At 38.5% G+C, this 1,074,680-nt stretch overlaps 19 protein-coding genes, 1 long non-coding RNA gene and 14 other non-coding genes across 54 annotated transcripts; 22 read left to right on the forward strand and 12 right to left on the reverse strand.

Annotated features, from left to right (window-relative positions):
- Positions 1–206: 206 nt before the first annotated feature.
- On the reverse strand, positions 207–147,510 carry C1H8orf34 (chromosome 1 C8orf34 homolog). Of its 8 annotated transcripts, XM_021555582.3 has the most exons (14): positions 146,939–147,510; positions 124,746–124,893; positions 123,699–123,830; positions 115,077–115,205; positions 100,625–100,653; positions 94,409–94,578; positions 90,360–90,526; positions 51,855–51,990; positions 35,037–35,122; positions 30,030–30,103; positions 21,009–21,129; positions 15,371–15,849; positions 9,946–10,039; positions 207–1,232 (listed from the first exon to the last, which is right to left on the reverse strand). In XM_021555582.3, exons 1-14 carry the CDS (start codon positions 147,005–147,007, stop codon positions 1,225–1,227), a joined length of 1,842 nt encoding a protein of 613 aa, XP_021411257.1. In that variant the 5' UTR covers positions 147,008–147,510; the 3' UTR covers positions 207–1,224. The 8 variants fall into 8 exon arrangements, with proteins under 8 accessions (XP_021411257.1, XP_021411253.1, XP_021411251.1 ...); XM_021555578.3 differs by lacking the exon at positions 207–1,232 and having other exon boundaries at positions 9,576–10,039; positions 15,425–15,849; XM_021555576.3 differs by lacking the exon at positions 207–1,232 and having other exon boundaries at positions 9,576–10,039.
- A 27,888-nt stretch (positions 147,511–175,398) lies between these two features.
- Positions 175,399–344,979, reverse strand: PREX2 (phosphatidylinositol-3,4,5-trisphosphate dependent Rac exchange factor 2). The gene is made up of 40 exons (XM_021555585.2): positions 344,579–344,979; positions 300,864–300,935; positions 300,666–300,788; positions 298,673–298,777; positions 295,872–295,973; positions 293,985–294,146; positions 286,744–286,877; positions 284,618–284,721; positions 277,609–277,758; positions 274,812–274,956; positions 273,175–273,275; positions 269,244–269,347; positions 267,843–267,892; positions 267,215–267,290; positions 266,408–266,480; positions 265,111–265,253; positions 264,867–264,959; positions 263,463–263,611; positions 258,803–258,888; positions 256,418–256,554; positions 253,246–253,363; positions 252,217–252,401; positions 251,185–251,346; positions 247,253–247,475; positions 246,704–246,911; positions 241,722–241,901; positions 238,911–239,005; positions 236,869–236,951; positions 236,454–236,544; positions 235,119–235,247; positions 230,203–230,244; positions 227,364–227,581; positions 224,651–224,753; positions 222,964–223,107; positions 218,809–218,923; positions 205,764–205,830; positions 203,595–203,785; positions 192,022–192,124; positions 183,521–183,588; positions 175,399–180,727 (listed from the first exon to the last, which is right to left on the reverse strand). The coding sequence occupies exons 1-40, from the start codon at positions 344,717–344,719 to the stop codon at positions 180,682–180,684; spliced, it is 4,821 nt and encodes a 1,606-aa protein (XP_021411260.2). The 5' UTR covers positions 344,720–344,979; the 3' UTR covers positions 175,399–180,681.
- Positions 344,980–386,781: 41,802 nt separating this feature from the next.
- On the forward strand, positions 386,782–466,086 carry CPA6 (carboxypeptidase A6). Its single transcript, XM_031503736.2, has 11 exons — positions 386,782–386,867; positions 422,389–422,464; positions 435,607–435,731; positions 439,080–439,194; positions 440,117–440,218; positions 441,046–441,150; positions 454,150–454,260; positions 454,503–454,593; positions 459,169–459,371; positions 464,370–464,454; positions 465,757–466,086. The coding sequence occupies exons 1-11, from the start codon at positions 386,782–386,784 to the stop codon at positions 465,942–465,944; spliced, it is 1,287 nt and encodes a 428-aa protein (XP_031359596.2). The 3' UTR covers positions 465,945–466,086.
- A 19,525-nt stretch (positions 466,087–485,611) lies between these two features.
- ARFGEF1 (ARF guanine nucleotide exchange factor 1) lies at positions 485,612–570,222 on the forward strand. 2 transcript variants are annotated; one of them, XM_021555587.3, is made up of 39 exons: positions 485,612–486,283; positions 512,386–512,416; positions 516,321–516,477; positions 517,504–517,650; positions 524,309–524,488; positions 525,099–525,372; positions 525,876–525,989; positions 526,631–526,794; positions 527,893–528,026; positions 530,749–530,983; positions 534,962–535,061; positions 535,181–535,320; positions 535,425–535,533; positions 536,487–536,688; positions 537,606–537,717; positions 538,903–539,108; positions 539,208–539,292; positions 539,812–539,983; positions 541,130–541,281; positions 544,470–544,598; positions 547,674–547,832; positions 548,142–548,292; positions 551,762–551,852; positions 552,931–552,971; positions 553,059–553,228; positions 553,847–553,998; positions 554,159–554,331; positions 555,287–555,447; positions 556,083–556,213; positions 557,043–557,172; positions 558,142–558,277; positions 558,365–558,503; positions 563,178–563,247; positions 564,786–564,915; positions 565,709–565,848; positions 566,233–566,401; positions 566,888–567,026; positions 567,921–568,038; positions 568,772–570,222. In XM_021555587.3, the coding sequence occupies exons 1-39, from the start codon at positions 486,160–486,162 to the stop codon at positions 568,934–568,936; spliced, it is 5,532 nt and encodes a 1,843-aa protein (XP_021411262.2). In that variant the 5' UTR covers positions 485,612–486,159; the 3' UTR covers positions 568,937–570,222. The 2 variants fall into 2 exon arrangements, with proteins under 2 accessions (XP_021411262.2, XP_021411263.2); XM_021555588.3 differs by lacking the exon at positions 525,876–525,989.
- A 2,534-nt stretch (positions 570,223–572,756) lies between these two features.
- Positions 572,757–634,675, reverse strand: CSPP1 (centrosome and spindle pole associated protein 1). 8 transcript variants are annotated; one of them, XM_077783363.1, is made up of 32 exons: positions 633,899–633,994; positions 629,131–629,234; positions 628,476–628,572; positions 624,213–624,313; positions 623,513–623,536; positions 620,936–621,016; positions 618,410–618,511; positions 614,954–615,123; positions 614,678–614,827; positions 610,448–610,549; positions 609,727–609,809; positions 607,936–608,029; positions 606,920–606,977; positions 603,101–603,291; positions 602,074–602,192; positions 601,026–601,104; positions 600,567–600,687; positions 598,430–598,565; positions 596,305–596,451; positions 593,985–594,097; positions 592,777–592,926; positions 591,415–591,561; positions 590,498–590,602; positions 589,408–589,474; positions 587,981–588,101; positions 587,118–587,263; positions 586,445–586,585; positions 582,664–582,719; positions 581,336–581,399; positions 577,752–577,867; positions 577,449–577,599; positions 572,757–573,511 (listed from the first exon to the last, which is right to left on the reverse strand). In XM_077783363.1, the coding sequence occupies exons 2-32, from the start codon at positions 629,230–629,232 to the stop codon at positions 573,297–573,299; spliced, it is 3,549 nt and encodes a 1,182-aa protein (XP_077639489.1). In that variant the 5' UTR covers positions 629,233–629,234; positions 633,899–633,994; the 3' UTR covers positions 572,757–573,296. The 8 variants fall into 8 exon arrangements, with proteins under 8 accessions (XP_077639489.1, XP_077639485.1, XP_077639478.1 ...); XM_077783359.1 differs by having other exon boundaries at positions 614,945–615,123; XM_077783352.1 differs by lacking the exon at positions 633,899–633,994 and adding an exon at positions 634,240–634,675 and having other exon boundaries at positions 614,678–615,123.
- A 106-nt stretch (positions 634,676–634,781) lies between these two features.
- COPS5 (COP9 signalosome subunit 5) lies at positions 634,782–644,789 on the forward strand. Its single transcript, XM_021555599.2, has 8 exons — positions 634,782–634,972; positions 635,076–635,310; positions 637,719–637,847; positions 638,313–638,378; positions 639,786–639,871; positions 640,703–640,814; positions 641,506–641,654; positions 644,394–644,789. The coding sequence occupies exons 1-8, from the start codon at positions 634,815–634,817 to the stop codon at positions 644,476–644,478; spliced, it is 1,020 nt and encodes a 339-aa protein (XP_021411274.1). The 5' UTR covers positions 634,782–634,814; the 3' UTR covers positions 644,479–644,789.
- A 13,005-nt stretch (positions 644,790–657,794) lies between these two features.
- On the forward strand, positions 657,795–679,294 carry PPP1R42 (protein phosphatase 1 regulatory subunit 42). The gene is made up of 9 exons (XM_021555718.2): positions 657,795–657,922; positions 659,066–659,268; positions 660,496–660,662; positions 661,101–661,239; positions 663,816–663,932; positions 668,903–669,020; positions 670,295–670,378; positions 671,595–671,743; positions 679,162–679,294. Exons 2-9 carry the CDS (start codon positions 659,140–659,142, stop codon positions 679,204–679,206), a joined length of 948 nt encoding a protein of 315 aa, XP_021411393.2. The 5' UTR covers positions 657,795–657,922; positions 659,066–659,139; the 3' UTR covers positions 679,207–679,294.
- An 8,796-nt stretch (positions 679,295–688,090) lies between these two features.
- Positions 688,091–691,433, forward strand: TCF24 (transcription factor 24). Its single transcript, XM_021555731.3, has 2 exons — positions 688,091–688,474; positions 690,895–691,433. The coding sequence occupies exons 1-2, from the start codon at positions 688,091–688,093 to the stop codon at positions 691,006–691,008; spliced, it is 498 nt and encodes a 165-aa protein (XP_021411406.1). The 3' UTR covers positions 691,009–691,433.
- Positions 691,434–693,692: 2,259 nt separating this feature from the next.
- On the forward strand, positions 693,693–696,763 carry LOC110484780 (uncharacterized). Of its 2 annotated transcripts, none has more exons than XR_002467811.3 (4): positions 693,693–693,878; positions 695,024–695,134; positions 695,961–696,079; positions 696,497–696,763. It is a non-coding gene; the product is annotated as an uncharacterized LOC110484780 (long non-coding RNA). The 2 variants fall into 2 exon arrangements; XR_013340000.1 differs by lacking the exon at positions 693,693–693,878 and adding an exon at positions 694,804–694,891.
- Positions 696,764–697,898: 1,135 nt separating this feature from the next.
- MCMDC2 (minichromosome maintenance domain containing 2) lies at positions 697,899–707,799 on the reverse strand. Its single transcript, XM_021555720.3, has 14 exons — positions 707,147–707,799; positions 706,935–707,065; positions 706,787–706,846; positions 706,284–706,479; positions 705,193–705,315; positions 704,923–705,030; positions 703,564–703,692; positions 702,812–703,043; positions 701,013–701,218; positions 700,534–700,700; positions 700,019–700,195; positions 699,169–699,311; positions 698,540–698,649; positions 697,899–698,065 (listed from the first exon to the last, which is right to left on the reverse strand). The coding sequence occupies exons 1-14, from the start codon at positions 707,244–707,246 to the stop codon at positions 697,899–697,901; spliced, it is 2,049 nt and encodes a 682-aa protein (XP_021411395.1). The 5' UTR covers positions 707,247–707,799.
- A 1,406-nt stretch (positions 707,800–709,205) lies between these two features.
- Positions 709,206–765,542, reverse strand: SGK3 (serum/glucocorticoid regulated kinase family member 3). 4 transcript variants are annotated; one of them, XM_021555601.3, is made up of 17 exons: positions 765,354–765,542; positions 736,512–736,716; positions 731,745–731,828; positions 729,763–729,835; positions 726,857–726,932; positions 721,110–721,197; positions 719,205–719,254; positions 718,078–718,135; positions 717,225–717,308; positions 717,003–717,134; positions 715,718–715,830; positions 715,474–715,510; positions 715,275–715,361; positions 714,417–714,512; positions 713,428–713,583; positions 712,306–712,395; positions 709,206–711,848 (listed from the first exon to the last, which is right to left on the reverse strand). In XM_021555601.3, exons 2-17 carry the CDS (start codon positions 736,587–736,589, stop codon positions 711,678–711,680), a joined length of 1,473 nt encoding a protein of 490 aa, XP_021411276.1. In that variant the 5' UTR covers positions 736,590–736,716; positions 765,354–765,542; the 3' UTR covers positions 709,206–711,677. The 4 variants fall into 4 exon arrangements, with proteins under 4 accessions (XP_021411276.1, XP_021411278.1, XP_021411279.1 ...); XM_021555603.3 differs by lacking the exon at positions 765,354–765,542 and adding an exon at positions 743,388–743,579; XM_021555604.3 differs by lacking the exon at positions 765,354–765,542 and adding an exon at positions 743,185–743,344.
- On the forward strand, positions 759,230–780,378 carry LOC144246340 (uncharacterized). Its single transcript, XM_077783738.1, has 5 exons — positions 759,230–759,324; positions 765,034–765,226; positions 778,317–778,406; positions 779,158–779,227; positions 780,057–780,378. Exons 1-4 carry the CDS (start codon positions 759,230–759,232, stop codon positions 779,161–779,163), a joined length of 384 nt encoding a protein of 127 aa, XP_077639864.1. The 3' UTR covers positions 779,164–779,227; positions 780,057–780,378.
- Positions 780,379–782,220: 1,842 nt separating this feature from the next.
- VCPIP1 (valosin containing protein interacting protein 1) lies at positions 782,221–798,237 on the forward strand. Its single transcript, XM_021555600.2, has 3 exons — positions 782,221–785,097; positions 790,030–790,116; positions 793,014–798,237. The coding sequence occupies exons 1-3, from the start codon at positions 782,409–782,411 to the stop codon at positions 793,883–793,885; spliced, it is 3,648 nt and encodes a 1,215-aa protein (XP_021411275.1). The 5' UTR covers positions 782,221–782,408; the 3' UTR covers positions 793,886–798,237.
- Positions 798,238–806,745: 8,508 nt separating this feature from the next.
- On the forward strand, positions 806,746–806,835 carry TRNAY-GUA (transfer RNA tyrosine (anticodon GUA)). Its single transcript is given in 2 exon segments — positions 806,746–806,782; positions 806,800–806,835. It is a non-coding gene; the product is annotated as a tRNA-Tyr (tRNA).
- Positions 806,836–807,599: 764 nt separating this feature from the next.
- MYBL1 (MYB proto-oncogene like 1) lies at positions 807,600–828,963 on the forward strand. The gene is made up of 16 exons (XM_021555721.2): positions 807,600–807,634; positions 811,210–811,312; positions 811,438–811,509; positions 814,230–814,322; positions 815,488–815,708; positions 817,389–817,572; positions 817,775–817,849; positions 819,247–819,351; positions 820,594–820,827; positions 821,128–821,493; positions 821,965–822,107; positions 822,324–822,438; positions 824,029–824,145; positions 824,232–824,336; positions 826,231–826,410; positions 828,835–828,963. Exons 1-16 carry the CDS (start codon positions 807,615–807,617, stop codon positions 828,961–828,963), a joined length of 2,262 nt encoding a protein of 753 aa, XP_021411396.2. The 5' UTR covers positions 807,600–807,614.
- Positions 828,964–845,430: 16,467 nt separating this feature from the next.
- Positions 845,431–863,110, reverse strand: VXN (vexin). The gene is made up of 6 exons (XM_021555609.3): positions 862,991–863,110; positions 859,999–860,054; positions 854,274–854,367; positions 851,727–851,788; positions 849,275–849,360; positions 845,431–848,436 (listed from the first exon to the last, which is right to left on the reverse strand). The coding sequence occupies exons 1-6, from the start codon at positions 863,052–863,054 to the stop codon at positions 848,256–848,258; spliced, it is 543 nt and encodes a 180-aa protein (XP_021411284.2). The 5' UTR covers positions 863,055–863,110; the 3' UTR covers positions 845,431–848,255.
- Positions 863,111–872,366: 9,256 nt separating this feature from the next.
- ADHFE1 (alcohol dehydrogenase iron containing 1) lies at positions 872,367–891,760 on the reverse strand. Of its 2 annotated transcripts, XM_021555607.2 has the most exons (14): positions 891,666–891,760; positions 891,246–891,283; positions 889,303–889,346; positions 889,080–889,133; positions 888,020–888,174; positions 887,653–887,849; positions 887,169–887,246; positions 885,900–886,005; positions 884,510–884,662; positions 883,289–883,387; positions 882,271–882,349; positions 882,029–882,125; positions 878,731–878,888; positions 872,367–875,200 (listed from the first exon to the last, which is right to left on the reverse strand). In XM_021555607.2, the coding sequence occupies exons 1-14, from the start codon at positions 891,719–891,721 to the stop codon at positions 875,117–875,119; spliced, it is 1,398 nt and encodes a 465-aa protein (XP_021411282.1). In that variant the 5' UTR covers positions 891,722–891,760; the 3' UTR covers positions 872,367–875,116. The 2 variants fall into 2 exon arrangements, with proteins under 2 accessions (XP_021411282.1, XP_021411281.1); XM_021555606.3 differs by lacking the exon at positions 872,367–875,200 and having other exon boundaries at positions 878,101–878,888.
- Positions 891,761–894,172: 2,412 nt separating this feature from the next.
- RRS1 (regulator of ribosome synthesis 1) lies at positions 894,173–895,522 on the reverse strand. Its single transcript, XM_021555608.2, has one exon. It carries the CDS (start codon positions 895,387–895,389, stop codon positions 894,301–894,303), a length of 1,089 nt encoding a protein of 362 aa, XP_021411283.1. The 5' UTR covers positions 895,390–895,522; the 3' UTR covers positions 894,173–894,300.
- Positions 895,523–965,961: 70,439 nt separating this feature from the next.
- On the forward strand, positions 965,962–967,831 carry CRH (corticotropin releasing hormone). The gene is made up of 2 exons (XM_021555612.2): positions 965,962–966,254; positions 966,801–967,831. The coding sequence occupies exon 2, from the start codon at positions 966,816–966,818 to the stop codon at positions 967,347–967,349; it is 534 nt and encodes a 177-aa protein (XP_021411287.1). The 5' UTR covers positions 965,962–966,254; positions 966,801–966,815; the 3' UTR covers positions 967,350–967,831.
- Positions 967,425–1,005,098, reverse strand: TRIM55 (tripartite motif containing 55). The gene is made up of 10 exons (XM_021555611.2): positions 1,004,671–1,005,098; positions 1,004,094–1,004,266; positions 995,844–996,009; positions 994,044–994,139; positions 989,978–990,211; positions 988,868–988,890; positions 988,649–988,773; positions 987,631–987,851; positions 985,487–985,774; positions 967,425–970,010 (listed from the first exon to the last, which is right to left on the reverse strand). Exons 1-10 carry the CDS (start codon positions 1,004,836–1,004,838, stop codon positions 969,891–969,893), a joined length of 1,614 nt encoding a protein of 537 aa, XP_021411286.2. The 5' UTR covers positions 1,004,839–1,005,098; the 3' UTR covers positions 967,425–969,890.
- A 13,352-nt stretch (positions 1,005,099–1,018,450) lies between these two features.
- On the forward strand, positions 1,018,451–1,018,523 carry TRNAR-ACG (transfer RNA arginine (anticodon ACG)). The gene has a single exon. It is a non-coding gene; the product is annotated as a tRNA-Arg (tRNA).
- A 3,677-nt stretch (positions 1,018,524–1,022,200) lies between these two features.
- Positions 1,022,201–1,022,290, reverse strand: TRNAY-GUA (transfer RNA tyrosine (anticodon GUA)). The gene is given in 2 exon segments: positions 1,022,201–1,022,236; positions 1,022,254–1,022,290. It is a non-coding gene; the product is annotated as a tRNA-Tyr (tRNA).
- Positions 1,022,291–1,023,999: 1,709 nt separating this feature from the next.
- On the reverse strand, positions 1,024,000–1,024,072 carry TRNAR-ACG (transfer RNA arginine (anticodon ACG)). The gene has a single exon. It is a non-coding gene; the product is annotated as a tRNA-Arg (tRNA).
- A 244-nt stretch (positions 1,024,073–1,024,316) lies between these two features.
- On the forward strand, positions 1,024,317–1,024,407 carry TRNAY-GUA (transfer RNA tyrosine (anticodon GUA)). Its single transcript is given in 2 exon segments — positions 1,024,317–1,024,353; positions 1,024,372–1,024,407. It is a non-coding gene; the product is annotated as a tRNA-Tyr (tRNA).
- A 4,837-nt stretch (positions 1,024,408–1,029,244) lies between these two features.
- Positions 1,029,245–1,058,528, reverse strand: DNAJC5B (DnaJ heat shock protein family (Hsp40) member C5 beta). The gene is made up of 4 exons (XM_021555722.2): positions 1,058,422–1,058,528; positions 1,039,397–1,039,610; positions 1,034,938–1,035,112; positions 1,029,245–1,029,339 (listed from the first exon to the last, which is right to left on the reverse strand). Exons 1-4 carry the CDS (start codon positions 1,058,526–1,058,528, stop codon positions 1,029,245–1,029,247), a joined length of 591 nt encoding a protein of 196 aa, XP_021411397.2.
- Positions 1,042,923–1,043,011, forward strand: TRNAY-GUA (transfer RNA tyrosine (anticodon GUA)). Its single transcript is given in 2 exon segments — positions 1,042,923–1,042,959; positions 1,042,976–1,043,011. It is a non-coding gene; the product is annotated as a tRNA-Tyr (tRNA).
- TRNAA-AGC (transfer RNA alanine (anticodon AGC)) lies at positions 1,043,330–1,043,402 on the forward strand. Its single transcript has one exon. It is a non-coding gene; the product is annotated as a tRNA-Ala (tRNA).
- Positions 1,044,050–1,044,138, forward strand: TRNAY-GUA (transfer RNA tyrosine (anticodon GUA)). Its single transcript is given in 2 exon segments — positions 1,044,050–1,044,086; positions 1,044,103–1,044,138. It is a non-coding gene; the product is annotated as a tRNA-Tyr (tRNA).
- On the forward strand, positions 1,044,467–1,044,539 carry TRNAA-AGC (transfer RNA alanine (anticodon AGC)). The gene has a single exon. It is a non-coding gene; the product is annotated as a tRNA-Ala (tRNA).
- Positions 1,045,224–1,045,312, forward strand: TRNAY-GUA (transfer RNA tyrosine (anticodon GUA)). The gene is given in 2 exon segments: positions 1,045,224–1,045,260; positions 1,045,277–1,045,312. It is a non-coding gene; the product is annotated as a tRNA-Tyr (tRNA).
- On the forward strand, positions 1,045,629–1,045,701 carry TRNAA-AGC (transfer RNA alanine (anticodon AGC)). The gene has a single exon. It is a non-coding gene; the product is annotated as a tRNA-Ala (tRNA).
- Positions 1,051,859–1,051,947, forward strand: TRNAY-GUA (transfer RNA tyrosine (anticodon GUA)). The gene is given in 2 exon segments: positions 1,051,859–1,051,895; positions 1,051,912–1,051,947. It is a non-coding gene; the product is annotated as a tRNA-Tyr (tRNA).
- Positions 1,054,040–1,054,128, forward strand: TRNAY-GUA (transfer RNA tyrosine (anticodon GUA)). The gene is given in 2 exon segments: positions 1,054,040–1,054,076; positions 1,054,093–1,054,128. It is a non-coding gene; the product is annotated as a tRNA-Tyr (tRNA).
- TRNAY-GUA (transfer RNA tyrosine (anticodon GUA)) lies at positions 1,055,215–1,055,303 on the forward strand. Its single transcript is given in 2 exon segments — positions 1,055,215–1,055,251; positions 1,055,268–1,055,303. It is a non-coding gene; the product is annotated as a tRNA-Tyr (tRNA).
- Positions 1,058,529–1,074,680: the final 16,152 nt, after the last annotated feature.

Here is a 1,074,680-nt window from a genome sequence, read left to right on the forward strand (position 1 = left end):
GGGACTACCACAGGGCATTTCAGTATGCCAAACATTTTACATATAGGAACTGTACACTATGATGACACATATAGCAAGGACTTGTTCACCACAATGTTAACTTCCATTTAACTTGCTCATGACCAACACAGACCATACAGTTTCTGTGTATTTAGTACTGTGCAGTTGTGAGACAGCAGAAAAAAGTTCACACTATGAAACATGTATGACAGACAACTCATTTTTATTTCTTAAACAAATAGATGCTTTATAATACTGCATTTTTTAATAGTTGCAAGCAATTTCATTGTATCATTCTGTCTAAGATACAGGATCAAAGCATACATAATTGAAGACAAAGGAAACTGAGAGCACACTTGACAGAATTAACAGGTAAATGAAATCAGTAAATGCAACTGCCACATCCCATCATTTGATGTCTGTGTTAACACATCTTCTGAAGTACCAAGCACACAGCATACACCAGATAGAATATTTTAAACAGCAAGTTTGTTTCAGTAATTCATATGGGTAACTACCACTTTATCATAATATATGAAATCCCTTTTAGGTGCTTTATTTTTGCATGCTTGCACCACTCCTTATTGTGTTCCCATTTTTAACAGAGTCTTTATTTGTTTTATAGATCAAAGTAGATAAATTCAATACAAAGCTATGCAGCACGAGCAGCACCTGTTTCTGCTACCCACACACACTCTTTCACTCATTCCCCTGTCTGACCTCTCTCTGCAGGTGATTATGAGGGAACAGCTAGCTCTCTGTGAGACCTGAATGGAATATACACATGGGCAGATACAGCAAATACTTTAATGTTTATTAATCTAAAAAGGAGAAAAGATTACAAAAATATAAGGAGTAGAAAACCTTAGACAAATTTAAATACATACAATCTTTAGGCAAAATTTGTTTTGGTCAGGCAGAATTTTAGTTTATCAAATGTCAATACAAGACAACAGGGGTATAAACTAAACAAAATATTATAGTAAATTTATACTAAAAGGTGACAATTACCCTTCTTTCCTAAGGCCACTGTACCACAGTAAATACTCTCATTCAGTGCATTACAGCATCCTCATACCAGAACAGTTTCACTCATGTGCTGCTGATACTAGAAAAATAACTATTTAAATTTGTTATTTATAAACTAATGCAAATTTTCAAGTGTAGTTTTGATCAACATAATTTTGTTTTTTATTAAACTGTTCTTCAATAATTCCACTGATTTCACAAACCTGTGAAATCAAACAGAAAAACACAGAAGTTAGGGCTCAAATGTAATGTACACAAAAATGGAGGAAAAGGGAGAATTAATCCCTCACTGTTTTCATTTTGTAAGAGTTTTCTATTATGCTGAATTAACAGTTAAAAAGCAACATGGACCAGTATGTTGGTGAATCTCAATTCTTTTTATTTTTTTTTTTCTAAAATATTCAGAAGCAAACAACAGTGTCCTTAGTTATACTATTTGTTCAAATTATTCAGTGTTTTCAAGGGTTTTTTTCTGCTACTTCATTTTCAATAGTGGTAATAGGTTGCAAAAAATAGCCTGTGTTTCAAAAAACATTCAACATAATATTCATCTGTGATGAATCAGATAAGCTGAGATAGCAATGTTTTAATTTCTGGTTGTGTTCAGGTTGAGAGCCTTCCCCAAAGCAAATGGAAATTTAGCTTTTGAAAATATTTACAGATGTATATTGCAATGGACTGTTTTGCAAGTGTTGCTGACTGGAACACAACCTTCCCTCTCCATTTTTGTATAAAATATAATGCTATAACTGGACCCATTACATAGATCCAGTTAGAGAACCAAGGTTATAAACTGGAAATAAACACCATAAACTCATTTAATTGTACTGCTGAATAACTGAATAATTGTACTGCTGCACAAAGGCCTGTGTGTTACCTGAGAACCCTTCACCTTGCTTTTTTTAAACAATGAAGGAAATCAGGCAAAGCACTTTCACTCCTTTTGAACATTTAAATATGCAAGCCCTTTCTGGGAGATTTAAGAAACTTGGCATGAACAAGCTCTTCCCATTATCTCCAGCTAATTAATTAAATACAATTGGAATAATTTTCATTTTGTCAGGTGATAAGCCTGGACTTTGTATGTGATTCTGTACTGATAATCCACAAAGCAAGGCACATACCATGAAAACCTCTGCAACAACAAAAGCAAATGAACCAACCAACCAAACAAAACACAAGACATAAAGCCTAGGAAACCTTAGCAACAGTTTTTACCCTTTATTACCTTTATATGGCTGGGAGCTTTTTGTCATTTATACCTAATGTTGAGTTGTTTTCCTTGGAGATGCTTCTTTTAGCAGATATTCAAGCTCTATCACAGTTTGATCTATAAGTTACAGTTTTGTCTTAGGATGGGATAAAGAAAAGCAAATATGTATAAGTCTGTTTCGCCTACAGATTCCTGTGACTGTTACCCACAGAAAACCCAGCGACTGGTCTTAACTGGAGAAGTTAAGAAGAGGTTAATACATGTTAATGGCTTTGAGTTCATTGCATCCCTTAATTTTTGCTTGTAACACCTGAAGCTCCTGGTTGCTAGGACAGAGCATTTGATTTCCTTTGTCACAGTTTGATGAGTTGAATCTTCTTTACTTAAACATCTATCTACAGGTATCATGTTATCTCTGAAGTTCTTGGTTGAGTGCATTTTCCCAAACCTTGGTCATTTTTAATCATGTTCTGAAATCCCTTGAGTAATCCCAATCCATCTTAATGGAAAGACACCTAACCCACGGGTTTTTTAACTGATATTAAGTGGAATAATTAATTTGCTACTTAACTTCTTAGGCATTCAAGAAATGATCTAGCCTTGTGACAGCATTATGCTGAGAGCTCACACTGAGATGATCTTCTATGACCATCCTAAATCCATTAGGTCACTGCTTTCCAGGACAAAGCCTCATTATTCTGCAGCAGAGACAGATATGTTCCTCTGGTGCCAGATATATTTCATTTGGTTTAAATATACTTCATCTGGTTATAATAAAGTGCATTTTACTGGAATGTGGCCATTATACCAGGGGATTCATATCATTTAATAACTTCAACTTGTCCTTCCCACCCATTATCCAAACCTATCAGACCCTAATGAGCCCCATTCATCTACATCATCCCATTAGAAACTCTAGTTTTTGATTCCTCATTGAGCCAGCTTTTAATTTACCTAATGTGTGTCCTGATAATTCTCTAGGCCATTTTTTAAATTATAGTGTCACTTTTTATTACATTAAATGTCATTTGGAATCCAAGTTTAGCATAATAAGGCAAGCTGTAGAAAAAGATATCTGTAGGTTTGGAAGCTTTACTGAAAAGAGCTTTCTGCATAAAACAGGTGTTGAATTTTTATTTTTTACTCACTGCAATGGAAAATTCCCTTCTCATACTAAATATTTAGTCCAATGTGAACTTTTCCAAAGTGAAACCAAATATTAGTCAGTATAAATAAAGCAATGTGCCTTAAAACCTTAATAATATGAGATGATAACAGCAACTTTGGATTTAAGCACATCCATTCAAAAAATAGGAAACCTGAGTCTAACTTCAACTTTCCCTAATTGCATTTGAACTCACCATTCACTGTCCAACTTCTACCAGAAGTCATCTGACTTCTGGTAGAAATAATGTCAATCTCTACATTTGTTTCATTATCAATAAATAATTAAATCAAAGTGAGCAGATTTCCATGCTAGAAAATTATTTTCATCTACTTTCAGATTCAAAAAGCAGTTATATTAAGTGATGTAGCTTCAGCTATGAGTGTCACAAGACATCCAGCCAAGAGCATCCAATAGGCCTGGAGAAATTCTGTTTACAGGAGCACAATACTTTCTGATATCCTATTTCTGAAGTGGACATATAACTGTGTCAAGCTAAATATGTAGCCAAGCCAATGGCAGGCAGAATGAGAGACAACATAATTTCTTTAATATACATAAGTGTATACTAGAGAAATTTAGAAAACAACTCATATCCCAAGCAGACAAAAGCTTTATGACGTCTTTTGGGAAGGGGATATATGATTTTTTTACTGCAGTTTGTATTGCTTTTGAAATATTAAATGAAAGAAAGACACCAATATGTTTCTCCAGAATATTCATGAATCAGGATAAAAGTTCACTTTTGGGACTGATTCACTTGTGAAACAAACAAACAAAAAAAAGTGTGTTTATATTGCATTTATTATCTACTGAGAAAAACTGCCAACTACAACAATTATGTTCTTAGAAACCAGATATATAATTGACTGACATTTGAGTGATGCCTCATAAGCACCTTACTCTCTAGAGAAACCACATCTAGCCTTGCCCTAAACTCATACCCACTGAAAGAGACATTTCCAATACAGCTATGCTCTATTAGAGCAGAGCACAAATACAAGCAGCCGAATTTGAATGACAGAAATGGAATGTGTTTGTGTAGATGTCATAAAGTTTGCAATCAACAGCTGCTGCTCTAACCCAAATTCTGTCATTCTTACTCATATTGAGTAGCACCTGGCCCTAGCAAAAGCAAACTTTCACAGGAAAAAAAACATTCCAGCAGTAGAGCCCTCCCTATTGTTAACTCTGGCCATGTAATCTTCCAAATCTTAGGAACACTTATTTGTATAATTAGGATAAACTGACTGTTTTGGCATGTGAATATACTCAGTGCAAGGAACTTTACCCATGCACAAATGGGTATTAGAGAATTTGGGTATGGATTGGAATTTTATTAGAACACAGTCTGAATTTCTAAAGTTTACAAAAAATATCCCCAATCTTTCATTCTTTTGCATTTTCCCCTAGGCAGACAAGTGTGCAAATAGCAAAATGAAGGTTTTCTTCAACAACTGTTGAAGTCATTAGCAGAATTTCAAGACCAGCGCAAGAATGAATGGTGTAGAAATCCCACTTCTTCCCAATGACCATTTGGTTTATCAGCAGTAGATATTTCACTGTCAACCTTAGCAAAGAGTTTGCAGATGAAGAGTAGCAAAACATTTAAATTTCCTCCCACAGGTAAGAGGGGAAGAGTTCAAGACTTGCCTTGGATCAACTGAGGTAGAAATGAGCATCTAGGGCTCCTTTTGGCAAGATGGAATGAAGCGATACTAAACACACGACTTCATGTGCCACTGACTACAGAAACTGGCATGCCTTAAGCAGATTAGCACAAAGGAATGTTTGTACACAGATGATCCTTAAGGGTGCCTTCCAGTCCTTAATGTTCTGTGGGTATATTTAGTATAGATTAACCAAATAGCAAGCTTTTCAAGAGTCTACTTCATTCACCTGTCACCTCCTCTGCTAGGAGGACTGACTGAAGGTAGGGACCCTTTATGTCTAAGGCTGTGCGACCTGGGGAAATCTGCTGTGTGGGTTGCTTCTTGAGTTTGGTACCCAAGAAAGCAGATTTAGTCTTTTGGGCAGTAAATCCTTGCCGAGACTACAGCTGGCAGGTCAAATTATACCAAAAGCCCTGCCTTTGTCTTTTCAAGGTTCTTGGAAGCTAGTGATACTTTAAAAATTTCCAATCTTTAATCTTTTGTATGAGTTGTTCTCAAGGGAAAAGTCAAGAAGACTCTTGTTAGTCCCCTGGAATGATGAATTTCTTCTCATAAAAGCTGTCTAAAAATGTTCTGATGGCAGTGGATGCAGTTCTTCTATTTCTGTGCATCAGTACCCCATAAAAAAGAAAATCTATTCTTGCCAGTTCAAAGAACTTTCATCAAACTGAAGGATTATGCAAGTAGTAAATATTTTTTCCAGATCCCTCCTTTTTCCAAGAATTATCTCTATGCATTCTCTGAAAACTCTTTGCAGAGAATCAGCACACAAGCAAACTACTGCAGATAATAATGGGGAACTGTCTCCAGGATCACAGAGGAAGAACACACATGAGGTTGTCTAGAGACATTTTTAGTCACTCTAAAAGAATGTCACATGTCCTTGATTTTGGATCATATTGCCTTGACATTTTTCATCTCTCTTTGTGTAGAGAATTTCAAAGAATACATTTTGCAAAGAGAAGAGATTTTGTTTCTAAATTATAATAGGTTTAAAATGCATGTTTTCATTCTTTTTTTTAATAACTAAATGTACATTACGAGAGCAAATAATTATACACTATCTCTTTCTCTGACTTATGGCCACAGACTTAATTAAGTGCACAAAGAGGAAAAGTAAAGGGTATGCTAAGAAAATCAATAAAGCTTCTTAAAAATGTTTTTCTTTCCATCTTTACCATAACAAATCTTTTAAGCTAGAATAATTTAAACTCTTTTATGTGAGTAGCTATTTGATTTTAAATGTTGTCATAATTAATATGAAGGTTTAACAATTACTGACTTCCAGTTATCATTGAAACTTGCTGCTAAGGATAAATTTTTTAAATGCTGTCAGAGAGCCTGGAGAATTTAAAACGTAAAGTCTGATTTACAAGAACTGAGAACCACGATCTCATTTCCATAAGACAAGATATGCACTGTTGCATCTGTTTTGCAAATGATGTTTCTTGAGAGATGTTGAGATTCCAAAGTGACCCAGTTCTGTTCAGTTATCACTTACTTTGAAAATAGCCTCCCTAAACTCTTACATCTGAATACCTTTGAAACTGTTCCCCCCTTATTTTTTTCATTCTTTTTCTTTTAAAACTCCAAACTCAGATGATATTACTTTTAAAGAACTCAAGGTGACTCACACAGTTTCTCTTTCTGCATTGTTTTCCCACTACCAAAAATAGCTTTACACCTGGCTGCTATTATCTCAAAGTAGTCAAAGAATGTGGTAAACATTATCCACATGTAATTTATCAAAAGCTGAATCAAAGAACAGGTGTTACTATTGTAAAGATTAATTTTGCAGCTCTTCTGCTCAAACTCACAAATTATGGACTCCTGGGCCTTCTCAATACTAAATCACACAAAAAATACCCAAACATATTTATTACTTTGGGGTGAAAAATGATGTGTAATCTTGCCAGCTGGTCTACCTACAAGCAGTGGCATCAGCAAGTGTGCCAAAGCCCCTTGCTGACTGCACTTTACAACCAGGAATTGGCAGCTTCTCTTCGTCAGCACTGGCAGTTCTGCACTTTCTTGACAATGTCAGCACAAAAAACTCAGACAAGGATGTTACCACTGTTAGTTATTTTTAATAAAAAATTCACTATTAGAGTTCAGTTACAGGAAGTATTACTTTAATAAAACATTTTTGTTCCATCCATTTAGTTATAGTAGTAGAAACAGTGATAGAGGGTGCACCAGCTAACTACACTGAGGTCAGCATGGGTTCACAAAGGCAAAGTCCTGTTTAACTGGCTTGACAGCTTTCTATGGTAAGGTCACCCACCCAGGGATGAAGGGAAGTTGGTGGACATGTTTTTTCTGGATTTGAGTAATGCTTGTGATACTGTCCCTCACAGCATCCTTCAGGACAATTAAATTTGTCCAGCTGTGGGATGAGTGGCAGCAGGCTGTGCTGGGTGAAGGGCAGAGCTCAAAGGGGGCCACTGGTCACCAGTGGTGTTCCCCAGGGGTCAATTCTAGGGCCAGTTCTGGTCAATACATTTACCAACAACCTGCAGGCAGGAGCTGAAACCACCATTGGCACGTTTGCTGATGGTCCCAAACTGGGAGGTGCTGCTGACCCCTTAGAATGACAAAAGGCTCTGCAGAGGGATCTATACAGACTGGAACACTGGACAGTGATTGATGGCATGAAGTTTAACAAATCAAAATACCAGATTCTGCAGCTGGGACAGACTAACATCAAGCAAAAGTATAAACTGGGAGAGGAGTGGCTGGAGAGCCTCTCTGCACAAATGGATCTGGGGCTGCTGGCTGGCAGCAGGCACAGCAAGAATCAGCAGCGTGTCCTGGAAGCCAAAGGACAAACCCCATCCTGGGGTGCATCAAATACAGAATCACCAGCTGCTCAAGAAAGGCGATTATCCCACTGTGTAGAGCACTGCTGCAGCCTCACCTGGAGCACTGTAGGCAGTTCTGGGCACCACAATTTAAGAAGGGTGTGAGGGTCCTTCAATGGGTCCAGATAAGGGCAACAAAGCTGGTGAGAGGGCTGAAGGCATGACCTGTGAGGGGCAGCTAAGGATTTTGGGCTTGTCTAGTTTGGAGAAAATGAAGCTGAGGATTGACGTCACAGCTTCCTGAGAAGGGCATGTGGAGAGAGAGGCACTGATCTCTTCTCCCTGGTATTCAGTGACCGAACATATAGCAATGGCTCAAAGCTGTGCCAGGAGAGATTCAGACTGATATCAGGAAGCATTCCTTTACTGAGAGAGAGAAAGACTGAACAGGCTTTTGTGGGAGATGGTCAATAGCTCAAGCCTGTCACTGCTCGAGGCATTTGGACATTGACCTTGACAACATGCTTTTAATTTTTAACTCATCACTTTGCTTTTTGGGCAGTGACAATGACCTACTAGTCATTGGAATATTCGAGTATTACAGCATTCTTGGAGTATTATAGCACAGGATTTTGGGTGCTCACAAGTCCTCACACCCATACAATTCAAGTACAGCACCTATACAAAACCATGGTGTGTATCTGATATGTCCTGTAGCATCAATCTCCCTTGTCACATAATTGGCATCAGTCTGTGTATGCACAGCCAATCCTACCAGTGTCTGTGGGACTGCAAATTCATTACAGAAAATACTGAGGAAAAATTGCACACATGAAAGACAGGTCCCAGAGCCTCTCTTGAGCCACCCAAGGTGAGTTTCAACTCAAAGGTAACTGAAATGCTCTAGTGCAAGTCAAATTGGACTTACTGGCCTTGGACTAAAATCAGCTGGATGCACAGAATCTCCTTGTAACATTTTACTAGTGTTCAAAAAGACCTGGCACATGATCTTTAAGATCTCACTGTGCAAATATAAATTTTAGTCAAACTCGGCTATGTACGAAATTGTGAAACTAATGTATGAGTCAAAACCAATTTTTTAAAGTGGCATAATTTAAAAAAATCTGTTTATCTGGCATGTTTCTTATGAATCCTGAATCCATTACAGAACTGTTCCCTTCTGTAAAGAAAACATCTTTTTCATACATTAACTCTTGATGTTTAAACCAGCATTGAGTTTTCTAAACATACTGATCAAATAATCTATTTTAATGATTTAAATGATTTAATGATTAAAAAAAAAATATGTTAGGAAGCAGTTTGCATATTCACCCTTTCAGATCAAAAAACTACTGTGAATCCAAAAAGATTATGCAAAATAGTGTGATCATTTACAGGTACCTTGTAGGCAGAGAGAATTTGCTACAATTTGAAAATATTGCAATTTATAGCCTTTTACTTGTTCTGCCATTTAGGCTCTGATCCTGCTGACCCTCACTTCCACAACTGGATAAATACTTCTAAGAGTGTAGGATATTAAGGATTACTGGTATGATGAAGAAATTTTTTATCAATACAGATAAATTAAATAGAATGTAAGGAAAATAGATTCAATGGAGTGACAGACCTAAGGAGGGAGGCTCTACTTTTAATACCTGGACTTTTTTACTTTGCTTTTTTTTTTTTTTTTTTTTTTTTTTTTTTTTTTTTTTTTTTGCTGGTGAATACAGACTTATGAAAGAGATTATCTATTTCAAATTCAGATTATCTATTTCAAGTTCATGTTATTTTCTGGAATAGCTACTTTAACACATCAGGACAAATTGTTTCACTTAGCTTAAGTAAACAGAATTCTGTGATCATTTTGTCATTGTTCAGTGACTACATGAAAGCTTCTGCAAATCAATCCTATCAGGTTCAGTCCTCAGACAAATAAGCAATTGGTACTTATGAGAAAAGCTCCTGTGAGCAGGCATGACAGCTCCACAGTATTTGAAGATATGGAAAACAGAAGTAAAGTTGAGGGGTTTTGACATATTATCTGGTCCTTACACATGTACTTACATTTGTCTTGGTCAGCTTCCACTCCTTCACTTTCTGTGTCACTCGGCAATATCCAAGGTTGATGAGCAAGTTGAAGCTGTTGTAAGAATTCATCCTGCCACAAACAGATCTATTTTAGATAAAATGACAGACAATTGTTCTGTATAAATGAAGACTGCAGCAAACACTAGCCTCAATTAACTAGAGAGGATAAAACCTTTAAAAACCAGAAAAACAACTTGATGTGAAATAAAACCAAAATGTAGAGGACTTGCAGGCTCCTTGGAAAATTTTTTAATCTATTCAGTAAAACAACAACAATAGAAAAAAAAACCACACACACACAGACACACACACAAAAAAAATCCCCAAAAAACAAACACCAAAACCAAACAAAAAATCCCCAAAAATCAACCAAACAAAAATCCACAAAAAACGCAAAACCCAAAACAAAACCAAAAGCAAACAAACAAACCAATCAAAGAAACAACAAAAAGAAAATCAATCCCAAACACATCAAAATGAAGGGGTCTATTTAACTATCTCTCTTCTTACAAGTACAGATACGTAAGGTCATCTTCGAAATGCAGTGACAGGACAAAACTGCATTTATTACATCTGACCTTGCAGTTTTTGGACTGCATAGACATTTCAAATGCAATTTGCTTAAGTGAGGCTTTGATCTGTCAAAAATTTCACTGTTTCTAGTCTAATAAGTACAAGAACCTGAAACCTGATTAGAACCTATGGTTTTGCTGCATAACGAGAAGGTTTAGGAAGGAAAAACTTTATGAAAACTTTTGTCTCTAAGATACCATTAAAACATCAAAATATAAATGTTTTTCATGGTTAAAAATCCATATTCAGCTGAATATATGCTTTCGAAAATGTTTTAAAATTGCCTACTTTTTAATATAATGTATACATGTATGCATATAAGAATATTTTTCTATGCAGACACACACATATGTATGTGAATAGGTATACACACAGACACATAAAATACTTTAACACATTCCTTTGCAATATTCACAGGGAGACATGAGACTGGAATGCACAGTTTTATTTTCAAAGGCAGTTCAAACATGCAAGTTTAGTCTCTAAAAGAAAACCTTAACCTTGACCAGATATCATAAAATTACTAGCCAGATTTTTATAAGTTCTTGAAAAGAAAGGGGGGTAATAACCCTGTTTTGTGTTACATCAGCTGAAATGAGAATCTACAAATTTAAAGTTAAATTGTATTACAACATAAATTTTATTCTTAGGCTATCTTATTTAAATATAGAATCCAGGCTTGTTTAAATAAGTTTTGGGAGACTGAAGGCTGCCCAATTAAGATCTAACTCACTGGGAGTAAATTATTAATTCTGTCAGTAATGTGCTAAAAATTCCACAGAGACTGCTGCTATGGCCCAGCAGTAAACTCAGGCAGGAGCTCCAGGCCTTACTCATGCATTGCAATTTCCAACGTGCTGTGCTGGAGAAGGTTGCTGACTACAACACTGAACATGTTTTGGTTCAAGGAACAAGATTCTTACAGTAGGCATGTGTGACTCTCACACTGATCCACAGACTTTTTAATCTTCCAAAAACTCAGAGCAAAGACCTGAGCCAGGCAGTGGAACAGAATGAGAATATCTGACCAAAAAGAGAGTCCCCATCACAAGTTATGCTCTATATTCCAGTAAATAGGAGTAAAAATTTTGTTAATCAAGGCTATATTCAAATAAGACAGTTTCCTGCTCTCAGCAATGACAGACTAATAAGGAATGCTGAATACCACTTTAAAGTATCTGAATAAATGAAATGGTTGCAAAATTTCATGTGTTCAGAAAATGATATGGCAAACAAGGGAGTCAGGGGTATTTTCATCTCAAGAGCTATTGACAAGTATCACAGAATTGTGTCACTTTAATGGAATCCATCCTAAAGAGATAAGCAGGGTTCAACATTCCTTTGCCAATTTATACAAAACACCAAAGGATTAGGAACATGCATGAAAGTATCTCTGCCAAAGGATTTGGAACCCTGATTTATTACCTTTATAGAGATAATAAAACTATTTCTCTAGGTAGCATTTCTTTGCTATAATTCAATTCAGCCTTGAACAGAGCTGATAATAAAACACACCTGTTAGAACTTAGGAATATTATGTGTGCCAGGAGGCAGAAACTTGTCCACAAAATCTCAGATCATTATAAGTCTTGAGCATTAAAAAACCCCAAAACATTCTTAACAGCTGATAAGTTAAATACTTGCCAAATTATTTAAGATTTGTGCTATAACAAGATTGAACCACCCATGCTGCAGCATGAACATTACTAAAGCTTAAGAACTTTGAATTGTATTTATTAGTAATATTTTTCTATTTAGACTTATGTTACTCTGAAACACATTACAATCTAGGAAGCATACATAAGGCATTGAGAGATATGTTAAAATTCCCAACAAATAAGCAAGTAAATAGATAAGTAAATCAAGCTCCTTAGGGTAAAACATGCTCCTGGCACCCAGTAGTAACATTCTTTTTAACTGACTTATTCTCATCAACTATATATCAACATTCTACTGATTATTTCCATTAATATCACCTAAAAGTAAGGAAGCAGAGTTATTTGCAAAATCTTATCATTGAATCTTCTGTAGGATTGGCAATATAACCATAATGTATTTACACCCAGTAGAAATTCCCAGTTGAAACCATAAGGCTAATAAGAATAAAGGCAATTTCCCCTCTTTTATTTTATGGGTTTTATACAGGAAGAGGATACAAAACCTACAATGAAAGTAGCAAAACAAATTACAGTATCAGCCTTGAGTTTTATATGTTTATGATCTGTAAAAGTACAAAGACAGACAGGGCTCTTGTTCTTCTACCCCAAACCACTTCTGCATTTTTAAAATATATCTCCATGGTTACAGACATGTTGTGACACAAGAAAATTAAATTATATGGCCACAAATGGGAGGAAATGTCTAACATGGCAAAAAATGTCACAGAACAGACATATTTCCTGGGTATGTTCTGTCTAAATCCACTTCTCTAAGTGACCAGGAACTTAAGTGGGCAAAAGACAGCTTGAAAGCTTCTAGTATAACACCCCAAAAATGAGGCTGGGAGTGGCATATTGGCCAGATCTCCATCAGCTACTTTCTGATATCCATGGGCCTTCACAACCTGGCAAAGGAAGGTCTTCAGTATGAACATGTCATACCAGCAGCTTTCCCTTTGGAAGTATAGCTGGTCCCAAGTTGAGTTGCCATTATGTCAGAGGTCACTTGTGCATGTCAGAAGGATAAATAGGGTCTGAGATGGGTCACTAGCAGCCCAGGTACTATTGTATCCAGCGAGCAAAGAGAAAAAAAAAAAAATTTGTCACTTCTAGAAGGGATTTTAACAGAGGATAAGATCCTGCATAGAAATGCTGACATTTAACATCAGCTTTACAATGGATTGCTGGCTGAATCTGGACATGCTATTCTAACAGAAAAATAGCATTATAATATTGCTCACTTCTTAAAATTCTTGAGACAAATATATACATATACTAAAAGTATAACAGGGCACTTACTGTGAGAGCTATCAGCAAACAGAAGTAACAAGACACAGCAAATTAAATGGGACTCTTGCTTATTATTACCATAACTACAAAAAGGCTCTGGAAGAAAGCATTTTTAATTGTCTGCCTTTTTACAGGAAAGATCAAAAGTGATGGGCAGATTGGCTATCTCTCACACATTACATACACATAGTTTCAATTGGAGTATATACAATAATTTTACTTGGCATCACATGACTGTGTATCAGTTAAGAAGTTAAGGCTGCCTAAAAAAGAAGAAAAAGAGGGGTGAAGAATTTAGTTGGAGACAATAAAACCCTTAATTCCTTCTGAACATTTTTTACTTAAAAATTAATTTCAATTCTCATTTTCTGGTATGAGACAAAATTCTAACACACAGACATATCCCATACTTCAAAAGAGGACACCAAGTAATTTTTTTGTAAAAAAAGCATTACAATTACTTTTTTTTTTCCATAGGAAATGTGGTTGAAAATATGTCAACTGGCAGTGAAGACACTTTCAGGAGAACCGTAGTCACCTTCAGTCCTCATGTCTTTAATCTGGATTTTCAATTCTAAGTGAAAGAACAGCTCAAGTGATGGGATTAGTGCACTGCCATTCAAACACCAAAATAATGAGTATTTATTTCACCACCAAATTTAAGTAAGATTTCTTTCACAAATTCTAGAGTTATCTGTGCTTCATTTCCTTTCCTTCATAACAAATGATGGATGTCATAGAATTAATTGAAGGGTTATACTAAGTAATCTCTAATTTTCCTAAAAGCAACCCTAAGCAACACTATCATAAACAACATTTGAACTTTCCTATAGAAGTCGTGAGACCAATAAAACATTGTGTGAAGTGTCACACCCAACAGATTATTAAAACAGATTATATTCCTCAGAAACAATCTAAAGGTATGATATTATTTTCAGTCTTGGAAAAGCGGTCTCCAGGTTTTGACAAAGGGATTACAAAGAGATTGGTAATAATGCTGGGGACCAACATATTCCACCACTAAAAAATTAGCAGTCTAGACACATAGTTCCTTCTCAAGTCAGTACAGAAGGACTGGCATATCCTGAGAAAAGACTCACCTTTGTAAGGCATGTATAGAGATAGACAGCAGGGGTTTTCTTTCACAGGTGCTTTTATTTCCACTGCCCATACACTGAAGTTATCTTAAGGCAGCTAAGGTTAGCAGAGGAGAATCCTACTCAGAATTTACAAGGTACTTTAACTTTTTCTTTTGTTTTGTTTTAAACAAAGACTAGTCCTGTAAAAGCCAATAATACATGACAGGAAATTTTTATGCTGTAAATTAGCCTAGTTACCATGCATATAGTTTTAGACAGTGATTCAACAATGTTTGACATTTTCTCTTGCAGTTCAGTTTGGTGCTTTGGAAAAACCTGTCCTTTCAGTTATGTTTAACTAATCATTCCAATTGCCCAGAAATATGAAATAAAAAGTAGATTAAGAAAATATCATGCACTGCCAGCACAGCAGGAAAAAAAAATACCATGTAACATAAAGATTAGATAAAGTTTTGTTTAATATTCCAGAGATATGCACCTGTTAGAACCTGCAATGATAATGAAACTGCTATGCACAGTACAGGTAAAGCCCTACTGAGTTCATGGAAAATTTGGGGTACATAAGTGTTTCAGTATGATTTCTGTAATATTATTGACAGTCTCTAATGAGTACCTCTCAAAGCTGAGCAGTATTTCCTTGCTAATTTTCTCATCATTATATTTCAAGGTCTTTTCAGCACAGTAGGTTACATTAGGTATACCGATGTTACTTGAACATAAAATGCAATCAAGTCTTGGCATTACTAAACATAGCAAAAAACATTAAATTGAAAATCTTACTTCTGATAAACTGTTTCTCTGAGTAGTGACAGTTCCAACAACATCTCCACTCACTTGCACAGAAAGCCCTGAAGCAGCACTGAGGGTCCTCCCCATTTGGCTCTTAGATGACAAAGATCTGCTTCTTTGCATGCTAATAATGCCTTCCCTATTTCCTTGGTTGCTAGGGGTAAGAGGCCGTGACAACAAGGCATTTGGGGTCATAGATCTGCTCCCTGGAGCTGATGGCCTGTTGGTTTGTGCACTGCTGCTTGTGCCACTAGAGATCTGTGTTCTGCTGCTAGTGGGCAGCGGGGGTGATTTGCTTCCTTGGAGCTGAATGTTCTTCCCTGTCGGAGTTGGCACCTGAGGCCTTGGGGTTTGGCCCTGTGCAGCTTGAAGATTGCCTTGATGGTCAGAGGTAACTACACTGGGATGCTGGACACCAGGGCTTCTCGAGAGCCGTGCTTCTTCCCACAGTGCGAGGTCCTTCTCGATGTCTGTGCACACACACATGAACAAATGGAAAAGAAAGAATCTCACTGTCTGTTTCTCTCTGGTTCAAAACTCTCAATGATTTTCTCCAATGTAAGTGAAAACCTGAAGCTGTGCAGAGAAAATCTATTCATGTTTAAAATAAATGGCAACAGAATTAACAGTGCAAATGTTTGCAAAGCATTTCCTTAAAGGTTATTTACATTTGATTCACTGCAAACACAGCTATCCTGAAGAAATGAAATATTACCTCTTCATGGAATGTCAGCACAATCTATAAAAATTCCTCATTTCAACATTATGTCTCTGTAGCTTTTGCACAGTTACTGCAAAATCAAGATTAGTAGCAAACCAAGATAGAGCAGTGATATAAACCTGCCATCCTCAGCTGCAATCCAAAACTGGCTCATGGCAAATCTTTTGCTTCTGGCCCTGCTGTCTACTGCCCAACCAAAACTCTGAGGGAAGTAACTATTGAAGTCTGGCATGTCTGGATGAGTGATCCTGTTTGAACCTGAATATCGTGCTCTGGCCTGCCATCAGTGCTGCAGCAGGTGATGGGTCACCAATATTGTGTCCAAGGAGAAAAGGTAGCCCAATGCATAACTTGCACACAACCATAAGAAATAAGATCTGTTTTAACACGACAACAGATTAAGGACAGTGAATGAAAAGTGTCTCCTGAAATAATTTAAATCATGTTAATGCTTCTAATGAATTAAATCAGAATACAACCATCAAAGTCAGGTGAAGGTAGCTGGAATTTAGGTTACCATTATTAACATATTGAAAGTCCTTGCAAATACAAATGCAGAGCTTAAGAAACTGTTTAATCAATTGTATTTTATCTTACAGTACAGTTAATGAATTTTCACTTTCACTGGCATGTACTCTACTGTACTTGATTTTCATAGAGACAGCTGATTATCTTTAAAACTGCAATGCCATTTCCCAAGTCCCAGTTCCAGAAGCTGTAAAGAAGCAAGGCTCTTAAACACCCATTAAGTCAATTTGTCTAAAATAAGCATTTAATTTTTTTATTTTGATAAAAATTATTTCAGGTTCTAAATGTCCTAAAGGAACAGATTCTAAACCACATATTGGAAAATGAAATTTTTTTTTCACTTGTGTTTACCAGTTGGTATAAAAGGAATGTTGTATGTTAAATAATTAAAGATGTGCTGCCTTTAACAACATCTTGAAAATATAACATTTTGAAAACAGGAAAACAAGCCATGCCAATTTCATGTTACTAGTCTAATACAACATATTGCACACAATTCAAATACTTTTTCTAGAAAAGCTAATAAAACTGAAATAGCTGTGAAAGTCTAAGATAAAAGTGTCTCTCAACTTTTTAAAGATTAAATATTTTTCTGTTAGCAAATTTCAAAACATAGTCAATATTTCTAACACACACAAATATTTCTAATTGACCCTTTAAAATTAATTATTTCTATTTTGAAATTATTACATCTTGAACTACTCTTCCACTATGCATTCACTTTGGAACTTCATAGAATCAGAGAATGGTTTAGGCTGGAAGAAACCTTAAAGGTCACCTGGTTTCAAAACCCCTGGTTATGGGCAGGAATGCCTTCCACTAAATCATTGCTCAGAGCTCCATCCCACCTGGCCTTGAGCACTGTGAGGGACAAGAATCCAGAGCTTCTCTGGCCAACCTGTTCCAGTGCCTCACCACCCACACAGTCAAGAATTTATTCTCAACATCTAATCTAAATCTCTTCTCTTTTAGTTTAAAGCCTTTATTCCTTGTCCTATCACTACATACCCATATAAAAAGTGTCTCTCCATGTCTCTTGCAGGCCCCTTTAAGCACTGGAAGACCACAATTATCTCTCCCTGTAGCTGTCATTTCTCCAGGCCAAACAACCCCAAGTCTCTCAGGCTGTGAGAGATGTTCCAGCTCTCCGAGCACCTTCGTGGCCTCCTCTGGACCTGCTCGAATAGGTCCACATCCTGTTTACCTTGGGGGCCTCAGAGATGAACACAGCACCCAGGTGGGGTCTCATGACTGTGGAGTAATTAATCACAGAATCTTCTCAATTGGAAGGGAGCCTCAAGGATCATCAAATCAAACTCTTCAGTTTGGCCCATATGAGGATCAACCCTGTGACCCTGTTGTTATTAGCACCGGGCTCTGACCAATTGAGCTGATCTTAGAGGGGGAAGAAGCAGCTCCCTTAACCTGCTCCCTGCTCCTCTTTTGGTGAAGAAAGCATAAGATGCCTGGCAAAAAATGAGGGGCAATAAATGATACTGTAGGCTACTGATTTAAATCAAATTAAGATTATGGTCTTGTAAAGAACCAGCCTAGTCTATTTCTTTGCAAAATTATAGACATCCAGCTTGCCTGTAGGGAATTTAGTATGCTGAGAAATAGTATGAATATTGAATGATTTAACAGAGTTAAATAAATATTATATGCTGGCTCATGTTTCCTTAATTTCATATAGCAATCAAGTCTGTAGATAAACCAATTATAATAATTTCTCTACACATAATTAACATGTTTCCATAGCACAATTATTCAGTTTTATTTACACATCTTCTGTTTGATTTTGCTTTAATATAAGCTTTTCAGCCAGAAAAAAAAAAAGTTACACATTCCCAGCTTTGCGGTATTATCTGATCCATATTAAATAATACAATTGAATTATGATTTAGGATTTTTAAAAATTCTTGTTGATGTAATTTAAAGGCAATTAAAATGTAACAGAGCAACAAAAAGGAATTTTGCTTTCAAATTAAAAAAATATCCAGAATAAGGATATGATTCATATGCACTTACAAAATGTTTATTTTTTAACAGTCCTTCCTGTGATAAAATATTTTCCAGAAGTATACAAAGACTACAAAATTAGTGCAACACACCAAACTGTCAAGATACTGGAATAAACTACCAAAAAACCCCCAAAACTTCTCCATTTGTTTGTGATATAAAGCAGCCATAATAATGTAGAGAAGGAAAATCACTCCGGTATCTGATTTTGTAAAACTGCTGCTTTTAAATATCAAGGTACTGAGTCAGTTGCTGGCAATTGGTGCTAGTTCCTAATTTAGGCAGAGGCACAAAATTATGCCTTATGTTAGGAGTGATTTATCCAGCACATAGTCCATAAGGGAAGGCCAGACCCCTTAAGAAGGTGTGAGACAAGGGGCCATATTTCATCATTACACAGGTAATCCAAGTCATAGCTCAGGCATCTAAATTACTGCCTAGATAGGCAGCCATTTCATGGAATTAATAGGTTCCATTGCTAAGAGAACTGAAACAAGAGACTTGCTGATAGCACAAATACTTGAACTTTTGCAAATGTATAAGACAAATGAGGCTAAGCAAAACCCCGGTACTATTATCCGAGGTACTCTGAACTGATTATTCACAGAAATTATGCTGTTCTTGTCTTTGAGGGGAGTAATTGTCTCAAGCACCACTGGTGTTATAATAGGACATGAATTAGGAATATGGTAGTCCAGTGTTTAATAATTGGGCTGTTTTCATCTGAAGTTCTCAGTCACATTACTGAATTCTAGAATGGCTGAACCTCATGTAACCACAGCTTTACTGAAATAAGAGGCCCAAAATCAAATGACAGGAACAGCAGTGATGTGAGAGACAAAATCTTGTGGGCCACACAACTGCAGAAGGAATCTCAGAGATTAAGTGAATGTACCTAGTTACTTTACAGTCAATTAAGTATTTAAAATTCCATATTCTATTGAATATTGTAGTTATTACTGTCAGCTTTGCCAAGGAACTGTATTTTTCACAGCATAATACATGTAAGAACAGCTTATAAGACCATGGAAGTGAGACCAGTTAGGACATAAATCAAAGCAGGGAGATAGATCTTCACCAGACTCCCCCTGAGTGATAAGGGAAAACAAGTGGTACCTCAGTAGCAGGGCTCTTGGGGTACACAGGTCCCTGCTATACTACAGAAACCACACATTGGTTTGCTGCTCTCCTGATTCCCACTAGATGTTTCTGGGTGTTTCAGTTTAGAGAGAGGGCTCATGGATTTTTCAATCTAGTTTGGCAGTGGCTGCAGCTTAATAGCTGCAAGCTTTATGAACCTATTAAAAAAATTAATTACAGCATCTCTAGTGTCTGACACAAAACCCACTTAAAAAGTTTCATTTGCATATATCATAATTTTTAGTTCTTGTTCCATTATGAGCAAAACCTATTTCTAAAAGTCTTCCCTCAGTGTGCCTATAGCTTTGTCGTCTGCCTTGACCTCAGCTACAGCACCCCCTTTCTATAGAGGATACAGCTTTCTCAGCATTGTTATTGGCAAGATAAATATCCAAAGTACTTTAAAATACCACACCAAAAGCATTCTCTGCCTCACTCTCTAAATAGCTTAGAAGAATGGTCAAATAAATTTCTTTTCTATCTTCATTTTACATATACAATCTTTACGTTCAGTGAAGCATTATTTTTCATATAATTTGCCTATGAAGCTTTCACCATATGACAAATAATATGCATAACTAGGACTACCACAATATAGATCTATGTCATATCTTTTAATGAAAGCTGAAGATAGAAAACACTGGTTACAAAGAAGAACAAATTGCAAGCTAAATTTTAGGACATTTCTCATTAATTTTTATAAAGCATGGAAACATCTCTTTACCAAAAACCCCATTATTTTTTTTTTACTTCAGAAATGGTTACCCCATCAAAGATGCTGCAGATGTTCCAAGACACAAAAATTAACAGATTTCACTCAGCCAGAATTCTCATGAGCAAGGTGAGTTTTTCCTGCACAGCAATCTCTCCTCCACTTAAAGATCCACTGCACCCTGCTTTAAAAACTATTTAACAGTAAGTAAAACATCAGTACCTCCTTTTTGCATAAGTCTGGGTGAAACATGAAAACAAAAAAAAGGTGCATTATTATGCTTATATTTAACATAGTTTAATTACTGTTTAAGTAGTGTACTTACTGTGATTACAGCGAAGTTCATAACATCTACAAATAAAACATTATTGTGTTTTCTTCAATGAAATAAAAAATTAAAGTTTTCATTGGCATGTGAGTTAGATATCTTTTCCTTCATCTGAAATATTATCAGAGCAAGCTGGGTGAGTATTTCTAGGCATGTTATGGTTCCTTGATCCCATACATACCAGCTAGGTGTTTTTCCATGGTCTGAAGTTCTTTTGCTGCTAAGGAGTCCTTTAGGAGTTTCTGCCTTGGGGAACCTCCAGATCTAACAGTCATGGCATCCAAGGTCCAAACCGTCTGAGACTTACACAGATAAAAAGAAAATGGAATGCTTTTATTCCAGTTTCATATTTATATATGAAACAATAAAAAGAGTGGTGTCCCCATCTAGGATCAGGAAGCTGGTGCTATTATGTAGAATATATAAAATTTTATGCAAAATACTACAAAATATAATTTCTTAACATACATAAAATAGTAGGAATTAGTTAAAAGAAGCAGTTCTAAAATAACTCAGATATACACTCTCACATAAACTCTTGCTCTATGGTGAGACATCATAAAAAGACAAATTCCTCAATGATTTACATTCTCTGCAGTCCCATTATTTAGTAACAGTTGCACTTCTTTTAAATTACCATAACACTTGGCTCATCATCTCTGCAAAGCTACACTTCTGGGATTATCATAGAATCTTAATCAAAATTTCCAGTACTGTTTTATCACTGTAGGAAGTATTCCTTTCAAAAATGGCAGCTAAATCATCAGAGTAACATAGCAGTTTGAAAGGGTTGTCAGCAAACAGACCATCGCCCCAGTATCTTCTTTATTGAACATTATGGGGTTCAAAATTATTTGCTTTTTCTGGAACCCATTCAATATAGTTTTAGAAATTTTTTGTAAAATATACTATGAGGTAAACTTGATAGATGTGTATGTGAAACATGCAGTAAAACATATGATCAGTTGTGCAAGACTTACTCATTAAAAAACAAATAAAAACAACAAACAAAAACAGAAATTAAATAATTATTGACAATCTATCTGAAATAAATTTTACATTATTACCTAACTGAAATATTTCATCTGTAGTTTTGTTGGTTTCCTAAAGAAACAAGGCTTATGGCAATGGTCACATTGTCATTCACCTCTTACTAATTTTTAAATCTTCCATTAAATGCCAAACAAATTTAGAGAGGCCACTGTTTGAAAGACATTAAGCTGAAGTAATTTCAGGAGGAATGATTGATCAGAGGAGGAAGACCCAAACTGGTGGCCCCATTCACAGAGGGCACACAGGACTCCACCGTCCATCAGGCTGGAGCTGCATCACAGCTGACGCTGGGCTGCTGCAGGTCACTGCCCTGAGTGATGGCACTTCCCTGGCCAGACTCTTGTCCCACAGGGAAAGGTGCAGCACAGTTCAAAGGATGGACATAAAAATATGGGTTTGATATAATCTTTATTCATAAAAAGAATTGCTTTAAACAATGTAGCTGCCCTCCCTTTTAGAAAAGTAGGCATAATTCTACAGAAGTAAAATGTTAATGAGATTATTTCACTTTCCATGTCCTGGAAATGGAGTTATCTTTCTCTTCTACAACCCTCTGCTGGTTTTTTGGTAAATTTTTCCTTTACTGTACTTCTTCCCTTTATGCACAATAGTCATGTAAGACTCATACAAAATCAGGTGACTGAGTACAGGAAGCTCTCTACTCTTGCATATTCAAACTGTCTTTCAGATACACAGTTCCAACATCCTGTGAAACTGGGACAACTTTGGATGAATTTTCCCCCAAATTTTGTAACTCTTCCTGTGCATCTCTATAATATATATTATATATTTATATATAATATCATAATATTTTATATAATATCATAAGCTTTTTATATAATATCATAAGCTTTTGATATTTTTTCAGGCAATAGCTTCACAAAATATCGAAACAGTATTGCTATAGTTTGTATGGAAGATGAGATATTTATTATTAGCAATTTCATTTAATAACAAATTATGTGCTTATACTTCCAATTAAATGCTTACTTAAGAGAATCAAAATGATCTGGGGAAAAAAAGGGCATAAAAATTCACTAAAACTGTTCTGTAACCATTTTTTGTTCTTTCTCTGAAGCTAAATATTCCACGGCTATAACCAGCAACATTTTTGGAGGCAGGCCCAGGTCATTTTTTAAATATATTTCTAAATAACACTTAGCATTAAAAAATATTTTTTAACATTTTGAGACTATGAGTTCATCTAGGTGCATAACGCATAAACACAGACAGAGGTCCTCAGTGTCTCCAGCAAACAATTTATGCAACAGTCATTCCTTGAAGATAGACAAACATGAGCTGAAAGTAGGGGATGTTATCAAGAAGGCTTTGGAAGCAGGTCAAGTCAAAGGCAAGGATAAATGATTTTGTACAGCTCTAGCAGAATTCCCTGATGTCCCTTCTCCTCATTGGATACATAGCAGCAGTGCAAATATGTCACTTAAGAAAGATTCAGGCTAGAAAACCATTTATTTAAACATTCTTACTGCACTTCACCAAAACCTATCCTTTGTCTGCTGGTCAGGAATTGCATAGATGAAACACTGTCAGTTAACTTGGACTTTAATGATAATCACAGCAGACTGAATGTAGTTGAAAAATACAGCATGTATGTATAAAGTATGCGCATAGAATCCTTCCAATTATATCAGCATCTTCCAAACTTGCCCTTGCTCACTCATTACGCTTTATAAATATTAGCACAAAATTTATAAATGGCCTATTTGCATTAACAAGATGAATGAGCTCTACGTACAAGGATGTGACTGAAAGACATTCTTGCCTTTCTACATTGCAGTAACAACTCTGCGTCCTATTAATCACCTTCAAACTTTGAAGGTGAGGCAGTGAGCTCTGCAGCAGAAATATGTTCAAACAAAGTACTTGGGATACATTTGTCAACTTTGAAGATCAACTGCGTGTTAATTTCTTAAGTGACTTTCTTTATATATCATCATCATCATTTCTTCACATACAATACATTCATTATTGCATTTTTCTTCCTTATATCCCTTGGCCAAATTACTGCTAAAATAAAGAATTACACACAATATGGCCAGAAATAATCTCTGTCATCATTGATTCCTGAAACTTCTGGAAAATACCATAATTTACCAGGAATGCCACAGGAAAAAAAATTAAGAAGGTCATGAATAAGAATAAAAAAGTTTTTTCAAGCTCACTCTCTGTGCTTCAGTCTGCAGCACAATGCTACACAGCATGAATCAGTACAGCTTTTGTCCCTCAAAAAAACCTAGTGCAGATGTTAATATTTTGATCTCATTGTTGGGCTGAATTGACCTGAGCTATGTAATAGCCAGTGACACCTGGTAGGTTCTACAGAGGTACAGCTTTTCAGAATAACTAAGTCCAAGAGTTAGGGTTCCAACTTACATCACCTGGTAATCAAGTACTTGTTAGAAAATAAATTACTCTTCCTTACTGGCCATAAAAAGTGTTAATAAACTATTCAGCACATATTTCTGTGCCGTTTTGGCCTTTCTCAGAGTAATACCAAGGTATTCCTATGCACGCCCAGGCAGATGTGGAAGACTACCTAAAGTGAATGACAACTATGAAATGAGTAAAAGGTGAAACCAAATTGGTTTGCAAATTGTAAGTATATGAAAACTGGTTTTATTGTACTTTAGATTCTACATGGTTTTGCTAATCAAGTGGAAATTTTATTGATAGCTTCAGGAGATAAAAGTGTAAGGAATACACCTGAGCTTAGCTTTCTATGATAACATAGCTTTTCTTTGCTGAATAACTTAAATATCTTAAATGCACACATTTGACAGAGATTCCTCTAAATTAAAAATAAAAAAAACAAAACAAAAAAAGATAAAACAAAACAAAACTAAACAAACAGAAAAAGCAACAAAACCAAAAAAACTCCACCTCTTTATTGAACAATCTGTTTACAAGTGTCCCTTCCACTCTGGCCAAGCAGGTGGCAAGTACAGATGTTCTGCATGCAGTGGATTTTTTTTGTGTGCAATATTTTGTTTAAGGATTCTTCATTCAGCATGTACTTTCTACAAAGAGGTCACCTAATATTTAATCTTTCAGCTTCTATAATCTGTTCAATGACATAAGCTGAGCAAACCATCTGATACTGTAAAAATACACGGCTTCTTAGAGCTCTGTCACAATATCAGCTGCCACCTCTAATCCCCTCTTCCACATTAGGGCCTGTTCTACTTGAAATGCCGTGTAATTGAAATTACAAGCTTTTGGCTTCTCATGGCAATCAGCCAGCAGCACATTTTACACTGAACCTTACACTAAAAAAATGGTACTTTGAGTTAACTTACACAAGGTTTTTCTGTTTAGAAGAAAGAGGGAAGGAGGAAATATGTGGTCACCTGGGAATCACATTTGTTTCAGTTTTTGAAATGCAACCAGAATATTTTTTTTTCTAAAATTCAGTTCAGTTTTATTTACTGCTATTTGAATTACTATTTCTGCATTTGTCATGACCAAGAATACAAAATTTTACACAGGTATAAAAAGGCATTCATTGATTTCCTTTTCTTACATATATTTTTCTAAAGTTCAGAATATTCTTTCAATTTAGAATTATGGCCTAGAGTATTAAGTATTTTCGAATAAGAAAATTTTCACCCAAGATTATTTTTTCTTTTTTTTTTTTCTTTTCTTTTCTGTATATAAAAAAATTTATGTCTAGTTTATGGATTTTGTTTGACATAAGGGAGGTCTCAACTAAATAGGTCCAGGGCATGCAAGTCAAACTACTTTCCTAACATCTTGCAGGAATTATCACTTATTTCCCAAGAACCTTGATATGCTTTTCTAACCATTTATATTGTTACTTACTGAGCAGTGGTTAAACATACACATTTGTGTAGGGTTTTTTTTTTTTTTACTACCTGTAGAAGAGCTGAAGTAACCTAATATCAACTGTTATTATTTTTATAGAAGATTTAAATTTTGAAGTTAAAATCTGAAATTTCACCTCTAAGTGCCTGAATTTCTACATAATTTCAAAATTCAGCTCGGATTTGAAAACATTTGTAGCAGAAAACAGCAATTTGAACATAAATATGCTCATATATCTCTAATTTGAACATAAATAGGTATATAAATATTATATAAATAGGACCCTTATAATTCTTACTACCACAAAGGTGCATTGCTGTTGTTTCTGATGTAGCAGTGCAATCTTAAAATAACTATTTGAATGAATAATCTGTTAAATGCTAAACAGTGACCCCAACCCAGTAAATAATTTATAGAATTAGTTAAATCCAGAAGTTTGGATGATTTCTGCTGATTATACTCAAACAAGTAATTCACTTACTTCATATTATTCTTCTAGGGGAATAAATGGGTAAAGCTATGAAAATTTCTAGCAAATAGAATTGAAATAATGTAGCATTGTAATATTATTGTATTCAACATATATTGACAGCAAGAATAAAGGCTTAGTTTTTCCTTCTGCATGAACCTTAAAGTCATTTTACAAACTGAGTTAAAGAATTTACACATTTATCACAGAAAATCCATGTCTGTATTTCTTCTATGAAAGCAAATTAAATGTTTCAAAGCAGTAGGGAATATAGGAAAAAAAATATTTAAAACAAAACACTTCTATAAAACATTTTATTACAGTATTTTTTGCACAGTAATAAAGAGCAAAAACCAAAGGCACATTCATGCAGAAACGCTTTTTGCAGTTGGACAACTTTTTTTTTCCAGTTTCTGCTGCATTTGGATTGCTTTGCCTTACATGGATAATTTACAAAAAAAAATATACCTTTTTATGTGCATGTGCAAGGCAAAATTCACATAAAAACCCCCAAAAACTAAGCCTAAGTCCTGTTAGATCCAGGTGGTAAAAGAAACAAGTCAGAGAGAAGGCAAAGGCTACTCAACATGATCTGCTCAATGCTTGTGCCCTCTTTCTGTTAGTCACTGTAAAGCTAGCAGTTTTCTCTGACACCCTGGTTCTCCATTTCTGCTAGAATTCCAGGCCACTTAAATTTTTCCTATTATCACTTCTGTATTATCTTAGAGTATTATTTTACTTTATGTTTCTGGAAATGTTCTAAACATTTGGCTAGCAAGCTTTGTGTTTAGCACAATGAAAAAATCTCAAGAAAAAGAATGCATTTTGCCTGGCACTTTTCATTACACAAAATGTTTGCCAGGCAGTAAACTAGGATCTCTAATGATGTTTTGAATCCTTGTTTCTACTCTGAATTCTTACAAAACACTTGGGGAAAGTGCTGATGCCTGTAAGTACTTCAACAAACTGTTTTGCCAGCTTTATTCACTTATTTGCCCCAAATGCTTTGTTTGGGGTTGTGCAGCTCTTAAAATATAAGTTTTCAATTTTTCAAACATTAATTCTTTTTATGAAAAATACAGCATAGCAAAATATTCTATTTTAAAAAGTACAACTAAAAAGATCTAAGTATAAAAACCAGGGTTTTCAGAAAAAGAACAGTAAAAATATACAAAGCTGCAAGAAAATCATAATATAACCATAGTGTAAATTACATGAACCATGTAATAGACATAGATGCTGCCTATCTCTTTTGAGTACTAGTATCCAGATTGTTTTAGTACCCACATTAAAGATCTTACATGTGGATTCATACATGGGACATGAAAAAAAGAACCCAAAGGCTTTTTCTGAAAATCCTTATGAATACTTCTTGCTGTTTTGTCCTACAATTTCCCTCAAAATGCTTATCCCTCTGAAGGCTGAGGCACCTTTGATAGCAGAGAAAAAATTATATAATCATCTATTAAACTAGCCACAAACACAAATTAGCCCATTGGAATGCAGCACCAATATTAAACATTGCACACTTTGAGCCATGTCAGGATTTTTTACACGTAATATGCACATTTGAGGGAATACCATGAATCAATTAGTCAAATTTATGAGAAATGTCTGATCAATATTTTATTCTATTTTTCCCTCATCTTGCATCTCATAAAATATCTAAAAATCATTCAAGTCACGAGAATACATTTTGGTATCAATTCTGAAGTCATTTTACAGGCATATTTCTTAATGCTTTAAAGGATTGTGGAAATCCATTGCAAGATTGCATTTATCTACACAGCCTTCCTATGAGGCATCTCAGTTTTGTCTCTATATTTTGTATGTCAAGATTGTCAAAGAATAAGTCTCACTTATTAAGGGACCATGGAACAGATCTCCCCTTTGGAGCCCTGAAAGGCAAGGAGAATGGTTAGATGCTTTGTTTCTTTTTGAGGAGATACAGTTACAGACAAAGTATTGGATAGTTGAATTTTATTTTGAATATCAAGCCATTATAAAGAGACAACAATCAGCTAGCTACACACTATTTAAGCAAGAACACTAAGACACAGCACATAAAAATAAACAAAAAAACCCAACGCATATGAACAGTAACTGGCTCCTTAGAAACTTAGTTTCTAAGTTTCTTAGAAAATTAGTTTTCTTTTCTTAGAAAATTAGTTTTTCAAGATCTCAGGAATGTGAAATGATCTGCCTCTGCCCTGAGGGGAGGATGGACAGGCAGAGCAAGAGCTGCAACTGGTCTTGTCTTCTCTTTGCAGCGCTAGTAATTACAACATCAGCCAGCTTTCAGGGATTCAGCCAGGGAACCTCACTGCCTCTGGCAGTTCCATCCTCCAGGCAACCTTCAATAAGCCTGGAACTACCAGAGCATGAAATGAGCACAGATATGTATTGTTTGCTCCTAAACCTGCACACACAGAGCATACAGCTAAAGGCTGTACCTTTCTGTAACAAAATTTTGCTAATAAGCATAATGAACTGTTGTTTTCTTTGTACTTTTTTCTATGTAATTCAATTAATTTGTTTCTTGCTCCCCATGTTACCTATGTCTGCAGAATTACAAAATCAAACTTTGTAGCTGCGAATCCAAATGAATAAGAAAATGTGAGTTCAGAAATTGCTGCAAAATTTATTTTACCCCTCTCTTTGCTGGTGGGAAGCAAAAAGGAGGTTTGAAAAAGAAGATCCAAGCCACGCCAGCTGAAGTTCTGTTCTTTACTCTTTTTGCCCAATATCAGCAAATGCTCTGTGAGGTTCTTGCACTTCAAGTTCTCAAAGAGGTTTAGGAATTGACCTGGAACTCCATATTCCTCAACTGCTTTTATAAATAATCTAGTTGTAAATATTTCATGTTTAAGACTATCTAGCTTTATTCACACTGCTTAATCAGCTGCGTAAAAGACTGCAAGACCAACCTGCATTTCTTTATATTGCCCTTTTTTTCTTTAGCTAACAAATAATGAGCCCTTCTTTCACTTGCTATATCAAAACTAAAGTGTGCTAAAAAACAGTATTGCTGAACACACTGAACAGGAATTAATATGTCCTCTTACACTTGTCTAAAATTTTGCAAAATTGCACAACTATTGTAAATTTATTTGCCATGGGAAAAAAAAAACACAATCCTTTTTTTTAACCTATATTCAAACTCCTGGTGCAATACTAGTAGCATCAAAATTATGATTACATAATTATTAAAAAAATATTTTACTGCTGGTTATGTTTTCCATAAACTGCATATGTGCAGAGATTTTCTTAACTTTCAAAATAAAAGAACACATGGAGATATTACCAAGCATAATATCGCATGCATTCTTTTAAAATATACAAATGAACTAGCCACACATTTTAACTAAGCTGCTCTTGTTAATTTCCAAGCAAATGACAACAGAAATCTAAATTATAGTTGAGATATCACAATTTCATGTTTCAGAATAAAATTTAGAGTTTGAATTATCGTGTTCTCTTGTTCTCTTCAATTTGTAAAACTGAATATTATCTGGTAAAATTAATATTTGACTAGCATTTTAAAACATACAGAATATGTATAAAATTACTGCACTTCCAATGGGTAAGCCCAACAACATGTGGTCTTGTAGATTATAATAACGTATTTCAAAATACACCCTTTCTTAGAATGAAGAAATTCTAGGAAAAAAGCAGAAAAAAGCAGAGAAGTGAAAATTCTGAAGGGTTATGTAAATTTATTTTTTTCTCTCTAGGATGACAGTACTAGCAAATACAAATTTTATCTCTATGCACAATCAATTTTTTATGAAATAAATTTTAAAAATTACTGGATTACTCATAAGGGAAGGTACTTACAGATGCTGCCACTTGAGAAGCACTCTGAAACTCATTAATATCTTCTGAGAGTGTTTCAACCCCAGGTACTTGAACTGTTCCAAAGAGGTACAAGAGAAATGTAAATCAGTCTAATCAAATAAGTGTTAGTCACTTTGAAAATTTAATGCCTAAAAATTTACTGCGGGGAAGGTAAATGTGGCTACTGTAAATGCACTACTTTTCAGTTACACTTCAATAGATTATAATTTATGTTTGATTTTAATTTAGAACCTTAATGCAACATGGAACAATGTCTCCAACATGACTAGAGTGATCCTCAAGCTTCCTTCAGCTGCCACAGTATCTTTTAGGTCCTTTATTAACTTTACTATTTAAACTAAATACTAAATACTGTAAACTAAATACTGTAAACTAAATACAAGTAAGTAGTGGATCTCCAGCTTTAATTAAATGAATAAAACTATACACAATTAATTCAGTTAAAATTCCTGAAGTAAAATGACTTGGTCAATTTAGACAATTTAGTCAATTTAAAAGCCTTGCAAGTATACTTTTTGCCCATATTACCACATTTGTAAAATGACAGAATTTTGTGAGGAGTGTAAAATATCTTTTTGATGAACATATAATGGCTTAAAACAGATTTTATGCAACCTTGTCAGAGAAAGAAATTTCCAAGTAACATTCTATGCAGTTTCACTCTTTGCCTAACATTCTGCTAAGGCACTTAGATGTTGCACCAGCAGCCTAACAAAAGTGAATGTTCTGATCTTCCCTATGTTCTGCTGTTATTCAGACACTTAGCAGGGAGGTCCTTATGTTTCCAGAACCCAATTTGTCAAACATCTCAGGCTGTACTTACTATGAAAGCAGAATTTATTGTGAAGCATAGCAACTGTGGTTACCAATTCATTGCAAACACAAATTAATGTAGAGGGCAAAGAGGTGATGATAACGGAAAGTTGTGGTCAGGGAATTATGTGGGAATAAGAGATGATGCCACACTTCTGCCATTGACTTATCTAGTTCTCAAGACTTATTTCCACATATTTGCATCCTAAATTTTTTACCCTGGTCATGCAGTTCCACCCAGAACAATACTACATGTATTTCATATGTTCATGGTTTTATTGAACATCTCCAATTCCAAACTTTTCCTCTACATCCTAATGTCTCTTTTGAACTTTCTACTATAATGACATTTAAAAGGAGAAAAAGAACCCGAAGAAAAATAAACAAATAAACATTCCAGAACCCAAACACCCCAAAAAACCTCAGTGATTCCTGTTTGATAAGGAATAAACTACTGATGGGAAATTTGCTCTAGCAAAATTTATTTAGCAAACTAAGTATTATATATCACAATATAATCTGTAGAGCTGTAGATGTAATAGAACAATAAAATAGGAAATACCACATTTACACCATGGCATAGTACCACAGAACCTATTATCTTTGGTCCAATATTATTCCAGGTGGAGTCACAAAAGAAACAAGCCCACACCCCAGAAATATGTGGAGTTGCACAATACATGCAAAGAAACACATAATAAACAGCTTTTCACATGTATTTGAGCAGTGGTTTAGAAGCCTTATACTTTTCATTTAGCCTATATTAGGAGATTACTCCCTAATATATTACTGCATTTTAAACTTATTTCTACAAGAATGCATAGACTGCAAAAGCTTTATTTGAAATAACGTCTTCTTTTCCTGCCTTATATCATGGCTTCACTCAAAGGGTAAGGTACATTTCAGCAGAAGAGAATGAAAGAAGTGAAACAAGGTTGTATGGTACTTCCAGGAAATTGGGAGTAAATGAACAATTATCCCTAAGTGATACTATTTCTACAAATTTAATACCCCAAAAAAATACTGATGTAGATTGTTTCTATAATCCCACCAACCTGAAAAATACATTAGGGGCTGTTGGATGTAGATTTTCTGGATCAGTTCTGTTGTAGTGTGTATCTTTTGAAGCCTCAGCTATTCTCCCCATCTACCTCTACAGAACAAGAGTAAGGCTCAATGGAGAACTGACCAAAGAGACAAACCAGACAAGCTTGGCATCTACAGGAAAGCTTGCTGTGCAGTGATCTATGCTGCTGCTTCTGATCAAAATCAGGAACCTATTAAATTCTTCCCTTAGTTCTTTCCTGTGAAGTGATCTAATGGGAAAGGGAAACATTTTTGAGAGGTATAGTTTAGGACAGTGAAAAGAAACTGCAGGGCTAAAGTGTCTTCTGTTTTTCTATCTTGAGAGCTGATTCCTACCTTTCATTTTTACTACTTAGATCAAACACAAGTCTGTCCAATTCAGTAGGATTATACCAGAGGGAAATCAGTGTAGTGGTTAATTAGGACCAGATCCAGATTGTCCGTGGAATCAGTATAGCGTCTGATGATGCACATGATCTTCTCACACAAGCTCCTGCATTGACTTTAGTAGGTGGAATTGCTTAAAAAGAGGCTTATTTATAAGGGCTGCTTGATCAGATGTTCTGCTGATTACTTCTGAGCTTAGTTCATCTGAAATTCACAGGAGACATGTTCCAGATCTACCAGAAATGGATCATTATCTAAAGAAAGCTACTCTCAACTTTGTGGTGCATCAGCATCTTGCTTGCCTATTCTTGAATGAATGGTTTGCATCAGCACTTCCCAATCCACTTTTCCCTCATTAAAGTCACTGGTACTGATAAATAGCAGAACATAAATCAAATAAATCGGGTAAGTGAAGCCTGCTAGTCACTATTTCATGATGTAATACATATGTAAGAGGACATAACTAAAAATTCAGTGCAACAATGCCTTGGTTACTTAGGGTTTTTTAACAATATATTTATGAGGTTTTTTTAACCATCCTTTCATACATAATATTTATTGGAAATAAGTATCAGATGCAAAGAGAGCAAATATTGTGCTGCATTTACAGGAAAGATTGACAGAATGGGCAGTTGCCTGAGTTCTGTGTCTGTTTATAGTCTGTACCTACTTGTGAAATCCAGCTGTGTTTTTTTTTTCAAACTGAAGTGTAGCACTAGCCAACATATTAGGAAAAAAAGACCCAACCATATGTTATGAAACACTGAACATTTCTGAGGGCACCTCTTGACAGAAATTTGGCATTACCTTACTACTGACCTCAGTCTTTTCACCCGAGAAGCTTTGTTATTTTCTAGCTACATGACTAACAGGTCCATATTTATTCATAGACATGAGATAGATGTTTATAACATGAATATCATTTCCCCACCTACCTATCTAAATGTTACTGTCTGTATTTTATCGAATGTGGTGTTTTTTAAAGAAAGTGTCTTCCATCTTCTCTGTAGCCATATTGATTGCAAAGTATTCAGAAGCACATGAAGTGGCCAAAGGTAGAACAGCTGTAGCACTTTTGTGTTCCATACACTGTGATCATAAAAGATCCAGCTCCAATATTAACAGAATCCAGTACATTCTGATAGTTTCACCTTCTTTAATGCCAGTGTCTCTGCCACTTATCAAAACCTAACTGTTTAATTGTAGCCTGCAATTTCAGAAGACAGCATGGCAAAGTGGGCATATTTTCACTTCAGAAGCAAAGGTACACAGGAAGGAAAATGGAATGAGACCTGTTCAAAAATATTTGGTGAACTGTAGAGTTTTTTCCCACATGTCTGTCTTACCTATCTATTTGTTTCTGCTGCAGTAATCTCATGCATGCATTTTCCCTTACCTAACCCAAGCAAGCCACCATCACCTCCCTTTCTGGGAATCACTCTCACAATAGAATTTTGCCTTCCTTTTACAGGCCTTGATTGAAGTCACCAGTCTGAGCATCTCTTGCTGACAATATTCGTGAAGATTGCAGGGACATAATGTTTTGAGATTCTGAATGTCTTATTACCTTTTTCAATTAGGTGATCAATGGCAGATAAAAAGGAAAAGCCAATATCTTGACTGCATGAAACCACACACATTGTCACAAAACCAGTTTGAAAAATTTATCTTTAAAGACATATTAGTTACTAATGGTTGGTTTACAAATGAGGCAAGAGAAATGAGTGAAAGCTGAGGTTGCTGTGATACCTAATAGCATATACAATAGCATTAGATAGCAGACAGAGAGCAGACAGATACATTAGATAGCAGACAGAGAGTAGGATAATTTTTAAAAATACATTCCAGGGTTTTGGTTTTGGTTTTTTGTTTGTTTGTTTGTTTGGTTTTTTTGTGTTAATTGATCACCTTAGCTATTTTGTCCATGGCTGCTGAAGACTACATTGCAAATCAAAACATAAAATTTGTAGACTTGGTTGTTTCAGACCAACAGTAAGGGAATAGACTAAAGGATTTATCTTTGCAGATTCTCTGCCAAAACCTGTATTTCTTTCTCTCTGAGTTACAGCAGCAGCTAATATGAAGTTAACCTTCATCAGCTTTATCTTTCATGGGAAAGCTGGGCATTCTGTGGAAAGATATCCCGTATGAAGTGCCTTTTTCAACATTTCAGGTGCTACTGAGTTCAAAAACCTGAGAAGAAATTCAAATACGCCTGAGTGTCCTGACTGCAGATTAACCCAACATATGAACATGTTTGTATGAGGGGAAAAAGTGTTTTTCAGAGTTATTTCATAAACTCTTTATTTCTACTGTAAATCATTTGAATCATCTGGATGCATGTGTAGTAATAAATAAAATATTTCAAAGACCATTCCTTGGCATAAAAGCTGCAATGAACAGCCCACGTCTATGCAATTAAGCTGTTTTAAATGTTAGTGTACTAACATAAAATCTGTCTACAGATTCTGGCCCAATGCACCTCTCAAAATAAGTCTAGGAAATATTGTGGAGTGTTAATTGGTCATGACAAAAAATATGTTAGTGGCTCCTTGAACATATTTGAAGTGTAAATGATTGAGTTCAAATGCCCAGGAACACTCTCTTGTTTCATCTTTTACAGACATAACCCCTACTCTCAAACTCAAGATGTTGATGTTTGGGATTTTTTAATGAGCAGTAAATATTTATATAACTTACCATCAGAGTCTGACACTGCTGGCTCAGATGTCTGAGATACCATGGAGACATCTTCTGGCCTTTCTGCCAAATTATCCCCTTGCAATCTAAATTGTGGAAAAACGCAGTGAAAACATTTGCAGTCATATTCAATGGATAAGACACAGAAGAACATAATCCTTGGCTACATACCCTGCTCACAACATTGCCCTGATTAAAAGAGCAGCTTTGCTGAAAAGCCCACACTCATGGTTCAGTCATAACCTGGACTGTCTAGTAACCAAAACTAGCCTCCAAGGAACAGCCAACTGAATCCTAGCTTATGCATTTTTGCAAGTCTTATTTTACCAAAGTGGGGGTTTGGTGTGCATGTGAGACTGCAAGCTTCCTTCCCTACCTTCAAAAATATTTTAATTGAATGGACTGTACTGGATGTCCATGCCCATGTGTTGGCAGTGCAGTGGCCTTGGTGAGGAGAGGCTGGTGCTGCCCTGAGCGAGTCCCATCTGGCTCCAAAAAGAATCATGGCAGGGCATGGCTGAACTCTTCAGCCAAAATGGTGGCACCTTGGAGGAAACATAGTTAAGGAAGAGCAAGCCACAATGCCACACAGGCAGAAGAGGAGGGAACAGGAAGACTGGGAAACAGCAGAGGACACACCAAGGTCAAAGGAGAGATGGTGATCCATACTCTGAGCAGATACTCCCATACAGCCCATGGTGAAATGCCAAAGGCAATATTCCATGCAGCCCCTGGAGGACCAACACCACGGCAGGTAAGTCTGGAATGGACAGTAGCCAAAGAGATCCCACACTGGAACAGGTGAAAAGTGGGGTGAGGAAGGAAGGGCAGAGAGGACTTGTAATGGACTGACCACAAATATCCATTCCCTGTCTCCCCTGCACTGTTCAGTGGGTGGGGAGAGAAATCTGAAGTGAAGGAGTGAATTTGAACCCAGGAAAAGGAGGAGGACAAGTGTGGTTTTGATGTTTATCTTTTAGTTTCTCATCACCTGAACCTATTTTAATTGGCAATAAATTAAACTAATTTTGCCCAAGTCAAGTCTGCTTTGCCCATTTCAGTAACTGGTAAACAATTTCCCTGTCTTCATCTTAACCCACAAGCTTTTATTTCCTATTTTCTCCTGTCATCCTATTGGCTGGGTAGGAAACTGGCCCTTAGCCAAAGTTAACCCACCACAGGGGTTATGTATGCAAGAATATTTCCTCCTCCTTTGTTACTTGTTAAAAGGAAAATACAGTAATTGTGGCAGACTTTGTCTTCAGGCTTTTCCGCTGCACTAGCTGACTGCAATGCCTTGACAGCAATTTATACAAATAATGCTTGTATCTGTTTTTTTCAAATGAGCATCCCAGGAGTCCCACCATCCTTCTCCAGGCTCTTATGAATCTTGAGTACAAATTCTGCTCTGAGGAAGTGCTTTGTAGCTCTAAATGCAATATAACTGCCATTTACATAAAGGTTATCTTACCTTGGATTAATTCAGACATGAAAAGAATAAGAAAAATGCAATTCAATTTTGCAAAGCCCAGGAATCATAAAAATGCATTGAAGTAAAACCTTAGGGAAAGAAATAACTTATCTCTTGGAAGAAAAAAAAGTTCTTTTCACTCTGTATTCTTACTCTCTGCAGCTATTTTATACTAAGCTTGAAATTAACCTTTGAAACCAAGTAGAACCCCCTTATCTGCCCTATCTAAATTTCACATTTTATGATTCTCACAGTTATCTAATATAGATGGATTTTAAAGTCATCTGTTTGTACTCCTCAAAACCATTTCCCCAGCAACCCCCTCCCCCAATTACTTTTATCTCCTTTTATTGCCCCTAGAATGATTTATTTATGATGGAAAGGAAAGCTCAGTGTAAATTCATAATATTTCTTGTCTAAGGTGGCAGATCCATAGATCAAACTCAAGACAAAAAAATGTAAAAGCTAAATGTGTAAACCTAATTTTGAAAATTACTTCTATGAACCCTTTATAGCTCTGTACCTGGGTTCTAATGCTCTTCTAATGCTCTAGCTGCCAATTCTTTAAACCTAACTTGTCAAACAGAAGAAAATTACTTTGTATCCTAAAGATATTCAAATAGGGCAAAAACAAATTGCAAATGAAATAATCATGCAAAAAAAAGAAGCTCTCAAAAATCACATAATGTTCCACTGCAATACAATTCACCCATCCTCCTTCATTACATACATATGCACATTTACTGCAAACACATATTCAGTCTTAGAAAGATATGCATGAAATTGCAGGAACCAGAAGTGAGAGACTCTTCTCTTCAGCCATGTTGGTAGTTCATTTATATTTAACTACAAGGATAATTACTCCAACCTTTTCTGCTTACATTACAGTCATATAAAAACTATCTCTAGAAGCAGGAGCTTCTTCTTTTATCCCATCAGAATTTTCAAGATTTTCCAATATGTTCCCATTCTGAGCTTCAATAAATCAAAGCTAGACATGAATAACTGAAAATATCCTCATCTTATTCTAGAATTTAGATATATTTCAGTGGCCCACTGCCTTATGAAGAACACTAAGACACACAAAAATATTTTCAATATATCTAATCAGAAAATCCATTTCATATGATTTTACTTTGTAGGAAGAAATGGCTGGGGTACTGTGTGGATGGATGAATAGGATGTTTGACATATCTGTGTCTTATTTTCACATCCAATTTTCAATTTATGTATGTATTTCTTACATATAGATTCATATCAGAATAGATTCTCATGAAACTCAAGCAATAAAAAAGTCAGTCTTCTTGCCAAATGAACTTTGGTAATTGGACTATTACAATTTCTTGTTCAAAAGTAGTATTATTCATAAGACACCTCCACAGTAAAATGACAACACTTAAAAACTCTTAAGAAGAAAGAAGCATTCTTTAGAAAGACACCTAGCTTTAGAAGAGTTACCTAAAAACTAATCTTATTAACACTTCATGGACTACTTCAGCTTTTAACCAAAACATTATTTCAGCTATTAATTATTTTAATGTGAGTCTAAATTTGAAACCTGATAGCCAACATTTTTTCCCCATATCTCTTTCTTGCTTAGAGGACATTGTTTCAGTTATATTAACCAGCTGCATGTTGGAGCTTCAAGAGCTACAAAAGCAAACAGCCTACAGGTAAATATTTCAATTTTCTTTGACCCCAAAATGCATTCCAAGAAAACCATTAAGAACTTCAGGACCAAAAATATTCTGAATAAATTCTATAGATTTGGTGCAGAAGCATTATACAGGATCTATCACTACAGACAAGCTTATGGATGCATGAATCACTGTCCTCCTGCCAGTATGATTTCAAAGATATGATACACAGATTCATGAGTGGGTCAGATTGGAAGAGACTACAGTGGGCCTGAAGTCTCCAACCTCCCTGCTTGACCAGACTCATCCCAGAGCACATGGCACAGGTGTCCAGACTGTGGACAGATAGTTCTTGAATATTTCCAGTGAGGGAGAATCCACAACCTCTCTGGGCAACCTGTTCCAGTGCACAGTCACTTGCACAGTAAAGAAGTTCTTCCTCATGTCCAGGTGGAGCTTCCTCTGTATCAGTTTCTCCCTATTGCCCCTTGTTCTATTTCATGGCATCACCAAGAAGAGCCTGGATCCAGCCTCTTGAAGCCCTCCCTTCAGACATTTGTAAGCATTGGTAAGGCCCCCTCTCAGTCATCTCTTCTCGAGGCTGAACCGACCCAGCTCCCTCAGCCGTTCCTCACAAGGGAAATGCTCCAGTCCTCGTATCAACTTTGTAGCCCTTCACTGGACCTGCTCCATGAGCTCCATGTCTCTCTTGTCCTGAGGAGGCCAGAACTGGACACAGCACTCCAGAGGTGGCTTAACCAGGGCTGAGTAGGGCTAGAATCACCTCCCTCAACCCACTGGCAATGCTCTTCCTAATTCATCCGCAGGACATCTTTGCCCTTCTTGGCCACATGAACGCACTGCTGGCTCATGGACTGATGCAGACCACCAGGACCCCCAGAGCCTTCTCTGCAGAGCTGCTTGCCAGCAGGTCACCCCCAGCCTGTGCTGGTGCCGAGGGTTATTCTTCCCCAAGTGCAGGACCCTGAATTTGCCTTTGTTGAATTTCAGTTGGCTCTTCTGAACCCATCTCTCCAATCTGTCAAGATTAGATGCAGGACAAATTCCTATCTGGGAATATAATTCTTCTGAGGACTACATGGGATTAATAAAAACAATTACAAACATAGGTACTTTCTGTCATCAGGGCCTAAGGAGAAGGCATAAAGTATTCTAAAAATTAAGAACTTGAAATGCTTTGGATACCTCATAGTGAGATAGATGCTCTCTAGTATTTGTTCTTGTTCTAGACTACTGATTTAAAGTATGTGTATTAATAATTGTCTGGTGCTAGTTTATAATAGAGGTTGTGCTTAATAATTGAGCCAAATAAAATTCAGAGGGTGATTGTCACTTACAGACAGAGAAATTTAGATTATATTTAGGTTAATACTATTTTGACTATTCTTCCAGAAATATGTCACTTAAATAACCAAAATCCCATTCTATTCCTTTCTAAAATGAACCAGAAGGGTTATATTTTTAGACAAAATCTCCTTTAATCCCAAATAAACAACTACAGTCGAGAGTTATATAATTACTGTGCATGTGGCTGGTCCTCAAATTCTGGTACACAGCTAAGGACTTTTTTTTATTTTTAAACATAGCAAACTAGAGCTGGATAACTGTGCTCAGATTCTGGTGTTCTCTAGAGGTGAACAACAACAGAAACTGAAACTCCACTTGAGAAGAAATTCTGAAAACCTGCTCTTTCAAGAAAATACAAATGATTCTGCTGACTTTTTAGTAGTGAAGAAAAATTCTTTCAGGGGCTCCAGGACAGTAAAGGGCACTCTCCGAGGAGGAGGGGGAAATTGCATGTCCAAGCACTGCAGCTCCAGCCATTCTCTCTGCTTTGCCCTGCGTCAGCTAAATTTTGTTGAATCTGAATAAACCCTGTAAAAAATTTTGGGTTCTGTGAAATATTATTCCTGAAAACACACATTTAATTGGAAAATTCCTGATCTCCATTGCTAAGGACTCAGTTGACTCTTTTTAGCTGAATACGGAGAGTAGTGGAAAGTTTGGTAAAGAATCCTTAAATAATTCAGCAAAAAGAGCAGTAAAATTGTTTTCATGATCAGCCAAAACAGGTACATATCTTTAAGGGCACAGCAACAAAGTTCTCTGAAAAAGTGGGGTAGTGTCATGTTTTAGTTGGAATCTTAATTAGGGAGATTTTGACTTGTTGAATCACTTATTTTCCTTAAATTATTTCAAAGTAGGTTACCCATTCTCTTGAAAAAATCCTACCAAATACTTCCATGATTTATAGTTAGTTTCTTTATGAAGTAGTTATTATTTTGGATAAAAAACTCCAATATACATTTTGTAAGATTAATTAATATCATGAACTTATTACCAAAACAAACTTATTATACACATAACACAATGGTGTTCCTTCATCAGCCAAAGGGAATTTTAGCCAGAGATGAGAAGAAGGATAAATTTGACTTATTGATCTTCCTTTTCTTTTTCTCCAAATCACCTGCTTCCTTTCTGTAATTTAAAACTTCAAATCTATATCTAACCTTCTCTGATAGCACTGTAATACTGATTTATAACTTCCCTAGAACAAATACATAACTCTAGGGAAGTTATAGCAACAGAGATCAGACAACAAAAGCCCTGAAAGGCCCCACACACTTTTAGGTTACACTGAATGTTTGCTAACACCTTTCCCTAGCAACCTCAACACCAGTAAGAGTATTTCAAGCTTCATAATCATCTGTCCTGACTTGCCTATAATAATGAGTTTACTTCATTCTTTGTTCCCAAACATACTGATCCAAATTCTGACCTCATGTACCTTGACTTACTGACTCCACAAATGCTGCACCCCCTTACACTGCTGTAAAATCCAAAGCTTTTTCAGCACCTGAATATAAAGCCAGGAATTTCTGACTTACTCAATTTGTTTTACTAATGTCTTTTACAAATATAGAAGCATTAAAACTGTGCCAGAAAAATTCCTATTGTATTCACAGGTACAGAGACACAAAGATATCCATTTTCCAGTACAGATTGTACTGGTTAATATACTGGTGAAATTATATTAAATAAATATTATTTAAAAAATATACAGGCAAAAGTACTCTTTATCTGGTAAAATTCCTCATCAGCTTTACTACACACACTACCTTCCTAATGAAGATTAGGAAGGAAACTTCTAAAAAAGTTTATATGATTTTTAGATCACTGAACTATACAAGAAAATTTTCCTTAGATCTATGGGAGGAGGATCTTCTAGGATTGTGAATTTGGTGAGCAATGAGAGTGGCTGCCAACTCTAAAGCAATAATAGAAAAGCTCTGTAGCATGTTACCTTGTTATATTTAGAAATCAGTGCCATAGTTTCTGCTTTTACTCTACACTGAAATACAGGAAGCATCTGCATTGAAAAGAAATGAAGCATGAAGACTATTGGATTATCCTGCAGAACATTACCTACGAAGGCAGATATTTCCAATATTAAACTATAAGACTACATGCATAAATACAGATATTTAATACCATTTCTAAATAGAATGTAGGACTATATGCTTAATGGCACAATCAGCATGCTTTCCAATAGAGATTTATAATTCCTTTAAATCCACTTTAAAGAAGTGATGCAAGGCCATCAGGCAGGAAGGAGCATGTTGTTACTACCATAAATTCTATTCATGTGAGATATACAGCATTTATATTATTTGAGTTTCACTCTGATCTAAGATACAGTTAATCTAAAATAATTAAATAACCAATAAATAACCAATACCATTCAAACCACAGTCTGTTTCTTGCTTATGCACTCACTCTCCTAAGGACACTATTTCTCAGTGCTTAAACTCTGAGAAATAGTGTCGTTAAGAAAGTAAGTGCATCAGAACATAGCAAATTATTTGAAAATTCATAAAACCAGTAGTTAAAAATGGATTTTGGCTGACATTCATTTTCCTTTTGCAAATTAAACACACTATTTTCCAGTCACTCTTGGAGTTTTTGTGGAAAGTTTCCACGTCACCAATAGTTAATGCACAGCATAATGTTTTCAGCTGGTAATACAAGAATATACACTTGCTGAGCAAAACTTACACATTCACACAGCCTGCAAATTAATATTTTTTTTTGTGCTGTTTGCCTTTCCAAAGTGTCTGAATGCATGTCTTTGTGCCTTTAAATAAGTATACTCTGCAGCTATTTCTGAGGAGAACCAAAAGTGGAAATATATTTCCCAGAGTAAGGAATCCATAAAGACACTGAATTATCTAATCCTTTTACAAGATGGGGAATTAGGCCATTCTTATGGCAATCTTTTATCTGCTTCTGGCTTCAAACCATTATCTCACAGGAGAAAAATTACAGTCTTTGTCAGTCTTTTCAGACTTAACACTCTTTCTTCTCTTGTGAACCATTTTTTCTAGGACTTGTGAAAGAGTTTTGTGTGTGAGTGTGCATTTGTGTCTTTAAGAGCTATATTAAACTGCTATCCAGAGCCTCAAATTATGACCAACAAGCTTCCCCAAGCTCATGATCTCCTGGCTTCCTCCCTCTACCTTTTTCATCCAGAAGAAACTTCTGTGGCTAATATACATCACAGTGTTGTACAAAAAACAGAAAGAAACTCGAAACATTGCCACAGAGAATTAGCTTGCAAAGCACACATCAAAGAGAGCAAAGTAAAAGAAGAGAGAAAAGCTTGGTAAAGCACTTGTCTTTTTAAATTATTGAGGGGGTTAAATGGGTTTTGTAGGGGAAAAGAGAAAGAGGTGTCTTGACAAGATCTGCAAATGGACAGAATGAAGTGGATGTTGCCCTCCAAAAAATTGAAAGAGAGCAGAATAATTTTCAGGACCAACAAAATAGTACTAATTTAATTTTCAAATATGCTCTTCCTTCATTTTTACAAAACAAGACTAGGACATTAAAAAGGCCTAAAAAAATCATTTACATCTACTGTTCTTAGAATTTCTCCACAGCAGTTTTAAATGTGCACCAACCTGCTCAAACCAGATCCCTTTAAGAACCAGCCTGAAAAAAAAAATAGGTACTGTTGAACAATAGCTCTTACAAAAGATAGTCTAGTGATCTGCCACTAATTCACAGCATCTTATGCTGCATTCTTCCTGCAGAACCAAAACCACATATTAATACCCTGTCAGTTAAATTACAGTAGGGCTATCTCCAGATAAACTAGGTGCACTGCCATGCTTCCAAAGCCAGATACATCATTATAAGGTGTATGTGTAAGATGCAACTCAGATGCAAAATGTACCTGGTGCTCAGGTTTCAATTCTAAATTTATTTTCAGTAACATGTAAACACTTTCTTCAACAAACAAATGGAAGTCTTCCACTACATTTATGCTGACTGATAAGCTATTTAAGGCGAAAAAAAAGTCTACCTCACCTGTGCATACTATAAGGAAATAAAATAGCTATTAAATCTAACACAGAGGGAAATATATAATCTGAAAACACTGGTCTCTTCACAGCTTATCATAATTTTTGATAACAGATGATGTTTCTATTATCACAGTACTTCTGGAACTTCTGATAGGACTGAAATTATTGCTTGGTGAAGTTACCAAGTGGGAAATTAATGTAAAAAAAAGAGGGAGGAAAGTAGTCCTTTCTTTCCAGGATTTCTGTCTAAGCACTTCATATAAATCTCCTGTCTTATATTATTATCTTCCCAAGACACTGTTAATATTTTGAAAATAGACTTTAGCCATTCTTCCAAACACACATCCACTGGGAGTTGCCAATAAACTAATTAAGGTTTAGGACTAAAAATTATACTATCTTGTGCACTTCAGAGGTCAAACTTAGATCCATGAGCTCAAAAAATAATTTGAAATCACACAGATATTTTCTATTTGCATACAGCAAAATGTTCTAAAGAAACATGAGACAGTGAAATAAAAGGCAAGCCAGTGTGTTACTCTTAAAACTTAGCAAGTCAGCCTACCAAATTTTAAAAAAATTATTTATGGCCTTTGTCTTTGATAGCCATGAGGGACAGTAAAAATAGTTTTTGAATTATTTTCTTCTTCAATGTTTTTCTTTTGTTTTGAAAGCACAAAATACCAAAGTGGTACACCACTGCAGGAAAGGAAAAATAAAGTGGTTTATTTTAGTTGTACTTAGCACTTACAAAGTCAAAAGACAATGAATACACTATTTTGTTTATTTATGCATCAAAACTGGGGAAATTAACCACTGCCCCAACGCAACTCATTGAAAAAGCAATGTGAATATTTGCTTTTTAATTTTTTTTGCCACAGCTTTTTCTTTTCCCATAATTATTTTTGTTTTTCTACTTTATAAGAAGTTTTAACTAGCCAAAGGAAAAATATGGGGTTTGTTTTCAATTTTCTAAAATGAAAGGAGATTTTTAAAAGTTATAAAGCACTACCATATGGAGTTTAATTTACTTGTTTGCCACTATTAAAAGGAAAAATATGCAAATAAAACATTTTGTTTAGGACAAAGTCTGTGAAGTTGGCACAAACAAACATTAAGAAAACTCAGCTCTTTTAAACAAGAGGTCAAATCAAACTAAGGTTACAAAAAAATAGATAAAGGAAAAAAGAATGTACAACAGTGACATGAGTAATCTGGAACGTTTATTACTTTCTGCCCTATAAGAATAGCCACGTAGAAATAGTATACAGTCAAAAAGATAATATGAAATGCATGACAGAAAAGAAAAAAAAAAACACGTGTATGTAATCAAAACTTTTGATTTAGATTTGAAGACATAAATTTCCTCAAAGTTTGTACGTGAACCCTAATCACAGAATTTTCCCGCCAGCATTCATTCTGTACTGACCACCTCACTTTGGAAACACTTTTCCCCTTTGGTACTTTGAAGTAATTTGTTCCCAGGTTTCAGGAAAATTAACAAAGCAGAAATTTCTGCCAGAAACTGAGTCACTAAGCTGGCCTTACCACTGCTGGGCAGACATACAAAGACTATTCTTTATGCAAATACATGTACCAAACCACACATATACCTATGCCCATTCCCCAGTATTACATCATAGTGTACAGAGTCAAATAAGGGATTATATGGAGCACTTGAGAGGTTATTCTTTCTGACACATCTGTGTATTATTGATTAATAATATTGGAGTTTATAAAGAAAAGCAGGGACTTATTTTATATTCTCTGTAATCAAGTTTAGTTCTAATTCCATCACCTCTTAACACTGCAATTAAAGGGATAATTATAGCTCATGTAAACATACCAGAACCACCTTCAAGTTAGCATCTGCAGATTTCCTTCACAGAGCAGTTGTGACAATTCATGTAGCAGCTAAGGAATATTTGCACATGCAGAACTTTTCCTTCTAGAAAGCAATGCAGACATAGCCTTTTATTACGTCACCCAGGCAGCACACACTGTTACATGTGGTCAGGATAAGGGGAAAACAGTCCATGGAGCTTCAATATCATTTAGACCTGGATGCATTTTCATGGTATTACTCCCTTTGAGGTGACTGATGCCAGAATGCTCCATTTGGGAAAAAAATCTTACAGTCTGACTTGAACAGCAGCAGTCTGCTGAAAACAGAGCAGAAGCATCTACTGTGATGGCTTAGTCTAATTTGGCAGAACATTAATCTAGATCAAGTGCCAAAAAAATGCACCAGTAGCAAAATATATATCCTTTCTTCTTCTGGGACCTATGGCATCTATAGAGGATGCCAGATGTCGACATTTTTTCACCCTACCCGATTAGCCTCTATCCCAACGTTGCATGGTGCAGTATCCACTCCCTGACACCTTTCAGTTCGAGAGTTATTTTTAGGATTACATGCTTGGGCAATATAGTAGAGCCCATCTCATTTCAAAACACAAGTCAGCCATACCAACAGTTTCAGGAACACAATGAGAATGAGAGCAGACTGGTCGTAAGCAATAAGGAAGGGATTTTGTGCAGAGTGGAAGTAGAGGAGGCTCAGTATGCTTCCTTTCTTTTCCTGAGGAAATCTTCCAGAAGCCCATCACCATTGTCTGTTTTTTAAATGTAGTCTTTAATGTATTTATGATCTTCCTCATAGGGGTTATTAATTTCATTAATTTTTCTCTGTTGTCTGAAGTTTCAGACAATTTCTATAGAATTCCCCAGCCAACCAAATAATTCCTGTTCTTTTCTAGAGATATATGATGGCCAATTCAAACAGCAGTTACATAGTTTCCATCATTAATCTGAAAATATGTCAAATTATAGCTGGCTCCTTCATTTCTTTTGTCTCCTCCCCTGTAGGTTCCTTGTTGTCAGGGCTCTATGTCATGAAGATCTGCTCAAGTTCCATTGACATATTGCAGAGAACTAACATGATTCTAAATTTCACTTAGCACCACATAGTTTATATGATTATATCCCAGGCAAGCATGGACATAGTGGAGACTATACCGTAGAAAACCAAACCTTAAAAAAATCTAAATTGTTAATGAAAGGTCACTGGTAAATAAACAAGCTAACTTGAAGACTGTTTGAAGGACAAGTCATCTTAAAGGTGTAAAAGTCACACATGATGAACAGGGTAGGGTTTTCACAGGCAAGGCAAACTGGCATGAGAATTTCTGAGTACTTTCTTTAAACCAAGTTTTCCAAAAATATCTATAATGGCAGCATACACAGAGTACTTCATGTATTCTATAATAACAGCTCAAGGATACAAGTTACTACACTTGAACAGTACTCCACATCCCATGGGTGAGAGTAAGAAAAGATCCATTTTAGTTTTTTAATGTATAGACGTACTTTGTTTATATCTGTATTTTTGATTCCTCTAATATGTTAAAATACGTCCCTACACTGTCCTTTTGCTTTAGCTAACCTTAAAATATTAACTAAAACATTGCATCTCAAACCTACATTTGTATGCGACTAGTGTTCCTTCCCAACATTCTTGTTCAGAAGCCTTCAAGCTTGTGGCACAGTATGTTTTCTATAATCCCATTTCTTTTTTAATCACATGCAACCCCTTTTTTGTATTCTATTGATGTTAAAAAGAATGAATGCAGCCCTTGCGCTATTAAAAACAAAAAGCTTCTTACTTTCAGGAATGCATTGGCAAGACTCCACAAGAACAAGATTTAACTTTTGAGCATGGCAGTGGGCATACAAGGCTAATGGGTGGTCCTTAAAAAAAAAGAAAAAAGAAAAAGAAAACCCCCTGTAATTCATTCAATAGTACATTAATATTATCTTTTACCTTATGGTTGATTAAATTCTTGCAAAACGCTCAATGTGCAAGTTACAATACATATGAGAAATATGGAAGTGGTGTTTGGCTTTTACAAATTGTCATTTAAATATCTATTTAACCCACACAAGTCTTGTTACTGTGTGAGGATGTCTTATAATTCATTGGCCAAACCTGAAATGCATTTGTTTTTCCTGTATGTGAGAAAGGATTCACAAAAACATGTTACAGAATGAGTCAGTCTATTTGAAAAGCCACTCAGACATAGACAAAGAATTATTATAACCATTTTACTCAAATAATCAAAATCTAGATCCATTTTAGCAGAAGTGTCCTTCCTTATTTTTCAGGCTAAATAGAAAAAAGCAAACCTTCCAAACACAGGGTGGGGGTTTTTTGTAGCCTTTTTTTCTGTATCTATAAACCTTGTTTTGTTCCACCTTGTGAATGATGTCACCCCTTTATTTAGATGACTTAATATGCTACTTAACTTGCCCTGTAGTCCAAGAGCAGCTATGGGAATAACATTGTTCTAGTAGCTACTTCCCCATTTGAAAAACCTCTTAAAGCTGTTATCCATCTGCATTTCGCTCATCGTGTGTGAAACATCTCTACAGAAAACAGTAAGCTCTCTGTTTCTTACAGTTATATGCCAGACTAGAAACCAATTTATACTCCAGTAGAATTAACCCTTCCTTTAATTTCTCATCTTCATCTGGGGAGTTTTTTGCAAAGGTTTTTTGAGGTCTTGGTTTTTTTGGGGGATTTTTTTTAGTTTTTTAAATCATAAGCTGTAAAAAGAAATTTGGTATGATAGCTTAAAAGAATTCCCCATTTTTATTTCCTGGATGTCTGGGTGGAGAACTTTACGTTTTTAAAAAATTACTGACTTGGTCTGTGATAACTATCTACCTGTTCATTATTTGAAGATGATTGGTGAAATTATCATGATTGAAGGTTAAATATCAGTTTCTAAAAAAGTTACAAATTTGGGAGTTTTATTCTAGTTCAAATTATGTTAATTCTCAGTCTCATTTCTTATGATTCACAAACAAGTTGGTACTTTTATCTAAGAGACTTAGGGCAAGTGAGAATATTTTCCCAAATGCAGTGTCTCAACACCATTGCAGGTTTCCTCCACAATATAAACTCGATTTAGTTTGTCTTGTAACAAAATTGGTTTTTATCTCTAACTATAGTCACTTCCATTTGGCATTCCTTTTTTGTGGGAAGAAGCTAAACTGGCACTAAATGAAGTCTGATCACAAGTATCTCAGTATGGAGGAAAACCATTGGCTTAGACCATTCTTCTCACAAGTCATTGCTCTCATTGTAGGAAACAGAAGCCAAAGAAATATAAAACATATAGTTGCACCCTACTGCAGGTAGCTTCATGGGGCATACAAAATGAAACCAGCACTCTTCTCAGGCTAAGGTAACCTACACAATAACCAACCTAATAGCCATAGACCTGCTCACTCTAACTCTCAAATAATGAGAGAGAGCACTAATGATCTATGGCAAGAAAATGTAGTCCTAGAAGCAAGAGCATCCAAAACTTACACACTATTTTAGTGAAGAAAGAGGGTGGAATTTCAATAAGAATATTTGTCCCTTCCAAGTGAGACACTAAATATTAAGCCAAATTAATTAAAGCTAGCACTGAAAAACTCCTTCAATTGTTTAAATAAATGTCTCTCAGAAAAGCTCCAATATACCCAAGAAAGCAGGAAAACTTCTGAAGGAGGTGTCATAGAAGGTAAATTGAGTGGAGAGTAATGAGAGCAAAGCATTTAAAAAATAATACAGCAAGGTTGAAAGAAATCAATTATGCAAATTCATGAGTAAAATTCAACTTTTTTTCTGAGCCAAGACACATTTCCTAATATTTGGAACTTTGCCAATTAAATTTCAAGTAAAAAGTTGTATTTCTCCTAACGACAGTCAAAATACCTTCAGCAAACCTAATCTAGTAATCTGACTTGACAAGCCCTATTATCTATACAACACCACTGCCATTAATAACTCAATTAATTTCAAATCACCTTTTACAACTGAAAAATGAGTAACATTAAGAGGAAAAACACCTGTTTAATTGTAACCAAAAGCATGCATATAACCAACAGCTCTTATTGACTTCTTTTTAAATTGTATTCAAACGTGTCTATAACCAAATCACACAGTATTCATATATATACACTGTACAGCACACCAGACTACTTAGGAAATGGAATATGAAAACATAAAAGTATAATTTCTAAAACAAATTAATACTCTAATAGGCTCTGTATTATGACCTTACATTAAATATTAGCCTTTGTCATAACAATGGAAACAAAGGCCAACACTGAGAAACTGAATCAGTGAGACGGTCCAAACACTCAGACTCTAATTTTATAGCACAGTATTTTCAATGGCTATATCACTGACAGACAGACATTCTAATTACTCTTGAAATCAAACAGGAAACAAACTGTCTCTATGTCTTCGAAGCCACTTGTTTTATGCAACTCTCTGTACCCCCCACTTCATCTGCTTCAAGAAGGCTCCAGACTAAACCCCTGTGAAAGTACTGAAGAGAGCACTAATTCCAGTAATAATTGTCTTGAAAAGAGGAAAGGTGTCCTCAATAAGAAGGAAGGAATGTTACAAAAGAATGGATAGACTTTATCACCTTGAAGAAAAAAATACTAGTTTCCTCACTAGTGAATACAACAGAAATACCCGCTTGTCTCTTTTGACTTCCCTTGCTCCTGAAGAGATGGTTTATTTTTTTAATTTCTCCAAAGTTTAAAGAAACTGCTAAATTGCAGTAAGAGTAAAAAGAATCACAGTCATGAAGGTATCATCAGTTCCTCACCGATTTCCTTAAACATTGTAGGGAAATAGTTGAAGGTGCAGCAGCAAAATAAAGCATTGTTTTGAATTCTCTGATACGTGAAGTGACAAAAGGGATTTTGTGAGATCTTTCTCTCCCAGCTCATATTTTAGAGGGAGGAATAGTATATTACATGCAGTTAAAGAACAATACTAATAGCCAAGGTTGCTAGGTTTGGCTCAAGATCTGAGCACTTTGTTCCCCGGTGTGCAGGATTGAGAGAATATATAGTATCTTGGCACCTGCTGTCAGCAGCTACTTAAAGGGAATTCAAAATTTAATTAACCTTCATAGTAATCCATAAAAGTTGTTATGCAAGTTCAGAACTTCAGAATTTAGAGAACTTAAGGTTTCTATATTCTTTACCTCTTACTTCTTAATCCATGGACAACAGATGCCAGGTGAAAAAATGTGCCACGCTTTCATGTAGGTAGTTGTTTAGAAACATTTTAAAACATAAGCAATTTTTTTGTATGAATTGGGAAGAATCCCATGACACACATGTTTGCTCTTTTCTTAAAGCATAAGGCCACACTGCTGATGAGCAAAAGTCTCTAGAATTGCAAGGCCATCCAGTCACTGCTGCTGTGGCAGTACTGTGAGGTGAAGTTCCCTGAGGCTCCACACCCCTACTAGACAGGATATTGCACCAGTGATTCAGTTTTGCCTCCCGTAGTTGTACTTCCAGACCATCAGAAAATGTCTTGAAGCCCCTCTGTCTACATTAGAGCTTTAGAAAAGTAGTAATTTATGAGCAAAATGGGGAAAAAAGTAGAAAAAAGTAGGGTGGCATATGGCCAAACTTTTGACTTAATTTCACCACAGGTTGCTTTTTATTTACAAGCAGCTAATCCGCTCTCAAACTACACAATAGAGCAGCCATTGGCAAAGGCAGGCAGATAAAATTGGCATGCCTCTATATTGTTCTTGTTAATCTGAACCATTAACAGAAGGGTGAGAAGGCTAGTTTTGTCATTTAAACAGGCTTAAATCCCTTCTCCAAATGAGCTTTTGTCTACATAGAAGAATTCATCCAGGAAATTTGAGGGGTTTCTGTTAGTGTTGCATTCTTGAGTTGACTAAGCTACAGGAATACTAACCTGCTTATTTGGTCTTCATACTGTAAATGCAAAAATTGTTGCCAGCTGTCAAAACCAAAATGAGTTCAACCTGACTAAATTATTTCTCAGAGGTGAAACAGGATGAGATTATAAAGTGCTAAGAAGCAACTATTTGAAATCCTGAAGTGCACCTGTGCAACTAAATCTCCATTTATACAGGTGCTTTTCAAATTGGATTTGAACCCTCAAATTCCCTGATTCATCCCTTGAAAAACCACAGAAGATCAAATAACAAATGAAATTCAGAGACGGAAGGGCTCAAAATAGTTTCAAGCTGTGAAGCAAGGCCTAAGACTATGTCGATGTGACACATCAAGCATAAACATAAGTTGCACAATTCAAATGCCAGAGGTCACAGGGTAGCCAGTAGCTAAGGGTTTTTTTGGCGCTTTTTTTTTTTTTTTTTTAGCACAGGAAAGGTCATCACCTGGTCCATAAGCACAAAACACAACAAAATACCTAGAGAAGAAAAGTATTAGTTGGCATGATCTGGTTTTGTTTCAATTTTACCTGGCACATCTTGCACATATATTCAATGTGACCTTTGCTTGAGGCTCAGCCATATGAGCACTTCGAGTTTGATTGAATTTGCTCCCAGAAGACACCACACTTGTTACTCCTTCCATTCTGAGATCATCAAGATCCTCTGCAACAAGACAGAACAATGGGATGAACACATGATTAAATTTTGTAGCAATAAAGAAGCCTTACCTGTAGAATCACTAAAAAATGGAACTGCACAAAAATGGGGAAGAAAACAGTTACTTGCATACTAACAGGAAAAGACATCTGAGAGCATTTTTACTTTTATATATTATCACCATCTTATAAGGGGTTCCTTAAAAAATATTCAGTATCATTTCTACATAAAACCATGCTGCATATTTTTAAAATCTTTATTTATCTGGTTCATTTATTAAAAACTTGTCATCAAGAGATGCTGTCTAATAGCTCTATTTGACACTGAACATATTGAAAACAAAAATATTTTTTTAATGTATGCTATTCTTCTATGTTTTTTTCATCATCTATTCATTTAGCAGTGAAAAAAATATTGCTAAAATAAGTGTTCTACTAAACCCACAAAATATGAAATGGACATATATATCACAGTGAAAGGGACCATAATGTGCATATTTAAATCTACCATATTCCTGTAATATGGGAAACTCACAATCAAAACTGAATTTTCAATGACTGTAAAATCATTCACATTTTGAAGGGAGACAGAAAAGGGTCTCAGATTTTTTTTTCCCAAGATGACACTGCAATAGTATAGCTCAGCTGGATTGTAAATGAATTATTTTGGTTTACAGGGCATTCTTTTGAGGTTAATCTCTATATTTTTTGCTAACACAAAGCACAAAATATTTTTTGCTAACACAAGTTCTCTATGCCTCAAGTATCTATAAGCCCAATTTTCACTTGTTTATAACTTGATTATTCTCTAGCTGAAATGCAAACAAGCAAAGCACTGGCTAGCTTCTATTAAATTATCATAGACTGACCATGTAACCATTCCATGTACTGACTGATGCATGTGGTGTATGGTACACAGTATGTCATCATCTGATTAAAATGTCTTTCAGATATTCTATACACATGTATTTTCATATATTTACATTTACAAAACAAACCTAATGTTAAAGGATCTGAATGAAGCACAAAGTACAAAAAGATTTTAAATCCCAATATCAGATGGAGAAAAGTCACAGAGAACTTTAAATTCAGAGGAGATTAATCAATTCAATTAATTAGAATTTAAAATACACAAGTAGTCATTATAGACAGACAGTGGAGAACCAAGCTGCTTTTCATACACAAAAGAATGAGATACAACCCCCCAAATCTCTACCCAAAATACTTCTGGTCGTCCTCTATAGTTCATAGACCTCACTCCTACCAGTGTGCTTTAAAGTCAGGGCAATGTGGTCAGATTATCGGGATTATGTCCTGTTAACAACACTCTTTTGGGGAGACATGGATTTTAGTAAGCAACAGTCAATAACAGCTAGGCTTAACTCATATGAAAATTTTGTGACCAAAGTCCTTGAACCACATTTTCTTCTCTGTAATGTTTTATTTTACTGCTTAAGAAAACTCTCCTCCCCACCACCACCACCCCCAGCCAATTTGTTGCCTTGATATAAACTGACAAGTTACTGAAGTTTCTGGCATCATTTACACCATTTCAACACCCTTTCCTTTAAATTCCATGTATGCTTAATACACAAACTAATTCAAAGGACCTGGAAGGTTATATGATAGAGAGCTATGAAATCAACCACCTATGAGTCATTTCAGAAAAGGTATTACATATTTGGAACACATTATGTATTAAAATAAATACAGTTTAATTGTGCTTTAAAGAGGTGTGAAAAGTTCCATACTTTTTAATAGATGTAAACGACTGGATGAATTACAGTTTAAAAGTAATTGAAGCATATGCTTCAGATTTTTCTCCCACTAAGCAGACGTGATTTCTTTAAATAAGATTTTCAGCTGTTCTCTGCTTGATTAACTTTTGGCTCTCTGATGACTATGTGTTTCAACAAAGCAATGATATAGGCTGCCCTCCATGATATCTTTTATATTTGAATTTGGATATCAAATTATCATGCCTTTTTGTCATTTTTAGTCAACTAACACCCTTTTTCTCTCAAAAAAGAATTAAGTGAAACTTTGTGCTAAAAATGTGGATTCAAGAGCTGCCTGTAGTAGTAGCCAACAGACAAGAAGGCAGAATAGTATGCAATATTAATTTATTGTCAGATGCTGTTGGAGTAACAGCAGTAATGTGCATACAAAGTGCAGATTTGAAATACCAAAAACCTACATCGTAAACAACTGCTATTTTTCTCAAGGAATTGTAGTTGATCTAATTCAACATTGGATGGAATTTGTACATGGCAAATTACAAAAAGCTGTTAATAATACAAGCAAACAGGGTAATCCAAAGAGTAACTGCAGCATTTGATTTAATCTCATTACTGTGCCTCTGCATGGACATGGAATGCTTTCAGTTTCTTCTGGATACTTCAGATTTACAGTACAGATACTGAACATTTTCTCACTAAAGCAACTGGGCTTTGAGAAACTGCCTGTTTTGTAATACCCATAACTTTGGATGGGAATTTTTGAGTTTGTAAGCAAGTTTATATGCCATCTTCCAGATCAACCCCATTAATTATTGAAGATTTTTAATTTAAAAAACCCAAAACAACAAAACAACAAAACCTAGCAGCAGTAAAACAACAAATCATACAGAAATTTTAGTGCTAAACTCTTGAGTGTATGTGTGCATATTGTTCAATAATTCATGCGTGCTTTGCAGAAAAATATTTGTTCACAAATAAGAAAGTTATTAACATAGATACAACCAGTGAACGCAATAGTGCTTTATTTAAGAGTAAAAAAAAGAGCTTCAAAGTTTCAGATACTTCTATCGGAAAGAACCAGTCTTAGAAAAATAGGATTTCATTAGAGAGTCAATTCAGTTATAGGTTCTGGACACTGAATCTTTTCTCTTTCTTTGTATTCTTTGCTAGACCAATTAGTCATTATACAGCTTAGTGGCTCCATGGTTTTATTGAGCAGCAATGAGGTAATTCACGGAGAAAACAGAAAATATTTGGAAGTGAGATAAAGATCACAAGTGTAATATAGTATAGAAGAGAATGAGATGTTTTCTAGATTAACAATAATGTTGTGCTAAGCTTAATTCATTGTGATATTTTTATATAGAAAATTTTCACCAAAAAGGGAGGGGTAAAAAGTTATCTACTTCAACTAAACGAGAATAAAGCCCAATAACAAGGTCATGTTTTTAAATAGGACATTGATCACAATTATTTACTTTCTTTTTTTGGAGGAAAGGATGGGGAGAGGGAAAGGGGCACTCACTAGTGCCAAATATTTCAGACTGCAAGATTGCTTATTGTCTTGGGATGACAGGTTGTGGAATGATTTTACAAACACAAGACTTGCACACCATTCATTTTAAGGACAGAGCTCTTCTTATGCAAAATTCCTATAAAATACAGTGAAAGCTTAGTTGCACAGAAGATCCATGTAATCAGATATGTTGTATTGTTTCATATGATCCAGTCACTTTTGTCTCCTTCCTCCATAATAAAACATGTAGTAATTTCCCAGGATTACTTCAAGAAGTATAAGGCTCAAAACTGGAAAAAGTCCATGGCAGCTTAGTTTGTCTGTTCAGTCTAATACTAACAAAAGCACTAAATGTTTTCATGGGAGAGTAAAATTCAGACAATGAATTCTGATTTATATTCTTGCATGCCACCAGTCAGTCCTGGTGCACCAGTAAAATAATGCCTCATTCTCTGAAGCAATTAATTCCTCAGAGTAGTGCTCTTACATTGTGGTAGACATTGATGTATTCCTTGTATATAGCATTGAATTGTCAAGGCGTTGTTGGCTGAAGCACAGACTCTTACTATGCTCTACTAATCTCATTTGAAAACAAAGCCCCCCACAACCAACCAAAAAAAAAAAAAAAAAAACCCCACCAAAAATAGAACAACAAACCAAACAAAGAAACAACTAAATAAACGCAATTCAACAAAATCCTACTGCTGATAGAAGCTCTGCTTGTTGAATCTAAGCAGCTTTATATGTCATATTTTTGTGTCTTATTATGTTAATCAATCCTCTTTGTTTTAGATAAATTATCTTGCCAGTTATGAAGAGATTACAACAAAAGAACGCATCAATTCCTAAAAAAGTACTGGGGCAAGCATGAAGTAGGCTTCCAGACAAGGAAGAATCATGAACTTAGAATATCTGATGCTCCACTCTTGAAACAGATATTTTAAATATTTGCTTCAACAGATGCAAAACTGGAGTTATCTTCTACAGCACACTAACTACAGGACTTCTCTTTTTGTTTCTTCAATGTCATGGAGCAGACAATGCTGTTAGTCTGGCACATATGTTCTAAGATATTTTCCCATAAACATCTTAAAATACCAGAATTTCACCCAGTTTAGACCCATGTCATAGGGTTTTGATACAAATATTCTAAGTAAATACATCAACAGACTTTCACCCCTTAGGTATATCTAAGATTTTGGAACACACTGTTCTGAAGACATCTTACTTAAGAAGCATCTCAAGTTGACAATAAATTCCCTAAATGTTTGTGCTTTCACTGACAGATGCACAGAAAGTCAATTGAAACATGATGCTGCTGAGTCCTTGAATTTGCACATCTATGTCTACCTGTATCAGTTGTCAGAGCCAATCGAGCAGAATTTCACTCCATAAGTCTAAAAACCACAAAACCAACATGGGAGTAGAGAAAGCAGCATTGTTTCAGGTACTGAAATATACAATGAATCATTGATTTGAGTTCTCACTTTTAATCAGCAAGAGTGAAAGGAATCTTTCTTAAGTATCTCCCCCTTCCTATTTTTCCCCAGGTGTGATTTGAATTAACATAGGAGGTAGCCTTTTCTGATGTAGATGTTCTAGTTTCATTAAACACTTCAGGATCTTAGAAAATTACATGAAGAACTGGCCCACAGGGTTCCTGCTTATTCTTCCTTTTTCCACAAGGTGTGATAGTTATTTTTGACTGAAAACAAGTAACTTGTAGGCAAGACTGAACACTGACTTAGGCAATGAGAGTGTCTCTGCATGCAGAGCAGGGGCTTCAGAGCACATTATGGTTTCTTTTTATTTACATGAGGAAGTCCATAATCAGAGTTGAAAAGAATTGGCTTATCATTCTGGTAATCCAAGGATCTAATATCACCAAATAACCACTGCTCACCCACCAGTTCAGCAACAATAACTGCCTAATAATTATTGTTGCTCCTTACCAGTAGGGATTTCAAACTCATTGGTCTAAGCTTTCAACTAGGTAGTTTCATTCAGTGCTAATGAATTTAAAAAAACCCACTTTATTTCTACATTAATGGGAATCTGGTATTGCCTGGAGCATTTTAATTACTTCTACATTTCCAATAAAAAAATTTCACTTGCTACATCACATTCTACAATGCATTACTGCAATTGCCATAACTGCACACCAGTGCTTGCACTGCAATAATACAGAATCTCAAAGAGGTCATGAGATAATACACAAAACCACCTGAAATTCTGGAGTTCAGAAGGCATCTAAAGGAATGTCTTTTAATGATTTCCCTTGGTAATTTTTTTTTTTTCACTTTATATTTAAGTAAAGCAACCTTTAAATTTAAAAGAAAATTTTGATCAATATTTCTAATTAGCTCCAATTCTACTGTCACTCATTCCTGCAACCACTATAATTGTGTGCAATTTGGGCCACAGTTCAACTCTGTGTTCTTAAAGAAAACCACCAAAAAAAGCTTTTTCATAATAATAGAAAAAGCCATGTTTAAATCCGAAAGTTTTTCTTCAATCATAATGAAAATATAAAAGCATTAGAAAAGAATGTATATTTAAAAGGTTTCAGTTTGTGGTTTTTTATTTTTTAACAAAGGGGAGACAGCTGTAATATTTTGAAGTGCATTTGGTTAATGTAATACAGATGTGTCTTACAATATATATATCTGTAATACTGAATTTCACATTACATTGTTGCTTATATTTTGAACTAAGCTGATAATTTTCATGCTGTTTATATGAAGTTTTACAAAAATGAGCTGAGTAATTCATTAGTTCAGTATTCCTCACAAAACACAGAGTGCCTAGAGGGCATTTTCAGCCAACAGAAAAAAAATTATCCTGTTTAATATTTTATGAATCAATTTTTGCACTGAGTTGCGCATTCATATTTCTTTGCAGCCACATAAGTTACTCTACCTGTCCATTGGCTGGATTAATCCTAGTTAGCTTGTTGAGAGGCCAGTGGAAATTCATACACCTTTTATTAAAATGAAAGTTGAGGCAAAGCATAAAAATTACGAATAATCTTATGCCAAACATTTCCAGCAACAGGGAACCTTCCAAAAGGACTTTTTTCTTGTTTTTTTAAAAACTGTTTGTCCTTGGAGTGCCAGTAAGCATATTCTCTTTCATAAACCTACACACATCAAGAATTCCTACAGTGCAAATATCTCTAGTTCCCCATCTTCTATTTTTTAATTAGTTACTTAAGTAAAAGTAAAATATTTTACTTGTCCTCCAGAGAATTTTTTTTCATTAAAAAGAACCACCATAAGTAAGAAGCAAGGTGCTTATACAGCTTAAATTTTCTACTGATAAACTAGCACATCTCCCAGTTTTAAAAAAAGTAGCTTTCAGTCATTGCACTATTGCACCTATTATGCTAGAAAAGTTCCAGTTAATTTAGGGACTAATATATGAGTGATCTCAGACTGGACAGTTTGGGCAGGCAGGGAAAAAGCAATGAAATCTCTAAACACTCTGTGTGCACAGGCACATTTAGCAACAGATATTTCTTATGTTGTATGTGGAAGTTCCTAGTGAGCTCTAGGTTCATTAAAGTCCTGACTGAGACAGTAACCATGTAAGCAATTCTACAATAATCACCAAAGCTCTTAGCTAAAAAACTAGAAGAAACATACTTTTCTATTGCTCTGTAACTTCTGCCCAGCTGCAAAGGGAAAACTGCCCTCCTTGTTTCTTCTGCTAACTGTGAATCGAGGATGAGAATGAGTACAGCATGGCAACCACTAACCCAGGCTCTGCCATTTCTTCCAGCCCCATCCCTCTATCAGCTTGCATCAACTCTCCTTGGTCCTGAGATACGACCATCTGTTTTGTATCACTATCCTTATTTTGGCCAGACACTGGGACATCTGGAAGACTGCACTGTCTACACTCCAAGAAGCAGACACTGAGCTGGATACCATCAGCATACCAATGGCATCCCAGCTGACAGTACATGCTCTTCCTCACTCATTGATTAAATTCATACCACTGAAATCTTTCCAAAGAGGGTAGAGAAAAAAATTTATAATTTTATCTCCCCAGTTGGGTCAAGCAGATAAACTAGCAGGTATGTCAAAAACATTCCCCACATCAAATAGATTAATAATTTAATAAGGTTTTAAATATACCACACAGTTTTCCAATATTTCTTTCTTTTTTAATAAAGAGAAGCAAGTGCTTTTTAAATAAAGTTTAGATTACCGAAAAACATGTGCAGTTGGAGATGTTGTATAGGTGCTGTTTATTCTGTTAGATTGCTTTGTGTAATGTATGAGTTCAGTGCACTGTTGGCTTATGTTTGCTCATGCTTTTGTTTGGAAAGTAGAAAATTAGATTTTTGGTTTTGTCGCAATGATTGTGCAAGCATTCTACAATGCAAGACAGAGATCTGGCTGAAATGGAAAATGGTCTAGTGGTACATATAATACATTTGGTTGCTATACTTTCATTGAATATTGCAGGACAAGATTATTGCCTAAAAATAAATCAGGCATTACAGCATGTTAGGTCATGCTAACCTAATATTAGTTAGCTAACTAATTAATATTAGTTCAAGCCTAGTATCTTAAACATCATAGAGATACATTTGCTTTTACTCAACACTACTTTATCTTCCAAATATGAATGACATATTTCTCCAGAATATCTCATTTCAGATTAAAATAATTTTAAAAATCAATCAGAAAATTTTATCTGACAATTCTGCTTCTCAAGACACACTAACACTAATCATGACTCCACTGAACTCAAGGGAAATTTCCCATTACTCCACAGACTGAAAATTTATCTTAAGTATTTCAAGTTTCTCCCTTTTGGGTTTTAGCTCCTTAAAATGACAGCTGTGAAACTCAGGTAGATCTTGAGATAGCTTTAACTTTGGAGTCCATAGCACTGGAACAGATGCGAACCACATCTTTTGGCAGCCACTGTAGGTCCTTTTCCTGTGGAGGACAAAAACCACTCTATCTACACTACCCCTAACTGAGAGGGAGTCAGAGACTCTAGACTGGAAAGCCAACTCAACATCAGATATCAAATGTTCCTTTAAAAGCTGTGAAAAAAGGGTGAAGGAAACACAAAACATTAGGAAGCACAATCATATGCTGGTTGGAGGCAGCAAAAAAAGAGTACATTGTATCACAGCAGAAAAATTACTAAATTATTGTATTTTTCTTCTCAAAAATAACCATCTGTACTAATTTTCTAGACTGCAGGCAGTCTGACTGTTAGAAAACCTAAAAATGAAATAAAGACAAAGTCACAGTACAAAACCATATCAACAGGAAGAACAGAGAAAATAAAGAAAAAATCCCAACAGCAAAAAATATCTATTTCAAGCCAAAAGGAAACGGGCAGCACTGCACCAAGAAGAAAGTTAGATCAACATAAAAAGGCCAAGTAATTCATGGTTTTCGATCCTCAGGCACACTAGCAAACCTCACTAGCCTTGAAATACTGTTAGCTCAAATGATGGATGAATAAGGTCAAACTCCAAGGTGCTAACCTGCAGCCACTAAGAATGCAGTTCTGTGTTCCAGAATACCTTGTTTCCAGTGGTGAAGTCCCATTTATTCCTGTGCTCTTACCCCTTTCTACCATTCCCAGTGATATCAGAGCTTGATTTTTACCTGATTCTGGTACGAATCCATAATAAAAATACTATATTTTTGGTAGAATCTTCTGCATGTGTGTTGGTAGAATTGCAGAGCTGCCTTGGCACACTAAGGTTTCAAGCATTAAGATCCATCTAAAGGAAACAACAGAAACCTACCTGAACCTACTCTGCCTGAAGGAACAGAGGAGGAAGTAGGATCACCTTCTCCAACTAAAACAAGCTTTCATAATCAGTTAGGCTCAGCCCTTCTCCCAGAGCTATAACCCTTAGTGGGAAAAGCATCTGGTATTTAAGTAACAGTAACAAGTAAGAATATGAACATGTTTATCAAAGCATCAGCAATAAAAGAAAACAAGATATAATTTTTATATTAACAGAATGATACCCCATCTGTGACTCACCTCTGCTGCTTTAACGACCTTAAAATTTAGTGTAATTTTGCTTCTTGCTTCTTTCAAGACACAGAAGTTTTCACAACTGAGATTCTATGAGAATATTCATGTCTTCAGAAACACATTCCTAATATATTACCAACATATGATTCTTAATATTATGTGTTACCACATTAAAGATACAATTTTCAACTTTTTAAAAAAGTATCACACATGGCAAGTAATCATAGCCTTTTATTTTTTTTCTTATTTAAATGAGCAATGCCAAGCTGATAAAATCTATTATGATTGAACTTGGAAATAAGCTTGAATATGAGAAGAAGGCTAAAATCAGGCTTGTTATCAACACAGTGTCTTACCTTCTTATCACCTTTTCCTCATCTGTTTAAAAATTCCTGAAATATGGTAATACACATAAATTAAATTATATCTGATATTATGATATAGCTTTTGAAATGAATGCAGACCTAATGGATATGTCATGATACCTTGAAAATTAACATCAATTTGAAAGGGGATCCATAGGCTCAAAAAAAATTTCAAAACTTAATAATTCATCCATTTCCATATTACAGATACAAATATTATACTGAAACTAGTGCACACGTACATTTGATCCTTCATCAAATTGTCATATCAATTAAATTGCATTCCTCCAAACTCAACACCCCTTAAGTTTCTCAAAACACAAGAAGCAGTTTGTAACATCTGACAGTGCTTCAGCATCTCCATAGAAACACTTTCCTCAGCTCCCAAATGACCTTTCCAATTATTTATGTACAAAGTTCCTTCTCAGATGAGCACTTCAAAACAGTCTGTTTAAGAAGTTCAAGAAGCTCAGAAGGCTGACACAACTTCCCAACACACCAATGAAAGTCCCCCATATAATTAATGTTATACTTCTTATGGAGTGTTTCTCTATGTAAAGATTCAATATGATGTGAATTCTTGCCAAACTGTTGCTCATTTACAAACTATAAATTATGGCTAATATAAAGAAATCAAACCCACATAATCCAAACAAATTCTAAACAACAGGCTATCAGAAAGACAAGTCCCAAGTCATGGGTTGTATAACTACCATATTTATATAATTTGGAGGTTTTAACAGAGAATTTTAGGTTCCTTAAGTATTTTATTCAAGCCATTTCACCAATGCCTTTGAACACATCAAAAGAAAATTAATATTCAAAGAAAAAAAAATAACTACTGCTTTGTGAGACTTTAACAATATTTTGCCCCGGTAACCAGACATATATTTAGAACAAATTTCACCCAAAAAAGTATTGTTTTTATCAAAACATTGAGTGAATATTCATAAAAAACTCCACAATAATAAGTTCAGCCAAATTATTTGTGACTGACATAACCCAGTTGCTACCCATTTCCTGAAAAACACCAGGAAAACAAGTTCCTCTCAGAAATATTCAAATATGTCAAAAGATTTTTGTATCCCTCTGAGGATATCCAAGAAAGCATGAAAACCATTTCATAAAATGCCCCACACGGACACATTTCCCCATAAAGCCAAATGGATAAACAGGTCTGGAAACTATTGTTAGACACCTTGACAAGTCTTCTCTACTCCCAACATTACTTTGAGTACTTCTGCAGTTAGGTGATAGTGATTGAAAATTAAATCTGTGACGTTCTGAGGAATTGTCTCTCCACAGACATTAACTCACATTTACTTTTAATCATTTATACTCTAAGCAAATGACAGAGATGCTGAAACAGGAATTAAATCATACATAAAATTCCTTTGAATACATAAAATTGACAATGATTCACTCAACTTCTGAATATGCTAAAAAAAAAGAGTAAATCCCTATGTCAAGAAAAAGCATTTTCCTGTGATGTGCCAAAACAATCTTTCAGAGAGTGGCCAGGTGAGCAAGAGGAAACTATTCCATTAAAGCAAACATTAATTAGGATTGACTGCATTCTCCACATGGAGGAAAGAAATGAGGACTTTGCAATGTTTGAAGGAAATAGATGTTTAGCCACTTCTTTGTGCCATAACAGGGAAGTATCACAGTGAATGGCAAGCACTCTGTAAGGCATGTGCAGGACACACACCCAGTTCTCTTGTGTCCATGAAACCAGCTGATTTGCCTTCAAGTGCTTTCAAATCTACATACAACAAGGGGAATATTTCTACATGAAAAAACTGTAAAACGTGCACATGGGAAGCATGGCTTATCTTCTCAATCTCAAAGTTTCATGTTTTCACCTTAGTTAAGCAAAAAATTACATATGATAATAAAATTAGTTAGCCTTCATTTGCATTTCACATAAACAGTACACAATTATTTGTAATAATTATTTAAAACAATAAATACATTTTTATATAATACAAATATTATTTTTTCTAGCCTACTGGACAATTGTCTGAACAAACTTGAAGCTGAAATTACTCATCAAAAGAAACTTGAAGGAAGACTAAGAAAGGATTATATGCAACACCACTTTCATACTTCAATGTCAGCATTTATATATCCAAAAATAGGAAAATACTAAAGTCAATAATATTTTAAAATTCTGCAATAATGTAGGAATGTTTTGGACAAACAGAAAGCATGAAAGCATGCTCTTTACTCATGTTAAAAAGGATAAATATGTGACTATCACTTGTTTTATTATGAATTATGCCTTTAAAGAACAATTTTGTTCTTTTATAGTTTCATTTACACCACCTTTTCCAGTTTTTATTCTCATCATATTGAAAGGCAAACAATCTCCTTGTAACTTCTGGTTTTAATAAAATAAAGGGAGAAATTTTTTGAAGACACAATTGGATTTGTTTCTCTTTGCATCTGGTTAAAAAACAATACTAACAAATCCTATTATTTGCATATTTATTTATATTTCATTATTCCCAGGACCACAAAGTTTCTCAGAAGAGGATTTAAAACACTGGAACAAATAATAATTCTTTTAATTTTTATTTTATTCCTTCATTATTGGATACTTAAAAGATAAACCATTTTCTTTACAGAAAAGAAATTTGGGCTACATCAATATAACCTAGAAAACAGTAAGCCAATAAATGAAACCCTTCTGTTCCAAACTCCTTCGGTCACAAACACACACTGTAACCTCTACTGTTTAGTCCAGGAATGTACCAACATTATGTATTTAACATCACATGCATACACACAAAACCTAATAAATTTTAATTTCTTTTTCAGATGCTCAGTATCTCAACATTTTGCTAACCATTTCCATCCTCACTTTTACATATTCCTCCAAAAGTGACTCACCATCTTTCTTGCCATGATCACACTCCCTCACAGCAAAACCTTGGCTTTATATGCATCAGTGGCTAAACTCATATTTTACTGCAGTGGAGCCAGAACTTAACTCTTCTAAGCGTGCTCCCCGTGCAGCTTATTGTTCAAAGACCTCAATGCCTCCAGCAGCAGTTTCACAATCAGTTTATGCTAAACAAAGTCTGTGCTGCCATGGGAAGAGTCAGACCTGCATATCCCACAGGCCAGCTGACTAATTTTTCCATCCTTATGCCAGCAGCCAAGCTTGTGTGGCCCAAAAGGAGCAGGGCTAAGCAGCTCATCTCTCTGAAGGTCACCTATTTCTTGCTGCATTGATTTTGAGCTCAGCTCAGACTCACTCAGCAGTATCTTCTCTGATGGTTATTGTTCAGACACGGAACTCTTAAAGAGGCAATCAGAAAAGCTGAATTTAAAATACATCTTAGTATTTGTTTTCAACTCAGTGTCTGTGATATAAAAACAGTTAAATTAAAACAGGGTAATGTCTTATTATTTAAGTTAAAATAGAAGATACCACCAGGAAGCATCTTTATAGAAAAAAGCAATACTGTATCATCTTAAAACACAATTCTTATTTTCCTTGTAATACAAAACTGAAATCCTATAGCCTACAATTTGAGGAAGTATTTGGTATATATTAGAAATTAATTTTAGGACTTATTTTTAATTTTTAATTTTAATTTTTAAATTTTACTTTAACAGCTCTTGCTTTGCATTTAGTTTATGTGCAATTATTATATGTACTATCTTGAGATCACTGCAGTAGTAAAGGACAGAGAAATATAGAGAAATTGTCAAAATTTTCACAATTCCAAAGCAAAGGTTAGAAGATAAATTTGCTTCAAAATTTGATATTTAGACTAATCTAATACTCCCGACTGCGGGGGGGGGGGGGGGGGGGTGGCGGGTAAATTAAGGAAAGGACCCCAAATAAAGAATTATGTGCAACAACCTCCAGTGTCTACTTTTCCTTTATACAACTCAATTTAATTCAAATAATTTAATATCAAAGATAACTTGGATCCTTATATTTCAATCCGGCATATTTCCTCTTTCTTGCTTTATCTTTGCCCATTGCCGTGCTTTTTTTAATAGACTTATTACATAGTGTATTCTTACTTTACCTGTCTCTCCCTCACCCTTCTAGTCCTCACTAATTATGCACAGGGTCTGGAAGCTATTTATGATAACTGACAACAGCCTTCATTTGAAATGCTCCTTTAGGTTATTTTTAATTTACTTTCAAGCATTCCTATTTTTTGATGACATGAAGTGCTGATTACCCCAATTTATCTTTTCAATAATTGTTCTCTTTGTGAATTTCTCATGTCCTGAATAGTTTTTGTCTCCACAACATTTTACCCTTCTTCATAATTGATACATTAATAGTCAAAATGTCTCAAATATAATAACACTTACTGCCAGTATATTCACATACAAAGAATGATGTCTTCATGACTGTTGGGTCATTAAAGAAAAAGCAAGAACAGGCACTGGAAGCAGCACTACTTTTGATATGAGCAGGTGGAGTGCAGTTACTACAGTGAATTTGCAAACCCAAGGTATTGTGTGGCTCACAGTGACCCCATGAATCACAGCAAATGTTAATGAGACTCTTGATCAGCTCAAAATGGCTCAGACTTACAAAAGATGGCACTGGTAGTGCTATCTAACTTGGAGTGCTTGAGACTATCCTTTTTTTTTGCAGGGGAGTCATGACTTTTACTGCTAATTTTACCTGATGGAAATGAATTCTTAAGATAGCAATCAAAGCAGACAAATGGAATATTTGCAATTTTAGGTGGGCTGAAGACCTGTGTTGAAGTGTAGTTACTCCTTTGTTTTCAACCTCACTCTCTTCTAATTTTTATCAAGGCTTTTCAAATTGCATTTTGAGCTCTGAAAATATCAGAGGAGTTCCCTTTCTGAAAACCCACATTCGTTCCTTTTGTACTTCCCTATAAATTACCTCCTACTTCACTCTCTTTCTTCTCCATGTTTATTCTTCCTCTGTCCCCTTTTTTCATTTTAGCAATTACAACCAGTATTCCACTCCCATTTAATTTTATAAAATAGAACACTCATAAGTTCTTCACATAAAATACACTATAAAAAGAATGTAAGGCCAAGCAACAGCTCTTTAGTCTAAGTTTAATATCCTGTTTTCAAGTAAGAACAGGTAACTTAACAAGTAAGTTTGTATTCTGCTATGTTATTCACTGCTTTGCATATTATTTGCTGTTTGCAGCATTTACAATTATGTTTATCTTCTAAATTTTAAAATCTGGCTTGCACTTGGTATCATATTGAATGACAAAAGCACACCTTGCAATATATAATAAAAATAAAATTCAGCCTGGCAGGGAAATTAAAATACACAAAAAAGGTAGAGTTAGTTACTCTGTAAGCCACAAATGCAATGAATTTTGAATTCTCAGGGATTTGTGTTGCATCTCAATAATTCCTTAATGCTAGTATCATCTCCTTCCCTCTATATTTTTTTGAGAATCCTCTTCCTAGTAATCCTGCCCACCTTTCTTCGTTTCCTCTCCTTCATTAACTCAAACAGCTTGTCCCAAAATGCTTCAGCAAGTCAGCAGATGCTTTGTTTGTTTCAGAGCCATAATAGTGATCAATCTGCACTGTTAATTCTTTACCTTGCACTGAAGCTTCAGGATGGTACTAATGAGATTGTCTTATAAACAGACACCAATTTCCAGGGAATTGGAAGAAATTTCCTGGATTAGAAAACTGTCAGTTTTAATTGAAATTTGACAGTAGATTTAAAAGGAGCAGAACTCAAATACAGAGTTGCACACCTTACAAAATCATCTAAGTCCACACAAAAACAGCCTCATGGGAAACCAGGGGCTGAAAACCTACCAGATGAAAAACGATGTACAAGGGATATCACTATTGGGTTACATCACACTAAAATCACTTGTGTTACTGTGAACAATTTCCCCACTGAAATAAACCCTAGGTAAAACAAACATTTCCTTTTTTATCACCTTTCAGTAGTTACTAATAAGCTTTAGTCCTTGAAGTTTCGAATACATGAAGTCTCTGGTAGACTCACCCTGACTGAAGTTGCTACCAGGAGAAACCATCTTTCCCTCCTCTGCCAGACAGTGCTACTCTCCTAGGCAGAAACAGCTTTTCTTAATGCACTGGGCTGAAAACAACAGTGATTCACAAGCTGATTTACAAGCAGATCAGATGTCTCTAACTTGAGGGCTTCCATATCTATTATAGGCTCAGGACAAGGCAGATGGCTGAGGGTGGCAGAAACTCCAGCAGCAATCTCCTGCGGCAAGTTTGTCAGAAGCCAGACATGAAACAATTTATACTCACTAATGATTATGCATGTCCTATTTCATTCTTTCTCTAAACTGCTATCCATAAAACCCTTCATCTGTCTTCAGTCATTTCCCTCCCATTTTCCAATGTCCTTCCCCTCTGCTATATCTGCTCTGAGATGAGGGTGCCTGGAACAGAAAGGCTTTACACCAAAATGGGACAGGGATAGTTCACTGGCTACAAACAGGAACAACTGAAAGACACTTGAAAGCAGGATATGCAGTGCAGACAAAGTTATTATTTTGACCTAATAGCATGGGTCAAAGGTATCTGGCTCCTTTTATGTTCACACCTGTTGTGGGCCTGAAAACATATCATCACAAGCATTCATTTTAATTTAGTTGCCTGAAGAATGTAGCAGTAGGACAAATCATTCTTTCTAATCTGGACATTTCTCATCTAATCATGGACATTTCTCAACCACAAAAGACATCTAATATATCACATTGTTAATTTTTAGAAAATTCTTCACTTATTTTTGGCCCTGAACATCTTGGATATTTTAGACTAATGTTATAAAAGTCACTTCTTTTATCACCTACTTCCCATTAAATGATAACATTCTAATAATAATTCTAATAATCCACAGCTACTGGATTGCTAAAATAATAAATATTATAATGCTTAATGTATTTATTAATGATTACTCTTTGCCACATGGACAATTATTAATCCATGATGGCACAGAATTTTTCACTTTATGACTACTTTATCTCCTTAGTATGCTTTTGTTTGAGGTTTTGGCAAAAGGTTTTTACAAAGTCCAAGTAAGTCATCCCTACTAGTACCTACTAGCCAATATTTTGCCAACACCTTCATGAATCATAATTACACACACTCAAAAAGGAAAAGATACTTGTACTGAAGCCTATTCAGTAGGAACATCCCCTTTTTGTAGCTTTCTAAGGATAAAAATAAACTTGACATTACTATGAACACACACCTTTCAGAAGCAGAGAAAAATCCCTCATACTCAAATGGTTGGTTTACTAAATATTGAGAAAAAGAGAAGCAATAAGTAAATATGTAGTGTTCAAGGCCAATATTGGCCTCAGAAGCAATGTTATAGCCCTCCTCTTAACAATGTATTTCTTATGAGAAGTTCTGAAATATTTGTATGGAAACTCCTGTGATGCCTTCTTTCTCAGAACTGAACCTAGCAAGCAGCTAACTAAAAATCCATCAGACTGCAATCATAAATTCATACCAAAATTTAAATACAATTTTTTTAAGCTGGTCATACTCAAACAACTTTTGTAACAAATTCAATTGGTTTCCTTTTAATGCAAAATAAGTACTTACTTTAAAATATTATATTTTCTATTTTTACTACACATGATGCTGGTTAATAAACAAGTACCAAGTTCCACAATTTTTCAAATAATGATATGTGTTCAAAGATATTCAGTGTCAATTAATGACACTGGAACATTGCATACCAGCTGACACAAAACCGTTATTTTACTTATGACAAAAGGGATACTAGTAACTAAAGAAAACACCTTCTTGACTATTCTTTGAATTGCAGGGTGCAAAAGAAGGGTTCTGATATACACTGACAAATTTTTTAAATCAGGACAGCTTAATAAGCCAGACTCATTCCTTATATTAAATGGTTTTGCGAATGCTGGCAGCTTTCCTTTGCATGCAGCTGACTACAACAAGAAAACATTATCTATTTCACAGCCAAGAGCCATTCATTTGGTATTGGGCAGACCGCCTTTAAGAAATTATACAATGCCTAGGGGGTACAAGAACTATTTATTCTCTAAATTTCAGCTCATTTTGTTAATCAAGCATGCAAAAGGACAATAGCTCAGAGTCCATCCTGCTAAACATGTAAAACCACAGACAGAAGTATTTGCCATACTGTTAGTTAAGCAATGCATTTCCAGAGATAAAAGTCCACAAGCTTTTTCAGAATTGCACAACTATTCTGGACCACTGAAAACAGAAATTTACTTTGATGATCATCAACAATACTCCAGATGCTCATTCCTTCTTGTAGGAAAAACAATTCTGAGCTGACAAAAATTACTTTGGTGCTACCTACTATGTATTTCAAATATTATTCATCCTAATTCTAGTCGAACATCATCAAATATATTTCAGCAACAACCGCCTTCACACTAACAGTGGAAGACTGATGTTCAGATTTCCATGTTTCAGCTATATTCAAAAGTACTACATCATTAAGTTTAAACATATTTAATTCAAAAGGAATTTAATAAGGTTTTCTATATTCCTTCCCCATACAGCACAGATTTACACCAGCTTTTTTTACCCAGCAGCAATGATTTTAGTAGGAATTCCTCACAGATGTTCTTTCTGGTACCTACTTGTTGCTATCACACAAGCCTGACAAAGCCTACTGGGCAGCAGTCAGCATCTGCTCTCAGAGTTCAAGGGTTGGGAATTTCCAAGGAGCTGGAAAGCTTCAGTTTAAAGAAGCTAGAGCTCTAACCAAAGACCAGGTTTACACGCTGCACACTGAAGTCCCCATGGTATCATAACCCTGTCCCTTAACTGCAGATTTGGACATACACCACACTTGTAAATTCAGAGCCATTCTGAGCAAGGTGGCTCATGCCTGTAATTGCACAACCCACAGAGGGGCTGCCCCTGAGGCACAGATCTTGCAGGTCCCAGCAGCTCCTCTGTGAAAATGTTCTTGTTTTTCCACCACTAACAGTAGTTGGGAAATTGTCAAGAATGCCATTTTCAGCAGCCTGCAGCAGCGGAATCGGGCATCTTCACACAATGAGATTTACAATTTCTTTACTTGGAACAAAACATTTAAGAAAATAATAAAAACAACAATCTGCTATTCATCCCACCTTAATATGTAGTTTTTCTTTTAGGCATGTCTAAATAGGCATGTGATTCATAAATGTCAAAATTTCAAACCTAAATTGCAATTAAAAATTACTCTGCCAGCTTCAGTGATTGCCAGGGTGCAGGGAAACACAGAAGAAAGATGCAAGTGCTTCTCACAGGAAATGCCCTACCCTTTTTTTTGGCAACAAGTTATATGAGGATGCTCCAACATTTGTAAAACTTCAAATTTGTAAAATTACAACAATATTCACAAATTAATAATACCCTATTATTTGCAACAAAAAGAAGCAAACTCCTGTAGTCACAGAAAAAAGACCCCAAGTATTAGGCTAAGAAAATTGGGATTGTTCAGTCAGGAAAAGAGAAGGCTTTGGGGTGGCAACCTAATTGTATTGTTCTAAGTACATGAAGGGAGCCTACAAGAAAGATGGAGAGGGACTATTTACAAAAACAAGGGAGAATAGATTAAAAATGAAAGAAGGTAGATTTAGATTAGGTATTAGGAAGAAATTCTTTAATGTGAGGGTGGTGAGCCTGGAACAGGCTGTCCAGAGAAGCTTTGGCTGCCCCATCCCTGGAAGTGTTCAAGACCGGGTTGGATGGAGTTCTGAGAAACCTGGTTAGTGAAAGTTGTCCCTGGCTTTAGCATGGGATTGGAACTAAATGGTTTTTAAGGTCCCTTCCAACCCAAATAATTTTACGATTCTATTATTATATATACATACATATATATGTGCATCACAGATTTTTGCTGGAGATTACTTGAGGTCACTCACATAAATATATACTAAATTTCAGGTGGAAAAACTGACATTTATTTTCTGAAAAATAAAGAACATGATTCTGCATATGATTTAATCTGATTCTGCAGATTTACTTTACCCATCATCCTGAAAAAGTTATTTAAGATAAAGATGCTTGTGAGAAGTAAACCTTCAACTCCTGAATAATAATATAAATGTTTTGCATTTTCTAATAATGATTAATATATGCAATTTCATCTTTTTTTTCCTTATTTCTTGCATCTCTAAAAAAATCTCCAAGAAAATATTACTGAGTTAAATGGTTTTATCATTTCTAAGCATAAGGAACTCAAAAGTATGTCTGCTCATGTTAAGATAATTATCTATTTTACCAAGGAGTTCTTAAATTTCACACACTAAAGCAGGAACCCAAAATTTTGTGGGAAGTCATGAGAACTTCATTACTATCAGACATCTTATTGGCACTTCTGTGGAAAACATAGTTAATGTGGCATCCTTGTAAGAGCCTTTTATCCAAATTTATCCAAAGTTAGTAAAAGTTAGTAAAAAGTTAGTAAAAGCTTTTAGGGCTAGCAGTTCACTCTGCCTACCATACAGGGATACTGACAGATGTATCGTAACTGGTGAATATCATACCTTACATCATACACTCCTTTCAAAGGCTCCAGCATTGGACAGCTGCTCATTGTTTGTTCTGCTGGACACGAGCCAGCATTGTTACACCCAGCATCAGAACCGATGGCATGCAGCGCAAAGGGAGAGAAAAGTGAAGTATAGACTTGGTTGGAAACAGGCACAGAGAACAAGAGCAAATGTAGTAATGTATTAAAAAATGACATTCTAAACAAAGAGTTCAAATGACATATGCAATAGAAGCCTAAGTCTAGTATTTCTCAAGTTGTGATTAAATGTCCTGCCATTTTCAATCTATTCATACTTAAAAAAAATTAGTCCTGTGTTTGATAATCCACTTACTGAAGACAGAGCTTACAAAGGGACTTCTCCTTGAAAGTCTTCTAGAGTTCTGGTTTCATCATGAAGTAAATCCCTATAAATTCACTTTATTTTTTGGCAGCTAAGTTACAATTATGCCATTCTTTTATCTTGCACTCTTTTCCTGATCATTGCAACTCACTTCACTTAATATATGACATGCCCCAACAAAATGATCACACACTATTCTCCATTCTGTACTCTTATCTCTCAGGAATTACAGTCGAATTGCATCACATATTCAGGTGAATACTCTCTAGAGTAAAGTTAAAGTTGAGCTAGTGATGGTTTCAGTAGCAGATCTATGCAAGCTTACATCTGTTTATAATGATTATCATAGCTTATTAGATATGATCTCTCTGAAGGGAGTATGACAAATGCCTATGCTCTAGAAAAAGATATTATTTAAAGGCATCTTTTGAATAGCATTAGCTTTTTTTCTCCCCCTAATCTTCTGTGTGGAAGTGATCACTCACACACACACACACAAAAAAAGAAGAATTTATCAGCACTGTCTTTTACCCTACAGACTTCTGAGCCTTTCATTTTCATAGAGCAAGGATTTCTATTAATATTTTATAGCAAGAACCCCTTAAAAAGCAGGTGATTATATCCCAATGGTCTTTTTCATTTTACAGAACAATTTGCAAAACAGACTACTTTTTCTCTTATAAGATAAATAAAAGCATCTTTAAATGCCTAATGGGTTTAAAGGTTTCTTTTATTTATTTAAACCACAAGTTCTCCCTTCTTTCAACAGACTAAACTCAGTCAACTATTTGAGACAGGGTTTTGTATAAACAAATCAATTAATAAAAAATTAAAGTCACTAAAATAGTCACACATTAAATTTGCCAGAAAAATAGTGTCAGGATTAAAACCATTTAAAATTCAATTTGCCACATGATTCTAACAAAGTAAAAGGTGTGATACAAACTAAAAGTATGAATTACAGTCTGAAAAGAGATAGCAATACATACACAATGAAAAACTTTCTTTGCTGGAGAGAGGGAAGTCCTTTAAACCCCTTTGACCTACAACCTCTTAGAACAAAACAAATTCTATTTTAACTTCAGTAGGAGGGGTAGCACTAACTTCTTATTTTCTATAATGATCAACATACAGTCCATAAATTAATTGCAAAATCTGTGTGTACTTTTAACAAAAAATTTAAAACACTGAAATTGTCCCTATTATTCCAACGCAATGTCTTTTGAACACACCGACAGAGAAGAAGTTATGTGAACAGTAAAACTCACCTTACAGAGAAAGTATCAAATTCTTTAAAATTTTAAACAACTGATGCTGGAGATACTAAACCAATTTTTTAGGTTCTCCACATTTACATTTTCTTTCCAAGAGTTTATTTTTCCGGTCTGTACACACAAGGTATTTTTAAACCTTATTTTGTGATAAACATTTCATAGAAACATCAATGTTATAGCAATGTTACACGGAGGAAAAGGATACAATAACCACTGCAAAAAACCAAGTAATAATTCTATTAACTTTGTGGCAGGAGGATGAATGAAAGATGACCATTTTGATGATGGGTTTCACATATCTTCTGTTCCACACTAACTAGTTCTTTTAGCCTGATACAAGTAACTGTAGTTTGGTGCATGTGTTCGATTAAGCATGTTGTATCATATACTATGTCACGCTCTTGATCTATAAATCATTTTCCAGCACTATTTAAATGTCACCATTGGTAAGTCTAGAATTAACTACATGCTAAGTTAATTACAAACGTAATAAAATTAAATGAAGTTCAAATTCATCACAGCAACAACGTTTATTCTTGCAAAAATATAACTCCACAACCTTAACTGAACATCAGCAGTTCTTCTCCTTCCTACACATTTATTCCCTCCCCATACCTAAATAACTGCTTTGCCAGCAGATTTACAAAAATTGGGATAAATTACATATACAAGAGAACAGCGTTGGCAGTCTTTATGAGCAACAATTGTTGATATGATTCTGTCATATTTTGATAAGCGTTGCTCTCTGAGTCTCTCTGAGTCCACTTGCTTCTACATTAATCAAGATGACACAAACCAGATATTAAAAATTTGTACAATTAGATGAATAATGCGACAGGCTTACAGCACTACTGACCTAGACCCAGGAAAATTGGGCAAAACCCTCCATCTTTTGTTAAAAAGGACAAATTTGTGCAGTTTCAAATAGCCACAATAATGCAGGCCAAATGGAGGTCCATAACGCCTTATTTTTTTGCTGCATCTGTCAGCACTTCCTGATTATACAGAAGAATAAGATGTTTGCTTTCCCCTATGAAAACTTTACTTTTTAATTCAAGGACTAAAAACTGAATCTGATTCTCATTTCTTCTGTCCATTACTTTTATTTGATGAATATTTCTATAATGATAGTTTCAAAATCTATGTTCATTGCAAAAAAAAAAAAAAAAAAAAAACCAAAACAAAACAACCCACCCGAAACAACAACAACAAAAAAAACCACCCAAAACAACAACAGCAAAAAAAAACCCCCAAAAAAGTTTCTGTGGGCCACAGAACACTAATTAAAAATTGCTTATTAGTTCTTGCAGTTGCATGGCAGTCTTCAGTGGGAATTTCCATAACTTGTAGCAAAACAAAGCACCTATTTTATTTTGATAACTTTTGAATGGAAAAATAACACTAAAGGTTTACACTGTGCCTTTTTTCCATCCCGTTTTCTTGCCCATACGGTATTTCTCTCCTGCAACATGAAGCACTTTGTTCGCCTTTTAAACAGATTAAATCCCATCTAGTTTTAGATTAATCAACCCCTAAGGAAAAGCGCCAGCGCCCCCTGGTGGGCACGGCCGCCCTCTGACAACGCCGGCGTCGCTCCAAAACCTCCGCTCAGCGGCAACGAAAGCTCGCTTTTGTATCCCTATTTTTGCTATAATATACATGGAAACAGGTTTATGAGGAATATGACCTCGGTGCTCTTTATTTTAGTGGCTCATTTCATGAAGCAATTAGAACAAGTAAATCACAGTTATTATGTTGGCTTGTTATTTTAAAACATACTGAAAGCGGTTGTAGAACGCAAGAATAGCAGGCTGAACCCGAATCGTCCAATCCTAGAGCAAATGGACATAATAGTCCATACAATCACTGTACACGAGTAAAGATGCACTAAGGAAGAGTGTCTTTGTTTCAGTTAGGCTGCTTGTATGGTAAAGTCTAAGTATGTTCCCAGCGCCACTCACAGTTTTGCAGTGTTTAACATTGCAGATTCCTATAAAGTCTAAAGTTATCAGACAGAAGTCCCACATGAACATAATTCCCATTATATAACTGCAATTTCAGGGTAAACATTAATCACAGCATCCCAGTTATAAAGTCTTCAGAGTATAAATCTTTGGTTCAGAATAAAGGTATAATTGCTGCCTTTTCCATGCCTTTCACATTCACTTACAGCTTGTGTTTTCTTACAATCCTCTAAGAAAAAAAAGAAAATAAAAAAATTAAATGAATAGAGTAGTATATAGGATAAAGGTTGTGATAGCAATGAGATTGCATAAATTATGCTGCAGCATAATCAATAAGAAACAGAGTCCCAAATGCAGAGCAGTATTTAGAACCAGTGTGCCAAAATCAGTTAATTCAGGAGCCTCGCAGTCCATTTCTTGAATTGTGTTCATTTCTGTAGGCAGAAAGTGTCTGAGGTCATATCTCAGGGTTGTCATTGAGGCAAATGCCAGATCATTGTACCTACTATTTCCAGTGTATTACAGGAAACATTTCCTTTCTGGAAATGGAAAGAAACTCTTCCAGGCTGTCACAAGTGGCAGAAGCATTAGACTGAGTCGATGCTGAAGAGTACTGCAGAAGATGAAGACTATCCCCGTCATTCTCAACAAAAACCATGACTTTTTGAGCAACTCGTTTTGTCAATGTCCAAATACTTGTGACAAAGTGATACTCGGGATATGAGGTTATTTTGCATCCAAGTAAAAACTTTTAAACAAGGTTTCACTGAGTTCATGGAATTAATGTGGACCTGTTTTAATAGGAAATCAGTAAAAAACCAAGCAAAAATCTTAAGATTTGGCCAATACTGAAATAGAAGATTCCTTTATTGTTCTCTTTTTGTACATCCTTGCTTTAAAGGAAAATATTGCTTACCCATCCGAAGTTTCTTTCGCCTTTGGATTATTTATTTTTAAGCACTATTAGTGTCATCAAATTTGAATAAAAAATTAAATATTTGCAAAGTCTGTTTCCATTTTTTAAAAAATCTAAATAAATTCATATAAGCCCTAGAAATATTAGAACAATAATAATGAATTTTGAAGACAACATAAACTGAGGCAGAGGATCCAAAGTATCCTGACCAGGCTCTGCAGCAGTGGAAAGGGACTAGATGTTTATGCCTCAGGCTCCTACATGCTTTTCCTAGCACTAGTCTTACCTAGCTCTGTAGCTTCCTCTCACTCCCCAAGATGTGAATGCTGTAGTTTCTCTGCAGACTGCTGCAGTGAGCAGTGTGACTCTGCATCTCTCTGTAAGATACTAGTAAGACTTCATCTCTCACCTGTTCAATAATCAGGTGTATGTCACCATAAAATCCCATTCTAAATTATTATATTCATTGCATTTTAAATAACATTGTCTCCTCACCTGTGTCATGGTTAAATGCCCTATCACAGTCTCTGTCAAGGATTTTGGAGACATGAGGGTGCTGCTAAGTGTTTACGGAAATTCTATCTGCCTTTATGTGTACCTCTGTGATGCTTCCTTGCACCAAATATATCCATATTTTATCATCTTGTATTCTATCAGATAAAATTTCCAGTTGTACCTAAATAAATTCATACACTCTCTATTGACTTTTCACTGCTTGTTTATTTTTTTTAATTTTCCATTAGGATTGGTCTATCTGGAGACCATTGGTTAATACTAAACTTTCTTCTATCCTGTAGGAACTGTTTCTTTCTTCTATCTAAATAGGTTTGTATCACACAGTCAAGGAAAGCCTCCAGCTTTGTGCTCAGAGGACCCATTTTTCCATCTATCTTATCATCTTCCTATTCCACAAAAAAACCTATCACTTAGAGGTGTTTTTTCAGAGCAAAATTGGCAAAATGTATTACTTCTACTAACTTTTACTCATAGCATTTCACCTCCTAATTTTAACTTCCTGTTACTACCCTCACAGCTGGTAAGCTACTTCTCAATCTATAAAGCCTGCCACCATTTTTTAAAATTACTTGTTCTGAAGTGAAAGCAAAAATTGGAAGACATTCACTACCATTTATTTAGATCATTTCAGGCAGGCATTTCAGTCCACTTCAAAGGCTCAGGAAAAGCAAACAACTGTAATAGGCTGTAATTATTGTCTAGGTCATTTTATATTTGACTTTCTATCAGTATAATTTTAACATTAACTACTTTGGTCTATCAACTTCTAAAGTGTGGCACAAAAATATATTTACTTCTGAGTGTTTAACTGGACAATACCCTTCAACCCTCTCACCTGGTTTTCTTCCTAAGCAAAATGAACATTTTAGTTTTGAATCGGTCTGCAGCTTCTTTTTTACCCCCATGGTTCTGGAGATAACCATGAGGTTTGACAGAATTTCAGCAATACTAGAGAGCTCATACAATTGTCATCAGAAAATGAATGTCCATCCTAGATGACTGAACTGGTACTCGGCTACTGGTTAGTTAGAAATGCAGTTTGTACGTCCAATACTTGTTACCATATTTGAAACTGCTTTTTTATGTTACGTAATAGACATGTGAGAGGAATAAGGAAATACAGCAATCATTCATGCATATTTGCATGACAGATATAATTCTTATTCAGATTATCTAAACCATCTAATATTTTAAATCCCTCTGCATGTCTTCTAATCACACAGAAAGTATCCTTTTTCATTACCTATCTTACTTTCTCTCTGAAGTCTAGATCTTATCCCTTTGTCTCAGCCTGTGTGTTTGTTTGGTAAAAAATTTATTTGCACAGTAGTTTACTCAGCTATAGATCAATATTAAGTTTCTAATGATCTCATTTTGAGTATATTACAAGCAGAGTACAGCAAAATTACATGTCATGGCCCTCTCTACACTGGCAATTCACTGAATCATTTATGCTCAGAAGGACTTCAGGATGTCTAGGACTCACTGTCTTGTTCAAAGTAGCATCATCTAAGATGCTTAGTGCTTTACCCAACTGAGTCTTAAACACATCCAAGGCCAGTGACTCCACAACCTCTCTGAGCAACCTGTTTCAGCAGTTAATTATCCATACACTGATATTTTTTCCCCCTTTATATTTAATCAGGATTTTGCCTGTATCAATTTCTGCCCAGCATCACACACCCTCCACCCTGCTGTGGACCTCAGTAAAGGTTGTGGCTCCTCTCAGGAACCTCCACTTCAGCTCTGGAAGGATAGATAGGACTCCTTTATAATTACTGGACAGTCTTAAAAGGGATGTTTCCTGCTGCTAGACTTGCTGCAGCATAATTTACTTAATCTCTTTGCTATCACAACCTTTATCCTATATACTACTCTATTCATTTAATTTTTTTATTTTCTTTTTTTTTCTTAGAGGATTGTAAGAAAACACAAGCTGTAAGTGAATGTGAAAGGCATGGAAAAGGCAGCACTTCTACTTCTTTACTATCTGCTTATCTCAAAACTGTTATATCTCATCACATCAAAGTACATAACTCTGTTGCAGCAATTGAAGCTTCAGGAAACCTGAATTTCTCATTTGACCCACCTTTCTGTTCATGAGGTTTTGCCATTTAAAAAAAATTAAACACCTTCAAGGAAAAAAGGAAGATAAGGCTCTATTTTTCTATTCATCCTCCTAACTGTACTATCACTTCTTCTCTAAATCACTTTCTCTTATTTAATTATTTTACTCTTAGTAGACAATATCACACATACATGAAACATCAGATGTACTATTTCAGTTTTGTTTCTGCTGGGAATACTAGTCATTTTGAAATATCCCACTTGTGGAGAAGAATGTGTTACTGAAGCTATTCCACAACCCTGTTACAGTAATTGTCAACTCCAGTTTCATTTTGTTAGGTTTCACACTGAAAAATGGCAGTTTTACAGTCATTCTGTTTTACCTTACAATCAATCCAATTACTACTTCTCAATAAAATCATACACCTAATTCTCAGTCTCTTTCTCATACTTACAAATCCACATGGCAAATCTGTGAATGTAAACCCAAATATTTAACTACACATTAACAACTAAGTGATCAGTCTTCTGTAATTACTAACATTGGTAGTGTCCAATGTAACATAGACATTTCAGTCTGACTTCCAAAGTAACAAACTCACAGTCAGCACCCCCTGCTTATCAGAGTTTATCAATGTCTTTTGAATAATCCTTCTATTAATTCTGCATCAATAAACCATAGTGACAATTGTGAATTACACCAGTTGCTAAACTGGATGTTAAGTCCCAGCACATGCTGAACTTACAAGCAAAACCTAAAAGGTTTTTAGTAATTGGCTGTATAGATAATGTTTGAATTTGGTTTTTTCCTCCCTGATAATCCACTAATACTTATTTGGCACTAATTTTTGCTAAAGATTTTGATGATAATTCTGTTACTTTATCATATGATTTGCTGCCTATACATCTTGGAAGAGGTCACATCAGCTGCTGTGTTATCCTGCCACATGGCAAACAACTACAGATGCAATTTAATTTTAACATCACAAAGCATTTCCTTGTAACAATGGAAACCCCCATCAAAAGGAAAACAAAGTAGCTCACAATTTTTACATCACCTTACCTTTAACTGGAAGTATTTGGGGTAGATGAGGTAGGAAATCCCAAAATCCAAATACATAGTCTGTTGGAATGAGCAAGAAACAATAGCTTTCCTGCCCAGAGAAAAGCCAAAAATATTTGTGTATTTGTTTAATGAAAAGAGACAAGGAATCAGTCCTCAGGGAATAAATTTTAATTTAGCGCTGTGTGATTTTCCCATACTATTGGCAGAACAGGAATAATTAATACAAGAATGAACTCATGAGTGATTTAGCAGCAAAGAGGCACGCTAAGAGTATCACCTAAACAATAATTATAGAAAACACTTAACCTAACTTCAAACAACAAGTAAAATACTTACTGCTTCAAGGCAAACTACCTAAAACTACTTTGTATGAAGTCCTGAAAATGTATTGTACATAGCAATCAAATGCTACATTCCACATCAAAAGACATTTTTTTGAGAAAAGGAGAGAGATGAGAGCAATGCATTAGATACCTGATTTCTCATTACTATGATGGCATGCATAAAATCCTACCCACAGCCTCATTCTAGCACTAGCAGATTTGGGATCAGCTCCATTACATGCTCCATCTGAACCTGAAACAAATTTAACTGACCTACCGAGACACAGGAAGATGTAGAAAACAGTTAAACCAAAGTATGAAGAAATTACTCTTTCTACTACCACTGAGTGTTCTGAGCTGCTTGGGCCTTGCACTATTTTGAGTACAGCTATGTATTTGAACCACACATTTAGCTTTCATAATTTAGTTTCCACTTTTAAGTAAGAGGTTCAAGCAGATTTAGTCTTTTCAGGGCTTGTCACCTAAATGCTGACTCTTTATTTGACACTAGGACACAGTTCTGCGATTCTGAATTTCTGTAACAACTTGAGGATATTATTTCTCAAAATACTCTTTTGTTCCCTTCCAGAATCTATTAATACATAATAGCTGAAACTCTCATATAAGTGATATCTATCTACATTGAGATGTAATATTAATACACCTTCTCCTCTCTTTCTCCTTTTCTTTAATGGCAGAGGAAGGAGCAACATGAGCCCTCAGTTTAATATGTAATTTTTTAGTTTCTCACAAAATTCTCCTTAAATAGTCAATGTGCTCCAGAAAAGAAGCATATAAGTTCATGTCTTGACAAGTGCCAACACAATTCCACTAAATCATGCCAAATTAGGCTTCTAATGTTAGGAAGCAGCAGAAATTATATATTTTGATTATTAATGCTTTCTGATGATCATTTTGCATGGCATATATTATCAGTTCTCAAAATAGACTAAATAGTTTCAAATCTAACTCTTAATAGAAGCCACTAATGTAAATTATCATCTGCAGAAAAGCAGTATTTAAAATATCCTTTAATATACTAGTTAGGAATAAACCACAAATAACCTATGTCACAAACAAATTTGGAATGCCAAACTCAACTACCAAAACCAAATAAAATAGAGAAACCAAAAGCAAATACAGTATAAAATACCAGGAAACAGTGCATAACAAGTTTTGAATTATAGATCCATAGTATTTCAACAGAACTGTCTTAGTTTTGGGTGCATCAGATTCAACAAATCAAACCAACAAATTTGGTGTATCAAATTCAACACTTTCCCCTAACAGCACCAGAAACAACTATATTCAAAAAATGTAAATAAACCCCTATTTTCTACAAATGGCATTAAATTACAGTTTCAACATTTGGAAAGGCTTCACCAAGTAATTAATACATTAGAAAAACCAAATACAAATTTTTGAAAAAATTGCTCTGGTGTTCCACAGCACATGGCAATGGAGTCAGTTTTTCTACTGTGTTGGATGGTTGGATGGAATCAGTTTTTCTACTGTGTTGGATTTCCAATACCTTCCTCTCATTAAATTCTTGTTTAGGAAGACGAACAGAACAGCACATTTTAAAGTATTTTATACAGAGCTTGGCTTGATTAATTTTGTTTCAATTTTTACTTTGTATTGTTATCTATTCTGTCCATTATTATAAACAGCACTATGATTCAGGGTACAAAACCTAAGAAATACTCTTTCAAAAAATATTTTTTATTTGGGTTTTTTTAGAATTTGTATGTGTGATTTTATATTTATAGGTAGATCTCTATGGCCAAGCATCAAAACCCTGCTAAATTTATATTTCACTGAATATTCTTGCAGGCAGTAATTATCTTATTGTGAGCAAATTATCAGTATATAAAATAAAGGACAATTTATTCATACAAGTTGATGCTTCAGCAATTCAGAAAAACATGACACTAATCAGCCACACTTTAGTAAGAAAAATACCTTTAAGCTCTGCTGTATTTGGATGTAATTTCTTGCCTTCACACTCTTGCCTCACAGTATAAATTCACAAATGTCTCTTTGAATAAGCCCTCTCCCTATCTATTACTTGGATGAACAATCTCCCCTCAGTAGCTGAAAAGAGCCCTAAAGCCAAGGAATTCAATGAAACAATTCAAACACTAGCTCTAAGGGCTTGTGATACCCAAAATCCAGTAATCCAGTAGTAACTCTCATTCTGCTGTCACCTCCCTGAATTATCTGGATGGCTCTAGATCAATCCTGTCCTCCCAGCACAAAAACAGCGATTTCAAATGTCTTTAACTGAGTGGTAAAGAACCCTCACCAGAGTTCACAGGGTTCCCCTGCTCTGTTCTGAATCTCCAAGTGAAGAAATCCTGTAATTTCTTACCAAAATACAAGTTTGACTGTTGTAACTGACTTTTTTCCTACCTTCTTTCCCTGCATGCTCCAAAAAGATAATGTGATTGCCCAGGAGCTGGCATCAAGTTTAGCACAGAGACTGGCCAATCAAGCAGGCCAGACCTCCCCAACAACCTTGTGAACTCCAACATTCTCATTTTGAGTTTCAGTGTAAGCTAAAGAATATATGCAGAGTATATGAGGATGCAAGTGCTGATTACTAATCCTGGAGAGTCAGCACCCTGACTAAAACAGATCCAGGCACAAAAGTAATTACATCCATTGCTGGATTTCCTTAGATATATTGCCACAGAATGATCTCCCCAGTATGTCTAAACTAACCTGATTATCCTAAAGAAGTATAAAGTAGTTTGGACATCAATTTATCCAGCATCCTAGGGATATCCCATTTCTAGGGATTATACAAGATCAAGGAAAATACATAAAGATACTTTATTGACATGCAAATGTGAGAGGTTAGCAAATGTGACACCCATCTACAAGAGCAGCCAGAAGGATATGGTGAACTACAGATCTGTTAGTCCAACCTCAGTGCTGGGGAAGATCATGGAGCAGATCACCTTGAGTGCCACCACAAAGCACATAAAAATCCTCATGTCTATGGGGATCAGGCTCACCCAGTATGGGTTTATGAAATGCAGTGTTTACTTGACCAACATGATGTCTTTCTACAACAAGGTGACCTACTTACTGAACAACGGAAATGCTGTACATGGTGTTCCCCTGGACTTCAGTAATTGACACCATTTCTCCAGTATTCTCCTGAAGAAATGGGCTGCTCAGAGTTTGAATAAGTGCACTTGTTCATTAAATGATAAACTGGCTGGATGATGGGGCCAGAGAAATGTGTGGAACTGAGTTTCATCCAGCTCGTGGCTGGTCACCTGTGGTGTTCCCCAGGGCTTGGTATTGGGGCCAGCCCTGTTTAATATCTTTAGCAATAATCTGGATGAAGAGATCCAGGGTACCCTGAGTCAGTTTGCAGATGACACAAAACTGGGCAGGAGTGTTGACCTGCCAAAGGAAGGCTCTGCAGAGGCATCTGGACAGGCTGGATTGATGGGCCAATGGTACATGTGGGGTCCAACAAGGCGAAGGGGTGGGTGCTGCCCTTGGGTCACAACAACTCCACTCAGTGCTACAAGCTGGGGCAGCGTGACTGGAAAGTTACCCAGTGAAAAATGGCCTGGGAGTGCTGTTTGATAGATGACTGAACATGAAACAGCTGAGTGCCCAAGAAGGCCAATGGCATCCTGGCTTGGATCAAGAATAGTATGGTCAGCAAGACCAGGGCAGTGATTGTCCCTCTGTACTCAGTGCTGGTGAGGCCATCCTCAAATCCTCTGTTCAGTTTAAGACCTTCCACTAAAATAAAGACATCAAGGTGCTGGAACATACCCAGAAAAGGGCAATTGGTGAAAGGTCTAGGGCACAAGTCTAATGAGGAGCAGCTGAGGGAGATGGGGTTGTTTAGCCTGGAGAAAAGGAGTCTCAGTGGTGACCTTATCACTTCTACAACTCCCTGAAAAGACATTGTAGCCAGGTGGGAGTCAGGTGCTTCTCCCATGTAGCAAGTGACAGGACAAGGATCCAAGTCATGTCAGGTGAGGTTTAGAATGGATATTAGGAAAAATTTCTTCATGAAGAGTTTGTCACTCATTGGACCAGGATGCTCAGTGAAGTGGCTGAGATGTGTAGATGTGGTGCATAGGACACGGTTTAGTAGTGGACATACGCTTTCTCCACACTTATTTAGGTACAGGCTTAAAATAAAGTTTGGTTTCTTTTAAAAATTATAAATTAATGACATTTTAGGCTTCTGCACATCATTATATTCAGGACACATCTATTCCTTGATAATTAATCATTCTTTTGAAGCTTTTTTTTATTAGCTCATGTATCTTATTTCAACTCAAGAGAAACTATAATTGGCTTTCTCTCTCTACTTTCCCTATAGCAATATGAAGCACAATCAACCTCACTTTCAATCCATTTTATGCTTATCTAACCAGCAGTTGTAACAAATGTCGCACTATATTACTAATTAATTTACTAATTTATTCTAACATTACAAACACACTCTTAACCAAACAATAGAACTTAGCTTACTGAAATTTATTGTCAGTCAAAAAATTCTATTTAAACATCAAATACCCTGAATATTAGGCATAGAAAAATGGAAGAGCAGGATTCTATTAGGACTTTAAACATCAAATCCCTTTTCTCTGAAAAGAAGTTAAAGCTTTGCTTATTCTCAAATCAACTAAAATATGCTCACAGATGTTTCTGTCTCTTAGCAAAAGGCCACAAGATGAAGTGAAATCAATGAACTCCATGAATGACATTAAACAGATCTGCACATTTCTCTTGCTCAGTGACTTTATATAGTTGTAGAAAAAATAGAAAAACTGAATATGGTATTTGCTGGACTTTGACCTCAAAAAGATATTTAAACCCACACCTGATGGAGCCTGAGCGCTTTTCTAGAGGACATCTGTTACATACACACCAGTGCACTGTACCCACCACTGAAAACTTTGCAGTGCATAGCACAGCCAGTCTCTGCATGCAGAGGAGACTTCCTGTCTCCCAGGGGTGTCATTCTCTGTGTGTGCCCTACACAGCACATGCCCACTGGTAGTTTTGCCCATTTCCCAATAGCTTCCAAAACCACAAGACTCAGTGAAAGGGAACAATAGGAGCAATTCACACATCTTTCTCCCACACAATCATTCTACTTAAATCACAACAAAACAGACTACAGGCCAGAAAACTGTTCTAAAGATGTAATACAACTCACATCATTTCCCCCAGGGCTTTGTGGTCTCTTCTCTGAAAATTCTAGTCACATAATGGAGAAAGTTTCATTCATCTGGGAAAGTCAACAAAAGCAACAACCTGTTGCTAGCATTAGCATAATTTATCATGCCTAGAGTCAGCTTCCTGCATGTTGTCAAAGACCTTTAGGAACCAATGAAAACAGGAACGTCTGTTAAACCAGAGGAAATGCACTGAAAACACTGCAGACTGTACTCCCTTTCATTAATGACTCACAGGATCATTAAAAAAGCAGTATAGATATTTAAGGGGTAAACTACCAGACACTGAGCTACAGTCACATCCTTCAGGCAAATGCAATCTCCACTATATTCTATTTATCACCTCTTGTTATAAAATGTAAATATATCCCTGGACAACCTTTCAAGGTGTTACGATTATTAAATAATTAACATTTGAAAGCTCTTGAAGAAAAAAAGGAAGTCTAAATATTAGAAGAAGAGTTATTAAAGCAAAAAGAACACATCAGGTATCTTCCAAAGCAATAATTGGAAAAATTACTAATTTAAGTGCATTTCTATCTTTAAAGATTCTAGTTTATTACTGTATAAATGTAATTATATATAATAAACATGAGGCAAACAATCACTTCAACTTTCACTTCAAATTTATACATTATGGAAAAAAAAATGTTATTTTTGTGAAACCAGCCCCACAGAAGAGTTTTACAAATCCTGATGGTCCAAACACTTAAGTTCAGCTCAGATACAAGATTATTTGCATAGAAATCAGAGAGGCTCTTCAGAATTATACAGACTGGTGTCAATTGCAGGAATTTGGCTTCAGTCATCACCACCTTTCACTTCAATCACAGTTGTGTGAGTGAGCTTCCTGAGTACCCTTTGCAGTGGTGCTACAGAGTTAACTACTGCACAGCATCTGTTAACATATGGTAGCACTTTTAGTACCATGAACACACTGAGAGATTGGGCAAAACTAAATTGCTGCTTGAGTATTATAACTAAATATCACAAAATTATAGAATAATTTAGGCTGGAAAAGACCATTAAGATCATCAGGTTCAACCATTGTCTTATCATTGCCAAGTCCACCACTAAACCATGTCCTTGCTACATTTGCTCATCTTTTAAATCCCCCCAGGGTTAGAGATTCAGCCATTTCCTTGGGCAGCCTGTTAAAATGCTTGACAAACCTTTCCCTGAAAAACCTTTTCCTAATATTTAACCTAAATCTCCCTTGGCATGACTTGTCCTATCACTTGTTACATGGGAGAAGACAGAAAACTCCACCTGGCCTCCTTTCAGAAAGTTGGAGAGTGTGACAAGGTTTCCTCTAAGCCTCCTTTTCTCCAGGCTAAATGACCTGAGCTGCTCCTCACAGAACATGTTCTCTATACCATTATTGTGTAAAATAACACAGAACGTCATTTTCATCTTCCTTACTTGTCCAAACTTTAAGAACGTATATCTAAGTCCAAATGTTCTACAGAAATCCTTATACTTTCACTATATGTATGTTTATGCACAGCAATACACTTAAGCAATTATATTCTTACACTTAGTCAATTGATTTTTTAAAACCAAGGGAGAATGCTTTGGTGACTGTATAATCAATATTCACAGCAACTTCAGAGAAAATAACAGTTCAGTTCTCTCCAATGCACACCCTTGAGATACTGAGAGAATAACACAATTTCTAAGTTTCAGTGGACTTCTCCGAAATGTGAGAGACAGCTTAAGCCCAAATATCATAGAACTCCAAATGGGCTGCAGAATGTCTCAAAGAACTGTCGACTCCTGGTTAGATTTACAAAACACAATACTTGGCATTATGATGTGTAAAAAATTAATCCTTTGATATAATTGTTAGACATCAATTGCTATGACCCTTTAACATTTACACATGTGAATTGACAGTTATCAGCTTTTTGAAGTCAAGAAGATCCTTTCCATTATGTTATCAGTCACTAATCTATTGCAGCCATCTGCTTAACTGAACACAGAAAGTCACCAACATGGGAACAGCCCTCCTATACACGTTATCTTACATATAAAAAGTGATAACTGAAATCAGTTCTTTTTCTTTTTTTTGCACATACATTTCTTTGGAAATGGATAACAATGTAATTGTTTCTTTTATCTGGAATATAAGAGAATTCTAGCTAAAACCTTCATTGACTCACCTAGATGATAGGTCTTTTTTAAAGAAAATATGCGAAAAAGTCAGCTTTATCCTTTTAATATCTAAATAAATCAGCGAAAATCTGAAAAAGAGCACACCTAAAGATGGATTGTTTGTGTTCTGCATTTTAAACATACTGTATGTTTTAAATTACCTGCTATAAATAATAGAACTGTTTTCCCAGAATCCTGACTTAGAAGCATGAAGTTTTGTAATTTTTTAAGAAAGGATTGAATATACAAAAAATACTGAACTCTGAAGAGAACAAATCAAAAAGTTATATGCAACAATGCCCTTCAATTCAGTGATGGAAGAAAGCCATTATTTGAATTAGTTATATTGCATACAAGCTGTGTAAAAAGCATCAAAGCAGATAATGAATTAATGTAGTACACAATAAAAAACCCAAAAAAACCCCAAAAAATAAACAAACAAAAAACTCAAACAATCACAGTATCAGTTACTGACCTGGAACATATTGGAATGAAAAATACCTATATTAGTTGATAGGAACTGAATTTCTTTATGTTACCTTCAAAGGAAAATTGAAACATCCTTCCCATGTAACACAGTCATATCCTCAAATTTTGAGCATTTCTGGAGAATGTAGCCTAACAATTATACGAAATATATCACACATACTGTCAGCAAATTGCAAAATGAGAATTAAAATAAAAGCCATTTTTTCAGAAGCACAGCACTTTAAATACCAAAATGTGCATATAGAACTGTCTCTCAATGGTTGTTATTATAACATGGCAATATTATAATCGCTACAAGCATGGCTACTCCTCAAATATTTCAGTATTTTGCCTCAGAATCTTACATTCATTTATATAACACCCTACCCAAACTGGACATCCTGTTTGTGAACGTTCTTAGTTTTAAGTTGGTTTTGTATAAACTTAGCCAGTTTTGATGAACTGCAGGATAGAAAAATATTCCAGTTTTTGCATGGCATAAAACTAGAAGGAATTATTACAATCAAGTACTTATTAAAATAAAACCCCAAAACACTAGTTTGTAGATAGATAATTTTCTACCCAAATATCAAGACACTAGAAAATTCCTTCATACTGCCTTCTTGGTTTCAGATACCTTCAGGGATTCAAGGAAGAAAAACCTGTACATCTATTGGATACATTTTGTTCACTATCCGTGCAGAAATTAACAAAAAAAATCTATCCTGTGTGTGATAAACAATGAGTGATCCAGATCATTATCTTCTTTCTTGTAAAACAAATGTATGTATCAAACTCTAAACTACTGAAAAATAGAAGGAAATTATTTATTAATTCAATTAATTAAGCAGAATATATTTTTTTTTTTTTGTACCATGAGCATGGTCAAGCACTGGAACAGGCTGCCCAGAGATGTTGTAGAATCTCCCTCTTTGGAGAGAGTCAAAATTCACTCAGAAAAACCTGCTATGGCTGATTTTTTTGAGCAAAATGTTGTGCTAGATAATTCCAACAGTCCCCTCCAACCTCAGCTATACTGGGTTTCTTTGAAGACCGTAGTAAGGATGCAACAGAAATATAGAAAGTAAAAAGAGCAGCATGTGTTTTCCTGATTTTTAGATTAAGGTCCAACCTGAAAAAGAAAAATCATGCTAGAATTCATAAACTCAAGAGACTTCAGTTATTCTGAGACTGTGGATTTCACATGCTTTGATCCCACATAAAGTTTCATAGAGTAGAAACTGTGAACAAATAATGAAATCCATGACTGCCTTTTAAGCATCATACACTGAAACTTTGAAAAATAGCAGAAATGAAACTATTAAGTACAATTAGAACCATTACGAATTAAATACAATTAGTAATTCTAGGAAAGGGAGGCATCAGCAAGCATCAAGTCTTCTAGAGTGCAATTTAAGATACAATACAGTCTAGTGGAAAATTACAATCAAATCCTCTGAAGAGGTTACAAATTCACATTACATAAGCATTGTGTAGCTAGTAAGAAAGAAAAAAAATCTACTGAAGTTAAAACTGTGATACAGCTAAGAAAAATTAGAACCAGATGAAAGACAGTGAAGCTGATTCTGCTCCTTGTACAGAAATACATTCTGCAAGTAAAATATGGAAGGAATTTATGTAGGAAACCAAATTAATTACTTTAAGCACCTGAAGCATTTATTTAATTGAATTTGGGTGCAGCTGGGAGTTTATTCACACACATTTATGGTCCCCCTTTACATTTCTCCTGAAATTTTCATATTAAACCCTAAAGGACCTTCATACAGCTGCTGAATACTTTAGCTTCAAACATAGGGAGCAGTTTCTGACTAATCTCTGTTTGATTTTTTATAATAAAAAAATTCAGAAAATACACATAATTTTTTGCAGTTACCCAGTAGTTCCATTGCATCATCTTCATTGTCAATGTCTTCTTCAGTTACAGACGGAGCTGTGCTTTGAGCAGAATCAAAGGAGTCCTGAGAAAGCATGGCAGCCAGCAGTTTCTTATGTTGCTGCTGTTGATGTTTTAATCCTTTGGTCTTTGGCTCCATTTTTAAGCTGTGAGGAAGGAAAGAATAACTTTATTTTACTGGTGCTCTCTTCAAAATACATCACTCACTGGACGTTCTAAGACATTTTGTGTTTTCACTTTCTACTTAAAATTTTGATTTGAATTTGGGAAATTTACCATTGATTTTTATGTGCACTAATCAAGTCTAAATAAGCTACACATATAGAACAGGATGTCAATTAGTAATCAGTATTGCTAAGCTACTGATAAGTATCAATAACTTGATAAGCACAGCAAAAACTTGACAACAAAGAACTGCTCTCTATAATAGTTTTAATACCATTACCCCAAAGGATTATAACACTTTTCCTGATTTTTTGAGTCGTACCTCTGACCTAAATAACAGACAACTGAAATTGTACAGATGTTAGAAGGGTCTAAGGCAGAACTTGCTACAGTTTGCCATTCCTTACTGTATCAACATAAAACAGACAGGAGTTTGGTGCCCCACATGAGGGGGCACCTCATGAGCGTACCACCAACACCTCAGACTCTTTACAGTCTGTTGCAGGAAGGCAGAATTGTTGTACATGTTTGATTTTTAATATAATCAACAATTGTTCATTTCTCCAGCAATAATAAGATAAAGTGCACCTTGGAGATGAAGAACGGGCTTTGAGTTTAGGACATCAGGTTATGGATGGGGCCCCTGCAAGCTCTAGTTCATTTCACGCTCTAAGAGACAAGAGTATCTACTAAAAACCACTCAAATTCCCCATTGTGTACAGACATTATCCCTGGAGGAAGATTCCCAAGAGCCTTGCATCTTCTCAGAATTCCTCCAAGAAATTTTTCATGTAGAAAACTACCAACAGTGACTTGGAAATGAGTTTAATCCTATTTTCATGGAGTTCAAATTTCTGAAAGATGAGCTTGGTACCAGCAGGATTGCCCTCAGCACTTTTCTATGATCTCTTATCACTTATTAATACCTTGCCTTTCTTCCTTACAGCAGCAACAGAGAGCAGTGCAAAACCAGTGACAAACACAATCTTTCCTCTGTAGCAGTGGACTGAACATTAAGGACATAAAGGTGACCTTTCATCCATTTGACAAGACATCCCTAAAAGAGCTACCTCAGACTGGCTACATTGCCTTTCCCAGTCAGAGCAGTAGTGACACTTGTCCTTTCAGTTGCTCTTTTTTTTCCTCTTTTGCATTATTGGGCCAGAATTTAAAATATATGACATGTCTGCTTCCATTCCTCATCATCACAGGAATGCATGTTTTTCAGGAGGAAATGGTGGTTCTGTCACATCACACTGATGGCACTTATTCTACCAATGATTTGTCATGTCTAATTCTTTGGATCTCTATATAGTGCTTTATATATGTATCATTACCTTATGTTCAGTGACAGATAAAACACAACATACGACCTGGAAAAAATGGAACAATCACAGTTTTGACTTTCCCATTCTTGTGTTTTAACTGAGTATTATAATTAGTTTTAAGAGATTGCTGGCTTATCCCATAAATCCTGATAAATAGTGATAAACAACCAATCACTTTTTATTAAAAGTGTTACTAAATAAAATTTAACATGATAAAATTGGAAACACTGAATGTGGATATTTCAAATTGCCCTCTTTTTTCTTTTCTGAAATGAAACTTATTTTTACAAAAGTTAACTATTTAAGGCTACATTAACTATGAAATAGATTACTGAAATACAGATGACATAGCCAAACTTTTTTTACAACTGATAAAGTCAGTCTTTTGAGAGCAAAACACACTCTTCCCACTATTTTTAGATGTAGTTATTTGCTACATTAAAACTAAGTTATTATTACCTAGTACTTGTCTTATGCATTTCATGTGTGGTCAATTCCAAAATTCTGCATTAATAGCACTTTAATTCACAGTAATACTAAATCAGACCTTGAAGAAACTGCCAGTTATTAGTGAACTATTATTAAATATTCAGATTAACCCTGATCAACATGGGTCTTTAAATTGCCATATATAGTTGAAATCAATGCTAGTATCAGCACTAGCTTGAAGTTCTGCAACTTTATGATTCCTTTACAAGACTGTAAACATGATTTTTTATAAATACCATACAAAAGCTGATGAAATGCTAATGAAGCAAAGAGTTATCCCAGACATAAATTCAGTCATCCAAATGTAAATCCATATGCTGCATGTAACTTAGTAGTTACTAATTTCCACTGAAAATCAGTACTCCCACTTAGCAATACATATTTTTCAGTAGGCCTTCAGCACTTACTGTACCTAAAAACAGAGATATCAGTATCCCATGAGTCTTTCCTGGCATCAAGTTCCCTATATTCTCCTTATTCACACACCAGGAAACCTGATTTTGTCATGATACTTGACATGATTCCTCAAATACTAAAAGCCTTTAATCTAAAAATAATAATCTATATAATAATAATCTAAAAATAAATACTAAAAACCATTAATCACATTTTTAATTATAGCCTTAACTGTGAGGTTTCTCTCAGCTTGTACTGCCCTCTACAAAGAGAAAAACTGGCTGCTTTGAATCATGTCTGTTGCTCAGAACTAGACCTCTTTGCTCCCTTCTGGAAATTACACAGAGATGCTTATTTCTTCTCCTTTATATTGACAGAAGGAACACAATATCCTCAATTTGCTCTGAAACATGGAACAGATCTTTATTCAATGCCTTTACTGAACTGCTGAATAAGGAAAAAGAAACCCAGGCCTGCACAATCAAGCTGCAGTGCCAGTTGCTGACTCCATTATTTTCCCAGGAACTGCACTGAAGAGACCCAGAGTCTGAGTTGTGTTGGTTCCCATCCAAGGGCTGGCTGAGGGATCATTACTACATGCTGCTACTTCTTTGAAATAGTAGTACTCACAGCTACCCCCACAAAAATCTAATTAAATGAAGTACTCATGGATAACAAATATTCCCAAGATGCAAGGAAAGTTAATGAATGCAGTCTGTCAGAGCACAGCTAGTGACACATTAGTTTTGGTGTGACAGGGAGGTGAACTCCAACAAGGCACATGAAGAATGTGAAGTAAAGGAATACCTTATACTTTTTCAAAGGGAAAGCATAGAGTTTCTGCCTTCTAAAAAAGGAAGAAAAAGGTGTCTGCTCCAATCAAAGTACTAGTTATAACCCAGGAGATATGCTTCAAGGCTAAGGAAGAAATGTAGATGCTTAAGCCAATTAACAGAGGCAGTGGAGAAGATTTATGCCTTTTAAAGCAAGACTGTGAGTATTTAACCTTCTGTGATAAGCATATCTTTAAATCATGGAAAATGGACTCCTGGCATTATAATCTCCTCCATGTAGCCAAAGCACAAACTCTTTCAGTCAAGCACAATAACTCTTCAGAAATTATTTACTGCAGAAAACAAAATGTCTCTTTGAGAAAGACTTGTTATTAACATCAAAAAGCTAATATGTGACCTGAAAATGAATTTAGGAAGCTCTGTTAAAAATAATATAGATACAGTTTTCCTTGCCTATCTCTCCTTTAAATAAGAAAATCAGATTTATCACTTAAGTGTCAAGAAGACTAATAAATAGCTACTACCAGCCCTGAAAAGATGGAAGGGTATGAAGTATCTGAATGAAGCTATACATCACAACATTATTATACAATGGACCCCAACCATGCCAAAATACACTCAGCTTTTCACATGGGAATAAATCCATAGGACTGTAAATGAGTATTAAGGTAATCATATGGAAAATCATGAGAAGAAAAAAGTCACATATTAACAACTTCTATTTATTCCACATGTGCCCACACTACGGCATGAGAATTCAAAACTCCTGCACTCTGCCCTCAGAAATGGAATTTTTGTAACAAAGACAGCTCTGTTTCACAAAATATAAAGTTTCTAGGCCAGATCAAAAACCCACCTTCCTCCAGGACTGCTGCTATCCTCACTGTCCCACTGTTCATTTTTATTTCTTGGTATTGGTGGCTGCAGCATCTCAGCAGCCAGAGGGTCTGCATCATTCTCTTCCCGGCCAATCCATTCTCCAATAACACGAGGTCTGAGAAGGGGGGTGTTAAAACCTGCTGTGTCCTGAAGAAAAAAAAAAAAAAAAAATCAAACAGAAAGCACTGCTTGTTCTCAACCATAGATGTAAACAGAGAAAGAAAAAGAAATTTTAGAAGTACAAAACCAATACATTGCATTATCATTTCAGAGGGCTGCAAAATACCCAGAAACAATGATGGACTAATGAAAAGTTCCCCATTAACAAAATTCCAATAAATAATTGTGCACACTGATGTCCTGGTGCCTCAAATCATTCATTCATTTTTTTTAATTGCAGCTATAGAAAAGTCACCTTTTTTAATACATGCACAGCTCTTAAAACTTTTAGTGTATCCGTTCTGCTAAGCAACACAAAGCCATTTGTATTAAGAAAACCCAACCAAAATACTATTGTAGATTAATAGCAACACTTTTATTTGCATTATGAATTAATGCAAAACTAATAAATACATCTGCATATTGCATTTTAAAAATAACCCTGCTGGGCTTTACATAATGTATCTTTCTATTCTGAAAATGATATTAACATTTGAATAAAATGCATTTCTGAAACTATTTTTAACCACTACTGGAGGACAATAAACTGGACAGGATTACAAGAAGCAAGCAAACTCTAACTGACATATTCAAAACAATAGCAGTAACTTGCACCATCATATTAGGAATTTCGATAAAAAAAACAAGTTGTCCTTAAATTCTATGAAAAATCATTCTGATGTAGCGAGTATCTCTGTTTTCAATTTTACTAGAATGGTTGTAGATAAAGGGTCATGTATAATAGCATAGCCAAACTAAAAAACACATCTGTATACCAGTAAAAAAAAAAAAGATATTAAATTATGGGATAGGAATAATTATTTTTCTTTAATTATTTATTTAATTAAACAGTTTATAAGCTACTAAAGATATTTCAAACACAGTGTGCTTAATTAGAAGAGATCTATTCCTAGCATTTAACAAGTGAAAATTATAGGAAAGCAAATCCTTGGCTGTTATCTAACTTAGTGCCTCGATAAATATTCCTGCCATAAAAGAATGCCTTTCAAACAAAAAGCATCTGGAAAAAGTATAGAACATTAACTAGGTAGACTAGAAACCATATTTTATTTCCTTCCTAAAAACAAACCATTTTTCAAATCTCCTCCTAATTGAAACAGACACAGTACAAGCAGTTAGAAGTAAAAGCCTCAACTGAAATGAAAGTAAACAACAACAACAACAACAACAAAAAAAAAAAGCTGCAAAGTGCATTCAATATGAACATATTTACCCTCTGGCTAGATGCTGCAATTTTGCTGAGCACAAGAACCTCTATTTTGAGAGTCAAATGTAACCCAGGCCCTGGATCTGATTCACTCACCCCTGTTCTTTTGTTTAGCTTTCTGCAAGGTGCCTGTGTGTGCTTTTCTACACTCCTCTCCCCATACCTCTGACCATATTTGTCCAACACTTGACTGACTAATTCACTTTCACATAATGTTTTTTTTTTTTTTCTACAAGGACCACTGAAAACTGAATTCATGGCTTCAGATGTTTCAGGATACTTAACCTCTGTAGTTGGGTTTTTTTATGTACTTACAGATACATGTTTTGTGTGTCTATTTGGAGCTGTGGCATAATGACGTGATGTAGACTAGATGACAGTCACCTCTGGGCACTTGACAAATGCGAATTGTCACAAGTGTGGCAATTCTTGTGAGCTTAGAAAAAAGATTATTTCGCTGCTCATAATGCCTTCATTACACAAGGTACTTACATTAGTTAATTAACTATCTGGCCCGTTCTGAGGTTTATTCCTGTTTTTCTAGCTATTTTATCCTGTCCCTTTCTCCCTAGGATAATTGCTAATAATTAATAAAAATTGTTCCTGGAAATAGTTAATTAGAATAACTTGCACTGTCAGTCTTGCTAAAAGCTTTCACTCCCTTAAATGAAAATGCAAAGCACCAAAAAATTTGCCCGTAAGTTTTTTCCTGACACTACACACTGCAAAATCAGCATAAGAATAAGTAAAACATGTATTCTGTGACTGTCCTTACTATGCTAATTTCTTTCATAGGCATTTTAAGGATAAAGTAGCATTTTCATACTCTACTTAACAGAAATGTAATTTACATTACATAGTCATGCTTTGCCTCACTTTATCACCTTGCTTTTCTTTTTGAATTGTGTTAGATTAGTACACTATGGTTTTACTGACCTAATTTATTGTCCTCCTTTCAACTACATAAACAGCCTCATTGAAAACACCAAATGGAGAAGAGACAGCTCTATTCGGAACACCAGGATGTTTATTTGGCAGTTAATTTCCAAGGCTGCAAAATATTGAGATGAAGTATTCTGTTCTCAAACAAGATTTTATAGTTTTGGTTGATTTCTTTATATAAACTTTAGAATATTAATTATAAATAACAGAAGATATTGAAATTAGTGTGCACAGAAATATTTTCAGTACAGGTAGGTATTTAAATCTGCACTAAAACAAAGAGGACTATTTCATGGTGCAGTCCAGGTGTCATCCACTGATCCACATCAGTGGCTACCAATTTGACACACTCAAGCTTCCTTTATGTGAAGAAAAGGAGAAGAAGAGAAAGACTGACAGATAGCTGATTCTCCTCTTCATGCTGAGCTGATATGTGGTTGCTGAATGCAACCTCTACCCGAGAGGACAACATTTGTATATCCATTTATTTATGCATCACTTAAAAAGCTCTATTCCTATTTTCTGATATGGATTTTGAGAGAATCTCCATAGTGAGAAATACCTTGGGATGAGAAGAAATTAATTTATTTTTATGACTTAAGAATAGTTGTTTCCTCTATTTTATGAATAGCAACCTGTTTTCATTTTAGAATACTACATATAAGAAGAAACTATGTCCTAGATAACACAGAATTTTTTTTTTAATATTAGCATTGAGGGTCAAAGTCTACTATTAATTTTTTAGATCTTCACTTGGGTCTAACTCTGGATTGCTAATACTTAAGTGTCTCACATTATTAGTGTTTGGAGTGACTGAAGGATATCACTGGGAATTCCAGACAAATGTCACAATGTTATGACAGGTCTTACTCTTCAGTGCTTTCCTCTAGAGTAAAAAGGTGAATATCCTAGCTCTTTGTTTATATTAAACCCTTGACATTATGCACGGAAGTCTGCAGTCTCCTAAAATCCTTCAATAGTTTCTGTTCAGTAGCAATGAGGGTGAGTCAGTTTGAAAATATGTATTATATTAAATCTGCATTTTAAAATATGACTGACAAGGCATCCCTTCTTATTTCCTTTCCTTACACAGTGTATTTGCAGTGCCATTTTCTAACTTTACATAGCTTCCATGGCCTAGAGACAGAGGCTGAATCATCAAGAGAGACAGAATACTTCAGGCTTGCAGAGGTGAATGAAAAAGAAAGTAATTGCTACAATAAGCCTATTTTAATTGCAGTAATTTTAATTTTTATTTTGCCTTCTTTTCAAGGTTACTAGTGAACTCAGAAATTTTAGGAGATTATGTCAAACTGGAAAATTCCATATTGACTGAAGGCTCACCTCGTGCGCCTGTATTTTCTCTATTACTGTCTTGTACAAAAGCTCTAAGTACTGACAAAAAAAACTAATACTAGCAGATATTTGACAAGAATCCATTTAAATGAAACACTCTTTCACAAAAGTGATTCAGAGCAAACTGGTTTTCCAAACTGAAATGCTAGAGTAACTAAGCAACTAACTAATTAACTGGATTACTTGGAGGAGTTACATCAAGCAGAAATGCTGATTAACTACTACCCTGACAAAGGAAGCTACAGATTACTGAACCCAGAAAGAATTTTTTTTTTCAAAAAGACAATCAGAAATTAAAATAAAGAATCAAAAATAAAGGAACATACACATGCATTCTCTATTTTCTCTAGGTTCATAATCTTAACCATAGATAAAACAGCATAATTATGGGCTCTGTCATAGTCGTAATTCCCCAAAATATTCCTGTTCATCAAGGAAGTAAAGCACAGAAGAGCACACATAAGTGTTTTATTTGTCTCTCATAACATCTCTGCAATGCTGATGTTCTACTAGAATCCAATGCCAAGTTTGGCCATGCTGTTCTAGTCCAAAGACTAGATTAGTTAAATTGTCCAAAGACCTGATGAAACCATAGATTAATGTGATTTTAAAAATTATTCAGTGCGGCTACAGTTTAGATAAAGAAGCTCTAGTATCAGCATGTATTAAAAACTTAAAACTTTACTACATTTATACCTGAAAAATAAACATAATCTGTGAACACATTTAGGTGAAATAGAACCAATTCTCTTTAATGTTAAAATAAATATTATCAGGTTGTCTTTAGGTGCTTTTGGCCCAAGAGAAATAATACATGCAGAAACAAGTCACAGGAATATGTCAAGAATTAGTTTGTATAATGGATCATTCCTAGGAGGCAGGATTCCACAGAATAGTCCTGGCCATGCTTATATTCTTAGACTAGATTTTACATTAACTAAAAATCCTTAAATGGTCAAACAAGAAATAGAAATGAAGTTCACTAAAGATCATGGAGATAAAAAAAACCCCACTCTTCTTCTCTAAATCTATGCTGAAAGCCTGTTGAGCTGTACAGCACAACTGGTGCATGCTAGAGTTGATTGTTTGGGGTTTTTGCAGAAGTAGCTTCAAGAACATTCAAGTATATACATTCATACATAATTGTATATAATCTAATTCCAAGTTTGTTTTTTTTTTTTTAAAGCCTACCACCCTGAAGTTTTAAATCATAAAAAATAAACTATATAGTAAGAAAAAAAACCTGACTCTTCACTCAAACTGCATCCTGTGGAAATTCCCCAATGATGTTCTTCATCTCAGTTTTCATATTGAATAACTAAATTTAAAAAACATTAATGTTTTTGAACAATAAGATATTATAGTTTAATAAAAACCAAACCAAAAAGAAATTATTTCCTAAAATATATATGTAAAAAGTATGTGATACCAGGCCCTAGCCTAAATTGTCTTTTTCCTCTCTCAGAATATCTTAGAAGGTTTTTTCAACAACAAAAACATAACCAATTGATTTCTTCAGAAGTGTTCTTAAAGGTGAGGGTTCTAATAGAATGACTTTCTAATTGTGTTTACCTTCACTTCTGAGCCCAGTTATGGAAACAGTGGGAAGGTTTAGGCCAGAGTTTGGAAATGGCAGCCACAGATGCACTTGACTGCACGGTAACATTTATCAGTCTTACCTAAGTGGCCTTCCTTGGGGAATGCAGTGATGGTATTTTATATGCACCTGCGTCAGAAGGATTTGTGACCTCATTTTACCAGCAGAAATGAAAGTTATTAAAAAAAAAACAAAGCGCTCTATATTAGGCATTATTCCTATGTCTTATATACCTTTTGAATGCATTTTCCTGACAGCAATAGTTTCTGACACCAAGAACACAATGCAAGTTTCTTGGCACTAGAAGCACACTGCTGTTCACTGAGAATAGAAAAGAAAAATTGGTTCTGTTTCCATAAGAACTTTAATAAATCCAGCTTGATTACTCTTTCAATATAGAATTTATTACATTTAGAATTAAAATTCATGTTAACTGTGTAAGGTATCAAAAATGGCCAGACTGAAGAGATGATTTTTGCGTTCAGCAAGGAGGTAAAGACTGATCTTTATGCCTTATGCACTCCTGAGTAAATCTGGGTGGTAAAAATAATTTCTAACTATTCTCATAAATCATATTTGGGAATGCAGAATTCAATTTAATGAATAAAAAGTTCACAAAGTAATCCAACAGACTATATTAAGAAAAGATGGTGTCAAGATCAAAAGTATTTCCATCATCTCATTAAGAGTCTCTTAAACTCAGTCACTTTTTTTTTTCCACACTTACAGCCCATCCTTGGTCAAGATCATAATGTATCCACACATACTGCACTTACCCATACAGCCTTCCATACCCAAACTTCCTCTGAACCCAACAGAACAGACACGTATATACCAGGACAGTGACATGTGCCTTATCATAAGCATCTGCCTCTTTGTATTGCTCATTAGACATCTTTTATCAGTCTTACCTTATCGAGTTCATCAGAAATAGCAATGCCTGAAAACAAAACAGATTGAAAAAAAATTAGAAAATTCAGAAAAATGGTTTCTACACATCTTTTACTATGGTAAGTAAAAGTAAGGTTAAATCTGAAAACTATACATACTGTTCTCTGCATGCTGTTGTACCATACAATGTATCATATTTTGTTCCATTATGAAATTGCCTGGAAACAATACACTCTTCATTTTCCTCAGATGCAATATTATCAAAATGACTTTTCAAAAAATGTGGAAATGAAAATGGCAGATATGCCACTACAGTGACAACAAATTTAAGCATACATCTATCTGCTTTCTAAAATTAAATCAGCAATATCAGATTTACCAATGGACACATTATTATGCAAATCTCACCCTGACCAGCATGCACAGCACATTACGCTGTAATTACAGGGCAATATGGACATTTCTCTTCCTTCTTCCCTCGCAATACAAAGTGGAAATGATCCTATAAAACCAGCTGGAACTTCAGAGAATAAAGTAAAATTTCTCAATAGAATGCAAAATATTTTCTAAATCCTCTGAACAAGAACTTGTATATTTGCTCATTTTTTCTGCAATGCCTGCCCAAGGCTTCACTATGCTTGCTTCCATTTCAATTATTTCTATTCTGCAGCACATTAAATATGCAGAGTTGGTCTCAGAATTTTTAACTTTTTACAAACATCAGTATATCACAAGGAGTGCTCAAGTCATCATATATATAATCCTACCATGTTGAAAAATCTGATAGATTGGAAGCAAGCATCTCTTAGATTCTTATGAGATTTGATAAGAAACATTTCCAGATTAGAACTTCAAAGAAAAGTTTCTCCTGGTGGTGAAAATAAGTGAAATACATAAGAAGAACACACACTTGAAAATTGTTTTCTAAATCATATGTTATCAAGACAAATTCTGTGATGAAATGTAAGAGATTATACTGCAAAATATGTATTATCAGATGAGCAGAGAGTTGATTTTACTCTTTCTAAAATCACACTAAAGAGTGCAATGCTATAAGCTAATATATAAGCTTGTACCTATGTAAATCTGTACTACTAGATATACTATAACTACATTAATTCTTTTGGGTTTTTTACTATGCTTTCCACCATTAACTCTATTTGGCTAATTCTCAGTTTAGATTAATTCCTTACAGCAATTTCTGTTTTTAAAGGAACAAAGTGCTAAGAGAACTGCAATTACAATTTGAAGACCTCATCAACACATAAGAAACATGGCAGGAGTTAAATATTTTCAGTAATTCAATAGTACTAAAGTGGATCACATTGAAAAAGCTCCATTTTGACTAATCTTTCTATCCCTCACTGCAATTAGCCAGTTTTTAATAACTTCAGACTATTATTTAGCCCAGACACATTATTAATGCCCATAGAGTATAATAGCCAGGTTGCATCAACCTGACTTTAAGATGTTATGAATTTCTTCAATCTCAAATGGACATCTTCTAGAGAGAAGATACTTTCACTCTTGAAGGTAGTAAAAACCTAATTCAAGCTTCTTTGAAAACATGGCTACCATCAACCAGTTCTCCATCACATGGATGCATTTTGCTTTACCAAGGTCAATCCATTCTACAATCACATATACTCTACAAACAGTCAAATTAATTTTTCTTAGCAATTTCCCATAATGTTAACATAGTTCATTTGGTTTTGATATGGGCTTATTTCCTCATATTGAAGACTGGTACACTTTTCTTCTGCTTTCACATATCACTGTGAATGTATACTTGTAACTTGGGAGTAGACAGAAGGGCAATTTTATCTTGTCTTGACTCACCCCTTAAAATATTTTTTTTTCAAGTATGGTAAAAGAAAACAAAAAAGGTAATCCTGTCATTTCCAAAAATCTCTTCCAAAAAATGCCAAATGCTTTTTACTACCCAATTTCCTATGTTGCCCATCAAAGATCAGTACTAAAAGAACAAAGTAGCAAAAACAGCACGGAAAAAACAGTGTGCACTACTATATGTCTCACTCAAAAAGCTAACTAACCTTTCTAATTATATTACATCTAAGACATACAATTTTAAAACATCCATAATCTAAATGATTGTGTTTTTAGCAAAATGCTTTGTGTAAGTCCTATTGCTCCCTAGAACTTTGAATTTAGAGAAGAGTCTGAACTGAGTAACTGAATTGACCAGAATGCCTCTAATTTCTTCTTTACTAAACTGGAAACAGTAGCAAGACATGAAAAAAATGAACTGTATTTTTTAGAAAAGCATGTAGAGAATTAGCAGCTTCTGAGGACACTTTGCCAAAATAAAATTTTACAAACTTAGAAATCTTTGATCTTTGCAATCACAGAATTAAACCTGCAAACTCTTTTTAGCTCTCTCTCTCTATAGTGTGGCATCAAGAGAAAAGAAAAAGGATTCTGGGGAAGTAACTTTTTAAAGAGCTTGTTACAGCAATCTTAGCAAGATGATTCTTCTGGAGGTGGTACTTACTATGTCAGTCACACAGACCTTTTTGTTGTCTTGAGCCTCATGAACAGTACTCTTAGTCACTGATAACACAACTCCATTAGCAGATACTAGGATAAATAACCCCAAAAAACTTTTGATGTAGAACACTTACTTCATCCCAAGACACTATGACACCACAGATAATGTGTGCGCAACTCTTAACAATTTTCTTTGCAATTGCCAAACTCACAGAATGTCTTGGCTAACTGAGAGAAGGGGATTTGCACCCTGTGTGCAGTAGACATAAAATCCCAACAACATAACATCATTTTTTGGGTGCAGATGTCAAGTGGATAATATGCATTCCAGTTTTCACAAAATTACTCCTCAAAAAATTGAAATTCTTGAATATTTACCATAACATTAAATAAAAAAATCTGACTGAACAAACCTTAATCCCGAGTCCTGAGAACAAAACCAGAGGTAGTCACCATTATTGTATAGGAGTATCTGGGATTTCTGTTAATTTCTTAATTCTTAGCAGACTCATGACTTTTCCGTAGTCAAATAGGTTATTGCCAGTTACTTTTTTTCAAATAATAAACTGACAACTTAAAATAGTTTAATTTCTACAAAGAAATTGTAGCAATGGTTGTTATCTCTGGTTCATGTAATTGCTAGTATCCAGACATCAGCATTTTTCAAAAAGAAAACCCTTTTGTCACTTCTTTGTATAGGTAACCAAAAGTAATTGATTATGCTCCCTGCACTTTCTATAATTGTTTTCATTTACCTTTTATATATTCAAAATAGGAAGGTAGCATAATACAATTACAGAACACTAGAAGCAAAGGGAAAGCCCATTCCATGAAAATACAAAATGGAAACAACGTTGCAGTTTTAAGTAAAACATTCATAGGTATAGCCAAAATGTCCATACACTAAAAACTTTCAATCTGACAATTTAGTTACTTCTTCTAACTGTAACCTTTTCCATCAAACCTTAATCCTAATCACAAAAAAAAAAAACCTCTTAACACCAGAAAAACTGACACATCTAGTTTATTCAACCTTAAACCCTATGGTTTTGTTAGAATAAAAGTTACTATGAACAATTATTTCTGACTTCCCTCAGCTTAGATCACTTAAAGCTTGACTCTGCATAATGATGAATGTAGAAAATGGAAAGCTGCATCATCATTGCCCTGCTGCAAGACACTGAGCAGCAGATAAGAAGGGGACTGTTAAAACTGTTCTCATGCCTTTGTTGGAAGACATCTTCTGATGTCAAAAGCAAATCCTCCAGAAAGAAAGGAGTATGCTTTACCTTTTCTCTTATAGCAGCTGTTTCTCACAGACAACATTTGTCATAGTTTTATATCATGAAACTAACAACTATACAATAGACCAACCACTCTTACTAACAATTGCAAATTAAAGGGGTGAAAAGTTTGTGCTTCCCACCATCAGCTAAGCCTCATGGGCAAGGTTTAATGTGGTAATTATTTAGGTAGCCAGTTGCCAATTTCATGTCTTTAAAAAAAGCCTCCCTTTTACAAGTAGTTACTGGTGCTGAAATTTGATCAGGCATCACAAGTATCCAGGCACTTGTTTCTCCTTTAGGATGTAACAACCCTCCGTGCTGTAAGGGTGCTGAACAATGAAATAATTGGTATGAACATGTTTCCATAGTCCTTCAGAAATGCTCCACAGCCACAACTACTGCCATCTCTGATCAGCAACAAATCTGGAGAGGTGCTGTTAATGCTAGCACAGCCTCTCTCAGCTGGAACACTCATTCTGTCATTAGCTTGGTTTTTGAAGAGGACTGAAAGAACAATGTACTGTCAGATTGCAAGAAATGTGGCAAGCACATGAAAGGTTTGGCCTGGTATGATTAAATGAACTATATCTAACAAACAATGTAATAACAATGTAATTTATTATAACTTTTAACTTATACATTCATTAACTTATAACTTGTAACTTATTATATTTTAATTACTATTATCGAATCTACTTTAAGCAGATTGCCTAAAAATGTTTCTCATGCTGTATTAACCATTTACCTTACAGATTATGTAAATTTAAATTACTAAATCAGTTGTTTGTCCTGTCTCTTAAAATTAGCATGGATTATTAAAACCATCTTAGATGGTTTATCTTAGATTTCTGTTCCCAGTCTTCTATCCCTACGACAGTCTTCAGCAGCACAATCCTAAGTATGGAGACATAAAGATGTAGATCAATACAGCGTTACAGCATCTTCTCTGATGTAAAAGTCACCTCTCAAAACCTTTGCATTATATTTAATAAAATAAAATCCTTCCGAGTCTTGCACAGTACAAGTTTTCTGCTTAGGACATGCTGCTTCATTTCTATCTTACCAAGAAATTAACTTTCTTTTCAAAGAAAACTAAACATTGTTAACAACAATTCCATGACTCCTTAAAATGTCTAGCTTTTGCATATGCATATAATTCTTAGCAGAAGAGCTTTATTTATCCAACACCTAATGCCTCCGCTCATTGACATTATTTATCTTTGAAAAGTGAGTTTTAGACTTTGATGTTCTCAATCCAACAGCATAAAAGCTATTTTCAAAACAAAAGGCACCACACAAGTTCAGGTCTTTTTGAAAAAGAGCAACTGACGTCATCTGCACAGACTTGTGCAGCACTGTCTTGTGTTGACACTGTCCCATGCAACATCCTTGTTTCTAATCTGGAGAGATGTGGCTTTAATAGGTGGATAATTCAGAGGGTTGTTGCTGGATTGGCATACTCCAAAGAACTGTGGTGAATAACTCAGTGTCACAGTGGAAACCAGTGGTGAGTGGCATTTCCCAGGGGATGATACTGGAATGGGTGCTGTTTATTTTAGTAACACGGACACCCTCAGCATGTTTGTTGATGACATCAAGCTGTGTGGTGCAGTTGGCATGATGGAGGGAAGGGATGCCATCCAGTGGGACCTTGGCAGGCCTCAGAGGTGGGGCAGCTGTTCCAATCTCATGGAAGTTCAACAAGGCCAAATACAAGGTCCTACACCTGGGTCAGAGCACTCCCAAGCAAAAGTAGGGGCTGGGCACAGAATGGACTGAGAGCAGCCCTGGGTAGAAGGACTTCCGAGTGTCGGTAAACAATAGAAACTCAACATTACTCTGCAACGGGCACCTGAAAGGTGCACCCAGAAAGCCAACCAGATCCTGGGCTGCATCAAAAGAAGTGTAACCAGGAGGTCAAGGGAGGTATTCTCTACCTAAATTCCACCCTTGCGAGACCCCGCCTGGAGAGTATCCAGCTCTGGAACCCCCCAAAAAAGGAGGGCATGGACCTGCTGGAGCAAGTCCAGAGGAGGGCCATGAAAGTGCTCAGAGGGCCAGAACACCTCCCCTATGAAGACAGCCTGAGACAGTTGGGGTTGTTCAGCCTGGAGAAGAGAAGGCTCTGGGGAGACCTTATAGCACCTTCCAGTACCTAAAAAGGGGCTACAAAAAGCTGTAGAGGGACAAGGGCATGTAGTGATAGGACTAAGCATAACAGCTTCAAACTAAAAGAGGCTGCGTTTAGATTAGATATCAGGAAGAAATTCTTTACTGTGAGGGTGGGAAACACTAGAACAGGTTGCCCAGAGAAGTTGTGGATATCCCATTCCTGAAGTGTTCTCAGGTTACGCAGGGCCTGAAGCAACTTGATTTAGTGAAAAGTGTCCCAGCTCATGGAAAGGGGTAGAACTAAATGAACTTTTAAGGTTCCTTCAATTTCAAAATATTCTATGATTCTATGAAATGGCAAGGTAAAATGCCTTTCTGCTGCATTATTCCTGATCAGTTTTACAGTAGGTTTTTGGGGTTTGGTTTTTTTTGTTTGTTTTTGTTTTTTTGTTTTTTTTTTTACTGGTGGCAATATTTGCATATGCTATACACACCTGAAATGACAGATCTAGTATTCTAATAAGAATTAAAGTTTTGGAACTTAAAGAGATATCAATAATTTTTGTTTTCATTTGTGGTCCTTAAATAATTACAGGAAGTAATAACACATAATAAAAATTTGTTAAGGGGCTTTTTTTAAGACCTGCATTTTTCTAAACACATAATGTACACCTAAGAAGACTTATGTGCACCAATCATAAGAAAATAAAATGCTACTACTTTAATGTATGCTAGATTACCATTATTTAACTCAATATTCAAGGAAATATTTATGTATTTTCCTAAACATCCAGAAGATGGCCACAGAGCTCCCAGTAGCGAGTTTTCCTACCTGCCAAACAAAGCTTTCTGGATTTGACACATGGCTTTTGACATTCAAATTTTAGACATACTAAGACAATTTCAATGTAACTCTGACTAACTTGACAAAATTCATTCTCAGGATCAGTCTAGGCCAGGGAACTTCTGGATGGCTGGACTGTCAACCTCATAGTGCATATCTCAGGTTCTGTAACAAACTCCAGGACAGAAACAGCATTCTTATTCTACCATTAATAATCCTGCAGCTTTGAGCACAAACACAGAAATACTGTATCATGTATCAACTGTCCAGGAGTTCACTTCCCCATGCATTCTCCAACTCAAAATTCTCAGGGAAAGCTTATGTTCTTCTTACTGGTGGGATAGGCCATCTTAGATATAGTTACATTTCCATGGCAAAACCTTGTGCCATACTGCAGCAGGCAGGCCTGTATGTTCAAGTCCCTGTACCTCTATGAAACATGTATTGAAAACAAGGAAAACTGAAGCTCTTTCATACCATTCTTGAATTATAAAGGAAATAAAATGGTTGCTTTTGTTGCACCAAGCAAAGCATTCCTCCCCCAGAAAAAGTACACAAAATCCTAAAAAATCTCACTCGTTTCTGTGTAGTAACTTTAAAATATGTTTGTCATTGACTGTCATAATAGACATTCTTATAATATTCCTTTATCTACAGAGAGTCATTTTACCACTTTTCTCCAGTGGTAACTCAAAAATTTTTTGTGAAGGCATGCTGAAATGAAACCTCAGAGTTTTCACCAGTGAGGGGTGTATGTTCTCATATTATTAAGCAACTTTCAACTTTTTTAAGTGGCATTCATCTTGAACAAGGATAATATTCTTCCCAACACCTGGCCATATTAAATCAAGAGAAATTGTTATCTTCAAGGCACCACATATCAACATAGAAGCACAATATACATCTTATAGTTGCTATTTAGAAAACAGGGATTTAATCCCTCTTCCTCAAATTGGCTTTAAAAGAAGATAAAAATAATTGATCCCTAGCAAAATAAGCTTTAGACTTGCAGAATATCTATATCCAAATTTCTGAGTAGCTCCAATGTAGAATACAGATTTCCGGACTAGGTTTAGTGACTAATAAATTATGCAAACACAGAGAAATAAAATCCAAAGAATCCAACAAATATTATGTCCCAGAAACTCTCATAGGTCAAGGTCATCTCAGAAGAGAATAATGAAAACTGCAGAACTCTTTAGAGGAAGGCGTACAGTGCAATAGGCGAGTAAAGATTGGTACCCCACAGCATTCAGAAGTCAAGGACAGAGTCATAGCTCATGTTCAGCTGCCCTACAAATGCCAGCCCCCTTGTACTAAGAACTAGAAAGTTCCATATCCAAGATGAAAGTCACACAAACCCCAGTTCTGCAATAACATTACAGAAACTTCTAGCAAGCCAAATACTAAAGAAAGGACAAGATAACTCAAAAAAATACTCTAGTCCTAAAACTTAGGGGAGGTTGGATCAGAATGGCAAATACCTTCACAGAGGTGATTAAAATATCTGCAGGAAAAAGATACATATAGCTAAAGGAACAGTGATCTCTTGGCCATACAAGCCCCAGTTTATAATTGAAGAGTAATATTTATGCTCACATTGTTCCTCTTTCAATCTCAGAAAACATTATTTTGTATTATTACTCATACATCATACTAAAAGCAAGTGGATTTTATGAGCAAAGGCAGTATCAGATAACAGCTGTAGTGCTGAGATAAAATTATCTTCCTTAAAGGTTTGATTGAGCTTATCTAAAAAAGTTGATCTCAAAATAAATCACAAGCATTGATCTCATGCAAGAATATCATGATTTTAAAGTTCAGACTGAAGTGAAGAAGGGAAAAATCCTCTACATGATGACTAGTCTTGTGGCTCAGTTAGCAGAACACATTTAGGGCTACATGATCAACTGATATCAGGGAAGTAATCTTTATAAACTCTATGTCAATTTCAGATCACCAACTATATACAACTGAAAAAAAAATACTAATATGTTATGTCCTAAAACAATGCCCCCCATAAGGCAATTGACAAAAGTCTAGTTATGTGTCCTGAAGATGTGCATTTACAGTTATATGATCATGATCACCATCATCAGAAATGGCTGGCTTCAATAAATGTGTCATTCAACTGAAGTTCATTTTCCATATCTGGAATGTAAATCATTAACAGTTTCCTACAGTGTAGAAGCTTCTAAATGAAACCCCATTCTAATGTGTTTGTCAGAGACTACTAAATGCATTCAAGTAGTTCATGATGTATATATAAATCTTCTCACATCCCACATACTCAAAGGTTCATCCACAAAACTGAGGACATGATTTTAGCAGTTTGTTAACATATTGTGATTTTGTTTAGAACTTGTTCTACCCTTCTGGTTATGAGATTTTTACTCTTGTTGCTTATCTTCTTCCCTGTACAATATAAACAGAAGATATGCTTTTACGTTTTACTATTTTATATTTTTCTTAATGAGAAAGTTTGCCTTTCTCAACAAAATTGTGAAAGGCAACATCAACTGATTCTAATATTATGATAACTGTTTGGGATACTCTGGAGGGACTTGGAGATCTTTCATTCTAGAAGGTACTGAAAAGCCTTGCTCTAGGTGAGCCTGCTTGAGCAGTAGTGATGGACTGCATGCTTTCATGAGGTCCCTTCCAACCTGAACCATTCTGTAATTGCTTATGATCTCCAGCAATATCTCCTATTAGATGGAAAACATGGTTTTCCCATTTACTGATTGTTTACTGATTACTCCCCTTCAAAGTTAGGAAACAAAAGAGGATTTTTCTCCTGTTGGTTACATGTAGATACCATTGTTTCTGGGATTCCCCAAAACTGACTTGGATTCATAGTTTTGGTTAATGTTAACTTATTACCATTTTTTGACTTTAGAATGTCAACTGAATTCAAAGCATGATAAATTTGTTTCTTCCCCTCTGATCTTTAGTGTACACCTGGCCTGAACAAGCATTCAAACATTACCAACAAAATGTCAGTTATCTTCACTAAAAGGCTATTTGTGATTATGAAACAGTACCTATCTCATAGCAGAAGATATTTTTTCATCAAATGCAGTTACCAGCACTTCAATATGCACACATTTTCAATCGCCACTCTAATCCTTAACTATTTGTATAAAAGATGCAAAGTTGTTCATCAAGTATGCAGGCTTCCCACCTAATTGCAGTATGATCTTACTGATTTAATTCTCAATTTTCCCCTACTTAAAACTCTCATAATTCACTGGTTTCCATATCTTGTTATCTGTTTTTCCATCCTCAGAAAATAGGGGAAGGACAAAGGCAAGATCAAAGGCATTCATCAGCAAGATCCTTAGCTTTACAGATTTTAATTCTGTTTAAAGGCAAACAGGCCAGAAGGTGAAATACAAGAGCATATATTTGAAAAAGGTTGGAATTTTTCTTCCTTATGATCATCACAGGAAGAAGGATGACAACAATAAAGGTAGGAGACCTTGCAATAAAAGAAAATTAAACATGCACAAGGGAAATGCAGTATATTCCTGTAAGTTGCTTCACAAACCAAAATCTTCCCTAAATAGATGACTTGATAGTTCCAAATCCAGTTCAATTACATACAGCTGATTGAAGAAACAAAGAAATTCAGCTCTCCCATGTGGGTAAGTTTCTGAAAAATTGTATACTTAAATCAGCAAGCTCCACCACACTTGGACCATAATTACAAAAATAATCTTCTCCAGACTCTCAAAACTCCTAAGATACTTTCACCTCTAAGTGAAGTCACTTGTTGGTTTCTAAGACCTCCTGAAGCATAGAATTACTCACTCTTGACAGGGATTAGGAGAAAGGGTCCAAATAAAAGCCAGTTCAGTTTTAATCACTAGGAACAAACACAGAAGAGACCAGACATCTATGTGCCTGAGTTTTGCCTTCCAAATCTTACAGGCAGCTCTAATTTTGCATAAAGTGCACAAGTTTGTCTCAAAGCAAGTATCTAGACTGCATAGTAAATGAAGCAACAGAAACTAGAATTTAATTCACAGACTATGTCAACTTCCTAAGAGGCAACAAAGTCATGGAAATTCACAAAAAGATCCAAAGCTTATCTTTAAAATGTAAAAAAATTCTAGGACTTGACAGAAAATTAATTTAACTTCAAACATTTCATTTCATGTGTCACTCTTCACTGTTGAAACACTGAAGGAAAAAATAGAGGGTGTTGTAAAAAGCCATTAATAGTACATTTTTGATCATTTGTGTACACAGCTGTTGAGCCCAGTGTCTGTCCCACACCACTTCAAAATAAGGTTGGTATCAAATGCAGTACTAAACTCACCGTATGCTTGTAGAAACAAAAGCACTAATTAGCCTGCCTGAAACAAGCAACAGGAGAGCTAGATGTGTGATCTTGTGATGGCTTTTTTAAAATTCATCATATGGGATGTTCATTTGGGTACAGCACATAATGAGTTTCATGCACCTTATACTTCTAAAGTCCTAGACCTTCTATTCATTGAAGCCCCCTAAGGTATTTCCTATGTGCAATCTATATTCTATCTCTGTGAGAACTAAAATTAATTTATTTTCAAAATTCTACCTTTTCTCTATTTACAAAATTTTTACATTTTTGATTTTGATTTTTCAGTATCATGTAAGAAGTAATAGTCAAGATTTTTTTATTTCTTGAAATTAAGTGAAAATCAGAAGAACAAAACCTGGAAACAAGGAGATACAGCTTAGAATTAATCGGATGCAAGTGTTTAAATGATAGCAACAAAAAAAAAAGGTTAAAGTGCAGAGTAACTAGCAACTATAAAAGAAAATAAAAAGCCATAAAAAGATACTATATACACACTTGAAGAGGAGAACAAATTAAAATACACAACTATTACATCAAAGAGAAGGAAAGCAAATAAGAGATGACACAAAGAATTCCCAGTGTTCAATACTTTCCCTGCTTCAGTCTTCATCAAAAAAAAGGATCAGTCGCAACCAGATGCTTAACAGCAGTGGTTTTAAACGGAAAAACTTCAAGTCAGACAAGGGAAGCTGAAAGATACACTGGTGATTTAGATACATTCAAATTAGCAGACTCTTGTGAAATTCACTCTAGAGCATTTAACTAACTAACTGAAGAAACCTCTAATCCATTAGCAACTGTCTTTCAGGAACAGAGAGGCCAGAGAAGGGCAAATACATATCTTTGAAAAAGAAAAAGGAAATATGTAGGCAACTACTAACTACCAAGCCTAAATCAGACAACAGCAAGAATCATAGACAAAGCTGTTAAATAAATAATGTATTAACATCTAATGGAATAGAAAGGCCATAAGAATGAGCTGACAAGAATTTATCAAGAATGAATTACATTAAATTAGTCTAATTGCATTCTCAACTGGGAAACTTGCCTAGTGGATAAGAAAAAGAAGCAGATGCAAAATACTCCAGCTATAAGACTCTGTTTACTATCCGAAATGATACTTCAGTGAAAAAAAAGTAGAGAATTACAATCTACATGAAAACACTGCAAGGCAGAAAAACACCTGGTGGGAACAAACATTCTTACTGGGTAGCTTTCAAGGGCTGGTTGTCAGATCTGAAATGGGATCATGAAGAGGTCTGACAATATTTCCATTAATGATCTTGATGAAGAAATAGAGAGCACATTCATGAAAGTGAACTGATTATCAGGTTGTGAGTGATTTAAAGCACTCTGGGGGATGGGATTTAATTCCCATATTATCTCGACAAACCACCAGAGAGCATCAAGTACTAGCGAGAAATAGTGAAGAATGTTTCACTTCTGAAACAACTATGAAAAACAGACTTCAACAGTGTTCACCAGGTACATTCACCCAGTCCAAGTGTAGGACCCAGTAGAGCTGCAGAGTTTTATACTCTAGTTAGAAAACTATGGGGCAAGAAGAGGTACAGAATGCTGCACAATCTATTTTAGGTATAAGGACATATAGGTATCATTCTAGGTAAAAGTGGAAACTTCACAATATTCTGAAGGAAAGACAAAGATGTAGGATTGAAGAGTGGATTTAGGCATTTATTATTGAACTCTCACACCTGATTGGTTTGTATCTCCAGAGAGTCAATAAATAAGCCTTCCTGAAAGTCAAAATATTGTTTCTCTATCTGTGCATAGCTTGGCTACATGTCTGAAGGAGAAAAGCTTGAAAATGATACTCGCATCCATCACAGTCAGGCAACAGTGAGGCTGCAAATCAGAGATGCTGACCAGAGTTGGTTTAGCTAAACCAACCTCACAGGCAGAGAGACCAATTTACTAGAAAAGTATTTCAAAAAAGCTTTGTAACTATAATCCAAGTTTGAAAATTGCTCAGAATATAATTTTCGTTATCAACGTAAAACATTTGGGAGAGTGTGATTTGGGAAAACTAGTTTTGGGTATTTGGCACTATTTGAAAAAATGCTGACTCTCAAAATTAATTGCAAAACAAATCTTCTATTCCTCATTCATCTCTCTCTGACCTCACTATCTGTAAATTTTCCAGAGAATGAAGAACTTCCAGGGATAAAATTTAATGAGAGACGAAATAAACATTTCTCACACAAATATCTCCTATATCATGCCACACCTAGTTTTCATGTAGCATGGCAAAGAGTACTTGTCATCATTTCATACTTTAAAAATTGTTAGCAGTATTTCCTCCCACAAATGTATTTCAGAATTCTCTTTTACAGGAAAGAAAGTAAAAGGAAAAAAACAATAGCAGCTATTCTTGATCATATCCAGTAAGCCTCAGAGCTGTTAATTACACAAGTCTTTAAGGGATAATACATGGTGTTTATTATGAAATAACAGTATTTTATGTTTCTGAGTATTTATTTGAGATGCTTTAAAATGTTTTAATTTCTTTTGAAAACGTCAATTGTCACAAGGACATTCTTTTTCTCAGGATTTTTTCATAAAGCAGCACAGAGGCAAGAAAGAGAAAACAGTTTCTATTTCTGCTTCTTGTTTTCCCATGTGGAATGTATTTGGAGAATTTTTTACCTGGGGTGATTGCTTGATTGGATTCTGGTGAGGATTGTTTGAGCCTGATGGCCAATCCAATCCACCTGTGTATGGACTCTCACGAGAGGGTCACAAGCTGTGAGTCAGTTAGATATGGTAGTTAGAAAAAGTAGGTTTGTAGTTTTAGTATTTCCTTTAAATAGTATATTGATGTATTATAGTATAGTTATAACAAAGAAATCATTCAGCCTTCTGAACTGGAGTCAGACATCATTATTTCTTCCCACCGGGTTCACCTGTATTTGCAATAGTCAATGAAATCAAGGATACAAAATAGGTAAATGTTTTTCAATAACAAGTCTGAACTCCATCAATGAGGTTAAGGTTTTGCAAAAGTTGATCCCCCTTTAACTACCACACAAAGGAGCAATCTCACTGCTGCACATTCCCACCATTTTCATTAAGCCAGCCTCTTGTGTTGATCCCATTATGAGCTAATTCAGCTCACTAAACTAGTAGAAAACTAAAATAAAAAAAGGAAAGGTGGTGCAGGGGTAGTAGTTTCAGTTTCCAGGAGAGCTCCTGAATTATCTCAGACAATCTGTAAACCTTATCAACAGGAAAGTAAGTGCTGATGTCAATGACCTTGGTCTTCATTGAATAGAAGACCATCTTCCTGATATGTATTTCCAAATTACAATTCAGGCTGCATGGTTACATTAAAAAACTAAAATCAATCAACTTACTGCGAGACAGATTCTCAAGGGCTTTTCCAAGTTTTTTGCTCTCTTGAAGAATATGATTTAGTTCATCAAAATCATGGTTCTCCGGTTTTGTCTTCCAATCCCATTTAGGATGCTCTATTGACCTTGGCACTAAATGTACACAGATATATAGATGAAGTTTAGATTTGGCAGTTCAGACTCCTACAGTAGAAAAAAATCTGTATAGTGAGTTTACAAGCTCAAGGAGCTTAGGTGGAAATTACTTAACTATTCTTTTAACTGCTGGAAATATTTTCTTTGGTCAATGTGAAGTAAAAACATCTATGAACAAATGCATACCTGAATTATTCTTACAACTAATTAATTGGTAAACAGGATGATTAACATTAATAGTTGAAAATAATAAAACCAATGTAATAAAAAAATGTATTTAAACTATCGCACATGATGGTATCTAAATTACAACAAAATAGAATTGTGTGGCCTAGGGGTCAATAAGAAAAAAATGTTGAAAGAAAAATGAGTACCATTGTTTTTGCTAGCTATTTTATCAAGAAAAAATAATTTAGATATAACTTCTAAAACAACTTTTTTCTTTTTCAAAAATAATAAATTGTAGATAACACAGTTCATAAAAAACAGTGAAACAAAGTAAGGCCTCTAATCTTCATTGCACTACTTAAAACTCAGCCTGTGGGAAGCAGAGACCTGAGCTTACAATCTGCTGCTCATTATCTATTACCAAAGCCTTTTATTTTAAAATAACAGTATCTCAACTGCTGAGCTAAGTTTACCTACAATGAAGAGGAGTGTCTGAGATATGTAGGACACACAATGAACAGACCTTCTTTGAACAATGTGAACATTTTCAACAATTTGTAGAAATGAAAACAAAAACAATGCTGTTTCTGGAACTGCAGTTTAACATGTTCTTTTTAACAGTGCTCAGAATTAAGTGAGCTGCTGCTTTTGCCAAGAAATGCAACTTTGAGGTTGCCTCCAAACACAGCATTATCATGCTGGTGTGAAGATAATGTCTAGTCCACCTTTCCACCAGAAAGGACCAGTTGCATTTTTATCAACCATCATTTACCAGTTGCTGACCACTCACTTAAAAATAACTTCAAAGAAAAGCCTAAAATTTTCAATGTATCCTGGCCAGCTTCAAAATTTTTGTTTACTAATTTGACAGCTGTCAACTAATCTTTGCTTATGAACATCATTTTCACTACATGCAAAGAAGGCAACTTACAGACTCCTATAGCTTGGGTTAAAAAGGTGGTTTCATGATAATTTGAAACTTCAGACTGCTCTTATGAATAGTATGGGGAAATCATGCTCAGACATCAAGTCTGGTAGCTATTACAAAATGTGTTAAATAACTGTGTGAATATATAATCTGCTCCACTTTGGATCAACTTCTACTTTCCCTTGTGGAATTATGTCAATTGTCACCTGTTCCAGGAAAAGGAATGGGACAAAGTTGTGCTGAAGTCCTTCTTTCACAAATAACACGATTCTGCCTCCTGCAGACATAAACCAACTCATCTTCAAAACAGACATCTATGGAGAGACTGATAACCCAGAGTATATCCTGATCTGTAATACCCGTCAGGAACCTGGCTATTAGGGAAGTTAATGTATTAGACTGCAATTACAGACATTCTCAAAGACAGAAGACAAAAGAGACATTTAAAAGACCTACAGTGGTAAGAATAGAAGGAAAGGGACACAAGAACCCTCAAAAAGTAGAAGGGAAGAGAGGAGCAAGTTGAAGTGTCAGAGTCTTGATCTGTTCTCTGTTCAAAAAAGGCAAGTAATATATTTCCTTCTCAGGACAATGGAAATAATGAGCTATAGTGGGTATATAGACTTTAAGGTATTACTCAAATGAGCAGCTTGTAATTTTTTGTTGATACATAAATTTCAAACACTATTTTATAACTCCTTGGTTTAAGAACTACTAAGTCTATTAAAAGGTACATAAATTCATGTCTAACAGAAGTTGACTCCATTCACAGATTGTAGCATATACAAATTAAACTGCACAACTTCAGCATTTCTCATCCTTTTTTGCTTATTTACAGAAAGCAAAATGTTCCACCTAGTATTTCTTAAAAATTATTACTAACTGTAAATATAAGTTTTTAATAAAATAGAAAAGAAATTCTATAAAGAATTCTCTCTATTTTCACCCACCTTTGTTTTACATTAAGATCACACACTCCTTTTGAATCCTTTTGCAGTCATCTTACCTTCATTGGGCCAATATGATATTCTATGGCAATCACTCATTAGCAGTGCGACAGACTCTCCTTTCTATGTTTATGCTAAATTTGCCACACCAAAAAAAAAATCTCACAGTACTATCAGAATACAATCAGGCAACAATTTAATATAGTAAAACCATATAAAAAGATGACCAAACCTTGGAGCTTCCAGGTTTCAGAAAATTTCCACAAGCTAGAATTTTATACCATGGCAGTTTGAAACAAAACACATTTTTCAAAATAAAGAAGGATTTTTGAGAAACCACATGCTTTTGAAGCAAAATTTGTCATGAGACAGAAGCTGGATGAAACAAATCCAAGTTTTATTTGACAGCTCTGGAGTTCCAGGATCAGCAACTGCCAAGTATATGGACCAACTCACATCAGGAAAAAAGAAAGTCTTAAGACTCTTGTTCTTGAAAAGTAGGGACATTTGCTCAAGACAGTGACCTAGTTACGAATTTTAGAGAAATGTCTCACAAACACAGGAAGCTTGGACTGCAGTTCATGAGATGGATAGTGGGAAATCAGTCAAAACCATGGTGGAAATTTGCTTTGCATGCTGGTGGCAATCAGCTGTGTTTTACTGAATCATTTTCTATTTCAGTGAAAAAGTACCAAAATAGATATGCTGTCATGAATTATTTCTATGTTAAATACAATTTACTTCAACAATGCTTTGGCTCATTCTGAGGAATCAAAACATAAGAGGAAGATAAGCAGAATTAGAACTGACTGAAATTTTTATCACTTCTAGAGAAGACATACAGTTCTTCCTACTTACCTAGTCTTTCAAATAATGAATGGTACTAAAACAACATCTATTTAGTAGCATCATGTGGCACATGTTTGTTCTTCCAAGTTCATTTTCTTCTTGCTTACAGATTTTTTCAAAATATAAACCCTTATCTTCTTAGCTTTAGGATCAACAAACACAAGTAATTTTCAAATGAATGGCTTTGTTGGAAGCATTCAGAACTGTACAAACACCATATGACCCTTCTTAGGAATCTTTTCCAATAAGTGATTCTCCTCTGTATGCATGAAGTCCATCATTAATCGTTTATGTGCATGTGTCACCACACACTCAGCAAAATCCTTTCATTATACTCTGACCTTCATCTTTCTTTATTATGCTCACTCATTCCACAAAATGGTATCAGTAATTTCAAATCTCTTATCACATTACCCACCTCAACCTCATCTTTGTTATTTGAGAGATTTATATATTATATAATACTTCCTCTTGAAATTATTTACCTACAATTCAGAAGATTTATTACATCTACATTGTAGCACTTGTATTGAAATATGTAGAGTTTCCCTTTATGGAGCTGAGAATTCACCATCTCATCTTAGGAGATTGGACAGACACACTTGCCAGTATTTCTGATTTTCTGGTGGTGTGCCGTGACCATAAATGTACATTAGATCTATTCACAATTGTGTTATGAATTCTGCCACAAATCAGCACACCTTTATTTTCTACTGGATGATGGTACAAGATCTGGTTTTATCTACCCATACAAGTCTTTTCAATGCATGATCTGCAGACAAAATCAGACCAATTGCTCGTTAAATCCAACATTTCATTAATGCATTGTATGGCCATCTTACATCTCATAGAACAAAAATATGTATAATCTAATTGAGGGTAAAATTACTCATGTATTTAAATCTTGTAATAGCATTCGGGTTGGAGTTCTATGATAATAAATCCAAACTGGTTTACATAGTATCTGGATATTAAAAGGCTAAAATAATGGTCTATGGTCCTAGACTGACCAAGAGCAACTAGAAGCATGCAACATTGTATTTGCATTTGGGATGTGATGCGAATGCTAAATGAAGTAGCATGAAATGATGATCTGTGATCTGATTTAATATGGAAGTGGTGAAGAGATCAACCGACTTTGCCTAAAAGTAGCTTGCTGGGAAACAAAAAAGTCTGTTTAACAAACAAGTTTGAAACTTCCAGATTTCCTTTTCTTCAGATACAGAACAAATTTTAATAATTTAAATTGTTTAAATTATAATTTAAACATTTCATTTATAGACACACAAACACCCCTAGCTCCAAGCTTCTTCCTTACCAGACAACAGCAGCAGCTTTTGGTTAACTCTGGTTATGCACACACCAACCAAGTGGTCAGATGGCTTAGATATTAAAAAATTTTGTGTGTTTCATGTGCACCTGAGGTCATAACAGGCAGGAGAGAGTGGAGGTATTTTTTCAGTAAAAAGGTTGAAAGCATAATGAAGAGATATTTGTGCAGGAATAACATGCACACTGCAGTCAACATCACTCTGCTGAAGGAAAAAAATATTTCCTAATTAAATAAATCAAGTACCCTCATGTTCCCAAAGATTCCTATGAAATGACAGTTCTGTATAAATGTAAAAGTTACTGATCATTTGAACTAGACAGGCACAAGACAAAAACTCTGAAACAAAACATAATAGAGCTGATGGACTCCATTAAATTTTGGGTTTGTTTTGGAAGTTTGGGAGGGTGCTTTTTAGATTCTTGGATGTGGGGATTTGTTCTTTTCTTTTAAACAGAAATCTAAGAGAAAATCTTTAGGTCTACACAGGTCCAAACTTTCTGTTTCTCAGATGAGTCCTTAACTACCTCTTTGGAGATGCTTTGTGAAAAAAAATACAAGTGGCAGAAGCTGAAGACACAAAACAAATGGAATATGGTGTGCATATTAGGACAGAATTCCTTCTAAATACACTTGCTTACTGATCTGTGTAGTTGAAGGGGTATATGGTACCCGCTGATTTTGGCACAAACCAGAAAGATAGAAATGTCAAAAGCACATTCAGAATATTAATCTATATATACACAGATTATACCTATATATATATAGATTAATATAAGAATATTAATCCATTTGGTCAAAAATAAGAGAAGCAAGGTGTGGCAAAAAGGCACATGTCTGAAACCAACATCTACAATAGCAACTAAAAGAAAATGTTCAAATACTACATTTGAACAATACAATTTTCACAAAGTTGCAGATACAACTAATTGCAGTTTTAAGTAATGAAAACAATAGGATTAATTAAGGTTTAAATAAATCAGTGTTATGGAAAAAAAATGGAAATGCATGAACAGCAAAGCATGGTAGCAGAGGATAATTAAGCTGGAAAGGACCTCTGGAAGTCTTCTAGCCCAACCTGGTGCCCTAGAATGGTCCACTGAGGGCAAGTTGCTCAGACTATTCAGTTCACTGCATGATGGCGATTCCAAAGCCTCTCTGGACAACCTGTTCCAGTGTTTGACTACCCTTGCAGTATAATTGTTTCCTTGTCCTTTCACTAAACACTCTTGAGAAGACAAATCTGATTATGCCTTCTCATTCATCCTCCAGCATACTAGTTGATGGTAACAATGAAATCTCCCCTTCGTTTCTTCAGTGTGACCAAACCAACTTCTTTCAGCTTTTTCTTGTCCATCACATGCTCCAGTCCTGTCATCATCTTGATGAACCTCCACAAGACTCATTCCAATACACCACTGTTTCTCACAATGGACTCCAGATGCCACCTCAAAATCAAACACTGCTGTCTCTACTCTTGCTACTGCAGCCCGGCATGTAGGTCATCTTCAGCACTGCATGAGCACACAGCAACAGCTAGTTCATATTCAAAGTCCTTATCCATCAGCATCCCACATCTTTTTCTGCAAAGCTACTTTTCTAGACACACAAATCCTAGTTTACACTATTTCTCAGGGTTATTCTATCCAAGATGTAGGATTTTGAATTTGCCTGTATCGACCTTCAAGAAGTACCTCTCAGCTCATTCCTTAGTCCTATTCCTCTGAATAGCAGTCCTTCTACCCAGAATACCAACCATTACCCACAATTTGGTCTAACCACAGACCTAAAAGAAATTCTATCTCATCATCCAAGGCATTAGGAAATTCTTTTAAATGGTATCAATTTCAGTACCAGTCCCTTGAGCATGCCTCAAATGGGAATTTGCACTGCTAGTCACAATGCCTTGAATCCACCAGCTGAGTCAACGTTCCATACATCATCTTGTCCACTTACTAAGCCCATATCTTATCAACTGAGTAATAAGGATACTATGGGAAGCTGACAAAGGTTTTGCTAAAGTCATGGTATGAAACATCAATTGCTGTTTCTATGAATACAGAGCCAGTTATATCACTTAAGAGGGCAAGTGTGTTGATCTGATCAGACATACATGGTCTCATAAATCTATGCTTGATGTTCCAAGTCACATTTTACGCCTTGTGACTAGGAACACCTTTCAGGAAAGTTGCTCAATAATCCTTGCAGAGGGTGAGGTTAGGCTGATCAGATTGCCCTTCCTCAAAATCAATGCATTTTTTCTAATCATCAGGAACATCCCACAATAACTATGACCTTTCAAAGATGACAGAATGGCCTTGCAATGATATTAGTCTTCCGTTTCAGCATGCTTAGAATCAATCCCATGTACAGCCACGTATTTATGAATGTCAGTTGCACTAAGCACGTCCTAACTGTACCTCCTTTGTAGGCAAAACTGCACTGCCACATGCTCTTTCTAGACCTGGATAGCTTGAGAGTAAGTCTTACCAACTGAAGAGTATTATTAAGTTTCCTTCAGTCCACAAGGACAGATCCTTGACCTAGTTGTCTTATGAATGTTGAATGTCTTATGAATTAAAATATTTCCTTGTTTGACATGAAACCTGACAGTTTAGAATGCCCAACTCCTCTTTTTTCCTCTAATGACACAACCTAACGACTAACAAGCACAAAACTTGTAGTAGGAACACATTTGAAGGGAGTGACATGATGTCACACCCCCCACCGCCATCTGGGATAAAGGCAGAGAATTCAAGATCTTTAGGACATGGCATGAAAGTTATTTGATGCATACCACAGAGTCTGAAAAGCAAGCACAAGGCAGAAGGAAGGAACACAGTATGAGGACAGGAACAGCTCACAATACCTTTTGCCTGCTGTTTCTAACACTAAATCTCCATAAATTGCTATTATCCAGCAAATCCGTTAGATAAGACACAGACTGAGTTACTATGAGCATTTATTGGAATGGATCTATTTATTCTTGAAAATAAATTAAAATCCACATGCTTCTTTTGAACAGACCGAAAAATTTGTGTGTCCATTGAGAGGCACAATGGAATTGACGACCAAATTTGAGTGTTTTTGAAGCAGGCAATGTGCTTCATGAAGAAGAAAAAGAGAAAAATGCTCAATTTCTAGAAAACTATAATCCTGAGAAAATCCTGTACAATGGGACACAGCTACCTGTAACAGCTACCTTTACTTGTGGCAGTTATTTATTCATAGTAAAAAATGTTTCATAATCATAGAAGACTATAAATCACTCAAAAGCACATTACTTGTATTGCATAAATTCATCATGATTTACTTTACCCATTGCTGTGTAGTATTTTGACTTAGTGAGATCACTGGGCAATTTTCCTTGACTCCTAAGTATAGACTTTCCCACATTGCTTTTAGAGGAAAGACAACAAATTTTCTATTGCACATACTATATCTCTGTTCTCATCTGGTACACCTCATTACACCCTGCATTATAAAGATTTGACTATTATATCAAAAAGCTACAAGAGTCAACAGATGAAAATCTAATTTTTCAATTTATTTTGGAGAAAAATCTTGTCCAAACAATTCCCTGATTGTGTAACTATAGTTCTATATGTATGCATATTGTAAATATATTTATTTCTGAAAAAAACCTAACATTAAGAATCAAGCTTAAATTAGATTTCTTCAATAGCCAGTACACAGGAAGCATATTTCATTAAGGCTTGTTTTCCTCATTTTTACTTATTTTTTACAGGTAGTTGATCATATTCTCTTCAGCTGCTCTATTCAGCTGCCTTATCTTTCAATGTACATTTAGATTCCTTCAGCAACTCTCAGAACAGTACGCCAGTTCTGCTGACGCTACTCCTATACCTTGAACAGTATCTGTTCATATTTCAAAGTTTTGAATTGCCTGACACACAGAAAAAAATCTATTAGCACCAATATCAACAGAAGAGATTTTACACATGCAAAATGGCAACACAAACTAAAACACCAAATCATAATAAAATTGTGCATGACACCCAAATATTACTCTGGCTTTTAATCAACCTATCCAGAATTCTTTTATATCTACATATGACAACATAGGGAATTATAAAGTATTTATAATTCAAGTGATATTAAAGCAAGAATCAAACCCTTCTAACATATATATATAGGTATTTAATCTGCTCACAGTTTGCTTTCCATTTTAAACCTTATGCAAATGAAAAAAGATACTATAAGTTTGAAAGTATGCACAAATTATTAATGTAGTGAAGCTTTCTTACATGACTTGGACTCCGGTGATGGTGGAGAAATGTTGGACACAGCAAGGTCGCTCTTTGACTTTTTAGGCTTTTTTGCATTTACCTGCCAAGGCTTATCATAATTTCTAAAATCTCTTCTTGTTCCTTTATTTTCTGTTAAAAGAATCAAATTAGAATATCATAACATTTGTAGAGTCATTTTTCAGAGACTTAACAAATAAATAATCAAAAAACTCACAAGGTATATCAATCCAAATTAAAGATAGCTCTTTTTTTTCTCCTGTTTCTGATTTCTTTTATATTTATTCCACTTTTGAAATATCAAAGCTTAAAAATTATTCTGTTTTTCATTAAAAAGGTCAATTTTTTGTTATGAAAAAGTCCTTAATGTCCATGTTACGTACATGTTTTATTGCCTATGTTAAAACTGTGTATTTGATATAAATTGGTAATTTGTCAGCAAATTAATACTTTGGCTGCCAACAACTATTTAAGTTCTATAGTCTGAAACAGATCATTAGCCAATTTTTAAACACAAAACTAATATTGTAATAGTAGCTTGTACCAGAATATGAAAACTAAGACTTCTGCTTTACAATCAGAGCAGATACAACTTCAGAATATAATTTTAATGCTTCTGAAGATTTAGAATCATAAATTATTCACACTAGAGTTTATAAAGTAGCATAGCAGCTCCTCATTAACTGTTGGGATGATAGGTACATAAAAACATGTATTATTAAAGAAAATATCTCAGTAGAGTTTAATCTCAGGCACAGATACACCATGGGAGGGGAAAAGAAAACAAAGAAAGAGGACAGCAAGGGAACCTCCCTCACTAAGACTGGGACTGTTTCCATTCTGTAACTCTGATACATACTCACATGATATATCCTAGGCTGAACTGACAGACAGCAATGTATATTAAATTCAGAATCTGCTGGATAAACGGGATTTGTTCTCCATGCTCAAAACCATAAAGCAGTCCCTGTTCATCCAGGAAATCATGGACACAAGTATGGAAAGATTATACTGGAGACCAGCCCTTTCTAGCACACAAGAACATACCTGATGTTTCACTCTCTGCCCAGAGGGCAGCAGAGCCAGACAACGTTCTCTGAAGCTGACCGCGGTTTCCCTGCTTGGACTGAAGATGATCAATTAGAAATGGGATTGGCTGGTCAGGTGTCTCCGTTATCAGCTTGGTCATCAACTCCTTTAGAAAATTAAGCCAAAACAAAAAATTAGTGAGATATTGCACCTAAACTAATCCTGTATTTACCAAAAGAAAATGAGCATTTATAAAGGAAAAGTTTGTTTTCCAATTTGAAGGAAACAGCTGGAACAACCACCTCTTCAAACTATTGCTAGCTTGGTCCTATGAGGTCCTCATATCTGAAGTGTTCTCAGCCTACACGTCTGGGAACTCCAAGGTCTGATTAGACAAGTAGATGGTTTTTAAAGCAAGTCCTCAAAAATATTGTAGTATAAAAATAAAGAAATGTTTATTACACTGTTGCAGACATAGATATAAAGCCAATGTCAACAAGAAAGCATCTTCTATGCCACACATTGGTGCTATCCAACTGCTGTTCTGCACCTTAGCTGTGCAAGGCTGCAGGAAAAGAAACACTCTCCATTATTGCTGCTGGGGTCTTTCTGGCTTCCTAGGCATAAAGCACATTAGGAATCCAGAAAGAAGCTGTGGCTCTGCTCTGTGCATGTGCTCCGAGAGGAAATGTATGACTCAGGGCAGGTGAGGTGACCCTGAAACCCATTTAGTTCTACAGATCTGTGGCTGCTCCTGCAAAATGAAAAAACTCCACAGAAGTAAAAAATTACAGGAATGCACAACCAAATGAGAACAAAATAAAAATAAAAATAAATAAATAAAAAAGAACATGCAAAAAAAACCAAAACAACTAAGCTAAGTTATTCAGCGCATATATTCTCTCTTCAGCAATCTCCAAGCATAAACCTTAACACAACTTACATGCACTTAAGTCTATCTCCATATCATCTTTTCCACACACTTTCATGTAATAAATTTTTTTTTCAAATGTCAGTAGTTACTTAACATTATCATCAATTAAGTGTTTTGGGAAAAGATAATTCAGAGGAAGTATACTAAACAGCAGCAAACATGAATAACTGAGTACAGGATTAATAAGGCATAGCAAGTTCTCTTCATCTACAAAAAGGAGAAAATATGCCCAATCTGACTTCATGTCTTAAGACACAATCTTCTGTGATGTAGTTTTTGATACTTATCCACAGTGAAATGAAAAACCCTGGGTGCCCCTGGTTTTGAACTGGAACTCCACAGGGAGAAATTAAGCTACTTACTAATCTGGACTGCCTCTTACCAAGATAGGAGAAACTCTTCGACACACATAATACAAGAAAAATTCAGAAATTGCAGTAATTCATATTTTAGTTGCTTGGCAACACTAACAGCAAACCTTAATTCTTCTCCCTGCCAAAATGCAAAATTAGTGTCAATGGGAAGATGTAATCTAGTGCTTGTAATGGACCACAATATCTGTAGTAATTCCACTGCAGAGGATTCTATTACCAAAGGAAAAGTGCCAATCTGTTACATCTGACTTGTAATTTAAATAATTTCTCAGAATTGTGGTTTGAAAACTATTTTTGTCTTAGATTAGTAATATTATTATTATTATTAGTAGTAATATTATTAACATAGTATTGAAAAAGATAATACAGAAAAATGAGAAATTTTAAAATGCCTACATATCAATATAAGAAAAACGCTACTTGATTGTTGCCATAACCGATTTGCTTGTATCAGGAAGAAATGGTCTTTAAGTAACAAATATGCATCTAATAAAGTAAAATTGATTACAGCATTCCTTACCTCTTCTGAGATGTAGCAAAAAACCTAAAGATCAAGGCGATGTGAAATTAGATTCTATTAAGAAGTATCAATTCTTGTATCTACTGTTATATTGATAATAAGACCTGACTGATAAATGTAACATTGCTGAAAGCCTCATAAACTGAAGAGTGTGAAATTCAGAAAAAAAAACTTACTAATGTGTGTAATAAGCCTCAAACTAATTTGCCTCAAGCACTCTCAGAAATGTCATTAAAAGTAAATGCAACTTTAAACGAACGCAAAGGCAACTCAGATTATAAAATCTGCCATTTAAAGAAGACAAAACTCATTACTTCAAGTATTCCACTGCAAAAGGGGAGTAAAGAAGTTATTGGGAATCTACTTCTTAAGCTGCTTCAAGCAAGGTTTGGAAATGGTCTCCAATTTACCACTTTCCATGGAGTTCCTGAACTCTGGACAAGGTGCAAAGATCACCTCCACTCCAAGAGCAATAGCTTCAGACATATACTCTGTGTAAATTCACATTCACAAGGTGAAGGTGTTACCTCTCTTCCATATCCTTCTGCCTCACACACTGCCAGGCATCCTGGAAATAGGATCACAGCTCCATGACCTTCACTGCCTTTGCCCTTTTGCCAGTTTGTGCCAAAGGACACAATTACCAGTTTCTACCAGTTTCATCAAGGGACACAACTCCACCTGCCCAGCTCTCAACCTGTCCTCTTCAAGCTCATGTTTCTTCGAGACTTTTGTCATCCCCAGCAAATTGGCAATTACATGGAAATATGCTAGCTGCCTGCATTCAGTTGCTTGGCTATGCCATGAGGTGGGAGGGTTGGAGGGGCAAGAAAAACAAGAGTAAAGATGAACCCGAGCTACCCAACAAGAAAAAAAAGCACAAAGCTTCACCAACATTAGCTGTACATAGTAAGCATTCACCTAATTTTTTAAGTAAAAATACATACTTCTCTGGAAGTGAAAAAATGTTACAGATTAGGAATATCAACTAAAGGGTATTCTCATTCTAGTGCCATTTTCTAGCAAAACTAACTTAAACTTCTGATTAAATGATCAAAAGTTTATTTAATGACCTCATCTGTTGCTCAGGTGACATCTTAATAGACAGTAGGAATAACATACTACATGGTACTCTAAATATACTTTCACATGTTTAAAATGTCTCTAAAAAAAGATGACAAAAGTGAATGTATTAACTAAGAAAAACTAAAGTGTACAAGGTGCAAAAATAAAATTCCTTTTCGGTTAGCAGCAGTCTGATCTGACTCACAATGTGCTAAGTAGGCAAGGTTTCACAAGAAAAAGAAAAGGGAAAAGACCAACTAGTCTCACTGAAGACGCCTCTGCATTAAAAGCAGAACAAAAATGGGACAAGATCATTGAAACTGAGATTCATTTTTTCATTAACAAATCATCAGGTAAGTTTCAACTCCTCATAAAAACAAAAATGCAAGACACCTAAAGAGATGTATCTTTAAGATACTAATTATACTTCTCACATTTTTAGCTCAAATCTCTAAATTTTCTACATTTTAAATAAGGCAAGTCTATTGTTCTGTGCACAACGTGCCTCATAACAACAAACAAAAAGCCATGGCAGATTGGGTCTCCATGCTGCCAAATGAACTGCTTACTACCCATAATCTCTCTCCTCCTATCTCCTTTCTACTGCTAGGTCTTCCGTTCACTCTATGTCCCTTTGTCTTTTCATATCAGTGGACTCCACACAGTCTCTTCCCCCAGCTGTGTAACAAGTGAAGAAGATGTTCAGAAGTCAGTAATTATGAATTCCCCGTGCACCCTTCAGACACACTGGAGCACAGAAAAGGGGCCAAAGGAAACTTCCATGGTTACTACAGACTAGAGCACTCCGATGAATACATCAGTTTCTGCTGTTTCCCAATTCTATTGCCCCAAATTAGGCTCTACCTCATCTAAAGGCAGAATGAGAAAGAACAGGAAGGTTATATATGCTCTTTCAGTTAACTGCTTCATGGATTTTACCTAGCACTGTGCAAACCAGTTCTTCTTTCTTCATACCTTGTAAAGGTATCTTCATATGCTCCTACATTCACTAGTTTTATTAAACTACGTTATTAAGACTGTTTAAAAAAAATAACTTGTAAAAGTTCATTTGTGGATGAGATTCATGTATGTGTAATGAGGCTGCAAAAGATCTTGAAAAGAAACACCGGGTCTAAAGTAGTGGTTTAATATATTATTTATAAAATATATAGAATTTATAAACAATATTTCATGAAGAATTCTTTATATCTTTCACTATTGTGCTATCCTAAGGTCCTCTATTAGTTATTCAATGATGGCTCAAATTTTTATTTCCTTGTAACTTTCCAGGCATGCAATACAAATGAAACAGTCTTCACAGTCTATTAATCATAAGCCCAATTACAAGAAAGTCCTAATTAGCCCTGTCTAAATGTACCTATTAGGTTATTAAGCTAATTAAGAGACATTCTATCTTGCCCTGCAATTGGCAATGGTAACTACACCACAATCAGGTTATAACTGTACAGACTTTTACAGACTATGGCACAGCATTCACAGATTCTGGCTGTGTTACATTCTTTCATGGAATAAATTACAAGTTTAAATACAATTAAATACAGTAAGTCTTCACAGTGATGTCAGCAGTGACTTTGTCAATAGAGAAGTCATGAGGAGCTAGGTGTCTCCCAGCTGACCAGCCAGTGTATGCCCACTTAAGAGAAGAAGAATTGCTCTCCCACCTCCACTGATTTATTTGGGATATATGCATTGACTACAATGAAGCTTGGACACTTAGACATCTAAATTTAGACTTGCTAATCCTTCATACAGGCTATAAGTAAACAAAGAAGATACAAAATTGAGGGAAAATATGTGGAAGGACAGTAGATTTAAGAAACTTTTTAATGACTGACACTTTTTTTGTTAGAATTCCATTCTGATTACTGCAGCAACAAAGCATGGAAACAAAAATAAATAATTTTTGAAAGTATATTTTAACATTATTCTTACTGACTAAATTAAGAGTCTGAAATTCTTAAATGAGAGCAGAAATGTCTGCTTAAATAACTGTTTCTATCAAAAAAAGATTAATTTCTAGGGAAATAAATAAAAAATACCAGCATCCTTCTTCTGGAAAATAGCCAGGCTTTAAATATTCTTGAATAAATTTTAATTAAAACTATGAACAAAATAGACTTCAACATATTTTATGTTCATGAAAGGATCATCACATCTTCCTATAAAATATTCAATCCTACACAAATTTCCACACAAATAAAATTCATATGCCTGTACCATGCTATTTACTTCAAACTAACCATAGTAGTTTGGTTAGTTTGAGAACATATAGTAGTCTTATTCAGCTTGCTCATGAAAATATTCAGACTTTTACCTGGAATTGACTAAAAAATTTTCAATCAACACATTCTTTTTTCAAAACCTTACTGATGCCATTTCAGACAGCTGTGCAGTTAAATTTAATATCACAAGACTCTAGTACACAACATGGGAACACAACCCATAGAGAAATTACTTTGGACATAGAAGTAAAATGAAAGTACAAAGCTGATATGGTGGCTCTGATGCTTTGGTGCAAACAAAATTCCTCTAAAGGTGGCATCTAAGGGGAAATCTAAGGTATGGGACTAGTGCCACAGGTAACATTTCATAGAATGAGGAAGTCTGGAAACAAACATCATTGAATACCTGTCTTTCTTAGATGTTCATCTACTAAATATCTGTACCAATTCAATAAGAAAAGACCATTTTTGGAGGCTGTTACTAACCAGTTTTTTTAGGGGGCTCTGGAGATCAGAATGGAAACAGCAGACTGGTTCCACTATAAATCCTTTGCAGATCAGTTCCCTGAATCAGATGAACTAGCTCTATCTGAAATAATTCCAACTCATCCACATAATACTTGATAAAATATGCATCTCTGATCTTATTTAGGAATGCAGGGGGTCTGGTGGACAATTTCAAAGTTTCACTGAGTAAGTTCATGACACTTTATCAAATTCCACCACACACATCATAACATGCAGTATCTATCTGAATCTCTTGCTGCATCTTTTTACTTATTTATCCTTTGAGGTTTTTTCCTCTCACAATCTTAGCATTTTAAATATCATTATCCCTAATCTATTTTGCCACTTTTAAGTTCACAAAATAGCTTCAAACACCTTCAGTCACCTTCAGAAATATTGAAATATTTCCTTTCTCCCATTCAAGCATTCCAAGAATGCTGTCAAGGGAGAAGTCACTGCTACTAGGTTACTCTAAAACATTAAATAATTCTCAGTAGAAGAAGAAAGGTTAAAGACATGCTCTCAGAGATGCCAATCATGGCAACAGTTATCATGTTTTCTCCCATAGTTTAGTTTTCAAATCACAAATATTTCCTATGATAGCTTTCTGCAATCCTGCAATTCTGTATCTCTGCATGACAATCTCACACTTGTGGAATTATGCCTACCATATCATTATCTTAACTCAGCAAGGATTTATCAAACAAGGGTAGTTCATGTTATTGCAGAAACACTGTTAGGTTTCCCTGAAGTGTAATTCAGAAGCCTTCCCCAGTTTCCATCCACTCTATCAACTACTGAAATTCTGCCCTCAAGGCATGCACTTCACATTTCAGCCAAAGAAAATGAAAACTGCTGGTTTTCTGAAAGATCTGTAGGATTTACATCAAAAGAAATACTCATAGATAGACTAGGAAAGACTATTACAACTTGGACTTAAATTACAGGCATAAAACAACACTGACTACACATCACTGCCTTACCTAAAAGCTAACTCAATAGGCTGGAGCTGATCTTTCTCTTATCAACTGAAGTAATCTCCTTTCAATTTCAAGGTCTAAGTTGAAATCACTTGTTCCACCATGTGCAATGACTCATTACTGCAGCTGTTAAAAAAAAAATATCGTATTGTATTTCCAGTTTAAGCTTCACTGACTTAGCTCCAGCCTGTCTGACATGTTTTTGAGGAAATGGTAATGCTAGAAATTGAAGTAGCATGTATTTTTGTGGCTACCTCTAGGCTGACCCCAACCAGCAGCCAAGCACACACCAGCCACTTATTCATTCCCACCCTCAGTGGGACGGGGAAAAAATGAAAAGAACAAAACCAAGATAAATTAATGGGTCAAGATAAAGACAGCTTAATAACCACAAGAAAGAGAGAAGGAAAAAAACTAAAATCAAAGAACAAGTGACACCAAGGCAATCACTCACCACCTCCCACTGCCTTGCCAGTCTGCAAGCAACAGATATTTCAGAACATTTACTCCCCAAATTTAAATAGTGAGCATGAAAATATATGCTAGGGAATCTCTCTTTGCCCAGGTTGTGTCAGTTGTTCCAGGTGTGTCCCTTCCCAACCCATACCCCCCCCAGGCCTGCTTGCTGACGAGCAGAGAGAACAGAGAAAGGCTTGAGCCTGTGCAATTACTGCTAAGCAACAGTTAAAAGGCTGGTGTACCAACACTGCTTCAGCCATAAATCTGAAATACACCAACATATAGGCTTGCTGTGAAGAAAATCCAGTCCCTGTCAGACTCAGTACAGTACCACTATAGAAAGGGTTACCAAGGGTTTATGAGTGGTGATCAGGAGAAGGCCAAAAATGAAAAAACCAGTTGGTATATTGAGGAGTTGACTCAGGAAAGCCCTTAAACTTACATATTCTTTGTGCCTGAGAAGTAACTAATTACAAAGCCATGGGCATGCTTAAAATGCTTTGATGAATTAGATCACTGCTCTGTGACTTTAGAATTACAAACACTTTCTTCCTTCTTCCTAGAAAAATAAAACAAAAAAAAAGGTAAATGAATGTTTTGAAGATTGATGGAAATCCTTCCAATAGCCTCCCATGGAAAACTTTGATAATGGCACACATTTTAAAAATGTGCACAGCAACCACCGCACTTCCCAGGTGCTGTTCCTTCTCTTCCCAAACACTCCTCCTTTCTCCTCCCAAACACAACTCCTCCAAAGTTGGCATTACTACGCTATTAGATTTATTCAAGTTATACAGAAAGATAAATGTGAGATGATGTTTTAAAATGTTCTACTGTCTAGTGTGTATAGTCAAAGTTATTAAATATTCTGTTTAACTTCTCTGCATTAAAATTACTATAAAAATTGCTTTCATATATTTTTTAATCTTGACCAAGAATTTTTAAACTATTCACATGGGGTTTCATATAATAACCAGAAATTACAGTGACACAAAATGGAGAATGTGAGTTACCAGAGTCCAGGGTGGGCAAGTTCGAACACAAATTTAATTACCTTGACTTTGGCTGCCTACATAATTTAAGACTAAGTTTGCTGTAGAAATGTTCACTAAACAAATGTCAAAGAAGTTAATACATGCTTTGTGATCATTAGAAATGACTTAAATCTTGTAATTTGGAAATGTTCCTTTAGTACAGCAACTAAATAACTATGAGCAATACGAAGTATAATTACAAGTTTCATTCATACACTTTGAATAGATTAATATCTATTCAGATACACATCTTAATTTCCTTTTATTTACCTGTGAGAGATTGACTTAGTCTCATAAGACTTCATACCAATGTTGTAATCAGCTTTTTAAATAGATCTAAATGTTTAATATGCAACAATACAACAGAGATTTCTCAACTGGAAAGGTCAGAATTTATTGCCATGGAAAAATCTGGAAATTAAATTTCACCACAGCAAAACACAAAGTGTTTTTTTTTATATTTGTAGAATTTATATAATGCAATTCTGTATGTAACTCCTTAAAAATAATAGTAAGTGCTTTTTACATAGCATTTTAAGAAGACAAAGAAGTTATTTCACATGTAAGCAGTTGCTTGATTGACTTAAAACTACTTGCATCCTATTTCCCTCACCCCCACAGGAAAGGTCACACTGATTTGCCTGTCACAGGTAACACAAGATGTGCAGTATCTTGGCAGGATAACCACCACTGCAGACTCTCTACAAATTCTAAAATCTTTTGAGAATGCTTAGTCAAGTTCAGTTTGGTTCAAAACTACTTATACTCAGTGCTTCTCTAACTGCAACTGGAAAATCTTTTTACCATTATAAGTAACACTTTTATATTAAGTTATTTCAACCAGTGTCCACTTAAGTATAGATGAAGCTTTTGCTTAATTAACACACTTGATCTTGCATGAATACAAGCATCTTTTGCTATGCAGAAGCCATTGGTCCACAGATTTAACAAAACTTGATTGCAAATGCATGAATTAATAATATTCTAGCAAATATCTAAATAAACATGTTAACTAATAAAAAAGAAATGCTGATTGATTTGTTTTTATACTCTAGAGAGCTTCCTCCATTTTGTGTACTACCATCTATTAAATGTTACCACATGATACTGGCAACTGTTTAATTTCTAAGAGATATCAGTGTACATGAATCTATCTTCAGCCCCAACCAGGAAGACACCTTAATAATTCTAGTTCAATTGAAAGCAAAATCCACCTCTGATAGCTTCCATGTGGATTTTTAGCATCCATCAGTTAAGCCAAAATACCTCTATGATTTTCCTCATCAGCAACCAAGCTTCAATGATTTTTTTTTTCTCTTAGCATTTTCAGCAAAGTTCTGACAGATATTTATGCTACTTAGGGCAAAGAAACTTCTGAAAATTATGATCCAATCATAATCAGCCTAAAAAAAAAAAAATAATTGAAGATTAGAAATACATAGGGGAAAAAACATTCAAGTGTTCATTTTGACCTAAACAGTTCTGCATTAATTTATTTTGACAATTAAAAATCAATTTCCTGTGCCTAGACACAACTACAACATCCTGTGTGGAACTTTTACTTGAATGCTCTTTTTTCACCCAAAGTCACAAGGAAAAAAAAAAAAGCCTTAACCAGTGCACAAGTGTGCTTAGATGTCACAAAACAGAGAGATCTGATCACCATCAGAAGAGACAAAAGCCTCTCACTCTACTTCCCTCCTTTCCACAATTGTATTGCCCATTGCAAAGCACCATGTGGAAGAACACATCCCCATACAACTTCTGCAGAACTTTCTACAGATAGAGTCACTGGAAAACTTCCTTCAGACAAGACACTTCCTCCTTAGAGGAAGGATGGTCTATGATCATGCCCAGAAAAAGAATTCTTCAGCAAAAGACAACTGATGAGCAGAAGCGAACATACAGTTGAACGGTATATGGAAAAATACCAACCTTTGTTGACCACATACATTAGATACATCATGGATTACATCCAGGTACATGTTTAACAGAAGAGGGGTCTAATGCCATTATTTGTTTCATTAAAATACCCCCACCTAAGGAAGTAATGTGAAAGGACTCACAGTAGCTCTAAAGAGCAGTTGAAAATGGAGAACTGTGTCAATACCAAGCTGCAAAAAAAAAGACTCTGAAATGAGAGGATGTCAGACACCACTGTTTGAACCTCTGAGGCCAAGTGCATTGGTTGCACAGCCTTAAGGCTGACACTTCTATCATGCCCACAAATAAAGTAGATCTGAGATAAGGGGGAGAGCTAAATAAATACTATTTTACATAAGCTGGATACACTTTCCACTCCATAAATTATAGATTAGCTAAGCTACACATATGATGGCAATATTAAAGTCATTTATGCAAAGAGTAATTATGAAATAAGAAAAAAAATATTATCAGTTTCTGTGTACCAAAAACAGAAGTTAATGAATATATTTTTCCTGAAAGAAAAAGTAACAGAAAAAAAAATTATTTTAAAGACATAAAAAAATATCAGTACTAATAATTATATCATATGGATCAACTTACTAAAGTCACTTTCTAGCCCAAATGAGGTAAATTTAACACATACACAGAACTGTTATGTTTCTTGAAAGTATCATTTGCACTTTGACTATCTCCTCCATATAAAGTGTCACTATGGATTTAATCACCATGTCCTCACTAGCCTACAACGAACACAACCTGCAATATCCAGGAGCTGTCCTCTGGCTCAGGTTTTAAACAAGGACTGAAGGTCTATATTTTACAAGAAAGCTAAAGCCTTAGGTGGATACTTAAAGAGGTACTGCTGTACTCACAGTTGAAGACTTTCTGTGGGTAGCAACAGTAATTATTAAGGACAGATAATTGAATTATATCTAGAACTGGAGTAAGGCCCATCATTTCTCATTAGACACTTCTACCATCAAGACTGCAATGGATTAGGCAACTAAATCACTTAATTTCTAGAAGCTTAAATTTGTGTGATTTTAGATGATGACAGAGTTTTGGAGCTGCAGAACTATTTTCAATAACAGTCAAAGCATTATTAATCTGATTTTCTAATGCTTTTTTATTTAGAAAACAATGTCTGTGAGTCACTGGTGTACGTTTTTGTTTGTTTCTGAGATTGCAAAGTAACTTCCCAACCCTGACAGTGATTGCCCAATTAAAGCTTCCTGATGATTTGATTGTTCTTTATTTAACATTATACGAAATCTGCCTGGTTATGAGTGAAGGCTTTTTTCTTGTAAATCAGGGTCTCACCAACTGCAGCAGGGCTCCCTGTTGGAATAGAGCCTGCTCACATGGACTTCGCTTCAGCCTTGAGACTTGTCAGAGCTCAGCATTTCCACATTAAGCAGTGGAGAAGGAGGGAGAAATCAATTTTTTTCTTGATTGTGCGGCACCAATTAATGGGATTAATAGCACTACCAGGCACTGAGGCAACACCAAGAAAGAAGAGAAAGCAGAAAGACCATAATGAGCTCAGGGCCTTGTTGTAAAAACTCCTAAACCATTTGAAGACTGTAAGAGCCAGTGGGGTTTGCAGGCTCTATGCAGACAAACAAGACAAAGGAAGGGGAAACACAAGCACAAAATAATAATGCAGCAGGACAGCATCAGCAAATGTAGGAATGTAGCCACATAACTATCATTTTAGTATCCTATTACATATTTTATTTCCTCTCCTTACTAGTTAACTTTTTTTCACTGTTTAAATGTTAAGTGGATCCTCATTTTGGCCATCTTCATTTTTCTAATAGTTTTTGTATTATCACAGGGAGACATAGAATAAAATAAATTCTCTTGAGCTTCTTTTTATCCCCTGCTGCCTTTTTCTTTCAGGTATTCCTCCTTCAGGGAATAAGAAATCAAGATTAAATCTGTTACTCTAGCAATTTAGTCTTCTTTTTGTGTTTATCTCTCTGCATTGTTCCTTATTGGTATGTCTACATCTAGCTTCTGTCTCCAAATAGCTTCACTGTCTTACACTTTGTATTCGACTAGAGGCATTACTATCTAATGGCATTATTCTAAACCATGACACACTTAGGAGGAGCTCTGAAACATCTTTTTAAATTTTTTAACTGGTGTTTGTTTCTACATCATGCAAAAGTATGTCATCACAATTATGGGTGGTGTTTCATATGGCTCATGAGAGGAATTTCTGCATCTGCTAACCTTGGTCTTCTCCACTTGCATTTCCGTGGACATCTCTTTTTGTCCTCATTACATAGGAAGGACAAGACTCTTCAGAATCCTGAGTAGGATGAACACCCAGGTCACACTGGGTATATTGAGCATGCCATTCATGCAATGTGCACGTGCAATTAACACAATGGGTCTGAACAGGAACACACAACATTTGCCACATTTATATGGAATCTCTGTCCAGCACACATGGGATTTTCAGACCTGTCCAATGTTTCACAGTGTCTATATGCATTTCATAGAGCATGCACATGCACACACATTTCAGTACGAGAAATCCCAGTACACTCAGTCATGGAAATTATCCCATCTCGCTTTTCTTCTCCTTCAAGTGAAATAATATCCTTAATTGCACAAGAGCCCCCAATTCCATCTCTACAAAACTGTCACAGAGTCTGTGTCATAAACCTTTTCTCTTTCTAACTGGCCTATGCATAATTGCTTCCACAGGTTCTCTTCAAAGGTCACCTACAGCTGAAACTACCCTTCCTTTTCAGTCCTATGAACCATCTCTCATGTCTCCAGATTCTGTGAACCATCTCTCATGTCTCCAGAGGAGACTGCTTCCACTTATTTAGCCTTCCAGGATGAATTCTGTTATCAACAACACAGAGAAACTTTCCTGAATTAGTGTATCAAAATGAACATGGAACTTATGTTCATTCAGATTTCTTTTCTCTGATAGAGATATCTGACCAGAGGAATATTTCACAATCACTATTAGTTTACCTCTCCAGTCATACAAATGTCAGCAGAGGCACAACACCTGTCAAAATGGAGTGTAGCTCCTTCTTAATGAATGAGTTCATGGCACAGGAGCCAGCATTAATAGTGGAGCTAAGGACACCTTTAACTCTGGCAAATCCATGCCTAAGAAATACATCCAAGATCAAGTACTAGAGGTGTGAGTCAGACACTGCAAAACATACATACTCTTTACATAATAAGTTATATTTTCCCTGTCTTTTTTACTCTTTGGTTATACTCTTAGCAACCACCACCACTAGAACCTTTCTTTAAAAAAAGAAAGTACAGATTCCAGGTAACCATTTGACAGTACAGACTAAGATTATAAAAATAAAATGGAAAAGAAAAAGAACATGCTGGCAATATAGCATTAATCTTTTTATCCCACCCCCTCCCATTTCCTGTCCTTTCTCTCTCTCACAGTGTATTCATATGGTCTGTTTCCTCCTAATTTGTTCAGCCATCCTCCCTAATAATTCGATTCCCTCATCTGCTCCTTCACAGAATCAATTGGGCTCCATGACATTCCCTCAACCTATGGGGAACCTCACCTTTAAAAGACAAGATCCACATCAAGCTAACAAACATACAAGCTTTCCAAATCTCTCATGCCTGCCCAGTAGCTTGCTACTGGAGAAAAGCAGTTGTCCTTCCCTCACTCCCTTCACCCTCAGAGCACCTACATTTTCTCTCCCAAGTCAATGACACATTCCTCATCAGACTACATGGTGACCCACTGAGCTCACCCTACTGAACAATTTTCACTTCTTTATAGACTTCATTTTCTTCTATTTCATATTCCCAAACTGGGTAACTGTAACATGACAAAAACACCAGTTCTGGAACAGGGCAGCAGGAATGTGCAGCCAGAAATGATGATGAACATGGCCTGCAACAACTGGCTATTAAATCAGCCTCATAGCCCATAGTCCTGAATACTAAACCATCAGAGTGTCTGGAGTAAAACTAAGTATGAGAGGAGGAAGATTCAATTAAAAAGGCTCCAACACAGTTGAAAGACCCAAACTCTCATAATTTCTGCTCCAGAAAGCAGCTCCTACAAAAGCCAACAAAAGAGCTATTGTATAGTAAGTCCATTGTACCAGACACTATAGAGAAATATCATTTATGAGTAGAGTGATTTAATTTATTGAATATTGCAGGGAGTTGGAAAATGAGGAAGGAGAAAGGATGTTTCACATACATAATTAAAAGTTTCCACTCTCTGAATGATCAGAAGTTTTTAAAGAGGTGGCTAATGTAAAATAGCCTTCTATTTATCATGAGTAACACATATGCATTCTTCATTTTGTATGTGCGTTTCTCATAACTTTAACACATCTCCTTATAGTGCTATATATGCTATATATATGCCAAAATCTGAGGTGTTCCACTGAAAATTCCATGTTTAAAGCAAATATTTGAATTTTATTTGAATAAGGGAAGAAAACTGACCAAATCACAGAAGAGCAAAACCAGAGGGGCATCATAAATACAGACAAATGATTCTGCCTGAACATTTATAGACTGAACTAAAAATAAACATTCAGTGAAACTGAGCAGACAAAGGAGAATTGACAAAACACATCATATGGGACCTGACATAAAAGTTAAGGTCATCACAAATGTGTCCGTTGCAAGCTTTTTCAAAGGATATTACCCTCTCTGCTAAGAACAGATTTGGGCGTTGGGTTTCTTGGCAAAGGCATAGGTGTGCATTTCAAGTGATCATGCTCCTTACCTGTGTCCAAGGATGAAAATCTGTAATCTTTGTTTCTCCTATCAGCTGCGTGCTGCTTTTCATCACCTTAGTAATGTGAGAGACAGCCCACTGCTTTAATCAGGAGACCAAGGGCTTCCTATCAACTGTATTTGCAAATGCTCTTCCTCTCACTGGTTTTTAACCACATCTTAGGGTTTCAGGCAGAAAAGACTCTTAACATAGAACCTATCCTTCTGTCATACTTCACAGCTCCTATGACATTTCTTAGGAGAAAAAGTGTGCATCTGTGCAGGGGGATAATGCCCAACACAGGAAAGAACACCTCATTTTTGTCTGAGTAATTACAGACACTAAAGTGTTTGGGTAGTATTTGTTCCAAAAGTTGGTGAACATAAAAATTCTTCCAGCCACCTCTTGTAATCCAGAGGTAAAAAAGTATCTCTATCCTTCCTCACCTATACAAAAACACATATGCTTTCCCAGAAAAACTAAAATATCATAAGATTTTAAAAATATATTAAAAATCACTGTACGAAAAAAATCCCAAATAATCATTAGATAATTGAAAATGAGAAATTAATCCCCACTTTTGTATTTGCATATATAAGACAAATGAAAAGACACAAGTGAGAATAAAAGGTATTGGTTAAAAAAGGAAAGAATATTGATTAGACATTCAGAATAAGAGGCAAATTGTAAAAGAACATGATGTTAAAATACTCTTACATGTTATGTTTCTAAATCAATGTAAATACTATGTTTCTAGCTTCCATTTACTAAGTAACACTTTTAAAATGAGAAACACTAATAACAGGTAGTTTCTTTTTAGTCAATGCCATGATAAAGCAGATAAGTAAGAAACCCACTTGGTCCAGAACAGTGAAATAGCATATCACAGGTGACAGAAATGCTGGTTAAGGTACTAGCTGTTCCCTTCCCTCCTAGAAGCTCCTAAAAACACAGAAGGCAGAGACTGTGCTGATTCGGGAGTATGGATACTATGTAGCCCACTTGGAAAAGCACAGGTAAGTAACAGCAAAGAACATGTTAGAAAAAATGATAGGCTGAGTTAAAACCATCAAAGTATTTTACTTTATATTTGCCACTTACCATTGATCTGCTGCACCAAAAAGACTGGACTAATCAAAAGAAACAAAACAAACAATTGAAGAACTTAATTCAATACTGTTAATGTGATCCTAAATTTCGGAGATACTTCATAATGTGATAAAACGAAAGAAGAAATAAGACCAGTAGTAATGGGCTTATTTTGATCCAGACTGATTAGTTATTAGACAAGTTGCCAGAAAAAATTCAATATCATATCTGTTAGCTTTATACATTACCATTGAGCAATCAGGCTTTGCTAATACACGATGGTGAGAACAACTCAAGTGAGAACTACTTCTCATTTTACCAGGTATTTTTTGATGCAAGATAGTTATGCCTTCTGCTTCTCCTCTCAAGAAAAAAATTGTCCTTTTGAGAGTTTAAAAATATTAAAAGTTAACATAATAAAAGGATGCTATTATGATACTTTCACCTTATAATTCTGTATTTTAGATACAATTCTTCCAATTTAACTACTACTTGGATTTTTATTTATTTCTGTGTCTGTTGCCAAAGAATTTTTTTGAAAAAGCAATTAAGAAATCAATTAAGAGAGCCCACTTTTCCATTTCAAGCAAGCAATATTTTTGCCACTATGGAAACAAGGTTTATGTGATTACTATCTATGTTCTTGGCCACACAGTGCATACCTGTGTCTATGTCTCTTTCACTGTCTTTTTCCAATATGCTTTTAAAGTCTTCAACTAACTTCAGACAAATTTCCAGAGGAGTAAACACCACAAAAATGCAACTCCTTTTAAATGCTGAGAGGTTAACTAGCCAGGCAGCAAAATAGTGTAATTTTCCTCATTCAGAAACATTTTTTTCGTAATCTTAGATTACACAGGAGAGTAGAATTATAACTGCCTCAACCACAGGTAGATTTCTGACATTTGCGTCCTGTTGGTCAATACAAAAGCTAAGTAATAAGCATAATGCCATTTCTTATGGAACTGTTTGTTAATGGAAAAGGGTGTATCTGTAGTTTTAATTAGAGTCTTTAATTTGTTTTCCCTTAATGATAAAGTTATCTAAGATACGTATGAGAGTATATGATGAATTCACCAAAATGCAAAGGACCTCTCTACACCATTTTTCCCTTTGACTTACATTCCCCTTAAATAAGTCTTTTAGTTCAGTGTACATTAAAGATACAATAACATCTTACTGTATCAGGCACCAACAAAAATAAAAATTAGAACTTGATGTGATTTCCTACCTCCTACTGTGTAAGACTGCAGCATTTCTAGATCACTGTTGGTTTCCACACATTACTTGAAAACCAGCTAATACTGGCTTCCCTGGAACAGAAACTGCCAGGCTGAAACAGTGTCACTGGCTAACCAGTTAGCGCCTAAAGTGATCCTTGTGATGTCTAAGTACTGAAAAACTCAGCCTTTCAAAGGCTCCATCTAGCTGCTTGAAATCAAATGCTTCACTAAATACATTTGTGTAATCCATAAAACAGACCCTTTCATGCTAGCACAGAATCAAACCCATTAAGTATAATACCAAAATACTCAAAATTTGGAGGTTTTGGTTGACCTCAAAAGAAAACAATTATTTGAGCTTACGTCTATCATTCAAATTGCAGATATTGCAGACTGAAACATAATTTTATACTGTGAGAAAATGTGAACTGGTTAATTAGACATTCAATTAGTGTCTACCTTTGTGTATTTAAGGACCAAGGGTAAACATTGCTTCAGAAGACAGTACAAAACTCCAAAATTCAACACCAAATTTTGACTAAGTCGATTATAAGATGCACTATAGATAGTGTTCATCACCAAATAGGTTAAGGTTTAAGTGAAAAATGTAGTTATTTTATTTAAGTAATAGATACCACTGCATAATATACACCAATAATGTTATTTCGTTTAGAGAAAGAAAAACCATCATAGCTTAAAAAAAATAGCAGTTTCCCATTGTATTTCCTTCAGTAATTATGTCTCCTAAAAAAAGAAAAAAAAAAAAAGCTAAGGGTGGTATTATGAAGGTTTTATGTTGTTTGAAATAAAAATTACAGTTCTAACCCCATATTACTTGGAGAAAAAAAAAATCTTAGGTAACCAGGAGTTTGGCATGTTTACCTTGAGAAGAGTTATTTCGGCTTTTTATAATTCAAAGAAATTACAGTTCTTGGGTTTGCATAACAACAATATACCTGCTGGATGCTTTTTAGCTGCACTTCTAGAAATAAAAAATTCCAAAACACTAAAATGATCTCAGAGCTCTTGAAGATTTATTGCAATCTGTTCTCAAGGGTGCTGATCCAGCTTTCAAATTCACAAAAAATGTCAGGTTGCCCAAATGAGAGCACAACTGGATACTAAAGAGATACACTTGTACAGAAGAATAGATGTATGGATACAGGCAGCAGGATTATTCATTGAGATTATTAGCACACAAATAGAACTTGTTGGATTGGATGCTTGAAATGTAAAGTGGGTCAATACTTCAGTCAGACAGAAATGAGTGGGTGCTGATTCTGAATATTCTGTCCTAGCCAATTTTAGGCACATACCTCCTGTTCATATTTTAGAAAGATGGAAAAAAAAACAACAGCGAAGCTTCATCACAGAAATAATTCATATTTAGAATTCTTGTTACATTCCAAGTTAATGTGGAAAAAAAAAAAAGTATCTAAAAAAAAATCAGGTAGTGTCGTTGTATGTGTTGCCACGAAAATCCCAGAAAAGAGGCATTTCTAAAGGGCATTCCTCAAATCTAAACTCGTTGTCTAACCACAGTATTGTCAGATGCCAACAATCTCTTACAAGTCTAAGTTTTCTATAAGCTTCTTTCTAAAACCAGAAGAAAAAAGAAAAGAAACCGACAACAAAAACTACACAAAACAGGATAAGGATGCTCATGAAGCCTGACAGAATATAAGGGGTCAATTTAAGACCTTACTGTCAGCACTAACAACACCTTCATGCCCTGGGGCATTTTGAAGCTGTGTTATAGGTTCACAGCGATCTTACCTGCAAAAATCTTGGGCACCTGAAAGATGAAATGGCAGAGAAGTAACAGTTTTGAACAATCATGACTTGGGGATCTATATTCAAAAGGGAAAATGAGGCTGCAGTATTGAATTTGTTTTGCAACCTGTCAAGTCTCAAAACTGACAGTCTCAGATGTACACAGTAATTCCTGCCCACCTTCCTTCCCACCTGTAACCCATAAATAAGAATTTACCTTGTAAAATGTTTGGCATCCAGTGAATCTGGGCTGAGTAACCACTCATAGCTCAGTGGATAGGGCTTCCTACTGTGTGTTAAGAGATACAAGTAGTCAGTAGAAGACCAATGCCTGCTGAGTCAGCTTAAGCTCATTAATTCTTTCTCCAGGCTACTCCTCACATTTCTTTATAGAGAAGGAAACAACTTTCTAACCAAGGCAGAGCCCAAGGTCTTCCTGCATCTCATGTCTCAGCACTTGAACGCTTCTCTTTCACAGAAATTAGGAATATAATTCAAGTGTCAAACCACACAAAACTTCAGCAAAGATGTTCTTAAGTAGGTACTGCTGGTTAATGAACTACAAAAATCCCTAACCACTGTAAGAGAAGGCCACAAATACAGGACAGCATGGAGAAAAGAGACACAACCAGGATACTGGAACACAATGACCTACTAGCAAGAGCAACTACTGCTCTTAAATGTAATGCAGGGGAATTGTACTTCACTTTCAGTACACCACCAACTGTTCCATCCATCAGCATTCTGAGGCTTTGTAATTGTCTAAAATCGATGGTGTAAAGTCCCCCTGATCACCGATTATTCATTAGGCTGGTATGAAATACCATCTGTTTATGCATCACTATCCCTGCCCTCATCTCAGAAAGCTCACAGGTCCTCTCTCCACGTCCTTTTTTCCTGTGACTGCCCTCAGCTACCCTGTTTCATTTCATGCACTCTCTAAAATGTTGACTTGAAGCATATATTGAGCAATTACAGTCACAACCTGCTCAGCAGATAACACTGGAGAAAACTGAACCCAAGTCCACTCTGTTCTGAGTTGGTATCAGAAAATTAGTACTCCCTGAAAAAAAAGATGGCTGTCATCCATGACAAGTGACAGTTAATTAGCATCCAAACCAGAAGCAATATAAAAAAATGCTAGCTGTTCCTGGATGAAAGAAAAAGCACAGATCTCCTTTTGCAACATGTCAGAACTTTTAGACACGTGAAAAACTGACGTGTTAGTGACTATATCTAACTGTGAACACATGGTATTCTTCAAACACCACAAGGCACATCTAATAGGAATTCTAGTATAGAGTACAAGATTCATCTGTGCATAGTCTTTGACCAATTCCCATCAACTTCAAATATCTGTCTTCCTTTTTCTAAGGACTACAAGATCAAGTACAGGCTGCAGATCTTCAATAAACTATTGAGAACAAAAAGTACATAAAAAAATTAAATATGTAAGTAGATTTTAAATGGCCTATTAGGAAGTAGAGGAGATAAGAATCATGATCTTCTTCTTCTTTCCAGTGTAATGGATTAAAATAACTGTTAACAGCTGTAGGAATGTTATATCCCTAGATCTTAAAACCAGTCATTAGTATTCAGGTGTATGTAGATTTCACACCAAAAAGCCTTCCTGGTATACAGGAGTGCACTAAGAACATGTACACAGCCGCACAGTTATGCAAAGAGCCTTTCACAGATTCTTTCTATCACAATAAAATGCCTGCATTACAAAGATTAGTGAAATAAGTGGTGATCTGTGAAATGCTGAAACAAATACGACTTCTTAATCTTTCTCTCCACTATTGATAACCAAAATATCCTACAAGAATCCAAATAGAGACAAGCCTCTCATACTACAGAGAAACTAGGTTAAAACACAGTGACTCAGAACAGAGATGTCAAGTGGTTTGCTTGAATTTTAATGTGTAAACCTATGGGTTAAGGAAATTTAGAATGAAAGCTGTCAAGGGCCTAACCCTTGAACAACCCCAAAGCACTGAATTCCCACTGAAATAAACAAGCGTCAGTTACATACTTAGACCTAGCAACACAGGTCTAACCACACAAATATTTCCATTTTTATCAATTCCTTAACTAGAAAAATCACCTGCCATTCCCTAGTACCCGGTTACTGTTCCATCAAATGGGGATTTATTTATTGCAAAATAAAATCATCTAACACCACTAGCACTGAACCAGCACAGTGTATGTCAACAGCCTATGCACACAGAAAAATATAAAAACAGACCATTAGTGAACAATTTTCTAACTAAATTTGAACCTTGCTCATGGAGACTGGCAAAATATATACTGAAGACCAGGTGCCCACCACACCAGAATAAAAGGTTTCATACATAGCAAGCTTGATTGAGAACAAGTTTAATACTGAAAAAAGGAGACTTGTTCCTTGTGTTAATACTGCCAGAGTGCAGTGCATAATATATGTGCATTTAGATGTTTAAAATTGCATGAGAAAGAGGATGATAAAGTGGTAATAATCACGATTGCTCTAACACCCTTTCAAATTCTAAGTATTCACAGCTTATGTACTGAAATAGTAAAATATGCACATCTGTGCATCTACAAATCCCTGCAAGTGCATCGCTGTAAGAAAACGTTAAATCTAGAGCAAAAACACGGTGTGTGACTGCAGATAGAAATTTCAGAAAACACCATCGACACGGACTTTTCGCAGGACAGACTTCTTTCCGAGTGCTCGGTGCCGAGGGTGCGTTTCCCGGTGGGAGGCACCCGCCTGTCCCTCACCGCGGGCCGGTCACGGAGGGGCAGCGCCTCGGGGCTCGCCCGCGGGCCGTGCGCGGTGCTCGGCGCTGCCGCCCAGGAGCCGGCGGGGGTTGGAAGCGCCGCCTCCCCTCGCAGCGCGCGGCGGGTGCGCGGTCGGCCCGCGGCTCCCGCGCCCGGACGGCGGGGCCGGGCCGCCGTCCCGCGGCCGCCGGGGCGAGGCGGCGCCGGCGGGGGCGGCCTCGGGCGGCGGGGCGGAGGGGCACCTGTTTGAGGATCCGCGCGGGATCGTGCAAAGCAGAGGGCGGCGCGTTCGCGGTGGGGCGAAGAAGCGGGGCACATCCTCGGGATAGCCGGGAAGGGAGGGCTGCGCGGAGCTCCGGCGCTCGGAGGGGCGTGGAGGAGAGACGCGAGGGCACACGCGTGCGGCGGGACAGAGTGAGGGGTGCCGGCACTGCCGAGGCAGCGCCTCAAACTCGTCCTCGCCCCTACGTTCGCCTGGGCTGCGCGGGGACCCGCGGCCATCGTGGGTGGGATACCCGCGCCCCCACCGCTGCCCGCCGCGGAGGAGCCGGCTGGCCAGAGCGCACCTTACCTCGAAGAGGGGACCGATCTTATTCTTCTCCAGGTAGGCTTGGATCCTCGTCTGCTGGTGAGACGCCATGAAGAGCTCCGGGGGCGGGGGCTTGAGCTCGTCTCCCCCGGCGGCGGCTGCAGTCCCTCCGGCTGCTGGCGGCTCACTCCTCCGCTGCACAAGGGCTGCCACAGCGGGAGAGGGCGGAGGCGCTGCCAAAGTGCCCGGGACGGAGCTAACTCAGGTAACTGGGGGCGGGGGAAAGGAGCCGGCTGCCGGTCGCCCGCTGAAGCCGGGCGCGGGGCTGGCCGCCCTCAAGGAGCAGCGAGCGGGCGCTGCCTGGAGCGGAGCATGGTGCAGTGAGCGGAGGAGCTGCAAAGGCGGCCCCCGAGCCCGCGCCGCTCCGCGCTGCGTGTGTCTGTCAGTCCGTCTCTCTCTGTGTTTCTGTGCCAGGCAGCGCCTTGGCGACGGGAGCGGCCGCGGCTCGGCGCTGCCGCCCTCGGCACAGCGCCGAGGCCGCTAGCCGCGGGCTCCTGTCAGCTCCGCGGCCGCCGGCGCCCGTTGACGCCCGGGCTCGGCGCACAAAAGGCGGGAGCGGGGGAAGGGGGAGGAGAGCGGGCGGGAGGCGGGGGCTGCTGTGCCGCCGCCGCTCCCCTGCCCGCCCGGCGACGGGCTTGCCCCCGGTGGAGCCGCAGCCCGCGCTCCCCGCCGGCGCTTGCGGGGTCCCCACCTGGCTCCGGTCCCTCGGGCGGGGTGAGCGCCGCGGGCCGCCCGGCGTGAGGCACCTGAGCGGCACGGGAAAACTTCGGCTGGGGGAAGGTCGCGGAGGAGTGGAACGAGTCGCGCTGCCAGCAGGGAAGGGGGATGCAATGACTGCAGCCAGGGCTTTTCCATAATTTCTGTTTAAATTATCTTTAAATCTTAAAATGCTACCTTTCTTATGATGCCAGTGAAATTACCAATTAGGTACAATGAGCATCGTAATGGGATAATTGGAGTAGCTATGTAGGTGCGTCCTGGTCGCAGGTTGTGTTGAGTTCCAGCAAGCAGCCAAGGGCGCGATGGAGCAAGTAAAAAATATTAAGCCGGCTTCAGAGAGTACTGAGTTAATGGGTGCATCAAAGAATCAGTGTTTATTCTGTCTTCAAGTAACTAGTATCCCACCATTTCTGGAAGCAGGATCATAACCAGCTTTTTTTTATTTTTTTCCCCTCTCTCTGTTTAGAGAAGTAAAAAACATGCTTCTTGGGGTTTGACACTTCTGTTCTTCTGCAGTAACTGATTTTGGTGTACTAACATTAACCTGTTTGGTAATAAGGATTTTTTTAAATACACAAAACAGCTTTCAAGACTATTGGGAACATTCAGCACATCTGCTGAATCAGGCTGCCTCTTCCCAATCAAGCAGTGTTCTGCAAATGCGAGAGTACAAGCGTCTCCTGATTCAGAAACCGCTAAAGAAAAAGATTAATTTTGTCAGGAGTCAAAGATCCTGAGTTCTGCTCCCATAGCCATTGACTCTTGTTTGACTTCAAAATCCTCTGTACTGACCTAAACCTCAAGCCTCTACCTAGAAGGAGGTCAAGTGTAAGTTGTATTACAAAGAGCCTGCAGCGCATCCTGTAGTGTAAGCAATAGCATGTAGAATTCTTTAATGGTTTGCTGGAATGTGCTCATCCCAGACTTACTGAGACAGTGTTTGTTTCCATAGTAGTCACTTAAAAATGGCACATTTTTTTAATTTGGATTCTCAGTGGGTAGTCTTCTAAAATTCATATAACTCAAGAGTTCTAGCATATCTTCTTCAGCAAAATATTGCCTGGTGCCACCTAAATAATATGGTGCTAAGCTACTTTAATCAGCCTAATGAAGATCATACAATCATAAGGGTAATTGCCAGTGATGCAGGTTCTCTACAGTGGCTCTAATGATTCCCATCAGATGAGAATGTTTGTAAAATTTCATAAATCTTACCCGAATCCAGACTGTTCCAATGAGTAAAAGTCTCCCACTTTGTAAAATGATGCCCCCACATGATGCAAAAATGAGAGCTTATGTTTCTATAACCCTACACAGCCTGACTTCTCAAAGCAGCAGCACATCCAGACCTGCTGAGATATGGCCATTTCAGAACCCGCAAACTGTCACTGCTCTGTGGAGACCAGGAAGAGGACAGAAGAAAAGGAACAAGACTGTCAGCAATATGAGACAGAATGAATAGAAAAGATAATTTATTAAAAGAGGTTTTAAAGATAGCATAAATGTCTGTGGTTACATATTTTACAATTAGATAGATGCCAAGATCTCACTTTTAAAACCTCAGAGTTTTGAGAATTTCTGCATTTAGTTAGTTTTTTCTTTCCTCCCAGTGAATGACAGAATGGTTGAGGTTGGAAGGGACTGGTTCAATCCCCCTGCTACATCAGACTTACTTGCAGCTCATTGCCCAGCCCTGTGTTCAGATGACTTTTGATTATCTACCAAGGATGCTGGATTGTTTTTTGGTGTCCGTTGTCATTCTTGCTTCCTTTTTCCCTAGACCATTTTTCCTTCTCTTAATTCTCACCCAGACATATAATCTAGATTTTCCAGTTGGCTTGGGAGACACAGTAGCAGTCCTGCTGTGGCTGGGAAAGCTTCCAAGGCCAAATGTAGAATTAGCTTTCTAAATAGACACATCTTGCAACCCCCACAGCTCCCATGAGAGTTAGTGACAGGTTATCCTTTGATATGGATTAGGTACTTTGGGGAGATAAGAACACAGACAGTTCTTTACCACGAGCTTCATGCTGCTGTTACCTAGTTGAAGGTCTGCAGCAGTTCCCTGCAGTAAAGCTTTCTGAGTGCTAAAATACGGGAGTTCAGGTGTCTCCTGCAGAGAGCATAGGCTGAGTGACATGGTATAATAGGAAAAGGAGCTTCACTCATAGCACTCTTTTCTCTTTCTTTCCAAGCACAAAAACTGTTGCTAGGTTTACAACAAACCACACCAAAATAGCAATCAATAAATACATGTGATTTGCAAATAAGCACAGAAAGCTGGATATGTCCCTGTTGTCCTCTTAGTTGTTAGGAGAAAAACATTTTCAAATTTTAATTAAGATATTCTAAGTTTTTAAAACTGGTATTAATACAGTCTTTTAAAATTAACTTTCATCTTCATGCCAAAGGGAAAAAACTCTTGGATTAAAATTACTGGTTTAGGCATGCTTGAATTTTTTATTACTTTTAGCAACCTTTTTGTATGAGCAACTGAACACTAAGTTATTTTACAACCTAAGTAATAAAATATAGTCTCTGTATTGCACTTTGCTATGGTCCTGTTTAATTTCATGGATATTTTTCTTTCAGGAGCAGTATACAGCATGCACATCTACATAACACTCAGCAGTGAACTGCAAGAACAGAAACGACTGAAAGAATTTGCACACAGGCACCAAAAAATGAAGAGTATCCCAAATAAAAAATATATTCCCCTCACAAAACAAGATTCCCAAAAAACAAGGAGAAAGAGTCAAAAGAACAGGGCTATTTTTAAGATGCTCGTGACCACACTCTATTCAGTTTTTATCCTGTGTCTATGATACCTGAGCTCCCTGCTTCTTACCATTGTTATGTTGGTGGGTTTCTCACCTTGCAATCTTTCCTTCAAGAGAACGGTGTGCATTTTTGATAAGTCGTTTCCGGTTTGACTTACTTAGTTCAAGGACTTTGCTAGAGTAGGGACCCATTAAATAATTCCATGGTAGTCTACATCACTACAGTCCAGCCATCAGTTTTTCAGTTTTTCAAGTTTGCTACAGTTCCAATGCTGAGCACTGAATTTTCTAAGTTACAGTCAGTTGCAGTACCCATTCATCATTGCCAGAGTTAAGTTACTCAGGCTTCACATGCAAAGGTGTTCTTCAGGAGTCAGAGCTGCCACTGCCTAGCAGAAAAGGAAACTGATGACTTGGCTGGCTGTAAAAGTACTCTGTGGGTCACAAATACCAAGTGCCAAGTCAACAATTTTTTTTCTCTTCTGGCTAAAATTTGATCCATATGCTCTGTACAAAGTTTATTTTTTGAGATGGCATTTGGAGTACAAAAGAGACATTACAATCTAAGAGAAATATAGTGGCAATATATGAATTTATTACAAACCTTTAAATGGCTTTCTAGTTCCCACTAAGTGCTGTATGTTTCAGCTATCAAAAAGTCATCAGAAATTCCTTAACAAACCTTTCAAAAACAATTACAGAGAAGAGAAAATGTAACAGGCACATCAAAAGAGGTGGTATTCATCAAAACCTGGTGATGTCTTCCTTAGAAAGCTTCCTGTTTTGTCAGTGTTTCCTTTCATGTAATAATTCTACAACAAAGAATTCTTCCATTACTGTGATGTTTTCTATTGAGTTTGATATTCTATGCAAAGTCATTATCTGCTTCATGAAGAACTATGAGCCATTAGTCAACAACTGACTAAATGCAGTTCTTAAAGTATCCTTGTACTGTAAAAAAAAAGGAACTGAAGTTACATCCAGGAGAATAAAATCCCTGAGTTCCTGCACTTTATAAATGAAACATTTTTTTTTATTGCCAAAGCATAGCCTTAGAACATTACAAATGCCTGTTGTAAAATTTTCTGGAAAAGCACACATGCACACACACACTGGCTAAATATTGCAGTGCTCCAAGCTGTTTAAAATAATGAAGGTCTAGCAGTTCCTGACCTAGAAAGCTGTCATCTTGCTTTTTATTTAGCATTCCCCTAAAAATGTATCTGCTTGGATAGCATGTCCTCAAAAGAAATTGAAGCATCAGTATTATGCTGAAATATCCAATTTACCTTTTATCCCATATCAAGTTAACTGACAGAATTGGGAATAACATCACTGGAGGGCTGATTTTGTCCACTTAATTTTATCTGGTGTGGTTTTCTTAAATGTACTCAGTAAATGATAATATATCCAAAAGCTTGAATTCAAGCAACATCAAATATCTTTTGTTTGGTTTTCTATTCACACCAAGATAGCAGCCATGCAACTTCAAAATCTGGACTTGACCCAAACTTATTGTAAAGAGCAAGAATTTCTTTGCATCTGCATTCTCATAGAGAATTTAACCTGTGTTTTGGATATTTTGTCCTTTATACATTGTGATCTTTACCACAAAGCCTCTGTGGTAGACTTATTCTCTGCAGGGCAGGAGCCCTTGGGAACTTGAAAGTTTGCATTATCCTCAGGCTTTCAATAAGGACAAGAACAAATCACTGTAAAATCCAAGATTCATAAACCCCCCACTGTGCTTAAGGAGGATGAGTGTCTACCTCTTTGACTCCTCTTATTTTCAGATTTATTCTGTAGTTTGTTTTCGTGTATAATGTTCACTTTCCTGCTTCCAATGATTTGTTCAGGAATGCTCTCATCCTATTCAAAAAAGAAAAATTCCATTGTCAACCTGAAGAATCTAGCTCATATCATATTAGCAATCCAACCATTAATAGAAATCACTACTCTTTCAAGACTTTAGTGCAGCTTATGATGATTTTTAGCATCTTTATGGTTGTTTTCTTTCTGTTTGGCTACACATTAACATAAAGCGTAAGTAGAAGTAGCAGTACTTATGAGAATATTTGTAATAGAGTTGGCTGTATATATTAAATACATTTTAATGACAAATATGCTCTGAGAATTTACTCTTATTTGCAGTATGGAAGATAGGCAGATAGGCTGTATTCAGAATCCATCTGCAAAGCAGAACTCTTGGTACGCTCCTGGTGATGGATTGGCCAGGTTCATATTCAGCTTCACTGACACCCAGGGACTAAAGTAATTAAATAAAAGACTTGCAATGTGAATTGACAGTTACATTCTTCTTCCTTTCTGAGGGATAAAACCATTAATTTAATTCCTTGGTAGTGACTAAGAACATAAAATTTCAACCCTTCAAAAACTGTTCCTTTCCCCTCTTTCTTTATCACCGCCAGAGCACAGACCATTTTTCTGTGCACTATTGACATTCTGATAGGGTGGATGGCAGCAGGAACTGAACCAAAACTTTTTGGCATGTCCTGCTGTTCCAAGAGTCTGATCTAGTCCTTCTAGCCCTCGACTAGTAACTAATACTATGCAGACTAGCCACTAGAGGGGAATAAAGAATCATACTGTTCTAACATAGGTTACTGCATCACAAACTACTTTGCAGGGACATCTCAGCCATGGCCAGGAACAAGTGCTGTATCTGACTCAGCTGGCAATGCTGCTTCATGCTGCAGCCTTTACATTTGCATTCAGACAGCAAGTTCACTTAAGGGTCTTTAAACCTATAATATGTTTGTACACTCACTGCATAATTATTATAAATGTTTGTACTGCTTACTGTATCCTAATTACTTGCAGTGGTAAAGTTTTGTAGGCTCTGAACCACCAAACATTTCAGCATGTTTTATTAGCTAAAAATATATATCCAATTTAGGTTTTTCAGGTGCTACAGATAAACATAGATGATGGTGTTTTCAAGGGCAGGGAGGTATGGCCATCAGAGATCAGTCACAGCTAACAAGTCTAGGAGGACTATCAAGCCTTAGATGCCTGTAAGACCCTCATTTGGGAAGCTACTGAAAGCAGGTAATGGTACTAAAGCTGCTGAATAGTGAGTGAATGGTGTAGAAACCAATCTAAATAGTGGAAGTTTAGTGCAGCTGATTTTAAGGTGGTTGAGTTAGATTTTGTCTACACAACTTCGACTTCTCTGCTCTAAACAATGCAAGTTAAGACCGGTAAAGAATTCTTATTGTTCATCAGGAATCCCCAAAACATACAGGATTACAGGATTATGTTAAATGAGCATACCAGTAATGTCATTTTCCAACACTTAAAAACAAAACAAATGAAGCCATTCTAATCCAAAATCAGGAAGAGACACCTTGAAATAAATTTTAAACCTTTAAATTTCACAGTTTCAAGACCTGCGAACTCCCCTTCTCTCCTGCCCACAGTCCTGACACAGAGCTGTGATCTCTAGTAACTCTTTCTTTGGATAATAAAGGCAAAGATTCTGCTGTAGCCATTTTATTGCAGGAAGTAGAGTTAGAAAAAAAAAAATACAAACAAACAACCAAAAAAAAAAAAAAAAAACCACAAACACAAAAGGAGTAGTGGTAAAAAATACATTAATTGGAAATGCTGTTGTATATTATTTTCCAGGCTTAAACCTTCCAACCTAAAGATTCTTATCTTGACACAGAAATCCAGGCAAAAAGTATGTATTGCTTTTTAGTAAGAGGGAGGCTAGCAATGATCCCATTTAATTTCCTGTAGTAGGAAGCTTAGCAGCTATTCAGTAATAATATCTCCTTGGGTGATTGCTGCTTATACTTGGAGGGATGTGAAATTAGAGGAAGTCCTTGAAATATTAATGCCAATGTCCATTACAGTCCTTGAAGAGGAAGACAAGGACATTGGACTGAATGTGCCATTGAATGCTTGCCCTTGGCAGTGTTTCAACCATCACACACATATCTGATTATCCCTAAAGTGGAAAAATTCTTGGCTTGGGACACATCCCCTTGGGTTGTTTCTCATGGAAAATACTGGACACAGGGTTACTTCATCATGGCTGATTTGCATAATTGGAAAGAGAGAATGATATTTCTGCTGTTAAAGTAATTGGTGTTTAACATTTTTGTATCTAACTGGTTACAGAAAGTTTCAACTGATTTTCCTAAAGCAGTGTGTGCACAGGTCTTCATAGGCTGATGCCTTGATAAAGAGTTGTATTTTCCACTTGCTACACCAAATCTTAGCCATACAGCTGTCTCCCACTAGCAAGTATGAACTTGAAACATTTTAAATAATATGCATTACAATAAGAACATACATCAGACAATTAGCAAAAAGGTAATTGAATTTGTCTCCTGTCTGAAAATTGAGGGAAAAGGTTGGCTTATTATTAATAGCATGACAACCCTAATAACATTTTAAAATGTATTTTTAATCTAGGATTAATTTTCCAGCACTTGATAAAGCAATTTAAATTTCATAAGCTTCATTGTCCTAAACAATTTGGAAATAAAGGATTATCTGCAGCAAAATTGAAAGGTTTATTTGGAGACTACCTATGTGCCTAAGCTTTTTTATGAAAATATATAGACAGTTATTTTGCTGGAAACGTTTTCGTGGAAATAGAGGGATGTATTGTCTATTTCACAGAAATATTTTAGCTTGAATCATATCCTTATCAGGAAACTTAAATTCCAGACTGCATATAAAAAATAATGAGTGGGTTGATAACAACTTTCCCTCAAAAGAATAAAGCATGGAAATATAGACCGCATATAGAGATACTAATTAAATGCTTATAAAAATACTGCAATTAACTATTAATTGTATTTTATAAAAGTGAGTCAAGATTTTATTTTTTTTTGTAATCACTGGCATATTCCTTTAAATCTGCTTTAAATCTTCCTTTATATCTTCCTTTAGATCCATATTCCTTTAGATCTGCTTTAAATTTTCTTACTAGAGTGTTTATGAATGTTTACACAGTTGTATTCTGGTTGGATTTGTGAAGTCAGTCTTGAATGTTTTGTTTGAAATATTTATGCAAATTGACCCATGTAGAATTAATGTGGATTTTCCATTATGTGCTATAGAAATTTAGCATAGTGGCTTTCTTTACAGCAAGAACTATTTTCTAATTATTAAGTAAGCATTTGTTCATGATTTACAAAACTTTAATTTAGGGACTTCAATATATTATCAAGGTTAAGCAAAAAAAATTTATCAAAATTTTTCTAGCTTTTAAGGCTTTCAAGCAAATTCTGTAGAGGAGAGATTTTTTAAAAATAAATGGATACTCACAATTGTGAATTTACATAATGACTTTTTGACAATACCTAAATGATGGTGCAGAAGCTACAATAACATGGAGAGAAGCATAAAGACTAACTGATATAGAAACCACTAAGGGAGATAACTGTGAGTACATAACTACCATCAAGAGAGTGAGTGCGAAAAGTACTAGAATCGTGCATTGTGCCACATTAATTCACTGGAGAATGTGGAAAGTGTTGTGGACCAGGTATCATGGTTCATTAGAAAAAGATATCTACCAAGCTTACTGTGCTATGCTATGATGACAGGTTAGCCAAAATGACACAGTAGATAACACATTTATCTACTTGTACCTAGGAAGGGAGGAAAATATTCTAAGAGATTTGGAATCACACCTGCAAGACAGAGACTATGGACCAGTATCAGGTCCACAGTAAAGATAACCAGTAAAAATAAAGCTGAAGCTTTGAAAGGAATTTTTAAATTTGTGTTTCTGACAGATTTGTTGGTGCAGCCTTTTTTTTAAAGTAGCAATATGCTGCACTTTATGGAAAAAAAAAAAAAAAAAAAAAAGAAGCATGAATGAGCAGTCTGTTCAAACCAGAAAAAAATGTAAGAAAGATAACACTATTGTCACTATCATCAAGAGATTGTGAGCATGTACACAAGGTACAGCTATGTACATGAGGTAAAGCTATTCTTGAGCTTTAGGAGAGTGGTATTTGGAACATTTAAAAAGGTTTGGAGAATCAATTCAGATAGTTATCTGGACTGATACAGAGATGGAGGTGGTGGTAAGCATTCTGCAAAACACTTCATCCACAAGCCACAGGAATGCAGTACCAGTTTTACTCATGTTTTTCCTATTTCTTTTCCTCCTGTTCACTTCCTATTTAGAATTTATGACTACTATCAAGAGTTACTCAGAATAGATGAGTACATTTTCTATCAGAGTAGATAAGTGCATTATCTATTTTATTGTTTATTAGTAAGGCTGTTCTTCAAATTCTATAAGAATGTGGGGTAAAAAAGAAATTAAGATTATTAATTTTTGGAACCTGAGCACATCACACAAAATAATCCAGATGTTCACTGACAATGCATTTTCCTACAGTAAAATCAGCATTTCTTTCTCTTTTCCTACTTTCCACTGAGTTTTCTCTCTAGTCAGAGTAAAGGCTTCTTACATATCCTCACTATCTCCTCTAGCCCTTTCTTTAGTATATATAAAGCATTCCTGCCACTGAAAAAATTCTGTATCCAAGGATCTATCCTAACTATTCTCAATTCAGACACTAACATCAGTTCCAAGGATAGCAATCTCAGTTTTATTTACTTTAGGCTTTGTTATGTCCTTCTCATCTGCTTTATGCTGAAACATTTGTAGTAAAGATACTTTTGTTTATCTTCCAAGAAGTCTCTTTAAAGATACTTCTATTCTATTTGGCACTTTCTGCAAATGTGATGTTTCAGTTCAATTATAAAGAATTTAATGAGCTTCAGTACAACTTCATTCCAGTGAGATTAGGAGATATTTCCTCAGGAAATTATTAATTTAGTCTTCTGTCTCCACCACTGGTAAAGTTCTGTTTCAGAGAATCACCATTTCTGCCTTTCTACTCAAGGTCCTTAAGTCAGAAAAATAATTATTTGTCCCATAGCAGCTCTATAGAAAGAATTAATACATTGCAAGTATCCTCCTCCATCATGAAGCTTCACTTCTGCACTACTATTGAAGTTGCATTGACGTTGAAATCCTTCAGTTGTCCTTTTCTTCAGCATTCTTAACTACAATGTTTCAGTCTTAGTTACTGCACTTATTTCCTCTTTGTGTCCTCATTTACCTGCTCCATAGTCTGCAACAATGAAAATTTCAATTCTGTCTCATTTATTGGAATATTAATAATTGGGATATTTCTCCAAATCATTTATTTGCTAGTATCCCAACAAAATATTTACTTATTTTTAGCTTAAAAATGAATATCCAGTTGTTTCATTATGCATGACCATAATGACATTATTAAGAAATATATTTTCTTTCTAGAGTTATGATTGACTGGTCCAAATTCAAATATGAATCCCCTTTCCATTATGACCCCCATTTTATACAAGTACATTCCAGTCAAAAGCTGGATAGCATATGGACATCTTCTCCAGATTTTCTTTCAATATATCAAACCAACCAAACGAGAAACCACAACATGGTGTTCAAAATTCTCTGGTTCCAATTTCGGAAAGACATTGAAATTACTTCTACCACCTGTGAGAATAATACCTAAAAGAACAGGAGAGAAACTGCTACCTGGGAATTATTTTTAAAGCATTTTTAATATATGTTGAAGTATTTATAAAGTAGTTTTAAATGTTCACAGAAAGCAACGCATTGAAAATTAAGGAAATGGAAAGAAGACATTTTCCTTTACAAAACAGTGTAATTTCATTTCAGTTCACATTTGAGAAGTTTGAAAAACAACATATCAAAAATGCAAATGTATGCAATATGTTCAAAGACAAATATAATGCAATTGGTCTGTGTGGTAGCTAAATCAGGAAATTGGCTGTAATTGTAGTTTATTTTATGAGAACATAATATAATTACAAGACTGTTGAAAGAGAAGCTTATATACATCAAAATCAGTGGATTAAGACATAATGTTCTTATATGAAATTCTGCCCTCAGACTCCGAGGCAAAGGATAAAGTGGCAGAGTGTAGTAATGGAGTTAAAAGCCCCACAGAGGATTAAAGAAAGCCATACTGCCAGCAGTGCTCAGCAGGCATGCAAGGAAGGAATCAGAGTATAGTTTCAAAATGAATTGACATGAGAACATGGGATGAAGAAACTGCTTGAGCCCTAAAACACAACCTTTCTTTTTCTAGGCTGTAAATTAACTCTCCCCTATGCCCACACAGAAAGTCAAGAGTATGAGGACACATGCAACCTTCAGTGTCCTGCCTGGACTGAAGGATAAAGTTCCCAATGGACAAAAATATCTTCCAACTGATACAGAGATGAAAAAATAACACTGTTTTCTTAGAGCTCAACAACTACAGAGAACAAGATTTGCCACTAGCACTGATCACTGAGGGCAGGAGAAGCAATGGTTGTAGATTGCTTGGACATAAAAGTGACCTGTAAAGGGTTTATTTAGTTCATATGTCCTACAGAGCTTCCATTAAATGTGTAGATCAAATGAAATAAAAATTATGAGATGACTGAAGAAATTTATGTAGAATACAACAGTGGCAATGAGCTGAGGGATAAGATCAGTTGTGTTTTCTCATATGAGCTACTGGAAAATAATATCATAGACTATTTTGGATGTAGTCCAAGGTGTATGCCAAGCAGAGAAAAAAAATTATGAGCCAAAGGAACATTAAGAAGTGAGTGATGACAATAAAATCAGATATAAAATATGTGCAAAATGCATGCTGCAATAAGAGCTAGTATGCTTTTAATAAGTGGAGTGGAACTGAGGTTTGGGAAGATATAAATTGCAGTGGTTGAGCTATCCTAATGACAAAAGTAGCGTCAATTTGGACAAAATAAAAATGAGAAATTGGGTCATATAGATAAAAAATTCTCCAGTGGCAGACTAGGAATCAAATAGGTTTCATATACATTCTGTAGAATGAACTGCGATTAAAATTTCCAGTCTGATATTAATATGCCTCCCAAAAGATTCTTAAAACGCTACCCAACTCTTTGGCAAAGTGACAATCACAGCATAATTACATTTAAAACATGTGTGAAACCTTTCAAAAGTGCAATCCAGCTGAAAAAAAAAAAAATTGCTACTTGTTACAAAGACATTTCTGTGGTGCTGTGTTTTCTATCAGCACTTTGCCTATGTTCACCTGAACTTCACTTCTAGATAATGCAGGAGAGCTTTTCAGTTTTTCAGAAATTTCAAATTTCTTGGGTCAGGATTCTAGAAAGAACAATTTTCCTGTTCTGTGTTAGATTAGGCCATGAGACTGTCAGGCTTGACTTTTCTGTATAAAAGTGTTACTTTCAACCAGCATTTGAAAAAGGCATTACCTTTAGGAATTTTTAACGTGCACAAAGTAGAAATCTTCCAGTAGGTTATAATGTGTTGAGAGGTGGTAAAGGTCTTTGGTATACATGTTTCTCCTTATAAAACAAAAATGTACAGCTTAATGCATTACGAAGGGTATTGTGAACTTTCCACTCACCCCACTATTTTATCCCTTTTTATTAGTTAATATAGAGTAAAACCCTACTGAAACTACAACAAATATGTAGACTTGGCAAAGATACAGACTGCTTGGATTGGCCTTGTCTTGCCCAGTTCTGCAATGGAGTGCAAATTTGTATTTGCAATAGAAATATGCAAAACCCCTTAAAATTTCAATTAAAGTTCTAAAACCTAAGAGTTTTCAGTCAGCACCTTTAACAATAACTCTTCTTGTCTATGCACAAGGGCATTTATATGTTCATTCCACAAAGTGTGGCAGGAGCTAGCCAGGAGTCAGGAAAGGGTTTGACTTTCACAGGTGTAACTGTCACAGCAAAAAAACCCCAACTTTCTCTGCCCTGTGTCTCCCTCTTTTCTTTCCTCTGTCTGGCAGTCAGCATGAACTTTCAGATTCACAGTGAACAGCTATTGTCATAGTTTTCTACTACAAATAAGCAATTTATTTTTCAACTTTTAACTATTGAGATGGTATTATGCATATGTTCATATTTAACTATTTAATAATTAGCAAGTCCTTATGGCTTTCCTTTGTATGGTCATTGTATTTTTTACATGGTAGAAGAAATGAACAATAGTTCTTGTTTTGTGATCTCATCAGCTCATACAAACTTATGTAGATCAGGCTGCACCAGGTTTGGATACTCATCCAAAATCCTTAAAGGGGCTTAAGAAGATTGAATTAGTGATTTGCAGCTTGAGAATTAATCTGACGTGATTTAATGCCAAATGATCTAGAAGGTACTAGATTGCTGCACAAAGTCTTTGTGAGGTGAAGTGGATTCTAGCTCCTAACCAAATTAAACTTCCATCCTTGGAAGGGTTTTTTCTTAGTAATATTATTACCACTCACACATATAATGAAATTTTATACTTACACATATACCAAGAGTTCCTATGGACAAAGATGAAAAAAGGTAGGAATTTGAGGAATATGGCAGAGAATACAGTAGAAATCTAATAGCAAAAGAATAACTAGGTTATGAAATTTGGTAGAAGATTACTGATAAATATTAGAACTGGAAAGGTGAATCATAAGACAAATTTAAAAAATATTATTCTTTCAAGTGGGATTAAAAATTCTAGCACAATATCTACTGAATAGTTTTAGTGTCTCCTTTGGGAAGTTATTTCAACAGATAACATGAACAAAATTTGTAACTACTTATTACCTTCAACTTCATTGGCCATATATGCATTTCCTTTAATGCACATATATGTTAATTTAAAATCTTTGAAATCTTTTAAGGCAAGTGTTCTCTATGCAAGGAAAGCATATTATGAAAAGATATACAAATGTACATATATGACATTTCATCAGAGCTAATGCTTTTCGTGCCAGTTTGGTGGGGGTGTTAAATAGCAAAGCCAAACAAGTTCTGCATCTGGAGAGCAAGTGATACTTTGAAAAAAAAACACCTGACATCATATAATATATTAAACATCCTAAACATATTTACAAATAAAAAGGAAAACTCAGTAATTAAAAAGTAACAGCAAATTGAACAACCTTTTTGGTCAGGAAAAGGTCCACTGCATAATTCAGAACAGTTAGAAACTCCTAGATACAAGGCAAAATACAAAGGCACAGAGACAGAAATTGCCTACCACAATTCAGTGGCAATTCTCATTACATGCAATGCATAGTATTTCCAGTATCTAATAAGGGAGTCAAAGCCAGTAGGATCACATAGGCAGTTAGGCTAGCCTTGTTGTAATAGAAGTCACAGAAATTTCAAAATTAAATAGAAGGAATATCCAGAGGTTTACATTTAGGTGACTAGAGACAATCAAGTCCTTGTTCTTTGGAAGTATTTATATATGTGCTTAACTTCACAGAACTTGTAGCTACCTGAGCACAGAGTTGTCAGGAGTTGTGATCTACATCTTGTGAAATGTGAGATCAGGCCACAGAGACAAACAGGACAAATGGAAAAGAAAAAAAAAGCCAAGGCACATGCTAAAGAAAATAGCACATATTTAAATACGTGCGTACACACATCCATTTATGTACGTGTGTGTACATATATGTCTATATATATGGCTGTATTTATGATGCCTGAGGAATGAAAAAGAGAGAAAAATGTACAAGATTCCATGTCTGATTATAAAAGTCTTGAGAAGATAACACTAAAGCACAGTTAATTTGAAAAGTCTCTATATTTCACTGGCTAGGCCAACTATTATTTATATTTATAACAGAACGTGAATAGGAACTTTCCAGTACCTTTTGTTTTCAGTTACAGCTTTCACAAGAGGTAAACCTTCCATACTTTTTTCTCCCCTAATCTACATTTGGCTGTATTTAGATCTTATATACTACACAATCTATGCAAAATCCTGGAAGCTGAAGCTAAGACAGCAAGAATCTTCCCAAAAGTCGTGTCAGACAGTAATTTTTACTCTTGCTTTGTACATACACTTTGTGTTACAAAGTGCTTAAGATGAAATAACATTATGGAGCAGACAGAAATGGTTGATTTCAATAATGCCATTCTGCCATATGGCAGACAAAAGGGTGTATCTTCATGCCTAACTTCTATTTTGCATAGCTTTAACACAAAAAAAAATTATTACACTCAATTTTAAAGAAACACCTTTATGTTAATGGTAGCTTTAGAATAACTTTATTTACAAATGTTGTCCATGTTATCTGTTGAAATAACTACCCAAAGGAGACACTGAAACTATTTAGTAGATATTGTGCTAGAATTTTTAATCACACTTGAAAGAAAAAAAAAATTAATGTGTCTTATGATTAATTTTTTCAGTTCTAATATTTATCAGTAATCTACCAAATTCCATAAGTTAGTTATTGTTTTTTTCTAAATGACCAGATACTGTCTGATAGAACTTTGAACACTGAAAGTAAAGAATGAGCTTTTCTTTTCTATTGATGCCAGAAGTGCAGACCCTCACATGATACAACATTAACATTGACTGTATTTCCTTATCAGGCTGTAGGTCAGGGCAAGCTCAGGTTCATGCTAGAATGTCATAACAACTTTGAAAATTAGGGCTAAAAAGGGTTTTGAGACATCCTGTAACCCATTCTGTGGTCCAAAAGCAAACTCAGCCATATTAGTAACATATGAAATATATTCTTTATGATTTGCAGTTTGAAAGACTGCACAAAAAAAAAATCAAGCAAACAAGCAAACAAAAAAGAAATTGCTTGGGTTCTAGTTGAAAAAAGATTTAACAGAAAAGTGTACTTAGAGTAAACCAACTTTTTTTTTTTTTTTAAAGTAAGTTTTCCTTTACAATAGTTAGTTAAAAAAACAGTACTTATTCTTGGCTCTCCAAATTTCATTGAATCATTGTGCTGTCATTGGTTGCTACACTGTTTGGATGAAAACATGTATACTTTATCATCAGTATCTTGGTCACCTATTGAAAAATTAATAATAGAATACAAAGACCCTTCCAAAAAGGGAGGAAGCAGAGTCTTCCAGTCCTCACAAGGAGGCTATATATTAGCCAGATTTCCATCTCTGGATTCCCTTGAGGAATCCTGTTAATTATTTTTATTGGCAGCAAAGAAAACTAAATTTCAAATACTTTTTATATTTATGTGCATACTTTATCTTCTTTTAAATCTCTGGTTTGGGATTCTGTTTTCCATCTCTCATCCAGACCTAAAACTCAGATTTGTTACAGCTCTTTTTTTTTTTTTTTGTATGCTCTTTAATTGAAACTTTTTATTATAGTAGTGATATTTTGACTTCTTAGTCAAAAAGTCATGCTATATTCATTGTTCAAGTAGCTACTGTAGGGAACTATTTGATAGTCCTTAACTAGAGTTAATAGCCTGGAATGTCTTGTTCCTCATACTTTTACTCTTTGTTATGCTTTTTCTAAGTGTATTTACTGCAGAAAATAAAATCTCTCAGCTCTCATGTAGATGTCAGGAGTATTTGAGAAGGCCTGAAAATGTGGTATTGGTTTCAAAATGTCGTTCACCTTTCTACTTTGTCATCTAATAGTTTTATCCAGAAACTATGATATTCTATCTTTTTTTTTTTTTGCCTTTTATCTGACAGTTAAATGAAATTGCTGACACATTCACCACACATTTGAAGTCAATAGTAATAATTGGATAAGTGGCATATATTCACACTCTTGGCATGGAAAGAACCATAAATATGTGTCTCCATTATCTCTGAGTTCCATAAAGGGCAAAGAGCCCAACTACTTATGGGAAGGTCAAGTTAAAGACTAGACCTTTGTTGAGCAGCCTGGCTTTACCCACTCTGCCAAGCAACTGCACTGCAGCTGGAACACCTCTTACCTTGCATCTCTCCACACCTGCACAGAGGCTGCTCATGAGGCACCTGTAAAGCATCAGGGAGGCAGCACATCCAGAGGTATCCACAGCTGCCAGCTGAAGTGCAGAAGTAATTGCTGCCTGCGCCTGCCCTCTTACTCCTCCTGCTCAGGAGTCCATGCCATTTGAAGTCTGTATTTCTGAATCTCCACCATTGCAGGGGATGAGCCATTGCCATGTAGACAGGAAACTTTCTGCAACAGCTGGTCTTCCAAACATAGGTATCCAACCACTGAGCAGGTTTGACACCATTCTAGCCAGGCTGCCCATCACAAAGTTTGAATCCAGAGGAGGAGTGCCACTTGTTGAATACTCCTGATGCAACAGTCTTAGCAAGAGTTTTCAGAGGCAGACATATTTGAGAACGTGGCTCATGACATCTAGCACCTGCAGGAGGCCTGTGGAGTCTACAACCCACAGCTTGTACTGATCAACTGGCCACCAGTGTGCAGTAGCTTGACTGCAAGGAACATGCAGGAGGCTGAGGGCTTCACCTAGTGGCAATGGATTCAGGAGCCAGAGTAATACAGGTCAGAGGGGACACGGAAGCCATGCTGCCTTGAAATTGCTTATGGTTTTCCAGCTGAGTGTTGAAAATCCCCAGGATTTTACAGCCTGTTTGAGGCAGAATGTGCCAGGGGTTAAGGTGATGCATGAATTTTCCTGTAACACTAATCATACTGCATTTCTCATATTTTATATCATCTTCAACTCTAAACTTAAGTGAAGAATCTGGCTTTTCTTCTGTAGACCCCTCCTCACATGGCTGAGTAAGTGGCAGTCCTTCAACCTCACCTTGTCTGACATGTGCTCCAGCTCTTTCTTTCTCTGCTGTACTCTACAGTTTGTAGACATCTTGACTCCCATCACTTAACTATGATATGAAGTCAGGCAAAGTTTGAAAATGCTAAAATATTTTAAAACAAAATCCCAAGTAAAGCAAAACACATTACGAAAGTACTTTAATTATCTCGAAGTTTGGCAGAAACAACTTTCATCCTAGTTTGATTCTGTCCCATTGTTGACCTCAAATGTCAATTTGGTGGCAGCTTTCTTCATGAAAGGCTTTGGACTCGGTTTGGCAATATATAGAAAAAAAATGTTAAGGCTAATATTTTGCACAATGAGTTGTTCTTTATAGAACTGTCCTTTACAGAAATCAATACATAACAATTGAATGAGGCTTGATCTTATTTTGGAGGAGAGGATGCATTTCTGTGATTGCTTGATAGAAAACTTTATTATTTGAGTTTATTCTTCTCTTACACTTCTTTTAAACATTTTAAACTGTTTAATTACATTATTTCTTGTACCAATTGAATTTGGAGGTCTCTCAGTAAGACAATATGCCTTATATCTTCATGTTCAGTTTTTCACCAAGATGGAACTGTCTGCTGTAGGGATATTGATGAAATCAGTGGAAATTCTCTTTATCAGTACTCCTCAAAATTTGATCATAATAAGCATATGCTGCTGTCTGATAAGATCTCTAGAGTATATGGACCTGTTCCATAGAAAACATGCATAAGTATTTTTTTCTATTACTATGTTCTATAAAATGAAGTTTGTTTTTTTTTTTTAAATACAAAATATAAACTACCATCTCAATGTGACAAAGCTAACAAAGTACTTGAGTATCAAAGAAAATCCTGCCTTCTGTCTGGCAAAAAAGCCTTTACAGTAAGAGCATTCAAAGTGTTGTTACTTCATACATAGCAGAACACAGATGCAAGATGTGATATTGACAGTGACTTATTTTACCAGAAAAACCTGGCAGACATATAGTTGTCACTTGGTTTTATGTTCATAGTCATCATGCTGCAAAAAGCCTTTCCTCAAGAAGCTTTTTTTGCTACAGACCTAAATATGAAAGCTTATGGTAAAATACTCTGGAATCTTTAAAACACAACCCTGCACAGACTCACAAACTTAGCTGGTATGGTCTGTTTTCAGAAATAAAAGCATTCAGGGGCCTAAATCTTATTCCTTTTTACCCAAGGCTTAAGCAGTTTTTGGTTGAGTTCTCCATTTAGATATGCAAAGCCATGCAAAGTACTCCTGCATCCAGTAAGAGGCCATGGACCATGCTGAAGTCCAGATTCAGTTCTGTGTTATAAAATTCCATCCAAAACAAGCATCTTGACATTCTGGATAAGTGTCATGACTAGTATTTCAACAAAGCGTAATAAAACTGGAATTACTTGAGACATTAATGAATCAGAGCCAAGCACACCTACTCTTTAAGCTAACTACCTTTTTCTCTGCTGCTTCAATAGAGTCAAGTAGAAAGAGCTTTGCTAACGCTTATACTGTACGAACTGCAAATCCATAGAGGGATGGTGTGCTTGCCTCTGGAACCACTGGAATAACTAACTCCCTAATCTGTTGAGGCTCTTTCCTTTCCAGAGGCAATTACACCAATCTAATTCAGATGTGTGTAGCTGTTTCTAAAGAACAAAGCTCTGGTATTCATTAGCCCATGTTCAGCTCTAGGAGTCACTCCCAAATAGAGTCTGAAAAACTGAAACGATTGATGCAGTTTCCACCTTACAGCTTAATTTATATGCTCAGCAAGTCTGCTCAAATGACAAGTTACAAGGATTTTTCAACCTGTTCACAGCTTCTAAGATGCCAGCCCTGAGTTTTTTTCTGAGATAGGTAGCAATAAACTTAAAACTAATAAAACTTACTTGAATATAGATCGCTGCAAATTCTTCTAGGGATAACAAGACGTGACAGCTCAACTGCTTCCATCCATATTAGTTCCTTTTGCAACCATTGAAATAATAATAAAAAGAACTGTAAGAAGATTTTTATTCATGTATTTATTTTAATTTAATTTTGAGGTTTGAGCCAGGAGACTTCATGCAGGGAGTAGAATCTTGAGGAGCAGACATATCTGAGAATTCTGAAAATACTGTGCAACAATGAAAAGGTATCTTTATGGTTTTTTCTAGAAGGGATGACCCTTGATATTTTAAATGCTTCACTAAAAATATAGGAATGCACTTCAAATGAACAATGCCAGTCCTATGTACAGTCTTTTCAATTTCAATCCCAGATATTTAGTAGTTCAAGTTTTTCAGTAGTCAATAGTCCTTGTGTCAAAGGAGATTCTCAGTATCTTGTTTATCACAGAAAGCAAAGTTTCTGGATTTTGTTTCCAGCAGGTAAAGTTAATTGATGTTACACAAATTCTACTGGGGAAAAAACAGAAAGGAAACATAACTGGAACTGGAATTAAAGTTTTATTTAGTACACAAAACTCCCTGTTCTTCACATTTCTTTGTTCCGTCACTTGCACTTGCATTTGTAATCCAACCATACTGAAATTTCTATCTAAGTTTTGGCTGGGTTCGCAGAATTACAGTTCATAAAATTTTCTCAGCCCAAATCATAGTAGGACTATAAAGCCATTATTTGAGCAAATTTGTTGAGAAAAAAAGTCACCCTGAATTCAATATAAACCCTATTCAAATCAAATTTTTCCTGAATATACAATGCTCTGTATACTTGCTTAGGTTCCAACCCCCATGAAATGCAAGAATTTGGAAATATTTTATACTGCCCTTCTCATCATTCTTGTAGTTTCATTTGTCAGATTGGGAGCTTTTTCCCATCTTCTCATTCAAATGGAGGCTCATTTAGAAGCACTTGAAGCCAAAAGAGGTTTTGCCATTGGATCTGAGTTTTGAGCATGGCCTCTGTCTAAAGACCTTACTCACCTTACTTACCTGGCCCTCCCCCTCCTCCTCAGCTGCTCTATTTTTCCTTGCCAAGTCCTAATTTAATTTAGAGGTACTTGAGGGGAAAAAAAGATTCTGTATGCTTAGAGATGAGACCATGCTAAATAATTAGTATGCTGATGTAAAACTTTACTTCTCTAACTCACTATGTAGACAGAATACAGAAATACTGCTGAACATTTTTTTTTTCCTTTTTTTGCACCTCACCCATTTGTCAGAACATTTAGGGCAAAGCAGAGCTAATTATCACCAGCAGAATTATAGACTCAGCAAATTGCATAGCTTCTCCTTTGATAGCTTCAGAATAAATACTAACCTAGTAGACTGAAGAGTATTGACAAGTGCCTGACTTGGCAGGTCTGGTCTATGAAAGCCCTTATTATAGGAATAATCTATAGTTATGTCATGAAATAACTGGGTCTCAGCTGTTGCTAGAAGCCTCTGCCGAAAAAACTGAGTGATTCATTACTGCAGCCCCTCTCTCAGCTGGTGTATCTGAAAAGTTGTTGATTCTCCAGAAAGTCCAGAGGACACAGATCTTCCTCTTCCATGTTCATGGAAGTGTATATAGTGCTTTACTCACAGTAAAATCAATACACACATGTGGGCTGAATTCCCTGGAGGATGACCTGGTTATAATACCTCAATCTCAAGATTGTGTGTGAGCTCTGATCTGACATTTGTATTCTTACAAAGCTCCTAGTAATAAAATAGGCAGGAGAATGTCTACTTTGTGCTTTTAAAGAAGTAAAATAGATTACTAGATTGCAGTTGAGACTTGCATAATTTTGGACATGCCCCAAAACTGGCAAGCAGGCAGGCAGTGAACTACAAAAGTTCACTGGTGCAAATATCAGGAATTCAAATGTTGGCTGGCAAGAAGAGCATCAAAAATTGGATAGAGATGCTTGGAAGCTGCATTTGAATGCTTTTGTGCAGAGGAAAGAGAAAACCTTAAAGATCAAAGGAAAAGTATTATTTATGTTTTACAGATGCTGAAGCAGAACATATTCCATGAATTAGGGATTTACCCTACGTAAATACTTAAGTGCATGCTAGGTCTGAAAAGGCTTCTTAATTCCTTTAAAGTAATGAACTATACTCCTTTCCTAACTTAGTTACAACCCTGCAATAGGATAAGGAAAATATATGTGATATTTCCAGATGGATCTAAGAATGATGTAGTACCTAACATAAATATGATAACAGTCTAGAAATGCTTTCAAATTATGGTGCATTTAATTATCCTCAAGGAAAACTAATTGGGGATTTGTTCTGTCTCTAATGTTTCGACAAATAACTGACCTATTTGAGTTCTGATCGTCCAGATTATGCACAACTTTTAAAAATCTTTGGATACTTGATGTGTCTGGTAATGCAAATGCAGCATGAATAATAAGGTTCACAGTGAGTGGGAGCTGGTCAGAGAGCCTGTCATTAGGTGTTTAGCTGAGACATTCATATATTCAAGGACATTTTAAAAGACAAGAGGAAGTTCTGAATACAAACCAGAATCTTTGAATAACTGATGATTTTGCCAGTAAGCATTTAAATATAACTTGCTTTACACTGGGATTGGCAGCTAAGGGGAAAGGTCTCTCAACAATGACTCAAGATAAATTAGAGAAATACATGGTGAATGGAGTTAAATACTGGAATTTCATGTGAGTATGAAAAATGTGCATACATGATAAATGTACATAAAAGATCAGTAAGTGAAAGATCAAGCTTCTTTATAAGAAGTGGTATTTCACTTATTTTCTGAAGGTAGTTAATGACATTGTGAATATTACCTCATTCATCTTTCATTTTTTAGTCATCTAGATGAGATTCTTAAAGCTACTCCTTTAGAAACAGTGCAGATAGTCTGGTAGGATTTTAAAAATTATTCTGATTCCTAAATACCATGGAAGTATTTTGGATTAGGCCTCAGAAATTTTAACAAGTGTTTGTGTTTATTATTATTATTGTGTTTATTATTATTTATTGTGTTTATTATTATTGGTAACCAAATACAAATGCCTCATAAAAAGGATTTAAGACTTTTCTTGTAATAAACGGGAAGAACTTAGGTGTTCATTGTAAAATAATTGGAGTTTGCTGGTGGACAGGAGAATTAGCTTTGTTCTCAGAGTGACAGATATATCTGGACACTTAGCATTTTTTGACACCAGTACCTAAATGAGGAAAAGACAGGTTGCACATCAGAATCCAAGTTCAAAGTTTTGACCCATACCTTAACACCAGTTAGATATATATGTATTAGATAACTCGGCCCCCAGTCACCTCTGAAAAACATGACACAATTTCTGATTTTACTTTTAGATAACTACAGTTTCAGTACTTGTACCATAATGTCAACACTCCTCAAAATGGCTTGTGAGTCTCTCTAAAATCTCCAGATGCCTCCCTTCTGACTGAAAAAAAAATCCTGAGTGACTGTAGCTCTGCTCCAGGTACACCAAGTGGGCTGGTAGGCAAATAAGTTGCAGTGTAACTCTCATCTAAGTGCTTCTGGAATCTGAAGCAAAGAAGGCCTGATCCCAAGTACATACATTTGTAACATCTAATATAAATGAGGATATAAAAATCTGAAGAGTTTTTGGCCTGGCAACTGGGAGTTCATAGTCCAAACTAAACAACATACACTTCTGTGAAAGTGCTTATACCAAGACTGCACCCCAGTGGCCTGACTGTGCTCTAGAAAAGGAGCAATTTTTTATCTCTCCTGCTGTAGTTATACAGGCTATATACAGATATACAGCACTGGACTAGCAAGAGCTCAAGACAGAACCACCTCAACAGCTCCTCTGGTCTGTCCTATCACACCTCCATACTATTCTGCAGGAGCTGAAACACTACATAGCTGTCACTGCAGGATGCAGAAAGCAAAGAAACAGGCAGACTGTTAAAATCTAGGTTGACAAAAAGTCTAATTTCCCATAGAAGCGTAGTTAAACAGTCCTGTATGGGAGGCAAACAGCAAATTTCACATGAAGGGCAAAAGGGAAGCAGATTTCTTCCATTTCACCCCATCGTGTTCAAAGCAGACCTGCTTTCATGTATCACAACTTCAAAAAACCTGCCAGAGCTTTGTATTTCCACACTGCACTGCCAGCCCTGTTCCATGACACACTTCAAACCAATTCTGAATGAAACAGAAAATGGTTGTGGTTCAGCATATTTGAAATGCCCTTAGCATCTGTGATTTTCTTTCCTTTGAACATGAGCAGAGTCCATTTTCCATGCTGGTTTATTCTTTGTCCTCCCCACCGAGTCTGTTTTCAGGAAGGTTCACAGGAATTATTAGCATTTTGAAACACGGAAATAGAACTCAGTAGAAGAACATTAGAAGGAGTTCCTCACTTTTTTATCAAATTTTCTACTTCTTTGAAGAAAATTTTGAACTGTTTTGAAATTTACTGAAATCCTCACTATCATGGGGGATATGTCCCCATTTCTTTTGATCTAATGTGGCCTAAGGCAAACATAATTGTTGAGAATACCTAGGGAGAAAGTAGGAATTTCCAATATTTTTCTGCCCTTCTCATTCTAAAACACAATACAGACAGTTGTCTCACTTGTATTCTAGCTGGTACAGAATATCTGTTTCCTGTTCTTCTGGCATGCAGATAAAAGAAAGACCATCAGGAAGGCTCATATTCTACTTTCATGACACTGAACTGAGTTTTTTTGTTATAAGGTCATTTAGATCATAGAATTCAGAACATTAATGTGCACAAGGCGCATTTTTACCACAGTCTCAGCAGGAAGCATTTCAGTCACACTTCCATTTCAGTCTCTTTGCCTGACTGCTCACTTCTAGGAAAATTGCTCATGCAGGGAACTCCAAACATACTGTGGCCATCAAGAAAGGTGTTGAAGGCACAATAATCCCATATGATCAGTGTGACTAGAATATTAGCTTCTACTGCTCCTCTGAAAGGCATCTCATCTGGCTAAATAAATGTTATTAAATGAAAAAAAAATCAGGAAAATTTCTTAAAATTTCATTTAATATATTGTTTTGTTACTGAAGAAAGTAGAGAGACATTGATTGTTTCTCACATTAGATACAAAAATAGGAGTTATGATTAGGTAGGGAATTTGTGTTTATTTAAATATAAGGCCTAAGAGTAAATTAAATTCTCTTTCTTCTTATGAATGTTGTGTGGTAAATACCCAGATAATGTAATTTAGTCCTATGCTACAGTTTCAAGTATTAATGCCTTCTGTCAAAGTCATGGGAAGTAATCCAGAAATGAAAACCTCCTGTCTGTTCTGTCTGTATCAGGCCCACAAATGTCCTTTAAAATTGGCACATGACTGTAATTATTTCCCTGCTTCCCAAGTTACTAATTTTCCAGGATGTGCTGTCAAAATTCCAAACACCTACTCAACTTCTTAATGTATAAAAGCTTTATGTATTTTCTTATTTTGGAACAGCATCTAACATATCGTTAAGCATTCAATCAAGCTTCACTTTGTCTTGACTTTGATTTCAGCTGCCACTCAACATATTTTGAAATGTGTTACAATATGAGCAAGTAGCGCTGATTAGCATCAGACATTATTTCCATCTTAATCTGGGTGATACTTTGTCATTAAGTTTTGTGATGATGCACTGGCTGTAGATAATACACTGCTGATGTTCATTTGCTTGCAGTCATGTCCTGCATTCGTTTGATTAGACCTACTCTATGGCTGGTTGATGACAAAACCTCATTGATTACATGTGGTCTGCTTCTCATTTCCAGTCAAGCTTTCTGTCTTGAGACATGAATAGTTTCATTAATTAGGTGAACTAAACACGTTGACAGCCATTCAAGCTAGTCTGGGTCTGGCATAATAGTGCTTATATTATGGATTCATTCTATGCAGTCAATGAAAATTTGGTTATTCATTTAAATGAATGCAGAATCAAAACCTATTGGTGTTCCTTTCATTTGATTATGCTCCCAGAATACATCCAGTACAATTTCCTCCTACTTTTAGAGGCTGTTATACTTCACAGGGAAAGACATTGATTATTTATTCCAGATGCTAAAATCCCTCCTGCCCTGATAAAGAGCTCTAAATAATTAATGACTAGCTAAACTTAGAGCTTAAAAAAATCCAGATATAAGTTAAAATTCTAACTTATATTGAGTCTTCTATGAAGCATGCAGTTGTTTATAAAATATCAACTGTGTTAAATACTTGGAAAAACTAAAATCAGATCTTCAGGACTTTCCAGTGCTGTGTTTGTACTGCTCAGCATTTGCCTTATCTTACACTCCTCCTAAGTACCCAGTGTCTTTTTCTACCTCTCCAATCCTGATTACATTCTGGAGATCCATTTTCAGATCTTTTTGCCAAATTAGGGATATAGACACTATACATCTTTGTACACTACCCTTATTCCCAAGATTAAAATCAATGGAAGAAGTCTACCATCTACCTTGTGACTGGAAATGGTCACTTCCCCTCCCCATTAGTCTAAGCCATTGGTCTGCTTCAAGTCAACACAAGCCAGGAATATGTTATACATGGACACACCTGTACCAGCACTGAATATTCCTCCTGGGACGCAGCAAGAGCTGGTCCACTCCCTGAAGGAGGACAAGCTAGAACTTGTGGGTGAACACAGCGCAGTGGCCTCTCCCTGAAAGGACCAGGAAAATAAAAGGCTCTGCTGACAGTCCAGGGATGATCAGACAGGGCAAAATACTGAAGCAGGTTCAGGGTCCATCCAGAAAGTCCTATCAAACAGCAGAAGGTGGGACTATGGGCAAAGCTACCCATAGCCCAGGTTTCAAGGTTCACCCAGGATATGAGTCTGCTGACAGGAGCTGCCCCGAATGCATGGCCAGTGAGCACAGGGATGAGGCTGTTTTGGGCAGTTAGGGCATTTTAGTGTCCTCAGAACTCTGGCAGCTCCACGGAGCAAAATTAATATGGAAATAAGGAAGGGAGAGCAGGGAATCAAGTACTATCTGGGAAAGCAGTTTCAGAGAATTAAGATTCTACAAGCAAGAATGAAGTAACTGTTAGCAATTCCACTTCATTAGTATAAGCTTCATCTATCCTGTTTCTGCATGACATAATGAGCTATTAAAAAAGCCTCCAAAGCAATCAAATACATACCAAAAGTAAGTTTATGAGTAACATTTAAAAGGAAGTGTCTTTACTGTCAAAGCTTAGCAGACACATATTTTGATGGGAGGCAAAGATATATTATCTTTTTTGAATCATGAACTCACACTGTGCTCATTTGACATAAAAGTGTATCAAGGTGCTTTTGCAGACTTTTTGACTTTCAAATCACGATGATAGCAACATTTTCTCATGAAAGATGCAAAATTACTGGACACCCAAGTGCTACCATGCTGTAATTGATTATCTTTCTCAGTATTTATTTCAAAGCACTATTTATTCCCATTATGTATGCTGCTCAAGAAAAGAATTCTTTGCACATTATTTCTGAGGTATTCATGGCAGCAAGACCACAGAAATGAGGAGCACTGAAAAAAGAAACTTCACTTGTAGAAAAGCAAACTATATTTGAAATCCTATGGTCACTTCTGCTGCTGAATACTTTAACATGCCATGCTGCCTTCCTTCACAAAAATAGAGAAACTAATACATAGAAGGAAAAAAAGCTATCTTTCAAGTCTAGTTATGCAGAAATACTTACATCCTCCTCCTTGCTGCATAAGATAGAAAACAAAAGGGATTTTATGAAGTAATTGTAGTTGCTTTTGGTCCTGTCTCCACTGTTTCTTTCAGTCCTGAACATCTGATGACCACAACCATGCAGAACTCATTTCATACACAGACAACTGCTCTGCAAGGTCTAATAGTTCATTCGCTTTCAGTCCTACAAAAGAAACAATGCAAGTGCTACTCCTCAACCCCCTGGCATCCCAAAAGATCCCTCTAAAGAATCAGTCATTTCTTGGTGTTTTTCTAGTACAAACAGTACAACACTCCACGCTATGTTTGTCAGATTACCCCTTGTACACAGCAGTAAGCAGAAATTCCTCAAAGTGGTGGATATTCCAGAGCTTCGTGCAACAGTGATGGTACCACAGGTCCAGTAAGCAATTTTCATGCCTGTGTCTCTTCCAGCCTTCACAAAGTAGAACTGTCAAAAGCCAGGGACTACTGCTTATGCATGGTTCAGTTTTCCAATGATTATGAAGATGTATTTCAATTACCAGCAATGAACCTAGGCTGGGCCTGGGTTTGCAGAAGAGATTCTTATTATAAATGTTTATTTCTAGTTTAATTTTTGTTCTCTTGCAGCAGAATTCCTAGGCAGGCACACTGAAAGGGGTAAAGACTCTCAACCTCCTCCCTTCCAACTTCTTGCTTACAAATAAAGAGGTTTGCAGTGGCCATATTATGAATGGTTTTATTGCTCTCTGGCATTTTATAATACATTGTTACCATTCCAGTCTTTACTATGTAACTAAAAAAATAAACCATAGATCTAAGAGTACACAGTGTTAGTTTTACCCATTATCAATATAGTAACTGATTCAAAGTATGCTACAGAGGCACTTTACAAAATAAAGGAATTAGTAATTTAAATCCGTGTTTCGAGGATTTTCATTCCAAAGGTTACTTCCAACAAACTCAACTACCCACAGAACTGCTAGTTTGATTGTTTTAAAACAAAAGCTGAGACATTCTGTGTATGGCTGTACTTACACATAATATTTCAAAGCAGTCTTTTTCTCATAATATTTTAAATGGTCTCTTGTGCTTAATGTGCTTAATGAGATATTACAAAATGTATTCATAATTTGAAAAATGTGTGCAATACTCAATGCAGGAATTAAGTTTAATTTTTTTAAAGTGTAACACAAGTATAACCAAATACGTACACTATATACAGGGTATAAAGAAGTTAATAAGGCTGCTTAGATTTTTAAATCTGGCATATGATACTGCAGATAGGACACACATACACAAAGAAAATGTTGTGGGTATTCCCATGGAAGTCCAAATCTAAGTACTTGCAGAAATATCCCAGCTACTTTGAGCACTCTTTTGGACTTTCAAACTGAAGTAGAAGTTATGTCTAAAGTAGATTTCTATTATGGAGATATATCTTTTTAGAGAAGAACATAAGGGAAAAAAAAAAAAAGCTTAATTAGCCTCTGGACAATCTGAAATTTCTCACCAGTGTTAACATCTGCATGACTGTGTGTGCTGTATATTCATTTATACAAACATAACAGGAAAGCATAAACTCATATCTTCTAGCAGGAAAAGGAAAACATTCATAATAATAAAATTTCTTTAGGAAAACCTGGTTGATATATACAGTATATAGAAAAACTCTACACAATTGTCAGCATACAAAAATATGAGTTCAATATCTTTTTATACTTCAAAAACTAATGATGAAAAATCCAGGTATCCTGAGTCAGATATATACTGCACATCTAATTTACCAATGCCAGAGTACTGTTGGAGTACAATTAAAAAAGCACTACCTGCATTTATCAAGTACAGAGATAAAATACATAAGGCAATGCATTATCTTTTCATACTGTTGAACACAAATGGCACAAAATATGCATCAAATGCTGGAAGACATATCCATGAAGGAGCTGTAAAGAGTATGGAACAATATGTAGATGTATACTACAGTTAGTGATTTTCTCATTTAAATGAAATGAAAGACACTTTCCTTTTTTGAGCATCATGCTTAACCATGATGTGCATACTCACATTCAGGCAATTGTCTTAAATACATATATATATATATATATATATATTACAACGCATACACACTACATCTGACAATGAATTAATAAAACATGTTTGCTTATGAATTCTCTGGCTAAAAACAGATCAATAAAAATGGTTAAATTTTTTCCCATTAAAAGATTCTAACAAATGAAATTAGGTATGACTACTGTAAATCCTGGTTGACTGAAGTTGAATTGTCTTGGCTCTGAACCAGTAGAAGAGCAGTTCTGATCACTACTGACTGCATTAAAATAAACAAATACAAACCAATCCAAAAACCTGATGCATTTGCTAAAACCCAGTGAAATCTACCCAAAAAGCCACTAAAGATTCCAGCTGTCTCAGTAGACATGAAATTGGCTGGTTGCTTCAACTGACAGCAGGAATATTTACTTTAAAATGGATCTCTAAACACAAAGTCTGACATTGAAAAACTAGACTATATACATTTTTTCTATTTATTTACATTTACAATCTACAAGGAAAATAGCATTAGAAATAATTAATTTGGGGAACTAGACTGGATCAATGGCCATTTCTTAGACTATAGACTGTTTAACATCCTAATATTCATAGAGGATGGTCACTAAGGCCAAACATCCTCAACTCTACTTAAAATCTATGTTGTCTCCAAGCATGGATGCTATGGCAACTCATGGAAACTCAGCTGTTCCTGGGCCTCCTTTTGCAGGTAAGCATTGGATCGTGGTAGTATTTGGTAATGTATGTCTCTAGATCCTTGAATTAATTCGCAGAAGAATTATACTTTCCTTGGGTGAAAAGGTAAAAATTACATACAGAAAATGCTTTCCCTAAACCAGTGCAACACATTGTTGTTAAAAAAGGCTACATAACCCATTTCTGTCAAAGCAAAGATTTAAGAAGTTAAGAAGGTGATACAATCCTTGTAAATCATCACCCTTGGTCACCTCTCCTTGTCACCTGTTAGTTGAAAAATTTATAAGAGGATAAACATACTGTGATGAGAATGGATTTTTTTTCTCTACAAATGCATCTTGCATAAGGAATAAATACATCCTATACATATACCAAACAAGAAAAACAACTTTAATAATGAACATACGTAAATTTATATTTTAAGAATAGACTTATTAAAGTCCATTTAATGTTATTAGAAGTCAATAGAATGGTGTCAGAATATGTAGTATGCTTTGAAAGCAGAGGGACAAGAAAAGCACTCTGAATTCTACACAGTGTTTCAGACAGGCCATTGAAGAACATTTTGGGATATCAGGTTCCCACTTTTTAATAGACAGTAAGTGGGCCATTTATGCCCATTTCCTCTGAAAATACGTTGGACTAGATCTTTAAGTTAGAGTCAAGGATCCCAGAGATCTTTTCCAAACTAATTGAGTCTGTGTATTACTGTGGAATCATATTTTTATGCGTTACCTGTAATCACCAGGAAACCAGGGCTTAAGTTGCTCAGCTACTTTGATACCAGAATAAATAGACACTTTACTTTCAGTATGGGTCACCAATAAAGCTCATAATGCTTAACAGGTTTTTGAAAACTGTCTTTAGAAGGGGCAAAAAAGAATAAAGGACTAAAAGTTAGATACCAAAATAAGAGGTCAAGATTTCTGATGCATACTCATGAAACAACAGCTAAAGAAGTTTGTCCAGTGACTGGCTTATAACTATTTGTCCCTTACAAATATCTATTATCCCATGATCTCAACAACAAAATGAAACAGGGAATTATCATATTATACAGAGAGACTATTTTGGAGTATTTGCACTCCTATCATTTTCAATGTTATATAAAAAAAGCAATTACTAGTTATAACAATGCATGTACATGCAACAGATTTTGTCCTCTAGGTTATTTTATACAGGCTCAGCAGCAAACTTCCTTCACAGTTAACCAAACCTCACAGGAAGCTGTGAGCTCAGAGCTGTTGGCTTGGGGTGCTTATGGCTTCTCTGTACTTCTGATGTCTGAACAAGCAGAAACTGAAGTTACTGGTGCTTTTGCCTGGAGCAGGAATTACTGTAGCCAATACTGCTGCTGTGAATGAAACACATCTGAAAGTATGAGACCCTGACTAGAACAGCAATTATGGAAAACAATTTATTATGTGTAAGCATTAGGTCATGCTAGACAAAAGCCTTTAAAAGTAATGTTTTTGTTGGGTTTTTTTATTTTGCTTTTGTGCATTAAATTTTTTAATCAAAAAGATCATGGTTCAATAGTTTCCAGCAACTATGAGAGTAAACAAAACAAGGTGAAATTGTTACTGGAGTGTTCATTACTGCATGCTTTTGTCATAGTTTAAGGCAAATATTCTCTTTTTATGGTAAGACCAGTAATAGATAGGACTACATAAATATATACATGTTGAAATGTACATATATGCACAGACATGTATATCTGTGGATATAGAAAAATATTTATTTTCTTAGCAAAATTAAGGTCTGTGTAAAAACATTTAGAATACTGAAAAAGGTAGGAGCTCTAATTCCTTCTTTGGAGAAAAGTAACAAGTTTCCTAAATATCCTCTAAAAAACCCACTCTCTTCAAGAGTACAATTCCTTTTTACTTCTCACTTATTTCATTGTCGATTGATAGATTCTTAAATATTTAGATCATATGCAAAAATTATGTTGTGAGGTTTGATTGCTACAGCATAACTACAGGCCACTGTTGTACAAAAAATAAATTTTATTCAGCAGTATGTGTCTTGCTGTAATGGAATACAGAGCTACTGCTGCAAGTAGAACTATTTCAGAATATGGTTTTTGTTTTAACGTGCTCATATATAAATCCTCATTTGGGGGCATTTAAAAATGAAAATTCTTTGGCCAAAAGAACAGCCAAATGCAGATAAATTCCCCCTGGGGTCTCTAAATAGTTAGTACAATTCCAAAATAAATCTATAACCATTACCACTCCAAAGAACTGAGACGCTATACAATACAATTCTGACAAAATGTGGAAAATGGTAGCATAAAACATCAAAACCCCAAACTATGCTTGAACTTCAACCAGCCATTTCCAGTTTAACAACACTGACTCATCTCTACCTTATGCAGATTTTTTAGTGTAGTGCTATAGAAGAAAATACACAACTCTGGAAAACTCTGAAGTGCAGAGATGTAATAATGTAAAACATCTATTAGAGTCTGAAATTCAGCCTAACAATGGATGAAGATCAGACTCATCCTTCTCCTTCATTATAATGGCAGCTGCAAAAGGGCAGAACATCAACTTATATGCCATACCATGAGGCACTCCTAATGCCATGTAACTCCTCCTTCCAAAGCAGCGTGACAAGCACTGCTTCAGACATGGCTGAGTTTACCGACCACAAACACACACCCCTGCAGCCATTAAACACAACTCTGAAATGAGCATTCCATCTTTAAGCCTCACATTATATTCTTGAAACAGTAAAGTTAACATTCCAAGAAATTATGATGATGACAAGAAAAAAGCTTTCTCAAGTGCAAAGGGCCCCATATGAAGTGTATGCTCATTATCAAGCCTAGTTTATCTAGGCTTCCACTAGGCTTTCACATTCTGCATAGTGTACAAGTGAAGACATTCCCTCTGACGAAGATTTTTTTCAAGCTGCTGGCTATAGCTTTTATGTGGCTGAGCAAGACACATCAAATGATTCTGGTTCCAGTGTTAAATTCCCAAGGAAGAGTACTGTCCTATGAGTGTAAGGCTGGAGCACACAGATTTCAGAAATGCTTTTGGGAAAACATCTTTCAATGACAGTAGGTAATATTTAGGGTATTTCTTTCTTTGTCCTGAGTAAAAGATTTTTTTTTTTCTTATTTATCAAAGCTGCAGGGATATACTGCTATAGTGCAGTTGGATTTTTGCCATATAATCCCAGTATCCTAAAGTCCATTACTGGGTTGTTTTCTAGAGCAGATCTCCTCATTCTTCTCCAACAGGTGGTGGTGGCTGGCAGAGCTTGTATAATCTGACAATGACAAACAAAGCAATTATTATTCTTAAAGCCTGGTCATTATTAAGATGAGTAAATTTAAGGAACACAAACTAAAGCTACATCTTTCTGCACTGCAAAACAAAAGTTATGAATTCAGTTTAATACCATCAACAGAAAACTAATAAAATCTTCTTTGTTTACATTGAAAGTGGAACATTTAAAACAGTCTTATAAACACATTTCAATACAAAAAATTTTCATTTTTCTGCACTGAAGATGCCTTCATTAAGCCTGTTATCAGTTGTTGCCCTGGATTTCTCAATTGGAAAAATTGCTTGGTGAATGCAATTGCTTCCAATTCTGTTTTGTCTTGGCCCAGTCAAACCTCTCTAAAAATATTTCCATGAAGAACTGGTGCTGTTTGAAGCACCTAAGACAGGTGTCAGACGTGACACTAGTAGCAGATTTTAAATTCTCTCTCCCTCTGCTTCCTCATGGATGAAGTCAACAGCAGTAAGATTTGGTTCAAATTATTATCTCAGAACAGACTGAAATATCCACTGCTTTTATAAAGGTTTTTGGACTTCTATTAACCCCTTTTGAAAGGACTTGGTTATTAACAGGTGTTTGAAACTTTACCCTTATAATAGAAACACTGAAAATAAAAGGCAGTCAGTCTGACCTCACACCCCTTGTTCTGTACTCCTGTCCAGCATACAGTATCTCCTCTGAAACCACAGCAATTAGAACCAACCATAGACATGATCTCATTTGCAGATTACAAATATTCCTCTGGGAAAATGTATCACTGAATAGCAAAGAGAAATCACCACCATAATGTGTTCTGATGATCATTGGGCTCTTCCACATAGTCACAGCAGATTCAGAAATATGATCATTTAAGGTCACATTGTGCAGTCACCAAAACATCTATTAGGAGCTATATATAAGGCAATACACATAGATATCATTTTTATACTGATGAGAGGATAAGGTCTGATCTTTATACAGACAAGAATGCACAGAAGAACAAACAGGTTGAATTATTTGATTCTGCTGGAATAATAAAACAGTAATATTCAGAGCTGGCAGAAGACAGATAAAATTACAGTTAGAATCTCATCTAGAGTAATTGCAGTGGGGTTAATACTTGATAATGTTTTAGCAGTGTTTAATTTTTATGGAGCAAAGTGCAGAAAACTTCAGCCCCAAAGTACTAAGGTCAGCGTATTCTTCTGGTTATAGCAGTAATCACTAAGATTCTCTTCAGAGCAAGTCATATAAAAGAATTGTTAAGCTAACAATAAGGCTGCACACATCCCTAAGGATCTGAAGTTGCTGAAGATGCTATAAAGCCAAAGTAGCTTGTTCAGGGTCAATATATATGGAACAACTATTTGAGATGGCACAAACATCAGGCGAGAAAACAAACAGTGGCAGTTGCAGACAGCAAGAGAACCCTGTCAAGTGATGTTAACTAAAACCAAATACAAAATTGTTTCAAAAGCAGAGAACTGAGAAGCCATAGTATTGTTTAGCTATACATCAAAAGTATCCCGCTGATGACAATTCTGAGTTGTGCATCTGATGCCCTAACCATGGAGGTCTGGCATATTCCTGTGACATTGCTACTGCTGCTCACAGGCAAGCGTGCCAGGTACATGTGTCCATTCTATATTCTCATCATTCTTCAGCATTTCAGTGCTACATTGTGGGAATTTCAACTGGTAAGAGGCAGTCTTTTTTCCACAGATGCAATGCTAAAAAATCTTATTGGTAAGTTTCAGTTTTTGAGAGCTTAGATTTTTCCTTTTTCACAAAAAACCTGGATCTAGATAAACATTGTTGTGTTGGGATGGTAAAAGTTTGGGTTGCAAGAATTCTTTGGCTGTCTCCAGAATTATGTCATGAAGGAGTTCATTTAAGTCTCAAATCGTGCTATTCAAAATGTGAAAAGTCTTCTCCTACTAATGCTTTAATTACTTTTAACATAACAAAATGCTACTTTATTGCCATGGATTTCCTCAAAGCAAAACAGCTGATCAGAGATCTTTGGTCCTGGACGGTCTCTAAACGAATCAAATTCTAAGCTAATCAAATTCAGGTCATGTCTATCAGGTTTTACTAGTTCCCCGTTTCCTTACTGAAGCACCACAGTGGATCTGTTCTGTATTTTATGTGTATGTCTAGCTCATTCAGTATGTTCTCATTAGTCAACAAAAACAGTATGTTTAAATCAGTAAAACCCAGTTTAAATTAGTTCTGTATTATTAGTACCATTTTAAGATAAAATTAAGAATTGTTTGGTTATTTTTATTTACAAGTATTGTGCTGAAACATTTCCAGTACCTGCAATCCACCACAACATTAAAAAGGATAAATATAGAATAACCTATTTTTCATTGTAATGCATGTTCCAGAAAGAGACAAAGAAAGACTACATCATCCCCAAATGCAACTAGAACATGATTCTGCAGTACAGTATTGTATTAAAATGGGGTTATGGATCTAGTTAAGAGTATTTACTCAAACCCACTAAATATAACAAGTGATGAAGGACTTACTCCAGTGTTTTCATAATTAACATATACTAGGATTCATTTTTCAAAAATTGGCATGTTTTGAAGTGCTACATAGCCCAGACTTGTGCAACTAATCACTTGAAGAATTGCATGGCTAAGAGTGCAACTGATTTTAAGTACATTAAGAGCCAAATCTTACCAGCTAGAGCATAATATAGTCAATGTTTACTGTTAGCTTTTGAGCAGCTAGGACTGAATTTGGCACAAAGTAGACCATGGTCTAGGACACAAAAGAATCAATTACCTTGGCACAGACTGTGGTGTTCGATCCCTCACTCCTAAATTCTTGGCTGTGTTTTGTACTCTCGCACCCTGTGGAAGAAGAACAACAATTTTACTTCATTTACCCCACAATAAATTAGGAAATTTTCTGAGGTTTGTAGATGAACCTATATAACTATTGATTATAATTAATTAACACATATGTTTCATCTCCCAAAACAACTATTATCTTGTAAGGTGAGGAACAAGTTAAAGCAATAAAGAAACAAAAATCTTGCCACTTGTCACCAAATAAATGCACACATATATATCTTGCTAATTTAAAAGAGAATCATAAAAAATTAACATTTAAGGTTTGAAACAATCCAAACACATCTCATTTCAATTTGTTTGATTTTTGTCACTATTCCGTGTCAAAGTCTTAAAGTTCTTTTCTGACATGTCACTTATTTACTATGAACTTTTGAAAAAACAAATAAGATTTTCTATTAAAACACTAAATGAAACTAACAATGAATGGCCTAAACTCAGGCACTAAATAAGAATTAGAAAAAATGCAGATCCTGATCTTCCTTTATAATCAGAGAATCTCAAAACCAAACTCAAACAAATAGGCAGGAACTTCTTCAGATTGTTTAGTCTAAAATCCCCATTTAAAGCAGGGACAAAAGAAAAGTTTGTCTCTCTCTACCTTAACTGATCCTTTCAAAAACAGTAGTGAAAGTATTTTTGTCTAACTGATTCATCTAGAAGGAGGAAATCGTTAAAAAATGCACAATAGTTATATAGTATGAACTATTGTGCAAAAAACACCCTCTTCTGCAAACATACCAGCTTACACATCAAAGAACTTGGTAAAATTTCTTTTTGAATTATTAGGTCTAGCTCTTAAATTGCAGTTCTATTAATGTAAAGTAGTCATAATAAAGAAATATCTGTAAGGCTTACTATGTTTTCTATAATTTTAAAGGTGATGGAAACTACTTGTCCTGTCAATAATAAATATACTGGCTCTCCATTTATTTCTCCTGTACTATGTAAATTCAGGACAAAATAATAGGGAATAAAAATTTATAACCTCAGAAATCTTACTGTGTAATCTTAAATTGATGTGAAACATTAAAGATAATTTATATTTCTAACAGAGCTGCAGTGCCAGGTGCACATGACGTAAAATAGGTATAATCATTAGTTCTAGTCATAGAGTAAGACTAGACTTTTCATTTGACTGAAATCAGGTACACAGGTAATTGACATGGTATTGATTTACTGTCATTAGCTGAAACAGTATATGAAAAATTCTAGATGTTTACACACAGATATGCTCTCACATTGTATGTAAATCAACATGTGCCACAGAAACATCCTGTATAATTACATTTCTTTAAGGCAAAAAAAGAATGATAAAGATAGAAAAAAATAACTAAAATACATATAAAAATTAAGGTAGAATATAAAATTATTTTACTATAGCTTCATCTATCTCAGTAAGATTGTCTCCAACAATTGCAAAGGCACATAACTATAGACCATGACAAACATGTCTTTCCCCAGAAACTCCTCCAGAATTTAGTCATTAGTCATTCAATACTTCCTCTCTTCATCTACAAATATGTATTTAATCAACTTTAGTAATTCTCTTCTTTCCCATCTCATCTTGTACTCAGTAAAAAATACACATCACTAACCTTGCAAAATATCCATATCTTTGGTACAATCTTAGCTTGCTACATCAACAATGAGAGAATGGTTTGCATTGCTAAAATTTTTAAGAAATCATCTAGTCTCAACTTCCCACCATGGCAAGGACACCTTGCACTAGACCAGAATGTTTAAAGCCCCATTCATCCTGTCCCCAAATATTTCCAGGGATGGGGCATCTATGGCTTCTCTGGGCAATATGTTCCAGTACCTCACCACCCTCACAGTAAAGATTCTTTTTCCTAACCTAATGTCTAAAATTTATTCTAAAATAAAGACTCAATCTAAACCCACAGTCACTTTGAAGCCATTACCCCTTCCCTTTCATGTCATACCCTTTTAAATAGTTCCTCTCCAGCTTTCCACTCTTTTAATTTGTTTTAAATCTGACAGTTTCATTTGATATCTTTAGTTCTGTGCTGGTGAGGATAATGGTCAGTCCCCACCTGTGACACATGGTCTTTAGAAGTCTGTTACCCCCCTTTATGAAGCTGGTTTTTCTGACTTTCTCTGAATCTTTTCCACTATGCTGTATCCTTATGGAAGGGATAAGAACATCAGATAGTTCCAAATGCAGGGCCATGGCAGCATGATTTCTACTTTGTCCTCTATCCCTCCTAAACCACTATAGCTTCTGCTTTACTGATAAATGCTGCAAATTGAGCTGATCTTTTCTCCTCATATCCTGAGGTCTTGAACATGAAATGGAATGGCAAGCTCACAGTCAATTATTTTGAATGTGAACTTCAGGTTTGTTTTTTCCCCAGTGCCCTTCACTTCAGAGTAATCTACGCTGATTTGCATCTACTATTTTATTGCTCAATCACAACGTCCTGCAAGATTATTTATAATTCTTCAGAGTTATTGCTCATCTTTAATAAAAGAGTTGAAAATAGTTCAGTGGAGAATAAGAAGAACAATTAGTTAAGAAAATTCAATTGAAAAATGACAGGTCAGATGAATAGATTTCTTCTATCTAACAAGTGATGGCTTATCAGGGAAATGATCATCAAATTTGGGACAGACTTTTTAGCAGGAGCTGTAGGAATAGGAAAACAGGTAATGGTTTTAAACAGAACAAAGGTATATTCAGAATATATTTTATTATAAAATGGAATATATTTTATGATGAGGGTGGTAACACAGTAACAGGTTGGCCACCGTATGCTAGATGCCCCATTTCTGGAAACAATCAAAATCCTAGAAGTCTACTGCTAAATAGGGAAGAGAATCTGGTCACTAAGTTTATGACCTACTGGACAGAAAACAGGTATTGAAGGGGGGAAAATAGAAGAAAAAAGCCACTTAAATGAGGCACAAAGTAAAACATTGTAATAAAAAGGTTAGGAAAACTCTGGAACAGACCACATGAGAAGCAGTGCACAGGAGTCCCCACTACTGGAGGTTTAAGAACAGCTACAACAGATGTCTGTCAGGAATGACATAAGGATGGATGTTGCTTACAGTTAGACATGTTGAGTCCAGACCTTCCACACCTCCAGTGGCCTTTTCTCAGTGCCATTTTCTAAAATTTTATCATAATAAAAAAAACCTCACCATGACAGACTGCTGAGACTGGCACATGATTAACAGCACTGAGAGCCAGAATATACATATATTTGCAAAAACTATCTAAATTAATCACATGCTGATTCTGGACGCCAGTGTTATGACAACTTCTGAGAACAAAACCAGCCTATTTTTATTTGCATCACTCACTAGACAAACTAATTTTGCTCTCTTGCTCACATAATAAATCAAATGCATTGATTTAAAAAGGAGCCTAGCTTTAAATAATCATGCAATTTATTGTTTAGTTGGGGCACAAATTAGACCTTAATTAAAACCACCAAATTCTTATTTCTTTTGAGGAAAAGCCCCCAAAAATCGCTAGCAACTTGCTATGTGACATCTTTTTGTCACTACTGAGCATCATTATACCACTTCTATTTCAATATACTGCTAATTTATATTTATCCAATTCTATTCTTAATTGACACTGTCTCACATGGGCATAAGGGAGAGCTGTTACATGACTCTAGACTGCTACCCCTCTGCATACCAGTACTGCCAGAGCATCAGTGAAAGATGATGGCAGTTCTCAGATACCATCAATCTGGACCCCTCTATATGAACTAGTATTCTCATTGCCATGTTTAAAAATTATAGCTTTATTTTCAAGCTACACACTAATTTAAGGGTAGCAAAAACACATAGAGAAAACACTCAAAAAGCTCTAAATCAGTACAATACTTATGAGAATTATTCATAGAATGACTAGGTTGGAAGAGACTTTCAAGATCACCAAGTCCAACCCGTACTCCTCAACCCTGAACCTCAACTAAACCATGGTACTGAGTGCCACGTCCAGCCTTTTTTAAATTACATCCAGGGATGGTGACTCCACCAGTTCCCTGGGCAGATCATTCCAGAACTTCATCACTCTTTCCATTAAAAATTTTCTCCTAATATCCATCCTATATTTCCCTTGGCGCAGCTTAAGACTGTGTCCTCTGGTTCTGAAAAGAGAAAGAGACCAACCCCCACCTGACTACAGCCACCTTTCAGGGAGTTGTAGAGAGTGATAAGGTCACCCCTGAGTCTCCTTTTCTCCAGGCTAAACACCCCCAGCTCCCTCAGTGGTTCCTCACAGGGTTTGTGTTCCAAGCCCCTCACCAGCCTCCTTACTTCCTCTGGATGTGCTCAAGCATCTCAACATCCTTCCCAAACTGAAGGACCAGAACTGGACACAGCACTCAAGGTGTGGCCTCACCAGTGCTGAGTACAGGGGGAGAATGACCTCTCTGCTCCTGCTGGCCACACTATTCCTGATACAGGCCAGGATGTCCTTGGCCTTCTTGGCCACCAGGGAACACTGCTGGCTCATGTTCAGTCAGCTGTCAACCCCCAGGTCCTTTTCTGCCTGGGCACTGTCCAGCCACACCATCCCCAGCCTATAACATTATGGAGGGATATTGTGGCCAAAATGTAGGACTCAGCACTTGGACTTATTAAACATCACCTTATTGGAGTCTGCCCATCCACCCAACCATTCCAAGTCTCTCTGAGCTTTGGCCTCTCTAATTTTCTGCTACATGCCCTAGCAACCCCCTTAAATACTTCCTGAGAGACCAGACCCTCCTTCCAAAGACGATACTTCCTCTTTTTATTCCTGAGTTCCTTCAAAACCTCATTGTCCATTCACACTGGACATTTGCCTCATTGACTCATTTTTTGGCACACAGGGACAGTCTGTTCCTGTGCCCTCAAGATCTGTTTTGAACCATGCCCACCTTTCCTGGACTCCTTTGTTTTTAAGGGCTGCTTCCCAAGGAACTCTCTAAATAAGTCTTTTAAACAGGCCAAAGTCTGCCCTCAGAAGTCCACTGTAAAAGTCTCATTGACGATCCTCCTGATTTCTCCAAATATTGAGAACTCTCTAATTTCATGATTACTATGCCCCAAGCAGCCTCAAACCACCACATCTCCCACCAGCCCATCTCTATTTGCAAGCAAAAGGTCTAACATAGTCCCTCCCCTGGTGGGCCCTAAATATAGTGTTGTTTTTATACTTTAAAAAAGGCATGGAAACATGATTAGTCACTTAAAAGACAACAAATTCTCTTCTGGCCTTTTCTGTTTATCAGCCTTTTAGTTACTTGTTTTCCTCAGAGCTCTCTGCCTTCCTGTAGCTCCTTTCCTAGGCCTCTGTCCTCTCTGCTGCATCCTGAAGTCACATTGCTGTCAGGATATTTTACATAGTATTTTATGTGTAGAGATGTTTACATGAGTAGATACATGAGTAGTAAGTTTAAAAATTTACTAAAAGATAGTTGGGATGTTTTCACAATTTTTTCCCTATTTTATAAATAAATCAAAACCACTTGAGTAAAGCCATTCCACAGACCATTTCACAATCTTGCTCTCACAAGTTTATCTCTTTCCTTTAGCTTTCACAGACCAGGTGCTTGGTATCTTATTATAGCAGATAAGACAATTACTTTGAACATCGTTCCAACAGTACAGTTGGAGCTATTATTAGTCTTGTTCAACATGATCTTGACTCATTCAATTTAAAAAAAAAAAGTAGATCATAAGGTTATCCATTCAATCAGGTGTCTCTGGTTATTCAGTACTGGTGCATCAAGTTGGAAAACACATCAACTTTTAGTAGAGATAATTTCCTCTAGTGGAAGCTGATACTGACAGGAGTTAGTGCTGCTGAGTAACAGATGGAATAGATGTTCTTTGACTTGCACCTCCCTGTGGCTAATATCTTTATTCTACAAAAGGTTTAGTGTGTAAATGGGATGATAATTTTTTTTTTGTTTGCTTTATATGGAAAAGGCACATGTATTGCTCTTAATTAATGTTCTGCATTAAGCTCCAAGAAGCCTTTTTATTCCTTTTTCTTCCAAGTTTTATGGCCTCCATTATGATCCTGAGAGTTAAATCCTACAGATAATTTAAACATTAAAGCCACACAGGTTTCTAGAAAACACTATAGTGTGTTGTTGAAATTACCCCAAAACATTTAGAATTTAATGGAGGGTTATATTTCTACTACAGGACTCAAGACTGATTTAAAATTGCAACAAAAGATTAATACCCAAGTAAATGCCATAGCAGTTTCCTGCAAGAGAAAGGATGTGTGAAAAAAGTCTAGATATATTAGCACACATTTTTGCAGTATCTGTGTGTGGTATTGAGATATTGGTATCTTTAACAGCTATTGACCTCCTGCTGTTTTACTTCAAAGGATGTAGCCTCATCAAAAGGCCTTTTTTCCACCTGTATTTGAGAAAGTACCACAGCTGCTCAAAACCATATCAGTTTCTTTCATTTTGTCTTTCCTTTTCATTAAATAAATTGCAAAGGCTACAAAAATGAATCAGCATTTTTTAAATGGCCTAGATATGTATGTTGAAAATGAACAATTTGACAGACTACATCCTACAAGTATATTTATGCAAACCCCTACAAACATATTTTTTAAATTCAAAATACTCAGATCTGTCTTTTGCCTAAATCTTCACTAGCAGACATATCAACCTATACATGCAAGTTTATCCATATAAAGCAGTAGCCTTCTTTTCAAGTCAAGTTAAAGCTGTAATTCCTGAGCAGATGTATATGACCCGATTCAAGAACCTCAAGGGTGATTATTCACCACAGAAACTTAATTTATGCACCAAAATAAGTGGAAGCCAAATAAAAAAGGGAATGAGACTAAATACTCTGAGGTACACAGCAAAAACAATTAACATACAACTGATGCGAATCAATGGCTTGAAACTATCCACAAAATTGCTTTAACAGACTAAAGGTCACACCTACCATATGCATATTTTTCTCTATAGCAAGTTAGAGGTACAGATTTTTAATCATTTTCATAACTGTGATTACTGCACAAAATATGTAACAAAGATAATGAACATAATAAATTAGGTGCCATCTAGAACCCAGAAATTATGAACCTTGTGTTATCTGTGATTAATTGTTACAATATTTAATTATGTTTTTTTTTACTTCAAGATTGAGTGCATCCTGTATTTTGCTTATGATTTGTTGTAAGGTTGAAAGCTACCACAGGCTAGGCTACATGTTCCATATGCATGCAGAGTGATTAAGTCCCCCCTCAACCGCTCTTTCATCAACTGAACAGGTTGAGCTCTTTCATCTTCAGTTTGTAAGAGTTTTCAGAGGTCTAACAACCTCTGGACTATTCATGTTCCTCCCTTGAATTCCTTCAAAGATACATCCTTTTGAAAGTATTTTCTGATAACAAGATACTCTGGAAAATGTTGCGCTAGTACAATAGAGTGTATCCCCTATTTTCAGTTGATATTACTTTTTAATTCAGTATTTTTTGCATACCTTCACACTAAGAGTTAATGTTGAGGTGGTTATCTATCCACAAAAGCCTCCAAATACTAATAGCCCTTGATGACCAAAGAGTGAAAAACATTGTTTTGTAATAAGGACATTTTCCTCAGGAATCTTGCCTGCAAATTTAAAAACAATGGTATTTCTTTCTCTCCTTTCCTTCTATACTTTCCCTTAATTCAGCACATGAGTCACTTTTTACTGGCAATAGTTAACAATCTCAAGTTGTTTTTATCAATCATATATATTAAGATATAAGTTATCTTACTCAACAGACTATTCTGATGTAAAATGACACCAAGGCAGTTACTATACAAAAATCACCTAGTAAAATCGTAAGAGAAAGCAAATAACTGGTTAAAGATAGCCTGTTTCTATATTAAAAAATTAAAAAAAAACCCCCACACCTTCAACAATAAGGGAAGAAAATTTAGGAAAAAATAAGGGCCAAAGCACCCAAACTAAGAAGACTCAGACACTGCACAGCATTAAGATAGAGGCTAAAAAATGCTTGGTTGAGTCACTCCTGTTTGATAACTAGGTGCGTTGTTTGGAAGCACGCAGGTCTCCCGTTGCAGTGTACATCACAGCTGAGACAGACCCAATACAGAGTACTGCCATACAATGTCAGAAAGCTGCAACCCATACAGAGTAACAGCATAGCTCCACAGAAGGGCCCAGGTATCTGCCCATAAAGAAAAACATCATACCACTCCAGAAGGCTTCAAGCATCTGTCCTTCTTGTTCTTTAGCCCAACCTTTTATACCCGTCATGTGTGTGCCCCTCTGTTCCCTTCGGGCACGCCGTGGCTCATTGCTGTCAATGCTGCTCACCTGCTTCTCACAGCTGTAGCCCACTGAGGACGAGGCTGGGCTGCAGCCCCATCCCAATCCCACAAACTGTGTGCCTGCCCTCCTGCACAGCAAGCACCTCACCTGTTTGCGCATGACGTCTGTCGCCTGCATGATGTAGCGAGGGGGCAGCCCGTGGCTCCGGGCCAGCGTGATCGCCTGCTCCAGGGTGACGCTCAGAGTGCAGCTGCAATGGGGGAAAGAGGTCAGCTATCTGGTATCGCCTCGAAATAACTGCTTTCAAATCAATCCTCTTTAAAAAAAAACTATATATAAAAAGATTATGTAGTAAACATGCCTCCTACGCCTCCCTCACCCATGTAGGCATTAGCCTTAACAGTATAATGTTTCTAAGATTTTGAGTGTAACAAGTGTTCCAGCTGACTTACAATCAAATGAATTTGTTTTGTTTTGTTCTCAAGGAAAAAACCCAAACAAACAAACCCAACTCCCCCAAAAAACCAAAACAGCACACCAAAACCCACACTAAAAACTATGGCTTGGCAACTGCACAACTTGGAGAGTAACAATACAAGAAAAAATATTTTTGCAATTGCATAAATCCCTTTTCAGATGGTTTCTGCATGTTACATCTCACCTTCCACACAAAGCAGACCAAGGCTTTGTACCAGGATCCTAATATCTTACAATTAATTTAGCTTGATTATTCTCTTGGCACAACAGCGCAGTGCAAAATTAACAGACGTTTACCATTTTCAAAAAAGAAAATAGATGAAAACTGCATTCCTTCAAATGAGCTCTCCTGTGCTGCTTTTCCAATCTTTTTCAAAAAACCCTCAAGGACAAAATCTGGTTGTGATACCTCATCTAACAGAAAGGCTGTTATTGTTGTATCAGAACAACCAGAAAAGTTTCAGAGCAGTTGGACAGACAACCTGCCAGCACACCAGGCAAGAAGTAGTAGGAAAAGTCATTGTGGACACGCCATCTAATTTTCATTGTCATCATGAGGACAAGAAAAAATGGTTAGTTTCTCATGCAACCAGGACTACAGCCACAGAAAACTCATGGAACAAGACAAAACACCTGAGTAGAAACAGGTGCTTTTAGAAAGACCATGTTTGAGGGCTGCTTTAACCCAAGAGGTGAGGGTGACCCTACTCTGCACCAGTAAATTGCTCAACGATTTTTATCTTCACAACCAAAGTACTGTAATAATCAAATCTCTTGAACCAGAAAGATGGGTTGTACACAAAATTATTCTACCTCAGGAGAACCTGACAAAAGCTGTAATTTTCAAGTTCAAATAATACAACTAAGACACATTATTAATGTATAATTTTGAGCACCCTTTTGGCAAAATCCTGACCAAAATGTTCTGCATAGTTTATAATATGCACACAGAACAGACAATATGTTTCAATCAAACACTTATCTTGCTGAGCAGAAGATCTGTAGGAGGAAAAAATGTGTCTGTACTTATTTTCTTACTGAAAAAAAAACCCAAACCCAAATGACACATTTAAAAAACTGCTTAAGCTAATTTCTGTACTGTAAGAAGTTTCACAGAAGTGAGCATACAGGATACTGAATTTGATCTGTATCTTTACTAATGGCCTTTCATAAAAAATTTATAAGCTACGGGATTTTCCTTAGTAATGAGATAATTTTCATTCCCCAGTTTCTTGTGTACACTGGCCTCAGAGTTAACTTGAGGCAAAAGTGTATTGATCTTTTCTGTTATGTGTTTGATTAAGGTGTAAGATAGCTAAATGTTAGATTAGAAATTCTAAACACCATTTTCATCTTGTCTTTGAAAAGTGTAATGTTGCACAAAATACATGTTCATAATATTTGCCAGCACCAAAATTTAAACATACAACCTTCAAGACCAGATTGCAAAGGAGGCTTTATTCTACTGACAGTGGAAAAAAGCAAAAGTGTCTCATATGTAGTTTGACAGGTATAATCTAAACCAAACATAAAGGGCAAAAAGTTTCTCAGTAGGTATAATATGTATTAATGGGCTCAAAGTACAACTCTCAAGTAAGCAGTTCCTGAGACAAGTTTCCCAGAAATCCCATCTTCCTGGAACCCTTAAGACTGAAAGAATAAAAAAAATTATATTCTCCATGAGTGAATCACAACTAACAAAAAAGCCTACTAAATGAAGGTCATCTTGAAGAATTAAGTGCAATTTTCTGATTGAAAAAGGACTGCCAAGCTGCTCCCTATCCAAACCTAATGTAATGGCTGATGATCGTGGACATTACAAGGACTCTACATTTGGACAATGCCAACCGTGATTCAGAAATAAGGCTGCCAAGTGTGTAAAGACACAACCAAAATGGGAAAAGCAAAGAGCGTGCAAAACAGCATAATAAAGTTTTCTTTTAGAGGCTGCTATGGAAGTAGGCAACAACTACAGTACAATTCTGAAACATATGCTAAAATTGAAGATTTTTCTCCAAAGCAAGTAAGAATAGCAATTCTTAGGAAACTATTTTTAACATATCCTACGAAATTAGTAGCAAGGACATGATGACAGCAGTGATGATGTTAATTATTATCACACATCTTCAATAGAACATTTTTCCTTTGAGGTGAAATTCTAGAGGAATGCAGTTTAGATATATCCATTTTCTCTTTTAGAAAACCTTCTTATTCATTAATAGATGTTAAAAATCATTAAAATAGCATCAGACACATGAATGCATTTGAATATACTGTTTCCTTAGAGGTGCAATCTAATATCACTAGATTTTCTGTTCCTCCTATGGCACGTAAAAAGTCTGATGAATGGCAGAGTTAAATATAAATTACAGATTATGGCTTTTGTCCTGTGATTAAGAAATAAGGTTACTTCTTTCTAAATAAAACAAACTGACAAAACTCAAATAGTGTCATTTTAGTTGAACATCAGATTAGTGAGATGGCATCTTCTAACAAAACTGATCATATTAACCTTCCATGAGACTATTCTAAAGTGGCTCATTTATCTATATACTGGTACTTTCTCCCAGTTCTTCAAATAGTTTTTTTTTTTTTTTTTTAATTAGTACATATCCCTTTTCAGAAATCAAACTGCCCTAGACACCTGCTATGAAAGAAAAAATGCACACACAAAATATCAGATAGTAATATGGAAAAGTCATAACTGGAACTACCTCAGCAATAGGGCTGCCAAGCATGGAGAGATTAAGCAAATGCAAATTTAAACCAATGTAACTTCTAAAATTTTATTAAACAATATTAAATCTGGTTATTCTCCATCTTGTAAAATTTTTCTGGTGGCCTGAGCAAAGTTCAATATCAAGAATTGTCAGCAAATATGTGCTGTAAGCAATCCACTTTTCTCCCGCATTTTGAGAGCTGATAAACAGATGGTATTAAAGTTTACAAATCAATCTGGAAACAGTTCTGACCTCTGAAAATATCTGGCCATTTGGATGCAATCAGCCCAGACAAGCCAAACAAGAAAAATATTTGGGGAAAAACTCTCATAACATTCTGTTATGGGAAGCATAAAGCCCAAATCCATAGATTTAACTGTGTAAACAGATAAAAATCCATTCTGACTCCTTCTCTTTTCCTCCCACCCCTTTTTTTAATGCGAGAAAAACAAAAGACCCAAATTCATCATGTCAGAATTTATGTCAGTTAGAATGACAAATTCCCTGCCTTGACAGATTACAACAGCAAGGCAGAGACATTTGGATTTCCCAGGACAACAGGGCTGAGAATTCCTCATTTCATCCATTTGGTTTCCAAGAAACAGAAGGGGCTGCAGCTGCTCCCAGCTCCTGCCTGCTATCCCCAGTCTCCCATCAGTCATGACAGTATTGATGTGAAGATTAAATACAAACTTTAAAACAACTTCTGGATCAAACCATTCTGAACTTGACTGAAAAAGTAAAACTAAATGATTTTCTATCACCAATAGTCCATTTGTTTCTGACTGGATGTGATTTTCACTAAAGGGCTGCAAATCGGCTGGACTGATGCACATCAATCCTGAAAAATGGAGCTGTAAAATACAAATACAGACTGAAATTTTCGGAGGAATTGATTATTTCATAACATCTTGTCTAATGTCACTTGAAAGGACAAATAATTTGAGTTTGTGTTGCAGCAAAGTGCATGGTTACCAGAGTAAAAAGGTTACCAGAGTAAAAAGGATCTAAATCGTCCAATTCATTCTCAGGTTTCAATTAGGCTTTCAGCCATTCTATGTCCAAAAATGCACCAAAATATCGCTTAGAAAAATGCCCCGAGTAGAAAAGATGAGGTGAAACAAATTGGTTTAGTAGTTATCACAGGCAGAGATGTCAAAATTAATTATGTTCTATGTGAATAGGAAAAAAATGTGAAAAGGCTGTATGTATGCTTAGTCTAATTAAAAGCTAAAGCTTCTACTCAAGATGTAATTTAATGCCATTATTATTATTTTAATTACTTTTCTTCCTGCACATCGTAAGCTAATCATTCTTACATTTGACCACTTCTTACACCAACTACACTCCAAGCAATCTTTTATTTTTTTGCTGTCATTTAAATTAATATGTATAGAAAGAATATTATTTAAATCAGTGCATAAAGTAATTAAAAATTTAGTGTTAAAGTAAATCCATCTGGAGTAAACATTTTTTGGGGCATTTGTCTATAATTAATAGTGATGGCTGGGTAATATGCATTGATTCTGATGAACAATCTGAACAAGAAAATATAATAAAACTAAAAAGGAAGACAAATGTTGTTCAGGACTATAAAAAAATGGGTGTACAAAATATAGGCAGGCCTAATTCAAGATTCTTCCACAAGCTCTAAGATGCTCTCATTGTGAAAATATGTTTCCATGCAAGTAAAACTGAAGCTTGCATTCTCTGTGCCCATATACTGAAACTTTGCTGAACAGCCTTGCTTCTCAACAGAGGTAAATTTGGCCAGCCATTAAGTATTAGAGTGAAAATGAGCATGAAGATCATACACTAAACTACAATACTGTATTTCACAGTTACAGTAAACTCTGCTGGAGCCCAGGACTTAGTTTTAGTCCCTTTATGAATCTTTGTGAAGCTAAGATGTTGCCAGTGTGGAAAGGCCACTATAAAATCAGTGTTGGATGGAACCCATCCACTGAAGGCCAGTCTAACATACAGAAAGCCATTATTATGCACATGAAGTGTATTAATTTCACTCTGAATCAAAAACAACTTCAAAAAGTAACGGTCTGTGGAACACACACCATCACCACTCAGAATGTGCAGCATCAGCATGCAGGGGTTTAATTCACAACAGGTACCGCTGTGGTTACACAGCTGTGCAAACCTCAGAATAAAGTATCCCAACTCCCCTATCAGGCCACCATCCTACAACAGGATAATCAAACCCAGCTCAACCAGATATCTTCAGACACAAACTACCAACAGATTTCTGACCTACTGAAGTAGATGGCATGAACTTATCAAGCCAGAGAATCAGTCTTGGGAGGTAAGTATCTATTAGTCATAAATTTCTATCAGGGGTATTTGGTTCAATATTAGTAATTTTTAATAATGAAGTATGAAACACAAAGGAGGTAATGTTAACTTTTTTTCTGCAGATTTAAAGATTATTGTCATCCAGCCTATTTCCAGAAATAAATATAAGTATTCTACCTCTTAAAAACAGATAGATTTTTCAAAGAAAAATTAGGAAGAAAAAAAAAAAGCCACTTCTTTTTACTGCTCTTCATCTGTCAGTGTTAAAAAACTGCAGGGAGCGTATTTTCACAATCATCTTTCCCGTAAGATCTTAGCACCTCTAGTCAGCTGGAAATGTTGCAAGGAAGCAATTGCACTATTAAATATTCTTTGCTTGATGAGCGAACAACATTTCCAAAAATTTGAGGTATTCCATGCCTTTTATTTGCTTATTTTCCATCATACTTGCAAAAATAAACAAACACAATCTAAAGGCACCTGAAACCCTAGCTTTGGCCATTATCTCTCATTCTGTACAAAAAGTCTTGCCATTAAAGGCTTCTCCCTCTGTAAACTGGCAAGTAAATCTGGTAAAAAATTGCAATTTACTTCTCATCTTGTAATAATTCAAGCTATTCACCTACCTCTCCTTATGCCAAAAATTAAAGCAGATCGGGGAACATTTTTAACTGTTTTTTTTTTTTTTAAATTTTAAATTTTAAAAACATTTAAATTGTTTGCGAGGTCCTATTTTATTTTTATTGTGCAGGAGATTTTGCATGAAAACCACCAGTTTCAAAGACCTGGACTGCAAATAAGGCAATCATGCAGGAGCTGAAGTATGAAAGGATGATTCTACAGAGCACAATAATAGCATTGTTGTCAACCCTGCTACTAAACATCCATACTGTTAAAAGAAGACCAAACAGAAAAAAAGCACACCTTGAAATCCATACTAGTAACAACTTAGATCCATTTTTTTCTGTCTCACTGCATTTAATGCTCTTCTCTGCATTTTCAGATTGCATTTTAAATAAAATAGTGTCTATGAATTTAATAGTTCAAGAGAACAGTAAGATACACTAGAGGTGACAAAGCATAAATGTACCAGATTGCCTATGAAAGACAAATATAGAGCAAAATAAAAAAATTACTGCTGTAGGAACAATATAGCACTATTTGTGCTAAATGTCTTCCTTATTTTATTTTAAGACAAATTCTCGTATTTCAAAATTATTTAGCTGGTTTTAGGTAGTAACCAGCACAGAATGTAATACTCTATTATCCTAAATTATTTTACACAAAGAGAAGTTTGTTTATGCCTCAGTGGGTATGGCTCATAAAAATATACTAATTGTAGACAGACATAACAGAACTACCATTTAAAAAATAGAAGAGAATTTTGACTTGCTAAATGGGATGGTAACAGGACTAAAACCCCAGCTGAGACCAGATGGCTGGAGAAGGGTATGGATTAGTTTTTCAGTCTGTGCTAACCTGTCTCCTGAAAATAGTCCCATTGATTCATGAAAGCTTTCTTACTGGGGAGCTGATAGCCTAAATACAGCTGCAAAACTGCAAGGATTTTCTTTGTAGCACACACTCATTGAGCTCAGAACTAAATTCTTAGAGGAAAACTTCTGCATCTGAAAGGAACAATTCTTATGATTGAATGTCAAAAATACAAATTCGGAGTACCTATTTTTCACCTTGTTTCATTTGATTCACAGAAAGGCAGCTGGGCATGATGGACAGCTTATGGTGCTACCCTGCTTTGCAATGTGGAAGATGAAGCAGGTTTAGCTGGATTGCAGGACCACTGCCAGCTACAGGAGACAGCATAATCAACACTTGGCAAAACCTGCCTCATTCTTCAGCCAAGTGTCTGCCAGCCAGAACCCCACTGCTTGGAGGATGGTAACACTAAGGAGAGAATTTCTGCAGGGGAAATTAAAATTCAGAAAAGAAAATAAGACTCTGAATTTTTTGGGTTTCACCAAGATTATAGAAGATTTTTCCCTTGATCCTCCAGGAAATGCAAAAATTTAAATAAACTTGGGATTTGTTTCACTTGGATGCTTTAAATTATTCCTTTGAGCTTGTAAGGCCTATGGTCCCTGAACAGACTTCTGCAGATGCTGAACCTAATTTCATTTTGGCACAGAAAGAGGCTAGGACATGTCTGTGCAGTGCAGTCTTGCTCTTCTCCCTCAAGCAGGAGCTAGAATCATTATTCAATAAAATTTAAAAGTGCCTTTCCTCACCTGCATTAGTACAGACTGATAGCAGCTTCAAACAGAATGAGCACAAGCAAAGAAAGCAGAACGTTGTTTACAGGGTGACAGCTGGCTGGCAGGCAGAAATATAATTATGAAAGATAAAAAAGGTAAAATAAAAATGCAAACTATTGATTTCTCAAACTAATTCAGAGCTCTGTTCCTCTTGTTGATCAGCAAGACATGTTTGCTTATGATAATCTAAGGGGAGGTTTGTGGCACTCCCACGTCACTTAGGACAGTGAAGGTTAAAGGGATTTATTTTCCCCCATTCTTGGTTTTCTGATGCTCAAAATGTATTTGGAAAGAACTGCTGTCTGAAATAGATATAGGATTGCAGGCTTTAATGTAAATTGGTAAACATATTGTCATAATAAAAATCAAAGAAAAGCAATCACCAGCAATTCAAAATCCCCAGCATTATCTTGGATATAGGGATGAAAGTATGAACTCTGTCAAGCTGTTTTAGCCTAGTGCAGCGTAAAAAGCAATTTAATATGGATCACAGAGAAGTCAGAAACCAAGACACTGTTGATCCCGAGATCAGCAATCACTGTCAAAGCAGACAAAGCTGCTGTTTCATAGTTCTTGGCCTCTTCTGCATTGGACTGTCACCCAGTGCCTCCCTCACAAGCTATCTGGGATTTGCTTCTGGTTAGTAAGAGCAGTGGCAGAACCTCCCCCTGCCCCCTTGTCAATCCATGACACCTAAATTCAGAGAATACAGAAAGGTCTCTCCAATCAGTTCAGTAAGAGATTAATAAACTGATTGAAGGAAGGTGTGTGTCTATATATATATATATATTTAATTCTATTAAATGTATTTAAACTTTGAGAGATTAATGTCTTGCTCAGTTCCCACTCCCCATGAACAAAAGAAAGATGATGATGAGCAGAGCACCCTGTACTCTTCCAGAGACTCAGTCTCTTCCCTAAAGACCAATAATAGAAACCGAGTTAAAATGAGGGCTTTTAAAAAGAAAGTATGGGGGAGCCTTGCTCCAAGTTGAGCTTCATTTTTAAGCTAGCAAGACTGACAAATGAGTAGATTTTCAAAATTTAATCTGCAAGAAAAATTCACATCTTTTCCTCCATCTGTTTATCTAATAGCATCTGTATATAATATCAGTTTTTCGACTAATTTAGTATCTGTGGCCTAGTGCTAAGTCATGAGTCATTGACCTGGAGCCTACAAAATGTGAAGTTCTGCAACTGATCACAATCATGGACTTCCCAGTATTTAGTTTCTAAGAGCACAGAATGCCAGATACACTGCTGAATACAACCAGAGATAAATATCCCCTCTAACAGCAAATCAGTAGCTGGAACTCTAAGGAACTAGCAAAAAAGCTAAGGAGCACTATTTAGCAACATTATCTGCCCTGATTAAATACTACTCCAACAAACAGAAGAATTTAGCCTTTGAGATTATGAGCATAAAGCAAAGTCCTCTGTCTATGGGACTTGATCACATCTAGCATCTTGCTCTTTCTTCTCATGTCTTCCTCACAGGATTTTGTGTTGCTGCAAGACCGTTTCACTCTGAGAGCAGCAAGGGGAATAGGTCCATAGAAACACTGCAGAATTTAACACTAGAAATGCTGAGCAGAAAATTCACTGAGCAAACCTACAAGCTGCAAACAAAGCAAGCCTTCTATCTGGGCAAAAGCAATTTCAGAATGTCAAAAGCAAAAGTCCACTTAGTACTGGACTGTAGAGATGTGGCCTAGGGAGACCAGAAAGAGAAAACAGTACGTAAAATGACTTTTTATGACTCCAAATGCTAAGGAAAATCTTCTTCATCCATCCATCCATCCATCCAGTTTCCATCTGCAACAGTTATTTCAGGAAATTGTTATTAAAAAACTTACTTAGCTTTAACCACCCAAAGGGACTTATTTCCCTTAGAAGAGTGAATGAATCCCTTCTTTTCTCTAAATACATGAGTTTTCTTCTGAACTTCCAGGTACAAACCCCTAAGTACCTATACAGTTTCTCAACTAGCCCATTCATTTTTCCTGGAGGGCCTATCTTAAAATATCTGATAATGCCAAGAGTTAATGTTTCTTTCTCTGAACAGATGGTAGTCACAAAGGCAGTATTAATGCACAAATTAAGTAGCAGTATCTTGTACCAAAACTCAAATGGACTCGCTGTAAAGTAGAACTAGTCATGCTTTAAAGAAAAGCATCTTGCACCTTCACTTCATGTAAATAGATGATGATGAATCCTTTAACGACTAGACAGAAACCCACACATAACACTTTTAAATCCCATTCCCATGCTCATAATACAGTCTTTAAAACCAATATGTTAGTTTTCTAATTTTTGTGGTTTTAAAATACACTTCTATAGACAGTTTAGAAGTCTTTACCTTTGAATTAGCCCTAGTTTTGAGCAGAAATTTTATGATGAATTAATTTTCATCTTAGAAAATTGCTCATGTTCAGATTTCAGCAAACCACATCTTATTCAGTCACCAAATTATTCTGAGTAATTTGTGACCTACGCACTACGGGGTAATAGTTTATTTGGGTAGTTCTGACTTCAGTCTTAAACGATCAGAACTTTTAGCACAAATGCACCGATAAATTCATGAAATGGTGATCAAACACAGAGGCAGTTTTTTTCAGCTTAAAAAAACCCATCAGAATTATGCCCGACACCTTTTTTTGATCACATGAGACATGAAGCTGAAAGCAAGACAAAGAGAAAAGCTGTACGGCCTCATGGTCTTCTAAAACAACAGTGTCATGATAGCCCAAGCTCCACAGCATTTGCATCTTCATCTGATACAGTGACTAGTATTACATAACAAAGCTTTTTCCTGCTATTCCCAAAATTAAGTACAGTACGGTATGTACACTTGTACCATTGGCAGAATAATACAAATACTCTGTTGCCAACTCTCAAATGGCAAACACTATTTTTTGAAACTTAATTTTTTTGGCTGTATATGGAGGTTTTCCTTTTTTTGCATGCCTGATAATCTGCATTGCTTATGTGTCAATTGCTTTTTTCCTTCTCCCCTCCTCAAAACTCTTTGGAAGAAAGGATTTTACTTAAAATGAGGAGAAAGTAATGCTCATTCTAACACAAAGTATTGGTAACCTCTGCTAAAGTAAGGACTTGCATAGATCAGAAACTAAGCAACATTTTAAACAGACTGCTACTATCTACAGTTTGGAATTCTTATTAATAGAGCATATTTTTAGTATCAGATTATTTGTTAATTCATTTGTTTGTTTGGGTTTTTCCCCCTCTCCAATTTTAGTCTTTGCTTTTTTTGGTACACTGTCCCAAAAAAATTGTAATCTGCCCAGGTGGAGCATAAACATATTGCTGTCTGTGACAAATATGATTAAGTACTAGAGAGCTCTGTGGTGATACTATTGTCATATATATATTTGTTTATTAAAATCTCTTAGGGTTGATGACGAAGTTCAGTTGACTGCATGTCAGTCTACTTTTTGGTATTATATTAAAAACATCACCTGTCCTTCAGGCTAAACCTGAGGTGTACCTGCAAAAATGCATATGACTTATGTTTCATCCTGTTCCCCTGAATCAAGCTCTACCATTATTTCCCGTACCATAAAAGCAAATAAAAATTTCAGCACTTTTTGCCTGTATTAAGAGTTCAATATCATACGTATTATTCATCTAGGTAACATTCCTCTTTCTACTTTAACAATTAAGATGTTTGCTTTTTACTGATTTGAATGAAGAACAATCTCATTACAATGGCACAAACATAAAAAAATTGTACTGCCCATTTCTTTCGATCACTGCAAACATAGTTCTAGAATTTCCACAAATCATTCAAGCGCACTTGCTATTTTATGTAAGATATTAGCTATTTTGTGCAAGATCCATCTCTAAAAAGAGCAGCAGTCTCCAACCTGCAATGATGGAGTGCCTGACTGCAAAAAAAGGAGGAAAAAAGCAGTTTTCCTACCGGTGGACTCCGCTGTTGCACATGATGATGTGACAGGCGCCCAGCCTGCTGCAGAGCTCAGAGGCCACCGAGAGCAGTCCGACGCCGGAAGCGCTGCACGCGGTGTACGCGCAGGCAGCCGTGCGCTTGGAGCGGATGAAGGACCCTATGAGCCGGTACAGCTCGTCCAGGCAATTGAGAGGCCTCATCAGCTGCAAGGGAGGAAGAGAGATATTCAGTATTTGCTCTTGAGAGCACATGAAATACCCTAACAGAGTAGGGCATCGGAGATGCAGGTAGAACGCCAGGTCTGGCTGAGAAAGCCAAATTCCATGACATAAATACAATCCATGGAGTTTTTGATGCATGACATATGACAATTTTCTAAAGCTTTTCAGTTCTTCCCAGTCCTGCCTATGGAAGTGTTTTTCACTTCAATAGACTTGATTGTCCCATGAGTGCTGTGTCCATTAATGGACTGGGAAAAGAAGGGAAGACAAAGAAGCAACCTACAACTGTACACAGATACAGGAAGAAACCAAGACTTTTTATCTGACTTGCTGAGAAAATCAGCTTACATTTATGACAACGCTGTCCTTTATTTATCAAATGTCTAGCTCTTAAGCCTTAATAACAATATCAAAAAATAAAAATTAACAGATGTGACAAAAACCTACTACAAAGCAAGAACAGTTAACTTTGTAGTAAGACTTAAAATAATCCCAGCATTACTGTACTAAGAATGAACGAAGTAAAGAAGGCAGTTTTCAAGCTTCTTTCAAAGCTTGTGTCAGAAGAGAAGCCTTCAAAAGTGGTCTGGCAATGACAAAGCATGGTGCTTTGTGTAAATGAGATGTTCACAATACAAATTTTCAGACCACCTAATTCCAAATTCCCACTTCTCCTTATTCCAGAAACACAAAAAGATTCCAACAAATCCCCATGCTACTCAAAGAATTAATCTTTTGAAAGAAAGATTAATTCCCTAAAGACAGTTTTAACTAGTTAGAGAAATGGCAGCCTCAGTCCCATGATAGTTACTTCATTGAAAAGCATAGATGTCAAGAAAATGAGCTATGAAAAATAGCATATTTTAACCTGGGTGCAAACAGATTTAACTTCATTTAAGTCCTACTGGATTAACTTGCATCTGTCTAAATTGATTTTAGCTGGTGTCAGCTACTAATGCAGAGCTATGGACAATGAAGTGAAAGGCACAGCTAAAACTGGATCATGCACTTGGCTTGTTCCAGTTTCAAAATAAATGCATTAGCTTAACCTAGCATCCCTTGGTCAGACGTGGATTATGAGATGCTTTTCCAAGGCTCTTGCCCTTGAACTTTTTGCTGAAATAGATAGGGAACAAGTTTAAGGATAACAAGCACTTCCCTCACAGCTAAACTTTCCTTGCTGCACCTGTGACTGCTAGGCAAGCTGCTGAGTCCCCAGGGAAGGAATGGCAAATGTCCTTCTTCCCCCATGTGCAGCCCTGCATGGATCCAACAGGAACCACCAGTCTCTTAAAACCAGGGCTGATAGTGACATAAAATTTTAGTCTGTCATAGGGCTCAGCTGATGAGCACTGTTATTTCTCAAGCTATAGTAGCTCAATCACTTTCATAGGCAAGACCCCAGGAATTTCTTTATACCCCCTACTGGGGTACAATACAGGAATTAACTCTTCAACGAGAGAAGAAAGCATTACATGAATTTTTATAGCCCCTGGGATCTCTCAGACACAGAGGTTTAAAGACAGATGAAAGCATTTGAAGAAGGCCTAAATAAGAAGATTCAGAAGAAAGTCTTCTGAGCAGGATGCTGAAGGAGTATTTAATTTGGAAAAGCATTTCCCGCTTTCAGTACAAAGAATTTGTGCCTGCACCTGTCCTCCCCCATCCTACCCCACATGCTCCTAGGGCAGTAGCATTGCTCTGAAAGCACAGTGAAAAAGGAAGGTAATGATTCCTCTTCTCAAACACAGATACCCTCCTGCCACACCTTTTAATACAGAACCACACGGCATCACCTACCCCAAAAAACACAGGAGGGACAAAAAGCTGCAAGAGAGCTCCTCCTTTCCCTGCCCCTCTCCCACAAGCTTTAAACAAGTCAATTTTTGATGGAATAAAGTCTCAGTAACACAATGTGTAACATGCGGAGTTTAATTAAGCACTTAACATCTTTACTTACCTTATCTATATAAGCTGCTTTAGATGTTGAATTTGGAGGCAAGTTTGACTTGTCCAGGTAGAACGCCCTGAAAGAACAAACAGATAGGGTAAGGCAAAAACTAATTGTTTCAAGTCCTGAACGAAATTTCTACGAAGGACTATTCTTAGACATCGTAAGGCTGGAGGGCTTTCTACCTTATGGTAAGAGAGGGTCACGGAGTAATAATCAACATGCACTATCACTCCTTCTTTTAAAGTAATTAAATAAAAACTAATAAAATAAAGTAATAAAATAAAGAACACTTTTTTGTTCTGGAGACAAAAATCTGTCCCTCTGCCCTTTGACAATACAGTGCAAAATTCTAATATCTAGTCATCAGAAAAAAAAATGGGATCTGAAAGTGATTTTCAACAAAGCAACCCATGAAAAAAAAGGTCTGTGTCAACTGTATGGATTTCAAGAGTGACTTTGGGAAAACTGGCATGGAGTTAAGACTGAACTTGACATTCTACAAGCTTTTTTATACTTGCTGTATATACGTGTAGTAACATAAAAGCAAAATCCCCAACATGAAACACAGTACTGACAGAGAAAACATATATATGTTCATAATATAAAAAGAAACAAAAAAGCAGAAACCCTACAGGGGACAAATATGCATTAGACATGTCTTCTTCAATTCAGGAGCCCTAGAGGAATTTTCGTTTTAATTTCCCAACTTATAAGCACATTAATTGCTCACCACAGAGGAGCAATCATTAAGCATCTAATAGGTAAATATCGCTCTTTGTGATAAGATCACAGGTTTTATTGCCTCTGCAGCAACACTTAAGTCTGTCACTGCCACAGCAGTGAAGTTGGAACAGATGATCTTTAAAGGTTGTCCAACCCAAGCCATTCCATGTTTCTCTGATCACAAAACTCATTCTGCTGGTTGGAAAGCTTCTAAAAGCTCCTGTGGCAGCTGAAAATAGAAATATTTGGTAGGCCTCCCTACCTAACAGTGAGAACCAGGCAACAGCTACTAATGCAGAAACTCTGGGCAACATTTAAATGAAACAGAACAAGAGAAACACAATTGAATGGTGGAACATGTAGGACAAAAAAGAGAAATTCTCCAGTGCCAACCTCAAGGTATCACTGTGATCTAGTTCCATGGTGTGTGCTCAAGGCACAGACCTGACTCAAGGTCACAAGTGAGCCACAACCCAGGCTGGAATGAAGAGTTTGGCAGCCAAATTTCAGTTGCTCTATAATATGGGGAAAAAAAAAAAAAAAAAGAAAAAAAGAAAAAAAGAAGAAAAAAACTGTCTTCTTGCATCTTAGCTCTCAAACAAGATCAGCTGGATCTCCCAGTCATTAAAGCACTCATTCATTAAAGCACCGATTACAGCCCTGTAGTACACAAGGTTAAAAAACTGCTCCCCCTCTTATTTTATTATTTTATCTAGGACAGAAGTTACATTGTTGAATGCTTGCTGGGCAGGGGTGCAGACTGCAGATCTGAATACCTGCTACTCTTCAATAATCTGGAATAACTGAGTTGATAAAAAAATCCATCCACCTTTTATTTATTTGTTGTTTGTAGTTTTGAAAAACAAGATCTCCCAAATTTAAGGTTTCAATTAATTCCCTCAGAAAGCACAGCAAGGATAATCCAGTTCTGTTATTCCATTAAGCCTGTTGCATGATCCACAATGCACTCTGTGTCAAAGGAAGCTGGACAGTATTGAAAAGAAAAGATGTTTGTAGAGAAAATTACTCATAAATCACTTTGAGTGGCCACAGCACATAAAAGCTACCTCAGCAGCAGCAGACCAACCTTTTTTCTTTGTTAGCAAAGCTACAAAACAAAGCCTCACACTACTGTCCACTGAACATTATCAGACTGAAAGCCTATACTGCTTTTTCCTGCCATACAATAGGGAGATCTGCTTCATTCAGAGACTGCTCAGCAATCCCATCTCTTTGGACTGTTATTCCAGCAAATTCATCTGCATTAAATGAAACCAGAAACCAAATATGGAACAGTACACTAATTAAGGGAGTACATAGGAAATAATTAACTCAGGGTATAAAATGAAGTAACAGTGACACTGGAATGGGATATATGGTTACAGGAATTTCTCCATTAATTCAGGCAATTATAATAACCAAAAAAACCCAAATAAAAAATTAACTATACACAACATTCATTTTAAATATAAAAAAAATCCTGTTATAAGTGAAACTATTCCTTCCCCATCAGATAACACCCCCAGATGTTTCTCAAGTGCTTTATTTTTATTGCTTTTCATAAAAACTGTCTTCAGTATTTTACAGAACATGACAACCTGTGGACAGCATATAAATTTCCAAAGCACTTCGCTTAATTACTAAATGCTTGTTAAGGTCCTTAATCATATTTTATGGGAAAAGTTAATGGCAATCTTGGCATTGTGCCAATTTGGACAATATTTTCTAATCCATTTGAAATGAACCAGAATGAAATCATAGTTCTTTGTCTCCAAATGTGACGTTAGTTTAGCTTTTAAAGCTTTGCAATTTCTCTAAGATCCAGCAGAAAAGCCTTCCTTTAAAAAAAAGAAAAGGTAGATAATCCAATATACAATAAATCTACTGGGATTATTTCTGTGTTCGATTTTTGGAAGATATTCCCTACACAGCAATGTCAAATAATAGAGACAAGTCTCTCGGGGAAAACTAACACTGGGATAAGGTAACAAACATCCTAGGGTTCAAAAAGTAAAATCTCTCACAAGATAAAAGGCTTTCCCAAGATGTCTTCCCAGAACCTGAGTACAAAGGAAATGCAGAAGTACTGATATTTACTTAGTGAAGCATTTTACAGGGTATCCTCCAAAACTGACATAGACATGTATAAAGTCCTGAAAATTGAAATTTTGCAAATAAAAGCCTAAGCAAGTTCAAGACCTGCAGAGACACACATTCCTGAGTAACTTGGAACAGAAAGATAATTCAAGCAAATCCAAGTGTTTAGTCTTATTCTCAATTTCTTGTGCCAGCAAACCCACAGGGTCATCCTAGGTATTGCTAATATTTTTTTTTAATACAAGGATAGTAAAGAAATAATTGGAGAGGGGAAGGTAACTGGGTTATGGCATTAAACACCACCAAGTTGATGGTTCTGCTCTAGAAAGGTTTTGCTTTGGTGTTATAGCATAGAAGAATTTAGCATTTTATTTCCACACCACTGCGGCAAACATATAAATTAGTTCCTACTGTCCTCAACAGAAGCATGGAAATAGATCTCAATTCTACTAGATCTTTTATCCCTCAGTCACAAGATATTCAAGACCATCTTGAAAAGCACAATCAGCAATCTGAGAAAGGACACACCAGGACAGAGGTGTGGAGTAGGGAAGTGTGGGAGTCCCTAATTATTTTCTTCAGCTCAAATTAAAAAGCACATATTTATGACACAGATAAACAGTATCTCTGTCTTTTTGCATCTATGTGCACACATGCTTTTGTATTTCTTTAATAACAATTCTATGTTCTGCCATTAAGTTTTTAACTGCACAGTTGAGAGAGTGTATAACACGCTTATTGAATATATATGTGTGTATAGATATATTTATACATATACCTTTGTAAATACATCTATATACATATAATATATATGTAAAAAGTAATTTTTTTCTGTAGTAAATGTATCCATTTGCTGTTATAGCAAATTGTTTCATGTGTTCTTTCCAATAAATGGTAACTCTCAATAAATGATAAATTACCAAGTATAATTACCTTCTCAACCCATGCTAAAACTCAGCAATTTTAAATCATGTCTCCTAGCATCTGTCAGCAATACAATCCTATGTACAGCATCACCAGTACCCTTAGTCATTACAGAAAGTTTTCCTTTTAACAACTGCGAAGTTTCGTAACAGCACCATGACTTTAAATTGTCAAAGAGCATACAGTAATATTCTGACCTTTCACAACTATTGTGAAAACTGAAGAGCAGAACAGAAAACCATATGGCTCTACTCACGTGTAACTTGTATTTAATGAGTAAGCAACTCAGTAATCCCTACCCCTTGGTAAGGTCCTAACTCCTCTGTACTTGGCACTGGTGAGGCCACACCTCCAATCCTGTGTTCAATTTTGGGGCCCTCACTATGAGAAAGACCTTGAGCTGCTGGACTGTGTCCAGAGAAGGTCAATGAAGATGGAGAAAAGCCTGGAGCACAAGTCTTAAAAGGAGCAACTGAGGGAGCTGGGGTTGTTTAGCCTGAAGAAAAGGAGGCTCAGGGGAAACCTCATCGTTCTTCTTGTAATGAGGTGGGGGTTGGCCTCTTCTCCCATAAAACAAGTGATAGAACAAGAGGAAATGGCCTCAATTTGTGCCAGGGGAGGATTAGATTGGTTATTAGGAAAAAATTTCTTCACTGAAGGGTTGTCAAGCGCTGGTACAGATTTCCCAGGGACATGGTTAAGTCACTATCCTTGAAGGTATTCAAAAGATGTGTAGATATGGCACTCAAGGACATGGTTTTGTGGTGGACTTGGCAGTGCTGGGTTAGCAGTTGAACTCAGGTCTTTTCCAAACCTAAATAATTCTATGATTCCCATCACAAAGTGGCAAACCAAGTTTTGTCAGTCCCTACTGATGTCATGGTTTAGGAATGGTATTCTCCAATTTAGTCTTTCCTCTGAAACCACTCCAAGCCATGCACCATTATTCACTCCTCTTCCCCTGCAGGGGGCTGAAGAAGAGAATTGAAGTCACAAAAGATAAAGATTACAGGCTGAGATAAGGACAATTTACTAGAAACAGCAGTGGGGCAAGAAAACAAACAGAGCAACAATATTAATGACAAAAGTGTACAAAAGAGAATGTGATTCCCACACAAAAGCACTCTCTGTGGAGCCCACAATTTGACCACATGCTACCCCATGCTCCCTGCGGCTCAGGACCAGCACCACATTTACTCCAGCAGAAGGAATCTCTTCTCCTTGGAAGGGGGTCCTTTCCCCTGCCCCTGGAAATTATGTAAGGTGGTATAAAACAATCTCCAGGTCCTAGCCATGTCCCTCCTGGGTGCTGCAGAAATTAACCCTGTCCTGGATGGGAACAGGATTTTCCTCTACTGTGGGAAATAGTGCAGGCTTTGGTGAAGGGGATGTGACTGTATGGTGAGGCAAGCAAAAAACATAAAGAAGAGAAAGATTAATCAAGATTGATAGTGCATTTAAATACTTACAAGTGGGCAGGGGTATTGAGAAAATTTCAAGAAATGAAACTTAAGGACTTCCTTGGCTTTAGTGGACTAGTATAGAAGGGATACACACTCTCAACTCTTGAAAACCAAATTCCCAAGAAAGTAGACTCTTAAACTAAGGGCAGGAATCTTCATAATGCTCCTCATTTTCTTGCAATACTGCAGCATCTGGCTAAACTACTGGTCTCCCACCAATTTAAATTATCTTCAGCCTATGAGCAAGGTATGTCGAGCAACTGGCACTAGAATGAGCACAAGTGTCTGAGGTACAAACAGAGGAGGATGCTTCCAAAGTAATAATCTTGCTATTGAAGCAGGCCTTTCACAGCCCTACTCTTAAATCTTTGTAAACACAAGAGCAGAGGATTATATAAATGTGAACATAGAAATGTAAAGACAGAAAGTCATGGATGACAAAAAAATGGGAAAAAAGTACCTTTTGCTCTATGCAACACTGCCCACTTTTCACCTGTTTTTTCAGAATTTAGTCTCCAGCATCTCTCCCTACATCCAAGAGCACTTGAAACCATCCTATTTTGATAAGAAAGGGAAGTTCTTCGACCACAGACCAGTTACAGGTGCCCTCCTGCTTCTCTCATCACTGTCAAAACAGCCAAATCCACACTGAACCAAATAATGCTAAGTAATTGCTTCCACATTTCTCTTTCAGACAATGTATGTCTCCTTTTTAGCTCTGAATATTCCAGACATAGAATACACTGTTTAAAGAGGCAACATGCCAAATATTCATCAAGTGGTTAGGGTTTCAACTACCGTAGGCTTGGGCTGGGTTCTTATCAGTGACCAAGAGTGAAAGAAAAGGCTCTACCTCTGATCACTGCAGATACACATTCTCTGTGCTTGCAGAGAGAAGGAAAGCAGATAAGGAAAGCAGGTGATGTCCACCTCAGTGAGCAAAGAGTCAGTACATATAATCTACCAAGACTCATAACTTTCAATTACAGAAGACTACCATGTTCTGTAAACAAAGTAAAAAACTATTGATAATAAATACTGATCCTATTCTGTCAAAAGTCTAAAGAAACAATTAATTTACATTCACAGAATGAGTACAGCATGGAAAAAGGAAAAAAAAAAATCCCAAAGCTAAATTCAAACCATCTGGCAATAGCTTTTAGACCAGCTAGACAAATTTAATTTACTTTTCCCAGGATCTCTCTATTCTCTCTGGTCTTGATTCACTTAGATGCAATGAATCTTAATTTCTGTTCTATCTAAAGTACTTCTCACTAAGTTCATCAGGAGACAAACTTTGCTATTATTTCTTTGTTATATCCTTCAGAGTGAATGCTTAATTTTCAATTAAATATTCTGCATTCAGATTTAATTTTCAATTAATGATTCAGAGAGAGTTACGTCACAAATTTCTAGACATTTGGAAGCACATCTTAAAAGTCTAAGCGTCAATTTGGAAGCACATCTTAAAAATCTAAGAGTCATTAGATTTCCAATGTTTATAGTCATAGGAAATACATTATAAATTGTCTATGTAGTATTGCAGTCCAGCTTTACTGCTACTGTTTGAACAAAAAGCTGTGTATCAAAGAGGTAGTATTGAATATTGGGAAGCAGTTTTTCTATGTAATTCAGAAATATCTCACTGTAACAAAAAGAAAATATTGTCACAGAATCACTCTCTGAAACCCGTAAGTCCCCTCACATCACTCTTCTAAATTTGATGGCAATGAGAGAAATTGTTAGTTGCTCATAAACATGTCACTCACTGACCTGAACAGACATATGAAGAAAAGACCCACCACAGAACAAGAGTAGCACAAGGACAAGCAAGATAACCTTTTTGACCACTTGAGCATTTGCTTTGGAAAAGCTTTCCACTGGAAACAGTGGGGCAAGGAGTCTGTCAGCCTTAAGGTGCATTTTAATGTATTTACTACAGGAATTGATATACGATCTAGCCTTTTCCATAATGCAGGTATTGCCTTGAGGCTTCATCATTTTGTTTCAGAGACAAGTTCTTTCTTTCACAGTAATTAACTAGCTTTAAGTGGATACATCCTTTATGTCATTGTAAATCAGTTACAGCAAAGCAACTATTAGAGAATTTTAGTTCAGCCTGTAGCCATGAGTGCCATCATACCTATTTTCTGCCTTGACTAAATTATACAGGATACAGAAAACATCATCCTGCCAAGAAGCCTGCAGCTTGAGAGGCTGTTGCCCATCCATACGTGCGTGCATAAATAAAGAAGATGCTACAGTCCTCAGATTTTGTTCCATGTTTGCAGATATTCTAGGGGCAGAAAAGGTTTCCTTTTCTTATCTTTCTGAAAATCAAAAGAAACAAGAAACCCCAACAACATGAAAACCACCTGAATTGTAACATCCCTGCCACTGCTCTGTGGAGGATTACTTACGACATAAAATAAATACAGGAGGTTTCAGACAGAAAAATTGTTTGAAGTTACATTGTAAATGAAACTCTTTAAAATGACAAATATTGCATTCAGTGTAATCAGATGTTCAATGTAATGAGGGTAGTTAGCTAAATCATTTGTCGTTAGATTCACTGATTATAATTGCTTCCTTAGCATAACAGACTTTCATTTACCTTCCAAAATGATATCCAAGAAAGCAACAGCATAGGAAGAAAAGCCCAATAAAAAAAAAAAAAAACCAAAAACAAGAAAACTCAAACAAAATCCACATTTTTTCCCCTTTACTGCTTGCTTTAGTTTTTCTTTTATTATGGCTGTACAACAGACTACAGAAGTAGCTGCCAATAACCCTGGACACAGCTGACTTCAAAGAATAGCTCCAAATCACACAGAATGTTAGGCAGGAAGGAAGGAACATTTTTTCCAGACTTTCTTTCTCTATTGATGCACAGGAGAGTTAATTACTATACAGTGGTAATTAACACCCACACCAGTGGTGGGGATGTACAGCTACCCCCAGTTGTCTTTCCCACAGCATGATCCTATCTTTGGAGTAAAGAACTGGGTCATCATATAATATAGGGGTGTCACAAAAAAGTGCCATGCTGAGGATAAGAGAAAATTAATGGAAAATCAGAACTCTCCTGACCTCGCCTTCATCTATTATTTTTCTCATTTCCTCTGTACATTCCAATCTTAGACAACATAACATCAGAAAACAAATTTTGAAGGGGTTTAGATATCTAAATGCTAGCATACATTTCTTAAGAAGAATTAAAATTGTTCATCTACATAGAAACCATTAATTTCTCTAATTTCTTATTAGCTAAAAATTATCTGCATAGACAGTTTTGGAATCCAAGCATATATATTGCTGTTTTCAGCACCTATAGACTACTGTAGTTTGCTCTTGCAGTCAGCAATGAAAGTGAAGCACACTGTAGAGACACAGAAGCTGGAAGTAGGCTTGGTACAGCCACAGCCCTGCACCCTGCTGAATGACCTGTGACCTGAACATCCTCTCTGCCTTTGTGATACATCCCTTATGTGCACAGACTTATCCAGGAAAAATACTCTTAAAGCATAAGATGTGTTTGGACTTTTCTGATTAAGCAGCTAACCAGAAGCACCTGTAGAAAACTGCATTTTAATAGAATGTCATAAGAGGGACACCTTTTACCCAGAATGAGAATTCACACTACAAAAAACCCTAAAAAGACCCTCACCAGCAGCAAAAAAAAAGATTAATCTGATAAAATGTCAAATACAGAGATAGGAAAACTGAAAGAGCAAGCTTCCTGCTGCACACTCAGATTCCCATCCTGGGCCAGCAAGTGCAAACCTATGATAACTTAGACAAACAATACAGAAGTTTTCATTCTGACACTGAACGTCCATTTTCAAATATGGCTTACTTTTTGCAGGAGGCTAATCTGAAACCCTATTTCTCTAAAGATAAATACTGTTCTCATATCAACTAAATGCTTTACTTGGAAATCATTGTTCGGTTCAAAGATTGGCTGAGCTATGGCCATGCAGCTAATCTGTCTGCCAGGGCTGTCCCACTTCCAACAGGTTTGCATCACAAGCAATCTGACCATCACAGCACAGACTATAAGGTTTATTTCTATTCAATACATCTAGTGCTAGCACACTGAACCTTACTGCAGGAAACAGACCTTCACCAGTTACGAAGACCATATTCAAAGGCCAGAATATATTTTAAACAAATAATGCTTAAGCTTTAAGTTTACCCTCACATTTTTACAACTACATGACTCAAGACTTGCAAGACAATATTTAAATCAACCAAGCAGTCTGAGCAAAAATAGTGCATTTGTGAGATTTTATTATTCCTACCAGCATTTGTAGTAGTTATGGATTTAAACACCATTGTGTCCTGCACTGTTGCAGCAAAATAATGTCTGGTATCTTAACAGCAAAAGGATTGATTCAGGATGGAAAAAGCCTGTTTGAAAGTCAAGGAGTACCAAATGGGAGGAGAAAGAATACAGAAAGCTCTTACTTAACATTGACCCCCATAGTGGTCAGATACACAGGTTCTTTTTAGTCCACTGCTAAATTAGAAGACAACTGCTGAGCTATCAAACACATAGTAATAAAGGTCTTGAAAATCTCTGCTGACCTAATTACTTTCACTTGGACGTACTGAATGTTCCTGATTAGCAAATAACTTGATCAGGTTTAATTTACATTGCTGGCAACTACTAGCATCAGCTCAGTTCTCAAACAGAATTTGAACATAAATTTATTTTCCTTATAAGTGTCACAGAAATGGAATTGGTGAACTATAAATATAAGTGCAATTTGAAAAAAAATAATCCAGCATGATTAAAAATAATTGTGGGCTAGATGCTGAAAGTTTCTCAGCAGATTGAAATCTTATAAACTAAGTATTGGTTGTTTTGTTGATTTTCTTTAAATAACATTTTTATTTCAATAAAGCACTTCCTACATATTGCTGGTGTAGAGGATGTTGCCTCAGGAATAGTAGAAGAATTCAACTTGAGCTTGTCTTACAACAAAACTTCCTTTATTTTACTAATAAGATTCAAATAGCTAGGGTTAATTCCATTAAAGAAGATGGAGGGACATTTCCTCCATTCCACGTAAGCATGAAATTCTATAACCGATTTCAACTGTCTTTCATGCATTCTCATAAAAATGATGAGCTTATCAATGACTATTTCATAGCTGAGGTAATATTTGCAAAAAGTAAGAACAGAAAGACAGAAGCTCTTATGATGCTCAAATCAATGTCAAGGAAGACAATTTTGCACCTGGATTTATTGCATCAGTTCTGATACAGAGTTCTAGAGTTATGAATGACCTCTGCAATAAAAGCAGAGGTTCAGCCTCTTGACTTAATGGCTATCCTTCCTGAAATCCTGAAAAGTCTAAAAATTCCCTAATATATCTTTTGATTAATTCAAATAAATAATCTGTATATTAATCCATTTAAAGCACACATTGCTATGAGATACATCACGCAAAATATTCTATGCACTAAAACTTTAATAATACTTTACTACATGAAATTAAGAGGTAGATAGATACTACTCATTTTTTAATTTACTCTCCTGATTGAGTACATACCAAGCTAGGCAAACATCTCTGTTTGCAACTGGGACCATACACAACCAACTGGGACCATACAAAATATTACTGGAGCATTATTAACTCAATGCATCAGGAATAAGAGAAGTTGAAATTATTTCCTGAGTTCTCATTAATGGATGCCTTGGCTGCAGTGTCATTGCCAAATATTGCTTTCTTTCCCACTAGTCCTCATGCTCTTCTTCCACTACTTTTTCCATTGCCATTGCTCCCACTTGCTTTGGATGCTGTAGTGATGGAGAGATGATAAAATGGTCATCAGCTGGTCATTGAACAAGCAAGCAGCACATTCCTTTTCTACGGAGAAAGAATAGCTTATGGGTTGTATCTTGGATGACTTATTTTATTACTGATTAAGAGGTGCTGCATGGAGGATTTCTTCCACATGAAGTACTATTGCACTCGAGTATGTTTCCAGGGAATATTTAATTTCATGGTTTTGTTCTTCTTTAGAGCAATTACCCCAATGTTAATATCTTTTGCTGCTGTAGTTACTTCATTAGATTCTCCTGGCCAAACACCTACACAGGCTAGCAAATAGCAGAACAAGAATGAAGCATCTGCTTCTCTGTTTTTCGTCTTCTCATTTTGTCAGTTATTTCCTGAAGCTGTTTGTGCTGCACTTAAGAAATGGGTAGAGTTCACCAGAAAGCAAACAAATCAATTACTGAATGTTCTAGCAGACATTAGAGAGCTGAAAAAAACATAAATTCTTTTCCTGTTTTTCTGACTGGGCAGAGATACCCATGGTATGGGTAATGGTAAAAAACGTAATTTTTGTTAATGATAAGCTTTTCATAGTAATTCCTTATAAAAGTAGGCCTTGAAGCTTAGCAACTCATCAGAGCTGTGAGTCACAACACTGTAAAGAGGAATGTACCTCATTATAGCCACAGCATGAATGGAGGACCTAACTCATAAGGTAAGCAAGGTCAAGGAACACTAGAGCATAGAGTCAGGAAGAATTTATTTTAAGGATTTTCATGGGAGGTTAAATTGGTCCTATTCATAGAAAAAAAACCAACACAAAAAGTCTTGCCTTGTCTAACTGATAGAATCTCTTTCCAACACCAGCTGATTTCATCTAGGCCAAATACTGGCATGACCAAATTTCTCTGTAAAATTGATTTATAACATAAACCTTGTGACATAAATACTCAGGAGGCACTTCTTTTCCCAAACAGGAAGTGTGAATACAAGAAGATGGAAAACAGACTAAATTAATACATTTGTCATTGACATACAAATGCAGACAGAGACGTCACACAGAAAAAAAAAAACAAATATACCACACTTACTGAATGTAATTGGCTTTAAAATTACTTTTGCTATAGCAGTACCTAGATCAAAACAGAATCTTGAAATTCCACTGCTTTAATAACAAATAAGATAAATAATTTTGCAAGATCCATGAAGAAAACCTCCCAGAGATAGCCAACAGGTTGCAAAGAGATCCTCATTTGTCTTCTCACCCCTTCTCCATTGTCCTTGGGCTTTTTTGGAACTCCTGTTCTCTGCTGCTTTTATAAACTGCCTAATCGTCAGGGTGAAATGACATTTCCATCCAATTCAAGAATTATAGAACTTGAATAGATACGGATTTACCACAGTTCTTTGCACTCTTCAACTCACGTGGCAAGTAAGAATACTCAAACAGGTGTTTTGCACAGTGAGACCCATTTTCCTCACTTTCTTCATAACTAACAGATTATTTTGTGTGATAGAAATTCTGTCTTTATGTGCAATTCCTTATTAAAATATGTACCAAAATACACAGCTGCGTAATTTCTACATATACTGGCAAGTATGCACTCTGTAATCCATAGCCATTGCTGATGCAGGTATCCAAATATGTCTGTATTCCCATTAGTATGGTGGGGTGTGGGGAGAAAGAGCAGGACTAGAACATTGCTTTTCAAGCCCTATTCTGTAGCAATTAGGTAAATATGATCTATAAAATCAGATCATAATGTGTAGCAATTCTGATACCCCACTTGTGATCAAGTAGAACTTTTCTTTTCTATATGCATGATTGCAACAACCTGGAGGCAATTACAGCTAAAACTTTCAGGAGAAAACAATTTTTGTAAAAGTAACTCAACGGTGCAGAAATCAAAAAAGTCAGAATCATGAATCTTGGATCTTAATCATGAACCTATGGTTTACCACCATCCAGCACATTTCAGTTTAAAGCTGTGTCACAGAAACTGAATTGAAAAACAGAACTCTGTAAGCTAATTCCAGGAATGTTGGTTTATTACCCACCGTAACTTCTGGTTATACTGCTTGACTTTTTCTAGTGAGGCAGCATTAATCTGAGCTTGAAATTCTTCCACTGAGACACTGTCTCTGTAATAGTATCCTTCCATGCTCTCCAAAGCTGTGAAAAGAGAAAGGAGAGTGGAAAAGAGAAAGATCAGTATTAAATATTTAATAATTGCCTTCTCTGTAGTTTTGTTCACACACAAGTGAATTACTTTTTAACCCTGAGGCTGTGACCCTACTGTGAATTGCTGAGCTGTTTCCATATGTCATCAAATTCATACAGATCTCTCTTAAAAATTTCATTTGCAAGAAAAATTAAATCTCTTGCCCTGTGGAAAATATAAAGGAGAGCACTAATTTGAGTTCCATTGCTCTAATTAAAGTATTTCTGCCTTTTGAATGCAAATGTGGGGTTTAAATCTGATATATCCTGGGAGAAAACAGTAAAATGAGCTGGGGTATAGGAAATAAAAGATCAGTGTAACTTTCACAGAGGGAGACCTAATAACTTCTCATGAAGCCAAATTTTGCAAGATTTGGAGCAACTCAGAGATGTGGAACCTAGAGGTTCCCCGAGTTATACTCACTGATAATGTGAATATTTTCTTCTAGATCTCTAGATCTATAAAGCAAATTTTGTTGGATCTCTGAAAATGGCCTAGAAGTTCCTTTTCAAGGTAAGTGAAGTCAAATACTTTTCTATGTCCACCTTTGCTGTATTCATTTCACCAAACCAAGGATGAATATTGCTACAAGAACTCAGGAGCTGATCAGAAACTTCAATGAAAAGATTCTCATTAAAATGAGACTCAAACTCACATTAACAGGTCAACCACATCATAACATAAACCCAAACCCTTAGTGAAATATGATTTTTTTTTTGTGGAGAAGTATTAAAGGCTTTACAATTAGGAACATTGCCACTTTCATAATCCAAACACATTCTAAGAACTCATCACCCTATCAGAAATTGCAAGCCATAAGCAGAGTTTTCATGGAAACATGCCTTACAGCTTCAGCTGCACAGAGAATATTAATTCTGCTTGTATTGCTTAATATGACCAGTTAATAAATAATTCATTCATTGTGAAAGAACATGCAAATTGCATTCCCCTTATGTGCTTTCACAGTTTGTAATTCTACTTCTGTGCAAAAAATATTAAGTTCCAACAGTCAGACTTGATTCTTCTTTGGTTCTAAGTCACACCAGAAAGCTCCAAAAAAAAAATATCCACTGAACTCCATTTATAACAGTGTGTTAACACAAACAGAATTGATAATCCCTGCTGCTTATTTTACTGGCAGGAAGTTGGTTTTATTCAATTAGATTACCCAAGCGAGAAACTCAGTCATCTGTGAGGACTGGCAGGAGCACAGAGTTCTGCCTCACACTCACAGGTGCAGGCAGGGACTCCTGTGCCATGTGCTTTGTCCCAGGGACTCCCGTGCTGTGTGCTTTGTCCCTGCTCTCTCTGAATAGTGCAACTTTCTTCTACCCAGTATATTAGAAAGTTCTTTTGTAAGGAAGCTTTCCTTACAAAAAGGTCTTCTACGGTATTCTTTAATCCAAGATAGGATATTATGGTCTGAAGGCACGGAATAAATGATCGAGAAAGCAACCTGGAAGAATGGGTGGGATCAATGGGTAGTAGCTAATGGGATATGGTTTGCCCAGGGGCCCACTACAAGCAGAGCATCACACATATCTCTGTTGTTCAGTGTCTTTATCACTGACGTGGAGGAGGTAAGACAAGTTTGCAGCTGATGCCAAACTGGGACAAGCAGTGGATGGATTGCACCCAAGTGCAGGGCCACGTAAAGAGCCAGGCTCTTCACAATGGTACAAGCTGAAAATCCACACAAATTGAAGTAAAATAAATAGAAAATAAATAAATAAATAAAAAGAAAAAAAATTTTCACCACTAGGGCAGTCAAGCAGAGTAACAGGCTGCCCAAGAGGTGTACAGTTTCTGTCCTTGAGTGCTTGCAAGATCCTACTTGTCAGACACCTAAGCCACCTGGTTTCATGCCACAGCTGTTGCACTTACAAGTGGGAGGTTGGAATAGAAGTCTCCTGAGGTCCCTCCCAATCTGAATTATTCTAATAATCCATGAAGAACTAAAAACAAATTTTAAACTATACATAATTAAGACACTATGTAACAATTCTAAAGAAACATAATTTAAATTTTAAATAGTATCATTACATTTACTGCTGAGATCTTAAGTCTAATGTAGGAAATAGAGAAATCTAAATGCCAATAGCCGTATCTCAACAGCCCCAGCCACAGACCTGCAAACCAGGACCCTCAGTGTGTACACACTTGAGTATGTGGTTGAACAAAACTGTTTTTTAGAAATGGAGAGATAGATAATACAGCCTGGGCAGACAAAAAAAAAACTTCAAAAAATATTATACTGCCAATCATGTAAATATATTGATTTGTAATTTTAGGCATGGAGCTATGACACTCAGAATAGAGAAACACAGAGATAAACAGTCTGATGTGCACTGACCTGTGCCTTTGACAAAGTATTCCAAAAACACGATTTTCTAAATGTTCAATTTGAAAATAACATCAACCATTGTATTTTAGGCAGGAAACAACTTACCTATGTTTAGATTGGGGGAGCAAAATTTCACTTCACAACGAAACTTAACTAAGATTTCTACATTAGTAGCTAATAAATTTCAGTTACAGATGGGAATCTACTGTGCTAGTTTAATGGCAGGTGAGCTAAACCTCATAGGAAAGAAGTGAAAAATAGAACCCCAATCCACTCATTAATGAGGTAAAAAAATCTCAAAATAATGATTTTTACACTAGGATTTAAAAATTTATCCAGGACTTATTATTCTTGGAGTCCAATGGACTATTTTAGATGATGATCACTGAAAATTAAAGAAATTTGATATGATAAAGAAAGTAGAAACTTTCCATTCTACTTAAAAATATTAAGCAGATGTAAACACTTGAATAGAACCATATCCTTTTCCTTTAGCTGACTACAGATATGCTTATCCTAAAAATCAAATTTTTTGGGCTATTGGAAACAGAAGTGGAAAAAATTTTGCTAAATAAATCCCACAGCACATTGAATCCCCTCCCCAGTCTAAAAAAACCCCAGTATTTCCAGGAATTCAGCTGAACCAATGTATTTTCTGTTCTCTCTCAAGTGCTTTTTTTTGTCTGCTCTACTGAAATTTGCCTCCTGTTCAGTGTTCTCATTTTTCCCTATGACTGAAATCAATCTATTCAAAAGAAAACCACTGAAGTCTTAATTAGCTTGTTTAAAATTCTAACTCCAGGGATCTTATATTTTTTTTAATTGTTTGTTTTAACTTTATACTAAGTTCAGCTATTTATTTATGTTTCTGTGTGCTATTTCCTTTTACATCCTCCTTGTCTATCAGAGATCAAGATCCCCTCTAAAACAACATTTGTATGCCTGACTTCTGCCTATTCCACACAGACCCAGGAAGCCTTTCACAAGGTGTGGAGTATTTTCAGCTCCCTGTGAAATCAAAGGCGGCTCAAGGCAATCAGCAGCTCACATTCACCATTTCAGTGGAGCAAACTTCACACTCCTGATGACTGTAATGACACCGCAGCTAATGCAGGCTGCCTGGAATTTATGAACAGTCTGAGCATCAGCGCCACCGCTCCTCACTTTGTAATATTTGCACAGCAATAAATACATGAGCCTGAAAATGCTATTTAACTCTTCATAACATTTTCAGGAGACAGAATTCTCAGGAGGATGAAGTAATGGGAAAAGATTACGATAGAATTTGAAAAGCAAAATACTTTTAAGGGCAAGTTTCATGGTCTGACTATTGTCCATTAATGGCTAAAAAGAACAAAACAATATTGATAAATTAAGATTCACACTTTGTGGTTGAAATCATGTAACTGGCATAAACATAGAAATTTATAGCCATGCCTCTATTTTTAATTACAGACATCAGAATCTCTTCAATTTACATTTTAATTCCAAGTCCTCAATAAACGCCCACATTAAACAACATCTAAATATAAGCATTGTACCCTTATGACTACAGAGGATTCAAAACAGAGTAAAGAAGTGGCAGTTTAAAGAGAATTAGCTATTATGTGAAAAAAGCAGGGCAGGGTTAATTTAACCTCAAGTTACCTTGTGAAAAAAGTACTGGGTGGATTTTAAATCCTCCTCCATTCTTCAGCCTTTGCGGAAGCTGTTCAAAATGGTAACCATCAAGGTAGAAGTAAACCTTCAGTGTTTGCCTGCTTCCTTCTGCTTGGTATGTGATTGGTACATCTAAAAATACAGTCAGTGTTACAATTTGCTTGTAAGCAATGACACATTCTTTTCCAGAAACTGCTGCACACAAAATTCATGCAGTTACATGAAAAAATCACTGCAGACACAACATTCAGTATTTTTCATTATACATTGTTTCCATAGGTAAGTCTCCGAGTTGAAAACAGTAACAAACATAGTGAATTGCATCAGTATTATTATTATTACATGGAGTTTTTTTACTGCGAGCATAAATCACATTGTACCTAAATGCTAAGGAGTCCAAAGGAACATTTTCACTACTAATGGTAATAAGAAAATAATTATTTTCTCTTATTGATTATGCAGAATCATAACTGAAAACAAAAGATTTTGCCAATTCTTGGGCTGCTGTAAACATAGAGTGACTATGGTGGCAGCATTTAAACCAAAAGAAAATACAGAATTCATTACAATCCTTGAACACGTGGCATCCCTGCTTATTAGTACAGACAGCTCAGTTGAAAGATCCTGCAAGATGAACAGTTCATCACATAGGTACAGAATTAACTCCACATTAGGAGGCCCTCCTGGAACTGCATTTCCATGTTGTTACTGGATTTAGCAGGGCTTCTTTAGAAAACACTCTGAGCAGCGGCTGTACTTGAATCAAACCAAAATAACTATGGTCTTACACGGGCTAAATCCTACCTGACTATCAGCCCTGTGCTACTGAATTCTCCCAAGCAGAGGCAGCTTTGTAGAGTAGCTTTGTGTCTTCTGGTTTTGGTTATTGCAGAAGTTCTCTCCAGTGTGGTCTTAATCCAGCAAAGGAATTGTTTCAGAAGGGCTTGATGTGAAGCAGACATGCTTTCCTCCCTTCCCAGGGGACTTACGAGACAGGAAAAAAATGAGGCCTTTTTGCTCCCTAAACAAAGTTCACTGCAGGACAATATCTGCTGGCTAAACATACATTTATAAAGGAATGGCTGAAAATGAGCAAAGTGTGTGAACAGCAGACTGCAAAGACAGTCCTTTCCTGGTGAGCTGAGCAAGTTCTGTGAGGAAGGGTTCTGGACCCTGATCATCTGCAGCAGCAGGTCTCAGAGAATTCTTCTTGCCCAATTTAAAATTATCCTAATAGCATCTGTCCTGTCCTCTCAAGGAACTCTTTAAAGCGTCATTTATTTTTCACACAAGAAAATGAAATGTGGTTTATGCTTCTTCATCTCATATCAGTTGTGTTTCCCTACCAAGACCTTCAAGTTATTTTTACACATTTCTTCAACAACAGCTGGGTCTTCCAGGGACTTTCCTGATGCAGTCACATAGTCCCAATGTTCATACTCCCAAAATTCAGCTAAGGAAACAATTTTTCCCCCAGGGTTACTGACATTGCCAGATAATGACTCTGCAGTGTCACTGATGATAGCTGTATTTCAATACATCTAGGAGTATCAGGAGAGTTATACACCTACTTATTGTCCATAATTCTAAATTGTATAAGATTCCCTGTGGGAGGTGTTGTTCTAGGAACAAAACATGTTACAAAACCAGTAAAACCCAGATATTAATTACTCACTTGCAACTAGTGGTTCTGGCTCTGATTGTCTGAAGTAAAAAGTAACTTTTTCCAAATCAAACAATGCAACCAACGTGTCTTCTAGCATAGCTTGTTCATCAGCCTAAAAAAGGCAAAATAAAAATTGGAAAGGTCATCTCAGACAGATGTTTTCCCTACCAAAAATAATATAAGAGAGCAGGACATAAAATTAACTACAGAGTGTTGCACAACATTTCACTGCTGCAGTATATAACCTATTTAACTCCTAGATGAGGTAAATATCTTTGTTTCTGTTAGCATTATCCCTTCTACTACTAGTCCAGGATTATTAAAATTAATTTTATCACATCATACAGTAAATTAACAGGTAATTTATAGCTACCATTATTTTTTATGTCTTTTAATCGAGTCATTCTGTCATTATTCTGTAAGACACCAGATTTCAGCACCTTGTCTTGCCACCAGGTCTATCTTGTAAAGCAATAGAAGGGAAATGTGAAAACTATAACTTTTTTAGTAATTTTCTTCTAACATTTCCATAATTTTAGGATTTCATTTATGAACAACATATAAGAATTTACTGCGTCCACTATAAGCACCAATATTTGAACCAGAAGCTCAGACAATTTACAGCTCAGGGTGACTTGCACTTCACCTACAAAACCCTAGGCACAAATCAAATACATTCATGTGCCAATATTCTGATTTGCATGTATAGTTTACTCTGTGTACCCCTGAGCTAAAAAGATGGTTAAAGAGATTCAGGATTTCTCAAGACACTTAACTGAACCTTTAAAAAAGAAAATACTAGTCTACAATTAGGTTTATCTTGAGTTAACTATGCAGACCAATTATAGCTTAAATCAATAATCACCTAAAATAATTCTATTCCTTATACAGCCCTCCCCTGGCTCTTTAGATTAGCAAGAGCCAAAAGGGAATTGGAATCATGTATTTTTCCCCCTCAAAGAACTGACACAGTAGGATGGCAAAGAAAACTATCTACCTGTCCATAAATTGACAATAAGTTATAGTTTACAGAATGATAGAACAGAAGGAAAAAAAAACATTCTTTTCTCTGATCTATATAGTGAAATAGCATTCCCCCTTGTACTTATGAAAAAGCAAATCTTATAGAAATATCTTGTCTTTTGGTTCAATTTATGAAGTCTATGGACAGAGTGATTTTGTCAGCAGAATAGTCTGAATACCACAGAGTAGCGTGGGAAAGTCTTTCACAACTGCTCATTCTTTACTGAACTCTGGCCGTAATGAGTGTAATTTCCTTCAAATACCCTTGTTTAAAATAACATAGATCATTTGTAAGCCAAATAGTGCTGAGAAGGTATTGAAAAAGCTGCCTTTATACAATTCCCTTGGTTAAAACTGTTAGGCAGAAAAACCAAACTTTATTTTCAATTGGACAATGCGTACTTCAGATATCTGATTATGTGAAAATTGTTGAGTAGCATACATTTTCACTACAAAGGAAATCACTGCAATCTTGGAAGAAAAATATCATTATTCAGAGCTGTAAAGACAGAAGTTGTTTTGTGATAACACAACAACAAAGCACATGGAAAAACATTAGGCACCAATGGAATTTACTCTTGAACTCTAAGTATTGCACCACCTCTTGGTGCAACATGTTGTCAAATAGCATCCAGGACTCAAGACATGAGTCCAAGCTTCCCAGACAGTGTTCCTCATGTGGATAAAGAGTTCCCCTGTTTCTCTGAGGCCCTGATTAGATCTGTTTGTAAGCTGCACACAGCCATGCAAACCCATGTACCACAGCTGCTTGTGAGGTAGCTGGTCACACTGGTTCTCCAACAATAGCATAGACTGAGATTTTATGACTGTGATTTAGAAATACCTTTATTTGTATTGGTTTCTTCTGCTTCTAAAGTTTATTATGTCAATTTGTCAGCAATTTGCTGCAAAGACAGACAAGGAGAGGAAAGAACATAAACTAAGAACATTTTTAATCAAAATCGGAGTTTTATTTTTACTGAGCAACTCCAGAGGTAGAGAAGACTGTCATGGAGCAGGCTATGCAGATATTTTCAGTTCCTCTGGTTAGCAGGAACCAGTCTACTGTGAGAAGCATCTTAAATAGCTAAAGAAGCACTTTGGATAACTGAGGATTAAGGGACTACAAAGCCGTGTCCCATTTTTAATTGTTTCTTAAGCCACAGCTCTTTGCCAAGCCTTGTGAAGAAACAGTCGATTTCCAATTACTCTGACAGGCTACAAGGATTTTCTATATGACAGGAGCAAACAGACCAGCATGTTTACTCCTTCAACTACGATATCCCTATAGTTTTTTAGGTCAAAGGGTGATAAAATTATCTAAACCAGGTATTTTATTTATCTTGTATTGTTGCTTATTGCAAAATGAAGTTCTGCTTATCATTAATACTACATTCAATCCCAGGGAACAGCTACAACAGCAGTGGAGAGTCAAGGGTAAACTCACTATGTGATAACTCAAAGCAAACAGAATACTGTCTTTGTGGAAAACTTATTTCCCATATCATAACCAAGCTGTAATTATCAGATCCCAAATATGTAATTATCAGAATTGTAACTTTCCCAAACAGCAGCTAAGTACCAAGATTAGCAAAAAGGACACAGAGAATCAGATTTATATCTGAGACTATTTAACCATGTCCCTGGTTCAGGGAATGAAAAGGAGCTCTGACCAAGCAGGAGACATGAGGAATCTTACCAGGTTTGGAGAGAGCAGGGACTGGAAATGAAGGAGAAGACCCGCACTGGCTATCTGTTCCAACCACCTCCTGCTGGCCTCCAGAGTCTCCATTTCATACTCTTTGTTGTTGTCAAACATCTGATTTAAGGCCACCATCAGTTGCTCTGAAAATGCACAGACTGTGGCCACCAGGCTCTGACAGAAGACCATGTCTCGTCTCAGCTGTATCTCACTATCTGCGAGTTGTAAAAGCCAAAAGCAAAATTAAGTAGGAGATTAGTTAACAGCAAAGGAACTAGGCTGGAATTCCTTATCTAAAAAACACATCATTTTTATGTCAAGCAATTTACAAGTTTACAGCCTAACATTATCTCTAGTTAGTAGTACTTCATGACCCAATTTTCCATTTTCCTCATTAAAATATTATGTTGTAATTCTAAAATTGCATATGCGTGGATTTAAAATCTGGAATTGAAAGTATTTCTTTATAAACAATGTATCAATTTAAATGTACATGCCATAAATTTGATGTACTTTTAATGTCACAGACAACGGAGGCAAGTCAGATCTCTTTGCTGCAATATGAGAGCAAGCTGGGCCCACAAACATTTACCTTCCACCAGGAAGCAGGGACAGTCAGCAGCTCTTAACATGACTGCATCATCTGGCCTACTCCACAGCTACCAGCTGGGGAGGGCAGATGAAGGCTGTCTGATGGAAAGCACATGATCTATCCAAATAAAATTTATATGAATGTGAATCTATAAAATAAGTACAGACCAGCATCACATAAGCAGAAAACAGAGATTTATGGTGCCAAGAAAGCCCAGATAAGGTCTGTAGGTTGATAGCTATGGAACATTAGCAGGTGATTTAAACTAGGAACTATCTAACCTATTAATTTATTCTGAAGGGCATAGGTGTTAGATTAGCTAAAAGTGAAAAGAATTAGAAAGGGAAACATATTCTCAATAAAGAAAAAAACTGTGATGATAAATATTCAGCGCTTCTTTCTTGTCCTCTTTTCTGAAGGTCTTCAAATAATTTTATCATTATAAGCTCTTAAGCAAACATCAATCACAATGGTACAAGGTAGACTTAATCTTTCTCAGAGCAAGAGAAGCAGATCAGGTGATACAGAGGTCTTTCCGAAGCCTAAAATATTTGTCTTTGCTACTAGATTGCTCTGTCTCTAAGAGGCTTTTGTCTTTTTCCAACTTTTCTGTGGAGCTGACAAGAATTCTGATGACTGGATAAGTCAGCAGAAATTATTCGGTACTCACAAAGTTACTACCAAATATAACATGTGCTTTTTGGACTCAAAATATTTCTCCAAGTAACCTCATTCTGCCTATTTTCTTCTGATATCTTCTTCAGTCTTTTCCTCAGCTATTGATAATAGTGAACACTCTTTTGCTATCATTTCTATTCTATTTGACAATTTCTCAGAACCTTGGGAATATTTTCCATAAATGGCCAAATCACTACTGTTTATGCAGTGTGACTCAATATTTGCTGTAATTGGTTTTTGTTTCTCTTTTGGTTTTTTTGGTTTGTTTGTTTTTCTTTGTTTGGGGTTTTTTTTTTGATTGTTCAAATCAACCTCTCTGTCTCTCTCAAGTTGTGCAAATCCAGAACAGAGAAAATTTTTATCTTTAAAAAGTACACACATCTCCAGCTTCAAAAATCCCACTGGCTTCTCCACAGTCTAAAACTTTCCAATGTTCCAATGGTGTTCAGGATTTGAGCCAACAGACATTGTTTCCTCACTGTGCTGAATTCTATCCCTTTCTTTCTGACAGCAGCTGGCTTCCTCTGTATTTCCTGCATAGGGGAAGCAGCACTCCTATGTCTCAAACATATTTCTGAATCACATTTAATACTACTTGAACATCAGATACTGAATACAAGAGCACTTTGGAGTCCTTTTACAAAAATATTTTTATACTAAATAAACTAGAGAGTTTACCAGCTCATAAAGCAACATAAATAGGGAAAATTACTTTTAAAAAATCAAGTCTAGGACATTTTCTCAACTCACTTCTTATTTTAGGATAAATGAGGAATTACTAAGAACTTTTCTAATATTCTGAGGAAATCTGACAACATAGAAAGATTATAATCCCCTTTACAAATTGTTCTTCTGTGTCAAAACAAAAATAATTTAATCATGCATTCATGTAGTGCTGTAAGATGGTCAAAATAATGAGCTTTTACAGTTAAATTGGACTGCCTACTTGAACATGTAGGCACCTACAAACTGTAGGGAAACTCGTGCCATGGATATTATTTTTAAATACTGATTCAGTGACATCGATTTTGCAGACACATATCCCTATTTTGTATTTTAAGCTGTATGCTGTATGGTATGATAGTAGAATTAATACAGAGAAAAATCAGAGTTCTTCCAGAAAGAAGGATCTTAAATATTCTCTAAAAATAGATAAAAGGAAAGGCATCGGTTAAAATAGCAATATAAATCTGGAAACAGATGGGAATGAAAAGAAAAACAGCAAATAAGAAAACGCCCAAAGAAGAAAGACAGCTGAGACACTATGCAAAATCTGGATGTTTAGTTTTTATTTTATCTGCCAAGATCTAGAGTAAATGACCAGATACGGTATTTTGCATTGAAAGGGGAAAAAAAAAAAGAATGTGCAGAGTTTGTTAAAAAGCTCTGAAACTGTGTTCCTCAGGAATCCTTACTCTAAACAGGAGGATGAAGTTGCTGATTATCAGGTTTTATCATATCTGAGGTTTCCCCCCGTAATGTAAACACAGTACTTCTGTTCAAAAGCAAAAATTATCTCAAACCATCCACATTCACTTCCCTCCCTCCTAAAACAAGCAAAATTACCTGTATATTCTAGAAGTGCCAAGAGTATTCGTGCCTTCACCTCTTAAAGAAAAAGAAGAAAATATTTTGAGGTAATGGTTAATAGTGTTTTCCTCAACTTATATTGCATTTACAATTTCTCATTTCATATCAGCTTAACTCCAGCTTCTTTTTAGGCAATGCTGATTTATACCTACAAAGCAGTAATGAGTCTCAACTTCACTTAGTTGTACATATGGCTTGATAAAAACTGATAATAATCAAAAGCCATCACTGAGAAAGACAGATGAAAAGACAGCTGCTATCTCAGAGCACATGTATAGCAGCTGGCCAGAGCAATTCCATACATTAAGAATTCCAGTCCCAAAACACTTTAAAACAAGACCAGTTTTCACTGATTCCCACGTTATCCTAATTATTTCTTCTCCTTCTCTTGTACTCTTTTGTTCACACCCAAAAATCTCAAATTATCCTTATTTTAAAGTGTACCAAAGCATTTAGGAAAAATACAACAGCATTTTCACTTTACTTCCAGCCTTCAGATTTTATTTTGCTTCAAAAATATCTTTTCACTAAACAATCCATGAAATAAAAAAGTACAAATTTTTTAAAAATCTTAATTTACACAGGCAAAAATGCACAGGTTTATCTCTCTTTACACTTCCCCACACACACACTTTTATGTTTTCCTTGGAGGGGGCTGCTTTTCAAGGCTGCAGGCAGGCTGAAGGAAGTGCACCTTATGTACCAGAGCACAAATTTAAATATGTTAACCAGTGCTGCAAGACACAGGAAAGTTAAAATCTGCCATAACCTTAGAGAATGCCAAACTTTCAGCACATCAGCTGTCCTACAGGTACTACTTGGAGGAACACAATACTATTTCACATGCTTTCACATATTTCCAAACCTTCTTTCCCACACCCAAGTTTCTCTGCAGTCCTATTCAAAGCCCTCTTTGGTGCACGAGCAGGGCTGAAACTGGCAATAATAGAATTTGGTAATTTGTTTCCTCTGCACTGTTACTGCCACAGTATCTCAAATACAAACACCCAAACATGAAAAATTACTAGTTATTCCTGAAAATTCCTGGTTGTAGGTTGTTTCCTTAGCCTTCTGTCTTTCAAAAAAGAAAGCACAACTCCTTACAGAGATTAATAACTGGTGTCTTGGAGTCTGAACATAACTTAGGAACTGAGAGTGTAGGGAAATGCAGCTTTTAGCTGAATAACTTAGATACATTGAGGCTATTACTTGCAGCTTGTTTTAGATAAGATTTGTTGGATCTTTGAATTCAAAAGAATTTGAGGTACCTATAAATAAATATAATAATGATTTCCGGCTTATGGGGAAATCACAGGACACAGCAACTCTCTTTTATCATTGCCATAAGTCTTCTGTGCTTCAAAATATTCCCACAGGCAAAAGAGTATTTTTTGATCATTTATCTACTCACCTGGGCTTAGAAGTGAACCTTGGATGTCAATCATTTGCTTTTCAACACATACCAAATGCTAAGAAAGTTCTCACTCCTTATTGCTACATGTTGTATGGAAAAGAATAACTCCCTAGCAGTTTCTCTTAGATTCTGATTTGTAATGCAAGATTACTCCATTTTCTTTTATTTTTAAATATTTTTTTGTACTTTATTTGAAAAAAAAACCCACATTATCCTGCTATTCTGATCTTTGCTAGGAAAGGCTAGATTTTAGCTTTATTTTTTTTCACACCTGAAGGTATTTCAAAAAGACAGATTTTACACTGCATGGTTTATTATTTATTGAAATACATTTTTTCATATCTTAAATAATCAAAAGGCTCTGTCACCTCTCACTCCTAATTTAAAATAGAAGAGAACTTTCTCAATTGCATCGTATTTCCTGTTTAAACTTAAAACTACAGTGCTAGAAAAATAACTGCACTTCCTCATGTAGTTACCTGACTAGCTGGTGAGAAATCTGTCTTGCCCCAGAACACCTCTTCTTTTGATCAAAAATCTTACATATTTTTCTGCAGGAAAAAGCAAATACAGAAATGTTTCCTGCTCTTTATTTTGTTTACACCCTTCTGTTGTTGAGTCCCTTTCTTTCCATCCATCTTCTTCATGTTCCTGGTTCCCACTCAAGTATTTTCCTCCCGTGCTTTCCAATTCTTGTGTTACATATCTCACATAGATTCACAATCATGTACCTGCATTATTCTTTCTCTATTTGGTGGCTGTCCAATTCCTGCCCTGACTACTGCCCTCTCCACCAAAATCAAGTACTTCCCTTCAAAGATCTGCCTGTGCCAACAACTTATATTCAGCTTTATTGGTTTTACAATTTATTAAGCCCAGTCAATCCAAGAAATAATTTCATTCTTTTCTTTAGTTACTTAGCTCCAGATAAATCCTTCTAGAATCTGCATATTACTTCAGAGAACTCTTCAATGCTAGCAACTACATTAGCCTTCTAGGCTGGCCTTTGTAACTATTGAATTTTTTTCTTTCTCTAATGATATGATAAGGCAAATTAAGACAAGTAAGGCAAATAATACAATAAGACAAATAAGGAAAATAAGACAAAGCAATGTCCAGCTATATTTTAATTTTACTGTCAAGGAAGGTTTGGCTGATTTTTTTTCTGTTTTCTTTTTTTTTTTTTTTTTCAATCTGTGCAAACTTTAAAGGATTTTTTTAATAATTCTCCCAATCCTAAGACTAATAAACAGAAAACTGACAGACCAGAGCAATCATCCTCAAGGCATTCTAAGTTTTCCTATTTCATCATATTAAACAAAGTAAATAAAAGGAATCCTAGTATCTAGGACTTAAAACATTTCATCTTTGTGAGGCTCCCATGTCTCCTGCTTTAATGCACTAATCAATCTAATCTAATAGATTCTGCAATGCAACAGAACAATGAAAAATATCCTGTGATACTATTATAAAAAGAAAAATGAGTTTTCAATAAGGAGATTAATTTATTGTATTCATCCTTACTTACACAGAGAAATAATGGCTAAGTATGTTTATAACAACTGAAAGTTTTAATTACATGTTTTTGTCCACCATGACTGAAGTTGCATCCTTTGACTACTTCCTCTTAAAAGAGAAAAATGTATCTGCTTTCCTCAATTGCTGAAATATTGTCTTTTTTTCAAAACAAACAAGAAGATTCTTCTAAAATCCCAAGACACAGTTCAGCTTGTTCTCAAAAGCCAAACAGTCATATTAGGTGGCACCTTTTGGGTTTTTTCCTAAATCAAGTGAATAAGAGGGGAAATGGGGAGATGACTCTGTGCCATGTGTTGGGTTTTCAGCCATAAATAGCTCAGGGCAGTACTGGTGGTTCTCCTAGGTATCCAGACCAGCTGTGAACACAATGTATGATGGCAAGACAGGAAGGAGTAAATCAAGAAATGAAGACACAAAGGGAAAATTTAGCTGTTAAAAACATTATTAACTCTGCTTCTTGTTCTTCTGGTTTCAGTTAAATCCAGCTGCTGGTTGTTTCTCAGTACTGAACTGAGTATAGTAAAAAAAGAATTTTTATATTACAAAGGGGCAGTAAAACATTTGGACTTTGATGAACTCTCCCACAAAATTTTGAATAATCTCAGCTCACTATTGAGGGTATAAGATCACTATTAAAATGGGTTAGGTCTACTAATTCTATTCATGGGCAAACAAATTATGTGTAAATGGTCTGTTAATCTTAGGTTCTGAAAGGGGTAAGGAAGGTTCATGACAGATTCCACTCCTCCTTGACTTTGAAAGAATGATAAATACTTGAAAATAATTTGTTTTAAGCTGAAGAAAGACACGCAGGAAAAGAAAAAGGAATTCAAAACTATTTATTAATTTTTCACTCAATGACAGCCACCATAAAACTAAAAGGATTATATTTAGTATTGGAGAGTCAACTCACTGTGATTGACTTCAAAAAAGAAACATTTATGTGGTTGTTTTTATAATTTTCTAAACCAGTGTCTGAAAATATGATGTATCTCAAATCAGAAATGCCAAGTCAGAGAGGGAAGAGTTTGTTTGGTTTGGCTGGTTGTTTTTTGAAAGTTATAATAGTAAAACATATCACAAAGTTCTTTCCCGTTGGTCTGATATTTAACAGTTTCTTTAAGGGACACTGTAGAAACTAGCCCACAAACTGAAGAAGCTAAACACACACACACAAGTAATTTAAAGCTAGTCCCAAATTTTTGTTCCCACAAAGAATCTTAGCATAGGTATTTTTATAAAAATAATCTTACTCTTTATTTCTGTTTCTTTATCAAGCAGCACAGGAAATAAAGCAGGAATTAAAGGCAAGAGACTCCGGAAGGAAAAGGCCAGTTACTTTCTTATGAAGACAGGGAAGAAAGCCTAAACCTCAGCTCACTGTCACTTGGTGAACAGGAGCAGAGTACTTGGTATCTTCTATACAGTGGTGGAAGGGAGGCAGAGGAGGAGTCCATCCATCAGCTGGGATGGATTAAATGAAAACTTTGGCTTTATAGCAGAAGGAGTGATAACGACTCCAGAAAAGCACAGGGAAGACCAAGGTACAGAACAAAAGCTGCAGAGACTTTATCTCTCCAGTTAAGACAGTGGAAAAAAATAGTTTAATTTTAACAAAAGTCTCATTTTGGTATACCAAATTAGTCAAGCCTACTGGACTTCAGTAGCAACTGAAAAACCTACCACACCCAACATATGGTTCCTTTGTTCTCATTTGCCAGAAGACTATTTTCTCTTCAGCATCTAAAGCCAACAGGGTAAGTACAAGACAGCTGTGATAAACTCCACTAACCTTGTTATTGAGAGTACAACCTATCTATAGGCTACACTGTGTTCCACAAATCTTGCTAGAAGCAGCAGGAAGCAGCTGTACCTCTCCCCTTCCCTTCCCTCTGTATCATTAATGAAAAGTGCTTATTTATGATCAGTCTGTTCTTACCTTCAACAAATTTCCTGATATTCTGGGCAAGGCCCCGGACACTGCTGGGGAGGTTCCAAGGGTCTTGCTTGATGTGGAGTCGCAGCCTCTTTGGACAGCTGAGCTTTGGTTCCATTTCTTGCTGAAACTCTAAGCAAGGACAAAAATAGTATTTTTCTGTTTAAGCCTCCTGAGAAAGTCACAATAAGACTTTTTTTTTCCTAAATGTTTTCATGTTCAAGGAGTTGGTAACCAATTTAACTGTAGTTAAAGCTACAGTGACAGATCTAACAGTCACCCAAGCTCCCAGCTTAAGTCTAAGGAGTGAGTGAGCAGCATCCCCAGACATGATTCTTTCTGAAGCAGGTACATAACAAGATGCATAGTAAGTGGGACCCTGGAACTTCTAGAGGCAAAATTGTTTCAATCAGAAAATTAAATTTAAACCAAAATTAGTTACTTTTAAAAAAATCAAAAAACCACAAACAAACAAACAAAAAAAAAAAAAAGAAAAAAAGAAAAAGAAAGAAAAACATGAAGTTATGTGCTCTTTCATGCAAATTCAATTAGCAGGTAGTAATTCAGGCTCTGTAAAACCTCATAATTGGGGTAAAAACACCCTCTGGCCACTAAAACCAGTATTCTTTGCTAAAAGATATGTGTTAGGGTCAATACCTTACTACTGATATTAATAAAACATTCATTTTCCCACTGAACTTTTCTTCTTTTTTTTTTTAAACTCAGTCTACTGAAAGAAGATTCTATTATCTTCACATTTCTATTTTGCATCACTTATGACCACTACCATATGCTTATTTATACCTTTAGACTTAAGCAACCATACAAGTGGTAGTAGAGTGTCTGAATTTACATACAGGATATTTCTTTTTAAGCAATCAGTAATATTTATATAAGTATATATTTGACATAAATATTGCTGTGAAGAGAAATTACAAATTATTTATAAATCAACTTCAAACATAATATAACTACAAAAATAATAAAAATATGGCATTAGTAATAAAGCATATCAGGAATGGCTTCAGTAGTTGTGACAAAAATATATTAAAAACACATGCAATGTAATAACATTGCTTCTTGCTCCAAAAACCTCAGCAATACAACAGTCAGTTCAGAGTCTAAAATTCAGTTGAATTTGAAATTTTTTCCTACATTATGCAATAAAATATAAGGAATCCGCTTTTAACTAAGAATTTAAAATGAACTGCAACAATCAGTTGTTGCAGAATATACCAAAATTAGGCAAAATCAGTCCTTTAACACCAGCTCAAGGAGTGGACAGCCATGTACTCTTCAAGCTATCTTTTCATTCTCATAGCTAGAATTAAATGTTACCTTGGAGGCCTCGACCTGGTGTAAAGTACTTTGTCTGCTCAAAGGCCCTCATCACAGCTGGTCCTTTCAAAAGATTGACAATTGAATCGACCTGTTGGGATCAAGGTTCTGTGAGAAAGATGTTTTTTACAGCAACAATTAGAAATTCTTTCTGTAAGAAACGTGGACTACAGACAAGCAACTTTGGATTTTTTCTTACCTAATAGCTCTAGTTAAAGTAACAAACGGGAGAATGTTAGACTAAATTTAAGGGCCTGTTTAATTTGCAGTTTTGGACTATTTACAGAAAACTGAGGGAAAATGAGTAAATACATACCATCTCAGTAAACAGTGAGAAGCAAAATTAAAAAGAAGTATTTTCCAAAGACATCAAGCACAGACATCAGTATAAAAGCCAAGAAAAATAATCTCATACTTGACCAAAAAGATGCTCCAAGCAGCTATGGAGCTTGTCCTGTTTATCATGGGAGATTCGAACACTTATGGGAAGCTCATCACCTGAAAAATATTTTAAAATGAGAAACTGTTTAGAAGCCTCAGCATGTTTTCCAAAACCTTTGCAGTTTAGATAATCTGCTTTGCACACAGACTGATGTGTCACACAATCCTGTGGACTGTCAGGACTATAGCAACTGTTCTCCCTACATATTTTGCATTTATTAGTTACTCGATAATAGAGAAATGTCTCTAAAAGAAAGGACAATATTCAAAACACAACTGGTCATGGTTCTTGAAGACCTGCTTTAGATGAGCCTGCTTGAGGGGGAGACTGGACCAGATCATCCCAAAAGGTCCCTTGAAAACCCCACTGTTCTGTGACCAGAACACACAATTCTTCTCTTCTAGAGAACATACTAAACTAAACTCCAGACTAAATAGCCAAGTAGTGTGAACCCAGCATAGCGGACCACAAAGTCACTGAAATGCATTCAGTGTGAAGTTTTGGTAAGCACTGTACAGAATTCACAATCCTAATGCTCTTACTAACTGCATTGTTCTGAGATTTTAGTAATTCAACAAAAATACAATACCCAAATTATTTGATATGAAGCTTTTAGTAGCACATACTGTATCATTTCCTAAGAAAGTGCAAAGGAGAAGGACTCTTTTAAGTCACTGTGCTGTCACTCGCTCTTTCAAATAACAGGCAATATACCTTGAACCCTTTCAAAAAATGTTGAAAAATTGAGCTTAAAACTGGTCTTCCTCCTTGATGTTGGTTACAGACATGAATTAGCCACTTGATAATTTATGATCCAAATTTATTCAAGGTTAATCTATACTCATTTTTCTTACAGTGAAACAATTCAACAGTACTTTTCTGCCCTTGATTTTTTTTTTTTTCTCCTTTAGTCCTTACAACAATTATACCTCTTCACAGGATTTTAATTGCAACAAAGCACAGTGCCCAAGACCCCTGATCTGGAGTTAGCCATGTTAACCTTGAAACCAGCTGAAAATCAGGCCAGAAGAGAGTGTGAGCTTCCCTGAGCAGCAGTATTTGTGATCAAAAGCACTGTATCTCTGCTTAGCTAGCAAATGCTCTTTCAGGCACCTGAGCTGGTACTTCAGCTTGATGCTGCACAAGAATGTATCAGCTCGTTCTTATCTTGAGTGGAAGATACAGACCCTGGGTCTCCTCTTTTATTAACAATTCATTATGTCCCTCATCCTTTACTCTGTATTAGCTTAGCTGTGGATGTATCATTTCTGGAAATGAAATTCTGTCTTATTCGCATTACTCTGCATTTTACAAAGTATCTCAGATACCTTACATAATGTCTTAATGCTTTCCTGTTGCAACTGAAAATATTTTTCCTGGTACAATGAACAATAAAAGTTATGGCCAGGCCTCACTGGTGGTTCATATTCAACTAATATGCTCAGTTTTTTCTTTTCCTAAATCATTCCCAAATGATAAACTCCCAGCTTAGAGCAAATATTTTTTTATTATTAGTCCTTGAGTATATGACCTCCTTCCCCATGCAGTTAAATTCTATCTCATTCCTATTAGCAGCTGCAATTACTTAAATCCAATTTGTCATGGCATAAACAAGAATGTGCTTCTATGTGGTCTCACATTCCTTCCTATAAACACACACAGCCATATCCTGCAGTCTAGGTGCTGACACTGGCTAGGAGAGCGTTCCACACACGCCTAAAGTGCTCTTCACTTTGTGCAACACAATGCATTGTCAAGACATGAAAGACATGAAAAGCACTGACTCCAGGAGCTCAAATACAGTCTATTCACAGAGATAATGGAATGTTGGCTCTCTTCTACAGAAGGATTCCTAAGTGCAGCACTACCTAGGCAGAAGCAAAATTATGAACTTCTATTACTAAGGAGGATGCAATTTTTAAAATAAAAGCAATAAAACTGCCAGGCAAATGAAAGTAATAAAATTTAATAAAAGGAACAGAAGACAGATTCATAGATTACTTTTCTAAACATACCTGAATCCATTTCATCACTGTGAAAATAAGAACTGCACTGACTGCTACAAATGCTGGTGAAAGAGGCAATGGAGTTCCTATTGCTGTTGCAGTCGCTTGAAAACAAAACACAAAACAAAAAAGAAATAAAGCTATGTCCTTTAACAAGGGCTCTGTTAAAAAAAAGTTATGGAAATTCTTTCCCTTTCCCGTCCTAAATTTAATGATGAGATGGTCTGTGTAATTCTTTATACACAATAAAGATCCCTGTGCTTAGGCTTTCATTTAATTTGCAGTCCTGGTAAGACTCAGAAGACCAGATTCCCAAAATAGATGCTTCAATTATCTCCCTTCCCCTTACCTGTGAGCAAGTACTTGCAGAACAGTAATACAGACTTTGAATGCAAAACAACCAACTTTTCTTGCATGAGTGCTAGTTTTTGAATCTGTGCCTCAAATGTTTTTAGTTACTTCACATTTTCTCCTGGTCCACAGCTAATACAAACATTGAGTCTTTACAACTTACATAACAGAGTCTCACTGTAGGTTTACAAGAGATTTGATTTGTTTGAATAGCAGCAAAACTGAAATTACTAACTAGTTTCCTTGTCAGCCAAAACAGTTCATGATCCTATCTCTTCCAGCTGCTCCTTTTTTTAGAGATGTATAGACATTTACATCTGTGGCTTCAGTCAAAACTTCAATGCATATGAAATTTCACTCACATTGGTCTAAAAAGGAGATTTTGGGATTTAAATTTGTAATTTTTTTTCTGCTCTTTTCTCTCAAAAACAAATTGTTCTGTGCAGAAAATACATGGAGATATACCTACTCCTACAGCAAAACCAGAGTAAAACATAGACTTTTGTATTAAAAATCCTATGAAGATATATTTGAATTCAAAGTCTTCAGTTGTTTAGCCATATGAAAATGATTTCATTTCAATGCAGGAAATGCTTAAGTAACTATCCAGCAGAGGGAGTCTTCAAAAACCCAAGTGAATGTAAGATAATGTAAAAGTGTACCTAAGGGAGGTTTACACATAATGATATGGGTCTTGTTTTATGATTTGGGTGTACCCATCCACCAAGATTAACATATCCATTTGTAAAATAACACTGTAGTTATACATGTGCTCCCTGTTTGTTTTCTTCATTTGTGTAGATACAGAAGTGACTTTTCACTAATTTAGGGAGAAGACTTATATTTGTATGTGTTTTGGACCTGTTGTCAACGAGGTAAGTGAACGAGTTAAACTTTTAAAAGAAGCAATATGATGTAATTACAATCATAACCATTAAGTAGATGAAAAGACATCAGTAACAACATGTTCCTAATAGTGGGTGAACAGTCCCAGGGAGTATTAAAAATTTCTGGCTGGATATTAAGAAATGTTTTCTAGCTAACTCTATTCACTTATTAAAGTCTCCAAAGGGGAGATGAAGGTTAATTAAAACTGGGTTGTGCAAAGCATGAGAAAATAAAACACAGGAAAATGAGAAACAGATTAGATGCATTTGCTGTATCATTCTGCATTATTTTTGTGTTGTATTGTAAGGTTTAGGAGACCCTACACAAAATGAGAGCACTATAATGGTTAAAATTAGCCAAACAGTTCCAATAGTAACCACTGTGGCATTATGAGAGCTGGAGATTTTAAGTATTGACCAATACAATTATTTAAGCAAAGAAAAAAACCATTCTAATCTCACTCTAATGCTTGTCCTTAATGCACAAATTTTATGATTATTTTGCATATGGAGCCCTAAGTTTTATTATTCCTACAAAGCCAGAAAGGGCTATAAAGGACAGGAATCAGAAAAAAGAAAATGCTTTGAACAAAGAGACGCTGATGTTGTGGGTCACACCTTCTTTCTCCACGTACAAATCCTGTGCCAGCTGGGAAACCTTGTGACAGGAGCAAGGACACATCACTGGAGCAGCTCATGAACAGTCAGTCGGACACATCATGAACATGCAGGAAACTCTAAATGTGTTTATGCTGGACCAAGAACTTTTCCTGTGTGTTCATCATGGTAAGACCAAAATGAACTTAATCTGTTTACATCTGTGTAAACACAGAGATAGTTTGATATGAATTCTTTCTACTCTGATGAAGGCTTCATATCAACCAAGCTGCAGTAATCAAATATAGCTTAGGAAAGACATCCCAGCAACACAGAGTTCTGTAGAAAAATGATGGACCTACCGAGATCCTAATTTCTAAGCATGATAATGAACTATGATACTGAACAAATAATGAACTCTCATTTTACTTTCAGCTAAAATTTAAATTTAATTCATGTAGTTAGCCAACTTTCTCTAAGTAAGAGAGTATAACCTATGTAAGAACTATACTTGCTATTATTCCTTCCTTTTCAAAATTCTTCGCATTCTCATTCACAGTATGCATTACAAATTCTAGAGGTGAGTTGATGCTACACTACTTAGAGTGAAAGAAGGTGAGAAATCTATGTTGATAAACAGTATATTTTTCTTTATCCAGAAGAATGGTGACTCTATCACCTTGCTTTCCATAGTAGATATTTGGTTTGTTGTTGGAGACATAATAACCAGTTATTTCTAGTTTTTGTAAGACAGGTAATCTAAAGTAAAGTTTTACATCTTTGGTTGTGATATCTTATCCATGTTGGACCAAGATATAATAATTAATCTGCATTCATAAGACTTTATTTCATACATCCTGAGGCTAGTTACTCCTCCATTAGTAATGTCAGAATCATATTCTAATAGTCTCCATAACGACTTGATACTTCACAAACTTCCATATTTGATTCAGTTGAAAAATAAAAATATTATTAATAAATTTACCTGTAAGAATCCCTGTTGCTGATGGTATCATGACCAGAATCTTCTTGTTCATCACCTGTTACACTGAAACAGACTTTCTTCCCATTTCTTTCACCCTTTTCATTATCATTGTCTGCTGGTATTAAAGGCTCGGGCGTTTTACGTTCTGATTTGGGAGAATATGTTATTGAAGAAAGAAGGCTGCAAAACACACAAAAATAAAGGCAAATTCATGTTTTTCAAAAGTGAGATAGCAACAGGATAACATTTCTCATCACCATTCTCCAATTATTATTCTATATTATGTGAAGTGAATATGTTAATTCAGTCAATATCTATTTGAAACAAGGAAATGAAGTGACATATTCAGTTGTCAAAAAGTCTAACAGTGAAACCCATTAACCTTACCAAATACTTAATCATGTATGAAAGCAATGATTCCAGCTGGAGAAGAAATACAGCACATTCTTGGACTCTTGGGGTCAAACTGCATATGAACATAACTATTTTTAAATATGAATTCTGCACTTAGCACAAATCAAGAAAACAAATGAAAGCAACTGTATGTCTGTGAAAAGCATGTATTTTCCCAATAACTACTGTACAAGACATGCCAGCATGCACCACAAACTATTCTGCTAGGGCATTTTAAAGATCTTTGTTAACATCTCTGTGTACTTCGTGACATTCAAAGTGTCTAAGCCATTACCACTAGTAAAACTGATGATTAATATACATGCGTCTGTGACAAGCACAAAAGTGACAACCAGCCAAGAAGAGAGAACAGTGCAGACTGCTACTTTTAGAACATGCAGAAATACTGGCAGTGACAAATTCATATTCTTGGATGATTAATTCATACTGAGATGCTCTAATTTATTTTCAAGATCAGAACAGCAATAATGGGCAATTGTCCTTTAATTCCTATTGCTCAAACACTCCATTAAAATCACACTTTCTAAATAATATTTGGATTTCAAAAGCAGCATTTTTCTTGCAAAAACTACTTGCTAACTACTTGAAATCAGAGGACACTGAACTAAACTTTTTTTCTCCCCTTGAATTACTTTGAAATAGTAGCAAGGTTTTATTGAAGGAGCTGTCAGGATGGTCAACTGGCAAACTTTCTACCAAGTACATGGTAGGATTCAAAAATAGGTTAGATCTTACACGAAATTCTTGATACTGATGGGAATAGACAGATTTTATCCCACATATAGTTAAAGATACTGACCTGAACTGCAACTGCAGTACAGAAAAACGACAGAAAAGGTATTAATAATCCAGGTAATGATAATAAAGGTAAATTGTAATACAGGTATAATTTCACTAGAATTTAAATTCATCCCTCCACCAGACTGATATCTTTTGGACTACATTATTCCTTAGCATTTCATATCAGTAGGAAATCACAACTCAATTCTTTCCAGTCATTGGCAAGAGAGATGAGATCCATATTTTACATCAGTGTTCAGTGTCAATCTCATGCTAGAGCATATATGTTTTTGAACTTGCCCTAAAATAAATGTGTTATGGAAGCAGAAACCCTAGGAAATCAGTGCTTCATACCTGTAGAACTTAATTTCTTAGTGAGAAATATCTAAGGGGTTCAAAAAAAGATTAGACAAATTCATGGCAGAACATTCTAACACTGCTCTTAAACCAAAAGGTCCAATCTGAAAACACCATCTAGTGCTGCCTGCTGAAAGATGAGATAAGGACAAAGATAAATCTATACTTTTGCTTGTTCTTGCGTTCCCACTCTTATCTACTTAAAAATAAAAGTTCATTCTAGTAACTTCTTGGGGATTTTTGTTGTTGTAAGAAAATAATCAAGAGTAAGAAACAAGCATAATGAACTGCAATATCAGCTCCAGAAAATATCTTTCCCTGAATAACTATTTATCAAGACACAGACAGACTATTATATCCCCTTCTTTTATGTGCCTATTTAGTCACTGCTGCCAAGAGCTCAGTAAAAGACTGATTAAGGTAGCTGGATCTTATCCTAAGGGAGCTTTTCCATTTCTTTCAGCATGCAGGCTGTTTTTCTAAGGAAAATTCTTTTCCTGAACTACCATGAATGAAAGATGGAACTTTGGATTACCAAGTTCTGGAGCAAGCAGATATTGAAGTCACTGACATGCTCTTAAAAACTCAGTCCAAGAAGTTGAAAATAAAAAATGGATACATCCCCTCCCCGATAACCATGTTTAGATATACTTTTGTTTTTGCTCTTAAACACGACACATTACCTTAGATATCTAGCTGTCAAAGGAGAAATACACGCATGAACAGTAACTAATAGCTAGAGAGTCTCTATGAAGAATGTTTCAATGAAACAGAGAAATTTATAACTTAAAAAAAAAAATCCTCACCTGTGGAATTACTCCTATGTACAACCCAAGTTAACACAACCCTGACAAACAAAACCTGCTATGGTTAGTCAAATAATTAAAAATGGCAGTAACAAAAACCTTCTCTGCCTTTTTCTTACTCCACAGAGTATGGTCCCAAAAGACATGTTTCCAAAAAAGTGCTGGGATGGTGGTAGAGCTCTGTGTGCATGAGAACCAAGAACTCATCAGAGTCACCATATAGAAAACAATTTGAAAAAAGACTTATTTCTGTGTAGCACCTAGCAGCAACATGGGGTATCTGCAGCATCACAAAAGAGCTATTGAGACACCATTAAACTATTTCAATGTGAGCACAGTGGAGCCTTGAGAGTCTGTGGAAAGGGGATACATATTCTGTGTGCATTTCTCTCTCTCTTTGTCAGTACTACATCACTTATCCAACCAAAACTCATCAGAAAACCTTCTCATAAACTCTTATGCAGACAATATTAGGAGTACAAAATCTTCTCTTAAATGTTCCCTTGCCATAATCCATAGGCTCTCACAGACCTGCTCTTCAGATGAAACACTCATTTTTCAATCACTAACAGACAGCAGAGGTTGAGCCGATAACACTGCCCCTAGATTTTGTTAGCTGAAACACAAACCCGTACTGATCTCAACACAGAGCAGAGACCTTTAGTAACATGCATGAGCAACTCTTCCAACGATAAGTGTAAAGAGCACCAGTCATTCAATAGTCCAATTTTTTCTGTCACATGATATCACCATAAATTAAAAATTGTGATAGATACCATATTCATATTATCCATCCTGAGAATATTAAAATAATGAGAATTTCTTAGGATAGTAATCAATTCAATAAAAAATATATCAATTTTATTGTTACTATGCCACAACAGAAAAAATAAATTCTACTGTCTTTATAAAAAGCACAGAATCAAACATTTCCTCCCAGCTGTTTAAGTATAAAAATTTCTGATTAAAGTATGGCTGTTGGATTATCTATTGTGTCACTCTTTCTTTTCCTTCTTCAGTCCTAAATCTCCAGAGTTAATCAGCATCTGCAACCATGTTCTAATATACCACATACCTCTGAACTTCTCACTTTTTCCTGTTCAGCACTTTTAAATAGGTCTCTTAGCTATCCTGTTTTCTCTATAGAACTGCTTTCCTCTGCAGTAATTACTCACTGGCAGTCCACTCAGTGTCCATGAGGAGTAAAGCATGAAAAGTCTCAGTCTTCCAATCAGCCAAAGGTAAAATTTGCTAAATACGTCTGTGTACCTTACACAAGATCAGCTACAAGGTCAGTGTACAGAAAATTTAGGAATTAAAAACAGTGAACCCTTGTGTTTGTATGCAATTTTTATGTCAGTGTATTTAAATATACATTTATACAAAAGAAAGGCTCAGAATTTCCTGTGCTTTTGCATCACAAGCTCAAGGGAGTGGAAAGGAAAGGTGTGGCATACTGGCAACTGGAACTTCCTGAAATATTAACTGAAATTCCATATATAATTTTCTGACTTCCATGAGGAAGAGAGACAACACAGGCTTTACAAATAGTCATTCCTAAAAGCACCCAAGTACTGAAATTATAATGAATTTAATTAATTTACTTCATCTTCAGTGTGGTAATTAGCAGAACTATGTAAAGGCACAGGAAACATTTTCTTAAAAATACTGAGTCAACTCTTGCTTTCATTCCCATTGCAGTATGTGATACAATACAATTACTTATAATAATTACAAATACTTACATAACTATTACAATTATAGAACAGTAAAAAAAAATAAATCCCACATTAAGTACACATGAAAGGACAAATCACACTACAGTCTTCAAGATAACATGAGAAACAATGACACATGTCTTATCTAAACTGGTGATCATGACAGACAGTCTTTTAAACTCAAAAAAAATCACTGTTTTTGTTTTCAAAATTAATTTCTGACTTTTGCCTTACATATGGGCTCTTTCACAACTTAAATGTTTCTTATCCTCCTTCATCCTTATCCCAAGTAAATAGCCCAGGAGTCAACTCACTTACTTTGCAAAAGAAAAAGCAAGTTATAAATCCTTGTCCCAAATTAGAACTAACTGTGATGAGACCCTGAGTCTCCCACATTCAAGCCAAATGTTCTAATCACTCAAGGGTGGCTCTCCCTAAATCCATAACTCTTCCTTAAGGTCAATTTAGTTTTGAAAAATTTCTAACAAATTAATGCTCTCCCTGTAGGTGAGTAATGTCTTAACCAAAAATTCATCTGTGGGACTATTCAGCAATACCTGAAGAGTTCAATAAAGACCATTTTTATACCTCTGCCCTTTGTTTCCATTCTTAGTGAAATTGTAGGTTACATTGTGTGCCTCATATTTTCCTCACTTCAAATTAATTAACTTTGCCTCATTCTAAAGAAAATCCACAAATTGAAAAAAAAACCTACAGACCATGGGGAAAAAAGTTAGGCATGCTGCAAAAAGATCAAAATACATTACCTGCACTTAATTTTTTTACTTTACTTCGATTCTGTCTGAAGTCAGCATTGAATCCTATGCTATACAAAAGCATTGCCCAGATTTTTCATTATCTTCTATGGAAAAATTAAAGGCAAGTCCAGATGGTAACATTTACTTACTCATCTATTTGGCAGACACATGTTTCCACCTCTTTCAGTGCCGCTTGTAATTTGAACAGCAATTTTTGATAGACATCTTGTGTTTCTAAGTCTTCTTCTTTTAAGAGGTACCTCAGACCATGGCCCTCTTGCTGGCCAAGAGATTGTCCTGAAGGGGCAGCCATAGTAGTAATGGTATGTTGGACATAAATCATGGGATTCAGTTTACCTGGGAATAATTCAAAGGGATTTCATCATTATTTTTTCAACATATATTTTGAAGTTAGTAAAATACCTAACAGATACTGAAATACTTTTCTGTTTAAAATTCATGTACTTATTTAATTTTGCATTTTATTTGCATTTCAAAGTCAATCTATTTAGGATAAAGTTATTGTGAAATTATGACTATCCATTATGCTGTGAAATAAAAGTAAAAATCAAAAGAAGGGTGATTTCAGAAAGACTTGTCCTCAATTTTAATATTTTGTCTAAAACCTAAACTGATTACCTTTTAAGGCTCTATATCAGAAGCACTGGAATTAGGTCTTTCAAGCTCAATTGACCTACCTTGGTCAGTGTTTTTATTTTCCTTTTCATGAGAAGAATGTTTTCTGCTGTCTAACTGTACACCAAAGGCACTACCAAGGGAAGTTGAGGTCTTAGGGTAAGACACTTCCATCACATTGATATGGCAATTGGTGGGACAGAAATCACTGCTGTGAAGTGGTGAAATCTTTGACTTAGCTTGTTTGAAGGTAGGCCAAGCTCTGTTTTTCAGCACTCTTGAAAACTAGAAGAAAGAAAACCAAATTTTGATTACGAGCTCTTCTTGTGTCTGCATGTAGCTAACAGTTCTTGTGTACCTAACTAGAAAATAATAGCTTAAAATATTTCAGTCATCCTTGACTTAAGATGTCTTGACTTTGCAATTTGCATCTTTCTCTAGAAAGGAAAGAAAAATATTTTTCACTTTACATTTTTAAGGGGTTTTTTTTTGAAGCGAATGACATTTTACGAAGTAAATAGCTTTGTAACAGAGAGATAGAATTTATTTCCCATGGAACATAATAAAAAGTGTCTTTCTGGGGAGTAAGTCTGAAACTGCTGTACTGCTCATGACATTTATAAACACCTGCCAACATTTCCAAGCCAGTATTTTTCAAAAACTCATAAAATTTTTGTCTGAAGCTATAATGAAGACAAAATCAGAAAGTATGAATTCTGGATTTCCTGATCAAGAAGGAAGAAGTCCTCTTTAATTATATCTTATCCTCCTGCATTAGGAGAAGCCCTGCCAGGGGTTGGAGGGAGGTGATCCTGCTCTCCTCAGCACCAGTGAGGCCTCCCTGGGTCCAAGTCTGGGCTTCACAGAAACAGAAATGGGTATATTGGAGAGAGCCCAGTGGAGGTGAACCCTCTGAGATCCTTCAGGGACTGGAGCATCTCTCCTGAGAGGAAAGGCTGAGAAAGCTGGGACCCCTCAGCCTGGAGAAGGGAAAGCTCAGGGGTTAACACATCAATGTATATAAACACCTGAAGGAATGGTGCAAAGAGGACAAAGCCAGGTTCTTTGCAGTGCTGTCCAGTGCCAGGACCAGAGGCAATGGACCCAGACTTAAGCACAGGAGTTTCCTCTGAATGTCAGGAGACACTTTTGCACTGTGAGGGTGATTGAGCACTGGCACAAGTTGCTCAGAGAGGTTCATGGAAGAGAGGTAAGATATCCCTCCTCAAAGATGATCGTGGGCAACCATCTCTAGGTGGCCCTGCTTAGGCAGGGTTGGCTGGACAAGACCTGCAGAGGTACATTCCAGCCTCAACCATTCTTCTATTTTGAGTGACATTAGGAAGCTGATGAGCACTAATAGATAAAAACTGCAAACACCCCATTTTACAGACTTTCCTAGCTCAGCACCCCTTCTCCCCCCTATATATCAGCTCAGCAATGAGGAATACTTTTTATGGTCTAATTCTAATACAGTGCTTAGCCACATCTCCTCTTGACTCTAACATCTTAAAATTCTGTGTAGTGTCTTGAATAGGCTTAGAGTTATTTGGTTTTTACGATGAGATGTCAACCCAAAATGGTGAGGACTGAACTGAACACTCAGCAAGTAATGAGATCAAGCTCTTCAACTGGAAAAGATATTTGTAGGATTTTTGTCATTATGTGTCAATTCCAGTGCAGTTTGTGGTCAGGGGAGTTTTTTTTCTGGAAAGATGCATTCAGTATTTTAATCACAATATCTCACTAGTCAAAATATTAAACAGACCTACTTCAGCTGTGAACCACAGCTCATGCATAAGAATATTTTCAAAGTTAACTTGCAAAGCTTCTTCACTAATAAATGTCAGAAAAATTCAAAACAGTCAATTTTTTACTAACACTTCAGTTGAATTAAGACACATTCCTTCTGCAAAGTAAGATGTTTCTGTATAGGGACTTAAATTTCTGTTTATTTTGGTGTCATATTACTTCAGTCTGATGAATGCTTTTTGGGATAATTACATTTAAATCTTTAGATCACAAGAAGATCTGGAGGGTTACAAGAAATCCAATTATGGAGTTGTCCAAAGGCTGAAGAATGTACAAATTGTTAAGAAGGATACTAAGGACATTCAATGATGAAAATGTTTCTGCAAGCAGTACATATTTCACATCTCAATCTCCCACACATCCTGCTCCAGAGAGACCAAATACTGGCTATGATTTAATCAGGTCATAAGTCAAGACCAAAATTCTTTTCATATATGTGTTGAGAAACATCTGGGACTCATGGCACTGGAATCGAGGTCTAATAGGAGCAAAATGTTCTGATAATAATAATAGTAGGATCTGCAGAAATCCACAAGATTTTATTTATAGAATTCGAACTTTCACAGTAAAACCAGGAGCCAGGCTGGGCTCATGCACTCCAAAAGTCTCCTGTAACTATGGTTACCTTTACCTTGCCAAGGAAGTGACACATCTATTCCTGAAATCCACTGCATTACTAATTGTCATTAAAAGCTGTAACAGCAAAACTACTGATTCTTGAGCAGATGAGATTTATAGTGCAGTCTGTATCAGGAATATCTGCTTCTAGACAGTGCAAGAACTATGAAAACTTCCCTGAGGTTGTTTGTTTCACATCCGGCAAGCACAACAAAATTTGATTTACTGTCTTGGCCTCCTCTGTAGAGGCTATATATCACAGTCAAATTTTTCAGCTACAGAAGACATATAAATCACCTGCATGTTACTTGAACTGTAACTGTTAATATGAAAACTAATTAATTTTTGTTTTGTTTTTTTTTAATTTCATTTTGAAGTGTAACCAGATTGGAAATATGGAGGTTTGTAATTCAGGCAAACAATGGAGAGATCAGATTTTTGCTAAAGCAGTATCAGGATTCTTTTGATGTCTCCGTTAACACAACTCATTTTATTCCATTTCTTTTTAGAGAGCACCTGGAGAAATCCGACAAGCTGCTTTTTGACCTTCATCCTACTGAATACTGAGCTACAAGTATTCCTAACAGTTTTCCCTACTTTCCTTTGAAAACTGAAAAATCATTATCTAGTCTTTTATATGCAGCTTCTGCAAATGTGTGAAGCTTCTCTATTCACTTTCCTTTTCCTTTGTTTTTTTTTCTTTTCAAATTTTTATGCCTAAACTCTCAGAACAGACCAGTTTCTAAATGTCACAACTCAGATCCCCAAATGAGGCAAGACAGGGCAGACCCACTTTTTTGCAGTCATTTTGAGCCAGCTTCAGAGTAATTCACCTCCCCACAATGAAGTTCCATGAGAGAGGAACTAGGAGTTTGGATGAAAAAATGATTTTGCATTAAAAAGATGGCAAATGGTTGATTCATTTATACCCTGCTTACTTAAACAACTATAGAAAAATGCACTGACAGCAACTAGAGGTCATAGTTTGGGCTATTTATTCATTCACATATCATTAATTTAGATCTCAAGCATATGAAAGTCAGTGCCTTCTCCATTTTCCATGCTATTATGCTTTATTAAACCAAGTGACGCTAACAATTTACAGAGATGGTACTATTAACAGATATGCTAGGGCCTAAAATTTGAATAAAAGGGTTACAATTTGGTATTTGTCTTGCACTAGAAAGAAAAAAAAAACAATTCTGTTGTTATTGCTACATTTTTGGTTAACATCTGCAAACTCACTAGAGTATTGTTTAAGGCATTTACAAGAATGACGGCTCCTTTGCGGAAATGTGCAGTTGATTGTCTCTACAACTGAACACGGCAAACAAGAAAGAATACAAACTACCCAAAGTCTAAAAAAGGGATAAGAAAGAGAATAGCTTGAAAACAATTGATGCAATTACTCAATTAAGGCATTCATGCTTCAAAATAGCTAAACTTTCAGCCACATTTTTGTCACTGCCATAGAGACTCTGAAGAGTTATTCAAACTGTACCACATTCCCCTGTTTCTTCCTTAAAACACAAATATAATCAAGTTTAGGACATGCAGGTCATACCTTTTTATAGCTAGAGATTCTTCTGTAGATATGCTCAATTTTCTCACTGCAAATGACACTGAATTTACTTTGAAGTTCAGTGGGGATCACGTCATTTAAGGAATTGAGGCTGTTGCAATTCTGCACAAAATTTTCATCGCTTTTTGCCAGTGCTTCAAGAATCTAAGATAATAAAAACATGAAAAGTATGTAATGAGATTAAGTTGACTAAAGTATCCCCTTACTAATCACAATTAAATCTCATAATTAAAGCTGAAAAGCCTGCTAACATTACAGAAAATGGTGCACAGCAACAATGAATGAAGCTTGGGATGCAAAGAGATTTTCTTAAATCTATTCCCTGCTAAATTATACCCGTAAGTATTTTTGCTTGGCTTCTCATGACATTGTCTGATAATGGATTTACTACTAATTTCCTACTAATGTAACCACTATGCCTCCTCTGAAATACATTATCTGCTGTATTTACTTGATCAGCACATATTATGCAGATCTGCTGAATTAATTCATTCATTACTTCTAGAAAACCTTTGGCTTGGAAGAATACTAACACATTGAAAAAGCATAAAAGAAAACTGAGTGGTATCTTCTTGTATATTCTGCATAAAAAGGCCAAGAAATAGGGTAAAGAATAAGCTGTACTGTTCAGGAAAGACTGAAGCCTTGTTATAATGGTGAGAGAAAACTAATTAAAAGGCATGTTGAAGAGATGAGGGTAATATACAGCATTTATAGATATTTCAGTGGATCTTGGACTTTTTTTCAAGTTTTATTTGATAATTTAGAAATAAGGGAGTGTAAGACTTTGAAGACGTTTTAACACTTTTTTTAGATTTAAGGCTCAATTTATAATGACAACATAACTCTTTTTGCCTCCTGAGCACACAATCATTCTCCAAAACATCAGAGAGATAAAGGTGAGCAATTATAAGGTATCAAATGAAAGACATAAACATATGAGTTAAAAAAGACACAAGTTTCTCTATTGGTATTAAACACAATAAGCATCAACATGCAAAAAATGCTTCACACCTTTGCAGTCAAACTGAAAAATCCCTTTGGTTCAATCATTTTTTCCAAGACGTGGCACTTTATTCCAGCTGTGCTGTCATACTCATAAACCACTCCATACTCCAGATGAACATTGTCAACAGTCAGACTTACATGATCTTTCTTCCCATCAATTATTGCCATAGTGTTAAATTTGTCAATTACCTCTAGAATAAATAAAGTAACACAAATCAGTTGACAAGTCCTGGCCATTAAATGAACAATAAAGGACACAGGCAAACATTCTAGAAAGAGGTATGTTCTGATCATTCTATTTAAAAACATTAATTTAAAAAACCTGGCTGAAAAATATAAAAATCAGAACACCTGATCTACAGTCAGTAGACTTGTAGATATTAAAATACTGGACTGCAAAACAGGCAGTACTCCTTCTTTACAAACAGTTATTTAAGGGGGCTAATTCCATTTCATTTATAATCCAAAGACATTAAGAAGGACCCAAAAAAGGGGTAAACTGTGAATTTCTAAATAAAGTAGAAGAATATCACTATGAAAACTGTCAACATTCAGAAATGAAGCCACAATAACTGCAATTATGAATGCACAGTTCAAGTATTAACTGTCTCTTTAATTACAAGTTGCAGATGAATGCAGTTTCATCTAAACATGAATTGCCTGAAAATAATCTGAAGGATAGTTGTGTTTTTATTTCCCATGCAGTAATGACTAATGTATCTAGTTTGCCATAATGATTACTAGGGGTGAAAATAAATCAGGTAATGCCTAGGTTTATGTTTCTTACAAATGAAAACAAACAGATTTTCCCAAAGTGTTCACAGAAGTATTTTCTCTAAATGGGAAAGATAGTTATTTTCAAAGAATAGCATGTTAAATTTATATGTTTAGAATATATAAGAAAACAAATGCTTATGTAAATCACATCTTATGATCTGCTCAAAATTTCCTCTCTGCAAATAAACCCACTGCCTACATTTTCCTTGTATTATAATAGCATTCTCAGCAACAGCAATATCAAACAGGCATCAATACCTTCCACTTTACAGTCAAAGGCGTCTCCTCCATCATCTCCAGAGGGTTTGGTGTTTGTTTTCTGAAGATCTTCCTGTGCACTTTCAATGCTGTTGTAAACCCACTGTATAGAATCTTGCTAGAAAAACAACAAAAAATAGACAGCTAGAAAAAGCAACTGATAGCAACTATTTCACTATTTTTAAGGCCTAAGTAAAAAAAAAAAAAACAAACAAAAAAAAAAACAAACAAACAAACAAAAAAAAAACCAACGAGATTTTTGGCATTGTATAAAACCATTCTAAGAATTTTGGCAAGTTATTTTTTATTTCAGTATATATTGTCATGAGACAGTATGAAGTCTGTGACAGCATGATATCTATCATCTTTATGTCATTGCCAAAAATAATTTAAGACATTTCAAATAAAATTGCAGATTTAAAAATATTTTTCCCCAAGAAATCATGGGGAAAAAAATAATTTTTGATTTGAAAATTCTGCTGTGCATCCACAAATCTGGTGGCAAAAGTTATGGAACATCAACCAAAGACAGAGAATGTCCACTTAATCCATCACCTTGTGTCACTGGCACAAAGAACCTGAACTACAGCCTTCATTACTTTCATTTGCCTGTATTACAAACATTTTACTAGTGTAGTAATAATTTTTTTCCTAGAGATTAGCATCCCTCGCAGCCCCCCAAAAGTAAAGAACCACAGGCTCCAAAAGTCCACCATCTTCTGTGGCTGAGTGACACATGAGCACAGCAATGGTGGCTTACATGTGTCATACAACCTTTAAAGAAGCCACATGTATGTCACATCTTCTACCCAGTCTGTAACTCAGCCACATGTCCATCAGACCCTCGTGAAAGGTCCTATCAAACATGGCATCCCCAGATTACTCTTTGTTCCTTACACTTCCAAATAAGCTTGACAAGTTAGTTAATCACTCCTTCTGCAACAGCTACAGCAGAAAAAATGGCATGAATATGACAAACCTGAATTAAAAAATAAGTTCACAGAAGAATTTGAAGTTAAGCAAGGACAGCAAACATTTAGACTGTTAAAATCTTCATGAAAAGTGCCACATACATCCAGTTATCCTTTGCTAAAATACAACAACCAGCTTTTATTTTTATCCCATTAGTATGGCTTCTCTAGGTTTCTTAGGTTCATCTGTGCCTTGCTTTTCACTCAACAGCATGAAATATTTTAATAAGAAAGCTTAACTTTCAGAGCTCTGTGTTGATTGCTGGAAGAAACCTGTGCAGAAGCTGATCAAGAAGAATGCTTCTGAAATCCACACTTCACCTCAAAGCTTGGTGCTTAGTTATGGATTCTTACAGACTTGCTTGGCAGCATTGAGACTACCATGCCAATATCCAATAGGAAATACTAACTACTTAACCTGGAAGTCCCTTTTCCAAAAGTTAACAACCAATCTAATGCCATATGACTCAAAGCAATGTTCTTCAAAATCATTACAGGAGAACCAACTAAGCATAAATCCTGATTAGTACCACTGCAAAGAAATTGTAATTCCAACAAGCAAAATCTGGTCTCAATTTTCTTTATTCAGACAAGACAGAGGATAAACAGTGTCCAACAGAAATTACGCAGTTATTGACCAAAGGAATCTGAAATGAAGTTCATGCTCCAGGCAATTAGGAAGACTTCTTACCTTAAGAAGTAAAAGATACAAGAAACAGAAAAAGATTCCCTTCAATTATGCAGTTGGGAACCACAGGAGAGACTGCAATATCCTGGGTAATTAAATGATAGGCATGTGCACTGTACTTACAAAATAGGAGAAATCTATAATCATCTTCCAAATAATAATTTAAAAAACTCACCAAATTTCTGAATGAGGAATTAAATTTTTCACCAGTGGGAATACTACCATTTACTTCAGTCTACGCAATTCTCCCATATTTTTTGATAAAACTGCATCCTAAATGAAGTTTTTCTTGTCTGTCTGAGGAACTTCAGTTATCTGTGATTTGCTGAATTATCATCTACTTTTTAAAACTGAAGTAAATATTATGTATAGGAAAAAAACTTCAAGTTATTATAAAATTTGATTAAAAATACCCAAAGTAATTTTTTAATGTCAAGGCATTCACACCAGCCAACATTAATCAATGGCCTTTGGATGTCACTAATATCCATAGGGAGTCTATACTTATACACAGAGAGAACAAAACTGCTGTAATGAATTTAATATATCTTTTATTCTAGCCAGCTTTGCTACTAGTGAACAGGACATTTTCTTTTTAGTAGAGTGCATCTTCCTTTAAACCATAGGTGAGTTTGATCTCAATATATCATGTAACAATTTCAATGCTGTATTAGCATTTAAACACAAACATCCCAAAAACATTTTCATACAGACTGTATTTATGTGACCCAGTTCTAACTATATAATTCTTATAACTATGCTGTAAGTGTGGGAGAAGGATTCAACTCTTGCTTTTAATTGGATTTTTCTCCTCAGTAAACACATACTTGAAGAGTTTGTTTTTGAAGTTAATTAATAATATTGGTTCCAGTTTATGAAGAACTTGCAGAGAATTGGAAAATTACATTATACATTCCAGCTTGGTTTGGTTTTCTTCCTAAATTTGTATCTTGGAAGCCTGAGATTTTCTCCTTAAGTAACATGAGAAAGATAACAAAATTTGAATGCATTTAGAAAAAGGAACTTTTGAGTCCTTGAATATATATTTATTCTTAAGACCAGAATGCAATGGGAACTCTGACTTTTATGGATGGAACTGCACTCTGCTCTCTGTCTACTGAAGTGTAACAAAATTCTGGGAGATCAGTTTTATGCACTTCATCCTCCTGCTGCTGAGCAGGCAGAAAGCTGTGTGATTCCCTCTCCATCAAGGTAAGAATACACCTCAAAATTCTTTCTGCATAGGACTGCAGAAATGCATGAAATAGATAATAAAAATTGTCCATAATATTTAATTCAATGCAGAAACTAAGCAGATTTTGAACATCACTATTGAGCAATCTTCAGCTTTTACACCTCAATTGGCTTCCCTTCAGTTTTATTCACCACGTCTTTCCTCTCACCCCACTCAAACACAGCAGATATATGCGTAAGAGATTAACACTACATTATTTACTTTGACCAAAAATAGAAATCTAGGAGAAAATGTACAAGGGCACCAAATGAGACATACCTGCATTGGCCTCCTGTACTTCCTGCAGGCTGTGACATGAGCAATAACACTTGCATGAGTCTCTTTGCTGACATTAATTCCATTCACTTTGATTATGCACTGGCCAGGGTGGAGACCCGCCGCAGCTGCCACTGTTCCTATTAATAAAAACCCACATAGTTAGCAGACTTCTTTTTTTTTAACATCTCCTTTCAAGATTACAGTCCAAAAAAACTTTTTTTAAAAATCAGAACCTGGTCGGACTGATCCTTACATACTTTCCTTGACCACAGAGTACTTCTGTAGACCAGTTGGATGCCAAGAAAATGGATTTTGCCAGCAGATGTTTCCATAAAAGAGACCAGACAATTTCCTAAAGGCTGCTTTATAAAACAACAAACATTGACTAGCAATATGAAAATGTAGAAAATTCACCTCAAAGAATAGGACTTTAAAAGGATAAAATGGCTCTAACTTGAAAGTCACTAACTACAACTTAGCCTACTTTTATATGACCCAAGCTTATGAGCTTCTTGTTTAATTCAGGTATTTCAATTTTACATACAAAATAGAGCTTTTCTGGCAATACATAAAGTATAAGATAAGACTCTAGTATAAGAAGATACTAGATACTAGAGTATCATGTTAATCATGAAGTGAAATATCTAAATTCCAAAGACATTTCCAAATATATTGCTCTTTTTTTTCCTCTTCCCTGCCAATGCAATTATAGCAAAGGGCCTTAGAGCTTTAAATCAAAATCTCAAAGATAATTAAGTAGAATACCTCAAATTAAATTATCAGAGGGTGGGATAGGGGGACACACACAACATGACACCAAAACAAAACATTTTCTTTAAGCAATATAAAATATTTGGTTCAGTGATTTATTTTCACAATTGAATAACCACGTTGGGAAAATCTAGTTGCTGAATAGGCACTACAAAAAGAGGTGCTGTCCTCAGGTCTTTTCAGTGCAATTCAGACTCACTCCTGCTGGAGTATGGCCTTAGTTCCAGCTACCTGAACATTTGCCTCCAAATGTCTCTTGATACTGCCACAGAGGTGCCAAGGAAGTTAAAAATCTACTGCATAGAGCCTGCCAGACTGGGTTGCAGAAACTAGGGGCTGTGAAAGAAAAGGCTAGACTGAATTTGCAGGGCTGACAAATAGAAAACTTGTCACGACTTCATGACTTGCCAGTTGAGCATATTTGACAAGGAAATAACTTGCAGAATATACATGAGCTTCCCTCATTTTAGGAATTATCACTATTAGGTTAAAGCTGCATTTAAAATTTAATATAAAATAAATTCATTGGAAATTACAGTATTACCAGATATTGCAATCTCCTCTCCCCCAAAAAAGACTTAAAAATAAACATATAAATAGATCTTATTTAATATCTCTCCCCCCCGCCCAAAAAAAAAAAAACAAACAAATCTCTCTTCATAAAACCCCAAGGTCCCAATTCAGCAAAGTAAGCATATGCTTAAAATCTTCCAGGTTTAGCAAATCACACAAGCAAGCACTTGCATAATGTTGAGACTAATCAGAATAAAGTATGTGCTTAATAAATAATGATAGGCAGTTTAATTGAGATCCAGGTGCAGAAATAATTATGACATCAGCTACTAAGTTTATTACTCTTTCTTTTGAAAATCTAATTTCTGGCAGCACAGTCTAGAAAAAAATGTCACCAAACTCTGTTTAAATCTCGCTGTATTGCAGATCACTTTTCATGCCTCAGTTACAAAGGCAGGAAGGGGGAAAGAGACACAACTGTCCCGCAATAACTGAAAATACAGTTAGTTTGTTCCACCATAAGCAACATAAGGCAGCACGAAATAATGCTTCAACTTCTTTTAGCATAAGAGCACTGCTCAAAAACATTGAGTTAGGATAGGAAGCATCTGAAAATCACATCCCAAAATAGTATTTACATGAACCATCTACATTTACTAAGACAAAGCCACTAACACTCCTGAAAAGATTTGTTAAAAGCACATTTATTTGCAAAATGTTTCCAGAACATTGCAGAACCACACAGCCACCTAACATATTAACACACAGGTTCACAACAGCTATTCATTTGTTGCTCTGATTGAACAAAGTTGTATTGTATCCTTCAGCTACCCCTTAATCTATAAAAAAATGCACAGCTTTAATTTAACTTTCCTACATTGGTATAACTACATTTAATAAAAAGAGTGGAAGATGTATCCACACTTACAGAGTATAAGTACACAAAACTTATATATTTGAGTTTATTTAATATAGTTTGTTACTTTGGGAAAAAAAAAAATCTAAAATGTATTACTGGACCTAATTTTGACTTATCTCAACCAAGTCATTTAGATATTAAACATATATTTACCAGTACCATTGACAGCTCTTATGGCTTACCTCTCCCAACAGCATGGACAACAGATGGGCCAAAACCCCGGATTTGGAATCCAAGTCCATCTGCAGAATCAGGAATCTTCACTGTCCTGATACAAACAAAGATTTAACATGAATGTAGCAAAAGGTAGTATTTTGTTATTCATCAGCATGTAGGGTTACAAGAGTGTAAAACTCCACACTTTTATTCAAATCATTTTTCAGATTTTACAGCATTCATATTCCAAATACAGTGCACCACCGGCATCAGAAATAAGAGCAAGCTGAAACAGCACAAACTATCTATTTCACAGGGAAATTCAATATGCTCATTATAATCAAAACACCACCATAGCTTTAAAATTCCTCCAAAATGGACTGATCTTCAGGTAAGTTGCCATAGCACAGAAACACTGAAAGACATGGGAAGGCAGCCAGTCTCTTCCAGCCAAAAGGCCAGAGCCTGGGGACCAGAGATTACAGCAGGTCTGATCAGAGAAGCTGCAGAAGACTGCAGAACTCAGATACATATTACATTTTAAAAGAAACACAGAATGTGCTGAGTTGGAAGGGACCTACAAGGATCATCAAAGTCCAACTCCTGGCCTTGCACAGATGCCCCAAGAGTCATATCATGTGCCTGAGAGCACTGTCCAAACATTTCTTGAACTCTGTCAGACTGATGCTGTGAGTACTTTGTTCCAGTGCCCAACCATCCTCTGGGTGAAGAGCTTTTTTATAATATCCAAACTAAACCTCCTCTGACAGAATCACAGGCCTTTCCCTCAGGTTCTGTCACTGGTCACCACAGAGAAAAGATCAGTGTCTATCCCTCCTTTCCCGCTCCCAAGGAAGCTGCAGACTGCAGCGAGGTATCCTGTCATAAAAGGAAATTTTGATTGATAAAAAGGACTTTCCTCTCATGAAGCCATGCTGGCTGTGACCAATGACTGCGTTGTCTCTCAGGTGTTTTTCAATACCTTCCAGAATAATCTTCTCCATAAGTTTACCAGACACAGAAGTGAGACTGTAGTTTCCCAGGTCCTCTTTCTTGCCCTTCTTGAAAATTGGGACATTTGTCAGCACTCAGTCAGCTGGCATCTCCTCAGATTCCCAAGACAACTCAAAAATCATCAAGAGAGGATTTACAATGACATCAGCTAGCCCTCTGAGGATTCTTGGATAACCCTCATCAGGCCCCATAGATTTGTAGAGTTCCAACTGAAGCATCAGATCTCACACTATTTCAAGATTGGCTGAGAGTTGATCATTCTCACAGTCAAGGTCCTCCAGCTCAGGGCACTGCAACCCCCTTTGGACCACCATCCATAACAAAGATGGATGTGAAGAATAAATTAAACACGTCTGCATTGTCCCTGTCCCAGTCTGTGATGTGAGGTGACCATCTTGTAACAGGTCAATGTTATTTTTGCATTACCTATTCCCATTAATATTCTTGAAAAACTCTTTATTGCCCCCATATTTCCAGCCAGCTTCACCTCCAGTTGACTTTTGGCCACATGATTTTTCTCTCAGCAGTAGTGAGTAGTGTCTCTGTAGTCTTGCAACATCACTTGACCTTCCATTGGGCATACGCTTTCCATTTTAGTTTTATTTCCAGAGAAGATCACAGTTCAACAAGGCCCATCTTCTGCCTCACCTTCCTGACTTACAACATTTGGGAATTGCCTGCTCCTGTGCCCTTAGGAAGTGATGTTTAAAAAGTGACCAGCACTGATGGACCCCAACAACTGCAAAGATATTCTCACTCTTAAATAAAGAATTCTGTCAGGTGTCAGTAGACAAGGTGTTGAGTAGATCATCCTGTGGTTAACAAACCCAAAATTTTTCTGCTGACACCAACCTTGGAGCCATGCATTGACCTGATGGATCTGCCTAATCTTATTGGTATTATTCCTTGTTAACTGGAAGAATCGATGAAATCAACTACCATGCTCCTGATCCCTCTACCAATCAGGGCACTGAAGTCTGTTTTGATTGCCCTCAGACTTCCCTGTTTTATTTTATCACCAGTTTGAACAACCAATAGTGGATAATAACCAGAGGGCCTTAGTAGACTGGAGAATTTTCCAGTAATGCCCCTTATCAGAGCCCCTGGGAGACAGCAGACTTCCCTGTGAGTTGGGTCAGGTCTGCCTATCAAACTCTTCTTTCCCCTTAGAAGGGAGTCTCTTATCACAGCTATCCTCTTTTCCCGTTAACAGAGGAGGTCCTGGTGCAGGGTGCAGGTGGTGTTGTTTCAGGAGGCCCCACCATCCCAGAAGGATCTTCACATACCTCACCAGTTGTTTGGCCTTCTCCATCCAGAGCCCCACACCTGCTGTAAAAGGTACCAGTCCTACTTGCCAAATTCAGAGAAAGAGGAACCTTCTTGCTGGTATGTGCTGTGATGTGCCTCCAGCCTTCATCTTTAACAGACCCCTGGCTAATTTAACAGTCCTTTGACTAATTACCCTGCAGGGTTCTGAGTCCATCTGCTTCTTTACCACACTGGAGGTTCAAGACTCCTGGGATCCTGAGACTGTAGCATTGCTGAAAATAATTGATCTCTCTTTTGCTTGTTCACTCAAACACTGTGCAGCCACTTGACTTCTTCCTGAAGCTCCACCTGCAACACAGCTCCTCAAACACAGCACACTTCCTGCAAAATAACTCTTTGTAGACCCCAGCCTTGCAAAGAGGCATCAGGCACTCCCAGCAGCCTGTGCCTTTCCTTGCTGAGTTTTCTTTAAATAATGTTTCATTGCAGTTTTTCTGAGCACCTACAGAAAGTACTGAGTTTTGTAAAGTAAGAATTATCCAGTGCTGCTTGTATGACTTGTAAGTACACTGTGCTGTGATCCTGCTTGGTCTAAGAACAAGAGTAATAATCCTACCAACAAAAACACAATTCTGAGAATCAATATTCACATCTACTCCTTAAAATAAAGCCCTGAGTTCACCCAAAGTAAGCTAGCATACCCTCATGATATCAGCTCAGTGTCTACAAAAAGCAACACAGCTGCATCAGCCCTTATCAGACCTAGTTAGGTCATGCATAACAGTGCACTGATTTAACTTTGCAGCCTTTCCATCTAGAGCCAGCTCTGTTATTATTTTAGAGATCTTTGCCCCAAGCTCCATTTCCTATTGCAAAAGCAAACAAATTCCAATCAGTGCTGAAAAGTGATTTTAAAATACATTTGGACTGTAGCAAACTTGATTTACAGGCAGTTTTGAATAAAACAACTGCATCATATCTTGTACTTTTTTTTTTTCTAGTATATATAATGTTAGGCATTTGAAGATGATTATCATCAGAGGTGAGATCCAAACTTCATTGAAGTATATATTTTTTAAAATATAATAATATATAGAGATTATTAAATTTTCACTTGAAACATTTTGTAAGTATAACATCATTAAATATACTCATATATATTAACTATTGATACCATCTATTCAATTGCATTATGAAACTGCTTTGAGAACATGCTAATAACTATGAAATACCATCACTGGCAGCTTAGGCAAAGAATTCAGGAGAGAACTGTCTTCTATGAACTCAGCTGTGCTAGCAGCAGCTGCTGACAAAAAACAGGGAACAGTGAGAAACAAATTTGATTTCTGTAAACTCTACATTCACTAGACAATCTCTCTCAACCTTGAAATTTACCCACAAGTTGAGTCAGAAATTTAACCAACATTTGTATTAAAAAAAGGCCAAGATAAACATTTTATGCTTTCTACAATCGTGTGGTCTTGGGAATTTTTTACTTGCTTTTTTTGAGGGGTGGGAACAGGTGTTGTAAAATCAGTCCAGATAAGCATCTTTATGCCTTATTTATTTTTCTTAGTTCTTTTTCCTGTTCTGGGTGCCATTTTACTACTCAAGATACCTTTGCTTATTAAGAGGAAAAATAGATCTTGGATCTGCCACCTAACCAGAGCCATTCCTGAGCAAGGCATTCTGTATTCTGTGTGGTAACAGAGGATAGCCCCTCTTTATTCTGCAAATTTCAAATAAAAAATTACTCCTGACAAGTTTGTCTTAGTCTTCTTCTTTTTTATGTATAACCTAGAAAAAACTGCATTAACTTTATATACTAATATACTATTACTCATATACTTACGCTCATTTACATATTTACTGAACCTACCTATTAAACCTCACTCTGTATTTCTTTTACATAACAAAACTTGTGTTTAGGTAGGAATGGGCAAAACTATCCACCGAAATGCTTCTGTTACATAAAGATGAGGAGCTGTTTATTTCCTCCAGCTGTTTACACAACCCACACACAAGCTGAAGGGTCCATGAGACCACAGTCTGACAATGCCAAACCAGCAACTAATCCCCAGACACAGGAATTTGTCTGATACACACAGCAAGACATAAGTGACCAAAACTGTCCATATAGCCAATGAAATTTCATTTAAACTTGCAGTACCTGCATGTATATAAAGTGGCAGAGCTGAAGATCTAAAGTACTCCTGTGATTCTCCTGCTGACTCACAAAGAGGATAAAACAAAATCAAAGCAAATCAAATTGCTTGACTTTGCAAAGAAAGATCAGATAGAGCATCTAAAAACCCTTTACAGTAGTGCTCTCTGAAGTTCCACTAGTCTGAAAATTCACTTCAATTGTTGTTTGGAAAATTTCCCAGAGGAATGGTAACTTACTCTCGAGGTTTGGTGCTCACAAGAACACGCAGGGGCTTTCTGCTGTTTAAACAGGCTTTCAGGAAGCAATCCACTTCACTGAAGGGTCGCAGAAAAACCAGGTCACCGTTAATGGCAAAGATTTTCTTCCCAATTTCCAAGCCTGCCATCTAGAAAATAACAACAGTTGTGTACATGTTTGTCTTTGATAACCACTAACATTATGTTTTCTTCTGTTGGCATGCAGACCAACAAAAAAAACGACATTCACATTTTCTTTACATTCTTTTTGACTCCTTCACATGGTGGTCAGTTAACATGACAAAATGTTTCTAAAACTGGTTAAACTCATGTAAAGGGAGAACACTCATTCTGAAGAGAGCGAAATACAAGACCTAGGATTAATCAAGATCTTGTGACAGTATTACAATATCAGTTCATTTTTTAGTAATTCACAACACAGCCTTGATTGAGGCATTTATTTTATGACAGTACTTAATTTTTTATCCACCATTTTCCAAAGGAGCTAAAGCTTCTTTTCATAAAGAAAGACCAATTAATATTTTAGTAAGTGAATATTTGCTAAGTTCCAAAACAAAGAGTTTTTAAACTTTGGTCTAACAAGAAAAGCACCATTAAAGTAGAACTACAAGAGTACAAAGAGTGGCTCAGGGTATGGGCAAAGCCCTAGTGCCATCTGAGAATATGGCAGAACCTGATAGCTAGAAAACCTTATTTAGCTCTGTGGCTGAATTATATTATTCATTTGTTCTGTCTTTTTATAATTTAAATTTGTACTCTGCCATGAGATTTGGAAAGCCTTGAAATCTAAGTCCAAGTTTTTCTCTCATGAAAGAGCATCATACTTTATCTTTACATATACAGACTCCCATGTTGCTCAGTAGAATATTAATTAACCCAAAGAGAATATAAAGCAATGTGCCAAACAGGAAGGCTGTAATTTATTCATTCAGGGTCTCAAATCCCAGATTTTATCTAAAGCTTGATATATCCTTTACTATGAAATATATCAACTGCATCTCACAGACAAGCTCTATACCCATTTCATATTCTACCAATATTTTTTATCTCATTTATGTTTAATGTCATCACTGGCATATTATAAAATGCATTAAAATAAAATGACAACTTTTATATAATCACTTAATATGGCAATTTAGCTGAGCAGAAAATAAGTGTCAAAACAATGGTCAAAACAATATTTTAAATAAAACTATAGAGAAAACAAATCAACAAACCAAAAACAACAAAACAAAACAAAAAGGAAAGAGATTAATAGGCACAGCCTTCTTGGTAAATGTTCACTTTCACCTTCTACTACTATAGATTCTCCTACATGATGTACAAAACATACATTTGTGATCAGTAAATAAAACAGGGAAGATAATTTATAATATTCCATACCTCAGCATTTGATCCTTTCTCCACTACTTTAATAATTGGCACCTTATTTTTATCTTCTAAACCAAAACCATAGGTTCCTTCATTAGATTTAATCTGTAAAAAAAATGTTTACATATTGTTCAGAAAGGGCATTAATAAAAACTGAAGTATGTCTTCATTAAATAACAATAAACTGTCCTAAAACATTGTCACTCTGACCAATTTTTTTATTCATCAAAGCACACAGTGATGATGTTTCACTCACCAGTAATGACTTGGCTATGACGTTTTCCACTACTTTCAGATCATGCTTCATGAGTCTGTGCTTCATATTTGATCCTTCCATTTCTTCATCCGCATAAAAACGGAACAGCAGTGGTTCATCTTTAAATTCACTTTTCTCTAACACTGTATGACAGAAACCCACACATATTAATCTTTATTTTCTTTTTAACTTTTGAATATCATGACTTTCACAAACCATGAAATACTGAACATGCATACACATATTGAATTCTAGCAAAGTATTTTTGTATGTGTGAATCCAGGGAAATCTTTTAACATAAACAACTATTGTTATTTGGATTCATTACAGAAGTACAGATTCATTACAGAGAGATAGGTATCACTAAGCTCATTTTTTCAACTAGATTCCAGCAAGCTGAGAAATATGTATTAGCATGAAATAATTTTAGTAAAAGTACTAAGCACAAGGTTTCTTCCTTAAAGGGATTTTAAAACATGATTTTGAAAATTCTGCTGGACAGCTGCTGAAGATGCTCACCACCAACTTCTGGCACTCTCCAGATGGTGAAGCATGCTAAGTTTAGAATTAGAAGCAGGTTTGCTGTGGATGTGGAAGCAAGCAGAACAGCCAATGGATGCAGTTTGTGTGTTCAAAAGTCAAAGGCAAAAGAATGAACAATACCGGAGAGTATGTTCTCAACCCCTTGTCAAATCAAACTGATAAAAAATATCTCTTCCTCTTTTCATTTTAGTAAATGACCTACTACTTCAATTCTTTCACTGAAATCTTCCCTCTGATGGTCTTAAATGAGTCCTTGTTCACCTTAATTTTGGTGCTGCACGTATCTCTGGCCTCCTCTCCCTTCTTTGTTCTTTGCTATCCTTAGATTTTCTCATTTTTCTCCAATCTGCTTTCTCCCATTGCCACCACCTTTTTGAAGTCCTGCTCCTTCATACTTTATTAATTCCCCCCAAAATCTCACATTTCTTTCCTACGTTATTTTTATTGTCTGATCAGTGCCAACATGCATTACTTTCTTAAGACATTTCTTGCAAAGTGATGAATAAAACTGCCCCCACTAAATCCTTTAGCGGATTAATTCCTCAGCATGTGCTATAAAATTGGATATAATTTTCAGAGTATACAATAGCTATTTTTTTCCTTGAAGACTGTAGCATCAATCTCTTTAGTGATACAATAGAAGAACTTTCCATCTGTTCTGTAATATCTTTATCAGCCCCTGCATTTCCTTCCAACTGTGCAGATAACATTAAACAGAAAGTAAGCATAGCTTGTACAGAATGTATTTACTTACCATGGTGCATAAACCCATTATCACAAAGAGCTACACCAAATATCATAGCTTCCTCCCTTGTCCGGCAATCTCCCTGTGAAAACACAGTACATTTTTAAAATGTATGTAAAAATATTATCAAAATGGAAACTGTCCACAATGGCATAATCTCACAGGAATGGCAATTGCTGCAGAATACATTTTCCACCATCACATTATCACCTTTATATATTTCTAGCATATATATATATATATATATAGATAGATAAACCAGTATATACATGTTTATCATAGAATCAGATAGTAGTTTGGGTTGAAAGGGACCTTTATATGCCATAATGCTCTACAATTACAAATAAATAGGACAATACTTGAGCATTCTCCATAAAAAGTGAACATAATAGAACATATAAGCATCAAAGTTTTAAATTTTATTTTATGGAACTAGTGCATGTTGACAGAGTGAACAGGATTCCATGTTGTTTTTTCTCGTTCATTTAAAAGGAAACAGAATTGATGGCAATGAATTGGTACTGACTTTTGCACATCTAGTTAGTAATTTAGTTTCTCATTTCATTTTAAGCTACAGACAATGTTATATGCTGAATCACAAAGCTAAGTGTCGTCAAAACATTTCAATTTCAGATAAGGAAGCTAAGCACAATAGGGATGAAAATCATAGCTGATGACAGCTGATTTCTGTTACTTTACTGGTTTAAGAGGATTACACTACACAAAGTGTTTGTGTGGGTTTTTTTTGATATATCGCTAGCTTTCAAATCAGAATTTAAATGCAAAACATGCATAAATCCAAAGGTGTCTACTTGCCTGGGCAATCAACCAATCTATGAATTTGTTAGCCATAACCACAGATTTGTAGGTTCTCAAGTGATAGTCTTTATCCCTGTTCAAAATAACACAAAACAATTTTTCAAAGTCAAACAAAAGATCCAAAGAGAAAAAGACTTGTAGTTTATAAGCAAGTTAGTGCAAGCATGAATTGAGCACTTAATAATGGTTAAGAAGTTTTCTCTGGAGGAAAAAAATAGCAAATTAAGTCTTTCTTGTAGACAGAAAGTAGGAGGCTGATCACAACTTATTTGGGTGATATTGTCACTGGACAATATCACCCAGCAGCTGGTGTGCTGCTCTGGGACACAGAGCAACAAATGAGGTATTAGTAAATGAGTGCACTAATATATACAGTTAGTATATAAGCATATCCATCAGGACATAGGAGGCTCTAGAAGTCCATTTTAAAAGTTATATTGAACAGAGTTGGCAGCCATTTAGTAGTTCAGTTATGCTTTTTTTCTTGACAGCATTTCAGTCTCATCTGATTACTCTCAAAAGACTAATCTTGAAAGGATTGGTTATGTTCCTACATTCAAACACAATATCTTCAGATCATGTACTTCTTCCAAATGACTCCCTCAGGATTTTTAATTGGACTCACCTAATTACTGGGGTAAAGAGGCTGTGCAGGCGACAGTACAGTCGTACACCCTGTTAAAGAGAAAGAGGTCATGAGTTAACCACACATTCACATCAAAGACAAGAGAAGGAACATAGTAACGAAGCCTGAATGCTGTCAATGAATTTCATTTACATAGTAAAAATATCTGTTCAAATTCTCTGCATTTTCATGTACCAAAACAATGTTTCCTGATAACAATATTGATGAATAAATTATGCAAATGAAAACATTTCCAATCTAACCTAAGCTTACTGAGACACATGCAAAACAGATTAGCTTTAAAGTAGCATTAAGATATTCTGAAGGTTTGAAACACTTAGAAATAAAAATAAATAAAAAAAAAAATAATGTTTCCATGCATTAAGGCTGTCCCAAACACTGATTGCTATTCTACACACAACTAAGTAATTAAAGTAAAAACCACTGCATTTCATTATATGCATCAATACTTTGCTTACAAATTAAAATTATAACTAATCCATTTTAAAAATGCAAAAAGATTCAAAGATTAGAAATGTTTTCTATTAAAAGCAAATAAATTATACATCTGCAGTAGTTTAAGAAACTACCATCAGAAAATTGTATTAAAAAAAAAGAAAAACACATTAGTATTACTTAGAAAACTATCAAAAAGCAATTATGTTTACAATATGCAAGTATAATGACTAAAACTTGTGTCAAATTAGATTCCATCCTATTATGCTCTGCCTGGGAGTTCAGTATTGTAGATTCCTCTAGATGAACTTTATATTAACAAATGGAGCAAAAATTAAATAATACTGCAGCAAAAATTAAATTATACTGCAGTGTAATACCCAAATGCAGACATTTTCTACTGACTCCAAATCATGATGAATTTGAATATTTAAGTTTAAAGGAAACTTTGATCAATCTTTGTATTGCTGTCAGTAACATAGGTCAGTAACATTATTGTCAGTAATATATAACCTATTATGTCTAAACATCCATGTGACAATAGATTTACTGCCTAGATAGAACACTTATAAAGGACACTCAGATTTTAGAGAAATTTTAAAGCAGTTTCCTACATGTATCATCATATCTATGAGAAAGGACGAAAAAATACAGTAGACTGACCCTCAGCTTCAGGGTTACCCAAAAACACAAGCAATGCATCCTGCATATGAAACCACTGAATAGCAACTATAACTACATAATAGCAAATTGTCCTTTTGTATTTAAAATGTGTAAAAATTAACCAAAAGCTTAGAAATGGAAAACGGAATTTGATTCACATAAACATAGAGAGGTGACTGTGAGGGGATGCTGTTTATCCCAGTAAATCTTACATTACTTTTCAAGCAGAATTTCAATTTCTGATGTGTTCTTCCTAATAACAGCAACTATTTTATTCTGTACCTTGGAGATCACATCCTGCATCTCATTTCTGGGATAGTATGTTCCATCATCGTATCGGAATCTGTACAGCATGTGTTCAGGTTTGAATTGGTGCTTATCTGTAACTAAATTAAAAAAAAAAAAAAAAAAGCATTGTTAGATGACTTTCTGAAGAAACCAAGGAGAGAGAAGAAGGCCAGCATAATTTCTTCTAGTAAGAGCCCTAAACACAGCAATAGGTAGATTTCAAGCAGGAAGGCCAGGAAGCCCAATTAGATCATCTGCCCTAAGCTCCTTTATTGCCACTGGTGACAATATTTCTTACAACATTTAAGTAGTACAGAAGAAAACAGTTTCAAGTCACAGGGCAAAGGATATGGAAGACAGGCAGGGGACAGCATGAAAAATTAGGCACTCAAATCTTTTTAGTCTTCAGTGCTTTTGCAGAGCTTATCAAGCAAATAATCAAGTAGGACTTATTTTGCAACTATTCATATTATTATTTCACATTATTTTCTCTCCTCATTCTTGATGAGGCCAATCTCAGATGATTCAGTAAATATACAAACACTTCACAACACATTTGACCAGTCTTGCAGTGTGAACAAAGAGCAAGGAACATCTCCCTCTATATACAGCCACCTAAATGTCTAAGTTTAGGTGGCAATTATCAAGAGATAATTGCCAAGAGATTGTTATGCAATTATTAGACGATGTTGATAATCTATTTCCCCAAGGACCTGGGAAAAAGGATCTTAACATCTGGACTTTCAGAGTTTCACAAGCTTCCAGCAACAAACCTCACAACTTCAAGTGTTTGTCAAAACAGATCATATCATAGGATGCAAAGGTTCTCCTGGAAACTGCACTGCTACAGATCTTTCTGAAAAACAGCTGATCCATTAGGAATTATCACCATCCTAAGATAACTACTTTATTAATTACAGCTTTACTTGCAGTTGTACGCTTTAATTTTGAAAGTCAATTTATATGTCATCAACTGATAAAGGAGGGTGCTGTAATGTCTTTATTTATCAGAGTAACACACCTGAGAGAGTTAGGTAATTCTGTGCATGCCTTCCTATAGCAAGTGATTAAGCCATCATATATAATTCTCTTCCAGAAATTTAGTTAGGCGTCATAAACTGTGTATAGTGAGGTGCCTTCCATCTACACAATTTTTCATGCCCCTTCAAGCTGCTTAGTATTGCCACACATCATCTGATACACAGACATAAAAACTGAACTTCATATGCTAAGTGTCATGGGCAAGAGCAAAATAACATCTCTACCTGCATTTGATATATCTACTAACAGTAAAGCTCAGGACACGGTTCTAGTTGAACTGATGGTTATTCAAAATAATTCCTAAGCTCTTTCATATATCCTTGCTGCTAAATACTTGAGATACAGACTACAAAATTTTCACATATAATGCCTAAGTATCTATTTTAATTTTAATAATATTTTAATGAATGTGACCATTTAACTAAGAAAAAAGATGTCTTTGAGCTCTATAATTAAAAAATATTCCTACCGTTGAAGAAAAATAATGTATTCCAATAGATTAATGAATAAAAAAGTTCTTTATAATGTGTAAGTTCCAAAAATAAAAAAACATCATCAAGACCATTTTGCGTAAAGCCAAATTATTCCTCACTCTTACAGGGTTGTGCTGGGAGGGAACCAGGATGACAAAGCACCTTTCCTTTTTTGCATGTCCTTGACAGACAGAGCAGGCTATGCCCTCTGAGAAACACAAAACAGCACCCTGTCTCTGCAGTCCCAAGTTACCACAGTGAACCAGAAACTAAGGGAGTAGCTCCACAGTGCTGGGACATGTTGGGTTTCAAACAAATAAGCTCACAAAAAGCTGCATAACCACTAAAATAAGAAAGGCCAAGTGGTTTTGTGTGTAATTTCCAACACTGTACCCACATTTATGCTGGGATAGGTATTTATATGGCATACGCTACAAAAAAGGAACTGATCAAGGTTTAAACTGTCTTTTAATTTTTTTTGCCAAGGTAATTTTAAATCAGATCATTACATCAGTCCAAGAAACTGCATAGCCACATAAATACCTGTTCATTTTAAAACTATCTGATATTTAGTTTATTTTTGCAACTACAAAGCTCCTTAATCCCTTGAGATAAGGCTTCCATCTCTAATCAGCTGTGAGTGGACAAAGTACCTCATACCAATGACTGGTATCAGTCATTTCAAATATCAGAGAATTCCACCAGGAGCTTTAAAATAGCAGCATACAAACAAATTTTCCCCCTTATTTAAAAGTAGAAGGGGGGAAAAAAGGAAAAACTGTAACTTTTCTGCTTGCTAGAGTTCACACATCAGGAAGTACAACAATGTCCATCACAACACAGTTCTGTCATTGCTAGAATGAACTCCAGCACAGTGACAATAATGGCCAGCCTACTGAATATGCAAGCTCTCAACAAAGGTCTCTACAATATTTGCAATGTAAATAACAGCCAAACATTCTTCCTCCCTTGCTCCCTCTGTGAAAACAGATGGTTCATTCAACTTTATTTTAGGAATGCTATTTTCAGTGAACTACAGCTGGATTCACTATTCAAAGTAGCATGTCTGGCTCACATTTCTGTGCTCTAATATAATTACCCTTTTATCTCATGAAGTTACACAATATTCATTTAACTTTGCATTGAGAAAATCTATGGGTGTATTTAGGATATAAATTACAAGATCAGGAGAAGAATTTCTGGCAACAGAATCATTCTATTGAAAACAGTTCAGTGTGTCTAGTAAACATAATAGCATCTGACATTTGAATAATGGTGGAAGAAAATCATGTAGACTGACATTAAAGAAATGACGACTACATGACTACTGATGAATAACCTTAATATTCTTCCTCCTACTCCGCATATGTTTAAAACACACCCAGCTCAGTGGCACTATGTTTCTCCCACTTTCTTTCCAGTCAAGGACACTAAAATCATTGCAAAGAACTTAAATTAAGTATTAAATTAATTGCTGGCTGGAGTACAGCAGTATTAAAATGTATATTATCAAAGACTCCATCTAAATTTACACCCTGGATCTCTGATGGTATGGTAACTAACTTGACATCTTTGTTTTGAGTGACTGTACCTATCATATTCTGTAAAATATTACTTCAAAACCAGAAGATTCTTCAGTTTACTTATACGGTCCTGTTAGACTATATGTTGTAGTAACAGCAGAGATAAGGACATGCTCTTGTAAGAGAAAAATGTTGCCAGAGCAAATTACCTGCAGAAATCAAATCTTCTTGCCAGCTAAAAAATTGAACCCTTTCAGTAATACTTCTCTCTACAATAAGCTAAATGCAGAGAGTTGACTACAAATTTCAGCATCAAAATATCAATTTTAGTAACTATACAATGTAGTGAAGAGAAGGCCTAAAAATTCAAAATATTTAACTGTTGGGTTACAGATTCATCAGCTCCACTTGTAACATCTAACAGATGAGCAGGCACATTTATCAAAACAGCCAGTTGTGACTCACTGTCATGTAAAATTCTTAGTTGAACACCTTCCCAAAAATACCTGACCTTAATAAAGCTTAGAATCCTTATAAGCAGTGTACTATTCTCTGTTTCCCCAGAATTTAGTTTTATATTTGTTTATATATTTTTATATATGTTATTTTTATATGTTTACAAAAGAACAGCAGCATTTCTCTAGATGCTTTTTCCTGATGTTGTGATCCCATCAGCACAGAGAAAATCTGACCGAATCAGTGGAGCCTTTCCCAGTAAATCTGCTATGGACATGGACAGTGGCCCCATAAGGCCCCTGGAAGGATATAATGCAGATTCCACAAGCTGTCTTGTGTTAACAAGACCATCCTTTTGTCAGACAAAATTAAGTCCATTCTAGTTACAACTATTATCTTGAAAAAAAGTCAGTTAAAACCAACTCTATTTACCGTGGTGAATAATGCCATTCTCTAGTAAAGCTTGGCCAAGATGAACACCTTCTTCAGATTTGTGTATCTCTCCAATTTCCAATAGCCAGGACACAAATTCACTGAAAAAACAGATACAGAAAACAAATTTTACATCTCATACCACATCTACTGCATGTCCCTCTCCATTACTAGTGTTTCTTACTAATCTTGTAAATTATTCTTTAGCCTAATGATCCTCAAAATGTCATACCACCTTTAAAAAACTCACACTTTACAGCTTTTCTATTATTTTGACATAACTACATATGGTTTCCCATGAGATGTCTTTTCTGCTCAGAACTTTTCCATGCATGAAGTTAACCTAGCACATTATAAAGACTTTCCATGTTTTTTGGGGTATCCTCAACTAGCATAACTGCATTTGATCAGACAAACCAATATAAAGGAATCCCAGGCATTGCTACTGCACCTGCCCAAGGCAGGAATGCCAGGAAGGCAGAACACAGTATAAACAGTAGGCTAGTAACTTCCAAAGTGTGTCAAACGTATTGACATCCAGAGCATATATACCAAGTATATATTCATGTGCAGAAAATGCCTGGCTTCTACCAAAGCAAAGCTGATGTAGTTCAGAGACATGGGATCTACAGCACATAAGATGGGCATGTTACAAATCAAAAGAAAAGTGCAATGAGGTAGTGCAACTTTCACGTTCATGGGTTATAACTGGTGGCCCTGGGACCAGCAGAAGCATTCTTCAAAGCACTCCAAAGATAGCCCTGAAAAGAAGCCATTTGATGGTAGATTTAAATGGCTCCTCACCATAAGTGTGCTCTTCACTTGCATCCAACAACTTTACTGAGGAAACATGATTCTACCATAACTGAATTATTAATCTTAATCCTGATTTCACATCTCTTCAACTGTGTCACTTCTGACAGCTCATAAGACTCTACCAAGTTTTATTTCCTCTTTTGAACCCAGTGGTATTTTCTCAACAACTTTTTTTTTGTGCAAAACACTCTATTTTATAAAAATGCTTTTTACACTTAACTTATGACCATAAGTCATGAAAACTTATGACCATAAGTTTTCACACTTGTGGCCAAATTAAATAAGTGATAACTCTTCTGTCTCCCGAATTTTTTTTTTTCATATACACATTTTAAGGGCATCTATTTCTTTTTCAGTCTTCTCAAGCCATAGGCATAATAAGGCACTATAAAGATACTTCTGATAATTTAAACATGTAAACCTTATTTTCTAACTCTGTTCCTGACCTTCAAGCAAGAGGAGGACAGAAGCTGTTAAAAAAAATATTACTTAGGTGGAATAAATAAAATTTTACACTCCAAACTAACCATTCCAGAAACAAAATGAATTTTAAAAGTTGGGAATTATTTCTTGAGAGAAATTAATTCACTTGATGCATTTCCATATTTTCATCATGCCCTTGGCAGCCTTGTCTCTTTAATAGAGCTACTTTGCAACATTCATAAATTTTAGGCAGAACATTTTACGTTCTGGCTAAATTCTGTGAGGCAAATAGGCCTAACAGACATTACAAATGAAGTGTGGTTTCTACAGAATCCCAAAGCAGATTTAAAATGTAGGTTTAGGTGGTAAGAATTCATGCTATCAAATGCATATAATACCTTCCAAGAAAGCATTTGGGGAAAGTAGTTAATTTCCTCTTCCTGTCTTTGATGAGATTCCCTTGTTTGCACATCATTTTGTACAATCTTTCTCCTTGCTCAGAGATCATCACCCAAGTGTCCTGTTCCATGCCCAATTTTAAACCTGCCAAAAATGCATGAACATTTTATGAAGTTATATTGCCATTATATTTCAGTATGTTCCCTGAAACAGAAAAGCAATACTGGTATTTTACATGTGAAAAAAAGTTAAAGAACTGATTTTCATTATTTTCTCATGATCAAGTTAAACCATGAATATCTGATCTTCATACAGCATAGCTAAAAGATGTTTTTCTTACAGAGAATTTAATTTGTTAGTCTCTCTACACTACCATTTATTTTGTAGTAATAACTGACTCCAGTATATGAACATTTGCAAAGGAGTAGTCATGTGTTCATAAGTGTAAAATAAGGAGCCTTGGTTTTCCACTTATCACATGATAATAAAGAGATCTTCACTGAAAGGAGTATTTTTCAAATTTCCAGTTAATAGTAGTAACAAGTTATCGTATACATATGATAGTTTCACAGAGATAATTCACTCCTTTTCCACAAAATCATTCAGGTTTGGCAGGGGATCTGGAACTAGGAGATCTTTATGGCCCCCTTCAACCCAAGTAATTCCATGATATTCCACCTGAGTAAGGGTCGGGTACTTTTTTTAGTTCTGAAAATACAGCCTGGAGAAATGTGTCTGTCATGAGAAGCTAACAGTGGTAGTGGGAATAGAACAAGGATTGTCTCTTACCATCCAAGAACCACATAGCAGTGATGTCACACAAACAAATAAAACTTGGAGTATCCCAGGGAAAAGAAAACTTAACTAATATACTACTTCTGGAGCTTAGAGGACGTTGATGCTGTTATTTGTATTGACATTTCAAGTAAGGTCATCATGGCATCATCAATCTTAATTTGTATTTCAAAGGTTTTTTTCAAAAATTTCTAACTGAGGCTGAATGCCTCAGGGGTTTACAGGAAAGCCACCAAATCGACAGAAAATTTCTTCAAGAAGTTTACAATACATCTTGATTTCCTCTAGCAAGCAAATACAATCTACAAAGTGGTCTTAGTTTATCATTTTATTACAAAAGCTCAAAACTCTGCTAAATCACTTAATTCAGAGCATTTGTTCCGCTCCTTTTTGTTTAGCTTCTGCTACACAGATTCCAAGTAAAAGCAGAGGCTTAGTTTCTCTCAGTCCTTTGAATCTCTGAGTCTTCCAAATCATTTAGTTTTTAACAATTCTGTGTTGCAATCCGAACCTATGTGTGTCTCGTCTCCTCCCCATTTCATGGTTTTCTTCTTGGTGGCAAACCCACTGAGAGCATCAGGACCTGAAATCTTCCACAAATCATAGGATGCTAAAATCCTAAGACATGCATTAGCTTTGGGATGGCTACCTCAGACCTCCAGCTTGCCAAAGTTTAGCTCCAACTCATTTCTATTACCAGCTGCTCAGTTGATTAGTGTGAAATAGTAAGAATTCATCAACATAAAATGCTACTACTTAGTATTTGTATTTCTTGCTTAAAGCATCAAGAGCCTAAGGGAGACATGATACTTAACAGAGAAGTAAGATTTACTGAAAATGTTTTAGTCAGTTCCAAACAAGGCCTTATACAGAAGCAGACAAACCTGGTTTGTTTTTGGGTTTGTTTTTTTTTTTGCATTTGACACCATGTCCACCACATTGCTTTTTCACTTTTTAAATATTTTTCATATTTTAAAAGCGTTGAGAGTTTAGACCTCTAAAGCATCTTTTTAGCTTTTCTGCTATAAATTCCTGATGACACTGCTGATTAGCCAGTGCTGAGACACCCTACTTGAAACTCTGGTCCTACAACAGATTCTAGAACATCCAGTATTCAACTTTAAAGGACCAAAGAAAATATTGTTAGTGTCCATTTACAACAGAGGCACTAACCAATAGTTACTGCAACAGGCAATGGAAAACCTACAAAAATCAGGGAAAAAAATCACAGATCTAAATATAAAATCATATTTTCTTTCAGTATCAAGGCTCCAAATAGCATTACTAATTAGGATATTTAGGCTTTCAAATGAAATTAGCTCCAGAAAATTATGGTGCATTCATCTTCCCCCGCTTCTACTTTGTGCTGGGTTCACCTTGAACACATGAAGTTATTCATGGTCATATTTGAGATCAGGATTATATTTCATCCAAGTATTCTTCCACCTTAATTCAGTTACTCAGAAAGATAATCGTTTCCCAAGGTAATTGGAAATGGTGATTATTTTCTTGGGTAGGAGGCAATACATCCAAGATGGAGTTGTGAATGTGTTGTGTACCATTTCAGTTTGGATCATCTGCATTAAGATCCAGCAAAAAAAGCCTGCTCATTTCAGTGATTCAAATGGCCAGTCACAAAGGAAATCAGTGCATACAAATGCCTTGAGGCATTTAGGATAGACCCTCAGATACCACAAACCACAATAATACACAGGTCTCAATGAATTTATGACAATTTTTACTGGTTGAGGATAAGCTGTAAAATCACAGATTAAATCATCTCCCCATTCCTCAAACAGATTTACTACCAGCATATACAATTCAAGACATTATGCCCTTCCAAGTACAAGTTTGATTCATTTTTCCCAGGCTGGTATCCATAAATCTTCAGCTGAACCTGACACAACAAGTTTGCCTACCAGCTGGTTTTGCTTTATATCTCAACACAAAAATACAGTATGGCTTTCTGGCAGAGCAACACAAGGAAGTTTATGGACCTACCTTTTCTCCTCTCTCGCTCTTTCAAAATAGCTTCCAGCCATTCTTGCTTCTCTTCAGGGGTTTTTGCCATGCATACAAACCATTTATTCTTTGCCGTGTTGTGGATCTTCCAGCCATTAATAACAGTGTGGCCACTGCTGTGGTAGTCAGCTAGGAATAGATAAAATTGCTTAAAGAGCACCAATTCTTAAAACAAGCAATAGCAATAGTTGACACAATTATTAAAAAACTTATCACCACGCATAAAAGCCCGGAAAATACAGAAGAATTAAAATTAATTTAAAGCTATCTGTGTGGCTGTGAACTGTGGTATAACTTAATAAACTGTACTTTGGATTTTAGTAAGAAGTGTTCTTTGTACAGTGGAACACAGATTTGCTTAGCATATGAAAGAAGGTATAAAGTCAACACTAAAACAGGCAGAGTCCTATTAAAAAAAAAAGATAACAGTACTTTGGAGTACTGTTAAACTGTAATAAATAATTCCTTAAACAAGCAGCATTGTGCTTTTGCCCCTTAAATTGCTCAGAGTTGCTGTGGTGATTGTCTGATTTACTATTAAGTGTAAAAAAGGACTAAATATGCAGGGGGGAAATACAATTTCAATTTCACAAGTAATCAAAGCACAGATATTTGGTGAATCTTTACTGGTTACCTGAATAAGCAAATATCTACCCTTACTAGTTTAAACAAACTGGAATATAATAAACCAAATGCATAATTCCTGAAATATGTTCCTAACAGCCTCATATTTGATAAGCACATTATGAGAGGCAAGGGTTGCTGATGTTCTTAGATAACTAGAACTCCTGACATGCAACATGTAAAAATATCTATGCTATAGAAATCTAATTATTCACTATTTATTACTCTATATTTAATTCTATAGCAATTGATCTTACCATGCTAGTCCATAAATCTCATTCCGAAATTCCAAAACTAATCCCCTAACTATCCTTCACAAGGATTGCATTGATTTTCTGGTGGAAAAATTGTGAGGGATAAATGCTTTATGATAAGAAATAATGTTTTTTTCATAAAACACAGACTAAAAAACTGGAGCTATCAACTACAATACAAAACACTAAGAAAAATCAAAGGTCAATATTTTCTCACCACAAACTTTCATTAAGGAGCAAAAAAATCCTAAGGCCAACCCTGAATTAGTGCAATAACTACGCAGCTTTTCATTTAGTAAACACTTTTTCAGCCCTATTTTTTATGATGAGATGAGATTTTCTGAAACTGAAACCCTTGCTGAAATGCTTGCTAAGATTTATCATAAATCTCAGCAGACATGCTAGTATCCTTTCAATAACTTTGCATTTTAATTAGATGGAAAGCAGCCAAGCATTGTGTACTGGGCTGGGAAATGTCAGGAACTACTAGAAAATCATGAGACTGATGGCTAACTTCTAAACCAACAAAACTTTCTAGTACTCAAAGCACATAAAATGTGCAAGCAAGTCTGTGACAGGGAAAAATATGAAGTCATTTTTCCAACATCATGTTTATGCCACTCAGCTATTTATCATATTTTTATTTGCATAGCCTACACACAGTATACTTTGTTTCTTTAAAAACATTGTTTCTTGAAAATTACCCATCATACTATTCATACACTTACAAAATCAGACCCAAAAGTCAAGGACAAGAAATAAGTCTCAGACAGAAACTCTCAAATGACAGACTCCAGACCCTCGGGGATCAGAGGCAGAAGTAAAGTTAAGGTTCCTTTGTTTAGTTTTTAAGTTAGAGGTGAATACATATAAAAACACAGGGTCACAATTTTCCTGTGGTCTTTGTTACTGTATATCTATCATCACAAGACATGTTGTGTAGGGAAATGATTACTGGTTTATAGCACTAAAAATTGTGGCCAAAAAAAACATCAAAAATGAGGGCTCAGACTCACAAATGGATTCAGATTACCCCACTTCAGACAAAAATTTGGTGTCAATTTAGTAGCTTAAGTAACTTAATTATAAAAAAAAAATTGTGTGCCCAGACACTTGAATCTGTCAATGTGGAAATGATTTTTTTAAATTTGCAGCTTCCTTGGCATCTGAGGATTTGTAACTGCAGGGCCAGGAGCACTTCAGCTGTTTGACCACACTCACCTCATTCCACCACAAACTCGCAGAATTCTGGGGAAGGCCCAATCACCAAGCTAGGTATTATGACTGCCTAATGTATACAAAGGGCACTGAACGCAGGTGGATGAAAATGTGTAGCAGTGGTCCAGCTTTGCCATAGTAACGACCTGCTGGGATGCCCACTTGCACTTCAGCCTCTGTCTGAAGGGTAATCTGAATCCATTTATGAGTCTGCTTTCTCCTTTGCTCTTCATGCTCCCCACAAAAGGGACCAATTCTCCAAGGCTCCCATGACTGATTTGTTCTCTCCAATACACCCAATGCCCATAGTCAAGGGCAGGTCAGTATTACACTGTCATCCCATATAAACTCCTACCTTCTTTGACCTGGCTGTTGGGCAAAATCTGGTCAGCTGGAGGTGTGCATGTCCTGCCTGCCTGCCCAGCTGCTCTGCACATCTGCACGCTCTTCACACCAATGCAATCAATCACAGCTGGCAGCCAGGCTAAGCAAATAATTTGCAAACCTGACATAATGGTTACAGAAGGAAGAAGAGCACGAGACTGCTGTTTGCTCCATGCCAAGTCTGAACAAGCAGGATCAACAAATCATTAAACCTACATCTTCCCTATGAAAGGTGATGAAAGATGACATCATCATTCAATGTGACTTAGTAATGCATTAAAGTAATTTGAACTGCAATATACTGTTTAAAATTCAATATTCATATCTTTGAGTGATGCATAAGAAGCAAATTGTTGCAGCCATATAAAAAAGAATTTTCTTCTTCCCTTAAAAAAAACCAAAAAACAGAAGTCTCTGTACTGAAGTACTTTTATGTTTCTTAGAGGTTCTTAGGAGCATCAATGCTCAGAAACCCCATGGAAATAATTGCTGCATATTATCAACTGCCACCTCCATGTGTACTTTTTGGTGGAGTTTCCAGCTACTTTTATCATGTTGTGTTTTTTCTATATCATGTCTCAGTTCAAGACTAGAGGACAGAACTACTACACTAGAAGCAAACATAAATCTGGTATTTCCTAAGTCTCAAGTGATTTTATTCATAAATTAAGTACCATTCATTTAATGGCTGATGAATGACTTTAGAAATGTATTTTTCTCTCAAAAGTGAATTTTAGAAACTTGGGTACAGAAAAAAAGGATACGATTACCATAAAACCACCTTTCTAATACTTGAAAATATTTGTGAAGCCATATTATTTTAAGACCATAAATAGTTTGCCCTGATAACTAATATGCATCCCACTTTAATCAGTGCAATCAAGAAAAGCAGTGCGCTTCATGGTGCTGAAATAAAAAAAGAAAGCTGAAACCAACTGTACTGCTGAGCCAAGGCCTAATTTCATCAAAGAAAAATTGCTTCTCAGAAAAAGCTTTCTTAATTTCTGTAGGCATGTCATTAGCATGATAATAAACCACACTGGGAATCTGTTTTGCTATTTCTATGCTTCTACCCACAAAAAACGAAGATTACATTCCTACATCTATCAATGCTGAGAGCAAACACTCTCAGTTGCCTTGTTCCCTGAAGCTCCATAGTTCCTTATATAAAGTGAGCAGGGGATCCCAAAATCTGCAGTAAGGAACTGTGGAAATATCATCTAGACTCAATAGACTTTAATTTCTTTAAAGAGATCCATATGGAGTGCATGACAAAGAGTCCTGCACAGATATGATAATACAAGCACTCTGCACTCAGAGCTTCCACTCTAAATTAGGAATCACAGAAATTGATAGGTAATAGATGATTAAAGAGAATAAAATAATGCAATACCAAAAAAAGCACATGCAAAGCTAATTTAAGTGACACTAGGATGTTACTCCTCTTGGGAATGCAATGAGACAAAAACAGCTCAAACACTAATGACTACAGGGGATGAGAAACAAGACATCTGGGTGTAACAAATGAGAACAGTAAAGAAAGCAGGGCAGTAAAGAAAGGTTAAAGAAGAACATCATGATCTGAGTGAAAGAAAAAACATCTGTGTGAAGAGAGGGAACACAGAAGTCTCACAAGGAAGGAAAAGAGCAGGTAGCATTAAATAAAAAAGGGGAGGGTGAACAGAAAAAGGCAGAAAGATGTCACAGGCCAGGGAATTAACATAGAAATTTCCAAATCTCAAAGAAAACCACAGAAAGGAGGGATGAAATAGCAGTAATTACAAGGAAAAATAAATCTTAGGATATTGGATACACTGACATGGGAAAAGCAGAAAATGTGGTGATAAGGAAAAAATGCAAGTAAAAAGAATCATAACACAGTTTGGGCTGGAAATAGCCTGCAATGAGCAGGGACATTTTCAGATCAGGTTGCTCAGAGCTCCATTCAACCTAATTTTGAATGCTTCTAGGGACTGAGCATCCACCAACTCTAGTAAGTTATAAATCAGACTAACCAAACTATTAATGATGTTGCAGAAGTGTGGAAAGGAGCATGGATTCTGTAAATAATGTGTATATAAATGTGACAAGAACTGATATGGCTCAGGGGGAAGGAAACATGAATCCTCCAGGACTGGGTACAAGGCTATAGGAAATGAGTACAGTAGCAAAATTTCCTGGGGCCGAAGGAAATTAGACAACTGGTGTCTGCATAGAGGAAGACTATTTGGGCTTAGCCACATTATAATTCAGGACTCACTGAGGAAGAAAAACAGGCAGGAAGGAAAAGGAACAGTGTGAAAAATACCAAGGACTGAATAGCTAGAACAAGTAAATGAAGAAAGGTAGGACAGATAGAGGATCAAAGAAACATTTCCTAAAGCCAACACTAAATGCACAACAATATGTAGGCAGGAGTCAGTTAAAGATGAATAGTTACTGAATTCTTGGAATATTCATCAAGAAGAAGATGGTGGGTATAATTCTCTGGACATAGTAATGTTAACACTTAGAAGCAAAGAGATGCTGTCTTAGAAAGTGATATGTTGCAAACAGGGAAACTGCCTTTTATTTCAAAAGCCCATTTAGGAAGATGAAAGAAAATAAATGAAAGGAAGTCAAACAGTACATGACAGGAAAGACTGAAATAATCAACTCTCTTTTTTGCATAAACAAAACCTGAGATTTTATACAAATAAAGCTAAACGTTGGGCAGTGATACAGGTTGGAAAAGGGGAATAGCAGGATAATGAATATTAAATAAAATATATTCAACTCAAAGAGGCTTGAAGAAATTCACTGCAGTGTACCCACAGATAGCTTGAAATCACTAACTAAATCAGGGGGCCTGGTGAAGGACATAACCCAAAACAGATGTCAAGAAGTTTTTATAAAAAAAAGTCTGGTAAGCAAAGACAATGAATCAAGTGTGACATCACCGTATGTTCAGCATTTTTCACCATTTTTATCAATAGCTTAAATGGTTCAGTGCTAACATTGTCCACAGAACCAAGCCAAGAAGCATTGCAAGAGCTCTGGGGAACAAGATGTGAATTCTGAATACTTAACAAATTGTACAAATGGTAAGATAAAACTCAGTACAGAAAAGAAAGTAATTATTAGTCCTACTCTCAGACATTAATACAGTATAAAATAAAATGGGATAGGTACCAGTACTGCACAAAATGCTCCGCTATGGTATTCTGGAACATAAATGAGAAGACTGAAAAATAATACTCTCAGAAAAGCCAAACAATCCTGGGAATAGTAGCAGACATCCCACATTGCAGCATTACAGTAATTATTCTGGCACTGGTAAAATTTAAGCTCTAGACACTTCAGTCATTAATTCCAAGCATTTATTAATGTATTTTTTTTATATAAAATTGAATGTGAATGCCTAAAAATGGAAGCAAACTGATCAAAAAACAAAATCCAAATGACAAAAATAAAATTATAAAATAAGAAATAATAAAAACATAACACATGAATAAAAGTTGTAAAATATGAGATGAAGGAAAGAGACAACAGTCTTCCAATAAACTGTTTTGTTGCAATAAGAACAATAGTCAATTTTTCATCCAAGTCAATTCTACTGTCTACTCTGTAAAACAAGAAGTGAGCAAACTATTCTGAAGACAAGGAACCCAGGAATACATTAAAAACAAATTTTAAAGAAATATTCAATTCCTGTGAAGTTTACTTAGAAGTAAATTCATTGTTCTTAATACTCAATTCTAGAACAAAATTACATTGAGAAATGCTTGAAATCCATAGTAGAGGACAAACCAAACACTTTTAAAATATCAGGAGAAGCAATACATAACTCACAGGAATTCCTGCCAGACTTACATATTTGCAATGCCACTGCAAGTTTCATACATCACTTTTTTAGCTTTACATTAAAAAAACCCAAAATATTTTAATTGCAGGAAAAAGTAATTATTGTTAAGCTTAAAGGTTAAACTCAAGTTTCCAAAACAAAATTGACATGTCTAGGAATACTTTGGGTTTCCACTTTGCTAATATATGTCAGGAAGATTTTAAATAATCTTATGGATTATATCCCTAAAGATGTTTTTAAAAATCCTTCCTTATGTTATAATTTCAGCATTTATAATGTTTCATCCCAACAGAGGTAGGTTTTCCACTTGCTGTTATAAATATACCATGTACCTATGGATAAGTTCTTTAAGAGTGCTGGAATGCTGTAAAGTGAGGTTAAATATGTAATTTCAGCTAAGCAATAAATGTCACCTTATTTTATTACTTTGTTCATGTACAGATAAAATACTCATCTATGGCTGCCCAACTCATAATGGATGAAAGCAATGATGTGTCACAGAAGCAGAATTTTGATATTAACAGACAGTGCTTTTAAAACAGCATCTTCCTCTTTCCTTCTAAATATAAGGAGCATCCTCCATTCTAAAAGAAATCATGAAGCTGCATTTGATTTCACCACCTCAAAAGATGGCTCTGGAAATGAGCCACACAAATATACTCACCTGTTCCATCATCTACGTTCTCCACTTCCATCACTTCTGTGTTTATTCTGCCCCGGAAAAGGTAACGGTGGCCATCTGTAGATGCTTTGCTGTTCTTCAATCTCCTGAAAAAAGAAAGCACAGAAGAGCACACCATTCACTCCCTTCTTCTATGTTTCTACACTGCTACCTGTACACGCAGATTTAGAGACCACAACACCTTAATACCTGTGCAATTGAGTTGTGGAATGGGATGCTGAATGGGATGCTGCTGAGGGAAATGCAAAGATGCTATGGCTGGTAAGAGTCAGCTGCAAATTCCTGCCTGAATGAGAGCTCATCAGGAAAGTCTCACTCTGTAAAAGCTCTGCTCCAACACTTGGGTACCTATATGCTGTTGTCTGCCATCAAAGACAAAAAAAGGAGAGCCTTTCTTCCCAGCTGATCTGGTCTCCCCATTAGTCTAAAAATTCAGCATGGGAGTAGTGTGACTGAAAATAATTAAATGAGAACATCTTTGGATAGAAATCTTGACCTATGTATGTTAGCACCATAAGTGGGATTTATGTAGGGAAGGATGAAGACATCTTTCCTTCCTAATGTAAGGGTTAACCAAGAATTGTGATTAAGGATTGCTGAAGTTTGTGGCAGTTTCACTGCATTATGTTCCAAAGCACTTTGCATTGCTGTTATTGTTCCCAGTGAAGCCACTGCCTTTGGAGAACCCCAGTTCTAGACAGCTTTTCACACCTCAGTTAAGGCAGGGATTATTGTCTATCAATTTTTGCCTATGATGATAATTAATAGTGTATATCAAATAAAGGTCAGCTCCTAAGAGTTAAGGATCTCCTGAATTTTGACCTTTATTCATTCCAAAGAGGTACTAATTTTCATAAAATTACCTGCCTCTCAATCATTACATTATTACTGTCTTATGAGTAACCCTACTACACCATAAATTTATTATTCAAAAATTGAGTAATACATTAAAAATACAAAAAAGTATAAAAGCAAAACCAGAATAAAGTTTCAGTAGCACGTGTTTTTTCTTTCCAAAGTGAGTGACTCCAATATCTCTACTGAGTTTAAAACTGTAAACCCAAATATAGCATTCCATGTTTACACAAATCTGCCACAAAAGGATGGTTAAAAATTACATTAAATATCTCATACCATAAAGGCAAGGCAATTTTTGTAAAATTACCAAAATACAATTTCTCTCTTTACATACTTGCCAATCAATATTTTAAGTTTCTTGCTGGAAATAATCAATTAATTTCTCATCTTAAATTTTGAAATTATATTCTAAATTTATTTAGTCCTATATCTGCAGAGATGCCACCATGGTACCAGCCAGTGACATGATTATTCGTAACTAAAAAACCACAGACAACCTTTCATGCATTTTGAGATTTTCATCCAATAGTGCATTTTAACGAGAATAGGGCTACAAAATTATGCAAATTAGTGGAGGACAGCTGAAAAGATACTATGTAACCAACAACTTATTTGTAATTGCTGGACAATAAACTACAACAAATATCAGAAATTTTAGAAGAAGATGTATCATGTATCCAGGAATCTCTCAAATATCTATCCAGTAACATGTATTTAGTGGCTACTCTAAAACAACTTCTGGATTAAAGAGACAAATTTGAGCATCAAGAGAAATATACGTACATAGGAGAACCCTTATTTCTCACAACATTATCTACAGAAGCTTGCTGCTGAACTAAGAGATTGCTCTTTGGAATGCAGCAAGCAGCAGCTTTCTGGCTGTTTTCCCCGATTACAAATATAAGGCATCAAACTTAAATCTGTAGAGACTTATTTTATTCCACAGGCTACAATACTAATCTGTTTGAATGAAAAATTGAGACTGTTTACACTGCCTAGAAGAGAGTGAGACCATCACATATAACCTGCTGTAGAAGGCTGACAAAACAGATTCTTTTCCCCGACACTTCACCACTAGGATTATGCATCCATATAATTTTTTCCAGTTGTTTGAATTAATAATTAATAATTCTCTTTGATAAGTTTCTTATAAAGATGATAACTTTTATGCTGCGGTTCTTACAGAACAACATACTCATGATTAGCTCTATTGTGAGAAAAACACATTATTCTTGAAAGTAATCATTTACCTGTGCTTTTTTTTGCAGTAGACCAGAAGATTATCAAAAAGAAAAAATATCCTCTCTTGGATATTTCCTGCTGAAATTTTCAGTAGTAGTCCACTTCGCAGCATTTCTGTACATGTGTCTGTGATGTTGGACCCCTAAAATTGAGTGGAAAGAGATTACTCTTTTAGTGAGAACTGAAGTACTTTGCCTCAACTAAGGAAACGTTTCTTATACAAAATCACAAGTATAAAAATTCTCTGGAAAGAAGTCATGGTAATTTATTGCATTGTAATTATGCAGTAATCTGTAAGGATGTTTGACACTAGCTTTGTGAATAGATACAGTTTTATAACAAAAAGTTTCTAAATTATATTACTTTTATGCAAAGATCTCTCCTGAAAATCAGGTCAACTTTATCTAATAACTCATATCCTCAGTAACTTTATTCCATAATGTCTGAAAATTGGGCTTTACAAGACATAATCTATGCCATGATGTAATTGGAAGCTGAAGCAACCTGGGACTTGAGCACCACTAAGGGTGCATGCTTCTACACTAGATTAGGCTAAGTACAGAAACAAAAATTAAAAACCAACAAGATATAAAACTTGGGCAAAGCCAAGAGTGGCATGTACAGCTAGGACTGTCTAATACACTTCCTTCTAACCTACTCCAAAGACATCAGAATTTTGGTAAGGTTTAGATGTTTGGGATTAAACTTCCCCATGCCTCATTTTTGCCTCAAGACAGATCATTCATGTGAAAAGGTCATCAGGTATTTTAATAAAATCAAAGAGAAGCAACTTTAAGAAAGGAAAATATTTTCCAAAACAACTTATATGAAAAAATCATGGTACTTCTATGTCTTGCAAAGAGAAATTTACCTCTCAAGCAAGCCTACCTTGAATTCTGAGGTACATTTTTCTAGTCTGAAAAATCATGCTCTGTTGGGGAATGCTCCTGTGGGACAGAGCTGCTGTCCATGTGCATGTCCATCCAGACATGCAATCCTATTGATAATTTTATTATCTATTGTGTTGGCTGCATCAAGCATACACCCAGAGTTTGAAGAGTTTCCTGACTTGAGTGTGCCAAAGCCAGCTTGGAAAACCTGCAAAAGCCAGGACCCTTCTGTCATCTTCACATGTTCTGAATGGTTTAGGCATGTGATAGCTGCAGTTACTTCCTCTTCTTGATCTAACCACAGTAGTACAAAGAAAAATGGATTCAATTAAGAGCCAAGAAGTGATTATGCATTCTGTTCTCACAGTTCTTCATCCTACTGTCCATCCTTTGTATGTCACAGCTGTGAACATTGAGCAATAGCTCAGACTGTCCTAAGGAGAATGCAGTCTGTTTACAGAGATAAGTGAGATTGCACAACCCCACACTGGAGCACAATCCTGGTCTCTAAGCAAAGCCACTCCAGGATCTGTATTAACTAACCACTACTGCTTCCATTCAGGATCAAGTGCTCAAACAAGCCAGAGATGAATGTCACCTATAGCCACTCCAGCATATTTCCCTTCCTAACACAGCATCAGTACCAGCATGCTAATTTTACAGTTTTATTCAAAATCAAGCACTGAAACATTTTAAAACACACTCAGTGATATAAATTAGGCATAAATTAGGGCTGTGTGTAATGCTTGTTGACTATAATTACAGAAAAACAGGTCACTTTTTTCCATTCTATTTCATTGTTTTTGTGTATTAAAGAGTAAACAATATCTTATTCTGTGTTTCAAATTTGCTTATTATTATTATTTGCTTTACTTATTAACAATTTGCATTTTAAAAGGTTGGATACTTTCTAAAGAGGTTTGTTTTTTCACAAAACTTCAACTTGGCAGAAAAATAGTAGTTTTTTGTAAGGAAGCTAAAAAATATCAGCTTAAGGCTTCAAAATTGTACAAGAAGTTTCAGCTTTCTAAAAAATGATGGGATTTTTTTCATGGAAAAGATTTTACAAATTTTTTTTTCTTTTCTTATTGAAGAATTTAGTTTTCAGTATAGAAAAACACAATCTTTTCCCAACAGTTCTAGCAAGATCTGCTACTGTGCCAGCATCTTGTCATAAAATAACACATTTAATACATATTTTAAGTATCTATAGTTCAAGCTACCTGACTTATTTACAATTGCCTCATTCATGATTCAAGTTTAACGTGACTGTATGGCAGTGAGGGTTGTCTGTCCCACATTACTACACTTTATTATCCTCCTAATTTTCTTCCCTTTGTAAAATATACTGCTAGGTGACGAAAACAAGGTTCTAGAGATACTTTTTTTCCCTCTGAGGTATTTCATCCAAAGACTGAACAGTGTTAATGTTACTTCTCAGATACTTTCTGGCAAGATCACAACCCATGCTGGTGTGATCACAGGTCAGTGAATTTTGTTAGGGCTGTTTTATTTGCTGAAGTCCAAGGGAATAAGAAAACAGGATCAGGAGTCACATCTTCGTGTCCTACTTAACATGGCTAGTGCAGAAAAATCCCCTGTCACTCCCCTGCCTATGTAATACTTAGGATTTGCCTGTTCCTAGACTTTGGGTGGGCATGGAGAAAAATGGAAGGGCATACTACATGAAAGCACTGCTGCTTCTACGTTGCTCTCCACCACATCCCTTAGAGATGAAAACCATGCCTGAGGAAGGATGAAGCATAGAGCACACACAGGCACTGCCATATCTACCATGCAATCCAAAGGGCTGACAACCACAACAAGTTTTCATAAAGGATGGAACTACACCTTAACTCTCCCAAGAGTTCTCAACAGGAACACAAAGCTACAGTTGATAACCAGCCCAGTAGGACAATTCACTTATCAGCACCAAGCTGTCTCATGGGGGAAGGGTCAAGGCTGCAGTAAAATATGAGGGGGTCATCCTCACCCCAGAAGCAGGTGAGACTTTCTGCTGCACAGCTAAAACTGAACTACACTACCTACAATATATTTGGAACAAGTATTACCAAAACCTCCTGACACAAATGTGTTTTCATTAAGTGTTTGCACTGAAACGACCACAGGCATTTCCAATATGAGCAACTTGAATTTGAAAAGCAATTTGCTATTTTGAAGTTTTAATGGACATTTAAACTCAGTGCTTGTAAGATGAAATTAAAAAGTTGCTCAGCCTAAATGTAAAATCACTACTACTATGCTATCCATGCTTCTCTATATTTAAAGTACCTGCAAGTAGATCATGGGCTATTTTCAGTGAAACCAGTGTTTTTGTAATCTGTCAATTTGCAAATGCCATGTATTGTAGAAACAAACCTATTTTAATGATCTTCCAACAAATCATATAAATAATTCAGCTGAGGGAAAAATCCAACCTGCAAAGCAAGCTTATACTGTGAATCTAGACTAATTTTACCTCCATCTGTTCTACTGGGTCACTAAAGACTGTACAGCAATCCTCTTCTGTAGGTAGCACCCCAACTAAATACTCTGTGCTCTTTGAGGATAGCTGGTAGGGAAATGAAAAACCCATAAAATCTTGGAGTCTGCAGGCTATTTAAGTATAACTGGCTTCTGATAACCTTTGGTTGTCAGTCAGACACTTATTATTCTGACTCAGGAAGCAGCTCAGGTGAGAGGTCTGAAATCTGGGCTACCATGACCGTATCAAAAAATAAAAGGACTGGAAGAAGAGAGACTAGATCTCAGGTAAAATATTACTTGATGATATGGAATCACATCAATGAATAATATTTGGAATGGAGAGGAACAGAATACCCCATGCTATTGTCACTAAGTTGACCTATGACTCATATTGGGTTGTTCAGCTTCCAGCTTACAACAAATGCAACAATTTTATTTTTTCTTCTCTCACTGAAACATCCAAGTTAATTTTACTGAGAGACTCCTTGAGCTGCTGAGCCATTCTTCAACTGAGATAGCCACCTACATAAGTTCTGAATTCAGGCCAATAAATTAAACCACTTAGGAAATAAAGTGAGAAAGTCATTATAGTCAAAATCATCTTTCTTGAAACAGATGTTCCATTTTTTCCATGAATCTGTATTTTTATCATAATAAACACAAGCTTCATTTTATGACAATTAAGTACAGGAATTCGAGTCATGCTTTGATCAGATTCTAAAAATAGTCTTTATTTTTTTTCCCCTTCCTTCTAGTTGGGGCCAAGCAATGTGCTAAGCATTTCCTTCTGGAAGGAAATCTCCAACAAGTTTGCCTCTTTATTTTCAGCATTGCAGAAAACCAGATGTTTATTTAATTAAATCCACTCTCAAACATTGCATTCAGGAACGTTTTTTGTAGTTGTTGGGAATCCATCAAAATACTGTTAGCTCATATACATGCTCTGGAATTCTGACCATTTCAAGGACTAACCTTATACTATGTATGAAAAAGATGCACATCTTAAGATCAAGGCAATTTTGCCAGATTGTGCACCCTGTGGTTGCCATATGATATCAAACCCGATCAGCTAAAATACAATAAACACTGCATAACTCTACTGGAAACTGTTGTCCTATTTTAAGACAACAGCACTCTTTCAGAGTTCAAGCACAGGTAAAATTCTAAAATGAAATCTAGGAAGAGGGGAGGTGGAAAAAATAAAACAAAAACCAAAACAAACAAACAAACAAAAAAAACACAAAAAAAACCCCACCATGACTGGTAGAAATTACTTTGTTACAGAGGAGAGAATACATACTGAGCACAGGGAGAATAAGTCTGTTTCAAAAGCTTATGCTCATATTGTTACCATTCCTTCTTTATTGTTACTTTTGCTCATTAACACACTTCCAATAGTAACCATATTTCCTACCAGAAGAAACTTCCTGCAGGAAGTGGATTCCCTGTTCAGGGATAGAGGTTTGAGAACAGTAGATTCTTAAACAACTTATATGACTAACAATGCATTGAGTTAATAATACCGTAACTTTATACTTGAGTGTGTTCATTAAGAAGGATTTGACAAATATCTATGATGCAGACACTGGAAGCAAGTAGAAGACTTTTAATCACTGTAGTGCAGTAGAAAATTTAATTGAAAAGTTAAAAATAATGGTTGGAATAAAGTGGTGATAGACAATAAGGATTATTTAGCTAATTTCCTTGCCATAAAGTTTTGAGCACTTAACTTGCTATTGCTCCTATCATGAGGTTACCAAATAAACATTTAAATGTTCAGATACACTAACCTTCCCAAGTTACTGCTGATGCTAGCAACTTCAAGCTAATTACATGAAGAAACACTTTTTCACTGAGTCTAAAGAAGGAGCTGTTAAGTGACAGCAACTAGACCTCCTCTCAATTCGAACATTTAGAATTTAACTTTATATTAATCCTCTCTTTTTCAAAATGCTACAACCAATAAAATGGCATTTGTTTTGAATTTTTTTTCAGATAGTTAATAAGTGCAGAAAGTTTTGTCTGAATATGGATCAGCAATTCTATCACTTTTTTACTTGCTAAAATTCCTTCTCACGATGTGCAGTGAATTTTAGTGGTATATTCATAGTGACCATCCTGTACTAAAATATTACAGTGCACTGAAATCCAGCATGAGATGATTTGCCAGAAATGGAAAAGTAGTTCTGGAAAATGCCTCTACAGAAGGAAAAAAATACCTGAAGTAAAACATTTCAAATCATAAAATGCACTGAAGAAACGTGAGGGATTTTGATTAAAGTAAAATTAGTCACTTAATCCACATTTACAATGAATCAAGTCTTCCTACACTACTCAATTAACAACAAACTAAAGGTTTACAAAAGTCCACTGATCAGGAGCATACAGGAAATAATTATGTGGTATCATGAGTAGTATTTCGGGGGGGGGTCTTTGTTCAGATCTATGCTCCTTTCAGACAGTGGCTTGTTCTGCTGAATCCTTCTGGATGACAGGGGAAAGCTAAATCCACTACTGCAGAACCAGAGCACATCCTTAGGCACAGCGAAGTTCAAGAAACAGCAGGTACACTAAAATCAGGAGGTGTAGGGAGGGAACAGAGCTGTGCACAAACTATTTATTTCTGCTGTTTTACCTATTATAAATATATAATTAAAAGTTGTCTTTTCTAGTCAATGTTCTAATTGTTATTTGTCAGACTTTGTGAGGAACTCTCTCAGTAAAAGTTCAGACAGGTCTGCCTTGAGGCTTTCTTTGCTCCAATGTCCCATCTGTGTCCCATCCGCATCCCTAACCCTTCCTTTCCTAGGCACCACACAAAGGAAATTTCCCACTATATAGACTGAGATTCTCCAGTACCAAACTAATGTGCAACAAACACATTTTTCTTGCTACATCTCCCAGTCTGCAAGCCTTCCACAAAGCTTAAAGAGATAAAACCTCTTCCTCCAGTTCTTAAGCAGCTTTCTCAGGAAGAGAAGTAGCATATTCAAGCAAAGTATTCAAAAAAGCAAAGGACAACACTTCCATGTTGAAATCTGCCTCTTGGTCTTTTAAGTCAGTTTTGAATATGATTACACTGTTTGCTTTATATTTCTTTCATTGAAACTTCATTTGTGTTTGCCTTCCATCCCAGTGCAGTCAGCTCAGATATCAATACAAAACAACCAAGGGAATTTAAAGATACACTCTTATCTGCACCTGTCTTTCCTTATGAACTAATAATAGTGCTCAGAATAATTCAAAAGAAAGTTTTGGGTGCTACAACTACTTGATCTCGTTTTCTTGAGGAAAGGGTGGCTCTTCTGGTTACTACTTAAAATTCTAACTCAGAACCAGGTCTATGGTTACTTTACAAATCTTGGTTGGAGCACTAAAGTTCTTCCATTTGCAAACCATTAAAAAGTCCCACAAATCTCACACAGATTCCATTGAATATGTTTAAATTACTTTAGCTCAGCCAATATTAAGAGACTACCAACAAGCTGACAAAAACTTAAAGGTTCCATGTTTAACCAATAATAAACAATAAACAAACTATTTTTCAACCAAAGTGCTGCTAGGCCAGTATAGACAGCAGTAAAATAAAATCAGCATTTAAATTAGGATTTATAAATGTGTCTGTGTGTAGAGATATGTGTTAATATAAATGCTAAACAACCATGCTTCCTCAAAGTCTGCTATTTCCAACAGCATTGCTCAGTGGTGGACAACTTAACTTACTGAGTAGATCTCAAAAGCTGTGACTTCACAGAACTGTGGACTTGACAGAACCTCGGGATCACAAAAACAGTGCAACATGTACTTGTGGAAAACTGTCACTCCCTCCTCAACATAGAAAGCAACAAATCTTATGACAGTAATGACAGTACCTCCCATCCTTCAACGTGAGACTGCCATTCTTCCAAAAATTCTAATTTTTCCATTTGTCTCTTGGCCTCATTTATGTTGGAACAGACAGCTTTCATGGCCTGGAGAGCTTCCATTAGGGCCGCATAGTCACTGTGCTTCCTTGGAGTCCGCTTCAGTAATTCCTATTTAGACATAGAAAAAGGAGGGAGAAAAGGAAAAAATAAAATAAAATAAGAAAAATAAAATAAAATAAAATAAAATAAAATAAAATAAAATAAAATAAAATAAAATAAAATAAAATAAAATAAAATAAAATAAAATAAAATAAAATAAATAAAACAAAATAAAATAAAATAAAGAAAGAAAGCAGCCTTTGATCTCTAAAATGGTCCTAGTAGGACACTAAAACTCAAAGAGTAACTAATCATTAAGAATGAATAATTATCATGATTTAGGAATAATTTTGCATTTCAGCTACTTTCTCCTCCAACATTTCTCCATCTTCAGCTTTGGAGTTTGGGTCTGTTTGTTTGTTTTTTAAGTTCTGCAGGATACAACTGTTCAAGAGCAAGGATAACAATGCTTTAAAAACCAGTAGTTCAGTCATGTCAGAATTAACACCTGCCTTTCCTGCAACTCAGGGCAGAAAACACATTCCTTTAGCTCCACACTATTGTTTAACCTCATGCAATGCAGCAAAGCAGTGAACAATAGCTTAGGTGACTCACTGATTTCAGATGTGCTGGCAACCATGCTGATAAGCAGAAGTGGAGCCACCAGCATTTGTTTGACATTTTCCACCTCAAACTACCAACTCCCCATTTTCAGCTGGGCTGACTGAGAACAGCCTTCAGCAAAGCCCTAACCCCACTGTCACCACACCCTATATTTAAATTTTCTTAATATATTCATTTCATTGCTCTAGAGTAATTCATTAGTCATTTTCCCCTGTTTTATCTGTATGCTTTTCAAAAATAGAACAGAAAAATAATTTCAAAATAGACCAAGGGAACTGTAAAGCCACAGCTCTCTTGGATGACTCACACCTCATTGTAATGATTATATTTTTTATCTGTTTTAAAAACTTTTTTATTCTAACCTGTTTCTTACTAGATTTTTTTATGTGATATGCATCACAACTGGCAATTTTGCACATCAAAACTCACACATGCATTGTGAAAAATACTGTCTAATAGTCATTTTTCAGGTAGCTTTTAGAGTAGAATCTGCTCTGTTTTTTCTCTCAGAGTTTGGAACTATAAGAAATACAAGATCTTAATTTGTTAAGCATGATTTGTTTAAAATACTAACTTTCTTGTATTTTATTTCCTAACATGGTAAATTACAAATTCAGAGGTATGACTATCTAATATTTTTCACCACATTAATATTTTTCATTGATTTAAGTTGTCACAATATGATAAGAATAAACAAATAATTGTACATAAAACCATTTACAGCACCTTACTGTTACTTCACAGTTTTTCTTGTGAAAAAAATCCATTAACATTTTTCATTTTCAGTTTGTTGATGGTAAATTAGCATCATCAAAGTATGTCACCAACAAACTGCTATCCCAAGCATTTTAAGCAAGGGCATGATTGAACTCAACTGAAATTAGTCTCATTAATTCTCCCAAATGGCTCTTCTGTCCAGCAATAGAGAGGGAATCTTAGAATTACAAGCAGAACAGAGCTAATCATCTTGATCCAGCCAAACTCCACAGTTCTTTTAATACTAATGTCAGAAGACTGGCCACCAGCTTTAAAGGGAGCAAGACTGGGTCCAATATCTTAATAAAGAGATAATTCACTGCATAGAAAGATTGTTCCTGGAGTTAGGAAACATGCTTAGCAACCAGTTTTATACAGGAAGTATAAAGTCCTCAATAAAAATCTTGTGAGTACCTTCAAAAGAAGGGGATACTTGCATATTCTCTGTATTGGTGTCACTAGATATCCCTCCAGGGGTACATCTGTGTTCTTGCGTCCTCCAAGGAGCATGCAGTTCTGGAGTGAGAACAGTTCACAAATTATTGAAAAATCCCAAGCAAATTACCAGAAATAAAGACAAGGGCATAGGTATACAGCAGTGTTTGGCTAAAGTATACACAAACTGTGTAAATATATATATATATATAAGGAGGGAGGTTTGCAAGACTGTCAGAAGTACAGGCTTGAACTCATGCACAGGCTATCACACATGACAAGGAGGTCAAAAAGGCAGACTGCAGGCCTCTTGCCTTAGTACTTTCTTCATCGAGTCTGATGAAGAGGAATTTTTCTTGAAGTTTCAAATTAAAAGACAGTAAAAAAAAAAAAAAAACCTCAAAATATGCTTTCAGACTTCAACAAAAAAAATAAAAATATTTCAGGGTGACCACTGTAGCTATTATTTCTAAAAAGTGTTTGCAGTATTAGGTAGTATCAAAGAGGGTTTAAATGTTGAACATGGCCATCCTAATACACACCTTGAAAAAAACATGCTCTGTTTTCATGTTTCTATACTTAAATCTGATGTGCAATGAACAAAACATGCAGAAGTCACGGGCAAAAGGCTATTAAAAAGTTTCAACAAGACATCTGATTATGGAAGCAGAGAGTAAATTAAACAGTGGGTGGAAGTACCCAATAAAAGCAGCTAAGAGAGAGAAAAGAATAAGGGCTTCTGAGGATAAGAAAACATACAAAGAACATCACAGCAAATATTTGGAATTGCTGGAATTAAAGTGTAAGTACATAAAGACCTAAAGTAATGACAACAATTATTTTATGGAGAGATCAGAAGGAATTGTGATGCAATAGCATGAGATAATCTCAGCCTCAAAGAACAAGTTGTCTAAACTGAGGACGCTAAACAAAAGCAGTTTAAGACAGCCAGAATGAGATGTCGACATAGGCCATGGATCTGGATGCAGACACATTGCTGATGTAACAGAGGCTGCACAACTGGGTGGCCATCCAACACACCTATCGTACAAACCAGTGCTGCTAGGGGATCTCCACGCTCACTCTTAAGTCTCTGCTTTGTACTCATGCTTAACCAGCTTCTGTCTTATCCTAAAGGATGCTTTGGCCTAAAGAATTTCACTTCCAAACACAAAAGCTTTACTGATAAAGACCAAGTAAGATAATGGCAATGCAGACTATAGTTATTACAACTGCCTCTATACTCAAAGCCTCAAAAGTTCTGGTTTTAGCTCCCAGTAATTTATAGATAACCACAACTCTAATGAGTTGTGATGAGTTGACTGTGCTTTCAGATCATGCCCTAATCTATGAGGAACCCAAACCAGATGAGAAAGACCTCTGCATGAGAAAGACCTGGAGCACCTAAAACTGACACACCATGAACTGCCACAGTGGCACACTTGGCTTCCTTTGTCACAAAACAAGCTCTTTTTAATCTTTTTTCCAGAGTATTTTGCTTTTTGCCTCTGTAGTCAGCATTCACCCTTTCTTCTTGAGATTGGCCATGCTGCTCCCAATACAAGAACCGCATGTATGAAGCTCCCCAGTCTGGGACAAAGTGAAAAATACTGTGTCAACCACTGAGGAAAAATAGGACAACTTTGAAGCAGTTTTTAACTGTGAATAACCATTTCTTGTAAGAGATTCTTAGCAAAAAGGCAGATGGTGCCTCATGTCACACAGTATCTCCCACAATAAGGAAATTCCTACACTGCTCATTAACATGGCTGTAAGTAAGTGCAGCTGGGGAGACAGATCTGATATCTTTCAAAGCATCAGTGAGTTGCCATAGGACTTCACCAAGAACTCTGTCAACAGCAGTAGTGAAACCCTACTCCATGCTAACAATAATTAATAAAATTAATTAAAGACTTGTGATACTGTCAGCATTGGCCGAATCTTTTTTCCTCAAACATATCTGTGATGCTTTGCTGATAGGGTCATTTGCTCTCCAGTTCCAAAACACAATGATCAAATCTGTTCACTCCAAAATTTGATAGTATATCCATGGACACTTCCTCAAGTATTTTAGTTCCAATATAGTACGCTACTCATTTCAAAACTGACCTTTTTATCACAGGGCACCATGGAAGAAACACAAAAATTATTCTATACTGAATCCTGCTTTTAACAAATAAAGTCAACTATTAGCAAACCCAATATTTACATGGATAATGGTTTTGCTGTTGCAAAACCATGAGGACTATCACACTTAGTATTTTCAAACCCCTCTTTACTTGTCTTATAAAATTAAAGATTTTTATTGGAGCTGTTTCTTTCACCTTGGATTAAGGCAGCATCTAAGATTAGAATGGCTACTCTATGATCCATAACAAAAGATTTTTCTGTCTGCAACAGTGTTGGCTACAGTACCAGAATGTGGACCTCCCTTTCAGAAGTTCTGCTGAGTTCTCCAGCTCCTTTCTGTAATTCCTTTGCCTATCCCTCCTCATCTATTTTATCCTATTCTTTGTCCTTTCTAGAGATTCACACCCTTGTCTCCTGGCCAGTATGTTCAAGGCACACTGCCTAATTCTGTATTATCCACAGATCCAAGAACAGCAGTGAAAATACGATTTAACCACCCCCTTCCTCTGGAAATACCACCCCCAGCTAAAACTGTCTGCTAACCACTTGCAGGTGTGCTTGTACTTGCTCCATGGTGAGGGTGACAGTGCTAATGATTCACTGGCCCATCAAAAAATATGAATTTAGAACACCAGTTCAAGTTTATTTACCAAAAGAAACGTCCGCACTGTTCTTATTTTGTTCAGGTCAAGAAGAACTTTCTGTGCCTTCTCGTGGTTACTGCAGTACTCATCATAGATGCGGAATTTCTCTTTCTGAAACAAAAAGAAACAAAAAAAGACATTGTTTTTCACTTGTCATTTTGATTTTTTTTTTTTAATTAACAAAACATGGAATGAACCCTTTGCAAAGCTGCATAGCTAATATTGCCTTCATTCTAGAAAGTCAGTTCTTCTTCATACATTTATTATTTGAGGTCTAGCCTCAAATTATGAACAGTCTGGAAGCACCAGTTGGGAATTTCAAACACAGACTAATAGACAACAAGGTTGAAATGGACCTCAAGGATCATCTGGTCCAACCTTTCTTGGCAAGAGCATGGTCTAGACAAGATGGCCCAGAACCCTGTCCAGTGGAATCTCAAATGTGTCCAATATTGACAAATCCACCACTTCCCTGGGGAGATTATTCCAATGGCTGATTGTTCTCACTGTGAAATTTTTTTCTCGGTATCCAGCTGAAATTTCCCCAGGAGAAACTTGTACCCATCAGCCCTCCTACTATCCATGTGATTCTGTAAAATGGAAGTCTCCATCTTTGTAGCCACATTTTGAATACTGAAACATAGTGATAAAATCTCTTTTAAGCCTTCTTTTCTCAAGTCAGTTCTCTCAGGCAGCCACATGGGATACTTCCCATGATCATTCTTGTGGCCCTTCTCTTAAATCTGTCCAGATTGTCCACATCTCTTTTGTACAGCAGAGACCACAACTAAACACAGAATTCCAGCTGTGGCCTAACAAGCACTGCGCAGACAGTGAAAATGATTTCTTTATCTCTGCTGGTGTTGCCCTTACTGTTGCATGGTCTTGGCTTTAACTTTTTTGTCACAGCAGCACACTATTCACTCATGTTGAGATGGTGATCCACCAGGACCTTGAGGTCCTCTTCCACAGAGCTGAGCTCCAGTTGGGTAGATCCCAGCCTGTGCTGCACTCCTGGATTATGTTTTCCCAGATGCAAGCCCTTACATTTGTCCTCAATGAACTTCATAATGTTTTGCTGAAATATTTCAGAGCTTGAACTACCACAAACACACACGATATAAATATACATGTAGAAAACACAAAATGAGTGGTTAATTTGTTGACATTATTACCCAATTTGTCTGCTAACACTTATTTTCAAATATGATCTATTTTTCTGCAGAGCTAAAAACTGATGTTACTCAGCTTCTGTAAAATTGTTTCCACTAACCATTAATAGATTTCTCCTGCCACAATGAATAATTAAATACTTAACAAACAAATGGGACTCTAACCAGAGATAACAATGAAACCTGGACTTTTTGTTAGGTCTACAACTGAAAGCAAACTAATTTGTCTTCATTTTGCAAAGCTCTGTAACAGTAACATCCTTGTTTTGCTCCAACAGGAAAAATAATACTCCTAGAAACCAATAGAAATAGTACATACAAACACACTTGTGGAGGTACTGCAGTTGCTGGAAATCAAATATCTTCACAGTCCAGAACCATGGAGGCATTTGATCCAGTATATACAATTATTTACTAAATAGTCACATTTCTGCATAGCACTAAGTGGGAATAAAAAGATAGTACTACTCTTGTTCATGTAACCTTGTACCTCCATCTAACACACAGGAACAGCTTTGCCCAAGTTGCAGGGCTCAGTTTTTCAGCCTGAGCTGATCTGGTGAATATAAAAATTATGAAACACCAGAAGTGTAATTTAATATGTTCTTTCTTCAATGTCCTCCCATGTCTTTTTTTTTTCTTTTTTTTGGACATGACAGTAACCAAGAGATAAACTTCAAAGTACTCTTCATTACACAATCAGGTCATATTTAGGCTTCATGACTATGTACACTTATCATCATGACATCATAACAGACATCATCATTAATAAAGGCAAAAAATAAAAGAAAGATGTGGAAAAAAGGCTGAAATAAAAGATAGCATACATAATTCAGAAAACAGGTTCCAACTTCATGCTGTGCATTAGGTTCTGGCTGTAAACAATCCTCCACAAGGGACAGGAAGTTTTTGTGAACTGCAAGAATATCTTCAATATTTGAAAACAACATCTGCAAAATAATAAAACATACATAAGTGAAACATCAGATACAAAACAGAAGAAAAAATGCAATTAGGAGACTAACCTTAACTGTTTCTTCTGTGACATTTTTATCCACTTTGGCTGCAGCACATTGGATCATTCGGTGAAGAAAAGCCTGCATGAAACAAGACAAATAAGGAAAAAGTTATTTCAGGAAGACTTGAACAACTTCTGGCATGTTATGCTTTAATTTGTTTCCCAAACTGGATATAGAGCCACATCAAAACATTATTCAGAATCTAAAACAAGATCTTTATTTATAAATCATTTAGTAGTCCTGTTATTCTAACATGATAGAAAGACCTATCTACATGGTGTTAAAGAGTAAAATATTAATGAAGCTGAGAAACTGAACATTCTCTGAAGTACCACTTCCATCCTGCACTCATATTGCAATCAAGCAAGAGAAAAATGTATTCATTTTCAAAATCTCACTCTATTGCTTTACAAATTGAGTACAAGAAAAGCCAAAATAAGATGCTAATTTCCAAATTAAACTAATCAGGAGATACTATTATGTAATGTAAGTTTAACCATAGCAACCAAAAGTCAGATTTCAGACATATTAATAATCAAACTTATTGTAAAGTAAATTGGCTTAAACAACAGTCAGCTGCATCTGGTTTTGCTTACTGAAAACTTTTCCTTCTTCCCTCCCCAAGAACGTAATCCCCAGTGATCAAATTAGATGTTACTAATACTATAAATGAAATACCAAAATTGCAAGTTTTCTTTTATTTTACATTCAAGAACTGGATACAAAAAGTAGATGTGCACAGTAAGCAATTCCTAAAGAAATAAATATCTCAAGTACAAAGAGCAGAATTGATTTTTATTAATTCATTACAAAGATACTGGTATGTCCTAAAAAGTATCTACAAACTGTAGACTAAAATCTTACATTGATAATTCTTCACACAGACATGCATATTCTTCAGTCATTAAAACCTGGCACCATGAGTGCAGAAATGTCATGTCTTTCATAACACTTAGCTCCGAGCCACTGTGCATTGTACACTGTACATGAGCTCATCTAAATTCTGGCGTGGTGCAAATTCCATAAAAGAGGCAATAAATAACCCCTGTGTGGAAAGATAGCAGTCACAGCAGCCCTTTTTGCCCTCTGCTGGGACTTAAACATTTTCATTCCCAAGCAATGCTCCTTTCTCTGCTGAAGAGGACTATGTAACTGGCGTTACACATTTTTATTACTGAAGAATCAAATCTAGTTATCCAGGACATAAACTGAATTAAGTTTGGAATGCTGCCAGCACACTGTATGTTTCCTATCATTCTGTACAACAATGTAGATTTTCTAGTTCATTAAACCCGTCTTTTTCCTGACTATTTGTGCTTTCTTTTTAATAATGCCATTAACTCATTTGCAGCAGTTAACTGATGGTGGACGACAGCCTTTTACATCATTCCTTGCTAAGACTATCCCCAGGGGTTATGGCAAATTTGCTGCATGCATTATCTATACAACCAATCCCACAAAGAGTGAAAGCCTGCATGACTCTTAGTTAAATTTTGGAAGTTTTCACTAAACCATGCAACATCATTAAATATGCTTTAGAATCAAAGAGGACAAAATAATTATAAAAACTACCTCTGAAACTCACATCTATTTTTACTATCTGTAATTTTTCTCTGTTCATATTATTTCCCCACAGACCAAACATACTGCTCATCTGCACTTATGTTATCTAAGAATATCTTCATTTCCTGTAACTGTGAAGGAAGGTGAATGTTAGGTTGGCTGATGGTGAAACTGAGAAGAACTGAGAGCTGAGGCATTATTTATTCCCAAGTGATTCAAGACACTAGATGGGAGTCATGAGGTCAAGAAGAGAATATATCCGCTGCAATAAACAGTTGTCCAAGCGCACTGGCCCAGACATCACATCTGCAGAGGTTATCAGAAAATAAATCCAGGAAAATCTAAACTTTTGCAGAGCCCAGGCACAAATCACTAATTAAGGTAGAGAGCCCTGGGACAACTTCAGTCCCTTCCTGCAACTTCTTATAAGCCTCTGTGATACTCTGCTGTAGTCATTCTGCAGGAGTAAGTGTAGTCATCAGGCCTCCATGTAGTCATGAGGTTTTTTTCCTTAAGATTTGCCTCCTGTTCCCAGTATCATGGAATCATAGAAAAGCCTATGGGTTGGAAGGGACCTTAAAAACCATCTAGTCGCAATCCCCCTGCCGTGGGCAGGGACACCTTCCCCTAGACCAGTCTGCTCAGCACTCCACTGTTCTCCCTATCAGTGCAGATTTGCTTCCTGAAAAAAATCATTATGTCATGTCTCAAAAATCAATGCATGTGACAATTTGAATTTTTCAAGCACTTATATGAAGTTCTACAAACTGCACATATTGCAAAATAATTGGAATAATTCACATTTCCTAGAAGTGTAGTGTTAAGAGTATTCAGGGGAGCACAGGTAGGAATGGATGTGTCTAACTCCAAGGCTGATCCCTGGCGGACTTCACCCGTTGTGGAGTGAATACAATGCATTGATGAAACCCAGGTTTAAAGGACATAAATACCCTTATCAGCTCCCTTCCTGGAGCACAGAGACACCACAGACTCCACACATATAACACCTCTCCACTAGTACTTTGAAAGTAAGAATGGACAGCAATCATCAGGCAGGAGGAAGGAGAAGTAATTGCTTTTTTGGCAGTGTAAAATAACCTCAATCCAGCATTGCAACTATGAAAAGACAAATGTCTTTGAACTCATATAAACACACAGGTCTCAGAGAGGGCTGACTACTCAAAAAAATCTCCAGAATTATTTAAGCATCAACCAAGAACAGCCATAAACATTTCTGCAAAAATTAGTAGACAGAGAAAAAGCAGGTAATTTGCAGACACAACTGTGAGGAGGACCCCAGCACAGAAATTACAGATTTTAAAAGGAAAATACATAAGGATGGACAGAAACTACTCAGGATCTGTCAGTTCTTCAGTTAATGGAAAGAAATAATTATATAAGCTTTTGAAAACCTACTGCATAAGTCTTAATTAACCATAGAAAAAAACATACCTGTAAAAAATATAAAAGTAGAATGGACATCTCAGCCAATTTACAATTCACTAAAGAAATGGACACATAAAAACAAAAAATAAAAAACCAAAGAAGTCAGGAACTTCTCTGAAATAGCACTGAGCTCCATCTAAAACTTTTACCATTACTTCAAGTATGAGAGTCCAAGTCCACACTCATTACTGAGCACCACATATTGAATGTGAAGGAACAAAGCAATCACTAACTGCAAGGATAGATCCTGTTTCTGGACTGACCAAACAGCTGTAGGAATCAGTTGTCATACATGATTCCCATGCTTCCAAAAAAGCAAAAAACCAACAAAAATCACCAAAGTGAAAAATCAATTCAAACCTAATACAATTTCATCAAACATACATGTCAGTAAATATGTCTCATCTGTGTTTGCTGGAATGTGTGTTACATCTTTCTGAGTTTGCTTCAATATTCATCTACATTAGTGTAGAAATTTCATAGCACTACATCAAATACAGTGAATAACAAATATCTCTGTGTACTCCAGAATCCCAATATCACATAGACAGGGATCCTCAACTTTCTCAAAATTTTTCAAACAGATTTTAGAGTATCCCTTAGCCTCCTTTCAGTTCTTAATTTTCTCAAATAACAGCAAAGACATATGGTATAAAATAGAATGTAGTTCTCTAGATTTTCACCTTGTGCCACCAGCATTCTATCCACCTTGCTATAGTATAGGGATTCAACCCTGCAGCACAGCAAACAGTTATTCCTGGCACTCTCTGCCAGACAGACTATAAGTGATTCCTCTTTTAAGAGATCTCCATACAACATTTCAGAGCAGCAACTTGGCTAGGTACCATAAATAGCAATCTAAATTTCAAAGACCAGATGAAAAGCAAATATAAAGGAGGATGCTTATTACCACATTAAAAAAAAAAAAACAACACCCAGTTTTGTTTTGTTTTTGTTTGTTAGTTTTTAGAACTGTTTATGGAAAGCAGTGCCACTCTAGGAATATTGTTGAGTCACTCAGACTGCCACAACTCCTGCCTCCACAAAGCTTGGCATGCAAATGTAAACTTTCTAAAGCATCCTTCCAAAAATTTCATTAACACAAAATGGCATCTGCATGATCAGTGCATATCGGCTTTGGAGAAGAAATATCCCAAAATGCCAATAGAATTCCAAATATGGAGAGTCACATGGTAAGAAGTTTTATGATCTTTACAAGTCTGACAAACTTGCAGACTAAATCATGCGGGTCTAACTAAGTCCTTTGGAATAGGGGAGCAACTACATAGGAAATAGATAAGATAACATTTAATGCTAAAGTTCTCTGACTACATTCAGGTCCTATTGTGAACATAAAAATGCCTCTATTTTTGGCTGTGACTCAGGGTCCCTGTACCATAGTGGTGTAGAGAAGAGTAATTCCCCTCTACCTTTGAGAAATGTGGTAAAGAATCATTTGGAGATGATTCCATACTAATAATAGCAATGAAGCTGATTACACACTTTGTTCATCTTACCTGCAGACTGTTACATACTTTCTGTATTATTCCCTCATCCAATTCTTTTACCCTTTGCCTGGCATTGCAGTAACACAATACAGAAAGCAATGGGCACGAAAATTAAACCATAAAGCACTGAAAATCCAAATTCAAAGAATTATAAAAGAATTTGTTCATTATGACAAGTAAACACTAATTTTTTTGCCTGTCTGCTGATCAGCTGCCATTTTGTGAAGCAGCATTTTTTTATAGAGAACACACACTGGGTTCCTGTTATGGGGATTTTTACTTCTGGTCTTATCAAAATAAGAGTTGCATTGTTTGTTGTTTGGCGGGGTTTTTTCCTTGATGGTTGCTCTGTGTTTTGTTGAAAAAAAAACCAAAACAAAAACCTACCACTGCTACAGACAGCACAGGGAGCTGCCAACAGCACAAATGACTTCTCTGACATCTGGAATGAAATCAGGAAAAACAAAGAAATCTGCCTGCAGAAGACTCCCAGAGTGTGTCTTCTGCACAAGAGTTTTCACCTTCTTTACAGATAAAAAGTCCAGAAATTATGTCAAAGCTCCTGGATCACAAAATATTTGTAACTATCTTTCTGAAAGTAATAATCCTACTTTAGACTAAGCCTATAAATAAATATTGGGTTTTATCTGAAAAAATAAAATTAAATAGTTACTTTTTTCCCCTCAGAATTCTTTTAACAGTGTTTCTACTTTTAAATCTACACTGCCACAAACAAAACCAAGGTGAGCTGCAAAAAACATATGTATTTTTAATAAGGTAATTTCATGCACATTTTCATTTTAAGAAAACCAAGTGAAGTGCCCAACCTATCATAAAGCCTTCTGAACAAAGCTATCTTCTATGGACATTAAAAATGAATACAATTTTATTTTGTACAGCACCAAAGACAAAATCTTGTAAAGGGAACCACTGTAAGGAAATGTTTATATTTTTATACAACTTTTCTGTGTCTATGATAATAACCTCATCTTCACAAATTTAGAAACACAAATACAAAATATTTGTTTCTGTGTTCTCTCTTTACATTCTTAGTGCAACTATAGGTATCTGGATGATGGAAAATATTTTGGCCTTTTTACAGTATTCCAAATAATCCTAGAGAAAATATGAAGATCTATACTTGGGGAAAAAACCTGCTCTTTATCATAGCTGACTAGCGCAATTCAGTTCACAGGCATTGAGGTAGTATTTAGCACAGCAGTTTTGCACACTATAATTAATGCACATCAGATTCCAAGTCCCAGAAGAACACCAAGCCAGTTTTGTTGCAGCACTTTTGTTTGATTTCACCACGGAGGAAAAACACAAAAATCAATAGAGAAGACTCCAGCAGAAGTAGCAGCTGTGGCAAACACTGTGTTCCTACCCTCCTCTTCCCATTAACCTGTGCCAGCAGCAGTGGCAGTAGCTGCTCAGGCTGGCTTCTGCTACTGAACAAAAGACTCTTCTTCTCTCTCCAGTGATTCACCAGCTGAGGCACCACCTGTTTCTCCCATCTTGCCTGCAGGACTGGATGAATCACAACCAGCAGTGAGAGCATCAGCCAAGGTCAGATACATTCATTCTCCCTGCTGTACCTAGAGCTACTTTCAAAGCTGGCATCATATTCCAATGCCTGTAAGTGCAGAGGGAATAGATGGGCAACATCTGCAATGTTTTCTGTTCTAGCAATGATTTCTTTTCACAACCTACCAAACAAACCACTTCTCCATTCATCCGATCCTAAGGGGCAGCAGTCTGTCTGAAAGAGCATCCCTAACTTAAAGTAAACATGAATTCATAAGTACACATACAAATAAAGAAATTAATGCTTTGAAAAAAGATGCATCTTCATAATATTCTCATACATTATTAATATGATGACACATTTTGGGATAATCAACCCATTCTCCATTATGTATTTTTTTTTCCCCTACCATATCAGAAAACTTCTAAGGGTTTTCCTCATCCTTCAACCCTCAATCACCTTTTCTGCATTTTGTGGTCACTGATGATATTTTTCAGATTTTTACTGGACATATTGTTCTTTCATGCCCTGTGAGACTTTTAAATCAGTTCCCTTCTTTGATGAGGAAGTGCCCCCTAAACTCATGTTCCCCACCTCTAAAATCACCTGAGCTTTCGCTTTTGATCTCTTCCTTCCTTTCAGCTCCATTGCAGATGAAAGTAAGAGATTTATAGTTAAAGTCCAGTTCCACACAGCCAGGCAGGATGTCCGATGTCTCCACCCTCTTCCTTGCACTGAAGCCATTCTCAAAAAGATTTAGTACAACCTTTTCCTGGGCCAGTCCTTTTCTTCACAGATGTCAAGAATCCTGCTACTAAAATAAGGATATCTAGTATCCTCATTTTGAGAACCTGCTCTTCTGAGGACTTGCTGAGATCTTGCTGGTTAACAGAAGTTTGGTTGATGAGTAACGATGGAGGTACTCGCATGCTTGCAGCTGAGATCATTCCAAATCTCACCAAATCAGAAGCTGGATATCTGGCTGGCTCACACATGCTCCTGTGATCTGATGCCACATACAGCAAATGTCTACAAGATCACCTAAATTTTTTGCTTAATTAACATATAGGTTTACCAGAGCTTTAGTAAAAGGCCACATACTGGCATATGTGATGTGCCCCCACCTACAAGATAAGCAGAAGGCAGTTTTATGTAACATGGGTTGCTGCTAACCAAGCCTTTATCCCATTAAAAATACAAACAGGTTACACTCCAAACACCAAGAGAGCTTCTGGAAGGCAAAAAAAAGTGCTTGCCCTGACCCCTGTGAATTTCTGAACAGTCTGTTGGGATTGCAACAAACTGACCAAACAAGAGGCATCCATATCAATAAACAAAATGCTTCCAGCATGCCAAGATTCCTCTTAATTACATTCTGAAGATTTTTTTTTTTACTAAAGAGATATTCTGTACTAAAAAACATTCACATGTATGTGGAATTCCCTGTGGCAATGCATCCTATAGTCCTGATGGTGTATGTCATGAACTGAATAATGTACTGCTAATCATATAACTGATCTTGTATTGGTCAAGTTGAAAAAAATGGGAAAAAATTATGTCTACAATTACAGCTTACCTCATAAAAGTCAGCTGTTTCCTGAATTTATAGAACACTAGGTTCTTGTTAGGAAATCCCAGTGAATTCAGCTGTGTCCACTACTAGCAAACCAAAACAGCAATCTAGGAAACCTCAGAACAAGTGTACATCTGGAAGAAACAGTATGTTCCTGTTATATTGCAACCATAATTAGAAAAGAATTTGTGTGTTTGAAACCTTTATACTTCATACTACAGTTTCTGCTTCTTTTATGCAAGTATATCTTATTCTGTTCAATTTGGGAAAAAAAATCTTGAACTTTTACTCAATTTTTACTTGCAAAATTAGGATTTTCCTAAATTATTTTTTAGTAGGAAGAATTATTAGGAAGAATTCAACTCTCCTAGAATAATTTTGAGACAACTCTTTAATTCTACATATCAAATTTTATTTCTTTAAGCAAATCAGTAATTTCAGGAAGTGTAAAAGATGAGAAATACACAAGAGGACAAGATGAGAAACACATTTGTCAAAAATGAAATGTTCAAAAGAATTATTTAGATTTTCTGATTCAATTTGAGAAATAGTAGTTTGAAATCTCAAAAATATTACAAGAAAGTCATCCTCTGTACATCTCCTATATCCTTTTAAAGTCCATTAACATGTGTGAAGACCAGTGCCAGTCTTTACTGACTCAGAAATATCCACGAGAATTAAGAAAGCCATGATCTTTATCACTTATTATGAGGAGGAAACCTGAAATAACATTTTACACCTCCACTTTCAGAATTTAAATTTAAGTATTAATTCCTATTGCACCTGAATAAGGGAGGAAAGTTGACTCAGCACCAATGAAAACAAATTATTTAGTCCTTCATGATTAATGCAGCTTATTAAAAAAACAAACAAATAAACATTTGTACCTATAAACTGAGAAATCTTGAAAATATTGACAAGCAATCATAATGGAAGCCCACCAACCCCTTTTTACATGCTCAGTTTTCAACACAACACTTTATTCTGATATTGGAATGTACAGCCCTTAATTATGAAGTTCTTTAATTTTTAATATGGCTAGATTAGAAATTAGAATGCTTGAGAGAGCTAAAATTTTTATTTTCAGGGTTGTATAAATAAAATATACTCTCAAACACTGTTCATTGCCAATTCTGGCTGCCATCTGCATTTGCACACATGTGCCAAAAAAACACGAAGGAAGGAAGAATATGAAACATCAGTTTTCTTCCCAATTTCAATTCTTTGCAAAGCCTGCAGGGCTGTAGTTCTGTACTCACTGTAGTGAGTATAGAACTTCTAGAAAGTGCTCACTCCTCATCACAGAAAAAAGCTGAAACATCTCATTTAAGTTCTTTCCCAATCAGTAGTAATCAGAACGCTTCCCTACAACATGTCTTGGATAATTCCTATTACCTACCATTCAAACAGGTCTGCATTTGCATAGACTCATATGCAACAATGCCTCAGTTCATGCAATCATCATTTAATAAACACCGCAGTTATAAGTATTTAATGTTTTTCAATTTGAATCAAAACTTTTATTTATTATACAAATAATAAAATAAATAAAGGTGAAAACTACTTATTTCTGAAAATTAGATGCCAATGTTAGTTGTCTTAACTCCATTACAAAAAGAATACAATAATGTAAAAATTTTCATTATTTTACACACAGCTTCATACAAAAATAAGATTTTTATAGGTCTTTATTCCCTACCCTGAGCTCGTCTTATGAATTTTCATCTGCCTATATGGTTTTGAACCAATTTCAATGAAAAAGCAATAATTAATAATATTTTTTTTAGCCTGTATTTGATTCATTGGATACTTTACCTGTGCAAATTTTAAGGATAGTTCATCTTTTATTTCTTTATTGGTTTGATAACTATTAAAAGGAGTAGATGATAAAAAAATTGCTCTTTTTCCTTTATACTATACATAAAGCAAATATCTACACATCTGCTGCACATTATATCACAGGATATTTACATGCTAATCACCATTTACATCCATCAAAGAGGTTCCATATCTTGAAGGATAAAATTATCACTGCGTACATGATTTTAAAACTAAATGAAGCTTCTTAACATCCAAAATAGAGCTGTTGGTGCAAAGCCGCACCATTTGAATTTATTCACATTAGCTGGATTGTCTTACTGTCAAATAGATTCCTAATTTCAAGAAATATGGACCAGGATTCCACATGCATGCTAGGAAGAAATAATCCTCGCTCATTCACAGACTATCCTTCTCTCACTGGTCCTTTCTTTTCTCCTTTTGCTATTCAAGCACAGGCTCATTTTTTGTCTTATTTAGGTTTATGGCCTGTCTTTGGCTTTGATGGGTTCCCAGCACAATTGCACAACACACTGCCCTGTCTGTAAAGCATGTGTTCCTCAGGAACACAGCCTGCATGGCTGTTCCTGCCCTTTTCATTCATTTTTATAGGGAAACAGAAAACAAAACCTGACTGCAATATCATTTGTTTTGCCTTCTTAATGAAATTTTTTTGAATTGTTGGGACCCTAAGATGACACAGTTTATTATTAACTTTTCCTGAAATAAGAGCATCATTCTTTTAGGCTGTAATCAAAAGCTTTAAACTACCCTCTATTTGAAGCAGAGAGAAGTAGGGATTTTTTTATTTTTTTAGATACTGAACCTGTGAAAATAGTACAAGGAGACTGTCACACCCAGTCAGTCCATGGGAACAGTCTGAAGGGCCACTATTTAAATTAAAAGGAGAATATTCAGTAGTCACAGCATCATGCAAACCACCCTCCTCACCAGACCACTTGAATCATAACTGCAGACAAGCACAAACAGAACACAGTGGTGGCAGATGCAATCTGTAAATACTCAACCAGAGTTTGACAGCACTGAATACTACTCATACCAGGACACACTGCTGCTTACCAAAACACCCACGTTGATTCCACAGACGGAAGTAGCACTAAGTCTTTCTACATAAGGTTACATAAGGAAACGGAACATTTTTTTATTAGTATTTTTTACTTCACGCATTAATTTGCTGTGAGCAACATCCTTTCAGCTCCCATTCTCCAAAGTAAAAAAAGAATTGCCTAAACCATTTAAAGTTCCAGATACCAGATTTCTAAGAACAACACAAGGGAACAATGGTGTTAGAGGAACCAGGAAATCAATAAACCATAAATAAATATCAAATATTGTTTTCCAGCATCTTCAACAGTTCTGGATCCTGAAGTCCATGCTTCCTCTGGATGAGGAAATGACACTTCTGCAGGTTTTCCTTGTTTCCATAATAGACAAATATAATTTGCCAAACAGGGGCCAGCCAAAGGCATTGCACTTGCAGACAGTGAGCCATGTAGAGGGTCATCTGTTGGGCAATAATAAAAGCTACAGTGATCACAGTCTCATTTCTGGACTACAGGGTGTTGCTTCTACACTTGGAAGCCTGACTTATCCTTTTAAGGAACAGGTTTATGGATGGCACAACTCATCCAAGCCATGGGACTACCTGAATGTACTGGTAGAGATGGCTTGGGAATGAAGATAAAATAGCTCCAGGAGCAGATCCACAGCTATGGAGTAGCTTTAAGAAGACACCTGACATTAGGTTTGAAAATCTTCAGTCTCTGTATAATCCTGACAGAAACACCTTCATCTTCCTTCTTCCCTTAGATCCTGCATGTAGGAATGAGAGGAAGGCAGGCAAGCAGTGAGGTTAGGGCAAGATGCTATCTCTACTAACATTATTCCAGGTGTCCAGTTTTCACAATTATATCAAAAATTAGGGAAGAAAAAAATGCAGAAAGACGGGTTCACTTTATATTATGAGGTGCAAGCCCAGAAGAGTAAATAATACTTCACGCATACAAATGAAGCAGACACTGCACTAACTCTGTTAGAAGGAAGATGAAAGAAAAGCAGCTTGCTTAGTCTTTCAGGCTTTATCTCATTTTCTCCAAACTGCCTGTTAAAAATTACTAATTGCTAAACTTTTTTTTCTCCAGCAGCATGTGAAAGAAACTGGGATAAGAACAGAGGGAGGTTGCCAAATCCACAGTTAGAAACTTTCCACAGACTTTTTTTTTTTTTTTAGAAAAAAAGAGTTTTATTTCAAAATATTTTTGTAGCCTCTTCTACTGTGAAGATTGCAGTGCAATAATTTACAGAATGGATGATATCTCTATAGATAAACAAAACCATCATTCACAAGAGATTTGACCTTAACCTTCTGTCCTAAAATAGTATGGCCAATTACATAGCAGCAGCAGCCCACATCCTTAAAATATCTTTGACTGAATTATGGAACTAAGTTCTAGTCTTGACTTCTCAAGTTTGCTACAGACTTCAACTAACTAAAAAAATAAAATATACAACTAAAACAAACGGATATGTTTATTAGAAAATAAATTCCAGCAACTAAATGGTGAAGCAGAACTATGCACTCTTGAATTCATTGCTCTTGTTAAAAAGAAGAGCTCGAAAAAATGCACAAACTGAACTTATCATTGCATCAACTTAAGCAACAAACTAAAAGCTTCCAGGAAGTTTATCATCCTGTTTGCTGACTATAATTTTGCTTGTTTTGTTTGGATACCATGTTCCTGTTCCTTCCACTCATGTCCTCCAAATACGGCGAAAGCACTGCAACCTCACTGCCTATACTCCAAACACTTACCCAGCCCATATATTTTGTGTTATAGGGCAGAAAGAGCTCCCTACCTTCCATCAAATCTGAGGGAAAGAGCAAAACTGTGGCCCATTTGGCTAAAGAGGGGTAACGAAAACAAATGTCAAAAAGTATCCTAAACATACTGGGCATTTACCGACCAAAGCCAGTGCAAACATTTAGGTAACAGGATGTTAGTTTGATACATTTTCATTTAAAGAGAAAATCACTGTGGGTCTAACAAACAAGAAGATTTAATGTTTACAAGAAGACCACCATTTGTCGGATGTTATGATATATTTTAATCCTATTTTTAGCATCATTTTTATGGAATTTCCTTTCCATTAATACTCTACTTCACCAGAATTGCCAGCAGCAAATGTGCAGAAGAGCATAAATCCAAAATACAGTGTCAGCACTAATATTGTCACTATCATTTCTGTGACAATAATAACTCATTGATGACCAACATGGGATACTGCTCACTACATAACTGATATTTTCCAGTAACTTAAGTGTTGTTTTTAAAAATCTGTTCTAAGTCTGGAATAGTGGGGTTATACCTATCACACAAAACAACAGAAAAACTTAAATCTTACCCATGATTTTATAAGCCCTCTCTCAATGACCACGTCAAAGTAACAGCTTTTAAAATACAATAGTCATCAAAGAAAACTGCACTCCCTTTTGTAATAGATAAATCAGCTGAACAACATGAGTTCAAACATTAGCATGAGACAAAAACTAATTTGGCATTAGGGAATATTTCCTCTTCTCCTTTGCAGTCTCTGTCATTATCTACAAAGTACACTTCACATTTTATTCTCTGTGTAATGAAACTCATTAACCAGGATTAATATGAGTGAACAGAAGTTTGATAACATGAAAATATGCACAGAACCCTTTCAATCCTTGAGTGGACAGGTGTCCATATAAAACAGAAATACAACAACTATTGCAACAGAAAAGCCTTCTAGAGGTGCCTTCAATCAGTGTTAAAGACATTATGATAAGGCCTTAGAGCACAGAACTGTCCCACCTGAGGGTGGAAACTTCCAGATGCAAAAAGTTCCAAGGAGGAGCACAGGTCACAGAATCCCTTCTGAAAGCACCATAAAGCTCGTCTCATTTTCCAAAAGGATGGCTGACATCCAGATATTGTTTTTCAACTATCCTTTCAGACAGCAAGGACACTTCTTTTTCACTGTTATTCAAAGAAATAAACCAAAGGAAAAGAACACCATTTCCTGCCTATTTTTAAAAATCAGAGTTCACCTAAGGAACAAAGGTGGGTGGAGGCCTCAACACTACTGTGTCCTTCTGGACAAGAGTAAGTGCATGCAAGTAGGCAAGATTTAGAGCAACCAGATCATGCTCAAATAAATAAGCTTGACAGAAAATTAAGAAAAAAAAAATCTCCATGTGCAGAAAAAGTGGGCCAAACTGAAGTCAAATCCCCAGTGAAGATAGAGCTGCTTTTAGCTAAGCTATGCCTTAGGAGCTCAATACATCAACACACTTTGTGAGGCCAGTGCAAGGAGTATTTGGAGGATTTAATGGCCAAAGAGGTTTCCCTGGTCATGTAGTATTATAAAGTTTTGGTGTATTTCCAAACAGAAAGGAGTCTAAGCCATGGGCCTTTTTCAGAAGCTAAAGCATGAAAAGGATCAGATCAGCAGCAAGATCAGACTGAGAAGTCAACTAGAAATACATACCCTGTCTATCACATAGCCTGCATGTAAATGGCTAAAAGTGAATGACACGGCTTTATATAAATACCTACCTGTGCAACAAAATATGTTCAAGGAAGCAGGACTTAGTCATTCTCTAAATACCCTACAATAGTCTGTATTTTTATTTTCACTTCCCAAACGGGACATGAATTTGAAAAGATTTCATAACATGCTCTCTTTCAGCAAATGTATATTTGTATATGCATAGTGTCTCTTTTTGTCAAATTTCTTCTGCACATGAAAAATTCCCGCAGCAAAATTCTGGATTACAGCATACTATGAAAACAGAAGGGGTTCTGAATGTACCTTTCACAAGTCTCAATGCAGTGTTGTCAGTCTGGCAGCTACTTGACATTCTTCATTTAAGCAGTATGCAAAGATCTGGAAATTTCACAGACCAAGGAACAAGCAAAGTTGTCAACAGACATGAACCTCCTGCTCCTCCCCAATCAGATTCTGACATGGTCACCCCAGACTATCATACCAGGGAATTATATGAGAACAAATAATAAAACAAATCTCCCTTTCTTCTTCTTCTGAAATGTTCAGCATTCATTGGAATTAAATGGGTGCTTTCCTTCCCCTCACAGCAAAGGAGAAAAATAAAAGACCTTACTGATTATTGCATTTTCCCTGTTCTGTTCATTTCCTTGTTCATGTAGGAACTGAGGTAAAGTTTTGCTCTTATATCTCAAAGAGCAAGAATTCCACGACCTAGATCTAACTCTTAAATTTCCCATCTTGTGTCCCACAGCCTCCTTTTTAGGAACAAGCCAGACTACTGTTTGTCCATTGGATGACACAGTATAGTAGAGGACAGGCAGATTTGTCCTCCAAAGGTCGAAAACCTCTTCTATACTCAGTAGGAAGTCATTACATAAGGCTGCTCCTGGTAATTCATAGTCTGTGAGCTTTCTGAGCTATGGGCTATTTAAAACTTTTTTAGATTAGGCAGTAGAATTTTGTAATTCTGATAAATTGAGTCTGAATGAGCTTGACCTGCAGTACTGAACCAGTGGGTTCAATGTTCTGAAAGGTCCTGTGATCTCCAGAAGAAAACTTATCAGCAGTTCCTTTAGGTTATTCGGTCACAAAATTTCCAGTGCTGTAAAATCTGCCCAATGGTCTGATGTGGCCAGTTTTTGAGATTCCTGAGCACTAGAGACAAGCCAAGTAGACACAATCCTTCCAGCTCCTATGTTTAGGCTATGTATGTGCTTTTCAATCCCCATGAGCGCCAAAGGATTAATTTCTGACCGCAGGAAAACATCCGCAGCTTTACTGTTTGTGTCTGTTTAGAGCGAGTGCTGCAACAACTCTGATAGGCAGGAGGACCTACATGTCAGCTTCTGCCTTACTTCCATGAAGCAAGTCCTGCTCTCAGCAAGGAACTGCATGCCTAGTCACTGATTTTGGCAAAAAATTGACTTTGTAAACTGATAACGGTCTTTTCAATGTTTATCCTGCAACAAAGTTTGTTTATCGACCACTTTATGAATAAATAAAATCAGACATTGCTAAAGTTGACTTTTCATTGTATGTATGCACACAGGATTACCAATGTAAAGGGTTCTGTCACCCTCCCAGGGTGCACTCTCACAGGAGCTGATAAAGAGTCAAATACATCAACTGTTATCAGATCCACTACCATGTTAAATAAAATCAACACTCTTTAACTACAAAATAACAACAGGATTTCCAGCAATTTAAAAATGACCTGGAACTTCCAAGAAAGATAAATACCTGGGGAACAACAACAAAGACTTCAGAAACCCAAAACAGACTTCCTACCTAGTCAGATATTTAAGTCTAAGAAATAATAATTAAACACACATAACTATAATAATAAATAATTAATTATGATATAATAATAATTAAGTATACATAAATATAATAATTGATTATTAAATATAATAATAATAATAATTAAGCACACATAAAGACTTTTTCATCAATCAGTTTGAATAAGCCTTCCAAGGAAGTAAATAGTACAAAGAGGCAAGAAAAATGCCTATGGATAGGATATTAGTATTATACCCTCTTTCCAAAACCCAAAATACGCAAAGTGGAATATTTTCTCACTGGCTAAATCTGACCTACATGTAGGCTAGATTGTCAGACTATATGAATTACAAATGCACTGTTTCAAATGAGGAGGCCCTATAGAAAAAACTAGAAAGGCTGTGATTTAACTGATGCATAACTAGGAGGGTATTTTGTTCTGGGTTTTTATTTTCTAGTACTGTCATCATTGTATATAAAAGGTTTGTGCCCTTATTTGGCCTTCCTAACAAATTACATACTCCATCTGCATGATTCAGTCCAGTCTACTTCTGTAGATCTCATGCTATTAGATAAACCTCAAGTGAAAATAACTGAATTCAGCCCCATATTTTCAATAAATGTCATGTTAGCCATTTAAAGTGTGTTATCTGTATGATATTACACCAGACTATTGTAAACAAAAAGTGTCAGTGCTAGATTTCATTAGAACATTGAAATTCTGTCAAAAATGAACTGAACAGTAATGCTTCTTTGGAATTTGGTTTAGATGGCTATGATAATTTTAGATGGCTATGATAATTTTAGAACATATTTTAAATTTTCCTTACATGATTCCAAGTACCCGATTGGGTTCTTACTGGGTTTTAACTTCATGATCAAGCTGCTTTGCTAATTTGGCATGCTGGTCTTTCACTTCTAGAAAGGATAGAATCTCTCACTGAAATATATTGTTCAAATGTGAACTGTCAGCCAAGTTTGCAAGGCAAAATCCAGCATCAATATTTTATTCTTTTTCCTTATCCACAGGACTGTATGCTAAAGACATCAGATTTGAGTCTCCAAAGCTCATAAAATTGCTGGTTAATTAGATACTTGGGATGCACAAAGCACTGCTTTTTCCATATAATTTAATGTAGTATTCTGGAAATAGAGTAACCCTCAGTAGAGTATATTAATCTAACTAACATGTTCCTACCCTTCCCCCCCATCAAAATAATTAGACTGTATAAACTTTCAAAGTCCAACACTTTCTTCCACACTGTATAGAAAAAAAAAAAAAAGTCTGACAAATGTTCCACTTGATTTCACTCACAGGGTTAAAAAAAAAAAAAGGAAAAAAAAAAAAGGAAAGACCTGGAGAAAGCAGCCAGAACAATAAGGATGTGCTGATGCAGGCAGGAACTCAACCCCTTTTTTCCATGTTAGAAGAACAAGAACACTCCTCTCAAAGAGGCTTTAGGTCAGAGACCTCAAAAGCAAGAGGCTGGTAGCTAACACTCCTGGCTGAAACAATGTCAAGGACACACTAGAGAACACCCAATGTTTGTGACACAATGTCAGGGAAGTAGGATTTCTATCCCCTTTTACGCATTAGTCAATTACGTTTGCAGTTTGAAAACAATGTACAGTTCCAGATTAAATTTTATAGATTTTCCAGGTTACATCTTAAAAGTAAAATACCAAGTCATGGGAAAAAGAGAAAACAATCCTTAAATCATTTAAGGCTTCCAAGCCATGCTTTTAGAAGCATGTGCAAAGTCCCAGAGGGGTAAACTTTAGATGGTGCTTTTCCTGGTTTCTGCTTGCTTGCCCCTCCTTTTCTTGGTTGTAGGGAAAGCAGTGGGGGCGGGGGGAAGTGTTTTCTGTTTGTTTTGGGGTTTGCTTTTTTTAGGTTTATTGGCAAGACTAGTGCAAAAATGATCGGCTTCTGAATTAACTGGAGACCAATAAATACACCTCTCATCCAGGCGTACTGAAGCACATTAGTAATAACAAAAAGAGCTTCCACAACTTATTTGCAACATTCAGTAACTTTTTCTACATATTGTATCCGTAGAAGCTAGAAGCGAAAAGTGGGCGCTAGGACACATTTGTGAAAAAGGCACAACTGTATATGTAAAATCAACGGGCTTTCTTTGCAAAGAAAAGTGGGTTCTGCAAAGACACAATTAGAAAGCTTAATTTTCCATGAAGGCGAATCAAAACTGAGAGGACTAAAGCCACAAAATCATCAAATCCACTTATGTGGACTTATGTCCATCTGGAATATATATTAAGGCCCATATTCCTGTAACAGACTCACATAAAGGTAAATATACACTGGTATGAAGCCCTCGGTGCCTAATAATTCCAGACTGTGCAGAACACAGACACAGATTTGCAGCAAAATAAATTGGAAACATCACAGATATTCACCTTCTCTACAGAATTTCATATGGCTTCACGAAATCACACAGACAGGGCCTTGATGATGTAACAGAATGCTAAACTTCAGTGCAATGGTTACATTGGACATTTCTGCTCCCTAAACTCCATACAGCTCTCTGTAAGCAATGATCTTAAAAATTCATATTTTTAAAAAAAGCCAAAACATAACAAACAAACAAAAAATATTAGTCCATAGTCAGTCATTGTACAAGAAGCGTTTCCTGATGTTCTTGCAGGAAATTGCTGTCTTGGCTACCTTCTGCCTCAAGTGCAGAACGCATTCTTTAATTTTGTCATGGCTTCAAAAAACAAAGCAAAAAGAGCATTTAAACAAAACAAAATAACCAAAAAAAAAAGGAAAATAAACCCAAGGCCTTCCTGACGAAAACATCAACTGCACATGGTGGTTTCCACTCCTGCAGGAAAAATGAAAAAGCAAAAACCATATGACAAGTGTCAGTATTATCACTTATGTAAATGGAAGAAAATCATCATAATGTCCACAATGCAAGAATTTACCTGGGGTTAGAAACTTGACAGCACTCTTGCTATCCTAGATGAATAATTTTTAGTAAACTCTTTTAAAACCCATGCACAATTGAATTTCCATTAGTGTCCAAGTTTTTCAGAAGTATCCAACTTGGAAACCTTTTTTACTTCTGTTTCAGTGTGCCTGCATTTGGTGTAGGAAAAAGCCCATTTTGGAAATCAGTTAATTCATGCATCAGCATTAAGTCACTTGTATGTATTTTCTTTTACAAAAATTGCAGAAAGTCTAAACTGCAGAACTTGTCAGTCTACTTCTCACCAAATGTATTTTTTTTTTCCTTTAAATAGCATGAAATACACAAGAGATAAAGTATCACACATTTCTCATAGATACTTCTGTGAAGTTGTGAAGAGAATTTCATATGAAACTTTTGCTTTAGAAATTAAGAGATCATTAAGTAAAGTTTTGGGATATGGCAATTCTTATGTCATTAACTGGGAAATATCATGGGTTTCCTTTTTTTCTTTAATAACTACTAAGAATTTACAATAAAAAATAGGTCAGACTCATGAATCTGTATCACAGTACCAATTAACTGCTTCCACAGACCAGTGGGAGGACTGGCTAGAATGGTGGGCCATTCCTAAATTTACAGATCACAATCCTATAGACACCAGGCCATTCTGGGTTTTGTTTAGCATATCACATAGCAGAAAGAGATGCTCTGTAAAGCTAAAAAAAAAAAAAAAATAACCATGGGAATAATTTTCTCCCAGTTACAGCACAGGCTCATAGAAACATAAAGTTTGGAAAAGATCTCCCATGTCATCGAGTCCAACCTTTGAGCAAACACCACCATTTCAATTAACCACACCACAACTGCCACATCCAGCTGTCTCTTGAACACTTCCAGCAATGGGGACTCCACCATTTACCTGGGCAAGCCATTTCAATGCTTAACCACCCCTTTGGTGAAGAAATTCTTCCTGAAAAGGCACATTGATCTAACAAGATATGTAATGTCCTTCCATTTTTCTCCATGAATTCCCAGTTTCAAGAATTAAGGATCAATAAGGCTGTGAAATACAGCTTTTTGGTGATGATAACTGTGAGAAGCTATTTTGAGACTACTGCTCAATCTTACTGTCTTTCTAAGAACAATCCACTCAAAGTCCCCAGGAAAAATATCATCTATTGCAAAAGCAAATGAAATTGAGATATGAAGGTTTTCTTCAAGACAGTTAAAAATCCAAAACAGAGTACATCTATTCATCCTACAAACAAGTCCCCAGGTCAGAACATACAGGAAAGAGTTGCCTTTGCAATGAGAAGATTCAACATTTGCCTTCTTCTAAAATAGAGGAATGAGAAAAAATGTAGTTTAGGCTTGAAATCACTACTTACAGCAGCTCTATGATCACATCCAGGGAGCCTCAGTTCAGACACATGATTTACATAAAAATCAAGGGAACTCTATAATGGATTATTACTACTTGTATTTTCTTTTTTATTTCACTTTTACAATGTCAGTATGAATGAAATTAGAGTTCTACAAAAGTAAGAACTTGCTTCCTATGACCTTCTTAACCAGTACAGAGCCAGTATTTGAGAATCCTCTCAATCTGCTTCACCGAAGATTTCTGACCTGCATACACCAATCCCTTCAACAGATGATTCTCTCAACAGATGATCTCTCAAGTCTGAAGCTATGTTTGTTTTCTCAAGACCAGTACAGCCAATGCCTATCTTTGACTTTTTATACCATTTATTAATATATTCTCAAGTACTAATAGTTCCTACTTCCTTCTGATAATAATAGGATCTCTTGCTAGATGGTATTATCTCACAAAGACTCCTTTGCAGGAGTACTCACAGGTTGACACAGGAAGAAAGTGCTGCCAAGAGATACATACATATATATATATATGTATATAATTTTTTTTGTGTGTATGAAGGTGGATTGGTATAGCAAATTAAGGAGTTGAAGGTATATTACTCTTGCTTGCTTATAAGATCAATAAGAGAAGTTGCCACTACTTTCCTTATAAAAAATCTTTTTTATGCTCCCTTGCAAGCTAAAAAAGAAAAACCAATATAAATTATTACCACCTCAGAATCAAAAGAATTTGTAGCAGATTTGTTCAAAGAGCATTTTCATCAATATCTATTATGGAAACACCTTAAATCCTAAGGTCACCATCATCTGCAATACCTACAGTTCATTGTTAATTAGTAAGCACATACAAACCAGATATTTCAGAGTTAGAAATGTATTGCATTCCTAGAAACAGGTTCTATCAGTAATCAAATCACTCAATTTAATGAGCTATGTGGAGGAATTTACTCACTGAGCAATATATTTAAGCGTGCTTTTAGTCAACAAGACTATGAGAAATTACAGAAACATCAGGAGAGGAAATACATACTTAAAAATGCTAATAATCTGCCTATGGACCAAATTTCAAAGACATTAAGTTTAAGCATAAATTTAGACTTCCTTCATTTACTGTAGCATGAACTGTATCCCAGCCCTCTAAGTTTTGGTGCTTGTGAAGACCATAATGGTCAAGAACAGACAGCATTCCTCATTACCTGTAGAGCACAGGAGTTCTATGCTGGAGACATTTGTTAACAGCTTTCTTTGGATAAGACACATACACCTGAAAGTCTGTCTGTTGGCAATGCCCGATACCTATCGGTTGTATCTCTAAATCACATTGAATTTTAAAGACATAGTCTTCAGACTTTCTGGACCATCTTAAAAAACCCAAAGACTTCATTCAAAAGCAATGAAACTAAATTTGAGGAATTAAAATATTGCTTTAATGAAACTGTGTCATCATCAAGAATCAGCAATATATTCCCTCTCTCAAATTCAAAGTTTAAGAGATCGAAAAATTTCAAAAATATGAAACTAGGAAATTTTGTTCCCAAACCTATAGGTACAAAACTAAGTAATCCATGTAGTACTGCAAGGAGTTACAACTTTTTGAAGCATCAAGAGGAAAAAAATGTTGCATCAGAATTTGTCTTTTACTTTCATTTTGTCTTTACTTTACATTTATAACTATCAAATCATATAGTAATGAAACAGAGAAAATAAATAATTTTTCAAGCACCATGAAGAAATGAAAAAAAAAGATCCTTGAACAATTCTGGATATACAGAGCCTAATTTTTTGAAAGTGGAAAAAATGAAGGTGACATTCTGTAACCACCATTGGATTTTGTGGGAATAAAAAATTCAGGTAATTTTTTCTATCACACTGAGCTTCATAAATTAATGTACATGGATCCAAAATCTCTGATGTTCAATTCAAGACTCATGGCATATGAGGTGCAACACATTACATTTCCAAGATACTAACATGTTTGAGACGAGTTTAGTACATGATACCCTAACAAAAAAAACACTCCTAAACTCCAAAAAACCCTCTTGAACTTTAAGGCAGAGAATGGAGAACCACTACAGCCCAAATTGTATCAGAAAGGAAAATGCCAGAGCATAATTATTTTTAATTAGGTTCCACTAACAATGAGAACACTTCTTACCACTTGAAAAGCCACAAAAAATAATACTCTAATCATCATCACTCACGGCACTGTCGTAAGCACTGCTTTGTTTTCATACACTTTTTGGGGTCCTTTTTCCTAAGTATCTTTTCTATTGGTTGCAAATAATTTAAATACCACCTCTCAATTGTGCTTTAGTACAGTTGAGTATATTCAAGGACTAAACAAAACAGCTACACAAATATTTTAATTATGAAGGCTTGTTTCCATTTTTAAGCATCATAAGAAACTGCAGACAGCTTAGTGCAACAGAGGGGAAGAAGAATGTCCTCAGACAGCAATAATAAACAAACACCCTTTTATTCTGGTCAGACCTAGTAACGATTGGGCACGACAGTACTTAGCTCATCCTATGAATTTAGATCACTAAGATCTTTTCTTCTAATTCATCATCATCTTTAATTCCTTGAAATACTTAATTTTTTCTCATGCACTGAACCCATAACTATGTCACCCCTTGAATGTTGCCAATTGCAGTTTGAAAGAAGTTTTGGGACCCTTAACCTACCAGCCAGTGGGATGTCAGGCTCAGAAGACAAAAATTAATCTTTTGTGGCCTTAATTTCATTTTACAAAACAACTGAAATCTAAATTAACCCAGCATTTGACTGTACACATCACTGTGATCATGCAAAACAAGCCGCAATACTAGAGAACAGCAGCATTTCAAAAGAGACTGTTACACATCTAAGTAGAGAAAAAATCTGCTCACTTTCCTACCTCTACAAAACCTGCTCAATCCCAGTGAGGCAATGACAGTACAGGAGATGATTACTTCCTCCACATATACAAAGAGCTAGTAAGCAAATTCATTTTCTAAGTCATACAGACTATGTTCTTCTTTAGAGCATTAATAGCTAGGAAGTGGGAAGGCCTTCTGTATTATTTTCAACTACCCACAGAACTCTTTCCCTACTGGAAACAGTTGTCTTCCAATTAAGTTTTCAGTAATTAACATAATTTGGAGTGGGAGAAAACAGCCAGCCCACAAATTAAAAATTTCACAGTTCTAATTAGTGATGGACACAAAAATGTTACATATGAAAACAGGTATGGACACTTTTCAAGGCTAAAAAGACCTTGACAAAAAGCTGATTACAGTCACGCTGATCATTACAGCTTTACTCTAAACCTTGCACAGTTTTTTCTTTACAGAAACAACAGCCATGCAGCCCATACTTCAAACTGAAATAACATTAATTAGCTAGGCAGCAAAGTTTCAAAGCATACCAAATGCTTACTAGAGCCCACTCTGCTATTGTGTTTAGCTTTGAAAACAAGTCATGATGAGGGAAATCTACATGATAAGCATACTTCAGCTACAGCAAAAGGGTTTTAGTCTGCCTAGAAATTGGCAACCGCTGGCTGTGTTTTCTATACTTTATGTTATGTTTCTCTGCTCTCTGGAACGAATTGGCTGCTATGAATGAAAAGAAACTTTGCATCTAATCAGTGGCATGAATTTAGACTGAAAGCTGCTGTGCAGGACTTCTATGAAAAGTCTGGGCCCTCTGCCATCCTTGTGCTTGTGAATGAAGCGGCGTGAGCCACATGCCCTGCTCCTCCTCCCCCCCAGCTGGGGCCTTCGCCCTTCCCTTTGCTGGGGGGACTGGGGAACCAGCCCTTCACTGGTGAGACGACCATGACCCAGAAAGGCATTCAGTGCCATCAATGCACTGCTTGAGAGATCTCAGCTGCGCTTTCCATCCTGCCTCTTTCACTCCTGGTTTCTAAATCAACTCATGAACCAGCGGTGAGGGAGCCCCCCATGCTCGTTCCCTTGATAAATGGGCCCCTAAACCGATCTCTGACCTCCCTGCATACTTCTCCTAAGTTACTGCTGACCCCAGAGGCTCTGTAGCCCTCTGTCCTTAAAGGTTTGACTTTGAGTTTGTGTCAGGACATACTGATCACAAAGAAAAAACAAACCCATTACTTAATTACCATACAATTACTCTTAGCCCTCTAGGAGCAAAATCCCTATTTTTCTACTCACTCATAAGGACTCCCATATGCTTTTGATTAAAGTACTACATCCAGTGAGTTTTCAGGACATACAAAACAATACAAAAACTATTAGGTAAATAAAATTTCACATTTTCTTCAAAATTAGTAATAGATGTCCTACTTAACAAAAAAAAGTTCATAGCACACTATATTTTGCATGTGAATCACTACTGCTATTAAGTAGTTAATTTAAGTACCTTCAAAGCTCAGTCAGACTTGGAACACATGCTATTAAAAATTCCAAAGAACAATCACAGTGTCTGTTTCAGATGCTTATTTGTTTAGTTCTCTTCTACAATCTTTAACTACATTCAAATAGCACTTAGATTGACTTCAATAATGCACCTTTCAAAACCTTTCAAAGGTTTTGCAGTTTTAAACATGTATTTAAGACAGTAGAACTGCAAAATAACATATTTTTCTGTGGAGTACTATATTAACAGTTTTCTTCCATTTAAAATATTAATATACTAAAGTGCCTAGTACATAATTCAAGCTTATCACTTCAGTTTTCAGAAACTTCTCTATATAATATCCATGAACTGTTCCCATTCCAGAACTGCTCTTTGTATATGACTGTCCAAAGAATTTATCCAGGTATGTTTCCATTCAAACTGTAAATATATTTAAACCCCTGGGCTTTCACATTTCTCATTAATGAACATTTCTCTTTTGCTAAAATACTTTCTAAAGCATCCCATTTTATTAAACAAAATATACTGTAGTGCATCTCAAGTAACCTACACCTACACAAAGACCTGAATAGATCAATGCCAAACTGTGAAGGAAGCTTCTGACTTTGAGCAAGAGGAAGGTTACTGATCTCTACTTCATACAAGGAACCTTTCCAAGCAGGGGACCAGAAGGACTCCAGAAGCAGCCTCCCTCATCATCCCTCTCTAAACAAACACACATGGCATCTCTTTGTCCCATAGTCAAAGACGCATTAGACAGCAAAACTACAGATGAAGTGTGAGAAATGCTTTGCCAAAGATGAGAGAGGATACATTGGAAAAGCAATGGACTTCTAGTGTGATCACTCCCATTCCACATCATGTGACAGACCATCAGTAAAACATAATTCCTTGGCTGTTGCAAAAAACAGGGCTGGTCAAGCATAGACAACCATGGAAGGAAGCAGAGTAAGGATTAGTATATTGGTTAACTGAAAGAACAGGGACTGGCCATGTTGTCCCTGATTTCATAACACTTGCACAAATTATGTCTTTATCTACAACACTGAGTAGATAGTCTGCAGTGAAAAAAAAAAAAACAACTGTACATATGATGACAATGAAATCACCCAAGAGGGGTAACAGAGTTAGCAGTAGTTCAACAGATACCAGGCCCTGGCATTGCAATGAAGACTGATCTTTCCCTGCTCTTCTCCGTCCAACAGAACTGCATTAACATGAGCAGTGATGTACAACTCCAGTAATTGTGTTTAAGCTGAAAAACATACATACTGACTTGTAAATTGATACTTATCTCTGCATAAGTCATCAGCCTGTACAGTCAAAGCAGAAGTCTCTACTGCTTCAGACCAGCTGGTAATAGTAATAGATTAAGTAAATCTTAGAGTTTACCAGAGCAAGGAATTTCACTTTCCTAGTATTTCATGACTACTTCTAAATAATCAGGAACAAACAAGAAGACCTACAAACCCAAAACTTCAGTGCAAACTTTTTATGCAGAGTGCACTCAAGTGTTTTTATTGATCTCTGTTCATCAGCTTTTTTTGCCTGTTCTCGTTTGGTCACCATTTCCACTGATATCATCCACTCCCAGCTCATAATTCTGCTGATTTATACTATTATACCCTTTTTACCTGATCCTGCATTTATGAACATATTCATTGTGTGGGAAAAGAGTCAAATTCTTTCCCAATCCAGCTTTAATGTTTGGCACTGAAAGGGTGCAAGCTATCAGAGATGCAACTGCTTGGAAAATCCTGCTCAAGCCAGTGGCTCTGGACTGGAGCAGGCAGAGCGGCTGTAGCAAGGTGGCAGATGAAGAGTGAAATCAGTGCAGCGGTGTACAGGGTGCCAAGAATACTGAGTGCAAACAGATTCTGTGGGTAGTGATGGTGGAGGCTTCTAATTAGCCTCCACTGAGTGTTTCTGAGCTTTTCACTTGGTTGAGCTGACTGGACTCGCACACAAGAGTAAAAGCCTGACATTAGGAAAATAGCCCCACTGCATCCTCCACTTTGCCTCTCCTTCATGTTTAATGAAATTCTATGAAATATGAAGGGGTCAGTTTCCTGATAAAACACACAGAAAACTCTATTCCTGCATTGCATCTCTTTGTTAAAAGCATATGTACTGTGCTTTACTGACTTGGCCATAAAAAAGTGAAGATAAACATTTCATTTGTGCTAAGTGCTTAAATACATGTGTAGAATGATGTTAACACCTGGTGTGCTGAACAAAAATCAACATTATTGTGTTTTCCCAATATTATAAAAATATTAAAATACAGAACTTTAAAAACCACTTTTAGCCTTAAAAATTTTAAATGCTACACCATGACATCAAATTGGATTTTTATAAATTAAATCAATTATGCACTATATCTAGGTGCCTCTCACTAAAATAGAGCAGATGCATATCTCTGAAAGGCACCAGTTTATATTTAAAATATTGTTAGCCCCTGAAGCACTGTGCTTTCTCATATCACATAGTTATGCTTTCCCTGAAATATCTTAAAATTAACCAGACCTCTCCTTCACCTGTTTCAAAAAACAGGTTATCTCCTCCAGGTCTTCAAAGCCAGTTCCTCTTTCCTCCCCACCAATGCTGCTAGCTATTTTTTCATACCACTGATCCTGCTCAGCTGAATGGTGGAGCAGCCTTTTACATCATGTTTTCTTGCACTATGGCAGCCCAATCTATGTTAGAAAGAACTAGCTAGAAATTCAGACGTGTCACTAAGAGACAACTAAATTTACCCCTCATGCCATTTCCCTAACCAAATCTAAGACACTCATAGAAATCCCCCAGCATTTGTAAGTACACACTCAAACTTTGTTACCCGTAATTTTTAAAATGCTTGGGCCAAGAAAATAAAAATCTAGACACTCGAGTCTCCTATTTTGCAATTTGCTATTGGCAAAGCTAGGAGTTTTTGTAGCATTGCTCAATGTCTGTCTCTTCTCTCTCCCATCTTTGCTTCAGCAGCAACTCCAGATGCCAATTGTCAGAATACCCACCTCACTGCAAGTGGCACCTCTGACAGAACAGTATGGATTGAGTTCCAGTTCTTCCAAATAATGGAAGTCTGAAAGCAACAGGCAAATCTCAGAATAAACTCTGGCATTTTGAGAATGCTTATCCATTATGTGTTATCCAGCACTATTATCAAAATACACAATCTACAATACACATTAAGAGTGTTCTTAGCTAATGCAAATTTGGACATTCAAAGTAAATATTTATTTAAACTAAGACAAAGCACTTCCATTATGACACTAGAGTTCCAGGATAATGTTAACTTCTTTTTGCTTTTTTGAGCATATACAGTAGCTCCAGTAAAAGCCTTTACAAACACAAACATTAAGTATGCTTCTGGAAACAAGCATTTTATTCATGGTAACTTAATGAATTCATTTTTTGGTTACCAAAGAGAGGTGACAAAAGCTGTCATCTTTTATTCATAGTAGAAACAGACAGAAAAGACTGAAAGTAAAAAAAAATGAATATGAATAAAGGAATTCCTCACAGCATAAGGAACAGTATTCAATGGAAATCTAAAGCAGAAAATTTATAGATAAATCTGATGGAAATCTTCTGAAATAACAGGAAATCAGGAAAGAATGCCGGGAGGCCTGCATGGATGAACAAGTACCTCTTGGACAAACTTAAACACAAACAGGTAGCTTAAAAAGAGTGGAAGCAGGGAAAGGTAACCCAAGAAGAATACAGAGAAATTATCCAAACAGCCAGGGAGATGGTTAGGAAGGTTAAAGTAGTGGCAGAAGTAAATCTGGCCAAGGATATAAAGAGTAATAAAATGAGCCTCCTTAGGTACATCAGCAACAGAAGACTTGGGAAAATGTGGATTCACCCAGGAAGGATACTGGTAACGTGGTTACCAGGATATGGAGAAGGCTGAGACACTCAATTACATTTTTTACCTCTGTCTTCACCAGCAAGTGTCCCAGCCACATTACCCAAGCAGGAACTGGGAGAGTGAAGAACTACTCACTGTAGGAGACCGGGTTTGAGAAGATCTAACAAACTTCACACTGGAACAGGTTGCGCAGAGGTTGTGGACTCCACCCATTGATGCTTCAATGTGACTAAATGAGGCTTCGAGCAACCTGATCTAGTGAAAGGTTCTCTGCCCATGGCAGGGGGGGGTGGAGATAGATTATTTTTAATATTACTTCCAATCCAAACCATTCTATGGTAACACCAATAAAGAAACAAGGGACAAATATATTAGTCAGCTTTTAGGAAGGGTATTTAACTTAATTCAGTAACTGAGCAAAAAATGAAAGACCCAAAGCCTCCTACCCAAGTTTGTCTTCATCCCCTAACTAGCTAGATAAACAACTCTTGACACAGGCATCTCTAGTAAATGCCTCAGGTTAGGACTGACCCCCAATCACTCTCTTATATATATATTGCATAGCCATAATTATATTATTCATATTTAGCACAGCTTTATTTACCTCTAAAACAAACCTGTAAAGAAAATTGGTATTAGAATGTCATCATCAGCCTATTCCCTTCCTTGCCCTAAAATCTAAGGAAAGTCTTTTTCCTAAAATTTCCATTTAAATGGACATACATAAGTATGAGCATACAAATTTAGAAGTCTGTCATGCAAAAGTTTGCTTACAGAAAATTTGGAACAATCTAAATGTATTTTCATTCTTCATTTATCAAAGTACTTATCACTGAAGACATTCTCTCTCATCAAGGGAAAGAACAGATATAGACTTTTTAATTAAAAAAATCAAAGCCTCTGTTGGGCAGGAGCAGCAGTATCTAATTCCCCAAGGCCAGGTGGCAAAGTCCTGAGTACTAGTTATTAAAAGAGCAGTAAAAAAGGTATGAAGTCAAAGTGCATGCAACAAAGTGCCTTGCCTAAGTCCTGTCCCCACGCGAATAGTCGGGGGTAGCAGAGTGTTGGCAGCTGAACTGTTTTCACTCTGCACCAGGAGCACTGGAGAAATGAGGAGAATCTGAAATGAAACCAGCAGTCTGGTTCCTCAGCTCTTTGTCTTAGCCTGGGCACAGAACCAGGTTACCCCACAATTCATGTTAGCCATATCCACATCTTAGGTCTGTTCATGACTCATCATGGCTTTAAATCCATGGAATACTTGGTGTATGCATGTAAATCAGAATTAAAGATACATCTAGGCCTCTGTTCCTAGTGTATCTGTATATGAGAATCTGCTGAAATAGAAACTAATTTATAAAGTGATGGGACAAGTCTTTACATAAAAGGGCAATATTTGATAGCACCTGATGTAGACCATTTTCCTAAATGTGAAAATTCATGAAAACAGTAGTCCCCTAAAATACTGGGGTTTATTGTAGTAGCAGAAGGTTTCAAAAGGCCAAAAATATTATTTTAATATGCTTAATTTTATCTTAAAACCTTAGAAGTGGAATCTGGTTGCATGTGGAAAATTTGCAGTTCATGCAAATTTTTCATTATCCAGGAAAAAAAAATCTCAAACCTTTCACTGCACAAGACTTTATACCACAATAAGGATATTTAATACACTAATATTTACTTCTCACCTGTAGTGTCAATAGTGCACTGCCCTTTTTTTATTGACAATGAATGCTGCACCTATCTCAAGTCCAGTTATCTATCAATAACCATCCACCATCTCCTACAAGACAAAACCAAGTAAATAAATTTGCAGAAATGTAAGAATAAAGGGTCAGCAACCAGAATTGATGTGATATATTGCTAAATTCCTTTTGGAATTTTGTAGCAAAATGGTAGTAAATGCTTTATTTGTTGCCACTAGTCAGAATATGCGAAATATTTACTCTTATTAAAAATTAATTTAAAGGTTTTTTTTTAATTTTTTAATAAAAAGTGAAATTAAAAATTTTAGAAATATATAGGAAAGTCAGAGCATTGTATTATCCCAGGGCTGCTTGGTGGTTGGAAAACAACAGGAAAAGGACTGGAATAGCCATTACAGCCTTTACTGCCATGGTACATTAAGAAAGACAACAGTATACAAAGAACAAACATTTTAGACACAAAATAACATTTTGCCGAAGCCCTGTTTTACATCTAACAGTTCTCGCAGTCAAAAGCCAAATTGCACTTGGCAAGTAAATATGGGGGACTTTTCATTACAAAATATACAATATGCAAATGCATAATGGTTGTCATGGTGGTCATATTTTAATTTTTTTTTTCTTATTGTAATACCTCATTTAGTCCAAACACCAAGCTTTTTTATTAGCAAAATCTACAACTGCAAAAATAGTTACTTTTCTGTGCTGGATGCTGCTGCAATAGAGAAGAAAACTAATTAATCTAGTGTATTTCCAGTACACATTTCTCAAAGGATGGCCAAATTAACTTCACTTGGTCCTTCGTTTTTCATGACACAGCAACTGCCAGCATCCCTTGCTCAAAAATAGTGTATGGTAATCTACATAAAATCTTTTTAAATATCAGGACAACTGAGTATTTTATGTAATATTGCATTGATTATGATTTTAAAGTGGCATTTGTATACCAAATAAATCTGACAGAGAAACAAGAGAACCTTTGTTAACCAATTCACCTGAAAATTTTTACTCAGACTCAAAAAAGTGTGTGAAAAAATCAAAAATATTTCTCAGTGAAGAAGTATCCTGCAAATTAATTTGGAAAACCCATGTTTTACTGGATTGTATGTGCTGAAACACACATTTCTAACTCAAATTTAAGAACTTAATGAGTTGTAACTAGTCAACTTAATTACTTAAAATTTGATAGTGTAACAGATGATAAACTACTGTAACTATCAAGTCCAATTTTACTTTTTAAAAAAACATTTTTTAACTTGGAAGAAGTTGGTCTACTGAATGCAGTTTTGAAGTAATTCTACAGCAGTACAGCTCCTGTTCAAATATATCTTCATGTATTCCAATTAAAATAATCACCATGGCTGATGGTCATCTCCCACAACTCATGGGAATGTTCTATAACACAAGTATGTGAAATTTAAAGACAAGCAATCTCTTTGGAATTTACAGGCTGAATATTGATTAAAAATATTTTCACAGTATTTTTGGAGGGCCAGTCAGAGTTTTTGTCTTTCCCTACCTATGGAAAATCACAGCTTATCTTGTAGCAGTATCAGCATAATTTGTCCTCAGCTTCACATAAAAATTTCATCAGAGTGTTTGCTAAGACACTGATTTACCAGCCTTCCCCAATTTTGTCCTGGCACAGTAGACTAAAAACTAAGTATGTTTCATTTTTGCAGTTCAAATCCTTACTATTATGGAACGCTTCCAAGTCCACTAAATTTGTATTCTGTTCTGCTTTCCTTTTGAGGATATCAGTCACCCCCAAGCTTTATTTCATCACCTATCTAAAAACTATGCTAAACACAGCATAATATATCTGAGTGTTTATAAAGAGGCAATTTTAAGCATTCCCTGATGTCAATTTGCTATTTCTAAGTGCAAATACTAAGATGTAATTGAGATGGATAGAATGGACAGTGAATTGCCTTAAAACATTTAAGAGTGAAGCACTGTGTTTCAAGAGCCATGACAGCATCTTCACAGAGTCATGACAATCAGTTCTCTGATGCATGACAGTGAAGCCACAGTGGGACTGAAGATCTTCCTTGGTAAGGGTCGAAGACAACTTCAATATCTGCAGAAAACAGGAAACTTTCCTTCCTATTGTTTCTGTCTGATCTGACTATTGTAACTGTTCAGGACAACTAAACATGGGAAAAAGTCTCTTTATTTCCTGTGAGGACAACCTTGTAGCATATGGGAAGAAATTAACACACTCATACAGAATATAACTGCCAACTTCCAGGCATTATTCTTAATAAACAGGATCTCATGCAGTGTCAAAGAGATAAATGAACCCTTAAGTAAATTAAAAGATATTGCTATCAGCTCTTCACTCTTCTGCCCCTGCCCACATAAAGAATCCTTCAGGTATATTACAAGATATTTAAATGTGGTCTACAACCAATTAATTTTGTAATTTCTATTCATTATTTTCAGTATTAGTATTAACGGTGTTTATGTGTTGTTCTGTGTAACTGAACTACAGAACAAACAACTTATTAGAAAATGAACTTTTCCACTTAGGGAAAACAACAGACACAATCCTTGTACTTAATAAGTCTCCATTGTCTAAGCCACAGAGAGATCTCAACTCTGCCAAAAATATGTCCAACATTATGGAAGCAATCTATATCTTAGCACCTATGAAATAGTCAATCAGTCACACCTTTCTGAAAACCTGGAGGTTTCTTTTACTGATAAAAGAGACTAACTAAAGACAGCTCACATGCTGCTTTTGCCAATAAAAAAATCTCAATTATCTCTTGATAATTACTGAAATTTCATATTTATCATAAAAGCAAAGTACCACACAGTAACCAAATTCAAAGATAATTGTCTTTTCACACTTCAAGCTGACTGTGTTTGAAGATGTCTAAGAAACACTGCAGTTGTACTGCTCAACACTCACAGCAAACATCCAATAACATGGTTAACTTCTGGAACCATGAGCAGCATCTAATTTGACACTGCAAAAGCCAGTGATGCCTGCCTTTTTAACAGACACACTACAGTATGAGGAAATCTCATCACATACTTCCCATGTTTCAAGGTGGATTTTTCTGAGTTTCATTTTTAGAACTAATTTTAGTACCCCTTTTCTTCCCCTTACCAACCTTGCTAGTGTATTTTTCCTTTATATTTTCTCCTTCCTATTTCCAGAGCACAGAAATGTAATCTCATAACTCTTACTGTTCCTATTTATTCCTGGCTGGCTACTTAATCCTTCACTGAGACCTCTTTTCCCCATTCACACAGCAAAACAGAATTGTAAGAAAAAGCTACAAGTCATACTTCAAGAATCTTGCCCATTCTCTAAAAATACCACTTCTGATATTTAAAGGTAAGTAAAGAGGTGAAAAAAGGACCTAAGTAAGGTGCTAACTACACATTGCAGAAGGATGAACAGAATTCTAACATCTTTCAATCAAGAAAGATGTTATTATGATAAGTATGAGGTCATAATTCAGTACCTCAAACATCTATTACACACATTTGAGGATGTTAGTTTTTACCCTTTGAAAACTGCAAGAAACTTAGAATTAAAATAGGCAGAAGATCAAGGATACTGATACCAGAAGAATTCATCAAAAAGGAATTTGAAACATGATTGAAAGTATGAAAGGGGTTTCATAAAAAGAATAATTAGATTTCCAATGAGAAAAATAGTGATGTAAGTACTTAGCACAATTTTTAGACAGGATACTTAAAATGTGTAAAAGGAATTCTTTTATGGGACACACATTCAGAAATTACAGATGCCAAAAAAAAACCACAAATACAAAAATAAAGTAGCCAAACTCATAAATTACTTAGTTTGCAATGAGGTACTACACCTACACTGTTCAGGAGAGACAGCCCCCAGTCATGAAGCACAGACTCCCTAAGTAATGGTCCTACTATTACCAAAAAAAACTACTGTGTGTTGTAGTTCAGTAATGGTATTCCCCAGTTTAGTGTTCCCACTTGAAACCACACATCATTGACTCACCCAGGCCCTGCTCCCCCCTCCCCTTTTGGTGATCTGGAGAGGAAAATTTGAGGCACAAAAGGTAAATACCACAGGTTGAGATAAAAACAGCAATTAGATAATAAAATTAACAGTAAAACCAGCATGCCTCTACTGATGGCAGAGGGCACAAGAAAGAGGTGAATGATTCAGACAGAAACAGCAGTACCTGAGCATGCTACAATGACCCAAATGGACCCCTTTCTCCCCAGGAGACTCCCTGTTTCCCCCTCCCACTGATGATTTGAGATGGTACAGAATAATCTCCATGTCCTAGCCATGGCCCCTCCTGTCTGCTGGAAAAATTAACCCTGTCCTGGCCAGAATCATGGCAGTGGGATAGACCTTTTCTAAAATCTGTCACAGCAATTCACAGGTTCCTTCCAGCAAGTCTCATTTTAGGTCTTTATCATATTCAGCAAGCTCATTTTTAAGTAGTATTTTATCATACCTTTCATGAACAAAAACCAACAGACATTGGAAGGAAGGAAGCAGCTCTCATTATGAATGTAGGGTGGCCATTTTTACAAAGGCATTCTATGAATTGGGACTTATTTATTGCTTTCCTGCTTCCTATGGCTTCTGCAAAGTAGCTCTCCCTCCCAGGCAACAAAAAGATAAATACAAACTATTCAGCCACTAACATTTCACAAGTGACACAAAACTAACTCTACAGGTGTGTGTCACTTTTTCTTCCCTCTACCTTGTCAGGCTGTATTTTTTTAGTAAAAGTGGTGCTTATATGCTGCAGAGCTTCAGGTGCTGCGACATCTGTTTAAGTTTCAAATACATCTGTGACTCTTAGAGCAAAGACCACACTCACACTACAGAGTCAGAGAGGATTGTCTCAAAGCATGCAATTGCATGCTATTTCTTCCAGGAATCCAGATACCCTACCCAAAGAATTTAAGGATATGGTATAACTTTGCACTTACTAAGAAATAAAATGAAGAGGTTTTCCCAGCCTTGTTGCACAAATTCATAGCATCCTAGACATCAATCACTCTGTCACAACATATTTGATTTAGACATGAAAAGACTGGGATTGTTAAGTCAACATGTAAGAACACATTCATTCCTCACTCTACGAATGACTCCTTTTAAACAACCTCAGAAAATTAAAAATTTATTTCAGAGGTCAAATTATACAGTTTAATGTGAATTCACTATCACATTAATTGATACTGGTCACTTGCTCTAGTTATTATAATAGGCAAAAATAGATTTAGAAAGTAAACATGCCAATACATATAATGTATTTCAAATTCAGGCACAAGTATCAGCAGCCACAGACAAATGTCATTTTGAAGTGAGAATTCATATAAAACTTGCCTAGGAAGGTCAAGGATTAGATTATTTATTCGGCTTCACTCATCAAGATATTATCAATTTGTCGAGGGGACTGTATCATACAAATTACACTGAAATAAAGAAAGCCACCTTACTACAATGTACTGTTTTTTCCAATACTCACTTCAGTTCTATCTTTCTCCTACACATTCCCTCCATGTTCTTCAGCCTTGAACTTGAAAGCTCATCAGGGATACCAGATGACTCGCCAGACTGCCAAAAACACAAATGACAATCTGGAGGCCCCATGGGATGTAAAATAAGTGTCAACCCCTAATTTCTCAGTTCTGTCCCTACAACAGAATAAATTCAACTGTGAGCAGCCTATGAGACAATCACAGGAGCAATCAGGCTTGCACTAAATGAAGCTGGCTTTGAACAGTTGTCCTTGCAGCTTCTCAGACATTTTAAGTAGACAACCGTTCTTTTAGCATCAATTATATATGAAGGAAAAGGGTTGCTTTGCTGTCAGAGTAGTGAACTGGGAATCAAGACATCAGATTTTATTTCTGGTTCTGGCACAAACTTCCACAGGGAGCCAAAAATCAAGATCTAAGTTTCCCATTTGTAGAACTACACAGGTTTGATTTATTAATGAAAGCAATGCACTGAGACATCTCTGAATAGAAAATAGTACAAAAGTGCCAGGTGATCTGTTTCCTGAGAGAAAATAATACAACTGAAATTAAAAAAAAAAAAAAAAAAAAAAAAAAAACAACCAAAACTATGCATCTGAGTTTTCTCTTAAATTTTGAATAACTGCTTGCTGAAGAGTACAGCCTGGCCATTTGCACTGCAATTTCAGAGTATAAAGGAAACAAAGTAGAGATGCAACCCTGAAGGCTCTGTTCTCCTGAAACTGGCTGAAAATTCAAGGCAGTCAGCCTTTTTTTTCTGTCATAGCAATAAATTGCTAACTGATGAGTCATGGAGGTTGGAAAGGAGGTCATCTAGCTCAATTGCTTCAACAGAGCAGTGTCAACTAGAACAGGTAGTCCAGTCTTGCCTAGATGACCATTAAGCAAAATTTTTAAAAAGCCTCTGAGCAATTTATACCTGTTTTCAACCAGTTTTATTGTAAGCTATATTTTTTCCCTTCACACCGCATTGGAGTTCCCATCTTCCATGGCCTCTCCTTCTTCCACTGTGCACCTCTGAGAGGAATGTGGCTACATCTTGCAGCCACATCTATCCATCAGGGAGTTGTAGACAACAATAAAAGTTACACCTAGCCTTCTCAAGGCCAAAGAAACCTTCCTCTCTCAACTTCTTTGCAGCAATATGCTCCTGGTCCCTCCTCTCCTTGTTGGTCAGCTCCAGCACCAGACTTGTGTCAGCAGGTAAAACTATTGCTTTCAAATTTTCCAAAAATTTGACTCTCAGAAGCCTCACAGATGTAGAGCAAGGGGTAAAGAATCACCTCCCTTCACCTACTGGCAACACCCTTCCTAGAACAGTGCCAGGATGCTGACTCTTTTCTGCACTGCAAAGGTGCTGACTCATATTCCAGTTCTTGCCCAGAAGTACTCCCAGAGTAACCTCTGTAAAGTTGATTTCTAGCCCCCAGCCTGTACAGCTGAACAAGGTTATTCCTTCCCAGGAACAGGACTCTACCACAAAAGCACCTTGAACACCTCCAGGAGTGGTGACTCCACCACCTTCATTCTTGCATTCCTCCTGAGTAGCCAATCCCACACCAATCCACATGGTCACCAATAATAGAGATAATCCTGCTCAATCCCAAACAGAAAACTGAATCAATACACACGTAGTTGAGTCCTAAAGCAAAAACTGTTAGACATTTCTGAAAAAGATTGTGCATGAGTATGTGGGTACAAGAAGCTCTTCAAGACACTTGTATAAAAATGTAGAGTCTTAAATCAAATGTGTTACCTTGCTCAAATCTGTATTTCAAATTCATGGGCAATCCAATTTCTTTCCAAACAGAGATACTTACTATACTTAGAGATATATGGTTATAGCCTTCTACAGATTAGCAAACCATTCCAATCAGTATCTTGGGTCAACTACAGCCAGTTTGGATTTGTTTTGGCCAAAGGGCAGTTCCCTTTGGTTTCCAATGTAAAGAACTTTTCAATTTCTCACATGTTGTAATACTGTTATGATGACTTCAACTTTGTCTAATTCACAAAATTGCTCTTCACGCTCACTTTACCAAATAAACACAAACCAACCTTGGGATACCTGGTTTTAAAGCTTGGCGTTTATAAGATGGCGACAAAAATTACTACAAAAAGGAGTTAAAAAATGTCTCCATAAATATTTGAAATCACTGCAAACAACATACTATTCAACAGTATTAGGCTGCACAGAATAACTTAAACCTGGACGTTTAAGTTATAGACATCAAATAATATAGACATCAAATAATATAGACATCAAAACTGTTATTTAAAGTTTTGATGGATGGTGTCCTCCAGGTAGCCTCTTCTAAATTAGCACCTTACACTACAAATTTGTGAAATACATGTGTCATGAGAGTTAGGACTGAGATAAAGCAGAGCAAAGAAATAACTGGAACACTGCAAATATTACCTATAAATACAAATAAATCATGAAGTTGTACAACTCTTCTAAGCATATTACAGTCTTCAAAAGATTAAGTCTTAGTCTACAATAAATCTTAAGAACAGATAAGTTTCTTAAATGCTATGGAACAAAGATTTCTCCTTTCAGTATTCTAAGCTTTTCATTGAACAGCTCAACAAACCACCTCTCTTCCTAAAGAAGAGTTCTTTGCAATACAAAGTGCATCTGAGAGCAGTAAGAGAAAATACATTGAGAGGTATGAAACATTTGTCATTGTCTAGCATAAATCCCTCCAATTCCAAACAAGAAAGATATGTACTTGAAAATTCTTCGGAAAATACTCTGCTTTTTGCCATTGCTCTACATTGCAAGAAATCTGTGCTCACCTAGGGAAGACACTCACATAAAAAAAAAATCTTTCTTGATAATCCACTCCACAAAGCAGAGTGTTCAACCTTGGGGTAGGTGTTACAAAGAAATAAACAGCTTTTATGCAGTTACCCTTTCTCTCATAGGGACCACAGGTGGTGCCATTGATACAGACAAGCAAAATCAAATAAAAATAGAATGCCACACTCACATTTTTGTTAACACTTAAGCAAGCTAAAAACAGAAATTGGAAGTGAATGGAAAAGATATTGACTTTCTATGGTAATTGTGTTTGCACTTCCTTTTGACTTTTTATGATGAAGTAGCCATAGAATGTTGTTTTTCTTTTCCTGAAGAGAAAGGAAATCACATAACCTTATCAAAAAATGCAGCCAGCTAAAACCCTTCCCTTCCATTCATTTAAATCCCTTTTATAAAAATATAAATGCAATTATGAAAAGCACTATGAGGCCACTAATCATCTCTGTAATTGAGATATACGTATAACATATTCAGTGAGTGGGACTAGATGATCCTTATGGGACCCTTCCAACTTAATCTGTGATATATATACACGTGCACACAAAAGCAACACACACAGACACACTGTTTTTGCATCAAACCACAGCCATAAAAGATCATTTATAAATTGTTCTTTTTTTGTGGAAAGCCCAACATCTAACTTGATTATATAGCACAACCATTTGAGGAGTTTTCATCTAGGCATAAATCCTCTACTGCTAGCCAGGGTTAGTAACCTGAATTTGACTATAAAGGTTACCAGAAGTCTCAATAACTGTAATCACTTCTCCAAATAATTAGTCTGTTCAAGAATCAGAGAAATATGTATTGAGCCAAGAGACAGGCAATGTTCAATAGGGAACACAGAAGACGAGGAGTTACACAGACACTGAAAAGGCTGCACAACAAACCTTATAAATAATTTCAGTTCGTCTTTATACCAATTGAAAAGCAATAATTCAACTTCCCTTAACAAGGCACATTTAAAGCAAACAAACCATTTTTCACTTTTGTGCAAGCAGAAGACAGTACAGTAGAATGTAATAAAAATCAAACTGATACTTGAGAGTTAACTGGCAGAAACATGGATATTCACTGAGAGACTCTGTAAACCATACTACAGTCTACATAATAAACTAGCTTTGTTTTTTCCCCCAGCTGCTTCAAGACCTAACTAGCCACCCCAGCTGAGGCTGTGGGGAAGGCTTACAGGAGTGCCAACATCTGCTTCTATTCCCATCAACGTCAAATTTGTCAGAACACAAAACTGTGCCAGAGAAACAATCTCTGCCATAGGAAATTTAACTCTACTTCCATGGATATCCCCTGAAGTACCAAGTGTAGCAGATCAATTACACTTCCAATTTCTATTCCAAAATAAAGTTTCTTTCCAAAAAATATACATGTACATTTTATATGTGTATATGCATATGTGTACATGCATCCTAAAATTCTTTATGACCTGGCTTGCCTTTAGCAGCCAGTCAATTAGTGTAAATCACAAACATAAAAACTAAGCCTTACATCATGTAATAAGGTGACAAATTAAACTAGCCCCTTTTAACAGCTCTTTACTATTAAATACTTTTCAATGTCTCATCAACTTCTACCCACAGTTTTACTGCTCTCTGTACTACTGCTATGTTGAGGATTCAAGTGAGTACCCTGATTACACAGTAAATGAAACCCCTAATGAAAACATTCAGCAAATTACAAAAAAAAAATAAAACTATTTTTTTTAAAACTCTCATTAAAAATCATATCTGCCCCAGCATAAAATCACAGACCAATGAATCTTAGAAAAGTTTGTGCAGTTTTGCTCTAGTTAGCTAGTCACAGAACTAATGTTGGAAAAGACCTCCAAGATCATCAGGTACAAACAGTAACCCAGCACTGACATATTCTCCACTAAACCACATCCCAGGTGCCACATCTAGCTGCATGTTTTTTGAACACCTCCAGGGATGGTGATTCCACCACTTTTCTGGGCAGCCTATTCTAATGCCTGAACACCCATTCAGTTAATCAATTTTCCCTAATATCCTATCTACACCTCCTATAGCACAGCCTGGGGCCATTTCCTCCTGTCCTGGCACTTGACAGCTGGGGAAAAAAGACTGATTCTTACCTCACTACAGCTTCCTTTCAGGTACTTGTAACGAGTGGTAAAGCTTTGCCTCAGTCACTTCTTCTTCAGGCTAATTGTGCTTATAAGGCAACATAGGAAATTTTCCTTATGTTTACACAGATCACAATAAATATACATATTCAGTCATTTGCTATAAAGAATGAAAGAGATAAGGTACATATTGATAATGTCACAATTTTTTTTAAAGCATCTTTACCATGTCTACTGAAGGTAATTATTAATTATTCAGTCACACAGTTGGATGACATGGAATTATTTTAGATGGTGTAAATAATCACCAAGTGTTTCTTTATGTCCCCTCCAGAAAGTGCATTTTGATAAGAAAGAAAGATTTTCCTCTATTCTTGCAAGTAAATTTTCTCTTTCATTGGAAAACAAAGATTTTGCCACAGGAAAACCTTACGAAAAGGTATGATCACCAGCAAGAACATCCAGAAGCAGAAATTTAGCCAATAAAGTATCCATTGTTCATAATAGAAACTTAATATTGTAGCCTAGTAAAAATAAAAACCTCTGTCTACAGATATAGTTTTAAAAGGAGTTTTACTGTCTTAAGTAAATTCTTCCATCACTTGTTACTTTTAAGAAATGCTAGAAGGAACAAAAACTCTGGTATTGCAATGACACTCTAAATGTTATAATGAAATGTCTGAAGAAAAAGTATAAGCATTTATTCATAATTTCCTGTGCATGCCTCCTCCCTTTAACATTGCTGCAACTACTGGGTGACTTAAGTTTATCCACCTCACATATTTTTACATATCTCACTGCAATTGGCCCAAAATTGTTATTGTTCTGTACCACTGAAATCTTAACACTATTACAGTTTATTACTGGAAGATTCAGGAGCTACAAAAGAATAATATTAATACAAACAGACCTTTTCACTCAGATTTGTTTTGTGATGAATGCAGATGTAAAACAATATACTATATTTACACAGCATAAAGCCAAAAAAGATGAGGTAAATGAATTCACATGGGAATAACTATTCAGCTGCTTCTATCCAATAAAGTTACAAGTATATGAAATCTTCTGCTTTGCACTTTACAGTGTTACAGACTTTTGACAGAACATACAAGCCAAGCTACTTCTCACTACATTGATAAGTGGAGGATGAGCAATCAGAGTAGGAGGGGGGAAAAAAGACTTTAAATAACCAACCAGAAATCTGTTCTGAGCAATACTCTTTGATTACAACATAAACAAAAGAACCTAAATAAATCTAGCATATAGTAGGTATGTTTCCAGTGTAGGGAAACCAGCAAAGCATTTCCCGTGTTGACACAGACCAGCAAGTCACTTCCTCCTTATAACCTCTTCATTCTCTAGCCATGTGCAGAGGTTTTTTCATTTATCTAAGTGAATACCCTATTTCCTATTAACAGCAGTGAAAACTGCAGGTACTCTGAGCAAACTCTCAGGCAGACTATAACTGGCTTCAGCATCTCAGTCATAAAGGAAACGTGATTTCCACCACAATGAGCTCCACTGACAACACTGAGATGACCTGGAAGCCCAGCTGTTGACTTTGACTGGAACATAAACTCCTCACTCAATGATGGTTGTGATGGCTTACGTAAAATCAGTGTGATGGTCTCCAAATTGGCCCTAGTCCAGTGGTCCTCATAAATCCACCACCACAGCTGATCTCAACAGCAATCCTAGCAGGTAGACCAAAGGAAAGCTCAGAAGTTGTTTCCTTCAAACAAAACTGAGGTATAATTAGAACGCATGACATTTCTCTGTGAAGGATTTACATCTCTGAACAGTTACTTGAACCCTGCCCACAATGGTTAATGAATCTGAAAAGCTGATGTAGAACCAAGTATTTAATACCAACCCTTCTCCCTTTCTCCACATGATTTATTTAGATCATTTTGATTCAAACTGCAAAAAGACATTACTGAATTCAATGTCTGGATAGAACTTGAAACACATACAGATTCTGATCCTTGGGAGAATTTGTGCACTTACTGCTTGAAATCAAATACCTCAAGTCAAAAACCTTAGAATTCAAAATTAAATTCTTCAAATTTGCTGAAATCCAAAACTCTGGCACACACCAAATTTGTGGGTTAAGGTAAAGTATGGAAGAACATTGACTTAGAACAGTTTTTTTTAAAGTAGGTAAAACCTGACCATTGAATGGAAGCAAGTAAAATAATCGCATAGCCTCTTTTTCAAACATGCTAAACTTAAAAAAAAAAAAACCAACCCCAACACATTGGACCATTTACCATTTTTCATGGTGCTGCTGAGGATAAACATATGGAGAAAATAAGCTACTCTGTAGATCTTATTTCACTCCAATGTCTGTGCTTTTATTCTCCCTGTCACAGCCAACTTAAGAATTTCCTCTTTCATGGCAATAAGCAGAAAGTCCACAATTCTCAAGGCAGCAAAGCAGGAAGTTTGCAGTTGGAAGGATTTCCCCTCTTCAATGGGACAGGAGGAGAGAAATGCAAGATGGGGCTACTGTGAATATTTTTGCAATTTGAAGCAGCTGATTTGAACATATTTATCACATATATATCAGAGCCCTAAAGTGATGCTATCAAGATCAGGCACAAATGAAACACTGGCCACATCTGTTCTGCAATAATTTGTCCTTTTGGCTTTTTGAGTGAGAACGCCTGCCTTTCTGACTGGGGTATTACCCGGCACTAATAATCCTATCAACAGCGACAGTCAAATGTAGAAGGAAGCTCAAACTGTCACAACACAGCTCAGCAGAATGCACTACCTTCCCAGCTGACCCTGTATCACAAGACAGGAGTGAATGCCACATGTGGCTTTAATGCCAAGCAGCTGCTACATACCAGCACCCCCCGTCCTGCTCCTTCCCCCCTGCACCGCTGGGTTTCCAAGACTATCCCAAGTAGCGGAATATAATACGGCACCCTAAAATGAGCACAAGCCCCCTCACCCGTTAGGTTTGGGGGAACCCAAACCCATCACCCCCATCCGCTTCCACGCGCGGAGACGCGAGATCATCAGTGCCGAAGTGCGGCCAGGGCACTGGGGGGGACGAGCGGGGGAGGGAAGAACGCACGACCCCTCTTCAGCTATCTCAAAACCTGTTACTCTCCCTGCCTTCTAGCAAAAGCTCGGGGTACAGCCCTTTCCCGGCCGGGAGAGCCGCGCTCCGCCGCGCCGGGCGCCGCCTGCCCCGCGCAGCTGCGGCGGCCGCGGGCCCCCGGCCCCGGCGCTCACCGACACCAGGAACTCCAGCGTGCCCACGTAGTCCCGCTCCGTCTTGAGCAGCTCGTTGAGGACGCACACGCGTAAGCGAAGCTGCTTCTCCAAGTCCTTCCCGCTTTCCCCCTTGCCTTCCCCCTTGCTTTCTTCTGTCATGGTGCAGCGAGGAGGCTCGGCGCTCCCAGCCCGGCGCCTTCCCCTGCGCGCCCCGGCGCTGCGGACCAGGACAACAAAAGACCCGCCAAGTTACACGGCGGGGCCGCGCTCCGGCCGGTCCCCGGCCGCGCCGCCGCAGCCCGCTCCGCGGCCGCCCGAGGTCCGCAGGCGACGAGCCGCCCCGGAGCTGCCTTCCCGGCAGGAAGGGACACAGCCTGGAGGAAACGAGCGGTCACTGGTTCCCAGCTCGCCCCGCTAGCTGAGGGGTTGGAAAGCCTCCGCAGCGGCAGAGACTTGGACATTAATCAAAAGCTTTGTATCCATGTGACTCCAACCCCTTCCCCCCCTCCGCTAAATCTCAGGAAAAAGGAAAGGAAACAACTTCAGGGAGGATTGCGTGCCAGCAGCTGCCTGTTTCACACACAAGCTGCGATCTCCAGTTTGAGGCTAATTGGAGTTCTCCAACAACAGAGTAAAAGAATTATAAAAATGTCCCAGGAAGCTTTCTGGGGAGGGAATCGGCAGTTGTTTTTGTTTTGATTTTATCATCAGCAAAGAGCCGTTTCAACTCTACCCTTCCACGCCTTCCCACGAGATGTATATCACAATGTGTATTATAAATATGAGCCTGTGGTATTCTCCCGAACATACATACATAGCATGTGCTGAGCAGGTACAGAGAAGTTCTTTGAAGATAGTGAGAGGGTTTAGGTTGGCTGGTTTGTTTTGTTTACTGAAACAAAGTGCTAAAACTCTCCAGGTTATACGGTTTTCCTATCTGCATATCAGATTTGCAGGATACATTAAAAGGATAAAAAATAATTCAGTAGGTATTTCAAACAGCTAGCAAAAAGTATACAGCTACTTTAGATGAGAAGAACTGATTTCTTGAAGATTGAAATATATCAGGACACTACCAAGTGAATTTTGTGACCACTGATGAAAGCTGAAGTTTTCTCTGGCTAGCTCTTCAGTTTGTGACTGGAAAGAAAATACAGGTCTTTAAACTTACATATCAACAATCTTTCTAAACCTGCAACATCCTAAAGAGACAGAATAAAATGAAAATCTGAGTAAAACTCTTATACAGCTGCAGAACAAGTTGAGGCGGTGAGAGGAGACCTTTAGTGGGAGAGAATAAGCAAAGACATTTGTGTTCTGATAACTAGCCATCATCAGGCTGTCTGCCTCAGAAATCTTTTGTGAAACAGAGGATACACTTCCCACAAGACATTTCCCAAAGAGCAGAGGGGGGAAAAAAAGCCTATTTCTTTGAATGTGACCTACTTCCTTGCATCCTCCCCTTCTCAAACAAAAACAGCTCCTGTGCATAGAGCCAAAGCAAGGAGCAGCAGTTGCTCAGACAAATTCTGCCATATGTATCCTGCTCAGCCATTTATGCATGTGCAGATGTGCCTGGAACTTGCCTCCTGACCTCAACATAGCTCCTTCCTCAATGTGAGGCTAGTCCATTTCAAAAACAGATATTAATTTTCATGAAAATCAATAATTTTGCATTTTTTAGTGCCTCATGACCCTGCTAAATTCAGTTCAAATGGACTGATGGGTTGAAAAGCCAAACACAGCTCACTGAAGCCTGTCTCTTTAGAAAACCTGTTTAAATTAGACAACGTTTGATGATTAGCTCAAAACTTTTTCACCCTCTTGCCATGCTTCATCAGTGAGACGCTGTCCCAAAGTCCTGAGGTTCTGTGGCATCTGCCCTTATCCTGTGGAGGAGATTAGGAGATTCACAATTGTTTGCATTAGCATCAAGAAGGCTTCTTCTAATCGCCTGACAAACCCCATGATGAAGTTCTCAGGTGATAACCAGACAAAAAGATCCAAAGTCACTGGAGCAGAACACACTATTATTTCACTCCTAAATGCATGTGGGTGCCCTTCTTCAGGGGCACCCTACCCTCAGTCATAGCCTAACGCCTCAAACTTGTTAAATTTCCCATCAAAAAGCACCCTCTCTTTCTTTTAGGAAAGCAGAAAAATCATTTCTACATTTTCTGGTTTCAGACACTCCCCTGTGCTCTTGGCTATTACGGCCTGGGGTTCTTGGGGTCTATCCAACCCCAGCTGCCATAGGTGTCTTGGACAGCAATAAGCACAACCTGTTTGGTCCCTCAGGCTAGCTCCCAGCCACAGGCAAGCTTACCAAGCAGCTCAGCTCTTAAGTTAGATCAGCTCTTTGATGAATTCAGCTCTTCAGTGAATTCAGCTCTTTTGCTTGCTAAATGCCTCAGCAGATGCAGGGAGAGAGAGAGGAGAAGGCTGTGTGAGGTTCCACAGATGTGTCTTTATTGGCAGCTCCTGCGAAGGGTTTCAGTGACAGCTCTCCTGCCAAACTGGGCAGAAATGGGGGTTTATATAGGGTACAGGGGTTTTGGGAAATGGTCCAATAGTAAGGGTTGAGGCGAATATGGCCTATAGTCTTACAGAGAAATAACGAGGGTCCAAAGGCAGAAGAGGGGCTTCTTTGGTCCAGTCATCATGACTAGGCATTTCTTACTTAGCCCAGTGACTGCCAGGGAGCTCTTGCAGGGCCTCTGGCTGCTACACTCAGCTTCAGCCATGTGCCATTGGTTGTCACAATCCCCATGCACACGCACAGACCAAAGTGGCAGCTAAAAGAGGCAGGAGCAGCAGCTTAGTCTTTCTTTCTCATCATGGATAGAAGTAAAAATAACGAATCCCTCCTTTTACATGTTTGTATCTCACTGCCAGGAGACCTTAGAGCCAAAGTGACTCTTGTCCTACTTTACACTCCTGCTGCCCTCACACAATGCTCCTTCATTGAAGCAAGCAGCTCCAGCTATCTGGGCCATCAAAAGCATTAGGGACAATACACAAGAAATTTTTATGGCTCATCTAAACCCACTGAACCCAGAAAAGCCCACAGCAGATGTGCAATGATAGGAAAAGTCACTCTAAGTACCAGACACAATCTATGGAAAACATACGTGCCTACAGGCTCAGCCAATTTTCCTGACAACCTGCTTGAAGTAATAAAGACACGGAGCAAATTACTCTTTTCCCCTAGTTTCAGGAAAAAGCTAAATTGCTCCAATTGTAGTTTGCACTACACCAAAACTGATCAAAAAAGGATGAAATAGAAGAAAGGTAGAATATAGAGACAAAGGATTAAAAACTTTAGCCTGAACAAGACATTTTAAGCAACAAAGCAGCTGATTTCACACTGTGATGTATCAGGAAACTTGTCTAGTATAACATGCTTTTGTATTTTAGACAGGCAGTGCTATGTAAAACAGGGTCTTGATTATGCTAGCATGTGGGGACAACAATCCTTGCTCCCTATGTGGAAAGACACTATTTGGAGAAACTGGAAAAATCATGCTGTTCCCATGAAATATTATAACTTTGGAAAGCAAGAAGAACTGGTTTGGTCCAAGAGAATTTGAGGCCCAAGTTGGATTTCTACTTAGAATCCTGTCAAAAAAATATGGCAACACGTATGGCCTGTCACATAACTGAGGATGGATGTGACCTCTTGAGATCTAGTCCAACCCTTGTGCAGCAGAGTGCCCAGGGCAACAGGACAAGTGGTCCAGCCAGGTTTTGAATAACTACACAGTCTCTATGGAAAACTTGTGCTGGTGTTTTACCAGTATTCTACAGTACAAAAAAAAAAAAAAAAAAAAGTCTTGTGTTCAGTCAGAATTTCATGGTTTTTAATGTGTACTCACCCAGCCAGCTGGCACTACTGAGAAAAATCTGACTCCCTCTTCATTATTTCATCCCATCAAGCATTTAGAAACTATGATAAGATTGCCCATGAACCTTCTCCCTTCCAGGCTGAATAGTCCCATCTCGGTCTCTCCATGTTGGAGAGTAAATAAACTGCAGAGTTCACTTTTGACACTTTTGAATCTGTTCATTCACCATAGAATTTACACCAAACCAATTTTTCAACCATAGATTTTAAAGAGAAGTGATTATATGTACAGAATGAACCAAAATAATCAGTTCTATAATCTTCCTTTATGGCATTTTGGAAGAAAGATGGAGGTACTTTAACCACCAAGACATTTAAATGGTCCCAAGCATAGTAAGTTATAATCTTCACTGTAAAATAATCATCAACATAACGAATGACCCCATATAATCAAAAGCTTTCTGCAGGTATTCTAAATACAAGCTGATCTCCTTCCCAAAACCAGACTCTTTTACCCCAAGCTTCTACAACATTGCTCTCCCAAGTATGATTGCACAGGACTTGGTCACAAAGCTTTTCCAGGAGCTTCTTATGATGATGTGTATCCATTCACAAGGCTTTTAATAATTTTATTCCCACCAGCACAAGGAACACAGCAAACATCTGTAGCAAGCAAAACCTTAACATTCAGCTTTACTTAGCATGGAAAGAACAACTGATGCATGATCCACACCTGATTTATCAAAAAATAAAGCTAAAATTACATATAGAGATTATAGCACTTAATAAAAAGGGTGATTTGCATTTCACTTAAATGAATGTACTTAACTTTCCCTGTGGGGATAAACTGTACCTTTAAGAAATCCTGCAGTAAAAGCCACCCAAGTCCTAAAATGACAAGTGATCACTACAGATAGTTTTCCTTCAGAAGGCTATCTAGCACAAGCCAGCACACACACAGAATCCCAACACAGAAGCAGAATAGTCCAAGTATCTTTTGACTTTAAATTGGTATTAAAAGACCATGTAAAAATACATGGCAAGATTTCCTCAAGAAACTCTAATTAGCTCAGGAAGAAATTGCCCTTACCTGAAGCCACCATTACAAAATAAAAACACTCTCCACAAGGTTCAACCCAAACTGATGAAAGCTATTTAAACTAAAACCGCACCTTGTGTAATATCTATGCAGAAGAACAGAAAGAACAGCTGCAGACAATTACTTCACTTTAATTTGAGGACATCTGATTACAGCTTCTTCACATTAGCTTTTTAGCAACCTTTTTAAAGCTGTCAGGAAGTTGAAATAAAATGCATTATAAACCATGCAAGCTGAAATAAGAGGAATATTGTTTATACAAATAATGTAAAAAATCCATCTTGGTAAGAAATACAAAGTCTTTTATGCTGCTATCCACCTTTATATCACTATGGATTCTACATTGGAAAGATGCCATAGCTGATAAATTAAAACATATTTTTTGATCTGCACATGGGATCTCTGCAGAGAGTGATTGAGCAACAGGGATTTATGTGGAAACAATGACAGAAAAATAACTCAGTAACACTTCTTTGGCTTTCAGCTAATAGACAAATAAACAAAGTATGATACAAAGAAAAATGTAATGAATTTCCATTCAGTTTACTTTGAGGCAAAAATAAAAATAATCTTATAATAAGAAGAAACTAAGAGCTTTCAGGAATACTGTTAGCTGATGTACAGAAAGTTCTCTGAAGAGCGTGGCACATTTGTTTGCTTATATTTAATCACAGGGCAGTAAATCATCAATAAGATTCCAACACTAGCTGTTGAACTGTTATATAAATGTGTGAAACTATTTTGAAGGACTTAGAAGGTGGAAAGAACATTAGATTCATCAGCTGGTACAAGCTATAATACACATCTGTACCTGACTTTTGCAGGCATCCACTATATTTTAGCAAGTACATTATATCTAGAACCACTTGAAGGCTCTCTTTCAGCTTGAAATACCTTTGATACAAGAAGTATTTTAATCACATCTTAGTAAGGAACTTTTGTCCCTCAGACTTACTATTGTTATTCAGAGGTTAGTAATACATTAAATATTTTATTTAACACAAATCTTTGTTCTGATGTTCAAAAAGCTGGGAGTTTTTTTCTCAAGTATTTCAATAGTCTTACTCTTGGACAATTACTTAGGTATTTTTTCATCTTTTTTTGAAGTGTAAAATTGATCACTAATCTCTTTAGTCACTGTGATGTAAGATACTGTCAATATTTGCTGAAAATCTTAAATGAACCTTTAACTAAACAAGGTTTCTAATTAGGTTTAAAATTTTTGTATTTTGCTGTAATTGCTGCATTGAGTGATATAGGATCCTCAAATATCAATTAACTTTAAGCTCAAGCCCAAAAAACAATCTCACCTCAATTCATACATTTTAAGAAATTATTTTTATGCTCCCAAATATGTGTTTGAGAGAAAGGGTGGGGAGCAGGCAAGGAGAGGTAACATAAAGCAGATGTCCAGACATGCACATAGGCAGAAACAAGTCACACTGGTGATACCAGCACAAAACAAAAAGCATTTGATGGTCTCGAGATTTTCATTTTCTTTTAAGTAACCAATACTTCCACCATCTCTCTGGCAAACCAAGAGTAAATACAGAGTGTTCAAGTTATGATGTGCTATAAGGTACATGACAGCTAAGGTCCTCTTTTCTCCAAGTTCCTTTTGCCATGCAGCAACTTCCAGAGATAATAAAAAACAGCTGAGATACAGAGTTCATGGGTTAAAGTTGAAAGTACAGAACAAACTGCTATTATACTCCAGAGATTTAAGGCTGATGATACCCAAAGCAGATATCTTGCATCTCCAACCCTTAAGAGTACAAGACCAGAGAAAGAAATATTTTGAAACTATTCCAAACTAAGGGCTCTAGTAAGAACTATCAATTAGGAAAAGACTACTTTAAGCTGAAAAATTAATTTGGATTTTATTATGGTTGATGCATTTTCATTATTAAAGAGCTAAAAGAATGATAACTACTACAGTGAAATCTGATTTTTTCCTTCCCTAGGTAGGAATGCTGCTGTCAGAAGATGAAGCCTCTGCCAAAATGAAGGCTTTAAAAACCTAGAGCTTATCAGCAGAAAAGCAGAGTAAGAGTGGGCATGCCCAAAGATGAAGGCCAAGTACAGCAGAGCGTTCCAGTATTCATTTGCTAGATTATTATATGAAGAACTAAAACTTTCTTTTTAAAATAAGAATTTAACAACAAAAAAAAATCGGAATGGTAGGTTTACCACAGTGGCAACTTATTATTTTATAGTAAGACAGTTCACAGACAAACTATGATTTATATGTTTGTATGTTCTGTTAATTTGTCCAAACAAGGAACAAGACAAGGCTCTTCAGGCTAAGCCATGTGCTTCAACCACAAAACAAGATGATACAGGGTTAGATCATCAGCTGACATAAATGACCATAACTCCATTAGCTTCACTGACTATTAGAGACTCAGATGAAATATGGACTAATAGCATACCCCTACTTGAACTATCACCCATCTATTTTAGTTGTGTGTGAGAAAAAGACATTTTACTGCATGTTTTAATGTATTTTTCTTCCCGAGAAAGGTAGAAAAAGGAAAGAAAATGTTAAAAACAAAATAAAAAATCACTGCCAAAAAAATCTATTAACTAAACAAAAACACACAGATTCCTTCATAAATATACTTAGTTTGTCAGCCGTACAATAATTACACATTAATACTGTTTGTAGAATACTATTAATAAAATATGATAATCTGTTCTGAGTCTCTTGTTAACCTTCCCTTTCACTTTTACCTATCATGATAACATATATGACTTTATTAATATATTCACACAGTTTGTCCCCAGTGAACTATGAAATGTCAGCCCTAGCAGTACAAATTTCTTTCAGGCAAGACTGATTGAGCAAAGATGTGGAAGTTGTTTGGTTTTTTTTTAAATAAAAATTTATTAATTCAGCTCCCCTAACTTCCAGGATTTAGTTTCCATAACACAATCACTTTGATATATCAATTTTAAAAATAGCCTTATCTTTGTGGTATGATCCAAGTGACTACCATTCAGGCATTAAGCAACACAACTGGGACCTGTTACATGTTTATTATCTTACGCTTCCTATAAGGAAAAAGGCCTATGATGTTAAGTACTAAGGTGAGGATTTAAAAAATACACTGCTATTTTTGTACTGGCTAATTGCTATTTATAATGGAAGAAAGACAGTATTTGCACTTCTGTGCAAAGACTGTTCCTTGAACTGTTCAAGGCAACATTTACCAATTTTGGGGCAAGCTGACTGCAGCCTTTTGAGACTATGAGAAAGTTCCTTTATTTTACATGTACAAATACTAATGCAAGTGATTCAAAAATACTTTGCCTAGGTAAATCTAGATTTGGAGGCTATGTCTTGTTTCCCTGCACTGTGTGACCAGATAATAATTCTAAATCCACACAAGTCAATAAGACAGGATTTGTCTAATCGGTGTGGGTTTATCTTTAGTTGTAAAATACTTTTCCCTGACCCTTATAGTGGACTTTATAGGGGAATGAAGAATTATTACAGTAACATATATCAAAAAAATCATATAGATGACAAGGACCTGTAGCACTCCTAGGTTAAACATCCTGCTCAAAGCATATATAATGAGAGAAAGCTACACAGCTGAGTTTGTAGTATCTACTACTCTGGGAAACCAATTCCAGTATTTTACCACTCCTATGGGTTTTTTTTTCCCAGGTACCATCAACATTTTCCATATTACTTGTGTCTGTTGCCCATCATCCTTCCACTGTATAACTCTGAGAAGATTCTGGCTTAATCTCTCCATAATTTAGGGAGTCACAGAGAGCAACACCACCTCTGCCTATTCTTCTACAGGTTCTACAGTTCTTCTACAGCCTTCTACAAGTTTTCTTCTATCTGGTTCTCTCAGCTACTTCTATAAGCTTGGAATCATTCCAACATTTCAATGTCTGCCTGGTACTGAGGAGCCCAAAATTGGGTACTGTGCTCCAGCAGAGTCTCTGAAGTGCCAGACACAGGGGAAGAATTATTTCCCTCAATGTGCTGCACTGTTGCTCTTAGACTCAGCCCAGTACGACATCCATCACTGAGTAACTTCTCCTTATGAATGGAATGCACAGCTTGCCAACTATGCTGATTTTGAAACACTTTTGTTCTGCCAAGAAGCAATGAAACCTGAGAAGACAACAAGTAGTGTCTCAATTTTTGTCTCTTCTTTGTCATTACCTAAGTTAAGCATTATTCTCTGCTTAATAGAACTATTTATGTTCAGCAGCACTACAATGCTGCTCTAAGACAAAAGCTTTCTAGATGCAGGATATAAATATGTCTGCCAGTGACAGCATACTGATTTATGAATGCTGAAAAATCAGTAATTTGAGTACAAGTTAGGTGTAGATCAGCAACCATTTATGGCCATCTATAAAGGCCATGTAGCAATAAGTGCATTATGGTAGCTATGGGAATAGGTGATTAGGAATTTCCTGTGGAAGTAGCGTTTTTATTTTCCACAGTAAGAATTCCCACTTAGCTGCTATGACATTGTTTGGACTCTCGAGAGTTTCCTGCACAGGTGCTCCATGACCACTGGAAGGAACTGCAGAAATATTTGTGCAGCTAAAAAACACACAAAACATGTTCTGTCAACAATATGAAATCACAATTTAAAAAATGTTTCACTATACATGATGAAGACACATGGCCATAAAACAGTAACCTAACAACTGAATCTGGAGTTTGTCACTAATTTGCTGTGCAAGCACCATTAAGCCATTTCACTACATGCTCCTCTGGGTATGTACCACCTATTAGCTCCATTTACACACTTGACTACCACTAACCTGTAAATCAATAGAGACCTTTTTTTTTTTTTTTTTCCAGCAGCTTTTATGTTTTCATGGGCCTTCATAACTCACACTTCCTTGCTCACATAATGTCAAAAATACCTGGCAGTGTTTCCACAAAGTACCTCCTACTGAAAAGAGACATAATTCGATGCTGTTGTAAACCAGAATTATCAGTAAAGGGCAGCAATCCTACACTGGCAGGAATTTCACCATAGGAGACTAAACAGTAACACCTATGCTAATCTGTGTAATTTGTAATATGTGATAGGCTTTCCCTTCTCAGACAACAGAATTTATTCTGTTACAGTAATAATGTTGCCTCAATTATTATCTTTTCCGTTGCTTTGCAAATTACTGCAATAAAAAAGAATTTATTTTTTCATTACAAAGAATGTAATAGATAACACAGCTGTAAGGCTTGCTGTCCCAGTGAGTTATTGCAGATTTGCACACCACTTGCTAGTGCAGTTTTGGCTTCCCTGTGAGACAGTGATGTTACGGCTCTGGTACTTCATTCTATTAATAAATGCCTGGTGAAAAAAAGGAAATTGATGGAATAAATTCCATAAATAATGCCAGATGCAAGATTTGGACTTCCAGGAAGAACTGGTAACTGAGATTTACCAAGAAAATAAAAGGAATTATTGCACTAAGATTTAGAATACTAAGCCTTGGATGATCATATTGCCTGGATGAAGAAATTGAGCCATTTCTGAAGTACACCTCCAAATCCCAAGGCCTGCATTCCTTTTGGTAGAAAATATCCTTTTTATTGTGTCATTCTTTGATAAAGACAGGAACAATGACATATTTCATAATACAGGAACTTGATCTGGTGTCATTACTATATATATCTGGGTCAGTTTAGCTTAGGCTGGGGCTCTGTAGCCTGGGGAAGAGGAGGCTCTGGATTGGGAAAGGGTTGGATCTCATCCATATACACAATACTAGAAGGGAGGTAGTAAATGTGCTAAGCATGTCCAGCAAAGGGCAGCAGGGCTTATGAAAGGACTAGAGAATGTGTCTTATGAGGAATATCTGAGGGAACTGGATTTGTATAGTCTCAAGAAGAGCAGGTTCAGGTGCATCCTTCTTGACAGCTCCCTGAGGTTTTGGTGAGGTGGAGGCTGGTGCCTTCTACTGTGCTTGCAGTGAGAAGACCAGAGGAAACAGCCTTAAGCTGAGATAGCAGAGATTCAGATGAGATATAAGAACTTTTTTTTTCATTGTTCAGGTGGTCAAGCATTGGAATAGGTTCCCCACAGAGGTGGTGGAACCACCATTCCTGGAGATGTCCAAGAGTGTCAGAATCTTGGTGATGGTTTAGTGGTATAGGGGTTATAGTGCTAATGCAGGGTTCATGGTTGGACTTCATGATCTTAAAGGTCTCTTTCAACCTAGATAATTCTATTCTGAAGCAGAGAGAAGTGGCTCTTTCCAGTGGTACCCAGTGCCAGCAGCAGATGCAATGGGCACAAACTGAAACACAGAAGGTTGTTTCTGAACACCAGGAACACTTTTAAGCTTGACCTAGCACTGGCACACCTTACCCACAGAGATATCCATCCTTAGAGATATTCAAGAGTCATCTGAACAAGGTCCTGGGCAACTGGCTCTTGGTGGCCCTACTTGAGCCCCCTTGAGGGGGGTGGAACACATGACCTCCAGAGATCCCTTCCCATATCAGTCATTCTGTGGTTCTTTGAACTTCCAGGCTCACAGAGTTTTCATCACTGGCCCAAAGTCTCAATGGAGGTGAGTTTATAGGGATATATATGGGAGCTGGTACTGGATCTAATACTGTTCATCCACTTCATTAATAATTTGGATTATGGGATGGAGTGCATCCTCAGCAGATTTTCATAAGATATAAAACCAGGAGTAGTAGTGGATATGCAAGATCATTGTGCTGGTATTCAGAGGCACCTCAACAAAAAAAGAATGCGTGAAGTTCCCACAAGAGAGAATGTGAAATTCCACACCATGGAAGCATCAGCAAGCACTGGCAGCCAACAAGATAGAAAGCAGTTTTGCAAGGAAGGACCTGGGGATTCTGAAGGACAACATTAACATGACCAACAATATGCCATAGTTCCATGGACAAGACCTGCACAGAGCAATGGAAAAATATTAAGAGGCATCAAAAGAAAAGCAGTAAGGAGCAGAAGAAGGAAACTGCTACACACTGATCCAAACTACTTCTGCCACCCATCACCTCACAAAAGGGACTGCGAGTAACCCGCAGTGACAGCAAGGGGAGTGAAGATAGGGAAGTTGGAAGAAATGGCATCCGGAGTGAACTTAAGCCTCAGAAAAGGGAAAGAAAAGTGTTTTGCCTGAGTCTTTCAATACATGTCTTCTTTCTCAATACCCAAATCAGTAATTAAATCCTTATGGCAATCAATTTTACCACTGGGGTCTTTTCATAATAGCCCTTTGACTGCACAGCCATGGCCTACCCTTGACATTTCTCCCCGCATGCATAGACACAGCAGCTGCTCCCAGAGACATAGGAGTCTCACCGCACTGTTTCTTACAGATCCTCAAAATTTCCCTTCATCTGTGCCCAAACTGCACCAGCATCCCAACAGTAATGAATGCACCACAAATCTATGCCAGCAGTGCCCCCAGTATCAAACACTATCCAAGTGTCCCAGTCTCTCTAGTCAGAAGTGTTTGCGTGTCGGAGTCCAGGACATCCCTCTGTGTTGTAAATGCAGGCAAACCCGATGGGAAGAAATTATGATGTCCTGCTCCAGTTCAGAAGGCTGAATAATTTCTTTATTATAACTATGCTAAAATACATTAATATACTATATAAAGGAAGATACTAAAACTACATACCTACTTGTTCGAACTAGCATATCTAACTAACTACCAGCTCGTGACCCTGTTCGCAAGAGTCCAGACACAGGTGGATCTGATTGGCCATCAGGCTCAAACAACTCTCACCAGAATCTAATCAAGCAATCACCCCAGGAAAACAATTCTCCAAGCACATTCCACATACAAAAAAACAAGGAGCAGAAATAGAAATTGTTTTCTCTTTCTTTCTCTCTGTACACCTCTATGAAGAATCCTGAGAGAGAGAGAAATGTGCTTACCACACCTCTGGCTACCCTGGCTGTCTCAAGACCCTGGCAGGGGGCTCAGAGACCTTGGCATGAAGTCTAAAACACCTTTGATTTTAGCCCATGGAGGAGGCTGCCAACTCTGTATGAGGAATTGCAAGCCACAAGGTTTGAGTAATGTGATAGTTAACACGGTGAAAAAGTAGAATTTTGTGGTTTTTAGAAAGGGGTTGAGGGGGTACAACATGGAGCGATTTGGGTGTGTCCTAGCCTTCTTCTCCTTCTTCTTGTCCTCCATGTCTCAGTGTGATGGTGACACTTTTCTATTGGTTTAAGGTAGAGACACACTGTCTAACATAGATGATAGGTATTGGCACAATATTGTAAACATAATACACGTAATTTTTGACATAAAATGTAAGCTCATGGCACGCAGAATGCCATGGTCTCCTTGCTAGATAGAGCTTGGCAGGTCAGAGAAAGAATGTTATAGATAAGTAAAAATAAACAACCTTGAGAAGTTGACCCTACACATTCCAGACTCCTTCTTTGGCTGCACGGGCTAGGAAACAAGGAGTTTTACAATCTTAGGGTGATTCCGACACCACAGACCCTGAAATTTGTGTGTAGAATCCTTACATCTGGAATTTACTCTCAGATTGTTGTTCAGGAGGGTAAAGTTTGCTTTCTTATCTCCGTTTTGGTTCACCCCAATGCTGCCATATTAGCTAGTGTGGCCTGTCTTGCATTTAGCTTCGTAGAGCTGGTGCAGGGCTATTCCTACAGATTACAACTCCTTCACTGTTGTGATCCTCCCTGTTTTCTCCACCTCCCACAAAAGAAAGCAGAATCAATAAGACAATGTTTGCAAACTACCAAATGCTAAATATACCTGCTCTGATTTTAACCTAGAATTTAGCCATGAAAACAGCTGTACTTATGCAAGCCAAAACCTACAGGTTCTGCTCAGGTATTGGCACAGTACCTGAAAAACTAAAAACAGGACATCTGCTGTGTGATTAAACAGTGTGTCGCCTAACTGAACAATTCCTCAATCTAAAGCAATCAGAGAAAGAAAATTTTATGAAGCAACTTTACCATGAAAGAAATCATCAGCCTTTAGAATGAAGCACAATGTCTGGTGTTTTCCCTTGGAATTGCATGTGCAGAAGAACAGCTGTGTTGAGGATCTAAAGAAGAAAAATATATGTGAGATCTAACTTATTTCACAGAAAAAAAAAAACACCCAAACATTACGTATATAGCAGTGAATCAGTAATCTGATAGAAATCAACTGGAGACTACATAGGAGTGACTGAAACAAAAAAATGTCTGAAACACAAAGTGCTGTCTAACTGCTTGAAAACACCCCAGTTGGTTCCTTTAGTGAGCTCAGGATACCTGAGGCAAGACAAAAATCCATCCCATTTTCTTTCTAGAATCTTCCACCGGAGATCAATGCCTGGACAGAATCCTGGACAGAATCCTGGACAGCTGACGCTGGGTTTTCCTGTCCAGGCAGACACTCTGGACCCAAGGCCATCCAGAGATTTCTTCCCACCTCAGACATTCTGTGATTCCATGGGATTGGCATTGCACCAACTCATCATGACCAACCTTACTTTGCCTTTTCTTTAAAAACTCAGAGACAGAAACCTCTGGTTAACAGTATTAAAACATGTAGACTTAGCATGTCAAGAGTGAGCACAGAGGCATATATTTTCTCAGGTCCCCTGCCAGCCTTTGCCATGACTCCCCAGGGCTCACTCCATGCTGCCCATTGGGCCAGGAGCCCACGTCATCCCGCAGGGCTCCCTCACCCTGCTCCAGTTGTGCAACAGGAGGATTGGTCTCCAGCTTCCCCCAGCCCTGCCCTGCCTGGCCGTGGGCTCCCCAGAGCCAGGCCCAGCCATGAATTGATGGCCCAGCCTGGCCTGTGCATGGTCCTATTGCCATGGCGCTGAACAGCCACATCTGACCCTTCATGTTTCATTCATCCACCCGTCACCATATGTGTAAGTGCTTTCCTAAATACATTAAGTATTAAATTTATCCTTGAATGCATGATTAACATCACCAGAGTTAAAATTTAAGCATTCATTGAAGTGTTTATAGTTATCACCTTCAGGACAAGAACATGAAAATATATAACCTGTGAGAGAATAACTGAAGAGTATTTATTAGAATTAATAATTAGGGAGGTTTTAGGCATTAGTAAAATAAATTTTTGTAGCCATCTTAGGGTTCCGGAGATTTGGACATGAATTTTACCTATATAACTCATATTTACATATCCTGAGGATATTTCTAGGGGAGAAGTAAAATTCAACTCCAACATTAAATTTTTTCTGTAATTTAAAATGAAATAAATTGGTCTATATAGTAGCATTGCAAAAGTGTGACCTATATTTTCACAGAGTTATTCTAAAAATGCTCATTTTAAATTTGAAGGAGCTTTTTGGTTGGTTTGGATTTGGATTTTTGATTGGGTTGTGTGTGGAAGCAAATATATTTTCTTTTACAGAATCACAAAATGGCTGAGGTGGGAAGAGAACTCTAGAGGTCATCTGATCCAACATGCCCACTCACACAGGGCCTCCTGAAGCTGATTTTCCAAGACCATCCCCAGATTGCTTTTGAATATCTCCAAAGATTGTGATTCCACAAACATCTTGGACACAACCTGTGCCAGTGTTCAGTCACTCTCACAGTGATTTTCCTATGATGAGTAGCAGAAGAATTATCTCTCTAACTAGGTACAGTTGTGGTACAAAACATCCTTTTATTTATTTGCCCTGGTAATTTATCAGCTAACTGGCAAATAGCACTTCTGAGAGTGCAATTACTTTTATGCTTATTGAAAGATTTGAATGACTCCCTTGTATGCAAAAAAAAAAAAAAAAAAAAAAAAAAAAAAAAAAAAAAAAAAAAAAAGAAACAAACCTAGAAAAAAAGGCAGAAGCTGAGGGCTTCTAATGGCACAAGAGAATGATAAAAAAGTAGCTTTGAAGCAGAAACTGTAATGATCACCATCATGGTTCACAAACCTAAAAATACATGAGAACTATCAAAAATGTTCATGAGGAACATTTGAGTAAATCACAGAAAAAGTTGAGTCATTTTGTACAACGCAACTGGAGGAACAAGAGATCATTGATATGCCACTGGAAAATATGTCTTAAATGTAGTCGATCCACTGCCAATCTTGTGATATTGTTGTAGCAACTGTAATTAGGACAGAATAACATGTAAGAGCATCTAAATATTAAAACAAGTGAAGTGGTGATAGTGCCCCTCTCTGGTTATTAGTTATGTATCAGATGCTGTTTGATCACATTTTTCATAGCTTCCAGACTGATTTACATGTGTAGAAAATTAACCCGCATTTTAAATATCAATCATCACAGCTCTTCAACATGTATTTTAATGTCATTTGATTTCCCAGTAGAGGAAACAGACACAGGCAGTGTATTTATAGGTCTTCCAGTAGTGTCTAGTCTGGGAAATGAACCATCTATTTTAAAAATGTGTTTGTTTTGGTTATGTTTCCAAACTAATGACTAAAACATTTTAAATATCTAAATAACAATAAGCTTTTTTTTTTCATTTTCTACAAGAAAAAGCAATCTCTGAGTTGTGCACAGATGCAAATTAATAGCAGCAAGAGTTGAAAAGCAAATAAGGACAGATATGCAGATAAGAAATAAACACTGCATGAATGTCATTTGCATATTTGCCAGATAATATGAATTTTTATATGTGATATTGATTTAAGCTTTTAAGTCCACACTCTTCCTTACATATAGCAGTCATGTTTTCAACATAAATGTAAATTTAAATCTGAGATGACATCTTTTTCTTTAATTTATTTTCTTTATAAATAACTAGGCCATAGAGCCCTTATTAAGCATGAAAATGAATGGGAGCTGCAGTGGCTGCTTTCAGATTCTACAGGGTGTGCAGGATCAGGCTGGCAATGGAGCTAATTAACACACCAACGTTTTAGCTATTGCTGAGCAGTGCTTGCACAGGGTCAAGGCTTTCTCTGTTCCTCTCTCTGACCAGGAGCAAGCAGGCTGGGGGTGGGCAAGATGTTGGGAGAGAACATAATCTGGGCAAAGGGGTATTCCTTGCCATCTAATGACATGCTCAGAAGAAAACTGAAGGGTAGTCATAGGGAAAAAGTCAAGATAAAATTTCTCACACGAACAGTCTAAAAAAACTGGGGGTAGAGGGCTGGCAAGTATTCAATTTTCCATCACTAATAAAGGAGAAAATTGTATAATTCTCCAGTACATTTGATTACCCTACCTCTTATAAGCATTTGATTAGTCAGGTTTGGGGTTTGCCGATTAAAATTTCAAATAAGAAAAACTAGTAATATAAGTCTTATAAATGTATGCTTTCTAACAGTAATCTTTTGGTAGAGTCACACATCAAGAAAAAGAAAGAGAAGGGAAACAAAACACTGAAAACAGAGAAAGCCAAACAACCTATTAAAAAACTGAGCTTTAATTGTAGGTGCCCACTATATTTAATAAGTTTTAATCATCCTTTTTAACATGTACCTTTAATTATTTCAAAGGCACCAACGAAAGAGAAAGAACACAAAAAGCAGTCCATTTCTGTACACTTAATTTAATCTACTCGCTCTTAAGATTGTTTACAAGAATAATAAAATCAACATTTCTTGGAAAAGGCTGGCATTCTACTAGCTGTTGGGTCCCAAGTTGTTTTTTTCCCCTTTGAACTGTTTCCTTAGTATTCTGAAATTATCTCCTGGAAAACTAAGAAACAATGAAGATTTATATCTAGCCAAGTAGTGTTTTTTTCCCATGTGCTGGATTGCTAGCAATTAACAGTAAAAGGAGAATGCAGGGAACACAATGTATATGAAAAAGTTCTTTGATAGCAAAATCAAGGACTCTTTTACCTTCACATCTGGACCTAAAAGAAGCCTACAAGATATCTAAAGAGGGACTTCTCACAAGAGCATGTAGTGATAGGACAAGGGGGAATGGTCCTAAGCTAAAAGAGGGCAAGTTTAGATTAGATATTAGAAATAACTAGTTCATTTGTGAGGGTGGTGAGGCACTGGAACAGGTTGCCCAGAGAAGCCGTGGATGTCCATTCCCTGGAAGTGTTTGAGGACAGGCTGGATGTGGCACTGACTGACCTGCTCTAGAGGAATGGTAGGGAGTTGGAACTACATGATCCCAAAGGTCTCTTCCAACACAAGCCATTCTATGATTTGATGATTATGAGGCAAGGATTCATTCACCCCATACCTATAATTTACCCATTACACCAACAAAATAATCAGACCTTATCCACTAAGTCGTAAAACTCCAGACTGGGCAGCTAGCAGCACTAGTAGACTTAGCAGCTTTATAGCCATTACATGCACCTGTAAGCACATAATACTGTGTCACATGAGCTCTTACAGTTTGATGGCTTCAGTGCTACTTTCAGTACATCTCTTAGCTCAACTGAAAGGAGTTCAAATTTACACCACAAATCACAATAGAACAGGCAGAGATTGATTTGTGATGCAGCTTTACAGCACTATTCGCTTTCACACACAGGAACAGGAAAAACCCTGATGCCCAGAAAGGCACACATACATATCTCTATAGTTTAAAAGGCTCTGTTCAGAAAGAAAAACCCTCCTTTTCCACATAACTGCTGTAAAGATTTTTCATTTTTTCCAGTCATATCAGTGAGTCTAATCAAATATATTGTCTTTCTCTTCAATCATTGCTTCATTATAGCTGTGGTAGTCATGAATGCAGCAGTTATTAAGAGTATAGCATCATGAGGCTTTGGTCTTACTCCTTTCCTATTCTTGTTCCCAACTGTACAAACATAGAATTGGTCTTGGCTTCTTCTGGTTATTTTTCTGTTCTTTTCTCTTGCTCAAGGTATCTCTTCCAAATACAGAAACCATGATAAAAATAAAACTGTCACCTCAACACATTCACCCTTTGATACTAATTTCTTTACTCACTTCAAACAGGAATGACTTGGAAAAGTTTTTGGTTTTTTTGGAACATGTTCCATCCATTCTACTTATACTGCCAATAATGATTAGGAGAATGATTTCTACCAACAGTCCATAGATTAAGGTACATGTCTCAAACAATACAATAACCTATTGCTTCTATTTTTATCTGATTTTCATAAGGGCTTCTTATATTAACTTATTTTTCCTTATTTAATGACACTTACTTAATATCACTTGAACAGTTATTGAGGAAAAAGGAAAAGAAGTAAGTGTCATACATAATTTACAGTTTCTTTTGATTAATCATCTTCTGTTGGCAGAACAGTTCATCTTTCATGTAAATAGCTGGGGAACATTCAGAAGTTCTACTGGACTAACACTATATAAAAGCTACTGCTCAATTATTCATACACAGATTAAAATGAATTAAAACTGTAGTCTTGAAACATCAGGAAAATATTAAATTACCGAGAATTACTAATACAGAAACCTTCAAAGAAGTTATAGAAGTCAAATTCTCATCTACAATTTACTGTTATCTTTTTGGTCCAAAAATCAAAGGAAAACGTTTTTCCTTTTTTTTTTTTTTTTTTAAATATGGTAATTTACTTTTTTCACAATTCTAATTAATAGTGTCGAAGATTTAAGATAATTTTGTTCTTACTAAAAGAGATCATTTTAAAGGACAAGTTACAGGAGTAGTTCACAGGATTTATATGGTTTTATGGTGTTCTCAAGCCCTATGCAGTCCACTCGACTAAAAGGGCAAACTGGAGCTAAACATTTCCTTCCCTGCTCATGATGTCTACAAGATGCAACATTAATGCTTTGAGATTTATCATCTATTTGGGGGGAAAAAAAGGAAGAAAATGAACCTAGCATTGTAGAGCAATATCATTAAGTAAAAAGAGTTCCAAAGAGTTGTCAAAGAGTCCAATCATGCCTTTCTCAATAGAGTTTGGCACTCATTTTGGGAAGGTCAAGGATATAACTCAGAAAACCCAGGTAATGTACAGCTAGTTTCTCACCTGACAGCTTGTTTTGATCAGAGTTGCACTGTTTTGTTATCATAACTGGGTCTGCTATGATCCCAGTAAGAAAGCACTTGGACTCTGTAAGGTATCATTTGAAATTCTACTTACTAGAGATAACACTATAATGAGAGAAAAATAAGGTAATTTTATGTCCTGTTTGCTGCCGGCAACTCTGAATGTTCAGCATTGAATTATTCCCTGATGCACATGTAACGCATCCTGCAGACAACATCCACACAATTTGGTAACTTGGGCTCTTATAGGATTTTATTGCAAGAAAACAACTCCATTCATCATCTCTCCCATCAAACAGAAATATGTTGACATGAGAATTTCTCACTGTGCCTTTAGATAAAGGCAAGGTCACACAGGTGGCATAATCTCTGGTACGTGGTGGGAGTTGCCTGCAGGCTCTTTTTTCACAGGGAGTGGGCTGAGTCTGTCCTGAAGCCAAGGGACAAAGGCAGCACAGCACCAGCCTGAAGGCAAAGCTGCATGTGCAGCCCAGCTCAGGTTGGCTTTTGTGGCTCACTAATGGTATAATATGATCTTCTGGTCAGGATCACTGCAAGCATTCTTCAGTCTGTTTCCCCTAGAGCTAATGCTGTATTTTTCACAGAGGGACATTGAAAGGCTTTTACATTTCTCCCCAGAAGATTTACATACCCATCCTGAAAGTTCCCACTCTCACAACTTCTGTCCTATTGCAGAGAGAGAACAGGTCTCCTTATGAATCTCACATACAACTACCAAAAATTCTACTTCCACCATCCCTTCTTCTTTCCCTTAACTGTGTGCCATTAAATACCTCATGCAGAAATTAGCATTAAGTTAATCTAATTGCACAGGCACACAGTTAATTTTTCCCCCACATACCTTCTTCCCTTCTATATGCAAGACAAAACCGAGTGAGGACATATGAGTCAGTACAAGTATGTGTGTCTGTAGCTGTGTGTGTGTGCTTTGGTGTTTATTTACCCAAAAGCATACACATGTACATGCATTGGGCTGGGTCCTGGAGTGGAAGAGGATGCAAGCAAGCTCAATGGACACAAATCCACATCCCTGCAGGAAGTGAAAGAAACAGCTATTTCTCTATCTGCAAGCAGTGACATGTAGGATCTTTAGTACTGCTGCTCTCAGGACTGAGCAGAGCTCAAATTCAAGGATAGATTATACCTTCAAACAGCATAAGCATACTCTGAAAATCGAACTCTAAAGCCCTGCACCCAGAACTCCCTGTACTTGATTCCTGGAGAGCCTGAATTTGATATCCTGCCTCTGCAAGTCACTGTTTTATTTAATAATGTTCAAATTGTAGTGCACCAGAAGTAGACATAGAAATTAAACACTATTCACCTCTATGCAGAGCACATATAAACAATGAGGCCACATGGCAGCTTGCTCTACATGGGTCAAGCCATGCTGGCATCATGCCTACTGTGGCACTCACAGGCAGGAGCCCAGCACACAGGTTAAACTGGCCACTGCACAGGGCACACCATGGCCAGTGCACACACTGATGTTGTTGCAAAGGCTAATGTTAGGAACCTCTGGAAGGCATCTATAGAAATGTTTCCACGCTTGTTCTAACTGAAGGTGGACTTCAAGGCTAACATGTGACAAATGAGGTGTGACATCTTCTACCATGGCAAAGAAAAGTGACAGGATCACACAAAAATGCCTACTATATCTGTGAAATGCTTAAACGACCACATGCCACTTTGGCTTAGATCCTTTGTTTCATTTGTTCACTAGCTATGTAATATTTGGAACATCAACTTTTATTAGGAGAGAAAAATTTCAATTAATATGCAGAATTAAAATAATTCAATCAGAAAGATATGCTGAATTTTTATCCTCCATCAGGTGCATTATTTTCATCACCACTGCATTGCACAGCCAGTGTACTATTGTCACAAGCACAGGTGATTTGATCACTAATTAATGAAATGCTGCAATCAGAAATATGGCACAGCAAGCCTTTGGGTTTAAATGAGAAATTATAATCAGATTTAAATAGTTTAGTTGTCCCATGGTCTTTGTATTCATGGGTTTTTTTAATAGTATGAGACTATCCATGTCAAAAATGCTGTTACCCAAGTACAAAAGTGCTTGTAGTGTAGGCACATAGAATACCTAATACCTCTAGGCACATAGTTACCTAATTCTATCTTAAGTCTTGAAGCAGCTGTTTGGTTTGTTTTGATAATTTATTATCACTAATTTTCACAGGTTTTAATTCACTGTATTTATTTGAGGTTTATGTCATTATGGCCACAACACCTTTAGTATCATGATCTCTTTCTAAATCCGGTTTACTTCATATTTCAATAATTATACAGAACTCGTAACAAATATCATAACGGATTTCAATATCAGAAGACAAAATTCACTGAAAATCACAGTAAATATTGTAATTTTTTTTCCGATTTAACTACTAATTATTTTTTTAAATACCAAAAGTGAATGATGCTGGGTACCAACCTCCTTAATCTGACTATTTGGGTGCTGTTTTTCAGAAAGCTGCAGTAAAATGCGTCTGCATTACTCTTGCTGTTCACTGCCCTCTCGTGGATTCATCAGAAAAGAAACTCAGAAAAAGGAATAAGACTAAGAATATAGAGACACCCAGGGGATCGTTTTCCCAAGCCCTGTAAAGCCTCTGTACATGCCTGACTTTGGTCACAGAAGTGGGTCCACAGGAATTCACACCCAGAAATACACAAGCACTTACAGAACTGGCGTCTAATCAGGGAATAAATATATTAATAAGACTTTGATTTCAAATTACAGCTTCTTCATGTCTTCAAAAAACCTATTTATGGTTTTTATATGAAAATTACTTACAGATTGGAATTTGATAGTTTTAGCTACAAAATTTTCACTTTATGTCAAATATAATTGAAAAACACTTTAATTAATGAAAGCCTTAAGTTGCTTTAGAATCAAGCCAAGTGTTTTTAAATGAAGCCAAAGTCTACAGCACTTTTAATAGGCATTTACAAGTAATGTAAATCATTTAGAACTCATGTAAATTTATGATACACATATTTTCAGGTCAAGATTGGTAAAACACCCAGATTTTGACTACCAGAAGGAACATTTTATGCAAGCTGAAGAAAAAAGAAACACTTCAATACAACTGGCACATGGAGCAAGACAGATCTGCAAGTATTCTCAAAAAAAATCTTTAGAGCATCAACGTTGTTGTTTGCTCTATGTGAAAATATGAGTTTCTCTGCAATTCAGTCTGGTCCTAAAATTCACAAATCCCTGGATATTTTTTTAGTCTTCAAAGCTGGGTATATAATTTATTTCTGAATGTGGGATAGTCTGCTGCATTTTTTTTAATGGCAAAACTGGATTAATTCAAAGGCATGCCACAGGAAGGGTGCTTTGGTCTGTAGAGTGTATAGCTAAAAGTCTGTGTCAATAACCTCATTCAACCCAGTCCAAAAAACCCGCATTCCCTTCCACCTCCTTCCCCAATTAATTGATTTCAATTATTTTTGAGAGGAAAAAGATCAGAAGCCTTCAATTGGCATGGTTTACAACAGTGTGATCAAACAAGCTCTGTCACTGATCAAGGAACATAATATATCCGTTGTTTCCATCATATTTTAAATTAAGACTTCAGAACGGGGTAAATTGTACTTTATTTCCTCTTTATCCAAAAGAGTGTGCATTTCAGAATGCTTTCACAAAAAGCAGATGGACATTTGACAGGATAATCAAATCCTGATGACCTAGGATTCTAATGCTTGTTGTCAACTCTGTTATCACTCAAATCAAGGTGTCTTGGACCATAACTTTGACAGGAAATAAAAGTATTGAGGATGAACTGTTACAATGCATGACCACCTCCAGACATAATGAGGGAAAACAGAGTTCTAAATTCAATCCTGTAGTAAAACTGAAGAGTCAGCTCACAATCTGAATTCATTGCTGGCATGTAGGGGTAGATCAAGGATATCTATCTCTCCATGCCAACAGCATGGAAAGGTCTCCACCACAGCCCTTCTGCTACCCAGCTGAGTCTGTGCTCATTTCTTCTGACTCCCAGGAACCAGAATATGCAGTGCTTTTCCCTTGCTTCATTCAGGATTTAGCTTCTGTGGTACACCCATCTTTAAATACATGTTGGGGAACAGATGGATAGAATGACAAATTTTGCATGTCTATGTAATATAATTCCTTATGGAACAAGCTGCCAGATTTTAGTATTTCTAGTTTACAAGAACTTTTTTATACCTTTTACCAGCATCAGACATTGCAGCTCACTTTCTGAAGCAGCTAGAAGTAAATAGCTATAGAATGGATAGAAGAGGAATGCACTTCAGGGAATTTTAAATTCAATAGAAGTCTATTTGAGTGCTCAGTTCTTTTATCTGGGCACCTTTTAGAGCCAAATGGGAACACTACAGAATGAGCACAGGAAAGTTTTCCCTCTCTAGTCATCCAATCAAATTGAGTAGGTCAGCTTTAGAAAGGGAAGTGTTCTTCTATTTTCCTTTGAGACTCTTATTCGTGCATTGATGTGATATTCTGGTTTGTGCCTGTTCTCTACTATTCTATTAATACAAGAGGACCCAGGCTCAAGAATACTGGTGGTTTTGTTTGATCTCTCTTGCAGTAGTAAAATCAGAGCAAAAGCAGGATTCAGGAGAAGAAAGAGTCCATAAAGAGCCTTAGAGACTTGTGGATTCCAGTGATTTCCATGGCAGTAGCAGAAAACAAGATTGGCCTTATTCAATTTTCTTTAGTGGTGCATTGCTTTGTTCCTATGGTAGATGGCACTAACAGTACTTATTACCTAAATGTTTCACCTAAAATGTTGATTTTTATTATTTGTAGTTTTGCCAAGTACCACTAGTTTGCCCTTAGATTTTGTTTCCAGGCTACATATCATGTTAGCTTGAAATCTGGCGATGAGGGGGCACAAGAGAAGGAATGGAACATATTTCAATAAAAATACTTCAGCTCTGTAGTCAGAATTGGTTGAATCTGGTTTGCCTACATTTAAAAAAAATGCAATCTTACTTTGCTGGAAGTCTAGCAATTTGGTTTTTGAAGTAGGAACTTGAATTTCAGGTGGCCAAGGATGGGAAGTAGGGAGTGCCAACCAAGCACTGTATCAAGAATGTGGCTTTTTCATCCTTTTGAAACTCTAAGTCCCACCAAGGTGAAAATATGGCAGGGCAAAAAATAATTTAATTAGTGTCAGTAAATCAGTACCTATAAATGATAATATGGGAAGTGAAAGGTGTTCAAAGGGGATATTCCACAAAAGTGGTGGAATACTAATGAGAATGTGTGTATGTGTGTATGTGGTGTTCCCAGGAGTTTTAAGAAAAGCAGGTTGTGACAAAAATCTTGAGTACTTTGTACAGATGAGAGCTCCAAGAATTTTGCATAGTGACAACCAAAATATGGGAAACAGTCACTGAGTTATTTAATATGAAAAGAAAAAAAATGTAAAGGAGAAATGAGATTAACAGATTCACTGAGGCTCTCTGCATTGCTGATCCTGTTTCATGTAATAAGCAGTTCTGTTCACTCTGGAAGGTTATTTAGCAGCATTGCTAAATTATTATATCATACTGGTAGCTTTTGAAAGCCAGGTAAACCATCTATGTAATCTGCTAACAGGTTTACAGAATCACGGGATGGTTGATTTTGGAGGGACCTCTGGAGGCCATTGTGTCCAACCTCCCTGTTCAAGCAGCATCACGTGGTGCCCAGGACCATGTCCAGGAAGCTTTTGAATATGTCCAAGGATGAAGACCCACAACCTCCCTGGGCAACCTTGCCAGCCCTTGGTCACCATCACAGTGAAGAAATGTTTCCTGGTGTTCAGAAAGTGTTCCTCGTGTTTCGGTCTGTGCCCATTGCCTCTGGTTGTGGCACTGGCCACCGCTGGCTTCTGGGTTCTGTCCTCATTGCACCTTGCCTTCAGGTATTTTAATACTTGGAACAGTTTTCCCCTGAGCCTTCTCTTCTCCAAGCTGAACAGTGCCAGCTCTCCTAGCCTGTCCTCACAGGAGAGACACTGCAGTCCCTTCATGCTCTTTGTAGCCCTTCACTGTATTCTCTCCAGTACATCCATGTCTGTCTCTATTTCTTTGGAGTCCAAAACTGGAACCAGGCCTCCCCAGTCCTACGCCAACACCTCCATTGTCTCTTGGCCCAAGAGAGCCCCATGTCTCCCCACCTGCTGCTACAGCTTAGCTGTGAAGCAGCCTTCATCCCCAGATTTGCCCAGCCATGCTGCATGTTATCCATCCAAACCTAATTCAGTCATGCTGGTCTGCACCCCACAGGGACTACTGCTAAAGAGAGCTGCCACAGATGCATATCTTGTGACTACAAGTATTTATATTATTTTTAACATTTTGAGCAGGGTGCACAAGTAAAACCTAGTGAGATAAGGAAATTCAAATTTAAAAACAGCATGATTTTTGCACATATTCTGTGGGGGATCTAGATCCTATACAACCAGAGATACCAGTGATTCAGCAACAGTGTGAATTAAAAATAGGACTTTACCCAAACAAATAAATATTTGCTACAAAGATCACTGTGCTTCAATACATACCCCACCTTTTACTGTACACTCCAGCACCTAGGTCTACAAGGTCAATGATTTGGCTACATTGCCAGAAGCCTCCCTTGTGACAAGTCACCTTGTTGCTATATGGTTATGAAACAAGAGCATTGACACTCTGTCAGATCTGTTGGATTTTTTTCCTCTCTCTTCATCTTTAGTCAATTTAGAGCTACACAAAAGTGTGTGAATGACAGCCCTGGTGTGACTCTACTCTTTTGTAAAATCACAAAAGTGTTCAGCTTGAGCAGAGCTGGCAACAACCTCCCAGCAATATCTTATCAAGATCCATCAGCCCTGGCCTCCAGTGACCTCTTCCAGCAGTGAACTTCATTCAAACCCAGTTTAGACAGAAGTGTCCCTGGTGGAAAAGGTTTGCTATGCTGGCAGCTCTGTTCAGACCTTGGTTCAGGCCAGCTGAACCAAGATCACCACCACATTTCACATAGTTATCCAAAGAGCACATAAATGGCAACTGTTGGTCACTATCTATCCAACCTGGAATGTGTTATTAACTGATTTTTATGTCCATAATGATGGTTATTTGCATATGTATTAGCATCTTGTTAGAGACAACTTGGGAACCTATTCGTAGCAAGATGATCAGTAGGTAAATTATTTAATAATGTAATCTAAACTTTGCAAACTGCAGGAAGAAATCCAAAGGGATTGCCTAAAACCTAAAATTATCCTGTGAAGACTATGCTTTCCAAGCTCACTCACTTCTCAGCAGTGAAAGAAAGTTTTCTTGGGCACAGAAACTTAAACCACCTTGAGTCACCCTGCATCCTCCTCTGGAAAAGTCCCACAGGAAGCCCAGGGTTATATATTTTGTGAGGCTGAAGTTAACAGGATGCAAAAGACCCTTTATGAGGCACTCTACAGTAAGAAGAACAACAGGAACTTGTGGGATATTTTTGTTTGTTTTTTGCTTTATTTTTGACTGATCAAAAATATTCCTTAGTTATTCATTTAATTCTCAAGGAAGAACAGTGTCAAATTGCTTATAGCAGAGACTTGTAAGGAAAGTTGCTATTTTTTATTGGATGTACCTCAGGATATGATGTCTCTGTAACTTCCTCTGTGATTTTGGTACTTTCCCAGACATACCTGACTACAGCTGCCTTTCAGCATGATAGCTCAACACAGCTGCAGAGAAATATCACAAGAGTGTAACACTTATTTTGATGTGATTAACATATTAAAAAAAAAAAAAAGTCAGATATCTGGTTCTGGGCATATGAGGTATATAACTAGATAAATTTAAGTCTAGTGTGGTTAACAAAGGAAAGGAGGAAGGAAAAGCACCACCTATCTGCATCCACTAACCCCACAGTTATAGGATCCCCTGGTGCAGAAGTCATTCCCAGCTACCTTTGCTTTGTAGCAGCTTACTGGTTTACACTGTTCCACTCTATCATAGCCACAATGAACCTCCTATTAAACTGCAATAGCTTAGTCATTACCATATTTTGACTCAAGTAATATTATAAAGTACTGCCAGTAGACTTATTCATGGTCATAATATGAAAATTCCCATATGTTTTGAGGAGGAAAATAATTTAGAAATTATCAGCTTGATATCATGATGGTAAAGAACCTGTATGGTCTATAAAAGTTTTTAATAAAATGCTTTACCCTGCTAAAGTGGAGTGTGCTCATTAAGCCTCTCCATGGCCATTTCAGGATTGGGTGCATATATTATTCATAATATTTCGTTATGGTAAGTACCCAAGACACATTCCCCAAACCTTACAGTATTTTTAAAATATTATGAAACTGTATTTTTCAACTGCAAGTGCCTATAGGTAAAGAAATTAAGCAGCTTAAAGAACACAAAACTAATATACTGATTTTGAAGCACAGGCAGTCCTGATGGATAAGTGACAAACTGGATGGAAACATTTAGAGTAATCTGGTTAATCACTGGAAAAAATATAACAGAGCAGCTCCTGATCCCACATATATCATCCACAGGAGCTGACCCATATGAACCTAAATGGTATGCTAGAAAGTCCTTATGCTCCAAACCATGCACTCACATCCTAAAGTACTTTAAACACTTCCCATGAAGGAATTTGATGTGGTAGAGAATAAAAATAGCTCTTATTGAAAAGTAAGCAATGTACATTTGTATACATCATGTACTAGTTCTCCATGGAATGTAAGAATTTTCAGATGTGGTCTAAGTGATTTTATGATAATGGCAAAGGTACTTGCAAGAATACCTACATTCATGGGATTACCTTAAAATATTTCCATGATGCTTAGAATCTCTAATACCATTGCAGTGTTCTCCATAGCCATACCAGAATGCAAAGCAAATGGCACACCTTTGACAAATTTTTCTCATTTGGGTTCCTACTTCTACTATTCAGGCAGTAAGTGGATTCCTAAGATCTCTTAATACATTGATTGCTAAATTTTTTTCTTTCTGGCAAGCTTTCAGCATGTGATAACATCTGCCTGTTTGTTACCTTGTTCTCTTTTTAAGATCCCTTGAACTGATTAAACAGCTTAGCAAACTGACTTTTCATCATGTTCAAAGCTGAAACCTGCTCCATCACTTTCAATCAAAGAAGATAAGATTACAAAGGAGTCAACACATTAGTGACCCCTGAAAAATCTCTTATCATTTCTACTTTCTCTGCTATTACATTTCTCTACAAACCCCTTAACTTCAGTGCTAGTGCCATTTCTTCTGAAAAAAAGTAACCAATTATACAGACTAAAGTGATTCTGAGAAACACTATGCCATTTCAAAAGCATTTGGTAGGTCCTGTTCAAATATCACTGATATTTCTTAAGTTAGAACTTCAAGGTCCACAATTCCTGTAGAAGTCTTACTCAAGTAACCCAAATAGCCTATTTACAGTAAATTATATTTCCCATAAGAAAGATAAGCCAAATATTTGGGATTAATGCAACCATTATTTGGCAAAGCTTTTTAAGAAGATAAAAAATTAATTTCACAGATATCAGTGAGGTATAAAAGCAGCATGATGTTGCTCCCTCCTCAGCATATAATTTTCAGTTCCTACAGCAGCTGACAATGTGGTCTCCAAAGCAGGTTTGATATTTCATTTCTTTTAGTTATGAGAATTTTCTTTCAAGTGTCACAGGACTTCTAAATACTCTTGAATAAAAAATGGTTGCCAGTAACAATTATTGCAGTTCCAGAAAAACTTTTTACCAACTTATTTCTCCTGTGATAAAATGTGAATGTCACCAGAGACTTATTTATATCCAGGCTAAGTTCTCTCATTTGCCATATTTTTAATTTAAAAGAAATAGGTTTATCTGCATGTGCTTGGAAATAAACGAAAGATTCTGTGGTGCCTTGTCAAAAGATCACTATGCGTTTTCCATGGAATCCAAGAGGCATATCCTGTTTCTGAATGCCAAATATTATTTACATAACTAATAGGCACTGATAGTTTTACTTCAAGTAAACAATTTGGGCAGAACATGCAAAAGTTATCAGTCTGACTGCTGCTAGACTAAGGAAATGTACTAATGGAGAGCTCATCCTACCTCCATTTTCAATGCGCTCTTATCAGGACATCAACTTTTTGCTGCTAAATTTCATGTCATTAATCAGTTTCCTTACTGAGGGCTATGGACATGTTATCACAGGTACAACTGCAATGATCATACAGTAGAGTTTTAGTGCTGCATAGATATACTACCAGTAATTTAAATAAATTGTTTCAGGTAATAGCCACCCTCTGGCTCAAACCTGTAACTTCCAGGGCTGGCAGTGGAAATAAGGAGTTTTGAAAATATTAGGTTTGAAAAGAAGATAGCAAGACAGTAACTTTACAACAAATATAATGGAGATCATTCAGATAGCTCCATGGATAATTTTTTCCCAACAACTTTCTTAATATAACTAGTAAATCCTTATACAATTCATCGGTGTTCCATCTTACTCGCTTTACTGTACTTAATGCATTACTTTCACAAGTGGTCCCAGACATGAGGAATACCCATCACACTAGCAACTGTATTAACAAATGTTGAAATAAAGAAGTCTAGGGAAGGAAAAGTGTGGAAAACATTATCATTCTTATATTATTATCTCCATATCATTTTCCATTACAATCTTATGTTGAACACCCCTACACACACACTCCCAGTTAATAACTTCCTTGCACAGACATTAATGGATTTGATGGGGCCTTAAACTGAACAACAAACTCCTCCTTTCCAAGAAAAGGAGTAAGACAGTTGAATTGCCATTTATCACTGATACACTGGAAATTGCTATGTTGAATGGAATGTAATCACCTGAGCTTTAGAGTTCAGGAGGCAATTGGAAAAGCCAGCTAGGATAAAAGAGAGAGGAACTTGAAAGGAATCTGCAAAGGATTCACTCAGTGCAAAAAGTGAGGATAAAGAGATGTAGTCATAGATAACTAGAGGACCTGAGAACTGTAGTCATAGATAACTAGAGGACCTGAGAACTAATGGACAATTAGAGTGAATGAATACACTGAAGGGTGGGAAATTCTAACAGGATGCACTAAAAGGAAGCACTAGCCACACTGAAGTGCTTCAGGAGTTTCCTGCCTGCCTGCCTCTCTTTCTATCAAGCCAGTTTTTCAGTGAGGAAGCCAGTCTGCTGGCAGCTGATGTGGAAGCCTTTTAAAACCTTCATCCAGGCTGCTGCAACAACAGAATGTCTCAAGACACCACTAAGACAGTGAAGAAGCTAGCAAAGTGTGTTTTACTGAGCATTGGTTAATATGTTTCAGGTTAACCCCCAAAATATACACAAAAATATGCATGTTTTCTATTGCCATAGAGGTTTTCTTAAACTGCTTTGCTCAGGCACAAATCTGCACCTAGTTTCAATGCCAAACAGATCCCAAAAACTGAAGCATGGGTTTAGTGCATGCTTTGGAACCAATAAATAGATAAAAGATTTTTTTTTCCATATATGCAAATATATATATAAACATACACGTATTTTTATCATGCTAACATGCTAAACACTGACAAAAAATTACTCAGGTGATTTCATAGTTTTTGCAATGTACAATTTAAACCTGTCAGATTTCGCATCAGCCTTTGGAAGTGCAAAGGTTTATTTCTGACACTAGATGGCAGGAGATTGAAGTAAATAGTTTCTGTGGATCAAGAACAGCCTTCTTAATAAATCAGTTTAAAAAAGAAATGCCTGACATTTTGTTTATTAGGTAATCAAATCAAATCGAGAGATATAGAGAGGGTTCTGAAATAAAGCAGAATAGATTTTTAAGTTTTTAAAGCTAAAATGTTTCTCAGAGAATGACTGGTCAAACATACGTGTAAGTTCAGTAATTAAATTGAGTTCACAAAGGGTTAAAAAAAATGGTGGAACTAATTCTAAAAATTTCTAACCCCAGTGGATTTCTTCCAGGTGTGCTTAGAAGCTGGATGAGTCTCACTTCTACATTCAGCAAGTGGTTTTTTTGGTCTGTTTCTTTATCAGAATTACATTTTAGAGCAGTTCCCAGCTGCAGCCACCACACATGGCTGTAGTTAAGACAATACAGAGCCAGTAGGAGAAGCTGTCACTTTTCACTATTCATTAAGTGCCCTTTGAAAATGGTGACTATGATTATACCTCTTTTCTAGACAGGGAAACTTTGGCTGAGGAAGATGATGTAATTTGTGCAGAATCGTCATTGGGCTAGCTGCAAGGTCCAGTCAAAATCCCCCAAATCCTTGGCCTCAGGTTCAGCTACTGCTTTCCAACAGCATCGTTAGAAAAAAATATTCTGGCATCTTTTGTCACCTATTAATTTTTCTTTAATATTGATATTTTTATATATATTATATATTCTATATATTAGTATTTTATATTAAATTTTTTATATTTCTACATCACAAACTTCCCATATCTGAAGAGAGCCTACAGGGAAGCCAAAGAGGCACTCTTCATCAGGCACTGTGGTGACAGGACAAGGAACAATGAGTGCAAATTGAATGACAGGAAATTAAGGTTAGACACTAGGAAGAAAATTTTTACTGTGAGGGTAGTTACATTGGAACACATTGCCCAGGAAGGTGTTGGATACTCAAACCCTGGTGGTCTTCAAAATCAGGTTGGATAAGGCCTTGAGCAACTTGGTCTGGTGAGAGGTGTCCCTGCTTATGGCCAGAGTGGCTGGGTCTAGGTGATCTCTAAGATCCACTTCAGCTCCTGATTCTATGATGGGGAGCTCAAGCAGCCTCAAATAGTGGGAACAGGACTAATCCAGTCTCCTACTAAACCACTTCAGTTGATGGTTCCTTTCACATTTATTATGGATCCAAGCAAATAGAGGGCATTTGTCCTTGATGTTATAAATTATCCATTTACAGGTATCATATTGAAATTTATCCACCCAAATTATTCTCTTTAATTCATTGTTCCTGTGCTTTTTGCACTGGTTCAGTTTAGTAGATCATATATCTATGGAGCCTTTCTTGGATGGTTTCCATTAATTTCAATTTCCTAATAATCCAAATTTCCTTTTTTCTCCTGTTAAATAATCTCTTAACCTGTGAGTGTGCACTTTAATGATCCTGCATACAACTATTCTTGATTTGTGTTATTCAGAACATTGAGCAATACAAAATTATGTATTGTACTTCTAAAAAGTTGAAATATATTGCACCTACCTGTCAATCAACCCAGCTCCCAGAGGGGTAGCTTATGCTTGTGAACAAGTGTCAAATATACTTGCTTTAAATCTTTTGATGTATCGTTTTTCAACACCCATACCAACATTCATTCTATTTACTTCCACTCCAATCCTCAGATTTTTTTCTAATTGCACCCTGTGTCTGTCTTCCCTAGGACTTGTCAGACCAACAACCTTACCTGGATCAGCAACACTGCCTCTGTAATGCATAATATGGAACAGTATTTGACTTTTCCATAAACTTTGCAGAGATCCATTATTTACCTAAAATCATTAAAGGCCAGGATACATCTTCCCTGGAAATGATGATTAATATTTTTTTTTATTCCTTATTAGATATTGTTCATGGTCCTCCTTGGTCATTGCTCAAATGATTCCCAGTTGTCTTGAGGTATTAGGTTATAATGTTGCTTCTTACAAATAAAGAACAGATTTTGTTATTGAACACTTACATTAATCCTGCATTATTATTAATAATTTAACCATCAAACAGTACCTCTTTTCCACAGCTAGGATTTACACTGTACTCAATGTATTTAAACCCTTTTGTTCTTAGGCTTGCCAGTCATTAATTTCTTCCTGATGCTTTTAAATCCTCTTACAACTCGGAATTTATGGAATACATAATATATGTATCCACTGGTATATATTTGCCTTTTTTTCTTGTTATGTATTGCTTTTTTTCCTTTTTAATCACTGCATCTATTTCACTGCTGAACCAGGATGAAGTTTTAGGCAGTACTGTCCTTTTTCCTGGGAAATTGAAATCATTGAATGATGTCTTCAGGCCATAAAATAAATTATTCTCAAAAGTTATTCAATTGAATACAGTTTTTATTTTCTTTTAATAGAAAGGTGTTTAGATAATAATATGTATTTTTTATTTGACCCTTAACAAATCCTAATCAGTGTGCTTTATTAATGTACCAATTCACAAATATTCAAGACTCCATGATTCTTTCTTAATCAGCTTTCAAACAGGTAATGGTGTGTCTATTGTGAAAGATCTTGATTTATGCCTTTTACTCTCTCTACCCTCACTAGAGGAGTCAAAAGTAGTCCCTCTGCAGAAAAGTAACTGGTTTTTTAGAGGCATTACAGAGGAAGACAATTATGACATCAATTATCTGTATTTCTGGCAGGTGGCTGAAGATACTGGCAGAATATGCCACTGCCTTTAAACACCTGTTGGCATTTCGGATGTCAAAGATGTGTGAAATGAAAGGAACCATCGTGGCACTTCTCTTGTTCTTGAGGCAAAGAATATATTCCAGCGGTGGGATGATACAACCTTCAGAGTGCTGTGTGGCAGTTTCCTCATAAATATTGACCTTTCTAGCTGCTCAAGAAAGCTCTAGATTATCAGTTTAAATCCTTGGATTTAATCCAGGAGAACAGTCTCTGAGCTAAGAGATTTTTTTGCTATGGAAACAGTTTCCATGGTGCATGGCGTGTCTATTTCTATCAGACACATCAACCAATTTGACAAAATTTGACTAAAGTATATGCAGATTAATTTTATATTTTCTTTGAAAAACAATATTCTCAGATTTAGTCACTTGTTTATATCCAGTGATAGCTGCATGACAGAATGCACAATGGTATTACACCAAAATACTTCCATATTAATGAAGATGTTACTTAGAAAAAGTATACTTGACAGTTCATATGGATCTTCACTACTGAGTTTTGCATTAATAGAGGGCAGAAAATTGTAGTTCATTTCCAGAGAAAAGGTTCCAAAGTTCTTTTTTAGTGTCTTAGAACAAGGAAAGTTTTTGCTGTATGGAGCCCAGATTCAAAAATGTTTATTGCTTCTCTGGTATGTCAGTCACAAGTTGTGGGCAGGAAAGCAGGACACTATCTAGGCTGGAAAAACAAAGAAACACAGAAATATTTAGAGTTTAGCAAGATAATTAATAATTGATAATAGAATAATTGAGCTGATAATGAATCTGAATTGAGGTTTTTTTACTTAGTAGGACTTACCTAATACAGCTGCACATACAGCTGAGCTAAATATTACCACAAAGGATTATCTTCCTTCTACAGTCACACAGAGATTGGAGGATGTTATGTGAAACACTTTTAATAGTGTTAAGAAACAACAGAGAAAGTCATCACTTGGTTAACAATTTGACATCGCTGACTGACTACTCAGGGAAGAAAAACAGTTTAACAGGCTCCTAATGGGTAAAGGTATTTTCTGCTTGTCTGCTCCTGCTCTGTTTTCGTGTGCTAACCTCTTTGGACAGTAACATAGCAGCTGAAACCCCTTTTTTCCTTCCTAATATATTGCTTCCAGGTTGGGGTTTTTTGTTTCTCCAACAGTGGAATAGCCTATCAAAAGATAAAGACATTTTTACACTGGCAGGGTGTGAGTGGGGTGTAATTTGCTTATGAAGGGAATTCTAATCAGTCCAAGGAAAAATAAAGCAAAAGAAAATTGCACATCTTTGTCTCAGCCACTGCTGTCATGCCTGAAATCATCACATTTAAGAGAGCAATGCATGAAGACTCTGTGCTACCTGAGTTATAAAACACTGGGTACTTGTTCTAAAAGGAAGAAGAGATACTGCATTCAGATAATGTACTTTAAGGACTAGCTTAGACATCACATTTTCTTTCCTTAAACAAACTATTTTCCATACTTCTCTTCACAAAGAGTTTTACAGTTTGTTCTTTAAAGTGTTTAAATTAAATGGGTATGTTTAAAGTATCACATTTAATGGAAGGACCCCCCCCCAACAGAACATTACAAGAGATGACCTTTCAGTGAAAAATATATGGATCCCCACAACTTCCATCAAATGATGAAATGACAAAATTATGAAATTCTCATTATGAAGTTCTTTCCTGAATCAAAATCTTGTAAACTCTTGTTAAGTCAGTATAATATTGGTCAAAATAACTCAGTGGCTGTAAAACTCAAGTGAGGTGTTAATCACAAATATGAGGGTTTGAGTTCAGATTATTTTATGGCATTGTATCTCCATACTTATGGCTGCAATGCAGCCTCTGGTACCTGGAAACTCCTGCTGCTCTGCCTCTTCTTGCTTTGTAGCCACTTAACCTCTGCTTTGAGCTGCCAGGCTGTGTGTGTCTTCACTATGTCAGCCAATGAAGAGGATAACCAAGCTGGAGAGGATAAAGAGACCTGTAATGTCAGGGAGCAGAAAAAGGCAGCTCCCTGTGGGCTGGAAGCATTAGGGTCTCCCCAGGTAGCCCCAGCCCCAGGATGTGAGCCTGGTTTGTAGGGCCATGGCCAGGCAGGGCTGTGGGGAGCTGGAGCTCTGCTGTGGCATCGCTGGGGCAGGGGCTGACATGGGGCCCTGGACTGTGAGCAGAGATGAGGAGCACTGGGCAGGTGCAGGCAGGGACAGAAGAGCCCTCAGGGCTCTGGAAATTCTCTATTTCCCAACTGAAACAATTCCCTCTCGTAGCCCAGCTCACATGCATCCATTTTTTTAGGATTTGTTGATGGATAGATGGTATGATCTCACTGTAGTGGTGTCTGCTTGTAAGACCCAAGGATGTTTGCATTAAATATGCTTTCGGAGTTCCCCTTGTTTTCCTCTTCTGACATATTTCACCAGACCTAGATTTTATTCTTTGGCTTTTTAATGTTTCAGAACTGACAGAATTCTGTAATACCAGTGTATTTCACCATTCATATTTTCCAGTCTTTTCAGCATTTTTCAGCATTCAAGTTGCATAAAGCTCTGAAGTACATACCACCTAATTATATAGTTTCAAACTATTGAGGCATCCAAATTTGAAGGAGGACAATCAAAATATCATTCCAGGCACAGATGGTAAAATGACCTGATAATTATGAGGCAATGTTAAGGGTGAAAAAGGGAGGAGGAGGAAAGCCACTTTTCATGCCAGTGCAGCTGACAGATAAATTAACAGCTCCATAGTTTCTGCTTCACCTACCTCCAGTAAGACACTCTACATAATGCTCCCTTTCCTCCCAGAAGATATAATAATAGTCCACTGCAGAATGCAGACAGAAGTTTGCCGGGAGTCAGAAGTACCCTTTCCTTCTTAATTTTCACATGTGTGTATATGGAAAATGCCAATTGTTATAAATAAATTTTTGGCACCTGCCATCTTTCGTGGGCAGTAGCTGCTATAGAGCAGTGCTGATTTGGAAGATTTCTAGCAGTGTTTCAAAATAAACATTGCTATCATTTTTCTTTCTTCTCAGCATTGTAAAAACTAATTACTGGCTCTCCAATTATTGCAAATAATATGTATTTTAAAACTAGATATTGAACGTACAATGTAGTTGGAAGTGCTCAATTAATGGTTGGACTTGGTGATCTTTTCAAAGCTCATTGGTGTTTTCCAACCTCGATGATTCTATGGTTCTGTGATTTTATGACATAAAATCTTTCATTGTGAATATGTCACCTATCCTTGGAGCAAACAAGTGAGATCGTATCTAAGCCCAAGTACACTAAGACGAGTTTGAGACTCTGGGAACTAAAATGTTTGCCTTTTAAATTAGAAGCACAATCAAATACAAATTGACAAATTCCATATGTTTGAGTGGTTATAGTCATGAAATCCATATGCTAGACTTAGAATTGCTAAAGACTTGCTCTTACTCTTGGGACAAATAATCCAGCCTCCACACATCTTAGTGTGCCCACCTGCAAAACCACTCCAAAATATTGGTTAAATGAAGTTAGAGGAAGGCTGAGGTCTTCAACTACTGTAAAGTACAGAAGTTCAGAGAAGGATGGAGAAATGAGCAATGTGTTACTACACACAAATCATTTGTACAGAAAGAAAATACACATTATTTGTGTAGGAGGCACAAGAAATTTTTAAATTGACATTCTCATATTTCCCAAGCACAAAATTTTAATCAGAACAGAAAAGATAGAGGAATCACCTAATAAAGGGCCGTATTTTCACTCAAATAAAACTCCTGTAAATTCAGTATAGGGAATATTTTTATATTTTTTCTTTATGTGTATTAGCAGGGGTAGAGACATCTGAGATGAAGTCTAGACACTGGAATTCCTTTTTCCAATTATATACAATGTTATTTGTCATGAGCAATGTTTGTTGTTTTTTTTTTTCAGAATGCTTGTCCAAGAAGTTTGAAACCATGTTGCCACATGTGTCTTAAGGCAGAATGTCAAGACAGAACAAGCTTTTCCTCACGAGGGTGCCTGCTGCAGAGCCTTTAAAGATTTTTTTTTCCTATGGTTAGCTCTAAGAATTCCATACATACAAAGAAACCTAGGAACAAAAGTATAGCAGTCTTTCCAAAACTAAATCTACACTAAGGAATGGATTTACCAGATTTGTAATACTGTGCTCTGATGTTATTTATTAATATGGTTCCTTAAGGCTTCTATGGAGGGTTGATCTGTTGATGAATAGTCTATTATATACCTATTTTCCTTAAGCTGCTTCTAAAGCAAACTCATATTTAAATGTCCCTCAATTCTACAAAACAAAAAAGAATATTTAACCTGTATTCCCGTTTTCCTGCAGAATAACAGAAAAATAGCAGAAGACAGAAATTCTCTAAGTGCAATTGTTCCATACTTTCACTTAATTTAACCATTTTATAAAAGTTCAGCGCCATTGACACAAATTCAAATAAAATTTTTCAGTTATGGTAATGCAGCATCCCCAAGTAAGTTGAAGACAGAATGTCAAGAATCTTAAATGCAAGTTTAAGATACTTGTACTTCTAAAGTCCTTCTAATGATACTTGTACTTAATTTTAGTAAGAAAATTACATCTGAATACCCTCCAAGGTAATGCCAAACACCAGTTTATTGTAACAGTACTGTCTCAGGTATCAACAGCACCCTGTCTCTCATAGTGCAAAGCCCAGCACAACCTGAACAACCAACCCCTAGGAGTGGGAAGTTCTCAGGTTATCAGCTCTCTGTTGCTACTGTAACACTCCTGACCACATAGAGTGGTTAGTTAAGGCGAACCAGCCATGGCACTCATGCATGGATTTTTCTCACGTTCATTCTTTTAGACCAAAAACCTAATCTAGAACAAAATCAGCAGGGCCACTTTCACTGTCCTTCATCTGACAAGTTCCCTGTGGGAGTTAAAAGAAATGGAGACCAGATCTGGAAAAGGACATTGCACTCACTCAACTTCAATATTTTTTTAATTAGTTATAACAGAGAAAATGCCAGCATGAATACGCTTATTATAGTTTATCATTAATGGGTATGATTTAAACTAGAAAATGTAAACCTCTTTTAAACTCCTGTTTCTGAACTGTTACGTCTCTAACAAATGTACAGTAAGGATTGTTTATTCAAGCCAATGCAATCTTCTAATGGAGGTGAGAGCTGGGACAACTCAAAGCTATAAAACATGCTTATAAGAAACTAATGCCCATTTTCTGTCCTTCCCAATTAGTGGCATGTTCTAAAGTCTAGGTACCAAATGTAGGCTGCCTGCCCACTCACTTTAAATGAAGCCTTTCTTGTTTCCACACTGTGTAGAATTGCCTCTGTTTCAGCAGCCTGTGTTCCTTGTAAAGCATAGGACGCTGTGATAAATCTCACAACTTGATTCATTAAGAGGCAAACTATATCTCAGTTTGCTCTCTTCTGTTCCACCCAAAGCTGGTATCACTACCAAGCTGCCCTTGGTGTTGGCAATTTCTCTTTTCTGTTCCAAGAAGAGAAGGAAAAGAAATACTGATTTTCTTTGTCTCAAATCGTTTGCTTAGCTGGATGCAAGTTTGATAGCCCCATCTTTTCAGGAAAGTAGATTTACCACATGTGTAACTTCCAGGCTCGACTACAGTGTTTGAATCCTTCCCTAGGTGCCAGCATGACAGAATTCCAGCCCTCCCTCCAGTATGCCCTCCAGTATGTAACACAGTACAACTTAAATTGAATGGATCAAAGAGACGCCAATGGACCCGTATTCACCTCACTATCCCTACCTCCCTTAAAGCCCTTTTCAGTATTTTTGAGCTATTTCTAGCTCTAGCTTCTCCACAGCTCTAAAAGTGTACTTTAAAATTATAGTTAAAATGTATTTTAAACTGCCAGAAGTAGTACATATTAAGAAAGGTAGCAACAACATTTTTTTGAGCATTTATTTCCCATTGTGTTACTTTTCTTCACTCTTTGCTTTTGCTGCTTTAATTCCCTTTCCTTCTTTAATTACCTTCTTGCATTTTATTTTCAGGGAATGTTGCAGGAAGACAGGATTTAAGACTCAAACCTAGAGCCATAGAAGTCCATAATTACATTCTCCCTAATACAAATGGAGCCAAGTTCTCTCTTGAAAACAAAATTTTTAGAATAATAGCCAAACTATTCTACAATCAGATGCCAAAAGTAAAATTCTTATTAAGTCCAATAGAGGCAGGTTTTTATCTGGAAAGCAAATACTTTAGAACAATAGCCAAACTACAATTTTTTAAAATTTAAATAATTTAGTGTATTACTGATGCACTTCAGGTGTAGCAAGGATACACAGTAAGGAAAGTAAATGTGTAATAAAGCAGTGGGTTTTCCTTTAATATCATACTCATGCCCTCCAAAAGCCAGTTGCTCAACTGTACTTTTGAAGTCAGCTCTGAACAGAGAGCAGAGCTTTTATTAAATAGATGTTTGTAAAGTTGAAGCTGCATTTATTATAAGACTGAAGATTCACAGAACAGATCTGGGGGCTTGCCTGTAGTTAATGGAATGTGTTTTCAACAAGAGATATACAGCATGTAAGCACATACAAACATTCACCTCTGCATATTCTCACCAGAAATAAATTTGAGATTTTAAATGGGGCATGTTATTGGGGGATGGGAAGCTCAAGATCGAGAACACAAATAACCAGACCAAAGGGAATAATCCTGCCTTGGACAAGTCTTTTCCACCTCCAGACTTTATCATACAACTACTGTCAGATTTGCTGCCAGTATGAAAAAGAGACAAAGGAAAATGCTTGTTTGCCTTTCAGCCAGAGAATACAAAGTGTGTGTGGTTTAATACAGTCCTTTTTCAAAAGGCTCCCTGTGTTTCTGAAACATTAACAGGGATTTAGAGTAGTTCTCACACGTTCAAATGTCAGCTGGTTTTATTTGTCTATAGCCCACACGTTTTGCTCTCAGAGGCTGAGAATCAGTCGGGTTTGAAACACGTTTTGCTCCTTTTCAGTAAATGTAACATAAAGGTATCAAAGGGGCTATCTATTTATTCCATATTGGCATTGTATTTTTACCCATTTTTCTTTGAACAGGTACTCCATGTGTTTTCTATAAACTACAATTATTTGCAGCAAAATTTCTCCATTTCCCTTGTTATTCTCGAAGATCCAATGGCTTGTCTTTACGTGGATCTTTCATCCTTACCAGTGTGGAAGAGACAGCAAAAGTCCAGTTTTAAGACATGCTGGGCTTTTAATTCATTCTATTGTATCAGTGTCTCTCCCATTCTTGCTACTCAGACAAGAGATTTTGACCACACCAGTAAACTGAAATCCCACTTTATGGTTCCTGATGGACTCTCTGGCACTCTGTTTCACAGGAGCGTGTCTCTGCCCTCTCATCAGCCTCAGCTCTTGCCCAGCCGGGCACACCTCGTCGATAATCCCCCGCTGCCACAGACTGTGCGTTAAGCAGCCCTTGCCCGGCCGTCTCGCCGCACCTGCAGCCGAAGCCCACCCCGCCGCATCCCTCGTCCCGCCGGCCCCGACGGAGCCGCGGTGCCCGCGGGGGGCTGCTCCCACCGCCCGGCCCCTGCCGGCCCCCGGGCTCCCCCCGCACCCCCCGGGCTCCCCCCGGGCTCCCCCCGCACCCCCGGCCCTCCCCGGCGGGCGGGCGGGCGCCTCCCCGCCCAGCCCCGTCCCGTCCCCATCCCCATCCCCGTGCCCAGGCGCGGCGGGGCGGCGGCCGACGGGCGTCCTCCCCCGGCTTCTGCCCTCGCCGCTGGCCACCAGCGGCACCTCCGAGCGCCCCGCTGCTCCCCGCTCCGGCCCCGGCTTTGTGTGCGCGGCACCAGCCGCACCTGGGGCGGGCGCGGCGGCGGTGCCGGGGCTGGCGGTGCCGGCGGTGCCGGCGCGGCCCCGCACGATGCCGCTCCGCGGGCTCCTGCCCCTTTGTCTGCTCTGCCTCCAGGCTGCGCTACCGCTCCGCGGCCACCGCGGCCGCTACGCCGGGTAAGTCCGCCCGCGCCCCGCTCCGCCCGCGGCGCAGCTCCGCGGCCGCGCTGCCTCCGCACCGCTGGAGGAGCCGGAGCCGGCTGTGTCCGCGTGTTCGGGCGCCCCTCCCGCCGCCGACCTGCTCGGGAGTTTGTTTGCTTGCAGTTGTAGCATGTAGCTCGTGAAAAAGGTGCTGCGAGTCTCTGCTAGCTAAAGGAAGGATGCTACGCTGGGGAAAAGTTTGCGTGTCCGCGTGGAAAAGGGAATTGCGATTATACAGAGGGAAAATACACGGTTTTGAGTTTCTACCGTGCTCTGAAATGAATGAAGATCTGTATTTCATTTAGGATACAATTATATGGGAACCTAAAATTGTTTCTAAAAGGTTGTACACTGTGCGCACATATTAGGGAATGCATAAGAAGTTCAAGCAATAGAGGAACTCTACTGTCAGCAAGTGGAGACTAAAACTTTCATGTGCATTTCAAACTAGACTTTTCTTTTTGTTCCAATGGCAGTTCAAATTTGTGTTACAAAGGGAAAGATTGAACTAAGCAGTAGTAAAAAGTGAACTTGCTTCCAAAGTGTATATTCTTTGCCCCACTAAAGACTTTGTTTTTAGTAAGTATTTAACATAATAAGTTTATGATGCAAATGAAAAGGTAGGCAAATACAGGAGCATTAGAAGCCTGTGGCATGTGTCAATATACAATATAAAATTCTTTCAAAGTGTCCAGCAAATTCATCAGGATAAGCACACATCTCTGTGGAAGTAAGAGCTGTATTATTCTTTTTATTTTATTGGAGTAGCCAAGCCAAGCATAGAAATTCCCCTTCTAAAATGAAGTTTAAAAAAACATTCCCTAAGCTTCAAGGATTTGGTAATGGGATATGAAGCCATTCACTCCTGAGTCACTATTAGTGATAGAAAATAGTTAAACACTTGACAGCTGTCTTGCCATCTCTGTTCAGTTCCTCACGCTCCAGTATCTGTCTGCCCTGTGAAATCAAACAGACCACCACAGTCAGGAATACTCCTGACAGTGCCAAAAAGCAGCAGGACAGAAAACTAAACTGTTCTTTAAAGCCAGGGTCCTGCTGTAGGTTTTGTGCAACAGCTCTGTTCTCTCTGTCTGGAGCCCATAGCACAGGCATGGTCTCCATGGTCTTGAATTTAAATTCAAGATAGCATTTAGTTTGTTTCCAGATGACATGGAGATGAATAACACATTGTCAGTGCTGGTGCTTAATTTTTTCGGAATATTAATCACATAAGTTATCTACTAATTTTGACTAAATGTCAAAATACACATTTTACTATCCTCTAGGTTTAAGTGACATCATCAACGATAATCAAGTTGGTTCAAATAGAATAACATGAATAAAAATTCAAATATTGTACCTCTGCTCATTAATGTAACTCAACAATTTTGTTCCGAGTTTTAAAAATAATTTTCTTGTTTCAGAATTTCATATTCCCAGGGTGACATGTGAAAGATCCATCCAAATTCTCCTCAGTTGATCTTTGTTTTAGAAGTTTTTGCATAGACTCTAGTCAAAAAAAAAAAAAAAAAAGAGACTTCTCATCAGCTTCCAAAAGTTGGACAAGAAAATCACTGGCCAAAAAAAAAAAAAAAAAAAAAACAACAACAACAACAAAAAAAAAAAAAAAACCAACTAGAGTTAATTACAAGAACTCTTAGTCAATAGGCAATTGTAGTAGGGGGCCAAGATACATTTACAAGCTTTGCTGAAAATGTGGTCAATATTTGAAACAGAAACCAGAATGTGTAACACATGTGTAACACAAACTGGAAATACAAGCTAATATTTTTCCTACTTTACTAATATTTTCCCCCTTTTACTAATATTTTCCATTTCTACTATCCTGGCATTATTTGTGTCAATAAAAGATGATGGAAAGTTAATTTGAAATGGCATGGAGGTTTCTACAGTATTACAAATATATCTTGTCCAACTGTCATCATCACAGTGTCCTGGGCAGGGTCATTTAAATTCTTCTCTGTGTGCCATTGATTAGAAACAGTTGAGTAAGAATTGCCATTACTACTGAACCTGACTGTCACTCAAAGGGAAAAAAATTGGTAAGGTTTTTTGAGAAAGCAAATTAGGAGGTGAATAGTTTGCTAATGTTCACCACGAAAAGGGGTGTCCCATCAAACTGACTTCTTTTTGTGCCAAGAAACATCTGAGAATCCTAGTAATTTCTATTGTGTGAGAAGCTGTACCATAAAGGGAAAAGGCATTAGTATAATTGGGGCAAAAGAATGAGAAGGGGAAAAAAAAAAAAAGCAATGGAAACATTTCTCATAAACTTAGGTCAGCACTTGGAGGCACACATAATTGTAACTCTTTAGCTGAAGATTCAGACCCAAGACAATGAACTAACTGGAAGTGCACATTTCTCCAAACTATGGCAAGCAGGCCAGGTATGCCAGATGGACACATCTTTAAGAAAATGTGTTCTAGATACCTTTGGGAAGTCAGCAAATATTTGGGGAGTCTCGGCAAAGAGGAAGAAGCACTCAGAGCTCTTGGAAAGACTGAGGGACAGTTGTATTTGCCTTCTGCCTCACACAATATGCAGGAGTTCAGCCTGAAGGAACTCAAGAGGAGCTCTCAAGAAGACACTGCTAATCAGCCACTCGACAGCAAATTCAAAACTGTACTCACACTATACATTGTTTTCCTTCCTGAATTTGTATGTTCTGTCCAAAGGCTCCAGGGGAAGTGGATAAGCGGGAGACAAACACACACATCAGGGCTTGGATAGATTAGATGTGGAATATTCAAGGAGATTTTTCAGGAGGCAATTACAAGAAGTTCACACAGCAGCAGTAAGGATAACCAAATACATGGGAATGTTTTAAGTTCCTGAAATAATCAAGCAAACTAAAACTCTTTGGTCTCCAGTGGAAACAATTTAGGCCTTCAGAGATGTCTAAAAACTTTGAGTCACATGGCCCTAGTAGACAGAGATCAGTTATTCACTGTTTCTTCCAGTTACAGGAAGCAGGAGACGTAAAATTAATCTAGTAGGAACCTTTTGATAGCTTTACAGAGAAGTCTACTGGAGCAGATGGAGTTTTGTGAGGGTTTTTTACCAAATGCACCGATCTTCCTACTCTTTGGAATCGTATGAAGAAGGAGATTCCCATTATTAAGTCAAGATTTCGTAGAGTAGAAAATATCTCTCTCATTTGTTCTTTAAAAATCACTACTATGACCTTTTTACTTCAGTTCATCTACCTCCACCTGTACATCGTGGCTCAGCATGTAGCCTCCAATTTCTCCCCCACTTTTTGTTCTTCCAAAGCCTTTTTAGAAGTGTTCCTCATCTGGACTCTTCTCTGACTTGCAAATTGCCAAGTACAGGCAAAGGCTGAAATAACTTGTCCAGTTTTCCTCTAAGGTTTTTGTTGCAAGATTTGGGTCTTTTTAAATATTGGATCAAAATGATAACTCCTCCAAAATGTTATCCTTCAGACCCACTGAAGACCCAGAACTGCAGATAATTATAATTTATCTTGGTCAGATGAAGGCTATGGTACATGCTTACTGTGTAACAACCACATAAAATAACCTGGGAGTCATGTGGAGGTGGAAACAGAGAACAGTAAAGTGTTCTATAATCCAAGATGCAATGTGCTGTAGCTACTGGAACATGACATCCAGAAAACTGTATAAACCAACTGTTCATGTAGAGGACAGATATAAAATCTGAGAGCATTCAGCATATTTCAGGTATTTTAATGCCCATTAATGCCCCTGCATACCATAACTAAGTACCTCTGATCCCACGGTACCTTACTCACAATGGCTGGCAATTGTTCTGTCTCATGGAAAAAACACATGGGAGTGTAGCAAAAATGAGTTGCTGAGGGAATTGAGAAGTGAAAAGGAACTCCTCCTGTGCTATTCCCTCTGCAGATTTTTTCCAAATGTTTTAATCAGAGACTAAAAGCTATGTTATTTAAAACAAGTTCTTTCTCCCTGGTGCTCAACTCTCCCTCCCCACCCCCAAGTAAAAGTAAAATGTCATGAACACAACTGGCAAAGAAAGCATTTGGAAAGCACACCAACAGCATGAGAGGGAAGGTAATTATATTCATTCAGATTTAAACCAAACTTAGTGCTTCTCTGGATGTTGTCAGGGAGCTTCTAAGAGGTGAAAAATTGTGAGCTCTCCAGCGAAAATAATTTAAGTATTTTTTTCTTATATTAATCAATAATTCTGTAATCAAACACCACTAATTCCTAAAACCAGCACAGATCAGTGAAATTCACAACAGCTTTGGGACCACTTACCAATTCTTGTTCCAACACCTCAGCTCTAATGATGTGCTTTCTCATTACCTGATATTCCCCTGCACAATATTTATGTCATCCTATAGGTTAAAATCAATTTTTGATTATTTTTCTCCTTTATGTCCAAGCATTATAAATTTACCTTTTAAAGTTTTTTTGCTCTCCTTATTATAAGTGAAAAATACAAAGTGTTTCAGTTGCTCTTTCTTTCCCACTTTAAATTTCTTTTTCAAAATAATTGAAAGAGTACGCACACCCTCCCTACCTAGGTAAAGTGCATGCCAGGCAAGGAGGTTCCCAGTTTATTATGGCTGTGTCTAAACTGATAAACAGGCACATGTCACCATGTGAGCCTGGTTCCCATACTTATCCAAACTGGGACACCATTGCCTGGTGCTGTGGCTTCTGACCTTTGCAGCTGGAGAAGATGGGGTGGAAGAAGCATGGAAAGTAAGGTAAGATATGGAATATCAAGACATGGGCAAAGCTTGCAGCCATACTAAGGAGCTTTGAACCTGTCCTAGGTTTCCTACCTCATATGCAACCTATGGCCTTTCAGTAAGAATTATTCTTTTGGAAGTGTAAAAGAAATTCCAATTAACACACTTTCCTCATTTTTAGAAGTGCGTATGTTACAAATGGGAATGTAGTCTATTATTAAAGAAAATTCATGTTCAGGGTAGCATCCAGCAATTATTTTCTTAAAAAAAAAAAAAAAAAAGACCAACTGGGGTACATATAAGAGGTGCTTAGAAAAAGATACCTTTAAAAATAAGGAATTCACATACAAAATCTGCTTAGACCCTCAGGCAGATACACTGAGATCCTTTGGATACACCAGCTTCACTTTCTCATGAAACTAAGCAGGAAAAGAAATATAGCTTTTCCCAGAGCTTCTGGTAGTATTTACAGTGAACTCCAAAGCTTCCACTTATACACTATAGTTGCAGATGCTGCTCCTGTGAGTTCACATGCATAGGCTACTTAAAATGAAGTTCTCAAATGTGAACGTATTGTACAGGACTTAGTAAGTGCTTAACAGGAGACAGACACTATATAAATTACATATATATTGATTTTTTTATTATTATTAAAGAAAAGAGGAATCTAAAATATATGAGCAACTCACTTAAAAGACAGTGGAACCTACTTTTAGCCCAGAAGGAAACTCACAGTTCTGAAAGGAGTGAATTTGAAAAAGGGAGATTAAAAATCTGCTTTTCTTGAATACACTGCTGATATTTTATAGGGAGCCCTTAGCTTCATACACTGCATAGGACTGTATCCCACACTGCATGATAAACAGGATCCCAAAGTCTTGTCTCCTGAAATTCTAGTATCTGTAAAAATGTCATCCACACATCTGAAGTGGCCTTACATGGTTAAAAATGCTGTAGGAAACATTTATTGTTGTAGCCAGCTGAAGGTGAATGGACATCATCAGTTATCTCTCACCATTCTCCTGGGGATAAACTCTGTTTTGCAGAATGGCTCTTTACTTATATTTCCTCCTTAATTTTACTTCATACATAATAGAAACTGTACTCACTCTTCTGTGGTAGAACATAGTATTTAAGAAGGCACTGTGTGCATAATGTTTATGCAAAAGTCGAGAAATAAGCAGTTATATCGATCATATATATCAGGCATCTCTTTGGGCTTGCATATAGCACTAAAGGCTGAGGCCAGCAGTGGAGGTCAACAATCAGTATTTTTACTGCTCAGGCAATAGGATTTGTTTTGATCTCAGGCAGGAGATTAAAATAATTTTTCTCAATACAAAATAAAAATAGAAAATAATTTAAAAGAAACAGCATTGTTACTGCCCCCTGTCCACCTAACTTACATATTTATGTTATCAGTATTGTTTATCATGCAGAAAACAAGTGCAACTCATGCTCTCCATCCTATTTACAATAAGCAGGTCTAGTTGAAAAAGGAGAACCAATAATTACGGCTATACATTAGACCTCTCTCTGAAAACTCTACTTTGGGTAAAACACTCATATTTTTTCCTGGCCTCAGATTTGCAAGAACAAATCCACAGACTTTTTCCTGGCCTTAGATTTGCAAGAACTGGGACTTACAGTCTATCTGGAGATAATTAAGCCTAATTCTATTTTTTTTCCAGTTAATTATGATTCTGATATAAAGGCTTTGTTCACATGACTCTACATATGGGTACAGAGTTATCATTCTGATTTGATGTTGGTATTACAGCAAAATGTGCACGAATTTCAAAGGTGCTACTGATTTGCACCCCAGTATATCAGATCAGAATTAGGCCTTAAACAGACAGTGATTTTCAGGAAAATATCTTCAAAGAAAACTACAAAACTGCATTTTATGGAAGGGAATTGAGGGTAGATAAGCCAAAGTACTCTGAATTGAAAATATACTCAGACCAACAAATAGACAGGGACAATAAATTCTATTTTTAAAATTATTTTGTACCTTGAACTTGCCAAATTAGGAGGATAGGGTGGGAGCTGGAATCCAGCAGTGGACAAGGAGTATGAACTCATTCTTTCTGTGTCTGCCTGTGCTGACTGAATGCTCTGGAGAACAATGCTCTGCTGAGCTTCCTCTTCCTCTGGGGAACAATGGACTTACAGTATATTTATTTAAAGGGCATCCACACCATAAAGTTACCTAACAAAACAATACACCAAACAGCATTTTCCAAAGAGATGATGTTCTAGATTGCTTAAATACAGCCATAGAAAAAACAGATATATCCTACCAAATCAAAACAGTTTTTCTTTTCTTTATGTTCTGCAGCTCAGGTAAGGCAGGGATACAGAGGAGACTACCACAGCAGGACCTTGAAAATGAGTTTGTAGGGGGTTTATTTTAGTAAAATTATTGTAAGAAAAATTACTGTTTCTTATATCATACTGTATTTCAAATGTCTTCAGAATAGTAATGATAGAGTTAGCATCACCTCATGGTTAACTCAGAGATAAAAAAAGATGCACTTTTTAGTTGAGATTAAAAATAAATTCTGGGCATTCAAAGCCCAGAAAGCCAAACATATCCTGGGCTGCACAAACAGAAGCATGGCCAGCAGGTCAGGGGAGGTGATTCTGCCCATACACTCCTGTCTCATGAGAGCCCACTTCAGGACCCCAACATAAGAAGGACATGGACCTGGTGAAACAAGTCCAGAGGAGGGTCATGAAAATGGTGAGAGGACTCAAGCACCTCTGCTGTGAGGAAAGGGTGTGAGAGTTGGGGTTGTTCAGCCTGGAGAAGAGAAGACTCCAGAGAAACCCCATTGCCACCTCCCAGTACTTACAGGGAGCTTATAAGAAAGATTAGAACAAACATTTTAGCAGGGCCTATAGCAATAGAACAATGAGTAATGGCTTTAAACTAAAAAAGGGTTGATTTAGAGGAGATAGATGAAAGAAATCTACAATGACAACACTGAAACACTGAAACAATGTACTGGAACAGCTCAGAACTCCATATAACCTGACCTTGAAGGATTTCAGGGATGGATCATCTACCACCTCTCTGGGCAACCTGAACTAGTGAAAGATGTCCCTCCAAGGGCATTGAAGTAGATGGCTTTTAAAGTTTCCTTCCAACCCAAACTGTTCTTAATTATTTTAGCAGGCCTAATGAAAAACTCTTTTATTTATTCCACCATACTCCTACCAAGATTGCCACCAGATGCTAGTCTGAGGCTGCAGTGCACTCATACAGCCAAACCCTGCTAACCCACACTAGTGACCCCCTTCTGCCACAGCAGTCAGCTGTGCTTCTGCTCATCCAGATGTGCAGCCTCTGCTCAGGGACTGGCACATCTCTGCCTACAACAAGACAATTCCAGGAGCACAGAGGGGAAAAAAACCCCACTTCTTCATTTTTCCCCCCCTGGCTCTTAATTGACAGCTTATCAGTTTGTGGCTGCTGCAGAGCCTCTGCAGCACAAGGAAGGGGAAGGAGTGGCTGGGTTTTTCATACTTGCCTGTGTACCTCGAGTCTGTGCACTGGGAGCAGTTGTTTGAAACCAGTTTATTCCAGGTGTGTATTCCAAGGGGCACACCATGGGCTTACCTCAGCAGAATTTGGCATCTTGATCAGTCCCAACTGCCAGATTCCTCTCCAGACCTGTGTCAGTGAAACAATTGCAAATGAGTATTTCAGACTCAGAGAATAGCATGATGCTTATTTTCAAATAAGTACTTTCCTGAAATTGCAAAACCAAAGAAAAATTCAACCTTGGTACTAACCATCATCCTGTGGGTTTTTTAAGCAAAGGGATTTCATTATGCTTAATGTCTGAAGCTCTTTACCTAATGAACAAGACTGGCATGATAGGGTCTACAGAAAAAATAGTATCTATTTATTAAATATGTTGGTGTTAGGCAAGCAATAGCTATTACCTGGAAAGAAAGCAGGGAAGATATTTAATTAAGTATATTTTATTAATAGCTCTGTCCTTTTTGTCACATCACAGTTTCATATTTTCAGGGAAATAAACCTTGGACCTTTTTCACCTTTCAGGGAAATAATACTTGAACTGTATAGCCCAGGCAGCCAAAAACATGCTCTGCCCAAAATTTACACCAAATAATAGGAGACACTGTGCAAGCACAATGCCAAGTCTGGGCTGGTAACTCACATCTCTCTGCAGAATGAGCTTGTGTCCTTGCCAGTAACACACAGTGTACCCAGAGGCACAAAGACAGCACAGAATGTCCTTATCCTGCTCCCTTATCAACAGACTGGATCCCTGATCCATCTGCCTGTGGTAGAAACAATAGTAAAAAATGTAAATGGAGATCATTAATAGAACATAAAATCTAAGTAATTTGCTTTTCCATTTGAAAAAATCAAATAGTTTAACCTTCAGTTTGTTCAGCTGAGGCTCTTTTATTTTGATTTTACCAGAAGCAGCTCTCTTAGTTTTGAAATAGTCAAACATGAAGTCATGTTTTGATATGGCCAAAAAAAATGCTTCAGAGGAAATCAAAGCATTTGTGTATAAAGGATGAAATCTCTTGTATTTGCTATCCAGCAGCATAAAAATAATTCCTGATGTATTTTCCAAGGCCTAGCCTAGAATATGAAGCAGTGAAATATCTAATTATGCAGGTTTTGATCACTACTGGAAGGGCTTTTTCTGTTCAACACTAAGCTGTCCTGGAGAGAGTGGTGGTTCTCCTTCTGAAGCAGCTATGAGGAGCAGGAAACACAGGAACAGAGAGCTCCTGTGCCTACCAGGTCCTGGGAGGAGCTCTGTCTGTTTGCCTTGGGCTGTGCAGTGTCTCAGCACATTTGGTGTATTGTACCTCTCAGAGGCCCCAGGCAAGGGGACATCATCTGGTCATAGAATCATGGAACCATAGAATTGTTTCATGTATAAAAGACCTTGAAGATCACTGAGTCCAACTGCTAACCTAACACAGCAGAGTCCACTACTGAACCACATTCCAAAGCACCACATCCATATGTCTTTTAAAGACTCCCAGGAATGGCTGAGACTGGTGATTCAACCATGTCTGTGGACAGTCTGCTCCAATGCTTGATAACTCCCTCAGTGAAGCCTTTTTATCAATCTCTGTCAGACAGACATGACAAAGTTGCTGATCTTCTCTTGCCAGGTGATTTTGGGCCAACACAGAGACAGAAATGTGGGTATTTCAGGCTCAAACTGGGTGAGAGAGGACCTGGGGTCTTCAACCTTTCCTCCTGTCTACAGCTTTTTGCTCCATGAAGTAGTTATATCTTTCTAGGCCTTCCATCTAACCTTATATGCCAAAAAATCTCTATCAAATCAGAAAGTAGGTGTCCAGTGAGTTCAGGTGCTTTTGCAGTTCAGAAGCAATTTAAGAGATGTCACAGACCTGGAGACTACAAGATCAGTGCCCTGCTATCATCCACTTCCTCTATTCTTAGTTCTTAGCCAGTGGATGGCATGCCACCCACCAGTGTGTTATTTTTCCTATGTTCATCACTTTCAATTGCACCTATCACCCCTTTCTCATAAAATAGCTGGTGGTTTTCTTACTATATGATGAATGATGGACAAAAAGGCACCTCAAAAGTCTGGTGGTCAGCCCAGGCTGCCCCTGCCTGATCAAGGTGCAGGACAGTTTGTAATGATTAGCATGTATCACTCAGAGACATGAGAAAAGGGTACAGAACCATTAAAATTCATCTTAAGCTTCTGGGAGATTATGGAAAAATAGAGTAAAGTCATTGTCTTACATGTTAAGGAGTCAGTATAGAGTAGTGCTCAGGATGAGTTAAGCCTTACACCTCTCTTTTAAGACCTATGAAAGGTCCACAGAGAAATGGTAAATGAAAGGCTCCATGGACCAGGAAATCCTGATTTTTTGCTTCTGCTGAACAAAACCGTAAGAGTGAGGGCAAAACCCACAGATTTTACCTTGTCACATGAGATCAGACCTAACAATTTGTGGACAGCAAGACAGTACCATGAAACAGTTTAGGGTACAGAATAGCAGAGACTGATGGATGAACACTTTCCTCTGTGAAATCTGATCTTTCTGCATTGTTTGCCTTTAATCCAGTGACCATTATCTCTATTGAAAAAATACATGTGAGCTTTTATCTGTGACAACTGCACTCAGGGAGGTCTTAGAATTAGAAGGCATTTGGTCACAGAGTCTGCAGCAAGTCATGCCACTGCAGCCTGCACAGTTATATCACGAAAAAAGAAGCATGCAGCAGAGGAAAAGCCTTCTCCAGGGTGGTTAAAGAAGACAGGTCTGTGAAAATTGAGGAAAAGTTCCTAATATTCAGGTGTTTTTACTCTGAAGTGACATTAGCTGAGGGAAGAGACATACATTTTAAATGTTTATGCCACAAGTAATGGGTCTACCAGATTTCAGTTATCTTGTTAGAGCTAATGAAATACAATCTTAATGGAGTAGTTAATAGCTGGCAAATAAAAATGCAAAATAATAATTCTGCTGAAATATAAAATAATTTGAACAAACCAAAAAAAAAAGACTATGTAGAAGGAAAATGCAGGGATCTTACTGGAAGGACCAGTTTTACAGGATCTAATGGAAAAATTAACTATTAGGGTGGATGTAGCAACAAAAGTCCCTCTGGCTCACTGGAAAATATTACTTTTTTTTCAGGAGAAAAAGGTAGCACAAATTTCGAGCAAACACAGGAGGAATTTTTTAATTAGTTGTTATATAAAAAACTTTGCTTCTTACAAGACTAGAAAAATGAGTGACTTTAAGGTAATATTTCTAAGTTATAAAATTGCAGAGAGGGTATTTATTTCTAAACTGCATGGCTATAAAACACCAGATGCCATACAATGCAGTAATCTCAGAACAAGACAGGAATCTGTTGTCTGTGAGGAGCATGCAGATGCTTGCTTTTAGCAGTGACGTCTTGCTCATAAAACAGGAACACCAAACACTCCTCACTACATTCAAAACTTGTGTCCCCATTGCATGTGGGATTTTGTTGTTTTAAGATTAATCATTACTCAAGTGAAACTAGGAAGGGAGAGTTTTGAATTACAGTTTATGAAGAGAGAAGTAAGAGTTGTCTTATATTACGTTAAGGATTAACTGAAGGAAATGTTGCCTCTTGGTTGAGCTTGGCTGCCAAAGAGGCCTCTGCTGTTTTGGCCCCACATTATCCTGATGAATGGCTTAGGTCACTCCTCTCTATTTTACAAAAGCAAAAATGGAAGCACAACAAAGAGATATGTTTTTCATTTGAGACAGAAAAAAACCAAAACTCCACCAGAATCACAAAGTATCACCTCATATATTGTGCTGCTTCTTGCATAATATAAGTGTTTGGCAGCTTGTTCTTAGCCATGGAGCATGCCAACTCCATTTTCCATGAAACTTGATGTAATGATAGCTGGTCACAAAAAAAAATATACGAAAGAAGCTGCAGAAATATGGAGCCAACAATTTAAGGGTTTTTTAAAGATCTACATTTGTGTGGTATTAACATAGTGTAATCAAGTGTAGCTCAAAATGCAAATATTTTGCCCATTGCAGCTTTATAGACTACAATAATTGCAAATGGAAATTAATTCACCCTATGAATTTATCCAGTGTACAATGTAAAAACTACAATTCAAATTGAAAGCATATAAAAGCAGAGAATGTGATATTAGCTGGATCTTTAAAAAAATTAAATCAAAAATAAACACAACTCTCCATCTGGGTTCTGTATTTAGTGTTTAATAGACATGTATTCTTGCTGCTAATTAAAAAAAAAAAACCCTTTTGTTTGCATTTTTGATAAATCCCATCAAAGCAGCTGTCTTTTTCTAGGAGAAAATGTAGAGCAAAGCAGAGGTTTAATATTGATCACAGGTTTCATAATTCATGCATTCAAGATAGCATAAAACAATACAAACGTTAAATATTTTCTTAATCTGAAATTTCACCTCATTCTTTGAGATGAAATTTCCGTCAAATTGAGATACATCCTTTTTACCTGCCAAAAACTCAGCAAAATCAAATAGACCAACTGACCTCCCCTAGCCCAGCATTTCACCTTTAGATAGGAGTAAGCACATAGAAGCTCTGTCTCATATAAACACTGGGTGCTATAGCAGCAGCAGGAGATTTTTAGTGAAAATGCTGCTTGGGGGACATATCTTGGCAAGCAGCAGCTCCCTGATGGAAATAGCATTTGGCATCAAAAGTTCTCTCCCAGAAGGTCTATGTACATAGTTTCTCAGCTGCCTTTTTTCAAAGAACCTTTCCTTTTGCTGGCTGTGCAGGTGCTGAGCTGAGATTGCAGCCTGCTGTGAAAAAACCTGTCCCTCTTCTTCACACCTGCCTCTCAGTTCTCACCCCTCTTGTACTTCATTGTCTTCATCTCCTCATAAACAGCCTGCAGAAACATTCTGGGTAGGGGTTGGGGCATTTTACTACCTGCTGGCTCAGCACATAATTCCGGATATTTGCTGTTCTGTGACTCCAGTGTAATTAGGCAATAGCAGTTTCAGCTCTGAAGCAGGTCTTTTGGACAGTGGACCCAGACAGTATAATAAATAGCAATCTTATCAGCTGAAAATAAGCTCAACCATTTTTTGCTATTACGAATGTTTCCAATTTAGGGATTTGGTTTCAGTTGGACAGAAGGGAAGAAATTATGATGGGATGATTTGTTTAAGGAACTAGCAGCTCTCTTCAGCATTTTATTAATTTTTGTGAGTTATTTTATCAGGGGAGATCTTAAATCATACTTAGTAAATTTTCATCAAGTGTCAACAGACAAAGCTCTGCTTTGTAATATGTTGAGTAGATGTGAGCAATGCTAAGAAATAACTGATAACTGAGCACCAGGCTCCACTGACACCCTCTGAACTTGGTATCCTGTTCTGTCGGATCCCTTTGGATTTTGTTGGTGTCTTTCCTTGGGTTTAATAGTTTTCTCTGTGTGGGAGTTGGAAACAGGGATCTAAAAAGAGGAGTAAGCAAGAGGCCATAACAATAGCTCTAAGAGACATGATCTACCCGGTCATTTCAGTCCAGTGTAACACATCCTGGATGAAGCTGATAGCAATGTCTCTTTTCACTAAAGGTTGCAAGTATATTTTTATACTTTCACACAAATAGATGCATCATTATTCATGATACCTCCAAACTTGGTGAGTCAAAGCAACACACACACAGGTAACTGTATTTCATACAGAAAGTATGAACAGCATTATGTCATGCAGTCAGGAAGACTAAATAATCTGTCTTTTTCAGATAAAAACTATAAAACCTTAAGAAACATTTACTGTATCAGGTATGTGATGAAGATTGCAGTAATAAATCTGACATGATTTAGAAACTGTTTTCCCAGGACAATTACAGAATGCCCTAAGCAGTCTGCCTGCTCTCAGGCAGAACATGTTTACACCATGTTTCATAAATCCAGCTTCTGAAGCATGGAGTGGTTTATTCGGAGAGCACAGCAGTGAATTTTCTAAACAAAATGAATGACATAAAACCGCAAAGGGCAAGTTTGGTATTTCAGTGACAAAGGCACAATACTTAACATCTCTGCATTTGTGGTTTATCATAGTTTAGCAAATTAGGTTCCAGACTGATGTTAAACAAATAACCTCTGTGGTAATGCTTTTTAACAATCAAGTCATGAACAAATACAATAGCATGTCTAAAAAAATCAATTTAACAATGCATAAAACATCTGCTTATTACTGCAGATCTCCAGGATGGAGAGTGGCACTAATGGAACTTGCTGTGTGTTGTCAGTGCCCTAAGTCCTTCCTAGCAGCCCCTTCACCACCTTGCCTTCTTCCAGTAGAACAGCCAAAATCATCATGTCACATTCGGTGACTGTTCAGTGACTATTCTCAGCCATGACTCAGTTGTAGCCACACCTTGAACTTTGAAAACACAGAGTTGCTGCTGTGCCAGTCAAGAGTTTTGGGAGAGCAGCCAAGGTACTGCAAGGAGGTTTTTATGGAATTACAACAACTAATTCAGAGTCCAGCCAAACATGAATGCTCCTTAATTTGAGGAAAAGGTGGCTACTGGGCAAATAGGTGAAATATTCACAAGTTCAGAGCATTAAGCTTTTTTTTGTTGTTGTTTTATCTCTGTGGAAGTAAAAACCTTACTAATAACAGCTCTAGCTTTTTTTGTTTAGCAGAGCTCCCCAAAAGTAGATTATGTTTATTTTCTTGGTAGCATAAGGGATTCCCTAACCCTACTACCTTATTTCTCTGCTTAAAAAATATTTTTTAAATCATACTTTTTCTTCAAACTTACAGCTTTATTGTCCTGTTAGATAAAATAAATAACTCTGCCATCTGATTTTCTGATTTTTTATTTACCTACTGAATTTCTGGGTAAAAACAGAGACATTAATTCAGGAACCTGCATAATTCTGGGTAGTATTGGCTAAGAAGAATCATATGTTGAACAGATGATAGTAAACAAAATGGTTTCTCCAGAAGTTACTAAATTTCCCAAAGTGAATGAAACTGTAATGCATGTTAATTCATCTTAATTCATGTTGTGTTGAGAATTTCCCAACCTCACTCCACATTTCTACACAAATATTTGTATTATTTAGCCATAAGCTGAGTTTCTTAAATGAAGAAGGACACTTAGTGCTCTATTTTACAAACATTTCTCCATAAGTTAAATCATATTGGTAGCAGATTTTGAGTCCAGCTAAGTCCAAAGCACTAGAAATAGTAAGATAAACTATTTTTTAAGTGTCACTTTTTTGTGTGTTTTAAATTGACAAGAAGTAACTTCAGCCTCTTTTTAAAAAAATAATTAAAAAGAAAAATAAAAAAACAATTTAGGTATATTGGTGATCACAATAACTCCCATTAAATTGTAAATGTTTTATGGTATACTCTTGGGATATCAATCACAGGACCCATAAGCAAAGAGTCAGTGAAGGAAAGAGAGTCTTGCAGGCATAACACATCTGGTTCTTTGGCAGCCTAAACAGTTTATATTGCCTGCTTTAAATTGGGCCTTTGAGTTTGCCACATGCTTTATCTGATGATGGGCTGTCTGGACTGCTATTTGCTTCTGGTTGCAGCAGCCTTAATATTTAATATTTAGGTTTATTCCCCTCCCTTCTCTCTCATCAGATGATCTCTGTGCAGGAAAGCTTCACACTCAATCCTCGTGCTTAGGGTTTATGGCTTTGCTCTTCTAAGCCTCTAAATATGCATTTCTGATCAGGACTGGGACAGTACTACAAGACTACATATATACAGTATTTATGTATATTTGTACTACAAATATTCAGTACTACAAGAATTGTGATCCTCCATTGCCAACAGTTCTACACTCAAAGACATTCAAAAGCAGCAATTAAAAGATTTCCATCTGTACAAGATTCTTGATGAATCCATTGACTGGCCAGAAACTTCTCAATTGCATTATTTACTAAACTAAGGCTCTATTACCAAAAATCTAGTACTAGAGGAAGTCAGCAGTAAACTATATTTTTCAGTAATCAAAATGAGTCTAGAATCAACTGGGTAGGTCATCACAGATTGTAAATAGGCCGATTTGTGTATATCTTGATTTAATATTTTCTGCAGAGAAGCACCTTGCTACTTTTAGAAATAGATGGAATCTGCTACTAGGGGAAAAAGAGCCTTGATTATCTCCTGGATGTTGAGCCCTACTAAAACATAAAATTGCTTAAAAGGAGTATCAGTTTTTTCCAAATTAGGTGATATAGGAAATAGAGGAATTTAATTATTCTCTCTTAGTCTATTCCATTTCTGGACTGGTTACAGCATCCTGGTACACTTGCCCCTACATCTGACACTCTGGTCTCTATATAACATACTTCTGAAGTTATAGAGTCAGTTATATTCATGCTAATCTTAAGAATTACCTTTTTTTCTGCTTAGAGCATGTAATCAAAAATATCCAAAATAGTATGGAAAATAAGTTTCCACTGTGAACCTGTATCCTCAAAGCCAGCAGGTCAATACACTAATACTTTTGTTTTTCAGTATCCATAATTTCTTAAACTTCTCTTAGAGTCTGCACGAACTGCACACTCAAAGTCAGCAGTGACTGGAAAAACAGAGAATTGCAGATGTCGCCCCTCAGTGACTCTGTGTGCCACTTGTCACAGGTGCCACTGACTGCACCAGTGTGTTATGCTGAGTGACAGTGAAGTGTTTTCACACAGATGTCCTCTAAGCAGCCTTTCCCCTCCCTGCCTCCATCTTCCTCATTGCACTCCCTGTTCTTGTGATAATGGTGCTCCCATTTCTCTTCCAATTTAGTGCATATTTAGAAATTGCTACTGCCATCAAACCTCAGACCAGCAATGAGGCACAGAATGGATTATCAATCTTTCATAATCTAATATAAAAAGACATTGTAGTGTGGTATTACTAAGAACGCTGTTAAACAAATTTGAAATTTAATAAAATATTTTCACTTATGACATTTTTATTAGAGAGCATAAATAAAGAGTTCTGCTGCGTCCCTTCTTTCCTCTCTGAATAGTAACGTGACAAGGGAATTCAGCAGCATTCTGCTCTTCAGAGGATTCCCAAAGGCAAGATTTAGGTGTTACTCATTAAGTGTGAGCATGGAGAAGAATTATAGAATCAAAAATCTCTTCAATTTCACATCCAAAGTGATAGCAAATGGCAAGCTAGCAGCCACCCTGCTCTGCTCACTAAACCAGACACGGATCTGGTGTTTTTCTGTATTATACTGTATTTATCTGGTCTTGCGTGAGAGCATGGTCATTTACAACAGTGACAACATGCACCAGGATGCCATTTACTGCTGTGGCAGCTGTATCAAACTCTAGTGGATTAACAGGCTTCCTGTAGGCAAATAGCACCCAAAATACTCTTCTACCCAGGGAATTAGGCATCTGTTAACTTTATCTGACAGCTTATTTGTTACACAGTTCGTTCTCTTGGCAATTGACCTTCAGCATAAATGTGAAATGCAAACCTCAGAGCAGGAAAATGAGCCCCTAAAATCTATCAAATCACTTAGTAAAATGCATCACTATTGGCTCAGACAGACTGCTTCCTAATTTAAGGCTGACATTTATATGTTACTTTAAAATATCTAAACATGGATACTGAAGAGACAAAAGAAGCTAGAAACATCAATAGAATTAGTAGTTAAACTTCTACATCACTTAATTTTAAAAGTTAGGTTAATGGCATGAGGTTCTAAAATCTGTAACAACAGGGGATTTATGGGTTTGCAAAAGACCTTTAGAAAGATATGCACATGTATAAATTAATCGTTAAAATATTTTATGGAGAGGTTTTGAAGAAGAGTGCTTTGGCTTCATTGACACTTGCTTAAAACTGTAATATTTCACATAAGAGTCTAATGTGGAGCTGAGAAAGATTGTTTTACACATTTAAGTGTCTACTGACTTTGATAGCATTCAGATATCAATGCTTGTGTAATGTAGTGCCCTTGTAGGCAGAAAACATGTGTCAAGTAGAGCTGGCAAAAACAAAAGTTACTCTGTGTTTTTTTATTAAATTGGCCTTTAACAGAATAGACATTTCTGTGAAGCTTTTTTCATGCTTGTGCTGATGCAAAAAAAAGAGGCAGTCGAGATATTTAAAATGTATTTTAATTTTTTTCAGGAAGCTAAATAGATTAACTTTTTTTTTTTTTACTGTTTTTCTGGGAATAAATTAATTTCATGAGTAGTTATTGACAAATTAGAATTTACCTCAATAATGACAAAAGTTTGAGGGTGAACTTTCTCTCTCCAGAAGACAGGATGACTTGCAGCTCACGTGTTAATGTCATGGATTTGAGTGGGGAAAAAAATATTTTCCACAAGCAGTGGTGGAGGATATAAGTCAAATATGTGATCTTCTGTAGGAAAAACGTCCCTCCAGGAGTTACCCTACCTGTGGTAAATAGAAAGCACTTTTCGTTGAATTTAAACCTAAGCAGAGGCCTACTTATAATTCCTGGTATTTTGAGTCAAAATAACTACCAAAAAGAACCACCCTTCCAGGTTCTGTGCGAGCAGGTAGTGCTGTGCAAACATTCTGATCAGACTGGACCACCTGGTGCTGAGGACCAGACGTTCTCTACCTTGTGTGGATCTGGTTGGGTTTTGCTTTGGACTGGCTGATCTCATCCCACAGACTAAAAGCTGGTTTGTGCTTGGGGTGCATTGCATGTGCCCCAAGACCATCCCTCAGTTTCTTTTCAATCAAGTTCACTCACCCTCAGACTGGTCTCATGTGTGTCACAAACTCAGAGGCTGTCACAGTGAGAACCACGTGTGTGTAGGAAGGGACACTCAGGTTCACTTCAGGAGTGCACTTCTGATCTGAATTAAAAGGTTTATGTAGCTTCTATCTCTCTCCCAACACTAGCACCTAAAGAATAAGATGTATGAAATAATGCAGCTGTTAAACACCATGTCTGCAGCAAAGGTTTCTCCCTAATCTCCATCTTATCATTGATAAAGGTACTGAGATCTCTGAGGTGTCTTGGAAGAGAATATGGAACTGCTGTATTAGTGATGTCTTGTTTTTGTAATTTGTGGATAAAACGGGGAGTAGTTCCATCCAGAGCAATCCATTATTCCTTTCTTTGTACATTTTTTAAAAGTTTTACTCAGCCATTGGCTCCTTTTTCAGAAGAATGCTTTCACATTGTAAACAGATTTGTATTGCCTAAAAATGAAGTAATTACACCACACTCAACAGAAAAATAGAAAAGCAGGAGCTCTCAGTATCAATTTCTTCCTTTAATTCATTTGCAAAGGTGTCTTTTGAACCCTTACTTTATGGAAACCCAGACATCAATAACAAGAAATACAAATTCTCCAATAACAAGAGTGGTTAATACCAGGCTTTCACTTATGAAATTTCTATAAATTGAATCATATTATGATGAGTGGGTTTAAGAAATGTAGGGCAAGTCCCAGCAGCCCTGGAGAGGTTTCTGAGACTGGGCTGAAGATTTAAGAGGAGGCACCTGCTTGTCTGCCCGTGGCAGCTTCCCATGTAGTAAACTGAGCACAGCTGTTACAGCTTCTTGCTGAAGGGCAGAGGGGAAAACATCCCCTTACACACCACACTGTGTTAATCTCCACACTACCTTGGATTTTTGGTTTACTCAAAAAAGGTGAACAGAATCAGTGAGGACAATTTAAAATGTTTCAGCAACACACTGCTCTTCCTCTTGTAGGTGACATTGTCCAGCCAAGTATTCAGCTGGACATACCACAGGTATGCCCAGCTAACTCTGGGTGAGAAAGAAGACTGTTCCAAAATAGAAATGCTCTGATAAAGATGCTTTGTTTAAGATAACCACCTTCAGAGAATCCTAAAGCAATTTTATATTGCATATGCTTTCTGGAAGCACATCAATAGGTATCTAAGGAATTTGAAGTGCTTGAGACATGAAGTAAAGGCAAAGGGAATTGTCTTGCTTTAGGCATCAGGACATCCTGCTGGAGGCAGGAAACCATCTCTGGTCAGGGGAAGTGGAATTACTGCAGATATCTGAGGCTCCTTCAGTACAGCCCTTCAACCAGCACCACTGGACATTTTGCTAATTCTGTAATGCAGTTGTTCATTTAATACTCATTTGTACTATGTGTTTCTTACTGTTCAAGACTGTATTTCTTGAGCTAAAATGCTACCTCAGATTTTTCTGTTTACAAAAATAAGCAAAAAATGCACTGGTTTACTCCTTTTTCTTTAACATTGTTCAGTGGTTTCTTGTTGGGCTCAACTGCCTTACCCAAGCTTCTACTTGACATGTAATTTGGGCTACTGACTCTTCTGTTGGATTTACCATTGGGTGGTTTACATTGGAAGAGACCTTAAGGATCATCTTGTTCTGACCAGAAAAGTGTTACTTTTTCTCTGCATGCACAATGGGAAAGTTTTCAGAATGCCACGTAATTTCTCACTTGTCCACATTGTTGTCGTTGTCAAGTTGTGTTTCAGGTGTAGACTTCTATTGCAAATTGCTCCATCTCAGCAAGCCTTCTGGTACAATGGGCAGAAATTTGACATTGGCAGCTTTGTTGGGTATTACACCAACTCACCCTACAATCAGGATATTTTAAAATAGAAAAAAAAAAAAAAAGCCATCAAGTTTCAAAATGTTGCTGTGAGGATTGCACTGCAGAAAGATTTATTTGTCCATGTGCCCATGCAATGTAGGTATAATTTAAACAGATACAAATAATGATCTTTGGATTTCTGGGTAATAAACATCCAGCATTGAACATTTTTCCCCAACATCTGCAGAGCACAAATGTCAGCAGATAAGAAAATTCATTATCAGTTTATGCAAGCAGGAGCAACTCCGTTGACTTGAATAAAACAAAGTGTATTAACACCAGGAAAAAAAGAAAAGAATGCAAAATTCTTTTGAAAGGTATTTTAAAGAATAGTTTATTATTTAAATATTTAGTATAAATCTTCCTCCTTCCAGTCGTAAACACAGATTGCCTTGAAGTTAAATATCAGCCTCTCAACATGGCTATAATTTATGGACAGCATTTATTCCTTGGTGAAGTATTTTACCTCTCTTTAGTTACATAAATAACCTCTCCAAGACCTGTTAATTTATTCATTGCCTGTTAATCCTTATTTGTCACCCTTATTTTAAAAATATACATTTATCTTCTGCTAATGAGAAACAGGAATAAAAGTCATCCTCAGCTGATTCAAGGAAGAGTCAGAATGTGCAGAGTGGTTAGGTTAGTGTGCAACGTTCAAAATAAAGTGTTCATAGCACTCATAGCCCTGGAATCAAAGAATAGCAAGTTTAGGAGGAAATAAAAGAGGAAAAAGGCAAGAAAACAGAGAACCTTATATATATTAAGGCTCTTAATTTTATATATTATATAAATATATCTATATAAAATATAAATAATATAAAATGGAATAGAATATAAAATAGAATATACAGTATATATATAGAGAATGTAAAGTAGCTTAACTGCATTGTGCTCTATACTGCATTGGTTCTTACAGAAATATTTCACTGTATAGATGATGAAGAGAGGGCTTCTAGAAGGTAATTTATGTCTTTATCAGTCTGAATAGTCTTGAGATGCCCATCTCTCACCATGGGCTGTGTCAGGCATGGCCTGGCACGATGTGGAACAGACCTGTGCCTATAACACAGGTGATGCAAGCCTCTGCTAGAAAACAGCTACTCAAAATGTGCTTTGCCAAGACACGTGTGGTTGTCGTGTCGTGCTCCCTCTCAACAATTCAGAATTTGGTTTTGTGCCTGGTCTATTAGTGAACTCATGTTGGTAGAAAGGGCAATGTTTTCTTGTGTGCCTACAAACATCATCTCCCATGTGTCTTCAGACTGCCATAATACAAAAATCATTCTGTCTATTCACAGCACCCTGCTAGGAGGTGTGGGAAGGTTGCAGCACTGCTCAGGGAAGACCTGTGGAATTGGCCTCCTTTTCAATTGTGTTGAAATAGTGACAAGCTCAATATGTGCAGTTAAACTAAACATTATTCTCTTGACCAAAAGCAGAATTTCCACTTTTTTGGTTAGAGGATTCTTACTGCAAATCTTGCATGCTGCAAGGTCAGGTATTAGCAAGCTAAGAGGCACAGAAGTTTCTGTAGAATTTCAAGCTGTCCCACAAAAATAACTATTACCACAATGAAGAAGTAAATCACAAGCTTGCACTTCCAGATTTACTCAACATGTATCTCCAGCATCCCTGAAGTCAGAAATTATTTTGCAGAGAAGTGACACAGCTTTAATCTAGTGGAAAAAATTATTTCTCAAGCAGCTTATAAAAATGGGAAAATATAATTGCCTTAATGGCTGGTGCAGCTGCGTTACAGGAGCTGTCTTTAGAGAATAAATAATTTCATTGCCACTAAAATATTTATATCCCTCTCCAAGCCTTCAGTTTGATTTTGTTTTTCAAATAGTATTCTGCATTTGGTGTGCTTTTGTTTTCTTCAGCACTATAGGTATCATTTTTCAGTTATATAATAGCAGGTCAGTTTTGTGTAAGATACTCAGGACTGGTTTGAAGAACAAGAGATAAAAAATTTGGTTTAGAAAATTCAGGTCAAAGAAAATCAGGTTGCATATATGCATATCACGACTAAGTTCAAAGATTCAGATCCATCAAATTATGCACAGCTATCTTGTTTGTACATGTGGATGTGTTATACTCTTCCTTCCCATCCGTTCCTTGCTGTTAAGTGAGACTGCAAACTTGCCATCTAGTGTAAACATATTTAAATGTAGTATCCTGACATTTTTTTATCAAGATGTGTAGCTGAGTGCAAGAACTGTGGTATATGTATTACACCATCATTAGGGATTAAGGCTGTCCTTAATCTGCCCCTGAGAAACCTTTTGCCAGGTTAGAACCTAAATTTATGCTATAAAAATGCAGAAGGATAAAAAGTAATGGGCTAGACAAATGTGTGGGAGGATGAACTGTAGGAGAATAGAGATAGTGCTGAAGGCAATCTCACCCTGAGCAGTTGCAGCTGTACTAATTACCAAAGAGTAGGAGCAGGCCTGCCCTTAATAAGTCACAGCTATGTCCAATAAGGCCTGGCCTTAACAGGGCACAGCTGTGTCCACCAAGGATGGTTCAATAAGGATGGGTGTTGTAAAAGAGTGGGTTAGCTGGCTCAGTGCTGCTATGAGCAGTAAGGGTCAGTATGTGCTGCTGGGGACAGAAAGGGTCAGGCAGTTGTGATAGGAACAGGTAGAAGTCATCCAGCCGTGCAGAAGAAAGAGAAAAGGAGTGAGGGCTGTGAGAACTCACAGAGAAGAGGTATGAAAGTCTTACAGTAAGATAATAAACTAATGGTGACAGTCAGTTCCCATCCACCATTGACTGGTGCCAAGCACTGATGCTGGCAATTGGTGGCCCATATGGGGATGAATTCTGACACAAACGCAGAGGCATTGGGAGTCTTGCACAGTCTTTATACAGGAAGCCCCATATCCAGCAAACTGAGTTTGGTTGGCTTTGACACCCCACCTCCTAAATACAGCTGGCCATAGGTGTATCTGAGAGGCTCCTGATAATACACAAAGCCACTTCACTTTTAAAATAATGGGGGGAAAAAAACTCCAACAACAACAAACCCTCCACTTTTTCACTTTCCTAAAAAATAACTGAACAAAATTCATTGTGTTCAAGATGGAGCCTATCAAAGCAAAGAACTTCTACATACCTATTGGGCTAATGTTCCCAGCATTTAAAATCAGTAATGAAGAAGATCATGGTGGTGATCACATCAAAAATTTTTTTGGCTGCTTTTTTTTTCCATTTCCTGATATATACAAATGCCTCCCCATGTTCAGATCCTGCATGCAATTAGTGCAACTGCTAATTTTACTGGTGTGTAAGGTGACTTGTATATTCACATGCAGATCCTAGATGTGTTTCCACATATACTTTGTCTTTATCTTATCTATGCTTTTGACAAAATATTGTTAGAGGTGCTGCAAACAATCATCTGAAGAGCTGCTGGTCTGTGAGCAGAGAGTGTGCCCAGGGAGGGCTGGGAGCACACACCCAAACTGGCAGCATGGGCTCTCTAGAGGGGCTGGTTCCTCCCTTTGGGTGGATTATCAAGGCACTCGTATGGTATGAGATGTAACCTCTATATTTTCAAATAAAAAGCTCAAAAAAAAAAAAAAAGTTACAGAGCCTGAAAACACTTTAAATGTATCTATTTTAAAAAAGATTATAAATAGCCTTCATAAAGCTGCTTGGAGCAGCTGGTTAAGTGTTTTCCTTTTTGTGTGCTAAAATTGTCCCACCACAGAAGGTTTCTAAACCTTGTCTATAAATTCATCGCCATGGAAAAGTGGTCCTTAGGAGAGAACATTCTGTGAGTCATCATAAGCTTTCTTGTTGTAGTACTACATCTAGTTCCAAAGGGTTGTTTTGAACTCTCATATTAAAACAAAAAACCAACTAGCCTTTATCTGAAAATCATAAAAATGTGAACACTAAAAATCTGTTATACTTAGTAAATTAACCCTTCTTGTTACAGGCACATGCACACTTAATTTGTTTATACCTAACAGGAAATTGGATTTATATCTGTAAGGAAAGATGGGTCAATAAATATACTGCAATTTGAATTATATGTAGTGTAGAATTGTAGCTGCACTTTTCAGTGCATAATTCTTTAAAGTGAAACAAAATTTTTCATGGAAATTTCTTTTTTCTCCTTCTGCTTCACACATTTGGTTCCCATGTTCACTGAAAATGTAATTGAACAGTTCTATTTTCAGATTTATTCAAAAAAACTTTTTGAAAGTTGATTTAAAGAAAACCCATTGCATAACTAAGCATCCAAAAACACCTCCAATTTTTCCAAAACAAGTTACTATACAACACCTGACAGTGTGAAAAGCAAAGTACATTTGTTTATATTTGCTACCCAACAGTGTAGGTTGCTTCCAGGGCACACCCAGACACTGTTTGCACCTTCCATCCCTTCTCAGGGAAATATGGTTGAACACAGGGCAGTAGAGTCACATGGGATTCAGCTGGGAGCCAAGACACATCCAGGTTGTGCATTATACTGGGAAATACTCCCAAGTGCAGCTGTACCTTTGCAGACTTACTGCTGGGTTTGTCTTGTTGGTCTCTTTTCAAGGCAGATGGTAGAAAACAAAAATGACTCAATGTACCAGGGGTCATGGAGACCAACCATCCAGCATTTTTAATTCAAAGACTCTACCATAGATCTCTGCTTTATATATAATTAATCTGCTCCTTTGCAGCTGTATCATTTCTCCTGGGAAGATCATCTGTTTGAAGAGAAATTTGCAAACACCATTTGTCCTCAGTCTAGGTGTGCAAGGTGTCCCTTTGCTGAGGGACTCTCCTCGTTCCTGTCCTCAGAGACACTCTACCTGCACACAAAGTATTGCATCTCAGGTCAGCACTGTCACCTTGCTCATGTCCCTAGGGGGGAAATAAGAGAGCTCCCCATGACACTCACAGCTGGGGCAGTGTATAGCAGGTGGCATCATGTGTAATTGTTTCTGAGCTTAGTGTGTGCAGATTTACAATTTCTTCTTCAAAATAGCATCTTATATTGATGAACAGTTCAGCACCCAGATCTCTTTTATGCTTATCTGAGACACAGGAATAACTAATTGTCCTGTAATGAAAAAAAAAAAAAAAAAAAAAAAAAAAGCCTGCTGTTCTTCTCTGTCTTAGCTTAGCAAGACTATGGAAATCACTGGAATTATGTCAGCCTATTTCAGTAACACCAGCAAAAATAGAATTTCCTTACAGGATTTTCCTCACTTTTTTTTCAGTAAATTTACTGTATTCCCCAGCTTTAAAACCTACAGATCCTGTCCTTTTTCAAAACTGTGGAGAGTCATTGTCCTTTATTTGAATAGTGACACTAAAAGTGTACTTTCCATGAATTAAAATATATTATCATTATGTGGAAGAGGACTAGGCAAGAAGTGATGATAGAATAGTTTGGGGAAACTTAGCATGCTACAGACATCTCATGCAGCAGTATTTCACACCATAACATTTTTTACTCCATAAATATTTTCATCTTTCTTGCTGTAACTTGCATAAATGAATAAATGCATAGAAAACACTAATGATAAGCCCTAAATTAAATCTAAGCTCACCATCTTGACATTTACTTTTTAAAATATGTATGAGGCAATTCCTCTGATCTTTTTTTTATACACTTACAAGCACATGCTTACAAGTTATTTGTGTTTCAGGGCCAAGTACAGTAATGAGTAAAGGCTTCCTCATCCTATTACTGAAGGACTTTGTACAGTTGTGAAGGCTTCAGGATCAAGCTTTTAAATTGACTCGAGAGATTTCCTATCAGGAATAACCAAATCCTTCCAAACTTGGTCCCATTCAGCAGCAGGAATTGCTACATACCTTTAACCCTCATTCTCTATGCTTTAAATGATCATTACCTACAAAAAATAGTTTTTCTTTATCTCCAGTTATTTTCTGAAGCTATTTTTTCAAGAAAGATTCAAGACATGTTAGGAAAACTTGATGGACTTAATGACTGAATTAAAAGAACTAGGGTGAAATGCAATAGTTCAAGTTTAAGATTATACATAGAGGAATTTCTCCTTATTACTGCAAATCCTTTGGCTGGATGAAGGAGATAACACCAGCAATTCAGCCAAAGGCTGACTGTGATTTTCAGTGTGTTAGGACCATAAAAGTGAGTTTGTATGAGAGTTTTCAAAGGAGTAACAAAGCTTACACAGTGCTTTTGGTCCATGTTCAGAAGCAGAAAACCAGGAACAGGTGCAGAGAAGAGCTACAGGGACATCTGATGAAATGATCTCCAGATATCTCATCAACCAAAATTATTTTCTTACTCTATTAAATTATTTCTCCAAAGATGAAAATCATTTTGTCTTGAATATATTACAAGCATTATATGTATTTTAATGAGAGGAACGGAGTATTATTAGAAAAGACCTGCTGGTCATAAGATATTTCTCTTTGCTGTTAAAGGAAACTGTGTAATACATTAGGGAAGTGTTTTTTTCTGGGCAACCTATAAATCTTCTGTTTAAATTAGAAGAGAAAAAATAAATTTGAAATAAACACAGATTTAAGTGAAGCACATGACTTATGAAAATAAAAGTAAGATTTCTTCTCTGTTTTTTAAAGATAGAAGTATTATCTGATCCTTGAAAAGAAGTCATCAAGATGGATAAATCACATGCCCCATTCCATGGTTTACACACAGTTGGAAGTGCACAGGTATTTGACTGCAGTGGCAAGTAAAAGTCAAGTAAAACCATAACTTATAAAAAGTGGAGTGGAGATAGTTTATGTTCTATGAATTAAGGATTTTCTATGAACTTCAAACATTCAAAAGAAAAGGTTTAAACCTTACACTTGTGTGTGGTAAGCTATTTATTATTATCAGAAAAATAGCTATTTTACTTACTTCTGTTTAATATAAGCACACTTTTTAAAAATACCAATTTTAGCATGTTTTGTTCATGGTAGTGCATACTGAACTTAGGCAATTTTATCAGAATACCACCAGTTTAAAGTTTTCGTTAAAGACTGTAGAAGACTGCTTTCATTGAAAATACACTTTATATTTTCCAGGTTTGTAGCTAGCCTGAACAACCAAAAGTGGGGGTTATTTCCAACCTTTCAGCATATTTCAAAATTCCACAGCTGTCTCCAAAACAAGAGAGGACGGACATCTCTTGTTTGGATTCTTGGCTGTTATTCTACAAATATCAATACACTAAAAAAATTTGAGATATGGAAAATACTATATTTTTTGAAAAAGAAAAGGGTTTTTTTTTCAACATTTTTGAGGGCTGTGGAGTAAATTCAGAATGTTTCAAGACTTAGGAAGAGTTGTAAAATTTTGTTCTGTGAAAGTTGTATATAGTGCTTTCCACCTATCATCCCCGCCTTGCTCCCTTTACCATGGCCATCCGGAAGCTTAAAAGCCATGAGTTTATTTGTGTCTCCATACTCTCACAAGTTTAAAGGATGAGATCATCCCTGCTTATAGGGGTGGGGAGCTGAGCCATGCCTACAATGCCAGCTGAGCATAGCTCTGCACCCCAGCCTGTCCATCAGGCTTTGCAGGCAGGTGTGTGCCTGGTCTCAGAGTCAGGCAGAGTGCCAGGCTTTGACAAGTACCTGTGCTTCAAGCACACCCACCACAACAGAGCCCAGAGTCTTGCTGCAGACAAAACAATCCACCATCAAACATCTCTAACCAAATACAGAGTCTGTGGTTTTTCCACATGAATGGATGCGAAGCATACAGAGCTCAGTGTAAGGAACCTCCTGCCAAGCTGGCACTGAACCTCACTGGAAGTGACCTGTGGTTGTTTGTTCAAGGTCTTAAAGGAAGTCTGGGTAGAAAAAGTTTAATGCAGTCCTCTACTGCTGAACCATCTCCCCTTCACCCTTCTGTTCTTGGTATCTAAATTCTGTAACAACCTTCTGACAGATTTGGTGTTCTTTCTTTCACTGAGGCCAAGGGCAAATCTGCTGCACAGAGGCCAGAGATACTTAATTTGGAAATAGTGCCTGCAGTTGTCTCAAAATGTACATGGGGCTTAGAATGAGCTGAAGCAACTCTGAAGCTCAGAGAAGCCAGTGAGCTTCTGTGTGGATATCAGAGTGATGGCAGCTGCAGGAATGTGCAGGCCATGGACTGGACTCTGGCCTGAGCTTAAGCTAAGTGATCAAGACATGGATAAATGATGGGACATGACATGAGAAATTACTGAATATGGCAATGTGAGAAGCTGACAAAAGATTCAGAGAGCACTGTCAAGTACAGCTGGATCTTGCAGAAGGTAAAGGAAGAGGTTGTCAGAACCCATCCCCATATGGGCCACCAATTGTTGGTGCTTGGCACCAGCCAACAGTAATGGGAACTGACTGTCACCATTAGTTTATTATCTTACTTTCATACCTTCTCTCTGTGAGTTCTCACAGGCAGCTCTGCTGACACTGACTTCTTTGCTCTTTCTTCCACACAGCTGAATGACTTCTTCCTGTCCCTATCACAACTGCCTGACCCTTTCTGTCCCTAGAAGCACACACTAACCCTTACTGTCCCTAACATGAACACCTGACCCTTACTGCACAGCCACCTCCCTCCAACCCTCTAACTCTCCTCTCAGCTAGCTGACTTTTCTTTTAAACACCCATCCTTATTGGACACAGCTGTGACCTATTAAAGGCAAGGCTGTTCCTACTCTTTGGTAATTAGTACAGCTGCAACTCCTCAGGGGCAAGATTGCCTTCAGCACTATCTCTATTCTCTCATAATCCATCCTCCCACAGGAGATATTTGAGAAAAGGTTGAATTTCACAGGTAATTAAAAGGGAGTAATGGGGACTTTTTTGGGCAGCAATATCTGGGTAACCCTATCAGTGATACCACATGAAGTTGAGATTACCTAGAAATGCTAGATTTGGGTACCAATATCAAAGCTGGGACTAGTTGGAGAAAAGTAATTAGGGATGGGTTGTTTATTTGAAAGAAGGTAGCAAAAGCAAGGTAGAAGTGTGGTGAAAGGGAGGATGAAGAACAGGAAAAAATGTATGCAGCTGATGTAGTCAGATCTGTTCAGGACACTGGCTAGGGAGTAATTGTTTGCTAGAGCCTAACCAGGGCGTTAAATTAAGCTTGTCTGGCCCCACCATGCAAGCTCAACATGCTTCTGCAGGATAAAAAGGGAGGATAAGGGGAAGCTTTCCTCTTTGGGCAGAGGAGCACCCAGATGGACAGATAAATTTTCTGGTCCTGTCAGGCCTATGCCAGGCCTGACAGCATCTCCATCACCATCTACTCCTTGCTTCCTTACAGAGCCGCTCACTTATTGCCATAGGCCATGGCAATAAAGAAGTAGATGGGGTTATAGCAGAAGCTTCTTTCCATAATATGTTACCAGAATGATGATGATCCTTTCTTTAAAAGTAGCAGGAGTTCAAATAATATGTCATTGGAAGGATTGTATCCAAGTTAAACAATCATCAGCTGTTTCATGCAAATATGTTATTACAGTATGTTTCTTAGGAAATTACTATGAATGAGTATACATGCTGTTTCATTTAAGCAGATTACTACAGCCTCCCCCAGATCTTAATCCTGCACAGTTAGCACAATATTTCCTTGTCATCTGGTTGCTTGATTTGGTCTGTTTGTTTAAGTGTTTATTGGTCTTGTTACTTCTTATTTTATTTTCTGCCCTGAATCACTGCCCTCTTTCTCTCTTCTTTTGCACATGATTGGATGACAGCTGATGAAAGCAAGACAGCATTCATTACCATACACAGTTCAATATTCTTTTTTGAGACAGAGATATGCACTGAAGCAATTGGTTCCCACTACTTGTGTTTAAGCTAGGTGGCCCTATAGCCAGTGTTTATGAGACATGGGAGGACAAGATTTATTGGAAAAGCTTTGTTCCTTAGTTGGAGTGAAAACTGAAATTTTTGCAGATACTAACATTCCCCTACCATATGTCTCTGAAATGAAGCTGTGCAGAGGAATACTGCTAGTAATATAGCATTGCTTTAGTCTGTAAAGTTTCCTGCTGGGTAAAGAAACCCTTTTTTCACCTGATAAACATCTATGAAACTCAGATATTCCATACTTGGAAATTAGCATGAAAGTTCATCTTCCTAAGAAGTCATCTGTGCTGTGCTGATAAATATAACGCAATAACATACTTTGCCTCCTCAACATTTCTGCCTCCATTACCCAAGCAACTATTTTTTGTTCAAAATTATAAATTAGCTAGCTCCTTCTTATACTAGGAATGGGCTCAGTTTTTCTGCCTTAATAGCTAAAAGGTAGAAAATATATACATTGCTATCTAGACAATACAGTGTTCTCTTCACAAAACCATAAGGAAGGGTTCAGGAAGTTTTGTGAAGTTCCCTTTCTAGATGTACCCATCAGGTCTCAGGAAGAAGCCCAGCCTTATATGTCTATCTGGATTTTGTAACAGTATTGAATCACAGTTAAAACTCTTCATCGAAGTAAGAGAGAGAGAAAAGCATTAATGTTTAATTATTTCTTAACCTTTTGACTATCAGAATTTAGTGGAGGAAAGGGAATTAAGCAATTGATCTTTCATCATAAATTATATCTGATGGCATATTGGGAGTTGACAAGAGGCTTTAATACTGTAGAACTTTTCAGATGTGTCATTCAGCCTTAATGAACCTCTAAAGTACAGCAACTATGGCAGTTTTTTCTCAAGAACTGTAATCCCTCCTCTACTATTAGGAATGGATGCCTGTAAGCGAAGATTTATTTTCGTTCCTATTTTTTTCTATAGGTATTTGATTTATAGCATATCACTTCTTAAACTATGTTTAAAATACTTGTAGAGCCTTTGTAAACATACTTTTATTAAATTTCATGGGAGAGCAGAAATCTGATTAAGGTTCACATTAGTCAGGAGAATAAAACAATAAAAAGGATTTTCCTGAAGGAAATGAGGAATTTATATAAATGCAGTTCATGCCATGTGACATCATCAGGAAAGTTTCATGAGAGAGAACTGCTAATTCCATCAGTAAAGAAGTAGATGTGCTGCAGAATAGTTTCTTTGGATCCATCTGGTCTGTTCATAGATGAGTAAAACTATGAAGTAAATGGTAAAGAAGTAACTGGGAAAAAATTAAATGAAAAAGCCAAAGAAATAAACCAAAAAGTTTTAGTCCCCATTGGCATCAGGGAGTATCAACCTTCCCAGGGCCACGTAGCATATTCTGTGTTTCAAAAGCAGCTGTGTCATTTCTCATGCTGTTCCTGAAAAATGTAAGGGGATGATGAAGGGGAAAAAAGTGGTCATTGCATGTCAGTGCTGGCCAGCAGCTGGTCACCCATTTCACTCAGACATAAGGCTGTCCCTGGGGACATCAGAGTCTGGCTTCTGCTCTGCTCACCACACTCCTTCGGTCAGTTCATTTACTAAAGCTTGTGTTCTGCTCTTGGCAAAGGCTTTCAACACAATTTTGTGTTTACACAAAATTCAAGAGATCTCACTAAGTCCTAGCTTTAAATTCCATTAGCCTAATTGCTAGGGGTAAATTGAAAGTTTGTCATGGTGGACATAAATTTCTATATAATTTATACAAAATATATCCCATCTTGCTGTTTGTTTAGAATTTTTTTAAAATAGGGTTTAAAAAAAAAAGATTTAGAGGCATCATGGTTACAAAAATAACCTTACCTGCATAAATCAGCAGACTGCTGACATATGTCTGCAGGCAGCAAAATTTTCCCTAGAGAGATATATATATGATTACTTGTTTCTTTCTCCTCAACAGCTCAACATAAAGGATAGCAAGGGACTTCACCAGGGGATGGTCCTGAGTGTTTGGGGTACAGCTGCCATTTATCAACCACATTAACACATGATCTGATAGATTCTGTTGGCTTTTTTTGTTGGGTAGGTTACAAAATTTTTATCCTAAATTCAGTAGGTGTTGCATAGCATTTAAGGTAATAATTGGATTTTTTTAATGTGAAATGCAACCAGAAAAACTATAAAGCTAAAAAATTACTTTAAGACTGTAGGTATCTGAAGTAAAGCTAGATTTCATATTTGTGCTTTGTTGAAGAATGCATAATGATTATCCACTGATTAGCCAACCTACAAAAGTGGGTGTCAGATAGCTCCCAGGAATCCAGTGTGTTCCCATATCTTGCATGCACAAAAATTGAAAGGGCTTTGTCATAATAGCTTAACCATCTTTTAATAAAATACTGAAATTGACATGCTAAACTGCTTGCTATGAGTGCTCTAGCAGCAGACTCAGCCACAGCTTGAAGCATTTCCCAATAATGAGTCAAGTGATCAATCTGTCACAGCACCAATACTTTCCTCTCTAGGGCAGGTTTTCCATCACAATGGAAAGGACAGAGTTGCTGAGCTAATCGAAGACAGTTTACAGTATTAATTCAAGACCATACCTAAGTGATATCCGCTCCCTCAAAATTCCATTACAGCTGTGTAACACATGCTTAGCTACTTATTTCATTAAAATCTGTTTTTTATATGTTGGTTGTACCAATCCTTCCAGAAATGTCTGATGAATCTTTATTACCTACATCAATTTCCTGGGCAATCATTATTTCTTTATTACTTTTTCATTATTTTCTTCTGAACAGCAATTTAGTACTTAGAAAAACATGAGTAATGGAAAAGAATATTGCTCTTATATCTACGATAAATTAAAAGCATCTATTTTCCTTTAAAAGATGCAGCACTTGTAGTACTCTAAGAGATGTATTCCTCTCTGTGCAAGCTCCAAAACAGGAGGTTAAACTTGGCTTGGAAGCATAGTAATTTCTCCTAAATTTTTTGGGCTGCCAAATTATAACAAGAGAGCTTTCAGAAATATTTTTTTTCTTAGGCATAAAACAATTGTCCAATAAGATCAACAGCAGACAAGGCAAATGGACTAAGGTCCACACCTGTGGGTACATCTGTGTTATTGCAGCAGTAGCCTGGAGTCTAACTGGACCAAAAGCTTTAATGCCATGTAGGAGTTGGAAGGCTTGGGACCTGTCAGCAGGGGTGAGAACAAAAACTGGAGAGCTGAGACAGAAAAAAGGATCAGTGGCTAACCAAGGGGACCAAATGTTGACTGTAGAGAAATTACTTAAAAAGAATAGGGGGTAAGGGGAAATTATTTCCCAAAACAGGTAAGCCACTTCAGAACTCAGAATTTATCAGTAGTGCTTTCTTCTGAACTGGCAGTACTTAATGCTTACCTATGTATGTATTAAGGATTTTTGCAACAAAGATGAGTCCTTCCAGAGCTGTAGCTGCAGTTAAGAAAGGTAAGACCTAGTGCCTGAGAACAGCAGCAGCTTGGGAGCCTTCCTAGAACAGTGAGCCAGGAAGGGCACACTCAGCAGTGCTATTTCTAGTTGGCCAAATAGGTTCCTCCAGACTCAGAGCCTTCAGCAAAGGAGGAGAGCTCACAAGACACTTAAGGGTCAAAACTCTCAATGTCAAGGGAAATTCTACTGTTTAAAATTCCCAGATAATATAGGAACTGTAGATAAAAAAATTGTTTAAAGGGCATTCTGGCTACTGGATGGAACTGTAGAAATAAAGATATGCATGACCTCCAATGTCTTTTGGATGAGAATTACTGATTATCAACAATATAAATTAAAAACTCAAAATGTAGGAAAATGCCAGAATTCACTCTGGCCACTTTAAAGTTATTTTGTCCTTCTTGTGTGTGGCTGATATTTTAGTTACATGATCATCCCCTCTATTGTCTGTGGTCTCCAGCATCCCATCAGTCATGACAGATGTTGATCATTGCAGGGTCATTCAATTTCTTCTTTCCTGTTTGCAAAATTATGAGATCATTGAGATCACAGAATCGTAGAATGGCTTGAGTTGGAAGGGATTTTAAAGGTCATCTAGTTCCACCCCCCCCGCCCGCCATGGGCAGGGACACTTTTCACCTGAACAGGCTGTTCAGAGCCTCATCCAACATAGTCTTGAACACTTCCAGGGATGAGGCATACAAAGCTCCTCTGGGCAATCATTCTTGTGCTCCTCACAGCAAAGAATTTCTTGCTTGTATCTTACCTAAACTTACTCTATTTTGGTCTCTGTTAAAGAAAGTGAATGAAATCAGCTACTATTATCTAGAATCTTCTGAGCATGTATGACTAGCTATTTACTTCACAAAATTTGTGTAAGTTTTAATGGGTAAAGCAAAAGGCATGTCCTGATATGAAGATCACCTCTTTTCTCAAGTCAACTCTCCCCTTGAATGCATAAAACAATGAACTTTTCAAAGTCTATTAAAGGTTTAAACATAAAAATACCAATGTATTTTACTTAATCTCATCCTCGGAAACAGATCAATCATTTTGGAAAAAAAATATTTTTTTTGTTCTGAGGCAGATGTTCATTATGGAAGATGTCAGCCTGAATGGTTTAACTTAGAAGGAATGAACAAAACATTTGCATGTAAATGGAAGGTCAAGCTGACACTGATCTGTAAAGAGCAAATCATTTATATGGAAGTGCATAATCCAGCAGCAAGTTTAGAAGCAGAGCTCCAGCTAACCCAACATTTTATAGGTGCTGAAAAAGAGCACAATTACAGCTATCTGAACATAATTACTGTCCCTTTGTACTGCTGCAAGGAGTCTTAAAGTGCCAATTCAATTTTCTGTTATTGGCAGTGATAAAGTCATACGAGTTGTTCCTGAGAGCGAGAGGGAAACACAGATCCTGAAGGCTGCATTCAACAGGCTTAAGGTGAGTTTGATTATTTTCATCTTCTTTTTATGATCGTTTTTGAAGACTGTAGTGGATTCTCTGACTTGCCTTTCATTTGGCACTTCAAATTATTTTATTATCTGGAAAGAAGTCTTTGACCATTAAATTCCTAATTTACCAATAAAATAACATAGGTATTAGATTCATTGTGCCTGACAAATTTAAGAACACTTAATTCATTAAAGTGATGCAGGTGCCATACTTGCAAATTTGTTTTCTTTGCTCTTACACTTCTTGCTAGAATACATAGCTGCTTCATTATCTGCTCAATGGTGTAATTTAAGACAGTGAGTTAATTCAAATTGTGAACACAAAGAGCAACATGAAAAAGACTTCAGTTTAAGAATCTCTCTGTCAGAATAATTTTCCAGAGGCAGATGACAGAGTGTCTAGGATAGTAAGCAAAAATCTTTCTTCCCTGGCCTTTTTCTGCAGATACAAATGAAAAGCAACAGTAGCACTGCAGCACAGGAGCACTCTGCAGCATGCTGCTTTGCTGGCACAGCTTGCAGAGGCAGTCTTTCCACAGCAGTCTGGCCCCACTGTCTCAGAGGATGGCGACTACCTGTAAGCCAGGTCTATAGTCCCAAAAAAAAAAAAACTGTACCAGGCACTGTGGGAAAGGGATAGGCTGTGGGTTCTCTGCTTCCTTTTTCTCCCTTTTCAGGATTGAAGGCACTTGAGACAATAGTTCATGTTCAGACTCAGGTGTTTATTGTTTCTTATCAGTGTTACAGCCTCACAGCTGTGAGTAATGCAGTCTTTCATTAGCAAGGCACAAAATGGCTATCTCTTGTTATGAGGTCTTTTAAGGCTAAACTATCCAATTAAGAAATGAAACCACAATTATTTTCCCTTTTAGCCCAATAACTGATCACTCAAAATCTGCAATGCAGACTTTTCTGTCCAATTATAAAATACCACCCAAACCCATGAAGAAGAAGGAAGAAGATGGTAAAGAAGAACAACCTGTCTCCACCCTAAAACCCCCATCTTGCTTCATATTTATTACTGTATTCTAAAACCCCAAATTCTGAGTTTTCCACCCTGTGATGTTACACACTTCCAACCAACTAAACACCTGTAATCCCAGTGCTGTCAATCAATTTTGGAAGCCTCCTCCACAGCCTCAAGTCAAATGCAGTGATCTCTGCAGGTCTGTGTCTTTCAGCACAGAAGGTTTAAAATTCCCAGCACCTAGGGTTCCAAAAATAAGCTTCATTAATAGTCACCAAAACAGCCTAACCCTAGCAGAATGAGGGAAGTAACAGCTTAATCAATCTGTTGAGTGCCACAGCACTTAGAGCATGTGCAAAATCTTTGGGCTGTTCACTGCCTTGAACTCCAGCAAACTATGAGGCAATCTGTGATGTAATTCTGCCTCTGTTGTTGAATCCTTACATAAATGATTGTTTTCTCAGTGAGGAACAAATGAAGGTGCGTATAATTTTCTAGTCCAATAGTTAACATCTGGGATACAAGTAAATCAAGGCTCTGTCTGCATACCAAATGAAACAAAACTAAGATGTTAGAAGAGCTCTTACACCCTTCCATCTTTCAATTATGATGAAGCTTTCTTGCTAGTGTTTTTTAAAGAAAGAGAACTTAGCTACCTTAGCCCAGGAGAAGGCTTACTTCTGTGAATACTCCAGCAGTCAAGACATTGACACCTTACTAGCTTTAAGTAGGAAAGCTGAGGCTGTCTTCATCACATCTGCATTTCTTAACAGTGTGTTTGGTTAGTTCCCCATTCAAGATGCTGTTTTTGGAACCCTCATTCTCAAGACACCCAGCCTGTGCAGATGTTGCGTGAAAAATTTCAGTGTTCAACAGAGGCAGTGTCGTGATGCCATGCATTACCACATTCTGCACTGCAATGCCCAACACTCCTAAAGAATATTGTCTCATATTTGTTTCTGCACTGTTTATTAAGGACCTGACCTTCACCTGAGAATGTTACTGTAACACCCCAGAAAGGATACTTGTTTTACTCCCAATTAGGAAAATACAGAGCCATAAACCCGAGCAATACATGTGGAAGCTGTTTTTTGCATTAATTTCTCCCCCCTGGATGTTGGAACATAAAGAGGGAGCACATGTGGTTTTTCCTTTCTCCTCATATTGTAAACCCTGCAAAGCAAAGGGGTTACTCACCTTCCTGTAACTGTTTCTCATTACAGGGCTCCCTTAGGCTCCCAGAAAGAGATTCCTTCAAATCAAAGTGGGAGCAGTAGAAATTTGACTAAATAATGGCATACTGTAACTCTGAGAGCAGGATAATAAAATTTTGGCAAACTTCAGCAGAATCTGACTACTTAATTAGAAAATGATTGATTCTGATGAGAAACTAAGCTGAGGAGGTTGAAAGGAAGACTCAAAAAAGAGAGAGTGTAGTGACACCCAGTTTCATGAACACAGGCTGGGTTTGGCTGCATGTCAGGTCTTAGGGCTCTTCCATCTGCAGCTGCTTCACTGCCCATCTGCATGGGGTGGAAGAGACACCCAAGTGGATAACAAGTAATAAATATGTTAAACATTAATTTATCATATTTCCATCCCACAAAAAAGATCTCAAGTTATTCCCTCATGAAGAAGTGGATCAATAATGACACTCCTCAGAAATACCCAGTCCTTACAATACCAGCAGAAGTCAGTTGTGGCTGGAAGTCATCAGCCTCACTGGAGAACACTGTATTTGGAGTTGTGCAATTTTTAAGTCACCATGTCAATTCTCCCCTGTCCTTCCCTCCCTCCAAGACTTCCAGAGTTGAAATTCAATGGACAGTGGATTTATGTTCTGTTTTTTAAATATGAGCCTTTAAGCACAATGTTGATTATATGCTCTGGAGAAAATGGAAGACAGTGCACAAAAACCCCCAAAACCCTCAGTAGTGCAAAATAAGCTGCAAACAAACCCCAGATATAGTCCTGTTGCCGTCTTAACACAATATGCCTGACAAACAACAGAAATTTGAGCAGGAGTGTCAACAGAGATGTAGGAATTGCTATAATTACAAAGACTGCACTTTGGATATTTTCATTTTTGAGTCAGAAAACCAGAACTAGTTTAAAGACACATCTCCTTTGAATCTATTTTGGTTTGACCAGTAAATTAATACCAACCTGTTACATTACTTACACATTCTATCCTCAAGGGGGAAATAAAGATGGAACCAGGATCCTTTCAAGATATTACAGTTTTGTAATGTTATTCAGAGTTGTGAAAAATTAAGTTTTCAACCTGAGTTATGCTATGACCTGATAGTATTCTCTACCATTGTCAGTATTATAAGAACAAGAAAATTCAATAGAAATAAAACTTGTTGATGAATTGAGTAGAATAGAAGCACTTAGGTTTCAATTCAGATGTGTTTCTCTACCCTGGAAAGTTAGTCTATTAGTGATGAGGTGTATTTCAGAGGACCAAAAGTTATGCTCTCTAGGAATGTCGGGATTAGTCCCCATTGGGGTGCAAAAGTCATTTGGGGAGGCCAGTTTACCTCGGTGAGATCCATGCACAACATAAATATTTTGAATAAATTCCCAGGACAGTGCAAGCACAGAATAGATTCTGCACAAATGGATTGTATGCCTATTGCAGGATTTCTTTGCACAGAACAGACCATCTGTAGTAACAAGGCAAAGGGAACAAAATCCCTCCCATCCCAGGCTTCCTCCTCCTGTGGAGGGAGGTTTTCTGTAGACTTGTGGGGTTCTGTGCTCATTCCAGCCATTTCCTTTTGCCTTTAAATTTACACTTGAAAGGCAGAGTGACTTACCCTTTTCTTCTGACGTACATCTCATAATCCAAAGAATTATAAGAAAAAACTTCTCTCTGTTCAGTTCAAACAACCCTATGCTTCTGAAGGGCATTATCACAAAGAAGCTTGAAAAAATAATCCTGATGATCCTATTGCAAAAGCAACATATTTTGGTGTCAGGCAGAAAATAAAGCAAATGCAAAGATACCACTCCTTATTGTCTTCTGATTTGGACCAAGGGAAAAGAACCAAGAAGAAAATAAACCAGCAGTGAAAGAACAGCAATGTGTCATTTCACTCATTTTATTTTATCTGCCAGCTTCTTAATTACTGTCCTTACTCTCATTTTTCCTCAGTAGATTTTGTCATTTACAGTCTGCTGTAACACCAAGGCAGTGGGGAAGGAAGTGGTGAGAGCTCTGCCTTTTGCTGTGCTGAAGCCAATGACATATAATTCAGCAAGGTCCATCCTTTTTGGGAAAAGCACCAGACACCAAAAGAATACTTTCCCAAATGTGCCTCTACAGAAACTACAGAGACATCCTTGAAGGATCATCTCGGAACTGGCTATATGTCTTGATGTATTTGAAGTATCTTAGAATGTGTCCCCAGTGATTAACCTGGACAGTGACAGTTGAGCCAAAACATAACCCACAAAATTCATATAAGAATTTAAAGGGCTACTGAGAGTTTTTAGTCAACATGGAAACCTCTTAGTGTCAAATAGGACTGCTCTTCTACCAATACCTGAGCTGTAAGGCTAATTCACACACCTTTACAGAAGGTGTAGTCCCTAAGAACATCTGAAACCTAGCATCTGGAGCTCCTTAGGAGGGATATTTGCCCCCGCTTTTTAAGGGAAAAAATAAAAAGAGTCCATATAATGCTTGGTGTAACAAATCCCTGAATTCTACCCAAATTGTCCAGGCTCTGCTACTGTATGAATGCCATTGTCTATACTGAGTGAATAATCGATAATGAATGTTTCATTCCACACATTTTACTTTTGTTCATGAATTGCCCAGTGGCAAATCACATTAGTCATAATCACTTGCTGAGTAATTTCCACAAATTAGTTTTGGTCTGTAGCTCCATTGCCCACAGTACTTTGTTATTAATCATTATTATAAATTGATTCCTTCATAGGCTGGTTCTGTTAATTTTGAGGTGACAGAATATTGCTTTTTTTCCCTGGTAGGGTGAACATAGCATGTAGATCTGCACTGCCAGTAAAAATAGCCAGCCCTACAGATAAAATTTTTTCTGCTGTGAGTTTTGTAAAGTTGCCTGAACGTGCATGTATTTAACCAATAAACTCAGCTACAGTAAAGAAGAAATATAGAAGCCTAAATATACTGAGTCAGATCAGCTGCATTCCAGCTCAAAGCAGCAGGAGGGGGGCTCTGGCCCTGACTGGTCTTGTCTCAGCCAGGCTGAGCAGAGCTCCCTGTGCCTCCCCACCAGCCCTTCACTGTAGGACTACATCTCTCCAGAACAAGTTCTCAAGAAACTCGTGCATCATGCATTACTGTATATACGATGGTTTCTTAGCGCAATACATGTCTGAGGTCAGAAGAAATGAGACAAGTGGGGAACAGAGAGCCATGCTCTTTTTTGAGGCAGGAGATAGCAGTTTCTGGTTTTTACTGAGTGGCAGAGGTAGGTAGCAGCTGGCAGAATGTGTACAGCAGTATCTCTTGTCTCCAGCATATTCCTACATCATTTCTATCAGTCTCTGTGGGGAAGAAAAATAAAGACCCTGGTAATTGTGCTTCCTACCAGCAGCACCACCCCACATGCTTAGACACATTTGGCACAGACCTTGTGTCAAAGCCCACTGGGGTAGACGTGACATTGAGTATGACAGAGATAAATGATGGTGGAGCTCCTGACTTGACTTTCATGGAAGATGTATAGTCTGAAAGTATACTATACATGTATGACAAGTATATTGCATAGCAGTGCTGAGGAACATTTTCATAAGGTGGTGATGGACTAATATGCAGCAAATACTTTGACAATTCAAGTGCAAACTCAGGGAATTATTTATTTTCCTAGCTATCGATTGCTGTCCAGCTTTAGATTGGCTGCTGTCTTGAATGTAATTCAAGACAGGTGCCAGTCTTGAATTTAACATTTTCTCTTGCAGTCTTCAGTGTTATAAATAATTTATCTTTTTATATATATACTACAAATCTTTAATCCTGACTTAGTGTTTAATACCAGAAATATCTTTTTGCAAGTTCAGTGTTCCACTCTAATAATTTTCAAATTATTGCAGTAATCAACAAATGAAAGAGAAATATTTAGGATGATAGTACCACAGTAACATTCATGTTACTGCCCATTCTCTGTTCCCCAGGCCTCCTCTTGTCCATCTGCCGTCCCTCTGCTTTGTACATCTCTCCAATGACTGCCTATTTTCTCCTACTCTTTATTGTTCAGAAGACAGTTTGAGGAGCCTGTTGCTGATTTATGAGCCATTTCATGGTTTTAATTCTGTTGGACCTGACTGACAGAAACAAATGTCACATTCCCAAGTGCTTTGCAAAGAAACGGGGATTTTCTTAGGTCCACTGATGCAACAGATTCTGTTTATGTGCTCTGGAATTTTCCTTTGTAAGTGTTATTTTTGAAGTAGCACTTCATTTGAGCCTTGAGTGATAACTTCTATTCCATTGGTGGTCTACAAGCACTTTTTATCACATAACGCCTGACTGGCATTGGGACTGTTTGTATAGGTAGCAAAAAAAACCTGCTCTGTGAACATTCCTGGCATAATAGAGTTAGACCACTCATTCTTCAGTAGTTTTTATAAAAGAAATTCCTGGGCACAGCCAGGCACTTCTTCAGCTTTGGGAGGAGCCAGCCTAGCAGGCCTTGAAGCCAGAACTCCATTCCCCTTTGTTTGTTTTCTAGCCCTTACAGCAGCTGCTTATCCATTGTAATTCCTGAATTGATCCTGTCATTGCAGTTCAGGGAATCAGAAAAAATGTCTCATAGGGGGAAAAGATCACTTGGCTATAAATCTGATGGTTTACACCTCCACAGGAAAATGTTTAAAAAGGCTTCAGAGGACAAAAGCCTGTTTGAAAATGTAGTAAGAAAGCCTGTCAGCCCAAGTGGAGCTATTCGTATTTGCAGAAGGAAAGAACTGGCTCAGCAGCCAGGACTGCCTGTATTTTACTTTGTACCTACAGCAAATTATGCTTTAGATGCTTTAGTTTTCAGTCTAGATTATACCCTAGCTCATGGTTAGGTTTCAAGTCAGATATTAGAATATTTCAGATACACAAGGAACATCAGGTGACAACAGAGGGCATTTATCAATATATCAAAATACATGTTTGGAAACCACTTGCCAGGCTCAGAAGGAAAATGTTATCACAAGATAGAGCAGAATAGCCCAGGTAGTGAAAGTATTGTCCTCACAAGACACAAAAAGCATGGACTTCTGAGATGGAAGGAATCTGCTTTCTCCAAGGAAGCCTCAGCCTGAGCTCAACAAATCATCAGCACACCCCCAGTGGAAGCAGAATCAAATCCAGGGCTTACTATTCTATTTCCCATGAGGTGCAGAAAAAACTGCAATTTGAACCAAGCTATAAATAGCTTAATAATAAACAAAAGAAGGGTTTGGCTATTTTTTAATGAGTCTGTTAAAGACTTTTTCACGTCTTTCAAATATACTTAGCTCAGTGGCATCTGTACTTGTAAGAACGGATATTCAGTTACTATATAATTGGGTATGAGTTTTATCTCAGTGACTCTCTTGAGGAATAGCCTACAGGTTCTTTTCAATGTAGAGCCCTGTGTAAAATTATACTAGTGTAAATAGAATGGGAAGACCATTACTTCATTATAGTTCCACAAAGATTTGCAAAACTCAAAACTTCAAGCTGTGCATTGTTTATGTTCTGTTCCTGCCAGTGTTATGGTTGTTGCAATCCCATGAATCATTCCCAATTTATTGGCACAATTACTCTTACCAGCCTCTGTGAAAAGCAAATAAATACTGAAAAGTTAGAGCCAGTAAAATGTCTAGTGCACTCAATTGGAAACCTAAATTACTTTGCACTGGGACCTCCTTGTAAGTCCTTTTAGAAAGCACAGGGAATTCCACCCTGGATTGCCACTGGCCCATTTTGCAGCACATAAAGAGTAGCTGAAGCTGATTAGCAATCAGAACTGTCAATTAAGTTCCTTAATTGGCAGAAGCAAGTGAGGATGAAATCAGTCCTGGTGCTGAAAATATTTGCAAGGGTGAAGACATTCAAGAGGAGTAGTTCGGCACTTTCCAGGTAAACCACAGCACTGCTGTAATTATGCAGTAGTGTCAGAGTGAGCAAGAGTCATTCTTGCATGCTTCTTTCTTTTCAGATGTACCAACAGAAGTCTGAAATTCTGTTGCACACTGTGCACGTGCACACATGTAAGTGACTGTGTTTCCCACGTATTATGGGATAAAATCTCAGGTGGTCAGACCTCTGCTGGTATCAGTAAGGCTAAAGCAATTTCTACTTCTACTCTCTGCTTTCTACTATTGCATTTATAATTGAAAACTTATCTAATTACTTTCATGACTCCTTATGGTTTTTATGCATCTTCACATGTGTACATGGATATAAATGGAAAACTCACGTTTCCCATTTATATCCAAGAGCCCATGAGCAAAGAGCACCCCTGCTTTCATTATTGACTGCACATTACCTTTTACAAGAGATTCAGAAATGCCAAGTAATGGCATCATAACAATAATTATATTCTGAACTTTACAGTTGACAGCATTTCTCAAAGAAATCCATCCATGGTGATGTTAAGGACAAGGCCAGCTTTAGCACATCTATTGCTGGACACAACTCAGTAGGAATAAACACTGGAATTGCGAAGTAATAAAACATATAACAAAATTACTGTCTTCTTGGGGAATAACACAGATAAATCACAAGCTATTTTCTCCAGATACTAAATTTAAGTTATGACAAAGTTATTCTAGTTATTTTCATGACAAATATCAGTCATCTCTTTTGATTGATACATAATTGCAGACCTGATGAGAGCACTAAGCATCTTCCTTTGAGGCTAAATGGAAGAAGAAATTAAACATCTGCTTATGAAGAGGTAGTGAGGGACAACTGGAGGCTACTGCCCAAGAAAATGTCTTTAATTTCACAGACCAGCCTAACCCACAGGTTAAAGAAGCTGGGGATTTATTTCAGTGACTTGAATATAAAAAAAAAGACTGTAGGATTTATGCAACCATAAGAGTGTTTGTGGGGAAAAACAGTGAGACTCTTTTCTTCCCAGGCTTCCTTTCCATGGGCATGAGATGAGCTGGAGGAAAACTGAGCTAGTGAATAAAAATCTTCCTGTTTTGTTTTCTCTCTTGGCAGAGCAAAAGAGTTTTCTGTACACCATTTGTGATATGTAGGATTATACTAATAAAGTGTTTGTGTTCTCAGAAAATTATTTGCATAATTTTAACTTTGGAAGAAATTCTGAATCCTATTAGTTAAGCACCCAAATCTATTTAGAATATTTGTCCTTTTGCTTTGTGCTGATTGTTCATCACTGTACTGACCAAAACCTAGAGACATGACTAATGAGTTCAGGGTTGCTATACCTTGGAAGGTGTCCAAGTAAGAGCTGATAGATTTATTTGAGTTGTCTTTGAGACCTCAGTTTAAAGATAAACTGCCTACAAAGAAACCTGGCTTTCCTAAGAAAAAATTGAACTACAGGGACTTTAATGGGACAAGTGAGGTTGGAAAAAGAACAGGCTGTTAAAAAAGACTACATTTTATGTAGTTACAATTAATAATCTCTAACACTTTCTTTGTCAAATAAAGCAGTAATGTGTTTAAATGCGTTGGAAAAAGAGATCTGCCTGTATGCTCTTACATACCATTTTTTCCTCATAGAAAGTAAGTCAGGATGCTCATGCCTCCAGTGAGATTCTGAGAAAGAGCATTCTCTGAGCATCTGGGGAGCCTGAGAACAGATATTCATGGTCACACTTGAGTGGCAGGGGCTGAGTAATTGCTCTCCTGGTCCCAAGTCTGAACTTGCTGAAAAATCTTGCCTGGGCTCTGCTTGTTATCCAGAGGCTTTAAACATCCCAACACCTTTAAAAGGCAACCTGCTGCTTGAAAGACAAGAAAAGGTGTCCAAATAAGAGTGTTCTGCAAAGGACATGAGAATATTTAGGTTTGCAAGCATGCTCGAAAGCATATTGCTTTTCCTTTAGCCTCTAGATACCAGGTGAATTTTGAGGTTCAAGTATTTGGCTGTACACTGTACACAGTTTTGTAGGATTTCTGCATCAGTTTGTTTTGTAGCTGGAGAATCTTTCTCCCACCTAGCAAATCATACCACCCATACCACTCCATAATACTGTATAAAGTCTCATGTGTAGTGTGTGGGGTAACAATACCCCACCACAGTGAGTGAAGAAGGTAGGACAGCAATTAGTTTCACTGCCACTCACTAGCCAGCATAGCCCAGCATGGAAATCCAAGGCATATTTGTGAGAGGGATGATGTTGAAATAAGAGTGATGACTTCAATAAGACCCTCAGTATCTGTGGGAGATGTAATGATGAAGTGTCCTGAAGATGACAGTGAGTAGAGGGTAGGTGGACTTCCTCAGTCCAAACATGCTTGCTCTGAAATCCATTTTCTGTTTGTCAGTTTTTATGTACTTGTCACACCAAGGACAAGCTGACATCTGCAATATATATAAGATGTCTGTTGGAGAAATGTGCTTCTTGTTAAATGCTTTGTAAGGCAAAATCCAGCCAGTGACTGAAGTGGTATTCTGGACAGCACAGGTAATGTCTCCCAGAGAAGCACCAATTGTTTTCTTTACATTGGAAAGGATGAGAAGTGGGAGTCAAGGAAGCCAAATTATCCAAAGAGGGAACTGAGATGAAGTGGAATGATTTGCATGCTAAATATGGGATTTATTTGTCTCACTTCCAGGACAATGCCAGGAGTGAAATATTGCATTTTCACTGAAAGAGGATAGTGGCAATATGCCACAGATTTCATTAGTTAAAAGAAGGTTGCTTCTGCTTTTGATATTCACTTATAGGCAGTAATGTGAGGAACAAATAGACTACCTCAGAAGTTAAAGATCCTGGTGATGTTATAACTAATAGTGTGAATATTGGTTGGTTTATTCCCTCCATGGTGATGGAGAGTTTCACCAAAATAAATCCTGAGTAACTGTCAAGAATGAAGACATATTTCAGGTGTGTATCAGTTGCAATTTGTTGGGGAGTTTTTTCTATTTCACTTTTGTGTGCTTAGATATTACAGTTGGCCAGGAGACACTTCACTCTGTTGTTCTTAGCTTGTATGTAACAATTTGTTTTTATTTTTATGAAGATGGCTCAAGCTGAGCTGATTGATAGACTGTTACTCTAAGAACAACAAAATTACCCTTTCTGATGTATATTTTTTAGGAATGAATCTTAAAAGTCAAATACACATATGGCAAGTGTATTTTTAAAAGTCAAACACACATATTAACCATGTGGGAAATTACTCCTGTTGAATTAGGGGGGAATTTCACTGGGTGCCTATAAGTTATCAAAATATGAAAGACAGATAAACTAACAAACATAGGGTGTTAGTGCAGTGAGATGATCTTTATTTGTAAGCAGCATTTAGCACCATTTAATTCATGACTTTGGTTTCTACTGACCATCTGTCATAGCTGCTGTCAGCTTCACAAGCCCTGTGAACTTTGCCAGTCCTGGTGTTAGACTTCAAAAGATGCTGCACCCACCCACCAGTATGACTTGGATCCAGAGACCATATTGTGGCAGCATGAAACAAAGAGTGGTTTTGGCAACAAGAGGCTGGTCCTGTGTTTCAGTTCTGCTCCTTCCAAAGTAGCAGGCATTTAATTGGATTAACTGAGCTGAGGTCACCATTGCTAGAAGAGGTAGCACCAGGTTCAGCATCAGATGTCCTCTTAGAGTACTCTCACTCAGGGTCATTTGAGAAATGGTGAGAACTAAACCTGTCTTCCTGTAATCTCCCAGTTGCAAGACTGTTGCCCTCTTGCAAATGAGGTCCATACAAGACCAGGTTTTCAAATAGCTTCTATGGCATAAAAGTAGCGAGAAGATTTTAAAGTATAAATTATAAAAATCTTTTAAGATACCAGGAAAGCAGTGGACACTCATGAGCTGTATCAACAGCTTCATCAGTGCAGCCTGGCACAGCTGATTGCAACAAAACAGAAAAGACAAGACAAAAAAACCAAAAGACAAAGTTATCAAGCATTAATCCTTTTTAGATTTTCTTTAAGAAATGTGTGGATGTGTAGTCAGTATCAATTTCCTTCCTTGTATTCAGCTCACAAATGTATTTTTAAGGCCTGTGGATCTTGACATACCTCTTTGTCATGTTGATACAGAGATTTTTGCTGAAACTCCCATTTTTAATCTCCTGTGAATATCCAGAATCTCTGTAAAGGGTTGTGTTGACTTGTGTTCTTTCCACTGTCCTCACACTGGCTGAGGAGGAACTGTGCTCACCTCTGTTAAAGAGTATGTGCTGGTACACTATTTAACTACAGGTTGCAGAACACTGAGTTTCAAATCCCTTTGAAAAAGTGATTTGCAAATTTTCTTGTTTTCTTAAAAATTCATGTCTCGGTCTGAAATTTCCAAGTGTATTTCAGATTTGACAACAAAAGTAAGTAAAAATGGACAAGAAACATCCCTTACATATGTGCAGATAGAGATAGCACAATAACAATAGTGGTTCAGTAGCTATCATTTTTTACAAGATTGTAATAACCTGATTATCTTAATCCTGTTGTTTTGACATTTAATATAAAATTATTGCGTATTCATTGTCTTGGTGGCCTGTTATTGACCTCTGATCAGCTTATTATCAAGAATAAAGCTCGAGTATATTTTGCAAACAACACTGGTATGTGCTATGCTTTCTATATCTCTTTAGCATATTTTTTTGCTGCTTTAGTCAACACAGAAAATGCCTTGCAAAATAAAAAAGATTCGTCGACTTGATAGGAGTTAATACATTGGGAATGTATAGTAGTCTGAGGAGGTGCATGAAGCTGGAAAAGCTTTTGTTTTGATCTGTTTGAGGAGGCATATTCTGAACACTTCACTGTTCCCATTGTCAAATCTCCCAGGAGAGTTGTGGTAAGCTGGACACAATCACCCCTCAAAATCTGCTCCGTTAGCATGGGTGTGGACCAGGACCAGCCGATGCAGTTGTGTTGTCTCTACCATGCCTAGAGGGTTCAAGCATGCCTTCTCCTGGACTTCCCCACCTACACTGAATGCATGTGAATTACAGGTTGGTTCCTGCACTACAGGTGGACTTGTGGCAGCCCAGCAGCCCCTTCCACATCGTCGAAGGCGCAGTCGCTGACGTGCGAGTACCGCAGAACACGACGCGGAGTCTGCTGCCCTTCCTCCAGCAAGCAAACATCCAGTACACGTAAGCCTGCTCCACTTCCCGTGCCTCGCTGCAGAGAGGCCTTCGGGGCAGCTCTGCACCTACCACGCCAAGTGTGCTCGAAAATACGTTCCACATCACAGCAATTAGGCTGGCAGACAGCTCGCCATTGCCAAGAAAACAACCGCTTTAATGGCAGAGCAGCAAATCTCCCACAGGCAGGCAGCTTTAATTAAATGTCCTCCTTTGGAGTCAAGCTGAAGTGTTTTCAATATATGTGAAATCACATCTGTTAAGAGAGGGTTGGTAATTACTAATTCTGCAGCCTGCTTTGCCTCTTTCTTTATTTAGCATGAGCAAAGTTTATTTACAAGTGAGCTGCAAATGCAGAGGCAAAACTTCTGCATCAATTATACAGGAACTACTTCTATTATTCTCCATTCCTAGCGACCAGTGCAAGCCATACAGTACAAATGCAATACATTTAGTTTCACATATTATTTATAGTGCTCCTTAAAAAAACTCAAGGCAAATTTGGAGTATATTTATCCTTTCATATTTATCCATACGATGTACTGGACAAGAGTAATGATCTTGTCTTTAAAGCCTTCTCAATGGTATACATAAGCATCTGAATAATCAGCTCATGAGTTCTCAAACATTTGCTGAACAAAGACCTACATGAGGTTATTTATAATTATTTCTCAGTGATAAAAGGATGGTGTAAATCATAATGTGGATGTATTTATATATGCATATGTATAGTACTCATCAGAACCCCATATTTATTATAACAGTGCTCTCTTCTTAATTAGTTGTTCTAAAAATACAGAAACAAACATTGGGAAATTAAGTACACAAGCTCCATAGCTGCAGTTCAGAGTGACTTTCATGTGGGTTCAGCACTGCTTTGGTTTTGTTTATGTTTAAAATCAAGATGGGGCTTTTTCTAATTGTTTTCCTGTGCTTATAAAAAAATGTTCCCTAATTACTGTGACCCAGCAGTTGTATTCACATCTGCTGCTGTTCCTGCTCACAGTAATCACCTTCAATGAAATGACAGAAGGACATTTTATATGTGTTATAAACACTCTGTACTTGAAGACCTCTGCTTGGATTGCAAAGCAATGTGCAAGCACAAGATCTGCCAGAGCAAAAGGTCTCTGCAGTTTACCTCAAAAAACATGCTACAAACACTGGATTAACCTTCCGCAGAGAAAATCTCTCTGACTTTTGGCACACAAGTTGTGCACTTGGAAGGAAACTGAACAGCATTTTACCAGGTCCAGACTTGTTCTTTGCTCTCCTTCTTATTCTCCTCGCTACCTGTTTTGGCTGGTCCCAGCCATTAGGAGCAAAACCCTGCAAAGCATGTGCTTGTCCTGACAAGCCTCCTGAGGTCTGTAACTCCACAAGAGCCAGGAGGATACACCATGAGAGCAGTAACAGCCAGAGCCAGGGAGCAGCAGGAGCAGCCTGGCCAGGCACAGCCATGCCCACAGCACCGCTGGGGTGGGGACCACAGCCCTGAGCTGAACTGCAGCTCCACAGCTAAGACTGTTCAGCTCCTTTACACATGGCTGATGTTCACGATTTTTAAAAAAATATTTTTCCCCACACACTCAATGGAGTCAAATTTCTACATTCCTTTTGGAACTGGGAAAGTCTGAGCCAAACTCCAGGTAAAATTTCAGCTTGATGCAGTGATGCTTACCTGAATTATAACATATTTACAAAATCAGGAAGCATTTCAGCTTCCCTAATAATGACCAGCACTTTCCTGTACAATAGGCTTATCTCTCTTAGGATTTGATTTCCTGACAAGATGGCCATGAGAACAAGCCAGGCATCAGATAAACTCTCTGCACCAAGTTGCCTCAGTTGTAAGTTTTTTGATAAAGAAGCCACTTACGTTGCACTCAGTCCTGAGGGACTTAAGAGCCTTTGTGTTATAAATACACACAGTACATTGTCATTTACAAGTAAAGAAATATTATCAAATCTCATTTAGAATACAGATGCATAAGTTAGTAGAGTGAGCTTGATTCTGGTAGGTGTTTATACTAATCAGAATTCTGCAAAGCAGTCCAGCATTTTTTTAAACTATAAGATGCCCTAATGATTTGAATAAAATCACTCCTTTAATCAGCTTTACAGTACTAGTCTTATTGTATATATACCATGTCTCAAATCAAGACTATAATATTTTAGTTTACTTTATGAATGTTGCTGATGTAAAACAATGTAATTCCTAATTACACAACTACTCAACTCATGCATTGGAAGATGAGAATAACCTTTACTTTGATTCTATATGCAGATAGACCTATTACCTTTGAGGCATCTGCTGTGCAGCTGAGTTAGGAGCAGAGTAAATTCCATTTCTTTCCATCTTTTTCCAATCACAGAAGTTAATGCCTATAAAAAATGTAAAAGGTTGACTGTCTTTTTATGGGAATGGTGAATTAGTGGCATGGTGATTACACATTGCCATGCTTTAGGAGAAGAGGGCATACAAGGATGACTCAGTTTTACAGTAATGTTGTTACAGATAGCTTCTGCTGCTGTCTGGTGGGTGTTCAGCTTCTTCATTATAATTCTTTTTAGATGTTTTATACATTATAATTTTGTATTTGTGTAATTTTTTATTTTTCTTATATACAGGAAAGTTTCAGCTTACACAACTCTTCCTGCATTTTACTCTTAATGCAAAGAACCTCTCACTTTTTATGCAAGTATATTTAAATTTCACTTAGCATTTTTCATATTTTTCCTGAGTTATTTTAATAAAACTGGCAAAATACTACAGCAAAGTAGATAATGTAAACAACAAAGCTCACTTTAGATTTTTTGTTTGCAGGTTTTTTTGTTTCAGACAGAATGATAATGCTATGCTAACAAGTTCTTATTTTTTTAGTTTTGCCTCTACAACTTGTAACTATATGTAATATTTCATCCACTCCCAAGAGAAAGTGTGTCCGTGTTCTCCTAAGCTTACAAAGATGTTTGAAATGGTTTGAAATCAGTTTTTGAAGATCCATGATCACATCATATTATTGGATTATAAAAGAAGACAGTAAATTTGCTCCATAAACAAACAAAAGTGGGTGCTTTTTCACATTGGCTACATTATTTACATAATTCTGTTTCAGTCATTTAACAAGCTTATTGTGTTTTTGAAGGCACTGTTACATTTCAAAGCAGCTGGAGTATTTATTTGGCAGCTTTTATTCAAGTGAGCCTGAAGCACCTATTGTCAAATGTAACAGATGAAGTAAAGTCAGGATGGTTTAACTTCTGCTATATTTCGTCTAAAAATTATTGTTGTTCTGATTTAGCTTGTGTACTCTTCTAGTTTTTCAATAATACCACTATCTTTTTTTTACTTAGGATTCTCATACCAGACCTACAGCAAGCAATAGAAAATCAAACTGGAGGGAGGTCCCATAGGAATCGAAGGTCTCTCTCTGGGTATAACTACGAAGTGTACCACTCCCTGGAAGAGGTGCATTAAAATTAATATTGTTCCTCTTATCTACTATAATGTTGTATTTAGTAAGGCTAAGGTTTCATTTTCTCTACAAGTTCTTGCTACCTGTCCATCTTCAGGAGTGTTTCCTCTTTAAAAATAGGCACTTCCTTGAAAAAAAAAGTATTTAATATTTGTATTCAAGGCTTATCTTTACATGTAACTATCTTTCAGAGCATCTGAGTTTTGTTTTGAAAGTAGGTCTTTTACTCTAGTTGAATAAGAGATTTCAGTGAGTGATTGGTCACACTAAGTCATTTAATGAAGCAATACAAGTAAATGCTTAAGTATTTGCACAGGAGGTACAAACATGTAAAAACAGATGCATACTCATTTCTGAGGAATACTATCCTGGATGATGGCTGGGTAAATAATTCCTGTTGATTTTAGTGTGCTCATGTATACAGTTTTAGTCTTCACCAAAACAAAGTCACTAGGCTGAGCATGGAGAGTCCTGCATCATAAGATCTGGTGCCCACAAAACAAATACTGCAGGTAGCACTGAGTCCTGCATGTCAATCTGTTTGCCATTGTGTTCTGGCAGGCAGAAACATGGACCTTCTTTCTTCATTCCATTGATATTTAGTGGCAATGGTGGATTAGCCGGATCCCCATATTTTTGATGGACAGCTCATGCATTCCAGTAATACCCAACAATGAAATAGGAAAAAAAAATCCCACGTGAAGGCTGCATCCAGCCTCTGGCTATAGAGCTATGAGTGCCAAATAAAGGTTAAAGTGTGAAAACAAATCAAACAAACAAGATTAAAAAAAAAAAAAAACTATAGGAAAATCAAAAAATAGAGAGAGGACTGAGAGCTGAGCCAAATAAATGCATTGCAGTTTCTTTCCATGAAATATGAAGATTGAAGCAATGGTTTTATTTTTGCATTTGCAGATTGAGGACTGGATGCATTATCTGAATAGAACTTATTCAGATCTTGTTCAAATGTTTTCTGTTGGAAAATCCTATGAAGGGAGACCACTGTATGTACTCAAGGTAAAGATAAAATCGTCATTAATGAGACTAAAATCTGGAATCGGGGATGGACACTGTTATTTATGTTACAGCATGTACACCAGAGACACAGCTTAACAGTGTTTCCTAAGGATGAGTTGCTAAAATCTAAGTATCTCTCTGAATGTCATCTTTAATGAAAAAAAGAGGGGGAAAGCTGCAAAACTAATAGCCAAATCCTATTTACCTGGATTGCATATGGATGGAGAAAGATAACAGGACAAGTTCAATTAGGAGGATTTGGATTTAAGTGGATTGGAAAGCTTTTTGTTTATAGACAACTAGGAGAGCAGTTATGTTGGAGAGAGATCCCAGAGGACTGTGGAGCCCTTCTCAGCATGTGCCACAAATGCTGCTTCTTTACCTACTGACAAAATTTCAGGGCTGTGTGCTCTCAATATGATTAGGACCACAAATTAGAGAGTGTCAGCAAGATGCAAAAGATCTTACTTTCAATGTATTTTCCTTTCATCTCCTTCTGAAGAGTTCTGAAAATTTGATTCACTATCATGCAATTCATGTAATGTCATTGTTCCTCACCCTACTCAATATGATAATCATTCCTCATAAAAGAGGACTTTACAGATCTCACTTCTGCTACAGATTTTTCCCATAGGTCGACCTCATTATTGTGGCATACCTGCCTAACATTATCTTGGCTATACCTTTTAAAACAGTAAATTTGTGTTCCTTTATATGAGGAAATTCAAAATGGTTTAGGCTCTCTCATATTCTATTATTTTCTCATGACTGTGTTTTCACTCATGTGATGCAATCTCTTGGTATTTTGTGAATATTCACATTTCAAGTTAGGTAAAAGATCACGGCCCTACAAGAAGGCTGTCTGGATAGACTGTGGGATTCATGCAAGAGAGTGGATTGGCCCAGCCTTTTGCCAGTGGTTCGTGAAAGAAGTAAGTGTTTAAAATTTAGAGTCATACAGTTCTTTCTGTTAAGCAAACTTTTCATTTTTGCTGTAGCAGATGTAACACACTACTAATATGGAAAGTAACTAGCTATTATACCTCTCTTTTTAAAATTATTTGTGGAACACTTAAGGACTTAATAAACAAAGCTGTTAGTGACAGCCAGACATAGCTAGCTAGGTACAGGACAAAAATATGCCAGACATATACTGGCAGAGATGTGAAGATTTTATTCCAAGACCCAAAAGTGTGAAGATTTTCAGTAATTTTGGTAATTTCCCAGGTAAATCAGTGCCAGTGTGTACTGCTTCAGATCAGTTCAGCAGTATCTTTGTTTTAAGGACTTAGTTTAAAAGAGACATTTCTCTTCTGTGTAATTCCATAGGAATAGAAAGCTAAAGTCACAGAATCACTAAATAAAATCACAGAATTGTTTAGGTTTGAAAAGACCTTAAAGATCATCAAGTCCAGCTGTTAACCTAACACTGCCAAGTTCATCACTAAGCTGTCACCCCAAGTGCCACATCTTTTAAATACCTCCAGGGATGGTGACAAGCATTTCACTGGACAGCCTGTTCCAATATTTAACAACCCTGTCGGTATCCAAGCATCCAACCCAGTATCCAAGCCTCTCCTGGATCTACTTAAGGCCACTTCCTCTTGTCCTATCACTTGTTACTTGAGATGAGAGGCTGGCTCCCACCTGGCTACAGCTCCTCTCAGGCAGTTGTAGAGAGCAATAAGGACCTTCCTGAGCCTCCTTTTCTCTAAAGACCTTCAGTTCCCTCAGCTGCTCCCCATCACATCAGTTCCAGACCTTCACCAGCTTCAATTCCCTTCTCTGGACTCACTCCATAACCTACCTCAATGTTTTTTTTGTAGTGAGGGGCCCAAAACTGAACATAGAATTCAAGGTGTGGCCTCACCACTGCTGAATACAGGGGTACAATCACTGCCCTAGTCTTGCTGGCCACGCTATTCCAGATACAGGCCAGGTGTCATTGGCCTTCTTGGCCACCTGGGCACACACTGGCTCATGTTCAGCTGCTGTCAACGAGCACCCCCAGGTTTTTTTCCAATAGGCATCTTCCCAGTCACTCTTCCCTCAGCTGGTAGCACTGCATGGGGTCTCTGTGACTGAAGTACAGGATCTGGCACTTGGCTTTTCTGAACAGTTGGTCTCAATCTGTCAATTTATCTACCATACTTCCATGATGGCAACTGTCATAGTTTTCTGCTGTGCAGTGGCTTCCAGCTCCTGTTTGTTACCCATCCTGTGTGTTTTGGTGTAGAAGTGCTTCAGGTGGGCTACTGATCTGAATGCCCTCTGCAGGGAAGAAGCCCTAATTCCTGCATGACTGGTTTTAGGCACTTCTGTGGTTTCTAACACATGAATACCTTTCTGTCTTTGCTGCCACATGTATCTCCATCCCCACTGGGATGGCAGACTGAAGGGCCTAACTAGAACAACATCCCTCAAACATCCGTGTGGTGCCCCCAAGTTTATCAAGCCTGGTTTTATCCTCTTCCACCTTCAAATCCAGTTTAAAGCTCTTTCAGTGAGACCTCTTAACTTATGATCAAAGATTGTTTTTCCCCCTTTGAGACAAGTACACCCTATCTCACTGGGAAGCCTGCTGTTGTGTCAACCAACCCAGACACCAGTCTCAGAGCCAGGGATTGATCTGCTGGCTGTTCTTCTTCATAGATGAATTTCACCTGAAATGATGAATTTCATATTATCTGAAAAGCAAGTGATTCCAATGTTTCTTTGATTCTATCTTATTTGGTTTATTCTCCCTTTATTTTTGATGTCTAGTTTTTAGTCTCCATACTTACCCATTTGCAGGTTTCAAATGAGAGGTGAAATCAAATGGAATTGGAATTTTGCTTCTAAATTGTCTGGTTCTGTTTTGCCCAAGGCAGCACACAATATGCCATGGCCTCCTTGCCAGACGGAGCTCGGCAGGTCAGAGAAAGAATGTTATAGATAAGGAAGAATAAACAACCTTGAAAAGCTGATCCTATGCATTCAGACTCCTTCTTTGGCTGCATGGGCTAAGAAACAAGGACTTTTACAATCTTAGGGTCATTCTGACACCGCAGACCCTGAGATTCTCTGTAGACTTTATAGCACGATATAGACTGTGAGTGTGTATATAAAAACTTTCTGGTTGTTATTAGATCTTCAGAGAGCCTGATAAGGCTAATTCTCAAATTATGTAAAAACATTTTCCTGGATTCAAAGTAGTCTCCACAGAGCTCCTTCAGACTACAAGAATGTACCACCTTTGTCTGCCCATCCCTTCTCAGAGCAGTATTTCAATCCAGCATTAAATTAAAAAGCATCAGGAAGAGAATACATTATGCTAACAGTCTCCATCATCATATTAAAATCAACTGGCTAAGGAGGAGAGACAAGATTATTAGATTGCTTCGTTTAGGATATTACTTTTCTCATTGTATGAATTAGAAATTTTTAGGAAGAACTCTGGGAAACCTGAAGGTCTTTCTGTGCTTGAAACTCTGCAATTCTTTTTTTCTGGCAAACTCTTCCCTTAAGACCTCTGCAACCTGGCAGCCCAGTTTTCCATCCTCCCTGGTACTTACAGGCAGTTCTGAGAAAGGGCTGTCAGCTTGGAAACAGATTTTTCCTGGCACGTTTGTTGACTCTAAGGAATAGCACCACAAGCCCATTGATTTAAGGCAAGCAAGAAGTAGTGCTGGATTTACATGATGTTGGCTTCTTTTCTAACACCATACATGCGTTCCTTTACTCTGCAGGCAGCCTGAAATGTCTAAGCAAGCTTTCACTTCTCTGACACTTATTTTTATTGAAGTATATCCACGTTCCTGTGTACAAGAAGGCTTTTCAGGCAATTTAGCTTAGGAAGAAAACCCTCTATGCATGAATTTTACTTAACATTCAAGCCTCAGACCATGTGCCTCAAACTTTACCAAATAGCCCTATTCAGTTTGGGAACCCTCAGTATCTGGTTTGCACCTCTAGAAGTGGCAGTTTCTGCATGACAGTGGATTTGCTGGAAGCAATTGAAGAGCACCTCCAAAGAGTGGAGGTGCCACTGAGCAGCTGCTCATAGCTTTCTCCTGGGCATAGCAGCAGCTCCATGCTTTCTACAGAGAATCTGGAATTGTTCAGCTAAACTGGACCTGGCTCCCACCTACTTAGAAATGCAAAACAGACTAAAGTAGATCAGACTTGGGATGTCAGGAGGTAAGGCTAGAGCATGGAAAGGCAAGACGCTGCCTGCTGTGTAGACTTGTTCTGTATTTGGACAATTACAATCATTAGGGAAAAAGAAAATAATAACTAGAGGAAAAAATATAGAAAAGTTACATATTTAAAAGAGAAAGAGAATGCACAGGATATTACATGATAATATATTTCAAAGTACAAAAGCAGCCTACTCACATTTTGAAACAAATTAAAGGAGAGCAAATACTATGGTTTGGGGAGTTGTGGGTTTTGTTTGGTTTTCTGTGTGTTGTTTTGAGGGTTTTTTTTCCTTATAATCTACTCCAGAATGAGCTCTAGCCTTGGGTTTGTGTTCCATAGGTCTGATGTTAATAACAACATCACTGTTTGTTGCTGTGGAAGGCGCCCCTAAAAGTCTGTAGTCTCTTGGCTAAAGATAATCAGATGTTCTGTCAGGAGTAGCTGTACTGCTGGCCTCTGGCAAACCCGACCTCATTGTCATTGAATTTCAAGTCAAGAAAGGAGACACCCTGCACACAGGACCAGAGTTTTAGGTTCCTGCTAATGAGACTCAGAGAAGTGTCTGCACCTGTAGCAGTGAGGTTACAGTAGAATCCCACCCAATTTAAGCCTTACTCAGATGGAAAGAGATGGCAAAAGTGCTCTGAAAGTGGAAACATTACAAGATCTTTGGTGGAGAAGGGAAGCATGACAAACTGTAAAAGGAAACAGAACTGATTATATGTGGGCTACTTTGAAGGCAACCTTCAAATATAAATGAACCCAGAATTAGTGTCCAAAGCAAGAGATTTAGGAAAAAAAAAAAAAAAGAAGAAAGGTTTGTTAGCCTACAATTTTAAAAAGGGTAGATGGGATCTAATATGTTATTAAATATTATGAACTAAAATATACTCTGTTATGTAACTACTTTATGGAAAGCTATAAAAAAAGTAGAAAAGTCTACTTTTCTAAAGTAGACTTTAGAAAAAAAATCAAATATAACATGTATTTATCAACAATTAAAATAGCCCTCAAAGAAACAAAGATATAATAACTATAACTATTTTGCAAAAATACAATTACATATGTACATATGTTAAGTAAGAATATTTAGCTCCTATTCATTGAGAGAGGCGAAGTAGAATTCAGCTATCAAATTATCCTGACCTCAAATTTAGGATTTTACCATTTTTTAAAAAAATCTGAAATATGGTTCACAGGCTGCTATTCAAATTAAAATCAAAACTCGTTTCTGTTTCAGTTTTAGTGAAAGCAGATGAGGATTCCCATTACATCTGGTTTGACTTTCTTCCCTCTAATAAATGGTGCCATTTGATCCATTTCAATGATGTATAACCTTGAGATGTCTTTCATACAATATTTTCAGAAAACAGAGTAGTTGAGATGTGACTTTGAGTTGTGTTATTCTTTATTTGTGATGCAGGAATTTTTATTTCAATATTAGAAAATTCAAGAAATGCAATTAAAAATCTTCAAGAAGCATGCACTGGTTGTTCTTCTTGACAAAATGTCTTAAGACTCCAATGTCACCTGTAATGTCTATTACAATCAAATGCATCTCCCTAAAGGAGTTACCTCATCAGGGCCTCAAATGAAGGTGAAAATAGTCTCACACTTTGGAAATGCAGTGACCTTCACAACCTTCTTCTCCCATCCTCAACAATTATCACAATTATTTGAGTTCCCAAACTACTCAAGATTATGCATTTGGACTTCATCATGCTCCCAGGAAGCAAACATATAGCCCCAGAAAAAGAAATTAAAGGCTGAGGGCAGTTCTCAGAGGTATTTTGTTGTTTGTTGTTTTTTTTTTTTTTCATGATGACATTGGTATTGATTTATTCCAAAACCAGGCTAGAACTCATTTTTTCACTCTATAATAATGAGCCAAGAGAGACACACATACTGTCTAAGAAGCAAAGTGGCAACATCTGCCCCCACAATTCTCAGCTTGAGATTGATTTATGAGTCACCTCGTGGGATGCATATGGGATGCATACTGCCAATTAGCCAGCCATTAGGCTTGTGGACCAGGCCCCAGAGAGCAGTCTTTACCAGGAATTTTGCAGCATTCGAGACCTCAGATTCTTCCTCAAGAATGTTTATTAAGTGTTGAGTGCAGCCAGCTAAAGGAGCAGCACATAGCCAAAACTCAGTCAGGACAGCAGTGCACTCAGATGCAGGGCCAAGCAGGAGACACAGACAGTGTTAAAAAGGGTTGGCTCTTCTGCATTGCTCAGGCCATGTAGTCAGAAGTCAATAAAGCTATAAGTATTCTTACTTTAAGATCTGCTGAAAGCCAGTGTAGCACTTATTCTACAAAATTCCACAGTCCATGTCCTGATGGATAAAACATCTGCAATATCCTGCATCGACAGAGCAGCACTCAGTCATTCATTCCAGTGTTGAAGCCCACACTGTCAGGAAAATAGCTTCCCTTTCTGGATCATTGCTGGGTCTTGCTGAGCTCCATCAAAACCAGGAGTCCTTTAGGATTTAGAAAATTTCTTTCCCTGTGTTATCCGTTAACTATCAGAGCCTTGAAATACTGCCTAATTATCAAATTCAGATATCAGTTTTTTCACCCACTTCAGAAATAGTCTGATCTTGGGGGAGTGCAAGATAGTTATGTGAAGCAATACAATAATGTTTTCTAAAGATTATACACTTGATCTATCACTTGTCAGCCAACTAAAGTCTTTTGAACAGGTACAACTGAAATGCTATGTTCCCACATCCCAGGGTTTCAGACTAAGATTAATTCAAAGGATGCTCATTACACCTAAATTTAGTTATTTTTTTGAGACAGTGTGTTCCACCTGCTGTGATAGGCTTTCCATTTCCATTTTTTTGGAGTTCTCCAAGTGGAAATTTTGAACCATAGAGGAAAGAAAGCAAGGACCTGGTTTTCTCTTCATATAAATCAGACATTTGTGCCAGTTCGTTCCTGGGTACATGTATGCCACTGTTCCTCAAGTACCTTTGACTGATGGCCCTCAAAAATCTGAAGAGCTTTTGAAAAAAGATGAAATATTCCAAAGTGAATGAGAGGCATGCAAGGTCAAAACAAATATTGTACCTGTAGCTTTTTCCTTTTACCCTTCAGCTGGATGTTCTTTCTTTCCAAAGTCTGTTCCCTTCAGCTAAAGCTCTTTAGCTGATGTTAGCTTGAAATGAAATATTTGTTGCTCTTTATATAATTACATCTTCTTACTCTGTGGAATCTTCCTATCTGGGTTTTTCTCCAGTTGATCAATTTTTAGTTTACCCTTTGTTTAGGAGAATCAGAAGCTTCCCAGGGCTGTTTTATCCCCCTGCAGCCTCCTTCACAGGTGCCAATGGTGATGACACCACAAAAACTGGGTTTTTTCACCTTGCAGGACCAGTCATCTGGTGACAATCTCTCCCTGAATGTCTGCAGCTCTTTCAGTAAGCACAATACAATCCTTGGAGCTTCATTTTTATTGTTTACCAGATTCTAGTCTCCTCAGCTGTCTTTTTGACTGCCTAATTAAAAAATAAAAAGACTTATCTAATTGATCCCTATATATTCATTATCTGGAGGAAAAAAATCCATCTGTTTCATCCTGCTGTATCTATATTTGAAGCACTCAGCCTTACTTGTCTTTAGCTAATTCATGCTTCTCTGTCAGGAGCTTCTGCCTGAAACACTGTTTTTTCTCCATCAAGAGAGATCACCTCTTCCAGCCTCTTCACTCAGCACTTCATTCATCAGCCTTTCAGCAGCAAGAGGCACTGGTACCAATGCAGAATTTGTTTTATCCTCATGATTTTTTTTCCATCCTGCAAATGCAGTTCCTGCCTTTTGAAGTTCATGTGCAGTATTCACACCTACGTGTAGTAGTTTCTGCTTCTACTCAATGTCTCCCATTCCACAGCTGTTCCCTTTTTTTGGCAGCCATCCTATACACCACTTCTCTCTGAGTGTCTGCATCTCTCTAGCACATTCTTGCTACTGAAAATCTGCACCAATTCTGAGGGAAAGGGAACTAAAGTAGCAGTGTACACTGATCTGGGGTCTCAATTGTGGTGCTTTTGTTTTTTTTTTCTTTTTTTTTTTTCTTTTAATTGTTAAAATCTAAGTCAATGCCAAAACTATGCAGTGCAGTACCATGGTATCACCACAACGAGGCATGTGATGCATTGTTTAAAGGCAACTGTGGCAAAACATTTTTATGCTGTGAAGTATCTCTGTCTCTTTTGATCCATGGTGGAATTTCCCAGGTTTTATTCAACAATAAGGCAGTTTAGGGAAGGTTTTTTCCTTTACTGTAACAACTTCACAACAAAAATATTTATTTATTTATTTATTTATTTATTTATTTATTCCACTTTTCCAAAAGAAAGTACTGGGGTTTTTTTGTGCACTTTCAGCTACTCAGCTGCATCTTTCTGCCTATCCACAACCTTAAGAAAGCAAAAAGTGCTTTAATTTTGCTTGCAGCTATTAATTTTTGTCAGTGTAAGTAGATCTTGTTAAAAGAAAAGTAACACTGCAGTTGTGTTATGCCTGCAATAGGAATTCCTCAATGACACTTGCTCCTGTAAATCCCTATTGAAGTATTCATCCCTAGGACATTCAGATTCTACCCCCTGAAGGCTTTTAGGCTGTTGGATATGTTCTTCAAGACATGAAAAGAATTCACATTGTTGTTCCAACACATTAGTTGCCCTAAGGAAGAAATTCTGCTCTGTATTTTAGCAGTCCACTCCTGTATGATGGTACTGAGTAATTAGGGCCTCAGTAAAACTGCTGATATGCAGAAACACTACTGAGCATGAAATAGGACTGTGAAATAAAATTCCATATGGTGGACAATTTATTTGTTCCAGAAATGGAATTACAAGCAATTGTTTGTTGTCTTAAGTATTTAATTGTGTCTCAAAAATTTAATTAAACCTTGTATTCAAGTGAGTTCTCTTGAGTTTACCTCAATATGTACTACCATGGAGCAACACAATTAAGATGTAAAATTCAATAATTACATTTTTCAGAGGCCTATATCTTGGTGGGCACTAATTTAATACAATCACTAGTAAAGAAATTGGTGTTGCTCCTTTCAAAGCATTCACAGTGCTCCAGAATAACTCAGACCTTTTTTCCCCAGATTGGCAGTCCTTTATTGTTTGGCATCTAAGATGTTTTTCTTCTTTCCTTTTGTACCATCTCTCTGAGTGGAACCAAGAGGTTGTCTCTCCATAGACTAAGGTCTATGTAATTATGCATCTTCTTTCCCACAAGATCCTGCCCTTGCTTGAGTGGTCCCAGCCTTGCACAGGATTCCTGGAATGGCTGTTTGTTTTTCTAATATGTCAATTCCATCATCATCCCATCCCACCATCTCTTCTGCTTCAGCATCTTTTCCATTTGCATCCTTAAAGAGCTACACAGTCAAGTCTTTGGAATTCTGCAGATCCTTCTTGCCAGACTCTTTTTATGGGTGTTGAGGAGTAGTTGCAGCACACTCCTCTTTCTAAGTTGTTTCTGGGTTCCTTCTGTGCTAAATGCCTTTAAAGAGGAAGGAAGATTTTGTTTTGTACTAAACAAAAAAGATAAATCAGACACGGTTTAAGCTTCATCCTTGAAAATCTGACCCTTTGTTTTAAGCCATTTGTTTTTAAATACTTGGCTGTATCTTAGTCTTAATAATGGGCTTACTACTCTGCTTGTGATTTGAATGCCAAAGCAGGACAGTAGCAGTAAAAGGGAAACCAGAGATAAAAAGCTGTACTGTTTCCAAGAGCAGAGACAGAGCTAATTACTAACTTGCCAAACTGATAAGTTGGCAATGAAGGCCTGAATGGCAGATCATGGTGTCAGTCCGCTAAAGTGTAACACATGCAGATAAAAGTAAAATATTGTGTATTACTGTCAGAAAAGATGTTTTAACTGATATCTTAATAATGGCACGGAAGAGTTAATCCTTTTTTGCCAGAAGCAGTTTTGTGCAATTTCTGGCAGAGCAGTAAATGGAGTCAGTTCTTTGGGCTAAAATAGTAACTGTTAATTCAGTATGATTGTTTAATTCAAAAATCAGAAAGAGCAAAAGCTGATTGTTACCTTAAATTTAATAATAATTAATTATGATCTAGCAAATACTTATTAAGCTCAATTGCGATTTCAGAGTTTCTCCCAACCGTATCTCCTTGCTTTGTCCTTCTTACTCAATCCCCTGATTTTATAAAAAGCCAAACTGCATCCTAAATCCATTTTACACTCTTGCCTTTATTGCCTTGGCAGTTTACAGTATAGCTCTTTTGTTTACTTCATCCCCTAAATTAAATTTCCTGTGGACCGTATCCTCAGCCAGCCTAAGCCGGCGTAGCTCTATCAGCAGCCATCACTCAGCTGATGCTGATGCAGATGCTCGAGCCCCGTCCTATTAATCACTGGTGCTTTCCCCACCCCCGGCAGATTGCCTGCACGGTGTTGGCAGCGTTCCTCCATCATCTGTTCGCTCACTAAGAACACGATTCAGCGTTCATTGGGCTGGGCTGGCTCTCTGCACATTCGGCAGCAAAGCTGCTATTGATCGCATGATGGGGAAGCAGAATCAGCCCATATTCTGAGAGCTCTCTGCAAACTACGATGCAGTTAATTCACTGATGGTTTCTATTCGCCTTGCTCATGTCACAGCAGAGAGAAAACATTTCAGCGCTGCCGGGCCGCGTAGGGGAGGTGGTTCCCATGACCAGTGTTGGGAGGACGGGGCTCGATCATCTGGATCAAGTTGTGAGCTTTGCTCCAGCAAGGACACACCTTGGTAACTGTAAGGCTCATTGCCAAAGATTATACTGTCAAATTACACATGTCAAATAAAAATACCAGATAAAAGCAGTACAAAAGACGAAGTATTTTCAGCAGAAAAAGTGAATATGGTCTCACACTATCTGCTTGCTTTCAAAGAAGAAAGCCACTCTAGATCCACTATATTTTTAATGAAATACTACTCTAAGAGGGTAACAAAGTTATTTAAAAAACCCATATATTCTTTAAAGAACAGAATTGAATGAGGTATGTGGCTCTAAACCAACATTAAGATTTGCAATTTTGAGGCTTATTACTGGGGACTATAATGCTTTCCAAAGTCTCTTCCAGTATTTTGTCAATGACAAAAGGCATTAAAATAACATAGAGTCACTATGAAACTTGGCATTTTGCTGCCTATATTTTGTTTAGGTTTTTAAATGGTGGTGCTTTCACCTAGCAAGGAAAATATATTCTTTACAGGATTTAAAACATATTGTATATTAAAAAGTCTTAATACAAATATTTTAATTATGCCACTTTTTTGCAAATTTTGAAAGGTTCTAAAAAATATGAAAAATTCATTCATGCAATTTTAAGCAGTGTATTACCTTACATTAATTAATTATCTGTAGTTATTTTAAGGAGATTATTTAAAAAGTGTTTTAAAGAGTTTAGTCTTACAGCATTGCAGTTTAAAACATAGTATATAGCCCAGTGTAACAAAATGCACAATTACCAATGTAACTGGCAGCAAAAGAATGGCATAAAAAATACATCTGCAAACACATATGCTTATTTCATTGTCACTGGTATGAAAGTACCCACCATGGGTACACAACCTGAGCTTAATTTGTTAATACTGTCTAAAAATAGAAAAGCAGTGAAAAATCAAGGAAGTGGTGTGTGGTGCTTTATTACCACCTCAGCTAAACTACTTCTTCCTACTACTGCTTCTGAAATAAGCAAGATAAAAATGTTCATTTTCTTTAACTCACATTTTGGAGCATGGGTTGGTTCTGTTTCCAGCTGTAAGAACAGTTTTACTAGTTTAACATCCATACTTGTCACATAGACTCTTAATCCTGTACAGATTTAAGTGCAGGGCCAGCCTAATGCACACAGTAACCCTGTTTACTTCAGTATGTATCATCTGCATGTGGAATCACAATAACACACAGTCCTTATTTTCATGGTCATTGATTTTGAGTAACCGTTGATTTGAGAAATCAATGTTTTGACAAAACTAATTTTTTTGCAGTTCCCTAAACGCCTTTATTTTTTAATCCAAATATATTTGAAAACTTGGCTTTTTAATACAAGTAAATCAAATTTAAATGTAAGACCAGCTATTAATTTTTGGGGAATTTCTGGCAAATGGACCAGAGAACCCATGACCTCCTCGCTGGCTGGCGCTTTCTCCTGGGCAGTCCATCAAGATTCCCCTCAAAAGCACACTATCATTCTCTTCTCCCCTCTGAACACCTCTTTCAGGATCGCATCCTAAGGTGCGAGTGCCACACCACCCTGTCCCATTTCATTCTGTGCTTTGCCTTGCCTTCCATTTCTCACTGTCCCCTCCTCTTGCCTGGCTGGAGCAGAGGAGCTCAGTGTGGGGTGGCACTGGGTGACTTGGCTTTTCACAAGGATTATGTGCTGCTTTGGATCTGACAGTGAGGCTGAAGGACTTGCACGTGCAGAGCACTTCAGGAGGTTGAGATGAAGGTGGGTAAGGAGAAAGTGCTGCACAACAGAGGGGAGGTTAATGAACCACATAGAAAAAGTATTTAGAAGTCCCGCTAATCCCCTCAGTAAAGAAAAAATATGTCATACTCCTCCATGAGTAAATTTCAGCCCCAGACATGTCCAAATGTATGGTTATTTCTTACAGATATTCCACACAAAGCATTCATCAGTTCCCATGGCAGCTTCAGTAATTCAAACAGCTGCATCGTCAAGAGCCCTGAATTATTGAATTCCTGTACTTCACACTGCTCCCAAGCATTTGTCAATTGAAAAACATTTAGCTTAGTTTATTTCAGAGCAAATGTTTCCCTTTGCTCCCCAAACACATGCTACTCTTCAGATCTGAAGGGCCAGAAATACTGCAGAGCAGAAGGCTGTAATCACAGTAGCAGGAGGAGAGCAGCCAGGCTCAGGCATCCCTCTGAACCCAGCATCAGTTTGATATGCCTTCCACCTGCCACATGAAGCACTGGATTCCTTATAAAATCAAGACTTAAATTTTGAAGGATGTTAATTTGATGCCCAGCTATGTCAAGGGACAGTATTTGCAAGAGAATGTGGAGTATAAGCTTCCTGGAACTGGTAAAGGAGCATCTGGGGCACTAGCAAATAGAACTTTTGAGGAGCCTCTGGTTTTGCTGCATTTTTCTAAGATGCAGAATGGATAAAAACCAAAAAACTTTCCCTATCTAGACTTCTTTTACTAACCTATATACACTAAAGGTTCTCCAAAAATAGAGAGGTGTCTAAATTGTAAAGGAATAAACTGCCTGTCTTGATAATTGAATACAAACAAAAGCTGTGTTATTAATGTGAGCCTTAAATGCTACAAGACCTTATAAAATCACCTAGAGGAAACATCAGGGTTCCACTGTCTTGCAGGAACTAAACTCATTTCTTCAGTTAAGAATCTATTCCACTGACTTTTAGCACTTACTTCAAGAAAAACTTTGCATGTATTTTCTTCTCTGTAAAATGAGTTGTATTTTCTTGAGTATTGAAAGCAACTGAGAAGCAGAGAGACTAAAGCCTTTAGAACACATCTTCACACACTGTCTTAATCACGTTTACAGTAAGATGTCAGCATTTCAGGCACAGCTAGAAGGATGTCTGCTGCCATGAGAGCAGACCTCTGTACTGCCAAATGCCTCATGACTGTCATAGGCCATCACAACACTTAATTAGGAAATTATTTTTATTATGGAAATTATTTTATTTGGCTTTTCTGCTTTAGGCTCTTCAGACATACCAGACTGATCCTGACATGAGAAAGATGCTAACTCAGCTGTATTTCTATATCATGCCTGTATTTAATGTGGATGGATATCATTTCAGCTGGACAAATGTAAGTAATGGCAGTAGTATTATTCAAAAAAATATTCAGACAATAAAGATCAAATGGTTATTACATTATTCAAAGGTGACTCTGCAAAAATCTCGTCCATCACTTTGTGCCTTGGAATTAAATTATTCCACTTAAAACAGAATACTGAATATGTTTACCAGGGTTGATTAGTTATGTGTACAAATAGATTTTTGCCAAACTAGAGTAATATTACTTTTTAAATATTTTGTAATTTTTGCTAGGATCGATTTTGGAGAAAAACAAGATCAAAGAACATGAGGTTTCACTGTCATGGTGTTGATGCTAATCGCAACTGGAAAGTGAAATGGTGTGGTAAGTATGGAGATACTTTGGTATTCCAGTTCAGATTACCCTGTATTTAATTATCCAACAGAGGTAATTATCCAAGTAGGTTAGATCACATCTGTTGTGAAGTGTTCTCTTTGCTGTAGTTGAAGTTGAAGATTTTTTTTCCCATAAAGCCATAAGCCAAGGCTCAAATCTTCCTACTAACTTCTAAAAAAATAGAAGTTCTCAACCTTGGAAAAACAGACCTTATCATAAGTAAAAACTTGTCATGGAAAATGTGGCAAAGTTTTTTAAATCACACATACAGCTATTCTGCATTTTGGCAATCATATAAATAATTTGAAGCATAACACTGAGAATCAACCATGACTTTTCAAGATTTACCTAAGTGAAGAATCAAGAAACATTTCAAGCTTCATTTTATTCAATTTGAAATTTCTCTGAAATTATTCTAGCTTTGGAAATGTCAAACTTACTTTCCTGGCCTCAGTGTTATTAAGGCCATTATTATCAGTGAGTTAATAAAGAAAGAAAGTGCTTCTAAATGCATGGAGATACAGTTTTAAACTCCCAGCACTTCTGTAAATACTTCATAAAAATTGGCCTGAATTGTGCATAGAGAATGCAGCGGTAATGAAGTAACTGCCAGAAGATTTGGAATGGATACACCAAGAAAAACGGGTATTTTCTTAAATCTTACCTGAAGATAATTCACACAGGGCTAAGCAGCCCCTAAAGGTTCTAGAGTAAGGAAGTAAGAACACTTAAATACAGCAATATATACCTGCTGACCTGCTTTCCCATTGCAAGGAACTTCCTTCAGCTCTCTGTGCAGCTGTTGTCTCAGCCAGCATTAGTCCAACTTCCTTATTTACATTACAGACTTATAAAGACAAGAATTTGTGTTTGTGTAGTGCAAGGGCTCTGCCTTCACCCATCCCTCTTCCACTGGAAGTCTCTAGATATTTCCACAAAACTCTGATTGTGTGCAGTAGGGGTGAGCACTGTACAGTCTGGCTTGAAACAGCTGGATTCTTTAAGTAGGGCTTTGAGAATTGTAAGGATAAAAGTGAATGTGGACAGATGCATACATTCAATCCAGTATGGACCTGTGAAATTTGCTTCAAATTGTTTTCAACTCTACCCACTCTAAGGAGAGGACTGAGACAGAAGCATTTACAGAAAGCCTGTGTTAGTTGAGAAATCTTTACAGAAGACAGGCCCAGGGCTGCTATGACAATCTTTAAGGCAATTTTATGCTGCAAAAATAATGTAAAAATGAACCAGTCCTGCATCACTATTACAACTGTTTAAGTGTGTAAGCCACAACTGCAGGTATTTTTTGCAGATTTTTTTTTTTTTTTTTTTTTTACTGTTCAGAAAATAGCCATTGGCATAACTGGAATGATCAGTACTCTTATAGTGTGTTGAGAGATGTATGTTAGGTACCTATCAGTGCAAAATTAATACTCAGTGCATATTCTTTCCAATTCTAATTGATTTTTCTTTGGTTCCTGCTCCCTAGCCACTGTGTTAAAACACATTTTTTATTCAGTCCTAAAAATGTTTGCTTAGTTTTCATTCAAAAAACTATTTTTTCTAGGCTTAGTGAAACTGTAACAATACTCACATGTGTTTGTGTTTTAATCCCCTACTTGTTGCATTTCTCCCCTGCACTGACATGAAAGACAGGTTCCCACCCCAAGTTTAAAAAATAAAAATTCTTTCAAGTCTGCTTCTCATCCCAAAAAGCACATGCTCAGCTTCCTGCTTTGGACCCCAAAGTCTGCCTGATTGTCTATTTTAATGGAGAATAAAAAGATCTTTCATGAACTGGGCTGACTGGTACTCACATGACCCTAACTAGTCACCTGGTTTTCTCTGATATTAGATGAGTCAGAGAAGAATCTGGATCATATCACACTTTGAGGCATGTGTGAACATGGTGTGTTTAACATTTAAAACTGCATGCGCTTGTAAAAACCTTTTCATTCAGTCCCGTTGCACTTAAAAGTTTTCAGACAGGCTTGAACTTCACGGTGGAGCTTCCAGGCAGGTGTGCAGTGGCAGACTCTGGCCTCAGCAAAGCCACCAAATGCTATCAGCAGTGAGCTAGGCAGTTCTGATAACACAGTATCCCATCTGCTTTCTTCTTCCTTTCTAGTATAGGACTTTGATGTAAGCTTTATGACTCTCTAGGGACCAAGCAAAGGGCCATATCACTGCTAGGTCTCATGTTGCAGCAACCTGTACTTAAAACAGTGCACACAAATTGCACACAGACCCATGTGAATACTGGCAGCAAGAACTCTGGGTAGAAATGCTGCTTGCAATGCACATAGATGTGCAATAACTAGTACAATGGTTTAATGATAGTGAAATAATAGCTACTTTTAAGCAAATAATCAGGCACTTAGAATTAATTTAAGTCATAGGGCAAATTTAGTTAAAGTGGTTGCATCCAAATCCCCAGGAGAGCAACAGTAGGAGTTAAAATTTCCAGCATATCCCAATTTCCAGTGCACCCCAGTACCCACTGAGGACAGTATCCCATACTGGCAGAAGTAGCTGCAAGGAAGTTTGAAAATCATGCTCCAGCTCATTCATCCTCTCAGTCTTCCTTCTGTACCAGAGCACTGGTTTCATCAGTCTTGGCACATATTTTCTTTGTTCATTGGGTCTCATGATGGATGTTAGAGGATACTTGTCTTCCCCCAGTATGCTATCAGGTACAAAAACAAGGCAGCATGGTAACATTTTACACAATTCCATTTGTTTCTCATGACTTAGAAATGTCACAGGAATTTGTACACACTGCATCAACTCTTTTTTCATTATTGAGTTACTTTAAAAGAACTTCCAGTATAAAAATTGAGCATATCTTACATTATCCAAGGTCACCATGGAAATCCTCTTTTTATCACCAGCCAGTTTCTCTTAAGGTAAAGCATTAACTACATCTGGGATGGCACATGGCTTATCATAATAAGCTGAACAGTTTAGAGAGCTTTTCCCCTTCCCTGGAAGTCTCTAAACTGAGCCATATTTTACCATTGGGTCATTTTACCATTAGCTTGTAGGGATCCGTTGTTTATTAACAGTGTTATCCATTGCCATTATTCAGTGTACAACACTGAAACAGGAGATGAAGTATCCATTAAAAAAAAAAAAAAGGCAAATGCTCTGGAGACTGTTCAATAGCCGTCCTGCAGCTATATTATCTGATAAGAAATCGAGGCAGAGTGCTCTTGGGATTTGGATGACTTGGTGGCCATCTGTTCTGCATGGAGAAGACCATCTGCCCTCTCTATAACCCTTCCATATTCACTGCAATCCAAGCACATTTGAAGTACCTTTAAAATCCCCACCAATGGCTATTGAATTGTTACCTCAATTTTCGTCTTACAGATGAAACTGCAGCATGAAATTCTTCCACTTCTATTTTTTTTTTTTTTTTTTTTGGCATTAAGTTGATTGCATAACCCTGTTTTAGTTGATATCATTATGCCTTCTAATACACAGCTCTTTTCTCATTAATTGAAGGTGGCAGTACTTACTATACAAAGGAAAGCTAATAGAGCACTGTTGCTGTATGTCCCTGATGGCTCCAGGGAAGTTTGCAAACCAACTATTATTATTATGCAGGTCAATGTAAAATGTGTGGTATTTTGAAATTGCAGCAGACACAAGAGCAGAGTAGATTTGCATAAATATTGTTCTTTCAGGCCCAGGCCCTAAGCTGTAAATGAGATGATGGCTTAGATCCAGAATTGCTAAATTATAAAGGAGATACCACCACATCTCCTTTTCTAAGTTTCATCTTTCAGTACCTCATGGCATATTATATGTAGCTTACTCTTGTGCAGCTTGCTGCCACCTGAGCAGGTTGACACAAAGGTATCCTCAAAACTGAACCCCTGCCCCAAATTTCAAGCAAAGTTAGGCCCTGTGCAAATGGAGGTGATTTCTATTTTAGCTGACTAGGCTGTCATCCCATGTGTTTTTTCTTTTTTTTTTTTTTTTTTTTTTTTTCCATGAGATTTGTAGGGGTGAAAATAGGCAGTAGTCAGGAGCTATTATCATATTTTTAAGAGAATCTGTGTTTAGGTTGTCTACCTACCATTGTAACCACCACTGGTTATAGGTAATAGGTAATACATTACCTGGTCATAGGTAATACATTAAAAGCTGTAAAAGGCTAGATTTATCCTGGGAGTGACTAATGAAAGAGGTATAGCTCTCTGATTTCAAATAGACCAACTGAAACCCATCAATAGTTTTAATACTGCACTGCTGATGCTAAAAGCCAGGAAGAAAATACAATGAATTCTGGTGCTCCTTTTTCAGTTGGAAAGAATGTATCCTCTGGGGAGAATCCCAAATAGTTGGCCGACTGGGGGCTTGGTGTGTCTATGAGATGAAAAGCAGATTGCTGCACTGAGGTCCTCCAGGCTCATGCCCATCAGGCACAAGAAAGCAATTGAATTTGTTTATTGCTTCTCACACTTTTGCACATCGGCCAATAGAGGTTGAGCCAGAAGCCGACCCTTGGTATTTCTCTGTGATTGTTCACCACCAACTTTCTCTTTCAACCTCTAGATGAAGGTGCTTCACTACATCCATGTGATGACACTTACTGTGGTCCTTTTCCCGAGTCTGAGCCTGAAGTAAAGGCTGTTGCTCACTTTCTTCGCAAACACAGGAAACAAATAAAAGCCTATTTGTCCTTCCATGCATATGCACAGATGCTGCTGTACCCTTATTCCTACAAATATGCAACCATTCCAAACTTCAACTGTGTGGTAAGTACATTAAAACTTGGAGAATGTGCTCCTCTGTATATTTTTGGTACATTTTGTCTTGAGAGGAGACTTGTTTCTTCAGTACTTTGCACATATATAATGAGCAGTATTTATTCTGGATCCACTTGCAATCACATTTCTGGTTATATAACCTTCACTCACCATGAGACAGTGGTAATTTGATTAAAATGGTAACATGCCTTTCATCCATCAGTCCCTTTAAATTACTTTATATGATAAATTCCTAATTTTAATTACAGTTATTATCATTTTATTTAATTAACTGTAATGGGAATAATGTAGTTAGGTCTGTGGGCATCTAGCTGAAATTCTGTCTCTCCATGCTCAGAACTTAAAAACTAGGAGCATATAGAAGATCACCTTCAATGTTATGAACAAAATAAAATTGAAACTGTTTATCAATTCAAGGAGGAGTCTCTTAGATTTCACCAAAATTAAAGCTTCAATTACACTATCTATCATTCAGGTCAGACATAATGTTTTTTACCCTTTCAGACAAGCGGGTAATTAAAACCAGAAGCTTCTCTATATTAGAAAAATAAATTCAAAATAGTACACTTTTTGATGTAAGCCTATTGATTCACAGAATAGTACATTTCATTTATTCCACGCTCATCCAAATGCAGAGCTATTCCCTCTGTTTGCAGTCTCAGGTCTGTTTTAGCCAGCCTCCTGTTCATAAAATCTCCCTTATGGCTTATTCTCTGAGAGACACATGGCTAAGCTTTGCTCTCTGTTTCCTCCTGCTCACAGACCCACATTTCATCAGCCAGTTGCAAGCCACTTTCTTTCACCCTCAGTCCTGAGTAAAATTACATTTTCCATTTATCTCCCATTTTGACCTTGAAAGTTGCAGTGACTTTTAACTTGCTGGTTTAAGCTAGTTTTCTCCAAAGGAGCTTAACTGCACCTTAGATTTATCCTGTGCAGAATAAATGATGCTGTCAGTCCCTGGGGCTTCACTGAAATTTCACTCAGCTGTTCCCTCAGGAGGCTGAGCAAACTAAACTCTCTTTCTGAGTTTATTTCTGTTCAGACACTTAATTTCAGTAGCTATTAAACATTCTTCTGTCTGATGCCATTCCTGTGAAACAGAGCAAACTAGAAGTTAACTAAGCAGCCAGAGGAGCTAAAAATATGACACTTGTGGGGACTGACCACCAAACCCTGCAATGACTGTGGATATTTTTATTTTTATTCTACCTTCGCATTCTTTTGGGGAATGACAAGGAGAAAGGAGCTCCCCAAGTGAATTGATGATTATTTAGTTAGCAAAAAAACAGACTGGGAATTTAAAATCAGAGGTTCTCATTGCTTTGAAGATCCCTGGGTGCAAGTATATATATTTTTTAAGAACAAACAACAGAGAAGAAGGTAAATACATAGTGTTAAGAAGAATCAGCAACTTCTCTGCAAGTATATGATTATTGGTATGTGTCTATAATGTCCAGAGTAATACAAGGCAATAGCAGATGCTATAGATGGGAAATTCATTGTAAGGAGAAGGAAGATTTATCTGAGAGTTTTCACATACACCAGTATATTTTGTTGTTCTTGTTGCTTAAGGGATAACTCCATTCTGAGATGGAGTGTAACTGCCCCTCAACTCGTACACATTCTGCTTTTCCACCCATTGCTTTTAGACCAAAGGATCCCAATTTTTGATGTTTAGAAGGTGTTCCTCAAATTTGCAAGGTTTCTCATGAGAGGGAGTAGGGCACAGACCTAAAGGAACAAAAAAGGACAGTATTTTAAACAGCTCCCATGGACAAATGAAAGTCAAATACCAATTCTAAATATCTTGTCAGTATTTGAACTTCATTCTTCTTTTCATTATGGTTGGTCAAAAACAAGAGAGATGTTGAAATAGAAAACTGAAGTAATTTCCTGTTATTTATAAAACTAATTATAGAGATCATTGTAAAAATTAAGGGAATACTTGTTGGTTATTTATTTGTGCAATTTAATATTTGCCTACAGCCAAAGGCTCCATCACCTAGTGGCTCATAAATGTATATTTTTTAAAATTTCAAGTCACAAAAATGATGACTTAGGCTGAGGTTTCATATTCTCCAGTTCTCTTGGAAATTGTAGTGAGCTGGAAAGTGATAGATCTCTGTTTCCTGACACTGATGGAACAAGCATTGTTGGTCTGTGTGGGCGGTGTGCAGTGGAAAACAGTAAGACCCCACATGCATAGCAGATAAATAGCTTTTGGTGCTAACAGTGGGCTATGATTAATTTTGAGCAGAAGAAAGGCTGTTTCTGTCTGGGTCAGATCATTCTAGTGAGCTGTCAGTTACCATTTCAATTAAAGTGTTCAATTATTCAGAGCTGCTTTGAAACTGGAGAGCTGTGTACTGATCACAACATGCATATTCTGTTCTAATTTAGGCACAACTCGCTTATTAACACTCTCCTGAAATTCTGTTCTTTTAAGATGCTTAAAATGAAAGTACTCTTTTAGGTTAAAAAAAAAAATCACCAGAAACACACATCCATCTCAAGAGTTTTAAATTTCACCTGATTTTCATATTCTTTCTTCCTGTGCTGTCATTTGCCTTAGTGTTTGCAGTGAAATTATATGGCATGACTGAGTTTGTGTACATCTTTACAAAAACCTGGTAATTTTATGTGGCATTTTCTCCTTGAGGCTGTTCAAAGACTGGTTGCCTGGATTTATTCAGGATCCAGCCTGCACAGTATGATGCAGTTGAGAACTGGCCCTTTTTGGGACACATGGGTCTAACAATGGAAGCCAGCTACATTCCTCAAGGCTAAGAGCTTCAAGTTGACAGTGCCCAGGGATGCATGCCCACATGGTGAACATGGACTTGGGGTGTTCCTGGTATGACCTCCAGATAGTTTCTGCCTCTGCACAGAACTCATTACTGTTGTGCTGATTTTAAGTGGGCATTGCCAAACTATTTCTTTGAAAGATTTCAACAGGATTATCTGTTGTCTCATTGCTGTAGAATGCATAACTCATGCACAGGGAGTCCTCTTGTTTGTGGCTATGTTCCACTTGCCTTGGTGCATTTATCAGGACTTCATTCCCCAGCCTGCTCAGCTCTCCCAGCTGAGCCCTGTCCCCTGTTCCCTTGGCATCAGGACTCATCAGGCCATCCCAGCTCCTCAGCAATACCCTGGGATGGTAAGCACAGCTGCTTGCAAATTTTGGTTGAGCAACAGTCTCTTATTTGGGACAGTGCAGGAAGCCCACAACAGCTCCTGGCTGCAGCTGGAGTTCCCTCTTTCCAGGCCCTGTGCAGCCACAGCCACCACAGTGACCTCACATTGCCACCCTGCCACCCTCACAGGGTCCAGTAACTGCAACCCCATCATGGCCCTTGCATGTCACAACTCAGGAATCAAAGCATCTGGAGCAAGAGTGCCAAGGGACAGCACTTCTCCCTTCAGGACAGGCCCTTCTCATCTTTGGTGTTAGGGTGAATCAGAGGTTACCCCTTACACTGGCTGGCAACCACGTCCCAGCCCTGCAGAAGTTCCAGTAACACTGAATTAAGTGGTCCTTGTCTCTGCACACTCTCCAGTGTAGGTGGCAAGAAGTCAAACTGAAAAAGGCAGAGTCTCCAGCACTATCATCCTTCTTCTAAACAGACAAAAATTCTTATTGTGCCTAACAAGTTTTTGTAATGGAGTAAAAAAATGTGCTCTTTCATTTGCTAAGAGGTGTTACTGTGTAAAATAAACTCTCCAAAGACCTCCTGCACACCAGGAAGTGAAAATAAACTTATTTTTGTTTCTGGAATAACATTTAAAGCAGTTTTCTCTGGCCTGTCTATTTGGACAGACAAAGCCTGCATGGGTCAGACCAAGAATTAAGTCAGAATCCCAACTTCTGAAGAAGGCAAACAAGTGGAAGGTTAGGAAAAACATATAAATAGAAAGGCAAGTAGAGTGCAATCCTTCCCCAGTGTATTCATTTAGTGCCTGATGAGTAACAAGGTAAGGCCTGAGTCCATGAAAACTTGCATAAACCAAACAAACCTTCTGTTCAAGGAAATAAAACAACCATTGCAGCTTCATGCAGTGGTTCAAAGTCCAGAGTTTCTAGCTCCAAAGATAATAATTTCTTGTTCTCTATGGAGAGATGACTGTTTTTTCCCAGCCTTCATTGTATATTTGCCAACATCCTTTTCTTTGGGGTAATATTCCTTTTCCTTTTGACTATGTGCATCCTTTCTGTGTGTTTTGATGCACTATCCATATACATAATTCTCAGAATTTTCCATGGGCCAGGCCTTTTGCACAGTTTCATAGGATGAACTGTGAGCTCCTTAAACAGACTTTCAGCCCCAAGCTGCTGCAATGTAGGCACTGATTTTCCCTCTACAGGACTGAAATTCCATTTCTGAAATAGTGGAAAGAGCTCTCCAAGACTACATCATCAGGCCCCAGAGAAAGTTAGACCAGCAGTGAACATTTTCCTGCTGATCATATATTCAGGATTGGAACTTGTCTCCTTCCTTCTTCCCACTCTGATCACTAAACAACTGTGAGTGTCAACAAGACATCATTTCTCCTTCACAAGCCCAGCAGAGACAGGGTTTAGTGAACTGGGAAATTCAGGTTCAGAAAATGCATGCATGTCTTTTAAACTGCATAAAAAAGAGATTATTTAATCTCATGGTCTTTAGGTGTCATCTAAATTTGTCATGTTGCTAAATTGACACAAATACACCTATAATTACAAATACTTAATGTCTGATCATTCATGGTGCAGTGAGCTCTTCTATGCCATGAAAATACCAAACCAAGTTTTTCATGGAATTGCTGTCATTAAAAATAAATAATGCATTTATCCTTTACAATCATTTTAACTTAGCTGTCATGGACTCGTGGAACACAGCATTGTGCGAGAGGTCAGTGATCCATTGACTCAGGTTCCAATCACAATACAGTATTTATTTCAAAGTCTAATTTATGTATTTGATTTTTTTTCCTCCTCCCCAGGAATCAGCAGCCTATAATGCTGTTAATGCTCTTCAGTCAGCCTATGGTGTAAGATACAGATATGGCCCTGCATCCAGCACTTTGTGTAAGTTTACCTCTGCAGGTTTGTGAATTTGACCTTCCTACAGTAAGGAGAAAACCCTTATTATAACAAAGAATGCAAACACTATTTAAAATTAACTTTGTTCCAGTTTTGGATTGTGAGGAAGGTAGAAGAAAGTTTTGCAACTGATTCAGTCAGTTGATTGCAGTAAGATTAACTCAATTGATGCAATAAAAGAGATTAAAATGCAAACCAACAAATAAAATATTCATACCATATAAAACTGTGGGGTTTTTTTTAAAGGAAAAACTAAGGTATTATAAATCATATCTTTATCAGATACTGCAAATGCACTACTAAGTTGTAACCGCACTTGTCAGGCAAGCTCTCTGTAGAGAGGTAAAAGAAAGAAGTTCAACAGGTTTTAACAAGACACTTTTTTTCTTTACTGAAACCTTGAGGTCTAAATGCTGTGGTTAATGATAACAGACATTGAAAAAAGTGAAAAGCTAAAGACTTTCCACAAGTAACCTGCATCTCCTCTGCCATTGCTGTGTTTCAGCTACAGTTACACTTATCATGGGCCAACATCTCACAGCATAGTCATCATCTTGTGCTCATTACACTGCAGTCAGTCCTGTGCCAAAGGAAAAACAGTGTGAATTGATGCTAGAATTTCACAGATTATAGCAGGCCACATGAGAGATTTATCTGTATAAAAAAGTGTATCTTAGATAATCAACATATGGAGATAATGAAAGCACAAGCAGCACACTTCCTCAGGAAGGTTTGTTAGTGTTAGACATCACCTATGCAAATGCTCTCACGCTGGGGGAAATGGTGAGAAAGACAAATGAAAATAATTTTTAAAGCATTTTAAAAAGAAGATGGCAGATTACTTAATCAACTTTCCCCCTCCTCACTGCAAATGAATTGCCTAAAAAACCCAATTTAAAGCTAGAAGCATGCAGAGCTCTCCAGTCCAGCTGGGAGATTTTTGAGGAAAGAAAGCTTCAGGCTGTGTTCACATGGAGACAGGAGCATTTTGAGGCTTTATTCTAGGTATTCACTTTCATTAAAGTTTTGCTTTACACAAAACAGTTATAATATTTTTTCCTATGAAAATGAAGGGACTAATCCATGTTGTGCTGAGCACATTTCACCAGGTGCTGAGTGTTCATGCTATTCTCTGAAGGGTGTTCAGAAATGAGGGCAAGCAACAGTTGGAGCTGCAAGAACACTCAATGAGTCCCAGAGACAAAAAGCCACAAGAACCCTCTGGTGATTTCAGCACACCCTGCATTTAACATTTTTTTAATGCTTTCTCTGAATTTCCTCTTTCAGATGTGAGTTCTGGCAGCTCTATGGACTGGGCCTACAAAAATGGCATCCCATATGCATTTGCATTTGAGCTGCGTGACACTGGCCATTTTGGATTTTTGCTTCCTGAAATGCTGATCAAACCAACCTGCACAGAGACCATGCTTGCAGTTAAAAATATAACTCTTCACTTGCTGAAGAAATGCCATTGAGATGGATTTCTAGGAGCTGGAAGTAAACATTTTACTCCTAGTGCTGATGCCTTTCAGTGTGTTCAGTTGCCATTCTAAGTTTGGCCACTTCAGAATTCTAGAAGCTAATGGGAAATGTGATATTGTTTCTGCTCAATTAACTTAGTGGAAAATGAAAAAAAAAAAAATCATTCAATATCTGCTCTTCTAAAGTCCATAAGGTTGATGTACTTAGTCACCAGTTTAGTGCAGAATAGTTTCTTCCTTTTGCAGTAAAACTTTAATTCAGTGATTTCCATGAGGCTGGTCCTAAAATAAAGTGCCACTTCCAGGCAGCTCTGGACCTTATGCCTTTCCCTAATATGAAGACCTCCCAGGGGTCTCTCGAACCAAGGGATAAAGTTTACATTCATGTAAATGTACCCTGTGACCCATCACAGGACTGTATCTACAGCAAGAAATGCCTTATAGTGGTAGCTGGCTGCACTGCAAGTGGCAGTGTGGCTTCCTTCTGCATGTATTCATGCATACATACATACATATATGCACTTTTGTGATTTTTTTAAAATTCATATTATGCAATAATTTGAACCAAGCTTTCTTTTAACTATTCAGAGAAATCTACTTTCAAATGTATATAATTGGAGTGGACTCAAAGTCAACATATTGTCTTTGAAAATGCAACTTTCTTAGTGATGTGTAAGAATTATAATGAAATACTATTGAGATAGACAATGTTCTGCTTTATGGAGAGACAAAGCAACTTGCCATTATTTGGAACTTGAAGCTGGCAGTGCATCTGGGCTCTTCTGTAGACAGTGACTGCCCGTTTCCACCAGCCAAGGATTTAGCCTTAAACTGTAATTAACTGATGTTTTATTTATCGATATTCTTGCAGTGAGTTCTGTGGCTCTTTGGCTATGTGGCTCTTCTTCCTGGAAGCTGTATTGCTTTGCATGTTTTAAAGGAATTAATAAATTTTTAATGGATTCTTAAGTGAGACAGAGGTGAAGGTAGAAGCCTTACAGCTGAAATAAAGTGAATAAGCACCATGTTTGAAAGAATAATGAAAGCACAAAGAAGATAACATATTGAGGGATTTTAAAATAATAATTTTTTTATCTTATTATATCTGCATTAGCATATAATTTACTTAATGATTTATGAATTTAATCTTATGCCACTACATATTAACTAAAACATATTATTTAATAAAATGGTCAAAGACTTTTGAAGTATTCTTCATATTTTACTTAAGTGTTAAAACTTTAGTTCAAGTACATAACAATTTTACCTATCTTTATAACATTTGTGACACTAAGGATGGGGAATTTTGAAAAAAAACCTAAGTCCTCTTTAAATAAGCATTTGAACTTAGCAAATGGGCAATCTTTATAAGCCTTATAAGGGAAGTACTGTATTTAATTAAGAATATCATTGTTTTCAGGACTGCAAAAGGCAATCAGTGAACAAAGATGACAGAATTGCATTCTATTTGTCTAACGTTTTGTTAATAAATGTGTTTATTTTACACAAGTTTCTGAAGGCTTATTCAGATTTGTTTGTCTTGTTTGAGTAACGTAAGTTTCTGTTCTGATTTATTAAATGTCTAAGGGACAGAAGCCCTCAAAACAGTAATTTCCGATTGCTTATAACCATAACCATTAAATATTTTGAAGACAGCAATAACTGTCTTTTGCTATGCACAGATTCCTGGACAATGGCCTTGATAGCAGTATAAATGTTACTCTGAATTTAGGTAACAAGATTGAACTTAATACAAAGACATAAGAGACTGAAGAAGAGAATGAATGAGGGATGTCTAACTAGCATGAGGCAAATTTACCTCTGAATTGCTACACTACAAGCATGGACCAGGAGCAGCCAGATTCTTACGTGATGGTTTGAAGTTCACCATGTGAAATATTTCAGCTTTATCTTCATACCATTAGAACTCCACTGGTAATGAAAAGTAATTGAACTCTTGGAACAAGAAAAGGAAACAAACAAATATCTTCCTTTAGGTACCAAAAGGACCTAACATTTTAGACCTAGCTGACCTTCTTGGACAGGAATAACTGCAAGTATTCTTAGATTTATTAATTCTTATTCTTAAGGAGCTTTGACATTTAGAAGTACTTGACAGCAAACCCCTTCCATAAATAAAGCTACACACTAGTATATGGATGGACTCTGCTTGAATACTATGTATAACATGCAACTGAGAACTCTGAGCTGAGTTTTTAAGACCTGTGCAGGGTAATTTAATGCCCCATAGCTGTAAATAAATGTGAACAGTCTCTGAGCCCTTTAATTTCAGGGTCATTAAAGCTGGTGGAAAGACAGTCACTAGGAAAAAACAAACTCTGTTTCCTGAATTAAATTTTTGTAAGATAATTTTTCAGCAAAAGTGATTCTAAACGGAGTTGTTTACCCTAAGGAAAAAAATAATGACAACCAGCTATTTGGATATGAAATCATGTAGCTTTTGTGACTTATAAATGTCACTTCTCAAGAATAGCTCTTCTTTATTTCTATAATTGCTTGCTTCTCTTCTCTTTGTACTTTTCAGCAAATTTTATTCAGTACAGGAAGGACAACAGAATTGAAAGCTGCTTCTGAGAAAAGTGGATTTATTGTATGATCATAGGTACAGTTTATCATACAACACAATAAAAACTACATGAACAGCAAAACACTGTTTAGTAATCCAGTAAAAATCACATATAGAGTGCTTACGTGAAATCCAGATGTTACACTTCCATTGATTATTGATAGAATAATTACAACCATTCTGTAACTTGGAAAACAACATTCTTCGTTTTTTAAAATAACTTTTAATTCTAATAAACAAACCTCTGAGATTAATTAATAGGAAGGAAACAAGTCCATGCCTCTTCAAGTCACCCTTCCCAAATTGAAGTGTCACAAATTACATTAAATTATCATTCATAAGTTGATAAAAAAATGCCTTTAGAGGTCAAAAGAGTATTGAGTTTTGCTGCAAACCTTGAATAAAGACCACTGCTGATGGGTGAAGCTCCTAGTGTATTTTCCAGAAGTTGCTTCAGAAAGGTCAGTGTATCCTGTCACTTATAACACATAAAGCCTATGGAAAACTGCAATTCTTTTCTGAGAACAGCAATACACTTTCTGAAATATGAATTGGAAGAGTCCAAATGACCTTGAATGCCAACATGCATTTATATGCAGAGCCAGTCTGCTTGTCTATAGGAAACAGCATTGCACAGATTGAGCCACCTACTCAAGGAGTGCAAAAAATATCCATTGATGGACAAGACTGTGTCTAATTCTTAAGGTTGGGAAGAAAGCTTTGTATTTCCTATGAAAAATAAGTTAATATTCAACTGCTCCAGTTTCTTTCTGTTGAACAATTCCTTCACTTTTTATATTTATACATTCATTTTAATGGCGATTAAAGAATAAGATACTTGGTAGCATGGGTAGGGTAATAAGTACTTTTGTAAGCACTTTGACTTTTCCTTTTGTTGTGCAAAACTACTACATCATTTCCATAGTTCACTGTTTTGTTACAGTCACATTCAGTCTCACACATGTGTTTGTGGTTTTGAATTCTATGCCTAAAAGGCACATACGACCATCTTCAAGCAGTTCTTCAGTGATAGTAAAACACCAGAACAGTATCTCAGATGAACAGAGATACAACTATTGCTCTGCTGTAGAAAACACAATGAGAACATAAATTTAAATAAATTACAGGAAAAAAAATTAAATATAAACCCTGTGGCATTAGAATTACTTCCTAAAAATATTTTCAAATACTCACAACACAAAATAATTTTTAAATTTGTTGGAAATATAAAAGTCTTCTGTCCACAGAAGAATGTAGATTATTTGCATGTGCTTAATGGATGCCTGACTCTCATAATTATTCAGGATACAAGAGAGCTGCCTTCTGAATGACTGCATGGATAGATTTTCCAGCCCTGTCAGCACCACCAAGTACTGACACTGTTGGTGGGTCTATCTTGGAGGAACTCCAGAGTAGTTTTCACTTTTCTTGGCTGAACGTGCCAGTCACCCCAAGCATGTTGTGCTGGTTGAGCAGCTTGTCAGAAATTCACAGCCTTAGGCTGCTCCTGGTGTCAAAGGGTCCTGCCTTAACAACAAGGTCTTCTGTTAACATCTGCAAGTTTGGGAACTAGCAGTGAGCTAACATGATTCTCCTTAGAAAACGGTGTTTGGGGCAAAGACATTGAGAACTGGGAAATCTTTAGTCCCTGAATGCTTGTCCTTGCCTGACAGGCAGGAGCAGTCAGTCATACAGAGTCTCAGGTCTCTCCACTTGCAAGGTGGAGGTCCTTTCAAGCCCTCTTGTGAGAGACCACGTCAAGCACAGCAGGGCTTGCCTTCAGATTCAGACAACAGGTAATGCACTCATAAATAACAGATTCAAATGTTAATTTAAAAAATCTGCCACTTTGCCATGCATACTTTGCCTGTGACAAGGAAAATCCATCCATTGCCATAAAAATGTGGGGTAATATATTCCATCAGTCCTGTCTGCTCTGAAAATCCAGCCACTTTAACACTGCTTAGCCTTTTTGAAAAAGACATGTGGCAGAATATACATAACAATGAAATATTTCAAACTACCCCCAGGCTTGTAGGAGCATATACTTTATATAAAATAATAGGTAACAGCTTCTGAAATAAATATTGTGGTATGACTGGGAGCAGGTGTTTTAGTCTTTTTTGCTGACTAAGATGTGCTAGGCTATTCCTATGCACACCAGGACAGATCAATACTGGGAGGAGTGTCTATTTTTTAACCACTTAATGACTTTTTTTCCAATTCTGAGCAGAATATCAAGTTAGGACTGAAAATACACATACACACAAAAGAGTTTGATAAAGTTGTATATTAAAAACAGGATTTTCAATTTTCTTGAAAGTAATGCAGCTGTTAAAAGCACAGCCATAGTTTTCAGGTGGCTTATTGTTTTCAGCATGTCATAACTGAAAAAAAACCATTTATAGTAGCCTTGAAAGCTGAGCAGAGATGACTGATCTACTTACTGTTTAATTTCCCTTGTTTCATTTTGCTTTGTTCTAGATTGAGAAAATCTGTTGATTGGGCTGAATTGATGGAGTGCAGTCAAAAAGCTGAGTGTAAAGGATTTTTCTGTGCCTAATGAGCTAGAAATAGCTACTTAAGAAAAAGTAGCTTTGTCTATTTTAAGTTCCTTACACAGACTAATTGCTTTATGCTGCTTGAATTAAATTATCACATTCACTGAGATGGTTTGGGAAGATCTATTGTTATTTTGTTGTGAGCCAGCCAGTTTTCTAAGGGTTAAAATAGTGACATGCCTAATGTTGTAGGAGAACCAGAGCTGCTCTTTGCTTTTGATGGCACAGAATCTGTACTTGAGCCTTCTCTAACAGAACAAATTTGCTCTATCATGCTACATGCACTTCCATTTTTCTCTCTCCATTTCAAAAAAGAAATCTTTAATGTGGGTAAGATAAGGGGTTTTTTTGGTCTTAAGCTACTATTTTGAATGCTGTCTGCTGGTGATGACTTCAGGCTATAAAAGACCCTGACTTTTGGTACTAAATTTAAAACATGAACCTGTTAATATGTGTGAACTTCCCCACACACCTACACAGAGCCATTCACACACAAACACTTTGTCTGCACAATGTGTACTGTGTGATGGTTTATGCAATGGGGTAGCTGCAATTCTTGGCAAGCACAGGGCTGCTGATGGCAGGTATCATGTGTTCAGCATGTCTCCTCTGCCTGCTGGAAGCACACACAAGTTCAGCTCGTCTGGCCAGTTCCCTAAAAGCCGTTTGACACCATCTCACTGCTGCAACACAGGAAGTTCTCACTTCTGCTACAGTGTGTCTCTGTGGGTTACCTGCCACTACTGCCACACTGCTGACATCTACAAGCTCCCCTGATGGCACACTTTGTGTGCTGCACCCTACAGAGCTCAGAGGTCAGGTTTTGCTTAGGAACATTAGGGCAGAGACTGTAAGACTGTGGCCCCCTACTCCAAATGTAGATTGCATCCCAGAAAGCTCTTGTTACCTTGTGTGCAATGAAGGAAGTCCTATAGCACTGCCCAAAGTGAACAAAGGGTTGTTGAGATTGTGCCTGCAAAGTCTGGAAGTGTTAAGGAAAACACTGAAGAGCCTACAGGCTTGTACTAACTGCCACCAGGATTTTTAAAACTGATTCAACCCATGAACGATTCTTCTGTACATTAACCATTTGCAGGAATACATTTTAAAAATAGTAACTTAAGACCAAAAAAACCCTTATCTTACCCACATTAAAGATATTCTTTTGAAGGTTTTGTATTTCTTTTAAGAAGGTTTCTTTTTTGAGAAATTAAGTCTCTTGAGAGAAGCTGAGGTAGAAATAATATGAAGCTGCTGTCATGCTGAAGGCTGTTTAGAGAGCCAATGGATGCAGCCCACTACCTGTCAAATATACACTTCTCAGCACTGCAGATAATAAGTGCAACCTTCAGCAGAGGCCTCAGCAGAGACCTCGCTGCAAACATATCTGAAGACCAGGATATTCCTCAGACAGCAGTTTTGATGCAGACTGGCTAATGAATGTTGGGAAGCTCTTCTACAACACTCTCCTCCAGAGCTGAGAGTAGAACATCACAGCTGTCAGGACTGCACTTTTCAAAAAAACATTAGTCAGTGTCAGAGTTTTAACGGAGAAAGGAAGGTCCCCATTCATTTCACGCTCCTCTGCACAGCACCAGGGAAAGGCTCCTTTGCTGCGGTGCCTGGCTGCAGATCCACTGGCACCCAGCCCATCAGAAACAGGGTTATTTGAAACCCAGATGGAATCACTGTCTTGTTTTTCTTTAGCCTTTATAAAAAACATAAACAACCCTGTGGTGCTACCTGAATATGCACAAGAAAAACTCTCTCCCGTTTAGGTGTCTGTTGAAGGTCATACAAAAAAGCTAATTGCTTAAAAATTCCTATTTAGATTCAGCAATTTCCATTCTGTTGAAAACTAACGGTTTTTATATACATGAGGGAAAAAATAATCCCAGAAGACAAATGATTAATTGAAAGTTTTATCCAAAACTATACCAAGTACAGTATGTATCATCTTCATGGCCTAATTCTGAAAGCACAGAGGGAAGATGGGACATTTGGAGTATGTTTTCTATTTTCACTTGGAATCAGGACTAAAAATAAGGGCAAAGGACACAAGTCTATAACATGGAATAGAGGAAAATTCCAAATTAAGTAGCAAGACTATGCCCTAAGAACAGCAGAGATTAACTAGTAAAAAAAAAGGCACTTTTATTTTTAATCAGGAATAAAAACATCAAAGCACCAATACTTTGAAAAGATGAAAAAAATAATGTTGAATAATGCTGATGTTTGAAAAATCCAGAGCTCCTGGGTCAGATTACACACTGGGAGAGTGAACAGCTATCAGTGACCAAACAAACAGGTGAAATAACAAAACTTAGAAAAAAATTGGCAAACAAGCAAAGATTAATCATTTTAGATTGAATGACACTCTGTGAGGAGGATAAAAATAACTTCATCCTGATTAAGTAAAATAAACAGATACTGCCAGGATTATTTCTAAAAGTAACAAGCACAGAAGATGACACTAAAATGAAGAGAATCACTTCTCTGTTCATCTGATGGTGTCAATGCCCATAATCAAGCTTCTTTTACCTAAAAATTACCTGCCTTTGGAGTATACCCATGAGGACAATGTTGATTGATATTCAGTGACCTTGTGATTTATTAATTTTTGGTGTATGTGGACATTAGAAAGAGGCAAAAGGTATCTATCTAGTATTACTTACTACCTTACTTGGCAATACCAGTGCTTCCCCTTCCATGCAAGTTTGCACTTTACCTCTCCAGCAGTACCTGTGGATAAAGCCTAACACAACCAAGCCAGATTGGTAGCTGCTATGTAAAGAAGAAGAGCTGTGGATTCCATGCAGAAGTAGAGGAAGTTGTCTGCATTATATTCAGGGGTACTTCCACAAGAGAATATGCATAAGTATTAAAAGAACCATGTAGCTCCTATAAGGAACTAGAAACTAAAAGAGAGTTAAGATTAGCTTCCTCTATGGAAAGCCTTGCTTGCCATAGAATTCATGAAAACATTGATCTCACTTTTCTTTAAGCACCCATAATGCCATGCAACAATGATTCTTCTCAATTCTCCTGCATTTCAATGTACTTTCATAAGTACACAGCTTTACAAGAACAGATTGATACTATAGCTGAATAGGATAAAGTTGCAGCACAACTAATATAGAGTATGAAACTAAAGACGTAATAAATTCCAAGCAAAAGGCAGCATTGCAACCCAGGAGATGAGATTTACACAGGAATATTTCTAAGGAAGCCTTTCTTAGGCTTCTCTAAATCTCGACAATGCGTATCTATATAAATCACACTTCATGCTCAGATTCACTGGAGTACAGAAGTCAAGGCTGCATGGAACGTGAAAACTATTGGATATGTATCATTTTACTTGTTGTTCAGTGTGGGAAATTATTTTAACACAGCCAGAATCAGTCTATTTGCCTAATATGTACCTCTTTTAAAAATGAACAATCAATAAATAATCCTTAAACTCTGCAAAGTTGCTATACAAAAGAAGGTAACATATCAAGGCTTACACAGTTAAATAATGAACTCTCGCTATACTTCACATTAGGTGTCCCCATGCAATTGCATACACCACCATAAAAAAGATCCAAACCTTTAACAGCGTAGTCAGTATAGTTCAGCATATTGACAAAAAACTCGCAATAATCCTACAGCCAAAAGATTTACTTCAGATTTCTGAGATATCCTAGTAAATCTACCTATTCTTACATGTTGAATAAAAAAATCCAGACACCCTTGTACCACCTGCTGGGGCACGGTAATGCAGGATACTAAACAACAAAGAGTTGTTAGAGTTAAAGGCTTACCAATGCTGCCATTCACCTTCTGTTTTTCTGTATTCATTCTCTGGGGTGGCAGGCCTCAACTTTTACCTGTCTGGGAGAAAGATTTAATGGTCTTTCTGCTCTGAAGGTGGGATTTAACTCATTTGACTTCTGTGTCAAAGCTATTTATCTAAACTAAATCGACTTGCTTCCCTCTGTAGTTGGTAGAGAAAAATAAAGGATGTAGTGGATGACAGGTCACATCTACCTTAGACTTGGTGTTATCAGTACTGCTTGAGTTGCTCATTAGATGTCAGTCTTTTTGCATAGCAAGAGTCTTAAAAATAAATATTATTTACTTTAGCCATAAATATTTGTCTAACAGAAAATAATGTCCACCTAATCAGCAAATTGTCTATATGTATTTCTGTCACACAACTTTAAGTCAGGCAGACCTAATTTATTCAGCCACCACAAGTGAAGCCTGCATCTTTCAGGTGCTGTGGACCATGAATGCTTCTCCTTTTCTGTCTCTCATGTCTCTTTTAATCCCACCTGCTATTTTTGTTACTCTACATTCACATTTAATTTCTTTCTTTTGTTTTGCTGGAGAGAGAGGCAAAAATGTAAGAGCCCCCATAAATAACAATTAGCTATCTAATACTAATTTAATGAGTTAGCTGCTTGGTGAATTTTTCTTTTTTTTTTTTTTCCTGGACAGATTTTTTAGAAGTCAAACAAATGCTACTATATAGAATACAGAAAATACCAAAATCACATAGTATACCAGTACATGAATAGACAAGCAATGCAGAATATTCAGATTCTGTCCTAGGGCAGTTCCAAATCTGTCACTGAAAATACCAAATTCCAGGGTTGTTAAGACCTTGTGGATTTTACCCCAGCAGCTGCTTGACTATCAGCTGCCTGCTGAATCCATAGTAAATGCCCCTGTAAACAGTCAGTCTCCTCTGTTAACTATCTCTTTTTCTTGTTTCTGCTATTTTAAGGATACTGAGTTTAAAGTGAAAATGTTATCTTAATTTTGTAAGAATGTATAAGAACTCCATGTTTGATGCAAATTATCAGTAATGGGAACTAGTAAACAAATATTCAAACCAAGTAATAACCTCTTCAGCTTCCCACTGCAAAAATGATCTTTTTCTTATAAAAGTCAATCACTTCATTAGAAAGAAAACTCATTCTGAGTTTTTTTCTGAGCAAGTAAAATAAAATATAGTCACAGGTTGATGGCAAAACATTTATCAGAATTGTATATGTGAAATAAATACTTTCTAGTAAATTATGTAGTTAAAGCAACCTCATAATTTATGCACAGAACTAGTGATTAAAGATTTTTGTATTGAGATTTTTTTTAATGAATGTTTTTGCAATTATTGCAATAAAAATTCTGCTTGCAAATGCACCAGACTGGTTTAACACTATATTTTACAGAGTGGTCACATTTATCAAATATGCTCAAATTTGAAAAGCTTGCCTATAAAACATTGCTGTTATCTCTTGGATTTTTAAACCAGAGAAGAGTCAGCTTCCATAGAGCACTCACACCTATTTCAAAGGACACAACCTCATTCTTATACAGTACACCATCAATTTAAACAAATTTGCATTTTAATCTTCTACCTTTGATACAGCTCCACAGCAAAAAGTGAAAATGGGAACTTAAACCTCCACAAACTTGGGGAAAATTCTGATGGGGTCTCATATTATGTGATACGAATGCTTCAAATCACTATTATAAAGTGATGCATGATTGTGTACCCTCCTTTAAATATTTCTCCATGAACTATTATGCCTTAGGATTAAGGTATATGTCTTCAAGGTGCCATACATACTGCTGCAACAAAAAAGACAGAAATTCCAGGTGCCCATGCTGAGTGTCCACACCAGGACTGATCTCATGCATGTAAGAGAGCTCACTGCCAGCATGCCTCATTTTGAAAAACTGCACCATATTGCATCCTTCTTAGATCTGTTTTCATGCCATTTGTGCATTAATATCCTTGTTATTATATCCTTTTGCACAATAATACACTATTTCTCTTCTAGAATGGTGAGCATAAGAGAAACAATGTGCTGACAAGAGTTTAAACCAGGAAAAGGAAGGAGAAACTAATGAATAGAAGGGGCTTGTCAAGGGAGGATTTTAGGGATGACACCTGCAGTAATTCAGAGGCATGACCCTCATCCCATGTAGACCATGCCATAACCTGCTATTAAATAAACCTCCATGCTATAACCTGCTATTAAATAAAGCAACTTTTATCGCTAAATGTATCTAGTCCCAGAGCTAGTCAAGTAAGTAAGTTTGGTCTAGGTATGTATAAAACACTATAAGGACTATCATTAGCATTGATTTTTATTGTTATGTATCTATTACAAGGGCCCTGCTGCATGTCTCACAAACTATGATAAATGAGATTTGTACCAGCCCAACAATGTTAGTTTTACTTTCTTAGCTAAAAAAATATAATTTCAACAGTACCAGTGGCATAGCAAAATTCTCTGATAGCCATTGTTCATACAGCTGCATGGAAAGACTTAAAATCATAAAACAAAGAAACAGAACACAATATAAACGTTCAAATATCAAAACTTAATGCTCCAGACAGCAGCAGCTTTCATTGTTTTGAAAACCCATCCATTGTACATACTGTGAAGCAGCCACTTCAGTTTTTCATGATCCATATTGCACATCAGCTGTGACATTTGACTTGAAACTAGAAACATAATGGGAGTCCAATCAAAGTTGTAGCAGGTGTTTCAAAATGTCTTGTAAAAATATTTGAGAACACGCCTAGCAAACAGTTAGCTAACTGGCTTATTAGAATGAATCACTGAAGTGCTTCTTTAATATCTTTCTTTTAGGAAAAATTATCTATAACTTCCATTCAATTTTATCTTTCAGGCTATTCATATTAAAAATCTTTCATTCATGTCATGAAGACCACAATTTATAGAGTATATGCTCAAACACCAGTTATTGCATTTTTGACAGGCAATGACCCACTGCAGTTGCTGGAGGAAACAATCAGGCAGATTCAAAGCTCATTTCATGGCATTTAAAAGTGGTGTTTGCTTCAGTCTCATTGTTTTGCACCTTAATTCACATAACTTTTATGACCTCTCTAAGTGTTTCAACACAGATATTAAAATACTTGGAAACCACCCTTGTTATTCATTTGACTTACCCTGCACAGAGATTTAAAGGATATTTTTCTCCAGCTGTATTCCATTCAACTTTCTCAGTTGATTTTCATTTTCAATTGTTCTTTTCAACTTCCATTTTCAACTTCTCTTTATTAATAGATCATTGAAAGACATCTGCATAAACCTTTGAAAACACTCAAGTTCTAAAGTGCTACAGTGAAAATTCACCTCAGATCAAGGGGAAAAGAGGCATCCAGCATATAAAAATTAGATTCAGACTAATACATTATACACCCTATATCTAGGCTATTTAATTACTAATCTGTAGGAAAACTCAGCGTGCTTTACACTGATCATGTCACATCAGTCACAAAGACCTTCAGGAGAGTGCAGCTTGGATATAAAGGTGGAACAGTTATCATCTTCAGTAACTTTGTTACTTTTCTCATTTGTCATATTATTCCCCAATTTTCAACTGACATTGAAGATTAAGAATATGGGACAAGCTATATACTACAGTACTCCTTCCTATTACAGGTGTTTGAGGTGGTAACTAATTAACCAGGCTCACCCACAGAGTAATCCAGGAAATCCATAATGGTAGTGGCAGCATCTCCCAGGAAAAAGGGCAATCATGTTGTGACTTCCTCCTCTTCAACAGTTTCTCCTTAGAATCCAATAATAGTTCCTTAGCAATTTTGTCTTCTGGAGCTAGCTGGGAGAAGCAATAAATCAGGAGGTCTTATTTCTAGATTTTCCATGCATTCTCCAAATATCTTCTTTTAAAGTGCAAAGGCTCTCAGGAAATTGCCAGAGCTTTATATTCTTGCCATTTATAGACAGAAATATTTGCCATCATGAAGGAGTCACTATACTGGCTTGAATTTACCTTTGCATTTACATAGTCTCACATAACTGTATAGTAGCTTCATAGTTTGGGATGAATATGTGCTGTTCATTACTATGTTCCCCAAAAAACACCCTCTTAAACAGTGTCCCAGAAAATCGCCTTTTCAAACAGGGCTGGTACATACATAATCAGGCCCTTAAGTTAGAAAAACTATTGAAGAAACTTTTAAAAAACCCTGTATGATCATTTTTTTAAATGCATTTCCTTCTGTCTGTAAGACAGATACTTCTATTCCTTCATTCACAGTATTAGGGAACAGTATGCTGAGGTACCATGGAAGCTGGGAACTGAATTATTCATCTGTTAGCAGGAGCAACATGCAGAAGAACAAGTTGAAAACTCCTATAGGTAGGCTAGAAGAAAAGGTATTCCTACAGAAAAAAGCTAGAAAAAGGAATCATATTCCATCAATCACACTGGTATAACTTCCAGTACATAAATTCAAGCTACAGCCAGAGGCCTTTGATATCTTCTCACAGCTTTCAGACACAATTCAAAACTTTATTCCATCAACCACAAGAGGTGGGATTTTTTTCTTCACTGCTCCCCAACATTTTTACTCCATGTCACAAATTGATAAATGGCTTGTTTTGCTAGGAGTATGTTTCCTCACTTAACTGTAGCATCAGGAATGTATTTCAGTACAGCAAGAGTCTGTATTTTTTAGCTTTAAGGTATGAATTTGTCACCTTGAAAGAGCCTCCTCACAGTGCTGGATGTTTATTTCCTTACTGGTCACTCCAGGGTGTTATATGCTTTTGTACAAATGTTTGGAAAAAACTACTTACTGGTGCATATTCCCTCTGCTAATACTTGTTTTTTTTTCTCATTCAGTGCAACAATGGATATACTGCAACATGTTAGAATACTCACTCAATGAACAAATTGACCTCTTCAGTTCCAGAATTAAAAAAAAAAACAAAGCCCAACTCACCAAAAAGCTCTCAAAATATTAAAGAACATTTATGGTGAGTGTATCTCTTGCAGTCTGGTTGATAGACTGTGATCTTTTGCACAACAGATACACTGAACATTCTGGATTATGCTTCACCTAATTTTAAAAGGGTGGCAGCCCTATGAGCGCATAAAGGGACTGAGAGGAATGTTTGGTTTGTACCTCAATATTACAGGACCAAGCACCACCAGCAGACTTGTTAAATCTTATGCATTCAGTAAAAATCTCGGAAACTTCTCCACCAAGGTGCCTGCAGTTGAGAACATAATCACTGCTTCTCTTGTGTTCCAGGTTCCCATCTGTCAGATCCATCTGCACTCTGATCCATTATGCACTGATTATCTGCATCTGGTACATGAAAACAGGGTGGGAACAGATGCAAAGCAGTATACTGGAGCTAAAGAAGGTCCCCACCCAAACTGATCTCAGTAAATAAAGGCATTTTTAAGGAGAATCATCTCCTGCCCATTTATTACAGCGTGACAAGTGAGCCACCACAATTAAAGGTTCATACACAGTGGCAGGAATGCAGTAGTCCTATCTATGGACCCACCCATCCTCTATATGGTGTTACATACAGAGACAGGGCTGAGTGTTTTATTGCACCATGGAAACAATCAAGAAAACTTATATTAAAAGTAGTAGTTTAAACCATACATTTAGTTGGCATACACCAATACTGTGGCAATTAAAAAAAAAAACAAACAAACAAAAAAAACCCAACAGCAACAAAAAGATTACACCAAAAAAAACCACAAAACCAAGTAATCATGCCTGACCTCTTCTCACCTATTTTTGTGTTCCTGTTCTTGTGTTATCCATTCCCCTGAGCTAACACAAACATCTGTGAGGTTGCCTTCTAAATTGGGATATGAAATATATCTGGATTCAAAATAGTCTATTCCTTGTCAGGTTAATTTCAACCTAATAAAATTCTGAATATAATTCAGCACATAATTCACCATATAGCAATGCAAATGTTTACACTGACAAAAAAAGTAAGAAACATTTTAGGTAGGAGCAGGAAGGGTTGCATCTTCTTGTAGTAGTTCTGTCTTATTCTAGCTTAAAGTAATCACAGTCTAATTATCACTGTGCTGTTTCAAAGCTCATCAAGATGATTTAAGAAGACAGTGCCACCATGAGTAGCAGTCCTCCTCATCACTCACATTCCCCACTCCCTTTCTTGTGTAAGATTTACTGAATATGCAGGTAAGTCTGATCAATTCACTGATCCCACTGAAAATTAACTTTCCTGTAAAACTGATTTTTGGCTGAACCACAGGTGAACTAACTGATGGCACACTTACACACCTGGACCAACACAAGAAAGTGGATGGAAGCTCAGACAGGTGAAAGAGTTCCCTTTGGAAGGCAGAACAGCTGAAAATCATCAGCTTTTTCTAAGCATGAAACTGGAATTCTACTATTCCCTTTTACTGCTCATCTGACTTTTAAGCAAGGGCTTCTAGTCCTAGTGTATCATAATTTTTAAACAAACACTACATACAATTGTAGTACATAAAGCCAGCAGAAGCAGGTGCGAATTGTTCCCTCTCACATGGAAAGTTCTCTGCAGCTTTTTACTAAACAAGTATCTAACTCTCACTCAAAACAGTTTAAATATATGAAGCAATATAAATAGCTTCTGGAATATTCCAATTAACTGGTAAATAAAAATGTACTAGACAGTAATTTTTGCAGTGCTTCTCAAATACACTTTTTTCCTCTTGTGCTGCTTGATGTTTAAATGTTAAGGCTCCAATAAAGCAGTGATGGTTTTGTGCTTTAGGGGATACATATTACATGCTTCTTTTAGGTTGGACAGAAAATGCTTCTCAGATTTGACTGGAGAACTATAATATTTCATACACCATGGTACCAGCAGGCTTAGCAGTTTGAGCAGAAAAGAACAATAAACAGTCCTTTTCCACATCTTCAGAACTTTAGCAACCAAGTAGGAATCTCTAGTAGGAATCTCTACAGCTATGAGGATTACTGTTCTTTGGTAAGATATTTACTAGTAAAACAAATTACTACTAAAGCAAAGATCTGCATGCTGAAACCAAAACAATGCAGTCATTATAATCACTGTATACAACAAACATTTTGGATTTCTTTGCAAGGCACTGCTGTCGTATGGCACAATCTGCTCCTCAGGGTTCTGCAGTGGGCTCAGTCCTGTTTAATAACTTTACCAACAATCTGGACGAGGGGATTGAGCGTACCCTCAGTCAGTTTGCAGATGACACCAAGCTGGGTGGGAGTATTGATCACCTGGAGGGCAGGAAGGCTCTGCAGTTCTGAATCCAAGGGCCAAAGTGAACTTTATGAAGTTTAACAAGGCAACAAGGCAAACTGCCAGATCCTGCTCTTGGGTCACAACAATCCCATGCAGTGCTACAGGTTTGGGGAAGCATGGCCAGAATGATGCACATTGGAAAAACCCCTGGGGGAGCTGGTCGACAGCAGCTGAACTTGAGCCAACATCTGCCTGCTGGCCAAGAAGGTCAATGGCATAGTGTGGCCAGCAGGACCAGGCAGTGATTGTCTCTCTGTACTCAGCAGTGGTGAGACCACATCTTGAACCCTGTGTTCAGTTCTGGGCCCCTCACTAGGGAGAAAGGCATTGGGGTGCTGGAGCATGTCCAGAGAAGGGCAAGAGAGCTGGTGAAGGGTCTGGAGAACAAGTCTCATGAGGGGCAGCTTAAAGAGCTGGGACTGTTCAGCCTGGAGAAAAAGAGGCTCAGCAAGGCCTTTATCACTCTCTACAACTACCTGAAAGGAAGCTGTAGCCAGGTGGGTATCAGCCTTTTCCCCGCAGTAACAAGTGATAGGACAAGAGGAAATGTTCCCAAGTTGCACCAAGGGAGGTTTGGATTGGATATTAATAGAAATTTCTTCACCAAAAAGGTTGTCAAGCTTTAGAACAGGCCTCCCAGGGAAGTTGTTAAGTCACCATTCCTGAAGGTATTTAAAAGGCATGTAGATGTGGCACTTAAAGGCCATGGTTTAGTGGTGGACTTGGCAGTGCTAGCTTTACAGTTAGGTTCAATGACCTTAAAGGTCTTTCCTAGCTTAAATTATTCTATTTAGGGATCCATCTTTACCTTTTCATTCTTATGAGTTTTCTTGTTCTTCTTTCACTAGAGATAAATCACTAACTTTTAAAGTAATCAGCAAAGAGTTAACACGTTCCTGTAGTCTCTGTAACAAGATTTTCCCCTAAAATGCTTCCTCAAACTCCATAACTTTTTTTATAATTGACCAAACATTATTTTGGTAGCTGGCTTACCTACTAAATTAAGCTGTTATAACTACTAACCTTATTCAAAGCACTGGGACCCAGCACGTAAGGTGATCACCATTCATATCTTCTCACTAAATGAGGGCATGGGAACTTTTTCTCTCAAATACATATATAATATTCCCCCTGGTATTTCCATCCTTATTGACTCAGCTTTGGGAAGGAAACTGAATGTTAACCTACTGGACAGGGGGATTTACAGTAAGTTCTCCTTGTACAACTTCAGAAGCAGGCTCTACACTGTTGCAGAGTTTAGGTAGTGTTTTCTTGTGACTAGAATGTCGATTATGAGCTGTGCCAAGTTACAAATTGAGTCAACACAGCAGTTGTTTGAAATGAGAACGGAATTTGAAGATTCAAACCACATTAAAAAATACCCAAACCAAAACAAGAATTCATATTAGAGCAGGAATGAAAGACATGAAACTGAGTCTCTTTTTGACAGCTCTTTTTCTCCAGACACTTCAGCAGTAACTCTATATGCTCAACTAAAACACATTTTACATGTAAAATTATATTGTGTGCAGAATATGAAAATAGACATTAATATGAACAAAACAGATAACTGCAGTGCTCAGTGCTCTTTATATATAGATACCCTTTTCCTTCATATTGCAAGTCTATTTCTGCTAAATGGACTGTGAAAATCAATAGCAAACTCCATTTGCTAAATAACACTTGTAGGCTCTGACTTGGCTAAGGGAATCTGGACTCAAATGATTTGTGCATACCTACCATCAAGAACTCCATGGAAATTCTTAATTTTTGCCATGTGGTCACTGGCAGGCAGCTTTGAAAGGTCAAAGTAATTTTCACATTTGCATTTTTAAACTTGCACCTATGCATTAAAAAAAATTAGCCAATAGGGAAATGGTTTTCCCTATATAAATTACTAGAAATAATTCACGTATTCTAAGCAATTTTGCTGCTGAAGACAAAGTCTTTTGAATAAATAAACACAATCTGAATACGGTCTATTCTTCAGGAATCAATGCACTTGGTGATATGACTTTTAACTCTCTCATAAAGCTGTCATAATGCTAAAATCACATGCACCCTCTTAATATTTTCTGTATTGTTTATCAGTTGGGTGGCAAAATAGCCAGGAACCAGAAAAAGCCACTGGAACAAATACAGTAATTTCAGCAGAACAACTGTTTTCTTCAAACAGTTAAGTCTTGCATTCACCTCTAGCTTTAGCAGAATTCCCTGTCCAGTGCGTTCCTTAAAAAGTCAGAGGTACCTGTAAGGCATCAAGTCACTTTGGCACACATAATTTCTCATTTGGGAAATTGGGTTAAGCAACCCTGGGCATTAGCTGTGTCTGCATTGTGGAGCTGACATCACTGTACCTTTACTAATGCAGCTACAATGGCTCCGTTGTACATAAGGAAACAGGTGCTCAAACAAACTCCTTACAAGGCCTTAGCAGAGTGGCGTAACAGCCTGGGCAAACTCTCTCAAAGGTTCCATGAGGAAAGGGTCAGGATTAACTTCCATAGGTTGTGTTCCTGACTGATACATCAGAACCACAGGAACAGAGAACAGGCTGAAAAGATTTGCTGGGGATAACCTCTTTGTGGTGTGCTGGCTCTGTCCTCAGAGGTCAGAGATGGTTCCTGGTTTCCCCAACCAGCCCTGCTTTCTGCACACTGATGCTATATCCTTGTCCCATTCTGCTTGAAAGTTACACCTAGAACTCCTGCTCTTTCATTTCCAGATTAATTTCTAAGACTTTTTTTCCTGAATTTTTGATCAGTTTTGTTATAATATAATTTAATTTTTAATCAGTTAGCGCCAAATTCGACTTTTAAATACTGGTGTACTAGTACCCCTGAATGCAAAAGGTAGTCCTGTTATGTTTTTGCTGCTTCCCAGTTAGGCTCGACCTGAGCTTTTTATTATTTTATTATTTTTATTATTTTTTAATGCTCTATTCTCCTAGTGCACGTGCAGTGGGAAGAAACGCCGGACGACAGTGCTCGAGTTAGAAGATGCAGACGATAGAAGGGTACCACGCGAACACGCAGGTGCAGCGCTCCTCCTGTGCCCGAGGGGAAGTGCGGCAGGGCCACAGGACCAGGCGGGGAGTGAGGAAGGCTGAGGGACTGCCCGGGGAGCCCGGTCACCTCCCACGCCCCTTTCTCCCTCCCTGGGGCCGGGGCTGCTCTCCGCTGGCCCCCCGGAGCCGGAGCCGCGGGCGTGTCTTGTCAGGGAAGGGTGAAAGGAGGGCAGCTCCTCTCCCGAGGAGGCCCCTTGCCCCAGCCCCGGCGAAGCACGCCCTTTAGGAGCAGGTGGCACATCCTGGGGGAGCCTTCCTCCTCCTCCTCCGTCTCCTCCTCCACCTCCTAGCGCTAGTGGCCCGGAAGGGAAGTCCTGCCCCTCCTCTTCATCCAGCTCCCAGGTGGCAGCGGCCATCTCCGTGGGTCCCTCTCCGCTGCCTCCCGCGGCTCCGCTTCACCTGTAGCGCGGCCGCGGGGCGGGCAGAAGGCGACTGCCGCCCGCCCTCCCGCTTCCCTCCGCCCGCCCTGCCTCCCGGGACACGGCCGCTGCTTCCTCCCGCTCCGGCTGCGGCCCTGACGTCGCTTCCTTCCAACATGGCGAGGGCAGGTTGCTGCTGCGGCCGCCGCCGCCGGTGCTGATGGAGGCGGGCGCGGGCCGGGGGCGGCTCGGGGACTGACGGGCGCCGTCCGCGCACACACGCATCGGGGGCGGGAGGAGAAGGGAAGAGAAGGCTTCGTCTTCCCTCAGCCGCGGGGGTTGGCTGTCGGCGCCGCCCGGGCCCACCCCAGCCTCCCCCGGGGAGCGGCCGAGCGGGTGTCGGGACGCCCTGCGAGGGAGCCCTTCCCCCGCGGCCGCCGCGGCCCCTGGCAGCGCTCCCGCTGGGAGATCCCAGGCCGGTGCCCCGCTTCCACTTCCCCGCTCCACCCTCCTCCTCTCACGGCTCGATCGCGCCCATGTATGAAGGGAAGAAGACGAAAAACATGTTTCTGACCCGGGCCCTGGAGAAGATCCTGGCCGACAAGGAGGTGAAGAAGGCGCATCACTCCCAGCTGCGCAAAGCCTGCGAGGTGGCACTAGGTGAGGCGCAGCTCGGGCGGGCAGGGAAGGGGCGGCCAGAGGTCGGGGTGCGCTTCAGGACCCGCTCTGCCTGTGTGTGTGTTGCGGGGGGACTGTGGGGCTTCTGAGGGAAAGAGGCAGAGGGACTGGCCGGCAGGGCAGGGTCGGGGGCGGCGCGGCTGTGGGCTGGGCAGCGCACAGGTTTGGGCCGTGCAGCACAGCCCCCCGGAGGTGTGGGCGCTCTGGGCTGCGGGCGAGCATCGCCCCTCGCCGGGAGCGGCCCCGTGCTGACAGCAGCGGCGAGGGCGCTGCGGCGCCCGCCGGGCTCTTCTCCTCCTCCTTCCCTCCTCCTCCTCCTCCCCGCTCGCAGGATGAATAGGCAGACACGGAGCTGAGCTGAGCTGACCTGGAAGCAGACGGCCGGCGGGGAGGGAGCAGGTGACAGGCAGCGGTGAGGGCAGAGGGATGGGTGAGGAAGAGGGGGTGGCGGAGAGCGAGAGACAATGACATCGGGCCATGTCTGGAGCCGGTGGCTCTTCGGAGCCGGGAGGAGGGCCGGAGAGGGAGAAGATAGTCCGGGAGATGTGCGAGGGAGAGCCTTAGGCGAGTCGTTCCTGGTGGAGAAACAGCTGATGGGGAAGAGAGCTTCCTTCATGCATGGCACAGCGGGAGCGGCCACGGATGATAACAGAATCACAGAGTTGCTAGGGTTGGAAGGGACTTCTGGAGATAGTCTAGTTCAACCCCCGTGTTGTTGGATTCCGAAGATGTGGGGACGTTTGCCTGCTTCAGGCCGAAGGAGGGGTGTTGGATTTGTAGTGCAGCTGTGTCTGTGCCACCTCGTCTGGAAGTGTGAGGGAAGTACCCGCGCTGGATAGTACAAAGCACATGTAGGCATCCAATTAAAAGGACAACTTGGGCTTCACGATTCTGACATGATGAGTACAGGCGGGCCTTGACCCTATGTGATAAAATACTGACATACTTACTGACAGACTTCTAGAGAAAAACCTGTTTCATTTAAGTAATACGTAAATGGATTATGTCCCTCCCTTTCTAGTGTAATTGTTTCTGTTTTGGAGATAATTACCTTGATTTTGTACAGTAATGTCTGAGTAAATGGATTTGTTTGATGAGATAATGTTAAATTTAAATTTGCTTGTTTTAAAAATAATTATAAGTAATTCGAAGTTGTTCTTTGTCATTCTGTTAATTCATATGTTAGTGCTTTAAAAAAAAAACAAAACCCTGTTGTGTTCTTGATTTCTTTTGTCTGTGAAAGATCATGACAAAGGGAGGAGCAGAAATACCCATACTTCAGCTATTTATTTCTTTCTAATTAAAATAGATGAGAAACAGGTATTTTATTACATTTTTCATATGTTACTAGAGTGTTTAACAATAATCTTATGATTTATGGAAATAAGAATAAATTGATAACCCTTTGGCCCTTCTGTTGACTTTAGACTGTGCATTCAAGTTAGAAATAAACCAGAGAAATGTTTCTTTTATTATTAAACTAAATTTCTCTCCAGTCTGTATGTCATCCATAGAATTAGACACTGGTATTAATCTTGTGTTTCTGCCTTACTTTATTTCAGTGGGTTGATCTTAAGTATCATCCAGATCCCTCTAAGCATGGCTCCATTGTGTTCTGCAGATTATAAAGCAAGCCCTCTGGATTGTACAGTCTACCTCTTGTGTCATGAAAACTGGTTTGTTTGAGGAGACTCTTAAGCATGCATCCCAGTGGTTTCTATCCTACAGCTTCATTGAATCCTTCTCCTGTGGATCTGATTGGGGTTTAAAGGTTTAAATAGGAAAACAATGTGGGTATAAAAACTATTAAGGAAGGAAAGAAGAAATGCAAGGTTGTGTGTACTACCTTACAAGAGCTTCATGAGCTTCTAACTACTCTAGAGGCTTATTGATTTTTTTTTTCTTTTTCCTTTTTTATTTATTTTATTTTATTTTATTTTTTTTGGTTACCACAGAACAAAATACAGTTGGTGATTGTAAATTTAGCACAGTCCATTGTCTGGTTTTGTGTGTAGAAGGGTGCTTATGTCTATCTATAAGAAAATTTTTGGAGAAAAGTACATATCATGCATGTTTCACATAGAGTACAATTGGCTGTTAAAGCTGAGCTATGATTTTTGTAGCAGTATTTGAAATAGGATGCATGTGGAGTGCTCTGTCCCTTTAGCTCCTCATCTGTTGAGGGTACAGCTGGACATTTCTTTTCCACCTTAAGTAAGGGTTATGGACTTCTTACTGCTTTATTTTGAAGAATAGTAACATTAATGATAAAACATTAGTAAAATTGTAATTTAGAGATTAATTTAATTTGATGCTAAATCTGGCAAAGTCTAACTTTATGGTTTTATTGGATTTTTTTAAATGGTAGTTAAATAAAAAGTAGTTTTTAAAAATCATGGCAGTACTTCCCTATCTTCAAATCCATATCTTCCAAATCAACATCTTTTTTCTCAGTGTGAATATTTGATTAGTCTTCACTGAAGTTATTGGTGAGCTCCATTAAGATATTTTTTTCCAACTGCATGACTAGTAAAATGTTTTTATTTACTGCTAATATTAGATTAGATATTTTAATGAGTAGCTGTTACTAATTCAGGCTTTTTTTGTTTCATTCTCTAAAGCCACTACTTACATTGTTTTATATTGTTTGTATAAAATTATCTGCTATTTGATAAACAGTGATCAGAAATACAGTATCCTTGTACAACAGGTAAACTAATATTATCTCTGCTTTTCAGATTGAATTTAACAAGCAGTATTTTAAAAATCTTTAATGATCTCTCTTTGTAATTTTTTAATCCCCATATATTTTCTTACAAATCTGTAGCATTCCATTAAGATTATACATCATCTATTTTTGCTTTGTGAGAAAAACCTTGCAACATTCCGGACTGTGGCAGTTTGACCTCTGAACAGGTGTTAAGATGAGGTTCTTCTAGTATGACCATTTTTCTGGTGATTAGAAGATAAGAAAGCAAAATATTAATTAAGTAATACAACCTGAATTACAGATTTTTAAAATTTTTTGAACAGGGATGAAATTAAGCCTGATATTTGTAGCATCCTTTGATGATTTGCCAGGCTGTGTCTGGGTTTATACAGAACAGTTGAGTTTGATTTAATTTTGCTCTTTCTGAGAGGTTTTCTCTCTATGTGGAAAACATAATATTTCTTTAGTCACCTAATGAAGTACAGTTAATTTAGAATTTTGTATTGTTTACTTTCATAGCAACAGCTCTTAGTCTGTGTAAGGAATGAGTTTATCCTTGAAATTGTCCACTTGCAGAAAGTATGAGGCAGCAAGCTGTCAGAAGGATTATTGGATTTAGAAGCTCTTTTTCCAGTGAGCTGCCTCCACTGCTTTTTCTGTATTGCTTTTCAGCCATGCTACAGTCTAGGAAACCTTACTGTAAAAATACTGTGTTTCCATAAACAATGAAAGAAAGATCTTGGGGGAGGAAAAAATCCTCATCTGAACATAAAGTTTTTAATAAACTGAACAAAAACTGTTTGTGCGTCATCTCAAAATCTGGAGCATGGATTTGTCTGCCTGAAAAGGTGGTTTCAGAGCACTAAGCTGGGCAAACCAGGATACCCTGCTTGTATAAAGTCTGCTAGTTTCAGCTGCAAATCAGGAGTCAAACAACTCTTCCATAAAACTCCAAGCCACAAAGTGATATGAAATAATATGGGTATGTCCCTAGTATGCACTTAAAAGTATGTATGTGCTGCCTGGAGTTCTGGAGCTACCAACTGAAGAGGGCCAAAACTGAGTTATAAAAGGCTCTTTAGTGCTCCTTGTGTTGTTTATTTTAGTCTGTCATGCAAGGGTCCTGCTGAATGATGTAGGTCTCATGCAGTGTGAAAGTGGCATCTCTTTTCAGTTTGTGCTGCCTGTATGTATGTGTGTAGGATAATGGAGCAGCGGGCTATAGTTAAGCACTTAGTTTCTCTGGAAACAGGTAATGCTTGGACTAGAACTAACCCAGAGGTGTGAAGGTTCATCTGTCCTTGTCTGTGCAGGTCTGCAAATGACATCTCACGTACTTAAGTTTTTGTCTTCCTTTTTACCTTTCCTTGTTTCATCTTTTGTCCTTCACATATACAAGCAATTGTGATACACAAGAATGAGTGTGGTTAATAGATATTTAATACAGAAATGTGTGTATGTGTTGGAAACTCCAGGTGCATTTGAAGATACCTTCTGACACTATAATGAACAGTTAAAAGTGCATTTTGAAGACCATAATTGCGTTCCTGCACAGAAATTAATTTTACTGGAGAAGTTGTCGATGAGCTAAATTCCTGTCTGTATTTTGGATAGTGCTGTTCTTCTTAGGCTGCCTTCTATTTTTCATGAAAACTAGGTGTCCTTTTTTTAGAAACTGAAAGTCATAATTTTTGGAGTTTTTTCTTTGCTTCATACAAAGAGATTGGTGTTGCAATATTGTGTGTTGTCTTTATGTGCTGCAGGCAATTTTATTTCCACCCTATACAAGTCACTATTGTCCATAAAATTTTCTTTTTCTGGTTGCAGTTGTCCTTTCTGAAGTACCTGTTTGTAAGCAAGGAGAATAAATGGAGATTTCATGCTAGTAAAAACCAAGATGTATGTGTGTTTTTTAAAAACCAAAACCCCTGAAAATTGCAGCTGCCCTTCCCTCCTTTTGCTTGCTTTACTGAGTTTGTGCTTTAACTAGCAGGCTTTCAGTGTGGTTAAAATCTTGTCTGCTTTTGCAAAGATTTAAAACCTGGCATGGTAACAGTAAAGTTTGGTTGGCCCTATAAACTGTTTTGCAGGTTGCCTTCGCTGAAGGCCTTTGCCTTTGCTTTGATATGTAAGGTGGTGTTTATGTAGAGTTTATGGGGCTAATTTAAGGAAAGTTGTGTGTGTTTAGATATTTTGGTTTTTTAGCTGTAATCAGATCTTGGCTGTGCAGAATGGCAGTGCTGATGAGATTTAATCTCTTTTGAGAAGAGGGTGGTTGGCAGAATATATGTAAAAACACTTTCCTAGAAAATGGTGGATTGTATCTGGGTCAGAAAAATGTTAATGGAGAATGAATATCAAATACTTGGGTTTTGTCTTGGAAGTTAAAAATGGTATTTCTTTCAGGTAACTTTGATTTTATCCTGAAATATGTGTTCAGTTAAAGCCTTTAATATTTTGAAAGTTTGAACATTGATTTTCACTATTTTTAAAAATTTAATCTTGAAAGACTTCAACATGTCTATGTGACACAGGACAGCTTTTAAATACCTGTGTTCTGCTGCATATTTTAGAGCCTTAATTAGAATTTTGAAGCTTAAAATGAGAAGTTGTTGCCTTGTGACCAGAATGCATCTGTTTCTTGTAAGAACTATCTTTACTGTCTTGTGGGGCTTTGGTCTAGTTGATTTTTCTTCCTGTACCCTTTTCTAGTGTATAACTGCTGTGATTGTAATATTTTCCTTTCTTCTCTTGGTTCTTGTTTCCAGCTAACCACTGTGCCATTCATTCAAGATGGCAACTGTGTCTCTTTTTAAGTGTCTTCGTATACAAATAAAAAAAATAAGCTCAACTGTCGACATCAGTTATACATTCCAGACTTTTTCTAGAATCCTTCAGAGAGCAGTCAGTATTGAGATAGCATTTTGATAAGATTTTCTAAATAGGTAAACTTGTGCAGTTGTCAGGAAGGATTTTGGTATTCGTGGGTGTTTATGAAGAGGGAGGCATCAACCATTGGTGTTCTAGTCAGTCTCTCCTGTTCTTGGCAAACATTCTAGGTGAAATCATGGACTTAGGAAGATGAGTAAGGCTTGCCTTTCTGGGGGGGCACCTAGCAGTCAGTTTGGGGGTTTTATTGGTATTGATACTTCATCAGGTTGCTGATTAGTTTGTACTTCAAATGAATGCTGCCAGAGCTTGGGAAGCAAGACCTGCAAACTTGCTCATGACTCTTATTCTGTTCTGCAGCAGGTAGTGGTAGATAAGTGACTTGAATAGGCAGGGGAGAAAAGTTTTGGATTTTCTATATCCAGCTGGAAAGCTTTCCTGTGTGATGTGTAAATTGGTGGTTTGCAGGGAGACAATATTCTGGTCTGTGAAAAACATCTACTGTCAGTCGAGATTTATGGGCTGAAGGGACTTGGGAAATGGCTCTGCAGATTTCAAGGAGGAAGGGAGATACCATGGAAATACATCTGAGTAAGAAGTTTGATAAATTTTATCTGTAAAGGAGGCAGACCTTTACTTTACTCTGTGTGTTTGAAAGACAAAAATAATGTGTAGTAGCTGTGCTAGTCAGATACATACAGACCAAGAAGTATTCTGTGCATAGTTCAGTTAGCCTGTAGTTCTTTCCCTTAAGAAAGCAGTAGAAGAAACAATAGGCTATACCTAGGCAAAACAGACCTTTAAGAAAAATCACATACAAGAGGTCTCCAAAGAGCCAGGGAGAACATAAAGTGCTTCTGTGGGATTTTACAGAAAGATAATATTGAGCAAGGATAATTGAACAATCTGATTTTTCTATGAAAAGCACTTAATGTGGTAACCTAAAACAAAGAAGAAAACATAAAAACCCAAACCTACCAAACACCACCACCTAGTTTATGTAATTTATAGATACTGTAATGGAATGCAGGGGAGTGTTTAAAAAAATCCATTTCAAGGGATAAAGTAGGTGATACTTTTTGTTTGATGCTTTCCACTTTCAGTATAAATGTAGAGAGACACTAAAAATAGGTCTGACAAACCCCAAGAGTTTTAAATACCTGGCACAATTCCCATATTGATTTCTAATCAATCTTGGGCCACTGAGAAAATTCCAAAGGACTGGAAGACATCTGCTACTGTGCCAGCATTGTTACAAAGATGACCTAGGGGGAATTACTGGTGTATTGGCTTAATGTTGATCCCAGGCAAAGTAGTGGAGTGACTGATACATATGTCAGTGAAAACAAAATTTGTAATCAGCAGGGATCTGAGAAAGATTTAAAAATAGTTTTCAAAAAAGGCAGGTCCTTTACCAGTTTTAAAGTTTGGGGGTAGATTATAAGGCATTTTCACCATTTATTAGTCTTCTGTAACTCTTATGTTCTTCAGTTCATAACTTCAAGTGATTAGAAAATTGACAAACTGGTAGAAAAATAGTTGGTAACATTTCATTTGCATTGATAAATACTAAGAAATTTTGGTGTGAGGGGTTATTTTACAATTTTTGGTTGGTTAGTGTGGTATTTTTTCCCTACCCTGATTTTCATGTTGCTTCTTCCTAGTCTACATTTGGTCTTAGCTTTTACATATTCTTCTTGGTGCTGGAGATTTTGCTTGGGTTTCTTCTCTGGTTTCTGGATTTGGTGGCATTTGCTGGTTTTCTTTAATTTGAAGTTTTAAATATATTAATAGATTATGACATTTTAGTTGTGAGGCAGGAAATTTTAAAGGAATTTGAAGTCTTGAGGAAGCTGACCTCTTGTTACGAAGCTGTGGTCAAGAACAGCTTAAAAGCTTGGATAGGGAATGTGGAGGTTGTACTAACTCTGTACCTTCCACAACTTAGAGCTGTTTTGTCGTGCATGGATGGTTTTTTTTTGTTGGTCTTAAGTCCATATTTTCTATTTTAGAATTAAATATACAGTTTAATAGCAGAAGTACATATTTCCAAAACCAAAGATATCTTTTAATAAGACATTTAGGGCATGATTGCTTTGGATTTATTTTTTTTTTTAAATAACTTTCAGAAGGTTTGATTTATTTTTTTTTTTCTTGTCTCTCTGTTTCTGGTACTGTGTCATATATATTCACATGGTACAAAATTGCACAGTTATTGATGTCATGCTATTTATTACTTCTTTTTGTTCAAATGGTTTATGTCTGCTGTTTAGTGCTCCTTAGATTTTTTTCTATTTCATGTATTTCTTATGTTAGAAAAATTAGATTTTAAAGATAATTGAAGTTACTTGCCCTTGAGATAAATGGGTTTATTCAAGCTCTCTTTTTTTTTTCTACTCAAACACAGAGGGAGATAAATTTCAAGAAAATGATCCATTAGTAAAAGCAATTCTGCACATACTGCCTTTAGCACTTGCTGTTCTAATAATCTCAACAGGTTTTGTAATGTTATTCCTACTTTTTAGTTAAAAATAGAAGTGTAGTTAGATTTGTAAATATTTTACATGAAGATATTTATTAGCCAATGCTGGATCCAGGAGTGTTTTACTCCTTTTTTTTTCCTTTTTTTTTTTTTCCTCCACTTGAAGTGACTCCCAGGTGTCAATTTGCACTGCAGTTGGCTTGAATGACCAACATCCTTCAGCACTGAAGTGTGCAGCTTTGCAGTTTGAGATAAATGAGGGAGGAGATATTTTTAGACTTCGAAATTGAGATAAAACTATTGAGGTTTACTGAAGATATTAGACAGCATTTTATACTGCGGTCTAAGCTTTCCAGTTGAATAGTGCGAGGTAGACTTTCAGAGTTTCAAATCTGTAAATTAAAAGTAAGTAGCGTGCCACTGCTATGATTTCTTTGGTAGCTTCCCATCATATTTTCATTTTCAAACTGCTAAAAATTGACGCAGATATACTTGCTCAGAGCTGTGTACTTTTAATGCAGGTTATAAGAATAAGGGGAATGCCCTTCCAAGTGAAGGTATTTTTTGCAAAGGTGTGGTTCTGTTATGTGTAAAACTGACACACTACTGCATGCCTGGAAAGTGACCTTGCAGGTGTTAATGGTGTGTGTATAAAGGTCTGTCTGGTGGTACTATTACCTGGACAGAGTGCAGCAGCCAAAATGTAGTCATAGAGTTCGTTCTTTCTGCAACTCAGGAAAGCTGGAAAAGGCAGAGTCTTAGCTTGGCTTGCTTAATTTGGTTTATGAGCTGTGATGTGTGCAAGATAGCTGGCATGGGTCTTATGTGGAGTGTAGGGAAGTGGATAGGAATAAATTAATCTTTCTTTTCATTATTCTGAAATGGAAACAGACCTTTATAACCTTAAGTAAAATTGCTAGAATCGAACAGCTGCATTTGCATGGAAGTTTGAAAGCTGGATAAAAACTAAGTGTCTGAGAAGTGTGATCAAAATTTTCTTCACCTGCATCAGAATGAGACACTTGGATGTTCTCCACTTGAGATTTAAGACATGAAACCTGATTTTGTGCGATTATGCATATAAATAGGTGTTAAACGCTTAGAAATTTTGCTGTTAAGAGAAATAGTTTGCTTCTTTAAAATTGTACCTAACACTGTGGGATATATAGTCTGTGGTAGTGATGTTTGGAGAAGCTTCAGGTTTGTATCTTAGCTCTTTTCCTCTCTGCACCTAAGTTTGACTTCCATTCCCGAGTCTTGCTCAGAACAAAATCCATGTTCAAATTATTAACATCCTTTTATATTGAAGGAAAGGCAGCACTTGGACCATTCTTTCCTTGTTCACCTTCTTATTACATGAAAGCTGAAGCTGCTGTCTGCTTGATTGCTGTCTGGGCCTTTCAGTGATTAGCTTGAGGCAGGTGGCAATTTCTTTGACTGACTGCTGTAGTTTGTACCAGTTTTTATTTTACAGTAATTACTTATACTTTCTCCTTCATTGATCTTGTGTCTCTCATACTTGTTCTTTAGGAGCACTTCAGGACACATGGTTAAAAAACTGTAAATTTAACTATATTGTTAAATAAGAAGAATTTACATAGTCAATGCAAGTACATTTTTTCATAATACTGTATTTAGAACTATGGATGCAGTGGAATCAGTAAATATGGAACTGGATGCCTGAAATTCTTCACAGTTTGGTAAGCAGTGATAAAAGAAGCATTTTCTTGTGGGATGGTTGGCAACATGAGTTAGGGTTAATAATACTGTGTAGTGGTGGCCTTTTAAGTAGCCTTCCACTTGCTGTCTTACAGGCATTTGGGAAAAGGAAGAATAGTTGTCATATGAGTAGTTGTCTTAATTTATGCAGTCTGAACTTCTAGAAAACATTATTAGATGAAAAATAAATTGTAAATAAATGTAAAGAACATGGAAAACAAGAATTTCATTGTATTAATAATTAATGTATAAGTGCTGTACTGAAGGCAGTCATACTGGAGCTTTCAAAAATACTAATATTCTTACTTCCTGTGTTCTTTTAAATATCTTAGTCTGACCTGCTTCCTAAGTCAGTACTTCATGAAGAAATCAGGGCTTTGGTAACAGTATGGTCACCTTGAATGCTTAATTTAAAAGAGCTCATGTCAGGACTTCTGATTTAAGGTTTGAACTTTCTAATACAAGTTCAGATTTTTGTTTGGGTGAAAATATTGGTTACAACCAATTTGATATGGTTGTAACCTTTTTGGGGGCCATACCACAGACATAAAAATAAACTGAAGTCCATGCTTTTTGTGATCCTTTTTTGTTTCTTCTATCAAATATGAGTTATGAATTTTGTAAGCAATCATTAAATTGTAGTCTTCTGGCCATCGTCTTGTAGCTGGAAAAGATAATGATTTTCTTACAATTCAGAGCTACAGTAGGAGGGGAAATGGCTTAGTGCTCTTTTAATTAGAAGGTTACCAGTAGTATAATTCATGTACAGACTTATATGTGACCTTTAAAGTTTTAGTGTCTGAAATGAATAAGAGTCTTGCAGTGTCATGTGTTTTGTTGTTTTTGAAGTTACTGTAGTGAACAGGCTACTTAATGGGAGTATGTTGGGTGTTTGTTTTGGGTTTTTTTTGTTGCAGTTTCTCTCAGTATCGTGGACTTAAAATTACCTTCTATTTAAATCTGAAATAAAGATTAGTAGTCTTTAATTTTTAAATTACCATTTAAACTACCCATTTACAAAAGGGGAAAAAATAATTACACTGAAATATCTACAGCAAGGTTAAAAATTAAATGTAGGTTTTCTTATTATGAAGGGATCTTTTAATTTGATTCTTAAACCTTGACACCACATAAGACCTTACTGTCCTTGGTTGTATCTTGTTTTCAACAAATCATGGTTCTGGTCATTTCATAGAACAGAAATAGACCTCATACATATTGAAAATGTTACAGCAAATGATTGTCTGTGTTGTCAGGAGGATAATTAAAAAGCCTGAAGGTTCCCTTTTTGCAGGATGTAGGAAGGTTTACTATCCATAGTTTGATCAGCTTTAAATTTGGATTTTATTTTAAAAATATTCTAGCAGTCAAAATAAATATGTATTTTGAGATGAAGATGCTCGCATGTCTGGCTAAGAATAATTATTTTGTTCTAGGATTTCTTTTCTTCCATAAGTCTGTTCTCTATGTATATTACAGCTATTTACTATGTTGTATACTTGTGTTTATGGAGGGCACAGCAGAGGTGTAATTACTTTTATTGCCTTGGGTAGTCTGTGAAACTTGTATATATGACAGTAGTTTGTTGTAGCTGGCTATACTTGAAAAAAGTATGGAATAGGGATGTATTGTCACTGCTTTGCATGTGCGCTTACTCCTGAAAAAAAAATAAAAAGGAATGTTCAAAGGATCATGTAACATGACAAAGTCTACTGAAGACGTGGACTGTGTGAAGAGGGGACATGTAGTTTATGTTCATACTGCCAAATGATCCAGAAACAAAACTGAGAAAAATAATGACAGTCTTGTTCTGCAGCAACAGCCTGTCTTTGCCAGAATAAATACAGAGCATTAATAAAACATTTATTTCAGTCTTCATTTGTCACCAACCAAGCAATTGTCAAGTAGAGCAAAGTAAAAAATAACAGAAGTCTCAAGAAATAGTTTCATCAATAGGTAACTCTTTCAAAAAGGAATGTATGCTTGCCTATATATAAATGCCAGAAGTCTTTAAAAATAGTCAGCTGAGAAAGTATCAGTGGTTTTAAAATGAGGCTGCTGTCTTAGGCCAGGAGTGCAAAGGGATAATTTGTGGAAAATTCTTAATTCCATAGCATCAATTATAAAAGTAGGAATGTTTATGTACTTGACAGAAAGCTGAATCGTGGTAGGTAAATACATTCAACTGCATTTGCAGGTAACACTGAGTTAAGATGTACTGAGTAGCTCTTGTGTCCTTCTTGAGTAGTTCTTCCTTAAACCAGGAGTTGGTTTAAGATGTAGCAATTGAAGAGCTCACCTGTAGCAGTGAGCAATCCCATCGCTCTATGCTCAAACATAGTCTCGAAATTAGCTTTATAGCAGTCACGAAAACCTCACTAAAGACCATGGGGTTTTATGTCAAAAAGACTAACACAAGATTGAGGGATCAGAAAGGAGAGCAAAATTCTTAGAGCTGATTGTTAACAGTGTTTTGTTAACAGTTAGTGCATATAAACTATTGATAAAAGCTCCTCAAAGCTTTGTGATAGAGGCAGTATGAGCTAATAGCAAAGAAAACACACCCATATCCATATTGCTTGTAAGTGATAATGGTGTGTCACAAAATTATTTGGGGAATACAAAGGTGCTGAAGAAGATGAAAACATTATTTATCTTTTTGCTGTTTGTGGAAGCTGAGGAAGTTTCTTGTAGAGGAATTAAAATGAATGACTTGGGGAAAAAAATTCTCAATTTGAAGTCTAGACTAAAGCTCCTATTAACTTGCTAGGATTAGGAGTTTTTAAAGGGCCTAAAATCTGAAATTGTTGGATTGTTTAACAGAACATGTAAGATGTAAATTTCATTAATTACTAACAGAGGAATGGGAAGTGCTAAATGTGATTAGAGCCAGTGGGGTTTGTTTTGTTTTGTTTTTTAATGGGTTTTTTGTGTGGTTTTTTTTTTTTTTTTTTTTTTTTGGTGGGGTTTTTTTTGTTTTTTTTTTTTTAAGGCACCAAGGATATAAGGGATGAAGAAATCTTGAGAGCTTCAGCCTGGCATGTCTGAACTGTAGGAGAGAATAAAGTTTATGGAGAGCACAATGGATGTGTGTGCTGTGGTGAGGAAGAATTGGTGTGGACTTTTCTGAGGGGAAACCTACCATCCCAGATCTGCAGGGCAGAGTCCCTGAGTGTATAGATAAGTGTAAGGTAATACAGTTTAACAGTGAACCTCAATCAGGTTGCTTGCCCAAGGTTCCTGAAGGTTCTGAGCTCCCAAGGATTACGTAACCTGTTTTCCCTACAAAGAGGTATTTCAGTTCTGTAGAGGTTTGTGATGTTTTGGGGTGAGTGGTGAGGTTACTAAGGTTAGTTAAGGAAAAAACAGAGTGAAAACAGCCTGCCAAAGGCAGCAGTTGTGCTGTACTGATCCACTCCTTGATCAAATGGCACTGTTTCAGTGCTGCTAAATGCAAACTGATCTATATGGAGGAGGAAACTGGTCAAAACTGTGGGTGCACAAACATGGGCTCTAAGTAAGACTTACATCTGTCAAGAGAGTGCATGTTGTAGAATTACTGTGACTGATTCCATCAAAATATTGATTCCTTTGTCAAAAAGACAAATATGAAAACAACAGAAAAAAAAATGAAGCTGTTAGACCACTTTATAAAGATATCACATGTTCCACCTGCACTTTTGCTTTCTGCTGCCTTCTTGATACAGAAGTCAGCAAAGATGATTGAAAGTGTGGATTGTCTCACAGAGGTGATCAAGCAGACTGTGCTTCTTGTTCCCTGGAGGGAAAAAAACTGAGAGATGGAAGTAAAGGAAGTTTGTAAAATTGTAAGTGGCATTGACATGAAGAGAGAGTAATTCATTGTAATTTCTCATAATGCAGATACAGAGGTCTTGTAAAGAACCCAGCTTATTTAAGTAAAGCAAATTTTTTTTCCTGCAGCTTTTAATTGCATTTATCCCAAAAGTTAAAATTATTTGAAAAGTGATTAAGTTAAAATTTAACAAGGGTTGTCAAACCTGCAGGAACAGTCTCTGCACAGGAAGAGTGTAAGCCACAGATGGCTAAATACTGGTAGGAGGGAACTATTGCAGCATTCCTGCCCTGCTTTTGTAATCTGCATTTACTTGAGCATATGCTGTTGGCCATCTCTGGAAGCAAAATGAAGACTGGATATCAAGGGTTTAAGAAAAACTTGGTGTTCTTGTATCTTTCTGTTGGATCCAGTCCAATATTTTATATTTAATTTCTGGGTTTGTTCCCCAGTTCTAAAAGCTCTCATGAACTTTATTTAAAAACCTGGTATAGGATTGATCTGGTTTTGTTTGCATTTTTGGACACTGATATGCTTATGTATTTCATGAAATATTCATTTTCCATCAAACTTTATTAGATTCCTTCATTCCTCTTGTTTGAAATTTATTTTTCTACTGTGTCTGCGCTTTATGGTGAAATAGCTTTTGAGCTGGGTAGTACAAAAGTTCAAAACTATTCTTTTTGTTTATTTATGTATGAAAATGCATGGTTAGCTACAAGGAAAAAAAGTTATTCTTAATTAAATGGACTGGAGCTACTGCATACTTATGACATGAAATGATTGAAAATACTGATGTTCTGGGAATGGCATCATAAACTGAAGATACACTCATTCTAGAATTAAACTGTGCATGTAGGTGTAAAAAGCTGTGTTATATCTGAAGCAGGAAGAACAGAATGCTTGTATAACACAAGGAGAGCTCAACTGCTGCAGGATATACTGTAGCTTGATCTTGCCAAGTTAGGTTTGGTTAGGCCTTAAAATTTTGATTCACAAAGAACCCAATTACTTAAGTGAAAATAATTTTTGTTTCTTTTGAGTTTCTGTGTAACTGCAACACTTTATGTATACAACTGTTATACTGCCATTAAAATTTGAGGGTATTGGTGCTGAGGAGAAATTGAGAAACTGACTTTGTGACTTAAATTCATGTTTTTTGCTACTTCTGTTAGGACATTATTCATGTTGTCATGAGATTGGAACCTCTTGGAGCACGACACAGTTAAAGAGTAAGATACCTAAAATTAGAGGCCTTCATATGTATCTGATCTCCTGTATTCCATGATTATTGTTTAGCTCTGCTGGCTTTGGAGAATGCTTGAACAAATTCTGAAGCAGATGTCCTGGTCCATCTGCACCACAGCTTCCTCAGCTCTTAGTTGTAGCGGCAACTTGCGTTTTCAACAGGTCAGGCAGACAGCATGCATGAAAACGTGCAGGGAGAAACATCATCTATATCAAACTAAATCCTAGCTGGAATGCAACATTTTGTGTTTCTAAGTGTAGATTCTGTTGAATGTTTGGGATAATTTTCAGTTATAAATGCAAAAAATTAAAATGCTAATTACATTTTAAGAGTTAGATACTTAAGAAACACGTTTCTGTTAAGCCTTCTGTTTATTGCATTGCTTGACTTCAAGTGAGTGTGCAGAAATTTCTCTTATGGGGATGGAGATGGTAGAAGAATGCAGCAATTATATTGCAGAGGGTTGAGATTATTCCGTACTATCAGGTCTTTGATTTTTTTTGAGTTAGACTGCTCATGTTTGCCTGCTTTGAACTTAAAGGTCGAACATAAAGATGATCTTCAGAGAGAAGCTCATGTGTCCCTTCAAGATGAGATACAAATCATGGGATTTTGTTCTAGGTGTATTTCATTTCAGATAAACTATATCGGACAGGTGAAAATGGATTGATTAAAAATGCTGTCCCTACTTCAAATGTAATCTTCTGTCTGCAAAGTTTGTTTCCACCTCTGACATATATATATATATATCTATTTTATTATTACTATTTTTGACAATAACCCACACTTTTCCAAGCAGAGGAAAGTGCTTGAGTTTCTGATTCAAGGCTGAAGGAAACTAAGCTGTTCAGTTAAAGGAATAGAAAGGGGGGTAGTCAGACTTGATGTGAAAAGTAACAACGTGCATTACCACAAGCTTGTTTTCTTTGTAAGACATGATACTACATTTCCTATCTGATGGCTTTCACCAGAAATGTTATATATAGTCACTTAAGTTGCTTTAAGTTTGCAGAAGAACTAAGTTTGCTTTTGACTTTTTGAAATTTCACTGGTAAATATATCAACCTGCTGTGGCAAATCAAGAATTATTGATTGAATTATTGATGACTCCCATTCTCTAGAAATAGGCAAACATGCTTCACAATTTCAAATCTTAGAGCTACTGGTTTCCTTGTGGCTTGGAGGAAGTATAAACTCACCATGCCCAGAGAGTGTCTGCAGCCCTGCTCTGGCATGCAACAGCGCTTTTGACTGGTACAAATGCTCAATCAAGTGAAGTAATGAATGCTTGAGAAAATTGATAGGAGGAGGGGATGTACTGAGTCTCTCTGCAGGATACACTATTGAGAATTTCTGTCTGTCCTGATTTTTCACTCTGCATTGTCTTTGATGAATATGCTGACAAAATAATGCGTGCCATCAGCTGGCTTAGGTAAACAAGAGTTGGGTTATCTTGCATGAACTGTTCTATAAAGACTGGTGGAGTTATGTATTACTTCAGAGCATTAAATTCTATCATCCTTTGAGGCTTAACCTTTCCCCCTTCCCTTAAATTTGAAGCTTAAGTCAATTAGTAGATTCCCAGCTCTTTTTAGGGAGGTTACAAATGTTTGCAGGAATTCACACAGAGTGCTTTGTAATGTCAGGTTGCATTGTCGCTTCTGACAAGAATTATGCTGATTATAATCACTACGTTACAGAATTTATCGTTGGTAGTCAGTTTCATTTACCTTGTTATGTGTTACTTAAATGGCAGTTATGCTTCCTTGCAAGAATATTTGAAAAATCAATTCCTAAGGCAGAGAAGCTGCTTTTTATGGTTTGTTTAGGTTTTGTTCTGTCTGTCTCCAGACTTGCAGTGCTTTTCTTAGTCGAGCATGTGCTATTTACATGAGAGATACTGGTAAGAATCTTTTTGTATAGTGATCTGTATGCTGTTGCACTTGGTGAAATGGCTGTTTCTTTAAATTGTAGTTATTTGGACCTAAATAATTGTAGTGTGCCCTTTGGTCAGACTCTTGTAGGAAGTCTGTTTTATTTTTGCAGTATTTTTTCCTCTCATATTCTTTACTAAAGAAATAAATTACCTCTCTCAATGCACATTTTCATATTTCCATGTTGAATTTAATTTTCTGTTCTGTTATTCCAATATGTTTAACTTAACAACCTGTATTTCCCCAGCAGTAGCAGTAATACTGGGTAAAGCACTTGTTTTCTTCCCCATCCTACCCTTCACCACATGGCAAAACCAGGTGTAGGAACTCATCAATGCTGTGGGATTTTTTTTTTTAAAGTCTTTTAAAATTTAAGTTTAAAATTCCAATATTTATGTTCTTAATATGGTTTTACTTTGTTACATTTTAACTAGTAAAATCCCTTTGCAATTCTATAGCAGGTGTGTGAGACAGTTGTACTGGCTTAGTATACATAGATGATGCAGCCAAGAGAACAGGGGTGTTAAGCAGAAACTTTTTTTGCTGTTCAGAGCACTGAACATCATTGTAAATTTTTCTTGCTGAATAGTATTTCTTTCTGAGTCTTTGTTCTGAGTAGTAGTTGACTCATTTGTGTGCATAGCACACGTGTGCTACCTTCTTTCTTTAAGCAGCAAGAATTACAAAAAAGTAATAAAAATATCCAAGTGAAGTTAGTTTATGCTGTTTTCAAAATGTGCTGTCTGTCTCCATTTGAATATTTGCTGTGTTGCTGGGGTTGTAGCCTATAGAAACAGAATTTACACGACTCACAAGTGTTTTAATATGTGACATGAGAAAGAAGAGTTAGAAAAACTATACAGATTGTGAATATGAAGAAGAATATCCAGCTGGAGGCTTTCTCCCTATTATGTGATAAAGAAACTTTATTGTCCTGTCAAAACTTTACTCATTACAAAAATAGCACTAACGTTGATGATACATAGTGGGTAGACTTTATAGACTTTTTGCAGTATATTTATTCCAGTGCATTTTTTGGTGTACACCGCAATGGGCAATTCTGTTCCAGCTTTTCCTTCCCAAAACATGTGATGCACATGAGGTATGGCAACCCAGGGTCATGTAGCTCTACAGTGAGTTGAAATAGCGCTCTGACCTAATGAAAACTAAAATTGTCGGGCTATTTAAATGCAGTGCCTTGGTAGCTGTTGTGTAAGAAGAGTGCAGATATGCACAGACAGTGGAATAGGAGGAGCCACATTTTTTGGTGGTCACCCTCAGTTGGACTGGATTAAAGCACATTGGAAATCTGTCTCTTTAGGAAAGATACTGTTTTTAGTCTGCTTAGGTGATTATTTGGTAAGCAACCAAGCTGTTTTTATGTTAATGGACCTTTTCAGCAACTTGTACCACCAGTTCTGAGAATGAAACTGATTCACAGAGGTTGTGGGAGGAGGTACCAAAGGGTGACACACGGTCTTTGAAAGGTATGCCCTGCTTGATTAAACTAAATACACATGGCTATCCTCTTGTAACTGTTTAAAGATAAAAAGTCTATTTCCATTCTTTGATATTGACCCAAGAAAAAACAAAAATTTAGATGTCACGGAAGTTTGCTGTAGATTTAATAAAGGATGACCCATATGGTACTGGGGGAAGCAGAGGATTTACTGCTGTAAGAAGTGAGCTTTTCAGCCACATGTTAGAAAATAAATGCTATTAAGAATTACTGTAGTTCAGTTATCCTTGGTAATATGTGACCTATATGTGTGTCACCATTCCTCAAGTACTGAAGCAAACTGACAGTAGTCTCAACTTGGTTTAGCAAATAGAAGGATTATTATGGAAAATCCAGTTATAAAACCCCAGTGGATTGAGTTATTCTGAATTAATTTTAAGCAGAATAAGGCCACTAGAGTAGTTTCTTCTTTTGTATAGATTTACCAGTGATTCTTTATTTGAAAATGTCATATCTAATAAACTGAAGGAGCCAGTCCTAAGTTTGACTGAACCAAGACAGGTTGTGCATTCAGGTTTCTAAATTTACACCAGTTGCATATTCCTGAATCATATATTGTGATCAGGGTTGTGGGGAACCTGTAGTTCTAGTATTAGTGCCATCTAAAAATGGCTAAAAAAGAAAACTGAGAAAAAAGGAGATGGCTTCAAATATTAAAAAAAAAAAAAAAAACACAATAAGGAGCAGGAGACATAATGACTTTTGAAGTGCAGATATAAAAGTAGAGAAACACTTGGACAGGATTTGCTGCAAATCTGTAGCATATCAGAAAATAGGGCATGGGAAGTTAACAACAGATAACTGTTCATTTCCTGTATTATCACTCTTCAAAGGAGTTAGTGTCATCTAAAGTTGAGGCATGCTACCAAAGTCAGTGTTTGTGACTTCTGAGTTTTGACTTTGTGTGTATGTACATGTAAATATTTCTCTGCATGATTCAAAGGTTACTCCTCCATGTTTTTCAAAGATAATGAGATTATGACTTCTCATGCCAAGGAAGCATTTCACTTGGCTAGAGGGTTTCAAGATTTTGTAGAGCACAACAAGGAGGATTTACAGAATTTCATCAACAGTTATCAGACTCAGAATATAACTGCTGTTTGTTTGGAATGCTGCTTCTTAAATTAACCTGCTTCCTTGGTTACGCCATGGATACCTGTAAACATGAAGTTGAAACTGTAATATGCTGGAATGGAAAGCAAGTGGAAATGTTCAAATATACTCCTGAGATTCTTTTATTTGTCTGTATAATAATTATTTTTTGTTATATAAATGCTAAATGAAGAGCACAGCAGTGATTTTCTTAAATCTGTACAGAACTTTGCTGTTTTCAGTCCCTGTGCCATAGCTGTGTGAGCTATAATTTTACAGACAGAGTATAATGCAAAGTATAATGAAAAGATGTAAATAACCCAAGCAAGAACCATTAGTTGTACAGATGTGTGAATAAGCTGTCACTGAAGGTCTGTGCTAAAGTCTGGACTCAGGAATTTTTAGAGGGAAGGAACACTTATGATATTTCACAATGGGTAGAATGTACACAGGTAAAATTCACACTTTGATGCTCTGTTATGCTTGCACTTGCATCTGCATTTCTTCCAATCCCATTTTCCTTTAGGTTAGCTGGATTAAAACAGAACAAAAGCTGCACCCTAAAGGCCTAGTGCCACTATCAGCCTCTTCTTGGACTCCCAAAAATAGGCTTCTTTTGTCTATCTTCTAGACATTGTGTTGAAGAGGGTTTGAGGGAAAGGAGGGGAGATCTCTGTCCATCCTGGAAGGTAAGATGGAAAAAGCTATATATAGGATTTAGAGGAAGACATAATACTGTGATATGTATCTTGGGAATTCCTTTTAAGAAACAATTTCAGCTTTCATAATGAGTGGTTTGTTCTGCTGGCAACCCAAAATACTGATCATTTCAGTACTGTCTTCCTATAATGAATTTGCATACACTATTGCTGCTTTTAGAGAGGTCAACCTGATTTGATAATCTAGAGGAATAGATTAGTGCAGTGTTAAACTAAACTTGTTTAATTATTCTGTGCTGGTTTGAGATCCCAATGAGGTTTTTTATAAATTTTTCTTTTTTTTTGTCTGTTTGCTATTGCATACACTTATACTCCATTGACATTGCAGTTAGATGTATTAACAGTTCATGAAGTTAATTACACCTCTAACTTAGAAGTTAATTTAACTGCTACAGTTAAAAATTAAATAGGACAGAAAAATACCATAATCTGAGTTGGACAGTTCTCCATACCTCCTTAGTATGTTTTCTTACACTCCTTTCTAGTATGTAAGGAAACATACTGAAACTGGGGTAGTTCAGAGGCAGTGACACAAAGGCTCTATGGGAGCAAGAGGAGGGGTCAGCAGAAGCATCAATAAAGTCTGTGTGTGTGTTCTGGACACTGTCTCTTAGCAAATCTTAAGCTTTGTGGAAGATTTGTAAGTGGCTTAGATGTTTGGGATAATGTTTGGGGAAAGCAAGTGCTAAATTTGCAGCATGTATTTTTACATAAACTTACTGGTTTTTCTTAGGTATACGGACTTAGCAGAAATTGCCCACAAAGCGCATCTCTGGATTATAATTTTTTTAGGATAGTGGAGCTTGAGTTGAAAACAGTGTGTCTCTCTGGTTCCATTATTTGGACTCCTTAGACGTAATTATTTTAGGTATTTTCCTGGAGTCTGTTAGTGCCTTTTGGGTGTTAGTACTTCAGCTGAATAGACACGAGACTTTTCAACACTGCTTGAAGCTAACAGATATCCAGAAATGAAGTGAGTTTGAAATATTTTCTAAGAAATATATTCTAATAACCCAGTTCAGGGAAGAACATACTCAGCATGATCTGTTTGGAATTTCTTCTCCTTGGTGGAGAAACTGGTTTTTTTATTCCTGTCATATTTTTATGGCTTTACTATGGTAAGTTCAAACTCAGTACTTTTTAAAAATTGAGCTGTTACCATATGTGTAATTATCTTACTACATAGTTGGGAGTATAGTTAATTAAAGTTATCTTCAAATAAATATGGAATTTCTAATTTTATATTACAGAGTTTTTGTATACCTTGAAATGGAGAAGGACATTTTCAGTATTGTTAATGAGGGAAAATACAGGGTCTTTAAATCATTTAGTTGCCACAATATTTTGTGTGACACTGGAGACAGTCACTAGAATCTTTGGATGGAAGAATGCAAGCAAAATCAATTCTCATGTTTTGATTTCACCTATTTTTAATATAGATAGTGATGTCATTGAAATTCATCTTTACTGCTTGTTCCTTGGATCTTATTCACCTTCTTTGACTTGAAAGAATTGAATGCAAATTGCTTTCTTCTCACAGTAGTTTTCTATAGTGTAAGTCATGAGAACTCCAAACATTGACTCGTTTCCTTGAATTATTGCAGCCTGTGCTGCTTTGGATAGTTCTACCATTTGATTACCCAAGATAGTTACAGTTCTTTAAAATGCCAGTGCTTTCTGTCTTGAATTCATTATATATTTAATAAGCTTTTATTCTAATGCTTACAATGAGTCTTAGGCTTTAGATGTGTAGATCCTTGTAAAATTAAGAAGTATGCATGTGTTTCTCTGGCAGGTAACATTTGTTTAGAATACAGTATTACGGGAATATAATACATACTTGTTCTTGAATACCGTTCTGATGCAAGAATGTAAAAACAGAATGAGAGATGTGTTAAATAGTTTCAGATATGTGGGGTTTACCTACCATCATATTTTATAATGAACTTGTAAAGTATTTTTCCACTTTATGGTAAACAGTTTGCATTTTTCACAACAGCAAGTTCCATAAGAATTCTTTTTCCTGTAATCTGATGTACAGTTTGATGTTGATATCATAGAACTTAGCTCAATGTAGTATTCCCAAAGATAACATTTTAGTTATTCCTTACTTGATGAGAATGTTATCCTTGACTTCTGCCAAAGTATCATTCTAGAATATTTCCACTTCATTTAGCATGACAGTGTATTTAGGTAACCAGAAGGAAATAATACCTAAAGACACCTCTTTGAAATTTAGATTATTAGAGATGATCTTTGACGTACTTAAGGTTTAAATCATGTTTTGAATTGGATACAGAAGGTAAACAGTGAATTATTCTTAAACTGGAGTTTTACGCAGTATTATAATCCAGTATTGCCCACAGCACCTACTTGACCTACTTGGCCATTTTGATATTGCTGTTTGGTGTTACTTACAGTCATTAAAAGTGAAATTTGTTGATTTTATAGTGCACATGAGATTAGCTGATTATAAAGTGTTAAAGGAAGAAAGGGAAAACTGGAGACTAGTAATTAAAGCTGGAGAGGTGAGAATGAAATTATGGATGCTTGTTGTGGTTTGTCTCTGGCCAGCAACTAAGCCCTATGCAGCCTCTCACTGTCTTGTATCAGAGAGCTGGAAGGATAAAAGCGCAAAAACTTTGGGTTGATATAAAGACAGGTTAATTAAAAAAAAAAAAAAAAAGAAATCAGAGAGAAATGACAACAAAAATAAAACGCAAGAAATGTGTGATGCAGAAAATTGCCATAGCTCACCACCAGGTGACCAGTTATCAGTCAGTCCCCAGGCAGCAACAGGGAAACTGCACACACACCCTCTGCCCCTTACCCCAGTTTTTTATTGCTGGGCATGACACCCTGGGGGATGGAATACACCCCTGAGGTCTGTAGGGGTTGGCTGTTGTGACTGCATCCTCTCCCAGCACCCTGGGCATCTCCAGCCTACTCACTGGTGTGTTGGAGTGAGAAGCTGGAAAGTCTTGACTCTCTGTAAGCACTTCCCAGCAGTAACTAAAACATTCCTGAATTATCAACAAATGTTTCCAGCACAAATCCAAAACACAACACCATATACAACCTACTGTGAAGAAAAATTAGCTCCAACCCAGCCAAAACTAACAACAAAGGTCTTAGATTTTTCAGAGATTTCTTTAAAATTATGATGATCTGTAGAAGTGTAGATGAAAAATTATGTTGAAACTCATGTACATTACTCATTTTGCCTGTTCAGTGAAATGGTTGATGCATGCCATTGTAAAACTGCAAAATAAATGTATCTCTTTGATCAGCTCTATCTTCAGTGTGCAAGAGCTTTGTGTATTTCTATTAATTCTGTCATAGAGGTCATAGAATTCTATAAGGAGGTCTTCTGGAGCTGTGTGTGAATGGGAGATTCAGAGGGGGTTTATTTTGCCATTTCTGCTGCACTCCTAAATAATTACAATTAGTTCCATTTTAGGGCACATGATTTCAGTACCACAGAGTAATCTGAGCTATTTTTAATAGTAATTCTGTGTTTACATCACAAAAAATACAGAGGAAGCTGCTGTCCTTCCCTACAATTTTTATCCCCTGTTTTAGCATATTGCATCCTCTTTATTTCTTCCTTCCCAGAATGAATGGTGATTCTGAGAGAATAAGCTTTTCCAGCTCTAAGATCCTCTATTGCAGTTTTGGTTGTATGTTTGGAGAGAGGGAGAGCAAATTAAGGAATGTTGTCATGCCTAGCTTCATCTTTGTTTTCTAGCTAATTTTCAGTTCTGCAAGGATTACTTTTTCCCATTTACAAGAATGCATCAATAAGTGTTCTGGTTCATCTCTTTTCAACAGATGATCTTTATCTTTAATGCTAGTTATGTAGCATGAGAGTTGTTAATTACCTTTATTATATCTGGTTTTCTGCTGATTATGCTTCTCGAATTTTTGTATGCTTCCTACTGGATATGTTTGATACATGACCATGAAATTGTACTATGACTAACTTGTGTTCTGGTGTTGAGAGCAGAGGCAGCCATCAGACAGTGAAAGAAATTAGGTTTTCTCTATTCTCAAGGGTAAAAGTGAAGTTCAAGTCTGCTGTTTTACCTCATTCATACTAATAGTAACATATTCTTCTCTGCAATTACAAACATTTTAGTCTTGTAAAAATAATTTATGTCAATCACAGTAAGAACTTTTTTTTATTTAACAAAGGTTATAAAGTAAGTGGTTTCACATTAATAGACGTGGGCAATGCTGCTTGAAATGGTAGTAACATTTAATTAGAATGATGCTTGTATAAGCTTTTTACCTCTGGTCAGTTTTGTTGAAAATGGTAAACTTGGAAGCCATTCAGTTTTGTCTGTTGGTTGTTAATGTTTGATAGACTGACTTCGGAGTATCTCAGGGAGCAGAGTTCCTGGGTGTGAATGCTGAGGTGGGAGGTAAAATAATGGAAGGTATGAAGATGCTGGAAGGGACAAAGAGAGTTTCTTCTTCTTTCTGTTGGTCAGGAATTTGTCTTCAAGTGAGTAAAAGTCGTAATGTCATAATCTGGGAGGAAGGTATACTTTACTGAGACATTGCTGCCTATGAGTCTTATCACTGCTATTTACTGAGGAATGCTTGGTGTCTAGAATATGGAATTACTTTCATGTCTTGTCTAGTCCTGGGTAGCCCACATGTGTTCAACTTCTGGAGTAGCTGTTTCTGGGGTGAACCAATAACCTGCTAACCTCTGGGGCTTAGTAGGAGTAAATATGACCATCAGTCTTACCAGAAGATACAGACTTTAAGGTGATGTGCTTTTCATATGTTCAGTTTTCTTAATGTTGGGAAAGTCAGTTCTTAAACATATATGCTACTAGTGATTTGTGATAAAATACCAAGCATGAAAACCTGTGTTAGGTCTGTGAATCAGTATGACCATGTGAAATGGTGAATGAAGGATGGGATGCAGACCAAGTGTGCTTTTGCTGTATGGGTGCTTGCTTAGAAAGATTAAGTTGGTGTGTTTTTTGTCAAAATTGATCCATGCCACTTGTTCAAAATATCAAAGTATAGTGTTTGGTTTCATTGATTATGGTTTTGCATGTTTGAGCAGAACTTGATACTAAAATATATCTCCTGAGATTTCTTAAAAAACACACATACACATTCATTCTTGATCCTGTACAGTTTATTTCAAGTATGTATTGCTTCAGCAGTGGAAAACCTAGGCTTTATGAAATTCTCTATGATTTAAGCATGCAAAATGACTAGAGAATAGACAAGACTAGTTTTGACTCAAAGATGTTTCCTAAAATTAGTTCCAGTAATTTAAACTTATTTTTAATTTATGTAAATAAATGAATTGTTTAAAAATTACTGAAAATATTTGCCAACTATTTATCCTTTTGTTATATTTTAAAATAGTATGAAATAGAGGTGCTACAGACTTTTTTCCCTCTCCCTTAGTCATTGCCGTGGTATCTAACACTGTTTAAAACCAAGGGTGATAATTGGTCTTTCAGATTTCATGTAAGAACTAGCAGTGATGGATTGTTTGGTTGTGTTTCTGTATAATCTGTATTTATCAAGCAGTATATATTTTATATCCTTTATGGGTAAATTAATAGTTTGAATAATATTTGTGTTTTCTTTATTATTTCTATATACATCAGCTGTGAAAAGAGCTGGCCAGTGTTTTCACAGAAGCATTCCAGGGGCGTGATGTTTATCTGGCATGACTGGATGGAAATTTAAGCATCCAGTTTTGAATACAGATTTGCAAAGTAATTATGATATAGTTTACAATCAATGCCAGTGGAGAGTACAGGTACTTATAAAATGGTAAACATGTATTTTCTGTTTTATAACAATCCTGGTTTCAAATGTTTGCCTAAGTAGTTTTATTTTCCAGTAGCTTTCTGTTATTTAATTTTATATATTTGCTTATGATACCTTTTCTATAACTCTGCCTTTGTTTCATTTTACAGAGGAAATAAAGGCTGAAACAGAAAAGCAAAGGTATGTGATAGTTCATCGTATTAAGTGATAGTGCTTTTAACATCTTAAAATGTGTACCATGCTTATTCTGCACGGGGAGTATGGGCTCTCTCTGAAAACCATTTTCTGCATATTTTGGGTGGTTGATGGTATCTGGGAACATACAGATAGTGCTGCTTTATGTGACTGGCTGTTCTGGTGCAAGGCACAAGGCTTGGGAGAAGCAGCAGAAGGTAACTTAGAGGGAGCAAGGTGGTACTCTGGCCAGGAGTGTAGGAAATAGGGATCAAAGTTGGAAAAGATCTTTGTGGACGGCGCAGAGATTTCTTTCAGTGTATTGCTGGAAGAGCCTTGAAGTAGACTGAGAGAAAGGGGAAGAATGCAGGTAAAAGACTTGAAGTCAGTGGTCAGAGGGAGGAGATTGGGGCGAGGAAGTGGGAGTGAGCAGAGAACAGTAATGTAACTGGCAAAGATAGTGTCTGGAAAGGACCTTGGTAGGGAATAGGTGTAGATTTGTGAAGACAGTTCTTATGCGAGTGATGGTAAAGCAAAAAATTGACATTCAGCAGTCTTTTGCTGTCAACAAACTTCTAAGTTTTGCTAAGCTGTGGGATCTGTTATTGGCATTTTGCTACATGTTCCACAGGATCATCTTCCTCATCTCAGTGTATGTTCCTAACTCTGAGTCAGGACCATGAGGTGAAGACTGTTCATACCACCTTTTGAGAGAATTGGTTCAGTGGGTGAAACTGCGGATGAAAGTGTTCTAAGGCAGCTGGGTGCTGCTTGGGGATCTCTATCCTGCTCTGTAACTGGATTTCAGTGTTCGGCAAATCATTGCAACCACAGCTGTCAAAGTTGGATGCTAATAATTTCTGCTTCATCTCCGGCATATTTGAGCAGAAATCTACCATTTTGGTTTGGAAAATGGAATCACCTTGAGCTGTAACAAAGTCTCTGGGAAGTTTGTTTCAGAAGATGTAAAGGAAAACCTAATATCAAATATACTGAAAAATTTAGTCTTGCAGCTTGCTGAATTGGGTGCATAAAACTTAGTAGGTGCATCTGATTGAGATTGTGCTTTGCTTTCCCCCAGCAAAATAAAGTCAATACCTTGAGCTCATAGTAAGATTGTAAAAATAAATTTAATATTTATGAAATTTAATATTTATGTAGTGTTTGGAAAATGTTGCATCCAGCACTACAAGATTGTCTCAGACAGAAAGTAATGTGAATTTAGAATTGGTTTTTCTTAGAGTGGTATAAATAAAGCAGAAGTCAACATTGTGAAGCATGATAAGAAAAAATGCTTTATGTTAAATATTCAGTGAGAGTTATTTTTTCTGGGCACTGAATAAGGAAAAGTAATATCCTGTCCTGTAGTTAAATACCATGCTAAAACTAATGAGACCACAGAATTAAAATAATTTATACAAATATGGTTGAGCCATTTCTGAACTTCCAGTGCACAATTTCTGCCCTGTGAGTATCTGCAGCTGTGATTTTTTTGGGGGTAGAAAGAGTATGTCTTATCTTCTATAGACATTTTTAAAATAGATTTTGGTTTCTTTGGTGCTGTCTTTATTTTGACAGTAGCCTTGTGCTACTGTGAAGGCTTTGCTGGGCTTGGAAATTGTGAGTTGATTTCTCTATTCTTACTGTAGAGTCAAATTGTTTTGGTGCAGTAGAAAATACTGTTTTTCTAGGCCCTAGAATAGAGAAACTTCTTTGTCTATTAAATTATTTTCAAGTTCTTACTTCTGTAATTGAGATTCTAATACCCTAATAAGGGATTTCTAATGATGAATATTTAAACTTTTCCAGTCCCTGTTCAAGGTAACTGATCTCAGTTAACCTGGAATAACCTGAAGAATAGATAATTTCCCTTTTCCAGAAATTTTGCATGGAAAACATCTCCTTTTGTTCTGCTGTTTGTTTTTTAAACAGAGCTGGTATTTGGTAGTGGGGTGGAGGGGAAGGGAATAGAAAAGTATAAACTGATTTATGTAACCATTACACAGCAAATGCTTCCAAAATAATTTCCCAAGTCCATTATTTGATACATACCTTAACCTTTCTCTATGACTAATACATAAATATCAGCATATTTCATAATTCCCATAATTTGTAGATGTCTTGGTGGAAGAAAGTTTTGGGGATAGTTTCTGGGTTTAGAAGCAATTCACTGACATTAAGAAGTCCTTTTGAGTTTGTCCTCTCCTCTCCCTGCTATTGCCTTCCCTTATATTATCAGCAGTGTGATGAGCTTTACTGAGTTGCTTTTCCAGAGACAAATGTTCATCATCCTCCATATTTGATATCCTGCTAATTTTAAAATAGCTTTCAATTAAGAGAATTAGGAGATGCTCCAGGCTTATTTAATAGCTTGCTGTAGCATGGGTTCTTCATTTTTGGAATCTCACCATGGCCTGCTCCTTGTTTTGTGCAGTTGCGGGTTTATTGTCAGAGTGCTCTTCTTAACTTAATTTTAATGGTTTCAATGGACATAATCACTAGATAAGAAGCAGTCTTGTCACAAGACACAAGCAACGGATAACTGCCCTTTCATTCCTCAGAGTAAAGCTTTTATAGGAATATTGGAGGAATTCAAGAATGTAGAAGAATCATGTACTTCCTCTGCAACTTATCTGATTAGGGTGTTGTTCAAAAGACCTATGTTTCCAGCAAAACAATACAGAGCAATAAATAAAGTTATGCTTCCAACAAAAACAAACAAACAAAAAAAACCCCAAAAAACCTCTGGTTTTCTTCAGGAAAAAACTGTGTAGGGATAAATTCTTAAACCTTCAAAAGAGATGTAGTCAGTAAAAAGTAGCATTACTCACTCTTAAGTCTTGAATTTGGGTACCCTTTTTAAGCAACCTAAACGAGATCTGTTTGAATGTGCTGACAGATATAATCTCAAGGACAATCCAGCCTGCTCCTTGAAAAGCTGAAGCTAATTTGTATTGATTAGTTTAAGGCCCACTCCATAATGCATGGAACTGCAATCATGCTTTGGATTTATAATAAACTCTTAGCAGTTCGTTCTACATAGGGGACGTGAAATTGAGTGTATTCCTTGATGCATGTTTTAATTAACAACATGCATGGGAGCTGTATTAGCATGCAATTGTTCTACCAAGATCTGTTTGAATTACTGCAAGAATTCTGTAAGCCTTCACTACAGAATATGACATTTTGCACTTTTTTAAATACTGCTTTTCAAGCCTTTGTAAGACAGTGTAGTTTACCTTTTATGTAAAGATATCTATGAGTGCATGAAAAAGGTTGGGAATGCTTTCTATAAAGGTGATGAACTCATCTTGCTTTGACTCAAAGCAAAACTGCATTGATGCACTCAAATTAATGAAAAATGACCAATTCATGATTATCCTTTTGTGATATTAATGAGCATGACCTTTCTAAAGGTGCTGTAATCAATAAAACTTCAACATATCAGAATTTTCTTGCTTTTGTACAGTTAGTAATTTCAGATAGTTTACCCAAGTGAGATATGTTGGTAACCACTCAACTCTTAAATTGAATGGTGTTACCTGTAGCAGAGAATGGGATAAAGGTTTGATTTGGTTTTTTCTGTTAGTTTGTTGCTTTTGCCAGTCTAGTAAGGAGAGTCCTGTGGTATTTTAGAGGAAGCAAGACTTTCTGCTTCCAAACCAACAGGTACCACTGGATAACCCCTTAGTGGGCAAGTGGGTCAATTTGCCCAGTGCACAAAAGAGCCATGAATACTTCATGTATTAAGAATACTTCATGTGTTAAGAATACTTTGCATATTACTATTGTTAGAAGGTTTTGTTTCCTAATGTTAATTTTCATGATATATTATTTAATTCATAAACATTGTGGTGAGAACGATTTGTGTGATCACTTTACAGTATTCTAATACAGTCACTCTGTTTAGTCCCCCTCATGGAGAAGCAAAGTCTGGTTCAAGCACTCTTCCACCTGTGAAATCAAAGACAAGCTTCATTGAAGCGGACAAATACTTCCTACCATTTGAATTGGCATGCCAGTCCAAGTGCCCCAGGATTGTCAGTACATCTCTAGATTGTTTACAGGTCTGTATGAAGATGAGTTTTAACTATCAACTGTAAAATCCTGTTGCTTTAGAGGGGGAGTAATAAATAATGTCACGGGGTTTTTATTATTTTACTCAATTGCATGCACAACCAAATAGAATTGTTTCTCACAAAAGATTAATATATGCCTTATTCATTATTTAGTGTATGTGTGTGTTTCTTTGTGTATATATGTTTTACCACAGTTTCCTGGTTGGGTTATTACGTACAGCAGCCTATTTCTATGTATTTATATGTGTGTTGAGCTAACACAGCAGGTATAGAATTAGCAAATTAATTTTATGCTATTTCTAATTGCAGTAAAATATTTTCAATTCTGTATGTCTAGTCTCTTAAAACTCTTGAGACTCTTGTAATGTTTTCAGAAGAAATTCTGCAGCATTGTATTTAGCCATTCACTCCTCCAGAGCAGCCCAACAATGAACTCAGTTTACAGTCACAGGCACATGTGTGCTCTCATACCATGATGCTACTCTGTGTAGCATGGGAATTTGAAAATACTCTTGTGACTAAAGTGTTCAGAAAAGGATTTTACTAATTTTGTAATAAATTTCACTTCTAAGAATTGAAGACCTCGGGAAAACAAAGGATACTAGAACATGTAACTCCAGAAGAAATTCTGAAAAATAGAACACTAGCTAGTAGCTCAAATAGAAAGCATTTGCAGGTGGTTTATCTGGTATAAAAAGCATTTGTATATTGACTATATATGAAAACTTCTGTGATATAAGTTATAGAATCCTGTTTGTTTTAGAACATTAACTGCTGAACAGAACTAATGTTAAACTTGCTGGCAAACTTTGCATAGCAGTTGCTGACTGAAAATGGAATAAATCTGGAGGATATGTAAAAAATCTGATGTTTTATGATACATGGGGTAAAAGGTACTTTGGATTATTTATTCTGTGCAAGTTAGATCTATCAAGTGAATTTATTTATTATAATAAAAAGCTTGCTTAATTTTTTAAAGCTCTTATTTACATGGGTTTTTTTTCCTCTCTCCAGAAACTTATAGCATATGGGCACTTGACAGGGAATGCTCCAGACAGTACAGCTCCAGGAAAAAAACTAATCGATAGAATTATTGAGACAATATGTGGCTGTTTTCAAGGCCCTCAAACAGACGAAGGGGTTCAGCTACAAATAATAAAGGTAACAAGTTTAATACGTCCTGTATTTGTAGTGGTGGCAGTAGACAGACATTCTTGACCTCAGAGTTTAAAAGCAGAAGTGCATAATTTGTAAATGTCATGGTAGTGTTAAAATATTTTCTGTTTCTTGGAGATGGACACTCCTTATTCTTTACCCTTCCCATAATTTCTTCCACTGCATTTTGGGTGAGCTCATGGTTGTGGCCTCAACTTTTGTACATAGAGCACTGGGTGAAATTCATTCACAGCAGACCTGTGGAGCCTCTAATTGTGAGGAATTACTGTCAAACAATCCTGCACTCCCAGTGGGAGAAATGGTAATTAAGCAGCAGATTTTAAAATCCATTTTGGAATTTGTTGATGAAATACAATTAGACCTGGTAGTTGGACATTACCATGGTAGCTTTGTACTGCTGTGTCATACACTTTTGCTTGAACGAGGTCCAGGGTTTGTTTCCACAGCTTATATAAATGTTGCATGTGGAGTTCATACAAATGTTTCCGGGAAACCTGTTTTCGGATTGCAGCCATTAATTATGGGTATTTGTTTCAGGAAATTACTATGCCAAGTACTAGAATTTAGCTGCTTAGTGGAAATGCTGTACCCTGTTCCTGTAAGAGCAGTCTTTGAATGGCTGTGATGGTGAACAGCAGTGAAGAATACATTTGAAGTTAAGCGAAATGGAGTGTTTGTTACCTCATAATCTTCTGTATATGTATCCTGAGGCATTGGCATTTCTTGGAGATTGTATTTACTTGTATTAATGCAAAGAATGTACTTTGTTCTTCTCCTTTTCATCACTCAAATCTTCCCTGTTCTTTTTTGGACGCCACTTCTCCTGCAGATAGTTGTTACAAATGTTGGTCCATGCTCCTGTTTTCTAGATTTGTTGTGTTGTTTTGCCCATGCTTTTAAGATGTTTTCCATCCTGCAGAGGGAAATTTTTATTGATTTAAACTTTCAGTGGCTGAAAGTATTATTACTCTCTCATTGTAATACTGTCTCTTTGAATGCTTTCTTATTCCAATCCTGAAGGTGCTTTAAGACCTAATACTCCTGTTCAGGAGAAGATTCGAGAAAGTAAATTCTTCAACAATTGTAAAGTGCATTAAGTGTGTACACTCTTTTAGTGCCTTAATTTTTTCACTGTTTACATGTAGCTAATTGCCATGTTAGAGTAACTGGGAAAGTGGAGAGTTTTGACTTCGACTTTCACTTGACTTTTGACTTTGACTCCATCTTTGTCCAATACACTGAACACTATAAAAAGCTTGAAAATTTTAAATAGCCTTAGCAAAGACCAGAACGTTTGACTTTGGAAGAATAATGAAACTTCTAAGTCAGTCATACTCTCTTAGGCCTCCTAACTCTTCAGTTCTGAGATGAATTGGATGGAATAAATGTGGACCCTGCTTCTCCAGTATGACTTGAAGGATGATCTTAGACTCTTCTATGGTTCTGGTGATGAGTATGTTGTCTGAAGAATCTTAATTCCATCAGGGAGATGGAAGGCAGAGAGACCTAGATCTCCTGCTTTTTTGTGCTGGTGTTCCCAGGCTGTTACCCGCAACATAAGCAGCACTCCCACAGGGCAGCTGCTTCACCAACACCACAGTGAAAGCTGGGAACTTTGATCATATGGACACCTTCCTCTCTGGGGGATTGTCTTGGTTTTGCATGCAGAATGGGTGGCCCTTGCATAGCATTCTGCCCTCCTTCTGGGGTCTGTAAGCTGTCATGGGGCAAGAGTTAACATGCAAGGCAGATTTCCTAGTTACTGGGTGGCTTTCCAGGGGTGGGGTAATTTTAAGCCAGTTCCCAACTACCAGAGCCACTTAGACATTCTGAAAAGACTTTTCTGCTGACTACCAAGGAAATAATCTTGCTGACACAGAGCAGTATATTTTGTCTTTTTGTTTTAGCTATCAAAGTTTTAGTCATGTCCTGCAATAGTTCTGATGGAGGCCAGTTTAACTTTTCTGCTGCTATCACTTGCATGTTCTTTTCTGTAATGCCCTTGTTCTTAATCTGCAGATTCTGTGATGAACCAGACTGGGAAAATGGCTTTTTCCTTCCTTTCCCTTGTAGTTTAGTTTGATTTGGTGTCATTCTGATGTGAAGCCATGCAGCTTTCTTGTGTAGTTTTTGTGGTGGAGATTGTTGTGGCAGAAACAATGCAAGTAATTAGACTGCTGATGCAATTAAAAGTGGTTTATTCAAATTGTGTGAAATAACATCCCTTGATTGAGTCTTTCTGCCTCCAGGCTTGCTTTCATACAGCTGCTGTGGCATTTGTGGTGTGTGAATGCAGACTTGCACTGACAGTTGCAGAGGTCTTACTTGAAGTTCTGTTTACATTTCTTCTGGCCTTTTGTTGTCTGAAGAACTAAAACTGTGGCAAATTTTTTCCCTTTAATCTGTAAAGAAGGAATAGGGATGAGGCAGGATTGAACATGATACCAGCTGTTCACACTCATGTGTTTTCTTTCCTTGGTTTGACGTATGGAAGGTATATGCTATTATCTAGGTACTTTTAGAGCTTAACTTATTAATGTTTTGTGTGTACTTGATAGCTGTAGTCTGAAAAGTTGAATGTTTAGTGACTTTTTTTAGTGTCACTTAAACTCAAAAATTATTTATCTGTGAAGGTTATTTGATGTATTTGTTGTTTTGTGTTTTAAGGAGTTCCGTTTCCTCTGTTTTTCAAAGTCAGTCCATACATACTAGCACATTATTTTGTGATAAGTAAATGTTTGGACTTCAAGTTAACTTAAAAAAATTATTATTGAAAATAACTCTGTAAACCCTCTCAAATGAAACAGAATTATGTGGTTCTAGTAGCTAATTCACACTAGAGAGAGGAGCTAGGGCTCTTCTGTTTTATGTGCTGTTCCAAGTATTCGGGAGTTTCCAGGCAACTGAATTACGAAATTAAGACCAAGTAAGCCCGTGCTGATCAGATGACAGATGTACTGTGTCATAAATCTTCCGAAGATAAGATGATCAGAGTTGGCTGAGAGGAAGAAAATATTGACCCCTGGAAATTTCTACCCTGGTTGTAGTCACATTATTTTGTTGTAACTTTGCTGTTCTTAAAAAATATTCAGTGTGAGAGGAATAAAAAGTTTAGTTATAGATGGATGCTGGATTTTTTAGTAGAGAATTATGTTAATTTAGTTTACTTCTAAAATTACATTCATTTTGCTTCACATTCCTGAACTGTTTTAATGCATTTGCTTTAAATAATAGAAAACTCACTTGGCAAATGTGCTTCAGGCTAAAAGAAAAAATACTGTGGGTGTCACACAAAGGTATGATAATCTGTAACTCAGGAAGTTATCCTGTCCTTTCCCAAAGACATCCAATGGTTGTTTATAAAAACGAATAAGCTTTATTTATAGTAAGTGGGTGGCAGCACAGAACTGTAGGGCTTTTCCCAAACACAGAACAATAAATATGAAGGAAATATACTGGAGGGAAAGCATAAGGAAACAAACTCAGAATCAGGATGGTAGCCAGTAGTTTCAGGACAAGGAAGACTTGTTTGGCTGTTGGTAGTTTTTGCAGGCTTTGTGACAGAGAGAGCTTCTGTAAGGACCTGATGGAGAATGAGGTAGTGCTAACCTTTCACAAAGGTTTCCTTCTGTTTCTAAAGAGCAGTAAAGGGGAAAAGTAAATAAAGCAGGCTTTTTTATTTATTTATTTATTTATTCTTTATTTATTAGCTCACAGTGAGGATACTGTGGATGAGCTAAGTGTCACCGGAAGGAGTGGGAACTCAATTGCACAAAGCTTTGAGCACCAAAATTTCCTATGGTAGAAAAGAGCAAAATAATGCTGTGACTCCATAGGAGTAGCTTGCTGTTCTGACCTCTGCAGAGAGCTGTTATTCTGTCCCAGACTTTTGCCTTACCTCATGCTCCCAGACTTTTGCCTTACCTAATGCTTGTCCTAGCAAGCATTTAATACTCTGCAATTACAGAAATCACTTAAAAAAAAAAAAAAACCAAAAACAAACAAACAAACAAACAAAAAAACCCAAACAAAACAAAAAAAAAACCACCAGAACTCAACACCAGAGAACCACCTGAGAGTGCCTTTGTTTTCTATGATTTTTACTTGTATTGATGAGTTGCTTTTAAAGTAACACAGGTGGTTTCATGCTCTGTACCGTTTGCAAAGTAAGAGTAAAAGAGTAAAGAATGTTGCTGGGAGGAAGGCAGAGCTTTTGTTACTCCATCTCTCAAGGATATGTGTAGCAGTTTCAGATTTTGAGTAATCCTGGTTCACTGGGGCCTGAAGTGATTGTTCACTACTCATCTGTGACCCCTCTATTCTTCCTTGTGATAGACATAGTAGTTGTTTGGTCACAGACTAAGGGGGAGTAACATGCAGAAAATGAGAAAGGGTTTATTTTTCTAACAGGTGAGTTCACAAGGGTTTCAGAGGAGCAGTACTGCCACTCCTGATCATAACATGTGGTTTCTCAGGGTTAGCTGTCATGCCATTGTGATAATGATATACTCTTCTATGATAGAGAATCAGATGATGTTGTCTAGGACATGTCATCAAATTGAGCCCTAAGTGGAAACTGTCAAGAGGGAAGGATGTTCAGAAAGTAATTGTAAAATAGTTTGTCTTCTGTTTGTTCTCATATTTCTACTAGATTGGCATAATAGCAGAAGAGAAATGGGACAGAGATGTGAAGTTAGAATAACTAATAGCCTGAGGATGACTCTAAATTGTAAGGAAGATGGAAGATATTAGCAAAAGATCAAAGCTAAAAATGCTTATCAGTTTGCAAATGTGTATGGTAATCATTAAGATTTGTATCTAGTGCCTGGGAAGGAAAGAAACCCAAAGTGACTATCAAGAGCTCTGTCAGCTCTTGTATATTTGATATCTGCAGGGAGATGCCCTGTAGAAAGACCGATTCCTTAGGCTACACAGAAAATATTGTTCAGTGAACTTGGATTAATATATTAAGGAGGTATGTCTCAGTGTGTGTTTGAAGTGTTTCTTTGCCTCCACACCTCTAATCAGGTAGTGTGAAAAGAGCCAAGCTCTACTATTCATAAGAAGCATACTGAAAAAAACTTGGGAAATTCAAGTTGTTAAGCCAATTAAAATAAAAAAGCACATAATCTATCTGTAGGCTTGTCACCTTTCTGTACTAGCTGGCTCTACTTTTTATTATTAAAAGTTGGGTGAAAAATATCATAGGATTTCCCTGAACTGAGATGGAAGTTAAAATTGAATTTTCAAATGGCAGTTTCTTACTCATCCAAATTTAAGAAGAAGAAAGAAGGTGACACAAAGGAGTAACTTTATGAATGACATCATCAGAACCAGAGATGGAGGCTGGATGCCACTGCACCTTTCATTAGTGTGCTGACTTCTAGGCTGCAAGAGACCTTGTCTTCCAAATGAAAAAAGTTTTAGGTGGTTCTTAAACCGATGTATTAAATATGTGTGTGTACATGTGTCAGTGGTATAATTTGTAACTGAGTGAAAGAAATATTAACTAAATCTAAATATGTACTGTGTTGGGTCCAGAAAATAGTGGTTTGGAAAAAATAGTTGTTTATGCCTGGGCTCCACTTGTTCGGCTTGTTTTCAAGAGTGACTTGAATCCCTTTTTAAGGGATTTGAGTGATGGGTATTATTTCTCCATTTCTTGGTGCCTCGTGTGTATAGAAGTTCTGACAATGTCAGTAAGACATATGAGGTGTGGTTTGATGAGTAAATTACTCAACACTTGAAATTCTTCAACTGTGATAAATTTTTTTTAAAATAGGAGCTTTCCAGTGCTTCCAGTTCCTTCTTTATTACCCTAAACATGCCATTAAATGGTAACTGTCAAAGTTTTTAATGCTCAAATTCACTCATTCCTTCTACTAGATTACAGTGATGAATACAAACTGTTGCAAACTAGGCTCTCTCTCCCTTTCTTTCCACTCTCCTGCACACATCTCTGACAATGTTTTCAAACCCTGTCCTCAGGTTTTATCTGCCTCTATTTCTACCCTTTTATCAAGCCTGACTCTGCCTCACATAAAGCTAATTTGTTCCTTACTTCTGTGTTATCTGATCTTTCACAGGCTTATGTGGTTTCATTTATTTAAAGAGAGGCAGATATTACTAGGAACAGGAAGAAATAAGCATATTTCTACACAGGGGCCAACACAATTTTCTAGCATCTTCCAGAAAAAGCTGTTACAAAGGGCAGTAGTCTTAGTATCGCTGTCTAACCTCATATTCAGTCTTTGTTCATCACATTTACATTTATTTCTACAACAACTTTTGGACCCATTGGTTTCCGTTCCAGGCTTTAATGGGTAGTCTGTGCCAGTTTTGTGTCTAGAAAATGCGAGGATGACTTCTATTAGCTACCTCTCTGATGGTTTCTTTAGTTACTACTTGCTGTTACATGCTATGAAACATATGATTCTTAGATATATTGATGAAAAACAATCCGTTTAATATAACTGGTATGGTTTTCCAATATAGTTACAGGAGTATGTGGGAAAACATAATTAAATTGAAGTTCAAAATATGTGTTTAGATAAATTTTAGAAGCAGTCCAGTTTTGGTATTTATTCATTTGCAGACTTTTTGACTGGTAAATGTTTTGACTGGTAAATGTGTGTTTATTTAGGCTTTGCTCACTGCAGTAACATCTCAACACATAGAAATCCACGAAGGAACGGTACTACAAGCTGTAAGAACCTGTTACAATATCTACCTAGCAAGCAAAAATCTTATAAATCAAACTACAGCCAAGGCAACTCTAACACAAATGCTGAATGTCATTTTTGCACGTATGGAAAATCAAGCAGTGAGTATCTTTATATGGCAACTACCTCTTGAAAGCAAACCAGCTTGAGACATTAATTTCATCATTATTAAGGCTTTTTAGCTTTTCTAACTTGGGTACTTCGGGGGAAAAAAAAAAATCTGGTATCTGATATTTTTCTTCTTGTGTTTTGCACTCTGAAGTATGTGGAAAATACGGAGTTTGGGGGTGGGGGTGGTATACAGAAGTCACAGAAATTCTTCTTTTTCTGGGAATTCCAGAACAACGTACCACACAAAACACAAAAAAATAGTTTGCTGTGATGTTTTTCCAAACACTTCTTGTTTATTGTCACATCTACTACCTAAGCTTCCTTAGAGAGAAGACAGACAACTCCTGGATCTATGGTTTATGTAGTGTAGTCATCCCTTCATCTCTTCTTTGATAGTGAATTATGTGCATAGTTGGGAAGCAGCCCTCTTGCAATGGATTATCTCATCATACTGAACTTGTTTATGATTAAACAAAGATGCATTTTCATAAACTGCTAATGTGTAAGCAGAGACAATAGAGATGTGATCTTTATGAAATAATGTATCTTATTGTTTTATTTTGATAGTGAACTTTTTGTGTGTTTGCAATGCTTTTATAGCTTCAGGAAGCCAAACAGATGGAAAAGGAAAGACACAGACAGCAGCACCATCTCCAGCAGTCTCCAGTAAGCCATCATGAGCCTGAATCACCTCAGTTGAGACATATTCCAGCACAGGCTGATCAGCTGTCCAAAGACCATGAGAGAGAGCTTGACCACAGCACAAACGATGTGGACAAGAACCTTCAAGAAGATATTGAAGCAGAAAATGGATCTGACATTTCTAGTGCTGAAAATGAACAGACAGAAGCTGACCAAGCCACAGCAGCAGAAAGTAATCAGTGTGTATTTCTGTTTCATGGAGGGAGGGAAAGGGTCTCTGAAAAGAAAGGCTTGAGGATTGTCTTTTTTCTCTGTCCCAAATCTGGAGTAAGGCATAGGTTTTCAAGTAATTGAGTAATGCAAAATGCCTTTTTGTCCTTCTTATCACTGTCCCTCAAGAGCATACTTAAGTCCTGCATTCTGTGGGAGTCTGTAGCAAAAATTCTTTTTTTGCATTTGTGTAATATTGTGAAAGTTTTTGAGAACAACATCTCAAAACCCACAAGTATTCTGTGTTTTAATGTATGTGAAGATACAAAATGGACGTTTTTTGTTGGCACAGGCCTGTATATTAATTGCCGTTTACAGATTAACTACTGGAATTCTTGCATCCTCCAAATACCTATTTTTGAACCATCCAAACATTTATTCTGAAATATTAAGTGCAAGCAACATGCCTTCTTAATTTTGGAGTTTCTCATGAATACCTGTTTGTGTTTGTTTTTATTTATAAAGATCTTTCTAAAGCTGATGGAGGAACATACGATGGTGAAAGCAATGACTGTGAAGAGAAGGCACAAGAAATTGTAGAAAGTATTGTGCAGGAAATGGTGAACATAGTAGTTGGAGGTATTATATTAATATCTGTCTAGTCAATAGTGACTGCAGTCTGGTTCTCGACCTTAAGAATTATTCTACTACTATCAGATACTTAACTAAAATTACTATCATTTAAATATGACTTACATGCTGAAGAAGGCAGTTGTGCTGTCAGACTTTAGCAGTGCATTATTTAACAGTAAAATGGACAGGATTTCATACATTGATTTACATTCTATATTGTAGACTTCTTTTAAAATGCAAATTCTTGGTGGTTTTCTGGTTTTGTTTTTTAATGATTATTTTAATTTGTTTCTATATGAACACTCTTCAGAAATGGGTCCCTCTCTGTAGTGGCAGTGTCTCACTGTACTTTTCAGTTTGTTGGAAATTGTTTATCAGACTAGTGAGTGATATCCCATACCAATACTTCTTGAAAACTCGGTAGAGGGGTGACCCTGACAATGTGAACTTAGAATTAAATTTCTTACTGTAATTTTTCATTATTGGGAGTTAAGAATATTTGCAATTTTTATAGTTCTGTAGTGCCATGTAAATTCTGTCTTAAACTCATCTTTATTATTTTTTTAGTATTTAAATGTTTTAAAAGCTCCTTTTAATTTTTAATCTCATATACCATTCATTAATCATTTTTACATCTTTTCTGATAGATGTGGAAGGCACTGCAGGTGGTGATGGCACAACTGTATCGTTAGAGGATGGCAGTGACAGTGAAAACATTCAGGCAAATGGAATTCCAGGGACTCCAATTTCTGTTGCTTATACACCATCTTTACCCGATGACAGATTATCTGTCTCTTCCAACGATACTCAGGTACAGGCAGATAAAATTAGGAAATACTGAAAAAAAGTACTATGTTTTAAATGTTGCCCAACACTTGGGCAGAGTGATTAGTATAATTCCATAAAATAGGTTACTGAGATGAATTTCAATAATTAAGTCATGTTACTCTACTTCAATGCACTACTTAAATGAAATTTTTCTGAATAAATTTTGCATGTGACGTCTTTTTTGTCCCAGCATGTTTTTAGTTGTCCCATTGGCTTACGGTTCAAAAGAACTCAGTTCCATGTTTTGTGAAGTGCTCCTGAAAAACTGTAAAACTAGTATTCAATATAAATAGTGAAACATATAGCAAATTGTACACATGCCTGTGTAATTTCAGTGTGCTCTTTTCAAACAATAATTAGAAATTTCAAGCTGATAGCATGATCTTAATGCAGTGATTTTAGATCAAGAATTTCATGTCTGAGAGGATTTGATTTTCAGTAAGAAAAGAAATGTGAAAATACACTCCCTCTCTTGTATGAGACATGTATATACTTGTCAGCTGACCAAGAATATTTGCTGTCAGAGTGTACTGAGTAATTAGGTTTGAGAATGATAATTTTAAATTCAAAAAGTTACAGTCATGTAGGCCATACAAATAGAAGACTTAACATTAAACATGTTGCTTATGTATGGAACAATAATACAGAATTGCAAGAAATTAGTAATAGGGATGTTTATTCTACCATAGACATTTTATCAAATGTATCTATCTGGCAGCAGATAGGAAACTGTTCATGCTCAGACTTAAAAAGTCAGGTGTTTTGGTCTTTTTAAACCAGATATCTACTGAAATTGCCTGGCAGCAATTCACTGCAAATTACCCTACTTAAACTTGACCTACCTAATTTCATGACACTGCTTAATTAATTCTGACTTCTTACTGAGTCAGCCATTTTTAGTAGTGACTTTTATTTGAGCTGGACTGCAGAATGTTGTTTTTCTTTAATATTGAGACCATAAAGCTAAAGTGTCTTGGTTATATTTGTATAATATATTAATTTTTTATTGCTCAGAGGTGGGGATTTCCCTGCACACCCTGCTAATGAAAAATGGAATACTGAAATATGTTAACTTCCTTAGGAATCTGGAAATTCTTCAGGACCTACCCCTGGTGCTAAGTTTTCCCACATTTTACAAAAGGATGCCTTCCTTGTATTCAGGTCACTGTGTAAACTCTCCATGAAGCCCCTGTCAGATGGACCACCAGATCCAAAGTAAGTAGAATTTAAAAGTTTTCCTAATTAATCTGACAATAAAAATAAATAATATAAATATTTTTGTGAGTCCTGTTAATAAGAAACTAACAGTATGGTGAAAAGAACGTAGAAACTTTGGAAAAGTACTTTTATGTTTTAATGCATCTTTTGTATACCTGTTCAGAAGTTTCTTAACACCTATCCTTTTATAAATACAACATGTTTTTCCTGGTCGCTGTTTATAATGCATTTGAAAAGAGTTTGTATAGAAGATTATCGGGTATTTCTGGTTTATTCACATTACTCTGCTTTTGGTATTTCTAGGTTTGTAACCATTGCTGGTTGTGCCCTGTAATTTCTTTTATCTCTTGCATATTGCTCTCCATCCAAAACATAGCTCTGTGCTGGCCACTGGGAAGAAAATTAACTCTACACCAGCTGAAACCAGCACATTTGTGTATCCAGTACACATCCTCAGCTCTACTTAATATAAACTCCTCACCTGGAGCTGATAACTGGTTATGATAAATTCATGATGAAGTGTTTCATTCTTTTGTTCCAGTTGGACACTTCCATCAGCCTACTTAATCAAAACACAAATATTTGATAACAAAGATTTTATTTGGCTATTTCTTCTGACTGAAGATACTATGTCTTCAGTTTCATTTATGGAATTGTTAGTTGTAAAGCAAATATAGAGTCCCCTCTATAGATGGGTGCCAGTATTAAATATGAGTGTCAGCAGAAACATTTGCTTTCTGATCTTGGATTTATATGCATATAATTTATATACATTTGATTTGCACAGTAGGAATAATTGCTAATAATTTTCAAGAGGAGTGCTTTTTTGTTCTAAGGAGTGTTAAAAGGCCAAATTGAAACTGTAGTATGATTTCAAATGACAGTGAAAGGCCTGGTATTCTTCAAAATAATATCACCTTTACTGTTCCGAGTCTAGCTTTTAAAACAGGTAACTTTAAGACAGCTTAAGATGGTTTAGGTAAATCAATGATATGGATTTAATAAGTTGAAAAGATACGATGTAGTCAAAAGGGTTTGAAGATTTAATCTAGGAACCTTTTTAAATTATCTATCAATGTACTTTGGAAAGTCAGGATATTAGAGAATGAAAACTGAGGCATGAGGGTTTTTCCTCACTATTTCTGAGAATTGTCTTCCAGGAAATGAGCTGAAAATCCTGTGGTTTTAGTTAGTACTCCGAGACTAAAGCTGTCCATTTATTAAAGGCTTTAGTGGATTAACAGCCCTTCCAAGAGCAGTGGTAGCTATTGAAGCACTTGGAGAATCTCATCTGAATCCATGGAGTCCTTGAAATTCATGCTAGATCTGACGAAGCTCTTCATACAAAAACAAATTTGAGAAAAAGGCATTTAGGGCAACCAGAATTCACTGCAAATACATCTGAAGATATCCCATATTTAGAAAAGTGCCTAGGATTTATCAGTGGTTCTGAGGCATTGATGGCTTTTTATTAACTATTACAAACATGCTGTAATTGGAAGGAGAGGTGTGGGATATCTGTGGCATTTCAAGAGTCTTTTCTGCCTCTTCAAAAATCTTATTTTCAGTGAAATTTTTTATGAAGTCTGTAATGAAAATAGTTTTAGATTTTGGATAACTGAACTTGAAGCTTTAGCTTAAAATCACAAGTCTGGGACTTAAGATCAGCATTTTCCTTTCTGGGAGCCTGGTTAATGTTTTTGTTTCCTTTTTTCCTGGAATAAAATAAGATGGGGGTGAAATATAACTCAAAGGTTTGCTTACTGGTTTTTGTTTTTACCTTAAACCTGTTCTAAGTTAAGTGGGCTTTACATATCATATAAAATTGTTACGGTCAGCATGTCCAGGATTTCAGGTGGGAGCTGGCACTTGCTGGAAATAGGCAATACTTAATATTTTATTTATGACTGAAATTCTCCTCATATTTAAATTCTTGCACCTGGAATGTTATTTATTGCATTGGATTTTAATAGGTGCAGATTTCCTTTATGCTTTTTTCATGTATCATTTCAGGGGTTTTTGGCTGTTTGTTGTGTTTGTAGAGCAGAAATAGTTGCACTGTTTCTGACATGAATTCTAGTTTACATGAGTCTGTAAGAATGTTACTGTAGAGCACATGACAGCACTTCCCTTGGCTGACTTGGTGATTGCCATGCTTAAAATAGGTATCTTTTCTGTCTTACCTGCTCTCAGAGTGGGATGAGCATAGTGACTGATAAGTGCTGTATTTGAGAAAAGAGATTTCAGTGTTGGCAGAAAGTATTATGTTTATAGTCCTTCAACTAACTTTCCATGCTGGTGGAAATAGAGGAGGAGAAGGAATTTCCACCATTTACTAGTCAGGGTTTGGTAAATGGGCTGGATTTTAAATGGGATCTTCCAAAGCTCTGTTAACAGGAAAGAATGGTCCTTCATCCTCTGGCTGAAAGGGCAGCATTGCCTGTTGCTGCTGTTCTGTGGGGCAGAAGAGAGAGTCATTCAACAGTAATTTTTCCTTTTCTGGAAAAGGTATTCCCCTGCATTCTTGGTTAAAAAATGAACAATGTTACACAAAAGACTCAATATCTTTTTATGACCCTTTCTGCAACTAGTTGTGTCAAGTTTGAGTTTCGCTCATTAACATTCAACTTGCAAAATCATTGTGGCTTGTACTGACTTTTCAAGAGAATTTTTTTTTATGGCTTACACTGGGCTTATGTGCTGCACTGTTTTGTTCTAGATCTCATGAACTGCGATCAAAGATTCTTTCATTGCAGTTGCTTCTGTCCATTCTGCAAAATGCAGGACCAGTCTTCAGGACAAATGAGATGTTCATTAATGCTATAAAGCAGTACCTCTGTGTTGCACTGTCAAAAAATGGAGTCTCATCGGTTCCAGAAGTTTTTGAACTTTCACTTTCCATATTTCTTACCCTCCTGTCAAACTTCAAGACTCATCTAAAGATGCAGATTGAGGTATGTTACATTAATTTCTAATTAAATGTGTGGGAGGTGTTAAGTGAACATTTGTTTATATTTGTGTAGCTTGGTGTTGGTTAAATAAATTTGTTTTCATTTATGACTCACAGCTTTTGTGTAAGACTTCCTAGATTCTCCTTAATTTGAAGTTTTCTGTTGGTTGTGGCATGGTACTATTGCAGAGTGTTGCTGAATACTCAGAAATGAGTAGGTTTGTGCTAAGTTCAACCAATGTTCAATATTATGATTAAGAAACCTTAGCCCAGTACTGCATATTATAAATTAAGAAAATGAATACACTCAGGAAAAGACTTTGCAATATATGGTTTTGCAAAAGATTTTTAGAATAAAAACTAATGTCATGAAGAGCATTGTGGATTTTCTTTGAGCTCACTTGAACAGATTTTTTTTTTTCCTGGGGAAGTTCCAGCTATTCCATTATTGTAGCCACTTCCTTTGCTTATCAGGGCCTCTGTAAATATATGTCTTGAATAAGATCTCATTTCCTCTAAAGGTATGCACACAAATTTAACTCCTTAGACTATGGACTATTTTCCCAACCAAAATAAAAGTCCATATTCTTTGCAATAAATGCTCTCAGTCCTGGCAGGCATTGTGAATTTTCAGTGGGTCAGTTCTAAGTCATAGGGCAAAGGAAATGTATCCCCATATGGGCCATTCACTTAAGAGTTGGACTCAATGATTCTTGCAGATCCCATCCAGCTCAGAATATTCTGTAATTCTATATATGGAAGGTAAGTTCTTGTGATCAGCTCTTTGTGCATGAGGTACAAGCAGCTTCTCAGAACAACTCTGTTCAACCACATGGATATCCTCTTGTGGTGTCCAGTGTGTTAAAGATCTTAATTCTGTGGTGAATAAAGTAGTACTGTCTGCTCTGTGTCCCTGCTGTTTATTTTAGTAATTTTTTGTCTGGGGATTCAGGTGTGAATACTGAAGCTGACAGATTGCCCCATCCATGTGGAGCTTAAGTATATGAAAAGATGCTTAGAAATGTTGATAAATCTTGCTGTTACAAAGACCTTGAATTCAGGGAATTCACTTCATCTGTGAATGTCATTGGACAAGTTGATGTGTTATGGCAGCTTTGGAGGAAAAACCTCATTTTGAAAGTAGCATGTCAGAAAATTGTGTTGTGATCATTTACCAGGTTGTTTGATATTTCTGTAGGGAAAAAACAGTCAAATTTACAGTACATGGGTGAGCATAGATTGGATAGAAATGATTGAATGTGCTTTGAAAATGTGAGGCATTTTAAAAAGCTTCAAGGGCAACTCTGTGCTCAGCAAGACTGTAGTGTGTGTGCAGGGTTTGGCACATCAGACAGACTGGGTGGAGCCGTTCTCAGTCCCGCAGCCTCCTCCCAGAACGTGTTGGACTTGCTGTGTTCAGAGAGTTTACAAGTTAGCATGTGGGTGGTGAACACATTGCAGTCAGCTTTCCTTATGGAAATTTGATAGGTTTCCATCACTGCCAGCCTTTCACAAATTCCTAATAGAAAATGAAGACATACAAGGCAAACATACGATGCCCTGCACTAACGTAGCAGGTTCTAGAGTATGCTAAGGACCATCACCACATATCAGGGCTACAGTTCCTTCTTGTGAATAGCAAATGCAAAAACTTGATGCTGCTGAAGTACCCATCTATTACAAAGTACAGGATACAGCAGTTTCTAGAAACTTCTTTCTTTTTCCTGATTGTGAGCTAAGAATTCTTCTTTCAGCTACTGATCCTAAAGGTTATTCTGAAGATGTGGGTAGAAATGTAGATAACTTCACATGCAGTTTGTGTCTTGAAGCTGTAAGGAGAGCCATATGCTCTGATTTACAATATGCAAAATCTATATATTTTGGGATTGAGGCTGCCTTTTTCATCTGTGTAAGAATTTTCTGGCATGTTTGAAAAGTTTCAGATTCTGTTGAAAATGACCCTCCCATGGCCTGTTGACTTAAATATTTAGGTAACACTGCCCTCTGACAGTAAAATAGTTTGAGTTGTACCTTAGTTGTATTGTAACAGTAATTCTGAATGGGTTAATGAATATATTTGCAGCAAATCAAATCCTAGATATCAGAGGAGTTGGGGTGTCAATTAGCTGTGTTTACCATTACCACCCTTTCATAACTCTGAATACCTTAAAACTCATACTTCAGTTGACCAGACATAATAAATAGCTATTTTCTGGTTTAATTTTCCAGTATATTAGGAACAAAGTCTCAACTCTGTGATGTCAATTGCCATAAGTTATATACTGATAAACAGCATTTTTAAGTAGTTGAAATGTAAACCATAACTATGGTTTTGAGAAGTTCTTCATTCCAGGATATCCTTTTCCAAAGGTGACACCAGAAGCAAGAAGACAGCTTGGTCTCAGAGGCATAGAGATCTGAAGTGCCTTGATAGTATGCAGTGCTTCCAGCTATTTTCTCTTCTAGCTTAGATTTGGGTTTAGTTTCTGTCCCTGAAACCTTTTTCTCTGCTCCATCAGTGACTTATTTTTTAAATTTTCTACCAGAAAATAAATACTTTTTCTAGTTCCAGAGAATTTTTAAAATTAGTGTCTTTGAGTAAAAAAATCAGAAAACACCAAATGTGTACCTGAAGGTTAGTCACAACATGACATGTATGAAATTTTTGTCTTTCTCTGATTACATAAAACTGTGGCTAAGATCAGTCTAGTACTCTTAAGTATGTTTAAGCATATACAAGTCTTTGAATTGTTATGTGTTATACTCCTTAGGTTTCATAGGGATGGCTTCCTTATTAAGATAGCTGACATTGTACTGTGTGTCTCTATTTCTCTAAAGAGATCAATAAAATGTAATAATTTTTAGCATGTTTTGCTTGAGGAAATAGCTTGCCACCAAAGTTGCCTAAAAATCAGTGTTGCTGTTTTTCCCCAGATGTATGACTTAAAGTGGAAACAGCCTTATGTGTTTCTCTACCTGGCTAACAGCATGAAAATCTCTAAAAATTCTGTGCTGTGAAGGAACAGTCAATGTTAAAAACAAGGGTAGCTATATATTTGGATATTCGTGTGATGCTATTGGAGAAGTTGATTGGCTGGAGACTCTCAGCAGTTGTCTAGTAAAACTGTGTGTTGTGGATTTGGATCCACAGGTGGCTGTGAAGAGCTGAGCTCTCATAAGTACAAAACAGTGATGTAATGCCCTGTTCACTTCTGAGTTCAGGTGCTGTTACAGCAATTGCTGCTGCGCAGGGAAGAAGCAAGAAGAACCTTTAGTTTAGCTGCTAAGCAAGCTTGGCTGAATTAGCCTGTGGTGCTGATGAGTCTAGTGAGGAACTAATTGATAGGGGATAAAATAGTTCCTGTTCCAAACAACAGCACCTGTAATAAAATATTTTCAGGGCAAACTTACCTGTAGTCTAGTGAAGAGTAGCTTTCCTGTTAATGGAGGTGCTGCATGCTGTGCCTGACCAGTACCTTTCTTCTAGTAATAATCTAATACTCTGGATTGTTTCTTTTGTGTCAAGACGTTTCTCTTCTAATCAAGGTCCAATTCTTCAAATTTGCATAAGTAGCTGTTTCTTATAGTTGTACCATAATGTCATCATCTTATAAAGTATTTTTGTCATGAGGTAATACCTCTTCTTTCAAAATCCCAAAGGACCTCTTAACAGCAGTTTAGGCTTCTTCTTAGGCTGAATTGTCCTTCAGGATTTGACATTATTCCAAATTCTTCTGCTTTTGAGTGCTCAAAAAATAAACCAGGGCAGCACTGCAGAAGCACATAAGTAAATAGTGCAAATTCCTAATTTGCATGTACCAATTGTAAGTTGTATTTCTTCCTTTCCTCTTTTTGTCTTTTCATGATTTCCTGTACTTCTAAAGTGCTGCTTTAGGAAGTATGTCAGAATTTTGACCATCAAAGTTAGTGACTGCTTTTGTAATAAATTTTTTTTTCTCCCATTTCCTGGAATATTTTTTAGGTTTTCTTCAAAGAAATTTTCCTGTATATCTTGGAAACTTCTACTAGCTCATTTGATCATAAGTGGATGGTTATACAAACGCTGACAAGGATATGTGCAGGTATGAAGGACTGTTGTGTTCTAGATTTTGATTTTCATCTCAAAGAATAAAACTGTAATTGCCTTTCATTAAATTACCTAGTTTTTGTTCCAAGGTTGACAATGTCACTTTATTTATAGATGCTCAGAGCGTGGTGGACATCTACGTGAACTATGATTGTGATTTAAATGCAGCAAATATATTTGAAAGGCTGGTTAATGACTTATCAAAGATTGCTCAAGGAAGGGGTAGCCAAGAACTTGGCATGTCCAATGTCCAGGTAAAAATTGCACCAAACTTTATGAAGTTTCATGTTTCTTGGCATGATAGGTTGTGACTAAACTCTCCAGTCCACTGACTAACTGTTCATGAAATCTTTTTTAGGAATTAAGTTTGAGGAAAAAAGGATTGGAATGCTTAGTATCAATCTTGAAATGCATGGTGGAGTGGAGTAAGGATCAATATGTAAATCCCAATTCCCAGACAACCCTTGGTAAGACATATGATATGTTTCTTCTGCCTTTAGTAATGAGATGCTACAGAACTTCAGTGTGTTTTTCCAGTATTTTGATGCTGTTAATGTCCAGACTGTTTTTCCTTTGGTAGAAATATTGATAAGTTTGGTGTCATTTAAACAAGTTGGCTTAGTTGTCTTTTCCGAATTGTATGAATTCCTAGAACGCTACTGGACTGAAAAATGTCTAAATCCTGTTATTTTCTGTATTTCTGATTTTAAAAATGTCTCAAAACTTTCTTTGAAGCTCCCCTGATTTTTATATAATTTCATATTGATTAAATAACTGCTAAAGTAAGCTGAATAAAGAGCATTTTTTACTTACTTACTGAATATTTACTTACACATTTTATAGCTGTACAAATTTGAATGTTGTAAGCCGTGGAGTCACTAAATAATTACTTGTTTTAATCTTTTCATCCAACCTAAGGTTATGCCAGAATTTTCATATTAAGCACTTAAAGTTGATAGGTGAAGTAGTAAACTTTCTAGGAGTGCTTAGCATGGCTATTTTCATGAACTGAGAGCACCAACTCCTTGGCATGCCTAAATTCTTTTAGACACTGTGTTTCAAAAACTTTGAATTGTTGCTCCAAGTTAAAAGTGACACTGGATTTGAAAATAAAATATTAAAGCTCTAGTTTGGTTTTCTGAGGTGTTGGGGTTTTTATCCCAAATGACGGAAATTATAGTTTAATTTAAGACTTTTAGTATATGATGAACTGAAAGAATTCTCTTGATATTTTGTAGTGACTTTTGAATAATTATTTACTTTCCCAACCAAAATAAAAGCAGAATATATAGATATAATAAATACATAATTGAAGATAACCCTGAGTTTTAGAAGCCTGCATTGAGGATTTGACATGTGATTTTTTTGTTTCTTTTCACTGTATGTATTTTGGATATATGTAACCCTTTCCAATTTATAGGCCAAGAAAAACCCACAGAACAGGACAGCAGTGAAATCAAACACCCTGAGACAATTAACAGATATGGAAGCTTAAATTCTTTGGATTCTACTGCTTCATCGGGAATTGGCAGTTACAGCACACAGATGTCTGGCACTGACAACCCAGAGCAGTTTGAAGTCCTAAAACAGCAAAAGGAAATAATAGAACAAGGAATTGACTTGTGAGTGCCCTTTTATCACCCCATGGGAGGGTGGATTCTTTTGGAGCTATGAAGATTCCTGGGTTTTTCTTCCTTCTCCTCATAGATACTCATCTTGTGTTAGGAAAAAAACTGGATGTAACAGCACTTCCTCTGGTGAAAGAGTGCTGAATGGTGTCCCCTTTGGAGCCTGTCAACAGTGTTTTGTGTTAACCTAATTCCTCACAGCTAGAAGATGAGTACTCTGAATGTTTGTTCTTTTTCTGCAGACCTGCTTGTCTAAAAATAAGGTTTTTATATTTGGATAAAAAGAACATTGAACTCGTGATCATTTGAATGTGACCCATTTTAATGTACATTTTACTGGTGAAAATGCCTGTATGCTTATGCTGATTAGTCCTTATGATTAATTAACTTGTCATAATTAGAACTGGAGGATAGTATAATTTCTCAGTGCAGTCTGACGTGAATCTTCCATGTGATTTTTATATTTGTCACCTTAATCTCTTCAGTGAGGTCAGTTTTATGCAAAAATGAAAGTTTCCTGTGATGCAATTCTGGGACCCTGCACATATATGCCTAAGTCCTTTGGGGCTTCTGTTTCTTTCCATTTCCTGGTTCTATGTTTTGTGTGTTTCCATTTTTACAGGCAACTAATGGGTTTGTTGTTTCATACAGATTAAGATAAAAATCAACAGCGTAATTGTTCTTTCAAGATTTTGCCGTCTTTATGGAATATTTATTTTCTTCATGAGTGCCAGAGTAAATGGAAATGGCTCATTCCTTTCTAATGTGCAGTTCAGTAAAGGAGAAATATTTAATATGTACATTTTTCAGCATCTTCTCTGAAGTTTCTGGATTTCTTTACTTAGGCTGGTACAGCTTTGTGCATGGGTAAAAGGATTAACTTTCATTCCATCTTGCTCTTCATTGCACAGATTCAACAAGAAACCAAAGAGGGGGATTCAGTACCTGCAAGAGCAAGGGATGCTTGGCACTACCCCTGAAGATATTGCTCAGTTCTTGCATCAAGAGGAAAGATTAGATTCAGTAAGGAAAATGTTTTCCTGATGGTTGTCTGTGCTTTTACTGTTGTGTTTATATTGATTACAAATCAGCTGATAATGTTTAGAATGTGTAACACATTACTGTGGAATGAAGAAAAGGAAACTTCTCTCTCTTCTAAAATTTTTCAGGTCAAGGAATTTGAGTTGGAGGGTGTGGTAGAGCTCTACCCTGTGTTCTATGCATCCTGTGGTTCAGCAATGTGTAAAGCAAGAGACTGACCTACTTGAGCTGACTCAAAACTTGTACTTAGTTGCTAGTATAGCTTGAAGCAACTTCGTAAATCCTAAATACTTTAGTAAGGAATTGCCAGAAGTGTCTGTCCTTCAGGGATAGTGAAAATAATAATGTAGTGCAGCAACATTAAAAGCACTTTTTTCTGCCCCCAGAGGAAAGGTAGTTAATTGAGATTAGTTTATTGATTTTTTTACAGCTAGCAGCTGTTGCTCAACTTGGAAGGGTCCTGCAATATCTGGGTGGGAATATCTTATATTAATATTGCCATGAGAAACCTGACTTTCTAAAACAGGAGTTCTCACCATTATGCATAAAGGCCACACCCACTGGTGCCTGTGTTTGCAACTGTGGCTGAAGTCAGAAATTTCAGTATGAATGCTTAGAATCAGACGTTAAAACATTTTTAACCTCAGTTTACATATCCAGGCATCTTTATCTGAATGCATGCTCTTTCTCATTGTACTATATTTTGTTGACAGTGATCAACTCATTATGTATTTTGAGTACCAGCTATTTTTATTTGAGCATCCTTTGCATCTGTTTTGAGATCAGTACTCTGCGGGGTGGGGGGAAGTTGAGTTTAGTAAGCTTTTCATTCCTGTAATAAGTTTATTAACTACAAACATAATTATAGCAGAGAACAATCATTGGTAATACTAACTTTGTCTTGTACACATGTGGAATTCCTCTAACAAAAAAATAGCATGTGAGAAAAAGCAGAGAAGGAAGAATGTAGGCAGATACGTGTGAGCATGTAAGAGCATTATGATGGAATATATGGCCAAAATACTTTGCTTCAGACAATAGAGGAGAAGCAGGAATATGTCTCAGTTAAATGCAATACACGCCTCTTTCTGTATGACATTTGACTGTTGTCGTTACTTATTTTTCAAATATAAATACACTAGGTTGTCTTTTCTATTCTTATTTTAGACTCAGGTTGGGGAGTTCCTGGGAGACAATGATAAATTTAACAAAGAAGTCATGTATGCATATGTAGACCAACATGACTTTTCGGGAAAGGATTTTGTTTCAGCTTTGCGCATGTTTCTAGAAGGATTTCGTCTACCAGGAGAAGCTCAAAAAATTGATCGCTTAATGGAGAAATTTGCTGCTAGATATTTAGAATGTAACCAAGGGTAAGATATACTACTTCTTCAGAACTTTGGAAAGTTGATTAATTAGTAAAAAATACTAATAATTAAATTTGCTCTTCTTTCTCTTCTTTCTGCCTTCAGGCAAACTCTTTTTGCTAGTGCAGATACTGCATATGTTTTAGCTTACTCAATTATCATGTTGACAACAGATCTTCACAGTCCACAGGTATGTTGCTGGAATAAATATCTGTGTAATTCATAGGCATGTAACTTCCAGGATTTGTGACAATGTAGTTGTAAAAGCTTGATGTCCAATATAACACCAGCATGTGTGTAAGAAGTAAGGTAGTGTAAATTTGTGCATCTTTTAAGTAACAGGATTATGTTTCATGGGTGTTGAGGTTTAGAAGTTTTTTTGATTAGGCCTTTCTGCATGGTAGCTTGGTCTGTATGACAAGAAAAAGCATTTTTTTTCTTTTTTTTTTTCATGTTCATCTAATTTGATGTACATTTGATCTGTGGATCCTTCCGAATGGTTGACTGTTGAAATGAACTCATGGCTTTGTGGTATATTATAGATTTGACAGTGTAGTCTTCAACATGTTGAATAACCTAAAATATCTTCTGAATCAATTGGTTTATCCTTGATGGTAACTTCTAATGGGCTGGGCAGTTTTATAGGGAACATTGTAATTTATAAGCTTGCCTCATTTGTTGATATTTACACCTACTTTCTGCATTTCAGGTTAAGAATAAAATGACAAAAGAACAGTATATTAAAATGAATAGAGGTATCAATGACAGTAAAGATCTCCCTGAAGAATATTTGTCGGCTATCTATAATGAAATAGCTGGAAAGAAGATTTCAATGAAAGAAACAAAAGAATTAACAATACCCACAAAATCCAGTAAACAAAGTAAGTAGTGACATTGCTAGCTTTCTTCAAGGGTTGGATCTTCAGTTTCATGAAGTTCTCCTTTTTAAAACAGGAGTTGAGTGAAGCAAACACCATTCACTTAACTCAGAGTCCTAGCCTCTAATTTCATACCCATTTCTTTTTAACAGAAATGTGTGATGCTAACCTCAAATCTCATTAAATACAACTGCTTATTTTCACTTCCCTTTGCATATGAATTCCTGGCAATCAGTGCAATGACCATGGAGGCAGGTTTTGCTGTTGAGCAGCAGCACAGGGAAATTGGGGGACTCTGTGAAGTCACATGGTTGCCAATAGGTACAGAGCAGAACACACTTTGTCTGTCTTCTTTATCTTAAGTAACTTGTGATTTCCTGAAATAACCAAATTGTCTTCAAATATTTTGCAATATTTGATTCTTAGGGCCCTAATTCGTGCACTTTATTAATTATCTTTTTCTTGCTCAGATAACAGAAGAACTTTTTGTGTTTCGCACAATGTGAAGATTGAGATGTTACTCATTCTAGTTTTTCTACAGAGAACATTAAGAGAGATTTAACTTTTTCCCAACATATTTGTATGATTTAAGTCCTAGATTAGCCTTATGAACAGATTGATTGCAGGAAATGTGCATCTGAAAAAAAAAAAAAATACACTTGTTTTCAATATTCATTCACTTAACATAATATTTTATTGTCATTTTTAAAAAGATAATTATTACACGCTACTTGGATTTCACTATCTTCATGAGATGGGGGTTCTGTTATGGAAATGAAAAGGTTTAATGTAGTTCTTACACTGATGCTGATGGATGCCTATGAAATATCTCTTCATTTTGAATTTACCTTAGTGGGTGTGATATTTATTCTGTCAGTTGAGGTGATGGAGAAGAAATCTCTGTTGTTCAAATCTTAAAATTCTGTAAAGTTTTAAAAATAGTTTGCATTTAAAATACAAGTTTGTCTTAAGTTAAAATTTATCTATATTGTAAAAGAAATGTGAAAAGGTTTGTGTGATAATTTCAGAAAGTAAAGATAATAGAAAAATGCATCTGAATATTGTATTTAATGCAAAATGTAAAATTATTATATTCCTAAAGATGCCATTGCTAAGGATGCACAAATGAGAGAAAAAATGTGTTTGCAGGTGTTGCTAGTGAGAAGCAGAGAAGACTCCTATATAACTTGGAAATGGAACAAATGGCTAAAACAGCTAAAGCTCTTATGGAGGCAGTGAGCCACGTTCAGGCCCCTTTTACCAGTGCAACACACCTGGAGCATGTGAGACCCATGTTTAAGGTGGGATACATGTTTAGATAATCATATAGAATATCACAGTTTCTTAATACAAAATGATGACTGACAGGATTTATTGAAAATACTAAGTATCTGCATCTGCTGCACTTCGCTCATTTTGTGAGTTATTTAACTTGCTACAGAAAAGAGAGGATTTTGAGCCTTCTAATCTAGTTTCATTTACCCTGGAATTTAAGTTTCTGTGCTGATAGAAAAAGCATCTTAAAGCAGTAGAACAATTATCAGGAGAAACTTTTATCTAATGTAGTCTTTTGCATATTAATACTTTAGAAAGCTAGGAGTCCACTTTAGTGGAGGAAGCTGGACCCATATTAAACTATTATTCTAAGCACCTGTCTGCTATTGTGTAAGTGCAAGGCTGTCTGCATCAACAATGCTTTTTCCATAGCAGTGATTCAGATTCATAGATAGAGTGTGTTCAATAGTGTAGGATGCCTCAGTGTGCTCTTGGATGTGGTCTCTGGCATACCTAACTCACAGCAGTCATCTGCCATTGAGATAAATGTTACAGCTTTACCTTATCCTTGTTTGTGCCCTTGTTCAAGTCATGGTGCTCACATGACCCCTTTTTGAACCCACTGCAGGGAAGTAAAGTCTCAGACCACAACTACTGAATAAACAAATGGTTCCCTGGAGGGATGTGCTATGAGGTTAAGTGGAGCTCCAGGCCCAAGAATCACAGAAGCATTTAGGTTGAAATGGACTCTTAAAAGCTTTGAATCCTACTGTTAACCCAGTGCTGCCAAGTCCACCACTAAACCATGACCTGAAGTGCAGCATTTACATGTCTTTAAATGTTTCCAGGGTTGGTGCTTCTGTTTCCTTGGGCAAAATGTTCCAACTTTTGTCAGCTGCATCCGTGAAGGAATTTTGCCTAATATTCAATCTAAACCTCTCCTGGTGCAACTTCAGGCCACTTGCTCTCATCTTTTCCCTTGTTACTTGCGAGAAGAGACCAACCCCCACCTCTTTGACCAGGTCCATTGCCCTCTCTGGACTCATTCCAGCACCTACATGTCTTCCTTGCGGTGAGGGCCCAAAACAGGATCCAAAGTGTGTGCTCACCAGTGCTGAGTACAGAGCACTGACCTGGTCCTGCTGACCACTCACTGGCACAGCCCAGGTGCCATTGGCCTTCTTGGCCACCGGGGCACACTGAGGATCTCTCTGTAAGATTGCTGTCTATGAGGCAAAATTGCAAGTTCTTTGTCACCTTATTAAAAAAACTAGCACAGTATTTGATCTGTACAGAGGAACACTAAGCACAGAACTTGTTAAAGATTTACTTATACACTGTTCAAGGTGTCACATGGTAGAGATGTACTATACTTTCTCTCTGCTGACTTCCTGAAATTAAATAATTCACATGCAGGCATCTGTAAAATTCATAGTGTGATTTTCTTCGAGATACCAGCCCTAATACTTCCTACTCTTTACTGTCTGAAAAGTGTATTTTCATAGTTCATTTTCAAAGGAGCAAAATATGAAGCACCCTGGTTAAATTAACACCCTAAATATGTTTTGTGAAGGTGCAAAAAATAAGAAGTTATTACTTGAAGTTACTTGAGGATGTTAATGAACTAATTAAAGTACTAAGGACAGTAGTGTAATGAGGGCCCTCTTCTCAAAAAATAAGTGAGAACTGTGAAATTTGACTATCTAATTTCACATTTTTTTATTTAGACTTAAATTTTCAGTAAAAAATTACAAATTTCTGCGTATCTCACCCATTGATGTCTGCATAAAATTGATCATTGTAACTGTGTTTGCAGGTACATTGGCTGAATTTTTAAAACAGAAAAAATTTATGCACCCATCTAAGCAGCCCAGAATTGATTGTCTGGTTTTGAGGCTTGATTTTCACCTGTATTAACAAAACAGCCTAAAAATAACAGCATACATCTGGTTACAAAACACAGTATACAGACCATTAGATAATTTTTAACAAATTATTTCAGCTTTAAGATTAGTTTTGGTTAAAATAGCAGGGAAAATTAGGAAGGCATTGGGAAAAAACCATACATTTCTGAACAAAAAATTACAGAATAGTTTGGGTTGGAAGGGACCTTTAAAGGTGATACAACAGGAAATTAAATCCTGAATCTTTGAATTCATCCATTGCCTTTAATACTGTCCCACAGTTACAGCCTGGTATGTGCGAGTATTAAATGCTTTTTGACAATAGTGCTTTTAGAGCTGCTGGCTTAAATGAAACTAGAGCTCTGTGGTGCATAATTTTATTATGAAACTAAGTGTGAAATTTGTTGCTCCTTTCTGTGCCCATTGACTCTGTATTTCATGTGGGGTGACTTCAGGTAAAACTATTTCTAAAATCATTCTGGGTTCCGTTGTGTTCCATCTCTGTGTAGTTACAGCAGAATCCTCTGCATCTTCTCACTATTTTTTCTGCCTTTGGGAGAGGAAGCCTTGACCACAAGGAAAGGACTGTGTGGTCTCTCTTGCAGTATTCAGTGCCACCTACGGCAAGAAGAATGGGAAATACCAGTAGTGGCTTAGGTACAAAAAGATGGGGGGGAAAGGGCAACACAGTTAGTAGGAAAGAGATAAGGCAAGAGTCATGTCCTGTATTTTGTTGTTGTTATTGTTAGCGTACTATAATTTTAGTGTGATTAATAAAGTTTGCCTTATTTTCACTACTCTCCTTTTTTTGTTGTTGTTTTTTTCTGGTGTTACCAGGATAAGCTAGTCTTACTTAAGTATGTACTTTTCATCATAATCCTGTTATATGGTGTGTTGGTTCTTACAGTAACTGTTTACTCTGATTTTCAATGTGCAAAGATAAAAGTTGTCCTGCGAATGCAAAAACTCTAACAGACATCTAATTGACATAGCTTCAGGACTTGGTTGTCACAATTATCTGAAGATGGCTCTTTGTTTGTTGGTGAGGGAAAGGGCAAATCCTTTTGAGGGGATCTCCACTCTACATTACTTCTTCCTCATTCTGTGTCTCATGTCTCTTCTAACCACACTTTCTACTATAATGTGTTTTTTAATGTTTGTGTATTGTTTCCTTTTTATCAAAAGACAGCTTCAAGGTTAATTATGTAAGTTAAGAAAGGAATTTACACTTCAGCAAGATGGTGAAACTATAACATTCCCTTCAAGTACCAGCAATTGTTGATATAACACTTGCTTTGCATACATTGCAGTTGGCATGGACACCTTTCCTGGCTGCATTCAGTGTGGGTCTACAGGACTGTGATGACACCGAAGTTGCCTCTCTTTGTTTGGAGGGTATACGATGTGCAATCCGGATTGCTTGCATTTTCAACATTCAGGTAAAAAATGTAAGATTGAGACAATACTTTGATTTATGTACCAGCAAGATGTTAGTAGGATTCTAAGTGTGCTTGCTGCTGAAGCTGTGCACTGCAATAGCTAGAGGTTGCCTGCTTCTGACATTACTATTTCATCTGATACTTGACTGGATATGTACATGAAGTGGCCTTTATTTTTCTTGGTGTTTTGTGGTAAGTGCTTCCATGCCTCTGCACTGACTGTTAGTTTCTCTAGAAATTTACTACTTTTATGTGAAAGTATTTTATTTCTAGCATTGTTACAACCTATTTAGATGTGTTGTGTTTTTTTATAAAATTAGTCTCTCTGTCCTGTAAAATAGTATCTCTGTGAACTGTATTTTAAATAATAGTTCTCAACTAAAGAGAGATTGTACTAATCCAAGATGTCTATAAATGGATACCCTTTCAACAGTTATGGCACTGGAAATGGTATTCCTGATGTAATGAATGAATGGATCTTGCATGAAGTGCAATGCCAAGAATGCCAGACTCTCTGGCTCCTGAGGGCAATAGTGATTAAACTTGGGCTTTTTTTGGCTTTTGTTTTTCTATTTTCATTGGTAGGGAAGGTACAATTATCTTATTGTTGATGATTAGTTAATACATGGAATACTGGTCTGCCATAAGTCCGTTACAGAGATAGCTGAGAGGGGCAGGCAAAATCCATATGTTTGGCATTGTGTTATTTCCTGTGTAAGTTGAAAATGCTTACCAAGAGAACCAACCCCAAAACCAGTTGTATAAGACTAAATAAAAGATGTTGTACTTTGATACAATGGGGAATGCTTTCCTTCTTTCTCCCTTTGTATTTGTATTTGGCAAGTTAGATATCACTAATGTGGAAAAGCATATTAGGACCTGTGATATAGCAACTTAAAAAGCCTATTTGAGATCATTTGAGGTTTCTTTCCTCTGTTTTTCCACCTGATTTCTGCACAACCACCTGTCCCCAAGCTGAACAGACTTAAAAATTTGACAAACAAAGCCTTCCATGGAGCCTGCAGATGTTTGGTGAAACACACTCCACTTATTTTTGTTTCTAAGCTGCAAAAGTGGAACTGGTACCAATGCCAGTTTCAGCAGCTGCAGTGTTTAGCTCCCAATCCTGCAGTGGTCAGCCTTGCTGGGGAGGGCAAGGACATGTTTGCTTTAAGATCCCTGTGGTTTGGTTGTACCCTTCCATTGTCTTGGGACATGATTGAACTGGAGGTGTTCCAAAACAAGTTTTTAAATTTCAGAAAATGGGAAGCATTGCTTTTATATTTTCAATATAAGCATTATTAAGTCTTGATTTTCTGTGGAGATTCTGGGTTTTTTGATATAATTTTAAACAGTACTGGTTTGTTGGTGGTTTCAGTATTACAGGATGATTCCAGTTCACAAAGTCTTGGTTAGATGGGATATTGTCTGACTGCTGACACTAGATAGCTCTGATGGTTTGAAGGAGACTGGCACATTTATACTTGAGCTGATTTAAGGATCTTTCCTGTTGGAATGAAGTTCTTCCTCATGTGCTTAACCAGTGGTGGCAACTTTACAGTTTTCATTGTGTAAATGTACAGAAATTAAGATTGAGATCTGTTAAGAGTTAACATTCGTTTATACACCTTGAGAGATAATGGAGGGACCTGGATTCCTTTAATTTTAAAAAAATTTCCAAGGTACACAGTATAGTTTAAGTCATGCATATTCACCTCTAAAAGCTCAATTATAGATTCTGGTTTTAATTACTTATACTTTTAATCTTAGACTTGTCACACAGTCTGACTTTTGTCTTTAAGCATCTGAGAAAAGATACGCATCAAAAGGATGTATTTAATCTGCTTGTATTGTCAGGTTTAAATTTCTGGGTGATGGACACATTGTTTAGTTGTTTGTCTTCTACTGTGCTGGCTTAGAAAAAGTGGGGAGGGGGGAAATGCCTGCAGGAATAAGTAGGACTGAAAACGTTTTGTTTTTACAGAAGATACACAGTTTGTAGACTCTAAAGCTTCATTGCTTAGTACTCTTTCTTTGAGACTTCATTTTTCTGTGCTTCTACATCATTTTGTGTCTTTGCCAGTGTACCCTGCAGTAATGGTTGGGTTTGAATGTGGCAGTCAGTGGTTCAGTGGCAGTCTGTCCATTCTACCATAGCCCACTGTTACAGTGTTAGTGTTTTTTCTGGAGAATCCCATTCTTCCTGGGTTTGGTTTTTTTTATATTTGGTTGTTTTCTGTTCTCAATTATTTTTTACTTAAAAATAGCCATAAATATCCAAGCAGTTAAATGTATTTCATAATTGTAATTTGTTTATCTGGTGTACAACCATTTCACTTTACAGCCTTCAGTTTATATACATAACAGGAGGAAAAAAGTGAACTTGTGGACTCAACTGCAATCTCCTTTTTACCATTGTAATTGGTTCATGTGAGATCAGAGGAGTTCCCTTCGTTTCTTATAGATACCATACACATAAAAATTGGGTAACTGGGTAAAATTTTCCTTGGTGAAATCTGTCTAGATTATGTTCACTTGTTATTTACCCATGACACTTGCTTCAGAAGCTTCTGAGGTGCTCCAGATGGCACAGATTAAATTAAATAGGTTTTGAGCAATTCCATAGAATTGGAATAACTTGCCTTTTAGATACATTTTTTAAATTTTGTTGACAAAAAAATGCTAAAGCTTCATTGAGTCTGCTAAGGCAGCATTTTTAGAGTAGGTCTGAGTATAGTGCAAGAATATTGAAAACTTAGCTAAGTAGCAACACTTCTTATGAAACAGCATCCTGTTTTCCCCAAAAAAGACCAAACCAGAAACATAAACACATCTTATGTGTTCTATGCTGTCAGAGATGACACTTCATGTTCCTGAATAGAAGGAACCTGAGTTCATCCCACAGGTATCTTCTTACTGGTGAAGAACTTGAGGTATTTTCACTATGCTTTGGAAATTCAATTCTAGGAAGACAAAGGTAAATGGTATAGTTGATGAAATCATACAGATTGTACTAAGAACAAGAAATGGCAAAAATATTTATGAGACTTCTGTTTCTTTCCCTCCCATTTGTAGCTTGAAAGAGATGCCTATGTTCAAGCATTAGCAAGATTTACGTTGCTTACAGTGAGTTCTGGTATTACTGAAATGAAGCAGAAGAACATTGACACCATTAAAACTCTCATCACGGTGGCTCATACAGATGGAAACTACTTAGGAAATTCCTGGCATGAGGTACATGTCATTTGTACTTAAACTGTAAGAAAGCATGTTCACTGATTTTTCAACACAGTAGTGTGCTTGTTTGTGCATAAACACAGTGGGGTTTAGGTAAGTGCTGCATGTATACTTCTTAAAAGTAGCAAAACATGTCTAAGTGAGAAATAAAACGGAGAGAGACTAATTCAGTACTATTTAAATTTATATTCATTTCAGGCATAAAAACCAGGTATTGGAATGTTTTTCTTCTAAAGATCTTTACTTGCTTTTTACTAGTTCAAACTGCTTTTTGTTGGTAAACAACTTCTTTATTCTCTGGAATAGATTCTGAAGTGCATCAGTCAGCTTGAACTGGCACAGTTAATAGGAACTGGAGTAAAACCTCGCTACATCTCAGGGACAGTGCGTGGCAGGGAAGGTTCTTTTACTGGAACAAAAGATCAGGCACCTGATGAATTTGTGGGGCTGGGACTGGGTAAGTGATGCAGATATTAAGTATTTCATTTAACTGGTTTTGTTCAGAGAACTGTTTAAATTTGTTCTGTGTTTTTATGTGAGTTTCTAACAAAAGACCATGAAGTAGTCCTTGTAAAACTTAGGCTTTGAATAGACTTACTCCACTTTCTGGAATATTTCATTTGCTCTGTTATTACTAGGGTGGAAAATGTAAGAAGATTATATATATTATTCACTTCTATTAAAATATCTCTTTCCAACTGAAAATGGATTGCAGATGGTATGACCAGGTTTAATAATATTGCAACATTAGTGTGCCAAGTATTTTACCAAGCAAGCAAATCAGTATGTGTAGGTTAAGCATCTGTTATGGAGCTTTGTGAGAAATACACAGAATTCAAACCAAGTGGGAGATTAATTTAGCTTAAATTCTGAAATTCCATTTCTTTCCTTTTCTGGTTACTTTGATACTGCAGTATATTTTGGAGCTCAAGCCTAAAAAAGGCACTGAGTACAGTGCCTTTTTTAGGCTTGAGCTCCAAAATATACTGCAAAAATGATATTATGTTTCTTATCTTCCTAGAAGAGTATAAGACTTACCTTAAATTTATCTTTAGAATGTTGGGAGCTCTGTTTATTTGTTTAAGTGGGAACATAGTTAAAGATACATAGGTGCAGGGTATTAAAAACTCTAGAAGCATCAAAGTGTATATTGTCATTTTGACTGTGAGAAAGTTTCAGTTCTAGTGTGAAGTTCAGTATTTTTTGAACTTCACCCACAGCCAAACAAAAGCTTTTTCTTCCCTTTTTTTTTTTTTGAGTAATGATAATTTTGTTTTCCCTCAGCCCCCAAACTAGTCCTAATCATCCAGCGTTGTGTACTCTCAGACAGTTTTTCTTCTTATACAGTCATTCTTTTTTTTTCCCTTCTGGTTCCCTTTGGTCTACCTCTCTGTACTCCCCTCACCTTGCCAAGCATTGATGAAGGGAAAATGTGGGCCTGGAAATCAATGAATCTGCCAACATCTCATATACACTGAGCTTCTTCCTGCCCTTCCAATATGCATCCTTCAGTTCAGTGTTCCCTGATGACTTGTGCAACTTGGCTGCTTCCAAATGCTGGCAGTTTCTCTGTGCTTCAGTGACAGGCCTTTAAAGCTTTTAAGTCCTCATAACTCAAGAATGTAAGCAATATTCAGGTGTCTAAATCATACTTGCCACTCACTGATATAAGTCCAGTTCATAAAGATCTTTTGCTGCTGTCAGCTACATTTCTAAGGAAAACAGTTTATGCCCAAATGCATAATTTTTTTTTTTTTTTCCTGAATTGAATTTCCGGAATGCTTATTACAGTGCACATATGGAAACTTGACCTTTATTTTTTTTTAATAATGTTGCTTCAATCTTATAGGAAAATGCTTAACTTGGTTTTATGCACTAAGGGGCTGTTAGAACATTTTCTCAACTGTTTTAGTTATTTCACTTCTTTCCAAATTGTTTTTTGCAGATAGTTTAATTTTCTATGATTACTCCAAAATATGCAGTGGAACAATGGGTTTTTAGCAAGCTTTCTATAAACCTAAATTCCTGTGAAGAACACATAGTGTGTATGTCCATATACACAGACACATATTTTACAGGAAAATAGTTGTTTAGAGTGAGTAAAGTTGCAGTCTGGTGACACAGAAGCTCCATCTTTCAGACCTATTTGCAAAATCAGATACGGATAAGCAGCAGCACTCACTCTTCTTCCTGAAGATAATGTGTTTTTTGAAATAACAAAGATCAACAAACCAGACCACTGCCCCAGTAGGTATTCAGGTGTGGCTGTTCAGGTATCTGCATTCAAATGTCTTCATCTCATGTCCTGCCTTCCTGTAGTGACCCTTTTTTTTTGTTGTGCTTGGAAATTCAAAACATCACAAGCACGGGGGTTGTAAAAGTGAATTAATAAGCATCTAGTCTATTGCTCCTTCGGTAGGAATATTGCCATACTTGGAATTGTAGTTGTGAAATTCACATTTCTTCTATGTCAGTTTCTGTTCACCAAGTTGGAAGACAAAACCTGCTGCTGTGAGTAGGTCATAGCCAAAGTGTACCTCCTGGGTAACCAGAAATCCTCTTTGGACAGGGGGAATCAGAGAAATCTCTTTTTTGTAGAGCAGAATTACCTAGCTGACTCTTGTGTTGCATTGTTAAAGATTTCACAACTGTTAGAGTGGAAGTCTGCTGTCTGTTCAGGTTTTCAAGCATTGAATTACAAATCCTGTGATAACAAGGAATTCTCACATAAGCTGGTAAAGTTGGTTAAGGTTCTGACTCCTTGGAAATAGCCATTCAAATTCTCTTCACACTCTGCTGCTCATTTGATGTTTCTTTGCTGACTCATTACCAAGATTCAAGCTAATTGACATTGGCAGCTTGTGTGCTTACAAGAGAAGTCTTGATCAAGCCCAGTGGTATTATACATTGCTGAGATACTACTATGAGGTTACATATGTATGTACAGAAAAATAAATGCTCTAGAAAAGTACTTCAGGTAGGTAAGGTTCTAGCTTTGACAGTCAGTCTTCTCCAACCAAAGTGTGGATGGAACACATCCAGACTCTGAGGCAGGCTGAAACATGAGAAGTTTTTCTCTCAGCAAACCTCTGAGATCAGAACTACTTGCCTCCTTTTAATGTTCTGTTCTTTTCTGTATTGCTTTAAAAAAAAATTAAAAAAAAAAAAGCCCTCCGTACAGGGTATGTGGAATTACCCAAAGTGATTGCAAGATTCCTGCTCTTTTTTTGATGGTGGTTCTAGGGGAGTTTGGAGATTGCTAACTTTGCAGTGAGAAAAACTCTGGAATTTTTAGCAGTTTCTTCATATGAGCTTTCCCAGATGTGGGTTACAGTTTCAAGCCTCCAAAATAAACAATAGCTGGTTTTATTTATAGGTATTTCTCACTATTTTTGGGTGATAATTTTGCTGTAATTGAGATGTAGCTTAAGGATGGAATTTTGGTAGAAGCTCTTACTTCTGTATGATAAGAAATAAATTTTTTTTGGGATGGATTTACTCACTTGATTCTAAGTGTGAAAAATTCTCCACTAAGGTATATTCTCAGTCATATGTTGTGTGTTCCAAGTGGCAAGATTACCAAAGTTTCGTTGAAAAATTGAGGGGAAAAAAGGGAATTCTTGTGTGTTCTACTTTTTCACTTCTATCTGTTGCTCCAAATGTGGACAATTTTTGGGGACTAAAATAATTTATACATGGATAGAGATATAATAATTAAGTAATTAGGATAATTAGGACTTACACCAACATGCAACTGTTCACTGAGACAGCCAGCTCATACAAGGGAAATTCATAATGTGCTTCTCTTTTTTGTGAATTAAAAATATATTTAATTTTACTTGTAGTGGCACAGCTTTTATTCCTCTTTCTTCCCAACCCATTCTCTATCCTTTTTTACCCATTTTTCAATTTTTTTCTCACTGTAGTTGGTGGAAATGTGGATTGGAAGCAGATAGCAAGTATTCAGGAATCCATTGGTGAAACTAGCTCCCAAAGCGTTGTTGTTGCTGTAGACAGGTACTGTATTAAATTTCTTGTTGCCACTTAAAGTTTTTCAAGCAGTATTTGAATACCCTGTGCTAAGAAAAGGACCTTACTAATTTAATAATTGATTTGGAAAAAGCCTACATAAAAACAACCATAGAGAAGTGCTTTTCAGCTGGGGGGGCGGATTTTTTTTTTTTTTCTATCATGGGTATTTGTGCAAGAAGGAGCAGGGCAAAGATTAGGCAAGAAACTTCTTTACTGATAAAAAAATTATTGCAGAAGACTTACAGAATGGAGTCTGCTGTAGTGTCTGCTGAATCTTGATTTGCTGTGTATAGTAACAGGTTGCAAATCTCATTTTGCCTTAGTACTGATGGCATTATTGTCAAAATATTTTTCTCCTAAATGTAATTACTGACTCCCTGCTTTCCTCTGGGTTATGTAGATGTTGTCTGAAATGACCAAAATTATTATTCCAGTCTTCTGTTCTATCAATCACATTTATTTTAAGTGGATTTGGCTAGGCAGAATACATATTGTGAACATTCCCTGTTTATATCATACCGTAGTGATCAGACTGAAGTATTCATGGATCTTGCTTGCTCAGCATCTAAGAAATCAGAACATATAATTTTCTTATTGGTTGTCAAAATTGATGAAGATACATCATTTTGAAGGCTTACAAACATTTCTGTGGTTGAAGTACGGGCAGCAAGATCGATGTCAGTTCAATGAAAAGTTGTTTTGCAGTAAAATCACATCAAGTGTGCTGGAAGCTTGATGTCAAACACATAATAGCTGTCTAGGTTTGCAGTGTCCCTCCCTGCTTCATAATGGGAAGTGTTTCAAATATCTGCTTTTCATGACAAATGGATATTATGCAGTCTGGAGACGTTTGTGTTCTGTATTTCTATCAGGGATGATAAAAGCTGACAGTATTCTTACTATGTCTTTACAATTGTAAAAAACTAATTGTTTTTTAATAAATAAAGGGAATCAGAGACTTGCCTATATACTGTTAAGGAAAACAAGACAAGGAAGCTTGAATACATTTAGCAGATGCTTTTCTCTAAGAAATTTTAACCATGTCTTTAACTGCACTTTACAGAATATTTACAGGATCTACAAGGTTGGATGGAAATGCTATTGGTAGGTTTCATCTCTTCCCTACCCCTCCCCACCCCTGTAAACTAAAATTAGAAAAATATTGCATCAAAATCTGTGGTCATTTAACAGTGGATTTCGTTCGCTGGCTTTGTGCTGTGTCTATGGATGAGCTGCTGTCTGCTACCCACCCTCGAATGTTTAGTCTGCAGAAGATCGTAGAAATTTCTTATTACAACATGGGCCGGATAAGGTTACAGTGGTCTAGGATCTGGGAAGTTATTGGCGATCATTTTAATAAGGTATCCCTGTTAATGCTTATAGTGCATACTCCTTCAGTTCTTGATACAGATTATTTTATTTTGAGATTTATTGGAAAATCATGTGTTTATATGAATCATAGTGGTTTTTCTGGCCTTCTCTGTAAGCTTAAACCAACAAAAATTGTAAAGCTGGAAAGACCTACGAGAAGGCAGAGGTACACAGTATAATAAATATAATACCAGAAGCATACATTAAGTTATTTACCTGAGTCTAGAACTGGCTTCTGTTTGTTTTGTGCTGTAATTTTTGGGGGTGCTTCATGACGCTTAGTTTAAGAGGTTGTCTTCAAGTCTAAATTGACTCTTTATCAAATGAATGTTTGACATGCATCTTTAATACAGCTGTTGAAGTCTTTTTTACATGGCTTGCTTGTTTTTAGGAGGTTTTAAATGTCAAGTTATTTAACGTAGAAAATAGCTGGAATTAGGGATTATTGAATTGCATAAACAGTGTGGTTTATGGAATTGACTACTGTTTAATTTCGTTAATTTTTCTGTACTGCTTAGTTCTCTGTTATCAACTGTAAAGGCAGCTTGTGCTGAATCCATAAGAATTCTCATGCAAGCTTACTCTGCATTTCTATTCTACGTTCTCAGGTTGGCTGTAATCCCAATGAAGATGTAGCTATTTTTGCAGTAGACTCATTAAGGCAATTGTCAATGAAGTTCTTGGAAAAAGGAGAACTTGCTAATTTCCGATTCCAGAAGGATTTCCTGAGACCATTTGAACATATCATGAAGAGAAACAGGTAATAACATTCATTTAACTGAATTGCCTTGGATCAAAAGCATCGACTTTTGCAATTAATATTTCAAATTACTTCTGTAAAATCAGTCGTTAGGGAATTATACTATTCTAACTGATTATGTAATTTAGTTTAAAAAATATTGTTTGTTATGCCAATTTAGGTCTCCTACTATTCGAGACATGGTTGTACGGTGTATTGCACAGATGGTGAATTCCCAGGCTGCTAACATTCGTTCTGGCTGGAAAAACATTTTCTCGGTGTTTCATCTGGCAGCCTCAGATCAGGATGAAAGTATAGTGGAACTGGCATTCCAGACTACAGGACACATTGTCAGTGAGTATGGATGATACTCAGACATCATGGAAGGGAGTGTCACTCCCGAGACCAAGCAGCTTTGTCTTTGGACTCACAGCCTGCATAGTAGAGCCTGCTTCATATCTTGGAACCAATGATTCACACTTTCCAATCAGTCCTCTGGGAAAATGCTTATTATCAAAGTCATTCAATAACATTAGAGTTAATCGGTTTTCTTTATGTGTTTTAAAAAAAACTTGTCTGTTTGTAGCATTCTATGGTAAAACAACTCAGTCCTTAGATAATTTTATTTAATTTGTACATTTTATTTGAGTGAAGTATTCTGGGGTTTCCCCTAGGGGAAAAAAAAAAGGTACATATTTTACAATTAGGTTGTTTGCTTATCTTTTTCTGTTTTTCTGAATTGTGCTTGTGTAAGACCTGTATAGGAGAAAGTGGTGAGCTGGGGGGCACTGATAATTTTTTTTTCTCTCTATTCTAGTCTAGATCCCAGGCTTTAAAGGGATCTCTTTATTCTGTCTGAACCTCTGCAAGTTTATAAAACTGTTTCATCATCAACGAAGCATTTTTTTCCTTCAAAAGCAGCTATTTAAAAACAAGGCAACGTTGCTGGGGAGGAGGTCCATTAGTAGATGGAACTCCATGCTTCATGTGTCCCTCTTAAGCTGTGGTGACACAGACTAGTGTTAAACAGTAAGCCTATTGCTGTAGTCTTGCTTAACTGTTACATTTCCCTGCTTTAGTCCAGATGTTACCTTAATTTATTTTAAATACTCGCTGTCAAAATAAAATGCCCTCTGGGTATTTTTTTAATTCCTTTTTTTCTTTAGCTTTTCTTACTGCTCAGGCATTTGACAGCACCAATCAATGAACTAGTCTCTTGTGACTTCTGTTACAGACAGTTCATATTAGAATTAATAGATTTTAAAGCATGACACTTTTTTTTTTTCTCCTGTTCACACTTTTCTCTCAGCAATCGTGTTTGAAAAACACTTCCCAGCAACCATAGATTCTTTCCAGGATGCAGTGAAGTGCTTGTCTGAATTTGCCTGCAATGCAGCATTTCCAGATACCAGTATGGAAGCGATCCGCCTCATTCGCCACTGTGCAAAATATGTGTCTGACAGGCCTCAGGTATAGTCTATGTTAACTAAATTATAAGTGCTTTTATAAAGAAAAAATAATTATGCTAAACCTACTGGCCTGCCTTCAAGTTTCATGGATTAATGAGAAATGTACTTTATTCAGAAACAATAGTAGTATAAAATGCCACAGGCTTTGAAAGTATCAATGATTTTTCTCTTCTTTTATTCCCCTTTGCCCATCCGTACTGCCCAGTTCTGCTGGTGACTCAAACTCCTGAGACCTGATGGAAATAAACATATCTCAGGATCTGCTCTCTGCTGGGAAATGTGAAGAAATGGATAATGGCATAACCAAAAATGCTTGATATCCTCAAAACGTTATGCTTATATCCTCACTTTAACAGCTGTCTCTATAAATGAGAGCAGAGACTCACACTGAACTGCAAGCAAAAACTGGTGCTTGAATGTGTAATCTTGTTTATTTTTTAAAGTTTATTCATCATAATATACTAAGCATTAGTTTGAAAAACAGTTCACTTTCCCAGTGTTACTGTTTTGAATGCCAAATCATCCAAGGTATCAGGGTATAATACTCTTGCAGGAGAGATTGTTGTTTACAGTCCAAATTGTGTTTTGTTTTGAAGACTCTAACTTCTGTGACTGTGTAACTGTTTCCTTTTGAAGGCATTCAAGGAATACACAAGTGATGATATGAATGTAGCTCCTGAAGACAGAGTGTGGGTGCGAGGATGGTTCCCAATTCTTTTTGAGTTGTCTTGTATCATCAATAGATGCAAATTAGATGTAAGAACCAGGTAACAATCAGTATTTGTAATTCAAATTTTAAAAGGCTTACTTTATACTTTTAAAGCAAAAACAACTCTTGGTAAATGTAATCACTGTAAAATGACTTAAGTATTTAATTCAGGTGATACCACTGTGGACACAACAAACACCTTTTAAGTATACACTGGAATACAGAAATTAAGTCTGTGTTCTGTACATTTGAAATTTTGATTTTTTGTTATCATAAACAACAAAGTTATCTAGTTATGATTGTATTCTGTCTTGCTTATCCCACTTACCTTGGGGTTTTTAAAATTGGTTTTATGCCATGATTCATTAAGTGGTTGAGGATTGCAGAAATGGTTAAAAAAAACAAAGCTGTACTCTGATCTCGTGTAAAACTTGCTTATTTTCCTGGAATGTGATTTTCCCTTATAAAACATATTCAGTTACAGTTCTGATGTGAAATATGAGGGGTTGTACACAAATAACTTCAAATTTACACATTGGCATGGGAGCTGTGGATCTGGACTCCCTTTATAGCTGGTGAAGGTTAATAATTGTTTCTAAATTTTTGTACTTTTTAACTGGAAATATTTGTATATTAATTTTTGTGGCACTTGATAAAGGAATGGGTTTACTATTTTAGTTTACCACAGCTCAAAAATATTTTTTGCTATCGCCTGTGACTATAAAGTGCCTTTTTACAAGCTGATTTTCTACTTATATTTTGTGTACTCGTGTGTATGTATAATGTTCTCAACAGTATTTGAGTTTGTTATTGCTGCTGTAGTTGTACTTGGTCTCATTCTTGTCTTTCTGTAACTCTTGGTGTAAGTTGTTCTTTCTTCATTTCAGGGGCTTAACAGTAATGTTTGAAATAATGAAGACATATGGCCATACTTACGAAAAACACTGGTGGCAAGACTTGTTTCGGATTGTCTTCAGGATATTTGACAACATGAAACTACCAGAACAGCAGACTGAGGTGATAAAAGTGGAGGAGGATAATTTACATGAGAACTATATTTACAGAAGAAAACCTGTAGTATCATTTTGTCAAGTAATGTAGGGTAAACCTCAAAACTTGGATGGTGGACCTGTGGTTCTAGTAGCCTTGTTTTGTTTTAATGCCATTTTGTTGGCAGGTGTTGTCACTTCTTTCATTTTTGAAAGTCATATGTGTAAAAGGCATAGTTGTTTACACTAGGAACAACAGAAGAATTACATAAAATACAATGTAACTAGGGTTTGTAAGAGGAACTGTAGCTTTTACATGTGATGTTCGGAATCTGACACACAACATGCTCTCTTGATGAGGCTTGTAATCAGCAGTGAAGTCACAATTAGAAGAAATAAGTTATGTTAATTCAAATTTTTTTGATGACAAGGTGAAAAAAAACCTCTCGGCTGAACTGAACCAAAAAAACCCATAACCAACTCACAAACAAAACCCACCCAAAACAGCACTGTGCTGTCATTGCACACTTTTGGCCAGCCGTCCAGGTTTTGATGCTAAGCCAGAACCAGGTACTGTTCTGAAAAACAACTGAAATAGGCTTTAAAATGTAATTGATGTGTAAATTATTACTGTTAGAAGTTAGATCAAAAGGGTCAGTTGTTTGGGAGACTTTGTCTGGCTATTTGTAGTAGGATATGTTTTGCTTCATTAATTCTTTTTCCCTGGAAAACATATAAACACAGCTTTAGCTTGGTGTTAAGTCATTGAGCTAGGATTGGACACTAAGACGGTTGGTTGTTTGTCTGTTCCTGTAGTTTTTTTAAACCTGCTAGTTGGCAAAGCAGGAGTTGAGGTTCCAGATTTTGAGGCTTTGAGGTACAGAAATTAATTTCATATCACTATTAAAGCAAATTGAATAAATACAAATGTTCATCTATATATGTATCCAGAGGTTTCACCTTCAGGTTGTAATTCTTGGGTTTTTTTGCCTCCTAGAAAGCTGAATGGATGACAACTACTTGTAACCATGCACTTTATGCAATCTGTGATGTATTTACACAGTATTTAGAAGTACTTAGTGATGTTCTTTTGGATGATATATTTGCACAGCTGTACTGGTGTGTGCAGCAAGGTAGGAACTCTACAAATTATGTTAAAACAGTGTTAACATTTTACTCTGTTGAATGTGAATGAACAAATACACTGCTTGTTCTTACAGACAATGAACAACTGGCACGATCTGGTACAAACTGTTTGGAGAATGTTGTCATCCTTAATGGTGAAAAGTTCACCCTAGAAATCTGGGATAAAACCTGCACTTGCATGCTGGATATTTTCAAAACTACAATCCCTCATGCGTAAGACAACTGTTAATATTTATACTTTGTAAAATAGTTTACCTAGATTATTTACCTATTTTGAACTTTTAGATATCTCATAGGTGGAGTGGACAAAAAATAGTTAAATGTGTACTAAAGAGAAACAGGCTTACTTGTAACGTGATGATAAATTAGGTGTAGGTATTCTTCTGTATTGTTAATGATGAAGTGTTAAAAACTAAAATACTATATAGGAGATAAGCAAAAACTCCCCAGCAAGCCCCAGAATGTAACATAAATCAGTTTGAAGGTTTTGGATTTTTGGAGAAGTACTATCTGATTTTTTTTGTTATTTTCTGTAATAGAAGATGCAGGCTTTGCTGTTTGTTATTACATGTGGAGCTTTTTCCATAAAATACAAAAATACTGCAACAGTCCTACAGATTTAAGTCTCTGTGGTTGATGGCTAATTTCTATCATATGTTTATATGAATCTTAATATTTTTGTGAAAATTTTCTTGGATATTTGGTAATATTTTGCATTCATATAATAACTCAGTGTGAGGTTTCTTGGAGTAAGGCTGCACGTTCCAAGTGCTATGTTCCATCCAGTTCATATTCTTTGCTTCTGGGACCTACTTCAGGCCTGAAGAAAACTGAGGCAAAAGAAACCTTCTGCATGTCAGTCTTTCCTTTTCCTCTAAAATTCCTCCAATTTTAGAGTTGCATATCAGATAGCACTGAGAGAGCTTCATTCATCCATTAAAAGCTAAAATCTGTCACTACCTCATGTATTTTTTTTAAGTAAGTAATTTTTTAATTCCATCAAAAATAAGTATAAAATGAAGATGAAATATGTGGGAGCTAGCAAGATACCTTCTGCATTTTGATAACTGCCAAAAATAAATTTGGAAGCTACATGTCTGGATGTAGAAGTCCAGCTGAATTAACCCTAACTTACTATGTCCTTTATTTAGAAAGATTTTGAAGTTAATATTTACTAGCATATGATCAAAACCTAAATTTTTGGGTGTTCTTATAGTTGAATATTAGAAACTTTCTAGAGCAGCATTTTGGATCTATTAATATTTAGACATACTCAAAGTACTCTTGCTGCCTTTAGTTATATCAAATTTGAAATACATGCATTATTTGCTTTGATGTTGAGGCCCTTCTGCTTCTGAAATGGGTTCTTTTTCTTAGGAGAGTGTCCAACTCCTTCCTTTAACTTTATTTCTCTTTTAATCTTTCTGTAACATCTTTTCAGAACTTCATTATGTTATTCCTTCCTAAATTTCTGGGAGGTTCCCAGCCTTTGTAGTCTCATTTTGATTTTATGTGAGGATACTCATCTTTTTTTTCCTTCTCCTTCTGAGTCCTAGGAGGATACTTCTTTTTTGCCTCTCATTTTATGGGATCTGGTTCTTTTTCTGAGATTCCTGGTTTGGCTACTATTTTGTATTGTATTTCTTAGTCCCTCTATTAGTCTTTTTTCTGCAATGGAACTTTTCCTGCCCTCCCATCTTTAGTTTTTTATTATTTTCTTTTTTGACAGTGCAGTTTTGATACAGTGGCTGCCTCAGTGCTTAGTGAAGGCAGATGTTCTCTTTACCTTTGTTTTTCCATGCCTGGAAATAACAAAATAGTTAATGTTGAAATGAAGACAGACAAATCACACGGTGGTATATATGAAAACTTTATGGGCAAGTGCTTTATTGCCAATTGTCTTTAAATAGTCAGAGGCTGCAAATCTCTGGAGTGTAAAGTATCTTCTGGCAGAAATTCTTATTGGTCTGATTAGGTAGGGTTACATTTGTTCTTTTTTAGCATTCATATGAAACATCTTCCAGGTGTTGTGCAGCTTCTCTGATTTAAAAGCTGCAATATTGGCTGCACGAGTTCTTAGTTGCAGTATCAGCCTCTGCTGGTTCTTGGCAAGTTACTTTTTTGCAAAGAGAGTTGATCATATTTCCTTGTTTGGAATATGTACTATAATATTTACTCAGCTACCAATTTCTGCAAGGATCAGTTACTAGAAGACCACAAACCATGCTGCTGCCAAGCTTCTACATATCACTGAAATGTTGATAGCTGAACATACTAATACAGAATGGCTAAAGTTGGAAAGAGCTCTGGAGGTCTTGTGGTCCAACCCCTCTGCCTAAGCATGGCAACCCCAGAGCACTTTTCCCAGGAAAAGTCGTGACTTTAAAATATCCCCAAGGAAGGAAGCTCCACAGCCTTTCTGGGCAACCTCTGCCTTGTGCTTGATCATCCTCACAGTGAAAAAGTGTTTCCTAATGCTCATAGGGAATTTCCTGTGTTTGTGCCATTGCCTCTGGTCGTGGCATTGTGAATCACTGGAAAAAGCCTGGCTCTGCTTTTCCCCCACATTTCAGATATTTATAGCATGTTGATGAGATGTCCTGAGCCCTTTCTTCTCCAGGCCTTTTCTTCTCCCTGTTGTCTCCAATTCTCCTCATGGGTGAGATGCTCTAGTTCCTTCTTCACCTTTGTGGCTTTTTGCTGAACTTTCTCCAGTAGGTCCATGTCTCTCAAACTGGGGAGCCCAGGACTGGCCACGGTGCTGGGCAGAGGGACAGGGTCCCCTTCCCACCTGCTCCAGCTCTCCTCACACAGCCCATGATAGTGTTTGCTTTCTCTGCAGCAAGGGCACCCTGCCCACTTATGTCCAGCCTGGTGTCCACCAGGATCCCCAGGGCTCTCTCTGCAGGCTGAGCTGCTTCCCAGCTGGGCAGCCCCCAGCACGTCCTGGGGCATGGGCTTGTTCCTCCCCAGGTGAAGAACCTTGTTCTTCCCTCACTGAACTGCCCAGGGTTCCCATCAGCTCATTTCTCCAGCCTGTGGAGGTCCCTCTGGATAGCAGCACGACCCTCTGGTATCAGCCACTCCTCCTGCGTTTGTGTCAATGAGCTTCCTGAGTCCTCTCTGCCCCATCACCCAGATCATTAAGATGGACAGATGGGACCCAGTATTGATCCCTGGGGTGTACCACTGGCCTCCAACTGGATTCTGTGCACCTAATCACCATCCTCTTGGCTTAGCTGTTCAGTCAGTTTTCAGTCCACCTCACTGTTAGCTCATCTAGCCCTTTGATTTCTGCTGATTTTAACAGTTTCTTTAATTTTTTTCTTTTAATTACTCTTCTATTTATATTTTTTGTTAATTTAAATTTTCTGAAGCTTCATGAAAGTTAGTCTTGGTTTGTTGGTGAGAAATCCAGTGTGAGTGCCCTCTTGTCTTCAAAAAATTCAAGAGTTAGAGTTGGTTTCTTGCACAAATTATGATGGTCTGGCCTCTACCAGCTCATAATGGCTCATTGTCCCAGTGCCTCAATTTATGATCTTGTAGCTTTCAAGAATCAATTTAGTTCTCTGTTCTGCTTTATTTGTTACCTTATTACATGTCTCAAGATTTTATCTTTTCTTATCAATCCACTTTGTCTTTTTAGTTTTTCAGTTTTCTGTTTTCTGGAGATCAGCAGTAATATTCATTTAGGATGCTTAACTTGGTGTAAAAGCTCTCCCTTATGAAATGCAGACACAAATGTCCAATACGTGTTACCTCACACAGATTGAGACTAAAGAGTCTGAGATCATGACCATGACAAGTAACTCCAGTCTTACTTTGCAGCAGTAGATTGGATAGAACAAAAAAACATGGGACAATTTAGGTTATTTAATCCAATTTCCCTCAATTCTTGGCAGGTACAGACAGTCTCAGTAAGTTACAATTAGTGTAGAAATTTTTTAGTGCTAAAGCTAAGATCCTCAAGACAGCAGTGTCCTAGAAGAAATCAGCAGGGAAGAGATCAGTATTGTCAGTGATTTGATACCTCATAACAGCAATGAATCCTGAGTTGAAGTGGTGAATTTTTAAGTGGAAATGGAAACATAATCCTGAAATATACCCCAGACAGAGAATGCAAAACATCTCCAAATGTTCATGTGATTTCTTCTGGAGTAGATTCATTCCTTATTCTAGGTCAAGTTTAAGGCAGTGTGGGAGAAAGGGAGACCCACTAATGGCACTAAAACACTGCCTTAAGACAAACCCAGTATTTCTGAGAAAAGCTAATCCACCTCGATATAGTCCACTTGTCCATCCAAGGTAATTGGCAGAAATGTTGAAGTTCAACAAACGCAGTACTTAACACTTTTAAACAAGTGTGAAAAAATAAAGTGCACGATTGTAAATATAGGTGAACTTAATGGGAAGAAATAATGATGTGTGACTTAATTAAGAAGGTTGAAGGATTTCTTTATTGTAACTATGTTAAAATACATTAATATACTATATAAAGCAAGATACTAAAACTGCATACTACTTTCCCTATATCTAACACAGTTCATGACCCTCTTGCTAGAGTCTAGCTACAGGTGGATTGGATTGGCCATCAGGCTCAAATAATTCTCACCAGAATCCAATCAGGCACTCACTCTAGGTAAATAATTCTCTAAAGACATTCCACATGAGAAAAACAAGGAGCAGAAATAAAAATTGTTTCTCTTTTACTTCTCTCTGTGCAGTTCTATTAAGAATCCTGAGAGAGGGAGAAATATGCTGCCGCAGTGCACTTAGAATTGAAAATAATGCAAAAAACCCAACTGTGTTGAAGGAGACTTTTTAGAGTGTTGGTTCTGATTTATAGTTCAAACTTAGTAAATCTGGGACTGGTTTTGTGTTTTCAAGGCTGCTGACTTGGCGACCGGTCGGTGGGGAGTTCTGCTCTGGCTCTCCCTCTGATGCAAAAGAAAAACTGGTAAGCTGCTGAAATAAAATAATAATTTAAGATTGCAAGAGCTCAGTAGAAATGTGTTGTGATGTAAAATAGGTGAAATATAATAGGTTTAAATACATTTTTCAGTTTTTATTTACTTGAAATCTTTTTCCAGTTCAGATGCTATTTAATCTTTAAAAATGGCAAGGAATTAACTGATAAAGAAGTATGTGTTTGTTTGCAGCAAAGTGGACTTCCAGAAATTGGCTGTAGGTAGTTACCTGTGTTTGTTTTAGGTAATGTCCTGTCTGGCAGGTTTTTCTAATACTGTATTTGGGCTTTGAGTTGTTTTGTGGTTTGGGTCGTGGTTTTCTTTCATTTTGATGTATTGGAAAGAAGAGAAACTGCTGAAGAAGGATAAATGGATAGACTGACTTTTTTATTTAAAGTAGAAAATTTGTATAACCATCAGATTTCTTAGTGTTGATTGCATAAACTGATGTGAAGTCTGGATTTGCCTGCAAGTGACAGCTCCTGTAGCTGCTTTGCTGCTGATGAGAATTAATTTAGCTTTTGGACATTCTCACAAGATTGCGGCATAAAGTTATTTATAGATTAATGAAGCACTTGATTCAAGTTGCTTAAGGATAATGGTCCAAATGAGCTTTACTAAGAGAGACTGACTCCCTCCATTTTTCTTTATTAAGTGTTACCACAATTCAGCTTAAACAGAGTAAATGTTTGTGAAGGCCAGTTCTCATTATATGGATATTGTACCTTTGTGCTGTGCCATGACTCATTTCTAGTGGTTTGATCTAAACATATTTGCTATATTTTTGATCCATTTATGTCAAATATAATAGCATGTGTAAATGGCAAATAAATGCCTTAGTCTTGATTAAATTGAAACATCTTTTCCCTTTGAAATAGTATAGCATTAATGTTTTTAAAAATTATTTTTATCTTCAGTGTAAAAATATATTTTGCAACTTCAGAATTAACAGAACTTGTGTAATTAATGTTACTAAAGGAAAAATATTTTGGCTGTCTCATTTAGTAGGATAGAATCTTTGCAGGCTTTGGCTATTTTCATCTCATTTTTCTTTAGGTTGCTCAAATATGATGGAGTGTTTTGCTATCAGTAGACATGATACCTATTAAAATATATATTTTTACTCAGAAGAGATGAAAACTTTGGTTATCTACTGATATGAGAAGCTGAGGTGTTCTTTACAGGATCCTGCCAGTAAACTTCCTACTCTTGATCTGGTAAAAGCTGTAGTAATTCTTGGGTGACAGAAGAAATTCTTGGAGGGAGTACAAAAACCTATCTGAAAAATGTTGCTCATTGCCTTTTCTGTATACTTAAGTATTTGTTACTTGTTAAATTTTCAGTTGTTTCTTAGTAGCTCATCTTTCTGGTACATCTTTCATGAATGCTTATAGCAAGTATGACTAAAGAGAGGGAAAGTGCAGAGTTGAAACAGCAAATGTCTTGAGCTCTGAAGAGCACTGCCCTATTACCAATTACCAGAAGTCTTCTCTAAGTTAATTACTTAATTTTTTTTCTTTCTTTTCAGGATACAATCTCCCAGAAGTCAGTAGATATCCATGATTCCATGCAGCCTCGATCTTCAGATGGACGCCCCTATCAGCCCAGCACGGGCGCTGCGGTAGCGGAAGAAACGAGTAAAGCCAGGCCAGCAGCAAGTGCGTGCTCTGCAGGGTTTGCCATTTGCTGTCTGTTTGCAACAGTGTGTAGTAGATGTTTGATATATTAGTTACAGCCCCAGCTGTGACTTCAGAAACCTGATGTGAAGAAATCACATTGTTTAAATTTTGTCTTCATGTAGTATGACAGAATTCTCTTGGACTCCTGTGGGTCCACATATTTTGCTTGTGTTTTAAAAATCTAAGAGTTCAACTGCAAGCTTCTAGGCTTTTACCCAAAGCAAAATATTAAAAATAGAAGGCTTCTTACAGTGCTATGTGAGATTTCTTTTTTTAGGATTAGGGATTTTTCAGTGCAAAATGCAACAGAAGCAGTAGCTAAGAAAGAATTCTATCTGTGATTTTAAGAGAGTGTATCAAACCCTTATTTAAGATCCTTGTTCAGTTGTTTCATTGCTTAAAATGGTCATGTGGTACATTAGTATTTGCCACAGCTGTAAGTAAGCATGATGACAAGATGACAATGCTGTGTTAAGCATCCTGCCTGGGAACAGCCTCTGGCTCATGCTATTGCACTGAAGGTCCAAGTCACTCATTTTGTTGATTTTTAAGTAACACTGAACCAGGTTGATCCAGTGTATCACAGACAACTTCAGGAAACAGTTTTTTAAGAAGTTCCAGTTGGTAACATGGTGATCTAGCCTGGTGTTAGTAAATCTGACAGGTGGATTCCAGGTTTGGTTACACATGTGCTTGAAGTTAAACTGTTCTTCAGCATGCCCTCAAAACAGAAAAGTTCTTTAGTTAACAAGTAATTTTCTTTCCTTTAAAGAATTTCCAGAACAGAAGTTATTTGCTGCTCTTTTGATCAAGTGTGTTGTACAGCTGGAACTCATTCAGACGATCGACAACATTGTGTTCTTCCCAGCAACTAGCAAAAAAGAGGATGCAGAGAATCTAGCAGCAGCACAAGTAGGTGGAACTGATAGGTACCTCTGTTTTTAACACCTTTTGATCCAAAGGTTTTAAGATAAAGTTTGTTTCAGATAACTCCTCTAGCATCTGCTAATTTACAATTTTTACATGCATTTGAGAATTTCCATTGGCCTGTTGAGATCTTTTACAACTCCTGTTAAATTGCATTTGCTGTGCCAGGACAGCACTGTGGAGATTAAAACATGTATTGTTCAAAGGGATTTATGTAACTGGCAGGTGGATACAACATATTTAATACAATAGTTTAAGTACAAGTACAGATGTAAACAGGGTGGGATTGAGTTATCACAGGAGCTTGCTGAAAACAGTTGTGAATTTGTAGTTCAAATCTTTTTCTTCCTTTTCCTCTTTTTTCAATAGAGAGATGCAGTAGACTTTGATGTCCATGTGGATACACAGGATCAAGGGATGTATCGTTTCCTAACATCACAACAACTTTTCAAACTTCTCGATTGTCTGCTGGAATCTCACAGATTTGCTAAAGCATTTAATTCAAACAATGAACAAAGAACTGCTCTCTGGAAAGCAGGTGAGCCAGTCCCCTTGAATTTTGTGACAGTGGGAATTGACACAAAAATAGGTCAGAACTACTTTGATGCCAAATGTAAAAGTTGAAGCTTTAGCTCTGTGAGTGTAGGATTCCTAAAGGGAGGAGACCTTATCTGTGGAGGTGTAAATATTTCTGGTTCCCTAAAATTTAAGTTTTCACTGAGGTACAGCTGATTTTTTGGCTGTAGGTGTGAGTCCCATGCTTGAAAACTGCAGGCACAAACACAGGTTTCACAGCCACTTGTAAGCTGATACTAAAAATGGGTTCCAACCACAATTACAGCACATATTAATTAATAGGTTAATTTTTAGCAGTGCTCCATTGTACTAAATGTTATGAGAAATTAATTACCTGATGTGGTTCTTCTGTCTGTGTGCAGAAGATGCTTAGAAAGAGAAGAGGGCGACTGTAAGAAAGAATGTCAGCTGAACCAAAAATCTAAATGGATGCTTGGAATTCCTGTAGGTTTCAAAGGCAAATCCAAGCCCAACCTGCTGAAGCAGGAGACCAGCAGCCTGGCCTGTGGGCTGCGCATCCTGTTCCGCATGTACACGGACGAGAGCCGCACCAGCGCCTGGGAGGAAGTCCAGCAAAGGCTGCTGAAGTAAGGTCCTGAGCTGAGCCTGGAGCTGAGCCTGTTCGTGTTGTTTCTGATCTTAAAGAAAGGGGGTGGGCTGTTCAAAAGGATAGACCATCTCTGTTTACAGTAAACTGGTAGAGCCAACACGTGTGTGTGGTGGTCACAGCTAATACTGAGGTTATGTTCTGTGGGGAGTGCTGTGCCTCCAGCTACTGATGTTGTCTCCTTTTTGTTCTCATTACATGTTTTGCAGGGAGAACAAAGATTTTTTTCACCTTTTTTGTATCGTGTGGGTAGGTGGGGGCTCTTCTTTAAAAAGGAAAGCAGCTGTCACCTAAACCCTGTTTTTTCTTTCACTAACCTCAGGTATTTTAGGGAACTGACACTGTTCTCATGTTCAGAAATGGACACTGGGCTTAAGCAGCCTTGTGAGTATAGAGAGGCCTTTGGCTCTTTGGTCACTGATCTGAATGGTTTTTGTTTATAACGTTTTCAAGTAACTGTTGGAATGAGGGAGGGCTTTAAACCTCAACAGCAACACTTAAGGTGAAGACTTTCAGGTTCACAGACTAGGAAGCAGAGCTGAAAACTGCCTGGTTACGTCAGCATGAGATATTCCTAAAGCCCATGTAATGTTTTGTCAGATACCTCTCAAAGAGCACTTGATACGTTTCAATTACATTCACAGACGGTATAATCATGTTTTGTCAGTACTGAAGTTCTAGGACTTTGGTTTTGAGTTGAATAAAGTGTCACTGCTTTCTGTCATTAGCCAGGCTTAGAGCAGCTTGCATAAAACAATGCTGTTCTACACCAGGGGCTCTACACTGCCAGAATTTGCAAAGTCAAAGCTCTCTTTCTGCAGTAGAGCTCAGAAGGAAATGTGAGTTGTTATTTTTTTGTGTCTTTTGTCTCCAGTGTCTGCAGTGAGGCTCTGAGCTATTTCCTCACTCTTACATCAGAAAGTCATCGAGAAGCCTGGACTAACCTTTTACTATTATTTTTGACTAAAGTCCTGAAGATAAGTGATGAAAGGGTAAGTAACTGTTTGGAATGATGTTTCAGATGACATGTACAGATAAGAAGTAGTTCCAGACTGGTTTGTCACACACAGTTACAGACTTGACTTTAAAAGCTCCTGCTGCTCTGTAGACACTCCTGTGTTGAGGGAATATACATTCAAACTGCACTTGACAGATACTGACACTAATAATTCAGTGTGAAGGTGCAGTGAGTGATAAAATGTGTCAGAAAAGTTTGAAGATGCTGGAATCCTTTAGAAGTGTGTGTTAAATTGCTTTTACCCCTCTCCTGCTGAGGAAGGCAATTAGTGATGATATTTTATTCAAAGAATTAACTCTTGTTTCTGCTGCCAGTGCTGCAGGTACATGTACACTTTGACCTTCTCCAAAGCAATTCTGCAGTAAATAAATCCCTGTTTAATCTCCCTCTAAGAACACTTGTCTGAAATAATTAAGTGATGAAAAAGGCCAACTGCAAGAAAAAAGCTCATAATAGAAAAATATTTCCTCTTGGAGAGTAAGCATTAGTAAGGAGCTTTGTGTAGCTGGTGAGCACTGTCAGAGTATATCACAGCTTTCTTAGCCTTATTCTAGCACTGCTAATTTCAGTTGTAATAGTGTTTCTGCTGTCACTTTGTGGATTTCTCACCCACATTTGGGAGAGTATTTAAAATTCTTATTTTGCAGTGTGCGTTCTGAGGTGTACTGATGTATAATAGAGTCATTTCTTGTTTGTTTTCTCCTCAGTTCAAGGCCCATGCCTCATTCTACTATCCTTTGTTGTGTGAAATCATGCAGTTTGACCTTATTCCTGAGCTTCGGGCTGTCTTGCGAAGGTTTTTCCTGCGGATTGGTGTGGTTTTCCAAATATCCCAACCAGCAGAACAAGAGTCTGGGATAAGCAAGCACTAGCAGATAGTGATGCTCTGTTTCCTATATTCCTCAGCTAAATAAAAGGACCAGGTAGCTGGGCCATTCTGTCTGGATCTCCATATAAAAGGTTTCTTTCTCTGGCAACGTGTATCCAAGGGTTAACGGTACAGATGCTTACAACTGTAATTAAGGCTTGCAACACTCCAGTCCCTCTCTTTCCTGGCGGATTCTCTCTCATTGGTTTCTCTTGCCTGGCTCCTGCTGAGCACAGAGCCAGTTTATAGCACAGTCCCCTTGTCAGCACGGGCTGCAGTGTCCTTTACTGTCCTAGACAGCAGCATAGCAACGGATGTTTATGGCGGGTGTGAAAGTAAAATGTACCCAAAGAAACATATATATGTAAAGGTTTGAGCTTCTGCGAGAAGTACAACTCAGGAGAGCTGTATTTTGAAGGATAAAATGTTTATAGTGAAAAGAAAATGGAGATTATTGTTCATGGAAAAAATATTTAGCAACTATGTCTGATATTCTAAGATTTTTGCACACTCAGGCTGTCTGAGACATTGGTAATCATCCTTCTGTGAAAATGTACAGAGATGCAGATCTGTAATATAAACTCTTTAACACTATACAGTTCTTCCCAAATTATTTTATTTCTGTAATACTGATTTGTTGAAAGCCCATAACTCTTCCTTGTTTACCAAATGCACTAGAAGTTTGGGTTTCTTTTTTGGGTTGTGATTTATTTTTTCTTTTTCTTTTGTTATTTTTGTTTTATTTTGTTTCATTGTAGCCCAGGAGTTAATGTTGCCGACAACAGTAGAAATATCACGACTGACCTAACTACCTGTAATATACTTGTTTTAGGGCTTTTAAATATAACGAGCCATTGAAATGATGATCCTTTAAGGACTGGAACTTGAATCACTGCAAACAAGTCTAGGTTGTGTCTGCTGTCAAATGTTTTTTGTTTGATGTAGATTTCACTCTTATGTACAGAATTTAATGTTGGATATATTAAAGTAACAAATCTGGCATGGTTTGGGGATGGTTAAATTTATTGGAAATGTATTCATACTGTGAATTGTGCTCTGATGGTTAACAGACGAGATTGTCAAGCATTCTGTATTACAATGGATGTAGAAATTTTTTTCAGATGGACAAAATGTATATGGTACAGATATGTAAAGTTTTCTATGTAAAAAAAATTCTGTACAACTTTCTGTACAATATTTGGTTCTCATCTGGCATATTCTAATCAGGTTATAGGTCAATAAAGTTTTTGAACTCTTTCATCAGTGCAATCAAAACCAGTCTAATCCACAGCTACTTGTTTCACAGTTTACTTTGCCTCTCATGCTTTTGTTTCAAAGGAGCAAACCCCAGACCTTGGGAGCAGAAAGCTGGGTGCCCTCTGCTTGACTGGGATGCCTCTTCTCACCATTAGAGACAAAAACAGGGGGAAAAGGAGTGGTAAATTAAAAAAAAAATAAAGGTGGGCAGGGCTGGAGGAGAATAAAAGTGCTACAGGAACTGGTCAGAGGGACCCTGTAGTGCTGCTCAAAGCTGCACTTTGCTCTCTGGGGATTAAAACACAAGCACCAAACAGCTGATGGAGAAAGGGGGAAGAGAAGGGCTGTGACTGCAGTGCTGCTGACTTGGAACACATCAGCCAGCTCAGCCGTGTCAGCAGCTTCGATTTTGTTTGAGTGGAATGGGATTCTTCTCCAGTGTATTCCCACAAATCTCCTGACTGGCACAGGAGAGCAGTGTGAAGAGCAAGGTGTGTGAGAGAGCCTCCTCTCTTTCAGGGCAATGTATCTGCCACAGACATTCACAGCAGGCTCCAGAAGTAAGTGTAAGCAGTTCAGTGAAATAGCTATTGGAAAAGCCAGAAAAGGAAATGAAAATGCTATGACCTGTGGTTCAGAGTTTGCTCACAAAGTTAATTGGGGTGGAGCAAAACCAAATAGCAATTACCAGAGTCAGGAGTAGAATTGAGGTTATTTGAATTAATTGTAGCCTTTACTCTTGGCTATATTTTACTTGTTCAGTTTGTTGTGCTGTGTTTTAAAACTGCTGTGTTAGGCCAGACCAGAGGTCTTTGTCTGACAGTGACCAGTAATAATTTTTACAGTGAGTATAATGTGTCCCATCCTATTCACTGTCATGCGTGGCTTTAGTAGACTTACTCTGAGACCATTGCCAGTGTCCCTGCTGCCCTCTTAAACAGCCACTGTTCTTGTGTTGTGTGGCCAATTGCTTTCTAATCATCTGTGTTCAAGACAGAGTAGTGAGTACAATGAACTGTCTAAAAACATGGGCAGTTGGGGTTTTGAGTCTTTCTGGTTTTAAACCTCACTGCTTTTTTGTTTTGTTGTGCACTACTCTTTAGTTATTATTTTATAGCCTGTCCTTCTTATGCCTTATTTATTGCTCATGTGGAAAAGAGCCAATACCTGTTTAATTTTGGTTCACTGGGAGATGAACTTTGGTGTCATCATAACTCTTCTGTGCCTCTGTTTAGCTCTTGCAATGCCAGAGCAGCACCAGGTATATTCTGGGCATTGTGTTCAACTTGCAGCTCTCTGAACACTCACATATATGATTGTTCTCAAAAATCTGGAGTTGGGGCAGAGAATAGGTGCTCTTTCAGTGATCTCAATATCCAGCAGGGCTGGGACTACAGATAACATTTATTTTGCAGGTGAGGCTGTCATGATCTGGAAAGATGCAAAGGATTCCGTGTCCTGAGTAGTGCCCCAGGGAGGGCAGCTGCAGGGAAGAGTTCATGGTACCAAGGGCTGCTGTGGTTTCAGGCCATGGCACAGGTGAAAAAGGTAATTCAGAAGGGTTGTGCCATATCCTGGCCTTGAACTGGAAGAAAGGAATGCCAGCTTCTGGTCTGTGACAGTTATGAAACTTACTGCAGTGGAACAAGTGTAGCTTTTTAGGGGAACACTTCATGCTTCTCTCTGGGGAAAAAATTCAGATTAAAATTAAGGAAATAATAACTAAACTCTGTAGGCAATTTGATGAGAAATTCTGCATCTAGCCTGGAGCTGGTACAGTGAATGTGTCTCAAACTTCAACTTATGAAGCAACTGGAGAGAGCCATCAGGGCAGGTGACAAAGTATAAAAGGTATGAGAGGGTGGCAAGTGTATTATTATAAAGCATTTTCACAAAGTTATTTCCTCTGTCTCTGGGAAGTCCAGACTGAAGCTGCCATGCAGCGCGAGGTACCTGCTCCAGCCCAGGTCAGGGATTGCACCAGGGCCCCTGCATGAGTGGCCACTGATGTCAGACCCACACTGATGAAACTTCTTACTGTTGAGCTAGAAATTCAGGATAAGAATTACCCTGACTTGGCAAATCCTCTCTGGGAAGGAACATGCTAAGCCCATGAAGAAGCTCAAAACCACAGGAAAGTACATCTGTCAGCAAACATTGCCTGCCATCATCATGGAACTGCTGTAGCCTTCAGATAGGTTTACAAAAGCTTGAAGGTGGCAATGTAAAAATAAAGACCTTTATAAAAAGTGCTTGTTTTCATCAGTGCTTTATTAGGGTCTTTTTTTTCCCCCTGTTGATCAGATTTAGGCTCTGGGTGAGAATTTCCTAACCAAAAGGAAAGCTGCAGCATTACCCCTGCTTCACCTTGGTTGTGTAGTTCACTGAACTAAAATATTGCTCCATGTCCTTCTTGCTAAAGCACTGTGCTCTCATTGAACAGATTTTCCATGTGTTTTTATTTCTTTGGAGACAGCCTTAATACTCCAGTCTGTTTAAGAGTAAATGAAAGCTGAAGCAAATCATAAGGAAATTGAACTCGGCTTTCACAATTTTTATAACAAAAATTTTAGTAACAAAATACTTTATTAACTCTTCAATCAGAAACATAAATCATAAATATATTCAACAATATCTGTATTTTCAGCACACAATAAGTTAGGGAATGTAAGACACATTGTTAATAGTAATTTTTTCCCATGGAAGTGTTAGCTGCGCTTTCATGCAGGACAGAATTATCCTATATGAAAACCAAGTGTCCTTGTTCAACTTACTCGCTCTTAGGGTAAAAACCTAATGCCCTTCTGCTCTTGGGCTGTTCTAATGCCAGAAAGTTTTGGAGTTTGACTATAAAGCTAAAAAACATCTTTGATTTAATATCAAATTCACACACAGCACACTCTGTTTCTGAGGCTGAAACTTAAGTTGTATAAAAAGTGCAAAAGCTGCCAAGCTTTTCCTCCATTTCCCACGTCACAGAAAACATCCCTGTGCTACATCTCCATTCCACTGCAGTGTCTGAGCCTTTATTATTGCTGTTTGCAGTCACACACACAGCTCCACACGCTGTGCACGGGAGTCCCTGGCAGGCGCGGCGGCTCCGGCCATCAGCCGTGCGCGGTGGAGAGGCCCTGCCAGCCCAGCGGCAGCGCCGTCTCCGGGCTCAGCTTTGCCGAGCGCGGCGGCTCCGCCAGGAGCCTCCGGAGCGTGGCCGACGTTCCCGGCCGCAGCCAGGGCTCCGTGGCCACGGTGTCAGTGGAGCTGGCCTGGGACTGAGCGCGCTTCAGGAGGTCGTCCACGTCCCCTAAGGAAATGTCATCACCTACGGGGAGAGTAACGTGTGTTAGACGGCACAGAAGCTCTTCCCACCACGACACTGGGCAGGCTTGGCTGCAATCAGTGCAGCAATAATGCTTTTAAAATATATATATAATAATGCTTTTAAATTACATTTCTACTAAGCACGCGTTCGCTGGTGTTCTGGGGAACAGCTCCCCCCAGCAGCTCACCAAGGGGATAAGGATACAGGCAGAGGTGGGTGGACACAGCAGAGGATTCTTGCTTTCCAAAAAGCTTCTATTTAGGGAGAATGAAATCTGTCAGTGCATATATGCATAAAAATGCATGTGAAAATAAGGCCATTCAATTACAGTGGCCTGACTGAACCTTGTATAGACGGTCTCCTACTGATGAAGAATTGTTTTAACTTGGCTTAACAGTGCAAATGCAAGTGAGCCTGTGCACCACAGCCCAGCACAGCTCAACCTCAGTGAAACGTCATGCTGAAACTGGCTAAGTTGGGATCTTCCAGCTACAAAAACCCCATCTAACAAAAACCAGAACTGCCTTGCCTATGAACTTGGGGTCCTTATCACTCTGAACTCTACTATTACTTGTTTCTATTCTGTCAGCAATTATACATACATCTAATGTCTTAAACAAATAGTTCTTAGTGTGGATTATCAAACAACATACATTTTTACTATATATGAAGGGGTATAAAGATACAAGTTCTCTGCTGTTCATTTTTTTGTTTCACAGCATCTAGTTTTTTACATACTTAAACCAAAAAATTATGCAAACCCCCTCTATCTATAACAGCTAAAAAATGCAATGTTTTCCTCTTAAAACTGATCCACATCAATGAAGAGGTTCTGGTTTCTTCATGCCAAAGCTGGGCAGAAACAAGTTAAAAGACTCTGATTAGGAGAAGAAAAACAACATTTTTGCAAAAACATTTAAAAAAATTAAAGCAAAACAAAATCGTATATTCTTTAGTGATTAAATAATTAACTTAAGCAATTAATAAGTGTCCTGCTATTTATGTATTTGGATGATTTTTATGAATTTCAGATTTTTATTCTGCAAAAATGATGTCTTTTTAAAAATCAGAATTTAAACCAAAGCTTCTCTGAAGATTCTCATTAAAAATTGAAAATTTATGGTCTAAGCATGGGTGTGAGAGCCCAAGGCCTGGAGAAGCAGCAGGCAGTTATGCAGGGGTGAAGGGAAGGACAGAACTGCACAATCCCACATACACTGGGAAGCAAGGGCTCAGTTTCCCTCTTGTTAGGTGGGATTGCAGGTTCTAAAACAAAATGTCAAATACTTTTTGTTCCAAAAGAACTTAGCAGGGATGATTATTCTGTCACAACACACAGACAGTGATCTGATCATCCTCCAAGCCCTCCCAATCTGGTTGAAACTTGTCTGCAACACTGAAGTGAGAGCAAACTTCCCTCTCTCTAGGGCCTGTCATCTCCTGTGCTTGAAGCTGGCAGAGTGAACCTCTTTGTCTCCTAAATCCTGGGCCAGATCAACTCTCCCCTGGGTTGGAACCCAGAGTTTTTTGCATTTGTAGGTTTAGAGGAGTTAACAGCACACAGCAGGACAAGTGATCCCTAAAGAAAATTAATTTTCTGTTTGCGGCTTTAAGAAATAACATCCAGCAACAATAAAAATAAGGCTGTTTAGAGACAAACTGGGAATGTGCAGGCCAGAGGGCTGCATTTCCCCACACTTAACTACTTCTGCCTTTAAAGCAAAGCCTTTAGATCTTGCAGATGTCAGAGGCAAGATCAACTGTTCTGCCAGAAGTAAGATCACAGTGCACATCACTGGATCAGACTCACTTGATCCTGCTTTTAGAAAGCCCAGCAGATCAGCTGCACTGCAGAACTTCTTCACTATGAATTTCAACACTTTGCACACTCCCTAAAAACCTGTCCTTAATTGGGACACATATCAAGACTCTTGATAATTCAGTTTGGATGTGGAGGCTGAGGATAAGGGAAGCTTTTCCATAGCATGAAATCCCGGTTTAGAAATTGAATGGAACCTGGATTCCTGCAGAACACCAACAGCCGTGCATCTTGTGTGCCCAAATCTGTGAGAATTCCCTCTTCTGATCTGAGCCTGCTCTTGTTTATGTCCTTAGGAACACACACACCTTGCTTGACAAAGACTCCATCACCCAAATATTCACCAAGTCTACACTGAGAGGAAATTTTTTTGGATGAGTGAAAATGGAGGAGAAGGCCTGACTTCATTTGTCTAATTTTCCAATTAAGGAAACAATACTAGGATGCCGTTAGGATTCCCTCATCAGTCCCAGAGGAGAAAGTGAACTGCTGTGAACTGAGCTTCCTTATTGAACCAGTTCAGCTCTTAGAATTTATCAAAGCCTGTGAATTGCCATCTCTGGTCATTTCAAGGGAAGATAAATATATAACTAAGGAACCTGGTTGAGAGATTTGTTTTCTCTCAGCAGTGTCTCTGAGGGCAAAGAAGAAATTACGGTCCTGGCTGCTCAGAAAGCAGGAGGATGCCACAAGGGTTCTTTCAGACTCTTAGGGAAAATGAGTAAAAAAACTTGGCTTCCCTCATTTTTTCTGTAGCATCCCTGAGCACAAGGGGGGAACAGGAGGGCAAGCAGCAGTGCAGCCTGAACAGCTACAGCTGAGCAAGAGGATCTGTTACTACCTGTCAAGAGGCACAAATGCTAAGGATGAGTGATGGGTCCCCATGTAATCCAAAGAGCAAGCTACATACAGACATATGAATATATACATATATATATACATACACACACATCAAAATTATATTTAGCTAAAGACTGAAGCTCTGGAGGCTGTGACAAACAGAAGGCAAGCAAAATAAAAAGTGTGTAGTGCATACGATATGAGGTGAAATTATGAAAGAGGTGAAATACAACTGAAAAATACTGAAGTAATAGTAGTTCACATAGCAAATATATCTGGATGGAGTAAAATTAAAGATTTTATTTAGATTATAGAAGAAAATTAGTATGAATAGGGTTTATTTTTTTAGTGACTTAAAACCACAGAGAGATGGTTAAAAAAACGAAAAAAAAAAAAAAAGATGAAGTGCTTGTAAGAGTACCCATAGCAACAGAATCAAAAATACTGCCAGCATCTGTACTCTCATTAAGTTTATAAAAAGGATACTGATACTGTAATTGCCTAGACAGCATAGCACTACCTCCAAAAAAAAGGGAGATTTCAGACTCATATGAAAATTCATTAGCACAAAGTGTATGAACTGGGTCACAACCCATGTGAGAAATTAAAGGCCATTAATGGTTGCCATGATTGGTACTTCATAGACAAAAGGGATCAGGATCAGCCAGCCAGCATTTGGAGATGCTCCCAGACAACTCCCAGCACCTGATGTAAGAAACTTGGAATGAATTCAAGTGTGTGTGCAGTGAGAGGTATCAGTATCAAATACTCCCTTACTCAAATACTGAACAAACCACTAGAAAATTAAATTAACTAGAAACTGAAGTACTTCATCATACACAATTCTCTGGCAATATCTTCATGCTGGTTTGGACCACAGACATCTGACTCCCAGGAATGCCAGTAAACTCAAACAGGCACCTCATCATCATTCACCACCTGGGTGTTTTATTTCCTCCTACTGCCATTTCAGCTGTCCAGCTGCATATCCCCACCCTGCTGCCCACACTGCAGTGGTGCTCACAGGACAAGCAGGAGTGGCTGATCAGACAGGAATATGAGAATCTTTTTCTACTCTCCTCCTCTAAACTTAGTCTGAAGAAGCTGTGTTGAGGCGTGCTGGGGAAGCCCTTGTACCAGCTACAGAGCTCTATAAATAACTCCTGTGTTTGATCTGGTTGCTCACTGTTCTGCTACATGAAGCCTATCATTAGTTGTTCCTTTAATTATTGTAATTGCTTACTGTTCACTACATCATCTCTGCTACAGCGAGCATACCCAAGGAAGGAGATTTCTGCTGGAGCTCAGTCAGTCTGTGCAGTCGTTCCTCGTTCCTGCCTTTCACCTGATCAGCGTCGAGGCTGAAGTTTGAGTGCAAGGAGAAGCTGTCAGGCTGCAGCAACGGCGCCTGCCCTGGTGGAACTTCCTCCTGCAGGGAATCCAAAAATGCACACATCCTTCAGTTAAAGAGCATCCTTCTTAAAAGGGCAAATAACTACACGTGTACTCCCTCAGGAGCCATAACATGGAGTCACTGTGGAAGCAAGGGAACTGTCTGACATTACATCTGTCAGTTCTTACACGTTCAGCACTCTCCAAAGCTCTCTGCTTCAATCGTCTCCTCTCCCTCGCAGACAGTGGATGCTGTGGTAATAAATTCACTTCTTCTAAGGCAGAAAACATTTCCCCATTAGCACCTGGAAAAACAGGTGAAATAATTTTCAAAGAAATTGGCATACCAGAGAGTGCTCCAACCTGTTTATGTTTTGAAACAAGCCAATATATTGTACATTACGCCATCACAGTAATATGTTTATACCCAGACCTTCAAAGTAAATGAATACTCAAATGAGAACAGCACCTCTACTTGAAAGGGAGAACACTTGGAAAATAAGAGTTATAAACAAATATGTTACATGAAATACATAATAACATTACATGGACTGACAGTGTTACATGGAATATGATAGCACAAAATCTATGCCTTAATCACACATCCTTAGTCATATCTCCACCTTTTCATGCAATAAAATGTTAGCATCTGTTCATACAAGAATAAATAACTACACCTTTTGATCATACTTGTATCACATTACAGTGGGAGGAGTTTAATCTCTTTTTATAATATACATGAAGCCTAAGGTCATGTCTCTGCTTCCCACTTGTCTATTTCTTCCTCTTTTACTGACTCTGGAAACTGTTTCAAACACAAACTATTTCAAATAAGTACTTTTGGTTCTCCCTCCAGGACCAGTAACCCTGGCTGGGGCTGGCTGATGGCTTTGCTGCTGCTTGGGGCAGACAGTGGGCTCTGTTTCCTACTGCAGTCCCACTGGCACCTTCAGGAACAGAGACTCCCAGGAAAAGAAAGGACTCTGCTCAACAAAACCTCTACAGAATCCACTACCACCAACTACTCTGTGACAACAAAGCCATGTTTTGGAAAAGTGGTTAGTCCAGTATATCACATAAAGCAAAAAAAAAAAAAAAAAAAAAAACCAAAAACCCATAAGAATTTAACAGTTATTTTGGTAGAAAATTGACATAATTAGGTTTGAAAAATAAATTTGATTGATATCAAACAAGTTCAGAATAACAAAAAGAGGTATATTTAAAATTCTTTTGTATTGTCAGTTGTTTTTTTCCCTAAAATTACATTTTTTTATTCTCCTCTCATCTTTTCCCCAGTTTCACCAATAGTACTCATGCTCTTATCACAAATGTTTCAAATTAAAAAATCAAAGCATAATTTTGAAATGGTGTAAAGCTAACAAATTATGTATCAGAATTCTAGCTACAAGACCAGCTGAACTTCACTATATTCAGTGAAGTTCACTGAATATATATAAACAGTGCTATTATTTGGAATATAAAAAATGGTTTAACAATGTGAATTTGTCACAACAAAGGACAAGCTTAAGAATATATTTGTACCATCAGTGTATCATCAGTATCAGATGGTATCATGGTATCCTGTAAGCATCCATCATTCAGATCCTGCTGCACAGAGATGCTTTTAAATCACTGCATTAACACAAATGGATTCAAGGGTTTTCAGTGAGGCAAAAAATGGAAAAAATAAATAAATTTATTTGTATCTGCCTCAAACACTTTATTTCTAACTGCCTCAAATTTCAGAGCCCTAGGAGATAAATTCATATGTAATGCTGACATAATAGATGTCAAAATTGAGTTGGATTTTAAACCCACATCAAAAAACCTCAAGCAAAACAGAGGGTAGTGTTACACTCCTCTTAGGAAATGGCAAACACTGTTAAAATACAGCCCCTGTATTTCACCAAAGACCCTCAGACAATGTGAGCTGCACAATTCACAGAGAAGGCAGCCCACACAGAGAATGATAATTTTTATTTTTCATTTCAGAGGTGGAAGTCACCAGATTAATATTGAGAATGTCAGTAGAGATTTATAAAGCCCAAACAATGCAAAAGATAACACATTTTGAGGTAATGCATACAGCTCACTATTGAAGAACATGGTTTTCATCAGCCATAAATGATCTGGGTGGGGAAAGGCAAAAAGGGGGTGGGGGGAATAAATAATATTAGGTTAACTCAAACACCTCACTAAACTGCAAGTACCAGGTGGATGGGAAGAAGAAGGGAAAGGGTGAGAGGACCATAAATATCAGGAACCTTAGGAAATAACCAAGAACACTCCATTACAGAACTGGCAGCCTCACAACAGACAAAAGGACATGGTTCACAGAAGGCACAGGCTGGGTATTTATCCACACAATTCACACAGGGATTCAAAAATGCTAATTCCAGTTGGTGAAAAGCAACCTGGGAAAGGCCCAGCTTAGCAAGGCTTATGAAATGCAACCAGCTACAGAAGCTGGAAGAGCCCTGCATGTCTGCCCTGCATCTTGTGTTGCTCTCCATGAGCCTGTCCTGGCTGAGATGGGATATTTGGCTACAGCCTAGACTGACAGGCTCTCCGAGGCATCCTTTCACCCCTGGGCTGCACTAATCCAGTAACCCTTATCCTGAAAAGGAAGGTATTGCAGACTACAGAGAGAACCAAATGCACTGAAAAAGGCTGAATGCCCCACTCTGTGCTCTTCCCAGTGCCAGGTTCTACCCTGTACTCCAGGACTTGCATGTTAACAGAATGGGCTTGAATACATTTCAAATGAAAAAATCTGCTTTTAACCGAAGCCAGAGATAACCATCATCAGTTTACAGAAACACTGTTTCATCAAAAAGTACCTGCACCTCCCCTACAGCAAAGAATAAAAACCTTGCAAGATGATTTCTTATAGATGACTGAAAGAAATTTCAAGATACTGAAACGCCTGCTAATAGAAAATAATATGTAAAGGCTTGAGCTGGTTGGGTTTTTCTAGTAACTGGAAATAAAACAGCATATTACATCCACACATATAAAGGCTGAATACAGAGACATTACATGAGGCGTCTATACAAAAATCTTTAGAAAACTAAAAATCTTCTGCTTCAGATGATGACTAAGTGACAATATCTATAAGTATAATGTTGCAAGTGAAATGAAATAAAATGTGAACAGCAGAAAAGTGACTAATTTAGAATGAATTGCTATTTTATACCCATATAAGCATACTTAAAATCAAGCATGCTTGTAAATCAAAAGAATAACCATGAAAAGAATCGCTGACTGTCTAAGACTTTTGTATTTCACTGTGGACAGATTGCCATTGTAAGCTGTGATTGTCAATAAATTATATTATTTGCAGCAGAACAATAGAAAAGCAATGCCAATGCTACCATTGTAACACATTTCCTGCATAAATATTAGCTTTTCCTTATACAAATCCAAATCCTTATCCTGGGAAGATGTCAAAAAAAGCCCCTTGACAAGAGTAACCTCCCAGACAAAGCACGAGGAGCAGAGAAAGATGCTTTCTCATTAAAAGATGAAGGTGGTAAAGAGCAACTGAGCAGCATCATTAAATCTAGGTGTCATCTACACAAATTTGCTGCAGTAAAATTTCATAAATCTCTGCATTTTAATTTGGAGGCATAACTTCCTAATACTTTAAACTAATCACCATAGCTACAACCACTGCAACTTCTAAAACAGTAATAATAATTTTAGAGACACAGCTTAAGACTAAACCACGTGTCTGTCACCCGCAACATGGTTAAGGGGAAGTATAAACTCACCAATAAAAGCACTATCCGATTCCAACAGTGAATTTTTCTGGAATTCATTAGATTTGTTCCTGAACTACAAAAGTGAAACAGAAAAAAATGGAAATTCAGAGGCTTCAATACATTTCTGGGGCCAAATGATAATTAATGTAAATTAATTGTCAAACTTCTCCAAAGCAAAGAGCAGCTCTACATTATTAATATTCTACTATCCCTGACTGCAGTTCTAAAATCCCAATACATTTTTAAAGAACTCATATTCTCTTTAAGCAGTAGGGTTTGTTTTTTTTTTACTTTTGCTGAAATTACTTACACATGACAACTGTTGTGGTAATTTGTGTAACACAGACATTTCCATCGTGAAATTGATCTTTGTCACTCTGCCTAAGATTCAGAATAGTCAGTGCTTAAAGTGAGCTTTGCACTTAAAGTTTGTATGAAGTATTGATAAAATGAAGAATGGTTTATGTTTAACTTATCCCACCACATACAATCTTTAACATTAAAGCATTAAAATAACAAATTTCTACATCATAATATCAAGCACTAACACCAATACTCATAGTTCACATACATCGTAATTGCAAACATTTATTACAGAAATCCTACCGAGGAATAATTTATATTGAAAACCACTCTAAAATCAAAGCAGTAGAAACTATCACAGGAAACAGAACAAGAGAAAACAAATCTTTTACTGCAAAGCATTGCTCTGAATGATAATTTCAGGCATTAAATTACAAGTATAAAGTGCATTAATGCGTTTATTTTTTAAAATAAAAACTGTTTCATTTCTGCATTTAGTCCAGTATTATCATTGAGGTTAATGCCTTTGCTGTTGCACAGTCACCTGTTTTTCATTGTTTCATATTCCCATGAAATACAACTGAACTCTATTATTCAGTATTTTGGGTTAGTGCAGGATTCTAATTTGATAGCACTTAATTTTGCTCTTTTCACCAAGTCAGAAAATAAATGTTCCATCTGAGAACATTTCAATTCTTGACTGGCCAAGTGCACCACTTAAACGACCCGAATTCAGAGCAACTGCTTCTGGCTTGGCTTTTTCTACTAATTCTCACCCCCCAGCAGCAATCTAACATCATATGAATATAAAATAAGTACCAATGAATATAAAAGGAAGAAAGATTCAAGACATCTCCATATACAAAGATAAGCAACTTGTATGCCAACTTTAAAGCTGCTGTTTGCATGAACCAGAAAAAGAAGCAAATTAGTTTGCTGTCTTGTTAACTGTCATTCCTTTCTTCAAATCAGTGAAAGACACAATATTTCTCACACTTGAAAAAGTAATATAGTAAAAAACCTTTTATTCTTACCAGGCCTGTGGTTTGTGGGTAGCTGTCCAAAGCAGAATACTCTTGATCATCAAAAGCTATATAGAGAAGCGACAAAATGACAGGGTTGACATAAAAATAGTTAATAACAAGACATATTTTATCAGCTTATTATGGCAAAAATGAAGATCAGTATTCATTACATCTTTAAATATACATAAATTGTGCTGAAGGAATGGGTTTTTAAGATATTTGAATGCAACAATTATTCCAGTTTCCTTATGTAAATTTAATTAGAATCAGAGAAATCAAACAGAAATCTGTAGTCTATTACTTCTAATCTGTTTTTTGTCTCCTGGCAGGGAGTAACAACCACAGCAGGGACTGCAGAAATCCCCAAGAGTAAATGTACATTCAACATGCTAAGCACACCACATTTCCAGCCTTGAAAAAGGGAAGTTAAACCAGAAAGAGATTGTTTCACAGAGGAAAGTGGTAAGAATATATATGATTTTATCTTGGGATAAAAATCTCAGTTCTGGAGAGCACAGAGAACCATCCTGAAAGTTAAGCTAATAATGACCCAATGCCTGCTGGAAATGCAAAGAAACAGAACTGAAGTTAGTTTCTTATTTAGCTTTAGTTTTCAAATAAATTATTTTATTAGATTGGTTTTGAGACAGAGATGCAAGAAACACCTCACTCAGTGTGTAGCTGACCTTCTGTCCAGCATCGGAGCACGTGGGCTGTCAGTCCTCCTGGCCTGACTCCCAGCCCATTCCTGTCACACTGCTCCCACCCCGGCAGCACAGCAACATCAAACCTGCTCTTGGGGCCTTCCCTCACACCCCCCAGAATAATAATCACCCAGAAGTCTGCAAAAGACTGCCTCCTTTATAGGGCCACAGCTAGCATTTAAAACTTGGCATATTTAAAACATTGAATTTTCAGTTTATAGTTTCATTAATAGTCAACATATTCCTCTTTCACATAAAGAGAAAAACAAACATATCAGAGAGAAAACTGTATAAAAAACATGGAAGGCAAAGAACACTTATACATAGTGTGGGAAAAAAAAGTATGTCTTTGCCACAATAGCCCATAACACATTATTTCACCCACTGTACAAAAGTACATACTGCTTTAATTCATCTTTCTTTCTGCCTTAAATCAGACAATAAAACCACTCATCTATTTCAGCAAGAGGAAGGTGATGAATTTCTCTCTGAGGAAAATAAACTGGCAACAGAGAGATGGCAACTAATTCTCTTGCTAGGTACTCAGTGACAGACTATAAAGTTAAATAATGTTGTAAAGCAGTAGGAAAGAGAAAGAGAAAAAGCTGCTGAAGGAGCCTCTAGAAGCATCAATAGAAAATACTTTAAAAAATCAGCTGCCTGTCTATCAACTAATCTAAGCTAACCTGAAGAGGCCTTTCCTTGGATGTCATCATGGAAGCCTACATTATCCATTAGCACAAGTCTAAATGACTCCATGTGTTTGAAATTAATGGAAAAGGCAAATCTGCTTTCTAGATGGTGGAGGTTTCTCTGCAGAAAACATTAAAAGAAAGCTTTCTCAGATTGGTCTATTAAAAAATATTCTAATGGCAGAAAACCAGAACCAAGCCCCAGAGAGATCACAGCTGAAGCCAGTGAATTATTTTTCAGCATTTCAGTCAATCTCATCAAGAGGAAAACTACCTATATATTCCATTTAGGCATGAAAAGATACTCACAACCATATAATTAACACAGAATGTGATATAGATATACTTATTTACAACTGTGATGTTCTATTACCCATAAGCAATATGGCCCACTTTGCTTGAACACCAGTTCATCTGACCAAGATAGAACAGGAATTATCTTTAACACTCAGGATCCTGAACAAAACACAGCTGTCACCCTTCACATCTCAGTAGCAATTCTGTTAATCTACAGGTCTGGCAGCAGCAAACAGGTGCAAGCCTCAAAGCACCAGGGACCCGAAGAGGCATTCCATTTTTCCAAAGCAGTATGCAAAAATGTAAATTTTTTTTTCCACATGTGCTTGGTTTTATTTAATGCCCAACTTTCACCTAAGGCTAATAAAGCCTAAGGAGCAATTCCATGGGTGACTGTGGCAAGTTGGGAGGCTGTGGGAAAATGCCACGAGATACCCTGTGCTGGGCAGAGCTGTTGCCACAATGGAGATGCTGCAGGACCCATCAGTAATGTTTGTGATGCCTCTGCAAACAAATGTAAGAAAGAGCAAATCAAACCATGGCAGAAGGACTGAGGACAAATCTGTAAGAAGCAGCCCTGGAGGCACCAAGGCCAGAAAAGAAGGAGGGGGAAGTGCTCAGGTGCCAGAGTAGAGATTCCCCTGCAGCCCCTGAAGGACACTATGGTAGAGCAGCAAACAAAACAGAAGCAGCAGAGAGAAATTGCTGTGTAATGACCAAAATGGCCCCTTCCCAAGCCTGACATCCCTCACTGCATCACAGAAGTAACTTGCTACCTGGGGTGGTACCAGGGAAGGGGAGCAGGGACAGAGAATGAAGGAGTGAAACTGGGCACAGGAAATGGGTAGAAAAGGTGCAGGCTTCATGCTTTTTTTTTTTTTTTTTTTCTGCTACTCAAAGTCAGTAATCAAATATTTAGGCTTATATTAATTAATTTTCCGCAGGTCAGGTCTGTTTTGCCCACGACAGCAGCTGCTAATCAATCTCCCCATCTGCACCTTGGCCAACAGGCTTTATTCTTTCTGTCTCCCCAAAGGGCAGGAGTGAGGAGACAAGCAAGAGACATAAGCCACGTGGGAGTCTGGCTGCTAGCACAGGCTAAGCCACCACAGAAACAGTTACTTTCTCTTCAAAAATTTAGTTAGACCAGTCTGAATTACAGAGGCAAACACTTTCACAATAAATCTGTATCTTGCACTCAAAACTGAGTTCATTTGTATAAGCTTTAAGCAACTCTCATTATAATTTTAAATATCCTCTAAAACTGGAAATACTGCTCTTTCATCGCTGTTTATAAAAGATACCTGAATGAATACATTTAGAATTAATTGTAGCATGCAAAAAAAGGGGTAATACATCTACTTTTCACTGCTTCTGCAATATGCAGCCAAAATATTTTCCATGTCAGGCTGCTAATGTTTAAGGTCTTAGGATCATCTCTATTTAGTGATACAAGCAACATTTTCCTTCCAGAAGCTCCAAGTAGTTATGGTATCTCATATGTGGTTTCTAAAGCAAAGGCTTTTTATGGATACAAGTTTCTGAAACTTTAAAATAAATCAACCCAAGATAATGGAAATAAAAAAAAAAATCCATTAAAAGGAGATCAAGATGAAGATACACTGGCTGTATTTTAATCCACTAGAGTTCAAAGCCATCCTACTTCCTCCATGAGAACTCAAGAATTGCTCCATGGAACTTACCTGCTAATATTTTTTTCACAGTTCAGCAGAAGAGTTTCACTGTTCTACAGTTTTTTTCCAAGAAACAGAAACAAAACTACTATTCATTTAGAATTTTTAAAGGATGAGGCACTAGTTAAATTACTTTCAGGGAACCAAAGAGAAACAGTCACATAATTAATTAAAAAACCCCAAAAACAAGTAGAAAACCACAAAAGCTCCCCCAAACACTCTATCATTTTTATGTTTACATTGTGATAGACTTTCAGTGCTCTGGTGTTTTACTGTCTCGTACTGCAGTGCTGACAGTGCACTTGAAAGAAGTGAAACTAGTGCTAGTAGGTTTTAATTCTTACCAAATACAAACCACATAATTTCAAAGATTTTTGTTTACCTCAAAGCATTCATTCCTTACCTTCTGTTTCTCTCCTCATTCTCATTTTGTCAAGTTTCCTCTGCTGCTCTCTCAACAGTGCCTGCTGTTGAATCTCTAGAGTCTGGTCATCTTTTGGAGAATCAGGATACATGTGCCTCAAGACCATACGTGTTTCAGGATCTAGAGCAAAGATATGAAATTTACATTTATTCCCTTAATTAACATTTCTGAAAAGCATTTTTAAAGAAATATCTAAATATCTAAAAATAATACTGTTAAACAGCCAAGAAGATCAGCAACTTAGTAATGATTTTACAATTTTACTATGTTAAAAGTACAAGTTTTTTGATAAAGTTACACAGAAAGTTACACAGAAAATTATCTGTTGGTTGGTAAAAAAGTTAAACTCAGTCTATTTTCAGTAACACCATGATATCAAGTGCACAAGAAGTTTAAGCAGCAGGGACTAGAAGACAGGTCAGTGTTCTGAGTGATGACACAGCATTGTGAGACCAAGAATTCCATGGAATTGCAGGAACAGTCCCACAGAGAGATAGACACACACAAACAAAATACTGCCCACAAAGTGCATTGCATGGGCAGTAGATCATGAAAAGCCTGATTTTTGTCTTTAAATCCTGTGTGGAATGGAAGATAGAGGAGAAGGAAGATGTTTCCCTACACTTCATCAGTAACAAGAACATCTACCTGCCTTTGTATTTAAGTTCATTAAATTCCCAGATATTCTGTATATTGACAGGATCTTGTGCCTCCTTTAAGGAAGGTCGCCGAACTGGAGCTTGCAGACGAAGCCTGGCCATCTCAAATATGTCCCTTGGATTCTTCTCTCTTCTCCTGCTTGCCAGGTTTGTAAAACAAGCAGAAAGCAATTTAACACCACATTATTAATGAGTTGGATGGAAATATAATATTGATAATGTTCAGATCTTTTATCTTTCAATAAAGCTATCAAAACAGGAAAATATATTTGAAAGTAATAACACTGCATACTTGTTTTAAAAAAGAAATAAACTACTAAAAATAAAAAAAACCCTCATACTTTACAGAGTGGAACTAAGGCTGGTAATTAGCTGTGTCTTTTCCACCTAATTGGTATGATTAGCTAATACATTTTGGAAGCAAACCAAATTTATTAAATAAAGAGAATATAATTTTTTAGTAAGAAGGAAAGTACTTCCACAACCGTACAGTATTCATAAGCATATTCAGCAAGTTGTAGCACTGCAGTTTACAGGCACAAATTATGCCCTACAAAAAAAAAAAGGTAATGAGAGATAATTCTGCCTTAGACATCTGTTTTGGACCATTTTTCAAGACAGAGCATTACAACTTCCTGTCTCACCAGTACAGCCATTCTTACAATAAATTTAGGAAGAGTCTTGGAAAAAACCCAAACACATTACACATTAGAAAAACACAAAAAAAATTTATATACAAGTTCTACCTTGATATTTTCATTCTACTCATGTGTGTTGGTCAACTAATACTAGCTAGTAATACATAGTAAGTTCCTGTGAAAAATCTAGCTTTGGAAACATAAGATTAAATTCTTACCGTGTAATTGGTACATTATCATGACTGGCCACATTTAGCAACTGTTCCTGCAGTCGCCTCTCTTCACTACGAAGCTGTTTCCTCATCTCTGATAATTCGCTGATCACATTCTTCCTTTCCTCTGGAATTTAGCACAAATAATTTAAAAATAAGGCATGTCAGAGCAACTGTGCTGCCTACTTATAAACATAAGTAAAAAAATTAAGGGAAAAAAACAGATCTGAGGAAATGTTAATTAAAACAAGGATTGTACAAACACAAAAATCACAGTATTTCATACACTAGAAATAAGATCAGAGTTTATATTTTGAGACAGCACAAGGACCAGAACCCCTAAACAGCAGAAAACTTTTTTTTTTTTCTTGACTCAAAAGTTGGGTATCTGTCTGCCTAGTGCAGATTCTCTTAAGTGGTCAAGAGTTCTAACTTCAATTTTTATTACATGCTTATGTTGACTTTTCAGACCTGCTTTGGGTCTATGCTGTTTTTTTGTTATCAGGATAGCATTCCTCCACAAGTTAAACCAGTTTCAGAAATTCCTCATTTTCCAAATAACATACTTACAGTCTGGTATTTGACTGACTTTTAGACTTTAGTGTCCAGAACTTAGCAGGCAAGTCTTACTAGTTTAAATCCTCAAACACGAGACCCACTTTATATGTCTTTATTTCTCTTGTGACAGAAGGTCTGAGTCAATCAATTTCCAATGGCTGCATTAAGAACCACTCTGCCTTCCATTTAGTAGAAAATCCACAAGTCCCTAGAATGGACTCAGGTACTTCCTGCTGCAGGCTAGCATTTGTAGGACATCACTTACTGCTACATTTCATGTGCTGTTTCTTATATACTTGTAAAAATATTACCACCAGAAAAATTACTGCTTTCCACCCACATATTGTCAGAAGAACGAATACAAAAAAAAAAAAAAAAAAAAAAAAAAAAAAAAAAAAAAACAACAAAGGAGATCCTTCCAGCACATCTGAATTTAAGAACAACCAGTAAAAGCCAAGAGGAATGAGGAGAGGACTAGGCAGACTAACAAAGGTAGGTAGAATTAGGTAGAATTTAAGAGTTAGAGCTGCAATGCTCTACACTCTGAAGGTCTAATTCCTTACTCAGCCAATCCAAAACGTTCCCATTTTGCCATATTCTGGTCACAGTGGTACCACTGTTCCAAGAGATCCAGCTCTTCCCAAGCAGACTATTCCAGTATCAGAGTTTTTACAAAAACGTATTTCCTTATGATGACACATAATAAATGCATTTTTGTGTTAAAAATTCAGATATATCATACTTATACATTAATTGTACTAAGAGAGAAAACACCTAGACAGAAACTTTAAAGGACTCTTCTTTTGCAGGAAAGAAAAGAAACTGTAACAGAGAAAGGTTTTGTTGTAATAGAAAGCAAGCTTGCAAATACCCACCTAGTGAACGCAGCTGATTTCTTCTAGCAGGGACAGGTGGAGAAGGAGCTCTGGGCTGTGGAGGATCCTATTGATTATCATCAATATGAAATGTAATTTGTACAAGGAAGAAATTGCAGTACATTTTATTTCCTTATTTTACAGCTAATTTAACAATTGGAAGTCAGTACAGCAACCTTATAGGTTGTGAATGCCTAAGATTTTTTCAAATCAGATCTTTCAATGTATAATCCAAATTACTATGACAATACCTATAATGCACTATTCAGAGTTCTAAACAAATCTATACCAAGTACTGCTAAAGAAATAAAACTGACCTACCTCCAGATCATTCTTCACATTTAGGAAATTTAGGGAAAACAATGGTTTAAAGTGTGACATAAAATATTCTCTGAAACTGCACTACAAAGTATCTAGCTCAGTTCAGACAAAGAGTTGGTAAAAAAACAAACACTTTCTCAATAAAAAGACAAAAGTATTCAAATATCATAAACAATTATTTAATCTACTCTCTTCTAGGAGTTTATTTTAAAAGCCAAAAAAGCCCCAGAGGAGACTATCAAGTAAAAGAAATGAGAAGTCTCAGAACCACTACTGTAGCTCATTTGTGATGCAGAGAAGAAGGCAAAAGCATTTTAGGAGTAGTAATCTTTTTGTACTTTGAAAAACAAAGATTGCACAAGAATGTCAGTAGCTGCAAATTAATATTAAACTTCATGCCTGAGCAAAGCTCTTCTGTGAGTGAAAATGATGAGCTGCTAGATTATACATAAACTTTCTTATCCTAAATATTGAGATCATCAGATCCCTGGTAAGGGTCTGGACAGTGTATGTCCTCTCCAAAACGAGGTACTCATTCCTACAGAAAATGCACATGCAGAAAAGACATAACACACCACCAAAAAAATTTCTTCAGTATCTGAAATACAATTTAACCTTAAATTTCAGAGCTCCAGGACTGATTAAAGTAAAGACAGTCTCGTTATCCATGGCATTCCAGTAATAACTGGCAAACTTTAAAAACCCAGCATGATTTCATACGCAGCACTTTCTTAAATAAACCAGTAGAAGTTTGGTCTAACAATCATACTTGTGCACAGTAAGACAGATGGCTCTCAGCAGAGGGAATCCTCTCTTCTTTTCTTACTGATTTGTTCTGCAGAGCGGGAATGACGGGTGAAGACTGTCGGGACAACTGCAGGGAGGAAACCAAGGCTGAAACTACAGCCCTATAGCTTTTGAATAAAGTGTTATTTTGGACAGGCAAAGTTTTGTTAGTGTTTTCCCTCTGACAGAAAGAAATGTTTCTAAGTGCATAAAACAACTGCAAAAATTATTTAATGTGATTTTTTTTCTACTCATAGAAATTTTAATATTTTTTCCCTACCTCTAGAAATTTTAATACTTTTTTTATATTTCAGTTATTTATCTTTTTTCCTCTAGACACTTCCTTTACATCTGTCATTTTAGAGAAATTAAAGAAATTTAGTACAAATTTTATAAGAGAGTTTTATAATTTACATAGATTTTGTCCATCAGAATCCTATGTGATGGATTTCTTACATCATCCAGGTCAAAGGAAAATAATAAAATTACCAAAACCACCACTGTTTAGGATGAACAATCCTAAGAGTCCTCTAATAAACAATTTTATTTATAAAACAAATAAATGTTTATTTATAAATAATATATTTATAAATAAATAAAATTTGCACATCAACAAATGCAGGTCACAGTATTTCACAGCAGATATAAAAATCAACTATTGAGTTCAGATTATTAATCTTGCTTTTACTATTTTTTATATGCAAATTTGATCAACAAGGTAAGTTTCTACTGCAGTATGTCTGACTTTTCAATTTTTTATGTTCTCTGTGCATTAAGTCTACTGCAGTTTGATAAACTGAGAGGGGAATAACACTGAAGGTAGAGGTCTAAGAAATCATGTGATTTTCTTAAAATCCAGTTATTTTTTTAAGTTTTCTAAGAAAAGTCACTTAAACATACCGTCTTCTTTTCCTCTTCCATCTTTTTTTTCTCAAAATATTGTCTAAGTTGTTCCTCTTGCTTTTCTTCTTTTTCTTTTCCTTGCTTTTCTGCCTCTTTTTTCCTTTCTTCATTTAATTGAATTACTTCTTTATTTTTCAATCTTCGCTGTAACATAATTAATACATAAAAAAGGCTCAATTAATAATTTGTTTTCTTTCTCTTTGAAAAGTTATAATTACACATCAAAGTGATTAGTATGAAATAAAAAAGCATATTTCATTAGTCTGACTTTAAACATCCAAATTAAAATATATCTTATGCAAATATCAAACAGCAACAGCCCTGGATTTGCTAACATCATTAAACAGAATTCCTAATAACTTCTATAAAAACACCAGTTTGTGACCCCATATCTGCCATCAGCTAAGGCTAAACTGTAGGAGTCATTTCCAAAAGTTAGGATTCAATTAAAACATACTGCAGACATGCACTACACTATCACAAGACCACACAGAAATTATCATCTGGTCTCAGTTTTAGTTGTGTGACTGTGAATAGCAATGACACCAGGTAGCTCCCTACTCTCTGCTAGACCATCTCTGGTATCCAGAAGACAAGGCTCATCCAACTAGTGTGCTCATACTAGGGAAGGAGAATTAAGAACATAAGATTAAATGTTCTGTCTTAAGAAATTTTCAAGTCCTACATCCTAGTTTTCCATAATCCCATAAGGCACTGAAAGACTCCTTCTCCGATGGCCTTGTGTCCTCTTCCTACAATTATTTATTATATTCTAAATAATGCAAATTTATTAAAAAATGCAAACCCAAGAAATAAAAATTTGGGGTATAAATTAAATCCACAGGTATTGATTTAGGTTTGAATTTACCTCCATGAAAAGTATTTACTAGATCAGCATTCGTCCAAAACAAGCAGTATTCTTATCTCAAAGATATCTCCTTGGCAATTCAAAAACTCTTTACAAAATACTCCTGCACAGTCACATTTTTCAAAAATTCTGAGAGCTAGATTTAAGACAAAAACTGGGATGATATTTTTTTAATTCAACAATTCGATAAAGCTTTTTATTGGCCTTACCACCAATTTCTTTTAGAAAGGAGAACTCAACTGTCACTTACAAAACTACAGTTTTTCTTTCTTGAAAGAATTAACAATACTTTAAGTTTGTAGTATAGCATGAAGTGTGAGAAGAATGAGCTCGTTAATGCTGACAATCTTCCACTTCTTCTCTGCCTAATGCAGGCCCATTCAAAAGCAAAGATCACTTCACAGGACACTTCTCAGCTTACCTTCTAGACAACAAATATTACAGAGGGTTAGTTTAGGATGGAAAGAAGTCAAAGTATCAAAATACTGCACCTCCTCATCTTTCCTCCTTCTCTCCTCTAGTTCCTCTTCATATGCTTTTTGAATTCTCATCCTCTGCTCTGCGAGTCGTTTTTCCTCTTTTTCTTCTTCCATTCTAAGTTTCTCTCGCTCTGCTTCTTCCCTACGTCTCTTTTCTTCAATCTTAAAAAAAAAAAAAAGTATTCAACTGTCAATAGCCAGTAACAATCTGATTAACAACATTTACCACGATTTTTGCAGTACCTACTTGCAAAATCAAAAGTTATATGGTGCAACTGAAAGAACCCTAGAGCCTATCCCATATTTCAGCTTAGAATACCCTTAAAAAATTATTCTATTTTACTATTTCTTTTTAGCCACTGGAGCCACCCCCCCTACAGAAACACTTACAAATACTACTAATCAAACCAGAGTGTTTCCTAACACTTGCTCTGTTCAAGAGGTGCTGAAGTAATACATTTATTCACTGGTTACATAATGGAAGATGGGAAACCAAAATGATATGGTAATTATCCATCCCACAAGTGCAGTATTATTACACAAAGTGCTGACTTACTGAAGCAAAAGTTCTGTCCATTCTTTAGTCTACTTAGCAGCCCCATGCATGGAAAAAAACCCTTGAACTCTTTTCAAGAGATCCACATCAAACTACTGCATGACTTTAGTAGTCTCTTAAATTATCTATTATTTCCTTGATAATGGTATTTAATTGCACTGATATTTAACTCATGCAGCATAAGATTAAAAGTGAAGTATTACGGACAGGAGACATAAGCTGGTTGAAGAAAAACCAGGTTTTATACACCCATCAATAAGTAACTACACTATGATTATGATCACCATTTCATTTTGATACCCATGCATTTTTATCACATAGACCTCTAAGGGTAAACATCTTGGTTTCTGTAGTCAGTTATGTATGCAAACCATACTCTATACAAAGTTTCAGAACTCAGTACCATATTTAGAGAGCCATACTTATTAAAAAAAAAATAGAGCCTAGATGAAAGAAGCCAACTATTATGAAATGCCTGTCTGAAGATACTATGTATGCCAAAATCCAAGACACTCTACAGTACGTAGCTTTCAGTACACCTCTTGTGTGCAGAATTGGCTGTGATAGCACAGGTAAGGTCTTTGGTGGGCAGTGATGATTTACTGAGTGTAAACCCTCTTTTTACAGTTTATTTCATTGGATGATATCTGGCATGAACATTCACCTGTAGACGCAGGAAGTTCTTGTAGGACTCCTGTCGCTTAAGCTGCTCTAGAGATGGAGGTTCTCCAAACACATTACCTCGAGCGAAAGGAGAGGGCTGTGCAAATGTAATACCTAAGGGAGGGGAAAGGTTACAGATAAAAAACAAACCTAAGACAGGAAGCCAGGCTGAGGAAGGGGGAATCTGAGACCTTTCAAAAGGAAGTTTATGGAAGTCGTAACTCAAGGCTCTAGCTAGGCTTAAAAGTTCTTACATTTTCTGCCTGGAATAATTGCCGTATTTTAACTGTTTAATACCATCCAAGTGAGCTGCATTTCTACGAAATAACACCTACTAAAGTCACCCATTCTACTGTTCAATCTGCAGATTATTATCTAAGATTACCTCCAAATTAATTAGAATAGCAAATACGTTACACTTTGTAACTTTACTGCTTGCAATTCAACAGAGCATCCTAACCAAACAAATATTTACACAAAATAGCAAAGGATGCTATGAAAAGTAAAGCCCCGGACTGGCAAATAAAATTCTAAGCAGTCAGAAATCTGAATTCTGCCAGTATGAAGTGTCAGGCTTCCTTTTTAGCCCTGAGTTATGACCATGACATAACCATACCATCTACAAAACTCTAGACAGGAGGATTAATTCAGATACAACACAGAGCAGGTTTTGCAGAACAGAATCCGTACAAGAAGCAAAGGACAAAGAAAGAAGTAAAGGAAAAGTAGAATAAGTTGTGTTAACTTTCCAACTCATACAGCATGTTTTTCACTCGTATCATGTCTGCTCTGAAGGACAGTGCCTCAAAGATGTGCAAGAGCAATATATCTCCTCTGAGCTGAGATGAACATTATATTTCCCTATATGGTAGGACCCAAGTCAGATGAAAGCATAAATAACACATTAAAGTATTCCTATAGGAATGCACATGTTTACTGCTACAGCCTAGCCTTAGGAGCATGAATTTGCATACCAAGGAGTAAACTTTGAGATTATTTTTCCTTACATGGAAGCAATGCTTGAATCCTTCCAAAATATAACTAAATATACACGTGGCTTTTTCATGATGGAGTTACTTCCATATAAAAAAAGCAGAATAAATTTTATATGCTGTTTAGAAGGCATGGGTACAAGACAGACAAGTTACTATCAAAAGTATCAGTATCATGGAAAATGCCTGCTGTGTACCAGCTACTATCCGGCAAGTTCCTCTTTTAACAGGGCAGTGTACCAAAAAAATACAAAACAAAAAAACCACAAAAAAAAACCCAAAAAAAAAAATAAACCCACAAAAAAACCAAAAACAAACCACCCACAAAACCAAGCAACCAAATCCACCAAAACATACACAAAACCACTCTACTACATGGCTGATCAAATTCAAGGTGCAAGACTATATATAAAGTTCCCATCACTGATCTGCACTACCTCCTGATCCCAAAATAAGCGATCTAACTGGGGGCTCTTGGCTGTTTTACATTTTTACTTTATCAGCCTTCCTGTTTCACTTCTTACTAAATGGTTAAATATACCATCTGTTAGGTATAACGAGAGAGAGGTGGGACAGAAGGAACAAAAGTCAGTGGTAAGGATCCTGAATTGCAATTGTGCAACATAGATTCACGCCCCAAATACCATGTTATTCTTTATTAAGAAGTGCAACAATTAAAAAAATATAAAGAAAAGTAGCATTTAAGCTGAGTTGAAAAGACCATCACCAATCCTGGCCTTTGCCCATGCTAAACTATGGACAGGTCTTGATAAACACAGTGCTCTCGTTTAGATGTCTCACAAAACAGAAGATGATAAAGTTGCATTAGTTTCAAAATATGGAAATAAAGCAAAATCCCTAGAACTTGGAGGCAGTGCACAGGGCTCCAATTTACCTGTAACCTTTTAGAACTTGTTAACCTAGTTACTGTACCAATTTCACCTTAGCCTATAACATCATACACCTGTAGACCTCCTTTTATTCCACAGTCTCACCTATTACACAGCTGTATTTTACTGTGTCATTTAAAAATAAGACACACATGTACAAAGATTTGATTAGAAAACACCAAACCTGGAAAAATAATATAGTGGTCCTGACCCTTCAGGGCTAAAATAGCTTTAGTTATCATTACTGACAAGACAAGTAAGATTTTAAGAGTACACAGTGACAGCAATGAAGAAATTTGGGAAAGAAACATGATACTGACTTCACAGGTAGAGAGCACTAACACTATCATAGGCTCACCAGAAAGAAGAAAAGAACTATGGAATTTTGATCACTAAGACTTATGGATAGTTAGAGGAGGAATACAGTATTCTTAAAAACCTGCTATTTTATTTGTAGATGCTTCTTTGTTCTCGGGTCTTGAGGAGGCCAAATTTAGGTCAACAATAGGCCTCTTATCTTCATACAGTCTTGCCTCTGGATTATGATATGCCTCTTCATTTTGCTTGTGCATGACATTCAAGTCCGCTAAAGGAAAGGGGAAATAACTGTTTATCGTGTCTTAATTTCATGAAGGCATATTCACTGTAGATTCTCCAAAATACAGGGGGTTTTGACCAGATTCCACTTTTCCCGAGCATATCAGCCATGGGAACAAAAAACTCAGGGAATGACAAGAATACAGAGGCTAAGGGTGGGATTCTAATAATTAGGTACTATTAACTAACAGATTAAAAGATTTGTCACTTTTCTTTTGTCAGGAATTATTCTTCCTGATAAAAAATAAACCTCCCTTCTCCCCTGCCTCAAAATGCTATTAATTGGAAAGATAAAGAACTCAACAACAAAATTGACTGACAAGTCTGTGATGACAAGCAGATGTTTAGAAACCACCCTTTCTTCTATCTCCTTAAAGCTGTAAAATACTTTTGAGTTTAGTATTGATATTTTAATTGCTGAAGCTCTCTAATTACTGTTGAGAAAAATAAGTGCAAATGAAACACTGAAGCATGTTTTGGTCTTCATGTCTTCAGTAATATCCAGGTGCAGATTTTAGTATATAAGCAAAGCAACATTATGCAACATTTTCATCAGAATTTACATGGTGCCTGATCCAAGATGCTAATTTCAGCTCATTTTGAAGTGTTACCATACTACACTTAGAAGGCTGATTTCAAAACAAAAAAGTACAGCACATTTTTCAGATTACCTTTTGAAATAATCTTTCTGATAATTATGAATTACTGTATTCATTTAAGCACACAGATTCTGAGAACTTTCAATTCCATGCCTCTCTGTAAAGCAATCTTTGCATATATCAGACTCAAAAGTTATTACAGACATTTTTAAGAGGCTATAAAGACAAGTCACATCACATAAAAAAGACATGTCAGAAAGCATCTCCTGTTTTATGACACTCAATTCACAGCTTATCCATCATGCTGCCAAGCTACAATGGGAAAAGTATTTTACATATTTCAGTCAGGAAAACAGGGTAAGAAACTTTTCTCTTGATTTCTCATTTACAGACAGAGATAAACTTCTCAGCAGTTATGTGCAGAGCTCAGGCCAGTATGAGACCTTTACATTTCCAGCCACACCTCTGTTGAAGCCTAGAGGAAGAAGCCAAACACATCAACGCAGTGCCTGAAGTCGGCTAGTATGAACACCTCTGCCTGCTCTGAGCCTAAACACAAGCTTGGATCCTTAATACAAGCTTCTATACTTTTAATTTGGCCACAAAATCTTTAAAAAGCATTTAAGCTTTACTCACTACTCTCAAATATACTATTAATTTCAAAATATGTTGCTCAGGTGTCACAGAACTGTACTGTACTGTACTGTAGATAAACTGTTAACCAGTAAATATTAAATTATTTACTGGAAGGGTAGATAACAACCTGGATCGTAGCTATCTTCCAGCTCACTACTCCCATCTTGTATAAAACAGCACTTGGAAAAAAGCAAGCCTTATAAAACATTACTGCTGAGTGCTCTTTATACAACCATTTACCAGCAGTGTTACTTTGGGAAATACAAATATTCCACTTAGCTTTGTATATTTATATAAACACATTTCCATTTTTCATATCACAAATAGAGATTTCTAAGCCTAAGAAATTATTTTTAAAAAGAAAAAAAACTAAAAACCTGTTCCTACAACATGCTTAAATAAAAATCTTCACAACAGACTTTAGCATATTTGTATTGCAGATGGTTCTGACAGCTTGTTTTCCTCCTTCTCCCTTTACAACTGCATTGTGTCTTCACTTATAGTTGACATATCCTGTGTTTCCCATTTTGTTTGGATTGTACTCTTTGAATAATTCTACAGAAATCAAAATAATAACTCAATTATTCCTAGAGCGCATCTCCTTGAAACAAGTCTTATTTGTCAAAGGCTACCAGTGTTACAAAACAAGGAATAACATCGCTGAACAGAGCCCTTACGAGAGCATGAAAACATGAGTCTTGAAAAGACAACCCATAATTTTCACAAACATACTTATCAGATTTCCTTCTGCATCTTTGAGAGGAGCACCACCACCACCTCTTCCCCAGGGATTGTAATTCTTCATTTCTGCTTCTAACTTCTCCTTCTCCTCTTGCTCTTGTCTGCGTCGCTCTTCTCTCTCTCTTATCTAAAAACAAACCAGTCAAAGTTAGTTCCACAATAGTATCATATTAAGTAGAAGTTGAATAAAAAGTTAACAGAGCAAACTGAATGCTCTCATTATTTATTTCCCTCATGCACAGCAAGAAAATCCCAACAATTTACTGTCTACACTGCAGACAGTGCATTGTGTTCTGTTATGCTTGTCCAGTTGTGCATAATCAGAGAAACATCCTACAGATTATAAGACTTCCAAGTTCCAGAAATGTCCACATATGACATTTGCACTAGATCAAAAGTTCCATATCTTTGGATCTGTGATACAGATGTTTATACTGGCTGAAAATTAAAAAGGCAAAATTCTACAATATTACTGCACTTGCTTCTCTCAATCTAGTATGTGTTGTTTAACCAAAGCTTAGGCTGGAGATGAGATGACTCTAAATAGTAAATGCCTTAACAGAATGTTACACAATTCTATAATCATTCATAAAATAGTTTTCTGTAGTAATTCACTATGATCTATGTATGTAACACAGGAATGTTCATATGCTTTGCTCCTCTTTTTCTACAAATCATTTATGTAATTAAGTCTCCTAATTCATAGAATTTATAAAGTAAACAGCTGTTAAAAAGTCAATTTTTTACTCAAAGCTTCTAAAACATTAATTATTTATGTATTTGAAATATATTAATATATTTTCTTAAGTTTATTTCTCATGTGCATTAGAAAAGCATTTAATCAGATGAATATAATTAGATAAAACACTATGAGGGTGGTGAGACATTGAAACAGGTTGCTCAGAGAAGTTGTGGATGCCCCATCCCTTGAAGTGTTCAAGGTCAGGTTGGATGAGGCGTCACACAGCCTGGTCTAGTGGAGGTGTCCATTGCAGAGGGATTGGAACTAGATGATTTCCAAGCTCCCTTCCAATACAGGCCACTCTATGTTTCTGTAATTTCCCTTTATCAAGTAATCACAATTCCATAAGAGATATAATGAGTCAACAAAGACCCATCTAGCTCCTTCAACTGTTTACAAAAATCATCAGTCAGATTTATCTGTAACAAAAAGAAGAATATCCTAATTGCTTTCAACCATAACAACTACAAAAGATTGCATCATGCCATGTTTATTAGATTTTTATGTCATACTGTGCAGTCTCTCATACAGCAAGGTGATACTTAGGACTATAGTGAGAAAATGCCTTCGGAGAACCACATGTACAGTATCTGACACTATTACAAAATGATTATATTCTTTATTTGACCTTGGTTGGCAGCCTTTCCTTTATCCCTTATGCACAAACATAATTAGCACTAATTTTTACAGGCATTATTTACCTCTACCAAGGATATATATGAAAAATAAGAAAATATTCAGTGCCCCTGAACTGGGTTCTAGGAAAATTTCTGCACAAGTAATGTTTCATCACGGTCAAATATATTTTATAACTATAAACTCCCACAAGGTGCAGCAGGAAAAAGCCACTAAAGTGAGTGTAGGATTCAGATGTCTACTGGAACAGGAGACCCAAAAAATTTGCCTAGTCTATCAAAAGAGAAGCTAAAAAGAAGTAAGACATCACCTACAAACACACTGGAAATAAACATGAGGAAAACCTTTGAATTAGTGCCCAAATGATCATGAAAAAGTACGGAAATTAGACTGTTCCTAATAATTCTAGCAATAATGGAATATCAGAGCAATACAAGCCATTCCTTTTAAGATGCAGGTTCTTATGGTTATGAAAATAATTATATAAAGCTACATGCCTGGAACTAATCTGTTTGCTGTGACATTCTTAACATTGTCTCTGCCTCTGACATAAAATTTGAAGAGCTTACTGTCCACCTGGAGAGTGAAAATGAACTAAAGCAGGGTCAGAGGAAGAAGTGATGGAAGAAAGGAGTTAAAAAGCTTTTTATTTGTAAGCTACATAAAACTGTCTGAAAGAGTACTATAGTTAAAACCATTATATGTCAAAAAATAAAAGAATGAAGAGTTAGAAGGTTTAGCACTCCATACCTGCTGTTGTAATTCTTGTTGATAAGATAATGTTGCCTCTTTGGAAGGCTTTGTTTTTTCTTCGGAATACACTCCTATGCTTCTTTGTCTGTCTCCTGTATTCCTCTGTCCAATGTTACTTCTAAATTGAAAAATCACACATATAAAAGGAAAACATCACAGGGTCCAGAGTGGGGTAAAAATTTTTTTTAAATTCCTTCGTGAAGTATTTAAGACCTGTTGTTGCCCATAGCCTGGCAGTTTATAATCCCAAACATTTTCTTAAATCCATACGAATAGCAGTTCACTGAATTATCTTTTTATTGTCTAGATAGAAATCCTCAATTAGAAGTCTGAAGAGTTGTTTTTAACACATTTTATTTCAAAGACATATCTGTTCTCAGCAAAATATTACCAACACAAAAAAAATATAAATATAGATAAATACACACAAATAATAAGAATATAGCTAATACTTACACAGGCTGCTCTACTGGAGCTTGGCCTAATGGAGGTTCCAGAGTTGGTGTGGGTTGCATTCCCATCATTCCTGTACCATCTGCACAGTAAAAAAAAACAAAACCATATTTTAAATTTTTAAAGCTCAGATATAAATATTTGTCATTATCTAAAAGAACAGAGTTCACTACTCAAACTCTGTGAGTACTGAAAAAACTTCTAAAACAAACTCAGCTAACCCTTAATGCACTCTAAAGCAAAAAATACAATGCCAAAATATAAATCTATTTCTTAAATTCAACTAAATCCCTTTATATTTTACAAATTACCACATTAACATATTCTACATCAAATAACAAAATTAAATTATTAGCTTGATGGTGACACATCCTCCTTCTTTCCTAATCATCTAGTGAAAGAGCTATTTTTCTAAGTTTTTTTCTCCTTAATTTTACCTTTTCCATGAAGATAGCACAAAAAATGTAAAGTATTAATGTTTTTTTTTCTCTAAAAAAAGAAAATAAAAAAAGAAGAAAAGAGAAAAACAAACACCACAAAATCCAGTCCCTCCCTACACACATCACAATAGTTTCAATCATGAAATCATCATGAAGCTAAGGACAGGAAAAAAAGGAGTTCTTAAAATATAAAATAGACCATTTCATACATTATTTTAATACATTTAATGTATTAAACCTTTAAAATATTGGTAATTATATGTGTAACAACACCTAAACATGTAATTATTATTTAAGTGATTTTAGGAAATAATGTTTTAATTAGCAATATTATAAAGAAAATTATCTGGGAATAGTAACAGCAAAGAATCTGAGACTAGAGCTTGTTCAAGTGACGAACATGATTTCTGGAAGTCACAGCCCTTTTGGTTGCTGGAGAAAATTACTTCACTCAAAAACAGTACTGAAAAAAAGCCCTTTTCATTCAATACACATCTTAAAAACGGGTTTCATTTGCTGTTACAAGTTCTACATTATACATCATTTAACTAGATTAAAAGCAGTCATATGAATGACTCTAACAACCAAGCCACGTAAAATCATCAACTTACAGTATGCAAGAGCAGGATCCAAAGGATTCCTAGCCCCATAAAAGTAATAAGCATCATCATAAGGTGTTTTATAGTTGTCTGTCAGAACTGGTGGTGGAGGTGGTGGTAATGGTGCAAGCCTTAAAGAAAAAAGGGACACAATTCCTTAGTTTGTTGTACAACTGAAAACTTACCATCAAAAGAAGATGGGAGAGGAGAGAAAGAGAGGGAGGAAAATAAAATGAAGCAGGTATGAGGATAGAAAGAGAATTCATTATGGAAAATTTCCAGATTTAGTTCAGCTGAAGACCTCTCATTAGTGGCATGCAGGAACAAGGTGCAGTAAGTCTCAGTGGGAATTAACCTTCCCTGAGGGAGCAGTAGGTGAACCCAGACTATTCCAGAGATCTAAAGAACATAAAGCAAGCACACCTTAAGTGGCTCAGTTAATGGTATTTCCTGGCTATGTCAGTAAAGAAACCAAGGCAAGATCTGGTCAAAGGGTGAACAGCACAGCACAGCTTCAGCCACATGCCTGAAGCTCCTTCTCTCCCTGAACAGCTTAGTCACAATCACAGCACCTAGTGGAAGCTGTCCTTGCCTACAGTGCATTTCTAAGCTCAGCTCTAGGAGCCTACTTAATTAACAGAAGCCAAACTGGTGCCATGCCAGCCTTCTGAAAACACGAACTCTGCAGGACATGTGCCCAACCATTCTCACAACACGATTCCATATTACAGACATGGACAGAACAGACATAATTTCTACAGCTCAACCCTTATCTACACAAACATCCACTATGAGAGAGCTGCCTTCAGAGATAATCCAGTCTCCATGGATGTTTTCAAATAAACTATGAGGAAACCGACATTAAAAGTTTATTCCAGTGCAAAGCAGTTAGTTTTCTGTTAATTGTCAAAATATTATTTCTACCTTCATCAGTTCCTTGGAGAAGGATCAACAGTACTACTGACCTCTACCTCAGCAGTAATAACATGCTAAACAACAATCTTATTTAACATGTAAAATGAACACGATGGTGAAGCACCTGGGCGCTACCATTTCCCCAAGACTGCTGACTACACTCCTCTGAAAGTCTTTATCACTCCGAGAGTCTTCATTCACTGGAGAGGCTGAACGGGCTGGCATTGGAGTTTGGAAAGCCACTCTGGGCCTTTCAGGAGGTACCTTCTCTTCAAAAGCTCTTGCTGTGAAGCCAAACTGCTTCAATCTATTTGGCTGAAGGAAAAAAAAAAAAAAAAAGGTAAGAAAAAGAGAGAGGAAAAAAACCAAAACAAAATATTTACCTTACTACTAGGAAATATTCTGAACCTCCATTTACGTTGGATTAAACACTTCACTGGATCCCAACTTTCAAATTTCAAATGTTCAAATTTCTCGTAATTGCATTTTTTCCTCCCAGTGCTCTACTGAGAATCCAGTATTATGAGGAAATCCAGGAAGTTTATCAGATTTACAAAAAGCAACCTTATCATTAGTTATAGGAAATATATAAATCTAGTTAAAGTCCAGAAAAAAGAACATTTCCAGAGGTGTCTGTAGAACAGTTTATCTACAGCTGCCAATTTTCCACAGTGACAGTATTCTCATATTATGCATAGAAAAGTTTCTGAAATCCCTCCCCTCCACCACAAGATTGAAATAACTCGTAATCAGTAAAAACTAAAATCAAATACACACTGAGACTTCTTCCAATAAACATTTCCTTGCAATACCATTATTTTATTTTTTAAATTCCTTTGATCTAATTGATTTTTCAACCACAAAAATTAAGAGTTTTTTGGGGGAGTTCTTTTTAAAACAGAAGTAGCAAATGTTTATTGATAACTGTCAGCCTCAGAAGAAAGTCAAAAGCAACATGCAAATAATGTGAAGGCATGCAAGTCAGTTTCAGAACTATCCTATCACACCAAGAAAGCCCTTACAGCAACTGCTCTGCATAACTATTCTAATGCTTGTTTAAATAAGGCTATATAATACAATGGAAAAAAATCATACACTGTATAAGTAAAAGAGATTTTATTCTGAATTTATTGGTCCTAATATTGAAGTTCTTCAACTAACATGCATTCGGAGAAAGTAATACTCAAAACCAGCTACATATTAAATATCTACCAGAAAGCCATATACCCTACAATATGAAAATATTCAACAAAATATAAAATCTTTACCTCCTCATCATTTAGCTGCAAGACAGTATGTACAAGGTAGTTAGTACTCACCAATCAAGGACTACAGCATTGAGATTAAAATTCTCAAAATCTACTAGACATGAATATTTCCTTATAGCATTTAACTTCAAATTTCTAGATGTGAACACAGAATTGGGTAACTGATACAAGCTAAAGCAATTGAATTTTATAAATTTGTCTTTTCAAATCCAGTGTTTTGAGCTGCAGAACATTCAAAACAGCCATTCTCACTAACAACTTTAATCTGAAACCATTCCCAAAGTTCCCCAGATTTCAGCCCTACAGCTGATTTCAGATGTGACTTCAGTACTCAGTACATCCTGGGGATTGCTTCAGTTTAAACAAGCAGCATATACAACAGTCTACATTTATAGATTCTTAATCAGGCATTGCTATTTAACCAACCTGTAATTAATCAAGAAATGCACCTAATTAGAATCTCTCCCTGAGAGGCAATTTAAAGCTAACAGTGACTGGTGCTTAATGAATGTAGCAATTCAACTTAATTAAAGGCTTTCAGCTAAATTAGTGCTTTTAAAACACTATGCATGCCATGTACTTCCTCTAGATAGAATTTTGCTCCTACAACAGGCACTTTGCAGACTCTGACTGAGATGTGTATGGTATATTGAGTGCTCCAGCACAGCATGCTTCTGCATAGTCAGCTTTGATTACACAGAACTGTTTACACTGACCTTGCAGCCTGCTGAGCCAGAAGAGCCAGCATCCTCTGCTAAGCTCTGCCTCCTACCCTGCCTGCCTCCCACTACCCTCTATTCCTCTCCCTTTGACCATGTGAATCCCTGATGAGCCCTCTATACCAAATAAAGCAGAAAAAAATATTCAGATTTTTGCCAGATAACTGAGCTGAATGTGTTTGAAACAGGGACCAAACAAGCATGACAGACACTTCAGGCAAGGAAGGCAGGAACATGCAATAAGACAGGTGGCATTCCTCCCCATTTAGGAGTAAGAATTTTGATTCAGCTTCATGACTTGTCTGTGTACATTCTCAGTCTCCTGTCTTCCAAGTTTCATGGAAAGAAAGAAATGGTATCACAGAATATTCAGAGCTGGAAGGGACCCACAAGTATCTAACTAATAGCAACTTACAGCTAGCTATTCATCCACCTTCATTTTCTAGCAAAGAAGACCTTCTTTCACCTCCACTGAATCCTCCAAAAATGACATAAGTTTCAATCTGTGTCAAAGCATTCCCTGAAAACAGGACTGGTGATAATTTAAACCAGTAACCAGTAACTTAATAACCAGTTAACATAATAACCAGTCTATCCTTGCTTCAAAGTTACCACCCGACATCCTAAACAGCACATCACCATACCCAACCTGAAATGGCTTTGAGCACATAGCAAATACGTGCAAATCACACAAGTTCTGTCAGTCTCTGCAAGACTATCAGTCTCCTAATAATGTTATTAGCACTGACAACCTACTCCTGGATGCATGCTAATCAAAATTCTTAATGTAATCATCACCTTACTAAGGAAGTGGAGACAGTAGTAACTCTGCATTAAGTCTTACAAACAATGCAATACCAAAGAATTTGCTTTTTACAAAATCCTATAAAAATGCTTGTAACCCTAAACACTTTATCGGATCACTTAAAAAAATACATATTTTAAATTAAAAACTGTTATAGTGAGATCAACTCATCTGTAAAACAACCTTTTTTTTTAATTGAAAGAAAGCTTTCTGCAGCACACTTTGCATTCCCAAAGAAAGGCTACTACTGTGTGCATTTAAGAGGCTACCACTGAACACTAAGTAATTCTTTCCATGATAACCACTGTCAGTAAAAATTTCTATTTGGACACAGCAAAAGAAAATGCCCAATAATTTTCATGAAAATATTTTCTTCTGATGCTGAAAGTATGTTTAATGACTTACAGCCGGTGCTGCTTTTGGCTGGAGAAGGGTTAAGTTACTCCACAGTGTCTGGTGTGGGGCTGTGTTTTTACTTGTGCTGAACACAGGGTTGATAATACAGAGGTATTTTTGTTATTGCTGAGCAGGGCTCACACAGAGTCAAGGCCTTTTCTGCTTTTTCTGCTGCTACGCTGGTGAAGGGCCTGGGTGTGGCTGGGGGCCTGGGAGGAGACACAGCTGGGACAGACAATCCCAACTGACCAAAGGGATATTCCAGACCATAGGACATTATACTCAGTGCAAAAGGATGGGGGAAGAAGGAGGAAAGGGAGGATGTCTGGAGGGATATTGTTTGTCTTCCCAAGATGCGTGCTGGCTGAACACCTGCCTGTCCATGGGTAGCTCTGAATTAATTCCTTGTTTTGTTTTGCTGGTGTGTACAGCTTTTGCTTTACATCTTAAATTGTCTTCATCTCAACCTTTGAGTCTTACCCTTCCTATTCTTTCTTTCCCCGATCCCACTCCACTGGTGGGGAAGTGAGCAAGCAGCTGCTCGTGAGGCTTGGCTGCTGGCTGGGGTTAAACCCTGATAGCCTCATCATCCTGGGTTTCCATTTTGTTGTACACTGATGCCCTATTAAATAGCCCAACATTTATCATTTTATAGAAACTCTACAGAGTTTTGTGACTGAGCAACCACAGTGTGCATGTGAGGAAAAAAAAAAAAGAATAGGCTATATAGATGAAAGAAAATCCAAATTTCTTACCTTCTTTTCTGGGTCTCGAACTCCAGAGGCAGCAACTGAGAGCTCAAGTTCCTTCTCACTGTTTTGTTTTTGTAAAAAAAAAAGAATCCAATCAGATAGCAATAACAACTAAATTAATTCTTTCAAAGCACAAATTCACAAATCTAGTTAAAAGAACTCTGAAAGCACAGCATAACAGAAGACAATGATTCTACTTGAATGCTTCTAGAATCAGGGAAGGAAATTACATAATATTTGTAAATACAGAGAACTCTTAAGAAGTATCTGGCTATCACCCATTTCACCTAGTAAAAATCCACCTACATAAAAGGAGAAACCACCACAACTCTTTTTTACTACAACTTTTGAGGACATTCCTAAAAAAATTGTGTTTATTCACATCCAAGAAATTAATATCAAACACATTGAAATGAATGATTCAAAAGTGCAGCAATAAATACTGTTTTGAAATTTCTGGGCTCAGGCTTGTTCTGCATATACAATTTTTGTCACAATGAGACTCTTAAATAGTAACCAATTTTTAATTCCTTATCCTTTCTCTAACATTGCTGTGTGTTTTTATTTATCCAGACTATAATTCAGTAGATAGTGACTAGTAGGTAAAGAAGAAATGAATATTTTATTCTGCATAAGCCAGATGATCAAATGCTTTAAAACTGAAAGGTTACTTTCCAAAATTGGAGGGCAAAACCAAAATGATTTTCAACTTTGCCAACTACTTAGGAAATCCTGTACCAGCAAAAAAAGATAACTTTAGTTAAAACTTCTTTACCCTTAAGAAACTAAAAATCAGTTGTAAAAATGAAAAAGTATCTGGGTTTTCTTCTTTCCACTGAAAGTTTGTGAATATGTTCATTAAAAACTAAAGCTCTCATGGCAATGAGTTTAATTAAATGCAATATTACTCAGCTGCCTGGAATCCCTTAGTTATGAAATTGCTTCTTACCACACTGAATTAATGGAATGCCTTTAAATTTCAGCCATTATCTTTTAAGAAGATAGTAACTTTCCATTACCGTCTCTTATTCCGCTGTTGCTCAGCCATCTGTTCCATTAGTTCTTGCCTGTATTTCTCCTTTCTCCTTTGAAGAAGTTCTCGGTCCTGACCACCTAATTGAAATGACCACACATTTGTGTAAATGCTCCACAAAGTACACAAAAGGCACTGGACAAAAACAATGCCTTTCAGTCAATTTAGAAACTGAAACACAGCAGACTATACAAACAGTGTTTCTCTACTGACTAAAACAAAAAAGGTATCTAGTTTTAATAGACAATTTGTTTGGACTATGACGATGAAAATTCTTCATTATTATTTTCCTAGTTTGCCTGGTTTTATATAGTCAAGAAGCTACAAGTTTCAAACCTATTTGGTACAACAGCAACTAAAAAAAGTAACTTAATTTTTTTTTTTTTTTAATCTAATGTTCACCTAAGGAAGATACACTACAGCACTCCAAAATTATGAGGCACTGCTCTGCATCAAACCCATGGGGAGGAAAGTAAATTGTTCCACTTCTAGGATGGCTCCCATGACTACTAAGAACTAGCAAAGTACTGACAGATGTGTGTATGTAAAAGGAAACTGTGTTCTCACACAGATTTTAACAAACACAAAAAACTTTTAGTTCGTTGTAGTTCCTTCACAATAAGTACAGAGGCCTTCTATTATTTTTAAAAATAAACCCCAGAAAACATCATCAGCACCTTTTAACATTCTCTGTAGACAAACTGACTGGACTTCTGGTGAAGTAGACCTGAATTATAAAGAGAAGGAAGCTGGAAAGAAGCTAAAACAAAAGCCAAATAAGCAACAGCAACAAAACCTGATGCATAACTGACTGATTTCTTTTTATTTAACTGTTGTGCTGGGACTACAAAGTGACCAGAATGTGCAAGATAACCTCATGGCTTGTGGTTTGGGGGAGTCTGAAATCACTTCCCCTTTTCAAAAAATTCCAGTTTTAATTTACTTAATCTTTACACAACATAGTTTACAATACTCTTCTAACCAGGTCTGATAGGAGTACAAATTCACACCACTGTGTCCTCAAGTTACTTTAAATGAGATGACTGGGCAGACCAGAGAGTGACCCCTATGATACCACTGGTTTAATGCTGCCTCCAAAAAATTGACCTGCTACATATAGCTTTGAAGGTCAGGTAAATTCAAATTAAAAAATTAACAAAAATTATTCTAACAACTGTTAATCTATTTTACCACAATTCAAAGCTAGCTTGCCTTCAAAAGCTCTCAACCAAAGAATTACTAGAGTTCATTTATTCCTGCCTTATAGTTTCCTGAATTCAGCTAAGAATGCTCTGTCTTCACCGTATTTCTCTCTATTACACTCCATACTAGTGTTTCTTGTTAAATTTTCTAGCTAGAGGAGAGATAACCAGAAAAAGTTTTCAGAGTACAGTTTTCATATTTCTGCAATTAAAATTCACTGTAAAGCAGTGTCTTTAACAATACAGAGGTTAAGATTTCTCCCATACTTCATTTTGTAAAAATAATTTAATCACATATCTTGGCCTTAAAATGTTAATGAAATCTAAGAAGCAGCTTGGGCTCCTAAAAATTAATTATTAAGTAAAAAATTAATTAGTAAGTTACATAAAGGGATAAAAGGAATATGTTTTGCTTTAGTTTCTCTTTGTAGATAACAATTATTTACCAGTCTTGGAGACAACTAGCAAAAGGAAAAACAAATGCTCATTTTTCTATTTTTTAACTATTCACATGGAGAAATAACATATGCAAAGAGAATATAACTCAGTGTTATTAGTGAGGTTTTTATACATACCAAGAACAAGGCCTGTTGCATACTGCCTTTCACGTGCAGACTTGGCCTGTACACTAGCTGAAGAATTACTCTGTATCTGATTTCTGGCAAAGACAAAAAAGAAAATGGAGTGATCAAATGCAAGAATTTCCTACAGTCTGTGGGAACCATGACAGATTCCCTTGCATCACTGTGTGACACATTTGTGACAGTTTTCCTACAATCCAAAGAAATATCCCAAGCAAAAGAAGAAACTGCCTGGCAAAAAGGCATTCTTACAATTTCCATTTGCCTGTGGTTTCTGAAGCCATCAGAAAAACTGACTCAGTTGAGCACTTCACCCATGCTGACAGACTGAGTGGTGCCAGTCAAACGTTTATGTAAGGACTTTACAAGTGTTCTGCTTCTGCCTCACCCACTTAGATAATTTCAGGATGTGCAAAACCAAGACAAGAGGAAGAAAACAAATTTTAAAGCTACTATCAAAACAGGTTTCCACAGTATTTGACTCAATAAAAGTCAGCACTTGGAGAACAGGTGTGCTATTAATTCAAAAAGAAAATTGGCATGCAAGCTTCAATGGCCGTTTTCAGAGGAAACATGTTTATCTTGTTAAACTATATTCTAGTTGCAGGAAAAAGTATCAGGCATTTCAGACAATGTTTTGGGATTTGAAGTCAACATTTTTGTCTCACCATGCTTTTGCAGTGCAATTATCAGAAAAGTACACGGTATACCACACCTAGAATCTCCAGTTCTTGAGAACAGCTGCACACATGCTCTGTCCTTTAATTCATCTTCATAATCTGCAGATACATCTCTTACCACTCCATTCAGATAGGGCCTTAAAGAAATAAAAAATACTCATCTATGCTTGTCTAGAAACAGCCAATCTGAAATGGAAGCTTCAGCAGTTTTGTGCAAATGCATTTGCTGCCTGAATGCACACTGGACAGCAGAACCGGTTCTGAAAATATCACAAAAGATTCTAGAAATAATTCACTTTGTTAGCACTGTCAAGACAACTCTCTGTCTGGAATGTGAATTCCCAAGGCTACTTTCCTGCAGCCCTTATCTAATGAGCCTGGTTAAGTGTTTTATGAACTAAAGGGCTTTTGACACTCACACCACATTGATTGAAACAGATCTTGCTGCTCTTAATCCCCAGGAGCCAACAAAGTCTTCCAGAGGTTTTGGCACACAGCTATTGGGTAGGTCTGGTGGAACAGCCATTTCAGATATTAAAAGCTTCTTCAATGACAATCTACACTTCACAACACACCTGATAGACTTTAAAAGGGTGATGTGACTTTTGTTCAAGGCAAAAGACTGGCAAGACTGTGAATACAAAAATTCAGGAGCTAAAATTTGAGTCATCTACATAAGAAGTGAAATCATAAGACTGAAACTTCAAGTAACTTCAGAGATGCCAGATATGGTATAGATACAAGAGAGCTGTTCCTGAAAAAGATCTGGGGTAGCAGAATTTATAAACTTTTCTTTACTTGCAAAATAACAGCTCTACAATGAGAACTTTAATTTAACATGACAAAATAGAGCAAAAATAGGTATTCAATGAAAAACATAGTACCCAACAAATGCTATCAAAGTTATACTTTTCCAGAGCTGGACAGAGCCATGGACTTCCTATTAAGCAAACAAAACATAAAAAAAAAAAAACAAAAAAAAAAAACAAAACAAAAAAAACCTATGTAAACATGGGAAAAAACCTCATTCTTTTACATAAAGAACCACAGCTCTGGCAATCTGTAATTTAAATAGAGATTTAATTTAAATAGAAGTCTAATCTAATTTAAATAGAAGTCAATAATCAAAGACAAAAGGATGCAAGCAGATTATTAAACATTGATCTAGCATCTTAACAACCCACCAGAACTAAATGAAAGAACATTTACCCTCTTGGAATAATATGATCTTTCATGATCAAGCTGATCTTTACGACAACAATTAATCTACTCCTTACAAGGCTGGTCACATAACTGAGACACAGCCAGGAAATAAAAAGCCAAGTCTCCAGTTAGTGAAAGGATGTAGGAAGAAAAAAAAACAAATCTTGGAAGATTTTTGTAGAAAGCTGAGCACAGCAGGCCCAGACGTGTTGGCCCAATTCAATCAAGAAGCTGCTGTCTCCTGTTTACAGGACAGACCTGACAGCTAGGGATGGACTAAAGCATTTCACTTTAAGAACTAAAACATTTTGCAATTCTCCTCACATCCCGGTCACCATTTCTGTTTGTTCAAATATGCCACAGACCTTGTGTCTCCATCAAAACCGAAACCCTTCTAAAAAGTCCTGTTATGAACATCTGCCTCTCCACACTCATGAACCCCATATAAAAACCTGAGAACTTCAGTAAAGGAAATAAAAATATGGCTCCTCTTGAATTTAGTTTCCATCACAAATCAAATGTGTTTGGGAAAAGCTGACTTTGCCTAAAATGCAGGAAAAAAAATGCTAACTCTTCAGAAGATGAGCTGTCACTAAGAGGTAAGTTCCTCCTTTAAGAGAATGAATTTACTTCATAGGAGGCTAGGTGGAGCTCTTTTTCAAAGGAGGAAAAAGTACTACATTAAAAACCACATTTAATAAAGAAATACTATAAATTAATTTTCAATAAAAATTCATTAGTAGAAAATATACACAAAAAAATCCAAACAATCTTATGGATAAAATTAAGACCAGGGAATTTAGGTAATGATCCAGCAGCTTCTTTTAAGAAGATGCACCAAGTCTGCCAATAGCATACATAAGACTTTCTCTATTCTCTTTTAAAAGAAAACTGGAGATAAAGCAGTTTCAGAGGTCTCTCCAAGTATCTCATTGACTGCCTGATTCTTCACAGATATTTATAAGCACCATACATGATTTCTGGAATAACTAAAAACTAGTCTACAAATATTCAACATGGTATCTAACACCATGGTTCAAACACCATACTTGCTGATATTTTATTTAAATAGTTCTGTATAAATTCTTTGTGAAACAAATTAAACCCTAAAACATTATCAAATGGTTATTTTTATTTAAATAATAGACTGTCCATCTGCATTAGACAGTGGCAAACAGCTACCTAATAAAAAGAGGATACATCCTTCTGAGCATTAACTAACAGAGAGAATTAAATACTGCTGTTAGTTTCAAAAAACTTTCACTGTCTTGTTAGACTCCAAATTAAACTTCTAATTATTTTTCTTTCTGAAAAGCTATAGGACAAATCCGCTCTATCCTAAAACATCATTTACTCATTTCTACCAATAATACACTACAGAATGGAACAAATTTTGAATTTTGCAGTCTCTTCTCTGAATCTCAGCAGAAAACAGGCAATGTTGTTCCTCTCATCTATTTAACCACTGTTTCCATTGCTACTCTTTTTCAGAAACATTGTATGAATAAATACACTTTTTTTAGAAGCACACCAGAACACAGTCTGAAACTTAGCAATAACACATTAATTAGAGTCTGCCTCTCCCAAATACTTTCAGACATTTCATTTTTTCCACAGACTTACCTCCTTTACGATTACTTTTTTTAAAGTCTGGGAAAGAATATCAAGAGCTATTTTTGGAGAAAAATTATTCTAACTCTCTTGGCATTTGAAACTGGAAAAGAAGTATGAGTTTATTGAATTCATATTCTAATATGAATTTTCTAGCTTTTCTAGTAGAGGAGCCTTTCCCCTCCCCTCAGTTATTAATCTGCATACTATCCAGAAAATTATCCCTGTAAACAATGACTCAAAAGACCATTTAACCCATCCACCAGCAACTAACAACAAAACATAATAGCAATATTTAATACTGTTGAAAGTGGTACAATTTGCCTTTGTTTTCCTAGAAGTGTTAATTTTGGCAAAAAGAAAAAGTGTTTATTTTGTCTTGCAAAGGAAGAACACTGGTGGTTCTGGTGAAGCAATTGCAGGAAAATAATTCTGGCAGCAGGCTTAACACAAATAAAAATAACTACAACACTCATGTTCCCAAGACCTGGAAAGGGAACAAATTAACACTTTTAAAATATAATTTGAAAATTTATTTACAATAAACTTTACTGCTTTGTTTAGCTGTATAAACAAATTTCAACTTGGTGCAGTTTCAGACCACAAGCCATCTGGTTTTGAAAGCAAGCAGTTCTTGCAATGAATATCTAAAGGTGACCAGAGTGCCAAACCCTGAGGAACAAGGAATGCTATACTACTTTTTTCTTTTAAATGAGTAAGCTAGAAGAGAAAGGTTAACAATTTATGTCAAAGTAACCCAACTGATGTATCAGTTAACACAGTAAAGACTATTTAATACTGAACAGTACATATCAGTTTTCCCCCTGAATTATTTATGTAAGACACCCTCTTTTGTTTGGTTTGGGCTTTCATAAATGCTTATTCAAACTGTGTAGTTTTCACATATATTAGCACCTATTACAACCATCAGGATTTGGTTCAACTACACAGATGTTTAAAGCCTGTAATTTATCAAGACATGGAGTAAAAAAGAGGATTTTTAAAAAAATAGACTTGTACATTTTTTATGCATAGTCACATGTACCAAAAATTGAAGCTCAAACCAATTTTGGAATCTGAACTGAAAACTGACTTGCTGTAACTATTACAGACTAAGAAAACAGAGGTAACATTGTGTCTTCAGTGCAGGGGTTTGCTTTCAAATATGTTTTCTGGCAAACCACTCTTCATAAAATGAAACGTGGGGTAATTTCTCTAGTACCCTTGGTTTGCTATGATATATAAAATGCCTCTTCATATATGTATAGTCTTAGGGACTGATCCAATTCTTCAATACTTTTTCTATAGATTATTGCAAAGGTCCTTTTGTTAAGTACAAAATTAAGTACAACAATCCTGCTCTCCCATAGGAATCTTCCTTAATATTTAGAGTAAACCATGGCCATCAACAAGCACTACAGAAATAAAGGAGAAAACAAAATTAAGAATACCTTTCAGCATAAAAACCCCGGGGAGTTTTTCTGTCATAGGCGCTTTCAGATCTAAATCTAGGGTCCATTTCTGCATTTGTCTCAGGATCACAGTCCACTCTGTAGTATCTTCTACAAAAATCACCATCTTCATCAATTCTGTGATGCTTCCTAGTAGGAATTACAGATTGGCTACCAAATCCATGATGCCTTTGATTGGGAACACCCAAATCCTCATCAAATCTTTTATTTAATAGTTGACTTCTCAATTCAACCTCATCATCTAACCTGTGGTACCTGTCTTCCTCCAGCCATCTCTTATTTAGCAGCTCTTCACAACCTTCTGTGGAAGTAAAAGCATCCTTCTTGGGAGGTTCTGCACCTGTATTACAAGGCTGGACTTCTGTATGTAATTCTGGCTGGAGCCTGGTAACAGCATTAGTTGTTTTATTCCTGTGCATCTCATTCTGTTTAATGGAAACAATATTGAGAGTTGAATATAAAGAAATCACATTGAGTAAAACCTTGTTTTGTATTTTTTCAAATAAACCCAAAACAAGAAAGGCAAGAGGTGAGCAAAGAAAATACTTCAAGAAGTGCTTAAAAGCTAGGGTCTTATTCATTTTTCTTTGAGAAAAAAATGTAGTCTTCCTTTTATCTAATGTCTTTCAGAAGAATTGGTATCAATACGGGACAAATCTTTTATGAACTCAAATCTGACCTTCCGTTTTTGAGGTGCAAAGAATCAAAAAAACACTTCAAATCTTCATTCTACCCAGATACAGGCAAGTCTGTAATACTTCTTACCTATGAGCACAACCTTTTAACCTGAGCATTTCTTAATATATTTCACTACTCCTCAGGAAATGTCATTATGAAAGGATAGTTAAGTAGATAAAAAAACAACCCTATGACACTCTGGACTAGTTTTCAATACACAGTCCTTACAAAAACATCGATTTTGCATAAATCCTGTAGTATTTCTGTGCAGTAATTTTTGATCTAATCTTCCCGGTATAGAATAAAGACAACAGTACTTTATACTTTACAATATTTAATGAAAAATAAAATATGGATGTAAATAACACCAAACTGGGAAGAAGGATCAATACACTAGAGGGTATAGCTGCCACTCCAAAGGGTCTTGACAAACTGGAAAAACATGCTGACAAAAGGCTCATAAAAACCAACAAATGCAAAAGCAAACCTCTGCATCTGAGACAGAACAGTGCCATGCACCAGGACAGGCTGGGCACTGAGCACCTAGAGCAGCTCTGCAGAAAAAGGCCTGGGTTAGTCATGGGCAAGGAGCTGAACACTGAGGCAGCAGAGCACGCTTGCAATGATGACTGCTAACCACACCCTGGGCAGCAGTATCTGCACAGGTCAAGGCAAGTGATCCTTCTCTGCTCAGCATTTATCTAGCATTTAGGTTCTGTGTAGCATGCCCAGTCTCTGCCTCCTCTCCCCACAGATACTGATGAACTGGAGAAAGTGCAGAGTGCGGCTACTGAGATGGTTGAGGTATTTGAGCTATTAAAGGAGAAGCTGACACAGTTGGGTTTATTCAGCCTGGAAGAAGATTAGGGAGGGTGTGACAGGGCAGGAGGAGCTAGTAATTGCAGTCCCTGTGTAAAAGGTGGTTACAGAGATAGCAGTATTCATGGTTTTCAAAGAACCAACAGCCACAGTTGCAGCAAAGGAAAATTCCAAGGGCATACAGAGGGACGGATGTTCAGATCAAGCAGTTAAAGCAGTGGAATGAGCTGCCCAGAGGACTGTGGATTCTCCATCCTTTCAAAACTCCACCAAATAAAGCCAGACCAACCTAATCTAAACTGTGAAGACAACACTACTCAGACCAGGATTTATCCTATGACTATCTAAACTGTTTGATAAAATTTTGGACATTACATATATAATTTGACTCTCACTCCAAGTTAAATAACCCTCAGAGCCATAACCTAAACAAATCCTGACCATTTTTTTTCTGTTTGTTCTTTTCTGACAATAAAATCGTTTCTACACCAGAATAATAAAAAATACAACTTAAAGGTCCAAATGGATGACAAAGCAAGAGGAAAAACTCTTGAGTCCCTAAACAGATTTTCTCAGGTATGTCAGCTTAGGAAACGTAAGTGCCCAAACATGTAGAAAGAATTTAGAGATTTTAAGACTCAGTTGCACAAAAATAAGCTACATTTTTGCCAGTGTTTCCTAGGATCACTGCTGTGTAGCACTTCAAACCTTCAAGGAAGTAAGAATGAGATACTGAATTCCATCATCTGAAGGAAGCCTGAATGCTGCCTTCACAAATTAAAATAGTTTTCAACTATATGAAACTTCAGTGCACTTGAAAGAAAATATGTTTCTCATAAGAAAACAATCTTTCTAGAGACAGACAAACATTCTTCAAGACAGAAATTACAAATACAGGGGAATTTGCACTTGCCAACTGTTGTCAGGAAGACAAACTTCCAGCTGTTTTGGATGCAAATACAAGGTCTTTTATAGAATGACCTAGCTTTCACATTACTGTACACTTCAGAATTTTCATATTAAAAAGAAGTGAAAGGACTTCTTAAACCTTTCTTTTAAAACCTATAAACTTTCACTAGATGAGAGTCCCAAATTATTACAGTCCATCACTAACAGAGGCAAAAATATTTTAAAAAAGAAATTTAGCTATTCTAGACAAAATTTTAAAGTTAAGATTTTACAGATCAATATATTGCTTTCAGATTACTAAAACAAAGAGTCTCATAACATTGCTAATCAAACCTAAAAATCCCACTGGCTGTTCCCCTGGTTTTGGTTGGGACAAATTTCTTCATAGTAGCTTGTATAAGGCTATGTTTTAGATTTGTGATGAAAACAGTGTTGATAAGACAAGGATAATTTAATTCCTGCTGAATAGCACTAACACAGTGTCAAGGGCTTTTCTGCTTCTTACACTGCTCCAGCATGGAGGCTGTAGGTACATGGGAAGCTGGGAAGGGACACAACCAGGCTAGATTATTCCAACTGACCAAAGGGATATTCCACTCTATAGGGGGTCATGCTCAACATGAACGAAGGGGAACATTCTGAGTATGGCTTTTGCCTTGACAAGTCACAGTTACATGCGGCAGAGCCCAGCTTTTCTGAGGATGGCCTGCCAGGGGAAGTGGATCAATTCCTTAGTTTGCTTTGCTTGTGTGAGCAGCTTTTAATTTACCTATTAAACTGTCTTTAACTCAACCTACACTATTTCTCACTTTCAATCTTCTGATTCTCTCCCCCTTCCAACAGAGGGGTGTTTGTGTGTGTGTGTGTTCCTAGCTGCTTATTGCCATACAAATCAAAGGCCTCAGAACTGGACCAGACTATGTCTAATTCACTTTCAACAGTAAAGGCTTCTTGATTTTTATTCACAAATGTACAGCTCCATATTCTGTATGGCTGCTACATGACAGAGGAAAAAAGCCTCCACTAACAAAAGCTAAGGAACACTATGTGGCGTTCAGTAGTTTGCTCAAATAGATAGCTTTTTTGGATATCACTTTTATCATCAAGAACAACCCAGGGATTTGCTCAGACACACAGAACAACAAAAGCATCCTTCTACCAGACACACATGATGGAAGCAGGAATTGGAAACTGCACTATGTGAGCTGAAACCAGGACTTGCTTAGATGCATTAATAAAAATAACATTATTTGTGTATTTTGTCTTACTTTGTACATCTGAGTCAAGACTATAAAATTGTATTACCTCTCTGTTTTTCTTCCCTAATCTCCTTAGCCTTTCATTCCATTCTTCTTTATCCCTGAGATATTGATTGTACTCCTTGTTTCTTTCAAGCCGTAATCTCTCCTAAAACAGGCATTGAAAAGGGCATCATAATTTTGCATTTTTATTAGCTTTTAACTTCATAGAACTTCAGTACTAAATTAATAAACGCAAACTGTGTGTTTGCCCCCCCCCCCTCCCTTCACATTCTTTGTGACGTACAAGAAAGGCCTGAATTACTTTGAGGTTTTAGCTCATTTTCTCTTAGCATAGCACTTTCTCTTAATCTGAAATCTGTAAATATGTCAGCTTCTTCTGCATGAAGTCTAATCCCCAGAGACACAACTGTGCATCAAGGTCCATCTTTAAAAACAAGTAGGTTTCCTCCTGCTAAACCTATTCCAAAATTTACCAAAGCCTCACTCCAACTAGGAATCACCTTCTAATTTCCAATCTGAATGTATTTACAGCTGGTTTTCAAACATACAATTTCTTTCTTTGTGTTAAGGTTAATTGTGACTTGCCCCCCTCACAATTAAAACAATATAACAAATACAAGTGTAGACAAGATGTATCAATTACAATTTGAACTGTCGAATTCAAACAAGCACTTAAACTGACTGCAAATAGTCAAAAGTGCAAAGAATGTAGGACCTATGCTTGTTGCCCTAGCTGTTTTTGCAACATGATAACATTTATAATCAGCTTTCTCAGGTTTAAAAATATACATGAATTGTACAATAACAGTCTGATAACATAATATGAAAACAAAAGTCTTCAGATAAAGCAAACTCTAATTTGTACTATTTCTTGATATTAGCCCCCATTTAGAGCATGGGGTATCTCTTATATTACCTCATTCCAACAATCATATAAGGGAAAAAAGAGAATTATACTACAGAATTATGAATTAGGCTCTTTTCCACTGCAGCATTTTCCAATAAAAAAGCAGAAGTATTTACAAAATCTGAGCATCCTGCATAAATTTACTTTCTCATTAACAAATTTCAAACAAAAATAATTTATATCTCAATCATCACATAAATACCAGATTACTAAAAGTTTTGCAGATTAGACTAATCCTCACCAAAAGTGTTCCATTTTTTTGGGTTTTTTGCCAAGGAAATAAAAGGTTTTCTATTGGTTTTCTAACAGTGACAATATAAAGCATGCAGACAGCCATGAAAGTTCACTGTCTTTAACAGATGGCAAAACACCCAGCAGAAAATTCAATATGCTATGTGACTGCACATTTGACCTAATAAAGCAAACCAAAATGCAAATGTTAACCTCTCGATATTTGCCCAGAGGCCAACTGATTAACAGGGCACAGTGTGACATCTCCTGGCAACTTTTAGGTTCTGCAAGAGCAGCAAATAGATGGCTAAAAAGGATACAACACCCCTGCACAGAGCTGATATGATATAAACCCATCAATGATAAAACATGTTTCCAGTACAAATACACCTTTCATTTCCACAGAGTTAATCAAAAATACTTTATTATTCTCTGTTGCAGCACACATACTTGCAAGGGTTAATGCAAAGTTCATGAGAACCTGAAGCTAACGTAAACTCAGTACATGTGCATGCTACCCCTGAGAAGTCATTTCCCCCTTCCTGGGTGTTTCATGTCTCCTTTTAACACTTGTATAACTTGGATTCTAGGGCTTTTTCATAAAAGCAATTTTCACTGAGCTCTCACCTGGCTCCTCCTACAGCCAAACCAAGAGCACAAAAGGGGCAAAAAGTTTGAGGATACAGGCAAGGCCAACCCATGCCACAGCAAAAGTCTTGCACCAGATTGCAGTGACAGCATAGCCCCAAACACAGATCAACAATGCAACTTGAAAGCAACAAAGATTAAAAACAAAATCAAAAACCAACAAAACCTCCAAGAGTGCAAATGTCTGGTCCTCCTCCAGCCACGCAGGTTAGGTTATCTTATTGTGCCGAATCCCTGCTGTTCTACGACCAATCTTAACAACCAAACAGTAGTACTTGTCAGAAAAAATACTGATAAATTGTTGCTAAATTACAATGTTTCTGCTGATTCAACTTTATGGATTAATTTACAAGCAAACACAAGAAAGAAACTGAGACTCTAAGGCCAGCAGTGTGAGGGCAGGAGATCAGATCAACAGTGATTGCTGAACAAAACCCAAGCACAACCACTAGAGGTTTTGAACAGATCAAGTGCTCTAAAAGCGTGGATCAGAGGTAGCAAACCTCAAACTAGTATCGGTATAGAATTATATCTACGTAATAAAAAACAAATATCTAAAACTTATGAATACAGGTAACCTGGGATTAAAAATTTAAAAATAAATTGAAGGAAAATACTTTTCTGAGAATTACTACCAATTACCACCTCCAAAAACATTCATTTGTGTAAGAAAAAAAAAAAAAGAAAAAAACCCAACAAAAAAAAAAATTTCTGTAATAGTTTCAAAACCCAGGTACATTTTCAAGTTATACTCCATTTAATTAATTTTCTTCATATATTTACCTTGGCAGATCTTCGCTCATCAATAGGAAGAGATAACCCCTGAGTATATGGATCTACTTCATCAGCAGTCAGATAATTTTTCTACATTAAAAAAAAAATTTAAAAACATTCAATACACTTTACCAAATTTTACTCATTAAAGAGCTGTTAGGTATTACATTTTCTCAAGTAATTTCAGCAATTTGATGAAATAAAGACTGAGACAATCTTTACATTCTGAAAATGTAGGATGTTCCTGGAACACATAAATGAAGTGAAGTCAAAGAATGCAGGAAGTAAATGTCATTATCAAGTTTTAAGCTTGAGTTTGAAAGTGTTTGTCACTTCTTCCATGTTAAACTATTTCCAGTAGTATGTAAGTTTTATTAAAAAAACCATTTTTATTCAAGAAACCCCATTCAGTTCTTCTGTAGCACAAACACAAGTGTCTGTACAAACCTAAAAGGAATCTTCCAAGACACTTTCTTACTCAAGATGAAAAATTGCTTTTCTAACAGAAAACGTATGTCTTCCTCTTATTTTAACAAATGGAATTCATGCTAACAGTAGCACACCTCTATCTCAACAGTGTTTCCCACACCAGCAGTGCCCAAATTTTCCAGGATAATGACCCACCATCAAATCTTGTCATTCTTTATGGGCCATCAGCCACTTTCAGAGCAGAACTTCCCATCACAACCAGTAGTTGTTGCTCCACATAGATCCCTGGAGCATAGCTTGGGACCTGGGCTGTGCAGCAAGTCAAACTACCTGCTCTTCAAACCAAATACCAGTACTGGTGCAGGCTAGGGTCCAGGTCTAGAGGGTTTGTCATACATCACTCCTTTATTAAAATCATACCCAAGCAATTTCTAGTCAATCATATGTATTATAAATCTTATGAATAAAAAGAGCATCTATTTGTATGTCATAGGCTGAATGGTGAGATACACATGAGTATTTGACAAGCACTCTTTTTCACTATTTCACAAGCTTGTAAGTATTTCACAAGCATTGCTCTCTTTGGTTATCTATGTTGCAATGCAGCCTAAATGCTGAGAGGAATATCAAGAAGTAAGAGCTCTACCTGCTCCAGTACAAACCTACAAAACCTACATCATTATGATATTTCAAACTAGATACTAAAAGATTTAAGGAATATAATAATCATGCAAAGATATTCAAGCACCAAGACAACTAGATTTCTATGGAAAACCAAGTTATCTCTATTAGGAAAAGTAAATAAATTGTAATTCTCATTTTTAAGTAATTCTTTGCATGCTTTTTGAATATAGCTCTAGAGATTACCCCTAATCTTACAAACATCTTTTCCAAAATCAGAACCTGATATGGAAGCTGCATTTTTCCACATAAGTTATTAACAAGTTATTAACAAAATAACTTGTATTATAAGGTTATTAACAAGAAATTACCACTGTGAGAACTGCTAAAAATTTCACCGGTTTTCTTTAGGTGGGAAAAATAAATTAGAGATTAAAATTAGAGATTACTATCTTGGTTCTTGCTCAGTCCTTACCATCTTAATATAGTTAACATGTACTAGACCAAACACACAAATAAAAAGGCTTTGTAAACCTTGAAGTCCAGAGAGAACAAAACACTAGAAGTTAATGTAAAAATTATATTATTTGGGTGGTTTGGTTAATAATTATGAAACATTAAGTTTTAAAATTATATTCTAACTTTGAAAATACTCAAAATTATTTTTGGAGTTTTAAATTAATCAAGAAACAAAAATTACATAAGGATGATTTTGGTTAGAGGTTAAAAAGACAGTTTATTCTGCTGTTGCTGTTGCATGCTAATATAGACAATTTGTATCATATGCATGTTATTCAAAGCCCCAGAAAAAAACAGCAGGCAATGTTTCAACCACATTACCTCCTGGTCCTTTACTGATATTGCTCAGTATGAGCAACTTGGATGGACAGCATTAAATTTCAAAATTATAGATACACAAAAGTATAAAAATATTTTAAACATTAAAATTAGTTAAACAAAACTTGTAAAAATAACACCAGAGGTATTATTTTTTCTTCATGATGCTTGTTTGTATTCTTGCATTCTGGCCAGTAGGTGCTAAATAACTGCCTCTACTGCTTCCCTAAGCACCACCGATGAGTGGAGACAGAAAAGAAAAAAGCCCTGACTCTGGTTGCGATTATATATTTTATATTTATGTAAGTTACTATTTTATTCTAGCTTTATAAAATATGTATACCAAGAAATAAAAACCTGAACTCTTACTATCTACATAACTGATAATCCCTGAAGCAAATTGCTAGTAAAATAAAAACTACTGTAGAGCCAGCATTAGACAGCAACAATGGCAACTGCATAGGGAAAAGTAAATCAACAAGTGTTTAAAAACTTATGAATGGAAAATAATACATGTAAATAATCATTTTGCAGAAAGCAAGCAATGTTGTTAGTCACAACTAATCACCACAGCATGCATAAATGCACAAAGCACAAATAAAAGTAATGATTTTTTAAATTCCAAGAGCATCAAGTTTTCAAACAAAGCAAAAAGCAACTAATTTGAAAGAAAAGAAAATAATATTAAAGGCACCCTACCTTTCTTTTTGCCTGTGAAATTCCCTAAAAATCAGGGAAAAGATACTAATCAAAAGGAGTCTTTGAGTCAAAAATATTTGACTTAACAATAGATACTTCCTTTCTTAAAGCAAATCCATTCACTCATTTTAAGAACTAAAGACACTGGTAAATAGTATTTTTATAAAACAGAAATTATTTGGTTTCTTATTTTTTTCTGATTCATGCAGAGCAGCTACAGAATATTTCATACATATAATTTCAACTTTAAATTTATGGTGACATTTAGTAAATAATGTTAAGCAGAACATCAAAGGGTTTTCTTTCTAAACTTGAAAAGAAGCTGTCAAATGGAGTCACACTATTTACAGGGATAGTCTTACCTCAATTACAGACCATAGAATATATAAGTACTTCAGGAAGTAACAGCTTTAAAATTCTTAACAAAACAAAAAACAAGGAAGAAGCAAAAACAAATAAACAAAATATTCAGAAAGAAGTGTACTAAATCATATGTAGTCACATGGCAACGATATCTGTAGAAGCCTAAAATACATAAACAAAATGTTTTGAAATTACTTGCACTCAAGTCTTCAAAATTAGCCATTGCTTAGAATGAATGCCTCCTTAAAAACTTTTCTACAGATATTTTCATTCAATTAAATGTGAGAATAATTTTAAGAGACTCACTAAAGTCAAGCAACCAGACAAGACACTTTACCTGAGAAAGATACCGCCTGTAATCTTGTCGAAGTTCCTCTTTGAGTTTATGTTTTTTTCGTTCATATTCTTCTCCAAGAGGCAAACTCAAGCCATAGTCACCTGAATGATGTCATTAAACATGATGTCATTAAACTTAATGATGTCATTAAACATCATTATCTACTATTCTGCATCAACACAAAGCTAAAGCTATGTCTGGATTTTTATTAGAAACAAGCAATTAAAAAAAATTAACCATACAACCAGTAATTACACGACAGCTGAGAAGAAACACCTTCTCTGTATGAGCAGTTGGGTGAAAAGCATAGAAAAATAGACTAGTATTTGGATAGCTTTCCTGTCATCCTTTGACTTTTTCTTCCCATTACAAAAAAAAAGCAACATAAGCTGAATTTATTTGAATAATGTACATATTTCTTTTGTCCATATATGTTTCCAAAGAAATCTCCTTTGACATGTGGGCTTCTAAATTATTCTGATATTTTAAGCTGTGTTTACCACACAATAGAAAACATACTTCTCAAATGAAAGCAACAGGCTATTTGTTTAGCATGTGAAAAATTTGTTTGCTCCTACACAGCTAGAGGGAATCTGGCCATGTGATAAAAAAAATCATTATTTTTCTTTCCACCACAGTATTTTTAATTGTAGTAGACCCAAAACACATAAGTACTTTTCTGAGACCACTCATAAAAGCTTTGTTCTCATAACAGCCGCACTCTTAAAATATAATAAAATATAATGCTATGCAAGCTGTTTGCTGTTCCCAAAATACATTTCAAAGTACTTTATAAGAAACATCCTCTACCCCAGAAGCCCATCTGTGCAGTCACTTTCACCACTCTCCACAGAGTAGCGAATTCCACAAAATGACACAACTAGTGACAATGATTACAACCGGAAGTGAGTGTGTGTACTATTATTATTTCATATTGTTTCTCTAAAAGCATTTCTACATCTCATGATCTATGCAAAATTAGTAGCATGGGGTAAAAGAGAAGAGAGAGATATTCAAGATTTATTCTTAGATCAGTCCTGATTTATTGTAGGGTAGTTTGTTTGGCCTGGCTCAAGATACATACTGACTTCCTCTATCCTCATGAGCCAGGAAAAGAGTGTAATAGGGAAAAAGTGGCAAACAGGAGTCAGCCTAATATTCAGACCAGAGGACCCAATACCTGATTAAATATCTCCTATGCTATTCTGAAACAGCCTGCAGAGTCCAACGGTTAACCAAAATCTGCACAGGACCTTCTTCTCCAACCTGCAAGTTCCTTTTTTCCTAATTTTTGCACATATTTAAAAAAAAATAATGTAGCATTTCTACTTCAGAAAAAGGGTTATAAAGCAGAATAGAATACAGAGAAAGAAATAATTTGTTTCAGCTACTTGCTCTTGCTTTTATTTTATGCCTAAATACTGTTGAACTAATTCTAGGAAACCCAGAAAAAGATAAAAAGCAACTAAAAAGTTGGAGGAAAGATTCATTCAGTAATTTCACAGATGCCACTGAAAATCAATACCCAAAAAAAAGGAGAAATGGAGTGAGAATCCAGTGCTTTGATTCAAATAGGTGAAGTGTTCAAACAAAAGATAGTTGAAAATTAATTTTGTTACAAAGAACTTTTTTTTGATCACCAGAAAAGCACTCAGATAAAAATTATGGGTAGTGATCTGGGGGATATTTGAAAACAACCCATTTCAAAAACTTACTCTTACAGAGCCTAGCAGAGCAAAACCACTCCAGTTAACATACAGTCAACCTAATTTCATACAAACTTTGTCCGAATTCTTCTGCCAGAATAAGAGATGCACCTTCTTTTTAATTGTTTTTTTACTTTTGTTTATTCTGTATTTGTTGTATCTATTTGCCATTTCACATTCTATTAACCCCAAATAATCACTGACAATGACTGTTTTTAAATGCTAAGATTTGAAATGCATTTTTACATAAACATTTCCATGTATGTAATGTTGAGAAATAACTACAACTTTATTCAGTCTGAACCTCAACACTACTGCTAGAACTATAGAATATACTTAGTAGACACCAAGGAACAAGTCCCATCTGATTTAATCCACAGGAAATTACAGTGCTTTAAAGCAGAGCAAGCCAGTAATATCAGCAACCATCCATTTCAGCACCTAAATGATAATTATAGAAAGTGCTGGGCTTGGCTGTGGTAGTTAATTTTCCTCATAGTAGCTGGTATGGGGCTGTGTTTTGGATTTGTGCTGGAAGCAGTGTTGTTAACACAGGAATATTTCAGTCACTGCTCACTCAAACTTCCTGCTTCTCACCCCATCCACCAGCAAGACGGCTGGGAATCCACAAGGAGTTGAGAGGGGACATGGCTGGGACAGCTGACCCCAGAGCATAGGGCTATTCCATTCCATATGGCATCATGCTCAGCAGCAAGACTAGAAGGGAGGTTGGTGAGATCTGCTGCTCAATGACCTGGGCACCAGTTGGTGCTGCAATTATTTCACATTTGCATCACTTGTCCTTCTTGAGTTTTACTTCTTCCTCTTTGTTCTTTTCCCTTACATTACTTTCTTTTTTCAAATATTAAACTGTTTTTCTTTCAGCCCATGAGTTTTTTCATTTTCACCCTTTCAGTTCTGTGCCCCCACCCCGCTGGTGCAGAGTGAGCAAGTGGCTGTGCTCAGCTGCCAGCTGGGGTTAAACCACCCCATGGCAACCCCTACTTTTTCTTTTCATTTAAGATCACCTGAATGCCCCCCATCTGTAATACTTCATTGTGTTAGTATAATCCAGGTGTCAACAGGTCAAATTTACAGTAACGAACATGACATGACATGCAATTATAGCTCTCCAACAAGAAATAAAACTATTTTAGTATCAATAAAGCTTAACTGTTTGGTAATGACCTGCCACAGCCAGTGGCATACTATCTTTTGTGTTCTGCTTTCTGTATCTTATGTTTCCTCAGTCAAGAAAATAATTATTAGCACCAGCAGTAACATGCTGAACCAAATAAAACTGACAAAAATATGTGATAGATATTTATTCAAGTGCTGCCCTCTAACCAAGTTTATCCATTATCACTTCTGGAGGCAAGGAATATTCAATTACCATTTCAAGTACTTTTAAGTGAAGTTTTCCTCTAAAGGTCTTTGAGGAGCTTGCCTTGTTGAAGGCTGGAAGTTCTATTTATACAAAAGCCCCATAAAAAACATGTTTTACTTATGCAGCTAAGGCCAGTTCAGACCCATAGATTCACAAGCTCAAGCTCCATCCCACTAGAAGCTGCAAAATTACACCAGAATCACAGTAGGCACAGTATGAAAATTAATGATGTACTAACCAAAGTGTCTACATGTGAAAGAAAATAGTTAATTATCAACAAGAAATAGGACACAGAAAAGCTCTAAATCTCTCAGGACAAACCTGAGCCACACAAGTGTAGCTAGAAAAAACAGTAGTGCCTATGGAAGAGAGATGGAAGGACAAGTAAGAAAAATGAAGAAAGGAACACTATCACACTTTTCCAATTAAATGTCACAAAGAACACAGAGAAAAGAAGAAAAAGGACAATATATAAAGAAAATAGGTATTAAGCTGCCACATCAAAATAAATCTAACCATTTCACCTGGTAAAGATTTCAATCAAAATTAAGTACTTGCTCTTTCCTTGCACAATTAATAACTATATTGTAACAAAATTACAATAGCAATAAGAACAGTTTAAACTGCCTGAAAAAAACAATTTAAACGAAAAATTAGTTTAACTGTGTGCATCTTAGCCAAGTTGGACTAGGAATCTTAAGAGGCTGAAAGGAAGAGGCCCTGATTTCCTGGATTGTACTCTTTTGCAGTAAAGTCCAGATGAAAAATGGACTTTCACAGATTTTGCTCCACCCAAATACAACAGGAAAGGACACATCACCTATCAAGGACTGGCAAGCAAGTTTTTTGGGTTTTTGTTGTTTTGTTTTTGGGTTTTTTTTGTGTGTGTGTTCATCTGGGGTATTTTTAGTGGCACTACCTTGCGAGAAGAGACAGCTTTTAGCATATTTTCCTGTGGGAAAAAAAAAAAGAAGAAATCCTAACTACAAAAAAAATTTCATATAATGCCAAGACTTCTATAAGACTGAAGAATTATTATGCACTTGAATTACAATGATCATCCTAATGATTAATGATACAAAGCAGTAATACCCTTCCAAAAATTGTCAAAGGTAATTAAATGCTACTTAAATCTAGAAGACATAATAAAAAATAAAAAATATACTGTACCTAAAGTGTAGTTCTGTTGACTATTTGGAGGTATATTTTCTTTAGCCATGGAGATTAACATCTTGCTAGTTTCAGAAAGCTTCTCTGATTCCTTATTCTGAAAACAGAACAAAATGCCTTAATGTGTCACAAAGTAGAGGAAATATCACACAAAATAACAACATTAGTGATGTACTTATTAGCAGTGGAGAACAGATAGTTTTAAAGTAATGCTGGATTAACACATTAAAATTACTAATAGGAAAACTGTGATAAGAACAGATTTTTTTCGTCATTTGCCTTTTATGGAACAGAAATTTTGAGGCTATTTATACCTTCCATTCCCACTACAACATCCAAGCTCTGGAATGGGTAGAGATCAGATCCCTGCTAATCAGCTTCCCTGAGGAGGGGTGAAGGAGTAATAAAAACCATGTACAAAACTCTTCTCACTTGCAAAACACAAATCTTACTGTGTATGCCTAGTGGCAAACAGGTTTTTAAACATCTACAAAAAGATATGAAGTACTCAAGTTGGAAATTACTTGGAATAGATAGATCTTCAATATATTCTTTAACAACAAATACAGTTTTAAGAGCACAGTAAAGACAAGCTTCAATCAAGACTTTGGCAACAGAAGCATTTAAATTCAGGAAAGCTTTTTAATACTCTTACCCTCATTTCCATGTAAGGTGGATCATTTTCAAGTTCTGCCTTATCTTGTGCTAACTTGGCCTTCTGATCCTCAATAAATTTTTCTAAATCATCCGCCATCATTTCTAGGTTACAGAAAAGACACAGAACGTGGCATTTACATTAGAACCTCAAAAATTTAAAGCACAATTGCTCTTGCTTAAGACAGCAGTTAAAAATAATTAAATTTCTCCCGCAGAACCACAAGCCTTAAGATATTTGCTGGGTCAACAAAACAACTGACTTGCAAAACCCACCCATGGAGGAGACTACTTGATGCTTCACCAGAGAGAAAATTAAAAGATTCCAGATTACAAGACTGGAGATACTTATCTAATCTTTTTTCCTAACATGGTTGAAGTGTTTGGGAGTTGCTTGTTTTAACTGCAAGTCTACCAGTGACTCTTCACTACACATTAGCACAAGCTTACTCCTTATGAACTACAAAATCAAAATTAGAAAACACATAAAAGTAAACAGGATGAAGGAATCATTAGAAAAAAAGTACAAAAAGTTCAAAATACCTGTACAGCCTAAAATAAGGACCAAATCACACAATTAATTCTGTGCTTAACTTACAATCATGAGAAGTCTTAAAAATAATCAAGCTTCCTCAAAACAAAACATAAACTAAAAAAATAAAAAAAGCTCACAAAATACAAGCATAGTGCTTCTGGGGTTGGAGCCAACAGTACCTACTTTCTGTACCACTAAAATAGCAGACGCAATAAGAATAGCTATAGGTCTAAAATAATCCCAAAATCAGGGATATGAGGAAGCACTGACTGAGAATTAGACACTGATCTGTAAGAAAACATGTAGTGAGGAAGAGCTAATTACCTCTCTTCCACTAGTTGTGTACCTTGCATATTAAACTGGAAGTCCTTCGAGCAGAAATTTTAGCACCTGATTTGCGGAATTTAGTGTATATTGCTGCTTTCAATAACCTCATAATAAAAACTGAAGTCAATCAAGTTCATGTCAATGGAATTGTACTGAAGTTGAGTTAGACTAGTCGTATCAGAACTAAAAATACTGCAAAGCATACCAACTACTTATAGAAAAAGAAAGACAAACCAGCAAGAATGACTGCATACAAGCCTACTCATCCTAATCTCTCCCCAGCATTTTCACTAACTCCACTGGAGAAGGAGTTTTACAATACCAAGCTTACTGGCAAAAAAAAAAAAAAAAAAGAAAAAACTCAACTTAGATTCCACACTTAAAAGAAGCACAAAACTAAGAAAGTTATGAACCTCAAAACACTCCATGCAGCTTAAGCAAAAGGATTGCTTATGCAGGTTCCTGAAAAATCCCATCACATCCACTATCTTAATTAACATGGCAGGTTTTTTTCAGGCTAATTCACTATCTTTAGAAGTGAAGTATGAAGTAAACAAGAGGCCAGTGATAAAACTATATTAGAAAGCAGTTTCAGGAAGAGGACTGATGAACTTAAAAACAGCAACAAAAAAAAAACAAACCACCAGCTCAAAGATAATAAGGTAGCACATAGGTAAACATAAAAATAATGTGTCCAGAGAAACTGAGATAAATTCTCAGTAGAAGCAAAATGGAAATAAGAAAATGCACAAATTCTCTATGATAAAGTGAAGTAAGTGCATGCTAATTTAATTTACAGAATACATTTGTTTGATGTATTCCTTAGAATGTAATCCTTTGAACTTTTTATCTTTTTTATTCATAATATAAAATTATAGTATTTTTACAAAGGAGGCAGAACTAGGCCAGCCCATTTACAATTCCTAGTGATAATACAGGACAATCAATGCCAAAAATAAATCTCCCCCATCTGATTTGTCCTAAATCTTTAATCTCATTAGTTTTGCACACTGATAAAGGATAAAAGAAATCTGAAAGAGGATAAGTTCCTAGGCATGGTAAATTTTATTTAGCCTATTAGGTTACATAACAATAATGATAAAATGTTCTGAAGGGGTAAAACAACTTGTCATACTAAAAGAAGGTGGTTTCACCACCTACCCAATGCTACACAGTCATCAAGAGGAAAATAACCACATGTAGGAGGCACTGTGAGAAGCCTTTCCAAAAGCTCACTGACAGTAACATCTGTATTTCCTATCTCTATTTACAACAGCATTTATAAACTCCAGCACTGTTTCCAAATCACTGTATGGGAATGGTACCAAACTTACTCTGAGAGCTGGCATAAGGAAAGGAGTCTTTTAGTGTATTTTCTAACTAGCATGAGGAGTACAATTAATACTGCAGCATTCTGCACTCCTATCATATTGCTCAAAAGAGCAATATAGTAAGTTAAAAGCCAAAGACAAAACAGTTACAGTTAAACTACACAGGGAATTCGACTGGTGTGAAGAAAGCTGGCAACTCCAGGCCTTGGAGAATACTAAGCTGACTAATGCTACAGCACTGTTGATTCAGCTACCTTTAATACAGCACAATTGCCTGGAAAATTCTTACCAAATTCTTCACATAAATATCTAGACATTTTATGTCTTAACTTCCTTCTACCTGTGTTGATCTTCTTAAAATACTCATGAATGCAAACTCTATGAGATAAGCAAAAATAATACATTATAGCAAAAAAGAAAAATTTCTTAAGTTAGTCTAAGCAAAAGGGTGACAAGCTTCAATGTGACACATACACTGTTAAGTTGCAAAAATATACCAGCATGCAAGCAAATACCCTACTGAATATTAGTCAGTTTTATCATCTACTGTACCATGTGAAGAGATCATGACTAATCACAACAAAAATAAAGAAAGAACACATTTCTATATGAGACAAGGGCTACCACAGCCCTCAGGAGTGCAGTAAACTATCTTGGAAACGACAGCACCGAACTCACAGGGAAATGTCAACTTCATACTGACTTCCCATGACTGCACAAACACACTGAGGCACAGCCTGACACTATAGCACCAATTCAGAGCAAAATCATTTATTTTCAGTTTAGCAATACATTTTAATTCTTTTTGTGCATGTCTAGATCCTTGCAATTACTCGTTAAACTAGCAGATTCAAAACCAAGCTGGGACACATCACTCCATGGGCATGTACAGAGCATGAAAGGAAAGTCAGAATATGCTGTAAACACTTAAAAATGTATCCCTATGCCCTCAAAATTATGAGGTGTAAGCATATTTCTCTAGCTTTCTGGAAAAGAGAGTATTTTGTAAAAGTATTTCTAACAAATTTTTGATAGGATGTAGCTATCAGCCTTTCTTTAGCTCTTGCTAAAGAAAGATAATTTGTATTCCCAAAATAATGCATTATACGAAGTCAAATTCCATTAATCATACTGCTCTTTTATATTCAAGTACTGTCTGAAAATGTCCCATAAAAACATTTTTACATACTTTTTCTTTCAAGAAGATTTTAGATTTTCATAGCCTCTTTTCCTTATTCAGAGTTTGCACAAAAGCAACTCTGAGTAATTAGAGTCACCTAGGTAGACTTCAACTTAAGCAAACATACCAAGCAATAGAAAGCATGCAGATATTCAAGAACACTAAGTCAAGTTTGAACAGGAGATTTTTATTGGATCTATGCCCAAAGAGAGTTAACCATGTATGTCTTTCTATTCAAGGTATCTAAAACATCTATGTCCATATGTATTGTATGCACTATATTTACCATGCATTTTGTAACGACTTTATCACCTAAAGCAATGTTTACTGTATCCCATTTTAATCTTTCCTTTCCCCTCCTAATTGTTCAGGAAAACACACAAAATTTAAAATCAGCACGTGCAAGTAGATTTCATCTCTTCTATGCCACCATAATATTGAAATATCAGCAGGAGCACTGGCAAAAAGGCAATTTCTTATCCACGTGAACTGCAGCACAGGTGGCAAGGAGGGAAATGCTTTAAAAGAGCGACTATATGCCAAGTTTAGTAATTGTACTTACAAGCTATACAGCCACTAATTGTGTCACTAAGAAACACTGTTAAAAGTTTAACCCGAACTTCCTGAGGAATTAATACTGACTGCTTCTGTACCCTTGTGAATGGCACTTAGAATAAGCTACTGCTGCCAGAGACGCGCTCCCTGTACTTTTCTTTAAAATTCATTGCGGAAAAGCACAGATTCAAGGGTCTGGCCGTTGATAAATAATAAACTCTTGACTAAAGCAATGCGATTTTTTCGCAACTGAGAAGGCAGTCTATCCTCTGAACAACGAAGCAACAAGTTTGGCGAGTTACTTTCCCTCCACTACAGGGCTTATCTATTTTTTAGAGTACGTAATTTGATCCAAAAATACACTAATTTCGAAAAACTTTCAGACCCAGGAGATCAGGTTTATTTCTGCGAGAGCGACAGCTCGGGCAAGCGCCTCTACCCCGGCCTGCAGCGCTCGCCTCCCCACCTCCGTCCTCGGCAGCACCTCTGGGGCACTCCCGGAGGCTTCTACGCGCCGGGGAGCAGCTGCGGGGCGGAGATGCGACACTCGGGGCTCGGCCCCTTTCCGGATGGCGGCGCCGTTGTCAGGCAACGGCCGCACAAGCGGCCCCACCGGAGGGCCGGGACCAGCCCGGCCGAGCCGAGCCGAGCCGAGCCCCGCCGGGAGCCCCCACGGGGACCCCCAGACCCAGCGGTGCGCCCCCGCCCCGTCCCGCCGCCCAGCGAACGCCCTTCGCGCCCGCCGCCGCCCGCTCCGGGCTGTGAGCGATGCTGGCGACGGAAGCCCCCGGCGGGGCTGCGAGCAGAGTCCCCGGGCGCCGCGCCGCCCCCGCCCGCTCACCGGTACCGGCAGCCACGGCTCCGTCCGCGCCCCGCGCGTTCCTGCCGGCCGGAACGCGGCGGGCGGCGCCGGCAGCGCCCCCCGCTGCCCCGGAGGGCGGCGCGACCCGGCTGCCGCTCCTCCCGGGCGGGGAAAGGAGCGGAGGGGAGGCGGCACGGGCGGGCTCCCCGGGCTGGGGCGGCGTACGAAGGAGCGCAGCGGGTCACCTGGTCCAACCTCCCCGCTCCGGCAGGGCCACCCTACAGCGCGTGGCGCAGGATTGCATCCACACCGTTCCTGAGTCTCTCCAGCGAGGGACACTCCACAACCTTTCTGGGCAATCTGTTCCAGTGGTCGGTCACCTGCACAGGAAAGCAGTTCTTCCTCATCTTCAGGGCGAATTTCCTATGCAACAGTTTTCTTGCCTCTTGTCCTATTGCTTGACACCTCCCAGCAGAGCGCGGCTGCATCCTCTTGACGTCTTCCACTTTAGACACTTATATACATTGATAATGCCGCTTCTCGGTCGTCTCGAGGCTGAACAGGCCCAGATCCCTCAGCCTTTCCTCGCGAAAGAGACGCTCCCGTCCCTTAAACATCTTTGTTTACTCTCCGCTGGACCCTCTCCAGATGTTCGTGTCTCTCTCGTACTGAGTGGCCCCGAACTGGTCACAGTAATTTAAGAAGCACAAGTCAATAAATAAATGGATATAATAGAAAGGCCTCCGCCCGGCCGGGGTCGCGTTTTTGCGGTGCCGGTTCACGGGGCGAGCGCGCCGGGCGCGGCCGCGTGCAGAGCCGGGCGCGGCCGCAGGGGGCGCAGCGCCGCGCGGCCGGGCCTGCGCGGACCGTACCACCCTGCGAGGTGCCCCCGGCCCGCGCTTGGTTCCGCCGGCGGCCCGGGGCGGCGGTGCGCGGCCGGGAGCGCGGCCGGGCCATGGCGGCGGCGGGCAGCGGCGCCTCCGGGAGCGGGATGGCGCAGAAGACGTGGGAGCTGGCGAACAACATGCAGGAGGCGCAGAGCATCGACGAGATCTACAAGTACGACCGCAAGCAGCAGCAGGAGATCCTGGCGGCCAAGCCCTGGACCAAGGAGTGAGTGGCAGGGGGCGGCAGGGCGGGCGGGCGGTTTGGGCGGTGAGGAGCGGCCTGACGGGATGGCTCTGCCTTCCCTTCCGCGGCCTCTGCCTTGTTGCAGCCACCATTACTTCAAGTACTGCAAGATCTCTGCGCTGGCGCTGCTGAAGATGGTGATGCACGCCAGGTCCGGCGGCAATCTGGAGGTGATGGGGCTCATGCTGGGCAAGGTGGACGGGGAGACGATGATCATCATGGACAGCTTCGCCCTGCCCGTGGAGGGCACCGAGACCCGCGTCAACGCGCAGGCCGCCGCCTACGAGTACATGGCTGCCTACATCGAGAACGCCAAGCAGGTAAGGACAGGTGGCAGGGGGTTCTGACCGCCCCCCGTGGAGATCCTGTGCCTCTTGTGAGCTTCAGGAACATACCTGGGGCGTTCCAGGCTTCCTCCCTCCCCCAGAGAGGAAGTGCCTGCCCGGTTGTCCTGTCTCTCCTCAAACATGGCAGTGAGAACTGTCAGCAGCACGGAACGCAGGGGCCTGTAAACATTTTCACATACATATTTCTCTGACTTACAGTAGGTCATCAGAGGTTGGACACGATGATCTTGGAGGTCTTTTCCAATTTAATGATTCGTTGGAAAGTAGTGCATTCTCCTTCCCTTTGAAAATTACTTTCATTGCTGAGGAAGTGTTCTTATGGCTGCTGGTTGTGCGACATAGTGTGTTTCTAAAACAACCGATACTTCTTTCTAAAAACAGTATGCAGAATTAAATATATGTGTGTGTTGGACTACTTAGTATTTATAGATCAGAATTATGACATTCATTCTTACCTTCTGAGATCTTAGTGTATGGTATGCTGCTCTATTCCATTAAAAAAGACGTTTGTGAAGAAAATGTCAGTGAAGGAATAAGTAAGTTTCAGTGAAAATTAATTATTCATATTTATCATTTGGAAATTTAGATGAACTTGCTTGTCTGTTTTTCGTCTTTGTCACTTTCTATTCAAAGAGCCATGTCATATTAAAGCTGACTATACAGTGCAGTTCTCATGTGCAGAAAGATAACAGAAGTATAACTGTGCTCTGTGGCTGATATGTAAACCAGCACAGAACATCAGAGCACTTCCTGATGTGCTTCTTCCAATACAGGGCAATTCTATGCTAGAAATAAGAGTTGAAATAACTTTAACTCTCCAAGCTCAAAGAGTTTTGATACCCAGTTGACGCATTGATTTTTAAACCAGCTAAAATTAGAAGCCCTTTACATACTAAGTGGATATAACAGAGGAGTATTTGGGTTCTTTTGGAGAGTTGGACTTATGTTCATAGCCATAAATAGAATTGAAGATATGGAAATGGATGTGCATTAGGCTGAATCATAACATCAGCAAACAGTAAACATAATGCAGAGATAATTATGTTCTAGAACTCTTGTTGCAAAAAGTAGGTAACTTGAAGAGATGTCTTTGCCTAAAGATACAGTCATGCTATCTTTAAATAAAGATATATTCATAGAATCCCATTCTTAGGTAGAAATACTGAATTTCAAAGTGGTAAGTATATAGCTTAAAATTATAAACAGCTTGTCTTATGTTTAAAACAGTCCAGGTTTCTGTAGGAGTTCTTATGTGATAGGAAATGTTTATTTCCCCATTGTTTATGTTGTTCAGTTTTGTCTGTAGTTGGTTTCACAATTTTGAAAATGAACTTGTGTGCAAATAAAAGAACTCTACTTTCCTGGTGCTGTGGCAGAGCTTTCATGCTGGCTGTTTCATATTTGATTTTGGCAAGCACTTGTTCCTGGAATATTTCTTTTTATCATTAGGTGCTAGTTAATATGCATCCTCCTATAGAAATGCTTTATAGATGCTGCTGTTCCAGTTAGTTGCTTTTCCATGGACAGGATCTGGCCTTAATGTAGTTTAGATGTATCATTTGGCTTTGAAAAATAACACACGTTCTTTAGTGTTTTGTTGGTGTTTGTCATGCAAGCTGTAAAGAAAATACAAATATTCTTCACCAGTTAAAAAATACAGTAGGCAATTCATGTGTTTTGTCTCATTACCAGAGCAGCCAGTAAACAGTTCCTTAGAGAGGATTACAAAAATGAGGTTCAATGGGTGTTTATTCTCCTCGGTTTTTTTGGCTTTGCTCCTTTCTCTTCCAGTATTTTTAGAGATAGCCAGCTGTATTATTTGGAAACTCCTATTTTGAGGTTTTATCTGAGAAAAAGTTGTCCAAAACTCATAATTTGGCTTTTAAACCGGTCTCCAGGCAATAATTTCTGTCATTTCTGGTGTTTGAAAGCATACCTTTGAAGTAATTTTTTAAACCTACCACTGATCTCATAGTATGTGCCTGTGAGATATGTTACCATACTAAAAAATTAATTCTCTACTGACGTTCCCTACGTTATATGAGGTTATATATACTTGTGTTATATCGCTAAGAAATTTCTCAGCCCTGCTGAGCAGCTGCAGCTCACCATCCAGCTGTGTGGAACCTCTTCTGTACTCCAGCTGTCACTGAAGAAGGAGCCCCAGGCTCCTCGAAGGCCTTTGTTCTGTGGCAGCAGCTGTAGGAGAGAATGCCAGTGCCACTCATTGTACGGTTTCTAGGGAATATTTCCCCACGCGTGGAAATTCCCGTTTATCCTGCCGCGCCTTGCAGTGTGCTGGAAGTGCCGCTGGAGGGCAGGCGGTGCTTTGGGAATGGAGCTGGACGCTGGGGCTGTTTCCCTTCCCTGCTCTTTCTTAGGTCGGACGCCTGGAAAATGCCATCGGCTGGTACCACAGTCACCCCGGCTACGGCTGCTGGCTCTCGGGGATCGACGTCAGTACCCAGATGCTTAACCAGCAATTTCAGGAGCCCTTCGTAGCAGTGGTTGTAAGTACTGGCTGGTGGGTGATAACCCTGCACAGCACATCGTGTTGAGGGGAATAATTTTTGGATTTCTGTCTGTTAGCATTTTAGTAGTGTGTACTTTGTATTATGGAGGTGTTGGAGCCACACTTTAAACTGGTGCTGCTCCTGCTTTGCTGGCCAAATACTGGCCAAACCAGTAGTGTTGCTTGCCTAGACCATTTTCACTTCATTGTTTCAGTTATGGTATAGTTCTTAAGCATAAGGGGGTTTTAAGTATTTAGGAAATAAGGAAAATTAGTTTGAAAAAATAATTCACTGAAGGCTATTGATATTCACATCTTTTTAGAGAGTCTCATACCAAAAGAAAAAGTACTGTTTATGACAGAACTAATACAGTTTGCATGAATTACTGAAATAAAATTGCTATAAACTTAATTTAAGCCTGTAATAAAATATATGTAATGAGTATTACCTGTATTTCTGCAGATTGATCCAACAAGAACAATATCTGCAGGAAAAGTAAATCTTGGTGCTTTTAGGACATATCCTAAGGTAAATAGTTAAAATTATCTAGTGTGTGAATACTGAACTGTCTTTATATGATTGTCTGAGTTTGGTCTGCTGTGCTGTACTGAATGTTCATTCCAAAGGAAGATGTGCCTGTACGCTGGTTACTGCATGCCTTTGGATATTGGATTATGTTTATAAAGGTCGACTTCAGGTTTGGTTTTCATAGAGTTTTGGCAGTGTTAAATCAATTACACTGTCCAGATTGTGGAGCTGTCCTAAAATTATGTAGCTCCCTATAGCTGTCTTTTAATGGATATAGTTGTAGGTAGTGTGCATCAAAATTGTTTTATGTTAGTTCTTCTCTGGTATTTTTTTTGGACCTAAAACCAAATGTTAATAGGATGTTTAATATGTCATAATTTGCTTTTCATTTTAGAAGAGGAAAGTTCAAAACTACCTGCTTAACTTTTTCAAATAAATACTATGAATCTTCACAAACTAATGTACAAAAAAGTTAATTAAACAATATGGGTTAGGCTTAAAACTAAGAAATCACATCACTATTGGAGATGTAGGTCTCCAAATGCATCCTCTAATATATTTCTGGCTGTGCTATTTAATTTCAGTCCAGTGAAGTTCGGGTGTATCTTTTAAATACCCAGTTATGAATGACTCATCAAGAACTTCAGACAGCCATCCAGTAAAACAATTACCAAAATTAATTGCTTAATAAAAATTAAATTTTATAATTAACATAAATGATTGTGAGAGGTCCAGGCATTATTTTTGTGTTGACAAAAACTTAAGTTATCTTAGAACAGTTTGTGATTCAGGAGAACATTCACTTCTGTGAGCAAAATTACTTCATAAATTGAACAAGAAGAAGAATTCTGTACCTGAAAACCAAATCACATCTGGAAAATGCACATGAGAAGTATATTTTTAGGGAGTTATCACAGTTGACTGCAGGCAGTTCTTGCTTAGTCAGTAGCTGTGAACGGCACCATCTTGACTAAACAAGTAATTGAAAGTTTTAGGTGTCTCTAAGGCATATCCATGGATGTTCCTTCCCTCTTTTTCAAATCTTCCCTCAAAATTTCCAATAACAGGTAGAGAAATACTGTCTAAGAAGAAGCGTGCCCTTTCTTTGATCTAAGAAATTATTTAATCATAGCTTGTCATTTGAAAAAACTCAACTATGACCACTGATTTGCTTTTGATAAACCTACAAATGTAATGACTAGTACAGCTAGTAAAGCCAAATGTAAACCTGAGATCCAAGAAAAGTTCAAATTTCAGACTACCAGAGGAAATGTAATTTTCTCTAGCCAAAAAAAAAAAAAAAAAAAAAAAACACTAGAATTGCATAAAATAGAAGCTTTGTAAGTTTAGGCATTTTGAAAAGTCTCAGAATTACTGTGTAAGTTTTGCCTTTTGTTAAAATTTTAGGGCTATAAACCTCCGGATGAAGGTCCCTCTGAATACCAGACTATTCCACTCAATAAAATAGAAGACTTTGGTGTACACTGTAAACAGTAAGTAATAAAAAAAACTTACTAACTTTGTTTTTGTGTGTGTGTATTTAGGTTACTGATTCATTATGGAAAAGTAAGTTTCGTGTAGTGTTTCAAATTTTAAAGTTCACTGTTGCTTTAGCGCTTTTGTTTTTGTGAAAAAAAGGGTTACTGGCATTTATCAGGAGACATTTTAAGGAAGAACTCTGCAAAGATAAAGATGAACCTAATTAAAAGCTTTAACGGCTGATTTCTGAACATTTTTAAGTAGAGATGCCTTGTTGGGGCAGGGAGGAGAGGGTCAGATGTCGATTAATCAGCAGGACTGGGGAGGCTGTGATCCCACTGCTCTTCTCAGTAGGGGCAAGTGTTATGCAGCTCCTTTTCTTCCATTACTGGGAGTGTTAATTTGTAACACCACTAAAGTCTGGCTTTCAAAATAGGTACAGTAGACTGTAAGATTGTTTGCCTGTTTGTAACATTTACTGCTGCCAAGCATTCCTCAAGAAATTAGAACTGATCCATGCAAAATTGAAATCATCTGTAAGTTATTACAGTATTGAAGAACCCAAGCATGGAATAGGTTGTTAGGAGAATAATTTTTAAAGTCTTGCAATCTCATTTAACAGAGCACAGCAGTTTGTGTGGGTATTATGTATTGAATCTATATATTAATTACTTATAGAAGATCATACAGAGAATTGGAACTGGCAGTAACCTTAAGTGCTTTGAATTTTTGAAGGTATTTCCTGTTGATAAGGAATTTTTGAGTTGCGTGTATATTTGGATGTGGCAGTCAAGAAAGACATGTTTAGATGGACAGTTATTTTGTTTGCATGTTTGTTTTTAAAGGTATTATGCTTTAGAAGTCTCGTATTTTAAATCATCTTTGGATCGTAAATTGCTTGAGCTGTTGTGGAACAAGTACTGGGTGAACACTCTCAGTTCTTCTAGTTTGCTCACTGTAAGTACTGTTGTGTGCACTGATTCATTAATGAGTCTGAAAGCCAGGCCCTCTGCTGTATAGATCTAGACCCCACATTAAGAATCTGTCTGAAAAAACAAGAAGGGAAGGTTTTCTTAATCATAAATACTGAAATGTTCCTCATAACTGCTCTGTAAAAGTAGAAGGTGGGAATAACACATTTGATTTTACTGAGTTCTGTCTGTACACTTAGATTTTGTCTTAAATACTTTTTAACCTTGTATCTGTAGAGCACTGCACTGAATAACGGTGTTTAATAAGTAAACACTTAAGAAAAAATAAATTACAGAACTATTAAAACTAGGTTTACAACAGAAACAATACAGGTAGACCTTCAGTGTAACAGCTGAGCATCAAAACCTTCCCTCTGCAGAAGCCAGTTTTTTTTTTCTCTTGGTCAAAACCAACTTATTTTTACTTACTCTTACTTAGCTTAGGGCATGAATTTAAAGTAATAAACCCAATTCAGGCTTTAGGGATTGAGCATTTTTCAGATGTTCAGCTTCTGTTCTCTTAACCACCTCTCATGTTCTATATCACTTCAATATCTGCTACAGATTCAAATATGCAGAATTATACTTCTAAAAATGTTTCTCAGATTTGGTTTATTTTCTGTATAAATGCTTGAATTTATAGCTTAAATTTAAAATATTTATTACTTTCTCCTAAGAATGCTGACTACACCACTGGCCAAGTCTTCGATTTGTCTGAAAAATTAGAACAGTCAGAAGCTCAACTTGGAAGGGGCAGTTTCATGCTGGGTTTAGAGACTCATGACAAGAAGTCAGAAGACAAACTTGCAAAAGCAACAAGAGACAGGTAAGATAACACATCCATGTGTTCTTCATGTAGAAAGTATTATTTAGTTTTAAACTTTTCTCATGCCTGTAATTGTCACCTGAGACAATTAGAAATAAGAATTAGGTTATAGATAGAAATGAAAGTCTCCAGAAGTCCCTAGTTGTTTTTGAAAGTTAAAGAAAATCTTGCCTCTGTTAAACCTATGAAGAATTTTTAATTTTAGAGGGTTTGGAATAAATTTAACTCTAGTTTATTAAACAAAAAATTGCTGTAAAATTCCATCAGTATCTGGCAAACAAAAAAAAAATGTTTTCTGTCTAATGCAAAATTGTAACTTTGCTAGAAATTAGCATGTTTTTATGTGCTAATCAGGTTAAAACTAACAGTAAGTAAAATTATGGTATAGAACATGATTTTAAGAACTAGTGTTAACAGTCCAGTAAGTATTAGTTTACACTTGTCTAATACTTTTACTAATGTAAAAATTATGAATTCTTTTTTTTTTCATATTTCTTAATTAATGTATCTTTTTTTAAGAAGTAAGAAGAGGTAGGGTTTTTGTTGCTGTTTTATGTTTTTAAGAAGTAGCTTACAGATATTCTGGCCTTTATATTTTGCTACCCCACCTGACAGCAAATGCTTGCTCTTGTAAGTTAACAAACTTCTTATCATTAGGTGTACATCATTATTTTAAAGAAGTTGTAGTATTTTCCCTCAGTTTTCCTTATGTTTATTGGTGATTAGTTCTGTTTATTTTGAGCTTTGTTGAAGCTTTAAGTTGCTTCTCAGTAATACTCACATCTCTTTCCCAATTATATATATGCTTAGACTATATCATGTTAGTGTCACCATTTTTTCAAGTAAAATCTTTTAACAGAGGTTAATAATATGTAACAGCTCATAGATCTGGGTTGTTCAAGTACATTGTATTTGGCAAATTTCAGACTTTGAAAACCAAGAAATACTGCACTGTAAATGGTGGTACAAACTCAGGTCCATCTGTGGAGAAGGCAGAACTCACCTGCATGCATCTTGGGAGTATTCTGAGTGAGATGTAGTAGTTACATTTAATAAGGAAACAATTATGTAGAATTCCTTGGAACAGAGTGCAGAAATTGAACAAAATCTGGGATATTTGCATTTGCGTGTTTTCAGATTTTGGGGGTTTCTGTCCCTCTTCTCCATCACTTTATCTTGATAACAGAACAGTTTCCTGGTATTCTCTACCCCTGACACGACTTTGTTTATTTTTCTGAAAAGTTAACAGCTCTTACAAGTTTTCTAACAAACACCATCGAGTAGGAGGGTGGTTGACTTTATAACAGTTAACACTCATTTAGCCTATTTCAATTGCAGAATACATTTGCAGTGGAGTTAATGCTGTTGCTAGCTCATGGCAGCAAGGTTACGTGATACCTCCCAGTTCCTGTAGGAAAACAGAATAGCAATGCTTTAAAGTGATGAGGAGGATGGAGCTGCTGATAAGTTTGCATTGCTGTTTGGAGTCCCATAATACTGACTGCATTTTATTTCCCCCTTACTCTCACATGCTTACAGTTACTCTAAGAAATAGCTCCTTCTCTGATCATGCTCCTACATTATTTGTTGCAGCAGTTCTAGGTATTTTTCTTTAGTGTTTTTATTTAATCTTCATCAGTAGTTAGTTTATAAATTGTAAGGGATTGGAAGGAATTGTTTTTGTCAAAAATTCCGGCTTTCCTGTGCAACAGAAGCTACTATAGTTCCCAAAACAGAGTGTAACACTCCGTGTTATGTTTTTCTTCAATTAGTGATCTTTCCTAAGAGAAGAGACAGTAGAAAGCCTGTGCAGACACAATTAATTTAGGATTGTGTTCTGCCTGTGCAGGACAATTAATTTAGTGTCACCCAAATTACTCTGAAGAAGTAAGACTGCAAAGATCACTAAAGGATTGTTAGACATACCTGCTTTGGGAAGACAGTGCTCTAAAGCATTAGCATAAAGGTGCTTACACTGGGCTGTATGATAAGTTCTGTTACTGTCCATGCACATCTCTAAGCCATTTTCTAAGGGGGCGTATGTATTAGCCAAGTTGTGCTCTAAGTCAGCTTGCTTTCCCTAGGATTCCTTTATCTGTCTAATAGTAGTTTGTCCCTATTCTCCATGCCTTCAGTCCTGATTAATCTTTTGCATTTGTACAGTCTGTTTTTATTTGTTAGTTTGACACTACATTGCCCTACAGCAGCTATTGGGGAAAACTTGTATCAGTAGGAATCCTCTCATCTCTTTTAAGGTTTTGCACATTCCATATGTTGACCAGTAACTGATTTGTTCTATAAACTTCTCTTTAATGTTCTATGTAAAGTTTCTCAGAGGAACCATGGTTACTGTACTGGGCTTGGGCAAAGGAGATAAGGTAGAGAGCAGTGAGAGCCTGCAGGTATTGATAATATGAGCTGATAGCTCCATTCCCCGAAGGATTTTTTTTTTTTTGTTCAGATGACCACAGAGCCCACTTGTTATTGTTAACGTAAGATGTCACAAATTGCAAGACAGTTTTCTGGAATTGGTCTTTGTGTGCATAGTCAGTTTGCTTTTTAAGTAACAAAGAGGTATTGGCAGCAATGGCTAAATTGCTGTATATGACTGTTCCTTTCTGGACAGTTTTTAAGATTCATGGGGTTATGGGCACCCTGAACTTCCAAAACAGCTGGAGATCTTCAAATAAAATGACAGTTCAGTTTTTGTCCAACATTGAATTTATGCTTGTTTTTCAGCTGCAAGACCACCATAGAAGCTATACATGGATTGATGTCTCAGGTTATTAAGGATAAACTTTTTAATCAAATTAATATAGCTTGAAGTGCATTACCAGATGATATGTATCTCCAAAGCAGAAAATACCATATTTTCTTTTGCTTGGACTTGTTCAGTTTGGGAAATGAAGCTGAAGTGGAAAATTATTCATTTAATTTGTAGTACTTTAATATTTCCCACCTGTCTGACCAGTTTTAAAGAACAAAATGTTCCAAAATGTAGTGCAACTTTTTGTTCTTTATCATAAAACCAGTTTGCAGAATTGTTCCAGAGGAAAATAAATGTGACTTACTGGATTTTGCTCTTAGATATTTATCTCTACTATTCAACTGCAATAAAAGAATTTTGAAACTAAATGTGCGTTTTGGGCCTTGATATTTTTGGCAAACGTTTATCTTCTCTTACTCTTTTTCTTATTGTTCTGTGGAAAAGTTCTGTCTGCACAGATTAGATAGGTAACCTATGTAGTGTAAGTAGTTTGTTTCTCAGATTTTAATATCTGTGCTTAATTTTATGAATTTTAATCCCACTTGTCTATCTTTCAACAAGTTATTAAATTTAATGGAGCCTTTCCTGATCGAGGTTTACTGGTTCAGCCAGAAATAGTTTCTTTCACAGTAATGAAACATTTATGCATGGTATGACAGTATTTTGCTTATAGCTTCAATTCATGATGGACATTTTATATTTCTAAATAGTCAACTTTTGACCAGTTCTCCAGTGGAACTCATAACATGGTTAGATATTATTTTTCTCCTGCTCACCTTCTATTGCTTGTCATAAGTGACTACTTGTTGCATATAAAGGAACAAAATGAAAAATTGCCTTTGAAATACGCACTAGGCTAATTTCAGGCCACAGATACTAAATGCATTAATCATAATTTCTGGCTTACAATGTGGTGCTGCTGCAGGGCTGATCTAAGTTTGTTTTGGAGGCTTTCGTACTGCATTTCAATAATACAAGATGTTTGAATTCCTTTTTAGTTTTCATCTTTAATCCTGAGTTTCCTAGGGGTTTTGGAATGTTTACTTTTGGGATAATTTATGCTTTATACAATATGCCATTATGCTTTATACCTTAAGTAATTGAGTCTTCTTTTCAACCTTAGCTCTGCTTTCATATAGATTTTGTTTTTGTTTTGGTCTGGAAATTTTTATAGCTATTACTCATTTAGGCCTTTTTATCCAAACAGATTCCAGTGGATTTGAAGTTAAGATGTAAGTTATACAATGAAAATTTGTAATTCAGCAGGGAAATGCAGATACCCTGAAGCAGAAGTTCATCAAGAGTTTTAAAACAGCAGCATCCAACTGTATAGGAAAAATATATTTAATTGTGGCTAGTAAATTTGAGATAATTATCAGATGTGCAATTTGGTAGAACAGTTTCATTCTTCTTTCAGCCTGATAGTGGTGGTGGAAAGTCAGGAGAAGAAAGCTGTGGTATTTTAATAAGATATTTATTTTCTTGGAAATTGCACCAGTAGCCTTCTGTACAAAAAAGCACAGTATGTAATACACAGCAATTCCTTTTAAGTTCAAGGAAGACAGAGCAAGTGTACCTGGCCAGTAAACAACTTTTCTTACTTAATTTTCTTCCACAGGTCTTTGAGACTTTATATTGAGCACACAGCCATTATCCCATTCAGTGTGTGTTTACACAAAGAAGCACCCTGCTTTTGTGAGATATCTTGTATTTCTTAATAGGTATCTCTATTGCTACTTAGTAGAATTCTCTTTGCATAACATGATCCAAAAGTTTTGCACATCTTTTATCTACCTAAAATATAAAATAATAGTTTCATTTCATATTAGTCTATGACTGTATTTAAACTGTCCTTGTTTGTGATATTAGTGAACTGAATTTTTCTGTGTGTAGGCTCACACACAATGTTTTTGGTCACAGATGAAAAATACCAAGTTAATTTAAAATACCAAGTTGTTTTACAAACTATAACATACTTAATTTAAAATACCAAGTTGTTTTACAAACTATAGCAATATGAATGCTCATGTTTAAATGCTCATGTGAACAGTTGTCCATTGAGTTATAACTCAGTTCAAAGTTATACAAGCAGTGGGGCTGTACCTGTTGCTTGCATAGGATCCTTTCTGCAGTGTTCAGGAACCAGAATAACATGACCTTTGTCTTTGAACAGCCATTTTTAATGTTAGCATTATTCCAAGTTCTGAGATCAGAATGCCATGCATTGAAGATCATTACCACAAAGGAGTCATCCCCATCTACACTCACAAACAGGTGTATCCTGAACAGTGGAGAATCATTAATGGATAGATGCCTTAATTCTAACAAGCAGTTGTGAGACTTCAAAATACTAGTAATAAGGGTATTCTTGAGAACAATACATGTTGTTCAGATACATCCATTTATTCTTTCCCATTTGCACCTACTTTTTATTTAGAAATTGGTTTATGCAAAGGAGGGACACAGGTAGATGACAGCTGAAGTAATGCAGTAAGTACTAAAGCACATACAAATGGGTTCTCTTTGGTAAGATTTTTTGAAACAGGCATGCATTCCAAAATACTGAGTGCCCTTTTCATTTCAATAAATAAAAATCTTAGTGAACACAAATATTTTCTTCATCTAACAGTATTTGCCAACATACTAAAATTACAGAATGCTAAAAATGCTGAATTGTGTTTGAATTTCCCTATCCTCTTCTGTTTTTCTTTTTTCAAGCATACTTATATGCTCACCTTTCTCATGTATGCAAATTACATTTTAAAATAATTTATACATACTAATACCACCAAAATCCAAAGAAATACATGTGTATTTGTGGCAATCAAATACAAAGGACTACAATGAAATTCCTGATAGAATACTGACCTGCCTATTGTGAAGAAAAGCCATTCAGATTTTCTCCGTGATTACCGGGACTAAGATTATCCTATCAGATACCCTATATAGCTTCATTATCCTATCAGATCTGCTTCTCCTTTGAAGTCTCCTTCAAATGTTTGGTAAGGAATGGAATGGCAGCTCCAATAAATTAATTTTATTGCCTGAAGATTGAATGGCTTGGCTTCTGTTGCAACCTGCACGAGAAAAAAGACATCTTGTTTTTTCTTGTCTTTTTCATTTTTAAATTTCCTGCATGAAGTAATGTAGCTGTGAGAGACTGACTTGTGTTTCTGTTTCCCTGCTGTCCTGTCCTCCAGCCTACATAAAATGAAAATAGGCAAGAGAAGGTGAGGGGGTATGGGAAACACCCTGCTGATGGACCGTCTCTAAAGGCAGCTGCAGGATCGCTGCTAAGGGAAAGTACCTGAACCTGGCCACTTTTTAACACATTTTGAATGGATCTAGTAGCTTTCTAGAGTATTTATAGTTCTAATAGCATGGCATGGAGTGATTAACAATTTTGTTTGCTTTACCCTCCACCTTTATTAGCTTTCATCATACCATCACCTCAGCCTTCTCTCTAAATTAAGTTTCAGCTTTTTTATGCTGTTGTTATAAAGCTGCTTCTTTACCCACTAGGTAATTTTATTAGCCCTCTATACATCCCACATCCTAATTGGACCTTGACAGGACCCAGACCTGCACTGTACTCAAGATTTAGGTGCACCAAAATTTTAGAGAGAGGCAAAACAGTCCTCCCTCATTCCCTTGTCTCACTTATAAAAAGCTGATTAGGTGATCAGGCTATTTATTAGGGTTATTTTTTTTCCTAAATACGTCTGCATCTGGCAGATCCCATTTGTATCCTGAAGCACAGAGCTTTTCAAAACCTCAGCCCTTACTCTGAGGGAAAATGGGTGTTAGTAAATGTTTAGTGTTTGCCTGGATCTCTTATATCAGGTATCTACTAGAGACTGAGCCTTTCTGAAGGTTTATACTAAATGGGAATTTTAAATAATAAGCTCAGTACACTGAAGAAAGACAAATTTTAGAATATGTTTCAATGCCAAAGACTCTGGCACCATTAGCCACAGGTATCTGGGTTTTGTCACAAACTCTCTAATCTTTACTCTTACAAGCAGCCTCACTCAAGTCAAAAAATATTTTTGCTTCAGAAAGAGCTAATAAAAAAGCTAATAAAAAGACCTTAAGCTTTTGCTTTTGAGGAGTGTCACAAGTTCTTCATTTGTTCCTTACCTCACATTCATGCCAGGACAGAAGAAATATTCCTTGAGCTTTTCATAAATTATCTTTGATTCTAGTACTCAAATAACAGACATCTGTGACCTGATTACAAGAGCTCTGTTTACTGTCTAACTTTGGTGTTCCTTGAAAATCTCGCCTTAGCCCTGTTCAGACCCTATTTGACAAGGAACTCTCTTTTTTCCTTGCCCTTGGTGGCAGTGTGTGCACATGTGCTCATCTAAAATAGAATGAGCTCTTTTAAACTTGATACTTGATACTTGATACTTAGTAAATGAAGCATAATATTCTTACATTTCTATCACTTGTGACTTTATAAAGTTCGGACTGTAACTGGTTTTGGATATTTTGATTTTTACCTTAACTTGTCCAGTGTTTTATGCAACTTCAGTGTGACAGATATATTTGCATTAGAAAGTATAAGGTTGCCATGAACCTGGGTACAGGATCACTCTTGCACAGCATAGTACATTGCCCCAAGACATGTAGTGTTTCTACAGTAGTCTTCCATTTATTATGAACTGTAATGCCAGTTGATTATTTAAAGTTGATTATGAAAAGTTGAAGAATCCAAGCTGTAAAGCTAATTGCTGACATGTTACTATTTTGTTTATAAGGTTAAAAATATGGTAAATGTAATTAAACATTAATCATCTTATTTTCTCCCTTTTGCTAAATTTTGGAATTGTTTTAATTTTATGTCAGTGTTTTGAAATCAGCTTGGTATGTTACTTTCTCTTTGATAAATTTGCTATTTATTTAATCTGTTTTTATGACTGTGCCCCAAAAATTCCAAATCAGAACTAGACTCTCATTTTACCATAAAACTTCTCACTGAGAGGGATCAAGCAGTGGAACTGGCTTCCCAGGGAAGTGGCTGAGTCACCATCACTGGCGCTATTTAATAGACATGTATGTGTGGCACTTAGGGACATGGTTTAGTTGTGGACATGGCAGTGCTAGGGCAATGATCTTTCCAATCTTAAGGATACTATTATATTTAAAATATTTACTGAAATCCCAATATAAGGTATTTTGAGTATCATACCGTAAACTAGGTTAAGATAAAATGATAAAAACAAATTCTTTAAAAAGTAAAAAGCCAGAAAAAAATGTAGATACTACACAGCTGAGATAGCATCATTTTAAAGTGCAGGTCCCTAAGAGTTGAAAATTATTAAAATATGGGGGTGATAAAATATAAGATTAATTGCATGCACATAGAACTTTCTGTGTCAGGTCTTGAAGAACTGACATCAGAAAGTATCCAGTTAGTTGAAAGATTTTACTTGAGTTAAAAACAATTATGCTAAATCTTTAAGGAATTAATGAAGTATCTTGTTCCTCAGGGTGTATTTTTATGAGCTAGTTTTATTTTTCAGAGCCTCAGAATAATATCCACAAGGAAATACGTAATTTAGGAAGGTTAATTTTGACCCTCAGATGAAACCTCTAATATATGAAATATTTGCTGTGACATTTGGTTTGTTTTTAATTATGAAAAATTGCTTCATAGAGGGCTTTCTGAAAACTACAGTATTCTGGGAAGTAGTATGGTCCAGTGGATAGGTCACAGGACTGTATCTCAGGAGAATGGGGTTTTCTTCATGGCTTTTCAAAAACCAAAAGCACATAAACTTTAGCAAGGCATTTTTGCCAGAGCTAGTGTCCGCTTCGCTCTATAAAATAAGAAGATTGATCATTAGCTTTTTAAAAATGTAGATGATAAAGCATATATAAGTATTACAGGGTTTATGCACTAAAGGTCATACATGTCTAGTTTGTCAGACATTACCACCTTTAATAACAACTTGCAATAATGCTGTTAGCAAAGAATGTTTACTCTGTTTTGCATTGTTTTTCTCTTCAGATCATCACAGATAGGAAATGGCTAAGTCCTTTGAGGGGATTATAAATGTATTGTGTTCAGAACTCTTAATTTTCAACTGAAGCATGTATTCAACTCCTATGTAAATTTGTGTATCATTTCCTGTGTAAATTTCTGTTTGCTCTAGCCCAGATTACCTTAGGGCTTATGTGCAACAGCAGTGGCATTACTTTATTATAAAAGGAAATTAATTTATGTGCCTGCATATAATGGCATGCAATCTTCAGTAATTACAACCATCTGAACTTTCTTTTCCAGCTGAAGACAAGTTGCATTCACATCATTTGAGGTTAGAATTAAGCTAATATTTTAAATCTATTTCTAAGGGAGGCATTTTCAGTCTGAGTTCTACAAAGCTGGAGATCTAACTAGAGAAAATGGCAGATACTGTTTCAACTAAAACAAGATGTATTTTATATGGTGATACAAGCTCCAAACTAGCTTCTCATTATTCCAAGTTTGTATGAAGTTCTTCCTTTTCCACTTCAAAAAATCTTCTTAGGACATCTAGGTAAAACTCTTGAGAGTAGCAAAAATGATTTAACACAAATATTTATGTAAATCATCAGCTAGGGACAAATAACACATAAATAACATTTTACACCTATTTAAAAATAAAGAAAGACTGTGAGTACTCAGATATCTATACAATGTTTGACAAAATAATGCTGAGATACCAATACATCTTTGGACTCTTTCTGAATCATAGCAGCATATAATAATTTTTAACTTTCTATTATTGATTCATCTGTTAAACTTCATTAGAAAATCTGCCAAGCTGTTATTTCCTCTATGGTGAAAACTTGATGTTTTGAATTATTTCCTATCACTCATCTTTGGAGACAGAATTTTGCATTTCCAAATCTATGCTGTCATCTCTGCTTGGAGGTAAGATACAATGTTCATTAAAAGAAAAAATAAACACTACAAAGATAAAATGTTTGTCCTAACAAACAAATATTTTTCTAATGACTTCACCTTTGTTTCCAGGCTCCAACAGATTTTAATGCTGCAGCTCTGAGATGCCACTTCATTGTCTTTGGTGACTGGAGGTGCTCCAAACCCAGTTGCTTAACTGTTCAGGTCATGCAAGTGTGTAGTGCAGATGATTCGAAGAGGTCTGTCCATCTCAGTGTGAAATTAGCTGTAGCAGTACATTGCATAAACAGAAGAATTTCTGTAAGCTTCAACTTCCTTGTTTTACGTTAAGAGTTTTGCTTGCCAGCCTGCATGCTGCTTGGGCTGCAGAAACCAAACTTGAAAAATTTAACAACTTGTGAGGTTATAGTAGTTGTAACCAGGCAATCATGGTTTAATAGGATAAAAACTTTTATTTTATTTGAAGTCCTAGAAGGATCAAATGATAACAAATATAGATCTTAACTTCAGACTGAACTTGCTCTATTGAAAGGCAGTCTCTTTAAAGGTAGTTGAACTTTCTTTTTCTTCCCTTATGTTTCATTGGTGTGTCATGGGGTTTTTTAATTTCAATAATTTCAAGGTATTTGTTTACTCCACATAAACATTAAAGCCTTTCATTTTTCTCTAAAATCCTTCAACAGGGATTGTCAAGTTGTCCAGCTGTGTAGAGCACCAGGTTTTGCTTCTAACAGGGAAAAAAAAAAAAGTGTAGATCTCTGGTTTGTGCTGCTAAAGAAAATGAGCCAAAGAATTGAACTGTGGTCTCTGTCAGTGATGTATGTTCTTTTGAATGCAATGCTTCTCCATTAAAGACTTTTTTCTCCTAAAATGATTTGTTAGCTTTCTAAAAGGAGATCTAAGGATGTGAATTAATCTTGCAAAAGGAAGGCAACATGAAATGTAGACTTTTCTCCTGTTCTGAACTTAGAGCAAACTTTTGCAGAGGGCTCAGTATTGTTGCTAAATAAATGTAGAACCACTGTACTGTGCATGGAAAATAGGGATGGCAGAGCAATGTGTAAGTGTTCTTGGCTTTAGGAAAAAGATATTGTGATCAAGTAAAACAAGAAATTAACCTATGCCCTGTAATGAAATTCAAATAATTTCAAGCCCAAAGAGTATAAAATCCCATTCTTCTCTCCCCACCTTTCTTAGGATGTGGGAACAAATGCTATGTGTTCATGTCGATATGAGATGGGAGTTTGAGATGGTGGCTTCAGGTCTGCAGACAAGAGTTTTCAAACACATGAAGTGTGTATAGGAGGATGATAACACTGCTAATTCTCCATTTTTATAGATACTTATATCATTTTGTCCCTTAGAGGTCTGAATAAGATAGTTCCTAACATCATCCAAAATGAATTTGTACTCAGTACAAATTTGGAAGCCAAAGTCTTGAGCATCAATATTAAACTTTTTGTTTTATGGGAGAATTTTTGTCTAAAAATAGTGTGTAAGCTAAGGAATAGAACATGCAGCAGCCAAACATTCATGGAACATTCATGATTTTATTCCATTTATTAGTGTTAGGGCTGAATGGGCTTTATATAGACATAGATATCAGTATTGGGACCAGTCATTTTAACATCTTTGTTGGTGACATGGATAATAGGATCAAGTGTACCTTCAGCAAGTTTGCTGACAACACCAAGCTGTGTGGTGTGGTAACATGCTAGACAGGAGCAATACCACCCACAGGGACCTTGATAGGCTTCAGAGGTAGGCCCATGCAAACTTTCTGAAGCTCAGCAAGGCCAGGTGCAAGGTCCTGCACCCAGGTAAGAGTAATCCCAAGCACAAGTATGGGCTGGGCTGAGAAAGGACAAGTAGCCTGACATGTCTCAGCAATGTCCACTAACAGCCCAGAAAGCCCAATTGTGTCCTGGACTCCCATCAGGATAAGTGTGGCCAGCAGGTCAAGGGAGGTGATTCTTCCCATCTATTCCACTCTCGTGAGACTCCACCTGGAGTACTTATGTCCAGGTCTGGGGCCCCTAAAACAAGAAAGGCACGGACCTGTTGGAATGTGTTCAGAGGAAGGCCACTAAGTTGATTACAGGGCTGGAGCACCTCTCCTATTAAGTCAGGTTGAGAGAGCTGGGGTTGTTCAACCCAAAGAGGCTCCAGGGAGACTTTAGAGCACCCTCCCGCTACCTAAACAGGTCTACAAGAAGAACAGAGATGTACTTTTTACAAGAGTATGCTGTGATAGGACAAGGGAGAATGACTTTAAGCTGAAGGAAGGTAGCTTTAGATTAGCCATTAGGAAGAAATTCTTTGTGAAGATGGTGAGGTACTGGAATAGTGGTTAATGGTTGCCCAGAGAATTTATGGATGCTTCATCGCTGGAAGTGTTCAAGGCCAGACTGGATGGGGCATTAACGTGGTCTACTGGAAGATGTCCTTGCCCATGGAAGGGGAGTTAGAATGAGGTGATCGTTAAATGGATCTTTAAGATCCCTTCAACCAAACCATTCTAGGATTCTACAATTCTATATTATTTCTCAAATATTGGAGCCACCACCACAGCCCCAAGAGCACAACAATGGCTACAGCCCAGCTCTGCCACTGCAGCATGGCAGTGAAGAGCGGGTGTCTCTGGGCCATGTCATTCTGCTCCAGTTCCTGCAGCAGCCGAGTCATCTCCTGCCTCAGCATTTCCTCACGCTGCCACATGCGCTCACGTGTGGCCTCATCCAGCTCCCTGTTGACCATCTGCGGGTGCTGGACGATGATGTTTCGCACCACTTTAAAGAACACTCGGGCAGCCATGGCCTGGATGAGGAGAGAGAGAAAGGGTCAAGTGGGCCTGGGAAGGAGCAGGGAGCAGGAAGGAGAAGGGGTGAGGCTGCTGGCAGGCTCTTGGGCTCTTGATGCAGGGTGAGAATCCACATTTCTGTCCCAGGTCTTGCCCAACTCAGCCTCCCGTCACATGCTTACCTCTGCCCCAGGCCCTGAAAACCAGCCCCATTGTGACCCATCTCCTAGGATGTCATAGGGCCAAAGCCCATCACAGGCACTCCCAGCCCTACACTGGCTCTGCAGCTCACAGATGTCTCTGGCAGCCAGAGCCTTGACAACCTCAAAGGACAGACCCACCTGGAAGGACAGGTAACAGGTGTAGGATACAAGGGTGGCTTCTTCATACTAGGTGAGAAGCTGCTAGAAGTTCCCTTCATGTCTGATAGAGGCAATGCCAGCCAGCTCCAAGACAGACCCACCACTGGCCAAGGCCAAACCTATCAGTGATGGTAGTAGCACCTCAGGATAACATATTTAAGAAAGGGGAAAAAACACTTGTGCAACACCAGCAGCTAGGAAATAGAAGTGAGAATATGGAAGAGAAACAACACTGCAGATCCCCAGGTCAGAGAAGAAGGAGAGGGAGTAGGAGGAGGAGGGGCTTCAGGCAGCAGGGCAGAGATTCCCCTGCAATCTATAGTGAAGACCATGGTGAGTCAAGATGTGTCCCTACAGCCCATGGAAGTCCATGCTGGAGCAGACACACACCTGTGGATGTGCTTGAAGGAGGCTTTGACTTAATGGGAAGCCCATGCTGGAACAGGCAACAGTGTAAAGAGTCCTCCCCTAAGCAGGAAGGAGTGACATTCTCCACCCATTCCCCTATATGCTCTGCTTCATGTTTTTGAGTATCTTATATTTTCTACCTTTGAAAACATAAAACCCAAATTGAAATTAATTGGAACAAGTTATTTCTGATATATTTTACACAATAAATCATGTTTGTTCCTAACAACATTTTGTGTCATTTTTCTTATAAGAGAACTGAAGTACTAATTTTGGTTTCATTGGAAGCAAACACCTGAGCCTTCTCTTCTCCAGACTGGACAGTCCCAGCTCTCTCAACTACTCCTTAAAAGAGAGATGCTTCTCTTTTAAGAAGGGAGAGAGTCCCTTCATCATCTCAACAGCCCTTAGATGATCTCTGATATGTCCCTGTCTTGTACTGAAGAGCTCAGGGCTGGGACACCAGCACTCCAGGTGTGGCCTCACCAGTGCTGAATAAAAAGAGCAGGATCTTCTACAACTGGCAATATTCCTCTAAGGCAGTCCAGGATTCCATTTGCTTTCCTTGCTACTACACTGGACAGTTTGGTGTCCACCTCCATATCATTTTCTGCCAAGCTGCTTTCCAGCTGGTCTTTGCTGCTGCCTGGGGCTGTTTCTCCCCATGGGCCAGGCTCTGTGCTTTCCCTTGGTGACCTTTTTTGGTCACCAACAATAGGGAGTCACTGGGCAATCACCAACAATAGGGAGTTTAACAAGGGCAAGTTCTAGATTCTATACCTGGCATGGGGCTACCCTGGATGTACGTACAGACTCGGCATGAGAGGCTGGAAAGCAATGCCACAGAAAGAGATCTGGGGATGGTCGAAGAAAGTTGAATGTGAGTCAGCAGTGCCCTGGCAGCCAGGATAGCCAACCCGTGTCCTGGTGTGCATCAGGCACAGCATCAGGCAAGGGAGGGGATTGTCCTGCTCTGCTCTGCACTGGGGCAGCCTCACCTCGACCTGTTGTCCACAAAAATTGTATTTATTACTCAGTGTGCAACAAGCCAATAATAACACTTGAGAGGGACATTGATTATTTATTTCAAATTGCACAAGCCTGGGCACCTGGTGAAATTCCACAAATCAAGCACACGGATTACCAAAATGTTTTACAATTTATACAGTTTAGCAGATAAAGGAATTAGTGTTCATTGGCTGTTCATTGGCAGTTACATAGTTTTCTTATGAATTAATATTCTACTACTGGCTAACAATTCTCTTGTTTCTTATGCTAATCAGTCCACATGCCCAATCTTTCTTCTTTTGGGTCAGTGGTCTCTGAGTTGGAAATTGCAGATCTCCCCCTGCTGGAATTATCTTTCACTCAGTTGGAGCCAATTTCAGTACAGTTGACTTTATTAATTATTCCCTTATCTTCACAGTTCTACCAGATGTCTTTGTAGGTCATAAATTCTGCATTCTTTGTGTCCAGTATCAGTTGGGATCCTTTTTCCCAAGCTTTGTTAACCTCCCCCTCAGTCTCAGATCATTGAAGCATGTAAACCCCTAAACTTTAACAAGGTAATTCTACAAACAAGTAATTTGTTCTTCTAGATATCACAGATATTACTTAAGAGTTTGCTTGTTAGCTGCTGTTTCACAAGTTAAACCTCCCTTGTTGAGTGAACTTGAAAGTATACAAAGATCAAACATGAAATAAGATCCTTTAAAAATTTTTTACATAATCCACATTTTGCAACAGTCCTGTGTGCAGTTTTGGGCACCACAATATAAAACTGACACTAATCTGTTACGGAGGGCGCAGAGGAGGGCAGGGAGGATAGCGAAGGGCCTGGAGAGGAAGCTATGTGAGGAGTGGCTGAGGTCACCTTTACTGTCCAGCTTGGAGGACACTGAGGGGAGACCTCACCGCAGTTTACAACTTCCTCATGAGGGAAAGTGCAAGGTGAGTGCACTGATCTCTTCTCTATGGCGTCCACTGGCAGGACTCGAGGGAACGGCCTCAATTGTGTCAGAAGAGGTGTAGGTTGGTTATTAGGAAAAGCTTTTGCAACCAGAGGGTGGGTGGGCCCGGAAGTGGTCACAACAGCAAGCCTGACAAGAGTTAGAGAAGCATCAGAGCAATGCCCTCGGGCCGATGGTGTAAATGTTGAGGCGCCCCGCAGGAGCCGGACCCGATGACCCTGGCGGGTCCCCTTCGGCTCGGGACATTGCCCGCCCCCTCAACATGGCCGCCCGCGCCGAGCCGCCTCGGGATCGCGGCTGCACGCGCGCAACGAAGCCCCGCCCACCTCCCTTTCCTCGGCGCTGATTGGTCCGAGGGGCGCGCGCCGCAGCCGGCAGCGGAGCGCCCCGCCCCCTGGCGGTTGGCGTGCGGTTACCGGGGCAACCGGGGCCGGCGGCGCGCGCGGGCCGGGGGCTGAGGGGAGAGCGGAGCCCCGGGAAGGAGCCTGGAGCGGGACCCGGCTCCCGCCCGCCTTCGGAGCCGCCTTCCCACCGGCCCTGCCGGGAGGCGGGGCCGCGGGACGGGGAGAGCGGAGCCCCGGGAAGGGGCCTGGAGCGGGACCCGGCTCCCGCCCGCCTTCGGAGCCGCCTTCCCACCGGCCCTGCCGGGAGGCGGAGCCCCGGCAAGGGGCCTGGAGCGGGACCCGGCTCCCGCCCGCCTTCGGAGCCGCCTTCCCACCGGCCCTGCCGGGAGGCGGAGCCCCGGGAAGGAGCCTGGAGCGGGACCCGGCTCCCGCCCGCCTTCGGAGCCGCCTTCCCACCGGCCCTGCCGGGAGGCGGAGCCCCGGCAAGGGGCCTGGAGCGGGACCCGGCTCCCGCCCGCCTTCGGAGCCGCCTTCCCACCGGCCCTGCCGGGAGGCGGGGCCGCGGGACGGGGAGAGCGGAGCCCCGGGAAGGGGCCTGGAGCGGGACCCGGCTCCCGCCCGCCTTCGGAGCCGCCTTCCCACCGGCCCTGCCGGGAGGCGGGGCCGCGGGACGGGGAGGGCGGTGTGAAATCGCACGGCCGTAGGTAGGAAGGAGCTGGGGCAGCGCGGGAGGGAGAACTGCCCGGCTTTCCCTCGCTTGTTCTGCTGGGTTTGGAAGAAGATCCGGGAAGGGGCTCTGAAAGGTGTTTTTTTATATAAAAAGCAAGAAACTCACAATAGACAAACAGCAACCCACAATGTCCTTTCCTCTCTTCTTCATCCCCACTTTTTAAAATAAAAGTTAGAGGCAAATCCCCTGTGGATAAAGGAGAGGTACTGAGCTTCCGATTTGTTTACTAAGAAAGGAAGTTTCTTCTGCCTTCACAGCCTCGATCTTGGCTGTTCTTCAGTTTCTCCTAATTGTCATGCTGGCAGGGAGGATTCTCTGTATGAGGTTTAGCGGTGGGATCCTTTTTGTTGTCTCCTCGGTTTTTCTGATACACTAATGTGGGGCTTTTGTGTATAAGCTATAATACATACCATACACTGGTATATGTACGGGCTAAATAGGTGACCTTTCTGTTCCGAGTCGTTAAGTTATACCCATTAGGGTATCTTTATTCTCGGATCATTTATGCATCCATTCAAGATTAGCCGCTTGCCTTCTCCCCTCTCCCCCATTCTGTCATTTATAAGCTCACTTACATGAGCTAGAGTTTGGAAAAAATATAGAGATTATGAGAGCCTCTATAATGTGCCTTAGTGGGAAAAACTCACAGGTTTTGACTGAGCAGAACACACAGTTGTGTGCATGACAAAAGTGCTGTGCAGATATAAAAGAGTCCTGTAGCTTGATACCACCTCTCACAGCCTGTAAAACCTGTTCTAGAGTCTTCTGTATTTTCTAATTTATAATCAGATTATAAGCTTCCATTAGCTAGCTACTATGTGTGAGAATTATGCCTGCTGTGGAGCATTGTGCACATATTTCTATATGAAAAAGACAAAAACTACGATACAAGCAAACTGAATCAACAAATCAAATAGAAAATTGCTTTAAACATTTATTAATACACCAAAACCTTGGTAAAATATCAGTAATAAAAGGGGTAGGATTTTATAAGCAACGTAGTATCACTGTAAATGAAAAGGACATTGGTGAGGATATGTCAGATTTGAAATACACATGCAGTTTTGCTGAAGATTTGGGTTACAAATAGTATAACATTTTCCTTTTTGTTTTTAAGGCATTCTGCTTAGAAGAGCATGTGGAATACAGTATTAAAAGAAGCAGTAGAGCAGCTTGACCTATAACAGAACCATGGTTCAACTAACAATGGACCTGATCGCTAAAAACACCGGTCACAAGAATTGTAGTGAAGAGGATTTTAGACAATATGTGCACAAATTAACTCATCTGAATTTTTCTGATAAAAATATAGATTCAATAGTAAGATTTATTTTTTATTATTCCTTTTAAATTGGCTACTCTAATGTTTGGAGTTACTGTTATGATGAAGTGTTCATTGTTGGAGAGACAAACAGGGAAAGCCAAGTTTTACAAATTTATTAACTCACAGCACAGTCTTTTCAATCTATCTGTGATTTATTCCTTAAATTTCAGAGGAAGTCTGAGAAAGGAAAGGAGAGTTCAGAAACAGGAAATAACCCAAGTGAGTTAACAAATTTGGACTGGTGTAGTGGCTTTTTCAAATTAGACAGGTTAAAAATACACTTTTTTTTTTTTTAATTGCTCCCTGGGGCTTACTCATTTAAAAAATAATCCATGAGCTTTTCATTTTCAAAGACTAAGCCTGCAAACTTAACTCAGTCCTCCTTCCTCTGAGTTTAATAATAGGAAATGTATACAAGTTTCAATAAGTTCTGAGTTAATTCAGATCCCCTGAAGATATGAGTAAATTTGGAAACTGCTGAGCCCTGAACAACTTTTGATTGTGGTGAATTTCTGCTCTAAAAGCGTGATTTCAGTCAAGAAGAAATTGCTTGTTCTGTGTCAACAGATCCTGCAAACAAATGGGTTTATTCAGCCCACTCCTGTGCACAGCCATAGCGAGTTAGTCACGGGATCAGTCCATTTGATGAGGTCTGCTTCATCAGCTGCCACAGCAAAGTTTTACAGAAACCTTCATGAGGAGTTGTCTTTTAGTTGTTTCATAGGAATATGTTCAAAGAAACTCAACATTTGAGTGTAAACTTGAGTTCAGAAATATATTAAAATAGGTTGAATTGCAAGGTTTTGTAAAAACCAATAATTATTTTGTAAAAACCAATACTTTGCCAATAACTGGTTTCCAGTTACATCAGTGCAGTTTAATGGAGACAACTACGCAAAAAATTGGGCTTTTCTGAAATCCATCTGATGAAGACAGGGAAGGGGAAGGAATGAAGTCACACTGGATCTGCTGTATTTGCTGGTGATGCTTGTAGTCCTCAGATTCTGTATGGCAAAATAGTAATGACAGATTTCAGCCTTTAATCTGTAGATAACTGGCAATATATAATAACTCTGTTTTTCTGGGAAAAACAGTTTTACAAAATGCTTACTAAAGGTGAAAATTTATAAATCATGCATCAGAACTTAAATATAAGAACAATCAATAGCTTCCAGAAGCAGGCAGTGACTGAACATTAAGTAGCATGTTATTGTTTATTTCAGGGTGACCTCTCTTTCTGTAAAAATCTGAGAGTTCTGTATTTATATGATAACAAAATCAGCCAAATCCAGAACTTGGACTTTGCTTCAAATATAACACACCTCTACCTTCAGAACAATCGTATTTCAAGTATAGAAAATCTCTCATCACTGAAAAAACTTGAAAAACTGTAAGTTGAAAATAATGTATTTATTTTACTAGTAAAAAGAATATTTATAACACATAAGAAAAATTTTTATGTAGCCATTAAAGTTCTTTCATCGCTTAAATTTTGCTTTTCAAATAGAAGTTATTGCTTATTGTTTTTTACGAGATGTTCTGTGATAAAAGTAATGACATATCATCTTGACATGTATATTTGCATTTAAATTACTTTATTTTTTCAGTCTAGTAATATTAATAATAAAGCAGTAGATGAAACTGCAAGAAACTGCTTGAAACAGTTACGTGTATATTCTACTTGTATGCTAGGTTATTTACTTTACCTATCATAATTTCCAAATATTATTTAATAATGCTTGGAAAATATTTTTCTCTATATATTGAAGCCTTGTGTTTGCTCTTACTTTCAAAGAATATTAAATCTATTTTGTGTTCTATTCTGTAGGTATTTAGGAGGTAACTATATCACTGTAGTAGAGGGTTTGGATAACGTAGGAGAACTGAGGGAGCTACATATTGAAAGTCAACATCTCCCTCTTGGTGAAAAGCTTCTGTTTGATCCAGTATCTCTTAACTCCCTGGCAGTAAGTATATTTTGAGAATTACAATGAGCCAATTATAAGGAAATCAGTATTTTTAGGAAAAATGATTAGGAGTTGATCACTTTGTGTTTTCCTCCTTTGCCAGTTGGTGACATTATTTCAAATTCTACCAAGAGACTACTACTCTAATTCTCTTATAAAGTGTCCAGCAAATTCTACTTCATCTTTTTTTCATTATGAAGGGTGAAAATGAGAAGAATCAAGAGAGAGAGGAATTAAGGAAGTATGTGGATGCCCTGTACCAACAGAATGTGAATAAACTAAAAAAGGGGGTGTAATTTATCACTTAGTTTTCTTAGTCTGTTTCAATTGTAGTGAATTAGTTTGTTGCTATTGCACTGATATGATTGGTATAGTTGTTTATTTATTGCCTTTTGTATTTCTGTAGAAAAATGGAATGGGAAAAAAGGCACAAACAGATTTTTCTTCCTGGATATTAAGAACAACACAATCAAAAGCAATCATTTTTAGTTCTGCAGTTCTTCTATGTTGTGTTATGACAAGAATTCAGGAAATCTCTTTGTAGTTGTCTTTCAACATGTTAATTGCTCATAAAACATATAGTTGAAGAGGTTAAAAAGTAGGATTTGTTTGCTAATGGATATAGTTCTGTACTATAAAAATTCCTCTTGCTGTATCTCCCACAGTGTAGTCAGGGTTTGATGAGCCTTTTTTTGTGAAGTCGAAGAACTCACTAAAAATTGAGTTCTTTTGTTCACATGTATATCATAAATATTTGACCTAGCTCTTTCTTTTTTCCTGTTTTGAGGTTATGTAATCCAAGACACATATTGTTGTTTTTCTGTAATAGAAATGAGTCATTACTGTGAGAGCATTTGTGCTTTGTTCCTTCTATATTGGAGAAATTATCAAAGTAAAGGGAAGTTTTACAGCTGTAATCTTCCCAGGATAATAACATATAATAATTTCTTCCATGTTTTTCAGCAGCCTGGTCTAGATTTTGTTCTTTGTGGCTTTTATTTAAGGCCTTTTGATGTGGGGTTTTTTGTTGTGTTCTATAAAACAGCTTTGCATTCTTGATGATACAGCATCTTTGTGGAGGCTAAATAAAATATTCTATTTTAGCCTTTAAGTGCTAAGTGTTTGGAGCTTTTTTAAAGCATAACTTTTTATTTCTTAATCTGTTTCTGTCTCTTTTAATGGTGTCAAAGATAAAAGAGCTAAAGATAAAAGAGATATGAGGCCATATAATTCTGTGTGTACCACAGGCAAATGTTTTGATGACGACAATGTCATGAATCTGACTGAGAAGATTAAGTTTATGAATTGTGTTATCAAGATGATACTGGTAATTTCCATCTGCAATGTAGGTTTTGGTCAAATTTTTGAAGGGGGTTAGGTTTCCTGTATAAACTGCTGAAATTTTTCCAAATAATGGGAAGCCTTATACTTTGTATAATTCTAAACTCACTGGATTAGGAGTCACTTTTCATTTTCTAGAGATATAAACTTTTTCCTTTTATGTGATAGTACATTAGTATTTCCCAAGATAAACAACTGAAAGACATTTAGATTGTTATTTAAAATGCAAAGATCTCTGTAACTATTGTCTCTTACAAATGGCAAAGTGCAGTATGTGGCTCAGTACTGCTCCAGAGAAGGGGTAAGGATCAGAGGTATGGATACCAAGAGGTTTGTAGGATCAAGCCTGAGAGAAAAGTAGTGTAGTCCAGCTGTTAAATGAGTCTGTATAGGTAGCGTATATAGGCTTCAGTTCTGCAGTTCAGATGCAATCTTGAGGCCCACAGTATAAAAAGAAAATGGACCACCTGGAGCAAGTCCAGAGAGGGCCACAGAGAGGATCAGAGGGCTGGAGCACCTCTCCTATGAAAACAGGCTGAGAGAGTTGGCGTTGTTCAGCCTGGAGAAGGTTCCAAGGACATCTTATATCAGCATTCTAGTAACCTAAAGGGAGCTTGTAAGAAAGCTGGGGAGGCACTTTTTACAAGGGTCTGTTGTGATAGGACACGGGGTCATGGCCTGAAACTGATCAAGAGCAGGTTTAGATTAGCTATTAAGAAGAAATTCACACTGGAACAGATTGCACAGAGAAGCTATGGATGCCCCATCCTTGGAAGTGTTCAAGGTCAGGTTGGATAGAGCTCTGAACAACCAGGACTAGTGGAAAGTGTCCCTGCTCATTGCAGGAGGCTGGAAATAGATGATCTTTAAGTTGCCTTTCAACCCAAACCATTCTATTATTCTATAAAAAGGCAGTCAGTTTCATACTTCAAAAGTAGAGCTCAGTGCACTTGCAGAACTCTGTAAAGACTTTGAACGTGTTTAAAAAACCTCAAAAATTCTGTATTTACTAAGAATTTCTGAAATAATTGAGAATTTGGTTTCACTTCAAAACCAAAATAAATTGCATTTTAGGACAAGGTGGAATGCCAACATAAAACAATCTATATGATATGTGGAGGTGGTGTTTGCATGTTTCTTCTTCATATGTTCGTCTTTTAAGATAATTTTCTGTAACTACAACTTGACTCATACATAGTATGAAAAAAATTCTTTTTCTGCTTTTCTTCCTTCAGAAGTCTTTGTCTGTATTGAATATCAGCAATAACAACATTGATGAATTAGAAGAACTGGCAGTTTTGAGAAATCTTTCTTATCTTAAAGCAGTCGACAATCAGCTTAAACATATGAAGGTATTAAAGTAAATATTTGTTATGTTAAGTATGGGTGTTCAGGAATTAGTCACATTCATCTTTACCGCTAAATATATAACTAGAAAGAAATTTTACTTCTGCAGTTACTAAATCTGGCTTGTCAAGCATGCTGTCTTTTCTCATGTAAAAATCTTACTGAGACTAAAAATGGAGAAGTATTTACCTAGGATGTAAAAATTTATGATTTTATTAATTAATACTGAAATAAATTAGCTTAAATAGTAACTCAAATCACGAAGACAAAGTCTTGATTGAAATAAACTCTTTTCTGGTTTGCATAAACATTTTATTTCCATAGTAAACTTAACTTTCATTGGTTAGTAATTATTAAAATAACTATTCTTATTACTTCTGAGAACACAGCACAGTTTTAACAGATCATTGAGACAATTTTCTCTTTACTAATGAGAAGATTGCAGTATTTTGTATGCATAACCTATCAGTTATCTAGATGAATTTAGTCTATTTGGACTCTTCATTTTTTACACTATAATATTGAAAAATATTGAATGATACCCTTCTTTTTTACTACAGAACTATTAATACAAAGTATTATCAAGTCCTGGCTGGCAGTTGTGATTTAATTCATGTAGGCTTTTGCTGAATAATTAAATTTACATTGAATATGTTGGTTACATCAAACTAGCAAAAAGCTTTTTTCAAATAGCCAATCTCCCCAAATCTTTCCTTTTTAAAAGGAATCAATTTCTGAATAAAACATATTAAAAAATGTGTATATTGGCTGTTCCTTTCTTATAAATAAAATATACTTTTGTTGTGATGATCTTAATAGAAAATTGTCATAGCCAAAGAACCAATGAATTTTAAGAATGAGGATGCCAGTTTGGAGACAGCATTTTCAGTATCTTAGAGAAAAAGGGAATATATTCTGAAACAGAATAGAAGAGGACAAAATTACTGCATTATTCAGTAACTGTGTATATATTTCTTATTCTTTATTAAATTTCATTATTTAATCATCAGGAAAACCAGAATTACATTGACCCAAACCAGTTAGACCTGAAGATTTCTATGTTATATAGTCACAGCTGGTGAAAAATGATACAAGTAGCATTTAAGTTTGCTATCCATTACACTCGTATTAAGCTCCAGTATATCTTGAAAGTGACTGTCCTGTGTGTTTTCTAAACAATCTCCAGTTTTTTAAATATACGGAACAGGGTGTTTCTATTCATATCTTTGCAGACCTGTAAAATTAATTAATATATCAATGTGTTTAATATACAGTGTAATGCAGGTGGATATCCAACTTTCCAGCTACAAGTGTTTACGAGTTTTAAGGGATTTAAGGCATTTTGGTAGGCTCTACTTCTCACTAATATAAATTCTTAAATAAATAAAAACCAAACTGTTGAAAAAAGCATTAAGCCATGAAAAGTATTTTTTAAAAAGTTTTAACTCCATGTAAGAGGCTTCAGCTCACAGTGGACATCTAGAGGGAGAACAATCTTATGCAGTCACTGACTGTATAAAGAAATAGCTGAGGGAAGTTTTGAGTATATTTCAATTTTTTTGCATCCTTGAATTTCATTATTGTATGGCATACATTATTCTACGGCTGTGAAAGCTGCAAGTGTTTTAGGAGTTTACAGTTCTATACCCTTAACTGGTTCTGCTCACTGCACTTGTTGCATGCAGCAAAGGCTCTTTCATTCCCACACGAGCTGCCTCCCTTCTCCTCCCTCTTGCCCCTCTGTTATCAAAACTCTGATGCATACTTATTTTTCATGCCAAAAGCACTATATCACCTGTTTTCCCATTTTTTCTTTGCCATCACTGCCATCAAGAACTTTCCTAGGAATGTCTGGCATTAATCAGACACCGTGGCAGTGTCACATGACAGGGAAGTTTTGGAGAGCACTGTACCTAGCTGTGCTTCACCTGGTGGGAAGAGAAGCTGTAGAGGAGCTGCTTGTGTCTGAGCAGGTCTGGAGAACTGCAGGAATAACATGGAATCTTTGAGAAAGGAAAATATGAAGGGCATAAGAAATGCGTGAAATACCATCTCATGTAGACTTTTCTCACTTTTGTGTACTTAGTATAATTATTTTATATTTAAACATTTCTCTCAGTTTTTTCACTTTATTATGAAAATCCATATTCTTTTGCTTTCTTACCTGTGCCACTTTGATTTCAGCATAATTGAAAATTAGGACTAATAAATTTGATAAATTCAAGCACTTAAGGTCATGGCTAATACAGGGCTTTGTTAGCATAATTAACAGACATCAAGGCATATGACCCTGTTTCACTTGACTGAAGTTTATATAATGCAGTCTGAACAGTAGACATGAAAATCAAGTAATTTTTATGAATTCATGCAAAATAACTATGACTACCTACCATATGCAAAAAGTATGTCTCAGGTCAGTTATCAAGAATATAATTGATCCTAATAGGATTGGCTTTTCTTTGTTTTCTATTGCTTGCTATTTCATTTATTCATTGTATTAAGATTCTGGTTTGTTTTAGTCAGGATCACAAGGTCTTCTAGACTGCAGTGTACTTGGGTTAGAATTAATTTTTTTAAAACATTATGTCTATTAAAAAAAAACCCCACAATTATTCCTTTTTACAAAAAGTCAGAATATAATTATTAAGTTTATTAGTTTTAGAAATATTATGAGTTAGGTGAGTCTTTGGATAGATAGAAAAAAATATAGCTAGAAATACCTGGAAAAATCTGTATTTCCCAAGTCTTTAATTTATTCAACCTCTGGCCAGTATTGATTATGACAAGAGGATATCACAAAAGATGAATTCATTCGCTTTAGAATTGAGTCAGGAACAAGAGAAAAATTATAGATTTTCTCAAATAGATTATGACAGGTAATCAAACTGGTGACAAATGGCTGTCTGTAGATGTAGCTGGGGCAGTTGGATTAGACATTTCCAATAAAAACTGGAGCATACTGGTCAAATACCAATTCTTAAATGGCCACTGTTAATTGGTAAGAAAGTTATTGCCAGCACTACAGCTGCCTACTCAGGCACTTGCCCTTCCCCCTCCCCACCCTCCCCGATGGAATATAATTTGCTCGTCAGTATTTTGCAGCAGACCTCAAAAGTGATAGCATGACATGATCATTTATCAAACGGAGCCTGCCCAGAAGAGTGTCTGGTCCCTTTAGTACAGCTTATTGAAAGGCTGGGAAGTGAAAGCACTTTATTAGAGACAGGAAGGCAATGAACAACTAGAGCGTATCGAAAGGGTAATCATATTTCAGCACAGGATTAGTGTGCTCTTAGATAAACATACACTGGAGTAAGCATGTTCTGGGTCATTTATCAAGTAAGTAACAGCTAACAAAAATCTACAGGACTCTGTATACATTCATCAAAGTTAAACTGTATACATTTTTTTTCAGTAATAGACAACTTCGTGTTGCAAAACTATTACTTGGGAAAATTCTTTCTAATGGAATCTAGAACACATTACAGACTTCAATTATAGTATCTGAATGCTTAGGATAAATAAATATACTTGCTAAATTATTTTTTTTAGTAAGTCTAGCCTAAAATATTTTGCCCCTAAAGTCCTGTTTGTGATTAGCACCTAAACTATGAGGGTTATCACATTTCTATCCTGATACATACTGATTTAGCTTTGCTGAATAACATTACAAGAATTATTAACATTTCTTCATGTGGACTAGTCCTCAGAGTTTCTTGCATTGTTTTATCAGTCCTGATCGTCATAGAATCAGACTTTTGCTCTCTAGTTTTCTAAAAATACATTTTTATCTCTGAATAGCAATAGGTGATATCACCATCATCATAGATAGACCAAAAATTATATGGTTTGGAGGCATGAGGCTGTGCTGCCACTTTCTCTTCCACATGTTTTTATTAAATGTGTTATAGAACCGATAGAACAGTTCCAAGAGGATTTTCTACCAAGGGAGATGAGCCAGCAAAAGCACAATTCTCCCTGCTTGTGTTACCCAAGCAATTTTATAAATTTGCAGAAGCTAAGAGATATCTACATTGCTAGAGACTTCATTGTTGGCATCACGCTACAAAGTTTTACACTGTGGTTTAGAATCCATCACAGCATGATTAGTAGAATTTTCCAAACTATTACAACAGTAGAACATAAATCCTCTCTCCTATTTATACCTATTGTCTTGAATCCCTCCTTAAGCTTTTCACACATACAAGGAAAACCTGTCAAGAATAATAGTTAAATTAAATTTTGGAAAGAAAGTATTTCAGAAAGTAAGGTGTCTGAATAGAAAGGACCAATCTGATAAACTTTGCATGTTTTCAACTTGAATTTATTGTATTTGAAAGACAGAGTAGTTTCATCTAGGTCATACTGCCCCTGGGTAACCAGACAGAAACAGAGATGGGGAAAGGTATATTTCACTAATTTCACTGTGTAGGCCAATATTGCAACTGACCACCCACAGTTAGGTAGGGGGGGGATTATTGTTTCTCCTGTAAAATACAGTTCTACATATATAGAGAGAGGCAGTTCACTGTGGATTTCTTTTAGTCTGTACTTTATCTGTATAAAGTAATTTTTCTTCCACATGCTGATACTCTTAAGGGCTCTGTAAGACCTCGGGGATGCATTAACAGACATTGTGTATAATAGGAATTTTTTCATTGGTAGTTCCTAGGCCTTGAGTGCTTATCAGTGGGATTGAAGTGGTCATTTTGTTAGCTGGCATTACTGTATCCTTAAAAATGCAGCATATTCCAACATCATTGTTTTTTCTGTGCAATTTTGATATTCAGGGGATGCTGTGGACCACTCTGTTTGAAAATGCACATTCTTAATGTGCATAATACATGTGAATAGTCTAATTGAAGTTATTTCTGTGTGCAGGATTTGGGCCTGGTTGAACAAATTACATTACTGTTGAATTTTACTCTGGAGGGGAAAACATAATCACTATGTTCTGTTGTTGTTTCAATTGCAGGATTTGGAGGTTGTATTAAAAAAATGGACAAAACTATGCAGAATAGATCTTACAGGAAACCCCATCTGCCAACAGCCAAAGTACAAGGATTGGATTATATTACATTCACTGACCTTAGGTAAAAAATCAAATCAATAGCCCACCCATAACCCCCACTCTTTTAGGAAACAACTGAAAATTAGTTGTTCTTGAGTAGTGCTATGCATGTAAACACAGCTATAGATATTTATATCAAATAATGAATTTTTAATTTATGTAGAAAGCTAAAACTGCTTATGTAATCAGCTTCACAAGCTATCTTGTTTGGCTTTTGGTATTAGTAGTAGTAATTATTTGTTTTATAATAGATGATTGGTGACATCATTACAATACAGTATTTTGTGTTCATATTCTAGATGTTGTGAAACTGATTTTCAATGATCTGTTTCATCTGTTCCCCTATCAATTCGTAGTAGTTGCTAAAGTGTTTTGATTGTACAGTGGTGGTTGTGCATATCTCATCTTACTGTGTTTGAATTTGTCATATAACATTCATCCTTCCACTCCATATCATTATATGCAGTTCACACTTTATGTTGTGTGTGTATTTGTTAATCTTAGCCCTTATGGTGCAGTTTATATTGTTATTTTGCATAAAATTTTACCATGAAAGGAAGAAACTGATTCTTCTGTATCTAAGTATTTATACTGTAGAAATAAGTTTAAAAATCTGCTAATTTTTTACTTTTTTGGATAAAGGTGGCAATTATTTTTTAAAGTTATAATTACAGAACTTGTTTTTTCTCAGATCATGAAATACTGGCCATTTAGGAAAAGCCTATCTGCACAATGAAAATAACAGTGCCTTAGGACAGTTTTAATTCAACCTAAATTTGTGGCCACATGAGGTATTTCATTTGGGCTGGCTCAAAAATACAGATGCAACCAATGAATCATAGAGCATAAGGTTTATGGCACCTAAGTGAGTAAAGTTAACCTTAGAGAGGCAAATCTCTGTGACTGTCTCCATGATCAGTAGAATTCCTTGATTGTTAAGACATGCAGTTTCCCTCTCCACCTGGATTTCTGCATCTATCTATACCCTGTGTAAGAGCATAACTTTTCTGCAGAATGTTATAGAAAGTCTTGCATTTTGACCAAATGTGAAATATGTATATTTCCCTGGAAATTTAAAAAAAACTGTAGGGTTTTTTTGTAATTAAGACATGTTAACTCTCTCTTGCAGCTTGAATTTGATTATCAGTCTTCACTGGGTATTCTTTTCTTTACCAAAATAATAGAAAAGGGAAAAAAAGACTTGAAGATAATTAATATAGAGCCAATACACATTACCTACAGCTTTGTATAGCCCTTTAGTTCACTTTGTATCACAGAAAATGTTCTCTTTTGCAGAATCTCTGGATGGGAATGAAATTCAAGAAATGAAAAGACGTTTCTTAATGAATTGGAAAGCCTCCAGACTTGCCAGAAACAAAAGTAATGAAAGAATGACTGATGAACATGCAGCCTATGTAGAATTTTATAAACAAACCAATCAATTACTTCATGCTTATTTAAAACTTACAGAAGTCATAAAATTACATCTAAAACTAAATATACTAAGAATTGTTTATGACACTTGTACCAGTGATGAGTCCAAAAGACTTGAGTAGAAATTGAGCTTTTCAAATATAAAATTTAATTTTAGCACTAGTTCATATATAGTTTCTTTTCCTCACATCCCAGTCTCCCAGAATTATGGAAAGGAGTAGCTAGTGCATTTTTATTGTGTAAATATTCACATTTACTTCCATATTCTAAAAATGTTGGGCATTCTAGAATAAATATGCGCTAAATACATCAGACTTTTAAAGTCTATTTGTTGATACTTATTTGATCTCTGTATATTGTCAGTCCTTTTAAAGGCCTTTGCAAGATACATGTCTAGCAGAAGGTCAAGTTTTAAACTTGTGAAGAAAAAAAAATGTCTGGGAGGTAAAAAAGCCTTAAGCCCTTTTTGAGGTTTAAAGGCAACCTGTTCTTCAAATGGGGAAAACTCAAGCATAACCTGAAATACAACTTTGAAGTTTTTTTAAAATGGTGGGAAGGTGGTGCTTGTTACAGAGCTGACTGCTGGTTAAAATATAAATGACTTAACAGCATGTCTTGCCATCCTGCAGGACTTGGATCCAGACATCTAACTTGAAATTATTCAAAATTGTTTGAATTACTATATTTATAAAATAAAATTGGGCACACTTATACTATTGCTTTCAGAAGATTAACTAATATGTAAGTTTTGAAGACATGAAGGCTGATGCTCTGCCTGCCAGCACCAGCCCTAAAATAGTTGGAATCTACACATTGTTTGGAAGCCATATGTAAATGGCAATGGTTTTGAAATGGTCTTCTGAATAACTACTGATATAAGAAGGTGCAATGTAATTGAATTTTTCCTTTTCAAATAACTCTACCTGAATGGGAATACCTGTTTTAATATTCAGCTTCATCAGTGTTTGTGGCACCTTCCATAACTCCATTCCAAGTTTTCCATTCTCAATTATCAAATTTGAGGTATTTTACCTTAAGGTTCAATACACTGTTTTCTATAACGAGATATATTGGAAAGTGTAATCAGTCACACAGAATATTAAATACATATGGTTTGACTTGGGATATTGAATTAATCCTTTTTTCTTTTTGTTTTCTGTAGTTGACTGTGGAAGAGCTAATTTCACATTTCCTCTTCGATCCAGTCACTCTGTGAAAGAAAAATCAGATTTTTTAGATTTGGTTCACAAGCAGAAAGTTGAAAGAAAACCTCTGCCAAGAATCCTTGAAAGAAGTCAGGTGAAAACTCAGGTATGTTTCTCAACTTTATTTTAGTTATGCTGGTTATTGCTTGTCAGAAATAATTTTTTTTAACCATCTTATATTTATTGTCTTTATTTCTTTGAAAGACAGGATAATAGGTTTCAGTTTCTGGTTACAAATCAGTGGACTAGCTAATAGTAGTAACTTTAATAATACTAGTTTCTGTCATATGCATTTAATTGTAATAATTTTCCACAAAGGTAAAATAATGTTGAACATAATTCTCAGAAGTAAGTTAAGGTGTGAGGACCAGGTGAACAGTGCACAGAATCATATGGAGAAGGAGAAACAATCAGTTTTCATCATTACAGCTTAATTCTAACAACCATGCTCTAGTTTCACCTGTAGCAATAGTATAGTTAAGCATTTGGGGCCTAATATTGCTCCTCCCAGATTTTTAATGCTATTTTGAACTTAACAGTTTTATTACTTATCAGCTGAACTAGCCAACCAAAAAAAAACCCATCATTTATACAATGCTGTCGATAAAATAAATAAATACATGCAACTAACACAGGTATTTTTTGTAATTAAATTAGTAAATGTAGTATTCTATTCTACATTCTAGTTACATATTTTACATTCTAGTTAGAATTTCTATTTTCTATTTTACATTCAAGTTAGAATTTATTAATATGTTTGACAAATTAACTGAGCAACATTTAATGCTATTTTATTTTTGACAACTTACCACTTTCCATTCTATGAGTTTTGTTTCTTCTGATTGTTTGTTCTGATTAAAAATAGCTACCTTTCTGTTGAGAAGGGAAGAAGAATTGCAAATCACAAAGCTGTTCCCTTTCAAATAATAATTTTTGTTCATCACATGACAATGGATATATTCTAGCCCAAAAAAGAAAATTAATTTGTCATATATATGCCCGTTATTGAGCTTTTTTTCTTACTCAGAAAGCACAAAGCAGTGGAGCAGTTAAAAACAAGAACTGCAGGAACAACGTACTCATTATTATAAAAAGTGATACTGTTAGTACTACTATAGTAGTACACTATTATTTTCCAGTGAATAGTACAGGCTTCTGAAATGTAGAGGGATACAGACTAATACTCATGCCATATAAAAGTTGGGATTTTTAAAATTCTATTGTAAGATGGGTTTGTTCACATGCTCAGTGTTCTGTCAGCTTGCATGTCATCTCTGTTAGCATCCTGTCTTTTGGGCCAGGCTGAGTAAAACTGTGTTTTGCATTTATCATTTCACTTAGTCCTAAAAAAGAATGGAACGTGCGTGTACAATATCTTTTCTCCTGTAAGACCTTCTGCTATTCCCTTTGAGACAAAGCATTCTGATTCTGCTTTACAATGGTAAAAAGATGTCCAATTGTTGAGCTTCTTTGCTTGGCAAAATATTTTTCCAATATTAAAAATCTGGAATACAATCACGGCTCTGTTGAAATCCCTTTTGACCTAAGAAAGGCTAAGACAGCACCTTCCATACTTGATTGAAATAATATCTCTATATTTTTATTAATTTACATTTGCAAATTAAACAATTTAAGTAATTTTTTAATTACTGTTAATCTAGTAGATTTTAGTTTGATTTCACAGAAAGGTTAGAAGAAATTGCAGTCAGATGAAATGCATTTAATATTTTCTAAAAACTTGTAATGTCTTGTAAAAACTTTTATTTTTAGATGCTGAAAGTTGCTGTACCTTACAATTTCATGTGTAATCACTGATCCTGAGATGTATTTTAATCTTGCTAGTAAAGGAATTCCATAGAAACCAAAGAGTCTTGGGAGTTGAAGTTTTGTGAATTCTTTAGAACATTTATTGGGGAAAAAAGTCCCAAACCTCAAAAAATAGAAATATTCATTCTCAGAGCTTATACAGATACAAAAAAAAAAAAAAAAAAAAGACAAATCATAGTATTCCCCTGCCAGATCCACTAATTAAGGATATACATGAATGTGCCCACAAGTAAAGGAAGGAAATTTTTTCAAACTGAACAAATACCTGTATTGTTTAATTGAAATTCAGTATAGGACCAAAAAAATTAGTGGGTTTTAATCCTAACCTCTGTGTTAGTCAAATAAATTATTCCAACAGATGTTTCCTCTTTCCCCATACATACTAGGTGATGTTTGACCTTGGAAACTGAAAAACAAGCATTAAATACCTTTCTAACCATACATCTAAGATCCACTGAGGATTGCATGCAGCTTGAACAATGAAAAAAGCCACTTATTAGTAGATTGCTAAAATATGTCATTATTTTTTCTTTTTTTGATGATATAAAAACAATAGCAATTTCACATTGAATTTTAAGTTACTTTTGAGCATTCAGAGAAAATTATGGATATTGGCAGGAAGTAATTAACAGAAACCAAATCACTTAACTATTTTAAAGATATCTAATATCTTCCAGTGGGATACACCATTATTAATGTTCCCTGAGTAGAGAAGTTGTTGAAATTTTGATGTTGTAAACTTAATCTGTAACCAGCAGTTTCTGCCCACATTGCCTTACTCATGAAATTAAATATTGTGGTAGGTATTTGTAGCAATTCAGAATGTGGTGGGAAAGTCACCTTTTGTCCCTCCATCGTATGTTAGAGGATTAGCAATGTGGAAATATCTTTAAATTATACAGTCAGCATGTAATAAATACTCTGGATTGTGCCAACTAAGCATAAGCCACTCTGCTGCCACCATGCACATCATGTGCCTTTCCAGTTCTAGTCCAGAAAGAAGGAACTTGCAGTGAACAATGTTAGTTCTCCCTCTTCTTAGGCAGATGCTTGTATGAACATTGTATTTAATTAATTAAATATTTATCACTGCCCTGAGTTGCAGTGATGTGTATGGTTTGAAATCTACACAGGATAATGTATATTTGATAACAGATAGGAATGTGCATGTTGTGCATGTATATTGGACTTTTGTTTATATGAATCTAACTAGCATTAGTTAGAATTATAGAATTAGTTAGAATAAATAGAATTATTAGGGCCTATTATATGACAGGTTTTTGGGGCCAAATAATACTGAGACTATAATGATGTATACCCAAAACATAAGCTTTGCAATCATACACTTCACATTACACAATATAGCTCTCTTATTTGAGAGGGAGGTGGGGAAATATATTACCTCTGGATGAAGCAAAAATTCTTGTTTGCTTACTGAATATCAATTTCAGGAAACATCTGAAAATTCAAAAATAAAAAATATCCTCAGTCTTGGCTGCAGGAGAAGGAGAAATACAGACATAAGATATAAACCAGGGCAGTTTTATCTTTGCACCCTCAAGTTGATTTTAGCAGCAAAGAGCTTCCAAGCACTCCAAAGGTATTCAGAATTAGGTGCATTAAATACTTAGAGATACCATCTGGAGCACTTTTCCAGAGCCAAGAGCATGCTTAGAACAGATATGGAGCACCTTTTCCAGCAGCCCGTCTCACTGCCTTTCCTTGGTGATGGTGTTGAAGGAAAAATGTAAACATCTTCTTAGTGAAGTCTACAAAGTATCAATTAGCTATTAGTGCTGAAGGCTGTGGAAGAGAAATGTAAGGAATTTACTTGCCTTTGAATTATTCAGCCATGAGATAGGATATGAAAGGAGTCACCACAGTGCTAGATAAAGTGTAAGGATAAAGAGATAAAGTCAATGTCTGAAATTAAATAGGGTTGCTGAAGCAGAGCCGTTTGAATGAAGGTCAGGTATTAGAAGTTTCTGGTTACTGTGGCCCTTGTAAGGTCTCAGCAGGCAATTCAGACAGATTTAGTGGTTGGTTCCTTTTTTTTTTTTTTTTTTCCTTTTGTGGAGAATATGCACTACCTATAAAAGTGAGTGTAAATATTTTGCAGAGACATAATTAATATTACAGTAATTTTCAGCCTAGTGGCATTTTTGGTATCTATGTTTACAGCCTTGCTGACTGTGGTGCTGGATGATTCTCCCCATGATCATTCATACTCTGTTCAGAAGGAAAAATATAACTGTCATCACAAACATACAAGACACAAACAATAGCATTGTCTTCTGCCTCAACTTCTTTCAGTAGTGGTAATTAAGAAAACCAAGAAGATAGGTCTACTATACGTGAAATCTGTAGTACTTAAGACTGCCATGTCATCCAGTGTTCTAAAGGCAGTGATAAAAGGCATGCCTTTTTGGCCATGCCCTGCCTCCCCACTCCAGTTCTCTGTGCTGCTGCCTGTGCCCAAAGCTGAGGAGGAGTAAGGATCTAAACCACGCTGGCAGAACACGTGCACTGATAGACCCCCTGTGCCCTTGAAAAGAGTACATTCTTTGCAAACCAGACAGAGAGCACATTTGCTGGTGAGCAGATTGCCAGCTAGACTGTGCCTACTCCTACATGTCTGGCTGACCAGATAGAGCATAGACACATTCTTGATGGGCAGTCTGGCAGGGGCACATTTGCTTGCAATAGATTGCTTCCTCTTCCAGGAGATAGGGGCTGTTTCCTAGACGTTTAGAAAACCAAATGGCATGTGTGACTTGTCAGCCATAGTAGGTGGTCAGCAACTTAGCTGGGCACATCTGGGGCTGCAGGATGCCAGATGCTCTCAAGAACATTGAAATCCAGACTGTCTGAAACCTTCTACATAAAATACATGAGTATTTAGAATGCTGTAGGTTGGAAGATCATTGAGTCCAACTGTAAGTCAGTAACATTTTAAACAGAATGCAGAATGAGAGGGGACTACTTAGTGATGTTAGTTGGGTCCATCAAAACTGTATCAGGAATGAAATACTATTTTAGGATGGTAAACGAAAAGCAAACTCAGACCTTTGCCTATCTATTTTTCAGGTGTTACATGTTCACACTAATAGTAACTAGATAAATTAAATGTTCAGTTTCATTTTTTCATTTGTTCAGTTTTTCCTATCCTTAGATTTTTGTTGTCAATACTTTTAGAATACTGTTGAGATAAAACCTCCAAACTTCATAACATTTTTGGTCTGTTGTATTAGCATTGCACATTTTTATTGTGTAACTGACTGAAAAATTATAAATATCACTTTAACAACACAAATATTAATCTAATTAGAAAACTGTTAAAGAAGTAATGCTATGTTTTTAGGTTTTTAAAATACATTAAGTCCATGAGAGTTGGAAAAAGTGATTTGAGGTTAAAATAAAGACTGTTGCTTTGTCATACCGTGACACAAAATAACTCACAGAAGCAGGCTAGATGTAAAAGGAAAGAAAAAGAACCCAAAAAAAGCAACTTTATTTTCTGACTCCAATATATATACAATAGCAAAAGTGACAGTGGATCGGAAGGTGAAACTGCCACCTCTCCAACCACACTGGTCAAACCAACAGTCCATCAATTCTCTCCACCCATGAAGAAGAATGCAAAACAATCATTATTTATGTGAACATGCATGAGAAAACTCAGTTGAAATATGTAAATATCAGAAGGCATAGGAACTTTTAGAAGAACTTTAAAACTCTCAAAAGAACGGGATGACATTGCTTGAGTAGGAATATATAAATAAATTCTGTAATTTCAGTATAATTCTGTTGCAGTCAGTTCCAATAATCTAATTTACTGCAATGATATAAACACTCTTTCAATATTTGCCTTCCTGTATCTGGTCACACATTATGTAGGCACACTCCCTTCTCTGAAAAGTTGAAAGCAGCTGCTTTTATAAACCTGAGGTGAAAATACAGTCACTGCTCTCATCCAGCAAGATGAGCTACTACATTTTGGAGGACAGCACTGCAACCACTAATTCCCTTAGTAGCAGTTATACCTCCTGGAATTCACTTCCAGCATTTGGGATGTATCCCATCCAGTTGCAAAGACTTGGATATGTCAGATTTACCTTAGTAGTTCCTAAATCAGTCATCATCTACTGTTGGTAGAATTTCCCACCACCAAAAAGTATTCCTAGGACCTAGAGGTGTGAGACCAAGCCTTACTAGTAAAGATTCCAATGCTTTTAGAGCTTACCCAGTCCTGTTGGTGTGTTAGAAGTAAAAAAGGAAAAAGATTAGACATCGCTGCCCAAATACCTTCCCTTGATAATGTTTTTATCATATTCTTAACATGTGAACATATAGTGTTTGAGTTACTGATCTAAAGCTCATATTTGAACTTTTAATCCATAGCTGAAGAAAAAAATCCTATTTTTCTAATGCTGTATTATTTCTTTCTATATGCAGGTATAAAGCAGTACACACTGCCTGTGATGCAGTTTTAAAAGCCATGCAGTTCAAAAGTTCTGAGATAGACAGGGGGAAAAAACAGCCAGAAAGCTGTCAGTGTTCAAGATGTGCCCATTGACTTTTCAGGATATGGTTTCAGATGTGATCTGTTAATATGGGATAGTATGTGATTGTATTCAGAGTGTAACTGGTAAAATTTAAGTGCAACTGAAAGGTCCTCTTCCCTGATTTTCTTAATTTTATCTCAATGTGGTGTGCAGAGTAGCTCTCTTGACTAACAGAGCTCTGAGGAAAATGATTAATTATGTGAACCTGATTAATTACAGACACAAAATTATAAATGCTATATACTGTAACTGGAAACAATACCTTTTACTTTTTACTTTGGTAGGAAAAAAAAAAAAACACATTGATTTTTTCTTTAAATTTTAAGTGGCTTGGCCTTGAAGAATTCTAGGAATTCCCTGCTAAAAAAGTTGTATTTGAACCTTACCATTTCAATCAAACTACACTGTAACCAGACACTACAGAAATGACTGACTACATCTTTCTGTTCTCTTAATTCTGAGCAGAATTAATTGCTGCATCAAAACCAAGATAAATCCAAGCCAGCTGTGAAATTATCCATGTAATAGACTAATACTTCAAATCAAAAAGAGTTTTGAATCAATAAGCTCTTCCTTTCTTGGAGAGTTAATATGTTAGTCTGCCATAGTAACCACTGATTACATGTCTAGTAAAGTTGGGTATAATCAGTTACACATAGTTTGTAGGAAAATGTTTTGGAATAAAATACTGGCTCTTATCTGATTTCATTTATATGAGAAATTGCTTTGATTATTAATAAGATTTTTTTTCTTATAGGACTTGAAAATTAAATTATACACATTTATGTAGGAAAAAAAATGTTAATAACATTTTTGTCCATGGAAGAAGTAATTTTTGTAATAAAGGGATACACAATACCACAAATATACAGATTCTGTCAATTCAGAATATTCTGGTTCCAGGTTTGGCACTGGTGAAAAAAACAAAAGGGCTTTCACTGCAACAGCCAATAATCTTTAAATAGTTAAATATCTTTTTTTTTAATCAGCAACACTTGATAACACTGCTTATAATTTTTACAGAAATGTTAAGTGCTCCAAGGAAGTGTTAATGGCAATGGGAGCAATAGGTGCTTTTCATGCGGTTGTGACATGAAGATCTTACCTGTCTCCTCTGATCTCTCTGATGTAGGTTGAAAAGGAATCTCAAGCAGCGACAGAATTGTTTAAATTCTAAAAGCCAGAAGTTACAGGATGTGAAGAATTGGCCATTATTTATTTTCTCCCTCAAAGACTACAAAGAAAGATACCGGTGTCCCTTTGGATATGTTGTCCGTGTCTTTTTAATCTCAAAACCAGACAAAATTAAGTATGTTGAATTTAACACTGCTTTCTAAGAACATTGGGAAAATCAAGAGGACTACCTATCTATTTAGAAGCAATGCTTTGTCTCAAAAGCGTGTAAAAACATCAGCACATGCTAGGTTAAACTGGTTGCCTAATTTTAAGCTTCCTCAAGAAATGAACTGGCTTTAGCCAGTGCCTTACCTGGCAGCTGCTCCCTTCCCTATACGGTACTCAGCAGTTGTGAGGAGGCGTGTTCAAAGTAGAGTCATGGAGTCATTAGGGTTGAAAAAGACCTCTACGATTATGCAGTCCCACTGTAAACATTATCATTTTCACCACCAAACCATGGTGTGGTGAACACCAAACCACACATCTACACATTTTTTAACACTTCCAGGGATGGTAATTCCACCATTTCCCTGGACAGCCTGTTTCAATGCTTGACCACCCTTCCAACAAGGAATTTTTTCTCAACAGCCAATCTAAACCCTCCCTGGTGCAACTTTAGGTCATTTCCTCTTGTCCTGTCACTTGTTACTTCAGAGAAAAAAAAAGCCCTCACCTGTCACAACCTCCTTTCAAACAGAAATAAGCTATTAGCTCATGATTTTTGAGAAGATCTGTAGTCCTAAAAATAATTTCCATCATTTTGATTTTTCCAAGTTTTGGTGAATAATGTGGAACAGTTAGCAGAGGGGGCATGAGAAGATTAATGATATCTGTGCTGATTAATTTTTTTATTGGGAATATCATTCATTAATTTAACTTCAGATTCTGTTAGTTTGGCTGCTTTGCACTAATTTAAGTAATTAAATAAATTCTTGAGAGTTCTGATACAGGAAAATTCCAATCTTACAGGTAAGAAAAGGAAAGCCCAGATTACAAATTGCCTCTGGGAAAAGACCTTTCATAATGCAGTTTCTCTGTGTAAATGGCAGCTCAGCATCTTTGCTTACAGCCCTCTCTGAAATAAGAAATGAAATTTTCCTGAATAAGGAAATCAGGATCTTTTTGGATGGAATGTTTTGTGTATTTTGTGAACATTTATAAAGATAATTTGGTAGAGATTATTAAAATATATTTAACTCCTGCATGCATTCTCCCCTTGAATAACAAGATCTTCATTATAAAGAACAGGATTTCCAAAGCTAAGATAGTAAATGAGTGGTACTGTAACGCTGAGGTGCCAATGTTCCTATTAAAGTGCTGTGGTTTAACCCCAGCCAGCAGCCAAGCCCACACAGCCACTCGTTCACTCCCCACATTGGGACTGGGAAAAGAATAGGAAGGGTAGAAGCTGGAAAACTCATGGGTTGATATAAGGACAGTTTAATAGGGAAAGCAAAAGCCACACGTGTAAGTAGAGCAAGCCAAGGAATTTAGTCACCACTTCCCATGGGCAGGCAGGTGTTCAGCCATTGCCAGGAAACCAGGGGCTCATCACATGCTATGGTTACTTGGGAAGGCAAACACCAAACATCCAAACATCCCCCTGCTTCCTCCTTCTTCCCCTACTTCAGGTACATGAACATTATGTCATATGGTATGGAGTATTCTTTTGGTCAGTTGGGGTCACCTGTCCCAATTTACCATGTTGTCAGTTCTCATGTCCCTAGTCTCCTTGCCATCATGGTAGTATGAAAAGCAGAAAAGGCCTCATCTCTGTGTTAGCCCTGTTCAGCAATAACAAAAACATCTCCAGATTATCAACCTTGTGTTCAGTACTAATCCAAAATACAGCCCCATACCAACTATTGTGAAGAAAATTAACTCTACCCCAGCCCAAAGCAGCATAGAAGGCTGGTGAGTAATTAGCCTTCAAAATCAGAACATTCCAAACATGAAATAAAGCTCAGATGTGTAGCTGTTAGTCCCTTACTGAAATCAGTACTAACCAAGCACAATACTTCTTGTTCTAGCTGTACTCAATTATATCAATGATATTCAGGTCAAGAAGGACAGAAAAGCCTACATTTAAAAAAAAAAAAAAAAGAAAAAAAAAAGAAAACAAAACAAAAAAAACCAAAAACAGTTGATTTTTTAAGCAATTTCCAAAGAATAAAACCCAGTTGATTCTTTAAGCAATTTCCAAAGAAGAATGTCGATAGTGTTGATGAGCATTTTCACAGTGTCAGCTGCTGATTGCTGACTCAAAGCAGAACATTAAGAAGTTGCTCCCTGATCTCTATATTGTGGTGTTATCTTTGCATCTTACACTTCCCTCTGCCTTACACACACCCATTTAAAACTATTTAATGAATTGTTAGTATTTGTTAATGTGGGTTATGCTGTGTAAGCCACCTAAAGCATGGCATTTTTTTCATAGGTTCTGAGTATTTCTGGATTAAATATTTTCATTTCTTGTACCATAAATAAAACATTGAAGACCTGGATTAATTACTCCCAATGGAATATATGCCATGAGGTTTCATAGGGAGAATCCCACAGTCAAGCAACTCAAGTCTAGCTAAAGCAAAGCCCTAAGAAAGTTTCAATTCCCTAGTCTAACACTTATGTACACACACAACCCTTCAGAATGGAGCCCTTCTGATACATATTTTAAAAGTAATTTTTAAAGTAATTTTTAAAGTAATTTCTACTGAGAAAATGCTGTAAGAAGCATATTGACACACTGTGATATGACATATTTAACATAACTGTGGAATACGCTATGGTTCTACAGTACATTATCAATATGGCATTTGAAACAAGGGGGGGAAGTATTTAACTGGAAATCCTCAAAATATTTGTTTGTATTTGGAACCATTATGCTAAGATTTCCCCAAGAAGCAAAAGCTGTGAGCTACAACTTATTTTTATTCTCAGATGGCTGTGTCCTGCCTTTGATTTGCTCCCAGGCTACAGGTGCAATCTGTGGGACCTGACCAGATACAATGTGTGTGTGGCTTCCTGCCGGAGCTGTTTTACTCAAAAAATATTTCTTATTTTTAAGTTAGTGAAATTTAGTTAGTTTCTGTCAGAAGCACCAATAACTGCTGCACCATACCAGCAGGCAAGCACACTTGAGAAATCCTTATACAGAAATAGGAATGGGAGAAAATTAACAAATTGGAAAGAAATACCCTGAATGTTTGTCGTGAATTGTAGCCATGAAACCAGAAACTAATTTGACATAAAGGGAGCAGAGTGTACCTGGAAAAACATCATTCTGTCTGTGGTAGAACTTCTTCTTACCTAAATCACACTGGAAATCTGTGACTCTGGCATTTTTCAGATTTGAGATATACTGTGGAAGGTAAGGCAGGAAAAGTAATTCTCAGTCATTTGTCTGGGAAAGAAGAAGAAGAAACAGCTGCAGCCATTTGTTACAGCATTAGATTTAAATAGTTGGTTGGTACAAGAGAATAATCACTGGATGTCTTTGTGCTTATGACAGAGGAGGTGTCATCTGATGGGAGAAAGTCTTGATGGAGCAAAGAACAGCTATTTCTACATTTCAATCTCTTTGGGTTTTTAAAATATGTTTAAAGCATCCCTTTTTTGGTAGCAAGGCTAGCAGCCAGAGTGGTGTCTCCAAACACTGCTCAAATTCTTACTGTGCAATCTCCCTAATCACACTCTGCAGTAAGGTGGATTCAGTGTTGTCTAAAGATGGTAATGGGGGTTCCACCACCACTTCTCTTCCAACACCTTCCGCTGGGCTTCCTGCATTGAGGCAGAATTCTGTGTACAGTGGGAAACCCCAAAAAATACTGTGTCATTAATCCAATCAGAGCAGAGAAGAGCACAGCACTCACAATCTGCTAATTTAGGGTGGCTGGGAAGTCTCAGGGTGTAGTTGAGCATCCCATGGCCTAGTGAGAACTCATCCCCCTTGAGTAGGCATTTTAAGGCGGGCAGCAGACCTAGAAACCTCCTTGGTGTGTGGGAGAGCTGATCCCCAGACTTGGTAGCTGGTCTCAGTCAGTGCGTGTTTGGCACTTACAAGATGATAGAGGAGCTCCAGTGGAACTGGTGCTGGAAGGCAAATCTCCCTGCTCCCCAGGGAGTATGGGATCAGTTCCTCCACATCACACCACAGAGTGTTTTCAGTACAAGCTTAAGGATGTGTTCAAGAACTGCTTGTTTGAGCCCCAGAGGCTGATTGAGCAGAGGGATGTCTGTTGAGTGCTTTTTTAAAGAGGTTTTCTCCTCCTGCAGAAAGGATTCAGCAATGCTCACTTGGGCTGGAGGCAGCCCTGGAAACTTTTGGGGCAAAAAGAAAACATGGCTTAGCAGGGCTGCTTGGAGGCTACTCCACTGTTCTCCAGAGAACCAGTGTCTTCATTCTCTTGCACCCTGGAGGCCAAAGGATGATCTGTGGTGTGATGAAGTCCATCATCACGCCCGTGTACATACTGACAAGAGTAGTTTTTGCCAGAGTGGCTCCCCATGGCTGAAGGGAAACCCCCACCGAGGCTGTCAGCAGCAGGCAAAGGTAAACGTCGAGGCACAGTTTCAGTACTTAGATTTACAGATTAATTTAATTACTTAACTTAGAATTTAGTGCTTAAATTCAGAACGGAGAGCATTCCTTGCCATCCAGCCCTCTCGGGCCGGCGGAGGCGGTTCCTCACGGCTGTGGATGTCAGCCCGAGGGCAGAAAGCGTGGCGGGGCCTCGGCGGGGCAGTGGGGCCGGGCGGGGCAGGGTCCCACCCGCGGGCAGCCCCCGCCCGTTCTCCCCAGAGCGGAGCTGGTGGAATTCTCGGGCCGGAGAATTTGGCTGGGATGCACTGGAGGCTGCGGCGGGCTCTCTGCGGGTGCTGCCGAACCGGGCCGGGGCTGAAGGCAGGTGCCCGGCTCCCTCTGCACCGCTCCCGGCCAGCACCTCACCGGGCTCGTCCCTTCCCGGAACTTCCAGATATCGCTAAATTTTAAGACCTTAAATTTCTTGGCTGCAAACCCGGTAACGAATCGCTCAGACTTTGTTTTTCCACTGCTCCCGAGGCTTGATTTATTGTGTCTCTCTTATCGCACAATCGGGCTTCGTTCAAAATGTTATTCTGGGCTAATTCCTTACCCCGGTATTTATTTTGACTGTCCGTTCTCATTAGTGTTACTGATTTTTAATCGCTCCCCGTTCCCGGTTAAATCCCCTCTCTGCCCGCCCGGGCTCGCCTCATCCCGTTCGTGTTTCCATCCCGTGTGGGCCGGTCCCCGGAGCGGTGCCCGGGCAGCCACGACCCGCTTCCCCCGCGGCTGCGGGACGGAGCCTCGCCCTGGGGAACCCGCTCCGCCCGGGAACATCCGCGAGCCGGAGATGCGGCGGCGGAGCGAAGAGAAAGGGCTCGCTTTTAACAGGGCATCGCCTGCGCTCCCAGTCCAGCGATTGAATTTCTCTCCTCCAGCAAAACCGTTACTTTATCCTAAGAAAAACAGCGCGAGCGGCGGCGCGGGGCGGCGGGACCCGCACGGACCCGGGGCCGGGCGCGGGGGAGGGCGGGGGTCGAGGGGAGCGTGAGGCGATGCCGCCCCGACAGCTCCGTGATTGATGACCCATCCGCCCGGGAAGGGGCGGTCGCTGTCGCCCGGGCTGGAGGGGGGAGCCCGCCGGCCAGGTGCGACACAGCCCCGCCGCACCCACCGGCTTATAAACACCGGGACGGGACGGGACGGGACGGGACGGGACGGGACGGGACGGGACGCGACGGGACGGGACGGAGGAACCTGCGCAGCGGCGGAGCGGTAAGTTCATCCCCGGCCGGGCACCGCGGGGTCCTGCCAGGTCCCGGGCAGCCGGGATGCGGGACCGGGACGCAGCAGCCGCCTCGGGCCGGCGGGGCCGTGAGCGCCGGTGCTGCCTCCGCACACCGACATGCAAGTCCCTATTTCTCCGCTCCGGAGAAAGGGTTTTCGTTACCTGTTAGCGGAGTTACACGGAGGGCAAGGCCTTTTTAAACCGATGCAAAATTATTCAGATTCACTGTATTTTGCCCCTAAGGAGCAACGGACTTGCTCCAAGGAGCAAGTTTATCTAAGGTTTCCACCTGTTTGTTTTCAGATTGTGTGCTCTGCTCTAGCGTTTTCCATCTTTTCCTTGTCTGTGCGGGCAGGTCGCCTTCATCGCCATTTCATTCACACAGACTATAAGACTAAAATAAATATTGTGCTGGGTATTTTTTGTAAAAGATGTCAAACCAATCATGTCTTTGTAGTGTCATGTAAAAACACAAATGCATCTGCATGTAGAAATACTGCACTAGAAGTACTTTAGAAACAACATAAATACTTTAATTTTCTTTCACAGCCCTGTCCTCCACTACGCCAGCATACCAGGTGGCAAGTGGGTGCTTGCAAAAATTACTGTGATTATCTTAAAAACCAAACCTCTTTCTTGTAAAATTTCAAAAGGGAAAATGACTGTTGCCCAGAGACTTTTTATTTACTTTAGTTTTTAGCAGCATTTTTTGAACCATGAGGTTTTGGCAATGCCTGAGTTTGAAGCACCTGGAATGGATGTCCTGATTACTCTGGGGAGGAGTGATGCTACCTAGTCCCAGTGCACAACCGAAGTTGACCCTGGCTGTGGATCCAGGAACCACCATGATTTGGCTACTCATATGTACATACCTACAGCAGATCCTTTGTGTAGCAGATTTTCCTAGGCCAATTGCTGTTTGTGTTTGATGGGAAGTCTGACAGCAGAGAAATGTAATTCATAGTGAAATCTCTCATTTCCGCAGCTGAAATTTTGTACTTTTTTTTTCCACAGGCCCAGGATTTTATCTCATATAATGTGAAGCTCCTTAACCAGAAACTCCTATTTCCAAGGGCACCCAAGGAGATGATGTTTTTAGGTACGTGCATTACTATGTACTGTATGTCACTTGAAGTTATTCCAGTTCTAAATGTGGTTACACATCAGCACAGCAAAATCAAAATGTGTGTAAAACATGCCTAGTCCTGTATTTCAGTAGAGGAGCAGGTATTTTTACTAACCCAGTCCGTCCATATCTTTGGGTAATCTAGACTTCTCCAGTAATTGGGGAAGACTTCCCGTGGGTAGGAGGAAGTGGGATTTTGATGGGATGGCAGTGAGAAATCCTGCTGTTAAACATAAATTGTTAGATTCTTATGCCAGTGAAGATAATTGTAATTATCTTAAATTAATGTCTTGACGTCCATCTCCACAATGATGATTTTTTTAAAAAAACTAAAATGCATTCAGGTCTGACTATGCCTTAACACAATGAACAAACACCAACAAAAAAAGCATATAATGATTTTTTAAAGTTAGAGGCAATAGTCAACGTAAGGACTGTTTTTCAGCCCTCACTCAAGATGAGCTCATGAAGTCTTAATGTAAGATTTATTTTATACTGATCATAAACACAACAATAAAGAGAGTAGTGAGATTTTTTTGTTTTGTATAGAGTTATGATGTGCATAGAATATTTCACAAATAATTTCAGTCTAAACTGTACTACTACTGAAGAGACCATTACATGATAATACTCTGTGAGCCACATTAATAGCAAATTAATCACAATCGCTAACACAAAATAATAATGATAAAAATTTTTCTAAATACCATCAAATTATAGCATTGCAAAAAGGTTTTATTTAGAAACCTTTCCTTGTCTTTGATAGAAATCTTTGACCTCCATGTGTGCTTGAAATGCTCTGCAAAATCAAGGGCTAATTCTTGTAAATGTAGATATTAAGTCATTTATGTGCATCAATGTTATTTAAACTTTTAATTACACAATATTTGGATGAAATTAAAAGGTTTAATGACTTGTTCCTGCCCTTGTCTAGCCAGGCTGTCAAAGGAACAGACACTTCTAACACTTGAAAGCCAGGATCTGGGACACCCACGAGGGCTACTTGGCTGAGGACAACAGGATCAGGTATTATTCCAGCAAAGAAGTGCTGCACTTTGGGGAATATTGATGGAATTGCATTTTTCTGTGGAACTGAATGAATTAAAGGACTGTGAGTTGTATTACGGGCAGAGCTGACTGACTTTACAAAAAGCTGAGAAAAGACCTTGAGGTTACTGTTTTCTGCTTTTCTCTAAATAATTTTTTTTTATGCTTTCAAAAGGTTATTTTGCCCCCCAATGGCCAAAATACATCTTAACAAATTCTTTTGAAGTTTGAAAATGTTGATAAAAGGATAAGAAAATGTAGAGAAAGGATAAGCATGCAATTTCTTTAGTAATGTTAGGGATGGGAGGGCAGGAGAAGTTAGTTCCTGATCCTTTAAAATTATGGGCCAAGCTTTGCCCTTCAAAAACTGAATCAGTGCTCTGTGGCTTCACTTACTGATGCATTTGAAAATTATATTTTTATTTCCATAGTCCATGGAGCACTGATCACATATAAGACTGTTCCTAAAATGACTGCAGTGAAAATATAAAATATACTAACAGTTCCATATCCCAAATCATAGAGAGAATATGTTTAAAAGATTGCCTTTAGCCTAATTTGTAGTTGATGGAAATCACTGTGGCAGTCCCTCTGGGTGGTGCCTTTTGGGTTTTCTCGGAAATAATCTCTGGGCTATGAGTCACTCACAAAATTCGCTCTGTGTAATACTGCAAAAAAAAAAAAAAATTGAATACTGATAGTTGCAAAGATTTTAACTTCTGTTCTGTACCCCTGGGTGATGCTGAATTCGTAAGTAGCGAGTTGAAAAGCGGCCCAAGAGCGGCATTCCGGCGTTTCCCCGCACAGGCAGTGCCGGAGTTTCTGACCAACCTTGTTTTCAGACAGGGCTGCCGGCTCCAGCCCGCCGCAGCATCTCCCGTTGCTCGCGGGGCCCGTCACCGATGGACTGTGGGCGCTTGGCGGCGAGCAGCGAGCCGCCCCGCGGCGCGGGCGCGGAGCGCGGCTCGCGGCCGCCGTCCCGCGCCGGCGGCGCTCCCTGCGCGCCCGCGGCGGCCGAGCCGCGCCCCGCCGCCGCTCCGGGCCGCCCCGCCGCCAACAACGCCGCCCGGGAGCGCAGCCGCGTCCAGACCCTGCGCCACGCCTTCCTGGAGCTGCAGAAGACCCTGCCCTCGGTGCCGCCCGACACCAAGCTCTCCAAGCTGGACGTGCTCCTCCTGGCCACCACCTACATCGCGCACCTCACCCGCAGCCTTCAGGATGAGGAAGAGTCACCGGGAGAGGGTTTGGGCGCGCTCCGCGGGGACGGATACCTCCACCCTGTCAAGGTAGGGGAGATGAGCAGCAGCCGCCCCTTCTGTCGGTGAGTGAGCACACCGGCCTTAGACACGTAGCTAAACTAAAGATTTCATGTTCCTGTACCTTGCCTAGAGGCATTACGTGGAAATTCCGGCTGAACTAACCGCTGTGCCTAGGTCTTAGGGGTCTGATGGAAATATCTTGGAGCTTTGTTCCTCCAGCTGCAGGGACTTTGCACCAAAATACCAAATCTCCTGTAGATCCAAACCTGGTTTTTGGAAGTGAAGGTCAGCACCACAGGAGTCCTTGCATCTTCTTGGTCCCTGTGTGGAAACGTTGGTGATCCTCATGGATGCACTGGATCCTGCTGTGAGCGGTGTATGTGGTGAGGTGCCACTGTCCCACAGCGATGATCAGCCACGCTGGGCCTGCTTTGGTTCTGCTGCCCAGGCATCCCCGTGCCGACAGTGCTGTTAATTACCAGCCATGTGTTAATTACTGCCATGAAAGTGCGCTTCTAAAACGTTTCTCTGGTTGGTTTATACACTTCCCTTTGTCAAAAAAAAAAACCCCATCACAGTGAGGCAGAAGGGATGAGAAAGGGGAACTGCTCTTGGAGAGGACCGGACTGGAAACTGTTTCCAAATGCAGTGCTCACTACTGACTGATGGGGCTCAGGCACCGCGGGGTGTTTTCTTTGGCTCTGCTCACCCGGAGTGAGTTACAGCACTGGGGTGTTTTCTTTTCTTCTTTTTTTTTTTTTTTTTTTTTTTAAATTTATTTTAAGAGCCTGAATTCAGAATGATTTAATTAAGATTAATTTGTGAATTAATCTCTAATTTCTAAAAAGTGCCTAATTCACAGAGAGTTCCTTGTTCACAATGTTGCTTGCTGTATTTTACAGCATGATGTGAACATAGGCTTCTGAGGCCATTTAAATGATTAGTAGACTCACAAAGAAAGCAAAACCTCTATATCAATTAGAAGATGGCTATAATTTAAGTGAAAAAACGCTGTGATGTATTTCAAAATAAGTTCAAAATAGCTTCTGTTAGTTCCCTCAGTCAGAATGAAAGGACACAGGTCTCTTATGGTATTTTTTATCAGCTGCCAACTACTACTGGCAGAAAAATACTCTTGAATAGTTATTACAGCAGTTAAATTATGCAGATGCCCATTTCCCAGGCTACTGGGAGACAGTAATACTAGATTCACTTAAGCAGTTATTTTTTTATGAATATATTTGGTGAATGTGTCACAATCAAATCTTAGTATGTGCTTCAAAAACCCCAAAATGCAGGGTATGAGACAACCTTTAAAGTCTTTAACTAAACTGATGGATTAAGTTTAGTAAGTACATGGAAATAGTGAGGAAAGTTAAATATTCAAGTACAGTTGTGTGTACACTGGATGAAAAATAGGGTTAATGGCTTTAAACTTGGATGGTTTATTGGTGACAAACTCTTAACATCACACTTGAAATGAAAATACTGAATGAGATCGTTCAGTCTTTCTAAGTGAGAATATGCTGCTGCTTTAGGTCTTTGAACAGAAGAGCTGAGATTTATCTGCAGTATTATTAAGTGCCCCTTACCCACAGGAAAGGTGCCAGTCTGTTCCCAAAAGAGTTTAAAAGACCTGCATTCTTTTGGAACAACATGCTGGCTGAATGTCAGGTATTTTTGCATCCAGTGTATGTGACAAGTTGTCTCTTCAAGCATCCACCTCTTTAATAGTGACCTTGGCACAGCAAATGGAGCTGGATTCTCCCTCCCAAGTTCTGGGTGCCTGGCTGCAGCCACCTGCACCACAGGGCTGCTCACAGTCAAAACCTGCTGGGGTCAGAAACTCAAGCTGTCAGAATAAATCTTTAACACCAAAAGTAACCGATGATTCCAAAAATCAGTGAGTGTAAAGATGACCTGTGTCATCTGAAATAGCTGGAGCTCACAAGAACAAGATGCTGAGAGTGCTGAAGACTGCCAAGGTGCAATTACATTAAATTCCCTTAGACTCACAGGTTTCTGCAATAGCCCCCGAGGTGTTGTGGGGCCCAGCCAGCAGGGACAGGTGTGCACATGGGGCAATCCCTGCAGGTGCAGGTGTATCCCTGTAGCATTCCTGGTGCCTTGAGAAGGAATTCTTTGTTTTATTCTACTAACAGAACATCTACAACACAAACTGAGCTAGGCAGCCTGATGCTGTCTGCTGGGGCACAGCAGGGTTGAGAGCTCTGCCTCATGATTAATTACCAAAGCAAATATCCAGGCTGAGTTCCAAGCAAGCTCCAAACATTTTCCAGCAAATGACAAAACAGGAACTTGTTTGGTGATAACAACAGTTTCCTATTTTCTTGTACAGTGATTCTATCAACTCTTTGCTGAGAACTGCAGTTGGAACTGCAAAGATCCCGGGTGTCTCAGTGCTGTGCTTGTTTCCTCTCTTGCAGAAGTGGCCCATGCGTTCCAGGCTGTACATTGGAGCCACGGGGCAGTTTCTGACCCACTCGGCACAAGGAGACAGCGCAAACCATGGGGAAACGTCAACATCGTCACAGATCTAACCTCCCTTCTTGCTTTTAAAAAAATGGTTATTTATTACATCTTAGATAAATATATATTTAAGTTAAAAACAGTATCTACAGACAAACTGTAATTCCTGAAATGCTGTTTGTAGAGGAGAAGGAATTGATTCTTAAATGTAATTCATACCTCATTAAGTTAACGTGATACGTCATTGGTTTCTACCACTGCTGCGATCTGAATGAGGGAGAGAGGGAGGTGGTGACTGCAGCCAGAACCAATCCAAGCAGCAGCCAGCAAAGAGCTGCCAGCAGGGTTAAGTATCCTTGTCCTCTCTGGGACAAGCCCTGTAAGAAAAGTGAGGAGAAGTTACGTGCTAATGGCCAAGTACACGGTGAAACAGGCTTGGGTGAAAAGAGAAGGGCAAGGCTAAAAATAGCAATTGTAATCCCACATAGACTTTCTCCACTGCTAAAAGCCGATGGCAGAAATCCCCTCACTGCAGCTGTCAGGTCAGGGCTCCAGCCATCGATAGTCCTACACGTTTGTAGTTATTGCTGGGAATAGGGATGCATGCTCATGGAGTAAAAATGTGCTGCGAGACCTGTCCCTCCTGCACAGAGTGCTGTAATTTGGTCACTGCTTGTACCCACGCACAGGACTGCCCTGCATGTTACAGGCTTGCTCCCCCGGCACAACCATGTGTCTGCTCACCACACCACGGATCATTTCATTTAAGGATGTTGGAGCAGGTGAACCCAAAGTGTTGGCTTCTTCACTTAAACATCTGTATTTAGGCAAGAAAAGTTGAAACTAAATGCACAAATGTCATCCTTTCTATCTGTCTGTAAAACACTGTTGATCTCATATGGTTTGTTATTGCTGAGGTAAATGTTCTATTAAATATTATTCAGTGAATATTATATACTTTGAGTTGCAAAATCTGTTATCAGATTCTCATTGTACACAATAATATTGTGCATTTATAGATGCTGTTTTCTTTCTGAAAGCTTCATGGTTTAAATTTAAAAATTGTATTTAGAAAAAACAAAAATATTAGCCAGAACAACTTTCATAAAAACAGTACAGCAAAATCTGGAGCTCTCAACTGCCCCTGCAGCATTCTGAGCTTTCAACAAGATAATATACCTGGAATTCAGTATTCAAGGACAGGGAAAAAAAAAAAGATTCCTCAGTGTTTTTAAAAGGCTTATTCCTTTAAATGACATTGAAAGATTCTGACTGCTTAACCAAGAAGCAGAGGGTTAGCTGGACATCAGGAAGAATTTATTCAAAGAAAGCACTGTAAAGCATTGGAATGGGCTGCCCTGGGAGGTGGTGGAGCTGCAGGTGCTGGAGTCACCATTCCTGGAGCTGTTCAAGGAAAGACAAGGATGTGCCACTTAGTACGGTGATCAAATTGACAAGGTGGTGATCAGTCAAAGGTGATCAGTAGTCTTTTCCAACCTAGTTGATTTTGTAAGAATGAAAAATGCTTTAGCAATAAGGGTTAAAAACATGGAAAGTTATGAATGGAAGGCACAGAGAAGACATCTCAGACTCAAGCAAGCTGCAAGATCTGTATCAGTTTCTCATTGTACATCATAATAAGCTGAATTTATAGACATTGTCTCCTTTCTGAAGACTTTAAATTTTAAAATTACATTTAGGAAAGAAGGAAAACAAAGATACTACAAAGAACGACTTTTGTTTAAAAAATATAGTAAAAATCTGGAGCTCTCCACAACCCCTGCAGTATTTACAACTAAATATTTACAATGCTCTGCAGGCAGCCAGAGAATCAGAGCAGGAAGCACTGTAGTTACTTACTGTAGCCCCGTCCCTAAGACTTTTCCAGCATTTGATGGAATTATTACAGGCCCGTAAGAACATGCAAAATTACAACAGCAGTTTTTCAGTTAAGAAGAGTGCCCCACATTTATGAGTGGGGATTTTTTCCCTCTTGAGACAGATTATTCTGCATCAAAAGTATGCCTTTCGTTCCAGAAGACACCAGCTTAGGCAACACTCTCCCTTCGAGCAGGGCAAGAGCTTTTATCTTCTAGAAATTTACACAGCAAGATAACAACAGATCCTCTGAACCTGCTGGCTTCAAACCTGATGTTTGGTTCCAGAGCTGTTCCTTCCTAAACTGAAGGAACAGTTCATACCTTTGTATGCTGAAACACAAGAGTTTGGCGTTTAACACTAGGAATATGCACGTGCCTAGGGATACAGCTGAAAAATGTTTATAACGCTGCCATCAAAAGCTGGCATTCTTCATAGAGGTCTCGGCAAACTTCGGTCGCTGCCCTCGCAGTTTTCCCTCGGAAGGATGGGAGGTGAACTGCCCGCGGCCACAGCAGAGGCGGCTCGGGGCCCTCCGGGCTGCCCGCAGCTGGAACTCGCGGCCGCGGATCCCGCTGCATTCCCTTACATCCCACCGCCACCATTCCCTCACATCCCAATCCCGCGCCGCCTTCCCCGGTCCCCGTGCGCGCGCAGCCGGAAGGCGCCGCGCCCGCCCCGCCCCGGCGCGCCGCGTGTTCAGCGGGATCCCGGCGGGAGATCGCCCTTTCCGAGGGGGACGGAACCGAGCGGCCGAGCCTGCCCGCCTCCGGCCGGCGTGCGTGCCTCGGTGGGTGGGATGGACGTGGCGGGACCCGGCCCGTGCCTGCGGGGGCTCCCTGTGGCGGAGGATCCCGGTGCTGCTCCGTGCCTTGGGAGCCGTCCCGCCGTGCCCTGGCCTCGGGCGTGGGAGCGGCAGCAGCGGCCGCCCAGCCTGATGAGCACAGATTGAAAGAGGGGAATTTGGGTATTGGAGGCGGCTCTTGGCGGTGAGGGTGGCGAGGCCGCTGGAACAGGAAGGTTGTGAGAGCCCGAGGCCATGGTGGCGAGTGGAGCCGGGCTGGTAAGGCCTTGGGCAGCCTGGGTCTGGTGGGCGGTGTCCCTGGCCGTGGCAGGAAAGGGGGTGGGACTGGATGTTCGCTAGGGTCCGTTCCGGCCCTTTAACCCGCGGTTCCGTGATCCCGCCGTGGGGATCGCAGCGATCCGTGTGATCCGCCAGCCGCCCGCCGTGTTCCTTGGAGCAGGTCCTGCCTGGCGGTGCTCGTCCGAACAGTCCAGTGATTTGTGCCCTTTGCAGAGGAATTGGAAATGCTCCTGGGTGGTTAATGTGAGAAATCCCGACGTGGCAGGTCAAAGCAATGCTGTGACCTCAGGAATTGCAGGGATGGTTTCAGATGCTTTTCTAAGCAGCCAAAGCTGTCACTTGAAAGGAGTGATTGTCACGGTGCCGTAGCCGTGCCTGTGTTTCCCCTGGGCGCTGGGGTGGCGCAGTTCAGGCTGACACTCCAGCCACACAGGCTGCCCAGGAGAGCCGTGCCGTGGGAGACCGAGATGGAGCTAATTACTGTGTGCCACGCGGTGGTTCCTTCCAGCTGTCTCCTGGCTCATCAGGTTTTGAAAGGAATGACAGATTGGACATTCAGAGACACTTGGTTTTGCTGACAGATCGTTTTCATCAGCAAATACCTGTCATAATTCAAAAGATAAATTATCTTTTTTTTCCTTTTGGGAATTGGGCAAGGGTTGTGAGGTGACCCAGACTATGTCCTTTATAGGCACAGATCCTAACTGGTGGGGTCTGGCAGGGACAGGGCCCCAGGAGTATCAGCAGCCTCTGGGATAATTCTCTATTGCATTACAGACTGTGGTGTGAATGATGACCTCAGTTCAACTGGTGGTAAAACATCACTGAGTTCCCCAGAGTGCCACAAGTGAACTGGGGTTAAAGGCTGTACCCTGCCTCTCCCCAGCCTGGCTGGTCATTAGGAGCACTGTACTTGTCCTGCAATTAGTCATCTCTCACACGGGAGGTCATGCCTCTGCTTAACCTTGATCGTGGCTGATGGTCTATGCCAGGTAATTGCAAAGAGAGCATGAGGTTTGTGTTTCTTGGACTGGCTTGCTGTTCCCAAAGAAGTGTTAATGCTTTCTGCTACTGGCTCAGCAGTGGAGCTCTCTGAATCAAATATCTTCTTTTCATTGTTTTAGGCAGAAAGTGAAGCTCAAGATGAGTTTGCTCCTGGCTTTGGGAATCCTCAGTCTGGACTCTGCCATGCCTTGCAAGCAGAAAGATGCCACGTGAATTCTGGAGCTGCAGAAGTACGTATTTCTTGCTGTACTTAAAAGATGTTGAGGGAAGCATCATGAAATCCAGATCAAGAGTTCTGAAGCGTTTAATGGCTTGCAAAGTCCCTTACAGATGGAAGAAGGAGAAATTTGATTGTATGTGGGGTTAAGAGATTGTCCATAATACACATGTCCATACATGTGTATTATGGCAGCTATAAAATCTCCTAAGACTTGCTCCTCAGAACAAAGCAGGTGCAATCCAAGAATCCCAAAGGAGTGAAAAGGGAGAGACTTACCAGAGAACCTAGTTTTTAACTGGGGAAAAATTACTTCTGATTCAAATTCATGGATGTTAGCTGATACGGAGAGAATTAAGTGAACAACAGTATGTTCAGATCACAGTCCATGCTGGCACTTAACTGCATCAGTCTTGGAATATATTCCAAAGGGAATGGTGACTGTGGTAGTGAAGTTTACCTCTAGAAAGATACTTGGCACCTGGGATTTGAATGTAAGAGAGCTTTTTGGGCATTTTTGTGCCCAAACTGCTGTTTTTCTCTTGTTCTTGGTTGTACTCATTCTGTTCTGTGCTTAACAGTTAAAATGGAGGCTCTGCTTCAGCTTATGGAAGTACAGCTCTTGAGACAAACTTAACCAATTGCCTTGTATTTAGTACCTGGAAAAAGCAGTCTTAAATAGGCAGGAAACTGCTGGCATCGTGATGATAACTCTTTGCCGTTTACCCAACTGAATGTTGTGATGAACAGTGTTGTATATCTGATGTGCCAGCTAATCAGTAGGTTTTTCCAGTTTGCTTTGCTCCTGTAATTTCTGATTTTAGATCTTTTTTTCCAAGGTTCTGTGACATCAGATGACCACCTCCACTGTCTTCCAGTGTGTGTGCACACTTGTGTGTGTGCACAAAGGGCCAAGAGGAGAGTCTACTCACTTCTAGAAGTGTGGGTTTTTAAGGAGGTCAGTTGCTTTTTTTACTGTCACAGTGCTCAGGTTCCTGCAGGCTGTACTGCCATCCAGGGAAAGCCTGTACTGGCCATGTTGGCTACCAGCCTTTCCTTGTAGTACTGCTACAAGTCTTCCAATTTTCAAGAGCTCATGGGAGAAACTGGAAAGATGCAAGGATAAAATGTTGTGCTCTTTCTGCAGAAAACCCCTTAATATCACTTCTCAAAAAAAAGTGATTTAGAAAGGAATTCTATTTCAGTCTACACTTAAAGAGTAATTTTTCTGGCATAATGATGAGACCTTTGCCGTTTACCCATCTGAAATGTGTCTTGATGTGTATCTTGAGATCTGAAATGCCAGTGAGGGTAATATGTTTATATAACTAATAAAGGGTACAGGAAACTAACTCATTATTGTTACTGTTCTTAGCTTGAAAACAGAAGCCTGGAATGTGGAGCTCTAATGCACTTGGAAATGCTTCTGTTACCGTTCCTGCTCGTCAGAAATACTGCTTGGTTCCATAGTATGGCAGGGGAGTGGCTGTTCACCGAAAATGAATAATCCTGGAATGAAGTTCTGGATAGTGTGTCACTCTAGAAAGAGAAGTGGCCTTCTGGGCAGTCTTAGAACTTATATGAATTTTTGAGTGTATGAAATAAATGGATCAAAAGTGAATAAAACAAAGATTAAAACGTGGGAGAATTTGTGTTGTCTAAATGAGTGTTTACAGTGTTAGCAGTAGGTATGAATAAAATCTTGAATTTCTGTTTTCAGTAACTTATTTTTTTGTTCAGACTATGGGAGCAGTATCACTCTGATCCTGCTGGATGACGTCCTGGGTAGGAGTAACACAAGCCATAATTATTCAGCTTGTGCAGATTTGACAGGAAGTCTGGACAATTTTACTGCAGCTTTTTTATTTAAGGTGTATCTCTTGGATGCAAGGCTTGCTGAGGATTGTGCCTAGTGCTGTATCCTTACTATGAAGATGAAACAGGAAAGCCCATAGCTAGGGAAGCTTAGGGTGCTCCAAACACCTCATCTCCTACCAAATATTCTTCATTTGTTTTTACAGTGAGGTAGAGCTGAATTCATTGAGCTACCTGCCTACCAGGTAATTTACCTAATTAGCACTCTACTATCCCCTGCAGTCTATATAAAATGTGGAAACACTCGCTTTTGCAGGTTGGGGTGCTTTGGTGGGTTTCTTTTGTGGTTTGTTTTGCATGCTTGTTTTGTTTAGGTTTTGGTTTCAGGAGCATCTGGCATCCTTGTCTAATCTCATGTCGCTGTACATGTTGCTTGTGTAAAAAAGACACAGGACATGAAGCAGTATGATAATACTTTTATACATTTCAAAATCCATACACCGTGAGTAAGTGAAGACTGTTGACTTGAACAATGAAGAGTTAATGTTCTTACAACTCTTTAACCCTTTGGATGGGTGATAAATATGGAAAGAAGCAGTAAGCAAAACTGCAAAATTCAGGTAGCTGAAATGAAACATATTCTGAACTGGTGGTGTAATTTTTACTTGTAGTCTTATTAAAAATCTTGAATCCTAAATTACTCCTTGCCGAGCTGTGAATGGAGAGTGGTAGCCAGGAAGAGAAGTTCTTGGGGCTATATTCTGAAGCCATGGCTTTCCACGATGAAGACCTCCCTGGTGCCTTCAAATAACTCACAAAACCTGTAATTCAAGTCCTGTCAGCTGTGCTTTATTCCTTGGTAAAACATCAACGAACTGTCTTCTAAGTTTTTAGTAATTTTGTATTTATAACTGTAGGCTCTCAAAAAGCCAAAGCCCCAGGCTTTACTTAGAGTGGAATTTTTACTCTTCATTAGTGTTAATGTGAATTCCTGGGCTATAGGCAGTAATAAATTTCAGCAGTTGATGGTGACACTGCATGAGGTAAATATCTCTCTCTTGCAGGCAGTTTTCATCACTGAGGTCAAATGGAAACACAGGATTTGGTGCTACACATAGTACAGATGTGCCTAGGCAAAGAAGAAATTAAGCTGTAAGACTTAGTATTTGCCAGTACTTTGAGGGGAAAAAATAACTGTGATGCAAATTGCTTAGTAATGCAATCCTAGATGATAATTCTTACCTCGCTTCCAAATCTGTGTGTGAACAAATACGACTGATGCTTAATAAACAAAAAAAGTGCAATGTTTCTGGTTTTCCCAGGGAGAGAAATCTGTCCTTAGTTTAACCTGAGCCAGTGTTAGAAAAGCAATGCCTTAAATAAACCAGTATGGAGGACGGACTTGTTGCTGGCCTATGGCCTTGTTACATACAGCACTGAGACAAACTGACAGACTTCTTCAGTGCCAGTCTTTAACAGTGGATGTTCTGGATTTTGATTTAATATTACCTGCTACTGCAATCAATGGATGTAGAATTTTTTCAGACTGACAAAATGCGACAGTGATGCACCCAAGCCTAAGGAACTGTTGTGCATTATTTACCATGTTTTAGGGTCAGCGATGACTCGAGTAACAAGACTGCAATCACTGCATCTTCCTCAAGTACTCTCTGTCTTAAACTGAGCTTGGCATGAGCTTTGGCCAGTGAAATCCTAAGAGATCAATATAAGTATGTCAGAAATAAAAAGTAACTGCAGGTGTGAATGCAATGTGCTGTATCAATCACTTGTGTAAATGAAAAGTTAACACTGCGGTGGTTTTTTCCGTACTTCAGCTGTGCAGTTCCACTTAGCACTGACAAAATATATATTGTGTATGAACATTTTTTGTGCCAAAAAGTGGAACTTGGCATGTTATCCATTGACTTTTTTTTTTTTTTTGCTCCCACAATAAAGCTGTACATATTTAAATCCCTTTTTTTTTTTTTTTTTTTTTTCTAGATAGCTTTAATAATGATACATGTTTTGTAAATAGCTGGGGTTTTTAGTTTTCTTTTGCCTGGCAAAGTTGTTTAGCAGTGTCAATGTATTAAAAAAATGGCATTCATAAATAGTAAGTAAGATTATTTATGCTTGAACTTTTCAAAATGTGAGTCTTATGTAGCTTTTTATTGAACAAGTTCTTGAGCAGATGAGCATAATTTCTCTTTGAAAATGGAAAGTAGGACATACAGAATTTTTAGTGCAGAGGCTGATAATGATGATCCATGAATGGAATCTCTTCTCACCCTGCGACTTGCAAGATAATAGCCCTGAATGAGACTTTCTGCTTCTGAACTCAATTCAGCATGAAGATTCCTAGCAAACAAAATAAACTAGAGAGAGGGCATACATTTTAAATATTGAACAGGAAAATAAGGAATTGACCTTTTCTCACATGTTTTAATATACCAGTGGCATAATAATACAGGCTAGACAATATATTCTACCAATAGCTTTACTAGTAAAGACAGTTGTCGCCATTTGGCTATAGTGAATAAGAAAAATATGAAGGATAATAACAAGGATACATCTTGGATAGTAAACAAAATTATACAATGGTTTGGGTTGGAAGGGACCTTAAAGGCTATCCCGTTCCATCTTTACTCCAATGGGACACTTTCCACCAGACTGGGTTGCTTAGAGCCCTGTCCAGCCTAACCTTGAACACTTCCAAGGGGGAGTCGTCTGTTAGTTATGCTACAGATACTGACAATTCAACTAGAATGGAATATTAACTTCTACTACTGGTTGTAAACTTTTTAGTCAAAAATAGATATTGGAGATCTGTTCTCATATGAATATTAACTTAGTATGTTTTCCAGAAACACGATCAAACTGTATTTATTATACTGACCCTTTTCAAGATCTGAAGCTGCTTTTGTCAGTGATCCTAATAGTGCTAGTGGAAATATGGTGGGGGGGAGGGCAGACAGTGAGTATTAAAAGTAAGCAGATAGCAGAGAGAACTTTCTGATGCCAAAACCCAGTATGATATTCACAAATATAATGCATTTCTAATTGATTGTGTATAATTTGTTACCTCCTCGTAATCCTGTGTTCTGAACTGCTGTGAGACTTTGTACAGTGTGGCTTCAGGATTAATGGCTTTTTTCAAGGTATGATGTACAACAGGGGAAGAGAGGCGACAGGAAGGAAACTCATTGTAGATCAAGAGCCCAAAACCATCTACAAGATTAACTGGAATCAAACTCACATCCTAAAGAAAAGACCCATAGAAAGAAAACATCTACTTTATTTTGGGGTTTTGACTTATAGAAGCATCACGGTGTTTTATATCTGAAATATCCTATATCCACTTACACTGCAAGATTATCTAATGAATTACCTGTACTACTTGGTAAAGTGTTGTTTGAATGACACCTACTTTTTTGGGAAAGCTATCTCATTTTAGCAGATACTTGATTTAAAGCTATTTAAGTTGCGACTTTCTGGGAACTACTAACAAGTTTTATTGTTTTCATTATTTTATTGGTGGAAATAAACACCAGTGACAGCTATAGCACAGTTCCTGTCATAACAAGGCATGTGCTTTACCATCTGTCCAATTAGAAAGTTCTCCTTTTGTATATGTTTCTTTGAGGAAGAGTCCACATCTACAAAGGACCAAAAGTTGGTCTGAACTGAAACCGTAACTTGTTGGTCAGCCTCTTCTCCATACTTCTTCCCAGGAATAAATACTGTTGTTGTTCTGCTCTCTAGCACTAGGATAAGACAAAATTAATCAGTTACGTGATGGATTTAGTTTAGCTATAAATTCTAGTCCCACACACATTCTGAAATCAGTCATGATTATGAGTTTGCTGAATTGTTATGATTAATGAATGTCTGTAGTGTAGCAGATTTAAATGTACAGGACCTTGGCTTTTTTGTCTTTGTGTTTTACACAGACGCATTAAAAACAGCATACAGATTTTTACAGCATTTGAGGGCTATAAGCTGGGGAACAAACCTAGCCTTGATATTGCAAATTTTATTAGTTCTGTACCCTCAATTGTTAGGAGGTGGGAGATTACCAGACTGTAGAAGTTCAAGTTTATCCTTTTTATATGAACTTAAGTCTCCTATATAACAGATTCCACCCTTGGCTAGCACAGCACTGCAGGCTTGAATACTGGCACTTCCAGTTCCATGTTTATCTTTGGACACAGAAGGAAAAATGTCACTGGAAGGTGGGTGTCGTATGCCACGAGGCAGAAGACATAAACTGTAATTCAGCAGCCTGGAGGATTAAATAATGCTGTCAGTCACAAATTTTTAAATTATTACCTTCTAAAAAAACTTAGTAAGTATTAAGACTAACTTAGAAACAACAACAATAAAAAAAACTTAGAGTGAAACTAGCATCAAAACTAATTGTTCAAATGCAAAAGGTTCTAGCCTGCTTTCCAACAGCTGTCATCAAGACACTGTTTCTTATACATTCTCATAATTTTGCCCCACATAGTTAACTCCTCTTTCTATTCTACAGAAACTTTTCCAGTGATTTAAAAGTTTAGAGGATTAGTAATTCTGGCCATTTGGGAAAAATGAAAAGGCTGCAACTTGCAAGCTCTGCTTTCCTGAGTTACACACTCCAATTCTTTTGGAAAAAGAAGGTATAAAAATACTTTTCATCCCCTGTACTATGTTCTTTGGCACAGAGAGATTGCAGATTGTCTGTCTGGTTCCACAATCAAAGGCTCTTAATGATTTTAAGATGTCAGAGCATGGTTTACCCCACTATTATGACCTGGAAGAAAATTACTAAGTAAAATTATTAAATAGGGTATTGCAGCAGTGGAAATATTTAGGAAATGCTTACTTCAACAGGCTGCTGACAGTGAATACTGTGCACATGCAAGATAGCATAAATTACAATATCAAATCATGATTTACAGTGTGCAACTGTTTTAATATTAACCAGATGTTTTGATTCTTAAAACACAACTGCTGTTTGTCTTAAGAAATCCTAATCTTAACCTATGAAAAAAAGAAATCTTGCCGTTCACATTTTTAAAAATTTGAACTAATTTCTACAACTAAATTTTAAAAAGGTCAGAGTTTTGGGATTTTTTTCACAACAAAAAATATTAGTGAATTGGTTGAATAACTTCCAGATGAAGAGAAAATTCATGCCCCTTACAGAGATCTTAAGTTATGGAAGGAGAAGTAACTTTGCTTGAATTAATGTAAATCTGAGCATATTGTACTTTCCTGCAGTGTATGTAAAATTATGTTAACAGTTTGTTGTTGCATGAATAGGTAAATACATAAAGTGCATAGTGAAAAATATTTAAAGGCAACAACAACAACCAGATTTATGATCTATGTGCAAAGATGCATGTGAATTCTGATACCTTATTGAATGGTTTTTATGAAAAAGAGATAAAAATGTAAGGAACTATTTATACACTGCTTAATTATACAAAAGGCTGATAGCTGGGAATCAGTGATGAAAGGGCTTGCACTGACACAAGGTTTGAAAAGTTGAGCCTTTTTTTTTTTTGTTACCAGCTCTGGAACAGCCTTCAGTTTTGATTTTAGAAGAATGAGCTTTTATCTGAGCTCTGCAAAACAGTGCTAGTGTTAAATTCTTACCGTAATCTTATGAGAGTTTTTGTAGGTTTTATGATTAATGAAGTTCTGATCTAGAGTTATCATGTGAAAGAAACAAAAATGTCCAAGAGATAAAAATTGAGTATTTAACTAAGCTGAAGCCTTATGTATTCTTTTAAAACAAAGTCTCTAGCTTTTCATGTAAGACCAATCCTATTATCTTTAAAAAGACTAGATTTTAAATTCTAATTTATGTAAAAAAAAGGAATCTCTTTACCTGTCAATTACTAGTGTGTCACTTGTCATAATCAAGAGATCCAGATAATCTGCATTTTCTTTTTCACATGTCTGTACTAGACTCAGCAATATTGCAAGTTTAAGAGTATTGTAAGTGCCTGGTGGAACAACTTGAGATGCAAAGATGTTTGCCAGGACAGCAGTGAACCTCCAGCATGAACTTGAAGTCAGTGAGAGCAGATACTTAAAATTGTCACTGACAAAAGAAGGACCTAACGGAAACAAAGTACAGGTGAACAAACACATTAAAGAAACTTACGTAGGTAAGTTAGAACAAATAACCATTGGAGTCTTCATACACAAACTTACCAAGAACAAATATATCTCTGTATTAAGAACAAATTCAGAATGTAAGCATCTGACACTGTTAATTTTACTTCTAGAAAGGTAGCAGACATGATCTGCTAAAATTTCATGGAATAAGAAAGGAAAACCAAACTGAAATCTCAGGCTCATTTTATATTATTACAGAGTACTTTCCAATAGATAGGAGAAGATGGAAAGAGAAGTTGAAGAACTACCAAATAATTAGGGAGTTTGTCAATGCATGGAAAGCAGGCAAAAGCAGATATTCTCAAATAACAGCAAGTACACATTTCAGACTGTAAGAGGAAAGTCCCTGAGTGGTTTTGTAATCTGGACCTCTAGATAATAAAAAACTACCATTTCTCAAGATTTTTTTTCTAGGAGGTTTTCTAGGGTTTAAGTCAATTTTTAACGGAACTTTCTTACCATTTGGTTTATAGAGCTGTACACTATTGACTTCTATACACGCAGTCACTTGTAAGCCATTTTGTACACAAGCTGGAATTCCTATAATCCTGTAGTGGTTTCCTATTGACATTTTATTGGCCAGTTCATCTGCAAATAACAAAAAACTAAGTACATGGGGGCAAAGCTACAGATACGTTAGGGCATAAAAACAGTTTTAAAGACATGGTCAGAAAACTTCTACACATTCTGAATGTTTGATTTTATGATTTAACACTGGCAGAAAACAGCTGGAAGCCAGATTGATAATGGGTTAGAATAAAATGAAACATACAATTTTAATTATTTACTTCAAAAGATAAGGAAGGCACACCAGGTTAGGGAAAATAGATTTCATGATAAAGAAAATGGACAATGCATTTAGTCTTGCAATGAAAAGAAAAAGGATAGTTTTTTGCAAATATATTTCCTACTCTGAAGTTTGTGGCATCACCATTATCAGTCACTGTCCTATAAAATATCAGAGAAAAAACCCAACACAATAAAGAGGAGATACAAACTACAGAGATTTCAAAAATAGCTTTGTGAATTTTTATATTTTTGTGCACATTAGAAAACCAAATCCCATTTATTTTTTGAAGATGCGAATGTGATCCAACCAAATCTCAATCTCAGCCTGAGAAACACTGTATCTCAGGCTGATCACTAGAGCCAGCTGAAATTTACTGCATGCAACTCTCAGTATCTTGACCATAGATTGTTCTACAAATTTTTATCATTTTAGTACTACTAGTTCTTTATATTTAGTTTTCAATAAATGAACCATATAATTCCCTTGACTTTTGGAATGGATGAGGATTTTTTTGTTTCTTGTCTCTGTGTTTGTTTAGGGTATTTTTAAGAACTAATGGAAGTACATTGCTGAGCTGTGATTTTAGTTAGATATTAACATTAGAAACCATTTAATATTTGCAGTGGATGGCAGTGGTAGTAGAACCCAAAAATCCTGATGGAATGTGAAAAATAGCTAGATTGAGGAAGGATGTTAAATAAACATGAAGTTAATACAGAACACCATGACCAAAGGAAGTAGAAAGGGGGAAAAACCAAGCAACAGTTAGAATAAGACACTGCCGAGCTGGCCAGGGATTTTAATTAAATGGACGTGTAAAAGTGACACAAAAAATTTGCTGTGTACACTGCAATCACCTGTGCACAATGCTTTGTCACCTAGCTACTTTTTATAAAATTAATGGGGAAGTATAAAAAGAACTGCAATATAAATAATGACTTTCACCATTTTAACACAAAAAAAAAGGGGGGGATTATTAATAGATCAATTCTAAAACATTTTTGACAGAACTCCAAAGTTCAGCTTACCTCTCAAGAACAATGTAAATGCCTGAATCCTAAAATGTGATTTATCAATGGAATATCCTTTCAAAGCATTCAGAATTTTAGCATCAATCATTTCAACTATTTGTTTATCTTTCAAAACAAAGGCAAAGAAAAAGGTTAATTTTCTTGAAAACATCTTTTATTAAAAGATTGGTTTTAAGTGGGCTTTTTCCACTTAAATATTTTGTTTACTTATTGTGTAATAGAAGTAGGGAACTACCATATCTAAAGGTAAGATTACATAGATCCTACCACCAAGTACTCTAAATTTCATGTCTTCCTGAAGTGGTGAAGAACACAAGCTACACACAAAATCAGTCCTCACTGTAGCAGACTCTGTAGCTCCAGGACAATGCACTCTGATGCACCTAAACCCTAAAAAAAGCAATATTTTACCAACCATTTAAAAGGAGGGCATAGCTCTAGTTTTAATTTTCCCATGGAGAACAGAAGCAATTAAATACTGGACAGTGAAATTCTAAAGTTATTATGTGTTTCTTCAGATGAGCCTCCCTTACATATGCCACTAAAATAATCCATCTAATTTATTATGTTTGGCCACGAGATGGCAGAGTTTCCCACTGCACATTCCCTAAATGAACGGCTTGGCCGGGCTTTGAGGAGTGAGCCACCGCGGCTTCTGCCTGACGTGGGAATGACATGGGATAGGGATAGTCACTATTAGAGGTACGTGTCCTCGTAAAGATGTCTGTATGGCTTAATCTGCAGTCTCCAAACTTCGGGATTTTGCATCTCTTTTATAACTGTTCAGTCTCTTACAGAAGAAGGAAGAAAACAGCCTTAAAAGTACTTAGGGCATCTCTCTGCAAGGGTACAAAGAGTTCAGTAATACTATTCAAAGTAGCAGTTCCACAGAAGTCAACTACTCATCAAATAATCACTTGTTCTATGCTAGAAGCTTTTGCCATCTGCATGTTCTGTGGCATTTCTTTATAGACAGAAGAAGTTTCCAAGGAAACAGGTATGTTACTAGTTTAGCTTAGAGATATTGTCATTTAAGATATTTAAGTTATTTAGAATATTAAATATATTCAAATTATGCAGTTGAGTTATGTTTTCTCCTATAAACTATTTCTTCTATTAACTTCTTCGGCATTAAGACAAGGGATTGCTGGCATAGCTGTTCTTCCAAAACATTTAATAATGCTGAGCAAGTCCACACCTTTCAATTAACAAAAATCCTGCTATGTCCATTACAAAAATCTATGCATAATGAAACTATATAGGAAAATATCTTTGTTAGACTAGGCTTTTAATGTCTTATTACCAAATTTATTTAAAAGCTTTTGAAATAGTACTGATTAATTTTATATTTTTACTACCTTCAGAGAATGGGCAGGTTTCCTCAGTACAAAGAAATCTTGCTCCTTGTGTGTATTTTGTTACAGTTCCCATTGCAATCACTATCCCTTCAGACATATAAAATCTTTGAGACGTGTAATTAAAGGGATACGCAGAAAGACTCAGAACATAACTTGGTAAAGGTGGCAAATGTGTTGGTTTCAGCAATATACTGATCTAACAAGAGACACAATAGCATTAATATAAAAACATATTTTTTTATTTAAAACTGCTTAACTTTTCATGGACAAACAATGTGATACATAACTGTTAAAAAGTTTCAGAAACACATTAAGAGTAACTGGGTTTCCTATTAATTAATCTCACAATTGCAATGTGGTAGGGTGAGACTTCCAGCTATTTTTAATTATAAATAATACTGCAACCAAAGGGAAAATGAAAACTAAATACAACAATATTTGTTAATATTTCACTATACTTAGAAGATTCAAGATCTAAATGGAGAAAACCAGTGCAGACTCACCTGGGCTTCTGTCTGCAATTGTTCAATTAATGATAATGTCTTAATAGCTACAAAGCATACCTGTAATGGAAAAATAACTTCATTTAAGAAAGTAAAGTCTTATTAAAATTTAGATGATGCACTTTCTACTCATCTATTATACACTTACTGACTGAAAAATCTGTGCAGCTTGTAGGGGATTATGAAGAATATAGTTTCCAAGAGTTGCATCTAGTTCAGCAATGTCAGAAGGATTAATTGAAATAATGAAACGATAAACAGCGTAACTTTGTTTTGAGTCTGTAGGAGCAAAAAGTATTTTAAAATAATGGATTTGTTAACATTATGTATCAATTTAACAGACTATGTATTGAGTAATACCATTATATTTTTTGCAATCATGCACAAATTTCTGAAGGCCACCACTTCTGTCAAGGTAGACAAGGACAACTTCCCTCATTTTCTGTATTTCAGGACCCATCTTCCAAGATCTTTGCACATTCTATCCAACTGTGGGAATAAACCATGAAGAAATGATGGTAGCACTGTTACATGCTATAACAGGAATAATAAAGGTACATACTAACAAAGCCATACAAAATTAAAGGCACAAAACACAATTTTTAATAGGGATTTCCTGGCCCCCTCCCTCCCCCCTCAATGTCTTTGGGATTACTCCTGCACAGTAACTACTCCATCCCTTCAGGAAGAAGGGCTTAAAGGAATGTACACACATAGATCCACTGTATCTCCCTGGATCCTGCGTTACCCGGGCTGGACATGCAGGACACCACAGATGATCAGAAGGGATGAGCTATGGCCCTGCTCACTGTGCGCTGAGCAGCCAGCGCCCAATCTGCGGAAAACACAGCTAGACCAGGGTGTTCACCCCTGTCCCCACAGGCAGCTAATCCCACTCCAGGTGTGAGTCGGCACGAACACCCAGCATCTCCGCCTGGCTTCAGCTTCTTGCCACCGGCCCCCCTGCCTCACCAGCCGCTGCTCCCCCGGCCCGGCTGCCCTCAGCCCCGGGACGCCGCTCCCTGTGCCCGGGGTGGGGTGAAGGCCGCCCTGCACGGCCCGGCAGCCAGAGGGGCTCCGCAGCGAGAGGGGCCCGGCAGCGAGAGGGGCCCGGCAGCGAGAGGGGCTCGGCAGCGAGAGGGGCTCCACAGCGAGAGGGACCCGGCAGCGAGAGGGGCCCGGCAGCCAGAGGGGCCCGGCAGCGAGAGGGGCCCGGCAGCGAGAGGGGCTCGGCAGCGAGAGGGGCCCGGCAGCGAGAGGGGCCCGGCAGCGAGAGGGGCTCGGCAGCGAGAGGGGCCCGGCAGCCAGAGGGGCTCCACAGCCAGAGGGGCTCGGCAGCGAGAGGGGCTCCGCAGCGAGAGGGGCCCGGCAGCCAGAGGGGCCCGGCAGCCAGAGGGGCCCGGCAGCCAGAGGGGCTCGGCAGCGAGAGGGGCTCCTCAGCGAGAGGGGCTCCACAGCGAGAGGGGCTCGGCAGCGAGAGGGGCTCGGCAGCGAGAGGGGCTCCGCAGCGAGAGGGGCTCCGCAGCGAGAGGGGCTCCGCAGCGAAGGGGCCCGGCAGCGAGAGGGGCTCCGCAGCCAGAGGGGCTCCGCAGCGAGAGGGGCTCGGCAGCGAGAGGGGCCCGGCGGAGCGGCGCTCCCGGCACCGCCCCTCAGCCCCTCAGGCGGCGGCGCGGGGGCAGCGCCCGTGCCCAGTGCGAGTCCTCAGGGAAGGCAATTCCCAGCCCACGGCACACCCACAGCCGCCCCAGCCCCGCGACTGGCGCCTCGGCCCCACACAGTGCTGCCTTCAGCACGGGCAGGGCTCTGGGCACGGACGCTCTGTCAGCGTGCAAAGCACTGCGGCAACGTACTTGGCAGAACCATTTCTCTCATTAATACACATTGCATATTTCACTGTTGCCATTAGCTGGCAGGCACTTCCAAACTTAGCTGTCCGGGAGAACGCCTCTGAACTCTAATTGTGTCGTATTTTTACATGTTCACATTTTTACAACCACAGTGCATTTCAGTCAGTCCAATTTTGGTGCGGTCTCTCGTTCCCCTCCATGCCACAACAGCAGCACCGCTCCACAGCACCGCAGAAATGCCTGCTCCTCATGGGGTGCTTGGCTCCCTCTCGGCAAGGGGAGCAACAATCAGACCCCTTCTACGACAGACAGGCAGAATAAAACCCCCTGCACTAATCACAAAAAAGCAAATTTTGCCTCCCTTTATTACTTATCAGCCAAAACAGGAAAGGAGTAGCACAGGTAGCTCCTGTGCAGGTCCACTCTCCTCTCTAGTTTCTAGCTTTACCAAGTGTTTCAGGTAGCACTTATATTCAGAGCTCAGCCCTGGGTGAAGCAGCCACAACACTCCAAATGCATGTCTTACTTTGGAAACCATCCTCATGGGATGCACAGAGATGTGGAAACAAGAATACTGGGTACAGAAATACTACGATGCTTTATTGCTTGATGTACAGTCTGTTAACCTTTAGCTTAAAGAACTTGAGTACTTCAAGTCATGTGCTGAACACATTCACACTTTGCCAAAAAGGCAGACTCTGCCGAAGGAAAAAGCTTAATAAACAATTATTAAGCTGCTCTCCCAGAAATAACTTCAACTGTCACACTGTTTTTTTAAAGGAAAGAACCCCTGAATTCTGACACAAAAAACCTCTCATCCAGTCAGGCAGCTATGTATGAATGTCTTGGAATTCAAGACAAAAAATTTAAAGAGTGCTAGTTCCCACAACAATTTCTGAAATATTCCCTCTCCTTCCCATCCCTCTACAGCACTGTGCCTCCTTGCCTCAAAGAGAAGATAGTTACAGTAGCCACATAATTACACAATAACTTCAGGAGCACACAGACTAAAAATTCAGTATGAGAATGGATACTTCCTTTCATACCACCAATTTATTTCCCAGTCCATTAGCAAGCCATGTTAAAAAAAAAACAAAACCAGAACACAAAAAAAAACCAAACAAAAAACCAACCAACCAATCAACCAAACCAACACAAAAACTCAAAAACCAAAACAACCAACAATCCTCCGCCCTCAAACTAAAAACCTCAGGGCTGTTACTTCCCCATTATATTAATGCCCAGGAAACTATTCATGTAGCTGTTGGTTGTCCTGAACAGCTTTTTTCAACTCTTGCAGAAGAGAACTATGGAAAATGAGTGCCATGCCACCATTCTGCTCCTACAAATGATACAGTTCCTTCCTCCCCTGCCAATGTAAATTCTTACTTTTGACCCAATCACTCTTTCCAAAACCTCATGTAGCAGCTGCTAAGCATCACTTAACCACTATGTAGGACACTACTCTAGGACATACTCCTGATTTCCTTGAGGTAACCTTAAGGTAAGCAAGGAATCCTGTTTTACTTTCAGCTCTTCTAATGTTTTGATACATTTATTGTAAAAGAATTATGATTTGATACACTCTCTCCCCCTAGGTTCTTAATTCTTATCAGATCTTGACACAGTATAAAGTCTATTTATTTTAGCTGCTTATTTTGCCAAAAATAAAAGGTGCCTTAGATACTGAAATTTATGTAACATTCATTCAATTTACTTAAAATTGAATGAATGTTACATATTTGATGTATCAGTATCTTAGCAGATTTCTCTCAAATCAAGGCATTTAACTGCATCTATTTATGCATAAAAAACACTGAACATTTTTGGAGTAACAGACAAAAATAAGTTGTTATTTACAAGTAATATATATAATAAAACTACTACCATTATATGCCTTTTATACACTGTAACTGCAGTCAATTTTTGCAGTTTAAAAAAATTTCCTTAAACAGAAATTGTTCAGAATTATGTTTGTCCATACATGTGTATGTTATGAGAAATACAATAGCTTTCACATTCTTAATATTATCAGTGTAATTTACATTTTTCCCCCAATATCAAGTGAAGATTTAAAAATGGTGCAAACTGAAACACAAAGACAAGTAGCTATGAACACTGAAATACAATCAATTTGGAACATAAAAGTGTTTTAAACTACCAATATGTGAGAGAAATCCCTAATATTTGGCACGATCATCTCACCACCCACCCCTAAAATGTCAAAGCTAATTGACTTACTTTTAAAGTAACCATGATTATTGCATATTAGATCTTTGGAGAAGCAGAGCTTTAACCAAAAATATTTTTAATGTAGTTGAAATATAGACATACTTAGCTCAGGGAAGAAAGAAAAGTAGAACACGTAATACGTAATGTTATCAAATCAATCCAGTTAATTTGTTCTGTTCTTGCTTTGAGTAATCCCCCATACCTCAGATAATCCAGTTGAGTCAATGGGTACTTCAGCAAGTACAAGAGCAACAATCCAGTTTTATGTGATCAAGTTTTCCTTCTGCAGAAGTCCTTTAAGAATCTTGGTCCTTAACTTATTTAAGTGCTGACAGGTAAATTAACACATATTCCAAACTGGTAACAGGGAAAACATTTACCTTTTTTTAAACCAGAATATACAAAAGACAATTTGCATAGTTACAATTCAAGCACAAATTCACTGTAAATAAGTACAAAAGCATTTATAAATTTACTAAATTTGCTGCTGTTTTTGCCAACAAATTAGATAGGTATGAATGTAAACTCAAAGGGATTGAGGAGAACAGTCAGTATTTTTGCTTAAAAAATACATAGAGAATGCTTTTTAAAGGTTTTAAAAAATACTTTCTGCAGCAGGAACAAACAGTTCAAATCCTAAAGAAAGCCATCCAAAATGCCCAAATTCCTCCTGTACAGCAGAAAAAGTTTGTTCATAGGTTTCAAACCTATATACAAGATGAGGCACTATTTACGCTATTTTGGAATGTGTCCATAAGCCTAACATTTCAGTTCAACCCAAGACTTCCAAAACACTCTTCACTTCTAAGTTCCTAGGAAAATCCATCTTCAGAAGGTGGTGCATAAGAAAATCCAACAAATGCATCATCTGCCTCTAGGACACTGGCATTAACAATGTTGTAGTCAGAAGAAACACAAACTGAGTATGGGACCATTTCTTCTGTGAATACTGCATCAAAATTCCCAATATCGTCCGGTCCAACCTAGAAAACAGAAGGATCTGTCAGTCATCAAATTAAATAGTGTTTTAAACTTGTGCTTGTCCTTCAGATTCCAAATTTAACTCTAAAAATCATCTATTTTGTTGTTATATTCTATTTAAGCAAATAAATTTAAGGAAGCACATTGCTCCTTCTCTGAAAATAGGTATTAAAAGGCTGGTTTTTTTTCAATGAAGTTGGAGTTTTGACCAAATCTTACACTCTTAATGATCTGATAAGCCTAAAAATAATATGAAAATAGTCTCTCTTAGGGAGATTAGCTCAGCTTGTTAGAGCATGGTGCTAGGAGCACCAAGTTTATGGGCTTAGTCCCCATATGGGGCATGCACTGAAAAGCTGGGCTTGATGATCCTTGTGGGTCACTTTTAGCACAGAATATTCTGTGATGTGTGATCTGAGATGCAAAGCCTAACAGAGTTGCCATTCCCCAGGCACCTACCACATTAGGATTAAATGGTGGTGGAATCTTCTTCTGAAGAAGATCAGTCCAGCTGAGAGATTCAAAGAACGGGTGCTTTTGAATTTCAAGCTGTAGCAAACAATAAAGAATTTAGGTATTTCATAAATCCATCCTGTGCATCATAGTAAATATTACTTCATACTACATGTAGATAGGGAAGTTCTCATGTGCACGTCCTTATGAGTTTGTTTATTCACAATTTACTTTGCAATAAAAGCTGTAGTCAGTAAAAAAAGCAATTAAAATTTGTGAGACTGCCTCTACAAACAGTTTTCCTTCTAAAACCATACTTTCTGCTTTTAAACCCTAAAATCAACACTGAGTCTACCCCAGAACAAGAATGTCTTCTGTTGATATCTGTTCCTGCCTTAAAGTTTTGTTAGCTTTTGTAAAGCTAACCTGAGAAGCAGGTGCTTCAACAACTCTACAATATACTTACCATTTAAGAAGCAGCAAACAGCTGTGCTAAATCCTTGCATTTTGCTCAGTTGCAAGGTCCACAGACTAATGTAAGGACTGCAAACCAAAGACTACAAAGATCCCACCACTAATGGATGGAGTACATCCTCTAGATCATTCCTCATTGCACCGTTCTGAAGACACCTGTAACTTTCTCACATCAACTTTTTGCAAACAAAGGTTTTGTTGCTACACTGGGAAAGTGTCTGCCATGATTTTAAGGCTAAAAAAAAAAGCTGCTGTTTGCATGGAACTAGTGTTCCTCTTTACCTGAAGACTGGTTTCCAAATCATTTGTATTACTATATGATAGCCTTTTCTTTTGGTTATTTCCCAGTTTCACTATGAACAGTAAAACCTACTTCTCTACATCTTAGTGACTGCTACATCAGCAACTGTTTCTCCAGCAGGTACAGCAGCAACCAAGCTCAAAATACCACACAACAATCACTGCTCTCTTATCCCCAGCAACTTCCAGGGATAGACCCCACTGGTGTCTTTACAGAAGAACTAAAAAAGAGGAAATCAGAGACAGATGCAGTAATGCAGTTTCTGTCTCCAACTATTAATCCTGCGCTGTGCACATTAATTTAGTGAGTCCCTTTAAATAAAATAGGGCTTGATAAATTAGGACATTACTTACAAAGTCTTCCTTTGCTCCAAGTCTGCTTTGCCGATCTTTCTCCAAAAGTTCTTCCAGGATAGACCAGGCTGTAAGACTGATTCCTGGGCGCAAAACCAGGGGCTTATGAAGAATATTATCGTACATCTCAGCAACATCACGGCAGTAAAAAGGAGGCTAAAAAAATACAAGTTCTACATGAATTTGAAGCCACATGCAATGTTGTTTCATATGTTACAAATGATCAGTAAATGATTCTGTAAGACATACAGGCTTATAGCAGTGGAGCAGAAATCTTTTTATGCACTGCTAACTTCAAATTCAGTCATCACCACTGCCAGAACTTTAGACTTGGTAACTTCCCACCACCCTCCTCCTCTACTCCTAACGTGTTCTTACACTAATAAGTAGCCATAGATGCCATCCTGCTTCAAAGCTCCCACTGAACTTGCCTGAAAAGAACCTGAGAACAGTAAAACAAATCCATCTCCCTATTTAAGGTCCTATGGGAAGAGACAGAACTCAAAAAAACTAGAAGAACAATTCTTACTGGAGTAATCACATATGACTAGAAGAAGCATAGTGAGATTTTTTTTTTTTTGTTCTAATGCTGTCAAAAGCTAGGAGAAAACCTGGGATACCTAAATAAAAAAAAAAAGTATTTTAATTTTATTTATTGCAATATTTGACAAAATTTTACTTTTAAGTTGCTATGGGTTTTTTGTGTATTATCACTGTTGATTCAGTTTACTCTCACAGTCCCTCAAAGTGATGACTGATTTTGCTGATGTCTCCAATTTTGCTTTTCCATGAACTGTAAGATACCAGGAGGTGATGTAAAATCCAAAAAAGAAAAACAAGTGCTATGTAAGTACAAGACAATCTGTTAATCTCCTTAAATGGAGTATTCCAATATTATGGAAAAGTTAGTATCTTTAATAATACTCAAAAGTCACTTCAAATAAAAGGGGAGAGGGGAGGAAAACAACCTTTATTTATCAGGTACATACCAACCCATAAAGCATCTCATAAAGAACTGCACCAAGGCACCACCAGTCTACTGTGTTGTCATAGGGCTGCTTTTTAATGACTTCTGGTGCAAGATACTGAAATGAATTAAAAAAAAAAATCTTTAGAGAATTAGGCTAGCATGGATAAAACCTAGGGTTTAGTCACTTCACAGTAAACACTTTCAAGAAAAGTTGCTTCATAACACTGAAATGTTTCAGCTAAATACTACACCTCATTCGTCTTTCACTGTATTCAAAGGTCATTCCTGTAATTTAAAGTACGTTTATCAAGTTACCAAAGTTTCTAATCCTCTATTTGGTGAATCCCTCATACATATTCAAGCCTTCTAAGTTTTCCAGTGCAGTTTTCCCAGTAAAAAGACAACAGAGTTCAATAACTCAATCAGCAAGTTCAAAGTTTTGTGCATATGCAATAATTTGAATGGGGCACAGATATTAGTTCCCTATAAACTTACTAAGAATCAATGGCAGGATATGGTATGAAGATTCATATTGAAAAATTTGTAGCAGCTGTTATACAATCTAACTGTCCTGTGTCTACCCAGCAGTTAGGAGACAATGGAGAAAACAGTATTCCAAAAGGGCTGGAAAAACAGAGGAAGGAAGAGATGAGTTATGGCCATGTGGGTAGCAAGTAGTAGACACTGTATATTAGTAACAACAACAATGAATAGATGTGTAGGGAGCTTGTCTTTGGGTTCGTTTCATCTTGTTCAAAGAATGCAAACCTCCCAAAAGTAATAAACAGAGTATCTGACCGTCCAGTTACACAAATATTAATAAGAGGTCAACAGTCATTAATTACTGATTAAAAACCCATGAAAGCTGTCAACATACTTCTGGGGTCCCACAGAAAGTTGCAGTGGTATCAGAAGTTGCAATCCCTTCTTTACAAAGTCCAAAGTCTGTCAGGACAACATGACCCTGTTTAAGAAAGAGTGGTAAGTTAAAAAGAGAACATGTTCAACATGTGAATACACAGAAGTGTCAATTTTGTGAGAGAACACAGAAAACAGAAATAATCTTGTGTACTTACTAGTGAATCTAGGAGAATGTTTTCTGGTTTTAAATCCCTATTAAAAAAGAAAAGGTAGTAAATCAAAATAGCAGTCACAAGTGCTTCAGAGGCAAGGGGTTTTATTATTCTTCAGCTGAAAACTTTGAGTTTTGATGGAAGTGTTATGTTCAGGTTTCCTGTAAGATGATTTCTTGTGGAGTTTATTTGGTAATTTGTCCTATTTTGAATTTCTGCAGGACACGGATACCTTTCAGAAACTTACCTGTATACTATATTTATGGAGTGTAAGTAGCCCAGTGCACTGGCTATTTCAGCAGCATAAAATCTGGCTCTGTGCTCAGGAAAGGAACGTTCTCTTTGTAAGTGAAAGAACAGCTGTAAATATGCAAATAGGAAATAAATTACATAGACAAAACAAGTCAGGTTAATAACATGTAATTTTACAGTGAAGAGTAATTTATCTTGCTGTCCACTTTTTTTTTTTTTTAAAAGCACAATGAAATAGAATTGGTTTTTCTGCATGACAAAGTCATTATTTTACTCTCTTCCCTGCTTCTCTTTTGTGGCTCAGATGGATAGGTAACTCAAACACATTCCCTTAAAACCAGAACTAGTCAAAAGGAGCTAGAGTAAATCACTAAGCTGTGAATAGAAGTTGGTAAGACTAAATCATGGAAAATTGCCTCCAAGGAGAATATATAACCTGGTGTCAAATAAGTCACCTTTCATTTCTGAAAATATGTGTATTCAAAGATTTGCATAATTATTTATAGAATTGTATTCTGAAATAACCTAGATGTAGATCATTGTGTGAGATGTATATTCCAAGCTGATCCACCAGTTCTCCCTACTACAGAGAACTGTTTGGCAAATAATTTGAGCAGATACAGAAGTCCAGACAAATATTAAATCATAAACATATAGATTCAACTACAGGACACACTCAACTTGTAAAGACTTTAAGAAAAATGAAGTTTTCTGGTTTCTGCCTACAAAGGTCAGGAAAAATAAAAAGGCACCCATTCAAATTTGAAAGCTGCTTTGAACTGTATTTTTAGTTTGCCCGAAAAAATACAAATTCTGACCACAATTCAGAGCAAACCAAGATTTTGATAATACTGTCTAAGTAAGGTACATTAGACAAGAGAAATGCCCATCTTGTTCCAACTCTGACACAGTATAGTAAATTCAGTTGTCAGTTTCCTTTCTTCCCCTTTTGAAATATCAGCATCTCAGTTAATGCACATTCATGAGGAAGCCAGTGTTCCATGGTGAAAAATGTAAACATAGGATTAATTTGTAATTAAATTTATATTACTGTAAAATACCATATTTGTATCTGACAAGCATGAATAAATTTGGATTGAAGATGTCAACAAGAACCAGAATAAGGTTCAAATAGCTACAGAAGTCTGTAGCAACATCAGATAATAACAGAATTTTCAAAGTTGGGAGAATGCTGATCACAGCCCATTGTAAAAGATCACTTCTCCCACCTAGAATTAGTAGAATAGACAGACTACAATGCAAACAAAACCATCACATACCTCTCCTCCATTAACAAAATCCAGGACAAAGTAAAGCTTTTCTGTTGTTTGGAATGAGTAATGTAGTCCAACCAAAAATGGATGTTTCACATTTTTCAAAAGCACATTACGTTCAGCCATAATATGTTTTTGCTGCAAGAAGTAAGAGATTGATAAGTAAACAGCAATGATTTTGTAATTGAGGGAAAAAACAAGGGAGGTGGGTGGAAGAAGACTATTAACCTCTTTCCTATTGAGAACAATTTTTTTCTGCAACACTTTGACAGCATAGTATTTCCCATCCAGTTTTCGTTTTGCAAGAAGAACCTGTGAAATTCAAAAGAAAAGAAATCCGATTGTTGCAGTTCACCGACTATGGGTAACATTTTATCATTTTGGCCAAACTGGAAGGGATTCATGCTACTTTTTCACAATATAGCTTTTAATAGAGTCAGTCAACAATGTAATTGACAATAGAGTGAGCTTACAGTTCAGTAAAAACTTATCATGATGACAGTGGTATCATGAAAGATTGAATTATAACATGTTTTCCATGACCTGATAAATCTCTATCAAGATTAATTTCAGCTTTTTTGGGGGGATAAATTTTAAAGATAATTGAATGAAAAACAGCAAAAAAAATTGAAAATTGATATTTCAAAAGGGATTCTCTTTGGCATCTTTGTAAAATATCAATACTTAAGTCACTTTTCAATGTGCTGTTGCTCACACTGCTCCATAGTATCAGAGGTTTCACAAAATAGTCCCTGACATCAAGAGGAAAAGCACAGTTTGTACTCCAGCTGCTGAATAAGCATAGGGGTACCTCCTTTCCTCCCTGGGGGAAACAGGATCCTAACTGCTTGCAATGAGAAAGGGAAAATCTCCCTTTTCTTAGTCCCAGCAAGTGGCTGAGGCAGCCAACAGCTGCACCAAGGATAAAATGGCAGGGCCACAGATCAGCAGCAAAGAGGATCCAACAGAACAGTTTATAGGCCACCCTAGAGCAACACCACTTCTGGAACCTCTGGCCAAGTCACTGTGCACGAGAAACCAGCGAGCATCCTTGCATCACCATAAGATAACAAAAGCTCACCTTGCCAAAGCTGCCTTTCCCAATAACTTTCAGGAAATCAAAGTCTGTTGGTTTAGCACTGAAAGATATTTAGGAAGGAGACAGGTCATCTGGGTAGAAATTACAAGCCTTATAGCTGTACAGCAGTGTAGTGTAGCACAACAGCATGTAAGCACCCTCCTTTTCTTTGTTCCACCCAGCACTGCTTCTGCAGACCTGTCCTCAGACACAACAACTCCTCTTCATTTTGCAATTGCATTTTTCTCTAGGAAAGTGTTCAAATTGCATCCTCTGAGTTTATTTTATTTACTAAGTTTAACCTTATGATGTAAAGGAGAAGCAAGACCATTCTTTCATTCTCTGTGGTCAAGTTTCTTGTAATTTTTAAATCTCCATTTCCCCATGATGTCTCCTGGAGCTTATTTCCAGCAGTCCAAATGGATTCTAAAGCTTACTTGAGGAAAGGAAGGACCAAGTTTATTATCTATTCCCTCTTATTTGTTCCATTCTTCCCTCCATCCAATTCTGCCTTGTTTTAAATTTCAGTAAGAAGAGGCACATCCTAACATTTGCCTCTTCTTGGTGTTTGTATGAATTTGCTCTCAGTTTTTCCATTTCCCACATCATCACTCCTTTCAGTTTTTCCCAGGATTCCCTTACTCTTTCCTGAATACAATTCTGTCAGCAAAACAATTATCCGTGTTTTCAAATTCCAAAACAAGTTACATCACCATACACCTCTCTATTTATTGCTCCCCAAGGGAAGGACTCTTATATTTCATTTCTTACTGCAATCTACTAACCACCTCCTCCTGCTAGCCCAGAAGAAATCTGTGAGGAAAGCAAAACCAAAATAGCAGTTATCTCCTAGAGGAGAAAAGCAAATTCACACCGAATTGAGAACAGAAACTCTGCAGAAGACACCAAACAGAGACACAAGTTCCCACTGCAGTAACTGGGTTGTAGCACCAACAAGGCAAGCTGCTCCTTTGGCATGCAATAAACCAAACTTGTTTTCAGACACTGCAGGACCACTCCTAAGGTCAGTCTAACTTTTCAGGTTATAAAATTAATTTTAATCCAATTTAATTAAGTTTTAAATTTACATTAAATTGAATTACATGAAATTCAATTTAATTGAAACCTACTGAGGATTTCCAGATGGTCCCAAGTTGATATTCTGTGAGGTAGAGTTTAACTGTTGAGAGAAACAAAGAGGTTTACTTGTAACACTTTTTCTTCTCTCTTATCATTCAACCAATACTAATTTCAAAATACCCTACTGATCTGCTCAATCCATACTTTTATACTTGTTACATTAGAATTTTAAAGAGATCTAACATCTAGATTGGGAACTTAAAATACCTGACCATCATCACCTTGTCACAAATTCTTTCTACACACATACTGTTCCAAGATGAAGGTAATAAAATATCTGTGTTCATTCAGAGAGGAAAAGATCAGAAATAAAAACTGACGACTATTTAAATAAACAACTTGTTCCTCATTCAGAACTTAACCCTTTCTCTACTTGCTTCATGAACATATATTCTGCCTTTTATTCCAAATTCTCCAAGATCTGACTAATACAATAATTTTAAACCCACACTGTTTATAAAAGAGTAATTAATGAAAGACACAGTGCTTTTAAAAACATGGAAGTGAACATTCTTCCAAGCCCAAGAAAAACATTACCAACCTTTTCTATCCTGACATTAAAGGTTAAATAACTCAATTCCTGGAATTCCATTAATCTTACTGATACACACCCATGCAGAATTTGTAAATTACAGGAGCAGAGGAAGCCACTGTCATTTAGGTGATTTTCTCCATTTTGTTTTTGATTTAGAAAAGTGGTATTTGTACTCTCATTGTGATTCTGGAATTTATTAGAGAAGAATAAACTGCACATAAATACAATTTACCTGGGGACAGGCTGCCAAGGCAGCACAAAGCAGTAGTCCAGAAGTGGAAAATGCTCTGACAGCAGCACTGGACGCCACTACGCAGTGAAATGAGCCAGTGGTGCTGGACAGTTTCGAAAGAGCTACTGTAAAAAAGACTTTTTATTTTTTTGAAGGCTTTTTTTTTGTTCCTTGTTGTTTTGCTTCATCATTTACACTAACCATTTCCACCAAAAATATGGGGTCCAGGCCATTTTGCAGTAGCTCTCTTTTTGGAATTTGTTGTAGTATGACACATCATTAATTTTCCAGAGGTGGTTTGTATCATTCCACATTACTTAAAATAACTTTCAAAGGAGGAGGAAACTGGTATCTTAAACTAGTGACTTTAAAATGAAACTTTCAGAACATACTAAATCTCCTGAGGATCACACACAAAATGAAACAACTCTTACGTCTTTAACAGGGGTTGAATACGAAAAGAAGCATTAATATCACATCTTTCTGCCAAGTGGTAAGTAATAGAGAAGATAAGCTTAAATATGGCACTTCTGCTTTCCTAGAAATACTTCTTTTTTCAAACAGCACTGTTTCTGGAGGCTGCAAACTAATTTTCAGAGAATATATCGAGCTATATAGTGGCTTTTTTGACAAAAGAAAATTCAGACCTCACACATATGTGAAATGAAATCAAATCCATCCTTCCTCCTAAGTGAATTTTAGAAAGACTCATTTTTTCCCCTGAGAGAATTCTATTTCTCCCCATCTTTAAAAATGAAGAATGCACAAGCAAACAAAAAGACAATTAAACATTCAATCTCCCCTGCTCCTTGCCAGATGTTCTTAGAAAGAGCCCTTGAATACACTGCAAAAACTCTGACAGCTAAGCTATGACTAAAGTTGTGTTTCTTTAACCCATATAGCAAGGGGAGAATAAGCAAGACTAAGCCTGCAATCATTTTACTCCTATCTGCAGTTCTCATCTGACAGAAAAATAGCTTACAGCCCACAATAGAACCGAGTTGTTTAAAAGAACAGGGAGAGAATTTATTGCAAAATGTACCAGTAGATTTCAGTAAATAATATACCTAAGAAGATTGCCTTCAAGTAGCTAAAATTTAGAAGACTGTTCTACTTCTGTTTTATTACCTTCCGACTGCTTCTTTCATCTTCATCTTCAGATGGATCTGACTGGTGTTTTGGGTTATCCATCTGAAGAAATGCTCTGACATCTGGGCTAGAAACACAGTTAACTTCATTAGCACACCAATAATCTGCATGATTTTCAGCCATAAACACAGAGCATAGGATTGAACAGCAGCATACAGAGGAGTTACTCATCACAAAGTCTTATATTTAAGTTCTGGTAACTAAGAGCTGTATACAAGCAATACTTTTACAGCAACATAATTCAACTGCCAAGTGTGTTATACAGCAAAAACTTTTCACTTGCAAAAACCTGACATATTGAAGCATATGTATATGAAGACTTCAGAATGAAGACCTGCAGAACTGCATTTAAAGATAATTTTAAGAAGAAAGCATGAGTTCTAACTGGCTAGCAGCCACCAAGAAACCAACTTTCTTCCCCAAAACAGAAGAGTTTAAATTTTTTTTTTTCTAAAATTAATTGAACTGTCCAATGCAATAGGGAATGAAATGCATCATCTGTATCACAAGGAAAGACACATGTTCCAAGAGATACACAGCAGTAACGTTCCTCTCCCCATTCACTTTAAAGCAGAAGATGGTGATCTTGTATTCAGAATTCCTTCTGGCTGGGCACTGTCAAAACAGTGTTACAAAATCCTTCCAGTCAGTTGCAGGACACAAATGCTTCAGGAATTAGTGACAGGCTTCCCACAGTACCTAAGGAGATGCATTTTATCTTCAGCAGCAGTTTCAAGCTCTTGTTTTGATGGGGCTGGGGGACAAGGACTGAGAGAATGGTGGCAAAGTAAGAGAATTCCAAGAATTTCTTCTTCCAGGATGAAAGGCTTGTCCAACAAATCAAAAGAATGCAACGTCTTTCTGAACCACAGCACAGTGCAAGTAAATATTAATGGAATACAATGAGGAGAAATTAATTCCTAAAAAGATGGCTATTGTGTATAGCCTGTATATACCACTTCAAGAGATGGTTTGAATCTTTCAAACCAAAAGGCAACCTTCTTATCAAGGAAGAAATACTACCTACATTTCAGAGACAAAGTTGTTTGAGAAGGACTCAGGACAGTCACTGATAGGAAACTCCACATGAGCCATTCACTACAAGAAAAGCACTAGCTTAATATGGAGCTGCTCTTTTAATCTGTCCCTAGAATACATAAAGTAGGGTAATTTTAAGTAAGAAACAAATGTACTCCCTATTTTCAATCCATTCACCCCCCACATCTCTCATCAGTGAGGATCAGAAGTAAGAGATAAGCTGTTTCTGACACATCTCCAGCTCCTGTAATTTCCTGTCAGCTCTACTGAACCTACCTCATATCCCAGGCTATCTGAGGCTCCCAGTTTTTATCAATTACATTCTGTATTCCTAAATCCTCCAGTTTTCTAAATTCTTAGTTACCTTCAGCCTTTCAGTTTTAAAGCACAGCAACAAGACTATTTACATAATTGCCCACCATCATTTCAGTTTAATACTTCCCATTTTATATGAACTCCAAATTCTGATCTATTTCAGCATCTGTCTTGTATCCTGAGGCCAGGAAGACAAAAATCACAGTTGTTTGAATATTGTAGTAATACTGGGTCATGATGCAGCAATTTAAGTTTCAGAACATTTGGATATCATAAAATCAAGAATAAAAAGTTATGGTTAATGCTTTTCACTAGACATAAAAACAGAAACAGACTTTAATTACCTTTCAGCATTAATTATTTTAGACAACTGTTTGATTATATAGAGCATGTTGTAATACATCTCAAATAGTTACTATAGTAAATTTGTTCATGACTGAATTAACAGCAGGAAAAACATAAAAATACCAATTCACAGGAAAAGGTGGCAATACAGTTGCAGGATATTCCACAACTCCACAATAGCCACAATCATAACTGATTGATGTTACACTGTTCACATCTGCAATTCTAAAATCACTCCAAAGAACTACCGATTAAAAATAAAAAGTTTTATGTACCAATTTCTTAGGCAAGATTGCAGCATGTTATGCAAAATGCTATACAGACTGATAGGACTTCTATGCTGTATTAACTTGCATGGATTAACTCAATGTATTTAAGAATACATGGAAACTATTCCTAAAATAACCTCACCTATGAAATTAAAAGGGTTGAGAAAACCACTTAAAAAGGGATACTTAGTATACACTGTACATATACTACCAGCAAAACTTGGTTTTGTCTGGATTTTTATGATTGATTGAATAAATTTAATTTGTGGATTATTTCTGAAATACACAAAAGAGTGTCAAGCTCTGCTTAATACTGTTGCTTATGTAATAGTCGTTCTGCATTAGTCTTCCTGCAAAAACAATATAATAACACACAAAAATTTTAGACACACGCAGAAATATGAACAAACCCAAAAGGTCACACAAATTTTAAAGCAAAATGGTAAAATTAATAGCCAGTGACAGAAACTTAACATTTAAGACACACTTTATTTAAATAATAGTGCCCAGCTCCTCCCTCTTCTCACCATATTTTCTTAAAAAGTAAACCATTAATATCTTTCTTACAGAAAGCAAAGGTTGAAAAAGCCCTAATACAGTAAAGCACAGTAATACTTTAAAAGAGGACAATAATATAGTGCAAGGTTTGCTTTCCCCAGCATGGACTGCAAAATTCTACTATTCAGGGTTTTCATATTCATTTTTATATGCATCAGATTTTGAAATGAGAAAAAAAACTGTGAGTGATTTTCTTGTAAGGAACACATTCAGACCCTGCCTCTCACTTAGAGAACTGATAATTCACTTCCCCACAGGTTGCAGAGAATTGTCATCCTTCAGTTCTTCAAGTGTTATGCAAATGTTCTCATTCTCATTAAGGAGCTACTTTGGATTATTTAAAAATAACTGCATTACATCTTTAATGAATCCTCTATTATACAGTTTTTCAAACAGGTTTTCTTTGGACACATTCTGATAGACAGCAATTAAATGCATTAATACTTCAGTGAAGGCCTACATTTGAGGGGGTGAGCAGCCCACTTTCAGGAATTGTGTAGCGTTTTAGGGAGGCTCACAGTGCTCACTAGGAACAAACTCCCAGCTCCTGTTAAGGACAGCAGTCAGCAAGGGGGACACATTATCAGACCTCTGTCCCTCCTGCCCTACAGATCCCTACTTTTTCTTGGAACACCTACATTCTACCTGTGAGAGCAAGCTGTCTATTACAGTAAATTTGCTGAGGAAATGCAACTTGAAGCTAGTCCACTCAATTCCCAATTTGGACTAAGCCAGTAATCTCACCCTGTATCCACCTGACAGTGACCGCAGGAAAAACTGTCACAGGTTCTCTTCTAAGCACTTCAATACACCTTAGGTTTTTCTTGGATTTTTCATTGAGTAAGAAGGTTTGGCTTCGATACAATATTCAAGAAATGTGCCAGATCCAAGAAAAAAAGTCCACTGATGGAAAACAAGAACACAGTTCTGCATGTTTCAAAGAATAATGTAAATATTACCATCTTGGACACACTGAATCTTGACTGAATTTGTGCTTTTCTCTTCAGATGTTTAGGTACCTTCCCATCCAGAAATGGGAACACTTTGAATCATCCTTATGCTTTTAGTGAAACAATTCTCCTAAGCAGGATTTAAAATATATTACATGCTGACAGTGGTTTTAATGCTTAAAAGAGGCAGTGGAAGGTGGATTTCCTAACGGCTCTGTGAGAATGCACAACCCACTAAGTCTTCCTTGCACATCACTAACTTTACATAAGTTTTATGACCTAGTTTCAAGTTTAATTAGCACATTAAAGCAAAACTAAGAAACCAAGGATGGACTATCTGTGAAGACTCAGTCATCACATATCCCTTGAGTAGCTTCTGTCAGATTTTACAAAACATTCCAAGCACCAAGATCAAAGATTTGGTATTTCTTCTATAACAACATTCACTGGCACAACAGAAAAGGTGACAGATTACATAATTATGAATATGATTGTTGCAGTGTAACACTGCAAAAAGTAAAAGCTAACTTCAGAACAAAGAATCACCTTGCAATGATTAAAAGAGAAACAACATAGAAATTACTACAAAATTAAATGCTTTTGCACTAAACTGTGGATTAAAGGTTTTTCTCCTGCTTAATTCAGTATTTCTTTAAGGGTGGGGTAGAGGAGAACAGTACAAGACAAACTTTGGTATCTATTTATTGTTTTTATTGTAGAACTCTGTTTCATAAGCTTATTATTGAACACACTTTCATCAGCACCAAACACTATCAGGCATATGTCTTAACCCTGGTTTAAGTTAGTTTAATGGATCAGGCAATCTAAGTGCCATATTAAAGATCATTGATTCTTCTACATTACAGGCAAGTATGAAACAATTTTAAAACCTCACAAAAATTTATGGAGGCAGGTGGATTTGAGGTTTGATGCCTTTTTTTTTTCAGCACAGCATTTTGTGCTTTCCATAACAGAAAAGCACCATTTTACCTTTGGAGGACAAATAGAGCATGTTTTGAAGCAGAAATATTTGGTAATTTAATCTACTGAGAACCAGAGGAGGAGATTGGCCTAAATAAACCAGTATCCTTTCCCAATGAAACAAAACAGATTGGGTCTCAGTAATTTGTTATATTAAACTGCTTTTTATTATTTCCCAAAGAATAGTACCATGAATATAAACACCACAGTGTTTGTTCTGGTGGAAAGGTATCCTTCCATAAAGACTTCATCACTAATTTTTTTTCACTAATCAAAATAAGTATATATAAAATGCTCCTATTTTTATTTTTCTAGAAAAGAAAGGAAGACTGCGTATTTCAGGCTGATAGGACACTAAATAGTTCATTTGTTGTGAAAAAAGAATGCTGCGAACTGCAGTGATATTCTGTTAAGAGATACAGGTTTCCTGTGGGAAATGGGCAATTTCACAGGTTGTGCAAATAGGCTAATTAAACAAAGCATATTTATTAAAGACATTTACTCAACACTAAATCTAAGCATATAGCTTTACCATTTTACCAGTTCAAGCAACCTAGAAAGCTGCATGGATTTAGCTGAAACTGATTACAGCTTTTGACTGAATGAAGGTGCCTCTTTGCCCTGCAGTTCTCACACAAAGTGCTGCTCTCCAGATTTAGCTGGGGCTGACTCTGTCCTAACACCATCTCCCATGCACCACTGGTAGTGGTGAACACAACTGCAGTTCTTCTGCTGGGAAGAGTTCAGGTACAAGTTTATTCATCATTTCCTTTTAGACAGCTCAGCTTGGTTGTCCCAAACCACCTCAGCAAGCTAATTAAGCCACTTGGTTACTGTGCTTTAAACAAGTTCTGGAGCACACATGAACTGCTCTTAACAAAAAAAAGGATGCAGGCAGTGACTGACTGCCAACAACACAGCAGCAAGTGACAGCAGGGCCCTCAAACAGTACAGCCACTGGCAAAACAAACACCTGCCCAGCACAGCAACAGTTTACAGTGGAATCTGCACCCCTGGAATTAAGATCAGTTAATTGCCTGTAAATTGATTTGTAGGTTGGTTTTCAGAAAACAAAAACACTTTTATACTCTTCAGTCTGTAGAATTTCCTGAATGGATGGCCATATAAAGTTTATTTTTTTAGACAAGAGCTCTGAACAGGTAAAATACATTTTCTGGTTAAATATCTAATTTGCAATTTTGTATTTAACATATCTTTTCATCTCATGTCTTTTCAACAGCCCTTATAAAACAGAAATGGAACTACTTACTGGTTGCATAGCTCTGGCTGTCTAACTAAATTTTGAATGAATTCATTCAGTCCTGCTCTTCTCTGTTTAATAAAATCTGAAAAAAACAGATTTATTAGAATCATCAGTCAGCTTGTGAAAAAAATTTATTTTCTTATTCAGGTTTTTTTAGGATTTAAAACAGCAGTTAAAGTAGACTGGCCCATGACTAATTTAGAACAAGATTGGTTCTGCATATAAAATCTGCAAGCTTTAAACATTGAACTGAGCTGAGAGAATAAATTTCAGTGTCTCTGTAATGCTACTTAAAAACGTTGAAAGGCAGGTGGATTAGAAGTGCCACCCTGTGCTTCAAGAACAGTGTGTAACCACAGTGGGCTAACCTGTGCAGCTTTCGCTGCATGGGTGAGCCCTTCAGCACCCGATTCCACAGAAACAAAAACCCCAAGAAGCCACAGGCAAAACCTGACATCAGTTGCACAAGTCAAGTTTTTTCATGAACAGTCCCACCAAGCAACATATTTCCATACTATATGTATGGCAGGTGGAAAATTGCACAATTCATCCTGCCAGAAGGCACTCAGATATAGCCATCAAAGATAACAAAATAAAACACTTTCCTTTAGATTTTGGACATCATCTCCAACATTAAAAAAAGATTATTCTCAGAATCCCTTCCCTTGTCTAAAGCTTAAGACATGTAACTATTCTGGAGCAACATGGAATGATAACACAAAGGATTTAGAATAGACATAGAGTGCTAACATAAAGTGTAAAATGGAATAATCCTATCTTTCATTACTCATATCAACAATAATTTGTATGTAAAAAAGAGTATTTAACTCCTGCACGAACTTTTAAGGCATTTCAATGACTGTCATATCCAGATTGCTGATGATTATTAAAATTTTAAATTAAAATTAAATAGCTGTTAATTAAAACAGCTGTACTTAAAACATTAAGAAAAATGTCCGTATTGTTTCAGGGATGTAATCCATGACCCCTGCCTATAGGGTATTTAATAATCCCAAATTACCAACATCTAACAGAAAGGCAAATTTGCATACATATATTATATCATGGGATAGAAAAACATCAACAGTTTCAGTGCAGCAGATGTACAGTGTCATCAGTCACTCTAAGCCTAGAGGGCTATCCATGCTGGTGAAGATAAAACAACTGTAACATCTGAAATTTTCAAGTTCTGTATTCTAACTGGTTTCTGTTCCATTTTTTCAAGTTAAAACAAGACTAATTTAAAAATAACCTAAGTGCCAATAAAATTGGAGCATTTAAATGGCAATTTAAATGGCAGTATTTTTGGTAGTTTTGGGTAAAAGGATGTAAAGGTCTCGCTCTGTTGCACTTCAATACTATAGTACAATGCCACATACCCATGGATGGATTACAGAAGTAAAATACCTTTTCAATATTTATAAAATATGTAACTTGTTTCAGGAGCCAGCAGAAACATTACATCAAAGCTTCAATAAATCAGTGTTAAGAAAAAGAATTATTTACATAAGCATCATGGCTCCATCTCCACCCTGCCTCCCAGCAAGAAACATCTTGAGAACTATTTGGTTTCTCATGCTTCAAGGATTTCAGCGTAGTTCATGGAAATTTAAAACAAGTTTGAGGACTTTGTTTTACATATATAATTTTAATAAAGTTTTAGTTGAGTTTTTTTTCACCATTAAAACTCCAGTTTCCTAAATTTGGCTCCAAGAAATCCACCTGCATATTTGCCCGTACAGCAAACCAGACTTCATGGCATTCTCTGGTCTTCAGCCAGCTCTGATAATCCCAAGGTCAGAGAAAAGGAACCAGAACTAAACAAAAAGTTCCTGTAGACAAAATACATGTAGAACTATTGGTGATCATTTACATCTTTATAAGAAGAGAAGATCAGACCTTGGATACTTGTATTTGATTATTCTAATAAAAAATGAAACAGTATTTCACATCAGGATCCAGATTATTAACTGAAACTGCCAAAAACTAGGTTTATTTGTCAGAACTTTAAAAAACCCAAACATAGACATCCTAAGAGTTCAACAGCTTGGGTCCATTTGTTTCTCAGCAGAAGAGAAAATGAAAGAATTGAAACAGGGGCAGAAGAAGATGAAACTACAGTTTGACCACATCAGCAAGCCAGGGGAGGGCAGGAGGGGTCCAAAGTGCAGCAGAAAAAGCCTGAAGTAAAAATAGCTTGAATTAATAGCACAAACATGCAGAGCAATGGTCTGCCCTTCCCATTTGTCTTTTTAACTAATTTATCCGTGGTGCCACCCAGGTTACTTCAAGGCACTGTACTAGTGACTGTCATTAGTATTTTGTTGTGTACAGAGCAAGGTAAATGGCCACCTATCACTGGTAACTGGAGCAAACACATTCACATCAGACATGCTTCCTGTTGTTCCACTTACAGAAGAAGTTCATTTTCACCTGAACTGTACAAGGAAGCACATTCAGATACAGAAAGTTCAAAAGTCCTAAAAGACAAAGCCTTGAGTAGTTTCATTTTTCAAAGACAGCTGTGAGGCATCTCTGTAACTCAAAGAAAGTTTAAAATAGACTACACACAATGCTTCGGAAGAGTTTGGGGTTTGGTTTTTGCTTTTATAGGAGAGAGCTCACATGTGACAGTTCAGAATCAGAATCCTGAATATGGGAGGGCTGGGAGGAGCTATGGCCTTCAGCCCAAGAGAGGCACCAGGCGACCAAGCAATGCTTCGTTCACTATCACAAGGTAAAACACCTACCCACGCTAGTTCCTGCTCTTGACTGAAGCATGACTAAACTTTGGTTTAGTCACTGTTTTGAGGACCGTTGCAAAACTCATATAAGACAGTTTCTTGTAGGCTGGAATATATCAATTTTCATATAAAAAAACTGACAAAATGAATAACAAGATGATGGCATACCAGGATCAAAATTATCTCCAAATATTCTTTTAGCTGGAATCTTCAGGTTCATGGTGGGAAATTGCTTCTTTAGCTGAAAACAAAACACATAAAATTGGCTTGTGCTTAGACATTAAAGTACCTAGAAATAATTGCATTTTGTTTGTTTTCTGATGAACAGTTTGAACACCTGATTATTAGTAATTCTGCTCCACTGTGCCATTTCCTCTGCTCATACACATGGGGAAAAAAAACATACCCAGAACAATCTGTACTCAAGTTTATTTAGAATAGACATACCTTTTAAATTCAAAGGCCATCTCATCTTAATTTTGCAGATTACTAGAGAAATAGTGCAAAATTATTTGCCCCAGGTTAAAAACCCCCAAATTTCAGTATTGTTTTTATTTTTTTTCTTTCCTTCATCCATCAATTCTCTCTTTCTTTGGGGTTTGTTTTTCTCTTATTTGCTTGCTTGCACAGGGCTGTATGCATGACGTTTAGGATAGGCTGAGGATACAGGCATCTGGATTTTGTCCAAATTACATTATTTAAGCTTTAGAAATCACAGGTGGCCTACCCTACATCAAAATTACAAGCAGATGAACAGTTTATGTTAGGATCCTGCACTTGATAATTCAATTATTATTACACTTAATAAACTGACCAGAAGATTGTACACAACAACGACTTACACATTAAAAAATAACCCAAACCTGACACTAATCAAGCCTTGACTACATTTACTTCACCTTCAAGTGCTCAAGAAGAGAAATCTTACTCTCATCCTTTTTAAGAGAATAGTTTTTTAATACAGGAGCTGGCAATTCTTCTTCCCTTAGCAACAACAGTATTTCTTGCAGTTAGTAGCACAAGTTCTTTTTGTGTATAAATTGTATGAATTTCTGAACAGAAACAGGACTAAATGTCCTCCTGGTTATGCTTCCTCAGAACCTCACTTCTGGCCATGTTAGAGAGACCAGGGCTGAACAAAGTTCAGCAGAGCAACACTAATTCTAATGGCAAGAGAACACAGCAAAGGAACAGGATCACCAACACTCCCTCTGAAAGGAGAATTTTCTGTTTTCACATCCCTTACAGTTCTATCCCTACAAGATGCAGGCAAAGCACGGCATGGGGTATCCAGGGGCATTTCAGCTCAAACACTTCCAAGCTCACAGCCTATGTTTGGAGACCACTGCCACATGCAAATCCATTCACAGAGAGGCAGAAGAGAGAAGACCTGACTACTTCCCAGAGAGCCAGCGGAAGGGAAGGCACAAATAAGCAGCTGGTAACATTTTAGTATGGGAATCAGAGAGGAATTATTTCCTCTTTTGTTAAAGCAAAAATTATAGTCTTTAAACACAAAAACTGGAGGAAAGTATGGGCACAGCACACATAATTCATACTCACATCTGAAAAAGTATTTACCCTACTTGCCCACTACATAAAAGCAGAAAAAATCTCCTCTAGCAATAAACTCAAGAAATCCATACTTAGCTGCTGAAGGGGGCTATTTTTTTTGGAACACTGACCACATTTTCTTGTGCAAAAAATCATACCTGCTATGAAACTGCAGATATGAATTGCCATCAACGACTGACGATAAAATTTCTATTAAGAAACAAGGATTTGTTCATTGCTTTCAGTACTTCAAGGAAAAACACTTATTTAGGAGGAACATATCTATCTAGATGTTTCGTGGGGTTTTTTATCATGACCAAAAGCACATTCTATATGTTTTGACAACAACTAAGCTGGAAGTTTCATTAAGCTATGATCCCAAGGAGCTATAACAATGTGACAATTAAGTGGATTTTGAGTCTGAAATTCAAACAAACCGAAGTTTAAAAAAATCCACTCCATCATCTTGTTTAATTAGACTCCTATGGTTATTAAATGTTTACTCAAACTCCTCAAGAGAGGATTAACTCAAACCATAACACTAAAAGCATTACTCTGCTATTCTGGCATGATTTCATAGCTTGCTTTTTGCTTACCGTATTGTAGAGTTTATCAAACTCTGCATACCGTCGAAAGACAAACCACTCATTTCTGCCAACAGAGACCAACACCTTGTAAACCTGTAGGAACAAGGACAGTGTTATTGCCCACAAAGCTTAGTAAAACTTCTCAGGTTTAATCTTGTGGTGGAAGTAAGGGCAGGTTGTTAAAATGATAAATGCACTTATCAAACTTATCTTATAGCTAAGTGACACAGACATCCACAGAAATTATTAAAAGAACAACTAAAAGAATCTGGTACTTTGCAGAGAATTTTTTAAACACCAGGTAAGCCAAAACTAACACCAAAATTGATTTAGTGAAGTTTCATAAATCAGTTAATATCCAAAAAGAATACCTGGCCATCAGGTAGTGAACTATTAAAATTTAGTATGAAATTTGTTAACAGTTTGATAATCCATAATAAAGACAAATATTAAATAATCAAAGCATTTATAAATACTGAAGACTGCCTTCACCAAAACCTGAAGAGAAAGTACATATAAAGAGAAAATACATATGGAAGGTACAAAGATAACTGTTCATTTTAACACCTGGAATACAGAAGAATCCTGGCTGATGGCACAGTTGTTCAGGGAGGAAGAAGTGGTGCTGAGGCTGAAATACAGCCTATAAACATAATACACTGCACTGCGATGAAGGGAGGTACAGAGGAACCTGCTGCACACTTTCAGGCCTTTCAAAGGCCATGTCACAGAGGACTTCAGTAACTAGACAGATTGTCAGTCCTTGGATTCATGAATCTGGTTGGCAGCTGTGTGTCCAGCAGGCTTCTCCCATCTCTCAGCAATTAGCTGTGTTCACTTCTCTACTTTCTTGTACTTCAGAAGGAACTCGGCTATTCCTTCAGCAAAGCAGATGGGCACAACAAGGAAATGAGTGCAGAGCACCCCTAATTCCCAACGCAGACTACTGGACCAATGCCCCAGTCTCCATTCTGCCCCGCAGCAGCACCTTGGCTCTCTCTAACTCCCACAGTGGAAGTGGCAGCCACCACCATCGGTTCCTCAGCCTGAGGGCTGCAGTCAGGCTGTGCTAACTGCCTACATAAGCTGTTCTCAGTTCCTGGCCCTGGGGAACACAGGAAGCTGGATGGAAGCATCCAGCAGAATGCTGATGAGATCTTCTAAGAAAACGCACTTTGCCTCATACTGCTAAACAACTGTTAGCATAAAACCTACCCACTCCCCTTCTAGAGCCTCCCTACACTGTAGACAGCAAAAGCTTCAGCTGCAAAACTTAAGCATTGTCCTTGTGAACTGGGTCTCTTTTACAGCAATCAAATCCTGCAAGCAATGTTCAAACATAAAACACCTCTGCTCCCCATGACTGCACGGCACTTCAATGCCAACACACTTGAGCAGAGGGCCAGTGTAGCTGGGCAGATGCACAGAAAGCAGAGTGCACAGGCAAGCATAACTCAGGATATGAGATGATCTCCACCTCCTTGGCAACTGCTAAATTTAAACAGTTTTGTTCTCAGAGTAGCTGTAGAACAATGACACAATCAACATTTTTTACACGAGAGCATAAAAAAACCTGTATGAGGTCATCAGTTCACACCACTAAGAAAGCTCTTTCACACCCCAACAAAGGAACAGCTGCAAGTCCAACAGTTATGAACACACTAAGTGGTAAGAAAACACACAATATCCACTAAGAATCTGGTAAAACCTAAAACCATGACATGTCAGAGTTGTCTTACTACTCTCAGTTACACCTATGTAATGATTAGAGAGATGTGCAATGCTTATTTCTAGAAAGGTAGAAGGGAGAAATCTATACTTACTTAAATAATAACCTTTTTAAGTCTAACTATTCCTAACTCCAGTATTGGTCGTAGAAAACTCCTATGCATCACAACTCATATTATGTGGGTAAAAACCACAAAGCTTTCAGAAAAATTAAAAGGAAGAAGAATAAACAGAATTCTGAAAACATCACCATAAAATGTCTTCCTAGATACAGACAGGACAGGATCCTGCTATTTCTGGATGGAATAGATTTTCTTCATGAAAGAAGTCACTGAAATTAAAAGACTTCAACTCTGTGGTAGCTCATGCTCCTGGATTAAATGCTTGATTTTCATTAAACAAAGAAAAATTAAAAGGTAGGATGCTTTCCAATTTTGACAGAGCAATCATTGAGAAAGTAAGGAAACTATTTATTGTCAACAAATTAAAAAAAAAAAAGAAAAACAATTCCCAATTTCCACAGGGCTGGGGATTAATATTATACATCACAGGTCTGAGACAAAGTTTTCAGATTTAATCAGACAAACAGCACCCTTGAAAGAGATTTTTTAATAAGCCTATATATGATCTGAGTATAAAGGGAGATGAGAACAGGTCAGAAGAAAAAATTAAGCCTCAGACATCAAACAGCATAGGGATAAAAGTGAGAAACCCAAAAAAAAAGCTATTTGTCAAAACAGGCAAAAGAATGACCTAATATGCAGCAAGGGCAGAAAGCAATTAATATAGGCTAGATATGGTCCAAACCAAGGAAATATTTTACTCCTTTCATAGAGGAAGTGAATGCTGAATCTTCAGAATAATAAGGGACAGCAAACTAGTGTGAATTTACATAGAGGCTGGAAGCAAAAATGGTTCCTCGCCAGAGCACCCAAAAAATGCAAACATGCAATCATTTGAAAAAAGAAAAAAAAATTGGTAGTAAATTTATCAAAAGTATGCAGTATTTAACAAAACCAAATCAAATATTGAATAAAAGGTCATGAAAATGCTCAGGAGGTATGAGAAGTTTACTTCCAGAGACAAACCTGAAAAACTCATTTAATTATCAGAATGACACCTGCTCAGAGACATGATTGTTTTTAAAAATGCTTTACCAGAGTAAGTGTGACGGGAAAAAGTAGAGCTAGAAAAGCTAAGTTGCACATACTTGTCTTGTTTCCATGCCAGCATTAAGTAAGCCATTGAAAGGTTTGAGCTGAAAATCAGTTTCTGTTCACACCAGTAAGACTCTAGAAGCATCTCAGAAGCAGCAGTGAGCAATTTTGCTCTGTGAGCAATGGTAAGGTGAAGACTACACAGTCACCTGAAATCCTTCCTAGCCTTTATCACTCGGACCTTTCTTTTCAGCCCAAGTGAAAACCCTTCTTACTGCTCTTTACAGAAATGGCACTAGTGTGGCCATCACAAGAGACAGTTATACCTACCACAAATTTGCTAAGAGCTGCTTCCCCCCTGCAGCCCTTTCTCACTCCCTGTCAAAGTACTGATGGGATCCTGTCATTACACACAGCTACTGAACAGGGGACACAGTAACAGCACTGACACATGCTGGAATTCACAGTTTCTACCATGAAGTTTAGTATGACCCTCACTTCTGTTATCAAATCCTAAAATATATGTGATAATATTTGAAAGCTTGGTTGTGAAAGCACTTCTTGTCAAGCTGCTAATTACTCTCTGGCACAGAAAGCAGAAGACAGCAAGACAAAGTGTACCTCTGCACAGTGTAATCTAGGCTGGATTCTTTCCCCCCTCCTCTCTCTGCCCCCCCATTTCTGATGTTTCGTACTGCTTTCCCAAGGGCATGCCCAAAGAAAGTGCCTTTACACTGCCCAGGCTGTCTCACACACCTTTAGGTAAAACGACCAGGATGCCACAACATTAGTAGATGCTCAATGCACCACACTGGCATATTTCAACTGCAGAACTGCCAGCACTGAGGCAACAAAACAAAACAGAACTGTTCTGCTCAAGTTTAGACTTTCACAAAGGTTTTTCCGCTCACCTGAGTTTCACATGAATGCAGAGGTTTAAGGAATTAGTAAAGTTCTCTTTCATTTAAGGTTCCCTTCACTGGCACACTTCTTCCCTAAGCTACATCTTGACACACTTCTAGAATCAAAGAGCACTGTTCTTCTCCGAGGAAGGGAGGTGAAGAGGAAAAGGAGACAACATAACTCCTAGTAAAACATCATTTTGTTCTATTCTTCAGACAGCAACTCCATATTGTTTCCACAGTGTTTGCATTCCTCATCTGAAGAGTGACTAACTTACTCAAAGAAAAAAAAAACTCTTAGAGGAAGTTGCACAAGAGCAATGAAACAGCCTGAGCCTTCTAAAGGAAGTATTTTGATCTTGTCCTTTAGGGTTATATAGAAGCAAAACAAAAATCCAAACCACACCACTTTATTTTTCAGTATGCAATGCAAAGAATTTCCCAGACAACAGGAAGACTTCACAACCAGAAAGTCAAACTAGGAGGTAAAGAAAGGAAGAGGGAGAGAAACGACAAGAAGTGGAAATGGGAACAGGATAGGAAAAAACTCATACGCATTAGAATCAGAAACAGGAAGGAAGACAGAAAAAAAGGTTTTGAAAAAATTTGATGGTTTATATCTTTTTTTTTCATTTTACACAAAAAAATTACAGTAGTATAATTGGAAATCTGTGAAAGAATGGATGTTAAAACAAACAAAGCCCCACAAAGTGCCAAATTCACACTTGATCCCTTTACAAAATGAATGTCTTCATGAAAAATAATGTAGAATGCCAAAAATGGTACCAGAATGTTTTCTCTGTACTTGGATACTAAAATATTTTATACAAGCAAATGCAGCTATTTGGGGTAAACACTATAAAATATTTACAAGATTTAAAATATTTCCTTGCTCACAAGGAAAGAAAAGCAGAAGAAAAGAAAGCAGCACTGCTAGGCACCAATAGCCTATGCCTTTGCCCACAGTGCTTAGTCTCTTAAATACTTACAGTAAATCTCTTTTTCTTCTCTCTGTGTTCATCAGAGCTGGGAATGCTAACGCTTGGACAGCTCTCTTTGAGATCCATTGTATGTTTCTTGTGACAAATTCGTTACAGGACCCTGCTCTGGGTGTTGCAATCAGGAGGTCTCGTCAACAGTACTGGTCCAAGATCCGCAGTTTTTCTTGAGAAAATCTGAATTCCATCATGTTATCTTAAAGTGAACATAAAAGGAAAATTTAAGCACAGAAGCTCTTAACTCACATTGTTCAAAACCTGTGTGACAAGAACTTTTGCTGGCAGGAAATGCACATTAATATGTACATATAAAGCCACAATCATGGCTATTTTGTAAACATTCATGCTTGTAGTTCTTTGTTGTTTCACTGAAATCACTCACATTCTCCAAAGACACAAGTGCATCCAAAAACTCACTGAGTTGTGTAGACATACTGGAAACAGATTTGGGTCCACTACAGAGAATACCTTGTAGGAACAAAGGGCATGAAGAAATAATTGAAGATGACAACCTCGTACCAGACATCTGAGAAATGCCACCAGCTTGTACATTCAGAACAACTTATTTCAATACCAAAGGTTTTCAACTGCATGAATCTCTTACCAGAGGGCACTTAAGATTTGTCAGAATATGCTGAGCGCATTTAAATGTCATATCAGAGATTAAAGACGACATGAGAAAAACTGATTTTTCTTGTGAATTTTAGAGAGGGACACAGGCAGCATCATGTGTCTGTCTGAATATTTATCTTCTCTGCCCCTCCTTCCCCTTACTGGGCATACTTTGTGTTTGGCAGAACACAGGGTGGAAGGTCACCCTTTCCCTTCAGTGGAATGGTTAAGTTTCCTTGCAGAATTGAGAAGGGCACAACACAAGAGACCGAGTATAAAGCCATCACAAAGGCAGAAAGCTTAGTGTCAAGGAGATGCCTCTTCACTCGCAGAAGGACAGCATTCTCCACACCTGCCCTGAGCGTAAACACACTATTTACTGAACCCCACTGATAACAACAGGAACTTCAGTGGTGCGTAGGAGCAGCCAAAATTCATGGCTACAAAATTAATGGCTGCATACCTACAACCCTCTGGGCCTGCACAGCACAGCCATCTAAACTGCTTGACTGAATACAGCACAGCTTTAGAACAAGATGTGCCTGATCAACTTACAAACATGAGAAAAATGGTCTAGAAAGAGGGAGACCTCAGTTCTCTTCAAAATAGCCAGAGGAAAAAGAAGCGCCCAGTACAACACTAACTCGCTATTTTCTTAAAATGGGAGTATAAAAGTGAACTCTATATTTCATATAAGAAATTTCCAAAAAGCACAAACTAATCCCATGCAATTCTGCTATTAGAGAGACACCCATATTTATGTTGGCACAAAGGCTAAAGCTCCTGGAATCCAGTGAAAAGATTTGTTCTTGATACCCAACTAGCTCAGTCAGTCAACTCACTATTTTTCTTGCTCTCAAAAGCCAGATCATCAAACTTCATGATGTTATTTCTCTTTTTGCCACTTAAAATGAAGTTAATTTTCAAAGTTCTGTCTAATGACTTGAACAAAAAGGAATGTTTACGACCACTAAAATCACGGCAAAGTGAAAGATCATCCATACTGCAAGATATTCAGAAAATTATTTTTAGCTACATCTACATTTACCTTAATTTGATTGTTCCCTATTTCACCAATTAAGTAATTACAGTGTTGAGCAGGGTTGAGCTTCTCCCCTATCTTTATTTGACTAGGACACAGTTCAACACAGTTACACAGACCATGGGTTTCAAATTGGTTTCTCATTTCCTTTGGAAAGCTACTGTTAAATGCTTTGTTACAAGGCAAACCTTCCACAATTTTATACCAGCATGAGATCAACAGCGTTCTTCTCCCATTGCCAAATACTAAAATTTAGATGTAAAGGTTAACTGAGCTCTTCTCCATCATAAGAGGTCCACTAAAACAGTCAACAGGCACCACTTCCAGTAAGTGCTTCACTAAGCTTAGACTTTACTAAGCACTTGTGTCAATCTTTATCTACTTCAGGTTCGGTATCAGGAACTGAGCATAAGCCCCTGTGTTTTATCTGTCTTATTGCTCATCACAGAAAAACAAGTAAAGCTTTAAAATGGATTAGGTGTTCCCTGATTAATATCACTCACTGTCCTTCTCCTTTGTAAACCAACATTTGCTACAAAGGTTTCCAAATGCCTGTACTCATTTTCACAATACAGGCTGTATTTCTCTCATCCTTTCCGTTTTTTAGTATCAGTTTTAAATGTCAGTACAAGAGCCGTATGGATTAAAAGCTGTAGTCTTGGAAGACTGAGTTTTATTTCAGATCTGAAGTTGAAAGATCTCTGAAAAACAAAAGGAGGAAGTGTCAACCAGATTAATTCAGGAAGAGTTTATTCATCTTACTGGGGAGAAGAAGAATAAATCATCTGAGAAACCAAAACTGTAATGTTCACATTTCGTTCTTTATGCTGCCTGGAAGATCACTGGCTGTGATTATTTTCATTCCCTAAGGCATCTCCTTGGAGCCGTGCCTGGGTCACCAACACTAAGCTGAACTGACAAACTTGGAAGAACTGCATTTTCACTTTGCCACTAAGCTCCAGTGGATCAGAGCTTTCTTTCAATTTCTATTTGCCTTGAGCATATCAGCTCTTGAGAGCTTCTTACATCTGAACTGTAGGTCTGACTACAGAAATAGGGACAGACTTGCCTTAATCTTTACCCTGCTGCAGTTAGGAACACAGCTGTGGTTTAAATCGCAGGTAAAATCACTAATGCTGTGATAACTGCATGAAGTAACAATGGAGAGAAAACAGTAGAGACATTTTTATCCACAGCTTCAAAAGTGGAAATTGCAGCATTTTGAAGGATGCCAGGTATGAGTGAGTTTAACAGACACTGTCAGCAGTGTCTACCTCTGGTTACAGCACTTCCTGGAACTAAAAATGAGCAGCCCCTTGGCTCAACTTTGATAACAGACCAAAGGGGAAGGGAATTCAGAAAACCACATACCAAAGTAAGTCTCCTCAAATCAAACTTGGCCACCAGTGAAAGACATAGGTAATGCAGATAACTTGTAAGACAGATTAATGCTGAGACCAGTGTTGTCCAGAAACAGCTAAAACTTATGGAGGCTTATGGAGGCCTGGAACAGGAGAAAGCACAGAAAAAGTTATCGTAGATCAGAAGTCACCAGTCCTCCTGGCACAGTTTCAAGCCTGTCAACAGTTACACTGTCCATTCTCTCCATGAGGGCTGTCAAAAAGCCAGCAGTATTTTCACTGTTTCCTGCAGGAAGCCACAACAACATCAATTTTCAGGCTGACCCTTGCCTGCAGTAAAGCAGAGACATGAACAGAGAAAACCACCAAAAGACTCTCCCTGCAAGCACGTTTGGAGGAATCACCAGGATCCATATCCATTGGAACAGCATATAGGCACTCCTCTGGACACTAACCATCTGCCCTGAAGGACTTCATTTGGGACTGAGCTATCATTAAAGCAGCTGCTGTGACTCCAATTACAGAGGGAACATGCATATAAAGAAACTGAAAGCAAGGCACAGGAGGCACTTCTATTCTTCGCTATAAACACTAACCTATTTCTTCTAATTTTAGAGAAAGTATCAACTTTGGCATGCTTTTCATCACTTCCTCAGTCTTCTCCACAAATGCACTGATAATGGCTCAACATATCACTGGGCCTTACACAATCTTGTAGAAAACCCAGAAAGTCAACTTTTTCTCAACCTCTCTATGAAGAAATAGTGTCCCATTCTTGTTACCAGACAGCCAGCTGACACACAGGAAATGGGAGACAAGATAGTCAGAATCCAGTGCAACAGAAATACAGGATGAGGGAACTGAACATGAAGTCAAATACTTCATAAAAAGTCAAAAGGAAAACACAGATTGCTAATCTCTAAAGAGAGAGGGATGATGAGAAACTGTTCAATAACAAGGTTCTGGAGGAAAACAGGTTTCATTCACAATACATCCTTTTAAATATCACACTACTATACAATTTTTAATACAGTAACACTAGACACCAGGGTAGACCTCTAATGAGACTTCACCTGAATTAAAAAAACAGAGCACTAACCAAAATACTCCAGTCAATCCCTGGCTTTTCTCCATGCTCTCTTCTAAGTACAATTTGAGAAAGTTGAGAATTCAGCCACTAGTATAAAGGAAAAAGCCTGCTCCCTGTTTACACATCCACCCACTACCTAGCAGTTTTAAAAATTTCTAGTAGCACCACTCCTCTGCAGCAACATGGGCAAAGTCCAATTCAACTGAATCTTTTTACTTGGAGGAAAGGACTGCAAGTGAAGTGAAAATGCAACCAAAGGAATGAAATAAGTAATTACCCTCTTTTTGTCTCTATCAAATTTACTTTGGAGAAGTCAGGCAAACATTACCTTCCCACGACTATACTGCACCCAAGAATATCCCTTCTGCCCCACCTCCCAAAAGAAACTCCAGTAAATTACTCTTAACTGGCATATAACAAGATTTGTGGCTTGGATTAGACCTATTTGCATTCATATTTACTACATGACAGAACACAGGTTCACTACTGTGGTAAGGAGACCTTGATTAATAAAACAGGTCTTCAGAACAAATACTGCCAGTAAGACGCAGTTGTCTTTTAATCCTGAACACATCTCCATAATAATTTCAACTTTAGCCTGTGTCCATAGTATCCATAAGGATTGCTATTGTGTCTCAGACAGTACAACTTACACAAACAACAGAGTATATTTAAAAAATCCCGTTTGCATTCCACTTGCTACCTGCACATTTCTTGGTGTGCTTTCTCAGTCTGCCTATACACCAGGTCCAATTAAATTTTAAATGTATATGCCTATGGACAGCACAGCTCAGGAGTTGCAGCAACAGCACCATAAACTACTTTGAAGAGCTCTTACAGACAGCTGACAGCAGCCACCTGCAACATAGTCAGCTCTACATAAGAGGGCAGTCAGACTTCAGTAAACACCAAGCAAGCAAATCCAGCCTCATTTTACCCCTCTGGATGAAAATTAAACGAGAGAACACCACATTTCAATTCCAGATATACTGGACATGCTCTTACATGACCTTCAACAGAAGTCACCAACTGTTCTCCCTTGGTTTCACTACATAAATACAGAATTCCAGTCTGTTTAAGATGGACATTACTGCTAATGCATTGAACATGAAAAGCATTCCAGGATTTTATGTACTGTAATCAGCAAAAGGGTAAAATCCATATAACAGAATATAGCTGGATAATAACATAATTAAATATACAAATCTAAATCACAGGCCACAATCCAGAAATCACACTTTTCAAAGTCTGTGCTTTACATAATTGTTGGCTGCCTAGAATCATAAAGCTATTAGATAATGAAAAGGCAACAACTTAAAACACTGGAATATAAAAAGCAAGCAGGAGAAAGAGCCTTTAGCAATATACAAACTGCATGTCCAGTTCACCACCAGTTGATTCATCATGTTACGTCAATGCAACCACAGCAAGTATTCTACATCCATTCTTCAGGTACAGTTTACAGACTCCCACAGGTGAGAGCATATACTGAACTCTCACATATTTCTGTACTGCACAGAGAATGAGTAGGTTCAGTTCATAAGGATTCACAGAGTAGTGGCTTATGTACAGAAAACAGAATTTGGTGCAACAGCGTCAGATGTGGTGAGGTTGTAATTTACATCACAGGTGGGAATTTGAGGCTGGAAAGCAATTTTAACACATTATGTTGTTGTTATTATTATTATGTTACATTATCATGTAACCCCTAGTGCCTACCTCTTCAGCTTTGGCAAGGTTTTTAAAATAATCAGTACTTCTCACTGACACGGGCAAGTCAATTGTGCTGCATTTCTGATCTAAACAAGGATCTCAAAGTATCTTTTAAGAAATAGGTCAGTTTTCCAGCTTTATGTTATAAGAAATATCACGGATGGAGACTACCTTAACAACAATGAACTTTCCAAAATGCTTTCCAAAAGCTAGAACAATTTTCCCTGAAATTTAAAGTATCTTAAAGCCTTCAGGAAAATACTCCTCCATATGCACCTTCTGTTTTTACCATTAGTTCATATTACAGTTATTGAAGAGACTGATGTGCAGGTGAAGGAAAAAAAAAAAGGTTAGAACTATATTTAGACACTGAGGCTGAAACAACACTAATGTTAGGAGAATCCAAAATAGAATACCATCAACCCTTAAAAATACAGTCTCATTCTGTGTGTGTCTATAAAACCACTTGGAATGTCTGAAAGAAGTTATAAACAAACCTGAGCTACAAGGACACTGCAGCAAGCAATATTGACAGAAATCTTCAGTGCAGGAAGAACCATAAGGGCATTCAGGTGACACTTCTGTGCTGTGATGAAATACACTACCCCCATAACAACGCATCCTAAGTTTAGTGGGGAATAAGAAAGGCGCATTCCATCCTAAAAAACTACTGCACGTTCAGAAGCAGCAGTTACACCTTTATGAGCTGCTAGAGGAGGAAAACTCACATAAACACACACATATACACACACACAAAAAAGTACAACCTGTCAAAAGAGCTTTAGCCGTAATACTTCACAACAGCCTTTTAATTAACCGCCACAAAATTAAATTCCTCAAGGGTACCTGAATCTCGACAAACCAGCGTTGCCTAAGATGCTTCAGTGCTGCTCTTCCGAAACAGCAGCACGTCCTGGCTGCGAACCACCCGGAGAAGAACGAGAGCGACCGCGCAGAGGCCGCGCCGGTCCCCTCGCCGGTACCGCGGACCCGCACCCACTGCTCCTGCTCCTGCCGCCCTTCCCCTTCCTCCTCCTCCTCCTCCTCACCGGCGCAGCCACCGGCTTCACCGCGCCGCGAGGACCTCGGGAACGAAACCAAGCTTCTCTCGCCTTCACCCCAGCAACTATTTCTGGGCTCCTCGACTTCTAGGAAGCTGAGGCGCTCCTCCGGTTCCCGGCGCAGCGCCCGCCGCTGCCCGGCGCGGCCATCGCCCGCCCCCGCAGCACAGCGCGCCCGGGGCTCGGCGGCCAGGGAAAGGGAAAGGCGGCTCCGCCCGGGCGCGGAGGGCGGCCGCCCTCTTTCCCTCCCTCCCTCCCTCCCTCCTCCTCCTTCTTCTCTCCCTCCTCCTCCTTCTCTCCTCCCCTCCCTCCCTCCGTCCTTCCCTGCCTGCCGCCCCTCCCCTGCCGCGGCGCCAGGCTGCCCGCCCGCCCGCGCAGCCCTCCGCGGAGCCCAGAGCCCGGCTCGCCCCGGGCTGTGGGACGGGCGATCCTCTCCCCCTCCCGCCCTATATATACATATGTATCTACATAGCCACACTAAAATAAACAACTTTTAAAACCATGTTTTGTTTTAGGGACAAGTTTTTACTTCCCTAATCCCAAGGCTTCAGTCCCCTCTCCCCTCCTCAACCCCTAGGGAGATGCTCCTGCTTCTGCTGGGCGGCTCCCCACAGAAACTCTGGAAAAACAGCAACGCTCTGGTAAAAATAACTTTAAAACACCCCTGCGCACACGAGGGGTTTCACTTTAACTCTTCAGTGCGTCCAGGGGTGCCCACAATCCACCGGCAAGGCCGTCATTAAACCAACCAGCCGCTGTAATGACAGCTCTGCTTCTGAGAGAAGGGAGGGGAGTATGGGCAGGAGCAATAACACAAGGAAAATGAGATAGGTTTGTATGAGATCTAGCACTATTTCGGGAACTATTTCTGCAACCTCTAAAATTTCAGGGGTAAGTTTCAATACACCCACTAAAATTCAACAGGACGTCTTTAAAATTATATGTAACTTGCGAAGTTTTCCTGAGCAAATTGAGGCCATAAAACAGTTATAAAAATATAAATTATAGCGGAGGGGAAAAAGCTCCTTTAATTACAGTATCCCTCCTTTATTTTGTTAACGAGATCTAAAAGTGTGAGACAAACAGGAGTTAGCACAGATTCTGTTTAACAGAAAAGACCACCACACCCATTAAGTTACAGCCTCGTGTACTGAGGGTCTGTTATGCTTTCAAACATTCAGAGAAGCCTTAAGAGGCACGAGTATCTTATGCAAATGGTAACACTCAGGAGGAGTTAAAAGCCTATGCCATTTTAGCTTCCTCCCTATAAATACCTGAAATGTTTCTTGGGATTTCAACGGCCATGTAAAGAATGAGCAATTGTGAAAATACTGCAGCCCACTGCGCTGTATTACCAATGTAACACACGGGTGTCCCCAAAACCCCGCAAGCTGTCATGAGGAACCTGCTGTTCTATTGATTATGGAGAAGCCCCACTTTCTACAGGCCTGCCTTCACCAGACTTGTATTTGGGCCTGACAGGACATGACAGCTCATTTCAACAGTCACAGGTATTGGCAAGTATCTGGCAAGCAGCAATTCAGGAGATTATGACAGTGCTGCTGCAGAAGTATTCCTGCATAATACTACACTCATGTGTCAGGCACTGACAGTCATCCAAGCATTCTCCAAAAACAAATCAGAGAAGCAGTCTGGCAGTTTTTAAAATACGTCAGTGTTTGGATTAGTGTGTTGTAACTGTGTCCACATAAGCTACAAGTCAACTGGATCACAAACTTCCACTTCAGTAAAGTCCACACACAGGAAGAAATGAGGAATTTTCCCATTCTAACCTGCCCATTCCTGATTTTGGAGTTTTGTGGTTTTGGATAGGTACTGCTAGAGATTGAGACTTGGCATTGCAGCTACAGCCTTCTCTTGCTCCTTCCAGTCTGGAAAGGTATTTGCCTCTGCATTCATGGAGAGGTTTAAAAAGGCTTTGTTAGGTCTTCTTGTGGTGAGCCCCAGACCAGAATGCTTCTGAACTTCAGTCAGGTAGAATAACTCACTGACAAATAATTTAGTCAGGTAATCTGTATTCAAGAGCTATTTTACTTAGCAATTGTTGAGCAGTGTTCTGCTTCTGTCTGGTTGATAGTTTTCAGTTAATCATTCACTTGTAAAGACATAAGTTAAATAGAGCTATTGGACTGATTTACAGTATAGCCTCAACCCAGGTAAGGTGAGAAGATGACCCTGACTTGGAGATAATTTAACTCTGTCTCCCTGTCCACACAGTCTAAACCCTAAACCTTTGACTAAAGAGCAGCTATTTGCCCTTCCTCACACTGAAAATCCCTCTGAAGACTGGGCTGTTGAGTGGTTAATTTTATGCAGTTCCTCTCCCTATTCTGGCATAGGTAAATTAGAGATTAGCAACATGGTACATATCCTTAAATTGTAATTTGCCTGAATGAATTCCACAGCATATTCATCTAGCTAGTGCATCATACTATACAAAAGACTGTTAAGGTCCTAAAATTTAAATAAATTGTAATTTACAGATTTGCTTGATGAGCTTTTAAAGGCTAATACTCTAATGTCAGGGTGGATACCTGATGGTTAACTGCATAGCACACAGAGAAATACACAGAACTCAGCTTGCCTTTTAGTGAAGTTAAAGGTCAGCATTCACTCTGACATTTTTGTCCCCTTGCATTCCCCATTTATGTTGTCTGGGCTGTAACACAGAGAGAGAATCTCATTTCCACTGATTTGCAGTACTTTGTTTCTAAGAAATGTTACAAATCCATGTTGTGTGCTGCCATCCCAACTATTTTAAACCTTTGCTCGAGGAATATCAGTGACTGGGTGGTGGGCATGGAAAATACAAGAAAACAGAAGAGAAATTAAGGACCCATCTCAAGCCACTGCAAATGCAAGAGGTCACAGAAATGCAGAGCACCTTTAACATGTTTCTCCAAGCCCAGGAAGAGCAGGTAACAACAATATGAACTATTCAGTTCTGTTTTTACTGAAAATGTCTTTAAATTAGTATGAAAACATTGTCCCTGACCAAAGATCAAGTCTCATTTTATAACCTCAAGAGAACTATACGGGAAAAAAAAAAAAACAAACAAACCCAAAAAACCCAAAAACAGAGCATAAAGAAACATTTTAAGACAAAGACAAGCAGGAATACAGATGACTTGTTTAAATGGAGCCAGGATTTTTGCTAGTGAATACTGTTCCATATGAATATACCATGGAACTTTTGTATACATTCAAATATTCACACAAAAAGCATAGCCCAGACAGCTTGACAAGCATAGTCCAAGAATTTTAGTTACTTCTAAAACACAGCAGGTCATTGAGCAACAAAATCATTACTTCCCTATCAGCTCCAAACATTAACACCACAGCTCTCCATTTCAGTTCTTGCATCTTCAAAGGAATATCTTATCCTATCTTGGTTAACACCAAGCTTTGTATCCTACTCCTCACACTCAGGAAAACAACCTCCTTGCCCCAGAACAAACTGTAAATAGTCAAGAGGTTTGAACACTAAGATGAGATGGTGTTTGGAATTAAAACTTCTGTGGCAGTATCTTGCCAACTGTTAACTCCAGTTAGAACAAATGTGTCTGTTTAAAACCCTCCAAACACGATACAGTAACAGATATGAAGAGATCTTTTAAATAATTATTGTTAGCCCTGGGCTCAGACTTCATTCAGGAAGCAACTCATGGCCACTGTAGTTGTCATCACATGTGCCAATTGTTTTAATCAAAGAACCCAAGTGCCAGCAGGCTGTACCCACCTGCACAGCACTGAGCAGCCTGAGGACGTGGCCCTTTGGCTGCAATGGATGGGCCTCACAATGACACAGGAACAGCAACTCTAGGCAAATATTGTCTACTGGCTGCCACAAAGACCCCATAAATGTATGAAGACAGATATGCACTTGCCCTGTTCTATGAGTTACTCTCACAATGCTTTCCAGCCTCTTGTTTGGCAGCTAATTAGGCTATGCTCCCACCCTGCCATCTGATTAGAAACAGAAGAGATTTGGGCACGGGCCAGTTGGGACCTGGCATTCAGCCCTGCAAATTGTGGCACCCAAGAGTTGTGTACTGGAGAAAACAGTGTCCTGTTAGGCTCCCTGGGCTCATGAGATTACCAGAAAACACAGGCTACCACAGACAACATCAAATAAGAGAAGACACTGGGTGGGAAAGTGAACTAGCTGAAAGCCTGAGAGTTAAAAGTGGAAGAAATGCCAGCTGGGTAAGATTTAAAGCTCACAATGCAGGTGCAAGCAACAGTATCACCAGGTAACTGTTCTTTACCAAAGCTGGTTTTGTAACACTTAATGAATGTATGCATATTGATAGGTTTCATTTAACTCATTTTCATGGTTGCATGCCTGTGCTTATTAGAGGAGTCTGAGTAATGGTTCAGCTTTACATGAGCTGCACAGAGGAAATGGTTTTTTCCCTACTTTCTTTTTGTATGCTAGATCAGCTACAGAATATCTTCGTATGACAGTCTTTCAATTTGAAGGAATGAAATGAATACTTAAAAGATTGATTCATTGCAAACATATACTTCAACCCCTTCTCCCAAGCAAACTAATCAACCCACCAGAAACTACCACAAGCCTCCTAAACACAGCTGAAAGATTTAGTATTGTCTTTTGATAAAGCATAAGAACTTGGCAAGTAAAAGGAGGCTTCATCCATAGTGACATAGTGAACTACCAGTTTTCCAGCACTCCAGACACAAAGATGATGATCCATGAATATTACAAGAAGAATGTCCTGGAGCTCAGAGGTTAATGAATATGAAAAGCATGATCTGCAACAACACTACATGGGCTCTCCCCCAGCATAGCAAACACCACAAATCAAAGTGATGGGAAACTATAGAAAAAAAGTAATACACTGCATCATTTAATGATCAGAGTGTGTATAACATGAACCAGAAAAATGACAGCAGCACCACATCAAAGAAATTCTTCACAGAAGTTCAGAAGAAAACTGGTTTAAATCAACTGAAGCATATACTAAAAAGGAATGCTAGTACACAAGCAAGCATTCTGCCAATAGCATAAACGAACAATGACATTTCAAAGTAAAAAAGCAATTATCAGGCAGTGAAATACCATATCTGCAATTTCAATACATGAATCTCTGTATTCCTGATTTCATCCTCTTCAAGTACTTCCCTCATGCACACACCAAAATGTATTATTGTTACTCTATATGGAGTACTTTTTCTCAGGTTAGTTTCACTTTTTTCAGTGATTAGTTTCTAAAAATTACTTAGCATGTAAGGCATTTAAAGTGAATGGTGAATTCGTGCACATGAACTGTCTGACTGAAACCCTGCTGTTTACATCCTGTTCACTTATCACTCCAATAGCAGGCAGGGTTCCACCAGGAGACATAATCCAACCATAGCTGTGTCCTTAGGAGAAGCACAATTATCAGAGGGCACATGGCCCCTATCTCCTTTTGCCCTGCAGCTGCCTTCAGTCACTGCAAGTGTGCCCAAGTGAAATCTCCACAAACTGGTTCAGCTGCCAGAAGAAGAACAGTGTGAATGCTGAGTTCCTGATAGCCTAGTTTACCTTAGTTATCAGTGATCTCAGAGACCCACAGTGTGGATACTGCCTCAAGCTTGCTTACATGGAAGCACAAAAGATTTACATGGGTTCCATGAATACAAAGACAAAAGAAGCACATTGGACCTGGCTCACCACCAAGTCCTACAAGGGTGAATACATGGATAACAAAAGGGAATATACAGATAACAAAAGGATAAGATACCCAGATGCTTTATAGGCATGTAGCAACACATGTGCTTGACATGTCACATATGCAGCTTATTGGTACATGCTGACATGTTCTGAGAGTATCAACAGACTTGCATAAAACACAGTAATAAATTACTGCACTGGTAAACACTGTGAAGCTGAAGTTATAAAATACAGCCCATGAAGTATAAATTATCAAAAAACCCTCCCAGCTGACAGCACTGTATGACCTGCATTTTGCTCTCAACAAAGACTCTTTGGAATTCCATTTATAAATACAGTTCTATAAAATAGGTCAAGTCTGAGTGAGATCAGGAGATCTGAGTGATTTGTGCAGGAAGGTATACCAAAGCTAAGTATAAAAAGAAAACATCTCTCTAAGTGGTAATTCTGTATGGATGTTTCTTATTTCAGCCTTCTGAATCCCAGCTACAGCACGTTCTGCTAGAATTGCAAATACAGGCTGGGGTGAACAAACATGCTTTGGTAAACAAGTTCTCTGGCACACAATGTTTTGTAGGTGGGGTCTACCCAGAATGTCAAGAGTTCTTCCTCAAATTGTAGAGATGAGCAAGAACACAAGGACCCCGTTTGCATTTTCAAGCTATTTACTGGTATTCTAGTCAAAAGAAACTGAACCAAGGGCTTTGGTTTGGAGTGTGTATGTCCACTCACAAAAGGCTCATAGGCTTTTTCCAAAAAAAAAAAGCATTTTAAAGGCAGCCTAAGATCTACAGAATAGGCCAGATTTGTTTTTGCCATTCTATTAATACCTCCAACAAACTGTTTATGGCAAAAGACATGTGAATTCTGCTAAAGCAGTGTTATGCACCAGCTTTTTTCAGAGTAGAAAAAAGGTAGCAACAATAAAAAAAAAAAAAAAAACCAAAAAAAAAACCCAACTTACCAAAGCAGGAAGATGTATCTTAAAATCCAAAAAAGGACACAGATTTAAGACAAATGTTTCAAGAGTTTATTATTTGCTTACTTGTTCATCTAGTCATTCCCCAGGTTTGCCAGATTCATAACCCTATTCCCAACACACACAGAAGATGTACATTCATCTACTAGCTACAGAGTCTGATTTTTGTTCTCCAAGAACATTTTCATTTTCACGTTTTCTGTCTTGGGAACTATGGGTCAATGTTTGAAGGTACATTTGAGTCTGAACTTTTAAGTGAGTTTCAGAAAGGATTTATATAAAGATATATCAGCAATATTTTACTTAAAGATGCATATGGTCCTCTTATACCAGGTAAAACCAATACAACAAGAAATAGGTACAGATCAACTTCTGGACTCCACTAAACTAATTTTTTATTTAACTTATATTTCTTTTTATAATATGGATATCTAGCAGAAGCCAGGTAATGGAATATTGTAAATCTAAGTATAGAGCATAAGCAACAATGAAATAAATTCATCTAATCTCAATACTAATTCAAGACCACTGTTACATTTTGCAGCTTTAAAAAGGAACATGGCAGTATTTAATATTTGAGGTCAACAATTTTTTGATGTTAGGTGTTGTGGTGTTGCAGGGTAGGGACCACACAGAAGAAGGCAAGATATTGTAGGTTACAGCATAGAACTTCACTACTAGGTAGGAGAAATTATCACAAAATTGTATCTACTGACATTTAGCTTTTATGTACATACAGCCATTTTAAAAGGAACAGTAAAAATCAGATTATTTTAAAGATACAGTATTTTCTTGAAGTCATAGTTCAAATTATTGAAATGTTTCATAAGAAAATGTTTCTGCACATAATCCAAGCTACTCTTGGATGTATCAAAAGCAAGTCTAATTCCAACTACAGTTTTCTCCAACAATGCTGTACAAATTAAAGTAGCTTCTGTAGATGACAGCACAATTCTAAGTTTGCACAAGAACACAGAAGAGCAAAATGTCTTAGTTTTCTAATTACATGGCAATCTTTGTGTCAACCTGGTTCATTAAATGTTTTTATAAATCTTTGAATTGAAGAAAAAAATTTGTTCTGGAAAGAAGATAAAAGATTTTTAAAGCCATGAGAACTCAAGATGTACATCTCCTGCACTGAAGCTCTTGATAAATAGATTGTTACTGCATTGGTATTAAAATATTGGATAGGTGTGGAATCAGTATAACATTCAAGAAGCTACCAACAATCAACCTCTGTTTGCATGCAATTGCAGTAGCAATGAGGATCTCCTAACTGGAATGTGCAGCATGCTAGTGGATGCTAATAGGAGCAGTGTTGGAGGAGGGTACTAATATCTCTCCCTCTTGGATGGTCTGAAGCACATCCCATGCAAGCACTCAAAAATCTCTCCATGTCACAGCAGCTCTGTTTCCCCTCAGGTCTGGGATGAGTCAGTAGCAGTTTGCTACACCAAATTGCTTCCGATTCAAATGTACTTTTCATTTATTTAAAAAGTGTTGCGGTAACAGCCCTTCAAAATACCCACTTGAGAAATAATGTTTCATTGTTCACCTTATGTAACTGTGGTTCTCCCAGGCCTACGCTGCTCTTTTTTTTGATTTGTTTGTCACCAACTTATGCCTTCCCGAAAGCAGCTGTTGCCACATCAGAACCTCAGGGGACCTCAGACCCTGCCTGCTGCTGCGGTCACCTCCCCTAGGGAGCCTGGGGTGCCGGGAAATGTCCAGCCAAGGGGTCCTCACCACACACCTCTGTTAAAATAAAGTTGGGATAATTGTGGACATTTTCATCCTTCATCCATCTACCTCCCCTGATTGATGTAGAAGTGAGTCCAAAGTCAGAAAATACAACCACTGTTTATTTCTCACTCTTACAGGAATGATGACTAATTTTGAGAAGAGAAATGAAGAAGTAATCAGGATTTTTTTTTTAATTCACAGTAAGGAGGTTGGCTGTTTCTACTGCTGACTCCCATTTCCAGCATTCCTATATGCATAATTGCTAAATTAGGTTTTTCATATGCACTTTATTGCATGCACTGTGAACTGTCCTGGTTTCAGCTGGGATAGAGTTCATCTTCTTTCTATATTAGTTGGTATAGTGTTGTGTTTTGGGTTCAGTATGAGAACAGTGTTGATAACACATTGATGTTTTAGTTGTTGCTAAGCAGTGTTTACCCTACATCAAGGGCTTCTGAGGTTCCCATCCTCTGCCACTGAGCAGGTGTACACGAATCTGGGAGGGATCACAGCTGGGACAGCTGACCTGAACTGGCCAAAGGGATATTCCATACATTAGAACATCATACTCAGCATACAAACTGTGGGCATGGGCCAGGAGCCACCAATCCCTGCTCAGGGATGGGTTGGGCATCAGGGCATGGTGAACAATTCTGTTCTTTCTCTTGGGTTTTATTCTTCTCTTTCAATTTTCTCCTTTTTTCACTGTTATTATTATCATTACTTCATTTCAATTCTTAAACTTTTCTCACCTCAGGCCATGGGTTGTACCTTTATCGAGTTCTCCTCTGCATCCCACCAGGACAGGGAGAGTGAGCAAGGGGCTGGTTGCCACCTGGGGTTAAACCATAACATGAACCTGCACAGTTAAACTTGCACCGCATTTTCAAATCTGGTTTATGGGAAGGATGTCCCAAGTCACACAAGTCAGAGCAATTCATGGAATAAACAATAGGCAGTAGAACTTCTATCAACTAACGAAAGGACCAGTGGCTGAGTGAGACAAAAAGTGAACAAATAAAACATCAAACACCAAAGAAAAAGACATTTTTGACGTTTCACATAAAAGAAAATTTGAAAGCATTAACATGCCTACCATGGTGGACAGGAAGAGCCAAACTATACTTGTATGGCCGCTAGAATTGTGGAAGTATGAAAACAATATGTTGGGATTACTTGTTTAATTTACATGGGATTATATTCCGTTTTGTTTTATCATGGATCCAGGAAAGTTGAGAGGGGAGACCATGACTTCCTGTAGTGTCTGGAAGGAGAGAGGAAAACATGCAGACCTCACACTCCTTTTCTTTATAACTACAATAATAATTATTATCTTGAGATTTTCTTGTGTAAAGAAAGAAACCACCCAACCAAAAACCCCAAACAAATTTGGGGGGGGGGGTGGGGCGGGGGGGGGGGAAAGAAATTTACTACAAAAGTAAGTAAATTGGATACCAACAAACTATTATTACAGAGAATAACTGTTAGTATCTTCTGAACACATAAATTGTGGAATTTGTCTTATAATTTATCCAGATAATTTTCTTTTCCAAGTGTGGCAGCACATGTCACAGCTTTAATTCAGAGGAAGTGCCAAACTGACAGGCTTCCCACAGCAGGGTGGGTGCCTTTTCCACTCACCCTGGATGAGAAAGAAGTCAATGGTAAGCCTTTAGCATCACTGGTGTTACCAAGGGTGAACATCCAAAGGTTCAGTTGTCTCTTGGGAGTGGAATGCAGTACAACATTCCCCATTCAAAACAGGAAGGGGAGGCATTTCAGTTAATTGCTGAGGTCACCCATGTCAAGCTGATGGAGTGGTTCAGTTAAAATGTTCTACTGTCATTGGTGTAATGAGCCAAGGAAATAAATTCATGGTTGGAAGAGTCTGGATCCAACATCTGACCTTTGTAAAGGGTCAACAACTTCTGAAACTAAATCTGGACCATCCCACAAATGGGCTGAGCTTACAGACCAGAAATGGAGACTAGATGATCTTTAAGGTCCCTTCCAATCCAAACCATTCTGTTATTCTGTAAGTCTGAAAGGATACACTCTCCTTAGGTTTTAAATTAATGTTTGCCACTATAGTAGATGACAGACAACAAGCACAATGACAGTCGGCAGAATCTGAAGCTTTGCAAAAACAAGCCATTTGCACTGACAGGGCTAATCAGTTTAAACAACAACAAAGCCATTAAAAACCACCTACCAGCACCAGGGTTATTTGTTTCATATCTCAAATCTACATATCAAACAGCTAGCAACTTAGAAGTAAAACCAAAGAGCCTGAACCGGGAATCTACTATCATGTGGTATCTCAACAGTCACATGGCATAAGGAGCAAAGACCTGTGAATTGACAGCACTTTAGTTAAAGTTTAAACTTCTTTTATTCAAAATCAGATTATTTTTTTTTTAAGTTAAAAAAGGCAGTGGATTCTTTAGATTTGTTTCTAGACAAATGGAAAGCAACCAGTTCAGAAGAAAAGTTGACTAAATGTCATTAAATGGGAGGTGGGGGAGCCCAAGAATGTAGCAAAGAGAATATGAACACAACAGGCGCTGAGGGGACACAAGAAAGAAGCAGAAATTCCTCTACAAAACAATACAACACGATAATCTGTGCTTGTGCCCTGTAAAAATAAACAAAAACAGCACAAGATTTATTTGTCAATACAGGCACAGAATGTGAAAACACAGTCAAATTGCTAGCAATAAATATAAAATCTGCAGAAGTACATAGTTATGAAAATCAGCATGGTTAAGGTAGAATTATAATGCAAAAAAAAAAAAAAAAGACTAGCAACAAAAGAAATCTTTATTATCAATATGTTTATAGCTTAAGAGCAAGAAAAACCTTCTGGCCCTACACAGAGAAAAGCTGATGAGAGATGACACCCAGAAGACCATCATGTCTAGGACATCAGTCTTCACCACGGAGGTCAAATGCAAGCAGTGATTGGCATAAATAATAGTAATGACAGGAAAGATTTCAGGAGGAATGGGAGAGAGACAGAGAATGTGAGTGAAGTGTGTTCACATCTGCACAATGGAAAAAAAACCAAACAAGTAAACAAACCAAAGCAACAAAAACAACAGGTAAGAATATTAAAGACCAGTGAGTCAGTTTAACTTCAAATTCCTGGGGAAAACAATCCAAAACAGATCAATTAGCAGCACCTGGAAGATAATCCTAAGTAAGAGCCAAAAGAGATTTGTTAAATCACATTGCTAACTTCCTCTGACAGCCTTCCAGAGAGGTAGGATAGGAATCACAGATGTCACACCTTCCCTTCAGAAAAGCTTTGAAACTGTCTGGAGATATTTTAACAACTGGGTTACAGAAGCAGGAAGAATAAATATTAGTTCTGGATGTGAGAAACAAAGGTTAAATATATCATCATCAGGACAAAGTAGTGGTCTGGAAGAATGGAGTGAAATGTAGCAGATTATATGCAAGATATTGCCCAAGGGCAGCAAATGCCTAATATGGAAATACAGGATGGGAAACAAGGCCTCAGACTACAGCACAAAGACAAATGTCATGCTGTTCTAAGCAAATATTGCTGTGAGATATAAAATAAAAGTGGGAAGCCTGAGTATGCTGTCCTGAACTCAGAAAAGTCCTACTTCACTCTGTTTTTATCTGAATTCCTAGGACATGGTGGTCCTACATGTGTAGGTCTAGAAAATATGACTTATGGGAAAGTGGGATGGACAAGCTAGTGTGGGATGGGGTGGGGGGAACCCATTTGAGAGGTGCCTGGTACCTTGTAAGACTACTTCAAAGAGAAGGGAATTGTCTCTTCAAGACAAGTCCTAATGAGCTTAAAATGAGCACAGAAAAGTCCAGGTTAATAAGCACTGGAGGAGGGGTGACAAGAATATGAAAAACTGTCGGAAGGCTAGTGAATCAATGGAAGAGATTTCACCAGGAAGGAGCTTTACAAACAGCCAAAGCAAACACTTCTTCATAAAACAGGCTGCCTCTCTGGGGCAGAGACCACCTGAGACTGAGACCTTATGGCTGGGAGCAATGGTTGAAGAATGCCATGGTAGCAAACCAGAAGTGAGGGGAGGAAAAAGTGGTTTAGAAACACAGAGAAAGTCACTGAGGGAAGTCAGGTGACAGGAAGGAAGCTGGGAAAAACAAAGATGAAAAAAGAGACTGCCATTTGCAGGGAGAGTAATTTCAGAGGTGTGTTATACTTTTATAAGCAATGACTTATGAGGCTGCACCTGAAGTCATGAGAAAAGACAGGCTCCAGGTGCTTGGATCTACTTTTGCTGCTGTTTTTGTTTCAATGTCCACCTCAGCAAATAATGCAGTACAAGAAAAGCATATCCACACAGAGAAAGTCAGTTGATGCTGAAGATGCAGCACCCACATGACCCATGTTGGCGTGGCAGGTTGTCTGTTTTGCTTCAACCCAGCTTTATCCTGGTCCTGTGCCTGGTTCAGTGCCAAGAGCACGCTGGAAGAACATCTTCCAATCCTATTTCATCTGAAAGGAATCCAGCTCATGTTCCCCAAGATCCCCCAGCAGAGTGAACCACAAGGGATTACTCCAAAAGCATGCTCCTGAACTGAACTTCTACTGTAACAGAGACTCATCTGAAACCAAGCCAGAGGAATCCAGGGACCAACTGTGACATCCATGTGGCAGAGACCAAAGCAGGACACACCAGCCATAGCAGACCAGAACAATAGTGCTTTCCTCCACTGTTACTTTGATCTAAATGCTTTGCAGCAACAAGCATGACTGGAGTGACAATGCTCACTCTCTAGACACCAGGCACTGACTGATTTGAGACAACATATTGACAATTTAAACTGACATCTGATGTGACATATGGACATCTTTGGTAGGTCTGTAAATACACTAGAACAACTATCACAATATTTTAACCTAGCTATTGCATTTGCTTTAATATAACATTGCTAATAATCTGTCTTATTTTTCTTACTTTCATTTCTTTAAATGAGGACCTGTGTCTAGGGACTTTCTGACTCATAAATTAAAACAGCAAAGCCAAAACAGAGGGCCAAGCACCCAAGTCATCAATCTTTTCCAGCTGCCGAGTCATAGAGCAGTAACCAAGACAAAGAATGTTCCAGTTTCTCCTTGCCACTTCCTAATATCAACATATTTTCATTTCATGAACTTTCTTTTTCTAAAGAAGTGTCAAATTGTGCATGTCTGTGTGTGTCCCTGTTTAGATTCTGAGCTGTAAGGCTGTCCTCTGTTCCTTATGCTCTGCAGCTTCTGAAATATTCAGTCCCTTCAGATTTCTTCTCAAGGACTGTTTTGTTTCTTACTCTGTGCACATCACAAATCCAGCATGGTTCCCTTAATAATTATCCGTGATTTGACTGGGTGGTTGATGATAAAATTTCTTTCAGGTCATTCCAAGTGATGTTCCTATATAAAACAGTAAACTGATTTGTGCACACATTGACAAGTTTGCAGCTTAATTGTGGAGTAAAACCCTGTAAATGTTATGAGATTCCTCCTTCTACCTCTATTTCCATTCTTTATAAATAAACCCACATTTTATGTGTAAAAATTCATAAACAATCTCAGCTAATATCAACAAATACAATTAAAGCATTTGCAGAGAAATTCAAGATACCTTTTAATACATGAGAGAAGCTACAGAAATCTGGTTTTATTCCCAAATAATTAAACAAGGGGATAAATGGCTGAGGGCATAAACCATAAGAATATCTTAACTGAGGATCTGAGCCAGCTTGTGTTGCAGAGCTGTGTTTGCGAGACAGGCATTATTTACACATTCTGGTGAAGTACTCCACAGATTCAACATTTTAAGGCGGTTTATGAATTTCTAATGTCAATTCACATAAAATGTGCTTAAACGGCCAGATGCTATGACCAAAGCTAAATGAGTCATAAATCTGAAGTTCATCTGAACTGGTGAGGTTAAGCTTCTAGTTTAAATGTACATTGCCTTGGATGTGTAAATTAACATCCAAGCAGCAAAATTTACTTTTAATTGGCTTGGACCATAGATGAACTCTTTCCTTTTTAGTCTGCCTTCTGATTTTAATTGGGTAGAAAGCTACTGTAAATATTTTCTTCTTTCTCACCCCTTCTTCCCAAGGTTTTTTATAAACAAGTGAGGTATTGTTTAGCTGCTATGCTCTAGACCCCACACCCCAAAGCAAAACAGAGAAAAAGTATGTGTTCAGATTGCTACAGAGCAGGATTTTATACATTTTTGGATCACATACCAGCAAACAACTTGCCTTCCTCCAAACAAACCGATCAGTGCAACTTATAGTGTCTTTTTAGCTTTGCTTCTCATCATCTGTAAGGAGAGAAGAGTAGGCTTGGAAACTTCGGCAAAGGAACCTAAACAGATTTGCTCAGCAGTCTCCAAGTCTCTGGTCAACAGCTCTGTGCTGTTCAAAGCCCAAGTACAAGTGCATCACTGTTCTCTCATTTAAATGTAGAATAATTCTAGGATTCATGGCAATGCCAGCTTAAACTTAGCTCTAAAGAAACCCTTTGTTTTCAAATAAATCAATGCCTGGTTTTAGATAATTCTATAAAGAATCCTATTCATCCACCACATAACCTGTTAGTTAACATGAAAAGAGCACCAAAGAGGCAGCCAACCTCCTAAAAATTCTGAAGAAAAGTGAAGTTAAACCAATCTATCTGGCATATGCCTTTAGAGTTACATATAATGTGTGTGTACACACACAAGATGTAAAACCTCATTGCAAACAGCACTGTTCATTCTTGATGCAAACACTTTACACCAAGACAGCTGAAATTTTTGTAGCACACATTCTCTTACCAGAGCACAGTAATTTTCTGGTTTTCTGTCACTGCTCAAAGTGCCACATTATTTTCAAGGGACACAACTAAGGGACAGTTTTGGGGTTCCCTGACAGAGAAACTCCATCTGTTTATTATCAAACACAACAAATAGTTTCTTAACAAAGGCTGATTGGGCAGGGTGAAATTTAGAAATTAAAATATTAAAATGCTGTTTTTTCACTAGTCTGAAAAATACATGACCCCTTTTAAAGAGCAATTGATGAAAACAAGATAATTATTTACAAGATATTTACCATGAGTACTGGGAGATTAAATTAACAGCATTACATTTATTGCTTAAATGAAAGAGGAGGGTCTACTATTTAAAAAAAAAAAAAAGAAAAAAATAATCAGGAGGCTAATTGGATAATTGGATTCTAAGCTATCAGCATCCACTATGACTCCAAATAACCCCCTTCTGTTTCACTTCTTACCTCTCATAAAGCATTGCTATGTAGTCCTTAATGTTCCATGCTCTTTTTACTTACCTTTTAATGAAAATATAGCTTTTTTCTTCCCCCCCCTCAACCCCCTCACCCCACTTTAATATTTTCAAGATGCACCACTACTATGGCAGCAAGGAGGAGGAAGTCTCCTACTTCTTTGATGTGCTTGTCTTCAAGGCATTTAACAGTCTGGGTACTTTTGCCAGGTAGTTGTTATTTCTGTATCATCCTAAGTTTTCCCTGTTTTGTAGTTTTTGGCAGCATTCCAAATTTGTAGACTTAATGCATCTTGCTTTTGCAAAGTATGGTTAAGTCCCATCCAAAGGGAGTACAGGAGTTATTTTCTTCTTTAGTTACCTCCTGTCCCTCGTCTGTGCTCTTTTCAGCATTAAAGCAAAACACATACCATAAACTGGAAATTCTACCAATTGAGTAAAAGCATTTGTTCTAAATGGTTGAGTAAAAGCATTCATTTTCTAAATGCTCAGTCCTTAGTAATTTACTAAACTTAGTATAAAGCATACTTTAGGGTTTGATAGTGATCCCAGTTCACAAATACCTAACACTGGGAATTTACAAACAAACAAACAAAAATATAAACCTAAACTATTATAATATAAACACACTAGTTCAGAGTGACACAGACCAAGTACACTTGCATCCTAACACATGCATCCAACACTCCTTCATTTAAGCAGGAACACAGGGTATGGAAGAGGCCAAAATACAGACAGTCATGGGCTGCAGCACATTCTTTAGATGAGTTGGAGGCAACTGGACTTATTTTGTTAGCCTTGAGAAGAGGCTTGAAGGGCACCTAACAGTGGCCTTCCCATGTCTTTGAGAAGGTTCCCAAGACAGACTCATTGGTGCATTGCATGAGAAGGAAAATCCCCAGAGGGATAACTGACCACCAGGACAGGGTGTCCAGGGGGGCTGTGGAGCCCCTGTCTTTGGAGGTTTTCAAAACCCAGGCAAACACAGCCCTGAGCAGCACCGTCGGAACACTCATGGCGAGGAGTTCACTCAAGCTGGTGAGTTACCTCACCACCTTCCCAGGTGTGAGGTACACACACACACCATCTTGTGTGTGTGTCCTTCTAACCAGAATAACAGCATGATTTAAGATGTTTAGCCACGAGCAGCACTTATGCCTTCAGCTTATCTTCCTAGCTGAACCCAGAAATATCACTGTAGTGCAAAGTGATATACAATACCATGGGACAATAATCTTCACAGGTGCCCGTCTTCTCACTAAAATAACAATTTGAGCACAGATGAATGATGCAAAGCTCTGAAATACCTATTAAGATAGCTACTGAAAAATAGATCTGTGTTTCCAATACGTGCCTTGTTTTCAAAGCAAAGTTACAAGGTCTCAATCATTGGCACACAGTTTGCATATATTTAGATAACAGATTTTGTATCCTATTATACTGATAAATAGTTGGAATTGACTTCAGTTGCATGGCTCTTCAAAAAACACACAAATATGGGGTATAACTCTGTGGGGCACAGCAAATCTATTTTGATGCACCTGCTGCATTTGCAACATTGAGTCCAGGATCAGAGGCAAAGCTTTCCTTGGTCCAATGTCTGCTACAAATTATTTTGCAATTAACGATATAGTGAAGATGTTTTAAATATTTCTGTTTCCTCAGTTATTTCACAGCAGTGAGCAAGATATGGAGAAGTACCATTAAAGGAAAACTAATCCCAAGGGCTGGAAGAGACAGCAGGCAGCAAAGCACCATGATGGTGCCTCATAAGGCAATGGAAGCATGTTGGTCCTACTTCTCTTTAGAGGCAAATTATCAGAAGTTGGTACCCCTTTGGTTTACTCCCAGAGAAACATAACAGTTTGTAAAGCTATGCAACTTCTGCATTGGCAGTATTTTGCAATAGTATTTGGCAAGACACTCAGCACTAGCAGCTTGCCAGTCGCCCTCACTGTTTCGAACAAGACTGCCAAGAAGTAAGATGTGACATGTCCTTGAATAAAGGAGCTGTGAAATAAATGTAGACATCAATCTTGCTTACCCACACTCCCCCAACTCCCAGGTGCTTTCCTGCCCTAAGCCACAGAAAAAACTGTAGTTGCAAAGCAAAGCATTTCAAATATGAGGGAATAAGGAAGTTCCCTCTTCTCCTCAGATGATGCTTACAGGGTGTCTGAGAAACTGGAGTGAAAAGGTCACATGAAGATACAACCTTACTTCTTCCTTTGCTAAAGAGCAGGGAGTAAGAATCCTAACACGGATCTGGGCAAGGGAATGGAGTTACAGGTCAGGACACAAACACACAAATCTGTGGCACAGAACATATAAAACACCACCTAAAAACCTGCATAATATAAAACTGGCAGGGTGACACTTATTGCCACACAGATACACTGTGTGAAAGTGGTGGCCTAGGATGGAGATTCCCTGCACTGGAAATGGGGCTTTCTGGAAGGAAACACTGGACACTTTCCCCACTTCAGCCTGCAGGCTTGTACTTCTAAACTGGGACTACAACCAGCTGTCATCACCCACTCCAGATCTCTGAGCTCTCTGAAATATCTGTTCTCCTGGGCCCAGTTCTCTCCTACAGAAATTAGTCAAGTGTTGATCCTCTCTTGAAACATAGAGGATGTCATGGAAATGCTCACCTTTGATAATCATCACCAGCAAGCAACCACCAGATCCCAGCCCTCCTCCCAGTAGGGCACAGACAGAGTGTGTGCTGTGACAGAGTCAAGGTTCTGGTGCTGCCTCATGCCAGCCTCGGGCAACCTGCTGCATCCTCCACCAGATGGCCCAGGCGGAACACAAGGAGCAAAGTGTGTCCTTCTGCTGGCCTATTCAACAGCTGCAGAGGTGACAGAAGATGTGGGTTTGAACCCCTCGGGCGCAGGGAGCAGGAGCCCAGGTTTCAGCTACCAGAACACAGCCTGCTGTTCAGACACATCCCACCGCCAGCAGCTCTCAGGGAAGGGTGAGCACTGGCTCCTCTTCGGGCAGCGCTCCCAAAAGGAAGCACACAGCTGCATTTTGAGACACAAGTGATCCATCAGAGAGTGTGTTTACGATGTGCTTGCCAGGTGCCCTACTTTCTTTATCTCCTCAGGGCTTTGATGCTCAGCTACAGCAGCTCTAGATAAGGCGCTTAAGAACTTTCTGCTCAAAGAAGGAGATCCAATACGTTTAAGACACTTTCAGAGTCAGGCAGACACAGTGTTAGATGGTTTGGAAGACTTGGGGGAATAAATTCTGTTTGAGAATTAGGAATGCAAGCAGGAACCTGATTAACATATTTTATAATGTTCTTACAGCACGTGGAAGCCCTTCAGTTCTACTTTGGAAAGTGTGTTTTCTTTGTAGGACATTTTAGCATATGGATACTACTTAAACTAAAACAAAATGAGTCCTTCAATACAAACACTCAAAGAGCTAACTTCAAATAAAAACAACATATTGCTTTACTACGGCTCAGTCTGTATAAGTACATACATTATTTACAGTCATTTCGAGTTCCTTGGTTTAATCATAGCAGAATAACTCTTCAATGACTTAGGGATGTCCAAATACGAAGTCACAAAACCAACCAACAGTGACTTTCCTTTTGGGAAGCACATATTCCTTCAAAATAACATTCTTCTTAATGACAACTTAGCCAAAACAAAAACATAATTTGGAACTGCAAATATGTATAATCTGAACTTTATTTCCACACAAAAAATGCAGGGTATTTGTATATAAAAGGGCTTGTAGCCATGGGACAAAAAAGCCCTAGTTACTTGCATGCAAATTATAAAACTAAAACCATCTGGAAGATGATCTGGGATATAGGGAGGACAACCCAGGAGAGAACTAATGTGTGGATATGGCTGAATGATCACATCTTATTATCAGCTTATCCTGTATGGATGGGAAGGAAAATAGGATTTGACATACCCTCTTATACAGTGATGATTAACATGAACCTGCAATTAGCATGCATGGCATTTTAGATTGACAGATGATTTCCATCATAAACCCTAGATCTGAAGAGAAACAAGAGATGCTTTGCATCTAGTGTTATTTGCTAATACCTGGGCCATTTTATGTAATAGACTTTATTTTTGGCCCTCAGCATACCCAACTGAAGTATTTTGTTGCTGGGTCAAGTCAGCTTGGAGGCTTGCAGCTACTCCAGCTAGCTAGGCTGAAACAATTCTGCATATTAAAAACCACCGATCACTATTTTAAACACATGCCATTACAGTCAAATTATCCACCTACTTGTGGATTGACTTTAAACAAGTCAGAAAATGAACAGAGTAGTGATTTTAAAGTGCTCACATCTTAAAACTTGAACTATAAGCTCCCTGCAATACATTATCTTATAAGCCAAGTGGACTAGGAACCACCCAACTACTGTACCCCCATAAGTCTTTGGAAGACTTCTGTTCAATGAGACTTGAACATCCAGCTTTGTCAGGCTTCTTAGAAAGATACCTGTCCCTGGAGAATGAGAATGCACACATTGATCATAAAAAGAAACAACTCCTATGGGTTGCTGATTATCAGGATGAAGGTCCCCTCAGAAAAACATAACCAATGAATTACACATCTTGCAGCACTCTGGATGCAGTCCATGTATTCACCAGTCCGCATAACTTTCCCTCAGGAAATGTTTAATCCTCTTTGGAGATTACAATAGATACTGAATTTATTAGATTAACATGAAAGAAATTAAATGCAAGGGCTGTCAACATCTATTTTGAGTGTCCAGCATAAATGTCACTGCTATTTCAATGCTTAGACCACGTAATAAAGAGGCTGTAGCACTTAGTAGAGAGAAATACAGAGATTACTAACTGGTTTTTGCTGCCAACTAGTGCATATTTTTGCTCTTCAAACAATCTCAAAAATTAAAGGAAAAAGCCTGACAGAATTCAGATTTAAAAAAAAAAAAAAAGCTTTGCAGGAGCATATAAGTCTCAGCAAGGGGAAGCCAAGGAGCTCTGATCAATGCTCACAAAAGCACTGAGGCAGACATACTGCAAGTAGCAAAGTCATGCAAGTGAGTATTACTGGATACTCCTTCAAGCTCGACCGCTTCTCTCCTTAATTCAAATCCCTCAAGTCTGCATCAGAATTTTACCTTCCCATAAAAGATCTGTGCAGGGAGCAGTAATACTTTGCAACTTCTCGTGCACAGGAGGAGGAAGCATTATTTTAGTGCTGTCCCTGCCTCCAACCTTCTCTCATGCTGAAGGTGTTTAAAGGAATAAAGAGATAATTCCAGCCCTTGTGTCTCTGGCACAGAGACCACCAGGAAGAGGGACTGCAGACCCAAACCACGTTCCCTGCTTTGCCTCTGCAAGGCACAAAGCAAAGCTAACCGGGGTTTCCTCATCCTGCTGGGGCAGAAGGACTCTGCAAAAGGGCTCTTTCACCTGCTCTAAATGTAAACTCCCAGACATTCTTCACCTCTTAAATGTCTGATTCCAGCATAGCTTTACTGTCTTTATGGAGTTAAGCAGTGGAACTGAAAAGGAGTTTGGTGATGTCCATAGTTGCAAGACAGAAAGCAAACCCTTCCCACACCGAGCCAGCCATGCAAAATAAAACATACGGTGTAAAACTACATATACATACATATACATATACATATACATATACATATACATATACATATACAGTATGCATATACATAATACATCTACAGTAAAAACATTAGGGCAAGAGTAGTAGCAGGAGCCGGCAACACTGTTGGAGAAGGGTGGGAATTTAAAAAAAAACGGGGAGGAGAATGTGAAACATTAAATGATTTTAAAACTTCTTTGCAAATACAATATCTAGCATTACAGGGGCGGGGGCGGGGGGAGCAGAAGTTTCTGCATGTTTGTTTGTTTATTCGCCCGCGAGCACTTTGCCCCTGTCCGTAAGCGGATTCCAGGCGCTGGAGCCGCACGCCCACGCGGAGCGGCGCTTTCCTGCGGGAACGCGCTCAGCCGCGGCGCCTGCCGAGGGCCGCGCCGAACGCGCTCCGCGGGAGCGCCGGCGCTGCGGGCAAAGCACGCCGGCGATTTCGGGCTGCAACAAACGGGAAGCGAAACGTCCCCGAGTCCCGTGTCCCCGGGTGAGTCCCGTGTCCCCGGGTGAGTCCCGTGTCCCCGCGGCCGCGGAAACTCCGCGGCTCCGGACGGGCTCCCTTTACCCGGCCGTGGGAGGGGGCACGGAGCCCTGGACGGCTGCACCCCGCGTACCTGCCTCCCTCCGACGCTCCGTCCCTCCGCCGGCCGGGGCGGGCCGGGGATGTCCGTCCGTCCGTGCGCCCGTGCGCCCGCTGGAGTTGCCGCTTCCTCCTCCCTGCCGCGTCAGCCGCGCTCCTCCCGCCGCGGCCGCGGGATCACGGGCTCCCCTCGCGGGGCTGCGCCCACCCGGGCGCCCACGGGCCACCGCCGCTCCCCGCCGGCGCAGGCGGGGCCGCTGTCGCTGTCGCTGTCGGTGTCGCTGTCGGTGTCGGTGTCGGTGTCGCTGTCGGTGTCGCTGTCGGTGTCGCTGTCGGTGCCGCCCCCGCCGCCGGCCCGCCCCGCCCCGCGCCCCCCCGGCGCGGCAGCCGGGGTCAGGCGGGGACGCGCGGCCGGGCCGCTCCCGCCCGGGGCCCCGCGGCTGCGGCCGCCCGAGGGCCGCAGAGCCCGCGGCTGCCGGCTAGCGCGGGATGTGCGATCCAGGGAGGGATTACCGCCATCCTCCGGCTAAACCGGCAGATAATGCAGGGCGACGCCGTCCTCCGCACACGCGGCATCCAGCGGGCGCGCCGGCTGCGCCTCGGGGCGAGTTCCGAGAGCTGGCGGTGCTGCCAGGCCCTGGCGGGACTGTGCTCCAGCGGCACATACACGGAGCTGGCAGGGACTGCGCTCCAGCGGCACATACACGGAGCTGGCAGGGACTGTGCTCCAGCGGCACACACACGGAGCTGGCAGGGACTGCGCTCCAGCGGCACACACACGGAGCTGGCAGGGACTGTGCTCCAGCGGCACATACACGGAGCCTGCCCAGCACCGCGCCGCTCCGTCCGCTGTAAAGCTCTCCCACCCTGGCACAGAAAGCGACGATGGTTTTCGATGCCGATATTTTATCCGCCTGGGCGGCAAAAGTAGATCAATCGGGCTGGATGGAGGAGCGGGACATCGGAGACATCAGTTAGAGTACAGAAGCATCCTCCTCGCTCTGTCCTGTAGGCATTATTTTGCCTTTTTTCTCAATAATCACCTTCAGTGCTCATTTCTCACAGCAGGATGTGGTAAAAATAGTTATCAGTTTGTCTCAAGCAACATTTGTTATCTCTCTTTTGGCTGCTTTTCTATGCTTCGTGGCATACTTTCTTCTCCACAAGTTACCACAGGATGCAGCACAGCAAAACTCACATCACCCTTGATTTGTGCAATCCAGTCTCAAAACACTCCTGTCAGATTCATGGGTCTGGGTATGCCAACTGAGGTCCCCACATGGCACACCTTAGGAGATGGCACCAGCTTTGATACTTCACAAAGTGATGAGAATTTCCAGGAAGGCCTCAGTGAGAAGATGTAAGGTGAGGGAGATTTTTCCAAGCACAACCAGGACACAGGTGAATTTCTTTGAATAGTAATAAGGGGAAGGGAAGAGACTGCTGAGGACAGAAACAGCTCTTGCATCCTGAGATGCTGGAAAGAAGACAGAAATTATAGTATGGGCAAAAGTGAATTCCAGAGAATGAGCTCAGTAGGAAGGTCTAGTATAGTTAATCTGTTTGTCATAGTACATCTTAAAAGAATGATCCCTAAATTGCAATGTCCCTTCAGTAGAGTTTGGATAGCTCCTTCCTTCCCAGCTTTCAGTGAAGCAAAGGAGTGAGATGAAAAAGAACAGCTAGAAGCCATGTCTTTTAGGAAAGGTAGGTATAAGCAGTTCTTGCCAAGATGGTTATGTTTTCATGCAAACTTCCTCTCTTCATCCAGGGATTTTGCTTCCATGTTTTAGTGGGAATACTGTTTTAACCCATTACTGTGCACAGTCACCTGACTGCACCTAAAATTCATTGCATCCCAAGGGCAGTGGTCAATAGCTCAATCTCCAGGTGAAGATCAGTGGCAAATGATGTCCCTTAAGGATCCATACTGGGACCAATGCTCTTCAGTGTCCTCACCAGTGGCATAGACAAAGGGGTCAAATGCACTCTCAGCAAATTTGCAGATGACACCCATCCAAGCAGTGCTGTTGACAGGCCTGAAGGACAGGATGCCATCCATATGGACCTGGAGATGCTCCAGAAGTTGGCCCATGGGAACCTCATGAGGTTCAACAAGTGCAAGACACCATACCTGGAGCAATCCCCAGTATCAGTACAAGTTGGGGGATGAATGGATGGAGAGCAGATGTGTGGAGAAGGACTTGGGGTGGATGAAAAGCTGTGACCCAGCAATATGTGCTTGCAGTTCAGAAAGCTAACTGTTTTCTGAGCTGCATCAAAGGCATCATGACCAGCAGGTTGAGGGGATTCTCCCACTTCTTTGTTGTGATGAGATCCCATCTGGAGTGCTGCATCCAGCTCTGGGTCCCCAACACAGGAAAGACATGGACCTGTTACGACAACTCTTTGTCCAGACAAAGGATGTCCTTAAAGATGCTCAGAGGGCTGGAGCACTTCTCCTGTGAAGATAGGCTGAAAGTTTGGGTTGTTATAGGAAGGTTGACCTTATAGCATCTTCCAGTACCTAAAGGGGAGCTACAAGGGAGCTGAAGAGGGAACTTTTTACAAGGGCAGGAAGTGATAGGACAGGGGATAATGGCTTTAAACTGACAGAGTGTAGGTTTAGATTAGATATAAGGAAGAGATATTTTACAATGTGGGTGATGAAACACTAGAAAAGGCTGCCTGTCTGTGAATGGCAGATTCCCCGTTGGTAGAAACATTCAAGTTGAGGTTGGATGGGGCTTTAATCAATCTGTTTGAGCTGAAGATGCCCCTGTTCAATGCAGGCAGTTTGGACTAGATGGCTGTGGGAATACCACGCTCCAGCACGGTGTGGGTGGAGGGAGGCAGAGATCTCTGAAGTTTGCTCTTGGGGAAAGAGGTTTATTGGGGGTTCAGGAAGGTCCTGCCTCATGCTGTATCATCTGCAACAGATGGCCTTTAGAGGTTCCTTCCAACCTGAACTATTCTATGATTCTATGTTTCTGTTATCATCCCAACCTTATGTTCCTCATGAGGCTTGCACACATTTAATGTTAGCATATGCGGGTGTCCTTGATCCACCTTGCATGTGTAATTATTTAGAATACAGTCACACAGGAAACTATTTACAGGACAACTTCCAAAAGGCAAATCTCCAGACAAAAAGATTATGCAGTTTGACCCACTCAAGAGACCCACTCCTGTTTTGCAAAAGTAATGCTAAAAAGTGATAAGTAATTCTAGGTGTATTATTACTTGGGAGAAGGGGTTTGATTAACAAAACTAAACATTTCCTGTAAGGCCTAGATTTTCAGGAATTTACCTGTCAGTATCAGAACCCTATTTCTGCATTGAATTAAATTAGCAGAGACAGGATTGAATAATAGATGTAACTATTCCCTCCTTTCCCTTGTCTCACAAAGAACCTGAATGAGGAAAGTCTTCAAAGATCTTCTCCCATATCAGGACAAAACTAAAACCAAAAAATGTTCTTTCTGCTTCCTAAGAAGGAAAAATTTGTTCCACCCCAAGGTAACTTATAGCCTGATATATCATCTCAAAATCTTCTTAAATACTGCATAAAGTGCATAGAATTCCTATTTACAAAGCTCTAACCAGGTATACTTGTATTGTTTATTCCTTACCAGAAATTAAAAATTTTCAAAAGCATCCATCATAAGTGAACTTCAGTTAACTAACAATAACAAGAAACTCTTTCTAGAGTTTTCCTGCCACTTTAAAGAACCCAGAAATGGCACAAAGGAACACAAAAGGTCATCTGTAAATAGAATATTTTATCAGTTGAGGGGTTTGAAGTCCTGGAATCCTCTTCTAGTCTGTTTTGTGCACGTGTGTGCACAAATCCTTCAAATCCTTCTTTGACCTGATATAATTAGTTTTTTCCTGCTTCACATACACTTTGGCACAAACTAGGCAACCTGGGAAAGACATGGGCCTCTTGCAGGTGATGGGTTCCCATGTTGACAGCCTGGGGAAAAGTTTCCAGTCTAGACCACAGTGTGCCACTGCAGCCATGGTGGTGGAGTTCCTGAGCAACTGCAAGTTCATGCTCTTTTCAATTTTATTTCCTCCAGAGACTTTTCTGTTCCTAGTCAGGCTATTGCACCCATGTACAGGCACAGCAGAAAACCAAAATACCAAAGAGAATCTTAACCATCTCCACTTCAATGTAAGCAGAGTTTACATACAGTAAAAGCCTCTTAAAAAAAAAAAAAAAAAAAAAAAGGAAACAAAGGAAAAAGTGACTTGCCACTACAGCTAGCCTTTTCTTCCATCTTAGTTTTCCTACAAGAATGGATTTTTTCTCTTGTTTTGGGATTCCACTGTGAGGACACAAGTACACCCTCAAGGTCCCTAACACCATGTCCTCTATACTAGGAAGCACTAAACCTAGAAAATCTTTAAAAGATCAGTCTCAGGCTGGCTGCTGAGCAAACAAAGCTAATAGATGTGCCTCATTGGTTTCCTCATGCCTGCTCCATTGCTTGTTTTCTTCCCTTATGCATATCCTTCCAGACAGGTTGATTTATTTAACTACTCTCTGGTCAATGTCTGAACAGCACACCTAAAATCACCACCAATACAGAAAGAGAAAACAGAGAAAAAACAGATTATGATGATGACATTCTGCTTTTAAAGCATAACAAAACTCCTGTCAGTATCAACAGTCTGGTGCACAGAGGTCAGAATAAACCCTTTGTGTATTAACTCAGTAGTTGGGGATATGATACATTGTCATCTTACTATGAGAGGCCAAAGGAGGGGAAACATCTTTTGTGGGGTCACCAGAACTTCTGCCTTCTTGCTATACTTTCTTTCGTTCTCTTCCTTGCTTCACTTATTTGCATGTCTCTGCCTTTCATCCCTCTGCACTTCTTTCCCTGCAGCAATTCTGCCTTCATACATCCTGCTTGTGCCTCCTCCCACATGAAGGAACCACGTAAGAACACGGGCCGAACTTCAGAGGGGAGAGAGATTGCAAGGACAAGTGGTCGTTAGTTGATGGAGACTTGTAGCCAGCTCTCTAGCACTATGGGCTATGAGCCAAAGTAGGGATGAAAGAAATAGAGATTGGCTAAGGACAAGTGGAATAAAAGTTTAAAAAGTTTTGAGGTAGAGAGCAGAGTTATATAAGGTGACCTTTTACCTTGGCTTTCTGTTCAGCAGACCTGACAGTACATGCTCAGGCTGGGAAGATCCCCCACAACCACATACTAACCAGGCAATAAATCAATTATTACGTATCATGAGAAAGGCTTGTTGTGACATGGACTCATCTGCCACTGATTCCAGGTTCATGAAGAGGCTCCTATCTTCAGGCATGTAAATTCCCATCTTTTCAGAGCAAGTTCCTGAAGGAATTCTTAAGTTCATCTTCAGGAGGCTAGCTAACAGTTCATATTTCTAATTAGCTTAGAGAATTATAAGGTATAGTATTGAAAATGCTTTCCTTCAATAAGGTAGTATAATACATTTTATTGAACATTTGAAACATGGGCCACAGAAATTAAGATGAAAGTTTAACACAAATGTCAATTAAAAAAAATGCTTTATTGAGTTCCAGGAACTTAGTTACCAAATCACATCTGGGGATCCCTATCTCTCATTGTTCCTTCTAGGAAAAATCATCTTCTCCAAAGCATTGCCATTAGGCTTTTACATCAACACCCAAGTCACAACAGGTACAGAGGAGTAGAGTCACTCTTCTCATAGCCACCACTTTAAGCTGGTTATGTTTCCTACACTGTTGCATGCTTTGAGTTTCATACTTTAGTTTGTACTTGTCAGTGTCATGAGTAAATCTAGATCGGATTTTTGCAGGATTGGAGTTAATGGACAGATATGCAGATGAGTGTAAACAGAGACATGTTTCCTAGTCTTAGCTGTTATTAAATAATGGTCATTTGCTGTTTCATCCTGAGACATGATGAATATTGGTGCAAGATGATGCCAAATTTGTGGGGGATATTTCAGGACATGTAAACACTGTTGCTTTGCCCATAACTAGCAGCAGCTTTCAAGTGAATAAGTACAGTTCTTTCCCTGGAATGGTGAGAGGTATGCAATTAAGCATCATATCCTCTGTCTAGGTAGGTAAATCACACTTTATTTTCTTTCGCTTCTTCCAAAACCAAAATTTGTTATTCCTCAGTCATATCCTCTTACTCAACTATTGTGGCATATTGTGTTGCTGTTTCATGCTTTAGCATGCTCTCTGTAAAGTTCAAAGTTAATTAGACCAGAAGGTTAGCTGCCCTTCAGCTTTTGTTACTGGATGCACTGTAACACCCATCCCATTCACACCACAAGCCTGTTAAATTTTTGCATACAAAGCAGAACCCATTTTTTGCATTCAGGATCCCTGCTACTGTGAGCTATTTATCATATGAAATATCACTGATGTTGGCTACAGCATCTAAGAGTCAACCTCTGCAAGCACAATTAGCTAAAATAATGGAAGACAGTATATTTTTCAAATCTGTAAAAAGTTATTTAAAATTATTAAAAATTTAAAATAGATATTAAATTTGAAACTATTTCTTTTAAACATATTAAATAACAATTCTCAAACACGCACCCAAGAATTATAAGCTATTTCTCTACAAAAAGATACAAGATAAAAGGGCAGTATGGTATGTATTGCAAAGGTGAAACATAATTGTAATCTCAAATTACCTCCAAATAGAAATCCAAATAATACAGCAAACAAAATATGAGAGGATATATAATTATCTTACTCAATGCAAACTGTAAAAATTAAGTAGATGATAAATTAGACATCCTAAGTGAAACCCCAAGTCTACTTTTGCTTCTTAACACAGTTGTATAAAAGGGAATTGGGATTAAATCTTAGTGGTAAAGGGAAGGGGGGGGGGGGAAGTGTAATGTGATACAACAATGTAAGTTTCCAAGAAGATTAAATTGAATTAACTTACCAAAGTTTCAGTTTAAGAAAATATCCCACTTAAAAAACAAATTTATTTAATGAAATGGTTTTTTGTTTCTTCTCCTTTTTCCTTTCCGTCCTAGCTGTGGTTGCCATTTTGGGGAACATGGAAACCCCTACCTCATGTTTCCCATGAGTTATCAGGAAGTAGCCACAATGAGTCAATAGCTTTCACAGATACAAAATCTCAAAACCTACCACAAATTCATGGAGGTATTCCTAGCTGTATTAATATAGGAGTTAGGGTCTAAAACTTTTAAACGATGAGAATAAACCCTTTGAGTGGGCAATATTACAAGACTGTAAGGAAGCTGTAATCCATTTCTAAGTGAAGTGAAAGGGTTACTAAAGTTTATATATGTGAATTCTTTTATATATGTGTCAGCTGGAAGTGTTGTTACTTAATGCTTGCTCATCACAGACAGGCAATCTTTCCAGCTCTGCTGATAGCAAGAGTACAACTTAAAAAGGAAATAAAAATTTTGTTTTCCTTCAGTTTTGTTGTTCTGCTTTCTCATCTTTAGTGTCTTCTGTTCTATGAACTTTTCTGCCCTGTAATGCAATTCAGATGCAACCAGACTAGGGAAATGGGTGACATCTCTACCATAGGGCAAAATGGGAAAGAACTGAAGTAACTATTTTTTATAAATCTTGCACACAGACATAAGCATAGTGAAATTTAGTCAGCATACAATGAAAGAGTAGTTGAACTGTGCAAGTGAGTAAGAGATATCTACTGTACCCTGGAGTCTTCAGTGTGCTGTAACTCTAGTCTAAAAGCATCCATTTTGTAATCAACTTTTGTAGAGCTCCAGCAGGAAAGACCCAGCAAGTGTTCCAGGTGTTCTGAGCAACAGTCCATGGATCTGCTGTCAGTAGAGCATATTTCAAACACTAATAGCTTTCTGCATCTGAGGTAGTTTATTTGCTAGTGGCAGCTGCTGGAAGTTGATGAGAAATCCTTTGGCATACAATAGAAGATGGCTGCTTACAAAATGTCTGTTTGGGATGAGTCTGGAGTCTAGGGAGTGACCGAGGCACAATAATTAAAGTAGGGATTATATAAACCTAAATCAATATTAAACCAGTGGTAAAAACAGGTCTCCACATCAGAGAATTTTCAGATCCTATCTGTTCCTAAAGATTTATTTGTCTTTCCTACACCTAGACTTGAAAGACAATGTTTTGGGTGCAGTTACATATCCTCTACTTTCTTCTCTGTCTTATTCTGGCAACTGTAGTAGGTTTACCTGCAGAAGGCCTTCTTTGAGGAGTTTGGTATTGTGCAACAAGGAAGAGGGATTGTTGGGATTCCCTTCCTGAGGAGCTGGTGTTTCACACTCTGACAGACTGCTTAGGTGTCTCCCTGTATCAGAGGTTTCATATGCATTTCTTTATTCCCCACACTACAGAGAGCCAGTGAAGTGCTTTGGAAGAGCCAAGTTGGAAATAATGCTCTTGAAGGGGTAACAGCTTCAGTCAAATATTCTTCTGTAGGTTACTATAGCACTAGCTAAATCTTAGAGCTCAGCTAACCCACATATCAGAAGGTAATATCTCAGTCTCTTTTTCTCAAACTATCATTTTCCTTTTTTTCTTCTTTTCAATGTAGAATGTTTTTGTTTGTCTTTGTCAGGAGCACTTCCCCAAATTTCACCCTGAGCACTGGCTGGCTACTCCTGGTGTAAACAGGAGGTGAACAAAGCTTAACCATCAGAGGAGTGGATTTATCAATTATATTCACAAATAGGAAAGGGCTGTGAGTAGAGCAGACTGTTTTTCATGAAGCCATATTATCTCTAACATATTTTTCTGATTTTCTCTATTTCTCTATCATGATTCTTTACTGAGATCTTGACTCACAGTTTGTGTTATCTGCCTCAGTTACCTTGCTCTTGCATGCTTACATGACAACATCCATTCTTTCTCCCAACCTTATTTTTTCTAGATCATTATTATTTTATTGTTGATTAATCTTAGACCTTTCCCTGTTGGTTCTCGTGTTTCTTGAAATGAGGTACTAACACACACTGTGCTTGATGCAAGTTGCCATGTTGATCCTTTTGTATCCCTGTGACACTCATTCACTGAATCCTTTAAAAGGCTTTGCTTTTTCATAACAATATGATGTGGCTGACTCACAATCAGTTTGTGATTCACTGTATGCCCTGATCCTTTCTGAAAAATGCTTCCAATAAATGTACTTCTTTATCCTGTGATTATAGGTGAGAATAAAATACTATGTATGCTGATTTCTAATCTTATTTATTTTGCTAGCTTGACAAGAGAATTTTAAACTATACATTTCTCCCTCAAAGTGCTTACAACTCTTTCTAGCTCAGTGTTTCTCACAAGTTTGATAGGTATAATCTTGCATGTAATTAATGAACAGACTGAGGACAGATGCCTGCATAACCTCATTTTGATATGGTTTTACAATTTGGTAGTGACCAGCTGCTCTGCATATGCTGTGGTTACATAAGTTTGCTATAATCATGGCTTTTCTATCTAGCACAGCAGTATCAGATCAGTACATTTTCTGCCAGCATGATTGTAAAGTGCAATGTGAGAGAATACAAAACTCATGAATGCCAAGATCAGACAACTATCACTTCTCCTGTATGTGCTCTGGTCTGAGAGAAAACTGAGAGGCTGGCATTGTCAAAAGTTCCTAACATAAATAATGCACTTGCAGTGTTCTCCTTATATCCCCTTTATTATATCTTACTTGCTGCATCATTGGATTTTTTTCCCTATCCTGCTTTCTCTGTGGAAATTTGATTTAGTGGACTTTTTTGCCATGTGGTTTTTTTGTTGTTGTTTGTTTGTTTGTTTGTTTGTTTGTTTGTTTTTGAGTTTTGGAGTCAAGGTCATTGTTTAACAGAAGTGATTTTTCTTCACTTTACTGTTCCTTGGATTGAGATGGCTTGGGCACATGCAACCTCAGATTTTTTCTGAATGATTTTTGATTTTTAGTTCCTTTACACAGTATTATCAAGAAATGTGGAGAGTTTCAAAGATGCTGTATTGAAGTTTCCTTTCTTTCACTCTCTTGTTATTTCAAGTTGTGTAACTTTTTTGACACTTTACTTTACTCACCTAGATTTGCTCTGATTCAAATCTAGAAAGCCTTCCCAATAGGAGGCCCGACATACAACAGAATCTCTCTCAAACTTTCTACCTGTGAATGAGCTTTGTCCTGTTGTACCTGCAGATGGCTCTTAATCTGAGTAGTGAGCTTGACTTTAGTATGATTTTATTTGAGAAACCTCTCCTTAAAATTTTATCCCCTGAATCATCCTTATGCAGTGCTCTATAGTAAAGTCATGCCATAAGGAAAATCTTTCCTCTGCAGTTACTTGATCCACTCGCCTGATGAGTTCCGGACCTCAGAACAGGCACTCACGTTCCCAATGTGCAAATCAGGGTGTCCTGTCATTCTCCAGCACAAAATGTTCTTCGAGACCATCACCTATCTTGTGAACCACCACGCTTGCAATGCAAATGAATGATCAGTGCGCAAGCAAAGCTCGTGCTGCTTATTTGCAGCGGTGTACAGCCGTGTAGGATGTTCCGCAGCTGGACCCGCTGCTTTTCGTTATTTGGTTGGTCAGAAAAAGGCAGCAGAGTGACAAAGTAGAGGAGCAGAGGTGCCTTACAGCACTGATGTCTCATCCGTGTAGCGCGGCTCTTCCCGGGATGGGAAGGTTCCTTGGGTGAGCTTCTGCTGACACCTACTGCCAGAGCCGAAGGCAGCAACACCGTCCCTCCCGCGGGATTCCTGGCGTGGAGCTTTGCATTCGGACTACCAGCGTTGAATGGAAAGCGGTAAACGCCATCCATAGCTTTATGGAAATAAGTTCTATAAACCAGAAATGGAAAAGCCCCCTGGAGCAATTTGGTGGGATTTTTGTTTTGGTTTCTTGTTTGTTTAGTTCGGATTTTTTTTTTTTTTTTTTTTTTTTTTGTTTGGGTTTTTTTTCCTGATAAAATTAGTGAAAGACAAGAGTTAATTAAAAGTTACTTTATGCCTTTTCCATTATAGAAGCCAATGCGTTTATAACATGAAAATACTTCTAAAAGGCAAAAAAAGTATATATATATATATTTTTAATAGATGGTACATCTTCATTGTTACTGTCAATGGTTTTACATCAGAGAGAAGAAAAAGCTGTTCTTCAAAGAAATTCCTGCCCTGTTTATTTGGTTTCACAAACCTTGTCTTCACTTATTTCAATACTTAGAAATCACATCCAAGACAAGGAGGTGCGGTAGAGGATACCACTTACTGGAATGTTATTAGTGAACTGTAATTAATTAATGAACACAAGAGCTATAGTTTAGACCTTTATAGGTGTGTAAAGGACCAAGAACCTTCTGAGCTGTCAGAAAACTAGAAACTATTAGAACATTTGGCCACTGGTGGTAAGGCTATTTGTGCATGTTGGAAGGTGGGGTATTATGCTCAGCTCAGTTGCCAAAGAACAGGGCAGAAAACCAGTTGGAAGGGTTCATCTGGTTTCAATTTGAAGTGTTATGATATCTAGTTTAAAAACCCTCAGGAGAAAATTTAAGGATAGAGTGGATTTGTTTGATTTTCTTTTTTTTTCTTTTTCAGCTTGTTGATCCACTCCCACCATTTTGCCATTTTGTATTTGTATATCAGGTTCTCTCTTCTGTCTTCAACCTGAAAAACACAGGCTGTCAACCTGTGAAATGCTTCCAAACTTGAAGCATACTCACAAGCTAGGCATCGCTGCTATGTGCTCTCTGTAAGAAGCATTTGATGTCTTTGTCCCCCATTTATATTCTTGACTTGGAATTCTTCTGTACTGGAAATGCTGTTCATTCTTTCAGCTGGTTATTTGCAGGGAGAATTTTACTTAGAACCAGACAGTTAATTGGGATGCTTCAGTACACGAGATTATTATACAGATTTAAGTAAACCTTTAACAGCTGATGAGATCAGTGACTGCATACACTGTGAACATACCAATCAATAGGGCAGTGAGTGTGTTAGCTGCTCAACCTATTTTATTTTGAGGCATTTATCTTTTAGTGTAATGGGATTGTACCATTTGTTCAATTTGTATTTGACAGAGCACTATGGAAAACAGAGACACATTCACAGTAATTGCCATTGAGGATTGATTCCATATGATCAGGTTACACATCTAAGCTACTAACACTTACATTCTCCTTTTTTGTAACAGTCTACTGCCCCAAAGATTGATTTTCTATTGACAGTTCCTGAACACTGACAGTCACGATGAATCCATTTTGTTTGCCAGTTGTGCTGACATCAATTCACAAAGCGATATTCAAAGTAAAAAAATGTAGGGCTTTAACTTTGCAGAGGAGTTTGCATATGAAATCAATTTGAAATGTTTTCAAGATAGGGCCTCAGAACCAGATTTTGAGCCAAGAAATAAAAGGAAAGCATAGGTAAACAATCCCAAACCAGTGTTGAGCAGCTTGTCTTAGATGCTGAGATTGACCCAGCATGAGAGTCAGCTGTAGAGCTGTTCTCACTGGACTAGGCTGTACCTGAACCACCATTGGGAACATTGGTTTTGCTGCAGCAAAGCCTTTGAGCGGGTTATTTGGATGGTTGTAGTTAGTACTTGAAGCTCTGCCCAGTATTTCACTTTTCATGTTGTTTTCCTAATGCATTCATGTTTTGCTAACACACATTCCACACTTTGAGCAGCCCAAAATTGGTCTCATGTAGGAATGACATCAATGTTAACATAGAACATCTAATAGTGGTGTGAGTTGCTGAACCTGGTGCGATGGCAGCAGTTCAAGCTCTGACTCTGTGAAAGCACTGAAGGAAAACAATTTTTAATTTTGGAGGTTGTTGGAAGGCAGTAGAAGAGGGATATGGAAGTTATTCAATTGGATGTATCCAGGACATGAGTTACCAGCCCAGCTGCCCAGGATAAGTCAGGTGCTGTTTTCTAACTGCCATTGACTAACTATTAATTAACCCAAAGGTTCCTGAAAGCCAAAGTTGCTCAGTGGTCATTCCTGTCCTTCCAGAACACTGCTGAGCTGCACGCTTCCTCTGAGGACCAGGAGATGAGGAGGCCTGTGACCAACATCCCTCCAAATTCCACAGGTAGCATGCTGGTGAGTGCTTGGGCTTTTAACAACGCCTGCTTAGGTGATGGGCAAAATAAGATACATAGTTAGGCAGCAGTCAGGAAGTGAGTGCCAAATTGACTTAACAGGAACAAGAAGTAAAGAGCCCACACAACACTCAAAGCTGCTCTGTGCAGTGGAGCACATGCTGTTGTTCTCTCCTTGTAGCTGGTACTGCTAATAGTACTTATGATATCATAAGTACAATCCAGTTGTGGATCTACACATGCTTTTTAGATGCTAGGTTGTCACATCTAAATAAAAAAATGTTGCATTCATTGTGGGGTGTGATGATATTGCCATCTTCCTTCTAGATCACACTTGTTTTCTTTATTTTCTTTTCTTGACTGTCCATGTAGAGAGCTTTCAGAGCCAGGTCAGGTTAAACTGCTAGTCTTGCAGGCCAGGCAGGATCAGCTCTGCAAGGGTTTCAATGAAGAAAACACCAGATTTTAGCTGTCCTTTCTGAAGAGCATGCTGAGGTGTAGCTGAAGGCTGATAGTAACATTCACTTCTTAACAACACAGAACATGTAGTTTATCATGATCTGATCTTTGGCATGCCTTTTGTTTCTGTTTAGCTGGAAACTTCTGTCACTGCTTTTCCAAAGAAACAAGTGCCTCTGAAAAATAATTGCTTTGACCTGGGAATGACCCATTTCCTGAGGGTAAATGACAAAGAAGAGACAGAATACCACTGGGTGAAGATCAAACTGAAATTTTTACATCTTCCATCCTAGGCCTGAAATGAATGCCCGGTACGTTGACTGTCAGTGCTTGGTTCTCATCAACGAAGTGGCACGAGTCCAGGTATGTCCTGATGCTGACAATTAATCACTCTTCTGACCCATTGCAAATAGACTTAACTTTGTAAACATTGTGATCTTCAATCCTACTTTCTTGACTGTGATGTTGTTGTTTGCCTGTGAAAATAGCAAGGCTCGTGCCATGATCTCTGGTAGGACTCATTGCCACTCTCTGCTGCAGGGTACTTACTAACAAGGCAGACACTCTATTTCCTGAATTTTCCTTTAAGACTGCTTAAAGATTTAGTTACTTCTATAATCTGTATTCAGTGTTACAACACAGAACTTCCTTATCCAGTTTTCCAGATACAGTGTATAAAGCTTTTAAATAAAGATGCATTTAATTTCCATAAATTATTAGTTTGCCAGGGAATTGTGATTTTTATCAAAGATTCTGTAATGAAAGTTTATTGTTGCAGAAATTGCTTGGGCAATCAATCATGATCTTAAGTCTGCATATAGCTGGAAAACTTATAAATGTCATTAATCAAAAACATACACGTTAATTAGGGTCAAGCCACCATAAAAGATAGATTCCTCTACTGAATATAATTTATCAGTGAAATTAATGTAAAGAATAGAAAGGAGAAATGTTTTTGACTTTACAGTCAGAGTGCTTTCATAAAAACATCTGGTTGAAGGAAGTAAACAAAACATCATAAGTTCCATTGGCTTTTAAAGTGAATTATTTCATCAGAGTGCTCTCTATTATTTACTACAAAGTACTATTAAATGGTAACAGAAGTGTTTATTTCCCATATGTGAAAAACTGGATTGCTCCAGAGGCCAGCGATGTTACAGAAAAATTTTTTTGACATTTCTTCAAAATGCAGGCTGGGTTAGCACAGGATTGTCACCGGACGATGTCCTGAATGGTGCCCATTCTCAGTAGCTGCCACACAGTTTCACAGAGGACAGAGGCTTCCCTATTTGCATTTTTACTGCGTTCCTGCTACTTATGAAGGGGAGACTAAGGAATGAATGGGCACAGACTGCTGATTTATCCCCAAGTACAAGGCACATTGGCAGGATTGTGGAGCTGGTGATGCTGCTACCTTACTGTCATACACATTAAAAAGTATTAGTAGCAGGCAAGAATGAAAATCTGTCTCATAATTTTCATCTTTTCTTTTTCAAACCTGCCACATATTTTTAAGGATCAGATTAAAAATTACACTGTGGAATGCATACATTTACACACACATACACACACACACACACACACACACACACATATTCTCTGTGCTTGACAAATTACTGAAACTGAAAGGGAATGAGCATGCACAGCTCAGCTGCTGTCACTGGAAGGTGGCAGTGCTCAGTCTGTCACAGGGCCAGGCCCGGAGCCATTTTTTTTTTCTTAAGCCTGTGATAAAGCACAGAAATAGATTTTTTTTTCTGTATGTATTAATCATCTGAATCTTTATCATTTAAATGTCAGACGCATAAATTACTTTTCATGGATTAATGAAAATGAAAATTTTCAATCCCTTTGTATTGGAAAGTACAAGCACAATACTAGCTCTCTGATACAATCTCTATGATTTTTATTCTAATTTTAGATAATTTGAGTGACTGTAGAATAGGTGAGACCTTGGGATGTAAATTCCAGGTGATGGTTTGGTAGAAAAAGGGTGATGGAAGAGGGAGGAAGTGGTCTTTTTTTTTTTTTTTGCCCTTGTGTTCACAGGGGTAGGTCACCAGTACTTGGAAATACCCTGTGAGGTTCCACGTTGTCCTCTGACATTCAGCTTTTGTTTTCCTTAATTTAAGAATAAATCTTTACCTAGAATGGCTTTCAGAGAGCTTAACTCCTCCGTTTGCTGACAGCATCCCTCCTTGAGCTCTCCACATGAACACATTGCCATCCCTGCAATTAGGTTGGAAGCTGTGAACATTATTCCATTTCATTTTGGCAAAAGAAGTATCGTTTCAGACGGCCACTGGAGATAACGTAAGCGCCAGCTCCGTTCCCTCATTATCTCCTTGCGTAGCACCAGCTGGAGGGATCACTCGCGTTAGCAGCTCGCTCTGGCGTCTCCGTCAGCCTTGCTCGGTCGCTATCAGCAGCCGGCAGCCGGGGAACACCCCGGGCAGATAGCTGACCCCTGGGCAGCCCGGCGCGGCTTCCCGGGAAGCGAAGCGCGGCGCGGGCGGGCTGAGCTCGGGCCCCGCGCAGCGCAAAGGGAGCGCAGCCCGCGCCGCCCGGCCTGCCTGCGGAGCCGGCGGGGCACAGGCGGGGTCAGAGCCCGTGTGCCCTCTGCCTGGCAGGACGCGCTGCTTGCCGTGCTTCTGGCAACCTCCGTGCCCGGGGAGCCCTCGGAGGCGCTCGGATTCCCCTTCAGCGGCAGCGCTGAGGGGAAGGCTGGGGCCGGCCCCCGCCCCTGTTGGGGCTGAGCAGCCTCCCGCCCTCCGAGTCTGGCCGGGGGAACGGCTGGCACGGGAGGGAGCCTCGCCCGCTGCTCCTGCGGGGCGTGAGCGGGCGGCGAGGCGGCACAGGAGGGATGCACACGCGGGGTGCCACCTCGGAGCCGCCCCCGAGGGGCGCAGAGGAGGATATACGTAGAGTGTTGCCTCAAACCAGCACCCGAGGGGCACAGAGAGGGACTATACACGTGGGGTGTCACCTCAGACCGACATCTGAGCGAGACAGAGCAGAACGTACACGTGGGGCGTTACTTCACACCCTACTGGCACCCCCAGCGCTCCCGCAGGAAGCGCAACAAGCGCAGGCGAGCGCCCGCTCGTCCCTCCCGGCCCACCCGCCCGCGGACTACGCTTCCCAGCAACCCCGCCGGGGCTCGCTCCTCCCCCGCCCTCCCACTCTTCGCCGCATGGCATCACGGTCTTTGTAGTGTCCCCATGGCACACATATCCCTTCCCTACATCGGGCCTTGGCGGTGAAGGAAACTATCACTCCCGTCCGCCCCTGCGGCGCCGCGCGTGCGCCACCGGCGTGGAAGTGCGCGAGGCCGCGGCGCTGCGGGCACTGAGGCGGCCGGGGGGCGGTGAGAGCGGCGGCGGCTTCCGCGTCGGGCGGCGGGCGGCGCTCGGTACCGCCCGGGCAGCACCGGCACCGGCGGCGTCTGAGAGGCGGCGGTCGTTGTCCGGCGCGCAGGGAATGCGCCTGTGAGGGCGGCGGAGGAGCGGGTGCGGGTGAAACCCGGGCGGAGAGGAGCGGAGCGATGTCCCAGCCCCAGCAGCCGCCGCCGCCGTCCCCTCAGCAGCAGCCGCAGCCGCCGCCTCCGTCCGCCTCCAAGAAGCGAGACCGGCGCATCTTCTCGGGCACCTGCCCCGATCCCAAATGCCAGGCGCGGCTGTTCTTCCCGGCGTACGGGCCGCAGGGCAGCGGCAGCATCGAGTGCACGGACTGCGGGCGGCGCCACGAGCAGCGGCAGCTGCTGGCCGTGGAGGAGGTGACGGACCCCGACCTGGTGCTGCACAACCTGCTGCGGAATGCGCTGCTGGGCGTCAGCGGCGCCGGCCCGCCCCGCAGGAACACTGAGCTCGTCAAAGTCAATGGCCTCTCCAACTACCACTGCAAGCTCCTGGCCCCCATCCTGGCCCGCTATGGGATGGACAAGCAGACTGGCAAAGCCAAGCTCCTCACGGAGATGAACCAGGGAGACATCTTTGACTGCTCCCTCCTGGGCGACCGCGCCTTCCTCATCGAGCCAGAGCACGTTGAAACCATGGGTTATGGGAAGGACCGCTCTGGCAGCCTCATCTACCTGCACGACACCCTGGAGGACATCAAGAAGGCCAACAACAGTCAAGAGTGCCTCATTCCTGTCCACGTGGATGGAGATGGCCACTGCCTCGTCCATGCAGTCTCACGAGCGCTTGTTGGCAGGGAGCTGTTCTGGCATGCTCTCCGAGAGAATCTAAAGAAGCATTTTGAGGAGAATCTAAGCCACTACAAGGCGCTTTTCCATGACTTTATTGATGCTGCAGAGTGGGAGGATATTATAAATGAATGTGACCCTTTGTTTGTTCCTCCAGAAGGTGTGCCAATGGGCCTTAGGAATATTCATATCTTTGGTCTGGCCAACGTGCTTCACCGGCCTATCATCCTGTTAGACTCCTTGAGCGGAATGCGAAGCTCTGGAGACTATTCAGCAACATTCCTCCCTGGTCTGATACCTCTGGAAAAATGCATGGGGAAAGATGGCATGTTGAACAAGCCGATCTGTATTGCGTGGAGTAGCTCAGGACGTAACCATTATATTCCTCTGGTTGGAATAAAAGGTGCTGCTTTACCTAAGCTGCCTAGGAAGCTCCTTCCTAAAGCCTGGGGAGTTCCTCAAGACCTCATAAAAAAATACATCATGTTAGAGGAGGATGGTGGTTGTATTATTGGAGGAGACAGAAGTTTGCAGGATAAGTACTTGATGAGGCTTGTTGCTGCAATGGAGGAGGTTTTCATGAGTAAACACGGTATCCACCCCAGTCTTGTAGCTGATGTGCATCAGTATTTCTACAGAAGGACTGGTGTAATAGGGGTCCAGCCCGAAGAGGTCACTGCAGCTGCCAAAAAAGCAGTGATGGACAACCGCCTTCACAGGTGCCTCATCTGTGGGGCTCTTTCAGAGCATCATGTTCCCCCAGAGTGGCTGGCTCCAGGGGGGAAGCTGTATAACCTGGCAAAAAGTACTCACGGCCAGCTAAGGCCTGACAAAAATTACAGTTTTCCCCTGAACAGTTTGGTGTGTTCTTATAACCCTGTGAAGGATGTGCTGGTACCAGACTATGGCCTGAGTAATTTGACTGTTTGTAACTGGTGCCATGGTAACTTAATGCGTCGTGTCAGAGAGGATGGGTCTGTTTTGTATATCGATGGAGACAGAACTAATACTAGGTCTTCAGGTGGCAAATGTGGCTGTGGATTCAAACATTACTGGGAAGGTAAAGAATACGACAATCTGCCTGAAGCTTTTCCTATAACTCTAGAGTGGGGTGGAAGAGTGGTGAGAGAGACTGTCTACTGGTTCCAGTATGAAAGTGACACCTCTTTGAACAGCAATGTGTATGATGTCGCCATGAAACTTGTTACCAAGCACTTCCCTGGTGAATTTGGTAGTGAGATTCTTGTGCAGAAAGTTGTCAACACAATACTGCACCAAACTGCCAAAAAGAACCCTGATGATTATACCCCTGTAAATATTGATGGTGCTCATGCCCAAAGAGCTGAGGATGTACAGCAAGGACAAGAGTTAGAGTCGCAACTTCCAACCAAAATCATTTTGACTGGACAGAAGACTAAAACTTTGCACAAGGAGGAGTTGAATATGAGCAAGGCTGAAAGAACTGTTCAGCAGAACATTGCAGACCAGGCTTCCGTAATGCAGAAACGGAAAAGCGAAAAATTGAAACAAGAGCATAAAGGGCAACCCAGGACTGCTTCTCCTGGGGCTGTTCGTGAGGGGCCCTCATCTGCACCTGCTACACCAACCAAAACCCCATATTCTCCAACATCTGCAAAAGAAAAGAAAATTCGAATAACCACCAATGATGGGAGGCAGTCAATGCTTACTTTGAAGTGCACTACCACCTTCTTAGAACTCCAGGAAGGCATAGCGAGAGAATTTAATATTCCCCCGTATTTGCAATGTATTCGCTATGGCTTTCCTCCAAAAGAGCTTCTGCCTCCCAAAGAAGGCATGGAAAACGAGCCTGTTCCTTTGCAGCACGGTGACAGGATTGCCATAGAAATTCTGAAGGGCAAGGAGGAAGGCAGGCAGGCTGCCTCAGCTCACTCAGCCCATGCTGTGAAGCACGAAGATGTTGCTGTGACCAGTAAGATCTCATCGAAGGATCTGCAAGAGCAAGTTGACAAGGAGATGTATTCACTCTGTCTTCTGGCAACACTCATGGGTAAGGCTTGACTTCGTGTTATTCTTCAAAATTATGTTTTTAAGTAGAAGATAACATGTTGCAAACTGTAGTTACATATACATTTCCCTTTTTTTAAAATCATGCTTTATCAGGTTAATTCCCTTAGTCCTTTATTAATGTTAATATGCTGTCTGACTTTTAGAAATTGTATATATGAGGTATATGAGATACTTGTTTTACCTTTGCTATAAAGTCCTCTTTTAAAAATGACTGTTTAGAGGTGATTGCATTGCATCTGCTGTCCTGCCTTTCATTAGGCACACATTGGAAGTGTACATGTGAAAGCTACAAACTTTTTTTTTTCCTACATCTCATTCAGGTTTCAGGAAATAAATTCAGAGCGGGGGTGAGAAGGGGATGCTGAATGTCTGCTCATTGGAAGTTTGAGGAACAAATTTTCATCTTTGTAGTAGGAGGAAATCCTGACATTTGGCCCCACAAGGAGTTGTCTTGGTTTAAGCTTATCAATTTGACATTTGCTTCTTAGGTAATCTGTTAGTTTTAAATGAAGATCTGGTCTTTTTAAAGATTTAAGAAAAGTATTATTTCAGCATGTAAACAGAGGAGAAACTGAAAGAATCTAAACGTGGATCTGAATTCCAAAGGTTGGACATAGGGTTGCAAAGCTATGCTTATAAATTATCAGTCATGTAAATCTGACTGTGACTAATTCATGACAAAAGGACTTTTCTCAGGTGCCTTTGTATTTTCCTTTTTGAACTCAGGAGACATGGACCCCTGTTTGTGTATTTTGTTCATCAGGTTTCACAGTTCTTGCTGCTTTCTGGCAGGAAGTAGAACTGTAATTATTAATATTCAGCTCTACAAACCAGTTGAATAGTCATGTTTACAGGTTTTTTTTGTGGGAGCCTTCTCTTTTGCTGGAGGGATTTGGTGTGGCTAAAGCATGTGATGTTTCAGAAACGAAACAATTACGTAATCACAGAGTGGTATGTCAAAAGTTCATCAAGCAGGTCTTTGATTCTTTTCCAAGTATGATTGTTTACTCCTGTGTCTTTTACAACACAGTGTGCTGAATTACTACTCACCTCGTCACACTGACATTTACACCCCAGTTCCAAAGTGCAGGAAAAAGTTAGATTTAAAAGTTGTCTTAACTTCTAGATGAAGTTTAAAAGAGTGCACTCCTTTCTGCAGGAAATACTGCTGGAAGTATAGTTACTGACTTCAAAAAACTTCAGCATGCTTTAAAATATCTTGGTTACTTAAGCATTAAGATGTGTAATTATTTTACAGGTGCTTATCCATAAACTGTGAGCTGATCTTGTATGCAAGAATGACTTTTGGTCTTTGCCATCACTACTGTTAGATTCTGCTTTAAGAGCACTGGTTGGAATAAAATTTATCTCGCCTTTCTCTGGCTGTATCCACTGTGCATTACTAATAGAAGTAAAATCAGCAGCAAGTGATAAACCAACCAGTTATAAAACCTTATGCAATTACTGAATAGGATGCTGTTACTATAGAATCAATTTTCTCATTGTGTCTTCATTTTCCTTGAAAAATACTTGTGAGAGAAAGAAATCTAGTTACAAGACTGTTCACAATTGAGATTTTTCAACAGATTAACAAACTTCCCAAGTCCTTGCGCTTTCTTAAAGGTGGCAATTCCTCAAGGTGGCATATTCAGCCTTTTGAGACAGGAAGCCTTAGTTTTTCTCAGCAACATTTCTGTACTGCTAAAAACTGCTGCAGAGGTCTGAGAGCCAGCTTTGTAACTTTGTTCTCCTAAAAACATTCCTATAATACAGTGAGATTAGAATGTGTAGAGGGGAGATGCTGTTGAGATAGCTCATTGAGCCAGACACACTTTTCTTTTCCCCAGTGCCCATAGTGGAAATGTGTCTTCATACACCCATAATTATTCATTCTGTGTGCTTAAACCATTTTCTTTCATACAGTCTCCTATAGGCTGAAATACTTTTCTTATTTCAGCTACTAGAATTTTTCTTTTCTGGTCTCATCTACTTATTAGAATTTTAGATCATGTTCTTAAGTTTTTCTGTATGTAATTTTTTAAAAAGCCTTGGGAAATTAAATATTGTAATTTCTGGACCAATTAACATATTATGCATGATTTTTTGTAAAGCTTTCTCTTCTTTTTGTTTATTTAGCTCAAAATGCAGAATTCTGTAGGGAAATTACTAAAGGAATTGGAATTTTGCATTAACATATTTAAAACATATTTTAAACCAGATTTAATTACACCCCTGCAGAGGCATTCTGAATATGTGCAAACTAGATATGAATTTATTTTGATTGGTTTGTTTTACATTGATGAATTCATCCATACACAATGAATCAAAATAACCAGGTTTAAATTTAATGTATTATGTGATACCAGGATTTCCATGGAATTAAACAGCTTGCTTTGAAGCCAGCTGAGCTTACCTATAACGTATGTTTATCAATTGAGTTTTTATTAGTATTGCACTTTATGTGTTCTCTCTGCTGTCTGAAGTGACAGTCCTGGCCTTGCAGCAGGCTAGGTTATATCAGTGAACAAGGCCTGTTTGTGTGTAGGACAGCCTTGATTTGTTCCCATACCTTAATGTTCTGGGGTTGGGATCTGGTCTGAGGAAGTGTGTACTGGAGCAGGAACAATATAATCTCTTTGATACATGTAGTGTCTTGAGGGAGTTTTTAACTAAATGATCATCCAAATTAACTTGTGACCTATAAACATCTTGCTACCATGGCAAACAAATCCAAAACAAACAGTAAAACTAAACTAGCAACAAAAATGTGCAAACCTCAAATGTAGTTTAGTTGAGTCATACATACTAGTTCCTCTGATCTGGGAAAGTCCAGTTGTAACTGTGGGCTTTTTTTGTCTTCCAGTGGGAGATGTCTATCAAAACAGTGTCATTAGTTTGTATTTCTTTCAGTGGCTGATGCTTTTGTGTTGTGAGCCCTGCTCTCCATGCTTTCCTGCATGTAGTACTTGTTAGTATTGCATAAAAGGCTATCTAAACAGTGATGCTTCCCTTGTGCAAGGCTTAAAAAATCCTACCCACAGCAAATAGGGAATATTTCCTTGGAAAATACCAGTAATTCTAAAACAGGGCTTCTTCTTTAAGTCCACTTGTTGTCTTGTGGAATGAGAGAGAGAGTCCTTCAAATAGTAATGGATTGCTTGATGCAGTAAAGGACTCCTTAGTATGGAGTCCTGCTGGCTGTGGCCTCTTCAGGCTTCAGTGTACTGGCAGCTGTATTCTGATACTCCTCAGTGCAGTGGTTATTTTGATTCCTGTGGGCAGTGTTTAAACCATCAGGGAGACTTGGAAGAGGCACAGCAGCGATGCTCTGGAGACATAGTGTATAGGGAAGTGCATTTCAAATTGCCAATGAGAGTAAGGACACAGGTAACAGTGATAGAAGACTTCCTTCAGCAGGTCATGGAAAATAAGAAAGCAGTTGGTTTATTACTTCAATGTTCATCTTGGAAGCGAAGGCTGAATTTGTGAGCTTGATGTGCAAATGAATGCAGTGAGCCTGAGCGTATATGGTTTGAAGGAATGCTTTCAAAATTAATCAGATTATATCGGTCTCCTGTCTTTAAAACATCCAAAGAGAGAATGCAGTGAATGTGCACTGTACCTTTGTAAAGCAAATGGGGGTTTGAGTAATGCCTGCAGTGGAGAGGTGAGTGATAGTTGTGGGGGAACACACGAGCAGGGGAGCATACAGTCCTGTGCCTCCTGTGCTCTTTTATTTTATTTCCCCTATAACAGCAAGCAAAGACATATTGGTGGGTTATATTTTACAGCCTCACACATTCCAGCTATCTCTATTCAAGTAGTACAACCAGTTAACTATAGTTGAAGATTTACATTTTGCAATCTTAATAGAAATTTGAGAGATGTTGTTATTGAGATTTCAATCCCTATAGAAGGGGGCAATTTTTATGTAACATATCTCAATATGTTCCTTGTATATTTAATGGAAAGTGGGAAAACCAATTCTTTCTTTAAAATATGTACAGTTGTTTCTGCATAAGGGTAACAGAATTTATCAGAACTTTCTGATAAGCAGTTTGTACTTTCTAAGCAGTTTGTACTGCTTAGACAGCTACAGCACGTCACTTCTCTGAAGCAGATAAGTGGTTAGCAAAATCAGGAAAAGGGTATAGGCAAAATGCAAATCTGAACTGATTGAGCAGGTGCTATTAGGTCACTGATATTCCATCACTGTAACCCAATTTTTCTGTTCTTTATATTCCTTTCCTTTCTAGGTTGGGTTTTTTTTCCCTCTCCATGGCATTTAAAATTGTTAAATTTCAATGCCATTTTTGGCATTGTTGACAAACGCTGGTTATACAGGATTGCCAGGGCCTCATGGTTGGTATTTTGTTTCTAACTCTCAGGAAAAGCAAGGTACAGACATAGCTTCTATGCAGCTGCCTGGGTGGACATTTGTGTCTCAGCTGCAGTATTAAGTCTACTGTGTGGCAGCTGTGAAATTGAGCTCTGATTTTTGAGGTGGTGTAGGAATATAGAATTCAAGTTTTAATGAGCAAGGATATGTCCTTGAATTTTGGAAGTGTGTTAGTAATTTCCTAGTTTAATGTTGAAAGCAGAGGTAGGAGGGGAATGCAGACTCGTGTTTAGGGCCTGGCAAAGAACCAGGAGCTGCATCTTGGATTAAATCAAATTTGGGAACTTTTGTACTAGAACATGTAGGATATTTGACTGCAGACAGTGCTTTGTTTTTCTAAAAATCTTTCAATGTCCCAGGCTCATGTTCTGTGCATTTGCAATAAAAATTCAAATTCTTAATTGCATAGAAGAGAGGACTCAACTTTTGATTTAAGGAGTTGCATTTTCAGCTATTGTCTATAATGTGAAAATCCAACTGTTTAATTTTAATGTTCGTGTTTAATTTTTACAGGAGAAGATGTTTGGTCTTATGCAAAGGGGCTTCCTCAGTTGTTTCAGCAGGGTGGAGTCTTCTACAGCATAATGAAGAAAACAACAGGTATTTTTTAGTTTTGTTTTTATTCCTTCCTTCCTTCCTCTGTTTCCAAATCCTGAAAATTGTAAATTGGTATTGAGTCACTTGTAAGCATAAATATATTTTTAAAAATTCTACTACTATGGTAAATATTAATTCTTAAATATTGGAGAACTCCTACTGCTCCCTCAGACAGACTAAGACTAGGGAATCTGCCTAAACCTATTTAATTGAACTTAAACTTTGTACTTTCTGAAATTTCTGCTTCCTGAATTGTACAAATAACTCTTTTTTTTTCTTAATGACAATATGACTAAGAAAAGTCAACTGGTTCTTTGTTTTCCTAATAGTTTTCTCCTGTAAAGATCAAAAAACAAGAAAATCATAGTACCTATTATTTTACTTTAAGATGCTTACTGGATGAGGAGTTTACCTTTCTTGTGCTTCTTAGTAGATCTTTTATACAGGGTACTGCATGTTTTAAATTTAAATGATTGATTAAATTTGTTTTTCTAATATTCCTAAGATTATTGTTCAAAAGTAAAACTATCCATCCCCTTCTTGAATTGCTGAATGTTGCATCTTGGGTTCTGTGCAGAATAACCAAGTAAGTGGCGTATATTTGATTTTTAGGCGGCTTTACAAATACTGCCTACAAAAAATAGCAACTGTTTCTTTAGAGAAGAAAGTACTAAGGAGTTATTTTCTCCCCAAGTTTATTTTACTGATGAAATCTTTGCATTCACAGTTTAGCTCTTGTGATTTCAGCTATTATAATTGTTCCTTTGCTGCTTTCTTGCTGTTTGATTTTTTCTTAGGCAGTTTTATCAACCTTAACTTTATCTTACTTATTTCTGGAAATAAATTAAAATGTGTGATACTCCCTGCCCACTACCTCTCACTGAATTATTAGCCTGATAATAGAGTTAGCATGCGTCTTATATCTGTTTCCTTTTAGTCTTCCTTCTTTTGCTATACTTGTACAGTAACGAGTGGTGTGTTGTTTGTGGAAAGTGAATCAGCTTAAACAGTGCCTGATGGAAAGGGTATTTTTGATCAATTAATGGCTAACCAAATTTGAAATCCTGGAATGAATCTGAGGAGTTTTAACCCAGCTCAGAGAGAATGTCAAACTTAAAAGCCATTTTTCCTGGCTTACTGTGTAAGAAATAAAGCTGTAGGAGATAATAGTGTAAAATGCCTTCATACACAGAAGTGCAATAGTTTCAAATACAGACTGTCTTGGTAGGTACAACTCCTATTTCAGCATTGTGTTTCCAGTGTGCAACAATCTGACTCATCTTTCCACTTTAAGAAGCTACTTACCTATTTATAATCATCTAGGTAATGTAATGTATCTATCATACTGGACCTTAGGAACAAAGCTGTCTGTGAAGTGTAGGTACTGTTAATTGATTGAAACTTGATTTAATAGATCTTGTTTAAGATCCTACTTTGAGATTTTGGGATTGCAGTTTCAGAGGCAGTTCTGGTCAATCATAGGAATTGTTTCAGTTCTCTCTTTGCAAATGAAAGTTGAGCTGCTAAATTGTGTACTTAAAATATGTTCTTTAGGTGAAGTTAGACAGACAGGTATTTGAGGTTAAATTTTGTTCTGCATTTTGGCTGTTTGGTTATTGGTTTCCATGGATATGAAAAGAAAGGTGCTACATGTCTGAAGCTCTCAGAACAAAATCTTATTTGTAGGTCCTCTGCAATTGTGCATGTGTGGAGGATGAGTGAGATTAATCAGTAGGTTCATTAGGATGAAAACAGTTGAATAACTTATCCAATTATTGAATGAGCTTTTCCACTGTTGCCCAGAATACTCATTTTGAAAGCATTGTATTTGGTAATAAAAACTAGAAATAGAGTTTGCTTGTTGTATTTATTCCCTTCTGAATAATTTCTGGTGGTCTTCTTTAAGAACTTTGAGAATGAGAGGAAAAATCCCAACAATTTACCTGTTCCTGGCACCTCTTAAACTGTGTTGTTTTCATTGTAGCTTTCCATGCATAGCTGATGGAACTAAAGTGAAGAGAATGGTTGCAGCCAAGTTTTCATCTGCAGATAGCTTTTAACTCACAGAAAGCCACCATCACTGAAGTGATACCGTACTGCTTTTACTACAGCCTGCATGGGACAGAGTTGAAAGCGTTATTTTGTGTTTTATGATGATAAACTGTAAAAAATGAATTATGTCCATTTTTGGCACACAGAAACTTCAGAACTTAAAATTATCTAGTGAACTCTCAGTCTTAACAGACTGGTGAAATTTTAAGTGGGACAATTAAACAGCAGAGCAATAATATTATGCCTTATATTTGTTTTGTAAAGGTTAATAGTTATAATATCCAGGACTACTAAATACAATAAGCTTTAAACACATCTGTTAATCTAGCAACACTTCCTCTCAGAGAACAAGGCAAAATAGCAAATTTGAAATTCCTCAGGCATAGCAGCAGTTAGGCAACCATAAATCCTACTACAGTTCTAACTAGTATGGAAGTAGTCTCAAATAGTATTTCTCCAGATAGTGTTTTGAAATGTTCTTCTTGTCAGTTTTCAGGTTTTGATTTTTGATGGTTTGGTTTTATGTGATTTTGGGTGTTTGGGGTGGTGGTAGTGTTGGAGTTTGGCTTGTTTTACATTACTACAAATTGTAGGGGCGTGGTTATTTTATCTTGTAATAGTACAGTATTGTGTCTTCATCAGAGTCATCATAGAGGGCAGCAGCATCTTTGCAGCATGCTGTGGTTATTGTATGGCATAAAAGCCTAAGTTTTTTCTCCCACAGTAGTAACTTTCAGTGTTTGATTTTACATACTTGTTTCAGTAAATTTAAATACAGTAATTACTGTGTGTTCAGAGCACGCCTTAAAATATGTTAGCACTTTGAATAACTTTTTCTGTCTTTATAGGTTTGGCTGATGGCAAGCACTGCACTTTTCCACATCTGCCTGGTAAAAACTTTGTGTACAATGCAGCAGAAGACAGATTAGAGCTGTGTGTGGATGCTGCTGGGCACTTCCCGATCGGTCCTGATGTCGAAGAGCTGGTTAAAGAGGCCTTAAGTCAAGTGCGAGCAGAAGCTACTTCAAGAAGCAGGGAAGCAAGTCCTTCACATGGAATGCTGAAGCTGGGTAGTGGTGGAGTAGTGAAAAAGAAATCTGAACAACTACATAACATAACTGCATTTCAAGGAAAGGGTCATTCCCTAGGAACTGCATCTAGTAGTCAACAACATGATCAAAGAGCCAGGGAAGCACCACTTTTAAGAAAGCATAGCACGGAAACGGACTTCAGTCCTTCTGCTAAAATTGAGCCTTCTGTATTCACAGCTGCTTCTGGTAACAGTGAGCTTATTCGAATTGCTCCGGGAGTTGTGACAATGAGAGACAGCAGGCAGCTTGACCCCACTTTGATTGAGGCACAGAGAAAAAAGTTGCAGGAAATGGTCTCTTCTATTCAGGCTTCAATGGATAGACATTTGCGGGATCAGAATACAGAGCAGTCAGCATCAGTTGATGTATCTCAAAGAAAAGTAGAGGCAGTGAGTTCAGCTGCTAAAACTGGGAGCTTTCAGGCTGCCTTACCTGAATCATGCTCTGTGCCAAGTGGTACTGAACACTTGAATACTGAATCAACTGATGGTAACATGGTGAATTCTGTGGGAACAACATTCCCTGCAAGGTCTAAAGCACAAAAGGGAAATTCTGTTGAGGAGCTTGAGGAGATGGATAGTCAAGATGCAGGAATCACTAATGCAACTGAGCCAATGGATCACTCTTGATAGGTTAAAATCTAATAAGGGTAGAAGAAATTACTGTTCAAATGTAATGTTTATTGGCTGGGCCACACAAAGTGATTAGTTATTAAATCTTGTATGTATGTCAAAGATTACATCATCTTATTCAGTGCATGATAAGCATGTGATTGGCAATAGCTTTCAATATTACCATACTGCTGCCCAGGCTGGCTCTGTTACCTGTAAATTAGTTATTAGGAAATGCACTGAGATGAATATCTGCTGTACATGTGGGTTCTTGAAAATTCTTTGTAATTTTTAGTTTCTTAAAAGTCTTAACATTTAAGCCCATGCAAGGTTCTTACCATGGTAGCTTAAGGTTACTGGAAGGACTAGAAAGGCAAAACTAGAAACATGGCAAAGTTAATTCTGTCCCAGGTACTTAATTCCAATAAAAAATGCCCTATTATCATAAATTAGACATGCATTTCAAAAAGTAACTGAAACTAAACTTCTGCTCAATTTGATAATGTAGCATATACAGTATTTTTAATTACACTTTGCTGGCACTTCTCCAACTTAATAACTTTTTCATTCATATCCTCCTCTCAGAAATCTTGGAATAAGTGTAACTTTAGTAAACTGAAGTATAAGTTCTCCTACTGTCAGTTAGAAAGCAAATTAGAAAAAAGGCCACATAGAATATGATGAAGACATATTGAATGTGGTGTGGTTATGCATGGCTGTCTGAGCCAACACAACCATTTTGGTGCTCTCTTGGTAGCATTTCCTCCCAAATACCACACTGGTCAGATGGTTGTGCAACTTTTGAGACAATTACAGGAGAGAAGTTGCAAGTAAGAGCAAATACTCAATGGCAAATCCATTTGTTTTAGAAGACTTAGATTGCTAGCATTGGTTAGAAATGGCAAAAATGAAATAACAGCTGTCCTCTTAAGAGCAAATTAACAATTTATTGGAAGGAAATGACTCTCTAACACACATTATCCTGAAGTGTTTGGTGATAATTGAGCTTTTAAAAGCTCACTGTTTACTCTGTGGGAACAAGGGATACATGCTGTTTCAGTGTCTATAAAGACTACCCACCTCTCTCAGCCTCACTTCAGTTTGTGCTGCAGATTTCCCTGCATCAGTGATAATAGAGCTGGTATCCACTTAAGCAGTGTGTTCATCAGACCTGTAGTGCTAGTTTTTAAGAAGCAGCCATTGTGCTTGCTCCCTAAGGATGGAATGTGTTTTTGATACTGCACTTTGCTTCCTATCTTCATAGTCATTTAAATGCACTATTGTTACTTCTTCTCATGGTAAAATAACGTTGAATGGATGAAAAGATGCTAATACAGCTTCAAAGGAATTAAGAGCATTTAAATACTGAAGTCTGTGTTTGTGCACATATAGGCTTTTACCAGTTCACAAATGTGGTTTGTGTTGTGTATGTATTCAGGAAAGTCTCCTCACTTTTTACATTTCTAATCACTTAAACAGTTCTAAGTGTTAGTATGATAAGATGTCCCATGGGGAAGGATTTATTTTTGTATGTAGAACTGAAATTAAGCAAGTCACTTAAATAATAGCCCTTCTCTTTTGTCAAGGTAAATTAAAATTACTCTGTTGGTTAACTTTTTATATAGATGGTACAAATATTTTATGATTTCATACACTACTTAGAGGTCAAATATAAACATCACATTTTCACAAACAAATGAAAAATGTTAAGATCTCAAATTGCTATCTGGTAAGTTAGCAGTTTGGAAACTTGGAATGTATGAAGTAATTGGCTTGCCAGAACTGACCTTGCTGATGCACTGATTAACTGGCAGGGCTTATTCAGTGAGAAACAGGATGCACATGCAGCACCTGGAAGCCTGCCATGACTTCTGAAAACATTTAGTCTCCCATGAATCAGTCTAGCTCGCTGAAGGCTACATCTATATAGAAAATGTTGAGTAGAGGCTTGTGCTTTGTCACAGTGTTAAAAAAGTATAGCAGTGACTTGTTCCTGGGAAAGAATTTCAATCAAGGGAGGCTGAGGGGGAGGAATCTCCTGGATATCTTGCATTTTAGACCAGGTAACCAATGCTTTGACAGTTTTAACCTTTTCTTTAGGAAAAAAAGTCTCCCTTGGCTGGAAAAATGAGTGAGCAGTGTGTATGAGCGAATTTCAAGTTTGAAATAAACTGAAGTATTTATTGCACGTCATTCTTATTTCAAGGAAAAATACTTAATTCTTTCATGCCTTTCTGGTAAGACTGCAGAAGTTTGTGTGCCTTTTAGTAAAGAGGAAGGCTTGGTTTAGTTTTGACACACTTCCCATCTCAGCAGTAATTTGACATTTTTCTTCTTATCTAAATAGACATAGAAACAGATAATAGCTCTGTTTGACTCACCATTTGTGTCATCTTGGGCCCACTCAAGTCGTGTAGAACCCTCCAGTTCCTAAAAGAAGATGGTCTCACAGGACTGGCAAAATGGTGTCAGTCACAAGATCCACTGGTGTGAATTCTGGAAGGCAGGATTGTGCATATTTTCTTGCAGTGTTCTTATCTCACATGGCTTTTTCATGCTTTTAATATCAGTGGTTTTGAGAAAGATAGATAGCTTTTGATACTTTCAAGTGAAGCTAAACTTTATCTTTGTGCCAGTGAGATTTGTGACTGTACAGAAGAAGTGAAATAAAGAACACCGAAGTGTAAGTTGGAATAGAAGTTTTGATTGGTTGCTGGCAGTGGGTGCAAATTTAAGTGGAGACAAATCTGTGTGCCTGTCCAAGAAGCACCAGTGTGCTTGTTAGAATTCCCTATTAGAGTCAGGAAAATGCTGGTGAGGTACAAGGACAGGGAAGACTTCAGCTCATTGTGGATGATATGATGTGTCAGTAGGACTTCTCAAATGTCAAGAATGGTGCCCTTTTCTTGAAATGTAAAGGCAAACAACCCAAATTCTTGCTGCCAAATTGCCTGTGGAAAGAGGGTGTGGTTTTGAGTACCCACCTTGATTACTTTCTTGTCTGAAGGCCAAGGATCTTCTATGCTGTGTCTCATGGCAAAGAAGACTCATTATTGGAAAATCTTAAATGTTACTATGGCTTAGTATGAATAACCCAAAGATGATTGCTAAAAATACAGGCCTAGTACAAAAATTAAAAAAAAAAAAAAAAAAAAAAGGGGGGGGGGGGAATGAACTAGATTGCTGAGGAGCATTTAGAAAACCTTGGGAGAGCAGATCAGTTTTCCAAGACTTTTAGTACTTCAAATGGCTGGATGCCTAGCTGACTTTTTGATAGTGCTGTTTCTCTCTGAATTGTTTACATTTCAGCAAGGGAAAAGAAAATGCAGATTTTCAAATGAAATCAAAGAAATGAATTTGGGATGTCTTCCCTGTTGTAGTCGCAGAACAGCTGTGTGCATTGTTGGCTTTGTGAATTCCATATAGTTTACTAGTCTTGTGCTGGCTGCAAAATACAAGCTAGACATTGCCTCTGACAGAATGCTCTACCAGTGTCACAGAGGCACAGTGCCCCAGGGCTGTGTGCTAACAACCCTGCAAGGCCAAAATACTTGATTTACAATCTTTCATAAAGTAGAATCTGTTGTCATTGTCACAGGGTTAGTGGAGTTGCTTGCTACTTTTTCAATGCGCTGAAAATGCCAGGAAACAAAATTCTTGGTATGTTTACAGTTGGGAGAGTGATGCTCAATATGAGTTGTATGGAAAATGAATGATTTAAGAAGATGCCACTGTTATCTCTCCATTTGTTTGGCTCCTATTTTTAAATATCAGAATTTACACGCTTTTGTAAAATAATAATAATATGAATATGAAGTTAATCCTTTTGTTTAAAAAAGCCACAACAGAGAGTGGTTTCTTTGTTTTGCTTGTGGATATCAGTTTAACTTAATGAAGAAGTTGCTTAAGATCTTTAGAATGCAGGATTCCCTCTGAGCCCTTATGCCTGTGGTTGAGCAATAAAAGGTTGAAACAAGAGTGGTATTTTCAGAGTTATTTTACGTTTGATGAGGATTATTGCCAAGAAATGAAAGAGTGCACTTTTAGGAGGGAATGCTATTTAAAATGTATAAATAGGAATTAAAATAGTGTATATATTTAGAAAAAAATCTTTTTAAAAAGTAAGTGCTTTACATGTTGAATTAAAAATAAATTAGCATAGAAACTATACCATCTTCACAGTACTGGCTGTTATCCAGCAAGGTTTGGTTTGTTCTATTTGTGATTGCTGTACTAATTATATTTGATTTTTTTATCAGTAATGTAACAATAGTGTATTATAACAGTATATAGTGTACTATACTACACTTCACTGTACAGTATTTGGAATTTTCTTTGATTGCTATATTAAAACTATAAGTTGAAACATCTGCTTTGGTTTTATAAGGTGTAATTTTTATCTAGCCTTTCACACATTAGCTTGTTTAATTAATGCTAATTTGCCTACAAAATGAGTCAGTTGAAAATGTATTACTTTCTGCATTTTGCATATATAGTGCATTATACTTGCATACATGAATACTAGTACAGAAGTTGAAAAACTGATACAATTCTTAGAAAAGTAAAATCTGGTGTTACCCGTTTTCCTTTAGTAATGGTTCTTTCTCAAAATAATTTTTGAGAGAAAATCTCTTTAAGAAAAAAGTTGGGTTTTTTGACCTCATGCCTAATCTAAATATTTCATTCAACACATAGGACCTTTGAATTTGAGAGATTTCTAAACCATATATGTTTTATATATTTGAGACCAAAATTCAATACCTGAATTTCTTTTTTTTTAATTGTCATCAAGATGTAGAAAAAATGGTGACCAAGTCAGCATTTAAGATACCTTGCAATCTGTGATTTGAAACGTTGGTCAAAGTGTATTTCAAAGCAAAATTGTAATGCCTGCATAAAATAGTCAAGTATGAATAGTACAATTTGGAAGAACCAGGCTTCTGAAAAGGTGGCAATACTCAAAGATTAACATACTGACAACTATTTAAATTATCTCTATGCTTTTACCATCAGCTACATGTGGTACTTTGTTTCACAAATTTGCTTTAATCAGAACTTCTGAGCCTAGAAACAAGCCATAAAACCCATCTGCAAAACTCTTGTGTTACTTCTTCCGGTATTTACTGAAAGGCCTTAATTCCAAGTGTGCTAGCATTAAAGCATTCTTTTAAATGATGGGTGTAAATACACTGTTAATTTTGATTGCATGTCATATCATGAAGAATTGAAAATTATCCTTCAGAAGATTTGTATTTCAAAAGCTTAAATGATTAATGCTAAGCTAGAAATTCGCTCATCTTTATTAATACAGTACTTATCATCTTAGCCAACAACAGTACTGAATGTATGAAGTAACAAAGTTGTGTGCTTTCAAAGTGTTTTAATTTTACTTCTGCAATTAATTGTACAGTCTTAATATCTGTTTAAATTTTTATTTTGGGTTGGAGTTGTTTGGTTTGGGTTGTTATTTGTTGTTTGGTTGGTTGGTCTTGGTTTTTTTTTTTTTATGCATGTCCACAGCAAATCTGTTGTAACATCACTTAAAACCCCATCTTCCTGTCACCATAAATCTCCTCAAAATACAGTCTTATCCTTAGGGTCAGGGTGAGAGTGAACCTTGGATATTCATCAGCATGTGTAGCGATTTATGGAAGGTGTTTTTGGTATTACAAAGTCAATTCAAACACCTTACACTGTCTGCAGAAGTTAATTGAAATCATGTTGCTTTGCTTGATGTAGAGGCTTTGATAAATGTTGGCTTCTACTGGTTTGTGTAGTTCTGAGTATTTACTACTCAGAAATGGATAAAGAAAAGTAGGTGTTTAGATTCACAGCAGACTTGATGGCCAAGCTAACATTGCAGAAACCCTGTTGCTGCAGGTGCTTTGAAATTGATTATTCGGATTTGAATTACTTAAATTGCTGTGTACTGGGTTATTCTGAACATCTGTTAACACAAAGGAATTAGGCTGCAGTGTAAGCATGACCTCTCTTGCAGTAACTTGCAGGCACTTTAAGAAGTTTCAGAAAGACTATTATTCTTTGTTCTGTTACTGAAAAACATTGATTATGAGATAGCTGCATAGACTTGTATTTTGGACTTTATCCACCTCTATTTTTAAAAGACTGCCTAATTTTGTTTTCCACTGGAAATAATATTTCTAGTGGCTTGTCTTGCTGGTAGCAAATCTAATTTCACTTCTAAAGTGATCCTGTAGGTCTGGACTGGGTCTGTGCTGTTTGGAAACTCGTATTCAATAAGTGAAAAATTAAAAGAAAGATGGCAGATGGAAGGAAGTTACCGGAAATTATAAGAAGGTTTAAATGGTGCTGTGGTTCATATTAGCCAACAGTCTGTGGAGTCTGGCTGGATGAAATGCAGTCACTTCTTACAAATCCACAAGGCATGCTTCAAGCAACTTCTTTCAGAATAAGAAAACTTGATTTTATAGGCTACTTTGTCAAGTCAGTGTATAAGATTTTCTTTAAAATGAAGTTTCTTTTAGATTGTTGTGTAAATGTAGAGCAATACTTAGCAGATGCTACCTCCTGATCTTAAATTCTCCTTTCCCACATGCATTTGTGCCGCCTCTGTGAATCATCAAGAGGTCTTCTGACACTGAGCTGCCTCTCCTGCTTGTGTTTCATCTGTCTCTTGAATTTTATTCTATATCCTTTTTACTATGGATATTTTTGCAATTTTATTGTCTTCTATTTATACTGTGCTTCTTAGAGACAGTGAGAGGCAACAAATGATCGAATTTCACACAAAGTAAACTGATGTGTAAGAAAACGTTATTACAAGCACAGAAACCTTATATGGCACAGAAAGGAACAAAGGGAGATTCCTGGGAGACACTTACCAGCATATTCAGAAAGGAAGAAGATGCATAAGGATTTATCAGTGTTTGTAAAAATTCACCTTGTAGTTTGGTCATGTTTTATGTTATTCCATCTCCATGGTGGAACTGTAGAAGCTGCAGTGACTCACTCCAAATCTGGGGATTTCCCTGAGATCCAACTTTCTTTTCTCCCAGGAGCAGAAGCTGCCAAATATATTCATTTCAGCCCCATGGAAGAGAAGGGATGAGACCTTACCACACATTGCCCCATGATAAGGTAGGTTTTGTGGCAGTGAGAAAAAAGCCAAAACACACAGAAAAGGCAAGAGCCTAACTCAAACCCATGGGGAATGAAATAACACTTATTTCTAACTATTTGTATGCTCAAATCTGCCCAAGCATTGCTCAGTGCATAATAAATCCTACATCTGATTGCTGCACATACAAGAACACTACTTCTTTCTCCACTGTGTCTTTCTTAGAATAAGGCCCTTCCTGGCTTCCTAAGATAGATGCTGGAAATAGCAATTATTTTTGCAGGCAGCAAAGAGGAATGCAGAAAATAAAGGTCAAAAGTACCTGCTTCTTTTTGCTTTCAAAATAAGAAAAGTCAAGGCATTGTACAATGGAAAAAAATAAATGCCACTATTTATTTCTTTGTTCCCTCTGTTTTTCCTAACTGTAACCACTTCTTTATGCTGCCACATTCATCAACATATTGTTTTTGTTTATTTTGTTCCCTGTATTTGAGGTCAGCTGAGCTAGCCCATTCCCTCCTTAGTCTGGTAAATTTGGACTCTCAGGTCTCTATTAAATCAGCAGCCCACAAATTCCCAGTTACCTATTGCCATTGTGAAAATAATCTTTTATTATTTAACATTTTGTTCCTTTCCAACCCTAACCCTGAGGTTCTACATTCTACATCTCATAAACTCACATCTTTTCAGAAACTCAGAAAATACATTTATGGTAACTGAAGACCTTTCATGTACACCTGTTCTGCCTGGAGAAGTGGAGCCAGGATGGAGGTATGCAGTCTTTTGTATCTGTAAGAACCCTCTGATTTTTCTACTTTCCTCTTGCTGGAATTCTGCAGGGCATGGGAGCAACACTTGCCTTGGATAAAGAGGCAAACCACTGTTATGCAAGCAGCAGGCGCCAGCACCTCTGGAAGTGCTGTTGTGATCCTGGCAGATTTGTCTGTGTGGTTCCTATTTTTGTAATTAGTGTTGGGAGTCTTGTTGCTAGTTTGGAAAGATGGCAATCAAAACACTGTTCTTTTTATAAAGTAGTTTTGATTTTTGGGTAGAAAGTCAAGCAAGTGCTTTTCTTCTATCACCAGGATACTCTTGAATTTAGGCTGAATCTAGGCTTGCCTGAATCTAGATCAGGCAGTTGCCAGGACATTACTGCTGCCTGCCTGTCAGTTGGCTCAGTCTGGCTCTGATAGCTTTAATACCTTTCTTTAAGAGTAATTGTTTACTCCTGGAGTTGATAAAAATCTAAGAATTTACTTCTTTTGCATTTCTAGTGATGACTCCCTAGGATGTAATTCTAAAACCATGGGGTAATGCTGGTACCTGATTAACAGGCGATTTGCATATGTCCCCTTTGGTCTCCAAAGTTGTAAATATGTTGGTAAAATACTTGTTTTAAAACATTTCATACTTGACCAGAACTGGTAAAATATTTTGCTATAATTTCCAAAATAAGTGGCATTTGTGAAATTAGAAAGGTTGTTAACTGAGATTAATATAATCTAACCTTGCAGTGGTATCATTACTAATTATTGTGAGAGTTGATAGCAAGAAGACAGGTAATGTCTGAGTGTAAACTTAGGAAAGTTTTTCCCTTTTACATTGATTCAAAGCTGTTCTACTTTTAGCCCCAAAAAGTAATATTTGCCTGTACAGTGCCTTATTTAAATGAATGCTCATGCCATTGAAACTATAGGGTATGTGGTTGCCAAAGGAAATTTGTCTCTTTGAAGGAATGCTGTCAATCAGTCTAGCTGCCACTACTTTGCACAGCAGATGAGGTGAGGATTAGAGCTTGGTTTGAAAGTGACAGCGTCCCTCTGAGCTGTGCAATGACACCTTTTCCTGGCACTCTGTGCAAGAGGATCCTAGAGTTGGTCTCTGGCAAGGCTATATTCCTTGAGCAGCATGCTTTACTGGTCTTCTGAGCCTGGGAACTGTGGTTGTTTTTCTCAGTCCAAGGCTTGATTTCAAGGCCACTTCAGAATTCTTTCAATAGTTGTACAGCCTCCTTGATAAGCTGATATAGGCTGCGTTGGAAACATGCAAGATGTTTTGAGTGCATTATTGTCAGGAAGGTTAATGCACCAGAACAAATTCTGAGCCCATTCAGATACACTAGATTATTTTGGTATTTTTGTGATATGGTAGCCTTTAAGCTTTTTGTTTCTACTCTTCCTTACTCTAGCATGAATACTGTCAATTGGCTGCCTGAATTCACAATGAGCTTCCAAAGCATAGGAGCAAAGAATTACAAACTTCTGCATGTGACTTCCAAGTTTTTCTATCATTTCCTTGTGACAGTAGGCAGTGGGATCATGACTGGTATTTTTTATTCACTAAAGGTTTTATCATAGAACTCTTACCAAACTGGAGCAGTAAAAAACAGTATACATATAGACTTAATATATGGCCTTATAGTGTGGTACCTTCATACCACTGCAGCTTGGTGACATTTTTTGAAGCATCAGTGTTTTATGGGAAGGAATCTGTTTCCTAACAGGAACAATCTGGTGTTAGTTAAGGCCATAATGAATGCCTAATAGAAGTTTTATCCCTGCAGATTAGCAGGAAACTAAACAAGAAGGAATAAATAATGGAACAAATGGTAGGACCATCACTGTGTCTTCCAGAGCACTTTGTCCTCTGAGTCATCTGGGTAAGAGCAAGAGTCCCCTGTCTTTGGAAATATGTTGTCCACTGCCATTAGTACTTGGGCAACCCTACAAAACCCAAGCAAGATCCAAATGCCAACAGCTGATTCAAGTGTTGTTTGGTTTTGATTTGTCAGGAGACCCAAATAACAGTTCTAAGGTAATGCTAAAGTGTCAAAAAATGCCACTGGAAGTATGTCACTGTGACTCAAGGTCTATGACCTATGATTTGCCTCTTCCAGACACCCTGAACTTGCAGCAATGTCTTTGCACCTGATCATGTTCTTTGGTTCTAGGCGGAACTGGGCTCTCCTTTGTCACAAGGGAGTCTCGGGAAGGGCAAACCAAGGCAGAAAGAAGTTCTTGCACAATGGGACTCAGATATTGCTAGCTGGTGAGTGTCCTGGGTCTGGGGGCTTGTGAGCCATGACAGCTCAGATGAGATGGGAGGGGATAGTCCATATCCTGCTACAGAGACATGGTCTGTTTGTGCCTTCTTTCTTATAGGCTCTATGAAGAGAGTAGTAAGCCTTTGGCTTGGTTTTGTGAAGTGCTAGAAGCTAGAAGAAGAGACAGAGAGAGGGGAATGCATCTCCATACTTTTTTTTTAGCATGTAGGAGCAAAAGAAATTCCAAACATTAGACCTTGTTACACAGGACAGTAACAGGATAAAATAAAAAAAAAGAAGTGAGGCGTGTATATGCTTACTGGTGTACTCCAAGGAGAATGTTTACTGGATGTCATAACAAACTACATCTTTAGGCTAAGGAATCTTTTAACAACAGGACCATCAGTACTTATTATTTTAGCAATTTGCTTCAGCTAATGCTTTCAGGATCTGTTTCCTGCAAATTAGGAACACATGTGTTACTATGGGAATATACAAAAAGGCACCTATTTAGACAATAATATTTTTATTTCAGGCTCCTTTCACTGTGAATTAAATATAAATGAATACTAAAAGATGCCATTTCATACTGTATAAGGCTGATGACACAAATCCTGTCTCAGGATGGTTTTTATTACTTTTTCATTACAGCTTTTGTAGTTCAAAGACTCCTGTCAGAGCTTTGATGTGGGGAAACCTGCTGCGTTGTCATCTCTGGATACTAAAAGTGCATCACAGGGAATGTAGGTTGGTGCTGAATACCTATTAGCAAAGACTACAAATAAAATCCTCAAGGATTTACTTTTCTTTGTAAAAGATGCAACGATACTAGTTCTCCCTTGTATCATGGGTTTGCGGAGCGGGTGAAGGTGGGTTTTTGGTGGTGTTTTGGTGGGTTTTTGGTGGTGTTTTGGTGGGTTTTTGGTGGTGTTTTGGTGGGTTTTTGGTGGTGTTTTGGTGGGTTTTTGGCGGTGTTTTGGTGGGTTTTTGCCCTCCCGTGCCGTGGGGGTTGTGCCGCCACCTGTAGTTCCCGCGTGCCCGCGCAGGGGGCGCTGCGAGCCCGGCGTTCCAGCGACTGGCACCGGGAACATCCACGGGGCTGCGGGGACGCACCGGGAACATCCCCGGGGCTGCGGGGACGCACCGGGAACATCCACGGGGCTGCGGGGACGCACCGGGAACATCCACGGGGCTGCGGGGACGCACCGGGAACATCCACGGGGCTGCGGGGACGCACCGGGAACAGCCCAGACGCTGCGGGGACGCACCGGGAACATCCACGGGGCTGTGGGGATGCATAGACTCCACACACGGCTTAGTTTATTCAGATAACTTCTGTGTATTCCATCCGGGAGGACAGCAGGCTGCCCATGAGCCAGCCGTGTGCCGTGGTGCCCAAGAAGGCCAGTGGTACCCTGGGGAGCATTAGGAAGAGCTCTGCCAGGAGGTGGAGGGAGGTGATGCTGTCCCTCTACACATCTGGAGTGCTGTGTGCAGTTCTGGGCTCTTCAGGACGAGAGAGACAAGGAGTTTCTGCAGCAGGTCCAGCGGAGGGCTGCAAAGATGTTTAAGGGAGTGGAGCACCTCTCTTTAAATACAATTTAAAGCATAACTGGAACAGCTCATGTAGTGACAGGACAAAGGAGAATGGATTCAAACTAAAAGATAATAGGTTTAGATTAGATATTAGGTAAAAAAAATGACCACCAATTACTGAGGGTGGTAAGGCACTGGAGAAGTTGTGGATGCCCCATCCCTGAAAGCATTCCAGGCCAAGTTAGATGGAGCTTTGAGCAACCTGGTCCAGTGGAAGGTGTCCCTGCCCATTGCATGGAGGCTGGAACTAGATGATCTTTAAGGTCCCTTCCAATCCTAATTGTTCTATAGTTCCAGCTAAAGTCTCGTGTAGGAAAATACCTGGAACACACAGAGGTTCTGCTGGAATATAGCTTTTACTTCACGATGGTGATAGCTTCAGGAGGTCATTGCACAGCCACCGAGGATGCGATGTGTTTCTACCAGAAAGGAAGCTGTAGCCAGGTGGGGTTCAGCTTCCTCCAGGCAACTAGTGACAGGATGACAGCGCTTAGTCTTAGGCTGTGCCAGGGGAAGTTTAGGTTAGACATTAGGAATTTCTTCACGGAAAGGGTGACTAAACGTTGAAATGGGCTGCCCTGAGACGTAGCCCGTGGAGGTTTTCAAGGAAGGACTGGATTTGGCACTCAGTGCCACAGTTAGTTGACGGTGGTGTTGTCATGCGTTGCACTCGATGATCTTGAGAGGTCTTTTCAAACCTGATTCTATTTGGGGATGGCCTCTTCCCAACAGACCCGTGCCGTGGCTGGAGCAGGAGCTCCGTAAGAGCGCTGGCTGGCTGATGGATGAGACCCCCGCTTCCCGCTCCTCCAGCACGCGAGCAAGGATAAAACATCGGTTTTTCGGCAAGGGAGGGAAGCGGGAAGCGCTGCCCTCGTCCGCCGGGACAGCTCGCCCCGGCGCGGGAGCGTGAGAAGCGGAGAGCGCCGCGCCCGCTGCGCTGACCGACCCGCCGGCGGCGGGGCCAGGGTGCGGGAGGCGCCGCTGGGCGGCAGGGCCGCTCGCAGTTCCGTGTGTCCGTCCGGAGAGCGTCTCCATGCTCCAGCTGCTCTCGGGGAGGGAATTCCAGCTACAACACGCGTCACCCGCGGCACCCGGAAAACAGGATTTATACCGAGGAGCGGGAGGGCCGGCCAGCTCCCTTCGATAGCTCAGCTGGTAGAGCGGAGGACTGTAGAGGCGCGGCCCGCGGGAATCCTTAGGTCGCTGGTTCGATTCCGGCTCGAAGGAGGCGCTCGGTTTTGCCGCGCGGGGGCGGCCCCGCCGTTACTTTCTCACTCTTTTGCCGTCGGGAGCCGCCGCCGTTGCCGCCGGCGCGGGGCGGCTCGCGGGCGCTCGCGGCGGGGCGTTGCGGGGCCGCCCCGCTCCCCCCGCCCCGGCCCCGTCACGCCGCCCGCCCGCCGGCGCGAGGCCCCGCCCCTCCCGCCCGGCGCGCGGAGCCGCGTGCGGTCGGCGGCGGCCAATGGGGCGTCAGTCCGCCTGCGCAGATTCAAACGGCGGCTCGCGGGGGGGAGGCTGCGCGCGAGATTCGGGCGGCACCAGCCGAGCGCGCCGCGAGCGCCGGCGGCTGAGCCCGAGCGGCGGCGGCCGGTGCGCGGCGGGGGCCGGGAGGGCACAGGGCAGGGCGGCGGAGCAGAGCGGCCCGGGCGCGGAGGGAAGGAGCGCGGCGGGCGCCGCCGGAGCCCGCGGCAGCTCTGACAGCATCGGAGAGCGAGGCGCAGTAGGGGCGAGAACGGGGCCGCTGCGCGCCCCGACCTTGCGGGCAGCGGCCGGGCCGAGCCATGCCTGACGCGCCGGGGCCGGGCCGGGGCTGAAGGCGGCCGCCGGGGCGCTGCGGGCACCGCGGGGAGCAGCGGGCCCTGGGAGGATCCCTGCCCGGCTGGAGGCATTCTGAGCCGCCGGTGCCCCGCTACGTCCCTGCCCTGCTGTGAGAGAGGGAGCCCGGGCGCCTCGGGGGCTCCGTGCTGCGCCCCGCGGCCGCGGCGGCCCCCCTATGGTGCGCGCCGAGGATGGCGGAGAGACGGCGCAGGTGAGTGCGGGACCGAGCGCTCTGCGCTTTCTGCCCCCATCCCCTCCCGGGCAGTGCTGCCGTCCACGCCGCCGTGCCGAACCCAGGTGCTCCCCCCGCCCCGGGATCCCGGCCAGGGGCTCCCCCCGCGCCCCGGGATCCCGGCCAGGTGCCGCCCCGCCCCTCACCGCTGCTCCCGGCCTCCTTCCACCGCCCCGCTCTCGGCTGTCACTGCCCAGCTCCCTCCGCCCTCCGGCCCCCTCGCAGGTATCTCTTCTCTCGGGTGCAAATCCCGCCTTTCCCCTGGCAGCTGCTCTCGCTTCTGTGCTTTCGCTCAGGTTGTTTTTTTTTGTAACTCACCTGAGCAACTGAGCTTGTCAGTAACAACTACGCTGTCTCCGCAGTAGCTTTCCGTGCTGGTTATTTTTCTTTTGGTGGAGTAACACTTCTTCCCTTTCACTTCACAATTCTCTTTGGCACAGCCTTGATGTAAGGTTTGGGCCTGTTGATTCTTTCAATATGTTCAATGCACTTACTTTTTCTCAGCTGATACAGTCACAATCTAGCCTGAAATGTTCCTGAGAGATAAAGTTTTGCACAAGAGCTCCAGCAGCTGCCCTAGATAGCTTTCATACATCTTTTGTTATATTGATATGAAAATGGGCGTGTCTTTGCTTTGTATGCAGAAGGTGGGTCTTGGAGAACTGTTTTGTCTCTATGGTTATTCTTGTCTTAAATCAGTTTGTGGAAAGTTATAAAGAAATGTAAGAGAAGGATTAGGATTGAGAAAGGAAAGGATACTTGGTGTGTTATCTATGGCATCTGGGGTTTGTTGTGAATGCATACTTTTTATGGAATTAAGGGTGGTTTCAAAGTTATACGTATTAGAATTGCTTCTGCATTTTCCTCTGACGTGAAAAAAAATATAAGAGAATACTTTTCTGCAAAATGACAACTAAAACAAGAAAGCAATGCTTTGGTGTTCACAGACTACTGAAGCTGTCTGTGCTTGGCTGTCTCCAAGATAGCTCAGAGGCAGCATGTTTCTTGGCACTCCTAATCAGCATTCTGTAGTTTAAGGGACTTTTTTCACCTGTGGTATTACACACAGTAGTTTCATTTTTGTCAAGCTTTAGATTGTATTATCTCCCATGGCTGTGGAGTGCTTTGATTTCATGATTGAAAGTACAGTGGGTTGTGGATAGCAGAGGAAGGTTTGGTTAGAGATTGGTAGCCCGAGGCGGATGTTGTGTTGGTGTCTGATGATGGTATCTCCAAAACTATATCACTGAAGCTATGAGTTTTCATGAAAGTGACTTCAAGACTTTTAGTCTAGGTGTGGAGTAAGGAGAAACTGTAATTGTTTTGCACCAAATGGTATTAAGTTTAACCTTACATTAATTTAAACTGCTCTTTTGTTGCATTTACAAGTTTGATTTTTTTCTTTTAATGGTCCTCAACTCAGAATTGCATGGACAGCTAGCAAAGATCTCACAAAATATGTACCTCATTGTCCCAGATGATTGGATGAAGCTTGGTGGATGCCTTCCACTTCAGTGCAGTATTTTAGCAGTTTCATAACTGCAAAAGAATTGTCAAATGAACTATAACAACCCCATGTGTTTAAAAATCTTGCCTTTTTAATTGAAAACTGAAGTAGTAGTCCCACTCATTAATCAGGATTTGATTTATAGTCTATCATAGCACTAGTCTAAACAAGACTCAGGACTAAGTGGTTGTTCAGGTTCATTGAGGTGCAGGAGAGGTTAATGCCTGCTTGGCTGACGGAGGCACCAGTGGGACATGAGTGCACCCGGAGAACTCCCAGTGCAGGGCTCTGCACCGTGGCTACCTGTGGGGCCTCACCTGGTCTGGCACCGCTCTCAGCAGCGTCACCACTTTGTACGTGGGGCCCTTCTCTTCCTTTGAATCCCCCTGACTTTTCTCCTAGCTGGAGACTGCTCAGGACTAGTTTGCTGTGCAGTGGGTGAGGAGGTCGTGCTGACAGAGGGCTTTACAAGAAGGCCTGATTTTAGTTATAAGTGAACTGTATGGCCTGCCTGGTATGAAATGGTATTATGAGAACTATATTTTAGTATTGCAATCCTAAGATAGATCCCTGAAGTTTGTCAAATATCTGTGGACAAAAGAAAAAAGAGGCGTTGGTAGGGAGGCAGAAAAAACTGCTGCTTCTACGTTTAAGATCTGTTTTTCTAAGTCTTAAGCCACCTAATGCAAACCTCTTAAAACGTTTGCAGTTTTTTTTTTTGAAAGTATGATGAAGAACTTGCTGTTGACCTTCCCACAAGTTTGCTGTCTTAAGTAAGTCGGCAAAGTTTTAATTTGCTTATGTTTTACTGATGCATCATGAAGCTAAAGTTGGGCAAATGCAGGTGTGGTGTAGGATGTAGAAGCAAGTCTGCAGGACTTGGGCACTTACTATCCTGTGGTAATGCTTTTGAATAAAGTATGTCCTTGGTGGCTAACAGGAGCAGACTTAATGGTAAATAATGTGTAAGTGGTTAATCAGGGTGCTGATTGCATGTTCTAGGAAATAATGGAGAGATCGTCCATGGAATTGTTCTTGGGATGCCAGCACAGGTTAATTTCATTACTGGGGAAAGTTTTTTTTATACTTTCAACTGAAAAAGTATAGTTGTCAAGGGTGAGCAGAAATAATTTTTGTTTTGAACCTGAATTTATGATATTTTTATTGTGCTTTGTACCAATAATAAAACAGAGAAAAAAATTGCACTGTTAAACTGCTTTTAATTTAAGTGATATGTTTGGATTGGGAGTCTATTCTTTGTGCCTTTGGTGTAATTAATGGAGGGGCACTGCAGCTCTTGTTGTTAGGGTTAGGTTTCCACATGTGTTTGAATTTATGCTAGCATGAGTCGCTGACAGAAGTTTCAGGGACGATTCCATGAAAAATTCCCTGTGCCGACTGGAAGGCTTTGTTTCTGCAGGCAGTGGAGTTCCGCGTTTCCCCAGTAGATGGAGCGTGATCTACGCGGAGCCGCAGCGGTACCCGGCTGCCCTGGCCCTCTGGCTCTGTGCTTTGAGGCTCAGCCCTGATGCCGAAGTTATTTATTCTGGAACGTATCTGGCTTCAAAGATTTGTGTCTAAGTCCTGTACCACCGAGGCAACGCTTTTAGTCAAGTCAGGAGCCCACTTGTAATTTCAAGTTGAGATTTACTTGTTTGACATTCTTGTTGAGTTTGTTGTTTCACTTATGGAGGTGGATCATGAATGTATTTTACAGTCTAACAAACCACTCCATAAGTTCATTCGTGAAAATAAAGATGAAAAAATGTATTAGAAATACATGAATCTTAAAAACTGGTTTTTACTTCAAATTTAAATCTTGACTTGGAATGAGTTATCTGTCCAGTGTGTGGCCTTGAAATTAAAATTCATTTGGTACTTTGACATGGTGAACTGCTGAAGGCAGACCTCGTGATCGTGCAAATCCCATATGCCATTTTAGAACAATATGTACAAATTGGAAAAAAGCTGCAAGTAATTAGAAAAAACTTCAGAGGTATTTTAAACTCTATTTTGATCTTCTTCACTCATCTGTTGTATTTTGCAGTGAGGAAGACGATGACTTTCAATATATGGATCATGACTATGAAGTACCACAGCAAAAAGGTTTGAAGAAGATATGTAGCAAGGTGAAATGGACCCGTGAAGAGGTAATACTTTTTTTTTGCTTTACTCTGATCTTTACCTGATCTTCTTAGCTCATGAAATATGTTATTATTTTGTACTGTAATGGGGTAGCATGTAGAATTTATTGCTTGAGATTATGTCTTAACAGGATGAAAAGCTAAAGAAGCTGGTGGAACAAAATGGTACAGATGATTGGGCTTTCATTGCTAGTCATCTACAAGTAAGTTGAATCTCTGCTTCAGTTATGTTCTCTTAGTATTTATTTACTTTGGTCATATGTCTAGCTTGGAAATGAAGTGAAGTAGAATCAGAATCAAATAATAAATACTATTTTAGAGGATTCTTCTAAAATAGACTTGAGCTCTAGCTCAGACCTTGAAGAGCTTAAGGCTGAAGCCTTATGGGGTCAGTCTGCAGTGATAGTCTGAAATTATCAAAAATACCTTGTTCACACTTGCTATTTGTTTTATTTTTAGAATATATTCCTGTATCTTATCGGTTCCATTACTCATGGTGGCTATATCCACAGTTCACAGGTTACTTCTGAAACAGTTAGGAGAGTGGGTTGCATCTGAAAGATTGCTTGAAAGGAGTGGGATGATTTTTTTTAACTGCCATAGGCAAGGGGGCACATGTGGTTTATTTATGGTGCGTGTTTGTTGGGTTTTTTTGTTTGTTTGGATTTGATTTTTTTTACAGTGATGACTGATTCCTTGAGATAATGGTAGAAAATACCAACAACTAGAATTGATGGTGAACAAATGTTATAATATGCCTGCTGTAAAAACGTGGTAGAATATAAGGCTGAAATCACTTCCTAGAAGTGGTATTGTATATTGAATATTAGAGACCAAAAAATTACACTCCTCCTACCTTTGAGGTTCTTACAGTATTGTGTGGGATTATGTAGTTGTATGAGATTCCACTGTGAGGTAAAAAAGGTCTTGAATTCTAAATGCTGAACAATGATAACTTTGCATTGTTCTCATCAAATTTTTGTGCAGCTGTGATGCTTCTGATTTTTTTTCCAAGTGACAAAATATAGATATCAGGTAATATACTCAAAGCTTCTAAATTTAAGTAATGCATAAGAAAGTCCATAGTCCTTACATGTACATTATTCCCTTATAAAAATTAGTGAAATGAGTGGATGTCAGAGAAGAATCAAAAAATTTTTATATTAAGCCGTTTTAAAATACATTTGGTGATACTGATATGTAGGTGTAGTATGGAGTTGCATTTAGCAGATCTAACAGTTTAATTAATGGAATTCTCCATCTGAAAACAAATACTTCTGGAGACAAAAAAACCTGTTGTTCAGCTGGGCCAAAGTGAGGTTGAAAAAATGTTCCCCAGTCATCATAGGAAATGTGCATAATCAGGTGCCTGCTGCAGAATCATTGATGTTGGAAGGAATTTCTGCAGGTTATCTGGTTCACAGCCCCTGCTCAAGCAAGGTCAGCTGGAGCAGGCTGCCCAGGATGGGGTTTTGGTTTGATTATCTCCACGGATGAAGCCTGCACAGCTTTTTTTGGTGACCTATTGCAACAGCCAAATAATAGAAGCTGGCATAATTCACACTTGTTGCTGATGGCCTTTTGCTAGGAAAACCAAAGGTAACTTGAATTGTAAATGTCCTCACACTGCTGTGCTTTTATTTCTTTGCTGGACTAAGCACAGGTAAGCCTTCCCTCCATTCTGCCTGAAAAAAAAGTGAAGATGGCTTCAAGGTCACTCGCAAGAGCGAGAGTGTAGCTTGTAATCACTTTTGATTTTTTTTGTGGCTAAGGCAGACTGAAACAATATTGTTTCATTCCATCATTTGTTTTGCCCTTCTCTCCAAATCGTATTATGATTTCAGAAATGTCTGGAAGATAAAAGCACTAAAAGGCCACAATTTAAAATGTTTTCTCTCCAAATGGTAACAGCTATTCCATATTGAGTCTGTCTTTTACAGCTCGTCTTCAACAGGAAACGATAATGTTTTGTAAAAAACTGTACTGTAACATACAGTTACTACTTGTAATTAGCTTGAAGGTACTGTGAACAGTGTAATTTCACGTGTTAGTGTTCTGGGTGTTTTTGCTGGTCTTGCAGTCTGCTACTTCATTGATTTCATCTTAGCATGATAACACCTTTACTGGGTACACAAGAACAGCAAAACCTTGCAATTAATCCTTTCTATCCAACAGCTTGCACTGAAGCAAGTAAATAATTATGTCCCAGTCTTAAAGAAGTATGCTGTGCTGGGGCAGCTCTTACCTGAATATTTCTAAGCATTGGACCAACCCTTTAATATAGACAGTTTTTAGGAGGCTAAGTGAAGGTTTCTCTTTCATAACTGGGAACAATATTTCAAAAGATCCTTAGTGAAGCTACAGAAAAGCACCATCTGTCCTGACCGGCAAAAACAGTGTTGTTTAATTAGTATATGTTAACTAAATTTGATCTAAACCTGTTTTCCTTAGCACTCTAGTAAAGAGCTGAGAATACATTCATTTGGGATTTAGCAAAAAGTGTGTTCTTTTATTTGAAAGAAAAAGTATTTTCTTTAAAAATTTCTCCCCTTATTTAAGTTATAGATAATGTTCAAAAATAGATCAGCCACAAAGGTCAGAGAAAGTGTGGAGTAATGAGGACAAAAATAAATACAAATTTTTCTTCAAAGAAGAGTAAGTTCTGAATTTGATTATCAAGTTAGTATATTGAAGTAATTAGATTAGAGCTTCATGCAAGCTTGTTTTTTTTTTTCCAAAGAAGAGTTTTTTATAAGCAAATGAAATAAGAAATAATAAGGGAGAATTTAACTATTGTACTTAGAACAAATTTCTAAATAAGTATTTTAATTTGAAGTAAGCTAATAATTCATGCTAGAATGTATTTACAGCTTCGTGTATTCGAGGGTTTAACATTTACACTGCTCTTCAAAAACTGTTTCAGAATCGTTCAGATTTTCAGTGCCAGCATCGATGGCAGAAGGTACTAAACCCGGAACTGATTAAAGGTCCCTGGACTAAAGAAGAGGATCAGAGGGTAACAAAAACTATTTGATACTCTCTGCTTTAATAAAATTGGCATATGACTGCTAAGAATGTGTACTTTAAGTTCCATTCCCATGTAATTGATGTCTGATGCATCTTGTGACATGGATACTTTTAGTGCATTATGATGTATGAGAAGAAAAAAATTCTCTCTTAAGTAGATGGAATGTCAGGTTTGCTCAAGCATTTAATTTCCCATTAGTGAGATTGCTGACTGAATTATTCTAGCTTACCAAGTAGGGGGAGGATCTCTTTGTAGCTCTAAAGATCAAAGGTCTCATTTACATCTTTTGTTCCTCAAACCCACCAAACTTGAATGATTCGGGAATAAGGGAAATTATTTAATAACCTACTGTTACAACCCTGAGATCCGCTCATTTGGTTAGAGCATAGTGCTAATGATACCAAGGTTGTGAGAGTGATCCCTGTATAGGCCATTGGACTCGATGATCCTTCTGGTTTCTTTTCAGCTCAGAATATTCTGTGAAATCATTTATTTGTAAAGAAGCTATCAGTGCTTTAGGCTCCTTTTTCACCTTGCTGTTGTTAATCCATACTGTAGCCTTTTGCCTGCACAACCTGGACTGCCTGGTAGGGAGATACAAATACAGCTTTCTTGTGGTATTTCAAACTGGTTTCTTGTTCCTACTGTTAAAAACTGTTCTAAGATATTTTAAACTAAGGTTGTCATTTATAAATATGGTCTTCCTAATCTATTTTTTTTATAGTTCTCATTAGTCTTTTAAGAAAAAGCTTCTACTTTGTGAAAACTCCCAACCTCCATTCCATTTCTAGATGCAGAGGTGTGGGTCTTCCCTTGTAGGAATATTGTTGAATATAGTCAAACAAAATGTTTACCTGTTTCTTTTTTGGGCTTTCCTAATGTCAGCTTATGCAGTGGGTGATTGAAAGGAAACTTCCAAGTGAATATTTTCATCAGTATACACTTATAGTTGAAACGCAGAGAATTTTGAGTAGTAATTTTTTGATTTCTTGAAAAATCGTTTTTAAACCCCCAAGTCACTGTCTGCCTCCTTAGGCCTAATATCAGTTGCGTATTATAATGCTATTCTAAAATGTGTGTTTATCAGTGTTCTCAGCCTTTGATTAGGTAAATTAGGTTTTGAAGTTATAATGTGCTTTCATCTGTATTGCAGGTTATTGAATTAGTTCAGAAGTATGGTCCAAAGCGCTGGTCTCTAATTGCAAAACACCTGAAAGGAAGAATAGGCAAGCAATGCAGAGAAAGATGGCACAACCATCTCAATCCTGAGGTAAAAAAGTCTTCGTGGACAGAAGAAGAGGACAGAATAATCTATGAAGCTCACAAGCGTTTGGGAAACCGATGGGCTGAAATAGCAAAACTTCTTCCTGGAAGGTGCTTTGCAACTCTATTTGTGTTAAATGTTGGGCTAAGAAAAGTGCTCATCTCAGTACCCTTTCAAATTAGACAGCATCTGCTGAGACTTGCATCAAAACATAGTTATCTTGATAGATGCTAAAAATCTTTTGCATTTACTTCTTAAAAAGAAGTAAAACCCATAGAAAGATCTCTAATGGTTTGAAGGTGTCTTCAGATTGCGCCTGATCATTTAAAAACCCTCTCTAATAGAGCTGGACTGAATTTACTGCAAGCAGTAGTAGAAAAATTATTTGATATCAAACTTAATCTCCAAGTGCCTTCATTAATATGCATTTGAAGGTGACTTTCCTGGTTTAAGATCTGATTTTTTTTTTTAATGTAGCACTTATTGAACTGGACTCTTGTAAAAGAAAATCTTAATGACCTTCAAAAATCCAGACTTAGAAGTCACGCATTGCAAATTTAGTTGGTTATCATGAAGTCTCTAAGTTAAGAATGAATTGTATGCATTGTTTGCCTTATATTTCTTTCAAGTTTCACTGCCAATTTCTGTGGTTGTGGAAAACAAAATTTTAGTGTGTGAAGAGTTGATTGAAATAATTTTACCTTGTACCGTTAACTGAAATTCAGTGCTAAGCTGGCCCTTTCTGAATTCAGTTTGTGTGCTCAAGAGGTGACTGTCTAGCTGTGCCTGAGGAATGTCAGCATTTTTTACCTTGGTGTGATGAGGGATGTGTGCTTAAAAATTTTATGTTTTCATGAAGTGCACAATCCATGGCTCACAGTAAATCCTTTGGAGGAATGAGAAGAGATTGGGTTGCATCTAAATAGAATTTTGGAGAGGGAAGATTAGTTTGACAGAAGAATTCCTATTTACTAGCTTGTTTGTTGTCAATGAATCTGACGTTCTTAGCTAAAGACTGCTAAATATCATAGACAGAAGATCTGTAGAGTCCAGCAGTACTGGGATGAAAAAGGGGAATACTTCTTGGAGTGACCTTAAATGAAGAATGGGACTTTAACCAATTTTTGTTTCTTTGTACCTCTATCTAAGGCTAGGAATAATAATGCTAGTGTTTTAGACAGTAATGCAGTCATTGTCTACTCTTGCCTTAATGTTTGTTTAGTGTTAGGAGTGATTTCAGCCTGCTTGTCAAAATGCCATGCCTGTTTTGCCCTATCCATGATCAAGGGCATGAAGAGGCAGTAGGATGTTCTTCCACAAAGCTGCACATAAAATGCAGAATGGGAATTGCAGACTGTCAGTTTTAGAAGAGATGTTTCCCAGTAGCAAACACCAGGCAAAGTGTCTTTATTATGCTGTGTGACAGTGCGCTGATTTTCTTAGCAACACATACTGCAAATTTATAGCAGAAGGGTAAATAACTCTGTGTTCATGAAATGATTCCAAGTATCTAAGAAGAAAGGTTCTTTGTTGTGATTACAGTCAGAACCAAGGCTTTCTCCTTTTTTAATTTCCAGCACACTTGAAGTTTAGTAGAAGGAAGTTCTAGAAAGAGTAGCTTTCTAGTCATTAGGCCAAAACCCTACTGATAACAGAACCTCTGGTCTAAGCTGCTGGACCTTTCTGGATTTGTGGCTTCAGATTATGCTGCTGTACAAACCCTGTTAATTGTGTCATATATTAAATTTTGAAATATGGAAACAAGTCACTGTTTTATGCTTTCATTTTAGGACTGATAATTCAATTAAAAATCACTGGAATTCAACAATGCGAAGAAAAGTGGAACAAGAAGGATATTTGCAAAGTGTTATAAAGTCTGAAAGCGCTAGTTCTGCTGAACTTCAGCCCCAACCTTGTCTGAGTATGGAACACTTGCACACTCAGAATCAGTTTTATGTGCCTGTTCAGACACATGTAAGTTCAAAATTTAGAATAAGAAGTATTTCCCAGTGTTTTGAAACAAGAAACATGTGAAAGACTGAAGATTTGTTGACTATTTTTGTGATTTTATGGCAACTCAGGATTTGTAAAACATAAATAATTTATGTATAATAACTTGAGATAATTTTATATTCTCCTTTTCTTGAGGGTTTGTGAAATGTTTTATGTTTTTTAGATTCCAACATATCAGTATGCCTCACCAGAAGGCAGCTGTCTAGAACATACTCCATCTTCTTCCAACATAGTTCAGGTAAATTTTTAATAGCCTTCATAAAAGATGTGTATCTTCAAAATGTCTGTTAGTCTTTGTTAGTCACTTACAGAGGAATCTATATAAACTTAGGTAAGCTTGCTAGTGTAGTTGGTAGTTGTAAGTAGGAAAAATGAAGCTCTTTCTATAGCCCAGAAACATGATGCTTGTGCTTATTTCTGACAGAAATATGGCTTAAAACATAGTCTACATGTTAAATCTTAAGGCTAAATTGTGACATATATTAGTATTACCTAGCTTATTAGATGCTTACAAACAAGGCTTTACAATTTACATGTATGTAATAAATATAACCCTATCTGAAAAACTCAGCTTTACTGTGACTTACACTTCTGGTTGTGCTTTTTAGGTTTTATTTCTTTCTCACTGATAAACATCTTTCAATCAGTTGTTCCTTTGCAGCATTCTACGTACTGAAGAATTAAGCAACTTTAAAACAAATAGAAATTGGATATGTTATTTCCTTTTGCTTTTTTGGACTCACTTGCAGTATATCTAAAATTCCTCATGTGGTGCAGAATATAGATCTTGGTTTCTAATATGAGGCTTTGGACAAATTCTTGTGAATTTGGGATTAGTAAAAAGTATTTTGACACAGGGAATAATACATGTTTTGTTTGTGTTAGATAGAGGAATTCTGTAGAGCTCTCTACCTGAAGTTTCCCTGTGCAGGTCATCTGTTTCATGTTGTATTTTCTTCCCTGATAATGGTATAAGAATACAAGTCACAGCAAAGCCTCAGATGGCTTTTGACAGTCTGGATTGCCCTACACAGAAAAGTATAAGATACTTTCTGCTCCTTGAAGTAGTATCTAAACTGGTGACAGCATATATCCTCACCTATGTTTATAGCAATAATGGAAGGTGTTAAGGAGGGTAACAAACCAATCAAAACCAATTAGTTAATTTTATTTTCTGATAGTAGTGGTGGCATTGTTTGTATAAATACTGTGTCAGCAAATGCTGATTTGGAACACTTTCTTGCACACTTAATGAGGATAAATAACATGCAATTGTGGAAGGAATGAGAAACACAAACATACAAACCAGTGTGCCAGCACTTGGCTCTATTAAAGATAAGAATATAGTGACTTTAGAAGGTGCTTTAGCACACAGAAAACTTACAGGCCATATTAAAATCCAGTTAAAATACCACCTTACACACCACTTTAACATCAGATCCATCTCCTGGTAATTGGAGTTGTTTCAGTTGTGAGTGACTTCTGTACTACAAAATATGATACAACCTGAACAGTTCTCTTCCCTCTCTGCATGGATTCCTGTTAAAAATGCAGCTGTGTTATAATACAGAATCTTTACTGTTAAGAGGTGGTGGAAGTGAAAAATAGTAATGGCTTCTTTCTTGAATTTTTCAGCAGCCATTTATTGATGATGATCCTGATAAAGAAAAGAAAATAAAGGAACTTGAATTGCTACTTATGTCAGCAGAGAATGAAATCAGAAGAAAACAAATATCTTCTGTAAGGACTGTAAATTTCTATATATATTTGAATATGCATTACTGAGGTTAATCCTCAGAAATTCAGTAACGGTTGTGTGGTTTAGTGGGGTGTTTTCACCTGACCCTCTAAAATCAAACCTATGGCTGTTGCATTGAAAAACAAAAATCTGTATATTAGAACCGAGACAACTTATTTTTAGTGCACTTTCTAAACTGTGAAGACAGCAGAAATATGACCAGCAATTTGGCAGTTCCTATGATCCAGTATTTTAATCCTCTTCAGGAGGTGGCACATTTGATATTATTGCCATTCAGTTTTATGGATCAGCAATGTTGATCATCTACTCAGTAGAGGTGAAAAATACATGGGTTTTGCCCCATTTGATTTTGAAATGTCCTATAGATTTTATTTCCTTCAAACTTCAGTGTGAGTGCTTGCAATACTTAATATCCACATTTGGACATGACAAACACTAAATAAATATGCACTGTACACAGTTTGTGTGTAAATTCAGTGGACTTTCCTTAATTCTGTAGAATTATGGTGACTTGCAGATGGTGGTCACTGATTTCTTCAGAGGGCTGTGCATAACAGACACCTGACTAACCCAACTAAATTGATCATTAGGTTACAGGTGAGCTGCAGGTTTTATAGTTCTATATGGTGGAGTTATTCCTGTCATTCATTTGAAACAGTGCAGTTATGCTTATCTAGTAGAATCTGGTTTGCTTCTAGATTTCCAGTGAAAATTAAAATTTGTTTCTTGGGTACAAAGCAATCTACTGAAGTGGGATAACCTTTTAGAAGTTTATTAACTATTAATGCAACATATGCATTGAAAAACCCCAGATCAAACAAGTAGTATTTCACACTGTAGGAACATTTTCTAATCTCAAAATTAGAAGTTCAGTGTTCTGTACTGAAGGTGACTTCATAATATACTGGTGTTCAAGTATGCAGGAAACTTGCGTCAGAGATGGCTTCCAATACTACCTAAAATTACCTAAGTTATGAGTGTGTGTAAGATATGAATGCGAGGTAAGATAAAAATCTTGCACAATTTGAGAATGTTGAGCATGTTAATGTAAAAAGAAGAGTAACGTCTTTAATTGAAACAGATAATTAGTATTTGAAAATGCCAAAATTAATTGTTATGCTTAGTATTTCCACACGCTACTTTTTTTCCACCCTGCAGTCACATAATTGACTCTTTTCAACCTCTAATTTGAATAGATTAACATGTTTCTCATAATTTTTTAGCAAGCTGGAAGCTTGTCTTGTTGGTCTGGAAATTTTATCATGGAGGATTGTATGCCTAATACACTAAGTAGCCTTGAGGAACAAACAAGTAATTTCTACAGCATGGATGAGACCCGCATCACACCTGTTCAACAGAATTCACCACCTAAGTATTTGGGTGTAGAAGCAAATAGAATGCTAACACCTCTACAAACCATTCCAGAATTTGCAGAGGCGCTAGACCTTATGGAAATTGTAAGTTTGTATTCCTTGTTAAAAACCAGTGTTTAATTAGAATGTCAACTTGCACAATATGTGTAAAATACTCTTAAATTACCTTCTTTTGTATTCATCTATAATTTCTGCCTTATCAAGTGCTTTATTGCCTCTTTTAAAAGAATTGTGTCTTAAAATATCCAGTGTTTTATGATCGTATGAAAGACACAGAGAATAATTCAGTATATGGCTTGTGGTGGTAGAGGGCTGATAGATTGGCCTGGACATTCTCAAGTATTCTTGGATAAGCCTGCTTGTGTTTTGCACCTTGCCCCATAGGATCCGGTAGCATGGAGTGATACCTGTTTTGAGCTTTCCGAGGCTGTTGTATCCCCTGTCAAGCCAGCTCCAGTAAAACTAATGCGGCTTCAACACGGTGAAGGGGCTGCTGAGTGCCAGTATAATGTTGGCGTTATGCTTGATGGCAAAAACCACAGCAACATCAGTGGGGATGAGGAAACAGTTTTTTCAACAACCTCAAACTTAACGAAGTTCAGCAATCCACCTGCTATCCTGAGAAAGAAAAAGAGATTGCGTGTTGGGCAGTCCCCAGTTAGTGATATGAGTGATGGTTTGTGTAATGATGCCGTCAATGTTGCACTAAAGCGGACACCAGTGAAAACACTACCATTTTCTCCATCACAGGTGAATGTATTTTTAAATATGACTAAACATGAAGACTGTGGTGGGTGGGTTGGTTATAAATTGTAAATAGTTTCTTCCCTAGTAGTACATTGCAGCCTAAATAAATATGTCAAAAAACTTCTTGAAGCATCTGCATAAGTGTGAATATATTAAAAAGATATTGTTAACCTGCATTTTGAAAACTGATGGAGAGGGCGGCAGCCGCAGTGGCAACCTGTGTCTCAGCTCACACTTTCTCATGCAAATAACTGTTGATAGAGATCTTTTTTCTCTGTGACCTAATTAAGGAGTAGGTATTTTAAGAAGAAAATCAAGGTTTCAGCAGTAAGTGTAAGTCAAGAATTAAGTATTGGGATTTGTCAGTAAAAGTCTTTCAGATATATGTATGTAATTTGGGGGTTTTTGCTGTGTAGCACAATGGTGAAATTTTGTCCTTTAAGGTTGCCTTTTTTTTTTTCTTCTTATACTTAGTTTTTCAATACTTGCTCTGGAAATGAACAATTTAACTTTGAAAATCCTGCATTTACATCTACTCCAATCTGTGGGCAGAAAGTTCTTATTACAACTCCTCTACACAAGGAAATGACACCACAAGATCAAAAGGAAAATGTGGGGTAGGTTTATTGCATTAAACATCTGGTGGTGGTATTTTTTAATACACATGGGGTAATGCTATGGTGATCTTAGTACTTTCAGATGCATGATGGTGGTATCTTTTGTGTAAATGAAGGTATTTAAAAATGTTTCTTAGATTAATTTTATTACATTGCTAATGATAAAATATTAAAATGTTAAAATGCACATATGAATGCTTTTCTATGCTTGGATAGTTTTAGAAGTCCCACAATGAGAAGATCTCTTTTGGGTTCAACACCAAGGACACCAACTCCTTTCAAAAATGCTTTGGCTGCTCAGGAAAAAAAGTATGGTCCTCTCAGACTTATGGTATGTGATGATACTGTTCCTTTTCTTCTTTGCTGAAGTCTAAATGCCCTCTTGGTTTTGCCGAATTGTAAGCCTCAGTGTGATCTTAGAAAGCATTTATTTATCCCGGAGAACAGCTAGAATGTCAATCAAAACTGCTTTGGATCTGGTTGTTAGATTTGTCTCCTTCAGTGTACTATGAAGGTATTGTCTTCTTGGACAGTAATTTGGTCCATGTAATAATTTGATCCAAAGCAATTTTAAATGCATTAGTTTAACGTTTGTGAGTTGTTTTAAATTTGCCTATCTTTGCTAAAACTGCATCTCTTACAAGATGGTTGTATAATTGCCTGAAAATTTTAATACTTTAGGATCCCTTTTTTTTCAAAAGAAAAATTGTAAATCAGAGAATGAATGGGTGTGGATTCTTGAGCTGGGTAGTCCGGTAAGAGCAAACTGCTGTAGATGAATATGACTGACCTCATTATTTTAAACAACTTTCACATTTCACTTGAAAACTGCATTATCTTTGAAGCCTCTGGACTATGTGAGAGCTGAGTTGTTCTTTGATTTTGGTACTTCTACAGCACTAGGACTGGAACTAGGTGTTTACCACAATGTGATAATCTTGAGTAATATTTGCAGTTTTCTTCATCCTAAACCCCAAAATTTTATAGTATAGTAGTTCATGATCCTGGTTCTGCTGGCTGTCAAATACTTTCTTTTTGTTTTGTTGACTGGGTAATGTTACCTTTTTTTGTTAGTTTGTTCCAAATGAATTCAATTTTTGTTCTCTTCCTAGCCTAGCTAAGGTATGTTAATACATAATAACTTTTGGAATTCAGGAGACATATGCTTTTCAAATTCTGAAAAGATTCCAGCCAATATATATTGACTGCTTCTTTTCTGCAAACACGGAACGTAGCTCAGACTTTGCCACAGGGCTTGGCACCATCTGTGTTACCCTATAGATTCACAGTCCCTCACTATGCAAATGGAGTGGTTTGGCATTCCTGTTTCTGTCCACTATTAACCTCCTGTTCAAAATCAAATTTTGAGGGCTTAAGGGAATTCTTCTCCTGTTGGTACACAAAGGAGCCATCTGTATGGCTTCTGTGAAATTCTGTACTGTACTTAGGACTATCAATGTCCTATTCAAAGATTTGTGTTAAAATTGGTATGAATTCATTTCACAACAACAGTTACACATTTCTAGTACAGTTTTTTAGTATGTTTTTATGCATGTATATATACATATATGTGTTTATGTAGGTGTTTAGTATATATCAACTACTTCTATCCCTTTTATCAGTGGATAACCATTTGCAAACAAGTAGCTTGTCTTCTTCAGTGCTACCTTGCATTTTTTGAGACATTATGTGCGTATATATGTTTTATCTGGCTAAAAATGTGGAATAAAATGAACTTAAAATAATCTTCATGACATTGGAATGTAACCCTGTGGTTTTGGACTACATTAGCTTAGGTCCTTTCTTGCTATGTTTTGCAAGGTCTCTTTTTTGGCCTACATTAGCTGACAGTAGAGTGTTGTAAGAACTGGCCACTAATAGACTTCCTGTATTTTCTTCTTCAATTTCAATTAATGTTTAGTCCCAACCACTTGCCTTCTCGGAGGAAGACATTAGGGAAGTTTTGAAAGAGGAAACTGGAACAGATATATTTCCCAAGGAGGAAGATGACACTTTGTATAAAAACTGCAAGCAGGAGGTAATATGACAATAGTAATCTCAAATAGGTAATAACTGCTTTTAAATAATAATTTACAATTTTTCTCTGCAAAATGTTTATTTCAGCACAACTTTTCTAAAAAAGTCAGAAAATCACTGGTCCTAGATCCACAGGAAAAAGAAGAGTTTGGGGCCCAGCGTTTGACAGAAGATAATAGTTTAGATGTACAGGTAAGAATTAAACTAAACTAAACTGACTGAAGAGCCTCACTGGCAGCAATATTAATATGGAACTGTGTATCTTTTGTTCTGCCCACTGAAATAAATTTTTGGATTGAAATTGTCTAGATTAATGCATCTAGAAAGTGAAAGGTACCTTAAGTTTGAAATACTATCTTAAGCACTTGAGACATAGATGAGGATTGGGCTTGAATTCATGTATTAATTTTTCCTTTCAGTCCTTCAGAGTAAAATAATGTGAATGTGTTACAGTTTTGTAGCAAAGCTGTTTCCATGGTGGTTGCCTATAAACTTTAGCATACACAGCATGCTGAAGGTTTCTGTAATATACCAGGAAGATGACATTTTCTCCTGTGCTGTGCATGCTTGACAGTCTGGCAAATGTGTTCTGAAAATACCTGATTGCAGATTAGGCAGCATGTTTTTCCTGCTTCACATAGTAAGGGAATACTTTTAAGAAATATCAAGCATGTAAAAGATGAAGTTTATGTGCTTCCTCTGCCTAAAGGAATTTGAATACTTCTCTCTCAACGACCAAGACATGAAGAAGTGAGATATGAGGATATTTTGGTCCCTCTTTCCTTTAAAAAGAAGCTTAATGATTTTTTCAGTGGAGTAATTGAATAGTTTATTCTTTAGTCTTGTAGGAGAACTTTGTTCTAATGAGTTCTTAATGCAGGTATGTGTTTAATGCTTAAAGAGTAAATGTCTGTGATTCTTGATTAGGTTTAAGGCTATATACAGGATGTAGGAGCCAAGGTCCTTAAAAAGCTTGTGTAAGGTGCTTAGGGTATACCCCTTTCTAGCTGGTTTTCTAAATTCCCTTCTGAAGTGCCTCTTAGACTCTGTGCCAAGCCTTGGAGTCTTCCTGTTGGGTATTGGGTGCTCTGCCACCTAGTGGGAATTGCCTGCTTCCCCAGGAACATCTCTTGGGAGGAGCAGCAGTGCTTGCAGCCATTCCAGTAATGACCAAAATACCTGCTGTTCTCTTAGTGATGTCTTGTTTATTGTGGATCACTGAGTCCAGGTTAAGATACACAATGATGTTGTAGTCTATTAAAGTCTGGGGACTGGGGAAAAGTTTATTTTTCCTTAATTTTCATAAAGAATGCTGGTGCAACAAGAACATTCATTCCTAGCAAGAGAGACAGTGGTAGTATCTTCTTTAAAAATTAATAAGATTTTGAAAGTAGAAATTGTGTGTCCATATGATGATAATTTAGGAATAAGGTCTGAGGTGGAATGAACACTTAAAGGTAGTTTAATGGAGTGTTTTTACAAGCAAGCAGATACTTGCCACTGTTACTGTGAACTAATTCCTGGTCTCTAAAATTGACATATATCTGTCTTCCACTTTTGTATACTGGAGCTGGATTAATTTCTTTTTATTTCCATAGACAATACCAATATATAAAAATCTTCTGTCATGATCCGTCCAGTGGTTATTTCAGTTCTTAAAGCAGTTCCTATCCCTCAAAACTGATGTGATATTACTTTTTTGACTCCAGTCTCCTTGTTTTACAAGGATTGTCCTAGACATGAAAGTGATTTTTTTTTCTCTTTAAAACGGTTCTGTAGTTACAACTTTATCAAATCTTGTTCTTTACAAAATGTGTCGAAGTGGCATGGCTTTAGAGTAAAGAAACTGTCTACTCAGTGATACCTAAACCATGTTAGCAACTCCTTGTACTATGGATCCCAGTATGGACCAGGCTAATTCTTCATATACTGTCCATTACATTTTCTTTTCATATTCTTTCCTAGGGTCTTTCTGATAGTATTTACTTTATTTACATTTTGACTTCTCTGAACACAGCATTTGAAGTGTTTTTTTCATTGATTACTAATTATTATTCCTGTTCTCTACTCTCTTTTTTGTCAATAGTCAAAAAATGCATATACCACATCTTTATTAATGACACCATTGTTGGAAATACAGGACAACAGATGTAACCTGACATCAGAAAAACAGGATACAAATCCAGCAATCAAAGCAAATGCTGTAATTAAGAAGAAACTGAATGCATGTACAACAAAAAATGTCAAAATGGAGAAAGTTCTTCAGGTCTGGATGCAAAGAATTCTGTTAATTCTCTTAGTGGGTTAACAAAGAAATTTTGTATTGCTCTATTTCTGTCTTGCACTAATATCTAGAATTGTTGAAACCAGTGATCCAGTTTCAGTGTTTCCATGATTCTTATTTCATTTTTCTGTAAAGCTTTTATTCATAGCTAAGTTCTTTAAATACAATCCTGATGTTTCACACCTTGTTTTAATGAAACAAACTGATGTTTCACTAAGATTTAGGTGTGTGTGTGGGGGGAAATAAACAGGGTAGCGGAGACCAACAAAACAGATTTGGGTGCCCAAGACTACAAGTTAGAAAACTTGACCTGGTGCAAACTAGACTTCTTTAGGACTCTAGTTTCTCAAATTTTTCTGGTGCTTACTCTTCATAATAAGCCCAGTGGGATTCATTAAGCAGAGTTTATCCACAGATTCTATTTGGTAATTATTCTTGTAACGGGCCTGTTCTTTTACATATGTATATTTTCCACAATGGTAAAACCATTGAAGCTAGTTTTCCCTCTGTCCTGATCACCAGCTTTAAGAAGAGATTTCTTTGACCTGGCTTTGTACCAGTTCCAGTTTGTCCCATAGAGAATTAATGTATAAGATATTTTGGTCTTCTCAGAATATCTACAGCTCTGTATTAATGAAAAAATTAAGAAAACCTCAGAAGACGGGACACCTGGAGTCTGATCTTCAATATTTTACTTAATTGCTTTAACAATTATGCTTTTAAGTAGAGAGACAACAGTATTGCTTTCTCATCTTTTCTTATGAGGAAGAAGAACAATTGTGAGTTAAAAAAAGAAAAAATTTATTTTGCTGTGAATTGCAGCAAAGGTGAATACATCTATCTGACCTAGAAGTATGGCTGACCTGGTTCAGGGCAAATTTGGGAAAGAACCCCCAAAAGGGGGTTCCTCTAGGAAGCAGATTCTATCGCCCCCTCTCCCCAGCTGGTTCAGGAAAGATACCTCCTTGGAGAAAAGTGGAAAAAAACCGTTTTATTAAACAAGCAAACTTAAACAGCATTAAGCAATAAAACTTCTTGCCACTCCAAGAGAGAGACAAACTCAGAAACCCCCCCAGGCTGCAGCTGGGCTCACTCAGTCTCTGTTCAGCGCCTGCGGCACTGGAAATGCCACGGCCCAGGCCTGGCCCGCTGGGCCACAGGTGTGAGCTGCTGCTGCTCTCCTGGTGTGCAGTCCAGAGAAAGAGAAACAAACCACAGTCCAGGGAACTTCTTTGCTTCAGCTAGCTAAAACTAACTAGAAAAGCAAAGGAGAGCTCTGTCTCGCTGTCTGTCCGTCCGCAGACAACACAGTCCAGGAGCAGGAATGTGGAGAAGGGAGTACAGTTTTTGAAAACAAGCTCCGTGCTTCTTCCCTCCCCCCTTCGCCCTTGGAACAAGCCTTAAAGGTGCAAAACTTATTATTCAACATAAACAGGGCAGACAATCGGGGATAAAGGCATCATACAGTCAACCTAGGACAATGGCCTTCAGAATACTTAAAAGGGGAGCTTAGTCATAGTATACTCACAAATATTTTCATTGAACCATCTTTTTCCCTTTTCTCTTTCCCCAGAAAAATTCTCTCTCAGTTTTGTGGCCTCTCTAACCCCAAGATTCTTCAATGAATCAAGTTCTGCTAAATTTATAGAGAAGCTCAAACAGCTAATTTTCTTTGCGAATCAATATGTGGAACTGATCCCAAGGATCAGTTTCTAGTTCCATGTGGGAGGGAGAGGATCTTGCATTCTTCATCCTGCTACAATCAGCCAGTGTCAGGTCCAATTTGGAGCTGAAACGAATCACTTCAAGATTCATGTGAAGATGTAGGCTTTGCTTAATGGAAAAACCAAGACTAGTAGCTTAATTATTCTTCCATTCATCATTGTTATTTCCAATTCCTTTGCCATTTCTAATATATCCCCCCAAAAATATGACTGTTCTTCCACAGCTGTCACTAGGTTCAGTAAAGTTCTTCACAATCTTCTTTTTCAGCTCCCACATCATTTTACCTTCCTTGGTGTTTCCAGACAGCTGTCAGTAATGTATTTTTCTGTTGAACTTAGCACATTTAAAGAGGAAGATATTGAAAGAGAAGATAACTTAATTAGCTTCCCTTTTATGTATTAATTGTTGAAGTGGTTAGACTGTATTGAAGAATATTTTTCATTTTGTGTGTTAGAACTCGAACCATAAGCCAGGTGCACTGCTGGGAAGCTGGATTAGGGGGTGGTGAGGGAGCTTTGTCACAAGTTTTAGGTATTGTACTGTAGAACTGGATCCTTCTCAGTAAAATATACTATTGCTCGGCTTTAATAATTTATTACTGTTCTGAAACATTGCATGAGAATTGCTTAAGTATTTTAGTTTGTTAAAATTCTGTTTAAAAGGTTCTTTTATTTTATGCAGCCAAATCGTGACTGGGAGGCAGTTGTTTATGGAAAAACAGAAGACCAGCTTATCATGACTGAACAAGCAAGAAGGTATCTGAGCACATACACTGCCACCAACAGCAATTCAAGGTCTCTGATACTGTGATGGTCACTGCAGCTGACAACCATCTCTTGCCATTGAAACTGAAACAATGTTGAAGGCTATTCCTGTGGGATACTCGGGAATTAAGTCTTTGAGAAGAGTCTGCCAAGGGAAACCTTAAATCTACCTTAAAGCTTCCTTTCTTCTTTTAACTGACAAAGAACAGACATCAAGCTCTTGCATTCTTTACGAAGGGATACCGTAACAGTTCTGCAATGAATTTTTTAGATATTAAAAGAGTAACCCCCTAAAATATAAAGGGTAAAATACATTGCAGTACTGACAACATACAGTTTTTAGGTCTATTTTTCATATTTATTCTTTTGACTTGCATCGCTTTTTTATCTGTTAGAGCATTTTCAACATAGATTAGGTTTATAGGTTGTTACTGGTTTCCAAATGAGCAACATACATGACTGAATGTGCTTTTGCTTATGTAGCATTTTTCTAGTATATAAAGAAACACAATGGAAAGGAGTACAAAGGAAGGATAGAAAGTTGCACTACTAATTTCTTTTGGTATGCTGCAAAACAGTGAAATTAACTACAGTGTTAAATATATTTATTTGCAAATGGTACTAGAAGTAGGCAGAGGGGGTGAATTAAGTTTAGTGTAAAGCATCAGTATTTTCTTCATAAATCTCAAAATGAGATGATTGTTGAATGTATTGTACAGTATGTAGGAACAAGCAAAATTTTGTAAATTGGAAAGGAGTCTGTTTTTATAATTTATTTCCATTTCAAAGCTTAAATGTAGATATTTATATGTATGCAGGTTGTCTAGAGGCCAATGTTGTTTCCTGTTAAAACAGCTAAAATGGAAAAAGGACAAGTTTAAAATATATTAAATAGCAGAAGAATTACAGCGGTGAAGTGTAAGAATCTATACTGTATGTTACATCTGCATAAAGATTGCACTATAGCCCTAAAATCATGTTGGTCTACAACATAATTACAAGGTATTCCTGTATTATACAGCAACTGTTCTTGTACCTTGTTTAAGTATATTTAGAAAGAAATGGTGGGGTCTTATATGTGACTGAGGAGTACTTTGTCCTGCATAGGAACTAAAAACTAAAGCATTTACAATATGTATCTTTTTTTTTTTTTTTTTAAGAAACTTGGCACCTTGGATCTCAAAACATTGTATCTGCACTTAACTTTGACCATTATATACTGACTAAATGTTTGAAGAGCAAAGAGAACATTCTTTTATTTATGAAAAATCTTTGTCCTTATTTAAAGGTATACAGGTCACAACACTTGCTTTAGTTGCCTATTTTAGGTATTTGCACTTATTTTATGTCTTTATTTTTGGTTTTGAAGGAATGTTTTGGTTTGCTTTTGTTGTAGAGATTTTTGTGTAGTTAATTTTGAGCAAGTTGTAATGGAGTGCTCTCAACAGATACTGACAGGTAAATAGAATTGTACACTGTAGTTTTAGTTATTTATAATTCAAACACTCTTCCTCTCCACTCCCGGGTGTACTGCTACAGATCGTGGCAGAATCGGCTTGCTGCTATGAGAGATGGAAAGAGCGAGCATCATATGCACTGTATGTAAAATTACATGATGTCAGGTTCTCTAGTTAACTTTATGAGATCAACCAGTACTATGCAGGGTGTGGAAAGTGTTCCTAACACTTTGATATCAAAGATGGTAGAGAAGAATTAATAAATGGAGAATTTTAACACATGATGAGCGGCACAAGGAAGGTAATGGGTTCTTAAACTTTTTTAAAGCATCTAAAGCTTATACAATCCTTGTTTTTATGAGCTTTTTGATATGGGCTCTGATAGTAATAGACACAAACATTTTTAGCGGTGTTTAATTCATGTCAAAATTTTTGGGGGGGTGGGAATCCTATTATAAGCAAGGGATCAGAAAATGCCCATCATGCCAGGATTGCTCTTCACCTAACAAAATTAAGAAGAGTCAATTGGAATTCTTGGCAGTACTAGATTTAGGTGTGCATTACCAGAATGGATTTAACAGCAACATGTGGTGCTGGAGACAGCATTTAATTGACAAAAAAAATAAAATCAAACATTAAGACAGAATGACTATCTAGAATCTGGATGGTACATTGAAGTAGAAATGGTATATCATCAAAGCTACCTATACCAAGTTTAAGCATAGATTTATGGTAAGTAGTAATAATTTGTGTTGGTATTGGTTGGATCGTTTAGTTAACTCCTACTTTGTTGCTTTAGCAGGAAGGTTTTATATTTCATATGTCAGGCATCTTATTACTTTTTGAATGTTGTGTGCATTTGCATTTCTTTCAGTTTATAGGTAAATTGTACATGCAGCAGCCAAACTTGCATGAAACCTAAATACATATTACACCATATTTTTGTTCTAAGGTTTGACATAACGTGCAACAAATGTCTTGTTTATCTTAGTTTTTGTTGTACTACAAACTCTTATTTTATGTAAGAGAGTGTCACAATACACATTAATGTCAGAAATAAAGCATCTATGTACCAGGTTACTGTACGTGTCTTTTGTTTGGAAACTGTAACACTCAGTGCTCACTAAAGCAACATGCATGCATGTGTGCCTGTGGAACTGCAAGAGACCTGTGTTTTCTGGACTGGGCAGAGACAGCAGATGTGGAAATCAGTGGGTTACACAGCGGGATGGAGTCCCTTGGCAGTACTTGCTTCAATCCAGCCTGCATGTAAGCCTCCTTGTATCTGATTATCAGTTTATATTTGTCTTTCAAAGCTGTAACACAAATTTTTACGTAGAGAAGACAATTTGAGGGATGAATGCTGATAGTGTAAAGCTTTTGTTCCATTCCTTTCATTTGTAGGGTAGATGTATTTTAGTTGTGCCTGAGTCTTGGGAGGTAAATCCAAGTGTAAGCTATGCAGTGTGATTTTTTCCCCCTCCTCTAAGTAATTCTCACATACATGTATTAATCTGAGTTAGACTTAAACTCTTTTATTTTGATAGAAATATGGGCATTCAACGCAAAATTTCAACTTCCCAGTTTTGTGACAGTATAAATGACAATTAAGGTAATCTGTGGAAGGAAAAGCACAAGAGGGACTAACATGAGCCAATTCTTCAGTAATAGGTCCTAGTAATTCATATCATCTAGCCTTAAGCTGTATGAGCACACTCTGGACTGTTACAGGGGCTTGTCTGGGGATTTGGCTGTCATAGCCACTGTATGAGTAACCTGCAGACATGCTCGTGTTTGTTTGCAAGTGAAGTTTTCCATCACTTGGGACAAGTGAGGTGGACTGACTTTTGTTTGTGCTGGTTGCTGATATCTGAAATGGGGGCAAAGTATAGGTAGGGGAAAGCAAGAGTCTAGTGATGTAACAAGTTCATTTTTCTGCACTGACTTCTCAGTGAAACAAAGTAGATGGACAGCCAGTGAGGCAGATTTGGCAGGAAATACAATCCCAAGTTTTATTATATGAAAACTCAGGAAGCTTTTCTTAAGGATCTGATTTACTTGGAAGAAATAGTGTTTAGGAATTGATCGGTGAGAATAATCCCAGTTCCTACTGCTGTTAATCAGATTTTACATGAGAATGATTCTTCTAGATTTGCACCAAACTAAAACTGATCCAGAGCTGTGAGTGAATCAAGCTTTGTGAAATAAGGGTTTTAACACTGAATATTAATGGACTAACATTGTGCCATACCTGTGACCAAGTCAAACAATGTCAACAAAAATTTTGAAACTGAAATTGATTCCTGCATTTGGTATTGTGACAAATACTCTGATAATGGTTCAATACACTGATTTCTTCTAATGCTGGACCTCATGTAAGTTTTTTTTTCATAAGTTTCCTTGACATTGGATAAGCTGAAGCTTTATAGGCTTAAATGCTTACTTTCATGAGGAAGATGTGGATTGCTGTTTCTGAGCCAGCAGAGCCAAAAGATTGGTCCCTCTTGAAGCTGCAGCATACTGGTGTGTGTGGCTTCTCCTGGAGACAGCCAGCTTATCCCTTGAAGTGGGTTGGATTCTTGCCCTGCAGCTGAAGGGAACAATGGGATCCTTGTAGTTCTGCTAGCATGATGTGTTGGAAGAACAGGTAAGCTTTGGACATTTATACACAATCCTACATTTTTGTATGAAGCAAAAACCCATATGCTCATACTCACTATATCACCTTAATGAAGAAACCGCAGTAGTGCAGCTTCTGTTTCCATCTGGAGTAAGAGATGTGCAATATGGCATTCTTCAGTTTCAGCTTCTGCTGGTGGTGTGGTTTTCTTTCTTAATTTCATTTTCTCTTCTGCTTCATTGCTGTGTGTGTTTTTTGTGAGGTACAGAACTGAAAGGAGCCTTCTGACAGTGCTCGCTCTTGGGCTGTATCACCCCAGTGATGCAGTTCCTATTGCAATGGGAGTTCCATCTACCTGCTACTACATTTTACAGAAATTTTGGATTATAATTTATATTTATTTTTAGAGTCCTCTGGATTAGTTACTTGACCTCTGACTTCCTGCGTCATCACACCCTCTGATTACAGAGGGAATGGATGTTAACAGCCTCAGTGCAAGATGGGAACGGGCTGTATATTGGCTGGCAGTGGTGGACACGTATGACTGTTCTGTGTCATAGTCTGAGGGGAAGGGGTGCTTTTCTCTTTTTGGGAGGGAGAATTCTGCTTACCCAGTATTTGCTTCCTTGGCCACCATTGTCCAGTTGCTGGTTGCACAACCACCAAAGCTTCAGAGTACCCCTTATAGTGTTGTGCACTCTGTTTCCTGTAGGTTGAGGAATACTTGCTCAGCTTTCTGAGGGTGTCAGGCTTTTACACCAGCAGGCATTAAATAAAAAAAAATAATTTAAAAAAGTATTAATAGGACATAACAGTAGAGCAGACAAAAGTGCTTACTGAAGACTGCTTATATGCGGTGATACAAAATATCTCAAAAGCCTTTGTAGGAAGTGTCTGAACAGCAGAAGCTATGCCTACATGTTAGGTGGAAAAACAGTTTGGAAAAGAAACCAGCTTTGTACACTGGAGCGGCTGAATTTGTGCTTCCATGCACACGTAGGGATGAGTTGGCTTGTGCTCATCCCGAAGCCGAGTGGTGTGCGGGCAGGTAGCCCTTGTTTGCCTGCTCGTCCAAGCGAGTGTTCGCGGCAGCTCGGTGTCGGAGCGGGCTCGCCCCGGCGCTGGGGCCGCGCCGCGCAGGGGAAGCGTGAGCTGCGCTGAGCGGGGCGAATGGCCGGATCACTCAGCCGCCGGCAATTTACAAATGAATGCCACGCTCTCCTCAGCCATACGGAAACGGGGGATCGGCGGTGTCTGGAGGGCCCGTGTCACCAGAAGTAGGCCAGTTTGTGCGTCGTCCTGCGCTGGCAAACGGCCAGGCTTTGTGTGCTCCAGACACCAGATGGGAAGCAATTATGAGTGTGACAAGCGGGTCATCTGGCAGACACTCTGCGGACCTGCTGCTGCATAATTTTTGGCGGGAAGAGGAGAGTTTTTTCTTTTCATTACCCTGCTCCCCTCCTTTTTTTTTTTTTTTTTTTTTTTTTTTGGTTATTGTTAATACAGCATCTCCTTTTGCAAACTTTCAGTGACTGAGTATGGAGCATCCTGTGTTTGCTGAGCTGATGCTCCTTTTGTGCCTTGTGGTGAGCACTCTGGAGTGCAAGCATTTTCCCCTGGGCCAAGTAAGCAGTGGTTATGCTTGTGTTTGTACATTGTGTAGTTTGTAAATACTGGCCTGCAGTGCTGGCACGGATGTTTTAGCCACTTGGCCAGCCGAGCTGGGGCAGAAGAGTTCCAGCGCAGAACAAGAGAATGAGGGAGCCTGGTAGTTGCTGCAGCATGGACCTGGTTGTCCAACATTGAGAGAGAAATTGCCAATCTCCCTGTAGGACCAGGTGGAGGGGGTGGACCTTTTGGCAGCTGGGGCCAACATGGGACCTCATCGGTTTGTCCTTTGACCATAGTCACTGGCCTGTGAAACGGGAATTTTGTGAACACGGACAAATCAGCTTAGCTGGCTCCAGCTGAGTGTGACAATGCAGCCCCTCGGCTAAGAGCCTGTTGCTAATTGCATTGGGCAAATGTGCAAAACATATTACATCTTCCAATGCTTTTGTCTGTCTGGCTGAGGGAAAATGGCAAACATGCCCTGGGTCACCCAAGGTCACCCTTTTCAGGGCACAGTGGAGGCTGCAAAAGTCCAAGCAGGCACAGGGGTTCCATTGGTCCTGGCCTCGGAGAGGAGAGCCATGGCTGGCTGGCAGCTGATGCCTCTCTCCCCACAAAGCTCCTGAGGAACTTGGTGACAATGTGTAGCATCTGACTTCCTCCATCATCAATGGCTCAGGAGCAAATTTGGGTGTTAACAACATGTCAGGGGGAATTTCTCTTCACCTGAAGTGCTCCCATCTCATAAATATAGTGAATGGCCCTCAATCACGTGTCTGTAAATAGCTGCAGAATTTGAATCCTCTGAAAATCATGTTCAGTAGAGCTTTTAGGTCTGGAGCCTCAGTTCAACTCATGGCAGACATTGTCAGCAGTTTTATGGATGGTCCCGTGCAGGGCTGAAAGTTGGAATCAATGATCCTTGTGGGACCCTTTCAATGTAGCATGTTTTGCAGTTCTGTAATGTTTCCTGCCAGTAAACATTTGTCTGGGAGTCATCAGGGTCTGTGTTGATTACCCAGCCTGGCCCTGTATGGGTCAGCATTGTGTTCCTTGTCCTTGGGAAAGGCAGGAGTAAGCATGCATGTTTCTCTCCTTTCCAGGTTTAAATGAGCAGGTAACAGCAAGGTAAGAAGATAAATATTGCCCTGAAGAGAAGTAGTGGTTGCAAGCACAATTTCAGGGAAGAATCACCTGCAGCCTCTAATACTGTTCATTTTTCCCAGTTTGGTGCCAGGTTCTGTGACAAGGGAGGTGTGAGCAGCCCAGCTCCCTGCCCCATAACAGCTCAGCTCTGCAGGTGGACAAGGACTGGATCTGGCTGTCTGCAGCAGTCCTTGTCTACCTCATCCTTCTATGTCCTTTAAAATCTATTGCTAGACACTGCTTGCATTCATAGCAAAGGCATGCTTTACAAAGGTGCTTGGAACCAGCTCTGCTTGAACAGTAAAAAATGAAAATAATTTAAAATGTTGAAAAAATTCACCATGATTGTGCAAGGTCTGACTATGGCAGGATGGGAGAAAAAGGCAGTGCTGATTTTGGTAAAATCTGTAGAGCTAAGCAAGCAAGCCCACCTCAAGTGCCAGCATCTGTGTGTCTACTGAGTGTTGATATTAGATGTCATGAAATTTGGAGCTGAACCTACAGGCTCACACCTGGCTAAAGTTCAGGTGGTGTCTGGACCAAAGCTCTTGTTGTTGTACCTTGGTAACTTTTTTTCCCTGTTAGGTTTTATTTTTATTTTTATTTTTATTTTTATTTTTATTTTTATTTTTATTTTTATTTTTATAGTTTTATTTCATTTTTAATTTAAAACCTGAGAAATCATTTGGGAGATGCTTTTATGTGTAATGACTGGGGACAGAATATTTTCAGGCAGCGTTTTTTGCAGTTTTTTGTCTCACAAAGAGTGTGATGGCAAGATAGAAGTGACTGCATTGTAGCATAATACCTATGGACCGCAGTTTTTCTTCTATGCATAACCCAGAACAAAAGGTCTTTCTGGCTATTTAAAGAACATGAATGAAGCTATTGGCTATTGATTTACTTAAGCAATATGACAGCTGCAAAGCAGGCAGAACCCAGATCTTGGAGGGAAGAAAGAACTTCAGACACCTCAATAAATTTACTCTACAGCAGTGACCTTCATTTGCTCGGTTTGTTGCCAGACTTGTTTCCTTGCTGTGACCTCATACCTAGCAGCAGTCAGCCAGTGATGCTACAAATTCTGTTTGGGTTTGAGTGAGAAAGGAGGGGTTTGGTTCTGAAAGGCTGGTGAAGGTTTGAAATGAGCAGGGGAGGTGAGGGATGCAGGCACTGCCCTGACTCTGTGCTGCTCCGGCTGTCCCTGCCGTGCTCATGGGCACACAGGTGCTCTAACACACCTGGCCTGGAGCCTCTGCAGCAGGAAACTCAAAAATATTTAGTTTTTGCTTTTTACAGTGGTTTAAATCCACACCTGGATGCCTTTTGGCACTGGAAGATGTTGATACAGGAATGTTTTTCTTATCACATTGCAGTGTGTGAAGTGCTTTCTGTGAGGAATTTTAGTTACTGGACCATGCACTGAGAGCCAGCTGATATTTGTGCCACCTAAATAAAACCTAGAGACTCAGAGCTGGCTGTTCACGAGGGTGCAGGCACAAGGGCTGTTTTTGGCATGCTGTCCCTGCCTTGCAGCATGTGGCACACAAGCAATCCTGGTGTCCTGAGCTGCAGTGCTGCCCATGGGTCACAGCACACAGCCAGTCTGGGGTCTTGGTGACAGGCAGCCTCTTCCTCAGCTGTGTGCAGCCTAAGGTGACGTGTGTCTAGCTATCCTGGATGCTTATGGAGCAGCAATAGAATAACTTTGCATAACACTGTTTCCAACATATGATGGAAGTCCTTTCATTTCCCAGTGTGTGACATCAGCTGGGACTCTGTGCCCGTGTCAGTTATCAAGATGCAGGAACTTGGATAATAGCTGTGTGCATTTGCCCTGATTAGATGGACTTTGTGCTATTTCCTCATGGGAAATGAAAAGAAACAAAGCAGCTTCTTTTGCAGTGGGTGATGGTGGTCTGTGGTAGAGTTGCTGGCTGGGAGAGGGTGAAGCCTGATGTCCCCTGACTTGGTGCCCCAGGGAGCGGGTGCTGAGCCACAAGGGAAATTGTGTGTGTGAGTGGGGGGTTTTGTATGACACCTACCCTCTATGCAGCAAGTGTGTGGCAAGATCTCCTAGATCATGAGTGTTTCTCTGTAAGGCAGCTGTTGCCTCCTGTGTCGCAGAGGGCTGTTGCAGGGCTCATGCATGTGCTACTTTCTCTCTGAAATAATCTGCTTAAACTAACAGCCCTTCAGCTGGGAGCACAACTAGATGCTGAGGAGGTCACTTGGGAGTTTTTCTTCTGTTGTGGGTACTGTGGCAGAACTACTAAAAGGGTTTGGTGCTGACCTGATGATATCTAGGGACAAAAGTGATTGCTGTAACTGGGTGACCTGACTTGCATAAAACTGGCTCCATAATCTCATTTATCTCTAACTTCACCCCAAACATCTGTTGAATAGTCTGTTATGGTGCATCAAAAAAGAGATTAGAGGACAGAAGGCTTTTTAGCATTTGTCAGACCCTGGAAAAAAAAAAAAGTGTTCAAATTTCCTAGAGTTCTTTGCAAAAATATTGCTCCTCAGGTCCAAAACTGTGAGCAACTAAACACAGACCATGCTGAAGCTTGCACTGCTGGGTCCATTTTGTGAAGGCAAACTCTCTCCTCTGGCATGAAGTGATCCCCCTCCTCTGGAGCCTGTGGAGAGGGCTTCCATGGCAGCAGGGCACAGTCCCAGAGGTTAGGACTGGTCAGAGCCTTCCTTCAGCATTTTGATGACTGCATCATGTGCTGGCTTTGTGAACTACTGGAAACCAAGCAGTCCATGGGCTGTCAGGAGCTGTGTGCTTTATGCTTGTTCTGTCTGAGTTTTGAAACTTGCTTTTCCCCATCTTATATTAACAGTCATTGTTGAAGTTTTCAGCTCAGTGGCTGTGATGGAATTCTGTGACTTTATAAATACATGTAGGTTTATCACAGCAGAGCAGTTTTGTATCCTATTTTTAGGCACTCGGATTAGCTGGAGTAGATTTTTATTTTGTTGATGTCTGCTTTTACTGAGCCTTTAAATGTCTTGCAGAACAGCAATTTGCAAGCTTGCTAATATCAACATTCTCCTGAGAGAAATGCAGGCACCTATGAGTCAGAAGATACTGGTGCCAGCCAGGTTAGCTAGTGACACAGGGATAGATGTGAAGATGGAGCCTGTGTCTAAGCAAAGCAGCATTTACCTCTGCACACCTGGGTGGTTGCCTGCCTCTCTCTGCTCTGTAACTCTCTACAAATCCATTTCCCACATTCAGAAAGGAAGGGCAGGGATTTTCTACCCTCTGGGAAGAGCATCCACCACCCTCCCACATCTCTGCAGGGTTTCTGAAGGGTGATGCACCCCCAAAACCTGTTTATGGGCCTGGACAACCCAGTGGGGGGACCTGAATGTTGAGAAAATATGTGAAGCTGACTTGGTGTCAGAGCCGTGTTCTGTGTCAGGACAATGCTGGTGTGTGATGTTTGCACTGGTAATTCATACAACACTCCAGATGCCTGCTGGGGGCTGCTGTGTAGTGGCAAAGCTGCTGTAAACCAGCTGTTTGTGGCTAAAAACAAGAGTTGTGTCAAGAGGCCATTTCTCTTGCTTTTGCACAAAGGCTGTTATCAGCTTCCTCTTTACCTTGCTATCTGTACAGAGCTGCTGGTGCCAGCTTTAGCAGTTGGACGGGGTGAGGAATGCTTTACCTGACCCTTTATTGATGGGGCTGAGGCTGCTGACCCCCACAATTCTTGGGTTCTGAGTGCTTCCACCTTTACTGATCATGCTGGTTAAGCTTGCATTACACAAGTGTCTCCAGCTCAGCACAGGAAGGCATTTTTAACCCTGGGAGCTAAAGCTGAGGGCATGGGCTGCAGAGAGGCTCTTGATGTGTCCAGCTGGTGTGCATGTGGGGCCAGAATCTGTTCCACATGTTTGCTACAACAGATGTGTGAGCATGGCATCGACCTGCCCTCCCTGGCATGAGCAGGCGTGGGAGGCTGGCTGTGGCACAGCTGGGAATGTCCTGAGCCACAGAGGAGGGCAGAATGGGCCGAGTCCTTCTGCTCCATGGGGTCCCTAGGAAGGGACTGCGTGGCTGTTTCCCACTCCTTACCCATAGGGAGGATTGATGTGGTCAAGAGAGATGCTGGAGTGGTGGCAACCAGACCGTAGCTGTTGTGCACAGCTGGGGCGACTCCTCTGTCACACTGCCTCATTTCTTTAGCAGGTGAAGGTCAGGGAAGGAAGGGCATTGCCTGGGGCACTGCACAGCCACACAGCATCTCTGCTTTCCACATGGAGACTGTGTCTGGTGCCTTGTGCCTGGCTCCAAAACAGCCTCAGAGCCTGAGTCATTGGTCAGGTGTCAGCTGAGGTGTGTGCAACAGTCACAAACAAATGTCCCCTTGCAATCCTGCATGATGGATCACAGCAACCTTCCTTCACAGCCTTGCTGCCCCACATCAGCTTTGCACAGGCCTTTGTCTTTGCTGCATGTGTCTGGTGCATTGAGGCACAAAAGCCCAGCATGTCAGCCACTGGGTGTCCATGTCAAAGGGTTTGTCCCTGGAAGAAAATTATTTGAGGCTTGTTTCTTATTCTTTTCCTTTTTCCCCTAGAATATTTATGTCTCTTCAGCTAATGGGATGACCCACTTCCAGTATGTTGTTGTCAGCTAAATAACTTGGTATTTCTATTTGTAAATTATTTTTAAAAGCTGTTAGCCAGGCTTGGATTTTTTTTTATATATTGCAATTGAGACTAAATGAATAGGCATTGTGTTCATCAACATCTGAATGTTGATGAACACCATTTATAAGAGTTCCTTCTAAATAAGTAATACGAAACATGATCCAGACTATAGTGTCCAGTTCTGGGGCCCTGAAGCATAAGAAAGATTTGGATGTGCTGGAGCAAGTCCAGAGGAGGGTCATGAAGATGCTCAGAGGGCTGGAGCAACTCTCCTATGGAGACAGAGCTGGAGCTGCTCAGTCTGGAGAAGAAAAGGCTCCTGGGAAAAGTTAGAGCAGCAGTCCAGAACCTAAAGGGAGCTACAAGAGAGCTGGAGAGGGACTTTTGTCAAGGGTATGTACAGATAGGACAATGGGGAATGACTTTAAACTGAAATAGGCTAGGTTTAGATTACATATTAAGAAGAAATTCTTTACTGTGGGGTAGTGAGGCATTGAACAGGTTGCCCAGAGAGGTTGTAGGTGCCCCATCCCTGGAAGAGTTCAAAGTCAGGCTGGTTTTTAGCAAGCTGGTCCAGTGGAAGTTTTCCCTGGCCGTGACAGGGGCTTGGAACTAGATGATCTTTAAGGTCACTGCTGAAGTGGGCTGTAATTGCTGAAGCTTTTGCTATGTTTACTGAGGTCCTTGTTACTAAGAACGCCTTTGGTGAGGAGACTGCTGTTTCCTGAGCCCCACCTTGCTTGTGCTGGCACATCACAGGCAGAGTGTTTGGTTTCGCAGCATCAGCTCCTGACACGGCTGCATCCAGGGCTCACTTCACCCAAAAGTGCCTTGTCAGACACGGGGGAAAGAACTCTGCATGCTGCAGGGGCCTTTGCATGTCTCTTCTGCTTTATGGTCCAGTGAACCCCATCGTCCCCCAAAAACGGAGCATCAGACAAATAGATTGTGTGCTACCTCTTGCTGTTTCACTGCTATGCAAAACGTGACGGCTTAGTAGGGAAATATCGGTCTAAAATAAAGCAGAGTCAAATGTTAGGCAGGTGAATGTGCAGAACAGGAGGTCTGATGTGGTGAAACACCTGGCTGGGACTGGGGGCTGCCAGCAAGTGCCTGCATTGTTATACCACCTTTAGAACAGCTCTGAGGCCCTGTATTACTCCACAGGGCTTATTAATTAAAGGCTGTTAAATATAATGTCTCTTTTAGTAGTGACCCCAACCTGATGGCTAAAAAGAGGCACATCATTCACACTGCTTCCATTTCATCCTGAATTGTCCCCCTTTGATCTAAATTCCTGGGGTTTTCTGGGCCTTCATCTCACTGAATTAAATATTCAACTCCTTTTTTTTCTTCTAAATACTTCAGTTTTCATATTGGTGATTTGTGTGCCCGTACATTTAAATAAGAGTTCTGCCTCTTAAAAAAGTCTTGAATACCGCATAGTTTAGGGATAGGGTCGAAGAATCAAAGAGTCTAGCTCCAGGAACACTGGGGCTGGAAAAGGCATGTCAAGGTGATCCCAGCAGGGCCTCAATATTACATCTTTCTAATCTGGAGCACCCATGGGAATGGGGAGCACAGTCCCCTGTCTTGTTCCCAGACCAGATGCCCTGAGGGTTAAGTCTGGGATTCAGAGATCTACAGAGCCTACAGCTCCAGGGACATTGGCACTCGAAAATGCATTACAAGGGCACCAGGGCAGGGTGTCACCGTTGCCAGTCCCACACTCTTTAATCTGTGCAACCTATGGCAATGAGGACCTCTGGCCCAGGGTCAAGTTGCTGTTAGGGTTAGGGTTGAGAGAGTCAAAGAGCCTACAACTTCAGGAACACCGGGGCTGGAAAAGGCATGCCAAGGTGATCACGGCAGCACCTCAAAATTTCTGCTTATATTCCTTTCTAATCTGGACCACCTAATTTATTCTGGCAGTTTCCCACAGGATTCTTCCCCATGCCAATCAGGTTCGGTGGGAGTGCCCACTCAAAAGAGGCAATCTGGTCACAAGGTTGGCAGAAGGGAATCTCTAAAATGTAATGGTTGTTTTTCCATGGACAAGTTAGAAGAGGTGGTATTACAATGGCTGGAAAAAATGTCCGAGAAACCAAGTGCAGAGAAAAGTAATATGAGCCTGAGCATGCCCCTTTTAATTGACATAGGTAGGGAAGCAAGTGTGCTAAACAAAATAGAGAAACTGTAAGCTCCTCTCCCTTGAGATGTGCAGGGGAGCAGCAGCTTGATTTGTGTTGGACAGCTCACTGCTAGTGGAAACAGAGATATCTGTTGATGGACCCAACACCAAAGTGCTGACCTATTTAGTGGACACTGGGGCTCAGATATCAGTCTTGACTAAGCAAGATGCCACCACCTGAGGAGCTGTCCAATTCAAATGACCCTTGCTTGTAGTGAGTGTGTTGGGAGTGTCACAACCAGTAACTACCACTGCAGTTATTCTTATGTTACTGGGAGAAGAAGCTACCATAACTGTTACCATGGCAACAGGGGACTTCCTTTTAAGTTTACTGGGACTGGATGTTTTGAAAGGGAGAACTTGGCATGACAATGTGGGTCACCAGTGGTCCTTTGGAACCACCACCCACCAAGTTAGACTGTCACAGATGGCCTCAGATCTTCCCCCTTCAAAACTTAAAATGTCAAACCCTTATGGCTGCCCCATGGGACCTGGGAGGGAATTGCCCCAGCCCTAGATGACTTGAAGAAATGGGAAATTGTTATTCCCCACTCACTCAGCTTCCAGTTTCCCAGTATGGCCAGTGTGAAAACCAAATGGTAAGTGGAGATTAACTTTAGACTACTGCCCCCTCAGTGCTGACACAGACCCCTTACCAGAAGCTGTACCAAACATCACTGAGCTCACAGCCAGCATCCAGGAACAGGCACACAGGGTCATGACCACTTGATATTAAAGACATGTTTTGTATGGTGCCATTGCAGCATGGGGATCAACATCAGTTTGCCTTTGTGTATGGGGGCAGCCATATACCTTTACAGGGCTTCCTCAGGGCTACAAGCATTCACCCACCTTAGCTCACCATGTGCTGGCAAAAGAATTGGGAAATATACTGGTGGAAGAGGGAGTGAAAGTTTACCAGGACACTGATAATAAACTCACAGGAAGTAATCCTAAATAGAGATTCGGACTACCCTGAAAAACATCATTATTCATCTCGAAGTTTTCGGATTTAGGTGCTCTCTTTTGGATCATCTCTAGAGTTAATGCTGAGATTCTAAAAACTTACCCTAGACAATGTGTCTATTTGACATCTGTATTGTTTGTAGAGTTTCTTATCAGGGATCTCATATGAAAAATCTGACTTGTTTCAATTTTTTTGTGTGCAAGTTTTGGCATTGCAACTTTTCTGACTGCGTAACTTAAAGAAGTAAAATTATTCTGCTGATGTCAATGTTTCAGTTTAAATATTTTCTGTATAAGGTGTGTGGTAGTCCCTCAAATAGTGATGTGTCTGTGATTGACTCTTCTGGCAACCCTGTTTGCTACAGGACCTGTAAAGTGAGAGCAAAAGGGGAAGAAAGGCAAGTAAGGCATATCTGAGGTTTTTTGTTTCATGCATCAGTAGGAATTATTTTATATATTAGCCTAGCCTAAATTCACTACAGTTTATTTAAATAAAGTGGTATGCAAAGTAATTATGCATCTTTTAGTGAGTAGCTCTATCATAAAGATGGTTTTGAAATAGTGGGGAGAAATTAGAAATACTTTTTTGGGGGGAAATAAATGACAAATGGCTGTAAGTGGGATGGACTGTCATCATGCAGTCTCCTTTCACATCAGTGCCCTAGTCAGTCTCTAGTTCTGGGGAACACCAAATTATAAATTGACATGAAACATGTCTGAAAAATGCATCTTCTCACAGATGTCATAAATTATGGCATCAGGCTTGTGTCTGGTAGTTCCAGAGGCAATGCCTTTGGCTGCACAGTTAACAGCTTCTGTCTTTGGTGGAAAAATGATAAAGTTCACTTATTTTTGTGATCACTCTTTCATATTTTTCTGACGGTGTGCTGGAGTCAACCTAATGCAGCTTTCTGTACAACTTCATCTGGAAAATATGTTGCATATCCACATCCTCTTCCATGCTCATGCTGGTATTTTTAATGCACAGCTGGAGATCAGGTATTCACAGATGAGTTCCCAGCAGAGGCCAGGTCCTGGAAAAAATCTGTGGCAGCTCCTGTGGTGTGGACACTCACCAAGAGGACGCTCCCTGGTTGCTCATACTAAGCATAGATGGTGTCTGTAATGGAAGAGCCAGAAATGTGACAACTTTTCACCAGAGCTGTGTGACTACGGGCAGTGCTGCAGGCAGGGAATGTCATCCTCTAACGGAGAGCTGTGAAGTGTGAGTTGATGGACCATGCCCACACCATAAGCTTTTTTCCTTGTGTTCTGAATTCTTTCCACTTGCAGTCCTGAGTCACCTTCCCTAGGCTGGGCTCCTGTGGTCCTGTGCCATCCCCCTCAGGCTGGGCCATGGCTCAGCAGGGGCTCTCCAAAGCCAGGGCTGTGTTTGAGGTAAGGTCAGTGACTTTGTTGACAACTCAGTTGGTTTTATTGTCTACCAGAGCCTTAATCCCTTTCAAGAGTCTCTGTCTTGGCACTCTTATTTGATGGGAGGGAGGTGACGCAAATGTCATGTCTGGGATGTGCTTGAGGTTAGGTGTGTAAAGGGGTATCTGATTTCTAGCTGCTGACAGTGCCAGGGCTTTTCTCTGCACATCTGATAACAAAATGGTTCTATCAACTGTACCAAACTGGAGCTGCTCACAAATACACTTTCAGGCTCTGGAGAACAAAATTTATGTTCTTTGCTATCAGAGGTTCACCTTTTTTCAGTACTGTGCATTCTCCCTTACTTGCCACTAAATGCTTCCCAAAAAATCAAAAGTCTCTGAGACCTGTATGTAACCACATGCTACTTGTTTATTTTGTTGTTTCTTTTCTTTTTTTTCTTTCTTTTTTTTTTTTATTAAGAATAGAACATAGTTTTAAATCAATAAAATAAATATCTACTACAATACAAAAAAAATCCACAGTAGTTCCTGGAATACAAGGAAATTAAATGTGCTTCTTGTAAATAGCTCCTTCTCTTGTAAATCCAAATTATAAATAAATAAATAAGAAAAGCATAAATACATATGTCAAGATACAGCAATTATTAAGAAATATTAATAATTTCCACCTCTATCCTCATACTGCTCAAAGCTATTAATTAACAAATAAATACTACTACTACAATGCAACTTCCTCAACAAGCAAAACTCTTGCTGTTCTGGGTTTGAGTACTTTTTGGACAATATTAACTACAAGGGCAGGTACCACAAATGTTCACTCTCTTAATTACACTAATTCAGTAAAAGGACTTTTCCCAGTGTCTGTCCATCATCCTTATTTTTCCTTTGTTTAGGAAATGAAAACAAAAAGGGGAAGCAGTGATTGGTCTTCTCCCAACTCTTTGAATGTATGTACTGCTATGTAGGGGAGCAGTCCCACTGAATTTACTAGGTTTACCTATATATGTAAAAAGACATATATGGGTTTCTGGCAGGAGTTCTATGGGCTGAGGAGGAGGTTGAAGTGTGGTTAGTGATATTTGTAAAAAGTGTTTCAGGAAACTCTTGACCATGGCTCCAGCTTGGCTCAGTCATAGAGGACCTGATGTTGGCAAGGGTCAGGGTACTTGGATTTTTGCACAGGATCAGTGTGCCAGGGTCTAATTTAAATGTGGGGTGGACCCCTGTGAGAAACCTCTTGCAGGGAATGTTCAGGTGTGCAGCCTTCAGTGGGTGTCAGCATTGCTCTCTCATGCCAGGGCAGAGAAACACATGGTTGACACTGGGTCACCACTGCCAGCATGTGGCACACAAGGAACTGTGTTCTTCTTTCCCACGAGCAAGAAATAAAAGTTGGAGAGCAGATCATCCCAGTCTTGGGCTGCTGGGCCAGAGAAGGACTTTCACCCTTGGTAATGAAGAGGGAGAGTCTGTGTGGTTTCGAGGTGCGAAGTTTTCCTCTGACCAGTTGAGCACCTCTGATGGAGGAGCCTGTGACTGGAGCAGTGATGGAGAGCTGAACAGGAGGGCTTACAGAGGTATGTCATGAAGGTGTAGTGCCTCTCTCTCTCCTTGGCACACTCTGGACTGACTTGGCTCTAGCACTATGAAAAGCTACAGTTCTTTTTAAGTAAGAACTTCCATCCCCATCCTACTACCATTTCCACCATATCCAGCCCTAAATAGGTTTTTGCTGCATCCCTCCTTGCAGCCATCAGGACCATATGCTCTGTAAAGCTACCGGCCCGCTCCATTTGTTTTCCCATTCCATGAACTTTGGTTGCTCAGGCTGTCAAGCTGCAAACCTCTCCTGTGTGCTGCTCCACCCTGCTCAACCCAAAGCCAGAAGTCCTGGCTGTCTTTCCCTCCCATCCAGGAGGTCCCTTGGTACTCCTGAGGTGGTGACCCCTGACCAGGGCCAGCTGCCCCCCACTACCATGGCATTGTCTGTGATGGCATCTCAGTGCTTTTCACTGCACTGGCTGCAGACAAGCAAGTTTCAGATGGGAGATCCTTCCCTCTGCCGCTGACACAGAGTCAGACCTTTATTTTTAATTTACGCCTTGGTGCATTGGCGGTTAGATTAGAGGTCATCATCACTATAAACAGGAGATACGCCTCCTCTGAATTTAAATGTAAAGTTCTGTATTTAGGGAAACCAGTGGGTTTTTTATAATAACTAGGAGAACACTCACAGAAGGTAAGTACTGCTCATGACTAATATAATATTGTCCATAACAGTGGTGAAAACTTTTTTGTAAAATTGTTTCATTCTTTTTTGAGAGAAAAACTGAAAACACCTGACTAGCAATTTCTAAACTGAAAAAAAAAAGAGAGAGAAAAAAATTTAAAGCAAATCCCATTACATCCATCTATTCATAAGCACAGGTCTCTTACATGCAAATATCTTATACTTAGTCACCTAGTTTTACCATTTACATACTTTCCTTCCTCCTAGTATTTTGTGCACTTAATGTAATATCCTTTACCACATGGGTAGAGGGTAAATTGCTGACTACCATTTCACTTATAAGCAGGTTATATGGCAGAAAGTATCCCTTGAGATTATCCTGTTGCTCATAGCTTGATCTGGCAGGAAAACTTAAAACGCAAGTCTTTTGTTACTTAGCAAAGTTTGGTACGTATGTTTGAAAACTTGCTCAGTTCTGGCCTCTTGTTTTAGAATTTTTGCATCTTTTACTCCTGCCTTGAAACATCAAAACTGAAGGAAAAGAGATATTTAGCATATGTCATTCACAATATGTGTCAAGCATATCGTAAGATAAGGTTTTTATCTCATGATATGACAGGGGAAGATGACAGGCAGTGGTGCACACAAGTAGATCCCTGGGATTAATGGCACTCTGTAGTCAATCTGTTGCCTTGCAGGAATACTCAAACCTCTTCATAGACTTCTCTTGTTGCCAAGCCCAAGCTCATTCAGACAGGACATAGGAAACTGTGAATGGGTTAGCAGTAGTCTCAGCATTGAGTCAAGATGTAAATCTAGTGGGGTTGTTGGGATTTTAGTGTAATGCAACAAGGAAAGGCCATTGAGTTGCATCATGTTCACCATTTTTACCTTTGTTAGCCTTTCTTCCACTGTTCTGAGGCAATGGCATCAAGTAATAAAAAGGATATCATTCTCCTGGATGAGCTGTGCTGAGTCTGTTCCCTCATTCATCCTAAAGCACCTTGTCCTGCTAAAGGACCTTCTGCCCTTCCAATGGATGCTGACCCTTATCAGTCCGCCTCAAAGGCACTGTTTGTCGCCCCCAGGTACTCTGACTTCTTCTTGTGCTTCATCCACATCTTCCTCAGGAGGCTGGGTGTTCCACACAGGTTGCCTCCTGTCAGTGGTAAGGAAGCTTCGGCTCCTGGTGGCAGGGCCAGGTCATACTCTGTTGTCTTTCTCCAGCGCTGTCTGTGGCAAACAAATAAAACACAAGGTGTGTGCAGAGAGCTTGTCCCTGGCCCTTCTTCCCTGCTTATGGCAACCAGCCCCTCAGAACCAGGAGCTGCCTGCCTGAACCATGTGCCCATGCCTGGCCCACCCCTGGGACCAGCAAGTCTGGAATAAGCAGGGGCTATGTGGGCCAGGGGGCTGGGTTGCTGCAGCTGCCATCACTCAGCTTGGTGCCCTTGTTCCCTCACTGTCAGAGGGGACACTGACACAAGGGGACAGGCTACAAGTGGGACCACTCTAAGTGCATCCTCTCTAGCAATTGCCACCCAACAAAGAGCGGGGGATTGTCAAAGGAGAGTGTTGGGCCCTTCCACCAAAGCCCCAGGGACCATGTGACAGCGATGAGCTCCACTGGCTGAGGGGAACTTCTGTCTCTGTGTATGGAGTGTGAGGACACTGTGACAATGAGCTAGTTACTGCCCCTCAGGTGACAGTGGTGGCATCTCAAATCCCACCCAGATTCATGTCTGGGTTAACTGCCTGGTGATGAGTGCATTTGTACTATGGTCTAGCTATAGCTATTCCTTTAAAATTAGACTTTAAGATATAATTTTTTTCTTCAATTAATTACATTCCTAATCACATTTTAGGGCAAACATTACAGACTTCTTAGGGGGAAAATACTTCTATTTTGAATTATGATTATTTTTTTCCTAGTGATAACATAGAGCTGTAATGGGCACCGAGACAGCTGTATAAATGGCCGTGGCTACTAATAAAATCAGCATAACCTTTACCAATCTCTCCCTGCCTTTGGGAAACAAGAGGCATGTGTGGAGGGTGGGAAGGGACTTACTCTTCTGTAGAAGCGTGGTTGCGTGTGGGCGAGCTCGTGACAGCCACAGCTTTCACCGTGATACGGGCAACTGGAGATGGGGGAATCTGTGGGAGGATAAAGCACAGCATTAGGAAATGCCACCGATGAGTGGGGACACAGGTTCATCTGAGGAAAGAGGCTGTTTTAAGAAAACCAATAAATGCTGTAAATCTCTTAACAAGAGAAAGCAGGTTAGGGATTTGATGGCCCAGCTCTCACCCACACAATTACCAGTTGCTCACGTGAATATTCTCACTGAGCTCAGCACAGGACTTGAGTGAGTGAGAGTTACACCTCCCCTCAAAGAAGGGACACTTGCAGAACTTTTTATTCCCTAGTTTTTCTGCTTAGCTTCCTGAGGCAGTGAGGTTTTGTGCAGTGTGAGCAGCCTGTCTCTTGCTGCTCCCCACCTCTACAACTGCCTGGGAAGCAGATGTCACAGCCATCACTCAGTTCCTTGAGCATTCAGAGATGTTTCCCTGTTTTGTTGTGTGTTCCTCTGTGCTGTGAGGGCACCCTGGTTATGCTCCAGTTCTGCCATGGCCCCACGAGTGCCTAATCATCCATGTCCTCCTTGTCTTATTTGATCATAAATTGCTGGACCCCCAGTCCTGGTTCAGGGGTTCCGTGTGGTGGTAAAGTCTCTCCTCCAACCTGTGCTTCCAAAGAAAACTCTGCAGCCTCTTGTTGTTCGGTCTCAAGGCAGTTTATTGTTATCTAACAGATTGTCTTCATGGCTGCGGCTGTTTGCTCAGCAGCCCAGGCAGATGCACACACACCCTGACACCCTCTCTGTCTGCTGTCTTCTTCTTCTCTCCCCCCGCCCAGGGCTGCTGCTATCTTTTATATGATATATTATGTGTTCCATGTTTACAGTTTCCCCCCAATACCTACTACCTATATTAAAAGGTGCTTTTCTACTCTAAACCAATCCATAAGTGCCAGCATTACCAAGAACATGGAGGCAAGGAAGAAGAAAGAGGAAGAACAGGATCAGCCCACTTTCCTCCATCTTAAAACTTCTGACCCCCATGTACAACGTGAAAACCCCCCTGTACAGGTGCTAAAACCCCCCTGTACAATATTAAAAAATTTTCCCCTCTACTTTGTAACTACCTCTACTATAATATCTAAACTTTTTTGACTGCTTGTTCCACCTTCAAAGTTGGTAACTCATTCCATGGCTCAAACTCAAAATCACAGCTGTTTCCAGATGCCTGCCAGGGTATAAAATGCTTCTGACCAGGACCTGGAACCTCCAAAAATGTCTGAGTGACATTTTGAGTTCCAACAATAAATTACCCACCAGAACTGAGTCACGTTTTCCAATAAACAGGTATCTGAGAATAGCATATCCTCCAAGATGTTAAGTTAAAGTGTGAGTTGCTCAAAAAAAGAAAAAAAAAAGTCAAAATTTGTGAGGTGATCTCATTATTTCAGGTGATAAGCATACTTACTGATTTTACTGGTAATCATGAAAAAAACTGTTCATATTATTGTTGCTACCATAATTGGTCTTAAGATTTCTGGGGCTATTTCTTCTAGGATTAATCCGATACTGGGTACATTTATGTGTGTTTTTAAAATATCCTAAGACTTAGAGATGTTTGAAATCACTTTTGCAAGCATACTTTGAAATTTAACTATGTTAACTATTAGTCGGTTCAATTAGATTCATTACACTGAATAACATTAGTTTTAACCATCCTTAAGTATTGTATTGTTATTTTTCTTAAGTGTACCCCAGCTATCAGCTAGTAAGCAGGCTTCAGCCATTCAAAAGGGCCTCTGAGACCATAAAGTTGCAACAGCATAGTCTGGTGTTGGTCAGAAACTATTCAAAACATTTTTTTCCTCTTTGAAAAAGTTAGGTTTTATTAAATGTAGAGACTTTGAAAATTAGGGGAGCACTGTAAGACAGAGAGGGGAGGGAGAACATTTTAGTAAAGGTGAGTAATTATTAATTAAAATATTTTTTCTGTCTGTTAGAGAACACATTTTGGGGGTTCGTATGATAATTTTCCCATCAACACTTTATTTATATTTCTGACTTTGGAGATAATTGTGTCCGGAGAAAACAAATTATTTGACGCTTGTTCCACTTGAGAATTTTTTTCCCCAGTTTGTGAAATTCCCTGAGGGACAAGAGGCTAATTTCTCCCAGCTCTTGCAGGTGGCTGAACATCCAGAACAGGAGGCTGCCTGTTTGTGTCCCACCACTCTTCCTGGTTCCTGAGGGACAGTTCTCTGTTCTATAGCAGTCTCTGCTCACAGCTAAGGAGTCCTCTGACATAAATTATGTTTCAAGCTTTAACAAAGGCTGTGAAATCTGCAGGTGCTGCAGCAGACTGACATGCTGTTACTGTGGGACATGCTGATGGGTACAAGGTTTTAAGATGCATTGGTAGTTGGTGTTGCTCTATTTGCTTACCAAAGATTTTCCATCCAACAGATGATTATAGGACTTGGATGACTCTTTTTCAGAAATTCCCACTGTAAAGCATAAGAAACATGATATTAGGAGCAATTATCCCATTGGCACAGCTTGTATGAAAAACCTCCTTCCGTGCAGTAAAGCCCAGATATGGACAGAGCCCAGATACAGGTTACAGTCCCACCAGATTTGATTATAGCCAAAAGAGCAGAGTGATCATCTACTGTGATGTCAAAATAAGTGATTGTGGAACTGCTTAAGTCATTCTGGAAAGTCTCTCAGCTTGCTCCTGGACTTTTTAAATGAGATGACAAGCTGCTCTTAGCAGACCAAGCTAAGTGGGAGCCCTTTCCCCCTCTGTAAACACTTACTTCTAGAAGCAAAGAGCCCAAATGCTGCTCGTCAGCCCACACTGCAGGTTTGTCCTGCCTAGGAGATCATTCTTCTCCTTTCTGTATTGCTCTGGGGAGTTATTTTAACTTGGGCAGAGATGTGTGCTGTGTCTTCCCCATCACAGGGAGGGATTTCCACCTTTCTGCCTGCGGCTGAGCGACATCTCTCTCTCTGCTATCCTCAGCTCTGAAGGTTACCCTTCAGTTTCAAGTAATTGTTCATCCGATAACTTATCCATGGATAAATGCTCACTGGCATTCCTGCTCACTGTGCCAAGGAAATAAATGAATGAGGGATGCCAGATTTTTTCATGAGGCCAAATCCTCCTATTTGGCTCTGGGAATGTGGGCCTTTCTACTGCTTTGATCAATGGAATATAAATAACAGCAGCAAATTTGGAAATAGCCAGGTTGCTGCTTATAGTGCTGTCTCCAGCATGACTTAGCAATTGGAACTGTCTCCTCCTTCTGGGGGCAATATTTGGCTGTGATAAATATCCTAACCAGCATCCTTCTTCCTGTTCCACCCCCCTCCAGTAATTCCATTAGGTACCTTACTGTATCCCTCAAGTCAAAATTAATGCAATTACCTCTTCTCATCGTGCATATTAGGTACTAACAGTATTCAGCAAGTGGATCATCAGTGCTTCAGCCAGTGCCCATATTTTCTATTTTTATTTAGTTTTGTTTTCTCTTACTTTGTCTGATTCTTCCCTGCAGCCTGTTCCTCTTATTAGGTACTGAAAATGTTCTTGCAAACTTTTAGCAAAATATCTAGGCAAAAGAAAGTCCTTGTGGCTTCATGGCTTCAAGGTTTTGTAGTTGCTCCCCTCAGGGCAGTGGTGGCTGGATGCAGTGTGAATTCCATTTCCAGAAATGCCTTCTCACATGCTGGAATGGACTGCCCTGCTATTGTGCAGGATTTCTGATGGTAGTAATAAACATGCTAATGGTCTCATCTGTGTTATTTTGTTTGTTTGCTTGTTTGTTGGTTTTAATTTAAACTGAATTTCTAAGTCCTGCCAACTCATTTCCCTTTCTCCTTCTATCAGACCTGTTTCCCCCGTTTCTGCTCTTGTTTTAAATTCCTACAGCTTTTCTCTTACTTGCACCTATCTGTCATCCTTTACCTCTCGTCTCCCCTAACAGCAGAGACCAGCAGTCCCTCCTTTCTGCTTCTCTGGCTGTCTGCTATCCTTTACCCTGTAGCCAGTCCCAGCCACTCCTTCTCCTGTCCCTGCTCCAGACCTGAAGCTCCAGTTCTTTTTCAGCCACATCTTGGCTCTAGTCCCGATATCTTTTTGAGGTCTTTTCCTATGGTCCCAGGCTCAGTTTCTTCCTTTCCAGTTTCCCAGGCCCCACCCTTGTCTGGTTTGTTTCTTAGTGGGATGGCTTATGTGCAGTGTGGTTGCAGACCAGTGATGTGAGGAACATGCACCTTCATGGACCTGCTTTAGAGATTTAGCATCTTTTAACATCCAAATGTCCAATTTATCTTGGAAAAACATGCCATGTGGGATTTCTTTAAAGAAATACGATTTGATTGCATCTAGGTGTTTTTTCAAAGGAGACCAAAAGATGTGTTTTTGATTAAAAGGCCATCCTATGTGAAACTGCACAGCCCTGCTGCAGCTTCAGTCTTCCAAACAAAACACACCAGTGTTGGAGGAGCTGAATGGCCACTCTGTTTATGTTTACTCATCTCCTTGGTTTTGTATTGGCAAGCTCTATTTTTCCTTCACGGTTTCTCACAAATATGCTGAACAAGCTTTGCTTGCCAAAAAATCAGGTCTGTGGCTAACATCCAGAATCTGAAAATCCATCCCTAATGATTATATTCTAGCTGATTCTAAGCAACCGAACAGCGACCTTATATAATAAGATGACTCAGGCAAACTCAGTAATTTACAATTTATCATCTCTAAAATATTGTCAGGGAGTGTTTATGACTCTGGATACAGCCAGTTTATGACTCTGAATAAATTGAGCAATGCCACGGTCATTATCTCGTGAATTCCACTGGATATTTTAAGCACGGGATTATCCTCCAGGTACACAACAAAGCGCCTGCCTCTCTGCACAACCGGCAGACCGCCATACCCCAAACCCTTCCGCGGGCAGGGAGGAAGGAAGGGCTTTGGCGTGGACTTACCGCGCTGCGCGCCCCGCGCCGCCTCCTCGCGGGCCCCGCACTGCGCCTGCCGCGCCTCGCCCTGCCGCGCCCGGCGGTCCGGCGCGGCCGCCACCTGCGGGGAGAGCAAACCACCCGTTACCCCCGGTCTGTCGAGGTCAGGAACAAGGCTGCTTGTTCTTCCTGCTGCTTTGCTGTCATCCAGAGGGGATTTCGTCAGGTGGGGACTGTGGGATTTTGTTTGGCTCCAGTTTCTGTGCTGTGTGTAGAAGTATGGGAAAATCCTGCTGGGTCTTTCTGGGACCCAGCTACTTAGTTGCGCATTTCTATATTCTCCTCAGGAGACGGAAATGTGCCCCTTTCCAAGCTCTGCAGAATAGGATATGCCTCTGAGACTCAGATTTATTTTCTTATTGCATCACACCTTGGGCAATCAGTCAAACTTATGCAATGTGAATTACAAATGGTGTTTCCTTACAGGTCTCTCCTGTCTTTTGAACTTACATATTGTACCTGATAAATGACTACAGAGAATAGGAGGCAGAGAGGAGGTGTGCTCCTAGAGATTAATTTTCACAAACATTAGCTCGCACAGACAAAACTCACTGACAGCTGCAACTTTGAGCATCACCTCTCCAGTGCCCCCCACCCCAATCTCCAACAGTCCCTGAAAACAAGCATGAACAAAATCAAGTTCTTTTCTAATGAGCTACGACTAAGCCATGGCACTCACTGTACTGCTACGGGCAACTGGGGATGCCAGAGCTAATGTGAGTTTGGAAAAACAGGGATACACCTCAGAGAAGTGGATTTATCAGGACTGTTATCCAGCATGGTCTGGAAAGAGTTTTCTCAAGAAGATCAAAGTTCCAGCAGCAAGAACAGAGTGTTTCATACTTTGTTGGTTTTTTTTTATTCTTTCCTAAAGACTTGCTGCTGTCATACAGAGAACCACTCAAACAGGGTGAAGATCCAAACCAGCAAGGAAACAAGACATGTGGCAACTATTCAGACTATTTCCTATTAGACTTCTGTTGGAAGATCATGAGAAAAGCAGTTAGTTGCATCGAACTGATGACTGGCAGCTGCTGTCTACGTGTTTTAGATATAAATATAGTAAGTTTGCCTCAAGACTGAGACCAACAACTGGCCAGTTCACTATTGACATAGAAAAAGCCTTAATTCTGTCTATTGCTCTGCCTTCTAACACACACTCAAGATAAAAACAAGACCTTTTTCAGGCATGTTCCCTCATGCCAAATTGTCCATTTCCTCTAATTAAGTTTTAATTCAATTTGCCATTATGATTTTTTTAACAGACATAACAACATATGCAAACCCATGTTTTCCAAAACAGGAAAGAAGAAAAATCCCAACCTAACCACTTTTAATTATTTTGTCTCCATTTACCCTCAGGACAAGCCCACATTACCTAAATCCTACTGACTAGTAGGATGAGGAGCAGAAACTGCCTAACAACAGGCAAAAATACTTATGGAAAAGGCATTTAAGGCAACAAAGCCTAATCCAAAGCTGGATAGGGGTTTCCTCCTGTTTCTCCAGATTTTGACACACAGCCTAACACGCTCCATGTGCTGTAAACTACTTAAAGACATGCCCAGTGTTCAGTTAAAGGGACTATTGGTGTCCTTGAAGACAAGCACATGCTAAAGAAGTTCGCAGCTGGCTCCCAGCTCTACTGATCACAAATTTGGAGCTGCCAACAGAGCTGAGCCTCAGCATTGCCTTGATGTTTCAGAACAAGGGTGATGCTGGTTGTGAGAGGCCTCCTGTTGCTGCTTAATCTGTTGGCACTGGATCCCTCCCTGCTGCCCCTGGAGCAGTTCCAGCACCTCCCTGTCCCTCTGCAGCAGCTTCTTGCAGGCTGCAGGCTCCTGTGTCCACACACGCCCTGACCACACAAACCTTACAAGCTGCTCACCAGGGTGACACCTGTCCTCAGAACTAATATGATGAGACTGTGCCTGGCAGGGATCTCTAATGACAGCCCTCGGAGTCTGCCTCGTGTGAACCCAGCTCTTCCAGCTTTCAAGGAATGCCACAAAAGTCAGCTTTTCCCACTATCTCTGGAAAAATGTCCAGTGCTCTTGGTCACACTTAGTCTTTGCTGGTGTGTGACAGAAAATGTCATCAGTGCCCTGCTAGTGAGACACCTGTGATCATTTATTTTGCATTGTCATGGAAAGAGCATTTTTGGTAAGTAGGGTGTTGGCTGCAGTCACCTCTAATCCTGAAAGTGGCTTATTTGATCAGTGTAAACCACTATGGACTTGAAACTTAACATTCTGCCTACATGTTGCACAGGATGAAATACAGTTTGGGGAAAAGAAGAGGAATTTTATCTTGATTAATAGCAAGAATTATTTAGGCACGTTGTCTATGTTTTTGAGATTCCTTGTTATATATGATACCAGTAATACCAAAATGTCTTCAAGCAGCAGAACCTGCATAAGTAAGTTACAGTGCCATTTTCCATTACAGCTGGAGACAACTCTATAACATATTTTCAGCAGCTTTTTTGGGTGGTTTTTTTTTCAGTTTTTGGTTTTAGCACATTTTTGGAGTTCCTTATCTCCTAATTCAAGATTTCACAGTGACTTTGGCTACCTCACACATTACTGTAATATGTAAAGACTTATCTAGGTCAGGAAACTAAACCTGCTGTAGCTTGGTTTTGATCTAAAGTGGAGCTGACATTTCTCTAGGGTACCTAGGGTAAGGCAGAAGGATCAACTGGGAGTCACTTTTCTTTTCTAGACACACCAGGAAATTTAAATATGTGCAAATGGCAGAGTCAGCCAAACTATGCAGAATTAACAAACTGCTCTCTAAAAACCTACTGTTTTTAGAACCTGACTGGCCTGGTCTGTTTGCAGAACACTGACTGTGAAATCAGAGCCCAGCAAACTCTCTTTTTACTGGATTTTGCCATGCACATGAGACCACTGAGGCCTGGCATACCCACTGTTGGAATGAGCTGTGTTCAGAGGGAAGGGGCACAGAGGATACATGACAGTCACAGAGAGGCTCTTCCAACCACCTGATCCTGGACTTAAAAACCCACTGCCAACCAACAACCATCCAGAAAAGGTGACAATTAAATATCTGGCTTTGAATAAAACTTTGAAAGGTAGAGTCTGAACAACAATGTGCTTGTTAGTGGAGAAAATTCCATATTTGTAGAGTTAAGTTATTTTGATGGCCTAATGCTGAGCTGATTTTTAATGGGACAGCTCTAGCATGCACAGGGGTATTTTCTACTTTCTTGCAAAGTAGACAGGTACTGGTGTCCAGACACTTCTACCCAAGGGATTTTGGGGTAAGAAGAAGAAGAGAAGGGAAGGATCTACTACCACTGGAAATAAATCTTAATAGGGCAATGGGAACTGAAAATGTACGTATTGGTGAAACACTTAGCTAAAAAAAATGGTGCTTCCTCCTTTCTGTCACCTTTCCCAGTCATTATCATGCTTTTGGGATGAGTTCTTGTCTGTGATGGAAGTTACCCCCCACAGTCAGTAATTTGAATGTTAAATCACTTAATGCTACACTGCTTGAGTATTTCTGCTGTGAAAAAAAAGGTCTGGCAGATGTCCAGGTTGGTTGCTATTTTTGTCCTTGCTGAGGATTAAAGTTGTGCATCCACTGCAATCACCAGAGCAGAAGATCTTATGTTAGCTGAGGCATTTCTACAGCTCTGACTGCAGGTGCAGGTGTAAAAGTGAAAAATAAACAATCATTCTGGGACTTTTTGTGGGTCTAGAAATTGGCAATCACAGCTTCCTCACAGCCATGTCTATTCCAGTATATGAAATTTACTTCAATGCTTCCTTACGAGCTGTAAGCAGCTGCATCCCACTGAAGAAGGGAAATGTCTAAGAGCTGACTCTGCTCAGTCAGACACTTTGGTTTGAGAGCCATCCTTGTTTTCATAGCTGGAGCTGCAGACCATTCCTCAGGCTTGGTGTTACCACTGCTAATATGATGCTGCCTGCATCATGACTAAGAGCCAATCAAAGGAGATCCTTAGTTGGGGTCAGGAAAGCCCCAGAGGAAAAAAACCACATTCCTCTTAAAATACAGCAACAAAACAGGGACTTTCTTATCTTATTTTCTTAGGTTTTTATGAGCACAGTGCTACCACAGCAGCTGATCCAATCAAAATTAAATATTAGATGCTTCCATTTAGTACAAACAACTATCTACTGAGATTTGGAACTAGATAACAGATATAGAATTTCTTTTGATTTTGGTGTAAGCCAGCTGAATTTTTTCAGCTGAATAGTACTATGAGAAATATTGTTAAAAAAAAAAAAAAAGTAAATTATCTGAGCATTTTGTTTCATCAAGTCAGAATAGTTCACTTTTGGTTTGGACTTTTCTGCTGTTTTTATATTGCATGGAAAACAAAATAAACCAAAGGTTTAACAAATAAAAGTGGGTATCTCAACATGGCTTATTTTGAATAACACTCCAGCAGTCTGATTCATCTTACTTTGGAATGAAGAGTAATTTTGAAATCTCAGCCTGAGCGATGGGACAAAACCAACCAAACCAATACTGTCATAATTTGGGAAAATATACACATGCATAGTTTCTACCCAAAAAATGACAGACGTGTTTCTGACTCTTCCTGGGGAAAACTTCATGTGTCCTGTGATGTATTGAGATCCTGTGATCTGCTTTGATAACCAAAAGAGAGGGAAGGAGTGAATGTGATGAGGTTTTTTTCCAGTGTACAGGTAAGTGTGGTAAGCAGGAGGACCTATAGTTCTGTGAGGAGATCAGGGAATCGGGAATATAAAAAAAAGGCTCTCTGAAAATGAGGGTGGATCTGGGAAGTAGGAAAGGGCATGGAAAAAGGGAAGGCCATGGAGCAAAATACTTCAGCAAAGTGCTAGATAAGAGATAGGACTGTGCTGAGAAGAAATGCTTTGTCAGAAGAGTGTCAAACTTGTAAGAACTGCTTTGATTTGCAGAAGAGACTGTCATTCCTGCAAATCAGCTAAAAGGATTGTGGAAGGGGTTGTGAATGGGTCAAGTGGATTTTAGGACAGAAAACTCTCTCTGAAGACAAAAAACCTCACACCCATGTGTGAAAGCAGCTGAACTTGCAAGATATTTACTCAGAGCATGAAAAAGGTCCAATTATTTTAATGTGGGGGTGCCCTCTGCACTGAGACTGAGGCAGGGGCAGACAAGCACTGCTGGGACCAGGGAACAGAGAACATCCCTGAGTCTCTCAGTGTCAACTTATGGGGTCAAAGTTACAGTCCATTGCTTGGTGTTTTTATCACAAACTCCCTAAGATACTGGCTACTTGATTAACATTATTATTGTTATTGTTATTGTTATTGTTATTACTGATATGATTTGGTGTGATTTACTTACTTTTCATTCCTGCATGTCTCTCTGGACTTATTGTGAAGGCTTTATGACAACAATTAAGTCTTTGATTCCCTCAGATGGCCAGTGTTGATAAGCGACTATGTTCATTTTGACTGGCTCTGCATGGCAAGACCATTTTTTTTGTTTGTTTCAAAGCACTTCTGTAAATAAACTGCATCTTTATAGAAACTCCCCATTCTGTTTCCCACCCCACTCCCTGCATCAGACATGGATGCATTCCTTTACCCTGGAAGATCTGCATAGCACTTTTTAGGATATGTGAAGCCAACAATGTGGAAAAAAATAAAATAGGGAGAAGAAAGGAGATTTTTCTTACACTCTTTGCTAGGATGTGCTGTGTAGCTTTGGCTCGTCTTCGGGCAGGACTACACGCTGCAAAGAGAAGAACAGGAACATGGTCAGGATGCAGTGGGGGTGAGCACATGCCTCCAAAAATCCTCTGTAAGAATTCACTGGGGGCAGGGTTGGAAGAGGAGGGAGAAGAAAGGGTTTAAGGAAGATTCCAGCTGAAACAATCCAAAAGAAAGTCCCTTTTGCTGTGATCTCAGAGACCATGCTCTAGCTGTACAATACAGAAACATGTGGCCACAGGGCCACAGCCCATCCCGAGTTTCTGCACCTCTCCCATTGGCTTCCAGGACCAGCACTCCTCCTCCTTAGTTTTGATCTGGCCTCCCACCTGCCAGTACTTCAGTAGGAAATGAGTAGTGTATTCATTAACTTTGAGACTATTATGATTTTATCCAGTTAGAGACTTTATCAATAAGCAAAAACACCCTCAAGACATTGTTTCACTTTCACTGCATAATGTCCAAAGCACAACATTTGCACCAAACCTAATATTTTATTTTTCAATCCTCAAGATGACCTGTACAGCTCTTTAGCTTGGGACATTTTGCTTGAAGTCTTTTTCTCACTTTATTTCTCAGACCCACGAAGACACCAAAAGCACAGCACCCCCAGCCAGTGGACACACAGGATGCCAGGGCCATAAACCAAGCTTTAGTCTGGACTGAAGTAATTGGTTTTGGGTGATGGTTTTACTGGACTAAGTAAAGGTTCTTTAAGCTCGTGTTGTTTGAGCTAGACTTGAAACTGGCCTGAAAGACTGTGATCCTCCCAAATCTCCCTCTGATCATATCTTATCCTGCCTTGTGTCCAGGCTACCAGAGCTACAAGATTTAGCCACCAGTGACAGAAACAGGCTTGCAGAAAGCTGCCAAATGTGGAGAATTAACTCCAGTTCTAAAGGCTGACCCTGGGGGCAAGGTATGTGAATGGGGGTTTCCTAGTCAGGCTCCGTGTGTAATCCAAAGGCTTCGAAGAGCCAGGAAGGTTTGTTACAGGATGATGGGTGACTCCAACTCCTCAGGTGAGCTTTCCTTTATATTGTTGGCATACATTTCACTTGTGGTGCTTATCATTGCTGTGTATTACGCTTTTCAGAGTTTTGGAGCTGTGGAAGCAGCTGGAGGTCATCCAAGGCTGCTCCTTACTGCAGCCAAAATCCTCTCCTCAGATGGCAGCAAGTGGCTGGGCTTCCCAGGGCTCTGGTACAAGCAGAGCTGGCAGTGAGACCAAAGCCACCCTTCCATGACAGCTTGGGTGTGTCTAACAGCCATCCCTCCACACCCCAGAGAGAATATAGAGTCCTGAGCATCAGGAGCCCACTGGAGAGGAAATTCTGGCCTGTGCTGTGGCTGTAGTGAAACAGCAGAGGAAAATGGGATGGTCCCTGTGAGCAGCCCGCTGCAGCGCAGGGCACTTCCACACTGAGCTTGTCACAAGGAAGTTATCTGCCTGCCTAGAGTGTGCTAAGCTGTCAGTGTGATTACAGCCTGTTAGGTTATTTACGGTGTGATATCCTCAGGGATCCTCACTGTCTTCTCCTGCAGGACTTGTTTTATATTTTAAACCATGTTGAGTGTGGGATGAAAGCCAGACCAACATAATGAAGGTGGGGTTTTTTTGGTTTTGTTTTTTTTTTTAAACTTAGGAATATGCTGTAAGTTGTTTTTGAAGCTGCTTCCATCACCTTTACTTCTGGAATTTCACTGTGTGAGGACTAAACTAATTGCTCATAAGCAAAACACTCAAGTGCAGAGAAGTTTAGTGATGCAAGGAATTACCTCCTTGTCTCTCTGGTATTTTAGGTATTTTACCACACAGTGTAAGGAATACAGTTTTTTAGAGATTTCTATCAGAAGCAAGTGCTCTGGTATAGCTGCTACCCAGGCTAGTGCAAAAAGAAAAACACATAAATGTGCCTAACAGTAATAAATTTGCCTACTTTCAGAGTACATATGATCCACAGTCCCTCATCCTCTGTGTCTGCCAGAGCAAGTGGCAAAAGGTTTACAGGGCTGAAGAAAGGCAAGGAATGAAAAGGAAGTCACAGCACCAGCAAACATGCAATTACTTGAATAGGCATTGAAAGAAGGATGAATCACAGAAGTAGCCAGAAGTGACCCACTTGCATGGGAATACAATGGCAGCAATGCAAACAGTGGGGTTGTGAGGCTGTCCCTGCAAACATGAATTTCTGCAGAGAGCTGGAGAAAGAAGAGAAGAACAAATCCTTGCAGATGATGTATGTGGGTTTGCCTGCAAAAGGATGTTTGTACGTATAGCCCAGATTTCAGGCAATAAATATAATTACAGTAATGGTTCACTTTGTCATTTCCACTTATATTCCAAAATCAAGCAGCTGAGAGCTCATGCTCGCAGCTTGCAAGTAAAGATCTGATCTGGCCCCACAATTTGTTTTCCCTGCTTTTCCCTGCTTTCTTGTTGCTGAAATATGCAGCCATTGAGTTTAAACTAATTTGTTCAATCAAATGCAGGCTGGGCTTTGTCCGGTTCTTACTCTTCATTAGAAGCAATTAATGTTAATCATGCATTCATTTCCAGGGCATGGCTTTGGAAATGTTCCACTTATTGAGCCAGCAGACTTAAATTCAACATTCATGCACTTCACCCACTTCTCACTGCTCGCAGAACTTCATTCTCTTTTCTATTACACAGAAAAGCCACACAGTTGCAAGCTGTCACTTTAGCAGTTACCTCATAGGTATAGCAACACCGATTCCAGATCTCCCAATTTTGCCAGAGTAAAGATTTTATAGAGCCCCAGTATTGAAGCACCTGCAGGAATTAGGTTGAGAAAGCAGCAGCGAGGGCTGGGCTGCAGGCAGAGCACGGCACAGCAGAACCGACGAGCTGCTCTCTTCAAATATTTCCCCTCTGCTAAACATCCCATCCCTCTAAAAGACAGCACCATAACCGTTGTTAGATTTTGATGTACTCACATTTGGAAGAAATCACAGTGAAAACTTCTAAATTTTCATCGCTGCAGCTGTAAATCTGGTGCATTTTCCACCTCTCCTTACTGACTGCCTTTCAGCTTCATGCAACCGCTCTGAACTTCTGGTAAATAGGTTTCCCTAATCCAATCTGGCTCTGTGATCATTGTCCAGATCTACAAAGGACAGACTGATGCTGTGATCTCATCTCATTCCATATTCTTCATTGCAACATTTTCTGCTCCCATCTGCCTTTCTATGAATAATATTAACACAAAGATTTAATTTAGCTCTTGCTTAAGCCTCTACTCAGATAACAGCATTTTATTTTACATTTGCTTTTACCGGTGTGGAGAATCCTCTGCAATAAATAGCTAATAATTAAAGTCTAATCTATTGGCAAATGTTTACAGAAGTACTGCAAAGATGCTTGAAATAAATTGGGTTAAATGTGTACTCTTAACACATTTACCATAAAATTTTGCTCCTTACACGTAATGAGGAGATGATTCTAGGTATGTTAAGAAAAGCATTTTGTCCTTCACCTTTTCATTTCATAAATAAATACTGGAATCCTGGGTTTTTCAAAGCAACATTTCAAAAGCAGATGTCAAAGAAAGGCAGATGTGCATAGATGTCCATGCTCCCTGCATGTCTGTCGGTGCAAGGGGAGGAAAGATGGCTCACTCATGGATGGGTTCCTGACTTGATGGCTCTGGGGTCTAATCCCATATTTATGCACTTCAATAAAGGGTCTTCTTGCCAGAGCTTTTCATTTCTTAATACTCCCATCAGAAATTATTCCTTTCCACCTCTATGAATATCAGCCCCCTCAACTTCTGGTGACTTAATGCTGCCATGGACACACAAGACAAAATCTTGGCTTGCAGGCTGCAACAACTGATGTAGTTGGAGCATTTTCAAGTGTGAATAATGATATTAAATTATATCAGTCTAATGAATAGCCTTCATTACTACCACGTGTGTGTCTAATTAACACAAAAACAAGCGCTGTCTTCTCCTAGAGATGTCTGCCACCAACAGTCCCAGATGGAAAGTGCCAGTGAACATGGGCCTGTCATATTGATTAATGTTTCTTATTTGAAATAATAAATACTGGTCAAATAGACATCCTAAGCCTGGAAGCATTTTGGTTGAGTGGAAGGTGTCGCTGTCTCAGGAAAGCAATGCACGAAGAGAAGCTGTTGTCACTTGTCACCTCCCAGGGCAGGCTCCTGCTGTCCAGGGGCAGCAAAGCCTTTGCAGGGCTGGGGGCATTGTCCCAGGAAACCATGCCGTGCTTGAAGCAGGCAGTGGGACGGCAATATAATCAACCAAAAGTTCAATTAGTTTTTGATTTATTGCGCCACATGTTCTGCTTGTATGACTGATGTCATTAACATCAGGCTCGGCTGGTGCATTCATCTGTCCCTGCCCGGCTGCCTCTGAAGGCGCACGCACTCAACAGATGGGGAGCTGCACGGGTGCGAAGGCAATTGTTTACCCCCCTATTGTCCCTGTGTCAAGCAATCAACCCAAATCCATTACCCACCGAGAAAAAGATCAGCGCACCGTCCATTCAGCCCTGAATGGGGCAGAGGCGGTTATGCAGGAGGCTCTAAAAGCTTTCAAAAGGATAAAAAAAAAATAATGAAGACCAACACTGAATAGTCCATAAAAAAAAAAAGCTATAACAAATCTAACCCACCCTTAATTTCACCTTCAGATATTCAGAGTCCTATGAGAAGACAGGCACTTTTGGACCTAAGTCATTGTTTTCCTAATTCTAGGTATGACCTACAGATATTTTGAAATCACAGATGAGGTTTAACATTAGAACGAGAATTGGGTTCTTCATCCTTTGAGGGTTGGTGGGATGCAGACTGAAGTGGGACTCTAGAGCTGGTCACTAGCTGGCATTCACTTCATTACAGGTCAGGAAGGCTTTGGACACATCCTTACAAGGCACAGGATGTTCTGGGGAAAAATCACTGTATAGAGAGCTGATGAAAGGCACTCACATCACTTTCAGACAGAAAAATAGGGCTCAGGAGGTCAGATATAATATTCCTCATCTGGGAATGAATTGTCCCCTGTCCATGAAAAGGAGTTTCCTTCATTTTGTCCAGATCTTGCGGAGTAGTTGAGTACTATGAATGCTCAAGGTTTTGCATGAAATCTTAATGTGACTTCAAGAGAAGACATGCATATATTGGGCTACTTTTTTCTACCTCTGTGGGAGATATTCTGGGCAAATGTCCAATGTTGGGTTTAGCTATGAAATAGGTGTAATTATATCTGCAGGACGTGTAGTGCAAAAGCTCTACTGCACGATACCTGATAGAGAAGTGTAAGCAGTAATTTTGCACTTGGAGGAGAAACTCTCCAGAATGTCCAACCTAGGAACTGCAGAGCTGCATCAGACAATCTCAGAAGGTATCTCCTTCCAGCTCCCTACTTACCTAGCAAGTGTCTAGTCTGTGGTGGGAGGAGAAAACCAAACAGGTTTTGAGTCTATGAATTTTTTTTTTTGTTGTTGTTCCCCAAGCTACATGAAATCTCTGGAATCCAGGCTCAGATTTTTTCTTCTCTACTAAAGTGAGGAATAAGCTTAATGAAACTTAATTCACATAGTGCCACTGCAGCCATGAGAAGACCCTAAGAAGTTTTTGCCCTGGGGTATATCTTTGTACATCTTTGACCTAAGAGTGCCAAGTGAACACGTTGAATCCAAATTCCTCCCCGTGGGCTGTGATACAGCAGTTTACCAAATACCCACACTCAGTGTTGATAGTAAAGGATCAAAACATTTCCTGGTGTCAAAACAAGGTTACCAAATGTGAGCAGGGACAAGTGAGAAGGAGGAAGAGGTGGAGAAGGAGGAGGAGGTGGAGAAGGAGGAGGAGAACTCCAGACACAAGAACAGACACATGCTGTCTCACAAAACACACATCTAACCTTATCTGCAGGTCTGGGACAGGGAAATTATTTGATTCTTGGGAATGGGGGTAGAAAGGAGGGAAAAGCAGAGAAGAAAACATGCTTGCTGAGGTTGAAAGGGAAAAAAACCCCTTCAAAACAGCAGCAGTCTCAGCAAACCTTGTAAAAGTGGCAGAAAAATCCAATAAACTGATGAGATGTCCCTCTGGGGAGCTGGAAAGGGTGCTTTTTCCAAAGCCTGAATCTGTTAGGACATATTTTGAAGAGACAAATGTAGATGCTTGTCCTGTTTATCAAGTATGACAAAGCCGGTAAACTTGAAAGGAATCAAATTTTAAAAATATGGTTACAAAAACTGTAATTAAAACTTTGAAACCTCTAGACCTTATTTATCCTGGCCTCTGTGAACAAAGGAACAAAGGAATCCCTTTTCAGTGCAGTATTCTTCCAGTGGAGTTGGTGGGAAGCAACCTGATACTCTCTACATGTGCAAGGGGTATTGCCAAGGGATTCCCTGGCCCACAGAGGACAAAGCTCTTCCAAGGCAGGTCTCTGGCTTCTCCCTGGATCTTGTACCTTGTTGCATAAGAGGTAAATCTAATCTGTACTGAGCCACTTGAGCCTATTTCATACTGTTAGCTGGGCAATATGATAAGGATAAACCCCAGGTATTTTTGGAATAGGATTGTGAACCAGAGGGATGCACAGATAACCATTTAAAAATAAGATGGGATAAAACTGCACATGCATACTGCAACCAACTACTCTAAACCACTTCTGCATGATGCAATGCCAGCAGCTTTTTTTATGGAAGGAAAATCTCTTTGTTTCAGTTTAGGACCACAGAATTACAACTGCAAATAAAGGAAAGGAAAAAGGAAAACCAACCAAAAAAGCAAACAATACAGCGAGTTTCTCATACATATTCTGTTGCTTTTCTCTGAATGAAAGGAATAGACAGGTACACTATCAGAAACTTCACCTCATACTCATAGCAGACAGCAAAATTAGTTCAAAACTGAAGTAGCACTGCACAGCTTAAAGGTCTGTGAATAAGTGAATTTTCAAACATAACGTGAATTTGCATCTGTCTAGAAGCTGCTGTAACAGATTTTTCCTGAATGGGAATAAGATTGAGGCATTCAAAAAACATTTTGAACTTTAAATTCTCTACAGGGAACCAGGAGAGAGAGATGCAAGAGCTCTGCAATTTGAAAAGATGAGCGCACAGGCTTCTCTGCTAATTGGGAAAGGAAATACCAACCAGATCTGGAAGCCAGGCTGAAAGCATTCCCCACTAGTTACAGAATGATATTGCAGAATTCTTAAAAAAAGGAAGAAAAAGACAAAAGGAAAAAACAAAAACCCTGATTGGCTTCTCTTATAAAAGAAAAGTTACATATAGAAAATTGGGCATTCACAAATTGCCCAAGCTTGTAAAACACACTTGAGTAGGTCCATATGATGATTAAGTAGAAACACAATGCCCAGCACCACAAGGTTCCAGTCCCACAGAGCTTGTGCCAACAGCAGGGATTGCACTAAGCCAGTATTAAAGCTAGGGCCAGGTTGAGCACGTGGAGGCTTAACAAGCTTTCATATACTGGTCATGTACTGGTAATCCACAGAAAGCATTAAAAATGTCAACAAAGGAGCGATATGTCCAAACCAGGCTGTGACAACAATAGTTCATTAAGATGCTAATCTTGAACTACATTTGTCCTGGATTTATTAATTTTTCAAGCGAATTGATCAGTGAGGTCTTTATTCCCCTGATAAACCACAATGATTTTTAGATAGCGTCTTCTCACTCCCAATTTTTTTCTTTAGAACATTTTAAGATTATCTCAACTACTGGCTCCTGCTCAACATGTAACCATTTTTTGGGCAAAGAAGCACATTAAAAAGCTTGTCCTGTGGTTCCTGGATTTAGGCAGTGGTAGCCCTCTTGCTGCAATGGCATCCTGAGTCTTGCACCATATGCAGTAAAATATCTACTCTTGGGTAACCAGGCACAAAATACTTAGGATTTTTCCAATGGATGAGTCTAAAGAGTAAGGCAACCTGAACTGTCACCTTACATATCTTGTGTGTCCTCACACAGCCATCAAGCTCCTTTTGCCACATGTAATACATGTGCTCCAATGGGGATGAAAGGTCTTTGAAGGGTATCAGATGGCATTGCCTCCTCTGGCTTAAGCTCTGTGTGAAAATGAGATTAAATTTAAAACAAGGACCATCATTATTTGGACTAGAGACCATGGGACTAGCAACTTAGAAAATGTGAAGTAGAAGCTGCACTAAAGGCATAAAAGCAGGTGAAATTTGTGAGTCCCCTTTTGATGCAGACTCAAACAATGTGGACTGTGTGAAGAAGCAAAGTAGCACAGGAGTTGGCACTGTGACAGGGGAGGCTTCAGAATTGCTGTGCCTTTGAAACAGGATTATTCTGAGGTATCTTTTGTGCAATCAGTACATCAAATGACCACAGAGCATACAGGTAAGAGCCTGGAGGGGGGGAACTCTGATGCCAATTATCCTGAAACAGTTTTTGATGAGATGAAGCGATTTATCTGATCTTCGCTGGTTTGGTCTTTTTCCTCTCCACTGACGCTGCCAGTAGGGGTGTCAAAGATCTTCTGCTGTAAGCACTTGACTTGTTTGTAGGAATCTGATTAAAGTAGATCACCTCAGATAACAAGAGGAATTAATGCTGCAAATACATAGGAGAGGATTTTCAAGCTTATAAGCCACATAGAGGTCAGTACTTTTAAAGTCATGCCACAGCCTCTGAGATCCCTGATTTTCGCAGAACTCATGATCTTTACATGTCCTTCTCCTTTATCCTGTTAGCCTTTACATTTAAGCATTTGCCTTTATTACTTCAGTTTTACCTGTAATCTGTTCACTTCCTCTGTCCACTATTAGGAAAGTACTGTACAGAGCTAACCCTGTGAGAAAAAAACCCAAAAGGGAACAGGAAAGAATTTTTGTGGGCCTTGCTATGGACATGGAACCTAATAACGACATAAGGCTAGATTCCTCATCCTTCAGGTTTTTACAATATTTAAAAAAGGCATATTCTCATCTTGGATATCCCCCTGAAGTCTGATCCTCTCAGCTCCTGGACCCTAGCACTCCAGCTTTTTCTCTCTGTAATGTGTAACCACGTTATATACTCAGGCTCAACATCTCAGCTGTGAAGAACTGTACTCATATGTCTGCCACTTTTTCTCAAAGCCTGCCTTGCTGTGTCCCTGCTGAAGGGACACACTCAGACCTTTAGTACCTGTCAGCCAAGCCCCTGCTGCCTTTGTTGGGCACCTTGGTGTTTTAACTCAGCTCTGCTGGGTAGGCCCCCGAATTGGGCTTTAGGGTTGGTGACATTATAATTTCTGACAGGAGAAGTCACAAAGAGTTACTTTATGATCAGAACCTGCCTGCCAGCTCTCTGCTCAGTTTTACTAACTGAGGAGTCCTAACTTTAGGTTTTACATTTAAAATACAAGTACAGTAGGTACAAAGTACACCAGCTTGACCATGCACCAAGAACTAAACCTGGGAGATGACTACAGGAAAGCTGTGGGATGTGACATTTCAGGATGTCCTAAATGTAAGTGGTGACAATGTGAGTGTGCCTGAATGAGACCTGTGTGCTCCAGAGGCTGCATCCCTCCAGAAGGGAACACGGAGGTGCCACCACTCAGAGAAGGGCTTCAACCCTTCCTGGAGAGAGAGCGATCCACTGAAACACAGAGTCTCTGAGATTTAAGTAGTGCAAAGCAAATGAAATTCAGGCTGTTCATGTTAATTCCCATTTTTTCCTGCTTGGATAAGCACATGGTGAAAGCTTTCATGAGGCAGGAACTTGTCCCTTGGAAAATGGATTATGACCACCAACTCTTGCACATAAACTACTGAGCAATCATCCAGTGGTCACTAGTGAGACACCATAGGTCTGTGCTGGTGACCTGGGGGTGAAATGACTTTCTTTGTCTGTCTGAATCCCTGAAGCATTCAGACCCTGATCAGGGGGGATGTACTGATCTAAACCACCATTAATCTTCCTTAAGGTGAAAAGGTCAGAAGAGCAAATTATTCAACGTTAACTGTTTGGTTTTTTTTTATGGTAGCAAAAAAGGTTTTTTTTGTTCCCAATGCTGTCTTAAAACATACAGCAACACTTTAACATCCAAAGTTTCACAGTAATTTTCTGAAAGTGATGTCAGCTTTTAGATAAATGACAAAGACCATAAACAGTGTCAGCCCCCCACAGCTGTGTCCATAGCCATAACAACGTCACCCAATGTTGTCCTTAAATCCCATAAAGGCAAGAAACAATGCCAGAGAATGAAGCAATAAGGTATTGAGCTGCTGACAATCAGTCTTTAACATGTGTTATCCATTTGACTGCAGGTGTAAATCAGCATTTCAATGTCAACTTGCTAATTTAAGGCTGTATGGTCAAACACCCAGAAAAAGCACAACTGCACTGTTAAAGTAGGTCAAAGTCACTGCAAGTCAGGGAACACAGAGGAAAAGATCCCCACCAATAAACCATTCTGGGCTATGAGATATATATTTAATGATTAAGTAATATTAGATTAAATTAAACATTTAATGGGAGCTCAGACTACAGTGTCAGCAATATTCCAACATTCCTTTGCTGCTCAGTTGACTTTGGTGGTGCATGCGCTGCCAGTGTTTGTGGCTCAGGAATCAAGCTCTGCAGCTCTACAAGGTGACACAAATTAACAAGTGAATTATCTCCAGAGGCTACAAATCTCATTTCCTCTGCCTTCACTTAACTATGCAACCACATGGATGTAAATTAATTTTCCCCTTTAGTTCCCATGTTCAGAGAAATAAGGAAAATATCTGCTGCCATTTGTTGTACTTAAGAGTTCTCTGAAAATGGGATACATGTAGTTCAATAGAAACCGAAGTCTGAAAGTATTTTTTTCAACCTCCTCCCTATTACTAGGAAAGCAGTTAACTTAAGAACCTGATTAACATTCTATTGAGCTGTGTCAAATGGTTCTTCCTCATTTTTTTTCTGGCTGGACAACATTTTCTACCCACTCGCTTGTGGCAGCTATTTCAGTACTATGGGGAAAAAAGAAACTGAATGGCAATTTAGTGGGTTAATGGAAGACTAGAAATGGCAAAATATAAAACTGCATTCAGAAATATTGCAGCTAGGCCTCCCTAATGATAACCAAGGTGTGGGGCTTGTTTTGGTCTCATTTTATTTGAGAAATTCAGAGCAAACAGCAGAAGCTTCTGCTTATTCTCATGGACCACTACACTTAAAAATTATGCACTAAGCATTTTTTGACCCACTGACCCTGTGTGATTTCTCATATGTACACTACAGGTAAACAGAAAAGCATGTGTAAAATGAGCTGAGACCTGCAAATTTGGTCACTGACAGTCTCATTACACCGCTGTTCAGAGGAATCTCCTCTTCTACAGGTGGCCAGGTGGTATGTCAAAGATTAAATCAGCTCTTGAGGCAGGATTAGCCGAGCTGGCTGGGTGTGGAAGACCCTCTCCTCACTGCTCAGGGCTGACACTGCAGCAGACAAGCAGCTTGTGCAATGCTGTGTGAGCTATGATTGCTGGAGACATCAGGAAAATGGTGGCATCACTAGCTGGTGCTTGAATTTAAATCAAGTTCATTTTTATTTAGGAAGCACACAGGGATGGTCTGAGGAAAAATGGAGACCCTTCCTTTAGGCCCTCTGCAAGGACACGTTTAATGCAGTGATGGATTCATCTGGTTGCAGCTGTTCAATCCCAGGCACACTGCACGTGTCCTGGGGCACAGTGATGCCTAAGCAGATTTACTCAGGGGTTATGGAAAGGGCCTAGACAGAGCTTGGCTGTGTCCCTTAACCATTGCTCTTTCTCATCCATTTTTTTCAGGTCTCAGGGAGATGGAAAGCCAAACACAAGACAGAAGATGACAGCCACGGCACAACACAGTGCAACAGGAATGATCATACAGCCTAATCTACATGTAGTTTCTTCCAAGTTTATTCTAACAGGATAATGGTGAGAGTTTTTTAAGATTTAGGTATGTTAAGTACAAATTTTTTTTTTCTTTATTCTCTTTTTAACTGCTGAGAAAATCAGCACTGGTATGGAAAGAGGCAAATGAGGGGATGGACAAACTACTTTACCTGCTGCTCTCATATCTATAAATCCCAAGCAGCAATCCTGCAGGCTCTACCTTGTGAAGTGAGTGAGTTTTTCATTTAGTACTCCAGATAAAACTATACCTGCTGGTAAACTATTTTCACTAGCTCTACATATGCACTTGTTCATACTTGCTCCCCAAAGCTAACCTAATCAAAGCAGCATTTAGTTAGTGATCTCATAGGCCAGATTTTGGGTTGTGTTTATCTGCACAGAACTCAGAAAATACAGAGTTAAATGCTGCTTTTGAACAAGCTTTATTTTTGTTACCTGCATTTCAGCATAATCTAGACTAATAAATTCCTTACAGAGGGTTTGAGTAACACAGAAGTAACAGGAGTCACAAGAACAAGCCTCCCAGATGTCACACACATGTCCAACCACCACTGGGAACTCACAATTACAGTGTTACCCCAGCTCCCCACAGAAATGCCAGTATAGAGTAATTTAGTGAGATAATATATGAAAAAACCCATGTAGCTCTTCACTCGTGGATAAAACTATCACTGCCCAAGAGCCAGGATGTGACACCCTGTCACATCACCACTATTTGAAAGACAGCATTCTGGGGCAGCTTGAACTCTCTTGATTTTTCCTCAGAAAATCCCTACTAGTAACTAATAATTGGTGGTGGAGACTGATGTTCTTGGGAGAAGTTTTCACATGTAGCTGATGGGAAAGATTTCACAACCAGTTTAAGGCAGTTGAAGACTTTGATGCAGTCAAAGAGGTGTGAAAACCAGAAATGTCCATTTCTTACAGCACCATCTGCTTATGTTAGGTATTACATAAACCCCTTTGTCTCATCTGTAAAATATGGGTATCAAAGGGAGTATGGGGTTTATTTTATAAACCAACAGGACCTGCAGGTTACCTGGTACAGGAAGTCAAGTGTGAGGTTCTGTCAGTTGAAAATGCAACCTGCCAATAATTGCCATACTGGCATAAAAGGCAGATAAATGGTGTGCTAGAAGAAGTTATCCTACCTCCCTAAGCAGCCCATCAAAGTGCTCTGCTGCAGTGATGAAATCACATGCTGCTCAGTTCCCCAGAGAGTATATTCCCCCCCAAATACAGCAGGACTGCCATGAATTAGGCTCATGGCCAAAAAGATTGTCTCTTCATAAATCTGTACTGCTACCAACTACTGGAGAAAGACAGGAGTGGAAAGACAAAACAGGCTAAAAGTTTATACAGAACCACAGAATGGTTTGGGCTGGAAGAGATCTTAATGATCTAGTTCTAACCTCCCTTCCATGGGCAGGAACATCTTTCACTAGACTGGGTTCTGAGCCTCATCCAGCTTGACTTTGAACAACAGGGTTGGACAAAAAGTTTTTTTTTTTTTCCAAACATGTCAGCTTTGCACAATAGAATGAAGTGAATCCCTTGCTATTACCACATCAGCCTACATGACAGAGGTACTTGTGGGCAATTTCAGAAGAGGGGAAGGTTCAGAAGGACATGGAAATCACACGTGTATCACATAGTGGCAGTGCAGTCCTATGGTTGCCAAACCCATTCTGATCCTAAAAACAAGCAGTCTTCAAACAGTATCCATCCACCTGTTTTAACAGCCCTGAAATGGATCCAGTGTCAATATCCAGTACACATCTGTCCTCAGATGTTAGGACAGCACTAGTTTGATCAAATACACAAATGCAAAGATGCAAGCATAGAGCCTTCTACTTCAATGGGGTGACTGAAAAGTGCTCCTTCCCCAGCAGAAAGAAATATGCACACCAGAAATCACAAGGCTCTTCTCTCATTTGGCTTGTGCTGTGGTAGCAGCATGAATCAGATGCTGAAATAGTCCAGCATGAAGCAGAATCTGATTTAAAAGAACTGTATACATAACCACGTGGATTTTTTAAATAAAGGAAAATAATATTTAAATGTTAGTTTCCTTTCTCCCTTCCCCACTTCCCTTTCTCAGTTGACAGTCAACCAGCTGGTTAACTGCTCGGAAGGTGCACGCTCCTTCCCACATTTAACCAGTGCTCCCCGTGGGGCACTCTGCAGCCAAATGCTTCACCACCACTTGTTAATATTGAACCACAGCACACAGCCACTTCCTCAGGCTGGTGGCTGCAATCTGAGGGACAGCACCTGCAGAAGCTCAGCAGAAGCAATTGATTCACAGCAAAGCAAGATACAGTTGAGAGCTTCCTTCCACACAACACAGCAGGAAAGAGGGGATGCTGCCTCCAGCCAGACAGAATGACCATGATGGATGCTGTCTTGCTGTTATATGGCTCCTGTTGAGTGTGTGACCATGCTTTACTCTGGTTTTGCTCCTCTGATGAACACCTCATATAGAGCACAAAAGGAAAGATAAATACATGACAATTATAGAGATTATAAAATGAAAGATAACAATATCTGTCAGAATTTTAACCCAAATCAAATTTTCAAGCAGTCTTTTCCAAACAGCTATGAAGTGTGTAGATTTTTCCTTATCAAACAACAAAAAAGCACCCCAGTTCAATAGCTTTCTTAGCAAAGGCAGATGGTAAAAAGATGATAAAGCAGTATAGAATACAGTAAGCTGACATTTTCTGCAGGGCACTTCCCCTTCCTATTTAAAAATTACCTTCATTATTTCTTAACTAGCATGACTTTTTAAAACAAAATTATGGATAATTTAAATAGAGCCATAATTTACAAAATGATTTGAAATAGCCCTTAGAACATTTTTCTACCTTTGACCACCTCTGAAGCACAAAAAAGTCTCCAGTAATGCAAGAAATCTGCTCCAACTTTTATGCAAGTCAGTGTCATTGACACCTGAGCAAGAAAGAAACCACAGTCAAGTCCTCACTTCAGAGCACTGTTTAGTTAGAGATGAATTACATGACCTTTTGGCAGGGTACAATGGAACAGAAGTCAAAGTTACCTACATTCTCCCATGCTCTAAACAAGTTCAGTCCTCCATCTATGAGAAACTACCTCAGTGTTAGAATAGACCACACTCTCCAGAACATGTTTAAGCTAATAAAGTTTCATGGAAGCCTCAAAGAGAGCAGATAAGTCTTCTTCTGTTTGGGGACGTGGTGATAGTTTAGTCACCCTCTCCTGCAAGATGAAAGAAAAACTAGATTATAAATGGATACCAATAAAATTAATCAAACAGTAGGTGAACTATGTGTCTCTGTACTAACATTCTTCACAGAGAATAACAAAGTTTTGCAAAACAAGTAATCAAGTAATTAAATTGAAGCATCATTAACTGTACAGTACTTTCAAGAATATATAAGCTAAAATTCCCTGTAATTAAATTCACAGAAGCAAGATGAGAATGCTGTTCAGTTTCAGAGTCAAGCACAGCAAATATGAGTCTTCTCCATTGCAGATGTCAATACACTGGAGGACATTATCCTGAGAATACAGTCAATTTTTAAAATTAATTTGCCAGCACTGAACTAGGAGTTAGAGTTTTAGGGATCAAGACTTTCAAAATACAACATCTCTCAAGGCCCAGGAGCTGCTGTAAATGGGGAGTATCAACAGCACTTGTAAGTCAGACTCCAAAAAAGAGACACAGCAAGGGACAGCATGAAACCGCTTAATAAACAGCCTGCACCTCAGAGTCAGAATACAAAGAAATTGTGGTTGGTCTTCATTTGGACATTGATTCAACGGAATGTTCAGGTGCTAAAGCACCGCTGACTGAAATGAAACTCAGGTATATGCTTTAGTGCTCTGCTTGACAAAATAAGCACAAAGACATGAGCTGCAATTCAGAAGAGCCCTGTGCTACTGAGGATCAGGAGCTACATTAGTGTAGGTACCCAGTTACTGCAGGAACACTCAGCTGAAAGGGCCCAACATCAGTGAACTCATACTGGTTATGATTAGAACTTTCATGTTTTCAACAACCAATGATTTTAACATTTACTGAAATACTGGGGAGAGTTAGAGATATCTGCAAAGAGTCCAGGCCCACACTAGGAACACATTATCTCTAGATGAGGTGTGTTTTGGCAAGAGAGTTTCTTCTGCTGCAGCCTGCTTCAACATCACCCTTGTGGAAGATGCTGCCCTCCAGCTTTACAGTTCCCCCCTTTTTTCACATGTGGACAGGGGATATCAGTTGCTGAGGTCCTTGCCTGAGGCACAGAGTGGGATGCAGGGAAAGGGGCTCCCCCAGTGCCCTGCTTGGGCAGGAGGCTCAGCTGAGCCCCACTGCGGCACTTCCCCCCAGCCCGCAGGATGCGACTGTGGGCAGGCTGGATGTGGTTACACAGCGAGCGAGGCCACTGAACTGCAAAATCAACGTGAAACAGTGGTCTAGCATGGTGAGAAGTCAGCTGTGGTATTCACAGCTCATAATCATGGTTAGCATGGCTTGTGAGGAGTCTGAAAAGTGCAGCTCTGTGTGCATTATTTTACCTACAGAAGAAGCTTTACTGGTGCATAGGTAGCAGTCAAATGGTACCTCTTTCCCCATGGCTGACACCAGTGCTGCTACTCACAGAGATCCAGCCAAAGAGAAGACTAAGATTCTTCTATGCAGTTTTGAAACCAAATGGAAAATTCAAACAGCACTAGGGCAGTAGTGTGTTGTTTTTTTCAGACTCATAATATGCAAAATATAACAACACAGTGCTCAAGTATTCATAAATTCATCATATTAGGACCCTCTGGGCCAAAGCCAGTTTTGCAGCTCTGTGCACTGAGATGTCCAGATTTATCTGTAAAATCACACTGGGTGACAGGAGACAGCCAGCCTGACAGCCTGACAGACTGGAGTATTTCCCACTCTGTCGACAGAAGGCTGCAAATGGATGCTCCTCCCGTATGCCTCGACACAGAGGCACCATCACTACCTCTGCACAAGCTTGCTGATATTTGCTGGTGCCCAGACAGTGAGGCCCTGGCTCCCAGTCTGACTCAGTGCATTCTGGTCTCATGCCAATCCCAGCAGCTCCGGACTCACCAATGGCTCAGCCCCATTGTAGCTGCCTCTGGGACATCTGCAGGGGGTGGGTGGACAGACTACAGCCCTGAAATAATCTCTTATTTTCAGTGCCCCCATATCCTCTCAAACATCACCACACAGTCACCTTGAACCTTGAGACAGCATCTTCTTTGCTAGAATAACTGCTGTCTGTAAATAAGATCAATTTCAACAGCCTCACTTAAGAATGGAAATAAAATTCTGTTTTAACTTCAAGCATAGATGTCTGTCCCACCAAAGTTCCCACCCCAAATCCCAACAGTCAGATTACATTTTTCCCTGCAGCCTGCACTTCATGGTACGGAATATACTTGGCAAACTTTTTAGTGCTATCACCACTGCACCACATTGTTTTCCTGATGTGAATGAGCCATTGCTATATTACAAAGCAAACCTACTGCAAGAAGAAAAGCAAAAAAATTATACCAAAAAATAAACTGTATGGATTAACCCGTGGCTGCTAAGAGATTGTTAAGGAACACTGATACATTTGCATCATGTTACATCTCATACAAAAAAATAAGGCCCGAGAAACTATTAGGTCATCTCATTTTACACAGTGCAATGAAACACCAATGCCATAAGAAGACAGAAAAACTCTTCAACATCTTTTGGTGAAGAGCTCTTCCCCAGCTACACAGAGCTTGCATACAATGTTTGTTTTAAAGAAGCATGTTTATCAAAACATACCCTCCAAATGCCCCGTAACAATGCACATGCATAACCTACTTCATGGGTGTGCAGAGACATTAGTTTTCTTCCTGGCTTTGCCACTGCTCTGTTGTGTGTGATCTTTGTATCACTTTCTCAGGTATAAAATAGGAATATTAATATTTACTGTTAAAGTAACTGTTCTAAGGTGCTCTGAGATTTATGAGTTAGAATAATTATACAGGATCTGCTGTAAAAAGTGAATAACCTTTTGGCCTAAAAAATTTTCACTTTCTCTGTAGTATGTATTTCCTTTGCAACTTGGTGGGAACAAATACTAAGTCCATAGCATATGAATGAAACTATCTTTTTACAAGGAAGATTCTGCATTTTGCTTTAAGAGTGGTGTGTTGCTTTTTGCTGTGTCTTTGTGGGCACTGAAACAATAAAGAGTATTACAAGTTTAATCTATATCATCCCAGGGGACCTTATTTCAAATTCTGATGGGGGTCAATGGAACAAAAAAGCCATCTGCGAAGAAAAATGCAACTTCTCAATATGGAAAGTTTAATGCAAAGTGACTTTGAGCATTCTTACCAGATAGCACTTGGTATTAAGGCTTTATCTACAGACCACCTGCACACATAATTAAGAGAGGTAGTTATGAAAAAGCAGTATCTACTACAAAGATCACAGGCCTATGAAAAACATCCTCTTTTTAAAAACTGTAATATTAAAAAAACCCAAACCAAACACTTAGCCCTTTTTTTCTGTATCCATGTAAATACTGCAGCATGCACTCCATCCCACTGAAAAGAAAAACCTAAGCTGTAGAGTGAAACAAAATACAGTTTACTATCCATAATTTTCTCAATTTAAATACTTTTCATGTAGGAATAGAAATAAAACTTGCTGGAAAAGAAGCACTTCCGTTTTTTTCCAAAATCTGTTCTATTTTATTTGACAAGAAAAGCTGTTTTGCTCTCTGTCTTACCTGAGGCAGAGTGCCTTTGACTAATGCAGGGATGTCTGCTTTGGAATAACCAATTGCAGCTAAGCCATCATCAACATTCAGATCAAATAGGAATTTCCGGAGTGTGTCTGCCAAAATAAGCCCCGCATCTTTGATTCTGGCAGTGCGGATGTCAGCTCCTAAAATAAGACATAATGCCTTGACTGTAGGGTGGAGAGAGCAGAGGAAGCCTGTCCTGGACTTAATTTAATCATAATATCAGCTGAATACATATCCATACATAACAGCCACTGCCCTAAAAGCAGCATGAAGTAAAAAGAGGAATCAGTCCTCATTTTACAGTTGAAATAGTTTGTGAAAGGTGAAATAAAACAACATCAGAAGCACGCTAACTGCTGCCAAAAAGACTAACTGCCACATGAGGTTAACTTCCTTTCCCTCTGTGCTTGCAGGGAGAAGCACTTTTCAGTCTGACTAACTGCTGGGAGAAAAGCAGCTAAGGCATGAACATCAGTGGTATTTATTTGTATGGACAGTGTGCCAAATGCTAACTTCATTTTAAGGCCTTGAGTTTGCTGACATCTAGAGGACTGTTCCGTTCAATTACACATTCACAGAGAGGACTACAGCATGTAGGCTGAAAAAGGCAGGAGACAGCAGGGCAGTGTTCAGTGGGTTGAGTAAATTCTAAATTTATTGCTGTTTGAATATGTGCTGACTTGTGTGGGGTACAGTAGAACTGAAGAGAAGGAACTTCTCTCTTTGAAACATCTACTGAACAGTAATGAAAACACCAATACAAAATGAAAGATTAAAAATATTTCTTACAGAATAGCTCATGTTCCCTTCTTCAATGAATGTTCAAGACTTACTTAAAAGTGATAATAAAAGTATGTCCAAACAGGAGACCCAAGTTCCTCCATATGATTTCTTTCAAAGTAACTAAGCTAAATTGGTTCTCTGTGTAACCTCAGTGATGTTGCACCAGAACTATGTTAGGTACAAGTGCCATACTGAGAGATGAGTAAGAGCAATACATAACTACAGGAAAAATATCTTCTGTGATCCTCATACAGCTCAGTGTAACATTCAAAGGGAGTTAAGTGAACAGGAGACCTACTAGTCCCCTTGAAGAGCTGAGCCATTCAGGTAGTAAGGCTGGCAGTAATGTAGCAAATAAAGTCTGGGAAAAACTGGTAAATAAGATACAAGAGAATCTTGCACGAAGTCTTTTGCTATTGGGGCTATGCCAAGAGGTCTGAGTTTATCCTGGATTTTGCTGTGGAGGGGAAACTAGGACATAAACCCACTATCTTCAGATAGTAAAGAAAAAGGGAAAGGGAGAAGGATAAAATATGACAGTAAATGTGATTAGCAGTTTTAAAATATTGCTATAACTCTAGTACTTTCTTTTTGCTCAACCTAAAAGATAATCACTCTTTGATTGCACTTTGAAAATCTCTGGCCACATGCACACCTATTTCAACTGTTTAAGAATCCATCCAGGGAGGTATTAAGCTTTTTCTGGCTGTACCCAAATTTACAGCTGTACATACACACAACATAACTATTTAGTAATCTGCTTCATGTTATAAAATACCTTCTTAGTCATTGCATTTGGCAAAATGACAGATTTGAATCAGCTACTGTAGTCAGTTGGACTCTGGAGTAGACTCAGAAGTAAACACCCCAGATGGGAATTAATAAATTCAATTCCATGTGACATGTTTTCAGCAGAATCCCTTTCTAGCAAGGCACACAATGACATAGTTAAAATTTCTACTAAGAAAATTAACAGAACTTTTAGAGACAGAATTTATGGCAGAAGTTAATGCCACAAAACCTAAAGCAAGTGCTTTTCAGTCACTTGTTTTAAAATCAAGAGCCAGAGCTGAAATTTTCTGACATGCTGTGCTGACCAGTTATCCAGACACATTTTGTTCAACTAATTTTAGTTGTGTGTTATTGCTGTAGGAACACAGATATTTATTAGCTCAGTATGTGATTCCAGCTAGGTTTGAGTTTTGGTTTTGACCACAGGCAGGACAGCATACTTTAGAGGAAGCCTGAACAACCTCACAGACAGTTTATGAAATGAACAGAACTTTCACCCAATGTACTTTTTCTGACCATGTTGTTTTACACCCTTTATAAAATACTGAGGTATTTTCATTGTCTATATAAAAGCCCCATTCTTCTTGAGATCCACAATGCTTTGAGATTACTTATACAAGCAAGTCACACATGTGACTGGACTGCTGTGACTTGCATACAGAAGGTTGACCATACAAGGGACTGAACACAAATTTTCCAAATACCAGGAGAGTTGACCTAACCACTTTTTCTCCACTCCCTGCATTGCTGTGCACGTGGCTGTGACTGCTCCTTAGCCAGCATGGGTATTAGCAGCAGGGTAGCCACAACACAAAACTTAGTGCAGGAAAACCCTGACCTTAGACAAATAAATTAGCTCAGTGCAGAGCCATGCTGTCACAGCTAGACTGCTAACAGCTCTGAGACTACATCACTGGAATCTGGTTTATTACATACAATCATGCTGGAGGTATAATAAAGAGCTATCCTTTCCCTTAGGACACCCTTTGGTGATGGGCTGCACACATAACAAGGCACTGTAAAATAACCTTTAAATGAGCTGTCAGCTTGCAGCATTCACTTTTATTCTGCTAAAATGCAGAAAAGGCCATTTTGTTCATTAATCTCTTTTTAGCCATTACATATGTGTCCACAGAAGAGCTACTCCAGGAAAAGCTTTCCCTTGGCATCAGCCACTGAGAAATTCCAACACCTACAAATAATCTTAGGCCTACATCAGAAAGACCAAAACCCACAGCTGTGTGCCACGGAAAAAGAGCAGGAGTGATTCAGAATATCACTGTTCTAATTTCACTGTCACAGCAGGGACTTTGTTAGGGAAAATATTTCATTTTAGCTAACAAATGCCCCTGAGTACTGGTTCACTTTGTGGTAACTACTCTTCATGAAGTGACAAGAGTTGTGCCAATCACAGCTACTCTTGTTTGATTTGCAATAGACCTCCAGTTAATTTCAGCTGTCCACTTTTCTAGCCAAGAATCAGATTTTCTCCAGCTTGCTCCTCTAATCACATCATTCAATATCAAAATTCAGTGTTATTCTATCTAATTTGCATGACATCTAATTCCAGAATCTTGTTTTCTAAACTTAAACCCCTCCCAACAACCAATGACAATTGCTTGTACACAATTTTTTTCAATCCCAAAATATCATTTTGGAAAGAATTCCATTTGTACACGAGAACTGTACCCACAGAGATTCCTACCTAGAATCTCTGCAGCTTCTAAATGCCGTTCAGGATCTATCTGTGCTGTGAAAGCAAACACTGCTGGGGATGTCAGCACCACAGAAAGGCCATGAGGCTGGGGAGAAAAAAAAAAGGAAAAGAATAACAAAATACATCAACAAGACATGTACTTTTAACTTCAATGGACTTTAATGCTCATTAATGACAGAAAACAGATATTTGAAATATATAATAAAACCCCAAAAAGAAACAAGTTTTACCACTAAAGAGTGATCCACATTATAATCCTTTGGTTTGTAAGTTTTCACCAAACCAGAAATAGGGTAAGACATTCCATGGCTGGAACAGAGAGCAGAGAGAGAGAGTGGTTAGGACAGCTCTCCTGGTATTTGGAAAATTTGTGTTCAGGCCCTTTTGTGGTCAGTTTTCAGTATGCAAGTTTCTTCAGTACAGATACTCAGAAGGTATTGACAGGTATGGTGTGGATATTAGGTACAGAAAACCCTCATCCCTCTGCACCTCAGGAACCTAGCTAGAAAAGACAGTACCTCCTTACTTTGTGAGTGTGAAGTTATATTATTTCACTGACTGAACTGAAAGATGTTCAGTTCCTACAGTAACGTAAATATGCCAAAAATATCATAGTCCGCATACCTATGTGTTCTCACTGTCTGAGAAAAAGAAATTTTAATTTTAAGATATAATTAAAAGAGTAGACTTGCTCAAAGAAAAAGAATGAAAGGAAGGTCTCTGAAGAGAATGACTGCTAATAACTTCTGCATACAATTAACTTTTAGGCTTTGCTTCTTTGAGATTTTCATCCAAATGAAACTATATTGCCTTGCAATATTAATTACAGCTCATTTCAGACTGCTGATTGCCTATCACACAGACAAACTTACAGATAATTGCATCAGTTCAGGAAAACCTCAAGATTACATCATTGCTGTCTCACTGTGGAGCAGCTGGCATGGAATCTAACATCTAAAATGTCATTGACTTTTTGTTTTTACTACTAAGGAAGGTAAAGAAGGCTGTGTTTTGTAATTTCCACATGACTGGTTTTGAGTATCACAACCCGAGAATGGAAAATCCTTATACACATAAATGACAAGAGCCCATCAGTTTGCCACAACACACAGATCCTTCAGCATCACAGGCCAGGCCACAATCCCTTACTCTACATTCAGCAGCAAAGGCAGCAACATCTTTGACAATCTGAAACAAACACTAGCTATAAGCTGATCTCAGATGGGGTTACTATTTCTCTGTACTCACCAGAGATGAACACCAGCATTGCCAAAGCCAATACCAGCAAAAGCACTTGCCAGGTGCATGTTGGCTCTTGCTTCACGGTCTTCAGGGTTTCTGATGGCTCTGGGCACCATGGAGGCAAATGGTACCAATGAATTCACAAACAGATTGGTGATTCAATAGGGAGAAGGGAGAGAGGGTTTCTTTATGGACAGATATACAAAAAAATCTAAAAGAAGCTGAGATAAAAATGGTGGAAATGGAATCAAGTCATGCTTCAGTAAAAGAAAAATCCTGCATCTGGATCACTTAAGTATAACATACTGGTTAAATGAAGGGTAAGCTTCCTTTCACTTTTCAGAAAAAAAAAAATAGAGTGAATTTAACAATACTCAATTCAGCGGTGAATTAGAAAATTCTAGTTATAATCTTTGGTAATTCTCTGTATGGCTCCAGGATCACTCCAGCTTTCTCACCATCTCATTAGGTGGTGCTCTAGACCCCACTACCTGTGTGGGAAGAAGACATGATTCCCTGCCTTCCTATGCCTCAGGATCGTGTAGTTTGACAGTAAGGAGAAAACGTCTCATGAATAGATTCCAAAGGAACAAAAACCAACTATTTTGACTCACTAGGTACTGTGAAAAGTTTTTTCAAAAAACACCCACATTAATCTTTAATAGAAATGCACATGGTATGAGAAAGCTGTAAACAGGCTAAATCTTTATTGACAGGGATCAACACCAACTCCCAGCTAAGGCAATACCTATTCTAAACTGAAGGTCTTTTAAGAATAAGCAGGTTTGAATTCACACTTTTGCACATTCATAACTGCACGTTATTACCTTTCTGATGGATGTGCTACTATCTTAATTTACACTGAAGGCCACAAAAGTAAAATTAGCAGTATTTTATTCAGTTTGTTACATATACCCCTTATACTGCCATAGAAAGGAGGTTCTTGAAAAAATATGTAAATGCTGCTCCCCTATTAACTGTACAGCTTGAAAGACCTATAACTGAGGACTTCTAAAATAGATTCACAGAGGCATTTAAAAGCTACCTCCTCAAGACAAACCACTAATCCCAATTTTACTTTGAATTTTATCTTTATATTTTATCATTTAAGAAAGATCCAGGGTAGAAAACAAAAGCTTAATGTTGCAGCTTGTGTCATTCCAGATTAACACTTACATCCTTGCAGGCACCCCTTTCGGGGCACTGTGGGGTTGCTAGGTGTGTTACCTTTTCAGGTACTTGGCGACAACGCGCAGAGCGTGCAGAGCCCAGACGTCGCTGACGGGGTTGCTGCCTTGGTAGGCTGGGCGGTTGATGGGATTGGAGGGGCAGGGACGGCGCTGGTTGTAAGGGAGAGCAGTGTAGGATTCCAGGGCATGGCTAACAGAAAGATGGAGAAACCAATTATTTAAGGGGTAGAGCTCCCTTTTACTGCCCTGCTGTCCTTTGAATGCAGGTTCTTAGTTATTTCTGGTGTCCAACAGTTGCTGAAACAAGAAAACGATCTCACAGACAGTGGAAGAATGCTAGGCTAGCACCTCTAGAGTACTTCCTCTCCAACAAACACACCGAAGGCAATCTAAACACAAGTCAGTGCCTTTACATCAGCTCACACCATGCTAAAAGCCTGGTTGGAAGCACGAACACCTGCAGTGTTTTTCACTGAATAGGGCTGTACATGTGCAATGAGTGCATTTCCTTTCTGTAGGACAGGAACCATAAGAGACTTTAGCACTGCAAACTTCGTAAGGTACTTTTCTTTTAGAAGTACTGACCTTGAAAAAATTATGAGTGTGATATTTAAGCTAAGTGGAACTGCCAATAGTCTTACCTCCCAGATACTCATGAATCTGACCACATAAAGAAGGGGCATTGCCTACATAGCTCTATTAAGATGAACAAAACTACAAACCATTTTAATTGTTGAACAAATGCCTTTTTTCCATTACAGACATTGCCAGGGTCCTTCACCATGCTTGAGAAGTCACAGTTTTATTACATATTGACTACTTTAATACACATAGCACTCAGAAGCAAAGTAAGTTCTGGCTCTCCAAATAGAAATGTTAATACATTTTGTGCAGTTAAGCTGTTGGTTTAAGATGAATAAAATTTTGTGCCAAGTGAAAAGCAAACTGTGAGACTGGTTCCAAGATGACAATAGCTGGGTGAAGACCTGCTCATATCTCACAAGCTTTTATGAATTTTTATTGACACATCACAGCTTTTGTTGGAAAATTCTTATTTATTCCCTGCCATGTCTGTGATTCATGATAAATGCTATTACAATTGTGATTAATCATCTATCTCCATGATCCCTTAAAAAGGGACACTTGGACTCTTTTCCCTGACAACAGCTATTCTGTAAGTAAAGATTTTCTCCAGTACACTGCAAAAAAATTCAAATTTCTGCAAATGCAGGATTTGTTTCTGTACATTCTGAGGGAGGCAGTGAAACTAAGGAAGAGGAAAGTCTGACAGAGCTCACCTAAACAAGAACAGCGAACAGAGAAAAAGATCATCTCTTGTGCTCTCAAAATGTATTTTTTCTACAATCATCATAGTAAAAATACAAAATTTAAATAAATTCAAGTAGCAGCCTGTGCTGAAAACTCACCAAAGCACATCAAAGCCACTGTTGGCCACTATTCGTTCAGGCATAGACAATGTGTGTAAAGGATCAATGATGCCTAATGTTGGCTTAATGGCTCTTGAAGCAATACCTGCAATGTGCAAAGGGAGAAGAATCAGTTAAAGATGTTTTGCAACAAAATAGGACAAGATAAGCTTAATGTTCAAAACATGACTATAAGGAGGGAAAAACGTATTTGAAACTATGAACATGAAAGCAAAGAGAGACAAGGGAGGGTAGAGAGTATTTATCAATGTGAGACTGATGATGAAGTCTCTCTAAAAGAGTTACATGATTTGAGACTTTTGCCTGAACTGGATTATACCAGACAACATTCTTTCTCTGTTTGCATCCCACCCTGAGCAGCCTTGCAAAATGTCTGTGGCATCTGCAGTATTCTTAGATTTGTATCTTCTGTGGACAGTCAGAAGGCAAAACTGGTTTGTACCTGCAATCAATTGTTATTGCCAGTTGCTGTCTTCAGCATCTATAATAACCATGTCCTTGCTATTTCGGTTAAGGGCACAAAGATGTAGCTCTGAGAGAGACAGACACACAGACTGATTGACAATGTATAGACTAGAAAACTGTTGAGCTATTGTCAAACCTCCTTAGCACACCCACCTGGGTCCCAAGTTCTGCAGACTGTGTGGCATATAAAATCCATATGTTTAGAAGCAAAATCTTAAACAGCTATGAAGCTCAAGATGACATTTTAGCCTTAATCTTTATTTGCCAGGGATGAAAAAGACAAAGGAAGACAGTGTCCCTCACTTGCACAGCATCCCAGGCCTGAGGTTTCCAAAGTCAGGAAAACGAACATTTGGTTGCAATTACACAACAAAGAAACAGAAGTCTTAAAAGTAGAAAGAAAAATACAGAGGAAATAAGGAACAGTTGGTTGACCCTGAATATAAGTAGAAATTTCCTTTGCAATTAACATTTTCTGCCATTTAAGGACTTGAAAGATTTCAGTTTCCTGTTTTGCCTTCAAACTATAATCCACTGTATTACATAGGTATTTCATTAAGTTAATATGATATAAATTTAATTAAAGGAGGAAACCTTGAAGCTTTTAAAATTTGCCTGTGGCTGTTGAATCAAACAAAATGACACCTGAAATGACATGCAGTATCCTTTTCTTTCAAGGCATGGAAATAACAAAGACATTGGAAAAGCAATTGTCTTGAATAACACACAAAACCCCCCACAAAACAAACAAAAAACCCCAAAACAAAGCACCAAAATCCTCACCGGTTTTAACTTTTAGTTCTTTGAAGTCAAAAATGGCAACACCAGTGGTTTCACTTCCAGTGCCAGATGTTGTAGGAACTTAAAAGGAAGAACGGGGATAACAACAAATAATAAGAAATATATAATACTGCAATTTAAATAAGAAAACCACAATAGTAACACCACCCAAAATACAGTGCCCAGGAAATCTTAGAGGTATCCCTGATCCAAAGCCAACAGATCAAAAGGAAACTGCTACTTTGATCTCTTTTCTCAGTAAATGAGGTCTAGCTGAGCTAAACAAGACAAATTAAGGATAAAACCTCTTATTTTACCTTCACTGAATTAAGCAGCAAAATGACTGCTGAATACAGCTAGAGGAAAAGTTAGCCCAAAGGAAGCTGAAACAGTCACAGTAAAGTGATTTCAGCAGAAGTATCAGACAGTGTAGACTGACTCATCTTCCCCTTGCCCCAACTCTCCGCACACTCTCCTCTTGCTTTACCTGCAATAAGGGGCTTGAGGGGTACAGTGACCGGCTTCCCTTTCCCAATAGGAGCATTGACATAATCCAGGAATTCTGATGAAGGGCTGGCTGCATACAGATTGGCAGCTTTACAAGTGTCTATTACAGACCCACCTCCAACAGCAACATAGGCATCAAACTCTCCATTTTTAGCAAATTGAATGGCATCCAGGAAACTTAGGACACAAGAAAGATTTTCCAATTAGTCAGGATAAAACCAGTACACAGGGAAACTAACTATTAAGACCAGCATGCAGGCCACAGGGAGGTATTTAAAAAGCCATATGAAATCCTGTAAAGGCCCAGGCACTACTTGGAGAAATGCACTGTCAGAAGCAAATTGTACCTTTGGTCTGTTGGCTCCACACGGACATTATCATACATTTGAAAGTTTATACCATATTTCACCAAGGAATTCAATACTGCATTTACAGGAGGGAGTTTGGAGAGGTTTTTATCTGTCATCAAACAAACTCTTCTAGCACCCAGATTCTGCAGGTCCTACAATAACGAATCGAAAAACCAAACAACTGGTATAAAATCATATACTTCACTATTTAAACACTAATCCAAATCAACTGAACCATTTGATAATGATAAACCCCTGACTTAAAAATAGTTGGCTATTGCAAAATTTTTAAAACCATATCAGCTGAAGAAAAAGGACATTAGCCACACACATGTAGAATATGGAAAGCAGAATAAAATTTAAAGCTGCCAATTTTATATAGTTGAAATCTTATAATAGAAGAAAATGAAAGTTGTTGAACCACATGGAACTGCTTTAAACAATAGTAAAATATAAAACATCTTTTAAAATATTTTTTCTTAAGTTTCTGTGAGAATAAAAAAAGCCTTTTCACAGATTGTCTCCATCAACTCCCTACCAAAGCACAGCATTAAAATATTGAAAATGTAATGAAAAGAGACAGTGATAAAAGCACACTGGAACAATACACTCAGGTGAGCCATCTCACATTGCTGAAACAAAAATTCTACACTTACACAGGGCAAGCTGAGAGCTGAATGAGTATCTAGCCAATTTAATAGAAAGTCTCTGATTGATTTAATGAGTGCTAGAAAGATGAAAGCTATCTTGAGGAAATCCTGGTGAGTCAGCAGGATTCAAAACTTTCTGAATTAAAATCCCTGTCAGAGAAAAACATTTTTGCATACTTGTAGCAAAGTATCCATGACCCAATTATCCCCTGTGCTGCATTTCATACACCACAGCACCACTGATGCACCACGCCTGTTCTTCAACCAACAGTATGCTCCGACCTTTTTGCACTGATACATTGGACCACACCATATATCAATCCACTTTATTACGTGGATTGATAGCACTGGCTGCCCTTTAGAAAATAACTTTTTCCCAGCGATGGACTTACACCATAGCAGCTTACCATGCCAATCTCTTTTGTAACTCCTTCTCCATATCGGATGTTTGAAATGGCCATCTATTAAAAAAAAAAAAAAAATTTTTCTCATAAAAAATGGCATCGGGCCTTACTCATTCAAAGTGAAATATAAATATTTGATAATGCAAATATTTGTTAAATGCCATATTTGTCAAGAAGTATTGTTTGCACAACTTTTAAATTAAACATATTTTATTATTAAATGTACCTCAAATGCATAGTCTGTATTCCCCAGGTTGGGCTGTTCAGGAACTGGAATAGAAATGAAACAGCAGAATTAGGAAGCAGTAAGTTATTTCAACCTGTTTCTCAGCTCTAGAGTTGACAGATTCCCTTGCTTTTAGAATCACTAACATATTTCCACAGGTCACCTCAGCTTGTCTAGATAACAGTTACCCATTTCATCCCTTGCTGTTCATGAGATTAAATTATCAAAATACTCGACCTTTTTCACATAACTGAACAAAACAAGTGGGTTTTTCAAGTTCTTCCAGGAATTAAGTTTTTTTTATAAAAACTGAATAAACTGGCAGGAAGGTTGCATGAGAGTTTGTTTGCAGTCTACAAAGACCAGAATAGCCCATAAAGAAGTAGAACTGAGTATGTGTTATATCTCGCTCAAGCTGAGAGGTGCTAGAAATGCATAGGGGCTACATGATAACCTTCATAACACCAGTTAAGACAAATTCATGAGACATCCTCTTAACATCATCTGAGATATACATAATCTGAGAACATCTTATGTATGCATGGGTGCAATACTAACAGGTGTTTACACTTTTTACTTCTGCCTAGTCCTGAACTTGCAGGTGAAACTGAATTATTTGCTAAAAAATTACTGTGTGCACTGCTAATAATAAATAAGAATCAGTGCATTACTATTAACTTGATTAGAAGATATTTTTAAGAGCAGTATTTCAGTCATAGCTTCTCTTTGCCATGTCAATTTTGCATGAATTACCACAAAACTGCTCTTCCTGCTGGAGTCATGCCTTACGTCTGCTCTATTGATTGAAAATACACAATTTGGATTCTGATCCAATGAGTGAAGCCATGAAAATGAGGCTTACAGACAGGCTGGGGTGCACTGAAGCACTGACCCACAACAGTAACAGATAGATGTATTAAAACCCTTTATGTACTTTCTATTCAAGCACAGGCCAGCTGCTATCAGCTCTTTCATTCCCACCTCTTGCTAGCCTGTACATGTTTGACCTCTCCTGGAGCTGGAGTCTGCTGTACTTTCAGTCATTAATTTGACATGCTAAGGACATGTCCAAACCATTTACACTCTTACTTTCTGATAATATAATAGACACCCTGCTGTTTCATTCTTGAACTAAACTTAACTTTCAGGGCAAATTTTACTGAGTTCAAAAATTGCACTGTTTCCTCGAACACTGCCAAGAAACACAAAGAAGTTTGGGATTTTTTTTCAGCTATAGTCACTGTTCAATCAATTCCTAGTATTTAGAGATGTACTGAACTGATATAATCTTGCTATGCTATAGACTCTATTGCTGCCTAAAACTTTCAGAGAGGGTTCTTAACTCAGGCTCCAGTTTAGCAAGAGTTTAGCTGGAATTGACTGAGTAAGTCATCAAGCAGACAAGCAAAATAATGAAATTCTGTTTCTCAGATGCACTATTGTCTTGCTGTATGGATGATCTTGGGCAAAACAAGTATATGAACATATAAATAGCTTTTCCATATGTAAAATGACAATGTCAATTCTTTAAGAAGTGTTCTAAGCATATGAAACCATGCTACTAAGAGTTAACATTACTGAAACTATGACCCAAACCACTATCAACTGTTTATTTTCTGATGCAAGTTGTGTGTATCCAAAAGCAGATCTAAAGCTGAGATGGTTCAGCTGATGACAGCTAGGGCAAAGTTCAGATCAACTGGACCCACGGTATGGGGAGGGAGGGGACAGGAGGCAGTAACTGTGGTTTATGTGGGAGCAGCGACTCTCGCCAACAATAACCACTACCATTGTACAGCTGCAAAATAACAGGCTGTTTACCTTCTCCTTTAGATTGTTCCTTCCCACCTGCACCCTCTGCCCAGGTTATGTGGATACATACAGCCCTCTACAGGGTCATGGCCTCCTACAGAATTATTCTGGAGAAACAAATTAAGCCTTACCTTGAGAATAAGTGTGACCATGGCTCGGGCACCGACAACTAGTTAAAATGTGAAAAAAAAAAAAAAAAAAAAGAAGTGGTATGGTTAAATGGGAAAACTAAAGTTTACGCCCTGTAAGTCTCCTGTAAGCACCCATTCCAAAGGCCTGCAGCTGAGCTGAGCTGCGCAGCGGGAGCGGGCACGGAGGGCTCGCAGGGGCGGAGCGGCCGCCGCTTTCCGCCTCCCAGCCGCGGCCCCGGAGGGACCCCGGAGGGACCCCGGAGGGACCCCCGGAGTGACCCAGGAGGGACCCCGGAGGGACCCCGGAGGGACCCCGGAGGGATCCCGGGAGGGATCCCCGGAGGGACCCCCGGAGGAACACCGGAGGGACCCCGGAGGAACCCCCGGAGGGACCGCCGCGCCCCGCCCCGCCGCACTCACGCCGCCCGCTCCAGCTGCCGCAGCAGGCGGGACACCCGCGCCCGCCCCGCCGCCATGGCCCGGATCTGGGCACGGCCGCAGAGGGGCCCCGGGCCCGGTGCGGGGCCGGGCCGGCGGCAGCGCCTCCTCCCGGGACCGGGACCCGCGGGGGTCCCAAAGAGGGACTCGCACGGTCAGGCGAGAAGTGTCCGCATTCAGCACCCCCAGCCCGCGGTCCCCCTTGTCAAAACCCAACTCAGGCCTGCTTGGAGGCAAATAAAATCTGGTTGCTAAAACAGACAGCACAAAATGCCAGTGAAGAGCCACTAAAATTTAATTAGGACTGAGCGTGTGTTGTATATTTGTCACAAAAAAAACCACTGAAAGTAATGGAATTGTAAAGTGAAAATAACAAAACAAACCCATGGTCTTGAAGTTAAGTGAAATACTTTTCCGACTCTACAGTTGTGCCCAGTGACAGGACAAGGAAGAATGGTGATAAACTAAAACACAAGAAGCTTCACCTTAGCATGAAGAATTTCTTCACACTGAGGGTGGCAGAGCACTGAACAGGCTACCCAGGGAGGTCGTGGAGTCTCCCTCTCTGGAGACATTCAAATCCCACCTGGACATGTTCCTGTGCCACCTGCTCTAAGCAAACCTGCCTTGGCACCTTGGACAAGATAATCTCTAGAGGTCCCTTCCAACCATGACAATTCTGTAATTCTATGAAATCATGGTAAATTATAGTGCAGGATGGATCAAAATGTTATAACCAAATTTTTAAGCTGTAAGCTATGCTGCTTAGCTGCCAGCAGAGTAGTATGCCAGTATTGAGCAAAGGAAACACTGGATTCTGACAAAACCGCATTATTTTTCTAATGTAACATATATAATTATTTTAACTTTGAATACTCTTTCTGTCTTACTAGATGGTCTTTAAGGTCCCTTCCAACCCATACCATTCAATGAGCAGATCAGATCAACCTAAAACTCAGGATCTAGATGTGCTGAGCTTGGGAGAGCAGGTTAGTGGTCTGCTCAGGCCCCACATGAAGCTGCAAAACCTTTATCCATTTCTGAGAGCCAGAAGGTGGCAACACCATACGAGCACCTGCACCTCTGCTCAGGTGACTACTTAGCTGCTGGAGATGAACATACTTCCTGGGATTTTGGTGGAGAAAATTGACCAGTAGCCTTGTGAGCAGCACAGAATTCTCATCAGGCATGTACATGTATGGGAAAAGAGCCCTTCTCTTTGGCTGAGCATGTACAAGGTGTGCCCTATGGAAATATCTCTCTGTAACAACCTTTTCCATCCCTCCATGTGCTTGTTGGCCCTAGTTTGTCTTGATACTTACACTGAAGGGTTGATTACACAGGGCTGTGCCCACAAGACCATACCTGCCACTGACAAGTCCTGCAGTGCTGCAGACAGCTCAGTACATGGACAAGAAGCACTAGAGAGGCAAAGAACATACCTTATGCAACGCCCACAGGCTGGGCAGTGGTCAGCCCATCAATGCCACCCAGGCTCCAAGGTGTACAAACCCCTTCTGCCCTCAGCACTCTCCTAGACAAAGGTTTTGCTTTCTGATGCTTTTTACTGAAGCTGCCATCCTAACTGAAGTGCTACGGAACAAGAAGAAAACTGCTTAAGTCACCCAGCTTTTTAAAAAACTCACTTGCAGTGAGGTATTACAATATCACTAACCACTAAAAACTTCAAAGTTTGAAAACCTTATTTAATTGAGTTTACTAAAACTTGTTTTACTAACTTTCTTACCGGTGAACAGCATCTTCCCTGTAGCTAAGCCACACATTGAGACAGCAGAATTTTTTTTCTATTTCAACTGTATATGCAACATTACAAACTTCAAGAGTAATGGGAAGAAGTCTCAGACAACTTCTACTACCTGCTCTCAAACTGCTAGGCAAACACCAAGATTATTTCTATAAAATGATGGATTACTGTTACGACAGGGAGAAATTTAGGTTTTAACCTGTACAATACAAACATTTTTCTGCTGAACTCAATGGCTGCTCAGCAGCTTTTTTCAGACTTTTTTTCATCAACAAAATGCTGTGGAAAATCTGTATAATTTCTTAGGCCCTGCAATAAATTTTACAGTAAGTTTCCATGTTCCTTTTGTAACTGAATCTGAATACCACAGAGCTGAGCTGCAGAAGCTGACTTACAGAGCAAGAGCTCCACCGTCAGGCCACTTGCCCAAGGCAGAGAGCAGCAGCCACATCCTTTAACTGGACCTGTGGCTGCTACTCCATCAAAACTCAAGGTCGCATCTGCGGTCCAGTCCCAGCCACCTGAAAACAGCTTTGCTCAGCTTTTGTCCTGGCAGAGATGCTGCAGGCCAACTGTGAAGCGACACTACCTGTGAAACAAGTCACTGTGACATCCCCAGACTGGAGGGAACTGGTGCACCCTTCTCCCTTCACAGGACACCAATTTCCCTTGGATGGAGAACACAGCCCTCCTTGTCTACCAGCTAAAAGCCAAACGCAGGATATTTTAGAAAGGTCAGAACGCATTTATTGACAGATACGTGTGTGAATAGAGCACCGGGCAGGAGGCTGGCAGTGACAGTCCCTTCCCACGCCTCGGTGGGCATCTTCAGCCCGTGCTGCACACTGTCTCTCACGCCTTCTTTCTCCTGCCCGCGCCGGCACCACCGCCCGCAGCCTTCTGCTGCTGCGGCTGCCGCCGGGCTCCGCTCTTCTTGCCGCTGCGCCCAGGCCGCTGCTGCCGGCGGCCGCGCTTGCCCCGCTTCGACTGCTTCTTGCCCTTGTTGGCAGCGGCCGCCTCGGCTTCCTCCTGCCGCAGCTGCTTGTTGACGGCGCGGGTGATGTCGAGCACCGGCTTCTTGCTGCCCATGTCCCGCAGCAGCTCCAGCTGCCGGCTGCGCTCGGCCGCCAGGTTGCCCAGCAGCGGCTCGAAGCGGCGCTTCTTGCCGCCGCTGCGGGAGGGCGGCTCCGCCGACTCCTTCGGCAGGCGCGGCTGGAAGCGGCCGAGCGAGGCGGTGGAGACGCGGGCGACGCGGGCGACCCGGCGCAGCTCGTCGCGGTCCTGGTGGCCGGTGGGGTGCAGGGGCGCGGCGGGCACGGCGCTCCCGGCGCGGTGGGCTCGGGCCAGGTTGCGCAGCCGGTTCAGCTCGTTGCGCGCCACCCGCTCCCGCTTCTCCCGCCGCAGCCGGGCGAACTGATCCTCCTCGGGGTCGGCGCCCGCCGGCACCTCCGCCAGCCAGGCGCGGGACGGGTCTCCGCCCGCCCGCCGGTAGCCCCAGCGCCGCCGCCACTCCTTGGCCTGCTCGTCCCACACCAGCGAGGTTTTCTTCTTGCGGCGGATGCCCTTCAGCCGCGCGAACTGCTCCCAGCGCGTCGGCGGCCGCGGTTTCGGCGGCGGCTTCTCCCGCGGCAGGCGGAACGTGGGCTCGGGCAGCTGCGCCACCAGCGGGCCCCCGGCGCCGCCGGCGCGCTCGGCCGGCAGCTCCCAGAGCCGGGACACGAGCAGCTGCGTGTTGTCCCGGGCCAGCGCCTGCAGCAGCGCCTCCCGCCGCGGGCCGGCCCCGCGCAGCGCCGCCGCCGGCGGGGGGTTGCGGTCCACGGCCAGCAAATTGCCCAGGTCGTACTCCAGCTCCAGCTCCTTTTCCACCGTGATGCTCCGCCGCTTCTCCGCCTCCTGCTCCTCGGCGGCCGCCAGCACCGCCTCCACCCGCACGGCCGCCATGGCAGCGGCTACACGTGCGAGCGGCGCCGCCGCTGCCCCGGAGCACGGAAAGCTCCGCCGGGTCAGCGCGCCGGAACCGCCGGGCCCAGAACCGCCGGGCCCTCGGGCGGGACGGGCGCAATGCCCGCCGGGAGATGTAGTCCCGCCGCGCCGGCCCGCCAGAGGGCGCCGCGGCTCCCCGCGGCCTGCCGGAGGAGCCCTGCTTTGCCAGGGAAGCGGCTTATGGACGTGCCCTGCCAGTCACAGAATCAATTGGGCTCGAAAAGCCCTCTGAGGACATCAAGTCAAAGCTGTGACCAAACATCACCATGTCAGCTAGAGCAGGAAACTGAATGCCACGTCCAGTCTTTCATTAAAAAACTTTAGGGACAGTGACTCCACCACCTCCCTAGGCAGCTCATTCCACTGTTTAATCAACCTTTCTGTGAAGAAATTATTTCTAATACTTGAACTGAGCCTCCCCTGGTGCAGTTCAAGGTTATATCACTAGCTGCCTAGCAGAAGAGGCCAAACCCTACCTGGCTACAACCTCCTTTCACCTAGTTGTAGTGAAGGATAAGATCGCGCCTGAGCCTCTTCTCCAGGCAAAACAGCCCCAGCTCCCTTGGCCGCTCCTCGTGGGACTTCACCTTCTGGACCCCTCACCTGTGGTACCGATGATCACCAATGATACTGATGAAATCCTCTGTGACCCCCAAGCTGGGGTTGTGTGGGGTTCGGGGTGGCCCCAAATCTGTCTCATGCTGCTACCATGAGTGGTGCTGAGGTGGAACATACGTGGGAAGACTCAGGACATGAAGGGAGGCAAATGCCCAAAGCAGAGTGGTAGGACCATTGTAGGGTCAATGGGGCCCTGCAGATTCCCTTGCCTTTGCCTGCAATAGGGATGTGCTGTGGCATCCAAACACCGAGACGGTGACACAGGAACATATTTTTTTCCTTTTTTTTAATTTTTTTTTTTTTGGTGTGTATGTGTGTGTGTGTTGTTTGTTTATGCGCTTCTTTTACTGATTTTTTTAAAGCATATGATTCTTTCTGATGCTGTTTGCTGTAGAACAGTCCCACTGAGTGCTCTTTCAATTCAAAATTCAAGTGCTGTATTGCAACTCCACCGAGACTGACACAGGTGTTGTGGGTAGATCTCCCTCCAGAGAAGGGAGGGGTGGAACAGCATTTGGGAAGCAGTATCATCTGGCAGATGTCTCAACAGACATAATTATAAGTGAGGTGATTGGGGTGATATGGTGTGCTCCTAAAGGTCAGCTGGGTCACAGATACCTCCATGCTATTTTTAAATAAATGGGCTGCAGAAGAATCCTTTTATAGCTATACAGTGATTTGGCTTGTGTGGCCATGATATTTTGAGCTGATCCCTGGTGCCCTAAAAACAAGCTCATGAGAACACTTAGCTGTAGTGGAGGGAAATTATGGGTGTTTTTATACAAGGTATAGTTATCTTCTAAGTTATTATTCCATTTTTGCCTTTAGATTAGTTTTGGAGTGATGGAAATTATTCTGAGTGTAGTGCCACAGCAATGTTATTGAAATTAAACAAAACATTGAAGACAAATACCTGATTCTTAAATTCTAATGGCTAGCATAACACAACTTTGCCACAGTCTAACCAAGAATTTTTTTTCTCCCCAAGTCAGCCGTTTTGAGCATGACTTGTATACTGTGGAGCAACAGAATCCCTATGTATTTAAATCCAAGCTTGTTGGCATGGACTATTTTCTTGTTTACCACAAGATGGCATTGGATAATATTTTGTACCTTCTCTTGGGTAGCTCATACTTTACCCTGGAATTGCAGATAAAATTAATTTTAAAGACAGTTTTTTGAAGAGGTACATGGGCACTATCTAGATTTAGGCATAAATTTGAACTTTTGGACTGCAAGGTTCACCATTTTGGTAGTCTGGTTAATACCTTTACACTGATCCAGGTACCCTCCTCTTTTATCCTTATGCAGATATCTTGGAGTTCTTTTGGTCTGTATTTGTACAAAGTCCAGAATGCATCAGGTGGATGCCTTGGGCTGAGAGGATGTCATCTCTTGCACTTCCAAAGTTGCTTGAACTGTTAATGATTCCCCCTGGAATAGCAGAAGGAGCGCATGTCAGGAATTGATGTTGCTTTACCTGAAAACATGTAGAGGAATCTCAGAAGTAAAAATTACTTTCTGGAAACTGCTGTGTTGATCTAAATTCCAGCCTTTTTATGTATTTCAGGAATCTGCACCTCAGAGCACAACCTTGCTTTTGGTGCTTGCAGTTTGTGATTTCACAATGTGGTTGAGAAGGTGGTTGTTGGAAGAATATTGGAAAAGATTTATAAACAGAGATTTGTAAATAATCATGGATATTCTGAGAAACTGTCCCATTCTGAGGAGGGGCTTCTGAGCTGACTGTAGTAACCATAGCCATGCTTTGAGCTTGTACTCCCAGCTTAGAGCTGGGGATTGCAACCAGGTGCATGGCTTCTGTCAAAGGAATAGATGTGTGTGTACTTCTGCAAATCTGGGCTTTCCAAAAGATGAAAGGGTAATACCAATGTTCAGTAATAGAAACAGCTTTTAGGAAATGAATGCTTTTATTATCTCATGTTTAATTCATTATTTTAAAAAGACTCTTCCAGCAATTTTTAAAAGAATGAATTTTTAGAAGTGTTTATTCATTTTGATCATCTCTGTTCTGGGGTTCCTGTGTTCCTTTTGGCATATCAGATATCACATTTCACAGGCTGCCTATGGGTTGTGCTCAGATAGAGGGCTCAGCAACATCTAACTGTGGGCACTTACAGTCTGTAGATAATGAAACAATTTCATCATTGCTCTCCCTTTCCCTGAGGTACTTTATCTCTTCAGTATGAACAATAGCAATATATGTCACAGTATGTGCATATATGTACTTAATGCTTACTGTTTGCTTGCTTTCTTTACTTGGATGTGACCAGGGAGGGTTTGGATTCTCTTGCAAAGTGCAGTTTTATTTTGAGGTGAAGAAGGCTGTAGAGTATTGGGTCTTTTTTTTTTTTTTAACCACACAAAAAATGTAGCTGCATGAGAAATACAGTAGAGTATAATTTTCAGAAACACTAGTTCAAAAGATTATTTGAAAGCATAATGCAGAATATACGTGATGCACCAAAAGTACTACAACATCAATGTGACATACCATCAGGTTTGTTTTTCTTGTGAGAAAGAATAAAGAATTATCCTACTTAACTTTTATTTTTATACTTTCTGTTCAGCTGGGCTGCAACTTGAGGTTTGTGTTTGATAGGAGCTGCTCTCATGTACAGGATTAATGTCTCACTGTTAGTGATACCATTAACTTAGATTTACTTTTCAAACTTTTGCCAATTACCTCTGGATGGCAGTAGATGTAGTTATAAGATGAGTCAATCAATTCATAAGCCTGCTGTGAGGATTGTTATGAAGAACACTTTTATCAGGCAAACTCAAAGTGATGATAATTTTGGAAAATAGTAGAAAGTGCCCTTAAAATATCCACACTATCTCAGAATAATTCCCTTCCACTGACTTTGTTCAGTACATTTTGAAGTAAAAATCTGTGCTGTAGAATTTTTTTTGTAAAACGGAGAAGTTGTTTGCTCACTGAAGCTATATTAAGTACAACAATTTATGGACCCAATTCTGCTTCCTGATACATTTTTTTAACCCCTGTAACATACATTTAATGTATTTCAGTATGTGTCCTATTTCCTGGGACATATAAGTGCTTTTTCAGACCAAATAGCAAAACACAGCAATGCAAATTTGACTAAACAGACTCTTTCCTAGTTGCTAGTCCATATAATGTAAAAGACCTGTCTGTAAGGAATAAAAAACTTACAAAGATTTAAGGCACCATCTTTTATAAAATGTGTGAGTTGACTTCTGCAGTATAACAAAAATACATCTGGTAGTCAGAGCTTTTCCTATTACAGGAATTATATTACTCATTACAGATAATGGGGCATTCCTTCTCATGGTTTCACCACTGTAAGGCCTTATTAGGAACCTCATAGGGGACATGCTTAATCTTAAGCAAGCTGTGTTGATGGAGATGATATTATCTGTGCTCACACACTTCAAAACATTTCTGGTTGGTTTGTAAATGGGCAGGTTTCATTTTCCTGTCCAAAGATTTCATGTGATTATAGCACAGTGCTGTATTTATGAAAAAAAAAAAAAACCCAACAAACAAAAAAACCCAAACTGTGCAGATGAAAGTCAGGAGGCTGTAGCTCTAGTTGCAAAACCTAAGATTAGGTAGTTGGAATGCAGTTACAAGTGGATAACTAAGCAGAGCTGATTTTTAGTCTAGAAGCCAGAACACAGATAGCTGTTGAGATAGCAGGGAGATTTGGATGACTGCAGGCACTGTGGATAGTGATGGGTAGGCCAGAATCTATTTCCATCATTTGACTGGTTGTAACTGTGTGGTTTCACTGAACTGATTTTGGGTAAACAGAACAAAGCTAAGCTAATTTGAGGCTTTCCCAAGTGCTTGATGCTTATCTTGCTATGCATTAGGGAATCAGACTGAGAACAGATTGTGATGTGGTTTGCTTTTTTTATGAGCTTAACTGTGACCTGATTTTTGTTTGAGAAAGTTTTCTTGTAGCACAGTCTTAATATTAGAAATACCAGCAATGGTGCGCCTTGGTTTTGTTGGGTGTTTTTTAGGATAAGTTAAAGAACAGAATGAGAACTTTATCAGGCAGTGATGGAAAGAATGGCAACATAGTAACACATTCCTGTTCCAGGGTCAGTCCTTCTTATCATCTGTCTAGAGTAGACCTACTTTTTGGCATAAGACTACTTCTACAAGTTAAAAAAAGCCAATAAACACATTTCCTACTTTAGAACAAATCTGTCATGCTCAGAGATTTGTCCTTGATTGAGTCTACACTGTAAACAGAAGAGCAAAACAAGTTCCTCTGTTCTTGGGTTGGGTTGGAATTATCTCCAACACTGGAAGTGAGATGAAACATGTAAGTCTTCATCCATGACATAAAAGATGTGCCACAGTCATTACTGATTTTTTTTGACAGAAGGACACAAGACAAATTAAATGGAGCAAGAGGTTCAATACTATGAATATGAGAGAAGGGTAAATGTATGTCTGCTGGCAATGACTATGCTAGTTCCTATATTCTCTTGCTTTTGTGAGTCATAAATAATACCTGTCCCAGCAGTGGTCTTCTTAGGATGTGTTTTCAAATTCATCCTTTTATGTGCATGTACAGTTACTCCATGCATGTGATTAAACCTATGCAGATAACAGCATTCACATATGCAAGAGATACAAATATTGATTTTGGTAAAGGAAAAAAATATGAGGCCTGATCTTAAAGCAAGACAATACAATGCACTCAGGACCATGATTCTTCAGGAATCTTTTGGGGAAATTTGAACCTGAGACTAGCCATAGATCCAAGCATCATTTCATTCACACACCACAACTATTTAATGCACCTCAACTGCCTGAATCTTCTCCCAAACCTTGGTGGATGACATGGAGATGCCTGCTGAAGTCCTGCTTGCCAAAAGTGTCTTCAACACCTCATCACTATTTGGCAGCAAGAAAAAGGCATCACAAACATGGTTTGTAACCTTTTATTCATCAGCAAGGCTGATCTGTCAGGATGGGCTTTTGTCCTCAGTTTTGTGTTTATAGACCATTTTGTTCTTAAAGCTACATTAAAGACTTCAAGGTCTTGCTAATACATTTCCAGTTGATAGCTATTAATGAAATGGGAAAATAGTCTTGGTTTAGATCTTGGTTTAGATCTTTTTGTACACAGATGTAGATCCTTTTGTACGCAGATAACTTTTGCAAGACAAGAATCATCTGTAAACTTCTGTGAGCTTCTACCTAGGATGTATGTTGTGGCTAAGAGTAAATTAGGAGAAATTCTGTTAAACAAATATTATTCATTTTAAATGTCATACAGCCTAGGGCTGTGGCTCTACATCATTGCCAAGTGACGACAGATTTGGTTAAAATAGTTCTTATTTGCTGAAAAAGAAGTCCTAGAGATTAACGTAGTCAATTCACACGTTTCAGGCCATGCTCACAGGATTGCTGAATCAGCATAGCTTCTGCGGTGGGGTGGGAGTGTGAATTCATGGCCAGGCATTTGAGAGGGAAAAGTAATCTCTCAAACTGTTTTTTTCCCCCCATGGGAATCAGCCACAGCTTGACTCACAATCAGGGATGGCTTTCCTTGGAGAATCAATCATAGTTTGTACCTATGCAGGCTACCAAAGCTCTTCTTGAAGAAGTCTGTCTTGTAAAGGTGGCTTAACTGCTCTTGTGGCTGCAGAGATCACCCATACCTCTTCCTGTAGCAACCAGAGTTCACAGCTTGCTGTGTTAAGGGAAAATTGCAGCAATTTGCTGTCACCTTATTATAATATACTATAAACTAAACAAGTTGCTGTGTAGACTGCTCAGTCATTCCTGCAAAAGGTTTGGGAACATCTCAGATGGGTGGAGTGGGAATAATTGGACACAGCAATGACGTTTGCCATCACAAGGTAACCTCCCTACTGCTGCTGCTGCTGAATCAGAGCCCTCAGAGCTGGTGCAGGAAATCCCTGTCCTAATCTGCAGTCAGGGCTCTTGAGTCCTTGGAGGGGATAAGACTCTCTGAGCAGTTCAAAGCCTCCCTCATGCTGCCACAAACCTAAATCAGCTATTCTGCACAGTGCATCATTATTCTTTTTGTTTTCTGCAATGTGCCTCTGTTCCTCAGCAACTGCACTACATGATAAGGGACAAAACAGGATAGATTCTCAGTTTCCAGAATTCTACAGGTGCTGTGGTAACTGCTCAATCTGTAATTTTTCTGAGTTACTAAGGAAATTTTAAAGCAGGTCAGGACAATTTTGTGTGTAGCAGTAGTTAAGAGCAATGAAATGAAAATAAATATATATATTCACACAATAAACAAAAGGGACAAAATAGAAGGTTTACTTTTGTAGCCAAGGGTGCATGAATGACTTAATCCACAACACTGTTAACTGTTGGTATAAAATCTGCAGATTTCTCACACAACTTGTGTTCAATCTCTGCTTCTTGGACTACCTGTCAGTGTGAGGTACTGTATGGAAATACAAATGTTTGCTGGGCTGCATTGTTATTCCTTATTGCCTCTTTCTCTATGGCATTTACAGGGCATGTACATTGTATAGCATGTACATTGTCTAGCTGCCCAAATATCCCTAGCTTTGACAAAGGACAACTTTCTTTTCTCTTGAAGGTGATGCTACACCTGCCTCCTCTCTGGGCTTCCAAATACTTGCTTTGCTCCATCCAGAATACACTATCTGGAGTGTCTTGGAGATTCTTTACAAAAACAACCACCTGGACATTTGTTTTCCTCTCATCACTTTCATTCCCTTCTGCTGTTCCTTCTTCTTCACTGCATGAAAGCATATGCAGGATCATAGGATAGTTTGGGCTGGAAGGGACCTTTAGAGTGCACTCAGTCCTTCCTGCCTGCACTGAGCAGTGACATCTTCAATTTCATCTACAAAGCCCCTTAATCCTCCTGTATTTACTTACTTGTCCCTGTAATTGAAGCTGCTCTTGATAGCCTGTGCTCTTCCCTGATCATGCCCATTAGTGTTTCTAATTACTTCTGTGATGCACCAAGATTGAATTCCCATGATCTCTGAGGAAATCTTGCTTCAGCCTGTCTCTGGACTGTTTTTTTGGTGGGCAGAGCAGCCACTTCCAGTGTCCAGGTGTGTCAGAGAGTGAGTTTCTGGCGCAGGTCTACAGAGCACTTTTGGGGACCTGGCAAAGTATTACTAAATTGTGTGAGTAAGGCAGGCTGAACTTTCCTATAATACACTGATATAAATGCTTGATAAGTGTGAATGGTAAGTGTGAGAAACAGGTGTTGATAAGTTTGAGAAAGAGTTGATGGTAAGTCTGGGAAATAGTTGAGTTGTGAATTAAGCCTGTGACTCAACCCTTATTGATGTTACTGGTCAATTACAGGGTCATGGAAAATCCCAGATGTTCATTTGCTGTGGGCAGAGTTATGTATTGGAAAACAGTTGCTTTCCACTCATTTGGTAAGGCCTTTCCTGGGTTTTGTAGCCTACACCAATGAAAATGCAGACATCTACAATCAGAGAGAGTAGATGAAAGAAGAGGAAAGCTACATGGAAAAATACTTCAAAAATGCCTCTTAGAAGATCAGTAGGGAAGAAGAAGGTGAGCAACGTCTCTTTAAATAAATGGTTTGAATGATCACAGCTTTTCCTTCATTCCAATTTACTCAAGCTGTGCAATGATCCCACAGTGCAAAATAGCTCTGAGTAAAGCATATTCTCATTATGTTTTTGCTGATTAGAGAAAAAAAAAAAACAACCCAGTAGATGATTTAGGATGGACGGAGAATACTCACAGACTGTGTTCAGGCTATGGATTATCATGATGGAAGCATCTGACACTAAGCCAGTTTTTTAAATAAACTCTCTAAATTCAAGCAATTTGAACAAAAAGAAAAGTAGATGGATACTATCAAACATCTTTTTAGACAAAAAGGCTGTGTTTGGATTGGAAATTGAAAGATTTCTGATCATCATCTCAATGGATTTAGCAGTGGTTTTTAAGGTGGCATGAAATCTCACATACAGGGAAAATGCACTTTGACTGCAGTATTGATTGCTGCCCTCTGGGGCAAAAAATGTATCTTGCTTTTATGCTTTCACATTTAAGTTTGCTTTTTCTGTGTAAATAACACTAGTTCAAAATTGCATACATATAAAAAGAATTTATCCTTGCAAACCTGTTTTCCCGCCTCCCTTCAGCTAGCTGCTTTTGTTCTGCAAGTTAGCCACTTTACAAGTCAGCCCAAGCAGACTGTATTAAGCATGAATTTAAGAACTTTATGAACTGGCGCTTCAATCCTTTCCTTTTAGAAACTCACCATTTTTTTTATAAGGAGATTATCTGAGATGTGATCAAACAGGACACAGGCTATGCTTCTGTGTTGGTTTCATTATAAAGTTGGAAAATTCAGCAGATTGTTACATACTTGCTCTTTGCAAAAAGCCCAGATGAACAAACCCCCGAAGTGACTTGAAATACTCCTTTGTTTTGCTGTCTTTCAGGGTGGTGGCAAGACAGCAGTTTTCAAGGAAAAGTTTCCATCACATTATACTTCTGTCTGAAAACGGAGGGGATGATAGAACTTTTAGGGTCCAGAAAACACATTTTGACATTAAATGTGAAGCACCCTTTTGCTGTAGTAGCGCTAAAAGCACACTAATATGTTACCACTTTAGATAGAGAAGAGCAAAATTTAGTTAGGTTTCCCACATGTTCTGGGCAGTGAGTGGGAGTTTGCCAAGCTAATGAGACATAATGCAAGATGAGAGCTGTTCAGGCAAATCAAAATGCACTGACTGCTACCTTGCTTCATCTCTCAGCTTCATCTTTAGCTAATTTAGGTGGGGAAACCCCTCTTGCTTTTAGCCTCATTCGGGAAGGTACCCAGGCACATGAAGAGTCCTACTGATTTAAGGGTTTGAAGTGAGGTTTGTGTTTAACTGCATGTTTTGAAAGCAAAATTCTCCAGCAGTGTACATCACTGAGCACAAAATCATAAAGCTCTGCATTCTCACCATGATATCAACATGAAGGAGCATAGGTACCAATAGAACATTTGAAAGAGATTGTTGGAGTTATGATATGTTTCAACGTGCACAACTTTTGGGAAGTGCCTCACATGAATACTTTGTGTATTTGTTCTCAGTGTGAGTCCACTCATGCACCTTATAGAGTTTCTCAGTAAAATTGTTCTCTGCTAACATTATTACAACAGAGTCCTCAAGTAACTGCTGGCCATGTACATCACTTTATAAGAATGAAAAAATACAAAGCCAAATAATATGGAAGAAGAAGTACTCTTGTGACCTTTTTCTGTATGGTACAAACTATTTTTTGAGAGGTTATTTAAATTCATTATGAAAGCTATGTGGGATTTTTTATCCAGGCAGCTTTTACAAACCAAATTCTGTCATTGCTACTGTATAGGTCTACAGCCTGAGCCTTGACAGGTGTAACTTGATGTTGCCTTGAGTTATATTAGCTCTGCCAGCTACCTGATCCTGCTTTTGTGCACAGCCTCTCAGTGAGACTAATTAGAAGGACACAGATTTTCAGTGTCTGGCCAGAGTTGCTCTGTTTTGTTTGTTTCTGAGGGTACATTTAGGGCACAGTTAGGTACAAAGATGTTTCTAATTGTCTGAGTATCTGCAAGATACGGGTAGGTACCCTTAGAGAGTAAAATTAAGCTAAGCTGTTGAAAAGGATGTGGAAGGGGGAAAATATCATGCAGATACTCCAGACAATTAGTAACTGTTGGAACTCAAAATGTCTCTCAGACATTTTTAGAGGTTCCAGGCCTTGGTCAGAAGCATTTTAGACCCTGACAGACAGCTGGAAACAGCTGTGATTTTGAGTTTGAACCATGGAATGAGTTACCAACTTTGAAGGTGGAAAAAGCAGACACAAAAGGTTGGATAGTATAGTAAAAGTAGTTACAAAGTAGAGGGGAAATTTTTTTTAGTATTGTACATGGGGGTTTTAGCACTTGTACAGCGGGGTTTTTACTTTGTACATGGGGGTCAGAAGTTCTAAGATGGAGGAAAGTGGGCTGATCCTGTTCTTCCTCCTTCTTCTTCCTTGCCTCCATGTTCTTGGTGATGTTGGCACTCACAGATTGGTTTAGAGTAGAAAAGCACTTTGTAATATAGGTAGTAGGTATTGGGAGAAAACTATAAACATGTAATATGTAATATATCATATGAAAGATAGCAGCAGCCCTGGGCAGGGGGAGAGAAGAAGAAGACAGCAAACAGAGAGGATGTCAGGGTGTGTGTGTGCCTCTGCCCAGGCTGCTGACCAAGCAGCTGCAGAACACAATCTGTTAGATAATTAACAATAAACTGCCTTGAGACCAAACAACAAGAGGCTGTGTAGTTTTGCTTTGGAATCACGGGTTGGAGGAGGAATTTCACCACCACATGGGACCCCAGAGCAAGGCTGGGGTTCCCACAAGTAGCATCCTTGTAACTTGCATTACATACACAGGCACTGTGAATGATAATTCAGGAAGGAGCTTTTTCCACCTATTCCCTACACTTTCCTAATATTTTTTTCAGTTTTCCCAAGAGAACACATTGGTGTTTGTGGGCTAGTAGGATTGCATCAAGAATTCAAAAATCATACATTAGCAGCACTGTGAAAGGGAAGAACCTCCAGAAGCTGCATTGATGATAATTGTGCCTCTAAGCCACTCTAATTTGTGGTTGGTTCTCCAGACTTTTTATTCTTTGTGCTGTACCCTGAAAGCTCTCAAATATACCTATATTTTTCTTAGGCTTCGATACCCCAAATAAAAATCAGTAAGATAACTCCCACATCTGGCCAATGAACGTCCTGCCTTCCTTTTAGTACCCTAAAGAGTAAGAATAGTTTGGGTTTGGTTTTTTTTCTCTTTTTCCAGCTCATATTCAGCTCATGAGAGTGTATAACACCATTTTGTGCACAACTGCTGCCTAGTGAGAGGCTCCCCCTTCAGAATGCAATACAATATGCAGTATAATATAGTCCATACTAAATTAAATTGGAAACAATAAGATGAGCATCTCAATAACATATTAACTCCTGCAGTCCAGACCCATATGAGATGACTAAGGCCTCATGGAATGTGACCAGCATTGATTTTCTGATACTGTACTTGCATTGTACAGATGAATAGACGTGTAGATCAAGTGAAGAGCAAAATAGCAAACAGACCGAGTGAACCATCTGAATTCTTCACTCAGAATTGAAACTGGCAGGGAATTGTGAAACTGGCAGAGAAGTGGGAGAAAGGACTGCAAAACTTCGGAACTTTCTAGGGAGCTGCCTAGAAAAGGCAGGGTGAACAATCCCTTTGGCTGCCACAAACAGCAAGTCCTGTAGTGGTGATCAACAATGTTTTTTGTGGAAACCTGAAGTAGACAATAAAGCTCTCTACAAAGACATTTTGAAATGTCAAGAATCCTGCAATTGACAACAGAATGTCACTTGGGAAAAAGCACATCTTGACACCAAAGCAGATGGCAGATGAGACAATTGAGTACTATGGCATATAACTGTACAATAAAGCAAAGTCATATGAATTTGACCAGATAGCAGCCTAATTTTTGACTAATAATTTGTCTTCTAGCATATCACCAGGTGAAAACAGAGTACAGGAAACTCCTCTACCATGAATATATGAGACTGGTGCGACCTAATGAAAAACTGTGCTCTGTTCCTTTTTTATAAATTCAGAATTTGTACTGGAACTGTCTTTCAAGAAAAAGGCCTAAGCTGTCAGAGTTTTGAAAAGTGTATATGAACAAAATACTATATATTCTAACTCTACAAAGCATGTAGCCATTTAAATGTGGAACACTGCTGCTCATCTCATCTAATTAAAATTTTTCTTACCCTGTTTTCCCATTTGTACAGTCTGGTGGATTTAAATGGACTTCTTTGTTTTTCACTTTTGTGTAAATGAAATGGGAATTGTCATCCTGAAACAATAGTGAAAATTTATGTGCAATTCTCTGATTCTCATTTAGTAACACATCACTTTGAACTTCTCTAACTGTGTAACAGAATTGTGAAATAAATGTGAATGCAATCTATATAGTCAATGAGATGCAAAATAGATTATGTATCAGAAAGCATTAAGGCTGAAAATGGCTTTGGTCCTTAGGACCTGAGCATAGATGAATTAATTTCTACTCACATATGCACTCTTATGGTGAGCCAAAATTTAACTGGAGTCCTGAAGGCAGTTAGAATTAGAAATTAGAATATTTGCACACTCAGAAACTAAAAAGAAAAATGAGATCCACCTAGTCCCTCATTAGTTTCCAGGTGTCTTCTTGTTAGTTACCTTTATTTTAACAAATACTTTGTAAAACATGATTAATCTTTGCAGAATACTAAAATGTTATTAGAAACTACCTTATGCTTAATTTGCACAATAATTCATTTATTGGGAAGTATTATAGAGAAGCATTTGACAATAAAGATCTCTAAATATTTAAAATTCAAGTGCTGGAGAGGATCTCATCACATTAGGAAGCAATCAACCATCTTGAGACAGGTTAATAAAAGCATCTCAAACTCATCATCAAAAGGCACTCTTGATTTCCATTATTAGGCACAGGACTCTGAATGATTCATTGATCACATTTTCTCTGTTCAACAAAAATATCATGAGCTGAAAGGTTTCAAGATATGCAATGAGAGGATTTTTTTCCTGCCTCACAACTACATTTGACAGATGACCTTTAGTCTTTCTTTCACATTAGTGAGATATTTAACAAAAATAATGTAGATCCATTTTTCAGTGTTATCCAGTCCACATGCTCACAGAATCCTCTATTCAGTACCACACAGTAAACAGATAAAAGAGTCTTCTGTAAATGCCTTCATTATAAATAAATGCCCTGCTTTCAGCTTTCCTCTTCCAGTAAGATCACAGGGCTTAAAAGCCTCTGAATGATTCTGTGAATGCATGTAGTTAACATGATACTGTTTCACAGGAGGTTGGTGCATGTGTAGATCTACAGGATGTTTTCAGGAGGTTGTGTAGTCTGTGTGCATCCCTTCCATCCAGCAAGCCAACAACTGCATTTGGATCTCCAAAGTACCAAGAGGTTCCATACATTTTGGCTTACACCTTTTCTGTTGTGCAGCTCAGGGGTGGACTGGGGCTTGGCTTTCCATCCTGAGTGCACCTGAAGTTTCCTTGCTGGGGTACAAATAACAAGGGAGCTGTGACGCTGAGGCCATCCTCAGCCAAGTGCTCACCCAGGGTCCTGGGCAGATTTGCACAGTCTGTGCAGAAATATTGCTGTCAGCACCAGAGCTGGCAGCTGAAGGTGACTCAAGTGTGAGCTGCAGTCACACCTCTGGATCACGGCAACGTTCCCATTTTCAGTGCTTCAGCCCTGGCAAGTACCCCATCCTGCTGAAACTTCAGGTCACACATATTGTGGAGGGCACAAGATTGCACAAAAGTGTTACGAGAGCTACGTCACCCTAGAGCTCCTCACTAGTATGTCAGTGATGCTCACTGCAGATCCTCACCCTGCCTGCTGTGCAGGTACAAGCTGAAGTCACTCCACTGAAGTCAATAAGCTTGAAAACCATGGCCTTGGCTGTCTGCAGACCTTTCTCTGCAGAGTAGAAGGGAGCAAGGGGAGTGTTCTGCTGGGATGACCTGACATCCCTGCCCTCTGCAGGTGGGAACAGGGAGGGAGGTGAGAAGTAGGCAGCATCACGGAACAGCTGGCAGAACATGGTGAGCTCAAGGTCACTTGGCTGTTGGCCCAAATCCATCCGAAAATACCACAACCCAGCAATTAGGCAGGCCGTCAACTCCAAAAAAAAAAAAAAAAACAAAACCCAAAAAAACCCTAAAAACAAACCAAACCCAAAAACCCAGGGAAATAGCTGATCCATGTAATTGTTCAGCAATAGTATTGGGGTTCTGCTAGCACCCTTTGGAAGGCCACCATGGATAGAAACTGGGACCATCCCTGTTTGCTGCCTAGCTGATAGCTGTGAATTGAACTCCGTGTCATTTTACTTCAACACCTGCCTGAAAACAGATTCAAAATATGTTCTCAAATGGATTAGGGATTCCTAGTGATTTTTCAACTTCTCTTGGGATGAAGAAGTGGATGGCTGAAGACAGCAATGCTTTGATGCAAGATGTCTGCTAGAGTGTATAGTACAGGCTTTTCCTGTCTCTGAGGCTTTTACAAGGTTCCATTAATACTGAGACATTTGAATCTTCCCCCTCCCCCCTCTATTAATAAACACAAATGTGTGGAAAATTACCCTAATCTTCTTCCAAAGAGGATGTGCCTCCAGAATCACTTCCAGTACTGGGGACCTCAGAATTCTGCTACCATATTTAGAGGCAATAAAAACAGTCCTTGCATTTCTGACCAAAATCCAAATATAGCCTATTTCTTTCTGCCAACTGAAAATGCACCTTTTTATTTCATTCAGTTTTGTTTAAATCTAACTTTGTTCCAAACTTTTCATTCTATAAATGTCTCTTTCACTCTGGTTATTTAAATAAAGTGGATAGTGCCCAATTTAGTGAACTGAATTAGTATGCTACTTAATGTGCCTGCTATTGTCATTCTTCTAGGGCTTCTGCTCTGTTCCTGTTACAATTTCTCCCTGATTTTGGTGAATTTACACAAGACCTGAGCCCAGCCTGTGAAGGACAGTTTACTGAAAGCAGCTGTATTTTACAAATTTAAGTGGCATCATTACTGTTTCTACATGATTTTTCAAAGTTTTCATGCTGGAGGGAATATACTGGTTTCTACTTGGCCAGGCTTTATGGTTAGAAGCTGGCAGTAGGTGTCAGTGATACCCTGAGACATCTAAGCCTGCCTGTCTTGAGTCTTGTGGTGTGGCAGGTCCTGGTTTCCAAAACATTCAGCTGATCTTCAGCTTGGCAGCATGACATCTTTTTCTGTGTTGGGCACTTTTTTCTGGGAGGTGGGAAACATGGAGCTCGAAGAGTCTCTGAGAACATCAAGAAGCAGAAGAGACCACGCAGGAGTGTGGGGTATGTTGCTGTGTTAGTAACCTCAGCTAGCTTTAGATGCTTACACTCTTGAAAGCCACACAGAGCTGGTTGTTCAGGCTTCTTGTACAGCCAGTGGCGAGAAACAGGAAATACCAAGATACTCTGGATAACTTCTTTGAGACAAGACAAAGCTTGCCCTAGAAATGCTTGTTTCTCTTCAGCAATCTTGGTGACAATTTGAGTAACCCAAGTGTAGCCCTCATTATTAGGTGTCACAGGTAGTGAGATGATCCTATCTTTGCTGTGTGGGATCTCAACAGGTAGAAACCATTCAAGGTATGATGCATATATTCCCTACCCAGAGTTTTCTTTTCTCATTTCTTTCTTTTTATTTCTTCTGAAAAAGCTCTTTTTTCTCCTCCACACTCCTTTCCTGTTTCTTTTCATCCCTTGTTTAAAGTATTTATTTATAGTCTATTTTTCTGCTACACTTCAGTGCTTTGAGATGATGATGAGTCTATATAAATGGGTTTGGCAATGAGGTTACTTAAGGAATTCCTTGAAAATATTTGTGTATCTCCTGAGAGTTAAAGTCAGAAAGCAGGCCAGTAAACTGGACAAACTCATTTGACAACCCTTGCTCAATGCTCCCCTCTTGCCCCACCTGTGTGTCACCCACTTTCAGTCCTTGAACCTTGAAGGTTCCAGATGCAGCCAATCATCTGGCCTGAGACCTGGAGAAGAGGTTGTGCACAGCACTGAGACTGGTCTTATCCAGTGTGCCCTGTGCTCACAGAGCTCCTCCAAGAGATCTCGTGTTCTACCTGGTATTTCTCATGGCAGATTTATGTATTCCATTCCACTGCCAGGAGACTCCTGTACTGGGACTGTCAGGGTGTAGTGATGGTAGAGCTAAACCCCACCCCTGGTTTAGGGGCTGGGTGCTGCTGAAAGAGGCTGATGGTGACATTTTCTGCCCTGTCTCCTTACCTATGGAGCCCTGCACTTCCCATGTGCCAGTGGCACTTGTCTGACCTCAGAATGAGTCAGCCCAGGGGATGGACCAGCAGAAAATCACATTAAAAATGAATGAGTTTTTCTTGTGAGGGAAGAGGAGATTTCTGCTCTTTGTTCTCTTTGAAGCTGTGGGCTTTCAGGTGCAGCACCTCTTTGCTCTGGGAGACAGTGTAAAAGCAATATATGCATCTCAAAAATGTCTGTGAAGAGGTAGCACACAATGATCCAGGTCAGCTCCTTCAGAAATTTCCTGTTGTCTTCAGTGGTTCTGGATTTCATGCTGTTTCCCTGCTGCTGTGTTTCTATAGTGCTGTCAGTATTCTCCTGCTTACTCTGCATGGTCAAAGACCATTGTAAAACATTTCAGTACACCACTAAAACCAGGGCTGTCCCTGCACTTATACAACTGTGCTTTATGTATTATTGTAACACCAGGCTGCACTGCTCCTGCTCACACTACTGAAATTCAGGAGTGATTCCTAAAACAGTTGTAGATTGGGTCTTTGGATCCAGCCATGAAGGGAATGTGGGGGGAAAAAATGGTCTGCAGTAGCTTTTACTTTCTCTTCCTGTATCCTTTGAGGCAGAAATTCAGTGTGACATCCTGAACGATATTGTGCTGCTGGTATGTGATGGCAAGTAGTCCTGGGCTTTGCAAAAGGGGAAGTCAGATTGTGTCGGTGTCCCCACAACCTCAGCCAGGTCCCGTTACATGAGAAAGGGTGGCCAGTATTAGGGGTTGGCCAAAGCTTCTTCATTTCTCCCCAGCAGATCTGAGCCTGCCCCATGTCTGAAGTGCAGTGCTCCCTGCTCATATTTGCTGTTGCTTCTCCTTAGAGAATTCACTGGATGAGCTGTCAAAGATAAAGTAGGAGTGTAATCCCAGTGGATTTGTTCACAAATGCAAGTCAATATTTGCAGCAGGGTTAATTTTTTGGTTGCTTTTCTTTTTTTGTTTTTGTTTTGTTTTGTTTTGTTTTTTTGGGGGGGTAGTAGCTTTTGTTCAACTGTATTCCTTATACTTGAGCTATAAAAATCAGCAAATTAAGGCTCAGCATGAAGCCACATAAAATAAAATCAAAAAGTGACAGCAGAAATATTTCAGTATTCACCCACCACTTGAACAGAGACAGGGAATAGTGGCTTGGTTGTTTCAGAAAGACTGTCACAATGATCCAGCCTAACAAACCATAAAGTACAGTCCTCTTTATAGTCCTCTACAGTTTTGCAAGTCAAAAGGCTTTTCCTAAAGTTGTAAAGGAGGTTGCAAGGTGGTACAAGACAGTCCAGTTTGAAGGGAAAACACTTCTTCCTCCCTCTGACTCTAAAGTAAGGCTTTTGAAATGGCAGATTGAGCACTAAAACATTGAAGATGTGGACTATCACAAACATAGAAAATTATATTTTACTTGTCTGCAAGTTTCACATTCAGTCAACTTGTTTGCAGACATGGATGAACATTATCTATGCAGTTAGCACATCCTGTTTTCATGGCAAATCCCCTTTCTGTTTGCCCAGTTTCTGACATGACATGGGTGCACATATTTTGGGATAAAGATCCAACAATGTGGTTGGATCTTGGTTCCCCAGTAGGGGCCACTTTCTTTGAGTCTGCCAGATCTTCCATTACACACATCTGTGATGTGCAGCTGTGAGTCAGCCTGCCTTCTGGGGATGTCAGAGCTGGACACACTGGGGCATTCAGCATCTACCACCTGGACAGTCTGTCCTTGACTCTGTTCCCTTTCAGGAGCATTGCATACATTTGAAATTTTTCATTCCTTCCTGTTACAAAATCAATTTCCATATCAATGTTTTGTGAATCAGTTATTTTCCCCTAGCCCTAAATCTATGATCTCTTTCACAGCTGAGATGCCAATCCCTTTAATTTTTACAAGCTAGTATCATTTTTTAGTGTGGGAATGCAGACATCCAAAAGTCTCTGGAAGTAATTCCATTCTTTATGCATACATCCTCCTGAAGCATCAACCACAAAAGCCATTTGTCTTCATTTCCTGTACCAAAACTGGAGGGCAACGTTTCTGTGTACCAATTACTGCCTTGTACTGCTCTCTGCCTCCCAGGTGCTTTTCAAGTCAACCTTATAACTCCGTTTCAATTTAGAAATGGACCCAGGAGTGGTTGCACATTTAAGGTGACAAATGGTCATCTGTCCTCGCTTCTCCTTAAGGGCCAGCCTAATGGACCTGAAGGCAGCTGGAAGCCACTGCAGCATGCTTTACGTCGGGTTAAGGCTCAGCTGCACCGGGGCTCCTGCAGCTGTAGCTTGCTTGTGTGTCCTCCCAGCACAGGAGGAACTCATACTTTAACAAACTGTATGAAATAAGATAAATGAAACAAAGATTGTCTTCTGTAGGAGCAGCTGGGTTCACAGAAGATGTTTTTGTAGTGATGAACCAAATGGTGAGATCTTGCACCCTGAGCAGATACTGCTCTTCTGGGACTGTTCATGGAAGAGAGGTGGTGCATTCAGGGGCAACCTGAACTCCATGACACTGCTTTGCTTGTGTTGCTGCCTGCTCGAGCACGTCTCATGCCTGCTGGTGAAGCTCTGCAGTTTCTTGCCACACTGTGCATAGAACTCACTGAAAAAGCAGAGCTGAGTTGTAATTTTCTAAATTAACAGAGTTACAGAACGGAAGTTAATGAAGTTCATAACAAATTATATCCCTCATTTTTTTGAGTATGCCTACTTTTGTATTTGGGATATCCTGGTTTGAGAGCCCCTTCTGTCAGTAGGGGGCTTTAGAATCAAAATATCTACATAAATATACATTATTTTTATAATATTCAAATAAATTATATACTTGAAAATAATAATTGTCATTTTTCATTTTATATTTAAAAATAAATATTATAATTTTTCATTGGATAATTTTATCTATCTTCTTAATTAAAAAAAAAATTGTTTTAACTTCAGAGACACATGAAGAAGCATCCTGGAATGAACTTCTAGGAAAACAGTCCAAAGCTGGTAAGTCAAATGCTCTGTTACTGCACCAAACAAAGGCGAAGTAGCAGAACTGTGATGTCACCATTCATCAAAGGTAAAGCAACTCAAAACCTCACAATGTAGCAAATTATTTAGTTGCATCTATCTGACTTGATGGTTATGTCTGTACTGTGGTCCAGACCAAAAAAACAAACCCCTTACTCTGTCCTCCCACGATTACTTCTGAAGTACTTTAGTATTGTCACATCCCCCTTCCTTTGCTGTTTGCATTACTCCTGACAGAACATTTGGGTAAATGCAAGAGAAAGAAGGGATTGTATAGCAGTTTGACAGCTCTAATTATGAATATTTAAGAGCTGCTTAAATGTGCTCTCTTCTATCACCTAATTTCCTATCAATGACAGCATTGGAAGCACTTGTCTCATTTTTCAAATCAAAGCTTCCTTAAGCAAAATGCTTGCAGACTGAATAGCTTATGCATTCTATTAATCACAGAGGGTGGGAAAAGATCCATCAAGTGTTTCAGCTAGTTTGAGAGTATTCCATCCTTGCAGAGCTTTCACTTCCGATTTCTAACAGATGAGTGCATTTGCCTCCTTTGAATGATCTTTGTGATTCTGCTTAATCCAGAAATGGTTTCAGATTTATCTTTGTCCAACGTTGTGTCAAATGATACCTGAATATTTATAAAAAGAGTAAATTATGATTGGGGTTAGTCACAGATAGGAAAAAATAGTAGTCACGTATTGTTTTCCTAAAGAGGGATAGCTCGTACTCTGCTTCCAATGAGTCAAGTTTGATTGAAAAAGTGTTACAGTTTAGATGCAAAAGTGTGACCACTACAACTTTGAAAGGAACTTTCTTGATTTGAGACAGAAACAGTATTGTTGGCTGGTTTAATTCTGTGGTTACTCTTTCTTCACTTGAGGTTGACTTTGGCCATAATGGTAGAATGACCCCAATTAATTTTGTGGAAAGTTTGTTTATGCATATAATGAAGTGTCTTCTCCTTACTACATAATGTCCACCAGACTCTCCCCAACAATGACATAAATTCTGAAGGATGTGCTTAACTGCTGCAGCTGGAGAAGGCAGAGGTCTTCAAAGATGTGCAGGCCATACCTAAGTAATTGCTAGGCTGGCCTTCTGTCTCCTGTGGAGCTTGTGATGGCATAGCTGTGTGATAACTCCCCCAGCTTTTTAAAGTTTTTTTGCAGTGTTTGTTTCCTCCTGTTTTGTTTTACAACTTGTGAATTTACATTCCTGTCTTGGTTTGGAAAGACAAGTGTCTGCTAAGGAAGGCAGGAGCCTCCCCTGAAATGGAAAAAATTAGACCCCTTCCCTCTAAATTGTTATAATTTTGAAATTAAGGGGGGCTCTCTGGCAAGAATATGGGAGCAGGAATAACAGTTCTTCCCTAGGAAAAAAAAAAAAAAAAAGATAAAATAAACAATGCAGTGAACCAAAACCAACACTGACACAGTCAGAGTACAACTTAGCACCCTGTTAGGGTGTTGGCCGCAGTCCAATTGGGAATTATGGCTGCAGTCCTCCTGGAGTGTCAGGTGTGGTTCTGTTGGAGCAGTGATCCTGTAAAAAAGGGGTGTAGTCTTCCTGCAGTGGAAGAGGCAGCTGCTCCTCTGGGAAATCCAGTGCAGGAAAAGCTGTGCTGCTGTTCCAGAAACTCAAGATTATATCCAGGTAGAAATGCTTGGCTCCTCCCTCTGGGCAGAGCATCTCACAATGGGATATTATAGTTCTTCTCAGTCATGCAGTGACATTCAATAGCCCATTATCAGCAGATGCCTCCCCTGAGAGAGGACTGGTTGTGGAAGAGATAATGAAAACTGCTCACTTAACAGAAGACAACTGCTGTACAGATGGCAAATGAATACATCTTGCTTCTCAGTCTGGGACAATTCCATGTGCTACTGGAAGATGACATGAAACAAAAAACCCAATTCTTCACTGAGCAACACCTTGTGGTATCTCCCAGTGCTGCTAGAGAAGAATATCATTCCTCCTGGTCTCATCAAATATAGGAAGATGGTACCAAGAGGAGGCAATTTCCAGATGGGAAGTGTGTAGAATTTAAAAGTTATGTCTGCCTTTGTTAGATAAGAGTAGGGGGGGGGGGAAGGTTTAAATTGGGAAGCAGAGAAAAGAAGGAAGATTTAAAAATATGGTTTGGGAAAATGATAAACAGGTTCAGAACATCTTCACATACACCGTCATAGCTGGATAAAATGTCCTTGAGCTCAGAAATGCCTAGTTCCACGACTCCCATTTAAATGACTAAGATCTGCATCAAGTCACCTAAGAATGAACATCTTACCAAAGACACCCACAGCTGAAAATTTTAGATTTTTGTTTTCATAAAGTACTGTTTTATATCCTATATTTAGTTTTCATCATCATGGATCTAAACTTAGAAATATTTTTGTCCAGCTACTAAGCTAGAGGGAGCCATATAAGAATGCAAACCTTTTAGAGTTCTGCTATTAACTGTTTCTAACACTTATGCCATTGATTATGTTTCTACTTTTCCAGAAAAATGGTTGCTTTAATTTGCTTCTGATTCACAGTCAGCTTTCATTGCACAGTAATTTGTTTCTCACCATTTCTCCCTGTTTAAGGGAGAATCTATGTACAGTTCTATACTCCCATTGCTATGTGCCTTGCTGTTTATGCATTCCTCCAGAATGTCTTTAAAAAACACCTTAGAACAGAGCTACAGTTTTAATTATGTAAAGCTTTTGTTGTTGTTGAGGAAAGGAAGACTGCCTAACAAAGCAAAACAGGATGCCCTTTGTTGGAAGGACAAACCGTGTCCTGAAACAACTACCAGGATTGTGGATTTCCTGCTGAGTGACAGGTGAGACTTTGAAGAGGGCAGGTTGCAGACAAATACCTGTTTGGCCTCAAAGAGAGGAGACAAACATAACTGCACTTCATGGGTGGACAGAAATTAATGGAGACCCTGTGCATTTGGCTGTGAGGGAGAATATGAGTCTGCTTACATTTTTCAGTCAAAATTATTAGTTTTTGTTAATTGAAATGATTAGCACCCAAGGCGTATTGACTGTGCTCTTCAGCCTAGTGTAAATGAGCTCACAGAATCATGTCCTTTTTACAAAGTTTAAAGTGGGTCAAAAATAAATTGAATCAGTGACCTTTTCCAGTAGTTTTCCCAGGGGCAAAGCAGAATTTGTCATGTGCGCAATTAATCTATTTTCTTTTTACAATGTTCTCTCTTCTGTGAGGATTTTCAGCAGTCTCCAAACTTTGGCACTCGAGTTCTGCTGGTCACAGCTCATGTTGCAGCCTGGAAGCACTTCCAGAACCCTACTGAGACAACGCAACTGGTGCTCCTGCAGACCCAGAGAACGAAATAAGCCCAGGCTCACAGAATGGCTGAGGTGGGAAGGGACCTGGAGGACACCTGTTCAACCCCTTGTTCAAGCAGGGTCACCACATTGCCCAGGATCATGTCCAGATGGGTTTTGAAGGATGGAGGATGAAGGATGCAAGGATGAAGACTCCACGACCTTCCTGGGCAACCTGTGCCAGGCTGTAGTCACTACCACAGTGAAAAGGTTTTTCCTGATGTTCAGAGGAAGCATCCTGTGTTTCAGTTTGTGCCATTACCTCTGGTGCTGGCACTGGGAACCACTGAAAAGAGTCTTTCTCTGTCCTTGTTACACCCTCCACCTTTACATCACTTCATGCCAAGATATTGCATTGTTGTATTAGTCACCTTAACAAACTTCCAGGCCTGATTATTGGGGGTGTGTGATGCAGAGAGCAGGAAGAAATATTTCAATAGGCTTTTGATGAGTTTGTGTATAAAGAGGGAAATGAATTATGTAATTTCTACTAATTTTTCACTGGAATCCATAGTTACTTGGGGTATAAGAACAAGAACAAAGAACTTTGATACCACAACTCTCTGTGCCAATTAATGTTTGTGGTTTATATCAGGCAGCCATTTGATGAAATAAATAATAGCTGATGCAGAAATTGAAGTGCTAATTTCTCCTCTCTCAAGTGAGTGCTCTACACAGATGATTGGATGCTCTCATGTATTCTTTCTGTCGACACTTTCTTCTCTCTGCCTTTCGAAAGGGCTCTAGAGAAATGGTGTGTAGGGCTAAGAGTGGGTCACTGAGCCCAAGCCTCTCACCAGGTAACTGGTTGTTGTTCAACTAAAATACTGGGAATAAATGAGGAAATCATTCCTCTTTTCTGTTTTTGTGGGGCCCTTCATATATTAAGTCACACAGAGACCTTCTTTTTGAATGATTCAAGTGTTGCAGACAAAACAGAGATATTTTGGTTTGTAGTTCCCAGGAGTATGTAGACAGGAGCCAAAGAGGTGGGAATTCATTTTTCCAGGGCTGGGGTACTTCTGAGAAGACCCAGATGCAGATTTTTACACTGTAAGTGTATGTGCAGTGTAGCTGCAGTCACTGTTAGTTAGTCCTTACACTGGGAACTTGCACCAGGATCATGTGCTTTAGTCTTTAGTCATCTCTGGCACAGCCACATCTCTGAAAACAAATGTTGGGACAAATCCCATTTCACCCTAGCTGGTTATTAGATAACTGTCTTGGGGCTGAGGTTCAACAAGGTAAACTGCAAGGTTGTGCATATGGATCAGAACAATGCCATGCAATGCTGCAGGTTTGGGGCAGAGTGGCTGGAAGATTGCCCAGAAGAAAAGGACCTGGAAGTGCTGGTCAGTAGCAGCTGCATGTCAGCCAACATATGCCCAGGTGGCCAAGAAGGCCGCTGCATCCTGGCTTCTATCAGGAATTGCATGGCCAGCAGGACCAGGGCAGTGATTGTCCCCCTGTTCTTGGCACTGGAGACCACACCTCTAATCTTGTGTTCAGTTTCGGGCACCTCGCTACAAGAAGGACATTGAGGGGCTGGAGCATGTCCAGAGAAGGGCAATGAAGCCAGTGGAGGATCTGGAGCATGTCTGATGAGGACCAGCTGAGGGAGATGGGATTGTTTAGCCTGAATAAAAGAAAGCTTGGAGGGACCTTATAACCCTCTTCAGCAACCTGTCAGGAATTTGTAGTGTGGCAGGAGTTGGTCTCTTCTCCCGGGTAACAAGTGACAGGGCAAGAGTAAAAGTCCTCAATTTGTGCCAGGGAAGGACTCGATATAGCACATGGAGATGTGGTTTAGCTTTATGCTGGATGGCAGTGCTGGGTTAACTCCTGGTCTCAATGGTTTCAGAGGGCTTTTCCAACCTTCACAATTCTATGCTTCTATCTAGATTCCTCTACAAAATATGAAAGGCACCTCAACAAAGGCATTTGTCCAGCTCGCCTCAAATGAGCTGAACTGCCTCTGGAGCTTCTCTCTCACCACTAATGGCAGAGGCAGTGCAGGCAGTTAGCTGAGCAGGTCACCTGGAGTGGGATTTAGTATGATTACAACTGGATGCCTAAAAGTAGGACACTCCGTGGTGTTGCCTGGTGCCAAAGCTCCTGTATATCGCTACTTGAAATCCCTCAGAGAATCAAATGCACTTGCCCAGGACTGGAGATGCGCTATAGGACCTACAGGAGACACCAACCTTCTGAAACAGCAGCTGATCAGGAGGGGTACACTGATGCACTGATGTATAACAAGATATCCATCCTTGGACAGAGCAATCAACCCCCTGCTCAGAGCGGACAGTGTAGCTTACTGTCAGGGATCTGTGCAAATTCCTCTGAATCCAGGTTTGGCAGCCTGGGCTTAGGACCAGCTTAGATGTTGTTATCCATGTGGGATCACAGGGCTCTTGGCTAATGCTGGTTTCCATTGCCATGTCCACTCAGCTTCTCTTTCCTGGATGCTCCAGGAAAATGCCCAGTGTCAGCAAGGCTTCCACCCTGCCTATGCTGCTGCTACCTTTGGATTCCAGCTTTGCTTCCAAAGCAGAACCACTCTTGCTGTTCCCTGACACCCAAGTAGTGATTAGCCCACCAAAGAGTAAACAAATTCTGCCTGGGCAGACCTTTACCTCCCCTGACTGTACTGATTAAAGGTCTGCTGGCAGTGATGGGAGGCTCAGACACTTGTCTCCCATGGCAACATCTGTCACAGATAAATTTAAGCGTCTGAAACCGAAGAGGAATTTCACTTTTACCATATAGACAGTCAGTGCTCAGTGTAGTTTCCTTGGCACAGATGCTCAGAGATGACCCATTCCATGGAGGTGTCCTGTAGGAGCTGTAGGGAGTCTGTGTCTTGCTGGAGCAGTGCAGAAGGCTGGTGGCAGAGCCTAAGTGACCTCAGTGGGACCAGGTTCTCACATTCAGGCAGATGGCTTCTTCTCTTAAAATCAGTTGAGGTGAATCTCTCATGGAAAGCCTGATACTCTTTAGCCTTAAACTCACAAGTTCTTCCATGCAAACTGAACACAAAATGCCTTGCAGCTGCTGCTGTGGGGCAAAGTTAGAATGACTGTGTGGGGCCAAGCAGTGGGGAACCAGCTGGGGACCCACTGCCCCAACCAGGAGCTCAGCAGCTGGGGGACACCGGGCTTCAGGCACATCTCTGAGGGTAGCTTGAGGCTGGGCCAGCATGTTAGTCCACAGTGGGGGTCAGGGTGTGGCCCAGGGGGAAACTGTAAACATGGCCCATGATGGCCAGGCTGTATTCTGGCCATGTTCTCCTGTGGGCATGGGAGGTCCCATGTGGCTGTGCTGGCACTGAGCTGCCCTGATGGCAGCACCCAGAGCAGGGGACAGACACAGCAGGTGTCTGCTGCTGTCACCTTGGCTCCTTGTAGCTCTGCAGATCCTTTCCCAACCATCCGTCTGTGCCCACTGCCCCTCTAAAGCATCTGAGCAGCAAATTCCTGCACCCAAAATGCATCTACCGTTCCTTTCAAACACAGTGAAGATCAGAGCAAAATAACAGAATCTGCTTTCTCAAATGATAAACTTGCTTCAGAAACGTTGTTACTGACACAAATGCCAGGCTGTTATAAGGGCATGCACTTGTTTGATGCCCTGTGTATAGAGCAGTGCATAAAATTTGAATTCTGCTGCATGATGATTTTTGCAACAGGAGTGCAAAACCCACCACTAGTCTGCAGAATTTCTAGTTGTATATGTCTGCATTATTAGTGAGATTTTGCAACAGTTCTCTGATGAAGATGTTCCTAAAATAACTGTATGGATCCTGCATCTTATCCACAGCTGCATTAGGGGATGTGTGGGAGGTGTCAACAAAGACACTAGGTGGATTTGAATGTCTAATTAGTGTAGTGGGGGCTTTGTTAATTATTTGCAAGAATGTAACTATTCTAAAAAATGTTTAAGATAAATCCTCCATGTTTAGGGTTTGGTTTTTTTGCGTCTTATATTATAGACAAGACGATAGGCACTGAAGAAATTGGCTGGATACCCACCAAAGGCACTTGCTTGACCAAAAATAGATCATCTTATTCATTCTTCTGTATTGAACAATATGTTGTGTTTACTTTTGTATTAAAACATTTACTCTACCTAAGGATCCTGCTATCCTTCCTTGGAAAGGAAAATAAAGGCACCCTTCAACATAATTCAAGAAATAAGACAAATGAATCAAAACATCTGGGTATTTGGACAGAAGATAATTTCAATATTTTATGTAGGTGTGTAAACCTTAATCTGTATTTGTACCATAGTGTCATTCTCTTTTCCTTCCAGATGTACATGCTGAAAGACCTGACATTTAGCTCTTTTTCAGAATAGGGCAGTTTCGGTAATAACCATTTTTGTAAGACAAGTGAAGTAATTTTTGTGGGTTTAGGCCAGCAGGAAAAGTGATAAAAACTTTCAAAGCTAACTTTTATTTTCCCAGTGAATGGGGTTTTGAGTAAATGATTCAATGGTGTTATGATTTATCATATTTTTAAAGCATTTTTTATAATTTTTAAAATATTAATATGGTGCATTATTTTTTTAACTTTTTTGATTCCAATTGCATCAACACTAGTATTCAAAAGTGGTCTAAATTAATGTTTTCTGCTGGGGAGTTGTGGAAAACACTATTTTTTAATGCATTTTTGTTCTTAACTGCTGGTTTAAATAGGACTTTTCCAAGTTGTTACTCTCCAGTTTGGGTGTAAATCCTCATTTAGATTTGGTTAGGTTCACATTTTATATTAGGTTTTGTGAAAGGTTTTATGAAAAGATTTGCAAGATGGTGAAAAGTGAAACGATTAAGTGTTAGAATCAAGGGAAAAAAGAAGATACCTGAACTTTTGGGATGATGGCCACATGGGTGAGCTGGGGTTAGAAGAAATCAGAACATAGTTTAGTTATCTGGCCTCTGGCCAGTGTTTCCCTGTACCTCCAGGAAACCTATGAACAAAGAGTGACCCCAGCTGATGTGACCTCAGTTCTATCCCCCACCTTGGGAGAATGACAGACAGTGAGAACTCATATTAAAAAAAAAAAAAATTAGAAGACTTATTAGTGTCAGAAAGTCTGGAGTGACCTGAGAGAACTACCTGAAATTTCAGGTGAATGAGAATTTATAATTTCCCAAGTGTGATGTTTCCTCTTTGTTGGTATTGGTTGCATTTTAAAAAAGTTAATTTTCACAGCGTGCTTGGCACTGATATGTAGCAGTCATGATCATTCATGCTGTCTAGGTTTAATTCAAATCAAATTTTCTCTAACTAGTTTTAAGTATAGTTTTATGTGTTTGCTCTTCCTATTGCCAAGGCTGAACTCATTTGTTTCCACATCTCTTGGGTGAAGGGAATCAGATCCATGCCACATCTCTTCATTGAAACAGGAATCTATATCCAGTTGTCTATTATACCTCACATGTAATTACTCATCTAGGGTAAGAGGGAGGGTGTGGAAGAACAGTGTTACTTGTAGGTGAGTCTCCAAAATGAGTCTTTTCTAGCCTTTTCATTTCTTGATTTCCAGATTTCTTCTGCAGTTTGAGCACAACCTTTGATGGACTGCTGACACTGCTGACAGTGTGACCATTCATTGCTCTGACAGGTTCTTTGCCTCCTGGTTACTTCTCTGTATTCTTTGCTTGTGGAAAAACCCTTCTTTTTGTTCGCTTAAAGACCTTTCTAGCTGTCTTACTGTGTTTGGCTGGAACTTGAACAATAATCAAAAAGTTATTTATTCCTAACCCAAGCTTTAATCATCCAGTTAAGAACTTCCTGCCCCACCTCTGCAAAAAAACACCAACAAGCCAAATCAAAAACCACCACTAACCAAAAACCCAAACCCACAAAAATTCTAAACCCCCTAAACCCAAAGCAGGAAATGTATTTAAACAGTCACATAAGTTAGGGAAAGGTTAGAATAAAGAAGGGGCCAAGTGAAATATATGTTGGCTTTGAACAGAGGTGCTGTGTGGAAGGACTTGTGGGCTTCATGGAGTGACATGTTTCTTGTGGAGGTTTCTCTTCTGTGTAATCCAGCATGCTCTGTCACATGAGCAAAATTGACAAGAGCGTGTATAGGGAAGAGGTGATGAGAGTGGATGTAGCAGGAAGGGCTGCTGCAGTACTTTAGGAAAGGAAGGCAGCAGATCACAGACTGCTGGAACAATTTCTTCGGCTTCCAGTTAGACCCTGCCAACATTTCTGTGTCTTTTGCAGAAGATGGATTAGTCTTCAGGCTGGCTGGCTCTAACCCAAACATTGCAGGCCAAGTGCCTCTGCTATACACCATCTGCAGAGATGCTCAGAAGGTCAGTGAGGAAGGCAGTTTGATACCTGTATAGCCTCTGGTCCCTGATTGTGGGCTCTGAAGCTGAGACTCACAAGGACATGTGTTCTGATGTCACATCAGGGTAGGGGAAGCACAGATCCCTAGTGCTCAGGACTGCCTTTGCAGGTGGTTAGGGTTAGCAGAAATGTGCTGATTTACAGCACTTGATAATCTGATGCCCCATAAACTGGCTTGCATGGTGACAGGATAAGACACTACATTCACAAGTTATTTCAGGGGAAATTATGTTTGGATACATGAAAAGAAAAAATCATGATGAGAACAGTTAGACACTGGAAGAGGGTGCACAGAGAAGTGGTGGCATGTCCTCACTGCAAGTGTGTGTTCCTCAAGCCTTGACTTGATGGAGACTTTGGCAACCTAATCTAAAGCCTTGCTTTTGAAGGGCAGTAGGATCAGGGGATCTCCAGAAGCCCCTTCACACCTTGGTTTCTGTATGTTTTGCAGATGTACCATAATCTCTTTGAAAGACAGACAAAACTTTTGAAAGTAGAAGGAACAGACCAGGAATAAATCAGACTAGTGAAAAGGACAATATTGCTATGTGGCTATAAGCATGGGATGAACTCTAGGTAAAACCAGAGATAACTGCGCAGAGCAGTGTTCAGAATTAACTATGACATTTCTTTGGTTGTAATAAAATTTTTTACCCATAGTTAAAGCAAAAGCTGCTTGTTAAGATTGAGCCTTCTTCATCACCTAATTAGTCTTTATAATCTTCTGCCCTTTAGATGCTGATTCTGTCATGGCTTATACTTGCAGTTGCAGCAAGACCAGGTGAAAAACTGAAGAATGAAAGGGATGCACAGAGAAAAACTGACTTATCCCGTAAAGAGTATGTATCATGGAAGGCACTTTTGATTATATTGTCTCATTGCCCATGTTGAGTCCTGTATCTAAAAATAGAAATCCCATTAATAAAGATAAATAAGTGGCATGTTTAACACAATCAAAATAAATGTATAAGTCTTAAGCAAAAATCCTGTTAACAATGTTAATTCATTAAACTACAGGTGGTCTCACCATGAGGACGTTATATGAAAGTGTCACTCATTAATAATATTTTCCTGTCACTTTTGAATTAAAAAATTTATAGGGATCCTGTGCATTTCCTCTGCTGATTAACCAACTTGCTATTACATACTACTGCAGGAGGTAAAAGTCCTCAATATTATCAAACCTGATTTCTGATTTACCTGAATTGCATCCTGTTCTTCTTGTTTCATATTACCTTGCTAGTAAACTACAGCTGAGACAGGCTTAGATTTAGGGCACAAAGACATTTTCATTTTAAAATACAAAAGATTTCAGAATTAACTCTTTCTTCACCTAACTGATGAATTTCCAGAGTAGGATCTCAGGTAGATATAAATCTAAGCAACTGATATTTAATCCAGTAGATCAATGACAGTTTATTCCTGCTAAGTGACTGTCCATGGTTGGCTTACAGCTACAGTCACAAGCACAGCATGAGAAAAGAGTGGGAAGTGATTTGTTAGTGGAGGCCAAAGGCAATTTGTTATTTAAAAGTTCAAATGCATTTGTAACAGCCCTGAAGTTACACCCTGCTCGTGCTGATGGACCTACAGCAGTTTGGAGCTCTAGAGTGAAGTCAATGGTAAATCCACTGTTGGTTTCACCCATGACCTAATCACTGAATTACAGTTTGAATGGTGCCAGCCATTGTTCTGCTGCTCTCCTCCCAGCTGTTTGTTCCATTTCCACTTCCATGTGCAGCTGGCTCCAGTTTCTCTTTCCGTAACTTCCTCATGCCAATTTGAGTCTCACTGACTGCAGGTCTAAACAACTTCACAACATCTTCTAAATAAACTGTTTTATTCCACCACTCCCCCAGGCAGTCTGGTCCAATGCTTTACAACCATTGCTGTGAAAAAAAAAAATCCTAATATCTAATCTAAACCTTCCCTGTTTCAACTTGACAGCATTTCCTCTTGTCCTATCATGGGTTACCTGGGAGACCCTCACCTGGCTACAGCCTCCTCTCAGGTAGAGAGCAACAGGGTTCCTTCTGAACCTCTTTGGCTTCAGCCTAAACACCCCCAGCTCCCTCAGCTGCTCCTCATAAGACTTGTGCTCCAGATCCTTCCCCAGCTGTGCTGCCCTTCTTTGGACCCACTCCAGCATCTCAAATGCATCCCCTGTAGTGAGAGGCCCAAAACTGAACACAGGATTCAAGGTGTGGCCTTGCCTCTGCCAAGTACAGGGGTTGAAGATATCCTGACAGGTTACCTGCTTTCTCCAGCTCTCACAAACCCATCTCATGAGAGCTTTAGCTTTCCTGCCTGCCAGGGCCCTGAGCACATTCCTGATGCAGTGCTGGTGCACCTGAGGGCAGTCCCTAGCTCTGTGGTCATGGAGATGATGTGGCTAGAACTAAACCAAACTACTCTGGGCATGTCTGACCCTGTTTTTCACTGATCACTGGATCTGATCTCGACCCTCACCTGTGGGCTGAAATCCTGTCCTAATGTTGGCCCATCCCCAGGGAGGTGCCTGATGCCTGGAGCTGAGGCTACCACCGTGTCCCCTGATGGGCCTGGTTTTGTCTGGGGTTGGACATGATGGGCTGCCAGGATCTATCCTGCTGTGCTGGGGGACTCCCACTGCTTCCCAAGGCGAGTCCAGATCTTTCAGTGCCCTGGCAGTCCTCGGCTGTCATTTTCTATGAACTACATTGCAGATATAAAGGAGTGGGGATCGTGTACATCAGCCTCCAGGCCCACCTGCATTGTTAGGATCAGACAGAATACAATACATAAATGGTTATTATGCAGCCTGAGCACCCTGGACCTTCCTCTCCTCTTCAGCCCTGCTCAGCTTGGCAGAGACACTGAACTACCACTGTCAAACTCATGAGTCCACCTATGACCAAAAGGAGATGGGGAAAGATCATCCCTGTCACCTCTTTATCAACAGCAATGACACATTGTAGGAAACTGCTGTCTGTCTCCAGCAAGGTGGCAAGAAACTCATGAATTATTTATAAGTTCAATTAGTTGACATGGGCAAAGAGTGGTGAGGGCTGTAAAATAATTACTTATTGATTTCCCTTTTCTTCCTCAAACTGCCTCATGATTTTGGTGTGAGACAGCAAAAGCACAAGGGCTTCAGAGCCTGGCTGCTGTCCCTTCTGGTTACAGTGCAGCTGGCATTACAAATAATGAGTCTTCAGCTCTGGGCATGTCCAAATATTGGTGCTGGCACAACAGACAGAATAACTTTATTTGCTACAGCACAGATGCTGTTACCTCATTATTTTCTACAGGCATGTTAAGCAACAATCAATAACTCTCTGTCTGCTTATGGCATTTGGAAATCTCTGGGGACTACTTATGACACTCATTTGTTTTTCACACATGCCATTAAATCGTATTCAAAATGCCCCAGACCTTCAAAAGGTGGCTACATCTTGGCAGCATATTAAAAGGTATTTTTGGTGTGTATTTAAGAGGGAACTAATTCTTGTGCATATTGTAACTAATAAAAAATTCTACCTAACTTCAGAATATGACAGACTGTGACACTTACAAAGAAAAAGGAAGGGCCACTAGCAAACATTTTAGTTCATTCAGAATTCTGCATGACTTCAGTAAACTTCTACAACTACTTTATTTTTGTTGCTATAGGTAGAGGTTTTGTTGCTATAGGTAGTTAGCAATGTTGATTATGGTTTTATCAGTCCTGTGTCATGAGGTCATCATATAGGAGACAGGCTGAGAGTGATGCCTGCTACTTGCTGGTGATGGTATAGATATCACAAACACTCTTTTGCTGATTTGTCACCATAGGCCACTGCACTTGGCTGTGGGAACTCTTCACTGAATCCTTTAATTAACTCTTCTGAAATTTAAAGTAAAATGCAAAACAAATAAACACCAAATGATAAGTTATTTAAAGTAAATCTGAAGTTTTAAGAACATTATTGGAAGCAAAAGAAAATAAAATCATCTTGTTATCCTGTTGGAAACTCACATCTTAGGGTAATGGCATGACTAAGAATTTGTAACATGGCTCAGGACTTCCTGCATTTTGAAGCACAACAGTTCTTGAATTTTTTGCTGTTGTCAAACTGCAAGTTAGAAAATGACATTAGTCATCACAGTCTATGGTCAGGAAAATGTCAGGTCCACTGAAAATCTTTTCTAGGCACAGAAGAATATATGGAGACATTTCTATCGTAGGACTAGCCTGAAGTGGGCAAAAGTGGATGTGACAAGCACTGGCATTTAAACCTTGAATCAAAGTTATAGTTTTGAAGAGACGAGCAAGATTTTCTTCAGCTGGTGACTACCATCCCTTCTACAACCTATTTGCTGGCTACTCAACTTCTGGATTCCAGTAACACAGGGATGTTTGCTCTTCTGTACTGGCCAAAGAAGTGTCCTGATTGGATTCCGCAACTTGTTGGGTTAAAAGCCAGCAAGGTGGATTCTCCCCACTGGCTTTACAGCACCAGTCATGCCCTTTTTCTTGATGCTATTGTTGGTGTGGTGCAATGATGAATGACCACCTTGTATCCAGCTCTTGCACTAACTAACCACTGACAACAGGAAAATCAAGCTTAGGATCTTCTGTGTTTGATTGATCCTGATTAGCAATTAAGTCCCCACCCGACTGTTCACTCTCTCCCTTCCTTCAGTGGGATGTGGGAGAGGAGAAAAAGTGAAAAAGCTGCTGGGTTGACATAAATACAGTTTAGTCAGTAAAAGGATGAGAGAGATAGAGAGAGGAAAAAAAAAGTGAAGAATAATCTCCCAAAAGGTGCCAAGTCAGTCTATGAGCAATGGCTAGTTTGGAAAGTAGCCATTTGAAAACTGGTCTTTCCAGGTTTTATTGCTGAGCATGAAGTTATATGCTGTGGAAAATCCCTTTGGGTAATTCAAGTTAGCTGTCCCAGCTGTTCCACCACCAAACCTCTTGCCCACCCCCCAGCCTGCTCCCCAGGGGCCAAAGCCAGGACCAGAGCAAGCACTGCTCAGCAATAGCTAAAAGTGTGTTACCAGCACTGTTTTAGTCACAAATTCAAACCACGGCGCCATGTGGCAGGCTATGAAGAAAGTTAACTCTATCCCAGACTGACCCAGCAGAACTTCATACCAGCGCTTGCTTGTGAAATGCCTGGACTGAGATTCTGGTTCACCTTCAGCTCCCTTGTTCTCATCCTGTCACAGCCTGACCCGAAGCTGGATCTTCGGTGGGTCTGGATATGAGCTTCCTAAAAATCTCATTTTTTCCTGTCTTGTCTGGTGACTATGGTCCTGCTGATGGTGAGTGTCACTGTGAAACAACCCTGGAGAATTTCCAGCATTTCTAGCAGAGCTAGAAAATTACATATAAAACAGCTGTGCAGAATACTCTGGCTGGAAGCTTCAAACATCAAAAGATACAAAATTACATTATTAGGTTGCCCATATGCCCACTGTATGGAGGATTATCAGTCTTTTTGTTTGCCCTTTGACTGTCTTCAGAGACAAACACCACTTTTACCATGGGCAACTTTAATTCAAGCATTTTCTTAAGTGCTTGTCTGTGCAACATTAATGTTCTCAGCAGTTTCTGTTTAACATGATGTGGGTAAGTTCTGGATATTTGCAAGAGGTTTTTACACTTTTTTCTTCTTTCTTTTCAATAAAACATGATTTCAGGAAGCAGAATTGGAAAGCATTGTGTTAAGTGGGGTCAGAATGAGAAATGTCAAGATCTTATTAAAAAGCATTCATAGTCTAGCCATAGTCAGCTCAGCCAGTAGGTCTAATTTTTTTTCTTGCAATATGTTTGGGAAGTGAGCTTCTTCAGAAAGTAAATGTTAGCAGGAAATTAGGGGAAAGTTTCCAGCAGTTAAGGACTCTTATGTTCAAGTGTTATTTTGAAAATATTTCTGGTTAAGTGCTAACACATTTTCAAGTGTCATTTAACAGGTATGATGGCATTTCACGTGGGAGGTGAGCGTACACCAGCAACAGCACTGCTCCCTCAGCATGACACATATGTTCATTTTGTGTGCTGGAACAGTATGGTTTTATGGGCACCTTGTCAATACCTACACTGGCATAGTTCACAGAGTAATCCTATAGGGATTGTAAATTTAATTACTGTCAGAGTGCTTACAGACATTTTTGCACATCAAATCAAAATACATAAATAAAAAAGTAAGGCAAACTTCTCAGTAAAGACACATTCTGCCAGCCGTGGCTCCAAGTTCTACTGTTGACTGCCTATCAGCTACCCAGTCCCCATCTGGGGATTCAGATGCAGAAGTAAAGCCCAACCCCACCAGTGGCCAGTTTTTGCCAACTTGCAAGAATAAGGTAAACATAGCTGCTAGTAGATATGTTTGGTCTGGAAGGGGATTTCTGACTGGCTGAGGAAAAAGGTCAGAGCCTTCAACAAAACTGTCCACTAGGTGCTCTGTGGTGGGTGTTTGACAAAGCTTAATGTGCCCCTGAGAGGGATTACGTGGCTTTTGGAGCAGAGTTTTCCCTGGGGTCCTTCCTTTGTTTTTCCTGCAGTGGCAAAGGACAATCTTTACATCATTCTGCCCACTACCTTTTTTTCTCAGTCCTTCTTATGTTGACACCATGGCCTTTTTCTTCTTGGCAATTCTTTACTTATGCAGCTTAGCAGCTGGTAGTAGCAAGGTGTCAAAGGTCACAGCAAATACGTAAATTTTACCTTCTTCTATTCTGACAGTAGGATTTATCCTCTTAGCATTGGCCTCTCTGGAACACCAAAGAGGCAGCAAGTTTATCCATTGACTAGTAAGTACTTATGTACTTTTTTTCTGTACCAGAATTTTGCTGCTGTTTAGGTAGTTATAAACCATGATAGGCTTTATTAAGCTACTATAAACACAGCACTTTGAACAAGGAAACCTTTGTAATAGTTAATGCTTCTAGCACACTATATAAAGTGATATCAAAAGTGACACTGCATAAATATTTTTCCTCCTTTCTTGTTTCTAAATGTCTTTGTAATTTTCTGTGAAGTCAGAGTTCTTGAATAAAGATGCTGTAATAAAAATAGAGGTGTTTGCTAATGTTCAAAATTAGGGCTGCATGATGACTGGCAAAATGAGGAACAAACTGTGTTCAACTTGAACCATGTGTAATTGTCCTCCTTTTCTTTTCATGAACCTGTAAATTCTAAGCATGCGGGCGGCATTGGCTCCTGTTTAGACCAGTAACTCAAGGGCAAGAGCATTCCCTTCCACAAAGTGGGAGATGCTAGGTCAGCTTTAGCCTCTGCAAAACAGTTTTGATATCCACATTGCTAGGTGTCTCAGAGATTGTTTTAATGTGTGGATTTTTTAAGGTGGAGAGGTAGGTGGGAGATGGTGGGAAAAGTTTCCCAGCCACTCTTTTCCCTGTCCTCTGCTTGTGTAAAAACAATGAAATACCACCACAAACAGGAGACAAACCCAGATGCCCTGTCACACTGTTGGGACAACCTGTCATTGGCAGCCCACCAGGGAAGACTGACAGTCAGGCTGCAGCCTCTGTCTCTCCAATCGCTTTCTGCAAAACTGCCCAGCCTGAAAAGGAAAAACTGCATGACTATACCTTGCCTACTTTTTAGGCCATTTAAGAATAGTTCAGTTGAAGAATGTTCATGTCCAGTGCTGGCCTTATCAAGGGTAGGAATTTCAAGAAAAAAGTCCTCTGTTCCTCTGTGAGCACTCCAGCTACCTCCTGTAGAATGCTCTTGGGTAGAATCCCAGCTGGGAGGTGTACAGGACACTCGGCAAACAAATGCAGAATGTGACTAATGTGCCTCATCTTTAGACTCATTAGAAAGGTGAAAATGGAAGGATTTTCTTCCCCCCTCAAAAAATTTTAGTACTAAGCAGTTAAGTTATGCTAAGACTTTTGTTGCCTTCTCCATCCTCTATTCCTTTCAAGGGAAGCCTCATATTTAGGACAGTCTCTGGATTCATCTCCTGTCAGACAAAGAAGATAACTGCAGGTCAGATGTTCAATATCCAAAGAAGACTCTTTAGAGATCCCAGACTAATTGATTATAGTCTGCAAGCACTATTAATAATTTTAATTTAAAAAGAAGTTGTGCTGATTGACCTTTTCCCTCTCAGAAGTGCCAGTCTTCACTGTATTTTCTGCTGTCTGAGAGGTCTCATAGACTTCTGCTTAAAGGGAACACCACACCATTGTATGGAAGGGGATAAATCCAAAGACCTTGACATCAAGAAAGTATTTTCATCTGTTTCAATAGATTTTGCACAAAGCTCCATGGTAAGTGATGTTTATGTATCACATTTATGAATGTTTCACCACTTGATTTATGCCTGAAATAAATATGCTTAAACCCTGGCTGTTGCACAGCATGAAAAGTATACCACACTGATTTTCTTCTCAACATAAATTCTGTCTGGTTATAAGCCTAGTGATATCACTGGTGCCATACACATACCTCATTGATGCAGAAGAATGAAGAACAAAACTTATGGACTGATTGATACTGGCTGAGGATAAAACTGGCATGCTTTTTTTAACAGTTCAGATGCAGAAGTTCTCCTTATCTTTAATTGACTTCACTTGCATTTAAACATTCAGATGAAGCCCCAGAGGAAAATTTGAATAAATCTGTTAATGTTTCTGTATCTTAGATGCATAAACATTTAACAATATAAAATCTTCTGGCAATTAACATTTAATACAGAGAGTGCTAGTATATTTTCTTTAAATAAAAGGCATTGCTGGTATCTTTTAAGGATACACCCATTTAATTTTCTTTTTCATAATATCCTACCTTATTTCTAGTTATCTTATAAAAAATATTTATTTCTACCATATATTTATTAGCATGAGAATATATAAGGCATAAATTAAAACATTTCACTTACATTTGCTCAAATAAAAAAAGAATTATAAATATTTATCAGCAAATTTCAGTATCTTGCCAAAGAAAAATGTAGACGTCAATTTTTTAAAGGGCAAAGTAGTGAAATGCTTGTATTACAGCATGAATGCTGCTGGTCTAAGTCTACTTTTCATGACTCAATATCTCTGGCACTGTTTTCCTTCTCCTTGGTTCCCCCCCCCGCCCCCCCCCCCCAAATATCTGGTCTCTTTTGTCCATGTTGATCCCCAAATGAACTGTTCTAGAGTGAGACACCCAAAATATACAGGTGTTTTAAGATTCAATATCTTGGAACTGACAGGCAGCATCAGCAGAATTCTGTATGTTTGACCTAAGGGCAACAGGGGCTCCTAGCTTGAATTTTGAAGGCATTAAGTAATAGTCAGCAAGGAGAAATGTAAAGAGGGGAGTGGTGAGGAGTGAATAGGCATGCTAAAAGATCTGGGCAAGAGGATTTCAGGAAGCTTCAACTTGTTATAACTCAGAAGATCTTGCAAGGTAAGTTAGGATTCTTGATGAGAAGACGTGAAATACCGTCTAAAGAGCCATTCATTGACTTGCAGTTTCAACATGGCAAGGAAAATTTGGGTACCATCCTTCTTTGCAAAACCCAGTTTCTGGTAATTTCTTTGGAAAGCTTTGAAAAATCCTGGTGTTTGGAGTAATTTTAATTGAGCATAATAATAACATTTGACACATGAACAGAAACTAGCTCCTGTGAGTAAATATGTTTGGCTCTGATGTTCAACGAGGCAAAAAAAATTTTGAAACCTGCTTTTTCCTTGTATACTTTGAAAAAGCTGGTGAGGCCTTTTGTAAACATTGCATGTCTTAATAGTGGTCAGGGACCCATCAAATAATCTGAACAAGTTGCAGACCTAATTTTTTGTAAAGTGCTGTGTGCTGGAAGTTTGTCAATGCAATACTGTTTTCCAAATATCAGGAAGCATTCCTGAACATCACGATGATGGCTCAGGAAGAAATGGAAAACTGGGTATGAATAAGGAGTCAGCTAACTAAGGAGGGAGTCCTAGAGGATTTATTAACTTCAGGGCATGCTGAGTCACTGGTTGATTCCGGTGGGTATAAGTGAGAACAAAGTCTTTCCAGTATCTTACAAGGCAGATCAGTGCTGAATGTGCCCAAGGAATGTGGGAACATTTGCATTTCGGTTGGGAGAAAACCAGCAAGGAATTGCACAGATTGCAGCAGGTAGGTAAGTTCTTCATCCCTCTAACCCTAGATGGGAAAGCAAAAACCATTAGACCACTGGAAGATGTTACAGATATATTTAAAGTAAAGGTCACTGATTTGATTTATTTCTGTTGGAAACTGAGAGCCCACCCTTTCAGAGGCAGGTACTGCAAAAGTCAGCTTGAGCCTTTCAGGTATACATCTAGTGCATCATTCTGAGAAAGGTCAGAGCAAGCAACAGTTCCTCTTCTTGAAAGGTATCAAGAAATAAATAGGCTTCTATTTATGCAAAGTTTTGCCTAGAATTTGAGCAGAGTATGTTCAGATGTAAACAGGAAGCTTTCCTCGTGGAAAAATTCCCAGTCTTTCAGGTGTTCTTAGGTATGGTGAGCCAATCTGTTAGACAAGAGCTGTCTAATGATAAACCAGAGCTAAATCATTTAAAAATGAGAACCTAACACTATTACATACTTTTTTTCCCCCAGTAAATGAATGTGAAACATTTTTAAAATTCAGATGGAGCCATGAAAATTAAAAATTAACAGTGCAGAATATTGTCAAATTGATGTGGCTGGAGTGGCTTTTTACTCCTGCTGTAGACTAAATATTTATTAGTGCAATTCATTAAGTATGGAGTATTTCTATGTCAGTGGTTACTCTCTTTATTTAAAGTAATAATTCCACAACTGCCATTTTGTAACATTAAAAGCAATGAGTATATTAAAATGGTAATCTGGAAATGTGCTGACAATTCGGTATAAGCATGTAAAAAAATTATGAGAATGTGATTCAGAGCTACAAAAATCAGTTCAAGAGAAGTGTATCTGTCAACCTATAAGTGCTTTTTTATATATAGATTAAGAAATTTTGTACACAACATACAGAACTGAGTATTGTGAACTGGTTGTTGTTAATTAGATTTCTATGTTAAATATAAATTATATTCAAGGGCAGATTAAGAATCTTTCAGGGACATAATTTATAGCTGTACACCAGTAGGTTTTGAGTGAATCAGACTTCATTTGCTCGGTAACTGTGGAGTCTTGCAAATCCAATAATAATTTCAGGAATAGGGTGAATGATTCTAACTAACTTATATTTTACAGATATTTACATCAGACAAAATATTTATATCTGTACCTATAAATATAAATTTGGCCCAATAGTCTTCTGTTTTTGTTCACCATTAAGGAGTAAAATCACATGCTATCACTGGACTGTTGAGACAGAAAATCCAGTATTTTTTCTGTTTGCTTTTCAAACTCAACAGTTTTGGCAATAAGGACCATAAAGACTCTATGATCTGCTGATGATCAGGTTATGTCAAAATTAATTAAGAACTAGACTGGTTATGACTTTTAACTGGAAGAAGAGAAAGAAATCCATCCAAGCACGTTTGTCTGCTAGATGGTCAATCTCTCATCTCAGTGGAGTTGATTTTAGTAAAACTGGACTTCCCTTTTGTCACATCCTTCTTTTTGCTTCAGACTAATATACTCTCTGAATGAATGGTGTCCAGAGGTGCTGGATCAGAGCCTGCCCAAAGGCAGCTGCTCTGGTGCAAGATTTATTCTGCTGAGAACTCATCCACCTGAGAAAACTATAGCTCTTGCACCATCATGGTAGAGTTACAGTGACCAGATGATCCTGGCATAGTTGCAGGTGGGCTGATGGAGACCTGTGCAGGTAACTGGAGAGGTTGTCCTGAATCTAGAACAGAAGTAGTTGGCACTTGGACCAGGTATCTTGAGTAAGGCCCACCTGTATCCAGTCATTTGCATCATTTACTGGGTGTCCCAGGATTTGCTGCTGGCCTGTTCCATCCCCTCAAGTCTTTGGCACCTTGTTTCATCACTTACAACTTGTCTGAAAGATTGGGTTAATCCAATAAATTTATTTGGCAATCAGTGGGCACAGGTTCTGAAGGAGCTTTGAGATACCCGAATTCTACAGAATTTCTTTGGAGGTTGGGTGTCTGCCTCCCACAGGCTCTTTTGAATATAAGGGTGGAAGGAGCGGAGCCCAGAATTGCCTAGGAATTGTGGTAATAACTTAAGTAACTTCAAGTGAGGTAAATACTAAATATAAATTTCCAATTTGACACAGAATCCACTGACAGCACCATAATCTCAGACCCTTCCATCATGTATGATCATAAGCACTCATTGGCATGAGGCACCTATCTGTCACATTTATAGATAGAAGCAGTGGAGGCAGCTGACATCTGACAGGGATGAGGCAGACCTGACAGGCATCCCCATCTTGGCTTGCTTCTCCTCTCCCTTTCATTCCTGTCTTTCAGAGGCATCTCCTCCCTGTGGCACAGGCTCTGCTGGCCCGGCTCTCACTGCCACGGCAGGGAAACGTGTCTTCAGGGGTTATTTCACAGCCTTGCTGCTGTTCCCATGGCAGCCATCAGGGCACGGATCTTTGAAAGGGGCAAGTAAGTTCTGCCCACATTCTGTTTACTCATGGTCAGGGACTTCTCTGTTTTCCCTTTAAGAACTCAGCAGTGGGAGATTTTTTTCTGAGCACAGGCTTGGGAATGGAGATTGCTTCAGCCTTGTGCATTTACCAGCTCAAGAATGCCATGATGCTTCCAGACCAAGCTTGATGCCAGATATCTGCAATGAGGAACGGGCAGTCTTTGAGCTCGTGAGCACTAAAAAAATCTGTCCTACATTATCGTAGGAGAAGAATAGCTGAATAATGACTAAAGAAGTGTTTCGGTATCTGTTTCTTGTTTCCTTCCTTGAAGAGGATAATATTTGCCTGCCCTTTTCCTGGCAAAGCTCACCTCTTTCCTCACACTTGTTTACTGCTCAAAGTATTACCTTGGTGGAGGTCATGGTCCATCCACACCCACTCTCATGATTCACACAATTCTCATCAGCAGAGAGAAAATAATCAGTCCAGAAGTTGGTGGTATCCTGTTCCCTCAACACAATTAATAACATTGTAAGAGTTTCTAACTTTGCTCAACTTTGCTTATATAAATTGTCTATAAAATAACTTTGACAAACCAAGGGAGCACAGTGAATGCAGTCAGTGGTGGGTGGATGAATGAATGTTCAGATGAACATTCACCTTATTTCTAGGATGTCCTCTAATTTTTTTTGCTAAAATTTGCTGTGAAAATGACTAGGAATTTCTGAGTTCATCTCACTCTATTAGACTGATGTCTAAAGCTGAGACTTGTCAATAAATTTTGTCTTTGATACCTAATAGGAAACTGTCTTATTTATTCTCTGAGCTATGCCATAAGTATGACATTTTTATGGTCTTCCCATTGCTGAAACAAGAAACAGATTCCTCTTATTTTCTTACACCAGCATAAATCTAAAATTACACTACCATTGAAACCAGTGGCAGAATTTGGCCTGTCAACAATTTTTGAGTTTTAAAACCAGCAAGGAAGAGAAAAGAAGTCTGTTGCCTCCAACTTTAGTAGAGGAACTTGATCTATCAGGCAGCTTCTGTAGCCTACCTGGAGTTGATTGATGTTAGCTTAATAATGATGATCGATTAGATCATCAGTGTCATCCTTAGAAAGAATGTACTTTAGCTAATGACAGCAGTTGACTAATAGATTCCTGTTTAAATGTCAAGGGGCCAGAGAAAGACACTCTGCTAAGTACTTACATTATACCTAGTGCAAAAAATCACATCAAGTCTACCTTACAAAGGACTTTTGTGCCATAGTTATAAGTGCCTTGTATTTCCTCTACTACCCACAGGCAAATGCTGCTCTAAGTTACAACATTGTAAAGCTGAGGGTTACTCCATTTGTCTTCAAGGTTTGAATCAGTCTTTCTAGACACCATAAATCACTAAGCTGTCACCTGAATGTTTCTTTCCCTGCTGTTGTTACAGAGGGAACATATCCAGCCCTGAAAGCAGAGGTGTGGAAACTGGCTCCTTTGTCCACTGTTGCCTCAGAAAAAAAATATTTTGGCTTAAGTTTTTTCTTCCAATCTGCTTGCCTTTGGATAAATTCAAATTCCCTTCTTCAAATTATATACACTTCCTGTGAACATTTAGAGACTATCTTCCATCACTGCTCCTGTAAACTGCTTTTCGCCTTTGCCTCAAGCACTAGATTCCAGATGGATTTTACATTAATGCTATGCACAAGTTAATGACTCCAGTCAGCTCCATATTACGCAATGAAATTTCCAAACATAACTTCCAATTGATTTTAAAATTAGCATTCAAGGAAATACTTGCTTAATGTGGATTTAGAATAGGTAGATATGAACGGGAATGCCATTCAATTACTACCTAATTTATGGATTCCTTAAAGAGAGGTACAATTTATGACAAGATAGGGCTAACCTTCAGCTAATACCAGGAGGTGATTGAAAGAAGGGCACGCTGTTCCATGTGCAGATGTGTAATTGCATAGTAGAAGAAAAATTTGTACTTTGAATTTGAAACAAAATCTACAGAACTGTGAACAAACCACTTTATTTTGACAGCAAGTCTAAAAACTTTCTTATGCTGAAATTTAATTTGCAGACAGATTTATTCCTTCTCAGAAAATCACTTCCACTGTAAAAGTAAGGCACAAAGCTGATAGTGGCAGCAATTATAAATAAATATGTAGATTTCATTGTTCCCAATGTATGCATTAAATTTAGTTGCCCACCCGGCAACAGTTATATTTTTATAACTGGAATTTGAATGTGCTTAAGTGAATGCATTATTTTCACAGCTCTGTCTCACTTGAATCAAAAAACTTAATCAGAAGTTGACTACAGATGCTTCCTGAGAAAAACAAATAAACCAAAATTGCTAAGTGAGGATATTTGCTTAGAGAGCATCAAAAATTTAATTGCTGCTGACATTCAGTTCGCTTGACCATTGTTCCTTCTGGAGCAGGTTGATCCAAGAAGAATGTTGCAGGCAGTGCCAAGGAAAAAGTGAATTAGCAGTGCTGATTCCTCAGGGAATCAGAGGAGAGTCTTTACCTGAAGCATAATCTTTAACTGTCACTGAGTTATCAGGGAGGTGGAGCAGGGTGAGAGCTTTGTGGAGGAGAGACACTTTTCCTTGTTTATCACTGACCAGGGCAGGGGAGGAAGGCATCCAGGGAAATAAATATGCAGGACAATATTTCATTGTGCCATCAAAAATCAGGAGGATGAAACACAGAGGAATGTGTGACTATTCACAGCATTTAATTTTACTTAAATAACCTTTCAATAACTTAAGTTGATAAGGTTATTCAATGTGGGCTCATCCTGAAAGACTTTTATTGGGCTGGACTCTGACTGGCAATGCACAATCTGCTGCCTCCTGGATTTACTCCAAGGTTTTTCATCTGGCATCTTCAGCCCTCAGTCATCCTCCATCACAGTGTATGAGCATTACAGATTGGTGCTTAATTTTCTTGCATCAAACTATCTTGCACTGCTGAGAAGGCAAAGGCTATACAGGGCCTAATGCAGCCATGACCTTCCTGGATGAGGAGGATTTTTTTCTGTGGAGGTGTGTGCTCTTCATGGTGCTATGTAACCTGGAGTGACCTGAGAAAGTTTTGAATGAGCTAAAAAAGCTCATTTCCACTCCCAGAAGAGCTTAGGCATAGCAGTATGATACTCAGTAAAAAAGGCTGTGGGAAATTCGTCCTGGATGTGACTCTTCCAGTAGAAGATGTATTTATTGCCCCAGGTTTTCAGTGCCATCCACTCTTGGGGGATGTGGCTCTGATCTGCTTACCCAACTAACTTGTGTAAGTGCTCCCACCTCAGTGAAAATGAGCAAAATAAATCCAAATCTGATGTTTAAATTTGTTTTTTTAAATTGACTTGACTAACACAAGCAGCTCTGTGGGTAGCAATAGAGAAGCCATTTCTGTGACCTCCCAGTCTCTGTAAGCTGGACAGTCATGGAAAATGGTGAGCTGTACCCACAGGAATGGGCTGCAAGGAGCTTTGTGTCTCTGGCTCCAGCATCCCCACATACACAGACATGCTGTGCTTTCTGTTGGAGAAGGGCTGCAGCTCTCTAAAGATACCTCATGGTAGGCTGGAAGAGTTCAGGGTGTTATTTGTAAGAGTATGACGCATGGTCAATATGTGTCTGAGTTCAGCAGACATCGAGCTGAACCAAAATCCAGCTAGTTTTGGTTCAAAGGTGCTGAGATTCTCCACAACATCAAACTACTAGAGAAAACAGCTGTGTACTTGATGCTGCTCAGGCTCTGCTGTGACCCAATAGAGTTCAGAGAGGAGATAAAATACTGCTATGAAGGTAACAACTCAATACGTGACGTGAGTTTGAAATTTGACCAGCTATCATTATGAAAGTGATTACAATATGGCTTAAAAGACCTGGCAGAGACCTGCTCTCTTTGCAATTTCAGGATAAGGAGATGGATTCTTTGGCTCATTACATGTTTAACAGTTTGCTCAATTTCACCTTTATCTTGCCTAGGAAATAAAAACATACTGAGAATGTCTTTTTGCATGAAGAAAAAACTTGAAAAGATAATTTCTATTGCTGTCTATCTAATGACCGGTTAATTTAAGTCTTCAAAAGAAAATCATCCATTGCAACCACCAATCTAGACCTATAGAACATATGAAGAAAAATTTGGCATTTTTAGAAGTTTATTACTATTACTATTACTATTACTATTACTATTACTATTACTACTATTATTACTATTATTACTATTATTACTATTATTACTATTATAATTATTTATTTATTTATTTAGCCTTTTATTTCCCAAGATAAAAAAGTAACTCATAATAGTAAATTTTGCAGAAGCATAATTTTCAGATTTCCTGCTCAATGCCTTATGCTGTGACTCACAGTGTGCAGTTGCATAGGTCACATCACACTCCTTTCTTTAAGGAAAACATGATGTCACATGTGCAGCCCAGTGGGATGTGTCAGAGCACATGAGGGGTAATGCCTGAAATGTGACAAAAATAGTTCTCAAATTCACTTAAAATCTAGGGACAAACAGAAAAGTGCTAGACAAAGCTGTCACATGATGTTAATAGTACTAATTCTTATGCTTTTCTATTGCACCTTTAATCCTGAACAAAGTCATGATTTTCTGTTTTAGGCATGGTATAACAGGATTTTTTTTTTCCTGAGGAAATAATGACTGAAATTGAATCTCTGTTTAGTGCCCTATGTAGATTTAGTCTACAACATAAAAACTTGTGAGCTTATGAGACTGTTAGGTTTATGGTTTTCATTTCACTTGATCTGAAACCTGGTACTGTTGTGCCAGGATTTGCTTCAATAACAACATGAAAAGGAAGGTACCGCTTATGGATCTCTCTCCTTGAAGATGTTCAAAAGTTGCCTGGACACATTACTGGGCAACTGACTCTAAGTGGCTCCCTGAGCAGGGGGGTTGGACCAAATGCCTTCCAGAGGTCCCTTCCAGCCTTGACCATTATCTGCTTCTGTGAAATCAGCAGCGGTACGCTGGCCCACAGCTACAAACATATCCTGAATCTGCAACTAAAGATACTTAGAAATGTTTTTAGGTTTAGACTCTGATGACCACCAGCCCTGTGCAATTCTCAGGTCAAGCATTAAATAGCTATTACTGTGGCTTCCCAACCACTTTGAGCAATGTGTCTGCTTGCAGGATGACTTTCTACAGAGTAGCACCAGTGACAAGAAAGAAATTTGGGTTAAAATAGACAATAATCATATTTAAATTATTCTCCCTCTGAAATGATGAGCACATGTATATACATGCATTTCATGAATTAATTAAAAATTTGCTTTTATTTTCCTAAGCATAAACACATAGTTCTCCACAATATGCTTTATGCAAGTGGTCGCTCTCATCATCTCAGTGGGAGTTTATGGTTAATATTTAATCCCAAAGTCTCTCCCAAAAGAAAGGAATCCATTTTACAATATCCCATTCTGATAAACCTTTGACCAGATCTGCTCAAAAGTCTAGACAACATTTGTCTTTGCTTGAGTCCAGGCCTGCCCTGTTGCATACATGCTATTGATTACTTTCTGTATGTGGTAAATTACTTTTTCTAATTACTCATCTAGATAAACCACTGCAGTTTGTGTTGCATTGATGCAATATTTTTTCTCTTTACTTGCGCTGTGACAACAAAATTATGTACTGTGCCCTTATCGTGAGTCTATCCAACAATACAGCATTATTGTCCTTATATTTAAAAATTTCACTCAGGATTTCTAAATATTCCTTAACACAGCAATTCTTAATGGGAACAGTTGTTGGATGAAAATTATTATCTCTAAATTCTGTGCTTATTAGCATTTAATGGCCTCTTTGGAGTAATTAATTGTCCTTTCCTATTGAAAATCTTCGTTGTTTGGTAAAACTGCCAGATTTTTTGAAGTGTGGGATCAAAATTCATTTGATCTTGTTGACTAAAAAAAAAAAAAATCTTTAATTTCCTGACTCTTCTGTGAGAACAAGTGTGGTTAAAAAGGGCTGATTGCTCTTTTCTAATGCTGCCATGGGAGCTATGTTCAGGGAGATGCAAGTCATCATTTCTTCTTCTCCTAAGCTCTTCTAAAATGTCACTCTTGACATGTACTGTATATACACTGCAAAGTGTGCCCAGATCCCAGATCCAGGCTTTTATCCAAACCTCTGGTCTGGCCAAGTTTTTGGGGTTTATTGCACACAATCCACGCACGTTCTTTGCTTCTATTCTGGCACATTAGTTCAGAGAGAGTTTGGTGCAAAGGAGTTATAGAAACGTATTCCAGAGCCCTAAATATCCCTTCAGTAGAGCCACTTGAAGGACCAGCTCTTGGGAGAACCTGTCTGCCTGTCAGCCACCTCAGCCTGAGCCTGCCTCTGGTGTGTCCCAGGCTGAACTCGGGCAGGCACGTGTTTCCCAAGGGAGGTGAGTGGCTTTACTGGGCTCCCAGCTGTCTCCTGCCTGCTGAGATGAGGAGATGGTGTTCTCATTCTATTTCACCCTTATGGCATCCAGGTTGGCTGAAGCTAAACCAGAAAAGGTGCAGAAAGGGAAAGCCAGGCTCTGCAGGGGCACAGGGGCTGGCAGGCTGTGGCACAGCTGGTGCTGAGAATGAGAGTGGGACTGGTCTCCTCTGCTTGCTGGGCAGTGCACGGCAAGCATTGCGTGCTGCATTGGAATTATTTATGTCTTAACAAATAGATGTGTTCATACAGCACGGGCTCAGTGGGAAACCACCTGGGACCATGCCCAAGGAGCAGCAGCCAGAGCTGTACCCTAGTTTATAGGTGAGGAAGGACCAGTGCAGGCACATCTGGCCAGGAGGCAGGGAGTTCTTGGGCTACAGAGTGAGTCACCAACAGGTTCCCGTCTGACCAGTCTGGATGCCATGGGCTTTGTAGTTTTATAAAGCCAGGTTACAGAGTCAAGAAAGGTGAAATACCAAGCAGAATACCTTCACTCCTTTTCAGAAGAACATCAGGCTTCGTGAATAACACTCCATCCCAAACCCTTGTTTCTGTTTGTTCCCTACTCCTATTTATATTTAAAAGAAAGGGGAAGCTAGCTGCTTAAAATATTTATGAAACATTTTGTGCAACTAGTCTAAGTTCTAAATTTTACTTTCCCCACAAGACACTTTTGGTAATAAATTCACTATTTTTTCCTATTTGGGAAGGAAAAAAAATGTTTATTTTTAACAATTCAGTTCAGAGGATAAATTATAGCATAGTGAATAGCAAGCAAATTAGCAATTCTCTCTATTATCCAAACCAGCAGGTCTTCTATTAACAAGGGCAATTTGTGGCTCCTGGATTATAAAGTCAATCAGACACTTAATTTTTCTTTAATTTCAGGGAATTAAGTAATTATAAATGAGTCAAAAGCTGCATGTAGGGCTTGTATTTACCTGTACTGCATTGCTTTAGCTGATTTAATACTGCTTTCCTACTCTTTATGATTTATTTCATGAAGCTGGGGTTGCTGATTTTGTGTAATTTATCCCAGGTTAAGGACAGTTACTAAAGACTCTCTCCAGCAAATCTGATGCAGACAACACCTTCATTCTTGCTTTAAGAAATGTGCTTAGACAGCCTGACATTCAGCCAAATTTGGAACATAGGCTGGGAACTGCTGCATCTATTCTGTTTTGTCTGCAAATTTAATGGAAGACTCTTGGTTTTTTAATCAGGCGCGTGTGTTGGCATATGAAATAGCCGGTGGGTCAGCTGGACAAGGCAGCTCAACTGAAACCTAAACACAAGAGTTAGCATGTCCCCTTTCTGAGTCTGGATTTTATTCAATTGTAGTAGAAAGGTTTATGTAGTACAGAGAAGTGGCTACCATTGTGCACCAGGTGGGACTGAAGAGAAAAAGTTCATCGCCATATTCTACCTTTTAAAAAAAGAGACAGAATTGAATTTTTCCTTACCAGTAGGTTTTGACTATCTGATGGCCATACACAGGAAGCAGGAAACCTTGAATTTGATTTCTTCTAGGTCTCTTGACTGCCCATAAGTATTTGCTGCATGTCAGCTTCCAACTTTGGGATCCCAAGACAGGAGCAGCTACACATGTACATGCACCTTGAGCTCTTATTCTGAGTGGGTGCTATTACGTGGAGTCAGATTCAAACCTGTCAATGCTGGGAAGACAAGAGTTTGAGCCAGGGAAAAGAGGAGAGTGAAGAAATAATTTTACAGCCATTGGCTTTACCAACTCCTGCAGCCCTAGAGGCACATGGAGACCTACAGAATTCAAAACTGGCTTGAATTGCTCCATAGTCTAAACCAGTTTTTTGGAGACAGAGGAAAACTGAATAAGTGTGCAGGCATGTTGGTAAGCTCTGGGGTAATTGAAGGTCTGTTTTATGACATAGGTGCAGGACTAGAGCTCTTCTTCATAAATTCAAACAGCAGTCAACTTCTGGATTTTGTCCTTCTCCCTTTGAAGATTAAAAGAATTGGGTGGCTGAGATTAAAGTATACTTTTGCTGAGTGAAGGCATACAATCCACCTACTCAAAGAATTAGATGAGTCATTTAAAAATTCTGTGCATCCATATATTACTTCTTAAACACAAAATAATTCTGAATTAACCATGGCAGTGAGTTCAAAAAGACTCTAAATGGGTGCACAATTATGAGCATTTGGTTGAAAACATTTATGGTGAAGCTGACTTGGTTCCATCAAGGGCAAAGAAATTATGAAGATGGGTGTGAAAATGGAGAATGAAGCTGGGTTAATGGAGATGATAGGAAAATAGGTTTGGAGATTTAAAGCCAGAAAACATCTTTAGATCATCTAGTCTGAAACCCTTTATCATCACATGCAGGTGCAGGACATGCAGATCATCATCACCTCTAAGTTGAATTCAGCAACATGTCTAATGAAAGACCTTCCAGAAATACACCAAGTCCTGTTTAGAAAGAACTTGAGAATGGGAGAGCCTTGATCTTGGCTAGTCAGTCTAGGACAATGGATGCCTGGTTTCATGATAAAAAGAGTGTGTCTCTGCTCTGACTGGGAGTTGTGTTTTCCTCCAGTGCCAGCTCTCAGCAAGGTGAGCAGATGTGTGTGTAGTGTGTGCAGTGCTGCCAGCTCCTGAATGCGCTAAGGAAACCCCATCCCAGGGGCTACATACCCTCAACAAAGCATCTAAATCAGTATGTCCAAAAACCTGTGCTCAAACTTTTGGTCTTGTGAATGTCAGCAGTCTCTTGTCTCTGTGATGAGATACGGATGTGTTGATTTGGAGACCTTTACTACCCTGTTCTCTTTAAGACACTGCATATGTGGACTACATTGCTTGGGCCTCATCTGGAAAAGAAGAAATTCGGTTGCACGCTTTCCAGTGCTCCTTCAACTCTGCTGCCTCATCCTCAGGATGACACACATTGCAGGTGATAGAATGTTTTCTTCCAGACCTCAGGAGCAGATTTGTTAGTCACTGGAGAACTCAGCACAACTCAATTAAATTTCTTCCACTACTTAATTGACATTTAGTCATCTGGGAAGCAAACAACACCAAGAGAAAACAGTCTTTCCCTTCAGTTAAGATCTTATGAAACTCCGTAACATTCCAACTGGCCAAATGTGAGGAAGAAATGAGGAAAATCTAATTAGACATTGCATGGCCTCTCCTTGAAGATTAAATGTAATGAATTTGTGGTTACAGCTTCCCTTGAGGATCCTCCTACTCATGTCAGGCACGCAAAAGTGTTAAAACATCTGTGACAGAATGGTGCATAACATAATATGTAATCTGTGTCACAAGACTGGGGTTAACTCTTCCAGCCAGAGAAGGCAATGTGTCTGCTGAAGGCTTGAGGCACTGAGCATCTGTGATAACCTAAATCTCTGGAAGTGAGATGGGCATGGACAGCCATTGCCACGGTAATGTGAGGCACGCCTCAGCTTTGGATGCTGTATGAGATTGGCCTTGAGAGTGATGCAGGCATTGTGCCTGTCTTTGGGAACACTACCTTCTTACAAACAATTTCCAGCCCTTAGCAAATAACACCATTCTTTGAGCCACTGTGGTTTATTTCCTAACAATCCCTGAAATCATGAAAACCTTAGAAACTTACAGTTGTCAGGATCGTACTACCTCTTAGCCACAGTACTGTGATGTTGGGACAAAAAATGTATGAAATCTCCCTTTTCTCCAGAACAGAGAGAGGGAGTTAATGAATAAACAATAGATGAAACTTGACTCCAATAGACTTTTAATACTCTCTCAGGGGTGTTTGTCTTAAGCATTGTAGAGGAATTTGGTCTAGTGCATGTTTCTTTCTGGTAGTCTGTGAAATTATCTCTAGCCTTTTGTAACCTACCAGAGCTCAGTTGCAAAATGGATGCTAACAACAGCTAAAAAGAAATGTGTGCACGCTCCTTGTTCATTGGGAAGGCAACATGAGGAAGGAGGACAAAAAAGCTTTCACCTAGGTTTCACCACACCTAAATCTCATGTGGTGTCATTGCACAAGATGGTCCATGGATTTTTATTTTATTTTGTTGTTCAGAATGGTTGACTGGTTTTTGTTAAATAAATTTGAAGAAGATTGCTCTAAATGAAAATGCAGCACAAACAGTGTAAACCTGATTTTAAAAATCTTGTTCAGAGAGATGTTATGGTTACTTTTCCAAGTGAGGAGATGCATTAAACTTATAACTTATAACTTGGGCTTGATATTATGTATTTCATTAGTGGTTTGGATGATGGAATAGAGAATATACCAGTTAAACCTGCATATGACTCCTAACTGGGAGGGGCAGCATGAATGACAAAGGACTGGAGTGTTCTTAACAAAATTTTTTTTAAAAGCCCTACATAGTCTAAAAAGCTCCAGCCTAATAAGCAAAATTCTATTTTTAGGAAGACAAAGACACAAACCTAAAATGAGAGTCTTCAGTAGATATATATCTACTGAAAGAAGCCTAGGAATTGCAACGGATCTCTATGGAACTTGTGTGACATTTTTTGGATTTAAAAAAGCAGGTAACATGCTGGGATGTGTGACAGGGAGTATTTTACTCACTCATGATAAGGCATCACTTTAGTCTTGTGTCCAGTCTTGTGTCCACTGTCCTGCAAAAGATGCAGAATCCAGAGGAGAATAGCATTGGGGATGCAGTCCTAGGAAACAAAGTGTCTGTGGGTAGATGAAAGCAACCTAGAGGGGTGAATACAAAGAAGATCGCATGAAACACAGTCAGAGTCTGCAGGTAATGTTTTGATAGGGTGAAAACTCACGGGCTGTGTTGAGGTTGTGGTTAGGTCTTACGAAACCTAAGGTAAGGAAAGATTAATGTGAGAGGCTGCAGAGTCTCTGATCCTTCCTTGATGCAAGACAATGGTGTGGTGTTTCTCAGCTGGGACCATCAGACAGGTGAGGTTGTGTGCATGCACAGCTGCCAGCAGTAGAGGTGACCTACCCACCTTCTGCTCCACCACAGTCAACAAGGAATATTTTGTGGTATATTTCATATATTCTACCTTCCATTTCACTTGGATTGAGCTTCCAGTATCCAAGGTACTGAGTTTTCCATCTCACACTTCCACTGCTTGCCTCTATTTTAATTGCTAATAATCTGATTGAGAAGACTTTTCTGTACAAGTTCTTTACATTTTCATACCAAATAGGAGTTTTAAACACAGTTTCTGAGGCTGAATTAGCAGCAGCAGCAAGGAAAAGAAGGAAAATGATCTTTCACCACATGGTTTAGAAAGCACAGAAGAAGGTCTCTACCATTCAGATATTAGAGAGCAGAGTAAGCATTTCTGACAAAACTGAGGTTCACAGTGGCTGTAAAGCAGGTAGGGCTGCTGAGTACGTAGGAATCAATAATGGAACCAAGTTGTTTCTGTGCAGAAGTGGCAGCTCAGAGCAGTCCCTTGAGATAAGTACATTGGTGGTGGTGTAAGCCATGTCTGGCTGAGGGGCGAAACAGGCCCAAAGAAACTTGACTCATATTACATTATCATAGCTTCAGCTTCAGCCCCAATGGTCCTCACTTCTCACACTGATATTGATTAAACTCTTGTCACACAAAATATTGATTCCAGCTGAATTATTTCTCTTCAGACAATACGAAGGAGGTGACCTGTCCCTATGCATGTAAGAGGTCTGTGTGTCCTTTGGAAAATATATAGAGGTAGCCTGCCCTTCCAGCATTGATTATTGTTTCAATACATGCAGGAACAGGAAAGCATTATGCATGTGCATTTCCCAATGGCTAGTTTCAGCACTAAAGGGAGAAGTAACATTTGCATTCCTTAAAGAACTGATTGAGATTCTAAAAACAGATTGGAAACTTAATGGTAAGAAAGGCACAGCTTGAAAGTCTTTACTTTTTGGCATGAAAGTGTGGACCAGATTGACACAATCTGTGACGTAGTTTCTAATGAAGCATTTGTAATGAGACATTTAAAGCAACTCAAGAGGCCTCTCTATCCTGTTAGGGAAAGAACACAAGGAGCACATATTTGAAATTCATTCAGCAATGAATACATAAGCTGATCTTGACATGAATTTAGAGTAGAATTCAATTGTAGATAGGTGCTTGGGGAAGAAGTTGCTTGTAGAAAAAAAAAGAGAAGAGAAAGAGATATATAAATTAAGAGCTAAAACAGTTGGAGGAAACTCTTGGGAAAATTACCAAGAAGACAGAGAGAGGGGTTTCTGCTTATTGAACTGTTGAATCATGGAACTGATTTCAGTTGGAAAACTTTATGATGAAATTTCATGCAGAGAAATTTGGTTTTCATAGTAGGTAGGTGGGAAGGGTGAGACCTTCTGATTTCTGTTTGTCATTCACATCTTGTTTACCCCAGGGAGGGAGGTGTCTTTCACACTCACTGACACACTGTAAGAAGCCCTTTTTAAACTTCTGATGTAGCTGTGGTGAATACGATCTACAGATTTTTTCCTTGGTTTTTAAATGTTTATTAATTAGGCAACTCAAAACATCTCCCTAGGTCTGACCTTGACCCAGTAACATCTGTTAAAATCATAGCTTACCTTATTTCCCTGCTGAAAAACACCTGTTTCCCTACAGAACATCAAAACAAATGAATGGCTGTGCTCTAGTGATTTGACCTTGATTCTGTAGCTCTGTTTTCTGATCCTAAAATATTGTTATTCCTTGTTTCCTTTGCTAATTAGTTAGGGATTAATTTTCCACCTAATCTGCTTCTGTAGCTTCTTGAATATGAAGTGTTTATAAGTGCCAAATATTGCTGTTACTGCTGATTAGGTTATTAGGTAATAATCAGCAGCTGAAATAGGACTTCCCAGAATGAGAAGCAAGCATGGCACTCTTCCATCTCCTTTCCCATCTGAGGAATGGCTGTCTCTGAAGCACCCACACAACACTCTTGTGAACACCTTGCTGAGGTGTCTATGGCTAAGGGACACAGATTAATTCACAGATGCATTTTAATACCTCCTCACAAAACTAACTTTTGGATGCAGTAGCAGCTATGACTTTCAGCGATGTGAGTTGCATGTGCCACTCCACAGCTGTCCTTTAGGACCATAATGCAGACACGTGACAACCCAAAAGATTAATGCTTTGGTTCACATGGCCTGACTTTTGACCCAGTTTCTGTGCCTACTATTTCCTTTTGGCTGGCTGTAGGCCTTCAGAGGTGCTAATTGAAAACACCAGGCAGGAGGAATTAGGTGAAAACTGGGCTGAGGGAAGCTGGGCATGGGCTGTCTCCTGCAGCACGTGAACGTCAGAGAAATGTCTAATTACAAAAGCTGCCATCTTCCTCAGTAGTGATGGGCTGACAACTAGCATGGGCATGAGGGAAATTCTTCTTCTGGGTACACTTTTGGATTGATTTTGCTGTCAGGATAGCATTCTCAGCTCTACCCTTCAAGACTACGTCTGCAGTGTCTTTTATGTCTGGGCTGATGTTACTCTGCTGAGCTGTGTGAGAGAAGGAGCTGGCTTTATGTTGTCAAATGTAATAAACCCAAATGTTAGCATGAATTTGCTAACAAATGAAGGTAATTGGGCTCTTTAGGAGGGAATGAGATGACAGCTTTTACTGTACTTCAAATATCAGTCCCAATTACTGTAAATACGATCATGCTGCAAAACATTAATTAGGAAAATCTGAACTGTTTGAAAAGTAGAGTCCCATATGAATGATTAACTACATGCAAAATATTGTGCCTGATTAGAGGCATTCTACTGAGACATCCATCTGTGAGCTCAGAAAAACCTAGTAGAAGGCGAGGAGAGATCACAGCGCTGAGGGACTGGCACAGCTGAGATGACCTAGGAAGGGACAGTGCCACGTGTGTCTCACATAGGGTCAGAGGGTTTCTGGGACAGGCACATCTGTTTACCCTCTATTCTTCACTGTAAGCATCGTCAGAAGGAATATTTCAGGTTTAAATAAGTCAGTGACTGAAACTTGTACATAGCTTGCTCACAGTCACTGAGGACAACAGGACCAGAGAGGAAATGAGCATGGGTCTTCTAAGTCAACCTTAATCTTGCTCTTATTCCTTACACAAGAGTGGAAGTGGCTGTCCACAAAAAGGTGGGAAATTAAACTTTTCAAAAAACACAATGGTGAGCAGAAAGCCCAGGAACTACAAAAGTTTCCCTAGATCACCCCAAGTGCTCTTTCTGGAGCTGGTGGTTCTTGTGATCCCGCATTAGCAAACATGCATCAATTGCTAGTTAAGAACTCACCTGAAAATGCTAGCTCCGGTATTTCTGATAGAATAAACACCTCCACCAGTTATCTCCACTCAGCCATGGGCAAGCCTCGAATTGTGAAGGACATTCTATTGTAATAATGCCTATATATATATATATATATATATATATGGCTTTTCAGACATAGCTCATTAACAGAATTAATTTAGGGGAAAAAAGGAAAAGAAATAATCTCCTAATCTTGTGACTTAGTTTTATTCATGTGTTCTTTGGCAGAGGGCAGGACTATGAGAGCTCAAAACACTTTATCTGTTGTTTTGTGTCTTATTTGAAATGCATTGGTCTTCCCAATTAATTAAAAATACTAAAGAACTAGGCTATTGCTGTTATATTATGAAACTTGGGTATATGTTGCCAAATGGGCTATTTTAAGCAAAATATTCTGTTGTAGTCTAAATGTACTATTGTTCCCCATTTGGACAAGTGTCCATAGCAAATGAAAGATAAAAGCTGACAAAACGGTGTTTCTTTGTCAAAACCTTGGTGAAAAAATAAAGCAACAAAGGGTAATTGTTCGTACTTTGGACTCCTTTTTCAGGCAGTTCTCAGTCTGAAAGCCCTCTCTCTTTTTTCGGTGGTGATGCCACATTCATTGCTGGTAGAACTGCTCACCACCAGATCACCCACTGATCCAGCTGGAGCATGAATATATGCTCCCATTTCTGTCAAATTACTCACATCACGTGCCTTGGTATTTATACTGCCTCCATCTTCTGTGCCAGCTTTTGGGGGAACAGATGATACCCAGAGCAGCAAAAACCCTGCTGGTACAAAATTAACTTGCTTTTGAAGAATTTTGATCCAGCAGCACTTTGCACCAGGTGGCTGCAGCACTTTTGATCCAATACTGGCAGGCGCCAGGTCAGATTTGCAGTACTTGGAGCTGTGTGCCCAGAGCTTGCTCTGATCATGGCATGAGCTTTTCTGCTTTTCTTTCTGAGCAGCTTTAGTCTTCTCAGCCTCTTTCAGAAGGATAGCCTTCCAAAACCAATACCCAATAAACTTCCCCTGTTTGTCATACTGGTATATGGCATTTTTGATGGACATTTTGGAGACAGAAAATAGTATTGCTTATTGTCCGATACCCCAGAGTACTACAATTGATGCTCACATTTATCCCAAAATGGAAGGTGGCCATTTGTCCCAAAGAAAATGGGTCTAGTGCATAACAATGCAATATTGTATACATGATATAAGACTATAACAATGACAAACTATGTAATGTTTTGAAATTTGAAATTTTTATCTTAGTATGCTCTTTTTCTGACTAAGTGAAACCAGGCTTATTCATGAGCAACTTATGAAGATTTCACTTCAAGTGTTCTATCAGCTAATTGTTTAGGAGCTCCTTAAGAAATTCTCTAACCATTGGCCATGATATTACATTTTATTAGCTACCTCTTTTTAATTCAGAATGAACAGTCTTTTGTGGTCTATTTTCATAGATTAAAGTTGATGAAAGAGGTGCAATTGCCCAGATTTTAATGGAGTTTAATATAGAAAAGGCACTGTGAGCTGTAAGAGAATGATTCTTTTGGAGACCTTTTAAAATCACCTGTTAAAGTGGGGTGCAGGTAACAAGTCCTAAGTACTGTTAACTGATCATGGAAATGGCTATTCACTGCTCTTGTGGTCTCTTTGTTTAATTTGGAGAGGTCTGTGCTGCAAACCTACCACTGAAACCTCATTCTGGGTTTCTCTCAGCCAGGATGGACCTGCACTTTCTATCATTGCCCAAATTTCCACCACAGCATGGAAGTTTCCTTTTGAGGGGGGTGCACAGAGGGAACAATTTTGAGAGGATTGATTTCTCAGTTCAGCCATTCAACAGCAGGTCAAGAAAAGCCTCAGCTATGGCAGATGCTGCTGTCAGTGATGCTGTAACTCACTCTGGCATTGTTCTTGCTGTCTTACTCAAGGTCCTTAACCAGAAATGCAGTGCAATTTACTGTCACTGGAAGAGCTTCTGGTACTTCATCCCAGAAGTAGGACATGGTCACTGATGAAAGGCCTGGTGTCAGCTTTAAGCATTATTTGACTCATGCATATTTGGTAGTGCATGGCTCTAGTGCTCAGCTTAGGGACCATGAGATGAGACTAACTCATGAATATTTGCATTTGAGGAAGGTGTTCTCATTATAAAGATAATGAGTGCTTCTGGATGTACAGTTTTCAAGAACTTTAAGAAATGAGCAGGAAGAATTAAGAGTAATTGCTTTCTAGAATAGCTAGCTCCTAAAACTACAAAACAGGTTGTAGTCTTCCTAAAAGCACAGAGAGCTGAGAGAGAGTAAAGCACAAGAAATCCAGCCATCTTTTACTGGAAAACCAGATGGAATAGATCTTTGCTGGATACAAGACAGCTGAGTTCTAGCACCACCTCTTGGCTCCCACCCGTAGGTATGGGAAGATTCCAGCCAAATAAATGAATAATGGGAAATCACAAAGCTTAGCCCCCCAGGTCTTTTTTTTTTTTTTGGTGGTTTTTTTTTTTTTTTTGTTTGTTTGTTTATAAAAATAATTCAATTCTTCTCTTTTTGGAGATATGTTATTTCCTTAGCTAGAGGCACAAAGCAAGTAACCTTACAAAGCACTGTCGGAATTTCTGGTATTTCCACTGGAAAGCTGAGCTGTGGATGATTGTCTGTATTGTTTATGTTGTGGAAGAATCAGGGCTTCTACAGTCAATTATAAAATCAATTCCTTCCTTTTTCAGTGTAAGGGCAGCAATGTCAGATGCAAAGATATCTTTCCTGGGAGAAAGGGGATTTTTCCAGTTTTACAGATGGGTTGTATAGCTGCAGTTCTCTTTTTCCTATCACAATCATGTACGTGTTAGGATCTGTTATGGGACTTGTTTATTTTTAATGCAGATGTCACAAACAGAGCACTTCTCAATCAATCTTCGCTCAGACAGGTTCACAAAATAAAATCCTATACTATCCTATTAAAATTCTATTGTATTAAACACAAAACCTGTCTCTGGATTGCCAAATCCCTAAGCCACAGACTTCTTGCCATCAGAGCCTCTGAGCACAGGGCTGCATGATCAGGCCCTAGGACATGGAGTAGAAGGCAGAGAGAGATGTTTGATGGAAGGTGCTGGCAAGTGCATGACAGACCACCCTGTATTTGTGAGATATGGTAAGCACTGCAGTAGTTGTTACTTCTTCAGCACTCAGAAGCATGGTACAACTGAAGACACATCTAGTGTATGGCTAGCTACTGAGGGAAAATCCAGCTGGGAGATACAATCTGAGACTGCTCTCCTTGGTAGTGAGTGGCATGATACTGATGCTGTAAATTGGCAAATTGGAGAAGGCCAGGTTATTTATTTAAATATTTCTTTATTTCTCCAAAACCACTAGGAATTGTACATGTCATGATATCACAGCATTTATTGTCAGAAAGAAGAAGTCACTGGAAGATTTACTTTAGTTTAAATTCTTGAAAACATCTTAGTCTGTCTCAAGCTACACCCTAGCCATAACTGGAGGCTGAAGGATAAGTAGACAATTTGTTTTTGTTATTGAACAGAGAAAGGTTATCAGCAGGTGTCAATGGGTATGAAGAGATTCACCAGACTGTTGTCTGCAGCTCCTCTGCAGTTGGCAGATTTGATGTCCAAATCTTGGAGGACTGAAGTCAAACTGAACAGGGCCTTTAGTATGCTGTGGTGGAAGTATATGCAGATGGGAAATTTATTTCTTTTTGCTCCAGTCATAATGATAGATAGTGTGTAAAGATATTTAAACTATGGCATTGGTTCTTTGGAACATGAGGCAGCTCTGCCTCAAGCTCTGAGTGTCACCTCAAGCAGAGTCATGCAGAGAGACAAGGTTGCACTTCAGGATGGTGTTCAAGATTTAAAATCTGGCCTTGATCCCTAACTGGGACTTCATTTTCCTTCTCTACAAAAGAAGAGTGAAATAATGCCTTGTTTTCCATCAGCAGATTTGACTCTGCTTGGTACTGACTTTAATGGATTTATTGAGGGATTATCATGTAACTCATTTTTTGAAATGAAGACCTGTTATGAGAGCACAAAACTGGGATACCTACCCCTTATGAATGTATGTATGTATGTATGTATGTATGTCCTACATTTATATAGGACACATTTTTTATTAGAAGTTTGTCCTCACATGTCATTAAACAGCTGAAGGAGGGAGGATATGCGTCTGCAGAAAGAGACATAGTACCCAGTTACAACATCAAAAAAAACCCCATGTTGCACAATTCCTACTGTCTCAGACTGGATAAATGCTTTCTTCCCTTGCTCCCAGGAGGACCTCCTTGAGTGTTTCCTGGGTCTAAATAGAGCTCTGTTGGAAATGTTGGTTGGTTGTGAAATTCTCAATATTGCTTCTTGTTCATTTCTTCAATTTGAGATTTATTCATTAATAGAAATAGCAAAAGGATCCAGAGAGAAATCCTGCCTTTTATGCACAGTCACTGTAGTGGTGAAATTGGAGGGTATCTTGAGCCACAGATACATGCCTACTGCAGTGTTCCTGCTGACATGATAAAGACATGATTATGCAGTTCAGTCGCCTGTTGCTAGTTCATTTACTGATGCCCTTATTTTCCAGTTCACCGTTTTATTCTTGCTGGCATCTCCTTCCCATTGCTATTCTGCAACAGTCAGCCAGCCTCCATCACACGGCTCTGCCAAAAGCTTTGCCAAGACAAATAGGAGGAGAGTGTATGCTTTTCACTTCGAGGCCAAAAAAGTTTAATTACAGTCACTGTCAAAGCCCTAGATTTCAGGATGCAAAATTTCATCCCCTCTGAGTCAAAAACAGTGCCTTTTCCCATTCGGGATCACTAATAAAGATAGGACAAATAAGGAACTGAGAGGTACTCCCTACACCATACCCAAGGATCCTTTTCCTTCCCCTTGCAGCAGAGAGACCCTTCTCACTCTCAAGCCTAAGAGCAATCCTGACTAAGCTCCAAGTGCTTTTATGACAACCTTTTTACTGGATGTATTTCCAGGTCCCTCAGAATCCAGGTCTCATGGCAGAGGCATTGCTGAGCCCTTGTCCTGGGGTGGCATCCCTTGGAGATTCAGTTGAGCTGTCTCATTCAGCCACAAATTTTTTAAATCTTCCCTGGGGACAAGATACTCATAGAAAACTGAAGAGAGGCAACCTTAGGGAGTTTATTATTATTATTCATGATGCTGTCTTACAGCAACACTCAAAGGTCAATGGCACTCACTGTTAACACCTTAAATTTGGCTCCTCTAAAATTATTTTTCACACAGCTTTCACTGAAGGAACTGGAAAAGCCTTATAGGGACATTCCCAACCTTTGTATGCCCATATATGTGGCTGACTCAAAAGATGCTGTCAACTCAAGTATTGCCTAAAATTAGACTTTATTTACTGATTACTGTTCCTATGTTATTTTTTAAGTTTAAAAAAAGCTTTGGCTCCTCTGCTAGCAGCTATCTTCTCCTGTTTGAAAGCATCCTAGGAGGAGCTGCGGACTTGAGGCCAACTGTTGTGAAGAGGCAACTGTGCTTCTCAGTAACTAACTCAAAGATTTCATCCTTTCTCTGTCCCTTACAATGAGCAAGGTTATGTCAGAGATGGGTGTTGAGAAGCTCTTGGCATTTACCCAGGTAGTTTTAGCCAAGTTTCAGCTTTACTGGTGATACCAGGGCATGTACAGCAGCACACAGTGATAGTGCTGAGCCTCTGCTGCTCCAAACCCATGTACCTGCTCTTGCACAGACACAGGAGGAGCCACCAGCCTTCAGCAAGGCTCTTACAGGAATTGTAACTGCATTGTCAGAGCAGTGTGAAATGAACTTGGATAGTCAAAGCATTTCTGTGCCCATTACCTGGGCTAGCTTGCCTGTAACACCCCCACCCTGCAGCCTTGCTTGGATGCAGCATTCAAATGTGTCCTGGTGCTAATTTTAGCCCAGTCTGTGGGCCTTGATTCTGGGTAGTGTTGGACTATCAGAACAGAAGGCATTTTGGTGCTAAACAAAATCAGTTGTATATGGCTATTCATTAACTTCAGTGGTAGTATTTGCAAAACAGTTTGAGATCTGCTTCTTATCAAGTAGCCTGACATCAGGCCACTGGCACGACTGTATTCTGGTGAAGAAGAAGTCAAAAACTTAGTGCTTAGGGATATTTATAATTTATCTTAGTAGATTTTTATATCCATGGGGATAGAACAGAAGGGTTCTTGATGACATCCTCAGGCCAAAGATACACCTGCTTCTAAGCTTCTTGGAAAGTCCTAGTTGTAAAGAGGCAACTACAATATCTCATTTCCACATGCCTTTGTTCTTCAGTATCAGGAGTTAAGAATAAAGGCAGTATTTCCCTTCAGATGAAATTTTTCCTATGATACTGATAATATATGTTGGTGTGTGTGTAGCAGCACCATCCATAGCCCCTGTCACATCTGTAATGTTGAAAAAGTAGAAGAGAGATGAAGGAAACAATCCAGTGAATAAATTCATTAAGTGCATGCTTTGCAATTGCAGCAACCCACAGTGAATTGGAATGACTGAGAAATATGGATATTTTGTGTCATGGAGACTCATAATTTCTTCACTTATTGGCTGGCAAGTTTTGTGGGTTTATCTGTACTTTGATTTATTCACCCAGTCTTTCATCTTGACTGTATCAAAATCTACTCCAGATGCTGCAGATCTGAATTAGGAGGACCAGATCCTGCAAAAATCCTAAGAGTAAACATTAGTTTTGTATTAGTATCATCTTCTCCTAAAAATGAAGTGTTTTCAAATAAAACACCATTGGCCTCTGGCTTAGAGAAATGTTTGTTGTTCTTGTATACCAGAGATGCTGATGAAAAACAACTTCATGTACCCATCTAATTTAATGCTACTATTTACTATAATGTACTGCTTGAATTGCAGTAGCACTTAGGATTCCTAGTCACAGACTAGGGCACTGCTGTGCTAGACACCAGGCAGGCATGGTACAAAAAAGAAAGTCCCTTCCCTAAAGAATTTGCATACTCTGGCATGAGTATGGTCATTACAAAGACAACAATCTTTTTTTCCAAGAAACGCCTCATCTTGTTCATTATCCCTTGCAATTAGTCTCATGGGGCTCCACTTCCAGCAACATGCACCTGTTAAGTGCAGCCTAGTCAGAGCTTAGAGAGACTTTGATTCTTCTATTTTTTAATGAACAACAAATGGTGCATTAGAGTTGTTTGCTACTTCAAATATTCAGACATCTGAATTTCTAATTGTTTAGCATTAGTCATAACGTAAGTAGGACAGAGCAGGTTCTATATATAGCTCGTTGCCCAGCCATTCAAGATAGATAGTGTGTTTGCATTTCTTCCCATATTTCTTCACTTGAAAGGAGTGAGAATGCAGTTGCTGTACTCCCAAGTACTGCAAATTGTTCTGCCCTCATCTCCTTTTCTCCCAGATATTGAGACTGTTTTCAGAATCATAAGTTTTTAGAAGAAGATTAATTCTCAGTTCTTCTGGTGTTTATTTGGGGATTCTCAGACCTGATTATAAAGCTAAATTATGTCTTTAAGCCTGAAAATTTTTTTTTTTTGGTTGGTTTGGTTTGGGTATTTTTTAAAGGAACAGTTGAAGTCATAACAAGATTCCAGGAGCAGAAGTTGCCCTTGGTATTACAGAAGTCTTTTAATTTCAGTGATCATTTTCCCCTCTAGTCAGTTTTCATTTTTCAGTCTCATTCCCATGTTGTATATACTCTTACATATGAATATATAATGTGTTTTACATTACTGCATCCAGCTTTGGGGTCCTCAGCACAGGAAAGACATGGACCTGTTGGAATGAGTCCAGAGGAGGGCCACTAAGATGATCAGAGGGCTGGAACACGCCTCCTTATGAGGAAAGGCTGAGGGAGTTTGGGTTGCTCAGCCTGGAGAAGAGAGGCCTCTGGGGAGACCTTAGGGCACTTTCCAGTACCTAGTGGGGGCTGATGAGAAAGGTGGGGAAAAACATTTTAGCAGGGCCTGTTGCAATAGGACAAGGGTTAATGGCTTTAAATTAAAAGAGGGTTGATTTAATTTAGATACAAGGAAGAATTTTTTTTTACGATGATGGTGGTAAAACTGGAACTGGTTGCCCTGAGAGGTGATGGATGCCCCCTCCCTGGAAACCTTCAGATGGGGCTCTGAGTGAGTGGAATGTGTCCCTGCTTATTGCAAGGGGGTTGGACTAGATGACCTTTAAAAAGTCCCTTCCAAACGAAACTATTCTGTGATTATGGAGGAAATCCTGGCTCACAACAAGCACACATGGTGGATGTTTTGCAATTGAATGAGAGCTTCACTTCCTGAAAATTCAAACTCCAGCATTTATTCCACTACCACTTTCTTCAACGGGAGAAAAGTGGATTGGCCATTGAAAAGAACATAGATCCAGAAGTTAGCCCAAATCTCTCCTGCCTGGATGCTGGAAAATGCAACAGCAGCTCAGTTGTGCTCCAGTATTTCTCTTGAATTTTCTAGCAGTGCTCGGATCCATTACCCCGGCTGCCTGGCTCCCCCAGGCTCGTGACATGGCTCCAGTGTCAGAGCAAAATGCACCAAACCTTGCTGCTGACACTAATGGCCGATGACAGCCCTGGTGCTGCGCACGCTAAGATCAAAGCAGGGTCCCTGGTGTCAGTGGTGTGTTTGAAGGCTGAAGCCATCGGTGGCCCAGGGGACTTTCCCACAGGGACATCCTAGCTGGGCAGACAGGCTCGCATCTGCTCCTGGCCTTTTGTGGACAGTTCTTCACAGACTTCCTGGAGCAAGCCTGCCATCCATGCTGGTTACACCATTGTGGGCTAGCTGTGCCCCCCCTCCCTGCCCCAAGTTCAGGGTCAGTTCTGGGCTCTAACCTCCAGGGACAGAGCTGTTCCTGGGGAGAGGCACTGTAGAGTTCCCTCCCTATCCTTCCCTGAAGTTCCACCCTGGTTTCTTCTACTTCCCCTTGGCCCAGTGCCTGCCCTCCCGTGGCTCAGCATCCCCTGTTTTGCTCACTGCAGCCATACCCTGCTATCCATTGTGTCTGTACCACTCTGCCACTCTGAACTGTGAGCCTGGATATCCCAGTGGCTTGTTCCAGATGCGTGCCAGATGCAAACGCAGATCCTTGTCCTTGTCCTTGCCTCACTCTGCACCAAGGACAGACAGACAAACTGGGTACTCAGCTAACCAGCAAAATTTCTTTAATGGCCAAATGTACCCAGACACCAAGACAACCAGGAATACCCGTTGCTTGGTGCTCCTGGGACATGCCTGTTTGATGGATTTCCTTGGTGTTACCAATAACTGAGATTAGTTCCTGTAGCATTATCATTAACAGCACAGCGGGCTCACACATGTGCCTGGGCAGCCTTCTCCAGCCCTTATTTGAGAGCAAGAATAGCAGCTGACAAGTCTTGTGAGGTAAATATAAAGGTCAGCTGTTGTCTCCCTGGATGAGGGCTGTCAGGAGGAGAGAGGCACAGCACTTTCCCACCTCCATGCTGCTCACAGCTTCTGCAAGTCCCTTCCCTGCTCAGAAGAAGAGAGCAATGCTGTGAGGCCTCCAGAAGTGCTTTTAGGCGTGTCCAAGAGGGTATGGGAGCAGCTCCTCCCCGTGTTACCCTCACTGGTGGGAATTGAACAGGCAGGGCTTTGGGTGAAGGGAAGGCTCTGGCTGGGACAGTAGGTCCATGCTTGGGATTCCTGAGCAGTGCACACTGCCCCTGCTCAACTGGGGGTCAGACCGTCCCTGCAAATCCACCCGTGTGTGAGCTGCTGGGGACGGCTGTGCTCCTCCCAGACATGGTGGAACCAAGAGGATATTCCTAAGGAATTTTTCCTTCTGCTGGGACCCCCAAACACATAAAATTACATCTTGTAAGCAGACATCAAGGATCAAGAGTAAGAATATGAAGTCGTGAATGAAAATAGTCCTCTGGTTGAGCTTGGTCTCAGATAATGCAAGACTCACTCCTACTTCTTACACAATTCCTGGACAGATATTTGATAAATTTCTTCACCCTCTAGCGTGTTTTTCCCACTGGAAAGTTTGGGAATTTAAAGTGCTTTACTCTCTCTCTCATGGGACTGTAGGGAAATCTGATACAAATCATAGGTGGAGCTCTGCTGTAAGACTGAGGTGCACCACAGAAAATCTCTGTGACAGGAGCATGTGACTTCCTTCCCAGAGCAATGTGATTGAAAAATGAAAGAGAAATTAAAAGTGAAGGAGAGAATTTTGAAGACTTCTGGGGTCAGAAGCAAGGGCAGATAGCTGAAATCCTTATCAGTTTAATTTTTCATCCTGGTCTACAACATACTTTTTTGTATATAATTGATTTATTTTGATTTATTTTTATAACTCACTTTAATTGAGGTTATCTATGATTATTCTAGCAAATTCAGTCTGCTGAAGAATAATAGGCAAATGTATTTTGTTCTTAAGGTGACTTATCACCTTCAGGCAGAGTAAGATACCCTGAATTTAATTTTTCTTTTTCTCTCAGCTGTCCCAGAATCCATAATATTTATAACTATCAGATACAAATTTCTTTGTATCAAGACTACCAAAAGGTGAAATGGAAGTGTGATGTACACATGTCAGTGCATGATTACTGGCATCTCAGAGTGGGTGAGATGAGCTGAGTTCACCTGAAATAGTCAGACTGTAAGATCGTGTGTCTGACCACATGGATCAAGAACGATGGGGATCACATGAAGGGGTACTGTGAGATGTGGAAATGTTTGCTGAACTCACCAATGCAAAAAATCCTTGCTGCCTTCTGACAAAGTGGCAATGAAATATTGCGCTGTGGTAGAAAGTTGATCTACATCTGGTGTGCATCCTTCCACGTTTGTAGTTGGGCATCTTCAAAAATACCTGGGGTAAGAGCCATAACCTCAGTTTAACATCATCCCCTCTGTATTACCATACTTAGAACTGTGTGATCTCTCTGCTATGGTCAGTCAGTGAGGAGGGGATTCTTCTCACCTCACATTGCTGCCTAAGAATTCAGTGGGCAGGCAAAGGTGGTTGTCTGCACTCCCTTTATAGACAAGGGAACAAGGTGAACGTCTCCAGAAACCCGAAGGTGCTCTATTGCGGGGGGTGCATCATGCTCTGGGCATGCTTTTGCTTTCCCTGAGCTACCTCAGAGCAGCTGTAATTGCTTTTCAGTAGGTGCCTGAGTTTGAGATCACCAAGGCTAAAGGGCAAGAGCACTCAACCCGAGTCAGAGGAGAGGAAATGGTTCTCAATAGTGTTTTTTATTTCTAGACAGTTATTTTGTGATTCACTAAAATTTCTGTTTGCTCCTGATGTTTGCAGAATGAGTCAAATATGAACACTTTTCTTATGAAGGGTATGCTAATCTCCAACTATAATACTAAACAAAAATCTCTAAATCCAGATGTACCTCATATCCTCCTTGTATTCCTTTTTCACCCCTCTGTTGAGAAGCCAAGATTTCTTCTGTTGCAATCTCCTTCAGAAGTGACAGCTGACATTTCACTCAGAAACTAGTGACTGTGGGGAAAGGACTTTTATATTCCTAGGTAGTCAGTTGTGCATTTGAAGTGCTGAAGGAAGTACTTTTTTTGGTTTATGTATCTGTGATATTTTATATTCCTCATTATCAAGACATCCGACTGTCTCACAGTGTTCCCTGCATTGCTGCAAGCCCTCACACATCACTCAGGATCTATGAGGAAAGTGGGGTAATAGGACCATGTTGGCTTAGAAACAAGCTTGTGTGAGACACTGCGGACCATACTCAGAGCCAGGGGTGAGAGAAAAATGGAGGAAAAGAAACTGGCATCTTGTACAGCTCTTGTAGAAACTTGAGGATACCAGCCTCCTTCTCTGTTGCATTTGCTATACCTGGATTTCTTCAAGGGACAAAACTGTCTGCCTAAAGAGACCTAAATAATACTGTAAATTATTAAAAACATAACATAACCTGTGCCATTTCTCACTGGCATCAATCTTTTGGAGAAATGCAGCTCTGTCTTATTCAAACCTCACCCCTAACACAAAAAAAATTATTATTCTGATAAAAATTCTTCTTTCTTTACATTTATGATCTCATTATTTTAAGAGGCTTTTGTGTTTTTAAGCAGTATGTTAAACCTAAAAATGGAGACACTGATAAAACCCAACCCAGAGCACATCTAAAGGGTTTGAGTTTAATAAGTACCTCTAACATTTTCCTTCAATTGATTGAACTTAGCTCCTGTTTCTTTGAACCTCTTGTTCTCACTGAAAGCCATGCTGACATGCTTTAAAAGCATACAAATAACTGATGCTGTGACTAGCTACACAATATATTCTGTTCTGTAATACACATTTCAGTTCATGAATGCCTGAGCAAAAAGTGGTAATGAAGAGCTAAATCTCTGGTACTAAATCTCTGTTTTTCCATTTGTTTCTTCATGACGCATAAGATCTGATTCTTTGGCACTTTGCAAAATGTGCATCTGAGGCTGGAGCTAGGTACAACTAAAATTGAAGTTTAGAGCATCCCTAAAGAGATGCTCAGAATTGGTCTGTGGCCAACCTCATACATTAAGTGGTTTTTACTTTGTTATTTTATTAAGGAAATGGAGTTCAGATCTATCATTTTGCATCAATAGCATGTGACCACCTGTTCTGTCCCAACTCCTCACTATGATGGGAAACACTCAAGTGTGTGACCCCAGGAGTTTATTGTCTAGGCAAGATAAAACCAATAGGTTTTCTGTAGAGTTCTCCAACTTAAAGAGAAGGAAATGATTGATGTTTCAACTGAGGCAGTGGAGAAAGAGGACTGAAAGGCATTGGCAAAGGTGATGGGATGCAAAAATGGAAGACCACACATTACACATGGAATGGATGTCGGGCAAAAGTTATTTCTAGAAGTTCGGCAGCACTTCCTCTTGAAGAGATCAGAGAGCAAGAAACCCAGGTGGAGACGTTGATGTACTGCGGTCTGGAGCTTGAAGATGTACTGGTCATGGGAGAACACCTCGAAAAAGCTCCACGTGGGATTAGGACAGGCTGGAGAGGAAGGCCTTAGCTGAGGAGGGCAAACAGGGAAAGCACAAGGCCATGGCGTTGAAGAGGTGGGGAAGATCAGCCAGTGGAGTCGAGAAGGGGGAAAAAGAGCAGTTGTTGCCTCCACGCAAACAGCGGGAGAGCAATGGAGAGGAGCACGGGCCGCACGGCGGGAGCGGGCGCCGGCAGCGCGGAGCCGGCGCCGGGACGAGCCGGCGGCGCTGCCATCGGTGGCGGGGCAGAAGGAGCCGAGCGCCCCCCGGGCGACGCTCCCTGCCCCGGCAGATGCTCGCAGGCAGCCCTGGCGGCTGTCTCGGCCTTCCCCGCCACCCCCGGGGCCTTTCCGCCCCCTCTGCCGCCGGCGGGGTCCCTGGCAGCTCCGGTGCCAGCGCTGCCGCGGGTCCCTGCCGGCACTGGCACCTTCCTCTTCCCGCGGCTCGGCTGCGCCCCTGTCCGCTTCGCGGGGCGAGCGCTGCCCCGGCCCGCGCCGACCCCGGGAGCGGAGCGAAGACCGGACCCACGCAAAACACGCGCCCTGCAGGCCTCCTGCCCACCCGCCACAGTCGTCCGTGAGGGCGGGCTCGGAGGCGGCGGAGGCCGGGCGGCCGGGAAAGAGCGAGGATGGAGAAGGAGATTGCTCGGGATATCAGCCCCGGCCCCGCTCGGGTCGGGTCCCTCCCCGCGGGCCGGCCCGTGAGTGGAAAGTTTCCCCGGAGCGACCTCTCATAGTACGCGCCCGCTAGGAAATCTCATTCAAGTATTTTTGTCAATGGGGTGGGGGGGGCATCCTGCTCCCCGGCCCCCGGCCCGGCTGACGTCACTGCAGAGGCGATAAATATCTGTTGATATAATTGGACGTGAGATTTGGGGTTGCGATAGCGAAACTCGGCCCATCGCCGCTCCGACGGGCCCCCATGATTTATTCAGCAGTAGATCGGGGCACGCAATCGGGCTGTCAGGGAGAGCGTCAGCTTATTAGGCAAGTTCTGCGTGATTCCAGGAGAGGGTCTAAGCTATAAAAATCCCGCGCTCCGGCTCTGATTAGTACCAAATCTGATCCCAAGTTTGCCAGGAGCCGGCTCCGAGGGAGAGCGAGAGGAAGGGACGCCGGGCACCGCCGAGTCCCGCCGCCGCCCGCCCTGCCCTACCGCCGCCTCCGCCGCCCCAGGTAGGTGCGCGGCCGCGGCCGGGCGCGCAGCGGATGCGCTGCCCTGCGCTGAGCGGGGCTGAGCGCCGCGTCCCGCGGGACACGGGGAGCTGTCCTGGCCGGACAGGGAGCGGGGAGGCGGGGAACGGGCGCTTAAACCCCACAGCTCGTGGGGAGAGCCGCCCCGCCACAGGCACCCCACGTTCCCCCTCTCCCCGGGTGGGTGAAGGGGCACGGGTCGCGAACACGCGTGAGCGCTCCGCAGGGGCTCAGCCCAGCCTGGTCCCGGGAGCCGCTGCCGGCGCAGCGCGGAGCCGCCGCGCGGGGCTGTTCCGCGGGGTTGTTCCGCGGGGAGCGGCCGCCTCGACGGCGCGGGTGGACCGGCCGGGGTGAGCGCAGCCGGGGGTGGTGTGCGGGGAACGGAGGGGCGCGGAGCGACGCGGAGCGGCGCGTTTCAGCACCGGGACAGCGGCGGTGGGGACGCCCCCTCCCCGGCCGCCCGCTGCCCTTCCCGCCGCTGCGGCTCGGCTTTGTAACCCAAACCCCGTCCCCCGTCTGCCCCCGCAGGTTTGGGCCCCGATCATGAAGATCCCGCTGCTGGTCTCCACGGGAATCCTGCTGGTCGCCCTCCTGCCCTGCCAGGAGTGCAGAGCTCTCAGCAAGAGCCCGGCACCCGCCCCTGGGGCTCTGCACCAGCCAGATTTCTTCCAGCAGCAGCAGCGACAGCAGCAGCAGCAGCAGCAAACTCTGCCCGTCCTGCTCCGCATGGGAGAAGAGTATTTCCTGCGCCTGGGCAACCTTCACAAGAGACCCGTTGGTTCTTTCTCCGCCTCCTCCAGCAGCACCAGCCACCTACAGCCCGAAGCCTCCGCCAGCAACTTTTTCCGGGCGGCGGTTCAACAGCTGCAGCAGCTGCCCGAGCGCTCGCCGGGGGACCGAGAGGACGGGGAAGCCGAGGGTGAGGCGGTGGAGAGGGAGAAGCGATCCGAAGAACCCCCTATTTCTCTGGATCTGACTTTCCACCTCCTGCGAGAAGTCTTGGAGATGGCCCGAGCCGAGCAGTTAGCGCAGCAAGCTCACAGCAACAGGAAACTGATGGAGATAATCGGGAAGTGAAACGGCCCCTCCCCGCCTTGCCAAAGAGATTCCGCAGTTAGCACAAGAATAATTACACCGTCCGATGTACCATAGTGCTGCTCTGATGTCATCTCTTTATTTTTATATAGCTTTAAACCTAGAAGGGCGTACTCCGAACAGCCTCTGTCCCTTGACTAGCATGCACAACCGTGTACCAAGTGCAGAAACACGAGTGTCGTTTGTAACCTCCCTTACCTTTATTTATTTCTCCATTTCCCAGTTATTCTAGTGCCATCGCTACGTAGGGATGTGTGAGCATTGGAAGAAATGGTGCCAAGAAGACAGAAAACTTTTCTGTTGGGGGCAGGGAGTGGGAGGGGGAATCTCTGTAAGCTACTTTCAATCCACTTTTTTTTTCCTGTAAACATTTTCACAATAAATCATCTTTTCAGCGCTCGGTCGATTTGGTTGTGTAAGAGAATGTTTAATATTTATATTTTTAATAAAAGCTGCAAAGTAAAGATGCCTTGATAGATTTTCTTGCCTAGACGCCTGGGGGCTGCTCCGCCTCCCTCAGCGCTAACCGGGGCGGGGGGACACCCGCGGCCGTGGACACCCAGAGCCGCGGGGAGCCCTGGATCTCCCCGGGGATGTTTTCCCCCCGGCCTGTATCCGCGGGCTCTCCCGCAGGCTCGCCCCGACGCCGCCGGCCCCGGACGGGGGCTGCTCCCGCCGCCGCGCTCGGCGCAGGCTGCTCCCGGGAAGGGGGCGTCGAGGGCCAAATCAGCCCCCCCGAGCTGGCGAATCCCACCTCTGCAGCCTCCCGAGGGAGCTCCCTGGCTCCTGCCGCTGTGTCCGGGACCGGGCAGCCTCCTCCCGCCGGGGAGCACCGATGGGAAAGCGGTGAGGCGCTCCCGCATCTCTTTTGCGTTTTCGCACCCTTCCCGCACCACAAAAGGGCAGGTTCCTCCCTGCTTCGGCTTCTCCCGTCCCGTCGGCCGTGCCCACCCTGGGTCCCTCCCAGGGACTTCTAGGGAGGCTGCAGTGGGTGTGGAGAAACTTCCCGGGAGGAGCTGGGGGAAATCTCCAGGACGACTGGGAGAAAATAGTAAATCCCTCACCCCGAACCAAATCCCAGGGAAAAGCTGCTCCAGCAGCCGGAGGCGATGCGGTGGCGGTGCTGGGCGGCGCTCGTTCTGGGCTGTGCGAATTCCAAAGCTTTCGCACGGAGCTTGCCTGTGCATTCTGCAAAACTCTCTCAAGAGTTTTCCAGGGAAAACAGATACCAACGAGGGCTGGTAGAAACGGGTGCCCAGGACAGGGGCTGACCCCACACAGCCTGCTATGCTAACCAGTCTGCACTGCCAGCTCACCAGTCCTGCTGGGGCACAGCACAGCCTTATGGCCCCACACAGGCCCCTGCCAAAACAGCACAGTGAGGGCCTGGCTCGGGGATTTGGGAAAGATCCACACATAACCCTAGTGCAGAGCTTGACACCTGGTCCCCTATGGCACCAAGCACTCCCGGCAGCCTGCCAATCTCTTAAACACTGCTGAGTGTTGACACCTACTCCCAGTGACAAGAACCAGAGAGTGATGCCTTCAGTACAACTTGTAGAGCCTCTTTTAAGACACAAATTTGATTTCATTTGATGGCTCAACATCTACAATGCACACGGAATAGGAAAGTCAGCATCTGCCTTTTCTACAGCACAGCTTCAAATTAAACCTTGAGTGAATACCTGTGACCACCTTATCGCACCCTGGTTTAATGTAAGAACATGTCCCCTTTTGTACACACACCGACAGCAGAGAAGACATGGACAGAGGGAACGGCTGGAAAGACTGGGCAGCACTTCAGCAACTGCCCCACATACTCAAAGCTGTGTGGGGGTCTTGGCCAGTGTTTTTTGGTAAGTGTCTCTTCCTCAGTCCTGCCACTCGGAATCTTCCTTACAAATAATGTGTTTCTGCAAGCGTCATCTGTTGTGGTTTAGTAGGAAGAGCAAGTGAAAAGGAAGAAATGGCAGCTTCCTTCTTCCCTCCCATGTTCAGCCTCTGCAGCCTGGGACGCACCAGTACTGTAAGACACAACCCCAACTTGGGGATGCCAAGGACATAAGAGTGTCACTGAAGCCACCAGCACTGACAAGAGGGGACGTAGGAGAATCCTGAAGAGAAACACTGTTCTGGCAAAGGATGCTACTAGAGAATATCACACCAGCATTTTAGCTAAGAACATTGGTGAAGTGTTTACACCTACATGGGGATGTGCCATCAAGTGAGTTACAAAACACTAGCAGTGCTCAGACTAAAGCTGTAGTGATGCCTCTTCCCCCATGGAAGCAAAAACTTATTGGAAAACACTCTGACTACAACACATAAAATAATCTGTCCCTATGCTCCCCTCTCTCTCCCTGTCAATTCAAGGGTATGGTGTGGAGGTCAGCTGAGTTCCCAGGAATGAAATCTGTTCAGATGCCCCTTCCCAGGCCAGTTTCTTTGCTGACTGCAGCCAGGCTGCCTGTGCTCACAGTCCTTCCGAAGAGAAGCACACCAGAAGCCAGCCAGAGTGAGTCATCATTCATTCAGTGAGTTCAACCATGAGAAGGAGAAGACATGACGAGCCGGCTCGTCACCCCTCTCACTGCTCACGGGAGCTTCCTCCACTCGTCCTTGAGTGTATGGCTCAGAACCAGTCTGCAAAGAAAGGAAAGGTTGATAAATGGAAGAGAAAAATATGAATTACATTAAAATCCATAAGATTTCACTACATGCAGGGAAACAGAATGAAGTGGAAAAGAAGGGAAAAGGCAGGGAGCGTGGAAATTTGAGAAGCTAATACAAGACTTCTAACATCAAAGAAGTCAGAGGGACTTTTGCCATGACCAGTGTCTGAGGAAGGATTATGCTGGCTGAGCGTGTCACATTTGTGCAAAGGGCTTAGTCCTGATTTGGACCCTTGGAATATTATTTAGCACTGAAGGTGATAAATGCCTGTTCAGAAGTGATCCTGAGCCAGCTTGGCTGGTGTAGCTGGGTCTCCAGATTGATGTGAACCAGAGCCAAATGTTATTGCCAGTGCATTGCCACTCAAAATGATACTTGTTCTTCTGTTATGAAATCTGCCTTGGAAGTGTTTTCTTTTTTTTTTTTTCTTTTAAGCCTTCTAATATTTATTTCACTTCAGTTTAACTCAGATGAGGAACAGGAATTAAATAATACAGAGATATAAACTTCAGTTTATATCCCTCTCTTTTTTTGCATAGGTATCCTACACTTACAGTAGGAAAAGGAATCTGGACATGTACACCGTAGCTGCTAATGAAAGGAATTTCTAAAATTAGATGAATATTTAACAGACCAGTGTAATAGGCAGAAATATTTTACTAGTTCCTGATCCCTTTGGCAAAGGATAAAGACTGCTTTGTGATAGGATCAGAAATCCTGTTTAAGATAAAATATATAAAAATGGGTGATTTGCTACCTAAGGAAAGTCTTGTGTCTTCGTCATTAAAACTGCAATTTAACTTGCAAGATACAGGATTTTTTTCCCTTTGTATTCCTAGATGCACACATATGTTATTGTACATACCTAAAATTAAACCAGCCACACTGCCAGTCTTCTTTGTGCAGGGTTTTAGCTTACTTTGGAAACCTCAGCATAATCTCAGGTGAACTATGTGATGTCAACATAGTACTCAATGGAGGGCAAATGACAAAGTAATATCATCTGAATTCCAACATCTTAGTCATTTACAGAATTGTCCTAAACCAGAAAGTTACTTAAGGAGTGTTCCTAATGGATACATCCAGCAACAAACATTGAAGCGGGGATGCTTTTGAGGAACTGAAGCATGGGATGGATGATTTTACTAAGCATTTTTGTAAGTACTTACTGTTAAAGTGTCCAACAAGAATAAGAACTAGTGGTAAGTATAAATTAGCTATTGGGCTTCATTCCAGTTACTAGCTATTTAAATGTCACCAACAAACAAGACAGCATGAAAGTATGAAAAGAAACAGAACCCCATTTCTTTATTTATGTCTTATTAGAGTTCACAGTGCCGTTTTTACCAATATCCTTGATTGTTCTAAATTGAAATAGCCCTATTAATTTCAATGAAATATTATCTGAGAAACTGCTTTGCTATTTGAAATGTGGACCAATCTTTGACTTAGATTCATATTTTCAAAGCAAGAGACTCTTTGCTACTTACTGCAAAACCCAAACAGGGATGTCATAGATGACAATAGCTTGTGCTTGCTAACTTTTTAATGTATTTTATGGAGCCCACAAGCATGGTGAAAACATGGGAGAAACTTGAATGCAAAAGCCCATTTCCAGCAATGCTGGTGAGGCGGGCTGTCTCCCAGGCTCATGCAAAAGTATGGTAAAGAATTGGGCCCACGGGGCCAGATCATCAGCTGAAAGGCAGGTAACTAATTGAGGTCTGATTATAGAAGATCTGCCTCTCAGCCCTGGAAAGTTCTGACTGCAAATCTTTCAACCTGATTACAGTAAATAACATGGCTAGACTCGCTGAATTATAAGGTATTTGGTGCTCTCTTCATCTTGGTAGATGCAGGTGATTTATTAGTCTTTTGTGATTCTGAAAATTTTGCCTTTGTTTTTGGAAGGGCAGTCAGAGTGCCTGGACTAGCTAAGAGTAATTTTGAAACTGGTTGTACAGTTTTGTGCACCAAGCCCTCAGCAGTGTGTGTGAGCAGGCATGGTCCTCACTTCTCACCCTTTAAAGGAATAGGACTGGCAAGAGGTTTAAAACACAATTCCTGCTGCTTTTTTTTTTTTTTTTTTTTTTAATTTTAATCCACACTGGTACCTTGCCATTTCTCTTGCTGTGCAAGGATGGCTTCCTTCAGCACTTTCACTTCCTATTCTAACCATCCACTATCCAAAAATTTACATTAAATCAGAAATAACTTTAAAGCAAAGATCTATCTATGAGTTTAAAGTTACGCTAAGGGTTTCATAGGATTTTGATCCAATATATAAGAAGAAAGAAAGCACAATGATTTAGACTGGCAAGCTGACTGCATTACCCTGTTAACCAGTGCTGCTGGTACTGCATTTCAAGCAAAACAATCTTTGTCTGCATCACTGCCAAAACTGTATTTCATAATGTGTTAACTCCTTCATATTTTGCTGCGATGACATCTTCCTGTGTCAGCAAAACAATGTTGGAACTCCAACACATTCCCACTGGGTTTGGCTGGATGAAGCATTTGCTCCCTGCACCTTGCTGCGCTCAGCAGGCTGCTAGTCTGCAATACCTCAATGTGCCATTCCAAAACGAATCATTTTCCATCACGCCCAGCCAGGAGTGAAGCAAGCACAAAATTGACAGTAGGGCCATTACTTAGCTTTTAGGCTTGTGTTTTCACACCTGTGGCACTTCAGTGTTTGTCTCTGAATCACACAGTGACTGAGGTATGCTCTCTTTGTGAAAGACAAGAAACCATCAAAAGGTGCCAGCAGCAACTTTGTCCATTCTTCCCTTCCAACAGCAACCCACACAACTCAGAGTTATACAGTGTGCTGGAATTGTCCAATACAAAGATTTCAGCTGCAGATTTTACAGAAAAAGACTTGTTTTGAACCAGCCTGTGATTGTGAAAGACAGAATGCAGAACCAGGTCATTGGGATTAAGGCATTTGACCGCTCTGTAGGTCCCTGTAATCTCATGCTGGATTATTTTGCTCTCCCTGTTACTACAACCCTACTCTGCTCCCAGAGGAAAGCTCAATGCTGAGCATGGCACAGCCCTTGCCACATGCTTTTAAGACAGTCCAGATTAAACACTTCATTGTATCTGTCCATTGCTATTAGGCAACTTGTCAAGCTTTATCTTTGCCTTGGAGATCTCATGGGTAGGACTTGTTTTTCACATTACCTAGAATAACAAGTCCCAACCATTTGGGTCCCTAAAAGTAATAAGGAATAACTAAAGTGTTTACCTGACATTACATTAATCACATTAGGCCAATATTGAGAGAGTACACTTTGATTTATGTTTTCCCTTGTGGTGTTGAGTGACATCAGATGGTGCTTGCAATAAGCACCAGGAATTTTCACCAGGCCAGCTCATGAAGTGGGGAGAGAAGTACACCATGCATGACTGATGGTTGGTTTTTTTTTTCCCATAAGCAAAGTTCAGGCTGGAGTTTACATGCCAATTCTATGGAGGTTCTGAGCAACCACAACTCCCACTGAGCAGCCATTCAGCACTCCTCAGCATCTGGCATGCTAGAATTTGCATGCCGGTAAACAGTCTTGGACAAGCAGTATAAGGATCTCAGAGTTGAACCTGATGAGTCGTTTCAAAGTTGCAAATATTCAGCATCTTTCAGTATTTGCTTCCTTAAGCAGGGCTCTACTTAAATCTGTATAAGATTCTTGTAAAAGGATGTAGAGAGGAGAAAAGAGGTCAGTGGGATGGTTTGCCATAACATTTTCATTTATTAGGCCCCAGCAGTTATCCTATTTATGCTGGGGGAAAATATGTAGAGCAGGCCTTTTATATATTTGAAATAAAATGAAGTCTACACATTGATTTCTGCTTTACCAGCAGCCTTTAGGTACAAAGGCTGGGATCTGTATTGACAAACTTTAGTCATCCAGAAACAAGATACCCACTGAAGCAAACTCTGTTCAACCCCACTAATGGCAGTAATCAGAGAAAGGCACAACCAGAGGGTGATTTGTCCCATCTTCAAAGAAGTGGATTGCTCTCTGGAGGTGCCTGTTTCACTCTACTGACTCTACAGACACTGGGTGACTGCATTAGACTACATCTGGCTTTTAAGCAATTATACAAGAAAGATGCCAGCCAACTATTTCAGGATATCAAAACACTCCTTGACAGGAATTCAGAACTTTGACTGCAGTATTATTTTACAAGATCACAAACTCTTAAATTTAGGAAGTGGGAAGGAAAGGTGAAGGGCTGAATGGCTTCATAATCTACTTTAATGTAGATGGATGAGGTGGTTGGTTACAATCTATATGAATGCTTTCTGGAGCAACAATGCTACACAAAGCAGGTTTCTGTCCCGTGGGTCCTCATTCACCTCTTCCTGCTTTGGTTCTGTGGTTCACTGCCCATTTGCATTGCTGCAGCTCATTGAAGGGCTGTGCTAAGAATGGGAATGTCACTGGAACAACATCAATTTTTTTATTGTTTTTTTTTTTTTTTTTTGAGGCGAAGGAAGATATTTTTAAAACTGGATCATTTGACTGATTTGATTTCAGCACAGCTCAACAAACAGCTGCCTCAGCACAAATGCCCTATAAGTGGTGGTGTATGGGAAGCAATAAGAGACAGGGAAATTTGGCAAAAAACTCCTGAATCACCTTTGCTGCCAGAGGAAATAATAGATCCACACCCCTAAAGGCACATGTACCACCCAGTGCCTTTGCTGCCTCCTCTTTATCCAGCAGGAGAGCAAGGGTGTGAATTTGTTAGAAAGTGTGGGTCTTGGAGAGAGAAGAAGTGAAAATACAGGTTTCTTGCTTCCAGGGTTTCTATAACCTCAGAAAATGAGCTAGAAATTAAATTTAATCCCCATTTTTAGCTGTCTTGTTTAGAAACAACCCCTAGTGTTGACAAGAACAGGCATGATTAAAAAATGCTAGCTGGTTACAAAGCAATCACAGAATCTGTAGGCTATGTTTGTCTGCCTCAAATGTCAAGTGTTACACTTCTGGCACTCAATACTTCCAGCCAGCGGAAACAAAGGGAGCACAACAGGTTATTTTTAAATAGTTTAAACTTTAGTTCAAGCATTTTGTTTTCATATTTTTATGCAGTCTAGCTCCTTCAGCATAACACCTGGCAGCTGTCACGTATATCACAACAATGTTGTTTTAAAGCTACGAGGCTTCTTATTTTGCATGGGTCTTTTTTATCAACAGAGCATTCTCCAAAATATTTGCTACAATTACCTGCCACAGAAATACATAAGGTAGAAGACAAAATTATATGCACAGACAAGCTCCATCAGACACTGAATTAGACATTATCACTCTTAATAGTGGTCAGTATTCAATTTTAAAAGTCCATTTGGAGGAAATGCCTTTCTTCAATAGATCATAATTATATTACAATTAACATTATATGGATAATGTCTAATGTAGAGTATTTTACATACTGATCTCAAAGTGATAAAATATATTTCAGAGAAAAACAGCCCAACTGGCTTATTTTGGTATAGGTTCCATGCATCTCCCATGAGACATGGGGGTCCAGACACTTGAACCTGTGGTAGAAACTGCATTAGAGCATGGTGTGGGAGAGCAGTTTTCTCCTCAGCATTACTTGGGACAAATGACATACAGTTCCACTATATAAGTCACCTATTTTTTTCATGACTTAAAGAAGAAAAGGCAGAAATAACATACTTTTGTAATATTTGACCCCTTGCTGCACTTCATTGATCCAACTTTTTATTGAGAGTAATTAACTACATATTTGCATGAACTTAGTCCTACAAGTGGCCAGGAAAATTAAGGAAATCCAAGAGGAGTGTGGGACTCAGATTCAGTCAAAGAGAGAAACGGGAGTTTCTATCCAGGCAGAAGCCTGGGAAAGAGCTGGAGAAGAATGCAAATAATTATCTCTATTGTTATTCACATTCTTTATAATTAAGTTCTATCACTGTGCGTCAAGCACTTTGCACCAATGCTGTGAGTTGTTTTCACTTCAGAACCAGTGGAGTTGGTCCTCACGAAGCTCTGTATAAATGAGCAGTGTATTTTGAATAAATCAGAGTTTTACTTTCAGCAGCCTTCTGGTCAGAGTCTCTTCATTCCCGTCCTGCCTTGACAGCGACAAGGAGAGTCTTAAAAACACATGAATATTAAGGTTGCATGATCAGAACAGTCTGTCCTGCATCTATCCACACCATTCTTCATTCCTCTTGGAATGAAGATTTTTTGGGACCTCCTGATCAATCAGCCTTTTACCATTTCTGCTCAATTCCAGTCCTGCTGGAGAACTGTCTAGCAAAGGAAGGATCCCATTGAGAGGCTGCAGGAGTAAGTTCTGGTCACGTAGCACACGCTGATCACCAGTGCCAGGAAGCTACTCATGAATTCCAGTTCTTCCCTCTTCCTTCTACTCTGCTTTGTCACACAAATAGATATGAATTCAGATTAACAAGTTAAATGTGAAGTAAGGCCCTTCCAAGAACTTCTTCATGTAATCAAATAATCCATGCTGTAGAAACTTTGCTATTAGCTTTCAGGAAGAAGTAGCAAAAAAATAGTAGTGGTTTCATGTCCTGTCTGTCTCTGTCAGGCAGTCTTTCCTTTGACTAGTGTGGACTTTTGTATTTCAAAGCTTTTTCTTCCTCTGCAAATGGCACTTTTGGAAATCCAGTGAATGACACAGCGATAGTTCAGGCTGTGATTCACCCTGGAGCTCCATTTGTGGGATCAGATAACAGAGCCAGCATAGCTTTGAGGTGTGTAGACATACACATCCCATGCTTGGAGGCTCATCCCGTGCTGCTCACATTGTGAGTGACTGACTGACCTGGGCTCTCGCAAGCCTGTACGGGGTGAGAGTGGTGTATGTGAGTGTGGGCATGGCACAGCCTCTCTGAAAGACAAAACCAGTGAGGTGCAGGACAAAAAGTCAGATTGCCAGCTAAAGCAACTTGTTGCTATTCCTTAAAGCCACCACATAATAGGAGAATAAAGTCTTGGCTACAGTTACAACACTTTTTCCCTCATCAGCTGTTGCTGCTACCACTTTTTCTTTGTGTGCTCATTTTTCCATGTCTCCAGTTGGCTGAATCTACTCCTTACTGCAACCACAGTGACTGAAGCTGTTATCCAAGCTATGACTCCGCTCCAAAACTCCAAAATTGCTCAGTGAGTAGCACTGTGATTGCCCAGATGGATGTCTGTCATGTCAAATCTCACCTTGTAATCTCTGCTTGCCCATTAGCAACGCTGGCCTGCTTGCACAGCACTCAGCCAAGTGATGAGCAAGATATTAAATCAAGTTTCCTTCTGTCCATCTCACATTGTTCCCAGGTGAAGTCCAAGGAAGCTGAGATAAATTCTGCTCTTAGAGGTTAGGATTCAATCACAGTTTTTGACCAGGTATTGACAGGGTACAGATCACAGTCACTGTCACCAGAGGCAAGCTTGGAACTCACCTGCATCTGGGCAGGCATCAGCTCAATTTTATTTTTTTTAAAGAAATTTATTTCTTTTATAAAATTAAATTTAAAATTTGTACATAAATATAAAAAATAACCTATTTTAAAAACAAATATTTTGCCAGATGTTGAAGAGGCTCATCAGCACTAATGGGGGAAATGACAGCTACATTTTCTTGGTAAGGCATTTTGTAATAGATTAAGTCATACAGTAAGTGTTTCATCATGAACAAAAACCCCTTCTGTGTACAGAAGTGCTGAGCCAGGAGTGCTCTGAGTGACTGATCTGTATTTTGATCACCACCTTCAGTGGCTGAGATAGACTCAGGCAGATTTTATAGGGTGCTCACTAAATTGAAAAGACCAGTAAGAAATTCAGATCACTTATCCTCCAGGACTGTCAGATCCTCATTCTCTGCTCAGCCAAAGGCATGATGTCTCTGTTTGACATCTGTAGCATGGTTTGAACATCACAGCACCTCTTGGCTGGCAGCCAGGCATAACAGGGTTGTTTAATTAGTCTGGTCTCTTACTTAATGACCTGAGGATTATTGCAAAGATGCCAGGAATATGTATCACATGAAAAGAGATACAAGACTGAATAATCACTGTTTGATATGTCTGTGTCCCCATTTTTCATTTAATTTTGGCTGCACATACAGCCCCCTGGTCTTTATCTCCCCTTTAAATGCATAGTAGGTGGGCACTGCAGGGTGCTGCAGTCCAGCCCCTTGACTGATCACAAGCCTGGAAACCCTGCAAGTGGAATGACACCTGACCCAAACATAGGGGCTCAGGCCCAGTAAACTAATTACCATCACTGGGATTTTCAGTCAGATAGGCTGGCATTTAAATATTGATCCGTCTCTAATGCTTACAGGACTACCAGTGCTGCTTTCCAGAGGTGAGTGACTGGCTGCACTGAAAGCCTGGGCTGTCTCAAGGCAGTAAGGTAACTAAGCAAATATTCCAAAAGCAGATGGTTTGTGTAGTTGTGATATACATCTACCACAGTGTGATGTAAACCAGCAACAATTCATCTGTGATTAAGAAATATTTTTTGTTTATATTCTATTTTCCTTTCCAAACTCCTTAACAATGAGCAGAATGAGTGATGCTTGGAGGAGGTTGAATGGAGGAAGAATTCAGTATTTAAATGAGCTAGTCACAGAAAGACAATGTCTAGGTGAGCCTGGCTTTGTACTAACTTCAACAGGAAAAATAATTTTGTCCAAACTGTCATTGTGGAGATCCTCTTACTAGTAATAGACTGAAAAAAATGAACTATCCATAAATCAGATAGTATCTATGACTCACCAGACAAACAGCAGAGCAAACTATTTGAGGGAAAACTTCAGGTGAAGTATTTGCCACTCATATTAATTACGAGAAACTGTTGTCTGAAATCTGGTCTTAATGCATTGCCCTCACGACTCATCACTGCTGCCTCTGAATCACCCAGATAATTCTCAAAATTAAGGGAGAGGGAGGTGTTAAAAGAGGAACAATGAAGATTTTGCTGATTTCCTCTGCATGTATTGGCAAACTGAGGGGTAAAAAAAATTCACCTGAGGCACAAAGTCAAGAAACAAAATGGAAATTTACAGGCAAAACTTGCCACCAATTGAACATCAGCCTGAACGGCCACAGATGTAGCTGCTATCACTGAGTCCCAACTCACTGAGTCAAACTACAGAGAAGCAAAGGCAGAATTTCTTCACTGTTAACTGAGTTTCTTGCATCTAGTGTTTGTTAAGGTGCAGAATGCTTCCCCCCCCACCCTCCCCAGGGTGAAATTTAGGAGATATTTAGGAAGAAGATTGAAACAGAGTTTGATTTGAGCTTCTATACCAGACGATTCAAGGGTCTCCTACAAAAACCTCAGCTTCATGGAGGACACATGACTTATTTTCATTCAGTCAAATGGTACAGGAATAAACCCATCAATTTTCTACCTAAGGAAAGGTAAAATACAGCTATAGCAAAACCTAGATTGCAAATATCAAGTTGATTTTTTCTGTCTGTGTTCCTGGATCTTTCATTAGCACTAAACACACTTGTTGCAGGGAGCAGAGAGCCTTTGGAGCAGAAGCTGGTGTCTTGGAAGAGAGCTACCCGGGCTATGCCTGTGGCTGATGCTAAAAAACTTCTTGTTCTGCTCTGGGGGAAACTGTGGGTGGGCCAGAGGGAATGGAAACCCTTTCTTAGCACCATTCCTGCAAAATCCAGCCTTGCAAGGCTGCCTTCTCTTGAGCAAGAAATCCCTCTTGGAACAGCTGGATTGAACTGGGTGCTTGTCTTCCTTACATGAGCAGATTGGCAAGACTGATTTTCTGATTTGGTGAAGAGAACATTTCTTATTTGTGTTCTGCTGCCATGCTTGTGCAAACATTCCAGAGCAGCACTGTGTTAAAATGTGGGACCATGCCTTCTATACCCTCACAGGAAAGTAGAGAGCACAGCACAATCTCTTATTTTGGTTTTCAATGATCTTATTTTGTCCATGTTGTCTGCATATTGACATGACAACCAATCAGCTGAAAGTTAGTTAAATACTGACCTCTCTGATGTGATTTAAAGCTGTCTTGTGGGAAAAAAAAAGAAGGATCACTAGCTAAAATTGAAGTATTCAACAGCAGGGCAAAGAGAACTACAGTACATGAATACAGAGAAGACAATCCTTATGGTAATTCTGGCAGATGGCATAAGGTTGCAAGCAAGTAATAGAAAATTTTAAAACTAATGAAACAAAATTAGCATAGGCCATTCCATTAGTATTTCTGCTCCCAAACAGTTCCATCCTGATTATATTTTATGTCCTCATGGAATTAAAACACTATACTTGCTGTCTGCAAAGGGAAATTCTATCAGGCTACTGTTTGTGGATGATTAACTTGCATTTAATTTCAGACTAAATGTATATGCTGAAGTCCTTTGGAGCCACAGACAGACCCTTTTCTTATGGGAAATTTGAGCAACAGGATGCAGGGTCCAGTTCTTTATCTTAGGTGAAATAAACTGGGTAATCACAGACACAGGCAAACCAAGACTTTCATGAACACTCCTAAATATATATGGTTTCACTGCACGAGAGATGTTGCTGACAAATATGACTAGGGAAAGTTGTGGGACTCCAGGATCTGTTTCTCCCATGCACTGGAAAGGCCTGCTTGCTAATGTCTGTGTCACCCACCACTAATGCAACTCTCCCCATGGTGGCAAGGCAGTTCATTGATGCTATTCCTGCTCCCCGTGTTGTAATCATTTGCTGCTGGTTGTCATCTCCAGAGGCTCAGATCTCCCCAGCTTTAGGCACCGAACGGAGGCAGCTGGGCTGGGAGCAATGTCACCTCACACTCAGCAGGCAGGTGGAAGAGGTGCCAAGTGAGAAGCAGCAGCTGCTGCTGAACTTGCTCTTACTGGAGATGCCTCTCGTTCTCTGTCAGAGGCAGAAGCAGCCCGTGGTGACCACACTGCTGACTTAGGCACTCCCTGAAGAAGGATGAAGCTGTCTGATGCAGTTATCTATTTTGCTCATGCTGAATAATCTTCTTTTGGCCCTTCTTACACCAAGCAATCTGCACACCTGTGGGCTGCAATTTCTGCTGCCTTATGCCTGCTGCAATTTCTGTTGCCTTATCCCTGCTGCTAGACTCTGGAGGAAATGTATAGATGCAGCAATACAATTTCTTAGAGTGAAATGACCGTTAAATAAAGTAAATGTTAAGTAAATGTTGGGAATTAATAGGGGAACTGAACTCTTTTTGCTGCTGAAAAACAATGTAAACCCTGTTGGTGCATTCTATTAAAAGAGCCTGAAAATAAATGATATGCTGCTCTTATGATGACAGTCATGCAGATTTATATTATTATTATAAATAATTATACAGTTATTCAAAGTAAATTTGTTATTTGACTTTCAGGTCTTATCACACAAAAGAACAAGGGCAGTGACCTGATCTTTCATATGAAAAATAAAGACACATAAAGTGTCTAACCAGACACTTCACTATGCATGGAGAATCAAAACATTTTTATGTAAATAGAATTTGAGACCAAAATGTCTTTTTCCTTCATGTCCTTTCTACTTCATAATTAAATAAATCATAAAGATTCACTGGAGTCCACACAGAAAGAGGTCCCTAATTGTAGAAATAAGAGCTTTCTGCATTTGTCTATTTTTAATTTCAAAAGGTATTCTGAATTAAAAAAAAAAAAAAGAGGGGAAAGAAAGCATAGTGCTCTTCACACACCTGATTTCTCAGGAATAAAAACAACCTCTATGTCCTTTAGTAATAACACAACAAGTTTTCAAAAACAAACACAAATAAATGAAGATTAAACTATGATCCATGAACCTAATTGAGATTCACATTGTCCAATGCTTTTCAAATTCAAATTACTACCAGACAGTGAATCTTTCTGCTAATTAATTCAGCTAAAGTGTAGAAGATAACTTCTATCCTCTCCCTTTTATTTTTTTTTTTAATGGAGAGATATTCTTCAGTTATAGTGCTGGAAGTTTTGCACAAAAAAGCTGAATAATAATTTGTCATTTTTCATAGATGCTCCATATCATGTACACTGTTGAGACAACACTGCAGAAAGTGAGCAGGGAAAACCAATCATCTTTGTGTTGAAGATTATATCAACATTGAATTTGCCTGTCATTTGAGCAAATACCCAAAGGTAACTACAGTTGTTTTCAGTCAGAGGTTTTTTGTTTTCAGTAAATAACATTAAATATCCCAGTTGTAATACAGAATCCTCTGAAGATCAGTCATATCACAGTGAAAATTGAACACACATTCATGTCTTACATAAGAGGGGCATGAATTTGGAGCTGGAAGAACTAAGTCATGGATATTGTCTATAAAAAAGAGCATTACTCTAGAAGAGATGTTAGAGAATACTTAAGGTTTAGATTACAGAGTTTGTATTTGGGAAAACTTCACTTGGTAGTGAAGTTCTTAGTCCTTGATCTTGTGGATATTTCAGCTCTTAATGTGACCTAAAGAAAAAAAGTCTTTGTCTAGATTGGCTGGGACTCCTGCAAATGCTGCATTTCAGGGCCATGATTGGCACTCCATGCTCACTAGGAATGTGCGAGAGATAGCTTTGAACGGAATGTGGGTGTGCCGTGTGAGCTGGGGTGTGAGGGCATCCTTTCCACTATGTCCATGGGAACCTCTGGAGAGTGCAGCTCAAGCCATCCACCCAAGGGAGCACAGGTGATTTGCTTTCTGTGGTAATCCTGGCAGCAGGATTATTCAGTGGATTTGTTTTCTTGACTTTAACCCTTCTGATGCCAATTATTACTCTCCAGCTCTTCTTCCCCTACTTGTTGGTCTGAACAAGATTGGTGTTCTTCACATCTGTCAACCAACAGATTCTCCATGGTCATCTGAACAGCAACTGAAATGCAAGCCCATATATCTGCAAGAGTAAATGTCTCTTTTCATTTTGAACGAGGGAGATGCAATGTTTAACCATGCAGGAGTAAGCTGAAGGGTGGCATTTGTGAGAAGGAAGAAATTATTTAGGCAGCTCATGTTGTGAACTAGCATGATGTTTTTGGATAGAAAGAAAGGGGAAAATCCTTTAAAGCTATGTAGGAACATCACCAGATACACTTTGAACTGTTAGTTAATGTTAAAATGAAATATTTCCTACCCATGAAAGTACAAATCATGTATTGAATCAGATTCCAAAGACGATGTAGTATGATAAGAAATGCCAAAAGTGTTATGCAGAATGCTAACTCCTGTGAGAAAATAAGAAGAGTGCTTCACCAGTGTTGTCATCACATGAACTAGTCATTATCACTATGTTCTGTGAAAAAGCTCTGTTTCCACAGCACTTTTACATTATATACTTTAATTAGAGGAAGGGAGAAAATACAGTGGTGTGAAGAACATCAGCTGGGATTAAAAAAAAAAAATAAGGGAATAGAACATTTCAGAGTGGGCTGTGTAAAATCACATGCAGGAAAAATATGAAATATGAAGTTCACATACTTGAAAATTATCACTGCCCCATGACAGCAGTAATTTCCTTTGTGACACAGATACAGCTCAGCTCAGATCCTTAAATCTGACCACAGCAGCATCTCACGGCATCACCCTTACTCGGTCACTCTGCTCTTTCTATTCTTCTGCATATTTCTGCTTCTTGTGCTTTCCTATCTCTTGCTGTGTCTCCAGCCCATTGGCAATCCCATCCTCAGCTGTTTCCCCTGCTCCTTTCTCCCACATCACCAGAACCATGAGCTACTCTGCTCGACATCCTCCTCCTTCCAAATTGCCAATGTCACCTGTGATCTGGAAAAATACAGAGATGCAGCACCCCTAAACTCACATGCCAACAGCAACTGACATGTTTCCTATGTGCCTCTTTTTGCTTCTGGTACTCAATGAAGAAAGCTGGGTACCAGGCTGCTGCTGTTTTTCAGACAGCTGCCCACATCGAACACAAGTTTTGTTCCTTTTCTTGTTGCTGGGGCTGAGGGACTCAGACCACACTTTGGCAAGCTCCCAGGAAATTAACCTAGTACAGAATTTACCTACTTATGGTGAGGTTAGACTGCCTTGTCATCAGTGTAACTAATAAGAGGAAACAGTACCAATAACTTTCACTGTGAATTTACTTTTTCCAGCTCATTTAGAATATATTTAAGAAGACAACGTCATTGTTGATTTGATAATTTTAAAATACTTTTCATTTTAATTCCACTCAAATATTCTCAAATAAAACCCTGACTTGAAAAATAGCCACTGAAATTTAGTGGTCAAATGTTGCTTTTGTTAAGAAAGTCAGCAAAGTCAGCCACCAAATTCAAGTATCACTGACTGAAACCTCTTTTATCAGATCTCTGTTAACTCCTCCTAACTTTTTGTCTGGCACATGATTGTTTATCTATTGTCATATAATTGTTGACTATATAGCTGCTTATGTATGCTATATAGTAATTTCCAGACTTAAAGGAAACAGCATGAAAGACTTAATACCCACTTTTTCTTTCTCTCTCTCTCTCCTCTCATTATGCACATACAGGTAATTGCTTTGTTAAAACATGCAGCTAGGACCTGCAAATTACAATGGCTTGATTTACAGAGTGCTGCTCATGGGCTGGTCACTAGACACTGGGGCAGGACCTGGTGTAGTATGCAAATCATTGCACAGCTCCCTTAACTCTGTTCCTTGTATTTTTCGGCCATGTGGAGTTTGTATACATGTGCTGAAGGAGGATTATTCAAATTCAGGTTATACCAACTCTAATACTGTCATTTTAAGGAAAACATCCTCCTGTACTGAACACATCAGTATCTGTTATCCCATCATGCTGCTGAATGTCTAACACTGAACTGAAATGTATTATCTTCATGCTCTCTTTTAATAAAGTCTCAAGAATCCTTGGAATAAACCCTCTGCCACAGATCTGAACCCAGGAGATCCTTACTGAGAGGCATCCAAACACACAGAAAGGCTCAGGGTGTTTACATAGCTTCATGTTTACAGGGGGAAGCACTCCAGAAGCAGCCACAGAGCTGCAGAAGGCGAAATCAAGCCATAGCTGCTCAACCAGTCATGGTAGGACAGCACATACACAGACTGTCAGCAGTTGATGAGAATAATCTCATGCACAGGATTTCTCTGCCACTAATACATGCAAATATCTGATGTGCAGAGACATCACCAGTCTCTGCAATAGCTCCTGTGTGTGAGCAATTTGGATAACAGCTGGCCCAAGCAAGGTACACTGGCAGGTAAGCACAAGCAACTACCAGCATGCTGCTTTGAAGCTATAGTCAGCCTGTCACACATTGAAACCATCTATAAATCCAGTTTGTGCTGTTTTCATATTTTTGAAATTGCTCTTATTCTTTAGCATGCAGAGGAAAATGAAGTCCCATTTTCCTTAACAATTGCTGTTCCCACTTTGCTGCATGTCACAGCCCTCTGGGGTGACTTTGGGAGCACTGACCTTGGATGTCGCTGTAGTGGCATTACTTTCCTTACCACTCCCTGGTGCACTCTCTTCGATTGTTGCTGCTGTCGGGGCTTCTGCCTTCTTTGCACTTGTTTCCAGAGAAACAGGAGTCCCTACTTTCCCCAGCCCACTCACTGGGGTTGAGCTTGGACTGCTTGGTTGACGTGATTGGGACTTATACCAGCTAGGATAAAACAAGGGATCGATGGTTTCTGCTGTGGCCGGCACTTGAGTGTCAGACTCGGGGGTCTGTTGAGAACCACTTGGTGTCACAACAACATCCTTAATCAGGACAGATAAAGAGAAGAACAAGCAGAGTGCACCACGTTACCTTCCTGCTGTTGTCACATTGTTCTGCATGTTGTGTTTGTTAGATATCACTGCAAGGCATAGATTTGTCCTATTAATATGATCTGAAAGAATTACAATTGAAATGCAAAGCAAAAGCAACTATCATTTGAATAACACAGACAAGAGAAAGAAAATAAATGAATCCAAAAATAGAAAAGGAGGCTAGAACTAGTGGTAAGGGGGTGCTGAGAAAGGAGTGAGCAAGAGGTTTCTCAATTCAGATAAACCCTCAATTCAATTCTAAAAACTTAAATTCTGCGTAAGAGCCTCATGAGCCCATACCAGCCATGAATGACAGGTGTAGGTACCTTCAAATGGTTTGTTGGGTTTTAGGTGAAGAGTAACACTTTTGCCAATGAGCCTGTTGATACAGTCATAATAAAGGGAATACTGGAGAGAAGCATTTGCCCACGAGCCTTGGCATCAATGCTGTAAGCCAAGCACTGTTGCTCTGCCGGGAAGAGGAGCAGCTGGATGAACTGCACCTCTCTACCTGCATCAAGATCTTGGGGTTTCTGCACACACAGTCTGCTATCACCACTGCATTTCTGCTTTGCCTTTTTACACCAGAAGGTAAAAACTCAAATACAGGCATCCCCCACACCACAATACCCACATACCATGTCTGACTGCATGCCTGACTATCTCCTAATGGCATTTTACAATTTCTAGAGCAGCATGCTGTACCTTTCTCACTTTAGCCTTAGAAATTAGACAATTCATGTTGGTGGGCAGAATTGCTTATGTCTAGTTCTTGTTTGCATAAAGCCCTGCATCAGTTGGGGAACACAGGTTTAGTCAAGTCAGTGCAAATCTTCAAATTTTTATTAAATCAATAAAGCCTGATTTAAGAGCAACTTCACATGACTGGTGAAAACTCACACATGTTTTTAGATCAAAGAAAGGATGAATCTACAGTATTTATTTTCACTTGTTTTATGTTAGAGCTTGCTACAATCAAAGATCCTTTGTGTGCTTTCTTGTTTTTACATAGGCCTCTTCAAATATATTCACAGCAGCCTTTTCCCCTCAGCAACTTCACTGAGTAAATTGTCTAAGAGGAGAATTTGCTAAGTTAATGGTACGCAAGGCAAACTAAAGTAGCACACAAAGTATATTTTTTAATGTACATCTTTTAGAATATGCAGCAATTATGGTCTCATTCCAACCAAATTCTGTAAGAAAAGTGCTGGCCTAAAATATTCACACCCTGAACCTGTTTACTGTTAGGTTGCAAGGGGCAGCTTCCTCTCCTGTTTGGTGTATGATATTCCTCCATCTACCTAGACATATCCTAAGGATGATCAGAGCAGAAGGCAGCAAGCGCCATTCGCAGAAAACAGATTAGAAGTATAATCTAAAAACTGGTGGTGGAAAGCTTCCTAAATCCAGAGGGAATTCTCTTAGTACAAATTCTCTTAGTATAAATATTTTAACCGTCATCTCATTTATAACAGTTAGTCTGAGTTAAATCACAGCAAACAGAACATTCATTGTAATGCACTTAACTCCCAAATGGAGTATTTTTTATTTATAACTTATGTATCCCATATATATCTCAATTTATCTAGCAGCTAATTTTTTGCTTATCAAGGACACATGCACAGGTTGAAGTAAAGTTGCATATATGCGTACAAGGGCAATAAATAATTTTTCTCTCCAGTGCATTGACTCCCTTAGCCCTGCTCCTGAGTTATGATGCCCACAGGACACAAGGCAACATTTTCTGGCTCTGCCAGGTGCACTCAGCAAAGCTGGCAGGGCAGTGGGGCAGCAGAGACATTTACCTGACCAGCTGGAGCAGCCAGCACTGGCGCTGGAGTGGGTTCAGTCAGGGGCTCTCCCCCTGCACTCTGTGCTTCAGGGTCCTGCTGAGGTGGCTGTGGTGCTCCCTCCGACCCTTCCTCTTCCACGTCCTCCTCCTCTTCTTCCTCTCCTGATGACTCTGTGTGGACTTCACCCAAGCCTTCACCATCCTCTGTCTCCTCCTCTTCTTCTTCCTCCTCCTCTGATAGGACACGTGTAAAAGGACAGGTTGAGCACCATGTGAAGATAGCTTCAGTCTTTAGGTAATTAAAAAGCCATTTGCAATTGAACAGCAAAGTCACTGACAATCTTCTGCCTGGCAGGGAGGGTGTTGGTGAGGAGCCTGCTCCCATCAGCCATGGAGCTGACAGCAGGAGCTCTGGGGCAAGGAAGATACTGAACACAAATTCTGGTTAAAATCTTAAGCTGTCCCTTTCCATGGGAAGGAGGACAGAAATTCCTGTCAATGCAGTTATCCTCTTGAGGGATGTGCAGCACAGCCCTGCGTGTTTTGGGGAGAGGCTACAATCTGGAACAATCTGTCATGAAAAAAGTCCTTTTTCCAAGGAAGGTATGCTTGTTTTAATGCCATTGAAGCTGTCATCATAATTCTTTACTGGGTCAGTGCTTTGCAAATGCATGACTGGAAGTTTGAAATACCAACCTGCCTAAACCAGACTGTCAAACTTTGTCAAACCATTGTTTTTGTGCCATCTGACAAATCCTGTGGTCTGCAGTGGCGGCTCAGGTTGTTTTCAGAGGAAGGCCTCTAGCACTGGATTTTCTTTAGTATAATCACACTGGTTATCCCAAAAAATGTGCAGTGCCATCCTAGCACTTCAGAGAAATAAACCTAGATTTGATTATAATTGATTCATAATGCTCTGGTTACATTTTGGCATAGAAATATCAGATTTGAGGTTTCCTACTCAGTATCATCATGTGAATCGCACACAGCTGCTATATAAGAAAGAAATTTTGGTGAAATAAATTACATACCTCTGTCAAAATCAATTTCTCGTATTATTTTTTCTTCTCTACTGAGGTTCACTGTGAATTGGTTCATATTTTCATACCCATCCTCTATTTTTTCCATTTGAAATCCTTTAGAAGCTTCAGTAATTCTAAAATAGAAATTGTTTATTGGCATTGGATTTGAAGATAAATTTATAAATTGTAAGTGATTGTATAAAACAAGTCTCAAGTTTAAATACTCACTTTTGTAGCAATGTTTTGGCATTCTGTGGAAACAAAAAAAGAAATTATTCTTAAATTATTCATTTTTTTCAGAGATTTTATGCATTGAGAAATAATTTTTAGAGTGGCAGCTTTTAAAAGTACTAATAATGGTTTCATAAGTGACAGACATGACATCTAGGAATGAGAAGAAATTTGGATGGTAATTAGTATAAAGCTGAGTAAACCTTTTAGTTCTTCAAAGATGTTTTAATTAAAATGGGAATATAATGGGAAACATGCACAGTTGGTAGAAAAAACTCAAATGGAAAAATTTATTCTCTTTTTTTTGGTTGTGTTGGTGGTGAAAAGCAATTGGTCTGTTACCCTCTTTAGTTACAGTAATTACATCTTGACTATCCATATATATCTCCAAGGGCATCCTTTTGGAGAGATAAAATTCTATTTGTCTTGGAAGAATATTGTACTCTTCAAAGGCAATTCTTTGATTAAGTGTTGGTTGTTTTATTTTGGTTCTGTTTGTGGTTTTTTGTATGTTTGTTTTGTTTTGTTTGGTAGAAAATGCCCTTCCAGCCTTTAATAAAGAGGAATTGTAAGATTGCAAGACAGAAATTCTACACCAATGGACTAATTGGATAGTCTGCCAATGTTTCCCTACTCATCTCTCTTGAATTTACAGTAAGAAAACAAAAATTAAAAAAAAATAGGTAAAGATATCAAAATGTAGCTTAGCACATAAATTATTGAAAAGTAAATAATTTTGTCAATTTACAAGAGAAACCCTGAAGTTCATGAACACATGAACATATTGTGCCAACGTTATTGGTGGGAAAATAAAGATTACGTGGAAAATGTTTGGATTCTTGTTTCTTCTAAGGGTACTAGAAATTCATACACAGGACAGTATATTTTGGTGCAAACAGCAAATACTCATGTTCTTGGTTTGGATATTATTCTCAAGAACAGCAGTGATTTGTCTGAGCTGATTCAGGTGTTTAAAAAATGAGTTTGTATAATACATGTTCACTTGAAGACAAACAAAGTCTGAATGGGCCTATAATTGAGAAATGCTTAAATAATATTTCAGTAAACCCATTATTCTTTTTCTATCTCTATTTATAGATTTTATACCTGCAAAAACACAGCCATTTCTGGTTCTTCCATGAACTGAATTCCTGATTCAACCAGTTTTGACACAGCTTCCAAGTGATCTGCATACTTCTTCATCAGGGAGCGGACGTGTTCCAGTTTCTCCTCTTGGGTTCTAGTGATTATTTGTGTCATCTCATTTTTTCTTTCTTCCAGTACAGAATAGAGATAATCAAACTTTTCACACAACTGTTCTTTCTGTCGTCTGCAGGATTCCTGTGAATCATTTGGTTTATGTTAAACATGTTATGCTCTTAAAAGGGTTTCTATTTTTACAGTTACTTGGAAGCATTTTCATCAAAGAAATTCCTTTTTCTGAACTGTGCAAAGGATTCTGAATGACCCCAGAGACTTTTATAATTTTCAAAGTCCAAGCTGTTGGAACAAAAGTTTTAAAACTCTTCTCAAACTCTGAGTTTCAAGCCACTGAAAGCCCCCAAACAGGTTATTGTATAACTTGTGAGTCTGCTAAAAAAAGTAAAAAGGTATTTATGATGTCTGTAGTGATACATCAAAGTCTGCAGAAAAAGTAAAAGCTCCCACTGCATTAGCAGCTGGGTCCATTTGTGTGAACAGAATGGTTTTAAAAGGAGTGGGCATCTCAAACAATTCTGGAGAATTTTCTTTTTCTGCTAGAGTACCTGGAACAATCCTGGCTGGGCTTGATTTTCATATATGCCCTCTTAGACTCTATTTGGACAAGAGATGTACATTATATTTCATTTACTGTGCACTGAATGAGGCAGAGGTTCTGCAAAGAAAATGGTGTGTGACAGAAGCACAGAGACAAGAAGGGGGAATGAAATTCCAACCATATGTTCAGGCACTGATTTTCACATCGTTTCTTGAGACACTTCTAGTGTCCCTCCAACCAGACAGCAGCCTCTTTCACCGAGTTAGGAGGATGGGTTTGATGACTGCTGCATTGAAAAGACATCTCTAAAGAACAGACTGCACTTGTAAAGGAGGATTTATGGGGAGGAAATGGGGGACAGATTATATATAAAGTCTGAGGTGTACCAAATAGAAGCACTTGAGTTATCTGTGTGCCCCACAGCATGACTTTATTGTGATTAGACCTGGTTGTGGATGGTGGTGATTATTTAAATCTCTTTGCTAGAAACTGAGGCTGAATTGATTCCTCACCTTTGTCCCTTGAGGCATAACACTGAGATTCTGGCAGCACAGGATTAATAACAGTCCCACAGAACGTCTGGTAGTGATAAGACTTACTATTCACAGCACTTGACCAGAGAGAATCCCACTTTTTTCTCTACTTCCAGCCAGAGCTCATTCCTATGAGTGGTGATAGTCTGCTCTGTATCATTCAAAGGAGAAAGCCTTTCAAAGATCCACCTTTGGCTAAAAATCACTGTCTACATGAGGGTGGAGAGGGGATCGAATGCACATCTTGATGCATTGACCCAAGTATCCACCTCTGCTTCTCAGTGAGGAGGGCTAGGCTAAACAGGCACTCCTTGCAGGGGGTGCAGGTCCTGCCCTTCTGTGAGTCCTTGACACTCCCAGAAATTCCTGATTAGTGCAATTACAGGGTGTGGTTAAGGAAGTCTTCAAACCAAGTGGATCATGGTTTCTAAGTGTCCTTCTATGTTCAGACCTCAAATAACCTTCTCTCACTCCAATCCTAGCTTCTCCACATGAAATGTTCAGATCACTTGTAAAACAACCTTAATTTCAAGACAGGTGTGTGCTATCTTTGTCATTTGACACAGGACAAGTGTTAGGGGAAGAAGAGCAAGTGAGTGATAGCAGGGTGCTCTGAGAGACCCTTCCCTGTCTTTAAGCACTAATAGATAATATTTCCTGCCAGCAGATATTACAGAGTTGTGAATCTCATGAGTGAGAGTGCAAAACAGGTTTCTAACTGCAAATGCTGAAATATTCTCTTTCTGCATAAAAAGTTCCCATATGAAGCCTCTGCCTGATGGAATTACTCTAATCAGATTCTGTGTAATGAAAGAGGTTAACAAATACATGACTTTGCATTCTAAAAAGTTCTCAGCCTTTTTGTTTTTTAAAGCACAGCTACATCAAAAAGAAAGGAGTCCTTGCTACTGATCATGAATCTCACTGCCTGTTCCAAAGGACCTGTATTGACTGGTCTATGCTCTTAGCATTTGAAAAAACACTGTAATTTTTCCTTTGTTATTAGACTCATTTATAGAGCTAAACAGAACCTAATTATTGATTATAGTTTTCTGATATTTAGCATTTTATATTCCTTTCTCAATTTTCAGTATAATATGTGAATTAGGTCGACTTTTCAATCAGTTAAAAGCTGTACAAGTATTTTTTTGATTTTCTGATTTTTAAGGTTGGACAGGAGCAGTGGCTAAATGTAGAATTGTAGGCTATTACTTATTCCAGCTGAAAGTAAAATGACGTATTTTCTGCTAAAGCAGATTTTTATTGTTCTCTGCAAAGTGTTAAGCAGAAAGAAGAGACAATCTTGGATTGTGTTATTTCCATGTGTAAATATTTCTGAGTGCCAGCTGTAGTCTCTTGTCTTCAAGGACAAACTGATGTCAATTCAGACAAAGCTCTTTCATAGTAGGAAATGTGATTTGCTTGAAATGTAACATGGAAATACTAAGGTAAACTCTAAGATCTGTTTTCTGCGGTCTTTGACTTTAAAGGTGAAAAGCCTGATAAAACATCAGAAGGTAAAATGGCTGCATTTTCTTTGGGCTTTGACTTTAAAGGTTAGATTTTAAACTGAGTGGATCACTCTGAGGAAGCTAGTTTCAGAAACTATTGTGATTTTTTAGGTATTTTTAACACAATGTTTTCTCCATACTTCAGATGAGGTGTTTGAAGATTTGTTTCTGGTTAAGCTAGTTCAACTTAAAGGAGTGTAAGCTTTTGCTTTTGTATAATTAAAATTTCTGCAGTTAACATACTTGAAAGGCTTGTTTCTCTCTGCAAAGACCTGATAGCAGCCAGTTTCCTCCTTGCTGCGTGAAGACTTCCCAACTATAAAGTTCTGACTACCATTAATGTGCTCTCTCTTTTACTTGGGCCAGTGGGTTTGTGTTCTTTGAAACAAACTCAGACATGTTCTGTTCCTTCTTGCTTGGAATTGTGTGCATAGATTGTTTTATTTTTATTTGTTTATTCTTACTAACTAGAATCTGTACATCTTGGATTAACTTATTTTTCCTTACCATTTCTCCTTTCTGCTTCAGCTTTTAAGGGTCAATACAATTCTAATTGGGCTGAGGGGGATGCAACTCCTTCACTAGATGCTTCATCAAATTCTGATCACAAAATCAATTTGTATGAACTCCTTTCAACCTATTGTTCTGTGATGCTCAGATTAGTCAAAGTTGATGTTTATCTTTGCTTTGCTGAGGTAAAGCTCTCAGAGGAAGTGAAAACCACTTCTGCTATTGAGTAACACAAAACTAATTCCAGCTCTTCCAGAGTGAGGCCTTCACCAGAAAGTCCAGTAAGAACCCAAGCTCTTCTCTCCCATAAGCAACAAAACCAGACTCCTTAAAGAACACCATATTAAAACACTACTTCTGTGCAGAAGGCAAAGCAACCAAATACAAAACAAATACTGACATACCTGTGAACCATGCTGTGCCTACCCTGTAGCTGAGATTCTAAGGCTCTGTTCACGGAACCTGTCAGGCTTCAGACTAACTGAAAGGTCTTAGATGTAAATTTAAGAATCTGATCTTAGATGTTAAATGAGCTGGGAGTTGATGGCATTTTGGTGGATCTGCTTTTAACTTCAGTGAGATCCTATTCCACTATGAATATTGAGCAAGACTTGCTGATATGGATTATCCTTACTCTTTATTCCCCACCACATAGCAAATGTCAGAGGTCCTGAGCAGGATGAACCCTTTGGCTGAGGCAGTACATCTTGATAATGTACAAAGCCACAAGGAATGGTTTAGTGAAACAATGTGGGAATGCATTTGGGTAAAGTGAGGTCTGTTGAAGAATGGTCATTACCAGAAGTTTAAGAGATGCAATGTCACACTGAAATATCTGCATTTAAAGAGGTGGCACCTACCTCAACTGTCTTGCAGGTCTCCTCCAGCTGCGTGACAATCCCTTGCATTCTGTCATTGCTCCCCACCAGGACTGCAATGCCATCACTCAGCTCAGACTAGACAGTAAAAGGATAGCAAGCAGAAGGGTGTTAGGTGCTGTCACACTTCAGGGTGACACATCTAACAGTGGGGAACAGGGGACAAATAAGCCATACCCAGGATATTATTTCATCTTTCCATCAGAACTGAGAAAAATTGGAGCTTTATGCGTCCACAAGATACCTGCTTGAATTCTGACATTTTTTTCCTCCCTCAACACACTATGAAAACATTGACATTTTGGAAATTTTAATGGAAAAGAAACTGTGGTTTGGAAAGCAGGAAGCACTTTGTTCTAGGAAGTTCTTTTAGATGCTTTTGTCTGAAGTGCTGTTTCAACAGGCCCCAAATATTTCCTTTGCATTTGTTGAGGGTAAAGACTTGTGAAAGGTTGTCTTTTAGTACCTGGGTCTAGCCACAGCACTGTGGTATTTCCCTGAGGACTGTGGCTCTTGGCCTTGGAATAGAGAAGACGTGGCCCATGGACCTGGAGGGACCAAGGTGTTACAGACTGCCTGGCATGCAAGCAGTGGGGTTGGGGTTGTGGTGAGAGGAGACAGGAGAAAAGGAGAAGGAGGTAGAGGCTGAGCCACTGGCATGAGGGAAATGAGTGGAGGAAGAAAATAACCTGTGTGGATGGAGAAGATTGTGAGGTATCTCTACGAGAGACAAAGAAGCCAGTCCTAGGGAACCTGGGGAAGGTGCTGGGGAGTGCAAGGGGCCCTTGGCACAGCACTGTAAAAAAAGAGACAACTGTGTTCATGGCCTCCACAGCTCTGTACAGGATCCTTTGAGGCCTTCACCACTCTATAAAGGCTCCTTTGAAGAATGCATTCTGCAGCCTCCAGGTTATGCCTCTCATCTTGGGCATGACAACCTCTTTCCATGGGCTCTCTGGAAAGGAAGACACAGCTTGCAAATCTCCATGCAAAATTAGTGATTGGGGCATGGATTCAGTCCAAAAAATTTCTCCTTCTCCCATCTTTTTTTTTTTGATTGAAAAGGATGGTTTTAACTCCTTTCCTAAAGTAACCCCTCATTTGTAGTTTACATGCACACATGCATCTGTGTGACAAAGTTGGAGGCTGGGATTGCAAACTTGGCCTCTCTGATTGCTTGCCCCACTGGGGCCCTCCAGAAAAATGAGCTGTTTATCTCAGGAGGATAACCCAGTGAGTCAGGTTTTAAATTAACACTGTATTAAAAATAAACAAGTCTTTTATTGGTGACAGCAAGGGCAGAAGATGTTAGGTACATCCTGTGCTGCCAACTATTGAATATTCCTTCATTCACTTGCAGGAGGAGGTTTTTCACTTAACTTTTCCTAAAGATGGCATGCTTAAATGTAAGAGTGTCTGACAGATAACTATTTGATTTGAAATGGTCTGTTCTCTTTCCAGTTCTTGGTGTTGGAAATACCACTTGTTTGTCTGATCTAAAAGAACTGCAAAAAAGGGATTAGGAACTCAAAAGAGAAATCCTCAGTTCCACATCAAAATTGGGACAAATTGTAGTATCTTTTTGTACGATCTCTCATAAATATATTTTCCTGTGTTCCTAAACAGTTTCTACAGATTTATAAGAGCCTTTCAGTTACACACACGAATGGCAAAAGCAACCCCAGAGCCTTTTGGAAACTCGTAGGAAGGTCATGGGAATACTTTCCTGTTTATGGTTCTGTCAGTTTCTTCAAGTACTTTGAGAAACAAAAGGATATTTACCTTCTGTTGCTGGTAAACATTTGTGAGAGGAGCAACCTGACAGTCTTTGTGAGCACCGAAGATTTTGCACAAGGAGCAGGTGGGCATTTCACAGTTCAAACAATAAATATTAATCCTCTCATCTTCATGCTCTTCGCACATTGGCTGGTCACATTTCCTTTCAGGTCTGCAAAAGAAAACATTTGTTTAAAACAAAGATGGTGCTCATGATACCACCACTTAGAGCATTAGCAAGAAATATGGTACATTTGTATAGCACCATCCAAAACTGACTGAATATGCAGCATGGACTTAAACCTGCCACATGGGATGACTAGAGAGACAATGGTACAGCTTAATGGTACAGCTTAATACAGCTCAAATGACACAATGTGATGTGATGACAATACAGCAACATGACTTCATATGGGGATTCCCATATGAATGAGGAATGTGATTGGGAATGTGACGGAACGCTTGCTCATATTTCAAAATTCAAATAACCTCACTAAGCCTGGACTCAGACTACTCATGTATTTTAATTAGCATGTTATCTAACATCTGTCTGAAATATGAAACATATGTAATTTCTTTCTGGTTCATCATGCAAATTGTTGTGCACTTAATGCAGCAAAGCTGTTATGGGGGAGACTGACTCAATGCAAGAGTTGAAGATACTGATGTACCTTTGGGCCTCCAAATCTCTGCTGCTGAGCTTTGTGAGGCCCTGGTCAGGACTGTCAATATCAAAGAGCACTGGGTCCTTACAAGCCTTTACATTAGGCCAGCAACCAAAACAAAGGGTCACACAAATTGATTTCAGCCAGGTGGCACATGCCTAACTTTACAGTGTGAAATGTTTTAGCAGTAGTTAATTCATCTGTACTCAGCAGAAAGGGCGTAGGCTACACAAGTGCTCTTCTGTGCTAAGCCAGGAACTGTTGCCACATTATGGCTAAGTCTGATCTTCTCTTCACCAAAACCATTTGGCTGTATATACACAAGTCTGCACAACCTGCTATCTTAGGATAATTTAGTTGTAGCTTCCTTCAGATGAGCCACTTAACCAACATTCCCAGTGCAAGTGACAGCTCTGGCCTGGTGTGTGTGGGCAGGGTGGTGCTTTCCTGAGCCCACACATCAGGCTTAGCACCCTGAGCACATCTGTGGCAAACACATGAGTGTGTAAGGATGTGGTACAGAAGACAGGGGCCAGTAAACTGTTGGGAAAAGTGTGTCTGGGATTGAAGCCTTCAAAAATCACCACTGTTACTCTGGCAATGTTAAATATTTTCAGCTCAAACCATTATTCCCTTCTGCTACTGTTTTGAAAGATAACTATGACTTACCTGTAGCAAGTGGAACAATGGCATCATATAAATATTTTTTTCCATCATTAGAAACTATGGAATTTAATGGAATTACGTGGGAACCTTTTTAAAAGCATTTCTATGGAACTCCATAGCAAGGAGGCAACCAGCCATTCTATTAAAATGTATGGGGAAAAAAAATTATTTTATATTATGCTACAATAGAGTTTTTTCCGTAACGTTTGGTAGAATGGATACGGCATTTATTTTTTAATTACAAAGTACTGATTTTCTCTTCTGAAGGCAATGGAATATGATCAGTTAGATGCATTAGAAAAAAAATCTAGCAAGAAACAAAATGTCTCACACATTTTTTTTTATTTTTTTTTTTAATTCAAGAGCGCCCTGGTATTTAAAGGGTTCATAAGGAAAATCTGTAATCTGCCATATAACATGATATACCAGAATAAAACAAGACAAACACTTCTGAAGAAAGCCTGTGTTATATGGATCAGACTTCCAGCATTCATTAACACAAGGCACTTTGTCAAATCAATGTTAGTTGAAAGAGGTGTGTCTCCTCCCTAAAAAATGCTTTACATTGTTTGCAGCTTACTGCAAACAACCCCTAACATATTCATGTCATAGTGCACCAGTGGGAGGGCCCATGTGTGAGTGCAGTACAATGAATTTCAAAGTGATTAATTAAGCCTGAGATAGCAGCTCTTCCTGCAAATATTTACAAGATCAGAGCCAGAAACTACTAGAATTTTATTGGACACTGGAACAGTGCCTCTTGCATGAAAGACACATTACATAGTGCAAAAAGGTGATGGTGTCAAGCAAGTTCAGCCAGAAGCAGCCAACCTTCAAAGGTGCCGCAAAAAGCTGGAAGCAACCTGGCAGAACTCCCTGAACTAGTGAGGCCCTGAAGTGTCAGAAGACTAGAAATAAACAGATTTACAGTCTCCTTCTCAGGCAGTGCTAAAGGAGAAATTTTTAGCACACCACTGCTTGACTTCAGATGGGATCTTCTAGATCTGTGTTGGGGTAGCAAAGGCTGAAACACAACCTCTACATTTAAAATGGAGATTGCTTCTGAAACAGGAGATTAAATAATAGCTGATAGAAAAATGACTGCATAGTTTCAGTTACAGAAAAGATTCACCACAACTGTGCTAGTGACCAGAAAAATGTCAGGTTGCTGAAATGTCCTGCTAACTTTGTGGCCTCATTCTTGGGCTCTTCTCTTTGAGATGCCAAGCCTGTATTTCAGTGCCAGAGGCTTATTCTTTCCCATTTCAATTGTGTTTGGACCGCACCTGAGGAACTGATTGGGTCCTATTCTGGACTGCCCAGTACACGAAGACATTGACATACTGAAAGGAGTCCAGAGAAGGGCCCTGAAGATATTTAAGGGTCTACAGCAGCTCTCCTGTGAGGAAAGGCTGAGAAAGCTGGAACTTTCAGCCTGGATCAAAGAAGGTTAAGGGGAATCTTAACAATGGCCTTGATCTTATCAATACCTTTGGTTATCTAAATACCTGAATGGAGGGTGTAATAAGGATAGAGTCAGGTACTGTTCAATGCCAGGACCAGAGGCAATGGGCACAAACTGAAACATGGGAGGTACCCTCTGAAGATCAGGAAAGACTTTTTTACTGTGAGAGTGACTGAGCACTGGCACAGGTTGCCCAGGATGGTTGTGAAGTTTCCATCCTTGAAGATACTCATAAGTCAGCTGGACATGGTCCTGGGCAACTGGCTCCAGGTGGTCCTGGTTGAGCAGTGGGTGGTTGGACCAGATGACCTCCAGAGGTTCCTTCCAATCTCAACCATTCTGTGACTGTGATTTGGTGAGGCAGTTGTTGCTGGACACATAAAGAAGAACTTTTATTAGGAGCATAGTTAAGACCTTAGGAAAACTGATGTTAGAAAACATGTTTTCTGTAGGATATTTTCAAATCTATAAAGGCCTCTACTGAAGTCCTGAATCCAATTATGATAGTGTTTTTTACTGAGGATCCTAAGACAGCTGTAGCCCTTCCTGTGGCATCACATCACCTGGTGTCTGCACCTGGTCAGGGGATGAAGAGGATCTGCATGGTTCTATAAGGCACAGTCAGGTCATTAGTAAAGATATGAAATTGCATTTGACATAGTCTAAAGTCTAGATAAACAGTATCTACTGCTCTCCTCTCATGCACTGAATTAGTCATCTCACTATAAAAGTCTTTCAGATTGGTCATGCTGATTTCCTCTCCATAAATCCATGCTGACTATTTCTAATCACCTTCATGTAATTTATATATTTAGGAATGGTTTCCAGGAGGGCTTGTATGAAATACTTTCTAGGGACCAGTGTGCATGACTAGCCTGTAGTTCCCCTGATTCTCCTCCTTGCATTCCTTGAAGATTGGAGGAACATTTGCTTTCTTCCAGTCCACAGGAAACTGTACCAATTACCACAGACTTTCAAGGATTATATAGAGTGACCTTGCAATAATATGTCAGCTCTCTCACCACTTATAGATACCTCCCATCAGGATGTCCAGTTTTTTTTTTTTTTTATATATTCTCTAACCTCATCCCCCTCCATCAAAGGTGAGTCTTCCTCACTCTAGAATTTCCCACTGGTCTCAGGTACTGATTCCATAAAACTCAACTTATTGGTAAAGTCTGAAGGTGAGTACATTGGCCTTTTCTACATCCTGCATTACATGAGGCCCAGTTCTGTCTAGTAGTGATCTCACACTTTCCCTAATCTTCCTTGTGCTGCTGATGCAGCTGTAGAAGCTCTCACTAGCCTCCATGTCCCTCATCATAATCAGTTCCAGGTGGACCATGGCTTTTCTAATTTCATCTGCATGTGCTTGGCTAGTGTTGAAAAATCTTGCTGAATCACCTGTCCATCTTCTTTTTGCTTCTTTTCGCTTCTTTTCTAATGTGGTTGTTTTTTGGTTGTTTTTTTTTTTTTTTTTAATGAGGTGCTCCCTCTTAATCAACACAGGTGTTTTGTCACCATTGCTTGAGTTTCTGTATATGTTGATAGACCATTTTGTCCTTGGAGGAAGGTGGTCTTGAAAATCAGCCACAATGATGGACTCTCTCAAAAGCAATGAAAAGCCTACCAATGCCGAGGGTAGAAATGGGGCTTGAAAAATGAGAAGGCTATAGAAGTTCATGTGGACATAAGGATTTCTGTAGCTCTGTTACACTACTGTCATGGATGCCCAGCCCAAGAAAACTATTGGTGCAGGTGAGCTTGGGGCTTTGTCTCCTGGGGAGTTGGAGAAGATCCAGATGATCCCACTCCTCATCTCTTTCACTGCAGCTTGTGGGACTCCTCTCTTGGTGACCTGTGGTCAGGGAGCAAATTTCCCTGGCCTAGCCTGTCTGAGATCCCCAGAGTCCCCTGCAGCCTGACCTGGAGAGACATATCCTGCCTTGGGAGTTTGGGCTAAGACCTCGGAGGTGTCAGGGACAGACACTTCTGGTGGTGCTGGCTATGGGGCCCTGCAGGATGTCAGCACCATCACAGAGCCCATGTCGGTTGCTCTCAGCACAGCCTGGTCCCTGCTGCACACTCTGCTCCACCTGTGCTTGGGGCTTCAGGGACAGCCTGTTCCTCAGGCTCTCCCTGGTAAGTGCAAGGCAGAAAGAGTGCTCAACCCTCCCTGATCAGTATTCAGTGGGTAACAAAGGCCAGAGCACCTTTTGATCTGGAATAGCCAGCTGAGATCATTAGAACCTGACAGATTTCACAAAAAGTCACAGCCTCCTGTTGCTACCCTTTCCTGGTGACAGTAGGGATCCTGATGTTCCTCAGATAGTTTAGGTGATCAGCAGCCTACAGATTTTCAAAGACTGGTTTAATATTTAGCCAACTCAGTTTCCACTGTTTTCAGTCCTTTGCTGTCTTTTAAAGCTTTTTACAAGCCACCTCCTGCTTGAAGAATTCTTCCGTTGTGTTGCTAACGCATTCTAAATTGGGCAACAGGCTATGCTGCCATCAGCTGGAATTTGATGAGCAATGGGATAAAAGACCATATGATGTGATACTTAGTGATAGGAGCTGCACATGAGGGCTTAGGCGGACTCTCCCAACCTCAATCCAGCTCCTGCCCCAGTTTTTATTTAAAAAATCCCCAATTCCTTAATTCAGATAGAAAGTCCAATCACAAAATAATAAAATAAAATAAAATAAAACAAAACAGCCAAACCTTTTGAAATAAGCTAGTCAAATCTTGCTCCCTTTCTCCCTTTCCTCTCCCTTTACTCTAAGTTCATGTGAAATGCAGATGGGTGCTGGCCTCATTCTGGCACAGGCTGTTATAGTGAATTATACCCACAGGAGAACTCGATGGGAAGAGATTGCTGTCTGGAAATCACAGGTGCTGCCAGTTTGTGGGGTTGTCTTGGGAAGAACATGGAGACAAAGATCACATCTCACCCTTCTTCCTATGTATCTCTGCCCAGTTGTCACCAGTTGTCACCATGGAAGAGACTGGTATTAAAAGGAAGAGTTCGGGAAGACTTGATTTCCTTAGACTTTTTGCTTTCAGTGGAACAGCACTGGGAAAGCCATGAAAGATCTGCTCACACTCTCAGGGGAGCCCAAGGAATGTTAGGCAGAGGGAGATAGGCAGCTGAGGCCCACAAAGGGCCGAATAGTTTAGATAATGCTGCTATGCATTGCTGCTACTATGTAACCCTGACAATGACTTTCATTCTATGGAAATAAATGAAGGTTAAATAAGCACCTTAACAGATTAAATAAACAAATATCTTGGACAAATATATAAGCAAATCTATGTTCTTTCCCCCTCCCCCCCCCATCTCCTGTTTTATTCATCACGTGTTTAACTTTCATGGAATTTTAAAAAAATCTACTAAATCTATTCTTATATTTCTACTTAACTGCATTTTGTTCCAATTCCCCATGAGTTATAGGGGAAAGAGGAAAAGAGGACGTGTCTTTTTTTTTTTCATTATATACAACTGTGAGCTGAAAAAAAAGCAAAAAAAACAAAACCAAGGAAGACACGAGGCCACACATGTCCAGCTTATTTGGTCAAAAGCAAAGTCCACCCTTGCAGCTTTGTTGATTCATTTCCTCTGAGATTTTCTTGACTAAAATAATATTTGAGTATCAATGACACACACGGGGGTAGCTGACCTTTACTTGGCACGGAACGCAAAGGGCAGCAGAAAGGACAATTTTAAGCCAACTTCGTGCCCTCCAGTGCTTTGGAGCTCCAACCTATGCCCAGCTGCCACAGTCCTCAGAGAGATTCAAGCTGAGAATAGCTAAAGCCACTGTTAGGCTCTAAGGCATTCTCTCTGCTGGTGACTGTCCTTCTCTGCTGGAAGAAGTGTCCTCAGCCATCCCAGGGACTGGGTTATATTGGTTGTGTCCCCCTGCTCCAGTGATGCCATCTCTCTGTCCCTGGGAAGTCCAGCTCCTTGTTGTGGTGGGATCAGAAGACTGTTAGGGACTGTGGCCAGGATTACACCTTCCCACCTTCCAGGTGAGCAAAACACCTTGCCATACAGAACCAACTGTAAAGATCCATGCTGGTGACAAAAACCAGCTTCCCTGGGTGAGAGCTCCATGCTGGGTGGCCTGGGGCCAGGTTAACTCCATCACAGAATCACAGAATTATAGAATGGTTGTGGTTGGAAAGGACCTGAGAGATCATGTAGTTCCAGCACCTCTACCTTGGGCAGGGACACCTTTCACTAGCCCAGGCTGTGTGAAGCCCCATCCCTCCTGGCCTTGAACTCTGCCAGGGATGGAGCATACACAATCTCTCTGGGGAATCTGTGCCAGTACCTCACTATCCCCATAGTAAAGAAATTCTTTCTAGATCTAATCTAAACTTACTGTCTTTCAGATCAAGGCCTTGTCCTATCACTTCATGTCCTTGTCAAAAGTCCCTCCCCAGCTTTCTTGTAGGCCCCCTTTAGGTACTGGAAGGTGCTCTAAGGCCTCCCCAGAGCCTTCTCTTCTCTAGGTTGAAAAACTCCAACTCCTTCAGAGGAGAAATGCTCCAGCCCTCTGAGCACCTTTGTACCCCACCTCTGGACTCACTCCAGCAGGTCCTTGTCTTTCTTGTGCTAAGAACTCCAGAGCTGGATGCAGTATCCCAAGCGGGATCTCATAACCGCAAAGTAGATGGAGAGGATTATCTTCTTCACCTTCCCCCCTACTAAGTTCTCCACAGTGGTACCATGAATCCTACCCATCCCAAGGAAATAAAGATGAGAACACGTTTTTCTGTTTCTTGATCCATTACACATCAAATGCAAGAAATTTCCATTCAGGAGTAATCTTACTTTTAAGAATTGACCTATTCCTCTGCCCTGAGGTCTTGATTCTTGTGCACAGCCACACAGCTCTGAAATGTATTGTTTACCACTCTTCCTTCTCTTTTATGGAGTCATAAATAAGAGTTGATTTTATAAGTTCACATCCCAAACTGATAGGAATGGAGATATTTTTAACAGAATTTTCATTTAGACTTAGGATGCATGGTACCTTCTGTGTGAAATTCAGTATTCTTTCTGTTTGCACTGTCTGTACCTCAGGATTTGAAATAATTTCCCTTCTTTAGCACGAGAATGAGCAAATAATTGTCTGAACTGTTTTTGCAATAAATGATGTTAACCAAGATACTTTTCCCTTAATCATGTTAGCAGCTGTGCTGATCTCAAGGGCCTTGCTTGCACAGGTAAGTGTTGCTCATGTGAATAAATATGACCCAATCCTCTGCTGCAAGTGGAAGCAGGGAAGCTCAGCATCTGTTTGGATACAGTTTTCTGCCCTCAGTGAGAGCTGACTTCATGGTGCAGTAGACAGTCATGCATGGCAGCACAATCCCTTTCTGCTTTTCCAAGAGACAAAACAACTCAATCAACCTCATGCGTGTCCTCTGAAGGACACCCATTCCCTTGTTACCTTGTGGACTCCTGCTTGTAGATGTCAATGATGTTCTCCACCAGCAGGTTCCTCTGCAGCCCGTAGACACCGTGTCGGTCCAGGACCACCTCGTGCCTGCAGGAGGGACAGCGGAAGCGGCCTCCCGACGCCACAGTTGTACCTCCCCTGGTCGGCAGGTAGGGGTTGGAGGCCTGTTCTTGCCAAGCAGCACAAGGAGAGGGAGGTACGGCCATGAAAAACCATGAAAGCCTCTTACAAAAGCACCATATGGTAGGAAACCATTTGTCACTATGCCCAATGAGAGGGTAATTCCGACATGTCACCCCTAGGAAAGCACCTGGTGACTGCTGGGCAAGAGGCCAGTCCCTCAGCTCACGCTCGGCCATGTCACCACAGCCAACAGGTGGCACTTTCACCTGCTGTGAGCTCAGCCCTGGTGCCCGGATACATCAACTTCGGCCTTAAATCACTCCCCCCAATCCTGTCTCACCAACTGTTAAAAGTGATCTACCAAAACATGTAAAAAAATCTCCTTTCCCATTCATTCCAGCCAGTCCTGCTTGGGAAACAGAGCTGTCTGTGGGAAGAAACCTACCTGGAAGATGTCACTGGCGCACTTCCGACAGAGGTTGTGCTGGCAGGGCAGGATGACCACAGGCTTGGTGAACATCTCCAAACAGATGGGGCAGATCAGCTGTTTCTCCAGGTTATCCATAGTTTGCTGCTCTTTGGAGAAAGACTTGTAGCTCAGGGAGGTGCTCATCCCTAGCTTTTCCTGGGTCTTATGCTCAGGGCCACAGCCTTGTGGACAGGTTTTGAGCTTAATTTTCTGTGAAATAAATCCAAGGCTGTGCTGCAGTCAGAGGTTCTCTGTGTTGCTCGGGCCAGGGGACATTGTTCGAGCGCGGGGCCGAGCAGAGCCAGGGCTGTTTTTAGCAGCACTGCGTCAGAGCTGCCGTCCTGCCGTGCCCATATATGCGCGTGAGAGCCGGACAGGCTGGGACAGGTGACGGCTGCCGGGGGAGGGGGAGGCCGGAGAGGCCCTGGCTCTCCTCACTCACACATGGCAGCCGTCACCTCTTGAGGAGTTGGGAGTGATAAGCAAAGGCCATCCGCTCCCTTTCCTTATCTTTGCAGGTCAGTGGAGACCAAAGGGCTTGCCCCAGCCTGTGCAGCCACATCCTTCAGCCTAATAGACATTCTGTTGTCAGCGAGCAGCCATGGCCACGAGAGGCAGGATGTCATTTTGCCCATGTGTTTTGGGAGGCACCAGGATCCTGCCTTTCCAAGGTGTGAAGTACATGTGGTTACTGGAGAAGACAATAGGAGCAATGGCTGCTCTGGGAGCTTGAACACTTCAGGGTGTAAACATCTCACCACCCTGAAAACCAGACAAACAAAATTGCCTGTCTACAACTGTGCTTAAGTTTGTTCTGGTAAGATTTTGGTCTAAGGAGCTATAACATAAAAATCCAATGTGACTTTGAGCCATTTGTGCACATTAACTCCATGGGCAGGTTAAACATGCATGAAAAACATCAGAAGAAATACAGTGTGAAAGGCTTTCATTTGTGCTGCTAGAGAATAGGTACTAATTGTGTATGCCCTCACTCCAGTATTTAATTCAAATATATTTTCATTTTGGACACTGCTGTGTTTATATCTGTTTATTAGACCCTGATATCCCTTTCAGCTTGGCACTTGTTCCAGAGTTATTTTTAAAATGACAATTTCCCAGATAATTTGTGACATGTGATGCCTGATCTTAAGGGAAAGCCATCTGTGCTTTAACTTGCCAATAATTCATCACACAACTGTACAAGCAATAAATATCTCATCTTCAAATTTAAGCCAAAGTCCTTGCATTACTGTATAAAATCACTTTGCCACCATACAGTGCATGTAATCAGAATATTTTCTTCTCCTTCAGTCAATAACTAGAATACTTTCTCAGTTCAGCGTCTTGTAGAAATCGTTAATGTTTATTCTGCCTTATGACTGTATAGGGCTTGCATCTGAAAAATGCATTAGAGCAGCTGAGTGAGTGCCCCATGCATCCAGGGACAGACCCCCAGTTTTAAAGCAAGGCTGTCAGTCTGCACGCAACACCAGTCTAGAAATTGTGCACTTCAGGAAAATATAAAAGTGAAGGTTTTAATGGATTTCTGCATGAAAATGAATACTATCTTCTGCATGGAATTGTAATAAATCACATTAAATTAAATGTATTATCAGCTATTTTATTTTCAGTGCCTCACATGCTTCTTAAGTGAGTGAACTGTACTCATTTGCAGCCCACCAAGGGAAATTCCCCTGTGTAAAGCAGTCCCATTGAAACAAATCGATTTTTCTAAGTCTTGCATTCATGGGAAATTAGTCATAGCTAAGTTAAACTCACTTGAAATCACACCTTTTCTCCTACTGCCTGGTGTGGACAAGAGCCTGGAGTCCCGTGGTAGAAGCTGCTCCAGCAGCTGAGCTGGGGCTTTTGGCAGGGCTGGCAGGGAGCCTTCCCTGTAAGAAGATATTTCTCTTCTTTCCTTCCCCTCATAGCTGGGTCAGAGGTGACTTTTGCATCTGGAGGAATCTGAACGCCTCACTCTTTCCCTCCTAACTTGGAGTCAGCTGCCCCTTGCACAGAAAAACCTGCTTTGATAAGGCGTTCTGAATTAGATGAGGAAAGCCATGCTCATCTGGCAGGGCAGGAACTTCCACCTTACGGCACAGGCAGAAACAGAGAAATTCTGGAGGGAAAAGCTCAAGGCTAGAAATGTCAGCACACAAAAACACCTGCATATGCTGATGTAGGGAAGGGGGTGTTCCTGGCATGCAGAAAAGCCATGCTAGCCCTCTGGAAAATGAACTGAGGCACCTCTCAAGGTGTAACTTGTTTCTGGGATGTGATTCTGGTGATTTTATACCTACCCATGGTAACCCCTAGAAGCCTTCTGTTAAGTGGCTGAGCAGGACATCTGATGCATCTGCAGAGGACATCTGGTGGCAACAAGGAGGGACAGTGTGCTGCTGGTTTTTCCCTTTCTGTGTGCTGAAGCATGCTGACATGGAACAGGTAACAAACAGTGCAACCAAAAAGAGGAGACAACCAAACAAATCCATCTTTTGCAACCTGAGCTGAAATATTTCTTCTAGCAGGAACATGTAATCTAGACATGTGAAAAATTAGTACAGGTTTTTCTGAGAAGGTATTGTGAACCACAGCAATAAATTATAAGTAAAGAAATGCAGAGGCTTGACCACACTTGCAAAGGCAGGATGAGAAGTGCCAGGAATGCCACACATTGTATGACCACTCTGCAAGAAGAAGGAAGAGAAGAGCCAAGTCCAAGACACTGAGGAGAAATAGGAAGATCCTGCAGCTGGTCTTCAGGAGGGACTACTTAGGATAAGCTTCAAAGAACTCACACTGAGAAAGTGCCTGGCACCCTCCTGTCTCTTCCTGGCAGCCCTGTCCCCCTCCTCTTCCCCCCCTTCCACTCCTCCACGGGAAGACACACATAGCTGTCCACCTCTGAAGAGTCACCAAGTCAAGCCATCTCTCAAGGGTCAAAAAAAGGGCAAGAGGTCTTGCTTTAAAACTCCTCCTGGACAGAAAATCGGGATGTCTTCCAGAAGAAATCTTTTTTTTTTTTCTTTCACTATTGCTTGTCTGGGAGTGTTACCTGAATACTAATTCCTAAAGTCTTGCTTTTAGAGACATTACTTCTAACTCTACTATTTTGCAGCTGAATAACAGCTTGTGGCCTGTGGATTGATGGCCTGGAACCTGGAAAGCTGGCTGCAAAGCAGTGGGCTTAGGAGAGGGATTTGGAGGAGGAAGGAGGGGTTGAGTGATGTCCAGGTTCAGGTTTCAAAGCCATAATGACATCTCTGGGTTTTGCATTCACAGAATTCCCCTCTGCAACCTCTTATCTTGTACTAGAGTTGTGAAGCTCTTGTGTGTCACTCAGAAAATCAGGCCTGTGGCTCTCTCACATGACTGGAAAACAAAGAGAAAAATATTTTGGCCAGAGGATGCTGTCAAAAACATGCTCCCACATGAGTTGTTTCTCCAATGAGCCTGCAGGGACCAAGTGCACTCTGCAAGGAGCAGACTCCTTGTCCAGGCATCCTGTCCTGGACATGGTAGGTGGTGAGAAGCATCCTGGTCCATGAGGTGACAGTGCCTTGGCCTGCTGCCACTCCACCTTCTGCCTGTCCTGGGGGGTGAGCAAGTACCTCACCACCCCACCCAGGAGTGGGCAGACCTCTCTACTGGCAGCTGCCTGAAGCAGTTTGGAGCTGCCCATCATTCTCTGGGCAGGGATCAACATCCACCCCCACCCCACTGCCTTCAGCAGCTCCCCACTCCTGAGGCTGGTGGGACTCACCTGCAGGCTTCCGACAGCAGCCCAGCTGCTGGAAGAGGACAGAGCTAGTGGGTGCCTGATCAATACAACATCCTAACAAAAATGAGGTTGCCATCTCCAATTCCTCCCACCCTAATGTGAGACTTAGGGCAAAATTATGCATCCTTCCCCTCTTCCCAAACTGCTGCCTCTGCTTGTTGTTCTGGCTGAAAAGATTTGCATTTTTAGCAAGCATGCTTCGGGGAGGCTGGGGGAGGTTCTCCATCAATCTCACCTTTTGTCTGTGCCCATTTACCCTGCCTGAACAGTCCCTCAGGAGCGGGTGACAAGTACCGGCATTCCCATGTACAAGCCAGCATGTTGCAGAGACTCAGATTTCACTTACATTGGCAGCAACTTAATGAGCTGACAAGCCAGCTATAAGATGAAGCCCTCCTACCTATACAAGTGCAAACTGCAAATTATATTTTGCATTTCATGATTTTATTGTGATTGATATACACTCCATGATAAATACTGAGACTACCCTTGTGTGTGACTCAATTTATGCAGCCTTTGCAACAGAGACAAGTGCTTTCAAAAACATTAGGCTTTTGAGACTGACATTTTTTCCACTCAATACACACACACACACACACACACACACACACACACACACACGTATATATATATCTCTTTGTCTTTGTGTACCTCATATGTGATGACAGGCCATATGCGGTCAGTATTTGGAGACCTTCTAAAAACAGTCTGAGGATTGGTTTCGGATCTCCAAGAAAACAAAGACCAGCACAGCAGATAATGACATCTTTAGAAAGTTTCTTTTGCACATAAATCACAGCAGAAGAGGAAAACTCAAAGCATTTCCAAGGGTGAGTCACTGGGAGCACATCAGATGTATGGGACATGAGATTTCAGGAACCAGCTACAAAGACCTGACAGGGGGAGGATGTCTGCCCTTTTCTTTTTAATAGAGAATGGATACTGCCCTGAGCTGGACTGTGCTCAAAAGCAGCCTTCTCTGGGTTTATCTACGCTCAAGGACCTTCCACAGTTTGTAGCAAACCAGGAGAAACATGGGATAAAAAGGCATATGAATTAGATAATAACTTCTGTTCCAAATTAATCAGTGGTACCAACATAAATTATAGCAGACAAACTTCAGAGGTCTGGATTAAAAGACCCTGAAACAGTGAGAGTCTGTTGACAAACTGCATGAAGGACTCATTCCTGCATGTTGTGGTTCTGCCATCGTTGTGACACCAAGATATGAGGTCACTGCCCCACCTGTCTGCCTGGCAGAAGGGAGATCCTTTGGCTTCCTTCTGCCCCCCAGCAGTGCCAGTAAGCCAGCATGAACCTGTCATCCAGCTTTCAGGGACACAGGGAAACAAAGCCCTCACAAAAGAATGTCCTGGTTTCTTCAGAGTCCTCAAGATTAGGATAAGAAATGGTGCTCAGGCCATACCCTTCAGGCAGTCAAGGTGACCCTGCAAGGTGATTAACATGAGGCATTTATCATGCCTTGCAGTTCCTTGCAGTTATTAGTATTGTCTAAAGTCTCCAAATCAGTGAGCCTAAAAAGACCAGATGTAGGATAACAAACATGAGATGAACAGTTCAGCATCTCCCCAAACCACATGCAACTTTACAAAGAGATTCCCAAACCCTTATCCCCTTATCCACATCACTAGGAAGAGATCCATATTTCACAGCCAAGGCTTAGAAGCATGTCCAAAGGACTGGAGGAAGTATTGCATGTGGGAAATAATAGCACTGCACTACTGTCTACCTAAAAATAAGTCCTTTCCAGGACTAGGGACAAGTTTCACAGATAACAAGAACGGGCTAACCCCCAAACATACCCTGCAGTGAAAATGAGACATGAAGGAAGAAAGAATATAAGTAAAACAAAAGCAGTTAGAAAAAGGGAAGAGCACACCAGTTAGAAAAGTGGGAAAATCCCACTTCCTTCTGAAGAGTAAGCAAGCACTTTATTATTTTAGCACAATCCTCTGCTTTTCAAATGTACCCCTGACCCTTTTCCTCCTACTTTGCTATCGCAGCATCCCATGAGCGCCTGTTTGTAAATCATGGCTCAGTCTTCTCTACTAGCAGAAAGGTAGGAATGGTGAATCCTCCCCAGGTACCTGCATTTTGTGGAATAATTGGGATGTTTGATGCTGGAGTGCAGGAGTTGGTGCTGTGGCAGTGGGGAGGAACAGAGGTGGCACAGAAGGGGCAGTGCTATGGGGGACCTCCTAAGCAAACCAGAATTTAAGGAAAAGGGTACTGCAGAGCTTTAACAACAGGAATTTTGACTGGGTGAAAGATTTGTGTTCTTCTTTGGACTTAACAGGCCATAGGACTCCAAACCCCACTGCTGCAGCCCCAGGTCTGTCAGTAGGAAAGGAGAGTGATGTTCAGTAGAGAGGGACTTGTGTTTCATAGCACAGATCCAGCTTAGACTTCCCAGCTGGCATCAGCTCATCACTTCACAGGGATACAGCCCTGTTCTAGTGTCAGGTTTCTCCCTAGCCTTGGTCTGCTTGACATAAGCCACTCTTGATGCTATTTCAGTACACTCTCCATTGCTCAGCTGGCAGAGCAGAGGACTGCAGATATTTTTTTTTTCCAGGACAATGCTCAGATCCACAGTTCAAAGGAGAGACTGATTTTAAGTTTTCACTCAGCACAAAATTTATACCACATCAGAGACCTGCTGAGACCCCATCCTAGCTCCCCAGAATGGTCTAGGTTATGTTCTCATCCACCCCCTCATCTTGAGGGTCATTCTTTCAGGACAGAGTAGAGATTCAGTGCTTGAAGACAAAGAGTCAAATAGTTCCATATTACAGCTAAAGAAAAATACTGTGTGGGGGAAGAAAAGTTTTCACACAGTAATTTGCTACCAGAACCAGGAAAGTGTGTGGGTTATCAAGTGGCTAGTGTCAGAGGCAAAAAATGTTCTTAGGGTTTTTAAAAATTCTTCTGTTTTCCTTTTATTTCCTTTTGCCATATGCCCATGCTTTCAAGGCATATAGCAAAACCAGCATGACTCTTCATTCCTGAGTACCAATACCTTTTATTCCCTTTTGAAAGTCAGATAAGAAGAGAAAGTTTTCCTTTTGGCCATTTTCCAGTCAAGTTCTTTCACCCACTCCTTCACAAAGAGACTTTCGTGAGCATAGGGGAGCACAGCACTGGAAAGAGAGATGCAGGCATTTGCAAGGAAAACAACAGGAAAAACCTTCAAGCCAGACACTTTTAGCTATGATCAGGAATGTCATCCACTGTGACATTGTGTTCATTGCAACAAGCTGCAGTTTATTGCATTAACGTCCTTTTGAATTATCACTTCAGGAAGCATCTCAAGCATGTCGGCCCATGTCCACACACGTGGTGTTGCATCACCCTCTCCCCACACCAGGCTGGTCCCTAATCAGCCCTTCTGATTCTGGCAGAGTTTAGGGAATGCAAGGGAAGAAAGGGTGCCTTTCACCATAAAATAACTCAGATTTTGTGTCCACTAAAAGGCTTTGACCTTGCCACAGAGGGGGCAGCTTTGCAGTAAGATTTGTGTGTGCTGACTGAGGATGCACATCTCCCACTACGCACTTCTACCCTCTACAGTCAGGATTGGGCAATATGAACCAATAGTTCACAGCAACAAGACGCCACCATAATAGTCTGATACAATGATCTGGGTAGGAGACAAAGAGTTGAGGCTGGCTGTCTTCCTCTCCTTCCAAAATTCTCCCCCTGAAGAGCCAAAGGAGCTTGTCATCAGCCTGGAGGGTGACCCCCCTCCATGACCCCAGCCATCAGCACTGAGGGACGCTGCTCCAGCATTGAATGTAAGAGAAGGTGTGCTGCTGTGAGCTGAACGTGCTCCTCTGTCCCACCACTGTGGTCAAGAAGCTGGGAAAACAGGGCACCACCGTCCCCACATCCCCTGTCACTGACACCCTTTGGATCAGGAGAAGACAAGTGAGGGAGATAACAGGCATGTGCAGGGCACAGGGAGGGCTGGGATGTGGTGGCAAAGCAGAGCATGGGATCAGTGACAGCCAGAGCTGCTGTGCATTTCCATTGTCACAGCATTTAGAGTTGCACTGCTAATGGAGCCTGCAAACAAGGAGAGGTAGTGTAAAGACAGAGCCTCTGATGGATTCTGCTCATTGAAAGTTTTGCTTCCTCACGTCTCTTGTGTTGCTCCTTTTATAATGCTGTGGGGTCAGCTCCCTTAATTTCTATCCTGTTGTAGATGTGCAGAAAATCTTACTTCAGGTAATCCTTAGGTAAGAGGCAACAAGCTGGAGCAGTACACGGCCTTGTTCTGATGCTTCTGATACTTCCAAAGCCTGTAATGGAAACATGAGATGGGTGATAATAGATTTATGTAAGAGTAGACTACAAATCACATCTCTTCCAGTTACCCACGTAGTATGGCCTTCGTGCTATTTCCATCCCTAATCAGTGCTATGAAACACTTCACAACAAGCTGACAGCTTTGCAGCAGCATTGTTTTGTGCAGAAATTTGTATTCAAGGAGCCTTTTGAGCCTTAGTTCCCCATATCCCACAGTGATGCATTTGATACTTGCCATCATGCTGCTGGGACTGGGGCTGCTGTGAGATCCTGCTGGGAGACTCTCAGGACTGCATCTCTCATCTTTTGATAGCTCAGCCCCCAGGGTAGAGGGCTGCAGTGTTTTCAGAGGAATCCTTAAGTCACTTGCTCTAATTACAGCTCAAAGGAGAGGGGATTTTGGCAGGGGAGGAAGATTTCTACTAATCACTCAACTTCTTACTGTACCCCTGACAGACACATTGAGGAATCTCAGGAGTCATGCCCAGAGCCTTTGTCCCATTCCACGCCACTGTCCACAGCTGCCTTTGCTAGCAGTGGATGCCTCTGCCATCCCTTCATCAGAGGTACTCACCAGGGACCTCATTATTGCAGCCAAAATGGGGCAGACATGGCTATAACTAACCTTTAGCATTCCAGAGAACATGGCAAGGAGCCTGACATGAGCTAGGTGGCCACAGAGCAACAGCTCACTGTCCCCTTCAGCTAGTAATGTCAGCAGGCAATCAGTAACAATGAAATCCCACTTAATCCAGAAGAGATCAAGTAAGAACAGAAATAAAATAATTCATCCATGACAAATTCATTAATATCCATCCAAAATAGATTATATTTATGGAATACTTAAAAAACTATACAGGTTTCTATCCTTGCTGATCTTAATTGGCAAGACCTCTCACCCACCATCAGGTATTCAGGTGATATTCCTGAGAAGGGGCGATGGTTCCTTAGAAATCTTCTCTGCATGTAACGTCTCAGGTTGCATTCAGTGGGGTACTCCTGATATGTCAGGTCACATAACTAGTCCCTTGGGTTCCTGAAATGTGTCCAGACAGGATGCTAATTCCCAGAACTCAAGTCATGTATCATTCCCTTTCAGGGAAGTATGTCTCTTTAACAAGCCAGGTGTTATCCAGTCTGGTAGGACTTTCTCTGGTGACTTGTTAACATGTTCCCATGTGAAATGTTCTTTATACCTGACCTCACAAGATACATGGAGATGGAAATTGAAAAACAGAGCTTTCAAGGAGCCAATGGGGAGGGCATGAAGCTCCATCTTTCTTCATCTTGATGTTCTCATTTCAGCCCTTCCCTCACTTTACAGCTTTTTTAGGGAAGCATGTCCAGCATGTGGAAGGAAGAAAGAGCCTGCTGTCTCTGACCTAAGCCTGGTGTTGTTCCCACTCCTTCCTCCACCCCAAATGCTGTAGGAGCCATGCAGGAGGGCAGAAAAGTGCTGAACCTTTTCTTTCCAGTTTAGGGAGGAAACTGTGCGGCCAGCTGGCTAATGAGTATCTCTGTGTGGCCCCTATGTGAGGCCATTTTGTAACTCTGGCAGGAGAATGTTTGAGGGAAGTGCAAGGTGCAAAGGGACAAAGACACAAGAGGATAAGGAAGGAGACTGTGTGTGCATGGACAGCAGTAAGTCCCAGGATGTTGTCTGCATTGAACAGATTGTTTAAAAGTGATTTCTCAAGCCCAGCACAATGCCTCCACCTCCTCTGCTACTTCACAGCACCACAGCAACTGGCTTCTCATGCTTCCCACATCAACCTTCATCTCCTTTATCCTCTTCCATGAAGGGGCAAACTGTCTGGCCCTCTCCCTGAAAAGACAAGTCCCATCAACCAGGGAGCAGCCTCTGCTTGAGCAGGCAAGGACTGCTTCCCTTGCTTCTATTCCCAGCACTAGCTTGAAGCAACCCATCCCCTCCAAACCAAGGCTGACGAGACTCATACGCTCTGCTATATTGGTTTTGCCCACCAGAATAGTGACAGCAGGCAAGGCAAAAAAGAGATGTTTACATTATTACAGAAGGAAAAAAAAAAAAAAAAAAAAGAAAAAGAAAATACCAAGCCGGTGCCTTTCCCATGACAGCATTCAGGCTTAGACAAGGTATTGTTAGCTGGCCAGGTAATGCTAAAGAAATGAAATCATTCTTATTTTTGCCAAGAAGAAAGGCCATCTTGTCTCTTGAATAGGGAAGAAATAGGAAGAGCTATATACCAAATTAGTGAAATTCTCAGGATTGGAAGAATTTTGGATTTTAGCAGAAAAGTTTTTAGAAGATGAGAAGTGCTTTGTTACACCGCAAGGAAAAGTTTCTTGGTCAACACAGCCTGAGGTGTAAGGTGTGGAGGAAGGTAGGCTGTCTGCTCCTTACTGTGTCAGGAGGGCCTGCAGCAAAATGCCTGGATATGAGGGAATAGCCGTGCTGATTTAATCTTCAAAGCCAGTAAATGAAGCCTAGTTTTCTCTCATTTCCCCACCTACCTCTTTTATAAGTTTATCTGTCTTGGCAACTGAGTATATGTTTTTGTTTTCTTTTTGTCTTAACCTGTCTTGCATTAAGTATGATTTCAGCGTAATTGGATACTAATGACTTGTTCCTTGCCAAAGGATGTGGTAAAACTCCACGTAGAGCTTGGGGCACCTTACCAGCACTCTGGGATGCCAGCTTGTTCTCCATGATATCCACAGCATTTTGTGCAAGCATCCAAAGCAATGTCTTTTCCTTCAGCTGCAGCCCCCATGCTCTCCCCTGGATAATAGTCAGACAAGGACAAGTACAGAAGCATTCTGGAAAGGTATTACCCCTTCTCATTTCTAACTTTTACATGTATTCACTCCCTTATTGGTCCACTAGCCTGAATTCCAAGTCCTGGCTCCAGCTTTCTTTAGGTATTTGGATTGTTTGCTACAACCAAGGCTTTGTCTCAAACCATGAGTCTTGGTTGCAGCCATTTCTATGGCTCAAGCAGGGCCTACCTCACTGGGTCCTGCTTTCTGAATTGCCAGACACCATGATGCAGCTGTTTTGGAATGTAGTACATGCTGCATTAGGCAAAATGGAGCAGCCTTGTTTGCTCAGAGAAATTCTGTTGGAACTACACGAAAATCCAAGAGACTATCCTTCTCTAACATCATTCTTCATCCCATCACTGCAGGAGGGGTAGTATCCCTGAGCTCATACATGGAAGCCCTCTATTCTGCCTGGCCTGGGCATGCAGTGGATCATCTCTCTGGCTGCCAGCTGAAGGAATAGGTGTGAGTCCAAGATGCCCAAGTAGAAAAAGGCAACACCACCACCCCTGCAAACTCTTGATTGCAATTATACCCTTCCTGTTGTTCTACACCCACCACCCATTTGGACACACTCACCCCTTTTCATTCACTTTGTGTTTTTTCTGGTTAATTCAGGGAAAAATAAAACACATTTGCAAGAGAGAAGCTATTGGCAAGTCTTTGCTTATGAAGGATCTGCTCCTCCCAGTTTATCCCCCTGCACTAGCCTCAGGCAGTCAGGAATAATTTGGCCTCATCTTCACTGCTCACCTTACTTGCACCTCACAAAGTAAAGTGAGTAAGAATGAAAATGAAGAGAGATTGGACTGAATAACAGGTCTAAAGCGAGCTGTCTCTGGACACAGACAGTGACTGTACCTCTCACCTACTGAATACATTCCCCACTTCTCACTCCTTGCTTCCACTCCATGCCTTTTTCTTCATTACCTCAGCACAACACTCCTCCTCCAGGCTGCAGTTTGGCAAGCACCTGCAAGAGGCTGAGCTGCCCTGGCCAGCAGGAGAGAACAGCCTGGGCCTCTCACCTACCTTGTGCTGGCCCTGACTGCAAGGTCTGGTCCCCTCATTAGCACCATCTGTGCTGATTCTGACCATTGGAAAACTATACACCTTGCTGGATTATCAAGGTGACCCGGATGCCTGGAGTGCCCACAGAAAACTATAACTAGGACAAAGCAAGCTCTATACTTTGGGGCAGTAGAGAAGAGGGAAGGAAAAGTGGGACCTCTTTACTTTGGACTAAAGAGCTGCCAAACAGGCTCATCCTCCTTTCAAACTTCATCCTCAAGTTCCTTATTATTATCCAGAACATAATGAATACCTTCAGTACCCCAGAAGATAATCTATTACTTGAAGGAGCACTCACAATCAAGTCAAGCCAAAAGCCATCACTTATGACAGTAGTCAGGCACAATCACTGCTGCCAGGAAGGTACAGGAGCAATGTGTGTTCAAATAGGGCTGTGGTAATTAACATCTGACTCCAGCAGCTCCCAGCATTTTCTGTGGTAGCAGGTTGCATGAATCTCATCCTGCTTCTAAGGAATGGAAAAAAGTGCCATGCAGGTTCTTTCCCAAGCTCCCTTATGACCAACACTGGTTACTGTTTTGGTTTGGTTTTCATTGACCTAATGAAACTAGGGCTGAATATGCAGAGGTTTTTTTTTCCAGTATCCTGGCTCTCTCTGGTACAGACCTGTTTATAAAAGCCTGAATAGACAACTGTCATGCCAGAACTCAAACATCAATCAAAGGCTACCATGGGAAAGAAGCTTGCAGCTCACTGACAACAAGTTATTATCAGTGATGGATCAACACATTTGACTGCCACAAGGTAAGCAAAGAGCTCAGAAAAGCAGGCAGCAAGCATCAGAGGTCTTGAAGCTGAATCCAAAATGTCATAAATCACCGTCTCTTCTTGGAAAAGCAGAATCTACTTTGCATGTGGCTGATGAGTGAAAACTGGAAAACAAGTTCTGTGACCTCATGGCCTTTGTGGAGCTTATCAAGTGACCAAGACCACAGTCACTGAGACACAGTCACTTTTGTGAAGCACCATTGTGAAGCTCTGTATGAATTCACAGGCAAAGCCTGTTCAGACTGTTCAAAGAGCATCGTTTCTGGCAGCTGCAGGAAAAAATTATGGGGTAGAGACCAAGAGTAGTTCAGAGGTCAGGGCAGGAACCAACACGCGGACATGAGTCAGGAGTGTTGTAACAGGAGAGGTATTGATGTGACAGTGGTGTGAAGACTACCTGGAAGATGAGGTGCTGATGGTCTCTGACTGCCTCCAGAGATGCTCTTACCCCTCAGAGCAGATCAGCTCTGTGTTAGTCCCAGACCTCCAGGCTCTGTCTGTCTGATGTGGGGTCCTTCTCGGAGGCAGGACCAGGTGTGGAGTGAAGGCTCATCTGCTACACAACCATGGAAGCAGCAGATTCCTCCTTCTCCCACCAGCTGGGATTCCTCCTCCAGACACCAGGGGAACAGGTGGGCTCTGCTGGCCCAAACAGGGGCAGGGAGACAACAGAGTTTATGAGTGAAGGGGCATGATACACCTGCCAGAATTTGGGAACTAGATGATATTATGATGTTTTTCCTGTTTTCCTTTCAGCATAGATATTGCAGCAGGTGACAAAATGGGACATTCTCAGCTTGCACTTGCAAAGCTTCTCCTCACAGTGAAGCAATACCAGATATGGAGCTTGGCTACACGTACTGGGATTTCCACTGTGTGACCTCTGCATTTTGATAATGCTGGGCATCAGAAGAGGTGTCCCTTGAGCCCCTACAGAAGGCTACAGCAGCACCCTCATGCAGGAGCAAAAACAGCTGGGGGCCAGTGGCGCAATGGATAACGCGTCTGACTACGGATCAGAAGATTGTAGGTTCGACTCCTACCTGGCTCGTTCTTTTCAGTTTTACACTCTTTCTCGCCTTCCTTACCCTGGTCTTCCCCTAGGCTCCCACCCACCCCCTTGTGCATAGCTGGAGGGAAAATTGCAAAGCTTGCGTAATTCAAAACAAAACAAAACAACCCTCAACAACCAAGCAGTTCAAAAGCTGGAGATGTGCTTCTGTGTTCCTTTATGTTGATAACCACGCATCCTGCTCAGCATCCTTGGGAATTTTCAATTGGGTCAACTCCACCTTCAAACAGACTTTATTTTGGAAAAGATTTTATTACATGGATCTTTCCCAACCCCACTGGGAATGTTCAATATTCATTTCTATTTCCAGCATCTTCCAGTTTTCCACTATCACACTCCAGCTTGGCTGACCTTGGAGGATGCTCATTTATCCAACTCCTCCTGCTGAAATGGGGCAGGGGAGTGTCCCAAGGAGATAAAAATCATGTCTAAGTGCCCAGGATGTGAGCTGAGAGAGCTGCAGATAGCTGAGTGACAGCTGGGTAACCCTAAAATCCCACTTAGGTCAGGTGAAGAGTAGGTACAAAAAGAAGCATGTGTTTGCAATATTCAAAATGGATACACTGACAAAGAGTACTCCAGTGGAGGAATAATAAAGTTTCAGGTACTAACAAAATCAGGAAAGTGCTCTCTTGTTTCCAGTAGTTTCCCGCCTTTATGATCAGCAGAACATCTTGTCTATGCATGTGCCACATATCTCAAAATGCATCCATCAGGAAGCATCTTGTTTTGCAGGAACATTTTAACCATCTCTCATTTGAAATCCTTCAGGCAGACTGAAACTCTTTACCCTCATACTCCCATGAGATTTATTCTGTTTTACCTTTCTCCAGCAAAAGAGACAACTTTTGTTTGAAATACAAACACACTTTTTCTTACAAGACAGGACCTGAAAATTTCCTTTCTGTTGCAGCAGATGTCCCCTATGCACCAATCAGGCTATTTAAAATCCCCTCATCCCTTGTTTGCCTGAAGTGTCCTACTCTGGTAACCAACCCAGTACATCAAAGTGAAATGTTGTATGATTGGGGTTTTCATAATCTTTGGCTTCTTTCATTATTAACTGATACAAATAATTTAATAGACTGTACATGCACAGATTGTTATTGGCCCTTGCTGGAGACAGATACAAAAATAATTATGCACTTGCAGGTGACTGTCAGTATTAATTTGCACCTAAATGAAGTATTTTACAAGTTACACTATTGAGCAAGGACTGAATAGTTTGCTACTGTAGTGAAAAACATTTAGTACCTTTAGATCCATAAGCATGTCCTACAAGAATGGGAAGCTGAGCCAAACAGTCAAAAGTCAAACAAATGTAGCAACCTGTAGCTGAAGAGGCAGAATAGTTGCTTAGCATAAAGTACGTCCTGAGATTGGGACATTTTGTGAGGGTTTTTGTTTTTTTGTGGTTTTTGTTTTGGTTTTTTTTTTTTTTTTTTTTTTTTTTTTTTTTTTTCATTCCTACATTTCATTATCCCTCAGGTGTATTACACTCTTACACAGAAATGCATGTCAATTCTTTCTGAGTGTGTGGGAGAGAAGAAATGTCTTGGAGATAGAGGGAGAAAGGAGATGATCCCTTCTCTTGAACAAAGTCTGTGTGTGCTTTTATTTTGTGAGCTATCCTTTAGGAAAAGTGAAAAGAGTTGCCACTGAATCAGTGCAAGAAAAAGTGAGGAACAAAGTGTGAGGGAACAAAGGAGTTTAGAGATGTTTATATATGAAGGGGTGAATCTTGGGAATAAAATAAATCTTTGGCCCTAAACAGAGTCTGTACCACACCAGGGAATGGCACAGGGATGTGCTTTTGGACTGTGGATTCAGATTTGACTGCTAGTGAGTATGAAGTTGTGTGGATGACAGACAGATAGGGAAATGGATGTCTTTCCTCAATTTGTGCTTACTGAGATGCCTCTGTTCTCTAAAAGGCAGGTTTTCACACCTGGGTTCTCATGGGACAGTTCCTGAGAGGGATGCACTGCACCATGCTGGAGGAGAAGGGAGGAAAGGTTGCTGGTGGTGTCTCTGTGTGTATCCATACATATGCACAAAAACACACTAATTAATAAAGGGGTATCTGGGGCCAGGGGCATGATGCACAAATAGAAGCAGTGTGCAGGTCTGACTCCTGCTGAGCTTCATAAATCTGTTTCCCTGCTGATAATCTTGCTTGTACTGTATTCCCACAGAGAGTAGGTCTTCCTTGCTCTCATATCTGAAATCTACCCCAGAGAAACACTCCCACTCAGAGAGAAGACTCACACGGGGTTCTGTTGAAGGAGAAAACTTCACTTCCATTCTCCCCCTGCTATGCAGACAGATTTGGACACTTTCAGACACGTTGACACTCTCCAAGCCAGGAGCTGCTGCCAAACATATTTTTCTGCACCCCACGTAACACCTGTAATGGAAAAGAAGACTTTAAGGAAAAAGGAACAATAGAACACAGGAGAGAAAAAAGCAGAGTATGAGTGCTGGCTGTCTTACTAACTATGTCCTAAGCAAGCCCACATTGGCCTGTATTAAACCCTGTCTGTGCAAGGACCTCTATGACCCCTCTCCTTCTGCTCCACATTCTGCTAGAACATCCCATGTCACCCTTTTTGGCACATCCAAAGGACCAAACATCACATCTGTCACCTTAAGTCAAGAGACAGTGGAGGACTTTCATCCACTCCTATCAGCCAGGGAAGCAGAGCCCTCCTTTGTAAGGATTATCTGCCATCACAGAAAAAGCCCAATTAGTACTGATTGTTTAGCATCACACAGAGCAACATGCAAAAAGAAGAGAGACTGTCCAGAGTGCAACACAAAGGATCACTACAGGAAAGAAGACCTTAACAAAACTAGCTAAGACTGAACTAAATTATCTTATTAATTATTTTTGGCTTCACATAGGAGAATGCCAAATATATATTATTAAACTGAGAGGGGATCTCATTAAATCATATATGTATCTCAGAAGTGGGTGCCACGAGGATGGGGCCAGACTCCTTTCAGCAGTGCCCAGTGACAGGACAAGGAGCAATATTCATAAACTAAAGAACCAGAAATTCCAGCTCAACCTGAGGAAGAGCTGGAATTGAGGGTGGCAGAGCACTGGAACAGGCTGCCAAGGGAGGTAATGGAATCTCCCTCTCTGGAGACATTCAGAACCCACCTGGATGCATTCCTGTGTAAACTGCTCTAGGTGATTCTACTTCAGCAGGGGGATCTCCAGAGGTCCCGTCCAATCTTAACAATTCTGTGATTACAATAATATATCATTTATTAAATATAATTAAATAATAATAGTTAATAATTAATTAGTAATTAGTAATTAAGAAAATCAATTATCAATTGTAATATATAATATATAATACTAATTAATTAATAATAGTTTTATTAAACCTAATAATAACTAATATTGTTATGGAAAACAACAAAACACTTCCAAAAGTATCCCTGCAAGACGTATTTCAGTATTTACTGCAGGACTGCCACGTCATTGCGGTATTTTCTTTTTTTTTTGTTTCCCCTCAGGAGAAAAAAAAAAAAAAAGAAAAGGTGAATTGCTTGTGTATCACACATGTTTGTAAATAGCTCTTCTTGGGCGGGAGCGAAGCCACACTCCGGCACTCCGGTACCAGACAAAAAAAAAAGTTAGCGTCTCCTTCGAGCCGGAATCGAACCAGCGACCTAAGGATTCCCGCGGGCCGCGCCTCTACAGTCCTCCGCTCTACCAGCTGAGCTATCGAAGGGACCTGGCGGCCGCCCCCCAGCGGCGGCACAAGGCACCGCCCCGCCCGCCGCGCCGCGCACGCTCCCGCCCGCGCGGCGGGAAGAGGCTCCGGCAGCCGGGCAGCGGCCGGCGCTGGCCCGAGGGCGGATGGCGGAACGGAATGGCCAGTGGACAGTGGAGCTTTGACTTTTTTTGCATACAAATATGTGTCGAGAAACAAAAGCAGGGCCCTTCACATCAACGCACACACATCGCTTCCGAGTGTTAGCAGCACCCGTGAGCTAGCGCAGTTATTTATCATACCCCAGTGAACCACTTTTTTTGGGACACTGGAATCCACACATTGCTGCGTCCAGTTCCACGGGCCTCAGCACAGGAAAGACGCGGAGCTGATGGAGCAAGTCCAGAGGAGAGACACAAAGTGATCAGAGGGTAGGAGCAACTCTCCTGTGAAGTCGGGCCAAGAGAATTCTGGTTGTTCAGCCTGGAGACGGCTCCCGGGAGACCTCAGAGCACTTTCCAGTACCTAAAGGAGCTCCAGCAGAGCTGGAGAGGGACTTTATGGGCATGTACTAACAGGACAAGGGGTAATGGCTTTGAACTGAAAAAGGGTAGGCTCAGACTAGATATAAGAAGACATTTTTTTACAGTGGGTTTCATGAAAACACTGGAAGAGGTTGCCCAGAAAGGTGGTGAATGTCCCCTCCCTGAAAACATCCATGGTCTGGGCCTCTGAGCAACCTGACTGAGTTGAAGATATCCAGTGTGCCTGCTCATTGCAGGAATGTTGGAAGTAGGTGGCCTTTAAAGGTCCCTTTCAACCCAAACCATTCTATGATTTAACACCTGGCTACTCTGAAGCTATAGTGTGCTCTCAAATCTGAACATTGGAAATGCCTTCCTTGCCTCTCCTGCTTGCAAGCTCTTCTTTATACACTGCACAGCCTTTGTTGCAAAATCACACACTTTTCATGCAACTACACAACACAGATGTTCCTGCTTTTCTGAAGGCTAAGGGCTAATTAGAATGTAAACAACATTCCTAATCACAGCAGGGTTGCTTGCTGCCTTCAGAGACCTCCTGGTTGTTTTCTTTGTTGTCACCTGTGAGAGTAACCACAGAAAGTCAGGACGATGTGGAGTATACTGCTCCTCTCCCAGGGCCAGAAGGTTTCTCCCCCATGCAATGTCATAGTGTGTTAATCGGGTTAATTTGGGAAAAAAAAAAAAAGAAAAATTTAAGCTTATAGTGGTGTTTTGCTTTGGAAACACAGCATTACCAGGCAGACACATGGGGTTAAACCACAGGATTTTAGGGAAGGGACCTGACAGATCCTTTGGTCCTAACCCACCTGTCGGGTCAGGGACACCTCCCACCACGAGGTGCTTGCCTTGTTCAGGCTTTATCAGGCCTTGCTCAAGGCCTAATCCTGCCTGGTCCCGAACACTGCCAGAGCTGGGAGCCCCACAGCCTCCCTGGGAAGCCTGCTGCCATGTCACCCGCCTGGCACCAAGGAATTTCTTCCTCATCTCTAATCTAAGCGTCCCCTCCCATTTTGTACCTGTCACCCCTTGTCCTGTCACTCAGTTCCTGACGAAGTCAGGATGATGAGATCAGATGAGAAAATGAAGAGAAAACAGACATGTAAGAAGACAGGATGGTGAGACCAGATGGAAAACCGGGACCCCTTCAACGGGCGATCACGGCCGAGAACAGAAAAACAGGTGCGAGCCAGGCAGGAGTCGAACCTACAATCTTCTGATCCGTAGTCAGACGCGTTATCCATTGCGCCACTGGCCCAGCACGCTCTCTGCCCGTCCCCGCCGTTCTCTATAGGCGAGAGCGACGGCCCCGCGCGCTCCCCACACCTCGCGCGCCCCTCAGGGCCCGGGTCTCGCCCCGCCCCTCCGGCAGGGGGCGCTCCCGGCGCTCCCGCCCTGCCCCGCGACCGCCGTAAGGCCCGCCGGCAGGCACTGCGTGCTGCGCATGCGCCAGGCGAGCTGGCTACCGCCTTGGTGCACGGCGCCGGCGTGAGTGGCAGGTCCCTTCGATAGCTCAGCTGGTAGAGCGGAGGACTGTAGAGGCTACGCCCCACGGGAATCCTTAGGTCGCTGGTTCGATTCCGGCTCGAAGGAGACGTTAACTTTTTTTCTGCCTTCTATGCAAAGTACTTTTTAACAATTGTCTTTTTAGCTTTCTGCAGATACGGTTGCTTTTCTAGAAGAGTTCCAGCCGCATTGCAAACCGAGCCTGTGTGCTGTGTCTCACTCTCAGGAGCGACTGTTCTTGCAGGAGCAGAGAATGCTGGGCTTAATGCAGGACTGCCAACACCTCCTCAATTTCTAAAGGAAAACGAGATGTGTGTTCATACTCCAGCATGCCACAAAGCAAGTCAGTGCAGGAGGATACCGGCTGAGATCCCTTTGTCTCATCGCAGTTAATTAGGACGTTGAAATTCTGAGGGTCATTTTTCCAAGTCCCCTCTCCTCTCTTCCAAATGTCTAGACACTTTTTACAGCAGAAGGCTGTATCTGTACATACTGCCACAAAAAGAATATATTTTCTTATCCAGCCAACTTAAGTGTTCAAGTCCAGGCTGGACAGGACACATCCCTGCCCACTGCTGGGGCTTAGAACTGAATGATATTTAAGGTCCCTTCCTACCCAACTCATACTAAGATTAGCATGCATTGACTCTGTCCCGTAATTGAAAATTGTGTGTCCTTACTGGGGTCTATCTATTACAGGTCTCAGCTACCACACAGTTGTCCTGTCTTACTGGCTTCCCAACCCCTGGGGCGGATGAAACTGGCACTAAGGACTGAGTCCTCTTGTACAAAACTCTGTACCCATTCATCTCTCAAAGTGAAAGGAGAAGCCAGATGTGATGAATGAGCTGACTTCAGTTTGTGGCGAGCAGAAAGGGGGTTATGATCATCTGTAGTCCTTCTCCCTGGTTTGTCACAGCACACTCTTTTCTCTTCTACGGGAAATGATAACATAGAAAAGAAAAAAATCAATAATTTTAACTGTGTTCAGTTTAGCATGCTTCTTCAATTCTTTTTAATGATTTTTTTCTATAAAGAGGCAGAGATTAAATTCTTTTTGACTGAAATCGTATCGGTATCCATTCTTATACCAGGTAGGCAAGCAAATTAAGTGACATACAATTTTGTTTGAAGTTTTTTGTATTAAGCATTGTGGCTTATACCACAAACTTGTTGTGGGAATTAAAAGTGCACAAACTACCTAAATTACTAGTTATATGGTGGTATACCTAATTTGTGTATGCTGCCTCTTCTGTTTGGTGTTTTGAGTTAATCTGGGTATGTGTTCATATCTAAGCACACAAAGGAACAGATCTTTGAGAATACATATGGCTAAAACGGCTGCCCCTTGTCCATTTTTCAAATTCTTGGGCTTTTGTGGTCACAGAGACTGGATACCAACCTAGTGACAAGTATTCCTGTCTTGTAGCATGCCCAGATTATCTGGCACTCTGTGCTGGCTCTTGAACAGATGCAAAACCCCAGAGTGAGGTGCTGGATATCTCAGGATGTCTGCTCTTGTCCTCAGCAGTGCCATGGTTCCACTCTCTGCACACACCTTTTGCCGGGGGAAATTGTTCCATATAGACGCTGATTCCAGGGAAACTACCGTGTTACATCACTTCGTCACACTGATGATTTCTTTTACAAGCATTCTGCATTAAATAAAGGACTTAAAATGTGAGGCCATGGCTCTGGCTGCTTTGCATGGGCAGGCATATCTGCTGCAATCCAAGAGCTAGTTCCTCTTCGGGGAAACCCTGAGTTGCCATTTGACACTTGCCAGGGAGCAAAGGCATAACCTGGGCCAGCTGTCTTAACGGCTTCTCTAGCTGTTACTGGAATGAAGTTGTTGATAGTGTGGCAAGGTAAAGGGAATGCTACAATTCATACATACAACCTTTATTAGTCAGAGTGATAGCCAAGGTAGATTTGTATACATGAAAGTTTAAATATAAATAAATGTAGCAAAACAGAGAAAAAATTGAGACTCTGTACATTTTGAGAAAGTTTTTGGGTTTGCAACTGAACTGTACACAAAAGCAGATAATGTTAGTATGTGTTCATGTTAGAAACTTTTCTGAAAAGCAAACAAAGGAATAAAATCACATTGAAGAGCTAAATCCTGAAATCCTTTTGTCATTCTATCTCCACATGTCCTCAGAATATCTGATCTTCACATCAATGAGAGACACAAATGCTCTGGTATTTAAAAACTAAGTTGCCCATTTGAAATTAAACCATGACTTCAGACACTCTTTAAGATGCAAGTACTGGACAACCCCCTCAGAGGCTTGGTCACTGGTTTGTTCTGACATTTTTTTGCTAACTGACATGCTAACTAATGTGTTGTGGCTCTTCTGTACAGAACCCTGTGTCTATCAAACATGTAGCAGCTTGTCTATTTTTGCTTCACACTGTAAGATCAAGTCATAAATCTTTCCCATGAAAAAGCTCTCATTTAGAAAGTGTAAATAAGAACCACACGACTTGCAGTACCTCTCAAGCCCATGGAGAAAATTTCCTTAATTTTGGTGAACTTTGGCTCTGGCCCTGTAGACCCATCAGAACTGTTGCATGTGAAAGAATTTCCCAATTGCTTTTGCTATTATTGGATTTACTTCTTCCTCCCTGGCTTTAAGCCTGCTCTGTAGCTATTGTTGAAATCAAGGGTACAATTCCCAGTAACTTCCGTGGAAAAAGGAGGATGGATTTCACATGGGAAAGGATTCCATGTATAATACATAGCTTTACACCAGACTTTTCTCCCAGTGCCTCTTTCAGCTCTCTGCTGGAAATAGTCTCTAGGTAACATTTAGACATTTTCACACTAAATTTCTCTACCAGACAGTGAAACTTAAGAAATTACTTCACCTGCAGATTTGTTATGTACTATGTGCTCTCCCTACTCCTTCACTTAGGATAATATCCTACACCAGAACAAACACTCTGAAAAGGGGAATAGTGAAGAAAGGCAAAAGAAAGTCAAAAGAGGAGTGTGTGTGCTGGTGTCCACAGCACATACGCAGTCTCTGGGCTCTGCCCCTCTGACAGAACCCCAGCACTGTCTGATCCATCCCCCTGATGGGAAGATGTGCAGCACTTGGCTTCCACTGGAAAGACATGCCTTTGGGGTCATGTCTTCTCAGTGCCAGTCTCTTTTTCCTGGCACCACTGGGTTGGATGGGCACATCCTCAGTGGCAGGTAAGAAGGCAGTCTGGAATTATGTACATACACATGGTTTCCAAATTCATTGCAACCGAGGACAAAGAGAAGCCTGTGGGTAGGAGCGAAACAAGTGCCTGTGCACAACTCCAGCCATGCCAGTGTCTTCCCTCTTTTCTGAAGCAGAAAACCAGGCCATTTCTGAGGGCAATGTGATGGCCTTCCCCTGTGCCTGCATCCAGAGAACAGATATGTAACTTGAACAGGAAGTAATGGTCTTGAAAATATACTTGTGTTATGGGACTTTTAAAGAAATATTGAAAGTAGTATGTCTTGACTTTGGTGTTACAGCTGGTTCTATAAAACACATTATTTTCCCAATACATTTAGCTGAATGACATTTGATGTCAAAGGTGAGAATAGAAGGTAGATAACAATGTTTTACAACTGTGGGATCCAATTTTAAGCAAGGGAACAACATTTTCATCTAGTTATATATTCACAAGTCTGTATAATTTAGTGGAACATTGTCACCCCCTTTAGACCAGAGCATGCAAAAATAGCCAATACACAGAACTGACAATGATTGATGTAAAATTATCAATAAGGAGAAATTCAGCTGCCTCAGGCTTAAACTACTATGTCAAATCAGTGAGGTGCTAAGATTAAGATCTAAGAGGTATTCCATTTCCTCTTACAAATTAGTGGCCTAAGTTCTTCATGCTTCCTTCAGCCATACCCACATGTATCTCCACTGATTTGTGCAGTGGTATATGTGAACGTACACCTCATTCCTGCCTCTTTATTTAAAATCATGCCATGTGCTCTTAAAGCTCCTGTGTGTGTCAGGAGGTTTCAGTCTTACCCCAATGAGCTGGTGAGGAGGACCATCACTCCTTTGCTGCTTGCTTTCCCTGCCAAGTCCTTGCTGCTCCCACAGCCCCAGCGCCTGTGCCGGTGCGCTGGCTCCCAGCCCAGCGCCAGCAGGGCAGCAGGGCCACAAGCCAAGGGCATGGTGGGATAAGCCAGCTGGCAGAAAGCTGTTGGCTGGGAACCAAAAGGAGGAGCTCTGCCACAGCCCTGTAGGAGGAGGAGACTCTGGGACACCCCAGAGTTTGTAGCTTTTGCTGGGGAAGACAGAGAGCCTATATGTGCTTCTGCACAAGGCTCCTGGATTTGGAGTGACTTGCACTGTAACAGCCATCAGAAAAATCTCTCTTTGTCTTGGCTCAGGATTTATAATTGCCAGAGCTGGGTCCCAGCAAGCCACTAGCTGTCCTCCAAAGAGCATGTCTTCTCTGGGAAGGACAGCCTCATCTGTCTTGCTAACAACTTTCTCCCAGAGACCTGCTAAAGAGCACTTCTGGGGCTTCCTCACAGGAATCTTTCACATCCAGCAAAACTGTTGCATGCAGGAAAAGTTCCTGGGGCAGGGAGAGACAGCCAGTGTGTCCATAAAGAGACTCAAGACTGTGTCTGGGAGGTGAAACTACAGATGCAGGCAGGGAGAGGACCAGCTATCCCAAAGTGAGCATTATTAGAGGGAAAGACAATTTGAAGCTGCGAGAGACCTGCATGCTCTGTACAGGCAGTGCAGGTATCAACCTATTGGAAGTAGCATAGAGTGAGATTCTGCTTTGGTAGGAAATTACTCTCAGGTTACTCTAAAGACAGCTATGAACACAGGCTGCAGAACTTATCACATGTTTTTCTCACTGTGAGACTCAGTGAGAAGCCCCAGCAGGTCCCTCGCCTGCCCTAGGACTCTGTGTGATAGCTCCGATAGTTGTCCCCAATCAGTTGTGTCTTCTCAGTGATGTTAGTTGGCTGAAGCATAATAGGAGTTTCTCCATCTAAATTGGAAAGAACAACAAAGATTACTTTAAGAACTCTTCACTTGCTACCAAAGTCAGATTTCTTGTTAGCACCACAACATTTCATTTGCTGCTCTGGTTACAGCTTAATGTGGTTTTGCAGACAGGTGTGTGGGTACCAACAAGGTGACATTGCCCACACCAAGCCTACAAATGCTCTACTCCTAGTTCTCATACAATGGAAGATTTCTGGGTGTTGCTGCTGCTGTTAGACTGTACATTTGCTGTGCCTGGTGCTTTACAGGCTAAAGGTTCCTGCCTGTTATAATAGCAAGTGCTTGTTCCTACAAATGGCTGAATATAATCAGTGGTGTTGTGAGTCAGCAAGCACTAACCTTGACAGTGTTTGTGAGAAAGGGACAGCAATGAGTTTTGTAGAAGTCAGAGATAACAGTAAAGAAAGAGGAGAGTTAAATGGAAAAAAATGCATGAGCAGTAATAGTAATGCACTTGAGATGAGAGAAATCATTATATCCTGAAAGCCAGCTAGTTAAATAAAAATGTTAAATTGAATTTGAAGTCTTATGCAATGTATATGCAATAGGACTCTGGGAATTACTCTTTCAATGAATTTGGAACTACCAAGACTTCATATTATCACGATATAAATTCTTACTGCTGTGTACTTTCTCACTCTGTGCAATTTTGTGTTTGCTTTTCCAATATATCTATAAAAAATGCATTTGTAGTAGAGTGGAGGAAAGTAGAAGTGAAGTATTTACAGAGTTCCTTGATGGCTACTGTGCTCCATCTGATAAAGAACAAGGTTTGGTTGCCCTTCTCCTGGGCCTCTTTCCAACTGGCATATTTTTTGGAGGGAGGGAAGTACTCAAGTCTCAGAGACTGACTTTTACAAGTTCAGCCATCTTAGTGAAGTGTTTCCTATGAAAAACTTTGGACTGTCTATATCTTGATACTAACAGAGTCTTCACAGTAATTGAATACAAACTATGACTTTTTTTTTTTTGCCAAATGACCAAATGTTCAGGGAAAAAATCTCATCTGACATTTCCTTCTATTTACATGACAGTTGATGGGATGAATCATGGGCAAAAGATGTAATGTACAGGAGTAACTTAACCCAGAGCAGGAATCTAATTGCATGCCATACGGCTTCCACTCAGTGGGGGTAGAACAACTTTGACTCTGTCAAGGTGAAAGGCAAGAATGATTAAATACCAAGCAGCTTCTCTATATGGGCAATTCCATATTTAGACACAAGGTCAAAAACAGACGTGTTTCATAACTTCTAAAAGTATATGAGTAATTAATGCTTTGAGCTCAGCTCAGGCTCATATTAGTTAGGCAGTTCCAATCCATTTTTAAGTTGCTATGTGTTTTCTAGATTTCTGAGCAGCATTCCCTCCCACCCACTTCTGCCTCCAAGTTGTTCATTTTCTGAAAGATTGTTGATGGAGGGCAGAGATTAGCAGTTCATTTTGCTGTGATACCCAGGTGTGCAACAGGAGAGCAGGACCCACTGCAAATCTGTCGTGTTGCCTCCAGCTTGTCTGCAGACAGCTCTTAGCTGACACCCTCACCAAGCATTTTGCTGCTTGTACCCTTCTAAGATTTATTATAGGGTTTTTTAGCAGAACAGGGACCCATGGCATAATAAACTGTACAAATATAGTCTGCTAATGGCAAGCTGCAGAATTGAGGTGAGGCAGAATTCACAGTTTAAACTGCTTTCTATAGATAGCTCCTGCTCACTGTTCGCCTACAGTTGTATCATATGGAGTGTGGAGGAGACAATGAAGTTATAAAAAATTATTGCTTCTGAGTTAGAAAAGTATTTTTCTACTCTGGTTCTTTTATTCTTTTTCTTTTTTTCTCTCCCAGAATTCATTTTCTGTAAAATAAAAGTTGGTCTAGAAATGCCTTGCTTTGTTCTTAAAATGATGACCGAACAGGAGAGAACAGACCTGCCAAACTGCTTTGAGTGCATCATTACAGCCTGAAGTACAAAGGCAATCCAAATTCCAATGCCACCTCCTCCAGGAACACGAAAGTTAACAAAAATTTTGCCATCAACTTCAGTGGAAGTAAAATCTGTCAACCTGCCCCATGTGTGTGGGAAAGTGATGAAGTGTTGCACGTGTCTGTGATGCAGACAAGCAAGTGATACTTCCCTCTGCCAGTGCATTTTGATAGGTTACCTGTAACATCATGGCATCATACTGCAGTTACCTTATTTTGCACCTTTCTAATGTCATGTTTGATCTGAAACACTGAAAAATGTCATCTTTAAAATGTAATAGCCCAAATATAACATTTAATTTTTGGTCGTCTGCTCTATATTAGGTCAGAGTCTTCTGGTACAAATCAATAGTTATGAGGAGAAATCCTTGTAAGTTAAATTTGTGCCAGGGCTTGCAAACCCCTAGTTTCCTTTAGTTCTGATGGTCATCTTACCCTTGGAAGTACATGCTGTAAAATGAGGCTCTCAAGGGAGACAGACATTGAACTAACTGAGCACTAGAACTAGTGACATTTATTTAACCAAAACCTTCTTCTAGAGTATTATAATTCCCCTAGAAATTATCTTTTTCTCAAGAAATAACAAATCAACAGAATTGAAACCTTTGGCATGATTGTGTTCACTTCTGTGACAACTCAGTTTGCTCTTACATTTTAGGGAATGGATCACTGAATCTTTGGCCTCACACCTCTTTCTTTTTCACTAATAATTATGTTTTATGGTATTTTAGTCTAAGGAATGAAATCAACTGTGTAAAACCTTAATTTTGTTAATGAAAAATGTGAAGAACTGAAAAATTATTATAGTTGTGTCAGTTCGATAGTTGAGGTCTAAATCTCAACTCTTTTGGGTGGTACAGCCAGCAGCAGGCAGCTCCCACTGAGCACTACTGCCAAGGGCTCAGTCTCAGAGGTTTGTAGCATCAGGAATTGTGATACTTTATCAATGATGCATTCCTCAGAAATATTGACTGATTAAAAAATATTTGGATAGTTTTTAGTGTGGCCTTAGCTTGAAAAATCTAAATTTTGACCTCAGTGAGAAGTTCTGGTTAGCAATACTGTAGATGCTGGGGACAGCAGGAAGCAAAGAAATTAATTACTGGCTGGAATGCTCAGTCTGTGCTCAGAGGGCATGCAAAGAACTTGGATCCTAATAGAATCTCCTCTTCCAAAATTAAATCTGCTGCACAAGTGATTCAGAATTACACAGTTTGTTTCTGAATTACATACAGGAGCATTTCTATAATTTACCTAAAGGAAGGCATGAGTATTAATTTCTATGGCTCAACATTCAAAAATGCACAGTCTTTGCTATTCTAAAAGTCAGCTGTGGCTTTCTGGCCAGCATGCCTGAAGTTGGGGTGACAAGGGAAGAAGGAAGGGAGGAATCACACTTTGATCTGGTTGTCTTTCCTTTTTTTTTTTTTTTTTTTTCCCTAAATGCATTGTCTGTTTTCCTTTCAGCTGCAGAAAAGATGCTCATGTTACTCTTTGTCATAAAGCTTTTATTTTTATTCTTTATATGTTACTCTCTTTCAAAATACAGAGAATTCTGCTTTACTGAGACTTGCTGGTTTTGATTAGGAGGAAAATATAGCAAGACTGAAGAGGAGAGTGGGAAAGGTATAAAGATCTAGTTTTCTTCAGACCCTACCTATGTATTTAATATTGTCTTCCAAATACTTAAAGCATGGAATTACATATTATGTTAATTTTTCTGAGTGGCACTTTGCTAAGCATTTAAAATTATCTTTTAAAAGTGGTCTCAGTGGGACTTGGTGGGAGTAAAGGGATGTAAAAGGGGGCCTAAAATTAAAGAATACTAATACCTTCTGGTACCTGTGCCAGAAGGAAAGAGCAATTATTTTTCTGCCAGTGAGGAATTTTGTTTTGGATTTTGAGGGAGAATTAAAATAAATATAAACCAAATTAAAAATAAACAGATGAAGAAAATGGGTAGAAATTAAACATTGTGATTCTTCAAAGTTTTGTCCTTCTACTTTAGACTTGGCTTTGGTATCACAGACTCATGAAGAGCAAGACCCATTTTAGATTTGCACTTTTTAGGTGCCTAATGTTGTAGAGTTTATTAGATTTGTCTCAGATAAGGTATTGTGGTTATGAAGTTTTCACTAGTAGCTTTTATTGTCTTTGCAGAGACTGATTAAATATGATCAAATTTTAAGCTGACTGTTTACCTTGATATGCCTCTAGGCAAAGTCAGTTTAAAAATGCCACCACACATTGGTGTAACAGTTATAAAAATAGCATTTGTTTCAACTACTACAAGTGTTTTGTTACATATTTATGGAAGGGTAAATTTGTGTGAAAAGTTGGGGGGGAAAAAATTCTTACTGCTAAGGGAACATGACATTTGCAATCTGGCACTGCTATTTTAAGCACAATAAACATAAGAATATAACAGTATAAAATGATCCATAACAATGGAAGAGAAAAGAGTGAGCTGACTTTTTAGGTCCTTCCTCATAAAAAAGCCCTGTAATCTTAAACATAGTTTATATAAATTTGCAACTGAAAAGTGTCCTCAGTCCTTCCCTGGTACCTTGGGTTCTTATTGCTGGAGCAAGGGTCACTGCATCTCTCACCCTGTACATATCTATCCAGTTTGAGATGTTTCTACTTCCCCTGAATATAAAAGCAAAACGCCCCTCTTCAGCACACTAGGACAGGACTCTGTTCAGAGCATGCATCCCATTATCCCACATGTATCACAAGTGCCAAATTAGGAAATCACCTCCATCATCCCTCGGCATAGCTAAAACCTGAACATTCAGCTGGGGGAATGCAGCAAAGCCAAAAAAAGAGGCTGACCTGCTGTGAAGGTCATTCTGCTGCCACAGGCCCATGTTCCTGGCTCCTAAGTTCCCTGCTCCTCTTGCCCCTAAGTTAGAACTTGCCTGCTCCACCATGAAGCACACCAGACAATTAAATGGGCCAGGAACTACAGACATTTTTGAGAGGATTGGTTTACACATGGATTTTATCCAAGGCTTGAGTAAGGTAGAATTGCTACTGCAGAAGAGAGTGAGAAGCTTGGGAGATGGATGGGAGAGGGACAGAACCATGGTAGCTCCCATGCATACTCTCCTGTGTTACTGCACAACCTTACTGTTGGAAACTTGGCATCTTTTCTTGAAGCTTTCTTTTGAATGGGTACAATTTTCACCACAGGCAGGGAAAAGTTTTATAGAACTAAAGTATGAATGACAGCTTATTCAGGCCAATCAGATGTGACAGGCACCAGTCCAGCAGAGCCTAATGTATGAGTATAGGATCTAGGATATGAAGGAATGTGGGCATGGGGGCTACAGAGTGGACACTGTCCCTTAAAATGAGTCCTAAGAATTTTATTGTGTGTCTCATAAGAGATATAGGAGATGTTTAGTTTTAAGTGCCCTAAGTTTGGTTTTGCATTAATACATAATTTGGGAAGTTCACTGGGTTGTGGTCTTAGCTAGAGTGACTTGGCATGTCTCCACCGAAGTCTGGAAGCATCCTCAGCATTGTGAGCAGAACATCTGGACTACAGGCTTTAAAGATTGTTTAGAACAGCTTTGCCCCTACAATACACACCTCTTTCCATGTCGTTCTTAATTTGCTCTTCCAAATCTTCTGGAGACACAAAAAACTCCTGCTGTTCCCCCTCGGGTGCCTTTGGTTTACACTTTCCACAGCAGCAGTTGAAGCAGCAGCAGAGGCAGCAGCAGAGGTAGCAGCCAGTCAGCAAACCACAGACTGCAAACAGGCCCTGGGTTAAACACAGCAGTGTTTTCATCCTGTCAGCAGTGACCTTCCCCAAACTTGTGGCTGTCTCTTACAGCTGGAGGCAGAATGACAGAGGAGCTCTGGTTCCTAAGTGCTTGGCACTCAGAGAAGTCCACCTGCTGTCCCAGTGCCTGAATGAGGGCCAGATGTTCCAAAGCCCTCCTCACCCACCAGCTATTTGTCACTAAGGACCAAATCCACAAAGAAGACACCAACCAACAGGCTCCCACATGCTCAACATTTGAAAATTTGTTGTTCTGCTGATGGCCCTCAGAAAAACCCTCCAGGCAGTATGCAAAACCCCACCCACCTTAACATGACTCATTTCCATCTTTAAAATGACTCATTTGCCCAAGATCATTTTTGAAAACACTTATTTACTGGCAAACTCTTGTCAATAACAAAACTGAGAGAAAAAGAAGCAAAGACCCAGATGCAGCCCACATAATTTTGGGCACTGAAATAAGGCATCCAGTTTAGGACTGGATCTGGCTGCTATGGACTCCCCACACAGTCAAAGAGAAGTTAAAAGCCCTTCCAGGGAGAGATTCAGCCATAAGAGTATTTGAATTGCCCATTGTGGGTGTCTCTCTCTCTCCCCATTAGCCTGTGCAGGACCACACAGGTGACATCTCCTAAATTATAGTCCTCAGACTATGGTTTCTCAATCTGAGGATTCAGATAGCAAGATGTTCCTACCTTTGATCACTCTTGTCCCCATGGCACAAAGCATAGAGGATTCAAGAGAGCCAACACAATTGTCTGGGGCCAAGACCAGACTCTTAGTAAGAGTCAACAGCCAGAAAATTTAAATTTACAGAGCTTTCTTCCTTCAGATGAAGTCAGTGCCTGGGTTCACAGCACAGCTCCCCAGGTGTTCAAGTGTGTGCTGCATCACAGCAATGGCCTGTAGGAGGGGAGCCTTTAGGCTGGCATTGCCAGTCTGTGCTCCACGGGGATGTGACAGCAGCCTGGCTCCTGACCCAAGGTACATCCAGGACTACATGGAGATGTTTGTGACACAGAAGAAATCTCCATGGACATCTCTTCATGGACATAATGGTATAAGAGCAAAGGAAAACCAGTGACATTCCTGGAAAGCAAATCAAAGCTGATATGTAGAAATAAATTGAAAGAGGGTGGATTTAGATTAGTTATTAGGAAGTAATTTTTCATTGTGAGGGTGGTGAGGCACTGGAACAGGTTGTCATGAGAAGTTATGAGTGCCCCATCACTGGAGGTGTTGAAGACCACGTTGAATCCATCTCTGAGCAACCTGGTCTAGTGGGAAGTCTCTCTGCACATGGCAGGGGACTGTAACTGGATGATCTTTAAGGTCCCTTCCAAACCAAACCCTTCTATGATTCTCTGAATATGTGGGTAAAAGCAACACAGCTTTGTGGCTACCATATATATTTAGATTGGAGGTACAGCCAGGCTTTAGCATTATAGTTATCCAGTCTGCCCTTTGCTAAGTATTTATGTTCCTAAGACAATATGCTGCTTGGGGAAGAAAGTGAGCACAAATGTTAGGATATTGTCAAACTTAGACAATGGAGCTATGCAAATAATATTATATATGCATGTTTGAGCTAACATTACTGGGGGCTAGCTGGAGCATCTTTGAAGGTAATAAGATTATTTATATGCCTAATATTAATATAAGCATGTATCTAGAGTGAGCAAGGTGCTTTTAAATGAAAATGACTCCGACTTTTTGTCATAAAATGCTTTCCTTCTAATGGACACCTGAAATGGTGCCATAATTCCCAAAATAAGTTTTCTGACTATCTATCATTTGACTATCTATCATATCTATATATGCCATAATGGAGAATATATCACCACCACAATGTATAGAATGAAAAAAAAAAACCCAGAATGAATGTGTGTAGAGGGGAAAACACATTGAGATTATCTATGATATCTTTAATGTTTCAACATTTCTTGTGCTTATACTATCATAGTTGTTAAATCAAAAATCAGTTTATTGATGTTATCATAAAATAAAACTGTCTTCATGGTAGAGGGTGAATTGGTTTTTGCTAAAACAGACAAACAACCTCTATGCCTGCCAGTGGAGAAGCAATTTGAGTTCCCATTACCCATGTCTTTATATTCCCGGTTTAGTATGCCTGCTAAAAAGTCTAGCACTCTGAAAAAGAGCAGTAATTTTCATTTTTCATTTCTTCTTTCATTCGAGTTTACTTACTGCTAATCATAAAACTCCTCACAACTGTCAGGTTTTCCCAGTATGAGTGTGCTGGGAAGGGGAATGTTTGCAGTCAGTGAGGAAGATAACAAGCCAAGGCAGTGGTCCTTACTGTCCTCCACAAGAATGGAGAAAATCAGGAGTCCAGAGGTCATCTGCAGATGATGCCTCAGACTCAAATAGTATTATGATGACCAATATAAAAATTTCAAATTGATCCAGCATTTGTGCTTGAGTTAAAAACAAATGAGAAATAGTGAGAGCTCATCTTGCAAAAAAATCAACCAAACAAATTAACAAAACCACTTGGTAGCCTCTTTATACTTTGGGGTTACCAGGATTTTAGGTTGGGGGAGACATAGAGAGACCACCTGTGATAGTCCTCAAATTACTTTATATACATATTCTGTATTTTTTTATACAAAATTCCTGAAAACCAGGAAGTGATTACTTTGCTCTTCAGCATGTCTTGTCTCACCTCTGGGATACAGCTTGCTTGAAGCAATCCTTACATTTCTCCTTTAGTTGTTAGGGACTTATGAGCCCGTCTCTGTACTCCCCACTGCTCTCCTTATGAGTCAAAGCCACAGTGGTTATTTCTGTACCTGATTTTATGACCCCAGAAGATTTCATACTCAATAAAATCTCCATTAAAAATCACCAAATAAAAGAAAAATAGAATTAAAAATAAAATAAAACTGTGAAGAAATTTTTTTTTGCCAAAACTGTTAAAGAGTCCATACTGTTTCCCTTGCAGTGCTGAGGCTACCTAACTGTGACAAAGAGGCAGAAGGAGAGGGTGGACAGCAAAGATAAGGGGGAATGATCCATCAGGAGATGACAGCAGCTATGGTGGGGTGCCCAGCCTGCAGCAGGAGGCAGCTACAGCAGCTGCAAGCAGGCAGCCTCCAACCAGCCTCTGAGGGGTAGCACCTTCACAAGTTTAATTTAAAACCCAGTACTTTATTCATTGATTTCATGCAGTGCTCTGCATTTGAGCAGCTTCTGCCTCATCCTGATTCAGAAGTCAAATTATGGCTTCTAAGACCACTTCTAAAGTGCTGAAGTGACTTCCCAGCTTAAAAGGGGAATGTGGGGCAATGCAGCACTGGCCTGTTCCTTGCTGAACACAAAATTTTATGTTCCATGGTTCTCAGATAAAAACTGTCATCACATGCTTGCTTCAAACAGTAAAGATCATCTTCCTATGTATTCTGTCCCAGTCCAGCAGAGTGCTTTTTCTGTGCTGCTGTGGCTGAAAGCAGGTGGGATGGAAAGTGCATGGATTTTGCACATTTGCAATTCTGTTTTTTGCATATCTGTAACATTTCAGCATTTTCAGAAACACTTGAATTTGATATATGAAGACATCAGAGGACACCAAATGTGATAAGGGAACAAACAAACCCAACTCCTTCATGACTTGAAGAGCCCATTATGTGGTTTTTTTCTTGAACAATATGCAGGGGTTTGGTGTATTCTCTTCCTGTCCTACTTTCTTGCTCCATTCCACTCTTCTAACCTTTTCTTTGAGTTCCTTTCTCTCACTCCATCACCAGGGCACATATATAATGCCATAATCACAATGTTATGTATTATTATTGCTTACTTAGGTTGTGTGCTATATATAGCAAAAAAGACAGCTAAATTTGTACTGCAATAATTTATTAATTGGTTGTCACATAAATGGGACTTCTTGTGTTTGAATAATGAGTCATTCTTATTTAGTCATTACAGAAAAGAAAGTCAAAATTAACCTGGAGCACTAGATTCAAATCCAATTAATGTCTGAAAGTGTTACAAAACATGTACCATAATTATATACCAGCTTAAAAAAAAAGAGAAATTTTTATATATTAGTGCTAGTCTGAGCTTACATTACATTCTGCCACTGTCGATTTTCCAGATAATGTTGTTTTATTAAGTTTTGTGTTTAGAGTTAGATCATACTATTTCTTAAGCCTGTAGAGAGATCGTGTTTTTCAGGGGGTTCCTTGTGTATGTAATTGTCAGTGTGCATTGTAATTTGATTTCCAAAAGAGAATAACAGCTTACCTTTGCCCACCAGCTTGAGAGCATGAAGTAGGTGTTAACATTTTCCTCACCAAACTGTTCTGCCACATAGAGCCCTAAGGATCCATACTTGTCATATATATTTCGCTTGGACAGATCAGTCAGGGTTGCATGAGCATTGTTGATCTCTTTAAATTTTTCTGCGGCCTCTGGATTGTCTGGATTCTTGTCAGGATGATATTTCAGAGCCAGTTTTCTTAAATATGAGACAAACAAAAAAACAAACAAACAAAAAAACAAACAAAGGGAAAGTAAGTCATCTGTATATGTGCATGTACACAGATACAAAACACTGCAAAAAGTATTTTCATAGAGTTATAATAATTCTAACTGTGTGTTCAGCCTTTTTTCCAGCTCTTATGTATTCAGTGGAGGAAAAATGACACAAAGGAACCAAACATGAAAGTTTTGATGAAAGAGGTGTGCCTATTACACTGAGAATGAACTTTGTGTATTGATACCTAGTCAGCTACTGTGTTAAAGTAGACAGTGATATATGATGAAAACACAGATTGCAACATGATAGTAAATCACAGGCATTTGTTGCATTATGATTGCCAACTCATTTGCATAATTTAGCAGGTTTTAGCAAAGATAAATATTTTTTAAAGGTTGTTTAAAAACATGATGATCACACTGCTTTTCCAGGCAACATTATTTTCTTAATAGCAAAGGAAATTTTATGTTCAATTGCCTATCAATAGTAGCTATATTAAAATGTTGTAAAAAGTGTCTGTGTTTGCAGATGCCCAGACAGCAATGATGGAGAGCACAGTTAGGAATTGCAATAGAAGGGAAGCATCTTTTTGAAGCACAAGGTGGAAAAGCATAGTGAGTTAGTCCCAGTTTCAACTGCCTGTCTTTTGACCTAGTTCTCCACTCTTGCACTCCTGAGACAATCCTTAAAGCACTAAAAGGGGATTATCATAGAATCATCATAGGAACTATCACAGAATGGTTATTTTCACAGGATCATGGAGTGGTTGGTGTTGGAAGGAACCTTAAAGATAATCTAGGTCTGTCCCCGCACTGTGGATATGGACAGCTTCCATTAGACCAGGATGTTCAAAGCCCTGTCCAGCTTGGCCTTGAAGACTTCCAAAGATGGAGGTAAACAACTTTCCTGAGCAACCTCATGACCCTTACAGTAAAGAATTTCTTCCTAAAATCTAATCTAAACATACTTGTTTTTAGTTTAAAGCCATTGCCCCTTGTCCCATCACTTCACGCCCTGGTAAGAAGTTCCTTTCCAGCTCTCTTGCAGGACTGCTTAAGGTACTGGAAGGTGCTCTTAAGGTCTCCCTGGAGCCTTTTCTTGTCCAGGCCAAACAACACCAATTCTTTCAGCCTGTCTCCGTCTCTCTGATAATCCTCATGTCCTTTCTCTGGACTTGCTCTAACATGTCAACGTCCTTCTTCTTTTGGGGTGTCCAGAACTAAATGCAGTAATCCCTGTGTGGTGTGAGAGTGGAGTAGTGTCAACTAGTTTGGGCTGCTTATATCATTGGAAGCCTTTACTAGGTCAGGGTTTGGCAGTGCTTTTTGCCCCTGACCATACTCAGCACTATGGCATTTGAGGAGAGGTGCAGCTTGAAAAGTGCAGTGTGTGACTCTTGGCTCACAGCACTGGGGAAGCACAGCATCGAGAAGAAGGGGTTTGCTTCCAACCATCGTGAAGCACTGGTAGTGTGAACTGACACACACTTGCAAAACAAGCATAGACAGAAGTATGTATGTTCAAAAATCACCACTCCTGTAAAGAACTTGTGAAGTCCCCAGGACATTTATTTAATGACTAGTGCTGACCTCTAGTGGCATCAAAAGTGACTTAGTTGTGTTTTAAGCTGATTCAATTACAGCCAAGATACGTTTCTTTTTGTAAATATTCTCTCAAAATATTCTGAGAGCTAGCCATAACTGCTATGACCAAAAATATTTGTGGTGTGAAGGCAGTGTATCTACACTTCCTCCAACAAATTTAACCACAGAGTAGAGTCCTACTTGATTTCCTTCTGAAGTCCAAGTATAGGTTACTCCTCCAGTAAAGAGTAACTGCTTTATTCCTGATGACAATTCCTGCCTGGAAGACATTCTGCCAATATCAAGACTGATATCAGCTTGGGAACAACTTCTATCAACGATCTCTTCAATTCTGTTGCACTCAAGTCACAGAATCCTAAGTCATAAATAACTCCTTAAACATGTGTCTAATAGCATGAGTAAGTTCATGTTCAGTCATAGTTAATACACTGTGTATATTGTACCTTAAATACAAAGGTTTGGCCATGTTTAACATGTGCCCTAAACACAATAAAAAAATAAATATAAGAACTGAAAAAACAAGCTAAGTCGTTCATGACTAATGATATTATGTGTCATCCAAATATTTGAGTAAATTGTGAAATCTATCTCTTTTCTTACCTGAAAGCAAGCCCCAAAAATTTGGGGAAAAAAAAAAAAAGGGGAAAAAAAAAAAAGAAGTATTACTTTCAAAAACCCATGTATGTTTTCAGGCATCTGACAATCAACTTCCAGCCTTTCTTTCTTTTCCCAGAGACCCAAAGACATCTTCTGGCTTACCTACATCCCAAACAATATTATAAAAAGTAAGAATTTGAACAGAATGTCTTTTTAAAAAGATGAAACACATTAGTTTCACTCTCACTTTACCTAGTATTGTTTTAGACTACTAACAGGATTACTTCCAGCAATTAGCAAAAGATAATTTGTGTTCTTATTTTGATTTTTGGACAAATGTTCTCACTAAAAAAGTACATTAGCAAAACAACTCTCTGCACACTGAGATGGCATATAGTAACTGAAGATGATTTAGCAATGGGAGAAAGATCTAGATATAAGTGCAATTCATATGAGTGAGACAAAGGACTCTGTTAGGTCCAACCCAAGGAATAATAAAAGCAAGGACAAAAACTATGTGACATAACACAAAGTACTAGCTGTATGGTACTGTGGGAACCTGTGAGTCCCTGGAAAAGTGATATTTCCAATTATGGAATAGCTGGAGTTCATTATGACAAAAAAGAAGAAGACAAAATGTAGAGTGAAATGAACAAAGGAGTTTTTAGGCTACTTCCTATACCAAAACCATGGGTTTATGGCCATTCATACTTTTATCATGGTGAATGGCTTTCTCCTTCACTGTCATAGGATCACTGCCCACTGCAGACCTCTACAGCAGAAAGCAAAATTGAGAGAGAAAAGTGACAACAAACAGAAAACCAGCAATTCCACAAGATGGATGAGTGTGCCTTAGATGGGTAAGGAACTTATGGAAATAAAGTCAGTGAAATAAACTCAAGACCTCTGTCAGTGGGAGGTGCAGGCTCAAAAGTGAGATCAGGCCTGAATCTGACACAGGGATGGATCTGATGAGGGTGCTTTTGAATGAAGATAACAATATTTTGAAGCCAGAAAAATATACTCTATAGGGTCAGCTATGACAACATTATGAAGTATCAGAGTATGTGAGGATGATATGCCCATGCTTCCTTCGATAGCTCAGCTGGTAGAGCGGAGGACTGTAGGCTCCCTTGCACGGCCATCCTTAGGTCGCTGGTTCAACTCCGGCTCGAAGGAGAGACCTTTTGGCTCTGGCACACATCCTGCCTTTTTCTGGTCCTGCCCAGGGGACTCCCCAGAATGAGCTGCCCAGTCATGATCTCTTACCTAAGCTGTGGGAGATAATGAGCCAAGGCATTTTTTGCTGAACCCTTGATCAGGGGATGCTGGTTCTGAGCTCTGGGCTTTCAGGGGTCACCTCCAAGAGGAAGGTGAGTGAGTGTGGTAATGTGAAAGTGAAGGTCACTAGTGGGGGTTCAGGCTTTGGGTGCAGGGCATCCTGGGCCAGGGCCATGTGCCTGGGAGGGGAGAGGACTTTGTCAGGGGCTTCAGGGTGGGGAATTAGCTCAAGTGGTAGAGCGCTCGCTTAGCATGTGAGAGGTAGCGGGATCGATGCCCGCATTCTCCAGTGCTTTTCATTCTCCCTAGCTTGGACACAGGGATCTCTCTATTCTCTGGGGGCTGGGGGAAGATACATGGTGTGCCCTGGATTTACAGGGGATGACATCCAGGGTGGTATCAAGACTACGATCTGTACTTTGGCAGAGGAATTGATCTCCTTCCTCTTTGCTTGACAGTTCTCAAGTATCAAGTAATGTACAGAAAAGGACATCAGTGGAATAGAGCAACCTCAGTGGAGGGCCACCAAGGAATTAAGGAATTATCTTTAAAGAAGACTGAGGAGGGTAGCTGCTTTCAGTCTGCAAAAAGAGATGTTCAGAGGACTTACACATGATGTTGCACATTTTGTTTTCTCTTATTCTTTAACAGAGAACAAAAGACAGCATAGTGGAAGGGAATCAAGGGAAAATGCAGCAGGATACAGGTAAGCTCTGTGTGTCTGTGAGGAAGTTCATCTGTAGAAGATGATGTCCAAAGAGGTTATGGAGCATTTCTGTGGTTGTTCAACTAATGGGTTGAACAAAGTTCTGTGATGTTGGGTATGAGGCTGTTTGAAGCAGGTTATGGTAATAGAGGCATGATGGTGCACTGTGGCTTGGGAAAAATGCTGGTTGATTGTGTGCTGGGCAAGATACTGGGAAGGTGTCCATGCTTCCTTCGATAGCTCAGCTGGTAGAGCGGAGGACTGTAGGCTTCCTTGCACGGCCATCCTTAGGTCGCTGGTTCAACTCCGGCTCGAAGGACAGACCTTTTGGCTCTAGCACACATCGTGCACTGACACTGCTGCATTTTAATCCTGCCCAAGGGGCTCTCCTTCAAAGGTCTGTCCAGCCATGAGCTCTTGACTGAGGTTGGGAAGATGACCAGCCAAGGCATTTTTAGATGAACCCTGGTTAGGAAATTGTGATTTTATGCACTGGTGTTGTCTGGAATCACAATCAGTAGGAACATGATCAGTTGAGTTGTTGATGGTGTGAGAGTGAGTGGGAGGCCCAGGCTTTGGGTGCAGGGCATCCTGGGTCAGGAGTGGGTGCCTGGGAGGGGAGAGGTCTTTGTCAGGGCCTGCAGGGTGGGGAATTAGCTCAAGTGGTAGAGCGCTCGCTTAGCATGTGAGAGGTAGCGGGATCGATGCCCGCATTCTCCAGTGCTTTTCATTCCCCTTGCCTGGATATAGGGCCCTTTGTCAAGGACCGTGGGTGCTCATAGAATATCCAGAATGCAAAGAATAAGATGACCTCCAGGTCTGCACGGGCAATTTAACAGAGGTTTCTCCCTCTTTGCTTGATAGACATCAAATGTCAGCTAGTGTATTGTATCCCATTTTGAGATCTTCTATGCAGAAAAACAGTCAAAGAGCAATCTCTGGAAAGTCTCCCTTGCAATCTCAAGGAATGGAAAGGTTTCTCTCTGTGGATGGGATGAGGAGAGTGGATATGTTCTGCTTAGAGAAAGAGAGATTCAGAGGACTTACACGTGACTTTTTGACTTAGAGGAGGTTTCCGAGTAGTATGCCCATAATGTGTCATCTGCTTGAGCAGAGAGCAAAAGACAGCACAGTGAAAGGGAATCAAGGGAAAATTAAGCAGGATATAGGTAAACTGTGTGTGGCCCTAAGGAGAGTCCCTCTACTCATGAAGAAAATTATGTTCAAGGACCTTATGGAGTATTTCTGTTTGTGGTTTGCATGATTGATGGGCTAAAGTGTTGAGCAAGGATTGGTGATGTCAGAGCTGAGGCTGTTTGAAGCAGGATGTGGTAATAGAGGCATGATGGTGCACTGTGGCTTGGGAAAAGTGCTGGGCGAGGTCCCAGGCAGGTGCCCATGCTTCCTTCGATAGCTCAGCTGGTAGAGCGGAGGACTGTAGGCTCCCTTGCACGGCCATCCTTAGGTCGCTGGTTCAACTCCGGCTCGAAGGAGAGACCTTTTGGCTCTGGCACACATCCTGCCTTTTTCTGGTCCTGCCCAGGGGACTCCCCAGAATGAGCTGCCCAGTCATGATCTCTTACCTAAGCTGTGGGAGATAATGAGCCAAGGCATTTTTTGCTGAACCCTTGGGCAGGGGATGGTGATTCTGACCATGGGTGTTGTCTGCAGTCACTTCTAGCAGGAAAGTGAGTGGGTGGGTTGGTATGAGAGTGATATGAATGGGAGGCCCAGGCTTTGGGTGCAGGGCATCCTGGGTCAGGGCTGGGTGCCTGGGAGGGGAGAGGTCTTTGTCAGGGGTTGCAGGGTGGGGAATTAGCTCAAGTGGTAGAGCGCTCGCTTAGCATGCGAGAGGTAGCAGGATCGATGCCTGCATTCTCCAGTGCTTTTCATTTCCCTTGCCTGGATACAAGGCCCTTTGGTGAGTGTCCCCCTGCTGCCCTCTGAAGGGTAAGAGACCTGGGAAGAAAGTAGAGGGCAGCATCCAGGATTTCTCCAGGAGCAAGGCCTCTGGATTGAGGGAAGGTATGTGACTTTTCTCTTCATTGGATAGATGCCAATTGGATAGATACCATTTAGAATTGTATACCTGTTATGTATAGGTTTATATAGGTTATTGGCTACAATATAATTAATTTTCTTCCTAATATCTATGTTTTGGATTCAGAGTGTGAATAATGTTGGTTACACACTGCTGTTATAGCTCTTGGTAAGCTGAGTTTCTGCAAAGCCAAGGATTTTTCAGCTTCCTGCACCATCTCATCAGCAAGGAGACTGTGGGAGACAAGAAACTGTGAGCAGAGACAGCTGGGACAGGTGACCCCAGCTGACCAAAGCAATGTTCCATACCACGTGACATCAGGCTCAGTATCCACTAGAGAGAAAGATGGCTGGGGGCCACTGCTTACAAATTGTTTGGGCATTGTTCTGCAAGTGTTGAGCAATTGTGCTGTATGTCACTTATTTTGTGTAATCTAATTCTGTTATTATTATTCATATTTCCCCCTTCCTTTTCTGTCCTTTTGGGCTGTCTTTTTCTCAATCCACAAATTTTGCTTTTTTTCCTCCCAGTTCTCTCCAAAAACCCTCTTGGAGGTGGGGTGTGTGAGCAGTTGTGCAGAGTTTAACTGCCTGCTAGGTTAAACCACAACAGCCCTTTTTGGTGCCGAATATGGGGCTTCACGGGTTGCGATAATGACAAATCTGACTAGAGTATGTTATAACAAATTTCTTTTACACATTAATTATATTTATTTAATAGTAGCTAATCCTGATGTTGATTTATTTACTCTCAGAGTTGTTTTCTGTTCTCAGGGTTGGGTTATGTAACATATTACTTGCTCTGAATGTTTTTTGTTGTGCTGTTTATCACCTCTGGGGGCTGGGCTAAGGTTATTATGTTGAACTTTGTAACACTGGCTTATGATATGATTAAACTGATGGTCATAAGACTAATTTATTTGTAATCGAGTATTGCTATCTTCTCCATACTTCTAGAGCCATCTATTGGAAACTATTCCTAATTACATCCTTCATTTTTCCTCCTAGACCCAATCTGTGGGGCATACACTTCCCACAGCTTCCCCTTCTCCTCCAGGGTATTTATAGTAGCTCTTGAGAATTCAGAATATAGTCAGGATGTTCAAATCAGTATGTTCTTATTGGTATGTCTCCTGATTGCATTTCAGGCCTTGTTTAGACTTAAATAAATATTTAAGGATACTACCCAGATAACTGCCCTGAGCCTGAGCATAAATAGTGGTAGGATGGGTACCTCGAATATTCTGGAATTTCACTCCCGAACAATTTCAGAATCCTGAAAAACTTTGTAAATATTTGGAAGTAAAATATTTGGAAGTAAAATATTTGGAAGAAGCATGCTGTCAACCTGGTAATTCCAGAGAGAAACAAATCACTGCAATATGCTGTGGCCTGGCCCATGCCTAGCAAGTCCTGTTCAACCCTGTTCAGTATCCTCAAGCGGATAAGGTTTTTGGATCTGATGACAAAATGTCAGGCACTTTGGCTACCCCAGTCCCAGTGACAGACACTGCATCTGAACCAAAGGACCCACCTGTACCAACATCATCTTCACAAGAAGAAATACTGGAAGTAGAAGTCAGCTCCTTTAGTAAGAGATGAAGGAACCTCTTCTAAGAGTCAGCAGCAGGAAGAAGGCTACTCCGAAGCAGGGCCATTACACAAACAAGAGGAGGAAGAGAGGGGGAGGAAGAAGAGGAAGAACTCATAAATGAGGTGGGAACCAACTCATCCCTATATCACACCAACCAAGACCCCCTGATTCCCATGCATGAGGTGATTTGTCAGCTGGAAAGCCCTGGAGGGATCAGCAGGACTCACTCACCCTGTAACAGTTTCATAGGGCCACTGTGAAAATACCACTAGCACATTTTTCTCAATCCCTTTAGCAGCAGAGTGCAGGTCACAATTTGCTTTCACTTGGAGGGGCATCCAGTACACCTGCCCTAGAGGTGGAAATTCAGCCCTACCATTTTCCATGGACTTAACCAGATGGCACTAGAACAGGAACACCTGCAATACATTGGTGACATCGCTATATGGGGAAACACAGCAGACAAAGCTTTTGAGAAGGGGAAGAAAATTGTCTAAATCTTCTGAAAGTCAGTGTTGCCATAAATCAAAGTAAGGTCAAGAGACATACATAGGAGATCCAGTTATTAGGAATAAAGTGGCAAGATGGATGACATTGTATCCCAATGACTGTGATCAACAAAATAACAGCTAGGTCTCCACCAATTAGCAAAAGGGAAATATAGGCTTTATTAGGCATTTTAGATTTTTGGAGAATATTTATTCTAAATTATAGTCTGATACAAAGCCCATTCTATCAACTAACCTGGAAGAAGAATTATTTCATTTGGGCCCTGAACAATGACAAATCTTTGAACAAATTGAAAAGGAAGTAGTACATACAGTAGCTCTCAGGCTGCTCTGGGCAGGACAAGATGTTGAAAATAGGCTGCAGCTGGGGAGAATGGTCCTACTTGAAGCCTTTGACAAAAAGCATCCAGGGAAGGCGTGAGGTTGACTCTTACAGTTTTGGCATCAGGGACACTGAAGATTCAAGGCCGATTCTACTCTAACTGAAAAAGAAATATTGACATCATATGAAGGAGTTTGAGTTGCTTCAGACATGATTAGTATTGAAGCACAGCTCCTCTTGGCACCCTGACTGCCAGTGCTCCGCAGGATAATCAAAGGGAGAGTCCATTCTACACATCATGCAACTGATGCTACGTGGAATAAGTGGGGTGCACCAAAGATACAATGCACTTGAATAGGAAATTCCAGTTGCCCAGGAATTTTGGAAGTGATCATTGACTGGCCAGAAGGCAAAGGTTTTGGAATATTGCCTGAAAAGGATGTGATGTGTCCTGCCAAAGCCCCATTGAAAATTAAATACCAGAAAATGAAAAACATTATGCCCTAGTGAGTCCTGTCATATTTTGGGAAAATACCAAAGGTGAAAAGCTGCTGTGTGGAGTCCCATACACATACATTGCAGAAACTGCTGAACTACAAGGTAAATCTAGTCAGTTTTCAGAGGTGAAAGCTGCTGGTGAAAGCTATCCAGCTGTCTTTAGACACTGCTGAAAGGGAAAATGGTCAGTACATTATCTCTATACAGACTCACAGATGGTGGCAAATGCTTTTTGCGGAGGGCCATTGAAATTGAAGTAGGCCAACTGGCAGAGCAGAGGTCAACGCACCTGGTTATGGCAGGATATTTCTGCTTGCATAGAGAACTTTGTTGTTAAAGTACATCGTGTAGATATTTACCCAAGACTCAGGTCACTGACTAAAATCAAAAATCCCAGCTGATGGGTCAGGATGCTAAGATTGAAGTGGTTCAAGTGGATCTGGACTGGTAATATAAGCATGACCTATTTATAACTTAATGGGCCCATAATATCTCAGGCCATCAAGGAAGAAATACAACAGGTACATCACCTCCTGACTGAGGGGTGGACTCAACCTTGGACACTATCCATGATTATCCATGAATATGAAACATGGCCTGACATAAAACAAGCCAGACAGTTAAAGCCTCTCTCTAGTGGAGGACAGTAGCTGAAATATTAACATGGAAAAGTCTGGCAGATTGATGATACCACATTCCCACAAATGTGCCAATGCAAGCGCTAGGTGCTTACACTCACAGAACTGTAGAATTATTTAGGTTCAAAAAGACCTTTAATATCATCAGATCCATGCATTAACCCAGCACTGTTAAGTCCCCCAGCAAACCATGTCCCTAAGTGCACATCTACATGTCTTTTAAATACCTCCAGAGATGGTGACTCAACCCCCTTCATGAGCAACCTGTTCCAGTGCTTGACTACACTTTGCTTGAATAAATTTTTACTATCTATGGTGGAACCTACAACCAGATGGCTGGAAACATATTTTGTTCCTCATGCCACTGGCTGGAATACTATCCTGGGCCTTGAGAAACAAGGTAAAAATGAACCCCAGAAAGAACCTGGGCCGGAGAATGGTACTTATGTCAGAAGCAACCTCTTAGACATTTGGCTCAAACAGAATGGAATTGAATGGCTGTATCACACCTCCTACCATGCACCAGCCTCCAGAAAATTGGACAGATGAACTGTTAAAGACTACACTGAGAGCAATGGGTGATGGGACATTTTAACATTGGAATACACATTTAGCAAAAGTCACATAGTTAGCCAACACTAGAGCATCTTCTAATCAAACTGGCCCTGCCCGATCAAAACTTTGATGTACATTTACAAAAAGGAAAAGTCCCCGTAGTGCACATGGAAAATTATACTGTGTAAGTCAGGCTAGGCTATTCCTACTTCAGGCAAAGGCAAACCCATCCATGATACTGCTTTTGGTCAAGAACCTGCGTGCACTTGGTGAGTAATGCAGAAGGATGGAGAAGTATGATGTGTACCTCAAGGGGATTTGATTCTGTGTGAGAAAAGGCTATGATTTAAATTGTATTATATTAATTGCTATATAATAATGTGTAACATCTTTGCTATGTTGCTCTATTCCATATAAAAATTATTACAATAAATAATTAGCTTTATTAATCTATGAAAAATGAATTTTGATTAGACCAGGATAAGTGGGGCAATAACAAAACCAGAACTGTCTTCAGAATGCAACAGTCCAACATCACACAGCATCTCTTCTGCCCAAAGGACTACTTTGGAGCCCAAAGTCATGGACTAAATAAACTCAACTGATGTTTTAAAGGAATGGTCTATAGGCTAAGGGAATGATATCTGCAAATGTATATAAGAAGACCATAAAAGAGGCATTGGAACCTGTGGGAACCTTGGCACGACATAAATTATATAGAATAAGGCAAAATATTGACCTGGTTTCAGATGGGATTGAGTTCATTTTCTTACTAGTAGCTGGTACAGTGCTGTGTTTTAGATCAAGGAGGAGAATAATACTCATAACATTCTGATGGTTTAGTTTTTGCTGAGCAGTGCTCATTGTGAGTCACGGACTTTTCAGCTTCTCATGCTGCTCCACCATCAAGGAGGCTGGTGGGCAAAAGGCGTTGGGAGGAGATAGCCAGGACAGTTGACCCCAACTGGCCAAAGGAATATTCCATACCATATGGCGTCATGCTCTGTATATAAATTAGGGGAAAAGACAGCTGGGAGCTGCTGCTCAAGAACTCACTGGGCATCATTCATTGAGTGTAAAGCAACCGTGTTGTGCATCACTTGATTTAGTTTTATTAATATTAGAGTTATTATTATTATTGTTGTTGTAATTGTTTCATTTTCTATTTCTTTTCTGCCCTATTAAACCATCTTTTTATCACCCTATGAATTTTACTCCCGCTGTGGGGAAGGACATGGGTGATCAGTTCTGTGATGTTTAACAACCTGCAAAATAAAGCCATGACAGTGCCCAAATTTGTGCCTCTGTGTAGAAGACACATGTGGACCATGTGCAGTGACCTCAGAAAAAGGCTGTCAGGATGCCTGGGAGCAGGTGATCCCACACACAGAAAAGGACATCAGTGGAATAGAGGACTCTCAGTGGAGGGCCACCAAGAATCTCATGGAGCAGAGGGACTGCTCTACATGGATGAGCAAGAACGAGAATGTGAGAATGTTCAGACTGTCAAAGGAGAGAATCTAAGGGCTTAGGCATGACCTTCATGCTTGTAGGAGTAGAGGAAATGCTGTCCTTTATCTGATACTTGAGCAGAGAGCAAAAGACAGCACAGTTAAAGGGAATCAAGGGAAAATGCAGCAGGATATATGTAAGCTCTGTGTGGCCCTAAGGAGAGTCCATCTACTCATGATGAAAATGATGTCCAAAGAGCTTATGGAGCATTTCTGTTTGTAGTTTTCATGACTGATCAGCTAAAGTGTTGAGCAAGGATCGGAAATTATGGAGCTGAAGCTATTTGAAGCAGGGTGTGGTAATAGAGGCATGATGGTGCACTGTGGCTTGAGAAAAGTGCTGGGCGAGGTCCCAGGCAGGTGCCCATGCTTCCTTCGATAGCTCAGCTGGTAGAGCGGAGGACTGTAGGCTCCCTTGCATGGCCATCCTTAGGTCGCTGGTTCAACTCCGGCTCGAAGGAGAGACCTTTTGGCTCTGGCACACATCCTGCCTTTTTCTGGTCCTGCCCAGGGGACTCCCCAGAATGAGCTGCCCAGTCATGATCTCTTACCTAAGCTGTGGGAGATAATGAGCCAAGGCATTTTTTGCTGAACCCTTGGGCAGGGGATGGTGATTCTGACCATGGGTGTTGTCCGCAGTCACTTCTAGCAGGAAAGTGAGTGGGTGGGTTGGTGGTTTTGCATGTAGAGCATCCTGGGTCAGGGCTGGGTGCCTGGGAGGGGAGAGGTCTCTGTCAGGGGTTTCAGGGTGGGGAATTAGCTCAAGTGGTAGAGCGCTCGCTTAGCATGCGAGAGGTAGCGGGATCGATGCCTGCATTCTCCAGTGATTTTCATTTCCCTTGCCTGGGTACAGGGCCCTTTGTCAGGGATCCATCTGACATCTGGAGAGGCTGCGGAGAAATCTATGGTGTGCCCTGGATTTGAAGAGGAGGATGACATTAGGAGCACTATGGGCAGTTTAATGGATTAGTTGATTTTCTCCTTCTTTGCTTGTGTCCTGGTTAGCCCCAAATGTTACCATATTCCATAGCCATTTGTACCCAGAATTGTTACTGTCTCTTGAAAACCTCGTGGCCGGAAATGGAACTGCAGGACTGTGGCATTGACAGGTCTTTTAAAAGCCAGGATTTCTCAGGCATAGCTCTTTCTTGCCTCTTGGTTTTTGCTCTTTCCATTTCATTCTCACAGGGAGAGAGCTGAGGCAGCATGGACAGAAGGTCCCCTTGGTTTTCTTTTGTTTTCTTTCCTGAGAGGGTTGCTTAAGAATTTTGAGGAGCTGTATTTTGTGGTCCTGGACTGCTTCAAAGCAAATTTCACCTGTCTACAGTCACAACATTGCACCAAGAAAAGCACAGCAGCCCCACTCTACATGGTCGTACCAACCTGCCAGCAGTGCCCAGTGGAAGGGGAGTCGTGAGTCGCCCCTGCCAACTGTCTGCTGTGTCTCCTCATGAAAAGGTGAAGCCCTTATATGAGTTCCAGCTGGATTGAATTACAGGTGGTGGAGTGACTTTTTTGACAGAGCTGCTGCCGCCAGAGAGATAGGAAGGGCATTTGTCTGGTTTTGGACTCTAGGTTTTCTTTGTGTTTTGCCCTTGTTCTCTGCTGCTTGTTGTTTAGGGGGAGTTTTTGTAATCATGGAGGTTTGGTATCTGTGTTGTTTTGGGTTTTTTTTCCTCTGTTTTTGTTCTCTCTGTCCACGTGCAGTCGAAAGAGGGAAAGGGCTGCCACAATTTTTGTCTATCCACATGCAGTCCTTCATGGAGGGTGCCATCTCGGGCAGACGGTTTTCTCTGAACTTTTTGTTTGTCCTTGTTCCCAGGGAGTCTGTGAGATTTAGAAACAGTGTAACTAGTGATTATTATTGTTATTTTTCTTGCCTGTTGCTATTTCACATTTTTCGTAAATTATTTTTCATTTATATATACTTGTGTTTCTCTCTACTTATTGGTGGAAAGTGATTGACTAAAAATAAATGGAAGGTAACTTGTTTAAAGTGTCTACCCCCTTAGCTTGACTTAAACCCAGACAGTTTGGCAGTTCTCAAATATCAAGCTCAATACAAATAAGAACATCAATGAAATGGAACAACTTCATTAGAGAGCCACCAAGAATCTTAAGGAATCACTGGATTTCTCTTTAAGGATGGGCTGAAGAGAGTGGGCATGTTCAGTTTACAGTAAGAGAGGTTCTGAGGACTTGCAGATGACCTTGTGGAACTTCACTGTGGGTCACAGAATTGAGAAAGGGCTATCATTTTGTTTTGCCTTGTGCTTCAGCAGAGATCAAACAGCACAGTAAAGGGGAATCAAGGGAAAATTCAGCAGGATATACATAAGCCCTAAAGAGAGTCCATCAGTACAAGATGACGTCCAAAGAGCTTATGGAGCATTTCTGTTTGTGGTTTGCATGACTGATCAGCTAAAGTGTTGAGCAAGGATTGGAGATGATGGAGCTGAGGTTTTTTGAAGCAGGGTGTGGTAACAGAGGCATGATGGTGCACTGTGGCTTGGGAGAAGTGCTGGGCGAGGTCCCAGGCAGGTGCCCATGCTTCCTTCGATAGCTCAGCTGGTAGAGCGGAGGACTGTAGGCTCCCTTGCACGGCCATCCTTAGGTCGCTGGTTCAACTCCGGCTCGAAGGAGAGACCTTTTGGCTCTGGCACACATCCTGCCTTTTTCTGGTCCTGCCCAGGGGACTCCCCAGAATGAGCTGCCCAGTCATGATCTCTTACCTAAGCTGTGGGAGATAATGAGCCAAGGCATTTTTTGCTGAACCCTTGATCAGGGGATGCTGGTTCTGAGCTCTGGGCTTTCAGGGGTCACCTCCAAGAGGAAGGTGAGTGAGTGTGGTAATGTGAAAGTGAAGGTCACTAGTGGGGGTTCAGGCTTTGGGTGCAGGGCATCCTGGGCCAGGGCCATGTGCCTGGGAGGGGAGAGGACTTTGTCAGGGGCTTCAGGGTGGGGAATTAGCTCAAGTGGTAGAGCGCTCGCTTAGCATGCGAGAGGTAGTGGGATCGATGCCTGCATTCTCCAGTGCTTTTCATTTCCCTTGCCTGGATACAACGCCCTTTTCCAGGGCTCCATCTGTCCCCTGTGGAGAGTTATGGTGTGCCCTGAATTTACAGGCAAGGAAGACATTTAGGCTTCTATCAAGATTCCTATGGGTAGTTTAACAGGAGAAATTAAGTTCTCTCCTTTGCTTCACAGTTCTCAAATCTCAAGCCCAGTACACAAAAGAACATTGATGAAATGTTAAACCTCAGTCAAGGGCTGCTCAGAATCTCAAGGAATTGATGGATTTGTCTTAAGGATCTGCTGAGGGAAGTGGGCAGGTTCAGTTTGGATAAAATAGATATTTGGAGGACTTGTTGCTGTGTTTAGGCTTAAGATACGGAAAAGAAAAATGGCGGTAATTTTGCTTGTCTTATGCTTGAGCAGAGAGCAAAAGACAGCACAGTTAAAGGGAATCAAGGGAAACTGCAGCAGGATATACATAAGCTGTGTGTGGCCCTAAAGAGATTCCATCTACTCATGATGAAAATGATGTCCAAAGAGCTTATGGAGCATTTCTGTTTGTAGTTTTCATGACTGATCAGCTAAAGTGTTGAGCAAGGATCAGAAATTATGGAGCTGAAGCTATTTGAAGCAGGGTGTGGTAATAGAGGCATGATGGTGCACTGTGGCTTGAGAAAAGTGCTGGGCGAGGTCCCAGGCAGGTGCCCATGCTTCCTTCGATAGCTCAGCTGGTAGAGCGGAGGACTGTAGGCTCTCTTGCATGGCCATCCTTAGGTCGCTGGTTCAACTCCGGCTCGAAGGAGAGACCTTTTGGCTCTGGCACACATCCTGCCTTTTTCTGGTCCTGCCCAAGGGACTCCCCAGAATGAGCTGCCCAGTCATGAGCTCTTGCCTAAGCTGTGGGAGATAATGAGCCAAGGCATTTTTAGATGAACCCTTGGGCAGGGGATGGTGATTCTGACCATGGGTGTTGTCCGCAGTCACTTCTAGCAGGAAAGTTAGTGGGTGTGTTGGTGGTTTTGCATGTAGAGCATCCTGAGTCAGGGCTGGGTGCCTGGGAGGGGAGAGGACTTTTTCAGGGGCTTCTGGGTGGGGAATTAGCTCAAGTGGTAGAGCGCTCGCTTAGCATGTGAGAGGTAGCGGGATCGATGCCTGCATTCTCCAGTGCTTTTCATTCTCTTTCCTGCACCATAGGTGCTGTGTCCTCTCTTGGCTGTGTGGAGTCTTGGGTGGACCCAGAGGCTGTATCAGGAGTAGAACATGCCATTGGCATAGGCATGAGTAAGCAATTTTCCCTCTTTTCTTTGTAGTAATTAAATGGCAATAAGAGTGCAGTACACTTTTTCTAATAAAATTCTTAATCGCCAATTTACCATCACAGAGATGCTGACCTTTTGGAGCAAGTTCAGAGGAGGCACACCATGGTGATTAGAAGGATGGTGCTCCTTTCCTAGGAGGAAAGGCCAGAAGAATTCGGATTATTCAGACTGGAAAAGAGAAATCTTTAGTGTGACATAATTGGAGCTTCCAGTACTTAGGTAGGGTCTACAAGAAAGATGGAGCAGGGCTTTTGACGAATGCATGTAATGACAGGACAAGGGGTAATAGCTCAAAATTGAAAGAGGCAAAGTTTAGATTAGATATTGCAAAGAAATTCTTCACTGTGAGGTTGGTGATGCACTGGAATTGGCTGCTCAGAGAAGTTGTGGATGACCTATCCCTGGACTTGCTCAAGGCCATATTGGATGAGGCTTTGAACAACTTTATCTAGTCTGAGCAACCTTGGGCAGAGGATTGGAAGCAGATGATCTTTAAGGTCCCTCCCAACACACATCACTCTACAATTCTGTAATTTTCTTATAAGCAGTCTATCAAGCAGGATCTTTTGAAACTTCTGAAGAAAAGAAATCCAGTATATATCTCTCTGCATATTACTTCACTGTCAGACAAGAAAGCGTAAGTCAAAGTACAGTTTCATTTATTATGCCAAAAAAAGGTTCTAAAATTATATTTGTATTATATTGAAGATAAACAGCTCTCCTTTGAAATTCTGATTATTAAAAGCCCATTAGCTTTACTCCCTGATAAATTAGATTGTGCCAAACTCCAAATAAAATCACAGATTCATGTCTGTCATGTTTATTAAAAAGCAAATCTTGCCCTGGGCTGTGGTGGTATAATTAACAGTGACTTAATTAATAATGGCAGGAAACTCAGAATCAGGTATGGCTGGTTTTATACCTTGTACTAAAGAATACCATTTCAGCAGCAGATTTTTGGATTAATGTAAATTAAATTATAATTAAAGCAAATCTATGAGACTGACTCATCATTTTATCTTGCAAATATTTACAGCTACTCTATTAAAAGTGAATCCCTCTGACATTTCCACTTTAGTCAGAAGCAGCCTTTTTTTTTCTCTAATTACTAATAAAGATGGAGGAAACACCACTCTCAGTTTTGCCATAGATCACTGTGTAAATGATCCATATTCACGCTCAGCATTAAATAAAGTTAATTGCATTCTACATTCTTCCATGACAGCTTTCTCCTTTGGGAATTTCTAGAAAATTAAATGTAAAAGCAACCAGAAAACATGAAGTTTGAGACAGAAGATGATTCCTGCACCTAGGTTGTACTACAGGGACACAGAAGGTGCAAGTCATAAGTGAATTTGATACCATAGTATGCTTTTTTCCCAGTGGTATAATTATTCAAGACAACAGAACCATGGGATGACAACAGTTCTCCTTCCATTGTATGAAGAGTTTGGACATCCACTACTTTTGCCTCCATTGAATATGTGCCTTTAGGAACAGAAAGCAGGAAAAATGGAATTTGTTCAAAAATATGGAGGACAGAGTCTTGCCAAAATTCAAGCTAAACAATGCAAGTAGATATTTTTCATAAACCTTTTGGAGTTCATATATATTCTTACATTTGATAGGAAAAGTAAGATGTGTGAAGTTTGCCTGGTAATGTAGTGCAACCAACAATACCCAGAATGATGCTGTAATAAAAGTTTTACAATATTTATTAAACCTGCAAATACATGTCTGACATATTTCAGCGTCAAGAACATCTACACATGACATTGAATTTTTTTTCTTTTTCAACAGCAGCTGAGCAAATTTAAGGGCAAAATTGCCCATAAAATCTTCTGATCTTACTTCTAGGTCATGTTACATTTCAACAATAAAATATCTGCCACTATTTTGATAACTTCTGTTTGACTCAAACTATTCTTAATGTCCTCTCTTCTTTTTAAATAGAGAAACTACCATTCCTGTGCCAGTATTTTTCAATAGTTGGTTATACTCACAATTAAAACCATGTACCTCTTTTTCAGCTCAAATAATTTTCAGATCCCAAGCTCTGCTTTTTATTATGCCTGCTTTCATAAAGTGAACAACTATCTCACACCTAGCAATTTTCCCCTTCAAGGACATTACACATTCTAATCAAATAATCTTTTTCTTTTCTTCTAAATCTATCTTTTCTTCTAAATAATCTTCTTTTTCTTTTCTGACAAGATAAACTTATTGAACTCCTTATGTTTCTTACTTTAGTTCTCAAAGTGTCATTACAGCACTTGCATTAGCTTTACTTTTCAACAAACTTCAGGAAAAATACTAACACAAGAACTGGGTGCAGTATTCAAATAGCCCAGGTTGGTTTATCCCAACAGTCTCACCTCTCATTCACTTAGATTAAAATATTTTTGATTATTCACAGACTGCTTGTGGGATGAAATCAGTAGATTTGCATTGCATCATCTCTGATTCTTTTCAGGCTCATAAATTTAAAAAGAAGGAAGGATTGTGACAATGAATGTGCAGGTAACTCAAAAGGTTTTACTGTCATAATCATTCCAGACAAATAAACATTTTTAGACCTGTTGCAAAGCACATTTTACATACCTGTAGGACTTCTTAATCTCATCATGTGTTGCTCCCTTCTCTAGTGCCAGGATTTCATATAATGCTTCACCTGATGTTGACAAAGCACGTTGCCTTTGTTCAGCCATGATAGCAGTGCATTACCAAAGCTGCTAATGTAGAACATAATATAAAATACCAGGGACTGCAAAGTATATAGAGATAGTATTTCTTATTGTTCATTTTAATAGATTTTTTTCAGGCAGCATAAGGTTAAAAATACATGAAAGTGAATCTAGAGTAAAATCACTGTGAGGGTGGTGAAGCACTGGAACAGGTTGCCCAGAGAAGCTGTGGCTGGCCTATCACTGGAGGTTTTCAAGGCCAGGCTGGATGAGGCTCTGAGCAACCTGATCTAGTGGAAGGTGTCCCTGCCCAGGGTAGGGGGTTGGAACAAGATGACCTTCAGGGTCTCTTCCAACTTAAACCATTCTAGGATGCTACATAAACCATCATTTAAACCACAAGATATAGATACCTGTGATTCATAAGAGAAAGCTACAGCTCATTGATGACAGAACAAAACTCTCACCACAACTTTCTTTCTTTGAATGTTGGACCTCTCTCCAAATGTTGAAAAGTGATCACAGAAAAAACGTAAAAGTGACCTGTAAACCAGCTTTGTTAGGTAAGACTATACTCTTTTTTATTACACCCTTCTCATTGCTGAGCTAGAAACATTATCATGACATTATTCATATGTTATTTACTAAGCCACATTTTGGTTCAGAACCAATCATGTAACACTTTTTTAGTTCTATGGTATTATTCAATATGAAAAAGAAAATCAAATACCATGTAAGTACACAGAGAAACATAATCCATGTAGTAATTCTGGCACATAGGATTTACTTTGTTGTTGTCTTTTTCTGATCAGCCAACTCACAATTAAGGGTCCTTTGACCTGCTGGAAAAAATACCTTTCTACTTCTAAGTGTTGAAAACAATCCCTCAATTAAATGTACTGAACTTTTAGTTTTAAGTTAACAATTAGAAAATGGAATTCCATGAGAGGATCTAGATCTTACTTTACCACCTGCAGTAGTTACCATGCTTTCTGTTCATGATGGCATGTGTAGAGCATATTTAGTATAATCCTGGGATCTATCCTGGTATCATGCAAGGCATATGAAGCCTGTTAATGCACAAGATAATGGCAGTAACTATGTGAAGTCACAGATATACAGCATTAGTTAAAAATCTGTGACATAATGCTGATCAGCTACCTGGCAGCCCTGAAGCATAAACCAAAATTAAAGCTATGATGTATTTAATTTTGAAGAACTACAAGGTCATGTAATTTGTACTTTCTCATAAAATAATTTTAATAACCTAGTCAGCTATGGAAATTTAGACTCAATAGCCTATTCAGTCTTCTAGCAATTAATCAACATGAAGCTTTAACTTTAGCTATTCAAAATTATTTCTTACTTATTTAAAGCAGTTCTATAAAATACTAAAAGTGCAATGAGACAATACTTTTCTAGAAAAAGTTACACTCTCCTTTACCAGTCACAATTTTAGTCTAGATACATTCCTGATGGCTGAAATTACATTAGAATACTATTTTTGAGCTACTTATTTTTGTTCCAGTAGAACAAAAGCAAGAAGATGTTGTTTTCTTCCTTGAATGACAGTAAAATTACTAAAACACAGTCCAAATTCTGGTAACAATTCTACATCTCCTAAGAAGGTGGGACCCCAGATAACTTAGTCTCCTTCTGTGTCGATTTTACATTACCCAGCATTAAGCATCTTATACAGAGATTGTAATAATACGCCTTTTTTTTTTTTTACAATACCCATAGTTCACTTGGATTAGTGCTGAAATACAAGGCAAAGTTATTCAAAGAACATACCTGCTTCAAAAAGTGGTGGAACACAGTCTGGCATGTATAAATTCACAACATTATGAGTTCAATACCTTGATGTCTTTATGCACATATCATCCCAAAGGAAAGAAGCAAGTGACACCAGAAGTGTTGCTCCACAGAAAGCAGCTGCTGCTTTTCATCCTTCACAATCAGGGTTAAACAGGTCAGCGGAGTCTGATTACGTCTTTTGTTGTCCAGTATCCAATTGGTTATCTCTCAGGAAGATCTATGAAAGAGCAAATAAAACATTCATGAGTCTAAAAGCTGATATATCCAAGAGTTAATGACACCAAAAAATTTGGGACAACTGTGTATTGAGTTAGTTGTTCTTCTCTGCTTTACACCTGATAGGGTATTGAGTTTGTCTTTTTTTTTTTTTTTTTCCCCATGCAAATATATTATTTTAAATATCTTAAATATAGTCTCTTGCTCTAAATTTCACTTATTTAAGTTTTTGTTAAGCCAGCCATGGTTTAGGTTTACTACATAATTTCTTTCAAAACAGGATTAATTGAAGAAGTCCCTTCAGGACTTAGTTCTGAGTTCTTGAAAATTTTTATATCAAAGTAGAAGATGTAGGATGTTGTCTTTTATTCTGATGCAGTTTCTTGTCTTACAGCATAAAAACCTAGAGAGCTATTCCTTTTAATTTGAAACAGAGAAAGCTATAAATGCTAGAGAGTTTACAAACTCAATTTTTTTCTTGGATATAATTTTTGGAACCAAATAGTTCATCCTTTGCACTCAAAAATTTCCTAGATCACCCAATTCCAAACCATATCCTCTGTACTATGTTGACTTTGGCTGGCTGCCAGACCTCTACCCACCTCACACCATTCACCATCCCCCCTTCAACAGAATGGGAAGAGAGGGTAAACTGAAAAGCTCAAAGATCAACGTAGAGTTAGGGTGATCCCATATCCATTACTGTCATGGGCAAAATAGATGTAACCTGGGGAAAATGAATTTAATTTATAACTAATTAAAAGATATTTGGATGGTAAGAGACCAAAACAAAAATTAAACGCCTTCCTCTTGCCACTCTGTTTCCAGGCTCAAATTAGCTCTTTCATTCACATCTATCCCCCACCATCCATAGCAGAGCCGGAAGGACAGAAATTGTGGGTTCTATAGTTATGATAATATTAAGTGCATATCTATAAAGTATACTTATGATAATATATATATGAGAGATGTGTATGTCACATATATGACACAGTTATGGCCAAATACACAACAAAGTGTGTTATGATTGGTCATATATATATTTATATATATAAATATATTTATGATTATATAATTATGACTATATAAAAACAAAAGAACAATAGAAGAGCTAATAAAAATTGTTAAGAAGATGCTTTTTAATGTGAAGCATATGATTTTAACATTTCTCTTGTTCTTAGGTATATACTTAATGTCAGACATTCCCTCAAATTTCAGCTTTGTATGGGGAGAAGGCAAGGGACATTTCAATCTAAAATGTGAGTGTTTTTCATAGTTATGAGAAGTCAAAATAGCATAGTCAAAGTATCTTTCCCAGGACAATAACAACAGATTAGGTATAGCTGATTCATTACATTGCATAAACACAATAAACCAGATAATTCAATCAGCACACTTGATCTCTATCTTTGAAATGAAATATACTCTTTCTAATGATAATAAGATATTTAGGGGAAAAAATTAAAACGGGCAGAAAATAAAATCACTTCCAGGTTATCCAAATGCCTTGTATTTATATTGATCCTATTACAAGATCCCTGCTCTGCATTCCTGGCACAGGCCGGGACTTGCAGTTCCGTGTGGATACAGCGCCCTCTGGCGCGCAGGGCTGGGACAGCTCTGCAACCTGCCTTGCTCTTCCTGCTAGCACTCCTTGCTTTGAAGGAAACGAGCACAATCCCAGCAAATCTAGGGAGTTTTGTCCCTTTTGGCGTTCTGTATTCCTAACACATTCTAAAGAATCTTTAAAAGACTCAAAATTTGATGAATTGTTATAAATCTTTTGTCAGATCAGCTGTGCAATTTAGAAGAATAGCAGGATAATTTAATACCTTTTCAGGCTTCTCATTAATTTTTTGTTTTGTATTGTAATACCTGATAGTGCACCACAAGACCACTGTAGCAGGCAATACAAAAATAAAGCACTATTCTAGTCCCAAAGGCTCTTCTATCTAAAAAGTCTGGTTTATACTTTTTATTTCATCTATATATTGCATGTCTTTTCAAAGCAGGCAAATCAGAACATGCCTGGAAATTCAAAGTTGAATATCAGACATAAAATATTTGAAACATGCCCCAGACAGAACAAGAGGTCTGGGGTTGCTTCAGAAGCCTCCAGTTACAAATAGCCAGAGCTAAGCACTGAAGGACTCTGAGTCACTCCAGTCCTTCCTCCTACCACTCCCTCCTTTTCTGGGCTCATAGAGAGTTGAAGTACCTAAAGCCTGGAGCTGAGTGATATACATGCATAAAGGTACTGGTGTCATTGCTTAACAGTGGTGTGAATTTTAACTTCCAAGGCAAGGAAAGAATTTTTTAAAGCTGAATTATACTCATAGCTTGTTGAATCTGGTAGGGTTAACACTAACAACATCAAAGCATATAGGAGATACAAGTGATCAGATAAAGCATTCCTGACCTTTATGGAGAACCTACAGCTTTTGACTCTTTCTTCCAGTTGTGGCAGGAAAAGAAGATCTCAGATTTTACTTTGAGGATCTTGACAATTGAAATAAACTGTCTTGCTGATATGCTTCAGTAAAGCTAGCAGGTTAAGGGAGATAATCCTTACCATCTACTCAGCACTGGTAAGGTCACATCTGAAGTGCTGGGTCCAGATAAGGGCCTCCAAAGTACATAAGAGACATGGACATACTGAAGAGAGTCCGAAAAAGGACCACAAGGATGATGAAGAGACTGGAGCATCTGTCCTGTGAGAAAAGGCTGAGAGAGCTGGGACTGTCCAGGATGGAGAAGACTCCGTAGGGGGAGCTCATCAATGTGTGCAAATGTCTGACGGGACAATGCAATGAGGACAGAGCCAGGCTCCTTTCAGTGGTGCCCAGTGCTGCAACCAGAGGCAATGGGCCCAGATTACAAACTCCCAAAAGTTAAAGGTTCCCTCTGAACATTCAGGACACACTTCTCCACTGTGAGGATGACTGAGCACTGCCACAAGTTGCCCAGAGAGGTTTGGAGTCTTCATCCTCAGAGATACTCAAAAGCTGTCTGGACATGGTTCTGGGCAATTGGCTCTAGGTGTCCCTGATTGCTTTCCCAGAAACCTCCCTGCTATGATTACTATTGTCACTAACTTCTGTGCCTTGTTCAACAAAAAGGTTGTCCACATGGATGTTGGAATTTATATTGGTGACTGACCAGACATGCCAAGAGAAAGAAGGCAGGTAAGGATACTGGAAGAAGAACTCTTTCTAGCTGATGACTTTTCACTGGTGAATGAATAGCAGTCTGGAAAAAACAAGACCCAACATAAGTAGAGCATGAGAATATAAGTGAAGTATGGTAGGCTGATAATATGTGAATTCAGAAAGGGTGTATACAGGGAGAGTGTGTTCTAGATTTTCACTCTCTGGGCAGGATTTTTCTTCTGTTTTATATTTTGATATTATGCTCTGGTGATACCAATATTTGTAACATCCAGCTAACCAAGATAGTCAAAGGACAAACAATGGAGACAGAGAAAAAAAAAGAATGCTCCTGCCAAGATGTGCTGGGCCTCTGGTTAAGGTATGGGGATTGATTTTTGTTAAGAATGAAGAGTACTTCTGAATTGCTATGTCCCCAAATGCTCTTCTTGTAATTTCTTTTTATCCGGTTCTGTTTCACATGCTCCTGGACATCTAGTGCCCTGTCTGAACTTTACGGCATGCTGTTAGATATTCAAACAATTTCCCAAAGAAAAGAGCATTGGATTAAGGTCCCTTCTTCAGAGGCATCTAAAAAGATGTCATCAAGCCCAACAATTTTACAGCAAGAAATTACATTCCTCTTGCCACATTTCTCTGTTACAGAATAGTTACTGTCATTATTACTTCAAAAATAATAACAGAATTGATTTAAATAATATGATTGCATTGCATCCATTTTTAAATACATGTAGCTATATTTGAAGGAAGGTATTCCATCTGGTAACCCATCTGCAACTCCATCTATACATGAAGTATTCATAAGAGAACATTCATATATTTGAATTCTCGGAACATATTGTGACCTTCTGTTACTATTCACATAGAATATCTCAATTTAAATATATCTTGGGTTTTTAATATCTTTAACTGAAGTACTAGAAAAAAGTAGCAAACTCAAGAAGCAGAAGCCTTAAATGAACAGTCAGTTACATATTTAAATTTTTCATGCCTTTATGTGGTCAGTTTGACACAAAGAAACAATCCAGACCTATAACTTCCTTGTTCATTCCAGTAAATTCAATTCAAAGCCTTGGCAGACTACTTAAGTGACATGATATAAACATTTTTTTTCCTGGCAATTTAAACTAGAGGCCCCTAACATGATGTTTTAAGTAAAAGTAATATACTTAACATTTTCAAAAAGTTACTTAGGAAACACCAGGAATTTTATTTCCATTGTGGTTTATGAGAAAATTCTGGCTATCCTCCCTAATTTAAAGTGGGTTATGAAGGTAGCCTTAACTAAGATGTAAATCACAATAATCTTTCCATCTTTAATTTAAATTACTTGCTCAAAAGCAAAGACCAGGAAGTTTATTTAGCTTTGACAACTCAGAGGTGAGTTTTCTAGGTCTTTGAATAAAAATGAAGAGAGTTCCCTAATTCTTTATTTAGGCAGTGTCTTGGTAATTTACTTTGCAAGCATCTGTAATGCTTTAAGGCAGTATTCTACAACTTCTTATAGTAAATTTACAAATCCACAGTTCTAGTAGCAAGGTTATTAATTTTAGCATGGTCTAATCAGCTACAGCAAAGAATCAGGAAGATTAGCTTGAACAGTATAAATAAGTACTTTGACCTATTTCTTTCTGGTTATTTTACCAGAAACATATTAGGAAACAGCAGTATCATAACTTCACAGTACCTGTTCTTTGGGACTCAAGACTGGTTTTTGTCCTCCCCACCAAATACAACATTTCTTCAGCACCAAACAGTTCTCCCTACTTGTTCCTCCTTCACATAGTTTTCATAATTCACCCTCCTGCAAGCTTTGTCTATGCAAGCTTTTCCTTGAAATCCCCACATAGTCCTCTGTTCTACCCTGCACCTACCATTCAACTATTCTCTCCAAAATTCCTGCAAGCTGGCTGCTTACGTACATAGTTCTCAGGAGGGAGGGGATGCAGCAGGGGAGATAGCATTTCTCTCTAAAGCTTCATTAATCCCCACACTGGATTTATTGCCCTGTCTTAGAAATGCTCACTTAATTGATGGCTGAGAAAGGTAAATTCTTTCTAAAGTGCTGATGAGTAACTATCTTATCTAGAGACAGAAAGGAATGCCTGTTCAGTGGTTGAGTTACAAGTCAAAGAATTAAAGCAATATGCAATCCCAGTAGGGGAATTACAGATTAACGGATGAGAAGAGAGAAGTCTAAGATATTTTTCTTTCCTAAATGTTATTTACTGTCAGAAAGTAATTTTTTTTTATGTATTTCATTAGCATAAATATTTTGCCGATAAAGTAAATAAGCAGAATCATAAACATGAATTTTATTGTGCACATAGCTACTGGAAATATTTTGCAATGGTCAGAAGACTAACATTTCAGTAAATTAGTAGCTTCATTGTTAACCATTTATCACAGCTGTTCTTGAGGTTTTTTCCCTCACCTTTCAGCTGGAAAATAGTCTGAGCTGAAACTCAAAGTCTGAACTCATGGGATCACAGTTGGCTCAAGTTAATCTTAGGGCTGCAAGCAAAGGAGTAGTCCAAACTTCCACAAATTTTCTTTCTTACAATTATTTTTTCCCTAAGTTTTCAGCAAAATCAGTTTCTAGCCTGACTCACTCCGCAACTGGCATTATTACTAGAGCTGATGCAATGCAAGTGGTGACATCACACCTTTTGAGCAGCAGTAAAGCCTTACGTTGTTTTCAGCTCACCACAGCTGCACCTTAAGAAGGATATAGGGGCCAGAATACCATACAAGCATGAAGCACAAGTAAATTCTGTGGAAAATAGTACGAATAAGGAGAATTAAGACTCCTCTGGACTAGTCTGTGGCTAAAGGATATGCCAATGTTTAACTATATACTAAACACATTGGAGGCCTCTGCTGCCAGCTTAATACTGCCATGGGTACGTGACACAAGTTGCTTTTCCAGTTGAAATGTGCTCTTCCAATTCAATTTGTTCCAAGTTTCAACAAAACTTTGGCAGGTTACCTTTGTCCCAGCAGGATTAGTGCTGCAACAGATATCGGTTGCCCACACGGCCCCAGCGCTCTGTGGTTCCAGCCCAGTACATTTCCTCTGCAGCCAGGATAAAAGCAGACAGGCAGCAGAAAATCCTCACCGAGTGCTCTGCTAATTTGACAGAAATGTAATCATGTGCCCACACCTGATCCAGATCAAATTTGTACTGCTGGGTGATGTGGCATGGCCCAGAGCCAGCGGTAATGATTGTGGAACCACAGCGCTCGGCTAAGGCTTCTCCTGCAGAGGAATTACCCGTAGAGGAGACTGCACACAGAGAGTGTGGCCTATCACTGTGGAAACAGCTTGTGCAGGCTCCCCCGAACATGCCCGATCCCATCCGCACAAAGGAGACATGGTGTAACCCCTTGCCAAACCACCTTTCTTTCTACCCTCAGAGGCAGGGTGCTGGGTTAGCTTCTGACTGAGAGCATTAAGCACGGGAGGGGAAAAAAAAAAAAAGGAAATTACATGTCTGAGGTTTTTCTTTCGGGCAAGTCTCTTATAAAAATAAAGGAGTGTACAAATGTCTTTGTTTCCCTGCCAACTTTTATAAGAACTAATTAAGACCAAGAAGAGCTTCATTTTCCTGTTTATTTCATAGAGAGAACAGCTAATGAATTTAACCTATTGATGATTTTGCAGCTGCCTTCTTTAATTTGCTTATGATTGGGAAACAGAAAGTTAGTGTAACAGCAGAGAGCTGCGAAAGCCGCTGAGCGGTCACTGGAGCGTGACCAGTGATCCAGCTGTGTGATCAAATTTCAATTAGGCAGCTGTGACAACAGAGCACTGGCTGTCCTTTCGAGCAAGAAAACAGTATTAAAATTAAGGCCACTGCTTAGTACTTGTTTATTTTCAAGTCAGCTGGTTTGCCCATAATAAGGTCAATATAACCATAAAGGTAGAGACTGCTGGCATTTATTTTCTGCCAAAGAACATCTTGAACTTTTCAACTTTATGATTTATCTATTGATTGCAATAGAAAATTCAGGCCACAAAATGCCATGGCAATTGCTACCAATAAATGAGAAATTACACTTTACCTGAAAACAATTTTCAGAGGGAAATATTAACAGGCCTTAACAAAATGTGCATTTCCTAGTTCAATCAAGTGGATTACAAGGCATTTATTATATCAGGGAGTCCTATGGACTTTATGGAAATTATCCAGAATTCAATAAAGATTTTTATGATTTCTATTAACTCTACAAAATAATTTTTAACATCCTTTTGATTCTGAAGGTGAGATCCCAGCCCTCTATAAATCAGTGACAGAACACACAGTTGAGATTGACAGAAAATAAGCACCCAATAATTTGCAAGTCTTATTTATAAAATTTTCCATATATTACTGTACATGACTGGGGAACCTTATCGGTTTTACTCACAATAAACTTTACATTGTGGTTTTTTTTTTTTTTCCCCAAAAGTGACAGGGGGAGGATGATTCACTTCAGAGGAAGTGAGTTAGTTCATTTTCTTGCTTTCTTTATAAAACAGCTCTTCAAACTTTTACATGTTATTTCAAAATATTATTTCAAAACAATTTGCAAATATTAGCCAGGGATTCCCAAACCCTGGTATCCTATCAGCAGACTACCTAAGCTACTTAAGAAGGCATGGGAACTACTGCTGCACTGCGGCACTATCACTTCCACAGCCAAGGTTAACCCTGCATCAGCTTCTGCATGAAGTTTTTTACAGTTCTAACAACTGGAAATTAGACTATCAAATAATGGCTAACTCTCCAGATTTCCACTGCTAATTTTATTCCAAAATCACAAATCTGAAGATGTGAAGCTTTTTCTGGGAAGCGGGGCAAAAGTCTTTTTAGATCAAGTAGAAATTGGCCACCAGAACCTTTTGGTTGGAATGAAGGAGTATTACAGGGTGTGCATGTAATTCGTGCTATAGAAATGGGAAATGGGTTTCTGCAGAATGCATGTCAAATCCAAGCAGAACAGGATCCATATTATATATTACTTGTCAACAGTCAGTATTTGCTGCTACTGTTGGTTCACATCACAATCTCCTTTGCTGGTGCCAGGCAATAGCAGATTTTCCTTTTCCTATTTCATTTGAAAGTCACATGAAATTTAAATTAATGTATTGTTGCAAATTGCATACAAAACAATGTTTTTTCCTACATTTGATGGGTAGCAATTATGAATAAGTTTTCATGATGAACATTTGTTTATTTTTTCCAAGTAGTGTTTAGAAATATCTGTTTTATCAATTGTTTCCACAAATGGACATCCATGCATACAGACATGATAAAGTGACAAGAAAACAAAAATAGAACTGAAAATTGAATTATAAAGCAATTTAAGCTTTGAATTTATTTACTGTTTGGGAGCATAGCTTCACACTGTACACTTTTTCCGTATCTTGCAATAAACCAGGCACTTGTAATGCAAATGGTATTGATTTGCAGTGTATTAGTATTAATTCTGACTTCTAACAAATTAAATTCTTCCATTATCTGGGAATTGATTATTGTGGCTACAGATGCAATGATATGTCATTTGACCACAGATCACCTATTTCAATATCACAGCAAGATAAGCAATCTTTCACCAAATTAAGCTTTTTGGGCCTGTTCTCAATTCTTCATAGTCTGCAGAAATGTCAGCATTTCTATTGGGGTTTTACATTCATTCTGTCTTTTAAGACAGGTCTTTCTACTTATTTTGTGTAGTCAGAAGCTGGGTGTGTAAGTAAAACCTCCTGCATAGAACTAAGCAGACGTCATGGTTTTTCCTGGTTTTAGGTATTCTATAAAACACGCTGCCTTGCAGGTTTTGAACAATTTGCAGACTAGTACATTTTTTCAGATTTTATACATTTTATGATTAAATTTCTTATTAAAGAATTATATTAAACGTTCCGAGTCCAGGGTAAAATGAAACATTATAAAAGCTGCTTATTTTCTTAGGCCTTGTATAAAAGTAGTCTACAAATTCCTAGTCATGTAATTTAATCTAGAAAACTGCTGACATGGTATTGATTTATGTAGATTTAACTGATGTTCTAACACGACTAGAGGGTGCTCTCCATAATCCCAGCTCAGCAAAGCATGTAAGAACATGCATAAAATTAAGTATATGCTTTGTACCACCAACACTTTATGCCAATTAACCCATATTTTCACCACAATTTCTGCTATGTCTATCTTGTATCATAAATATATTACATAAATATTAGACATATGCAGTATATTCCATACATACACTACATATTGCTCTTATCTGTTATATATTTCAGTATGTTACTCACATACTCCAATGAATATATTTCTGTGAGATACTAAAACTAGATTTTCTAAAATGAACCACTTTTTGAATTATATGTCATCTGAATAACTCCTTACATAATGCTGATTTACACCATGTAGGTGAGTTTTTATGATACAGTTGAGGTGGTTGAATGTAGGCTGACTCCAGAAGGGGCACTCCCATTGCTAGTTACATATACCTGCACCTTGAACCGGCTGTGCTGTTTGGCTGGTCCCACGTTTTATGGGGGGCAAGGAAGGAGGGTGAGGCTAAGAGTAATTTTTTCCAGTTTACCTCTCTGGGCTAACTCTAGAGGTGAGCATCAGTACTAGTAGGAGCAAACAGACAGGAGGACTGAGGAGGAAGGGCATGGCCTCTCTGCACAGCAGGATCTAGTACAGCAGAAAGTGTATTAGCAAAATGTGTATTTTAAAACCACATTTCCATTGCGCTTCACACCATTACAGGTCTTGGTCACTTTGCTTTACTGCACTACTCTCCACTTCCCCACACCCTCCTCCTTTCAGCTTTTAAAACACTTGTCTCTAATTAACTGCAAAGCTGCTTTTAAGAAATTGATGAGAAAATGTTCTCCTAATACTTAGACTTTCTTTTATCTGAACATAAAAGTTTATCAGAGCTAATCCTTTTAGTGTGCCCTTGTCTTACCAGAACAATTTTCTTTCATTTGGTCATGACAAAGGAGTTCAGGAATTTCTGTAAACTAACTCTCCCATCACTTTGTTGCATTTTTGTTGACATATTGGCAATATTCCTTCCAGTTTTAATTGCATTACGCACATAGAAATTTAGTGAGTTGTAAATGTGACAGGATTCCAGTTACCTTTTCTCAATTGTTAAAAAACTAAAGGTCTAGCAAAGAATAAACCTAAATAAAAGCAGAGCTAATCTCTTGAAAGTAATGAAATCTTCTCGCTGCATTTGTTCAGGTACTTAATGGGAAGACTGGCAGAATGACAGATGTTTATCCAGACTTGCAAGAGAAATCATGCTAATGCTAACCCTGACACATTCTTTCCTTTGCAAAGAAATGTCAGAATGCTGCATGGCAGAAAAACAAGAGTAGCTTCAAATATTTAATCCTCATGCTTATATTTCTAAATGGGATTACCTTCTACTGCTGTAGGTTTTGATAGAAGAGCAGTTCCACCAATGAGCTGAAAAGGAAGAAGAAAGAAAAAATCCTGATTAATTTCTGAAGCAAGCTCAGATTTAATAGAGAAACTGAGGTAGTATGCTTAAGCATTTTTTGAAAAGGCAGAAAAATAACTGCATGGAATATAATGAAGTTATTTCATTTGAATACTAATTAGTATGTAGTTTTACTACTAATGTGATCCTCTGAATGAGATTGTTAATTCTAATAGTAGTTAATATTTATTTCTACTTAACTTCTTTGTGAGGAAATAATTGCATACAATAGCCCTTCAATAAAAATAGAATTGAATAGTAAAAAAGCCAAAAGCAAGAGGAATGTAGGTGTAAGAGGAAAAACTGTAGGTTCCTGTATGTAGTCATCCAAATTATCAGAAGTGCAAATGCTGCAAGTTACTCCAATTCCCATTTCTGATACACCAAAGGGAGACTGTTGCTAAAGTGTCCTTTCATTAATTTTAGCATATATAAAAAAGCAACTAGTCTACAATTTCATACAAATAAGCTTCTGCAACAAGGGAGTGTGCTCATCTTTAATACAACCAGACATAAATTAAAATGTTCTTTGTCTGAAGAAATTCTAGTGTTATTGCCAGCACTGGTCCTAGAACTAGTTAAAGCTCATGCTTGATTCTTTTTTAAACAAGAATTGCATTAGCTGCTTCTCCTGTGGGCTCATTTCACTACAGAACCTTCTGCAGAATTAATTAATGGAAAGTCACTTCTGCCCTAGAAGAAGGCAGGACCCCAAGAAAGGTCTAATTTTTGACTTATAAAAAGCAAAATGTTTCCCTTTGGTTTTTAACAACACAACACAATGACATTAATAAAACACTGTTGCTACAGCCTGGGTGGTAAGCGGCAACTTTAGCTCGTTATTTCACTCCTGTCAGCATTTGGTGGCCTCAGTTTTAATATTACACAACATCTTTAGTACATATCAATAGGCCGGTAGAGGTTCAGCTGTAACATCAAGACTCTTTTGTACTTAAACATGACTTCCAAATCCAAACCTAACTCTAATCCATAATGATGGAGATTTTTTTAAAAAATAAAAGTCAAAATTGCTTTAGAAAATCCTTGTAAAGACTGTACTAAAAATTACACCTTCATCTAAAGAAATTTAGAAAGGATGTGCAATTTTAATGAGGTACTAGGGCATAAAACATAAAAAAATTCTACCAAACCAAATAAAAATAAATCACTAGATTTTCTAAAGATAGAATGGGAGATTGATGCGCTACAGTTTATCATGGAGGCCACCAGGTACTGTACACTGAGTGGCATGCTAAGAAATTATTCATCTGGTGAATGTGCAATGAATTTGCTACATCTGTTCATAGGGGTTCAAACCCACCTCCATTACCATCATAAAAAGCTGTGAATTTTCAGATTCTAATAACACCATTAAACTTGTAAGCTGCACCTCGGAAACTGCACCTGGGGCTCTCATATCCTCCCACTCTGATATTAAAAATATTCTACACATCAGCTGTTATTATTCATGTAAAAATGACACAAAGAGAAGCTTTCTCCACAAGCTTATGCTGACACCAACGCCCTTAGTCATGAAAACTGTAGTGAGAGGATTTTTGTCTAGGTAAACGTAATCATCAGAACTCTGGTGGCTAAGACCAGTTAAGCTGTGTGCAGTCTAGCTAAAGTTTTTTAGAAGTGCATTTAGGAAGAATTATTCCCAATATCTTCAGTGGAGTTAGAAAAAGCTGGCTTTGAACACATATTACATTTCTGACAGTCTGTAGCTGTGTTTAGAACTGACTTTTGTTAGTCTGTTTCCACAGTCAGTCCTATTCCTGAAGGCTATAACTTGTCAGTAAACCTACAGTCTTGAATTGAGCAGAGAGAATGATTCTTGGGGCTGGAAACAAATTAAAATTTGACATGGTCTGGGATCACTCTTTAACTTTCTGCTCCAGCTTGCTGGTTTTGGCATAAAATCGGTACATGTTTTTTAGCCACTGTCAGTTTAGTGAAACTGAAGTTATTACAAACATTGAAAATATTATGAACAGGTTTCAATATAATATTTAAAATACCAGAAACTGAAGCAAAAGCAAACAAGCAGTCTGCCCAGACAAGTCAAACCAACTTTATCTGCCTCTCCAGCAGAGTGACAAAACCTGTAGCTAATGGGAACATAGCACATGTGATTTAGCTTGGCTTCGCTGACGCCATCCTTCTCCACAGCCCACCCTGACACGGCCATAAACACCATCACACATCCCACTTAATCTGATTGACTTCCCAGACACTAACTGAAGCACACTTAAATTAGGAGAAAGGTTATGCCATGTTCCTTCCTTTCAGTGAAGAGAAAAGCAACTTCAAAGAACAACTTGAAGGGCCTGCTCTCTTTCCCTTAATTATTGACTATGAATTAGCCTTAGGCAACTACTCTCCAGGTTAAGCCTCTAAAGTCAGGAATGATGAACCTGGGCCATAGAAAAGATAAAGCTACTGCAATACGGGTGCAAAAAATGACTGTAAAACATTCCTGGAGGAGTTAGCATAAGTTGACAGGATATACTAAATACCATTCTTCAGATCTCTTCCAGGTCTTAAACTAACTCATTCATGGAATTTTTACTGCTGAGCTGTTTTGAGAGCATGCTTATTAAAATTGCAGATGACAGAGAGCCAGGAAAGTCTTGAAGTATATTGAAGGACAGGAATAGTATTCAATCTTGACCAACCAAAAAAATGGGTTCAGGAAACCACAATACACTCAGGTGAAGGTGAGTGCAAGTAATTGCAGTCAGAAAGAATGAATACACTGCAAAGTTCTGCAGAAAATATCCAGGGTGCAGGGGATGTCAAACTAAAGAGGAGAAAAGAATGTTGTATTGCCCAAAAATGCAAAGGAGCTCAATGCAGACCCAGGGCAAAGCAGAGGGAAGGGACACACCAAATAGGGACAGAAGTACATTTCAACTGAGCTGCCAGATATCTGAAATTCCTATGGAAATATACAGTATTCACTCAGACAATAACTCTGGGTAGAAAAAAAAAGCGACTATCTGATCATGTGCCAAAGAAATGCCAAAAACAATGTCTAAAAATGCAGTGACTGGGGATGTAACAAATGAAGACACTTTTTACTTGTTTACAGAACAACCCTGATTTTTAGACCACATAACTTCTTCATGTAAGAAGAAAAGCTAAAGCGTCTTGTGCTTGTTTTGATCATGTACCTGTACAAATAAATATTTCCTCTGTTCTCAGGATGTTTTCAAAATACAAGCACATCATGCCTTTGAGGATCCTTATTTTCCATTTTGTACAGAGAACATGGGAAAAGCATCCTCTTCTGTTCAGACTGTTCAGTTCTGCTAGTGTTAGCTGGGTGTGCCCCAGAGAGGCACTCTGTGCCGTGCAGTTAATCCTGCAGAATATCTTGCTGGAATACCTGTGTGATTTCATCTTCTTTTTACTGTAACCAGGAAACTAAACTAACTCTGATTTTGTGATCTTCCATCTCTCC

This window comes from Lonchura striata, chromosome 1, assembly GCF_046129695.1.
Source record: "Lonchura striata isolate bLonStr1 chromosome 1, bLonStr1.mat, whole genome shotgun sequence".
Taxonomy (NCBI): domain Eukaryota; kingdom Metazoa; phylum Chordata; class Aves; order Passeriformes; family Estrildidae; genus Lonchura; species Lonchura striata.

Coding starts and splice junctions, on each gene's coding strand:
- DNAJC5B (XM_021555722.2), bottom strand. CDS start 1,058,528: ATGGCTGAACAAAGGCAACGTGCTTTGTCAACATCAGGTGAAGCATTA. Junction 1,039,611..1,058,421: donor GAGATTAAGAAGTCCTACAG/GTATGTAAAATG, acceptor CTCATATTTAAG/AAAACTGGCTCTGAAATATC. Junction 1,029,340..1,034,937: donor TAAGAACGACATGGAAAGAG/GTGTGTATTGTA, acceptor TTTCCAATTTAG/ATGGAGAAACTCCTATTATG.
- VCPIP1 (XM_021555600.2), top strand. CDS start 782,409: ATGTCCCAGCCCCAGCAGCCGCCGCCGCCGTCCCCTCAGCAGCAGCCG. Junction 785,098..790,029: donor TCTTCTGGCAACACTCATGG/GTAAGGCTTGAC, acceptor TAATTTTTACAG/GAGAAGATGTTTGGTCTTAT. Junction 790,117..793,013: donor CATAATGAAGAAAACAACAG/GTATTTTTTAGT, acceptor CTGTCTTTATAG/GTTTGGCTGATGGCAAGCAC.
- TRIM55 (XM_021555611.2), bottom strand. CDS start 1,004,838: ATGAGCACCTCCCTGAGCTACAAGTCTTTCTCCAAAGAGCAGCAAACT. Junction 990,212..994,043: donor AGACCTGCAAGACAGTTGAG/GTAGGTGCCACC, acceptor AATGATTCACAG/GAATCCTGCAGACGACAGAA. Junction 985,775..987,630: donor TGGCTGCTCCAGCTGGTCAG/GTAAATGTCTCT, acceptor GTCCTGATTAAG/GATGTTGTTGTGACACCAAG.
- MYBL1 (XM_021555721.2), top strand. CDS start 807,615: ATGGCGGAGAGACGGCGCAG. Junction 807,635..811,209: donor ATGGCGGAGAGACGGCGCAG/GTGAGTGCGGGA, acceptor TGTATTTTGCAG/TGAGGAAGACGATGACTTTC. Junction 817,850..819,246: donor CTTCTTCCAACATAGTTCAG/GTAAATTTTTAA, acceptor TGAATTTTTCAG/CAGCCATTTATTGATGATGA.
- TCF24 (XM_021555731.3), top strand. CDS start 688,091: ATGGACTGTGGGCGCTTGGCGGCGAGCAGCGAGCCGCCCCGCGGCGCG. Junction 688,475..690,894: donor GATACCTCCACCCTGTCAAG/GTAGGGGAGATG, acceptor CCTCTCTTGCAG/AAGTGGCCCATGCGTTCCAG.
- PPP1R42 (XM_021555718.2), top strand. CDS start 659,140: ATGGTTCAACTAACAATGGACCTGATCGCTAAAAACACCGGTCACAAG. Junction 659,269..660,495: donor ATAAAAATATAGATTCAATA/GTAAGATTTATT, acceptor TGTTTATTTCAG/GGTGACCTCTCTTTCTGTAA. Junction 663,933..668,902: donor ATCAGCTTAAACATATGAAG/GTATTAAAGTAA, acceptor TTTCAATTGCAG/GATTTGGAGGTTGTATTAAA.
- COPS5 (XM_021555599.2), top strand. CDS start 634,815: ATGGCGGCGGCGGGCAGCGGCGCCTCCGGGAGCGGGATGGCGCAGAAG. Junction 638,379..639,785: donor CTTTTAGGACATATCCTAAG/GTAAATAGTTAA, acceptor TTAAAATTTTAG/GGCTATAAACCTCCGGATGA. Junction 641,655..644,393: donor GCAAAAGCAACAAGAGACAG/GTAAGATAACAC, acceptor CTTGTTTTTCAG/CTGCAAGACCACCATAGAAG.
- C1H8orf34 (XM_021555576.3), bottom strand. CDS start 147,007: ATGGCGTCTCACCAGCAGACGAGGATCCAAGCCTACCTGGAGAAGAAT. Junction 35,123..51,854: donor ATATGTGCAAGATGTGCCAG/GTAAAATTGAAA, acceptor TCCACAATTTAG/ATTGCAAGGGGATAATTTGG. Junction 30,104..35,036: donor AGCAGTGTCAGACTCTGATG/GTAAGTTATATA, acceptor TCTTTGGAACAG/TTCAAGTACCTGGGGTTGAA.
- CRH (XM_021555612.2), top strand. CDS start 966,816: ATGAAGATCCCGCTGCTGGTCTCCACGGGAATCCTGCTGGTCGCCCTC.
- RRS1 (XM_021555608.2), bottom strand. CDS start 895,389: ATGGCGGCCGTGCGGGTGGAGGCGGTGCTGGCGGCCGCCGAGGAGCAG.
- LOC144246340 (XM_077783738.1), top strand. CDS start 759,230: ATGCACCACTACTATGGCAGCAAGGAGGAGGAAGTCTCCTACTTCTTT. Junction 759,325..765,033: donor AGTCTGGGTACTTTTGCCAG/GTAGTTGTTATT, acceptor CCTGTCCGTAAG/CGGATTCCAGGCGCTGGAGC. Junction 765,227..778,316: donor CCCGAGTCCCGTGTCCCCGG/GTGAGTCCCGTG, acceptor CTGTCCTTCCAG/AACACTGCTGAGCTGCACGC.
- ARFGEF1 (XM_021555587.3), top strand. CDS start 486,160: ATGTATGAAGGGAAGAAGACGAAAAACATGTTTCTGACCCGGGCCCTG. Junction 486,284..512,385: donor AGCCTGCGAGGTGGCACTAG/GTGAGGCGCAGC, acceptor TTCATTTTACAG/AGGAAATAAAGGCTGAAACA. Junction 525,373..525,875: donor CCAAGCCACAGCAGCAGAAA/GTAATCAGTGTG, acceptor TTATTTATAAAG/ATCTTTCTAAAGCTGATGGA.
- MCMDC2 (XM_021555720.3), bottom strand. CDS start 707,246: ATGGGTCCTGAAATACAGAAAATGAGGGAAGTTGTCCTTGTCTACCTT. Junction 705,316..706,283: donor AACCTGCCCATTCTCTGAAG/GTAGTAAAAATA, acceptor TGCTTTTTTTAG/GGTTTAGGTGCATCAGAGTG. Junction 698,066..698,539: donor ATCGCTGACCCTAAAACATG/GTAAATAATGCA, acceptor TTCTTTGCCTAG/GCACATCTGTACTATGTGTA.
- CPA6 (XM_031503736.2), top strand. CDS start 386,782: ATGCCGCTCCGCGGGCTCCTGCCCCTTTGTCTGCTCTGCCTCCAGGCT. Junction 422,465..435,606: donor CTGCATTCAACAGGCTTAAG/GTGAGTTTGATT, acceptor CCTGCACTACAG/GTGGACTTGTGGCAGCCCAG. Junction 459,372..464,369: donor TTCCAAACTTCAACTGTGTG/GTAAGTACATTA, acceptor CCTCCTCCCCAG/GAATCAGCAGCCTATAATGC.
- CSPP1 (XM_077783352.1), bottom strand. CDS start 629,232: ATGATGGCGGATGATTTAGAAAAATTTATTGAGGATCAGAAGGCCAAG. Junction 598,566..600,566: donor AACAAGAATTACAACAGCAG/GTATGGAGTGCT, acceptor GTTTGTTTTTAG/ATAAGAGAGAGAGAAGAGCG. Junction 588,102..589,407: donor AAATCAGCTGCGTTCACTAG/GTGGGTATTTGC, acceptor GCTAAATTCCAG/AGGAAAGGAAGAATGTGATC.
- PREX2 (XM_021555585.2), bottom strand. CDS start 344,719: ATGACAGAAGAAAGCAAGGGGGAAGGCAAGGGGGAAAGCGGGAAGGAC. Junction 263,612..264,866: donor AGAAAGGATCAAATGCTGAG/GTATGGAATATT, acceptor GTTATTTTCTAG/ATGGCAGGCTTGGAAATTGG. Junction 192,125..203,594: donor TGCAACAGCGGAGTCCACCG/GTAGGAAAACTG, acceptor CCCCCATTGCAG/CTGCACTCTGAGCGTCACCC.
- SGK3 (XM_021555601.3), bottom strand. CDS start 736,589: ATGGATCTCAAAGAGAGCTGTCCAAGCGTTAGCATTCCCAGCTCTGAT. Junction 729,836..731,744: donor TTGATAAACTCTACAATACG/GTAAGCAAAAAG, acceptor TTTTGTTTTCAG/CTAAAGAAGCAATTTCCCAC. Junction 713,584..714,416: donor ATGAGATGCTTTATGGGTTG/GTATGTACCTGA, acceptor GTATTTTTTTAG/CCTCCTTTTTACTGCCGTGA.
- ADHFE1 (XM_021555606.3), bottom strand. CDS start 891,721: ATGGCGGCGGGGCGGGCGCGGGTGTCCCGCCTGCTGCGGCAGCTGGAG. Junction 884,663..885,899: donor AGTGGCTTTGATGTGCTTTG/GTGAGTTTTCAG, acceptor TCTTTCTGTTAG/CCATGCCCTGGAATCCTACA. Junction 883,388..884,509: donor GTCGCCAAGTACCTGAAAAG/GTAACACACCTA, acceptor CATGGTGCCCAG/AGCCATCAGAAACCCTGAAG.
- VXN (XM_021555609.3), bottom strand. CDS start 863,054: ATGCACCAGATTTACAGCTGCAGCGATGAAAATTTAGAAGTTTTCACT. Junction 854,368..859,998: donor AGCACATCCTAGCAAAGAGT/GTAAGAAAAATC, acceptor CTCTCCCCGCAG/GTGGCGGCCGCGCCGGACCG. Junction 849,361..851,726: donor TGTTGGATGGAAAATCTTTG/GTAAGCAAATAG, acceptor ATCCTCCCACAG/ATTCCCCCATCTCCAGTTGC.